The following is a 1,008,636-nucleotide window of genomic DNA, read 5'->3' on the forward strand; positions in this document are numbered from 1 at the left end:
TTAGCTAGACCAGCAGGAAGAGGAAAGAGTAGATTGTGACAAAGAGTCTGGTGAGACTGTGAATGGAGTGGTGGTGGGGACTGTAACTGACAGTGGTTGGGCAAAGAGACTGTGAGAAGAGGGGAAGGGAATTTTCAAACTGGGAGTCGTGAGGGAAATGGTGATAGACTGGAGCCAGGGGCTGGGGAAGGGGAACAGGAAAAGACTGGGACTGGCTGCACAAGGTGACTGGGACATTCAGCGACCATTGAAGTCGCTTGGAGCTGTGCTTGATTACATAAAGTGCCGCATAATGCTTAATATTCTGAAAAATCAGATCCTAGATCTATCAAGTTGGGCACCTAGAAGTAGTGGACACTTTTGACTTAGTTTTTCTGTCCTCAGTTTCCCATCTGTAAAAGGGGAGATAATACCCCCATCTCCCATCATAGGGATATTGTGAAGATAAAATGTTTGTGAAGCACTCCAATACTATAGCGATGATTCCATGGGAAAGCCCTTGAGGAAATTAATAATTCTGTCTTCAGAGCAAGGTTTGACTAGTGTGCTATAACTAACACTGAAGGCCACGCAATGAACAACGAGGATAAAAAATATTGAATAGCTGCTCTTTAATTGAACACCCTCCATCCTGTGCAGTGTACTGAATGAGTAGGGGTCCTGTGGAAAAATATATGATCATGTAATTAAAGCAGCGGTTTGTCAAATACCTCGCGCCCCCCCCCTTCTGACAACAAAAAATTACTACACAATCCCAGGAGAGGGGACCGAAACCTGAGTCCGCCCGAGCCCTGCCTCCCGGGGCAGTGGGGCCAAAGCCAAAGGGCTTCAGCCCCGGGTGGGGGGCCTGTAATCTGAGCCCCGCTGCCCAGGGCTGAAGCCAAAGCCTGAGTCCCACGCCCAGGGCTGAAGCCCTTGGGCTTGGGCCCTGGGCGCTGGGGCTCAGGCTTCTCCTTCAGTCCTGGGCACCAGGAAGTCTAATGCCAGTCCTGGCAACCTCATTAAAACAGAGTCGTGACCCACATTGGGGTCCTGGCCCACAGTTTGAGAACTGCTGAATTAAAGTATTTTTATCATATGCATATACACAAGGGGGTGGAATTAAGGTTGCACAGACAACCTTAATTCTGGCAATTCCTAATGTTTGAGTGCTTGACTTTGCAACCTTAATGCTCTTTTAATGTGTCTTGTGTGTGTAATTATATACACACCCACACCATTATTTATCAAGCACTTATACTGGTATAAGGCTGAGCCCAAGTCACACAAGAAGGACAGTTCATGTGACAAAATAATCTACCCTCCAACAGAAACGACAGAGGCCGTCCCCTAGACACACTTTGAAGCCTAGAGGATGGAGTAACTTGGGACAGCGTGGAGTGGTTCTGTTCACTTCTGGGGGGCATTCACACACAAAGAACATTCAAGAACTGCAGGAGTTTAGATTTTTCAAGGCAGGATGTAACAGCCAGCAGCGCTGCTCCTGTCATCCTGATGTCCATTATTTGCAGCAGGGAGCGGCCCCCAACCCAGGGCCACGAATGATCGCACAGGGAGTCTAGGGGTGGGTGGGACCCAGCCTTCCCAGTACATTATGTGCGGCTGTGCTGGGCTCTGAGGCTGCCTGCGCCTTGGGCTTCAGAGAGGAGCCAGCAGATGGCGGCGCCTCTCCTTGGCTGGGAGAGGAGTCCCGAGCACGTTGTTTCCAGTGTAAACCCTCGCTTTGGTTACAAACCCTGCCTTCCTCCCCTCCCTCCCCCCTCCGGAGGCTGTGTATCTGTCTCACATTCACATCCCAGCCTGTCACTAGCACATCCGAAGGCGAGCATGGCGCAAAGGGGGCCACTCGTGTCTCCAACAGGGACCCTCCCCAGGACAGCCCCTAGCCTGGCGCTGCTGCTGCTGCTCGGTGCCTGCTGGGCTGCGCGCCCCTCGGAGCAGTGGGGCGGCCAGAGCTCCAGCTGGGTGACCCGGGCAAGAAGGAACCCGCGGGAGCTGCTGTTCCGCGGCGGAGGCGGCGGCCGGGAGGAGGCTAGTGCGCTGGGGCGCGCTGGCGAAGGCGTGGGGGCTGCTGCGGGGAGTCGCTCCAGGAGAGCATCCTCCACCTCCTCCCGCCCAGCCAGGGAGCAGGTCTCTCTGATCAGCACCTCCTTCGTGCTCAAAGGGGACGCGTCTCACAACCAGGCGATGGTGCACTGGACGGGCGAGAACAGCAGTGTAAGTAGGGGCCCCTCCCCAGTCAAAGCCATCCAGCCCGGGGGGAGGGGGGGCGGAAGGCATCGCGCCCCCCAGCGGAGAGCCCAGCAGCTGGCGCCCCTGCGGTGTAACTATATGGCCCCAGTCCTCCGCGCTGTATTACGGTAGCCGCTCCCTTCCCCACCCCGCTGCCCGGGGGAGCCTTGCCGCGGGGTCTGGGACTCTGGAGTGGGCGCAGCAATGCAGCCCCTGCGTGCGAGGCTGGAGGCGGCGGGTGACAAGTGCATCTCCGGCTGGGGCTCAGGCAGGTCCCGGGCGGAAACTAGTCGCCTCCTCCTTGGCCACGCCGACACTCCGGCCGGGGAGGAAAGAGGGTCGCCCTGATTTAGAGGGGCCGGGAGGAAGAGAGAGCAGACCGGGGGCAGCGGCAGCAGGAAGCCCTATCCCGGTTGAACGACTTCCCGGGAAAGTTTGGAAAGTTTGTAGCGTGCATCCCGCACATAGATGGAGAGAGGGGCTGGGAGGTGCTGCTGCACCTGGAGCAGGTCTCCCGGGCTCGGGCTGCCTCCTCTGGCCCGCAGCGCTACTCGGGCTACATTGGCCGCTGGGCGAAGGGGCAGGTTGGGGGTGACTTCTGGGGGGGGGATCGGGCCCGAGGGATGGAAAGTTGTTTCAGTCTGTTATCCTCGGGCGGCTGTGGGCAGCTCCAGGAGACGCCTGGTGGTCGGTCACACCCACCCAGTGTGGTGGGGGAGGAGAGGGAGAGAGCTGCGGCCAGAGCATTATCCCCTCCAGCCCTTCATAAAAGTGCCAGATTAAATTGTCGAGGCTAATCGATTCACCTCAAATCAATCGCCTGCTTCTAATCCCTGGCCCGTGTGCGAGACGTTTGCTAAAAGGCCGGAGAGGGTAAAAAAACACAGCGGAGGCATTTGGTTGTAAATTGTTCTCACGCGGCTAAATGAAGTCGGAAGACGCGCGCAGTAGCGCCGGGTCATTGGTCTCAGTTTGAGCATCATTCTTGGGCCTGCTAACGCGCAGGGGTAAAGGGCACGAGTGGTGGGGATGCTCCAGGTTGACCACTTCCATCTAGCGCTTACACACCCACTCAGCTTTCCAGCCTCACCATGACCCTCACCGCTGTTATTCTGTCTCATTTCAAAGTTACACTTTATTTTTGGTCAAACCCAAAGCACCCCCTCTTGCCGCTGAAAACTGAGCTCTATCGCTCAGTGCAGCAGCTGACCCTGGTCTGGTCTCACCTGTGCAAGGAGCACACAAATGAAGGCTCCGCTGTTTGATTTGGTCAAAATGAATAGAGTTTATGGAGTCAGGTGTCTTGATCTGTCAGCTCAGAAACCCAGGGGACCCATTCTGTCCTATGATGTAAATGAATGGTGAAACTTTATTTTAATATATCCATTATACTTCATTATACTTGCCCATTTTTGAATCTTTTAACAAGCTGGCTTCTTATGTACTGATTGAAGTTTTATACAAATATCTTGCTGACACTGATGCTTTTTTGTATGTACACCAAGTTTCAGAACTTTGTCAGATTTAAAGCAGTGTGTGACTTTGTAATATTTAAATTAACTAAGTATATGAGGCCAACGTCTCTGCTGGGGTAATTCCATTGATTTAGCTCATTATCTGTTTTTAACTAATATTCAATCTTGTCTTTATTTCTTTTATATCCACAGATGATGGGTATATATTTGTACAGATGGTTTCTGGGATTTGCTGCTTCTGAATTTATCCTGCAGTAAGACATTATTTCATAACACTGTGTAACATAGGTAAATATTACACAGCACCAGGCATTGTGTAATGTCTATATAACTACATAGGCAGTGAAATCTTGTTATGAAAAATCTAGAATGATTTTCTCCTCAAGATTTTAGTATTTCTGGAAAATCACTGCTTTATTTTATGGTAGATCAGCTGAGATCCTGGCCTTTGTTTGAACTTGAGCTTTGCAAATTATGCATAGTGTTCGTTAAACTTGACACAGTTCAGAAAGCATGTGTTGTATTTCCCATAAATGTATGGATTAACATCTTCCCCTTTGGGTTGTCAAATCCACTTTCTGCCAGCTCTGCTAGTGGGTCACACAAGAACAAGAGCTGTCCAGTGAGCAGGCTGGCTGCTTGTGTTAATGCTTATTATATAATCTGGTATTTTCATGTGTCCGAGTTGGAGTTAGCATCACAAAGCTTGACACCCAGTTTCTGATGTACTTAGGAGGGAAATGTGCAGATAGCCATTTTCTTTTCATAGAAAGTATTGCAAATCATCAGCAGCATCTATTTCTCTAGACTTGTCCTTTCCCTGTTTCTGCTTTCAAAATAATCCCATTTCTTTTCATGGTCAGTGCTTGCAGGCTTTTAGGGCTATTTTTCTTTCTTGAAGAGATCACTATTAAAAAAGTTGGCTCCAGTTCAGATTTCTACATACAAAAAATGTAACAGCTTTCATGCAAAGTACTCTTGTGCTCTAAAACAAATACCTTGCTAATCCACACACTACAATCCGCACTTAAAACGAGTGGTCTCTCCCCATCTCTCTGCAAAGATTTAATAGCAGATGCTGCAGTGTTAGCTTGTATTGCTAAGATTTCATTATTTTTTCATGATATTCTACAACGTGTATACGAGTATGTGATGAAGTAGTTTCCTCAGTAGCAAAAATACATTACACTGTCAGAATGGAATATAGTTGATGCATTACCTTATTCTTTTATTGTTTGTGCACTTATTAGTTTACTAAATTCATTAACGTGTGGCGGGACTCCACATCATTAGTGCAAATAGATGTTCTCTACTGTATTTACTAATTCAGTGACAAAAATGTTTAGTTGTGCTGTGCTATTTAAAATCATGCCATTCAGCATATCCGCTGTCAGCTGGACTGTCCCACAGTGGGCTGGACCAATGACCTGGAGGTGAAAGGCTCTATATCCCATTACCTGACACCTGAGCACCTAGTTCCTTTGCTTAGCATGCTTTTAAAAAATAGGTAGGTGGCAGGAATTTTCATCCCCTCTGATTCATTAGACTTGTCTGCTAACATGTTTGGTTGGTTGTGTTGTAGAATGAGAGTTGCTAAAATAATGAGGAACCAAAAGCTGCTACAAAGAAGTGATCCGAGGATTGCAAAGAAGGTACAGAACAGGTCTGTCTGAGAAAAGTGGAAGAAGTGTGTCAAGTTCATGCAGTAAGGATGAGATGAAAATGATATAAGCAAATGTCACTGTTCTTCACTCTCTTGTGAGTTTAAATACCTCAGGCAACAAAAAATACTATTGAATTTAACCAAGGACCCGTTTTACAATCCATTGAAATCTGTGGGAGACGTCATTGGGCTCTGGTTCAGGCCCTATATCCATGTTAGAAAGCAGGAGGAGCTTTTGATTAACTTCTGATAAGTATTTGGCGCAAGGAACAATAATCTAAGTGAAGAAATTAGTAGAAATGGTTACCAACCTTGTGCCTTATCCTTCACCATTGTAATAATGTCATAACTCCACTTGACCTCAGTAGGGAAGGATGGAGCCAGAAGCTACTGAAGGCCTGATCCAAAGCCCACTGAACTCAATGGAAAGATTCCCATTGGTAACAATGGACTTTAGATGAGGCCTTGAGTGCCTCCTTGTGAGGTGCTGAGCACTTTCAGACGCCACTGAGGGTATGTCTACACTGCAGCTGTGAAGTGTCATTTTTCAGTTCACATACACTCATTCTAGCTTTACTTGAATTACCACCATAAAAATAGCAGTGTGGGGGTTGCGGCACAGGTGGTGGCTTGGGCTAGCCACCCAAATTTGGATGCAGAGGGTGAGGCAGGCTTGGATTCGGGCGGCTAGCATGAGCCGCCACCCATGCTACTATTTTTAGCATGCTAGTTCCAGCAGAGCTTGTGTGGGTCTGCCTACCTGCACTGGGAATCACACCTCCCAGCTGCAGTGTGGACGTAACCTGAGGACAATGGTGCTGGAACAATTTTTATACAGGGAGTGCTGAAGGCAGAGACCTTGTTATTAATACTTCAAGCAAGAGGGTGTGGTAGCACTCCCTGCACCCATTGTTCCTGTAACTATGCCTGAGGATGGTGGGAACTTCTTTGGAGGCACTCAGCGCTTTGTAGGCTCAGGCACTAAACTAGTTCTCTCGCACTTTACAGGAGTGGTGGTTGAAAATTTGACAGCAATGAGCTCTAGACAAGCAAATATCCTGTTAAACACCTTACCTTGTAAAATAAATAAAGGAGAAACACACAGTAGGATTATTCCCTTGAGCTCCCTGATGGAGAGACAAATAATCATAAATGGTGAGTGGGCAGCTGTTTCTCAGAAGGTTGTTCACCTGCATGAGTAGTTCATTGAATGCGCTGCCATGGAACACTCATGTGTGGATCAAGGACAAATAAACAAACTTGGAAAGGGCTTAGACTGCTTGATGTAAATAAATTTTAAAAAGCTCTGTGCTCATCTTGTAAATCCTACTGTGCTTCAAAGGAAGTGCTTAATTTGTAGTAGCATGAGGAGGCCATAAATTAAATGTATCCTTTACCCCCTCTTTTCTCTGCTTTAGAACTCAGTTGTGTACTTTTGTTCTCCTTTCTTAGTGTAGTTATTTTTCAGAATTAAGGAAATGTTAGGTTTGATAGCAGAGGAGCGTATACAGTTGCAATGGTTGTAAAGTGAGTTTGAATATCTAGGAAGATCACTGAACACTTCCTCGTTCTGTTAATATAGGGAGCCATGTAAATTGCTTCCTGTTTTGTGTCCTCATTACTTTGTTTTGTATTCTGAAGAATTAATTATTTATAAATTCCATAAACAGCAAGCTTGTTCCTGACCTTTTCTGACAGTAGTCTGTCGAGTCAAAAAACATTGTTGGGGATGCAAGCCTTGCAAAGCTGGAACTTTTAATGTCAATAGCTTAGTTGGTTAGTTCATTTCTACAGTCAATGTTTGCACGTCCCCTTCCCCTGTTGCTTTGAAAGTGCAAGATCTGTCTTGCACTTCTACTTCCAACAAAAAGTTCTTGCAAGTGGAACTAATTTACTAACCTGTCCTAAAAAATCATAAACTGGAGGCTTGACTGCTGGGTTGCACAATGTGCCATTAACATCCACAAGAGTTATTGATTGGTAGTCACTTATCTGATAAAGTAACAATACTTTTTCTGTCAGGGTGTATTTCACAATATTTACAGTTTGCCATTTGTACATATCATCTTTATGCTGTGCTAAATTTAATATGCAGCTTTTAAAGTTTACTAGGGATACAGTGTTCGTATCCAATTTAGGGGAATATAATTTATTAGTGAAAAGCTTTAAACAAACAATTATTCTTTAGAAGTAGAGAACTTAAAGCCATTCAGTGTTCTGTGATTACAAAATAAACAGTTTCTTCACAGTATTGGACTCTTACTGACTCCCATAGGGATTATCTATTTTACCTTAGTGTTCACTTGTGTTTTAAAAAAAAATCAAAATTAAGAGAAATACTTGAAGAATGAATCTCATATTCAGATTTGATCTTGAGTCATTGGATGCTCTGTGCAGACTGCTAAAGTGTTGTGAACAGGACTTCAGCCAACTAGTTCTTAAGTTTTGTTTCACAGTGTCTGTACTTCCTTTTTTGTTTGTTTGACAATATTAAGTCTGTGCAGTCACTCATTTGCCCAGTAGGTTGGTGTCTTGGTCCTGTGTAGCCCTCATAAATGTGTAGCACAGGGATTCAGTAAATGCATTTATATACCTTTAAAAAGATCCAGTATTTAGTAGTTTATCAAAGAAAGAAAGGTCTGCTGTGTATATATACAGTAGTTACTATACATAGGAATTTATCTACTTTAACAGCCCAGTTAATCCAGTTATCATTATTTGATAAACAAGTATTTTGCTTAATTTAAAAATGTTACTTTTTGCAATGCAGTTTCACTACATATGATTTATACAATCCAGTGACCACTAAATGTATTCTTTTGGCAGATATTTTATTTAATTGGTTTTCTGCTTTGTTCAATTTGCAGTAAATTGCGCTGTTGGAATCCATAAAGAAGATTGACTTCAATATTCCTGTAGCAATATCTGTAACTGTGAATGTAACTATTTATCCAAACTAAGTAGCACTCTATCTTGGTGATTTTTGGTTCTCTTTATCAAGAAGGCCAGATTACTGCTTATGGGACAAAAAAGAGAACATAGTCAAAAATCCTGACTTCCTGGACCTAATAAATGACAGATGTATTACAGACTGCAAGGCAAGTTCCCCACAGGGAGGATTTTTTTTTTTTAAAGATTCTTTGCGGTGATGAAAATCAAAACAAAGTTATTCTGAAGGGACTAGCAGAATCTTACACCAAAAGCACTGAGCTTCTTAGTGAGCTCTTAACTGGCTGAATTATATTCAGAGTTTAATATAATGATAAAACAAAACATAAACTTTGTATTATTTTTTCCTCCATTTTACCATTTTTTCTTTCTTTTGGAGGTTCTCTGTATCTGAACAATTCTATCAAGTGAAGGTAGGGGGCAGCACCTCTGTAGAAACAGACAACCCAGCCCCAGCACCTCCCAAGCAGACTCCTGAAATTGACCCATAAGTTCATCATTAAATGTGTGCTCTAACCCTTTTTTGAGTGTGTGTGGGAAGGGTATATTAGATTTCAGAAAAAAGAACAGGAGTACTTGTGGCACCTTAGAGACTAACAAATTTATTAGAGCATAAGCTTTCGTGGACTACAGCCCACTTCTTTGGATGCATATAGAGTGGAATAAATATTGAGGAGATATATATACACACATACAGAGAGCATGAACAGGTGGGAGTTGTCTTACCAACTCTGAGAGGCCAATTAAGTAAGAGAAAAAAAACTTTTGAAGTGATAATCAAGGTAGCCCAGTACAGACAGTTTGATAAGAAGTGTGAGAATACTTACAAGGGGAGATAGATTCAATGTTTATAATGGCTCAGGCATTCCCAGTCCTTATTCAATCCTGAGTTGATTGTGTCTAGTTTGCATATCAATTCCAGCTCAGCAGTCTCTCGTTGGAGTCTGTTTTTGAAGTTTTTCTGTTGTAAGATAGCCACCCGCAGGTCTGACATTGAATGGCCAGACAGGTTAAAGTGTTCTCCCACTGGTTTTTGAGTATTATGATTCCTGATGTCAGATTTTTGTCCATTAATTCTTTTGCATAGAGACTGTCCGGTTTGGCCAATGTACGTGGCAGAGGGGCATTGCTGGCACATGATGGCATATATCACATTGGTAGATGTGCAGGTGAACGAGCCCCTGATAGTATGGCTGATGTGATTAGGTCCTATGATGATGTTAGATTTCAGAGTTAACTGATTCATCAAGGAGAGGAGCAGAATGTAAAGAAGTACCTCCCTACTGCTATGATCAGAGCCAAGGTGCTTGGAAGAGAGTAGGGGGAAATGAAAATGGAGGTAAAAGAAATGTAGCAACTAATAATAATGACATAATATACAAAACAGTAATATCTCTAATACTGCAGACACACAGTGTGTGCATGGATAAACCAAACCAGGATTTATAATATCTCATTAGAGATGTATCTAGGCTTTTGGCATCAGGAATATATCCTGAAGTGGAAATTTCAGACACTACCCTTCACAGACTTGACAATGTTAGACACCTATAAATAGAGACGTTTGGAGAGGGAAATGAGAAAACTCCTTTTAATGCTACTGATTCAGTGAGTAGGAGAATCTTTTGGAAGGAAGAACTAGGGAAAATGATGATTATTTTACTGAAGAACAGGGACTGTCCCTTCTGAATTGGCACTTTCAGTGTGTATGTGTTCACTGGACACATTTATATTGGGGAGGCCAGGAGATAGGCAGTGACACTTCTTCAAACTGAGGAAAACTTTGTACCACCAGAGGTCTGAACCTCACGTGTATTCCCAAATAGTGTTTCTATCACTCTGTCAATTAAGGCCAACTAGATTAGCATTAAGATAAAGAAAGAATATGTCATATAACGTAAGTAGAGTCCTTGTTGCAACTGCCAATAAAACTTCATTTATACAAACAAAAAACAAGTTGGAAGCGTGTTTCAGTGGAGTCTGGTTGACACCATAACATATCAGAACCTTCTTTACAAAAAATTGACACCTTTAAATAACCAAAATGTCTAGAATGAACAGTTAAGTGATCCAACTGGTTCCTCAGTTCTTATTATATTATTTGCATTGGGTAGTACCTAGGAGCTCCAGTCATGGAACAAGACTCCATTGTGCTAGGCACTGAACAAATATAGACAGAAAGATGCTTCCTGCCCCAAAGAGCAATCTTGCAATGTACAATTTAATCCTTCATACACCCACTGGGTAGAAGAAATGAGACTTTCATGTGCAGTAGGCATTGGTGCATAGAGATTGTGTAAGGTACACCTAGCATTTGCATAAACAGATCCCCCTTTTACACATTGATATGTAAACACATTGACACATGTTGCAAACTCATTTGAAAAAGTTTTCCTAAATAGATACATTTGTTATTGATGAGTTTATTATTAGAATTATGTTGTATTGTGATATTCATATCTATATAAATTTTAATAATAGTCGTAGCTAGAAACAATATTTTATATATATGCTATACTGTTTTTGGCAGTAGTGTGTATCTTTGACTGATTCAGCAATGCATGGAGCGCAGTGGAAAGACTTTGGCCATGATCACGCAGACACTTAAGCACACTGTAATGGTACTAACAGCTGTAGCTCCAGTGACTTCAACATAATCACTCACATGAGCGAAGTTCTTCATATGTTTAACAGTATTAAGGATTGGGGCCATTGACTGCGAATTCACCTGGTGAAAGTTAATCAGAATTCTGAAGGACATTAAGAAGGAGTAAGAAGTATGGTCCAGTGTTTAGGACAGCTTGAGACTCAGTTCAATTCCCTGCTTCACTACAGACTACCTGTGTGACCTTGGGAGAGCCACTTAGTCTCTTTGTGCCTCAGCTCCCTACCAGTAAAATGGGGATAATGGTACTTTCCTACCTCACGGGATTGTTGCAAGGATCAATAAATGCATTAAAGATTGTGAGGTGCTCAGATACTATGGTAGTGGGAGCCACATATGTACCTAAAATAAATTAGATTTTCTATAGCCTTTTTGATTTTTAGCTTTCTTGCAACTACTTCATAATGCACTAAAATGGCAGAATCCTAGAAATCAGAGATGGAAAAATTCTATGAGGTCATTTAGTCTACCCTACTACTAATGCATGCTTGTTCCCATGAGTGGATCTTGTAGCACTTAGTTCAGTCGATATCTTAAGTGACTGGGCTTCTGTCACATCTGTAGGCAGATTATTCAAAAGTCTGAGTTCTTGCTGTTAGGACAGTGTCCTTCTTTTTTTTTTTTGGTAATTCAACCTAAATTTTTCTCTTATTTTTGTCTCATTATTCCTAGTTACTCCATTACACCACCTGGAATAATTTTGCTTCCTTCTTAGTCTTCATATCCTTCAGATTCTTCTAAACAGTAATCATATTTTCCCTTAGTCATTGTTTCATTAAGTAAAACTCACTTAAATCTTCCTTCTTGAAACAGACTTGCCAGCTCTCTAATCATGGCACCTAGGTACCATGGTGACTAACCCAGTATTATAAACACAGACAGAGAGAGAATAGTTCTTTTCTGAATTTCCTCCAGTTTCTCTTTCTTCATTACCTCAGGTCCTCCAAAAACAAAACTGTAGAAAAGTCATTGTTATTAAACTGTGATTCATTTTTTTTCATAATGAGAATTTAAAAGTACTTTGATAAATTTGGCAAGTACTTAAATGCCAAAGGGTTAAAGCTCATTTTTATGCATTGTTTAAAATGACATTGTTTGTTAATATTTTGTTCTTTTAGATGGAATCAGTAAATTAACAATTTATACATGTCCCTGCCCATTTCCCCTGAGATCTGTCTCTCTTATGTCTTCCTTTTTAAGCACATGCCAGATAGTTGAGCTACATGGACAATTAGAGCTGGGCAGGAGTTTTTCAATGTACTGTTTGTTTGGGTGTTTTTTGGCTCAAAATGTCAATTCAGCAAACTCACAACAGTTTGCAAAACAGGGTTGATTTCAACAAAATTCCCAATTTGAAAAATTATCAGAAAACAAGTTTCAAAATTGTCAAACAGGGATGTTTTGACATTTTAAAAATGAAAAGTTTCTTTTTTGAGTCAAAATGCCTGCTTCAATATCTACTAAATTTAAACTTCAAAAAGTTGAGTCAAAATTATCAAAATATTTCAGTTGACCTAAATAAAAAAAATGTATTTCCAGCTCCCAAAATTTTTTGAGATTTTTTTTTTTTTACTTTTTGTCCTCATTTGGAATGAGGAGGGTTTTTTTTTTTAATCTTAAATTTTTGCTGGATGGGACAACCATTTTCCTCCCTGCTCTATGGACAATGCTGCAGAAGTCCAGTCCCCAGGGCCAGTTGCTGGAAAACAGAAGGGTGTCCCTGTCCCCAATGGGACAGTGCGCATGTTTTGTATCATCCTTGGGCTAATGTGTGTAGGCTAGGCAGGTGGCAAGCTACATTGTGTGCAGTGATAGTCCATGCAAAAACATGCTCATGTTGTTGTTATTATTTGTCCTCCCTCCCCAGAGTGTAAGAGCTGTGGAGAAGGGATTGTCTTTTCTGTTAGTACAAGAGCTAGTACAATGGGGCCCTGATCCTCGACTAGGGCTCTAGATGCTACTGTAATACAAATAAATAATGGTGATGACTGAGAATTGGGCTGTCCCACCCTTCAGCTCTGGCTATGTGAAACTTCCATCTCCCTAGACTCTCTCATTAAGCTACTGCATAAAGGAGTTGATTTTCTCGGCTATTGGAGAATAGCCTGTTTATGATTAATGCATACCCACACTTGCCTCCAACAACCATCATTCCTGAAAGGCAGATGCTCGAGGGAGTGAAGTTAAAGGGTTAGCAGGAATATATTGAAACTGCACTTTCAGCTTGGGGCGGTATTTCACCTTGTTCAACGTGACCAGTTTTGAAGAAGTATTTGTTTCTTTATCGCAAACATGATTGCACCAGGGGATTGTAGGCTGTCACTAGATCTTCCAGGTGTCTAGCTTTATAAGATATTCTTCAGTATCTGGCTCCGTGGGAGTGTGCTTATCAGTTGTTCCTTTTGCAGGATCGGAGTTGTTTGTGGGTCTCTCACACAAAACTAATGAGCAGTGTTCATTAAATATTAGTGTTGGCCCTCTGTGGTAGACAAGAAGTGTTCTGAATGTCCGTATTTGTTCCTTTTGTGGATCTACATGGTGCCTTGGATTCATCTATATCCCAGATACTGACTGCTTGCAGCCTGAATTTTCCATCTCTGCAATCTTTCTAACTACTTTAAAAGACACTGTCAAGGGTGGGAAACCTAAAATTAGACCTGGCAGCTGTTCTTTGGTCTGTGGATCTACATGTGTACATCACTTCTCTCATCCTCTGTCTTCTCATTCTGTGAACAGCAGGAGTATTACTAAATGAGAAACACCTGATCAGGATTCTTGTATATTTCTGTATCTCTTGTGGTTAGAATAACGCAGGCAGCTGTGTGAGTGCTCACATGGAATCCTGTCACCTGGGCTTCACTGCCCAGCAGAGAGGTTGGGAGTTTATCCAAGTTGCAGCTCTTATTTTAGAGAAACTGGTAAACTTTCGTAGGGCTCTGGAAGTCCCTCTAAAACAGTGGTGCCCAACTTTTCCAGCCTGCAGGCCAAATACAGGATTTCAACCCAGTCAAGGGGCTACAAGAAACAGGTCGGGGCAGATTCTCTGCCCTGTTCTGCCCCCTCTTTCTGGCTCAGGCAGCATAAAGGGAGCAAAAACCACCCAGAAGTTCTGGTTGGGAATCCCTCATCTTCAGAAGGTAAAATGGGTTCAAAGAGGGAGCTGCATTCCTGCAGTCTAGGGTGACCAGATGTCCCTATTTTATAGGGACAGTCACGATATTTGGGGCATTTTCTTCTATAGGCTCCTATTACCTCCCACCCCCTGTCCCGATTTTTCACACTTGCTGTCTGGTCACCCTACTGCAGTCACCAGTGGGGGTATTGTCCCTGGTCTACCATAACTAGCTGGTAAGAGTTAGAGAAGCTCCCAGCCTGTTCTTTCATCTGTCATGGCTGGGATAGAGAATCAGGGAGTCATAACTGGCTGTTGGTTCTGAGCTTCTCTCCTTCTCCTCCCCTGGGTTGGTCTGAGTGGTTGTGTAGGGGAGGGGAGTCGGCTCTGGCAAAGTGACTTGAGATCTGATCCTGCTCTCTTTGCTTCCTTGCCAGGCGGTGGGAGCTCCAGACAGTGGAGCAACCAGAGCTATGCTCATAACATGAAAGAAGGACTAAGAGGTATCTGTAGACTCAGATAGAAGACATCACTGCCTTGGCTCTGTGAGGCTCCCATTTGGAAGATTGCCTCTGAAGCCACAAGGATCTAGAATTATTTTTTAAAAAATAGAAAGATGAGATTCAGTACAATCTACATAAACATATCCTGTGGTTTGAATCTGGCCTGTGGGTCGGATGTTTGACATCCTTACCATGGAGGGTAACAGCTTTCAGTCATCACCTCCCTGAGTGGATTTGATTGATCACTTTGGAAATGAAAAGCTCCATATCCCATTATCAGTCATCCAGCTGTATAATCTATCTCTCTGTCTGAACCACCCTAATCTAAGTATTTATATATCTCCCCCCCCTCACCGTAGTTTCTGCCACGGAATCCTCCAACCTCATTCACCCCACTTTAATAAAAACTCTTAAATATTATGTTTAATACACAAATGAGGCTCTGTGGGGAGCTATGCATTTTGCTATAATCCCAGATATCACTATGGATTTTGTTACCTGAATTGAGTTCAGATACTAGTGGATACTCATAATTCATATGACTCAATCATAGAAATGTAGGGCTGGAAGGGACCTCGAGAAGTCATCAAGTTCAGCCCCCTGTGTGGAGGCAGGATCAAATAACCTAGACCATCCCTGACAGGTATTCGGGGGGGCTCCAGGCACCAGCACACTAAGCGCATGCCTGGGGTGGCAAGCCGTGGGGAGTGGCCTGCCGGTCGCTGTAGGGGCAGCAGTCAGGGAGCCTTCGGAGGTCCACTGGTCCCGTGGCTTCGGTGGCAATTTGGCAGCGGGTACGCCAAAGCTGCGGGACCAGCGGACCTCCTGCAGGCATGCTGCCGAATCCGCGTTACCAGCGGACCGCCTGCAGGCGCGCCGCCGAAAGCCGCCTGACTGCCGTGCTTAGGGTGGCAAAATACACAGAGCCGCCCCTGCAGGTATTTATCAAACCTGTTCTTAAAAACCTCCAAGGATTAGGATTCCACCACCTCTCTTAGAAGCCTATTCGAGAGCTTAACTACCCTTATAGTCAGGTTTTCCTAATATCTAACCTAAATCTTCCTTGCTGCAGATTAAGGCTATTACTTTGTGTCCTACCTTCAGTGGACATAGAGAACAATTGATCACAGGCCTCTTTATAACAGCCCTTAACATATTTGAAGACTGTTCTCAGGTCTCCCCCTCAGTCTTCTTTTCTCAAGACTCAATAGTTTTTTAATCTTTCCTCATAAGTCAGGTTTTCTAAACCTTTTTTTCATTTTTGTTGGTCATCTCTGCACTTTCTCCAATTTATCCACCTTTTTGCTGACGTGTGATGCCCAGAACTGGACACTGTACTCCAGCTGAGGCCTCATACTGATATGACTTTTTGCAAAGCATTCCTCATTATTTTTTTGTTGCAACGTATTGGTAACAAATCTGTTTTCCCATGCGATTAAATATTTACAGGCTGTGACACAGTGCAGCTATTGAATAAGAATACATCTGCAATAATTAAAATGAATGACACTTCTTTGAAAAACAAACGTGAGCTGCAGAGAGAACAGACAGCAAATATATGTGAAGCTGTCATGATTGGGGACTCTGCAGCTCAACTTTCAGGCTAAACTGCTCACATGGCTATAACTGAGCCTTGCAAAGGGGAAGTTAAAAGCAACAAACACAGCTGATGCCACTAACTGAAAACAAAGTACTAAGGCCATATAGTGTGTCTGGAGTAAGTTGTTTCACTGATATCAGCAGTTGTTGTGCAGTCCCTGCAGTTTATGCACTGAAGGAGATTGGTAGAATTCGAATGCTTTGATCTAATATGAAAGTGACACTGTCTTAACTGAAAACTTTTCAGGTGCATAAATCATACATCTTATTTTGGAGACTTGAGCATCAGAGAATGTGCATGTGTATTGAAGAGTGTGTGTTCTGACACAGCAGCTCTCAAATTAAGGTCTCTGTTAGCTTTTCATTGTTGATACATTTGCCTATTACTGATCTTTTAGGGCTCAATCTTATCTTTGCCACCAGCTCTGAGCAAGGGGCAGTATGCTGTTGCACTGCCCCTGGAACAGACAAAAAGGCATGGTGTGACTCAGAGTCACAGAGCCATTCTGAGGAGGAAGTACCCTGTACCAGGTGCAGCATACACGTAGCTACACTCCTCACCAAGCCCGGCCCTCTTGCATGGGGAGGAGGGAAATGTGGCAGCTCTAAAGAGGCTGATCTTTTCTGAATGCTGCTCCGCATGATCTGGATATAGGGTGACCAGATGTCCCGATTTTATAGGGACAGTCCCGATATTTGAGGCTTTTTCTTATATAGAAGCTATTACCCCCCGTCCCGATTTTACACACTTGCTGTCTGGTCACCCTATCTGGATAGTACTCACTCACCTCTGTCAAGCTCTGACTTCTAACTTTTGCAACTTTTCTTTGCTTTATTATTTTAATCAAAGCCAGTAGATTGATTAAATAGTTGGGTTTTTTAAATGCTTGATAAGAATAGTGTATTTGCTTATTACTGGGGCAGTGCAGGATTTATGATACCCTTAACTATTCAAAAGCAACAGAGGGTCCTGTGGCACCTTTAAGACTAACAGAAGTAAGCCTATGCTCCCAATACTTCTGTTAGTCTTAAAGGTGCCACAGGACCCTCTGTTGCTTTTTTCAGATTCAGACTAACACAGCTACCCCTCTGATACTTAACTATTCAGTGCTTGATTTTTGTAAAACATGTGATGAAGAGCTATCTCAGAATTTAGCAGCCTTTATTTCAAAACTGGTTAAAGCTTTTTGGTTTTGGACTAGCAATCTTAGGCCCTGTTCCTGCAAAGATTTTCACATGCTTAAATTTAGGCATGTGAAAACAGCCATTCAAGTCAGTGAGACTACTTATGTGCTCATAGCTAAGTAAGTCTTGTCTGGATTGGAGTCCTATGTGTGATTTGTAACAATAGTAGGAAGAAAACATAGACACAAGGTTGATTTTAAGTTGACTGTATCCTTTTTTTACAAGCTACATTTGTATTAATGCAGGAGTGAAGGAATAGATATTAATGGGAGCCTTTGGTGTGTATCCAGGGACAGAATTTGATCTTGCTATGAAAAACAACACAACTACTCATGCAATTAAGCAGAAATGCTGTATTTTCATTATGGGTAATTTAAGTGAGGAATGCAGTAGGAAACAGGTTGATGCAGGGAGGCGTATTAAGATCAAACTGGGGGAGGGGCGGCACTGGATCTGTGCTCGTGTAGCAAGATCAGGTTCCATGTGAAGTTATTGTGAAGTTTCTATCACCTTGGATCAAAGTCTTTTGAAAACTTTAATTCTGGCAAGACCAGAAAATGGACCCCTACTGGTTCTGAAATTGTAGGTGTGAGTTTAGACACACGGTTTTGAATTCTGGTAGGTGTCAGCTGAACACTGACAAATTCATAGCTGGAAACTAGACCAGCTCTCCTGTATGTTAATATTGTTCAAGATAGGTATTAGACTTGTAAAGATGTGTTTAGACTCTATAAAATGCTTGTAAGTTGCTGGATGCATTAACCATTACTTCTAATATCCGTATCCTATGCTATAAGGTAATATGTAAGTTTTGCTTTGTCATACCTGTTCTGAACTTGTGAACCCAGGCAGGAGGAGGGTTCCCCCACCCATCATGAAGGACTATCAAAACTAAGTGGGCCACTGTGAAGCATCACGATACAAAAACTGAGCTAATGGTCCTGTCACACCCGTGAAGATACTGTGTGCAAGGAAGCACGTCCCATCAGCCTTAATTCTGGAAGAGGGAAATAAAAATAGATGACTTGAAAAGTCTTCATCTTTTTGCTGTTTGGACTCTCACAGGGCTAGAGCTAGGAAACAAAAGCAGAGGACCCCAGGGTCAACCTGGGTTAGCCCTAAAACAGGGGTTCTCAACCTTTTTCTTTCTGAGGCCACTCCAACCTGCTATAAAATCTCCACGGCCCGTCTGTGCCACAACGACTATTTTTTCTGCATATAAAAGCCAAGGCCAGCGTGAGAGGGTAGCAAGCAGGGCAATTTCCCAGGAGCCAATGCCACAGGGGGCCCTGCAAAGCTAAGTTGCTCAGGCTTCGGCTTCAGCTCTGGGTGGTGGGGCTTGTAGCCCCAAGTGGTGGGGTTTTGGCTTTCTGCCCTGGGTCCCAGCAAGTCTAACGCCGGCCCTGCTTGGCAGACCCCCTGAAACCTGCTCGTGGGGGGGCCCCGGACCGCTGGTTGAGAACCACTGCCCTAAAAGACATTCACTGCTGACAGATTCCTATAACTCTGTCACCTTTTGGAACCGTAGACTGTAACTCATGCGTATGTGTTGCCTGCTTTAACCTGTTAATAAACCTTCAGTTAGTTAGTACAGGATTGTTTTTAATGTGAGATCTAAGGTACAAATTGACCCGGGGTAAGTGACTGGTCTCTTGGAACTGAGAGCAACCTGAATATTTTGTGATCTTTGGTATAAATGATCATTTATCACTAAGTCCAGCTTGCCTGAGTAGCAAGATAGACTGGATTGCCCAAGGGGACTGTCTGACTCTGTGGTAAGACTGTTATGTTATATCAGGAGTTCACATTTGTTACTGGGTTGGTGAAATCTAATTATAGAACATACCACCAGTTTGGGGTGACTGCCCCGCTTTTTGACAGTCTGCCCTGAGGTTGGCACTTACACTTCAGACAGAGTGACACCCCTCGTGTCCCAAATTGAAAGGGGCTCAGATTTGAGCTTTGGCTTCTGAATATTCTAAGCAGTAGAAATATTAGATATTGTAGCCAGAGCTTAGAATCTTGAAAATGATCCTTAAATAGTTTGATTTTAAGTGGTATCTTGTTTCCGGCAGAGTCTCTTAAAAATAGCAAATAAGACCTCTGAGGGTTATGGTGACATTAAAAAGCATTGCCACACCCTGCTATGTGCCATTGTTAAAATAACTTATTTTTTTCATTTGCTCTTAAAATCTAGTAGCAGGTTCCGACTTAGTGAGATACATGTATTGGCGCTTGAGTTAGAGACTGTTATTTCAGGGGGTGAAATATACATGAAAAACTGTCATCTTGGTGTCTTTTCGCTGTTGTATGTTGAAGCATTTTTTTTAGAAATAATTCAATCATTGAAAAGACAGGATACGTGTCCTGAATGTTTTCTCCAGTTATCTGAAGTTGGATTAATGCTAGTTAAATGGACAGTCTTGTCTGCTTGAGGATTAATCTTGAATTCAAGGCATTAGTCTCTTCGTACACCAGTGGTAGATGCTCTTAACTACAAGTGAGGTCTCATCTTTTATTGATGAAAGTTTACCTGACATTATTCAAATGTCTGGCCCTTTCTAAATCATTAAGAAATGGATGCCTTTGATGTCTGAATGCTTGACTTTAAATAGTCGATCTTTCCTTGTGCTGTGTGGGAAAGCTGTTTTGATGTACACAAGCTTTGCTTCTTGTTAGCTCAAGGCTTCTGTGGCATAATTAGGCTTGGTTTGCTGGTTCAATAAAAACTGTTGGTGGAAATGTTTAAAAAAACAAACAAAGAATCCCACCAACTTTCTGATCAAATGGAGAGTCATGGCAGTGACTTGAAGCCCAGTTAGTGTTTTTTTTATTTTAGTTTATTTTATTTATTTTTTTTAAAAAGGCCTGACTATTGTCTGTCTGTCCCCAAGGGTTTTGGGAAAGGCTGGGGGCAAAGGTCATTTGAAAACCTTCTTGCCCTTTCTTATTTATGAATGTCTCACGATCTTCTTAAAAAGGTATCCAGCTCTTCTTCTACAGTTTTAAAATTTGCTAGAAGGGCAGCAATTAAATCATTCTACTGTGTGACAATCTAGTGGGCTATCTATCTCTAGGCCCCAGGGAATTCTCAGTTAGTATAAATCAGCCTCGTGCCATTGACTTCAATGGAGCTGTATTAAATTACATCAGCTGTAGATCTAAATTTTGGTTTCTTCTATAATTCTCATTTGAAAAAAAGAGGAGGAACCGGTGTGTGATGGGGTGTGTACCCTAGCCAGGCCCTGAAGGGGTTAGTGTGGGCCTGAGGGGCCAATTTGTAGCCAATCACTTCCTAGTGGGAGAGCTAGGATTAACTGAACAAGAAGTCCAGCTGGGCAGGAGTGGGTTGGATTATAAAGCCAGGAAGTGTGCGGCAGAAAGAGGCTGCAGGGAGAGAGTCTGCAGTCACTCCCTGGGAGCAGAGAGGGAGAAGAAGAGAAAATAAGCCTGGGGTTCTAGCTGTGGAAGAAGGGCCAACCCAGAGGAGTTGTGGGGAAAGAGCGCCTGAGAGGACTAGGTAGGAAGAAATGCAGGGAAACAGCAGCAAAGGGTAGGACTGTGCAGACCTTGGCTGCTTGCTATAGGGTCCCTGGGCTGGAATCCAGTGTAAAAAAATGGATCTGTGTTCTCTTACCAGCCATTGTGAAGTGTTACAGGAGCATTGGAAATGCCAACCAGACAGCTGGTCTGGAGAGACTTTGTTACCCTGGAAGGGGAGGACTATATGGTGACTTGGCCGGAGGGCCCAATCACAAAGAGGGAGTACCCTGGCATGTGAAGAGAGAGGGGTCGTAGCTTGAATAACTGATGGAAGAGAATGCCAAACCAGGTGAGAGTTGATCCCCAGAGCAGCTACAAAGAGGCAGCGCCTGTGGTGAGTGAACTCCTTCACACAGTGTTGGGAAGAGGGAAGGTCAGGGGAGTAAGAAACACATGGAACAGACCCAGATAACATCATTGGTCCTGCATTCCACTCTCTGCATTTCTTTTTTGTATATCTTCATCATTCTCTTTCTCTAACATTTTTATTGCATTTTTGTAGAAAGAATCTGTTAACTCAATCATGGATTCCCCCCCCCCCCTTTCTGTGTTTGCTCTTTTGTTTTTACTCCCTTTTTGGCCCCCTTGCCTCCTTTCTGTGCATTTGTTTATTTCATTTTTCTCTCTCTCTCTTTTTTTTTCCTATTTGTTTTTCAATATCTGCAGGGTCAGCAGAAATAGACCAAAATAACACTTTACAGATAGAAGGGCTGGCAGCTGAAAGGAAACTAATATCCTGGTCAGTTTCCCTCTGCAGCCACTTCATACAGAAGGAAACTGACTGGAATTAGTTAATGGCCTTTTGCATCAATCTTTCTGCACACTGAACCAGATGCAGAGGAAAAGTGGCCCAGATTGCACAATCTTAATCACTTTCCCTTTTCAGAAGGCTCCCTCTATGCGGTCTGATTTTAAGAAATGCAGAGCACAGTAATATCACAAAGGTATAGGGAGTTGTGGTTCTCAGTTCTTTCAGGATCAGACCTGTAAAGCCTTACTTTCCCAGGATCTGATCCAAAGTCCACTGAAGTTAATGGGAGTCTTTTAATTGACTTCAGTAGGCTTTGGATCAGACCACTGAAATACCAAATTGTCTGGGCTGGTTTCATGTCTGCTAATCAAGATGCATGTAGGATGACAGTGAAGCATGGTGGATGTCTGTCATAGTGTAGTGATCCTGCCATACACAACAAGTATTAAATGAAATCCCTAACTTGCTATCTTTACGAGACTGAACTTAATGGGAAATCTGGGATATTTTCTTGACTACACTCAGTATGGCAACTTCCTTCTTTTTTGTACTTACTGTAACATCATATGCAAACTAAGTTTAGTAAGTACCTTTGTTGTGGAGACCGAGGAAATATTTTAATAGATTGTTCCCACATAGCATCATTATAGTCATTCTGGTTCTTTTCCTCCTCCCCTTCACTTTTCTGGATGAAGGAACAAGAGTGCATCAAATCTTGCATGCACGGACTGTAGAATTTAGGTAATGGCTTAAACATTCAAGTTAAAGAGTTAAAGAGTGAGAGAGACCTGAAGAAGAGTTCTGTATAAGCTCAAAAGCTTGTCTCTCACCAACAGAAGTTGGTCCAGTGAAAGATCGTAATTCACCCACCTTGTCTTTCAAGTTAAAGAGGACAGTTAGTAGACTAACTTGGTCTCTCCTCTCTTATCTCTTGGTTTAGAAATGTCAAGTGAGGGGGGTTGATATTGTCTTGTTTAGCCTGGCCATTTAAATGGTTTAACTCTTTGGAAGAGAACATAGTTCTTATTCTGATATGTCTTTTTTTTATCCTCATTGTATCAGAACACACATTACCTAGAGCTTTTCTGGTGCTGTTGATTCAGAAATAAATGGATATATTTGCCCTAAATTCATTCCTGCATTGATCCCAGGGGTGTCATTAGTCCCAGTTTTCATGGTGGAGTCAAAATGTTGTCATGCAACATCATTGCCATACAACCACGTTCTGTTAGCCCCAATGTTATGTCACAACATGGTGACATTTGCATGTTGATGTGGCAGTATACTGTCAGCATGCCATGAGGCAAATGTCACCATGTTGTGATGACAAATCTGTCACTAAAGACAAGCTTTTAAAAAGGGACAACCCTAACTGATCTTGAAAAAATGAACCTGTTTAGATTATTCCTAAATATGAGGCAAACAAGGTCAATCAGAAGTTTAGTGTAAGCTTTTGCTTTCTGATTTTTTTTAATTACTTTTAATTTCTTAGAGGGTCTTTGTTATATGTTGATGTCATGGTACCATATCAGGAGGTGGATGGGCATTTCTAGAACAAATAATAGAAATATCTAGAACACAAGACCTAGTAGTAATAGAGGACCTTAACTGCCCATATATCTGTTGTAAAAGTAATATGTCAGAACACAAAAATGTCTGATAGGTTCTTGGAATGTATTGGGGACAATTTATTGTTTCAGAATGTGGAGGAAGTAATCAGGGGGATGCTCATTTTAGATTTGATTCTGAGTAGTGGGGGAATTGGTTGTGAATCTGAAGGTTGAAGGGAATTTGGTGAAAGTGATCATGAAATGATAGACTTCATGATTGTAAGGAAAGGAAGGAGTAAGAGCAGCAGAGTGAGGACAGTGGACTTCAAAAGAGCAGACTTTAACAAACTCAGAAAACTGATAGTTAAGGTCTTATGGGGAGAAAACATAAAGGTAAAAGTCGATAATGAGAACCAGCAGTTTCTCAGAGACAATATTAGAGGCAGCAAACTATCCAGATATGAAGGAGAAATAGGAAGAATTGTAAGAGGCCAGTATGGCTCCATCAGAAGCTCTTTAATGACTTGAAAATCAAAAAGCATCCTACAAAAAGTAGAAACATGGACTAATTGCTAACAAGGACTACACAAGAATAGCACAAGCATATAGGGACAAAATTAGATAGGCTGTGGTACAAAATTTATTACACCTAGCAAGGAACATAAAAGGCCATAAGAATAGTTCTTAGAAGAACATTAGGAGCAACAGAAAGAAGAAGGAAAGTGCGGGTCCTTCGCTTACTAGAGAAGGAGAGCTTATAATTTATGTCATCAAGAAAGCTGAGGTGTTTAAGGCCTATTTTACTTCAGCCTTCACTAAAAAGGTAAATTGCAACCAAATACTTAATACAGTTAATATTGACAAGGCAGAAGGAACACAAGTCAAAATAGGGAAAGAACAGGTTAAAAACTATTTAGATAAGTTCGATGTATTCAAGTTGGAAGGGCCTGATTAAATTCATCCTCAGGGTACTTAAGGAACTAGCTGAAGCAATCCTGGAACTGTTAATAATGATCTTTGAGAACTCCTGGAGGTCCCACTAGGACTGGAGAAGGGCAAACCTAGTACCTCTCTTTATAAAGGGGAACTAAGAGGACCTGCGGTATTATAGACCAATTAGCCTAACTTTGATACCGGAAAGATACTGGAACAAACTATTAAACAATCAGTTTGTCCATTCTTCAGTAGCTAATGTGTTTAATTAGAACATTCTTCTGCTTTGACACTTACAAATTATGAATCAGTCCAAGGGCAACCCTGCAACTCTTACTCAGTAGTCTTTATTCAGGTGAAATCTTTGTAAGTGTTGCAGGATCAGGAACTAATATAGGATCTTCAACTCTAAACCATAGAATCATAAAATAATTTGGAACAATTTTGGCTCAACAGAATTTAAATGCTACAAGAAGGGAGACATGGAAGACAATAGCTTTGTATTTATTTGTACTTCTCTTCGTTCAAGACTGGTTAAAGGCAATACCAAAACATCTATATGGCGATATACCTATCTCATAGAACTGGAAGGGATCCCGAAAGGTCATCGAGTCCAGCCCCCTGCCTTCACTAGTAGGACCAAGTACTGATTTTGCCCCAGATCCCTAAATGGCCCCCTCAAGGATTGAGCTCACAACCGTGGGTTGAGCAGGCCAATGCTCAAACCACTGAGCTATACATACTAGACAGTATTTCTTATACCAGGGATCGGCAACCTTTGGCCCATGGCCCGCCAGGGTAAGCCTCCTGGCGGGCCGGACTGGTTTGTTTACCTGCTGCGTCTGCAGGTTCGGCTGATCACAGCTCCCACTAGCCGTGGTTTGCCACTCCAGGCCAATGGGGGCTGCGGGAAGTGGCGGCCAGAGCATCCCTCGGCACGCGCCGCTTCCCGCAGCCCACATTGGTCTGGAGCAGTGAACCGCGGTCAGTAGGAGCCGCGATCAGCTGAACCTGCAGATCTGGCAGGTAAACAAACCGGCCCGCTAGGATGCTTACCCTGGTGGGCCGCGTGCCAAAGGTTGCTGATCCCTGTCTTATACCATAGCTTCGGGGCATATTCAACTGGGATAGTTTTATTCAGTTAACTAAACGTAACTAACCTAAAGCAGTAGTATATAACATAGCCATACAGTTGGCCTGACCCAGCAAGATACTGACTGTTTCCTGAGAGTTGCTTTAGTATATGGAAGTTGAAGGTGCTGCACCTTTCAGTGCCTTGCAGAATCAAATGCAGTGTCTTTAAGATATACGAGAATGTGCTAAAGGGAACCTAATCTAACCAGCACTACCCTAAAGGCATCATGATGGAGAGTTTCCCTATCAGAGAGTTGTGAAACTATATGTTTGCTCTCCAAGCTGAAATGTCTCTGATTTTGATGCACAAATCTGATTTCTGGCCTAGCTGAAGTTTTATCTGGTTGGTCCGTGCAGGCTAGTCCTGTCTGATGTAGGTTTGGTCAGTGAGTGATTGATTTATTTTAAAATAGCTTTTTCAAACTTTAGGGAGAAGCAAACAGTCCTTTATTGCTTAAGCTTTGCATATCAGTGATAGGCTTAACTTTTGATTAGTGATCCCTTTATAAAATGATTGGATTGGATTTTGAAAAGTGACCTATAAAATTGAAGCTGCAGTTTTCTGGGTCTTGGTTTTTTTGCCTTTAAAGTGTTAGAATGCACAAAATCTCAGACTTGTGTGTGCAAACTGAAGTTACATGTACAAATCAACTAGTTCAACACTTATTTACCAGATTGTAAGTAGAAGATGGAGGTTCTGTAAAATGGAGACATGAAAAAATACATGTGCAATTTTAGAATCCATTGCATTTCCTCTGTTAAAATTTCTCACTTCAAATGTACTGTATGTATTGGCTTTGTCTGTTTATCAAATTTACTTCTAAAGTAACCTGTATGCGTATTGATGGTTTTCCTGAGCTAAGATTCTTCCTGTTCATGTAAACATCTTTCAGGATGTTTTTATACTACACATCTCTACAAATACAACCACAGTATGAAAGTTTGCAATGAAGGTGGTAAGTAGGGAGATTCAGGGATAGGAGGTCCCTGAATCATCCTGAGACAAAGGGAAAGGAGCCAGGACATGTCAGTCCTAGGGTGTTCCTAAGTGCCTTTCGCCTCAGGTATGGCACTGCTTTTAGAGAGCTGAGCTCATGAGCTTCCTTGCTCATTGCCTTCAGTCAGTGTTGAGCTGGTGTTGCGAGACTGCACAGCAGTGCATCTCAGTTCTCCCAAGTAGCAGTGGGTGAAGGGGCAAGTTCATAATTCTTTTCTGGTCTGGGGAGACCAAAGCAGGCGTTGGAAACAAATAGAGACGTACAAACTTCAAACAGCTTGAAAATCTGGTTAGGGTGTATGGATGCTTAGCTGAATCTGTTTGGTCCGGAAATCTTCTGAAACCAGCCTCTCTTATGGGGTTTGCAATCCTATGAGCTTTCCCCCCAGACTTAGCAATATCATGAGAATAGAATGTAGTAGATTCTGTGTCAGTGCAGGGACAGAGTGGTGGTGGTGGTGTGTACCTTTCCAATTCAGGTGATGTCACACTATGGCAATTTCTGTGGAATTATCAAAGAAGGATGGTCTAATGGTTAAGGCACTAGCTTGGGACTTGGGAGACCCATGTTCAATTTCCTATTGTAGCACAGACTCAGTTCCCCATCTGTAAAATGCTTTCCCCCCTTGTATCTGACAGAAGTGTTGTAAGGGTATATTAAAGATTGCAATGTGCTACAGTACTGTGATAATTAGGGCCATACCAAATGGGCCATTTTGGTCAATTTCATGGTTATAGGAATTCAAAAATAGTAAATTTCATGATTTCAGCCATTTAAATCTGAAATTTCACGGTGTTGTAATTATAGGGGTCCTGACCCAAAAAGGAGTTGGGTGGGGGGTGGTGGGGGTTGCAAGTTTATTGTAGGGCGGGGTGGCGGTAGTGCTACCCTTACTTCTGTGCTGCTGCTGGCGGTAGTGCTGCCTTCAGAGCTGGGCAGTTGGAGAGCAGCAGCTGCTGACTGGGAGCCCATCTCTGAAGGCAGAGCCATTGCCAGTAGTGGTGCAGAAGTAAGGATGGCATGGTATGGTATTGCCACCCTTACTTCTGCGCTGCTGCCTGCAGAGCTGGGCCCTCAGTCAGCGGCCGCCACTCTCTGGCCACCCGGCTCTGAAGGCAGCGCAGAAGTGAGGGTGGCAACACCATGACCCCCTTAAAATAACCTTGTGACCCCCCTGCAAGTTCCTTTTGGGTCAGGACCCCCAATTTGAGAAATGCTGGTCTCCCTTGTGAAATCTGTATAGTACTGGGTAAAAACACACAAGACCAGATTTCACGGGAGGGAGACCAGATTTCATGGTCCGTGATGTGTTTTTCATGGCTGTGAATTTGGTAGTGATAATGAGGGTAATATAAGGTATCTCAGATAAATGGAAGGGACAGAGTTGCAGGTTAAATAGGTAAGTCATATTTCTCATGTTAATCCAGTATAGTTTCTTACACTGAGCTTCCATGTGGTTTAAAGTCCTAAATTTTATTGCTTTTTATCATGCCAGGAATGGGATTTTAAGATTGATTTTCTTCCTTCTAAATACATTTCACATAAAGTACATGTTTCTTACCATATCAGCTTTTACTTTACTGTGCTGAACAAAATAGTCATCCAACAGAAAACTGCACCTATCTACTTTGAGTACGCAGTGTTTAGATAGTGTTTACCTTCCTTAAACATTTGTTTTTAATACATTTTCATTACTGTTTCTTCTCTGCTTTAATTTGCTAAGAAACTTGTAAGTTTTTTCTGAAGACTCATCATGCACATAGCAGTTAGAAATGCATTCAGCATTATTTCTCTAAAAACAATCTGGATGGTCTGTGATCTGAATCTGCAGGGCCATAAAATATATACGGCACTGTATTAAATTTTACAATGCTCATTACATCAATGCTATACCTGTTGGGTAGAAAATCACTGAAGCAGATGAGGAGTAGTGCTGTTTGAACAGCAGAGTATTAGAAATGCTTTTACAGGAGCTCTTTTAGGTATGAGCTTCACTGCAGGGTTCAGCTAAGAAAATAATTGGTATTTAAGATGTTTGCTAAGTAACACAACTATTTCTCCACAGTGGAGGAATTACAAAGCAGTGAAGTGCTGTAAAATTTTTCTTTGGGCTAAAAAACCTGCCATATGAAGTCTTAGTTCTATAATGAGATGTCTCTGTGGTTTAGTGAATTGAGCACAAGGCTGGGAGTTAGAAGGCTTAAGTTTTATTCCTGGCTCTACCATTGTGACCTTGGGCAATACTCTCTTGGGTCCAGCTCCCATTGAAGTTGATGGAAAATTTCAGTTGACTTTGATGGGAGCAGAATCAGGGTCTTAATCTCTTGGTGCCTCAGTTTCTCCATGTCTAAAATGAGGATGTGACTTTAACTTTGCCCTTATATTATTTTTAGATAGACCATTATTAAGATGTTTAGGCTACAAATTCAATTTACCTTAAATGTACCTACCTCATAATCTGTTAAGCTATTTCCTTTGGAGGCCTGGAATCTACACATCTGCTATAAAGAAGGTTCACTGCTCTATTGCTGCAGTAGGCCTTAAATGGTTAAATAGTTAGATGGTTTAATGTTGAATACCCTACTGTTTATAATTATAGACATAATAAACCTCTGTATTTATCTTGCACCTAGATATACTTGAAGGGGATTTTAATTTATGATCTGTAGATAATTCATTTTTAATGGGCTTTGCATTAACATTGCTAATGGTCATAATGCATTTGGTTTCAAAGAGCTACCCTATTTTAAGATTTATTGGAAAATAATGAATATTTCACCATCTGCTCCAGGCTGCGCATGAGAAATTAATGTAAATATTTTAGGTTTGGGATACTGCACCGTACCTTTCACTTCCATTACCAAAGTCATGATTGCTTACTCTTGATGGCAATGTACAGTACACGGGGTATTATCCTCGATTGAATCAACATATAAATTGCCTGTTGCAAAACAGCTACTGAAAGTGTCATATAAAAACATGATACAAAGCTATAAAAAGTCTAGAAGTCTTTTGTTAGGCAGCTCAACTGCACAGCCAGAAAATGTTGTCAAACTGGGCACATGGCAAACCTAATATCAAGCAAGCCAGCCACCCACTAACAAGAGGAGCCTAGTCCCAACTGGCATAAAAATAGGGGGAATGCAGATAGCCGACACTATTTAAAACAAAAGGAGGTATAAAATTGGTCTGGAATGAGCCTCTGAAATAAATGGGGCTTGCAGAATGCTAAAGTCAGCCAAAAAGGAAGCCTGGCAGACTACCTCTGGGATGGATTGCTGCAGCCCAGTTCCCTTGACTGAGATGATCTTGTCCCCAGCCCATTCTTGACTGAACCTAGGGACCCGCTCTGGCCAATTCTAGCTGCTGGGCAGGGTTATAGGCTCAGAGGTGACTATATAAGTGCTTAGAGTCTAGATAATGAGGGGCTTTGTTTAACACTAAGGCCCTGAATTGAATTTGCAGTATTGACCACCACTCCAGTTCTCTGGGGGGCTCCATTGCTCCAACCTAGGTTCTGCTGCAGTCACAGCCTCCAAATCAGTTTAAAGGAAAGCCCAATTAGGTGTACATTTTACAGTGGTATAGCTTGGATGTGACACAGGTATGTGTCTATACACATTCTCTTGATGTGTGTGGAGTTATATACAAAAATCCATCATACACTGCTATGAGAACGGAACCCAGCAGACGCTTTGTGGGAAAATTATAGAACAGGAATTAAAGAATAGAAACATAAAGAAGTCTCTTGGATGCCTGCAAACCTTTTTACAGTCTTTTGCTGTCTTTCAGTAGAAGTTGCCTTCTGCACTCTTACAGCCACGTTTGCAAAACTGGCTGCCTATGCTGTGTTTACAAAACTGGTGTGTACATTAATCCCCTCCCCAGCTGTGCCTGGCAATGTGCTCCTGGAGAGGATTCAGCCTTTGAAGGTACCCACATGTGTCAATTGATGTGAACAATTACTTGTTTGTTTTTTTCATGAGAGCGATTACCTGTTTTTCATGCACAGATTTTTGTGAGCTTAATTTAGACAACCAATTCTGAAAACCTGGTCCCCAAAATAATTCTGCAGCAGTCCAGCTACTAACACTCCTCTGTCCCTTGCACTTTTTTTGTGTGCTGCCTTCTCTGACTCTTAAATGTGTTATACTATTGCATAGGTGTTGGAGAGCAGATGTTACAGGTGGCTTTTCACCATTAAAGTGTGAATTTTCTGCTTCTGTTTTGTTGTATCTCTAACTTGCATACTAATAGAATGTTTCTGTGCATAAATATTTTAATCTTCCCTTCATCTTCTTCCCTCCCAGTCCTCCCTCCAAAAAGCATGGAAATAACATTTGCAAACCATTACCCCGGTCACTCTGCTTGTATGTTACATCCCTTGCTTCCCTCTTTGCCTATATTGCCTGTGAGGAGTGTAAGCACTTGGAGCAGAGACACTTTCTTACTATGTGTTCATATATCACCTAACACAATCCCTCATTTTTGTAGGAGTCTCTAGGTGCTACTGCAATAATAGACAACAAATATTAGTGTTCTGTATGTGGCAGCAGTTTAGAAGCAGGCATCTCCCTGTTACTGTACAGCTTTTAAGTGGCCCTGGCTCTTTCCAATCAGCTCTGTGGAATTTATTGAGTGGCGTAAATTGTCACTGCTGCTCTTAAAGATCCTGAAACAATGTGTTGCAATAACATTCACAAATACACAATTCCTTCCCTGCGCGTGAATCCAAAAGCAACTTCCTAGAGAAAGATGAAACTGAGCTACGATCATGCACAAGCTACGTAAAATAAATTAAAGCCATGTCTCTGGCCAGGACCTTAGTAGTGATAGGGTCTTCGATAGGATCATTCAGATGGTGGAAGGGAGAAGCAAAATAATGTTAAGCTCTCTGCCTAAAGGCTTGAATTGGGCTTTCAGACAAACAGAAGTCTAAAAGTTTCTGAATACAAGACTAGCAGGGAATAGTGAGGGGTTAATACTAAAGTATTATGGCAGCCAATATGTAAGGTGGTACAGATGATGAGAAGAATCTTTAAAGAGTAACCAGCACTGTAGCAGAAGCCAATATGATAACTTATAAATCTGGGGTGCTGTGATAATCCTATCAAATGCTATTTAATTGCACCTGGCACAGTTCATATGAAAATGTTTCACAGCTGATTACATATTCTACAAGTAGCGTAGGTTACTCGAAGCATCCCTATAGATAATTGAAGGCTGTAATGGCCAAGTCTCTGGAAGAATGATTGAGCACAGGACAACTGAGATGTAAAGAAGTAGGATTTTATTCATATTGACTGCATAGTGCATCACACACAGGTAGGGCTTTACAAACCCAGAGTAAGATATGTTCCCTCCACTAAGGGACTTATATTGTGAAGAGACTTTTAAAGGATGTGATGCAAGAGCTGGCACAGGTGGAGTCACAGGAGAGCAATGGCTATGCAAAGGGAGTGGGCTTTAACAAGAGATATGAAGGAGAAGAGGGAGAAAGCTTGGCATACAGCAAGAGTGAGGATTTAATTGTTTTGTAGGGCCTTAAGAAACTGTGCATTGACTATTTAGTAATATGCACGCTGAATATTAAAGACCTCTGAGGTTGACAGTGCTGCTGCTTGGAGTCATTCTTGAATATATGTAGTGAGTCAGTAACTTAAAATTCTTTATTAGTGAAGGAGAGCACGAGTTTCTTTGAGGTCAAGTAGGCACAGGACAAGAAATGGCCTCTGAAAAAATGGTTTAGGAGACCTCTAGGGACAGAGAAGTAGGGAGGCTGTCAGAGGGTCAGCCATCTTGGAAAACCGATCTGTTACCCAGTGTGAAGGCAAAGAAAAGTTTGGTATTTAAGGAGTGTAGGGAACAGGCTGAAGGATAAGAAGTGTGTTCAGAGAGTGAGAAGGGATAAGTCTAGTGAGGAAGGATGGTCTTTCAATTAGAGCCACAAGGCTCTGTCATAGGCCTTTCTGAATTTGAACAAATCAATTAGTCTTTCTGTCTGTCTTCTCAGTTTCCCATCTCTAAAATGGGAATAATTTCTTTCTCTCCCTCTTTGTTTGCCTGTTTAGATAAGCTGTTGAATGCAGTGACTTTCTCTTACCATGTGTTTGTAGAAAATGTCAGGCCAAGCGTTTTGGCTCCACTTCTTTTGATAATCTGCCCTACAGCAACCCACACTCCCACACAAACCAGCTAGAGTCTAGGTCAGTGGTCCCCAACCTTTTCCGTGGGGCAGGCGCTGGACGACTAGCCGCCAAGGACTGTGGCCACCGGATAAGCAGCTGCTGAAATGCCGCCATGAAGCGGCAACATCAAGAGGCGTCGCCGCTGAAATTTGGCGGCATTTCGGCGGCAGCGCTTCTTGACGTTGCCGCTTCTTGGCGGCATTTCAGCGGCTACTTGTCCAGTGGCCAGTAGGCGGGCGCACATGGATGCCCCAGCGGGCGCCATGGCGCCCGCGGGCGCCACATTGGGGACCCCTGGTCTAGATGAATAGTTTTGCCTGATGTTCTATCCCAGTGTCATATCTGGTATTTAACTGGACTACAGCATTGTCAGGGCCAGTCCTTGTTCTCTCTAAGGGATTCTATATACACTGATACCACTATATACACTAATGTTAAATAGTAATAATCCAGATCTGAACTTTGTGACTCAGACCCGTGTCTGACAGCGAGCATCCCATCCAGTAAGGGGGAGGGAACCCCCCCAAAAACAAACAAACCACAGTGGCTAGATTGTATTGGTGAGCGAGTACTGCCAAGGAGAGGACACAGTCATATCCTGCTGCAATATTAATCCTTAACACTCACTTATGCAACTTCCTACAATCTAGAGAGAGTGTTTTAAAACCTCAGTGCCAAATGGTTTGAGTCTGTTTGGCAAGCCAGAGAAGTTCCAGGGGTTCTAGAAAACGGTGTTTTTAAAAACACCGCAGGCACTGGTGCACAGGATGTCTGTGCCTATAACTCCCAGGGGACTGCACGCGATGCATCATCCATTTTAGGATGGTGACGAATCCTCCCCTCTCTGCATCTGGGCAGTTTCACTGGCTGCTTGAGTAAGGGGATGGAATTCCAGACCCATCCTGCTGTCTTGCTCGGAGCCTGCAATTGTGACTGACTGAGGTGTGGAACATGCAAGTGGGGAGGATGGCTTCTTATTCCATCCCACTCCTTACCTACACAGGGACCAGTTACAGTGTGGTCTTTGGTTAGTACTGTCCCTGAGGAACTGGTTCTGAATCAATAGAATAGGTAGAGGTTATGAGTGAGATGTACAAAGAACAATATGGCTGAGCCCAAGAATCCTTTACAACAGCATGTGTTGCCTTTTAAAGTAACTCCTTAAACAGGTTTTTTTGTTTGAGCCTGAAGATGACTTAGGATTTGTACAGTACTGTAATTGAAGTAACAAGTTGTTTCATCACACTTAAGTTTATTGATTCCCTTAGTACATTGGCTTCCTTTCTGCAAAACCAACAGTTTAAATCTCTGCAGTTTGGGATAGATGAACAGAATATGCCTGTTCCCCTAACTATGCAGACACCAGAGTTGTTGTTTTTTTTTTTTATGGGGCAGGGAGGGAGAAATGATGATGCTCCGAGTCCCCTTAGTTTAAGTATGTAATTGCTTTGAAAATCTGTCTGGAGATTTTGTTTTTTGCTGGTCATTGCTAAATGCTGAGTTGTCTGGCCAAGCTTAAAGTGGACCATCCATATTCCATTTGTTTTAATAAGCAAAAAGGCAGAAGATAATAGAAATTAATAGGCAAGTAAGACAAGCCAGAAAAGGAATAGTGTCTGATTCTGTCTTGCGTACTGCACCTTCAAATGTTAGTTTACATGCCTGTTTGCTCAGGAATAGTGCTGTGAGCCAATCAGTATATCTCTTCCAGAGTAACACATCATGTGCGCTCTCTGAGACTTGTTGGTTCTCTTTGCTGCTTTCCTTAATCTCTAATAAAAGTCATCCAGACTGAAAGGGGATATTTTTTCCCTTGTGTGTGGATAACAGAGCAAAACAAAGTGAGGAGGTTTATCCATTGGTCCGCAGAAATGGGCTTGGGAAGGGGGAGGAGGAGGAAGTGAATATTGTGGTATTGAAATATAATCTGGGCTAATGGAGGAAAGCCTCAAAAGCACTTGGAAGACATTCTGGCTGTTTTGTTGTGTAATTCCGAGTACCCTATCGATGTAAAATGTTCTGATTTAGAACAGGGGCCAAAGAGGACTGATTGTATCAAACTAAGATTCAGGACCTCTTAGCAGCACTTAGCTTCCAGTAGCAGGGATATTTAGTGAAGCCATGTTACGGACACCATATTTTCAACAGAATGATTGGTCCTTAGATTGCCACAAAGGTGAAGTGACTTCTGTCAAGTTTCCAAGACCAGCTTTTCATGGGAGATGGCCCAGGCATGTTGTTTCCATTAAAGTGACCCTGGAAAAACATAGTGGAAGAAACCCTTTTAAAAAGGTTTTCTGAACAGACTTGTTTCCTTTCCCTTACAACGTGGAAACTTCGCGATACAGGGCCTGATCCAAAAAGCCTATTGACGTCAATGCAAAGACTTGAATTAAGTGGGATTTGGATTAGGTCATATAGCAGAAAAACAGAAGAGAAAGAGCTAGAAATGACATCTGCTTAGAGGGCCCGAGTCTCCTTCCATTGACTTCACTGGAGTTATTCTTGATTTACACAAGTGTGCTGGGATGCTATGGTGACGGGGCGGTATAAGAACTGGAGATGAATTCTGTTCTATTCAGGGTTTTCTGTATGAGAGCAAACAATGCGGCCACGTTAGAAGGATGGTCTCTTGTCACCCTTTTTGATTGTGCGACTCTAAATCTGTGCCAACTATGCAGGGCTATATTTAGTATTAGCCCTCCTATTTACGTTCAAGAATTTACAAGCTTTCTAACAGCCACATAGAGCAGTGGTTCTCAAAGCCGGTCCGCCGCTTGTTCAGGGAAAGCCCCTGGCAGGCCGGGCCGGTTTGTTTACTTGCCGCGTCCACAGGTTCAGCCGATCATGGCTCCCACTGGCCGCAGTTCGCCGCTCCAGGCCAATGGTGGCTGCGGGAAGGGGAGCAGCGATCGGTCGAACCTGTGGACGCAGCAAGCAAACAAATCGGCCCGGCCCACCAGGGACTTTCCCTGAACAAGCGGCGTACCGGCTCTGAGAAACACTGATATAGAGGGCATTTCTTCTGATTGTCTTGATAACAAGCAGTTAGTGCCTAGGCTATGTTCACAAATGGGTGTACAGATTCTTGGCAAAAAGAACAGGCCAGATTAATTCACACATGATTACAGGCCTAGTTAAAGAATGTCCAAAGAGAGTCTATGCACCCAGATTGACCCCTTTTTTGTCATTAATGTGAAACAAGGGTAGGTTGTTTTTGTCTTTTATGTGAAAAAAGGGGCGATACATTTTAGAACTGGAACAATATATTGACTTGACCAACCCCCGTCCCCCATAATCTAATATATTTCCCCCCTGTAAAAACTGTTTTACTGGCAGATTACAGTGATGAGGAATTTCTGGTGATTTGTATCAAGCAAATCCTTGCCATCTGACGAGTGAAACTCTGAGTTGCCAGGAAACAGGAAGGCGAGTGTGATGTTAATTAGAGGAGATGATCTGTGTTTGCTTTTGCCATCTAACTTCCTTCTGCTGTCTTTACATCATTCACTACATAGAGGAAGCACAGAAGGAGCTAGAGATGTAGGCTCCAGCTGATTATGTTGTCTCTTATGTAACCCTTCTGCCAGGTGAAGTTGGCAGCAACAAGGACAGATTCAATATTCAGGGGTCCCTCTTAACAGCACAATACACAACCGGCTTGAGCCCCCACCCAGTAATCTGGGAAAATTAAACACCACTCCTGGGTGCCTCTAAAAGGAAATACTTCCCCCTCTTGCAAGCACTGAGTTTGTGTCTAGCAGAGAGAACCTTTAATAAAAAGGGGAAAGGAACTTAGCATTAATTTGGGAAAATGCTACAACCATGATTCAAACACATCTGACCATGAGCAAAACTCCCACCCCAGAGTACATTGCTGCTGTATTTATAAATTCTATTAGATTTTGCTTTGATGTATTTCACCTGTGGTTTTTCGTAGTGGGCCTTCACTCAGGTTTTCACTTTTGACTACTGTCATCAGCCCTTGTTCTGCAAACACTCATGTAAGCTTAGCTTTAATGGAGCTTCAGTGAAACTACTCCCGTGCTGAAGGTTAAGCATGTGTGTAAGTGTTCGCAGGATTGGAGCCTTGGGATGAGAGAAGAGGAGCTTGAACTGAGAGTCAGCAGCTCTGGCTTCAATTTCTGGCTGCGTCACAGATGCCCAGTGTCACTTAGGCCAAAATTTTCAAAAGTGAATACTTCGGGTGCAATGACTTTTGTGTGCCCAAGTTGAAACATTAGGGTCCCAAGTCCTTAAACTCTGTGCTTCAATTCTATATCTGTAAAATGGGATTAATAAGATTTCCCTACCTTGTAGGGTTACTGTGAGAATTAATTTATTAAGGTGTGTTTGATCTGATATTATGGTGATCAGGGCCATGTGAGTACCCAGAGAGAATGTTAGTATTATCTAATCATATGCCTCTCAGGTTTGATTGCACAGAAAATAGTTGAAATATTTTTCTGGGTAGAAGATGATGTTGCTAAGTATGTCTAGGGCTGGGCAAAACCTGTGAAGTTATGTGAATGAAGATTTGTTTTGTTCAGTTTGAGTTTGCACAGCTTTTTCCTTGTAATTTAAAACATTGTTCCTTTCAAGATTGGTTCAGTTAAGAACACAGCCACTTATTTTTTTCAGATTAAGAGAAACCTGTGTTCTATTGCAGTAATAAAGCTCCATTACTGTCCATTAAATATTAGGCTCGTACAAATATGTGTCTTGTATATGGTATGAAAAGTCTACATACAATAGAAAAAATTTTCCTTGGGTTAAAGGGCCCAGTCCTCTGAGGTGCTTAGCACTTACTGCAAGCTGCTTAGTGGCCTGGACATCTAAAGAAGTGTATAGAATAAGTTTCTGATGTCTGTACAACCCCATTGAACCCAGAGGGGTTGCATGAGTGTAACCCAGTCCTCTGTATTTAGACTTGCATTAGAAATTTTCTCTCTTCCCCTCTCTGTTCCTTTATTCATGTTTTCCTTTTACACTCCTCCTGCTTTCAGTTCCACTATTCACCTTAGTTTATTAATGGAACTTTTCTTTCTCAGTTTTCCCCAATGTGAATGTGAACCCAATTTAGGGTGACCAGATGTCCCGATTTTATAGGGACAGTCCTGATTTTTGGGTCTTTCTTATATAGGCTCCTATTACCCCCCCACCCCTTGTCCCAATTTTTCACATTTGCTGTCTGGTCACCCTAACCCAGCTACCCAACAGGAGTAGACAGTTGGAACCTACAAAGTTCAAGTGGGCCAACATGAGTCTTCCCCTTCTAATCAATTTTCTAATAGTACCTGAATACAGTGCTTCCCAACTTGTTTTTAGTGATCTATACCTCAGCACAACCTTGAGAATTACCCTTGCCCCAACCCTACTGTACATGTAATCTCCAATGCATTTGAATAATCTTTGAATTTTTTTATGCATAATGTATTTACTCTTAATTTAATCTGTGTCTTGTCTGTGTACATGCCGATGCTTTTATTTGGTGCTTTAAGATGCCCCATTGCTGCTCCTTTGCCTTCTTTGTGAACTGGTGGATTTAGCAAGAGTGGATTGTTGTGATGGTCAGTGAGTCAGTCTTCTGAATGTTGTTCTTAGTTGACAGTGTGCTGTCTGGTGTGCAATCACATGCAGTTGATGCTCCTGTTTTATCTGCTGGTTTTCTGTCACACTCAAGGGTTATTGAAGTTGAGACAATTTTTAAGGAAGTGATCTAACTAAATCCACTTTGTGTCTTTTAATATGGAGTAGTTAGAGCATGGGACTGAGAGCCAGGACCCCTGAGCTCTGTTGGGGAGACACTATTATAGGAGGAGGCTTGGAGTCAGGACTTCTGGATTCAGTTGCTGGCTCTGCCACTACTGTTGTTTTTTATTTGTATTACTGTAGCACCTAGGAGCCCTAGTCGTGGACCAGGATCCCAGTGTGTTAGGTGCTGTATGAACACATTACAAAATCTGATGTTGGATACCAGAAGTTAATGCTCTGAAATGTATATTTAGGCCTTTAAACAAAAATGGGCCTGATTGTTCAAAGGTGCTGGGCACCTGCAGCTCCCACTGCCTTCAGTTGGGGCTTAATACCGATAAAATGAAACCAGATTTATTTAGTAGTCTAATACCAAGCGTTTCAAAGTGACTGGTTACGGGTGCCTCAGTTTTAGGTACCCAACTTGAGACTTGCTAAAGGGATTTTCACAGGGTTGGTGCTCAGTACTTTCTGAAAATCAGGTCCCTTTAAGTCACCCTCCGATTGAGGCATCTAAATCACTAATCACTTTTTAAAATCTTGGGCTCCTAAATTCATATTCAGACCAAGTTTAGGCACTCAGAGTTGGAAACACTGGCCTTAACTTTTTCATGCCTCAGTTTATCCCTCTGCAAAATGGACATAATCATATGTACCACACAATCTTGCTGTGAGAGCTAATATTTATAACGGACTTGGAAGTCCTTGAATAAAAGCTTGCTATATAAGTGAAAATATTCATTTATATATTATTCCAGGCTCTGCTGCTGACTCATTTTATCTCTTCTGTGTCATTCTTTCTCTAAAATTCATATCATAGTAGTAGTCTACATTAATCTGGACATTAGTCATATGCATTCCTACCAGCAGATGGAGACAGGAAATCCAAATAAACTTGGCAACATGATTTCCTGTCACAGTCACTTACAATTGAGACATTGACAACTTCTCTTTTCGTCTAAACAGGTGGAAACAGCTGAGATGAAAATATTTGCTACCGCTCCCCTCCTTCCCCACCCCACCCCACCCCGCTTCTCTCATTTTGGGATTTATTCTTTAATAGTAATGTCTCTTCCTCCATCTCCTGCATCCTACCTCCAACCTTTGTGTAGCTGTGAATTGTGTGTCATCCAAGACAAGAACCACTGTGCAAGGCATCAGTTTAAAAGCATAAAAGGCATTTCAACCCAAAGCCAGTTTATATTTATATTCAAATTGTGGTATTATCTATCTGTGAAATTATTCATCATATTCATGTGTGAATGCTTTAAATGGTTTAATGTGTTCAGCTGATAACAAACTGCATGCTCGAATGTAATGTTGCTCTTTTTAGACTTGATTAAACTGCATCCTTGATTGTGATTTAATGGCTGTTCACAAGCTTGTTCACTCTTGCTGTTGCATATTAAGTACCATAGTATCCAGCCAAGTCTGCCAAAGTCTTTTAAGAGCCCATGCTTTCTCAAGGGAGATGAAAAGCCCTAAGTAGGCTAACATTTTGATTCGAGCTTGGGATTGTGTTTGATTGTTCTAGACCACCAAAGATCATGTCTGTAAATCTCTTTGGAAATGTTTAAGTGCTGAAAGACTGGCCTCAATGCTGGATTTTTCTCTTCCTAAAATCCTGTTTAAATAATTAAGCAAAATCCTTTCAAAGGCAATTAAGCAAAAGCAATAGCAGTCAAAACAGCCCCAACTATGAGTTTTATTTCTCCTGCCCTGTCCATTTTCCTAATGCCTATTTGAGGAAACAAATATTATATCAGTGTGAAAGCTGGTAAAGGCTAAGTACAAGATCTTGCAGTACCGATTTGTTGGGGTAATCCTTATTTGCACAAATAGTTATAATTAATGGAGATATCCCATCTCCTAGAACTGTAAGGGTCATTGAGTCCAGCCCCCTGCCCTCACTAGCAGGACCAAGTACTGATTTTGCCCCAGATCCCCAAGTGGCCCCCTCAAGGATTGAACTCACAACCCTGGGTTTAGCAGGCCAATGCTCAAACCACTGAGCTATCCCTCCCCCCAGTGGGACTGTTCACCTGAGGACATCAGTGGGACTGTTCACCTGAGGACTACTCATGTAAATAAAAAGGTCTGGATCTGAGTGTGTATGTATATCTATATATATATCTTTATCTATATTTTCTGCCTGATTCGTCTCTTATGCCAATGTAAATCGTCAGTAACTCCATTGAATCATTAGAGTTGCATCAATTTAAAAAGAGTCTGACATGAGAATCAGCCCTGTTTTTTGTTATTCCCATCCTAATTGTTCAGTTAAGGTGGCAGCAAAGAAATCACCCAAATAAGCAGTTTTCCTCTTATCAATGAAATTACTTTGTAAAAGTATTTGGCCAGATCTGTAGTACAGGGCATGGGAGCAGAAAAGCTGAAGGTTATGATTGAGATTCCCAGGGTCTTTTCAGCTGAATATGCCCGGTGTGGAGTGGACAAAGGTCTCCTCTTTAAGCAGCTTACACAACGTGGCAGGAATGCAACACAAGAAGGCAGTAAATGCTCATAAAGCTATTCTTTATAAGCCATAAGTTTCCACAAAAGCAAAGATTTCAAATGCTGCTTGTGTAGTCGATCTTGACAACTTTCTTCTTCGTGGAGGAGGGGAGAGAACTCCGCTTACCTCTGCTGGAATTCTACTTCCAGCACACCCATCTTCAAGGTCCTTGTTGTAGTCACTGCATTGATCCCAATCCTTGCAAGGCAGGTAGCTGAGGGCTGTTAGGGGAATTGGACCTGACTCCCCCACACAATGTCATGGAACAATACGGCTGAGCTATCATGCCAATCCAAAGTAAAGCATTTAGATTTTTTTTATACTCTCCATACATCATCTTATTATAGTATGTTGAGACTGGATATCTATCCTAGAGATTTATATAGCCCCCATTATCATAATATCTGAGCACATAACAATTTTTTAATGTATTTATCCTCAGAATACCTCTCAGGTCAGGAAATACTAATATTCCTATTTTACAGATGCACAGAGACAAAGGGACTTGCCCGAGGTCACATGGGAGCAGGGACTTGAACCCAGGTCTCCTAAGTTAGTGCCCTAACCATTGGACCATCCTTTCTCTGAATACCCAGAACATGCTATCTTTACAAATTATGAAAGGGATCAATGAAAAGTCAATAGAGACATTAAGTGGGAGTTTAAAACTAGCCCAGACTCAATCTAATATTAGAAGTGCCTGGACAACACAGCGATGGGTGAAACATCCCCTTTAGTTTATCTGAGGACAAAAAAGGGTGGAATGATATATGGTGCGTTAGTAGGAAAGTGGGACTGAGGAAGTGAAGGCACATTAAGTAGGGTGATCTCCTGACTAAAATAACTTGTATTCCGATCCCTCACTAATTCTGGTCCTCCGTATAAAAACCAACCAATCTATATGAACTAAATGCGTTTTGGGCCAGATCCTCAGCTGCTATAAATTGACGTAGCTCTGACTTCAATTGAACTGATTTACACCAAGTATCTGGCCTACTGACTTGCATTATTAGTGACATGTAGGATTCTGAAGTCCTGATTCTTCCCTTGCTTATACCAGTGTTTCTCTCCTGTCTTCAGCGGAATTACTCTTGATTTACACTTACATAAGAGGCAAATCAGGCCTCTGTCTTGTCTGTGCCTCTTTTAATCTTTGACCAAGTCTGATATATTTTTATAAGAATAGTGTAGCTTTTGCTCAACCTGAATTCTGAATATGGGGCATAACTTGGGGGCATGGAGTTTGGATATATTTCAGTAAATGTATTGATTGTTTTAAAATAAAGTAGGAAGACACTCTGGTCACTTTAACTTTGCAAAGATACTGAACTCTAGTCTCCCATTAAACATACTAGATGATACCAGGTTTAAATGTAGAGAGCCCAGTAGAAAATAACTATTTCACTACAATAGATGTGTGACAGGGTGCTCTACTCACTATAGGTATGGCATCTCCTCCTGGCCACTCTGGGGAATAGCTCACCAAGCTGACACTTCTCCCCCATGGTTACAAGTCATCCCCCCTGCACCTGTTTCTTTGTCTGCAGCCCCGCTCTCTCTCCAGGAGCTGCTCTTGTGGCCTCTTTGTGACTTAGCCCTCCGGCTAGGTCATTATTGTGTTTTTTCCCCTTCCGTGGGAGGAGGGGGAGGTCTTTTCTCCCAAACCAGCTCAGGCGGTCTTCCTATGCACTGCCTCATTGGTGCCACTTCCCCGGTGTCTGGCTGGGGAACCCTGGCCCACTCGCTAGTCCAGGTTCCTGCTCAGGGACCCTCTAGTCAGCAGTCAAGGCCAGTTCCACCCAGTACCTTGCTGCATCTCCCTGAGCTTTTTCCTAACCTTCTGGTTCTCCTTCCTTCTCTGGGTCTGCCAGCTTCGCCCTCCCTCCTCCTGGGGAGCAACTTGGAGGCTGCGGAGACCTGCAGCCTCCAAACACTCCTCCCTCTTACCAGGAAATGACTCCAGCCTTTCCCAGAAGCTCCTTCTGTTGGCAGCTTCCTGGCCTATATAGGCCCTGCTTGTTCCTGCACTGGTGAGTTTCTTCTAATTAAAGCTTCTTCTGCAGTCTTAATTCCCCCCGCCCCCAGTTTGCCGCCTAATAGGCCAATTGGCACCTCTGGCCTGCCTCAACCCTTTCACATGGTAGAAAGCAAAGAAGTTCAGAACTTGGTAAGAGCTAGGTAATAGGGAGGTGCCATCAATAAGGATTAAATTTACAGAGACAATGAAAGTATCATATTGGAAGTGGATAGCCCTCCAGTACCCTGCTTTAGAGCACTTGAAGCGATTAAAACTCTCCAAACATGAGTATTCTGGTACAAGCGGCTCCTTTGTGCTTGTACTCAACCCATTGCCTTCGTCACTGTCTGCTAAAAGTCCTTCATTTTTCCATGGGGAAATAGTCCTCCAGCTGAAGTGGATCATGAAATATTTTAATGTGGATCATACTCAGTTTAATTACAGCTAAAGTGGCAGATATTTCCCCTGTGATATGTCCTCTCTTCTTCGGAACCAGCGGAAACATTTGGCAGAGGAAGAACTGCAGTGGATCTTCATAAGGAATATCTTACTTTTCTGACTGGTATTAGGAGGTGACTGGTACATTAGCTCAGATGTCCCTTGAAATTCTTCCCTGGCAGGGGTGAGAGACTGCATAATGCTGCAATTATGCCCATAGCCCAACATATAGGACCTTGCTTTCAAAATCAGCAAAACATTCTGTAAGCATAAATTGAAGTATGATGCTTTGACTATGGGCCTGGCTATCAATTTTTTATTTTCTTAATATTTATTGTAGACATTTGTATTGGTCATTAATAGAACCCCGGATCTGTCAAGTACATGATAATTAAATAGGAATTAAATCATTTAAGTGTAAATAAAAATAAGTAGCTTATTTACTTGAGCTTGAAGAGACTGATTGAGAATTATTTACAGTAAATGGCTGTTTTCGTTACAATGTCACCTGAAGTATTTGTGTAATGAAATCCGTTATCTCTTCAGTGGCATTCACAGAGGAAGAGAAACACTGGTTTACAATAAGGGTAGGATTTTTAGAAATACTTGGCAATGGCTTAACTCTGCTCCCATTGAAACCAATGGAACTTTTACTGCAGTGGGAGCAGAGCTAGGCCATGTAGAATGTCTATCCCAGATGAATAGTTTACTGTACAGACCCTAACATTTGTTCTGAATGACTTTTACAAAGTGTTTGGTTTAACATTGTTGTGGAATTTTAGCTGACCTGCTAAAATCAGGAGTCCTCTTCCAAAGGCAAGGATGTGTTTAAAGAAAGCCAAATTAAAAACATCTTATACTCTCAGTGATAGGACCGTCTGTCTTGTTAGTTTCCCACTGAGGTTGAATCAGCTCTTTAAGAACCAGCCCTGATGTTACCACCTTAAAGTAGTGCAAGAAAACACTCACCCACTCTTATTACATCAGTCATTTCCTCTCCTGTCTTAGTGATGCCCCATTCAGCTGTTTCTTCACTGGTCCTTTTCTGCACCATTCTCTATGCCTAGAATATCCTTCCCAAACTGGTTTGCTAGATCTCTACCCTCATTCAGATAACTCCTTAAGATCACTGTGATGCCAGCAAGAAGCCAGTCAGCCAAGACATTTGTTTTATAAAACATATATGAATTTATATAAACATATGTTTATCACAAATGAGAGACAGTTCATTTTTGTTGGCGCATGCTAGGCCCATGCCTTTGCTGTGTAACAGCATCATATTACCATGCTCCACCTCCCCCACTCGTTTGTCCCTTCATTAAGTCATAAAATCAAACTGCAAGTCCTTCAGAGCAGGGAATCCCTGATCTATTGTGCAGCTCCAGCAAACTTCTTGGGGGCTGTGAAATAACAAATGTTCCACACTAAGGGAACAGGAAAGGAGATTTTGAGACAAACTCACTGCTTTTAACCCACTGTTTTGTGCCTGGCTCTTGTTGATGTCCTTGGAAGTACACCTCTACTCCGATATAACACGATCCGATATAACACGAATTCGGATATAATGTGGTAAAGCAGTGCTCCGGCGGGGGCGGGGCTGCGCACTCCAGCGGATCAAAGCAAGTTCGATATAATGCGGTTTCACCTATAACGCGGTAAGATTTAGGACAATGTTATATCGAGATAGAGGTGTATTGTGATCTGGTATGACACTTAATATGTGTGGCATCATCTAAGCACAGTGGGGTACGTAACAGGATTGCAGTCTTAACTTCAAATTTTCCATTCTTTTGGAACATTCAGTGCATACTTCGGGTGTGTGTGTGTGTGTGTGTGTGTGTGTGTGTGCGCGCGCACATGCATGCTGGGCAGAGGAGAAAATGTATAGGGAGTCCCCTATCCATGAGTGCAGCAGCTGGGCAGAAAGCTAACCTAGTGCTCCCCTGAGTGCTAGACCCTTGTCTGTCCAAGACTTACAGCCCCTTCCTCCATCCTGAGAGCACCAGTTACCTGAGGACCTGGTCATCCCAAACAGCAGAACAGGACAGTGAGCCATTAGGCCTTTAGAAGGTTAAATTGCACATACTATTTCTGTCTTCATCTTCTGCCCCAGAGCATTGAAGCAGTCAGGTTCTTTCCTCTGCCTTCAGATTGAATGTTCCACTGTTGTGCCTAGCCAGTATTACAGGTCTGTAGCTGAGTGGGTAGGGAGTGGAATTCCTACCTTATCCCTGCAGGTGATCAGCTGATGCCCTGAAGCATGAGATTAAAGATCTAATAACGTTTTATGAATTGACTATTGTTCTTGATAATATTTTTAGGTGACCCATAACGCTGAATTTTAAAAGGATGTTTTGTGGAGCCATAAGTATTCAGGGGGTTGCCATATGGTATACAAAGTGGCTACAAAGTCATCCATTCTTAGTTATCCTTCTGGGTGCTAAGTGATTCACAGATAAAATAAAGAGTGGAAAACATTGACCAGTGACTGTCTCCTGTGATGCCTTTTTATTTGTAAAAATGAAAACTGGTTTTGAGGTTCGCTCTCGTCATCCAAACATTCTACTTGTTGCAAGAGCAAAGCATGTAACCTGTCATCTGGAAATTCATTGCGGTAGAAACTGAATATAATTGCTTTTGAGAACTAGTTATATTCATTTTAGGGCCCTGTCTATTAAGCCTCCTTATGAAAGGAGAGAGAGCTTTCCATGCACAATATATTTCATGCAGTTTGAAAATCTGTCTCCACAGCTGTTTTTTCCACCCTAACCATCAGCTCAGCTCTGTGCTAGAAGTAACAGAAAATTGTACGTTTGCGGACTAGGAAGACAGTGTGTCTAGATGTTCGCTCAGGGGACTGAGAGTTAGGTCTTCAGGATTTTATGCCCAGTCTTTATTCCTGATTTCCTCTGTGATTTTAAATAAATTACTTAGTTCAATATTTTTGAACTTGCGGGCCTAAAGTAAAGCTCCTAAATCTGTATGTAGGCACCTAAATAGAAGCAATCTGACTTTCTTAGGTGCTGAGCCCCTTGGGCTCCTTAACTTCAGTAGGGATTGTGGATGCACAGCACTTCTGATAATTGGGCCACTTCAATGTAGGAGCCTAAATATGAATCTAGGAGCCTAACTTTAGGCACCCAGATTTGAAAATTTCAGCCTTCACCTATGGGTACATCTTCTGTTCACCCCTCTGTCAAACTGACATAATAAGTCTAACTAGCTCAAGGGATTTGCTATGAGGAATGTCGATAAAGTCCTTTGAGATTCTCAGATTTAAAAAGTGTTTTTATGGTTAAACAGTGGTTGGTAGTTTACAGCTTAAGAATAAAGATGTGTATTGTTCCAGCATAAGGAAGACATTACTTTGAACCCATTACCCAAATACCTTGCAGCCATTCATGAAGCAATGAAGCCATCTAGGATGTTTCTGAATATCAGGACTGTGGTGATAAACATTAACCTAGCTTATTCTGCCCCTGCACCGAAACAGATAATTCACCATTTCTAATGAGCAGTGAGAGAGTTTCTGAGTGACATGTGCAATATCAGACTGATAAGGTAAGAGTTCATTTGTTATGGTCTCTGGCTTCATGAGCACACCGTCTGCATGGCCTGAAATGAAGCTGCTTGAATATATCACAGAGAAGTCAACTGATTCAGTAAAGTTTCTAGTCCAAAGTCTGATCTCATTTGCACTGTTATAATTCCGTGTATCACCGTTGAAGACAATGGAGGGGCTTGGATTTATACAGTACAGCTGATTCAGTTTGACCATGTTCCTCCTGATTTGGACCAAACAACCAGAGGCCTGTCTTTAAAATTACTTGACGTCTCTGTCCAAAGGAGGTAATAGCATGTATGCATCAAGTCAACATGTTACCCCCCTTCCTAATATAGGGAAAATGTGGTGTATGGCTTGTTGAAAAGGACTGGTTTAATAGTAAGTACATTTGATAGGTATAGGCAGTTTCAGCTTGACATGGAGGTAAAGGAATTATAAAGCGGGTCAAAAGTATGTACCCTAGAGAAGCGGTTCCCAATATATATTATTACACTTTCGGGCACTTATGTCTGAAACTCTGGGCTCTCTCCCTGTACCGTAATATGGAATGAATGTGCGGAGAAAGTCAGTCTCAGCTGGGTTTGATTCTGTGAGAGGTGTGTGACAGTATTTTTCACTAAATTTCATTAACATTGAAAGGCTTTACTTAGTCTGATAAAATAGTTTTTTTCTGAAAAAGGTTGAGATCCATTCCCCATGAATCCTCTTCATGACTCTCTGGAAAAGCAAATGCTTAGCATATGGGTTTGATAAACCTTTGATTTAGATCTTTCAAAATCCAGCTGTTGGCGAGAAGCAGTGTGAGAGAGTTCTATTTTGTATTTTTAAATTTTCATTTATAAAAGGACCTTGATTTTAGTTTGTGTGTGTGGTTGGTTGGTTTGTTTGTGGTGGTTGGTGTTTTTTTTTTTTTTTTAACTCCAAAATGGTAGAGCCTTGATTTTACCGGGATTACAGTATAGGGACTGTATGTGATATGACTGCTTGAATTGTTTCTTTTTTTAACTTCTACATCAGCAGCTACTTGGATGAGTCACATTCATGGGATGAATTTTAGCTGGTGTGTACATATTGGCAGAATATTCCTGAGAAAATGTTTGTTTGAGAGAGGTAAAGTGAATTCTTTTTTGGGTTTTTTAAAAGCCACCTTTGATTGTGCAACACTAGAAAAAGGAAGGGGAAAATAGTCAGACAATCTGTCTATAAATATTTACAAAATTTCAGTCAGGATTAACCTAATTCCTTCATCTTCAAAGAGTTTACTAGGAGATCATCTAGGGTGCTAAAACCAATTCTTTGATTCTTATAGGTGTGTGTTTGACTTGTTTACACCCATGTTCTGAATGTAGTGAAGTACTGAGTATAATCTTTCTTTGATGTCCCTCTTTCTGTGGTAATTCATCCATATCAGATTAGGTAGATGGGATCCAAGATGCTGCTTACTTTGTATGCTCAGACACAGCATCACCAAGTGATACCTGCATCCCTTGTCTGCTATTTTTTTTGGTGTTTCTTGTTGGCCATTGGATAGCTTATGTAGTTTACTACCATATCTTGTTTGTAAATAATGTAAAAGCAGTGCCGCATGCTCAATTTAATCAGGAAATCTCCCAGGGAATGGCTTAAAGCCGAATGTACTTAATAATAGTAACTACTGTTTAATGGGAACAATAATTCTGCTTAATGGGGATGCCTTCAGGTGACTTACTGGCACTAGTCCTTTCAGTTTCATTCTGTTTGCTCCTCAAAGAACTTTCAGTCTTGTCTTAGCTTTACGGAGAGAATGTATGAATGACTTTCCCACTGCCTGTTCCAGGTGATTAGTGTGATCTTTCCATATAAACTGCACATACTGGGATACCATATTGAGCACCTCACAGCTGCTCTGCTGATGCTGGGTAAGGGACAAGCTCAGTTCATATCCCAGTGCAGATAGTGCCCCTTCTGTGTGCAGAGTCACTCCATTACACCTAAGAGACTCAGCTCCCCTGTTTTCCCCAACTTTCCCTTTTTCCTTCAATGAACCACCATCTCTGAACTTGTCTAAAGTCCCATAGATATTACCACTCCTGCAAAATCAGAAGCTCCTCAGAAATAGTGCTTTTTAACTAAATGTACGTGGGGTAAAAGCACAATGTATAGAGTACAGAGTGACTGCTTGATCTCCTAAGGTTTCTATATTCTGTGGACTTTAGAAGGGAGGTGATTTACTGGAGGAATTGGTATGAAACAGGGAAAAGCTGTGCGGCAGAGGTATGGTGAGTGTAGGCATCATGGAGAAAATGGGGAGCAGGAAATTCTCTGGAGCTCCTCAACCTTGCAAGTCCCATTGCATCACAGATCCTGAGTAGTCTTCTCAATCTCAGCTACCTCTTGTCCTGAAGTCCACTGGAGGCACAGCATGAACAGTGTCTCCAGTGAAAATTTTAAAGAGTGCACATTTGGGCTGTGCAAACCTTCTGAAGTACTCATTGTTCCTATGGCCCTTCTGAAATCTGGAAGAGCTGCTGCATATCTTTTTAACATGATGCTTAGGGGAAACAACAAATAACTACATGCTAATCTTAAAGGAATTTCAGTGACATATCTTATTAAAGAGACTGTGTGAGCCATGAGGATATTTGAACCTGAGGCTATTTAACCTTTTGGTACTTGAAATGCTTCGGTTTTTTTCAATTCCCTGACTTTATATACATTTTAGTTACTAACACTTTGTGAATTTAAAGGGAAATAGCAATTGTAACACTTCAGATTTTATTGCAGTTTTTGTTGGTGGTGGTGATTATAAACAAGATCTGCCCAGGATTTGTTAGGTGGGTAATGATTAAGGAAAAGCAAAAGGGGAAGGTCTTAGTTCTCTGAGATAAAGGAAAACAAAATAGGAAAGATGCTGTTAGCATAAGTCAAATGGGTTTTCCAAGCCACTGACAGTAATACAAGATTGATTAACATCTATAAATGGTTCATGTAAGAGAGTTTCTTCCTAACCCCCATTAGAGATTGACTTGCCTTGAAGCAGGAAGGCTTGTATCATTTCCAATGCTGTGAGGTGAAATCTGAGCTCCACTGAAGTCAAGGAAAAACTTCCATTGACTAAATGGTATCGGGATTTCACCCCCTGCCTTTTTAAACCCTTACTATTGTAACTTTGGATGTTCTCATTATCCATATGAATATCCCAGTCCTTCTCTTGAATCCTTAACCTCTTTGACTCAGTATGTTATAGCAATGACTTCCATAGGCAAATTCTAATCCTGTCCTCCAAAGTGCTGGCAACCCCTCCCAGCTTAAAATTTATAAGCATAGTCTCCATTCCAATATTTTCATTAATGACTTGGCTAATGAATAGTACCAGACCCGGAAATGACCACTGCTGGACCCCACTAGATACGTCCTTCCAGTTAGACGGTGAACCATTGATAACTAGTCCTTGGAGTACAATTTTTCAATCATTTGTGCACTCACCTTATAGTAAGGTAATGGGGGACCGTGTCAAAGCCTGACTAAAATCAAGATATATCATGTCTACTGTGCTCCCCCATCCACCAAACCAGTAACCCTGTCAAAGAAGGCAATAAGGTTGGTTTGTCATGATTTGTTCCTGGCTATTCTGTATAATTCTACTATCCTGTAGGTGCGTACAAACTGATTGTTTAATAACTTGTTCCAGTATGTTTCCAGGTATTAAAGTTAGACTCACTGATTTATAATTCTACAGGTCTTCTATGTTCTCCTTTTTAAAGATAAGTACTATGTTTGCACTTCTCCAGTCCTCTGGGACCTCAGCTGTCTTCCATGAATTCTCAAAGATAATTTTTAATGGTTCCAAGATTGCTTCAGCTAGTTCCTTAAGTACGTTAGGATGAATTGCCTCAGGCCCTGCTGAATAGAATGCATCTAACTTTTATCTAAATATTCTTTGATCTTTAACCTTCTACACTGATACATTTTAAACTGGGAATTCTGTTACCCAACCAGACAAATTCATTGTTTTGTGAGTCAGGTGTAGTACCCTGCTTGGATCGACAATACCTGTATTTGTTGTTTTATTTATATTCTTTAACATAGTGCATATCCACCCAGGGAACGCTAGGAACTTCACAAAAGCACATGCACCAGTTAAACAAACGTTAGGCTTACCTTAGAGGACTGGTAGTGATAGAAAGTTGATGCCAGCTGATAGTTCTTGGTTGACTAATGTGAAATGAGTTGATGGTCTGAGTCCAGTCCCTCGTAGAAAGAAGTCTAAGAGCTTATTACAAAGCCTATTGAAATCAATGGGAGTTTTTCACTGACTTCAGGGAGCTTTAACCCTGGCCCTAAATCATTAAACCACCACTGCAGTTGACACTAATTAATACTGTTGTTGGCAGGCTTAGCAGAATCCAGGGATGGAATAGACACACACAGATCAAATTACACTGTCTCCAGAGGTGGACTTTCCAGTTCATGTCTGAAGCATAACACTTTGTGGGAAACTTCCTGTGCCTGGGTTGTGCCAGTACTGTGCACAAATGAACTATTTTGCTTTCCAGTGCTGGCTGTCTGGCATCCTACATCACAAAAAAACCCAACAAAACCTTTAAAGACAAAAATCACATTGTTTATAACCGGGTATGAATTCCAGTCTAATATTGTTTGTTCCATCCTCATTATGCACATTCTCACTCCATGACAACTCTGTGAGATTGCAATGTTGTTTAAGAAAATCGGATCTGCTGAGGCTTGCCTTTGCTGGCAAAACGTATGTTTGTTTGATTAGCAATGTGTTTGATGCAGATTATAACTATTGCTAGAACATACATATGAGCTTACTGTGGTCAGAAGGAAAGTTCTCTTCTCTCTTCCCCCAAGGCTCTTAACTGTTTTTCATGGTAATGTCTGCTTTGGTCTTTAAGACACACGCATTTTAAAATGACTGTGTATGATCTACCAGAGTTGCAGTCAATGAGGAACAAAATGTACAGCCTCTCAGGCAGAGAATGAAATTACCTGCTATTTATTTATTTGCACATTAAAGCTCTTTTATGAATAAACTGTACATTCATTTCTTCACCCCTCCATGAGATGTGATTTCTCCTTTGTAATACATTTACGATTTATGTAAATCATTGCGATTGCAGAAACTAATCAAACCAAGGATGAAAGTAATTACAGCCTATCATATAGGGTATGGTTTCCTCACTCAACTGCAGGCCCCATGTTCGCTTTCACTTCATTAAAATATATATGAACTCCATTCAAGAGCTAATTTGGGCAAAACCATTAGACTTTGTTGTCAGAAGTTTGAAGTTCATTTTCATGCACAAATGAGCCTGCTGAGTTTTAGACTCACAAAGGTTATTTGTGTGCATGGGTGGGGGGAGTGGCAGAGGAGGCTTGATGGTTGGTTTGCTAGGACCTGTTGTCTTTTTTTTATGACTACATCCTGTAACATAGTGTTCCACAGGTGGATCAACACTAAGCACTTCATAAAAACACATGGACTATTTAAGGTCTCCGTTCTCCTTAATATCTTAATCAGACCAGTAGATACAAAGTTGATGCCAGACAAGAGCTCTTGGTTGGCTAATGTGAAATGAGTTGATGATCTCAGTCCAGCCCCGAGCTGAAAGGTGTCTAAAGGCCTGATACAAAGTCCTTCCTTTGACCCCAGTGGGCTTTGGCTCATACCCAGAGAACACCATTCAATCTGTCTGGATTTTTGTCTTTTTAAACCATCTTTAGAAAAGCTCTAAACAGAAGGCTGCAGAAATACCCAGAGTGACTACAGATCCAGATCCCAAGGTAACTTTGAATCCAGCAAATTCCATTAATTTACCATCACCAATCCCAAGTTTTTGGGAAACCTGTTGTGACTAAACTGTCACTTATGTCTACCGGTGTGTGGTGTCAGTAAAGTCTTTCTTCCCTGGAGCTGCAATCTTGGATATCAAGTTATGCTCTGGACTGACTGACTGAATCACTGGAATCTGCTTTCCGTGTGTGCTTTATCCGAGATCATCAGGCAGCCATCAGAGTGATTGACTGACTCCATGCAAAGTGTCAGGCAAAAGTAACTGAAATGAAGTAAAATGTGTGACAACTAAAGAATAAGCAACAATCTGTCTCTTCAAATGAGCTGTTCTGTTGGCAATTTGACAAATTGCGCTGGTTTAACTGAAAGTTCTGCTGAATGTATGATATTACTTTATTAAAAATATTCTGTTGAGAACTGCTATTGTTTAAATTCTTCAAGGCAAAGTGCTTAATGACATCAATACAAATCAAGTAAAACCGATCTAAAAATCCTGAGACTGGAATTCTTCTGAGATTATAGTCCTAAATATACATGCAATTTTAACTGTAAAATAGATACCGAGTTCCACGATCTATGTAAGTTGTCATATCTCTCCCCTAGAGCAGTTGCATACAGTCCTGGCCCACAATGATACATGAACTTAATACAATAAGGCCTTTCAAGGATATTGCAGGAATTTGCCATGTCTGTCACATCTCCCTCCTAAGGAAGTGGGTGTAACTAAGGTATTTGACAGGCACCCTAGGGGAGCCTATTTCCTGGACAGAGCATCAGAACCCCATTTGCATTCCCTTTAATGTGAGCCACTTCAATATTATAATCTTGGCGCAAGAAGCTCCATCTTAGCAACTTGTCATTTGTCCCTTTCATTTGAAGTGGGCAGGTGAGTGAGGAGTAGTCAGTGTACACCGTGAAATGCCATCCAAAAAGGTAGGGCTGTAATTTGCGGAGGGCCTGCACTATGACCAAACGTTCTTTTTCCACATTTGTACAATTTTTTTTTCTTGGGGAAGCAGTTTCTTGTTCAGATACACTGTGTCCCCCCCAAGCCCTCTGTTGGAGGCATCTGTGAACACCATAAAAGGCTTATCAAAGTCTGGGCTTACCAGAAACAGGTCTGTCCGTAAGGTTTCTTTCAGTCTGCAGAGGCCATGTGACACTGTTTGGACCAGATGACTTTGTCTGACTTCTCAGTGACAGGAGCAGTGAGGGTAATATCCTGCCATCCCAATAAAGGATAGTACCTCTTGTCTGGGGAGTAGGCCAGTTCTTAATAGCCTCCTTTTGCAGGCCCTGGTTTTGCACTGCCCCTCCCCACTCTCAGGTCGAGAGCCTGCTTCTGCCATCTCCACCTCGCATTTCTCCAACTTCCCTGTCAGGCCTGCGGTCTGAATGCTGTGAAGCATTCTCTTTTTGTGGGTCACATGCTCCTCCCAGCTCTGAATGAAAATGCAAGTATCATCTATAGATGCCAGAGAAAACTCCCCCATCCCATCCAAAATCAATCTTACCAGCTGCTGGAAGGTTGTCCGGGGGGGCCCTTGAGGTCAAAAGGTAGACCCAGGAACTCAGAGTATGTCTACACAGGGCTAAAAAAAAAATGGCTGGTCCTGGTCAGCTGACACGGCTGAAAAAACTCTTTGTGATGCTTGGGCTGGAGCCTGACCTTTGGGACCCTGCAAGGGTCAAGGGTTCCAGAGCTCTGCAGCCCAAGTCAGCTGACCTGGACCAGCAGCGACCATGCCACAGGGCTTTGATCCCTGTGTAATTGTACCCAAAGAGCCCTGTTGGGTTGGTAAATGTTGATTTGAACCTGGCATCTGAGTCCAAAGGCACCTGCCAATCACCTTTAGTGAGGTCAGGAATTGAGCCCCTCCCAACTTGTCCAGTGTCTCCTCTGTTCTTGGCATAGGGTGCACATCAGATGTGGTGATAGTATTGAGCTTTCTGTAATCTACACGGAATCTAATTGTGACCCATCCTTCTTTGGTACCAGTACAATGAGGGATGCCCATGGACTATTTGACTTTTTGTATCTCCCCTAATTCCAGCATATCAGTGATTTATTCTTCCAGGCCCTGGCCTGTTTTCTCAGTTATTCTGAAGGGGAAACCTTTAACTAGAGTCTTGACTCCCATCTCTCCTTCTTCCACCCCTGCCCCAGCAGACAGCAAGTGAGGTGCATCCAGGCTTACTAGAAAATATCTGTTGATAAGCCTGCAGCACCCCCACTCTTAGCCTGCTGTGTAGAGTTTAAGTTATCAGAGAGGGCTATGGAATCCAGGGAGGGGGCTGGCCCGTGTTTCTGCTACCAGAATGATGAGAGTATCCTCTCCCTCCTCCTAGTGCCTGCTCATGGCCAGGTCCAGTTTCTCTGTCATTTTATATAGTTTCATCATAGTCACATGTGGAGCTGTCTGTCAGCGCCCACACACTGTTCACCTCACTGAGTTGTTTTATGATTTTAAAGGACTCATCTCAGACAGCCTGGAGCCTATTCCTCCCTACTGGAACGAGCAACATAACTTGGTCCCTGTATCATATGTCCAACCACCGGATTTTCTGTTTCTCTTGAGCTCTAGCTAGATTCTTGTAGGCAAAACTCTTATTCTGTGAGTTTTTCCTGGAAAGCCAATGTGTACTCTACCATGGACTCTCCTCTCAAGAGACCATACCTTCCCACTCTGCCCTTATTAGGTCCAGGGGTCCCCATATCCTCCTCCGAGAGGATCCTGTGGGAACGTCCCACTAGGCCAAACAGCAGGGAAGGTAACCACATACTCCAGTCACTGGGGTGTTTGGTCAACGAAAGGTTTCAACATCATTTTAAGGATTCCATTAATCTCTCAACCAGACTGTTAATCCGGGGGTGGTAGGGAGATGATCACAAGTGTTGCACACCACATTTCTCCCATTGCCCTTGATGCAGGGCGGACCTAAAGTTTTCTCCCAACAGTCAAAATCTCATGGGGAAACCCTGCTCAGCTGAATATTGCTAGCAAGACATTGACCACCTTCTCTGCCTCTATGCCACCCACTATCCAGAAGCAGTAGCTCTGTCCTCTATGATCTGATACCACCAGAATATATTCCACCTCCCCCACCCCATTTGCTTTGCTAAGGGGCCCCACAATGTCCACAGCAACACTCTGAAAGGGCTCCTTTATGATCGGAAGGGGGATCTGGGCTGCCTTGCCATTACCCCTGCCCTTTCCAACCGTCTGGCATGGGTCACAGGACTTACAGTATTTTTGCACTGCCTCAAAAACTTCAGGCCAGTAGAAATTCTGGAGTAAGTGCTGTTTGGTGTGCTGTATTCCCATGTGCCCTGAGAAGGGCATATCATGGGCCAGACTGAGTAGCCTAAGATGGCACGTTTGTGGTACCATCAATTGTCTCTGTACTCCCATGACTCAACATTCCCAGGGGGCATCCACAGTCTATAGAGTAGCCCCTGATTCCAGATAAACCTTTCCAAGCATCCTCGTGCCAGCGAGCTGCCAGGGGAGTCTACTGCAGCTCTAGGTTGTTCCAGAGAGGGGTCAGTCAATTGCTCCTGCTTGAATTCCAAAGTGGGAGCTTCGAGGCTCACCTCAGCTGATCAGTGAGGCCCATTTCCCTCCTTCCCAGTGAGGGCAGTGCTACAGCTCACGACCCCAGGCCATGCTCTCTTACTGTCAGGCAGCAGCTCACAGCTACACCTCTACCCCGATATAACGCGAATTGATATAACACAAATTCGGATATAACGCGGTAAAGCAGCGCTTGGGGGGCGGGGCTGCGCACTCCGGCGGATCAAACCAAGTTCGATATAACGCAGTTTCACCTATAATGCAGTAAGATTTTTTTGGCTCCTGGGGACAGCGTTCTATCGAGATAGAGGTGTACTTCTCAGCTTGCAGGTCAGAGTCAGAGCCAAGGCTTGTGGCTTTCTGCTTATATATAATAAATAACAAAATAATCTAAACTCATGCTAGATTCTAACATAGGACCCCCTACTTCAACCTGGGGCTCTGGTAGGTTTTAGTCCTTCAAAACCTACAACTGGGTTTTCCCCTTGGTTACAAGTTCATCCATCTTAGATCCAAAACGAGAACAGAGTCTGGGTAGATCAACTCTTTCTTTGTACAGCTTTGGCGTTTCATCTTGGCCTTCTGTAATAAGTTATCATCAGACAAAGACTCTTTCCTCAGCGTGTAGTTTCAAAAGGTTGGGTTTTTGCATAACTGGAGTTGGGGAATTTGCATTAATTTCTTCCTAGGGATTCCCAATGAAATCTGCTTCACACTTATTGTCCCAAAAGTCCGTATTTGTCTGGCACATAGTCAATATAGTCTTTTGAACTCCCACTCTTATATCCGTCACGTCTCGCCTCTGGAGAGGTTATATAAAATCCTGGCCCACAATAATACATAAACGTTATACAGTAAAATTTTTCAAGGATATTGCAGGAAATGGCCATATCTGTCAAAGTAAGCATCTTATGTTTTTGTGTAAAATTGATTTTTATCAGCTCTTATATTGTGGCTGTTCAGGAAGTAAAGAAAATCGTATGGTAGCACCTAGAGGTCACAGTCAAGATTAGATTCCCCTTGTGTTAGGCATTGTCCAGATAGATGGTAATAAACAGTCTCTGCCCCAAAGAGCTTACACTATAAATAGACAAGAAAGACAAAGGATGGGAAGGGAAACAGGTTCTTTTCCTTAATTGAAGCTTCCACAGATTTTTTGATCCACTGATTTTGTTTTGAGTAGTGGATAGTCTGGTCAATCTAGGTTGACTTCTGTCAGTGGTTGATTCAAGTCTGGCTCTTTCTCAGATAAAAAAATGTACATGGTTTTGGACCAAATTTCTCTACTTGCATGGTAGTAAAGTGAAGTCTTGAGAGGACACACTAATAAGTCTTTTTTCCTTAAGTTTCAGACTTTGTTGCTCAGAGAGATAGCAGTGGTGTTGGAAGAACTTTGTTCCAAATTGATTTCCTTTCTGACTGGTGAAAGCCATTGGGAAGAACCAAGCCCAGAGCTGGGAAGACTGTCATTTTTTCCCTGAATGTTTCCTTGAAGTTGTCATCCATACTAATTTAGTATAACTGCAGCTCAAGAAATTTGATAATCTGGACAATCATTGTCTCGTATCTGGGCTTGTCTACAAGGGAGTCTTATACTTGTATAAGCTAAAGTAGGAATTTAAATCAGTATAGTTAGACCAGCATAACTCCTTGTGTGGACACTCATATTTTGGTATGAGTCCCTATTTTCAGTTTAGTTTATGTTGCTTTGGAAGGGTTTTAAGCTAAACTGAAAAAAACTACTCATTCCGGAATAAGAATGCCTGCATGTGGAGCTAAGCAGATATAGTTATACCAGTAAAACTATACTGCTACAATTATACTGGAATAGCTGGTAAAAGTTTCCCATGTAGACAAGCCCTAATCTTGCATTTTTGGGTAAGATTGTTTTGAAGACTGTGGCAAATCACCTAACAATATCTAGATGCTTCAGGTTTCTTTTGTCCTTGTTAATCTGGTTTCAGACCTGGTATGGCATGAACACCACACTGTTCACATTGGCAATTGATTGGTTCCTTGCCATGAATATATATCAAGGGCTCATGCTGGTGGTATTAGATCTGTTAGGTCTATTCAATACCATTGTCCATCATGAGGCATTGAGTCACTTAGGGATCACAGTGGGAGTGGGCAGGGCTGCTTTTAAGTAGCTCCATTCCTTTGTTTCTGAGAGATCCCAGAAATAGTGATGGGCAATTTGTTCTTCTGCCCTCTTGATCAGTATGTCTATGGCACCATTAGGAGTTAGTGTGCAGTGTGGACTATAGTACCTTCAGTATGCTCCTCCTGCTTAGCTTGTGTGTGAATATTCTCCCCCGCCCCCCTCCTTCAGTCTCTTTCAATCACTGTTAACACTGAATTATGACTATTCTAACACAGAGGGTGTGGCTGAGTACCTTATTCAGTACTGGGTTGGTATTGGAACACGGATGAAGGCCAGTTGGGCAAGGCTTAATGCTGGCAAGAAGGAGGGAATGGCAGTAAACCAGGAAAAGCAACCAGAAGTAATGGCAGAGATTCTGTCTGCTGAGCTCACTGAGTCTTAGGGTTGCCAGGTGTCTGGTTTTCAACTGGAACGCCTGGTCGAAAAGGGACCCTGGCGGCTCTGGTCAGCACCGCCGATTGGGCAGTTAAAAGTCCGGTCGGCGGTGCTTGAGGGCAAAGGCAGGCTAGTCCCTACCTGTCCTGGCGCTGCGCCCCGGAAGCAGCCAGCAGATCTGGCTCCTGGGGGGGGGGGGAGGCGGCACAGAGCTCCGCGTGCTTCCCATGCCCCGAGCACTGACTCTGCACTCCCATCGGCTGGGAACTTCAGCCAATGGGAGCTGGTGGGGTGGTGCCTGCAGGCAAGAGCAGCGCACGGAGCTGTACCTGCTGTAGGAGCTCCTAGGAGCTGTACCTGCTGCTGTCCACTTCCGGGGCACAGTGCAGTGCAGTGCCAGGACAGGTAGGGACTAGCCTGCCGTAGCCCTGCTGTGCCGCTGACTGGGAGCCGCCCAAGGTAACCCTAACCCCAACCCCCTGCCTCAACCTGTAGCCCACTTCCACACTCCGAATCCCTCGGCCCCACCTTCCAGCCTGGAGCCTCCTCCTACATCCCAAACCCTTTATCCCAGGCCACACCCCAGAGCCTGTACCACTCTTCCACACCCCAACCCCCTGCTTCAACCCACAGCCCCCTCCCACATTCCAAATCCCTCGGTCCCACCTCCTAGCCTGCAGCCTCCTCCTACATCCCAAACCCCTTATCCCAGGCCCCACCCCAGAGCCTGTACCCCCCTTCCACACCCCAACCCCCTGCCTCAACCCACTGCCCCCTCCCACATTCCGAATCCCTTGGCCCCATCTCGCAGCCTGGAGCCCCCTCCAAATCCCTTATCCCCTGCCCCAGCCCAGTGAAAATGAGTGAGGATGGGGTAGAGCGAGCCACTGAGGGAGGGGAAATGTAGTGAGCGGGGGGCAGGTCCTTGGGGCGGGTCCTTAGGGAAGGGGCAGGGCTAGGGTGTTCGGTTTTGTGGGATTAGAAAATTGGCAACCCTACTGAGTCTGTGTTTGATCTCTGAGTTTCCAGTTAACTCCTAGTAGCTGTTTGTTCAGGTAGCAGCAGTGACAACTGGTTTGTTTGTTTGTTTTTCCTCCCCAGATGCAGACCTTTAATAATATGTATCTCTCTCTCTTTTATGTCACAGAGCAGGGAATTGAACCTGGGATCTCCCGAGTCCATATCAACTCACAATTGGGTCACACTAGTGCATGCTACATGGGATAGAACTTAAATCTGTTTAGAAGCTGAATTTGGTGTGGAATGCAACAGCCTGTTTGTTACGCAAGGTATCTCACTGAGCATGTTACAGGAGGTACTTTGTGATCTGCACTGGCTAGGTGGTGTTTCTATCCCATAAAGCACTTTGAGAGAGTGTCTCTCTCCCCATGTGATTTGGATATTGCCTTTGAGATCAGTGGAGATTCTCAAGCTGGAGCTCCTGCTGTTAAAAGGGAGGTACTGCTGGTTTTGGAACTTGCTTCCTATCCCTTGATTTGAAATAGCACAGATATGTTTACCTTCAGGACACACATCAAAGCTCATCCCCTTCTTAGGCTTTGGGGAGGAATGGTAAATAGGGTAAGTATGGTTGTTATCTGGGGACCATGCGGGATTTCTATGATCATTTGGTGGGTTTACTTTTGTTATACAGTGAGGATTACCCACTGGGTTTGTCATTTTGTTCTGTAGTTTGTGCTTTAAAAAAAAACTGCAAAAAGTTCATAGGTACTGAAATAAATACTTTTAATACATAGGTTGACATAATAATAATAATTAATAATAATAAAAAGAATGATAATGGATCCTTAGTGAATGTGTTTCTTGGAAGTTAATGTATGTAAGGCAGATTTATGAAACCATACTAGTTGAATTCAAACCACTGTGTGGAAATATTATATTATTGCTTATTGCTTTGCTAGTTATTCCCTTTTTTACTGTACATCACTAGATTTATGAAATACAGAGATCTTTTCTTTAAACAATCTCTCAAGCCTCAGATTACAAATTAGTTCCTTGAAAAATCAGCTGTATATATTCTACATTTAATAAATTCAGTTATTAAGGAAGCAAAAAAAAATGCTTATTCAGTTTCTGTGGATCAGGCATCAGACATCGAAGTGAGCTAGATGAAGCATGAAGTTGATCAATAAAATCTATTTTATCAGCATTTCTTAGCAATGAATTTGGATATTTTAAAAACCACCCAAACCTAGTCTAAATAGGTTTTTCAGATGAGGTGACTTGAAATGCTAAGGATATTACAAAACAAACAAAAAAATGTCCTTTGCATTAAATTTGTGCATGATCAGGGAATTTACATTATGTATGAAATGCAATTTGCATTTCATTCCAGGGAAAAACTATATGAATTACATATTTGCGTATACTAAATGGGTTTGAGTGAGATATATGGATCCCATGAGTGAGAGAAGCAGCATAAAATTAACATACATAAAAACTTTGTGTATCTAATCTTAAAGTTGCATTGCAAACTAATGACCGCATGGGAATCCAGAGTCAGATTGCCATGCCATTGCTGGCTTGTACCTTTTTACCTCCTTCCTCACCCAAGAAGATTCTTTAAATTCTGACTCAACTTCTGAAGTAAAAAACTTTTCATTATTTCCTTGGTAGTAAACCTTTCTTCCACTTTCATGGCCCAACATCCTAGCTACCACCATTCTTTTGGCTGGAGACTAGACACAAGGCTCTACTCAGTGCTGCTGCTTTGACGATTAGACAAATCATAATTGGGCAATGCAAGACTCTTTTCCACCAGGAGCTGAGCACCCTGCTTCCATAATACTTTGTGATCTGTGGAATGAGGCCCAGATCCTCAAAGGTATTTAGGCACCTAACTCCCATTAAAATCAATAGAAGTTAGGCACCTAAATATTTTTGAGGATTTGGGCTTGAGAGACTGGAATGGAAAATTTGGGATCTGATCCTAGACATCAGCAGGGCTTTGGGAAAAATTCCTATTCACACCAGCAGACTTTGGATCAGGACCCCAGTAGTGAATGCTTTTGGTCACCATTGTCAAGCTTTTATTCCCAAAGTTAGGTACCTAAGTCTCTATTTAGGCACCTAAGGAAGTGGCCTATAACTTTTAGAGGTGATGCACATACATAGCTCCCATTAACTTCAAAAGAAGCTGTGTGCGCTCAGGCTGTTGGAAAGGCCTCTTGTTTAGGTGCCTTTATTGTGATTGCTCCCACGGCAGTCAGTGGTATGGGCTTGGACTCTTAGGGTTCTGTCTTCAGTCACCTCCGTTTTGAACATATTGGCCTTCTTAGGAAGTACAGTACTTACCCATTTTGAGACCCAGGCAATACACAGCAATGGCAATGTAGCCATAACGATTTCTTTTCTTAATGTTCTCTCATTTGAATTCTAAATATGGTTTCAATCTCAGGTGCTTAGATGAAAAACAATTTTAATGTCAGGCCTAGCACCATATTGGTGTATTTATAAATAACGTCTAAATCTGTTTCTCCATTCCATTAAACCAGTTTTGTGTCAGTTTAACTCCACTGAAGTCTCATTTTTAGGAGTATGAAGGTTGTCTGTCAAGTCTACACTCATAGTATACTTAAGACTGATTCTGATCCAGTGCTGGTTTAATTCCTGTGGCTTCAGTGGACTTGCTTAGGATTTACATTGGCATAGCTAAAATCAGGGTCTGACCCTTGTTATTGGCTGGAGCCCATTTTTCTTTCTTTTTACTCAAATTGATTTCATTCTGCTCAGCTCTTTAAAATGTTTCAACAGAACCAAAAGGTCCTTCATGGTCTGGGAGCCTTCCTACTTTTTTCGAGCAGTTTTGTTTTGAGAGTAAATTTATGTAAGCTGATTTTAAAAAGCATTTTGCAAAACTCACAGCATACAATCTGTGTGAGCTACAGGGCTGCCCAGAGGATTCAGGGGGCCTGGGGCAAAGCGGGGGAGCGGACATAAAAAAAGGCACCACTCGCTGCAGTGCTTGTACTCACTGGGCGGTGCTCCGAGTCTGCGGCAGCAGCGGTGGGCCCTTCACTCGCTTTGCATCTTCGGCAGCACTGAAGGACCCATCGCTGAAATGCCGCCGAAGACCCAGAGCAACTGAAGGACCCGCCGCCGAAGACCCGGAGCGACTGAAGGGCCTGCCGCCGAAGACCTGGACCGCCGCCGGGTGAGTAGCCAGGGAAGGGATTCTCGGCCAGGGTTCACGGGGCCCCTGTGGGGCCTGGGGCAAATTGCCCCACTTGCCTCTCTTTCCCCCCCCCCCCCCGGGCAACCCTGGTGAGCTATGGCCTGTTACAATCTCTTACAGCAAAAATCTGCTCGCTAAGATTCATTCATTTTTTAGCACCCCACCATCTGATAACCCACCAAAGAAATTAACACAAACCCACACAATTTCAAACTTAAGGCAGACATTGCGGTCACCTTTTAGCAAAACACAGCACTTAACTTTAAACACATGCTTAATCAAGAAGATACTCAAATGTGTGCTTAAGTCCCACTGAAGTCCTGTTAAAGTTAAGCTCATGCTTAAATGTTTTGCTGAATCAGGGTTTATGCTCATTCCAGTGTGTATTGTACAGATTGTGTGGTTTCGTTTAACGTTTGTGTAACGCAATATCTAGTCATAATGTCCTATAGTATGGATGAATTATCATCCTCTCGGAAACATTGAGTTTTCTTTTAAGAGGCAAAAGTTTTCTTCAAATATTATGAGACACAGCATCTCTGGTATATCACCACAGCAGTGATGTTAGGATGCTTTGTAAGTATGAGAGGGAACTGGTCAGTGGAACTTGCTTTGTTTTTCATTAAAATTCATATGGAAACATAAATGACAAAGGGTGAGTTCTAATGTTCTGTATAAGCCTACCGAGAGGGATGGAACTAGCTTTCCCTAATTTGGCTTATTATTATGCATCACAGTAAAAAGATGTGATCAATTGGGTTGAAAATAGACTATCCAGACTCTGGGTAAAACTCAAACAAGAATTGAGCCCAAATATAACTATTCATAGCATTTTTTGAGTTAAAAAGAAAATTCAGTCACCAAAAATAAAAAATCACCCATTCATCCAGACCCACCTTAGCAGCTTTGGACAAATTTCTAAATTATTGTTGCAGAGACCCTGTCCCTTAACTACTTTAATAATAATTAGGAATTTAATCAGCAAAACCATGCTTTGAAGTGTCCCTAAGCCTCTGTTTACCAGAAGCTGGGAATGGGCGACGGGATGGATCACTTGATGATTACATGTTCTGTTCATTCCCTCTGAAGCACCTGGAATTGGCCACTGTCGGAAGACAGGATACTGGGCTAGTGGACCATTGGTCTGACCCAGTATGGCCATTCTTTTGTTCTTATCCCTAGCAAATATCAAAGTTGCTATTTTTTGGGGTATCAGCTGATATTATTCAATTCAGACAGCTGTTCCTGGATTTTGATTTGAAATCCTACCAAGTGATATGTAATAATGTGAATAATATAATATAATATAAATATATTATTCACATTATTACATATCACTTGGTAGGATTTCAAATATTTTCAATATTTACAAATCAAACATTTTATTAGGAAATTTGGATATGAGGTGGCTCTATGGAGACCTCTAACCATGTTGAGGAGTTGACCCAGGAACAAAGTTTAATTTCCAAGGTATATACAATTTTGATTGAAAAAGATGTTGATAAGAAAACAGCCCAGATGAAAAGATGGGAGAGGGATTTGGACAAATAAACTGATCTGGATGGGTGGGTCTCTATATGGGAAAGAGGATATATATCTTCAATTTGTGTGGCTCATAAACTTGTATTAATTACTCTATTGATGGCATTTGACTCCAGTTAAGATCCATCACATTTTTGCAAGTAGGGAGGCACTCTGTTGGAGAGGTAGTTGGGGAAGGGGAATATTCTTGCACATGTGATAGTTGTGCATCGGAATTAGACGGTTTGGGGGGGGGGGAAGGGGGAATTATAATCTCATGACAAAATGCCAGTTTCCTAGAGAAACCCCCAAAAGATAATAGATATTTAGAAATTTGGTCACCTTTTTAGCATACTCAGAGGAGAAAGAGTTCTCCCCAGCCAGCAAGTGAGAATCTTTAGCCAGGTTCTTTGAATAGTAACCTGATCCAGAATAAGTAATGTATGAGGTAGTATGTTAACATTTTATTGTAACTTTGCCTTAATAAAAACCTTTTTTTAAAAAAAGGTGTAGCCAGCAATACTTCCTGCAGTGATCTCTGACCTGCACAAGGCTGCAGCAGTGACCACTGTTCCTAAGAGGCTGCTATTGCTGCAGACAACACTACCCACCGTGTGCTTTCCATTGCCTGCCGGCAGCGGTGCTGGAAGTAGGGATACTGGGGGTGTGGCAGCATCCCCTGGCTTGAAGTGATTTCCATCATATACGCACGCGGTTAACTGTTTTGTTCAATGTCTTTCAGCACACCCGCTATAAAAACTGTTCCAACGCCACTGCCTGCAGGCCAATTATGGCTGTGTCCTGCATGGATGCACTTGGAAGTTTCTATGGGATGGTGTTCCTTGCAGTTCCACCACGCTCCGGTGCACCCACACAGGAGCAGCCTTACTCAAGCCCAAAGATGGTTGTGAAGTGTAGCATATACCCACAATTGCCTTATGTGATGTCGTACTTAAAAAAAATAAATTAATAGATGCACCAGATGCTGCTCATCTGGTATAACTCTCAGTACAGGTTCATTGGGTTCAATGGCGCTACTGCAGTTCATGCCAGCTGAGGATCTGGCCCATATTTTTGTGTGTGTGTTCCGTTCTGGGACATTGTACATTGAATAGGTGTTTAAAATACAAAAATGTCATTAGAATGAGGACAGAACACTTTGGAAGTCAACTATGAACATTTATTCTCTCTTTTAGTTGCAAACCTTCTTTGGGATTAAATTGATCTTTATAGTGTCTAGGGCTGGTATCTCTTCCAGTCCTCAAAAAGGGCAGCAGTCTTTTTTAGAGTGAGCTTTGCATTGTCCCATCTTCCTCATCTGCTCCACTGCAAATGTATTTGAAAGGGTTTAAAAAAAGACACTTTTGATTCCTTGCATAGTGATTTCCAGTCAGACTGAGTTTCCTTATGGGATATGGTTTGTCAAACACCTGTCAGTCATTTAATATTCTTTGCTTTGTTGAATTCTGAAAAAAGGTATAGGATCCTGCTTTCAACCTGGTGCTTTAAAATGCTTTTGCCCATGGGGAGTGGAATTTTTTAATGAGACTTTTAAGCCCCTATAGCCTTTTCTCAATTGGATCAAGGCACTTCAGGCTGACCATTGAGTAAGGGTCAGGAAAGGGGTGAAGAAGAGATGACCATCATGGGAGACCTTTTCCCCCCATAGTGTTTATTTTAATAATAGAGCATCTGACAGTTGCAAATAACTAAGAGCTGCACGACTGCTAAGATGAAGGGAGGCCTTACAAATGGAACAGCTCTGTGAACTTCAAATGTACTACTTGTCCCAATCTTCTACTGAATGTTCTTTCGATTACTGGGAAAATTGAAAATATTTTTACGGCCTTTGGAAAATAAGGGAGAATGATGTTTGATTGACTTAGTGTGAAAAACATTATTGTGCTATTCTGTAGGTACAATACTTTTAGGGTTATCCCTCATCCCTGTTACATCCACAATGCACTGCTCATGGCCTCTTGGTGTATAGAGTGCTTTGCTGAACACCACTGTGATGGTAGAGTTCCACAGCAAAACGTTGACTTTGTTTTAGATGGAAAAATGTCTTGATTAGAATTTTTTTCAACAGAAAGGGGCACACTTTTTATGTGAAAATTTTTGGCATGTTCTGGCCAGCTCTCTATGTTCTTTCTTTTTCAACTCTTTTTGTCATGGCAGTCGTCTTGGCAAATGAGTCTGTTCCACAAAATTCAGATCCATGTGTATCCTAGAATTAAGGTGTTGAGGTAAGCTGTTTTTGAGTTGTTTCTATTTCTGTCTTAATTTAATACCAGAGGTAGTTAAATGTGCATAAAAAGCAAATACAGTCCTAAAGCCTTAAAATTCTACCTGGTGTGCTGGAAGGGAGAATCTTTTTTACACAGGAACTCAGTGTTTTTCAATGGAATTCTCCCCGCAGAACAGAAAGTGCCCTCCAGGACAAGCAGTATTTTTAAGGTTAAAGGATTTTACCTACATCAATGCTACCTAAGTCAGCAAAATCTTTTCAGTTCCTCTGACAACCTGATTCAAACACAAACAATCTTTCAGACTGTCAGCTCTTTGGGGCAGGAAGTATCCTAGACTGCATATTTGTACAGTGCCTACCACAATGGAGCCAACGTTTGACTTAAGCCTGTAGGAACTACAGCAATATAAATGTTGAACAATAATAAATACTCCCCAGCATTGCATTTCAATTTAGGGGAAAAATTGTACTCCTAGTGAACTGTTTGTTTTATGTCATGCCTGTATTTGAAGCTGGTATTTTGAATTTTTAAATGCCATTTATATGGGTTAGTCAAGGTTTGGTTGCTCTTCACGACTAAATACACTGGTCTACAAGTCGTCTGCTTCAGAGATAAAATGTGCTATTTATTATGTATTTTGATGTGCTGAATTCAAATATGACAATTAAAACAACTGATTGGCTACTGTTTCTAAGATATTTAAGTTTTTACATTTTATGTCTATATTGTGTAGATAGTAGAGTTTTAATCATAAATTGTAAACCTAGGTCTTTTCATGTGTTTATGGTTGCTTTACATGATATTTCACCTGTCCTGTTTATGTAACACTTTAAAAATCAGCAAAAGGGTTATATAAATAAAATTTATTATGAAACAAAAGGCAAAAAACTATTATGTACATAGTTTAGTCCTATTCAGTGTCTACTCGGCGCTTCTTGGCTTGTCTCTTGTATTCATTAAATGGAGCATCTCTTGTCACTGTCCAGCAATAGTCTGCAAGCATTGATGGGCTCTATTTGCCCTGATAGCGTTTCTCCATTGTTGCAATGTCCTGGTGAAATCGCTCGCCGTGCTCATCGCTCACTGCTCTGCAGTTCGGTGGAAAAAAATCTAGATGAGAGTGCAAAAAATGTATCTTTAGTGACATGTTGCAACCAAGGCTTTTGTATGCCTTGAGGAGGTTTTCCACCAACAACCTGTATTTGTCTGCCTTGTTGTTTCCGAGCAAATGTATTGCCACTAACTGGAAGGCTTTCCATGCCGTCTTTTCCTTGCCACGCAGTGCATGGTCAAGTGCATCATCTCGAAGAAGTTCACGAATCTGAGGACCAACAAAGACACCTTCCTTTATCTTAGCTTCACTTAACCTTGGAAATTTTCCACGGAGGTACTTGAAAGCTGCTTGTGTTTTGTCAATGGCCTTGACAAAGTTCTTCATCAGACCCAGCTTGCTGTGTAAGGGTGGTAACAAAATCTTCAGCATCCACCACTTGTTGAATCAAGGAACACTTTTCCTCCCAGGCTCCAATGACTGTCGGAGTGGCCAATCTTTCTTGATGTAGTGGGAATCTCTTGCACGACTATCCCATTCGCAGAGAAAACAGCAGTACTTTGTGTATCCAGTCTGCAGACCAAGCAAGAGAGCAACAACCTTCAAATCGCCACAAAGCTGCCACTGATGTTGGTCATAGTTTATGCACCTCAAAAATTGTTTAATGTTGTCATAGGTTTCCTTCATATGGACTGCATGACCAACTGGAATTGATGGCAAAACATTGCCATTATGCAGTAAAACAGCTTTAAGACTCGTCTTCGATGAATCAATGAGCTGTCTCCACTCATCTGGATCGTGAACGATGTTGAGGGCTGCCATCACACCATCGATGTTGTTGCAGGCTACAAGATCACCTTCCATGAAGAAGAATGGGACAAGATCCTTTTGACGGTCACGGAACATGGGCTCCAGACTACAGCAGTGGAATCTCCTGGCAGGTGATGTTAGGGTTTCCAACAGCTCTGCCTTACTCTTGGGTAGTTCCAAATCCCTGACAAGGTCATTCAGTTCACCTTGTGTTATGAGGTGTGGTTCAGAGGAGGAGCATGGGAGAAAATTTGGGTCCTGTGACATTGATGGTTCAGGACCAGATGTTTCATCCTCTTCCTCTTCCTCTTCCGACTCAAGTGAGAATGATTCTGGTGCATCAGGAACCGGCAGTCCTTCTCCGTGGGGTACTGGGCGTATAGCTGATGGAATGTTTGGATAATGCACAGTCCACTTTTTCTTCTTTGACACACCTTTCCCAACTGGAGGCACCATGCAGAAGTAACAATTGCTGGTATGATCTGTTGGCTCTCTCCAAATCACTGGCACTGCAAAAGGCATAGATTTCCTTTTCCTGTTCAACCACTGGCAAAGATTTGTTGCACAAGTGTTGCAGCATATGTGTGGGGCCCACCTCTTGTCCTGATCTCCAATTTTGCAGCCAAAATAAAGGTAGGCTTTCTTAACCATAGTGGTCATACTGCGCTTTTATGATGCAAAAGTCACTTCACCACAAACATAGCAGAAGTTATCTGAACTGTTCACACAAGTACGAGGCATCTCTGCTCACTTTGGCTAAACAGAAATGTGTCCCTTTGCAAAATCAAACACTGACAAATTAGAGAGCATGACACTGTATGATTTCTAGAGCTGATATAGGGCAATTTGTTCAGCAGAGTGATGTAAGCTTCGTTATGATTGCATCATCCATGACTTCTAGGAATAACATGATGCAATTCATATCATGTATGACGCAATACCAGCTTCAGATTGCATCATTCATTGTTTTGCCTAAAAAGCAAGTACTGTCCAAACCCAGTCATAGATTTATTCATAGATCCAGTCAAAGATGTATTTTAGTCATTTCTGGTTTAAATTGAGATCCCTTCCCTTTAGAACTCACTTATCCTCCCCCATTCCCAAGTCAAGGGTCGTATATACTGACCCATTAGCATATCTTGAAAACTAGAGCCAATCAACAATTTTAAGCATCATTTTCGTTCTCAGTGACCCAGAATTAGTAAAGTTTGACTACATTTATTTCAGAAGCATTTTGGCTGTAGAGCAGTGATATTTGTTAAGCATGATACTTCTCAAAGCTATTTTTAAGATTGATTAGGCAGATGCTTTCTTTTTCATCTCTTGTCAGATGATGAGTAGAAATCGGTGAAAAAAGAAAAATCCTTCTGGTACAAGTAGTGTTAATACAAAAAAGCACAGCAGTGTTACAGAAGATATGAAGACAATATATCCAGGTAATATAGTCTAAAGCTTGTTACTCCGGGAAGCAGCTTCTATATTTACAGAGTGGCACTGGAGAAACATTTCAATTATAGCTTTTGATTGTTTGAGCTATGGAAGACCCTTGTGACTATGAGTATGCCTTTTCCTCTCAGAATTAATCATTGAACTTTTAGTTTAGCAATATTTAAACTCTGCATAAACTCTAGCGGTATATAAATGCCATTTTGATGTAAATATTTTAATCATTTAAAAAAAAAGTAGTATTGCCATGTCACAAAACAAAGGCTACTGAATATTTCATGTCAGCTCTACGTTTAACACCTGCAGTGTAAATTTCACCTCCAGGCAAACCATACTCCTGGATAGGAGGCAAAGGTAATACATGATTATGATTTCATGTTTATTCTGCATGATTAATTTCTTCTCATGATATTGAAATTAACCTGAAGATTTATCAGTTTCAATTTGTTAAGCCAATAATGCCCTCTCCCCTGAAGTAATATATTAAGCGTGACAGACATCAGCCTTTTAACATTTCTCTTCTCCAAATTCCTGTTTACTTGGGAAGGACTAGTGAGTGGAATCAATTGGGTGCACATGTTCACAAATCCTAGCACAGAAGACATTAGGGTAAAATAAACTTCTAAGTGGTTTTGAGGTCTAACCTGCTGAGGTGGATTATTCTCTGTCTACTCTAATACATCATAAGACATTCATGGCTATTATATTGTGCCATGTGCTATCAGGGCAGTGTAAAATATGACCTCAGGAACTTGATATTCTTTTATGCCAAGGGCTAGAAAAGATGCGTGTTCTTTACTTATTGTAAGAAAAATAACACTCTTCTTCTTACTTAAAATTCAGGAATATGCTCATGCTTACTGGCAGGGGTAGGTTTATTAAGTTCAAAAACAAGTGGTGTTGAGAATATAATATTTCCTGGGTGATTAGAGAGAGGGAGATCACTTACTTTTCCTGTATGTTTGAGCAAAAGGAAGCAACTAAATGAATCTTGGCCAAAATTGGAGTGTTGCCTAAATTCTTATTGCCGGCCTTAGTGGACTGTTTTATAAAGATGCTAAATACGTGCAGCTCCCATTGACTCTGGTTCTCAACACTCCAGAAAAACATGCCTCTTCAATTTAGGTACCTAATTATGCATTTAGCCACCTGACATTAGGCACCTACGTGTCAGAATTTTGGCTACTACTTCAGTGATGCTGTTTCTTAAGCCCGTTTGAATTTCTTTGGACTACAGTCTTCCACTTGTTTAGGAGGAGCATGACCCTATGAATCTGCAAGGAATGTCTTTCATCTTTAATTAAACACAAACATACAGTACTGTATCCTTCTTGTTCCTATAGTGGGCCTGCATTCCTAGAACATTAGAAACCTGCCATTGACACTAATGGAAGGCTTGTATGTGCAAGGGAGCCCCATTACCTAGACTGGAGGTTCTCTGGGGCTGATATCATGACTTCTTATCTGTTTACAAAGTGCCTAGCACAATATTAGCATTATGCAAATAATAATACAATATTAGCACAATACCATGAAGTTAGTGTGATACGGGACATTAAGTTCTTTCTCTCTGTGAGCAGTGCTGCCAGTGGGTGTCTGTTTCAATATTTTAAATGTTAATTTATTAGAAGACAAAATGAGTAAAGGGGGGGGGGGGGACGGGGACAGGAAGTTTGTGCAAATAATCATTTTGATGGTACAAGGAAGAGTACGGTCTCACTCTTCTTCACTTATTGCCAAAAAGAAACATTAAAATATAACCATCAAATACTTTAGCACTTGCAGGAAACATGCAGTGGACTTTTGGAATCTGATTTTATGCTGAAGGTTGTCTCTCTGCATCTGTAAGTTTTCCTTACTTACTGAAAGGATCCACCTTGTACTGCAGCTCATCCATGTAAGCACCCTCTACCGTTGTACTTGTCCTTTCTCATAACTCACGTTGATCTGAATTTATCTCCTGTCTCAGTGGTGTTTGTTTATGGAAGACATGGTTTTTAATGTACTAGGCTGCCTTGCATATTGTCAGAATGAGGAGCTGGACTTTAATCTGTCTAACTAAGGTTTGATATATATTGGATGAATGTACAATTTGGTGGAAGGCAGGAATTGATGCTTTTTATGATGTTTTGACCATGCTAATGAAATTCTGATATGGTGCAAAGACTGGGATGTTGCTGCTAGCATATGTTGGAAGGACAGTCAAGCTCTCTTTATATATGGTGTTGATTCTGGTAAGTCCTCTATGGTACTTCTAATTGGTAAGGTTATTCTTTTATTGGTTTGATCCAATGCTGTAAGTCTGTTAACGACACTAAGACTTGTATTGCATTTTATTCAGGTAGTTGAAATAATTATGCATCTTAACAGCTAGTACTGTATTTGGAAGAAAAATATTGTAAATGACAGTTTATGTATTTGTCAAGTACATTGAATTTCTGCTGATAGTTACAGTGGGCTTTTGCTGCAATAGTTATTGTATACTTTGCACATATCCATGTGCACTTTTGAGCTATGCCCATTTCCCTTATATAAGTGTGTTATGCATTTGTAAGTACCAGTGCCTGGCTGTTATCACCAAAAATAAACAGATGATGATTTGGGCAGATCAGTGATCTAATTCTACCAAAGTGGCTACTGGAGGCATCTCACACACTTCCCTCAGGAGGGGAATGCTGGCTGCAAACTAGTCAGTGAAATAGCTGGCTTGTAGGCTGCTTTTCTCAGCATCTCAGATCTATGGCTTATGGTGCTCTCGGGGTCTGGCACTATCTAACCGTCCAGGCACGTAGCCCAGGATGAGGCAATAATTAAGCTAACAATGGCTCCTGCTCTCAAATTAAAGTCTCTCTTCCTCCTCCAGTTTCCAGGAAGACTCTTGCTGGTGCCTCTGGGTTCAAAACAAGTGTTTTCCCCTGGGGGGCATGAGTATACAATTGCCACTATGTTCTGCTTGGACAATCATAAAAGCAAAGGCGCTCCCTTAGAGGTTGCAGATGGTAATGCATCTTTTGCTGTGACCTTAAGAGCAAAGCAAATTTCTTCCTCTTTGCATGGGATATACATATTATAGAGCTGGGAAGAATGGCATTTTGAAAAAAATAATTTTGTTTTCTGGGGAAATTTTGTTTTCTTTGAAATTTTCCAGTCACCTCTGGTAATTATCTGACTGCCGGGGATCCAAGTAACTAAGGCCTGGTCTACACGGGGCGGCGGAATCGATCTAAGTTATCAACTTCAGCTATGTGAATAACATAGCTGAAGTCAACGTACTTAGATCGACTTACCGTGGTGTTTTCACCACAGTGAGTTGACTGCTGCCGCTCCCCTGTCAACTCCACCTGCGCCTCTCACGGAGGTGGAGTACAGGAGTCGACGGAAGACTAGACACGATAAATTGACCCCCACTGTAACGATCGCTGCCCGCCGATCCAGCGGGTAGTGTAGACATACCCTAAAAGACGAGGCAGTTGCTATCCAAGTTCAAGCAGCTTTCATTATTGGAATCTAGATTTAAAGCTGCAATCAGCAGGATGATCCGTATTCCGCAAGCACAGGGAGTGTGGTGTATGTAATAATCACTTTGTGTATATTGTAGCTTGTTGAAGTGGTTCGAAAAACAATTCAGCCTTTTTATTACAGCAGTCAGCTAAGTTAGGGTTTCAGCTTGTAACATCGTCTCAGAAGCAGCAGATAAAAACAGCTGTTGGGGAAGCTCTGCATACTCCTGTTTGCAAGGAAATTGCACCTGTAGTTGTTTGCTTTTCAGTGGGTAGGTTGAGGTTGGGAGAACAAAGCCACTAAAAGAAGAGAGTCTATGACAGACCATTATATTTTTCATTCTTCCCCTCCGCCCCTTGTGCTATAAATAACTTGCGTGTAGCATCCAACCTGTAGAAACACATACAAACACCACTGCATTCTGCACCACTGTGGATGATAGTACTTGGCTTCATCTTTCTTGAGCATTTTATTTTGATCCTGATTCTGCAGTCCTCACTCATTAAGTAGTACTTACTCGTGTGTAATCGCAGCTCAACAGGAATACTATGTGTTCATCACAATGTCCGTGTGTGTATGTAGAAGAGTTCCTGAAAGAAAACACAAAATAGAGTAAATTCAGATTAACCTAACTCTCCTGTTACATGACTGTCTACTAAACTCTGTTATCATGATGTAGTGTCTTTTCTTAATTTATGTGAACTCTTGATCAACCAAACAGATTTGGTGTTCCCAAGTGATTCTGATGTTCAGAATTTTACTGTTTATTAGTATAGGTAAATAGACTCATGTCAGGGTTAAATTATACATGAACATGCCCCCCGGGGTAAAGGTGAGTAGATTGGTGTATTTGTTTAATCTAAAGCATGTATTAATTTGGGCCAGGATTGTCAAATATGGATATCTAAAATTAAGCTCCTAAATTCCTATTTAGGTATGTCAATAAAAATGGCCTATTTTTTCAAGGGTAGTGGATACCTGCAGCTCCTATTGTTGGGTGCTTAAAAATCAGGTCACGTTTCTGTAGGTACCTAAAGATGGATTTAGGAGTCTAACTCTGGGCACTCATTTTTAAAAAGAAATCTTGATCTCTGTATCTGAGTGCTGTTAAAAAGGTAGTGGTATCAGAATCTATGCCAGCAAATGGTGTTATTTCTCTGCATCCTCTCATGAACACAGGAGTGTATTGATTTATAAGTTCTAAGATTTCATAGCTGGGGCACTGCTATTGAGAATACTCTGCCCTCACCACTTCTCTCAAGCTCATTGTCTCTGTTAAGATGCATTGTCTCTGTGGAGCATAGGGAGGGTCATGGAAAATGAAGTCACCTCTGAGATGGCTTGGTTAAGAGCTTTGTAAATTAAGACTAGAACTTTTGAAATTAGTTCTGAAATGAATAAGGAGCACTCATGAGCACAGACATGATGTATTCACATTAAGCTTTCCTTACCCTGTGTGGTTTCATCGTCATACATTTTGCTGCAAGTTGACAGACTTGGGCTCTGAGAGACCAGCTGTGAAACCAAAGTCCACTGAGGAGTTTGCTCCATTGAGAATGTCCTGCTCCTAGTTTCCTTAAAATCAAAAGTAGGAGGTGCTATCCCAATAGCTGTAGCAGCCCATTGCAAGAGAAGCGATCTCTAAGCAGGTTAGGACCCAGTTCTTGTAGGCTTCATAGATCAATGTCAACTTCCTCCACTGTACCTACAAGTAAATAGGAAGGTAGTATGGCCATTGGAGAACTGGTCTGATGTGAGTAGCTGCATTCTGCGCTGACAGCAACTTCCGCATGGTCTTCAGGGGCTGGCATCTGTAGAGTTCAATGCATTAATCCACCCTGGCAGTCCTAAGGCATGAATAACTGTAAAGATAGTTCCAGTTTTCTGAGGCTTATAAGAGCATGGCTGAGTGGAAGTGGAAATCTTAAATCAAGACAGCTCTTCTTTTTGAACAGTTCATGCAAATGGGTCTTGGTGGTGACAGTCAGTGTGGTAATGAAAATCTCAGGTACATCTATTGCTCAATGTAGCAAGGCGTGGGGGGGCACCTCAGAAGGGTGCACAGAATTAGGGTTCTTTAGCAGGGACAGAGCAGATGGACAAAGAAAATTAATCACTCTCATTGGGAACAGTACAGATTTCAGCTTAACTTGCGTGGCCTGTGGTGGGGTTTTGTTGCTGTAGATGTGTAAAGAGATTTACTTGGCAAATGTGGATACCAATAAAGAAAAGCTTTTCTAGATTCAGTTTATACAAACAAAACACCCAGATTGCATATGTATGTTCGACAGAGGAAACGCTTATACTGTCAATGAAAAGAAAACACTGTGACATCAGTTATAAAATTAAGGGACATATCGACATAACAAATACACCTCTACCCTGATATAATGCGACCTGATATAACACGAATTCGGATATAACGCGGTAAAGCAGTGCTCCGGGGGGGGGGGGGGGGGGGCGGGGCTGCGCGCTCCAGTGGATCAAAGCAAGTTCAATATAATATGGTTTCACCTAACGCGGTAAGATTTTTTTGGCTCCCAAGGACAGCGTTATATTGGGGTAGAGGTGTAGTAGCCAAATATTGTCCGCATACTAAATACAATCCTTGGAATTCTGCAGTGTAAGTTGCTGTCTGATCTTTAATATGGACGTGTGGGTCACAGAGACAGTAGGTCCTAGATGTGGAGGCTGGATGGAGCATTGAATCTGGATGGAGCATTGAATGCTGGGATCTGTAGTTTTGGGGACTATGGCCTTACTGGATCTATAGTCTCTGTGAACCACATTTCATTGTTAAAGATGAGGGCAGAGGTAATCTGTTTTGTACTTCTAAAAACATGCTGATGTGGCCCTCTGTTAGACAGAATGTGAATGTCCTTTGAGATACAGAATTGAAAACAAAAGAATATGATCTTAAATTCCAGTATTTATTTGAGGAAGGAAAACATTCATGGCTGTCAGTGCTATGTGTTTAGCTGGACTTTCTGCAATGAGTTAAGTTAGCTTCAGGCTCATATGGGAATTTAAAAAGGTCAATCTCTCAGGAAAGTAGACAATAATTTCTTCAAACAGATCTCTCTCTGTTTTGTCCAAAGAGTAATCTGTCAATCAGTTTCCATTCCCTTCTCTTCCATAAAGTGATGATGGCAAACTAATTGTAGGTATTGCATCAAACACTGATGAGCTCACATTTGGTGCTCTGCAAAAACAAGTTTCAGGTGCCTTGCAAATTATAAATCTGGTTCGCACTGTATTCACCCTTAATATTTTAAATCTTTATGAAGTCATGAACAGAAATTAAATATTGTTAAGAAAATGAACATTTATCTCTGGAAAGGAATAACTATAAAATGGGTTCTGCCACTAAACATTTGTTTTTCCCATTAACCCTTTTCATTGCTGGTATTTTACTGCTGAGCTGACCTTTCCTAATAAGATTTTATTGAAGTCAACAGAAAGCAGGTATGTACCTGATTGGTTTAGTAATATGGCAGGTATATTCTGGTAGGGTAGCAATAGTATGCTCTAGTGTAGACAGAGCTTAGTTCTGGGAGCTAGGAACTACTGATACTACCTCTTGTAGTGACTCACTGTGTTGCCTTGAGGAATTGATTTAGCACCTGCTCCTGCTCTTATTGAATTGGTAGAGGTTTGCACTCATGTCAATGATTAGGATCAACGCACAATGGGGCAAATTAGTTATGTGCATCATGTGTTGCAGTGGGGGAGAAATAGGGTTTGCCTTCCTCAGAAGCATTAGGTAGGAAGCAGATTACAAGGTCTGATCTGCTGTGGCAAATCATGTGTTCAGGGGGCTGCAGAAAAATAGGAGGAACTTGCCGTAACAAAGTCAACTTTATGTACTTCTTCTAAACTAAAACAACATATGTAACTCTAGGTCTACCTATTTGCCAGTTTCCTCTTATTGTTTCATTCAGCCTCCTTCCCTAAAACCTCACTCTTGCATCACTCGCATATCATGGGCCATCAAGGAAATACTTTGTTCTTTATGGATAATCTTTGTTCTTTGTGGATAATCTTTTCATCATCATTTGAACGCTTGATGAAAAACAATCACCATGTAACTGTTGTATAATGTAGAAATCGACAGTTTGGTTGACATTTGATTCCCACAGGGTACAGAATTAATGCCCCAATTCAGCAAGGTACTGAACTGCAGGAGTAGTCTCACAGACTTGTAGTTCCTTGCTGAATTGGGACCTGATTCTCATTTATACTAAAGCCCAGTGTTCTGCTTGCTGTAAGGCCCCTTTACACTGCCACAGTTGTGTGCCGTGGTCTTAGTATAAATGAGAATCAGGCCCTAAATATGTTACAGGAATGAAGAAATGTCTATTCTTGAAAACTTTTTTTTCTGGAGGAAAAATAGTTTTTTTCCCATCTCCATTATATCCCATGACCACATTTAGCTTTCTTCATAAACTCTGTGGGGATTAGGGTGACCAGACAGAAAATGTGAAAAATTGGGACGGGGCTGGGAGCTAATAGGAGCCTAAATGAGAGACCCAAAAATCGGGACTGTCCCTATAAAATCGGGACATCTGGTCACCCTAGTGGGGATCTCGGACCCCTTCTCACCAAAGAGATGTGAATCTACACATTTTACACAGTGTAATACTGGCCAAATGTTTGCCTGCTGGCCCATACAGGAAATCCTTGCAATGGCACCTCACATGTATGATTGTTACTCCCTATCATCCAACAAGACTTCTGCATTAGTATTTACTTCCAAAATAGATGGAAAATAGAGAACAGTTAAAATGCAAATGTTAAAATTCTGGTTTAATTCTGCTCACCTTCCTCACATAAACTATTCAACTGCAGTTAGCAGGACTACTCAGGAGTACGGCGAGTGGGTTTTGACCCTTGCACAGTTCTGCATCTGGTATAAAAGCTCTTAAAGGCTGTGCAGCCTTAGTTGTACTCAACAGGCTCCAAATCTGGAGCTTGGCTGAAAAAATAAAGCTTTTTAGGTCTGATTCTTCACTGTTACTCCAGTGGAACCCCTGCTCATTTCAATGGGAATTGCACTGGGGTAAATGAGAGCAGTATGTGGGTCTTAAAAACACTGTTATGGATTGGGATAAACCTCTTTGAAACTGGGGATGTAACCGCTGCCCTTCTTTTAAAATAGTTATTAAAAAGCCATTAAGCTGCTCTATATTATAATCGGGTAGGTGAAACAATAACAGCCTCCACCCTAGACACAATCCTGTGTCACCACCTAAAACAACGGCACACGTGGGCAGAGGAGTTTTGCTGACTACTGATGTGTAATTTGTTTTGTCTGAGAGAAACCGAGAAAAAGACCAAAGGAGGTGAGAGAGAAGGCAGCAAGGAAGCACCAGACACAAAAACACTGACAGCCTGACCCTGAGTAAAACCTGAGAGAGAGAGCACATTTTAGGCCATGTGCTGGCTGAAAGGGGCTTGGAACTGTGAGCTAAGCAACAGTTTCCAGTTGTTTTGATTCTGAATGTGTCCAGGGAAATAAGACTTTTTGTACATTCATTGTAAATAAACAGAATTGCATAAAAGGTACCCAACTTCACCATCAATTTCTCTTTCTCGTGGAAACAACCTGCAGGGACCCAAACTTTGGCTGACAGCTCAGGTTAAAAAATAAAAGAGAAACAATATCATTTTTTGCTGCGTAAACTGATTAATGGACCTGTGACTTATTACAGAACAATGAAACAGATTCTCTAAAGATAAGGATCTGCGTCATTAACATGATTCACTGTTCTCTTATTTTTTCCAAAACTCTAATCTTTTTGGAGTCTCTTTTTGTATATTAGATCAGTCTAAAGAACTTAAATAGACAATGGTCACGATATTGAAGTCTGAAGTGCTCATTTAATTAAACATAATGATCTGTACAATTCAGTTTTGAGTAGATTAACTAATTCTTGTTAACTAGTGGGCAACCTGAGCTGACATGAATATTTCTAGGACCAACTGTCATGGAAAACTCCTGTGTTCCCTTTATTCTATTTGTATGTTTTTCCATCTTCTCACTGCTCTTCTCTTCCTTCACTAAACAACAAAATAACGTCCAGCATCTCGTCATCTACTGGTGCCTTGCAGCATTGCCTCCCCTTTGCTGCTAATGAGTATACTGACTGCATTGCTGCTGAGAGTGTGATCCCTGGTTGGTGCAGCATGTGTGTTACCATGCCGAGCCTGGCAACAGCAAAAGAGTCCGAAACAAGGTTTACATCAGGGAGCAAAATATAGAGTGAAAATAATGAAAAAAAAAATACTAGGGGAAAACCCCCAAATGGTTGCCATGGTGCTGTCAGGACTGTCCAGGGCACCTTAAAACATCCAGGCTTTTGGAGTTATTCCATTCTAATGCCTTCCCTGCTGCTGACAATACAATTATTGCTGCTGTGTGAAGTAACATCTGTAGCGTAGGATGTCAGTCCAGGAAATCTGCCTATGCGACTCCCCAGGAGGCATGGGCTGATGATCCTAACCCAAGGACGCCTGAGTTCTAGTCCTCTCTCTGAAACACTGACTCCTTCTGTACCCTTAGACAAGTCGCTTAGGGCCAGATTTTTAGAAGATGCAGATAGGCTCCTAGCGGGATTTTCAAAAGCACCTAATGTACACCGATTTCACTGGAAGTTAGGCAGGCACCAAGGCACCCTTGCAAAATTGACTAATGGGATTTTCATCTTTAGGCACCTAAATACCTTTAAAAATCTGGGGCCTTGGTCTCTCCACCCCAATTTCTCCAACTATAAAATGGATATAATAAGTCTGAACCTACCTCAAAGGGGTGGAGTTAGGAAAGTGTCTCAAGGATGAAAAGTACTTTCAATTCGGAGTACAAGAGGTTTACAGTATTCATTACACCCTCACAAGGTTGTTATGAAATATATAGAGCTGTCCTGAAAAGTTAGTGATGAAGCAGTAAGTAGGTTGCTCAGTCTCTCGCTAAGGAAGTAACAGCCTCTTGGCTGGCAGGACTCTAGAATCCTACAAAGCAGGACACAAACTGGCAGAATTCATAGGTTAAGTGAAAAGAATTAGCAAACTAGTAATTATATTTGTGTGTAACCTTGTTAAGATTATATCCTGTCCATCTTAAAACTGTCGTTATTAGATGTATTTAATCTTTGTGACACATGGAACAGTATATTAGGTTTGACAGTTTCTAAAGTAAGAAGGACGAGAAGCTCTAATTGGAATGCTAGCATTGTATAATAATGCTGAGCATTTTTTATCTTCAAAGGGCTTTGCAGATGCTTGCTGTCTAATCCCCACATCCCCGTGGTGAGGAAGGTAAATTTTATCCTTATTTTACAGATGGCGAAGCTGAGACAGAGCAAGAGTGAGTGGATTAACTCGCAAGTTCCTGGGTTCTAGTAGTCTTGTGCTAAAACACTGCCCCCCCTCACACCCTATTCTGTTTAGGTTCTTATGCTGTGCCCATCACCCTAGTATTTGATCCTTCACATATGAAGTCACCTTCACTCTACTACCAGTGTCATGGAGTTCTGTGGGAGTCAGGCATAATAATAGTCATTATAAGTAAATTAAAATGTAGGGTAGGTTTATTTTCTTTATTTCTGTAAGGATCTGCATATAGGATGAGTGAAAGATCAGAACTTATTGAGATCAATGGAATTCCAGGCTTAGACAGTATGGAGGATCAGACCCATTGCACTGTCAAAAATCTCTGAGGGGTGCAGTGCTATACACTACAATATGTCTTGTAGTGCTCTGGCATTAAGGGAATTTGAGTTTACAGATAGCTGCAATGACAAAACTAACAGCACTGTTGACATGGTGGTTCTGTTAGAAACCATTGCTTTGGGACTTAAGAGGACACTGTGTGGTTAAAATTAATGTATTTTAAAAAATAAATTTCCTTACCTATATTAAAAAGCTTTAATGTGCAATGCTCTTTTATTGAACAATGTATTAGTTGTGTCAGTTTCACTCTGGTTTTCAGTCCTTCATTTCTGGCTGTAGTGCATTAGCAGGAGGGTGTGATGTTTGAGTTGCAAACAGAGTTTAGGAAAACTTGTATTTATTTAAAAAATTTTGTTTTTGATCAATGAATAACTCCTTTCCACTGGTCTTAAATTTTGTAAAAGCTTCCCCTCACCGCACAAAGCTTTGAATATGGGTCCAAATTTGACCAGACAGTGTAATGCCCACTTTGGAACATATTGGATGAAATTTGTGGAATGATTTGGGCAAACATGCAATATATTTTAAATTATTAAACAACAAAATACCTAATATACAGGTAGTTTCAAATACTTTTTTACAGAGCAAGTTTAAATAAAAATTAAAGTTTTTGAATCCTATTCATACAACCAATAGTATCCCCTTCCCTTTCTCTTCCTTTCTCCCCTATTCCCTATTCTTCCATCCCAACCCTTTCCAATAATTTTTAAGAGATACTTTTTCTTTTCTCTTCTCTTGTTGCCTCTGTTTTCCTGGGAAACTCCTACATGGATACACTTGTTCCCCAATAAAAGGGAACATTTTCACTTAGCCTTTACATGAAGTCTATTGGCTGAAATGACAATGCTGTTAAAAAAATCAATATGCAGAAAGCCAAATCGTTACTAAGGTTCTCCAGTGAACTGTTCAGGCAGTCAGTGAGCTCAGGAAAACAGCCTAACTGAGTAAACTGCTCTGTGATTGATTTCAAGTGTATCTGACAGAGTATAATTGTCTACCCATTCATTTCGTCTCCTCTCTCCACAGGCTGCCCCTTTTGGGATCAAATAATCACTAACAGTAATCATAAGCAGCAAAAGTAGGAACAGAGTGCTTATAAACTATCCTCTAAGTTTTGCTTTCAACAATTTGGTCTGATTCCTTATATGCCAGTTCCTCCTTCCCATTTTGCACTTGTATGATTACACTATCTTCAGAGTCTTTGGGTGACATCCTGGCCCCACTGAAGTCAATGGGAGTTTTGCCATTGACTTCAGTGGACCCAGGATTTCACTTTGTTTTAACATTTCAATCTCTTCTTTTCTTTCTTCTCATTTCATTTGTTAAAAAAAAAAAATGTGGGTAGGGAACCATTCCAGTCAGATGCTAAGCACCCTAAAGTTCTACTGATCATAATTGGAATTTATGGCACTCACTTTCACAGAGAACAAGCTCAGCACTTTAGCAGATCAGGCTGTAATTGAAAATTATGTCTGGAAATAGAATATGAATCTAGGGCTGTATTCTGATCTCTTCTCAACAGGTGTGAATCCAGAGTATTTGGACAGAGTACTTGTACTTCAGTGGAGTTATTCAGATTTTGCCCACATTTCTTACATACGTTATAAACTTACATCAATATGAACCACATTAACCATTTCTATCTGTTCTCTGCAGCATACTGAGAAATCAGTAAAAATTAAGAATGTATTTTCATTTGAAAAAGCAGCACTTATAGCCAACCTGGATCTGCCACCACATATTTTGCTTGTTATAAAAGGACATCTCCTAATTAGCTCCTTGTGGTTCATGAGTGATGGAAAATTTTCATCATAGTGTCATGTGTTGCACAAGTCTCCATTGTTCTATCTAAGGGTCTTCTTGAAGAAAGCTATATAAAGAAAAAGTGTTACATTCTTTAAGTAGTGGCAGGCAGCAATATTCTGCTGAAGCATAACGCAAAAACATGGTTGCATAACATGACGTTCCCAGCGTCCATTTGTAGTTAATGTCTGTTATACTGTATATCTGAGTGGGTGATAGCCTGATAGCTGATATGCATCGCACAACTTCAAAATAGCACCTGTCCCACCTAACGTGACTATTTTACCAAGTAGTATTCTAATTTACAATATGAGAAGAAACTGAGCCTTTTGGAGCATCCACTATCTGCCATTATTCTTTCTTGAAAAACTTTATTTTGTTTAAAATAGTCTTCTAAAGTTATTCAATAATTTAACATTTTGGATCTAATACAAAAGCTTATTCCTCACCTCTCCATAAACATATACCATTTTTTCATATTCATAACACAAATGGCTATTGAAGGATACATGTATAATTCAGATCTACTGATCTAGGTATATTTATACCACATCCATCACCATGGTATCTGAGCACCTGTCATTGTATGGAATATCAGGTCTGCATTTTTTTTAAATGCTACATGAAACTAAGCAGCATAATGAACTAGGACAATGTTCCTGTGTCATATAGGGTTTTGTTTTTTTGGGTTTAATAATTTAAGTTTGCAAGGTTTACTGTTAGAACTAAAAAAATTGCTAGAACTAAAAAACTGGGGTTTTTCAGGCTCTTTATATTGTAATGAGTAATGAATGCTATATATTATATACATTACTCATTATAGTATATATTACTGTAATCTCTTTGTAATGTTTCCTAGTGAACTTTAAACAACACTACATTTAAGTGGACTATGGAACTTTTAGTGTGTACCAGCAGTGTCTACATGGACCAATTAATTTGTAACACATTAGTGCGCTTTAGGGTATGTCTACACAGCAATGTAAACCTAGGATTAGTGGGACTTGACTCAGCTAAGCTGTGTTAGGGAACCCAGGGTTTGAGCATCTACATTGTATTTTTACCCTTCATTGAAACTTTTCTAACCCATACTGTATCAAACTGTACCATAGAATCTGTATGGATATTAATTCCATGCTCGAATAATAAAAATATAGCAGTAGGGATATATTACCGACCACCTGACCAGGATGGTGATAGTGACTGTGGAATGCTCAGGGAGATTAGAGAGGCTATTAAAATAAAAAACCCAATAATAATGGGGGGTTTCAATTATCCCCATATTGACTGGGTACATGTCACCTCAGGACGGGATGCAGAGATAAGTTTCTTGACCCCTTAAATGACTGCTTCTTGGAGCAGCTAGTCCTGGAACCCATAAGAGGAGAGGTAATTCTTGATTTAGTCCGAAGTGGAGCACAGGATTAGGTCCAAGAAGTGAATATAGCTGGACCGCTTGGTAATAGTGACCATATTATAATTAAATTTAACATCCCTGTGGCGGGGGAAATAACACAGCTTCCCAGCACTGTAGCATTTAATTTCAGAAAGGGAAACTATACAAAAATGAGGTTAGTTAAACAGAAATTAAAAGGTACAGCGCCAAAAGTAAAATCCCTGCAAGCTGCATGGAAACTTTTAAAAGACACAATAATAGAGGCTCAACTTAAATGTATACCCTAAATTAAAAAACATAGTAAGAGAACCAAAAAAGAGCCACCGTGGCTAAACAACAAAGTAAAAGAAGCAGTCAGAAGCAAATAGGCTTCTTTAAAAAGTGGAAGTTAAATCCTAGTGAGGAAAATAGAAAGGAGCATAAACTCTGGCAAATGAAGTGTAAAAATATAATTAGGAAGGCCAAAAAAGAATTTGAAGAACAGCTAGCCAAAGACGCAAAAAGTAATAGAAAAATTTTTTTAAGTACATCAGAAGCAGGAAACCTGCTAAACAACCATTGGGGCCACTGGATGATCAAGATGCTAAAGGAGCATTCAAGGATGAGAAGGCCATTGCAGAGAAACTAAATGAATTCTTTGCATCAGTCTTCATGGTTGATGATATGAGGGAGATTCCCAAACCCGAGCCATTATTTTTAGGAGACAAATCTGAGGAACTGTCCCAGATTGAGGTGTCATTAGAGGAAGTTTTGGAACAAATTGATAAACTAAAAAGTAATAAGTCACCAGGACCAGATGGTATTCACCCAGGAGTTCTGAAGGAACTCAAATGTGAAATCACAGAACTACTAACTTCTGTACCAAATTACTGGAGGATAGCTAATGTGACCCCAATTTTTAAAAAGGGCTCCAGAGGTGATCCTGGCAATTACAGGGCAGTAAACTTGACTTCAGTACCAGGCAAACTGGTTGAAACTATAGTAAAGAACAAAATTGTCAGACACATAGATTAACATAACTTGTTGGGGAAAAGTCAACATGGTTTTTGTAAAGGGAAATCATGCCTCACCAATCTACTAGAATTCTTTGAGGGGGTCAACAAGCATGTGGACAAGGGGGATCCAGTGGATATAGTGTACTTAGATTTTCAGAAAGCCTTTGACAAGGTCCCTCACCAAAGGTTCTTAAACAAAGTTAGCTGTCATGGGATAAGAGATAAGGTCCTCTCATGGATTGGTAACTGGTTAAAAGACAGGAAACAAAGGGTAGAAATAAATGGTCAGTTTTCAGAATGGAGAGAGGTAAATAGTGGTGTCCCCCAGTGGTCTGTACTGTGACCAGTCCTATTCAACATATTCATAAATGATCTGGAAAAAGGAGTAAACAGAGAGGTGGCAAAATTTGCAGATAATACAAAATTGCTCAAGATAGTTTCGTTCCAGGCAGACTGTGAAGAACTACAAAAGGATCTCTCAAAACTGGGTGACTGGGCAACAAAATGGCAGATGAAATTCAATGCTGATAAATGCAAAGTAATACACATTACTCCTACCCCACGACATAGCTATTGCTTAGCGTAAGCTATATGGATTCAGCTTTATTATTCTTCGCATAAGTCAATCCCTCCAGCCTTTAATCATGTTCTGTTGCTCTTCTCGGAACTCTCTCCAATTTGTCTACATCTTTGAGGTAATGAGATGCCCATAGGTGGTAGTATCAGTCTAGTACTTAAACCTTTTAAATCATATTAAAAATGTGTATATAAAGGAGATCTCTATTACAAGTATATTGGCAAACACATTTTTATATGACATGCATGTATAATTGCTCTTCTGACAAATTTCAACAGTGTCCTTAAAGGGAAAAAGGTGCATTTCTGTGATTCTGAATGAATCTCTGTGTATATTTCACAAGAATATATTTATGGCAAACAGGGCTCAGTCCTGCACCATTGAAGTCCATAGGAATTTTGCCATGGGCTTGGGTAGGAACAAGATCAGTCCCGTAATCTGCATGTTGTAATCTGCACTGACTTTCATCCAACTACTGTGTATGTATAGAGGTCACTTGGTTACTTTTTTTAAAAAACAAACATGGATAGAAGATGAGTTGGTAACCATTTAAAATAGTTTTCAGAATCATTAAGAAAAGATATATTCTTAATATAATAAAGGTTGAGTAAGCACGATTGGTATGATACAGAGTATATGAAATATAAGCTTTATTTCATTTTTCTCCATGTACTGAAACACAGGGTATTCATTTAGAATTTACTTGGATAAGCATCAGGTGAGATGAGTAAATGGTAAGAGTATACTGGTCTGACATAGAGATCTTCACAACTAATGAACCATGTGGGCAACAATGGTGGTGCTGATTTCAGATGTGGCTACATCATTATTCGTAAATAACAAAACAGGTAATGAAGATGGCGCAAAGAATAACTTACATTTCAAATATTTTATTTCTCTCAGTTTAGATTAGTGATGGATGTGAACTGCAAATTTCAGAGCAGGATCCAGATTGGAGTTTTGTTCCATGCTAGTGTAGATGTAGGGAAAGCTCTGAAATTTGAATCTGGCTCTGAGATAAGATTCAGAATTTGCCATTCTCCCTATGTTTGATGGAGTTTGGATCTATGGTTTTGTTTATTGGATCTGTCCCCGCTCAAATGTTCCTATAAAATTTGTCTGAGAGACCCAGAGAAGAGCTAATTCCAACAGACAGATTTAATTCCAACAGACAGATTTTATAGGATCTTAACTTTGAGAACTGCAAGCCTTATCTTTTCCACAAGCAACAAGGTTCACCACTTGGTCGTGGCAAAGATAAAGCTTGCAGTTGTGGGTTCTCAAAGTTAAGATATTTTACCCATGATGAAATCCCTTTTAGTTACACATGCATAATCAAATATCTGGCTAAACTCCTAAGGGAAATACTACTAAGATAAATGTAACAGCTGATGCTGCATTATTCGTGACTAACTCACAGGTCTGTTCCAATTGCACATTAAGACACAGCAGGAGATATTTCTGATCTCCTCTGATTCCAAGCACAAATTGCATATTGTTCCTCATTAATAATGTTTTTTTAAAATAATAAAAGGATGAAGGGTAACTTTGGGCAGAGCTTATCTGATATAATAATACCGTGGAGCATTAAAGATACTAATAGCTTCTGATCTTTACGAAAATAGTGAATGACTAGAAAAAGAATGGTTTCAGAGTAGCAGCCGTGTTAGTCTGTATCCACAAAAAGAAGAACAGGAGTACTTGTGGCACCTTAGAGACTAACAAATTTATTAGAGCATAAGCTTTCGTGGACTACAGCCCACTTCTTCGGATGCATATAGAATGGAACATATATTGAGGAGATATATATACACACATACAGAGAGCATAAACAGGTGGGAGTTGTCTTACCAACTCTGAGAGGCCAATTAATTAAGAGAAAAAAAACTTTTGAAGTGATAATCAAGATAGCCCAGTACAGACAGTTTGATAAGAAGTGACATCATCATAGGACCTAATCACATCAGCCATACCATCAGGGGCTCGTTCACCTGCACATCTACCAATGTGATATATGCCATGTGCCAGCAATGCCCCTCTGCCATGTACATTGGCCAAACCGGACAGTCTCTATGCAAAAGAATTAATGGACACAAATCTGACATCAGGAATCAAAATACTCAAAAACCAGTGGGAGAACACTTTAACCTGTCTGGTCATTCAGTGACAGACCTGCGGGTGGCTATATTACAACAGAAAAACTTCAAAAACAGACTCCAAGGAGAGACTGCTGAGCTGGAATTGATATGCAAACTAGACACAATCAACTCCGGTTTGAATAAGGACTGGGAATGGCTGAGCCATTACAAACATTGAATCTATCTCCCCTTGTAAGTATGCTCACACTTCTTATCAAACTGTCTGTACTGGGCTATCTTGATTATCACTTCAAAAGTTTTTTTTCTCTTAATTAATTGGCCTCTCAGAGTTGGTAAGACAACTCCCACCTGTTTATGCTCTCTGTATGTGTGTATATATATCTCCTCAATATATGTTCCATTCTATATGCATCCGAAGAAGTGGGCTGTAGTCCACGAAAGCTTATGCTCTAATAAATTTGTTAGTCTCTAAGGTGCCACAAGTACTCCTGTTCTTCTTTTTGTAGAAAAAGAATGTGTATCTCTATGTACCACAAAGGCAGTGAAACTCATGCCTCTCTCTTTGTCTTGATAGATCTGAGGTGCCTGGTTTCCCTCTCTGTGTTTCTAGGTATTTAACCCATACCTTTCACCATACATCTGTTTCTAATTACACTTTTGTATACAACATGTGCATCATTCTTGCATTTCAATCCAGCACAGGTTTCCTAGCTATTTTTTGAGTGGACATAACATAATATATACACAATACTAATCACAACTATTGTCTTTGGCTAACTCTGCAGAGTCTAAGCTGCTCAGAGAGACAGGATGGCCCAGCAATTAGGGCAACATTGGCCTAGCGCTTGGGACACCTGGCTTCAATTCTCTGCTCTTCCACAGGCAAGATTGTGGTGGGCAAGCCACTTAGTCTCTCTGGCCCAGTTGTTCAAAGATATATATATCTATATATAAGCAACTAAATATATTTGGGGATCTGTGCTGCATCTGTAAAGTGGGGGATAATGGTAAACAGGGGAGTTGTGAGGATAAATACATTAAAGATTGTGAGATGCTCAGATGGTATGGTAATGGGCACTCTATAAGTACCTAAGATAGATAGAACTTCTCCAACATATGAGCAGGAAATACTCACTCCCCATGTCTCACACATATACTATCTCTTTAAAATACTTCCCTAATAGTTCTAATACATACCAGCTCTTATCTCTTCCCCTCAAGAAAATGTTATCAAAGTAGATTGGAAGGGGGAGAGGGGCGGGAAGGAGGAGAGGAATCATGGAATCAACAAGGCTATGCTAAAAATCATTGTTCTTTCACTTCCTTTTTTGAAGCCCATCCTTATGCTCTCTATTTAGCTTGTAAGACCAACATTTTTCAAAGTTGGATGCCTGGCACTAGGCATGCGTTGGAATTATTATTAGTACAGGATACTACCATGACACCAATTTAACTATGAAGAGTCCTGTGGCACCTTATAGACCAACAGACGTATTGGAGCATAAGCTTTCGTTGGTGAATACCCACTTCGTCAGACGCATCAATTTAACCATAACTGCCTTTATTAAATCTGAAGGCTGGGTGGTATTTCTTCAATTGCTGTAAAAATGTCTAAACGTTCTAAATAATAAATAATTTATTACATCCAAACAGTATCAAAACATATATAAGCATCTGACTGAAATACTTACAAAAAAGGCTAAACCCAGGGACGGTCCGACCCGTACTAGTCAGCTCTAACTTGGTCAGGCAAGTGTTAGCAAAGAACATTTTAAGGGTTTACTTTTTTATACCCTTTAACAAGCAAGTGATGTCATTGTCAATTGTTGGACCTTAGCTAAGGCCAGGTGAAGCAGGGTGTGTGTGTATGTGTACATAGCTAAGGTCCAACAATTGACAATGACATCACTTGCTTGTTAAAGGGTATAAAAAAGTAAACCCTTAAAATGTTCTTTGCTAACACTTGCCTGACCAAGTTAGAGCTGACCAGTGTGTGTGTGTGTGTGTGTGTGTGTGTGTATATATATATATATATATATAAACAAACTTTTATACCCAATTATTTACTGCACCTGGCAGCCAATTAACAATGTCTAATTTCTATTACCTCGGCCCAAACCTTAAATATGATAACACTTGTATTTTGAAGGGTCATTACAAGTTTAACTCAACAGGTCTTCTTTCTCATTATCTCATTCTTTTTGGTCACATTGCTTTGGGCCTGGGGCTTATGCTGCTATCCCAACTCAATTTAAAACCATAGTTCACCTAGGTCTAACATGGGCCTATCATCCTACAGCATCTAAGTAGTTGGCCTGATTTTTCAGAGGCAGACGGTGTTTCCTGCTGATCTTGAATTAGCTGTTTTGAAATGAGTTGAATTTCATACCAAAATAAATAACAGAAGTGGTAAGGGACCGATAGGAGGCTTTTACTGAATTAAATATGAAAAGGAATAATACAATTTTGAATTATAATGAAAGTGCCACTGAATTTCCATGATGCTACGCCAGGATGCCACGTAATCCAAGGGTCTTGCTGTAGAATTCAGATCCAGCTTGTAGGGGAACCCTGATAATTTACATTAACAGGATTTTCAGCTACTCACTTTGAATATCAGTGAACTTGAGAAACCAGACAATCCATTGCACTAGTGGCCAATTTATTTTGGTTTTAAGACATTGGTGCTGTATTCTCTTCTCACGCTATTGTAAATCAGGTGTAACTCTATGTGCAGTAGTGTAAGTAAGAAGAGAATCAGTCCCATAGTCATTATCAGGCAGTGGTCATGGAGTGCCTCAGCTGTTCCTCAGGAAGTGGCTCAGTGGCTGAGGAATCATGGAGTATATGAGGAAAACAAGGAATACTGAATGTAAATAAATAACTGAAACCAAAATTAAAAACTCATCTGCCAGGGAGCTCTGTGCTCTCCTAATTGCTTTTAGTTATTTAAATGTACAGAGCAAGTTTGATCTGTAATTCTTGTAGTGAAAAGATAAAGAGAACCTGGTTAGTGAATCTGAGCCTTCTCAGTAGTGATGGAATGTTCTCTTCAGAGTCCCTGGGAAAATTCTTCTGGGAAATCCACCTAATGACAGAGTCAGAAAAGAAACTATAGAGGGGTTATAATGACAGCAGCATATTAAAAGGGAATGGAATGAGGTTATCGGAAGGTAATATGAGAAGGCTGAAGTGCCAGATATCCTGGCAACCTGTCAGAAGAGTTGTTCTCTCATTGCTCTGATACACTGTATGCAGGACAAAGGGATGAATGATTAAAGACACCTGACAAGTGACATTAGAAAGGAAGCCATTGAGGCATCAAGTGCCAGCAGAGATGATATGGCTGAAGACTGACATTTCTGGCCTCATAGAACCTTAGTCTCATTTACACTGAAGCTCTTTACATAATTTTGGGAGCATAAAAGGGGCCTTATTATAGATGAGAATTGGGCCCTTTACTGTTTTATATACCTGATGGAGTGTAGAAGTCTCTATATGGAGAGGACCCTGAAGTCCTGCCACACACCACCCTAGTGGTCTTCCTAGAATAAGACCCTGGCAAGCTAGTCACTGTCCTAAGGCATTGGAGGTTAATTTTCTCAGACAGGGTTCAGTCAAGGAGGCACTCTCAGTTGGCAGATATTTAGATGCAGCAAAGCTTATTGGGATCAAGAAGAAGTCCAGGTTATTCACAGAGCTTGGAGAGGGATGGGTTATGCTGAGTAGAAGCCAGGGAAGGGAGCTTTCTAGGGAAAATATAGGAAATACCTTGTATGGTCTGTATTTTGTACTTTTAAATCAGCCTGGAAGAAACGTGCAGCTAGAGACATTTGCCAAGTTAGTGTCAATTTGGTTTAGATCGGAACTACAGTAAGACTTTACCTGGAGAAGGTGACTTGCAGTCAAACCTGACCACCCAATGAACTCATTCCCCACCTCCCACCACTGGATGTCCCCCTCCTCTGCATGTTCTCACATTACACACTCGTGCTAGTGTTCTCATGCATGCTCTCTCCATTAAAAGCACATTATTAAGGTTGTAAAGTCAAGCACTGAAATGCTAGGAAATGCCAGAATTCAGGTTGCCTCTGCTATCTTCATTGGCCCCTTATGCATATGCATTGTGATTTAGTAATGATCACATACATTTTTTCCACAGAATTCCTGCCTTATTCAGTGCACAGGATGGACAGTATTCAGTCATTTTTTTGTTTTCTCCTAATTGTTCAGTGTGTGGGCCTAGGCCTTATTTACTGCACATAAACCATGCTCTGAATGAATAATTATTGATTTCCTCAAGGTCTTTTTCTATTACTAGAGTATATGAGGGCTTCATAAACATTAATTCATTTATCTTCATAGCACCCCTGTGAGGTGAGGGAGTGGTATTGTTCCCAGTTGACAGATGGGGAACTGAGACATGAAGAGGTTAAACTCAAAGGTTTCCATTAATTTGGGGTGCCTAATCTGAGACTCCAAGGAACTGAGTTTTCTGAGTATTTAGCACTGTATAGCAGTTTGTATAATCAAACACAGCTCTAATGATTTCAATTACAGCTTTGAGTGCTCAGCACTTCTGCAAATCAAACCTCAGTGTATCAAGTTGGGCACCCAGAAAATAAAGAACACACCGTCACCATCTGTGGAAAGCTTTGCTTAAATGACTTTTTAAGCATCACATAGGAATGCAGGGATAGAATCCAGTTTCCAGAGCAACATCAACTGCCATAATCATGAAACTGTCCTCTCTCTTCCTGCGATCCTCTTACCTCATTCACTACACACCTTCCAATTTATGTGACAAATGAGTCGGGGTCCTACAGACAACAGCCACCATTCACTACACAACGCTGATCATCCCTAGAGCTGATCTATTCTGTGCACTGAATGAGGCTGAGGTTCTGTGGAAAAAATAGTATATAATCATGTAATTTACATTTAGTGTATAATGTGTACACACAAGAGACCTGCATTAAGATTGGACTGGCAACCTTAATTCTGGCATTTCCTAACTTTTGAGTGCTTGAGTTTGCAACCTTAATGATCTTTAATGTCGTTTTTTTGTGTATAATTTCTTAGTTTTTATAAAAGCAAACTAAAAAAATTCAGTCAGCAACTGATAGCACTAGTAGGTTGTCATCCTGTATGTGGACCAGTAATAGAGAGGGAGGAGAGGTACATTTTTTTTCAGTGGGTTTCACAGATATTTGCTGACAGAAGAGGAATGGTGAGATTCATGAATTTTGGGTTTCATTCCAGGCTCTGGAGGGGACTGTTTTCTAGTGGGCATAGACTCTTATGCTCTCTTATCTCTCAAGACTGACTTCCTCTGTCCTATCCCTATCAAGATATCCCCTGTTCCAGTCCCATTTCTTCCATGCCCCGGCTCCTTGTCTCATTATCCTTGCCTACCCGGTCCCAGTCTCCTCTCCTCAGGCTTCTCATCCCATTCCTAGTTTCCTTGCTCCGTCAGTCCTTGCCTCCTCCTCCAGATTTACTGTCCAAATCCCAATCTTCCCTCCTACTCCCTAGCATCTTCCCTCTCCCCACACACCCCTCCTTGTCTAGTCAGTTCCAGTTTCCTATTCAAGCTCCTGGTCAAATATCTTTCTCTTCCCTGCACCCCCACAGGCTCCCAGTCCTAGTCTCCCTCTCCAGGCTCTCCTCCAGTCTGTCTCCCTCATCACCCTCTCCCTGACTGTTTTTCCCATTCTTTTCCCGTAGTTAATCCTGCCTTTTCTTGTGTTCCCCAACACCTTGTCAGCTCTGTCTCTCCTCCTCTTTGCCCCCATTCTTCTCTCTGCCATTTCCTAGTCCAGCCTCCTTGTCCAGCCAGTTTCAGTCTCTCCCTTACCCCCAGCTCCTTGTCTGAGCTCAGTCTCCCAGCCAATTGGCTCCCAGTCTCCACCCTATTTCCCTCATCACCACCCAGTCCTAGTCTTCTTCCCCTTCCAGACTTGTCTCCCAACCAGTCCCAGCCTCCCTTCCCTCCTTCCTGGCTCCTAGTTGCACTTTATCTCCCCTCTTCCTCTTATCCCAATCTCACCAGACTACTTGCCTCAATTTATACCTTCCTTTCCCATTTTTATGCCATCTCCCCCTCCTCCCCCAACACCCCAGGAAAAAAATTGCCTGAGGGAGATACCCAGGCTGAATAATTTCAGCCTGATAGGTTAAAGTTTGGCAAAGTTGTAAGCAACTGAAAATTATAAGCGGAAGTGTCAGGCAATAATCGGTGGTGCTACCAACCCTGTCTAATAAATAAGGATTCTCTTATTTTTTGAAAGTAAGGCAAGGGCCCCTTCAAAAATTAGAACACATTCTGTGTTGGGCTCTTTTCTATTGTGAGAGGGCATGGCTATATACTCTAAGCTTCAGGTATGAAATATTTTTATTTTTCTGGCACCACAGGGTCAAATCCTAGCAGGGTTGACTGAACTCTTCATTCATCTAAAGTATGTCTCTGCCCCCATTATGTAGTATTTGAGCACTTCACTGTCTATAATATCTTTATCCTCTGAACACCCCTGTGAGGTAGGAAGTGCTAATCTTCTCATTTTACAGACAGGTGACTTACCCAGGTCACAGAGGAAGTGTGTGGCAAAGCAGGGACTTGCGCCAAGGTCTCCCAAGTCGTAGGCTGGTGCACTATCATTGGACTATACTTCCTTTCTGAGTTAGACACATTGAGTTCTATTCCATTCACAGTTGTGGAGGAGAGGATCTTTTTAAAAACCTGATCTCCTCTGCTGGTATGGAGTCCCACAGCATTTTCGGATGATAGCTTAGCCAAAATACCCCCTCCTTTGACTTTGTAGGTTGGTTTTCTCCTTTGTGCTAAAGGTGACTGCATGTCAGTGATGTATATTGTTTGTGAAATGCTTAGGAATCCATGCCATCCAAGGGCCACCGCAGATAAGGGCCTCAAGCTATGAGGAGCTAAGTGCTCACCACTCCAGTTGACCGGTGTAAAAATGAAAGTCGTTTGGTACTATGTGCCCATAAAAGTGAAAAAATAAGGAAACGAAGATGCTGAGAATGTGAATGAAGAAAATTGGCTGGTTGAATATTATTTCCTGTCTTTGCTATAGATGCTTCAGTGTAAAATCATTATTGGAGTGAGTGTATTGAAGGCTGCCGCTTGTGCTGGATTTGGCACACACAGGGCCATTCAGCTGGCAAGAGATTAAAATGACACACACAAGTAGAGGCTTTTTTTACAATGCTGCCATTGAAATGATAATGGTGGTAACCTGGACTTTGAGTCTATTTACTGTAAGTTTGGCAGGCTAGACTAGAGTGCTATTGAACATCCCCTGCTAGTCTCCTGATGAAGAGGACTAATCTTGGGTGCTACACTTGGGATGTCTTGGAGTCCATAGAATAGACTGTGTTGCTTTTTAAGGCAGAAGTTACAATAATTGAATTGATTGTCTTTCATTTGACTCTTGACTGAAAGGAATAAAAAGCTTCAGGATTATTGATTTAGCTTTGCAGTCAAGTATTTTTCTTTTGTTTCAACTTCCCATAGGACCTAGTCTTAGACCACTTATGCAGTTGTGTAAGGGTCTAATGCAGTAGAGATAATGCAGTTCTGCTTTGCAGGAGTCTGAATCAGCAAAGAGCCCATGCATCTATCTCCTTAGGCTCTTATCAGTCAGGCATCACTGTAGCACCTAAGACACTTCCTAAAACAAATTAATTAAAGACAGGGTCCAACAAGTAGTCTTCATTTATCTGGCCTCCCTGGGAGGTTACTGGAATATTATTCTCTCTTTTATGCCACTTGGAAACAACTTGTGGATGGGTTCTAGCTAGGGAATGCAGAGGTAGAAAATATAACATCATCCTCTGGGGATGTCCCTTCTAGATCAATGACCAAGACTTTACAAAAACCAACACAGAGATCAGCTCAGAGAATCCATCTCGGGTTTTACACTGGGCCCAGTGGGACAGTGATTTTTGGGGTCAGATTTTCACAACTGATCAGCACTGACCTAATCTGCCCTGATTGAAGTCAGTGTTTTTAGTGGAAATGGCATTATATCAACATTGGGCACTTTTGAAGATCCCATCCTTGGAGCCTGGTTAGTGTTGTGAGAACAGTCATACAATGGGACTTAAATTGTAGTGCTTTAATTTTAGTAACTCCACCTACATCTTAGTGCTTTATGTAAACCACAGGAATTTGTCACAAACAAATTAGGGTGTGGATAGCAAGTCTGCACACATCATGGATCCAGATGGTCAGAAAACCCTGTAAGGGAGCAGTAAGCAGCGTATGCTATTCTTTTCCATGCCCAACTGCAGCGTTTCTACCCTGGCTGAACAGGTGACTTGTTGCTAATGCACGTGTTGGAACTAAGGATCCCTTTCCTCAAAATCCCTCCCCCCCAATCCCCTGTTGCATCAGTGCTTTTCTCTTTGTTTCAAGATTGCGTGTCCACTTACTCTACAGTAAGTCCCACAGTGCCTTTTTTTTTCAAACGCTTCAAATTGGATTGTATCTTTAAAGAAATGAAAACCACCCCCCCCTTCATTTTAAACCAATTTAAAAGGATATATTTTAGGGAGAAATATACTGTAGACAGAGTCATGCCTGAAATCCAATAGAACAAACATGTAATATAACTAGGCATACAGGGAAAACATGAAATTAAACGGAGCAAGTAAGACCCATTACATAGTGGTTATCAGGTTTGGAACACAGACTTCCTCTAACCACAAGTTGAAATCTTAGCAGGCTTAGCAGAGCTGCTATCCTTCTGCATCATATACACTGAGAACTGTATTAGCGAGTGTGGATCTTTAGGACAAAACTTTTTAAAAACAAACAAATGAAAAAGCTAGGTCTTGTCTATGCTGCACAGACATTAAACATCTCACTTTGGCTTTTTCATGTAATAATGCAAGCTTGCCCCAGTGTCCTTTGCCAAAATTACTGCTTTACCTTCCAACTGGTTTGCAGCAGCTGTTGGCTGGCTCCCTGCCACACTCCACCATAAAATTGTCTGCGTTTCAGTGTTGCATGTAGAATGTTTTAAGAGCTTTGGGATGAAAGGCCTATTAAATGTAAAGTTATTTTGTTAAATTAAATATAGTCCTTCCATTAATTTTAGCTCCATCTCCATCCCTAGAGTTAGTGGTCTATGTGTACCAGGAAAAGTTGCTTGCTTTGTTTGTGAAGAAACATTTCTACGACAGTAGCCTGTAAATACAGTGAAGTCCATATCAGAGGTGGTGGCCCTAGAGAACAGGGCACTGGACTGGGACTCAGAAGACCTGGGTTCTATTTCCAAGCTCTGCTGCTAGGTGACCTTCAGTAAGTCATTTTCTCTTTTCTGTGCCTCAGTTTCCTCACTGATAAAATGGAGCTAAACAAAGATACTTGCCTCCTTTGTAAAGTGCTTTGAGATCTACTGATGAAAAGTGCTATATAACAGTTTGGGATTATTATTAGCACCCAAGAGATGCTTCTTCCTCTGTAGATTCTTACAAAGGCATCAAAGAGCATGATCGATCTCTCTCGCTCAAACATGATTTTTGCAATCTCATCCTTTTAACAGTTGTTACTTTTATATGGTATCTTGCATCCAGTAATCTCATAGCACTTTACAAACGTGGGTAAATACCATTATTTCTATTTTGCAGGTGGGAATACTTAGGCCCGGTCTACACTGGGAGTGGGGGGGGAAATTGATCTAAGTTACGCAACTTCAGCTACGTAACTTAGATCAACTTACCGTAGTGTCTTCACTGCGGTGAGTCAACTGCTGCCGCTCCCCCGTCGACTCCACCTGTGCCTCTCGTGGGGGTGGAGTACAGGAGTCGACGGGAGAGCGCTCGGGGATCAATTTATCGCGTCTAGACTAGACATGATAAATCGACCCCGCTGATCCGACCTATAGTGTAGACATACCCTTAGTCTCTAAGAAGGTTAAGAGACTTGTTCATCAGCAGCTACTCAGTGGCCCAGGTTTCCTGTCTCCCAGGAGCTTTAATCACAAGGCCACTTTGCTATGCCATGTAGGAGTCACCTTGCAAAAGGCAAACTGCTCTGTGGTTGCTAGGTAATAATGTGCTGTCCTCAGGCCTGAACCAAATTCACTCAGATTTGTGCTTGTTTGTGATGCTGTACGGTAGCAAGCTAAAGGTTTGCACTTAAACTGGACTGTTCAGATTAATTGTGTGAATTTAACTACATAACCCATCAAGGTGTACACTTAACAAGGGAAGCTAGATGTAGCTTTAGAAAAATTGTGCTCTTTATACTTGCTTGCTGAAAGCAGCAACATGGATGACTTTTTTAAAAAAAGTGTTAATAGTGAATACCAACACCCTAGACATTAGTAAAATACTGCAATTTATGTAAAGCTGTTCATTATGGCTCTGTGGGGAGTTTCCAAACGTATTAGCATTTTTTAGACTCTCTTATCAGCACTTCAAAGATAAAGTGGTGTGGGATGAACGCTTCTCCATTAACACTCGGCGTACCGCTTATGCTGATGAACATACAGTATATGCCAAAAATAGATAGGAAAATCTAAAAGGGGAATTACGAACAGATGTTTTTAAAAATGCAGACAGTTAATTTCTCTGGGTTTTAATTATGATCTGTCACAGGGACTCTTATAGAAACGTTATCATGAACCAAAATATCAGTGGAAAATCTCTCTGACATTAAGAGAAAAAAATTCATTGTCAGGATATTTTTTGTGAGGCGCTGCTCATGGGGGCTGCATGTGTTTCATTAGTGTTTATCTCCAGTTCGCTGTCGTCATGAAAGCTCACAGCCAGCTTGGAGATCTGGCTCGGTGTAGGACTGGATTACTGACCCTAATGCATTGAAGGCTGAATTTATTAAGTAGCAGCATTGTCAACCCTAAGGATTTCACAAGGAATTTGAAACAAAAGAGCACAAACCTCCTAAGAAAGTTTTCCTCCCAAAGGCATTCTCATTTTTGAAAATAAATTAGCATCACTATAGAGAAGTATCTTGGAATGACCAAAAATGAGATTTCAAAGCCCTTTACGTGAAATTTCAATTCTTCTCTTCGGGGCTGTCAGGCTACTTTCTGTCCCTTGTACCAGACTTTGCCCTTCTGCCCTCTGAAGAAGACTCTCTTGTATAAGCTGTAGATGAGGAGAGCTAAGCTCTGACCTAGATGCTATTGGTTGCAATCAGCCTGGCAGTTGGGAAATCAAAAGCACTGAAAAATCTTGCCAGTACATGGGGCAGAATGTGAAAGAGGAGAGTATCATACTCTCTTACAGGAAGTTAGCAATGGCAGTTTCTTGATTTGTACGTTCATAAATTAAGCTGAAGTTAGTGGTAGTGAAATTGAGTAAATTACACACACTAGTGTGAGCGTTGGAATATTCAGGAGTAAATCTAACAGGGATGTGGGGAATTCTTTTCTGTCATTATCATCGTATGAGAAACTAAAACATTTCAGACTTTTAGTAAGAAGAGGCAAAATTCAGAAAAGGTCAGTGCATGTGCAGAAAACTCAGATAAGCAGTAAGAACTTGGGTTGCATGTGTAAGCCTGGGCAAAAAGCACATATGTCAAATCCTTCACACATTGCATAGGGTGAAACAGCAGAATAGAGCACACACCCAGAAGCCATTGGAGAGGGGTTAGATTGGTTTGTGTCTGGAAGATAAAGGGAAGGAATTGCTAGAGATGGGGCAAGCACAGATTCTGTTTTGCTGGACAATCTACAATTTATTGGTGATGTGCACATGACTGCATAATTAATTCCACCCTGTGGCCAACACAAAGTGATTCTTCAATGTTCCAACTCTTAGCACTTAAGTCTTTGGGCACTGTATACTGTTCTAGAGTAAAATGGCTTTGTCACATCTTTTCTACATTGTGTGCCTTTTTTCGCTCTGTTTGCTGAAGGGACTGAGCCTTTGCTCAATACGGAAGTCGCTGCATCCACCTCTAGGGTGAAAAGTAGGTATCTGTTTAAAAGAACAGCAACACTACTCAGCAGTTAGGGGACCAATTTGATGCCTATTAAAGTAACTCAAAAGATTCCTGTTGGCTTCAAGGGGTGATGCATTGAATTTATAGACAGATATGTGGGCATATTTCAGGAAAATAACCCAGTGGTGGAATTAGAAGTGAATGAAAAAATGTGTCCATAAATTTGAACAAACAAAACCAAGGTTCAGGTCATTTATAGTCTTTAAAGATCACTTAACCCTTTTTATGTGTATAGGGGTGCCTGCCACATGTGTCCTGACCAAATTCCAATTTGGATAAGAATCCAACCTAAATCTCTCTTGTAATTTCAGTGGGATGTGATAATCTTTTTTACTTCATGTCCTAAAACATAACTAAAATGAGTGATCATGTTTACAGATGCAGCTACCTTGAATCCAGGCAATGCTATTCTTACATAGATAGACACCTATCTAACATTTACCTGCACATTTATATGAATGTGTGCACTCTTACAGTAATTGTGAGTACAAGAGCATTTACCCATTTGCACATAGACCATTGCCATCTGCTTTTTATCATTTGTCTCCATCTGACTTGCAGAGCCTAATAAAGGGTTTTAAGTACTATCCAGAATAGATGGGACACTCCAGAGTGGAGCCAGAATGGACATAGAAGAATCCTGGGTTTGGCTCCCATGTTTCATGTAACATTCTAATCTGTGAGTTCAGCCTGGGTTTCTTGAACCCTTCTGAAGAATTCTTATAGCCACATAGTAAGTAATAGCAGATTCTTATATGCCAATACTTAATCCTATGTACTCTTCCTGAGCCTGGCCATCAGGATGTAATAATACTTGGCAGACTTTTTCCCTGAAGGCTGAATATGTAAGCTGTCACTTTGGAGAATATGTACTATGTCTAAAACAACACTGCACTGTAAACATAAACAGATTTTAATGATAGCTGTTGTCTTGTGAATACAGAAATAATGCCATCAAAGCAGAATTTTTTGATTAGTCCAAGCCAGGGGCATTACTAGCAGCACTGCCAATACTCTTCGGCTCTGTGCAGTAGGAAAATAATAAAACTTTCCACACCTCTTTTTGTCTGCAAAGCACAGTTTAAACTACCTAAAGTTGATATCCTTGCAGAACACATGCTCAGAGAACTAGACCAAACTTCTCCTGACCATCAGTTTGTGTCTCAATTTCTTGTGATAAAGCAACCCAGGCAATGCCCCTTGTTGGATTTGTGTTTGATGGCAAAGGAATAATGACTGGATAAAAGAACATTTTCTTTGTTAACCACCTATCTAATTTATTTAACCGTGTGTGTGTGTGTGTGTATATGTATGTTTATAATATATACACACGTTACAGAAAACTTTAATAATGGTTCAGTAATAGTGACATTACAGTTTTACTCTTCAAAGCTGTATTGTTTTGGACCAAATACTGCAGTATTTTTCTTAAAGGTGCTTGCCAAAATGCCATGGCATCCTTATTTCATGCAGTCACTGACAGTCCAACCTGAGTCACTGCAGATATCCTTTTTCTGCTATATCCTTTGGGTCATGCTTGTTGGTAGCTGTGACTTATAAGGTTTATCTACCATGCAGCTGGGAGCATACTTCCCAGTTTGGGTAGACAGACATGCGCTAGCTCTTTTAGAGCTAGAGTGCTAAAAATAGCCATGTAACCAGGGGGTAGCACAGGTGGCTCAGGCTACCCGCCTGAGTAAGTCCTCGGGTGGCTAGCCCCAGCTGCTGCCAGGCTATGCCTGGCTATGCTGCTATTTTTAGCATGCTGGCTTGAGTCAAGTTAGTGCATGTCTGTCTGACCAAGCTGGGAAGCTCGCTCCCCACTGTAGTATAGACATGCACTTAAAGGCTCGTGTGAAAGTTTTAAATTTGGGTTACGTGTTTTATTCTTCTGAGTGGTGAGTTATGGTTCAGTGATTAAATGGTGATCTAACCAAGTTCAGAGTCCGTAGGCATCATGTGACACCACGTCATGTTGTGATTCAGGCAGGAGCAAAGAGCATACGCGTGCGATTTTTGTTTCTCCCCAGCCACCCAGAAGTCCTACAGCATTGTCCATATTACTTCCAAGTAGAGTGGGGCGTTCTGTGTTCTCTTCCAGTGCCTGGCAGCACAAGCATACATTAGAGGTAGAAACTGGGGTACCTACAGCACAGTATGAAGTTTGAAAGGACTGTGTAACTTATGTGACGGAGGAGAGCTGAAAATGGAGAGACATTTTCTTCTCTAGTGTCCAAAATAAGGAGGAGTGTTAGGGAAAAAATAGCACCTCCTTCAACTATTAGAAATAAGGCCTGGTCAACACTTAAAAATGGTGCCAGCATAGCTACACTGGTTAGGAGTGTGAGGGGGGAAAAATCACATCTCTAACCAATCTAGCTGTGCTGGCAAAAGCCCAAGTGTAGGTGCAGTTTGCCAGTGTAGCTTATTTCACTCAGGGAACCGGTATAAGCTATAGTGGAAAAGCACTCTTTGGTGGGGTGAGGCTGTGTTCTCTCTCTTTAGAAGAGAGGAGGCCAATGAGCTTCTAGGGTCTCAGCAAGCACTAACCAGACACACTTGTAAGGCTTGCTCTGCCTGGATGGAGGAAGCTTGAAACGGGAAAGCCTGCCAAAGGAAGGTGAGGAAACTAGGAGGAAGACTACTGTGTCTCAGGGACTGCTGGCTACAGGGACAGATCAGCGAAAAGGAAGACAGTTGCAGACCCTGCCACCTGTGAGACTGTGTATGGACCAGGTATAAAGACCAAAAGGAGGGGCTGGAGGCAGACCCTAACCCTGATCAAGGGCACTAGAACCTGCAGATAAGCTGAACCCAAAGGGGTGATTAAGAGACTGACCACCTTTGCCTTTCTTTTACTCTGATTCTCCCTCTCCCAAGGTAGGAAGAAGGAAAAGAACCTGTTTGTTTTTGGAAAATCCCTTGAGTCACAAACAGTGTAAGGACTCTGCAAGCATCCCAAATCGTGGTCTGGTGGGCACTTGGCAGTGGGGGGTGGGGAGTCACCCAGCACTGGCTGGCATACACTTCTCCACGAGGAGGGTTTGCCAGTATAGCTCTGCTCTCAAACCCTTCCTGCTGTAGACAAGACCTTAGACTCTTCATCTAAAAGCAATGAGGGGAATGCTGTGATTAACCCTGGAAGAATGAAAAGAGGCAACATAGATGGCATCCTGCTAGGTAGCATCCTATCCGTGAATTGGGAATAGACAATTATGGCAAATGGACATGAGATAAAGCCCTAGGCAGATTGGACCTACCTCAGATAAACACCTGAAGTTTTGTATGACTTGTCATGCCAATGAAATATTAAGAGGATAGGAACTAACCACTGGTGGGGATGCCAGCATTGGTACTTTTATCACTGATGTTCCAGGCTCCCACTCTTTTTACCCTATCCATCGACCTCTATATCAGTTTAGTGCCTGCTTCCCTTTTGATTAGCTTTGCTTTAATTCATAATGGAGCTCAGTTTCTCCAAGCCCAAGTCTTGTAAATGATGAGGTTTGGAGCAACCTTAGCTACACTGTTTAGAGCACTCATGACTCAGAGATAGTGGAGACTAACTATACAGAGGACATCTTAGCTAAATGGTACAATCGTTTGAAAAAAGGTTGGTAACCACTAGTCTGATCCTTCACTCTGCAAAATGTTCCTGTGTCTTGAGTTTCCTGTCTCTTGTTGTTCATTATCCCCAACCTCCTTTCTGCGCTGTCTTTCTCCCAGGCTTTTTAGACAATTGTGTTAATGTCAACTAGTATAAGATTGCAAATGTTAAAATACATCTCCCAATGTAGTTGCCTCCTAATTTTCATACTTAAAATGCTGGGCTTCAGTATGAACACACACACAAGACGTTTTTGCAGATCATCTGGCTCAGGCCATGGTGTGAATGGTAAGTGCAACTGACGTCAACAATCTTGACTGGCAAGATAAGGGAACTGTAGCCTCTCTTTTCTTCTGCACTTAGCGAGCTGAGCTATTCATAGAAACTGCAACTTCTTTTGGGTATTCTTTACTGCTATTATTCTCCACAAATGAAACCTGGCTTCTTCATCCTAAACAATGCTCAGGATTTAAAATGTTGCCTCCAGGAGAAGAAAGTCTGTTTTCCTGTAGGATGGATATTTTGCTCTCCAGTCTGTTAATTATGGCCTTTTCTTTCAACAGGAATAATTGTGTTATTAATAGTCTTTTCATGAACAGAAGAAAGGCCTCTTTGGAAGGGGAATACTCTAGCTTCACAAAAGGTTTCCGATAGCCTTAAGGTGGATTTATCTGGTGGCTAACCTTCATATTAAGCAGACAGAGGCAGTTTAGGGCATATGGGGATGTGAAGCAAATTACAAAATAAATTAAAAGCATTATGGCTCAGCAGTATAAATTAATGCAGCTGCTGTAAGCTTCCTCCTGAGAGAGTTGTCAATATCTGCTAAGCTGCTATAGGAGAAAAATAAATGAAGGTGTACTTTGTCACTCTTGCTTCCCCCCCCCACCTCCACAATTTCAAGGGGTCCCACATCTTAACTCCTTCAGTGCTAGTGCATTGTGTGTACTTGGGCCCACAGAGGGAGTAGAAGCAAACAGTCAATCAGCAGAGGAGAAAGAATGTCCAGAGTAAAAACTAAAAATCAGACACCAATGATATCATTTAATATCCAAAGTTCTCCACTGCAACTGGTTGTCTCTGCTCTTGATGGCTCATTTTCGGGAGGGCTTTTCTTGTCAGTTGCTCTCTTCCCCAAACTTATATAGCTTAGTGGAAGGGTGGGGGCACATGGGCTCTGGAGTCCCCAGAGCAAGTGTCTCCTCCGTTCAATTCTGAATCTGTGGGGTAGCTAACTCTGGCATTAGACTTCCCCGTGACAATGTATCTGCTGCAGGTGCTTGTTCTGCTCCTGTCACCAGAGTGCTAGTGTTCTCTCTCCTGCTCATTCTCCTGGGACCTTGTCACGTGCTATCAAGTAAAATGTAGTCAAACCCTAAATATGATCAGAGAGGGCAATGGGAAATACCCCCCCTTGCTTATGGCACAAAGAAGGGAAGGCTGCAGTGGGAAAACAACAATCCCACAAAGATACTTCGAACAAAAATCCTGAAATGAAAGAGTCTGAGAGATCCAGAACTTGAACACCGACATGGACTGAGTTGTATAGAGTTAGCTGAAGACTTGAGATTTTAGGATCATAGAGAACACTGTGATTGCCTGTTAGTTAAAAATAAATAATAATCTATTCTGTGTTTGTGGTTTACCAGTTTGGTCAAGGCGTTGCCATGGAGGAGAGGCCGCCAGACACTGAGACAAAATGGAATTGAAAACATTTTTATTATTACTTATTACAGTAGCCTCCAGAGGTCTTCATTGAGATCAGGTCCCATTGTTCTAGGCCTTGTCCAAACACCACAGAGGACAGTTTATGCTCCAAAGAGTTAGCTATCTGAATTAAGACAAGACACATCAAATGGATTTAAAAGATAAATGGAGGGAAGGGTAACATTGACACAACACAGGGCTACATAAATTAGCTACCAATATCTGCAAAATTAGAAGAAACAGATTAAAAAATATATAAAATATAAAATATCTCTCTAAAGGCTCCTGCCTAGCTACAGTCAGTTGCGAATTATCCCTAAGCATTGAGGTTAAGGCAGATCTTGAAGGACAAGATTGCACCTTTATAGATTAGGCCTAGGATGGCTTGACGCATGTAAGGAGTGGCACAGAAGAGAGCACAATGGAATTTGTGTCAGAAATGGCAAATGGCCAATTGAGGCTGACAGCATTGGTGGAGTAGAGAGGTGTGGGGTGACCTAAGATATAAAATGAGAGAAGTAGGGAGAAGCTAGATTGTGAAGGATCTTAATGCTGAGGACAAGGTGCCTGTATATGAGGAAGAGCCAGTGTAGATGGTCAGAATGATGAGCCAGTAAGATAATTTTAGCAGCAGAATGGACCTTCTGGAGATAACATGGATGTTGTGATGATTGTTAGCGGGCTTATTCCTTCACCCTCTCACTTCCCTGGTCCTTCTCGCATGAACAGAGAGCAACAATACTCGAAGTCCGAAGATGCAAAGAATTCAATGTTTATTGGGGTGAACTTCCAGCAAGCATGATTCCAGTTTCCTTCCTCAGTGTCCCCCTTCCCAGCTCTGACACCACAGAGCCTTGCCCGTGTCCCTGTTCCCATCCCCCCCCCTTAGCAAAACATGATTCTAATTCCCCCACCCCCATTCCCTGTTCCCATTCCTCCCTTGCTTCCTGATTTACTGCAGACTATATAGTAAAACTTATTAAGTTCTGCTTAGCTATACCTTAACCAATCATTTTACGGAAATTTAACTAACCAATCCTAACATATTGTAACATGATTATTTAACCAATTATATCCCACCACCTTAATTGGTTTACACCCAACAAAATTAATTATACAGCAGACAGAAACAATCACAGAACCAGACAGAGAATATACAGATAAACCATAGGGAAGTGGAGACTACAGTGATTGAACAATACAGAAATGAGGATTTCACATCCCAGCTATTGATAAGTGAGTTCTTGCCAGACAGGATGCTATCAAACTAAGTTTCCTTTTACATCTTCTAGGCTCTTCCCTTTCTCTGGAGGTGATAGGAATATCAGGACAGGATTGTATTCCTAACAGCCCAATAGCACCTTATTTCAATGTGACTAGTTTGGAATGTAAGGATGTGACCGTTCGCTTCCCAGCTTATGGCTGGCCTCTGCTGCTTAGCCAAAGAACAGGGCCTCAGACTGTCACAGTAAGAGAAGGCCCTTACACCGGCAGACAGTGATTTTGATTCTTTCTTTTATACCTCTATAACTAGCTTAGTGATAAGAATACGCCTAAATTCTTGAAGTATAGGCCTTTGCAGACAGGCCTGAATACCTATATCCTAACAGTGGTCAGAGCGGTTGAGGCAGATTCAAGACGGGACTGAGTGACTGGGAGGATGCTGTTGTCACTGGTGATGGAGAGTGTGGGAATTGTGGTTGGAGGAATAAAAGGAGCTCAATTTGGGCCATATTAAGCCTAAATTGACTTCACAATATCCATGAGGGGATATCATGGAGGCAAAGCTCAGACTCTGGGACAATGACATAGATTCTTTTGAACTCCATAGTGGCTGGTTCTGGAATTTTGAAGGAGGCTTCTCCTCCTCTTCGTTTTAAGGAGAGAGAGCCAGTCATGTCCTTTGCTAGTCTTCTATTATGTTTAAAAATTTAAGCTTAATCCTTACATCATAAGGTATAGCCTGGCTTTACCAAAAATAACTTACCACAAAGACACATCCCAGAACAACCAAGGAAACTCATGAGCCTCTAACTTTGACCTTTGTCCTCATTTTCCTCTTTCTGCTTTCATAATGTTTTCTTCTTCACTTATCTTGTCTCTGTTTGCACTTTAGGATGGGACTCTTTTCTCAAACTTTGGACACCCCATAAATATTTGTGAGGGAGGAAAATAGGGTTAAATGGGCAGAGGTATGTGTGTGCGTTGAGAAAGGTGGCACAGAATGAAGTGTTGAATGAAAGTTTTGGAACTTCCTTGTGGAGTGAAAGTGTTGAACTTGAGTTCCCCTTCCATTGCTGATGGAAATGCAGAGGAGCAGAGTTCTCATAATTGTCTTGTGAGAGTGGGACAGAAAAAACAGAGGGCTGTGTCCTGTGACAGGGCGTGGTTAAAGGAGAGGATGTTGTGAAAAGCCTGGTACCAAATGAGCAAAGAAAAAAAATGAAAGGGTGGGGGAAGAAGGTAAACAATAAAGCGAAAGGTGTAGGTTTGCTGTCAGGAGTTAATTTCTTCCCTGTCTTTTGTTGTCTGAACATTTGTGATGGTTAGACAAAATGGTACTGCAAACAGTCAGTTAACTTGGGCATAACAGCTAAGAATGATGGATGTAGAAAAAAAATTGTATTACAGTAAGTGAACACACTGTAAAGGAAACTGTGATCAGTAAACAGCAAACGCAAATCAAGTAGATGGAGCAGAGCAACTGATTCTGACCAGCTTTGCTCTCTTTCCCGTTTCCCTTATTGAAGGTTCTTTCACTTATACTGACTGTTAGTATTATGGTCTCCATTTTCATATGGATTACAGTGTCTCTTTCTGAAACCATCTGGCTTCAGACATCAAAGAACAGCTGTAGATAGCTTTGGCTTTTAAACGTAGCTAAAGTTCACCTCTCTGTGTAAAATAAAATAGAGCCACACACACATTGATACTAACCTGGTAACACTGAGCCTTGGGGAATTCTTCAGCTTCCTCACCTTCAGTCTTTCTTCTTTCAGGAATTCTGGGCCAAATCATGCTCACCTCACTCATGTGAACAGTACTGGCAACTTCAGTTGGATTGTTTGCTTGGGTCTTTACTGGATGACAAGCCATATAAGCTCCAAATATAGGTTTTGTTAAATAAATAAAGCTTAAAGGAAAGGAGGATTCTAAAAAAACCTAGGGCAAATGGAAATGTTTTAATGATTTTTTAATTTTAATGAAGGTTTTTTCAAGTTAAATATACCCAGTGGTACTGGAAACTCAACAGCATCTGGGTTAGTGCATGAGAGCCAGAAAGTGTAATTGTCTATGAATGGAGTGGCTGGATTCTGTCTCCCATTGATGTAAATCTGGCGTAACAGTGTTATTCCAGTACACCACTGTTAGAGCAGCATGTGGCCCAGAAAGTGAAACTGACCACTATTATTTCGCAGTCCAAGCTGAGTGAAGAGGGGAAATTGAAGAATAAACATAATGCATGAAAAGTAAATTAGGCTTCTAAAATTCTGCAGGCTTAGTAGTAGCATTAAACTACAGCCAGTGATAGGGTCACTGTGGAGCTACAGAATTCTGGGGAGAACACTAGGTGGCCTTTGGTCTCGAGGAGGCCAGGTGGCCTTTGGTCTCAAATGCTTCCAGGAGCCCCGGGGGAACACAGTTGTTGCTCCAGTCTTGATGAATTATGGCAGTCCCTATGTATGGGTCCAGTTCAGATGGAAAGACAGCAGGTTTGTGACCCTTTCCCCTCTCCTTACTGCCCATTGGGCAGACTAGCAAGAGAAGCATCACTAACCCGGAGCAGCCCTTGTGCTCAGGGAAGGAGGATTGCCATGTGACAGTGTTTAAGGCATGTATGAGTCTTTTTGTGAGCCTGCATAATGCTGGATATAATCATACTTCTTAAGTGTCCCTTTCAGCTATGACATCTACAGGTAAGACGTTCTCTCCAGCCCATACCTGAAATGAAGCAAACAAAACTCTGCTTGTGTTACTCTTCTAGTAGTAGGTTGTGCTGTCAAAACTGAGCAAAGGAGGAGTGAGCAATGAGAGGGGAAACTAATCCCATGTTTATACAAAATCATCTTCCTTAGATCTCTTTAGGAGGAACAAAGAAGAAGGGAGGCAGGGGAAGAGTATACAGCAAAACTGTGTTTCAATTACTTTTTAGAAAATAACTGTAAACGTTTTGCTTCAAAATTTGCTAAGCTTCATTGATTTAACACTGCACTTCACATGGGAATTTTCCTCCTGAGTGGTTAGGTTACATTACACATGACCTCTTTCCTGCTCCTTTTTGAAAAAGCCTTTTTTTGATAACGGTTTGAAAAACAAAATTAATTTGCTTGTATAAACTATCTGTACTAACCTGTAGTTAGTGGCCATTGGAGTAATTGCTTGTAGGGGGTGATTGTGTTAACATTCAGCAAAAATCTATAAACACAGTGTATCCAAATGCGTGTCCCTACTCTGAATGGATTTATTTTTAAGATAAAGTGCACTTGTATATAGTCTAATGTTTAACAAAATCATGCAGTCTATAAAATACGCCAGGAAAGGTGAATGAAATTGGTGTGAGGCTGGATGGGTTTCAGTATTTTGTGCTTCCTCAGTAGTGATTCCAGAGAGTTAATCCAACCCTGCCTTCCTTTATAAAATATGGGCTTCCAGTGAGCCAGAGAGCAAGAAACAAAAAGAACTCAAGGCTGGAAGAATTATTACAGGGAGTAGAGGACTAAAGGGAAAGGTTAACATTACAGCCCAGCTAATGTTTATATTTATACTGCGAATAGCTAATGAAAGGACAAGGACAGAAATTTGTCAAAAGTATGCTGTAAGATATAAAATAATGATACCCCACACTAGTTCTAGAGTAATCTACAGACAGCGGCCTGAAAATGTTTTACAAATATCAGCTAAACGTCATAACACTCCCATGAGGCAGGTAGGAATTATTTAAGCATTTTTCAGAAAGGTAATCTGAAACAGAGAGGTTAAGTGATTTGCCCCTGGTAAGTGAGTTAGTGGCAAAGCTGAGAAGAGAACCCAGGGGTTCTATCAAGCAAATTTTATCAAGGAAAACTTACAAAGCAGCAAATTGTGTTCTAGTCAATTAGTCTTTTAGCAAAAGAGGTTGAATGAATCTTTCATTTTAACTGTGGAATATTTTTCAATGCTTTCTTTTAAAATTATTCCAACATTCCTGTGGGGGTATATTCCCCCTTTGATGCCAAGTAGAGTAACAATTCACTGGTTTTCAGAGCAGCAGTGCTATTAGCTCTGTCCTGGCATCTCCTTAAGTAAAGGGCCTTGTTACCTTATGTCTCTAGACCTCCATATACACAGTAGGCACTATGTAAATAATGCATAAAAAATTGTAGTTTATTTCTGCTCTCCATATTCAGTTTAGCTTTGCTCATATTTAAACGCTTCCAGCGAGTGAATCTGGGGAGTCTGACCAGAGTTCAGCATCCACCAGGAATGATCCTGATTTCACTTATGCCCCAACTCGGCAAACTACTTAAGCACATGCTTAATTTTAAGCACATGAATAGCTGCATTGACTTCAGTGTTACTAACTATGCATAAGTAGTTTTCTGATCTGATCCATTAACTGGTCTAACAGCATTGGACTCCATTGTTTTTTCAGTGATATGCTGCTAATCAAAAGGCAGAAATATACTGGGAAAGTTTCAAATTACTTGCTAGTCCTAGAGGAAAGTTGTGGGTTTTTTTTTGTTTTTGTTTTTAGTTTATCAGCTCTTTTTTTTTTAAAGCAGAATATACAGTACCGGATAATTGATCAACTCTGAGGCTACAAAGGCCAGTCATTGCCTCTTGTGCCCTCTGGTTTGAATAGTAACAGCACATTTTCATGCTGAGTTTAGATGAATTGGCTCCTGCTTGTGTATGCTGGGTAATGTCCTTTCAAATTCTTGGCATTGGCAATGAATACGAATTTGAACATGACTTGCAGATGTTAAGCTTATTGTAGGAAAAACCCTCACAACAACTTTAAGCTTCTAATATGTGTCCAAAAGCCAAGGAGGGTATTGGAATTACTGCATTAATTCAGTTGGTATAGGTTTTTTGCCTGCTCTGTGATGGTCTCTGTGGGCGCTTAAACATGCTATTGCTGACAGCTTATATAGCTACAGAGCCCCCAAAACTTCTTTGCTGTCTGAACATGATGCCTTAAGAGAAATCTATTGCAATTGAGCTGTTGTTGGAACAGATTATGGTCTCCGCTTTATTGGTATAAACCTAGAATGATTCCTTTGATTTTAGTGGTATAATTGAGATCAGAATCTGATCTGTTCCTTTTTTTTTAAATGAAAAAAGGAGCTGTATTAGGAACACCCCAGTTAACTGCAGGGAGATCCCACAGCCAGACGAGGTGATATTTATGGTATATAAAATGGCATCCTTTGTTAGCCACACCGTGATTTATTACTCGTGTTGACCCATTGCAATCTCAAAACTGGCAATTTCTTATTTTGATGAGGATTTTTTCTGAATAATAATAATGATAAACGTCAACTAACAAACAACAAATCTCCTTTTTCAGGAATTATTGGGCTTTGAAGACCCTTTTTGTTTTTAACTCAGAATAATTCTATGGAAAAATCTGGATTTAGCATAGTCAGTTAAGAGGGATTCTGTATTTTGTCCAAGAAGAATGCTTATTTCAGCTATAGTGTTAATTCTCCCTTCAAAAGGAAATGGGAGATAGAGTCAAAGTGCCAAGGAAGGACTATAATTTTGTCCTATACTGTAGTTCTGTTCATTAATATTCTTCTCTGGTGATGTGCAGTGATAGAGAGGAAGCTGTAAGTGGGGTTGCACAGGTGTAAATGACAAGAATTCAGTTAACAGCCCTGTTGATGTTCTGTGAACCAGATTAAATTCCAGCTCACTCTCTTGTTTAGGTGTGTTGGATTTGAAGACTAAACAATTTAAAAAAATCAGAAAATCTAATTTTTGTTACTACATTCTGCGGGTATGACTCTGAATACACATAGGGAGCAGATCTGTGGGTAAGAAAGTGAAATCCGGTAGATAGTTTTCTGAGTAAAACTATAAGTCCCTCAGGGGAGACCCGTCATTCAAATAACAATGTGTTATTGTGCTAGATCCAAAATATACTGAGCAAAATAACAAAAAATGACACATTTGCAAGGAAAATATTAGGTAAATGAATATATCACAGGTCTGCTGTTTTTACCCTAGCCCCTGTGTAATTCGCTCCATATCAGAGTGGGGAAATAGTTCCCTCTCACAAATCTAGCGTGGCTCCAGCAAGTGTTGGTACCTAGTCTTGCTACTTGTTCCAATATGTACAGGAAGGATGGTTTCATGATTAAGGTGCTGGATGGGGTCTCAGGAGATCTGGGTTCAGTGCTCGGCTCTGGTGCAGACTTTCTGTGTGAACCTACCCAAGTCCATTTAATCTTTCTTTCCCTGAGTTCCCCATTTGTTCTGAGGGTACATTCACTAATGTTGTGAGGTGCTCAGATACTGTGGTGATGAGGTCTGTATGAATAGATAGGGATACGACTGTCCTCTTCTTGCATGAGATGGCTATTTCTTGTAAGGTTTTGTAAGCATGGAGGAAAAATTGTTCTGCCTTTCATAATTTTCTTGGTAGAGCTCTTTTCTAAATGACATTTGACATCAAACAATTTAATTAATTTTCCCGATTTATCAAAACCAAAGTCTCAGCATCTTTTTAGTAGAGGTGAACAAATGAAATAGCAATCATACTGTTATACAAAACGAAGCACGTTGAACTCTACAAAGTCCTAGCGCATTTTTGGGTAGACTTAAAAAATATTCATAGTAAAGCAAAGATAGAAAATACCGAGCAGCCCTCTAAAGTCCACTCTTTCTGCTCAGGTCAACAATATTATCTAACAATATTCTGGGGATGGTGCGAGCTTCCCCAAATAGTGGCATGACTATGAAGGTCACTCTTATATATGTGGGTAGAGCAACGTAAAATCAAGAGCTGTCATTGTCATGTTTGCTTTTTGACAGATGAGGAAATCTTTGTAGTGTTTGAAGAAATATGGGATGGTAATCTAAACACCTCTCCAAGAGATCTGACTTGTTGCAAATAATTTTAGAATAAAGTCACACCCTGCCTTCCTTATTGACTTCCTAATGCAGTCCTAGCAGTCATTGACTATCCCTTTCTCCCAGGACCCTCCAAGTCCTTGATGTTTCTCAGTTTGTGCTATGAATTAGATATTCTGCTTGGTTTCTCAAGGCACTTCAGTCTATGGATGAAACATAAAATTTAGGTCTTGAACACTTGGAGTAATTAAAGATCCTGTGGTGTTTGTGTGTAGCTATATTAACTAAGATGTTTTGGCCAAATTCCAGCTTGGGTAATTACATTCTGCCTACCTGAATTCCCTTTGCAGTTTCAGTTGGATATGGTATTTTTATTCACATCCTGTTTTTCATGGAAGTATAGGACTGTAAGGGGTCATCTAATCCAGTAGTTCTCAAACTAGGGCCGCCGCTTGTTCAGGGAAAGCCCCGGGCAGGCCGAGCTGGTTTGTTTACCTGCCGCGTCCGCAGGTTCGGCCGATCATGGCTCCCACTGGCCACGGTTCTCCACTCCAGGCCAATGGGGGCCGCAGGAAGCGGCGCGGGCTGAGGGACGTGCTGGCCGGCCTTCCTGCAGTCCCCATTGGCCTGGAGCGGTGAACCATGGCCAGTGGGAGCCGCGATCGGCTGAACCTGCAGACGTGGCAGGTAAACAAACCGGCCCGGCCCCCGGGGGCTTTCCCTGAACAAGCGGCAGCCCTAGTTTGAGAACCACTGATCTAGTCCAGTCCCCTGCAGTCAAGGCAGGACAACTTAATAACTAGACCTTTCCTGACACGTGTTTGTCTAGCCTATTTTTAAAAACCTCCAATGATGGAGATTCCACAACCTTCCTTGGCAATTTGTTCCAGTGCTTAACTACCTGACAGTTAGGAAGTTTTTCCTAATGTCCAACCTAAACCTCTCTTGCTCCAATTTAAGCCCATTGCTTCTTGTCCTATTCTCAGAGATTAATGAGAACAATTTTTCTCCCTCCTCCTTGTGACCGGGGCTGGCTCCAGGCACCAGCGCAGCAAGCAGGTGCCTGGGGCGGCTCTTCGGCAGCAGGTCCCTCAGTCCCTCTTGGTAGAGCTGCCGCTGAAGTGCCGCCGATAGCGATCGTGGCTTTTTTTTTTTTCGCTGCTTGGGGCAGCAAAAACACTGGAGCCGGCCCTGCTTGTGACAACCTTTTATGTACCTGAAAACTGTTATGTCCGTCCTCTTCTCTTCTCCAGACTGAAGAAACCCAATTTTTCCAATCTTTCCTCATAGGTCATGTTTTCTAGAACTTTAATCATCTTTGTTGCTCTCCTCTGGAATTGGTCCACGATTCCTGAAATGTGGTGCCCAGAACTGGACACAATACTCCAGCTGATGCCTAATCAGTGCGGAGTACAGTGGAAGAATTACTTCTCATTTCTTGCTTGCTACACTCCATCTAATTCATCTGTGATGGGGTGTCACCCCTCTGCCCTCAAGGACTGGAAGAGGTTAGGGTAGGCTTATTAACTCCACAGGCTGCACCTGGAGGAAGAGCCAGGGAGCAGGGATTGATTGCAAACAGGCTCAGCTGGGAAGGAAGAGGCGGGGACTATCAAGTCAGGAATCTGGAAACAGACTGGGGCAGTAGCCCCTCCCTGGGAGGAGGGTTTGGAGCTGGCACACCCAGGGAAAGGGGAGGAACCAGAAATTGTAGGAAGCAGTCCAGGGAAGGAGCAGTGAGGAGAGTAAAGCCCAGAACTACTGGGCTGAGGGTCTCTGGACTGGAACCCAGAGTGGAGGGTGGGCCTGGTTCTTCTACCAGCCACTGAAGGAGTGGCACCAGCGGCAGAGAATTGGAAAACTGCCCAGGACTGCTGAAGGAAAGACTTTGATATACCCTGGAAGAAACGCTCAGTGATCTGGACGGAGGGCTGAGTCATGAAGAGGAGACTCTGCTTCCTGGAGTGAGAGATGGGCTGCAGACCAGAGAGGGAGATGGAGTGAGGGCATGCAACTGTGGGAAGGGGATTGACCTCCTGAGCTAATCCCTAGAGTGGCCAGGAGGAGGCGCCAGACTAGCAGTGAGTGGAGCACCCCTCATAACAACCCAAAATGCTGTTTTCTTTTTTTTTTTTCTTCAAGAGTGTTACACTGTTGACTCATATTTAGCTTGTGATCCACTATGACACCCAGATCCCTTTCTGCACTACTCCTTCCTAGGCAGTAATTTCCCATTCTCTGTGTGTGCAATTGATTGTTTATTCTTGAGAGGAGTACTTTGCATTTGTCCTTATTGAATTTCACCCTATATACTTCAGACCATTTCTCTAGTTTGTCCCAATCATTTTGAATTTTAATCCTATCCTCCAAAGCACTTGCTTCCCCTCCCAGCTTGTTATCGTCCGCAAACTTTATAAGTGTGCTCTCTATGCCATTAGCTATATCATTTACAAAGATATTGAACAGAGCTGGACTCAGGACTGATCCTTGCAGGACCCCACATGATATGCTCTTCCAGCTTGACTGTGAACTACTGAACTTTCAACCAGTTATGCTCCCATCTTATAGTATCTCCATCTAGGTTCTATTTCCCTAGTTTGCATATGAAAAGGTCATTCAAGATCTTCTCATAAGCAGGTATCAAAAGCCATTCAAGTATCAAAAGCCTTATTAAAGTCAAGATATACCACATCAACCGCTTCCTCCCTATCCACAAGGCTTGTTACCCTGTCAAAGGAAAGCTTTTAGGATGGTTTGACATGATTTGTTCTTGACAAATCCATGTTGACTGTTACTGATCACTTTATTATCTTCTAGGGGTTTGCAAATTGATTGCTTGATTATTTGTTCCATTATCTTTCAGTGTAAGCTGATTTGTGTGTAATTCCCCAGGTTATCCTTATTCCCCTTTTTATAGATTGGCACTATATTTGCCCTCTGGAATCTCTCCTGTCTTCCATGAGTTTTTGAAGATAATCGCTAATGGCTCATATATCTCCTCAGTCAGCTCTGAGAATATTTTAGGATATATTTCATCAGTCCCTGGTGACTTGAAGAAATCTAACTTGTTCTTCCTCTATCTTAACCTCAGATCCTACCTCATTTTCACTGATGTTCACGTTAGACATCCGATTGCTACTATTTTTTTAATGAAAACTGAAACAAAAAAGTCATTTAGCACGTCTGCCATTTTTACACATTCTGTTATTGTTCCCCCTTACCCCCACATTGAGTAACAGGCCTACCCCATCCTTGGTCTTCCTCTTGCTTCTAAAGTATTTGCAGAATGTTTTCTTGTTACCCTTCATATGTTTAGCTAATTTAATTGTGTTTTGTGCTGTGGACTTTCTAATTTGGTCCCTGCATGCTTGTGTTGCTTGTTTATAGTCATTCTTTGTAATTTGACATAGTTTTCATTTTTTTAGGACTCTTTTTTGAGTTTTAGATCACTGAAGATCTCCTGGTTAAGCCAGAGTGATGTCTTGCCATATTTCCCATCCTTCCTACGCAGTGGGATAATTAGCTCTTGTGTCCTTAATAATGTCTCTTTGGAAAATTGCCAGCTTGGAAAAGAGGAGACTAAGGGGGGATATGATAGAGGTATATAAAATCATGAGTGATGTGGAGAAAGTGGATAAGGAAAAGTTATTTACTTACCCATAATACAAGAACTAGGGGTCATCAAATGAAATTAATAGGCAGCAGGTTTAAAACAAATAAAAGGACGGTTTCAGAGTAGCAGCCGTGTTAGTCTGTATCCGCAAAAAGAAGAACAGGAGTACTTGTGGCACCTTAGAGACTAACAAATTTATTAGAGCATAAGCTTTCGTGGACTACAGCCCACTTCTTCGGATGCATATAGAATGGAACATATATTGAGGAGATATATATACACACATACAGAGAGCATAAACAACTCCCACCTGTTTATGCTCTCTGTATGTGTGTATATATATCATCCGAAGAAGTGGGCTGTAGTCCATGAAAGCTTATGCTCTAATAAATTTGTTAGTCTCTAAGGTGCCACAAGTACTCCTGTTCTTCTTTTTGCAAATAAAAAGAAGTTCTTCTTCACGCAATGCACAGTCAACTTGTGGAACTCCTTACTTGAGGAGGTTGTGAAGGCTAAGACTATAACAGAGTTTAAAAGAGAACTGGATAAATTCATGGTGGTTAAGTCCAATAATGTCTATTAGCCAGGACGGGTAAGGAATGGTGTCCCTAGCCTCTCTCTGTCAGAGGGTGGAAATGGATAGCAGGAGAGAGATCACTTGATCATTGCCTGTTAGGTTCACTCCCTCTGGGGCACCTGGCATTGGCCACTGTCGGTAGACAGGATACTGGGCTAGATGGACCTTTGGTCTGACCTGGTACAGCCTTTCTTATGTTCTTATGTTATGTTCTTAACTTTCTCTTGAACTGTTTTTTGAATTATGGTGTAGTATAAGTTGCTCAGATACCACTTACATGGGCACAAGAGCCTAGATAGATGAAGTCTTTGGCCTACACAAGTCACCAGTGATTTTAGGTGTCTCCGTTTTTGGATGCCCAATTTGTGACATCTTAAAAGCTACTGATTTTAAGGGAAGATCCTGAGCAGTTTCTGAAAATCAGGCCCTATTAAGGTGTTACAAATAAAGCACTTAGTAACAGAGGTATTCAAAATCCCTAGAAATGTTGACAGTTTAGGCCTTTGTTGATAGGCAAACAGCTTCTTTTTCCCCCAAGTGAGGTGTTCACTCTCTGTCTCTTACCTGCCTTACAGGAATATTTTGGAGTTTAATTAGTAAAAATTTGGAAAGCACTCTAAGATTCTTGGATTGAAGACTACAAAGAAGATCAAATTATTTGTAGTTTGTATGTATTATGTTCTTATTAGGGCTATCGATTAATCGCAGTTAACTCACGTGATTAACTCAAAATGAATCATGATTAAAAATATTAATCGTGATTGCTCGCACTGTTAAACAATAGAATACCAATTGAACTTTATTAAATATTTTGGATGTTTTTCTACATTTTCAGATATATTGATTTCTATTACAACACAGAATACAAAGTGTACAGTGATCACTTTATATTATTATTTTTATTACAAATATTTGCACTGTGAAAATGATAAACAAAAGAAATTGTATTTTTTAAATTCCTCATATAAGTACTGTAGTGCAATCTCTTTATCATGAAAGTGTAACATACAAATGTAGTTTTTTTTTGTTACGTAACTGCACTCAAAAACAAAACAATGTAGAACTTTAGAGACTACAAGTCTACTCAGTCCTACTTCTTGTTCAGCCAATCACTAATACAAACAAGTTTGTTTACATTTACGGGAGACACTGCTGCCTGCTTTTATTTACAATGTCATCTGAAAGGGAGAACAGGCATGACACTTTTGTAGCCAGTGTTGCAAGGAATTTATGTGCCAGATATGCTAAACATTCGTATGCCCCTTCATGCATCGGCCACCATTCCAGAGGACATGCTTCCATGCTGATGATGGTCGTTAAACAAAATGCATTAATTAAATTTGTGACTGAACTCCTTGAGGGAGAATTGTATGTCTCCTGTTCTGTTTTCCATGCATTCTGACATATATTTCATGTTACAGCAGTCTCAGATGATCACCCAGCACATGTTCATTTTAAGAACACTTTCACAGCAGATTTGACAAAAAACAAAGAAGGTACCAATGTGAGAGTTCTAAAAATAGCTACAGCACTCGACCCAAAGTTTAAGAATCTGAAGTACTGTCCAAAATCTGAGAGGGATGAGGTGTGGAGATTGCTTTCAGAAGTCTTAAAACAGCAAAACTCAGATGCGGAAACTACAGAAACCGAACCACCAACAAAGAAAGTCAACCTTCTGCTGGTGGCATCTGACTCAGATGATGAAAATGAACATGCGTCAGTTCACTGTGCTTTGGATCGTTATCGAGCAGAACCCATCATCAGCATGGACGCATGTCTTCTGGAATGGCGGTTGAAGCATGAAGGGACATATGAATCTTTAGGGCATCTGGCACATAAGTATCTTACAACACCAGCTACAACAGTGCCATACGCATGCTCATTTTCACTTTCAGCTGACATTGTAAACAAGAAGCAGGCAGCATTATCTTCTGCAAATTGTAACCAAACTTGTTTGTCTGAGCGATAGGCTGAAGTAGGACTGAGTGGACTTGTAGGCGCTAAAGTTTCACATTGTTTTATTTATGAATGCAGTTATTTTTTTGTACATAGTTATACATTTGTAAGTTCAACTTTCATGATAAAGAGATTGCAATCCTATTAGGTGAATTGAAAAATAGTATTTCTTTTGTTTTTTACAATGCAAATATTTATAATCAAAAATAAATATAAAGTGAGCACAGTACACTTTGTTTTCTGTGTTGTAATTGAAATCAATATATTTGAAAATGTAAAAAAATCCAAAATATTTAAATAAATTGTATTTTATTATTGCTTAACAGCGTGATTAATCGCGATTAATTTTTTTAATTGCTTGACAGACCTAATTCTTATTATGATCATACTTATTGTTCTCAGTTATAAAAGCTTTATGGTTATCAAAAAACATTGCCAGAAGTTTTATTTACTTCTCAATATCATCCCACTTGATTTTCTGAGAGGCTTGACCTGGTTCACGTTATAGCACATTGCTCTTGTGAGAGCCCTTCTAAGTAATCTCTAAAGATGTGAGGCCAAATTTTGCCAGTTATTTTTGGGTAAACTTCCTTCTCTCCTAAGAGTTTGTACAGATCTCACTCAAAACAGATTTTGACCCATGAGTTTCAGATGTAAAAGAAGTTTCCCTGTTATGTCCTTCATGCAAAAGCAGGCCACAAAACAAAAAACAAATCTCCCACAAAAGAAACCCTTCAATTTGACTGGGAAAACCTTTCTTCTTTGGGGGAGGTTAGAGAAGGAGTGGGGCAGCACAATTAGCATGTATAGGAGTCCTCTAAACCAAAAACTGTTTGAAAGGAAGCAGTTAAAAAGGCACTTGTTTGTTGTTCTGCTCTAATGTTTCCCCAGAAGCTATTTCATAGGTCTTGGACATCTCAAGGTATAAATAGCACAAAGTTCAAGCAGTACAAGTATTCAGGGTGACTGTTGTTGAACTTGGCCTTTTTTTCTCAGAACACTCCTTGGGGCACATTGTGCTGTCGTAGACCAGAAACAAATGACATGTTTTGTCGTATTGCTTAATTAGCAAATTCATTGAAAAATCAGACATACAATCAGAAAGTTCTATTAGCATCTTATGAGGCCACACCCATGTCTGTGCACCTAGTTGGAACACAGAACTGGCTCTATCGCTTTTATTTAAAATTCCATTTTATAGCAACAAGACACTCCAGCAGAGTCTCTCAGGGGATTATTGTACTTGTTAAGTGGTTAATGTCACTGAGACTATGATTTTATGTCTTATAATGTTGCCTGATCCATGCTGTACAATCACCCAAAAACATACTACCTATTGTGGCTCACATAATATCCCTACGCATAGCTTCCTGTAGTTTATTGCATAACTGGAGTGTGACTTCAAAGTGCAAATTTCTAAAGGCAGCAGAATAGTTGTGCACTAATTAATAGGATTAGATGGTTTGGAGAAGAGGATATAGAGAGAGACAGAGACAGCCTCTCCCCTTGTAAATCTGAAGCTGATATCATTATTGATTTCCTCGGCAAACTGTAGTTTGATTTCTGGTGCCAGTGAGAATTACAACAATTCATTTAATGGATTCTGACGTGTCACGTAAGCAAAGTTGGAATCCTACAAAAAGTGGAAACGTGGGGAAATTACCAGTGCTTAATTTGTAATGAAAGAGGTGCAAGAGCTTAAGCATTTAGGTGGCAGGGCTCAAGCAATTTTTTTTTTTTTACGTTCATAGCAGATGCAGCAAACTCAAAGGTCCCAGGACAAGCCTAGAGGTCCTGAGGCTCAGCCCTGGCAAGCCTAGAGGTCCTGACAAGCCTAGAGGTCCTGAGGCTCAGCCCTGGCAAGTCCTGTCACACATTAAGCAATGCAAATTATTGAAGAGAAGTACAAAAGAATAGCACAGGGACAAAATCAGAAAGGCTACTATGCAAAATGGAGTTACACCTAGCAAGGAACATAATGCCTATTTTCCCTTAGTTGTCACTAAAAAGATTAATGGTGACCAGATACTCAACACAACAAAGGGGAAGGAATACAAGCCAAAATGGGAAAGAACAGGTTAAAGAATATTCAGATAAGTTAGATGTATTCAAGTCAGCAGGCCTAATCAAATTCATCCTAGGGTACTTAAGGAACTAGCTGATGCAATCGCGGAACCATTAACAATTATCTTTAAGAACTCATAGAGGATGGTGATGTCTCAGAGGACTAGAGAAGGGCAAACATACGTATCTTTAAAAAGGGGAACAAAGAGGACCTGGGGAATTATAGACAGGTGAACCTAACTTTGATACCTGGAAAGATAATGGAACAAATTTTTAAGCAATCAGTTTGTAAATACTTAGAGGATAATAGGTTTATAATAAATAAGCAGCATGGATTTGTCAAGAACAAATCATGCTAACAAACCCTATTTCCTTTGACAGGGTTACTGACCTGGTGGATGGGGGAAGCAGTAGACGTGATATATCTTGATATTAGTAAGGCTTTTGACACAGTTCCACCTAACATTCTCATAAGCAAACTAGGGACCTGTGGTCTAGATGAAATTACTATAAGGTGAGTGTATAACTGGTTGAAAGACCATACTCATAAAATAGGTATCAATGGTTCTGTCAAACTGGGAGGACCTATTTAGTGGAGTCCCGTAGGGGTCACTTAGGGGTCCAGGACTGTTCAATAATTTCATTAATGGAGTGGAGATTGTGTTTAGAGTATCTGCAGATGACACCAAGCTGGGAGGGGGTTGCAAGCACTTTGGAGGACAGGATTAAAAATCAAAACAACCTTGACAAATTAGAGAACTGGTCAGAAAGTGGTAAGATGAAATTCAATAAACATAAGTGCGAAGTACTTCACTTAGGAAGGAAAAATCAAGTGCACAATTATAAAATGGGGAACAGGCTGGGTGGTACTACTACTGAAAAGGATCTGGCAGTTATAGTGGATCACAAATTGAATATGAGTCAGCAATGTGATACAGTTGCAAAAAAGGCCAATATCACTCTAAGGTGTATTAACCAGACGGTCGTATGTAAGACAAGGGAGGTTATTGTCCCACTCCACTAGGCACTGATGAGGCCTCAGCTGAAGTACTGGGTCCAATCCTGGGCATCACACTTTAGGAAAGATGTGGACAAATTGGAGTGAGTTCAAAGGAGAGCAACAAAAATGAAAAATGTTTGGAAAACCTGACCTATGAGGAAAGGTTAAAAAAACTGAGCATGTTTAGTCTTGAGAAGAGAAGACTGAGGGGGGACCTGGTAACAGCCTTCCAATAGGTTAAGGGTTGTTATGAAGAGAACGGTGATCAATTGTTCTCCATGTCCACTGAAGGTAGGACAAGAAATAATAGGATTAATCTGCAGCAAGGAAGATTTATATTAGATATTAAGAAAAACTTTCTAACTCTAAGGGTCGTTAAGCTCTGGAACAAGCTTCTAAGGGAGACTGTAGAATCCCCATCATTTGGAGGGTTTTAAGAACAGGTTGGACAAACATCTGTCAAGGATGATCTAGGTTACTTCGTCCTGCCTCAGCGCAGGGAGCTTGACGTGATGTCCCTTCCAGCCCTACATTTCTTTGATTTTTATGATAAAGTTCTTTCCCTTTTCTAGATATGTCTTCATTATTAAAGAAGGATCAGGGAGAAAAAATTTAGAATGTCTTTAGCTACAAGCTGGCAGTGTATGTAATCTCTAAATTGGATGGACCAACATCAAAATGGGTCAGTGCTCAGAGGTGTTCTTGATCCTTTGCCACTAGTGATTTTCATGTGCAACAAGGTTTGAGATGTATTAAAGACTTTCTCCTTGAGCCTCCCATCAGTGAGGTAGTTCCACTGATGTCACTTCATTGCATCTAAAAGGCCCAATCCAACTCCCATTACAGCCAGTGGAGCCACTCTGTTTGACTTCATCTGTGGGAGCTGGGACAGGCCTTAAGTCACTGTGGGCCTCTGTAGTGTCCACTACGGTCAATAGAATGACTTCACTGAGGACTAAATCAGGCCCTATGTGACTGTCCCTTTGCTATTGTGGAAGCCAGGGTGTCAAACTCATTCATCTCTGAAGTCAGCCTCATTCTATTTTTCCCCATTGCTAAAAAAAATACCTCAAGACATCTTATTAATCCAATGGTGACTTTTACTTTGACCACTGTTGCACCAGTATTTATTTTCTAAACTTGACTTTTCCCCTTCCTGTCCCTTTTCTAGCCCTACTTGACTGGTTTTAGACCTACTTGCTGCAATTTTAGAATGTGGTCTTCTATTTCAATGTTTTTATTGCATTTTAAATGACTTTTTGTAGAGTGGTCTTAGGCCTGGGGCCCCTTGATCAATAACGTTGGTTGCTTGACGCAACTAGGAGAAGTGTGGTCTTTCAACTCCTTTATGCCTGTTCACTTCTTCCTAATCTACCTAGATTTTTATAGGAAGTCCATAACTAAAGTATCTAAGTGCCTTCTACAAACTAACAGATCAATCCCCTAATATTTTATTACCCTTCATCTTTTTCCCCCCGCATTTTAAAGTATAGTTAATACTTGGCACAGTAATGCAGTGACAGCATTGGAGAATGCAGAGGTTTGTTTTTGGACTGGAACAGCTGCTGCTGTTCCAATCATCCCCCATACTCTCTTGACGTGATGTTTAGAAACCATCTTTATGACTGCAAAAGTTAATGCCTCTTCTGTGAGTGGAACTGGACTGAGATATTCAATGTATTTCTCAGAGGTCACCCAATAGCCATTAGATGATAACGAGCCAGATCTTCAGAAGGTGTAAATTCAGTTTACACCAGCTGAGGATCAGACTCAATATTCTGATCATTGCTGAGCTGAGTGAGATCTGAGCCAGTGACCCAGAGGTGAGAAGCTCTGTATCCCATTATCAGTTCCCTGAGGGCATCCAGTCTTTCCAATTTTCACTGTGTTTAAGGATTCATGCTTTCTCAATGATGATTGCCTTTGGCAGAGGTGAACCATTCATAACAAATGAGATTAGACCATTTCCCTCACCACCCCACTTCTCCCCCCACACCCTTTTATAACATGACAGTTTAGATAGCCAAGAAAGCAGTTATTTACTAACATTTTGCAGTAGCTGAGCAGAAAAGTGGCACAGCCTCCCTCTAACCTAATCTTCAGCTCCAAATCATGCAGCCTGCTGCTATGAATGAGAGGAAATGCGGATGGCTCTGCAGTATGCACATATTTATAGCCCAAATCTTTGCCATTAAAAAAAAATGGAAACCCTCTAAATCTGGACATTTTCTAAAATTTGGACCGGTAGTCACCTATGGATAAATTCCAATCTAAAAACAAGGTCTGTAACTTCAGACCTCCTCTTAGTACTAAATAAGAAAGATAGTGTGTAGCAGAATCTAATCTAATCCAAACCTGATGGGGTTTCTTGAACATAATTATTGTAGAACATAAGAAGTGCAAATATGAGACAAGCTGAGGGTGTGGTGAACTTCAGCTTCAAAGTGCTCAGAAAGAATTGGCTTTCATCAGTAGAAGCTATTTCCCTATTCCAAGAGAAAATAAGTGGACCCAGGATACTGTCTCATAGTCTAATTTATTTACAAAGCTCAAAGTGTTACAACTCGTAGCCTACATCTGTGTACACTGCAAACAACAAACAACAAACCATACCCCTGGCAGTGAGTCTCAGAGCCTGAGCCTACACAGTTGGGCTCACAGGGCTTGTGCTACGGCACACTAAACATAGCAGTGTAGATTGCCACTTGGGCTGGAGTTTGGGATTTGAAACCTGATGAGGAGGGTTGGTCTCAGAGCCCAAGCTCCAGCCCAAGCAGAAACATCTACACTGCTATTTTTAGTGCCTTAGTGTGAGCCCTGCAAGCCCGGGTCTGTAGACCTGGGCTCTGCGACTTAATGCTGTGGGTTTTTGTTTGCAGTGTACATGTATGCTAAGTGGCCTGATTTTTCAGAAATCGTGACCATCTGTGGCTCAGAGTAAAAGCCAGTGGGTGTCCAGCACTCATGAAAATCAGGCCACACTGATGTAGGTGCCTAAATATGGGCTTAGTTTATGTACCCAGTTTTGAAAATTTTGTCCATCACATCCACTTTTGAACAGGGATATTGGATGGCAAAAGCAGGCCAAAGCTTAAGTCTAGTGCACTCATAATACACCCAGGACACACTTCCTAGAGATCCAAGAAACAGCTTTGTCCAAATACCTTGCCAGACTCTCTCTGCCTGATTTTTGTTTTTGTTTACACCGATGTTATGTCCATTGATTGCTCATGACTTAGAATACTGTGAATTAGAACCAAATCAGATTCTTTTGGGCCAGATTTTGCTTTCGATTTCACTAGTGTGACTAAACAACTTTTGGCCCTTTGTGTCTAACTACTGCAGGACTCAAAGTATTTACCACACTCCAACACAGTTAATCCTTTATTACTACCAGTTGCTGATGAGATCAGTAAGTACAGACGCTGATGGGATCACCCTGAGCTGGTACTAGTAGACAAGAATCTACTCAAAAACAACAAGGAGTCCGGTGGCACTTTAAAGACTAACAGATTTATTTGGGCATAACCTAAGTTTTTTTTACCCACGAAAGCTTATGCCCAAATAAATCTGTTAGTCTTTAAGGTGCCACTGGACTCCTTGTTATTTTTGTGGATACAGACTAACACTGCTACCCCCGATACAAGAATCTACTCAATTAGACAAAAGGAAGCAATTTGCAACCAAAGGAACTGAGCTCTAGCCCTTACCTTTCATAGGATTCTCTGCCTTTGAGACTCTCGATGAGGTAAGATAATGTGATAACTATGAAGCCATGCAGGAGAGAACTTATTTCAATAAATATTTTTGGTATTTAGATGATGAGCTGCTTGGGAACTTGATTTCTTTCCCCTCTATATGAAAATATAGTGGTAGGGCAAGGACAGGCTTTTAGTCTAGACATTTCTGCATTACATAAGGGTTGGGGAGGGATCCTGCCATAAAATTTGTAAGACAAGAAAAGATGTAAAGGAGCTGAAGTAATCATTGTTAAGCATGCTGAATCTCTCAGCACAAGGGCTTGTGAGGGTGGCCACAGTCAACAGCCTGCTAGAAGCAAACCAAACAAGACATCTCTTAATATGTAAGGAAAATCAATTTGAACTGATAGCCTAAAATGGCAGTCAGTTAGTAAAAGCCACAGTGCCACCAGCGGAGTCTGATCACATTCCTGGTGGAACCGATAGGATTCCTCAGCGCAGTGTGTCTTTGCCACCTGTTTCTGTTCCTTAGAGTGTGGTTCAATCCATTCAGATTCAAGGTGGTTTTTATTCTTTGAGTGCTTAATAGCCATTTCCAAATCTTCACACAGTTGGAGAGTGACATTGTCAAGAACAGGTGCAGCCAGCTGAAATTATATGGTAATGCTTGTAACAGTACTTGGGAGAAGGAAAATGGAACAGTTTAGTTCCTTCATGGCAGAATTGGATAAACTGAATGAGAGATACTGGTATAAAATCATTATCCTTTCTCTTTGGTTCCTTTTCCATAGTGAGAGCAGGAGGATGAGCTTGTAGAGCTAGGAGTAAGAAGACCTACATTCTAATCCCAGTCCTGACATTGGCTCACTCTCTGACTTTGGAGAGGTCACTTAGACCAAAATTTTCAATCTAGGGTGCCTGTGTCCACAGTCAGATGCTTAAATAAGTGACCTGATTTTCAGAGGTGTATGCACAACTCCTTGTAATTTACGGTGAGCATCCAATATAAATGGAGGCACATCAGGATTGAAAGTTTTGGCCTTATATCTCTGTGCATGATCTTCAAAGGTGCTGGGCACACAGGACTCTCAGGAAACTCAGTGGGAGCTCATCACTTTTGAAAAATTTGGTCCTTTTTCGCTTGGTTTCGCTGTGGTTAAATTGGGATGGTAATACAGGCCTCACTAAGGTGTTGTGAGGCTTCATCAATTAGGGCTTGATCCTGTAAGGTACTGAGCATCCTCTGCTCCAACTGATGCTAATGGGATCTCAGGGCACTTAGCATCTGCATGATCAGGACTCTTAACGGAAGATGATATGTAAATAGTAAGTATTATTAATCTATACCTTAATGTTAGTGTCAGAACCCCAGTCCGCTGGGTCCTTAGACAGTGCCCCTAGCGTCTACACCACCACAATATGCTGACCCGCCCCCCCCCCCCCCTCCCCCCCCGGACCAACAGCCCAAGTGCTCAGGGCCTGTGGTCCCACAGCAGCCGTGCCCCAGACTGGCTGGACACACAGCACTATAGAACCCCTGGGAAGCTGTCTGAAGCAACAGGCCATTGTCTTCTGGTTGCTGCCTAGACTCACTACCTTGTGTAACCTTACCTTGTCACCCGTTGCCTTGCCAGCACTTGCCTTCCTAACCTGCTGGCTGGCTCCTTGGACTGGATCTCCTGGCTACTGACTGCTGTGAGAACACCCACCATTGCCTGGAACTGCTTCTGATACAGATTGACCTGCTGGCTAGCTAACCATCTGCACACACTGGACCACATCTCTGAAGTGCACTGGCGATCAGGCTTTTCAGTTAGCAACTGTTACAGTTAGCAATCCCCTCTGCACCTTCAGTGGGGACTAGCCCTTCATAGCAATGCTGGTTTATTCATAATGTTTTTTACTTCTTCTTCTCTGGTCTTTTCCACTGGCTGTTTCACATACATGGTTTGATGAACTCTTTAAAGAAAAGAGAATGTTCTGGTGATTGTGCAAAAGCCTCCCTTCCTTTGGGTATTTTCACTACCCTTTTCAGTTTCTTTTTCTGGGTAGTTCACTTAGATTTCCCTATGCTGCTTCAGTATGGTAAAAAAGCAGACACAGCAATCTGTCACCTTCAGAGCAAAAGGATTACAGGGGTCAGGTGGTGTAAAAGTACATACTGAATGGAGAATTCCCCACTAGAAAATCAGTTTATTGACTAAGGGAAAGTAGCTTGCTGGGGTGGGGGAAAAGGGGAGAGTGGAATACTTAAGAGTGTTGCTGGTATGGTTAACTTGTGGATCACTGAGTGTGTGTCGCTTCCCCTCAATTTTTGAACTCTCTTTTTGCAAATAGAAGTGATCATTCAGTAGATGGGAATCTCCCTGTGAGTCAGTACTGAACTTGTGAATCAAACCAAGATCTTGACTAATTAGAGTAAATAAAGGTCCCATAGCAGGGTTAGTAAGAAAAGGTGTGTTAAGCTTAATATCCTGGCCAAACTGCAACTTAGGTAATTACATTCTGTTCACCTAAGTCATTTATTATCACGTAGATGGCACCATAGGTGAGTATGGTGCTTTACAGGCAACAGGTCTGATTCTCACCTCACTTAAACAGGCTTTATGCTGGCATAGATCCATTGATTCAATACAGTTACTGCTCATTTATATTTGTCAAAATATATGACAAAAGGACCATGGCGGGTGAATGATGTGGGAAAAGACCCTAGGGGTGTGTAAAGCGAGGGGGAATACCACCCCTTCTGGGGTGCAGCTTCTTGCTTAGAGATAGTGAGCTCTGTCTGGGGCAGGGGTTGTCTTTTTATTGTTTATCTGTACAGCAATCCCATATTAGAACCCTGATCCTTGATTACTATAATACAAATAATAAATAATCATAAGAATAGAGTGTGAGGTAAAAGTTACTTATTCTGCTGTTTTTTTTGTTACTTTTACTATTCAAATGTTTTATTTGTAAGTGAGTGAGGAGTTTACCATGGTTGATTAGCATTGCACTGGTGCCCATACAAGTCTTTAACTCATGAGCCACGCCACAAAAATCATTAGATGTAAAAAGACGATACATTCTGGGTTCTTTTTATTTGCCTTATGGCTTTTCAGTCTGTATTGGACACTGGGATCATATTTTCAAGCTTTTCTCTGCAACCACAAGGACTAGAAACGTACTGTTTTGAGCTGAGAGTCTCACATGACACAAGGAGCTTGGAGGACCAAGAGCATCACCAAATATTGCGAGACTCCTGGTAACATTGCAAGAGTTGACAACAGTGGCATTGACAGACTTTGCAGAAGAGAACTTGAAGGAGGGATTAGAATGAGAAGCAGGTTGCCTGGAAAATTAATTGATTTAAATGTTTCCATGCAGAAGGGGCAGTATGGAAAAAGTACTTAAGAAGAGGCCTCCTATAGTGTCAATTGGACCATATATTTTTCACTTCCTGTCCTGAACTATGTATACCTTTGTTCACTCTTAAACCCAGGTGGATGCAGTATGATGAGGGGTGAAATGTTCCCTATATATTCCTTACCTATTTCACAGCAGTGTTTTAAGGATTACTTAATGACTGTAAAGCATTTTGAGATTCTTGGATAGGAGGAGCTATACAAGTACAAAGAATTATTATTTGTATAAATCTAAAATGTGTGATTCTTTGCATGAAAACCACTACAAAACATACAATTTTGATGTGAATCCTGATTTGAAGAACAAAAAACTACTATTGTTGCATGGCTGTGTTTTATGGGGTAGGTAACCCCCCCCCCCCAAAAAAAAACCCCTATCCCAATCCCCCAAATTCAAAACAAATATGGCTTTGGATAGAATTGTCCTTTGTGTCTCAGTAAAAGGATGATTCCCATGTTCAGAGCTGGAATCTCTGTAGATTCCATTCATTCCTCATATTTAACTTTTCCATAGTAAAGTTCAATGGGCATCATGGAAAAGAAATAGTCCATCAGACATGGTACAACTTCTTTGCAACTACTGTTGCCCTTTCCACTAGAAGTTTTCATTGGTTCTGTCCGTGAGAAAAAGGCTAAATAGAAAGAGATGTTAAATTTATGTTCTATAAACATCTAGATTTGTTAATTTGAGTACAGCTGGCCAAATACATTCTAGGAGCTGATCTGTATAGTTAAAATTTCACATGCAATATCATTGAAACCTGCACTAAGCACGCTGCGACCGATAGAGCTGATAGTCTCTTGCACTGATTTAAGCAACCACTCTAAAGTTGCCTGAAGGTTTACAGTATAATCTTGTTCAACATTTAGTTAAAGATCCTCTCTACTGGACATCTGAATTTTGCCTGTCCTTGTGTGATCACTGTGGCAGAGCTATCTACCACTGATGATGAAAGAGAGCCCAAAGGGGGAAAGCTATTAAAGGGCTAATAACAATTGGTATCTTAATTTAAAAACCCTTTCTTAAACCTTTCCTGATGCGCCACTCCACAGGGAAAGATAGAGAATAAAAAACCAAATGAAAAAGGTTTCAGAGTGGTAGCTGTGTTAGTCTGTATCAGCAAAAAGAACAGGAGTACTTGTGGCACATTAGAGACTAACAAATTTATTTGGGCATAAGCTTTCGTGCATACAGTGGAATGATCATCGGATGCATACAGTGTAAAATACAGTAGGAAGATATATATACACAGAGAACATGAAAAAATGGGTGCTGCCCCTTTACATTACCAAAAGGAGAGACCTGGGCCTTCTTACCCTAGTGGAGTGTTGTTTGTTTGTTTAAGTTTTCTTGATTTGCTTCAAGAGAAGCCAGTAGTGCTTACCTGTGAACATAACCACACATATCCAATCAAAGGCAATGAGGGCAAAGCTGATTTATAGTATTACACAGTGTCACATGTTGGCAGGAATGAAGTATTGCAGCATCCCATTGAGAAGACTGCCAAATACTAGTTTGGTGGGCTGTGAAGAGCAGGACCTTGAATTTGAGCTGGCATTCTGTGGGGGGCCATTATAGTGATAGGAACATTGGTATGATGTTTGCAATTGCCTGTGTTCACTAATGTGTGGGCAACTGCATGTTGTACTAGCTGGAGTTTGTGCAGACCTCTAGCTTTCAGTCCGATCTATAGTGCATTACAATAGTCAAGCTTGGAGGTCACACATACATGGATCACCCTTGTCTGTCTTGCACTAGCGGAGGAGAACATGCAGGCCAACATGCATTTCATACATAATTCACCTAAAATGCCTTTTGCCTATCATTTTTCCACACTCTGGATAAAAGAAGATATGGTTCCACCTACTAACACCTCAGAAGTTCATATCTAAGAGCAAATATCTTTTTTTAAATATTTTTGTACCTTGGATTTTGATGTTCTGTATGCTACCATATCTAGCAACGCCTGCTTCAAATTTCTTCTCCTACCTGTCAGTACATCATTTCAGGCTTCACTAAGTGGTGCAAATTGCAAAACCATCTGTTCATTACTCACGTAGCTATTGTGTGAAATATGAATGAAATATTTCACGTCTAAAAGAGTCATTGTAAACTGAATCCAACTTGTACAGTGCTTTGGATCTAGAGTCCAGTTGTTTCCTTTTTGGTCGTTTATCTCAGTACAGCACCTGTTTAACCAAAGGTGCACTTTGCAATTTTAAATCTTTTGTCCCCCTCCCATTCCACCCCATATCTTTCCCATTTTAACATAGTTTGGGGTGTGTTTCCTTTGTAGAGGGTTTCCCCTGGTGTGAAGTCACATGTCCCAGTTTATTCAGGCCTTGGCTTACATGTATGTATGTATAAGTATGTAATGTGTGTATACATGTGTATATATATGTGAGGGAGCAAGATTAACTTGCTCTACCTTACAGCACAGATGTGACAAATATTGCAGACATTCTCACTGACTTTTTTTTTTTTTACAATTTTAATTTAAAAAGTGTTAATTTCCCCCCCCGTACCCAACCAGCTCTACCTCACATTTCCACTCTCCATCAGAGCCACTTCTGCCATCTTCTTTTGATCGGAAGGAGTTGTATCTTTCAAAGCCACTGCCATCATTGTTGCATGTATCAGATGGTGCTGGTTTCTACCACAGCAAGTTAATATTGTTGTCTGACAGAATTAAATGCTCAACAACGCTCCTAGCTTTTTTACAGCTACAGGGCCCAGCCATATGCAGTGATGGAGCTGTGACATTATTCATCACACATTTTAGAGAGTAATTAAATGACATGACTGAATCCTTTGTGGACTCATAAATTTGACTATAGTGAATGACGCAGCAGAAGACAAGAGGTGAGTAGTTTGGCAGAGCTGTTTCCCTAAGAATCAGGATCTCATTAATTGTCTCAGGATGATCTGCATGCACTAATTAAATTTTTTTAAGAAGAGGTACAAGATGAGGAAAAGATGTGAACTCCAGCCCAGATTCTCAGCTGGTGTGAATTGATATATCTTCTTTGACTTCAGAAAAGTGATTCTGACTTACGCCAGCTGAGGATCAGGTTCTCTGTTTTCAGAGCAAAATAGACAATTCATGAGTGAATTAAAATGTGATCATCTTTACAGATCAAAGAATGGAAATGCTTTTTTCCCAGTTTTGTGGAGGTGCTAATAACTACTGTAACTTAATATTGATTCAAATAATATTTATCTTGATTATCTTTGACCATAGCCTTGATTGTATTGAACCTGGCAAATGGTCTGTATTTTTCAGGAACAAAACTATGTGGCAAGTTAAACTTTTTTTGTGGGTATGGAGATGCATGTGTTTGGAAATCTTTAATGAACTGGTGGAATGGGAACCTGTAAAACATAAAACTATGGCCCTGTTTGTAGCTTTTGTGCCTCGCTGGAGTAAGCTTTCATGCAGCTTGAAAGCATAGGCATGCTATGCCATATAGGCTAATAAGGAGTTGGGCTAATCCTGGAATCTTAACTCAGCTTTTACTCAATGGGATTTTCAGGAGTTGGCCCTCAATAAGTGAAATGTGCAGCTGCTTACTGATATCACATTTTAAAACTGCCTATTTAGGAACAACTTGGTCAGGGTATATATTTTTCTTTTACTTTCATGTTTTCTGCCAGCGAAGAATGAAATAATAAATTTCTAAAATCTGAGCAGTTCATTTAATTATATACATAGCATGGCGTGAACAAGCCTTTGGAAAAATATAAACTGATTTGAAAGTGACCCGTGGCTTGGTTAACTCTGAGTATGTCAGTAATCCCATTAATTTCTGTGGGATTGCAAATATTTATGGGGAGTGCTTCTCACGTGTGAGCAGCAGCATGGGAGAGAGTGGGAAGGTGCTTACCTTAACTTTGGTATTTCCAGACTTCTCAGTGCTTATTATCTGTGCAATTTTTGCTTTCGATTAACATCGGTTTTGTATGGAATAGTGTATAATAATCAGAGAAGGTTGCCAGCTGCATAAAGTTTGCTAGACTAGCCTGTAATTTAAGACTGTATTGTTGCTTTTTAACTTAAAAGTTTGTAGCCATCTGGAATAAGTCTTTTACCATCAAGAACAAACAAAAAGAGATTCCTCAGCCCCCATGATCTGTAGCCTCAAGTGATCCCCATTAAGGGAAATTAACCCTTATGTCACTGAGCTTCTAAATCTAACCAATTATAGTAGGAGTAAATATTAGTCTGCAGGTTTATGCTCTGTGTGGTTTCTAGGTTTATACAACATGATCTGTGCTGCTGGGTCAGCTCTGATGCCACAAAATGACTCCAGGTACAGAAATCTGGAAAGCTGCTGGTGTTTGCTTTCCTAAATAAGGCAAACTGTAAGTCAGATGTTTAATCATGGCATTCTGACAGGTAATAGGGAACCTAGTTTATTCGCTCTTTTATTCGCCCTGGTGTATTTCAGAAATAATAAAGGCTGTTGTGGAGGCTGTTGTGTTTCTTAATACAAGCCTTGTATGGAACCTTTGTCTTGAAACACGAGTGTTATATAACAATATGAATCACCAGCATGAGAGCTATGCTGATCTAGGGTGGCTTTCCATTAAGAAAATAACCTGCTGGCTTTTATTAGTGTTTGTTTACTTTATATCTTTAGGGTCATTATTCTTAAATAGTCTTATCTATTTTCTTTATCACATAGGAGTGTATGTATCACAGTGGGGGGAGGGGGGATTGGAATGTTGAGCCTTGTCTCCTTTGAGGCTGTCCCTGAACATGAGAGAAAAGCTCTTTGCCTTTCTCAAACATTCCAACCCCATGCCTGCATACCACTACAGGTGTACGTTTTTGAATGTGGCTTTTCTAGTTTCTTAGAAGACATTTGCGAGAGGGGGATAAAGGGAGGGAGAAGAAGGGCTCCTTGTCTCCTTAACAAGGACATAACATCATGCACTGTCAACATTTTAGACAGGAGCCTGTTTTAATCCCTTTAATGCCTTCTACATTCTACATACCTCCGTCTAAATGGGAATTTGTGGCTCTAGGGCCATGCATTGAATGTTCGGACCAGCCAGTAGAATTCAACAGGATAATTTTTTACATGGTGTAGCCTGGGGTGTGGGCACAGCTGTGGCATGGGAGAAATCTAGTACGCATTTTTACAAAATGCCTTTGTTATTTTACTTTGATGAGGGTTGTACACTTCCTCTGAGTAAGTTGTCTGGGATGTATGTTTGTGGCTCCAATTATTCTTGGTTTTCTATTAAAGGATCTGGCTTTGCAGCCCTTTTTCACATGAATAGTCACAATAAAGTTTGTGACACCCCTCCCTATCCCCCCAAAAGTCTCAAACAGCAAAGGAAGAATAGCCGAACATTGAAACTTAAAAACTAATGGACCAGATTCTGATTCTACTTGCACCAGTGTAAATCTGGAGTAACTCTCTTGAGTTCATTGGAGTTATTCAGGATTTACACTGGTATAACCGAGATCAGAATCTGATTCAATGACCACAGAATTTTTTGACTGATATTTAGTTGAATTATTGATTCAGATATATATATGCAGGTAAACTGTATTCACTAAAATGGTACATTCTTTACACCATAATGATGGGACTAGTTCAATTTCCCAATACTCACAGCTCCAAAATTCTTTCAGAGAGAGATTTCCAAAGGATTGGTATTCGGGATTAGATTTTGTTGTTCAGTCCTTTTAATTTTTTTGCTTCCAGCAGTGGTGAGTTCCTGATGGTTTTACAAGAAGTGGAACACTTCTTCCTCATAATGAACTTAGCCAATCGAGTGATGCAGTATGTGAGGATTTGGGAGGCTTTTTTCCCCCTGATCTTTGCAGAGATCAGTTTATGCTTTGAATCAAGAGATTTAATTTAGCACTCTCACCAGTAATACACTGTGCAGACTTAATAACGCATATTTTAGAAAAGAGTGTTGAACAGTGGGTTTTTCGTGTGTTAATATACAATGGGATTTAAGTCTCAGTGATTGGTTGGCTCTCTGGGGGAAAAAGTTACTCTACAAAAACGCTTTTCTGTGGATGCTGCTATTGTTCGCATCTGACTGACTCCAGCTGGTGGGGCTGTTTAAGAAGAGGTTGCAGGTAGTTTTGACGATTTTCTTTTTTCCTGGGTAGGAAAATTTGTTTCACCTTTTGGACTGCTGCTCATCTTCAAGTAAAGAATGTTCTAGCTTGTGGGACTCCCAGCTGGAGCCAGTTATAACCTGATGAACCAGCCTTGGCATTAAAGTATCGAGTAGAACTTGTTCTTCCTCGCTCTGGTGCTTATACCTGTTTTCAGATATTCGGGTTGTTGTTAAAAACCAATAAATTTACTCTGCACTTTGCAAACCTAAAATCATGTTCCCTGTCCAAAAGAGCTTAAAATCGGAGGTAGACTACTAGTAGTAATAGTACAGTAGCACCTAGAATTGTTAAGTGAGATCAGGGCCCCGTTGTGCCAAGTCCTGTACAAGCACATAGTAAGAGACAGCCCCTGCCCTGAAACCCTTACAATCTAAATAGGTCAGACAGAAGAATGGGGGTAAGGAAAATTAAAGCAAATAAGGTAAAGTGACTTGCCCTTGGGCACTCAGCTGGTCAGTGGCAAAGCTGGGAATAAAACCCAGGTCTCCTGAGTCCCGGTCCAGTGACCCATCTATTGGACCATTCTGCCTCAAGAGAAGGGACACTAGTTCCAGCAGGAAGAGCTGAGACAGAAGAGAGAACAGTGAGAGTAAGAGTAAGATGCAGGTATACCTGGATGCAGTAGGCCTGAGAGGGGGCTGTGAGGACACTTGACAGACAGTTAGAAACTGCTCCAGGCATAGGAGGCAGCATGATGGAAGGTACAAAGCGAGGAGTGTGATATAAGGAGATATAGGAAGCAAGAAAGAGAAAGAATGAGGCAGGCAGTTCAGCAGCAGCATCACACATTGCCTGCTGAATTGAGAATCCAGGATCCTGCTTTTCAATCAATATGTGGGTTGTCAAAGTACCAATAATCGTAATTGAAGAGCAGGATCGCAGAGCTCAGTGGTGACTTTAATCTTCTCCCTATTTTGTTTCAGTGTTATTTGGTGACTGATTTGTGTATATGTGATGCTGCGGATTTGAGAATCCACCTGAAACATATCACCGAAAAAAAAGAAGAGCTCTGTGTAGCTTGAAAGCTTGTTTCTTTCACCAGCACAAGTTGGTCCAATAAAATATATTACCTCATCCACCTTGTCTCTCTAATGTTCTGGGACCAACACGGCCACAACACTGGAAACATACCACTAGCTACAAAATTACTCACTCTCCCACCTGAATTCTTGTGCCCTGATCACAGTTTATACTTGAGCGTCTTTACTGTTAGACCAATTTGAGGTGAAAGTACAGGGATCTGAGAAGACTGTCCTCAAAGAAATGAGACTTGGACCAGAGTTTCTTAATTGAGTCTGAAGCCACATGCCAAAATTGAATGGATTTTCTTTTTTACAGCTGCAACAAACACTTACCCACATTTTTGTGAACCAGGCTTATCTAATTTTCAGGAGGCTCCTAGAGGTCTCTTCTACAGAGCTATAACTCTGTGGTTCCCTTTGTTGCGACAGACAATCATGGCTCCTTCTAGGCAGAAAGGCCCTGGATTTGAGTGCAGGTGAAGATCACAGAAGGCTCTGGCATGGGGCCGAGACACAGTGACAGATAGTTGTGGGGAATGCTGCATAGGTGCTGCTCATGTTATGCTTATATGGGGCCAGAGGTCTTCATTTTCTGAGTCAGACAACGTGTCACTTTTCATAGGCACCACACTTAATATTTGGAATAATCCAATTTCAGATCTTAACAGCTTCCGAATGTGAAGAAGAAAGAGAGAACCTAATTGGAGAATGAACAAAGACCCTGTGGCTAACAGCTTTGTTAGCTGAGCTGTAATAATTCCTAACCATTTCCCCCTCACCTCCAGTTTAAAGTAAGTTAGTTTGTTGGCCTTTTCCCTTTAAGAATTGCCACTGGAACAGGGCTTGCTCTTCTTTTACATGTCTCAGTTTTTAAAATACAGTGTAGAAGATAAAAAAATGGAATATGAACAGTTTGCAAGTAAGAGCTGTTGAGGTTGTAAAAAACACAGGTAGGGATTTTGACGGGTTGGCATATCTCCTTCCATAGCTATAACCTTATCACTGGTGAAAGATTTTTTTCCCCTAGACAGTCACCTGATTTATGGCAGACCTTTTATACATATGTTGACTCATAGCTCCTCCTCAGAGGATGAGCTGTGACTAATAGACCTTAGTGGCTGTACTGCAATTTAGACAGGATTAGTATTTTAGGAGACTGGTGTGTGAGATTTAAGTAGGAGTAGGATACATCACAGTGGCTCGTCCTTTGCTGTCAGTGAAGCAATCATAAGTTCATTTCTTTAAAGAAGCTCCAGGCCAAATGTCAAGAAAAATTAAATCAAGCAGTGATGTAGTTCTATAGGGAAAATGTATTTCAATTGTGAAGTATTCATGGATGTAATCTGTCATCCTGTAGGTTGTGACTTTTGGGTGCGCTTACAGGCAGCTGGCCTGGTAACTGCTACTTGTTAAGAAATTTGGCTATGATAAAAGACTACTTTTTCTTCAGTGATGACTTTAAGGATGTATATAGGTATAGACAAATCCTCTGTGATACAGCATCTTTAGTGGAAGAACATCAGCCCTATCAACCACTGAGCAAAGACACTAGAATCTTTGAAAGCTTTGGCTTCTGGAGTTTGTGTGAGAATTACATTGGACGAGGCTTATCCAGATTTGGAAAATTAGAGTCCTTCTATGGGGTGCTTCACACATTACTGTGTACAGTAATGTGTATCTGCATCTGTGTACACTGACCAAGGAGGAAACACTAAAGTCGTTCTGGGATTACTTCTTCAGGATCCTGTACAAGAGCACTGACTTGTGGAGAAAGTGGCTCTTATACTTTGCTTGATCTTTGAAATTTTGCTACAAGTTCTGTCTTTCCTTTTACTATGGCCAGTGTTAGCCCAAGCATGGATAGCTCAGTGCAAAGTCATTTGAAACCAGTGAACAGACCCTCATTGACTTCAGTGGGCTTTGAATCTGGCCCACATGCAGAAAGATTCCCATTGATAGATTATACTCAAATCCCAACTTGGAGTCTGTTCCTGAGAAGTGCAGAGCACCAGTGAAGTCAGCTGCAGTGGCAAGGGTACAGTGACTCCTAGGACACTAGTCTTGAGTTGCTTCTTTTGCTGTAGGGTGACCAGACGCCAAGTGTGAAAAATCAGGACAGAGGTGGGGGGTAATAGGAGCCTATATAAGAAAAAGACCCAAAAATTGGGACTGTCCCTATAAAATCGGGACATCTGGTCACCCTATTTTGCTGTGAAATGGACTGAACTCAGATTTCTCCATATTCCACTAAAATGTTGTCCAAATGCGCATTTTGGGGAGATTGGGAGAGGGGAGGAGAAGCTACATTTCCCATCAGACTGTTTTAGCCCCAGATCATTGTAGATGTTGATTTATAGCAGTAACTGGCCAGTAGCATGCAGTTCACGCATGGAGATTAGTGGAAGAGGGTGGGTAGGGAAAGAAGGAGGAGGAAGAGACTATGCCACTCCCTAATGTAATTCATATTGAACCCTATGTCTATTGGAATGAAATATTCCCCAGTCTTAATTGCTAATGCAAATATCCAAAGGATTCTCAGTGACTTCAACAGATGCAGGACCTAGCCTCAAACATATAGTGTTCTCACTGTGAGATACCATCCTGTATGGTATCAGGGGGTAGCCGTGTTAGTCTGTATCTACAAAAACAACAAGGAGTCTGGTGGCACCTTAAAGACTAACAGATTTATTTGGGCATAATCTTTCGTGAGTAAAAACCTCACTTCTTCAGATGCATCCTGTATAGTACAGTGTATTAACTCTTCTACATTTTTTGGGTTATGTGGGATGGCTGTGGCTTTTTATTGCCTTTAATTATAGACATTTGTAAACCTTGTTATCCCACTAGCCGTGAGCACTGAGGTGTAGCATTCAAATATCCATGTCACTCTCAGCCATATTATTTGATTATTTTGAGGCGCTACACTTGGAGAGCTCATATCACTCAGGAAGGGAACCTGTTCAGATGCAAATAGGTGTTTAGCTCCTCACAACAAAACAAATGCATGTTTGATACAAGGTTTTTCATTTTGGAAGGACCACGTTGCTTTTATCTTCTGCTGTTTTTCATTTTAGAGATAACAGGCCTGATTCTTCAGCTGCTGTAAATCAGTATCATTCCTTTGACTTCAGTGGTGTTATACCACTTTATACCAGCTGAGGATCTGGCCTATTATAGTGCCCACATGTGAAAAGAGTGGAATCCAGTCAGGTCTTTCATGGGATTTTGAGAGCATCACAGACATGAGGGGCTAGATTCTGCTCTCAGTTACACTAATGTAAATCCAGAGTAACACCAGTGAAGGCAATGGAGTTGCTCCATATTTACACCAGAGTAGCTGAGAGCACAGTTTAGCCCTTCATATCTGAAACAAGAAAACACAAAGAAAACAAACCGCGACACATTAGGGAGTCTTGAATCACAAAAACCTCTGAATAATTTCATTGTGTGGTACCCTAATACAAGGGATATTTGATAATGTAAGCAGGTTGCACTGAGTTTTGAACAGAGATACAATCATAAAGAACAACTGCAGTTAATAACCCTTTGTAGCATGCACACGCATGTAAATGTATTATCTTTGCTGGCAGTGAGAAATCAGCTAGTGTTCTCAGGGCTAAGCTGCTGCCAGACAGTTTCAACTTGCTCAGCTGGCACTTACGTGTCTGGTAATCCAAGCTGACACTTGCCATGGCAGCATTACGAGGGGTCACTTTATGGGAGGGTGAACTGCTCTTGATCCCTTTCCACAACACATTATTGTAGGTCAGATTCAGAGATGTGTCATGCATCTTTCCACCCCCCACCCCCGCGTATGCATTGAATAAACTGTCTCATTTTGAGCAGAGTAAGGAAAAGCCTCCTCTTGAGCTCTCTTTGTATTCCATGGCATCTCCCCTTATGGTATATCCCAGAAGAGTCACGCAGTCTATTACGGGAGCTGTAGGGACTAAAGTACTTTGGAAAGCAATTATTACTTTAGGGAACAGTTCTGCATTGGTAGGAAGACGGGTTGGATGATCTAATGGGTCTTTTCCATCGTACTGAGCAGAAGTTTTCGTTGAGCTGTCCACACCGATAGCCAGGTCTTTTCCCTGTGTGGTTACAGTTGATTTAGAATCCATTTACTTGTATGAGTAGTTCAAATTGTTCTTTCCAAAGTGCATTACTTTGCACTGGTCTTCATTGAATTGCATTTGCTATCATGTTGCTCAGACACCTCACTTTATTAGGTCCTTCAGCAGTTTTTCAGCCATCTCTAGGCTTTAACCTAAAAAATGTCCTCCATAAACGGTTACCAAATTATTAGATCATTAATATATTAAATATCATCCTTGTATGGAAGATTGGGGCATCCATTATTGACCTTTCATTTGGAAAATTACCACATAAACCTACTCTCTTCACTTGCTACATTTTAACCAGTTTCTAATCTATGGCTTTGTCTCTCTTTCAGTAGCTTCAGCTTTTTTTTTTTTGGGGGGGGGGGGGGGTTGCTAGTTAGGGCCTATACAAAGGCTATTGGAAGTCTTAACATTTTTGCTTTACACAAGCTGTTCTCTTTTCGTCCCTGTCATATCTTATTCATCTAGGGAACAGATCCTCATTTATCGTAAATCATCATAATTCTGTTGATTTTAGTGCTGCTATCGTAACTTATGCCAACTGAGGATCTGGTCCTAGATGTTCTATAATTCTTTCTTTAATTGTCGTTTCAACCAGTTTTCCTGCTATAGACATGAGACTAATTGGTAGACCTGATTTACATTTTTTTAAATGTTGAAATTAAAAGTATTTCTTCCCCTGCTATAGAAATGGTATTTTAAAATGGGGGATTTATCTCCCTCCCACCCCCCAAAAAGATTACACCCTTTTTTCCACACCCAGTTCTCCTCGCTGGTTCCTAATTGTTAGGATCAACCTTTGCAGTGTTTCTAAAGACAAGTACAGCACTTACTACCCTCCAATCCTCTGGTATTCTATTCTATGTAGGTTCTTATGCCACACTCATCACCATAGTATGAGCGTGTTCTAGTAGGGCTCTAAGCAACTTGATTAACATCTGTCATGTGTTTGTTTCCTCATCCTCCCCCAAGAGAGGTGTTTTTATACAGAAACTAATTTGAAAGATTGATTTATTATTTTTAAGAGCTTGATTCATTCATTCTCTTTATTATCTACATTATCATTGTGCAAAGGAGTCCCGGTCATGGACCAAGACTCCATGGTGCTTGGAGCTATATAAATACAGAACAAAAGGTGGTCCCTGCTCCAAAGAGCTTACAATTTAAGTATAAGACACGAGACAAGAGATGGATACAGACAGACTGATGGGGGAGTATGAGGAAACAATGAGACAGTATTGGTTAATGTGATAGTCAGTGGTCTCAGCACACCAGCAGCCTAACGGCAGCCAACATTTTTACAGGCATCATGGCCAAGAAAAGTTTTGAGGAGGGATTTGACAGAGAACAACGAGAAGTGGCATTGGGGATGTTTATGGGGAGTATCTCCCTAGCATTTGGAAAGTGAAGACAAGCAGCTTATGTTTGATGTGTTAGAGAAGAGGGACCCCTTGGAGGGATGCAAAAAGAGGGGTGATATGGTCAAAGTGCCGGGCTAGGAAAATAATCTTTGCTGCAGTGGATGGATATGAGCAGAGGAAGACTGCATTTGCCAAGGTCAGAGAAAAGATTTTGTAGTAATCAAGACGCAAGATGAGGAGTGCCTGGATGAGAGTTTAGCTATGTGGGATGGATAGGCAAGGTAGGGATGAGCTGGAGTTCCAATGAGAAGTGCAGCAAGGAAAGTAATTGAAATACTTCCCTGATGGATTGTATTTTCTAAATGGACAACCTACCCTAATTCTCAATTACTGAAGGACAGTCTTCACTCATTGATATATTTGCTTTTCACAACCAACTCTCTGTACAACTTTTCATGAGTGATGTACCTGAATACTTGGATGCTAATATCTAAACTGTATTCTTAAATGTATTAATCTAAATTTGGGTTATTGCTGATTATGCACTATATGTATCAGATGACTTTTAAAAACAAACTTGGTATTTGTGGATAATCTAAGCACTATACCCAGATGTACAGCACTCCTTTCTCAGCCTTTGTATTATATAATTTTAACATTGGCTTTAATAAAAATTTTAAATCTGAAAGATGTTATGTAGAAAGAATGTGCAAGACTTAGACAGGGCCTGGCTATGAGGATCTAGAGAGAGAGAGAGAGAGAGAGAGAGAGAGAGAGGTCTGAATTGAATATAACTCCCAGGTTATGGGCCTGAGTGACAGGCAAAATGGTGGTTTTGCCCACAGTGATTGAGAAGGGAGGTAGTAGGGAGTGGATGCAGGGCGGGGAGGAGGGGAGATTAAGAGCTCAGTTTTAGCCATGTTGAGTTTGAGCTGGCTGCTACAAATCCATGAGGAGATGAGACAGATATTTTAGTTTGGACAGAAAGTCTTTCACAACTTTTGGATGAATTATCCCTCATTCCCCGTGACACATTGCAGTTTTTAATGGCTCAGTTGACAGTGCCTCATCTTTATTACCTGCAAAAATGGCTCTGGGGACAGGAATTTCCCTGTTTTCATCTGTGATGAAAACTGATGCAAAGAAGTCAAACTTTTAATACCTCTGGGCCATAGTCTTTGTAAAGAGTTCGACAAGGGTGAAACAGGGCTACTCCTATCTCCCTTCAGCTACTCTGCACACAGAAAAACACAACAGGGAATAAACAAATTCTAACCTTGAATTAGTCTCTCTTACTCCTTCTCTCTCCCCCAGATCCCCCTCCTCTTTCTGTTCCACACCTGACTTTTCCATCTCTCCATCTTACATTGGAATCTCCAGTTTCTTTCTACCTTAATTCCTCTCTCCTTCCCACCTCTTTCTCTCTTCCTTCACTGATTCCCTAACCTTTCTCTCTTCCCCTCTACTACCCAGCAGCTGTGCTTCCACTGTCAACCTCCTCTCTTCTGCTCCCCCATCATTTCTCTCTCTCCTCTGGTTCATAGTGGGGCTCTCTCCCCCTAGTATCCCCCATCTCTTCTGTCTCCTCTTCTCCTTTCCTTCCTGTACCCGACTTCCCTTTTATGGTCAAGGGTGATCTCCAGTGGCCATCTGTTTAGCCATCCCAGGCACCTGCTGTAATTACAGTGAGCTCCCAACCACAATCACAGCGTGTTCTCAAAGGCCTGCAGATGTTTTATTTCCTTTCAGACTGTCATAAATATAAAGGGAAGGGTAACCACCTTTATGTGTGCAGTGACATAAAATCCCTCCTGGCCAGAGGTATAGAACCTCTTTACCTGTAAGGGGTTAAGAAGCTCAAATAACCTGGTTGGCATCTGACCAAAAGGACCAATAAGGAAAGAAGATACTTTCAAATCTGGGGGGGGGGAGGGTGGGGAGAAGAGGTTTTGTTTGTGCTCTGGTTGTTTGTTCCCCTCTTTGGATGAAGAGAGACACCAAGCAGGTAAAACCTCTCCTGAAAACATACCTGAAATGATACATCTAAAATTCCAGAAATTGTAAGTAAAGGCAAGGAAATGCATTAGATTATCTTTTTGTTTTAGCTTGTGAATTTTCCCTATGCTACGAGGGAGTTCTATTCCTGTTTTTTGTAACTTTGAAGCTGAGCCTAGAGGGGAAGCCTCTGTGTTTAAATCTTTTTATCACCCTGTAAAGTTACCTTCCATCCTGATTTTGCAGGTGTGATTCTTTTACTTTTACTTTAAATAAAGTTCTCCCTTTAAGAACCTGTTTGATTTTCAGTGTCCTAGAGACAAAGGGTCTGGTCGGTACTCACATTATTCTCAAGCCTCCCCAGGAAAGGGGGTGAAGAGGCTTGGGGGAATATTTTGGGGAAATAGGGACTCAAAATGGCCTTTTTCCTGAATTTTGGTCTAAATCACTTGGTGGTGGCAGCAAGAGACAAGGAAAGGATTTGTACCTTGGGGAAGTTTTAACTGACGCTGGTAGAAATAAGCTTAGGGGGGGTCTTTCATGCGGGTCCCCACATCTGTACCCCAGAGTTCAGAGTGGGGAGGGAACCCTGACACAGACCCTCTCATATTGCCTGCCCTGGCAAGAACCAGTGTGGTGGATGGGACATCTTCTAGGCAGTTAGGACGAGGCTTTCAGAACCAAACTAATGAGTGTACTACTACAATAAAGATGTCTGTGGTGCAGAAGATCCGGTAAGTAATATAGTAATTCCAGTTCACTCTGCTGCAGCAAACCAATTCAGTATTATTAATGGTATGGTGGCAAGAAGTGCAGGATACACTGGCTTTTTTGAGCCCTGCAGGTCTCCCTTCCAAATCGTGCCCAGTCCTGATCCAGCTTGGCTTATGAGATCCAATGAGATCATAGCTATAGTGTATGGCACACTGTTCTGCCAAAAGCAGCAGTGGGAACTGAACCAACTTTTCTCAAATCAATGAGATCTAGCAGCTTATTCTCTGTTTGTGGGGCAACAAGAGTGCAACTGTGTGTTTCTTTGTGTGTGTTTTCTTTTGAAAAGTGTCAATTCAGAGTTTCAAACTCATTTATGTAGCTCCGCGCATATTGATAAATTAGTGGTAAATATGGCTTTCGTGATAAACACTCAGAGCAGATCTGCCATGTCACTTTATTATTTATAAAGACTTTGGGGATTCTTTCCAGGCCAGCTGACTCACAACTTTGAAGTCACTGAGCAAAGATTCAACCTCTTCTTCACTCAATAGATGCTTTCAGCTGCAAATCCTACTTGTACATTCAGGGCTAAAATCTTGTCTATTGAAAGAGCTGTAGCTTCAAAATGTAGCAGAGCTGTATTAACGCTTCATTTCCTACAGTGAATCATTTTGCCTATGAAAGTGTAAGAGCTGGGGACATTAAAAAAACAAAACAAAAAAAACAACCCTCCGTGCTGTGGAATGGATTCTTTTCTTTCTCTAGATGACTTTATCCCATCATAGCAGTAAAATGCAGTGATATGGAATAATTATGCATTTTAAGTCTTTCCAATTGATATACTGTTGGGTAAATATATGCACTGAATGCTTCAGAGTGACTTTGGAGAGCAAAACACAAGGACATTATGAATAAAAGAAGCACTCACTTAGACTATGGGGTATATTAACCACTTTTACATCATTAGTCTCTATTCAAGATTAAAGTAGGTATATTGACAGAAAAGTGATTGTAAAAATGTCATTGTGGGGCTGCATAATTTGTTGTCTCCCAATAGCTTCTATTATCAAATTTGCTCAGTTTCCAAGTCCAAAGGTGATTTTTCTAGATGCCTGAAAATTTAACCCAGGATCAGAAAATTAAACTCTGCTCTTTCTACTTTTAGCAGCACTGCTGGGAGAAAGGGTGCTTTAACTGGAAACCGATTGACATCTGGGTTGGTGATATGAGAGGCAGAATGGAATCCAGCCCAGTTTCCTCTATTGTCTTTTCAGTGTTAGCAATATTAAAAATTTGATTTAGTCAGCAAAGTAAACTGGAGGACATCAAAGTGGCAGATATGTTGAGTTAAAAGGTGCCATTTTTTCAAGGTGATTTTTTTCTTAAAGTGGACACTCTCTTTAACTCAAGCCATTGGACTCCCTGTGAATGGCTATAAACTGCGAAAAAGAGATGGGAGAGACTGTTCTACCATAGATCAAGAATGTGCCTAATATGTTGTTTTTGCCTGTTTTCATCTAGTGAGTTTGTAAGTAATATCCATAAATCAATGGAGGTAACAAAAAGTACAAATACAAGTCAAATGGTAAATTCATAATTAGAAATTTGAGAATAAGTTATTAAAGGTTTTGGATATGTCAAATATATTTAATGCATATAATATTTTTCACATTTTTATTAGTCTGTTATTGCGGAATTAACCACTGCTTCCAAAACAGAGCTCTGTAACTGCTAAAATAGGTAGCAGATAGGGTCATCTCCTTGTACAGCTAAAAGTTTGGTATTTTGATGTTCACGATTGATTTAAAGGTACGTCTGTGGCTTTGTATTTCTTTTTCTTTGTATCATGAAAACAATAAAAGAAATGCCTGAAAAAATATGTTCGCCAATCTAGAGGCAATAAATATAATGATGTGGAAAGTCTTTGGATGAAGATGGTGGCAAAGAACATTGGAGGACTCATGGTAGGAGAAATCATCAAATCAGGAAAAGGTTGTGGCTGAGCTCCTCTTAGAATATAACATTAATATACTATAAAATGGTAACAGTGTGGGGGATTTTTACCTGCCCAGATATGTTGGCTATAGAGCTGCTTTTAAGAAAAAGCTTGATGCAGGAATTGTTGGGTGAAGTTCTGTGCAAAAGAGAAGATTGTTACAATCTCATCTAGTCTTAAAATCTATGAAAAAAAACTGTTTCTGAAGCTTTGTTTGCAAGATTCCATACCTTGACCCTATAAATAGCAACAAGACTAAGGGGTTGCTACACTTACCGAGGATCGATGCTGCGGCGGTCGATTTAGCCGGTCTAGTGAAGACCCGCTAAATTGATCGCTGATTGCTCTCCCATTGACTCCTGTACTGCACCTGATTGAGAAGAGCGAGGGGAGTCGATGGGAGAGCGTTTCCCATTGACGTCATGTAGTGTGGACCCCGTGGTAAGTAGATTTGAGTTACGCTATTCACGTAACTCAAATTGCGTAGCTTAGATCGACTTTTCCCTTTAGTCAAGACAAGGCCTAATCCTAATTCCAAGTGCAAAGCCTGACAAAATGGCCTCTGTGCACAGACTTCCGCTCGGGTTGCAGGGAAAAAGAATGTCCTCTCGCCTAAAGAGCTGGTTGTAGAACATCTGAACAACCCCCACACAGCTGCTAGTATAGTGTCAGGTCTGCTGTATTATCTGTAGTCCACTCTGTGGCAGCTACATGTGTTTTAGCCAGTGGATTCCTATAATTTCAGAACCCCCGGTCATTTCTCCAGCTCTGCTTCTGTGCTGTCCAGTCTCACTTGATCCTCTAACCCTTTTCTCTGCTGTTGTGGAGCACAGGGATGGGTAGGCCCCATACAAATATTCTCTATGGCTATGCTCCATCCTCTCATCAGAACCTTGCTAATTCTGCTAACTATGAGACCTTCTGTGGCCCTTTTTGTAAATTGGAAGATTTAGTCTGATGTGCTGCAGTTTACTTTTGGCTAAGGATGAGGGAGTAATTCATTTTTCATGCCCATCTTTGGCCTCTCAGCAGTGATTATTAACAAGGATACTCCAGAGTGCCAATTTTGGAGGTGGCAATCCCTCTACTAGTAAAGGGATTGGTCATGCCCCATAGGCATTTGAGATCTGGTGGAGAAACATTATTCACCTATTTTTAATGCTGCATGGAGCTAGATGCACTGTTACTGCTAGACTTGGCCTCAGCCATTAATTATTGTTGTTAACAGCACATAGATAAAGATGCTAGATAGACAATAAAAACCTTTCAGGTGCAAAAGGCTGCTGTATTTTAAGACAGTTTTTCTTTATTCATTTGAGTGTGTGTGTGTGGCGGGCTTTGTACCTTGTCTACCCCTTAAGTCAGGGGGGGCGGGAGGTAACCCCGCCTCTCTACACCCATGTCTGCTCCCTCCCCCCGGTAGTCAGCACAGTGTGGCCCAATGGCCAGGGTCCATCTATTGCCTCTTCCCAAGTGAAGTAATGCGGCCTAGCGGCCGGAGTCCATTCAATGTGCCCTTAGGGCAGTGCGGCCCAACGTCCAGAGTCTGCCTAATTCTCCTCCCCTAGTGGGCTAGCACAGCCTAGTGGCCTAGCACAGCCTAGTGGCCATAGTCAATACAGCTACCTCTGGAGGCAAAACAGGGGGCCTAGTGGCTGGGGGCTATCACAAGGGGGTGGCGACCCCCGGTAGGGAGGCCCAGACCCACCCAACTCCACTGGGCCCTGATAGCGGTGGAGTGGTCTGCCAAGGGGTCGGCGGGGAATCCTACCGAAACACGCTGACCTCATAAGGGTGGGAGGTATCACTCCCTCACCTTCCCTGGGTCACTGCCTACCGGCTCTCCTGCAGCAGTAGTCCATATGGTATCAGGGTCTCCAGGCTCAGCACCAGACGCTCCCTGGGGTTCCGGTAGCGGCAGGCCTCTGGTCCAGGTTTCTGGCTCTTCAGCTCTCATAGGTAAGGGCTGTAACAGTTCCTGGGCTGGAGCCCCTGCTGAGTCTCCTTTCTCCTCGGCAGTCAGTCCTGACTGAGCAGCTCTGCAGGCTTTTATACCTGACTTCCAGGTGGAGCATGCCCAGCAGAGCCTCGGGGGTGGGGCTTCCTCTGCTAGAAGAGAAGGTTTAAACCCCTTTGTACCAGTGCGGGGCTGTTCCGCCCCGTCACAGTGTGTGCTTTTTAAAAGAGCTTTTTGTGGATATGCAGGGCTAATTACTCAGAGTAGTTGCAGAGGTGCAAATTGGGGCAGAATTTTGTTTTGCTTCTTTTTTTGTTTCACTTGTTTGCATTTAGCAATGGAAATCTTACAACTTATGGTGGGTTGCTGTATTTATTACATTCATCAACTTACCAACCATCACAATAACCCAGTAATTGAGAGAAGTAATATTATCCTCATTCTATAAAAGGGGGAAATTGAGATACATGGAACCTAGATTTTGGATGTGGCTGAGTTTTGCTTGCTCTCTGGCTAAAAGTTGCATAAGGGAAAAGCCAGTACTGATATCGGCACATAGGAGTTAAACTATTTGCCCAAAGTCTCTTAGGGAAATGGCATCATAGGCAGGATTTGAAGGCAGGATTTCCTGGCTTCCAGTTCTGTGGTGAGACAGCTAAACTACACTGTCTGTTCCTGGGTATATTCTGGAGCTGGATGGATTCATCTATTGTTTGTAATATTCACTATCTGAAAAATAACATGTTGGGCCTGCTTTTTGCTCCAGCTTCAATCAAAAGTCCTGTTGACTTCAGGATCATGTCTTTAGTAGATTTTATACTTGCTTTTCCTAAATTGGCTTTGTAATCATGTTTGTAATATTTTTCTTTTTTCTGAAATTCTCTGATACATGATATGCTTTTCCCATCTGTCTCTGTCCAAATTAAAATTGTTTGTGAGGTTAGTTTTAGTTCTTTTATTGCATCATTATACTGAGCAGCCTGTCAGTGCTTCCATTCTAAACCCAGTTGTATAGGGCTTTATGACGCAGCTGTGCGATATTATTCTGAGCTGAAACTTGGCTTTAAATGACTCAAGCCCCCCCCCCCATCTTTTTTTAATACAGATAAGTAAAATAAATTGGTATGGGATGCATTTTGAAGTTAGAGGATCAAATGTTTAGACATGGAATGGTTCTGGAGGTTGGTTTTTGCCCCTCTTACTTAGAGGGAGGCTGTATCATTAGTACAGTTAGCAAGTATTGGTAACCAGTACATAGAAGATAATCACTTCTAACTTATGAGCCTGATTCTTCTCTCAGTTTTATACTGGTGTAATTCCATTAACTTCAATGGGGTTACTCCTGATTTACATTGGCATGAGTGGGAAGAGATTCAGGTCCTGTATGTATATGGCTCTCTTCTAATTTACTCCAATTTTTTCACCACTGTAACCTATATACATACAGAGATATCAGACTACCACAACTTTTATGGCCTCTTGTGTACACATGTATTGTATTGATAGGTAAGATACAGGTCAAATTATGGTTAAGGCACTGGCTGCATTGGTGAGCAAGTGTGGATGTGCAATTCCTGGAGACATTGGGACTGATTCTGCTCCTATTTACACCTAACTCCACTGATTTCATTGGAGTTACTCCTGATTTACATTACTGTGGGAGGAGACTTGGACCCATGATCTCTCTCTCACACACACAATCTAGATATATAAAATATTATTTTAAAATAATTAAATCCTCTTAGGGTCACATCTTACTAACCCTGACTCAGATGACACATGTTTAGTCTTGAGAAAAGAAGACTGAGGGGGACCTGATAAGAATCATCAAACATGTTAAGCATTGTCATAAAGAGGACTGGGACCAGTTGTTCTCCACATCAACTGACGGTAGGACAAGTAATGGGCTTTATGCAGCAAGGGATATTTAGGTTAGATATTAGGAAGAACTTTCTAACCAAAAGGGTAGTTAAGCTCTGGAATACGCTTCCAAGGGAGGTGTTGGAATCCCCATCCTTGGAGGTTTTTAAGAACAGGTTGGACAAACACCTGTCAGGGATGATCTAGGTTTATTTGGTCCTGCATCAACGCAAGGGGCTGGACTTCATGACTTCTTGAGGTCCCTTCCAGCCCTACATCTCTATGATTCTATATGCCTGTTCCCATAGTCCTGCGTGGAACTAGGCATGTGAGAAAGAGTAATAATCACATTAGTAAGGGTTTGCAGACTAAGTCCTTACTTACTATTCTGAAAGACTGGCTATTAGGGATACTTAGAAACTCATTGTTTAATGTTTTCCAATACAAATGTTAGCTCCGTACTGGATTAATACACCATGGTTGGATATGATACACTCTAATAGCTCTGAAAGAACTGCTAGCAAATATGGTTTCTGACATCTTTTAGAGTCCTGACTAGCCCAATATATTGAAGCAGCAAATGTCTGAGATCCATTTAGTGACCTCTCTGAAAGATAAGTTGACAGAATCCATCATGACTAAATGTGTCTAAGATGAGTGATCTGTGATGTGCTGAGCTGGGGAGAGCCTTGGTGCATTTGTTCAGATCAAGAATCATCTTTCACTAAGACCTGGATTGAAGTGAAAGTGACTAGAAATTTTTGTTTGGCTGTCATGGCAGGCACTCATCTCTGGAATGCTCCCTGGCAGCCCAATGTGGAACCAGGGATACCTCTCTGCTTCAGTTTCCCCTAGTGGGCTTTCAATAAGTTCAATGAGGCTGGCGAACAGAGCCCATTCAAGGGTCTAGTTTATTTAATTGACCACCAAATGTGGTAAACAAACAAGCTTTCTCCAACAAGCTTTCTCCTTCTTTGATAAGTCCCCAGGCTTTAGAAGGCCCAGGTATTCCTTAACTAATTAACTACCACCCAGACATAGGTGCATCTGGATTGGCGTATTCTCCTTAGTGGAGCCTGTCACAGGGAGGGTGAGTACCTGACCCCTCAGAGAGCCAGTCCCTGTGGACAGTAACCATTTGTGTTATTTTTTAGAGAAACCTCATTAAATACTGCCATTAAGTAGGAGAGTTCAAATTAACACCTCGAAAGTGCATAAAAATAACAAAAGAATGGCATGAACCATGGGTTACCTAAAGCAAGACTGAATTTAACCTTCTGGGCCTGGGTATTGCAGCATGTGGCTAGAGCCAAAGGCAGCCTTTGATATGAACGAGTGCAACCCCACTGAAGTCAATGAGCCTCATTCTCTACTGCCCTGCATCTTGTGGAGGGAATTACACTTGTGTAAAAGGTTTCAGAGTAACAGCCGTGTTAGTCTGTATCCGCAAAAAGAACAGGAGTACTTGTGGCACCTTAGAGACTAACAGATTTATTTCAGCATAAGCTTTCGTGGGCTACAGCCCACTTCTTCAGATGCATAGAGTGAAACACACAGACAGAAGATATTTATACAGACAGAGAACATGAAAAGGTGGAAGTACGCATACCAATTGTAAGAGGACAATCAATTGAGATGAGCTATCAGTAGCAGCAGAAGAAAAGAAGAACAGGAGGACTTGTGGCACCTTAGAGACTAACAAATTTATTAGAGCATAAGCTTTCGTGGACTACAGCCCACTTCTTCGGATGCATTTGTTAGTCTCTAAGGTGCCACAAGTCCTCCTGTTCTTCTTTTTGCGGATACAGACTAACACGGCTGCTACTCTGAAGCAGAAGAAAAAACTTTGAAGTGATAATCAAGATGACCCATAGAAGGTGTGAGGAGAACTTAACATGGGGGAAAAAAAATTCAATTAGTGTAATGACCCAACCATTCCCAGTCTCTGTTTAGACCTAAGTTAATTGTGTCTAATTTGCATATTAATCGAGTTCAGCAGTCTCTCTTTGGAGTCTGTTTTTGAAGTTTTTTTGTTGCAAAACTGACACCTTCAAGTCTGTCACTGAGTGATTAGAGAGGTTGAAGTGTTCTCCCACTGGTTTTTGAATGTTATGATTCCTGATGTCAGATTTGTATCCATTTATTCTTTTGCATAGAGACTGCCCAGTTTGGCCAATGTACATGGCAGAGGGGCATTGCTGGCACATGATGGCATATATCACGTTGGTAGATGTGCAGATGAATGAGTCCCTGATGGTGTGGCTGATGTGGTTAGGTCCTATGATGATGTCACTTGAATAGATACGTGGACAGAGCTGGCATCGGGCTTTGTTGCAAGGATAGGTTCCTGGGTTAGTGTTTTTGTTGTATGGTGTGCAGTTGCTGGTGAGTATTTCCTTAAGGTTGGGAGGCTGTCTGTAAGCGAGGACTGGTCTGTCTCCCAAGATCTGTGAGAGTGAGGGATCATCTTTCAGGATAGGTTGTAGATCTTTGATGATGCATTGGAGAGGTTTCAGTTGGGGGCTGAAGGTGGCGGCTAGTGGCGTTCTGTTATTTTCTTTGTTGGGCCTGTCCTGTAGTAGGTGGCTTCTGGGTACTCTTCTGGCTCTGTCAATCTGTTTTTTCACTTCAGCAGGTGGGTATTGTAGTTTTTAAGAATGCTTGATAGAGATCTTGTAGGTGTTTATCTCTGTCTGAAGGATTGGAGCAAATGCGGTTGTATCTTAGAGCTTGGCTGTAGACAATGGATCGAGTGGTGTGTCCTGGATGGAAGCTGGAGGCATGTAGGCAAGTATAGTGGTCAGTGGGTTTCTGGTATAGGGTGGTGTTTATGTGACCATCATTTATTAGCACAGTAGTGTCTAGGAAATGGACTGCTTGTGGGAATTGGTCTAGGCTGAGGTTGATGGTGGGATGGAAATTGTTAAAATCATGGTGGAATTCATCGAGGGCTTCTTTTCCATGGGTCCATGGTCCAGGCCATTCCTTTATGTTAATATCAGCTCTTTTTTTTTTTTTACTGAATCACAAAATAACTCTATAGTATTAAAAAGAGGAATCTTGTATAATGTGTGTATGGGTGAAGACTTCAGGGAGGGAATCCTGGCTCCATTGAAGTCAATGGCATTTTGCTGTTAGCTTCCACTGTGTCAAAATTTCATCCCTCATCTTTGCATTTCTTATGGCCTCTTGTGTAAACATAGATAATGGCCTAACTAAAACTTTAAGCCAGTGTCTGCAAGTCGGAGCAGGCTGGAGATGCGTTGCTCTAGTAGGAATTCCTGGAGATATCAGGCCTGATTTACACCAGTGTGGGAGGAGAATCCAGCCTGCTGTCTTCCGGAGACAGCTGGGGAGAGAGCAGGCCAAAGTAGCCCGTGAAACACCCTTTAAAAGAATGCAGCAGGAATTCTATCAGTTTTGGCTCTGGACCAGTGCTGCAGAGTAGTGTGAATGCATTAGCAGGGTCATGGCTCTGCCTGCACCTCTTCCTACCCACTTTGAGAAAGCTCACAGAGGGAATGTATCAACTGGAATTATAACTAGCCTCTGTGCTTCTTGTGTGCTCTCCCCTTCCACCTCACTCCCATTGTGTATTTGTGCAGGGCTAGTCATAAATATGTATTTATTGTATATGCTGTTTCTTATTAAAGCAGAAGTAATGTTTTGTTCGCAGGCATCAGGGTCAGTTACATCCATATATCTTTTCCTAGCAGCTATAGGAGAAGGAAAAACTCCCCAAAGTGCTTTTGACTTTTCAGGGTATTTAAGCTTAAAAAATTGACCTGGCAGAAGTCCAATCTGGAAGATTTTAATCTGAAAATAACAGTGTATTAAATATCTACTGTCACTGCTCACATATTTGTTTGTTAGTTTGAGTATATCATGTGTTGAGTTTTTTTGGGTGGGGTATTTAAATTACCCAGAGGTACATTGGAATGATTACAAAAACATGCTTAATTCTTTGACTTCAGTGAAGTTATTCTGGGTTTACATTGGTTTAACTAACAGCAAAATTTGTGCTATTGTTGGATTACAGATAAGCGTGATTACATTGTCAAAACGGGTAAATTTGTTTAAGCTCCAAATCTTGATAATACCCCTTAGAAGTAACACACAGAGATTTTTCACTTTTTTGTTTAAATAACAAACTAAAAATGTGTCTGGACTATGACCATGAGCTTGAATCTGATTTCATTTACACAATTCTCCATTGCGTTCCAGCCATCTTAGGTTATTGTGACTCCACTGAAACCAGTGGAGTTGTATTTGCATAAAACTAGTGTAGTGAATTTAAGAATCAGGTCCTCACTTCAGTGGAATTATTCCTGATTTACGGTGATGTAACAAAGATCTGAGTGTGACAGATCTTTTGTTCAAGATGTTAAATTACAGGTAGTACTGGCCCTGAACTATGGGGTCCCACATATGGGCTTGTCTCTGACCCATTTCTACTGTATCCTGGATTAAACATCTTGTGGTTGAATAAAAAAAAAATCCCTTTATTTAGGACTTTACAGTGATAAATCATGTACAGGAGAAAAGTGAAAATTATCTTTGCATGTGCCCAGGTGGTTAGAAACATGGGGATGAAGGAAAGCCCCTATTTGTAAGCCTGTGAAGGAAAAACAATAGACTTTCAGCAAATGCCTACATTTTTCCATGTGTTTTATATTCATAAGAGCAGCATCTTGACACAATATTAGTATAATCACGTGAATGAAGACCTGACTGTGGCAGTTCTTAAAGCAGGAGGCAGAGATGCACAAGAGTGCCATAGTGCTATGTGTTTAGTTCAGCTAGGGAGGGGAAAAAACCAAAACAAAATAAACAAACCCACCACAACATCCCTGGAGTTATTAATGGATAACTTTCAAATGAGAATGGTGATGAAGATTATAAATCTTAATTCCAGTAAGCACTAAGCTTAAAATAAATAGTTTGTGTTTTTGCTGAAAGTCTCAGAGGGCCCCTGCAGCTAGCATATAAATGTTTTACCACTGTTAACATTTTATTTTGAATTACAACGAATTCAACTGTTTTGACCAAAACAACTCCTACAAGTGAATACACTGACTCAGTGGGCGTAGTACACTAAAATGGATATCTTCTTGTATTTAAGTACATTTTAATACAGTCTGTTTGCATATGGTGCATACCGGTGCCAAGAAAAGCAAAGCTGCACATGCCTTATCTAGCTTTCTTACTCCGTGTTTTTTCTGTCTTGAAAGCTGACATATTTTTATCATTATTATCCCTGTAGTTCCCAGATAGTTCAGATAATAGGCTCTAACTTGATCTTTTGGAACTTGTGCAGGTCTATATCTTAGCTTTGGCTTCTTGGGGTGAAGTGTGTCCTTCCACAACCTAAACTGCACATATGTTGGAAACCAGTTTAAATGTGTGGATATTTTAACACTGATTTCAGATGGACCTCGGTGGTGTTAGTGGAATAGAGGTGGCTCATGGGTTCATTATTGGGATACAAAACTCTTCACGTCTACGTACTTCGTATCTAATTCAGGTCCATAATGACCACAGGTCATTATGCTCTGATGACTGTTGGAGGGCCTTGTTAAATGAATTTGCTCTCAATGCAGATACGAGTGGAGGAGTGTCCCCGCACTGAAACCTACATCAGTTAGCAGTCTCAGCAGGGCTAAATGGGAATGGAGACTGATCCATGCAGATTGCCTCTCCTGAAGGGGCAGAAGCACATCAGTGGGGCAGTGAGGGAAAGCTTGTACTACTTTTGTCTGAGCTGTATCTAAGTCATGCATAACTAGAGTACTTGGCAATTAATTTGGCACATTTCATTCTTTAAAAAAAATGAGTCTAAGGTTACATCTACTTTTTATTTAATATGGTCAAGAAGCAAATGCAATTCAGTAATTTAAATGAGTTGCCGTTCTGTTATCCGTAAGCAGGGCCAGCTCCAGGCACCAGCCGAGCAAGCTCGTGCTTGGGGCGGCAGATTTCAAAGGGCGGCATTCCATCTAATCCTTTTTCGTTTGTTTGTTTTGTTTTGTTTTGCGCTTCACCGCTTTGGTCGCCCCTGCAGGTTTTTTCTTTTTGGTTTACTGCTCCCGCCGCCCTGTAGGGGGCGGAGGAGGGGAGCGCCCTGCATCAAACCCGGTAGGGCAGCCTGCGTCCTTCCCTGCCTGCCGAACGGAGCGGCGCGGAGCCCTCCCAGCAGGTGGCGCAGTGGGAGGGGCCGCGTGGCAAGCGCCCTGCTTAAGGAAGCCCTGGCCGCACCCCTTCTCCTCCCCCCCCCCACTTGCCCGGGAGCGCACTCCGCTGCCCGGGGTCTGCAGGGCCGGGAGTCCCCCTGCACCCATGCTCCCACCGCCAAGCAGGTATTTTTTTTGTTTTTATTTTTTCTTTCTTTCGCCGCTCCGGCAGGCGGGCCAGTTTGTCGTCCCCCCCCCGACCGCCGCTCCGGCCAGGGGCAGGTTTGTCCCCCCTCCCCCCCCCCCCCCTTCGCTGCTCCGGCCGGCCGATTTGTCCACCCCCCTTTGCTGCTCCGGCCGGCCGGTTTGTTCTCCCCCCTCCCCCTTTGCCACTCCAGGGCAGGTTTGTTTTCCTCCTCCCCTCCCCCCCCCCCTTGCTGCTCCGGCCGGCCGGGCGTTTTTTGCTTTGGGCGGCAAAAAAGCCAGAGCCGGCCCTGTCCGTAAGCATCTTGCTTTATCCCTACGTGTATATTTTCATTCCATAACCACCAGCAAGAACTGTCATCTGAAAAGGGAGAGGTGAGGAGATCAGTGGAGAAAGGAGAAATCTTTTCTTTCCGATACAATACCGCATGAGGAAAAGATCAATAATACTTTGATCATTACATTTTGAAAATGACCTGACACAAGTCGTCAATGGCTCAGCCATGCTAAACATGTGTGGTTCTCACACACACACATGAAGATCAATATTTAAATGCAAGGCAGGTGTGAAAGACAAATTGAACTCTTCATCCTTGAATGCTTTGCTGTTTCTTACCAAACTCACTACATGGGTTTTTCCTAGAGGTTGATGTGTTAATATAGCTTCAGCTGGCTCTGCCACATGAGCTTCAGCTCCACTGTAAAATTCAGGCATGTAATTTTCCACAAATGTAGGTAGTAACTGTGGTGGAAGCTATGAGATAGACCTGGCGTGCACATTTTTACCCCTGCAAGGGAGAGAGTTAGGAGAAATGATGAGATTGACTATTATAAATTCATTCAGAACCTGCATTTAGGTTTCTGTTGTGTACAGTGATCAGTGTGGGTAACACTCACACATTTGTTCTGTGCCCATGTATGCTTGAATGGTGTTGGGATGTGAAGATAAATGACACCACCGTGCCCCTTTTTTTCTCCTCATCTCTTCTTTCTCTTCCATTTTGCTTTTGTTTATTTCCTCTTTTTTTCACTGGTGTTTGGAGCCAGGTTGTCCTTTATATTCAAGATATTTGGGAATTTGATGATGTGTAGAGATGTGTAGTACTCTTGGTGTTAAGGATGCTGGTTATTATTTTTAGTTGTTTAGAAATTAGCAGAAACTTTTAGGAATTTTTGAAATCCAAACTCAGATCTGAATTTTGTAAAAGCCCCCTAACTCTGTAATAACCTAAACCAAAAAGTCTGGCCAGAAAACCCTCACATTTGTGGGGTGGGTATTTCAACAGTAGATCCAGATTCAGTTATCTTTTGTATCTGCTTCTTATTGTGAAATTCCAATAAGGAAGGGGTGTGTGTAATGTTCAAGGATTAAAAAAAAAAAATCCCTTCTCCCTGCAATTTCTCAGACACACGCCAGCATGGGGTTCTTTAAACCAATACTCTGGTCTTTACCTGCTCTGCGGACATGCAGGTGGACTGGCAGACTGTTTTGAAGCTGCTGTGGCTTGCGGAAAAAGCTGGTCTTCAAAGGAAAGGCAGCGTTTGAGAAAATAAAGCTGGCGTTCTGATGATTGGAACTGAAAACTAAAGTTTTTAAAGATCAGGTCCCATCAGATTTTTTTTTTTTAAATAAAAAAGCTTTTCTTTTTTCTGAAATTCCAGCTTTTACGTTAAAATCATGCTGCTCCCTGACCCACAACTACTTCAAAGATATTCTGCCTACAGTGGCTGCACAGTTCGGGCTGACTAAGCTGTTGGATGATACAAACTGCTGTGGGGTTTGACATCTCACAGGCTCCTAACATCTCTGGCCAAAAGGCTCTCATTCATTAAAAATGAAATGCAGAGTTAAAAGAAAAATAGGAGAAAATATACAATTAAAAAAAAAAACATTAAGCCTTTAAATGCTTCTTGAATAATTAAAATGAGAACACGTTAGTGGGTTTCCAAAAACAAAAACTCACTTAACCCATAGAATAGCCAACTCATTAATATTAATATTTGTTATTTGTATTGTGGTAGCAGCTAGAGGCCCCACCCATGACTGGTGCCTCACTGTGCTGTGTGCACTACAGGTAAGAGTCAGTGCCTGCCCCAAAGAGCTTACAATCTAAATAGACAAGAGAGAGAAAATCTAGGGAAAAGGAAATATCTTCATTTCACAGATGGGGAAAGGAGGCACAGAGAGATTTAGTGACTTGCCTAAGGTCACACTGGAAATATGTGGCAGAGCAGGGCATTGAACCCAGATTTCCTCAGTGCTGATTTAATACCTTAGCCACATCCTTTCTCCTCATGTCTCTGTTTCAGAGCCCACTGAACTCAATGGAATGTTTGGTGTGTTTCTCTAAAAACATGACTATGTTCCATCCTATAACACCTTCCACATGAAGATCTCACAGGCCTTTACAAACAATAATGAATGTAGCCTCTCAAAGTCCCTGTGACATAGGTATGGTAAATACCCTCTTACCTACCTGAGGAGGAAACTGAGAGAGAGAAATTAATCAGCCTTCACATGTGTCAAAAGTTCAGTTGCACACCCCACTTGGCCATTCAGAAGACTACCTTGAGGGGATCTGGTGGATGGATTGTTTATTTTAAAATTCTGCTGTCTAAACACAGCCCGACACTGTCCCTATCTTTGGGCCTCTGAGCATGCTGTCTGGGCGCAGATCTTAGATCTTCCAGAGATCTGAGACCACACAGCCCCATACCCAAGCCCTAGAACCAGTACCGACCCCTCAGATTTTCCCCATTGCTTAAACACACCCTCTCCAAGAACTCCACCCAAATATCATAGAATCATAGAATATCAGGGTTGGAAGGGACCTCAGGAGGTCATCTAGTCCAACCCCTTCTCAAAGCAAGACCAATCCCCAACTAAATCCCAGCCCGGACTTTGTCAAGCCTGACCATAAAAACCTCTAAGGAAGAAGATTCCACCACCTCCCTAGGTAACCCATTCCAGTGCTTCACCACCCTCCTAGTGAAAAAGTTTTTCCTTATATCCAACCTAAACCTCCCCCACTGCAACTTGAGACCATTACTCCTTGTTCTGTCATCTGCTGCCACTGAGAACAGTCTAGATCCATCCTCTTTGGAAGCCCCTTTCAGGTAGTTGAAAGCAGCTATCAAATCCCCCCTCATTCTTCTCTTCTGCAGACTAAACAATCCCAGTTCCCTCAGCCTCTCTTCATAAGTCATGTGCTCCAGCCCCCTAATCATTTTTGTTGCCCTCAGCTGAACTCTTTCCAATTTTTCCACATCCTTCTTGTAGTGTGGGGCCCAAAACTGTACACAGTACTCCAGATGAGGCCTCACCAATGTCGAATAGAGGGGAATGATCACATCCCTCAATCTGCTGGCAATGCCCCTACTTATACAACCCAAAATGCCGTTAGCCTTCTTGGCAACAAGGGCACACTGTTGACTCATATCCAGCTTCTCGTCCACTGTAATCCGTAGGTCCTTTTCTGCAAAACTGCTGCCTAGCCACTCGGTCCCTAACCTGTAGCAGTGCATGGGATTCTTCCATCCTAAGTGCAGGACCCTGCACTTGTCCTTGTTGAACCTGATCAGATTTATTTTGGCCCAATCCTCTAATTTGTCTAGGTCCCTCTGTATCATATCCCTACCCTCCAGTGTATCTACCACTCCTCCCAGTTTAGTGTCATCTGCAAACTTGCTGAAGGTGCAGTCCACGCCATCCTCCCAATCATTAATGAAGATATTGAACAAAACCAGCCCCAGGACCGACCCTTGGGGCATGCCACTTGACACCGGTTGCCAACTAGACATGGAGCCATTGATCACTACCCATTGAGCCCAATGATCTAGCCAGCTTTCTATCCACCTTATAATCCATTCATCCAGCCCATACTTCTTTAACTTGCTGGCAAGAATACTGTGGCTATAAATTTGCAGTTTACCTCTTCCAGAGGGCATGTGGTTGGTGTAAAGCATGAAGTGCACAGATGCTTTGCATAGGATTCTGACACATTGCTCTTTTTAATAGCACAAGAAATTCTCATATCTGTATAAAAATAAGAAGACCTACATGCCCTTCCCTGGCTCAGTTTCCTCACCACTCCTGAGCATTCTTTGGGCTGGAGCCCTTCTGTTGCAGTGCCAGGCTTGGGATCTGAAACATAGAGCCTTTCCCCCATAGCTTGCCTTCTCTGATCTTGGCTGGTCTGTCTCCTGACCAAAACCTCTAGCCACTGTGGAGAGCCCTGGACCCTTTAAATTCCCGCCCGAGCCCGGCTGCCGGAGCCCTGGAGCAGCGGTGGCTGGGCTCTGGCTGCGCTTTAAAGGGCCTGGGGCTCCCCTCAGCAGCCGGAGCCCTGGGCCCTTTAAATCACTGCCAGAGCCCTGCCGCCCCAGGGTAGCGGCGGCAGGGCTCCCATGGTGATTTAAAGGGCCCAGAGCTCTGTGACAGCCAGAGTCCCGGGCCCTTTAATTCGCCCCTGAGCCCTGGGGCTCCCAGGCATCTCTGCAGCTCATAGCTCCAGGGTGATTTAAAGGCCCTGGGGCTCCCAGCCACAGCCGGAGCCCCAGGGCCTTTAAATCTTGAAAGACCCCGCCTCTTCCGGTTGAGGCCATGCCCCCGCTCAGGACTCCAGCGTACCGGTAAGTCCTTTAAGTTACTTTCACCCTTGCCTTGGTCTAGCAGTGAAGTATCCCAGCCCTGCTAGCCTATGGTGAACTCCACATTTACATAGAGGTATTTCATGATACAGCAGTTTTCATAATAACAACTTCATAGTATCAGCCAGAATTCATAAGTTGCCCAGGGAAATCCCCCAATTAATTGCTCCGTGTCATCCCCAAGCCCGATATCCCTCCCAAGTAGGAATTACGGGACTAGTGTAGTTTTATATCTGCAGAACTCCATTAACTTGAGCAGCACTTTGCACCACTGCCAGTGAGAGCTGAATCAGCTTTGGAACCCACTGCTTTACTAAAGGGGCAGATATGTGAGAGATTGTGGGCCTGGTTCCCAGCTGCCTTGCACGTACACATGTGCAACGCGGGTGTAAAATGCTACCCCTGCTCGAAGTGATTAGAGAATTCTGCTTTGGCAGAGCTCTACACTCACTCTGCATAGGTGTCTTCCAGAGCCTTGTAAGTGATCACTTTGTGTTTTAGCCTGACTTACTTTATAACATTTTCGTAACATAATTTCTTTGTTTATCTGTCTATTATGTTTACACCCCCACCCCTTTATTTGGTGTCAGTTTCACAGCTGGAAACAATTTATTTAATCCTAAATAGCAAGATTTAATACAGTTGCTTCAGCTTGTTACAGTTTCATTGTGTTGGTTCTAAGTTCAGTGGAGCTGGGTTTTTTTAAAAGCAGTTTTCGTTTTGGTTAAGAGTCTTTTAATACATAATGGTAACCATTTGACTGACAGCTCCATGGACTAAAAATGCTGTTCATTTTATCCTCTTGTAATAAACCATTTATGGTAACAGTGATGCCATTTATTTCAGCAGTGCAAAACTAACCCCTTGTATCAGTATGAAAGTAACCACCTGGAGCACTAACAATAATTTACATACCCCTGGGACAACATTCTGCTCTTGATTACACAGCTGTAAACCCAGGGATATCTCCAAGTACATTCTGAATAATTCTGTTGGCTTCAGTGGAGTTACTCTAAGTTTACACTGGTGTATTGAAGAGAAAAATGTAACTAATCTAACTAATTCAGCAATAATGCACGAGAAGTAAATCTAAACTTTGTTGCTCGTCTAATAAATTAGCTGCTAATCCTCATAATTAAACTACAAACTAGTTCATTTGATGCAAGCAGTATAACTAGGTTGGTTCTAATATAAGCTAGGTAGTTACCAAATTTGAGAGGCTGATTGGGAGTATTATTGCTGTGACAACAATAGTTAATTCAAATAATGATAGAGTTTTAATAGACAAGGTTGTCTGACCGAATTAGCAAAAGCAGATTTGCAGGATAATTGTATGCCATTAATTCCTCTTTCTCCCCCCCCCCCCGTCCCCCACCCCTACAATTGCAACCATCAATCTGTTCCAGTGCATTATGCCCTGGGAGTTTTTAAAGTTACCAGTGCAGAAGTTGAACATTTATCATTAGTAGGAAAAGACATCCATGGAATATTTGAGCAATATGGTAGACGAAACGCAGTATCTTCAAAACAAACAAATCATCAAGCCAACAAAGCCATAGACCTGAAGATGCGCATTGTGGAACAAAGAGAGGAAATGCATTCATCTGAGAGTTACAAAATACTTCACTACATTGGAAGGACAGCCTCTGACACCAGTGGTTTGATAAGCATAAGCCTCCTGTGCCATTCTACCTGCTTCTAGTTTTCTTGAGGAATTAACTTGCTATCGAGTCTAGTGCTTTGGAAGGGAAAACTACTGTTCCCATAAAGCAGATCTTATGTAATTGTTCTGTTCTTCATTTACTTCTCCTTAACTTGATCTGTTGTCACATTTCTCTTTTTAAAATAACGTTTCAAGCTTTCCGATAAATGTTTACATGCATTTCTTATCACTTCTGTGTTGAATACTAGTACTTTTGTATTTACATGAGCCACTTCACAAGTCACACACTAATATTTTACACACTCTCTCTCTCTCTCTCTTTTGAGTGCTGCAGTGTTAAAGGTTTGCAGCAAATATCTGCATGACATGTGGTTTAATGCGGTAGTTAGCACAGTACAACTTTTTTTGGGGTGCACATTCCAGAGCAGCATGGATTTGCTTCCAGCTTCAGTACCAGGAAGCAGAGAATTGTTGTAATTACCAAACCAAACACCTGGATGTAGATGACTAGAATTTTGGGGAAGTTTGGCTTTCCAGAAGGGCAATCAAACTTTGCCTGTGGCTCCTGTCTCTATAATGGGACAAACCAACATCTGGTACAGTAACATCTGTAAACATTGGGAAAGTTTGGGTATGGATCTAAATTTAGCAGTTTGGGGTCCACCTCTGATTTTAATTTTACATTCTGCAGAGTTCTGATTGGGCCCAAACGTTAACTTGCTAACCTCTCAAGGACGTTACTATGGTGATGAGCGTGTTCTAAAAGCCTATATAGAGCAGAATAGAAACGAGTTATATAGATTCATCAATGCTCATTTTCTTGTTCCTGGGCTTCCTGACTTGTCCTGCAGCATGTGAAATGAGTAATAATCCCCTGCTGCTGTGACCACCATGATCTCTACATTTCACTCACGTATAGATTTTATTTTTTAAACCATGTAACTAAACGTAGGGGTTGGGTAATTGGGACAATCAGCTCTGCAGATCTCCTAGGCCCCACAGGGCTGAAACAAAGCTTCTGCGTTGCTCCTAAATGAAGGTTTTTACACTGCTCTACAGAAGCAGAGCTGTCTGCCAGGTACCAATAAACTGTTGCTCTTAGGCATGCTTTGTGTCACACCCTTGCAGTTGCCTCTCTGTTCAAAAGGTCAAGCTCTGCTCAGTTGTGTATTGTGTCCATCATAGTGTTTTCACACCATGTAATGTGTTTCTACTGTCACCTTCTCTGTGTCTCCTGGTTCCCACTCTGTGATGAATGCTGACCCATTGCTCCAGCTATTTGGCCATGCCTGCCCCTACCTCCTATCCTGCTATTGCACATCTGTCTGATCCATGTAATTCAGAGCTATTTGTATGTGACATGGTGTGCTCAGCAATGTTTCCCTCCTCTCACCAACTTTGAGCTGTGTGTTGCTTGGCTTTTATGAAGGTACCCTAATGATCCCTTCTGGGATCTATATGGGCCTGACATACTCCCCGGGACTCCCTGCTGTGCTGCGTGAACGCACACCTTGAAGCACACTTTTGAAGGGGAATAACACCTTGCCCTTTGGGCCAACACACCTCTGTCAAATGTTTAGTACATTGGTTACAATCTGAGGCACAGAGATGTGTGTGAGCCAGGAGGTCAGGATATGAATTCAGTTGTGTCCAAACTACTTCAAAGTTGAGGAGGGCAGGAGTGGGTTTTTGATCCTGTCTTCAGTTCAGGCCCATTTCTAGCAGAGTGCAGTTTTGCGCTGATCCCCAAGGAACTGAGAAAGTAGGGCTTTTTCATTTCCAATTTCTGGGATTTACACTCTACGCGCGCTAGGCTGATCTTTAGGAGTTTTCTGACTCTATCTGGAACATTTTCTGCAGCTTTTCTTTATTAAGGAATAAATGGTGCATCCTGGCCAGGTCCCTGCCTACCAGCATTGAAACGAATACATCTTGGCTATAGAATGAAATGTGTTTCATCTTATGTTTAGTGATTGGCTAACACTGACTATTGTACTTAAGGTGCAGAGCCCAATTCCAATTAGTCTTTATGGTCCCTATATTATGAATGCATAAAGTTAGGCATAATGGTTAAAGTCAAACAGTTTCTCAGGATATTGTAAATACCATCTTCTAAAAACTAGATGTTTTTGTAAAACTTCCATTCTGCTTTTGTGATGTGGGAGCTGGTGGGCTTTCTACAACCTTGTACCTTGATCCTGCAAGGGCTTAGGCACTTGCTTAACTTTATGCACTGTAAGTAGGCCCATTGAAGTTAATGGGGCTACTCATAGCGTGTAAAGGGAAACACATAAGTGTATGCAAGATCAGGGCCTTGGTTGCTGCTTCTGCCTCACAAACTTAGAATTTAGCAAGATTCGAAGAGGGATTAGACGTGTATATGGATAACATGAATTTGTACAGCACCTAAGGCATTGGGGTCCTGGTCCATGACTGGGGCTCCCAGATGCTACTTCAATACAAATAAATAAGACTAAAAATACCCAGAGTTGTTATAGTCATTTCTTAAAAAGAAGGGATATAAAACTTGTGTTTGTGTTTCAGGTTTTAAACCAATCTTTATCAGAGATTAGGATGAGACCAATGACCAGCTGATTGAATGATCTAGTGAAACCTTCAGTTTCTGCTGCCCTAGTCATACCAGAGGCGGCCCTGGCTGCAACCTCAATTGCCCCGGGATGCTCCATTTGCTCCCCAAAAGATTCTGTCACTACAGAGGATCGGGGGAGCAGGGGAGGAGTATGGTAGGGGACCTAGGCCTACCCACTCTACCGGGTCTCAACCAGGCCTTAGGGGTTTATCAAAGCATCCAGCCCAGTTATTGAGCTACCCCAAATTGTTTTCCCCTGGGTCACTTCCTACTAGTCTAGAACTCCTTCGTTTGGGATGTGGTCATTGTCTTATGGACTCTCCTCGGTCTCTTAATGTCCTGTTCAATCAACCTCCTGTAGGGTTTTCAACTCCCAAAGGGAGTGGGGATGGAGGTGGATCCAAGTCCCTGCTGCTTGAGCAGCCTTCACCATGCTGTTGTCACTCCTGTCACAGTGCTCAGCATCAGTCTTGCTTCCTGGTGTCACATACAACTTATTCCCTGCCCCCACCCTCTTCCTGGGCGACCAGTGTCCTTTTAAACTGTTTTTCCAGTGGGAACATGCCCTGCACCTGTTGAGAAGTGGGGCCTCCCTAGACCAGGATTGTCTACTCTGAGTCATGCTTCAATGTGGGGCCTGTAGACCCCATTACACCTTCATAGGGGGCAAATTACTCACTTCTGCCTGCTGTGGAATTGCTTTCAAATGAAGGTGTAAGAGTCTTTTGCTGGCTACTGTTGGAGTCGGGATACTGGAATATATGGACCACAGGTCTTATCCAGTCTGGTAATTCCTGCGTTCCTGAGAGAAGCTGCATGACACACTATGGGAGCAGAGGAAACCCAACTTTCTTCCATTAGTAATAGGTCTGCTAGAAAAAACGATTGCAAAATATGAAAACTTCTCTAAGGTGCTGGAACATGGAAAGGAAAATCTACAAGGAAGGCAGATGGAGACCAGCATAGTGACCATTGGAAATTCATGTGCCTAACTTTAAGAGAGAGACAAGGTGGATGAGGTAACATCTTATATTGGACCAACTGAAGTTGGTGAAAATGACAAACTTTTGAACGTTAGACAGGAGAGAGAGAGAGAGAGAGAGAGAAGTCAAGCAGGCATGATTTTAATAATATGGAAAGTTTTCATAGCAGAGTGATTATGGAATGTTGAGGGTGGAAGGAGTATGGGGAGTTAAAAAGGTGTGAGTGGTTCCCAGGGTTACGGCCTAGGGCAATCCTTAAACTAGGCTCCTCCTAATTTCAAATTTGCTTGTATGTTTAAAGATAGAATACCTTCATCCAGTCTAATCTATGGTGTATTTATAGGACCCCAACTGCTGTACTATGTAGGTGCCACTACATATATTGAAACTTGCCATTTTCTACCATTTCCACCGTTCACCTCTACAGTAGGGATCCCATAAATCCTGCCACCAAAATAAAATTGACTGGGTATTTTAAAAGATAGTTTCCACCTACTGTGCTGTAGCTAAAATGTGCTGGATAAATGTAGGATCAAGCAGTGCTGCTGGCATATTCCAAAGAGAAGTTGACCTTTAGTTCATGCCAGTGAATGAGAGGGTGTGGAGGGTCAGCCAAGAAACTCCCAGGATAAGGAGAAAATGTGGGGAGTGAATGCCACTGAGCTGCAGCATCTCTCGGTGCCCACAGATGGTGATGTCTAGGGACATGGTCTCTGTGGTCTCTGGACTGGAGGATGGGAGGGACCCGTCCATTGTCTCTACTACATCTGGAACAGGCTTGGGCCTTAGGGGAATCTGCAGGATCTGGGCCACATCCAGGTCAATAAAGTTATTCACTGCACCCAGGGCCATCCCTAGGAGGATGTGGGGCCCAGGACATAGGCGCGGAGTTTCTAATCTGCCAGGGGGTGCTCCCTCCTGGTTCCTCCCAGGCCCTGCCCCCACTCCACCCCTTTCCCCAAGGCTCCACCACTGCCCTGCTTCTTCCCCCCCCACCCCGCCTCTTCCCCACCCAGTTCTGCCCTTCCCCAGAGCATACTGCGCCCTTGCTCCTCTCCCCTCCCCCCAGCGCCTCCTGATGCCGCGGACGAAACATCTGATCCGCTGTAGACGCTGAAAGGGAGGGGAGGCGATGATCAGTGGGTGCCACCGGTGGGCAGGAGGCACTGGGGGGAGGTTCTGGTAGGGGAGCTCCTCCTCACTCTCCCCGCCAGCCTGCTGCTCGCCTCCCTGTTCGCCTCCTCACCCTGGTTGCCCTCCTGCCCGCCTCACCTCCCCACCTGCCTCCTGCGGGGTCCCCCAAAGCGCGGGGCCCGGGGTGGTTGCCCTGATTCACCGTACCCTAGGGATGGCTCTGACTGCACCCGAGGGCATGAGGGCATGCTGTGGAGGGATTGGAAAGGAGCACTCTGGGACATGTAGCTCAGCTGGTACTTGCAAATGCAGTGTTGATCGATGGCATTCAGCATGCTTTCCGTATAGGACAATGGCTCGAGACTCAGGGGAACATTTTGTCAAGGTGGTCCAGCCAGCCCTCTTTACTAGGCCTGGGTTAGCTCGTTTTCCCGAGTCTTTGATCTGGGTTCCTCGTGGGAAAATCAGATATAGTGTGATCTGGTTTGCCACAGTAGAAGCGCAGGTTGAAACATTGCTGATGCTCCGTTTCCTTGTGGTAAGGGATTATTGGCCCAGGTTGACCTGCATTGGCTCGACTTGCGGAGTGGGACCTCATAACGGTGGGTGCAGCTCCAATGCCACTTTTCTTTCTTCCTGCCCTTCACACAGCCGATTGTCAATCTGGATGACGACAGCGATACAGGCGCCCAGATCCGTTGGGGTCTCACCTCTAGCCAACTCATCCTTGATCTCCTCCCACAGGCCCCACTGGAACTGGCACAGCTGAGCAGCCTCATTCCACTCCATGTCTGATGTGAGACGGTGGAAGTGTGCTGCATAGGAGGCAGCTGTGTCCGACTCCTGTCGGAGTTTCTGGAAGGTGGCTTTGGCTAGATAACACTGGATTGCTGGCCTCCTGCAGGGGGGGAGCCCAGTCTAATGCCTCCCCCACGAGCAGGCCTACCTGGGCTTGGTTGGACGAGTATGTTTGAGGGTGAAGCAAGAACAAGAGGCGGCACTAGTACATGAAGCCTCGAAATATGGAACGATCCCCACTGAAGCGCTTCCGGAGGGGGCTGACAGGTTCTGGCTTAGGGGGACGATGCAGACAATAGAGCCCAGAGCTCATTGTTCTCTGCACAGAGTTGATAGACTTACTCCTGCAGTGCCTGATTCTCAGTGACCAGCTGTGTGATCTGCACCTGTATGACTTAATTGTCTGTCTGGAGGCGGGTCACCTGCCTGTGGAGAGGCAGTGCTCTTTGGGGTCGGAAGAGCTCCACTGGGTCCATACCTGGTTGAACCATGCTCGGAGGGGTTGGTGGTTGGAGCAAACTGTTGTAGACCGGGATGTAACTGGTCATACCTAGTGGTCAGAGCAGTAGTGGTCAAGACTACTGGTCAGAGCAGGAGCCAGGAACCAGAGGTCAGTAACAGACAGAGTCGGGAGTCAAGCCAAGGGTCAGAGTCAGGAATCAAGCCAAAGTTTTGAGCTGGGTGGGGCACAGAAGCAGAGATCTGGAACAAGGCAGGAGGGTAGAAACCAGGAACAAGGTAGAGCTCAGGAGTCAGGTCAGAAGGCAGGGTTCAGTCTAGCTGCCAGAGATTCACCTAGTTGCTCGGACAACTTGCTATGCCTCCTTTGGCTTAAATAGTGAGTCTGAGCCAATCAGAGAGGCTGGATGTCTCTTCCAATTGGGAACTTTGTGGGTGGTGCCAGCTGGGGTCCACCAGTCCACACTCCCTGCTGCCAGGTGGTGGCTGCAGTCTGAGGACTGCCTCAAGACCCGCAGTCCCTCCCACTGATAAGGATGGAAGCATTTGAAAAATCAGATGTTTTGTTTTGTGGTTAATTTGACATATTTGCCATTTCTCTAGTTTTATTTTCCTCCTTCCACAGCCATCATGAATGTAAATTTATGTACCATCTGGTATAAATTTCCATTGCATTCATTTGTCTGTGGTGTGCTAGAAACCCGTAGGGTGTGGTACAAAGCATGTCAGCCCAGGGTTCCCTGTAGGTATAGCAATTGAAAATTGTGGATTGGCTGAACATGAACTAGAAATACTGCAAGTGAACATTACGCTGACAACCCTCAGCAAATCACTAAATAATTCTTGGAGGGTTTTTCATTGAATTCAACATTTCTTGGACAGATTCGCTTTCAAAATTCTGTGCTGGAGTAATGAAGTTTTACATAAAGTTCCCTATACATTTTACATAAAATAATATGCCTTTAAAGAGTAATGTGGGTAATTGGTCCTTGGCCATAATTATAATGGTGGTTAATCCTTAAAGATCCAATAGATTAAGCTAATTTGGTATTTCCAGAGCGCCACTGTATTAATCTAGCTATTTAAATGGTTGTAAATTTAGTTTGAAAGTTATGCTGCTTTAACAATGGGTATATCAAAGGTAAATGGCCAATCTAATATTTAGAGGAAAGGATTGGGAATCAGGTCTCCCAGCTGTATTCTGCCCTCTGCTACTGTATAGTTTCCCAATCTGTAAAATGAGCATCATACCTCTCAAGTTGTGAAACATAATGTTTGTAAAGGTCTTCAAGTTTCTCAGATAAAAAGCATTCTAGAACTACGAAGTGAAGTAGTCAAGCTAGCTAAGAATGTACAGTCCTGTTTTGCTGTCTGTGTTTCTGTTTGTAATAAAATGAATTACAAGACTGAGGAAAGTGATAAAACATAGTTGTGTAGATGGCTGGATGCGAAGGACAATTGATGTTTTAATATTCCTTCCTTCATTTCTTCTCAGGCCTTGTCCAGTACACAAGTTGCACTGTTTTAACTAAAATCATTTAAAACCAATTTACTTAAACTGACATTTATATCAGTTGAAAAAGTGGTTATGGCAGTTTAAGCTTGTGCCTGTAAATTTAACGACAAACTAAACTGATTTAAAACAGGTTTAAATCAATTTAAGAGAGTTCACTGCGATTTTTCACTGGTTTCACGTAGGGCTATAAAATGATTAATTTTTTTTAATCACGATTAATCACGAGATTAAAAAAATAGTTGTGATTAACTGCAGTTTTAATTGCACGGTTAAACAATAATTGAATACCATTTATTTAAATATTTTGGATGTTACATACATACTTCTACGAGGCTGCTGCGGCTCATGGTGCCGGGCACTCGGCCTGCTGCAGAGGGCGGGTTCCATGCTGTTGCACGGGGCTGCATCTTGCCAGAGCCCACGGCCATCCCGCAACCCTCTGGCCACTCCTGGCTCACCAAGGGCACCATTTCAGATTTTGGTGTGCGTGTGTGTTTTGGGGGAATGCTGTCTCTTTAAGTAGAGCGCTCAGGAACCTGAATGCACGTTCAGCCAGCAGTAGCTACTGCTGGCAGTACCCACTCCTGAGCCAGCACAGCAGCAGACAGGCACCCCCTGTTCCCCGACCTCGGCTCAGCAGTGACTGGGTACATGGGTGGGGGGAGGGGAAAACCCAACATCAGCGCCCCCAACCCCACTCTGCACAGCAGACAAGAGGCAGGCTCCCAGTCCGAAGCAGCTTGGCTAGGGGTGGCTCCATGGAGGGCGGGAGGGAGGAGGCGGGAGCAGCAGTGGAACAGGGTGGTGGGAGGAGGGGCACGGCACCCCTGCCCCAGAGGCATGCAGCAGCACACTCCTGAGCACGATCCCCTGGTGGTGGCCCCCCTCGTCCACCCCTAAAGCCGGAAGTGTCTACCTCCCCACCCGGCTACCACCACGTCCCGTTTTCAGAGGGGTGGAGTTAACGCTCGTTTTAAAAAAAGCATTAATTTGTTTTGAGTTAATCACATGCATTAACTGAGATTGACAGCCCTCGTTCAACCAAATCAGTTTAAAATGACACCTTGGTTAAACCTTAGCTTGTAGACCAGACATAAGTCTCTCTTGGCTGTTTTTGATTCTTGGTCTGTTGTTTTTAAACACACCAAGGCCAAGATTTTCAAAATGGGGCACCTATAATTAGATTTCTAATGTGGGATTTTCAAAAGTGCCTAAGGAAGTTAGACACCTGATTCCCATATGCACTGTTGAAAATCCTATCCGTAGGCTCATATTTAGGTGCCTAAATAAATGACCTCATTTTCAAAACATCTGAGCATCCTGTAGCTCTCATTGATTTAAATAGGAGCTGCTGGGTGTTGAGCACTTCTCAAAATCAGGCCATTTATTTAGGGATTTGGGAGCCTAACTTTAGGAGTCTAAAGTCCTGATCTAAACCCCACAGGAAGAGGCTATCCATTGAAGTCAATGGCATTGGATCAGGCCCCGACTGAGTAATTATATTTTGATTTGCAGTTGTTACTAAACATTTAAAATACTTAAATGAAATTGAACTGGAAGGAATAGTGGTCAGGTTATGTCCATTGGTCAACTGCATGTGCAATTACAGAACAAAATGTTGACATGCTTTGGAAAAAGTTGTTTGTTTCTAAATCTATGCAAAACCAGCCAACAAATGGAAAGGCACATTCTGTATAATTTGCAGAATTTCTATTGCTTATTTTCAGATGTAATAGTATTAAAAAGTAAATAGACAAGGCAGGTTGGACCATACTTTTTCTCTGTTGAAAATTGCTTTTGTTGAAACATATCACTTTTGATGAAATTTTTTTGGGAAGGTGTGTTGAGATGTGTATTGTCTGTGGTTTGGGGACTTCTGCAATTTAGGGCAGGGTTCAGATTTTCCATCTCTATGGTTTTGCCTTTTTCCAAATCAAAGTACTATGTGTTTTTTAAATGAAGATGTATAAAATCAAGATGAAGAATTATGCTGGAACCACATTTTTAAGCAAATTAACCATGATAAGATCTTTAATGTCATGTAATAGAATATATTTTTTTAGTAATGCATTAAAATTGTCAAACCAGATATGATCATACAATTAATGAGATTACATTTGATGTAAATTTCAATTCATTATTACAGTCACTGTGTTCATAGACTCTTTAATAACATCAATGTGCCATGATAGTTCAAAAGGACAGCTCTGCCGTGGAATGCATTAAATGAGCAGATACAGAGTCTGCAAATATCTTAAATACACATTTTGATGCATTTTAATATTGTAAGATTTCTGTGATATGGTAGTGATTTGCAGATAGAGAATGAAATGGAAGTTAATTAAGGCAGTCCTCCATGCATGTAGAATAATAGCTTAGATAACAGTGTTAGCCAGTTTAATGAAGAGTTGTCTTCTAGATGTTTCTTTTGTCTTTTTAAACCTCCTCCCCCTCTGTCTCTTCTCTAGATTTCACCTATTTTAAGTAATTCTTATGGAAATAACTAATCATTACGCGGAAGTGCCTGGGTGACCTTGCCTCATTATAACTGTTACAAAAAAGTTTAATTCAGCATGAAAAGAATAACTTATGAGCAACATAACTCACTTTCTCTCTTGCTTTTGGAGGTTAACAAATAATTAACAGACAGAAACTAACATACTTTACCTTTATAAAGGAAAAGAGAGAATTTTTCACTAACTCAATCTCTTGCCATAGGTCCTACTCCTAGAGGGCTTCTCTAGTCCTCTTTTGGGAGCCATAGAGGTCCCTGCATTTTCTTTTTTTTACTTCATCCATTACCCTCCTTTAAGCAAGGTCACCTGGACAGGGACCTGTTTTTAGAATCTAGGAGGGAGAGGGAATGAGAGATAATTACCTGAGTTCACAAGATTTTAGGGAACGCTGGTAGAAAAAATATCATACCATGCTCTGTGGTAGTGGACAAGTCTCAGTGTGAATCTCCTGAAAGGCAAAGTTTTGAAACTTTAAAAGAATAGTTTTCTATTATTTTAAGCTGAATTAAAGATTAGAAGAGGCTTGCAAAGAGGGAAACGTGACGCTGCCATCCTTCAGTGCAACCCCAACAGGTGATCAGATAGAATGTACCAAGATTCACCATATTTCCTTCCCCGCACTCCAAAGACTCTGCTGCTCTGGGAATGAAAAATGCAAACTTGAATCTGGAGCCTGAGTCTCTGTGTGGCATTACATTGTGCTGCTGCTAGATTGATGGGCCAGTTAACATGTCTTACGTTGGTGGAAGGGGAAAGTCTTTTAACCCTATTTTAGAAGAGGTAGAAAGCAACAGAGGGTCCTGTGGCACCTTTGAGACTAACAGAAGTACTGGGAGCATAAGCTTTCGTGGGTAAGAACCTCACTTCTTGCATCTGAAGAAGTGAGGTTCTTACCCACGAAAGCTTATGCTCCCAGTACTTCTGTTAGTCTCAAAGGTGCCACAGGACCCTCTGTTGCTTTCTACAGATTCAGACTAACACGGCTACCCCTCTGATACTTAGAAGAGGTAGTGTAACAGGGCAGGCCCTCTCCTATCCTGGGGTCCCTCACAAACAGTCTTGAATGCCTCTTGCTTGTCACCACCTCTGTGAATTTTAGTGATGATACCACCACCACGCCTCCATCACATTCCCTTTGCAGCACTTGTAACAATAGTGTCCATCAGCCCTTTCTCCAGGGAGTGCTAGTGATCCCACCAGCCAGAGACCTAGCTTCTCCTGGGCTCTGCTATCCCCACCCTTCTTTGTGCTTCCTTCCTGTGCTTTTAATTAATCTCCCCAGCTGGTGGGATAATCAGCTTCTTAGCTCATGAACCCCCGGTCAGTTTAGACAGTTAAGTACTCTCCTCCTCCATCAGGCCTTTCCTTGTGGAGCTAAGTAATGCTTAAGTGAGCAGAGTGCTGGGTCAGCTACTGGCTCTCAGAACTTTGTCATAGGCAGATAGTGACTTTCTACGGTAGGTCTGAGCCTTCCTGCTTTTTTATGCAGAAAGGGTGATGGCTGCCTTTGCTTCAGGGAGCTGAGATTTAAAATTGAGTCACTCTCATAGCTTTCTTTTCGTTATCCTGTCAGGAGGGAGAGGTCAATCCACTTTAAGATGATAAAGACTGATGTATCACAAGCAAGGTCAGAAGTAGAATTTGCTTCATTCTCATAGAATTACTGTAACTCTACAGGAGCTGGGTATTGCTGTGATTTCTGTTCCTTAGGCTGTGTGCTCATCAGCATACAGCTGACTGTCATCATGCAACATTATATGGTCCGCTGTGTACCAGGGTTTCTGTAGGTCATCAACTTCGTTAAAATCTTTCTGAAGTAGATCTGATGTTTCTTAATACTGATTACATGAATCTGGTCTTTTCTGTCTGGCACCTTGCACCATTGTAACGTATCCGTTATGTTTCCTTTCAGCAGGGGCATTTATTAGGCATCCTTATTTCCTCTCCTGTTTGCTTTGGCTACTAAGGTTGCATAAAGAGATTTCCTGTAGGCCAGGGAAGAGATTGTCATAAAATCTCACTGCATAAGGAGCACAGTCTCCTTCACAGCATTATCACATACCCAGTGAGACCTTCACCTCAGCTAATTTAATCTTTTAGAGAATATGGTGCCATATCACATTTTAAACCCAATCTATGCAAGCCCAAAGCTTTGCCAACAGGGCTGTTTCATTTTCTGGCTTTACAACAGAAGCACCAATAAATGTATGTTAGTGGTGAATTGTCAGGCTCAGGGGGATTGCGAATGGACAATGGAGCCTTTCAGCAATTAATTGCTTGTCCAAATCCAGCCAAGGTTGAGAGTGTCCAAAAGATGCTGGTTAGCATGTGATGGCTGAGCAATGGCCTGGGATGCTGTTCAGTGTTTAGATACCAAGTGATAGGTACCTTGTGAGGCCAGTGATTAAAATGACACAGCCCCCCAGAGGTTTCCCCTCCAAGACAAGTTTAAGGTATGTTGATGAGCTTTCATTGCTTCTGCCCTTCTTGTACCAGTTCCACGGCTAGTCAGGGGGTGTCTGTCTTTAAGGCTGTTAATGTGGCATATTCAGAAAAGAAGAATGTTTTTGGTTTCTAAGGATATCACCCCCCGTCATTGGGTAACATTTTCTGGACATGAATTTCCCTCCTCTTTTGTAGGCATGTGCTGTAAATTGGTCATCAATGAAGAACACCTCTCAGCTGATACACAATTTCAGCACTTTCAAACTAGAATTTCCCTACCTCACAAAAAAAACTCTTATCAGCGTTCCAGAAGTCCATCTTCAGGTTTAATTAGTAGATCTCTTTACCAGTTCATTGAGACATGACCTTTTTTTTCCATTCTGTTTGAAAAAGGTTAATAGGTCAAGTTCCCTTAGCAATTAGGGAAAAAATTATTATAAAACTTAGGTTAATGCTCACATTGTACTGGGAACTGATAATGACTGAAACATGAAGAGATGACTCATGTACTCGTTGACAACAATCTACCCTTCTGATGAATGGGGTGATTGGAGTTGGTGCCAGTGGCACATTTGCCTAACTATTATATTACCATTTTCTTGGCTGACATCTGAAGGCCTTGTACCCAATTCACCTGCCTCCTGGAAGAAGTTAATATTACTTTTGTAAAATGCTAGACTGATGATCTTTGGTGAACTATTATAGAAATGTCACTTTTCATATTTGTACTCAATGGTTCATGACAAATGGCTGTGAGCCAAATTTCAAGATTGTATCTTGCTCAAAAGATAATCTGTTGTGCCCTCTGTTGGCATGGTCAAAGGTTGTATTTGATGAAGCTTCTAGCTCAGCAGGAACATCAAAATTGAATGTGTCATCTTGACCATTACACCTTTTATACACCGAAGGTGGAATTTTGAAAAGTGTTGGCCTAACTTGTATTCCCACTAAGGCCGAAGTTAGTCTTACCATTGACTTAAATGGGAGCAGCATTTTTGGTCAACTCTGAGCACTTTGAAAATCCAGACAGTGGCGGCTGCTGACTGAGGGCCCAGTTCTGCAGGCAGCAGTGCAGAAGTATGGGTGGCAATACGATGCCATGTCATCCTTACTTCTACGCTGCTGCGGGTGATGGCTCTGCCTTCAAAGCTGGGCTCCTGGCCAGCAGCTGCCGCTCTCCAGCTGCCCAACTCCGAAGCCAGCGGTGCCGCCAGCAGCTGTGCAGAAGTAAGGGTAGCAGTACTGCAAACCTCCCCTACAATAACCTTGCAACCCCCCCCCAACTCCCCTTTGGGTCAGGACCCCTACAATTACAACACTGTGAAATTTCCGATTTAAATAGCTGAAATAATTAAATTTACGATTTTTAAAATCCTATGACCATGAAATTGACCAAAATGGATAGTGAATTTGGTAGGGCCCTCTTAATAGGAAATACTTTAGGTATGAGTATTTTAACCCAAACTATCATGTGTTGGTTTCTTTGCATGGTAACGTCTCTGGCAGGGCTGGTTCCAGGGTTCTGGCCGCCCCAAGCAGCCAAAAAAAAAACAAAAAAAAAAAGCCGCGATCGCGATCTCCGGCGGCAATTCGGCGGGAGGTCCTTTGCTCCCAGCGGGAGTGAGGGACCGTCCGCCGAATTGCCGCCGAATACCTGGACTTGCCGCCCCTCGCCGGAGCGGCCGCCCCAAGCACCTGCTTGTCAGGCTGGTGCCTGGAGCCGGCCCTGGTCTTTGGCCACAATCTTCCCTTGTTCAAGCAAAGACAGTTTTCAAATATTTGAAGTCTCGGGATAAGTTTTGCATTAAGAGAAATGAGAAAAAAATCTTTCTTTTTGAACATCCCATCAACCAAAGGATGGATAGAATGAGTAGCTGCAGTACAAAAGACTTTACATGGGGAGTAATTGAATGGAAGGTGATATTTCCATTGCAAGGTTTGTTGACTGACTTCCATAAACTATCACAACAAAGACTTGATTGGAATATAACCTTGTAATTGGTCAGCCATTGTGTGTGTGTGATCATCATGTAGCTAGTCACAGAAATGACTGGGCATATCTATCTCTTTCCTAGTATTTCTCTCCTTAAGAGTCTCTCTCTAGCTCTAGCTCTTCCTATTTCAATTCACCATGTAGAACAGCTGCCCAAGGCCAACTCCTGCTGAGCCAGCCGGATCTGAGAGTGCAGATTTTCAATCCTCTTCCCTGATAGGTTGTGGATGGAAGTTGGACATAATGAACACAGACAAAAAATGCTTCCTTTAAAAAAAAATACAAAGCCCAAGCACTTTTTGGATGGGTCAGATGGTGTGGTGGGAAAGTCAGTTAGCTGTTTTTCCATCTGTGCTCCAGTCTGAGTGAAATGATTATTAGTGTAGGTCATAGAGCACCACACCTGCAGTCCAGTCTCTGTGGAATCAGTAATTACGTGTTAATTAACAAGTCTAGAATGAGTGAGAGTTTGCATGTCAGCAGATAATCTATATGGTGACTAATAAACTGCAGAATGTTTTCAATTAGCAGGCTTGAAAAGGAAATCCCAGTGAGCGTTTTGCTTGGCTGGGTAAGGACTGAATGAATGCACTCTGTTGTTACGGCTCACAAAATAGGAAAGTGGCGAATTTAGAGAGTACATTGTAGAAATTGAGACCTTCAGAGTGAAACATTTACGTTACAGATCCTAGCTGCTGCTATACATCGATGAAGTCATTTAAAGTAACTTCAGCAAAATGTACTAAAGTATAAGACAAGGGGAAATGTTGAGAATTTTCCATGTTTGCCCAATAAAACCTGATTATAAGTCTAAAATATATTTTTATTAAAAGTTTAACAGGGGCAAGCTGGATATGAGTCCAGGATGAATGGAAACAAATGCTGCATTCCTTCTTTGAGGTAGATGCTGGGAGCAGTGGAATAGCTCATACACTGTTCTGAACCTCAATAAAGCATTCACTGTAATCTCAGCATATAACATTCCTTCCATGACATGTTTACATAGTAACATCAAGAGAAATGGTATTTCCCAGTGACCTGTCTCCATGACCTGTCTATTTTGATTTACCTTATTTCTGCCCCAAACACCATACCTAAGTTCAGGCACACACTCAAGGGCAGTGTTTGGAGAGGTGATTTCTAAACAATTGCATGATGATTTTAGTTTTTCTCTGTGAGACAATATTAGAATGGCAGGCAAAGGTTTGACCTGTTACAATATTGGATCACAAATTTTAACGAGATACCACTAAAGAATGCCCATGCACAGAAAGCATAGCTATCCATTCTGGCTGCTACCTTCATTGTAAAGTGAAATGTAAAACATTTATTCTCTGCATTCTTCAGGTGCTTTAGATAGACCAAAGCTGGTCAAACCAACCTAAAGGAATGATTATTTTAAAAACTGAATCTGAGTGGATAGGTTGTGTTCAAAGTTGTAGTCTAGAATGATGGCAACATCCCAGACCATTACCTCATGTGGCAAAACCTGTGAGAAAGGAGGACTGGGGGAGAAAATGTCCTCTATGGAAATTCTTCTTTGTTGTTATAGTGGGGTTTTCCTCCTACTGGGCCCATCTCGGAACCTGGTGGATCCCTGGGAATCATGGGAGGCCCCAGCCATTCACATGGAGGCTGGCTCTAGCCCACAGCAGGGCCTTCCTAGGCTCCTTGATAGTATGGCTCCATTGCAGCCATGTTATCAGGGCCTCCCTTGTATGAGGCTGCTTCTGGAGTTCGTGGGGAAACATGGGGGATCAACATAGAAAAGATAATATAGCCTAGCCCCAGGCACTCCTCCACCCAGACCACCAGTCTGTCCCCCAAATTGTGGCAAATTCTTTGCTGGGACCAGGGGAGCAGTGATGCCAGAGCTGGCTGACTTTTCGTGTGGATGTGAAGAGGAGAAGGAACCTTCCATATGTGGGTTAGGGGACACAATTGAGCCAGAATTATAAATACCCTGAAGAAAAGGTCTTTAATGGAAGAGGTGACAGACGCTTAGCTGTAGCACTATTGACACATTATATGTTTGGTTATAAACATATTTCAGCAAGTGGAAATTCATTACACTCTTGGAATAAGCGCAGTTTCTGGGTGAATAACAACAGCCAGATTCAGTTCTTATGGGTCACATGGATGTACTACTGGGTCTTGTTTGCAGGGGGTAGCAATGAATTATTTGTTGAATAATGCAATGTAAGGAAACCATCTCCTCCTCTTTAGTCAGAGCACGTCGGGCGGCACCCAAGGGAACTACTACATCTTAACCCAATGTTATCTGCAGTTATTCATGGCCTGGGCCCCAGTCTCACACTCTGTGAGCTCCTTGGCAACTTTAGAGGCACTGGTGGCTGTTTCCCCATCTTCTAGCTTTGTTAGGCAAGCTTGCTGGCACCCAAAGATTATAAGGGTGTTAAAATCCCAGAGGGTGAAGTAATCTGGAGCGTGTGTGAATGTCAGGCAGCTGTCTCGATTGCAGGGTGAGAGATAGGAAGCCAGAACTGTGCAAACTGAGTTTTATAGTTGATCATGAAATTTAAGGCCAGGAGGTACCATTAGATCATCTAATATGATCTCCTATATATCACAGGCCATTAAATTTCACCTAGATACTCCAATATTGGGTCCAATAACTTGAGTTAGACAGAAGCATTTCAGTCCTCAGGAGACTACGTTGTTGTGTACCACAGGGGAAACTGAGGTGGCACCAATACCCAAAGGCCACTGCAATGGCATGGAATTGTTTAGACGAGTTATGCCCAGATGGCCCCAAATCTCTGTTTCTGCTCCTGGTGAACTGGCTCAGATTCCATCTCTGCAGCTCTGTTGGGATCCTGAGTCACCGATAGAGATCCTGACATCATATCGGGCATCTCCTGGTCCAGTTTTCTGTATATCTCTTTTTCCTGGTTCATGGAGCCAATGTCTTCCACTTTCTCTCATGATTAAGGTCCAAGGTACAGGTGTGTTATCTACTAGTGAATTGGGCTGTGTGGAGGTGTGAGTCTCGAGGACTCAACTCTCTGGAAAATAGGCAAGTTTTCTGCCAGACCAGACCAACTGTTATACTATATCTCAACCTCTTCAACTTCATGGCACCTGGTGTTGCCTATCTTTGCCAGTCTTCAATGGAGTATATATGCTACACTGGTACTAAAAGGTTTAACTGGAACCAGAGAGTTTAATTAAGGCATCTGGTTGCAACTGAAAGTTGGGCCAGGACTAACTGAAGATGAAGCCCAACTGGGAGATGAGCTCAGTGGTGAGTATAAAGGGAGGAAGCCCAGCTGAGAAGGGGGCTAAAGGGAGAAGAACTCTCCAGTCTTCCTTTGGTTGCTGGGGGGTGGAGGAAGGCCTAGAGAGAGGCAGATATACAGTAAGCCCAGGCAGGGGCTGTGGGAAAGGGCCTGAGGGAAGGCCAGTGTGGGAAGAAGTCCATTAAGGCAGCATTGGAGCTGCTCACCACAGGAATCCAGAGAAGAGGGAAGGCTTAGGTTCTCCTACTGGCAACCAGAAATGGTGGTGCAGAAACCCCCTGATCCAAGGGGGAGGAGGACTATTGAGTTTGGAACCGGGCCTCCAGGGGGAAAGCCCTGGGAGATACCACTCTGCACAAGAGTGGGAGGACAACCCTGCAGAGTCTGGGAAGGGATGAAGAGGCTGCAGAGGAGGGAGCCTAGGTAGGGCTGAAGAGTTATGTTTATTTGAGTTTAGTTGATTGGACACCTTGTTTACCCCTGAAGAAAAGAGACTTCAATGTGACCTGGCTGGAGGGTCATGAGAAGAGGCAGACATCTGCAGGGCTGGAAGGACCATCAGCAGGGGATTCTAGAGACCGAAAAGAGCAGCTATTCAACACTAGGCTATGAGGGGGGAGCACCAATGGTGATTCAACTTTTCTGCACAGTCACACACTACCTTGCTGTGTCTGACCAAATTAACTTGGCTTAGGATCTCCTCCTCTCCCCAGTAAGATTCCAGTCATAGCCTGTATGTAGGCCTCAGGCCAGCTGGTAGCCTTTTTTGTAGGATGGTCCCCTATGAGACACAGCAGCAATAGAGTCAGTTGGGTCACAGAAGCAGGATGTATTTGTCACTGTGAAAACACGGTGCAACTTAGCTGTGCATTCTGTGCTGCTGTATTTGTACAGGGAAGTGGCTTTGGGCCTGCTTCACCCCTGTGCAATATGTAGACCAGATAAGCTACCAAAGTGGTGTCTGAAACACTGCAGGGCAGTTGTGGGAGGTCTGTTTCCACCGTTAGGGCTATTATGCCCATTAGCTCTGTCCACACTGGCACTGCACTGATGGGGACTGGTACCACGGGGGATCACATGATAGCCAGTCTTGCTCAAAGCAACTAATGGTGGTTGACACACAGCATTGGGGTGCTCTTGTGTGTGGACCTGAGGTATGTTTCAGCTGTCCTACACAATGGTTAGCACCCCAAATGTCTTTAAAATAGGCAATGCCCTGTGGTCATGGCCAAGTCATTGAACCTCTGTGTGACTCCATTTCTCCATGTATATAACAAGGATAGTACTGATTACCTTACCTTACAGGAATGCTACTTATTAGAATTGCTTTCTGAATGTTTGTAAAGTGCTAACAATTAATATTATTTTTTTCTCTAAATGACTTGTTCCAGCTTGTGCCAGTTTAATGCACACGATACCAAAATAAAACATGAAAGACTTTTAAAAAAACTTTCCAAATGTCTCCCTCTTTTGGGGTGCACTTTCAGACAATGTATTTGCTTGCAGTTCCGGTCAGAGGACCTGGAATCTTAACTTTGACTTGCCGTACTACATGATATGCCAGACTAAAAATACCAGTGGAAGAACTGCACCAATTCCCAGGGACACTATTTGGTCAAACCAGGGAATGGACAATGAAATAGGTGGCACCCTTTGTTTCCATTTTAAACTATCATTAAAAGAAAGCACATTAAGGTGGGGGCCAAAGAGCTGCCTCCAAATTGCTACCTCACCTTAGGAAGTCACTTAACTTCTCTGCACCCCAGGTGTCTCCATTTGTACAATAGGGATTATATCACTTCCATATTTACATGGTTCTCTGGAAGTTTCATTCATGAATGTCTGTTAAGTGCTCTGAAACTCTTGAACGCAGAACTGCAAAACTGTTAATAAATACTAAACCATTTCCTCCACTGTCTAAGTTGAGACCATTTCCAGTGGTTTTAAGTGCAGAGAATTGCTCTCAAACTGGTAGAAATGTTCTCAAAAGGGAAGTAATTTGTAAAATGTCACCACTGTACAAAACTCCACAAAAGTATGAAATTCTAAAGGGAGGCTGACTCTCCATTCTTAATGCACGCATGTAGCAGGGGTTCTCAAGCTTTTTCTTTCAGAGGTCCCCTCAACATGCTATAAAAACTCCACAGCCCATTTGTGCCACAACAATGTTTTTTTCTGCATATCCAGTAGATTAAAAGGCAGGACCAGCGTTAGGGGGTTGGCAAGCAGGGCAATTGCTCAGGGCCCCACACCAGAGGGGACTCCACGAAGCTAAGTTTGGCTTCAGCCCCATGCGGCAGGGTTTGGGCTTTGGCTTCAGCCCCGAGCAGTGGGACTCGGGCTTCAGCTTTCTTCCCTGGGCCCCAACAACTCTAACACTGGCCCTCCACTCCGCTTTAATTTGGTGGACCCCCTGAAATCTGCTCATGGCCCACCAGGAAGCCTCGGACCCTTGGTTGAGAACCACTGGCATATGGGACCTGATGCTGTAATCAGTTCTGTGTGGGCAGACTATGGAAATCAACGAGGCTCTGTATGGATGCAGGAGGCACTCTCACAGATCTGATTGCAGACTTGAGGTTGTTGAACAAAATCCTGCCCTACTCTGAGCTCCCTGAGAGAGAGTGAGTGCACTAAAGATGGAGTGGCATTCTGAATTTGGTATTTTCTCCCTTTGGGCATTTGAAGTTGGAGCTTTACTATTATTTTTGCATAGTTTTTGGTATTTAATTTTTTATTAGGCATGAGAATCTGAGGACTCGTGAACGAGTCTCTTTTTGAGAAGCATAATGATTTCATTGGATAAATATTTAAAACATGGCTAACTCAGTGGCCAACCTGATACAGACACACAGTTTCCTTTGAGATAGCTTCTTAACTACACCTCTACGCCGATATAACACGACCCGATATAACACAAATTTGGATATAACGCGGTAAAGCAGTGCTCGGGGGGGGGGAGGGGTGCGCACTCTGGCGGATCAAAGCAAGTTCGATATAATGCGGTTTCACCTATAACGCGGTTAGATTTTTTGGCTCCCGAGACAGCGTTATATCGGGGTAGAGGTGTATATACATATTTTTAAATCATTTTTATCATCTCCTTTTAAATTGTCACTCCTGCAGTAAGCATCTCTGATTCTCCCTTGAAGGTAATAATTAATAACAACAACAATAATAATTAATAAAACAGTAGTTGCCTCTTTTTTTAGTAAAATGTGTGTCAGATTAGCAAAATATAACTGGGTGTTTATTTTATTTTTCATGTGCCCTGCAAGCTGTGAACAGCTGTGAGAGATAGTGCAGCAACATTCTGATAAGCCTGTCTCTTCTCTTTTTGCCTGCTTTCTTTGTATACTGCCTCTGAGGGAACTGTAGTCTAGATACCAACTGTCTTTACTGGCCTGGGAGAAATCAGAGCTGCAGAGGATAAACTGATGCAAAAAGGAAGTCCTTGATTGCTAAATGCATGGTTAAATGTTAACTTTCTATTCATCACCATTTCCCTTCTCCTCCCCACTGCAAAACACAAGTGCTGTACTATTTCAACAATACTTAATTAACAATAACAGTGGGAAATAATTAGTATTTTTTACACCAATTATTTCTCCCAGTGATAGAAAAAAAACCATAATGGAATAAATCTGGCTTCCTGTCTGTTGCTGGATTCATATCAAAGTGGTGGTTTTGACCTATAAAGATCTGAGTGGTTTGGATCTTGGTTACCTTAGAGACTGCTTCCCTCTCTATTATACCACAGCTGCAATGCTCCAGGTTTAAATAGGAGAGTAAGGTGGCTACGGGCATTTTCTGGGTAGTGCCCTTGAATCAGGAAGAATGTTTGTGTGATTAAAACCCTGGCCTGGGATACTGGAGTTTGGAGGAACACTTCCTGGCTCCGCCACATAGATCCTGTGTGACTTTGGGCAAGTCACTTAATCTTTCTGTGGCTCAGTTCCCCACCTACGAAAAGGCAGGATAAAAATACTTCTCTACCTCACAGGGGTGTTGCGAGGCTACATTCATTAATATGCAAATAGGCTCTGTAATGGATGCCAGATAAATGCCTATGTACACAGGAACTTGCTTCCACCCGCACATGGCCCAAGTCAGTTGACCATCAGAGCACACTACAGGGTGACCCATTCACCTAGGCTCGTGAGAAGGGGTTAGATTATGGAGCGTAGAGCCCCAATCCTGCACACATTTAAGTGAGTACATAACATTATGCCTATGAGTAGCCTCATTAAACTCAGTGGGGCTACTTGTGGGTGCAAAGTTATGCATGTGTCTCAGTGTTTGTTTGGGGCATAAATAAATTAATGGGTAATGGAAACCATTAGCTTTGCTATGTTGAGTGGGTAAGAGAAGATTTGTACTCAATATTCGTTTAGTTTGGAAGTGTTTGCATATTGTATGCATGCCTACAGAACAGGATTTAGGTGTATTTTGTAAATTAAAAATAAAACAGCAAGCTTTATAAATCAGCATTTCTCAGATGCATTTGTGCACAATCACGGAGTTCAGATTTAAGAAGTTCAACCCACTAGTTTAAGAGAGAACTTAGTCAAGGCATGTTAGCTCTCTAGCCAGTTTTACTGGGCTGCCCTAAAATAGAGAGAATTATGGACTCTCTGTCCTGCAAGAGGGTGGGGATTGGAGAAAAGCCTTGGCTTTACTAGCAATCAGACCAGAGTTTATAACATTCCATATTTGTCTTGTTTTCTTTGTGATCGTCTGAATCATCCAGGCAACCACAAATTTCAAGTTCCTCGGTGGTAGCTCTGAAGCTGGTTTGCTGACAGGGCAGTTGCATTTCTCGTGGTTGATTACAAGACCTCGGTCCATCAAACTTGAGAGATCAGCTTCCTAATTGAATGGTATCCATAATTATTCTCTCTTCTTTGCATTTTTGACATGTGTGGAACTTTACTCTTTTCAGGCTTTGTTACTCTTAAGAATTTTGCCAAGGGGATTTTAAAAACAATTTTTTTTTAACTGCAGCAGTGTTTCTCAGGCTATAGTTAGGAGCGTGTTACCAGACAGCAAGATGCAAATTAAAATTTTACTTGAAAGTGTATTCCTTTTAGTTAGGTTTAAAAAAAAAAGACAACCCAGCTTCCATTATATAAGGAAATAATCTGGTAGCTGCAATTCTGAGGTTTGGTGGAAATGCTACAAACTTACCAACATTTGCAAGCTATAAATAAGAAGATATGGGTGAAAATAAGGCAAGGGCCTTCTCCTGCAAAGCTTTACTCACATGAGTAGCCCCATTGATTTCCCCAGGGGTTACTCGCTGGGATAAGGCTATGCCAGATGGGCCCCACACCTTTTAATTTTGCTTGAAATGCATTGGAATAAAAGAGCTCTTTGGAGGAACAAAATAGGGTCTCTCTTTTTCCCTCTATATGAACAGTCAGCATGTATGAGTGAGCAGCAGACTGGACCAGGTTGAATTGTTCTGTTAGTCTCCACAGCACACGTTCTGCTCAGCCTTGTGAGCTGAGCTTGTGGTTCACAATGTGAACCATCTTAGAACACCTCATTAGCAGAGGATGATGGCTTTATTGGGGGGGAACAAGTAATAAAATCCCTTCCTTTGGTTAGAAATGAGCAGTTTAATTTTAATGTGATGACAGCCTGATAGCGAGGATTAGGCTAGCATTAATACTGGAGCTCAGTGTGTCAGAATGACAGAGAGGAGAACTATTGGCACTCATGCATATAAACTAGCCCCGGTGAAAAAAATCAAAAGGAAGAAAACCTGCTGTGTTTTTAACTTCTGAGGCTTTTCTCTCCTTTGACAGCTCAGTGGACATCTGTTAAGTAGCAAAACCTTTATATGGAATCCCTCTCCCTGAATCTTTGTTTTCTGGCTGTAAGCAGCCATCATTTGAAACTACAACGATGAGTAAAATACCATTTTATCAGATGCAGTTTTTACTGCTAGTTATAAGGAAAGCATTTAAATAAGTGAATATACGCTAAGCAATGCTGTATTTTGCCACTATGGGACTCTAGCCACAGAAAGTTTCCACAGTGTCTGTCCTAATGGGAACATTTAATCTAGCAAAATGTTTCAATAAATAAAAGATTTTAAATAATCTTGACACCTTTCATTTACATGATACTTTTCACATGCGTCACAAAATGCTTTGCAAAGATAGGTGAGTGTTGTTGTTCCCATTTTACAGAAGAGGAAAATGAGACACACAGATAAATAACTTGCTGTTACCTTGTGGTCCCTATCCCTGCTTGATTGTTCCATCCCGCTGTTGCATCTTGTCTCAAGCAAGACTGTAAACTCAGTGGTGCAGGGTCTGTCTTTTTCACTATATGTTGTACAGCACTTCAGTAATACTAGTATACACCAATCATTCCAGGTCACACAGTGAGATAAAAGCAGAGTGGGGAATAGAACCCAGGCTTTCTAACCACTAGATCATGCTGCCTTCCTATTGTTATTCTTTGGATATGTCTTCACTACCCACCAGATCGGCGGGTAGTAATCGATCTATCGGGAATCGATTTATCGTGTCTCGTCTAGATGCGATCAATCGATCCCCGAACGCACTCTCCATCGACTCCGGAACTCCACCAGAGGGAGAGGCGGAAGCAGAGTCGACGGGGGAGCCACGGCCATCGATCCCACGCCGTGAAGATGCAAGGTAAGTCGATCTAAGATACATCGACTTCATCTACGCTATTCTCGTAGCTGAGGTTGCGTATCTTAGATCGATCCCCCGCCCTAGTGTAGACCAGCCCTTTGTTATTGACATTTTATTGACTATTCAGCTAAAATGCCACAAAGGAACATCCATGAATTCACAGAGAAAAAAGGAGTGGATAATAGTGTGTTAGAGTCAGAAGCACAGTGCACGCACGTCCCACAATATAAAATGTAATAATCCATGATCACTGGTATATAAATATCACCATCACTAGCTAACTGCATAGGTACACTCTGGGGAGTAGAATCTAAGATCTTTGGCACCAAAGCCACAAGCCACCAGTTGGTGAGCAAGATTAAGTTGTAGATGGAACTAATGTACATATGAAGGGGATCCGATGTAACCACTTTATTACTATTGATTGTGTGATTGATTGTATCATTCAGTAGAGGGAAGTTCAGGGGTTCTCAGGACAAATTTTTTGGTGGCCTCAAGAGTGTGGCTACCAACTCTTGCTGGTGGCCGCTCTCAAACTTTTCCCTAAAATACGTAATTCGCTTTAGGATAAACAAATAAATACACACATATACACATCAAATCATTGTAATTTATATATTGCTAGCTAGTCTGTTGTAAAAAGTGATCTTATCAGACATAAAAGTATCACTTTTTACAAAAGACTTACTCAGCCCCAGCAAGCCTGGGGGACAAATTAAGCTCTGTATGGGGGGGGTCATGGTAGGCAGTAGAGGCCAGGGGCGATGGAGTTAGGGGGGCTGGGGAGACAGTGGGGGCCAGAGCCCAAAGCCCTGTGGCTGGGGGATAGGAATGGAAGCCTTGAGGCCGGAGTCTGCCACCCCACCAACCCAGGGGTGAAGCCCAAAGCCTGAGCCCCACCATCTCTGGGAAAGTGGGGAACTCATCAGCTGCCTGCTCCTTCAGCATTGTGCCCCAATTGTCTCCAGAGGGGGGCAGGGCCCAAACCCTGCTTGCAGCCCCAGCAGACAACACCAAGGTGGTGCATCAGGAGCAACAGGGAGAGGGAGGGACTGCTGCTTTGTCGCTCCCCTCCCTCCCCATCACAGCCCAGGAGGCTGTGGCTGGAAGAAAAGCCACTGGTGGCTGCATTTGAGAAATGCTGTGCTAGATATACATGTAATAGAGATCTGTGCATTGGAATTCCACAGGAACACAAATAATTCCCCATATCATGGTGTATGTGCAACCCCAGTGTTAAATGTTTGTTACAAGTCTCCCCAGTGTGTCTGATTCACAAGGATATGAGTCTGTTAGAGCTACCAACAAGTGGACTTAGTCCTTTTGCACAAGCTGTAGAGACTCATGCTTTAGCTCAGAAGGTCTTAAGTTAAACCGCAATGGCAGCCGAGAAGGCAGTCATTGTGTTAGAGTATCTCCTGCCGAAGTAGAAAATAATGCTTGGAATGAATATTCTGAGATATTCATGGGAATAATCAGAGATTAGATAGGGCAGGGGGAAGGGATAGTCCAATTAATAGTTCAGGCATCCTGATTAGAAGTTGTCCTAACTGGAGATGGTTGCAGTTCTGTCCTCTTTGCCTTAAATTTACTAGGCATGATTGCATCCCTCTGGCCTACATGTATGTATACATAGAGCGAGAGTGAGTGCCATACACACAAAATATCCAGGACTTGCAAGGGATGGATTCACTAGTATAAAAGGGGTAGTTTGGTATGGTGGGTTGGTCACTGCATTGGGATTCAGGAGACCTGGGTGCCTTGGGCAAGTGGCTTCACCTCTCTGTGTCTTTTCCCTCCCACTCTTTGTCTGTCTTGGCTGTTTAAATTGTAAGTTTTTTGGGGATGGGACTATCTTTTACTATGTGGTTGTGCAGTTCCTAGCTCCCTGGAGCCCTAATCTTGGGAGTGGGGGGGTGGGGTCTAGGTGCTACCATATAGTTCATAATAATGATGTATTTTTTCCATCTCTAAACTTTGATAGCTTATGCATAATCTTCTGTGAAATGTCTAGCTGTTCATTGTTGTTCCACATAGAGGAAGCTGAAAGAACATTAGCTTGGCACTAAAAATATTGAATTTTAAAGCAAGCAGATCAGTTATAACCCTTTTGAGTGTTCTGGCACATTTGTATTCTCCAGGTTAAAGTGCTATTTATTCTCAGTACTGATTTTAATCTTAGCTACGTTAATGCCTACAGCCATTGAATGGAATATATTGAGTAGAAAAATAAATTCATTCTTACAGAATGATGATATAACAGTGTTTTAAAAAGGTCAACGATAGAATTTATTTTCTGAATGTTGTTGAAACTTGCATGCTTGAGCATTTTGAAATTCAATATACCCTTATGCCAAGTGAACACTTGCAGGGAAATAAGGGCCTTATCCTGTTGGTTGGTGAGCACACTTGCCTCCCATGTTATTCAATGGCTGTTGAGAGCACTCAGTGTATCTCAGGACTGAGTTCTGTGAGTGCTTTTTAAACATTGCACGGCCCCATGCTTACGCAAGAATAATAAAGACTAGACTTCCTGGGCATATCTGAGCAAGTCGGGGGAGAAGGGGGGCAGACTAAGTGTTAAATGTTCACATTTGTCAATCGTTCACATTTGTCAATACTAGCCAGCTTGGAATAAATGGATGATAGCTGTGGGAATCATGATGTGTATCCTAAATGATTCTTCACACAGCTTCGGAAATCATGAGTGGCATGATTTTAAATCTGAGCGCCGACTATTCTCTAGTTTTCCCTTTGTTGTCAGTCATCAGCTTGGCACTGCACCCTATTGTTATACTATTGTATATCTTTTGTGAAGTGCATTGAATTGTCTTGGCAAGATAAAGCTCTATCTAAGGGAAAGCCACAGTTGTAAGTGATAAACATTTGGTGAACAAAGCAAAGTTCATAGTATCTGTTTTCCTTTAATGTTATCCAAGGACATATATATAATTTATAGGCAGATAAAGCCTTTACTTTAAAGCGGGAGGAGGAAGAACTAGAGAGGTCCAAAACATCAATGAAAAGATATTTCATGAAAGATCTTAATGAAATGAAAGATTCCAAATGGATTTTTTTGGCTTGAATAGAAATATACTCTAAAAAGTATCCACAGGTGCTGACTTTTGTTTTTGCTGGTGGTTGCTTCAGCCCCGAGGCCCCACTCCTGCTCGGCCTTTTCCCGCCCCTGCTCCACCCTCTCCCCTGAGTGCCTCCTGCCCGCTCTTCTCAGCCCCTTCCCCGAAGCACCTCCCACTCGCTCCTTTCTGCCCCCTCTCGCTTTAAGGGCAAGTGATGGGGGAGGGGGCAGAGAGGGGTGAGCAGTGGGGGCCTCAGAGGAAGGGGTAGAGGAGGGGCGCAGCATGGGCGTGGCCTCAGGGGAAGATGCTGAGCAGGGGTAGGGCCTTGGGGTGGAGCGCGGGTGGGGCAATGTTCCATGGGTCCTGAGCACTCCCTATTTTTTTTTCCCCAGGGGTGCTTGAGCCCCAGAGCACCCATGGAATTGGTGCCTATGAAAGAATCTACATTGTGACTTTGTTTTAACTTGCTGTACTCCTATGGAAAGAAAGAGATTTTTATTAAAAAGCTGACTGATGATTAAGATAATTTCCTGACAAATGTTTTCAGACACATCAAAGACACACTTGGGTAAAATGCTTGATGGTTGGGCATGAGTAATGTTAGTATTACAGAGGCTCAGAACGACTATAGGCCCAATCTGATCTCCTTTTTACTCATGTCAGTGACACAACTCCTGTTTACTTCAATGGGAGTTGGAATAGGTCCAAAGTGTCTGGTTAGAAATAATATATTTGGGGAGAAAAATTCCATACCTCTTTTTCTAACACCTGAGACCATAAAGTTACCAGGATTTAAAAATTGATTTTTCTTTTCACCATTTAATCCCATTTGTGTGCCTTTAGTTTATTCTATTTTTCTCTCAAACTGAACAATGAACATACACTAGTTAGTTTCAATTCTGTTTTCTGGAGTATTTCACCTCCTGGGTCTCTGGGGAACATTTAATTTAAACAAAATGCTTTTCACTGAATTGTTAAAGTAATTATAAAAATATTGAATTCATACTAGGTTTTTAAAAACATGGTTTGTTTGTTTGTTTTAAATACATCTATATTTTGGGTCTGTGCTACTCACCCCTTTAAAGTGAGAACAGGTAGGTAAAGAAGACAGGAATTATTTCAGATACATCTTCAGTACTGATGTACATAAACATATAGCAATACAAAAGCAATGAAAATCTTTTTTAGTGTTCTGTTCTTTGTGTGGTTCAGAACACATGTAGGTGTGTGTACACCCCTGTAAACAGAAAAGTCGCCAACAGATTTCATAGATTCCAAGGCCAGAAGGGACTATTGCGATCACCTAGTCTGACCTCCTATATAACACAGGCCATAGAACTTCCCCAAAATAATCCCTAGAGCATCTCTTTTAGAAAAACATTGATTTAAAAAATGGTCAGTGATAAAGAATCCACCATGACCTTGATAATTGTTCCAATGGTTAATTACCCTCAGTGTTAAGAATTGACATCTTACTTCCAGTCTGTATTTGTCTAGATTCAACTTTCAGCCATTGGATTGTGTTACAGCTTACTCTGCTAGCATGAAGAGACCATTATTAAATATTTGTTCCCTATATAGTTCCTTATAAACTGTAATCATGTCACCCAGTAACCATCTGTTTGTTAAACTAAATAGATTGAAGTCCTAGAGTCTATCACTATAAGGCATGTTTTCCTTTAATCATTCTTGAGGCTCTTCTCTGAGCTCTCCAATTTATGAACATCCTTCTTGAATTGTGGGCACCAGAACCAGATACAGTTTTCCAGCAGTGGTCACACCAGTGCCAAATTCAGAGGTAAAATAACTAGGGCTGTTGATTAATTACAGTTAACTTAATCGCGATTAATCACAGTTTTAATCGCACTGTTAAACAATAGAATACCAATTGAAATTTATTAAATATTTTGGATGTTTTTCAACAAAAGAAATATTATTTTTCAATTCACCTCATACAAGTACTGTAGTACAATCTCTTTATTGTGAAAGTGCAATTTACAAATGTAGATTTTTTTGTTACATAACTGTACTCAAAAACAAAACAATGTAAAACTTCAGAGCCTAGAAGTCCACTCAGTCCTACTTCTTATGCAGCCAATTGCTAAGACAAAGAAGTTTGTTTACATTTAGAGGAGATAATGCTGCCCTCTTCTTAGTTACAATGTCACCAGAAAGTGAGAACAGGCATTTGCATGGCACTTTTGTAGCTGGCATTACAAGATATTTATGTGCCAGATATGCTAAATATTCATATACCCCTTCATGCTTCGGCCACCATTCCAGAGGACACGCTTCCATGCTGATGATGCTTGTTAAACAAATAATGCTTTAATTAAATTTGTGACTGAACTCCTTAGGGGAGAATTGTATGTCCCCTGCTGTTTTGCCCCACATTCTGCAATATATTTCATGTTGTAGCAGTCTCGGATGATGACCCAGCACATGCTGTTCTTTTTAAGAACACTTTCACTGCAGATTTGACAAAACGCGAAGAAGGTACCAATGTGAGATTTCTAAAGATAACTTCGGCACTTGACTCAAGGTTTAAGAATCTGAAGTGCTTTCCAAAATCTGAGAGGGACGAGGTGTGGAATATGCTTTCAGAAGTCTTAAAAGAACAAAACTCTGATGCACAAACTACAGAACACAAACCACCAAAAAAGAAAATCACCCTTCTGCTGGTGGCATCTGACTCGGATGATGAAAATGAACATGTGTCGGTCCGCATTGCTTTGGATTGTTATCGAGCAGAACCCGTCATCAGCATGGACGCATGTCCCCTGGAATGGTGGTTGAAGCATGAAGGGACATATGAATAGTGTATCTGGCATGTAAATGTCTTGCAACGCCAGCTACAACAGTGCCATGAAAACGCCTGTTCTCACTTTCAGGTGACAGTGTAAACAAGAAGTGGGCAGTATTATCTCCTGCCAATGTAAACAAACTTGTTTGTCGAGCGATTGGCTGAACAAGAAGTAGGACTAAGTGGACTTGCAGACTCTAAAGTTTTACATTGTTTTATTTTTGAATGCAGTTATTGTTTGTACATAATTCTACATTTGTAAGTTCAACTTTTATGATAAAGAGATTGCACTACAATACTTGTATTAGGTTATTTGAAAAATACTATTTCTTTTGTTTTTTTACAGTGCAAATACTTGTCATCAAAAATAAATATAAAGTGAGCACTGTACACTTTATATTCTGTGCTGTGATTGAAATCAATATATTTGAAAATGTAGCAAACATCCAAAACATTTAAATAAATGGTATTCTATTATTGTTTAACAGTGTGATTAATTGCAATTAATTTTTTTAATTGCATGATTAATTGCGATTAATTTTTTGTAATCCCTTGACAGTCCTATGAATAACCTCTCTACTTCTCCTCAAGATTCCCCTATAGGTCATACAAATATGGAAACAAAGACCAAATTCTCCTTTATCCCATCAAACAGAAGAAAATATTGTCTAACTTTGTCCTTGTTCTATTTCTAACTAACATTTTCAGAACTTATAGAAACCCCTTTTTTCCCTTTACGGAAAGGTGATGGTTAAAAAAAATGTTGTTTCTCATTCCAGGCATTTTTATATTTAATGAATAATTAAAAAGTGTTTGCATTAGGATAAATTACTTTAATATTATTTTTTAAAATTAAAAAGGACTGGAAGACGCTTTTTTTAATAAATATTTAGCTGCAAGTTGTCCCCATTAGGTAACATTTTTCATTCACTCCAAAAGAAAAGGCAGTGGGCCAAATTTTTTCCTGGTGTAACATCTTTGAGATCAGTGGGGCTACGGCACAGATGAATTTTGCCCAATGTCATTTTTGGTAACTTAATTTATGCTTAATTGTTTGGCATAATTGCCAAGTGTACGGTCAGTTTAATGATGGTTTATGAGAAATGGCCTCAGTCAACCATTGCTAACACAATGACTTTCTAAATGAAATGTTGCATCACAGACTACTAGTTCTGGCATAAACATTTTTTGATAAGTAAATAAATGATTTGGGGTGAATTCATCCAGCCTTAGTAGAATGAATAATTGTTCTCCACCCCACACCCACCTCTGCTGCCCATTTCAGCAACTCACTGCAGGGTGAGACCCAGCATAAGCCATCCCCAGAACAGAAGGACTGGTCTGTCAAAGATAATATCAGTTGTTTGTTTCCCATTTGGTATCCTTGGCACATGGATGGACTGTAATAACAGTATAGCAGTTGAGCACTGTTATTATAATCACATTGGAGAGCCTGCTGCTTATGAATAACATTTTTATAATGGGAGAAGGACTGGGGGCGAAACCATGCAAAATAACTTGTGTACCAGCATCCAGAACAAAAGGCTAGTGTTTCCTAAACCGATATTTTAATTCGAAAGACCTGGGGAGAGGGCTGCCACCAACAGCTGTGGTGATATGTAAAAACTGACCATCATGCTGTTGTAATAACAACCCCAAAACCCTTAAGTTGAATGCTAATTAATAGAGTTCTTGCTTTAATTTTAGGAATGTAATGTTGTTTCATAAACCCTTCCAGGTGCCCAGGGTGGCTTTCTACTGCAAATGTAATAGTCCAATCACAGGCATAATAATCCTTTATTATTCTAGCATCAATAAAGGATTGAGTGTATGAATTGAGTGGATGTGCAGCAGAGAAGAAAGCTACTGAAGTCAGGGTTGGTCCTTTGCTATCCAATAACCAGAGATTGTGTAAATATTTATCTTTGTGTCTGTGAAAGGAAATAACAGGAATAATCCTAACTGTGAAGTAGCCTCCCTGTACATTTCCCTATGTGTAAGTAATGTACCTTTACATTACATTACATTTGTCTATGTCTTGTAACAATATTTCTGTTAGTTTCTCTATATTACACACAATCTTTAAGGCTTCTTTCAAGCTGTTCCATTAAATATTTGAGGAAGGGGAGCATTACCTTATGGAAATGCTAATGATCTAGGGCAAGATTCTGATCTGTTTCACTTGTGTAAATCTGGAGTATTTCAAGTCAGTTGAATTATTCGAGATTTATGCTGGTGTAATTGATATCAGCACATGGTCCTTAATCCTGAGTGGTGTAGCTGAAATCATAGTCTGCATCCCTAATTTCCTATTTGATTGATGTGCATAGCTCCCTCTATCCTTAATGGATGTTGCACACATATTAGAAGAGTAGACCCTATTAGGAATTGTCTACGAAGTGAAATGAAAATGATAAAGACCGAGTCTTGGGTGAGGTATTGTATTTATTCTATGGGATTTTAAAGGATATTATAGTGTTTAAATTATCTGGTGCATTAGCAAATGGGTTAGATCGGCTTTGGTTGATTGACAGTAGTGGGTACATTTTAGAAAATTATTATCTACACTGGGATTTTAATTTTGCTGCAAATTATATTATTTTTGGACAGGTAAATTGCTATTGCTCCCAGAGGATGAAAATAGCGTGTCACTTATTACTTGACTTTTAGTAATAATTAAAATGCATTGGTGTATTATGCTCAGGTAGTGCTAGTAATGAAGCAGGGCCCGTTTGCTTATGTGGGTGAGTTCTGAGTCCGTGAGGAATCTGAGGCGTTTTTTTAGTAAAATAAATTGGGTACCCTATGCTTCACGTCCCAAATCATTCTTCACAGTTTGCATAGTTTTGACACCTGTAAGACATCCAAGTAATCTGCCCCAGAGACAGGGCTACAGAGCCTTTCACTTAAATTGAGGGTGGGCCCACTCCAACTCAGAATTAAGATGAAGAAGAACAGATGAGCAGAATTTTACCATTCCCACATCTTATGTTATATTTGGCTACAAAAGAAGATTCTGTTTTCCAGTGCTGCTACTCCTGTAACTTTTATTCAAGGCCATTGATATCAGGTAAGGGTGTGGTTTAAGAAGTAAGTACTTTGTTAAAAGAAAACTTCTTGTCATCTGAGATGATCAAAGACCACAGTCCAGATCTTCCAGGCTTTGTGAAATGGCTGATGGGAAGGAACGAAGGTATAAAAAATAAAAAGATGTTATCATTCTTGCTTGCTTTCCAAGGCTTTTTACCAGTGATTCCATTTGGAAGGAACTATTTCTTTCCATAGCAGAAAGAAGTCATGAGAAAAATAAAGTAACATTTATGTCAGCTGATGGGAATCAAATCGAGTGCAATGGAGTGGGTGATCTTTATTGAGGACTAGGTGGCAATGATACATATCACCCTCTCAGCAGAACTTGGCAATTGTAAAGATTGTTTCCTTCCTAAATGTAACAGGTGAAGGTTGTCATGCTAGATGGATGGAATGAATGTGAGAGGACTTTGAGGATTCTTTTAGGCATGTAATTGAAGGGAATCAAGAGAGAGCCTGTTAATCTTTGAGGTACAGCAATGAAAATTTTATCATCTGTCTGTGAGCTTGTAGCTTGATCCAGAGAAAGAAACAGACTAACTATTGATACTTTGAGACTAGAGCAACTTGTTTCTGAACAGTTTGTATGTGTGGTAAACTACTAGTTTACTGCTTGCCTTTGCTTAATTGAAAGCTACAGGAGGTTAATAAACCACTGAAATGTTTTAACAATCGGGCTTGGCTGAAGTACAAAATCAGGATTTGAAATAGCATTAAGGTCTTGATATAAATCCACAAAAGCAAGGAACTGCAGAGCTAAGGCTCTCAATTCATCATTGACATATCATGTTGTCCCCAGCCATTCCTACACACATGGTAAAAATTAAAGTGGCTTTGCAACCTAACTATAGCATTTGTTATTGAGATCCCTGTAATGTCCAGGCACAGGGGGATGAATTAAGAATAGATTTATAGTTTGGTTTGGAATTTTCTTGCTTCTGTTAGCATCAGGGGTCTTGCAGCAACTATCTCAATACAAAAAACTTGAGTTTAATTTCCTTTCCTTAAAGATTATCTACTTAGGTCCCAATCCTACAATTTACAATGTGGGGTAGATATCAGTTGGCATACCAGTCCACTTGCAAATTGCAAATTGTAGTACTGGAGCCTGAGACGGCAATTTCTTTGGGGGCAGGGACCATTCTTGTTTTATGTCCATACCATGCTCTGATTCTTGATTAGGGTCTCTAGCTGATACTACAATACCAATATAAGTGCTTATAGGACAATAGTATTATCATAAAATTTGATGCCAGCCATATTTTAGTCTGGAGTATCTTTCTCCAAATCAGTACTGTGTACTATTCAGGGACACAAGCACTCCATGTATTTTAATATTTTTGTACCTATTAAAATAGTGTAATGAAAAGTAAACGTTTCCTGTCTATCTTTTCTAACAAACTGGAGCGTCCTGGCTAAGGTGCACTGTCTATAGTGAAGCCAGTTCCAGACTGCACTAAAGGCATAGAACCAGAAAAAGAGAATTAAATGCTGTACACACAATGACGTAGTAAGCAACAAGCTTGGTATGCAGCAAATACAAGTGTTCCTCATGGTGCTGAAGCATACAAAAATGTTGAATCAGCTACTGTTTCTGCTTAAATATTTTCTTGAGTTTCCAACTTAAATATTTTCTTGCTTCAGAACACCAGAACTCACTCGCAAGATCTGCCTATTCTTATTGCTCAAATTAAGGTCTTGATCTTAGAATCTAATCTGTGCAGGCAGACCCTTATGCCTGTGTGTTGAATCCTGTTAAAGTCAATGGGGCTCCAGTGGGTGTGGAGGTCTGCTCCTGCAGTTCGTATTGGAGCCAAAGTCATGACTTTGGTCTAGAGTTAACTGGATGAGAAACTGGATGGGCTACCATCCCCTTTTTCCATAGAGGAAAACTGAGGCATGGCAAGCGTAGTTTCAGGTGTTACATCGGCTTCTTTTGTCTACCTCCTTCCCTCCTGCACCAATTGGTGTTTGATATGTTGCAGTCCTATCTCCTAATTAAATAAAAAGTTTCTCTCCAGTCTTACTAGACGATAGACCGCCCTCCCCCCACTACACAATAGAATCTGTGATTATGGCCTGAACCTCCAAACACTTATGCATATATTTAACTTTGCATGTGTATTACCCATTCACATGTAATAGCTTTTCCATGTCCTGCCCTGCTGGTAGGGTCGCCCATGGCGGTAAGGTCAAAGGTGAGGTTTCAGACAAAGTGCAGCCCAACACAACACAATCCAGGATAAGACTTCAATGGCAGAAGAGGTGGATGAAGCAGGATCACCTCTCAACAGCTGCGAAGATGGACAAAGGCTGCAACGGTCTATCCCCAGTCATCTTGGACCTCCTTGCTACTGGACACAGGCACCACAGGCACTGGACCACAGACACCACCAAGATTTGTGTGGCTGCTGATGCGTGACAGTTCCCCCACATTAAACTACTCACGCACAGGCTTCTCTCACAGGGAGAACTTTTTCCCCACCTCCACCCATAAAAGTGGATGAGTGGCGATGGACAAGTGGTAACAGGGACCGGTGAAGTGATCACCAGGAGTCCCTAGTCACAGACCCACACACAAGCAGTAACCGCAAGATGGTTGTCATGTGCCCTTGGACTGGGATAGGGAGGCATTTTTGGCAGCAGCGGTCATGACTGAGCAGGCCTTTTTAGGAACCTCTCCGCTCACTCCATACAGGGAAGGGGCTAGAAAAGGCGCCCCAAACATAGGCTAACCCACCATACCCGACTGGATAACCACGTCCAGAGGGATCGCTCCCAATGCGGTCAAAAAGCGAAAATTTTTCTTGCAACTTGGAATGTCCGTACCCAACTCTCCTCTATGGTTGTGAGACTTGGGTGATCTACAGAAAGCACCTGAAAAACCTAGAATGTCAGCACCAGCATTTTCTTCGTAAGATCCTCAACATAAAGTAGGAGGATCACTGCATTAATGCCAGTGTCCTCACAGAGGCCAACATCATCAGTATTGAGGCCCAGATTATCCAGCACCAGATGAGGTGGAGCGGGCACTGTGTGCGCATGCCTGATGTACACTTACCCAAACAACTGCTGTATGCCCAACTCACCAAAGGAGAAAGGAAACGGGGAGGCCAAAAGAAACGCATTAAAGACGATAAATATCAAGAGATGTGGCATCGACACCACACACTGGGAGATAGCAGCCCAGGATAGGGATAACTGGCAAAGACTTGTCAGAGAGGAAACATCCATTTTTGAGGGAAATTGCCTTGCCCTGGTCTCAGAAAAATGCCAGAAAAGAAAAGACAGACAACTGCAATCATGGCCCAACTCTGACTTCCAACACCATCTGCAACATCTGCCAATGAGACTGTGGCTCAAGTATCGGACCCATAAAAAATAAACACCTGTGAAAGAGATCATCCTCGACGACGACACATAATAGCATTGACCTCAGTGGGACTGTCTGGGTGCATAAAGTTATTTAGGATCAGGGACTGCCCGTCTCTCCAAGAAAAAACATGAATCTGACTATAAAAAAAAAAAGCGCTGACAAATGAACACAAAAATTATCATATTGCATCAGACCAATGGTCCAGCTAGTGCAGTCACTGTCAGTAGCATTAGTCAGTACCTACTGCTTCAAAGGCAGGTGCAAGAAACCCTATAGTGGTCAGCTATGGGTTACTATCAAAAGCATATCATAAATGCTAATGATACTGAGCTCCACCATCAGCTAACTGGAAAAAAAATTTCTGCAAAGGATTACAGTACTGGTAACAAGAGCATGTACATTGTGTTGATGGCCCTTTAGCGTCTATATTTTTGAATTTGCAGCCTTAGTTGTACACCATGAAGTTTCTATTTCTCATGTATTTTCCTTATTTGGTTAAAACAAACAAACAAAAATCTCTTGAGCTCAGTAACACCAGTGCTTGCCTGTTTCCAGGTGCATGCTTTAAAAAAAAAATTGAGCTTCCCCCTCCCCCCCCCTTGCATTCTTCTTCATCCCTTGTGCCTGTGTCTCACTGACCTCTTCTCCGTCACTTCAAACCATCATTCTCATCTCCAGTGCCTGCTGTTTGGAACAGTCATGTGGTATCCCTCTAATTCATCAATTTACCTTATTGACTCTCCATTGCCCATTGGATTTAATCTGAAAACATATCTTTCCTCCCTTGTTTATATCTCTTAATTTCTCCCTCCCACAGTTATTCATTATTTCAGTCATTAACTGTATTTCACTCTGTAAGAAAGTTGGGGATACTGTTTTTTTGAGAGACTCTATACAGGATGAAGTTGTATAATATTTTCTTGATTATGTTAATTCTACCTGGTGCTTATCTCTCTGCAACAATGAGATTAGTTTGCTGGAAATGTTCCGTATCACCACACATCTCTGTGTTGCAAAACTGCATCATCAGGTTGTCTTATCTATGCTGATTACATGAATGAGTTTGGGTAGTGGGGAGGGACAGTATGATTATTTTGCTACCATTGCCTATTAAAGTGAATGAGAATTTTTTTATTAGAAACATAAAGAAACATTATGCTGCCACCCACGATTGCTGTTGTAGCAAGTGGTGAGGGGAAAAGACATGAGAGGAAAATGCTTTGACAGGGAAGTACTTCTATGTTTTCTGGAGATGAAACTTTTACACAGTGAGCACGATTCTGATGTCGTCACAGTAATTCCATTCACTTCAATGGAATTAGTCTTGATTTACCCCGATGGATGAGCAGAGTTAGTCCCAGCAGGCCTGATGCCTCTTCTCTGCCTTTCACTTGATTTAACTATTTACCCCAATACAAAGTGTGTATGAAAACTATCATTCTGATCGGATGAAGCATTTTGTATCCCCTTTGCACAGACGTAAATGACCATCCATGGGACACAGGGTAGAATCCAGACTACATGTGTGGGATAGACTAAGGCCAGATCTACACTACAAACTTTTGCTGACATTGGTACATCAGTCAGGGTGTGATCTCTGATCAACCTAGCTGTGCCAGCAAAAGCCCCTAGTGTAGATGCAGTTATACTGGCAAAACTACGCTTTTACCAGTATAGTTTATTCTACTCCTTACCACTGCCCCACTTGCAGTGAACTGATACTGGCAAAAGTACAATTTTGCTGTTATAAGCTGCTTCCATCTAGGAGCTCTTTCGTAGTATAGAATAGCTATACTGGCAAAGCCTTCCAAGTGTCGAGCTGGCCTAAGAGAGTTCAGGGAGGGAGACAAGTCCTACATAACTTTGTTCCAGTGTCAGTTAACATTCTAGCCTGTCCTCCTCACTTCTGTGTACAAGAGCGTTGCTTTACTAACATGCAAAATGGCTTTGTGTCGAGGAATAGCATTGTCATGTTGGGAAAACTGCATTTTCTGGCACAGACGAGCTGTGGTTTGTGCTCCCAAGGAATGATGCTTTCCTTTGCTAGGTATTTCACAAATGAATTCCTTAGTCTGAATTTGATGCCACAGTGTGTGGATCAATGCTATTCCTCCGTGGTGAGGTGTACAGAATCCCAAACATACTCAGCAGTCTGTTGTTATAAGGCAACATAGGCAAAGCCAAGAAGCCTGCAACTACCACTTTCATTAACAGTAATTATCCTTGAGCAGTCGTGATAGGAGCAGAACCCTGAATGGTAATTAGCTCCAATTGTTATGCAATGCATTTTCAGGTTCCTGTACTGTTTTTTCTCCCTGTTTAAGAATAGACTGAGGGGATGGCAATAAATTCTGGTTCCTCATTGTTAGAGGGCAGAGCACTGAAATAAGAGTGACTATACAAAGCCTTTTTCTGCCTTTTTTGGGTTTAGAGCTGGTTGTTTACTGCTCAGTCCAAATTAGGATGTTTTTTAACATGTCAAAATGGTCTCTGTTGCGATCAGAAATCCTCCTACCTTTACATGCTTCAGCCTCTCCACAGCAATGATAACATTTCCCTATCCCTTTTCTCAGCAGCTGTATTGTGCTGTTTAGTTATATGTTGTAGTAAATTAAAGTGACAGTTACCGCAGACATGCCTCAATTCAGATTTGTTGTATTTGTTGACGTATGTGTGCGTGTCACTGATGAATAGAATTACCAGACTGGTGCTGTTGCAAATATTCCCAACCATTGAGAATGTTTAGCTTTTTCTATCTATCAACTAATATCCATTCTCAGTAGAAGTTGAATCATATGCCTATATGAAAGGATTTTAAATATTCTGAATATATCTTTAATGTACACTGTGATAGGTATGTCAATATCCTGGACGAACCTTATTGAATTAAATTTCAGTATCTTAGGAGTATTAAAAACATATTAAACATGCAACTGTGTATTACTGTGGGATTGTAGGGAGGAGCCATGACTAATATAAAGCCCGGGAAGTGCTATGAGCTTCAGAGGACTCTTTGAAACAATTTGCTAGTCAAGCAAAGTTAAGGGGGACTCCTAAGAAGTATGTGGGAGGAGGGAAAAGCAACCTCTTACCTCCAGACCCAAGGTTTTGAATCTGTACCCTGTGGAGAAACCCATTGTTTGCTGATTGCCTGTTACACGAGGATAAGATCAGAGGCCCAAATTGGATAAGAGTGACTCTCAGATTCATGGGGGTGGTTCTGAGTGACTTGGTACCAGGCCTATTGATTGAAACTATAGTGAAGAACAGAATTATCAGATACGTAGATAAACACAATTTGTTGGCTTTAGAAAAGGGAAACCACGCTGCCCCAATCTATTAGAATTCTTTGAGTGTGAGCAAGCACATGGACCGGAGTAGATATAGCGTACTTGGACTTTCAGAAAGCCTTTAACAAAGGCTCTAAATCAAAGTAAGCAGTCATGGGATAAGAAGGAAGGCAATAACACTGTTTATGTCTCTGAGGAGGAAGCAAAACAGGCCCGCTTAGACAGTCTGTCTTGCTGGGGAATTCACAGGATAGGCAAGGTACTGTGCAGCCTGAAATAACCTGGTCAGGAGGGAGAGAGACGTGCAACTCTGCCCAAGAGAGGGGGACTGCTGGGGAGCCAGAAGCTTGAAAGTGTGTGCCCTTGCTGGACCACCACGGTGAGAGGAAAATAGAGGTGCAGTTGCCCTGAACTGTGACATACCCTTTATGGAAGTTCCTTAGATATTATACACTCACATCAACATTAGTTAATTGACCCTCTCAACACTGTTGAGGTAGGTAAATATCTCAGTTTTTATTGTGGTGGTGGGAGGTAAATTGAAGCAGAGAGGTTAAATGACTTGCCCAAGGCAACAGAGGGGGAGTCTGTGTCACAACTAGGATTAAAACTTTGTGCTCTTGGCTCCCAATCCTGGGCTCAGGTCACTAAGACATTCCGTCTCTCTGTGAGTGCAGTCCGCGGGAATTGCTGAAGGGAGCTTTGGGTGAGAATACAGAACAAGGAAAGGGGAAAATGTGGACACAAGAACAGAATCCTACTAATCTCTAATTGTGCATTAAAACAGGATGGCTCAGTGCTGCTATCTCTCCCCCCCCCCCCCCCCCACACACACACTCTTTGTGAAACCTATGAAAGTTACTTGGTAACTTTTATTTCTTTGAAAGTATGTCTTCTCCACTTAATGACAGTGTGTAGAATACCGACACTGCACACCTAGTTAGCATGGGTATAAATCGCAGTGTTCGTGGTTAGGCACAACTTAGGTGAGTGGAGGGGAGTGCCCTACATGACTGTATCCCCTGGGTAAATAACTTACATGACTCTATACATGCCCAAGCAGAGCCTCCCCATTCTGCACTGCTGTTTTTAGCAGTGTAGTGTCCTGCAGCGGGAGCCTTTCACTGCAGTGGGTAGACACAGGGTGCCTTTCACTGCAGCTACATGTGTAGTGCCTGTACTCTACATGTTGCCAAAAGTGTAGGCATAGCCTTAAAGAATGCCAGGTAGATTAAGAATGGAAAATATTCAGAAATGCAAGTAGTCAGACTGTAGCCTGTAATGCTAGGATAAGGAATAGCAGTGAAGGATTTTGGAAGGGAGGGGAGTGGTACTTTTTATACCATATGGTATTCTAGGTTCTTTGTAGGAAAGTTGCCCTGGGGTGAGCTCGCAGTAATCCAGATTTTAGTAACATAGATCTGGAGAGGGGTATTATTGTATGCCCTACTTCAAGATATTAATATACACATAGTGGATTTGTGGGATGCATTTTTTTCTCTTCATATTTTTTGTTCAAGTTCTACGTTTCTCTGTATGAAAATATTCTCATGTCATATATGGTGGATAAATGAGGATTTGGGGCCTGATTTTCTGAGTTGCTGAGCAACTTCTGTGAGATTACTTAAGTGAGAGTTGAGAATACTCTGCACCTTCATGCAGGATGCTGGGCACCTCGTGGGATTGGGCCCTTGATGTACAGAAATCTTTTGATGTTGCTAAAGCACGTTATCCAAGATTGCCATCGATAGTCCAGTACACCTAATAGTTATTCACTTCATTCTAAATTGTGTTTGGGGATTAATGGTAGAAATCTCTGTATTTATAAAACAAGTGAGAGTTTCGCAGACCCATGCTTACAGCTGAGGTGGTATGATATAGAATATCCTTTGCACATCAGTTATGCACCATTGACAGTGATTACCCTTTGTGGGAAAAATAGAGCAGTATTGTAGCAGAACTATGGGATGAGCAAACAATGAATGCCGTGTACTGCTGTGGTATTGTTTAACCTCTGTGCATTGCATGGATGGGAGTAGGGATTATTACCTAATTGAAGCTAAAGCACTGGGCTGGGAGTCAGGAGATCTGGGTTCTGGTTTTGCCACTCACTTGTTCTGAGACTGAGGCGAGTCATTTAACTCAGTGGTTCTCAACCAGGGCCCCTGGAGGGTCCACAAGCAGGTTTCAGGGGGTCTGCCAAAATAAACCAGAGAGCAGGGCCAACATTAGACTTGCTGGGACCCTGGGCAGAAAGCCCAAGCCCAAGCCCCACCACTCATGGCTGAAGCCAAAGCCCGAGCAACTTAACTTTGCATCAAGTATCAGAGGGGTAGCTGTGTTAGTCTGGATCTGTAAAAAGCGACGAAGAGTCCTGTGGTACCTTATAGACTATCAGACGTTTTGGAGCATAAGCTTTCATGGGTGAATACCCACTTCGTCAGACGTATTCACCCACGAAAGCTTATGCTTCAATACGTCTGTTAGTCTATAAGGTGCCACAGAACTCTTCGTCGCTTTTAACTTTGCATGGGGCCTTGGGCAATTGACTTGCTTGCTACCCCCTAATACCAGCCCTGGCTTTTAATCTACTGGATATGCAGAAAAACAGTCGTGGCACAGATGGACCATGTTGTTTTTATAGCATATGGGGCAGGGGGCAGCTCAGAAAGAAAGAGGTTGAAAACCCCTGATTTAACTTGCCTCTACCTAGGCTTTCCCCAGTATAAAATGGAGGTCATATTTGCCTATTTTACAGGGGTCATGAGTGGCATAATTAATGTTTACACTTCTGTGACACTTTCCCTCTGAAGATCTTAAAGCACATGAAATGTATTGCTAGAGAATCATGCAGTGACTGAGGCAGTTGCAGCTCTGGCCCCCTGCTTCCTGGTAAAGAGAAGAGTGTTGTAATAAGGTATACTAGAGCCAGGTGAAATGTGAAGGAATGCATGGAAGGGTGTGGAGATGTATTGTCTTGATGGCAGTTTTCTGAGCCTTTAAAATGACAATCTACTTCATGAATAACTGAATCCTTCTAAGAAATTTCCTTCTCCATTTTTTTAATCCTCCTTCAGCATCTGTTCACATGCAGACTGGATTGGATTCCCCATCTTTAAAAAACAAACAAAATACGCTTCCAACATTAACTGTACACACTCCCATGGGTTTTTTCCTCTGTATTTTTTTTTATAGCCTCAAATCCCAAATGATGTGCAGATTTTTCACATACTGCTGTTGTCCCCAAGGTTCAGGCACACACTAGCCAGTCCTGCAGAGGAACAGGAGCAAAAATGTTCCAAGTGTCTAAGGTTTGGCTTCTAAATCCATATGTAGGTTCACAAATAGGAATGGTCCTGGTTTTCCAGATAAGTGACTGATAACTGCCAGGGCTGGCTCCAGCTTTTTTGCCACCCCAAGTGGCAAAGGGGAAAAAAAAAAAGCCGCGATTGGCGGCAGCTCAACCGCGCCACTTCATTCTTCGGCGGCAATTCGGCGGCGGGTCCTTCGCTCCGACAGGGACGTGCCTCCCCGTCCCATTGGCCGCCCCAAGCACCTGCTTCGTTCGCTGGTGCCTGGAGCCGGCCCTGGTGGGAGCAGGGCCGACGAGGGGGTGGGAGAAAGCCGGTACAAATTACTGGGGCCCGGCGGTCCGGAAGGGGGCCCAGCTTCCCCCCGTCTTGTCGGCCCTGTTTAGCCGGTCTGCCCTTTTTCACCGGGGCCCGAACCCGCTCTCAACGGCCCTGGGTGGGAGCACAGGTTGTTCATCACATTTCCTAAATAAAATCAGCTTGATTTTAGGACTATGGATTTAGTAGCCATTAGACTCATATATTTGAAAACTTGTGCCAGAATTCCCAAGCAAATTATTTATATTCATAACTAATCTTGAAGAAATCGTATGAAACCACAGATGGATAGCAGAAAGAGGGGAATGATTTGTGTGCGGAAAGAGCTCCTGTTTACAAACATCTTAATCTCAATTACTGAGAACAGAAGACTTGCTTAGGCCACATTTAAATGAAAGGCATGATCAATAAATTGCCCATTGACAATGTGCGATTAAAATGTGTTGTCCTGTCAGAGGTGGCCCATAACATCTTACCAGTTATATCTAAGGTAAAATGGTAAACCTGTCCAAGTATCTACATTATTCCCTTGTGTTCCCCAATGCTTTCTATAGCAAATATCTTGAATATTGCAAATATCCAGGTTATCTAAGAGGAAATAATTATTCAGTTACCTAAGGCAATTGGTGAGTTTTTAAGGGCTGTCACTGTATGCAAACCTACATATTTGTTTCCCCTTCAAAGCTATAATTTCTGATTCACTTCTTTACAACCTGTGTCTGGGCTGTCTTGTTTCTTTTGTGTGACCTTATTACTCAATAACATCTATCAAGGAACCGTGTCCTGATATATATGCCACCTGTGCTTTGGACTATTAGAAATGGATAGTTCAAAATGTGCCTCTTGATTTCAAAATGCTTTCCATTTTGGTCTTGTAACACAAACCTTTTTCATTAATCCTTTTAACCACTTCAGAGGGAATGTTTCTCTCATGAGTCGCTATGGCTTTCTAGGTTAAATTACACACCCGTGTTGCTGTTTGACTTCACACAGGCATGTGATGCAACAAATTATGAAGATGTGTTATGAATAATCACAGCCAGTACAATCTGGAGAGGCTGCAGGATTTCAGATTATAATATGGAAGAAATGAGAGAGGAAGAGGATAATTTTATTAAGAAAATTTTATAAAGTCTTAATGAGTATCCCATCAAATTGGCTTAAATTTCTATAGTAAAAGATAAGGGACCATATTTACTTGGGGCTGATGCCCGTTTAAACCCTGGCAGATTATCAATACTGTATATATGCCTACAGACCTCAACCAGATTGGGTCCTGATTGTGCTACACATGTATAAACAAATAGCATACTACCATCCATGTCACAGATCCTAGTGAGCGCCTTGTTCTAGCCACCCACTAGGACTGCTGTGAGGAGAAGCCAGACTTACTCTGGGTTCCTGGAGTGTGGTAGGCTTCTAGAGCCTCAACATTTTGCAGCACTGGTTTCTCCCTTGGCATCTCTGGCACAGTTTCCTATGCACTGACTTTCAGTCTGCCACCACTTCTTGGAAACAGGGCTCCTCGTCCCCTATGCTTGAGGCCTCCAGGACCAGTGCTGACCCTCTGAGATACTCCAGTTATTTAAAGACACCCCTTTCCAGAACTTCTCCCCAAAGGTGTGAAGCTTCTGGTTACAGTTTAACTCCCTCAGGGGCACACAGTAGTTGTAAAGCAGTCAACATATGCACTTTGCACAGTCTAATGTCTTTGCTCTTCTATACTTAATCATGTAAAGCGCTGGAAAGTACAGATCATACAAAATAAACACTGAACACATGTCCCTGTCTCAGTATCCATTCCAGGGTATACATTGGGATAGTGTTGTCCAGAGTCCTTGGAGCCATCTGGGCTCAGAAAAGTGGGCAGGTTCCCCTTGCCCCATGAGGCTGCTACGTGCTGGGTGATCTCTCTCCCAGAGCCCCTCATTCCAGCTTCTCTGTTTTTATTTTTTTAAACCCTTCCTGGTCACCTGGCCTCTTTTGTTTTTTCTTCTAGCGACTTCACACTGCTCCTACCTTCCCCTCTTCCTTCAGAGGAATCAGCTAAACTGGTTCTTTGAAGGATGCAGCTATGGATTTTATTTATTTAGTTATTTATTTATAGCATAAACTTTTGTGAGGTTTAAGTATTGTCGTTAACATTAAGTATTCCTATTGTTCCTTTCTGGGGTGTACGTCCTACACATCATATCAGCAGTGGTGTAGCCACATACATATATAGGCACAGATGATACAGTAGTTTTTCATAATGCTTCCTCACAATATCAATTACAATTTGTAAATTGTACCGATATAGCCCCAGTCATCACACTCTGCTTCTAAGAGTTTACAGTCTAAAAGCCAAGATTACCAGGTGGGTGAAATAAACAAGTGGGGAGGGGGAGATGGGGTTGGTAGCAATAATAATGTCATCAATGGCAATAATCACAACTTGCCTGTCAACCCATTAGCAGAGAGCCTCAGTGGCAGAAGCCCACTAGGGGTTGGCTAAGTAAAGCAGCAAGAGGAAAGTAAAGGACTCTTGCAACAGCACTTTTTACCCTCCCCAAAATATAAGCTGGCCAGCAACACAGCATTGTCTGAGAAAACGGGGGCCTATGCTGATTTACCACAATCTGTCATCAGCCTCTGCCAATGGTTTCTAGCATAAACCAAACATGCCCATTTACCCCTTTTTGCAGAAAACCTGAAGGAATGTAGTTTTGGCGACACTACCTGTCCTCCCTCATGGTCAGTCAGCTTTGGGGTGCAAAGGGGCTTCCTGGCTTAGGGAAATGTGATTTACATTATCCTTATCCAGCATTTGTGGCCTTGGCCCACGGACTGGGTAAACTGCATTTTGCTGTCTATGACAATGGATCTCTTAGTATGCATGCTTGGTTATACATGGGGGGAAAACAACATGCAGGCAGGATTAGAGCATTGCATTTCTCACTCTTTCAGTACCGACTAGAAAGTGCTCAGCCAAATATGAGAACTAAGTATTTTTGATTTGGAGGGAAAAAACCCAAAATGACGAAAGCCTTCATTCAGATAAAACTCCCACTGAAGGACAGCCTTGCCTGAATAAGGGCTATGGGGTTTGGCCTGAAGTAGCTCTAAAAATGTGTGGTGGTGGTTGTGTATGTACAATCTCCACTTAAACACGTCCTGCGGATAGTGTTCAGACTCAGGGCATATACATGCCACTGCCATGGATCGGAATAACCCTGCAGGATCCGTCACAGTCTATTGTATCAAGAGGTGGTGTTTTGAATAGCCTTCCTAGTTACAGGTCTGCAGGAGCAGCTCATTTCTTTCCCGCCCCATACCATAACTCCTAATTACATATTTATTCAGTAAAACAACATAACTAAACAAATTTCCTCATACTTTATTGCCTAGAGCCATTACAGACTATTGTTGGGTAATTAGGTAGTTAGAAAATTGTTAAAGCATGCATTGAATTTGGACGAAGCCTTTTCTTTCATACTGCTGGGAGGGAAAAACAAAAAGGAAATTCAGCTAAGGAATATAAAACCAACATGTAAGTAATACTTGGGGTTTTGGCTTAAGCTCGAAAATTCAAGGGAATTCAGAGTTCAGGCTGAAAATCCATGGTGACAATCTGTCCGTCGGAATACTATTGTGCCACCTTTCTCACAATGGTGTGATGTGAGGCTGGGGTGTCAGCCTTGATTTTCAGCTTCAGCTTTGAATGTCTATGCTTTTGTGGCTATAAATCAGGCCCTTACTGTTGCATAAACACTGAGGTTTTTTTGTAACTGAGTTTTGGTCTTAATAGTACACTTTACTGTTTCTGTGGGGATAGAGGAGAGCCTTAAAGGGAACCATCTTTACAGTAAGTACACAGCACTCTGTTGGAATGATGAAGTGTCAGCATAGGCTTGGTCCCTTTAACCAGAGGTAAACCTCTTTAAGAAGTAGAGAATGATTGTCCTGTGATCGAAGGAGAGGTTTGATCTGGAAGCGAGGAACTAGTAAGTTTTAATACTGCAGTGCTGCTGATCCCAAATTACCCCAAATCAAAAGTTTGACCCCTCAAAATAATGTTTTATTTAAAAACTGGTGGGTTCTTATTTCCTTTTTGGCTTTTGAGCCTTTAGGATATACTCATTAAATGTGTTCAAGCTTTGCTCTGAAGCCACAAGTGCTAGAAACTTACTTGACAAAAAAAAAAAAGCTGAGATTCTCATCCAATATCATGACACCAGCAGGTGGCCCTTCAAACCCCCCCCCCCCCCCCCCGAAAGTCACAATAACAATACAATCTCAAAGGCTGGGAACACTGACACTGACTCCTATGATAGGACAAGTCACTTAGGCCCAAATTTTTAAACATACCTCGGCTTTGCTGTGCTCAGCATTGCAAAGCCTAATTGATTTAGGAGGCTTAAATCTAAATTACCTCATTGCAGTTCCAAACTGACCAAAGAAAGGCGTGGAGACTCATTCGAGAGACTAACAGAACCTTTTGTTGTTGCCTAGGCCAGTGTCCTTTGTTCCTGTGAGGCTGGGCTGGGTTTGTCCCATACATGCCCTGATGAGGTATGAACTGCCTCTCTGTTCTTGGAGAGTTTTTGCCTGAGTTTGCTCTAAGCTATGAGGATACATTTTCAGCCTCATAACAGTATACATGAAATTATAACCTATAACCTTACTAGAACATTATTGTAACAATTACTATAACATCAGTATAACAACCATGCTCAGTGCATCATGAGCCCTCCGAAGACACCCAACATGACAAACTTTGCATTGGATACCACACAATCATTTTATAAAGATGAACATGGGGGTATAGGGTGTTCCCCTGAGGTACAGAGCGTCACAACCTACAAACCCTTCTGTCACCCATCTTGTCACAACATTGGCCATAAACATGGCAGCACCCGCCCTTTCTGACCCCAAGAAGGAGAAAGTATTTGCCACATTCTAGTGCCCCTTTAGGCTGATATGAATTAAAATTAATAGGCTCTGAAGGGAGTGGCTTCAAGGTGGAGAATAAATCAGGGGTAGGGAAGGATTTTTTGAGTCTCATGAGTCATGCATGGGATCCCTTTTAAAAAAAAAAGGGTAGAGAAGACAACTTACAAAAAATTTACTCTTTCAAGCTCTGTGTTCCCAGAATTAATTTTAAAAGCAGCTTGCATGGCAATACCATTGTTTTGAGAGTACTATGTCGCTGATATTCAAATAAATATTTGGAACAGGCATGAGGTTTAAGCTGAAATACATTTGAAGTACATTAAAGATCTTTTTAGAAAATGTTACTTGTATCATAACTGTGTTTACAGCAGCAATAGAGTATAATGAATTGCTGAATATTTCACTAAGTGAGCTATTATCTGTTGCCTGCCTTCCTCCAATTTTTATATAAAAACCAGGGATCATTCATATTCTGAACCCATCTGGGAATTTGCCATGCAGTTCAAAGTAATCTCAGGATGTTTGGAGTTTAAATTCATCATAAGTTCCAGCATGCTTTTTAACAAACAATGTTAATATATTTCATTGGAAGATAATGCTGGAGACTTCCAGAAACTTCAGGTTTTCAGCTGAAGTTAACAAAAAAAAACCCAAACAACTAACCATATCTTTACTGCTGCACCCTAAGTTCTCTGACATGTCTGTTTCTTTTTTTGTGGAGCGAGAGGGGACGATAATGCCTCATAGCTCCTGAGCGGCTTTACAGATATCATGAGAGACAGACTCAATCTGCGCTGTGCTGTCTGACCACGGACACTGTAATATATAAAATATATACAAGGCGCCCTTCTTTTGAGGACTTTTGTGGGAAGAAAATTCAGGTGCCAGAAAATGAAGGACAGTTCTGCCAAGCACAAACTTAAATAGTTTTGTCATCCTGCTCTTTTATTTGCAGCAGGAAATACTGTATTGTGGTTTCAGATAGTCTGATTCTGTAGGCTGGAAAGACGACTTGAACTTTTCAGATTCCCTGCTGTGAATAAGTATCCTACTAAAGCTTGCTTTTTTCCTAATTCTCTATTTAAATGCAGTTTCAGTGAAGTCTTACTTTGGAGCTGACAATCTTTCTGGGAAATTGTTGCTGGGTGGTGAACTTTTGGCTCTAAAATTTTGAATGAAGAGCTGATGCAGAGGCAAAAAACTAATTCCTTTCATCCCCTCCCCTGAGACTTACTCTCCATTTGAAACCAAATAAAAGCATGAAAGACATTCCTTTAAACATTGCTAATGACGGTTGTTTGCATTCTGCACTTTTTTCTCCTAGGAGCACAGTCTGTTTTCTGATTATCTGAATGGGAAATATTTATTAATTTATTTCTAATCTCAAATCTTTTTATTTAAACTCCCTTACTAAGCCTGAACCCAAGAATCAGCTAAATCATCACACTGCATATCTGATACATTCTTTGACATACTGCTCATGTATCACCTGTATACGTGAAAAAAGATTTAGCTTTAAATCCAGGTTTAATTGTATCTGTGACTTATGAAAGAAGTGTATTAGTGTTAATTATTAGTCATTGTAATAGCAATACATTAACTGGAAAAAAGACTAGATTGGGGACTAGTTAGGTCACTATTAGGTTGCTAGATCAAATCTAGCCCAATTATATAGTGATGGTAAGTTGCTTTACAAACTGATTAATGCCTTATGTGATGCAAATTTGGCATACTCAGTACACTTTCACAGGTGTCCACATTAATAAAGCCACCAACATAATTGGCTTTTGTTAGTAGTGTTGGCAGAGAACACGGGGCTAGATTTTTAAAGGTGTTTAGGTGCCTAAAGATTAGGGTTAGGATAAGGATTTAGTGTTAGGGTTAGGGCTAGGGTTAGGATTTAGATTTCGTGTTAGGTTCAGGGTTAGGATTTAATGTTAGGGTTAGAGTTAGTGTTAGGATTAGGTTTAGTATTTAGATTTAGGATTAGGGTTAGGATTTAGTGATAGGGTTAGGATTTACTGCTAGACTTAGAGTTAGGATTTAGATTTAGTGTAAGATGCAGATGCAGCACTATGTGGGATTTTCAAAAGCACCTGGCTTCATCTTTAGGTACCATGCCTTTAAAAAATCTGATCCATTAATGTTGAATTCCCCAAACTACACTTGGAGATGGCCCCTACATGTCAGGATTGTGGCGTGAAGGCACAGCAATGTAAGCTTCTCCACACATCATATGCCTATGTTTTTATTGTGTGAAGAGGCAAAGAATTTCTGTCTTCAGGGCTGACAGTTTTTTCAAAACCTAAATTCAAATGGGAAAAAATGCAAGTAAATGAGAGAGTACTCGGTCTCAAAGGCAAGTCCCTAAATCTGTGATCAGTTGCATATGTAAGTGTCCCTCGTTAATGACAATAAAATCTTTACTTGCAGTAATTATTCAGCCACTAGATGTCTCTATGTGCTCAAGGCAAGGGATGGCCCTTGCTTAATGAGGGACACAAAGCTGGAACTCAAGCTGTGTGGATGTCTCTATTTGTTTGACTGGAGTTGTTTTGTTCAACAAATGAATGATTCTATAAGTCATGATTAGGGCCCGGTGTAAATCACTATTTATTTATTTAGAAAATTCACCATAGTGCAAATGGAAAAGTATAGAATTTCATGGAGTTTGCATGGAATGAATTTTACAAGTAATGTTCGTCAATTTCAAAGAAAAAAATGTAAAAGATTTGCATTCCCTAAATAAGAACATAAGCAAAGATTAATTTGCAAAGTAAATACTGCAAATTTATGCTTAGTGATATAATGCAATTCCCCTCCCCCTTTTTTAAAATAGTAAAATTTTGAGAGTGTGAAGGTATCTGAATAAAAAATAGACAAGCATTTCAGGAATTTAAAAAAACCCGACAGTTTGACTTCATGCTAAGACATACAACTACTCAAAATGGAAATACAGAGATGAATTAAAATATAGAGTTGGAGTAGAACTCCCCCCCTCCCCCCCCCCCCAAAAAAAAAAAAAAAAAAAAACAATTGCAGCCCCAATCTTACAAAACTGTCATTTGGCTTCAGCGGCAGCAAGATTGGTTGTCATTTTCTTTGGGGTTGTATATCTTGCAGTGTAAAGATCATGTTGCATAAACTAAACCCATTAGTGATTAGGAATATTTATGGTGACCATAAAATGTGATGATACTAACAGATGAAGTTCTCACTGCACTATGGTGTATGGACTGAATACATAGTGATGAAAATGCAGCGTATGGCATTCAAATTGTATTCTGCTTGCTTCTCTATCTTAAATAGTATTGTAAAACAGAAGCACTTCATTTACTATTGATGGTGAGATTTTCCTTCTGTTATCTCAAAAAAATGGAAGAATAAAAGGATTGAGAACCAGGAGACTGAAGTCTCTTCTTGGATGGCTTGCTGTCCTCTTGGTCAATATGGCAAGAAATGAACTAATTTTTTCTTCCTCATCCACATATCCTGTTCTTCACTGCTGCCGACAACCTCCTTCTCCATATCATCAACTCTTACAGCCTTAGGGGTTTTCCTCTCCTGCCATGTGCCCTGCCTCCCATCCAGGCTACGACCAAAATCATAGCACTTCAATAATCTGGCTGTCCTGACTCTTTCTGTTTGCCCCACCAGCAAATTCCCTCTTACAGGTCCTAGTCATCCCCTGGTTTGACTACTTCCTCCATTTTCTTGAGACCCAGCTTGGTGCTTTCTAAACTGTCCAAAATGCTGCTGCTTTTTTACACATTGCTCAGACCTCTTTGAAGGCCTCCAATGGATCCTCATTGCACCTCTGCCAAGTTCAAAAACCCAGGCCTTCTTTTCAAGGTTCCATATAACTTGCATCTAGCCTGTGTTTCTTTTCCCCCCCCGCCTTTCAAATTCTCCAAGTCCCGCTATTCCACCAATGATGCCAGCCTTAACATCCCTTTAATTTTCTTTTCCAATTCTTTGTCTCTCTACCTTCTTTCATTTCACTCTTATACAGAGAATAGTCTTGGGTTATCACATTAGACTTGGACTTGGCAGAACTGGGTTCAATTTATATATCTTCTTGTGTTACTTTAAAACTCTCTGTCTCAGTTTCTAACCTTCTGTCTGTCTGTCTGTGATCTTTTCCCCCACACCCCCTAAACATATTGTACTGTGTAGGGTGCCTAGCATGCTGGGCCCCCTCAGTTTACTGTAATACTTCCCCATTCCCCTCATTTGTTTATCACCTGTCAGATGCAAAAATCTAAATAGTAAGCTCTTCAGGTCATGGATCTGTGTCTCTGACTTGTTCTCTACAGCACCTACCACACTGTGTCACTGTAAAAATACCACTCATGTGTGTCCATTAGTGATGGTAATATTTCTGGGTTATTTTTAATTTTAATTTCTAGGCTGCAGAATTTCTCAGCCTTCCACCTTGCATTTCTTTTTTGTGACACTATAACCTGCTTGTGGCTGGGAATTAAAAAAAAGTTTAAGAAGCTTATCAAATGCTTTTGGGTTGAACTTTGAGGGGTTTTTTTTTATTTTTAATATTACCAATTGTTTAATTTCCAAAGACTTCCCAACACATTTTGGCCAAAAATGTGTTTTTAAAAAGATAAACACCACTGTTCATGTGGATGTACTATAATTCTGTACTATGATGCCAGAAATGCATGTTTGTTTCAAATTCCAGTATAAATAAGCCAAGTTGATAATGAAGGATATTGATTTTTTCCCTAAGAAAATATGGTAAGCAAGAGAGTAGAAAATATGTTCAGCATCCTCTTGGGCTTTCCTCTTTTGTGAAAACAAACTTTACAATGTGAATAACCATCTCATGGCTGAAATACTTTCAGTAAACTCTGCCTGTCTTTCAGCTTCCTTCTCAGGCTTTCATCTCCAGAGTGTCTCTCTTTATTCTTTCTTTCTCCTTTGGTCTTCCTTAATAGCTGCAAGTCCCAGAATGCAGAAGTCTCTTATATGAATGCATCACCCAAAGTCTTGATGAATATAGCAGAAGAGTCTACCCCTTTAAAAATCTCTCTCCCCATTGTTAAGGGCTTGTCTCTGTTTTGTCTTGAGGCTCAGGTACAGGGGAAATCATCAGCTCATATCTGTTGACTATAAACCTTGCCTTTCGTGTGAACTATCTTTAAAATTTTCAGTGTATCTTTGGCAACTGAAAGCACTGCAGTTGCATTTTCCTTATTTATCCTCCCGCACCTTATTCATTCTTTTAGTGTCCAGTTGTAATATTCTACATAAACTGGAATCTTTAACTCATCAGCACTACTTTTCTATTAATAGAAATCTGCATTGCCGTTTGGTTTTGGAAGCTTGTCATTTGGGCTTCCACCTCCATTCTCTGTCGACAGCACTCTGACCCAGATTTTTAAAGGTATTTAGCCATTACTGTGCTCAGTGTCAAAAACCCAATTGATTTAGGAGCCTAACTGTCATTTCCAAAGGATTTAGGCTCCTGACATGCCTAAACTCCCTTTGGAAATGAGATTAAGGCTCCTACATCAATTAGGCATTGGGACACTGGACACAGCAATGCCTAAATACCTTTCCAAATATGGGCCTCTATCTGGAGGTTTCTGTTTGTTGCCTCTAAATTCAGATACCTCGTTATTTGTATGAATGGTCCAGGCCCTTAAGAAGTCTGACAAAGACTGCTCTCACCTCTCATAGGGTGCATCCATACAACAGCTGGGAGCTGTGATTCCTAGCAGTGGTAGACCCACAGGTGCTAGCTCTGGTCAAGCTAGTGCCCTACAATTAGCAGTGTGGCCACAGCGGCTGGCATGGCAGCTCAAGCTAGCTGCCAGAATACAATTCCACTCAGCCCGCTGAGTACGTATTCTGGTGAATAGCCCAAGGGCTGCCTGTGCGGCTGCAGCCAAGCTGCTATTTTTAGCTAGCCCTTGTCAGTCTACCTGATCTGGGAAGCACCCTCCCAGCTACTGTGTAGATGTACCCATAGTTGGGTGAGGAAGCCCATGGGGATACTTGACCTGTCATTGTTTGTTTGCTGTATATAGAGACACATTATTACTGTTTGTTTGAGGATCAGCAGCATGCTCAGTTGTTTATGAAACATGAAGGAGACATGGGCCTTGCCCTGCGGGCCAATCCATGACCCTAATCCTGCAATGTGATTCATACAAGTGTTTGCTTTTGCCCCATGGAACTCAAAGACTTCACTGGGAATCCTGGTTGGCGTATGGATTCACTCACTCAGTCAGACGGAAGGACGGTGGGTTCCTGGGGAAAAAATGGCAAGATTAGGGAGTTGTTTTCTCTCTCTGGTGCCCATACAGTGGTCTGTGTGAAATAAATTGCCTAGTCTAGTTCCTACTAGATAGATTTCCGTGTCTCAAAAAAAAAAATCAATTGTTCTTCTTTTTGACACTTATGGTTGAATGGTCAGATTTAAACTGCCTCCTCCCTCCTAAAAGTAATGTCCCTAGCTCAAGGCTCAGGCATACTGTCATCAAAATTGTGTAGCCTCATCGAACATATTGTATCTGTATTCAGTATTGACAAACTATCAGCCCTAATGATTCACACACATTTATTATTTGTATTACTGCTGCACCTCGGGGCTCCGGCATTCCATCATGATAGGCACCGTACACAGAACCAACAGAGGGTCCTTGCTTCCTCGAGGCAACAATTCAGTGGCAGCAGTCCTGCCTAGTGACAATAGCTCTGACCAATGGCAGTTGCCCGGGCAGGAGCAGGGGAACCCAAGCCCTACACCACCGGGTTCCGATCCAGGGCCCTATGAGGCCCACTCGACTGCTCATCCATCTTCATGGTGTGTTCAGATTTCCCACAGCTTCCTTGGGTCACTTCCTACCCCAGTCTGCCTCCCCTCTGGCCACTGCATGGCTCCATGGGACATCACTTTGAGTGTCTGGCCTGTGTCTCCATCGTTGGTTGCTGGAGTGCCCTCCCCTCATGAGCTCGATGTTGGCTCCACTCGGGTCCTTCTCGGGGGATCCCAGGGCGCATCCTGTTCCCTGGCTTGCTAGCTCCTGACTGAGCTGCCTGGCTAGCATTTAAACCCCGTCTCCACTCCAGGGGTGCTGGAACAATTTTTATAGTGGGGGTGCTGAGAGCCATTGAACCAAACTGTAAACCCTGTGTAGAATGGAAACAACTGCAGCCCTAGTTCCAGCACCTACGCTCCTCTCTAAGCATGCTTGGCAAGGCATGAGGGTGGGACCTCTTTAATCCATAACAGTTCCTTAACCCTGTGATGCGGGGGAGGGGGGGGTTATTACAGGGGGTTCCTGCCTAGTAAGGGGTTCATACACCCCGTCACACAACCCGAAATACTTCAAGTGCAGAATATAGAAAACATAAGAATTCCACAAGAGTAAACACAGGGCTTCATATTCCACAGCAGAATAACTGCCCTGGCAGGTTTTTTCTTGTAGCTCTTCCTCATTTTAGATTCACCTGTCCCCATCAGTTTGAAATCTAGTAATTTTTTTCCCTTCAAAATGACACCTGCTTCTGAATCCCCAACCATTTTTTGTGGGTTCATAATGGTTTTAAAACAGCTTTTCTTACCCTGACTATTCGGTGAGTCTTTCACCCTGCAGCAGGAGAAATTTGACTGACTACACAGGAGAAATGGTGCAACTGACTAGACAACAGATTCTATAAAATCCAGAAGTAAGCAAAAATGGGGGAAGAAACTGAGGAAAGTACTTAATTTATTCCTCTGTCATCGCTTTCCGTTACAAATACCATCAAAGATTGTTATAACAATAATAGCTAAAGGATGTTTCAGTAGGAAGCATGATCATTAAGGACCAAATAGCGATAGGGTCTATTTTCTTGCCTCTCTGGCCAATTGTTTGGAAGAGGAATTTTTCAGCCCATTGCTTAGGTTGATACCTATGAGATGCTCATGCTGAATCCAATTTTATGTTACATGCTTCCGTTCCCTTTCATCTGTTTATTCCTACAAATCGTTCTTTTGGAGAAGATGTATTGGCACCTTGAAGTTTGTTTACATGTTTTCAGTGATGATATTGGGCATGCAGATTTGCCAAAGTAAGGTGTTGTCTGAATAAAAATAGTCTTTTTGTATTCGGACTGCAGAATCTTCCATCTGGGGTTTTAGTAATTAGACTTCTTGTTAATTAGATGTAATAAAGCTCTGCATAATGTTAACAATTTATTCAGAATTGTGACATGAGTATTTGGATACTTTAATTTTTATAATTTAACTGTAAATAATATGATATTGCTAATATATTCGGGATGTCCATGGTTTCCCCCTTTGCAGGTTTTAAAAATTCCTTTTCAGTCATTCATGACACTTCTGTGGTTGCTATAGTGATGTCAATTTCCTGTTTCAAATTATTACACTTCAGAGAGATAGAAGGCTTTTTTAATCTCAATTTTTTTTAATTTCAATCTCAGATTTTACAGATGCTCTTGATTCAGAAATACATATAACTTCACTCTGTTTTTTCTGTTATAGAGAACAGAATAAATATAAGGCTTTGTGCTTTTTTTTTTATTCCTGGGGCCAGTGAGAATTCCTTCTGTTTTATTGTTAACGTTACTGCATATGTTCCATGTTATCCAGAGTAGACTTTATAAATCTTATGTTCTGTTTTTATATGTGTGATTTAATTATGGAATCGCAGACCAGTCACCTAGTTGACCAAATCAGCAACAACTGCATCTTAACTTAATGAAACTTATACCTGTATGAAAAACAACTTGCTAAGTGGCGTGAGTACTGGTTGGTATGATGATGTTGACAGCTAGTCTTAGAAATTGCGTTGTGCCTAGCCTCTAAAAGAGGTGGGATCAGAATAGCATAGCTTGTGTGGCTGTGCTACAATAAAAAGATGGAGTGATGGTTACTCCAGACAGGATCACCAGCTTATCAGTCTCCCAGCCTCTCTGTATGTAGGGCAAAGGACACATAGTGTTTCTATTTTCTGGGAGTCTCTTACAGCTTGGGGATCAAACTCCTCAACTGATACTTCAGGTTCTGTTGTTGTACCCATGTTGTCACATCTCATGGTCGTGCTTATCAGCTGATTTATAATGGGTCTGGCAAGTATGTCTTTTGGTGGAGTATTTCTGTCGATGCATCCATCCTGGTAGACTAAAGCTATGCTCTCCTCCTAGTAGTTGCCCTGTTCATTGTCATGATTGCCTTGATCTTCTGACAACACACAACTTGGGCATGCTTTGTGATGCCTTTAGCTCAATGCAGCTTTGTTCAGGCATATCTATCAGAAAACACCTTCCTGTTCTGGAACAATTAATTCAAATGCTCAGCACTTGCTTTGGTAAAGCCTCGAACCACATCCCTACACCAGTATGGAGTTAAATACATTTGCAGAGTTTAAACAATAGCAAAGGGAAATTTTAAGAATAGGCAAGGGAGAAAAGAAGGGATTTGAGGAGGAGGAAAGAGAATTGCAGAGAGATAAAGGAAAGCAATTCCATATGGCAGGGCGGCTAAGGGGGAAGACACATGTGGCAAGATTGTATGAAGAGATGAAGAAGTAGCCAGTGATGGAAAAGCAGAGGGAGCAGCAAGGGCAAAAGACAGAAACTATGTCCATGAAATAAGCTGGAGAAGTGCATGAGGAGATTTAAAACCAGGGAGGGCAGGTTTGAACGGGTGTTGGGATGAATGCACAATCAGTGGAATTGTTTACTGAACTAGGCAATGTGGCAGCACTTCTTTGTAAAAGGGAGAAGGCAGGCAACAGCACGCCAAATGTTCTGGAGATCAGTTTCTAATTAATGTAATTCTCCTCTATTCATCCTTGGTTGGTGTGGAGGTTGTACCCCATTTTATGTCCAAATTACGCTCTGTCCAGTCTTGCTGTATTCTCTATTGACTGGTGTTTCCTTGAGTAGCTATGTAAGGTATAGCCAGATGGGTTTTGTTCTGTTGTTCAATGAAGTTTCCTATATCAGTTTATCATAATCTTCATTTTCACTTCCGCTTGCTGGCTTCTGTGACTCGTTTTTCTATCCAAGCCCTTTGTTCATTTGTGTTTTTCTCAGAGAAAATACTGCCTGAAATAGAAATGGTTAAGTCTCTCTTATAATAAGAGCTGGACTTTCTGCTCACTTTCTCCAAATTTACACTGGTGTAACTCAGTTAAAATTGATAGGATTACATTGGTGTAAAATGATGGTGGTGGTTGGGGGGAAGAGCACTGGGTTTTTAGTGCCCTTTTAATTCCATTCTATTCTATGAAAGTGCTTCTATTAATACGCCCATCAATAAAAGTTGTGGTGGCGGGGATGAGTGTGCATGAAGAGCTGTAACTGTACTATTGTGGTATATCATTGGCTGAATACTTAGATTGCTGGAAATGTACTCCATGGTGTTTCTTATTTAATTTTACTACTGTACTGAGCATCTTGCTTTAGATCGGGGTAGGCAACCTATGGCATGCGTGCCGAAGGTGGCACATGAGCTGATTTTCAGTGGCACTCACACTGCCCAGGTCCTGGCCACTGGTCCGGGGGGCTCTGCATTTTAATTGAATGTTAAATGAAGCTTCTTAAACATTTTAAAAGCCTTATTTACTTTACATACAACAATAGTTTAGTTATATATTATAGACTTATAGAAAGAGACCTTCTAAAAACGTTAAAATGTATTACTGGCACGCGAAACCTTAAATTAGAGTGAATAAATGAAGACTCGGCACACCACTTCTGAAAGAAGAACAGGAGTACTTGTGGCACCTTAGAGACTAACAAATTTATTTGAGCATAAGCTTTCGTGGGCTACAGCGAGCCACAAGTACTCCTATTCTTTTTGCAGATACAGACTAACACGGCTGCTACTCTGAACATTTCTGAAAGATTGCCGACCCCTGCTTTAGATTATTATTTTTAGCTGCCTTTGTGTAGGTATAAAACGAATGCCACTGCCACTGTGCTATGGTTTTAATAGCAGAAAAGAGAGAGATTTTTATCTGACTTGATTCTTTGAATCTTTTTCATACAGAAGTGACCAGAACATTCAGCTCTTAATATACACCATGCGGGCAAGGGCTTGTTCCTATTTAGCTTCTTTAGGACAACTGCGTTTCTTTTTCATGTTAGTATTTTTTTTTTTAACATTGGAAATTCATGTCTTGCCTATCTTGGAAGACTCTGTGGAAACACTTCCCCGTCTCCCCCCTTCCTGACACTCATGTAACTCCAGTGCCTAATGAATACCTAGTTGAAAGGATTTTTTAAAATGAATATTTCAATACCATTTTCCCTCCAGCTAAGGTAAGATTTACTTACAATAAACATCTCTGAGAACCCCAAGGAGTAATCCAGCTAATTACTGACCAAAAAAGACCAATTCTGACATTCCTGATTGTTTCTAAACTTAAAAAGGCAGAAAAAACCTGGAAGGGTGGGGATTAAAAAACAGGAGGTGCCAATTCAACTAAAAAACCCTCCTTTTCAGGTGACTATTAGTATAGCATTTTCAGTCAATATTTGAGTTTAAAACTGTTTGTGGCTTTCTGGGGGCAACTGGAACTTGAAAGCCTCTCTCTTGCTTTGCTGAAGCCCCTGTAGCAACAAGCAGACTGCTCAGGCATCTTCCTTGGTGAAGAAGACATGAGTGACTGGAGACAGAGGGCTGACAAGTCTGTAATGTCCTAACTTAAAGTCATCTATGACAGCATTTCTGTCCTTTTCTTGCATTCCCTCCTGTTGACCTCTACTCTTCCAAATGCTGTTGTGTGCTTTCTAAGGCAAGGATTTTCCTTGCCTCTATATTGGGCATTTGCTCTCCATTCCTCTGAAGTCGCTGATGGGGATAGATCAAGCTTGCCCTATTTGTTAATAGGTAATTATGTACATCAGATCCCTTAAACTTTTTTATTTCTTTTACTGAAGGTTGGACAAGTCCAGTTATGATCCAGTTTTTGTCCTTCGAGGGAGAATATTTACCTAGCTTTCAAGAACCAGGCCCTGTGCTGCAGTGTCATCTTTGTGCAGCTCTTGGTCACGTCCCCTGTCTGATTTTTGACGATGATTATCCCTCACTTGCAAACCCTTATTGGGACAAGTATTCCAAAGTCAGTGGGTTAACTTGTGTTAACTTGTGTGATTTGCAGGAAGGCCCTGTGGTATTCATGTGCAGCCAATCTTTGTCGTGGGTGAGGACCTCATTGGGTTTAGGAGACAAAGATATTTTTACACTGCCTCTGTGCCTTCTTTATTCTGGGGCCTCAGCGCTGCCCTAAATTGTCCCTAGTTGTCTGTGGCCTCAAAAGGCCATTGTGAAAGTTGGGAATAGCTGGAGCGTAACCTCTCTTCCATTCCATCCCCTTTCCTCAGCCATACCAGCTAGACTGCAGTCTGCGGAGAGTAAGGATGGTGTAGAATTGTTAACTTAAACTCTGTTCCATGCAGGGATTCCCCCTGCAACACTTGATGGCTGGTGTTAATAGGTTCACAAACCCGGGCGCTGGTGTAGCTGGTATAAAGGGATCCTAGTGCAGTGTTGACTGTCAGGCAATAGATCTCCCGCTCTCCCTCTTGTCTTCCCTCCCTTCCCTGAGTCCTATCACCTTTTGCTTTGCTAAGGTTCTTAGGCCCATCCTGAGCACATTACTCAGGTGAAATTCCCACTGACTTTTCTGAGGATTTTGCTTTTCAGGTCCGTAGTTGTCTTTTACTAGGAGTATTCATTGCTACTTTTGTTTTAAAAACAAATGGTTTTAAAATTCATTTAAAAGTTTGTTCCCTCTATTCTGCTGGTCAAAACATCATCTCTTAATTAAACAGCAAAAAGATAAAAAAGTAAATTAAATGTTTATAGCTCTTTTAGTCTCCCCAATCTCACATGGCTAAGGAACACTTAAAAAAATTATTCTTTATTTGTGTTGCTGCAGTGCCTTTGAGCCCCAGCCCTGCACCAGGACCCCAATTGTGCTAGACTATGTATAAACACAGAACAAAAAGATGGTCCCTGCTCCAAACAGATTACAACCTGTATAAGTATAAGACAAGAGACAGCTGGTGGATGCAGACTGACAATGAGGCAATATGGGTCAAATCCATTATCAGTTTTGTCCTGTTACTGTCCCTTTCCCCAAAGTTCAACTTGGTATACATAATTAGCTATCTCTTTCCCATTTCTGGTCGAAGGAAGGGGCAAAAGTCCCACAGCGCAACTTGTACAGTATCTTTTTTTATTCTGATTATTATTTTTGGTTAATTACATGGACTTGTTGGCAGGATACAGCCTGCTCCTCAGGACATCAGTTGCCATGACTATCATCAATGGATTATAAAAGCATTTCATGCACTTCAGCTGAGACCTTGTACTAAGCAGAAAAAGGGAGACTGAAAATGACACACAGACTAATGTAATGTTTGTCTGTCTCAGCATAATGCTCATAGGTGAAAATTCCATCTCTCCCTTATTTGGTTATTACTAAAAATTGCAGTACTCAGGACATATAACATTGCACACTGACCACAGATTCCACCTAACTGAAAAGGGGACATTCTATCACAGTTATTCTTTACCAAGGCCAAGTGGTCCTTTAGTGATAAGGCTCATTTATGCCTGTACGGCACTGTCCATGGCAGTGGGCAGCTGCAGAGCTGCCCCAACCTGGAGTCATTGTGTCACTGGTAGGGGCATTGCTCCAGGCACATAGCCATTGTGTTGCCATACTTGCACTGAGTGGATTGGGAGGCCCACTCTGCTGCTGATGGCCATAGCTGAACATAGCTATGGCCCCACCCCTTCTGCAAGGGCACTAGCAGAAGCCCTAGACCAAGGGCAGGTCTATGCTACACATTTACATCGGCGCAGCTTCACCAATGCAGCTGTAGCGCGTTTGATGAAGAGAGCTCTCCCGTTGGCTTAATAACTCCACCTTGGCCAACATAGTACTGTCTACAAGGGAGGTTAAGGTTGGTGTAACTATGTCACTCTGGGGTGTGGGTTTTTCACACCCCTGAGCAGCGTAGTTACACTGAAGTAAGTATGTAGTGTAGACCCAGCCCTAGGAAAATCTACTTGCAGGATGGGGGACGCTATCTTGGGAAGCAGTGACTCAATAAGATTTAGGGGTCATGGTGGATAATCAGCTGAACATGAGCTCCCAGTATGACTGTGTGGCCAAAAGGGCTAATGTGATCCTGGGATGCATAAATAGGAGAATCTCGAATAGAAGTAGAGAGAGAATATTTTACCTCTGTTTTGGCACTGGTGTGATCGCTTCTGGAATATGTGTCCAGTTCTGGAGTCAACAGTTCAAGAGGGATGTTGATAAATTGGAGTATGTTCAGAGAAGAGCCATGAAAATGAGTAAAAGATTAGAAAATGTGCCTTATCAGAGACTCAAGGAGCTGAATTTGTGTAGCGTAAAAAAGAGAAGGTTAAGGGGTGACTTGATTACAGTCTGTAAGTACCTACATTGGGAACATATATTTGATGATGGGCTCTCAAATCTAGCAAAGATCTAACATGATCAAATAGCTGAAAGTTGAAGCTAGACAAGTTCAGACTGGAAATAAGGTGTACATTTTTAACAGTAAGAGTAACTGACCACAAGAACAATTTACCACAGGTCACGGTGGATTCTCCATCACTGGCAATGTTTAAATCAAGATATGATGTTTTTCTAAAAGATCTGCTCTAGGAATTATTTTCGGGAAGTTGTATGACCTGTATTATATTGCAGGTCAGACTAGAGGCCTTGGAATCTATGAATGTGCACTCAATATTCAGGGATTGCAGCTGTGCCCAACCTTTGCATAGGGTCACATGGGAAAGGGAATCATATCTGTGGTTTCCAAACCCTCTTGTACTCCCACACAGGGCTGGGCACAATTGAGCCCAAAGAATGTGGTAAGATGACAAAGGAAAGGTTTATTATACATTGCTGCTTATCAACTAGTAGGTATTGTTGACTCATAAGCTATGTAGGTAGAGCCAGAAATACTGTTTAAAATTCATGTGGTCCTCCAAATTGGAAACGATATTGCCCATAAATATAATGAGAAACCTGGGCTTTACTGTAAATGCCTTTCCAGTGATGCAGTTGATATGACACATTGTTACCCATAATATCCAAGTACCATAAGAACCCTGCATTGTGTCTTCCTTACTTGCTGCTCTGGTTTGCAATCTCATTACAGTGAGGTGGGTTCTACTGTTACTTTGACAAGCTGTGATGCAGAAATCCTAGGACACTAAGCATGGATTTTTTGTTATGATCTATCCTATTAATAGGTCGTATTAACACCCATTCTTCTCCTTCTCAGCAAACTCTTCATACTGGCCCAAGCCTTTTGGCTTCCTAACCTGATTTGCAGCAGGATAGCATAAGTGGCAGCCTTATAACTTCAGACAAGCTTAAGTTTCTGCCAGGACAGTTCTCTCTGCCTTAGTTTCCAGGCAGAACTGGAAGATTTTGTTAAAATCTGTCACTTCTTCTACAACAATAATGAAAGTATAATTATTCTGTTTAGCAGCTTGCATTGACAGGTCACCAAACTGACTATTGCAAAGTAAGGACACTGCCAAGTTGAAAGATAGTACAAGGCCTATTGTTTTGAGAGCAAGTGGTAGGAACTTGAAAATGAAATAGTACTGCTTATCAGTAACCATTGTGTCTGGTATTAGAGTTCCAAAGTACTAGACCTGCAGTAAAATCCAAGAGTCCAAAGGGACTCTAAATGGTGTGTGACAGACCCAGACCAGTGGGGTACAGGAGTCTGGTAGAGGGCAAATATACTGGTTACTGGATGAGTAGTTTTCTGTTCCCTGAGTGACCAGAGCAGGGGCTGCACTAGAGTAATCAGGAACCTGCTAGAACCAGTTAAGGCAGGCAGGCTAATTAGGACACCTGGAGCCAATTAAGAAGAAGCTGCTGGAATCAATTAAGGCAGGCTAATCAGGGCACCTGGGTTTTAAAAGGCGCTCACTTCAGTTTGTGGTGTGAGTGTGAGAAGCTGGGAGCAAGAGGCGCAAGGAGCTGAGAGTGAGAGGGTGTGCTGCTGGAGGACTGAGGAGCACAAGTGTTATCAGACACCAGGAGGAAGGTCCTGTGGTGAGCATAAGGAAGGTGTTTGGAGGAGGCCATGGGGAAGTAGCCCAGGGAGTTGTAGCTGTCATGCAGCTGTTACAGGAGGCACTATAGACAGCTGCAGTCCACAGGGCCCTGGGCGGGAACCCGGAGTAGAGGGCGGGCCTGGGTTCCCCCCAAACCTCCCAATTGACCTGGACTGTGGGTTCTTCCAGACGGGAAGGTCTCTGGGCTTTTTCCCAACCCACATGGTGAATTTCTGAGGCAAGAAAATCCGCCAATAAGCGCAGGACCCACCAAGATAGAGGAGGAACTTTGTCACAGTGCAATGATGGAGAAACAGGAGTAGATGTCATGAGTGATGCTAGTGCAGCAATAGTCTGGAAAGCAGAGCCTTGCTGACCTATGAGCCATCTTTGAGTTCTGTGATGACCTCCATTAGTGGCACACTGGTACTTTATGGAAGAGGAGCCTGGTCAGGGAGTAATACAGTTATATGTTTCCTAGTGAGTCAACAGCTATGATGATTGTAACTAAACCAGCTCCCATGGCAGGATCCCAATCTCTGAAGTAAACCTCAGCCAGACACTTTCACCACTGCGATGTCTCTCACCAAGTGATGCAAATCAATATCCTCCACCTGCTTGTTTCCAATTTACATATCATGCAGATGCAGCACCAGTTTTCCTTCTAATTTAGCTGTAAACATTGGAACAGATTCTAATTTCCGACCTGTCTGTCTTGTGCTGGTCAGGCACCTGATGCCCAGCTATATGCAAAATACCTATTGAATGCATGAGAGCATCTATCTTCTTATCTGAAAACGCTCATAGATTTATACCACTCTTACTAAGGGCTGGTCTACACTAAGGGGGAGATCGATCTATAAGTTATGCAATTTCAGCTACATGAATAATGTAGCTGAAGTTGGCGTACTTAGATCTACTTACTCCAGTGTCTTCAGTGCAGTGTGTTGACGGGAGACGCTCTCCCGTTGATTCCCCTTGTGCTTCTCATTGAGGTGGAGTACCAGAGTCGATGCTAAAGCGATCGGCGGTCGATTTATCACATCTCTACTAGACATGATAAATCGACCCCTGCTGGATCAGTCACTGCCTGTCGATCCGGCCGGTAGTGTAGACATGCCCCTTTTTGTATTTTCAATCTGTGGATGTAAATAATTGCAGGTGAAAATCGGGTCATGTTCATGTGTAAGCACCTGATTGCACCTATAAATCAAATACTTAGAGGAATAAATAACCAGAATTGCAGCCACAATCATTTATGCAAAAATTGAGGATGCAAAATTGAGAACAGATTCAAGTTGGGTTTAAAATCAGACCCTGAATACCAACCAACTTATAGTAAAAATATCCGGCTTCCTGAAAATCTCCTATTGCTCAATGCAGAGAAGACTCTGGTTGTAGTGGTATTGTTCAGACAATGCACTAGGCCTTCTGCCAAGGGATGAGTGCTGCAGATCGAGACTAATGAAAGAAATATTAATGCAGTATAGCATGTCAATTATCTTGGAAAGGTCTCCAGCAGCCATTTATCACTTAAACTTCACATCTTAAAGCCAGCTACCAAATTGTGTTACATGTTTGAATAGTTCTGCCAAATTTGATCCATAATTAACTTTCATTTGTTGATAATTTGGACATGAATTTTTATTCAAGTTATGCATCTTTGTCAATTTGATGAAAATGGCTCGAATTTTAATGTTGTCTTAGATGAGTGATGTTGTTCTCCCATTTAGAATGAGCCATATCCTCAAATACCCGAGAGGAAAATGTACCCAGAGAAGTCAGGGTTTTTTTTATTGTTCACTTCAGGTCCATGTGAGCTTTTGTGACCTCAATTGTGACCACTCTCTACAGGTGAGTGATGCACAGGTGAGGTGAGCTGTTTGACTTTATAGTATATCTCTATTATCTCATCAGCATGATAGATTTTTAGAAGGGTTCATCATTAGGGTAACCAGATTTCCAAAGCAAATTGGGCCAAGTATGAAGGTAGCGAGGGCTATGATTTTGTTGAAGTGTGCACAAATGGATTATTTTGGGTATCTTGGTGGTATGGGAGGGGAGCTTGTGACAGACACAAGAGGAGCACGGAATCATTGGGAGATCTTATGATAGGAAAGGGAAGGGTGATAACATGTTAAGCTTGCTGGGGCTTGGAACGAACTAACATAGGAACAAAGGACCCCCACAAACCTCACCACCTTCTGCTCCAAGTGCAAGGCACGCTTCTGTGACCTTTCCTTCTCTAACATAAATACACAGCAGCATTTATATTTAAAACTAACAAAAAAGGCCCCCCAAACCTTACAAAACAAACCACTCCCTATGCACACATAATTCTCCCTTGGAGGAAGGGATGAGAGAGGATGAACCATACATGACAGATGTTAGTCACATAGTTTAATTCACTACTGGAAAGTGCTTAGATACTGTGGTGATGAGTGCCATGTAGAAACCTGCATAGAATAAACAGACTACAAGTTGGTCCTTGAGGCACATATGCGCTTAGCCAGCCAATCGACAGTTTCACAAGCTCAGCTGGCTCCTTCACCTGTGTAGTCAATAGGGGTTTCAAAAAAGGACCAAATACTTGTATGTTGGTAACAATATGTAATGCTCTGAAGACGGGGGAAGACCTGGTATCCAAGGAGACATGGTTGCCCTATTCATCACAGATAATTTTCATCTCAGATTGTCTTTTCATAATAAACCACATTCAAAATATAGCTGATTAATAATTTCACCTATGTTTACACAGCAGATGCAAATGAATTCATGTTTACACAGCAAATGCAAATGAATTCTGCTTGAAAATCCCCAGATAGTTTCCTCTACCTTGTCCTGCATTTGATTTAATTTACCATGGATTAAATCCCATCACCACCACCACCACACATACCACTGCAGATGGTACACACACGGCCCAGGCATTCCTAAACCCACTTTAGGACTAGGTCACTGGGCTTTGAGTCAAGAGGTTTGGGGTTTATTTCCTGTACTGCCACTACTTTATTTTGTGGCTGCAGCAGAGTCATTTGACCCTTGTGCCTCATTTTCCCCACCTTTACAATGGGCAATAGTTAAGAATCAATATTTTTAAATAAATTCATTGAGTTCAGTGAGACTGTGCCACTGCTTAACGTTGTTATTACTTATGTGTATTGTGGTAGTGCCTGAAGTCCTGGTCCATGAGTGGGGCTTCTGAGATGCTAGGGGCTGTACAGTCTGTACTAACAAAGTTAGACACATACTTAAGTACATTGCTGAATCAGGACTTCTGTTACTCGGTGATGATGTTTTAATGCATAAATACCAGTTTGCCTACAGTACCTGGTGTAAACATCCATCGACATTTCTGCATCTGCTCCCAGTTTTACGTTACTTCAAAATGCCAGTGGTTCATTAGTATGGTGCTAAGACAAGCACTACAAGTAATATCTCAATTTGCTTTGTTTGCAACAAGTTGAGTAATTCCCTGACAATGGAGATGTGGAGGATTCTGCTTGTCTGAACAGTACTATAAATAATTCTGCTGTGTACATCCTTTTAAATGTATAACTGAAAGAAACTGTCAAACATGATTTTCATTCCTTAATGTTGTGCCTTCATCAAAACAAATGTACAGTATTGCTCACTATGTGTTATGTTTTATTTCTTTGGGATTATGTATATCTCTGTGGATCTGTTGATATCCTCCAGTTTTTAATTACTTGCTTTTATTTTAGTATCTCCTCTGTTTAATGATGGTTAGAAATGCCTTTTTAGAAACTGAAACACAAAATATAATTGTCAACAGAGGACAAATATACAGATGCTTCATTCACTTTTACATAGGGACATAGGACTGGAAGTGACTTCCTCCTGGGTCATCAAGTCCAGTCCCCTACTATCACAGGCAAGCCCATTATATTGTTATTATAAACTTATAAAGCTCCATCTTAAAACTAGTTGAATTGTTTGCTCACACTATTCGTATTGGAAGACTGTTTCATAATTTTACTCCTCTGATGGTTAGAAACTGTGATGGGGTAGTCTGCCATAGAGAACAGTAGTGTCTAGTGGTCAGCCAATCACGCCACCTGGCATGGCTCTTTAGGGTTCATAAGGGATCAATAGATATACATAGATTACTAAGGGTCCTGGGAATGAATGTTGTTTGGGGAAGGAATTCTGACACTGTAACTTTAAGGACCTGAAAGTGTGCAGAGAGGGCAGGGCAAGGTGCCCTTCTGACCAATCACTGGAAAGGAAGTGAGTGAAGGGGACCAGCATAAAAGCTGCCTCCTCCCTCACAGCAAACAGACACAGACAGGGAAGGCAGCCTCCTGAGATGTCCAGCATGGCAGGCTAAGTGGAGAGGGTGCTCAACTGAACAGAGCTGGCAATAGCCTAGTAGCTGACATTCCAAGGCAAGAGGCCTGAGACACAAACCCCAGCTCCAGGAAGAGGCTGAGGGAAAACCCTTGCTTGAAGGCGAAGGAGGACAGATTACCTTGAGGCAAGAAGCCTGAGATACAACTCTGAGCTCCTGAGGGAAGGCTGAGGGGGAACTCCTGTCTGGAGGAGGGAGTTAGCGAATGCTCTAAAAGTGAGAGACGGAGAAACTGTTCTCAGTACAAGCCATGCTGCTGGAGCGATGGGCTGGGAGTGGTCTTTGACAAGGCCCCTCCTGAGCTGGTTAAGGGGAACTCTGGGGAACCACAGATCCAGGAAGTGACAGTAGAGTCAGGAGACAAGCTGAAGACATTGACAAGCAGGGTGAAGTTAGGAACAGCTCAGGGAAGTGGCAAAGGATTTAAGAAGCAGTCCTTATCCACCCAAAGCAAGGTTGCTGGGCTGGAACCCAGAGGAGAGGGTAGGCCTGATTTCATAGACCAAGAACTGTGAGTCCAGGATGGGGATTGAAGGCTGGGTTTAAAAAGACATTGGAATTTGGGTTTTCTTATTTTTTAGACTTCCGTGTTTTCCCTGAGTCACACCCTGGCCACATACAATGACAAATTGTTGTGGTACAAGAACAACTGAAGGGGGTGCTAGACTGAGAGACCCCATGCAACACCACATCTGGATGGTAGGAGATGTTGTTGACCCCATGCAACTACAGACACCTTTTATTTCCAGCCTAAATATATTTTTGGCCAGTTTATACCCATTTGTTCTCATGCCAACATTGTCCTTTAGCTTAAATAGCTCTTCTTTCCTAGTGTATTTGTAGAGAGCAATCATATCCCCTCTCAGTCTTAATTTTGTTAGGCTAAAGAGTCCACGCTCTTAGTATTTTCTGGTAAGATAGGCTCTCCGTTCCCCTGATCGTCCTGGTTGCTCTTCTCTGCTGCACTTGTTCCAGTCTGAATTCATTTTTCTTTAACCTGGGTGACCAGGATTGTACACAGTATTCCAGATGAGGTCTTACCAGTGTCTTGTACAATGGCATCAGTACTTCTCTATCTCTACCGGAAATACATCGTCTGATATATCCTAGGATTATACTTGCCTGTTTTGGAGCTGCATCATTGTGGTGGCTCATAATCATCCTGTGATCGATTAATGCATCCAGGTCTTTCTCCTCTTTTGTTGTTTCCAACTGATGACCCCCCAGGTTATAGCAAAAATTCTTATTAGACCTTGGACTTTGTACTGGAAAATTTCATCCCACCTCTATCACTCCAGTCCTCAGGGTCATCCAATTCTTCTTGCATAATATTCCGATCCTCCTCTGTATTGACAATGCCTCCCAACTTTGTGTCATCAGCACACTTTATTAATACTCTCCTACTTCTTGTGCCACGGTAATTAATGAAAATATTAATTAAGATCTGTACCAGGACAGATCCTTGAATAACTCCACTAGTAGCCTTCCTCCAGCCCAATAGTTCTCCTTTCAGTGTAACCCATTATCCTCTCCTCTTTAGCCAGTTCCTTATCCATCTTCCAGTTCTTGTACTAATTCCCATCCTCTCCAGCTTACCTAATAATTTCTCGTGTAGTACTGAGTCCAAATGCTTTACTGAAGTCCAGAGTGACTAGCTCTCCTGCGTTTCTCTTGTCTCAAAAAAAAAAAAAAAAAAAAAGTAGGTCATGTTAGTCTGACCTACTTTTGGTAAACCTATGTAGCATTTATCCCATTTTCCATTTACCTCTGTCATTAATTTATTCTTTCCTTCAAAATTTGTAGTTGCAATGTTTAACAGACTGACAGTGTTTTGTGGGCCAGCACCCTCTAGTGGATGGCATCAGAACCCCTGTACTGTGCCAGAGGCACTTGCTAATGGAGGTGCCCCTTCAGCTCAAGTGTGAGTCGAGTTCTATGCTCACTGACACCCGGAGGATTGCAGGATTGCTTCTTACAGTGATATCTATATTTCACTTTACTGCCTAAGGCATGGTCTTAGTGAGGCTTAATTATTTGTAAGAAGTTTGAGATACCAGCATGAAAGATGCTATAGAAGAAAAAAAAACTATGAATTAAGAGGCACTAATTGCAAGGATCTGGCACCCTTTTTCATGATGAGAAGCACCTTATATCATTAAGAGCCCCACTTAAATAATGGGACTACTCACAGAGTAGGTTCTATTCAGTGAGTAAGAATGCCAGGTTTTGGCCCATAGTTAGTACAGAGTACTCTGCTTAGGTTTGTACTTTTATCCTTTTGTATTAACACTAGGCCAAATTCACCACTGGCTAAAGCAGCTGTGGTACCATAGTCCTCAATGGAACTGTAAATTTAGGTGATTATTTGCTGTATCCTACTGTGGCCATATTGTGTCCCCTCATGCATATTTATGGATCACATTGCTTTTTTTACTGGCTTTTGTGGTATTTCCTTTTCTCACCAACAGATGGGCTCTTTAAAAAAAGAAAAAGGGGGAAAAAAAAGACGAGATTTAAATTCCAGTGTAAAGGGCAGCCTAATACTGAGTGACCCAAACAGGTTGACTGCATCTGTTTGAGTAATTGACATCCATCCCCTCCTTTTGTTCTGAGCTTATATATATAATGTGTGCATGTCATTTATATACATGTGTCAATTCCAGCTATGCACATGTTCAGTCTTTGTTTATAACCCATCATGCCTATTTCATGCAGCTTGGCCAAATCTCCTCCCATATGGTGCCAGATGTTAGTTTTAAGACTGAAGTTTTTGTGCTGAAAAAAGCAGTACAGTGCACAGCACGAGTGGTGCATGGAAAATGTGGCTGGATTCTGTAATGGTAAAGACATTCCTGTCCCAAATTACACCTGTGTCACACCATTGAATTGAGTGGCTGGAGGACTGAATTCTTCTGTTTCCCTGGCCACAGAATGCTAGCAAAGTTGCTGTCAAGCTGCTGCTCTCACACTTTTCCCAAGTGAGGGAGGAGGGTTGTTTGGCCACTAGATCTACGGAGTAGTGAATCCACTAGCTATGCCTCTGGACCCCTTTTACACGACTATGGATGGAATCGCCTCACAACACAGTCTGACAGGAAGTTCTTCTTGCATGGGCTCTCCACAGGACCACAGCATGTCATCCGTCCTCTCTTTTTAGTCTTTGGGGCCTTCTGTACCTGCAGGGAATGGAGAGGGACAGAGTTTTGACCTGGCCATTGATACATCCTTGTTCATTTAGTAGACCTGATTCTGCTCTCACACTAGTCTAAATCAGGAATAACTCATGGTAGTACACGCATGTAAAATTTGTGGTTAAGATGTTCAAAGCAGTCTAGGGGATTTAGCCAAACGTCACATTGAAGTTTAAAGAGAAATATGTGGCTAAATCCCCTGGACTGCTTTGAAAATCTCTCAGCATGAGAGCAAATCTGACTCAATTAGTATTGTAGCTTGTTGTAACCAGCAGTCCATGTCAGGTAATCCTAAATTTAGATTTAAATTAGATAGTCTGGGCCCAGCTACTATACTTGTGAAACTCCACCAAGGTTAGTCTGAACGTAAACAAAGCACAATTTGGCTCACTGTTAAAAAAAAAAAAAATCTAAGGAAGTATTTCAAAAAAACAATTTCTTTATAAGGCTTTACTACTACACTCCTAAGATTGACTTTTTTACAATATTTCTTATTTTAGGGGAGAAAATCAAGCCACAAAGACTCTCTCCATTATGTTATCGGCAATGGCAGCAGTGCACTTGCTGTTCTGAAGACAGCTCACCAAAATTTGTTGTCTAACCATTTTTTGACCTAAACCAAAAAATTTAGCAGAAAATTGTGTTGTGCTGACTTTCATAAAAAATCTCTAGCCCCATTGTGGTAAATGTTCTGCACATCCCTCTCCGGCATGCAAATTAGGCAAAATTCTTCGAAAGGCTTTTTAAAAGTCCTATATTTAAGATTTTACTCTGTTAGCACTTTAAAATGTTGACTGGCTGCAACAAGAGGTAAAAGACCATCACTTAAATGGATCACTATATTACAGTCTACCACAGAGACTGTTACACAGTCATCTCTCTGAGTAGATGCCCATATAATTACCTTGCAGAATTCACTGTTGCGGGATATTACTAAAGTAAATAATGTAATTTTTAAGGATTACGCATTTACAGAATTCATTCTGTAGTGTCACTATCAGACCACAGGCTTCAGGGCATCAGATGGCCTCTGAAAGGGGATTAGGAAGAGATACTTTCCATGGTACAATATTTTATTGCACAATACTATGCATTATGGGAAGTTTGCCTTTTCCTTTGGAGCATCTGGCATTGGCCTCTCAGGCTGTGCCTATACTTAGAGCTAAGGGTGATTCATAGCTCAAGAAAACATCGAGCTTGTGTGCTAAAAACAGTAGTCGGACCACATGGTATGGGTGTGTTTGAACTCGGGAGGGTTAGCCCTTGCTGCCACTCACTGCTGCCCATGTTACCATGGCTACACTACTATTATTAGAGCACTAGTTTGGTGAAAGCTAGTGCGAGTATGTCCTGTTGAGCTGGGCATTGCACCATTAGCTCCAAGTATAGCTGAAGCGCCAGACAGACTACCAGGTTAGACAAACCATTAAGTATTTCCAATAAGACTGGCTCAAGGTATTTACCAAAGACCAGGCATGATAGTGATAAGAATATATCAAATTTTGGATGAATTTGGGAATTGTAGTCCAATTTTTTATGCTGAACAGCTTGAACAGTATAACTATTAGCTTGGAGGACAGATGGATTTTAAACCGCTTCTTCTGAGTCACCAATGCCAAATAGTTGATAAGAAATAATGTATTATAAATGCCTCCTTTTAAAAATTGGTAACTTGATATAGAAAAAGGAGCAGCTGTAATAGAATACATTCTCCTTTGGATGTACATGCATAGCAACTAATGGGAGTTATCCTGGTGCATCAAGATAGACTGTATAACTGATGATATTCATGTAACTGATGATCCTGTAACACTGGCTGAGTCTATGTGGGGGAAGAAAGACTCTGAATAGCTAATTTCAATGTTGCAAATTTTTTTTCCTAACTGCCTGTCTTAACCCTTCATATTAAGACAGGCTTAAAAAGAAGTCCTGAAGTTCTTTGACCTAATGAACATATGGTCATCTGCATGGGGAGGGGAGAACATAAGATGCTGAAGTAAAATTTCTGATTTTAAAAGAAGATCAGGAACTTGCATTTTGCTGTATAGTCAGCACTTACAGAAGCATGACAGTATCTTCACAGTTTAACCAATTACCTTTTACGGCTTTCAAGGATCTGAAAAATGCCGACACCATCAGGTGCTGTAGGAATGTAGAAGATGGTTTACAAAAATATTCCACATGCTAAGGAAACAGTGTTAGTTTCAGAATCAGTTCTTTGAAAGGCTTTTTAAAAGTCCTATAATTAAGAATTTACTCTGTTAGCACTTTAAAATGTTGACTGTCTGCAACAAGAGGTAAAAGAGCATCACTTAAATGGATCACTATATTACAGTCTACAACAGAGACTGTTACACAGTCATCTCTCTGAGTAGATGCCCATATTATAATTACCTCTCCTTCTCCTCATTATATTAAAATTCACTCAGGTTTGAAGAAATTGTGCCTACTGTAATAGCACTAGTACAGATAAAATAAATTCTGATGGAAGAACTTTCTATTAAAATGCACTAAATCTTTAAATGTAAAATGTCAATCTCCCATTGATCAGTAAAGTACATTGGCCAAATGCATGAAGGGCATAAAAAACTGGTTTTGGAGGCAATTACTACTCTCTGTGTAAGTCAGCAAAATAGTGTTTAAAGGATAATTAGCTTGAGCTTTTGGGTCCTGATTCAAAAAGGCACTAAAGCACATGCTTAAGCTTAAGCAGGTACTTTACTGCTTTGCTGAATCTAGGCCTCTGTGCTGAAAGTGCAGGGTCGTTCCCTGTGGATACTCCACGGTTGGATTGTTTATAAAATGAAGACTACAGGAATTTAAACTTCTGGGCAGCTCAGATGCATGGGCTTAGCTTCCCCTGTCAAGGAAACATGTAGCACACTGGCTAAGTGTGTGTTAACTTGTCTCCCTCTAATACCATAGACAGGGTGAGCCTTCTATGAAGTCCAGTTAATGGAGCTGCTCTTTTTGCACACTAGAGGCCTGTACATGTAATACAATAGGTTGTGACTTCTGTTCCCAGGAAGTACTTGTTTGGGGCAGAGTGGGAAAGGGGCACCTTATATTTGTGAAAAGCAACAGAGGGTCCTGTGGCACCTTTAAGACTAACAGAAGTATTGGGAGCATAAGCTTTTGTGGGTAAGAACCTCATTGCATCTGAAGAAGTGAGGTTCTTACCCACGAAAGCTTATGCTCCCAATACTTCTGTTAGTCTTAAAGGTGCCACAGGACCCTCTGTTGCTTTTTACAGATTCAGACTAACACGGCTACCCCTCTGATACTTATATTTGTGATGAGTGTGTGTAAGTCAGCTTTTAGCCTTAGAAAATCTACCCCACAGTGACAAACAAAACTCCATGCTTGTTTCAATATACCCTGTGAACTTATTGGGGCCGCTTTGCTTGGCTTTTTTTAATTTTATTTTTTTTATTTTAAGTTTATGGTCCTTTTGGATTAGAAATTTTACAGTGAAAATATCTTGTCACAGGGCTGTCTTTTGTCTTGATCAGCAGCATTCAGTAAGAGAGTGAATCAAGAAGTTTTTTGGGCATTAGTTTCTATTGTGTTTTTTAATAATTCATGATTATCTTCTTTCTACTTCATAATGGGTTACCACCTCAGAGTCCTAATAGCTCTGTTGCAATAGCAGGATGGACCCAATAGAGAGATCTTTCTTGACTGAAAATAAATGGTGACTCAATTCTCTCTCATAAAAAGAGGCATATTTGCCGAGTTCATTTTGTTAGAGATTAATCCAAGCTCGTTGTCTGGATCTTGGATTTTGATTTTGTCCCATTATTGTGCTTTGTTAAAACGGAGCTTTTAAGAAAGAGCTAAGACCATATGTTAGGTAGGGTCGAGTGCTAGGCAGCAGTGCACAGCCCTAGAGCCCATCTGAGCTATTCATAGGCTTCATTCCCTCACATGCTGACCAGACTATGCTTGTACCATCCCACAATATAATTGAACATGCTCCTTCCTGCAGCTGCAGGGTCTGAGCAAGTCTCTCCTTGCAACTGCTTCTCCTGGTAGCAGGGGGCTCCTGATGCAGGGCAACTAGAACCAAACCCGCAGGAGGGATGGTCTCTCCTGTGCACTCAGTGCTCTCTCTACTGGACCCAGGCATCATGGAGGAATGGGAGAAAGCAGCTTGACACAGGCTATGTCTACACTGCAATTAAACACCCGCGGTTGGCCTGTGTCAGCTGACTCTGGCCCGGGCTCCGGGGCTGTAAAATTGCAGTGTAGACATTCGGCCTCAGCCTGCAGCCTGAGCTCTAGATCCCTGTGAGGGGGAGAGTCCCAGAGCCAAGGCTCCAGCCTGAGCCCGAATGTTTATGTAATCCATGCCTGCTTGGTGTGGTGCTCTGTCCCCATCTAGTGGCACCTAGACCATCTAGAGATTAATGAGTCTGCTAGAGCCTGAGCTAAGAGCCATGTGGTTTTTAGCTCATGCAATAGAAGCTCATACACTAAACTTCAGAGGTCCCAGGTTCAATCCTGCCTGTGGATGACTGGGGTCTGTCGGTGTTGCATTTACACCAGTTTTACAGCCCTGCAGCCTTAGCCCAAGTCAGCCGACACAGGCCAGCTGCGGGTGTTTAATTGCAGTGTAGACATGCCTTCATGCAGAGTCGCGAGAAGCAGAGATGGGACAGGGACAAGAGCCCTAGGATGGGATGAGGAATAGGACCAGAGAGAGGCAGACAGGAGCTGTGGAGGGAGTGAGGGGAGAATAAGAACTGGGGTAACCTTAATTTTGGCATTTCTTAACTCTTAAGTGCTTGACTTAATAACCTTAGTATTCTTTGAATGTAGTTTATCATTCATATCATAGTAGCACCTTGGAGCCCCAGTCAAGATCACAGTCCCATTCTATTCCATGCTGCACACACACAATGAGCTTACAATCTAAATTAACAAGACAAAATGAAGGAAAGGGGGGCGGGGAGGAAGTACTGTTATCCCCATTTTACACATAACTCAAGTGTTTGATACTGTCCAACATGACCGTCTTTGGAGGATACTGGCAGACGTCGGGATTCCAAAGCATTTAATTGAACTAATGCCAAGTCTCTTTTCTCCAACACCAAAACTCTGGTGTGAACTGCAGCACGCAACAGTATGTGGCTTTCCACTGGGCACATGTGAGACAAGGGTGTATTCTGTCCCCAACCCTTCTCAACATGTATGCAGATGTTGTTATGAGACAAGCCCAGGAAGGTTTAGATAAAATGGAAGGAGCTGGGATTTCCATTGGTGGACACCACTTAGCTGACCTCGGATACGCTGTTGGCATGACACCCTTTGCTCAACCAATGAAGCAATGCAGTGAATGTTGGAGTCTGTAAAAATAGTCAGTGAGGAATGTAGAATATCCCTGAATATGGCAAAACTAAATGCATGTACAATGACCTAACTAACAAAAACAAGAGGCAAGTAGACATCATGATTAACAGTCAAGTTGTGGAGGCAGCAGATGAATTCAATTATCTGGGATTGTGCAACTCGAACTAAGGAGGCTGTTGAAGGAAATCAGAACTCTAGGAACGGCACGCTCAGCGATGGCCTCTCTTGAGAAAGCTTGGAAAAACTGTGGCTTCTTGAAGTGTACAAAGGTTCAATTGGTGAAAAGCTTAATTTTTTCCCTACGGACTTATGGATGTGAATTGTGGGAAATTAGTGCTGCTGAGAAGAAAGACTTTGAGATGTGGTGCTTGCAAAAGACACTTATGTATTTCCAGGACAGAAAAGAACGCAAATCTTATGTTAGAAATATTATTAGAGAGACGCAGACCCTAGTGTCAGAAATCAACAGGCACAAATATTTGTACTTTGCTCATATCAGGTGTAGAAATTGAGAAAGTTGTCATGGAAGGAAAGATGGAAGGTCGTTATAGTAGGGGATGACCAGCAAAGAGATGGCAGATCACTTGGTGGTCAGCTGCTGATAACTCAAAGCTCGTAATGGATTGAGAAAGGCTTTTGAAAATTGTGTTATGATGTCAGCAATATTCAGATGTGAATAAATTGATTTTTACTTACACTTGTGGAACTGAAACTCAGAGAAAGGGACTTGCCAAAGATGACAGTGGGCATCTGTGGCAGAGCTAGGAATTGAACCCAGATATCTCATGTGCTAAGGTAGCATCTTAACCAAAAAGTCAACTCTTCTTCTCTTCTTAACCCTCACATGTCGCAGCCCAGCCTTACCTCTACCCACCATCTGCACAGCCTCCTGGAATCCTGGCTGCACCTCCTAACTTGCACACCTGAATGGCACCAGTTCTGCTGCCAGGGAATCTTCCAGAGCTATTGGGTGAAGCTTTATCCCTAAATGTTTGTCCTCTGATGGAACCAATGCATACTGTCAGGTGTGATAGATTTCAAGCTAGATCAACTGTTTTTTGAGGGGGGTGATATGCAGAAGATTAAGGTCTTTTAAGCAGTCAAAATTTAAATCTTAAATTACCAATTGCATGGCTGACCAGAAAAGAAAATGTGGGGAGAAAAAAAAAACAAGCTTGTAAACATGATGATTAAGTGGATCCTATTCGGAGTAAATTATAGCATTCTTGAATGAAAGCTTTCTCTTTAACAGAGAAATCATTAAATGTTAAACTCACACTATTATTTGCATTTCACTGGAAAGACTCGCATGTGCAGAAATATCCATTTTAATTAGTACTTGAAAAGAAGTCTCTCATACAGAGCCGTGCCTGGTAGGTATTTTTATACTCAGTGAACTCATTTTATATTATGATGATTTCCTCTAATTTTTAATTAACATGTCTAAGTTAGACTTGAGGAAAATGATCAGTGTTTCATTAACTGGCTCACACTTGGAGATCTATGCAAACCTAATTGATATGGTTGCTACAGGGTACTTTGTCAAGATGAGCCATTCTGACATTACCTTTCTTTCCCTTTCCTTTCATTCATATAAATGTGAATAAGAGGCAAACTGCAGTATCTTATTTTTTTAGACTCTGAAGTGACAGGACATTAATATATTACTACTAATAATAGGTTACATTTCTATATAGCTTTTCATTCAAAAGGACCCAAAGCACACTTGACTATGCATATAGATAACTCATCTATCACTAATGTTCAGTGGCTATTCCACACAGACACAGAACACTACACAACAACGCTTAGGAGGGGAAGTGAAAGTGTTTCTCACTGTCACTCTGCACAAAAATTGCATAGGCTAAAATGTAAGCATTCAGTTAGAATATGCCATCTAGACCATAGCAAACCCACTCCCCACTCACCTCCTAATTTACAATATTGTTATGATCACAAGTGGTCAGAACATTAGTCCTACACTTGTGATCATAACAATATTGTACAGCAGAACCTCAAAGATACCAACAACCCTAACCGTAACCCTAACTCTGTGGAACCGGAAGTCCTCAATCAGGCAGCAGTGCAGCCCTCCCCCCACAAAAGGCAAATACTGGACTGCCTCGGGGCTTTAGCCCTGGGGCTCATGGCTTCAACCACAGGGGGTTGGGGCTGCATGCATGGGGGAGGGGAGGTCAGGGCTCCAGGCGGGTCGGGGGGCTCGGGGCTTTAGAACCTCGGGAGCACCAGGCCTCAGGGCTTTACACCAGGGGGGAGTGCTGGGACCCCGTGACTCCATTCCTGGCCTCCAGGCTTTAGCTACAAGGGGAGTGCCAGTTTCAACCCCAGCACCGCCCCCCACAGCTAAAGCCCAAAGCCCTGGAAAACCCCCATCCCCAGAAGATGGGAGTGAAGCCGAAGGGGAGCCCTGAGCCCTGGTGCCCACCATGGGGCTGAAGCCCCGATCCCCAGCGTCCCCCATGAGGCTGAAACTGGAAGCAGAGCCGTGGGGCTGAAGCCCCAATTCCCAGTGCTCCCCTCCCCCCCCCCGGTCTAAAGCACTGAGTCCCTGGTGTTTCCGTGGGGCAGAAGCCCTGAGCCCCCTGCCAGGAGCTCTGGCGCCGCGAGGGTCAGATGCCCCGACTCCCCCTCCCTCGCTTGGAGCCCTGACAATCCCCCATGTGGCTGAAGTTATGGACTTCAGAGTTACGGAACACATGAGCATTACGGACAACCTCCATTCCTAAGGGGTCTGTAACTCTGTGGTTCTACTGTATATCTGAAAATTGGATCGTATAGCTGAAAGATGACACCATCCTGGGAAAATGGGTTCAGGTGTTTGAAGGCAGTGTCCCTACTGGATGGAACACTGGACTGGGACTCAAGAGACCCAGCTCTGCCACTGACCTCCTGGGTGATCTCAGGCAAGTCACTTCACTTCTCTGTGCCTCCAGGTCCCCATCTATAAAATGGGGATAATGATACTGATTTTTGTAAAGCGTTTGGAGATCTACTATGAGAAGTGATCTATAAAACTGAGGAATTGCTATTATTTTAATAAATGGATACATTCATAATGGCTAAGTGGGTGGGGGGTTAAGCTCTTCCATTAGGGTTTTTTAAATCCATAAACTGTGGTAAATGGGTGCAGTTTTGAAGATATATATATATATAAACATGATGAAAATTGAACCCAACAGTACTCTATATGCAAAGTATGTATATTGTCATGAAAGTGAATTAGATATTGTAGAGTCAATGATTGGAAGCAAAGGGTGGTTATACTGGAGATGCTGTCCTTTCTGGACTCATCATACTGCAGTGAAAACCAGGATCTCTATTGTTTGCTTATAATGTAAAAAAAATCCAAGACATTGCAATAGCTGTAGTGTTGATAATGTTACAAATGTTGCAAATATGGTTTTATAAGCCATTATTAAAGGATAGTACAATTGTTGATGTTTCTTTACATTTCACTTATAAAATATTTTGTGGCTACATTCTTTTGTAGTGTGGTGTAAAAAGTCAAAACTAAGCATTTTTTAATTCAAAATATCATGCTGGCTTCCTGAAGGCTAAACCTAGGAGCAACCGTAGGGATTTTGTACAAAATATGATGAAATAATGTAGGAATAACCTTGGCCCTCTGGTACATAGTAAGAATAATAAGAAGTTACATTTCTTTAAAGCATCTTTCATCTTGAAAGATCCCGAAGTATTTTATGGTCCTTTCATATATATATATATCACTCAACCAGCACTGAAATGGAGCCACTGGTGGGAAGCAAGCCCACCAGGAAGTAAAATGTTAATTTCCTCAAACCCTGTCATCCTCTTGCTTTAGTTGGTTTCAGGAGAGAAACTATTTTATCTGCAGGTTCACTTAACACCTTTGTTTGTTTCCTTGACACGTATGGATTCACTGTGGATTTAGACATAGAACAGATGAATTTATTTAGGTGATGTGATCATTATTTGCTTGGAGGACTTTAATACAGCATCATAAAGCACAGCAATAGAATTAAGATTGCATTATCAATTCCTTTAGAAAGATCTTCTTTCATGGATTTGGAATTTGGTTTTAAAATCTTGGGGTAAGAGAACTCTAGCCAGAAACAGTTTTTTTTTAATAACTTTTTAGTGCTGTTTTTCTTTTACTTAAAATACGATTTTTTTAAGCAGCATAAAGGTGGTTCTTTTGAAACATGCTGTCCTAGAGTCCCACTAATCCCTCTACATTTTCCCCTTTACTTTGCTTCAAGACCTCACATGATAACAGAATTGCCCTTCCAGATGAGTCGGATGAGATACTCTCCGTGATCTGTCAATGGGAAATAGTCAGCGGAGTCACTGCAAAGCAATATGGTGACTAATAATTAAAGATCCAGAGGAGTGGATCTATTATATTGCGTGTGTATGAATAGACCCGTCTTACAAAAATTAATGGTGGTATTTGAAAGCTTTAATTTTAGATAGTCACAATCAAATTTTATTCTAACACCTTGCTATTACTCATGGTATTTAAACCGTTTAATAAAACAATGAACTGGATATGCAATTAGTAAATGTGGCAGTTTTTGTGCATATCAGTAAGTTGCACACAGCCCTGGATGGATCTTTAATGTCTGTTACACTGGGGACAGGGAACATAGAACGCAATAACGTGGCTACAACCAAATACCATGATATATTAAAGTTCCTTCTAGTCAGTGACTGGAACTGGAGAGTCAGTGCTCCCAATGGTATTAACAGAAAGGAATTCTATGGCCAGAATAAAAAACCTAAACAGCTTGATTCATTGACAACAATTGGAGTTGGATCAGTCCCAAAGAACTGAACTATAGTTTGGGACTTTATTTTATCTTCCCTGGCTGATGCATCTGCGCACTAGCTTAGACTAGCTCTTATAATATCTTGTTCATGGAGAGTTTCCATTGCTCACATGAAATTCTGAAGGCTCCCATATTTTTTCCCATTATAAACCTTTGGCTGCCTTTAGCTCCCATGTTGCAAACATTCTTTATTTCACCCGGGAATGGACTGCAGCCTCCCCTTGAAGCCTCTCATTTTCATGACTTAGTTGATCAGAATGATTGTTGATGAATGACATGGGTTGCCCCTTCTTCCCTAGGGATAGAACATTCTAGATAGCATTTGTCATACTTTTAACGATTTAAGGGGAAAAAGCTGTCATTTGAGTTAAATTGCTGTCTGCAGAGACTAAAAAGACCTTTCACCCTCTCTGGGCCCAGGGCGGCCTTTAATAAGTAGGAAACATGATTTCTTTCCCTGGTAAATGCAGAATCAGTGTCTTTTTTAAATTGAATGGATTTCTGCAGATAGAGGATGGATCTCTGAACTGAGCATCCTGTAAATACAGACCTGAAATCATGTTTATATGTGTTGAATTCTAAATACCTCCTGGTCTTACACTGACATTAAAACCCCTCTTACTGCTTTAAGAGTGCTCTTTCATTCAGGAGATACCAGTTCTCTTATTTCTATAAAATTCAAAGCTAGTCTGTGTTAAGTAACTAAGCTTGTTCTTCCACACGGTATTCTCTCCTTTCAAATCTTCAAAGGAAAGCTTCAGTCATTTTGATGTATATGCTCCTGTAGTAATCATAAAGGCATTTTTGCTACATGTGTAGAACTGTTTGAAAACCAGATTAAAGCAGAGCTGAGTTAGAACAGTTATTTCACCATTTGTGAGGTTGGTGTGCCCAGGGGAGACTCCATTCATTTCCTAAGGCGAGGGAGGAGGTGGTTCAAGAAATCTCAGGGGAAATTGGGAAGAAAGAAGGGGAGAAAAAGCATGTGTGTTCCATTATGTGTACAGGACAGGGCTAAACCATCAATAGGTGCCGATTATTCTTCATTTGTTGTGTCCATAGTGACAAATCATCTGAAGAAAACTCCAGCAAGCTGCCTTGTGTGGAGGAATAAATTAGGGTTACCATATTTTGAGTGTCCAAAAAGAGGACACTCCACGGGGCCCCGCCCCCAGCCCCGCCCATGCCCCTGCCCCAACTCCACCCCTTCCCCAAAGTCCCCGCCCCAACTCCGCCCCCTCCCCTGCTTCCCGCGAACATTTGATTCGCGGGAAGCCTGAAGCAGGCAGCAGGTAAGCTGGGGAGGTGGGGGAAGGAGGCGCGGCCCAGTCTGCCCCCCCCCCAACTGAGCGGCTCCCTCCGGCGGCCGGCCCCGGCCCCAGCATCTCCAGCCTGGCTCGGTTCCTGGGGTGCCGACCCCGGGCCAGCCCCCGGCCGAGCACCCCCAGCCCAGCACCGCCGGCCCCGCACAGCCGGGCCCGGCCCCCGGCCGAGCACCCCCGGCCCAGCACCCAGCAGCACCGGCCGCTCCCTATTTTCCCGGATATGTTCGGCTTTTGGGGATTTCCCCCCGGACGGGGATTTGATGCCCAAAAAGCCGGACATGTCCGGGAAAATCCGGACGTATGGTAACCCTAAATAAATGCACTATTTTCTCCCAATATTTTTCCAGCAAAGAACTTGTGTCCCCTCTCTTAGTCCTCGGTCTCAGAAAATACTGACTGATCTCAGCCCTCTTTCTGTGCTAAGGAGAGGAATGCAGAGTTTGAGAAACTCTGAATTAGAACAATATCTCTTTGGTTTGGTTTATAGAACTTATATATTACTTTGCATGTAACTTACTTAACTCTTCAAATGTAGGTCACTAAAATTTGACTCTTTGATATTATATGTAGGTTAGCTAAATAAGGAGCCTGATTATGTTCAGAGATGTTTACTGGTGCTTGGATATGGATTTAAGTGTCTAACTCAGGCACCTATGTTTGAAAATTGTGGTCTAAATGACTTGTCTGTCCCAGGCTGCATGAAAGAGCTGAGAATGGAAACCAGGACACAACATGACTTTGTCATGACTTTGATATTTTAGCTAACTAGTTGTGTCCATTCTGGATGCCTCTTCCTCTAAGACCTTGATTCTGCTTTCCAACACTGTGATGTGCATTGCCACCTATCATGTGAAATCAGCTGTAAAATTTGTAGCAGCGTCACAAGATTTACAAGATTTGTATTGATGCACCCTTAATTTTAGGAGACAGGAGTGCAGCCCTAAAGATAGATATACTTGAATTTTCAATCATAATGAGCAAAGAACATATTTCTCTTGAAGTGTTGAGGCTAAAGAAGTTGGACATTATTCTAGGCATGTGATTTTTTTTTATATATATGTAGTCTTGACAGAACTTTTGCAAAATATAATATTTTAGTTTTGGTGTGGATGAAATTTTCTTGTTTAGATTCACATATGTGGAGCTGAGATAATTTTTAGTGGTCTATCTCCATCCATCTTCTCCAGTTTGTAGTTACAACAGTCCCGTATCTAGCAATGAATATTTGTTGAGTAGACTGACCTTCAGAAGCTAATTAATAGGTCTATCTTCAGGGTGCAACAACGTGTATCATTAAATTGAATTAGTTCTCACCTGGTTTCTGTAGGGTACGCTTAGAGGTCCCTTATGAACTGCAATGTCATTAAGTCACAAACTGTAAAGTTCTGTGTTTATTTTAAAAATATAACATTGGTTGCATTTGTTGCATGTAAGACACATCAAATCTTGGAGACCTTTGGGGATTTTTGGTGTTGTCAGCAATTATTTCTTTTTGCTTTTAAAGAACTTTTTCAGGGTCAGATTCACTTTTAACCTCTTCAGATTTCCTGCATCTTCCAGGCTGTTAGTTGTGGCTTTGTTTAGGTTCCCATTAACTTCAATGGACTTTGGATCAGACTCAAAATAAATGCTTGGGGACGTGGGAGTATTAATAGTAATAATAATAGTAATAATCATGTAATTAAATTGGATTTATGCTGCTTGGGCCACTTCACCTGTCCTATGTCCACTCATCTATCTCTGGCAGGACCACAGCTATTACTCCAAACCTTTGGCTGTTTGGAGCTGCTCACTTTTGTTGTTGTTGTTTTTGTAGCAAGTTGATTTAAAACAAAAAACATTTCTTGTCTCCCCCCCCACTCACCTCTGAACCCCGCCCCAAAATTAAATTGACTTGAGGCCAAGGATGAGTCATGTTTCATCCTGCACCAGTGACATGTATTAAGGTGCCATACCTCATAAACACTGTAGGATTAAAACTTGGTGGGCATAGTGCTGCATAAATCAGGAATAACTCCATTAAAGTCAGTGGTGTAGAACTGAAGTGAGAATAGAATTGGGCCTGGGAGGTTTGTGCTCTTTGAAAAGGAGAGTGCTAGCTTCTCAGTGGGGGACATAGTTTTCTTCTACTCCTGGCAGAGCCTGAAAGATCAGAATTCTAAACTTGCTCTACCTGCCACTGACCTCTTGTGTTACCCTGGGCAAGTTGCTTAGGGTACATCTACACTACAGGGGGGAGTCGATTTAAGATACGCAAATTCAGCTATGTGAATAGCGTAGCTGAATTCAACGTATCGCAGCCGACTTACCCCGCTGTGAGGACGGCGGCAAAATCGACTTCTGCGGCTTTCTGTCGACGGCGCTTACTCCCACCTCTGCTGGTGGAGTAAGAGCGTCGATTCGGGGATCGATTGTCGCGTCCCGATGGGGATCCCCGAGAGGTCGATTTCTACCCGCCTAGACCTAGCCTTAGTCTCTTTGGGTATATCTACACTGCAGTTAGTCACTCATGGCTGGCCTGTTCCAGCTGACTTGGGCTCGCAGGGCTCAGTTTAAGGGGCTGTTTAATTGCTGCATAGATGTTCTGGCTTCAGCTGCACTCCAAGCTCTTGGACCCTCCCACCTTGCAGGGTCTTAGAGCTCAGGCTTCAGACAGAACCTGAACATCTACACCACAATTAAAGGTTTCAGAGTAGCAGCCGTGTTAGTCTGTATCCGCAAAAAGAAGAACAGGAGTACTTGTGGCACCTTAGAGACTAACAAATTTATTAGAGCATAAGCTTTCGTGGACTACAGCCCACTTCTTCGGATGCATCAAGTTGGTAAGACAACTCCCACCTGTTTATGCTCTCTGTATGTGTGTATATATATCTCCTCAATATATGTTCCATTCTATATGCATCCGAAGAAGTGGGCTGTAGTCCACGAAAGCTTATGCGCTAATAAATTTGTTACTCTAAGGTGCCACAAGTACTCCTGTTCTTCTTCTTACCACAATTAAACAGCCCCTTAGCCTGAGCCCTGTGGGTCTAAGTCAGGGCCGTCTCCAGGCACCAGCGCAGCAAGCAGGTGCTTGGGGCAGCCAATGGAAAGGGGGCAATTCGGTGGCGGGTCCCTCAGTCCCTCTCAGAGGGAAGGACCTGCCGCCGAATTACCGCCGAAGAATGAAGCAGCGGCAGTAAAGCTGCGGCTTCTCCCTCCTCCCCCCCCTGGCCGCTTGGGGTGGCAAAAACGCAGGAGCCGGCCCTGGTCTGAGTCAGCTGGCACAGGCCAGCCGTGGGTGTCTAATTGCAGTGTAGACATACCCTTTGTGCCTCCATTACCATTTGTAAAATGGAGTTAATAGCACTGCTCTACTTCACAGGGTTGTTAAGGAGGAATACATTAAAGATTGAGATATGCTCGGATTCTGTGATAATGGGCCATATATGTATCAGAACTATTCTAGAACATTTGTTTCCAGGGGGCTATAAGTTAGTTTTAATTTTTCTCTTTTGCTGTGCTCTATGGTATTAGACCAGCACAATAACCTTTACAGACAAAGGGATGAAAATGAATAGTCTCAATAACATTTTTAAAAGCTCTCTAAAATATTTCTAAACTAATTTTGGGCACTTTTGGGAAGAGATCAAGTATGTAAAATTTCAGGTCCGATGGGAATAGCTCCATTAAGAGGCTTCTCTGAAACTGCATTGCAGCCTTAATGATCCTGGCAAATGCTGAACTACAAGAGACTGCCTCCAAAGAGTTTGTTGCAATCTTAATTCTTTATTATAGTGAAATATGTATATGATTTAATCAAGACCTGGCATCCTTTTCTGCTTGTATCTCCTTGATCTGGAGGTCAGTTTGAAAAATGCATTGGAGCTTTACAATTGGAACTTGTGAGTATCTTGAAACTTGGCTTTAAGATACCCAATTGCACTAAAATTCTGAAAAGTGGCTGAGGTAGAATGTAGTCTCTGTGTGACAGAATATGGTTGGTAGCTATCCAAACTACGTAGCAGCTCAGTGAATATGGGCATATCTCCTATCAGATATGGTGTGATTCCACTTAATTATGGTAGCTCTGGACTGTTAAAGTAAGTGACACTTAGGACAGAGTGCGATGAGGTTAAGTATGAGGGAAGACTGGAGGCAGCCAAAAATTTCTGTACTCTCAGATTAGAAAACTTCAGGTTTGGCTTTGAATGTAGAGACCTCTCCAGCGCTCCCCTGGACCTTTCCAATGTTTTTTCTGAGGTATTTGGCTGCTAACCAGTTTTTGCAAATGCTCCCAAGCCCTTTCTAATACTCTTCTGGCCCATTTGCATGCTCCCTCAGCCCTCCTACACCCTTTCCAATAATGTAGATACTTGATTTCAGCTGCTTCAGAAATAATGCAGAAAGTTACGTTGCACCTCCCAAAGGGGCTGGTGCTGATCTCTTCTGCCAGTTAAGCTCCATTAACTTCACTGGAGTTAGTCCTAATTTGTCTTGCAGTAAGCAAGATCAGAGTGGCCCAAAGTGGATAGAGACTCCCAGAAGCTGAGCCCTAGCATATCCTTTCACATGCCTGAACAGGAGCAGAGTATCAGCACTCCTGCGGAAATGAAACCAATTTTTTTAAACCAAGGAAGTATTATGGAACAGTGAAGGAAATGGAAGATTAAAATGAAATAAAGAAAGTAGGAGACAGCAAGGAGAAAGGAGGAGGAAAGAGGATAGTCAACTCAGACCATTTCTGTAGTGTTCAGTTATTTGGCTAGGCATTCCCCAAGGTTTTGCTTTCCAGACCAGACTTCCAGACCAGTATCCTAGTCGGTCTATCTAATACATTTATATGGCTCCCATTGCCATAGAATCTGAGCACCTCACAGTGTCTCGTGTAGTTATCCTTTCAACGCCCCGATGAAAGGCATCATGGCCTACTGGACAGAGCATTGGACTGGGACTCAAACCCTGGGTTCTGTTCCCAGCTCTGCCACTGACCTGCTGGGTGTCCTTGGGCAAGTCACTTCACCGATCCGTGCCTCAGTTTCCTCATCCATATAATGGGGGAAATGATACTGAACTTCTTTTGTAAAATGCTTTGAGATCCACTGAGGAAAATTGCTGTATAAGAGCTAGGCATTATTATTATCCCTTTCTACAAGGTTATATACTATTATAGTAGGTTTTCACATCTGTAAAGCACCAAATTCAGGTAATAGCAGCAGCAGCCCCCCCAGAGGTGCTAAGTACTAAATAATTTTCCCATTTCAAGATTAATGAGATTAAAGACTTAGGCATTGATCCTGCATTAGGATCAGCTAGTAAAGCCACCTGCAGCCTCAGTGGGCTTGAGGAGTGACGTTAACTAATATGATGTTAGATATAATTTTGTAGTCAGAGTGTGTGTGTGGGGGGGCAGACAAGTCATGATTAACCCCATGTCAACTAGTCATGATGATTAATTCTGATTCTAATGATAGATAAGCAGCTGTGCAGGGAAATATGGATGTATTTGCCAATGTATCTAAATCAGATGAGCATTCTTCCCAGGTTATGGTATCCTGTATAAATGTTTCCATATGTCCTGCATTATGTTACTTTTCAAAACTAAGAGCTTAACTATAATATAATATAACATAATATAATATAATATAAAAGACCCTTGCTTGCTTTAAAGAGGATTCAGTGACCCAGACCAGAAATGTATTTAAATTTTCCAAATGTTACGTTGTACTGTTGGGTGGTTCAGTCACATGACTGGGAGTAATAAGGAAGCTGCAATATAGGATTCTATCTTTGGTAAACTGTGTCTACAAACAATCGATGTTCAAGGTACCCGCTAAGCTTCAATATTGGGCTACTGGAGTATCTAGGGAAGAGTAAAAGCAATTGTAACTACAATTGTAAAACATCAGCTTTGCTAGATGAGCTTGAATTTTCATTGGGAATGAGAGAGAGTGTTTTAACAATGGTTTAGCCTCTGTAGAGACACTCAGTCCATTTGGGAATACATTCTTTGAGATACAAAAATAGATGGTCTTCTAATTCAAAACTTTGTTTTACTACAATCAAGCCAGGTGCTATGTTTAAAAATAATGTTTGGGATCAAGAGGAAAAAGAAAAAAAATCACACTTCATGCTCTGGAAATTTAGTCTCTTAAACCTACTTCTAGGGAGACTCCCTCAAGAACTTGTAATGCTACAACAAATATGTAAACATCTAAAAAGAGTTTACAGGTTGCTTGGGAAAAGGAAATTTTAGCACAGTTGAGATTTTCATACCATCTAAGGCAATGTTTTGATCAGTTTGGACCAGAATGAAAACCTGAGTAGGCTAGACAGTTAAAATTAGGATAGTTAAAACAAAAGGCTAATGCCCAAAGTCTGTTATGGGTTAATTCTAAGGGCTTGTCTATATGGGGACATTCAGGAAAATTAATTATTAATAAATAATGATTTATTAATTATCTGGATGATGGGATGAATTGCACCTTCACCAAGTTTGCAGATGACACTAAGATGGGGGGAGAAGTAGATATGCTGAAGGGTAGGGATAGGGTCCAGAGTGACCTAGACAAATTGGAGGATTGGGCCAAAAGAAATCTGATGAGGTTCAACAAGGACAAGTGCAGAGTCCTGCACTTAGGAAGGAAGAATCCCATGCACTGCTAAAGGCTGGGGACCGACTGGCTAAACAGCAGTTCTGCAGAAAAGGACCTGGGGATTACAGTGGACGAGAAGCTGGATATGAGTCAGCTGTGTGCCCTTGTTGCCAAGAAGGCCAGCGGCATATTGGGCTGTATTAGTATTAGTGTTAGTAGTAGTATTAGTAGGAGCATTGCCAGCCGATTGAGGGAAGTGATTATTCCCCTCTATTCGGCACTGGTGAGGCCACACCTGGATTATTGCATCCAGTTTTGGTCCCCCCACTACAGAAGGGATGTGGACAAATTGGAGAGAGTCCAGCAGAGGGCAACGAAAATGATTAGGGGGCTGGGGCACATGACTTATGAGGAGAGGCAGAGGGAACTGGGCTTATTTAGTCCGCAGAAGAGAAGAGTGAGGGGGGATTTGATAGCAGCCGGAATCTTCCTGAAGGGGAGTTCCATAGAGGATGGAGCTAGGCTGTTCTCAGTGGTGGCAGATGACAGAACAAGAAGTAATGGTCTCAAGTTGCAGTGGGGGAGGTCCAGGTTGGATATTAGGAAACACTATTTCACTAGGAGGGTGGTGAAGCACTGGAATGGGTTACCCAGGGAGGTGGTGGAATCTCCATCCTTAGAGGTTTTTAAGGCCCGGCTTGGCAAAGCCCTTGTTGGGATGATTTAGTTGGGGTTAGTACTGCTTTGAGCAGGGGGTTGGACTAGATGATCTCCTGAGGTCTCGTCCAACCCTAATCTTCTATGATTCATTGATTCTAATCTGAATTAACTAAAGGTATGAATTTGAAGTGGGTTGGTTAAACCACATTAAAATCCTGTGTGGTTGCTGTTATTCAGAATTAAAGTCGGCTTAACTTGGTTTTTCTTAATTAATTTCCAAATTCACGGTGAATTAAGATAAACCAAATTCACTTCCAAAGTGAATTAGGATAAACTGAATTAAAACCACTGTAATTCTCAATTAGAACGTCCATACAGAGATTCAATGTTGTTTGTTTAATCCACATCAAAATTCATACTTTTCGTTAATCTGGATTAGTTTTCATGGATGTCCTTGTGTAGACAAACCCTTAGAAAGCTGAGGAATGATGGCAAAAACCTCAGCATAATATGCGTAGATGTTGGCCAACTGTACACTGTGGGGCCTGTTGATTTGAACAAGGAACTCCAGTGTTGAGGTAGAAGTTAGGATGCAGAAAATCTTGCACCTGCTCATGACAGGGGTGTAAGCTTTTCTAACCCTGATCCATGTCATGTGACAAGTTGGGGCCAGAGAATAGAGAGCATTTTCTTACCAGCGCTCCTGTGTTGGTTAGGTTAGTTCTCATTGGACAGCACAGAGACCATTGAATGCATGATGCTCTGTTCTGAGCCAAATCTGGCACATTATGGGATAGGGTGCCTGTGTGGGTCAGGGATCTGATGCCATCCAGGCATTGTGTTTTAGGTGTTGAATTCCTGTGTGCCACACCCTTATTACATGGTGTCAGAAGAAACTGAATCTTTGGTAAAAGTGGAGCAAATGAAGTCACCTGAATCCCACAGAAAGGAAGGGAACCTGGCAAACTGGAAAATGTGGTTGCTGCTTTTCCAAATGTTCCTGGAAGCAAGTGTTATTGGAGAGAAATCAGGAGGGTCAAATATTCCATATAGTTGCTTTGGCCACATGAAGCAAACTTGAGAACAAGAAGCAACTGTGTAATCAGAAAGCCACTGAGGTACAGTGTAGGGTTGCCAGGTGTCCAGTTTTCAACTGGAAAGTCCGGTTGAAAGGGGACCAGTACAGTGTCCAGTCACATGTACTGACCAGACACCAAAAGTCCAGTTACCACGGGTGGAGGGGCCAAAGAGGGAGGTGCTGGGTCATCAATCAATGCCAGCCCCTGCTGAGCTGGGACTACCTCCTACCTACATCTCGTGGGCAGGCAGGCTAGTCCTGGAGCAGAGGCAGGCTAGTCCAGCTGGTGGGAGGGAGGTGGACAGGATCAAGCAAGGAGGGAAGGGGCGAGAGAGGCGAGAGAGCAATGGGGGCAGAGCCTTGGGGGAAGAGGCGGGGCAGGGGTCAGGCCTCGGGGGAAGAAGTAGGGAGGGGGGAGGTTCCGGCTCTCCTGCTGTAGTGTCCAGTTTTCAGAAATTAGAAAATTAGTACCGTATTATGATGATGGCTGGAACCAACAGATGTCCAGTAATGGAGGGTACTGGACATCTGTTGATACCCGACTGTCCTGATATCTCTATTTGTTCTTACTTTTGGCTAATTTTTTTTTATTTGCATTTACCTTTTTTGTAAAGTTTCATGGCTCCTTTAAAGTTTTGGTTTTGTTTTGGCAGCCTCAGGCACAATGACAGTGGGGTTAATAATGCCAGTTGTGGGGAACTTGGGAGAAGAAAGACTAAGAAGAAATAAGACTTATGGGTAGGTGTGTGGAGGGAAGAGAGAAAGGGGTGTGTTTCCTGGAAACATTTGTCCAGGAGCCCCCCACAAGCCATGGCACACATTCCCAGGCATGGCCCTTTGCAATGTCATGGTAACTGCCTCTTTCTTTGAGCCAGCCCCAGGATTCTGGGGGATGTCTGAGGTAAAATGATTGCAAGTGGCTAAACAGGCTGAACAAATTTAATTAAAATAGAAAATCTGTTTAGCCTAATTCTCCCCTATCCCTGTTTAATAAAATTATTTGGCATTACCCATGATTTAATATAATATAATATAATTATATTATTATAACCTGGAGAAGAATCAGGCCCTATTTCTTCATTGCCTTTGCGCCTCAAGCCTCTTTGCTCAGAGGCAGCTCTACCACTCACTAGGGCAGCAGCACATACAAATATTTGGCTACTATCCAACCTGCAAAATGCTTTATAATTAAAAAGTCCCAATGAAATGAAATGGCTGCACAGTAAATCAAGGACCCGCTCTTCTAAATGAGATGTGGAATTCTTAAGGTCCAAACAGACTTACCTCTGGAATTTTCTAAAGAGATTCCTGTAAATGTTTGCATTCATTCATTAATTATCTGAGATCAAATACAACTGTGGTTGGTAGGATATTTGTTTAAGTAACATGAAAAGATGACTGCAATAAAGAGGATTACATTGAAGGATGATTGTAGAATAGCTGACCTATGTTTTTTCAGATGCTGGGATGAAATGCTTTGGCATAATTGAAATGGCTGTCAGCCCCTCCGACACCTAAGCCTCAGTGTTTTTGGATTGCTGGACGTCCAAAGATGGCTGTGGCTTTGTCTAGCCACTAAGTCATTTTTCATAACTTCATTTCTGATGCTGTGTAGGTGTCTTTATTTTTAAATAATTTACCAGCCCCATTGAAGAAGACAACATTGACATATATTCATCAGTGCTATAACTCACTATTTGTGGATCAGAATTGGACTGCAGAATAGGTACTTCAGTGAGGCATTCCTTTACTACAGATGACTGCTACAGAATACAATTTACAATTACCCTGAATGAATGGTTGTCAGATATGCTCTGTACACTGGCTTTCTGATTAGGTGAATTGCTGACAGTCAGCAAAGTGGTGGGTACTCTGGAGTCTCTTGTTTGAACCCTTCCATTTGAAAATCCTGTATTCTGAAGAAGGATTTGACAATGCTGTGTGACAGGCTTTGTCTATTTTGGGGGGTGTCTTGCAGTGTTGTCAGGGTTAAGAGAAAAGGGCACAGCTGAGCTATTTAAAATAATCATAAGCTAGTAAGCTTTTCTATATGTGATATGCGGGCAGCCTAATTAAAGAATAAAGTTTCTTGCTTGATCTTGGCAGATGATGACTCCATGATACATTGCAGCGTCATTGAGAATCGGCAGTAATTTTAAAATTACACATATGGGATGCACAGGGATACAAAGTGTTGGTTTAATACAATTAAGGTTCATTGCTGTGGTTAGGCAAATGTAATGAAACATAAAGTAATACAGAATATTACTTTTTGTATTTTCTAATTATCTTTCCTCTGGTCTGATGGGCCAAAATTATATTCTCAAGGTTCAAAAAAATCCTCTGGGTTAGATTTCTGTGATCTGAACAAACACCTATTGGTTGAAGAGAGGCTTGCTCAAACAGTCTCCCTTAATAAGCTGAGCCAATGGGCGCTTGTATCTGATAGTGAAGTTTCCTCCTTCTCCCTACCCAGACTGAATTGGCAGCAAACCTGTAGTAAGATACTAGCAACAGAATAAACAGCTGATGTGATTGGAACATGCCTGGAGCTGGAGCCAGGAGTTTGTGCAATAGATCACTCTCTTAATCGTTAGTTTCCTGAGAAGTCTTGGGTCATGATTCTTTCTCTTGATTTTATAAGTCATGTTGTACCTATTAGAACTAAACAATTTGTGGTGTTTTTTTTTTAAATTAAACACTCTTTTTTAAGATGCCTCCTAGCTTTTATGTTTCTATACCAAACACCAACAAAATGCAATAGAACACAATGGCCTTTAGATTGTGCTGTCTTTAAACAATGTGAAATCTTTAATATATTTTAGCGAATTAAGATCTGATTTTGCAGTTTTTTGCATCAGTATAAATCCAAAAGTAACTCTATTGAATTCAGTAGTATTACACCACAGGGAGTGAGATCCAAACTGTCTCAATTTTGCATAGTGCCTGTACATCTATGGCACTATATAAATAATGCAAATGGCCTGGAATTGTAGTGTCTTCATTCATAATCTCCAGGGCACAGCAACCTACATTCTGAAATGTTGCATAAATGCTGTACCAATGTACTAATTACTTTGATAATCAAACCGAATGGCTAAAATTTCTGTTTGCAAAAGATTTGTTGGTTAGGAACAAAGCTAGAGATAGTTATATAAAAGCATGCTCCAAACTGTTGGAGATGACTGATGTTGACCCCGCATTAACCAAGCTAACAGCTGTGCAAGGAACCAGAGGTTCTTCCAATTTTACCTCTGTAGAGTTGCCATGGTAACTGGTGTAAGACGAACTAATATGGACTGGCAGTGAGTGAAAGGAAATTTTATTTAAGTGATCTAAATCTAAAATGTAACAGCCAGCACCATGCAAGAGTTGTGGACTAGCACTTCAGCCTACTTGGCTAATGAGTTTATCTTACTTTGCAAATAGATTGTCAGATAACAAAACATATTTCTTGTTACTGGGTTTTCTCTCTAGACTGAGAACCTTATTTTTCAATGGGATTTAATCTATGTGTTAAATTTTTTTTGAGTTTTGGTAACATGGGTGAGTAACACAGACAGCACGGTGCTCTCTTGGAAAACAGCCACCTCTTCTAGAAAACTAGTAAGATGACATATTTCAGTGCTTGTTTTCGGTCTTGCACAGAAGACCAAAGCGCCTCTTTCTGGATGAGATCCAGTAACATTGTTTAACAGTTTGGATAAGATAAATTCATGTCCATAGAAGCCAAGACAGCTGCATTGTAAATTAGGACTGGGGACTAACTCAGCTCTTCCTGCTGTGAAAGTCATTCAAACTGATTGGACCTTGTGGTTTGGGAGCTGAGGGGAATTTGTGATAATTTCCGTCTCTCCCCTCTATCCCCCCCCCCAAAAAATAAAACAGGAAAGTTTTGCAAAATGGAGATGTTTACAGAAGATTTACAACTGCCCCATGTTCCAACCCCACAAGGCCTGCTCTCTCCAACGGTTCAGGAAACTAGTCTATTAATATCCAGATCAGAACAGCTCTGAAAATGCTCTATTGTTTTTATTTTAGCTCATATATCTGTATTTATTTTTATTCTCTCTCTGTGTAGGTGATTCTGATCCTTACCAAGTATTACCATACTGACATGGGGAAGGTGCTGGAGAGTTCTTTGTGGAGGTAAGTACTCAACCTTTTCCTATAGTCCTTGTTCCGTGCTGACCAAAGTAGGACTGCTTCTTGCTTTCTTTTATCTTTTGAGGTTTCCTAATGGGTTGAATTGCTGAATCTGTGCCAGATATAAGGTTGCCCAGACTTGCATCTTTTTTATGGACTGTGGTTGAGTGAAGAAGAACTTGAAAGGGGATTAACGATTTGTGAAGTGGAAATAACCAACATTAAAGGATAAGGTATCTTTCTGAGGCCACATTTGAAAGAAAAACAGAATTCTAATTGTAAGTTGGCGTCAGGACCCAATTCTCCTCCTCCTCCGTTTTTTAACCTTAGAAGTTTTGCACCAAAGTTAAGGGTACTTAATGTAGTCATTATTTTAATTGCTAGTAGCTTTTGCAGTTCAGCTCTGTATTTAGGTTAGTAAATTATCTGTAGGTGCGGTGTATCTTTCTGGTTGTAACTTGGAGCCTGTCCAGGTTGTGTTGCATCTTCTGATGTTTGGAAACTTGTAGTATTTCAAATGTAACTTTTAAAATAATTTTTCATTTAATCAAGATTTACCAATGAGTATGTCAACTTTGTCTCTTGCGCACGTGCACGTGCACACTCTGACATGTGCATACAGAGACTTTTTTAGGGTTTCAGACACAGATACGGAACCAGTTAAATTCTCTGTTACACCAGTACAACCCCATTTATCATGGTCAATATTTTCCCTTTTAAAGGCACCAGCGACAGATGCAGGATTATTAATTTTCCATGCTGTTTTCTGCTGAAGTGCTGGGTTTTTTTCCAGGTGAACTGTCAAATATCCAGTTGAAGTGATGGGTGCACTTTAATGTGTGTATTTATGTGTGTATTTAAAAAAAAATCTACTTCCTATTGGAAAATCTTTCATTTAAGTGCTTTGGTACTGAATAACAAGCCACATATTGTACATTCAAAGTCATGGAAATATGTTTGTCCTGTGTTTCTACATATGCTTTGTACACCCTGCTGTTCCATTCACCAAGATGAGTTTTCAACAGAATACTCATGTCATGTGCATAGATCACATGCATTTTAAATATAGAAGTGTTTCCTGTATTACTGATAATCAGGGACCCCAGAAATCCATTTGTCATGGGAAAACATGGAATTTGTGTTTTTTATAGAGAATCTTTAGTTTTTACACTTTGTGAAAAAATAAACACATATATTAACAAAATTTTACTGAAAGTATCAGAGTCACTTATTCAATGTGCGCAACCTCCCTCTCTTGTGGTTGATTTTTGAATGTGCTTTAAATTTACATAGCTAAACATCCTCCAGTAATCTGCTTCCGGCATATAGAGGTTACTCAACGGTATAGGAATTCATGTTTTAATGCATCTCAAATTTCACTTCGGCTTCCAAGACTAACTCAAAGTGAATAATGTTAATATAAAAGCAATTTTTGCTTTATTTTTTGTGCATTTAAATCCCCCCCCCCCCCGAAAATATAGAATACAGACATAGAATTATTTGGTACATGTAAGAAATGGAAATTGCAATTCTATTAATTTTATTTTATTATTATGATTGATGGAACTGATAGGCTTTGAACTTGCTTAAAAATGGTAAATGTATCAATAAAACACTGTTCAACTGATATCTATATATATATTATATATATGATGGCTAGGGAAACTAAAGTTCAGCATTTCATTGCAATTGCAGAAAAACATGGATTTTTATGGTTGTTTTTTTTTATCAGAGAATTTTGTTTTTTTATCATGGAAAATTAGGACCCCTGCTGATAATGTAGGAACAATGCTATTTTTAATCTCTAGCTGGAGACATTTTCCTGAACCTTACTAGATAACTTGATAGTCAACACAAACAATGAGGGAAGGAAACATAAAATGTCAAGAAATGTGAATTTCTGACACAGCCTGAGGACTTTGGTTGCAGAAATCTGCAACCAGAGAATATAGTATCTTCATTAGGGACAGGTATGGAACCCAGATTGTTGCAAACTCTAACCACCGGGGGAGGGATAACTTAGTGGTTTGAGCATTGGCCTGCTAAACCCAGGGTTGTGAGTTCAATCCTTGAGGGGGCCACTTGGGGATGTGGGGCAAAATCAGTACTTGGTCCTGCTAGTGAAGGCAGGGGGCTGGACTCGATGACCTTTCAAGGTCCCTTCCAGTTCTAGGAGATGGGATATCTCCATTAATTTTTAATTTCACCTAAAAATCTCTATGGAGTATTCCTCATCTTATGTAGCTCATGCAAGGGGAAGCCACAATTGCAGTCCTTGAACTCAGGGGAATGCAGGGCTTGCACCTTATATATGGCCTCACAGGTGCATGGCACCCCAAAAGGAGTCAGAAGAAGGCAAGATCTATGGTCTGGCCTGGCTCCACACCCACTTGTGAAGTAGGCTGGCTGTGCTGGTTGGAGGAGTCTGTGTCTTCTTAATCTGCCCAGGTTTCCCATAGAGTGGAGTAGCCCTGCACCACCCAATATTTGTTCCAGTGGCTAAAGAACAGTCTGCCCCAACCTCTTGCTCCAATACTGTACCTATTGCATAAGGGTAAATAGTACCTCTTTACCTCACACCAGGTATGTGATAACTAGCACCTCTGAATGTGAAAACTGAAGAATGTGAGCCTGATCTGGCCATCTTCTGCAGAGTGGCCTTGGTTCCCACGGACCCTAGTGGGAGTGGAGGGCACTCAGAATCTTTCAGGGTTGGCCCTTTAAGGGCTTTGACAGTTAATTTGGAATTGCCATTTAAAACTCCCTACTTGTGGGATGGGTAATTTTTCTTTTTAATCTTTGCACAACACCTTGATGAGAGAATACAACTAAATGAAAAATGGGATTAGAGCTGTGTGAATTTTTTTGCTTGATTTATTTACTCTCAGAAAAATGAAGAAACTATTTGCAAATTCGGGTTGAAATTGGCAAATCATGTTTTGCCAGCAATGTTTTGGAAAAAATTTAAAAAAAAAGTCAAAATTGTTTGTTTGGACACTTTCGAAACAAAACATTTTAAGTCTCATTGGGCAACTCAGGGCTTGTTTATACAGCCAGTTATAGTGTGGCAAGCCAGGGTGTGAATCTGCAGTGTATCAGCACTCCCACACTCCGGGATTTTCACTGTGCTATAGCAGTGTCCATCTGGGACATTACTGTGTGGCAAGCTTGCGTACTGTAGAGTCACACCCTAGCTTACCACACAGTAACTTGTCATGTAAGACGAGCCCTTAATTATATATATATATTTAAAAGTGCACCCTTCTGCTTGAAAAGATAATGAAAAGAGATTAAACCCCCCAAAATTTCAGTTTTGGTTTGCCCCCCCCCCCCCTTTTTTTTTTTTTTTTTAGATTTTTCGATGTAGCCACTGAATTGAAAAATCAATTATTTAGATGGTCCTAACCACATGTTGTCTTTCTGTTATATACAGTTGGCCCATGTAATGTATGTGTCTAGTTTGCTAACTGTAATTCAGTATAATCATAGACATGTTGGACTGGAGAGGACCGCAGTAGGACATCCCTGACAGGTGTTTGTCCAACCTGTTCTTAAAAACCTCCAATGATGGAGATTCCACAACCTCCCTAGGTAATTTGTTCCAGTGCTTAACTACCCTTATGGTTAGCTAGGACTTAAGGTTTTTCCTAAAGTCTAACCTAAATCTCCCCTGCTGCAATTTAAGCCCTTCTTAAGCCATTACTTCTTATCCTGTCCTCAATGGATAAGAAGAACAATATATCACTCTCCTCTTTATCGCAACATTGTACGTCAGAGGTGGGCAAACTATGGCCTGCGGGACCGTCCTGCCCGGCCCTTGAGCTCCCGGCCGGGGAGGCTAGCCCCCGACCCCCTCCCCCCCGTGCCCCGGCCCCCACAGCCTCAGCTCACCGTGCCACCAGTGCTCTGGGCGGCAGGGCTGCGAGCTCCTGCTGGGCAGTGCGGTGGCAAGAGCCGCTGGCCTGCCCCGGTGCTCTAGACTGCACAGCGGCGTGGCTGGCTCCAGCCGGGCGGCGTGGCTGCCAGTACTGGTGCTCTGAGCAGCATGGTAAGGGGGCAGGGAGTGGGGGGGGGGGGTTTGGAAAAGAGGCAGGAGGTCCCGAGGGGCAGTCAAGGGACAGGGAGCAGGGGGCAGTTGGATAGGCATGGGAGTCCCTCGGGGCGGTTAGGGGCGGAGGGTCCCGGGAGGGGGTGGTCAGGGCAGGGCCGGCTCCAGGCACCAGCCCACCAAGCTTGTGCTTGGGGCGCTCTAGCCCCCGGGGAGAGCGGAGCCCCGGCTGGGCACTCCGCCCTCCCCCCCGGCCGAGGCTGGCCACCAGGGAGAGCGGAGCACCGGCCAGGCACTCTGCCCTCCCCCCAGCTGGGGCTGGCCGCCGGGGAGAGCAGAGCCCCGGCCGGGCACTCCGCCCTCCTCCCAGGGCTCCGGCCGCCCTCCCCCCGGCCGCCGGGGAAAGCGGAGCCCCGGCCGGGGCTCACTGCCCTCCCCCCGGGGCTCCGGCCGCCCTCCCCTGCCGCGCTGGGGGGGGGGGGGCGTGCGCGGCCGGAAGCTTTTTTGCCTGGGGCGGCAAAAAAGCCAGAGCCAGCCCTGGGTCAGGGGACAAGGAGCAGGGGGGGTTGGATGGGTTGGGAGTTCTGATGGGGGAAGTCAGGGGGTGGGAAATGGGAGGGGGCAGATAGGGGGTGAGGGCCAGGCTGTTTGGGGAGGCACAGCCTTCCCTACCTGGCCCTCCATACAGTTTTGCAACCCTGATGTGGCTCTCAGGCCAAAAAGTTTGCCCACCCCTGTTGTACGTACATGAAGACTGTTACCTTGTCCCCCTCTGTCTTCTCTTCTCCAGACTAAACAAACCCATTTTTTTGCCATATTTCCTTGTAGATCATATTTTGTAAACCTTTAATAATTTTTTTTGCTCTCCACTGGATATTCTCCAATTTCTCCACATCTTTCCCAAAGTGTGGTGCCCACACTGGATGCAGTACTGCAGGTGAAGATTTATCAGTGCCGAGTAGAGTGGAAGAATTACTTCTCATATCTTGCTTACAGCACTTCTTCTAATATGTCCCAGAATAATGTTTGCTTTTTTTGCAACAGTATTACATGTTCTAGTGGATTACAAACTAACTCATGTTTAGTTTGTGATCCACTATAATCCTCCAAAGCTTTTCTGCAGTACTCCTTCCTAGGCAGTCATTTCCCATTATGTATTTGTGCAAGTACTTGTTCCTTCCCAAGTGGAGTACATTGCATTTGTCCGTATTAAATTTCATCTGATTTATTTCAGACCATTTGTCCAGATTGTCAAGATCATTTTGAATTCTAACCCTGTCCTCCAAAATGCTAGCAACCCCTCCCAGCTTGGTATTATCTATGCCAGGAGTTCCCAAACTTGGTTCACGGCTTGTTCAGGCCGCAAGATGCTTTGTTTACCTGAGCGTCCTCAGGTAGGGCTGCTCGCAGCTCCCAGTGGCTGCGGTTCACCGTTCCCGGCCAATGGGAGCTGCGGGCGGACGTACCTGCGGACAAACAAAGCATCTCACGGCCTGCCAGGAGCTTATCCTGAACAAGCTGTGAACCAAATTTGAGAACCCCTGATCTATGCCATTATCCAGATCATTTATGAAGATACATTGAATAGAACCAGATCCAGGACAGATCCCTATGGGACCCCACTTTATATGCCCTTCCAGCTTGATTGTGAACCAGTGATAAATACTCTCTGAGTAAATTTATCTATCAGACAAGACTCTTTCAAAATTACCCTTTGGGACCCTGCACTTTCAACATAAACATTAAACATGCTTCAGATAATGCTGTTATTTAAGATAATTGCTTTAGGCCTGATTCTGCTCTGAACACATGTAAATGAGGTGTAACTATACTGAAACCAGTGGAATTATATCATCATAAAACTAGTGTGAGAAGAAATCAGGCCTTTCCATCTGCTTTCATGCAATGGATTTACAAGATAGTTTGCCTTTTAAAACCAGGATGAAGCACCCCATGAGGAAAATGCTTAGAAGTAGCCTTAGAAAGAGTTGGCTGTTGATTTAACAATCAACTTATGTTTCTGGAATGCATCTGAAATAGGAGCTTGGAGCAGTGGTTTGAAACTGGAACTGAACTTTGTGATTTGGACATAAATCTGCTTTTCTGTAAACAGGAGTTAATAAGTGAATATACTCAGATTGTAGCATGTATTCAGATTACAAAACTACCTAAGGGTCCAAAGAGAATAAGAATAGCATTTAGAATAAATCCCGTTTCTCTTGAAAGGTTCATGTTCCGAACTGTGTGCAAAAAACAAGAAAATTGATAAACGATGAACCATAGCATAATAGAAAATTGAACAGTTGTACTTTCTCTATATAGTTATTTCAAGATAGCTGGTATAAATTGATATATCTCCATTGACTTTCAATGGAACTACATCCGATTACACAAACTGATGACCTGCCTCAGTGTGTTCCTATGTAAAATGCATCTTTTAGTAAAGATTTTTGTGTGTGTGCTCTTTACACTTCTATTTGCATCAGAACAAATACATAATAAAAGAGATGTGGAAAAAATTCATAGAGACTTTTGATTATGAGGAAAAGCCATTCATCTCTGCAAGATATGTATGTTCTAATGGGAATTGATGCTGTCGTATTATTTCCTGAGTGAGTCCAGTATTTGTCTCTCTCTTAAATTGTCTTCCTGGCTAGAACAATCCCCCACTTCTATTGTTCTCTTTATGGGACTTATTCTTGGGATGCTGTAGATAAAGTTATTGTAGCACTGTGGCTGCTATTACAGTAGAGTCGCAGGGTTTTCCCCAAAGCCCTGTAGAATGCTAGATCTAAAACAAGGCTACTGAAAATGTGGCTTTTAGCTTAATGAAGTCTCTATAAGCTGCATAGCAAAACAGCTCTTTGTTGTTGTTTCTTAGTGCAGCTCATGTACAGGGTCTGTTTTTGATCTTGAATACTATGGATTTAGTTGAATTCATCCTGTTTTGCAACAATGTAAAAGAGATCAGAATCAGACCCACAGTAAAATTATGCTAATTACACAAAATGGAAGCCACAAAGATGAGGGTATCAACCTCCAGGCTTGAGTCCTCTGGCCCAGATAATTACATCTAGGCAATCAACCTCATTTCCAATTAATAGCATGTTGTTTCATGTTACTTTTGTGCCCTTAAGGGGTGCCAGTCTCTTTTGCTTTGTACGCTAGTTCCATCCCTTCCCTGAAAGCCTCCCCTGATTTTTTTAATTTACTTACAAGTTACTTTAAAAGGAACACTTTCGGTTGTTTTTTTTATTAGTTTCATTTTTTTTCGATAAAGACCTTCGGACCATTTCCCTACACCCTTTACCTTCACTAAAATCTGACTCCAGACACTATTTAGAGAATTCCTTTACTTAGGACCCAACTGTGATCATTAGGAGCTAAGTGTGATTAACTCTGATCAGTGTATTCTGAATCTTTAGTGCAGATCTGTCCCACTTAGCAGGCCACCAGACAATGTTGTCCCTCTGCTGAGAAGTAGCAGGTGTCATGGCCTTGCAGGTCAGCTATCCGTTGGAGGAGAAATCGCTGACATGGCCTGGGCGTATGCTTTGTGTAACTTGTTTAATTTAGGGCAAGTCTACTCTGCAAAATGAAGTTACATTGACGTACAGCCACCACAGTAATTAAATTGCTTTTGCATATCCACATTGCACTCCTTGTGTCAGTGTCCTCATCAGAAGCGCTTTCATTGATTAAACTGTCAGTGTAGGGCTTCATGGGATGGCTTCTGAAAGCCAGCAACAGTTAGCTAATGTAAGCAAGGCAGTGTCTACACTGACACTGCGTTGACCTAACTACATTGAACTAAGTGCTACCCCTCTCATGGAGGTAGAGTTATTAAGTCGGTGTAGTGGGCAAGTTACATCGGTGGGAGCTAAATTTTAGAGTAAATGCTTACAAAGTTAGTTTGACATAAGCTGCCTTACGTTGACCTAACTCTGTAGTGTAGACCTTGCCTTACACACATACACCAGCCCTGGAGCAGAGGTGGTCAGGCAATCTTCTCTTTCAGAGATCTTGGTGCAAACACAAGAGCCTAGTTCTCAGGGAGCAACTCTGCCTCAAGAAATGGCTCTTGATAAAGAGATTCAGGCAAAGAGGAAGCTCCCTTGCTGCTTGTCACAGCTACTCGAAAGAACCTGCATCAGATAACCAATGCCACTGCATTCCCTTCCAAGACTAAAAACTAACTCTCGTGCTAGGAAAAAGAGCCATGTAAGACAGTAACAGCTCCACTTGGTGATCTCTGCCATCTGTGTGCTGGGTGAAATTCTATACCTGTACTATGTAGGTGCCAGACTAGATGATCATACTGATTGCTTCAGGCCTTAAAAACTTTTAAATCTATAAAAATATTAACTAGTGTTATTTTCCTTGGGCTATTGAAAAGCCTCTTTCTGTTCTCTTGAAACTTGCTTTGCCATTATCCCTTCCTCTCTTTCCTATCACACACACATCACATAGGCTTGGTCTACACCTAAACTTAAGTCAAACTACCTACATTGCTCAGGCCTGTGGAAAAACTTTGCATCTTGACTTAGTTACGTCAACCTGCTCCCCACCATAGACACAACTAGGTCAGTGGAAGACTTCTTCCATCTACCTACCTACTGCCTCTTGAAGGGGGTGGATTTACTATAGAGATGGGGAAAACACCTTCCATCGCTGTAGTAAGTGTCTATGCTACAGTGCTACAGCATCATAGCTGCAGCTGTGTTGCTTGTAGGATGTGTAATGTAGACATACCCTTATTAACTTTCTCTCTACCAGTGAATCAAGGGACTTGGGGAGGCTCAGTGGTGGTGACTGGTGTCTGTTCTCTGTGCCATTGTAGTTGCAATAGAAGCTTGGAGAAGGGAAGGAGACAGGAGATGGAATCAAGTATTCCAGATCAGACAGATAGGAATATAGCAGTTTGAGGCAGAGTTAGAGTGGGATTAATACAATAACCAGAGACCCGGATTTTGCATCTGGATCTATACAGGCTGACCCCTGTACCCATGCAAATCCCTGTTAATTTCAGTAGGTAACTTCAGTCTACCCATGTGGGTCAGATTGTAGGATTGGATGCGTACATTTCAGTTGGCTGCAAAGTCTTAATAGTTGAGTAATAAGCTAGTGACAGAATGGCACTTGGTAGTCAAAGTGCTAACAACCCTGCTATATCAGCAGTACCAGCCAGTTCCACTGATGAAATAGAAGCACAAATCATCATGGAAGCATGTAAGTAGAGCTAGGAAACTCCAGGATTTATTTGTGTTGTCAGATTTGTGTCTACTGCTATGTATATTGTTTGTTTACTTAGTAGTTATTGATCTTATTGAAACTGTGATACATTTATCTACTTATTTGGCTGAGAGCAAGCAAGATAGATCGGCAGAGGTCACCTTGGTTTCCTCTCTGAACATAGCTTAAAATAACTGACACTCATCACTGAGGACAAGTTAAGATGATTGTTCATAAAATTCTTATTCAAAAGAGTTTTAATGAAAGTGCAGTAAATCCCTGGGGATACGAGGCACAGGTCATTTTAGTCATGTTAACTTAAATATATGCAAAAATATATTAAATTAATCAAGGGCCAGAACTTCAGAGGTGCCCAACATGTGCTGGCAAAGGAGGCGTGTTTGTGGGATACCTGTCACATAGACTAAAGGACGGGTGCCATTCACCACAGAGGGTCCACCTTAAGGGCTATGTGGGACTTAAATCAGGCATAGGGCATTGAGCAAAATTTACCCTAAGTGCACAGTTTGGTACACAAAATAGATCAATTTATGCACAAGCAGATACCTGTGTATACTTTGGATGCATGAGAATCTCTATGTGCATACATGCATATATTTTATGGATGCAACTTTGCAAATCTATATTTGAAATTTTAGGATCAATTATTCTACACCTCTACCTCGATATAACGCTGTCCTGGGGAGCCAAAAAATATTACCATGTTATAGGTGAAACCGTGTTATATCGAACTTGCTTTGATCCACCGGAGTGCGCAGCCCCGTCCCCCCGGAGCACTGCTTTACCGTGTTATATCCGAATTCGTGTTATATCGGGTCGTGTTATATCGGGGTAGATGTGTATTTTAAATAAGAAACAGCTAGGAAATTCATGCTCAGACTTAGCACTTGTCTTCAGACATAAACTATTTAGTCATCATAACACTTCTTGGAAATAGGTAAGTAAATTTTATCTCTATTTTACAAATGGAATAATTGAGATGTTCAGTGACCTGCTGAAAGTTACATAGTAACTCAGAAGCATGCATGGCCACAGTTGGAACTGGCCAATTTCTGGCTTTCAATCCTGTTGTCAGACCACTAGACAACACTCTATCTCTGATATGGATTCAGCTTTTCCCTACTTAACTTGTTATAGATGATGAATAATAGATGATGATGATTACTAATAAAGTTTTAATTGCATAATTATCAGGCTGTAATGATATGGTAGTGCTAACACCACTCACCATGTAATTGCCATTGTTCCCAGTGGCATTATCATGTAGTTAATGTCTTGCTACAGCAAAATATCCTGCGTTTTTGATGTTAACTATGCTGTTTAATTCCTCTTAGTGTCTTATGATGAACCCAACATTTGTCAATTCTCAGAGCAGTGCATGATTTTACCCAATCTACCTGCTGTCACTGGGACATGGCTGAAAGACAGATCAGAAAGGTCACTTTCGTAGGAGAGGCAGCTGCTTCTTCTCTCTCTCTCTCTCTCTCTCTCTCTCTCTCTCTCTCTGCAACTCTTCAGACATCATAGCTAATATCCTCTTCAGAGAGAACCTTGATTGTTTAGGCACATTTCTGAAAAGTGCCAATCCCCAACAGCTCTAGGCACTTAGACAAATATACAAAAGTAGGACTACATTACAAAATAACATCTTGCCCTTTATAAACTGGTCTCAATTCCCACGTATCACCCAGCAAAATAACCTCCAGGCATCTCTCATGTCCTTCAGACAATACTTTCTAGCAAAATCTTGGGAAAACTGATACACCCTACAAAGTGCTCAGTATTTCAACAAATTCGGGCGGGAGGATCCCTCACAGAAATTACTCTGCCACCTTTTAAGTCATGGCGCTTTTAGTTCAAGCCCATCTACTGATTTTAACTGCAGTGGTATCTCCCACAGAGACAAACTAGTTAGGGCTTATCTACACTGACACTTTACCACGCTGCAACTTTCTTGCTTAGGGATGTGAAGAAACACCACCCTGAGCACAGCAAGTTTCAGCGCGGTAAAGCGCCAGTGTAAACAGTACACCAGCGCTGGGAGCCGCGCCTCTCATGGAGGTGTTGTTTTTTTTTAGAGTGCTGTGACTACACAAGCCACGGCAGCACTTTTGCGTTGCCAGTGTAGACTAGCCGTTAGTTAGCTAGATTCCAAACCATTTAGGGCTTTATAGGAGAAAAACTACATATAACCTCCTGGAAACTAATAAAAAGAAACTTGGCGGTAACTAATAAAAAAAACAAGTGTAGACTGTGGAGTAATGTTTTCTCCATTTGAAGTTCAACCTAATATGTGGGCAGCCGTATTCCACACTAACTTGCATTAGATGATCTTAAATTGCAGTTCTGCTCTGAATTGTGACTTTGTAGGAATGGGCTTGAGGGGTGGGAGTGGGGAATCCAGTTACTGATTTGCTTACTTTCTGAGGAGGGAAAAAATGAAGTGTTTCTAATTACTTGGGATCTGAAGTCAAACTGAGTTTTCTCTGGCTAGTTCATTGTTGCCAGTTAACAAAGATTCTGTAAATGAAAGCTGCCCACATTTACTTTTGTACAACTCAGTTTTCCTCAAATTGTGCCCTCAGTTGCACCTGTGCTTTCATGAGATGATTTTGGAGACAGTTGAGTTGCAAACATGGCCCTGCAGTTGGAACTTGGTCAACAATTGTATATGATTTCCACATTTGCATAACAACATTTCATTGAAGTCAGTGTGATTTGTTCATGTTATAAATACTCTACCATGGATGGTGCTACAATGGATGGTGCAGCACAATTTCCGTTTACTTAATTTTATTTTCAGGCATTTAAAATGTTTGGCTGCTAAATTACACTCAGACATTTAACATGCCCATTCTTGGTTCATGAGCAAGATTTTATTTTAGGGAACCTTCAGATAGGCAAATATGTGCTGAAATGTGCAGAAGATAAAGGCAATGAGGACAACATACTATTCTGGCAGTCTTCATTTTTGCATATGTCAGTGGTTCCATACAATAGAAGCCCTGATGCTGCAAAGGCTTAAGCACGTGCTTGACTTCAGTGAGACTACTCATAGTGTGTAAGGGTAAACAATACATAAGTCTCTGCAAGTTCAGGACCTGTGAATGCAGTCTTACTTATTGTAAACTACTCGGGGCAGGGACTGTCTTTTTTGTTCTGTGTCTGTAGAGTGCCTAGCACAATGGGATTTTGGCCTGTGACTGGGGCTTCTAGATGTTACTGCAATATAAATAATATAACATAATCTATTATATTTTGATTTATAATATATAAAAAAGTAACTACTATGCATGATAGTAGTTTACATAAAGTCATAGGCAGTTTTTTTATTAAAATTATCCATAGTGTCTAATCCACTTTGAAGCACTTGTTTGCAAAACAATTATTTTTCAAAACTGAGAGTCTTTGGGTCTATAACTGCACCATAAAGTAATCCAAGAAGTGGAAATTTTGTTTGATTAATTATCTGTATGACTTTTAAATGGCTATTTTTTTTAACTATAATTTGGTAAATATGTAGTCAAAGAACATAAGAAACAAATGATAAGTTGTGGACTGAGTACCCAACTGTCATTTCCAATTTGATACCATTTAAAATAGTTAAGGTATAAATCCTTAACACAGGCTTTATATTGTTAAGAATAGACCCTTATCTACAGTATACAGATGCTAAAAGGCACGGGTGTAATACAACGGAGCCTTGTTAAATGTATAACCTTGGGGCACAGAAATGTTATTTCTTTAGGTTAATGTTTTGTTTTTGTTTTCTGTTTCTGGTTGAAGAATTTAATCATAGCAGGAATAAATTGCTGTTGAATCTATAATTACTTTTAAGATACAGTATTTATTTAAACTAATAATCCCATTTTATTTTTTGATTCACTGAGATTTATTCATATAAGATGCTGATTCCTTTAACAGGAACAGGTTTGTTGAAGTTTCATTATAGGACAGGATGTGGGGGAACTGCAGCATCTCTATTTAGTATTTGCCTTGAATGAGTTCCATATTTTGTGGGCTTCTTGGCTCTGGCTATTGGAAATATACAGCTTTTTATCACCACTACTAGGTCACTTCTTCAAAGCTAGCTCAAGTCGTAGCTGAAAATTCTTGTCCTCTGTTGGCTCTTTCATGGTCTCAGTCCAGGCTCTAATACATTATCTACATCACAAAAACTACTACCCCAACTAAATTGGCATCTTTCTTGGAAGCCTCATAATGGAGGCCAGAGATGAGCATGGAGCTACAACTATCTTCCTGAGACCTAGTGATTTTTCCAGCAACTCATGGCTAAGGCATATGTATGGAATGGAAAATCTTGTATTGGCACTGCCAATGATGCACCTAATCTCTGACCAAACTGAGAACTTGAATCTCCAAGGCTTTCATTTTGGAATGTTTCCCCAACAATAAGTTCACAGTAAAAACTAGCTAAACTACAGTGTGTTAGGTAACTGGGAGTAGGACTATGCTGTGTTGTGTTGCTGTCCATCAACTGTGGAACCCAAGCTTTCACTGTCAAGAGCACTGATGAATACTTTCTCTTAGGTGCCTTTTTCTATTCCATTCCAGGAGGAGTAAAGAAGGAACCACGTATGACAGATGCTAGTCAGATTGTTTAGCACATTTTTAGAAGGTGCCATGGTGATGGACAAGTTATAAGAATCTGAATGGAATAGTAATAAAACTCCTGAGAAATGGTGAGCTCATGGCTTACAGAAGGCTATATAATCTAGAGGTAGCGCAGTGGTTCTCAAACTTTTGTACTGGTGACAGTGCTTCTATATCCTGGGAAATTTCCCAAAATCTGGGAATTTTTGAGTAAAATATTTCAACTTGGGAAATTGGGAATTTTCATTCAAAATCTAAATAATCCTGGTAAAATTTGATAAAAAGACTTTCCAAATCTCAGAAATCCTGGGAAGTTTTCATTAAAAGTAAAATATTTGCACTTTTAAATTTCTCTCAAAATGTGTTCTTTGATTGGTGAATATTTGTCACGTGATTTTCATAATTGGGCTGTGCTGCTCTTCTATTGGTGGTGCTTCAACGTACTATATCATGACGGCACAAGTGAAGTGACAAGTGCGCACATGCACTCACAACAAACCAACTTCAGCAACAGCTGGCTGGCAGGTAATGAGATGGTTATCAAATTTATCTTCTAGGTAAGGTTTCTTCCAATAATTAAATATATTGCAATACTTCCTGATTATGAATAGTTTCTTGATCTGTCATTAAATCTCTAAAATTTTGTATTTCGTTGTTGCAGTTGCACAGAGAATGTGAACCAGAGCATTCGGCTGTTCATAAATTTGAAACAGCACCTTCCTTCAGGCAAATATTAAATATCTTTGCCTACTGTGTCAGGTAATAATATATAATATTCCATTATCGCATTCCATTATTTCAGAGATCTCTTTCCATTTTTTATCTAACATAAAAAATGAATAAAGAGACTGGTAAGGCTGGTGAGAAGAGGAAGAGGACTGCAGGAGTAGACAAAGATTCGTCCACGTCGAAACGTAACAACGGGATAGCACCCCCGACAGAGTACTCTAGACTCGGGGTGAACTTCCACCAAAAGAGAAGCCATCTACTTTCAAAAAAGCCTTTCAAGACTCGTGGCTTCAAGAAGGTAAATACAAAGACTGGCTGCAGAAAGTAGAAAACAATTGTTTTCTACTTTCTGCAGCCAGTCTTTGTATTTACCTTATTTACCTTATTGCAAATGTTGTGATGTAAAAATCCAGGCAGGTACTAGTGAGTTAGATAAGCACACTAACGGTAAAAAACATAAACAAAAGATGGAGACAGTATCTAATACAAAGAAAACTGATGATATGTTTAATAAACAAGATTGTGAAATTAAAAAAGCACAAACATTTGAAAAGCAAGTTAAAAATGCAGAGATTAGAATGGCCTGTTACTTTGCTGAACACAATGTCAGTATTCAATCTGTAGAACACTTGATTGAAGTAGTTAAAAATGTTTCCCTGATTCCAAAATTGCTGAGGCTGTGACATTAAAGAAAGATAAATGTACTGCTATAATTAGCAATGTTTTGGCACAAACTGAGACTGAGGAACTTGTAGAAAAATTGAAAGTTAATGAATTTAGATTATTCAGGTCAATTCATGTTTGCAAATATATCTGAACTGGCTAAAAAGGTTTTCACATTACCGCATTCAAATGTGGCATGTGAATGAATTTTTTCCATGGTAACTGACATAAAAACCAAAAAAAGAAACTCTATGACAACCAAAACACTCAATTCTAGTGTAGTTATAAGATCAGCTTTGAAAGCAAAGCAAGAGAAATGTTCTAATTTTGTAATTACTATTAAGCACTTGTATTTACATTGTAAAAAATATATACAGTAAAAATGACTGTGATAAAACTAGTAAAAATATTAATGATGGTAATGATGTTCCTAGTGAAGACTCAGACCATGAGTCAGAAAATGGATAAAACTCAGAGATTATAATAATAAGGAAAATTATATAAAAGAATGTTCTTTGTTCTTTGTTTGCTTTTTTATTTTATTTTATAATCATATGTTTACTTTTTATTTTTTCAAAGTAACTTTGATGTACAATACACTGTAGGGCACATGCTGTACTTATTAATACTTTTGTTTTTAAAATAGTGAAATTTGTGTAAAATGCATTGTTTTCTATAATTTCAATCCTACTCCTCGTGTTAAATATTTTATTTACTGTATAAGTAACATAAGTTTAAAATTGAAAAACATGTCTATACGTATACAAATTATAATAAATGTGAAATACCTTGAACGAATAAGAATAATTTGGATATAATATATATTATATAGTTATTAAAAGCACACACATTACGTTCCTTTTAGATTTTGAAATAAAAAACTATCTGGGAATTTTTCACCAGATTTGGGAAATTTTTAGCGCTAGGTTGGGAAAAGTTGGCATCACAATATAGAAGCACTGACTGGTGACCCCTTTCACATAGCAAGCCTCTGAGTGCAACCCCCCTTTATAAATTGAAAACATTTTTTAATATATTTAACACCATTATAAATGCTGGAGGCAAAGCGGGGTTTGGAGTAGAGGCTAACAGCTCACAACCCCCTCATGTAATAACCTTGCAACCCCCTGAGGGCTCCCGACCTCCTGTTTGAGAACCCCTGGGCTAGGGCATTGGACTGGGAATAGGAAGATCTGTGTTTTATTCCTGGCTCACCTTTGACCTACTGTGTAACTTGGGCAAATCAATTAATCTTTCTGCACCCATGTCCCCTCTGCCCCCTTTGTCTTGTCTGGTTAGATTGTAAGCTTTTTGAAGAAGGGACTGTCTCTTACAATGTTTGGTAAAGGGGCTAGCACAGTAGGACCCCAATCATTGTCAGGGCCTCTAGATGCTACTGTAATTAGAAACTTGTAAAGTTCAGTGGCTTACTGTAGCATTTTGTCTCCCTACCGCTCTTGACTGAAGGCTGAGGGAATAGTGAGTCCATCAGATGACACTGACATACAGTGAGCATCATCTGAAAATGCTTATCCCACTCTTTGCTACAAGACAGCTGTTGTCTGCACCGACAGGCAGTAACATAGTGAGTCTTCTCAGCTGTTGTTTGCAAATGCTGTCGTGCAAAGGGGTTTACTCCTTGTGCTTCTCTGAGTATTCAGCTTCTCATGTCCCTTATGTGGTGTGTGGCATCCTCATAGCTTTGCTTAGTCCTGCAGTACGTGCAGAGTCTACTCTAGTGAATCCACTGCTAACCAACTGCAAATTAATTTGGTTGTTGGGGCTGAATGAATGAACAGCTGTGTAGTTAATTATGCAGAATGGTATAGAAAAATGTAGTGCTAATGTTTTATACCCTCATTATCCCTGCAGTATGGAATATATTTTTCAACATGACAATGGCTAAGGCAATGTTTCCCACATCATTTATTTATTACAGACACAGTGTGGTATGCAGCTTTCTCTGCCTTAATTCTGGCAGAAAGGAGGGGGTTAGAATACTGAAACCTCAATGCAACCCTCTTTTTAATTCAACTGTAATTGAAGTCGGGGAAGGGGGGAAGGAATGCAGTGGATAAATTCATCATCTAGAAAGATCTAAATATGCTGCTTTGTCTTGCTGCTTTGTGATGCAGCAGATGTATCAATAGATGGTCCCACTTTCACCTCCCTGCCTCCTCTCATCGAACAGTTGGCTATTCACTCCATCATTCCAAGCTGCCTTTCTACCCTCTTCTGTTTTATTTCTGTTCCACCTCCTCCCACTTGTCTTATGCAGAGCACTTTTGAACCACCATGAATAAGATAGCAAGGACATATTCTCTCCATTTCCTCAAGTCACTCTTTCTCCTTCTCTTTTTTTAGTTGCCTCTTTCTACTTTCATGGTGCTGTCTCTCATTTCATCTTCTCTTTGACCCTCAAACCTTCTTGTCAAGGACTGATTGTCATCCGAGAAGCTGATTCTGAGAGGGGGAGCAAGCTCAGCTCCTCAAAGTTATTTAGGTACCTAACTCTCATTGAAATCAATGGAAATTAGTTGCCTTACCTGCCTTTGAGAGTCTGGGTCCAAATCCTTATCAGAGAGGTGCATTAAGATCCAAACATGTCATGTGCCAGCTCTGTCCAGTTTCCTTTGCGAAGATGTTCTATAGCTGCTGCCTTGCTGCTGACAATGCTTTTTCCCACAATGCCCCAAATCTGGACTTGTCTAGTAACAGCCTCCCTGAAGTAGCCTTGGCAGGTCATGGAAAGATTGGTTGTCTCTGAGTTACCTGGTCCTAGCCTGGTAGATTAGAACTAGAATTTTGAATTCAACTAAAAAAAAAATGTAGCCAGTGATTAATGTGTTCATGCCAGCTTTTGTTGTTTAGTAGAAGAACAGATGTATTAATTGTGATTTTTGTCTGGCATATACCTTAATCACCAAGTAGATATCACTTCCCTGCCTGGGGGCATAATCCAAATCACAGCCTGTCCCTTTCTGAACAGAAATCGCATCACCAGTGAAATACAACTCTGGGCAAAGAGCAGAAGCCAGGGTGATAAGCGATGGAGAGCTCACTGTGAAGTAGTGGGATGTGTCATCGAATAAAGAACTTTATTACAATACAAAAAACCCAAACTTTTCAACCTTTTATATCAAGTTGTGCAGACCCTCTCTCTTCGGGTAAGCACAAAGGAAAAGGTGATGAGGTTCTGTTTTTCCACAGAATGTAGATAAAGTGTTACAGGATATGTCGGTGTGAAGTCATCCTCTAACACTCGATCTAGGGTAACAGTGAATATCACAAATGTTTCAGGAGGAAATGATTATGAATTTTACTCTCCAAGTATTTGAATACTGTTATCACTTTTTTATCTTAATTTTTACCATATACTGTCTTCCATTAATTCTGTAATGTAGCTTTGGGATACACTTTGCATGGAAAAATGCAGTCATAAATAAAACTGTGCTGTACTGAAGTATGCTGACCCAAGGTCTGAGATTTCCTTTCTCTCCATGAAGTTTCCATCCTACATGTAGATCTCTCAGATTTTAATAGTATTTTAACTTGTCTTTTGTCTGACTCACCTTATAAACCAGAATAATAGTCATTTTTCTTATACCTCAGGTTTTAAAATAATCCAAAATGAAATTCATGTATTGGTTCGGTGCCAATTCCAGGTGAGCTTAATTTAACCTCTGAGCACCTTTTTGGCACAGTTAGCAGCAGCTTAGTTAGGAGCCTTTCCAGGGCCGGTGTAACCACTAGGCAAACTAGGCAGCTGCCTAGGGCGCCAAGATTTGGGGGCACCAAAAAGTGTCCGGCGTCATAGGACACAGCTGAGCGGGGCAGGGTGGGGCCTCCATAACAAACCTGCCCCCACAGCGAGGGGTGCCGGGCAGGACCGTCAGTGGGAGCCTGCGGCAGAGCAAGGAGAAGACAGCCCGCCGGGCATGGTGACTAGCGCAGCCGAGGGATGGAGCCATTGGGGGAGGAAGGACGTGGTCCTGAGCTCAGGTGAGCTTCGCCCTCCAACGTGACGTGCCTGGGGCCAGGCGCAGCTGCCTTCTGGGGCGAGGGAAAGTGAAACTAAACCCCGCAGCGTGACAGAGAGGAAAGGGCTGGCGCAGGTGCCACTTCCAAACACCGACACCCCTCCCGGTGGCACTGTGCCAATGCGGGGAGCCAGCCCTGATCCCCAGGGAGATCCTCACCTGCTTCCTGGGAGAGCCCGGCTCTGCCCTCCTTGCCCCTGGATCCCCCCCCCCGGAGGGCAAAGTACTCAGAGCCTGGGAACGTTTAGAGACCCTGCGAGCTGGGGGTCCTTGCTCATAGGTTCCCCCGGTCCAGAAGAGACCGTTGTGAGCATTTCCTCTGACCCCCTTGTATTAATTCTAATGAATAATGCCACATTATGCAGTATTCCTTTTTTAAAGTTTATAATAAGCGATGCTCTGGGGGGAGGAGAGGGGGCGCAAGTTTTGCCTAGGGTGTAAAATATCTTTGCACCGGCCCTGCCTTTCATGCAAGAGGACCAGTTTTAAAACTCTGTTCAAAATGCTCTCCTAATTAATCCTCATGGGTGGTAAAATATTCTGCTGCACCGCTAGGGGGCAGTGCATCCAGGCATGGTGGAGAAGAGTAAGATGAAAAAGCCTATTCCTCTGCATTTTAGATGGCTTCAGGGGACTTTATGAACCTTCCAATGTTCCGGTGTAGAAAGCTTGCCAAGAAGCACATTTAAATAAAATTAAACAAGAAGAGAAAGTTAATTATTTAAAGATCAGAAAAGTGTGTTGTGTACAGTAAGTTTTTCTTTGTTCAAATTACTGTGCTGTCTGAATGGTTTAAAATCAAGAAGCTCTTAACTGCTTGCTTACAATGTAGAATAAAATGAAAAAATATGAGGAAATTAATTTGACTGCTCAAGAGAGATCAGTCTTAATAGATCTCTGCAATATGGACAAAAAAAGCTAGGAAGTTCTAGAATTCCAGCCTTTCACTTGCACTATTACGTGAAATGCAGATGGTTGGGTTTCCAAAGAGTGCATATTAATAATCACACTCTGAATTTCTTTAGCACCTTCCATCTGATGATCTCCAGGTGCTTTACAAATAACAATGCTCTTCTAGTGTAAATAAATACACAGATAAACAATGCATTTTTTCTGAATTCCAGCTATCCAGATTTCCATGTTATATGATACTCTCATCAGGTCCTGTGTTTACCCTTTGTTTGGAAGATGATTTTTTTTTAAAAGAAAGCTCTCCATTTTATAAAGCTTTCCTGAAATTCCATTTTTGGAATGTACTTGTATTATTATCCTTATTTCCCAAAGCAAATCTGTGGTAGAGCTGGGAATAGGACCCAGGTCTCCTGGCTCCCAGATTTGTGTATTAACTGATGACCATTCTTCCTCCTCTCACCATTGGGAAGTTAATTGTGCATTGCACGTACAAATATGTGGAACTACTTTCATGTGCACTAGGTACTTCAGTTCAGCTTCTGTAAATAATTCTGTCTTTTCATAAATACTTCTGCGAGGCCTATCTGCTTCTTTTTTAAAATATGTAGACCACTCTGTTAAGTTTAGGTGTGATATTTGTGCTTTTCTAGTTATATTAAAAAGTCACATCAGCTTTGAAATACGTGGCCATAGCCTTGACCCAGCCACTTATTTTCATGCTGTTATTCAGGCATGAAATTGAGGTTTACTTAAGCCTTACTTAAGGATGTTAGTGACTGGAAATCGTATACAGGGGAATTTGTAAATTATGAATCTGCCTGCAATTTTTGCATATGTACCTTTTAATGCATCTTTTCTGGAAGTGTAAAGTACAATTTTCAAGATAACTTAAGAGAGTAAGAAGCCTAAATTCCGTTTTCAAAAGTGATTTAGCCACTTAGGCTCACCGAAAATCAGTGAGACTTAGCTCCTAAATACCTAAGTCACTTTTGAACACATGACTTAGGCTTCTAAGTCACTTGGGCACTTAGAAATTTTTACTGCCGGTCTCGTATGCACTGAACACTTAGGCACAAGGATGTTGAATTAAGGGTTCCAGTGTTTAACTTTGTGTCTTCGTTTTGTTAAGTATCACAATTTTGATGGCTTTTCAATTAAATTGTGGGTGCCTGAAGTCCTCCGTTATTTATGAGCTCTTTTGCCTGCAACTGCTGTAATCTACTTCCTGATCTATTGTTTCTACCCACAGAATTATAGTCTGCTATGGACTGACTTCCAACCCACCTAGAGGTGCAATACAGGTCCTCCTAAGTAAAACATTAATCAGACCGGTGAGAGGTTTGAGCAGTGTTTTCCCTCTAAAGAATGGTATGCCACAGGTAAATGCTGTTCCTTGTGGTCACAATGTTATAAAGATCAATTTCAGCAGAAGAGGGAGGAAAACTAGCAAATGTCCTTTGAAATCTTTTACTTATACATTTTTTTCTGCCATTTACAAGGTAGAAACTCACAAAGCAGGGCTTGTGAGGGGAAAGAATTCACATATCCCTCCCAAATTCTGGGCAGGCCATGAGCGCTTGTGTAGGGGTGAACTTCATGTAGGTTTTCAGAGCCACTAGAACCACATACTGATGGATGTTTTGGTATCTTCTTCATTGTGGACTAAATTTTTGTAAATGGCATCTTATTGTGGTTGCCTAAGGTTTTGAGGGCTCAGCTTGGATACTCAAAATCACAGGCTGCTTTTGAAAATCTCTGCTTATGGAATGGAAAAAAACCCTGAGTTATAGAGAGAAGTTGGTGGAATCTTCATCTCTTCATGTCTTCAAATCAAGACTGGATACCTTTCTGGGATATACATTCAAATACCAGTTATTGGCTTCAATACAGGGGTGACTGACTGAAATTCTGAGACTTGAGTTTATTTGGGAGGTCACAGTAAATGATCTAATGGTTCTCTTCTGACCTTAAAAATCTATGAAAAATTAAGATTTGCCCAAGATCACAGAAGTCTTTGGGAGAGCCCTGCCACAAGACCATCCTCTTACTCCTATTGACACTTAACTGTGGGGAGGAGAAATAAATGTTAATCAAAAGACTTTAATACCATCAGAAGATGTTATCGGGGGGACACCTATTTTGACATTGGTGTTCTTTCATTCTCCAAGTTTTCTCTTGGTAAAATGTTGCCAGGCACAATAATCTCTTACCTTTTTATAAAAAAAGTCATATATTTAATCTAGATGGCTTTTGTTGAATTTTCTTGTGAGGCTTCTTTCCACTCTCCCTTGAAGGTTGGTGTGGTGAATAAATTAGTGCATATTTACAAAGCAAATACTGTAGTGGTAATTTATAATTAGAGTCAAACCTGGAGCAGCTAGGCGCTTACCTGCTTTTGTACCTTTTACCTTCCTGAAGTCCTCCTGATATTTTGCTTGTTGTGGGTGGGGGCGAGGAGGAGAAAAAAACTTAAACTTGCTGAAAAAGTGTCATATGCTCATTCTGCTTTACTCGCAGCCAGGCTGGATCCCCAGTCAGCAAGTCATTAAAGGTCATTAAAGGTTTTCCCTGCAACAATCATGTAGAAAGACCACAACAGCGTATTATTGCCACAGGAAATATGCTTCTCTACTTGCACCTTGACATTTTTATTAAAAAAAGAGCAGTATTTTAGGGTCCACAATTGCAGTAACAATACTGCAAGCTATAGGACTCAGTCTTCAGCTGGTGTAAACTGACCTAGCTCCTTTGAAGTCAGTGGAGTTACACTGTTTTACACCAGTGAGGATCGGATCCTGAAGCTTACACTCTTATTTATACCAGCTGACTCCTAGTTTTTTTAGGACAAACATTGCACAATGCTGTGGCATTTATTTCAGAACAGGTAGGGTTCCCCCCCCCACCCCCCTTGATGGCCTATTCACCTTGGCAGGTTCTCTGTGGATCACTGGAATAGTTAAGGGGTTAATCTTGTAGATATTTTGCAGATGAGCCTCTAAAGTGGTGAAGGAGTTAATCTTCACCTCAACACTGAGTACTTTTCTCAGTTTGACATTTTGCATGGCAGTTTTTCCTGCATCACAAAGCATCTTCATCTGTGTAGAAATTCAGTGATCAGACTTGGGGTTGGAGGGTGGGAGAAAAGGAAAGGCTGGTCATGCACAGGTTTGACTGTTTTAGTATAGAATTTTGTAGGCATGAAAGCCCCTTAGGCATTTTTTCCTCATGCAATAGCAGGTTATTTTCTTAATTTAGACTTTAATTTTTTTAAATCTATATATTAGACCATAAACTTCTCATGCATTTGTTCTTGGCCTTTCTACCTGTCCTAGTATTCCTTTTTTCACAGGTGAGTATCTTTCTTTAGCCTTATTCATCCTTATCATTCAGTATTTTTGTCACTTAGTTTAGTGGACAGAAGATTCCAGGGAGGTGCACTGCAAGGGAAAGTGGATGTGGAATAGGTTCCTAAGTAGCAGCCGCGTTAGTCTGTATCCGCAACTAGTTACTCTTGGTCTCCTTCCTGGTTCCTGAAAGCAAATGGCAGGAATCCCAGTGGCGTGTTGGGTATAATCATTTCCCCCACCCCCCTGCAAAGTTCCCCCAGTCCCACCTCAGTACTCAAACTGGGATAGCTGAATGATGGTTAGTTTGCCACTGGCATAAAGGCAATAGTTAGATGTGCCACATTTGGCTCACAACACCTAACTCTGCATGTGTGTATGTAAGTAAATAAAGTGTAACCAACCACTGCCATTATATATAAGTATTAGAACCTGATTCTGAGAGGTGATGAGCACCTTCACCTTCTTGATGGCATCACTCAGAACCCTTTTTTAAGGGTTGACATGGCATCTGTAGGTCTTGTATCTGGTTTTTCTAATAAGCAACTATGATTCGCCCAAATTTAGGACTCCGTGAAACTGTCTGCAGTGATACACCTTGTGCTGTTAAGGCTTGATCTAAAGTTCATTGAAGTTGATGGAAACACTCCAAACCACACCAATAGGCTTGGAATCAGGCACTTATTTATCTGTAAAATCTAAAATAAGGCAAACATTTTCAAAAACGACTATTGCTTCATGGATACCTCCATATTTCGATGCCTCACTTGAGACTAGAGCTGGCCAAATCTCAGAATTTCTAGTTCATGGGAAATTTTGACACTTTTTAATTTGGTTTCAGTCCTGGAGCTGTGAAACCTTGAAGTCTCGGGATTCCCAGCAGTCCACCTTCTGAGCTGGTAGGAAGCCAGCAACGTTTCTGTTGTAAGCCTGCCTGTCCTTTGACAGAATGTAGCTGCACTTGAACTGTTTCTGTGAAACAGAATTTTGTTGGAAAATTTCCAACCTATGCTGTGAGAGACACTTTAAAGAAGCCTAATTTTCAGAAAGTTTCTCAAGCTGAGCACCCAAAAATTGAGGCATTAGTTACTTTTGGCCCAGGCCCCAGTGAGAAAAACATTGTGCCCGGAAGATTAACAAGCTCAGACTCTTCCAGCCTGTCAAAAGGAGTAGGAGCTGCAGCAGCAGCAAAGGGCCTGTACAGAGAATGTCCTACTCCTGGGCATGGAAGAGTTAAATTTCAAGAGAAACCCAATAGGTCTTAACCATTGTGGGAGTAGAGATCCACAGCCTCTTAAATAACTGGGTTTCCATTGCTTCCTTTCATAGGGAGTGACAATCTTTAAGGAAGGATGGTTTGTGATTAAGATACAGTGCTGGACCATTCTGCCTTAATGGGGTGCTTTAATGAGTGACTATGGGTTATATTCTTGTGTGATCTCAGGTGAGTCACATCAGCTCCAATCAGTGCCTCCATCCTGTGCCAGGAAAACAGCGATCAAAATACTTCCCTGCCCTGCAGGAGTGTTGGGAACGTAAACTCATCAGTGTTTGTGTAGTGCTTGGACACCCTGGTGATGAGTCCATATAAAAGCACAGTCAGTAATAATAAACAATGGCTTTGTACACAGCAGATGTTAGATGTTGGCTACTGAGTGCTGAGTAGTTGCTTTTCTGGTAAGATGGATACTGCTCTGTTTATACTGTGGAAAAGAAAGCATCGCCAGCGAGAAATTTTATACTCTGCTTCAATGATCTTTCCCTGTAACGTATTCCATGGGTTTAGTACTGTCTGATGTTTTGATGAAAAAATTAGAACAATACAATATCAGTCTAGCACATGTTAAATGGATTAAGAATTGGCTAACTGACATCTCAAAAAATAGTAGTCAATGGGGAATCATAATGAAGGCGTGTACAGTGGGGTTCTACAGGGATCGGTATTAGGATTTGGCGCTATTCAACGTTTCATCAATTATGAGGGAGTAAATGTAAAATCACTGCTGATAAAGATTGGCCAAATGGTAAATAATGATGAGCAATGGCAGATTAGCCACTGGGCCAATGGGGCCTGTGCCCAGGGGCCCCTGTCAATTGGAAGGCCCTGGAAAAATGGGCGCCTCGTGCCCCAACTCATTCCGCTCGCCTGGCACTCCTGCTGGGGAGAGGGGGAAGCCCCCGCACCCCAACAGAAGTGCCAGATGGATGGGGAAACCCCCATGTTCTGACCTCATTTCCCCGGTAGGAGCGCTGAGGGGGGACCGCAGGTAGAAGGGGTGGGGAAGGGCCCCCACTTGCTCTGGCACAGGGCCCCCCAAAACCCTAATCCGCCTCTGATGATGAGGAAAAGGCATACAGAGCGATCTGGATGGCTTGGTTAGCTGGGTCTATTCAAACAAAGTACATCATAATACAGCCAAATACTAAGTCTGGCCTCTAGGAACAAGGGATGAAGGCCATATCAATAGAATGGGGGACTGTATCTGGGAAAGAAATTACTCTGAAAAGGATTTAGGTGTCATAGAGGACAATGCACATAATACAAGCTCCTAGTGCAATGTTATGGCAAATAGGCTAGTGTGAACCTTGGCTATATAAACAGAGGAGTAGTGAGTAGGAATAGGGAGGTGATTTTACCTCTAGATAAAGCATTGATGAGACCAGTACTGGGATACTACATGAAGTTCTAGTCCACGATGTTGAAAAATTGGAGAAAGTGCAGAAAAGGAGCCTCACCAATTATTTGAGGGCTCGAGAAAATGCCTTATAGTGAGAGACTTAAAGAGCTCAATATGTTTAGCTTATCAAAGAGGACTCTGAGGGATGACTTGATCATGCGGTGTATAAGTACATTCATGGTGAAAAAATACCAGGTACTAAAAATGGGCTCTTAAATCTAACAGAGAAAGGCATAACAGGAATGAATGGCTGGCAGCTGAAGCTGGATAAATTCCATTTAGCAATAAGACACACATATTTAACAGTGAGGCTGATTAACCACTTTGAAAAACTACCAAGGGAAGTAGTGGACTCTGTTTCTTTAGGTCTTCAAATCAAGACTAGATTCCTACCTGGAAGATATGCTGTAGTCAAAGACACGTTATTGGGACCAATATAAAGGTAACTGGGTGAAATGTAATGGCCTGTCTTATATAGGAGGTTAGAAAAGATGATCTAATGGTCCCTTCTGGCCTTGAATCTATGAACCTTCTGAACAAAGTAGTTCAAGCTGAGTGGCTGATTTCTTCCTACTTAGATCAATTTTGTATTATGTTCCCATGTCACTAGGGCTGGCAAGAAAACAAAAATTCCATTTGAGAAAAAAAATGAAGTTTTAAAATTTGTTTTTGTTCTGTATTAGAACAAAACTGAGACCTTTCAACATTTTGAGAAAAAGACACAGACACACAAGAGCTGATTTAAGTTTCTGCAATGCCTGATTCAGAGCAGGAACTTGAACCCAGGTCTTTCACATCCGAGCTGAATGCCCATACCACCAGGCTATTGGTTGTTTATGGATGGAGTTTTCTTTGGTTGTGACCTGAAATTCCTTCTTTGATCTGAGACACCTTCCCATCCAAACCAATACATTTCCACAAAAAGTTTAGGTTTTTATAAATCAGCATTTTCAGATGAGAGAGAATTTCATCAAAAAAAATTCCTGACCCAGCTCTGTTTGTCAGTAGTGTGAGCAATTTAATTTTACTTATTAATTGATCTCGTATGAATCAACTTGTAAACTCTTTTCCTAGTGTTTTAAATAGCTGCTGTTGGGAAGAAGGAAGGCTGAAAGGATGTTCCCTTGAGGCCACAGGAGAAGTGGGGAGGTGTGGGGAAGAGAGCTGTGCTGAACCCTAAGCATGCCTCATCTAAAGAATCCAAACCCATTCTTCTTTGTAACTTGCTCTGTTTCCAGTTGTATTAACATTTGCAAATTTAGAGATTTTGGGTGAAATCCTGGCTTCTTTGAAGGTAATGGCAAAACTTTCACTGTCTCCAATGGAGTCAGAATTTCACCTTATTAATTACAGTGGTTGAAAACCGCTTGAGTACTGTTCACAGAGTCAAGGGAACTGGAATCTGTTCCCAATTCAATTGTTGTCTTGCTGTGAGACCTTGGGTGAGTCATTTAACCTTTCTTGACAGTCTCCTAAAAAATAATAAAGTGGTTGGAGAGCTATGAGAGAGTACAGTGCAAAGCATTACTATATTTAAAAAAATTATACATAACATGAACGGAGATCCTGTCACGAACATCCAACTCTTTTTCCACTTGGAAAGTTTCCACTTGTGCCTACTCTTTATCTCCTGCTTCTAAGATAGTTTTCTTTCCATCCTCTACTCATTTCTTAGTCTGATTCTTTACCATTAGTCTGTGATGTGGAAACTTGTCAAATGCTTTATTTTATTTAAATATATTGCATTCAAAGAATCGTTACCATCTAAGCCCTTCCACTGACTCTAGGATGACCAATAATATTTTCAGTGAGTTCCTGTAGATTGCTTAAGCATGACCTTCCTTTATTGAGATCCATGCTGTCTATAGCCCTAATCAAACTCTTGCTTTCTATATATTCCTCTGCTCTGTTCTTTGAACACAGGCCCCGAGAGAGTTGAGAGTAGGGAAAAGGTAGTTGGTTGCATGCCGTTTTTGTGCTCCCATCCCCTGGAGTAGCCAGGCAACAATTCAGCCTGCCCATAAATTAGAGCAACTAATTGCTGTTCTGGGGTTTACACCTGTTCTGATTTACACCTGTTCTTTGTCACTCCCTGTTCCCCTGGCTTAGAGACAATAGGTTAAATTCTCAGTTGTGCTGATTCACACTAGCAGACAATTTTGCCAGATAATACTAGGGTGACTGTGAGAATTAGCCATCTAAATGTTTTACAGTGCCTTGAAATTATGATTCTTTAAGTGTGAGATATTATGAATATATATTGTCATAAACTGTGATGTTTTTAGTGTTGGTACAATAGCACTGTTCTTTTTGTAAAGGTTGACCAGAATGTATTATCATGGGTACTTCTGACCCTCTCTGCTGGACTGTCATTTAGTATGATGCCCCAAGGAATTAAATGCAGAAGTTCCAAACTACTGCTATTTTGCTGCATCCCTATCATTGCATTTAGTTACCGAGACATACTTATAAGCTCCTGATTTGCCTTCTCTGCCAGAAAAATAAGCTGTGCCTGTCCTGTGCTCTTTTCTCTTGCAAGTGGGTGTCATGCTGCCTGGTATGGGACATAGCTAAGAGCACCAATTTCAGGTCAGACTGCACTCTACAGGATCTATACCCCAGACTGGTGGTATACTCTAGCACAGCGGTTCTCAAATTTTATCAACCTGAGGACCCCCATTTTTATTTAAAAATGTTCACGGATCCTCCAAACCACTTGCTCAGCCCCAGGCCCGCCCTCACCCCTTCACTGAAGGCCCCACCCCCACCCTGCCTCTTCCTGCCCCCGCTCCACCCCTGCCCCTCCTCTTCCTCGCCTCTTTCCGCCCCTCCCCTGAGCGCACCCTGACCTGCTCCCCTCCCTCCCTCCCTCCCAGCGCCTCCGGCATGCCACTGAACAGCTGTTCCCCGGCATGCCGGAGGCACTGGGAGGGAGGGGGAGGAGTTGAGGGAGGGACGGGGAAGAGTTGGTCAGCGGGGCCAGTAGACCCCCTGGAGTAACCTTGTGGACCCCCAGGTGTCCACCGATCCCTGTTTGAGAAACACTGCTCTAGCATAAGATTTCACCACACCAGTAACAAATGTGTGCTTCCAAAATACTACACTAATTATTATGAAGCCACAGACAACCCCTTTAGGTCCTGTCGCCCCTCATGCACCACCCAGACAAAACAGACTTCCATGATAAACCAGAAATCACATATATTAGGTTCTTCCAGTTCCAAAGAACCAGACACATAGCCCAGGTCAAAATATTCTTCAGATCTTACCCAAAGCCCAAGCTGGTAGCCAATCCTTTAGAACTAAAAACTAAAGGTTTATTAATATAAAGAAAAAAAGGAAGAGAGTTAGTAAGAGGTTAAAATGAATCATATACATTACAGTTGATCTCAGAATTTGTAGATCAGGATAATAGCATTGTTTTCAAATCTGCCAGTTTGTAATAAATCTCTCAGATTCATCCCAAATATTGGGGTCTTCAGTCCATTGTTCAGAGCTCTTCTTTGTTAGAAATCATAATCCAGACATGTGGGGCAGGAAAGAAGCAAAGAAGTGATGTCACAGCCTCCACTTTTATATCCTCAGCTAATGTGCATGGAAAGTTACTGGCACAAACATGGAGTATTGGATCACATGTCCTTACATGCCATCATTGAGTCATGAGGCATCCACTGTCTACATGCCCTCTGAGGTGTCCTTGGGAGGGGCCTATTCGAAGAGTTGTTTCTCCTAAATGGCCAGTCAACCATGGCTGACTGGTCTTGATGTAAATTTGTCATGTGGGTGTTACTCAGGAACATGACATGTTTGAAATACGAACACAGCAAATATTCATAACTTCAGGTACAATGATGATACACGGATTTAAACAGGATAATAATACTTAGCAGCTCATATCTCTTCCAATGATACTTTACAGGGACATACTTTGTACAAGTTTTATTGCAGTTGTATTACAGTGCTAGTAGCAGTGATATAAATGATCACCTTTCTTTCTATACAGAGTCACAATAGGTTTGGAAGGAGACACTTTTTTTTTTATCTGCTTTGCTGTGTAGGTATGTTATGTTCACTCCCTTATTGCAAGGGGAAATTTAAAAAGATAAATATTCCTCTTGGAAAAATAGCTTTCTTAAATGTTTGGTATGTCAAAAATGCTTTTAAAATGATGGTACACAGTGAAATATCAACACAATTGATAGACTTGACACCCAAAACATTTAACAGTACATACCATCCAGTGTATGTTGAAATGAATCAGCAGTTTCAATTCTATTGCTGCCAGCAAAGGAATTCAAATAATAATCATAAACTCCATCAGTTGACACTGATTTGATCTTTGTTGGCAGTCTCATCAGAAAGGCCAGGGATTTGATGGCATGTAGAGCTGGAATGCACTCTTCTACCTGGAATTGGTCCCCTTCAGGTCAAAGTTTGGGCACGTTGGGTGATAGTTTAGATAAGTTTGTACTGTAACTACTTGTTCTGTATGTGCTCTGTGGATAAATGAAGGATGTAATTTTCCAACACTGTTAGTTGGGCACATTTTTTTACTAGCATTAGGGTTTTTAAATACTGAAGTCCATTTGATTCAATAGCTGAGAAACTTACAAGGAGTCCTTACTGTGCAGAGTTGTTTGTATTTCAGTAGCTCCTACCATCTGATGATCTCCACATGCTTTACTAATGCTAATGACTCTCACTAAACCCCCACTCCCAGGTTGGAAAGTTATAATGACACCTATACAATAAATGAGTAAAGGAAGCCAGTAACTTGTAGACACAGACCTTAGTATGGGGAAAGGCAAATATGCATTGCTCGCTGGGAACACCAGGAGGTAGTATACCATAATGGGGCACCATGTGTATAGACACGGGTCTCTGTCTTTGGAATGTGTAGCATTGTAAGAGGGACTGAAATTCTGCCTACCGTTCTCTGAGGGATACAAGTGTGGAGGTATCTTATCCACCAGCCATCTTTCCTCCCACTCCCAACAGAGTAATGTTTCCAATTAATTCCACAGAACTGTATTTAAATAAATTATAAAGGGAAACCCAAATATTTAAAATGGAAAGGTTATCAGTGAATGCTGCATAAATGAAAATGATGAATGAATAAATCTTCCTGGTTACTATTATTTTAGTGTTGTTCATAAGGAGAATCCTAATAAAGGGATGAATCGGTTCAAGATTTAAATTTGCAGTATGCTAAAATACAGTATTTAAGAACGCCTTGCTATATTGTAATTACCTAAGCATTTGTAAAACGGGGATGGCACAAGAGAGAAGGAGAGGCCAACTTCTAGAATTCAGAAATGCTTTAAATTATGTTTCCCAAATATGGATTTCATTTAGCTTTAATAAGGATGCTAAGTGAATAGCAGCTGTTATTAAAAACATATTTATTGATGCTTGACATCTATGTTATTGATTATTAAACTTCTTTGTGTATAAAACATTTTAATGGCCACTTTCTATTTCAGTAACTCTCTTGTTAAATCAGTCAAGTGTGTATTTGTTCACTAATTTAAAAAAAATTATCCAAAGTTCTCTTTTGAACTGAGCTTCTAGGCTTGGAGTGAGTGAAAATGTTAGAATTTATTTAATGTTAATGGACATGGAGGGGGCAAAAAAAATTCCAGATGGATCCTCTATCGTGGGAGATATGGTTTGGATGATTGTAAGCTGGATCCTTGCTCCACGTGACCTTTAAAGCCATTTTGAGCAGGCAGCGACAGATTCCCTCTAGCACTGGGGAATCCTGGGACATTGTAAAGCTGGCATAGCCAATTTTTGCCCTCCCTCTGTGCACAGGGTGTGTAGGGTGAAGTGAGAATAAGGACAGCTAGGTGTGGGAAGGGGCAGATAAGAATGATTAAAGGATTAGAAAATATGCCTTATATGAAAGAATTCAATATATTTATCTTAACAAACAGAAGGTTAAGGGGCAACTTGATTACAATCTATAAAAACCTATATGGGTTTATATAGGTTTTTGGTAATGGGCTCCTCAATCTAGCAGAGAAAGGAATACCATCATCCAATGGCTTGAAGTTGAAGCTAGACAAATACAGGCTGGAAATAAGGCATACATTTTTAACAGTGAGGGTAATTAACCATTGGAACAATTTACCAAAGGCTGTGGTGGATTCTCCATTACTGTAATTTTTAAATCAAGATTAGATGTTTTTCTAAAAGATCCGCTCTAAGAATTGTTTGGGGAAAGTTGTATAGCCTGTTTTATACAGGACATCCGACTAGGATGATCACAACAGTCCCTTCTGGCCTTGGAATCTATGAACAAACCTCCCCAGACAGCATAATTCAGAAGAGCTCTTAGGCCACGCTCAATTTTTCTACAATCAGTTTCAGACCCCGGCAGCCCCAGGGTCAGGGTAGGAGGAAGCCTTCAGTATTGGACCCATTATGAGGAAGTTCTCCTTTAGGAAGAATAAAGGGAGAGGAAATAGACTTTGGGAAGCAAATGGAAATTATATGGAAAGGAGAGTCGCATGCCAAAAAGCACATGTCCCTTCAGTGCGAGGCATTGGATTTAAGAGGCTGTTTTCTGTGGTGATAATTACACAGCTAAGGGTGATGCAGATTTAATGGTGCTAATCAGAAGAGGCAAGAGAAAGCAAATACCAGATTTTAATTTCTGATTGGCTCTAGAATTTATTCTTCTCTGTCAAACCTGGTGTGAGAGGTTTGTTGGCTATGTATGTATTTTGTATATGGAAAATCTGGAAAATGTTAATCAAGGAGAATGGTCTGCATTAAAATAATCTGTTGAGTTCAGCCAAAATGGAACATAATGTAGCATATAAATTCAAATATTTTAATTATCCTTCCACATAAATATTTTTAATTCTTTCTTGTCATGTGGCCATCACCACTGTTGACTTCAAACGCACTAGTGAGGAAAGAAGCTGTAATAACATGCTGTCTGCACTACATTTTTGTAAAAACATATGCATGATGCTAGGTTGCATCTATCCCTTTTATGTTTACTGCCCAGATGACATTTTGTCAGACTGTTTGGAGGAAGGTGTTAGAATTGGGGCAAAATTAAGATCCATTAAGAAAGGGAGCTCATAATGAAAAAGCACCCCCTGCCCTTTAGCAACATCCCTGGGAAAATACTCTTTGAGAGAGGCGGGCTTCATGAAATATTTGGCCATGTGTTCTTTGTACATTTGCCATCTGGCCTTCTTTTTTCTTAAAAAAAAAAAAAAAAATTCAGATACATAGTATTTAGTATGAAAAGAAGTTGAAGCTAACCAGAATCCAGTTGCTTTGCTTTAGGGAGTAAAACAAAGATATTGTACATCAAATTGAAAGGAAAGGGACGTTTGTAAAAGCTTTCCACAATATCAGCCAGCATTTTATGTAGCCAGGATTTCAGTGGAAGCAACCAGTACAGGGGTCAATTGTATCAGTTAGTGTTCAGCAGTTGTATAGCCCCTTATATCCATTAACTGTGGCACGTAATTACATGGTGCCATTGTTGTGGATTTTTTTTTTGTTTGTTTAAGGATAGCAACCACAATTCTTCATTTTCCTATTACTTACCTCTCCGCTCATTTTGTATTACTAGTTACTGATTCTCTGTTAGCTTTCTATGTATATAGTAGTTTTGCCTTGGATATTTGTGTGTGTGTCTGTCAGTCATCTATCTGTCTCTTAATATCAAGACATCCACCTGAGAGGTGGTAATTTCCCCCTTTTGTTCAATGCACACAAGTAGGTGGATCAATAACACAGGAGACCGAAATGTCTCGAGAAAAATTCCAGTGGATTCTAAGCAGACTGTGTGGATCAAGTTCTCTTTATAAGTTCTTAAATGTTTCCACACGTTTAATTTGCTTTGATGTATTCTTGAGGAAAGTTTTTAAACCTTCGACCTGCCTATGCTATAGGAGTTGACTAATTTTGTTGCTATGGAGTGGTTTATGAGTACAGTATCTCACACAATAAGCAATGAGAAATTGGATTACCTCAGAGGAGGTGGATAAAGTTGTAATATATTGCATGTGTTTTCAGCAGAGGGATTCCAAATCTGTGGGAAAAGAGAGGACAGTAGCTGAGGGAGCTTTCTGTGGTCAGGGATTAAAAACTGAAGAGAAATCCTGTGGAAATAATCTCATGCTCTCTCTCCCTTTTTATTTTCCTGCAGAAAATACAGATATAATCATTTAAAAATAGAAATGACCGGATGCAAACCAACTAAACTGCACATTGTTTTATATAGTAATCAAATGGTTAGCTCATTAATGGCAGCTCAGCTATATATACTGTGTGTGTGACATTCTATACCTTGGGGCAGGGTGCTGTAACCCCTATATACCTCATTTTCATATAATCATGATCTTACATATAAAGCATGCCTTGTAAGGGGAAAGGTTGTGATCTGCTGAAAGTCATTTCTCTATCCATATATGTATATCATTAATGCATATGAAGTTATGAGAATTGTGTAGTATGCTTGTTACTAAAATATGGTGTAAATTGGGGGAATCAGCCAGATATTAGCTCCCCAGAGGCAACAGCAAGGAAAGTAACCTACGCCCGGGTGGGGTGTCAAACAACCCATCAACAGCCATTGTCCAGCAAGGGAGCTACAATGCAATGACTCACCTGCATGAGGCCACACCAGGGGAATTGCTCAACCTTGCTTGGAGAGACTCAGTAATGCTCACCTGACTCTGAAGGGCAGGGGACAAAGCCAAGGGGGAGGAAAGGACATGATGAAAGGAAGAGACATGTGCCATACTCTTCCTCTCTCTTCCACCTGCACCTACAGACATCACACCAAGTGACTGAAGCACTGATCAAAGGGGAGAGCCTGGCTGAAGAGCAACCAGCCAGCCTGTGGTGAGAAGCATCTAAGTTTGTAAGGGCATTGAAAGTGTTAAGATCATCTTAGAATACATTTTGCTTTTATTTCATTTGACCAAATCTGACTTGTTGTGCTTTAACTTATAATCACTTAAAATCTATCTTTCATAATTAATAAATCTGTTTGTTTATTCTACCTGAAGCAGTGTGTTTGGTTTGAAGCGTGTCAGAGGCACCCCTTGGGAGAACAAGCCTGGTACATATCAATTTCTTTGTTAAATTGACGAACTCATATAAGCTTGCAGTGTCCAACGCTGGTTGTGTCTGTGACTGGAGATATTGGCTAGTGTCATTCGGTTGCAAGTAGCTGGGAGCAGTTTACATGCCAGAGGCTGTGCGTGAACAGCCCAGGAGTGGGGGTTCTCACAGCAGAGCAGGGTAAGGCTGGCTCCCAGAGTCAAGGATTGGGATGACCTATCAGACACCGGTCCAGACAACTCCAGAGGGGAACTTCACAGTGTGTATGAGTATATTATTACCCATGCACTTCTTTGTAAGTGCAAGACTATGTTTGTTTTTGTATACGTAATATGTGTGTATATAAAGTGTGTGTGTGTATTGTATATAAAATGTGAGCCATGTAGGGTGGCACTAATTGCCCTTTGTGTTTTTCATTGGTTCTCATAGTCAAGATCAAACCAGGTGCAACCACTGAAGCATGTTATTTAATTGCTTTCACTGCTGATGGCAGCAGTTTCTTGTGGAACATCAGGTTGTGCCAGATAGATACATCCAGTAAATTAACTTGTCTAGTATGATTGGGTGAATCTATTATGCTGTTCAGCAGGGGAGCCATAACCACTTCAAGCCATGATCTTATCAGATCTCATAAGCAGGGCCGGGGTGGGTCAGGTTAGGACTTCTATTCTCGACCTGTAATTCCCAGGTATGGCAGGAAGTAGTGATGACTAACTGAGGAAGTGACATTATTTTTCTGAGTTAGCACTGAAATGATGCCCCAACATGATGCAGGGGCTGCTGTGTGTCTGGACATGTTGCCTTTTTGATGAGGTGCTAAAGCAAATAGGGCATTACATTCTGCCCCCTTAAAATTTCCCTTGAAATTTCAGTTGGACATGACATTTTCACATCTTCTCCTGTAGCACTGCTGTGCACTGTTTCACCTCACAGGCAGTGTCACTTCAGTGGTATGCTAAGTTCTCTGTCTGTCTGTCTGTGTATATATATACACATATATATATTCAGTTGAAATGAACTTCACCATGTACCTTCATGGGGAAAAATACCAGGTACTAAGGGCTCTTCAGTCTAGCAGCAAAAGGCATACCAAGAACCAATGGCTGGAAGCTGAAGCCAGACAAATTCAAATGAAAAATAAGGCGCACATTTTTAACAGTGATGGTGATTACCCATTGGAAAAGAGGACAAACAAACAACTGTCAAAGGAAGTGGAGGATTCTCCATCTCCAGATGCTTTTCTGGAAGAGATATGCTTTATCCAAACACAAATTATTGGACTTAATCTGAGAGTGACTGGGTGAAATTCTATGGCCTGTGATATACTGGAGTTCAGCCTAGATGATCTATTGGTTTCTCTGGCCTTAAACACTATGAATCTAAGGACATTAACATCAATGCTATGAACTAATCATACCTAAGCGTGGAAGCTAACAATTGCATTAACATGGTGGTGAAGGTGACGGAGGTAGGGGAGGTTGACCTAATGGTAGTACATTGTGTTGCAGTGAAAATGATCTAGGTCCATGTCGTAACCAGGGTTTCTCAGTCCCTGGGTTGGCTGATGTTGGGCATGCTGGTAAGGTGCTATTATAATTTTGTAAGGTGAAAAAACATCATGTTTTTTCTGCTTTTGGCTTGATTGTACCTTTTCAAATGTAGAAACATTGATGTGTTTCTTTGCTCTTTCCTGGAATCTAAGGGTTGGATTATTCAGTCTGCCAAGTTCACTTCACTGTGCTTTTACTTACACAAGCCAGTGATTTGGATTTGACAATTCCCCCTTTGTAAGAGGAATCTCCATAGGCCTTAAGGTGCTGGAGGCAGCATGTCCACCTCTTATACCATCTGTCAACTGACTCATAAAGTAAAGGGGAGGAAGGAGTCTGAGAGGAATAAACAGAAGGAATACTGGGGGTGAGGTGCTGGAAGCGGCACCTTATGCCAGTTTTGGGTGTTGGATTAGGCCCTTGGCTTCAATTTCTGCAGAGGCCTAGTGGTATCTGGTTGCCTCCTGCCACCACTCTTCACTACATCCTAGTGGAGCTCCGACAGAATGGAAAATGGGGGTTCACTTCACTATTTGGAAGCTTCTACAATGTCAAGGTCTTTGAAGAAAAATAAATAGGCTCAAACAGTCACTCTGATCAGTCCTCTGTTCTTTGTTATGTAAATCTCTTGCTGCATTCTACCTGGCAGTATTTTGGCAGCTAGAGACCTTTGCCATCCTCAAGAGCATACAGAAGGCATCTTTAGGATCAGGTGGACAAGATCAACTTTCTGCAATTGCAGAGACTTACATTGGTGGCCCCTGTTTCCATCCGTCTTGTTCGTCAGTGTTTGTGTAATTTTCTAATTCATTTTCTTAAAGCTATAGTAAGAAACTATGTAATGGTTTCATGCAATAGTATGTAAGATTTTACATAGTCAATACTCTGGGGAGGCCTTTAATGTATAAGATGCCCTTAGGGGTCCATTTCTTTTTATTTATTGATTTTGGTGTGCACATTAACCGGGAAGTCAAAATCTCTTTCTAGCTGTTTTCTCAAATTTTAAATAGGTTAGGAAGGCTTCTATGAAGTCATCAGTTACCTAGTTACTGCACATAAATGTGTTCCCAACTGTAACAGGTTTCAGATTTCTGGCTGAATTCCTTCTAGCCTGTGTCAGAAACCCCCACTAACTACAGACAGCTGCAGCTAAACAGAAATAATAATGCTGTGGAAGTGCCTTACACTGTACAGCAAATTGGGCTTCAGTTACTCAAATGCATTTTAGCTGTTTGTGACTGTATACTGTTGCCAGGATTGGATAGGGTATTTGGGATGATATAAATTTTAAGTAAACCTTCTTGTTACTTTTCTTACTGTCAAAACATTAAGAGTAATTTGGATTCAGGGAATTGTTTCCAGTGACCTGGATTCATTTGTTTTACCCCACCAATCAAATTACTTTTAAATATTTAATAACATCATAAGTAAAGAAGAAAGGGGGAGGAGGAATCAAGGCATTAAAAACTTTAAGGAATAAGTAAATCTACACTATAACAAACTCCATTCTCCCCCCTTTCTCGTCTCTGTTTGGACTTTTTTTTTTTTTTTAACAGGGAAAAACCTTTGCTTGTAAGTGTCAATTATGGCGTTAAATATCCATGTGGGAGTGGGGGGAGAGGGAATTGCCTTAAAAAGAGCTCTCTGGTTCTGTTTAAAGTCTGAACTGACAAAGCTAGACAAACATACACAAATAAGGGAGAGAAATAAACAGCACAAGATGGGAAAATGCAGGTTCTCTTTGATATTTGCAGTTCAGCTAAGTTAAATTCTTGTTAGACAAAGAGCAATAGTAAAAAGGTGAGAAAAAATAGTTGGGGGTGGAGAATGACACACTCAGGGAATGGGGGAAGGAATAGCAAGTGACTTATTTCTTCTTTTCAGGAATTAATTAGGACACCCCTGTGGCGATGTTGAGGTTACCTGATTTCTCTCTCCTGAGCCAGTCTAGTGAGAGTACTTATCTGGATTAGGGAAAAGAACTATCAGTTGTGCATGGTAAATGTTTGGCTCCCAGGATGTGGTGGTGGCAGTGGTGATCAGAGTGGTGGTGCTGATGCAGTTGATATATTGGGAATTGATATTGATGTCCATAATGTTCTGCCCCACTGAGTAAATTGCCAAGTGCCTGCTCCTAATAGGGAATGCTGGAGTGCCTGGGGCTGGCCAACCCTGATTTCGGACAGAGCCATGCCTAGGAGACGTGATTGCCACACCTAGAAGAGTGATTGCCCTGTAAAGAGCAGCTGGAGGCTACAGTGAAGGGGGAAGCTGAGAAAATGTCAGGGAGTGAGAAAGGTTCCTGCAAGGAAGGCCTTCATACCGGGGAGCTGAGAAGTCAGAGCCAGGCGGCTGAGCTCCAGCTAGGTAAAGCCTGGGAGTTACTGTTGAATTAGGATCAAACTATTGGAATGAGGGCTGGGGATTCCCTGTCTAAGGGGCAAGAGACATTGAATAGGGGTTGGGGCCTGGCGGGCCAAACTCCTGAAGAGAGAGAGACTTTGAATTGGGTCTCCCTAACAAAGGGGGAGAGTAAGAGACACTGAACCGGGGTCAGTCCTGGAGAGCCAGTGTGTACCCAGAGGACTGAATAAATTAGACCCCCAGAAGGGGAGTGTTTAACTAACTTTGGGTTGTGTTGTCGAGTTATTGAGGACTTAAGAGGGGAAACAGAGGCAGGTGCTGCAGAGTGACCTCTGGCCATAAGGGGGTGCTGGGAGGTGGCTGACCTTGTTACAGGGTGGAAACCTCATTCCATCAAAACAAGGTTCTGATAGTCCATATATAGATGCTTCCTTTCATCTTAAGAAAGGAAATAGCCTTAGTTTATGGTCTCCGTCTGTCCGTTAGAAAGAACGGTAATCCAAACATCTGGGCTGCTACGGAAGAAAGAAAATGAAGTTAGGAAAATAGTTTCTATTTTAGCTGCATAAAATAATTACTGTAAGATAGTAAAAAGTGAAAAACATAGACTTGAACCTTTATGGCAAAGAACTATATAATGGAGAGGTGAAAAGAACAGTTGGGTTAATTAGAAAGTGTTCTATAAATATTGTTCTAAAAACCATATAATTTTTTTAAAAAATTCTCTTTATATATGTTTTGAACCATCTTTTAGAATTCTGTATCAGGGATGTAATCCATCATTGCATTCCATTGTGTGGATCAAAAAACGTATAGAAAAGTTACCATTTTCTGTTAGAAGCTGTAAGATTTTTCAGAAGGGGAGGGAATATTTTCAGAGACTTTATTTTGCTCTAAACTGAAATGTGATTAACTTTTTTGAGCCTTTAGTCAATAATGTGGACTAGTGCTCTGGAGTAATTTTAGAAATGTTCATAATTATAGAATTATATTACTGTAGAATGTGTGTGACATTTTTGTTTTGCTAATATAGCTATCTGTAGCAGATAGCTATTATGCTAATAAAATATGTTAATACAGGCATCTGTCCTTAATTTGTCTTGCAGTCCTCCACTTGCATACATGAGGGTCTTGCATACATGAGTGCTAAAAACCATGTGTATACATCTCTTTGCCTCAACTTTTCTCTGTCAGACAGAGGGATTTTATATGTCCTGGTAGACAGAAAGCCCACCTATTTCACACTTTCTAAGATGCGTCCAAAATTAGAACTGTTTGAAGTCGGTATCGTGGTCTCATTTTAAAATTAACCTATAGCTAATGGTAAAGCAGTAATATGAACTGTATTCTGTAAACTCTGTGCTTCCAGTTTTTGATGCTATGTGTTTATGCTTTTTATTTTGTCCTAAAATTGCTTGATTGTTAAGGAAAATGTGCCATTTTCCTTTCATTTGTATCCTGCAAAACATTATCACTTAAGATAGAAATATTTAATATTTTGAAGATGCTCCTTGCTGTCCAGAATGCAAAAAATAGCTTCATTTTTAAATTGACTCCTATCTGAGTCATTAATCTCTTGGTGATATGCTGCATCCTTTGAAATGCAGTCAGAGGTAGAGCTGTGTGAAACTTACATATTTTCCTCATCAGGGGGTTGTGGAAACAGTGCATGGGGGTTGCAGACAACTGAGTGGGCAATGGAGTTTTTTTCCATTCTGGTGCTGTAGAACTGTTGCATGCAGGGCTCTCATGGCATGATAAAGCCATTAAAAGCATTCAACATAGGTGAGAAGTCCTGTTATCAGTGAGGCTGCTTGGTAGTTGTGACTTTACTAGTAAAGTCCATGCTTAGATGTTATGTGGAGTGAAAGCCACAACCTACAGCTTGGGTACCTGGACATGAGAAAAGATGTATTTACATGTATGGTACAATAAACGTGCCTCTTAGAATTGCTATTTGGGGTATTCAGCAGATCATTGTAATGGTAATATAGTTCCCCGTTTGACTTTGGAAATCATCTTTAAACCAAGAAAGGGGAAAGCCTCTTCAAGCAGTGTGCGTATAGCTCAGTAAGTACTTGTGTCTTTCCTCAAAGGTGAGTTAAAAATATATATTTTGATATTTTTTCTACTTGTGTATTTCAGTGATCAAAACCAAAATGCCATGAGAGCAATTAATGTTATCTGTCAGTTCCTTTATCTGGAGCATTGAGGATAGAATTTCTAAATGAGATCATGGCTGCTTTTTGCATCTGGAGGTCAAAATAACTTTCTGATGGAAAGACAGGGCTGGCTAGTGTTTACTGAAGCCATTGACATCAAAATAGTAAGTGTCCAGTTGATCACCTTTAACCCAGGACTATTTTCAAAGGCAGGCAACATGTGACCACATGGATATTACACAGTTAAGAACAGTAGTGAACATAGGCACGTTTTACTAGAAAAGTTTAGATGTTTTTAGTGTTTTGCAAGGTGCCTTGAGCCATTCATAGGTCAGACTGTTAATTGCAATGTAGTGCAACACAAAGGGCAACTCCTGTGTGCTTTCAGTGGGATTGCATCTGGCATTTGTGCTCTATTTAATATTTCCTTCTCTTCAGGAACCACCACTGTTAATAATTACAGTGGAGAAAATGACAAGTTTCAGAGTAGCAGCCGTGTTAGTCTATATTCGCAAAAAGAACAGGAGTACTTGTGGCACATTAGAGACTAACAAATTTATTAGAGCATAAGCTTTCGTGGGCTACAGCCCACTTCTTCGGATGCATATAGAATGGAACATATATTGAGGAGATGTATATACACACACACACAGAGCATGAACAGGTGGGAGTTGTCTTACCAACTCTGAGAGGCCAATTAAGTAAATGAAAAAAAACTTTTGAAGTGATAATCGAGATAGCTCAGTACAGACAGTTTGATAAGAAGTGTGAGAATACTTACAAGGGGAGATAGATTCAATGTTTGTAATGGCTCAGCCATTCCCAGTCCTTATTCAATCCTAAATTGATTGTATCTAGTTTGCATATCAATTCCAGCTCAGCAGTCTCTCGTTGGAGTCTGTTTTTGAAGTTTTTCTGTTGTAAGATAGCCACCCGCAGGTCTGTCATTGAATGACCAGACAGGTTAAAGTGTTCTCCCACTGTTTTTTGAGTATTATGATTCCTGATGTCAGATTTTTGTCCATTAATTCTTTTGCGTAGAGACTGTCCAGTTTGGCCAATGTACATGGCAGAGGGGCATTGCTGGCACATGATGGCATATATCACATTGGTAGATGTGCAAGTGAACGAGCCCCTGATGGTATGGCTGATGTAATTAGGTCCTATGATGATGTCACTTGTATAGATATGTGGACAGAGTTGGCATCGGGCTTTGTTACAAGGATAGGTTCTTGGGTCAGTGTTTTTGTTCAGTGATGTGTGGTTGCTGGTGAGTATTTGCTTTAGGTTGGGGGGTTGTCTGTAAGCGAGGACAGGTCTGTCTCCCAAGATCTGTGAGAGTGAGGGATCATCTTTCAGGATAGGTTGTAGATCTTTGATGATGCGCTGGAGAGGTTTTAGTTGGGGGCTGAAGGTGACAGCTAGTGGTGTTCTGTTATTTTCTTTGTTGGGCCTGTCTTGTAGGAGGTGACTTCTGGGTACTCATCTGGCTCTGTCAATCTGTTTTTTCACTTCAGCAGGTGGGTATTATAGTTTTAAGAATGCTTGATAGAGATCTTGTAGGTGCTTGTCTCTGTCTGAGGGATTGGATCAAATGCGGTTATATCTTAGAGCTTGGCTGTAGACAATGGATCGTGTGGTGTGTCCTGGACGGAAGCTGGAGGCATGTAGGTAAGTGTAGTGGTCAGTAGATTTCTGGTATAGGGTGGTATTTATGTGACCATCGCTTATTAGCGCAGTAGTGTCCAGGAAATGGACCGCTTGTGTGGATTGATCTAGGCTGAGGTTGATGGTGGGATGAAAATTATTGAAATCATGGTGGAATTCCTCAAGGGCTTCTTTTCCATGGGTCCAGATGATGAAGATGTCATCAATGTAGCGCAAGTAGAGTAGGGGCGTTAGGGGACGAGAGCTAAGGAAGCGTTGTTCTAAGTCAGCCATAAAAATGTTGGCATACTGTGGGGCCATGCGGGTACCCATAGCAGTGCCGCTGACTTGAAGGTATATATTGTCCCCAAATGTGAAATAGTTGTGGGTGAGGACAAAGTCACAAAGTTCAGCCACCAGGTTAGCTGTGGCATTATCGGGGATACTGTTCCTGATAGCTTGTAGTCCATCTTTGTGTGGAATATTGGTGTAGAGGGCTTCTACGTCCATAGTGGCCAGGATGGTGTTTTCTGGAAGATCACCGATGGATTGTAGTTTCCTCAGGAAGTCAGTGGTGTCTCGAAGATAGCTGGGAGTGATGGTAGTGAAGGGCCTGAAGAGAGAGTCCACATAACCAGACAAGCCTGATGTTAGGGTGCCAATGCCTGAGATGATGGGGCGTCCAGGATTTCCAGGTTTATGGATCTTGGGTAGCAAATAGAATACCCCTGGTCGGGGTTCTAGGCATGTGTCTGTACAGATTTGTTCCTGTGCTTTGTCAGGGAGTTTTTTTAGCAGATGGTGTAATTTCTTTAGGTAATCCTCAGTGGGATCAGAGGATAATGGCCTGTAGAATGTGGTGTTGGGGAGCTGTCATATTCCAATTTATTCATGATGACGACAGCACCTCCTTTTTCAGCCTTTTTGATTATGATGTCAGAGTTGTTTCTGAGGCTGTAGATGGCGTTGTGTTCAGCATGGCACCCTAACATCAGGCTTGTCTGGTTATGTGGACTCTCTCCCAGCTGGCCAGCTTTAGGTGAATTCCTTATCAAAATCTTTGTCATTGCAGCCTTATTGGCAGTGAGCCATGGCACTTAACAAGAAGGAAGAATGTCATCCTGGGAGGGAAACAGATAGCTTAGTTTTAATGACAAATGATTTCGCTTATTCGGTCCTAACTACACATTTGGCTAGAAGACCTTTTATCAGCTTACATCTTCAGTCCAAATTAGGTTTGAATAGCAGGCAGGAGGAGCTGAGCAACATTTCTTTACCATCCCATTGGAATATACAATAGCTAGAATATACAGTAGCTGGCCACAGAATGGAATAAATGGAATAAAGTACTTCAGAGAGGGAATGCAAGTCACAGCACTTTCATATAACAGTTGATTGTATGTTGCCTGATAACAGTTTTTGAGGTTCTTAGCGGTGATATGTTATTTCTTGCTTCCTGGGTGGGTGGAAAATTTTAAAACCATTTTGATAAACCCTATGAATGTTACTTTGGAAGGATTGGTCAATCTGATTCTTAGTGGGACTTTATGCCAACTTTCACTGCAAATGAATTCACCAGCATTCTTTCTTCAGTCTCACCAACAGGAAACTAATTTAACAAATGAAGGCTTTTCCTATTTCTCTGAGGAGTGAAGTGCAAAGAGAGGACAATTTATGCAAAGCATCTTAGAGGACACATTGATCTATGTATAATAGAAGTGTCTAGTTTTGATCCTCAATTGTGGAGGATGAAATTCATCTCTGTGCAGAGAGCCACTTCAAGGCCTCCGAATCATTTAAACAACCCTTCAACCCATAGACGATGTGCTCAAGTGTGCACAGAGCTGAACTTCATCTGGAAATTTTTTTGCTTTTTTGTCTAGTTTATGGGTATATTTCAACTGTTAGGTTGAATTGGGTTGCCAATGATTGAAAATATAGATGTCTAGTAGGTCTGCTCTTTCAATGGGAGTTTTGGATGCGCGAGTGTAAGCCTGCGGATTGTCGTTCTAAAGGGAAGGAGCTCTTTGTTACCATCTATTGGTGAACTGGAGAAAAGGATGGAATGAGCCAGCCCTTATTTGCATGTTTCATGTCCACCATCCTACTGTGAATATTTTGATCATTTGCATTAAAATTCATTTCAGTTTTGAGCATAGAGGTCTTGAAATGTTACACAATGAGGATAACAAAGGGGCAACAGAAATGTACTTAATATGCCCTGAGTGAGGAGTTGCCATAAACAGACCCTCAATTTTGCAAGACTGGGTAGTGGAGCTTGGATATAAGATACAGACAGGGAAAGGAAAGGATTCCTATCTTGTGACAAGGAGTAAATCTTTGTTGACAAGGACTCTGGGTCCTATATGCCATTGAACTCCATCTGCAATGCAATGATAGAGCTGACTGCACTCTGTTATGGGCCCCTTACCCAGCACCACTAGGACCACCATTAGAGCCATAATCACCTGAGCTGGTTAGGGAGTGTAGCCTGAGGATCCAGGCTTGGCATTGTGATGAGAGATGATGTGGAGGTGGTGGCAGCAAGGTGAGGTGGTGGAGTTTCTGGACCCAATCTGGCACAAAGACAATATCGTGGTGAGAGGTAGCAGTGCAGCAAGAAATGGTGTAGTGGCAGCAGCTTGGCAAGAGATGACACAGGTGACAGCAAGGTATCCCTTCACAGAAGCCAGGCAAAACTTTCCCCTCAGTGCTGGAGATGGACCTGCATGACTGCACTCTCAGGCCTTGGAACTTTACTAACCACTGACAACAAACTGTGAGTGGGATGCACCCAAGGGGAAGTGAAGAAAATGAGGTGTTAAAGGCATGTTTGTTCTTTGAACAGTCACAGACAGGTGGGGAAACTGAGGTAAAGGACTATCGCCAAAGAAGCTGTGGGCTGGGTGTTTTTACTTATTTATATAAACTTATTGTTTTTCCCAAACCAATGCTGTGCTCCTTTACTCCTTTATAAAGTTTTCTTGTTTTGTACACACTCGGTGCTTGTAACGAGTACTGTGAAGTATGCCCATATAAGATGTTCAGTTTTTCCCAGGTTACGGGGTGGACGCTCAAACCACTGGTGTTTGTTTATTTTAAGAGGAACCCTAACTAGATATTTGAACCTGGCTCTTCTTGGTGGCCCTGCTTGCTGCCCACATCACCTGGCTACCAACAACATTTGGCTGAAGGGTTATACCAGGAATGCAGAATTTGGCAGCTGCTATCAATATTTATGAATGAAATTGATATTTCTCATTTTTGAAGTGGGAACAATGGCAATATTTGACAAAGGTTTGTCGTGTAAAGACAAACTATTCATCAGAAACCTCCTTTGGCCTGTTTATACAAGCAGTGTTAGTGCAAGCAGCTTGCACTTCAGCTGTTTGTATTCTTTGGAGAGAGAACTTCATTCTCCACAGCAGGGAATCTGGAACCTTACATAAGCCCAAAATTCACATGAAATCCTTGGAAGCAGAAGGAACCCCCACCCCAACTAAATAAAACAACACCGCTTAGCTCTATTTTTGAAGGCTTATATTTATATCATGCATACTTTTAAAAGGTTACTACCATCTGATGAAGAGATGTGTAAGGAGTCGATTTAACTATTAAAGCTAAAATATCTTTTTCTTTAAAGAAGAGGCATGTTGTAAGGAGCATCAGTTTCACTGTGAAACATCAGGGAATACAAAATATATGAAAAAAATCATAATGAGCTAATGTGGGGTTTTATATATAAATATAAAATAGATATTTCTATAAAATCAAACAAAACCCCCTTTATGGAACCATCGAGATATGTTTGTATCAAAGCTGAGTAACTGCATGACCCTGTTCTTGTAACCCTTGTCATATCTCACTTCCTCCCTTCTATTTATTACTGTCAAAGGGTCCTGTTGAAAATTAAGGCCTGATGTTACAAACATTTACACAGAAGTCACGTTACTCATGCTAGCAGTCCCATTTGATGTCACTGGCACAAAAAGTGTGAATAAAGTTACTCGTGTGGAAATGTAGGGTTGTTATAGTGTAAACAGTGATTAAGTAGAGTGTTTGCACTTGAAACATTTCTTCAGTTTTGAAATTGAAATTTGTTTCAGTAGTGCCTGGAGTCCCAAGTGGCATAGTAACCCAGGAATGTGACATTACACATTATGAGCAGCATGGTCAGGGCCGGATTTACACCTTAGATGCCGCTAGGGATAGCATCTTCAGCGCCTCCCCCCTCCCCCCCTGCCAACAGGTGACCTTTGTGTTGCACACAGTTTTATAAAGGTAAGGTGACCCTAGAACGTCAGTTCCCCTAGTGCCTACTTTGCCTAATTGGAAATCCAGTCCTGAGCGTGGTACCTATTAGTGTTTGGCTTTATAATTCTCTGACCGATAAAATAAATTGTAATGGCTTTTAGGGGCAGGGCAAACTCTCTGTTCAATGGGTTGACCACCTGCAGATTCAGGATCTGTCATTTTCTGGGGACTTGTGATTAATGGAGCCTCAAGTAAAAATCCTCCTTAGTAATTAGTGAGAATATGAAGCCAAAAACCCATTGTTTCAGCTGGTTGGTATTCCCTCTGAGGAGAACTATTTTATGCTGAAAATGTTCATTCCTCATTATATATTTTAAAAAATGAATAAAGGGGGCAAGAGGCAGGGAAGCCTAATCAGTCCCAGTCTGTAAGTGAGAGTCAGGCGGTGGCTTTCTTAAATTTGGTTCAAAGATGGATTAAAGGTTCTTGTAGTACTTGTTAATTCTAAGTAATGATTTGTACAAGGTGGAAAATTTGACTCTGGATCCAAATCCAGATTTAGAAATTCTTCCTTCTCACCACTAAAACTCAGGTATTTATATTTGAGTAATTTATGTGATTAGAACAGTTGTGAAGTTCAGAACCTAGATTCAGAGTCCAATCTCTCCTACAGCCAGAGTTTGGGGACTTTTGCTAGTGGGGTTTTGGTTTGGCCCCATCATTTCTAATTCTAAATCTGTTTTGTGGAAATGAGACACCTACCACAACTTTGTATTTTACATCCAGAGGCATGCCACTTGCAGTCAGGAAACTTTTAAGGAAACTTACTGCTGAAAGTAATGGAGGAAAATGAAATTCTGCTGGCTGTTGCTTAAGACTTACAGACGTAAAACACACATGCAATAATAATTACTTTTAAAGTTTAACTGGAAAATTATAAAATATTTGGCTATTAACGATACCACTTTTAAAGTTAAAGCAGTTTTACGCAATGTCTTCACAATATTTGTGTGTGTGTGTGTGTGTAAAGTCTCAGTTCTTTCATTTAATGTCTACACTTGCTAACTCAAAATAGCAGTTCAACTCTCTTCTCACAACCTCTCCTTCAGTCAAAGTATTAATGCCCTATTTGATTAAGAAAATGTCCATTGTGATCCTGCCAAAAGAACCACAAAAAACTGCATCAGATCGTTAGCTGGCGTAAATTGCCATAGCTCCATTGCTGAGGATGTGATTTATTATTCTTATTTATCATGTTTATTACATTAGTGCTTGGGAGCCAATTCTCCTCATGCAGTGTTTCTTTTCGTGACTGGTGTGGAGAAAGTAAATAAGGAACTGTTATTTACTCCTTCTCATCACACAAGAACTAGGGGCCACCAAATGAAATTAATAGGCAGCAGGTTTAAAACTAACAAAAGGAAGTATTTTTTCACACAACGCACAGTCAATCTGTGGAACTGCTTGCCAGAGGATGTTGTGATGGCCAAGACTATAACAGGGTTCAAAAAAGAACTAGATAAATTCATGGAGAATAGGTCCATCAATGGCTATGAGCCAAGATGGGCAGGGATGGTGTCCCTAGCCTCTGTTTACCAGAAGCTGGGAATGAGCTACAAGGAATGGATTACTTGATGATTGCCTGTTCTGTTCATTCCCTCTGGTGCACCTGGCATTGGCCACTGTCGGAAGACAGGATGCTGGGCTAGGTGGACCTTTGGTCTGACCCAGTATGGCCGCTCTTATGTTCTGATTGCACTGTGCCAGCATTGTGTGTGTGTGTGTGTGTGTGTGTGTGTGTGTGTGTGTGTGTGTGTGTGTAAAATGAGAGCCCATGGAAGATAATGAGCATAGGAAGGCATTTTGATAGGTAGATTTTTTTTTTTAACTGGGTCCCTTTTTACATTTATTTTTTCTGCCTCTTTAAAGCATGCACCTCCATTATACCTACTGGAGTTGGAGGAAATTTCGATCCATACTTACCTCCCTGTTTGATCTTATCTCTCTAATGGGCCAGAACAAACGCCTGATTACAAACACACCATACTGACCATAGTGAAAATTCAGATCTGGATCACCACCATGAATCTTCACCATTTTTATTACATTTGGTAAATTTTGGTGAACAATTAACATTTGTATGAAAATAGGAGAGCTTTATGAAGAGCATCAAGATTTACACAACCTGAACTGTGCCTACCATGCAGCATCAGGAAATAATACAAATGTGCATTGTCTCAGGATGGTGCACATTGCCATTATTTTTGTATGGAAACAGCAGCTTCTGATTACAGTGAATTAATTTCAACATAGTACAGCATGCAAAACTGCCTACCGTGAGGTAGAGTCCTGGACTTGAACCCCGTTCCCTGATGGAAGCCTGAATTATCACTTCTCTCCCTGGTCTATTTAAAAGCATGACTACTTACCTTTTTATCCATTTATAGCTACCCGCCCAACTGTGTTTTAATCTGTGTATAAATTTAATTAAGAGAAAAATTCCATGAATGAGGAATCGTGATTTGAGTGGCATTAGCTATGGGTGGGCCCTAGGAATCTTTCCTCACCTAGTGGTGAAGTATATCTGACTCTAACCAATTGTGTTCGTACACAAGGAGGCAGTATAAGTCTTAATCATTTGAGACTGTTCAGCACCATATGTCACTATGCAGTATTGCCAAGCCCAAAAGACTGAAAATCAGGAGTCAGGCCCTCCAAAAATCAATTGGCTTAAATCACGTCTTTTTTTTTTTTTTAAATAGGGTTTCGATTTTTGTTGTTGGCCTTCAGTGTTTTGAGCCTTTAGGGTTCATATTTTCCAGCTTTTTTTTCGACAACACCGGGGACTAAAAATCTTCCTTAAACAAGGTGGTATTCTTGCTTAATCTCATGGCTTCAGCAACTGGGCTTTAAGAAAAAACACCAAATATTGCGAAGCTCATGATGAAATTGTGAGAGCTGGCCAGGACGGCGCCAGGGTTTTTGCCGCCCTAGGCGGCAGCGCTCCTCCTCAGTAATTGGCAGCAGCTCCTCCTCTGAAGCTGTGTTCTCAGTGGCGGGGGTCCTTCCGCTCCGGGTCTTCGGGGTACTTCGGCGGCAGGCGGAGTGAGTGAAGGACCTGCCGCCGAATTTCCGCCGAAGACCCGGAGCGGAAGAAGCCCCTCTAGGCAGCTGTGGTTCTCGGAGGCGTTTCCGTGGCCACTTTTCTCCTCTCGCCCCCCCCCCCCCCGAGGAATCGCCGCCAAAATTCCGTCGAGGGTGGCGAAATGCCACCTCCCACATCCTGCCGCCTTAGGCGACCGCCTAGGGTCGCCTAGTGGAAGCGCCGGCCCTAGAGCTGGCAACACTGTTATGTCACTGATATTTCTATATAAATACAAATTAAGTGTCATAACTATTCTGCTGTGCATTGAAGTCCTGATTTACACATTCTGTCTGTGCACAGGGATTTTATTTTGAATTATCATTTGGCTCTCGCGGCAGGAAGCTGCTGATTTGTAAAACAGTTTAAAATTCTTGATGTGCTGCCTTAGAGGGAAAAATCTGAAGCATTTTTGACTAATCAATACAAGTTACTTAAGAACCAAGCGAAAACCAGGGGGAGTCTAAATTATCTAGCATTTTATTCCAAGCTGCTTGTGACTTGGGGTCACAACATCTAAGCTACTTTATAACAATATGATGAAATAGCTGTTTAATATTTGAAATTCACTGTATGTTGTGTGCTGACGAGCACATTGTAATTTTGTTTCAACATACAAACAATATTTAATAAATTAGATCTAGATTCTGCAGTTGGAGTTGTATATCTGTACTTCCTGCTGACTTTAGTAGGGCACCATGTAGCACAAGGGTCCTGCCCAAATGAATCTCATTGCAGAATCTGGGCCTTAGGTTCTTTCTACGTCAGTTTCCTGACAGGTTCTGAGTTCTATGTTTCTCTGCCACAGCTGATGACATCACAAACATCCAAAGCAGTGCAGGGAAATGCTCTGCTTTAGAGGAGGGTGTGTGTGTGTATGTGTGATGGAGTGTATCTGGCTCTTCATGATCCCCTGCTGGAGGCCCTGCAGTCCTACTACAGCCTGTCCCAGGAAAGAGCAGTGAAGGTGGGTCCTCCAGGCCTGCTTAGAGAAGCCTTGTGGAAGCAGCCAATCAGAACCCAGCAGGCTTAGATAAAAGGAGCTGCAGGGTGTTAGCAGGGCAGGCCCTGGCTGGGGTGGAGGGGTGGGCTAGCTGCACTCTGGACGAAGGAGCTTGATGGGCTGCATTTGCTAAACCTAGGAGCAAGAGGACCTGAGAGCTCTAGCCCTAGCCCTAAGGTAACAGCCAGAGGTAAGGAGACCAGGTGGGCAGGAATGTAGCAGCAACCAATTAAAGGAATCAGTATGTGGTTGATGTTTATAGGTCCCTAGGTTGGGACCTGGAGTAGTGTGCGGGCCTGGGTTTCCCCAATGGCAAAGTGGTCTAAGCCTTGAGAAGGAGAAAAGGCTCATTTAGAAGCCCAAATGAAGGGTGGGATTTCAAGGGCCCAGAGATGGGGCTGAAGACCTTGGGGAGGGCTGACAGTTTATTGAACACTTTGCTACCCTGGAAGGGGTTTATTTGTATTGACTGTGACTTGGCTGGAGGGCTGAGCCACAGACCTACAGGGGGTGCCAGGAGTGGGGAAAAGGGTTCATTAACACATCCAGCTGCTAGAAGGTACTCTGGAGATGAGTGCCCCCTTTTACAATACGTATTAAAAAAGTTTGAGTACTGTCAAGTTAAAAGCGGGGTGTGTGTGTGTGTGTGTGTGTGTGTGTGTGTGTGTGTTTTAAAAGCATATTTCCTTATCTGTGACTACTAAAACTGAAACTTTGAGCAAAAATCTCATTTACTTCTCTCTGTTTATATTCATTTACTGTTTACATTGCATTTTGTTTGAACAAAGAAAATAGATGGGACAACTTTGAATGTATATTGTTGTCCAGTTGACAGATGTGCTAGGATAGAATAGAATTAGTTCACTGATGGCTGCTTTCTAATCAGTTTCACATTTTGGTTCTTTAGCTTTTAACAGGATGCTACAGTGCTTGGGTTTCAAACACTAGACCTGATCCTTCAAGGTATTCAATGTTTCCAAGGCCAGAAAGGACCATTGTGGTGATCTAGTCTGATGTCCGGTATAACACAGGCCATACAACTTCCTCAAAATAATTCCTAGAGCATTCTTTTTAGAAAAATAATCCAATTTTGGTTTAAAAATTTGCAGTGATGGGGAATATAGCTCAGCCCTTGGTAAACTGTTCCCATGGTTAATTACACTTAGTCTTAAAAAATGTATGTCTAGCTTCAGCTTCCAGCCACTGGATCCTGTTATACCTTACTCTGCTAGATTGAAAGACCCATTATCAAATATTTGTTCCCCCTAGAGGTACTTACACTATAATCACGTCATTCCTTAACCTTCTCTTTGTTAAACTAAATAGACTGAGCTCTCTGAGTCTGTCACTTTAAGGGATGTTTTTAATTCTTTAATCATTTAATCAGACATGGTATATCTTGATTTTAGTAAAGCTTTTGATACTGTTTTGCATGACCGTCTCATAAACAAACTAGGGAAATACAACCTAGATGGAGCTACTATAAGGTGGGTGCAAAACTGGTTGGAAAACCATTCCCAGAGAGTAGTTATCAGTGGTTCAAGTCATGCTGGAAAGACATAATGAGTAGGATCCCACAGGGATCAGTTCTGGGTCCGGTTCTGTTCAATATCTTCATCAATGATTTAGATAATGGCATAGAGAGAACACTTATAAAGTTTGTGGATGATACCAAGCTGGGAGGGGTTGCAAGTGCTTTGGAGGACAGGATTAAAATTCAAAATGATCTGGACAAATTGGAGGAATGGTCTGAAGTAAATAGGATGAAATTCAATAAGGACAAATGCAAAGTACTCCATTTAGGAAGAAACAATCAGTTGAACACATACAAAATGGGAAATGACTGCCTAGGAATAAGTACTGCAGAAAGGGATCTCGAGGTCATAGTGGACCACAAGCTAAATGAGTCAACAGTGTAACACTGTTGCAAAAAAGGCAAACATCATTCTGGGATGTATTAGCAGGAGTGTTGTAAACAAGACCCGAGAAGTAATTCTTCTGCTCTACTCTGCACTGATTAGGCCTCAACTGGAGTATTGTGTCCAGTTCTGGGCACCACATTTCAGGAAGGATGTGGACAAATTGGAGAGATTCCAGAGAATAGTGACAAAAATGATTAAAGGTCTAGAAAACATGACCTCTGAGGGAAGATTGAAAAAATTGGGTTTGTGTAGTCTGGAAAAGAGAAGACTGAAGGGGGACATGATAACAGCTTTCAAATATATAAAAGGTTGTTACAAGGAGGAGGGAGAAAAAATGTTTTTCTTAACCTCTGAGGATAGGGCAAGAAGCAATGGAGTTTAGGTTGGACATTAGGAAAAACTTCCTAACTGTTAGGGTGGTTAAACATTGGAATAAATTGCCTAGGGTGGTTATGGAATCTCCATCATTGGAGATTTTTAAGAGCAGGTTAGACAAATACCTGTCAGGGATGGTGTAGATGATACTTAGTCCTACCATGAGTGCAGGGACTGGACTAGATGACCCCTTGAGGTCTCTTCCAGTCCTATGATTCTTGTGGCTCTTCTCTGAATCTTCTCCAGTTTATCAACATTCTTCTGGAATTGTGGGCACCAGAAATGGACACAGTCTTGCAGCAGCATTCACCCCAGTGCCAAATACAGAGGTAAAATAATCTTTCTGGTGCCACATCCCCTGTTTATGCATCCCAGGATGTCATCAACCCCTTTGGTCAAGCATCACATTGGGATCTCATGTTCTGATGATTATGTACCACAACACCCAAATCTTTTTCGGAGTTGCTACTTCCCAGGATAGTCTCCCATCATGTAAATATGCCCTGCAGTCATTCTTTCTAGATGTATATATTTATGTTTAGCCATATTAAAAAGCATATTTTTTGCTTGTGCCCAGTTTACCAAGTGATCCAGATCCTGCTATGAATCAATGACCTATCCTCTTCATTATTTACTACTCCCCCATGTTTGTGTCATCTGTGAACTTTATCAGTGATGATTTTGTGTTTTCTTCCAGGTCACTGATAAAAGTATTAAATAGCATAAGGCCAAGAGCCAATCCCTGCGGGACCCCACTAGAAACACACCCGCTTGATGACAATTCCCCATGTAGAGTTTCATTTTGAGACCTATCAGTTAGCCAGTTTTTAATCCATCTAATGTGTGCCAACTTAATTTTATATTGTTCCAGTTTTTGAATCAAAATGTTGTGTGGCACCAAGTCAAACACAACCTTATAGAAGTCTAAATATGTTATGTCAACACTATTATCTTTATCAGTCAAACTTGTAATCTTATAAAAAAAAAAGTTTTTTGATCTATTTTCCACAAACCCATGTTGATTTGCATAAATTGCATAATTACGGTATTCTTCTTTAGTTCTTTATTAATCAAGTCCCATATCAGCTGCTCTATTATATTGCCTGGGATTGATGTCAGGCTGACAGGCCTATAATTATCCAGGGCATCCTATGTACCCTTTTTAAAAATTGGCACATTAGCTTTTCTTCCAGTCTTCTGGAACTTCCCCAGTGCTTCAAGCCTTATTGAAAGTCAACATTAGCAGTCCAGCGAATTCTGCAGCCAGCTGTTTTGTAACTCTTGCATGCAAGTTATCTGGACCTCCTGATCTAAAAATATCTGACTTCAGTAGCTTCCGTCTAACATCCTTCAGAGATACTAATAAAATGGAAAGAGTTATCACCATATGCTGAGATTATATAATTTCCCCCCCTCCACAAGTACAGAAGATAAATATTTATTGAACACTTCTGGCTTTTCTGCATTATTATTGATAATTCTAACATTTCCATCTAGCATTGACCAATACCATTGTCAGGATTCTTTTTGTTCCTAATATATTTAAGAAACTCCTTCTTATTATCCTTAATGATCCTGGCCACAGATTTCTCCTTATATACCTTTGTTTCCCTTATAAATTTTCTATAATTCCTAACTTCAGATTTATATTCATTACTATCAACTTCCCCTTTCTTTCATTTGTTATATATTATTTTATACAGATGCCTTCACTTCCCCTCTAAATGAGGTCAGTTCTTTAGCCTGCTTAGTCACCTTTGATTGTCGGATTTTGGCTTTTGGGGCATCTAGTGAGGTATTCTTAAATGATTCCCAATCATCATTCACATTTTTCTGATTACATTCTTTCTCCCAGTTGATTTGTCTCATAATTGTTTTCAGCTTTGTGAAACTAGCTTGGTTAAAGCACCAAGTACATATATTACTGAGCAGCTTCAGGTGTCTTTGCAGGAATTAGGCCCACTGGGCTCAGTACATGGAAATATTCAAAACCCATTACTGAAAACTATATATTAATACCGCATTTCATAAAAGCTATTTTTACAAAGCTATAAACGAGCAACTCAATAATGTGCCCTTAAATCTTCTCATAATTTCTTATTGTTTGGGATATTAATTATTACTGTTTTAAACCAAATATTATTGTCCTTCTAGAAGTTGTGAGTGATTCCATGGTGCTACCTTTACAGTTTGTCAGCTTGATTGACTTGAATTCCTTCCTGTGTGGCCTCTGAATTTTTTGTCTTTCTACCCCTGTAATTGTAAAAAAAATCATTCCAGTGTACTGTGGTACAACAAAAAATGTGTGCTCTGCCTTAAAATGGGGAAAAAAATGAAACCTCCCTCTTCAAAGTTTGGAATGAGTTGGTTTAGTGGAATCCAGATTTGAGAAACCAAGTTCTTCTTCCCAATAAGCCCATTTGTCCATAATTTACTAACAGTCAAAGCCTGTTATTTGCTTGTCTTTCCCTTACTGAGCTGACTGACTGGTTTGCAGTAGTTTGTTCCATTCTGGCTTTAAGGCTTAATAATAATGTAATGTACCCCATCTGAGGTTTCCGTTTGATCTTATAATAGTAGGAAACAGACAAGGAGATTGCACTAATCATTAAGAATTGTTAGTGTACTCATTTCTCTCTACTCTAACCTGGAGTGACTGTCTAATGCATGGTTTGGAGTGGGTCATACAGTCAAACAGAAGGGTTATATTATCTTGCTTATGTAATGGCAGAGACAGAAATGTATGTATGTCAAAGTGGCTTAGAGAAGGCTGGCCATCTTTGCAAATGTCATTGTGGTAGCAAAATTAACTGGAAGGAGGCCCAATGCTTATAGGAATATAAAGAAATTTTCAGTGGCGTTCGTGTGCATCTCTCCCCCAAAAGCTACTTCCTGTCCCACAACTGACCTTGTTTTCCTCACATTCTTGCAACTCAGAGTTGGCCTCCTCTCCTGCTGCATAAAATTAAAGCTCATCTTCATTTCTTTTGAAGCGTTCAAGAATTCTGCTCCTGCCGGCATCCTTTCCTCTGACACCTCTTTCCATTTTAGCCTTATCTATAGTTATGGGTTACTTTAACCAGTTACTCACCCCAAGGTGAGGGTTTATATCTACTTTAATCTGTGAGAGTTCAGCCCCAAAATTGACTTCAGAAGAGAGGTACTCAATAAAAGGGCTATGGTGCACAAGAGGAGCAACACAGTGTTCTTTCTGTAATTACTTTTATTAGCCAACTAAATGATTTTACTCATACTTCAATCAGGTAAAGGAGAGAAAAAACAATATGGTATGTCTAGCATTGCATTACTCACAGCATGCATTGAGGAGAAACCCAAGAAACCCATACTCCTCATCATAATTCTTACCCACTATCAACATCACCAATGGTCTTCATCCAGGCATCTCCCAAGGCACCCAGGCAGGAATACAGCTTTTACAATGTGTTACACTGAGGCCCACTGGGGTGTATATATAGTTGTGAAGGTTTTAACCCATTTTCCTTTTTTGAACTTCCACATCCAATCATTTTTGGGCTGCCCTGTTTTTCTTGTTAGTTCCCCTTATACTCATTAATATTTATATCACCCCTTATCACCATAGTAACAGGCAGTTACTTTAAGGAAGTCTCTAACATTTCACCTTGACTATGAACGGTCACTTGTGTCTACTGATTACTGGTAGACATTATCCAAACTCAGCAGTTATTTTCCAAATATCAGCATATCAAAACATAGACACAAGCTCAGCAAATGTATTATTAACTAAGTTATGCTAACTTATTTGTATAATAGGATAAGTTAGCTCTAATTCCTAAGGCCTAATTCGACTAAGTTACGTGTCTTACAAGCCTGAGGCCCTTGGGCCCTCTGTTACAACATTAATGAATACTTCTATTTCATCTCTATCCTAAATATACAGGATATTTTTTATCCTTGGCTACACCTTTCTTTCTGTACCACCAAAGGTTCTCAGTTTGCTGCACCACTAGATGCTGCTTCTTGTGAGTGGTATGGCATTTGGATGGTGAATAAAAAGTAACAAAGGCCAGAAAAAAAGCATTTTCCCCTATACTGATTATTACAACAGTGCCTCTGGGCCAGCTGAGAGCAGGGGCCTTGTTGTGCTTGGCACGGTAAATAGAATAAGAGAGAGTCCATGCCCCAAAGAGTTTCCAGTCTAAATAGACAAATGCTAGTGGAAAGAAGTAGAACATACCAGTAGAGCGAACAGTGTGATTGTAGCAGAGCACCTCACCCTCCCTGATTGAACTAACCTCATTATCTCCATACTGATTTATACCTGCCCCTGGAAATTTCCATTACTTGCATCCGATGAAGTGGGCATTCACACACGAAAGCGTATGCTCCAATACTTCTGTTAGTCTTAAAGGTGCCACAGGGCCCTCTGTTGCTTAGTGTGATTGTAGCAAATATTGCACATGTTCTGCAATTTCTTTCATTTGCTTTTGCTATGTAAGTGGGGATATGTTGGGAGGGAATTAGCTAGATGGAAAGACGAAGGGTGAGGGAGTCGGAAGGGTTAGCATTCTCTCCCCTGTGCTATCGACGCAGTTTAACAGAGTGGAGACTTGATTGGATCTGCAAGCTGCTGGACAGTTTTAGAATGAAAGTGAGAGTGTAGGCAGGAGTAGGCCTTTTCCCTTCTGTGCACTCCGCTGCCCGTCGGCTTCTTGCTGCCCAACTGGCTTCTTTCTCTCCACAATCATTAATTAAAACTGTTGCCTGGGTTTCTCAAGCCTCTTGCCCCATTTTACCTCTTTGTAGTTGTATAGCATAGGAACTGTGTTTGTAGGGTGCTTTGTGTCTGATTGCCTGTTTTAGGGGCCAGGAAGGATTAATTTCCCATTCAGTCAGATTGGCTGAGATCCGATAGTGAGTTTTGGTTGGTGGTTTTTGTTTTTTGTTCCCTTCCTTATAGCATCTTGGAGAAACAGTTGGGCTAAACAGGAATAGGACTTAGAAATTTAACGTTAGGAATTGTATGAATGTTTAGAAGCCCTGTAAACCCCACACTAGACCCATTTAAATGCCTATTATGGGGAGACTGGGCAGGTAGCACCCCACTCTGGTGTCAAGTTTAATAAAGTTGCGGCCTGGTGCTTAAAATTCATCCCTGTGTCTGTCGTCCTTCACTTGGATGTTCTAATCAATGTTCACAGTGAAAACTGCAGGAAGCACTCTGACCTCGTTAGTTTTCCTTGGTCCCTGCTTGAACGGCTTTCAGCAGCCGGGGTGCCTGCTCCAGTGTATCACTGCCTCCTCTTTGCAGTTTTTTTCCCAAAGCCCAATGTGTCTCCTAGTGCTGCATGGCTCCTAGTGCCGCCAGAGCAGTGATCTCCCCTGTACTGAAATACAAATGTTATATGAGACAGTAGGCTAGGAGATATTGGAAGAGCAAGTACCTATACGTGAAAGTGAAAAGGAGTAGCGGAAAAAGGAAATGTGACCTAGGTGCAAATAGTTGGTGAGAGTCCAGCAAAAATCTATGTGTGATACGATCTCCCCCCATGCTCCTCAAAAAATTATTGCAATACCTGGCCAAAACCAGATGGCAAGCTTTTTATAAGGGAACTTTAAAAAATGCCTTTACATCTGTGTGAATCATGCTCTCAGTCACCCTGGTGTAAATCTGGGGTAACTAATGTAAATTAGAATAACTTCACTGAAGAAATTAGTGTCAATGAGAGCAGAATTTGACCCTTGAATTAAGCTGACAGCATCACTTTAAAGTACTGCCCCAGCCCAGACTCTCAGCCCCCCAATGCTGCCCCTATTAAGTCAATGGAAGCACTCCTGGTGAGGATGTGCACCACCGACAGAAGGAGCCTAGTGTGGACATGAACCTCTGCAGTAATTATTACTGTGGCTATAAGTCGACTTAACATAGGTTGATTTACGTTTGTAGTGTAGACATACCCTTAATGTGCTTCCACTTTAGTTTTGAACTGGGTATTTGAGGGGTCTTCCTCCCCTCCGCCCGAGCCTCCGTACTGAACATATTTTGGGATACACTTTTTGTTGCAGTTTTCCTACCCCACAGATGTCATATGGTTCCCACCTTTACTGATTTTGCTTTGCATGCATCATGGGCCTGATCCAAAACCTGTTAAAGTAAATAGGAGCCTTTCCACTGACTTTAGCAGGCTTTGAATCATGCCCAATATGAAGTAGCAGCTTTGCTGATGTTATCTTTGCAGATTGACTGCTGAAGCTCAGAGTAATACCCATCCGCCCAGGGCACTGGAACTTGGGTTCACTCCTGAAACTCAGTGTCTTTTCGCTGTCATAGATGTTAGACTGAAATATCAATCTAGCCAAAATGGCCTGAAATTAAGGTATTTCCTTTAGGAAAAAATGTAAAATTAAATTAAACATCAAAAGGGATTCTATTGTTTCTTTTAAAAATGTAACTTAAACGCTGACTTGGTTTTCCTATCTCTTGGCTTAATGTCGGCAAGACTCAAAATTTCAGTGTGGAAACAAAGGATAGTATTGCAGCTGTGAGCTAGAATTCAGTTCTTTGGCATGTGGCCAGTCCTGGAAGATGGCCAAACTGGAGACTTGCAGAGGTGTTACAGACCTAGGCTCCAAGCCCACAGACCTTGCCTAGGGAAACCTACTGATCTGAAGAAGTAATAGGAAATATGTCTTAACACATCAAGACAATAACATAATGTATGTAGTGAAATGGGAAGTTATCCTGGCCCGTTAAAAAACATCTGGGCTTTCTTGGTTTTTTTCTTTCTTTTTTAAGTTAAGCAAATCTGCTACAGATTTTAAGTCCCATGGGAACAGTAATTTCTTGCTAAGTGTAAGGATCCACTGTTTGTACAAGAACTTCCATTGTTTAGGTGTCCATATGATATAGCCTTGTTCCTCAATTCCCTCTTCGTCTCCCTCTCCACCCCATCCCACAATGCATCAAGACTGTCAGCTCAAGGGCAGGATAGTGTTAGGCCTGTTATGGGTGATGTCCTAGAATGGAAGCAGATCCCTGAAAAGACCAGCACAAGGACCTAAAACCTTCCAGCATTTTTTCTCTATTCAGCTCACTGTCCACAGACTGTCAGCTGCACGTAAATACTATGGTGACAGGGCAATAACTTTTATTTTGCTAATTTCAGTTGAAGAGCCAAAAGCTTGATTGGTTTGCAAAAAGAATGACCATGCAAGTGTGGAAATGACAATGCATTGCTTTATAAAGAAAAATAATCTGTGCTCTGCTTGCTGCACTAATACTGAATATTAGTATAGGCTGAATAGACACTTTTACAACAACAGTGTTATTTACTCTTTCAAGGTTCTGCTCTTTGAGTGCTGTGCTTTTTTTTTTTTTTTAACTAGAACTCAATCTTGGCATGCTGGTTTTTGCAAGAAACCTTAAGCTTTTTGGTGTCTCGGCGACAAAGCATATAAGGAAGTCCAATGGCTTTTCTTGGCACGTGAACAACTTTTACTGACTGGAAGTAACAGTGTGTCAGAAGAATCCAACATTTGCAGAAAAAGAATAGCTGCGCAATATTATCATTTGAAATATTTTATCATGCACTGGACAGATGTCTTAATTTTTCACTAAATCATTTTGTATTTGAACAAAAACCATATAAATGATACATTTAAGCTTAGACACTGGTGTAACAATACTAGGAAGCTTAAGCCAAAGGTGGGAAGAGGACAAAGGGAACAATTCATACTATAGTCTGGGTGTAGTGAACCCAGGAGAAAGAACAGGAGTACTTGTGGCACGTTAGAGACTAACAAATTTATTAGAGCATAAGCTTTCGTGGGCTACAGCCCACTTCTTCGGATGCATATAGTTATATGAGAATAGTGTATATAGTTATATGCATCCGAAGAAGTGGGCTGTAGCCCACGAAAGCTTATGCTCTAATAAATTTTAGTCTCTAAGGTGCCACAAGTACTCCTGTTCTTTTTGCGGCTACAGACTAACACGGCTGCTACTCTGAACCCAGGAGAACTGCCTAGGTGTCATGTACTGGGAATAGACTCTAACATGTTGTTTTATTCTCTGCTTCCATCAGCATACAGTCTGGGGTCAAGATTTTCTTTTTTTTTTTTTTTTTTTAAACCTAAAACATAAGTACCTCAAGCAGCCTGACTTTCAGAAGTCTGGAGTACTCACCAACTCCCATTGAAGTCAGTTGGAGCTCTTGGGTTCTCGATGCTTTTGAAAATCAGACCACTTATTTAGGTACCTACATGTCAACTTAGTAGCCTGACTTTAGGCTCCTATTTTTGCAAATCTTGGCCTTGGTTCTCATTTTTGTGGGCCTTATTCTCCACTGCCTTTCACCTTTTGTGTAATCTTTTTCAAGTGCAAAGTGAGTATAAAAGGCTATATAAATGCGAGGCAGAGGAATCTGACTATTTAGCTGCAGCCACTCTGAGCACCAGAGCTTGTCAAGCAGGGAGGACTTTGCTTTCCTTCCAAAACAGCGGTAACACTTAGAAATGTTTGAGAAGATGAAAACTGTAACAACTGGATTTGTGAAACACTTTTGTAATTTTATTTCAAGTTTATACAAAATACACTGGCAGCTCTGCCAGACACAACCTGGAGAGTCCTGTCACACCCAGTATGCATCCTGTAGCTTCCTTTTCCCTTCCCTATCACCTTGGAAAGTTTCTAGGTGGTTAAAATTGGTGCCATCAAAGTACTGAAGATGATGAGGTAGTAGATTTTTTTAAATCACTCACTAACTCAAAGTGATCCAGTGCATTCTTCTTTTGGTTCTGGATATTTTTTTAAATATAGATACTAACATGTAACTCCAAAGATGATCAATTAGCACTCCTCCCTAGAAGTTTCTGGAATTGGGTGTGGTAGTTTTGGGTATGCTCAATAGGTTCCCTGTAGCTGGACTCAGACTCCACTGAGGGAAAATAGTCATGGCAGCTGCTTTGCCAAAGGCCACGTGTACTGTGTGGGTTGGGAGAAACTGTGCCACAGGAGCAGAAAGGTTGGTTTTCCCTAACTCTGAAGCATTTTGCAGCAGGTTAGTGGTACACCGCTACCTCGATATAACGCAACCCAATATAACACGAATTGGGATATAACGCGGTAAAGTAGTGCTCCGGGGGGGGGGGGGGGGGGGGCGGGGCTGCGCACTCCGGTGGATCAAAGCAAGTTCAATATAACACGGTTTCACCTATAACACGATAAGATTTTTTGGCTCCCGAGGACAGCGTTATATCGAGGTAGAGGTGTATTGTTAACCTTCCAACAGGGACGCCCTGGCAGTGTTAATTATAAAAAGGGGAAATTGGGAGGGAGAAATAATTTCTTTTATTTTAATTGTATACTTTGAATGTTTGATTGTGATTTTTTTTTTAATCTATATACTTAGACCGAGTAGTTGGTTAATTGGTTAGTTGTCTAGCTAATGGAGTGATCTCAGCAGAGGAGGAGGAAGAGTCTGCATGGCTACCAGTTGATGGTCCTACAAGCTAGAGGAGAGAAGATATTGTGGCAGTTCTTTTGATTCAGCAGACTGTGTAGATTTTGGTGATCACAGAGTGAGATTCAGGTGAACTCAACCTAAGCTTTTGGGTACTCTTGAGTTACTTCTCACTCTTTCTATGGGGACTGACCTGTTTAGATTTAATTTGTTTTTTTTAAATTTACATTTATGTATAACTGTGAAAATAATCTATGTGGATTATAAAGTAGCCATGTTATGTTGTAGAAACTAAGTAGTTATTTTAATATTTAATATTATTTTTCTTAAGGTTTTATAAAATAGATACTTAGGAATTAAGTTCATTCCTTTTGTTCTTTTTGGACTTGATTGTGGGGAAGTTGACCCCAGGCAATCCTTGTTCAAACTCCTCAATGACTGAATTCTGGGTCTCCATGTCGTTTTCTACTGAAGTTGCTTTCAGGCACTAGGAGAAGGGCAGGGCAGTAACCTCTAGCCTACCCAAAGGTTATATTGGCACAGCGTTACTAAGGAGCACAACATTCAGGGAACAATCCCAGATGCAACTGTGAGAGGATTGTTTGAATTTGAAGGGAGGTTCCAACATGTGGAAGCTGACAGAATAGGAATTCGATTTTCCATTTGCAACTGGGCTTTTGAGTGAGGCTGGAGAGGTGGAGAATCCTGACTTGAGAGTTCATGAGGTGCATTTTGAACAGGAATCCTTTTATGGAGTCAAATCAGTTAAGGAACTGTTGGGTGAGAAGATTAGTTATCTATCTGTTCTGTACATATGTACTGAAAGGATTTCAGTCCTTCCTGTTAACAATGGCTTATTAGAATTATCCTATGGAATGAGGCCCATATTTTCTCTTTATCTGTGGGTTTTTGTTTTGTTTTTTAGGATGACTGCTTTTCCTGGAGTTTCTGTTGAGACTCTTTTTCTGTTGTTTATAACAAGTAGGTGTGTTCCTCCTTTTAAAGGGTACAAAAGATTCTTCTTTAGCTTACAAGATGTCTCCTGTAGTCACTCTAAGTTAAGAGAAGTGTTATAGGAGTATGTCTAGCCCTGAGTAGTTAAAACAATTAGTCCCCGATAACAAGATGTGCAGACCATGTTTTATTTTGCATTTGTGTTCTTGGAGGTAGGATTGAAAGATAGTATACAGGTCCTAGGTTCTGTTCAGGCTCTGCCACCGAATTTATATATGATGCTGTCAGGGGAATATTGGAAGAGCCTTCTTTGGGCATGCTGCAGACGATTTGCATGGCCAATTTGGAGCACTCAAGAAACAAGAGGAATTTTCAGATCAGAATGTGGCTGGTGCTTGTTCTTTGGAAAAATCTGCTCTCTCTAGTAGGCATACAAGCTTTCAGGGCATTTATGCCTCACCTGGGAGCATCGCCACAAACCCCACTGTTGTGTGACTCTATGCTTTCCAGGACACAGTGGGAGACAGCAGCCCAGGACAGGGATAACTGGTGAAAACTTGTCAGAGAGGGAACGTCTACTTTTGAGGAAAATCGCCTTGCCCTGGTCACAGAAAAACGCCAGAAAAGAAAGGAAAGACAACTGTCACGCAGCAATTGCGGCCCAACCCTGTCTTCCAACACCACCTGCAATGTCTTCCAATGAGCCTGTGGATCAAGGATCGGACTCCTCAGCCACCAAAGGACCCATGAAAAATAAAACTTGTGAAAGAAATCATCTTCGACCTCAAGGGATCGCTGACGACACTAACAGACATAGGGTAGTATGTAGTCTGGATCGTTAGACTATATTGCGTCTCCCTGACCCCCTCTGTGTGCCCTCTACTGTGTCTAGTCCAGATGGCAGGTCACAGTGACACTGAATTCCTGCCTAATTTGGACTGTCTAGCCATAGGGCAGCAAATGTGGTCTGTAGGGGGTGCTCTAGACATGCAGTGGTCCTCTAAAAGGACCAAGCATTAAGGTTTCCAAGTTCAGTGGTGAACCTGAGTAATAAAGAGAGCGCCTGGGTTCCCTTTCATCTCAACACAGGTGCCTGTGCCTCAATAAGGCTGAGGATCATCTGCCAATATTCAGAGACCTTGTTAGGAGCATGAGAGCACTTTCTATTCTGAGCCCCAGCCTCCCTCACCAGCCGCTTCCGTTGCCTGGATAGTAGACAAAAGTCAGTATTAATTTATTAATGCATCCATCAAGCTGTGTAACGGAAGCGTCTAGTGAGGTTCCACTGAGTCTAATGGAAAGTTATCTTCAGAGAGAGAGGATTTTCTGAAGTTTTGTAGGATGACTATAGAGACAGGAGGAGAGTCTGGGTTAGCTTGGGTTGGAGAGGGGTGTGATGGGGGGGGGGAAGAGGGTTGAGGACATGTATACAAGGATTTGGAGTGGGCATTGTGAGGAGACTGAGGGACAGCAGAAAAGGAGTTGTACTAACCTTAATCCACTACCCCAAGCCTTGATATATTTGCCCCCAACCCTTTACACATACTTCCACTACCTCTTCTAGTCCCTGCCCTAAATCCTGACACTTCTCCCCTGTCCTGATACTTGTCCTATAAAACCTAAGATAATTTTTTGCTAGATACCCTCCCTTCAATAACTTGAAACATCATAATTTCTCATGGTCCCTTAGTTAATTTTCAATCCATGTGGCAGTGTTCAAGAGAGCTTTTATAAGTGTATGGGAACACACATCTTACTAAAACCCAGATATATTGCATGCCTCATGCTCCTAGCAAACACCAGTTTTGTAATTCTATTAGACAAAACCTAACCATTCTACTCTACCAAGCCTTAGTTTTTTCTAGCTGTAGAATGTGTTTTTGTATGTGAGCATACTGAGTGCGTGCTTTGGTCAGTTCATTTGCTTTTGGGGGGAATGTACATCACAGCAGGAACTCTGCTCTCCTCCCCCCGCTTCAGACCCTAGCAAGCTATTGTCCGTACAAGACCACCGGCCCTTGCACAGTCTTGCCCTGAATGGTGCAGTAAAGATGATTTTATTATAAACATAGTTCCAAATGATCTTCATAGGTATGGTACCCCATTTTTCACTTTAACTAGCCAGAGCTATTGGCTCTTGACGGATGAGCTTCTCATTCTGTTTTGTATTTGCTGCAAAATGGGTGGTGACTAAATAACCTTGTACTTTGACATGTTGTACATATGGCAAATGCTTTAGATGCTAATTGATAAAATTGGGCCAAGACTTCATTAAAGTGAATGCAGACGCCAAACAGAAGGAAATAATGAGAAACCTGTTTATTGTAATTAATTTAAGAATCATTTCGGAAAACAAAGCTTGCCTCGTCATGCTAAAATCTACAGGAGTGAATAAAACAGCTTTACACAATATTCCTCGTTTTATCAGGAAGAATTCCTAATTTGTTACCAAGGCTTTCTTTGTAAACAGGTCTTTGTGCTTTGTTTTTTTAGTGTCCTCTGCTATAGGCAGTTAAAAGTAATGCAACAGATAAGTTAGAGGAAGAAAATTTAAAATTGGAGTTCTGGCAGCTTGGCCATAAACCATGTGTGAATTAGTGATTGTGTTCCCTTTGCAGCTCCAAGCAAAGAAAAGTTCTTGCACTTCTTTATTTCTTGTCTTGATACATATACTCAAACAAAGGGAGAGTCAAAGTCAGTGATAGATTTCCATGCATGAGACCTTTGAGACAAACTGGAATGGAGCTGCAAGAAATCAGTAGCACGATTCTACATCTTATATTGATCTTAAAACCTTTTTTTGGTGTTGAAAGACCAGGAGTTGCCTGCAGATGAGTATTTTCTAATAGTGGCAAAGGGGAGGATGTGAAGTATGATAGTTGGGATGGTGGGTGTATGCGTGTCACAGGTCTGTTGTACCCTACGGTTTTACTGCTGTATAATATGCTAGATAATCCAGCCGTTGTCTCAGAATTCTGCTCTTGTAGCTAACCTTTCATGTTAAAAATATGGAAGTTTCTGAGTATGATAAAAACTTCCAAAAGTTAAGTGGGCAGATAGAGGCAGTTTTATGCCTGCCTCAGTCTGCAGACAGCCTGTACAAAATAGCCCCGGAAGAGGCTGAGCTCTTGTATTTATCTCAGTGGGTTGTTGGCTTTCAAATCTAATGATACAAATGAGAATATCAGCTATTTAACTATTTCACTGCTGAACATTTAAAAATCTAGCCAATGTCTTTATCCCACAAACCCAAACTGGCCTCAGTTCAGGATATCTGAGCTCAGACACCACAAACTGAATTGCTCCAGTTCAAAGATCTCACAGGCTACATCTACGCTACAGGGGGGAGTCGATTTAAGATACGCAAATTCAGCTACGTGAATAGCGTAGCTGAATTCGACGTATCGCAGCCGACTTACCCCGCTGTGAGGACGGCGGCAAAATCGACCTCTGCGGCTTCCTGTCGATGGCGCTTACTCCCACCTCCGCTGGTGGAGTAAGAGCATCGATTCGGGGATCGATTGTCGCGTCCCGACAGGACGCGATAAATCGATCCCCGAGAGGTCGATTTCTACCCGCCGATTCAGGCGGGTAGTGTAGACCTAGCCACAGACTCTTCAAACTGGACACCTCCAGTTCAAAGAATTCATCTGCTCTGCCTGTGAAAGATAGGATAGCTTTCATGCTTTGCAAAGAGAGTAGCTCTGCATTTCTTTTTTCCTTTTGTTCTTGTTTGTTTTTGCAAACACCAATGACACCTCATATTAAGGTTGAAAAAAGCAACTGCACAAATGTCAGGAACTGCAGTTTTGAATGTGAACAATCAACATTAACTCTGCCCTTTTAATATTTGCATTAAAATAGAATCCCTAAATGTTCTAACATATTAGAGCATGTGACCACAAGACTATGTGAAGTAGCATTCACTTGAATATTGCTCATTGGGTCAAAATGAGAAAACGCATCATATGAATGCGTGATACTAATAATACGTTGTAACTTACTTATCCAAGTGAAGACAATGCATGCAAAAGACATGTCCATGCCCTGTGGGACTATGATTGTCCTTTGACTTTGCCCAGAGGAAGAAGTAAGGTTTCTTGTGCCCTCCCCTCCTCTTCCCTCATGGGGCTCACCTTTGCAAGGGTCAGTCTGTCCCAGAACAACTAGTTTTAGTGGGAAACCTGTTCATAATACAACATGCATGCCCTGTGTATATGGGAAGTTCGGCTGTGTCCAGGTTGATGATACACTCAGTTTACTAAAACATTATTATTATTTTTTTGGGATAGAGCTGGCTTTGTCGTCTTTCACTGCTGCAATGGGTGTTTTAGATAGGTGGTCAGTTTTCACATCATGGATTTTAGCAAGGGCTTCAGCTGTTGAAGACCTAAATCTCATCTTTGGACTGCTCACACTGGAGACAGCATGATCACTCTTTTTTTCTGCTAGCATTGCCATTTCCTGTAGTACACCTCCAAAAACTTAAGCTTATCTTGACCACTTACCCACATTTACTGCGTTGGATAGAATGAGACATCTGAGCAAGATGGAGACCAAATGACCTTCTGGCTTCATAGAGTTAAGTTTAAAGGTTTAAAGAAATCCTGATATAGGTCTTCTTTTTTTTTCTGTTGCTCTGCATTTTCTATCCTCCTTACTTATGTAGATGGCCCAGACTTCTAGCCAGGTGGACATTGTGTGTGTGTGTGTGTGTGTGATCTTAGTTCTAACACACATCCAGTCTCCTTGACTGTTAGCTTTATGACACCACCTACCCTACATAATGATAAGTCTGTGCACTGAAGATTCAAACTTTAAACACAAGGATAGTGTCGTTCACTTTTTTCCCCACTGTCAGTAAATTTATCTAGTGTCCCAGAATCATTGTTGAGACCGTTGGTTAAAAGATAAACTGAAATAAAGACTAAAATAGGAGTACAAAAGCTGGACTGTGTCCTTTCAGAATTTATAAATGGCACTGGGAGGCTTTCCGTTGCAAAATTACCGCCTGCTAAGGCTTTCCACTGATTCACTTAATCCCTTTAAATTGGTGCTGGTGTTCACTTTTTTTCAAAATCCAAGAATAAACTGTGTTCCAAAAATGGCCTGTGATTTGCTTCTATATCTTCCACTGGATTTTATTTCCCTCTACACTCTTCTACAGAGCCTACAGGAAATAGAGGCTATAATTTCGCTTCACAAAAGACATACATGATTACATCACTTAATTTTCAACAATGTGTATGTTTAAATGTGTATGTAGTTTTGTGTGCACTGAATTTAAACATGCAGTACTTCTCCCCTTAAGACCCTCCCTTGTTCCTCTATTCCACAACTACTGTCCATGCATGTGTAATGGCAACAGACCCCACTCGTCACCAGGCGGGATCAAACATGGGACCTGAGTGCATGAGCTAAAAGCCAGCTGACTGTTAGCTAAGGCTGTACAGCTGACTCATTTAATTCTCTCTCTAAGTGGTCTTGGTGCCACTAGATGGGACAGAACCCCACACGCAGGAGGTGTGTGGGTAACACATGCAAGTTGGTTTGCACAACTACCCCCAATACTGTTTGGGCACATATATCCATCCCATGTTCATTTGTGTGTATGTGGGAAAGCGTTGAAGTATGTGGACCTCTGAGAATCTGGGTCCTAAACTTTAGCTCCAATTAACCTTGACTGTTTCTAAAAAGAGCAGTTACAGTATATCTTGGAACAAATATGTGAGCACACAATAAGAGAGAATTTAGAAAGATTAATCCTTAAATGATTTATAGATCTATGCTGATTTTCCTTTAAAAACATTTCTGGAGAATCACGTTAAGAGAAACAGATCAAACATCATTTGTTCAAATAAAGGGCATAGTGGTAACTCTTTTAAGTGTACTGGGCAAAAAGTAAAAAGACCCTCCTGTGAAGAATTGGATGTGAAGGTGAAACTTTATTTAGTGAGCTAACCAAATTCAAACTAAATGCATGTTAGAGCAAACTAAGCTTTTAAAATCAGACTAACATGAAGTTGGGAGAGGTAGGGTATGTACAGTACATTCCACTGAGATGATGTTGCATTTCATCAAGCACAACCCCTCGCATGCAACTGGACAAATATTCTACTGGCGTGACTCCATCCCAACGTGCAATTTCGCCCAGCTATTGGCCTATGAGAGCACTCATGGCGCTGCTGAGGGCTTGGGGAAGCATGGCATTCAACACAGATTACAAGTAGAATCCTATTATGTTATGTGATATATTTTCTTTTATATTTTATATGAAAAATAGATTTTTATAGCCCACAGAGATAATGTAATATATTAGAGCTCATAAAGAGTTCTCTGCATTTTTGCTTCAAATCACTTATGATCATGAAGCTAGCGATTACTGTATGGTAGGAAAGCAAATTTTTTTCCTCTTGTTCTGGAGCTGTTGGGTCTCAAGCATGATTATTCATTTGTAAGTAAACTAACTCATGGTGTGCAAAATTAAAGTATTTGCAGCCTCAAAGCAAGAAATTGGAACATTTAACTGCCACAGTCTGAATGCATCTTCAGGAGGGAAAGATCAATTGCTTTCCTGATGATCTGTAGCCCTTCAATGTGTAATGCAACCCATAGACTGAGGTTAGCACTTTCATGGATAAAGCTGAAACAGCACTTGCCCTTCCCAAGGCAATACAGATAAATGGCAGGACATAAAATACCTCTCCTTTTAACAATACAGCCCGGCATCCCAATTTTATGCAGTCAAGTGGTTGAGTTGCTGGACTTGGAGTCAGGAATCTTGGCACTTAACTATACCCTTTAGACTATCATGCAAGAAAAAAGATGCTCCATGAAGACTCCAAAACAGAGAATTGCAAAGAATAAAGGCTTATCTGTCCTCCCACAAACCCACCCAAATTTGCAATGTGCTCAGTAACCTGTGGACGAAGTTTCGGTGAAGGTGGATGCCCCATGTGTCCTCCCAAAGAAGTGACTATATTGGCTGCAAAATGCTGAAAAAGAACTTTAAATTTTCTCTGAAGCGGTAGCACACCCAGAATACAACAAATAGCTATAGCAACCAGCTCAAATGTGAAAGGTCTCTACTATGTATGGCACGGAGGTAGGGGTATTGGTAGAGAGCAAGTACAAGCCTGAAAGGTGAGAGGATAATGGGAATGTGATCCTGACTCTCAGGAGAGAGAACCCCTAACAGTGGAGGTTAGACTGCAAGAGCAGAAAACCTCTGACTTTGATATGTGTGTTACAGACATTACCGCTTTGTCCCATATCTGATAGTGTTTCACACATAATATTTCTGTTGTACCAGTGCACATCTGCTAGCTCTGGAGTGATGCTCCTTTGGTGCACATGTTGTTGGAAATGCAATATACGTTTGCATTCAATTAAAAAATTCAGAAACCCAGTAAGATGAATGGGGATGGATCATAGACATAACAGATGACTGAGCCATTCAGATATGCATCTTTAATAAAGAGCATGAGCTCAGTTAATTACATACACCTGAACACCATAAAACCCACAATGCACTACTACATGCATGTTGTTGCTATGGTAACAATATGAATTCCATATGGCAAATAAGTCCTATATTACATGAATCCCTGGTAAACCTCATAGGTAACCAGAATTCTCCAAGAACCAGATTCCACACTGGTATCAGTATCTCTTATGCTCAGAGCGGCATAAATGAAAGTAGAATCTTCCTCAAGAGGATAACTTGCTTTCTCCCTGCTTCTGGGAAGGATAATACTGAATAATGGTCCATTGTGGAAGATTAGACCCATTTTACTCCAGTTTACTGAACATATCAAGTCCTATGCAGTGCATTTGGTGCCCCTTCTACTGCCCTAGCTTGCCTGGGATCACCAAGTAATTTTTTGAGGTGCTGTATCCTCCTCTCTTCTTGAGAGTTGTGAGTGTAACTTGTACCACCTTTGTCAAATGAATGCCATATACTAGAGGGGATAGTCAGGAAATAGGATTTCAATGCCATTCCCATCTCTGCTGCTGACTTGTGTTGTGATCTTGGATAAGTCACTCTCTATCTTAATTTAGCCATTTTTAAAGTGGGTATATTACCTTTTCTTCTTCCCATTTGTTGCACCTCTCTTCTCTACTCATATGCTCACACTGTAAGCTCACTATCGGAGGGACCGTCCTTTTTATTATGTGTTGGTGTCTAGCACAATAGGGTTTGATTGGTGCTTGTAGGTGCTCTCACAATACAAATCATATAGTTACTCTGTTCAGTAAAGGGAAGTTGAGGAGAGAAAAGGAACAGTCTCAGTTTAGCAATATTTCTACTTGAGATTTAGTAGCTTGTTATGCTATTAAAAGCCATTCTGTTCAATCATTGTATTATTTTTTTTGATTGAGTTATGCTAGCCACTGAACAAAGACACGGTCCTTATCACCCACTTTCATGATCTTATTGCAACACTAGTCATTTTTGATGTGTGGTTTTAGGGCTGTGGTTGGGGTTTTTTTTTTTTTAACCTTTCTCTTGAAAACATAATGAAAGGCTGACAACTTGTGAATTTTCTCTTATTCAAAATGGCCACCATCTTACTCGTAATGGGGCTGACCCCAGAAAGATGGCCATTTCCCTCCAGTCTATCTGCATGTGGAAATGAGGTTGTCCCTTAATAAAGTTGATTGCCACATCCCGTAGTTTTCAATAAGGTTTAAGACATGCCCAGAGGAAAAAGGATGCCACTTTATGTTACAAGGGTCTGGACAGGACACAGTGACTGTGAGGCAATACTGTGAAAGGCAGATGGGAAGAGTGAGGGGGGGAGCAGGAGGTACAGTTAAGGGATGCAGAGGAATGGGGTGTAGCGGATGCGGGTGGGGGTCAAAGGGAGACAGGGAAAATGTTGCTCTTGCAAAAGGATATCAAATTCCATATTTATTTTACAATGGCATTATTGCTTATATGAATGATGGAGACCTGTTTAAAATTCTTTAGTATGTATATCTTTAACTCATCTACCCTAAAAAGTAGTATAAGTTCAAAGTGCAAGTGTGAATCATGAAGCATTAATTTGGATACTGGTTCTCAAACTATTTAACATCCAGCCCTTCTTTTATCAAAGGAAATAAACTAGGAGGAGAGAGAATCAAGACAGTAATAGGGAGTGGATGGCAATTTTCCTGTCTTAAGGGTGAGGAGAGCATAAGTGGAATCTCCATCTGAAGAGCCATGAAAAATGTGTGCTTTTCTGTGTGTGCGTTTAAAGGTTGACATTTCTGAAATTATCACACACACATTAGCAGAGGAGTAGAAGTCAAGAAAGACTAAAACATGATTTGATGGCTTTTGAAATCTCATGATATTTGGGGGTCTAACTCATGATTTTTGATCCTCTGAGGTTGGAAATACTGCAGCGTTTTAAGCGTATTTGCAGTTGTGTTGGACTGTGTGTCCAGAAGGAGTAATGGTCTTAAGTTGCAGTGGGGGAGGTCTAGGTTGGATATTAGGAAACACTGTTTCACTAGGAGGATGGTAAAGCACTAGAATGCGTTACCTAGGGAGATGGGGGAATCTCCATCCTTAGAGGTTTTTAAGGCCTGGCTTGGCAAAGCCCTGGCTAGGATGATTTAGTTGGGATTGGTCCTGCTTTGAGCAGGAGGGTAGACTAGATGACCTCTTGAGGTCTCTTCCAACCCTAATCTTCTATAATTCTATGAAGTCATATTTTGGAGCTAATAGCTAACCACTATCTTTATTTGGATTTTGGTTAAATGCTAGTGGCACAACATATTCAGGTATTTTTGCTCAACAGACAATCGGCATTCTGTTGACATCAGTGTAATTTGCACCCATGTAAATCACAATGTGCATAAGTCATTAAGGATAGATTCAGCTATCATCATGGGCGGCAGATATAATAGGTCAGGGAAGGCTTCCTTCCCTGGCGCAGCTGCCACCGCCCTGCCGCCAGACACCTGGGCCGCAGTGGCCCTGCCCCTTCCCCAAGGTCCCCACCGTTTGCTGCTGCCTGCTGCAGCTCGGCGTGTTCCTCCTCCTTGGGGGTGGGGGAGTGAGGAGGGTATGCGGTGAGCCAATGGTGGACGGAAGGCTCTGGCGGGGGAGTGAGCTGGCTCCATGCACTGGGGCTGACCAGGAGGGGCCTGGCCCGGCACTTGGGGGAGCTGGCATGACCAGGGGTGGCCCGGCCAGATGCTTGGGGTGGTCATCAGCTTGGGGGCGGGGGTTGGTGGTGGCTCAGCCCAGTGTGGCTGGGACCAGACTGGCGCTCAGAGGGCAGCCTGGCATGGCTGGGGTGGGCAGGCCGGGGCTCCTGCAGTTGCGGGAGGGCCCTCAGGACTCCTCCTGTTACAGGGAGGCTCGAGGCCTCGGGCGAAAGGGGCGCGGCCAGCAGGCTAGCCTCCCCAAAGTGGGAGTTCACCCACTGCCCATTGCTATCATCAGTAACATTGTGTAGTGCCTTGCCCCATGAACACTTTCATTAAAGTCAATGAGACTACTTGTGAAGTAAGATGCTATGCAGCATGAGTAAGGGTATCATAATTGGCTCCAAATTACTGCAAATTTTGTGCCAGGATCTTCTGCTACTATATTGACCAAACTTGGGCTAAAGAGTGCTGTTTTTGTTTGGCAGTCGCCTGCTTTGTCCACTGCTTGCAGAAAGAGCAGCCCGTTGCCACTAGTTGATGGGGGCTTGGAACCAGGGTGGACCGGCAGCTCCCCTATCAGCTCCCCGCTCCCCTAAGTTCTCTGTGCAGCAGGCTACCAATTGCTGGCAGTTCAGCTGTCCCTCCCCCCACTGCCATGTGCTGCTCCTGCCCTCTGCCTTGGAGCTGTTCCTGGGAGCCTCCTGCTTGCTGTGCAGAGGAGGGGTGGGAGAGGGGGGCTAATGTCAGGGTGTCCCCCTCCGCCCTACTCCTGCCCCCACTTACCCCTTCTCCATATAGAGCAGGGTGGGACAGGACAGGGCTCAGGATGGAGAGAGCTTGCTGGCCGCAGCTACTGTCTCAACTTCCTGATTTTTTTTAAAGCAATGTACTTAGAGTGGGGTCAGCATACTTAAAGGGGCAATGCACATTTCTCTCTCTCTCCCACACACAGGATGTGTGTCTCTGTCTCCGTCTGCCATGCTGTCTCCCTTTCCTCCATTCGTGCTGCCTTGTAGAGTGTGAGGTTACATTTAACAACAATGTGTTAACCCTTGAGGGCTCAGCTGAATGCTAGTTCATCATTTAGCAGTAAGGCATTCCTCCTTCTTCCACCCTCTGACTTCACCACCTCAACCAAGCTTCACAGTCATCATTGCTGTGTACAGTATTAAACTGTTTAAAACTTATACTGTGTGTGTGTGTGTGTGTGTGTGTGTGTGTGTTTGTATAAAAAAAATTCCCTGGAACATAACCCCCCCTATTTACATTAATTCTTATTTATTGGGAAATTGGATTAGCTTAACATTGTTTCGCTTAAAGTTGCATTTTTCAGGAACATAACTACAACGTTAAGCGAGGAGTTACTGTACATGCTATTTGCCTTTTGACTAAATCCTCAAAGTTCTGATTGTGTTAGTAGCTGAGTCAATGCCTATTCTTCCGGGTGATATTGCTGCTTCTGATAGGATTTAGCAGTAATGACATTCAATCATAGAAGTGACATTCCGACAGCACACACAGTAAGTAACCAGTACAAAACCCTAAGGAAGGACATCTTCAAAATCTGAAGTCTATAGTAAAGATGTGTAGTAGTTTGTTCTTTACTCCCACCAGGAAGAGTATAATTTTGCTTCCAGTTTAAAAAGCTAGCATAGATGTGTGTTTGAAAAAGCAGCTTCCAATATAAACTAAGTAGTAATCTAAGTAGTTTCTCTTGCTGTGCAGAATGTCTTATGCAGAAGAATTCACCTGCACGGATTGATTCAGATAGGGTATAGGTTCCAACTAGTGAATGAAAACATCAAAGACTTTGTTTAGGTTATTGGGGTTTTTGTTTTGTTTTGTTTTGTTTTTTGAAGGAAGACCTGTATTGCATTTTCATTGTCAGGACAGTGCAAACTTTCCCATTGTATATGTATAGCAGAAAGTTGTTGTTGTTGTTGTTGTTAAAGGACCAGAAAAGCAACCTTACTTAAGAGAAGTTTGTTTGCTTTTTAATAAAAATGTCAGACTCTCTCTAAACTGTGCATCACACACGCACTGTATACGTCACAGAAATGGTTTGCAGGCATATTCTTGTGTAAAGTCTGTGGGGTCCAAAAACACACACAGAGCCATTATGTGCTGCCCATTTTTCTTCTTAACCTCCTTACTACAGATACACCAACTCCAGGCGCATTAAACTGGAGTCTTGTGCTGATCTCTCTATAAAAATAGACCTGTACTTTTTGCCTAACCACACACTTTGTAGTTTGCTCTTCCCACCACCCAGTAAGGAATATGGTAGCTCCGTATTGAGAGACAATGGACCTGACTCTCCTCTCGCCTATTTCTTTCAGTGGAGTTACTCCTGATTAATATTGCTGTTAAGAGGAAAATCATGCTTAATATTTCAAAAGCTGGCCATAAAGCTGTCTATAACAATTTTGGTGTATTCCATGCTAAAAACAACTGGAAGGAACCGTACCTCTGGGCTAAATAATCCTTTTTTCATACTCTCAAATTTATCTTAGTGCCATGTAAATCAAATACGCTTTTTATTATTACATTATTTACCTTGGAAATGCCAAATTGTGCAATTAAGGATGAAGAGCACATTATTTCTGTTAAAGAAATAATTGCTGCTTCCTAATAAACTCCATATTCCGTTATGTTTCTTTCTCTTTTTTTTCTTCCCCACTTGCTTCCCTTTTGAGTCTTTGTCTCTGACTTGGAGCTTGGCAGGTTGAGAGCTCTGCAGGGAAACCTTCATAAATGCTTTACAAATCTTTAGTAAATTAGGCTCTAAGTTACATCAAAGTAACTTTTGATCTCATTATCTACAAAAAAGGATGTCTTGCTGCAGAATCACAGAATATCAGGGTTGGGAGGGACCTCAGGATGTTGTCTAGTCCAAACCCCTGCTCAAAGCAGGACCAATCCCTAGACAAATTTTTGCCCCACATCCCTGAATGGCCCCCTCAAGGATTAAACTCACTACCCTGGGTTTAGCAGGCCAATGCTCAAACCACTGAGCTATCCCTCCCCCCTGTTTTGTGCTGGCTAGTATAATCTCCAGTATGGATTGATAACTACCGGTAGTTATGCAACAGGATTTGAGGTTTAGCTCTGTGGAAATGATACACACAGTAAACAGTTCAAATCCAGGACAAAGAACTGCTGAAGATGTGAAGAAACTGCATTGTCCAATAGCTATTTTGTTATTGATCCAGTTATTGTTGAGTACCTTATGGACATGATTAAGTGAACCTGACAGACTTTACTTTGTAGTTGGTTGTAATGTTAAAAGGGAGAATGCCTAATTCACGTAAGTATGAATGATCTGAATTCTCACTAACAGGAAATTTAAATGCAAATTTTCAATTTAGTAACTACAACTTTAAAGAAGACCCGTAGGCTGTGGTAGGGAGGAACTAGAGCCACCATGGCTGGTGCCTAAGGCAGAGTGGGGAAGTTGTACAATTGCTTGTTTTCATCATCTCTATTAATCCTTGTACCTTTCAAAATGATACACGTTAAGTTGTTCTTTAATTGGAAAACAGCATAAAGCCAATAGATATGATGGTGTCTCTGGGAGAGACTTCTCTTCCTGGTCTGGATCTGAAGGTAAGGCAGCAGGGTATCTTCAACATCAACAGACAGCAAATAAAATAAAGTAAAAAAATTAAAATATTTTAAGATGAAAACAAAGGCTTATGTAAGCCTGAAAATTTGTTTTCAAAGAAATTTAACAAAAAGGTGGCAAATTGTATATGTTTTCCCAGGAAACAACACATTTTGTGAATGTCGCGGTGCTTCAGACAAAATTGGGCACATGCTCTTGATAAATAGGCATCAGTGTGCAGTGATAGATGAGAGGATAAATGAGTACTGATGTAAGTGGAAGCACCAGGCCTGTACATTATCAGATTGTTGGATTGTTGTTATACCACTATTACATGTTAGGGTTCTCTGGAGCTCTGATGAAATGGAATGGAACAAGCATCTGTCCTGTTTTATTAAAGTATGACTGCTCAAGACTCTCAGAATGTGAAGCTCATGTCAAACAGAGAAACTCTTCTCAATCCATACTGTACCAATAGATGTGGGTGATCCTGCTAGTTTTTAGATGAAGTGCCAAAAAGGTCCCTTTAGGGATGCTCCTGTCAAAAAGGTGCAAAATGAGTTACACCTAGCAAGGGAGATAAAAAAGCAATAAGAAGAGGTTATATAAAATACATTAGAATCAAGAGAAAGACAAAGGAAAATAGTAGGTCCTCTACTTAGTGGGGAAGGAGAGCTAAAGTGGATGATATAAAGAAGGCGGTACGGTATTTATGCCTATTTTGCCCCAGTCTTCTCTAAAAAGGTAAATTCTGGCTACATAATTAACATGATTAATATTAACAAGAGGGGAAGAAATGCAAGGAAAAAACAGGTTAAAGAATATTTGGATAAGTTAGATATATTCAAGTCGGCAGGGCCTGATGAAATCCACCTTAGGATACTTAAGGAAGTAGTTTGAAGCATTCTCAGAATCATTATCTTTGAGAACTCATGGAGGATGGGTGACATCCCAGAGGATCGGAGAGGGGCAAACCTAGTTTTCCATCTTCAAAAAGAGGTCCCCAGGAATTATAGACAAGTCATCTTAACTTTGATACCTGAATAGATACTGGAACAAATTATTAAGCAATCAGCTTGTAAGCACCTGGAGGATAATAGGATTATAAGGAATAGCCAATGTGGATTTGTCAAGAACAAATCATGCCAAACTAACCTAATTTCCTTCTTTGACAGGGTTACTGGATTGGGGGAAGCAATAGGCATGATATATCTTTCTTTTAGTAAGGCAGTGGTCCCCAAACTGTGCGCTGCGCCTCCCTGGGGGTGGGGGTGGAGGTGGAGGAATGTTCGGGGGGGATGTGGCAGGGCCTGGGCCAGCTCCATGGGGGAGGGAAGGGAGCGCCACCCAGTCCAGCTCTGCCCCCCAGGTCTGCTCCCTGTCCCCAGCATCTGGTGTCCAGCCCCAGCCTGGCCCCCACTCCCAATCACGGCTCCCAGTGCCTAGCCCTGCTCCTGGTGCTGGCTCTCCACCACAGATTCGGGGGGGCATGGGCCAGGTAAGGGGGGGCATGAGCAAAAAAGTTTGGGGACCACGCTAGTAAGACTTTTGACACAGTCCCACATGACATTCTTATAAGCAAACTAGGAAAATATGGTGTAGATGAAATTAATGTAAGCTGTGTGCAGAACAGAGACTTATCTCTGATATAATTTAGAGATCATTTAGTGTCTTCACTCAAAGAGTAGTTATCAATAGGTTGCTGTCAGACTGAGGGAATGTATCTAATGGGGGTCTGTCCTGGGTCTGGAACTGGGGGTCTGCTTGAGGTTCCTTCCAGCCCTAAGTTTGTATGATTCTATGATCACGTGAAAGGGCTTGTCTGGAGTCTCACCATGAGCCTGCTGGCTGTGTTTTATTTCACCACCGGTTGTCACTATGGATTAACCGGCCAGAGACTTATCTCTGATATAATTTAGAGATCATTTATCAGGCTTGCTGGTACTCAGCCAGCTCTGAGGTAGACTCTTGGTAGGCTATGTATCACCCAGATGTTCTTTACAGACTCCTGAGAGGATTTGGGTAAATGCTTTTTCAGAGCAAGGTCTTACTGTTTTGTGTGTACTACTAAAAGAGAAGATAACATTTTAGTGGAACTGTATTTCCTGATAAATACCTTAAATAATTTATCAAAGGAACTATACCTGGGACAGAACAGACAGCTATAACTAAGGTTGCCTAAGTGTTTCCATTCTAATTCACTCTTTTGAATTACTTATATTTTCCCCAAATTACTCCTTGTAGGCTCTAATAGTCCAGGCTTGGTCTCTACCCAAAGTTGTTTCTTCCCCCCACCCTTTTTCCCAATCCCCTGAACTTTGGAGCCAAAATGGTTCAAACATTTTTGACTAGGAGGAGAATTTAGAAAATTAAACAAAACTAGCCTTTCCCCATCATTATACAATATTCTTGAAAATAGTTTTACAGCCAAAATGGCTGGTGTAGGAAGTTGAAGTTTGGGATGGAAAAAGCAGCCCTTACTGAGAAGTGCATTTGGGTGTTTGATTAGCCTTGGTTTTGATTATACAGAGTCACAAACCTCTGCATGTTGTGTAACTAGTACAATTTTTTTAAATGTAACTGGCGCAATTTGTGTAACTGGTACAATTATTTAATACTCATCAGCAATGTTTCAGCGTGAACTCGCGCTGTGCTGCACATGGTTGGTGAGTCTTGGAAGCATCCACTGGGCCATGCACACTTTGTGAAGCTTATTATTATTAATTTTATTTAAACACCAAAAATGTACTTGGCTCTGGGCAAGATGAAAAAATGAAAGCCCTTGTCCTGAAAAGCTTTCCTAAAATCTGCTTTGTGAAGTGTACATTGAATGAGGTAGGATGTATAAAAAATAGTATCAATGGGTCAAATACTGAGGCATCCAGTAAGGGCCAGAACGTGGCTAGCTTTGTGTGGGTGTGTATATGCACCTCCTGCTCGGGAGCCAGTCACATTTGCAGTCGCTATGCTCTCCTGAGCCTTGATAGTGCCCCAGGGGTGCAAGGCATCCCACAAGTATCAGAACAGAGTTGGGGCCATGGCATTGCTGCTTGCCTGTGCACTAGTCAGAGAAATTTGGCCAACTTCCAAAAGGGGGTGGGATGCTGCGGTTGTGCTCCCACCGTGCACTGGGGTGGTCTGAGAAATATTGTGGCTTTCTGGAGCACCATGTTTCCTGGTGGTTCTACTTGATTAGTTCACCTCTACAACACTCCCAAAGTGGTCCTATGAGATCATGACATGATGTGGTCCTTAGTTTTCACTCCTTCTTTAAATGGGCAAACTCCCATTGGCTTCTGTGGGAATTTGCCTGATTAAGGACAATTGTGTAACTAAGAAATGAAGCAAGGTCATGTGGACATGACCCCACTACCTATTTCCAGAAGCAACAAATAGGATTGGGGCCTGATTGTGTTAAGTGTTGTACAAACATAGAAAGATAGTCCCTGCTCTGGGTAGCTTAAAATAATTAATGTATGAGGGAAATAACATATTTTAAAGACAATAGAATAGACACTTTTAATTCAGTGTAGTGTTTTGACATATAAAAACAAAGTTATACTACATTAGAATACAGTTCTGTTTTTGGAGAGAAGGCTGTGACATGTTAAAGTTCAAATCAGTGGCATGTTCTTATCGGTTAATACAAAACTTATTATCCTGCTTAAACTTAAGCTTATTAAGACCACAAGATAACAATGCAATATAAAAAGGAAACCAACCTATGAAGCTGACATTGTTTTATTCTGAGTTACATTTCGTCTTTGTTTACTGAATAGTAGTGGAGGTAAATCCCAAACAGTCCTTGAAATGATGTGGATGGCATTTACATTTTGTCCCAAGAAGAACAGCAAAGAGGCAACCTAACTGTGTTTACTATCTCCTGCCATTATTGTCAATGGAAATGTAAGACAATGTTGTAGACATTGCAAACATAAATCTTGAACAAGCTAATTGCATTATGTTGCTGTGGTGAGGTAGCAGGAAATGAAGAATATTTTATAGCCCTCATGGAGAAAATAGTGAATCAGACCGATGGCAACACTAATCTTGTTTCTGCTCTTGCTGATTGTATAAAACCTATTATTTGGCTATATCTAGTATGCTGCTTTGTAAAAGGAAAAATAATGGATTTGGGGGCGTGTGTTTTGGGTGTTTTTGTGTGTGAAATATAATCAGTACTGGTTTTGGTCACTCATAGGAGTTCGGGCATGTAACTGGAAAAGAAACTTTCTCTCTGCACAGTGTATCCAACTGTTTCCCTACTGTTTTGGGGTTATGAAGAATGACCTGTTACTACATTGCTTTATCTCAGGTTTTCATAACTGAGATTTAGTCTGCAGTACATTATGAAGTTGTTTGCAGTTCAGAAGATCCCATAGCATATAACAGTAGGATCTACTTCACCCAATAAAATTGATGATAATCAGGGGTAGCAAGGTACATTAAATCACCAAAAATTAATCAGAATTTTAAGCTGAATTGATCTGATCCAATGCCAACTGAAGTCAGTGGAAAGACAACTAGTGATTTCAGTGGGCATATTGAGGCATTCACTTACATGTTTTCAGACTGTATCTGAATGCCTGCTTTTTTCCTTTCGTTTTCCTTTCAGATAGATATGGTTTGGAAGAGCACCCAAATACAAAATATTGACAAAAATAAACTACGGAGAGTCAGACACAGAGAGAGAGAGAGAATCATAAAATAACATTGAGTCACATTTTCAAATAGCCCCATGATTGCTAGAGAGTCTGATTTCAAACGCCCTGAAACAAACAAACAAATTTGGAATTAGCCCTTAAAACACTGCATGGTTTCCAGATGCAGGTTTCCTGGGAACTGAACATTCCAAGGGGTGAGCGCTGAGTCAGTCATGCTCTTGTTAAGGGAATAGCAGGCAGGTTCAGGTAGCCAGCAGGCAAGTCAGAGTACTTGGCTATAGGGTGTTAGGGGGGAAACTGTTAGCTTGAAGGGAGATGGGTGAGGGTTTCACCTAGTTATTTTCTCAACTACTATACTGACAAGCATGGTATAAAAATCTGCAGTGGATAGAAGAGAAGAAGGAAGAGATTGGCAGCTTGTAGGTGTAGTTTCTTTGTGGGAGGATTAGGCAACTGACCAGAACACCCATGTAGGAAACAGGAATAGTCCATCTTTCAGCACTGGAGGGCATAAGGGTGGTGATGGCTAAAAGTGCTAACAATGCTTGTGGCCCCAGAAGGGGGTATATTAGGGCAGGGAGGGCCAGGGTGAAGGAAGGACCATTGGCTGTATTAGTTTGGTGCTAGTTGCTCCTGTTGGTTAGACTCCTCCTTCCCTAGTCCATGACTCTTAGGCACTATGGTAAATCAAATAAAAATAAAAATGAAATAAGTAATGGATGATGAATCAGGCCCAACATGCCCTGCATGAGGTGGACCTCTGCTATCGCAGTGAGCCATTCATTTAGTCCCAGATCCAACAAAGCCCTTCAGTACATACTTAAATTTAAGAATGTGAATAGTCCCATTGTCCTTAATGGGAATACTCATATGCTTACAGTTTGGAATGTGCTAGGCAGAGGAACACAGGAGCTAGATCAGACCCATAGTTTATTGAGTCCAGTATCCTCTCCCCGGCAGTGGCCAGTGCCAGATGCTTCAGAGGAATATGCAAAAAACCTCCAAATCTCTTGTAATTAGAGATTGGTTTAAGCCTTGAAACATGAGGCTTAATATCTCTTCCAAAATGTGTTAATATTATAACTCTGGGTATTCTTTTATTCCATGTAAATGCCCAGTCCCTTTTTTGAATCATGCTAATTTTTGGCTTAATCATCGTCCTGTGGCAGTAAGCTCTACAGTTTGGTTATGTGTTGTTTGAAAAAGTATTTCCTTTTATCAGGTTGAATTTGCCATCTTTTTAATTTCACCGAACGTACCTTTTTTCTTGTGTTTTTGAGTAAGGCTACGTTTTATTCACGGGTATTTTTACTAAAAGTCATGGACACGTCACGGGACAGTAAACAAAAATTCACGGCCAGTCACCTGTCCATGATTTTTACTGTATACCCCTGACTAAAACTTTGAGAGGGGGGGCAGCCCGGGGGATGCAGCGGGGCTTGGAGGCAGCCCAAGGGAGGGTGCTGCACGTGCTCGGGGGTGGCGGTGGCCTGCAGAGGGGGTGTGGCTTGAGGTGCACCGCAGGTGCTCGGGGGAGGGGGGGGATCACAGCCTGGGGGCATCACAGCCTGGGGGCACTGCAGGTGCTGGGGGAGGGGGTGGACAGAGCTGGGGCAGGTTCCCTACCTGGCTCCTGGGAAGCAGCGACCTCCAGCTCCTAGCTCCATGTGCTGCTTCCGCTCTGCCCCAAGCCCTGGTTCTGCAGCTCCCATTGGCTGGGAACTGCGGCAAATGGGAGCTGCAGGGGAGGTGCCTGTGGGCAGAGGCAGCACGTGGAGCTAGGAGCTGAGGGAGGGGAGTTTCTGTTGTCCTTCCGGGGAGCCCTCCCCCTCAGGTAAGCACCGCCCTGCAGCCCCAGCCCTGAGCCCCCCCCACCCAAACTCCTGCTGCTGGGGGTAGAGGCGGGGGGCCTGAGACTGCCCCAGCAGCAACTGGTGGGACTGGCCAAGAGGCTGCCCAAGCTGCTCAGGTGGTTCCCGGGCCAGCCCCACGGAGGTCACCGAAAGTCACAGAATCCATGACTTCCATGACCTCCGTGACAAACACGGAGACTTATTTATGAGACACTGGGAACAGAAGCTCCAGATCTAACTTCTGTATGCCAGACTTTCGTCGTGCCCCTCTTATTTGTCTTCTTTATAAGATAAACAATCCCAATATTTTCAGTCACTCTTCATATGAGGTTTTTTCCATGCACCTAATGATTGTTGTAACTCTTTTCTGAATCCCCTCCAATTCTCCAGCTGTCCATTGGGATTAAGCATATGCTGAAGTACTTTGCTTTATAAGGATGGACTCAAACACATGCTTAAGTGCTTTGCTGAATTGGAGTGCAAATTAACAGCACAGCTATTTATATTAATATTTTAGTATTTCTAAATGGGTCTAGTTCATTTACTGACTGTGCACATTTTTATTTTTATTTATCTATTTTACTTTAGATGAAGGTAGTAAAATAAAACACACCAGAAAAGATTAAAGAAACATATATTTTTAAAACTCTACTAATTTTCAAGGCTCTCCATGGCTCCATTCCCATTGGACTGTGTAGGTTACTCCAGGTTCTAAAAGACAACGTGATGAATAGGCAATGAGAGGGAAATCAGTGGGAGAATCAGCTCAATATCTTAGATGTCTAGACACAAATGCAAGGAGTATAGGAAATAAACAGGAAGAATTAGAAGTATTAGTACATAAGCTAAATTATGACATAATTGGTATTACAGAGACTTGGTGGGAGAAGACTTATGACAGGAATATTGGTATAGGGGGTATAGCTTTTTCATGAAGGTCAGGCAAGGTAAAAAGGGAGGACATGTTGCACTATACATCAAGAATATATACACTTGTTCTGAGGTCTGGAAGGAAGTGGGCGGCAGATCAGTTGAGAGTCTGTGGGTAAAGATAAAAGGGGTAAAAATAGGGGTGATGTTGTGATAGGGCTCAACTATAGACAAGAAAATTAGAAAGAAGAGGTGGGTGAGGCATTTCTAGGAGAAATAACAAAAATATCCAAAACACAAAATCTGATACTAATGGGGGACCCATTCAACTACCCAGATATCTGTGGAACAGTAATATGGTAAAACACAAAATTTCGAATAAGTTCTTGGAGTGTACTGGAGACTTTTTGTCCTAGAAAGTGGAGGAATTAATCAGGGAGGCACTATTTTAGACTTGATTCTGACCAAGAGGGAGGAATTGTAATGAATCTGAAGGTGGAAGGCAATTTGGGTGAAACTGATCATGAAATGATAGATTTCACGATTCTAAGGAACATCATATATATGAGTTTAGAGTAGAAACTTTTATTGACCTTTAACTATAATGATTGCATAAAATAAAAGCACCATACAGGGTTTCGTTTGAAATAAATTGATTTATTTTAAAACATTTAAGGACTTTGGAACAAATCCGTTCCCTTTGGTTATAGAGTATCTTGAAGTGTATCTTATGTTGTAGTAGTCTTGCTAATCTTTCAATGTATGTTAGACACACCACATTTTAAAGCTTTGTGTGGGATAGATACCCATACACAAACAATAAAATGATTGTATGAATTTTGTGGAAAAGTTTTGTAATGTGGATTTGTTAGGATTAACTTCTTTCAAGGTCAAGCCTTTTGTGATGTGGGAGTATAGTGGGAAATATAATATGGTTTGTCTGGTTGTTCTCATTCTCCCTGGTTGTTCAGTTCCCAGCTAGTAACCTGAAGCTTTCACAAATCCACTTTCATTCCACAGGGATAACTTTCTGGTAGTCGGTCAGCCTTCTAGTCAAATGTGTCTGTTGTTGGGTATTGACATCTGTGGCCCTGACCTTCCTGTGAACTCTCTAGGAAGTCTAGAACAGTTTTTTCTGTGTTTCATTCAATGTACATGGTAAAGATTTACTAATTAAATTTGCCATGGTATGCTATCTTTTGAAACACTGTAACATTGCTGTTAGATTTCCCTTTTTCTTTAGTGATTCCCTGTATCCATTTTCTTCCACAATCTCTGGAGTACATCAAAATAATTGTCATAAACAGAGTACTGGCTGTCAAAGACCAGACATTTGGAATATTGTTCTGCTTCAGTGACAAGTGGATAAATATGTTATTGAGGGATATTGTACACAAATGGGGCTCTAATGACGTCAGACATGAAGAAATTATTATTCAATCACTATTACATGAATTTTCAAAAATTAAATTATGCATCATTTCCAGGCTTGTAATAAAATAATTACTGTCTGCACTTTCTCATTACCAACAGGTTTGCTCTGATTTCTGTATGTGAAAGAGACGCTGTCACTTAGTGAAGAGTTTTATTATAGTCAAAGGTTTTTATACATTTTATTGTCTTGAGTTGAGCTCCAAGAATTACATGTCTAGTTAGGAAATGAATCCACGGCACCACAGAATCTGGCAAGCTTCCAGATTTTAACTACTTAACATGGGGATAAAGCACAACCTACTCTTCCTAGGATGGAAAGAATAAAATGAAACAAAAGTCAGTTGTGCTAAATAAGACAGAAAACACCTTCCTAGAAACAATAGTTATACTAATAAATAACACAAACAATTAAAGCACACCAATCAGTTGTCTGTTAGTTCAGGCCAGGCAAACTGAACTAACAACATCTAGGAAACTAAGCAAGCAGAATAAGTAGCAGCATCAGGTCAAGGCATAGGTTTTCATGACATTTGGGTTTGGGGAGGCTGAGTGAGGTAGTTGATAGAGAGTGGTCTACAGACAAAATAGTGATATTCGAGTGTGGGAAAGGCTGAGTAGGAGAATGGCCTGAAAAAGTCCTGTTGCGGAAGGATGGAGAAGTAGGGAGCATAAGGGGAACGGAGAAGTAAAGAGGAGGTCAGAATACTTATACATAATGCAGTACAACTTAGGGAAGCAAGGACTTCGTTTGACAAGCCCTTTAACTTCTCCATGCCTTATCTGTAAATAGGGGATAACATTTACCCAACTTTGAAGATCTCAAAGCATCTTATAGATAAAGTGATTCTCATTTGTTAATTTTACATCATCTTATTCATGCGCCCACCTCCCAGTGCACAATAGTCACAACAAAGTATCAATGCTGGTAAGGTCAGCAGAGCACAAAGGGCCGGTGAGGGGAAATAGTAACAGTGGGTATGAGAATTTATCAGTGGGTATGGAAATATGTCAGCAATATACTGATGGTTTGGCAGCCTAGGAGATGTGAACTGCATTTTGAAAAGGGATGGGAATCAGTGAGGTGCTAGGAAGGATGTACAAGAGCTGCATAAGATCTGCCTCCAACAGAGAAGAAAAGGGAATTGGAGGTTGAGACGAGGGGCATGGCTACACTTGGAGATATAGAGCGCTTTGAGCTAAACCAGCCTTCACAGAGCGCAGTAGGGAAAGCGCTGCAGTCTGTCCACACTGACAGCTTCAAGCGCACTGGCATGGCCACATTTGCAGCACTTGTATGCTGGGATAGCTGCCCATAATGCACTGCTCTGAATGCCACTGCAAGTGACTGCAACGTGCTTTTCAAATGGGGGGGAAGTGGGGTGCAGTGTGACAGGGAGTGTGTTGTGTGTATGTGGGGGGAGAGAGAGTGGGTTTTTGGGGTGCTGAGAGTGTGTCAGCATGCTGTATTGTAAGTTCAGACCCCGCTCCCCCATACTAATGGGGGATCTATCAGAGGTGAAAGTAAGCTGGTCCGGTATGGCGTATTGGCAAGAGCCGGTACGCCATGCCCAACCGGACTGGCTTCCCCAGCAGTGATTTAAAGAGCCCAGGGCTCCAGCCGCTGCAGGGAGCCCCTGGTCCTTTAAAGCGCCACTGGAGCTCTGACAGCTGGGCTCGGGTAGGGTTTAAAGGGCCCGGTGCTTCTGCCACTGCGGGGAGCCCCGGGCCCTTTAAATCACCGCCAGAGCCCTTCTGCTGCTACCCCGGGGTAGTGGTGGCAGAGCTCCGGAGATGATTTAAAAGGCCAGAGGCTCCGGCCACTGTTTTGTGAGATCCCTTTGTAACTCTTCACAGTAAACTTTGGATTTAATTGTTTTAAGTAATTTTGAATTGTCTGCAATCTTTGCCACCTCACTGTTTACTCCTTTTCCAGATCATTTATGGATATGTTAAATAGCACTGGTTCTGGTACAGATCCATGGGGGCCCCCACTACTTACCTCTCTCCACTGTGAAAACTGACCATTTATTTTTAACCTTTGTGTGACGTTGCACTCTATATGATTTTATGAAAGTATGCTGATGAGTGTGACTATAATTTAACTAAAATATGCTTCATGCAAAAGGTCTCTTGTAAGGTATCACTACAAAGCTTATAATCTACTGAGTGTGGTCATCCTATTTGTATAAATGTATCGCTCTTGTATCTGAAACTAGAAATATGAAATATAACTCTGAAGGCCTATTGTAATTATGCAAAGTGTGGGCCATTAATTGTTTTGGAACCTTGATGGCTCCCATCAACCAGGACAATTGACTGTGGATGGCTCTGTTTGCCGGCAGGCCTTCCTGTGAGTCAGGCTGGGAGGAATGAAGGCTTGGGGTCTCACAGGACATGTGACCATGTCACCTGGTACTGAAGTACATCTTAAACCTGGTGCTTTTCCATTTAGAAGCGGGGGTGGGAACCCAGAGAGACAAAAGATTCCCGCCTTGTGCCAAAGCCATATAAGGGGGTGGAACAGAACAAAGGGAAGAGCAATCATGAGAAATCCTCTAGCTACCACCTAAGCTGAACAAGGGCTGTACCGGGAAAAGGATTGTGCCCAGACTAGGAAGGTGTCCAGTCTGTGATAGAAGCTTACTGAAACATCTCTGAGGGTGAGATTTCATCTGTTTTCAGTTTTCTTACTGTATTAGTTCAGACATGCGTGTTTTATTTTATTTTGCTTGGTAATTCACTTTGTTCTGTCTGCTATTACTTTGAACCACTTAAATCCTACTTTCTGTATTTAATAAAATCACTTATTATTTATTAATTAATCCACAGTATGTATTAATACCGGGGGGGGGGCAGCAAACAGCTGTGCATATCTCTCTATCAGTGTTATAGAGGGCGAACAATTTATGAGTTTACCCTATAAACTTTATACAGGGTAAAACAGATTTATTTGGGGTTTGGACCCCATTGGGAGTTGGGCATCTGAGTGTTAAAGACAGGAACAATTCTTAAGTTGCTTTCAGTTAAGTCTGCAGCTTTGGGGCATTTGGTTCAGACCTTGGGTCTGTGTTAGAGCAGACTAGTGTGTCTGGCTCAACAAGACAGGGTGCTGGAGTCCCAAGCTGGCAGGCAAAGCACGGGCAGAAGTAGTCTTGGCACATCAGTTGGCAGCGCCAAGGGGGTTTCTGTAATCCAACCCATCATACTTTGTATCCTATATTTTAACCAGATACTGATCCATGAGAGGGCCTTCCCTCTTATTCCATGACTGTAAACTTTGCTTAAGAGCCTTTGGTGAGGGATCTTGTCAAAGGCTTTCTGAAAGTCCAAGTATACTATATCACTGGACCACACTTGTTCACATGCTTGTTGACCCCTCAAAGAATTCTAATAGATTGGTGAGGCATGATTTCCCTTTGCAAAAGCCATGTTGGCTCTTCCCCAACAAATTGTATTCATCTATGTGTTTGATAAGTCTGTTCTTTACTATAGTTTCAACCAATTTGCCAGGTACTGAAGTTAGGCTTACCAGCCTGTAATTGCCAGCATCATCTTAGGATCCTTTTTTAAAAATCAACATTACATTAGCTATCCTCCAATCATCTGGTACAGAGGCTGATTTAAACAATAGGTTACTTACCACAGTTCTGCAATTTCATATTTGAGGTCCTTCAGAATTCTTGGGTGATGACCATCTGATCCTGGTGGTTTATTACTGTTTAATTAAACAGTTTGTTCCAAAACCTCCTGTACTGATACCTCAATCTGGGACAGTTCCTCAGATTTGTCACCTAAAAAGAATGGCGCAAGTGTGGGAATGTCCCTTACATGCAAATAATTCATTTAGCTTCTCCACAATGTTCTTGTCATCCTTGAGGGCTTCTTTATCATCTCAATTGTCCAGTGGCCCCACTGATTGTTTGGCAGGCTTCCTGCTTCTGATGTACTTAACAGATTTTGAAGGCCCTTGAAGATGAGGAGAGAGATTTTGTAGTGGCTATGGAAGTGAATGGAGAACCACTGGAAGTCTTTCAGGAGGGGTCTTACATGAATATGTTTTCGTGAACAGATGTGACATTGTAACATACTTGAGTTTGGACATGAGCAGCTTTGCGAGGCTGTAGAGGAGGCTAGATGCAGTAATCTACAGCTGAAGGCAAGTTTGGACTGATAGCAGCAGCAGCTGGAAGGGAAGGAGGACTGCTGCTTGGGGATTTCAGTTTCTATGGTTTGTTTTCTTGGAAGATGGACTACACTTTCAGCCTGACATCTGGCTGTCTTCCCTTGAAACTAAGACTCTCAACTTCAATGCTACTCCTGAGCTTTCCCTTCACACCTGTTAATCATCTGATGCTAACACTGCTTTTCATTCTCCTCATCACCCACTGGGGAAATCACAGGAAAGATCATCAGTACAGCCTGGTTATGGAAACATGTTCAAATATAACACAATACTACTATTTAAAAAATATTCACCCTACAAGAAACACATTGCTTATATGATTCTAAGGCCTCGTCTACATTACGGGGGGGGGAGATCGATCTAAGTTACACAACGTCAGCTACGTGAATAACATAGCTGAATTCAACGTACTTAGATCTACTTAGGTCCACACTACACAATATCGACAGGAGACGCTCTCCCATCGGCTACCCTTGCGCTTCTCCTTTAGGTGGAGTATAGGAGTCAACGGGAGAGTGATCTGCAGTCGATTTAGCGAGTCTTCACTAGACCCACTAAATCGACTGCCGATGCATCGATTGTCACATGTCAATCCCCTGGTAAGTGAAGATGAGCCCAAAATCTCTTATTTTTGTTAACAGTTAAATGCCTCAATAGGTACTCTTTAATCTCAAAACGGAGTAACAATGCACACACTAAGAGGAGCTCTAGTTAGACTTGTCAAGATCCAGAACTATAAGCCTTGCTATTCATTCACTGATGTTCACACTTGCTAATGTTCATGGCTATTGCATGTAACATTCATTAAAAATATCATCCATATTCATTATTTTACTCATCCATCTCTAAATCAGATTTATAGATTACTGTGCATTTTTACATTAATTTTACTAACTAATGGAAGGTATCTATTATTCAAACACTTAGCATCACCCCATGTGTACACTTTCTTTTCTTTTGCAGTCGATAGGCTCCCATCCATGAATAACAGAGAGACTAATGCTGAAAAGTGCATTTTGAGATCTTAGACAGTAGTGCCAAGACTTATTGCAAAGCGTCTTCAGGTTATTGAATCATTTTACTATGCTTCTTTCTGCTTATGCATCCCCAGTAGGGTAATCCTGATTCAGGAATGCCCCCAAATAATTGTATTTCTGTAGCTGGATTAACTCTCCACATTCCCCCCCCCCCTTTTAATTGATCTCCATCTCTTTAAAAATGACAGCTGTTCCTCTGGTGGAGAAGGTGCGGGGACCCCCATTCACCAAAGCATCCATATTAAAGACAGCCCGTAAGCACATTCTAAAGTTCCATAAAGGGATGGGCTTAAGCACATGCTCAGTTGAATACAGGTTCTTTGCCCTTGTACTATAAAATCATAAGTCTATGAGATGGATGTGTATATCTTCATATCTATCCCAATTAACATTCACAAAAGAGGTAAAGAGCTGGGCAAATAAGTGCTATTTTTACTATTTAGTATAACTCTTTATTATTATTCAGTATATTCTCTGGTGCTTTGTCCTGTCCAGTGTTGACTCAAGTGATGCGGTTTCCCTCACTGTCCTTAGCAGAGTATATACCTCAGTCTAACAGATCTCCTCATTAGGATTTTTTCCCCCTACTATCTACCCTATATTTTGCCAATGGCTGCTCCATGCATCTATCAGACAGCATAGTTGGAAAACAGCATAGTGCCCTGAGTCTTCCAAGGATGAGCTCCATCTCTCATCAGCATTCCCAGGCCCTCTCAGCTTGGGAACAAGCTTTGGGACCTTCCAAAGTTTGCATGTGTAGTGTAACTCAATGCACATGGATGAGAAATGCTGTTGGTTTTGTTGAACCATAAACATTTATCAAGGTACTTTTTGTGGGGATGGGGGCTGGAATGGAGGAAGGTAAGTCTGGTCTCTGCTCATCGCATGATGAAATTCCGAAAAAGAATTCTCAGCACAAGCAGAGACTATACTCTTGATGATAAATTGTATCTAGCTAAAGTGAGGGCAACTTTAAAAGAAAACGGCTTTGAACAACTGTTCTGTAAAAACTGGATGCAACTGTAGAATCCCCAGTCCTGAGCTGCAATGCTAGACTTCTATGCTAACCTTACCAAACATGAAGTACATATTATTTTTCAAGGTATGTTCTGGAAATTCAGTTATGTTTCCCTTTGTGCCTTCTAATCCCCCTTCATTCTGCCTCCTCTGTTCGTCCTTTTTCTGTCTACCAAAGATTTGCTTGTCAACACTAATGCCCGAAGTGTTACCAGCTGAGTGATGTGAGGCTGTGACAGTAGGGCCAGCCATTGATTCTGTGAATTTTCAAACTTGGCATGTGTCTCTGAAGAAGGCAAGAACTAACTCCCAGGCTTGGTGCATTCACCTTCTGAACCTGCTACTGATGGCTGTGTTGACATTCTAAATTGATTGACTAGCCTGTGCACCGAGCCCGTTCTTTAGCTGGCAAAGCCAGTCTCTTTTCACCCAGTTTTCCTTCTTTTTCACTTTATCATCTCCCATTTTTCTTTTCTCTATCTAACATGCCCTTCTGAGGATTGCTATTGGGGTGGAGGCTGGAAACCAAGCTTTCCTGTTGGAAGGCTTTGTCTGTCACAGAGTGAAGTGTAGGAGGCTGAAAGGTGATGAAGATCCTTTCCTTTTCCTCAATAAACACTTTAAAAAGCAGCAATGGCATTGTAAACATGGAAATAAATAAAAACAATAAGCTCCCAAAGCAACGCTATAGAAAATAAAAGTAAAAACATTCCATGGCTTGCAAATTTTTCCGAGCAACACATTTTTATTTATAATTATAGAAAAAAATTGAGTCCAATGGTATTGGGATTCTGTAATAGCTTTTGTGTGGATTCCCTGAGGGAGATGTTGCCATATTGGGAAGTCATCAGATTCTCTAGTACTTGTCCTATATCTGCATGAATAAAAAAATGAATAAAAAACACTTTGTTATGCATTTATTTAAGGGTTACTCTTCACTCCTGTGAGCAAACCACAAGTGGAACAGATCTTAGTATCACTCAAAGAGGTAAAACGCTTCAATAATAATACCAGAAAGAGATGGGCAGTGGATCCTGTATAAGAATATTACTCACAGCTAACAAACACACTGGTGCTTTATAATGAATTTTATATGCAGTCAGATGATCATTTTGGGATAAGGGATATCCTGTGCAGCCCTACTTATACCAGTGTTTTAGGCCTAGCACCTATGGGTAATTTGCCCCCTCAGTCTCTAGCTCAACAAAGAGCAGTGCGCTAGCCCAGCGAGTGGCTGGCAGAAAGAGGAAACTGAGCTGTGGTCCTTTTCTCAGAGCGTGGTGGCCTGGCATGTGCTGACCCTTGAAGCACTCAGACAAGAAAAGTCGTGTTATGTTTGTCCAGACTGTTAAGTTCAAGGACTTGCTCAGTTCTGTCTCTGCTTTCATCACTGTTCTCATTTCCTCCCCCACTTCTTCCAGCCTCTCCTCCCCTTATGCCTCCTTCCCTATCACATCAATTGGTTTCTCATCCTCCTTTCCCCCCCATATACTCCCTATGCTTGAAAGGCCTTTTCATTTGTTGAATACTAAATAACCTCTCACCTCCCTCCTTCAACATACTTCTTCTACAAAGCCTTTCAACAATGACTTCCTCTTCTGAATTTCCCATTGCTGGCACATGATGGCATATATATATATAATGCCCCTCTGCCATGTACATTGGCCAAACCGGACAGTCTCTATGTAAAAGAATAAATGGACACAAATCAGACATAAAAATTATAACATTCAAAAACCAGTTGGAGAACACTTCAATCTCCCTGGCCACTCGATTACAGACCTAAAAGTCGCAATATTACAACAAAAAAACTTCAAAAACAGACTGCAACGAGAGACTGCTGAATTGGAATTAATTTGCAAATTGGACACTATTAAATTAGGCTTGAACAAAGACTGGGAGTGGATGGGCCATTACACAAAGTAAAACTATTTCCCCATGCTTATTCTCCCCCACCCCCCCAGTTCCTTATATCTCCTTGTCAATTGCTGGAAATGGGCCATTTTCATTATCACTACAAACAGTTTTTTTTCTCTCCTGCTGATAAAAGCTCACCTTAACTGATCACTCTCCTTATAGTGTGTATAGTATCACCCATTGTTTCATGTTCTCTGTGTGTGTATTTATATATATCTTCCTACTGTATTTTCCACTACATGCATCCGAAGAAGTAGGCTGTAGCCCTCGAAAGCTTATGCTCAAATAAATTTGTTAGTCTCTAAGGTGCCACAAATACTCCTGTTCTTTTTTCTAGAGAAGAGAGTCTCTGTCAATTCGCTATTCCCAGTTTTTTGCTGGTAAGATTACGATAGAAAACATGTTAGAAACATTGGTTACATTTATTAGAAACAGTCAGTAGATATTTCTATCTGTGAGGTTAAAACAGGCATAGCCACAGGCTTCTAATGCAGCTATATGGACTGATGGGCAGTCCGTGTTTTAATAGCTCTGAAGCTCAGACCGTCTCATCATTAGCAAACTGGGGATCAGGGAAAGGGGAAATGGGGTAGGTGGTTGGGATCAGTATGGAGGAAGTTATCTCTCTTAGAGCTGTTGTTTCAGGCTCTCTCCAGAGTAGACTTTGTCCAGCATCCATTCTCATTTCTTTTATATTTGGAAGGTTTACCTTGCAACAGGAAGGACAAGAACCTTTAAAGCAGAGGTCCCCAAACTGTGGGCCGTGCCCTCCTAGGGTGGTGTGGAGGAACATTTGAGGCGGAGGGTGCGGCGGGGGCCAGGCCAGCCCCCACAGGGGTTAGGGCGGGAGCGCCACCCCACCCCACTCCACTCCACCCCCAGCTCTGCTCCAGCCCCAGCGGCTTCTGCTCCTGGCCCCAGCCCTGGCTCCATTCCCTGCCCCAGACCTGCCCCCAGCTGTAGCCCCAGCCTCGGCTCCCTTGCCCCTGTCCACGCCCCCCAGCTCCCGGGGGTGTGTGTGCGCAGACAGCAGTAAGGGGGGCACGGCCATGAAAAGTTTGGGGACCAGTGCTTTAAAGTTTAGATTATGCAGATAAGCCTTGTAGGGGAGGGCTTCTCCTACCCACCCACCCTGTGATTCACTGGTGCTTCTTAGTAAAGCATTTCACTGTAGCACAGAGAAATATCCTGAAGTATGAGAAACTAAAGTTGGTCAAAGTCATGCTCCTCTCAGACAGTGAAATATCCCATGGAGTTAATGGAATGGTTAGCCAGAGGGAGTTAATAGAATATTTAGCCAGAGAGAGGGAGCAGTTGGAAGCATCTGGCAGTTTCTGAGAGGATTAAACAAACTGAGTAAGTAAAATGAACAGGACGAGTGTGGAATGATGAAAGAAATATGAGCAGTAGGACTGTCTTGGGATCAAAGCGATGCTCTACCAAATGATGGAGAAGAGTTTGAGTCTGAATTTGCCCCTTAGATTGCCAAGGTCAGCCCTGGGGTGGAGTGTGTATTTCATGTTTCCCATCAATGATGCCCCCACTTCATGTAGCTTGAAGAGAAAGCTTCCATGATCTGAGAAACCTCCTGGGCATCTGAGGTTCACAGCAGTTCAGATCCAAAGGACAGGTGCCAGGCTGTAATGCATGCATGGGCTGCAAGCAAACAGCACACACAGATATCAGATTCAACCTGGCTCTCCCGGGGGTAGACTTCTGGTCCTTTAGCTGCAAAAACATAGGGCTCCACTCCTAAAGGAGATCTCCAGCCCTGTGCATGCTGCTGCAATCAGTTCATGGTTTAGCTGTGCCAGCACTTGGAGGAAAACTTGCTTACTCCTAAGGCAAAGGCAAGTGAAAGTAAAATCTGTTGTCTCTCAGGGAGCCAGATATTCCTCTTGAGTGTACCAAAAAAAATTAGGGGGGGGGGGAGGAAGGGAGGGCGGGTTGATGGATCTCATTTACACCAATGTAAAGCTGAAGAACAACCCTGAATTTAATTCGGTCTGCATGAGTATAACTGAGGTGTGAATTTTGGCTTTTCAAAAGAGATTCTGATTTCTGTTAAGTGTTTGAAAATCCACTGAATCTGATCATCCATTGCCTTACACCTTGTGTAATCATTTACCCCTACGGAGAGTGAGTGGGAATCAGGATGGCTGCATATTGCACTCTGTGCAGGTTTAAATGGCCACACAATCCACAAGGCGGTAGAAAATTTAGGCTCATTAATGTCAGTGGGGTTGCAGCTGGAATAATTGCCAGCAGAGTACATCTTACTTTTTCTTCATTTTTAAGGAATTTTCAGCACACTACAAATCTTGTGACAAATTCTCCATGTACATCATGTCAGATCATACCAACTTACTTGCATATGTTTGTTTGCCAACCTGTTTCTTCAGTATATCCACATTGTTTAACAAGAAACTTTCTTGCAGAACCACACTAAATATAGCTATAAAAATCCACTTAGCATATGTCATTGTCATTGATGTGATATTTGACAGTCTAAATTTTCCATCTCTTTCCCTATAGTAAGATACTGTAGGCGGAGACTTTGACTGGTATGTAGTTATTTGTTTTACCATAGAACTTACGAGCCCTAGTCACAGACCAGGACCCTATTGTGCTAGGTGCTGTACAAACACACACACTCTCTTAATTAGTCTACATGTTCAGAGTGACAAAAACATTATTTTCAGTAGTAAAGGGAGAAAACATGACATGGAGGGAATATTTAAATACAAGGTACCATTTTGACAAACCAATTCTGCTACCAATACCTAAATTAGAAACAGAGGCTTGCAAATAAGGGGAGAATCCTCCTTTCTCCCTCATCGCTTTTCAAAATCACTCATTATTTTAAAAAAATATGAACATACAATTTCATGCAATTGAAGTCCATATAGCCTGCACTCTTTGGAAGGCTGTGGGAGAGAGCCATAAATTGCATGTTATACCTGGTAGGTCTAAGCAAGAGGTCTGACCTATATGGTATCATTATTGGAGAGGCAGCATTGATTTATCTTGGGGATGGGGATGGGGAATTCTGAAATTATGAATTGTGTCTCTGCCAATTGAATTGTTTTGTGGCTTTGGGCAAGCCACTTAACCTCTCTCTAATCCTTCCCTCCATCTCTAAAACCATGGATGATCGTTATTTGCCTGATGGAATGTTATGCCCCAAGGGTCGGTCCTGGGGTTGGTTTTGTTCAATATCTTCATTAATGATCTGGAAGATGGCGTGGACTGCACTCTCAGCAAGTTTGCAGATGACACTAAACTGGGAGGAGTGGTAGATATGCTGGAGGGTAGGGATAGGATACAGAGGGACCTAGACAAATTAGAGGATTGGGCCAAAAGAAACCTGATGAGGTTCAACAAAGACAAGTGCAGAGTCCTGCACTTAGGACGGAAGAATCCCATTCACTGCTACAGACTAGGGACCGAATGGCTAGGCAGCAGTTCTGCAGAAAAGGACCTAGGGGTCACAGTGGACGAGAAGCTGGATATGAGTCAACAGTGTGCCCTTGTTGCCAAGAAGGCTAACGGCATTTGGGGCTGTATAAGGAGGGGCATTGCCAGCAGATCGAGGGACGTGATCGTTCCCCTCTATTCGACATTGGTGAGGCCTCACCTGGAGTACTGTGTCCAGTTTTGGGCCCCACACTACAAGAAGGATGTGGAAAAATTGGAAAGAATCCAGCGGAGGGCAACAAAAATGATTAGAGGGCTGGCGCACATGACTTATGAGGAGAGGCTGAGGGAACTGGGATTGTTTACTCTGCAGAAGAGAAGAATGAGGGGGGATTTGATAGCTACTTTCAACTACCTGAAAGGGGGTTCCAAAGAGGATGGATCTAGACTGTTCTCAGTGGTACCAGATGACAGAACAAGGAGTAATGGTCTCAAGTTGCAGTGGGGGAGGTTTAGGTTGGATATTAGGAAACACTATTTCACTAGGAGGGTGGTGAAACACTGGAATGGGTTACCTAGGGAGGTGGTGGAATCTCCTTCCTTAGAGGTTTTTAAGGTCAGGCTTGACAAAGCCCTGGCTGGGATGATTTAGTTGGGATTAGGTCCTGCTTTGAGCAGGGGGTTGGACTAGATGACCTCCTGAGGTCCCTTCCAACCCTGATATTCTATGATTCTATGATTCTCTTTGCTATAATACTATTTGTACAGTTCTTTGAAAATGTAAAGGACTATCTTTGGGAAGTGCTAAGTATTTTTATAAAGTATTATTCTTGCTGAGGGAGCATTAGCTGCCAATCCTGACCCAGTACACCATTGGAAGGCAGAGGAGTGATTTGAAAAATGTTGCATATGTATCAGCCTGAAAAAGACTAGAGCTGTTGAAAATTCAGTCACCTGAATTGAGTTTTTTTAAAACATAGTCAAAACTCATAGTCTCTGTGTGGCAGAGAGTCTTACCAAGGCAGAAGGTACCAACTCTTTCTACTGAATTAATGGATTCCACTTGGAATTATTCCTTGTAGTCAAATCATAAAAGCATACAGTTGATATTCATAGGAATGACATTCTGAAAAATGAGTGTGATTGGAAGGTTAGAGGCACTTAAATATTCTGACTAACCCTCAGATTAATTGGAGAACTGAAACTTTTGCTAGTGAAAGTTAGAATAAGACGGGTGTTAATCGTGCATTCATCCAAGAAGCCTTGGATCCTAGTATGGTGAGTGGAGTATTGTAGGGTTACCATACGTCCGATTTTTCCCAGACATGTCCGGCTTTTCGGCAATCAAACCCCCGGCCGGGGGGAATTGCCAAAAAGCCGAACATGTCCGGGAAAAATACCGGCCGGGCATTTCCTCTCCCGCGGCTGCTCTGCTCCTCTCCTGACTCAGACTTCGGCTCTGTTTTAGAGCCAAGCTGCCCGAGCCAGCGCTACCGGCTTAGGGCAGCCCCCGTGCCTCCGGACCCCGAGCCGCCGGCCAGGCACTTCCCTTCCCAGGCTCCAGCTGCTCTGCTCCGGCAGCTGGGGTCGGGAGGCACGGGGGCTGCCCAAAGCCGGTAGCGCTGGCTCGGGCAGTTTGGCTCTTAAACAGAGCCGAAGAGTCAGGGGAGTATCAGAGCAGCTGGAGCCCGGGAGGGGAAGTGCCCGGCCGGGGGCGCAGGGTCCGGAGGCATGGGGGCTGCCCGAAGCCCGAGTGCTACCGGCTTCACGGGTTTGCCGGGCAGCCTCCAGACCCTGCGCCCAAGGCTGGGCGCTTCCCCTCCCGGGCTCCAGCTGTGCTGGGGAAGCCCCGGCCGAGGGCGCAGGGTCTGGAGGCTGCCCGGCAAACCGTGAAGCCGGTAGCTCTTGGGCAGGCCTTTTCGCGTGGCTGGGAGGGAGGAGGGGGAGTTAGGGCGGGGACTTTGGGGAATGGGCGAGGAATGGGCGGAGTTAGGGTGGGGAAGGGGCGGAGTTGGGGTGGGGCTGGGAGTGGGGAAGGGGCGGGGGCGGGGCCCCATGGAGTGTCCTCTTTTTTATTTTTGAAATATGGTAACCCTAAGTATTGTGGAGTGTGGTATGGATATTGATCTCAAAGGCCCAAAGAATTAAAGCTGTTTATCAACTCTTTCACTGTCCAGCATTAAACAGAGATAGGTAGATTCGGGGTTATTTTAAACAGGGGTCTTGGTGTTGCTCAGTTACTTGGAAAAAACCCAAAGATTTCATTGAAATTAAAAGTTTATTGATTAAACACATGAAAGAACAAGAAATCAAAATAGGCTTTTATATTGAAACTGTGCTGGAGTGATTATGTGAAACAAACTTAGTCAAAACCTTTAAAGTCTTTTTCCTTTTGGAGACAAAATATCAGAATCTCCTATTTTCAGAACAGCCTTTCTTTGATGAAAAGGAAAGGGTTAATTTGAGTCAGTCCTGATGTGTAGAGGGCATGTATTTATCCTGTTTTTAAAAACAAGGTGGAGGAGACAGGATAGTAAAGATGGGTGAAGTGCAGCTTTTGTTGATGTTTTTGGAACACTTGAGTAGTTACAAGTGGATGCTTTTGGCTGGCAACTTAACCATGACACATGCTGCTTGGATTCTGGTTTACGATTTGGTCAGGGATGTCATGTGATTGGATCTTTTTTTCTTAGAAAAATCAGGCTTGGATGCATACAGCATAGTTGATTTCAGACTTTGATAAAAAGCCAAGAGAGTGCAAGATGGCATAGAAGGAATGAAAGGGGGCAGAAAATAACTCAACCTGGGAAGGGAAGCAGTGCAGATTATACATGCCTCTGCAGTGCTGACAATTAGATATCCCCGCTGATGGGTTGAGGATTGGATGTCATGATAATGTGGTGAGTTTCAGCACTCTCAGGTGAAAACAAAGTTCCTTGAACAAGATTAAGGTCAGCAGGCCTTCTTCTCAGGAAGAAAGTCCTTTAGATAACTCAAGATGAGTTGGAGTGGGGGCAGTTTGGGGGATGAGCTCAGATGCAAGGTAGGACAGAAGATGAGAGGGAGAGCTGAGCTGAACTGATCATGTGTTTTTTTCGAAATCTCTTTTTAAGGGACTCAAAAAGGGGGAGAGTGGGTGACAGTTCATCTCCTTCATTATTTTATCTGCCAATTAGTTCTAGCATCTGTCATACCGATTCTGGTCTGTGAACTTCTGGTTCCACATCTTCTGCTTTTGCCAAGCATAATTTCAACCATCCTTGGATTATATCAGCATGGCCTTTTGGTTTAGACTAATCCAGCTTCTTTGTCTGGTTCTTTTACACATCTTACAACATTAAACATTGTAAACAATTTAATCTGTTTTTCATGGTTATTGTAATATCTAATGAACTTTCACAAACTTTTTACATTTTATCTCACTTTAGGGGTACACCTCATAGGTCCAATAGTCACAACAGAGGCTTTAGTGCATTTTCTCTGAAACTACAGAGATGTTTTGCAGAGCCCCAAGTCAGATTTGCCAAATTTGTGAGAGTTTATAGAGCCTCTCAGAAGATGGCAAGATGCTATGAGTGGAAAACTGTTCTTGCTGCATCAAGGAAGTTTAAGGAGAATCAGTAGTAGTGGAATATACAACCATTGACAATGGATCTCTCCAATGAAGAAATGCATGGGCTGCTAACACACACACACTGATGGCATGAATAGAGAGTTTTTTTATGTTCATAATAAAATTCTCAATATACGTAGTGACTTTGAAAGTACTTTCTAAGGGCAAAATCCTGCCATTTTTGTACTTTGATACATTGGGAAATAAGAAAACACAAGCAGCTTCTACATCACTCCCTGTGCACCCATTACACAGCTGGACTGGACTCTAATCTAGTGCTTCATTGGCACTAGCCAAAGGCTCAGCTAATGTACCTGGACACATGCCACAGGGGTGTACAATCTAGTTTGGGAAGATACAATGTGCTGCATTTGATGGCCGGAGAGAGCTAGTGTGTACCCATCAGTCTCAATGAAGAACTGTCTTTGTGTTTACTTCATCTGAGCCCTGTCTGTTATCTTTCATAAGGGAAACTAAGACATCTAAAATGCAGTATATTTGTGTCTGTAAGGGCAAAGGCTCAATTAAGAGTGGGCTGAAATTCAGACCCTAAAACCAGTCAGCTGCCATCAATTCTGAATGCACCCAGCAAACCTCAGTCCATGCTCCCCTGCTGCTTAACAATAAGTTAGTGAGCACTGGGGAACAAAAATCTTAAATTAGTCCTAGATCTCTCTCACTATGCATTTCTTAGAAATTACAGATATCTATTTAAACACAGATCTCTCCACAACCTTATGGGGACTATAGGTTAATATTGGCATCATTTTTAATTTCTGAGTTTTAATTTATCTGGCTTAAGATGAAGCCCCAAATGATTGCACAGATAGCCATTTAAGTACAGGTTTCTCTTTCAGCATATGATGTTTTACCAGCCATTTTAGATTTTTATAATCGATTATTGGATTAAAAATGTTCTAACAGGTATGAAACTTCTGACTGATTTTTTGTGTGTGTGTGTTTTGGCTTCATTTGTTTTTTAGTAGTTTGGCATGTACTATTGTCTCATTGTGGCTTTTGATACACTAATTTCATGAGACATTATCCAAAGGAATTGCCAGATGCACTTCCTAACTCAGCTATATTTCATTGGGAATTAATTGCATTATTGAAGAATGGGTACCTAAGAGGCAAGTAGACAGAATCTAGTCAGTCCTCAGATCAGCGGAAATTGCCAGATAGGCTTGTGTTTGCCTAGCAATGGATGCTTCACCCAAGTGGCAGCAAGAGACTATTGCATGGCAGAGACCTAAAAAAAGAAATACTTTGTATGATTTGAGATAACGCAAAATATTGGTATCAGATGTAAACTCACTAATAGCTTTCACTTAAGTCGTGCTATTATAAATGGTGCAAAATTCTTCCCCCCCCCCCAAGACCTCAAATGCGCAATATGAAGATTAATAGTAGGACAACGACTGATAACCTCATTCACCGAAAAATTTGCTTTCTTAGTCTCTAGGTCTCAAAGCCTGGTTACAAATCAGGAGGACAGTGGTTATCTTTACAATTGGCAAAATTATTAACTTACCAACCCCAGTTGGGTACAATTAAAAAAAAAAGTTTAATTTGCTAAAATGTTTGACTTTACTACTGCAGTTGCTGTATTTCCTGTACTGAAAATAGGAAACAGTGCTGTAAATGTGACTACGCTTAGTATGGTGCTTAGCTCCACAGTTATGGGTGTGGTACAAGAACCTGAGTAGAACAGAGTTTGTTTTTAGCAGAGCCCATTGTATGTTGAGCACTCAAACACATACCACGTAGTGGACTATAAACGCAGCCATGCAGATTGCTAGCAGATCTGCAAAGGTAAAACCTGTCACTTTTATTTAAGGGAGGATAGTTAAATTCAAACATTGAGACAAATTAGCTGAGAAGATAACTGTCAACCCCGACCATAACATTTTGACTATTATTAAATGTAATTTCCATGGACAGTACGTTTTCCTATAGCTGGACCAAGACCTTTGCAAATTCAAAGACTTGACATGGGTTAGCTATGGGGCCTTTTACTTTTTTAAGTTGCTGGTTCAAATCTAGTCCAAGCTAAGCATTCTTACATTCTGAGAACTCTTTGGTAGACCATGCGTAAGGAATTAATGCTTAGCCCAGGTTCTAGTGGACAAATATTCCAAATCAGAAATAATTACCATCACAAAATTGATATTACTTGGCACACTTGGGAAACTGAGACTGATATTCATCAGAATGGCCAAGATTTGTACAGGCAGGAGAACCTGAGTGCATACTTCCACCCTTAGATATTATCACGCCAGGCCAGGGCTAAGATACATTGGCATGACAATTGTTATCCCTATGCTCTATGGCACCATTTTTATTCATTGAGTTTCTCTCACCATTAACAAGTCTCATTTGAACTCCAGCTCACCATTTATCACAGCTGACCCAGAGCATTGCTGCCTCTGCCAAATGCAGTCTGATCAGGCTTCTGATGTGAAACACTAAACTTGTTCATGGTTTATGGTGGAAAAACTAATGAAATGCTCCATTGATTATTTGATTTGATCTCCCCAATGTCATGAAGACTGAGAGGCATCATTAGACAGGTTTAAGCATACAGGATTGGGCTTGAATGGGATAAGGCCATGACTGCTATAACAAGGGATTACTAAAGCCTCAAATAATCCATGTGTCTTATTCCTTGGATGACACAACAAATACAGCATTTTAGGGGAAGAAGTTGAGATAGAGAGGAATAAAATCTTCTGAGATTTACAGATTTTTCTTTTGAATAGGGTTTTTTCATAATTTCATTTTTCCTTCGACTTTTTCAGTAGTCTAAATTCAGATCCAGAACTGAGAAAAAATAGGGTACATATAGATGTTGAAAAATGGTTAATGTTCTGAATATCTGATATACAGTATTTAAAATATATGTATTGAATTTGGGCTTTACTTCATGGTTAAAGTCTTGTTAATTGGTGGTTTATGACCTCATTGTTTGCCAGTGAATTTGGGGAAATTGCTGTTTTTGGCTGTCTGATCTTTTTTTTTTTTTTTTTTTTTTTTTTGTGACACTGCTATTAAAATTTTACCGAGCCAGGCAGAAATGGTCTATGTAAAAAATTTGTGCATGGTTACATTAGTCAGTATCAGCAACATTCTTGTCTTTGGGCCAGATGATCCCAGAATCAAATCCCGATTTAGAGACTTGGATATACTCCAGCTGCAGTCCCAGCACCCCAGCAGGGTGTCTGGTCCCATGGGTGAGACACTGAACCATATTTGTCTTAGCAGCCTGGGCTCTGAAATTGGAATGGTAGCATACAAAGGAGCGTAGAGGAATTCAGCCTGGAGCACAGTCTGTATTCTTTTTTTGGGGGGGAACATTTACTTCCCAACCCTTATAATTGGGATGATGCCTCTATGGAAACAAGCATTGGTATTCAAAGAGCTTTCCTTTATAAGTGTCTCCATTAAGTAAATAGATGTAGGAGTCATAGCAAAGCAATTTGTTGTTTAGCTTTAGAAAACAGCAGTGATTTGTGCCTATTGAATTTTAAAATAGCAGGGAAAAAGTTAGAACAGAATTTGGGAAATCACTGTTCAGTTCTTGTTCACTGCTACAAAAAGTTTGAGTGATGCATACAAATAACACTAATTAATTTTTCAGTAGGAAACTAACACTTCATGCATACTGATTCTCACAACACTGGCATGAAATTGGTTTCACTATTGTTATACTGGGAGCAAGAGGCATTACTGCAGAGAATTATAATGTGTGTAGAAGTGCACTATATAATCAGTAGTACTCAGCCTTGCAATCTCATTGGCTAAAAGGTTTTAAAATGGGAAAATCCATAATCTTTCTACTTTTCCCTGTTACATTTTCAAAGTGAGTATGTTTTAAATTGAAATATAATTAGGTGACATTCACCATAAGTAATTAAACTCTGATCAATACATAACAAGTGCAAAGGTTGCCAGAGTCCTTAAATCAGAATAGATGGCTAGTGGTATGCAATGACAGACTTGAAACTGGAAAAACTTGTTGCGTGTGAAATCCTGTTTGCCTACAAAGCACAAGAGTACAACAGACATAATTATTTAATCCTGGAAGTTCTATCCTAGGATCTCAAAGTGCTCCACATTGATTAGTGAAGGCTCAAAGTACGTAATAATAATTGTCCTTTTATCTGGTAGAGGTCTGCAGGAGATTTAAAAAAAAATCCCCGTAAGGTAGGTAAGAGCTGTAGTTCGTATTGCCACTTCCTTGCATTTAATTTTTTAACACAATGAAAAAATTAAGGTAGCATCTGAGCTCTTTGCACAGCAGAAACTCTGAAGTTTTGTAATATGGAGAGTAAATTCTCTAATGTGATCTTACAACAGAACAGTTCAGAGGAATAATAAATACTTAATAGTTAAAAGTTCGTCAATGCAGGTATGTTGATTTACAGGAGCTGAAGATCTGGCCCATATTGTGTTTTTCATCTGTAGATGTCAAAGCTTTCTAAAGGTGGGACAGCATTAATAAGGTACCTAACTTATAGGTAATGTAGTTTAAAAATGTTGGTCTAGACTAGGGGTTCTTTTTCTTTCTGAGGCTTTCAGCTTTCTGCCCTGGGCCCCAGAGTCTCTAATGCTGGCTATGCTTGGAAGACCCCCTGAAACCTACTCATGGCCCCCCAGGGGGCCCTGGACCCCTGGTTGAGAACCACAGGTCTAGACCTTTGTGACTACCAATCTACAGGTCTGCACTGGTATAGATACTGATCCTGGAACCAAAGCTAATACTGTCGGATTGAAATATGTTCCAGTGGTAGGGCATTACTGTGGGACCTAAGAAACCCAGATTCAATTCCCTGCTCTGCCACAGATTTCCTGTGTGACCCTGGGTAAGTCACTTAGCCTCTTTCTGCCTCAGTTCCCCATCTGTAAAGTGGGGGTAATAGTGCTTGCCTAGCTCACAGTGATGCTGTGAGGCTAAATACACTAAGATAGTTAGGGGCTCAGATACTACAGTAATGGGGGCAGTATAAGTATCTAAGATAGCTGAGGTCACTAAACACTGGATAGCAAATCTTCCTGTGGTTTCTGTGCTGAAGGACAGTGAGCAAATTCACACAAAAGGTACAAAATACTCGCAACAATCTTTAGTATAAACGTGCTTGTCTCTTTAGAATATAATAATGTAGCACTTGCATAACACTTTATGGGTTCAATCTTTCACCCATTTAAGTCAACAGAAGTATTGTCATTGACTTCATTGGATGCAGGATCAGACGTTACACAATCTTCACAATTCATTTTGACTGTTCTTTGAGATAAGTAGGTCTTCCAGCTTCTAGTTTCATGCTTTGAGGGCTCCTTTATGTAGCAAGTTAGTCCATGGCAAATGGGGGTGTGAATCTCCAGCGCACCAGCTTGCCCTGCAATAATGTACTGTAGCAGTGGCCATAGGAAGTGCAAATTGATGCACAGTCGATTCACACCCTGGCGTGCCTCATACCATATACAGTGCACCAACTGGCTGTGTAGTAACATCCCATGTGTCCGCTGCTACAGCACAGTGAAAGTACTGCACTCTGGGACTTTCGCTATGTGCTAGCTGTGACCAAATAGGATGTTAGTACATGACAAGCTGGCATGCTGTAGATACACACACTGGCTTGCTGTGCACTAACTTGCTGTGTAGACTAGCTCATGCTGCCTCTCTTTATGGCTCCTTTAAAATGTGATGGTATTGATTAATCTGCTGTTATTATTTGGAGTGTTTATTAAATTTCTTGACTGGCTCCTACTCAGTTAGCTGACAATAGCAATTCACCCTGCAGGGCAGACAACACAAACAATTTCCACCAAGCTATTGTATAAGGAGAACCTTCAGGAAACATCAAACGGTGCTGCTGTTTCAGACTGGGGAATACATTTTCACAATTCTTGTGCTCTATACAGGCCATGGCCTTGTTAATAATACATTTTTCCCCAAATGGAAAATTTGAACCAAATTGAGACGTAGCTTAGTATTTCTGATGATTTTTCAGTCCCACATCCTATGTAACAAAACACGCAGTCTAACAGACCTGCTGTGTAATATCATATTGCTCTGTCTGTAGTCACATATTTTCTGTATTCATTACAACCCAGAATTCATGCTCTAAATTATTTGGAGGCATAGTCTACTCCCTGATCTTTGTGCAAAATTCCTATTGATGTCAATTAGAGTTCAATATGAAGAACAAGGGTTGAATGTGGATCTTTGACTGTACAATAGTCCATTGTTGCTTTTTTAACAGAGTGGTTTTAATAATAAGGACATTACAAACTCAGACTAGAATGATTTCTGTATGTATGAGGAAGAGGAAAACTTTAATGCCAGCCAAACCAGCAACTGGTTTGGGATTGTTAGAATGTGCTAGAGCAATGCTTTGAAAAATGATTTTACTGCTGATGTTCTGGTATTAATGCTGGTACTGTATAATACTTGGCACTTGCATACAATCAATAATCGTTTTCATCTGAGGACTTTAAAGTGGTTTATAAACATGTCTTTTTGTTAATTCTTCATTCCTGTAATGAAGCTAATTATTATGCTTATTTTACAGATAAACTGATAACCTCTGTACCACAGTTGGCTGTAAAATGGGTTTATGGCAACCAATTTCATAGTGGAAGAGAGAAATAGAATCAGGGGTTTTAGACTTCTGCTCCTCTGCTCTGTCCACTAGATCATACTCCTGTTGGTGGTTGTAATGGGGCTGCTTCCCCTTACTTGGAGAAGAGGTTAATAGAGCCCTAGAGAGGCTGCACAGGAGGCAGCCAATCAGAGAAGGGGTGAAGGAAGCAGCCATTCAGAGCCAAGCAGGCCCTTATAAAAAGGGAGCTGCAGGGCAGAGGAGTGCAGTTTTCTGCTGGGAGCCCACGGAGGAAGGACTATGTCTTGGGAGGGATGAGAGAACTGCCAGCACCCGGGAGAGAGCAGTGCTGCAAGCAGGGACTGGGGAACCTAAAGAGAGCTCCTTACTGGTTGCTAGGGCCTGCAGGCTGCCCCGAGGTAAGGGCAGAAGAGGGTGCTGAGTCACAGGGGAAGCAGCCCCGGGATAATGCACTGCAGTTGCCACTGAGGGAAGTGGCTGGACAGAGATTGCAGGTCGCGCCAGAAGGGGGGAACACAGAGTGCGGCACAGCCGGAAGGCAGTGTTGCTGAAGAGGACGCCACGGTCCTTGGACAAACATGGGTCCTAGAGTAGGAGTGATGGTGGCGAGGCACCACCCAAAGAGGGTGCACTACCATGCAGAGCTAATTCCCAAGACAACCAGCAGGAGGCACCACAGTAGTGAGGGAACCCTGTTACAGTGGTCTTCATAGGATACAGGGCGCTGTAAGCAAGAACAAAGTCTAGAAGCCCAGCTAGGTTTGCCTCCTCGTGTTGAGTTACATTTTTAGTTTTATCCCACAATATTTTTTCTTCAGATGCTAGCTGCTGCAATGGCTGCCTTTGATACTCTGTTTTCATATATTGTATTGACAAGTCTGCGTAAAAGAATGCCTCTAATTCCTTTTGTGGCAGCCTTGTCCCTGCTGTAAGATCCTATCTCTTGTTATTGAGTAGGACACTAGTTCAAACAGCCTTGTGAAGTCTATCTGATTTATTCCCTTCAGAATTTTGTATATCCCCAGATTTTTCTCTTGAATGTATTGTGGTATATGATTATTAAATTTATACTCTTTCCATATATTTTTTTAATTTTAATCTGGACTTTATATCTTCTGTTTCTCTACAATGTATTGTCTGAGTTACTTACCTGGCCATGCTCTTAGTATATCTAAGTCATTAAGAGTTTTATTACCTCCTTCTGTATTAACTGTAGTTTTATATCATCAGTACATTTTACCTTTCGCTGGCCTCCTTCTGAGTTGTTGATCAATAAAGGGAACAAAATCAGTATTAATACAGCTAATTTCTTTTAGTTTCAAGCCACTGCTCTTTGTTGTTCTCTTCTCTACCATTGTAAACACTCCCTCACCGTCTCTTATACTATTACCCCGTATGCAAGCTGTACATATTGCATTCTCTTAACCCTTCCTGGAGGTCTCATCTTAGAATCCTTTCATCATTTTGGTTGCCCCTCTCTGAATTCTCTCTAATTTATTAATATCTTTGTTTGTAATAAGGTACCCAAAACTGTGTGCAGTACTTCCAAGCACAGCTGATTAATAATTTATTTGCAATGAATAATTCAATCTATATTCTATTAATGAACTGATCCAGGTTTCTGTGAATGCATCCATTATTCGTAACCATTTGCCAGATAGGCTGAAATATGTGTGCATAAACTGTGGCATTGAACTGTTCATGGTATACAACTCTTAACCTAAGGTCCTATCTATACACAAACTTACACTGATTTATTTAAACTTATGCAAAGGTCTCATCATTCGGTGTGAGAAAAGTGAAACAAAAATAAGCCAAAACCTGTGCCTTTTTGATTTAAGCCCGGTGTAAGCTGAAATAAGAGGGTTCATACAACCTTTTGCACCAATTTTACTAAATTGGTTTAAATCCTACTCAAAGTTTAACCAGTACAATTCTCTGCATATAGACAAAAGCTTAGTAATGTTGTCTCTGCTCTCTGACTCCATGAGTAAATAGGAAAACTAAAAATAGCAAAATGACAAATAGTAAAAATGAACAGTATCCTGTCTCCTGACAGTGGCCAATGCCAAGTGCTTCAAAAGGAATGAACAGAACAGGGCAATTGTTGAGTGATCTATCCACTTTCCTAGCTTCTAGGATTTTTAGGGTTTAAGGACAACCAGGACATTGGGTTGTGTCCCTGACCATCTTGCCTAATTGCCACTGATGGACCTATCCTCCACGAATTTATATCATTATTTTTCAATCCCATTTATACATTTAGCCTTCCCAACATCCCATGGCAATGAGTTCCACAGGTTGACTGTGCATTGTGTGAAGAAGTTCTTCCTTATGTTTCTTTTAAACCTGCTGCTTATTAATTTCATTGAGTGACTCCTAGTTCTTGTGTTATGTGAAGGGGTACGTAACATTTCCGTTTTCACTTTCTCCACACCGTTCATGACATTTTCTAAACTGAACAGTCCCAATCTTTTTAATCTCTCCTCTTATGGAAGCAGTTCCATACCCTAATCATTTTTGTTGCCCTGCTTTGCACTTTTTCCAATTCTAAAATATCTTTTTGGAAATGGTGTGACTAGAACTGCAGACAGTATTCGACATGTGGGTGTACCACTAATTTATCCAGTGGCATTATGACATTTTCTGTCTTATTATCTATCACTTTCCTAATGGTTCCTAATATTCTTAGCTCTTTTGACTGCCGCTGCATATTGAACGGATGTTTTCAGAGAACTTTCCATGATGACTCTAAGATCTTTTTTCACTAGTGACAATTAGACCCCATCATTTTGTATGTATAGTTGGGATTATGTTTTCCAATGTGCATTATTTTGTATCTATCAGCATTGAATTTCATCTGCCATTTTGTTGCACAGTCACCGAGGTTTGTGAGATCCCTTTGTAACTCTTTGCAGTCAGTTTTGGATTTTATTATCCTCAGTAATTTAGTAGTATCTGCAAACTTTGCCACCTCATGTTTACCCCCTTTCCAGATAATTTATGAATATGTTTAACAGCACAGGTTCCGTTACAGATCCTTGGCGGATATGTATGATAGATGTGCTACTACTGAACCATTTGTGTGAACAATACCCCTTCTAGACAATTGATTGTGAAAGGGATGGAATTCACCTGTAGTGGAATTAAGTGCTGGCCCGTCTGCACAGGGATGAATTTCACTTAGACTGAGTAGTAAGGTGCATGAACACAGCTAAACTGAACAGTTCATCCAAATTCAAATGAATATTTTCATCCACTGTTAGATCAGCTATAAGAGAGACCCATCCTCCAGACCCTTCCTTTGGTATACATTGACACCCTTGGCATTTGGCTTTTTTTGTCGTTACACAGGGATCTGGCAATAGTGGTTATTCTGCATCCATGGACTCTTTTTGCTGCAGCATTGTGCTTGGGGAATGTACATTTTCATTTAGACAAAACAAAAATTTGCACCCTCTCATGGGAAAATCAGCCAGAGCGGGTTAGAGGGGAGGAAATATCAGAGGTTTCCCTCATGAAGATTTCTTCTCAGCCATTCCCTCAAGGTGCATTTTGCTCCCACATGCCCATAGAATAGACTGTGGAGCCTGCTCACAACCCTGTGGATTCCTCAGTGTCTATGTCAATACATGTAAATCAACAGAAAGCTGGGGCTGATCTCCGTGACAGTTCTGGGCTTTGAGGACCACCTCAAATTCTATGGCGCTCACGTAACCATGCCTCCAGACCTCCTGTAGCTGGCTTCTGCCCTCAGAGTCCCTCGCTCACTACAGTAACCATATTCTGAACTCTGCTCCAGTAGCAGCAAAACAGAAGTGAAAACACATCTGCATTGCATAATCCCAATCAAATTGCATCCCTTAATGCAGCAAATGCCAAAATGTTGTTTGGGAAGGTTTCAGTCATCATTATATTCATTTTTAGAATGCAAGGTTTGCAAGCGTACAAGTGTGAGTACATTATATGCCAATGACTTAATAAGCTATGATATCAGACCCCCGTATTTAGGTTTGTAAGATAGATTGTCAGCTTTTTGGGACAGATGTCACTTGTTTTGTTCTGTTGGTACAGCGCCTAGCACAATGGAGTCCTCATCCATGACTAGGTCTCCTGGGTGCTACTACTACTACTGATAATTCTGCATTAAGAAGTTGGTTTAGCAAACAGTTTATGCTTTGTGTTTACTCTCTCTAAACAAAAGGGCTAGAGACTATTTCCACTCCAAAAAATTAAACCTTAGGTCTCTAGCAGTCATGGCATCTGACCGTAAGCTTTCTGAAGTCAATGAGCCATTATAATGTTACTGTTCAAATCTTTATAAATTAAAGTGATTTTAATGGACTTTGGTCCTATGCTACCAATTAACTGTTTTATATCATCCTTTGTGTGTTAAGGCATAAAATGGGGTGGGAGGTGTTAAAGGACTTCTTGAATTCTGCTGGCTACATCTGATATAACTCAGGAGATCATTATTGATTTTATAGAATTGTAGGACTGGAAGGGACCTCGAGAAGTCATCTAGTTCAGTCTCCTGCACTCATGGCAAGACTAAGTATTATTTAGACCATCCCTGACAGGTGTTTATCTAACCTGCTCTTAAAAACCTCCAATGATGGAGATTCCACAACGTCCCTAAGCAAGTTATACCAGTGCTTACCCGCCCTGACAGTTAGGAAGTTTTTCCTAATTTCCAGCCTAAACCGCCCTCGCTGCAATTTAAGCCCATTGCTTCTTGACCTATCCTCAGAGGTTAAGGAGAACAATTTTTCTCCCTCCTCCTTGTAACAACCTTTTATATACTTGGAAGCTGTTATCATGTTCCCTCTTAGTCGTCTTTTCTCCAGAGTAAACAAACCAAGTTTTTTCATTCTTCCCTCATATGTCCTGTTTTCTAGACCTTTAAGCATTTTTGTTGCTCTTCTCTGGACTTTCTCCAATTTGTGCACATCTTTCCTGAAATGTGGCACCCAGAACCGGACACAGTACTCCAGTTGAGGCCTAATCACCGTGGAGTAGAGCAGAAGAATTACTTCTCGTGTCTTACTTACAACACTCCTGCTAATACATCCCAGAATGATGTTCACTTTTTTTGCAACAGCGTTATACTGTTGACTCATATTTAGCTTGTGATCTACTATGACCTCGAGATCCCTTTCCGCAGTACTTCTTCCTAGGCAGTCATTTCCCATTTTGTATGTGTGCCACTGATTGTTTCTTCTTAAGTGGAGTACTTTGCATTTGTCTTTATTGAATTTCATCTTATTTACTTCAGACCCTTTCTCCAGTTTGTTCAGATCATTTTGAATTTTAATCTTATCCTCCAAAGCATTTGGAACCCCTCCCAGTTTGGTTTTCTCAAGGCTCGTTATCCCCAGATACTCATATTAAGGATAATTATTCTTTTGATTGTGGAGCTAAAATTGGGATTACAGTGGAAACTTAATTGCAACCTTAACTATGGTGCAGCTGTCACCACTTCCCAATAACCATTAAATGGTCTTCTATTACAGGTTACGGACCTGAGGCCTGATAAAGGATTCATAGAATCCAGTGCCAGTCAGGACCATTTTGATCATTTAGTCTGACATGCTGTATTACACATGCCATAGAACTTCCCCAAAATCATATCGAGAGCAGTCTTGATTTTAAAATTGTCAATGATGGAAAATCCACCACAACGCTTGCTCAATTGTTCCAATGGTTAATTACCCTCACTTGCAATAATGTATGCCTTATTTCCAGTCAAAATTTGTCTAGCTTCAACTTCCAGCCATTGGATTGTGTTACACCTTTCTCTGCTAGATTGAAGAGCTCATTATTAAATATTTGTTCCCCTTGACTGTACTCAAGTCAACCCTTTTTGTTAAGCTAAACAGATTGAGCTCCTTCCGTCAGTCCCTATAAGGCAAGTTTTCTAATCAATTGATCATTCTCATGATTCTTCTCTGAACTCTCACCAGTTTGTCAACATTCTTTTTGACTTGTGGGCACCAAAACTGAACACAGCAGCGGTTGTACCAGGGCCAAATACAGAGGTAATATATTCTCTCTACTTGTACTGGAGATTCCCCTGGTTATGCATCCCAGGATTGTGTTGTCCCTTTTGGCCACACGTGACACTAAGAGCTTGTGTTCAGCTGATTATCCACCATGACCACACATCTTTCAGAGTCACTGAATCTCAGGATAGAGTCCCCACTCATGTAAGTATGGCTTACATTTTTTGTTCTTAGATGTATACTGTGACGGAGCAGGGAGCGGGGCGGATTTGACCTGGGAATGTTGCAGGGGAGTTACATTGGGGATGGGGGACTTCCCTTGAAGGAAGCTACCTGAGCTTAACCTAAACCAGGAGGGGGGTTGGGAGAAGTGACACCTTCTGGCCAGGAGACTGAACAAAGGAGAGGAGGAGCTGGGGAGAAGGGGGAGAGAGCTGCTTGAGGAGTTTTTGTTTTCAGTCTTGGGCTGGGTGGTGCAATGCGGGGAACCCCAAGCTGGGGTCTAAGGTCCCTAAACCCCCCAGAAGGACTTGATTGAGGGGTTCTGGTTGTACCTATATGCTCTGCTTGGGACTGTGCTCCTGTCACCTAATAAACCTTCTGTTTTACTGGCTGGCTAAGAGTCACGGTGAATCTTAGGAAGAGGGGTGCAGGGCCCTGACTCCCTCATACTCCGTGATATATACATTTACATTTAGCCCTATGAAAACGCATATCGTTTACTTGCACCCAGTTTACCAAGTGATCCAGAACCCTCTGACTCAATGACCTGTCCTCTTCACTATTTAACACTCCCTCAATTCTTCTGTCATCTGCGAATTGTATCAGTGATGATTTTGTGTTTGCTTGCAGGTCATTGATAAAAATGTTAAATAGTGTAGAGCCTAGAACTGATCCCGGCAGGATGCCACTGAAAAACACACCTGCTTGATGATGATTCTCCATTTACAATTACATTTTGAGACCTATCAGTTAGCCAGTTTTTAATCCATTTAATGTGCCCAGGTTCATTTTGTGTCGCTCTAATTTTTTAATCAAAATATTGTGTGGTGCCAAGTCAATCTCATCAAAAAATGCATCAAGTTTAGTTTGGCAGAATCAGTTTTCCATAAACCCACATTGATTTGCATTAATTACATTACCCTCCTTTAATTCTTTATTAATTGAATTTCATCTCAGTTGCCTCATTATGTTGCTAGGAATTGTTGTTAGGGTGACAGGCCTATAATTACCCAGGTCATCCCATTCACCCTTTTTAAAAAATTGGAACAACATTAGCTTTCTCCCAGTCTTCTGGAACTTCCCCCATGTTCCAAGACTTATTGAAAATCAACATTAATGGTCCAGTGAACTCCTCATCCAGCACTTTTAAACCTTTTTAGATGCAAGTTATCTGAACCTGCTGATATAAAAATGTCTAACTTTTAGTAGGTTCTGTTTTAATATCCTCCAGAGTTACTAGTGGAATGGAAAGAGTATTATCACCATATGATGAGATTATATCATCTGTTTTTAAGGAAGGCTTTAATTCATAAGGCTAAAATGAATAGAACATTGAGATTTAAATCAGCCAGTCTGGCTGGCTAATGTACATCACATTATTTCTTCAATAGAAAGCCCACTAAAAATGCATTGCTCTCAAAATATCCGTAATTGCATGGGATTCTCCATTTTTAATCTTGTTGCAGCAATAACAGCCATACAAGTCATTTCCTTGGAATTAATGTGTTGCAAAGGTCTCACTTGTTGCCTAAGGATGTGTGACGGGCTCTGAAATTTGAAATAAGGTTAGGAATTATACATGATTCTGTTTTAATGAATAAAGCTCAGAAACCTCATCAATGGGCAGGGAAGAATGAATACAGCAGAATGGACCAAATGGAAGAAAATACAAGTATAATACAAAATACAAGTACAATACAAATAATTTCCGGGGCAGACTCTCAGTTCTGTGTAACACAGCTATACCAAAGTATAACCTAAGCAACTAAAAAACAGAAAAAGATGAAGGAAAATACCAAAAAGCAGAGCTATCAAGATGGATTAAAATAATCAATGATATAAAAAAAAATAATTTAAATTAAATACAGGCTTATTAAAAAAACTATTTAAAATTAAATTTCTAATTGAATAACTTGTGTTAAGGCCTAAATTACTTATCTATTAAAAACATTTACATACAAAAATATTAGCAATACGTGTTTGCTGTTAAGTTTTAAAGAAAGTTCTACCAGTTCAGTGGCTGAGTCACTGGCTAAACATCTAGAATCAGAGTTTAACTGCTAAACCAGCTTTTGACAGCAGTAGCCTCTTCTGCAAGTACAGAGAGAATATTTTTTCATTTAAATTTATTCAACTAGTTCAGTTCAATGACTAGTTCATTCAAAGTTAAGAAACCAAATGGGACTTGAAAAAGCAGGAAAGCTTGTTTTCCTCTTCCAGTCAATGAATAAAACATAAGTGTGAGACGATGAGATTAGGGGTCTATTACAGGAATGGGTGGGTGAGGTTCTGTGACCTGCAATGTGCAGGAGGTCAGACTAGATGATCTTGATGGTCCCTTCTGATCTTAAAGTTGCTGAGTCTTTGAGATTAACTTGTTCTAAAATCTTGATGGATGTGGTCCCCAGAAACAATCATTTCAGTTCACTAACTACAGATAATACTTCCTTTGCTTAATAAATCAGTTTTAAATTTACTTTTTTATGTATCCAGCACATTTTAGATAGTTTTGTTTTTAGTTAAAAAAATAGAATTCTGTTTTTATGTATTTTAAATTGAATTTTAATTCTGTCCAAATAGAGCTTCACACAATATTAAGTAGAAAATTAACCATGAGGAATATAATAAATGCACCATTTACCATTTTCTAACATACTGAATTTTACATTTTTAAATATCTGAATAAATGCAAGTTAAATTATGTAATCGCTTACATAAATGTGTATCGATTTGTTGCAGCCTCCCGGCTAGCAAAAAGAAGCTCCAAATTTAGTTAAAAGGCAATAGTTAGTACAAATCAACTTGTTTTAATAGTTACCAACCAATAAGAATGAACCTTTGGTTAGGAAAATAATTAAACAACAAATGCAAAATGCCATTAAAATTGATAATTTAAAATTAAATCAAGTTTTCATTTATTTTAAATCCTGATTAAAACCTGGAATTTTAAAATTGCTTTGATTTAAATGAGATCACCCTGGGAGCTATTAAGTTAGTTAAAAATTGATTGCAAGAATAAAACAGAATGCAGCATTTGAAACATATATCCTGCAAAAGACATGTGAGACATAAGAGAATTCTGAATATTGGCTTAAAGTTTTCTTTTTGCTATGTGTACAGTACCAGCCAAACTGGGACTTCAACTACTCCTGGGGTCTTTAGGTGCTACTATGAGATATTTACTAGTACTTTGGTATCACTAAGGCCTGGTCTACACTGTGTGTGGGGGGTATCGATCTAAGTTACACAACTTACGTGAATAATGTAGCTGAAGTCGACTTACTTATACCTACTCACTGCAGTGAGTCGACTGCTGCCACTCCCCTGGCGATTCTGCCTGCGCCTCTCACGGCGGTGGAGTACAGGAGGTCTCGGGGGTCGATTTATCGCGTCTAGTCTAGACGTGATAAATCAACCTCTGCTGGATCGATCTCTGCCCACCGATCCGGCGGGTAGTGTAGACATACCCTGAAGTGTAGAAGCAATGAGATCCAGCAGAGATGACATTGACATGGACAGGTCTGTCAACCCTACCAGTGGCTTAGTCTCTTTATCTTTGTTTACCACACAGAGCCACTACACTTATTTCTTAGAACATTTAATGCTACAGTGTCATCTTAAACAACTGATAACTAAACAATGAATTTCAAATTTGAAATGGCAGTTACACAGCTCTATTTTTTCCTAATTGAAATATAATATCTAGTTAATACCCTGTCATTATCTTTTAAATATACCTGATATTATGTGGGCTATATTCACAACAAAATCTTCAAAATTGAGCACTGATTATACTGGCTAATTAACATACACCTACAACTGTATATGGAAATGTCTGTTTTGGGGAAGACATAGATGTCCTTTCACTTGCTGAGAAATAATAAAATTAGTAAAAACATAGATGAGGAGTAGTTTTTTTTCCCCCCCCCCTTTAAGGAATACACGGTCAGATATGATTGCTAAGAACCAAGTTCAAGAAAGCACTTGGGTGGACTTAAGCATGTGCTGAACAGTGTGCATTTAGTAAAATTAAAGGTGATTCCATGTTTAAAAAATTAGTGAGAACTATTTTTGTTTGGATTTCAACCTAATAATCCAAACATTGCAGAATTGTTCTAATGCATGAGAACCAGGAACTGAAACTGGTTTGTCTGTTTTCAGTATCTAGACATAGTGAAAATGTGGAATGGGGTGAAAGTAAATAACCTCTATTATCAACTCTCATAAGGAAATATTTTTAGTTTGATTTTTGAATTTCCCTTCTAATCAGAAAGATTATGCTTTTAACTTTGTAGAATAGAAACCCTGAAATGAATAACGATTAATCTACAGAAGTACTGTTATATACTAGCAGTGGTTCTAGGAGTGATAAAGCTTGGAAGTTGGTAGACTAGTCAGAATCTTGTGTATCCTGGAGACATTAGGTTATTTTCCCCCCCCAGTTACACTCATGTAAGCCTGCTGAAGTCAGTAGGGTTGAACGAGTGTAAATAGGAGTTGAATTTGGTTAAGTGTAGGCACGCCGTTGCTTTAGGATCAATTCTATTATAAATCCTGGCAGGGGAAAAGACATTCAGCTATAATCCATGTGTTGTGATGCCTGCTACTTCCATTACAAAACAGTTTGAAGGAGAATGTCCCATTTGAAATTGGAAGTCTGAAAAACTGCTTCTTATTATATTGATAATTAACCTCCTTCTGGGAGAACTGCCATTCATCTTGTTGGATTTTGAAAAACAAATTGTGAACTCTGGATGATCAACATGTTCAATGAAAGACTACATAAAATGTTATAATGGATTTCAAAGGACACAGGCAACGTATTATTTGTCAATATTCAAACAAAAATAAATACAAACTTGCCTCTGTTCTGTAAATGTAACTCTGTCAAAGCTTGAAACTGCTTTCCTTACTAAAGTGGTCGTCTCTTAATTTATCCACTGGTTTGTTGTATGGCTTCTTAGACCCGCTGTGCTGTTGGCTTTGTTCATAGTTTTTTAAAAAGAATATTGAAGCATCTGTTTTGAAAGAAAAACAAAGGAATTTTGCAAACAGATTAAAAAAAACTGTTGATAGTGTCCATTTAAGCTGATCTATAATAGAAGAAATCTATTGTAAACTTCATAAGCTAGGAGCTATTTGTGCATTCTGCACATGAAGCATGCAGCTTTAGGTAGCTGAGCAGATAAAGGCCAATATACTGAGTTGCAAATATATCCCCTTGGTATTTTTTATTCTTTGCTATTGTATTTTTATAAAATATGAAAAAAATCAGAAAACAGGAGTTAATACATTATATAGACTACCCATGCACAGGATGGGGGAGGTTTTCAAAAGCACAAATGGAAGTTAGCCACCTAACTCCCATTGACTTTGTGTCTAACTGCCATTTGTGTCTATGAAAATCTAAATAATTGTGTATGAACAGTAGTTCAGATGCAGACTTTCAGCCTAGGTGGTCTGAGTGGCTACTTGTTTATACAGATATTCATAGAGTGGAATTGTAAAGAAAGAATTAAAGACCAGGAGGAACAAAGACTCTCATAACCATTCAGTATGTTTATGCTTTATCATAGGAAAAAGATGGTTAGAAGAATGTTTATTTTATGTACTCTATTTAATCTTATTATTTATAATAGTTATTATTTATATTTATCATATTTATTATGTTGAATACTACCTTAGTGCATGAGTAGTCACATTGGTTTAATTGGGGCTATGCACAGAGCAAAGTATGAATCAGTGTAAGGGTGTCAGAATCTGGCCTTATGTGATGTTTGGAATAACATTTTTTCAGACATTTTCCTTTTTGCCTCCAAGGGTGCTCCCACTAGCCCGCAGTTTTATAGGACCAGATAGCACATGCTACAAAATCATATCGACTTCACAAGGATTTTTGCCTACTTAAAGGTCTTGATCCTGCAAGGTGCTGAGCACTACCAATTCCCATTACAATGGGAATTGCTGGCACTTTACCTAATGTAGGAGCGCTCAGAATCTTACGGTAGAATATGGGGCTTGATCCTGCATCTGGCACATATATAGACAATCACAAGCGCTGTATATCATGTTCAAGGTACAATTGAGAACTTGCCTGTTCTCAAGTTCATGGAGCTTTTGTGGGCATGAAATAGCTCAATCAATCTGGGCTTCCACAAGAATTTGAAAACAGTTTTTCATGGTATATTGTTTCAAGCTGAGATTGGTTCCATAGTGAAATCACATGGTACTATTCATTTTTGGTTCACTAAGCCTTTCTCATTTTAACTCTTTTCTGAGCCATTTATAGATTTTATTTGTATGCTCTAAAATAGGAGAAATCTTAGTGTTTCTGATATTTATCCAGGACCCGGAACCCTTGAGTTTCTCTGGAAATGACTTATTGCTTATATACTATGTTCCATTCCCCAGATACCTCTGAGCTGAGGTCAGTAACTGGCAGTAGCTCTGTGCTGCTGCTTCTTAATATGTTTGCAGGGCCCTAATTTCTCCATAGCGTCTGATGGGGAGGCTAGTGGGAAACATTATCTTGAAATTTCATGGAAAACTGAAATTTCAAGAATGCAAAATTGCTTGAAATTGAAAAGTTTTTTGAAAAACTCAAAGCTTTTGCACAGTTTTAATGATTATAAATTAACAGAACAACACAACCGTAATCAAACAGTACAGCACTGCAGGAGAAGAATTGTTTAGGTTGAGATGAGGGTGAAACAGAAGTGAAGGATGGAGATGAGAGAGAATTTGTAGGTTCAATATCATGAAATCTGATGGAATGTAGAATACTCTGCGTATGTAAGTAGTTGAAGTTCTGTCACTTGAGACATTTAAAACCTGATTGAATGAAGTGCTAGTAATATGGGGGTACTGGAGTTGATCTATCAGGAATTTCTTATGATTAATTTCTGTTACGAAGCATTTAAAAAGAGGTAAAGCTTGAATAGTGTGTGTCAGTGGATTTTGTCTAATTTCCCATCACAATTTCTGTGTTTTTCATTAATGTAGAATTTTTTAATCTGTAAATGAGCAGTTAAGGGATCCAGCCAGTTTGCCATTTTACTGTATAATCTCTCTCTCTCTCTCTCTCACTCACTCACTAACTAAAATATAAAATCTACATTACATCCTGGTCCGTATATAATGGCTGCCATCGTGGCCAACACCAGGGATTGATTTAGGAAACTTCAGAGCTATGAGAGTCTGAGCCAGGCTCGTTAGCTGGGAGTTGTAACAGATATACATCCTCCGTGGACTGAGCATAGAGGAGGCATATAACACATCTGACCAGTGATTTATACAAACCCCATTTAAATCAATGGAAGTCTTTCCATTAACTTTAGTAGGGTTTGGATTAGGTCCTAAATAAAGAGCCAAGAGTTTGAAAGGAATATAGGCCCAGGTTATTTTATATTATGTGAGAGTTTTGTATGTTTTCTCATAGTATCCTGTATTGATGGAGTAAAAGAAATATATAATGAATAGAAATTGTAAGGATTGATTTGCCTGATACTGTGAAATATATTGAATGTTGAATATATGGTGTAGATTTCTATAAATCTATATGAACCGTGCTCCTATGTATCTTTTATTATACTTTGTAACAACTAAGTTATGTAAATTTTTGTAGTGAGTAAATGTTGAAGTCTGTTAGTGTTATAATATTGTAAATGGACCCTTTGAATTGGAAATGGGATTTTTATTTATTTATTTATAATCTCCTTGCAATTATTTAGAGTTTGAATGGATGGTGTAAGTCACTGGGCTGCTAATGAGTGACAAAGGATTAGTTGTGGCTTATAAGGGGGAACCAGCCTCAACTTTAACTATGGAGTTGGGGTAGGTGCTCCATAAAAATTATGATGCAGCCAAACGACAGAATGTGATGCACAAGAAATGAACCTGTATCACAAAGTGTGGACTGAGTTCCAAATTTTCTCACTTTCAGGAAGCTTGGGTCACGAGCTAAGGTTGGTTCCTCTCTAGCAGGGCCGGCTCTGGCTTTTTTGCCGCCCCAGGCAAAAAAGCCTCCGGCCGCCCCCCACCCCCACCAGCGCGGCAGGGGAGGGCGGCTGGAGCCCCGAGGGGAGGGCGGTGAGCCCCGGCCGGGGCTCCGCTCTCCCCGGCAGCCGGGGGCGGGCGCCGGGGGGGAGGGTGGCCAGAGCCCTGGGAGGAGGGTGGAGTGCCCGGTCGGTGCTCCGCTCTCCCCGGCGGCCAGAGTGCCGGGGGGAGGGCAGCGAGCCCCGGCTGGGGCTCCGCTCTCCCTGGCGGCTGGAGCCCTTGGAGGAGGGCGGAGTGCCCGGCCGGGGCTCCGCTCTTCCCAGCGGCCAGAGCGCCGGGGGGAGGGCGGCGAGCCCCGGCCAGGGCTCCGCTCTCCCCAGCGGCCGGGGGGAGGGCGCTGGGCGGGAGGGCAGCTGGAGCCCTGGGAGGAGGGCGGAGTGCCCAACCGGGGCTCCGCTCTCCCCGGCGGCCAGAGTGCCGGGGGGAGGGCAGCGAGCCCCGGCTGGGGCTCCGCTCTCCCTGGCGGCTGGAGCCCTTGGAGGAGGGCGGAGTGCCCGGCCAGGGCTCCGCTCTCCCCAGCGGCCGGGGGGAGGGCGCTGGGCGGGAGGGCAGCTGGAGCCCTGGGAGGAGGGCGGAGTGCCCAACCGGGGCTCCGCTCTCCACGGCGGCCAGAGCGCCCGGCCGGGGCTCCGCTCTCCCTGGAGGCCAGAGCGCTGGGGGGAGGGCGGTGAGCCCGGCCATGGCCCCCTCTCCCCGGCGGCCGGAGCACTGCACCGTGCCGCCCCCCTCCAGGTGCTGCCCCAAGCACAAGCTTGGTGGGCTGGTGCCTGGAGCCGGCCCTGCTCTCTAGACTGTATGAGGGGAAGTTGATTCAACATTGTGTAAAATTGCTGTGACAGAAAAAAATATTGAATAGCAAATAGTGTAAAAAAAAAAAGTAGACGGGCAGAAAAGAAAAAAAATTAAGATAGTGTTTGCAAGAGACACTCCATCAAGCAGTGAAAGAAATTTGTTCTTTCTCAGTGTGCTATGCTGAGTCTATATTGTTTCAGGCGGCTGAATCTTGTACTCAGTCATTCTTCCAAGTTCTTTGGCTAGTCTGTTCCTTTTTTAGTTGTTGACAGTAAAAGAAACCTTCTCCAGAGAATAGTAGTGATAAATGAATAGAAACCAGAACATCTATCTTAGTTATAATTATAACCTTGTGACTTTTAAGGGGTACTTGAGGGATTTCTTGTGCAGAAATTCCCTAGAAGATGTTCATTCATAATAACAGCATCCCCAAATGAAACTGGCAGCAAACCTTTCTCAAGGTCAGTGAAGTATTAAATCATTTAATATTAGTTAAAGGTGGGAAATTGAACTCTTCAGTCTAGATATTGTTGTCATCTATATAGTATATGTCCTCAAACCTGGCAGCAACAGATTGCTTAATCCTCTCTATCCAATGCTGACATAATTATATTGTTGACTTGAAAGAACTGAAGTAGAAGCATAAAGGTAATTAATAGAAATGCATTAAGACTGGCATACCTGATTCACCTTGGCATCCTAGACAGAGATAACTGATTAAGCTGACCTGCATGGAACCTGAATCAGTTGTTTGGTACCAAAAAATATTATTCCCGACAAAACTGCTTGGGGTTGCATAAAGTGTTGCCTCATAAGTAGTGAGTATCTCTTTTTCAGTATGAAGGATTTATTTGTACAGCACCTAGCACAGTGGAGCACTGATCTTTGATTTGAACCTCTTGGTAATGATGAAATAGGTCAAGGGAAAGATAGTACCATATAGGGCTTGAGTATAGCTATGGAAAGTTATGCAAAAAAGGTAAAACTTTGCCAACACTTCCCATTCCTCCTCTTTTTATATGAAATCTCTCATGATTTCTCTAATGCATTCTGTCTTCCCTTGTAGAGATTTCCCAGTGGCATTCTGTCCGGTATGTCTGCCCTTCATTCTCCTACACAGCTTCCCCCACTGCTTCTCTGATTTTAGTCACTCCTGATAAAATATATCAGTCCAGATATGAACTTCATGGCTCAAGAAGCCTATAGTAATAAAGGGGAGGGGTCAGTCTTTCCTTTCTGTTAATCATATCTATTGCTCTTTGAATAATGTTTAGCTTGTTGAATGATATTTAGTTTTGTTGACACATCCCTGTATCTGTGCTAATTGTCAACTAGAAAACTAAGTGGCATTTTTGCACAGATGAGAAAATAACTGCAAAATATGTGAGTGCCTAAGCAATACAAATAGCAATGCAAGAGTAAGACAGTAAAATGTTGCATTAGCAATATTTTTCACTGAAGCAACAAAGAGTTGCACTACATTCCTTAAAATCATTATGATAGCAATAGGACTAGCTTGGTTAGCCAACCAGCCATCCCTAAGTATGAAAAATGATATATAATCGGATAGAGAGGAAAATGGTATGGACGAAAACACATTTCTTAATCGTGCTGGGTAGGGGCATATTGACTGTGAAGCAACCTGCAGCCTTCCATTATGAGAACATCCCGTTTATTATCTGTGTCTGCCTATGGTGAAAGAGGTGATCTGGAGCATGTCATGTTAAAATTCCATTCCACAGGCGGAGCCAGCACAGCAAACAACACAGCACAACATGATGTGCAAGCAGAGAAAATAATGCCCATCATCAGTATGTGGTGCTATTCCTAGAAAACTGTTCTAAGAGGGGATTTTAAATCCCCATGTCTGCACTGAAATAGGTTAAAATAATCCTGTGTCTAGATAATTCTATCATTGTTAAAGAGGATAGTCCCAAAGATGGGTAGGAGATGCATATATATGCCATCTTTTGGATGGAGTCTTTTAAAAATTATTTATCTAGCAAGCTAATTGTATCAGGTAATTTACAGATGAAGATGCAAGTCCCTTCTCTGAAGAGTTTAGTCGCAAAGAGGTATTGTTTGTCTGGAAGCTGTCAAACTTCTACTGGAAAGTAGAAAGTCCATCTTCCATCTTATTCTCCAACAAAAGTGTCAGTTATTCAGAGAACAGCTCTTCCTGAGTCCTGCAACATTTTCCAAATCTAAGAATAAGTCATGAGATTGTAGAATAGGAAAAGAGGAGGAGGATTGATGTAGTTCAAGCTAGTCAAGAAGAAATTAAAGCTCAACTGCTTTGAAAGATGGATTCCTCCCAGCAGGAACTGAAAGAAGAATTGCACATAAGAATAGAATGTGGAGACAGGTTGCTGGGAAACAGATTAATGAGCTGGAAGATAAATTGAGAGGAAAAATTAAACAGCAGATAGACCCTGCCTTTAGTGTCACAGAGACTGATAGCCATTTCCATGTAACTGAGGGAGCTGTGGGTAAAATTTCTATTTTAAATCCTCATGCTCCCAATTTTCAAACCACTACATGTTTTTTTGATAACCTCTGCTCAACAGGACAACAGGGGTCTGACTCTCCAGTGCTTTTTAGTACTGTAAAGATGTATACACTTTCTCAAAGGGATATGAAATGTTACCATTTGTATTTGTATTTGAGTGGAAAATTCTAATCTGGTAGTATTTTATACCCACTTTGAAGTCATTGTGCTTAGCTGTAAATGACTACAGACAATGCAAGAGGGGGTGAATTGAGACTTATATACTTACCAGGACAACACCCAATGATCTACGGTGGTAAATCATACTGAGAAACATTTATCAGCTAAATGAATCTGGTCAGCTGACTCAGATGAAGTTTCTTTTCTGTCAGTCACTGTAGTCTTGTGATTACTCAGTACAATGAAGCAATCCAAAACTAAAGGCAGGAATGAATTACTTAGCTGCCTCTGATAGGCTTTGTACAAAACTAATTCATGCATGGATTAAGTGTATGTGCAAAAGGAAGGATGAAGCATTTCAAGGACTAGTTTAGAATATACAAAGGCTGGTGAAGCTGACATTATACTAAGTTGCCATTTCTGAGGTACATGATACATTGGTTCCAAATCAATTTTTAGATACTTGGGAGTCCTATAGAGATTCCCAGGACAATGGAGAACCGGCACCAGTTGAAGAAATGCAGCACTGTAAAAGGTTGATTTATGGAAATGGGTCACATTCAACAACAAAATCCAATGCTTAAGAGAATATCCAAGAAGCATCTTAAGAGTTGGAAATGTAGTGACATGGGTATGGATGATGCAACTCCATTCAAGCAGAAAGCAAACTAGCACTTTTGAAGATCGGATATAGACAGATGAGATGAGACAGATGAGACAAATGAGGAATTAAGAGTTAGATGTATTGAGATATTCAGGGCTAAGACCTAGACATAAGAAAATTGTAAGTTACCTTATGTTGAAAGAACTTTTCACTCCAGTGTGGGATAAAAAGAAATTTGTGCAATATCAGCACTCCTTGTGGAATGCAAATTCAGAATTTCGACCTACTCTAATATCTAACCCTTGCTTGGCTAGCTTCTTTCTCAAAAGATCTTTCTCTCTCCCATCCTGAAAGCATTTTCTCACTCAGTGTGCTCTGTTCTTGCCAGAAGCTGATTTCCATTTTTCGTCTTTGGTCACCGTGGTTGAACAAAACTCCACTAATGTATACAATTTTTTGTGTCCTTTAAGTGTCAGGAGAATCTGTTGACCCATACCCGGTCTTTTTGTTTTTAAGTCTCTCCTTGCGTAGAGCAAAAATACTGGAAAATTGAGAAATCCTGAACAGTTAATCTTTGAGAATCTGAAAAAAGAAGAAAAGAAAAGATGGAAACCATCTATTCTGATGGGAAGTCTCTAACAAGCTCTGGCATACTTCAGATCCATTCACTGATAGGGTTGAGATTCTAGCCCCTTTCCACAAAAGAGCATATGTTTCCAAGTATTGTGGCGCAGATCCTCATCTAATGTAAATTGGCATCGAAGTTAATGGAACTGTGACAGGTTACACCAGCATGAGAATCTGCTCTTATGATATTATTCTTACCATTACCATGAAAGATTGAAAAAACAAAAGTATACAAGGCTTAGTAGTCTAACCGTCTTCTCAGCAACATTGTTTCTTCTTTGAGTGATGGCCCTATTCCATATGTGGGTGCACATGTTTGTTTGTGAACAGTGCCTGATGACCCACAAGTGCATAGTGTGTCCCTTGTGCTCACAGCAGAGGGCATAATAGGTCATGCGAGTTGATACCTCTCCAGTTTCCTCTTACTTCCACATGGCTTAAGTTGGAACCCCTGTTCCTTCGTGCTCTTAATTTTTGCTTAAGAGAGTGACTTCTGTCTGTTATAGATAGTTGTATATAACTGTAGATAGATAGTTTAGTTAGTGAAGTTCTTTCCCTGTTTCGGGACCATTCTATCCTCCCACAACAGGGACTATACCCTAGATCCTGGGGTTTAAAACCTGTCTTCTGCCTGCACTCATTCTCTATGGTGCCTTTACTGCAGCACTCATAGGAATATGCACTCAAAGAAGGAGAAGTACTGACCTTGGAGTAACTTGAGCTCTTTGAGATGTTTTGCCCCTATGTGTGCTCCACCTCCTTCCCTCGGTTGTGGAGGTTCTGCTTTGTGGTCGAGAGGGCAGTGAGTGGCAGCAGGTCTGTGTCTCCATATATGCCCTTGTTTGGAGTCATGAGGCACTACTCTGAACAAGCCCATGGACACTGCTTTGCATTCTCTATCCGAGGGCACACAGGCATGCGTGCATCCTACCGTGGAGCATCCATAGGGACAAAACATCTTGAACTCAAGTTACTCCAAGAGTAAGTAAACTCTCCTTTTCTTTAGGAAACTATTGTTATTAATTATTCTCAGATAAAGTAATATCGAGCCTATTGTCTCAAAATAGTCTCTTTTATGGAAACGAATGACCTTGAATGGGATACAATTTATTTTGTAATACTATCTGAATTTTTCCTAAATCAATCCATAATTTTTGAGGTTCAGTTTTGCACTCTTATTCATGATGTTATTCTTTACTCTGCAAGTAATCCCACTGGAATCAATGGGTATATATGCACAATAAAGTATTACTCAATATAAATGAGAGTAGCAGGATCTAGCCCTATGATAGAACTAGAATGTTGGAGTAATAAAGATATTCAAAGCTATGGTTTGAAAAATAACATAAACAAATATGAATGGAGCTTTAGAAAAAGTACAGGGAAGATGATGACAGGAAAGCAGAATGGTTTTAAAGTACATTTTATAGAATGAAGTTATACTTTTTACTCTCTTCTGATATTTAGTTCATATTATTTTGAAAAGAAATGGAATGACAAGTTAGTCTTCCACTACTGTTAACATTTTCTCTGGGGTAGACATCAGAATTTGTGCATTATTGACAATTTAAATTGGATGGTAAAATATTAAAAAGTAGTCATTCAAATTCTGTCATCTTCCCATGCTAGCGACAAATGAGAATTCACTTGCCTCTACATTTTTAAAAATCTCAACAGGCACACTGTGTATTGGGCCAACTGGAAACTAAGACTCTGATCCTGCAGTTGAGTATGCACTGGCACTTCCCTGGCCTGGCATACAGTCAGCTGCACGAATGAAGTGCAAATATTCCATTCATTTTATTGAACGTTGGCTTGCAGTATAAAAATACAGTACAAAGAGCAATGTTTGGGGTTTCCACAGTTACTGAACATATATGATGAGAATTACCATAACTCATCAGACCAGTGGTCCATCTAGTCCAGTATCCAGGACAATGGAGAACCGGCACCAGTTGAAGAAATGCAGCACTGTAAAAGGTTGATTTATGGAAATGGGTCACATTCACCAACAAAATCCAATGCTTAAGAGAATATCCAAGAAGCATCTTAAGATTTGGAAATGTAGTGACATGGGTATGGATGGTGCAGCTCCACTCATCCATTCAAGCAGAAAGCAAAACTAGCACTTTTGAAGATTGGCTATAGACATATGAGATGACAAATGAGGAATTAAGAGTTAAATGTATTGAGATATCCAGGGCTAAGACCTTGTTATGGAATCATTTTATAAATATATTTTGAAAAATGTGTACATTTTAAGTAGCTGTCAATTACAAGCTTCAGACTATTTCTTTTTGCAGATGCTTCTTTGGCAAGATGCTGTACTCAATTACACCAGTGTAAATTTGGACTCAGTCCATTGATTTCAGTGGAATTTTCTGGATTTCCACTAATGTAACTGACAACAGCATCTGGCCTCTGGTTTACAACATGACCTGGAACTGAATGCAGAAGAGGAGGAGAAGCATGTGAAAGGATCACCTACGAGGAAAACTTGGCTAGAGCGACGGGTGAAAATGATGGTTTTTGCAGGAGAGTTTTCGGTAGAATGAAGGAAAGAGATATTGGGTATGGTGGGCAGGGAGAAGGTTGCAGTAGTCAAAGCTTAAAATTGCTATAGCATGAATTAGAACTTTGGGAGAAGGGAGGGGAGAGAGAGAGAGAGAGAGAGAGAGAAGGATAAATGCTGGGTTCTTTGCCAGGTTATCGCGACAGTCTGCATGTGGGGATATGAGAAGACCAGCCAAAGGTGACACCAGGTTGGATGTGTAGAGAGTGATGGTGTTTACAATTTTAGGGATTGATCCTGCTCCCATTGACTTTACTGGTGCAGGATCAAGGCCATAGAGAATTGGAAGGAGGGGTATTTGTGTCTTTGGAAGGTTGGATACAGCAAACCCCTGTGGACCATCTCTAATAATGAACCCTCATACAAAGAACATATGTGAAAGAAACCTTCAAGGCATTCTAAATACATTATTTTTCTATTTTGGGGGATGGGGAGGGTGGGAAAGACATTTTGTTTAACTGACCCACTTATGATAGCGTGCCTTACCTTAATTAGCCGGCCTATTTGCCATCTATTTCTCAAAATATGCTAATATGCTTTTTTCTCCGAATAGATTGAAGTGCCACACAAATTGCTTCCCCAGTTCAAATAATGCTTTACAGATTAATTTTGAAAATGTGAACAATCTCTTGGGTAGCATGGCTCCTTCAGTGTCCCTCCATGAAGATGATTATTTAGTCAAGCAAGGCCGTGGAGACAATCCGTATCATAATCCTCGTTGGTTGTTCTCATGTTTTATTCTCTCTCTTGCTCTCTGTCACGTTCTGAACAGTTATGTGCCAGGAGAAGCATCTGGTTAATCTTTAATTCTGTAGTGAACAAATTCTTCTGCCTCTAGCACTGATGTAAAATAATGGGTCTGACCTTTAATTTCAGACCATAGTCTTGTGGGAGAAAATGAAGCATAATACTTCTCCCCCGCCCCCAGCTTCTGGAGGTTACCTCTTTAATACAATCAAAGGCATGGCAGTAACAAGACTCAGAATCCTATTTGGGCAGTTCTAGGGATTTCATTTAGAAGCATTTAGGAAGATGATAATAAAAGTCTTTTGTAGGAGCTCATACGTGGCATCCTGATGAAGCTTTTCAACTGAGATTCAGTGTAGAGTTTCTCAGGGTCTAGAACTAGGGAGATGCATTTCTTAAAGGTCACTGCATCAATTTTTCCCCTCATATTTAACCCTTCCAAGAGCCATTCCCCTCCTTCGACTGATTTTCAGTCTCTTCTTTCAGTATATTTCCTAATTATCTCATTGATCTTCACTTAATTCACATGCAAGAAAGTTAATGTGTAGTTAAGTTTGCGGGCATTCCTCAGAGTCATATATTCCTTGTGCCCTTCCAGAACCTAGGAGTTAAATTTCCACAATGCACTCATTGAAGAAAGTGACATTCGGGTACCTCTACAAGAATAGTAGCATCGCACTACAATAAACCACAGATGTTAGAAAACTGGATCAAATTATCACAAACTTACACCACAAATTCTATCCAGGGCCCTTAGTTAGCATTGCAGTTTTCAAGGCAATCTGTCTATGCATCTGGGTTTTGGAGTACTTGATACAGTTGGCTTTAAATAGAAACTCTGGTGCAACCTTAAATAAAGAGTCGCTATTGCTCTGGAGTCACCGTATGCTAGCCAGAGGGTTTCCAATCCAACTAAACTGGGATGAAAGTGTCCTGGTTTCTTTTCCATGGTGATTTGTTTTTGCTTGTCATTTATATTGAGTTCTGTTGTTTACTGACAGTAGAGAAGTGTAATTGTTTCCACTGATACTAGAATAGCAAATCTTCTCAGTGTAATCTGATGTATAGATTAATCCAGGAGGATTAATCTTTAGGTCACCTGCTGTTTAGAAGCTATATGATAATGACTTCAGTGCAATGTTTTTGACAATTTCCTTTGTTATGTGAAATAAAGTTCAGTAGGCATCAGATTAAACAATGGATAGCAGCACACAAGAGTTCATTTAAAGCTGACTGCATAAGAGTTTGTTCAAGTAAGTGATGACAAGATTAAGACTGCTCAAGTGTTGCCATAGGGCAGTGGTGCCCAAACCTTTCCTATCATGCCCCTCCCCCCTTACCAGTTACCCTCCGTACCAACTATAGCACAGTTGGTTCAGCAGAGGAGCTTTGGCTGACGGCGGAGCTGGGGGCAGAACTGGGGATGGGGGAGGAGCTGGGGCTAAAGGTAGAGTTGGCCTTGGGGTGGAAAAGGAATGAGGGCAGAGCTGCAGCTGGGGGCAGAGCTCCCTCCCCAAATGTTCCTCCATGCCCCCCCCCGAGGGGGTGCACCCCATAGTTCAGGGACCACTGTCATAGGGGAAAAACAGACCCTTTTATAAAGATACTTTGTGTTCCATATATAATTACTTCTGTATCATATGCAGAACTTTTCACTCAAAACAGTTTTAAATTGTACTTCATACTGTAGGTCCAAACTGATTTAGATAGGGGTAAAATCAAGATTTCTGATTATCTGTTTCCTTTATACTTAGAAACGGGGCCGGGGGTATCCTTCCCCATTGAAGACAATGGTAAAACTCCCATTGATTTCATTGGGACCAGGATTTCACTCAACTCTATTTATGGATAGAAAATTTTCACATTTTCATGAAAAGTGTAATAAAAGTTTAGGCAAAATGTTAATGAATATTTTTCTCTTTTTCAACCAGGTCCATAGTAGGCTGGTTATTTAAAAGAAATTTTTGGAAGTTTTGTCTAAGAAAAGGGGGGTAGGAGAAATTTGAGGCCATTAGCACCAATGTTTTTTATTAGCTCTAATGACACTGCTCTACAGCCAAAATGCTTCTGAAATAAATGTAGTCAAACTTTACTAATTCTGGGTCACTGAGAACGAAAATGATGCTTAAAATTGTTGATTGGCTCTAGTTTTCAAGATATGCTAATGGGTCAGTATATCGACCCTTGACTTGGGAATGGCAGAGGATAAGTGAGTTCTAAAGGGAAGGGATCTCAATTTAAACCAGAAATGACTAAAATACATCTTTGACTGGATCTATGAATAAATCTATGACTGGGTTTGGACAGTACTTGCTTTTTAGGCAAAACAATGAACGAAGCAATCTGAAGCTGGTATTGCATCATACATGATATGAATTGCATCATGTTATTCCTAGAAGTCATGGATGATGCAATCATAACGAAGCTTACATCACTCTGCTGAACACATTACCCTATATCAGCTCTAGAAATCATACAGTGTCGTGCTCTCTTATTTGTCAGTGTTTGATTTTTGCAAAGGGACACATTTCTGTTTAGCCAAAGTGAGCAGAGATGCCTCGTACTTGTGTGAACAGTGCAGATAACTTCTGCTATGTTTGTGGTGAAGTGACTTTTGCATCACAAAAGCGCAGTATAACCACTATGGTTAAGATGGCCTATCACCTTTATTTTGGCTGCAAAATTGGAGATCAGGACAAGAGGTGGGCCCCACACATATGCTGCAACACTTGTGCAACAAATCTTCGCCAGTGGTTGAACAGGAAAAGGAAATCTATGCCTTTTGCAGTGCCAATGATTTGGAAAGAGCCAACAGATCATACCAGCAATTGTTACTTCTGCATGGTGCCTCCAGTTGGGAAAGGTGTGTCAAAGAAGAAAAAGTGGACTGTGCATTATCCAAACATTCCATCAGCTATACGCCCAGTACCCCACGGAGAAGGACTGCCGGTTCCTGATGCACCAGAATCATTCTGACTTGAGTCAGATGAGGAAGAGGATGAAACTTCTGGTCCTGAACCATCAATGTCACAGGACCCACATTTTCTCCCATCCTCCTCCTCTGAACCACACTTCATAACCCAAGGTGAACTGAATGACCTTGTCAGGGATTTGGAACTACCCAAGAGTAAGGCAGAGCTGTTGGGCTCCAGACTACAGCAGTGGAATCTCCTGGCAGGTGATGTTAGGGTTTCCATGTTCCGTGACCGTCAAAAGGATCTTGTCCCATTCTTCTTCATAGAAGGTGATCTTGTAGCCTGCAACAACATCGATGGTGTGATGGCAGCCCTCAACATCGTTTACGATCCAGATGAGTGGAGACTGTTCATTGATTCATCGAAGACGAGTCTTAAAGCTGTTTTACTGCATAATGGCAATGTTTTGCCATCAATTCCAGTTGGTCATGCAGTCCATATGAAGGAAACCTATGACAACATGAAACAACTTTTGAGGTGCATAAACTATGACCAACATCAGTGGCAGCTTTGTGGCAATTTGAAGGTTGTTGCTCTCTTGCTTGGTCTGCAGACTGGATACACAAAGTACTGCTGTTTTCTCTGCGAATGGGATAGTCGTGCAAGAGATTCCCACTACTTCAAGAAAGATTGGCCACTCCGACAGTCACTGGAGCCTGGGAGGAAAAGTGTTCAGCATCCACCACTTGTTGAATCAAGGAAGATTTTGTTACCACCCTTACACATCAAGCTGGGTCTGATGAAGAACTTTGTCAAGGCCATTGACAAAACACAAGCAGCTTTCAAGTACCTCTGTGGAAAATTTCCAAGGTTAAGTGAAGCTAAGATAAAGGAAGGTGTCTTTGTTGGTCCTCAGATTCATGAACTTCTTCAAGATGATGCATTTGACCATGCACTGCGTGGCAAGGAAAAGACGGCATGGAAAGCCTTCCAGTTAGTGGCAATACATTTTCTCAGAAACAACAAGGCAGACAACTACAGGTTGTTGATGGAAAACCTCCTCAAGGCATACAAAAGCCTTGCTTGCAACATGTCACTAAAGATACATTTTTTGCACTCTCATCTAGATTTTTTTCCACCGAACTGCGGAGCAGTGAGCGACGAGCACGGTGAGCGATTTCACCAGGACATTGCAACAATGGAGAAACGCTATCAGGGCAAATGGAGCCCCATCAATGCTTGCAGACTATTGCTGGACAGTGACAAGAAATGCTCCATTTAATGAATACAAGAGACAAGCCAAGAAGCGCCGAGTAGACACTGAATAGGACTAAACTATGTACATAATAGTTTTTTGCCTTTTGTTTCATAATACATTTTATTTATATAACCCTTTTGCTGATTTTTAAAGTGTTACATAAACAGGACAGGTGAAATATTATCATGTAAAGCAACCCTAAACACATGAAAAGACCTAGGTTTACAATTTATGATTAAAACTCTATCTACACAATATACGTAGACATAAAATGTAAAAACTTAAATATCTTAGAAACAGTAGCCAATCAGTTGTTTTAATTGTCATATTTGAATTCAGCACATCAAAATACATAATAAATAGCACATTTTATCTCTGAAGCAGATGACTTCTCAAAAATTGTAGACCAGTGTAATATATGTTACTAGCGATATACGGATTAAAGAAAATATTGGCACAGAGGACTGATCCTGTGACTCACATCCACACAAGTAGTCCTCTTGTGAGTGAGGATTGTAGAATCAGCACATCCCCTTCATATGTTGGGAAGAAACTTTTTTCACTGGAAAATGGAACAAAAATGGATTTTAATGTCCAAAGGCAGCAACTTTAATTGGTAGAATATTTCCAAGACATTATTAATGAACTAATTTGTTCCCATTGGAAACATCCATAAATGGGAATAATTGTATTTACCTGCATCCCAGAGATGATGTGGGGTGTAGCTAATTGTTTTGTAAAGTATTTTGAAGTCTTTAGGCACATTTTGTGTTGACTTCAGTCTGAAGCCCATTGAAGTCAATGAAAAATTCTTCATTGATTTCAACAGGAATTGTTCAGGTGTCTGTAAGCATAAAATATTTACTTTTAACTAATATTATTTTTAAATGTTTATTGCAAGGTTCTCTTCACTCAGTCAGATTGCGGAGCTCTGTAGTGAATCTGCAATCATTCACCATACATCTCTCTCATTGAAATCAAAAAGGATACTGTACATCAGAGGAAGCAGACAAGTAGAAGCTATAACCTGTGTGTGGCTGAGAGAAAATAATGCTGCCTTCATTTCTTAGTTTTTGAAAATCTCTCTTTTTCTCTGCTTTTCTGCTACAAAGATAGTCTCAGTTTTGATATTACCAGCTACTGTAGTTAGAATCATCCCTTGTGTTTAATTTTTTTTAAATAAAGGAAAAAATAATAATGGACTTTGAAATAAATGATGATTGGGGGTGTTAGAATGGGATTATAATTTTGGGGTTTCATACAATGTATAAATGGATAACTGACCACAGTCTTCCATTTATATCTTCTGAAATTGAAAAATGATTCTGCTATACACAATGGCTTAGTTATTCAAAACACTTACTCAAGTTTTAAGTGAACCCATAAATTGGACTAAAATCATGTCTACGTTTTAAAAACTGGAAGTACAAATTGCACTTCTCTGTCTTCTGGGAGAGGAAGAAAACATGAAATGTGGGTGGTCCAAAACTGTGCAGCAGTAAGGGGCTCTAAATCCTGTAGAGGTGCTGTAGTGAATGAATGTTTATAATCCTAGATGGACAAAGTCCTAAGAATCATTTTACAGTCATGGATTTGTCATCAGGACAAAAACTGTGTGTGTGTGTGTGTGTGTGTGTGTGTGTGTGTGTGTGTGTACACTGTGTTAAGACACAGTTACCTACATACACTTGCAGTGATCCTATCACCCTTCTGTTCTATTTAACTTGGATTGTTCATGTTCATTAAACCCCACTTGTTCTGTGAGCTGTGATTGGCTCATCCATATGTCTGCAAGCAGTTTAATGAAATTTAAAAGGGATTGGTGTTTTTAGGTGTCTGGTGACTTAAGTCTCCCTGGCATTTAACAATTCTAATTCTATGTCTCTGCACCGAATTCATCTTTAAGACTAAATTGTTTTTATTCATTCCTGAGGGATATGTTTATAGGATCTATTAGGCTCTTTTTGCTCAGGGCAGAGCGCAATCATTGCAGTTGCATGGTAACTTATTTTCAGAAATCACAATTTCAATCCCATTACCCCACCTGTTATATTCAAGTTTCAGTCTGTAAAGGTGTTAAGTATTCAATCAATAGACACCTGACCTGTACTCTATACTTAAAATGGACACTGGATAAAATTTCTCAAAGAGTCTAAGTTATTTAGGAGCCTAGATCCCATTTAATTAATTGGGACTGAAGGTCCTAAGTGACTTAGGTGCTTTTGAAAATGATATTTAGGGTCCTAAGTCACTGTAGCACTTAGAAATTTTACCCATTTCTTGTTTAAAAAATAGAAATGATACAAGCTACTCATCCCTCCACAAATAAGTGAGGTCTGTAACAAACATCCATGCATCAGGAGGGCTCCCCAACCCTTTAGAGACTGTCTTCTCATCAATTGACCCTGAGAAAAGAGGGGCCAGTGTAGTAGAGCTGGGAAGTTGACAAATGTGGAGAGCGGCTGGGGCTGAACCAAGTGTGTGGGGTTGCACAGAGAACACCTTGCTAGCAGCTCTCCTTTTTTGAGGAGGGGCTGCATCCGAGAACCCTATGCTGAGTGTGTTGGTATAATATGATGGAGAGAAGTGGACCATCAGAGGAAAATGTTCAAAACCATTTAGAGACAGGTTGTAATACCCTTACTCAGCTGAGTAATGGCAATTAATGGGAATATTTGGGAGTAAGGTACCACTCAGCATGAATCAAGATATGCTTATCAGTCACTTGGGGGCTTTACAGGTTTAAGTATGAAATCCTCAATGACTGCACTGTTCTTTGATCTCAGAACACAAGCACCCCTGCTGTCAGGTGGGAAGCTTATATAAAGGCTATATAAAATATAAGTGAATAGGGAAAAACCTTTTCAGAACATTATCAAAACATACATAAGCCTCAAGCCAATCCTCAGTAAACAGACTCCTCCTTCCTGAAATGTCCATGAGACACTTCTGAAGCAGAACTGGTAATTCAGATAGATGTAGGCTAAACTGAAGATTGAAACTCCTGAACCTGTTAAGAACCTTTATTCTGGGAAGGTCCCAGGCACCGACACAATTCTGGCCAACCTCTATTAAATATGTATATAAAAGATTTTCCTTGCTTTACTTCAGATGATTAATTATCTCTTATCAGCTGAAAAATTAGCTCATTCTTCAAACGTAGACTCCATCTTGCTATTTCTTAAAACCAATAAGGTCCTAACCTGGTACATCTTAAATTGACCCAGAGAGATGATGATCCCCTATTCTAAAATTAATGTGAAATTGCTGTCCTGTTATGTAGATAACATTTTGTTCCCCATTATTAATGAATATGATTCTGGCTTTGTTTTGAGAAGGTCATTTTTTTCTAATTTAAGATAACTGTCCAATATCATCGTCTTTCTTCAGAAATTTCAGTCAGAAAACTAGATTCTCTCAAAAGGCTTAGAAAAAGTATGTATTCCTAAAGACACGGACGTCTCTTTGCTGTAGTTAAGGGGGGGAAGAGAGGTTTGGGGCTGGGATATCCAGTGGTTAAATGTGCATTTGCATTTGCAACCCATCAATACATTGCCAAAATGAATCTCTAATTTTAATCTTTCCCTTTTGGGAGAGGAATATGTCTAAAGTGCCCCCACTTGCTTTCTCTGTTCATCACTTCAGTAGTACCTTTAGGCTTGATGCTTAGGAATTATTCCAGTGTCGAGCAGGAGTAGGATTGGGACAGAACAAATTGATGCTTACAAACAGGGAAGAATTGGTAGGGGAAGTAGAAGTGGGTGGCAACCTGGTGATCATGAGATGCTTGAGTTCAGGATCCTGACAAAAGGAAGAAAGGAGAGCAGCAGAATATGGACCCTAGACTTCAGAAAAGGAGACTTTGACTGCCTCAGGGAACTGGTGGGCAGGATCCCCTGGGAAGCTAATATGAGGAGGAAAGGAGTCCAGGAGAGATGGCTGTATTTTAAAGAAGCCTTATTGAGGGCACAGGAACAAACCATCCCGATGTGCAGAAAGAATAGCAAATATGCCAGGTGACCAGCTTGGCTTAACAGAGAAATCTTCAGTGAGCTTAAGGTGACCAGCTTGGCTTAACAGAGAAATCTTCAGTGAGCTTAAGCACAAAAATGAAGCTTACAAGAAGTGGAAACTTGGACAGATGACTGAGGAGGAGTATAACAATATTGCTTGAGCATGCCAGGATGTAATCAGGAAGGCCAAAGCACATTTGGAGTTGCAGTGAGCAAGGGATGTGAAGGGTAACAAGAAGGGTTTCTACAGGTATGTTAGCAACAAAAAGATCAGGGAAAGTGTGGGACCCTTACTGAATTGGGGAGGCAACCTAGTGACAGATGATGTGGAAAAAGCTGAAGTACTCAGTGCTTTTTTTGCCTCGGTCTTCACAGACAAGGGCAGCTCCCAGACTGCTGCACTGGGCAGCACAGTATGGGGAGAAGATGAGCAGCCTGCAGTGTTGAAAGAACAGGTTGAGGACTATTTAGAAAGGCTGGATGTGCACAAATCCATGGGTCCAGATCTAATGCATCCGAAGGTGCTGAGGGAGTTCACTGATGTGATTGCAGAGCCATTGGCCATTATCTTTGAAAACTCATGGTGATTGGGGGAGGTCCTGGACAATTGGAAAAAGGCAAATATAGTGCCTATCTTTTAAAAAGGAAAAGGAGAATCTGAGGAACTACAGACCAGGAGCCTCTCTTCAGTCCCTGGAAAAATCATGGAGCGGGTCCTCAAGGAATCAATTTTGAAGTTCCTGATCACTGAAGGTGATCAGGAACAGTCAACATGGATTCACCAAGGGAAGTCATGCCTGACCAACCTGATTGCCTTCTATGGTGAGATAACTGGCTCTGTGGATATGGGGAAAGTGGCGGACATGATATATCTTGACTTTAGGAAAGCTTTTGATACACTCACCCACAGTATTCTTGCCAGCAAGTTAAAGAAGTATGGATTGGATGAATGGAATATAAGGTGGATAGAAAGCTGGCTAGATCCTCGGGCTCAATGGGTAGTGATCAACGGCTCGATGTCTAGTTGGCAGCTGGTATCAAGTGGAGTTCCCCAGGGGTCTGTCCTGGGTCCAGTTTTGTTCATCTTCATTAATGATCGGGATGATAGGATGGGATGAACCCTCAGCAAGTTTGCGGATGACACTAAGCTGGGGGGAGAGGTAGATAGGCTGGAGGATAGGAATAGGGTCCAGAGTGACCTAGACAAATTGGAGGATTGGGCCAAAAGAAATCTGATGAGGTTCAACAAGGACAAGTGCAGAGTCCTGCACTTAGGAAGAAAGAATCCCATGCAGTGCTACAGGCTGGGGACCAACTGGCTAAGCAGCAGTTCTCCAGAAAAGGACCTGGAGATTACAGTGTGCCCTTGTTGCCAAGAAAGCTAACGGCATATTGGGCTGCATTAGTAGGAGCATTGCCAGCAGATTGACGGAAGTGATTATTCCTATCTATTCACCTGGAGTATTGCGTCCAGTTTTGGGCCCGCCACTACAGAATGGATGTGGACAAATTGGAGAGAGTCCAGCAGAGGGCAACGAAAATGATTAGGGGGTTGGAGCACATGACTTATGAGGAGAGGCTGAGGGAACTGGGCTTATTTAGTCTGCAGAAAAGAAGAGTGAGGGGGGATTTGATAGCAGCCTTCAACTACTTGAGGGGGGGTTCCAAAGAGGATGGAGCTTGGCTGTTTTCAGTGGTGGCAGATGATAGAACAAGGAGCAATGGTTTCAAGTTGCAGTCGGAGGAGGTCTAGGTTGGTTATTAGGAAAAATTATTTCACTAGGAGGGTGGTGAAGCACTGGAATGGGTTAACTAGGGAGGTGGTGGAATCTCCATCCTTAGAGGTTTTTAAGGCCCAGCTTGGCAAAGCCCTGGCTGGGATGATTTAGTTGGGGTTGGTCCTGCTTTGAGCAGGGGTTGGAGTAAATGACCTCCTGATGTCTCTATGATTCTATGATAATTTGATTTTGCTTTACTAATGAAATACTAGAAAATGAAGCTTAGGAAAGATTATGTATTGGCTAGAAGATGGGCTGAATAATCTGATTGAAAATATCTAGCTCAAGTTTTTATAATTCCATGATATGCAGAAGATATTGCCATCTCAAACTCCCTCTTATGACGAACATTTATTTGAGTTCTTTACTAGTAAAACTGGGGTAGAGTTTTGAATCTGTGTCTTTTGACCTTAAGTTCACCTTTTTGGGGACAGAAGCAGTGGCCACTAACTCATTTAAATATGGAAAGGTATCCAGGTCCACAAATATGAAAAATAATTTAAGTTAAATTGCAAACCAGTCATTCAGAAAATCACTTGATATCTAACTGTCAGGGCCTGACTCCCACTTTTATTGATTTGGAGGGTTAATGCCCTCAAAGTAGCCTACGTCCCCAAAATGTTTCCTCTTTTTAACAGTCTCTCCTATTTTTGTTCAGTAGAGGTCTTCAAACAGGTTAATGAAATCTCTACCTGAATTTTCCCCAGTCATTGATCCAGTTTAAACAATCTGTCCTTTATCAAACAGCATTATGGTATTCTCAAACATGCATTATTTTCTCAAATTTCAGCTGTTGTACTTAGTCCCCTAATTTAATAATATATCTATTCAGAATAGAATAAACACTCATAAGATTTCCCTTCCCTACCTCAGCCAGTTATTTATTTGGAATGTAACGGAGAATGCATACGCTCTCTCTCTCTCATGGTGGGAATGGCTCATGACTTTCGCCCCACCTAGGGTGAATCTCCCTTTGTTTTCCATAACCTTACTACATCCAGATACTTCCCTTCAGCTGCAAAGAAGCATAAGGAGAGATGGAGGAAGCACAGGCCATGACACATTAATGACCTTTTGGAGAACAAAATACAGTAGTGGTAAATTAAGGTTTCAGTTATCCAACATTCTATCTCATCAATATTTACAAATGAGACAACTGTTGTATAAATAAATACTCAGGACAAGGTATTAATCCTACATTTGTGAGAAAGTTTTTGAAAAAAAAATTAGGCATAAGAAAATTGTAAGTTACCTTATGTTAAAAAAAAACTTTTCACTTCAGTGTGGGACAAAAAGAAATTTGTGCAATATCAGCACTGCTTGTGGAATGCAAATTCAGAATTTCGACCTACTCTAATATCTAACCCTTGCTTGGCTAGCTTCTTTCTCAAAAGATCTTTCTCTCTCCCATCCTGAAAGCATTTTCTCACTCAGTGTTCTCTGTTCTTGCCAGAAGCTGATTTCCATTTTTTCGTCTTTGGTCACCGTGGTTGAACAAAACTCCACTAATGTATACATTATTTTCAGACCATTTTTTGCGTCCTTTAAGTGTCAGGACAATTTGTTGACACATACCTGGTCTTTTTTGTTTGTTTTTAAGTCTCTCCTTGCATAGAGCAAAAATACTGGAAAATTCAGAAATCCTGAACAGTTAATCTTTGAGAATCTGCAAAAAAGAAGTTAAGAAAAGATAGAGATGATCTATTCTTATGGGAAGCCTCTAATAAGCTCTGACATACTTCAGATCCATTCACTGATAGGGCTGAGGTTTTCCAGCCCCTTTCCACAAAGGAGAACAGCATATGTTTCAAAGTATTGTGGGGGACAGGGCCAGCTCCAGGGTTTTTGCCGCCCCAAGTGGCGGGAAAAAAAAAATCGCGATTGGCGGCAGCTCCACCACGCCACTTTCTTCTTCGGTGGCAATTCGGCGGTAGGTCCTTCCCTCCGAGAGGGACCCACCCCCAAAGAGCCTGACGTACCGCCCCTTCCCCTTGGCCGTCCCAAGCACCTGCTTGCTGGGCTGGTGCCTGGAGCCGGCCCTGGTGGGGGAGATCCTCATCTAATGTAAATTGGCATTGAAGTTACACCAGCATGAGAATCTGCTCTCATGATATTATTCTTACCATTACCATGAAAGATTGAAAAAACAAAACAAAAGTATACAAGGCCTAGTAGTCTAACTGTCTTCTCAGTAACATTGTTTCTTCTTTGAGTGATGGTCCTTATTCCATGTGTGTGCGCATGTTTGTGAACAGTGCCTGTTGACCCGCAAGTGCGTAGTGTGTCCTCTTGTGCTAGCAGCAGAGGGCATAATAGGTCACATGAGTTGATGCCTCTCCAGTTTCCTCTTACTGTCACATGGCCTGAGTTGGAACACCTGTTCCTTCGTGCTCTTAGTTTTTGGTTAGAGCAGAGGTTCCCAAACTTATTTGGCCTACCGCCCCCTTTTCAGAAAAAAAATTACTCAGCGCCCCCCTTTTCAGAAAAAAAATTACTCAGCGCCCCCCTGGAAATCTACCTTCTTTAAGCGAACAAACAGAAAGATGCAGTGACAAATTTGTGTTCTTTTATGTATCTATATTTCTACCTACGTCCTACAATATAGTAAAGAAAGATGTGTTATTAGAATATCGCCCACGACATCAGGTATACAGTGGTTTTTGCGTAAGATGGCAAAAGACAACCAAACTAAAATACTAATGAAACTAATAAACTGGGTTTTGTTCTTTGCTCAGCATTAGATATATGTATTTGATATTAAACTGTCAAATATCAAACTATATTTATCAAGAAATAATTAATTAAAAAATAATCAATATGCAATTAAAAATCAGTTAATAGTTTTAATTTAGTTTGCCCTTATTTAAATAATTGTTCCTTATTAACACACGCCTTATTTACCAATTAACACAGATGATTCGATAGATATAAATAAATGTTAATAGTTAACAGTTTTTTTACGATTTCATTCCCGTTTTCGTTAATATTGTAATAAAAAATGACAAATATATTGACTGTACACTTCAAATAGTACTGTACCGCCACAAGCCTGCTACGATTTTATTATTAGTAAGCACTAGAGACACAGAAACGTACGGTAGATATGTAAGAAAATGTATAAAAATACTCATGTGTAAATTGCTGTTTTATTGAAACAACAATAATACAATTTGCTTTGTATGTGAGCCGTAATCCGTAAAGATCGAAGGTATTGAATATGAATAAAAAATTTTTAAATACTTATTGCACTATTGTTAACTGCTTTTTACACAATTAAGAAACAATCTAAATTAGATTTCATACATGTCGCCTATTTATAGTATCGTATTGTAAACAAGTCATTACACGCACATATTCCTGCCGATGCATGCTGGACTTGCCGACAATGCACGACACGCTTGCCTGCCAACACTTGCTTGTTAAGAGCTGTTGGCGGACTTGACACCTGATTGGTTATAATTTGTGAATTTAGTTGGAAAATAAAGTAATCAGTACAACTTTAACTCTATGTTACACAACAGATGAAACATGTACGAACGGTTTTTCAAAATTTTCGTATATTCTTTCTTTATGCTTCCACCGCCCCCTTATTTTTATTCAACGCCCCCCAATTGCACCCGAGGCTACTACTGCCCCCCTGGATCGTTCCAGTGCCCCCCAGGGGGCGGTATCGCCCACTTTGGGAACCTCAGGGTTAGAGAGTGACTTCTGTCTGTTTGTTATAGATAGTCCAGATGTAAGTGGGGAAGTGGAATACCGGGAGGAACCATGAGCAGGAGAACGCAAGAGGGGAGGACTCCTGCCTCATACTGAGAAAGCAGGACAATCAGCGAGTTATCTTAAGTGCCTACACACAAATGCAAGAAGCCTGGGAAACAAGCAGGGAGAACTGGAAGTCCTGGCATGGTCAAGGAACTATGATATGATTGGAATAACAGAAACTTGGTGGGATAACTCACATGACTGGAGTACTGTCATGGATGGATATAAACTGTTCAGGAAGGACAGGCAGGGCAGAAAAGGTGGGAGAGTTGTATTGTATGTAAGAGAGCAGTATGACTGCTCAGAGCTCCGGTATGAAACTGCAGAAAAACTTGAGAGTCTCTGGATTAAGTTTAGAAGTGTGAGCAACAGGGGTGATGTCGTGGTGGGAATCTGCCATAGACCACCAGACCAGAGCAATGAGTGGACAAGCCTTTCTTCTGGCAACTAACAGAAGTTACTAGATCACAAGCCCTGGTTCTCATGGGGGACTTCAATCACCCTGATATCTACTGGGAGAGCAATACAGCGGTGCACAGACATACCAGCAAGTTTTTGGAAAGTATAGGGGACAATTTCCTGGTGCAAGTGCTGGAGGAACCAACTAGGGGCAGAGCTCTTCTTGACCTGTTGCTCACAAACAGGGAAGAATGAGTAGGGGAAGCAAAAGTAGATGGGAACCTGGGAGGCAGTGACCATGAGATGGAAGAAAGGAGAGCAGCAGAATACGGGCCCTGGACTTCAGAAAAGCAGACTTTGACTCCCTCAGGGAACTGATGGGCAGGATTCCCTGGGAGAATAACATGAGGGGGGAAAGGAGTCCAGGAGATCTGGCTGTATTTTAAAGAATCCTTATTAAGGTTGCAGGAACAAACCATCCCAGTGTATAGAAAGAATAGTAAATATGTCAGGCGACCAGCTTGGCTTAACAGTGAAATCCTTGTTAATCTTAAACACAAAAAAGAAGCTTACAAGAAGTGGAAGCTTGGACAGATGACCAGGGAGGAGTATAAAAATATTGTTCAGGCATGCAGGAGTGAAATCAGGAAGGCCAAATCACACTTGGAGTTGCAGATAGCAAGAGATGTTAAGAGTAACAAGAAGGTATGTTAGCAATAGGAAGAAAGTCAAGGAAAGTGTGGGCCACTTACTGAATGAGGTAGGCAACCTAGTGACAGAGGATGTGGAAAAAGCTAATATACACAATGGCTCCATGTCTAGTTGGCAGCCGGTATCAAGTGGAGTACCCGCAGGGTTGGTCCTGGAGCCGGTTTTGTTCAATATCTTTATTAACGATGTGGAGGATGGCGTGGACTGCACCATCATCAAGTTTGCAGAGGACACTAAACTGGGAGGAGTACACTGGAGGGTAGGCATAAGATGCAGAGGGATCTAGACAAATTGGAGGATTGGACCGAAATAAATCTGATGAGGTTCAACAAGGACAAGTGCAGAGTCCTGCACTTACGATGGAAGAATCCCATGCACTGCTACAGACTAGGGACCGAATGGCTAGGCAGCAGTTCTGCAGAAAAGGACCTATGGGTTACAATGGACAAGAAGCTAGATATGAGTCAACAGTGTACCCTTGTTGCCAAGAAGGCTAATGGCATTTTGGGCTGTATAAATAGGAGCATTGCCAGCAGATCGAGGGACGTGATCATTCCCCTCTATTCAACATTGGTGAGGCCTCATCTGGAGTACTGTGTCCAGTTTTGGGCCCCACACTACAAGAAGGATGTGGAAAAATTGGAAAGAGTCCAGCAGAGGGCAACAAAAAATGATTAGAGGTCTGGATCACATGACTTATGAGAGGCTGAGGGAACTGGGATTGTTTACTCTGCAGAAGAGAAGAATGAGGGGGGATTTGATAGCTGCTTTCAACTACCTGAAAGGGATTTCCAAAGAGGATGGATCTAGACTGTTCTCAGTGGTACCAGATGACAGAACAAGGAGTAATGGTCTCAAGTTGCAGTGGGGGAGGTTTAGGTTGGATACTAGGAAAAACTTTTTCACTGGGAGGGTGGTGAAGCACTGGAATGGGTTACCTAAGGAGGTGGTGGAATCTCTTTCCTTAGAGGTTTTTAAGGTCAGGCTTGACAAAGTCTTGGCTGGGATGATTTAGTTGGGGATTGGTCCTGCTTTGAGTAGGGTGTTGGACTAGATGACTACCTTGATATTCTATGATTCTATGATAGTTGTATATACCTGTAGATAGATAGTTTAGTTAGTGAAGTTCTTTCCCTGTTTGGGGACCATTCCATTCTCCCACAATGGGGAATATACCCTGGATCCTGGGTTTTAAAAACTGTCTTCTGCCTGCACTCATTCTCTGTGGTGCCTTTACTGCAGCACTCATAGGAACATGCAGTCAAAGAAGGAGAAGTACTGACCTTGGAGTAACTTGAGCTCTTTGAGATGTTTTGCCCCTATGTGTGCTCCACTTCCTTCCCTCGGTTGTGGCGGTTCTGCTTTGTGGTCAAGAGGGAAGTGAGTGGCAGCAGGTCTGTGTCTCCACATATGCCCTTATTTGGATGCATGAGGCACTACTCTGAACAAGCCATTGGACACTGCTTTGCATTCTCCGTCCGAGGGCACACAGGCATGTGTGCATCCAACAGTGGAGCAGCCATAGGGACAAAACATCTTGAACTCAAGTTACTCCAAGGGTAAGTAAACTCTCCTTTTCTTTAGGAAACTATTGTTATTAATTACACTCAGATATAGTAATAGCCAGCCTATTGGATATTACTATATAAATATTCTCTTTGATGGAAACGAGTGACCTTGAATGGGATACAATTTATTTTGTAATACTATCTGAATTTTTCCTAAATCAATCCATAATTTTTGAGGTTCAGTTTTGCACTCTTATTCATGATGAGTTATTCTTTACTCTGCAAGTAATCCCACTGGAATCAATGGGTATATATGCACAATAAAGTATTACTCAATATAAATGAGAGTAGCAGGATCCAGCCCTATGATAGAACTAGAATGTTGGAGCAATAAAGATATTCAAAGCTATGGTTTGAAAAATAACACAAACAAATATGAATGGAGCTTTAGAAAAAGTACAGGGAGGAAGATGACAGGAAAGCAGAATGGTTTTAAAGTACATTTTATAGAATGAAGTTACACTTTTTACTCTCATCTGATATTTAGTTCATATTATTTTGAAAAGAAATGGAATGACAAGTTAGTCTTCCACTACTGTTAACATTTTCTCTGGGGTAGACATCAGGGTTTGTGCATTATTTACAAAATCTAAATTGGATGGTAAAATATTAAAAAGTTGTTGTTCAAATTCCGTCATCTTCCCATGCTTGTGACAAATGAGAATTCACTTACCTCTATATTTTTAAAAATCTCAATGGGCATGGTGTATATTGAGCCAACTGGAAACAAAGGCTCTGATCCTGCAGTTGAGTATGCACTGGCACTTCCCTGGCCTGGCATACAGTCAGCTGCACGAATGAAGTGCAAATATTCCATTCATTTTATTGAACGTTGGCTTGCAGTATAAAAATACAGTACAAAGAGCAATGGGTGGGGTTTCCACAGTTACTGAACATATATGATGAAAATTACCATAACTCATCAGACCAGCGGTCCATCTAGTCCAGTATCCTGTCTCCAGTACTACTTGATGCTTCAGAAGAACTTGCCATAGTACCAATATTGAACAGCTATAAAATTGCTAATCTTGGCAGAATTTGATTTTTATTTCTTTATAATTTTGATGGGGAATATTGATTATTTTTATCTATTTTAGATTTTCACAGTTGCAGGAAATTATGGGGGGGAGGCAGACAATTATTTAATGACAGTAGACATTGAGATTTAAGATGTTAAAGCTTTATAACTGTTAAAACACAAATTGTCAACATTGCATGTCAAAATATACCAAGTAAATAGCCTTATATTAAATTCTGATATGTTCTAAGCAGCATTTTTTATTTTTTTCCCATTATTTATTTAGCCAATCTATAAATTTCTATTATTATCGATGGAAATATTTTTTCCAGTTTGTGTGTGTACAGTGAAATTGATGTTTATTGACATTTATTGATAAATTCCTTCCAAGCCTAAAAATCATAAAATCATAGAAATGTAGTACTGGAAGGGACCTCAGTAGGTCATCTGGTCCAGTCCCTTTCACTGAGGCAGGACTAAGTATTATCTAGACCATCCCTGGCAGATGTTTGTCTAACCCAGGGGTCAGCAACGTTTGGCACGCGGCTCGCCAGGGTAAGCACCGTAGCGGGCCGGACCAGTTTATTTACCTGATGATGCGACAGGTTCGGCCGATCGTGGCCCCCACTCACTGCGGTTCACTGTCCTGGGCCCATGGGGGCGGCGGGAAGCGGCGCGGGCGAGGGATGTGCTGGCCGCGGCTTCCTGATGCCCCCATTGGCCCGGGACGGTGAACTGCGGCCAGTGGGGGCCACGATCGGCTGAACCTGCCGCGTCAGCAGGTAAATAAACTGGCCCAGCCCGCTAGGGTGCTTACCTTGGCGAGCCCTGGTCTAACCTGTCTTAAAAACCTCTGACACAGTGATTCCACAACCGCCCTAGGTAATTTGTTCCTGTGCTTAACTACTCTTATTTAGGAAGTTTTTACTAATATCTAACCTAAATCTCCCTTGCTGCAATTGAACCCATTACTTCTTGTCCTGTTCTCAGTTGATAAAGAGAACAATTTATCACCCTCCTCTTTAGAACAACCTTTTACATACTTGAAGACTGTTATTATGTCCCCCTTCAGTCTTTTCCAGACTCAACAAACCAGATTTCTCAGTCTTTTCTCATGGGTCTTGTTTTATAGATCTTTAATCATGTTGGTTGCTCTCCTCTGGACTTTCTTCAGTTTGTCCACATCCTTCCCGAAATGTCATGCCCAGAACTGGACACAGTACTCCAGTTGAGGTCTTATCAGTGCTGAGTGGAAGAATTACTTCTTGTGTCTTGCTTACAACACTTCTTCTAATAAATCCCAGAATGATGTTCACTTTTTAAAAAAACAGTATTACATTGTTGACTCGTATTTAATTTGTGATAACCCCTAGATGTTTTTCTGAGTACTCCTTCCTAGGCAGTCATTTTCCCATTTTGTATTTATGTAACTGATTATTCCTTCCTAAGTGTAGTACTTTGCATTTCTTCTTATTGAACGCCATCCTATATATTTCAGACCATTTCTCCAGTTTGTCCAGATCATTTTGAATTCTGATCCTGTCCTCCAAAGCCCTTGGAACTCCGTCCAGCTTGGTATCATCTGCAAACTTTATAAGTTTACTCGCTATGCTGTTATCCAAATAATTTATGAAGATATTGAATAGAACCAGACCCCCGACAGATCTGTGAGGGACTCCACTGGTTATGCCCATCTAGCTTGATTTATAACTATTCTCTGAATATTGTTTTCCAACCAGTTGTGCAACCACCTTCTAGTAGGTTCACCTAGGCTATATTTCCCTAGTTTGCTCATGAGACGGTCATGGGAGACAGTATCAAAACCCTTCCTAAAGTCTATATATGTCACATCTATTGCTACTCCTAATCTACAAGGCTTGTTACCCTGTGAGAGATGGATATTAGTTTGATATGATTTATTCTTGATAAATCCATGTTGACTGTTACTTATCACCTTATTATCTTTAAGTGATTACAAATTGATTGATTATTTGCTCCAGTATGTTTCTGGGTATCCAGGTTAAGCTGACTGTTCTGTAATTCCCTGGGCTGTCCTTATTCCACTTTTGATAGGTATTATATTTGTCTTTTTCCAGTCCTCTGATCCTCATGATCCTCCATGAGTTCTCAAAGATAAAGCTAATGGCTCAGAGATCTCTTCAGCCAGTTCTTAAGTATTCTAGCATGTATTTCATCAGACCCTGCCAACTTGAAGACTTCTATTTTGTCTAAGTAATTCTTAACTTGTTCTTTCCCTATTTTAACTTCAAATATTATCCCATTTACACTGATGTTCACTATAGTCATGTCCATTCCCTGCTTACTTTTTTGGTGAAAACTGAAACAAACAAGGCATTGAAAACTTCGGCTATTGTTGAGTTTTCTGTTATTATCTTTCCCTTCTCATTGAGTATTGGGCCTATCCTGTCCTTGGACTTCCTCTTGCTTCTAATGTATTTGTAAAATGTTTCCTTGTTACCCTTTATGTCCGTAGGTAGTTTAACCTCATTTTGCTAGGTGGCCTGTCTAATTTTGTCCCTATATGCTTGTGAGATTTTTTTATATTAATCCTGTGTAATTTGACGTAGTTTCCACGAACCACTGACCCATCCCATCAGTTAGTGGTTAACTCTGACCTTGAAGAATGATTGATTGTTTAAATTTGTGTGTGTGTGTGTGTGTGTGTGTGAGTGTGTGTGTGTGTGTGTTTTCTTCTTGGAATATATATATTTTTTGTATACATTGTATTCAGGTCTACTGAATTTTCATCTCTTGGCTTTTTAACCCCTGACTACCAACCCCTTAGTTTAAAAAAATAAAATAAAGCACCTCCAGCATGTTTCAGTGTTTTGATTCACTAGAATTTACTGGTGTGTTTTTACATCTAAGTTGTTTCTTTTTTGTCCATGATGTTCTCTGCTTTTGCTGCATCATGTCTGGGAGAAGTGCTCTTATGTTTGAGAGGTTCCCCTCCCTCCCAATGTAAAAGATTAATTTAGTTTTCATGCAGTGAGGACAAACATTAAGCGTAAGTTAACACAACCAATGTATTTGCATATGATAGTGTAATAGCTTTGATATTACAGGAGTAAAGATCCAGTGAAGGCTAAATGAAAATATATGAAATAAATATAAACTCAGTCTGGCCTTAAAGGACTTTTAAATTTATTGTTAATTTAGATAAATGTCACAAATTACATTTTTGACATCTCATTAGTTAAGTTGATTACAATAGAGGTGGTAAGTATGCTAAGTATTTTAAAATGTGAAGTGAGAGCTTTGATTGCAAGAGATGACTGAGAATTAGAGAGGAAAATCAAAGTGTTTTTTTTGCCTTCTTTACTGCAGTGTCATATTTTTAGACAGAATCAACGTGGTTTCATGTCAATTTATTAAAAATCATTCACGGTTATTAAAAAAAACAAAATTAAGTTCAAATGTTTTTCCTTTGAATTAAAAACTTGATTATACTGTCCAGATGCTGAATTTTGGGGCAGTTCTTAAGGTCTGGTGGCACAGTGAAGTGGTATATAAGGATCTTTATTAGGGTCCCCAATCTTGGTCACATGCTTCCAGGCCAGCAGGGATTGAGCTGCTATGGATGTAGTGCACTTAGCCCCATATAGGGCAGAGAGAGGGAATAAGGACGATCTTGTGATGAGGCACTGGACAGGGATGTAGGAGATTTGTGTGGCCTTAGGAAGTCACTTAATCTCTGTCTATCTGAATTCCCTACCTGTAAAATGTGTATGTTTACCTGGATCAATGTAGGAATTGGTGTTGCCAACTCATGATTTTATCACAAGTCTCGCAATATTTGCTCTTTTTCTTGAACATCCACTGTTGAACCTGGTTATTACTTATGAATCTCAGCTTGTATTTTAAATAAAAGCTAAGTTTCTAGCTCTCGTGGTTATGGAGAAAAGCTTAAAAAACAGAGGGGCAGACACCTCAAATGTAAGGAACTGGCACCAGGAAGTCTCTGCAAACAAATAAAAAGACACTAAAATTTATGGTTTATAAATTATGAAAATTTTAAAATAAATCTCAATCTCGTGATTTTGGGGAGCCTGACTCCCAAAATTTTTCCCAATTTTTGAATGCTTGGGAATGGCAATACTCACAGGGTTGAGCCTTTTTTTCAGATTTGGCTATCTGGCAGGAATCAATATCCATAATATATCTTAGCACTGAGTTCGGATGTAACCTTTCAAATAGCATGTTGATAGCTTGGGACAAAATTTGTCTGAGGATACATGGAAATGGAGCTTTGGCAGGACAGCAGACATCCTTGGATTTTTGCAGAGTCAGCCATGGTCTCCCACAGTGGAAATTTGGCACCTCATGCATGAGAATAATCTTAAAAAGTCTCTTTCATAGAATATCAGCGTTGGAAGGGACCTCAGGAGGTCATCTAATCCAACCCCCTGCTCAAAGCAGGACCAATCCCCAACTAAATCATCCCAGCCAATGCTTTGTCAAGCCTGACTTTAAAAACCTCTAAGGAAGGAGATTCTACCATCTCCCTAGGTAACCCATTCCAGTGCTTCCCACCTTCCCAGTGAAAACGTTTTCCCTAGTATCCAACCTAAACCTCCCCCACTGCAACTTGAGACCATTACTCCTTGTTCTGTCATCTGCTACCACTGAGAACAGTCTAGATCCATCCTCTTTGGAACCCCCTTTCAGGTAGTTGAAAGCAGCTATCAAATCCCCCCTCATTCTTCTCTTCTTCAGAGTAAACAATCCCAGTTCCCTCAGCCTCTCCTCATAAGTCATGTACTCCAGCCCCCTAATCATTTTTTTGTTGCCCTCCGCTGGACTCTTTCCAATTTTTCCACATCCTTCTTGTAGTGTGGGGCCCAAAACTGGACACAGTACTCCAGATGAGGCCTCACCAATGTTGAATAGAGGGGAATGATCACGTCCCTCGATCTGCTGGCAATGCCCCTACTTATACAGCCCAAAATGCCGTTAGCCTTCTTGGCAACAAGGGTACACTGTAGACTCATATCCAGCTTCTCGTCCATTGTAACCCGTAGGTCCTTTTCTGCAGAACTGCTGCCTAGCCATTCGGTCCCTAGTCTGTAGCAGTGCATGGGATTCTTCCATCGTAAGTGCAGGACTCTGCACTTGTCCTTGTTGAACCTCATCAGATTTCTTTCGGTCCAATCCTCTAATTTGCCTAGGTCCCTCTGTATCCTATCCCTACCCGCCAGCGTATCTACCACTCCTCCCAGTTTAATGTCATCTTCAAACTTGCTGAGGGTGCACCATCCTCCAGATTATTAATGAAGATACTGAACAAAACTGGCCCCAGGACCGACCCTGAGGGTACTCCGCTTGATACCGGCTGCCAACTATACATGCAGCCATTGATCACTACCCGCTGAGCCATTGATCACTCCCGTTGAACCCAACGATCTAGCCAGCTTTCTATCCACCTTACAGTCCATTCATCCAGCCCATACCTTCTTGTTACTCTTAACATCTCTTGCTAGCTGTAACTCCAAGTGTGGTTTGGCCTTCCTGATTTCACTCCTGCATGCCTGAGCAATATTTTTATACTCCTCCCTGGTTATTTGTTCAATCGTCCACTTCTTGTAAGCTTCTTTTTTGTGTTTAAGATCAGCAAGGATTTCACTGTTAAGCCAAGCTGGTCGCATGCCATATTTACTATTCTTTCTACACATTGGGATAGTTTGTTCCTGCAACCTCAATAAGGATTCTTTAAAATACAGCCAGCTCTCCAGGACTCCTTCCCCCCCGCTCATGTTATTCTCCCAGGGGATCCTGCCCATCAGTTCCCTGAGGGAGTCAAAGTCTGCTTTTCTGAAGTCCAGGGTTCGTATTCTGCTGCTCTCCTTTCTTCCTTGTGTCAGGATCCTGAACTCGACCATCTCATGGTCACTGCCTCCCAGGTTCCCATCTACTTTTGCTTCCCCTACTAATTCTTCCCTGTTTGTGAGCAGCAGGTCAAGAAGAGCTCGGCCCCTAGTTGGTTCCTCCAGCACTTGCACCAGGAAATTGTCCCCTACACTTTCCAAAAACTTCCTGGTATGTCTGTGCACCGCTGTATTGCTCTCCCAACAGATATCAGGGTGATTGAAGTCTCCCATGAGAACCAGCACCTGTGATCTAGTAACTTCTGTTAGTTGCCAGAAGAAAGCCTTATCCACCTCATCCCCCTGGTCTGGTGGTCTATAGCAGACTCCCACTATGGCATCACCCTTGTTGCTCACACTTCTGAACTTAATCCAGAGACTCTCAGGTTTTTCTGCAGTTTCATACCAGAGCAGTCATACTGCTCTCTTAAATACAATGCAACTCTCCCACCTTTTCTGCCCTGCCTGTCCTTCCTGAACAGTTTATATCCATCCATGACAGTACTCCAGTCATGTGAGTTATCCCACCAAGTCTCTGTTATTCCAGTCATATCATAGTTCCTTGACCGTGCCAGGACTTCCAGTTCTCCCTGCTTGTTTCCCAGGCTTCTTGCATTTGTGTATAGGCACTTAAGATAACTCGCTGATCGTCCCGCTTTCTCAGTATGAGGCAGGAGTCCTCCCCTCTTGCGCTCTCCTGTTCATGCTTCCTCCTGGTATTCCATTTTCCCACTTACCTCAGGGCTGATGGGTTAGTGCTTAAATGCTTCTAAATCAAGAGAAATCAGGAGCAAAAATGGAGTAAGAGACATTTTAGTAGCATTACTTAAAATGCAAGTATCGCCCAACATAACAAGAATACAAAACACAGATTATCTCCTCTTTGTCAAGAGCATGTCCTGACAGAAAATTAAATGAAAAAGGAATGCTAAAATGAATTAACTGTATTTAATGTATTACAAGAGTCAACCAAGTTTTCATTAGATTTTAGTTGGTTCTTCACCATCCTGATACACCATATATCGGAGCCAGTGATTTTGAGCATAAATTTTAAGGAGATAGTGTCATAACCAGGGATCCTAGAAATCCGTTTGCCACGGAAAACACAGAATTTGTGTTTTTACAAAGAATCTTTAGTTTTTACATTTTGTGAAAAAATAAACATATATTAACTAGTAACTTAATTTTACTGAAAGTGATAGTGTCACTTATTCAACGAGCACAACCTTTCCTTATTGTGGTTGATTTTTGAATGCACTTTAAATTTACATAGTTAAACATACTCCAATAAACTGCTTCTGGCATAGAGGTTACGGTGTATAGGGGTTCATGTTTTAATGCATCTCAGATTTCAATTCAGTCTCCAGACGCAACTAATGAAAGTTATGAAAAGATGCTGAAAACTTTAAAATTCACCCCTAAAGACCATGTCACTGAGTTTGACAAGGACAAATTTCTTGTTGATGATAATGTGCAGTTCCATACTGCAAGGCTGTAGATTACCATTGAAGGCAGACAACTGTAGAATATATGGAACGCGCTAAACAAACTGTGTGAGAATCATTTCTTCTGGATTTAAAAATTTCATTTGTACTTTCCTTGATGAAACTTACATTCCAGCTTTTTCAATGTCCACAATGGACAGCTAAAAATATAATTGGATATTGATTACATTTTAGCCTAAAGAGATTTCTCCTGCTAAAGATAGTGACAACAGCACTGTTATTCCAGATTTGAGAACCTCTATAAGTCTGCATTGAGAGAAAGGCAAATCTAAAAATATTTTGTAATTTTTTTGCATGAAAAATACTGTCTGTGCTACTATAAACATTCTATTTCTCATGTAAATGTTGCCTAGGTTTCTCCATGGCACCTTTTCATAGTAAAATATAAGAATAGATTCACCACATATTTATCTTTAATTGAGTATTGTTCATAATTGTATACCCCAAACATCATTTCTCTCCTTTATTAGACAGATGAAGTCGGGGGAAAGATACAGACATATTTCCTTTCTCACATTACCCAAGGATGATAAGGCAGGACTAGTTTTTGGAGGGAGAGGGAGAGGGATAGGAGGATGGTGGTTTTTCTTTTTTTTTAAATCTCTACAAACTATGGGGCACTCAGGAACTCTGAGATGTTGAAGCAGATACTGTTTGTAGCAATTAATGAAGCTGAGGGACAATCAAGGGAAGATCAAGTCATGTTTTGCTACTTGTATTCGAATTCCATAGTACAAGAGCATTTACAGTGTTGGTAGGAGCTTCAATATGGCGCTCTAATATAGTAAAATGGCTTACATGTTATCATTGCTGTGCTTTTATATTTATCATAGAAATAGCCAGAAAAGTCACGGAATCCCAAATGACTTAGTTAACAAACTAGGGAAAGGAAAGAGACACCAGTGCCAAAAGGAAGGGGTAAATGGATTGATTGATTGATTGCCACAAAGAGAATTAGGTAGTCAAACAGATGCAAAGTATTATATTATCACTGCAATGGATATAGACAAGATGGCAAGGTTTTATCATATATAGAGAGACTGAGTCTATGCTATGACCAGGAAAGAGGTGTGGAAAAAGTAATGAGCAGGAAATGAGGCAGCATTATTATAAGGCAAGAAGGCTTAGATATTGTAACTTTTGATTTATGTATTCCCAATTAGTAGTTTAGAGATAAGGACTAAAAACCAAACTATACCCTTTAAGGTTCAAGCCTCTAGGGGATGGTTACAGATAATTTAATTTAGTGGAGGACTCTGAATGACAGAATAAGTGATAAAATTAAAAACTTTAATATTCAATAGTTAAGCAAACTGGCATTACAATATAACCATGCACTGCATTTATATTTGCATTCTGAGATGAAGTGCATTTAGAGGTGATCATTCCCTGAATGGGAAGAATGGGTATAATCCTTTCTCTAATGATACGTTGATGGTGGATGGGTATGCCTATCTAAAACCAAGGTGCTACCCTTTTTATAATAAATTATAATAACAACCATTAGTGAATTAATGTTTAATCTACCTTTTTCCTTATCTATATTTCTGTTACCATAATTAAATATTTTCTACCCTCTCATTGGCTATTTAATATTAAACATCATCTGAATTAGCATCAGCGTAAATATCATATAAATTTCTATCAACATAGATCTAACACATGTAAAAACCAGTTAGAACCAATACATGTTTACAACATGACCTGAGGTTAAACTTGCCTCTAACTCTAACTTGCCTTTGAATTGTCTCACTTGGTTTTACACATATTTTACCAGGCCTCGCTTGACTATTGGCAAGCCTATTTTTAGGAAATAGATTTCTGGGCCTACTTACATTACAACACATTTCTATATAACATAAGCAAGCATTATCTCTATAGGTTACAATATAAAAAGAACAATGCAGAAAAAGAGGAATTAGATGATGAGATATGAAATAAGAGAGGAAAAGAGAGATCTGAAGCAAGATGGGATTTAATGATGTGGAAGAGAGGTGATTAGGGACAAAAGAAAAAAAGGATTTAGAGATGAGAAAATCCTATTAATTAAGTTATCCAATACATCTCCTTGCCTCTGCAGTATATTTTTCTAATGCAGTGATTCTTAACCCTTTCCATGCACAAACCCCCTTCCCATTTAACCAGGACTCTACTCCATTTAACTTTATAGAAAGGACTCAGTAGTTGCAAACCCCAGACACTTGGTTGTAACCTCCAGATTAAGAACTTTTCTAGTGCTTTGTCTGAGCTAATTTTAAGTTATTGGGTTTTTGTTTTTACCTGTGGCTCTCCAAAATGTTCATTCCACCAGTCCCTTCAGAGGAGAAACCCTCTGATTTAACACCTTTCCTCCAAAAATTCCAGTAATCTCCGTTGCTTGGATTCCATTCTGTAGACCAACAGAAAGATCTCTGCAGGTCACAACCAGAGAGTCACCTTTTTACGCCATGTTACTTTGGAATGCTTCTATTGTCATTCATTTCAGTGTTGTTTTTATCCAAGCTGAGTAGATGAAAGCAGCAGTTCAGCACACACAGCACAAAACACTCCCATTGGGAAAGGATTCATGCCATTTTAACTCCTTTTTCTTTTGATTTAATTTAGCTTCTCACTGTATGTCTGTTACCAGGCCCATTCTCTTGTCTCTTGGTTATCTCTTGCTTATATTTTTAAGGTATGGTATAGGAAAATTCACCTGTCTATTCCTCTAGAAAGCTACTTGAGAGACATTTACATCGCAATGAAAATTATGGGTTCCTCAGACATCATTACATTCTCAAAGATGTGACCATGTTCTTTGATATCATGTTCTTGAGACTTACTTTGGCACGAGCTTACCTTTCAGTTGAAATTTGATTTATCTTGGACTGTAAGATAGTGATAAGTGTGCATCTTTCACTGAAGGAAATGCCAGCAAAATTATATAAAGGAACTCCATTCAGTTTTCATCAGAGAACAGTTTAGATCATAGAATCGTAGGACTGGAAGGGACCTCGAAAGGTCATCTAGTCCAGTCCCCTGCACTCATGGCAGGACTAATTATTATCTAGACCAGGGATCAGCAACCTTTGGCATGTGGCCCGTCAGGGAAAGTTGCTGATGGGCCGGGACGGTTTGTTTACCTGCAGTGTCCGCAATTTCGGACGATCACAGATCCCACTGGCCATGGTTCGCTGTTCCAGGCAAATGGGGACTGCGGGAAGCAGCATGGGCCAAGGGATGCGCTGGCTGCCACTTCCTACAGCCCCCATTGGCCTGGAACGGTGAACCGTGTCCAGTGGGAGCTGCGATCGGCTGAACCTGTGGAGGCTGCAGGTAACCAAACCGACCCGGCCCGCCAGCGGATTTCCCTGATGGGTCATGTGCCAAAAGTTGCCGATCCCTAATCTAGACCATCCCTGACAGGTGTTTGCCTAACCTGCTTTTAAAAATCTCCAATGATGGAGATTCCACAATATCCCTTGGCAATTTATTCCTGTGCTTAACCACCCTGACAGGAAGATTTTTTTCCTAATGTCCAACCTAAACGTCCCTTGCTGCAGTTTAAGCCCATTGCTTCTTGTCCTATCCTCAGAAGTTAAGGAGAACAGTTTTTCTCCCTCCTCCTTGTAACAAGCTTTAATGTACTTGAAAACTGTTATCATGTCCCCTCTCAGTCTTTTCCAAACTAAACAAACCCAATTTTTTCAATCTTCCCTCCTGGGTCATGTTTTCTAGACCTTTAATCATTTTTGTTGCTCTTTGGACTTTCTCCAATTTGTCCACATCTTTCCTGAAATGTGGTCCCCAGAACTGGACACAATACTCCAGTTGAGGTTTTATCAGTGGGGAGTAGAGTGAAACAAAACAATGAAATAGGTACTGCTTTTGATGTCCTTCTATCTAGTAGACTGATAGGGGTTCTATTTCAAAGTCAGCCAAAGTGATGGAGATATAGTGAACCATCACCTAAGGTAGAATGAGTAAAAGGAGAGGATTTGCTGCAGTAGAATGTGAATAAGGAAAGCTGTTCTGTAAAGTTACAATCAAAATTTGGTCCAATGTGCTGGGAGAGAGGGGAAGAAGGGTCAGTATTAAAATGGCATGATTTATAGTCTATTAGACTGGAGAAAAGCTAAATCTGCCACTGGTAAACTAGCAGCTTTTGGAGGTCCTGAAAAGTTTAATACTGGGTATTCACCATTCATGTAGACATTTTGTTTCACCTATATTATTTTTAGACTTTCTAAAAAGGTACTTAGCATCTTGAAGAAAAGCCATCCCAGTTCAGATATTTGAATCAATGGGTTTCCTATAGAATAGAGAGGATTATTTAAGTCACCTTATTATAACATTTCTTGAAATAGGGTAGCTGACAATATACTGTTATGCCCATCTTGTAAATAGGAGAACTGAACATGAATGAGGGAGTGCTACACTGAATCTTCCACCCCGTGCCTAATAAGTCTATCAACCCGCAGTACATCTCAAAATAGTTCTGTTAGATAAGCCTGACATTGCTCAGCAAAGTCCTTAGTTTTCAGTGTCACAAAGTTGCCAAATTCCCATTAGTGATGGTCCCAATCAAATAAAGCTTGCTGAAATCAAACCAAATCTGAAGCAAGTTGCTTTTATTTCCCAAAGTCAGGGGCTAGTCAATCCATCTCCTTTATTTTGCTTTCCAAATGAGGGCGTTGTTTACTTACTGTTAAACTGTAGATGCCATTGGCAGCAATTTAATGGAACAGGCTTCTTAAGAAAAATTATCAGGGAAAAATGAATATACAAACCAAGCCTAAATAACAAGTACTTAGGAAATGTGTATAAATATGGAAAAGTATTCATAGTGACTATTAAAAAGAGCAAAAAATGCCAAAGTAACAAAATAGGGGTTTTTAAAAGAGAAATATATGTATATATCTAACTATATGCTTAGAAAGATAACTGCTGTATAAATGCCCCCAAAATCAAATTGTATGTGAGGTGAAATTGGACAAGAGGGTTGCTGAAAGGAATTTTTAAAGAAGTATGAAATAAAATATGATAGCAAAAGGAAGTTAAAGGAAGCTTCAAGTGGCAAAAAGAGAGGAAGTATTCTAAATTTATAATGGCAATTAATTATGCATTCATTGCTTTTGAAGAGGTCAGACATGATGAATTTAAATTGAACGTGAGGATGAAGGCAGTGCTTTGGATTAGAGGCATTACATCAGGGTGATGCAGGAAGAGAAGGGTAGAGAGAAAAGTATATGAAACAAAGGGGAAAAATTGGAACTTTGAGGCAATAAGTAACGAGGATATTAAATCAAACAGATCTGCCTTGTGGCTAAAATGATTAATGATTCCTGGGCAGTTGAAAATAGTGATAATTTGTTAGCCATAAAATTACACTGAAAGGATGTTGAGGTTGCTGTGGAAGTTAATAAAACAAGGAATTTCTTAGTGGAGTCTTGCCTCCACACAAAAAATGGACAATTATTAAGGAAGTTGTTAAAGAGGCACTCCATTGTATGGAATTTAAAGGTCGATTCTCTTCATACATGCATATATTTCCTCATGACTTTAATGGGACCAATTTATTTGAATCAAGAGGACAATAGACCTGTGAGATAATCATCTGGAAATCAGCCTTAATGCATTCTTGTGGCATCTGTAACTTTTACATTGCATCATTTAGTTGGTAAATATATTTTTCAAAAATCAAAAAGGAGGTGTAACTAGGACTTGGGGCAATCCTGCACAATATAGTGTAGGACAACTAAGTTTGGGATAAATTAAGATGTCTCGGTCCACTCTGGAGTAGGGGAACTCAGCTTACTTCATATGTAGGGCCAAATTCTATTCAGTTATTCTGGTATAAATCTAAAATAACTCCTTTTCCTTTGATTGGGTTACTCTGTACCAGTTTAGTATTTGGGCTGTGTGGTGGTTCCTCATTACTCAAGCATCTGTTTGTCTAGGAGCACAGATACTAAGATGATAGGGGTCCTACAAGCACCTAGGAATATTTACACAGTGCTGCTTACTATGGTATCTGAGCATCTCCTGCAGACAAGTTGTTTGATGCAAGCTATTGCAAGGAGGCTTCAGGAAACATGAAGAATATACATATATCAGTGTGAATCAGAAGCCAGATACTTTTGTTGCTTTTTCATTCATAGGGACAAACTTAATTACATAAATTAAGGGTGGAAGTAGTGTCACGGAGTGTGGGGGAGTCAGGGTCCTGCACCCCCCACTTCCTGCAATTCACCATGATTTTCAGCCAGCCAGTAAAACAGAAGGTTTATTAGATGAAAGGAACACAGTCTAAACAGAGCTTGTAGGTACAGAAAACAGAACCCCACAGTCAGGTCCCTCTTGGGGGGTGGGGAGCCAAGACCCGGGTTCTGGGCCTCCCCCAGTCTCTCCAGCCAGCTCCAAACTGAAACCCCTTCCTACTGCCTTCCCCAGCCACACCCCCTGCCCCTCCTCCAGCCTTTGTCCGGTTTCCCAGGCAGAAGGCATCACTTGGCCCCAACCCCCTTCTGGGCTCAGGTTACGAAGGGCAGCCCCCATTGGTTATGTGCTGGCCGTCAAGTATCATCCCGCAGTGAAGTCCCACCTTTATTTCCCATCACCATCTAGTATTGGTGCAGTACCTCAGGAAAACAGAGACACGCCCCATGTTAGCAGAAGACAGTAAACTAGTAAAACTCGCATGCAACCTTACCAGGTTAATTCTCCCTACTCTGTCACAAGGGGTCCTTCAGGAATTTCATTACTGCATTGCTGAGCTAAATATTTGCAAAAGAGCTAAAGCAGAGAAGTTTAGTAGTTAAGAAAAGAAATAAGAAGTAGAACATTAAATAGAATTTCTTTGTCAACTCAGGCTTTTACAGTACCACACATAACATAAAAAAAGAGATTTTCCCCTTGAGAGTGTTTTCATGCACCAAATTGTCCCTTGGGTATGGGACCACCAGAACAGGACACTGACCAGCTAATTCCCCTATGGCAGCTGATATGATTCACTGGATTTAATGTTGTCCTAACTTCACCCGAGGAGATACAGCAGGCAAAATTCTAAAACATAGTGTGTCTTATTAGAAATACTGTTTTTAGTCTGTTGTTACATAAGATTATTTATTTATTCACGCTTGATCTCTACAGTAGCAGTGGCCTGATACTAGAAGAGACCCATCATTAGAGTTAATCAACTCCCCTTGTCTTATGTTGCATATTAAACTTAAATTATGAGGCAGTGCTCTTTTCATCTTCCTGTACAGTGGCCCCAATCCAAAGCCCACTGAAATGAAGAGGAGTCTTTCCGCTGATTTTAGAGTGCTTTGGATTAGGCCCAGTATCCCTTGCCATTTATTTACTTGCTAATTAAATGAAAACTAATAATGATCAGTAAATGCATTTGCACTGCCCTCTAATTTCAAATTCTCCATGCAGCAGAATTTTTGCCTTGACAATGGGTGATTGCATGGTCATTGTTGGGGGCGGAGAGGGGAAGGAAACTGGAGGTTTTAACAGCTGAGTATGGACCACTGAACCTTTTGGCACAAGGCAGGTAGGAGAAGTGACTATGTTTTTTTTGTTTTGTTTTGTTTTTTGATACCCATAAAGGGCCATTGAGGCTTTTGATGTTCAGGAGGGGATGTGCTCCTCTTTTCTCTCCCCCTTTTGGAAAGGTGATCAGGTGACTAAGTCTGAGGGAGGGATTTTGGATTCCTAGTTTTCTCATCCCAGAAGCCCTTAACAGTAGTTGGTTGCCCAGTTTCATCTCAATTTCAAATCTGCCACTGTACCCAACACTGCCAAATGATCACATTAGCTTGATGTTTCTGCTAAAAGTATCTGCTGTGAAACAAGTTAATACTGACTTATCAATTTTTGTCTAGCAGGTGAGGTTCACAGCTATCTGAACTATTGTTTCAAGCTGTCTGCAGACTCAGACAGCATAGCACTGGTTTACACTCTTATCACATTATGAAGGATTTATTGGGAACTGTAAGTCCTAGAGACTTAATTTTTCAAATAAATTTTTAGACTCTAGTGGAAGGTTATGCAGTAGCTAACTATGTGCATTATGCAGCAATTTGTGCAGCCACATAGTGACAATCTATACAGAGAGATGGATTTAATATGCATTTATCTCTATATCCACAAGCAAGTCAAGTACGCTATTACAGAGGACAAAATCACTGTGACCAAATTACATTCCAAATCAGTTGCATCAGCGACCACCAACAGCCAACACCAATAGCCAGGCAGCCAGCTAGTGGAAGCCATATGGCAAGGGAGAGCAGGAGCTCAGATTCCAGATGTGGAGGTTGTTTCTCAGAAAGACAATTTACAAATTAGGATCAGAATTTCATTCTTTTTCCTCTTTGCAATTCACCATTTTAATACACCAGTGCTAGCCAGGAAACATCTTGACTTAAAACCCTCTGCTAAGGCTTTTCTTTTCTTTTCTTTTCTTTTCTTTTCTTTTCTTTTCTTTTCTTTTCTTTTCTTTTCACTTCCCTGGTGATTTGACGTGATGTCATTTCTATCCCCTTCTTCTTCAAATAGAGCTGTGCTGTTTTTTTCTTTCTTTTAATAAGGCACAACAAGGAAATTCCTTCCCTGCTAGGACCCAATCACATTTTCTCGTCAGTTAGACTTGACAGCAGATTTAACACATTTCCTAATTACGAATGCAGTTACTTTGTTAGAACAAACAAGACCCCAAACCTTTCTCAAACCTGCCCTGATAAATATAACCTTGAAAAAGACTTCAAAGGTAAAGCTCAGCGAAAGAGAGAAGGGAATGTGGTTTATGATTATGCCACTGTAGGTAGCTGGTCAGTTCACTTTTCTTTTCTTGGGAAAGAGAGTAGTAGACTGCCAATGGAGTAAAGAAGGATGAGTAGATAGAGTGATGAGGTCTAGACAGAGTGACAGAGTGACCCTCAAGTGTTAGGAGCTTGAGAGTCTGACTGCTTCCCATGGACCCTGCCATGTTTTCATGGTTTCTCTCCCCTTTCTCATCTCTCTGAGTGCACTACCTCAGGTTTTAAGCCTCATGCCTTTCCCTATAACAGCGGAATTCCACAATTATTGCATTCTTAGATGGGGTCCTGGGCTACAGTATCCTATGTATCAACCATGCTTATCCAGCAGGTACAACAGTGTTTGGCACCTGTGATTCTTCCCAATGGGAGTCTGGGACCAAACAGCCTCCTTAAAGTATTGTTTATTTTAACAGTAGGAACAAAACATTTAGAGAGAAAAAAGAGAGAGTGTTCCTTTTTAAACTGCTACAATTCTCTTGCTCTCCTGGTTCCTAGGCCTTGGCCCTGCTCATCAAAACCAATTCTGTGTATAAATTGGCTGGAACCAGGAAGTAGAATCTTCAAAGTTAATAGTTTGGGCTTTGTCTCTTAATGACTCTTAATTATTTACTGGGCAGGGCCAGCTCCAGGCACCAGCTGAGCAAGCAGGTGCTTGGGGCGGCCCAGGGGAAGGGGCGGCACGTTGGGGTCTTCGGCAGCAATTCGGCGGAGGGTCCCTTGGTCCCTCTCGGAGGGATGGACCTGCCACTGAATTGCCGCCGAAGAAGAAAGCGGCGTGGTGAAGCTGCCGCGGATCGCAATCACGGCTTTTTTTTTTTCCCCTCCGCTTGGGGCGGCAAAAACCCTGGAGCCAGCCCTGTTACTGGGGGTGGCTTACCTTGAGCAATTGTTTCCTTTCCTGCTCGTTTTTCCTGACAGCCGTCCTACTAAATTAAACCAACATGTTCAGACAGTAAACGGCCCAATAACCAGGTCAACTTAGTGTTTATACATTATTACAACAGAGCAACTCCACTTCCATTGCAGACCCAATCTTGCCAGGAGCTGAGTGACTTTAACTTGAAGTCAGATTGGGAGATTGAAATGCTCATCAACTCACATGATCGAGTGCTACATTGAGAGATTAACAGATGGTCCATACTAGCTTTACATTAAGACACCAAGGTTGTGGTGGTTAAATTGGGTAGCAATGGAGTTACTTATTTAAGGCTTTTGATAGTTTTTTTTAAATGTATTAATAGGGCCAAATTTTTAGGTATGGGCAGGTATCAGTGTTTAAGCCACAATAATTACATGTGCGCCAGTTGGATACATAAAACTCACATTTGTATGTGCACAAAAGGCAAGTACCTGTTTAAAACAGGTGCAATCATATATTCACCATGCTTGTTCCCATTCTTAAAGATCGCCACACTTGTGTTTTCTTGGGTGCAAGAGAAACTGCATTTCCACAGCTGTTGGACCTCCACCAAATTGCCTTACACTTCAACTTGGGAACCAGAAAACAAGAACATCCATATTTTCAAATGCTATATCTACTGATTTAGCATACACATAAGATATGAGCATGTGTATAAGTTAAAGTAAACAGTATCACAAGGCAAACAGTATGACCACAAAGCCATGCCACTCCCCATGTCTCTCACCTTCCCATATTGCAACCACTAACAAGTCCTTTTTTGCTACAAAAGCAGTTTGAACAGCTGTGTCTTGTTCCCATTCCTGTAGATCATCACTCTTCCCTTTTCTGGGCTGCTAGGGGAACTGCATTCCACAGCTGTAGGACCTCCACTAAATTGCTGCACATTTCAACTTGGAAACCAGAGAATGACAGCATTCATGCTAGCCCTAGCCCATGATTCCACTTATCGCTTATAACATAATTTCAGAAATTTAAAAAGTATTTTTGCAGAACCAACAAGGGTTGTTCTTTTTAAGGCAAGTACAAAAGAATATATAAAATGAGCCATATTATATTCTTAGGGCTTGTCTAGATCAGGGGTTGGCAAGCCATTTTTTTGTTTTTGTCTTTGACCAAAATATTTTGAGAGCCGTATCACACACAAAGCTACTTGCAGAGTTACAATTTATCAGCTAATAATAATTGAACATATTAAAGTTATTACTACTCACCAATACTTTTAATGCTATTTCTGCCATTTGAATTTGTATATAAACAGGAGGGGGCTCCGGACTGGGGCAGGGTGTTGGGGTGCGGGAGGGGGTGCAAGGTGCAGGCTCTGGCTGGGAGGTGCTTACCAGAGGTGGCTCCCGGCCAGCAGCTCAGCAGAGCTCTAGCCCCACGCCTCTCCCGGAAGTGGCTGGCTTCTGGCACGTCTCTGCATGCCCCTGGCGGGGGGGGAGAGGCAGCGCAGCATGCTGCCCCCATCCCCAGCACCATCCTCACAGCTCCCATTGGCCGGGAACCAGCATCCGGGAACAGGCAGCTCAGGGAGACCCACTGCCCCCTCCCTCCAAGGAGTGTGCAGAGACGTGCCAGCCGCTTCTGGGAGCAGCAGCATGGAGCCAGAGCCCTGCTGCGCTGCCGGGCGGGAGCCGCCTGTGGTAAGCACCTCCTGATCACCTCGCACCCCCTCAAAAAAAGTCTGCTCGCAAGGGGCCAGCTAAAGAGCTGCATGGGGGCAGCCAAAGAACCGCAGGTTACCAACCCCTGGTCTAGATGAACAATTAGTGAATGGCAAGCAGAGGTGTTAAGATAGGGCGCATTACTGTTCTGCATGCTAACTGTGCAGACCCTGCTATTGCACGCTAAAAGTTCCCTAGTGTGATGTGACCCGTTCTGCTTTGAAATGGGAGTAGATTAAAGAATAGTAGGGAACTTTTACCGCATGCAGGGTGCACACGGACAGTTAGCGTGCTCCTGATTTACACTCCGGCTTGCAACACGCTAACTACTTGGCTAGCCAAGTCCTTTGCTACACAAGTGTAAATCTAGGTTTCTCTAGTGTAAATCTGGAGCAATTCCAATAGAATCAGTGGGATTACTCCAATTATACACCATTGTAATGGAGAGTGGTATTTGACCCCATTGCATTATTTTCTATGGACATAGGACCTGATTTTTCCACTGAATTACACCCAGTTAATGCAAGTGCAACATCGTTAGTTTCAGTGGAGTTACCCCGGTGAAAATATTGTGTAATACAGTGGATAATCAGATCTGTAGTCACTAGGTTAGGTGATCAGGAAAGAAGAGAATATTATGGATTTATTAATGTGTCTATGACCCATATGGTAGCAGAGCCAGTGTGCTGATAATATCTATACTTTTTAGAAACTACACCTCTACCCCGATATAATGCTGTCCTCGGGAGCCAAAAAATCTTACGACATTATAGGTGAAACCGCGTTATATTGAACTTGCTTTGATCTGCCGGAGTGCGCAGCCCCCCTCGCCCTCCCCGGAGCACTGCTTTACCATGTTATATCCGAATTCGTGTTATATCGGGTCGCGTTATATTGGGCTAGAGCTGTATGTATATATACACACTTCTTTTTAAAAAGAACAGGAGTACTTGTGGCACCTTAGAGACTAACAAATTTATTTAACAAATTTAAAACTTCTTTTTAAAGCATTTAGCTACTCTCTCTCCTACTCTGCTGTGTTTATTGGACAAGTTCCATTATCGTTCATGTTTTAAAATTAATCAGCAGTAAATTGAAGTCATGACAGTAAAAAAATTAGCATTCATTCTTCCTTTTTCTGAGCCAGAAAACTTTTATATCTGAAAGTTTAAAATATCTGTTTTTGTACTAAATTCTATTATCAAAGCCAGGCCGTTTTTGCCAGAGGAAAGGTGGATAAAATGTATCACTTTGAAATATATGTATATGTCTGTAAAATACTCAACCTTCAACAATATAATTTAAACTTAGTTTGCAGGATTTTGTATATAGATAGGTATTTATTCTTTATTGTGTTGTTTTGCATCGTACTCATTATCATAGTATTTGATCACCTTTGTATTATATAAAGATAGATAAATAAAATTAAACCAACAAAAAATGTTAAAGCAATAGCAACCAATATATGGGCAAAGTGTTTAGAAGCACATGAGTTATATACATCCCACGACAAGGAAATAATGCAAAGTTACCAAAAACTTCATTAAAAACTGAAAGCAGTGACTTGACATATAAATAAATCTAAGAACACAGAACATGAGCTCTTGTCCATTAAACAGAAGTTTAGTCCCATGCACAAGGGTAAATATTACTATCTACAACTTGTTCCATTGGATCTAAGATTTGTAATAGGTAGTATTTTGTTTTGGAGAGGAAGGATGGTCTTGTCATGGAAGCAAAGCCCTTGCTTGTATCAAGAGTCCCATTCTTTTCCTGGTTGTGCTGCAGCCTTCTAATCTGATTTTGTGCAAAATCCTAAAGCCAGAAGTTTCAAACTTAGTGCCTAACTTTAAACAGTGGAATCTATATTTAGGCACATAAACTGGCAACACAATTTTCAAAAGTGCTGATCTTTGACACTTCCTATTAACTTCAATGGGAGTTCAAGTTGATCAGCACTCTTAAAATCCAGCCACTTACTTAGTTGCCTAAATATAGCTTCAGCTGCCTGACTTTGTTTGAACATTTTGATCATAATCTCCCTAAGACTTAGGGAATGCCTGTTTGTCTTGCCTCTGACCAGTACAACGACCAGCGTCCATACTGTCCAGATGCAGCTTCAGATCCAAGAGTCCAAATATGAACCCCCTGAAACGTGGAGAAATTTGGGTATTGGGCTTCAGCCTTCTTAATAGCTGAAATGGTTCACTCTTGCTTATCATAACTGTATGTAAAGCCTGCTTTCTATAGGCCTGACCCAAAGGTCTTTGAGATCAGTGGAAAGACTCCCATTGACTAGGGTTGCCAACTTTCTAATCCCACAAAACCGAACACCCTAGCCCCGCCCCTTCCCTGAGGCCATGCCCCTGCCCCACCCCTTCCTGAGGCCCTGCCCCCCATTCACTACATCTCCCTCAGTGGCTCGCTCTCCCCCACCCTCACTCACTTTCACTGGGCTGGAGCAGGGGGTTGCGGTGCGGGAGGGGCTGAGGGCTCTAACTGGGGGTGTAGGCTCTTGGGTGGGCCCAGAAATGAGGGGTGCAGGAGGGGGCTCTGGACTGGGGCAGAGGGTTGGGGTGCAGGAGGGGGTGAGGGCTCCAGCTGGGGGTTGGGCTCTAGGGTGGGGTTGGGGATGAGGGGTTCAGGGTGCAGGAGGGGGCTGCGGGTTGAGGCAGGGGGTTGGGGTGCAGGGGGATGAGGACTCCATCTGGGGGTGCGGGCTCTGGGGTGGGACTGCGGATGAGGGGTTTTGGGTGCTGGAGGGGGCTCCAGGCTGGGGGGTGGGGCAGAGGGGTTCAGGGTGTGTGGGAGCTCTGGGATGGGGCAGGGGGTTGGGGTGCAGGAGGAGGTGAGGACTCTGTCTGGGGGTGCGGATTCTGGGGTGGGGCTGGGGATGAGGGGTTTTGGGTGCAGGAGAGGGCTCCGGGTTTGGGGCGGGACTCAGGGCTGGGGCAGGAGGTTGGGGCTTGGGGTTGGGGTGCAGGCTTACCTCCGGCTACTCCCGGCCAGCAGCACAGTGTGGGGGCTAAGGCAGGCTTCCTGAGGGGACAAATAAGCTGAGGCTGACTGAGCTATTGGTTACTTTAAATATGAACTTTAATTCTCAGGAACTCAGAAATGGTTCTGCTCTATCGAACTGTATTTGTGTTATCATAAAATCCCCTGACAAGCAGTGATGATGACACTTCTAAAGCTTTGGGGAGTGGATAAGTGTCCCAAAATATCTATCCTTAGCAGAATTAATTGAGCGTCCCATATATTTTGCAGTGTTCCTAACCCATGCAACTCTTCTCCCCAGCAACCCATTCCTTCCAGTAGTTGTCCTGTTGTGGATGGCTGGTGGCCCTTCTTTCTGGTAGAAGGTAGGCAGCAGGCCAGTTCCCATCCCCTATAAAAACATCATCCTTTGAGGGGCATCTTTCCTGCTTTCTCACTCAGTTGATTCTCTGCCCTCTGACTGATTCTCCCCTCTTCACCTAACTCTCTGTCTGTGGCAGTTCTGATGAGCCCATCATGTGATTATCAGAAACTTTTGCCTCTCTCTACAATTCTTTGTCTCTTTCTCCCCAAAGCTCCTAGAGTCCTATGGGAGTTGGGGAGGTATTTGTGAGATGTGGCCAGAGATATGGCAGCCCCTCACCCTATCCATCATCCCAATCATTGCAGCTTTAAGCCAGGGTAGAAGGGTTGTGTTGAGTTGACGTGACTCAGCCGCTGACTGTTGTTTATTTCCCCCACCTACACACATACTTTCTGCTCTGCATACAGACAGCAGAGGGAGTACAATGGAACAGCTGAAGCAGAGTCAAGATGGGGCTGTTGACTGGTGGCCTACCTGATCAACACAGCACTCGTAGTGATGGGAGACCATCATAGCTTTAAAATAACTCTGTCTCAGTTGGTATGTTTCCTTGGTCCTTTGGCCCAGACTGTAAGGATCCTGGAAAGATTTGTAAAACAGGACTTTTGACAGCTTTGTTTAATAACACTGGCTAGCTGCAATATAGCTACTGTATTTTACTTAAAGTGATCATAATTCACATCTTTACAAATGCCTTTGCAAGTATTTCACAGGGATATCCATGCTACTCCCCACATTTGCTACAGGAAATAGAATATTTCTATATTACTATAGAATATTGCTGTGTAGTTGCAAAGATGACATTTTAGGTCTTTCTGGATGACATCCTGCTGCTTTCCACCCATCCCTCTGTTTACTTTTTTAATGGAGGATAGGTCTATGGCTATCAGCCAGCATGGGCAGGGATGATGTCCCTAGCCTCTGTTTTCCAGAAGCTGGGAATGGGTGACGGGATGGATCACTTGATGATTACCTGTTCTGTTCATTCCCTCTGCGGCACCTGGCATTGGCCACTGTTGGAAGACAGGATACTGGGCTAGATGAACCTTTGGTCTGACCCAGTAGGGCTGTTCTTATGTACGTATGTTCTATGTTCTTTATTTTTTATACATTATGCATTAATTCCCTTTCTTCCTCCGTCAGAGACAGATGGCAAGTTGGTGATATTAATGAGCTCCCTGCTGCCCAGAGAAGTCGGATAGAAATGGTTTGTTTTCCTGGACTAGCAGACAGCTCACACTTACTAACGGAATGTAGCTTGTGTGCTGATAGGCTTGACGCATGAATACTACAGCACATAACGCTTTTCCTCAGATGCACCTGTTATCTATGTTCCCCACTGCAAAGGCGTAGGAAAAAAATCTTGACCTCTGCTTAGTATGCTTGTTTGATGACTGTGATTAATTATACAATATCCATCTCCTTTATGGAGATGGAGGGAGAGTTAAGCTGGGACACATGGCAATTGAATGCCCTGCTTCTCTGGCATTAGCACACTGGAAAATAAAAACAAAGAATGCCTGGTGTTTCTTTAAATTATTTTTGAACATTTTAAATACTTTTATTTTGGATGGGGGGAGCAGAAAGCTATTCTTTACTGGGCTAACTACAAAAAGAACATACTTATGGGAGCTGCAGGCCTCCAAGGTAATTAAACACAGTTATCCAAGGTTTCAAGATAGATTGTTATTTTTTCTTTTTAAATAAATATGTGGGATTCTCAAAAGTGACTAGTAGTAAGAGTATTTAAAGATAAGAAAAGCTGATGGGGAGGTCCAGTAGTTGCAATCATTTGATGACCCAAAATTGTGTACTAAGTTTCCAAAGGCTGGAAGTATTGTGGATGGATGATGTTCTTCTTCAGGAAGAAAACACTTTGTGTTACACATCTGTGATCCCTTCTGGTGCATTCATGAAATGGTCTTGGTGGTCTCCAGCAAAGATGCATCAAGATCGCCACAATCAGGGGAAAGCTGCCATAACTCACAACCTTTGAGCAAATGAGAAGCAAAAAATGTTTTAAAATAAATAAATTGTGACTTTGGATTGTGGCATTTCACGGCCAACCTCCAGCATATGACTACTGGATAGGTGTCTCTCCAGTATCACAGTTACCTTCTCTTCTAAGAGTAGGGAGTAGATAGTATAAGTAACTTAATGTAGAGGATAACTGTAGTATCTCAGATATATATGGGTTTAGGGCCTATTTCTAAATGTTGACGTTTTAAATAATGGCCAGTCTATTTACTATAATTACTGTGTATGAAAGATCAACAGATCTATTGAGAATGGTCAGGCCAGTAAAAATAACTTTCAGATAAGGATTGTATCAACTTGGATGTTAAAATAAAAAAAAATAAAAAAACCATTAAAATGGAGTTTACCGAATGCATGGTTTAAAACCTCAAATGTTTTAACATTTTGGTTATTTTTGTTCTATGTTGCTACAGATCCATTAAAAATTAGAAAAGTAGCCAAGTTCACCACAGGCCTGAACAGATGTGATGCCAGTAATTTCAAATTATTGCCACTTAAACCAGCTCTGAATTTGGAGGAAGGTGTTTGGTGTCCCTCTTCAATCCTGCTATCTCACTAATTTTCAGCTTGCACATAAGAATGGAACCAATCTAAAAGTGACTGGCTGACTGCAGTCATTCACGTGAAAGTGATAAGCAGCACTACAAAGTTATGAAGATGAGTTTGAACTGCTGCTATTGAAGGAGTTGATACAATCTCAGTTATTTGATTTAACCATGCATAAATGTATTGACATAGTTCCTAAATGACAAATAAGGATTTAGACCATTTTTCAATTACATCCAATCAAGGAGAACCAATTAAATAGATAAGTGAAGTGACACTGAATTAACTTTAAGAACTTTAAGTACTCTGCATACTAAACTATAAAACATGCACACAAATGCCATCCTGCCATGATACTCATAGGTGAAAGACACTTTAATTTTCAGAATCTCTGTTTGGGGAAATCTCTTTTACAGGTATGCATTTGGTACTTAAAAAAAAACAGAGGTGGACAATTCTGAGAAAAATGTATGGGCCTTTACGAAAAAAAGTTATTTTAATTTTAGGTAAAGTTGAGTACCTTTTGAAAGATAAAAGTAATAACCATAGGCACAGTCAATTATTTCTGGCTTTTACTGAAGTTATTTTTGTTGCTAGTTATTATGAGGGAGATTTTTTCAAAGCTAGAAAAGGCAATTAAGCACCCAATCTGTGTTAAGTATTAATTTGTATTATGGCAGCTCCAAAGAACTCTAACAGACAAGGGTCCCATTGTGATAGGCACTGTATGGACATAGCTATGAAAATTTCTTCCTGTATCATAAATTTAAGTGCAGCTTTTTATCCCAGGAAATTTCAAATCACCTCTCAAACTACATACATACTTGAATCACTTCACACTACAGAAATTCATCAACCTCTGATGTACCGCTGAAGTGAGAATGGTAGCCAGGATTTAGGCCACCAGGACTAACAATACTTTTTGTGAAAAAAGAGACATGGAATCTTTAATTACTGCAAATGATCAGTAATTTGATTTTACATCTCACCAAAAGGTACAGTGCCCCTAATGCCATGTTGTGGCATTGATCAGAGATAAGATGTCCTTGACTCAAGTTGACAACACTAGTTCTTACAGGACCCTGATTTCTTCTTGGAGATATAAATTCCATCTAAGTATCTTCTAGTCTCAACTGTGTTTCTTCTGAGATAACAGCCTGAGATGGCATGGTTACATACATTTTTAAAGTTATATTTGATATTCTGTTTGCCAAAAATATTGAACATTGCCTTGTTTATAAATATTCTATATTATCCCTATAGTAAAATACTAGTTGTGCCAGGGAAATATTTGCTGGGCGGTATGACTAGCTTTGGAATGTTTTAATATTTTTTCACTTCATTTGTGCTAAGAGTACTTACCTCCAGTTTCAGATGGATGTGGTTATGAAGTTTTCATTCATTAACATGCTTGTGTTGTGTCAAATTAGGTCTGGGATTCATTCTTTATAGAGGTTGCATTGAAGGGTGAAATATGGTGGAGACACAAAGGGTAGAGCTTTTGTGAATCGACATCATGAAACTGCTTCTAAGAAATCATATGGGATTCTCCCCTAATCTTTATAAAATGCCACCCACACACAAACTGTAGGAGGGATCTAGGCTGAAGATCTGTATTTGGAAGTGTTTATGCTTCCTAGTTCAAACATATGCCTATGATACTGTGTATCAAGTAGAAACATGGGGAATTCTCTTCCAGTAAAAATAATGTGAGAAAAGACAACTTCTTCATCTTGAATAAGCCACCTCCGCTTTAAATATGGAGAAGCTTTGGTATTTTGGATTTAATGAGGCTTAAAGTATGTCAACATTGGAGGCTGTTTGCATTTGTTAAATATTTGGCATGCTATACTAACTGGCACTGATATATTGCCTCAGTCAGAATCCTTTTTTAACTTGCTGGTTCCTAAGCCATAGAGATTTAGCTCTTTGGGCCCTGCTTTTATTTTAGGTCATTCCTTTTAGTCTTACCTTGTCTCCTCCTTTCTTCTCTGTCTCTCTTTGTACCAATGCCTTTTATTTATTTGTTTGTTTTGTTTTTGTGGGCGTAAGGCAGATGTTGATACAGATCCATCAACATGGATAAAAGCAAGAAGAGGAAAATGATGCACTTAAAATGTGAACACTGAGAGTTGCCTCGCCTGGACCATCAATAGCCTATGTTAAACCTGTGTCCCTTTTCTAAATTGGTGTCTTGATGTCCAAGGATCTGATCCTCCTCCCATGCTGGTCAGTGGCAAAACTCCTATTAAAATTAATGGGAGCAAGATTGGTCAGCAAGCCATTCAATCTAGAATCGCTGAGTTGTAGCGCTCACTGGTTGTACATGTCTCCCAATAACATCTTGTGGTTGATCAGGGTCAGTATATGGTTGTAAAAGAATCTCATTTCTAGTCAAAACATAGTCCTGGTGACACGAGGTCTACGTTTGTTGTTTGGTAAGCATTTACTAACAGTTATGCAAATGACTTTGGTAAATATATGATATTTGTTGACAAATGTTGACTTTTCCAATGATGATCACTTTACGTATTGTAATGAAAGTATGTATATGGAACACATTAATGTTACAGGTTTCAGAGTAGCAGCCGTGTTAGTCTGTATCCGCAAAAAGAACAGGAGTACTTGTGGCACCTTAGAGACTAACAAATTTATGCATCCGAAGAAGTGGGCTGTAGCTCACGAAAGCTTATGCTCTAATAAATTTGATAGTCTCTAAGGTGCCTCAAATATTAATGTTACAGTGCTGCAACGTTGAAGTCAGTGGGAATTTGGCCTGCAGCAAGAATTGCAGCAAGATCATGACACAAGTCTTGAGGACAGTACATATTTAGAAAAGTCCAAGTGGCTCTTCTTCCACAAATTTTGCTACCTTAGCTGATCTCTTGGCAGGAGGGAAGTGAATGGCCAAAATATATAAAATTGAATAAAGAGTTACTGTTTGGCTTTGATATTCTCTGAAAATAAGGCATGGCAATCAGGACTGTTTACTGCTTTTTCATATGACCAAAAATAAATAAATAAAAAATTAGCACCAGCAAGGATCACTGTTAAATTTAACTAATGGGAGCCTTTTTAGATTAGCTAGATCAGCGCTGGTATACTGATACATAATTCTTTATTGAAGCTACAGTAGACTAAAATCAGATGCTCCTACCAGTTCAATCTGTGACAAATTATATCTCCTTTAAGAGAACTTTTGAGGCTTATGGACATGCCTAAAATAAACTGATTTATTAAAATAAACTGATCCACTGATACGTTGATGGTAAATTAAATATACTGTTACCATTATGGTTTTTTTAACATCAGATTTATTCAGATTATTACTGTGACCTCCTGAAAGTAATGATTCTTTTAAAAAATGGTAAGAATATTAATAGGTTGCATAGGCCAAATTCAGCCTTATGTCTTGCTTTGGTACATTACTTGATGTCCTAATTTATTTTCAGTTCCTTTTGTTACAATAAAAATCACCATGTCTGTCCATTACTTCCAATATTATACAGTTTTCCAAGTTTTATGCATTGATTTGCAATTCTTTCTTTGCAGTTTTATTACTCCAGTTAATAATGGAAAGGTGAACCTTACAGCAAGCTTTGATCATCATGAAAAGAAGTTTTCCCTAGTAAATGAATTCAACACTTACATTTAATAAGTGTATGAGAATCACTATGTACAGATGTAGCTAACTTAATACAGAAAAGAGCATAACATTAGACCAGACCCTGCAAACTCTTGCTGTCCATCATTGTTACTATTGTCAGCAAACCCATCGGGGATGTCTTTTGAATCTGTGGGGAAAGATCATAGTTGTTAGCATTATGCTCAGTAGTAAGTATTTGCAGGATTAGAACTGAATTCGGCCTATGTGGCTCTTAAATTGCAAAATTATGCCACTTGGAAACATTTTTAAACTGATATGAAAGTGTTTGTATATGTAAGCGGGGGAATGGTCCCGCTATTGTGGGGAAATTTCCTGACTTCTGCACTACCCCGGTGAGGTGGGCAAGCGAAAGGATCTGAGTCCCCGCTCCCACTTCCTTTACCCAGAGGCCTCCCTGCCCTTGAGGGCTCCCCTTCCACTCTCCTGTCTGGCTGAGTCCTCGTAACCCCAACAAGGCTGGGCCCAGGATTCCTGGGGGGCTCGACCCCCAACCCTGCTGTGGTCACCTAGGACAGGGGCTAGGGTGTCCCCACTCCGGGGTACTCTCTTTACACTGGGCACCTCCCTGACCCACTGATTATTCCATACAATTTAAAGCAAATACAAGTTGTTTAATTAACAATTAATCTAAAGAAAAGAACAAGGAAAAATGGGAAAGGTTAAAGGAAAACACATCACCCTGCTCTGTGGCAGGGAACATCACAACCAGTGTCTCTGGAATGTCAGGGCAGGTCACAGTCTGCTTCTTGTAGGTCCCAGGCCTCCTTCTCAGGCCCAGGCCGTGCTGCAGAGACGCTGCGGGTTGGACACTTGCAATGGTGGTGGCCACACACCTCCGGGCTTTGAGTGGTGGGACCCTTCTTCCCAGCGTCAGCCCCCCGTAGGGTTAAGGTCCCCCTCCCGGTCTGGCCTGCAAGGGCCCTTGTCTGGGGGTGTCTTTCTGTGCTGGGCCCTTTGCCCAGGTTCCCCCTTGGCTGGCCCCACTTGCTCACCACACCTGGCTCTGCGGCTGCAGCTCTGCTCCCAGCACAGGATCTGCTCTCCCGGGGCTGCGTCTCTGGCTCTGTGGCTGCAGCTCCACTCCCAGCACAGGATCTGCTCTCCCCGGGCTGCGTCTCTGGCTCTGTGGCTGCAGCTCCACTCCCAGCACAGGATCTGCTCTCCCTGGGCTGCGTCTCTGGCTCTGCGGCTGCACCTCTGCTCCCAGCACAGGATCTGCTCTCCCTGGGCTGCGTCTCTGGCTCTGCGGCTGCAGCTCTGCTCCCAGCACAGGATCTGCTCTCCCTGGGCTGCGTCTCTGGCTCTGGATCTGGCACGGTTCTGCTCTCCAGCTCAGCTTGGGCCCCTGCTCTCTCCTTAGCTCGGCCCCACTCAGTCTGACTCAGGCCATTCCAGTTCACAGGGAGGATGGGACCCCCTCTGGCCTCCTGACTCCCTGATTAGCCTGCCCGCCCTGTCAATCAGGCTGATCTGGAGCATTGGCCTCTCCCCATGGTTCCTGGGGACCGTCAGTCTCAGGCTCCTGATTTGCCCTCGACCCTTCCCCTTTTAGTGCTGGGAGCTAGCCAACCAAAACACCCCCACTGAATGTTAGTAAGGGGGCAACAGTCCCCTTACATATACTTGGAAAAATCTACATGAAAAAGAGACGCTAAGAAGGGTTTGTAGTGTATATACCGACATTATTCATTAGAAAATATCAAAAACATAAAGCTTGATAAATGGGGAAAATTCAGAAGCATGCAAGAGGAAGGCATTTCAAGGCTAACATTGAATCCAGAAGATTTCCACATGGCAAAACATTGCCAGCAAGTCACAAGTGTATAGCAGATGAGCCTGTAATTCTTTTAAACGATAGTGATTAGATGAATATGATGATAGTCCTATATCTATGACAAATTTAGCCCATATTACTCTTGTGCACCTGTTATATAATTATTCTCTCATTCTAGACATATTTATGTAGGTGAGTACCTGTACCCCAAAAGGGCATAGGTTACCAAGGGCCTGTGTGGTGCAATAAGAACAATTTTCTTGTGAAGAAAAGAGAAGCCTGTTCCATTTGCCCTTTCAGGTGAACTACATTATTTGGCTTGCTTAACTGGATGCTCCTTTTCCTGCCTCTCTTCAGCTAAAAGTGGAATCTGCTTTGCTGGATAGCGAAACAAATAAAATGTGACAGTAGAAATACTTTGCGGCATGGATGAGATTACAGGCTTAACTGTTGTGATTTTTGGCCACGTTCACATGGTTAAACTGATTGCAGAGTTAAATATTGTATTTATATAACAATAAATGGTAGCTAGCACTTAGATAGTGCTTCACATTTTGAGCCCACTGTACAAAAGGAAAAACGACAACCCCCAAAAAACTAATTGTGGTTGGCAAAGAATTTTCTCCCAGGGTATATTGGCAGTGGTATTGGTGATTGGTAGTAGAGATGGAGAGGTGGTGGTGCTGAAATATTCACTTTACTTAGAGTACTGAGTGGCTTTCATCCCAGAGCAACAGGTGGCTGTGACCCAACTGATATATTGCTGATGGAGACGTTCTGGCATTAGTGGACTTCATCTTCCCTGAATTCTTAATCTACATTCCTATATATTCTGGGGATTCATGTAATTATTACCAGGACTGTTGCTGCTACTATTGCATACTGTGTAGCATATGGTGGAAATTCTTTCATTCTTGTCTCTCAGAATTTTGACACTCTGAACAGTTTTTTCACCAGAGGAGGAATGGGCATTTTGTCGGTGCACCACTGATGCTGTTGTATAGTCATTGGGTTGTTTTTCTCAAGTCAGGAGCCAGCACTATGCCACTGTTTGTCAGGTAGTGTTGTTTTGATGGAAAGCATTTCCGTGACACTGAACGTATTAGCAGCAGCAGTGTCAGGAGTGGTAGCATTTCTCTCACACTCATGTTTGAACGAGGAGCCAAAAATCGCCACTGTGAAACCGGCAAGGGTGGGAGCCAGAAGAGAAACTGTGCCCATTAATTTTCTCTTGGATGTTTTCCCCATATTTCAGTGCATTTGGGATTGACTGAATTTGGTTTTAGACAGGAAGCATATGGCAGTGGGCAGGAGAGCTAAGATTTCAGTGAGATACAGAACACACAAAAGAAACTGCATGAATAATTGAAACCACTTGTTCTGGTTGAGCAGAGCAGCTATTACAAGTTTTTCTGTGAATATTAGCTGTTTTTTTTTAATTAAATTATTTCAGTTGTGTGCATGCCCCTTTTGTGTTCCTGCAAATAGATTTTAGCAAATGGCAGGATCTGCCAAATCAGGTGATGTTAAGGAAATCTTGCAGAATGCTCGTGGAAAGTAATTCAGTATCCCAACCTGATTCTAAGAGACCCAGCCAACTCAGTCCCAGGGACTAAGAACTTAAATTATATGACCCGTGTGTCCAGTTAAAGCTGCTCAAAGTTCACATACCGAATACTCTCAACAAATTTCTTGTTACAAGTTACACACCAGGAATTACTTAACAAATACTCTGACGACTGCAGCTGATTTGCAGACAGTTTGTGAACGGAAAAGCAGATGAAATGCATTGAATAAATTATTTATTTTCCAACCAGTCTTTGATGTAGTGAAATCAATTTAGTTCCTAGTATGCCTAGGTAGCACTGCAAGTGCTTCCTGTAGGTGGTCTATTATTCAGGTGCCTTGCTGTTAAATCAGTGGAGGGTTGGGTGTCTGCCGCCATTCTGGGTCTTAGAGTATGGATCTCTCCACCAGAATGGAGAGCTGCAGCATGGCCATTCTCACCTTTTCCCATGATAACAGAAGCTTGTGTGTGTGTGTGTGAGAGAGAGAAAGAGAGAGAGAGAGAATTGAGGGAGAGGGGAGTCCAAAAAAGAGGATGGATCCAAGGTGGGCAAGAGTGAAGGTCCCATAGTGTATAAATATATGCATGTATTAATAGTACTTTAATGGGGTGGCTAAAAGTACTATAGACACATGGAAGGAGATGGGGTAAATGAAAAAAATTCCAACCAGATAAGACCACTACTGCAGATTCAGATACACAATATCCTAAGTAACTTTAAGAATACTCTTCCCAGGGTGATATTGCAGCATCAGATGATGTTGATTGGTTTATACAATGATACCCATCAGATGAATATTTGTGAGCCACCTATAGAAGAGATGAGTTAGGGGTTTAAAATCTCTCACATCTCTGTCTGAGATGTGTCACAGTGGAATGACTTTGGAAGCTAATATGTTAAGAAAGGACATCATGAAAAATCTCACAATAAATACACATATATCTTCTATTCTGTGTGCCAAGGACTGTGCTTTTTGTACAGCTTATGATGCTATGCTGCAATTTGGATGAAATCTATGGCAGGCATGCCAAGGTTTCAAAACAAGGACTAATGCATTTCTTTTTCCTTGTTAATACTACATCCTGACTCTTGTGTAATGATTGCCAAAAGATAAGAATGAAGTGGGGGGATGCCAGAGGGAAACACACATGCCCTGGGGAGGAAGGGAGAAGAAGAGGTAGGTAGAAAGAGAGATTGAAAACAGGGCTGAGCAATTACTACTATACTATTTATTTGAAATGCAATTACAAAAGGTCACCAAACCCTAAAATCAAAATTCTGCTCTGCCTTGCATGAGTCTGCTGGGAGGGCTGAAAAAGGGTTGCAGGCTTTCTACTGTAGCAGCTCTATAGGCATCCAGTCTTCAAGGACTCCTTTGATACTATGATGATACAGGCCATGTAAATATCTAGCTAGAAAATTTCTGGCAAGTTTGCTTGTCCACCACAACTGCAGGGCTTGGATAAGTGTTTAGGTTCCCTTCTCCTTCCACCATATCTCTTCATCCATGTGCCTTCTGCCTGTCAGAGCAGATGTTGTGGGGAGCAGTAAGTGAATTACAGTAAGTGAATTACCACCAAGTCTCCCCCAGGCCCTTCAATACATTAAATAGTAAGGACAATTGCACCTCCCCTCTCTCCTGACATAGAACCAAAGGCTTAAACAACATCTGCAACCAAAGAAAAGAAATTTATGGTTTACATTTCCCCCCTCTCCCCATGTCAAGTTTTTTTTTGACAGTGACAACCATTACCAAATATCTGACCATCTTACTGAATCCTTGAGGGGATCCCTCTATAAAAATTTTCCCTGTTGTTAGATTCTCCTGTCAGTTCAACCAATGAACGTTTAGTGGTGTTGACTTAAATTCTCAATTTATTTGTTTTTATGGCGTCTCACTTGGGAAGTGAATCCAATCCTGGATTTGCAAATGCGGTTAAATGTCTTTGTTGGGAGGAGGGTTTGAGGTGTTGGCTTTACAACATGCTCTCTTTTATTTTTATCATATAAAAAATAGCAACTAGGACAGATTACAAAGGATAAATATAGGCAAACAACACAGGAATGCAGGGGCAAGATTAGAAAGGCAAAGGCAAAAAACGATCTCAAACTAGCTACAGGAATAAAGGGCAACAAGAAGACTTTTTATCAATACATTAGAAGCAAGAGGAAGACCAAGGACAGGGTAGTGCTCTGTGATGAGGGAGAAACTGCTCAGTGATTAGGAAGAAACAGTAACAGGAAACTTGGAAATGCAGAGATGCTTAATGACTTCTTTGTTTCGGTCTTCACCGAGAAGTCTGAAGGAATGCCTAACATAGTGAATGCTAATGAGAAGGGGGTAAGTTTAGAAGATAAAATAAAAAAAGAACAAGTTAAAAATCACTTAGAAAAGTTAGATGCCTGCAAATCACCAGGACCTGATGAAATGCATCCTAGAATACTCAAGAAGCTAATAGAGGAGGTATCTGAGCCTCTAGCTATTACCTTTGGAAAATCATGGGAGGCAGGAGAGATTCCAGAAGACTGGAAAAGGGAAAACATAGTGCCCATCTACAAAAAGGGAAATAAAAACAACCTAGGAAACTACAGACCAGTTAGTTTAACTTCTGTGCCAGGGAAGATAATGGAGCAAGTAATTAAGGAAATCATCTGCAAACACTTGGAAAGTGGTAAGGTGATAGGGAATAGCCAGCATGGATGTGTAAAGAACAAATCATTTCGAACCAATCTGATAGCTTTCTTTGATAGGATAACGAGTCTTGTGGATAAGGGAGAAGCGGTGGATGTGGTATACCTAGACTTTAGTAAGGCATTTGATACGGTCTCGCATGATATTCTTATTGATAAACTAGGCAAATACAACTTAGATAGGGCTACTATAAGGTGGGTGCATAACTGGCTGGATAACCGTACTCAGAGAATAGTTATTAATGGTTCCCAATCCTGCTGGAAAGGTATAACAAGTGGGGTTCCGCAGGGGTCGGTTTTTGGACCGGCTTTGTTCAATAACTTCATCAACGACTTAGATCAGGGGTCTCAAACTCAAATGACCATGAGGGCCACACGAGGACTAGTACATTGGCCCGAGGGCCGCGTTACTGACACCTCCCCCACTGCTGCCCTTGGCCCCGCCCCCACTCCACCCCTTCCATGAGGCCCCGCCTCTTCCCACCCCTTCCCTGCCCCCCTTCCAACCCCTTCCCCGAAATCCCCACCCCAACTCTGCCCCCTCCCTGCCCCCGGGGGGTAGGAGGGGTGTGGGGTGTGGTGGGGGCTCAGGACAGGGAGTTGGGGTGTGGGGTGCAGGAGGGGTGAGGGGTACAGCAAGGGGTCAGGGTGCAGGGTGCGGCAGGGGGCTCAGGGCAGGGGGTTGGGATGCAAGAGGGGTGCAGGGTACGGCAGGGGGTTCAGGACGGGGTCAGGTGCAGGGTGCGGCAGGGGGCTCAGGGCAGGGTCAGGGTGCAGGAGGAGTGCAGGGTACGGCAGGGGGTTGGGGCGCAGGAGGGGTGCGGCATGGGGCTCAGGGCAGTGGGTTGGGATGCAAAAAGGGTGAGGCAGGGGGTCGGGATGTAGGAGGGGTGCAGGGTATGGCCGGGGTAGGGGTGCAGGGTGCGGCAGGGGGTTCAGGGCAGGGGGTTCGGCTGCAGGAGGAGTTTGGGGGGCAGGATCTGGCCCAGCGTGTACCGGGGGCAGGGCAGGCTCCCTGCCTGCCTGCCTGCCTGTCTGTCTGCCCTGCCCCCGCAAGAGGCAGGAACGTGGGGAAGGGGGGGCGGAGGGGCTGTGTGTTTCTGTTGCTTGAGGCACCGCCTCCAGCAGCTCCCATTGGCCGCGGTTCCCCGTTCCCGGCCAATTGGAGCTGCTGGGGACACTACCTGAAGCAAGAGCCACACACAGCTCCTCCGCCCTCCCTTCCCCACGTTCCTGCCTCTTCCCGGAGCTGCGCAGGGCAGGGCAGGCAGGCAGGCAGGGAGCATGCTCTGCCACCGGTGCATGTCCGGCCGGAGCCGCTCTGGTAAACACTGGTGGAGGGCGGGGGGGCTCGCGGGCTGCAGAAAATCGTGCCGCGTGTTTGAGACCCCTGACTTAGATATTGGCATAGAAAGTACGCTTATTAAGTTTGCAGATGATACCAAACTGGGAGGGATTGCAACTGCTTTGGAGGATAGGGTCATAATTCAAAATGATCTGGACAAATTGGAGAAATGGTCTGACGTAAACAGGATGAAGTTTAACAAAGACAAATGCAAAGTGCTCCACTTAGGAAGGAACAATCAGTTTCACACATACAGAATGGGAAGAGACTGTCTAGGAAGGAGTACGTCAGAAAGCGATCTAGGGGTTATAGTGGACCACAAGCTAAATATGAGTCAACAGTGTGATGCTGTTGCAAAAAAAGCAAACATGATTCTGGGATGCATTAACAGGTGTGTTGTGAGCAAGACACGAGAAGTCATTCTTCCGCTCTACTCTGCGCTGGTTAGGCCTCAACTGGAGTATTCTGTCCAGTTCTGGGAACCGCATTTCAAGAAAGATGTGGAGAAATTGGAGAGGGTCCAGAGAAGAGCAACAAGTGATTAAAGGTCTTGAGAACATGACCTATGAAGGAAGGCTGAAATAATTGGGTTTGTTTAGTTTGGAAAAGAGAAGACTGAGAGGGGACATGATAGCAGTTTTCAGATATCTAAAAGGGTGTCATAAGGAGGAGGGAGAAAACTTGTTCACCTTAGCCTCTAAGGATAGAACAAGAAGCAATGGGCTTAAACTGCAGCAAGGGAGATTTGGTTGGACATTAGGAAAAAGTTCCTAACTGTCAGGGTGGTTAAACACTAGAATAAATTGCCTAGGGAGGTTGTGGAATCTCCATCTCTGGAGATATTTAAGAGTAGGTTAGATAAATGTCTGTCAGGGATGGTCTAGACAGTATTTGGTCCTGCCATGAGGGCAGGGGACTAGACTTGATGACCTCTCAAAGTCCCTTCCAGTCCTAGAATCTATGAATCTATGAATCCTACAGAGACCTCACATGCCACTCCTCAAAAGTGGACACAACCTCATGGCACAGATCTCTCCATCTAGGTCTGTCCAATGCAACAAGTTCCCAGGTTTTAATGTCTATCGCGCATGCTTTGAGGTTGGCCTTCAAAGTGTCTTTATATCTAAGGATGGGTTGACTCTTAAAGTGGGTTCCCATGCTCCGTTAGCTGTAGATCACCTCTTCTGCTATACTGGAAACCTTCATATGGATCACGTGTTAGACCCAGTGAAGTCGAGCCCTGATGAGCATGCTCTTGATACCAGAGATTTGGCATCTCTCACAGACTTCAGTGTTGGGGATCTTGTCCTGCAATTTGATGTCCCCAGCAGATCGAGGGATGTGATCATTCCCCTCTATTCAACATTGGTGAGGCCTCATCTGGAGTACTGTGTCCAGTTTTGGGCCCCACACTCCAAGAAGGATGTGGAAAAATTGGAAAGAGTCCAGTGGAAGGCAACAAAAATGATTAGGGGGCTGGAGCACATGACTTAGGAGGAGAGGCTGAGGGAACTGGGATTGTTTACTCTGCAGAAGAGAAGAATGAGGGGGGATTTGATAGCTGCTTTCAACTACCTGAAAGGGGGTTCCAAAGAGGATGGATCTAGGCTGTTCTCAGTGGTAGCAGATGACAGAACAAGGAGTAATGGTCTCAAGTTGCAGTGGGGGAAGTTTAGGTTGGATATTAGGAAAATCTTTTTCACTGGGAGGGTGGTGAAGAACTGGAATGGGTTACCTAGGGAGGTGGTGGAATCTCCTTCCTTAGAGGTTTTCAAGGTCAGGCTTTACAAAGCCCTGGCTGGGATGATTTAGTTGGAGATTGGTCCTGATTTGAGCAGGGGGTTGGACTAGATGACCTCCTGAGGTCCCTTCCAAACCTGATATTCTATGATTCTATTTTGCAGATGGATTTAGACAGTGAAGGCGGAAGCTTTCCCGCTGTTTGATGTGCCATTGATAGAGCGTCCATATCGCACAGCCATAGTGGAGTGAGGGGAGTACAACATCATGGTAGATTTTTATCTTGGTTCTGAGGCAGACTCCACATTCCCTCCAGAGCTTTTGGTGGGCCTGCCAAATGCCAACCTGGACTTTGCCAGGCACTGATTAATTTCATCATCCAACATGGTGTTGCTGAAAAGTATGCAGAATTTCCAGGTAGCAGAATTTCCTAACCAAGTTGGGGTGTATTGTCAGTTGTGACAATGGGATCACAGTGTTTGTGATGCTGGTGGTCTGGTGCTGGCTGGTACACAACCTTTGTCTTTTTCAAACCGATTGTAAAACCAAAGCATTTTGAGGCATAGGCAAAGTGGTCTACGATAAGCTGAATGTCCTTGAGTGTGTGGCAATGAGGGCACAGTCAGCAAACAGGAGCTCTCTTAGTAGTTGTTTGATTACCTTGGTGTGGGCCCCGAGTCACCTTAGATTGAATAGACTCGCATCCAATCTAAACTGGATATGTATGACTCTGTTAAAGTCCTGGAATGCAAACAAGAGCATGGCTGAAAAGACAGTGGCGGGACTGGAGCCATTACTCATCCTTGTTTGGTGCCGTTGGTGACAGGGGAGGCTTCTGATAATTCACTACGCTCCATCACCCTGGCCTTCATATCATGGTGAAATGAGCGGATGACAGCAATCTTCTTCTCTGGGCAGCCAAACCTGTGAAGGAGTTTCCATAGGCCCTCGCGATTCACTATGTCAAAAGCCTTGGTCAATCAACAAACACCATGTACATAGGTCCTTGTTCTGTTCATGAGCCTTCTCTTATATTTGTCAGGCTGCAAAAATCATGTCCATGGTATCAGGGCCAGGACGAAAGCCACACTGTGACTCTGGATACACTGAGTTCACTATGTGAGAGACGAGCCTGTTGAGGACAACCTGTGCAAGGATCCTCCCGGCTGTAGACATAAGTGAGATTCAGTGATGGTCGTCAAAGCTAGATATACTTCCCTTTCTTTTGTATATGTACCTCCCCTCCCGTTCACTGGCCCAGTATGAGGTTGTTCAAGATTGGGTAAGTCTGCCTTGTGGCTTTTTACACAACTTTGGGAAACTGGGCCTAAGGCTCCTCTGTGTGCTCTGCGACTGTGTTGTGTGTCAACCAGGAAAAAGGTTTTATTCTGTATAGAAACAAAGAATAGGATTACAATCTGGCAGCCTCCTTTCTGCTTGCTTGCCTCATGCTCCCAGCTTCAGCTGTGCTGAAACTTTCAGGAGGGCAGAGGGGACTTCCTGGCAGGAACCAGGAAGTTCTCCGAACATGCTGCAGTTTGTAGTCCACAACTTGTAGTTCCCGCTGCTGCTGCTGAATCACACTGGATCTTGGGCAACCGATAGATAGATTATGAAGGCATCATTATAGTCCTGGAGCATGGTACCCTGTTCTTGAAAAGGCAGGTGAGTTTCCTGACGAGGTGAGCACCTCCTCAATTGTATACTTGAGATAAAATACCATTGGGGCCTGGAGACTTGCCCATGGACAGCTGCTTGATGGCCTTAGTAACCTCATCGAAAGAAGGGTCCAGGCACGGCTCCTCTAGGACAGATATACCGCGGGAGTGATTCGATGGCTTCATCAGATATCGTGGATTGACAGTTCAGGAGACTATCAAAGTGCTCTGCCCAGCAAGAGAAAATATTGGCTTTGTCTGTGAGCAGCCAGTTACAATCCTCTGTGAGAACAGGGGCTGTACCACTGGATTTTGGGCCATATACAGCACAGAGACCTTCACAGAAGGCCTTCATGTCATGCTTCCTGGAGTTCTACAGCCTTCTGCTTCTACCACTTATCAAATCCCTGAAAATACTCCATTGTAATACAAGCCATGCACACTCTTAACTTAGAAGTTTTTCCCCTTTTTTCTCCACTTGATGGTATGAACATAATGATAGCTGATTTCATAATCTGATGGAAAATGAAACAGCAGTTAGAACTGTCAGGACATCATAAAGGGCCAAATTAACCTGGACATAACTCCAGCGGCATTACAATAACATAGGATTTAACCCCAAAATTTGTCACAGAGATAGTGGTTTTTGGCTTACATAAACTGGTTGGTTGTAATGCATCTATAATGGCTTCATGGTGATATTATTATTTTTATTTTATTACTATTTAATAAAAACAACTACAAGAACTATTTTTATAGGTAACTAAAACTTCATGACTTCTTAATAATTAGTAGATAATGGGCAAGTAATAAGGGGTTTAATATAATAACTGTATCATCATGTTTGAAACGAATCACATTGTTTTTCACAATGTGAATAACTTAATGCTTCTTAATAATTTAAAATTCCCTAACAAGCCATAATCCTTGTATTCTCTTATCAGTTTTCACCACATTTACAAAATAAGTGACCTTGAGCTCACTTTCTGTTGTTTTACTCCTCTTTTTCATTGTGTGTATGCTTTCATATAGTATTAAGCTTCACCTTTAAACTCTTCAGTGTGCAACTAAAAGAGATTGGATGGAATGCTTCTTCTAACTTCGTTTTATGCAAGCCAGAAGCTGAATGTTCTTCTGCCTTCCTTTAATGGGAAAGTTGAGGAATCTACAGTTTAATTACTTGTGTTGGATGTGAACTTGTTTCTCTGTGTAGAAACATGTGAGTGATCATTATAAAACTCTGGGATGGATGTACAAGGTATAATTGAAAAAAAAATCCTAAACTTTAAGTGCTAATCAAAATGCAATCCACACATCTGCTAAATAGGCCACATGTAGCCAATGCAAATACAGGTATTACGTGACCATTCATTATATGTTAGCCAGTTCCTGAAGATAAAATGTGTATGTTAGAGGACAATTTTTTGTGGACCTTGATAGGTCATCTAATTGATATATGTTATGCTCATAAATGTCATATTATAAAGTGGCTAAAAATGTGAAATGACAAAATGTGTCCAACTCTATTGGATAGAAGTTGAACAAAAGATCACCTTGTTTTCTGAGAGAGGGCTGTGTGTCAAATCAATAGTCCTATAATAATCATGAAGAATATTCATTTCAAGCAGTTTTGCCAGCATGTGATAGGAAACACATCCTGAGAGAAGGATTTGGTCATCCCGTCTGAATGCAGTTCTGTGAATGCGAGAGAGAGAAAGAAAACCAAACATTAAAATGCTCATTTACTTTTGAATTCAGCCTTTTCTTCTAGGTTGTGTTCTGTTGAGTCTCATCTAACAGGTTTGATGTTGGGGATCTAGGAAAGAAATATCCCCCTTTTTTTTCCTTTTTGGTACCTTGTAGCTACTAAGTTTCAGAGAGTGAAATGACCTTGAGTTATGCAGAATACTCCCTTCCAAAACTTGCCAAAAAAAAAAAAAATCAGATGACAGGTGATCCTACTCTAGCTAGTATAGCAGTCTTTGAAATAACACTAGAGTCCATTTCAGAGAATGTGCATTGGCATCTGTCATTTAAGTTCTGTATCCACCACTGAACAGTATTTGTTGTCTTCTTCACTTCCTCACAATGACTTGATACCTGATGACCCCCTGGGATGATGTCACGCTCTCCCTAAATCAGAAAGCAGCATAATGAAGATTTCTCTCTTGCTTAAAGTACATTAAAGATAACTATCCTGTGCCAAACTCACTCACTATTCTTGGATATTTTCAAATCTAAAAAATGCTGACATCTTGTCATTAATACTCTTGTAAATTCTGAAGTAAACAGATTTCAAAGGCACTTGACTGTTAGTGTGAAGACAAGGTCAAAGAGTTGAATGACAAGTGCTCCTGGTACGATAAGACTATCCATCAATCACTTCTACCAGCAAATTCTTAAAACAGACAAGAGAATGGAATATGACAAAATAATGTGTTGAAAGATATATTTGTAGAAGGTCCATTTCAGCATTCTTGAACTAGTAGTTCATAAAGAAAATCAATTATGTATGGCTTAGAAATGGGTTGGCCCTTCATTGAACAACCTAGTTTGCAATTTAAAACTGCTCAAAGGCATCTTGTCACTAAGTCTAAAAAATGAATTCAGAAATTGGAAAACATCCATTCTGTCAAATTAAAGCTTTTTCGGTTCCACCACCAGTAGAAGAAGAGTTAAGTGCACACAGCTGAAATAAGTGAAACACATTAATTTGGTCTAGGAAACATCAAGTTAGTAGTGATGACTTTCTGATGTTCTCACACTGCTTAAAAGTAATTCAATTCTTCAATTATTAAGTAGTCTTCAGTAGGAGTTGTGTGAGCTGGGGATATTTTCACTACCGCTGAGCTCAGCAAACATGGAATTCAGATGTTCACTTGGACATAGTTCAAAAGCTAGGCCATCTTAACCTAACTTTCTGATGAATGCTTTTGAAACTTAGGCTATTCTGCCCTATCTCCATGTGTTTGTGGTACCATTATGTTTGTGGTACCATTTGTTTCCTTAAATTTACTGTGGCATTATTCTGATGAGATAGTAATTAGAGAAAATGCAGTAGGAGTCCGATGTTAAATACAGCTCTTCTATTTGTTTTATAGTAAAAGGACCAGTACAAAATTTAGATGGATGGTTTAGAGGTGTTAGAATCTGTTCTCCCAAATAGATCAATGTACAGGAAAGAAAAATAGTTATCCGTTGCATGAAATTATGGACCGGATCTCTCATTTTTTCATTAACATGTGATAGTTTTTGTTATTCACTCTTTGATTATGTGTATCAATATGTTGAATTATTTCACAAGCATTCAACACAGAGGGCACTTTAAGTCAGTGGTTTTCAAACTTTTTTTTCTGGCGACCCAGTTGAAGAAAATTGTTGATGACAGTGACCCAACAGAGCTGGCGATGAGGGGTTTGGTTGTGGAAGGGGCTCAGGGCTGGTGCAGGGGGTTGGGGCATGGGAAGGGATCAGGGCTCTGGGCTGGGGGTGCAAATTCTGGGATGGGGCGCAGCGTGGTGTCAGAACAGGTAGGGACTAGCTTGCTTTAGCCGTGCAGCACCGCCGACGGGACTTTTAACAGCCCGGTGGAGGTGCTGACCAGATCCACTGCAACCCAGTGCCTTACATTCCGTGACCCACAGTTTGAAAACCACTGCCTTAAGTTATATCTGAGGTTTTTTACTCAGTCAATACTCAGGCAAACTCCCAATGATGTCAATGGGAGTTTACCTATATAAAAACTGAATGAGGATCTTCGGATTTGTTCTTAATTAGTGGGGGCAGGGAAAGAGGGGTGACTTGCACTTTGAATAACATATTTTTCTAGTGGGTCATCTAATGCTGGTGTACATCATCTTTACAGGAATGGCAGCCTTGTAATTAAGGCACTGGACTGGGTCTCAGCTCTGCCTAGCTCTGCCACAGACTTTCTGTGTGACCTTGGGCAAGTCGCTTGATATCGCCCTGGAGATAACAATACATTCTTCCCCCTCCCCTTTGTCTGCTTAAAATGCAAGTTTGGTGAGGGCCTAACTCTTATTATACGTCTGTACAGTGCCTAGCAGAATGTGGTCCCTATCTCTGTTAGGTACTCTAGGCATTACTGCAATACTAATTAATCATTAATGTATAATTGTAATTTAAAATTACAAAGCTCCTCAGAAAGAGACTATGTATTCATTAGCGAAGCAAGATTAAAATGAAATGTTAAGAACTCTTTAAAAATACAAGTCTCATGGGAGTAGGCCTGATGCTAAGAGAGACAAATTGTTGTAAATCCACAGGGTCTATCACTGCACTCATTTACATCTGTGTTGTCCCACTGAAGTCAATGGGGTTGCTTGGGTGTAAGTGATGGCAACAGTTTGTATACAGAAGTTAGAGCCGTTAGAGCAAACTATTGAGAAGTTAGAGCAAAACCACAAAAGATCCACCAATGTAAGAGAATGATACAGAATGCTGCTGCAGAAACAGTTTTTCCCTGCACCGTGTTTTGGTATTCCATAGTTGTGCAATACTGACTCTGACATTTGCCTGTGCCTGTGTTTGATATCTGATGCCCTGCTTTTGTGTCATATAATTGACTGCCACACTCAGTGGATGTTACATGTCTTTAGCTAGATCAGGATATGATGTTTTATAAATACTCTGAGAAATCCTGAAAATACCACGAAGAGTGGGATTGGACTTGTCAAGCGACTAATTATGCCAGTTGAAATGCCCCTTACGTTTTTTCTTCTCATCATACGTGGCTGAGAAAAATAACCATTGTTTTCAGCTTTGTCAAGCTTCTAGGCAGATATAAAGATGTAGGTGTTTTTTGGAAAGTACTGTAGAATATGTGTGTTAAACATGCCTCTCTTGTCAATTGAGTGAGATCTGTTGAAGTTTCCACAGTGATTAAATGAGTCATTAAGGAAGATTTGTTATAAATGTGTTTCCTTCATGTACTACTCTGGAAAAAAAAAATTCAGAGTACTCAGAATTTTTTCCAGAGTAGGACATCAAGTACAGTTCAATACAAGAATTGTATGGAACCAAAAGCTATCTAGGCATTGGTTGGAGTATTTTTCAAGGGCCCTAGAATCTATAAGCCAAATCTTGTAGTCTCTGTTCAGTCCTTAGATATTCGCTGCATTACCTCTCAGCCAGCTTCTAATCTCTGTTAACCCAGTAAAAATCCAAGCTTTGCCAAGGAGATTTTAACTTCAATTTACACTTGTGTAACCGAGAGCAAAGTTAAATTATAATTATTAGTATTGTTCATATTTTATCATATAATTTTATTTATATTACGGTAGAACCCAAACTCACAATACACTTTACAAATACAGAGGAAGACACTTGCCCAGAAGTGTATTCACACCCCCAATCCCATGCTGTGATGTTACAGTTGGCTCCTTCTGCCAGTGCAGAAACCTAATCATTTCAGTGGTGCTCCAAGTAGACCCAAAGGCCTACCTGCATGCATTTCATTGTAGGATCATAATCTGATGTTGTTTAAATCCAATATAACTCCATAAAAGTCATTACTGTTACTTCAGATGTATTCCGGTGTAAGGGAGAGAAGAATCTGACCCACTGACATCAATGGATGTTATTCTCAAATATAGACTGTAAGGCTGTTGGCCCCAAACCATTGAGTCCTCACCATTACCCATCTTTTCTGCCTCTAGAAATGGCTAGCTAGGTTCCTGGACTTCTTCCAGTATGGGGTGGGATGTGCTTTAGAGAAACTTCTTTGAGTGTGATTTGAAAGTGAGGAGATAAATATGGATCTTAATTTCCAAAATCACCAGCCAGTCTGTTTTTATCTGATTTATTTAAAATATGCCAATGCAGAGTTCTGTTTTTGTGTATCAAAATTAACTACTGTAACATGGCTCTTAGGTCCAGTGTCTCAGACATAAGAGCCATATATTTGGGGAATAGTATGAAAACACAATCACAGAAGAACCAAAAAGAATGCGAAACAAACATAGTTTTGGCTTTTATTATAAACTGAAACTCAGACCAGGTACACCAAAAGGTTTGCCAAGGTCTTTAACATTCAGTGAACCTGCACTGATCTATGGTTTTGTGTGGAATCTATGTAAAACTTGCTATTTGCCATGTAAACCAAGGTGAAATTTCCTTTAGTTTTGACTGAATTTTCCTTTGGATTTAGAGTACATTCAAACCAAAAGCTAAAAATGAAAAAATCAGCTTATGAATCTGTGAAAATAAATGCCCCAAAACAAACAAATGGTTTACACGCTACTGTGCAAGCTGAAATGCCATTGCATGTGTGGGACTGCAGCCACTAAGTTGCAATCCAGATCCAAATATCTATGTTTGAGAATGTTCGATGACTCATATCCATTGTGATGTATTGGTTTTGCCTATCTGAGTAGATATTCGATATAGCAAGTTCTTTTGTGTGGTCTTTCCTCCAACTATGACAGTTCTCCTTCAGCGTGAGTGGTAGAGGCCTGTGTTTCTGGAATTGAAAGACCAGAAGTGAAATCCTGGTTCCACTGAAGTCAATGGCAAAACTCTCATTGATTTCAATGGGGCCAGGATTTCATCCTAGAAAAGCGTTAGACAAGTTCCTTTTGTGAGTTAATCAGTAGTTGGGTTGGTTATCTGCAGAATGTGGTTTTGTTACACAGTCTCTACCACTGTGGGTAGCTTCTGAATGGTACCTAGATATCCTGGAAGAGCTGTAGTGTATATAATAATCTTTGCTTCTATAGCAGGGGTGGGCAAACTTTTGGGCCCGAGGGCCACATCTAGGTAATGGAAATTGTATGGTCACGAAATGGGGGGTTGGGGTGTGGGAGGGGGTGAGGGCTCCGGCTGGGGATGCGGGCTCTGGAGTGGGGCCAGAAATGAGGAGTTCAGGGTGAGGGAAGGGGCTCCGGGTTGGGGCAGGGGGCTAGGGTGCGTGTGTGTGTGAGTGCTCTGGTTGGGGGTGCGGGCTCTGGGGTGGGGATGAGGGGTTCAGAGGGCAGGAGGGGGATCAGGGCTGGGGCAGGGGTTTGGGGCGTGGGAGGGGAGCAGAGGTGCTGGCTTCGGGCGGTGCTTACCTCAAGCAGCTGGAAGCAGCGGCATGTCCACCCCTCCATCTCCTATAAGATTCCCAGCCAATGGGAACTGCGGGGGTGGCACTTGGGGTGGTGGCAGCATGCGGAGTCCCCTGGCTGCCCTACATGTAGGAACCGGAGAAGAGACATGTTGCTGCTTCCGGGAGCTGTGCAAGCCCCCAACTATGCTCCCGGCTGGAGCACTGGAGCAGGTCAAGCCCCAGACCCTGCTCCCTCGTTGGAGCTCAAGGGCCAGATTAAAACATCTGAAGGGTCAGATGTGGCCCCCGGGCCATAGTTTGCCCACCCCTGTTCTATAGTGAGAATTCACAAGCTTTAGCAGGAAACAGGGTCATTCTCCTCCCGCCTCCCCCTAGTGTCTCTTAATGCCAGATATTATCTTGGGATTGAGGTTTTCAGCTCTCTTAGTGCTTTGTATTATCTTTACTGTAATGAGCTAATCTTATTCTGTGGGGGTTGTTTTCACTCCCATTTGGAATTAAATGGCAACAATTTATGGTAGACTGAGATGCCATAAAGAGCAGGTAAGTCATCATCAAGAGAATGAATGTATTAGTGTGTCATTACTGCGTATCAGCCCTGACATCCTATACAGCATGATGTCAGCTGTGAACATTTCTAAGACTTTTTTTAATAAACAGGATCCAGGATGGCATTTTTTTAAATAAAAAGTCTTGGCTGCACCAAATAGCCCCTCTATTTATCTGTCTATTATATTTTTAGAACAGTCATTATCATAGTGTAGAGATGCTGTGGGTCCATGTGGGTGTGTTAATTGCCATAAAATACCTTGGTTCAAAACTTGCTGCTATGAAATGTCATGTTCTCAGTTTTGAAACTCCCACATAAGAGGCTGTATTTGTGCTTTGATACTGTTTCCTGGTGAAGTGTGACACAGGGCAAAATGTGCTGCATTTGCCAGAGATGGCCTTTATAATCTCTCTGCATAATTTATAGGAACACTTCACTGCCTCTTCTGCTGCTAATGGTCTAGCTGGGACCTGCAGAATAGGTTGGTTCTGCCCTCTAATTTTAAGAGTTGTAATGGCGACACTGCAGTGTTTTTCTTGTTTCTGGGTCGCTTTTGGATTTACGCCTGGTGAAGGACTTGGAAGAGTTGCTATGAAAGCCAAAAAAACCCAAAAAACCCATCTGCTGGGGTTTTATGAGTTGCCTACTTGCCAAGTTCAACAGCAGGCCAATCTATTGTTGATCAATTCTGCCCTCACCAGGTGTCACTGCAGTTATAGGAGAATGACTACTGAGAATTTAAAGGAACTTAAGAGATGATTTGGCCACACAGGTTCTAAACAAAATGTATAAAAAAGATTCAGCAATTGGATAAAGCTATTAGGAGATGATGACTCTTGTCAAGAGAAAAAACCAGAAACAAATCCTGCTGAAGTGATTATGGGGTATTTGAATTCCTTCAGTCACTCTGGTAACTTCAACAGAGCTTCTGAAATGTGCCTCCTCCCCTACATTCTCGCATTAATTACATATTTTACTAGTCTGCTTTACAAAATGATAATCCAGGTGACACTCACTTATTGTGGTTTTAATGTGTGTTTAGGCAATCTGTTCTTGTTATAAAACTATCTGAATGTTGTAATGACCTTTAATACAATGTGACAACCTGGCTAATGGGCAGAAACTTCTGAGGCAGGTGGTGTACAACACAGATAATTATTCCTTCTTTGCAGTAGATGCAGATGTGTATTCCACTTATGTGTGTGCATGCCCAGTACACCGGAGCTGGAGACTTTTGCCTAGCATTACCTGTAGAGGGGTGGTGCTCATGCCTCATGGCCATACCCCTTCCCCGGGCTATATGAGGCGGTGCTACCCAGACCTCCCTCAATTTCTTCTTACCACCCGGGGCTGGAGTTGGAGCTCTTTGTCGTTGTAATCTCACAACCTTGCAATTAGTCTTAGCCTAGCTTTTATTGTATTTAGTTAGTATTGGTGTTAGTTAGCTTAGTGTATTAGTTCTAGTAGTATTTCTCTCCCTGGTGATGCCCTCACTGGGCAGTTCAAACACTGTCCTTCATGTGGGGGGAGCGATTTGTAACAGTGAGCCCGACACACGGTGTCTGCTTTGTCTTGGTGAGGCCCACCTCAAAGAGCATTGTTCTATCTGCAGATCATTCAAGAAATTGACTCAGGTGGCCCTGGACCTTTGCCTGAAGCAGCACCTGCTCAAACAGGCCATGCAGCCTGATTCTGTACCGACGCCCTCGTTGGGCTGAAGATCACCCCTGGGCTCTGAGAGTGCGGCTGTTTCACATTCAGGAGCAGGTGCCTCTCCAAGAAGGTGAAGTAGCCGTAACCTGGTTCCTGTGCTGAGGAAGAGATCACATAAGACTAATCGAGACCACAATAAGTCTTGGGGTGACTCTCCTTCCTACCCCAAGACCAGCATGGTGCCAGCAGCGGCAGATAGGATGGCATGGATACCTCTACTGTTGACTCCGGTTCTGGCCTTTGGGCGCCCATTGAATCCGGTACCAACGAGGGAGATGCTGGTACCAACTCTGTCCATGTCATCGGTGTACGAGGCAGCCACAGACCTCCTCTGCCTTTCGGCTCTGACCTTACCATTGGTCCAGGACTGTCCCAGGGTTGCACATCTGTAGCCCCTCTGATGGAGTGAGCAGCTGAACCTTAGTGTCTGTTGGCACAGCGTCCCAGTGGTCCCCTTCCAGTGGTGGTAGAGCTGGTATCAGCATCAGTATAGGGGACCCCCGGTACCAGGAACCTCTTTTTGGCTCCTCTGCAGCGGCGCCACATGTGCTTCCCTGGCTGCTTTCTTCACCCTCTCCATTGGTGTGCTCGTGTGCTCTGCTGTTATTCACATCAGGATCGACGCTGCCTTTGGCACTGGGATGTTGGATACCAACGGTATTGCCTCCATCTGAAGCATTGCTTCCTGCCTCGTTCTGGGCAATGGACGAATTGGATCTCCTCCTTACTTCCTCTGGTCTCGCTCTGCCCTTGTCACTGGGATCTGAGTCTCTTCTGCGTCTGAGGTGAGGTCGTCATCCTCCTGCTCTGCATGATCCAATGAATGCAAAGGCTGCTAGTGGATTGTTATGGTTCCCAATATTGGCATGTTCCCATTGTCAGGGACGGAGGCTGGGTTTCTACTGGCCACCAATGCCCTGTCCATATCAGTGGCCCTCTTGGAATCAGTGGGGACACCCCCTCATTCGCAGAGGTCCCGCTCTTCATCTTGTTCAAAGGCAAAATCACCCACCAGATCTGCAGTTGTGTCTGCAGATCAATCACAGTCTGAGACACCAGCTATCTTCCTCCCTGTGGAGCCTGCAGTACCCTCTTGCGTGGGTACATCATCCCTGGGGCAAGATCCCTTGGCTCAATTAAGAGCCTCGTTCTCATCTCCGGATGAGGCTGCATTATCAGGTCCATCCTCCTCTTCGATACCAGAGGACTTTAAGGCATATCAAGACCTTTTACATCATTTGGCCGCATCCTTGGGCATCCAGGTGGAGTTGCTGCATGAGAGCACACACCAGTTGGTGCACATTTTGTAGTCATCTGCTCCTGAGAGAGTTGCCCTCCTGATCAACAATGTGCTTCTGCAACTAGCTAAAAACCTTTGGCGTACTCCAGCCTCAGTACTGGCAGATGGACAAGTGCTATTTTGTTCTGGTTCAGGTATTTTAAGGGTTCTAGTCACATTTTGCCCCAAATTCCCTGGTGATGATAGCAGTAAATGATAGGGCCCAGCAGGGCAGACTCAAGTCCACCTCCGAGGACAGAGATTCTAAGCGGTTGGATCTTATGCTTAGGAAAGTTTACATGTCCTCATCCTTCCTGCATTATCTCAGAATAACTGATACGCTGCCCTCCGGGACATCTACTTCATGTGGCAATTCTGCTGAGCCACAGGAAGTTTCTTCACTTCATTGTAGGACAGTGCTATTTTTCAGTACACAGTACTGCCTTTTGGCCTCCCTTCTGCTCCCCGAGTCTTCACCAAGTGCATGGTCATGGTTACCGCATATCTCAGGAGACAGGGAATCCACATCTTCCCATACCTCGATGACTGGTTACTGAGGGGCAGATCCAGAGAGGAAGTTCTTGCTCATGTCAGCACCACATTATGCTTGTTCGACCCTCTGGTTTTCATTCTAATAACCAAAAAGTCAACCTTGGCTCCCACTCAAAAATTGAGCTTATTGAGACCTTGTTAAATTCCACAAGGTGGAGAGTGTTCCTACTGATTGACCATTTTCAGGCAATTCAACGTCTCTGTTCAGTCTGCAGTCCCAGCCTTCTGTGACACTCCAGGCATGTCTGAGCCTATTGGGCCACATGTCCGCTTGCGAGTAAGGGGTCCAGTTTGCGAGCTGCGTCTCCACCCTCTTCAAATGTGACTCAAGACAGTCTATCACCCCAACCTTCATCCACTGGACTGGCTGGTTTGCCTCCCTCTGCAGTAGTGGATGTGCCACAGAATGTTATTACCAACACTTTCCTGTTGGGTTGGGGAGTGCATTGGGGTTGCTGAATGTACAGGGACACTGGTCAGAATGGGAGGCCTTGCTCCATATCAACATGCTGGAACTTCGGGCCATCCACAATGCATGGTGTGCTTTCCGAGACCATATCAGACACTCAGTGGTTCACATATTCACTGACAATACCGCCATGATGTAATATGTGAACAAACAAGAGGGAACACACTCCAGGTCACTCTGCCTAAAAGTTATCAATCTATGGCAATTTTGTGTTGAGGAGGACGTTACTTTGATAGCTGTCCATTTAATCGGGGGTGCCAAATCATCTTGTGGACTATCTCAGCAGGTATTTTTCTCTCAATCATGAGTGGTTCCTGAAGATGAGTGTGCTCCGGGTCATCTTCACAGTGTGGGGCATTCCCATGATCAACCTATTTGCCACAAGAAAAAACTGGAAATTTTGCCTGTTCTGGTTTCAGGGGGCCTCATTCTGGGCTCCCTCTCTGATGCCTTCCACTGCAGCTTGTGATTGACTCTCTTGTATGCCTTTTCCTCCAAAATCCCTCAAGTCATTCTCAAGTTCAAAGCAGATTGGACCAAGCTTATCCTGATAGCCCCGGCAGGGCCGAGACAGTGCTTGTTCTCCAAACTTCTCGCACTTATGATTCAGCCTTCCACACCAGTTCCCCCCATTCTGACCTGCTCACTTAGAACTATGGCCATGCTTGCCATCCCATGCTTAACTCCTTGCACCTCACAGCACGGCGGCTGCATGGTTGAATGAAGAAGAAGAGCAGTGCTTCGTGGCTGTCCAAGAAGTCCTATTCAACAATAGAAAATGTTCTACGAGGATGGCTTACTCAGCAAAGTGGAAGAGGTTTTTGGTGTGGTCCTTCATCTGCAGGATCCAACTGGCCCGGGCTTCTATTCAGGACATCTTGGCGTACCTGTTACACCTTCAGAAATCTGGACTTGCAATTAGTTCATTGAGAGTGCATCTGGCTGCAATATCAGCGTTTCATCCTCCTATTCCGTACAAATCAGTCTTTGCCAATGCTATGGTGATATTTTTAAAAGGGCTTCTCCATTTATACCCTTCAGTCCAAGAACTGGTCCCCCAGTGGGACTTAAACATGGTTTTGGTGGCTCTAATGGGCCATCCAGTCAAGCCCCTAGCATCCTGTCCGCTGCCCCTCTTGTGTCAGAAAACCGCATTACATCTGCATGGTGGGTGTCTGTGTTGCAGGCTGTAATGGCAGGGTCTCCTTACACACAGTTCTCCAAAGACAAGGTAACCTTATGACCATACCCAAAGTGGTCTCTCACTTTCATGTGAACCAGGCAACGTATTTACCTGTATTCTTCCCTTAGTCTCATTCATCCCCTGAGGAACAGCACCTCCATACTTTGGATGGTAGATGATGTCTAGTCTTTTATTTAGATAGGACTGAACCATTTCGTGCTTCACTTCATCTGTTTGTGTCATTCGCAAACTGCATGAAGGGGCAAGCAGTTCTCTTCACAGACCATCTCTAGATGGATAATATCCTGTATGAAGGCTGCATATGATACAGCTTTGGCTATGCCCTCCCACGCCCCAGCCAATATGAGCTCATATGATGAGAGCACAAGCAGTGTCGATAGTGTATCTCAGTGACATTTCCATGTTGGATGTTTTCAAGGTGGCCACCTGGTCATCCATTCATACATTTTTGGACCATTATGATATTCCAGAGTGGACACAGGCCTTAGTAGGGTGGTCCTGTGATCCCTATTTCGGTAGACTCTGCGCCCCCCACTTCCTGGACAGGGTACTGCTTGTGAGTCACCTAAGTAGAATACACATCTGCATCTACTTGAAGAAGAAGAAACAGTTGCTTACTGTAACTGTGGTTCTTTGCAACGTGATGCAGACATGTATTCCACAAGTCATCCTCCATCTCCTTTCATGGGCTTTCGGTGCAAAGGAACTGAGGGGGATTGGGGCAGTGCCACCTTACATAGCCAACCATGAGGTGCAAGTGCTGCCCCTCTATGGGTACTGCTAGGCAAAAGTCCCCAGCTCTGGCACACTGGGCATACATACACCTAAGTGGAATACACGTCTGCATCATATCTCAAAGAACCATAGTTAAAGTAAGTAACGGTTTCATCTTGTTGCAGGACAGGAATTCATAGTGATTCAGAATGAGGTCTCAAGGTATTGAGTAAAGGTTTTGCTACTTTGTCAGTTACAATTGCTTAAACGTGAAATTACTTTTCTTTAAACATTAGGAATGTAGGAATTGTCATACTGCATCAGACCTATATTCCTTCCAGGCAGTCCCCTGTCTCCAACTGTGTCCAGCACCAGATACTTCAGAGAAAGTTGCAAGAAGCCACACAGAAGGCAGGCAGATGTGGGGTAATCTGTACCCCCTATCCTAAAGGTCTCCTACTATTCCTAATAGCTAGGGATTGGTTTATGCCCTGAAACATGAGGTTTTATCCCTGCTCCAATAATCTTTTTGTTAGCATTTAACTATTATAACCATGAATATTTTTGTTATCCATCTAAACATCAAATCCCTCTTTGAATCTTCCTAAATTCTTGGCCTCAACAACATCCTGTGGCCATGAGTTCCACAGTCAAATTACATGTGTTATGAAAAAGTATTTCTTTTTCAGTTTTGATTTGGCATCTTTCAATTTTGTTGAATATCCCCTTCTCTTTCAAAGTGTAACAAGCTGTGGCCACATGCATACACCGACAGCAGTCATAAGTGCGAATCGAAGCCAGGACCTTCACCCCCAAGAGTGCAAACCACTGCAGCTCGAGCTAAAGAATATCTCCTTTTATCTTAGGATAAGTAACAGGTTATTATACTTGCGGAGGCCAGTCACTAGAAGAAGATGCACATGCATACTTAAGTTAGTTTATTACAAGATCACCCACTCTTTCTTTTTCCTGAGAGTTCTTGTTGCAAGCAGAAATGTTCATTACACAAATGCTCACCTGTCTTGTTCAGAGAAGCAGATATTACAAGTTACCTCGTTAAAAAACATAATGCCAAATTCTTCCCTCAAGAACATCCGTACAACTTAATTGAGTTCCCTGGTGCTGCCTGGGTGCTAACAGGAATAGAATTTGATCCAGTAATACTTTCAGTTGTGCATATTAGTGTAAATAAAAAGCCATGAGAAAGAACTCGCATTTTTCTGGGCAGATCATTGTAAACGTTCTAGAAGAGTTACAAACATGGGTTGTTTTTTAACAAGAATATATCTGTTAATTACTTATTATCAATCACAGCAGTCACACAGGAGTAATAATTCTGGAAGAGATGTAAGAACTATTCTGTTCTTCAGCAATCTAGTTAGTAAAAGAAATGTTGAAAATTGCTTTATAGCCCTGGGGCCTTTTGTCGGCATACTCTGCTCTCCACCACTCCCAAAATTGATGGGTCTTATGAAAGGCATTATAATGAAGATGGATTTGAAGTGCTCATTTTCAGCTTTTTAGGTACTGAGCAAGTAGTTATGTGAAACCACTCTTTTTTTTTTCAACTCAGTAAGTCCAGAAATAGGCTGACCTTCTGAAGCAGAGTCTATATATATTAAAATTTTTATGCATAACAGTCAACTTCCTCCCACATTTTCTGATCCAGTTAACATTTTTATGGCACCAGAGAAAACAAATTAATATTTATCACTTTATATAGCACTGTATGAATTATCAATAGTGGTATTTTATTTATGCTTTTAATGTGGCTGTAAACTCCATTCCCAGGTGAGACCTTACTAGATGAGATGCTGGACTCTCTACTACTTAAACTAAAACTTTAACCCATCTGGACTTTTTCGTGTACATTGAAGATTGCATTATAGAAATAATAGAAATGCAGAACTGGAAAAGACTTCAAGAGGTTACCTTGTTCATCTCCTCCTCCCCACCCCCAGGCTGGGGTATGATTAAAAATACGTAGACCAGCCCTGCATAGATGTTTGTCTAACTTGTTCTAACCTGGGGATGTGCTAACCTGACCCACTTCTGTGTGTTTCTTTAACTCTAAATCTGGAATTACTAAGAAAATATCGGGTACATGATACACACCTGTCACTGCTCTACAGCCAAAATGCTTCTGAAATAAATGTAGTCAAACTTTACTAATTCTGGGTCACTGAGAACGAAAATGATGCTTAAAATTGTTGATTGGCTCTAGTTTTCAAGATATGCTATTGGGTCAGTATATACGAACCTTGACTTAGGAATGGCGGAGGTTAAGTGAGTTATAAAGGGAAGGGATCTAAATTTAAACCAGAAATGACTAAAATACATCTTTGACTGGATCTATGAATAAATCTATGACTGGGTTTGGACAGTACTTGCTTTTTAGGCAAAACAATGAACGATGCAATCGGAAGCTGGTATTGCGTCATACATGATATGAATTGCATCATGTTATTCCTAGAAGTCATGGATGATGCAATCATAACGAAGCTTACATCACTCTGCTGAACAAATTGCCCTATATCAGCTCTAGAAATCATACAGTGTCGTGCTCTCTTATTTGTCAGTGTTTGATTTTGCAAACTTCTGTTGCAAAATCTGTTTAGCCAAAGTGAGCAGAGATGCCTCGTACTTGTGTGAACAGTGCAGATAACTTCTGCTATGTTTGTGGTGAAGTGACTTTTGCATCACAAAAGCGCAGTATAACCACTATGGTTAAGAAAGCCTATCACCTTTATTTTGGCTGCAAAATTGGAGATCAGGACAAGAGGTGGGCCCCACACATATGCTGCAACACTTGTGCAACAAATCTTCGCCAGTGGTTGAACAGGAAAAGGAAATCTATGCCTTTTGCAGTGCCAATGATTTGGAGAGAGCCAACAGATCATACCAGCAATTGTTATTTCTGCATGGTGCCTCCAGTTGGGAAAGGTGTGTCAAAGAAGAAAAAGTGGACTGTGCATTATCCAAACATTCCATCAGCTATACGCCCAGTAGGACTACCGGTTCCTGATGCACCAGAATCATTCTCACTTGAGTCAGACGAGGAAGAGGAAGAGGGTGAAACTTCTGGTCCTGAACCATCAATGTCACAGGACCCACATTTTCTCCCATCCTCCTCCTCTGAACCACACCTCATAACACAAGGTGAACTGAATGACCTTGTCAGGGATTTGGAACTACCCAAGAGTAAGGCAGAGCTGTTGGGCTCCAGACTACAGCAGTGGAATCTCCTGGCAGGTGATGTTAGGGTTTCCATGTTCCATGACCGTCAAAAGGATCTTGTCCCATTCTTCTTCATGGAAGGTGATCTTGTAGCCTGCAACAACATCGATGGTGTGGTGGCAGCCCTCAACATCGTTCACGATCCAGATGAGACTGTTCATTGATTCATCGAAGACGAGTCTTAAAGCTGTTTTACTGCATAATGGCAATGTTTTGCCATCAATTCCAGTTGGTCATGCAGTCCATATGAAGGAAACCTATGACAACATGAAACAATTTTTGAGGTGCATAAACTATGACCAACATCAGTGGCTTTGTGGCGATTTGAAGGTTGTTGCTCTCTTGCTTGGTCTGCAGACTGGATACACAAAGTACTGCTGTTTTCTCTGCGAATGGGATAGTCGTGCAAGAGATTCCCACTACATCAAGAAAGTTTGGCCACTCCGACAGTCATTGGAGCCTGGGAGGAAAAGTGTTCAGCATCCACCACTTGTTGAATCAAGGAAGATTTTGTTACCACCCTTACACATCAAGCTGGGTCTGATGAAGAACTTTGTCAAGGCCATTGACAAAACACAAGCAGCTTTCAAGTACCTCCGTGGAAAATTTCCAAGGTTAAGTGAAGCTAAGATAAAGGAGGGTGTCTTTGTTGGTTCTCAGATTCGTGAACTTCTTCGAGATGATGCATTTGACCATGCACTGCGTGGCAAAGAAAAGACGGCATGGAAAGCCTTCTAGTTAGTGGCAATAAATTTTCTCAGAAACAACAAGGCAGACAACTACAGGTTGTTGGTGGAAAACCTCCTCATGGCATACAAAAGCCTTGATTGCAACATGTCACTAAAGATACATTTTTTGCACTCTCATCTAGATTTTTTTCCACCGAACTGCGAAGCAGTGAGCGATGAGCACGGCGAGTGATTTCATCAGGACATTGCAACAATGGAGAAACACTATCAGGGCAAATGGAGCCCATCAATGCTTGCAGACTATTGCTGGACAGTGACAAGAGATGCTCCATTTAATGAATACAAGAGAGAAGCCAAGAAGCGCTAAGTAGACACTGAATAGGACTAAACTATGTACATAATAGTTTTTTGCCTTTTGTTTCATAATAAATTTTATTTATATAACCCTTTTGCTGATTTTCAAAGTGTTAAATAAACAGGACAGGTGAAATATTATCATGTAAAGCAACCATAAACAATTTAAAGCAACCATAAAGGTTTACAATTTATGATTAAAACTCTACTATCTACACAATATACATAGACATAAAATGTAAAAACTTAAATATCTTAGAAACAGTAGCCAATCAGTTGTTTTAATTGTCATATTTGAATTCAGCACATCAAAATGCATAATAAATAGCACATTTTATCTCTGAAGCAGACGACTTCTCAAAAATTGTAGACCGGTGTTATCTGAAGGAAGGATTTCGCCCTGTCTCCTTTGCCACTAGCAATGCCACTGTACAGCACTATGAGTTATTTGATTTAAAGACCCCTTACTTACTGTACTTAAAGTATGTTCTAGTCTTTGCCTTCCAATGTGTGCTGTCCAGCATTCCCGATATTTTGATGAAGCACGGCAAAACAGCTATTTCCAAATGGAAGTCCTATCTAACCGATCAACTTTTCAGTGCACTAGCAAGAGTGCTACTTTTTTCTCACTGGGGACTGTCAAATTAAGAGTGTTTTCTAAAAATCTTAGTTCCAAATCCCCCAAAAGATCAAAATGTCAGGAATTCAGAATTGGAATGGCCACTTGCAACTGTATTCATTTTTCTTGATTTTTCTAAGCAGATATTTTGGAATTCAAGCTCCTTCTTCCGAAGAAGATTAGCCTTAAATCTATGTTCTTGTCAGTGAAATGACAGGAACATAGGGAAATCTGGGAATTGCTGCTGGTCCTTTGCTGGGCAAAATTTGTGGACTAATAGTGTATTTGATGAAAAATGCAATTTTGGTCAACCCAAAACAATTTGTGAATTTCATACTATTCAGGAGCGCCACCAGCTTTTTTGCCGCCTTAGGCAGCAGAAGGTCCCGCCCCCAAAATGCTGCCCCTGACAGAGGCAGCGAAAGGTCCCACCCCCAAAATGCCGCCCCAACAGAGGCAGCGGAAGGTCCCGCCCCCAAAATACCGCCGACGACCAGGGCAGCCGAAGATCTGGCCGCCATGGTCGCCGCCCCCCAAATATTAGTACCCTAGGCGACCGCCTAGGTTGCCTAATGGGTTGCGCCGGCCTTGCTACTATTAGTTTCAATCATGAATGGTGATAATGATGCCCACCTCCCTTATAACTTTTAATCCAGTACAGAGGGTACTCACTTGGGTTGTGGGAAATCCCAGCTTCCAATCCTTGCTCTGGAACAGACTTGAAATGGACCTTTTCAATTCACTGAAACATTCCAGGGTTAGATCCCAAGCAATTTATTTATTGATTGATTTTCCTGGAACTGCCACTGGACTGAAAAATTAGTTATTTGCCCTGTTTTACTGTACATTCCTCTCATATATGTCTTACACCATGCTGCAGTATTTTAAGTGTAGCGAAGCCCCAAGTTCTAGAACTGTTTTTTCAAAAAGCCTGGGAATGGACAAGGAACAAGGCCTGACACCTAAGGGCAGGAACAACGAGAGGCGGGGGGGGGGGAAGCCAGTACAAATTACTGGGGCTCGGCGGTCTGGAAGGGGGCCTGGGGCCCGGCTTCCCCCCACCTCGTCGGCCCTGTTTAGCCAGTCCGCCCTTGCTGGGGGGCTCGAAAAAATTCCGGAAGGGGGCTCCGCCCTTGCTGGGGGGCCTGCAAAAATTCTGGAAGGGGGCCCCACCTTTGCTGGGGGGCCTGCAAAAATTCTGGAAGGGGGCCCCGCCTTTGCTGGGGGGCCCAAAATTTTTTTTTCACTGGGGCCCGAACCCGCTCTCGGCAGCCCTGCCTAAGGGCATACATTCAGAGAGACCAGGAAGGAGACAGACTTGCGGGTAGCCCTTTAACCATGATACTAGGAAGAACAAGAGGAAGAAAGTGATATTTAATTGAAATAGAAGTGTTACTTAGCCATTCTTGAGTATGGCTGGACAATTAGCCAAGGGGGGAGAAAATGAGAGTGCAGTATTATCTGGGAGTTTTCAAACAAATTGTCCAGATCAGCAGTTTAGATGGGAACAGATCCAATAAGCATGTCACGTTATTTGTAGATTTGAGCATATACATTTACAAAAAGACGCAGCTTTCCATAGCCCTGTAATGTACATCTGAACTGAATCATGAGCTCAGCTATCACTAGAATGTTCCCACAGCATCTTTAAGTTATTAGTAACCCCTAGTTAAAAGCCAGCATGAAAAGAGCAGCATATCTATCATTCATTGTTTTTCAAATAGGGCTGTTGATTGATCACGTTAACTCATGCAATTAACTCAAAAAAATTAATCCTGATTAAAAAAATTAATTACAATTAATCACAGTTTTAATCGCACTGTTAAACTATAGAATACCAACTGAAATTATTAAATATTTTGGATGTTTTTCTACATTTTCACATATATTCTATTCTGTGTTGTAATTGAAATCAAAGTGTATGTTACTTTTTATTACAAATATTTGCACTGTAAAAATGGAAAACAAAAGAAATAGTATTTTTCAATTCACCTCATACAAGTACCATAGAGCAATCTCTTTGTTGTGAAAGTGCAATTTACAAATGTAGATTTTTTTTGTTACATAACTGCACTCAAAAACAAAACAATGTAAAACTTCAGAGCCTACAAGTCCACTCAGTCCTACTTCTTGTTCAGCCAATCACTAAGACAAAGAAGTTTGTTTACATTTACAGGTGATAACGTTGCCCTCTTCTTATTTACAATATCACTAGAAAGTGAGAAGAGGCATTTGCATGGCACTTTTGTAGCTGGCATTGCAAGATATTTATGTGCCAAATATGCTAAACATTCGTATGCCCCTTCATGCTTCGGCCACCATTCCAGAGGACATATTTCTATGCTGATGACACTCGTTAAAAAAATAATGTGTTAATTAAATTTGTGACTGAACTCCTTGGGGAGAATTGTATGTCCCCTGCTCTGTTTTACCCACATTCTGCCTATATTTCATGTTATCGCAGTCTCGGATGATGACCCAGCACAAATGGTTCATTTTAAGAATACTTTCACTGCAGATTTAACAAAACACAAAAAAGGTACCAATGTGAGATTTCTAAAGATAGCTACAGCACTCATCCCAAGGTTTAAGAATCTGAAGTGCCTCCCAAAATCGGAGAGGGACAAGGAGTGGAGCATGCTTTCAGATGTCTTAAAAGAGCAACACTCCGATTCGGAAACTACCCCTGGAATGGTGGTTGAAGCATGAAGGGGCATATGAATGTTTAGCATTTCTGGTGCATAAATCTCTTGCAACGCCGGCTACAACAGTGCCATGAGAACGCCTTTTCTCCCTTTCAGGAGACATTGTAAACAAGAAGCGGGCAGCGTTATCTCCTGAAAATGTAAACCAACTTGTTTGTCTGAGCGATTGACTGAACAAGAAGTAGAACTGAGTGGACTTGCAGGCTCCAAAATTTTACATTGTTTTATTTTTGAATGCATTTTTTTTTACATAATTCTACATTTGTAAGTTCAACTTTCATGATAAAGAGACTGCACTAAAAGCAGTCATTACTTACGTACTTGTATTAGGTGAATTGAAAAATACTATTTCTTTTGTTTTTTTACAGTGCAAATACTTGTAATCAAAAACAAATATAAAGTGAGCATTGTACACTTTGTATTCTGTGTTGTAATTAAAATCAATATATTTGAAAATGTAGAAAACATACAAAAACATTAAAATAAATGGTATTCTATTATTGTTTAACAGTGTGATTAATCACGATTGCTTTTTTTTAATTGCTTGACAGCCCTATTTTCAAATGCTTTCAAATTTGGCTTGCTGAATAATCCTTGTGTCCCTTGAAACACCTCCAGTGTAATTTTCCTGGATTCCACAAAAATCTGCCATTTGGCAGAAGACCTCTTACCCATAGAGATTCCTTTGGCTGAAAGAAAGCTAGTTTTAACCCTCAAAGTAGAAGAGGTCATGTCAGGAAACGCACTTATAAGTGACCTCCCCTTTCGTTTCCCAGTGTGCTTTTCTTGAGAATAAATGAAAAATGGAGAGCAAACATTTGTGACTGAAATGCTGGTGGAACAGGGTATTCTTCTCTCAAAACAACTTCTCTCCCTCCTGAAGGTAGGAACCACACAGTCTTCAACTTTTCTGAGTTACTTCCAGAGGTGGAAACAATGCGGAGTCCTTGTCACACCTTAGAGACTAACACATTTATTTGGGCATAAGCTTTCGTGGGCTAAAACCCACTTCATCAGATGCCTGGAGAGAAAAATATTGTAGGCAGATATAAATACACAGCACATGAAAAGATGGGAGTTGCCTTACCAAGTGGGGGTCAGTGCTAACGAGCCAATTCAATTAAGGTGGAAATGACAAGAAGGGGTGAATACCAAGGGAGGAAAAAATCACTTTTGTAGTGCTAATGAGTCCAATGTAATCAAGGTGGCCTATTTCAAACAGTTGACAAGAAAGTGTGAGTATCAACAGAGGGAAATTAGTTTTTTTTAGTGACCCATCCACTCCCAGTCTTTATTCAGGCCTAATTTGATGCAGTTATTAAACTTTTAATAAAATACTAATAAGTAACAGTTTATATGTTTAAATAATAAAAATGACTGACAAAACAGAACATGTGAGTAATATTGAGTGGTTATTATGTGAGTCATGAGAGTAGAGCATGTATATAACTATACTAATTCTAGCCCAAATAGTGTGGTTTCAAACTTTAGGGTTGTTCAAATCTCTGGTTTGGGTAAGGCCCATCTCTCGACTTCATGGAAGCTTTTCCTCAATATGCTGGAGCTCACATCAATACACTTGTAATAAGTTAAAAATACACTGTGCTGTCCTTGCTGTAATCCTATTATTTGCTTTAGATGAGTGTTATTTCAACATGGTGTTATTACTGAGAGAGGCGATTTTTCTTTAACAAAACCCATCAGGGAGAATGGCATATATTTCAGTGGGGCCATACACTTTTAAAGGAGTCATTACCTACCACTGTGGCCTGTCAGAAAAAGGTTGTTGCTGGTGCCTGAGTTTGTACATGAGTAATAATGCAGTTCTGAGAATCTGGTGGCTTTATCTCTGCTTCTATGTCTTGAGTGGAACGTGCCTTGAATGCTGAAGGTTTTTGTGCTTTTGATTCCTGAAACCCACTTTATTAAGTTGTGCTGCATTAAGAAACGTATGAGTGTGTGCGTGTATGTGGAAAATTCATACCCTTCAGCATAGATGGACAGGGAGCAGTCACTTATAAGGCATCCAGAACTTGCTGCTTATGCTGGAATTTCTCGCTGAAAGCTAAAAATGGTATCTGCAGTGTTCCTGAGAGCAGCAGCTCAGGCCTGATCTAAGAAATCAGTTGAGTTAATGCTTCACAGCTTTTCACTGTGGCTTATAAAGTTCCAGTCCCTTGGTAAAGCAAAAGCAGAAATCACATCCAGTACAAATAAGCAACATTTATCTGTAACAGGAAATCCTGTCCTCACTACACACTGAAAAATGACAGCTGTTTGCATATGCAAAGTCCTTTTGAACTTGGAACTTGCTTAAAATGATCAAAGTTGAACATTCTATTTGCCATGCTGCCTCCAGCTTCAGTGTTTTGCACATATAATCTTTGTCATGTACTTAAGGCAGTGGGGACTGATGGCTTCTCAACACTTCCCAAGAGCAGCTCGGTTCCTTCCAGAATCATATAACATGGTTATAAACAGTAATTTGTGCTTATTTTGTACAGGATATTGCAGGTGCAAAATTAGAAGCTGGGATGGGATGTATATATAAGAAAGGTAGGGCTAGCCCCACCCCTTTGACCCTGTCAATCTTGACTGATAGGGAGGAAGCCTTCAAAAGGGAGGAAGTTGCAGTCCACACTTGGAGGTTCAAAAGGAAGATTGCCCTAAGCAGCAGACTGCAGGAGTGACTCCTGAACCCGTGGAGGGAATTCCTAGCCAGGGGATATGAAACACAACCCTGAGGAGAGTACAGCGGACTCCCAGGGTAAGATGGACAGGTTGAGCATGACTCAACTTTCCCCCTATGCTGGTGCTGGATCATTGGCAGCACTGTAGACTTGCTGACCCCCCTCTTTGCTGGGAACACAGGGAGGGAATATCCCTGAATATGTTAGCGCTTGTGGCTTTAATTGATCCCTCATCTGGAGAACTTAAGAAGGCCCACAAAATGCGGAGCAACCCCCTGGCAAATAGTAAGGAAGTGAGGCCTGTGCTGGAACACCTAGGGTAGGTAACTAGATGTGGTCAGTTCCTTCCACCCTCTGGGGAGGAACCACTGACAACTCTGTTACAGGATCTCTTTGAAATTTGGTTTGGTAGTTTTTGTGATTGATTCTCTGAATCATTAAGCTACAGATGGTGTTTAATATATTAACAGTTCACCTCCATAAATAGAGGACAGAAGATAACTGGAATTTTAGACTTTGGTGGTAAGCAAGTGCAACTTTAACATAAGTGGAGTTACACAGGCATACACCAGTTCTGAATTTTTACTGTTACATTTATTTAGTTGTTAACTAGTAATGAGCCTACTTAAAAAGGAGTGATATGCAGAAGAGCTATTTGAAAATGTTTGCATTATTTTTTGTCAAAAATGGCCTTTTTAAAAAATGAATTGTTGTTTTTTTTAAAAAAGACATCGATGTTGGAAATTTTCTATTTGCAAAATTTTCCATGGTATCTTTTAATTTTTTTTTCCAAAATCATGTTAAAATTCTTATCCACAGTTTTGTTTACTGAAAACCCGTTTATTGATGAGCAGATGGTTTTAATAATTTTCTTAGATGAGGCCTGAGTGCTCTCAGGAAAATGACAGTGACCATTTTTAGCCTTCTGTGACAAAATCTAGCATAAGCAGCAAGTTCTGGATGCCCTATAAGTCACTGCTTGCTATCCATCCATCTGTATTTTTATAAGCTATCATATGCCGGTGGCATGTCCATTATGATAATGGTGTGCCTATTATTTTAACAGTGTGTGAATCTATTCATTTTTTAAAAAGACCATCAAACACATTGATGGCAACCTTATTTCAAATACGGTGCTTCTAAATGTCACTTAGACCTTTGGGAGAATCCAAATATGTCCTAGTAATACTTTATAGTCGACACATTCAATCACTTTCTGAGGGCAAAATATCTCTGCCGAGCAACTTTGGGGCATATCCTCAGCTAGTGTAAATTGTCATAGTTCCATTGAAATCAAGGTGAAGATAGGTCGATTCATTGAAGACAGCAGGACATGTTGGGTTCTCCATGGATTCTACTGTCTTTCTTTACAATTTTGGTTGCCCCGGAAATAGTTGTCCAAAGAGAGAAGACCCTCATGTGGAACTTGACTGTTCTTCCATATATGAATGAGAATCCATGCTGGTATAGTGGAAGGATGTTGAAGTGGGGAAGAATGACAGAGTTTGAGTAGTGTGACAAGGTGACTAGAGTGGTGAAAGAAGGCTGTGGTAAGGATAGAGAACTGGATTCTCCTTAGTGGAGAGAAGAAGGATGTCAATAATAGCAATTATCTTTGAAAAGTCATGGAAGACTGGGGACATTCCAGACGACTGGAAAAGGGCAAGTGTAGTGCCCATCTATAAAAAGGGAAATAAGGACAACCCGGGGAATTACAGACCAGTCAGCTTAACTTCTGTACCTGGAAAGCTAATGGTGCAAATAATTAATCAATCAATTTACAAATACCTAGAAGATAATGTGATAAATAACAGTCAGCATGGATTTGTCAAGAACAAATATTGTCAAACCAACCTGATAGCTTTCTTTGACAGGGTAACAAGCCTTGTAGATGGGGGAGAAGCGGTTGATGTGGTATATCTTGACTTTAGTAAGATCTTTTGATACTGACTCACATGACCTTCTCATAAACAAACTAGGGAAATAAAACCTAGATGGAGCTACTATAGGGTGGGTGCATAACTGGTTTGAAAATCATTCCCAGAGAGTATTTATCAGTGGTTCACAGTCATGATGGAAGGGCATAACAAGTGGGGTCCCGCAGAGATCATTTCTGGGTCTGGTTCTGTTCAATATCTTCATCAATGATTTAGATAATGGCATAGAGAGTATACTTTTACAGTTTGTGGATCTTGCATCTGAAGAAGTGAGGTTCTTACCCACGAAAGCTTATGCTCCCTATACTTCTGTTAGTCTTAAAGGTGCCACAGGACCCTCTGTTACTTTTTACAGTTTGTGGATGATATCAAGCGGGGAAGGGTTGCAAATACTTTGGAGAATAGGATTAAAATTAAAAATGATCTGGACAAATTGGAGAAATGGTCTGAAGTAAATAGGATGAAATACAATAAGAATAAATGCAAAGTACTCCACTTAGGAAGGAACAATCAGTTGCATACATACAAAATGGGAAATGACTGCCTAGAAAGGAGTACTGCAGAAAAGGATCTGGGTGTTATAGTGGATCACAAGCTATGTATGAGTCAACAGTGTAACGCTGTTGCAAAAAAAGCAAACATCATTCTGGGATGTATTAGCAGGAGTATTGTAAGCAAGACACGAGAAATAACTCTTCCACTCTACTCTGCACTGATTAGGCCTCAACTAGAGTATTGTGTCCAGTTCTGGGTGCCATATTTCAGGAAAGATGTGAACAAATTATAGAAAGTCCAGAGAAGAGCAACAAAAAAATGATTAAAGGTCTAGAAAACATGACCTATGAGGGAAGATTGAAAAACATGGGTTTGTTCAGTTTGGAGAAGAGAAGACTGAGAGGGGACATGATAACAGCTTTCAAGACATAAAAGGTTGTTACAAGGAGGAGGGAGAAAAATTGTTCTTCTTAACCTCTGAGGATAGGACAAGAAGCAATGGGCTTAAATTGCAGCAAGGGCGGTTTTAGGTTGGACATTAGGAAAAATTTCCTAACTGTCAGAGTGGTTAGAATTGCCTAGGTTGTGGAATCTCCATCATTGGGGATTTTTAAGAGCAGGTTGGACAAGCACCTGTCACGGATAGTCTAGCTAATATGTAGTCCTGCCTTGAGTGCAGGGGACTGGACTAGATGACCTCTCGCGGTCCCTTCCAGTTCTATGATTCTAATATAAGGATCCTGCAGCTGGAAGGACAGAGAGAGTATGACCTAGTGGTATTGCATGGGGGGGAGCACAGTAAGAAGTTTGTTTAACCTTGCACTCTAATCTTCCTGAATATAAATTTGTCCAATTTGCTCATGTTGGAACACATGCTCTCATTTTGTCATGTGATCTGCTCTCTCTGGACTGTAGAAATTCCAGTTGTTGTCAGATTAGGACAGAACATCCTCATTTTTCCTTGAACCATATGTGCTGGCAAATGTGGTTGCTGGTCAGAGCATAAAGTATGATGATATTCCTTCTCCCCTCCAGGCAGAGTTCCAAATAAACTTTGTGGACACAGCAAGAGCCCTCCACACAACACCTCTGCCAATCTGGACCCTTCTGCTTGGGCACAGTACAGATATTAAGATGAATTTAGACCATACATACATCTGCTTGAAACTCTTCTTGGATTTTCTGCAAATGTTTTTTCATAGCTAGTGTGTCCCAGAAAATCAAGAATTTGACTATTTAAAATTATCTTGCCTTAGTCTGGAAATAGCTCAGAAGTCATAACCTCCTCTTTTATGACAACTTTATTCACTTAATTCATGTCTTTTACTCTGAGTAGTGAGACTAAGCAGGAATCTTTGGACAAGTATCTTTGAAATGGGCTATCTTCTTTGTTCTTCTCTGCTTGCATCATTCAGTTGTTACCTTGATACAAATGGAGACATAGTTCCTCCTGAGTTGGTACTCTCTGATGGCTCTTTTGTAGGAATCTTGGAACCATCTCTCTATGAAAATTGGAGAATTTTAAAAGAATTTTGTCAGGAACTTGCCCCTGGGCAAGTCAGTGGCCTGGCATTCCTATCCCTACAGAATGCACTAGTTCCCTGTCATGACTTGCATTTGGTTCAGTATAATTTCAATATGCCTGCCTGATGCCAGCAGGTTTTAGTTGTAACTTTAATTACTGTTTTATCCATTACCTCAACCAAATTAAGTTTAGAGTCTGTCCATTCTTATTTTATTCTGAATTTTAGTTAGACTGACACTATGTATTTGATTTCTACGTAACTGTTTGTCCAACCTGAATTGCTATTACATTTATTTTATAAATATATCATTATATAGCTGCAGGGTATGCAACACTGTACAATGAATGGATCAAAGCCACACAGATATCACTATAAACATATATAAATCTGAAATTTGGTCCCAAAGCAATATCAATATATGCATGAGGGTGCTGAGTATGTGTGCATACGCAGAAGCCTAGATCAGTCAGTATAAATACATAACATGTAACAGTCCTTGCCTTACTTTTTTTCTGGGTTGGTGAAGAGAGAAGGGAATTAATGGAAGTATTAAATGTCCTGTTGATTGTTACCATGGGCAAGATCCTGCCCCATGACTTCATCCCTGTTATGCCACTCTGGCAGTGCAAAGAAAACAGAAAGCTGCCCTAAGAGGGCAGCTATGTATTTTTTTGATTTAGGGGAATCTCTGGGTGGTGTAAAATGGGCATAGCTGTCTCTATACGACCTACTCCCCATTCCCCAGCATCAGACACATCCCTGGTTGGACTAGGGCATGACCAAGGTAGGAGGAGCTATGGCTAAACCATGCAGTGCTCTGGACAATTCACAGCAAAGGGGGCTCAAGAGGACCATTTTAACTGGTGTAATTTCAAGCAGCTCTTAAGCTTTGAGCCACCTTTTGAAGGGGTAAGGAGTAGGTGACAATAGAGAGTGTGAGCAGAATGTGGCTATCGGGAATCAAATAACCTTGCTGAATTTTCTCTCAAATTGTTCCATTGGAAGGTAGGATTTGTTTTCCTCCCAAGTCACAGGGGCTTGCACATAAACCCAACTGGCTCCTCTACAATTGTCTGGGGGGCGAGAGTTATCCATGTGAGGCAAGTGCCCCCTATGGCCTGAACTCCTGGGAGCTGCACTGATCGGGCTCCCTCAGAGGGGAAAATCCCACATATGGAGGGTCATGTGGCACAACTGAACCATGAATGAGGCATACAGGATTTGGTCCAGGATGTTTAGGGTTCAGGTTTTTAACTTATAGTTTTTGCCGAATTGTTTGCTTTTTTCCAGTAACTGCAGTGATAAGTACCGTACTTAAAACAGTCACAAAGGTTTGACTAATTGTAGTTCTTCCATGAAAACAAGGCTGTGCATGCACACTACCTTTAGCTGTAGCACATATGCATACTTTTGTGCTTAAGACCTATTGGAGGTCAGGCATTTGCTTTGCTGTTTAATTACTCAGTACTGCACTGATGATTGGAAAAAGAAACAGATGTGTGGATGTCTTCAGTACAGATAGTTTCATAGTAAGTTCACTTTCAATCTTAAACATCTTGTGCTAGATCCTTCTCCCACTGAGCACACAGCTCCCTCTGAAATCAGCTTCTCCCAGTAAATTCATGGTGAGCAGGATTTAGCCTCTTTAAATACACCCTAGGTAAATAACCATTAGTACTGCAGTGGAGGCTTCTAGTACTGCAATGATGATAAGCATTTTCACAGGTTTATTTAAAGATATCGGTGCCAATTTATCTGCTTGTGGTTATGGATGTGTATGAAGTCATAACAGTTCCTGTGGTTTTGCATGTGTTTTACATCTGTGACTGTAAGCATATTGTATAGCATCAGTACAACTCTATCACCTTGTAGAATTGGATAATACAGAGAAACCAACAATTTTTCTCAAGCCTTGAGCATTGCTCAGTAGTTGCAAGTCCATTCTACTACCTAATGATGTCACAACAAATAAAAAACTGAATTGCTGGCACAAAAGCATTGAAAGTAGACACTTGGTGTTACAAAGTATGTTTCAGAGATGATTGAAATACTGGGGCCTTTGGGAAGCACTTATAGCTGTTCAATGTTTCTTTCAGGTCATCAGATTTTGGAACATTATATACAAAGCTGAATCTGCAGCCCGGGATTACTACAGTCATTGACAATTTCTACATTTGTCCCACCAACAAAAAAAAGGTATGTGGCAAGGAAGTATTCCTCTTTCCTAGAGATCCAATAGCTCAGGCTAGAAAACTCTCACAGAGGAGTTAAGACTCCAGTAGTTAGTTCAGTGAAGTAGAACTGTGACCTCTGGGAATGGGATATACATTTTAGATGGACTCTGCCAAGCAATGATAATCTTATGATCTTTCAATTTTTAGAGTATCAGTGTGGACAAAAACTGGGGAAGGCCTAGGAGTGAGTGTAGTCTGTGAGGCCATTGATTAAGGAGCCCCCAGAAACTAGCTCCTCTGAGAGCCACGCAAATCTTGTTATCCACCAGATGACCATCTGTATATAGGGTCTGTCCCACTGCATCAGCTTCGGGGCCTCCTAACTCCATCTGGCCTCCCTAGCAGGGCGGCTGCATTGGAACTGTACTGCCCGCACTTCCCCTGCCTGCAGCTTCCTCTGGAGCTCACATCGAGAGGGTTCTGCTACACTAGGGTTGGTGTAGCTGAGTTGGCTACAGGCCCTCACCCCCCTGCCTCATTCTATGCACAGATTCCCAGCTTTATGCGTGTTCTTTATTGAGATCTAAGGCTGGCCTGAGCTGGCGCTGTGGAAATGGTTGACAATCTCGCCATTTGGGAAGAAGATGGAAATTCTCATGCTGAGCTTCAGGCAATGATCTTAGGTCACTGAAAAGATTTTTTTAAAAACTTTTATTTAAAATTCCCCTGCACTGTTGGTGACCCCAATAGCATTTAGGTTGGTGCATGAGGAACTGAAAGTGAAATGGACTATAAACAAAGGTGAATTTGACTAGTCAAATGTGGCTGCCTGTGATGAATGGAAAGTAGAATGCAAAGAAACACAGTGATTATAAAAAAAATATTTTTTTTACAATTCTTGCTGTTTTAATTATGTAAAGTATTGTAAATAATAAGCGCAGTAAGACATATATGAATAAAGAATTTTATCTTGAAAAGTTCCTTTCAACCACAGTATAAAATAGAAGAATTGATTTCATGCGGGGTCCATTGATTAGAAAGACAATTTTAGTTGTACTTATCTATTTGTTCTGCCTAATCAAAAATCAGTGATAAACTCAAAGAACCTGCCTGGGTGATTAAGTGCTGTTTTTATTTCTCCTGGTATTGTGGCTGGAGTCTTTGCGACCAACTGAAGCAGTAGATGAGTTAGATAATATGTATTTAATCTGCTGCAAAGCTGGTAACAATTTTCTTATTCATCAAAGTGGATCTACCACCAGGCACAAAATTGTTTCTGAGCAGCATGCATCTCAGAGCTGGGCTCTGTAGATTATTTCAGGGCCAAAAAGAAATAAATAATAATAATAAAGTATTCATGTAATTTTCTGGAATGAAGACACAAGGATGAGGCAGGATAGGAAACCTATGAAAATTTCTGCACAGCTCAGTCATGTGTTCTACATGAAATTAAAACCTGCACAGGCTTGTGGGGATCAAGGATAATGTAAATCTACCAATCTGGAAAAAAAGAAAAAGAAAGTGAACAGTGGTTGCAGGACTGCTGCTGAATTTCAAGAACAAAGGACATTCTGATACATAGAAAAATGACACATTAACCCAAACTCAGAAAAATCTGATTTATGTTCAAGGTAGCTCAAAGTACTTAGCACTTAGTGCAAAGACCCTCTTTAGCAGTTTAATGCTATATCAGAATTCAGTTCTTAAATTCATTTCATTTTGGTCCTCTATGAATGTGCTATTTGATGTTCTGTACTTTGCTCTTAAGATGTCAACCTACTTTAAACATAAAAAATTCCTTCCATTTTAGGGCCTGTTAAAGGTGCCAGAGCGAACATTTCTAGAAATAAGTCCTTCATGAGGCAGGCATGATACAAACTGTGGAATAAAGGTGCTTTGCCAATATACTTCAGAACTGGCTTGGAGGAACCACGCTGATAAGAAATTCAGTCTCCATGCCAAAAAAAAACCAGAGGCAGCCATGCCAGCCATCATGATGGTAGCTTTTGTGATGAATGGCACTTGACTAAGACCACCAATTTGTTTCACAAAGGCCATTTGGAAAAGCTGGTACATTCAGCCCAGTCTGGTTGGTCCTGCATCCCACTGCCAAAATCCTGAGCCACTGAACGGATCAGGAGGCAGCCCTAGCTCAGCTGCTAGAGGCTAGCCCTTGCTGTCTGCAGTACTCCAATCTCAAGAGGGAGCATATGTGGATGGGGCAGGCCACTGGCCTCACCCCTATGCAAAGATTGGCACCTGCTGAGGGACTTGTTACGATTGTTCTAGAGGCATAACATGAAATTGCTAGTTTTCTCCTCTATTTCTGGAGTCATCCACAGACACAGTATGCCTGATTTTCCTCTCTCACTGATTCAGTTCCATGGATTTAAATTTAAAAATTTCTATTTTTTGCTTCTCTATAAAGTCTCAGTCTTGCAAGATGCTAAGCACTCTGGCCCCAATCCAGAAAAGGACTTACATATATGCTTAAATTTAAGCACAAGCAGTCCCATACTCCCATTCAGCATTTGGAGGATGAAAATGTATCCAAAGAAGCAGAGACAAAAAATGTGTGTGGGGATTGTTGCATATTAATTATCACAATTTTAATTCTATTCCACATCATCCTTAGAGAGTCATGAATGATATTTCTTATATAATTCTCATCATAGATATCAATTTTCTGGTGCAACTGAGTGATTTTATGTGGTAAGGAATCTGGAAGGTAACTCTTTTACAGCTGGCTGGAGAGGCATGCAAAAGCTGGAGAAGCTTGTAAAATAAAATGCAACCAGATCAATCTGAAAATTGGCAAAAGGCTGTGGTTTAGTTCAGGGTTTGGGCTGAGGTTATCTATCCGCACTAATATGCAAATTCCTAACTTGAATAAAAGTTTCATTGAATGTGCTTGGCACGTTCACTAGCTATCATTTGTACAATCCGCTGGACTGAAAAGTGCAGTTTACAGAACGAATCTGAAACTGTACTGAAAATGTTCAATCCCTGCGGGCTGCACGGGTTTGCATTTTTCTAAGAAGACCAGTTGTAGAAAAGTGACAGTTCTTATCTCTCTCCTACAGTGTTTACAGCAGGGGTTCTCACAACACATTTTTTGGTGGCCACCAACTCTTGCTGGAGGCTGCTCTGACAATTTTTCCTAAAATATTTAACTTTAGGAAAAACAAATAAATATGCACATATACATGTCCACATTTCTGTAGGTTTTTTTTTTTCAGACTCAATAATAAAAATAATGTACAGTTGTCTCTCTTCTTTACTGGACCTAAACAAAATAGAAACAAAAATAAGGTGCTTTGCGTGTTTTGATTTTTTTTTAGATTGCTAGTTAGTAAGTCTGCTACTATGAAAAGTGATATCTGTATATTTGTTAATAAGACTTTTCACAGCAGACTTACTCAGCGCCAGCATGCTGGGGGACAAATTAAGCCCTGGATGATGAGGTGGGTCAGGAGGCAGGGGGTTCAGGAGCGATGAGAGGCTGGAGGAGGCAGCGGGGGTTGAGGTGATGACAGAGGATGAGTCCAGGGATGGAGCCCAAAACCCTGCGGCTGGGGGACAGAGCCTGCCAGAGGCCTGCTGTCCACCACCCCAGGCCGGAAACCTGAAGCCCAAGGCCCATCACCCCTGGGAAGTTGGGGAACTTACACTGGTTGCCTGCTCCTACAGTGTTTCTGACTCCAGAAGGGGATAGGGACCAACCCCTGCAGGCAGCCCCGGGGGAGGAGCCACTGCTTTCCCCCCTTCTCCCCCCCCGCACCACCCAGGAGGTTGTGGCTGCAAGAAAAGCTCCTGGTGGCCACATTTGAGAAACACTGGTTTACAGTGTTAAAAGTTCACATAACTATAGTTCCTTTTATTAAGAAGCATATTTGTACATGCAAAGGTTAAATTGTTAGAATCATGTTATTTTCACCAGCTGCATGGAAAAGGGATTACGTAACAGAAACAATTACAGGATAAACTGATGGGTAGACTGGGAGACCACACAGTGGAGGAGAACAAATCCCTTTAGAAAGCCATGGTGAGTCCATACTTGGGAAGAAGAGGGTTAAGTAGGATTTTGCTCCTTTTCTTATGCATCTGCGAATTATTTATGCTGCCCACTGTGGGTGGGACCAAAGGAGGGGCCGGGAATGACCCACATTAAGTGACATATCTCATCCCCTCAAACCTCCTCCCAAACAAAAAACTTGTGCACTAGCCACCGGAAAACTTAGTTTGTGCTGCCTGAGGAAGCATCAATGTTTGCTCCACACTCTGTGACACCCCTTTCAACTCAGGAGGAACCTGTAGCAAATGACAGCAAAGATATTGGTCCTACCATGCTGACATGGTTGAGGAGAGGCTGCAGATGAATGAGGAGAGAGAGTGCACTAGTGCAACTAGCCTGGCACTAATTTGTTCATTTTGATGCACTTATGCACAGGACAGCCTTTGAACTGACCTGTGACATCAAATTGTCTTATGAGTTCACCACATCAGGGCTTATCCTGATCCATGATGGGCTGCACATATGTCCACTGACCTTGAATTTTCTTACATTTTAAATAAAAGAACTGATTTAATTGTCTGCCTCTCTTCTGCTAGTATTGCCCTAATAGAAAACCGGTGCAGGCATCCTTGAATTATACATGCACTACAGGAAAATGGAGTCTGATCTGTGGTATTCTGTTCCTTGGTGATAATAGGGTATGACTGTGGTTTGGAAGTGATGTTCTTGGGCCACCCAATGCCTGTATTATATAGAATCAACCTTTCAGTCAACTAAAAAGGAAACCTTTCATGTGGAAGGGGATTAGTTATAGAGTAATAGGGATGATAATTACATACCAGTTTCACTGAGATAAATTACAAGTGATAATGCATAGTATGAAATTGTGATTGGGATGTGTGCTGGGTTTTTTAAAGACAAATTTAGTTCACTCCTGAAAAGTGTTTGAAGTTTCTAGATTTAATGTCCTTGGGATTTTGCTCTGAACATACTTTAAATGTACATTTGACAAATATTTTTGGCTGTGCTAAAGGAGCACTTATGCAATATAAGGAATGTAAGTCTTGTTCATATTAGAGAAAAATAAACATTGTCTGTGGCTATGTTGATTTATTAGTAAAACGGCCATAACAGCTAAGCTTCCTATCTGCTATGCTAATCAATAACTGCACATTTTCCCAATCTAAACAGTATGTTAACAGGCAAAACCTACATGCCTGACGAACCACACAGAACCTTGATATAATAAAGAGTAGGTGGGCTATATTTATAATAGTTAGATTGATGGTACTGTACTTTAAAATTAGCTGAAGTATAAAATAGACACAATAGAGAAGGGAAATCTCCAATGGAGATAACACTTCCTAGTCAGAAGAATGGTTTGAGAAATGTTTGCAACCATTTGAAGATAAATATAGGGCTGCCACATTTTGCCATTTGTCTTGCAGGGCAAAATAATTGACAATGAAACTTCCATGAGGCCACCTTTAGTAAGTAACTTTCTGTCTTAAAGAGACCACTCCAGAGTATGTGCAAACATGTCAAGTAGAATTCAGCTCCCCCTTTGTTAGAAGACAGTTTCCATTAAGCAGCCTCTTTCTGTCTGTTCCCTAAGTGGTTGCTTAAGAGAGGTTTAGCTGTACTTTGCCGTGAGGCTGAGTTGTGATGTTCTAATGTTTGTATCTACATGTTGTGATGCTGCATCAGTGCATAATAGTGTTGCACCCACCAGTGGTGACACAGTGTCAGGATGTGATAATGTTCTACTGACATCCAGATACTGATGCAACATCTTTGTGTCATGTTGCTGTGAAACTTGAACTCAATCCAAGACACACTAATTGGTCTATAGCTTCCAGGACAGTGTATTCTCCATTGTGAAAAAACTGGATTGCCTGTAAACTTGGAATTAATTCAACTGGTATAGATGGTACTACTAATTGGCTTACTGTAGGAGACCACGCCCATCGAGTAGATAGAATTAAGAGTAAGTAAGGGGACTGAGAGTCAGAAGTCCTCACAACAGCCCCTATCGCATGGTTAGGATGGATTAAATCTTTGTTGGTAAATGTCAATAAATGCTGATTTCACCATAGACACAAAATGATAAATATTTCCATTGGATATAATAGAAATGTACAGATAGGAAAAATGCTGCTTGAGAAAGTTAAAGTCAAACTCAGTTATTTAGACTTTTGAATTAGGCTTCAAGTATCAGGTGTTAGTCTGAATCCACAAAAACAACAAGGAGTCCGGTAGCACCTTAAAGTAGGGTTACCATATTTTGTGCCTCCAAATGGAGGACACTCCACGGCCCACAGCCCCGCCCCCAGCCCCGCCCACACCCCTGCCCAACCCCTCCCCCTCCCCAAAGTCTCCGCCCCCTCCCCTGCTTCCCGCGAATATTTGATTCGCGGGAAGCCTGAAGCAGGTAAAGGGGGTGTGGGGGGAGGAGGCGCGGCCCAGGCTGGCCCCCCGGCGTTTCCAGCCTGGGCCAGCTCGGGCCCTGGGGTGCCGGCCCCGGCCGACCACCCCCGGCCCGCCCAGCACTGCCGGCCCCCAGCGGCCCGGCGCACCCCCCGGCTCCCGGCCCCGCGGGCCCGGCTCCCCGCCGGCCCAGCTGACCGGCTCCCCGCGGGCCCGGCTGACCCGGCTCCCCGCCGGCCTGGCTCCCCGCCGGCCCGGGGTCCCCGCGGGCCCGGCTCCCCGCCGGCCCGGGGTCCCCGCCGGCCCGGCTGACCCGGCTCCCCGCCGGCCCGGGGTCCCCGCCGGCCCGGCTGACCCGGCTCCCCGCCGGCCCGGGGTCCCCGCCGGCCCGGCTGACCCGGCTCCCCGCCGGCCGGGGTCCCCGCGGGCCCGGCTGACCCGGCTCCCCGCCGGCCCGGGGTCCCCGCGGGCCCGGCTGACCAGGGTCCCCGCCGGCCCGGCTGACCCGGCTCCCCGCCGGCCCGGCTGACCCGGCTCCCCGCCGGCCGGGGTCCCCGCCGGCCCGGCTGACGCGGCTCCCCGCCGGCCCGGGGTCCCCGCCGGCCCGGCTGACGCGGCTCCCCGCCAGCCCGGGGTTCCCGCCGGCCCGCCTGACCCGGCTCCCCGCCGGCCGGGGTCCCCGCGGGCCCGCCTGACCCGGCTCCCCGCCGGCCCGCCTGACCTCCCGATTTTCCCGGACATGCCCGGCTTTTGGGGATTTCCCCCCGGACGGGGATTTGAGCCCCCAAAAGCCGGACATGTCCGGGAAAATCCGGACGTATGGTAACCCTACTTAAAGACTAAGGGATTTATTTGGGCATAAGCTTTCGTGGGTAAAAAACCCACTTCTTCAGATACATGGAGTGAAAGTTACAGATGCAGGCATTATATAATGACACATGAAGAGAAGGGAGTATCTCACAAACCTGCATCTGTAACTTTCACTCCATGTATCTGAAGAAGTGAGGTGTTTTACCCACGAAAGCTTATGCCCAAATAAATCCCTTAGTCTTTAAGGTGCCACCGGACTCCTTGTTGTTTTTGTGAATTAGACTTGTTACAAATGGACTAGCAAATAAATAATAAAAATAGGTATGATTTGTTGATTTATGAATATTAACGTTGTATATTTTGATGTGTGATGTTGACCGTTTATTTTAATGGTTTATAAAGCTTCAATTTTTCAAATCTCAACATTTGCCATCATTAAATAATTATTGTCTGATTCCCCCATAATTTTCCAGAACTGTGAAAATTTGAAATAAATAAAAATAAAAAAACTTAAAAGTAAACTTGGTATGCAGCATAGTTGTAGTTGTTTAGGTCCCCGAATATTAGAGGACAAGGTGGATAAGGTAATATATTTTATTGGACCACCTGATGTTGGTGAGAGAAACAAGCTACACAGCAATTCTTCTTCTGAAGAGCTCTGTGTGGCTCTAAAGCTTGTCTGTCTCACCAACAGAACTCGGTCCAATAAAAGATATTACCTCTCACTAACCTTGTCTTTCTCTGGATATTATCAGTCAGTTAAAGAAAAATACAAATCTTGTTCTGCCAAGTCTACTCATGCCATTCAGGGCCGGCTCCAGGCACCAGCTTCTCAAGCAGGTGCTTGGGGCGGCCGCTCCGGAGAGGGGCGGCACGTCCAGGTATTCGGTGGCAATTCGGCGGACAGTCCCTCACTCCGCCTGGGAGTGAAGGACCTCCCGCCGAATTGCCGCCGCAGATCGCGATCGCGGTTTTTTTTGTTTGTTTGTTTGTTTTGGCTGCTTGGGGCGGCCAAAACCCTGGAGCCAGCCCTGATGCCATTGGAGGTTTTGCCATTGACTTCAGTGGCACCCGGATTGTGTCCTATGTGATTCTGGACAAGTCATGTTACTTTCCTCTGCCTCAGTTTTCCCATCCATAAAATTGGGATAATACTTACCTTTTTGTAAAAATGAAAACCACTATATAAATACAAAGTATCATTGTTATTCCTGACTAGGCCAGCACTCCCAAATCGTTACAATTTGTATGCGCTTTATTGTATAGTGCTATAGAAAGAGGTTTGTCTCTTAGTGAAAATCTAATTTACAGGTTTCAGAGTAGCAGCCATGTTAGTCTGTATCCGCAAAAAGAACAGGAGTACTTGTGGCACCTTAGAGACTAACAGATTTATTAGAGCATAAGCTTTCGTGGACTACAGCCCACTTCTTCGGATGCATCCGAAGAAGTGGGCTGTAGTCCACGAAAGCTTATGCTCTAATAAATCTGTTAGTCTCTAAGGTGCCACAAGTACTCCTGTTCTTTTTATCTAATTTACAGACACTTTCTTTGCCAATTTATTGACCTGCCACCCAAACCTAGTTTTTACCTCTCCCTGTACTGAGCTCCCTATCCTTATTAGCAGGCACAGTTATTAAAACCCACTAGCTTTGAGTTATTGACAGAATATGGTTCCACTAGTACATAGAAGCCTGCTTTTTGAAAAAGATAGCATAAACCTTTTGATTTATCTTCCATTCAGTTTAACAAAGCCAGTATACGATAACTAACTGGTGAATTATACATGGCAATGAGTGAGTTGTAGAGTGTCATGAATTGTTTGTGGATTTATCATGGCATGTGGGATAATTACTTATTAAGGTCAAGGAGTGGTGTAGGCAGAATGGGTTAACCTTTGAACAGACAGTCTTGTATTATTAGTGTATCCTATAATTTCTTTGACGTTTAACTTGGACAGCTCAATTGATTTCTGAAGTTGACCTTTTGCAGTGACTTTGGCCTGACATGTAACTTCTGTGTTCTCCTGATCTTTGCTTTATTCCTTGGTAAAAAGATATAGTCCCTTCCCTTCCTTTGCATGCTTAATATATATTGTTTGGTTTTATTTTTACAAATTTCCTTCCTGAACAAAGCACAAATGCAGAACAAAAATGTAATTCTCAGCAGTGAAGTGAAAAATAAAAAGTCTAATTTGTGGAAACATAACATAAGAGACTTAATTGAAAAGGGAAAAGAACTTTGATCAAGTGCTAGGATATCATTGTGCATATAATTCTGCATTTGAAAGACATCCATTTCACTCCTGGTATTTCTGGGAAGAGAAGGAATCCAACTATCATATTTTCAGCAAGACTTTATTTCCCATTATGTCAAGCACGGGCTTACTGATTAGAGAAATAGAAATAGCCGATCAAAGACATCTAGGAGAACTAAGAAGGAATGTTTGAAACTACTCTAAGCATCTGAGGCAATATGTGTTACTTGATGAATGGCTGGGTAGAGATAGGCATGAACTGAAAAATGTAGGGTGTTCATTTGGAACTGGGACTTTATCGGGTTTGGGGTAATTTGCAAAATTCAGATCCACGTTCTCATTTCAAAACACTTCAACCTAAAATTCAGAGATGATCAAATCTGGGTTTTTTGGCTCAGGTCCCATGTCTGAATCAGGGTTTTATGGCACAGAAACATGTAAAGTAATTGTGAAGGGGAACATTCCTGGACAATGCTGCCTAGTGGTCGGATGAGGGGTGTTGACTTTCTCCTAGGCATTCCCCTTTCTCACAGCTGGCCCACCCTTTGGTGGTCTGTACATTCAATGACTCAACCCTCCAGCCAGGTTGTGCTTGCAAGTACACCCCTTTGGGGTGTAGATAAAGGGTCCACAATGAGGGAAGACTTCAGGATCAAGTGAGGGATTCAGAGCTTTCCCTTTGGGTCAGGTCTCGTGATGTGGACTCTTGTATCTTCTGGGTCTTCCATTAATTAGGAGCCCTACCAAGGGATAGGTTTCCATAGTTGTCCCCTAATTAGGGGTTGGTAGGGGACCCAGACCCTTCTCCAGGCTTTGATCCAGGGCCTGTTAGGCAGCTAAGCCCTGCACCTTGGGGTGCTATGTGACTTCCTCCCTGGATCATTTCCTATGAGCCTGCTTTTCTCCCAGGTTAAAGTAAAGAACTGAACATAAAAATGAAGTTTCTGACCTTCAAAAGCCACCAGTCCCTTCTTTGCAGGCTGGGCCAGGTCACTGTCACCAGGCCTCAGGCAGCAAGAGCTCCCATGGTGCTCCTTCTCAGGAGCTCAAAGTGCATGTCAGCTCACCTCCACTGCCTGCCTGCCACTGAGCTACTCCACTTCCCCTTTTAAAGCTCCTCTTCCAACTTGTGTGGATGCAGTGGGTCGGGACTGCATGGGCCCCTTCTTCTTCAATGTGGGGTTTGTCTATCCCATCACAGTACCACGCAGTGTGACTGACAGGTCACTAGCTCTCTCTTCCTTCCGATTTCTCCTTAAGACCCATTTTCCTTACTACATTAATCTCCTCAGCAAGGATCTTTCACTTGCTCCTGAAACTGAACAGGTGTCCTGTGCTTTTAGCACGTCTGTAGGAGATTGTAAATTAATTGGACTTGGAGATGTGCTTTGTATACCCCAGGCTGGAGCAAGGAGACAAGGTGAAACTAAATGTCCTGTAGGGGAGACCAGCCAGATGGTCTGCTCCACCTCACAGAACTTCTGTTACCTGTCAGTTAGCTTTCTGGCCTGAAGAGGCCTGTAGATAAGTCAGTGCCAGGGGACTCACTTCAAGGACCTAGAGCTCAGGGAAACCTGGTCTTTCCTGAGAAACTGGGCTGAGCTTTATAGGGACAGAGCTACCATTTCCCTTTGTTCCCCCTTTATTTCACTGCCTGATGGTGCTACAGCTCTAGGCTAGTCTCGCAAAAACGTCTAATTTACACCAGTTGAGGATCATCTAAATCTTTCATAAGGTTCTGAGTACATCCCTGCTACAACTATGTAAACCCTATAATCCTGGTAGCTAAAGATATGGGGAAAACAGTTTGCAGGCAATTCTGAAAAACAAATTAAAATAAATGTGTTTTGACCCAAATCAAAACCCCTCCCCCCCCTGAATTTTTGGCAAATCAAAAAGTCATCTGGCCAGCAGCTAGGATTCTTACTTTGGAGGAGGAGGAAGATGTGGTTTCAAGTCCCTGCTCCAGAGGGGGGATTTGAACTTGGGTCTCTTACATCCAAGATGAGTGCTTTGACCAGTGGGCTAAAGATTACAAGAAGGTATCACTACCACTGCCTCCTCCAGTTTTGTGAATGGTGCCTAAATCTGCTTGTGAATCTATCCTGAAAAACTGGAATGATTCATTCTGATAACGCCAAAACAATTCAATTTGATAGTTCAGAATTTTTTTTTATTTTTGATTTAGACCGAAACAATTACCCCAAATCGACTGATATTTGTAAAATGTTTTGGTTTGACCCAACTCTACATTTTTTCAGTGCATAATATATTTTGGCCGAAAAATTTCACTGTGCTCTAGTGATAGCTTCTCTCATGCAACGTGGAGCCAAAAATTTCTGCAGAGATCAGTATCATGGAGAATTGAATAATAATGCACAGCAGAGTTTAGGAGGGGAAGCAAGTATAGTGGCCAAGGGAGAGAGTTGCTTTCATATGATGTTTGAGGAGAGATGCAGTCTTGTTGATATAGAGAGATGCAGGAAATCTGCTCCAGATGGTAGGAGCTGCAGAGGAGGAGGCTGTTGCACCAATAATGCTGAACTTGTGTGAAGGGAAAGAGAGGAGACAGATGCTAGATGAGCAGAGAGAACAGGAAGGGGATGATTAACAATCATTTAATAGTACAGTATATCAAACTGCATGCCTAAGCAGTTGAGTCACAGAGAACATAGAGGAAAGGGGGGGGGCTAGAGGAGGAGGATAGAAAATCCAGTTGTGTTCTTTGAAAATTTTTCTGAAATAAGTTTCTTGTTTAAGAGAAACCATACTCCATAAACGCACCCTCCATGGAATATCCTCTTATCGATATTTATTATAACAACACTTTTCCGTTGAGATAACAGCTTTTCCTCTAAATATTTTAGAGAGTTTTATGAACACTTATGAAGCTTCACCATACATCTAAAGGCATGTGTTATTGTTCCCATTTTATGGACGAGGAAGCTGAAGCCAGGTGCTGTCAAGGCTTAATCAAAGTCTGGCAAGAAATAAGAGTCAGTTCTGGGAAGAATACTCAGGAGGGAGTGAAAAAAACTTGTAAATGTTCTTTGGAAAAAAAATGTTAATACTGTTCAAAAGGTCTGCAAGGACAAAATATGGTACACGTTCCCCAGAGAGACAAAAAATAGTGTTATCATGTATTTGGAAAATAGTCTTCATCATGCTGATGCGTCTTGTATCTCTCTGAGGACCTGTGCATTTCTTTATGGTTTCGCCAATAATAAAAAGGCAGCATGAATCATGAATTCCACACTACATGCACTGTTAGCATTTTCAAATCTATCGATGTGTCAAATTCTGTTCTTTTTGCTGCAGCTGTTCTGCTGCCTCCCGCTCAGGCTGACCACACAACTGCCTCTTCTCCTGGGAGCAGAGGTGCAGCAGGATTTCTTTCTTTTTCAGTGGTTGGCATGGGAGCGCAGTGGCAACTAGCAGTGCTTAAATCTCTGATATTAACGTTTGACAGGGCTGACAATACCCACCCACTGAGAACCCCCTCTGGTGTCCGGCCCCTTCAAGCCCTCAGGAATGAAAATATGTCTCAGCTAGTCAGCTGCTGCAGTCATGCTGTCACCACATGAATGTTCATGACCTTGTATAGGACCATTAGTTGTCTGTAAATTTCACAGCTATATATTCTGGTGTTCTTGTGAGTTCCTACCAGAAATACAATGCCTGGTGACGCTTGTTTTGAGAGATGCAAAGTGGCAGTTTGCTACCTGCTTCTAGTGTGTTTATGTTCTGTACATATATTAAAGCAAATGCTGAATACCCTTAACTCCAATTGGCCTCAGATGGTGTAGATGGTTTTCCACACTTTTCAGTATTAGTTCTTTAGCGCTGGGACAGAAAGAGGTCAAGAGGCTGGGGAATCAACATGGCACACCATGTGATTGAGTGTGGGGCAATGTAACTCTGTCAAAGGTTCATCAAGAGATAAAGCAGAATTTTTGATTTTTCATTATACCATATAACCATGTGGCTCTGTAATAGTGAACCGATTATCATTTTGTATGAAAGAGCCTGAGTTTCCCCTCACAGAGCTTGAAACCATGTGTACCTCTCTAGATCAACTCCTCTCTAAAGCAGTCCTCATTTTGGTTTGTTTTACCAGCTAACAGTGGGCAGACTTTGCTTTCTGTGGCACTAGAGTCAAGGACTCATCACCATTCCTTTGCTGTGTGATCTGCTTAATCTCCATGATCCCAAAACAGTTCCTGAGTTGACACTGAGCTTGAGTCTTCTACAAGGCAGCATGTATTAGTCTTATCTCCAAACCATTGAATGGATTCTTAAACCCCAACAACTCTCTCTCTTTTTTCTTAAAGTTTTTGCAGCCTCCATTATCTGCCTCCCCTTCCTTTCCATGTTCTTGCTGTCTTTGTACTACCTGTTTCCTTTCCTCCCCTCCTATCCTGTTTCTCTTGACTTTTCCCCTTTGAAACACCTCTCAGATTCTGGAGCTGGTTAAGCCATTTTCTTTTACGTTTACAATATTTAAAACATTGAAATGATTATTTTTAGAAATATGTAGCTAAGCAATTCAGTTTTGGGTTTCTGCTCACAACTAGCGTTCAGGGCCATGGTACAACTGGTGACTCAGTTATGATTTCACAAAAGGAGGCTCTACACCAGGGGCAAGCTGGTGACTAACTCAGGGAATTATTAGTCAGGAGACTTGGCATCTATTTCTATGCCCTTATGCAAGTCTGAATCTCTCTGAAGCCTGATTTTCCACTGCCTTGCATCCTGTGTAGCCCATTTATATTTGTGCAAAAAGGACATAAACATATTACTATATTTGATAGCATTTTACACCTACTTTGATGTCAGATTATACAAGGTGCAAAGCAGTGCAGAATGAGCTGCATTTTGCCTCAGTTTCTCCACTTGTGATCCTTGTATAAATGCTGAGTATTGTTCTCATTCAATTTAAAGAGAGTTGCCTATTTATAACGCATTTCAGTAGACTCATTCCTATAGTAACTGAGCACCACTCTAGTATCAGGAGCACAATACAAATAATTATGTTGTAAATATGCTTCCCTTTTCTTAAATTTAATTAGCATTTACATAACACTGCCCCTTCAGAACATGAGATAATCCTCACTTCACCCCTTTGTGGTAAGTAAATGGGGAAATATTTTTATTCACACATGGCAGATGAGGAAATTGAGAGAGAAGTTAAATGGCTTTCCCCGAATGGAACATGGTGCATCTATAGAACAACTGTTTGGACCAGAATTCAGGGAGGCCTGACTTCCATCAGTGTGCTAAATCCTCCAGACCAGATTGCTTCTTTGGACATTTAAATGGAATTCAAATTTTAATTAAAATGGAAGTTCAGTTTTCCCATTCTTTTACAAAATAGACTAAATTGACACAAGGCATTATTGGGCTGGCTAGAGAAGTGCCTGCCAGGTAGCACTGGGGAATTCTGGAGTATTTGCCTTGCCAAAAGCTAAAGATTTGCTAGTTGCACAAAGGGCTATGTTTCCAGTGTAGCTATGACTACCGGCATCAGAACTGGATCTTTGGGAATAGAGCAAACATTTTACATGTCAATTTAAGACATTACATGCCTTGGTGTTTGTTTGTTTTATTTCATGCTAACACGTGGTAGGTTAATTTAAATCAGCTACATCTGTGGAACTAAAGCTTTTCACATTACATCAGTTGGATTTTACTTAGCTGTTTTAAATCCAGTTCCTTTTGGTGCTCACAGTTTCTGCGTTGCATAAATGACTGCACCTTTGATCGATGGTTAGATTTTTGCCACCCTGACTCCTACTGCATAGCGTCTTCTCTCTCAGTGGTCCCACTGAACACAATGGACCAGAACCTCAGTTGGTATAAATTAGCCTGGTTCCATTGAAGTCAATGGATCTATGCTGATTTACACCATCTGAGGATTTGGCCAAATGATGATATTTATGCACTAAGGCGCTACTCAGTGAGAGAGGTGGTGACAAAATATGGCCTAGATTAATGTGCATAGACTCTTGATTGTAAGGACTGCCCCTGTGTTTCAGTTGTAAAGAAGAGGTTGGGGGAAGGTGTCTTTGTTCCTTGATCCTGCGTGCTGCACAATATGGGAGAGGGCACAAGTTTTCCCTTTATTCTTATTGAAAATTATGTTTTATTTCTTTCCTCAGCAATCTATGGGAACCATGGTTCTGGAACTGAATGCCAATCAGAATGGCATCAAGTTCCACTAGGCAACCTATGATGCCATTAAATACAGTATAATACCATATTAAAAATACATTGTGTTGATCTGTTGCCCTCCATCATAAAATGGCATATCATTGTACACACATTAATGTATCTTCATCACACCCCTGCCATTTAGGAATAATTATTATTATTCTCATTTTACAGTTGTGGAAACTGAGGCATAGAAAGATTAAGTGACTTGTTCAAGGAAATATGTGGGAGAGATATGACTAGAATCCAGGTTTCTTAATGTCCTTCTCTGAGTCTTAATCACAAGACCATACTTCCTCCTCCCTAAGGAAAAGCAATAGATGGGTTAAATACAGTATGTTTCTCTAACAGTCCAAAGGGGATTACTGACTCAAGAAAGGACTTACTGATATCACAGTTACTCCTAGCAGCCAGATATGTAAGGGTTCATTTCTGGTAAAGGACAGCTATCCCAATATTAATGGCCTGGAAAAATAAAGTATAGGAAATCCTTTCAGTGGCAAAAATGACAGACAGCCTGTTTCTGGAATTTGAACAAACTTAGTACACAGATGTAGGTAAACATAAATGTTTTTAAAGATAACATATACAGGTTATGAATAAGATTTGTTAATATTTATATGGGAAGTTACCTGTGCTAATCATAAAATAAAAAGTTATGAAAAATGTTCCTTCAAACTTTGAGGTAATGGGAGGTACAGGGTGTTCAGCACCTATGAATATCTAGAAATATATTTACATGTGAAATATGGATTTAGAAGTGTGACCAGGGTTCCAGGAGGGCCACTCTGAGACTAGGTCTACACTGCGGGGGGATCGATTTAAGATACACAAATTCAGCTACACGAATAGTGTAGCTGAATTCGATGTATCGGAGCCGACTGACCCCGCTGTGAGGACGGCAGCAAATCAACCGCCACGGCTCCCCCGTCGACGGCGCTTACTCCTACCTGCGCTGGTGGAGTACGTGCATCGATTCGGGGATCGATTGTCGTGTCCCGACGAGATGCGATAATTCAATCCCCGAGAGATCGATTAACTACCCGCCGATCCAGGCGGATAGTGAAGACAAACCCTGAGATTGTGCAGTTAGGGCAAACTGCAAAGAATGGGGCAGACAATCCCCCAAACTGGTAGTTATTCTAATTCTTAGATTCACCAAGCCAGCAACAAAGCAGCTTCTGCAATACCTGACTGGTTACCCAGAAGCCAAAGCACAGTTCCCTTAAAGCAACCCAGCTTTGGGCTCCCACCGAAACAGCCAAGTCAAATATGATAAGGATTACTAAAAATCTTGTTCATCATATAAAAAAGTTCTATCAATCCCAAAGGATTGGACACATTACCTGACAGGTTAATAGTATCAGGAGGTAGCCATGTTAGAATGTATCCACAAAAACAACAAGGAGTCTGGTGTCACCTTAAAGATTAACAATTTATTTGGGCATAAGCTTTTGGGGTAAAAAACCTCACTGTTTGAAATGGGCCATGCTGATTATCACTACAAAAGTTTTTTTTCTCCTGCTGATAATAGCCCACCTTAATCAATTAGTCTCATTAGAGTTGGTATGGCAACACTCATTTTTCATGTTCTCTCTCTCTCTCTATCTATCTTCCTACTGTATTTTCCACTGCATGCATCTGATGAAGTGGGCTTTAGCCCACGAAAGCTTATGCTCAAATAAATTTGTTAGTCTCTAAGGTGCCACAAGTATCCTCGTTCTTTTTATATGGTTAACATCTAACAAGATATAAGTAAACACATACAGTTAGTATTACCTCTAATTCTCTAACAATGCAGGTTTGCATTTCAAAGGTCTAGTCCATTTAACATGGCTATGTTAGCTATTTATAAGGAATAGCCCCAATTACAGATTATATACTTCTCTAATAAGTCTTTAAAGGTTGAATTTGGGTCATTTAGCCTGCAAGTTGCTTAACCCTTTCTGGCCCTGTGTCACAAGGAACCTAACATTAGATACCTGGTCTTAAAAATCTTGGCCCTGTGAATTAGGATGAGAAATAATTCATACACACCTCTACCCCTAAACGCTGTCCTCGGGAGCCAAAAAATCTTACCGCGTTATAGGTGAAATTGCGTTATATCGAACTTGCTTTGATCTGCCGGAGTGCACAGCCCTGTCCCCTGGAGCACTGCTTTACCGCATTATATCCATATTCGTGTTATATTGGGTCACATTATATCAGGGTAGAGCTGTAGTTCGCACATTTGGTTAATGTATACAGAGTGAGGAAATAGACACAAAGAGCCATGCTTTAAGCAGCATCTAGAGAGCTCCCTCATCAGGAAGTTCCAACATTTATTAAGCTCCCCACTGCAACGCATTCTGGTTCTCTTTGGTAACTTTGGAGGATCAGGAACTCTCTGGTTCCTCCACAACATTTACTTGCTGTAGCCCAATTAAAGCAAAAAAGATAATTGGAATGGAGGGAGGGTATATAGTGTCCAAATCTTTCACCTATGCATGGTTCCCTCAGATGTACCGCAACACTTTGGGTTTGTATAATGTTTATATACCAGTGACTTTGTTTCATAGTTTTAAAGCACTCTGGTTTATTTATTTATCTCGCCAGGAGATCCTTCAATTCATTAATAAGAGAATTATCTTTTTTTTTTTTTTGCTAACAAGCCAATTCATTATATTGATGCTCACAGACTATGTTTGTGCAGCACTCTTCTGTTTCTTTCTCTTGTACATGTAGTGATCTATGATTTGGATAATTACTGGTTGTTTATCTTTTCTTGAGCATTTGGATAGCACATATTGTTTGTTTTTTTCCCCCTTTTCTTCACTCCCTTTGGATAGACTAATGCAGCCTGCCAGCAGCTGAGAGAATAGTATTTGTTATTCAAAGATACTACTGAGTTACCTGCCACTGTATTTAAATGAGGCTCACAGTGTAAGGCTGATTATCTCCCAGCTCACTCCTCTCTGGTTCTGTGGGGATTCATGGGGCTTGAACCTGGGACAGTAGGCTGCATTTTTGTGCTGCTACCAGGCAGCCCGGGCAGAGCCACGCCTGGTCAACACACCACACATCTAGGGAGACCAGTCATTTCAGGAAGTGCTGTTCATGATAGAGAAGACTGGAAGCTCCCTGCATGACCTCGAATGGGTCCAGACCCACTATTTATGCCTGGAGGGAGTACCAGGAAGTTGTCTGTGCAACAAGGGAGATCACTGACCTGCTGCTGAGACAAACCCTGCCTTGTTCCCGCCTCCTTGCCCTGCCCTTCGGTTCCTAGCTATTGATTCTGGTTTGACCAGGGGCGGGTGCAAGGAGGGGCAAGCAGGGACATGGACACCCCCCCCCAATAATTGGCAGGGGACGCAGAACTCCTTCGGCCCAGAGGCCTCAACGAGGGGTGCAGAACTCCTCCTGCTTCTGGGCTGTGGTGGGGAGAGCAAACTTCTCCAGCCCGGAGGCTATGGTAGGGAGAGCGCTCTGCGCCCCTCTCCGGGGCCCTGGAGCTGGAAGAGTTTGTTCTCCCCCGCCCCGCCATAATAGTACTGCTTCCGCCACCGTTGCCCACCCAAGAGCAGTAAATTTTAAGTTCCTGCGCATGCCCCTAGGTTTGATCCTTGAGTATGGTTCAACCCTAGTCTCTTGTCCCCAGCTATTGACCTTGGCGTGATACTTGGCTCCAGATCTCAGCTGCCAACTTTGGTTAAACCTAGGGTTGCCAATTTTCTAATAGCACAAAACCTAACACACCTGCCCTGCTCCTTTTCTGAGGCCCTGCTCCTGTTCCCTCCCTCTCTCTCCCTCCGTCGCTCACTCTATCCCACCCTCACTCACTTTCAACGGGCTCTTTTGTTCCGGGCAAAAACCAGATGCTTGGCAACCCTAGCTCAACCCCTCAGGCCCAACAGCCCACAGTTCGGTTCCTGTTGGGTTCCTCCACAATGAGACAGAGACAGAGACCTGTGCTCCAAATGTTCATGTTAGAAAAGGAGATTGTTAAACTGTTCAGGACCTTTGTCATTGACAAATAGATGGCCAGATCATGATTTACCAAACACCACAATGTGACTTAGAGGCAGAGCCCAGGAGTACTACTTCCTCCCTTATCCACAGATTAATTTGCATTCTTCATCTAGTGAAATTATCCATGGCAAGCATTGAGATTGTAAATCTGCTCTGGGGTCTGTCAGTAATGGCTTAAGGGAAGCATTTCAACAAGAATCTAAAAAAGGCTCAACTCGAGCGAGCACCCATTTTTTAAACAGGTCAAAATGGAAAAATAAACAAATGACAGAAAAGAAAACAGAATTCACTGCCATGTGATTCCAGCTTCACCCTGCAATCTGGTGTCGATGATAATGTTACTATTATTGTTTTGGGAAACAAAAGGCAAAAAGAGTTTTTGGTCTTTGATCTGAAAATGGTGATATTGTAGGTCATTTCAATTGCTGAGGAAGGAAGTTCCATAGCTGCACAACAAACAATCAGCAAAAAAAGCTCTGAATCTAGCTCTCACAACTTTGTTATCATACACAGCTCTTCAGGAGCACAGAGATATGGAAGTTCCTATGTCATAGAAAGAGGCAGTTCCTCAGAGAATTTGAGAGTGTTGAAGATTAGCACTTTGCTCTTGAACTGGACCTGATGATCGGCGGATATCCAGTATAGTGAAAGGAGCACCAGGCACACTAGTGGAGTTGTTTAGCAGTGTACAATGCTACATTCTGGACTTTCATTGGCGCTTGTGTGTTGAGTTCCAGGTATAGAACATTGCAATAATAAAGTCTGGATGTCCTGGATCACTGTAGTCTGGCTTGTCTGATAGTAATGGTGGCAGCCTTTTAGCCAGTGTAAGTTCAGGGAAGTGTTTCTAGTGGTTATGACTATTTGGGTCTAGTCTTGTTCCTGAAGCACCTGGAGAAAATGCACTGCTTTGATGATATGCAGGCAGATTCTCTTTAAGAAGGGCAATGCTGTGGCACCCTCTTTTTCTTCAAAGTCCTATATGAATTCAGTTCCTTTCTTTCAAAACCTCCAGAGTATGAATCCCCTTAGCATTTGGATACCAGGTTGATAGATGCCTTAGAAATACCGAAAACAGAAAATTAGATGATAGTTGCTGAGCTGTTCATAATCCTTCATGGTCCTCTATACCTGAGACTAATCCAGGGTTCTATTTAGAGGGACTATGATCCAAACTGATTTCTCTCCACACCAGAATAAGAGTATGTATTATGGGAAGCAGAGCTGTCTAGCAGTTAGGGTTGGCAACTGGAAGACAGGACTCCTGGGTTCTGTACCAGCTTTGCCACCAGCTCACAGTGTGATCTTTGACATTCTGCTTAACCTCTCTGAGTCTCATCTGAAAATGTGTATAATATCTCACCATGGTGTTAGAAGTAATGGATGTTTGTAAAATATTTTGAGATCCTATATGCTGTCATTTTTATTGTTTATCTAAAGTAACTGTTGATCTGTAAGATTTGCAAATTATTTCCTAAGGGAGTTCAGCTGGGAATCTGGTGGGCAAAACTACTTACCAAAGATAACGGCTAAAAACAACAAGTTCACTTAACTCACCTTGATTGTAACAGTCTGGCCATATATTATCTTATGATGAATATAGTACAGCTAGTCTCTATTTATGGAGCCCTCACTCATTTTCAGAATTCTTTGGCAAACAAATTAGTTATTAGTGACATTGACCCATTGGACGAAGAGTGGCAATTTGTTATCTGCAGTAACAAGGCAGCATATGTTTCACTGAAGTATGACTGGCAGTCTAGAGGCTTGCAAAATATGTTTCTGCATTTGGGGAATATAAACATCAACCTCCTACATCTCAGGAGGTGTTAAAACCACGTCTTATGAGTCAAGCTGCAGTCAAATTAGCTTTGTCAAGTAAGAGCAAGCAGCATATTCAAAGTACTGTCAACTCTGTCTCTCCTCCTATTTGCCTTTTTTCATTATAGAAAATTTGTCATGATTTCTGTGAAGATTTCTTGAACCTTACTGACTGGGGAGGTGCACTAAGCCACTAAAGTCTCTCTTACTCAGGTATCTTCAAGTTAACTGCACAAGTCTTAGTTTATATTTCTGCCTCTGCTCTCAACTTGCAAAAAGTTACTGATTTATTTACTCAAACTCTGATGCTGGGGGGATTCATGGGACCTTTCTTTATTCTGAAGGGAAATCAGTGCAAGATTGTCAATTTTTTTAGATGATGGCTTGCCTGCCAGACCAAGAACCCAAAGTTGCGAGTTCTGCAGATCCTCCATGAGACAGTTTAGTGGAATGTGTGTCCAATTATGAAAGCCATTTACTTTACATAAGAACAAAAGAATGGTGTGATGGGATGTTCACCCCCACACTAGCCTGGAAAGGGATAATGAGACTGAGAAGGGACTCATTAACTGGATAGTCCATCTCTGAGGGGAATTAAGGGGCCTACGCAATCCCTGATGGAACCCAGATGAGATGTAATAGGCAGGCTATTATAAAGCCAGGAAGCTGGCAGCAGAAAAGGGCTGGGAGGTGGAGATGGAGGATTCTCTGATTCCAAATGAAGTCACTCTGTAAACTAAAGAAGAGTCTATTGGAGAGGGAGAATGGATACAAAATAGGGCTGAAAAGAGTAGAATCAGATGATAACAGCCCCCCCCCCAAAAAAAAATTGCAAAGCTGAGGAAGGAAATAAACCAAAATGTTGTTATAGTAAAATCCCTATCCAAAGAAATAAGATTAGTGATGTTAACTCTGTGAAGGTATGGATTTAAAAAAGCATAGGAGATATCGTTAAGAGCAAAGAGGCTGTGAGATGGTGATCTTTTAGCTGAATGTAAAAACAAAGAGCAAGCTGATAAACTGCTAAAACCTAAAATGCTAGGGAAAGTTAAAGTAAGTTGCCAGCTACCAAAGTATCTGACTGAAATATAATGCCATTAGAGCTGACCAATGATGAGATAACCAAAAGCATAGGAGAAGATAAAGTGTTAGTAGTCAGTAAGCGACTAATTAGTAAATGAGGAGGAGAAAGCATGCTGTTAACAGATGTCCTGATTACATTTGAGGGAGGGACTCCACCTGAGAAAGTAACAATAGGGTTTCAGATATTCAGAACCAAATGTAGTAACTGCGGCGGTAATTACAGTCCCGCATATAGAGGGTGTATTGCGGCAAGGCAAGCTACAAAAGACAAAAATTGTTAATAATGTATCTTATGCAGAAGCTGTAAGGAGACTTTCACAGCATCAGATGGAGAAGGAAGAAACAATAGCACAGGAAAAGGGGAATTGCAGACACAGCCTCAATCATATACTAGTAATGAAAAAGGTTTATTGCATTTATGGTAGAAGTGATACATTGGGATTGTACATCACAAACTGGGGGGGAAAAAAATCAGAAAGAAAATTATAGCAAGGGCAGTGGAAAAACATTTGTATATTAATAACTTGTCAATGGACCATATTCATGCAATGTTGAATGAAGTTGATTAAATATGACTAGAATGGGGAATCTCAATATTTTGTCAGAATGCACACAGTCTGATAGCACATATTCAAGAACTAAAAGAAAATATCCTGGAAATGAAAACTAAATCAATTGTTATATGTATCTGTAGCAAAGTGAGACTTGCCCGTGAGGTGCCTCCTGCTGGTTATCCTGGGAATTAGCTCAATTTCAGCCTGGAGCACCCTTTTCTGGTCAGTGGCTTAAATGCCTCAGGTCCCGCCTGGACCCCGGTGCCCTTTAGTTCGGGGTTCTGCCCCTGCAGTACCCCTGCTCTGGGTCTCCCCTCCCAGGGGAACCCCCATCCTCTAAACCCACCTTGCCTCATTGGCTACTGCCAGTCATCATTCAGCCCCTGCTCACTGGGGCAGACTCTAAACCACTCATCATTGGCAAGGGGGAGGGTTGGGGTTGGACCTGCTGCCTCTGCCTAACCCCAGGCTGCACCTTTGCAACCCCAGTACCTGTTTTTGCCTTTAGCAAGGCCCACAGCCTGGGGATTTACCAAGTTGGAGCTCCCCACCTCCTCTTGCCTTTCTCCAGACCTGCTGTGTTCCCTGTACCCTGAGCTCCCAGGCAGCCAGGTCCTTCTCTCCTAAGAGCTAGAGAAAGACTGACCCAGCTCCTGGCTCTCAGCCCTTTTATAGGGCCAGCTGTCTCCTAATTGGGCATGGCCCAACTGTGGCTGCTTTCCCAATCTTATTGACTTTCAGCCCCAGTCCTCTCCAAGGGCTGGCTTTTAACAGTTTCAGGGCCGGATGAGGTGACCACCCCGCTTCAGTATCCAAGAAACATTGTTGGTTGAAAAGCTTGTATTTAAAATTCTTATAGGCAAGACTGAAAACTAGGAAGAGGAGAAGGCATTTGCACTTTCATAAGGGAAAGATTAAACTACATAGCAGTAGAGAACAGAGAAGTAAGCCAAGAATATAATGCTGTTGAGATCCCAATGCTGAAGAATAATATTTCTTTAAGGATTTACAATATCTATAACCCATGTGGGAAATTAGAAAGTTCAGAGCTACAAGAAATAGTGAAGAATGCTTAAAGACCAGATATTATATGTGGTGACCTAATAGTCATAATAAATTGTGGGGAAGTAAGACAACTGATAAAAATGGTGCATGCTTAGACAAGTTCATTAATGAAAACAATCCAGTGGTTTTAAACAATGGCACCCAGCTAGATTTAATACAGCATTGTAACAGCAGATATTGCAAGTAAATGCAACTGGGAAATACATAAAGAAGAAAGAATGGGGAGTGATCATTTCCCTATACTTATTACTTTTCAAGGACCAGATAAGGTGGAAGGCAATGGAAAATTACCCACTTGGAATTTTAAGAAAACTAACTGGGAGCTATTTATAAGTAAATGTACTGAATTTGTGAATAATTGTTGTGTGAGTGATGACAGAGAGAATTTCAGTGATAATGTAACAAAGGGATTACCCGGTAATCACAGCAGCTACTGTAGCCATATATAGGAAATTGAAATATCTCAAAACTAAAAACTCACTTCCATGGTAGAATGAGGAGTACAAAATGTCAGTTAAAGAAAGGAAGAAAGCCTATAGAAAAGCAAAATAATAAAATAAAAAAAAATACAATCAATAGTTAAGTATAATAATAAAGTATAAAAGAAGTAAGGATATAGCACAAAAAGTATAAAAAAACAAACGAGCGTTGGAGGCAGTATTGTGGGTAGATAAACAAAGAAAGCAAGACATTAGAAATATACAGGAAAATTAGAAGAATTAATGGAATTAAGACTAAGTAACCACATCCTACTCTTACTGGGGCTGACAGAGTTAGAAGTTCTGATAATGAGAAAGCAGAAGTTTGAGAAGAAACTTTCTGAGGGGTGAATAATGATGAAAACCAAATGGAAGTTTTCTACCAGATTAAAAGGCAGTTCATTGAAGAGAATCATAATTTATTATGTATTTGGGGTCAACTTGAAGATACTATACTGAATGAATAGTTTTGTATGTGAGAACTTGAGAAAGCTATTGATGTCAGCAAGAATACATCTCCAGGTAAAGATAATATATGTAACATAATGCTTAAATATCTCTCTGAAAAGCAGTTTGAGGGTTATTTTGGGATTATTTAATACTATATGGAAAATGGAGTGGATACCGGTAGGGTGGAAACATGCAGTAGTAATTCCAATACGAAAACCAGGCAAACTATCCATGAAAGCGGATGCCTGTAGACCAGTTGCCCTCATGTCTGTCTAGGTAAAATTATGGAGAGAATGGTGGATGAAAGATTGGTTGCCTATTTGGAAAACAATGGCATTATAGAGAAAGCACAGAGTGGTTTTAGGAGAAGAAGATGCACCATTGATCACGTTGCTAAATTAGAAACTGAAGTACAAAAAGATGTGAGGCACGTGGGTTTCATGCTAGCTGTCTTTCTAGATAATGAAAAGGCATAGGATATACTATGGATGGAAGGCTTATAGTTCAAAGTACGTGCAGTAGGGATAAGGGGAAGAATATATGAGTCGATTAGAGACTTTTTGAATAGAAGGCCCATGCAGGTCAGAGTTGGGAAAGTTATGTTGAATATATATAATATTAAAAATGGTACACCACAGGGAAGTGTTATCAGCCCAACCTTATTTAATAATTTGATAAATGATCTTTCAGAACAAATAGGTGATCGGGTAAGTGTCACTCTACTCGCACATGATTGTGCTCTGTAGGTTGGGAGCAGGAATAATGAGGTGGCAGAAAAGAGAATCAACAAAGCTTTAATGAGAGACCTCTGACCAGGGAAATGTGTGGGGTTTCAAGTTCTCCATTGCTAAAACCAAAGGATTGATCTTTATAAAAAGGAAAGTCACAAAGGAATATAAACTGTATCTGTATGGAGAACAAATAGATGTAGTTGAAAGGTTCATGTTTTTAAGGGTAATATTTGGTACTAAATTATGCTGAAAATATCATATAAACTATGATAAAAATAAATGTACACAGAGGATCAACCTGCTTAAAAGTCTTGCTGGGACTAACTCAGGGGCCGATGAGAAAACACTGCCGATGGTAATACAGAGCCTTATTCAGACCAGTTATTGACTGTGGCTGCCAAGCCGTTGGGTCAGCATCAAAATCAGAACTTAAAAAATTAGTTTTAATACAAGCTCAGGCACTACGAATTGTGTGTGGTGCATTTATTACAAGATTTGTATGTGCTACAAATAGCTTCTAGTGAAAGGCCAGTTACACAAATGAAACTACTTAACCTAAATTTCAGGGACAAAGTTAATGGGAACTGAAATGATGAAAGTACCAAACAAATTTATGAAGATTGTTGGTAATTTGATAGGCAAACTATAGCACATGATATTAGAACGCCACATGCTGTATTAGTTAGTGTGGATGCAGGAGTTGAAAGACAAGGAGAAACTGAACAAAATCAAAACTTTCAGTCATAGAAAAATTAGCTATGGATGGAAAGTCACATGTCCAAACATGGATTTAAATATATTTTATAAACCTAAGGGTAAAAAAGAGAGTAGGTATTAAAAGTGAAGCATATAGTATAATAGATGAAAATATATATTTATCAAATATATAAAGATAAGTCCAAAAAATGAAAAACAGGAGGCGTTGTATACCAAAAATATCTGACTATGTAGCTGTCATGACAGTCAAACTAGCAGCAATAATGCTAGCATTAAATTAGATCTGGGATGTATACCCAGCAATAGTGGTCATTTTTTTGTATGCAGTCTTGAGCCTTATAGTGATGAAAAAGGGTGTCTTAGTATGTAGAAGTGATTTAATCAATGAAGTTATATTTCTAATAACGGAGTTAGAACAGATTGGGATACATGTAGCATTAGCTTGGATCCCAGAGCATATTGGGATAACAGGGAACAAAATGGCAGAAAAAGCAGGTAAAAATGATGTAAGAAATGAAAGGATTGACATAGAAATACTTTTGAGTAAACAGGAATTCAAAAGCATAGTACAGAAAAATTTAAAAGGGGCTAAAAATTGATTAATGAAAAAAGAGGAAGAAGATTTTTTGAATTGTGTCTAGAGTTGAGGATTATGGCATAGGCAGGGCTATTGACTGCTTTTGTCTAGAGTACTAACTGGCCATTGTGACTTAAACAAAAATCTTTTTTGAATAAAAAGACACAAAGATGGACTATGTGCACTCTGGAAGATGAAAGAAACAATCAGTCACCTTTTCTGGGTATGTAAGGGCTTTGATAAAGAAAGAGAAACTCTTCGTGAGGCATTCAAACATCTTGAGGCAAAAAAATACATTGTGATTTAGTAAAAACATTAGGTAAATGGAATATTATTTAAAAGGTGCTGTTACATTACCTGGAAGACACAGGGCTGTGTGAGAAGATATAAACCACTAAGTATTGAGGAATTGTAGCTGGTGGTGGCAATAGACTATTCAGTCAAATTTGCTTCACCATAAAAAAGGAAACAAAAACGGGCTGCAGTGAGGAAGTCTGCAGTCACTGTCTGGGCATTAGTGTGAGAAAGGAGGAAACCCACGGGGGAGAGTAGAAACCCCAGGGATCAAGGCCCTGAAAGGAGGAGTTTACCTAGAAGGATGGTGGAGCAGAAGCCTGAGAGAGGTGGAGTAACAAAAGGCTCAGGAAATAGCAGCAAGATATGACATTGCAGATCTTGACTGCTGATTAGAGGGTCCCTGAGCTGGAACCCAGAGTAGAGGCCACGCCTGGGTTCCCCCGCCAGCCCCTGGGGAAGTGGCTCAATCAGGGCAGTGGATTTGAAGACTGCCTGGGACAGTTCAACCTGTGGGACTTTGATACCCTGGAAAGGGGAAAACTCATAGTGACCTGGCTGGAGGCTAAACCATGAAGAGAGTGCACCCTGAATAGAGAGAGAGAACAAGGCTGTGGGGAACATGAACGAATGACGGAAGGGGCATCAGATCTGGAAGGAGCTAATCTCTGGAAAAGTCAGGAGGAGACACCCTAGTGATGAGTGTATCCCGTGACAAATGGTCATAGTGTTTCAGACCAATGATCCATTTAGCCCAGTATCCTGACAGTGACCAGTGCCAAATGCTACAGAGATAATGAACAGAACAGGGCAATTTCAAGTGATTCAGTCCCTGTTGTTCAGTTCCAGTTTCTGGCAGATGGAAGTTTAGGGACACCTGTGGCATGGGGTTGTTGCATCCTATGTCAGAGTGACATACTAGAGTGAAATCCAGACTAATGAGTAGCAGTGTCATTCTTGCCCTCTAACCTGGGTTCCCTTTACAATGCTTTGCTGCTGCAGCCTCCAGCCTGGACTGCTCACAAACAGCCTCCAGCATGCAAGTCACTCCCAGCTACGTCTGGGTGTGTGCTACAGTCCGCCTGCCACACCTTGGCTCTTACCAGCCTTGGTTATATTGCAGGGTAACCCCAACACAGTCCCAGTCCTAGATTTTCCTCCAGCAATATATGTCCTGTACTGCCCAGAACTCTCCTGGACAATACAAGTTTATATAAAGTCTGTTATTTCTTTAATAGAAATAGTAGGCACGTAATGTGCCATACCAAATAGAGTTTCCCAAACACTTCCATTTAAACACACTAGATTTGGTAAACCAATAAGTTTATTAACCACAGAGAGATTTGAAGTGAGTACAAATAATGAGGCATTAAGGTCAGAAAAAAATTATCAGAAAAATAAAGATAAAACACAGCTGTTGCCTAACTTAACAAACCATGTTAAATTCAAAGCAAAGTTTTCTCACCCTGTGCTTTTAGCAGTCTTACTGACCAAACACCTTAGGTCAGGACCCCTTCTCCTAGAATCAAAGGAATGCTTCCTTTGTCGCTTCAAGTGCCATCAATGCAATGGGCAGGGAGAGAGAGAGAGAGAGAGAGAGAGAGGGGTGCCTTGTGGTGTTTGTCCCTCCTTTTTACAGTGCCAGTCCTCCTTTTGAAAAACATTTCCAGCTGAGATTCAGGAGACAGAGTCTATGTGGAAGAATGTTCCGTGTTGGTTTTTTCCCACTTGTTTGAACTTCCTTTGTCCCCCATCCTGCTTAATGACTCTTTTTAATGCTTAAATGCAAATTAAGCAGAGCACATATTCCTTTGTTTAGGACAGGCCTGTTTGCCAACTTCTGCTTGGGCAAGACTGTGGTTTGGAACATGTTTTAATAACATGATACAGGGAAATCTTATAACTTCACATACAATGTTGCCACACATTTTATCAGAACAATATTGACCAGCAAATTACGAGATTTCAATTGATACCTTACAAAACATATTTGTACAAATAGTGTACAAATAGTGTGTAGGTTGTTGACACAGGGATACATTCTGTCATAGTCAGCTAATAGCTGTTGATGGATCTATCCTTCACGAATACTAAGTTATAATTGTACCTGCTGTGTATTAGAACTTCCATTTTGTGCAGAAAACATATTCTATCTGGGAAGCTGAAACAGGGCCAGCAACCATGAATAGCCCTACCCTGGGGAGGACAATATGGGGAAAGCTATTCACACTCCTCTGTGTCCAGCAGCCCATATGGGGGTTGTGGAAGGGAAAATCCCAGATAAGAAGAGAAGCAGGAAAAGGTGTCAGAAACTTCTTTTAAAGTGACATGCTGTCTAGCAAGGAGAGACGCTGCATTGCCAGAACTAGAGGCCACCGCAGGAGAAGGACACCCAGCCTCCCTTACTGACTTGACTCAAATCCAGAGAGTACTCAAAGGGGATGAAATCCAACTATTGCGTTCAGGACTTCATTTTGCCTACAGCTGTAACACTCTGGGGTGATTATGAGTGAAGTGTGAGTGTATATAAGAAGTTCCTTTGCAAAGCTTGTGTTTCTCACTTTAAGTGTCACATGGCCCCTGTCAGGGCTGCTTCCCCACTCTGAACTTTAGGATACAAATGTGGGGGCCTGCATGAAAACTTCTAAGCTTATCTACCAGCTTAGATCTGGTCCACTGCCACCACTCCCAAATGTGCTAATTCCCTTCCCTGGGTAGCCTTGAGAGACTCTTCACCAATTCCCTGGTGAATACAGATCCAAACCCCTTGGATCTTAAAACAAGGAGAAATTAACCATCCCCCCTCCTTCCTCCCACCAACTCCTGGTGGATCAAGATCCAACCCCCTTGGATCTAAAAACAAGGAAAAATCAATCAGGTTCTTAAAAAGAAGGCTTTTAATTAAAGAAAAAGGTAAAAATCATCTCTGTAAAATCAGGATGGAAACTAACTTCACAGGGTAATCAAACTTAAAGAGCCCAGAGGAATCCCCTCTAGCCTTAGGTTCAAAGTTACAGCAAACAGAGATAAACACTCTAGCAAAAAGGTACATTTACAAGTTGAGAAAACAAAGATAAAAACTAACACGCCTTGCCTGGCTGTTTACTTCCAAGTTGGAAATATGAGAGACTTGTTCAGAAAGATTGGGAGAGCCTGGCTTGATGTCTGGTCCCTCTCAGTCCCAAGAGCGAACAACCCCCAAAACAAAGAGCACAAACAAAAGCCTTCCCCCACCAAGATTTGAAAGTATCTTGTCCCCTTATTGGTCCTTTGGGTCAGATGTCAGCCAGGTTACCTGAGCTTCTTAACCCTTTACAGGTAAAAGGATTTTGGAGTCTCTGCCCAGGAGGGATTTTATAGTATTGTACACAGGAGGGCTGTTACCCTTCCCTTTATAGTTATGACACCCCCCCCCCCCCAAATCACAGATAGTGTTGGACAGCGGTTCCACACTGGCTGTAATTTCTTCCTGGAGCTCTGTGTCAATGGAGTGGTATGCCCGTTCGGTCCGTCCTGGGGTGGCTGAGAACATTGGCGCAAAGCTAGTGCACAGCTCCTTGATCTGCTGCCGCTGCAGACGTCCAAGGGTCGCGGAGAGGTTCCCCTCTTCCACGCCACCATTACTTTTTCCTTCGTAGTAGACACCTTCAGGCCACTCCGCGTTATCTGTTTCCTGGGCTGTAAACTGGGAAACCTTTAATTCTCTGGAATAAAAGGGCTTAAGAGAATTAACATGGTATACCTTAGGCTTTATGTTGGAGGTGGGGGATGCTATGAGATAGTTAACAGTTCCTAGGCGCTCCTGGACCATGAATGGTCCTTCCCATGACGCTTCCATTTTATGGGCCTGGAGCGCCTTTAAGACCATGACTTGGTCTCCTACTTTGAAGGACCGTTCTCTGGAATGTTTACCATACCAGGCCTTTTGCTCTTCCTGAGCATCCTTTAGGTTTTCTTTAGCAAGAGCTAAAGAGTGTCGGAGGGTGCTTTGTAGGTTGCTTACAAAGTCTAGAATGTTAGTTCCTGGAGAAGGCGTAAACCCCTCCCATTGCTGCTTCACCAACTGTAATGGCCCCTTAACCTCGCGGCCATACACAAGTTCAAATGGTGAAAGCCCTAAACTGGGATGTGGTACAGCCCTGTAGGCAAAAAGCAACTGCTGCAACACTAGGTCCCAATCATTGGAGTGTTCATTTACAAATTTACGTATCATGGGTCCCCAAAGTTCCATTAAACCTCTCCACCAGGCCATTGGTTTGATGGTGGTAAGGGGTGGCAACCAAGTGATTCACCCCATGAGCTTCCCACAGGTTTTTCATGGTCCCTGCCAGGAAATTAGTTCCCGAATCTGTAAGGATGTCGGAGGACCAACCTACCCTGGCAAAAATGTCTGCTAATGCCTGGCACACACTTTTAGCCCTGGTGTTGCTTAAGGGTACTGCTTCCGGCCATCGGGTAGCAAAATCCATGAAAGTCAGTATATACTGCTTTCCTCTGGGTGTCTTCTTTGGGAAAGGACCCAGAATATCTACAGCTACTCGCTGAAATGGGACCTCAATTATGGGTAGTGGCTGGAGAGGGGCTTTGACCTGGTCTTGGGGCTTTCCCACTCGTTGGCACACCTCACAAGACCGGACATAATTAGCAACGTCCTTGCCCGTTCCCTCCCAGTGGAAGGACTTTCCCAACCCGTCTTTGGTTCTGTTCACCCCAGAATGGCCACTGGGATGATCGTAGGCTAAGCTCAAGAGCTTTACCCGATACTTAGTGGGAACTACCAACTGTCTTTGAGGATGCCAGTCTTCCTGGTGCCCACCAGAAAGAGTCTCCTTGTATAAAAGTCCTTGTTCCACCACAAACCGGGATCGGTTAGAAGAGCTGAGAGGCGGTGGGGTGCTCTGTGCCGCCGCCCAAGCTTTCTGAAGGCTGTCATCTGCTTCCTGCTCGGCCTGGAACTGTTCCCTTGATGCTGGAGACATCAGTTCTTCCTTGGACTGTGGACTTGTGCTTGGTCCCTCTGGAAGCGATGCAGGTGCTGGGGCTGTTTCCGTTGACTGTGAACCGCTGTCCACTGGTGCACTATGTTGTATTTCAGGCTCTGGCTGAGCCTCTTGGGTAGGGTTATCTGCTGCTTCTGCCAGTTCAGGCTCGCTAGTGCCCTCTGGCGTTGGAGTTGTAGACGGGTTTGCAAGCGCTGGACTCAGTGCTGGCAATGGTTCTGGTGCTGGTTGCGTTGCCAGTTCCGGTTCCACCACCTTTGGCTGGGTCTCTGGTAACACATACGGGGCCCTGGGAGATAGCTCAGGAACAGGGATGGGGGTGGAGGCTTGCTTAGCCTGGCTGCGGGTGACTATTCCCAACCTCTTTGCTAACTTCACATGGTTGGCCAAGTCTTCCCCCAGCAGCATGGGGATGGGATAATTGTCATAGACTGCAAAAGTCCACATTCCTGACCAGCCCTTGTACTGGACATGCAACGTGGCTGTAGGCAAGGTTACAGACTGTGACATGAAGGGTTGAATTGTCACTGGAGCCTCTGGATTGATGAGTTTGGGGTCCACTAGGGATTGGTGGATAGTCGACACTTGTGCCCCAGTGTCCCTCCAAGTGATAACCTTCTTTCCGCCCACTCTCAAGGTTTCCCTTCGCTCCGAGGGTATGAGAGAGGCATCTGGGCCTGGGGATCTTTGGTGTGAGTGTGGTGTAATGAACTGTAATCGGTTGGGGTTCTTGGGGCAGTGGGCCTTTATATATCCCAGTTCATTACATTTAAAACATCGCCCTGCTAAGGTATCACCGGGGCGATGTTGGTTGGTGGAGACTGGTGTGGTGGGGTGAGAAGGCGTCTGGGATTTCCCTTGGAATGTGGGTGGGGCCTTGGGTTGTCCCCGGTGGTAAGGTTTTGTTTCGGGTTGCCCCTTCTGATATTCGCTCCAACTGCTACTAGTTTTTTTCTTTTCTGCCACCTCCATCCATTTGGCTCCAATCTCCCCCGCCTAGGTTACAGTTTTGGGCTTCCCATCTAGGATGTACCTTTCTATTTCCTCAGGAACACCCTCTAAAAACTGCTCCATTTTTACTAGGAAAACCAGATCTTCCAGAGATTTAACATTTGCTCCTGATACCCAGGCATCACAATTTTTGTCAATGTGGTAGGCATGACACATCTGGTTTCCACCTTAGGGCTCTGAACCGCCGACGGGCATGCTCGGGTGTTAGCCCCATTCTGATTCTGGCCTTGTTTTTAAAAAGTTCATAACTGTTCATGTGTTCCTTAGGCATTTCAGCCGCCACCTCTGCTAAGGGTCTACTGAGCTGCGGCCTCAGCTCTACCATGTACTGGTCTGTAGTGATGCTGTATCCAAGGCAGGCCCTTTCAAAATTTTCTAAGAAGGCATCAGTATCATCGCCTGCCTTGTAGGTGGGGAATTTTCTGGGATGGGAAGTGGTACCTGGAGAGGGGTTGCTAGGATTGGCTGGTATATCCGGCCTAGCCCTTGCTAATTCCAGTTCATGCTTCCTCTCTTTTTCCCTCTCCTCCATCTCTTTTTCTTTCAGCTCCATAGCTCTCTTGTGGGCCTCCTCTTTGGCTTTCTCTTCAGCTTCTTTCTCGAGTTTTTTTAATTGAAGCAGTCTCTGATGGTTTTTTTTTTTTCATTTTCTTCTGCTTTTGGTCTGGCCAGTTCTAGTTTGTTAGCTACTTCTTTGGTAGTCATTTTCCTGTTTTCTTGTGCTGGGCCACACCCCTCTGCAGTTGACTGAAACTGGGATGCACTCAGCTCAGGCAACAGAGACTTTCTAACTAGCTATCCCCGAGAGATAGAAAGAAAAAAAAAATCAGCTTGTAAATTCTTTTTGCCAGCTGTTTGCTCACTGCTTGACTCCTTCTCTTAACAAAGACCCTTGTTAAAAAAACTTAACACCTCTGCCTTCAGGCAAGGAGAGATAAGATATGCATCTACCTACAGCTCTGCTTTCCAAGCAGCTAGAAAGGAGAAAAAAAAATCTTACTGGCTTTTGGTTTAAAATTATCCCACCGCTCTGCCACCATGTCAAGGCTGCTTCCCAACTCTGAACTTTAGGGTACAAATGTGGGGGCCTGCATGAAAACTTCTAAGCTTAATTACCAGCTTAGATCTGGTCCGCTGCCACCACTCCCAAATGTGCTAATTCCCTTCCCTGGGTAGCCTTGAGAGACTCTTCACCAATTCCCTGGTGAATACAGATCCAAACCCCTTGGATCTTAAAACAAAGAGAAATTAACCATCCCCTCTCCTACCTCCCACCAACTCCTGGTGGATCAAGATCCAACCCCCTTGGATCTAAAAACAAGGAAAAATCAATCAGGTTCTTAAAAAGAAGGCTTTTAATTAAAGAAAAAGGTAAAAATCATCTCTGTAAAATCAGGATGGAAACTAACATTACAGGGTAATCAAACTTAAAGAGCCCAGAGGAATCCCCTCTAGCCTTAGGTTCAAAGTTACAGCAAACAGAGATAAACACTCTAGCAAAAAGGTACATTTACAAGTTGAGAAAACAAAGATAAAAACTAACACGCCTTGCCTGGCTGTTTACTTCCAAGTTGGAAATATGAGAGACTTGTTCAGAAAGATTGGGAGAGCCTGGAATGATGTCTGGTCCCTCTCAGTCCCAAGAGCGAACAACCCCCAAAACAAAGAGCACAAACAAATGCCTTCCCCCCACCAAGATTTGAAAGTATCTTGTCCCCTTATTGGTCCTTTGGGTCAGATGTCAGCCAGGTTACCTGAGCTTCTTAACCCTTTACAGGTAAAAGGATTTTGGAGTCTCTGCCCAGGAGGGATTTTATAGTATTGTACACAGGAGGGCTGTTACCCTTCCCTTTATAGTTATGACAGCCCCAAAGATTTTAAATCAGAGTGCCTGTAGGGATGGAGCTCTGAAAGAAACATACACAGGTGAATGGGGAGTTTGGGGGGAGGGGGTTTTCAGCACTGGTCTAGGGGTTTATGGTAGGTGAACTGCAGCATCCCATATCCCAAAGAAGGGGACCAGAGTATGCACCTGTGGAGTGTGCTGTAGAAGCCCAGAGTTTGAGAAAGTGACTGGATTCTGCTTAGACCAAGCTTGCTTGGATGCACGTGAATCCAAAGGATTGGTCCAATATAGCAGACTGGTGACCGTCCATTAGGGGGGACTCAGCCTGGTGCTTCAGCCAACTGAGAAGCATATAACAGGTCTAGCAGCCAACCTCAATTGCAGCAAATAGAGCATTCCACATTCTGAAATAATTAACAGCTTCAGTGCTGGAGCATGTCCACCTATCAGTATTCTGGACTAATTGATTATTATCACGCTGCAATGAAAATTGAATATGCTTAAGATATCATTTAGCAGCAAAAAGAAGAACAGGAGGACTTGTGGCACCTTAGAGACTAACAAATTTATTAGAGCATAAGCTTTCGTGGACTACAGCCCACTTCTTCAGATGCATATAGACATGCATTTAGCAGCAGTTGCCTCCATTACAAGTGGTTTGAAAGATCACTTTATAGCTTAACTTAAATAAATAATTCCACTTATGCTTTGGTGGTTCTCAATCAGAACTGCTGTATTTAGTTTCCTTACTCTATCCTTTGGATTTTTGCTGAAAAAGTAGTAGAGGAATGGGAAGGAAGGTTACTTGCCTTGGAGGCGAGTCTTTTTCCTTTCTAGTAATGCTTCTTCAGTTCAGAATTCTTCTTCTCAGAGAAGTTATATTTATAATAGAATACAAAGAACTTCAGAAAACCCCATTCATTTTCTATCTCTTTTTACTTCCAGTGAAAATGGAGAACAAAACACCCTAGAAAGAGTGACCTTTTTATTTATTTATTTTTTTTTCAGATATTGGAAAAATAAAATTAATCAATATAGACTTGGTCAATGCACTTTGGACAAAATTGATTAATTGTACCATGTCCGTTACATACTGGGGAAACTGCGCTGTACTCTTTCGGGTGCTTTCCTAAGCAGAAGCCTCATGTTTTGTGTATCACTTATGATTAAGGCTCAGATTTTGTCACAGATCTCTTTAGTAAAAATCCCCCCCCCCCCCGCTGCAGGCTCCCACCAGCGGGGGCTTGGAGCTGCGGGGTCCCTGGGACAGAAAATGTCATAGAAGTCTCTGGAAGTCATGGATTCTGTGACTTCTGTGACATAATCGTAACCTTACTCATGAATAGAGGGGAAACTATTAATGTGGTGGCTGGTGTATGTGCACAGACCTACCCTCTACTGATGTGTATATGTCAATATATGTTTTCTCAACCTCTACTGGCTAATCTAAAAAGGCTGATAACTAGTTGAATAACTGGAAAATTCACAGACTCAGAAGAAATGGGTTTCCAGATTTTACCAGAGGGGCATTTAGCAAAGTATTATGCAGAACATAAACTAGTTTTACCTATGCCATGCTTGCTCTATTCACACTTCATCAGCCACCCAAGCCTACAGCCTTTTATCTGCCACAAGAAGTGTAGCATTTTAAACAGTTTCTTTATTATACAATGTACTGTGAATATCTTTATCTGATTACATAATTGCGGTACACAGTATAACCAGAGATGTACAATATGCAATAAAAGTCTGATAAGAAATGTCACCAGTGCTCATCCTTGATTAAGAATTTATTTCATTCTACTCTTAACAAGGATTGACTGGATCATGGGCCATTTCATTTAGGAGGATGTATGTGAGAACTGTTGATTTTTAATTCTCCTCCATTGATTTTCAGCATGCAGAGAGCACTTGTTCCCTAATGGCTCTCTCTGTTAGTATTTGCTTGCAAATTGAAGTCAAAGATAAATGGCTTTCAGGATAATACCTCTCAAAGGTCTCTCACTTGAGCGCTAGTGGTTGTTAGCAAAGCTGTGGTGGGTTTAGAATAGTTCTATGTCAAATATAAAAAGCATTTCCTGAGTCTCTAAATGCAGAACAAAAATGGTTTATTTCTTGGCCTGATGTTGTGACAACCTCCAGCTGATTGATAATTCATTACAAAGAATGGTCCAATTTGCCCACATTTCCCTATAAAAGTGAAATGCCCTACGCTTTCCTTAATGGACGTTCAAATATTTTTTCCCCCATGCACAGTTTTTCCTCAGTGCACCATTGATTTTTAAGTAAAGAAGGAGAAAAATATGAGTGTCTTGTATTTACATTTATTATGAATGTCCTCATGTTTGTATTAGAGCACAGCAGCATTGTGCGTTTGCTAAAACTGAAAGATTTCTCCTGTCTAATAGAAAACAACACTTTGAGATGGCTACAGATTTATTTTTGAAATCTGTGCCAATTTGTGAATGAGACTCGCATGTAAATGCAATCCTGTGGTATGTTTGGATATTTCAGGTTTGGTGATATGCAGTCGCTGGGACACACCACAGCACTATAGTATATTGTTAGCTTTTGTGCCCTTCACTGCTAATTAAGGGCCCAGTTTGGTACTCTTTATTCGCTTCTTACTGAGGTCAGTTTTTCCCATATGGAAAGCATAGATGTGTATGTAGGGCCTAATCCTCTGAGACCTTTGAGAATGGGAATTGAGGGCTCTCAGTTATTAGGGGAATTGGTCCATAGATAATGGGCCTGATTTTCAGAAGTACTGAACATCAGTAGCTCCTGTGGACTTCAGTGGGAACTGTGGTTACTCAGTACCTCAGAAAACTGGACTTGGCATGTCATGTATTTTTGTATGGAACATGCCTGTGGACTGTAATATACACCTTCATATTAGTTCCATATAGGCTAATATGTGCCACAGAAATCTAATATGTAAAACATATGCTACTTGCATAGTATTTAAATCAATTATTTTCCCCACATGCATCCTATAAAACCAGTGGGAGTTTGGGCTGAGGAATGACTGCTGAATAGGACCCTATTGTAAATCCTGCTATGCCTTACTCCTTGACCTCTTTAGATGCAGTGTGATTTGTGTTTCTACAGATGATTTAAGGCTTCAACAGCAGCAACTCAAGATTTCTCTGAAGAAATGGAAATTCAAATACTTCCATTTCTTCTTTAGTTCCCCCCTAAAAGAGGCAACATAACCTGTAGCAAATAGAGTGCAAATTATTTTGCTCTTCATATCATTCTTTGCCTGTAACATACCACATCTGTTTCTTTGAAGGATTCTGTAAAAATGCCTGATTCTAGTTTTGTGGAAGAGATCAAATCATAATATTCTTGGTGAAACTTCTGACTGTTGGCTTTTACAAAAAATAAGGGGAGGTCTTCAAGTGATGGTCTTTACATGTATTCCGCTTGGGGTTGCATGCAATCCACTCTCTGAGAGCAGAAGATTTTTCAAAAGCAGTGTCCATTGTGCACCCATGCGCCCTTTGCCTCCTCGTGCTCCAAAATGAAGGTATAAGGGGCAGTGCAGACCAACTGCCTTTCTATTTCCTTTTTATCATCTGTGGTCTGAGGCAGAACTTCTCCAGTGTCCGCAGCTTTAGCTTGTGTTCTTTGTCTAGTGTAAATAGATCTGTTCTGCAAAAGGTTTATTTTAGTGTTAGCAGTAGTTTTAGAAAGCCTTGCCTGAATTTGTCAACAAGCTGCCTCAGAAGCAGAGATTTCAGTTCAAAGCAGTCACTGAAGAAGGGAAATTGTTGGCCAGGTCTTCTTCCCAGGCTTTGGTAGATGCAGCAGAAACAACGTCCTGCTCTGTGGCAACATGAAATGGGCTTTGTAACTCCAATCATCCAGATTCCCCCAAGGAAGTTCAATAAACCCAGCACCACAAAGAAAATATTCACTTAAACTTACCATAGACAATGGACCACTCCTCATCACTTCTACCTTTCTATGAGCCTCCAAGAAAATATCAAAAAATGCAATGCAGAAAGTAGATTGGAACCCTTCCTTCTCCTCTCAGTCCCAGCCTTTGACCAAGCAGTTATTTTGGTAGGATCTTTGAGAGCTGCAAACCAGTCTTGCCACCAAGTCTACTCAGCTCAAATTTCCCCACCCTTTATCCTTGCTTTTCCTTGGCATGGAGCCATATAACATCAGATGGTTTCTGGAAATCATCACTGCCAGGTACACAATAGAGTTCCTGTCCAAACACCCTTTCCCTGTCCCTCTTCAGGGACCCCTTCATGAAAGGTTACTCAGGCAGGAAGTCCTTGTTCCAGCTGGAAGCTGTAAAGCCAGTGTCACCCCATCACAAGGGAAAAGGATTTTACCTGAGACATTTCCTCATCCCCAAGAAAGAAGGAGGCTGGAGGCCCATACTAGATCTCAGACAGCTGACTGTTTTTTGTCGACCTGAGGTTTAGAATGACCACACTCGCCTCTATAATCCCCTTGCTAAACAAAGGCGATTGGTTCACAGCTCTCAGTTTGAAGGACTCTTATTTCCACATAGATGGATATTCACCTAGGAGGTTCCTGCATTTTACCTAAGGCCATTTACCTAAGGCCATTACCAATACAGAGTACTTCACATCAGCCTCTTGACTGCACCAAGTGCATTCATAATGGTATTATTGTTAGCGGCAGTAGATCTGCATCATCCGGTCATATCAGCGCTCCCGTACCTGGATGACTGACTGCTCACAGTAAAGTCAAGCCAAAAAGTTCAGGTAGCAACTCTATTCCTAGAACTTCAAGTAAATGCAGAAATGTGCACTTTAGCTCCCATGCAGACTACAAACTTCATAGGAACAGCCCTGGATTTGGTCACAGGCAGACTGTACCTATCTCAGGACTGGTTCCAAGCTAAAACAGAACTCTTCATTCAGTTCTGAGTGAGCCCCCAGATGACAGTACAGTCCTATCTAGCCCTCATAGGGCATGTACATGTGTCACATGTACATATTTGACTCCCTTTTTCAAGACTCCATCTGTGATTTCTAAAGGTGTGATTGCAGACAGTCTGTGCACCAGCAGGCACTGTTTGGATCTGTGGAGTCTTGACCTCACTCACCTGGTGGGAAACCATGAATAGGTGTTCCCTTTATCCTCTCCCAACCCATGAAAAGATTAGCTACAGATACCTCCCTGCTAGTTTGGGGAGCCTGTCTGGATGAACACATGTCTCCTGCAGGGTCCAACAAACTTGTGTTCAGGTTACACATAAACCTATTAAAACTGTGTATAGTAGATGTGGCTTGCAAACAGTCCATGAATTTTATCTGGATCCTAGACATAGAAGTGAGGTTCTTACCCACGAAAGCTTATGCTCCCAATACTTCTGTTAGTCTTAAAGGTGCCACAGGACCCTCTGTTGCTTTTTACAGATTCAGACTAACACAGCTGCCCCTCTGATACTAGACATTTAAGTTATGTCGGACAACGTGACAACAGTTTGTTACAAAAACATGCAGGGAAGGGCACAAAATCTACCCTTTTATGGATAGAGGCTGTCAGTCTCTGGAATTGGTGTATCCATCATCATATCACTCTCTTGATAACACACTTACCATGGGTGTAGAACACTTGGGCAGATAGCCTCAGCAGGCATTTTTCCAAAAAGCACAAGTGGGAAATACATGACTAGGTGGTGCACAGCATCTTCCAACCAGAAGGGGTTCCTGTTGTGGGATCACTTTGTGTTCCATGAGAACAGGAAAAGTCCAACCTGTTGCTCCCGAGTAGCTCAGGGCCCCAACTCCAGAGTACAATGGTTGGAACTGTGAATGTACATGTTTCCGCCATCCCACTCTTACCACAAGACCTTAGGAACATCAGGCAAGACAAAGTGACAGCGATCTTTGTAGCTCCCTTGAGGTTGAGACAGTTCCTGTTCAGCAGACTCCTCCAGATGGCTGAGCACCCATGCATCTGCGTTCAGCTCCTACCAGATCTCTTGACCCTGGTCAGAGACAAGGCCTTCTATCACAATCCAGCGTGTCTCCATCTGACAGGTAGGTTTTCGGATGGACAATTAACTTAACTTTGGGTGCCTCACAATGCTTTGCTGTTGTAGCTCCCAACCTGGGCTGCTCACATACAGTCTAACAGTGTGCATGTCACATCCTGAGGGTCTGTGTATAGCTACTGCCCTGTTCTAGTAGCTCTGACCCCAGCAGCCTGTCAACAAAACTCCAGTCACACTCTGGCTTCCACCAGCCTTGGTTACTACTTGCAGAGTGACCCCAACACACTCTCAATTCTGAATTTTCCCAAAAATGTGTGTTCTGCTCTGTCCAGCACTCTCCTGGACAGTTAGACATTAAAGGTCAGTTGCCCCTGTAAAAAGCCAATATGTAACAGTTTGCTACTTTAACTTGAGTTACCAAACAGTTCAGTTTAAACAGAGCACTGATTAAAAAATAAAATAAATGTATTAACCAAAGAAGATAGGATTTTAAGTGAATTCAAGTGTCAGGTGTTAAAGTCAGAAATGGTTACAAAAGAAATAAAGATACAACGATTTCTAGTAGCTAAAACTTAACAAGCTAGACTTGGTTCAAGGTAAAATCCTCACCACAAATTCCCAGCAACATGACTGACCAAATTCTCAGGTCAGGTCTCCCCTGACCCCCAAAGACAAAGAGCTGGTTCCTTTGTCTTCTGAGGTGAAAGAGAGAGAGCTTTCTTTTATAGACCAGTTAAATTTTGAAGTGGATTCTTCTGAGGTTTACCCCTCAAAGTAAAATTTATTTAAACAGTAAAGAAGATGACGTGGAGTCTGGGGATGAAGGAGGCTCCATATTCTTTCTTCTCACCTGTGTTCTCTAAAACACTAATTTACTTTGTCTCCTGCCATCTCTTCTCCTGGCTGTCTCGAGGATGTGGTTTATCACTTATGTAAATTGAGGTAAACACACATTTCTTCATTCAGGATCCTTCCACCAGGGCAGGGCTGTGTAGTTTTGAACTTGTGCTACCATCATCATCTTATAGGGGGATTTCATAACTCTACATATAATGTTGCTACTTGCATTTCACCATGATATTATTGAGCAGCAAGTTATTAGCTTTCAAATGATACCTCATGAGGCATAATATTTATCCATCTCGCAAACTACATGGAAATGAATATTTTGTAGGACAAATAGTATAACTGGAGTCTTCCATCAGCATGTTTCATTTTTTAGTTATGAATTACTGATGTGTTTTGTGTGCCACAGAATTGTGAAATCTTTTGTTGTCTTTGTGTTTAGTGCTTTTGGGTCTTCCCGCATACCTTCCCACCCCTGCTCCGTAATTACGCTTATTACATCAGATAGATTTTTATTTTGTTTCTTCACTGCAGCTTTCCTGGTGACCTCTGCTGAGATAAAAGGATTAAAACCACCGTGGGATTCCCTACAGTCACAGCTTGCTCAGCTGTGCAGTGATGGGCAATTCAGTGTTCTGAATGCAACTGAACTTTCCAGAAAAAAGCCAGAGCTGACAAAGCTGTTTTCTGTGTCTCTCTGTATTGCTTGCAGCTCAAATATGTGTACAAAGGAGTGGTTACAGGAAGGAACATTAGTCAATAGTATTTTTTAAAAAGACTCATCTTTTCTTGGCAATAATGTTGAAGCTAGTTTGGAAATTGCAGGAGTGAGGTGGAGGCTCTCTGTGAATGGGGGAGCATAGCAGGGGAGTGAGGGAAGGTACTAAGACTTGGCGGGTGGAAGGGGATGTAGCCAGCTCCAGGTTGGGAAGGAGGATCCTGGGGGTTCCTACTTTTTCCCAGGCCCATTCCAGTCTCTTCAGGTCCCAATCACTTGTCCCAGGTCCAATTCCAGGCCCTACCGTTTGACAGTTCAAGGCCTCCTGTGTCCTGTTCTTGCCTCTGCCCCCTCCTCCTCGATGTGTGTGGGCTTACTCAGGGGCAAAGCCCCACAGTATTTCCATTGCAGGGACACTAGCCCCCCCCTGCTGCATAGCTGGTTCCATTGACCCCGAGAAATTCATTTCCCAGTTTGCTGTTCAGTCTGGGTGCCTTCAGAACAGCCTGACATCTTGGGCCTGATTCGCCCTGGCTTTGATGTTTGCAGAGTTGTTTAAATAGAGTTACCATACATTCGGATTTTCCCGGACATGTCCGGCTTTTTGGTGCTCAAATCCCCGTCCAGGAGGAATTTACAAAAAGCAGGACATGTCCGGGGAAAACAGGGAGGCATGGTAAGGGGACCGCCTCCTCCCTGGGCTCCAACTTTCCGGGGCCAGGCGGTGGCTGTTCCTTCTCCCCACCTGGGCAGCCGGACTTGGGAGCAGCCGCTGCTGCAGCTCCCGCTGCCACGGGGGGAGGAAGCGGCCAAGCATGTGGCGCTCGGCAGCTGCGGCTCTGGCGTCCAGGCCCGACCCCCCAAGCCCAGGCCTGCTGCGGGGACCCAGCTGGTGCGATCCTGCGGGCGGCCCCGGAGTGGGGGCAGCAGGCCCCAACCCCCCCATCCCGCTCGGGTCCCGCAGGGGAACAAATGGGGCTGCTGATGCCTCCGCCCCGGGGCCACCCGCGGGATTGCACCAGCTGGGCAGCCAGCCCAGATGCGACTGGGCAGGGGCTGAGCGCACTCGGGGGGTTCGGGCCCGGGCGCCAGAGCCGCAGCCGCCGAGTGCCACGTGCTTGGCCGCTTCCTCCCCCCGTGGCAGTGGAAGCTGCAGCAGTGGCTGCTCCCGAGTCCGGCTGCCCAGGTGGGGAGAAGGAACAGCCGCCACCTGGCCCTGCGGGCCGACCCCCTACTCTCCCTCCAGGTACCACGTCCGAGACCTGCCTGCGCTCGGGGCCAGGCTGGACTCACTCACCCCTGCCCCACGCTCCCCCTGCGTCTCCCGGGCCTCCCTCTGCCGACTTTTTTTTTTTTTTTTGCTCTGGTCACCCTGGGGGAGGAGTTGGGGCGGGGCTAGGAGTGGGGAAGGGGCGGAGTTGAGGCGGGGCTAGGAGCAGGGAAGGGGCGGAGTTGGGGCGGGGCTGGGGCGGAGTTGGGGCAGGGCCGGGGCCCCATGGGGTGTCCTCTTTTTACAGGATTGAAATGTGGTAACCCTAGTTTAAACCCAGTCAGAACAAATGTAACGTGGGTATAAAATACCACCAAATCGAAATGGTGGGGCCAGCCTATATGTCTCTTGGAACGAACAAAACAAAAAAGTTGTCTTTTAAAGCAACAAACCCACTGAGATTATTTCTTGTGAAACAAAGACGACTAGTACTAGGGGAATGGTCACAACATAAGAGCTAAAAAGATAGCGAAGGTTTTACATGGGTGTTCTTTACAATGAGGTGAACAGCAAGGGAGGGGGAGCATTTAAGAAGAGTATAAAGCTGGAAACCAAATGTTTCTGGGGAATTAAATCCACTAATTCTGCCTGTAAGGAAAATAGCTGTTTATTTGTCAAATCATTTGAAATATGGTTGTCAAGAAATGTGTGCGGTCTCCTTTCCAGGGTCTTGCTGGTTCCGTGATTTATAAATGGAACTTCTTGGATAAACAAATACATTGGACCAGATTCCCTGGGGTGTTGTGGCTGCTTTGTGTGGGTCCAGGATGCAACTAAACTGTAAAATAAGCCAGTTTTACAGCTGCTTTGTGTTGCTGTAGTAGCCCAAAGGAGCCAGAGTGTACTGGTGAATCTGGCCTATTATTTATGCAGGCTTTTACACCATGGCAAAAATAGAGAATCAGGCTCAAATTATTTAAACTGTTTGCATTACTGAAATGACCCTAATGAACTAATTGTATATTTCGCAATACATACTGTTTTTTCAATTCTTTTAAAAAACTTCACTGTGAAATATGTCACAGCTCTTATACCCCTGGGGCTTACCTTGGGAAATCACTCACTCACGTTATGCCTGAGTATTCTCATCACTGAGGTGGCTAATAAAATGTATCTTTGACACAAGGATATGGAGGGGCTTAATTAGGGCCCACTGAGTTCCTCAGGTGGACGGTGCTATAAGTGCAAAATATTATTTTAGTCAATATCTACTGCAATACTTAAAAACAGCCAGGCAGATTCAGTGTGAAGTTTCAATCTTAAGTCTCTGTCTTCAGGCTTTTTGCCTCTCCAAGTCAGGCCTTTCTAGTTATTTCAGTGTGTTTAATTTTGTATTTCCATGTTTGTCTAAAACAGCTAAAGAATCTGTTTTGCAAATCAGTCAGTGTGAATGCAGGGCACTATGGCAAGGTAAAATGCTGTAAAGCGGGTTGCATAAATCCTTTACAATGGGCCTTCTGAGCTCTGAAGTCACCAATTGCTTACTGTTCACAGCAACAATGCAAGAATGTGTTTTGCTCCTTTCCTACGATTGGCTGCAGATTCTGTTATAAAAATCTATTTCCCATTTCCTCTCCTTGGCACTCTGTCCCCTTTGTTAGCATCTGAGTTGGACATTTCCAAGATTGCAACACTTCCTGGCCTTAAAAAAAAAGTCTCCTTGTGTCACACTCGCTTTAGTGCCTAAGCCAGACAAGAATTGGTATCTTGTTAGACTGAGAGCACCAAGAATCCATGAGGGGACGGCATGAATACCATGCTGTTGTAAGCAGGATGACCCAAACTGGCTTGGTTTTGTTGCATTATGTATATTGATATTGGTTCTTTTGTCACTTGGCTGACTTGTCAATTAATCCCTTCCCTGTTTTTGAACCCAAATGACATTTTGAAGACCAGTTGGACCTAGTTTGGTATTGGGTCTCTGTTGTGTTCGAGTGAAAGATGTGTGAAGCTCTGGTTTGGAATGCACTGAATGCTGCTTAGTTCTTGTGGCAGATGTCATTAATTATGGTTTCCCTCCGAGCAAAAGGTTTGCAAGTGCCTTTGTAGCTTGTTCATTGGTAAAGCAGAGCTGTGTTGTGGGAACACAGTGAAATGTTATCCTCTCCAAAGTTTTGTTTCCTTTTTCTATGCCTTCCATAGTTTGCTATTTATTGTCCCCCTCCTCTTTCCTAATTAGAAATGGAATCTACTCCCTCCTTCTCCTCCTCAGAAATCTCTTCAGGATGGCCATATGTGGCTGAACTAATTTATACTTGTAAGAATTCAAAGCTCTGTTCAAATGTGAATGAATTAACTCCCAGTTGTGCTGTGACCTTTAAATGTTGTTATTCCACCTTTACTTTGATATCTGAGGTGTGATTGCAGCATGAGTAGACATACCCATAATAGCTTTACCTGCCATAGCATGGTTAAAAATAGCCGTGTAGATGTGGCGGTGTGGGCTAAACAAGCTCACCAGGGACCCTGAGCCACATGCTCACATTGCTAGCCCATGCCACTGCATCTACACTGCTATTTTTGGCCACATCATGTGGGTACTGCTAGCATGGGTCTGTCTGCCTAAACTGCAGTCACCCGTTGGATTGCATTGTAGATATATTCTAAGGATATGTCTACACTGCGCACCTTACAGCGGTACAGCTGTGCCACTACAGCTCTGCCGCTGTAAGGTGTTGTTTCCTGATATTTAGATTATGTCCACACCTGCGCTTTTTGTCGATAAAACTTTTGTTGGTCAGGGTATGATTTTTTTCTGCACCCCTGAGCGACAAAAGTTTTACGGATGAAACGTAGCCTAAGGGTATCAGGAGGTGTTGTTGCAGCTCCTGTAGGCATACCGGAATGAGCTTTTATCTAGCTAGATCAAAGCTAGTTTGAGTAACATTAGCAGCGTAGCTGCAGTGGCAGGAACAGTAGCAAAGGCTAGCCTCCTGAGTACACCCTTGCCAAGGACATGGGGTACAGACTCAAGCGGCTAGCCTGTGCTGTTTCCCATGCTGCTGCAGCTACACTGCTGTTGTTGCTCGAGCAGTAGCCTAAATATGCCTATGTGAGCTGCAATTGGCATCCCGATTGCAGAGTAGACAGGCCCCAAGACTCAGAGAGATGGAGTGGTTTGCCCAGGGTCGCACAGCAAGTATGTGGAAGAGTCAGGAATAGGTCCATTCCATTCTAACCAATAGCGTGTGTGCTTTCTCCCTTTATTTTGTTGAACACATACTTTCACTATGGTCAATGATTGTACTTCTGGGTGCTTGACTCTGTGCACAGGATTTTAGGAATCCTGAGTTTAGGCTTAGGAAGGATTTTTTTTAATGTATACTCTTTAAGAAGGCGTTAGATTTACAATATCTAAGTATGAAAATCTGGAATGTGCCTATGGGCAATGTACATTCTGTACTGCATAGCACAATTGGGGACCCATTTCAGCTTTCCCAATAAAGCACATACTGATGGGCTTTGTTTTGTGTTGGCATTTTCATCAGCTTTGCTAAGAGTCAGCATTGCTACCCAGATCAGTAAAGCTCATGTGGATTTAGTGATTACACAATTCTCTTCTCCCAAGACCAAGTTAGCAATTGCAAAGTGTACTATATTTTCTCCTAGCTACATTCTTTTACCCCTGTTAGCTATGGGTGGGAGGTGTCACAGAAGACAAAGTTGTCCGTTGTCTTCCTCCCCTTATGCCATTAAGGTTTACTAGGGGTTTCTTTTGTGGAGGAGAAAAATGAAACTTTCCAAATAACAGGCTTGGATCTGAAAAAGGCTTAAGGGCAATGACCATCAAGTTGAAACAAACCATTTTGGCTTTAGGAAAGAGTAGGGAGTGTCAGTTCAATTAATGATCTAAAAAAGCTCCTTAGGACGAAGACCTTCTCTTCCTCTTTGTATTATATCATGCTGAGCACACTAATTAATAATAACAGATGCAGAGATTTTATTTATATATATAAGCTGTTGAAGTGACCTACATGCCAACTTGTTGTGTTTATATTTTATTTCTGACTACATATTTAATATTATTTATTTATTGCCAAAAGTATGCTAGGGACTTGGAGAGTTTTATTTCTGATCATCAATTTAATAAAAGTATCTATATTGTTTCCTTTAGAATTTACAGAAACTGTCACTCAGTGGAAATGAGTGAGTGCATGTGTGTGTGTGCGTGTGTGTTACACAATGAAAGCAAAGTTCAGGCTTAGTAGAAGTGTACAAGTGGAGTGTCAGTCACGACAAACTGATGGCTAAAGTCTCTGAGGTGGGAGCAACTAATTCATTTCATGTAGCCCATCTGGATGTTTGCATCAAAGTTCTACAAGTGGCCAATCTCTCAAATTCTCTTTCTCTCTCCATGGTTTTGTTGAAACGGGTACTGTATCTTTTTAGAAATACAGACCATCATTTTAGGGGGGGAAATGACATGAATAAGTTAGAGCAGCTAGAAGAGAACTTTAATTCATATCAAAAGTTTCCCCAAGACTGGTAGTTCTTACCAATGAAATATTAACTATTTCAGAAATATTACAGTTACAAAAGGAAAGCATGCTACATAGAATAAAGGTAACACAACATAGGTATCTCTATTTTCACTTTGTCTAGTAAGCATTAATAATTATTTCTCTATTCCTGTTGTCTCTGCTGACCTAGAATAGGACCAAATTCTCTGCTGGTAGAAATGGGCATTGCTTCATTGTTTAATGCCATTAGAGAGTTTGATCTCCTCCTATTCCCTCCATGCAGTTTCACTGGTGGTGGTAGAACGGACTTCACTGCATGGTCTGGCACAGATGTGTTGTGCAAATTGTGATTCAATACATCTTCACTGGTGCTGGCCTGTGCAAATTGCATCTCACTACACAAGCCAGGCCCACTGAACACCAGGGGGGGATTCACTGCCAAGGAGGGGCAGGCAGTGTTACCGCTACCACTCTCCCTCAAGGAATATGTCTGAGGGACACAGATGTAGTATGTAGGAACCACAGGCTGTACTGCGGGTGCACCATTTACATAATACATTGCGGTGGCATTGTCGTTTTTTATGAGAATCACTGAACCTTGGACTGAACCTTCTTCAGACTTGCATCTGAAGAAGTGAGGTTCTTACCCACGAAAGCTTATGCTCCCAATACTTCTGTTAGTCTTAAAGGTGCCACAGGACCCTCTGTTGCTTTTTACAGATTCACAATTGCATAACATCCCATGGCAAGCTCCAGCAATTGCTTACATGGAAAATTAATACAAGAAAAGAGTTTGTTTGTTTTTAGCTTATTATAGTAATTTTAGCAGATGGAAGCAAGGAACAGAATTAGTGTATCGTCGACAGACCCCAGTCATTGTCTGGCAGGATTGAACCAGGGACCTCTGGAGTTTAGTGCATGAGCTAAAAGCCAACTGGCTGTTAGCTAAGGCTGTAGAGCAAACTCATTAATCTCTCTTTCTAAGGGTATGTCTTCACTACCGGCCGGATCGGTGGGCAGTGATTGATCCAGCAGGGATTGATTTATCGCATCTAGTCTAGACGCGATAAATCGATCCCCGGGTGCTCTCTCGTCGACTCCTGTATTCCAGCTTGGCGAGAGGTGCAGGCAGAGTCGACGGAGGAGCGGCAGCAGTCGACTCACCACGGTGAAGACGCCACGGTAAGTCGATCTAAGTACGTCGACTTCAGCTACGTGAATAACGTAGATTATTGCGGAACTTAGATCGATTACCCCTCCCCCAGTGTAGACCAGGCCTAAGTGATCTTGGTGCCACTAGATGGGACAGAAGACCACCCCCAGGATGTGTGTGGGTTACATTAGCACCAGGTGGCCGGCTAGCTCTGCATGGACTACCAGCCAATGATCCACATGCCACCAGTAGTCTATGGACCACTCTTTGAGACCCACTGCTCTGGACTGCAGGTTTCTTGGATAACTGAATAAGACTTGTTCAGAATTGACATGACACAAACCCCTTATATGGTTCCCTTGTGTAAATTATGCCAAAATTTGAGAGAGCTCCTGTATGAGCAGCAGCGGTTCATGGTATGCTGTAGACGATGCTGATGATTTTGCTCTCATTTTCACCAGTTTGGCTTCTGCGTAATTCCACTGATTTTTAAATAGGGTTATTCCTAATTTACATTGATGTATGTGATGCCCGATGGTGTAAGCATGTTAGTGCTTCAGAACTGGATTCTTCTCCTAGCTTAAGCCTGCTGTAGACACGTGTTAAGAAACAAGTACAATCAGTTTTTTATAATTTGGGTAGAGAGGAGATGCCAACAGTCCGAAAACAGCAAAACGTCAAGCCCATTTCTGACAGAGAAATAGGTGTCAGCATCAACTATCCAGTGCTCTAAAGGCAACTTTCATTTTTCCTTTGCTAAATAAATTTATGAATAGTGACTGCTCTGCCTGGAGCTCAGCATTATGTGGGCAGCTTTCTCGTTCTAAAGTAAAAAAGCATTTGAAAGGTCAGTTTGGTGGCCTAAAGGTAAGCACCGTGCATTATGACATTAGTAGGTCTCCTTGTGAGGTAGCAGGAGTTGAGGAAGCTAAAGAGGAAGGGTGCTCTATTGTGGGTTATGGGCAAAGAGCACATATTATTGTTCTCCTGTAGCTCACCTAGAAGCTGCATTAATGGAGCTCTGAGGAGTAGCTCAGTTCAGCTCTCCTGATACAATTTAGTTGTGGTCACATGGAACTTGTATTCAGGACCATGCTGGATTTGATCATTGGTCCCCCAGTCTCCAGCAGTGAACAGTACAATATTTTAGAGGAAGGCAAACAAAGAGGGAAAAAAAAGTTAATTTGCAGTACAGTAGATGGAGGAAAAAGCTCTTTCATTAACCACAGAAGAAATTAGTATGAGAAGCAGGAAATTTAATTATCCTCATAGCCTGAGTTTGCATATCTTCCGATATTTTTACATTGTTTTAAATTACTTCGTTACATTTATCGAAGGTTAAATTTCAACTACTTTGAACCCATATTTACATCCAACTAAAATTTCATCAAGTTTTACTTTTTTAAGGACAAAAACAATGGGCCTGAGCCCCACTCCTAAAATTGCATCAATCAACAGGAAATCCACTTAAATCCTAGGACTTACACTAGTGTAAAACCAGTGTAAATGAAAGGCAAATCAGACCCACCTGCCCTGGGGGCTAGGCCAGTTTCCAACATGAATTAGAGCATGCCTGGTTGGCAGCTGTGCCAGGATGTCCCTACTGCACATCTGTTCCCCAGAAACATCTTAATTTAGTTCCTGGAGCCACAGAAGGATCTGTTTTCCCTCCTATGCACCTTAGTAACATTAATACAATTTTTGTGAATGTGCATCCTGGGACAGAGAGAAATCATGCTTCTTACATCAGTTTGCACACGTTGCATCTGGGGAGTCCTGAGAGGTCCGATCTGTTGGGTTTTTGGCTGCTTTCACTCAGCACAGCAATATACTGTATGGCACCCAGAGGAAAGCCAGTACTATGATCTACTTCCTCTGTAAAAGATCAAGCTCAGCCTAGATTAGAAAGTCCACTGCATGGTTAGGTTTACGTACTGTGAACTGCCCAGATTATCCCTGCCTAAATGGGTACAACGTGACAGGGTATATCGGGGGTGCAAAAACTCGAAGCTTGTCATTGGCAAGGGCAAATAGCAAATTAAAAAGTCAAGAAGTGCAAGGAAGTGAAATAACCAGTTGGACCAACCACTAAGTCTAATGCAGTTTCTGTCTGTTGAGGATTGCTGCGGTATTGATATGTAGCTGCAGCAAATTAGCAAATTTCCTTTTCTATAGCAGCTTTCATGTTTTTTCAGCCTTTCCTGAATGTCTCCTCCACCTTTTGAGACTGTATCATTCTACTGTAGCTGTTGAAGAGGAGGCTTTGTGTTTAGTTCTTAGTGCTGTGCTCTTCATTCATAGGGAGCACTGGCTTGGAAGATGCCCCTCCTGTCATTCATAATAGGATTTCCTTTAATTTGGCTCCTCAACAGAGAGAGAACCATTAGTTACTCAGCTGTGCAGCGGTGAATGTCATCTGAATAGCTGGCTGAGTCATTTCTGAGTTATTTAACATGTTGGGAGTAAGCCTAAAGGAGTCCATCAGCCAAATAGTATCTACATGGATCCTTACTGACAAAGACCAGTTCTAATTTCTATGGTATTTTAAATCCAAGTTAATAAAAGTACAGGGGGTGATACTCTAATCTTTGTGAAGCCTTGTCATTATATCTGAATGCTAATGAGCCCAGTACATTCATTATTATACATTTTAAAGGAGAAGGGAATGGTAAATAGTGAATAAACAGCTGGGGCAGCTTGTTGTTTTGCTAACATAAAATAAAAACATGAAAGATCAGTAGGTTGTCCTTGTAAGATCTGAAACAGTAAAATGTGATCACAAATGCAGTAGCTGCATCATTAAGGAGAAATGCGAGTTTCCCATCTGCTTTTCTTGTTGTTTAAGGACTGGTGTAGAAATTCACAAACTGGATTGCTAAAAAACAGCATTATTTTAAGATCTACACATCTCGATGATGCAGATATACTGTCACTTGCTTCACGTTATCTGACATTCTCACACTGCTCCCTTCATTGTCTTGGAAGCAACCCAGGGTTAAGTCTGTATCAAGGCCAAATAAGAATAATGATATCCCTTCCAGTTCAAGGCATCTGCAGACAATACAGAGTTGGCACCCAGAGCTATGATTCCATTACAGCAAAGACAAACAGCACCATCTCTGAGCTGTCCCAGTGTCTGGACAACATCAGCATCGGGATGAAGAGCAGGCAGCTGCAGCTAAATCCCGTGAAGACAGGATTGATGGTGGAGAAAGGGGAACATTTTGAAGGACTTGGAACTGCCACCACTGCAGCAGCACTTTCTGTTGAGGACATTTGCTTTCAGAGAGCCAGAACCTCAGCTGCTGCAAATTGATGAAGTTAATGGAACTACTGTACATACACTTACATCTGAGAATCACTGGTCTACAATTTTTGAGAAGTCGTCTGCTTCAGAGATAAAATGTGCTATTTATTATGTATTTTGATGTGCTGAATTCAAATATGACAATTAAAACAACTGATTGGCTACTGTTTCTAAGATATTTAAGTTTTTACATTTTATGTCTATGTATATTGTGTAGATAGTAGAGTTTTAATCATAAATTGTAAACCTAGGTCTTTTCATGTGTTTATGGTTGTTTTACATGATAATATTTCACCTGTCCTGTTTATGTAACACTTTAAAAATCAGCAAAAGGGTTATATAAATAAAATGTATTATGAAACAAAAGGCAAAAAACTATTATGTACATAGTTTAGTCCTATTCAGTGTCTACTCGGCGCTTCTTGGCTGGTCTCTTGTATTCATTAAATGGAGCATCTCTTGTCATTGTCCAGCAATAGTCTGCAAGTATTGATGGGCTCCATTTGCCCTGATAGCGTTTCTCCATTGTTGCAATGTCCTGGTGAAATCGCTCGCCGTGCTCGTCTCACTGCTCCGCAGTTCGGTGGAAAAAATCTAGATGAGAGTGCAAAAAATGTATCTTTAGTGACATGTTGCAACCAAGGCTTTTGTATGCCTTGAGGAGGTTTTCCACCAACAACCTGTAGTTGTCTGCCTTGTTGTTTCTGAGAAAATTTATTGCCACTAACTGGAAGGCTTTCCATGCCGTCTTTTCCTTGCCACGCAGTGCATGGTCAAATGCATCATCTCGAAGAAGTTCACGAATCTGAGGACCAACAAAGAAACCTTCCTTTATCTTAGCTTCACTTAACCTTGGAAATTTTCCACGGAGGTACTTGAAAGCTGCTTGTGTTTTGTCAATGGCCTTGACAAAGTTCTTCATCAGACCCAGCTTGATGTGTAAGGGTGGTAACAAAATCTTCCTTGATTCAACAAGTGGTGGATGCTGAACACTTTTCCTCCCAGGCTCCAATGACTGTCGGAGTGGCCAATCTTTCTTGATGTAGTGGGAATCTCTTGCACGACTATCCCATTCGCAGAGAAAACAGCAGTACTTTGTGTATCCAGTCTGCAGACCATGCAAGAGAGCAACAACCTTCAAATTGCCACAAAGCTGCCACTGATGTTGGTCATAGTTTATGCACCTCAAAAGTTGTTTCATGTTGTCATAGGTTTCCTTCATGTGGACTGCATGACCAACTGGAATTGATGGCAAAACATTGCCATTATGCAGTAAAACAGCTTTAAGACTCGTCTTCGATGAATCAATGAACAGTCGCCACTCATCTGGATCGTGAACGATGTTGAGGGCTGCCATCACACCATCGATGTTGTTGCAGGCTACAAGATCACCTTCCATGAAGAAGAATGGGACAAGATCCTTTTGACGGTCACAGAACATGGAAACCCTAACATCACCTGCCAGGAGATTCCACTGCTGCAGTCTGGAGCCCAACAGCTCTGCCTTACTCTTGGGTAGTTCCAAATCCCTGACAAGGTCATTCAGTTCACCTTGTGTTATGAGGTTCAGAGGAGGAGGATGGGAGAAAATGTGGGTCCTGTGACATTGATGGTTCAGGACCAGAAGTTTCATCCTCTTCCTCGTCTGACTCAAGTGAGAATGATTCTGGTGCATCAGGAACCGGCAGTCCTTCTCTGTGGGGTACTGGGCGTATAGTTGATGGAATGTTTGGATAATGCTCAGTCCACTTTTTCTTCTTTGACACATCTTTCCCAACTGGAGGCACCATGCAGAAGTAACTATTGCTGGTATGATCTGTTGGCTCTCTCCAAATCATTGGCCCAGCAAAAGGCATAGATTTCCTTTTCCTGTTCAACCACTGGCAAAGATTTGTTGCACAAGTGTTGCAGCATATGTGTGGGGCCCACCTCTTGTCCTGATCTCCAATTTTGCGGCCAAAATAAAGGTGATAGACTTTCTTAACCATAGTGGTTATACTGCGCTTTTGTGATGCAAAAGTCACTTCACCACAAACATAGCAGAAGTTATCTGCACTGTTCACACAAGTACGAGACATCTCTGCTCACTTTGGCTAAACAGAAATGTGTCACTTTGCAAAATCAAACACTAACAAATAAGAGAGCATGACACCGTATGATTTCTAGAGCTGATATAGGGCAATTTGTTCAGCAGAGTGATGTAAGCTTCATTATGATTGCATCATCCATGATTTCTAGGAATAACATGATGCAATTCATATCATGTATGACGCAATACCAGCTTCAGATTGCATCATTCATTGTTTTGCCTAAAAAGCAAGTACCGTCCAAACCCAGTCATAGATTTATTCATAGATCCAGTCAAAGATGTATTTTAGTCATTTCTGGTTTAAATTGAGATCCCTTCCCTTTATAACTCACTTATCCTTCGCCATTCCCAAGTCAAGGGTTGTATATACTGACCCAATAGCATATCTTGAAAACTAGAGCCAATCAACAATTTTAATAATCATTTTCATTCTCAGTGACCCAGAATTAGTAAAGTTTGTCTACATTTATTTCAGAAGCATTTTGGCTGTAGAGCAGTGGAATCTGTCCCAGATGGTCCACACTCTTGGCATAATTCTGGGTTGCTCTACTATAACTCAATACCCAGCAGCTGGAGTGGTAAAAAATGCCATGTTCCAACAGCAGCTGGCCAGAAGTCCTGCATCCCATCTTGTACAATTTAGACTTGGCCAAAGTGATTTCCACAAACCAAACAAATACACAAACACTGCATTCACTGTAATCATTTAAAGAGCATGTGAAATCTGTTTAGAAACAAATAATAAAACTTGTATGAGGTCATTAATGGACAGATTGTGCTCCCAGTTGCCTTGGGATAAGCACTCTGATTTCACTGGCTTTATTCCAGCTTTACACTGGTGTGGCTGACAACAGAATCGGGCCCGAAGAGTTTACATGTCTATCCCTGAAGTTGTAAATAAAGGGCACATTGACTTTAGCAGGAGATTTGAATGTGCAAGAACGCAAGAACAGGCCCAAATAAAGTTTAAAGTAAACTGGCAGGGTTTTTTAAGAGCCTATCCTCCCTTATGAAATCATTCTGTATAATTTAATATAAAATTATATCCCTGCTATAGAATTTTATAGGCTGGTTCAAGAAAGTTATAGAAAAAAGATATCCTGTAGGTCAGATTCTGCCTCCTTTACTCAAACTAAATAGCACTCATGGGGGAAGCTATGTGGCATTGCTCAGTATAAATAAAGGTGGCAGAAGATGGCCCTATATGTTTTGGAGTAATTTCTTTAGAACCCTATTAAATGCTATAGAACCCTATTGATTTTATCCCTGTGAAGTTATATAAGACTTTTCCATAAATATTGCCAAGGCCTGAATTCAGAGTTCTGTTTCTCCTCTAAGAATTAATGAATGCCGATTATAGTCTCCTCCTTCCTGTGAGCCAAGTCTATTCTAAGCAGAGAGTGCAGCATGAATAAAGGGGCCACGCTATGAGTGAGAGAATGAGACACCAGGGACCACTGAAATGGGAGATAAAAATCCAGGTACATTTCAATAAAAATAAAACCATACTTGTATTAGCCTTTCATTGCCTCCACCATAAATCTCAGCAAAGGAATGGATTCACATTACATGAAAACAACAAAGAGTCCGGTGGCATCTGAAGAAGTGGTTTTTTTACCCACAAAAGCTTATGTCAAATAATTCTGTTAGTCTTTAAGGTGCCTCCAGACTCCTTACTGTTTTTGTGGATACACACTAACACGACTACCCCTTGATACTTGACATTATACGAAACCATCCTATAAAAAATCTGAGTCTCTCTATTTGTAATCTAATAATATGTATATAACTATATAACAATCTGTACAGCTGTAGCATCTTCTATTCATGGATCTCAAAGTGCTTTCCACATGTGACTGTAAACCAGCCGTGTGCTACTGTCTTCATTTTACAGGTGGGGAAACTGAGTCAGAGAGTGGTTAAATGATTTTGCCAAGGTCACCCAGGAAATGCATAGCAAAGCCAGGAACAGAACCTAGGTTTTCCGAAAAAAGAACAGGAGTACTTGTGGCACCTTAGAGACTAACAAATTTATTAGAGCATAAGCTTTCGTGGACTACAGCCCACTTCTTCGGATGCATATAGAGTGGAACATATATTGAGGAGATATATATACACACATGCAGAGAGCATGAACAGGTGGGAGTTGTCTTACCAACTCTGAGAGGCCAATTAAGTAAGAGAAAAAAACTTTTGAAGTGATAATCAAGATAGCCCAGTACAGACAGTTTGATAAGAAGTGTGAGAATACTTACAAGGGGAGATAGATTCAATGTTTGTAATCTGAAACCTAGGTTTTCCAAGTGCCAGTTCTGTCACATACTGCATTTATGTATGTGACTAACTCTGTTGTGGTAACTGTAATACCTTTGTCTTCTTTAGTTGATTGTATTGTACATTAATAAAATAGTAATCAATGGAGTATTATAAAGGAAGGGCTAGACTATGCTATTAAGACCCATCCCTGCAACGGGGGATGATGCAGAGACCACCTCCCATGCCAACTGGCGGCAGGCATTCTGTCTCAGAGAGGCACAATGCCTTTTGGAGATCCCCAGCATATAAGGGAAGCACAGCCACTACTCACACCCCTTTATGAGATGCAGCTCACTTTGCCCTGACTTCTGGTCTACTGCATGGATTGGCGTGAAACTATGCCCTGCAAGTTCCCCATCCGTTTCTGCTCCTTTTGTTATGTCATGCACCCACAAGGGAGTAGAGAGGGGGCAATCCCTGTGTCCTCTTTAGAACAGGGACTATAATACTGCCTGGCCCTTGTATGGGGAGAGAAGATTCCTTGTGTATTCCACTCCCACTGTGCATCTATCCAAGCAGGGTCTGGCTGATAGTTTGCAGACACCTGGCAGGGAAGGCAGAAGTGCAAGAATCCACAGACTGTCCAGCTGCTTAACTTTGCCTGTAATTTTTACAGACTAATGCAGACTTTGAAATATTTTCCTTTTCAGGCAGAAACATCGAAGTCGTCAGTGACTAGAAATCTATTTGCTACTAAGACTAAAATGTTGACATAGTCTTTGCCAGCATCAGGGCTGCTTTCTTCCCCCCCACCCCCCATTATTTAATGAGAGACTGTTCAGTAGTAGAGGATCTAAGACAATAGATATATTATTCCTTTGAGTCATTCTGTCAGCCCTAGTCACTCTCCTCCAGACAGTGAAGAGGAGAGTGTTTTATAGCAATTAAAAATGTAAGTACTGAGGATTGAGTTTCCCTTTTTACGCCTAAAAGATTGGGTTCCCAATAGTACTGAAAAATTTAACATGCATTACTGCCAATGCTGTTGAGAACAGACTTCCTTGTGTGGTGAAGGGCTATTAGTGAGCCAGCAATGACACTTCCATTTTCTTGTCTAGGGTCCCAGGTCGTTAATGGTTAAAGCACCAAAGTCTTTGGGAACTGTAACTGATTAAGACTCCTGTTCTCGAGTTGTCCAGTTAGAGCAGCTGTAATACTATAGTTAGCTTTGTAAAATTGCAGCGAAACAGTGAAGTTATTAGCATGTACAATAACAAATGATGGACGCTAAGGGACATGGTCTCATCTCAGTGTATGGGATCCATATGTATAATGTCCATTAATGCTATATGCAAATTGATCTGAAACATTTATCCTGTCAGCCAAGAGTCCCTTAAAGCTGATCTACTGGCATTTTAGATTTGAACATATTTATTTTAAGATAAATACAATGAGAAATCAGAGCTTTGACAAGAAGGACAAGTTGTCTCTTATTGTTACTCGGTGTGCATAGGTAGGATAACTTTTGTGTTTAGCTTATTAGAAAACCTGGTGTAATTTTATTAGTTTTTTCTAAATGCTGAAACAAACTAGGAAACATATTTAAGTTGCTCTTTGACTGATACATACACTAGACATGTGGTCTAGTAGCTCGAGCATAGGACGGTTTTCCCATGTGTGATATGGGAATAATATTCATATACCTCAGAGTGAAACCCTTGCATAAGGGATACATAGTGAGCCGCTGTTGTTATTACAGCTCAGAGGTTGTCTTAATGGCTGTTGAGCAGCTGTGCACTGCTCTGCACCTTTTCTCTGGTTTGTGAAGAAGATTCTGTCCACTAACACACACAAAGCCTGTTAACTCAGGCTTAGAGCAGGGGATGACAAATAGACTCTAGGACTTTCAAACTGATGTAAGGACAGAGAACTTCAATCATCTTAGAATGCCAACATGCAAATCCCTTGTTAATGTTACTGAGGCACACATAGAGGAGAGAGCAGACCCCTTGGTGACTGCAGAGATCAATTTCAGATGTTCCAAAAATTAAGAAAAGTTAGTTTCCTTACCGATATTATAAGCTTTAATAAAGCCTCTGTGTATTCTTCCAAGATGTGATTTATTAGAACTAACACTGAGAAGTAAGCAGATAGAAGTAACGCTTTTTTAGATTAGGCTAGATGCAGATTTCATTTTACAGTAACCACTGCTAATAATATTTTTAGCAGAACATGGAGAAATGTACAGTTCAACATTCCATACAGCTAGAGATTCAGTGCATTACTCCTTTCTTAAGCTTTGACATAGGGCATTTCTGGCACTCTTACTCATTGCATTATGGTTGCACTTTTGGACAGAAAGAGTGCACGCTGGATAGAGAACATATAGTAAAGAATGCTAACTAGCATAACACCATCCCTTCTCATGGACATTCAGTGGTATAGAAGTACATGGAAAATTAAATGGGCTCGTTCCTGGAGCCTTAATACTCCAGCTGTTCTACAGCAGATTTCCTGTCCTGCGGGTGAATTCTATTGAATGATAGTGAATTCTTCTAATTGATACTCCCTACTGCATTTCTCCATGACGCGTGGATTTAAAGGCATCTGTGTGAACCTGAAAAGGTTTGAAAATTTGGTTTGCTTCAGATAGGTACCAAAATATTCAGACGCTTCCTTAAATCTCATCCTCGGCCCCTAATTTTGTGATGGCACCATCACTAATCACCTAATTCGGATCTCCCTTATATTGGTTGTACACTTGTGAGAATCTGTTGAGCTACTCCTGATACCTGCCTGTAAATGAGAGCAGAATCATATCTCATAGTTGTAGTCGTAACTTGTACCGATTCGTATGATCCTGAACATTTCAGTTGTATGCCCTTGACCCTCAAAAGGTCACAAGTCCTGTCTGTCCCTCAGATTTTCAAACAAAGTGAGATCCCTTAAGATGCAGTTGATGTTTTACCTTAATTCTGGCTTCATATTATACATGAATCGCAGAATAATATTTGGTTCAGTGTTTAATACAGAAAATCGTGCGTGCACTCTTTGTCTCTCCTTTCAGCTCCTATAAATGTTGATTGACCTATGAGGGAAGTTTAATTGCTCCAAAAGTAAATGTCTTTGGATGCAGCAAGAAATAAATTTGCTTTAGAACTCACAGTCTGCCTTATGAGAATAAACTGGTTTACTGCTCCACCAAGGCCTGTTAGGAGGGTTAGAATGGAGACATATGCTGCATCTTGCCTGCTCCACATAGCAATCAGATGTAGCCAATCAGTCACTATTATTAAGAGATGTGGTTGGTGGGGGGCGGTGAGTCGCTGTGGAGATGACAGTGTAACAGACTCCAGATTACATCTGCATGCGATACCTCATGTTTGTGGCATTTGGTTTTGCTGTGGCTATGTCTGAGCCATGTTAACAGCACTGGGAATTAGATGTGTAAGGATGTGCTGAGCAATGGAAATGGGCTTAACTGACATCTAAATAATGTTCCTATTGGAACTGCGTGTAGCACTTACTCCTGTTTCTTGGTTACCTCATTAACGATGCGTTGGTTGGTTGGAAAGCATGGACCAAATTTTGCTTGGCTGCATAGGAATAAGTCTGGAGTAACTGTATTTGAAACTTTCTTTCATTGCATAAAATACCTTATCTAACCACCAGGCTGAAGAATTGTGCTTTGCATACTGCTGAGTTCAAGGCAGGCACTTTTATGTGCATGAGGCCAAAGAGCAACTGATGTTAAGGTCAGTACCCTAAATAGCAGTTCAAAGTAATACAGTACTGGTGTGATAGACCATTACTGCTAATCTCATTTCCTGGTCTAAATAATGTCTGAGATTGCTGGTGGGACGCCCTGGCAGTCTGACCTGCTTGGTGAAAATGCGATAATTGGTAACAAATCACATTTCTATAATTTTATTTATAAGCACATTTCTCAAAAGGTTTGACAAAGCCTTTAATTACAGAACAGCAGTAGAATGAGTGTCCACAGGAAAATGTAGTTACCATTTAAAGCTTAGCTATATCACTCTTTCAGCTGTCAACATTAATGCCAAGTAATGAGTAGTGGCGTGGGTGAGAGAGAGGATATTGGCAGGACAACTCCATGGCTGTTCTTAGTGTAAAAGGTCATTGAATTTTTAAACTTTCAGTGAACAAACCACCACCTAAACAGGCAGGAAGGGAGACTTATGTTGAAGTCAATGCCAACACATCCAGTTGTAAGGCAGCTTAAATAAATAGATACACAGCAAAGAAAGGAAATCTCCATATAGGGCCTGAACCACAGCCAATTAAAGTCACTGGAAAGATTCCCATTGGCTCCCATAATGCATTAGCTCTGCTGAATGTTCTGCAGCACAAGTTACTCATTTAGTGCCACATTGTTGACCCCTTACTCACAACTGTGAGCAGATACTTTAATTGCTCACCAGTGTGACTTAAGAGTTCAAAATCTAGCCCTTAATAATAAGCATTGCCATCCAAAAGTTCTCAACGCATTTCACAAACATTTAAAGCATTTTCCCCCTAGTCTCCCCAATTTACAGCTGCCCTCAACCTTCAAAAGTTGTGATGTTTCTGGGGAAGCTGAGATATGAAATGATTTGCCCAAGGTCATACAGCAGTTTGGGGACAGAGCTAGAAATACAATGCTGGTCTTCCTACTCCCAGTCTGGTGTGCTGTTCACTGGAGCATGGTGTCTTTCCTAAGCAGAGTTAGTCACAGGTGGCATATGTCAGTTCTTCTGCTCAATCCTGAGTTTGGCTGTGACTTTTAGTCAGAGTTGTAGATATTGCTCATTTACTTACCTGATAGACAGTTTACCTTGTCCTATGTGCTTTACTTGGACCTCTGTTTGCTCAGTTATCACCATGTTCAACTCAAGATGTGGTAAATTACAGTCCAATGTTTCTGGTTCATTTAACATTACAATTTTTAATCAGTAATATTCATAGTCCTGTTCAACTTGTTTGTAATTACTGAAAAGATTAGGTTGTGCCTATCTGCTAAACTGCCATTAGAGAGGCTACAGAATATTAAACAGAAGATAAACAGAAGGAATGAAAAGGTGGACAGTTAAACTGTTTCTGCTTCTATTTCTGCTTTGCCATAATTTAGAAGCTGAAGAAGTTTCTAAAATTCAAATTTTTTAAAAGGGTAACATTTTCCCCCAAATAAATATTAGACACTGTGACTAGTAAAAAGGAAAAATATGCTACCTCATTTTTAGAATCCAGACATTGGCCAGATTCAGAAGTGACATTACATTGGTAAATCAGTATAAATGGGCAGAAGTTGCATGTATTCTGAAGAGAGGTTGGGATTGTAGCAGATAAAGTGACTGACAGGACTTTTAAAAGCAGGCCACTCATTAACTGACTCCAAGGTGTTACCCACTTTCCTTTTGTTTAATCCTTGAAACCTGAAATACCTATTGATCCAATGTTAACTCTTGAATTTTTGTGTCAGAAGAGGTTGTAGTTTGTAGGCTTAATTGTGGAGGATTGTCTTACAAACATCTAATGCCATACTCAACTATTTTCTTGATGAATTCCTCCAAGAATTCCTTTTGTTCCTATTGTAGCCCCTAGAAATATCATAAACTGATATATGCAACATTAGACCTATGCTAGCAATTGCTCAGTCAGTTCACTTGCTTTTGTCTGGAGAGTAATAATAGTTCACAGTAATCTGTATATTATTTGTATTTCTCTCTACACCCAAAGGTTCACTAAGCACCTCTCAAAGCAGGAAGACAAGATCCCTCCCTTGAAGGGCTTGTGGTCTGTATTAGGCATGATGTAATGTCAGTGTAGCAATATAGAAGAGAGGTGGAGAGGGAAGATCAGTAGCACCAATACGATTATGCTCAGCAATGGCACAGCATTGATGAATAAAGAGAGATGGGAGGAGCTGTTTGCTTTTTGATCTCTGCTAATTGACCCCATTCCCAGTTCGGGGCCTTATCCTGTCTTTGCAAAGTAAGCTTTGTTCTTTCTGCACCTCCACACATCCTTTCCTAACCAACAACAAGAGCTTACCAGGCACAATCATAACTCATCTTGCCTTGTGGAGAATGAAGTGCATGTCAGAACAGACTCCAGCTCACTCTGCATCAACTATATTTACACTGCACTGGTGACAACAGTAAAAACTTTATTTTCTCAGTAATCTTAGCAGATATCTCTCACAAGACATGCAGTGAGAAAATGTGGCACTATTTGGACAAAGTCCGTCTCCTGATCATAGCGACACTTTAATTGTCACAATACATTCAAATGGTTTCTAATTTATATCATAGGTGTGATACACATAATTTAGTGGTACAGTATATGCATCAGATTTGGATTCCCTGAACTCTCTGGAATGACAGGTTCAACTACTAGCAGGATTGACTATCCTCTTCATCTTTCTGAGGCAAATGAATTATCTACCCTGAAATTTACCACATAGGCATCTTTTCATTGAGAGTCTTAACAACTGAAGTTGTATTTCCTCTGTCTGGATGCTAAATATCCTATAGCACTTTTAATAAAGGATGAGTTTCGCATTTGCATCCTTACAAATAAATAATCCTCCATCCTCAGCTGTTGGATAACACAACCTGTTGGTTGCCATCCTCCCACCACAGAAGCAGCAGTTTTTCCGTGGAGCTATCAGTATTTAGTATGAGTGCTTTGAGATCTTTCAGGATCTTTTAGTACTTTTGTGAAAAGTACTAATCACACAATGTAAACACCAAAGATGTTGTATGCAAATCTACTGAGTGGGCAGTTTTGCTCTTGTGAGGATCAGCAGCAGGAGCAGTTGGGGTATTGAGATGAGCAATGCCAGCTTTTGATGCTTCAAAGAGTTGCAGAAGGCAGAGGCAAATCAACAGTTCTTTGAGAAAACAGTAGAGTGTGCTACCAGGTTTCTGACAGATGGGTTTCTGTAATAAGGCCTCCACTACTGTTGTTGACTTAAGAATTCAAGGGAGTTAACACTGGATCAAGAGGGATTTCAGAAGGTCTCAAGGATTATAATGGGAGGTGGGTGGTTGATAGTATTGGGACAGTCTAGAAGTTAGTTGGTGATAAATCAGGCGAAGACACAGAATGTAGACTGTAACAACAATGCACTGAAATTATTATAAAACTGAAATTATGTGCAGGGGGTGTCTTTTCATCTTAAAAATGTCACACCTTCACTGCTGTTTTCTGTGGTGTGATACAGCACAGTAGTATTCTTTGAAGTGCCATTGGTCCACTGGAAATGACACTTCTAGTGTTAATGCCACGTATCTGATAATATCTTTGAAACACAAAGGCTCCAGTGGAAGATCAGAGAGAGATGGATAACAAGAATATCCAGAGTTGTTATCATTAATGATGATACAATTTTTGGAAGGGATGTCAAAATTCATGCATCAGATCTTAAACAATCTCTAACTGTTAAGAGATCAGCATGAGACCTAATGTGTGTGTGGGGGGGCATTATCCCAGATCTGTGGGGTTCTTACACCTTCCTTTGAAGCATAGTATTTTAGAGGCACAGGATTAGACGGGACCAAGGGTCATCTAGTCTAACCCCCTGCCAAGATGCAGGATTTGTATCATCTGGTGCTGGAGACAGGATACTGGACTAGTTGGACCTTGGATCTGATCCAGACTGGTAATTCCTGTGTAGAGAGAGTATGCCTAGTAGGAAGGCACAACAGAAGTGTGTAGCTGAACTACTATAGAAATGGCTACTATATTAAGTAAAAGCAGGTACGAAGTTAGGTAGCAAGGAAAGGACCTAAATTATATAATGGCACAGCTCAAGGGGAATCTATTTGTAAGTGACAGAAATGTCTTTGAAATATTGAGAGGCAAATCAAGTGTATGGAATAGTAGTGAGTTTCCATATTGCCTCATGAATCCATTACACTCAGCAGCCTGAAATATACCTCTACCCTGATATAACGCGACCCGATATATCTCGAATTTGGATATAACGCAGTAAAGCAGTGCTCCGGGGTGGCAGGGCTGCGCACTCCAGCGGATCAAAGCAAGTTCGATATAACACGGTTTCACCTATAACACAGTAAGATTTTTTGGCTCCCGAGGACAGCGTTATATCGAGGTAGAGGTGGTAGTTAGTTGTCTATTGATGTATGTAGACACATTGGGGTCCTAATCTTGGCTGGGGCCTCCAGGCACTAATGTGATACAAATTATACATTGAAATCATAATAATTAATATTAAAAAGCATTGGAGATGCTGTTAGCATTGTAAAGGAAATAAAAATAAACCAGGGTTTTCTTTTTGATACTGGAGAAAACTTTTAAATAGACCAGTTGAAATCAAAAAAGCCATTTCAGACATTTTTCTTACTAGGTCAGATCACTGCCTCCTTGGAAAAACCAGTGGATGGTCTAATGACACAGAGAGAATACCAGAAGTTTATACTAACTGTACAAACAGAGAGTGAGATGTTTGGGATTCTTGTCACACTCAGAAACAAGATTATCTGGGACCATAGTGCTGCAGGAAATGTTATAAACAACTTGTCACACACATCCAAGAGGGCATCTTGTAAGCAGCAGATGGGCAAAGCTAATCAGGCCAGAGCTCAAGAACATGAGCGAAAGAGAGACAGACAGCTTAGCAGCAAGCTAGAGGTGTAATGTTTATCTGAGGTTTTCTTTTTTTTATAAATGAGCAGTATTGTAATAGAAAGCTGGTAAAAAGAAATGTAGAGCTAGATAGCAGAGAAAGAAGCCCAGGCCCTGATGATAACACAGCCAGGCAGCGTAGTACAGTGGGCGTGAATGCAGAAATTCTGACATGTGGCTGTGTTGTGAAAAACAAACTGCACTGTGAACACCACTTAGCGGTATTTGTGATAACTTGTGTCAGACGAGTGCCATGCAGCAGTTACAGAATTGCTCCTGAGGGCATTCTGTGCCAAAACATTCAAAATTCTGTGCACAATATTTTAAAATTCTGCAAATTTTATTTGTCAAATAAATGTGGAGGCTCCAGCATGGTGATGGAAGTTTTCAGGTACCATCACTATAAAACAGTAAAACAGTTAGCTGAAGGCAGTGACTCATTGTCATTGGGGCTGCAGAAAAAGGTGGGTTTTCAGAATGAATTTGAAGGCATTTGATTTGTAAATAATTGAAGAGATGGGGCTAAATTCTGCTCTCAGTGAAAGCAGCATAAATCCAGACCAAATCCTAACTTCAGTGGAGTTATTGCCAATTTCCATCCCTTTGATTAACAGCAGAATATGGCCTGTGCTTTGCTATTTGCTTCAGATTATATTATAATGGTAAGAATGGGTTGACAAAGTTCATCCCTCATATTTTACCTACGTCTGACTGTCAGTGCAGCATCTTCCTCTTAGGTGCAGACCATGCAAACAGCCTCCTCAGAGACTAATGGAAGTGTCATTTGTGAATGAGAACTTGCAAAGTTCTTGTAAGAAAGAAGCATCCACTTCTTCCCCCGGGAGACAGAGCTTGTCACCTGTAAGCTGCTTTCAATTTTCTGAGACCATCAGGTAGGTCTGCAAGAAAGTTGTGTTCTGTATTTGAGTTGAAAAATTCATGAAGATTCTTGATTGAAAGACCAGCAATCAGATTTAATTAGTTTTCACAGTGTAAATATGTGGGATTTCTCTACAGTAGTCTGCCGATGTTTTGCTGAAAAAAGCATTGTCAAGACTGGCAGTGATGAGAAGTCCCATATAATTCTAAAGTAAAAAATGTATTGATTCTGATGACAGTTGCTTGGTCTCTTCATGAATTTGATTTATTTTAAAGTGTTTTTTTTTTAATTTTTGATTTTGTGGTGCTCCAGTAATGCATGTCAGAACAATATATGAAGATCTTGCAATCATCTGCTATTCAGGAGAAGTGAAAATATAAACATTACTTCTTGCTTTATAAAGAAGCATATTAATCTCACTCCACCATACCTTTCTACCTCTGCAGTGGATAAATGATATTACAATTCTTCAAACATGTAGGGAAGGGAAAGCCTATTGCTTTACTTATGCTGTCAGCTATCATTGACAACATAAACCCTGTATTCTTACCGATGCTGACAGTTTGTAGAAGTCATGAAAAAAATGAATTCTTACTCGAATATGCTGCTTACCTAGAGTACATTGTTAATGTGAGGTTCTATTTCTGGATGGAATATAAAATTTCTTATTCAATAATCCTCTTTTGATTTTACTGTTTCATTTTCCAGTCTGTATTCTAAAAGCTATTAATACATCAATGTGATCATTTTAATGTTAAACTTAGCACATATGGTAACTCCTGGATAAACTCCAGTTTTTTTAAAGGAAAATTAAATGTATGCATATATAGTGTTCGTGTATCTCTCCCTATCTAGTATCTTATAATAGTGTCTTTAATATATCACAGTATATAAACAACAAAAACCATGTAATTACTCTGTTATAGGATGATAATTACAAGAGCAATTCTGCTTTGTAATCATAAGTGTTAACTTCTGATACAGTGTGTGGATTGTAGAATGACTCCAAATGTAATAATTTTGTTTTGTGCGGGTCATAAATAGATATGTAAGTACACTGCAGTAATATGAGTTCTAATTGTCATGTAATTGTAGAACAATTAGATGGCTATTTGTCCCTTATAAATTGGTAGCTATATTTCCTGTTAATGTCAGCTGTACCTTTTAAAGTGTTTCCATTTTCTTTGCTGCAACTGAAGTAAAATGTAATTTCCCAGTTGACTAAATCTTATATAAATACAGTAAATATAAAATTTTAAAATGTCAGCAACAGCTTAATTTGAAGAAGACCATTATTTCTCTCTCTCTCTCTGTATACTCATACATACAAGTAGTAGGGAAAGGGAGATGCATGTTTTCATCACCGCTGTTTAGGATGAAATTTCAGACAGCATTTTAAATCTCTCCATCACAAACAATTATATGGTGTAAAATAGTGGTCACAGATTTAATGATATTAAAAGGGACACAGTCAACTTGCTTAAAGCACCATTCTGTGAGAGAATCTCAAAGGGATTCCATATAGAATTATGCACTACGTATCATGAGTATGGATGGTGAAATCTGACCTTTGATTTTTAGGGGTAAGAGTGGAGTTTCAGACAACCCGTACCTTATTTATATGAATAGATTTGTTCATGATTTAAAATTACAATTAAAAACTGTTTTATGGGATATAACAGTTCTCTTCAGTGTCATGGTCCAAAGCACAAAAGCATTGTGCTAGTGCATCACAATCAAATACTGAAATTGACATAAACCAATATGGCCCTGAAGAGAAGCTCTGTGGAACTCGAAAGCTTGTCTCCCCCATCAACAGAAGTTGGTCCAATAAAAGATATTGCCTCACCCACCTTGTGTCTCCAATATTCTGCGACCAAAATGGCTACAACAACACTGAATATAAACCAGTGTGAACACAATTCATCTTTTAAATGATCTAAAATGAGTGAACTTCAGAATAAACGTGATAAGTAATTAGATTTGATATCTATTTGTACTTGGGGCTTTTGCCAACTTACAGAAGTGCTGCACAAGAATGTATAAAAGGTATCTCTCTGGAACATAAGGGATTAGAGATGAGATAGGGAGTCTTAAAAGGAAGAAATCCCATTGAAATATGCAGCTTCATGGAAAGCTCAGACTTCTGTTTTTACATGTTTATTTTTAAACTGAGAAGATAAACGAGAGAAGGGGAATTTAGGACACCAACTGGTATGTGTGAGATGTGTTCTGACTAAAGTGGTGTCTTCACCTATTCACTGTCCCTTTAATAGAAATTGCTTCCATTAGGATCATAAGAATTGCCATAGTAGATCGGAGACCAGGTCCATCTGACCCAGTGTCCTGTCTTTAACTGGTATCAGATGCTTTAGAGGAAGATGTAAGAATTGTCCAGCAGGCAGATATAGGAGATGATCTGCCTTCCATGTTAGGTCTCATCCTGATATGTACTAGCATTGGCTGAAGGCCTGAGGTTTCATATCCCTTCTGAATTGTGTGTGTTAACTATGTTAACTCAGGATATTTTTGTTACCATATAAATGTCCAATCTCTCTCTTAATCTTGCTAAGTTCTTGGCCTCCATGATTTTCTGTGGCAATCAGTTCCACAGCTTATTTATGCCTTGTGTGGAAAAAAAAAAGTATTTCTTGTTTTCAGTTTTGAATTGACACCTTTAATTTTCATTGTCTGTCCGATAGATCTTATATTATGAGACAGGGAGATTAGAGGCCCCTGTACCATTCATAATTTTATATACTTTAGTTTTGTCCCCTGCTAATGTCTCCTTCCTATGGTAAACAGACCCAATCTTTCCAATCTCTCTTCAAAAAAATAATGCTCTGCTCACAAAGGACTCCTAGAAACCCTATAAAAATGTCTTTTGAGAACATGCACACACACATACCATAGTTGCAACATACGCACCAAATAGAGCATGGAATCAGAAAATGATGTTCTGGCTGGGAAAAGACCTGGATATGCATCTATCAGGCTGATGAAAGCTGATGTTAGCCTCAGAAAACCCATCTCATATTTTGGAGGGTAAGGAGACAGTAACATCTGTCTTCTAAAACCAAATATATTGATTAAGGCTGTCTCTGCATGGCGTTGCTGAATTCTCAGCTCCTCACCGATGTAATGGAGTCTGAGAAATAGACATTTGGGGCCTGGTTTGGAGATCACATATAGAAATGTAAAGCAGGCAGGAAGTCAACAGAGATACATAGGTGAATTTAAACATGGTTTTATGAATGCAGCTAAGCAGAATTTGAACAACTTTTCTTCTTGTCACCTATGGCCCTTTTTTCCTACTACACCTCCCCCCTTCTATCCTTTCTTTACCCATTCATTAATTTAACATTGCTAGACACTCCTTTATCACCATAGTTTGGACACATTTGGTACTTAAACCTTTTATTTTTTCAATTGTGCTGACTAATGAGTTATATGACTATGTTAAGTCACAGCAGAGCTGATCACCATAAAACCAGGGCTAGTAAAAAAAAAATGCATCAAAATTGGTTTTGATAGACAATTGGGTTTTAGTCTAAACAATTTTTTTCTCCACAAAAAGTATCTGCATTCCACAGAATTTTTTCATTTAATAACCAAATGCCCCCAAACCAAAATATTTCAGCTGAAAAACTCCTGTTCCCGTTCTCCTCTATGGGCCAGGCTTCCCAGCTGAACTGCATCTCTCATGATACACCATTGGCATGTTTCCCATGATGCATCACCTCTCCTCTGAAGAAGGGAGTCCATGATACTCAATAAGAAATGTAGTCCGACCCTGTAGAATTTCCAAATCAACCTCTTTTGGTTTTAGAATTTTCACTGAAAATCTAAATTTTGCTCATAAACCCCCCCATTTTTGACCAACACAAAAAAGTTCCATATTGTACTCCTAATTCCTTGGCCCAGTTTCATTTAAATTGCAAAACAAGTGCATTACCATTATGTAAGAAACATTTAGTTTTAAAATGTAATTTGAAGTGATTTTAATACCTCATTGCTTCAAAGTATGTCATCTTGACGTGGATTCCCATGTACCTTACTGCCCATTCTTCTTTCCATGATGGTTATAGTCTGTTGTGTGTATAAATGTTTCTTCCACCTTCCCATTATGATCATTCTCAAAGGCATCTGAAGATGGCCATGGCTAACTGCTTCCCAGAAGAATCGCTCATCGGACCAGTGGTCCAATCCTGTAAAGGCACTTGCTTAGTTTTACACTGAGTTGTCCCGTTGAAGTCAATGTATTTCTTACATAATGACTTTGCACTTGTTCTATAATGAAGTCAGCAGAGTCATTCACAATGAATAAAATTAAGCATGAGTCTAACAGCATCTTTACACTACCCCGCAGTTCAGACTATGCGGGTGTGCACCAAAGTGCTGTGGTGTAACTCTGCATTTGGAAGCTATGGACATGAACTAAAAGGTTCCTACTTGGTGTTAGTGTAGTCCAGTTTGAAGAAGACGGTGTTAAAGCAAACTAGGAATTTTTCAGTTCGCACCTGTAGCATCCACACAGAAGAGTTATAGTGCAGCACTATGGTGCACACTGCTATTCATACCCCCATTGTCTGAACTCTGGTGCAGTGTAAACGTGCCTTTAGACTTGTGCTTAATTTTAATTTATGCAGTGTAGACATGCCCTGAGTCTTTCCAGGTTTGCTGCCTAAGAAGATAAAAGCCTGGGAAACAGTTAGTTATGTGGCAGAATCTAGCCCTTAATTTTGTAAGATTTGGTTTGGGATTTCTGATGGAATGGTATCATTATTGGGTAATGCAGAAACTGTACTAAAACCATACTGTACATAGAAATTGAGAAACCCCAACTTTTTATACCAGCAGTTGTCTTTGTCATTTAGAGTATATATTTTAGTTGAAAAAATACTGTTCTTTTAATTGTCAAATTCCTTGCACCTAATCTTAGACAAAAGCTGTTAATTATTATGAAAAGATAGGTCAGAAAGAGACAACGTATATGACAGACTCAGTGACAAGTCTAAAGTCATAAGTACATCTGCCTATGTACTGCTTGTCTTTATGTGTCAAGGAGACCAAAGATTCTATAAGCAGAGTATCTTTCATAGCTGGCATCTGTGCTGGCTAACCATGACTGTGTACAGCTAGGACCGAGTAGCTAGCAAAGCCATTGTTTCAGTAGTATTTACAACGTAAACAGAGAGAGGGGGAGAAGAAGGGTTGACTATTTATCAATCGTGCCTTACATTATGCATTCTAATCTTAATTCTGAAAAGAGAGTATTGAAGCTATTAGTGTAGAGCTTGTATGAATTATTGACTTTCTCCGTTTTTGAAAATTTGGGCCCTACTTTATAGCGCCTTACTCACCTCTCACCTACGCTGGTGCAAATCGAGAGTAACTCCACTGATGTCAGTGCAGTTACATTGGTATAAAACTGGTGAAGATGAGATGAGACTCAGATATTATGTGTGTATGAATAAACCTTGGAATGAGAATTTATGGTTAGACTTGGTTACATTTTGGTTACATATTCCTTATGGGTATCGTATTGCTGTAGAATAATAATTTGAGGTATAATTTGAAGCTTTTTCTTACTGTTTATGGAAAATAAAAATGCAGTGTAAGTCAATTTGTTGGGTAATTGCAATAAGTAAATACAAAATGGGTGCTTATAGTCCTTATTTTATATCTAATTGGAACATTGTCACTTCTAAATTTATTCATTACTATTTAAGCAAAGTTGTTTGAATATATTTTGCACTTTGACTGTTATTGGCATTATAATAAATACAACAGATACACACTTAAATTGATTGTACATACTGCAGGAACAGTGCTTTGTTTAGGTAATGAAATCGTGGTGCACAATTTCAACGTTAAGTCATGCACTTGAGAATGGGACTGCGTCTGATGTAAATCTATGTAGTTTCATTTACTTTATTGAAGCATTGTTAATATACATCAGCTTGAGCATGTGGCCCTTGGTTTCTATGAGCTTCTCGAGGATGAAAAGGATGGTCAGTATGCATTAATCCCTTCTTTTATTGCTACAAAAAGGTATTTTAGGCTTCTAACATTTGCCAGATACACATTGTCTGAGATTTTGAACTATTTTTCTAACAATTTATTGCTCAATTACTTAAATGATTTGTTTCGGCGCCATTGAGGGAATCTGTAGAAACGTTCAGGAGATTAGGTGACAATGGTAGTAGAAGATTGTTTTGAATAGGTTTCTTCAAAATCAAATTACATGGCAGTTTTGTTGTCTTGTAAGCTTTTAGTTTAATTACTAAAAATAGCTAAGAAAATAAGTCAGTCTCAATTACCATTTTTACAGAGATATGTGTTGCTTAATTGAATCAGAAATAATTTGTTGAATTGCTTTACTGATGTGATATTTTAGACAGGTACATTTTAAGAATGTTGTTAAAAATTTATCAGAGGGGTAGCCATGTTAGTCTGAATCTGTAAAAAGCAACGGAGGGTCCTGTGGCACCTTTAAGACTAACAGAAGTATTGGGAGCATAAGCTTTCGTGGGTAAGAACCTCACTTCTTCAGATGCAAGAAGTGAGGTTCTTACCTTGCATCTGAAGAAGTGAGGTTCTTACCCACGAAAGCTTATGCTCCCAATACTTCTGTTAGTCTTAAAGGTGCCACAGGACCCTCTGTTGTTAAAAATTTAGTATCTTATTGCTGATTGAATGCACTAAGTATTAGAGTTAGCTCTTGGCCAGTATTAACCTGAACCATCAGGTATTCAGATTTCAATACAGAATCTTTTATTTCTTCTTCTTAAGACTGAATAATGAAAAGAAAAGCAGGACATTTGCAGGAATTATAATATAAAGAAAAATAATTTGTAAAACTCAGCAATGATATATTTAAGATATGAGGCAAAAAACCCCACCAAAATCCAAAACCTCGTGAAATACTCCTTTCCCAGGCTCCCACATGCTTGCATAGCTCAAAGGTAGCTAAATTGATGTCTCCTTAGAAGAGACAAAACATGAGAAATTAGAAGAGACAGAACATAAGAAATTTCAGCACAAAGAGTTCATATTAGGAGGGATAAATGACTGAAAATAGGGGTTAAGAATGAAAAAGGCTTCTCAGCCATAATAAATAGGTTGCCACTGTCACTATGCTATATACATATATATACAGTGGTATTGATTCCTTTATCAAAGCTCTCTAAAATAAAGTACACATACCCAAATCTCTGATTATATTTGGGGATTTGCTTGTCTGGATGACTTTTTCCTTCTGTTCTTCCAGTAATTGGTTCCTTTGACATCTACTTCTGATGATGGAGCTGATTCCTTTGAAGGTTCCCCTGCTGATGAACTTAATCAACAACCATTCATGATTACAGCAGATGTTTATGCTATATGGAGTGACAGACATTTTGTGGATTATGTTTTGCTTTCATTCTTTCTATTCCAGAAGTAAATGCTAGCATAGTTCTTTGAATTCATTATTTGGCAACAAGGGCTAATTGCAGGACCAATCTTTGACTTCAGAACCTGAAATGAGTCTCCTTAATAGGATGCATTCTATAAACTATGCAGACATTTTATATAGGGTAGAGTTGTGATCATTACAACAAGTACTTTAAGGAGGGCTGCTAGCTTTAAACCTAGAGACACGTCTGGCCTGTGCAGTGCTTCTTAGCATAGCAAGAGGTGTTATATCAGGGATAGTTAATCTGACTCTCCATAGTACATCACAATTATGTCACGTAAGTACATCTGGAAGAACATTTGTCTGGCATTGAACCACAGAACTCAACTCTCTAAGACATCAGCTCACATATAACAGTTTCAGATAATTCATCCCTCTAGCTTTTGATCTATTGTGAAAAGCAATGCCAAAATGTATTGACTCAGTGATATGACAGACAGATTCCTCAGGATGCTTTGAAGAAATCTGACAGCCCCAATTTAACTTTACTAATGTGATAAAATGTTTTTTAAAGGGATGAAGAAACAGTTTTATGTAGGGAACTGCCAGGAGAAGTGTTGGGTGTTTGGTTTTACAAACAAAACAAGGCCTCAGTAATTAGGTTGGCATAAAATTTGCTGAACAAACCAAACCTCCCTAGATTATTGGATCCATAGGGGAAGAGGAGACTAGAAAGTTCTGAAATAGGCTGAACAAAAGAGAAGTTCAGTGGATTTTAAAATCAAACTTCTTTGGTTTAGACATATTGAAAAGTTTTGTTTTTTACATAGTAAACAAACAATAGAGATGGCTCAGAACCAAATCCCTTACCCAAACACCTACTAGGTTTGCAATGTTCAGATCTGAATCTGAAACTTTTGGTTGGTCCCTCTTGCTATAGAAGGCTAATCTGAAACTCTGGATTAAAGCACCCTGAAACTCTTAGAAGGTCCAAATCTGAAGTACATGGCTTGGGCCCATCTGTAGTATTACGGTAGACATCCCCCCAAAACCATGTTAAGGTATTATTATAATAATTTTACAGATGGGGAAACTGAGTCAGAGTGTGGGTACTGTAAGTATCTTATCTAAGCATATACAACAAATCAGGGGCAGGTGTGGGATTAAAGTTCAGGAGTCCACTAGACCATAGCTTCTACACTGCATTAATCTCCTTGCATTGTAATATCTCTTATATTCATTGACAACAAAAAATAAGAAAATTAATCTCCCTTGCATTGCAGATCAGGGCAGTTTACTGAATGTTATGACATAAACACAGCAAAGGGGGAGGTTCTGCTTTAATACTAAAATACTAAGCATTTTAATCTGAGTTTCTGAAATGGTTTAATTGCTGTTAAGGATAACCACTTGTTTTCCACCTCACTATAATAAATAATGCATTTTTTGCACTTAAATAGCTCCTCTCACTTTAACATGTCAAAGCCATCACTTCATTTAAGCATCAGAACACTCTGTGGGATAAGTACTATTCCCATTTCACAGATACGTACATTAAAACAACTGACTTGCCCAAGTGTGCCCAGTGTGTCAGTGTCAGATTTTGGAATTACTAGTCCATGCATCTTCCATCCTTTTGACTAAAGTTATTTGTATTTACTCTAAAAATCACTCATCTAGCACCTTCATCTTCTGATATTTTTTTTTAATGTCTAGTGCCATGGGGCTTATATTGTTTTTTATGTGAAATCAATTCCAAATGTTCTTAAAATCAATGTGTAAAGCTTGTCCATTAAATAGATTAATATAAAATGTTAGCCCTCTTAGGGTGTAATATGTCTATTTCCTGGAAAGTTGTGACATTAGAATGAGAGGTGGTCCATAGGATACTGTGCTATATGTGGTTAAGTGGTCTGTTCAGAAAGGGATGTGTTAAAGGCCAAATTGAACATAGTGTCACAGATCCAGCTGGGCGTCCCTTGCTGGCTATCCGCTGGACTACTGTGAGGGAAATCCAAACCTCTGTATTCCAGGATCCTGGGTGTTTTAAAATTCTCAGCAGGCTGCAGCACTGTTTCCTCCCTTGACCTCTCTGGCACGTTTCCTGGGCACAGACTCTGTCTCTTACTCCTTCACAAAAATTGAGCTCCTCAGCACCTCCCCCCCAATCTTAGGAGAAGTGCTGACCATAAAGATACCCCAGTTGCTTAGACACCCCTCTCTCAGAACTCCACCCCAAAGGAATGAAGCTTCTGGTTTCAAGTTTAACTCTCTCTGGAGGCACACTGTAGTTGCAAAGCAGTTAACATACTCAGACACTTTGCTCAGAATCTAACATATTTGCTCTTTTATTTAATCATATAAAGCACAAGAAAGTACAGGTCATTCAAAACAATAAACCCTACATACATTTCCCAGCCTCAGTTTCCTCACCACTACAGGGCATTTTTGGGCTGGGATCAGAGTCCTTTGGGTAGTCCAGAGTCCTGCTGTTTCCTTCTGCTCTTCAGTCTTGCAGACAAAGGTATAACATGGCCCAATGGCTAGAAGTTGAAGCTAGACAAATTCAAACTTGAAATAAAGTGTAAATTTTTAACCGTGAGAGTAATTAACCACAGAACAATTTAACAAGGGCCATGGTTAATTCTCCATCATTGACCATTTTTAAATCAAGACTGGATGTTTTCCTAAAAGATCTTCTCTAGGAATTACTTTGAGGAAAGTTCTATGGCCTGAGTTATACAGGAAATCAGACTAGATGACCACAATGGTCTCTTCTGGTCTTAGACTGTATAAATCACTGTATGGATTGTAGTTAGTTTGCTTGAAAGCGGGCAGGACCCCCTGTCTACGGCAGACCCCTACATGCTGGATTGCTTCTCACTCCTTTTGGGCTAGAGACAGAATAACCAAAGACCTCCAAAATATGAGCGCCTTCCTTTTTATAACTTTTGCCCCCTTGTCAGGTGACACCCTTGCCAGCTTCCCCATGGGAGCACACCCTCTGCGGGGTTACTTCGTTCCCAAGGTGACCTCTCCCCTGCTATAACTTTTTTCTCCTGATTGGAAGACAGTCTATTGTTTAGAGCTATTCCATTTCAGTGGAAAAGGACTTCAATAACCCTCTTGCTATTCTTTTCCCACCAGCCTTTGAAATTTTAGTGCAACATGGAGGCAAACAGACCATAGAGAAGGCAACAGGCTGCACATTTAGAAGGAGTTTGCAGCGTGGTAAAGATACATCACAGAATTAGTCATTTGTATCTCACACAAAATTATTAATTTGTATAGGCAGATTCCCAAATCATCACTCATAGTATGCCTGAAAATAACTAAGCTGACTCCATATGGAGTTCCTTACTCTTGGTACTCAAATAAAGATGTACTCCTCAAGAAACGAATATAATATACACATGGGGTTGTGTGTTAATGCATCAGTGCTTTCTATATTTCATCTTTGCTAATTGACAGGTTCATGGGATGCACATGATATTGGGTGCTGTGACTTTTCTATAGCTTTCTAAGTCTTCTGCCGAGTGTCAGGGGAAAGGTAAGGATGTAGTGCTTTATGTATTGGGGGAATGGATCTTCAAAGCACACTCTCACACAGAACAGCACAAAAACTTCTGTCAAGGTATTCTTTTCTAGTTAAGTATTTATACTGTGCTCATCACCCTGGTATCTACGTGCTTACAGTTATCTTGCCATAATTGCATATGTTTTCATTTTTAAAGGATTCATATGCCTTCTGCATTATGAGCCAAACTTAAGCTAGGGATTTTGTAGTACTTATGTTAGTAACTATATTAAAATGTCATATAATTAAAGGAAAAATTACTACTTTTATTTAAATTGATTTGTCATACTAAGCAAATTTTGAATCAGCATTTCTGTTGGTTTTACTAATCTGAATGGGTGAGAAACAGTTTCAGAGGAAGAGGAAATATTGATAATGTATAACTAGACTGTTAAATGAAGGCACAAAAATGTGTCACAAAAACTGGGGACCACTAAAGACCATATTATACTCATCTGTCATTGCACAATGAAAAGAAATCTTAGAATAATAACTCATATTTCTATCAGTAGTGATTTTCTGTTTTGGATTATAATTGGATTGGAATTATGTTGAAAACCTTTGGTAGTTAAATATTCATTCAAGTATTCACAATTGTATGTGTTTTTTTTAATAGTACCTGATGCCCATAATAGAAGGGCTTGCATTCCAAGCAAATGGGTGTCTGCTGTCCCCTCAACCATCTATGAATGACTACGTGATACCAACAAATGTATATTTATATTGATTTTCATTGTTTTCCCAGTTGAATGCAATGCTTGTGAAAGGTGCCCAGACTGTCTGCCCATGAATATGAAATCATCTTTTCAGCCACAGAAACAAGTATAGCACATACAGCAGCTGTGTAAGCTTCTGAATATTACCCTTTCAAGAAGGGATCACCTCTAGGGGTGAGAGACTGATAATCTTTTATGCCTTTTCTGTCCTTAGCCTCTCAGAGGAGACATCATGCAAGGATGACAGTTGTTGTTGACACCTGTCCATTAGCAAGTGGATTCAGATTACCAGTTTATTTAAGATGAATAAGTGAACCACTACCAGGTAATGGTTTTAGGTTAATAAGAACCTGAGCCAGTAGGTGGTAGATTCTATACTCAGTTATCAAACCCACTTACGATTTACATATCTAGGACCAAAGCAGATGCATTTAGGAGTTTTTCTCTTGTGCAATTTGGAATTAGAGGTTAATCCACCACATATTGGATTTAGAGAGCAGCCACATTATCACATTTCTTATGGAAATGTAATGGTAAAGAGGCACTCGGTGCTTTCATTTAAGTACAGTTTGTGTTGCTTATGAAAAACCAGTACAACAGCTTTTACCCAAAATGAATGTCTGATACCAAAACGATCATGGCCCAAAGGAGCCCTTCTGGTTTCTCAGGCTAATATGTTTGCTGTGCATGCACCATGTATAATGCATAATAAATGTCATTGTGAATTTTTGGTTGCAAAAACATAACTGTACTGCATAATAGCATCCCGAGGCACAAGATTTTCCCATATAACTCCCACTAGTATTGATGGGAGTTTTCATGTGTAAAGCCCCCACATGGAGATGAGAACATCAAATGCTTCCTTACTTCAATAGTGCAGAAAACCAGGTAGTTTCCAAACAGAATAAATTAGAGTCTATCCCTGCACCTTATTCATGAGAGTAATATCACTAACTTCCATAGTGTACCTCTGTGAGCAAGGAATACTCGCATGTGTAATAATTTGTAGGACAAGGCTTTTAGTTATTTCCAGTTCACATTTTCCCTAGAAATACAGCCTGTACAAGTTAGCCCATGAATGACACAAATAAGATGCAACTTCTCATTTAACAACAAAGCCTTTAAAAGTTAAATAAATAAATGCAAGCATCTGATATTCCTCTCAGTTATAATTTTTAATATAGGATTCTATTGAAAATGTTAAGCTTGATTGTGCAAACCTTACCTATACAAGTCCCAATGATATCAGGATTTGTGAGTGATCCCTACATGCAGTTCCTTGGAAAGAGGAACTCTACCCCATCACGGGACAAATCTCTGTGAGGAAAATTTTCGGGATAGTCCATCCTTTTCCCTCTCCGCTTCCCCCCAATACACAATTGTGGGATTTCTGGCAGGAAGGGACGGTTGGATCTCCTCTTATTTTTCTTCTTCTTCTTCTTCTTCTTCTTCTTATTCTTTCTTTCTTTCTTTCTCTCTCTCTCTCTCTCATCCCACAAGCATTTAACGCACATGAGTAGTCCCTTTGAGTTCAGTGGGGACTACTTTTGTGGGTGAGTGCCTGCAAGATCACATTCAAAGATGTAAATTCTTTGGGGCAGGTGTTATCTGTATATGTCACACAGTGCTGAGCACAGTGTCAGCACTATAAACAGATAATAAATGATAACAATAATAATAATAGATTTAGCTTAGAGCTATCAGAGTGCAAAAATAAAAGCATAGAACACATTTCTTACATGGAAAATGCTTTCTCCCTTATGCCTGGATAATTCAAAAGTGGCAGAGTGGATATTGTATTAACCTTTCCAAAATATTTTCATTCTGAGCCAAAGACCAGGCATGAGAAATTTCATCCCCAATGATATGTTTTTGAAAGGGGTTATGCATGACTGAAGACTCTTAGAATGAAAGTGCCATCTCAGCTCGACTTTTAACATTCATCTCATGATGATGCTCTGATAAATGGTCTAACTAGCTTTTACTTTGGACATTTGTATTTAAAATAAATAACATCATGGACTAAAACCTTGCATGCTAAGTTTCATCCCAATATGAATCATAATCAGCTTCATCTAAACTTCTGACAATATATGTTTTGTATCCAAAAATGCTGACACATGGTGTGTTGGTGGTGGTGGTATTGATCTCCAGTTAGGGTTCAGTGAGCCTGATTATGGTTGCTTAGTGAGAAGAGCGAGTATCACCCACAGGAGGATGAGGTGTGGCTGCAGCACTACACCTCTGCTTTCAGAATAGTGTGTTTGTATTATTTGCATTTCTAAAACATGCATCCTTGCCACTGGGTGCATTACACACAAAAGAGTAACAATCTTCCATTAAATCAGAAGGCAGACATTTCCCAGAATAATGACAACCATCTCTATAATTTAAAGAATGGTAGAAACATTATCATCAACCAAACATAGGCAAGAGAAATATCCTTTCCAAACAGTGATTTGGTATGTTTTTATCTGAGATAAAACGCTTAACCAGATTCTGATGGGACTTACCCTCTATCACCTGCAAGGCCAAGAGAAAGACTCAATTTGTTATACTCTGCACTTGGGGAGTGATTAAATAATTGCGTACTGGCCAAAGGCATGGAGCTAGCCCTTATAAGTCAATTGAGGGAGCTGAGTTGGGGGAGGAGACAGGTCTCTGGTAGAGAGAAGCCCTGGAATAGGATTTAACTGACAGAAGACAATGGAGGAAGAACGCTACAGAAGCAGATTAGGTCCCTTCAGGGAAGGGGCCAATAAGAGAACTACAATGGCACCTGAGAGGGGCACATGACGTTTCAAGGTTTGTTTGGATTTTCATTTGGAATTTCTCTGTTAGTCCAGAAGGGATTTAGACATCCATGTGACTTGGCTGGAGGGTCAAGCTACAAAAACCTAGAGAGAGAGATGGGAGAAGACAAAGACCGGGAAAGGCCATTGCAGGGCGAAGGGACAGCCCAGTAGAGGGTGCCAGGGACCAGGACTCTGTGCAGCCCAGCAACAAGAGACAATGGGGTACCCACAAGATGAGGACACACTATTACACAGATAAATAACATCGTCACAGTATTGCTGTCCTGCAGCTATTGCCCTATAGCTCAGTTAGGTGAACCATCTTGTATTCCATAGCATGTACTACTGGAGTGGGAGCAACCATCATCATGATGACATTTCCACCTCCTTCCAGTGGTACTCCCAAGCCACCTGGATTGGCAGCATGTTCTGAACCAGGCCTATTAATCGTTGTGACTTTTAGTATTTTGTATCATTTGAGTAAGCTTCTTTTCAATTTGTAAAAGTTTGTGGCTCTAGGAAACCTTGTCACCCATTCAGAAGTACACCATATGTAGTGTACTGTGCAAGGGGACTCATGGTGAAATTGAGGGCATTAAATGGGTATGAAGTAAAAATTGGCCTACAAGTACACCTCTACCCCGATATAACGCTGTCCTCGGGAACCAAAACATCTTACCGCGTTATAGGTGAAACTGCATTATATCGAACTTGCTTTGATCCGCCGGAGTGTGCAGCCCCACCCCCTCGGAGTGCTGCTTTACCATGTTATATCTGAATTTGTGTTATATCAGGTCGCGTTATATCGGGATAGAGGTGTATTTTATGAAAGCTCTTGAAACTGTAAACCCTATACATCCCAGAATTTCATGTGGTTTAGAGACCCCTATAAGGGCAGAGTTTTAAACTTTGAGATTGGTGATGGCTTAAGGTTACATAACAAAGGTGGTAAAGTTCTTCTAATGGGACCTTGTAGTGTAATGCTCACATTGGCAAGCACTGGCTGACATATCAAAGTGCTTCATACGTTCTGGGTCCTTTGTGTAAGATGTTAATAGTTTATTTGAAATGCAAATGAGGGTGAACTAAATTTTATTACAAAACCACGTTTCACATTTGAAGTCTAACTTTGATGTGTGATTATGGAAAGAGAGTTTCTGAAATTTGGCTGCAGTTACATCAGCTGAATGTATTCTTAGAGAGTTGCTTTTGTTTAGTTAAAAGAAGTAGTAGTCTAACAATATTTTTTTAAATAAAATTTCCCTTCTTCCAAGGCATCAGACAGAGTTGCTACTGGGGCTCATTTTGTTTATCTCAAATGGACTTGAACTTATTTAGTGGAGAGGGCAGACTTGTGTACTGACATTCAGATTTCCTTCAGAGACCCTGTTTTATACAGCTCACACTACTGACCGCTGATCAATAACACTTGATTGAAAAACAAACAAAAATAAAAACCCAAGAAGGTCTCTTGAACACATCTGCCTACATTGCCTCTGTGAAAAGAGAGCACTTCCTATCTTTAACTTTCTGCCTTTGTCTTAAGGTGTAGGCAGTGTGTCAGGACTTTAAATGAAATCCTCCTCATTTTTAGGACCTTTCTGATGTTTTTGCACTGAAAATGTGTAATTCTGTTTTTGCAGAGCCATATTCTCCAATGCCCTGCACAGTGTAGTCATTTATAGTGGTGCAAAATAAGTATATAAAAAGCCACGGTTTTGCTCTTGTAGTGTTCTACGCCTAATTTGTGCAGATGTAAACCCAACTTGCAAGACAGTGAAGAATCAGTGTATGGTCTGTCACATACTACTGAAACTCTTAATATATTTGGCTTGTTGTTTGTATGGCATAGGCTGTGTCTTATTCTTGTGGTTTCCAGCATACAGGAAATGTTATCAAAGCAGGCTGATAGTTACTTAAATTGGTTTATCTGAATAGAAAAAAAACCTCTTTCACTACCATTGCAAGACCATGAAAAATTTGAATCAGGATGAGCATCTTCAACTTGTAGAAGGAATGGGAAGGAGAACGTTACAAAGAATAATACTATTTTTATAAAAAGTGAATGGTATGCCCTCATCTGGAATACTGTGCTCCGTTCTGGTCACCCCATCTCAAAAAGATATAGCAGAAATAGGTTGAGAGACAGAAGATGAGAATGATTGGGCATAGAAAAACTCTCTCATATGAAAAGAGATTGAAAAGATCTTTAAAAAAAGATGAATGAGAGGCGGGAAATAAACTACACAGTATAATCACTAGTATAGAGAAGGCTGACTCAGAACTTCCAGTCCTCATTTTTATAATAAAAATAACAAATGGACACTGATTGAAACTTAAAGGGGGGTAAATTGAAAACCGATGAGAGAGAATACTTTTTTCATAAAATGCATAATTAGCCCATGGCACCCATTGCCACAAGATATCCTAGAGGCCAAAAGTTTAGGAGGATTAAAAAAGATTGGACATTTATATGGATAACAAGAATATCCGGATTGATAATGATAAATACTACACAAACCTCCTCAAAAAACCAAAGAAGAGCTTTGGGTAGGATATTAGCCCTTCTACCTTGGGGCAAAAGCCAGTCTCTACTATGAGGGCTGTAAGTTAACTATCTCTGGGGAATCCCATAACTGCCTACTTCAGTTAGTACTAGAGCACTGATTTGATCCAGTGTGGCAATTCCTGACTTCCTATTAATAGTGTGACTTCGGAATTATTTTTATGTTATATATCTTTACTCTGGAGAGAAATGAAGTGAATGGACAAGATAAAAAGCAAATGGTCTTGAGGAAAACATTTCAACACTAAGTTTTTGTTTATGTAACATAAACGTACTTTCTGAAACCATCAGATATGACATTGCTAGATTATCTTCTTTTCTCATTTATTCAACCTCATGCAAAACGTATTGCCTCCATTCTGATAATGGAGAACATCTTTTTTGTTCCTGATGTATTAAAATCAAAATAGCAGCAGTATTTCAAAAAGCATAGACTAAGGCAGTTTCAATGCATTTCTGGCTGGGAAGAGGAGCTCAAAGGAAATGCAAAGGAATTCAAACAGGTTGCAGCCTTTAAATGCTAATTGGGTTTTTCTGCTATGTTGTTGATTGAACCTATAAGGAAGAGAGTGGGAATTCATTTTTGATACAGATAATTAGAAGAAGTGGGAGTGAATAAACAAGGAGACATATTTTTCTTCCTCTAGATATATCACTCATTTGAGTACAATTACTAATGGTCAGTGCAATGTTTTAGTTTTTATTGTGTTTCAAGTTTAATTATCTGTTACTTAACTTTATTATTATTTATTATTTATATTTTGTTAGCATATAGAAATGTCAGCCCCATTGTGCTAGACATTAGAGCTGGCTAGGAAATGTTTTTTTTTCTTTTTCTTTTTTTGTTCTTTCTGCAGAAAATTTAGACATTTTGGTAAAAAAATAAAAGTGTAAATATTTCACCTGAAAACTGAAGTATTTCAATTCAGAAATGCTGCCACAGTTGTAGCTTGTTCCCATTCCTCTCTAAAGATTGTTTTCCCTGACTGAATTTCATCCACCATCTGTTAGTGAGGGGAGGGAGGTGCATAAACAGAGTCCAGTAGTTGGGGTACACCATGGGAGATGAAGTCTGGAGCCCAACCCATTGAGGTGAAGGAGACATGGAGTGATTTAACTACAATTCCATGGGATACTGCAGCATATCAAGTTAAAATATTTCAATTTTTCAGTTAACACTTTCAATGACACTTTTTGTGAAAAATGTAATCAAAATCCCAATTTTTCCATCCAACTGTTTAGATGGAAAATTTTCAACTAGCCATACTAGATACTGCATAAATGTATAACAAATAAATTATATCTGCCCTGAAAAGTTTAAGATGAAACAAGTGGATAAAACAGCATGTTATTTAGAGATGGCATGAAGCAACAATTAAAGTTGTGATCTGAAAGTAAATTAGACAGTGCATTTCTAGCCTCTGAACTGGGATCAGCTCTCTCTCTCACACTCTCTCTTTTTTACACACACACACACACACACACACACACACACACACACACACACACACTCTCTGTCTTTTCTTCTTAGTACATTCTGCAATGTGGGCTCAAGCCTTAAGTTCTTAACTGCCAGTGCTAATGATTTCCTCCAATGAGTCATAAGTTGCCTTCAGTATGGTGTCTGAGTGAATAAGAACTAAATAAGGAATTCTAAACGGTGCACAAAAGACTATATTCAATGGTGTCAGCTGATTTGGGTCACACTGTTGATGCATGGTGTCTGATAACATGACATAAATGGCTAATTAAACTGGGTTATGGGGTTTTGGTTGCTTTGCCTCACATGTGCAAAGACATGTAGAGTATATCAGTGAACCTGGCCCCATATTTTTAGCTTTTATTTGTGGAACCTAGGGCATTTGCTCCTTTGGATTAAGTCTATGAAATTAAGCCAATTAAAAGCTGGTGTATTAGGAGGAGGATTAGTAGTACCATAGTAACTAGAGGCCCCACCAAGATGGTTTATGACACTGTACCAGGGCCGGCTCTAACTTTTTTGCTGCCCCAAGCAAAAAAAAAAGAGCACTGCCCTGCCGAAAGACACCCCCCCCCCAGCGCCGCGCCACCCCCGCCGAAACACCCCCCCCCAGTGCCGCACTGCCCCACCGAAACACCCCCCCGAGCGCCGCACGCCGAAACACCCCCCCCCCCCGGGCCGCGCCGCTGAAACACCCCCTCCCCCCACAAAGCGCCATGCTGCCGAAACAAGAACAACCCACTTCCCCGAGCGCTGCCCGGCCGAAACAAAAACAACAACAACAACAAAAAACCTCGAGCGCCGCTCCGCCAAACTAAAAAAAAAAAAAAAAACCCAGAGCACCCCCCGCCACCCCAAGATTGGCTGCCCCTTACAAGGTGCCGCCCCAAGCACGTGCTTGGTTGGCTGGTTCCTGGAGCCGGCCCTGCATTGTGTACACACACTGTAATAATAGTTCCTTTCCCAAAAAGCATAAGATCCAGTTAGACTAGACAGACTATTTTATGAAATTTCCCTGATATAGACAAGGCTTGAATATGTCTATGCAGAGCTGCTTTTGTAACTTGGCAAAGTTTACACCTCACCTATGTCTTCGTGTTTTTTCCCCCCGCATGCATTTCAGTGATCTCATCTTCCAGTGCTGCTACTAACATTTTTTTGAGATGATTTTTTTTTCTGGTGGTGAATAAAGCAAACTGATTTAAACGCGGATTCCAAACAAACGGTTTTCCTGCTCATGAGGTTCACTTACAAAGGGCTTTCCTATCTTCCCGCATTCTCTTTAGCAGTAGCATTACAATATAAATATAATAATGCCCTCTTGAAGAAACCTAATATAGTTGAAAACTAAGTATAGTTACATGTAAATCTGATATGGATAGACAAAGTCATTGCTCTCCTCTCAATACAGCATATGCCCACATCCACACATTTGGTTAGCATCCAAAACACACACCCTTCTTGGAGTTCTCCTTTATTCTTAACTTCAGAACAAAACTATATAACCTTTAGGATTTTTCGGGATTACTGGCCTAATAGATATGGGGGAAGCTGTAGATGTGATATTTCTGATTTGAGTAAGGTTTTTGATATAGTCCCACATGACATTCTCATAAGCGAATTAGGGAAACCTTGTCTAGATGAAATTAATATAAGGTAGATGCATAACTGGTTGAAAGAGTAGTTCTCAATGGTACACTGTCAAATTTGGAGGATGTTTCTAGTAGGGTCTTGCAGGAGTCAGTCCTGGATCCAGTATATTCAACATTTTCATTGATTACTTAGATAATGGAGTGGAGAGTATGCTTCTAAAATTTGTGGATGACACCAAGATGGAAGGAATTGTAAGCATTTCAGAGAACAGGATTAATATTCAAAATGACCTTGATAATTGGTTTAATTTCAGCAAGATTAAATTCAAAAAAGGCAAGTGCAAATATTGCATTAGGAAGGAAAAATCAAATGCACAACTTCAAAGTGGGGAATAATTGGCTGGGCAGGAGTACTGCTGGAAAAGATTTGGGGGTTACAGTGGATCACAAATTGAATATAAGTCAATAATGGTGATGCAGTTGTGAAAAAGGCTATTATTCTGGAGTGTATGTAAAAAACTGGTGGTAATGTCCCACTCTACTCGGCTTTGGTGAGGCCTCAGCTGGAGTACTGTGTGTAATTCTGGGTGCCACACTTTAGGAAAGATGTGAACAAACTGGAGAGAGTTCAGAGGGGGGCAACAAAACGAGAAAACATTTAGAAAACCTAACCTATGGTGGAAGGTTAAAAGAACTGGTCATGTTTAGTCTTGAGAAAAGAAGACTAATGTGAAACTTGATAACAGTCTTCAAATAAGTGAAAGAGTGTTATAGAGAGGACTGTGATCAATTGTTCTCCATGTCCACTGGAGGTAAGACATGAAGTAATGAGCATAAATCTGCAGCAAAGGATATTTAGGTTAGATATTCCGAAAAACTTTCTAACTATAAGGATAGTTAAGCACTGGAAAGTAAGGAGTCCCTATCATTAGAGATTTTTTTAAAAACAGGTTAGACAAACACATGTCAGGTATGGTCTAGGGACAGTCCTGCTTCAGCGCAGGCGGGTGGACTAAATGACCTCTCGGGGTCCCTTCCAGCTCCACCCTTTGATTCAGTTAACTTCCTCCTCATGAAATGATTCTGCTTTTTCCCTGGTAAAGCCCCTTAGGTCTGATTTGACTATCGCCCCCTAGTCATGCTGATTCAGAAGGAGAAACAAACCCTTTTATTCTATTGACTTGGATCTAATGAGAGCCATCTTGTCTAACAGACAAGAAGTGTCAGCAGAATACTACTGTTTCACCATGCAAGGTCCAAGAACTTGACAGCTTGTCAACATTTCAAACTTTTTGGGCACCTAGTTAAGCACCTAAAACTTTTTGGTTTTTTAGGCAGCTAAATAAATGCCCCGATTTGCCAAGGGGCTGAGCAGCCATGGTTCCTAGTAACTTCAATAGAAGATTAAGATGATTGTCCTCTTTGCAACTGAATTCACATATTTTGAAGTGAATGTAGGCAATTCACTTTGAGCCCAAGCTTGAAAATTTGGGTCTTAGCCTCTTTGGTCACATGATGTTATGAAAATGAATTAAAGTGCTTTGGTCTATTATATATGGTCTATTAAGTGCTATATGTGGGCCACTATTAAAAGGACATGAAAGTTAATCTAAGCAAACAAAGCAATCTGAGCAAAAATGAGTAACAAGTCCTGTATTCAAGATATATAATCAGTAAGTGAGGAAGATTTAAATATAGCCACTGCCTCTAGTTTTGTTTTCAATTAATAGCTGACAGGTAAAGGAAAAAGCAGATACACCATTAACTTGGACTTGTTTCAAATGCTGCAAGTACCATACCTAGGCAGCTGGACCCATTGGTCTTCTCTATATTTTAGTGCTTAATGAAGAAAGTGAGTTTAAGGGAGCAAAAAAGAGTTTGTGAGCTTGTAACTCTCCATGCAAAAACTTGTAGCTAATGAGGAAACTTGCCAGAGTTTCCCAGCTCCGCTTCGGTATATACATGTATTAGTCATCATAAATCAGTTTGCCTGCTAGCCCAGCCTTGTTAAGCAGAATAGAAACTCTCTAAAGTCAGTGTGTATAACAAAGCTTTAAGATCACTAATGAGTAGGAATGTTTCAGAATGGGGATTAAAAAAAAATATTTGAAGAAGAAAGTGGTATCATGTTGAGGAATGGAACAATGGCTTGATCTGACCTATCACCCTCTGCTTAGCAATTCACCTTCAAATGGAATAAGACCTACGAATAAGAGAGAAAGAAAAGGTGATCATAATATAGGTTACTATAGTGTTTATCTTAAATTGTCACAGACCACAGTGGTCCATTGGAACATTTCCAGTTCCTCTGTGGAGGTGGTCTTGTCACAGTGGTAAAGCATCGTGACATTTGCTGCTCGTTACAGACAAGGGCAACACTCGCTTAGGTTTTCCAGAAGCTATTTTGACCAACTACACTAAAAATAATGTTCAAAGCACTTTGATATGATCTGTAAACCTTTTCATGTCTCTCTTGGTCAAGTATTTGTTTGGTGCAAATTCAGTGATGGTCAGATTTGTGGAGGACACCAAAATTGGAAGGGTAGTCACCGCACAGAAAAATGGGGCAGGGGAAATGCTAAACTAATCTGGGGAAATTAGAGAAATGGGAGCTATGGGCATTAAAGCAAGATTTGGTACTAATAAAGGCATGCATCCACCAAAGATTAAAAATGAGATCTTGTAACCAAGCTGTCAGACAGATAGCACTAAAGTGAGTTTATTTCAGTTGTCTGATTCTCCTTTCTCTCACACTGGTGTAAACTGGCAATTATTCTGCTAAAGTCAGTGGAATTATATCAGTGTAAAACTGGTAAGAAAGGAGAATAAGGCTTACTTAGTACACTCTGGCTGCTTTCTGCTTCTCCAGTGAATCAAAGCATCTGTAAAGCTGTCTTAAAATGGGTTTAAATTACAAAGAATTTACGTAAAATTAAATTTCATTAAATGGGGTTTATAGCTGCATTGTGTTGTTGAAGCAGTGGAAGGCAGCCAGAATATATCGGTGAATCTGGCGCAATATTTGCATTCTATTTGCTGCAAAGAAGAGTGGGATTAGAGTTGGGAAGGGAGGTGTCCCTGAAAAAATTGCTTTAAGTGATTAGCAATATGAAAAAGCTTGAGAGCCATTTCCCTAAGAAATTAATCATGCCAAACATAGTCCTCCTCATTCTTCTCTCCCTTGGATCTTTCTTAATCCCTGGAATGTTTACTGAAGTTTCAGAATAATTATTTTCTCTGTCTGAAATGTTTACTAAGTTTTATCTGTCTCCTCAGTGGGAAGCTACTAGTTCATACTGACAACATTTTGAATGAATATTTGTAAGAAAAATTTCTCAAAGTTTCAAGGGAGCTCAGAATTATCCTTGCAATGGGACTGTGGTTGCAACCTTAACTATACAGTGGCTGTCGCCCCTACGCCATAAACACAATACAACAAAAAAAGCATTTGACATTTTTTTCCGAACATCTAACTACATATACATGCAGAAATAGAGCTAGACTCGTGCCTCAGCTCAAAAAACAGAGTCTCTGCCACTCAATGAAAGCAGGATTGGGTTCATATCCTCCTTTGTAATCACAGCTATTAACGTCAATCATCATTAATAGCTGCTTCATTACAAGCTATTTTCTTCAGAAATAGGAGTACCAAGGAGATTTAGCCATGTGGAAAGTATGCAGAGGTAGTAAGAAACCATTTTGAGCTTCTTATTTATTAGATTGAATGCTTCAAAGCCAGGACTGTGTGGACAGAGCCTGCTGTTATGGACTGCAATGTAGGAAGTCTGGTTTAGTAGTCAGAGCAGGAGTTAGGTCTAGTGTGCAGAGCCAGCATCCAGGTTGTGGAATGAAGCCTAGGGTCACCACCAGAGTCAATTGCCAATTACCAGAGCCAGGGGTCAAGCCAGAGTCAGAACCAAGAATCGAAGCTGAGGGACAAAGCCGAGGTCAGATACCAAATGCCAGAGCCATGGGTCTAGCCAGAGTCAGGGTTAGCAGTTGGAGCCAGGACTGGTAACTAGTGATTGGGGGTGAGGTGTAAGGGCAGGAAGTGGAGGAGAGGCAGGGATCTAGCACAGAGCAGGAGCATGGTGGGAACAGGAGCGAAGGCAGTGGTGAGGCAGGAGCTAGAAGTGGAGCAGGAATTAGGAACAGGGTTGCATGCAGGAGGCAGGTACCAGCAGGGTCCAATGCAGCCAAAACAGAAAATCACCTTACTGCTCAGACAAACTTCCTGTTTCTCCTTCTGATTTAAATAAGAACATAAGAATGGCCATGGTCAGACCAAATATCCATCTGTCCCAGTATCCTGTTTTCTGACAGTGGCCAATGCCAGTGCTCCAGAGGAAAAAACAGAATGGGTAATCATGAAGTGATCCATTCCTAGTCGCCCATTCCCAGCTTTTGGCAAACAGAGGCTAGGGACACTATCCCTGCCCATCCTGGCTAATAGCCATTGATGGACCTATCGTCCATGAATTTATCTAGTTCTTTTTTGAACCCTGTTATAGTCTTGGCCTTCACAACGTCCTCTGGCAAAGAGTTCCACAGGTTGATTGTGTATTGTGTAAAGAAATACTTCCTTTTGTTTGTTTTAAACCTAAACCTGCCTATTGATTTCATTTGGTGCCCTCTAGTTCTTGTGTTATGAGAAGGAGTAAATAACACTCCCTTATTTACTTTCTCCACACCAGTCATGATTTTATAAACCTCAGTCATATCCCCCCTTAGTTGTCTCTCTTTTCCAAGCTGAAAAGTCCCAGTCTTATTTATCTCTCCTCATACAGAAGCTGTTCCATACCCCTAATAATTTTTGTTGCCCCTTTCTGAACCTTTTTCAATTCCAATATATCTTTTTTGAGATGGAGCGACCACATCTGCACGCAGTATTCAAGATGTGGGCATACCATGGATTTCTATAGAGGCAATATTATATTTTGTGTCTTATTATCTAGCCCTTTCTTAATGATGCTCAACATTCTGTTTGCTTTTTTGACTGCCACTGCACATTGAGTGGATGTTTTCAGAGAACTATCCACAATGACTCCAAGATCTCTTTCTTGAGTGTTAACAGCTAATTTAGACCCCATCATTTTATATGTATAGCTGGGATTATGTTTTTCAGTGTGCATTACTTTGTATTTATCAACATTGAATTTCATCAAATAGTGTGGTTGAACCAGTCGGTGGAGCCGGGCAATCCTCCAATGAGGGCTCCCATGGGTGGTACCTTGGCAGACGCTATCGTCCTACTAGCCTCTCAGCCCACCAAGTTTCAGTAGGAATTGGGTGGAGGTCAGGATGCAACAGCTGTCTGGGAACACCCAAGCCTGGGTTCAAGATGGGACATCACACCTCACACATTGTAGGTACTACTAAAATACCGATAAATAATAATGATATCTTTAGAATGAAAGACATGACGGGAACTTTGCTCATACTCTAGAAAGTTGCGGTCAGATTCTTCAATATGTTTCATCAACTTTGCGCTGTTCAGGTGGCGCAAAGAGGCCAGATTCTGGTTGTAGTTGGTCAGTGAGGAATTCTCCTGGTGGATGGGAATATCTCATTGGCAGACAGCTTTTCAGTCAACAACATCCTCCCACGACATGCATAAGGAAGTATGCGATGTAAGAAACAGGAGTGTGAGAACAGAGGCGTTGCTATGTTGATCCTCTGTTCTTTAAGTCTGAGCAGCCCCCGGGCTTTTTTAACTGACATCAGGGCCAGGCTAGCACAGGATCAGGGCATTGTAACTGGTTCCTTGGCACCCCACTCCCTCACCTTCGGTGTTGAGTTCAGATGCTAGGAATAATTGAACCAACAGTATATGAATAAGGTAAGAGGGGATGGGCTGAAGCAAATATGTGAATGAGAAGTGAAGCTTATCATGCATCTTGCAAACTGCATTGCTTTTGTCACTATTTTTAAACTTCTGCTGTTTTGTTAGCACTTCTGAAGGAGTACCTAGGGTTTAAAGGCCTTATAGAAATGTGTTTTCAGGCAGGAAAGGAAGGGAAATGTGGGGCAGATTGGGTGAGGGAATGGATTCCACGGGTAGGGAGCCTGTATTTAAAGGGTTATGTTGTGTTATTATTTAGTTACCAATAAAGCCAAACCCCAAGAATGAGATGATATTGGAGACTAGCTCAGGGATTGTGCAGTGTAGAGAATGGAACAGAGACTCAGACCATTCCTAGGGACATACGGAAGAAGGTCTGGAGGTGAAAATGGGAAAAGGGGATTATATGTGGCACGTGTGCCAAGGAACTGGAGCATGAGGAAGAAGAGTAAAAAATGACAAGACCTAAGAAGTACTCAGGAGCTAAACTATACAGAGCCCTGAAGGCAAAGCAAAGGTAAACATTTTATGCACAAGATGATGGAAAGGGGTGTGAAGTGGGGTTGGACATGTCAGAGCATCAGGTACAATAGATGATATTTTGGATGTTGTTTTGATAGACTGAATGTGAGAATGAATGGAGAGGAGAGAGGATATCTGGAAGTAGTTAGACAAACCTGACATAGCCTCACTATTCTCTTTGGGCTGGGGTCCTTTCTTCTTTGGTCTTCCATTGTGTTCTACTCTGAGATTTGTGCAGCACACAGAAAAGCAGGACAGCCGGCAATGTCTATTTTGCCTGCACTGGACCAGCTGCTTCTGAGATTATGTGAATTTTTTACTGTTACTCAAGTATAGCTGCTGCTGCTGACTGTGTGCTTTAAGAGTAATTACTATTTTTCCACTTTAACAGGATTCTTCCTGAAGAAATCAGAGCACTTGTATCTGTGTTTCTTTCCCAATGATTTAGTGCATCCCCAATGCATTTGAATTGTTCATTATCCAGATGCTACCTACATTAAAAGCAAAAAGGTAATCTACCGTGTAGCCTGACCTAGTACGCGCTACAATACAAAAATGAACTAAAGTCATTCCAAACAATAGCGAATAATGTGGGCTTGTCTCATGGGCTTTCCCCTGAAAATTCCATACACAGCTTATAAACGTCACATCTGTGTGCATGTGCAGTTTGTACAGATGCCATTTTGTATAATGAGCTGTCTTGGTGGTACTGGAGTGAGTCAGAATAGCACTGTAGGAGCCATAGGCTATAGTCACTTTTGAATTAGACCAATTTTTGTTGAGGGGGGGATGGAGAGTTGAATGGAGAAGCATGAATCAATGCAATAAAAGCAGAAAATACCATATTTCTTTTGTGGCATGTTCAGATCAGCACCTGGTGAAGCTGACAAAAACATAGTTTCAGATCCTCCAGCTGGATTTGCACAAGTGGGCTCCTGCACCCGTGTGTTGCCCATTGACTTCTGCGTGGCTTCATGAGGGCATACATGTCTGCCCATATAGATCCGCTAGTATGATTGGAGACTGGGGGCCTAAACCCTATTGAAGTCAATGGGACTTAGGTGACTAACTCACTTAGGCACTTCTGTAAACCCCACTGGGTGCCCATTTCCATTTTTAGGCACCTAAATTCCTTCATAAATCTGATCTAAAAGCTCAGTCCTGCACACAGTTACTGTGTCTTCACTTCTGTGCATAACCCCACTAGAACTACAGGCAGGAATAGATGTAAGCATGATAGTAACTAGTGGATCAGGCAACAAGGCTTATCTCTTTCCACATTCTCATTTTTACTATTATAATTGCTTGTTTATCAAGCATTGACAATGTGCTATATACAAGGCACAATAGAAGACACGGCCTTTACCCTAAGGAGCCTGCGGTTGCAGCCCAAAACTTTCAACTGTTCTCTGATTTTTGGTGCCTTAAATTTTCTGTATCTAACTTTGACTGTGTTTGACCTGATTTTCAGAAGTGCTGAGCATCTAAAACTCCAGCTCAAGTCAATGAATGCTGTGGGTGCTCTACACATCTGAATATTAGAAACAAAGAAAGATGGGGATCTCACAGCTGGACAGTTTTGCAAATTGGGCTTTACATACATAGCTAAGAAACAGACTTAAATGTATGGGGAGTTCGTTGCTTACTATAATTAGAGCATTTTTTTTAAATTGTTTAATAATATGGTGGCATAACAGCTTTTTGTCAAGGGTTAATGTTTGTCTTGCAGGATACACATTTCTGGTGCTTGCCTGCTATACACAAGAAAAACTTTCATGCTGTTGTGGTGATTAAGGTTGTCTATATTAGAGCTTTACTGATAAATGGCATTGATCTAGCTGGGTTAATTTTAGTTCATTGCCTTTCCTTATATTACTCCTTGTTATTTCTTGTTTCCACTTTTTCTACAAAGAAAAGGTTACACATTCATCTCTCCCTCTCTGATCTAATATTAGGCATGGAGAGGCAGACTTTGTGGAATAAACTCTTTGAACGTTTTCCAGCAAATTCAAATTCAAACCCATTTTTTCTATATGTGAGTGTTCTTTTCTCCTAACAAAAGTGGGTTCTTTGCTGGGTATTAGAGACAGAAGAACAACCAACTAAAAGCTAGGATGACCTATCTTGATGCCTCAAATTAGTTGGGCCAGCTCAATAGACTTCAATAGAACTATGTTGATTGCAGCAGCTGCAGATCCAGCCAATATATTTTAGAGACAGGCATGACCAGAGGTGCTTGGAGTCCTTCCCATAGATTATACATAGACTTCTAGATTAGTCCATTTCACACACATAGTATATCTATTATCATTAGAATTTCTCTCTCCATGTTATCTCCCGTAGTTTAGCCCCTATTTCCTTTCTGCTTCTCTGCTCCATCTCCCCCTCTCCTCTTTCCCCCACCCCATGTTTTTTCCAGATATTTTTCCTCCCTGCTCCTATTTTTAAGTCTCCTATAAGTAGAAGAGAAATCCAATAGTGTTCAAATCAAACCACGATGTTTGGATGGATTCAAAATTAGGAAAAATGTGTTCACACCTCCTTAGTATTAAAGATCTTGGATGTGCTAATTCTTCCTGTTTCTGAAACTTTTTCTTGCATGTAGGTATTGAATCATTGCAGGATCTTTTGAATGTTAAGGGATAATTAGACCACTAATTCTTTCTTGGTGTACCTTGAACATCTGCAATGTTATAGGCGTACAATATTGCTGTAAAAAAGTCTAACAAAATGCTATAGGCACTTTTTTGTGATGCTTCTTGCAGCACCTTTGGCCTACGAACAAATTGGAGTTGAGTTAATCCAATGTGAATAGCAGTGCTTTTTGTTCACAAAGGTGTTCAATTATTCATGAGCTACTTTGCATCCAATTCTAAAACTTCTGGATGATCAAATTAACAATGCTTTTGGGTTTGTGGAACAGAGTTCTGTTCAATAGCCAATTCAGTAAGGAAAGGAGCGTAAACAGAATTAATATGAGGGTAGGTATTGTGCACAGCTAAAGCTCAAGTGCTAGGAGCTTGTGATCTTTAGTCTTGAAGGTCCCAGGTTGTTTTATGACCATACTGTCCATATTTCTGTAGCCATAGTTTACTACAAAATGGGTCTGGAACTCTGTGGTCTCTGGATACTCAGGTCTAGCTTGTATAGTATGTGACTGTGTGTCCCTCTATAGTTTGGCTACTTAATGGTAGCTAATTGAGTTTCTTTAGCTCAAGTGGCAGATGCTAAAGATCCTAGATTTGAATCCATGACTTATTTTGTACAGCATCTACCAAGTGGGGTCTGGGTACATAACTAGAGCTCCTAGGCACTATGGTAATGCAAATAAAAAATCATAGTAATAATAATTGTGTTAAGATGTAACTCCTTGTGTATTGTAAGATGTACTGTATACAAACAATACAAATTCAGTCCATTCACAGAGAGCTGGTTGGGGACATGTTACTGCATTCCCTCCATGTTTCCAGCTGCTAAATTACATTTAAAGAAGCTAAAAATACATTAAATAGTTTACTAATATTATTTTTTCCATGTAAGCAACTAAAGTTTCCGCAGGGGCATTGTGTGTTTATAAAAAGGAGGAGAGGTTGTCCATGTGACTGTGAATCAAGGAGGAGGTGGCCTACAGCACAGTATCTTTATTGAGATGTGGTCCATGATATTAAATTGCTTAAGAAACCTCATAAGAAATGACTGGAATGACCTGTTTCTGCAAATTGTTGTTTACTGTAATTGCATATCAGGAACAGCATTTGTATAAATTAACATCTAAGAATGTGGCATAGACAGTTGGCACCATTTCTTCAATTAAAGAAAAGCTGCAATGTAGTAATAATAATAATAAAAGATTTTCTATTCTTTACATCTAATTTCAAAGGAGAGTTAAATCATTAATAACTTTTCAAAGATGTGAACATACATAAAAGAAAATGAAGCAATGATGCAGGAAGCTTCCATCTAGATAGCTTGATGCCATAATCTGAGACACACAAAGGGCAGCTCAAAGTATGAAAACATAAGTGAGATAAGAGATTTTTCAAAGGCATCAAAAAGTCAGATTAGGAATTTCCCAAAGTGTTTGGGCGTTCAGATCTGGGATTTGGTATGGGTCCAACTGCAGTAAATTGCATGTAATGTACGTCTTGTATTGCATTCTGTACTTTAAGCTACTCCCTAATAAATATGAGAGAATTTCCCCTACATTGCCCTAAATTTGAAACTTTTCTCATGCATCTGAATGGTGAGCAGCACTTTCTGTGTGCCTGAACGGAAGTCCAGTATCATTCAAATGGCTGCAGTCACTGAGAGATACCAGCACTATTTACAGTAATGGAGGTTCTGAAACAAAGGCAAGTATTCCTCAAAAAATTAAGCATTTCCTAAAACACGCTCTATATTTTTATTTAAAGTTAGGCTGTGCTCTTATTAGGGCCCATGTGTGTGCAGTGGATTGGGGGAGGACAAAAGAAGCCTTGCATCCGGTACACAGGCACTAGGCACAATTGCAGTCCCTGTTCTCTCCTGAGCAGTGTCATATTCTTGCCAGCAAGTTAAAAAAGTATGGATTGGATGAATGGACTATAAGGTGGATGGAAAGCTGGCTAGATTGTCGGGCTCAGGGGGTAGTGATCAACGGCTCGATGTCTAGCTGGCAGCCGGTATCAAGTGGAGTGCCCCAGGGGTCGGTCCTGGGTCTGGTTTTGTTCAGCATCTTTATTAATGATCTGGATGATAGGATTAATTGCGCCCTCAGCAAATTCGCAGATGACACTAAGGTGTGGGGAGAGGTAGACATGCTGGAGGGTAGGGATAGAGTCCAGAGTGACCTAGACAAATTGGAGGATTGCACCAAAAGAAATCTGATGAGGTTCAACAAGAACAAGTGCAGAGCCCTGCACTTAGGAAGGAAGAATCCCATGCATTGCTACAGGCTGGGGACTGACTGGCTAAGCAGCAGTTCTGCAGAAAAGGACCTGGGGATTACTGTGGACGAGACGCTGGATATGAGTCAGCAGTGTGCCCTTGTTGCCAAGAAGGCCAACGGCATATTGGACTATATTAGTAGGAGCATTGCCAGCAGATCGAGCGAAGTGATTATTCCCCTCTATTCGACACTGGTGAGGCCACACCTGGAGTATTGCGTCCAGTTTTGGTCCCCCCCACTACAGAAGGGATGTGGACAAATTGGAGAGAGTCCAGTGGAGGGCAATGAAAATGATTAGGGGGCTGGGGCACATGACTTACGAGGAGAGGCTGAGGGAACTGGGCTTATTTAGTCTGCAGAAGAGAAGAGTGAGAGGGGATTTGATAACAGCCTTCAACTACCTGAGGATGGAGCTAGGCTTTTCTCAGTGGTGGCATATGACAGAACAAGAAGCAATGGTCTCAAGTTGCAGTGGGGGGAGGACTAGGTTGGATATTAGGAAACACTATTTCACTAGGAGGGTGGTGAAGCACTGGAATGGATTACCTAGGGAGGTGGTGGAATCTCCATCCTTAGAGGTTCTTATGGCCCGGCTTGACAAAGCCTTGGCTGAGATGATTTAGTTGGTGTTGGTCCTGCTTTGATCAGGGGATTGGACTAGATGACCTCCTGAGGTCTCTTCCAACCCTAATATTCTATGATTCTATGTTCCCACTCATACTTTCTGGTACTGTAGTTATCCTTAAATGGGAGGGAGGAGACAGGGCCATGGGCCTCATACATTTCCATACCAGCCAGCAGGGCTGACTTGCTGCTAGAACTGGTAATGAAATAAAAAAAGGTGACCAAAAATTAAAATCTCAAAATTGTTTTTGTTTCTTGTGGAATTGTTGGTTTTGAAAAAAGGCTATTTTCCTATAAATATATATTGTTGATAAAACTGTGACCACAACTGTTTGCCTCAAAGTGACATGCACGCTGCACCCTTCTACGGGATGGTACAGCATGCAAGAGGCATTCTTAGTACCAGAGGCACAGTGCTTTATGGTGCTCCCCCCAGCTCAATGGCCCCACACTGGCCCCAGCGGGAACCTGTGCCTGCAGGGCATTTGTCTCTTAGTAAATGCTGGTTTATCTATCCGAGGCATTAGAAGTTAATCTCTGCATTCCTACTGCTTGTTGTTTTAGCTTTCAACTGTGGCTTTAAATGAAATGCATTAGTCCCATTTGTATAAGTGTCCGACATGAAATGATTCTATCATGATTAGAAAGGTAAATGATTGATTTATTTTTTCCATTCAGTAATTTGACAAATTGAATGATCAGAGTTCATAATTAAGAAATTAGTTTCTTGGAAAGCTCTGACTTCAGAATTAATGAAGTAAAGACCATAGAGTTTACTGGGGATAGTCACATCTCAGTGAACATACAAGATATTAATTACTGGTTTAGAGCTGTGTATGCTCTGACGTGTGTATGAACCAAGGCCCTCTGATAAGTTAAAGAGCCATCTGAGAAACCTAGCATTTGTATTGCCTTCTCAGAGATTGATATTAATTGTAGTGTTAAATAATATTGTTTATTATTTGTATTATCGTAGCACCTAGGAGCCCCAGTCCTGGACCAGGACCCCTTGTGTGAGAAACACAAAACAAAAAAAGACAGTGCTTGCCCTAAAGAATTTAGAATACCATGCTGCATCCCAGTTTGCTTCCTGCCAAAGTATATTGCATGTCTGTGATTTGTCATTCCAGTGAAGATAATATTTCACTGCATGGAAAAACATTAATAAATACACTTTATCTTTTAAAACTGTAAAAGTTAGGAAGGTTTCATTCATAGGGGATTTCATGTTAAAAATAATGAAATTTCTAACCCTAATTTTCCTTTGTAAAAATAGTACTAATATTGGCATGTAGTACTGGTACATATCAACGTTGATTTCTATATTTTGGCATCACAATTGGGTCCAGTCTTACTAGTAATCAATAGGAAAAGTTGGGACCAATACCAATCACATTAGCACAGAGCATTTTTTCCCCAATACAGGGTTCTGCTTACTGAGAATACAGATCATTAATATTTTGACCTAAAAATAGCTGGAAACTTTCACTGCTAAATTGTTGACAGCTCTTGGCTACTCCTGTGGCTAACCATCAAATAATCAAGCTAAAGCTTGTCAAACTAATTTTAGCAACTAAAATCTTATCCATCTGATAGTCTTCCTTTTTAACATATCCTAATTGAAACTGAGTTTACTCGTACTTAATTTTAATTGCTTGTTCTTAATTTTAACAAAGGAAAATATTATTTCATCTTGTAGCAGAACCTAGCATCTTCTTGAAAAATGATTTCATGCAGGACAAAGGTAAATGCTCTTAGTTTTGAATTTTACATTAGTAGGAAGGTGTCATGGAGGCACTGATTATAACTCCACAGGTTAAGGTTGGATTCTGTTCTGCACTTAAATCAGGGATTGAACCTCTTTGGGATTTTTATGGGAAAAAATACAGCATATACTCCCGAAACGTAAGCACTTACTCTGAGTACAGAATAAATTTTCTGAATATTTACATCTTCAACCCATTAGTTTCTAAATAAAAGATAATTAAACACTGAGTCATTTAAGAAAATTCACATCCGTGTCAGTCTATTCTTTTTTCCAAATGAATGTTCCATACCATTGAAATTAATTGAAATCTTACATATAGGATATATTTGAAGAAATTAGGTTGTAATTAAGATAAGTTATTAAGTATTGTATCTAATTATTATGATTATATACAGGCTCCAGGTCAACAGCTCAGATAACTTTTTTAAAATAGGATAATTGTGACAGAGATAACTCAAACAATCATCACTCTTCCTTTATAACTAATTTTCATTCAACAATTCTGGTGGTTGTAATGAATCAGTGGCATGAGGGAGGCATGTGTCAAGAGTTCTCATTGGTAGTTTACTTGGCCCAGCTGTCACTAATCTTTATAAGATTCAAGGCCCGTGTACTAGCTTGGATTTGAAAGGTTCCCATTGCACTGCTGCCTCATCTGTACTGTGCTGGGAAACTGAAACAGGAACTCGTGGGTTCCCTTGAAGCACACAGTCATTGACACTCAGGTGCTGGGCTCTCCTGCTCCCCTTTCATGTAATGCCAATCTCACTACAGCCCTCTAAAACAATAAGTCAACTATAAATTAAGGGTCAATTTTTGTGGCCACTTTGCATTATTTTGATGCAAATCAACTGTAAACCCAGTTTAGCAGTCTGGTGTGCTCTGGCTGCCTTGCACTGGAGTGCTTTGGTGTTCTAGTGAACCTAACTCTACCCTGTAGGAATGCTATTTGAGGGGGAAATATGTCTTTAAAACCCAGTTTAATCTAATCTGGCCTCAGAAACAGTAAAATGCCTTAATTATAATCACATGGTTATTGCAAGACATCACTATAGGGCAGAGTTAAGGTTGTTTGGGTTGTTAACTGTACATTTCTTACCTTAATAAGTTTGGATTTCTTTTAAGTACAACATGAACTCTGAATTTTCAGAGTTTATAACATTTGGTTTAGGGATAATTACAACATCCCTGTATTTTTTTTTTTTGCTCTTAAATTACTGATACTGTGAAATGTATTTTTTGGTCTATGAACTTTTATCTGAGAGTCTATGAAGGAAGATAATGAGTTAGTTGTGCAGATGTTTACGGGCAGCTCTTCTCAAGCTTGAGGAGTAGCCTGGAAGAACCAAGATGGTGCTTGTTTGGAAAAAAATGTAAGGTGGCCTCATTGGCCAATCCAAGGTGAAAGTCTGCATCTCAATAATGAATGAGAGATGATAGGTAGAGTGGGGATAAACCATGAAAGGCCTTGAAAATAAAGACAAGTAGTCATCTTTGGTATGATAGAGAAGGTGAGAGCCAGTGGAGGGATGCAAAGAGAGGGGTGACAAGTCCAAGCAAAGGGCCAGGAAAATGATCTTTGTGGCAGCATTCTGAATGGAACTGAGCGGGGTAAATTGCATTTGTCAAGGGTAGAGAGAAGGATGTTTCGGTAATCATGACACAAGATGGTGAGAGTCTGGATGAGCCCTTTAGCAGCCTGGCTAGATAAGAAAGGCCAGACCTTACAGATGTTATGTGGAAAGAACTAGCAAGATTTAGACATAGCCTGGATGTGAGGACCTAGAGAGAGGTCCAAGTCAAAGATGGATGCCTAGGTTACAGGCCTGAATCTAGCTAATCCAATGCATCTTCCTAATGCAGTTGCTCTTAAATGAGTTTAATTCACAACTGAACTGGTTTAACTTAACTTGGTAATTTACTATCACAAACCAACATGGTTTAACAAAGAGTTAAACTGGTTTAAGTTTGAATTCATTAAACAAGTTTATGTATCCATTTAAAATTGATTTAGTTAAACCGGTACAACTTTTCCCATATAGGCAAGTCCACAGATGGGCACCAAAAGGTTAAGGCCAAGATTTTCCATAATGACAGTACTCAGTATCAATGAAAATCAGACTCCTTATTTACATGCCTACATGTGAATTTAGGAGACTAATTTTAGGCACCCTTCTTAAATCTTTGCCTAATGACTTGCCCAAGGTCGCACAGTGCGTCAATGGCAAAGATAAATAGAATCCAGGAGTTATGTTCCCAGTCATATGCACTAACCGCAAGACAATCTTTCTTCTCATTTCCCTACTTAGTGGATTGCACTCCTGCATTTAACTTTCCACACCAGTCAACAAGATAAAATTATTGGCTGCAGTTAGTGAAATGTAGTAAAAGAATATTGAAGGGTTTATGGATGAAAACTGCTATAAAAATGCTAAGTTTTATTATTCTTATTTATTATTTGCAAACATAGGAATTCCATAAAGTTTACTCGTAAAGAAGCCTTAGCACAGGGCTTGAGTTTCTGATTGTCTTTTGTGTTCCAAATGCTTTATTCATCAGTTAAAATATTTAGTTAAAAAGTGGTTGCTAGCATGTTTCTGGTAACATGGAATTTATTCTTGGGGGGTGGGTGGAAATTAACATATGAATGACTAGTTATGAAAAATCATTCTAAATTAGCAACATTTCCTGCTGCCACTCTTGGCCTCTGTTCTTGAATGATGGTTATAGGGCTCCATGCCACAAATACAAAGCAGCACCTGTTAGTGATGTCAGGGCTACATTACAGTCACCGGCGATTCTACAAGGAGTTTTCTTTCAATGACCAATCATATTCACTAGTTATTGCATAAGATCAATTCTCTAGCCTGAGGTCATTTCCCATTTTTTAAACTATAGTCCTCCTTTCCTTCTCTATCAGTTAATGTGCATCTGTGTAAAAAGGGTAAGGAAAGGGTTGTATTATCTGTAACCATTCAAAATGAAAAATTATATAAATGAAGGGCCATATTCTTTCTTTTAGACTCCTGCTGATTTAAATGGAAGCTATATCCAAGAGCTGGACTTTTCACTAAGAATTTAAATCACTGTCAGTTAAGTGAGCAGTTAAATTAAGCAGTTTATAAAGCTTCATGCGATTTCCTTGCTCTGCAAGACTAGAAATGCATGTAACCAACAACAAAAAAACAGAACTCCCATCTTCACCTAGACCTGATCCTGTTCCCTTACAAGACAAGGCGTACTTTATATTGCAGTGCTTTGAAAATAAAAAGTGTTTGTTATTATTACTACTGTCAGATTTTATTTTCTGTACAATTTACAGTACCCCTAACAAGAAGACATTAGGAAAAATTCACTCAGTAAGTCACGGGGTCTGTGGGTTTTTAAAAATAAAAGTTATAGTGCAGGTCTATTTGTTGAAATAGTTCACCTTTGTGTACCTCAGTTTTCTCGTCTGTAAAATGGGAATAATGGTCTGTACTGACCTTTGTGAAGAAAGCAATTTGAAAATTTACAGGTGAAAATACTATGAAAATATTATTACTGTTATTAATATCACCACTACTTTCTTGATGTGATTTGTGTTTGTTTTTTTTGTTTTTCTTCTTTTGTCTCTGTTGGGATTCACAGTGCCACAAGGCAAAAAGGTTTGAGTGTATGAGTCAGGCATGTGACTTGGGAACGGTAGAGGCTTTTAGATTGTTTGTTGTTTCTTGGTCAAGAGAAGTGAATTATATATTCATCACTTCAATAATGAATAAATAAACAAAGGGGAAAGATACAGAATGTAATTTAAGATGCTGAAAGCAGAAAGGGTCAGGATCGATATCAAGAATGACAGGAGAGCTACACCTAGCATTGGGCAAAATGGTACAGTACCATTTGGTTGAAATTTCTCTGAGAATACTGCTATTTTTTTAAAAGGACATGTTATAAGGTTAACATGATGACACAGATACTGGGAGGTGTGAGGCCTATACTCTTTGTGCAGCTGCATATGACCCAGGCACAAATACCTGGCCCAAGATACAGTCATACTTCTGGGCCACCTGCACATTTTAGCACCAGGGCTCTCTGTTTCTTCCTTTCCTTTGTGGTCTTATGTCAGCGGCATTTCACCACTGCAGCAGATGAGAAATAGATTCCTCCTGACCCCTCTCTCTCTTTCACATGTCAACTTTGTGCCATAGTAAAAGTTACTAGAAACTTTGAATTGGGGCAGGGGGGCGGGAACAAAAACAGTCACTGAGGTGGCCTCATGCCCATATGAAGTGTTGACAGGAAATATTTTTCCTATTTACTTATTTGTCTTTTTGTGCAATTAGCTGCCTGCGACATACCTCCAGCACTTAATGACGGGGGGTGGGTTTTCTGGCCATGAAACCAGTTTGTGACTTAAATCTGTTTCCTTACAATCATGAAATACAGTCAAGGAGCCTTATTATTCCATATGCCCCACAACACAGGAAATGCCCAGGGTGAATTCCACTGAAAATTGTTGAGTTTTCATTAAAAGAAAGAAAGAAACTCTTTTCCTGAAGAGGAGGTGAAGTTCTTATGTTGCAGGACTGTACTTCTGGCAAAGTGCTTAAACTTTAGGCATGCTGACTACATTTAGAATTCAGACACAGATTTTGATTATTGCTGTTCTACAGCCTTTGTCAAGTTTGTTGCTCTAAATAATAAACATTTGCCGTTTATTTTGAATAGACTGTAAACTATTTGGTGCAGGGGATGTCTTTATCTTTGTGTCTTATCCACCACTGAGCACAGTGCCTGGGTCAGGAAGGGATTCACCCTCCCGCCCCCCCGGCCCCAATATATCTGTTTTTTTGTTGGTTTTTGTTGTTTCCTTACTGTGAACAGGGCTGGCTCCAGGCACCAGCCGAGCAAGCTCGTGCTTGGGGCGGCATATTCTAAGGGGCGGCATTCTGTTCAATCCTAGGGTGGCATGGCTGCTCTCTTTTCCTTTTTTTTTTTTTTTTTTGGTTCGCTGCTCCGGCTGCCCTGTAGGGGGTGGCGGTGCAGAGGAGGGGAGTGCCCTGCTGGGAGTAGGCTGCGCGCTCCGTCTGCCCCAGCGGGTGCCAGGTCTGCAGGAAGCCCGGCAGCCTGCGTCCTTCCCTCCCTGCCGACCTTCAATTCACCTGCAGGCGGGAGCGGCGTGGAGCCCTCCCAGCAGGCGGCGCGGTGGGAGGGGGCCGAGTGGCGAACGCCCCGGCAGAAGGAAGTTCTGGCTGCCCCCCTTCTCTCTCTCCTCCCCGCTCCCTCCCCCTCCCCCCCGCTAGCCGGGGCGCGCACTCGGCTGCCCGGGGCACATCTGCAGTGCAGGGAGTCTCGCTAGCCAGCGCGGCCGGGAGAGGCAGCCGCGAGCCGCCAAGTAAGTGGCATTGAAAGTTTGCACCCTGGCTCCAGCAGCCCTGCATGTTTTTTTTTTGCTTCGCCGCTTCGGCCACCCTGCACTTTTTTTGCTTCGCCGCACCTGCTGCCCCGCAGGTTTTTGTTTGTTTGTTTGTTTTTTGCTTGGGGCAGCAAAAAAGCCAGAGCCAGCCCTGACTGTGAAACATTAGAGATGAGAGATGGGCACAGCTGGAGGTCGGAAACTGGATAGAGTGGGAGGATACTCTGAGGGATTTCTGAGAATTTTTCTCTCTTGTGCTGGACCAGATGGTTCTTGTTCAGGGTCCAACTGTTCCCCTTATGTGGGGTCAGGAAGGAATTTCCCCCAGGTCAGATTAGCAGTGACCAAGGAGGTTTTTCACCTTCCTCTGCGGTGTGGAGTCTGGATCACTTGCCAGGATCATCTGAGTACATGTTACTTAATCAGTTCCTGGAATGCCTGGTCGAAAAGGGACCGTGGTGGCTCCGGTCAGCCCTGCTGATCAGGCTGCTAAAAGTCTGGTCGGTGGCGCAGCAGGGCTAAGGCAGGGTCCCTGCTGCCCTGGCTCTGCACAGCTCCCAGAAGTGGCTGTCATGTCTGGCTCCTAGCCACAAGGCAGCCAGGGGGCTCCGCGTGCTGCCCCTTCCCCGAGTGCTGGCTCTGCAGCTCCCATTGGCCGGGAACCACGACCAATGGGAGCTGGGAGCAGTGCCAGCAGGCGCAGGCAGCATGCAGAGCCCCCTGTGCCTAGGAGCCAGACAAGCCGGTTGCTCCTGGGAGCTACCTGAAGTAAGCACCAGCCAGTCGGAGCCCAAACCCCATCCAGCACCCTCCTGTCCCAGGTCGGAGCCCTCTCCCACAGTCCAAATCCCTAGGCCCAGTCCGGAGCCCCCTCCTGCACTCCAGTCCCCTCATCCCCAGCCCCACCCCAGACCCTGCACTCCAGCCAGAGCCCTCACCCCCTCCCACAATCCAACCCCACTGCCCCAGCCTGGAGCCCCCTTCTGCACCCCAAACCTCTCATGTCCGGTGTGACGAAGTGGGAATTAATGTTTTCTCTGAGTGCTGTGTGGGTGCCTCAGTTTCTCCTATGCATTTCTCGAGTGTCTAGGGGTGTGTGATTGTTGCAGACCCTTAGGGGGCCAGTGTGATCCTGTTTGCACAGAGAATGGCTGACACCCTGTCTCCTGGCAACTGATGGCCTGGGCTCCTCCTCTGCAAAGATGCCAACAGAAGGTGTTGGAGAACAAAGAGATCAGGTGACCTCCTGGCCTGGGAAAGAGACAAAGGGAGAGGAACGGCTGGAGAGTTTTCAGTTTGGAGCTGGCTGGGAAAATGGAGGGGAGCCCAGATGGGGCTCTAGACTCCCTCCACCCCCCCCCCACGATGGACCTGACTGAGGGGGTCCTGTTGTCCGTACCTGCAAGACCTGTCTTGGACTCTGTTCCTGTTGTCTAAATAAAACTTCTGTTTTACTGGCTGGCTGAGAGTCATGGTGAATCGCAGGAAGTCGGGGGTGCAGAGCCTTGTCTTCCCCAAACTTTGTGACATTTGGCCCCACCCCAGAGCCCACATCCCCAGCCAGAGCCCTCACCCCCCTCCTACACCCTAACTTCCTGCCCCAGCCCAGTGAAAGTGAGTGAGGGTGGGGGGAGAGCGAGCAATGCAGGGAGGGGGGATGGCGTGAGCGGGGGGATGGGGCCTTGGAGAATGGGTGGGGCGGGGCAGGATCTCAGGCAAAGGCGGGGTAGGGCAAGGGTGTTTGATTTTGTGTGATTAGAATGTTGGCAACCCTATTTGCAAGAAGAGTACGATGAAGTTCCAAATGTTGATATTTCCATTTAGTTTGGTTATTGAAAATGTAACTTGGATGTCTGTGCTCAGTCCAGTCATGTGATCTTTCTATTTATGATTGCAAGTCTATGATAAACAATTTTCACTTCAATACATTGTATATCAAACAATTAATATGTCACGATCAACTAAAATATGTTCAAACTTTGCATAAATAAAGAAAATAAATGTCAGTAAATAGCTCAATTCTACTTCTTTTCTGACTGTAAATGTTGAAGAGCAGCCAAATATGCAAGTTGTTATTTTTTAATCAAGTCATTTTGCTATCGTTAAACCTTTCCAAATATTTGTAAGACATCTATCTAGTGGAGGAGTTTTTTCCAGCTAGTGCTAGTGATAATCCAAGCACTCAGTAATACCAAAACAGTACAACAGTGCACTTTATCGGAAGGGCACTCAGTGTAATATTGACTAAATGTATATGTACCTGTGAAGAGAAGTTGGGGAACAGAACAGATGCTACTTTAATTCCTAGATTTTGTTTTCTATCCCTCTATACCCTGGACCAGATTCTCAAGCCTAGCTATGACAGTTGAGCACCACTCAGGTCACATAAATGAAGAATAAACCATCCACATATCACCAATAGAGAATTCTCCTGTCATAAGAGAACTCCCTGCTGGTGCACCTGTGCTGCTGCCAGGCCCTGCACCTCTGTACAGGTGTTCTTCAGCATGAGGGATGTGTTGGATTTGGTGGAGCCTGCTATGCTACATCAGTCCTCCAGTGACATAACTTAGACCTGCCTGGTACCAGCTCAAATTGTCAGCCCCAAGCCGTACCCCAACCAGCGAGCCATAATCAGCACCCTGGTGTCTCCCTCTCTACTGGTGATAGCTCCTTCTTTTGTTATAAACACAGGGAGCTCTTGCTGAAGCATTTCTGCTAATCTCAACTACAACAGCATGGTACAAGGAGAAGAGGCAGTGGAAGTGCAGCAAAAGCAGTTAAGCATATGCCTAACTTTAAACATATGCTTACGTCCCACGCTCAGGCACATGACTAAAGTTAAGAATGTGCTTAGGTGATTTGTTGAATAAGGCGGGACTGCAGAATCAGGTAGAAAGAGGAAAAAGTATCTGCTCCTAACAATGCTTAAATAGGAGATATCAGAAAAGATTATTTTATAATGATCTTACATTGAATTTCTACCAGCGGCGAAAATCTTTTCTATTTTGGGCAATTCCATCATTCATGTATCACAGTACCAACCTACCCACTATGTACTCAAAATGATATATGTTGGAGGAAGTCTGTTATATATAATATAGACAGGGTAAGATAAATGTTGTCTCTTTCATGGCAGACACGAAACTTGCGGTGTTAATTAATATAAAAGGGAGGCTACAGGACACAAACACATCCCAGTGGTTCTCTTAGGTGCTCTAACTCACAGATTGGTTATACAAGCCTGTGCTGATCTTTCCCTAAATCATGTCCTAAACTGTGAGAACTTCTGACTCCACTACAGTAGACACTGTGTAATATAGATATTGAGGAAGCCCGTAGTGCCGCAAACTGAACCTTATTTAATATATATCTACATATTATGCCACCATTTATTAGGACTTCTTACGCTAGGATTATCCTGTTCCCAAGCTTCCGTGCAATCCCAGCTGTTTGGTGTTTGTTCAGTAAATAACAAAATATGCATCTAACCTAACAAGCCATTATTACTGTTTGTCTAAAAGAACATCTCACGCTTAGTAACAGGACATAATATGTATTTTCCATAACACATTGAGTGCAGCATATTGAAATTAGGGTAATCAATAAACATTGAATTTCTGGCATGGGGTCATGTTTTATTATAATGGAATATTTGAGTAATGCCATTTTTATCCCAGACATTAAAACCTCACAATTGTGCTAAGAGGGAAAAAATGAATGTTTTATGGGGGCTAGAAGGGAAACAAACAATTTTAAATTGTATGTGCCCTTCTTCATCAAAGCACTTAAACAGGTGCCTAAATCAATGGGATTTAAACATGTTTTGAAATGTTTTGCTGAATTGGGATGAGATTACTCAAATACGTAAGCATCTTGTTAAAGCACAGCCATTGCACATATATGAGTGGAAAATAGGTAATCTCTGAAATAATTTTTGTGTGCCACACCCTGGAATAAATTATAAGAATTTCCGTTCCAACTACTGATAAATTTCTAATCAAAACTGTTAGGAATTATTGTGGTATGAATGAGAGAATGTTTCAAGTAGTAATAGAAGTGTGGTAAAGGTAATCCTTACCTCTCATTTTTTTCTACTATTTATTAGCCTAAATAAAAATAGAGGATTATTTTTATTGTTTTTTGAAGTAGGAAGTAAGATCATGCACTGGAAGAATCCAAAATACATAATTAAGTGCAAGCACAATATTAATTTAAAAATATTAATTTGAGATGTCCAGGCAAAGTTGAAACATTTTCAGAGATAACCTTTTATCTTGGAGTAGAATAAATGTGAATACATCTTGCAAATAAAGAGATTTTAATTTTTAAATATTGTATATTCTCTTGCCAACTTAAAAGAATAATTCAGAAAAGGAACAATTTAATCATGTCACAGTGAGATTGGGAGTGCCAAATTTCATCTTGATTTATTTTAAAACCAAAGACTGCATATAAAACATAACAGATATCATTAGGTTTAACAAAGAAAATACAAGTTTTGAGACAAAGTATATTGGGCAAAAATAATCTGTATATTGCCATTTTAACATTCAGTTTGTAATGGTTCTGTCTAATCCTTTTGTATGACAAGTTCCATGCAAATGACAAGCAAAGGTGATAACATATTTACAAAAAACTTAGCCTCGGGCTTATGTACACAGCTTTAAACAATTTCAGGTAATTATTGCTCAAACTTGCATGTTCAATAATTGCAACTGAATACTTGCACTCCACACAGTCAAAAGCTTTTTCTATATTAACTAAAGAACTTAAATTTGTTTTCCTCAACTGAATAAAGTGATCATTTTGAGTGTCTAATATTTACTGAAGGTAACTTTAATCCCTATGTAAATATTAGGATGTAAACCTTTCATTCTTAAATCCAGTATTTTACATGATATTTTAATATAATTATAACAGAGAAACTTTACCAACTACAGTTTTCTTATCCTCACCCCTCTTTTTAGTGTTTTGTTTTTTCATTCATTTGTATTCCCATAATTGTATATGTCATATCTTTTATAGAAGTAAATCAGCATCATTCTGTCTACCTATTTATGTGGCCTCCATCACTCTAATATGTGAGAACATCACAATATTAATGAATTTATCCTCAAAATTCGTCTGTGGTATGAAGGTATTATAACCCATATTTTAAGAGATTTTTATTTCCTCAGGTTCATACAGGAAATGTGAAAGTTGGACTTTGAAGTAGGAATTACTCAAACTCCTTGATTAACAGTCAAATACTGTAACAACAAGACTATGAACATTGCTATAAGATTATTAATCTTTTCTAAAAGCCTTACAAAAAACAAAGGGGCTAGGAACTATATGGGATGTAAGTTATAAAATTGCCATAAGAACTTCCTTTTGAATTTATGTCTTAATGATTTTGTATTTGAGGGTCCACATTTTGGTAAGGTAACAGCATCCAAATATTATAATATTTGATTTGTTTTGAAATAATATGTATAGAATTTTCAGCAATTTCTCTATCACTTGTTTTGTATGGCCATATTTCTTGTGCACAGAATCAATGCTAGCATTTTTAATTTTCAACTACAAAGTCAGTAATTTGTTTATAAACTTTCTTTTATAAAACATAAAATTTGTTTTATGTATCAGTTAATTTAATATTTTCTTCTGCAAAATGAGCATTTGATTTTCCCTTATCAGACATTAGTTTTTATAAACCCTTAGAAAGTCCATCTTTTGTGGAATTGTTCAGTTTAAAAAGCCTCTTTCAGATTATAGAATCTATTAAAAACTCTTTGCTGAATTTATTTCGGCATTTTCACTGGAATAGACAGAGCACAAAGACGTATTTCTTGTCCATCACACTGCAGATGAATTTCTATTTGTTACAGTCACAAAAAAGAATAAATATTCAATCTGTTAGCTAAATTGACTCTTCAGGATGTGATGAAGCTTGGGATATTGTACAGCATGTTCTAATTCTCTAGCAGGAGGAATAGCTTATAAATTAGTCCTATTTTTCTGCCTGCTAGAATGCCTCTGTTGTACTTAACTGTTTTACATTCTGCATATTTATTGTAATAAAATGATTCAGTGTTCTTTTTCGACTGAATGATAAGCCATCTTGGTAGCTTTTGAGGAGACTTGAATTACAGAAGTACCATCTTCAGACTACCTGGGGAATATGAAATCCTTGGGACAGATCTACAGAGGGACTTAGGGATCCACTTGGATGAGTGCCCTAACCAATGGACTTATAAAGTGATTCTCACTCTGTCTCTGGCCCTATTAATAATTAATTAAAGTGGAATGGCTTCAACAAAAGATGTTGACAGACGCTCTCATCACAATATCCCATAACTCATCGGTTTGGGCACTCACCAGAGAAGTGGGGAAACTCTGTTCGAATCCCTTCTCCTCATCAGGCAGAGGGGAGAATTGAATGTGGGTCTCCCACACCCTGGGTAAGTTTCCCTAACCACTAGGCTAAAGGTTATAAGGGATGCCCCCTAGTACCCTTCATGGGACAGTTTTGTGTGGAGTTAGGCAGGTGCCTAAACTGTAGTTCTTAATTTGTAATGACAGAAATGGCGGGGCTCAAGCAATTATTTTATATTCATAACTGATGCAGCAAGCCCAGAAGTGCCGGGGCTATCAACTGCCCAGCCTAGAGGTGACAGGGCTCAGCTCTGGCACAAATTAAGCACTGCTAAGCTGCCTGACTCCAGGAGAGCGGTTCCTGGCTATGGATCACAAGCAGAGATAGGTGCCTTCTTGTAGCCCAGATTTAGGAGCCTAACTCTTTGAAAAGGGCATGGCTTAGGATATACCCCTCTTGTTGACATCTCCCATTGGCTAGCTTAAGCAGCTCCCCAATTAGCATGCTGTGTTTTGTGGATCCCGTTCTCAGGCATCTATCTCTCCCCATTCATTATATAGGGAGCCTCAGCACCTATCTCAGGTTTTGTGGATTCTAGATCCACCTAAGTCCCTTAGTGGATCTGGGCCCTTGTTGGTCAGGAACACTTAACCAGCCTAACTCCTAATGAGAACAGATAACTCTACTAGTAGGTTTCCTCTAGACATTGTGGGCCCTTACTGTGCTGAGTGTTATTGGCTGTGGGCAAACTGAGCATGAACTGTGACTCTGTAAATCTTAATGATTTATAATGATACTTACACTATAGTGTTTTCTCTTTTTAACGAACCGTACAAACAGTAATGGAATAATTACTAACTTATGCTACCTTCAGGATTTTAAAGAGACAAATGGTAGTGTAATAACTACTGCACCTTTACTACAATATTGGCATTACCACTTTTTACATACATGAGTGAGTCTCTCCCTACAGGGTGCCAATGAGACCACACAGTATTCAATTTTAGGAGCCTCTCTACTCTGAAAAGATGTTGATAATTTTGATGAAATTCAGAGAAAGGCAACAAATATATATTTCTATAATACTGATAATAGTAGCTGGGTGCTGAAAAGGGATTATGAGGCTGGAGACATTGATTCAAGAGGAAATGAATGAAAAGAATGAAATTGCTTGGTTAAATTGGAACTAAAGGGCATAAGCAACTTCAAGGCTGGGGAGGACTTATTGAACATGACACAAAGTGATACAACTAGAAGTAGTAGGATTAAGGGGTGGTACAGAAAATATAGGTTGAATATCAAGAAAATGTTCCAACAGTGATGTCTATAGGACTTTACAATAGACTCAAAATGAAAATGGAGAAAACTGTTTGAAGTGTTCATAGCTAGCCTGGACTTAGGCACTGGATAATATACAGCAGGGAAGAGTCCTGCATGGGGGATGAACACAATATTTCAGACTGGTTTTATGGGCATGTTCAGTGCAACTTTTTGCCTAGTATGATATCCTAGATACTATGATGATGACACCTTAGAAATGCCATAGACCTATAACCTTAGAAGGATTTTGTGTCTCTAATTTCTTTCCATCTATGACAATTGACAATTATATTTTTTAAAGTGCACTGAACCTGATATCTCCATGCAAATATACAATCCAGTAATAAAGTCACACAATATAGACATCACTCTTGCTCAAATGAAGAGAGAAACTCTCATATGCTGCAGTAAGTACTATTTATCTAGGGAGAAGGAAGGTGTGCTTATTGCTGTATTTTATGTAAAGAGAATGACTTCTCAGTGGTAAGTGCATTGTGTCAGGGCTTTATTTCCCTCTAATTATGGCATCAATTCTGCTATCACACACGACTGAAATCCAGTTGGGAAAAAAGGAAATGTTGTTCTGAGGGGAATTAATTAAAACTCCATTTTTAATAATAAAATATTTAGAACTGAACATATTTACCACTAATAGCTTTGTATGGCTAAGATTACCATGAGAAATCCATATAACAGAATGTATTGTGGAGCCTCTTTAGACACCCACATTTTTGGCAGCACATTTCAGCTTTCAAGACTCTTTAAACACATGGCCTCGGTAATTGTAAATTAATTGGCTGTCATGAACAATGGAACATATCATAATACCAGGATTACATGCCACTGAGAAAAAAAAGAGGGCTGCCATATGTTGCAGGATTTGTGCTAATTGAATTCAGCCAATATAGCAACAAATATTAAGCCTCTCCCTGTCCACATCCCCTCCCCCCACAATAGCTGACACATCTACAGCTGCTACTGCTGAATGATTATGGACTCATCTCAGGAAGCCACTCTCAGAGTAAAGTTGTGAAGCTAATACACTCCAGAACTGAACTGTAGTTCTGTTTCAGCTAACCCACAACTGAAGCTTCATAAATTAACTTAAGTGGCAGTGGGCAGGATCCCAGATCCCTGCTGGAGGAACTGCAGGAGTAAGAGCAGGCGCAAAAGGTTGCTGATAAGGAACGCATGGAAGCATGCTGAGTTTGGCAACAACCTAATGCCAGTATTGAAGCTCACCCACATTAGGCAGCTCTACGAACACCTCGGGAATGGAGGTTGTTCGTAACTCTGAAATGTTCGTAACTCTGAACAAAGCATTATGGTTTTTCTTTCCGAAGTTTACAACTGAACATTGACTTAATGCAGCCTTGAACCTTTACTATATAGAAGAAAAATGCTGCTTTCAACCATCTCAATTTAAATGAAACAAGCACAATGTCCTTGCCTTGTCAAATCTTTTTTTAAACTTTCCCTTTTATTTAATAGTTTACATTTAACACAGTACTGTACTGTATTTGTTTTTTGTTTAGTTTGGTGTTTTTTTGTTTCTGCTGCTGCCTGATTGCATACTTCTGGTTCTAAATGAGGTGTGTGGTTGACAGGCCAGTTCGTAACTCTGGTGTTCATAACTCTTAGGTTCTACTGTATGGAGACTAACAGCCTTTTCTTTCACCCCCTCATTCCTTCCCGACAGGGGAAGCCACAGTTTATGGACTGCTCCATATACTAGCCCCTCAAAAAGTCAGGAGGAGGACATGGGTTTGCCTTTTTCTGCACAAGCTATCTGAACTGCCTTTGCTGCAGAGGGGAATGCATGCTTGTACCCCCCTAAGGAGTTGGTGCAGCAACAGTGTTCCTCAGCAGCTCTGGGAGTGGAGTTTCTGCTGGAGAGTAGCGGCTTTGCACTACTCCCTATTTAAAGCTTTGGAGCAAGAGATTGGATAAATGACATCACCCATTTTTTACTTGATTTTTCAAAACTTGATAACAATGGTATTGCAAGTTCAAATCCTCATTGTTTTTGCCTGTCTCGCATAAGAACTGCTGTAGGGGTCACCAAGCTTCTTTTTGTTCTACCGCTTGCATAGGCCTAGTCAGGATTGCTATTCTTAAACATCAGTTCTGAAGCCACTTTTCTGCTCGGAGCTGGTTCTGTTGGAAAATGGATGTCTTTTGGTTTTGTTCTTAAACGGAGGAGGGCCACATTTCAGGTCAGACTATTTATCGGAAAGGCACTTCAGAGATAAAAACAAGAATGCTGAATTTATCTTGCAGTCACAGCAACATCCAGCAAATAATGCTGCAGGCTCCCTTAGCTCCTGTGTCTGAGACCAGCCAACCAACTAAAGAGAGCTGTTCATGTCAATATGGATTCACAGTTTCAGCATTGCATATTAAAGGACAGCTATGTCAGCTGTGTTTTCTCAATTACTCAGTTGTTTTTCTTGCTCAGGAGGTAAACAATCCTAGTTATTTTCAGTCATAAAGGTTCCCAGTCCCTTTGCCTTCAGTGGGAGTAGAGGGCATTCATCAGTTCTTAGTATCAGGTATAAAATCTGACAGCTACTGTTTTGTTAGCAGTTTTTGCTACATCAAAAAGAGTTAACAACATAAAAGGGGGGGGCAGTATTGCAGCTTAGTACAATGAATGAAAACAAAGCATCACAATAGGGAAACCTGGACTTATTCCAGTATTTAGTCAAAATAGTCATTAATGGATAATTTAAATGTGAGCATACAAGGCAAGTGTGAGTTTTGATCCCTTTAATCAAATGCTACCCAATCCTTTTTTACCTTTTTTCTTTTTTTTATAGCATGAATCATGCCTTTTTGAAGGTGGCATTCTTATCTTTTGAATTGTATTTACCTCAACATTTAATTTCACTGGCTTAGATATTGCCATCTGCATTGTGAGCTGTGACAAATCAGAGCTGCTCTCATGAATATTCAGTAAAAGCTATTTGTTGAGGTATAAAAAGAATTATATTTATGTAACTCTTGTGTATATTCAGAGTCGCATCTACTGAATGTTAATGTTAAATATTTTTTTACTGTGTTTTACTACTGTTGGCTACGGAGAATATGTTGGATTCTGTTCCTGCTTATGTATTAACAGTCTTGTTTACTAAATTCCCATTAGTTATACCTATTGAAACCCACTGAAAATAGTGGGTTTGACCACACGTCACTAAAGGCATAATTTAAGTCAGTGAGGTTACACAGGTGTAATTGGCATAATATAGTCTGTGGAACCTTTATTACTGATGGTGATGCATTTTAAAAATATCCAGCTTGACTTTCAGATTCCAGGCTGAGTTTGCAGGGGTGGCATATGGAGGAAAATGCCATAAACTGAGCATATTACATATGGAAACCACTGAGAGACAATAAATCCCAGGATGCAGCTTTAGTCACTTTTAAGAGCAGGATGCAGCTTTAAACAAGATTTGGATTTGGTTCAGTGCAGTCAGGGAAAGTTCTTGTTTTGTCCAGTTTACCCTTCCTTAGAGGCAAATCTCTTTTTTTCCCTTCATAGGTTCTCTTCCATGGTAGCTAATGATATTTTCAGTCATAGGATATGATACTATGACACCTGATTTTTGTAAAGCAAAGAGTAAGAACAAATATGTTTGCAGTTGCAGCTCCCATTCTTAGGGGCCAGACCTTGAGACATATTCAGCTCAGTTAGGAAACTTTGAGTTCTTAGAACTGGACATTGGTCAGGTTCAGAGGCAAGCCTTGTTCAAATGCAGTTGCATTAATAAAGATGGTCAATTGGTTAAAGAATTCAGCGCTATATCTTTAATATCTCTACAATTGCACGTTTTAGGATTCTGGCTTTAGAGGATTAAAGGTGATTTAGGTGGTTGTTAGAAGTGGATTTCACTGAAGGCTTTGAATAAAATCCTGATCTCCTATTCAAAGAAGATATAAAGCTGTAATTCTTTCTTTGATGAAGTCCACCACTGTGAGATTTGACACTTGAGTCCCCATTGTATTCTGTACACGCATGATGGATTTCTGATAAAAGTATATGCTGCTTTCTCATCTGGCTTTGTGTGTGTTTATGTGGGGTTATTATAGAAGATATAAAACATCTCTATCCATTTTGTTGTCAGTGTTCTGGGGTAGATAATAGGAGTTCTTCTAAAAGAGTTTGCATTTATATAATAATTGTAGATAAAGAGAAATGAAGTGGCTCATTGCTATGAGAGAGTGAGAGAGACAGAGCGAGAAACCACCCCAACCTCTCCTTTTAATTGGTAGTAGCATTAAAAATAGATGTACTTTGCTTTCTGGAGAGTTTTATAAAGCTGTCCTCAATGTAATTTTCCTCCCTCCTTAATACTTTTAATAAAGATGAGGAATTTTAGTTTTGTGTCATTGACATGCAGCAGTTTGGCATAAAAACTAACTAAATCTAGCTACGGTCAGAACATTTAGAAAGATTTCCTTTGGACTGGTTAAAACCAGATTAATGCTCTTATCCTGATTTTGCCCTACTTGAATAAAGTTGCTGCAGTGAAGTTATAATCTCTTAAACATAAAATATTTCTATTAGTTCCTCTTTAAAAAAAAAAAAGTGAAAACTAGGGTTCTGAAGCCAGGATGGCTGATGTGATCCTAGGTGACATGTAGTCAGCAAAATCCCAGAATGCAACCTTGTACACATGGGCTAGTCATGACATTTTCTCCCATCAAGCATATTGTGACATCTATTTTATTTCCCTTCTTTTCTCAACAAGTGTTCTATTTTGCTGACCCAGGATGGTGCTTTCTGTTAAAAGAAAATCCAAGCAGCTACCATTCCTTAAGTGCACAAGACTTTTGCCACCTCAGTGGTGGGGTTCTATATGTCACATGAGTACATATTCCAAGTGGTTTGTGGAATGGTTGCATAGTGTCTGTCAATAGTAACCCTTAGAATGCTACCAGATGTCAAGGTGAATAACACATGGAAACTGGGACATCTTGACTGCTGGGTTGATAGAACAAGGAAGTTCAGGTCAGTAGTGTCAGAGTTCCAGAGGTGGTTGGGTATGAGATCACGTCACTTGTTGGGGCGAAGACAGCTGGATGGGGGTTCTGCTGGGCACTTGGCACAGGCGGTTTGCAGAGGGATTAGGCAGATGGGAATTGCAGGAGGATTCAACACCTGAGAGTTGTCATTTTAATCGTCACAGGGATATGAGAGGACTAGGCAACTGGGAAGTGGGTCTGGAGGATTCTCATAGTTTATCGAGGTTTTAACAGATGTCGCAAGAGGGTAGGGGTACAGCTCAGATAGTTTGAATGGTTGATTACAGTTTGCAGTCAAATAATTAGCTGTACTCAGCCTTGCAGTGTTGTTTATTGAGGATGAGTAAAGATTGTCTGGCTACCAAAAAAATCTTTGCATTCATTTTTTTCAAGTGGTCCTTTGCATCCTTGTCAGTCTCCAAGATCCCACCCTCATACTCAGTATCTCACACCGTGAGCATTATCCATTTGGCTGAGGACTCTTGTGAAGGGGTTTACAAATCTCATACTAAGGCCAACACATGGAAAAGGCTGAAGCAGTATTGGACTAGAAAAGCTCTGCCCCTCAGACACTGAGTGTGCTTCTGAGGAAAGTATAAAGAGCTCCAGAAGCCCAAGCCAGGGGAAGGAGGGGAGGAGGAGAGAAGCCATTTACAGGCGGAGCACTGCCCTGAGACAGGAGAAGAAGAAGCTCTAACTGAGAGGGTCTGGCTGTGAGTTTCCCCCACCCCCCTTTTTTAGACATCACGCAAGAGGTATGGAGAACCACAGGCAGGGGCACCAGAGGGTCACCTGCCTCAGACTCTGGGGTTTGAAGCAAAGGACTATGACTAAACAGCAGCCACGCCCCAAACTGAGGCACTTCCATGGTAGGAAGTGGCCCAGGGAAAGGTGAGAAGGAGGTGGGCCAAATGTAGACCATCTCACAAGATTACACTTTCAGGGACCAGTGGAGTGGCAGGGACCAAGTGGTCTGCCTACCCACCCTAGATTCCCTTATGCCTAGCTCTGGGATGTGCAAGACTAGGGGAGACTGACCCATCTGAACTCTATCCAGGATGCAGTCAATTAAAAAGAGAGATGGAAGCAGCAGGTTTTGACCACTGGGCCTGCTGACCAAACAGACAACCCCTCTACAAGTCCACACACTTTATAATAAGACCATTGTATTTCATTCTTGCCAATGCTTACGAATCGTGTATATAACCCAAGACAGTGCCACAGTTACCTATTCTCTTCGAGTCTTCAAACTGCCTCATTGCATTCCCTTTGCCTATGGAGTGGCAAAGGCTGAAACATAACCCTTAGGTCCAGTTCCAACTATGAAGGGGGAGAGTTTCTTCATATCACCCCTGCTCCAGAGACTGAGAGCAACATCTCTGTCATTCTCCCACTGCCTCCCACCCAGGGCTGTTGCTTGGAGAACTGGATAAAGACTATATGGACTGAATTCCTGCAGATTTCAAAATTGTAAAGGGAACATCTTCAAGCTGGTGAAAAATGTACCAATTTTAAATACTATTTCTATTCAGTGGACCCTGGGAACTGGATGATAACCTTCAAGTGTCCAGGATTCACCTTTTACCACACAAGTCCAAAGGGTGATTCCAAAGCTGAGTTATTTTTCATCACAAGATCGAACAGTCCAAATATATCACCAACTAGGTGGTTGCTTTGCAGCTAAAAAGCTGTGTGTGTGGCAGAGTTTTTACTTCAGGAGTATGCTACTTTCCTTGCACAGATCAACAATGTTTGTTGGTTTGCATTAGCCAGAGTAAATTCTTACAGTTGTTTTACTGTCACCCCAATGACTTTGGAGCCTGAGTGAAGATGATTTTGTCAAAAAGGAAGTACTTTTTGTCCTGCCTTTGAAGTCTTTAATGGCCATCTGAAGTTTTTATATGAGACTTAATGAACAGGAAACTTGGATTCCAACCCAGTGAACCACTGAACCTGTAACCAAAAGTCTGTTAGGGATGGTACCACCCTACTTCCCAACCTTAAAGTAGTTCAGCCTGTTTACCTTGGCAAAAAGACGATTGAGATGTGACTTGATTATGGCATATAAGTACCTTCAAAGGGAGAAAATATCAGATACTGTAGAGTTCTTTACTCTAATCTGGCAAAGACGCATAACAAGAATCAATGATTTCAAGTTAAAACTAGACAAATTCAAATTAGAAATTAGACACACATTTTTAACGGTAAGTAATGGTGATTAACTATTGGAATAAACAGGGAAGTAGTGGATTCTCCCTCTCAAAGTCTTTGGATCAAGACTGAATGCCTTTCTGGAAGATAGGCTTCAGCCAAATACAAGTTTGGCTCAATACAGGAGTGATTGCTCCGTGTTATACAGGAAGTTAGATGATGAGATGATCTAACAGTCCCTTCTGGCCTTAAAATCTATGACTCTATGATTCTTAAACACCAACAAATCTCAGGCAAAAGAATAAGAGCAAACTAAAACTTGACCTCTCAAGTGCTTATTAAAAATACATAGGCAAAGTTAGGCTGCTGAAATACCCATAATCAGGCTTTTTTGGAAGGTGAAAATCATCTCTCTGAGCCCCAGTAAACTGTGGAAATTGAGAATCATATACTTTTCATGAGGTCTTGGAAATTGCAGTTCCTTCCTTCAAGCTTTTATATCCCAAACAGAGTAAATAGTTGGAAAAGAATCTTTTGTTATAGTGCATGCTAGAGCTCCTAGTTTTGGTTAGATCGTATAAGGATTTCCATTCTAAATCCTATATCCAGTCACATGGAATTTTGTGAATTTGCATTTTAAGACTGATGTTTTCCAGGTCATGTAGTGATTGGTTTATTTTTTATTATTTTTTGCCAGGCTTGAGCAAAACTGATTCAGAAGGTGGTTACAAATTTGCCTGAACTGGCTCTTTAAGAAACTCTGGTTTTTTTAGCTAATAATGGATGCCAGCTTTCAGGCTGGATCCTGTGATAGCACAACTCTCTCATTAAAATTGTTGTAAGTCCTCCATACCTCAAAGATGCATTGGTTGTCCACTCACACTTGGATGGTTCATAAAACCTATCAACTGGTGGAATGAGAGTCTTTTCCCAACTTTTCCTCTTCAGGCACTTAGCAGAATACTGTAGATTCATCAAGGTTAAGTAAGGAATGCTGGAGCGAGTGGGACTTCCAGGGGGAAGACAAAAACAGGGAGGAGTTGGTAAGAAAATTGTAAACTCTGAGATAAAAATGGTACCAGAGAACATAAGAATGGCCATGCTGGGTCAGACCAGTGGCCCATCTAGCCCAATATCCTGTGTTCCGACAATGACCAGTGCCAGATGCTTTAGAGGAAGTGAACAGAACAAGGCAATTTATTGAATGATCCATCCCCTGTTGTCCAGTCCCAGCTTCTAGCAGTCAGAGGTTTCGGGACATCCTGAGCATGGGGTTTCATCCCTGACCATCTCGGCCAGGGCTGGCTCTAACTTTTTTGCCGCCCCAAGCAGCAAAAAAATGCGCCACCATGCCGTAACACCCTCCCCAGCGCCGCCACGCCGTAACACCCTCCCCAGCGCCACCCTGCCCCGCCGACACACCCGCCGTGGAGCACCACGCCGCCAAAACCCCCGCGGAATGCTGCGCCGCTGAAGCCCTCCCCCCCGTGCGGAGCGCCGCCGAAACCCCCGCGGAGCGCCGCGCTGCCAAACACCCCTGAGGAGCGCCACATTGCCGACCCCCCCCCCGCGTGAAGCGCCGCCGAACCCCTCCCCGCCGAGCGCCACACTGCCGAACCCCTCCCTGTGGAGCGCCGCGCCGCTGAACACCCCCCGCCGAGCGCCGAGCCGCTGGAAACCCCCTGCACCGAGCACTGCGCCACCGGAACCCCCCTGCACCGAGCACTGCACCGCGCTGCCCCCCCCGCCACCCCAAGATTGGCCGCCCCTTACCAGGTGCCGCCCCAAGCACGTGCTTGGTTGGCTGGTGCCTGGAGCCGGCTCTGATCTCGGCTGATAGCCATTGATGGACCTATCCTCCATAAACTTATCTAATTCTTTTTTGAACCCACTTATACTTTTGGAACCCGTGGCAATGAGTTCCACAGCTTGATTGTGTGTTGTGTGAAGAAAACTTCCTTATGTTAGTTTTAAACCTGCTGCCTATTAATTTAATTGAATGACCCCTGGTTCTTGTGTTATGTGAAGGAGTAAATAACACTTCCTTATTCATTTTCTCTACACTGTTCATGATTTTATAGTTCTCTATCATATTCTTTTTCAGTCATCTTTTCTCCAAGCTGAACAGTCCCAGTCTTTTTAATCTCTCCTCATATGGAAGCTGTTCTATACCCCTAATCATGTGTGTTGCCCTCCTCTGTATTTTTTCCAGTTCTAATATCTCTTTTTTTGAGATGGGGCGACCAGAACTGCACACAGTATTCAAGGTGTGGGCATAGTGAATTGAAGAAATGAAAGTTCAAATGAAGGAAGTCAACAGAATGAGAGAGAGAGAGAGAGAGAGAGAGAGAGAGAGAGAGAGAGAGAGAGAGAGAGAGAAAATAGGACTGAAAAATATAGCTATGTATCTTCCTAGTTCTCCAACTCTCTCACACTAGTTTAAGAGGGTATGAGAAGGGTGCTTTGTGGTCAGAGTTGTCTAATACTACAAGTAGCTCCATTCTCCCCAGTGTGTGTTTGTATTAAATAGATACACATAAGCACCACTTTCTGTACTTCGAAAGGGGGAAAAAAAGTTATCTCCTATACGGCTGATCAGCTCTTTTTTTTCTCAGTAAATCTCTTTTCCTGTCTCTCTCTCTCTCTCCTCTTTGGACTTACTGGATTCAATGCCAGCCCTAAGCAAGAAGGGGATTAATAACACCACTGCAGTATTCTGTCTTTTTCAGTAGAAGATAGTTTCTGGGGGTCTTCATGTAACTTACTGCTTCATGAATGTTGTAATTTATTGTTATTAGTATTTATATGATTGCCTCTGAAGTTTAGGGTTACCAGGCCAGATCCACATACCTTTAGACTTGAATGGAATTACACTAGTGTATATCATAAGTATGTGAGAGCAGAATCTGGCTCATGTTTCTATCAGAACCAGAGCGGGACGTAAGGAAACAATGTAACTGCTGCTATTTGCATGGCTTTTCTAAGAAAATTCATAGAATTTTTTTTTTTTTATGACCGGAAGGGACCATTAGATCATGTAGTCTGACCTCCTGTTTAATACAGACCATAGAATTTCAGATTGATCTCAATAATTAATATTTGTCTAACGGATAGGGAAAGAGGTCCATAAACATATCACTTGGCTTCCATAAGGTCTTAATTGAATTTGTTTTTAAATCAAAATGAAAAACTTTTAGTAAGAACTCCTAATTTATAAGGCTTACAATACACAAAATGTTGAAGGTACATGGAGAACAGATGCCAAGATTATTGTGATATTCTCCCATGTCATGGGAGATAGTTTTATAAAGGTAATTTCCTACTGAGGATTTTTCTTTTTGTCTCAGGCATTTTCTTAAGCCATAAAATGGTTATTTTTTGTATTTAAATGTAAATTATCATTCGGTACTGGTCCTGAAAAATCTATAATTTCAGCTGAAAAAAAAGTTCAAAAATATTCCTCCTAAATAGGATTTCTGTTACTGTCAGGCCATTATATGTGGTGATGTTCTATTTCAAGACTGCCACTACTGCCAAGCAGTACATTTGTAGAACGATTTTTTTTTTAAATCCCGCATTTGTTTACCTCTTGACTAACCCCCATTGGCTCACTCTATTTTCTTCATCAATGTCTCAGTCTTTCCTTTCTCTTCTTCTCAGGGTACATCATTCACACTCATCTATGATTTTGTAAATTGGCTCTCTTGCCAACTGCTTGTCATTCTCACTGATGTTGAGTGGGCTATTGCTACCTTCCTTCAGATATTTTTGGAATGATCCCTGTAATTTACACACAGTAGTAGAACCCAAAGGTAATGGAATTCCTTCCTGTCCTTGAATCCTTTTTTATGGAAAGGTAACAAGAATAAATGTATGGTGCAGCTATATTTCTGTGTTCTTATAAATAGCAAATTCAAAAGTACAATATATAGGCACCGTCCATTTGTTATTCTGTTGTACTTCAACGAGAAATATTTATACGTAAGGTACTGTAAATCCAAGTTGCCATAATGTATCACCCATAATTCCTAGCATCCTCAGCAACGGCAGCATTTTCTTAACTGTAAGTCAATAGTTTAGTCTCCTGTGAGTTGTAATACGTTGGTCTAATTCATGTTGTTGAGTTCAGCATGCAAGTGGCTGGGTGGTGTTGATGGCCTGTGATATACAGGGAATCGGGCTGGATGATCCAGTGGTCCCTCCTGGCCAGAAACTCTATGATTGATTGATCAGCCATTGTCTCTCTCCTCTCCACCTGTCCTGTCCTTTCCAGCTGGAGTCAGTTTCTTCTGCTAATCAGTAAGAGAGATGTAGTTGTTGCACTGAACTCTGTCATTTTGCCAACTCCTCTGTAGGTAGTGCTGAATTCAAGCAATCCATTGAACTTGGAGCACTGGGCAAGTAGTAGGAAGAGAGAATAAAGACAACAGAGAATGATGGAAAATGGCGCCTGCATACACACAAAAAGTGTCAGGAAGATGTGGGTGAACAGACATACAAAAGAGAAAAGAAAAGCGACAAAAATCCTTCCAGAAATAGGGCCTCTTCTCAAGTAATAGTCTGGAAACAATGGGGAAGACCATGGAGGAAAAACCCTGAAACTTTGTCACGTTTTTTAATGGGACACATTTTAATAGGCCATTTCAAAAATAGCATCGCCGCTTCTGAACGAAATTAATTCTAGAAACCCTTCATCGAAATGTCTACTGTATGGTAGCCATCTGTATTCAGTCCAACAGTATTTGTACTTAATTTGCCTTGATGAATTAGTGATATTAATATTGCAAACAAAAAGTGAAATGGATATCAGGTTAGACATAGCTTTTAGGTGCACTATGGATAGTGTCACCAAATGATATATACGCAGTGATCCAAAGTTCTGAGAATGAGCCCCACACTGTACCTGATCACTAGACACGGTGGCACCATCTACTTTACTCATAATATGCACTCTGGTCTTGTTATAGCTTCTAGTATTTGTTTAAAATTTAAAAGCCTAGGAGCACTTTTCATCCCACTGTGGTGTGGTGGTGGAGTGGAACTCAGCTCAGATGTCACCTCTGATTTTCTCTGAGGTCTTAGATTTTTACCCATTTTTTTTTCCCAGCTGAACTGAATGAAGCATAAGGAGGACTTGCCCAAGGTCACACAGTCAAGTTCATGGCTCAGTGACTAATTTTCGCATGACTTCTCATCTAAACACCAGATCACATGGTCTCATTAAAAATGAACAAGAAACAAGAATGTACAGAAATCCCATGAAAAATAGTGACATAGTTAGAATTTTGTTATTCTAGCTGTGTGATTTGATCGTAAACATAAAACAAGCTCTCCTGAAACAGTGCTATTGAAAATCACCAGGCCAGGCAACCAGAAAGGGAGTCACTACCTTCAAGTACCGTCAAGACTAGAGGTGGTTAAAATTATTTTCACATCTAATTATTTATTATATACAGTATTTAGCACCTTTAGGGAGAAGAAAGCACACATTTAGTAACTGACTTCAGTTTTAAACTTGACTAAATAACTTCATATATTTTTTATAGTCACCTTAGAAATAAATAATATGAATTATATTGGTTGCAGAAATATCCAAACACATTTTCTCTTTGAACGAGGCTCTGCTTTGTTTCTTCTCAGTTTTCTCAACTCTGACAAAGTTGGCTTTATCACATAAGCCTTAAGGCACAGCGTGACTACAAGTACATGGAAAGCATTGCCTGTTTTACAAAATGCCTTGTAGCAGAGACAACGGGACTGCTCCTGTATTTTCTACGTAATAATTGTTCAACATCGACAATGTTTTCTGCACTGTTCAAGACACAAAATATAGTCATTCCCTGCACTTAAGAGCTTACAGTTTAAAAAAGACAGATATCGACTAGATGGGACTTGGAAATCCAGAAGATTGGCTGACCAGGGTTTATTGTTCTTTGCTCATTTCTTGTGAACAATAATCCAGATCCTCAGATAGTAAATTCTGCTACATGCAAACCCTGTATTTGTACTTCATCTAGATTACTTCTCATCAGTCTATTCTTCTTAAACATCAAAAGTATGCGTTGTTACTGATCTTGTTGGTGTACCTGCTATGAAATGAAGTGCAGCATGTGTTCTTATTGAATCTCATTTTGGCACGGAAATTAAATTGAACCTTGGCGGGTGAAGGGGGCTGTTACTTTGCATGGATCTGCCACCGAGATACAGGGGAAAATGGAACCTTAAGGCCTGACCGTACTGCCATTAGAGTCAATGGCAAAACTGCTTATAGGCCTGATCAAAAACCCATTGCAATCCGTGGGGGGTCTTTCTATTGACTTATGTGGGCTTTGGAGCAGGAGCGGGTCCACAAACAACAGTAGCAAAAGGAAACTGGAAATCTCCCCATTGGCCATCTTATTGTGTTTTAATAAAACAACACCTAGAGCAGGGGTTCCCAAATTTGGTTCGCGGCTTGTTCAGGGTAAGCCGCTGGCAGGCCACAAGATGCTTTGTTTACCTGAGCGTCCGCAGGTACGGCCGCTCGCAGCTCCCAATGGCCGCGGTTTGACGTTCCCAGCCAATGGGAGCTGTGGGAGGCACGGGCCAGACCACCGCTTCCCACAGCTCCAATTGGCTCGGAACATCAAACCATGGCCATTGGAATCTGCGAGCAGCCGTATCTGCGGACACTCAGGTAAACAAAGCGGCTCATGGCCCACCACGGGCTTACCCTGAACAAGCCGTGAACCAAGTTTGGGAACCCCTGACCTAGAGTAAGGGCTTGAAGTTGTGAGAGGATTACTCATCCCTTTGAAGGTGATGGTTGCTATCCTCTCTCATGTTTACTGAAGTCATTGGGAACTGAGGGCACTCAGCACTACTCAGAAGGCACTAAGCAGCTTACAGGACCACTGTAGCATCACTGTGACAAGCTCATAAAGGGTGAATTTACATTTCTATAGAATGTATTACAATGATAACTTAATTCTGCTGTCTGCTGATTGATTCTGTCTGACCTTCCTTTCCAGTTAGATATATTGCAGAATCTCACTAATTCAAATTAATGACTTGGAGACTTGTTATACAATCACTGACTTTGTGAACGAGTGAGTAAGCAAGCACACAATTTTTTTCTTTTATAAAAAAAAGGCAAGGATAATGCATCACAAAATATACTTTCTTCATTTATTTGACCAGTGGAATTTAATCCTAGGATGCTGATAAATAGTCTATGGTATATTTAATAAAATTCATGAATTCTTAGTGAACAGCATAGTAATTAGCGAATCTCACTACACATTTTATAAATCCATCCTGAGAGTAGACTGTAATTTCTTTTTCTTTTTTAATGCCAATTGTAGAGTGTGTGAATAAATAACTACCAAGGTGCTATTCTATTTTAATTTTAGGATCCTTATTTTCTCAGATTAATAACACTGCTGCATTCATTTTAGAAATAAATTGTCCTGTGGGATCTATTTCTACTGTACATTAGGCTAAGGTACATTACAAACTTTTAATTTGTAGAGGGGCTATTAAAATTATATATTAAGACATTGTCTTGCTCCCTCTTTCTCTCCCCCTCTGAAATTTTTACTTTCTTGTTTTCAGTGGCTGCTTATTATTAACAAATGGAAGGAAAGCTGATTTGAGCTAGTATGACATGACTTCCTGGGGGCCCTGGGCATTTCCAGTGGCCTTAATTTTTCTAGATGAGCCGTGACTTTACTACTGAATTGTCATGTTCTTTCTCTGAAGTGATGATGCTCACTACTCCTTTGATACCCTGCTATGACTATGTGGTTGCCAGGAGCATTTACCTTTTCTTTTTTTCTATATAAACATGATTCAGCTACTGAACTGTCTTTACATCTATGGTAAGAACCATGTGTTAGCTGAAAGGTTAATTACAGTTGTGTTCGTAAATGAAGGGCTTTAGAGAGCAGAAGCTGAGTCGTGACTAATCCAATCTATCTGTGACCAGCACAAAGGTGTGGGTTGGTGTAGGAGGCCAAATAAGTCTATACATTTTTGAATTATGCTAGCTTGTATGGAGACATCTTTTGCAAAGATCAGGGCAGCACAAATTAATAAGTCTTACAATAGTCAGATTCAGACATATGTATTCACTAAGCCCCCAGTCCTGTGGCTGCCCAGAGCTCTCATCTTGCATTGCCACTGAAGTTACACAGAGTTGAGAGGAGGGTCTCAACCCCTTGAAGACTCTGGACAGTCAGGAGATACTACGCTGTGCAGTCTCATCTCCTTCCTGTGGCTGGCTTTTGCACCAGACAGCCATGTTTGAGTAAGTGACATTTGCCATTCATAACTATGTATTTTGTAAAAGGGCTTCAGCAGTTTCATCTCACTACATTACAGTACTTTACTCTAGAATGTAGGATGATTAAGGCTATAAAGCCATGCTGGATGTAACATGTGTCTTGAAAATAGATGAGCAGCAAGGTAGTTGTTATGGGTTTGTTAGCAATCAGTGCATTGTCTCTTCATTGCTGTTTAGCCTTAGCTCCACGGGTCCAATTACTACTTCATAGAGGTGAACAGTTTCAGAATTGAACAAATCCATACACCCCTATTAGCCTCCATCTCATTGGTACCTGACAACAGACATGAAAAAGTGTAATCTCTGCAGTCGCTGTACAAAGGGAACAATGCATGACAAATGTATTCATTGAATACATTTGGAGCTAGTGAACAGGAGCGGCTAACAGGAATTTTGCAAGGGACTTCTCCAGGTGAAGGAGGAGCGATTACATGACCCTTGGGGTAAGTTTGTTGTCTGTTGTGTGTGTATTTGTGTGTGTTGTGGTGTGCTTGCTGCTAGACTGAAATATACCATGTGATCTGTTTGTTTGGGGGACCGTGTGCTGACCTAGAGGCCTGCTAGGCAAGGCTGAGAGCTGAAAGCTTCTTAATGAGGCTTTGATCCTTAATCCTTTTAGCACCCATCAACCTTTAACCAGGGGGCAGGGCTACTCAGGAAGACCAGGGCTTTAAAAAGCCCGCTTCTAAGCGACCAGAGGAGCTAGTGAACAGGGGAGTTTTGCAAGGGAGTTTAGAGGGGGAGTGTAAGAGGGGGCTACATACACTTCACGTTCCGTAAACTTCTTTAAACTTAAGCCAATAAACACCCCCTGATAAAAACAAAACAACAGCAAAGGAATGGGCTGCAGGAGTAAAAAGAGAATGCAGACAGAAGTCCAGCAACAGAGTGGGGGCTTCCCAGTTTATTGCACCCAATGCAGCATGTATGATTACCTGCCTTATGGACAGGTAACATATGTGTGCATTCAGTGCAAGGAGCTCCCGGCCCTCAGAAACCGTCTATGGGCTTTGGAGACCAGGGTGGATGAGCTGGAGGACCTAAAGGAGACAGGTACATAGATGAGACTTTCCAGGACACAGTAGAATGGTCCCACCCCCGGTCTGACAGCCTCTGTGCTATTGAAGAGAATGAAAGTTTCAGGGAACCAGAACATCCAACTGGAGCAGAGAGAAACGATCCCATAGTTGGGACCCTCCTTCCAGATGATGTTATGGTATCCTTTCGCACTGAGGATACCTCTCTGGGGGAGGGAACTCCAGTTATTAGGAAGAGACAGGGATTTATGGGGGATTTGATCATTAGAAACATAGATAGCTGGGTTTGCAATGACCGGGAGACCCGCATGGTGACTTGCCTGCCTGGTGCAAAGGTTTCGGATCTCTCGAGACATCTAGATAGACTTATGTGTAGTGCTGGGGGAGGAGCTGGTGGTCATGGTACATGTATGTAACCCTTCTGCCCATCTAAGTTGGCAGCAACAAGGGCCGGGTTCTGTATCTAGGGGTTCTGTTTCAATAACACAATGCAAAACCGGCTCGAGCCCCCACCCAGTGACCTGGGACAATTACATACCACCCCCTGGGCGCCCCTAAGAGGCAATACTTCCCCTCTCGCAAGCACAGAGTCTGAGTGTAACAGAACATGTTTAATAACATGAGGTAAATGACATCAGCATTAAATTGGAAAAAACACCACAAACAGGATCCATAACACAAACCATGAGCAAAAAAACCCACCCCAGCAAGTTGGGCTGTGTCCTTTCCCTTGGGTTCTTGAAACCAGCAACCCAAAAATCACCCAGAGTCCCCAAAGTCCAACAACCCCCCAAAGTATCTGTCCCTGGTCAGTGCAGCCCCAGAGTTCGGGGGGGGGGGCACGCAGGGTGTTAAGGGGCACCTTACGTGATCCGAGGCCGACAGGGTTCCGCCGCAGCCTTCACCACGAGCCGCTCCACTCCACCAGCTGCCCCGTGAGCTGCTCCCGCCGTCCCACGAACTGCTCTGGCAGCTGCTCCACTCTGCTCACCGACCTGTGAGCCGCTCAGCTCTGCTCCACTTCAGCCGTCCCTTGGGCCGCTCCCACAAGGCTCCGCTCTGCTAGCTGCTCCTCCAGCCACTCCGCTCCGCTCACAAGGCTCCACTCTGCTCGCTGCTCCGCCAGCCGCTTAGCAATATAGCTTCAGGCTCCCCCACTAGTTAACACAGCCTCAGTGATCTCAGCTCTTTTGTGATTTCAGCTCTTAGCAATTTCAGCTCATAGTAGTAGGGGAGCCCCAGTGCTAGTGCACCATTGGCCCAAAGTGAATTCAGCTCAGCAGTCGGTAACTAGACTTCTAATGGAATCAAATTTAGCTCTGATGTTCAACAGTGGAGAGAGGGGATAGTGCAATTGGTGTTTCAACCCCTCAGAGAGGGGCCCATCCCATCAGGTACAAATACCTGTCTCCATCCTCTCTCCATTCACTGGGTTTTGTAACCCATGCCCCTTGTCAAGCAAGTGCTACTTAGGTAATGGTGAAGGACTCCCTCAGTCCTTCTGTCATACAACAGTTCCACTGGCCTTGATTCACAGAATCAGGGTAACAAAACTTTATTCTTCCTGCCCCAATAACAGAGAAACTGGGGATCCCACACCAGCCAAAGTAACCACTTTGAGTTGCTGTTGTTTCATGCCAGGCGAGTGGGTGTGCCTATGCAAACAAGATCAGCCCCTGGAGTTCTTTTCCACACTCGCCATAATTCACCACCAAATGTCAGGGTAGAGCTCATCCTGACTCTGCTTACATGTAGATAACAATGACAGAAGGAAGGATAGGAGAGAGGTCCTGGAGGCTAAATTTAGGTTGCTAGGTAAGAGATTGAAGTCCAGGATCTCCATCGTGGCATTCTCTGAAATGCTTCCATTTCCACATGCAGAGCCAGTTAGACAGGCAGAAGTGCAGGGTCTCAATGCGTGGATGAGACGATAGTGTAGGGAGGAGGGGTGTAGATTTATTAGGAACTGGGGAAACTTTTGGGAAAGGGGGAGCCTATACAGGAAGGATGGGCTCCCCTTAAATCAAAATGGAACCAGATTGCTGGCACTTAAAATTAAAAAGGTCATAGAGCAGTTTGTAAACTAAGGGCTTGGGGGAAAGCCGACAGGTGCAGAGGAGAATGTGGTTTGGATAGAGACATCCCTTATGGGAGGATCTACTAATGGGGATTCTCTATGTCCTACTATGAAGGAGAGGATGTTCAATATCTTCATTAACGACTTAGATACTGGCATAGAAAGTACGCTTATTAAGTTTGCGGATGATACCAAACTGGGAGGGATTGCAACTGCTTTGGAGGACGGGGTCATAATTCAAAATGATCTGGACAAATTGGAGAAATGGTCTGAGTTAAACAGGATGAAGTTTAACAAAGACAAATGCAAAGTGCTCCACTTAGGAAGAAAAAATCAGTTTCAAACATACAGAATGGGAAGAGACTGTCTAGGAAGGAGTACGGCAGAAAGGGATCTAGGGGTTATAGTGGACCACAAGCTAAATATGAGTCAACAGTGTGATGCTGTTGCAAAAAAAGCAAACCTGATTCTGGGATGTATTAACAGGTGTGTTGTGAGCAAGACACGAGAAGTCATTCTTCTGCTCTACTCTGCTCTGGTTAGGCCTCAGCTGGAGTATTATGTCCAGTTCTGGGCACCGCATTTCAAGAAAGATGTGGAGAAATTGGAGAGGGTCCAGAGAAGAGCAACAAGAATGATTAAAGGTCTTGAGAACATGACCTAGGAAGGAAGGCTGAAAGAATTGGGTTTGTTTAGTTTGGAAAAGAGAAGACTGAGAGGGGACATGATAGCAGTTTTCAAGTATGTAAAAGGGTGTCATGAGGAGGGAGAAAACTTGTTCACCTTAGCCTCTAAGGATAGAACAAGAAGCAATGGGCTTAAACTGCAGCAAGGGAGGTTTAGGTTGGACATTAGGAAAAAGTTCCTAACTGTCAGGGTGGTTAAACACTGGAATAAATTGCCTAGGGAGGTTGTGGAATCTCCATCACTGGAGATATTTGAGAGTAGGTTAGATAAATGTCTATCAGGGATGGTCTAGACAGTATTTGGTCCTGCCATGCGGGCAGGGGACTGGACTCGATGACCTCTCGAGGTTCCTTCCAGTCCTAGAATCTATGAATCTATGATAAAATACAGGTAGGATCTGATTAGAAACAGTCAAATGAAAAAAGTCTCATTAAATTACATCATGTAATGGGAGACAGCTAAAAAGTGACAAGTTTTTAAAGTGCTTATATACCAATGCACTGGCAACGGTCTTCACAGTTGCGGATGTGGTGGAGAGTCCCAAACCTGAGTCATTCTTTTTAGGAGACAAATCTGAGGAACTGTCCCAGCTTGAGGTGTCATTAGAGGTGGTTTTGGAACAAATTGATAAACTAAACAGTAATAAGTCACCAGGACCAGACTGTATTCACCCAAGAGTTCTGAAGGAACTCAAATGTGAAATTTCAGGACTACTAACTGTAATCTATAACCTATCATTTAAATCAGCTTCTGTACCAAATGATTGGAGGATAGCTAATGTGACGCCAATATTTTAAAAGGGCTCCAGGGGTGACCCCGGCAATTACAGGCTGGTAGGCCTGACGTCAGTACCAGGCAAACTGGTTGAAACTATAGTAAAGAACAAAATTGTCAGACACATAGATGAACATAATTTGTTGGGGAATAGTCAATATTGTTTTTGTAAAGGGAAATCATGTCTCACTAATAGTAGAATTCTTTGAGGGGGTCAACAAGCATGTGGACAAGAGGGATCCACTGGATATAGTGTACTTAGATTTTCAGAAAGCTCCTCTGAAATACTGTGGAGGCAAAACCATAGCTGTTGTATTTAAACTGTGATCTGTGGCTTTCTAGGGAGGCAACATACAGTGTATCCCCAGGTACATATCATAGTTATATCTTATTTCTAATATATTCAATTTTCCATACTCACTTTAGTTTATATACTTGGACTGTGTTCGTGCATATCCATAGTACAGAGGTTATCATTGTAAGAACAGTAGGACAAAGGAACAGACTGCCTCGGGAGGTTGTGGAAGTTTCTTCACTGGAGGTTTTCAAAAGGAGGCTGGATAGCCATCAGTCTTGGATGTCTTAGTCACAACAAATCCTGCATCTTGGCAGGGGGTTAGACTAGATGACCCTTGCAGTCTCTTCTAACCGTATGATTTGAATCTTTACATTTCACTTTTGCAGGCAAATAGTGATAATTTGTGGCTTTCATAATGTCACGGATATGTGGATCCCATTGCTGGACTCTCTCCAGACTTCTGCATCCAAATGTAGAGTCCTCCATGCCTTTGTCACTTTTTTGCCCATGCTTACCAAGCACTCCACGTTCAGACCTCTTGTCTGAGATCTCTCTTGGCAGGGGGGGCCCTGCAGCCTAATTGACTAGATCCTGAAACTAGTGCTGTCTTCTCCCAAGTCTCACTAGCAGCTGTTGTACATTCCCCAGAATCCCTTTGCTAGGGTTACCATATTTCAACAATCAAAAAAGAGGACGGGAGGAGTCCTGCCCTAGCCCCGCCCCTGCCCCTTCCACTCCCTCCCACTTCCTGCCCCCTCAGAACCCCCAACCCTCCCCCCCACGCCTTGTCCCCTGACTGCCCCCTCCTGGGACCCCTGCCCCTAACTGCCCCCCAAGACTCCACCCCCTACCTAAGCCTCCCTGCTCCTTGTCCCCTGACTGCCCCCTCCTGAGACCTTCCCCACATCCTAACTGGCCCCCTAGGACTCTACCCCCTTCCTGTCCCCTGACCGCCCTAACCCTTATCCACACCCCCACCCCCAGACAGACCCCTGGGACTCCCACGCCCCATCCAACCACTCCCCACCGCCTGACAGCCCCCCCCAAAAACTCCCGACCCATCTAAACCTCTCTGCTCCCTGTCCCCTGACTGCTCCGATCCCTCTCCCCACTCCTGCCCCCTGACAGCCCCCCCCAGAACTCCCAACCCCCCCCCCCGCTCCTTGTCCCCTGACTGCCCCCTCCTGGGACCCCTGCTCCTAACTGCCCTCCAGAACCCCACCCCCTACCTAAGCCTCCCTGTGCCTTGTCCCCTAACTGCCCCCTCCTGAGACCCCCCCACCTGTACTCTGCCCAAAACCTTACACCCCCAAAGCCCAGACAGCCCCCCCGAACTCCTGACCCATCCAACCCTCCCCCTGCTCCCTGTCTCTTGACTACCACCCCCCCAGAACCTCCCTGCCGCTTCTCTGACCCCCAGCCCCCTTACTGTGCTGCAGAGCAGCGCGCTCGACAGCGGGGGAGGGGAGCAGGGTCGGAGCTCCAGACGGCCGGAGGCCGAGGCGACGGCCGGCGATCTGTGAATGCAGGGCGGGGGGGAGGGAGGGAGAGGAGGGGAGTGGTGTCAAGTTGCAGGAGAGAGGAGGGGGGAAGTGGAGGAAGGGCTCTGGCTGCCGGAGCCCCGTGCGAGTGGCACCATCCGGCCGGCTGCCCTGTAAGCCCCGCATGCTCTGCAGGGAGGGGAAGTCCGGACATTGACAAATTCCCCCCGGACGCTATTTTTAACTGAAAAAAGCCGGACATGTCCGGGGGAATCCGGACGAATGGTAACCCTACCTTTGCAGGGGCACGTGACAGTGAAGCAGACAGACACACAAACAGACTTTGCACAGCATTCAAAAACACTATTACTTTTCACATAGGTAGCACGAGAAATACAAGATCTATATAACATATTTAAACACACCATTATGCATTTTCTCTGCCTTGAGTTCCTCATTACTCTCGTAAATTCTTTGTGCTTGGGCAGAGTCCTCTGGGGTGTTTGGGATCCTTCCCCTTCATCTCATGGTTTCTTTTCAGAATCATGGAGCCGTTTTAGGTCTGTTAACTTTCCCTACCCTTGGTTGGTCCCTTAGTAAAACTGGATACCTCTGCTTCCTCTCTCCTGACCAAAGCTTTCTATCTGAGTTTTTTGAGTTTATATGTCCCCCTACTGACACCTGGATTCTTTATTCTCTTGCTGGGGATTTTCCAGTCCACCTCTCTGCAGAGAAGTTGGAGGAACTAGTGTTTCCACCCAGGTGTACCACTGTCGCAAGGTGCCTTCACCTGAATAGGTGACCATTAAAGCCTATTGATCCACCATTGTATCTGATCAGGGTCAGATGTGCTACAACCCCTGTCAGCAAATGGTGTATTTCACATCCACATAGAGGCATTCCATGATACAACAATTTCATAATAACAACTTCATAACATTAATCAGAATGTATACATTGTACATAGACAGATTCCCCAAATTGTCCCAGTTACAACCACAGTGATGTCAGTTAGGCAAAAGTTAAAATTGTAAAGCACTTTAATAACCACTGAATAAATGGCCTCATGTGAGTCTTTAATGATATATTGCTCAACCACTCCAGTCCAGTCTAGACAATACTACGGAGAGGTATGCAATCGGCAGATACACACTCTACCCCTAACCCCTTGTCATTTAATGAATATACTGAATAAGTTGCATTCAAATGGAGAAAGCAAAGCAAAAACAGTTGAACTAACAAGATGTATGCTGAGCTTCCCCATGCTTTCATCTTTCCACTACCCACTTCTACCTTATCTAGTTCAATTTTTGTGCTCTTCAGGGCAGGGTTCTGTTTATAAAGAGCTTAGCACATTGTTGGCATTTTACAAATAGTTAATAAAGGCTTGGAACCATAAAATTCTACCTGTCATGTCAGAAAGGAGAGTCCTCTTTTCTAACAGGAGTTCAATGTTATTCAATTAAACTTATTCTGTAATGCAGAAAAAATAACATGTAGGGCAAGTGGAATTGTAATACTTCAAGAAAGCATAATCACAATTTTCAGATGTGGTTCCTGGGGGAAATCACAAAAAGAAGATTAACTTAATTTGAAAAATTAACTTGATTGACTAAAACAGTTGCCCAGAAAGTTTTTTTTTCTTTACTGTGAGAGTAAAACTCTTTGTAAAGATCATGTTGTCTCAAATGAATCTACTATGAAATGAGACAGTTCAATAATTATTCCTTAATCCAAATTTAGTCCACCCCAGTGATGAATGCAGAGTAGATAGATACCATGTTTCAGCTGTGAATGAATATCTATCCAGACCTGATAGCTGCTCATCAGCTGGGGCTGCAAGCTGCATTTTTGAAGGCTAGGATGAAGGTCAAAGTTTCAAAAATGGTTTTTAAAAATTGCATGCAGTCATTTTTGCCTGTGAATAAATATGCAAATCATATAGTACCCAGTGTGCCACGTGCAGATAAATGGACAAAAAGTGTATGTGCAATTTTAAAAGCTGGGTTGAGACCACTTTGATAGACAGTCCTATACGTTATTGCTTTACATTGTTCAGTGTTGCTTTTGGCCAGAAATGCCAATATTTGTAATTTTGTGTATGGTCTTTCAAACACTGTATTCTATTTTATAAATGTATTTAGCTTTCAGAGTTTCCTTAAAAGAACAGCAGTTGTCCAGTTGAAGAGCACTCCTAAAGCTCTATAGATGCACACTGTCTACCATGATGATAGCAATGCGAATGCCTTGAAAGGCATTGACCCTGGGCAAAAGATCATGTTTGATTTAAAGTTTTACATGCATTAATATGGGGGTTCAGTCTCCAGAGTTATATACAAAGGCCAGGAAAGCACATCATATGATAAAAAAATATATAGGATTTGGCTGGTGAATTAAATGAATAAGGGGATGGAGTGCTGCCATCTTTGGGTAATCTACTATAATAGCATATGTCAGCTATAAAAACTGTTATGTAAATTACCAATTTGTAGATGAGTAATGAAGGGTGGCATTTGTCTTCTGTGACCACGCCTAATGTTGGAAAACCAAAAGATTAGCCTAGTCATCCTCTTTCCCAAACTTTCCTATAAGAGGTATGATACCCCAGGCCCTTTATTTAGAGCTGTAACAGTGGGATGGTTGTTTTGGCTCAGTCAACCTTTAATAAACTGTTATAGATAATTTGTCAGCAAGGAAGGTTTTGCTCACATTTGTTAATATATTATGTGATGTGTAATATTACCACACAGTGAGGTCTAATCATGTAACCCCCTTAACCCTTTTGGCTACAAAATATTAAAGGAAAATAGCTGCAACTCACCAAATTCTTTTTCCTTTCATGAGCAGAGTTGGTCAGAAATTTCCCATCCCACTGTGTACAAAGATAATTGGTGAGTGCAAAAGCAGATCGATGGGCTAGGTGTATGTTCTGGCATACAGAAATGGGCACATGGAAAGATTATTTATGATATGATAACAAACCATTCATCCTCATGTCTCAGGACTAGAGCTGTGCAAAACTCAGTGGTTTTGTTTCTCCAAACGTTCTCTTCTTTTCATCTGTAAGGGTGGCAATACCCAAATTTCACTTTGCATTTCCAGTGTGAAGAAATGCAAAACTCAACCACAGCTGCCTAATTTTACCTGAGTTTGTATAGGAACTATGTAGACCTGCACACATCAAAGGATTTTGAAGCAAAACATGTGTTGGTCCTAGGTTTTGCTGAAGGTGGACCCTGGTCCACTTGGACTTTTCAAATCTCAGTAAATATTTCAGGGAACTTGATCTTCTCTTTTGAATAGGTAAGTAATAGAGACAATAGAATAATGAGAAAAAAACCCACAATTTATTTGATGAAAAATGATAGTTGAATACATTGTGAAATCAGGGATATGTCACATGGTTTCAGATTTGGTTGCAATCCGTTCTAATGGCTATATACAACATTTCAATAACAGTGGATGTCTTGTATTTTTTTAATCCATTGGTAGCACTGGGTGTCTAAATGCAATAATTGGATCAAGTTTTGTGGTGAGCAGCATTCTCGAGCACACTGATGCCCAGACAACCATGCACAGATGGAACTAAGGGCAGGATTTCTCCCATTAACTGTCCATGTGCATGACAGGGAAGGGAGAACATACTAACCTTATATGGAAAAAAAGATTGGACTAACATCTGTCTCATTAGCCATTGTATTTTCTCATACAGCCCCCATCACTATAGTCTCTCAGAGACTAGCAAAAGCTGACTGTGACCATATAAGAGCTATACTTGGACCCTGGTGAGCTAAAGATTAATCTCAGTTCTGATACCACTACTACTGCACAGGTGCACAAGAAAAGGTTGTTTGTCAGATAGCTGGGGAAGAATGTTTGAGGGAAGGCAGTGCTTCATACCCAGAACTGAAGAACTGAGTAAAATTCTATGCTGATGCATAGGGTTTTCTTGTTTGTTATTATTATTATACGTGTTTTGATTTCTGATTATAAACCTCCTTTGAGGAAAACCTCTTGCTGACTGTACCTGTGTTTTGCTTCTGCTAAGACAAATTTACACTGAATTATCTTTGTTGGCTTTCAGTAGCAATTAATCACAATCTATACCTGCATATAATCAGCATATTTGTTGTTCTGATAGCTGATGAATTGTTTCATGTCTGTGACTTCATGGTTTCTCTGAGACTGTTCAGCTGTTTTGAGTATCGTCTGTCATTCCCTTTTTGAATGGTTTTGCATGTTGCTACTTTCTGAATTTCTATATCCATCTCATATTTTTAACCTGCGGTGTAAAAAATGGTTTGTGCTTTAGAACAGCCATGTAACAACAGTGGTATAATTATGGGGCTTGACGGATCTAATGATGAAGAAGTAGAATTTGGTTGATTTACATGGTTTTTAAATAAAGTCTCACTGTGAGGGTCACTGACACTTACTTCAAGAAAGTATTTTAGAGCTTTATGTTAGGTTCCCTGTAATATATACACGTACCAAGCTGTGATTCAGAGATAGCATGCAGGTAACTATGATTGCCAATGTTCACTCTGCAATATTACATATACTGTTGTAAAAAACCAGCATCAAATGAATGTCGCCCAAGACAGTGAGAAAATCGCCTTGTCTTTAGGAATCATGACCTAAGATTTTTAAAATCCTGAATGTCTGTACCCAGGACCAGATGGTACCAAACTCACTAAGCAGTGGCATTTGATGACTTTACTGTTGAATTTCATGGCAACTATCCTTCTACAAGGATATTTCTGTTGCCAACAGCCTGAATCACAATTAATTACAGGAATCCTTCTAAAGGGATATTTTAAAAGGAACATCTTTAATTTGTAGAGCAATTTTTATCTTTGGCTTTCATTGCCACATCAGAATCTTAACATTTTGGTAGTCCTTGATTGAGGTCCCCAGTGGGATGTGATTTATTATAGCAAATTTCTAGAACATTGGTGAAATTTCTTCCCTATTTCTTTCCCTATTCTTATATCAGTACAGGTATACATTGAATCTCATTTCTGCTGACTCTGAGGATATGTTTTTCATTATATCAATGTACCATTAGCATAAAATTTAACTCCGTCTAGTATGCTTTTGTGATTGCTTCTTCATTTCCAGCATAACTGTAGTGACGCTCAGCATTTAGATAGTGCGTCACATCTTCAAACTGCTGTATAAAACATTAACAATCCTTGTACCACCCCTATGATAGACAAGTGTTATCATTTCCACTTTACAGAGGGTGAAACTAAGACCTAAAAAGGTGAAGGGACTTTCCCACAGTGAGCCAGTAATAAAAAGCAGCATTGCTGTGACACAGCCAGGGTTAAAAATCAGTAGTTCTGATTAGTTCCAGCAGTCTTGAAGCTTAAATGCTAGACCACGTTGCCTCTCTGGAAGGAAAAGTAACATAGAATTATTTTTTTAAAATAAAGTATTATGAATCGAGAGATGGCTGCATTAGGAAATAGGACATCTAATAAAAGAAAAATATGGCTATTGTATTTCCTTGCCAAGGAAGTGTGATTATGAAGGTTCCAGACAGATTTCTAATGATTCTTATTCAGTTAATGGGGCAGACTATGCAATTTATTTGTCTGGTTCTATATCTTTGTAAAGAGAATTCCAGCTTCCAGTCAAATGGTGCTTTGCCCTCTCTGAATCTGTTGTCTTGTGCAGAATACTTATTGAGCACGGGTTTCAAATTTCTTATGTCTCCAATCATTCTAATGCCAGTATTTCTCTATTTAGACTCTCCTCGTAAAGGCAGTGTGTTGGTAGCTAGATTGCCTAGAAGTTTTTGTCATTTTATGTGGATGTTTGATAGTTGAAGAACTGGTTAGATTCAGTTGTAAAATAAGAAAATTACTTGCATAGCAGAAATGTATATGGTCAGACTCCATGGCAGTCCAAAAGAGCTACTCCAGCTGAGGATCTGGCCTGTAAATTATTGTGTGATTAGTTATGGTTAATATTTGCTCATAGTATTGTCAGAGTACTAGAGAACCATAGATTCATGGTGTATACAATACATGTAACTAAGAATCATAGACTATCAGGACCTCAGGAGGGGGGGACGGGACCTCAGGAGGTCATCTAGCCCATAGACAGGACCTCAGGAGGTCATCTAGTCCAACCCCCTGCTCAAAGCAGGACCAATCCCCCAACTAAACCTCCCAAATGGCCCTCTCAAGGATTGAACTCACAACCCTGGGTTTAACAGGCCAATGCTCAAACCACTGAGCTATTCCTCCCCCCAGAAAAAAGTATTATCCCCATTTTACAGTATTATCCCCATTTTAAGGAGTAGGTATATTAAAAAACGTGTTTCAATTACATCTTTATCTATGAATTATATCTTCATATCTGCTATCAACCTTCAGTTGTCTAAGGTAATTTTAAAGAATGCAATATTCTTTTTTTGCGTGTGTGTGTGTGTATATTCGTCAGAAGGAGAGAGAGAGAGAGAATAAAGTATGGGTTCACTGCTTGTAAAAAGTGAGCTTGACACCAATCCCCTTCATCCACAGCATCGGCAATGATAGGGCGTGATTTCCCCACACTGCCCATCTAAATCTGCCTCAACTTTGACCTGACCTGGAGTGGTTACCAAGGGCCTATGACTACTCACAAGAGCGAGAGAATAGCTCTATGCTAGGTGTCTCTACCAAGAGAGCCAACAAGGCTTATGAGAGCCATATTCTGCAATCACTTTAACTGCATTTTGCATGTTCCCAAAATGGAACAGAAAATAGACTTCTCATTCATAGTCGGGGCCCAGATTACATCTAGAGTGGTAGGAAGAACTGACTTCCCCTTACAGATCTTACTGTATCTTAAATAGTGCTTGAGAGTACAGTGATAAAAGCTTCAGAAATATTGATGGAAAACATAGCAGTTAGTCGATTTTCTAATATTTTTCTTTGATGTGAAATCCAGTTTAGCAAGTAATACAGTATTTCACTTTGTATATGTTTCAAGTTGAGGCATCAAATTCTGCTGTGTGTATTGATAAAATGGTAGCACAATACTAACCCCAATTCCCATTTAGCCTGTTACTTGGAGATTCCATATCACAAATGAGTGGCATATCTATATCCAGTTGAAACATGACCAGCGTTGCACTGAAGTATTAGCAAATTTTTAGAATCTGCACAATGTACCCTTCTATGAAAGATAAATCTGGCAAGAATAAAAGGGTTTAAAAAATAAAAAAGGAGATGGGGTCAATATAAAGTTGTGCAGGTATATTTGAATTTTTCTTAAGTGAAAAGTCCAGAGGACTTCATATAGTAAAGTTCAGTAGTAAAATATTATTTGGCTGTACTTGCTCTTCCCAATCCCCATTCATCTTTAGCTATCAGATAGTTCAATATCCAAATACTCAGCCCTTGAAAAATACGGACATGTGCGTGTGGAAAATTGAAGCAAAGAAGATTGAAGCAAAGGCCTAGAAAGCTCCACAATTTCAGTTGTCTGAGGTTAAAATAGGCCGACTTGACTAAAATTTATAGTGCTGTGGCTGTCCCATAGTTGTTCCATGATGTAAGTCTTCTGCAGTGTTGCTAAATATTTACTACATACACGGTGTGTGCTCCATCACTAATGGTGATAATGCCATAAAACCTGAAGCCAGTATCTACACCTAAGTCGCTATCATATGCTTTTCCTTATACATGAGAAGATCATATTCAGACTGTAAGGTCTTCAGGGCAGCGAACCGTAAAGATTAATTGAGAGCAATCCTGCAGAAGCACAAGTGGTGTTCTTTTGCGCTTGTTGCAAAGGGTCTTTTTTCCAAATGTTTGTTCCTTTGAAGGTCTTTTCCTCTGGCCTCTGTGTGAAGTTTGGTTTATAAAATTGATTTTTTGGCAGGTAAACCCTAGGATGCACATCTAACACACATTGTCTACATCTGTTCCTCTCTGATACTAAGCCCTGCTAGAAACATTCCTAAGCCTTTCAACTGCCAGATGGCTTTATGTGTTTTCAGCAGAGATTTTTCTTTTTGAACCTGAACTCAGGTTATCCAGGTCTTTTGCTTCTGCTTCATGCATTGTGAACAGAGCATTAGGGAAATACCGGAATGCACCATTATTTGTTTTAATGACACTTGCCTGTCAGTCTCCATTTCTGAGTGTGCTAACATTTAGGGAGAAAGGGATCCCTTGGGTGCATTAGATGGGGGACTGACTACATTTTTTGTTTGGCATTTGTTCTGTCATTTGGCAGTTGTATGCAATATGTTTAGATTGAACCATAAGCATTTAATTATGTATGGAGCAAAGTGATACAGACAACAGACCAGAATCGATCTAGATTCTGTCTATCTTGTAAGATGCAATAAATGGGTTTTGTACTTTCCCTATTTTACCTGATTTTATAGTTTAACTGCATGTCTTTTGATTTAAATAATCCTACTGCTTGTGTAACACCGACAGACCCCGGTCGTCATTGGGCAGGATCGAAGCGGGGACTTCTGGAGCTTAGTGCATGAGCCAAAAGCTAACTGCCTCTTAGCTAAAGCAGACTCATTTAACTCTCTCTAAGTGGTCTCGGTGCCACTAGATGGGACAGAACACCACACCCAGAAGATGTGTGGGTTACATACTTCCCCTAGCTGAGGAAGTGCATCCCGAGCTTCAGAGTCTTCCCAGTTGAAATCCTGGACGAGCCCCCACTTGTAACGACGACAGATCCCGGTTATCAACGGGCAGGATCGAACCGGGGACTTCTGGAGCTTAGTGTATGAGCCTCTACAGCATGAGATAAAAACCACCTGGCTGTTAGCTAAGGCTGTAGAGCAGACTCATTAATTGCTCTCTATAAGTTGTCTTGGTGCCACTAGCTGGGACAGAACACCTGAGTGACTTAGCAGCCTAAGTCCCAATGAAAGCAACATTACATATATAGATATAGATGTAAATTCTCTCTCTCTTGCATGCGTGTGCATGCACATGCACAGAGAGAGAGAGAGAGAGAACAGGAAATACCACAGTCAAGTCAAATGCCATGTTCATTTTCATGACAAGAAAATGTCAGTTCATTTTCAGAGCATCAAACTAAGCCATATCCATTGCTTTTAAAAATAATGGGAAATGGTAAACAGAGAAAATATAATTACCTTGAACATCTGCCCAACCCTCAGACTCAACCTGAAATGAACTTTTCCTGAGACTTGATTTATGGACCTTATTGTGGATACTGTTTGTGTCATGTGGTGAGTAACAGATAATAAAGGTAATGTGAATGTTTAAAACATGGAGAGGAGCTGAACCACCTGTGAATGGTCTAGTGAATATTCATGGGCTTGGAGCTTACTGTGACTCTGATAATGATTTGCTTCATGGCGTGAAGTAGGACACATTCTGTGGTCTCATTTTTCTCCTTTATAACCTGGGGTTAAGAGGGCCTTATCCAAAGCCCATTGAAGTCAACAGGAGTCTTTCCTTTGACTATACTGGGCTTTGAATCAGGCCCATAATGCAAAATTACCAACCTCCGAGGTTATTATGAATGTTAATTAGTTAATGTTTGGATAATGTGTTGAAAATGTAAATCACTACCTACTGTAAGTGCTGGATCAGCTTTGCAAAATTGTCATGCACTATTTACAAGAAAAGACATAAATTATTCACCTTCCTTTTGCCATGATGGTGGTTGATAATGGAAAGGAAATGTATATTGTCTCTTAAAAAAATTGCTACACCCAAGGATAATTGGGGGATTAGAATCTCACTTGACTGTGCTAGGTATTATTTCATAAAAACAATGAGTGTTTCCTTTCTGGGACTCTGGCATGTTCCCCTAATCCCCAACAACTCCTATTACATGTGTTTGTCCATGATAGGGACATTAAGATATCCCAGGCAAATGCAGGGATAGATTCTTTGCTGGGATATCTGAATACCAGCTGTAATTATTCCATGGCATAATTGAAAGTATACCTCTACCCCGATACAACGCGACCCGATATAACACGAATTCGGATATAACGCAGTAAAGCAGTGCTCCGGCGGGGCGGGGCTGCGCACTCTAGTGGATCAAAGCTAGTTCGATATAACGCGGTAAGATTTTTTGGCTCCCGAGGACAGCGGGATATCGGGGTAGAGGTGTAGTACATTTAGATGAGTTCCCACAAGACACAGCTTGTTATATAAGTTAAATACAACTACTGTCCCATTTGAGAGCCCAAACATCTCATGCCATATTTGAATCTCAATGATCCCACAAGGAGTGAAGGCCAGAGAAGGTCAGTGAATGAGCAATGCAGAGAGTCAGACAGGCAGAGGAATCCTGCACTTTCACACAGTGATGTCATATTTGGAATACTGAAACCAATTAGAACCACTCTGGGCTTGTAGCGCAGTCCCTGTGGGCATGTTAAGAGAGTAAAAGTGACACATTAATTTTCACTTACTATTGAGCAGCTTTAAAGACGCTTTGCTTCCTGCTCTCTGGTATGTCTGTGCCCTTTGCATGTAGAGATTTGTTTAAAAGCCTAGTGTGTCACAAGAATCCATTGTTTAAACAGTATTTTTTAATGCTTGCGCTTGGAAACTAAAGACTGTTAAAAAGGTGACGCAAATGGGCCAAAACATCTTTACTTTTTTTGTTATGGTCTTTGTATTACTGATTATTATTGCTAACAGGATTTTACTTATTTTAATACCTGACATTTTTCTGCCCTGTTATCCAGTAAGGTGCATTTGAGATCAGGCAGTAATATGAACTTTTGAGGTTAAAATCAGGGACAGCTGCAAGGTATGTTTTGCAGCCAGAGAGAATTGCTTATCATGAGGAACTCTGCATCAGTAAAGAGCCATGGGGTAGCTTCTGTCTCTGTACATATCTTTGCAGAATAATTTAAAGATAACCAAAGGCGCTGTGAAGCCTGTTTTTAATCCTGACTCTCACCAAAAATTCCAGAGAAATGATCGGTGAAGCTTAGAGAATGCACTCAAGTGCTGTAATAAATAAATACATTTCGCTCTGGCTGCAGAGTGTTGGACGTAACTCTTTCTGGATCTGAATAATGCAACCCTATGTGTTAGCCAGAGGGGTCAAAAAAAGAGTGGTATGAGTATCTTTCTTTCCGCCCAGGAGCTATTAATAATCATACTTAGAGCATACATGGCACTCTGACAAATTTGAATGATATTGGAGTCCCACATTCAAAGACTTCTGGGTGCCTTAAACAAAACAAAAGAATAACTGAAATCAGTCTTTCCAAATAAACTACAGTCAGAGCGAGAAAAAGGACAAATACACAGGGAGGGCAGAAAAATCCAACCCAACATCCATCATACAAATGCCCCGTGAGAATAAAGCTCAATCAAACACACAGGCGGCTTGACTTGAGTCTGGCCTGAAATATTCAGGCGTGTAATGATTGAGAGAGAATCACAGGCCTCTGTGGAGAACATATCAGCCCATCCAGATTATGCCTTGTGATGGTCAGCAGTTCCTGTCCTAACAAATTAAACTGGCTGCCCAGAAGACAGGATGATAGGAAGTTCTCCAGGTAGATAACACTGATATTACTCCTGGCTTAAAATACTAGAAGTAAATTGCTGATGCTCTCTTGCAGGACGATAGGCAGGGCAATACAGACAACAGCCTCTGAGCAACATGCTTCTACTTTGTGCAGTATTTACAATTCATATGTAATATAACTCATCCAGAAGTGACAAATAGGTGGGTCCTTGTGGCTAGGCCCAGTGCTGACAAAGAAAGCTTAAACTCTGAATGTCTGGAAGAAGGGAGAGAAAAAAAAACATTTCTGGACACTGCTAAAACTGCAGCTCCCAATTAAGGTCCCACTCCAAAAAAAAAAAAAATATATTCCGCCCTTGCTCACCTCATCCAGATCTCTAGAACAAATAGATATGGCAGGAATAGAAAAACAAGAGCCTTCAGAAGCTTCCCCCACCAAAGCAAAAATACCTTTTTCTCTCTTTTTATCTTAACATTTATTTTGTCCCCACATCATTACTTCTTGACTTTTATCCAGGCCAAGCTTATACCGACTGTTTCACATACAATGCACAACCTGAGTAGAACAGCAAGATAAAGCAGAGATTACATCACCATGACTGATGGTAACAGTAGAACATAGATCTTCAGGGTATTTTTAGCATAATGATACCTCAAACCATGCTTCCTAAGGGGCAAAGTGTGACTGGCCCTAATGTGCTTGTGCAGGAGAGTAAAGGCTGCAACCTTTACAGCTCGTTTAGGGCTCCCAGGATCTTGGGCTGGGTGCTGGGGTAGGGAGCGGAGTGCATGGGCTGTGTCCTGGGTACTCCCCTCTGCTCCCTGAAGAGGTGGTTGGAGAGGGGATGAAGGTGAAACAGCATGATGGGAAGTATGTTGCACCCAGTAGTGGGCTATTGCAATTTACTTCATCCCCAGGAGCAAGTTACGGAGCAGAGGTAGGGAGGGGGGAAATTATGAATCTCTAAAACACAGCTCTTTCCTCTTTGAGTAGTGTAGATAATTGCTGCCCCATACATAGGGCATTGAGCAACCTAGCCCCAATCAGATCTCCTACTGGCTTCAAGTAACCGTTGGACAATAATGGGGATAGAACCAGACCACAAGGGAAAACCCTTGGTATCACCAACTGATACATCTGCATATAGGAAATGCAATCCTAGTTTAAGCGGGGGAATGGTCCCGCTATTGTGGGGAACTTTCCTGGCTTCTGCACTACCCCAGTGAAGTGGGCTAGCGAAAGGATCTGAGTCCTTGCTCCCACTTCCTTTACCCAGAGGCCTCCCAGCCCTCGAGGACTCCCCTTCCATTCTCCTGTCTGGCAGAGTCCTCGTAACCCCAACAAGGCTGGGCCCGGGATTCCTGGGGGGCTCAATCCCCAACCCTGCTGTGGTCACCTAGGACAGGGGCTAAGGTGTCCCCACTCCGGGGTACTCTCTCTGCACTGGGCACCTCCCTGACCTACTGATCATTTCATACAATTTAAAGCAAATACAAGTTGTTTAATTAACAATTAATTAAAAAAAAAGAATAAGGAAAAATGGGAAAGGTTAAAGGAAAACACATCACCCTGCTCTGTGGCAGGGAACATCACAAACAGTGTCTCTGGACATCAGGGCACTTCACAGTCTGTTCCTTCTAGGTCCCAGGTCTCCTTCTCAGGCCCTGGCTGTGCTGCAGGGATGCTGCGGGTTGGACACTTGCAATGGTGGTGGCCACACACATCTGGGCTTTGGGTGGTGGGACCCTTCTTTCCAGCATCATCCCCCCCGTCGGGTTAAGATCCCCCTCGCAGTCTGGCCTGCAAGGACCCTTCGCTGGGGGTATCTTTCTGCGCTGGGCCCTTTGCTCACCTTTGGGTCCCCCCTGGGCTGGCCCCAATTGCTCACCACACCTGGCTCTGTGGCTCTGTTCCCAGCATAGGATCTGCTCTCTCCCTGGGCTGTCTCTGGCTCTGTGGCTGCAGCTCTGCTCCCAGCACAGGATCTGCTCTCTCCCTGGGCTGTCTCTGGCTCTGTGGCTGCAGCTCTGCTCCCAGCATAGGATCGGCTCTCTCCCTGCACTGTTTCTGTGACTCTGCTCCCAACTCTGACCTGCTTCCTGAGCTGCTTTTCTGGCCCTTCTGGATCTGGCCCGGCTCTGCTCCCCAGCTCAGCTTGGGCCCCTGCTTTCTCCTTAGCTCAGCCCCACTCTGTCTGACCCAGGCAATTCCAGCTGGAGGATTCCACCTCCCCCCCCCCCCCCCCCCCCCGGCCTCCTGACTCCCTGATTAGCCTGCCTGCCCTGTCAATCAGGTTCAGAGGCTGAGGCTGACCTGGCGCATTGGCCTCTCCCCATTCTTTTAGTGCTGGGAGCTAGCCAACCAAAACACCCCCACTGAATGTTAGTAAGGGGGCAACAGTCCCCTTACATTAACATTCAAAAACCTGGGACCTGTGTGTGTATGTTATATTGGCAGGGGTGGGGGTAGTAATAGCGTGCGTGTGTTTGTGTTTGTTGTTGTAGCTGTGTTGATCTTAGGAGATGGCAGAGAGGAGGTGGGTGAGGTAAAATCTTTTATTGGACCAACTTCTCTTTGGTGATGAAAGAGACAAGCTTTTGAGCTTCACAGAGCTCTTCTTTAAGTCTGGAAAAGATAACAAGAGTGTCACAGCTAAATACAAGGTGGGACAGATTGTTAAATATAAGGGGTTAACACATGTTGCAAGAAACCACTTACCATGAAGTAGGCAATTAACACCTTTGCAGTCATAGGACAAAGAGGGGTTAGTAGATTACAAATTGTTGTAATGAACTATAAAACCAGGGCCTTTGTTGAAACCATGATTTTTAGTGTCTAGCAGAGTTATGATTTTAAGCTTCCAGGCTTGCCTTTTGAAAATGTTGTGAAGGTTTTCGTTGAGGATGAGGAGTGAGAGGTCACATGTGGAGTGATCACTTTGTGAAAAGTGTTCACCTGCAGCGTATATCAATGTACGCAGAGTATATTGATGTCTCTTCAGACCATTGTCCCTGCTGATTCCATGCCGTTAGCTGTTAAGGGCAACAATTCACAAAGATTTGTTAGGCATTTGGTTTGCAATTCTGAATTTTAATCTGACATTTCACCTTTTGGGCTATTCTCCTGAACTCTGGGGAGATAAACAGATGCCAGCCTCTGGGAATCCTATTAGCCCATGCGAACTGTCAGCCTAGAGCTAAATAGCCCTCTTACCATTGTGAGAGTCCCTGGTTATATGCAAGCCCGACTAGCTACCCCTTAAAACCAGTAACTAATCCCTCCCTTTAAGTGTAAGGTGAAAAAGGACAAAGATCCAGCATGTCACCTAGCACCATGATCTAGACCTGTGGCTGGCCAGGCCTGATAGGACCCATCCTCCTTCCTGGGATACTCCGCTCTCCAGCTGGTTCTCAGAAGTGTATACGTAGTTTCAGTTTGTCTCTCCAAAACTCCATAAGAGCACTGCCTCTGCCCAGGACTCTACATTTTTTTCCCATCTCAAGGGGGTTTAATTTGGAGTTTTCCTTCTCCTAGGTGAGTCATCAGCCACAGCTAAAGGGTCCCTTCTGCCCTGAGCAGCCTGATTTTAAGGCACCAGCCACTCATCTTTCACACAGTCACTTTTTGTTTGAAACATCTTCTTCACCAGAAGGCAGGTGGTAGGAGTTTGTTTATAAAAGGCTACATGTTAACTCTGGCCATTTGGAGCATTTTTTATAGACTGAGAGCTCATCTTCAGATCCATCCCTGGCCATGGCAACACTTTAGCCCTTTTAAGGTCTGGTTAGTGGCAAATGGAGGAAAAAACACAACTGTAAGCCAGGCTGAAGAGCAGGATGGAAATCTGGTGACAGGTAGGAGTGGTTTATGATAAATGGATGCCCAGACTGTTTAAGGGACAACTATACAAAACCATGGAAAGACCAGTTCTTCTGTACAAAGCAACAGAGGGTCCTGTGACACCTCTGTTGCTTTTTACAGATTCAGACTAAGACGGCTGCCCCTCTGATACAGTTCTTCTGTGTCGATAAGAGACATGGGTAACCAAGTGAGGCACATGAGAAGATTTAAAGCAATTGAAATGAGATGTTTGAGGGCAGCAAGGACCAAATGGGGAGTAATATACACAATATCAGAGAGAAGCTGCAAGAGAGGAGATTGAGATGATATGGACATATATGAAGGATGAATGAAGGGAATCTGGTTAGACATTTGAGACTAGTGTACATGGAAGAAGAACAAGAAGAAAGCCAAGGAAACGATGGATAAACTGTGTACAGAATGGATATAGCGCAAGCTCTGAACTGGCAAGCCTGGAAAAGACTGAGCTGGTGACGTGATACCAAATACCTATGAAAAAGGAAAGAAGAAGAAAAGGTGAGAGAGTCTGATGCTGCTGACTCAGCACTCTACAGATATTACTATGGACAAACCAAGTGTCCTGCCACTGAACATTGTTGACCAAGCAAGTAAGATTGTGCTCAGTCAGCCTTATGCAGTGGGTGACACATGACATGTTCCTTTCCAGTGCAACATGATGTGCAATTTTGTATACTATGTTACACTAGTCCATGGTTTAATTGGGGACTGTCCTGCTTTGAGCAGGGGGTTGGAGTAGATGACCTCCTGAGGTCCCTTCCAACTCTGATATTCTATGATTCTATGATTCTGTGGTAATCCACTGGGAGCTGCAACTGGTAAAAAGGTGCCTCACATGGGATCTAGTGACAGTATTATATTTACTGGGAAGAATAAACTCTGTCTGAATCTGTGTTTCGGTGTATGTACATCATTTTATAAACAAGAAAATGTCTTCCAGTCTAACACGCACCCCCATTTTGAGTTTACGTTAATCCCACCATATTGTTTTTTCACCATACTCCTCAATTTTTGTTAATTTAATTAATGGAGATATCCTATCTTCTAGACCTGGAAGGGACCTTGAAAGGTCATCGAGTGCAGCCCCTTGCCTTCACTAGCAGGACCAAGTACTGATTTTTGCCCCAGATCCCTAAGTGGCCCCCTCAAGGATTGAGCTCACAACCCTGGGTTTAGTAGGCCAACGCTCAAACCACTGAGCTATCCCTCCCCTCCTGAAAAATATAGCGGTGTTGTGCTTCTTCAGAAATAATGTGTGTTTCTAGAACTCCTTTATGTTTGATTTCACATAGTCACTTCTTGCTGATTTCCAACCATGCAAGTCTGCATTTACATGCACAGATATCCACACAATCATGTGTCTAATCCGTTCCCTTACCACAATAGTGCAGACAGACTGGGTATTTGCACCCAAAATGGTCAGTTATGCATCTATGGCCAACTGGAGGATGAATACAAAGCATGCAATTATAAGTGCAGTCGTGTATACCTGCTTTTTGAAAATTAGATTCTTTGTATTTTTGGTTATCTCTGCCATTGGCAAAACATAGAATTCTACTCTTCCCAGTGTTTCAGGAACATACTGATGGGCTCTTAATTTGTATATTATTGTTATAGTAGTTTATAAATACAGAAAATAAGGTAGAACCCTGATTAATTGAAGAGCTTAGGTAACAATAATCTTCAGATAACTGTGAAAGCTCATTACCCATGGACCCTGCATGCTGACTTAAAAGCTTGCTTGCTAGCTCCTTCATTTTAGACAGATGTCTGGCTTCCTTAAGGCCATCAGACCTAGCAGGAAGCTACGCTTTAGGATATCAACACATAAATCTTTATGTGCTGAATCCAACCATCGGAGAATATCTGTCCTTTGGAGAACAGGTGTTGGGATAATCAAGATGTGATTGTTTTGATGCATGGAAAAGTTCTAGAAACAATAAAGCCAGGAGAAGGGGAGATAAACTCTATTTTCTAATTTTGTCAAAAGTTGGAAAATTTTAAAAACAAACCTGAAAATTGTCAGTTTTTAAAAAGGCAGATTTTTTTAATTAAAACATTTTTGTTTGCAAAATTTCAACCAGTTCGAGTATTTTAGTATATTACCTACTCCTGTGTGTGAGGTAGTTTTGCCTGAGTAGTTATCAGTATCACAGATGTACTCACAGTCCCTGCTGCAAAGAGTTATAATATAACTCAGTTCCTAAGGTACAGCACACCACACTGCTTCTTCCAGGCAATAATATTCTTCCTGTGCTGTGGAGGTCTGTGCTGTATTTGCTATTCTGGATATGATCTAAACTCTGAAACAGTATCACAGGTTTTATTTTGTGGTTTATTTCTGTGCTAAGTACAATCTGGTCTCTTTAGTTGTCTGTCTATACTGCAGTTCTATACTGAACTAATGGGTTGTGAGGTTTTGGGGTTTTTGCAATAATTTCCAAATCCTTCTTTCTGATTAGGTTGCTGAATCATTTTGCCTTCATAGTTCCCAGTTTCATTCTTTGCTCCTGGATTAATTATTATACAAATCCTAGGTAAAGTTCACAACCTGAAGGATTTTTGAAATAGTGCTGTTTCCCAAATTGTAAAATGCCAAATCTTTTTAAGAAGATCTAATTAAAGCCTGTACAGTAAACTATCATTACAGCAAAATTAAAGAGGCAACAGAGGAGCAACATCAATTATACCAAATCCCTACCTATTTTAAGCAGTTCAGTTGGGCCACCAGCATGTTTAAAAAGCTATATATTTCATCTTATTACTTCCCACATTGTTCTCCATGAAGCCTCTTCTATCCTTACTGCATTCTGACCAGGATTCTGAATTCTGAGGTTCCTAAGATCTCACTACTAGATGCTATCAGCATCAGCTGAATGTTTCAGTCTTTGTCATTCTTTGTTGTATTTTGTTCCAAAGTGATCAGGCTCTTATGCAACGTCCATCGCTGTGATTATGTGTGTGTGTGTGTGTATTCTGATTATATGTCCTGCCCCTTGCCATTGTTCTTGATCTTCTAAAATGATGTCTGATGTGTCTGGTGGTTTGTTTGCTGATTTCATACCTTTAATATCCTTTTCTATGTATTACTAAGTGGTAAGTTTCTGCTTGGCTTTCTTGGGGAAAACTTTGGTTTTAAATATATTCCTAAATATTCCTAAAACATCACACCTAGCCTTATGCTTCTCCTACCTTTTTATTTGGTATCTCTTGTTCAAGGAAGAGTTTTTCATCTTTGAGTCATTAATGTTTTTTTCTTCTGTGTTGGTTAGAAAAGAGGGATAGCAAGAATTTGTTTTCTGTGAAGATATCTGCACAGTACTTAGTAGTAATTATATAACCTGATCTGCCAAATACCACAAAAGATGCTCAAATTGATTATAATCAATTGTTTCCCCTACTTACGTGGCAAATAACTGTTGTTAAAAGGCAAATTGTGTTCTCATAAGAACATAAGAACGGCCATACTGGGTCAGACCAAAGGTCCATCTAGCCCAGTATCCTGTCTTCCGACAGTGGCCAATGCCAGATGCCCCAGAGGGAATGAATAGAACAGGTAATCATCAAGTGATCCATTCCTTGTCACCCATTCCCAGCTTCTGGCAAACAGAGGCTAGGGACACTATCCTCTGCCCATCCTGGCTAGTAGCCATTGATGGATCTATCCTCCATGAATTTATCTAGTTCTTTTTTTGAACGCTGTTATAGTCTTGGCCTTCACAACATCCTATGGCACAGAGTTCCACAGGTTGGCTGTGCGTTGTGTGAAAAAATGCTTCCTTTTTTTTGTTTTAAACCTGCTGCCTATTAATTTCATTTGGTGACCCTTAGTTCTTGTGTTATGAAGAGGAGTAAATAACACCTCCTTATTTACTTTCTCCACACCAGTCATGATTTTATAGACCTCTATCATATCCCCCCTTAGTCATCTCTCTTTTTTCCAAGCTGAAAAGTCCCAGTCTTATTAATCTCTCCTCATATGGCAGTGGTTCCATACCCTTAATTATTTTTGTTGCCCTTTTCGAAACCTTTTCCAATTCCAATACACCTCTACCCTGATATAACGCGACCCGATATAACACGAATTCTGATATAACGTGGTAAAGCAATGCTTCGGGGAGGCGAGGCTGTGCACTCCGGCAGATCAAAGCAAGTTCGACATAACTCGGTTTCACCTATAACGTGGTAAGATTTTTTTGGCTCCCGAGGACAGCGTTATATCAAGGTAGAGGTGTATATCTTTTTTGAGATGGGGCGACCACATCTGCATGCAGTATTCACGATGTGGGCATACCAAGGATTTATATAGTGGCAATATGATATTTTCTGTCTTATTATCTATCCCTTTCTTAATGATGCCCAACATTCTATTCGCTGTTTTGACTTCTGCTGAACATTGAGTGGATGTTTTCAGAGAACTATCTACAATGAATCCAAGATCTTTCTTGAGTGGTAACAGCTAATTTAGATCCCATCATTTTATATGTATAGTTGGGATTATGTTTTCCAATGTGCATTACTTTGCATTTATCAGCATTGAATTTCATCTGCCATTTTGTTGCCCAGTCACCCAGTTTTGAGAGATCCTTTTGTAGCTCTTCGCAGTCTGCCTGGGACTTAACTATCTCAAGTAGTTTTGTATCAAAACTATCCATAACATAAATCCAAAATAATTTAATTTTAGTGGAGTTACTTTGGATTTAAACCAAAGTCTAATGTTTAGTCAGCAATGCATATGGCAAACTGACAGCCATACATATCTGAATACAATTGTTTGAGCTTGTTTGCCAGCTCGCCACTCTACAGTTAGACAGAATGTTATGGGATGGATTGTCCACAGTAGATGCACATATAGAATAATCTACTAATGGTTCTCATTTTTTTCCAGTTTGGCATCTTTACTGAAGAGGCAGATTAGAGTAAGCAAATATATAATCTGAAGTGGCCTTTTTTATTAAGTTTTGTTTTAAAGTAAGGCGTTCAGTGCTGGCTAACCTAAGCAGGATATTTCAGTCTGTCACAATGTCACTATCAGCATCAAAGAACTGCTCTTAGACACTGACCAGCAGACAGCTCATGTAGGGAGCACCAATTATTTATCACAGCCACCTTTTCAAGTCCTAGTATAGTGAAAGTTCCTCCTTGACTGCTGTGGACCCTTCATCAATGGAAATATTCTTCCATAGAAATGACTTGAACAGTAATGATGTCTCAGTCTAGCCCTGAGCTATTCCTATGCTCAATTTCAAGGGAAAAATGAACTCGCTGGTTTGATACTGCTTTGCTGGTGTTAATATGACTCACTGTTGCTTTTGCCCTTTGGTTCATCTTGGAAACTTATTCTCTTCCACTAGCTGAATTATATCGTTAAAACAAATTAAAAGAAGAGAAAACATTTACCAGGCACTAACCTGGTGAATACAGTTGCACCATTTAGAAGCCCAGTGCCTTATTCTATGCACATTTATTCTTATACTACAGTGATGGGCCAGGTATAAATGTGTAAGAAGTGTAGATATGGAGTAACTCCATTAAATCAATGAAGTTACACCAGCATAAATATGATAGGAGATTGGAATCAGGCTGAGAATGGCCAATTAGAAACCTGTGGTACTATCACAAATAATCTTGGCAACATTTCATACACAAACTAGATTATCACAATGGTCTCTTCTGGCTTTAAAATTTATGAATTATTGACTTTTTACAGTTAGAGAAATTGCTCAGCACTTGCATTGTAAATTGGTGTTTTTAAAAACTGTTTGGCATTGATAATTTCAATTGTTAACAATAACAGCTGTACACATGTGGGTCAAATTCTGCCTCCTAGAATCTGGGCAAATGGATGCCCTCAACAAGCAGCAGCCTTACAACTGATATAGCTAAGAATCCTCCCATTGTGCCAGTATGAAGGCACACAGCAGAACATTTTATGACTTTTCTTAAAATGCTTCCTTGTCTTTAGTGTACTGCATATACAGAGCTGATGAATTTCATCCTTCAATCTCCTCAATTGCTCAACTTTTGCAAACATGCCCTGTACTTAAACAAGAACGTTGCTTAATAAGGGCATATTATAATCCTAATTAGTTGCGCTGAAACCATCGTCTTTCATTATTTGATCACTTCTGATTTGATCCTGTTGTCTAGTCTGTAAATTCACAATCTGATGCACAAGTGACAGTGTATCAAAACCTCATTAAGAAGCAGAAGCTCAGAAGGCAGGATCGGAATTTCAAATACTATACCTTTTGAACTGTCACTTGAAACCACAGAAGAAAGTAGCAGGTAACAGTAGGTTGCTATCATAAAAGTTTGAGCAGGTCTGATGTTTCATCCAGAAAAGGGCGGTGGTACACATCTGTGCTAGCCTTTATGAGTATGTCTACACTGCAGTTAAAAACCTGAGGTTGGCCCGTGCCAGCAGACTTGGACTTCCAGTGCTCAGACTAAGGGGCTGTTCAATTTCGGTGTAGACGTTTGGGCTGGGGCTGGAGCCTCGGCTTTAGGACCCTGCGAGTTGGGAGGGACCCAGAGCTCGGGCTGCAGGGTATCTAACTGCAATTTAGACATACCTATATTAACAGCCATTTTTCATTCTCAGTTATATCTCTCTGTTGAATTCATTGGAGTTTCATGGGTGAAAATGAAGGCAGAATTTAGCCATAAATGTATTGGAAAGGGATACTCCATGGAAAAGACTAATATTTAAAGTTCACCTGTCGGCTGTGTGGATATTGGGCTGTAACTGAACTGAAAGAGGGCCAGGCAGAAAGAGTGAAGAAGAAAGAAAAATGCTTTAATAAATTCAAACTCCTTATTCTAATGAATGTTGATTGATTGATTGTGTAACTTTTAGGTAGATTTGAATTGGGATAAATGTCAATGATAATTTAGCTCAGGCAGCCATGTGAAAAGAACTGTTAACTTCCCTAAGAGAAAACTTGACAACCCAACTTTCTTAAAGGACTTTTCTGTCTCCTTTCCCTTTTAATGAAGCCTGTGGTGATTGATGTGTCTCTAATGAAGGATAACACAGGTCATTCCACTAAACAGAAGAGGCTTCTGTGAATGACATCAGAGCCATAATCTAACAGTGGAAACTGGATTATTTCTGTTTCATCTGATAGGAAGAATCTGTGACGTTACTATAGTATTCTAAAGAAATATCCCCAAACTTCTACTATTATTTGTTTCTGGCACCCATTGAGAGGACCAAGCAGATATTTGATTTCTGTAGAAGTAAATCAAAGAGAGAAGGGATGGTTTCAGTATTAAGCCCTGGACTGGAAGTGAAGATCTAGGTTCAGTTCCTATCTCTGTCACAGACATCCTGTCCAAACTTGAGGAAATCATTTAAGGCTGCTGCTTCTCTTTCTCTCTCTCTCTCTCTTTTCCTTTTTAAAAAAATAAGGAATTGTACGTTGTTTGAGATCAAGGTCATAACTTGTAGCATTAAGGAGTCAGATTTCATACAACGGATATAATTATTCACAGTAGTGATCTGTCAAGAATGATTTTTTTTAATTACTATTATTTCACAGAATATCAGCTGTTTTTATTTCTTCTCAGCTTGTAATAAAAATATTGTTGTTATTATATCCTGTAAGGAAACTGCTCAATGTGAGGGTAAAGCGGACATTTTCCAATCAGAGTCATGAAATGCAAAGGTATTATGACTTGAGTGAAGGTTAGCCATTGGGCATAGATGATAATTATTTTTTATAAGGTTGTGCTGAGATTTTTGTCTTGATAAATTGCACAAAAACCTGCTGGGTTCTTCTATTTCTAAACCAGCAAGAAACCATATTTAGAGGCCCTTAAAAATGACTTTAATAAATATACATGCTGCCTAGCACACAGCATCATTAAGAAACACTCTCAGTGTGAATGAGGTCTTTGAACAATTTGCACCAACAGGATGTTTCCCTTGAATCTCACTGCCATGATGTATGTTCCCATTTGCATTAGAACATGCTATTATTGCCATTAAACAATAATCACACTCACTATATCCTCATCTGAAGCATTTATCATTTAGCAAGCCCATTGTGTCTAGGTGAAAGGTTGGGGTATGTCATGAACGCTCATCAAGCTGCCATTCAAGGTATACTTTTCCAGAACTTGGATTCGAACCAGAGTTAAAGAAATGTATGTGGTTGCTACTGTTGTTGTCTTCTGATGATATGCAAGACCACTGTCTCTACCCCAGAGTTGGACCTTGTGGGCATATAGTCCCAAAGACACCCTCTCTCCCCCTCCTTCCCAACAACCATCCTCCTTGATATCAGTAGTTCAGGACTCTGTGAGACAACGAGAAAAAAAAAAACGACATGACAGATGTTAGCCACGTCACTTAATATACTACTCGAATGCACTCTGATACTACGGTTATGAGCACAGTAAAGAACCTATATAACATAGAAATATTAAATAAATCTCCTAAGGTACTCAAAGTTTAAAATGTATGCTATAAGAACTACTTATAACCATCTTTTTGTCACACTCCATTTGTGAATTCTAACATTTAACTGATTCAGTGCCCCAGCTCATACAGCATACCTCATGTCAGCATCTTGAGAATACACTCATAACTCTTTTAATTCATTTTTGTTATGCTAGGGGCTGTGGCATATAATAGGAAAATAAAGCTAAAATTAATAAACCAATAGGAACAAAAGTATAAGCACTGATAGTTTCTTGTTCCTGTCAAGGTCCAGTCATTAATGTAATAATGTAGAAACCATAATATATAACTGGTATTTAATGGTTTCTAGAGACTGTTTTATTTTCCATACCTGTCATTACAGAGAAATAGTAACACTTATGTATCAGTAGATACATTGCAATATTAACATTTATTCCTATTTGTATAAGTTTAGAAGCAGGAACACACAAACTTATTTTCAACAATAACTCTTTGTCCCATTTTTAAAAGATCTTTCAGATCTTTCTAACCCTTTTTTAGCTTGATTCTTCTCTGCCTTATACCAGTATAAGTCAGGGCTAACGCCACTGAAGTCAACAACATAAAACTTGTGTCAGTGAAAGGAGAATCAGGCCCTTTATTTCTCTTAGAACTACAACATGGTTTTTATAATTACCCCAGTGATCTGAAGGAAATCTATTAATAATTGTCAAGAAAGGGACTGATGATTTTCTAGTCAGTATAATACGTGGCCACATAGAAGCATGAGTACTATGGATGAACTCATGAGGACTGAGATTTTAGCAGCCGTTAGGACAGATGAGCAGAATTAGTAGGTGATCAATAGCACATGTTTCACTGTGTTTTTGAAAAACTGTTCTTTCACAAAAGTAAACCTGATTAAGGGCTCAGTTTTGATCTCTGATCCAGATATTCGTGCAAAGTGGTACAATATACATTAGAGAGGGTAGTAGCAGCCTTCTCTCAAAATGATAGCTCCAGTATGGTAATGCTATTCTCCAAGAAATACATTAAGATAAAGATGCATCTGTGTTGAAAATCAACAAAGAGTAATGGTGTCGTGACCAAAGATGAAATTCCTAGTCTTACACACTAGGGGTGAAATCCTGACCCTATCTAAGTCAGTGGCTAAGCTTCCATTAACTTCTGTGGGGCCAGGATTTCATTCCCATTATTCGCATACATGTGTCTGAAACTGGGGCACATCTCATGAATGCTACGTATTTTAATGAGATAAGGTGGGGGATGTAATATCTTTTATTGGACCAACTTCTCTAAAGTTTGTCTCTCTCACCAACAGAAGTGGTCCAATAAAAGAAATTACCGTACTTCCCCCACCTTGTCTATCTAATATGCGGGGACCAACATGGCTACAGCAACACTGCATACATATTTTAATGCACTGTCTGGAAGCAACAAAGCACAAGAGTCTTCTTGGGAAAGTATCCAATATAGCGCTTGTAGCCTAGGTGTGATTTGAACACATCAAACCTAATGAAACCAAACAACCTTATGAAAAATCCACACTCAAAACTACCATGTGAACTTGTAACACTCACTGGGGGACTCTGCTGCTAAGCCAATGAATGGATTACACTTCCTCACACTCAACATATGGCTTTTTTTCACTTGTATAGCTACAATATAGCTAATTATTCTTAATTTATTAAGTAATCCAAGTATCATTCATTCCAAGTTATTAACATATTGGTAGGTGCTAAAGTCAACATTCTCTTCTGAGCAGTAAGATTGCATAATGATCATTATTGGCTAAATATAGAACTATTAATTTTATATTAACTCTTTTAGTTAACTGGCAATCAACTGTTTGTGCCATATGGGGCATTTCTCAGCAATGTGACAGGCACGTTATGTTCTGTTTGTGACTGAGGATAGCCGTATAGGCTCAGGCATGCTGTAGACCAAAAGCCAATTTCGGATAATGACTTTCATTTCGCTCAGAGATATCACCCATGTCATAAAACATTTCAATCCTAAAAGCAAAATGTTGCAGTTAGAGATGATCACAAACCATGAGCCCAATTCTGTAACCTTTGATCATATAAAAGTCTCACTGTCTTCAATGGGACTTTTTGTGTGGATAAGTGTCAGCCAAGTGAATAAAGGTTACAGGATCAGGCCCCCAAACCCAGACTCTTATCACCCCTGGACTTTCGGAAAGATCAGATGTGGATCTGGGCTTTGTGGCTCTAATTACAGTAAATATATATATGATTATGATGGGCTGTGTTATGTCCGGCACAGAAATATCCTTGAAGCCCATTCTAAGTCAACAGCCAGAGCGAGTCACATGGTAGATAAAGGCCACTTTGGCATAAACCCACGTATTTCCATGGGCAAGGATAAAATACTAGATTTTCCAGGAGCCCTTAGGGGCAGGAGGCAGTTCTTGGAATAAATAATCTTTGATATCTTAATCCTCCCAATACTCCTATGATGCAGGCAGATATTATTATCCCCATTTTATAAACGGACATCGTGAGGCACGGAGATGTTAGTGTGCTCCTCCAAAGCCACACACCAAATCACGGAGAGAGCCTGGAATGCAACTGAAGAGTCCTGATCCTATTCTCACCTTTAGCTCTACTGCCTCCCATTCGCTGCAGTCTGGCATTAGGGGAAGAGGTGTAAATGATTTATTCACAACCAACACACCTTTTAGATCTTACGCCGAGTGAGACTTTTTGAGGATCTTTAATTTCATTCTAAATGTTCTGTTAGAAACAGACCATGCATCTATTGCAACCTTGATCAACTTTTGTGTGATGCTGTGAGCTTTGGGACATAGTTACTGTACTTTGTCAGCTTGCATTGGGTTACAATAATCACAATATAATTTTTGTTGCCATCACCATTCTGCAAAAAATGTTCTCCATTGGCAGGTCAAAATTAGATCTTGTGAAAGAAAATTATTTTTCTTCTCTTCATGTTTAACTAAATGAGTTAAGAGTTAATAAAGGTCATTTCTAATGTGTTAACCGAAGAATACAATATGGTAATGAATAATAGAAAAAAAAAAGAAAAGAAAATAACATCTCACTAAAAGTGCTCAAGATAGGAGTAGGTGTAGATAAAACACTGGCGTAGAAGAGAGCTGTAAGCAAACAGGCCTTTATTATGGGATAAGTCAACATAACACTTGCAATGTATGATCATGTCACAATGTGAGACCAATAGGAACTCTAAAGCAGCAAATGTCCCTTCCTAAGCTGGCCAAGATCCAACACAACGGCATGGCAGGCTGGGCTATTTTTTAGCCAAAACATTTGACGGACCCACTTACATGAGTGCTACTTGTTAAAATAGCCTGTAACTTGCACTACTTGTTCTTCTTCCCCTTCTGTGATAGCACTTGTCAACTTCCAATTTTACTTAGACATGAATAACATAGACAACTTAAAAGATGTACCCTTGGGTTAAGAAAAATAATTACATAAATTCCCAATATGAGCATGATAAATCTTGGATATTAATGACAATCTTAAGTGGAAATACTTATTGTAACATGATATCCCATGAACCTTTCCGGTGCCCTGCAGACATGCAGAGTTTATTCTGCCCTCAGTCACGCTGGCATAAACCAGGAGTAACCCTGTGTGGGGAGTAGCTCCCTTCGATGAACACCCAGCCAGCCAGTTAGCTGTAAAATCCCTCTTGGTAGCTGTTCCCTACTTGCTTTACCTGTAAAGGGTTAAAAAGTCCCCCAGGTAAAGAAAAAAAATGTGGGCACCTGACCAAAAGAGCCAATGGGAAGGTAGAACTTTTTAAAATTGTGAAAGAAACTTTCCCTTTGTCTGTTGTTCACTGGGGTGCAGGGATACGGAGCAGTAATGCTATAAGCGGGAATGCTGTGTAAGGTTTGAACCAGGTATGAAAAAGTATCTTCCATACCTAGAAGAAATAATTTAGATAGGGAATGTTTAGTTAGATGCTATCAGATTTATTTCTTATTTTGGCTTGTGGATCTTCTTTGTGCCAACCCCTGATGCTTTTGTTTGCTTGTAACCTTTAAGCAGAACCCCCAAGAAAGCTAGTTTGGGTGTTTAATTTTTGGAATTGCTCTTTTAAAATCTAGCAAAAGCCTTATTTTATTTCTTTTTGTTTTTAATAAAATTTACCTTTTTAAAGAACAGGATTGGATTTTTGGTGTCCTAAGAGGTTTCTGTATATGTTGTTTAATTAGCTGGTGGCAACCGCTAATTTCCTTTGTTTTCTTTCTCAGCTCTTCCCCGGAAGGGGGGTGAAAGGGCTTAAGGGTACCAAGTTTTTTTTCCCTCCTGCTGATAATAGCTCATCTTAATTAATTAGCCTCTTAGAGTTGGTAGGGCAACTCGCACGTTTTCATGTTCTCTGTATGTGTATATATATCTCTTCACTATATGTTCCATTCTGTGCATCCGATGAAGTGGGGTGTAGCCCACGAAAGCTTATGCTCAAATAAATTTGTTAGTCTCTAAGGTGCCACAAGTACTCCTGTTCTTTTTGAGGATACAGACTAACACGGCTGCTACTCTGAAACCCACAGGGAGGAATTCCCAAGTGCTCCTTCCTGGGTCCAAAGGGTTTTTTTTTTTTTGTTTTTTTTTTTTGCATTTGGGTGGTGGCAGCGTTTACCAAGCCAAGGTCAGAGAAAAGCTGTAACGGAAGTTTAACACAAGCCTGGAGTGGCCAGTATTAATTTTTAAAATCTTTGCTGGCCCCTACCTTCTGTACTCAAAGTGCCAGAACTGGTATTCAGCCTTGACAAACCCCATTGAATTTCCTAATGCAAAACTCTTCTTGTTGATGGGGTCTAGTTTTCCACCCTGAAAGCTACTACTGTGGAGTATGTTTAACCCCTGGTTAGTGATATATTATGTGAACTCATAGGTAGGCAGCAAAATGTAATGTACTGTCTACTGTGCTACAGATAAACCTGAGTAAAAAGCAACAGCTTTCAGCGATGTAAGGAGCTAGTTTTAGGTGAGAGTCAGGCCTGCACTGGAGCCAAATATCACCCATATGGTTGTAAGTTGCTGAGGGTGTATCTATATTTGAGCTTGTAGGTGTGAGTCCCAGCTCATGTAGATGAACCTGCCCTAGCACACTTGAGTACATGCTCAAGGGGCTGGGTAGGTTTGTACTCAGGAGGCTGGCTGAACTGCCGCATGTGCTACCCTGACCACACTGCTATTTGTAGGTGATATGTCAAGCAGAGCTAATGTAGGTTCATCTACATGAGCTGGGAATCACACCTCCCAGCTCAAATGTTACACATAGCCCAGAAGTTGTATACATATTCCACTGTAGTAACTTTTAGGGTGAAAAACTAAAGCCCGGCAATAATCCTCAGTGTTTAGAACTCCAAAACTATGTCTTTCTCTGGGTACAATTTGTTTCATTCATATCCAGTTGGATGGAGGAACAGTCGTTTACCTACAGGATATATTTTACTTCTGAGTGTGAAACATTAAAGTAAGCAGAATGGGACACTAATCCAGACAAACCAAAATGCATTGCATCAAAAATGTGACTGATTTGTATCTCCGTTTGAAATGTTTCTTCTTGTGCCAAAATCTGCATGTTCCACAAACACCATACAGTAGGGTTACCATATTTCAGCAAGCAAAAAAGAGGATGGGAGGAGCCCCACCCCCGTCCTGCCCTAGCCCCGCCCCTGCCCCTCCCACTTCCCGCCCCCCTCAGAACCCCCAACCCTCCCCCGTTCCTTGTCCCCTGACTGCCCCCTCCTGGGACCCCTGCCCCTAACTGCCCCCCAGGACTCCACCCCCTATCTAAGCCTCCCTGCCTCTTGTTCCCTGACTGCCCCCTCCTGAGACCCTCCCCCCATCCTAACTGGCCCCCTAGGACCCTACCCCCTACCTGTACCCTGATTGCCCCAACCCTTATCCACACCCCCACCCCCAGACAGACCCCTGGAACTCCCACGCCCCATCCAACCACTCCCCACCCCCTGACAGCCCCCCCCAGAACTCCCGACCCATCTAAACCCCTCTGCTCCCTGTCCCCTGACTGCTCCAACCCATCTCCCCACCCCTGCCCCCTGACAGCCCCCCCCAGAACTCCCAAACACCCCCCCCCCGCTCCTTGTCCCCTGACTGCCCCCTCCTGGGACCCCTGCTCCTAATTGCCCTCCAGAACCCCAACCCCTACCTAAGCCTCCCTGTTCCTTGTCCCCTAACTGCCCCCTCCTAAGACCCCCCAAACTGCCCCCCAGGATCCTACCCCCTACCTGTACCCTGACTGCCCAAAACCTTCTCCACCCCCCCAAAAAGCCCCCCCCGAACTCCCGACCCCCCCGTCTCTTGACTGCCCCCTCCAGAACCTCCCTGCCCCTTCTCCTGCCCCCTGGCCCCCTTACCCCGCCGCTCAGAACATGGTGTTGGGCTCTGTGCGGAGCCGGACACGTGGCTGCGCTCCCCAGCGCAACACACAACCCGGTCCCTGTCCCTGCACAGTGCTGCTGGAGCGGGGCGCTGGGCTGCAGGGGAGGAGGAGCTGCCGAGGCCTGATGCAAACGGCTTGGCAGGCCGGCCGGCTCAGAATGCAGGGAGGGAGGGAGGGGGTGAGGAGGAGCTCTACAGCTGCTCCGGAGTCCAGCCCGGCAAGCTGCGGGGGAAGAGCTCTGGCTGCCAGAGCCCCATGCGAGCGGCTGACTTTCCTGCAGCCCTCCCAGCTGCGCCTCGCTCTGCATGGGGGGGAAATCCCGGACATTTTTAGTGATTTACAAATTCCCCCCCGGACGCTATTTTTAACACAAAAAGGAGGACATGTCCGGGTAAATCCGGACGAATGGTAACCCTACCATACAGGATGGTTCACAGGCCACAGACTTGGTGTTTGTGTCTTTGTGACCTTTCACACTAGATGTAAAATTGAAGAAGTTTTGCCTCCCTCCACCATGTGCCATGGTGATTTGATTCCCTGCCTTTTCCAGAGATGCCGAGCACCACAGCACATTGGTAAATTATTGCAAACTCCCATCTACACTCTCCAATATCATTGCAGTCCCCCATGAAAAAAAATTAGCTTAGCTTCTCCACTCTTTAAGTTTCAACTAGCTCTGGCCAATTTGACATTTCTTAATCTGAGCTTGTTTTCCAGGTGACCAGTTCACTTTTTTAAAGTCTTGCAGTCATTACTGTTGGTTAGAATGGTGACATGCAAGATTCTTCAGGCCTGAACCTCCATTTTTCAGTTTTATTGTCTCTCTCTTTCCATAGCAATTGTCGTAGCAATTACAATTACCTGGATCACAACTAACCTTTCATTAATATCCACTGCGTTTCCATGATTCAAGTCCATAATTGTTTGGTAAGTCACATTCACAGCTTCAAGATGCTGGGAACTCTAATGCAGGCAAGCCTGGAATATGAAGTTCAAAATACCAGATTTTAGAAGAAACTTGATTTTAGTCATAAATTTGGCCTGGTTTCCAGAGGTACTCAGCAATATAAAAACTGATGTGAATGGGAGCTGTAATTGTTCAGCACCTCTGAAAATCAGATTCCTAGCAGTAGCATAATGAATTAAAGGTGTTACATCAAGTTTACATTGGTGTAACTGAGAGCAGAATTTGGCCCATTATGTATAACTCTTTCACCTGAGTTGTTACGAGAGACACTCTTTACTGGTATAAATTTACACTAGTGGTGATTTTTTAAAACAGCCCAGTTCTCATTTAAGTAGATAAATAATAGCTAAGTATCAGAGGGGTAGCCGTGTTAGGGTAGGTCTATACTTACCTCCGGGTCCGGCGGTAAGCAATCAATCTTCTGGGATCAATTTATCGCGTCTTGTCTAGACGCGATAAATCGATCCCGATCTATCCCGGAAGTGCTCGCCGTCGACGCCGGTACTCCTGCTCTGCGAGAGGAGTACGCGCAGTCGACGGGGGAGCCTGCCTGCCGCGTCTGGACCCGTGGTAAGTTCGAACTAAGGTACTTCGACTTCAGCTACGTTATTCACGTAGCAGAAGTTGCGTATCTTAGTTTGAAGTGGGGGGTTAGTGTGGACCAGCCCTTAGTCTGGATCTGTAAAAAGCAACAGAGAGTCCTGTGGCACCTTTAAGACTAACAGATGTATTGGAGCATAAGCTTTCGTGGGTGAATACCCACTTTGTCAGACATGCGTCTGACATGTGTCTGACGAAGTGGGTATTCACCCACGAAAGCTTATGCTCCAATACATCTGTTAGTCTTAAAGGTGCCACAGGACTCTCTGTTGCTTTTTAAATAATAGCTGGGTTTCAAAAGTGCTCAGCACCCAGCAGCTCAAAAGATGACACTTAAAAATGTTATTATTTATTTACATGTTTTACCCGTAGCACCTAGAAGCCAGGGCCCCAGTATACTAGGCACTGTAGAGACATATAACAAAGAGAGAGCCCCTGCCCCAAACAGTGGTAATTTAAGTGATAGCTAAATAAATAAGTTTGGAAATGTGCTGAAATCTTTTGAAAATCTTGCCCTGATTGTGGGTGCTGAACCATTTTGACAATGTGGCTCTTAAGGTTTTTTACCATTTACTATTGCTAAAATAGTGCTACACCCTGTTCTAGGTTACAGCTGTACAACCCCATTCAGCACATTCATTTTACCCAGATACAACCAGGGGAAGAATTTGGCTGGTAGCTTCTAAAAGCACTTTGATTTGGGATCCTTCAGGTGCTGTATAAATGTACAACATGATTATTATAATCAAACAAAAAAAAAAGAAGAGGGTATTACACAAACAATGAAAATGGATCTGGAGGCATCTTGCCATTAATGGCTGCCTGACCAGGTTATCTCTCTCTCTCTCTTAAAAGTAAACTGTGTGGTATGTCTTCATGTGCCCCATGGGGCTTTTTGTTCTCAGAAGCAATAATTAAGTTATAGGCTTATTTCTCTATACACTTCTCCTCCTTGTCTGCTTATTAATTCAGAGAAATGCCTAGGAGCAAGCTGATGAAGCGAGGTAGATTTGAATGTGAGACATCGTTGTCAGAGAGGAGGAGAGGAAATAACCCTTTTTTTTTTCCCCTGCCACCAGGCTGTTTAACTTGCTATAAATTATCGAGAACTGTTAGTAAATTAGTATGCCACCTGGGATGGGCTGTGGGATTATTGTGTGATTTCTATTTACTTTTCTGGAATGGGCTGCAGTCTCAGATGAGTGCTTCTTTCAGGAAACTCACTTGAATAAAAGACAAAAGGCCATTTTTTCTGGGCATAAATTACACTGAGTTTTTAATTAACTTTTAATTACATGAAAGAGGCTCTTCATAACTCTCAATGTTTTTTTGTTTTATGACTCAGCCTTTCTGGCTGCTCTTTAGTCCAGGCTCCACACAGCAGGTTGTGTTGTAGTACAGTTATTTTGAAAGTAGTCACAAAGATTTTTTTAACAGTGTTACCCAAACACTTGATAGCGAAGCCAGTAAAACATCCTGCACTTTTAAGCAGTGGGTAACTGTAGTCTGGGACTGTAGTGAATTAAAATATGAGAGGAGGACAAGCCGGAGAGATATATCAGAAAGGCATTTATAAACCTAAGAAAACCGTCTTTGCTGTATCCAGCAGTGGTGATAATATTAACAGGTATAAAGTACAAAGAAGCAAAGTCTGGAACAACTTGAAGAGTGGAAAAGTAATTTTGTGGAGATGGGCAGGTAATACTCAACTCAACTAATTTCATATAGTGTTTGAAAATTAAGTTCATAGGGATAATTCATGTGTCCTGGGCGCAGGGCCAATTCCAACAATGGAGCAAAGCCTGCTGCAGCAGGGGACCAATGGATTTTGAGGCCCCTTCCTATCAGGGACAGGCTGACATGGAGTGACGATCATGCTGCAATAACAGGTGGTGAGGAGTACAGTCTGTGACAGGTTGATAATATTTGTAATATGCTCAACAAATCTTATAGAATTAAGATAAATTGTATAGAATTAAGTTAAATCTTACTGAATTAAGGTTAACACCTTTGGAGTTAATTTTATTAGAAATGCAAATGTTTATGTACTATTGTGAGATTGTATGGAATTGCTTTAGCAGGAAGACAAGATTTATGCAATCCTTGGAAGGCATTAGGAACTTCCAAAAGTCTTTTTGGAACAATACGTATTAAATGGATTCCCTAGCAAATATTTTTGGGTGATGGGAATGCAAATTCTCCCCTCCGAAGCCAACCCTTTGAAGATATTTGCTGGGGGGAGGGACCCATTGTGCATACATTACATGCTTCTGGAAACCCTGATTTGCTTAAAGAGGAAACTGCACATGTTATGAATGTGCTTGTTCTGAGCTGAAGCTCTGATGAACTTGAAGCCACTAGGGAGGGATGTTGAAAGATTATTCTTGCCAGAGTCCATGTGAGAATTGGGATAAATCCTGGCAAGCTTATAAGCATGCATGCAGGTTCTTTGATTCGTTTTAATATGTTTCCTCTGTAACACTTTTTTCCCTTAAGAATGAAGTAGACTTGCCTAGAAAACTCTGTATGGTAACTTATATTTGTAACAATCACTCTATCCGTTTCTGAAGAGAAATCAAGCAGGTTTGTTTTGACAGGCTGTCTTTGCTGGGAAATAGGCAGGGAAAGTAGGGAACCTCCGAGGATCTCCACCCGAGAGAGGCAACAGCTGGGCAGCTGGAAGCCTGAGAATGGGTGCCCTTGCTGGGCTACTGAGGGGAGATACAGGTGCAGCTGCCCTGAACTGTGACACAAACTAATTTGTGCTAGTTTAAAACTCTCTATTCCTTTCTTTATAGGTTCTTATACTATGCTCATCACCGTAGCTATCTGAGCACCTTCCAGTAATTCATTAAAACCTGCATCTTGTTAAGGGGTTAGACTAGTCCCTTCTAGCCCCATGGGTCTATGATTCTATGATTAAGCTTTGCGACTAACGTTGGCCATATGTTTTTTCTCTTGGCCTCTCCCTAGGGGGAGAAGTGTGTGTGAGATGCGGTGGTTTGTTTTGGAAGGTTTATCGTGCACACATGCACACATGCAGAGCTATCTGTGTTAGAAAATGGAAGTTCAAAGAAGTGTGCCTGGCACTTACACCAAAAGTTGTGAGGCTTGTGAAGGTCCTTTTCCTGTCATAATTCATTCCACAGTCTCAGGCTGGCCCCTGAGAAAGTGCCATCTCCTGCACATACAAGCTTTTCCCGTTACTGTAGAAAATGCCATTGTGCCAATGGAATGGAGTTATTAACCACAGTCTCCATCCTGGAGCTTTAGTCAATCTTTTAGCTATTCTGGGCCCAGGCCCTTGTGTGCCTTGAAGATGAGGACTGAGCCCTTGAACTTGATTGAGTAGTCTGTGGGAAACTAGCATAGGGTGCTGAGGACAGGTTTGATGTGCTCCTGGTAGCCTGTGTTACTGTGGAGACACACTGTAATGTTCTTTATTGGTTGTAGTTTCCTAAGGGCTGAAGGCTTCATGCCCAAATATATTGCATTCCTGTAGTCCAGTCGAGAGGTGAAAAAAGAGATGAATAACTGAGGCCAGGTAATTGTTTGCCAGGATGGCAGGGAGTTTTCTAGCCAACTGGAGATGGTATAAAGATTACTTGTGAGTGCCAGTATGTGAGAGCTTAGCATGAGAAATCTAGGAACACCACTAAACTGTGGACTGAAGTGACCAATTATGTGTGCCTTCAATCAAAGGAAATTGCACCAAGGCTGCAAACTCTTTCAAATGTTTTCCTCTGCCTCTCAGTATAACCTCTGTCTTGCTTGCATTCAGCTTCAGCCAGCTGGTCTTCATCCACGTGCTGATCTTATACAAACACTGGTAATGGTATATGGTCATATGTGTTGAAAGATAAGTAGAGCTGTATCATCTGCATATTGCTAGCACTTTAGTCCATGTTGTCTAACCTGTTCACTTAGTGGCTGCATGTAGGTGTTGAATAGCACTAGTGAGAGAGAACAGATCATTATGGGACTCCACAAGAGAGCGGTCTAGTGGTGGAGGTGCAGTTTCCTATCACCCCTCATAGAGGGTGTCCCTCTGGGAAGGACTCATTCCATTTTAGCACATTACCCTGTATCTCTGTCACCACTCTTAAGTGTTGATGGTCCAGGCTAGTGCACAGTTATCAATGATTCACCAGATCCTTGACACACTGTGCTGTGGATGGTAACAGGCTTTGGAATTAGGTGGAGGACATGAATTTTTGTAGCTAAATCAGAATCTATGGTGATTCATTATTAAGCTTTTGATGCACATTTTATTTTAGATTAAATAAAACTGCACAAGAAAGAACAAAAACTAAAGTCCATGAGAGAGTATGGTGTGCGCCTCCTCTGTGATATGCTGCATGATCTCCGCCGTACAAAACTTCAGTTACCTTCTGCAAATGGCAGACTCTTAGAAGTTTTAAGGTGAAATATAGAGAAAATAAAATCATATGTTACAAGGCTGCCTACGTGCAAATAAGAACTTGAGTTTCTAGGGGATTCAGAATATCTCCCTATTTATTGTTGCCCTTTCTAGGGAATACTTCAAGTTGTCCTCTTACTGTTTAACAGGAAAATTTCTTCAATTGTTCCCCTAATTTCTTACACAGGCTCATGGTCCCTATACCCTCCAAATTCAAGACTTGAGAGCACACAATCAAATGACTTTGCAGATGACACTGCTGGCATGGAGGGACATTGGCTATGCTGTTAGGCATCCTAGGAAAAAAGGGGGTTTTCCTGATAGAAGTCTTTGACCTGAGCTGTGCCTGGTGAATAATTTGCGGTACCCGATGCCTGTCAGGAATCACTTAACGCTGTTGTTGGTCTAAGGAAAAAAAATAGTTGCTAAGAGTGGGCTGAGCTCTACTTGCATCTTAGAAAGGAGAGCATGTCAATCTGAAAACAAAAGGAAAGAGAGAACTTGTAAAACGAAATCCTGCAAATTAAAGTTGAGAGGTAAATGTTTGACGGAACACCTGGGCAGTTTCCAAACATGGGAACAGTGCTGGAGCACAGCAGCAAATCACTAAATGAGGTGGCTTATTTTTATCCTTTGACTAACATAGGCTTTTATAAGACTGTTTGTTTGGGTCAAAGGTGAAGATATGCAATTCCCTGTTCCTTTTTATACTGGGCTTGTGTGTGCCAGCACAATAGCTGATTTCAACAAGAGATGTGCACATCTGCATATCTGAGATTAAAAGTCAGCCTTGGATTGAATAAGGCTCCTCTCCCTCCCCCCCGCCTTAAAGTTAACTGTAAGACACCGAGAGTACCAGGCAATATCCAAATCTTAGCTATAAACATCAGTACAGGGGATTGAAATTAAATGGCCTGTGCTATATAGGCAGTCCAATGATCTAATGATCCCTTTTGGTCTAAAAGCTGTGAATCACTGAAGGGGTTAACAAAAATCACCTTCTTGCAAAGTAACTTTGAATGATAAAAGCAAATAATGCTAGGTGTGAACCCTGATTAATAGTTACTTCCATATGAGCCACAGTTGCTTGTCTTAGTTTAGTTTTTCACTAAGAGGATTGGTCAGGTTAGGGTATAATGTGAAAAAATTCTGGGGGTGTCCCTTGCCCCACATTGCTCTGTCAATGTGTATTAGCACTTGTCTGTATCTGTTTTGGTACTTCCACTCCCTCCATTCCTGTCGTATCTGAGTGCCTTGCAAGCGTTAATTAAGTCATTCTCATAAATTCGAGAAGTATTTTCTAAAGATGGGAAAATAAGCCCCAGAGAGATTAAGTGACTTGTCTAAGGTCGCACAGGAAAGTTGTGGCAGAGCCAGGAACTCAGCCTATCTCCTGAATTTCAGCTTAGTGCATTAACCACATAACCATGCTTCATCCTCAGTCCTAGTCTAGAGGAACCAACTCTATGATCTGTGGGCCTGATTCCAGTCCCATTGAAGAACATGGCAAAGCTCCCATTTACTTTAATGATGCAGTGTCAGGCTCTGTATTAAGGCTGATGGCTGATGTTTTCAGACCTTTGTATAGCTTTCTCACTTAAAGGAATTTAACAAATAAATCAATCACTTGAATTTTCTTTTCTTGTTGCTGCCATACCTCTTAGCTGAATGTGTTAAAACTTATGCATGCCAAAACGAGGTCCTGAAATCTTCCTTGCTACCTCCATTAGCAGTCCCCTCACTCCCAAGTACACAAAGCTCTGGAATTTCAAAACAAAATTACTTTTAAAAAAACCCAATCTAACTAGAGATGGTTGGAAACTTTTTACCAAAACAAAATGAAATTAAAAAACTGGAGTAAGGGGATTTGTTTCTTGTTTTTCTATTTGCTTGATTTTTTTTTTTTGCATTAAAATGTGGCCCAAAATAAAAAATCATATCTAAGATATTGTGTTTAGAGTGGGAAAAATACATCCCTTAGCTATGATGGCATATATATCTGAGATAGGGAGCCCCACCCTAGAATAGCCAATAGCCCAGTGGTTGGGGCACTCACTAGGAAGTCAGACATCCAGGTTCAAGTCCCTGCTCTGCCTAATTCAGAGCAGGGACTTGAACCTGGGTCTCCCACATCCCAGGTGAATGGCTAATAAATACTTAATTATTTATACAAATTGAAACACCTCCAACAGGAGTGTGCTGTCACTTTCATTTTCTCTCTCTCTCTCTATTTCTCTCTTCCCACCCTGGACCTCAACACTGATACGTTTACATAAAATATTTCTGTTTTGAGGAAATAGCATTTTTTGGTTGAAAAAATTGACAAAACTTGTTTGTGACCAGCTCTAAGCAATACCACCTGATCTGAACACAGAGAGAATCAGAACAGTGAGTTATCTTGGCAGATTTGTAGGTTTTCTAAAAACCTACCTTTATAACAAGTGGGCACTGCAAAGCTGCACAAGCCTGAATCCTGATCTAAAAGACATGCTCTAGGAATTATTTTGGAGTTCTCTGGCCTGTGTTAGATGGGAGGTCAGACTAACTGATCACCACAGTCCTTTCTGGCCTTGCAATCTATGAAAGGTTTGCTATTTACAGTTCCGCTAGAATCCGAGACAGAAGCACTGAATGCTGTTAAATGTAAAAGCTCTATTCTCCAGTGAAGTCCTTTCTTTATTAATGAGATTCAGCCTGATGGGACCAAAAATTACTTTAAAAGACATTTCCTTTTTGTTCTTCGGGGGCTTTTTTTCCAGTACATTTGGACTGGATATCAAAGATGAGGGAAATATTTCACTAGAAAGAGCTTTTATAATTAAGCTTTGTAGCCTACGTAAGTGAGATGTAACTTAATTCAAGTGGAAATTAATAATTATATTTCCAAGGCATGCTTTTGGTGCCCCAATAAATCACACAATCAGCTGTGCATTACATGGTACGGGCTTACGTCATCTCTTTCCTTAAGGTGCGTATGTTACCCTATATTTTAGAGGAGAAGGGCTGTGTAATCTTTAGCAAGAGCTAGAGTTAGACCATCATATAGGTTCTTATAGGACTGTGTGCTTACTGAGGTGCTCTCAAAACCCCAGTCAGGTTTCTTCCCAGTTCCAGCTCCCTTTTTTGTACTTTTCTGTACATTTCAGGAGAGATGGTCCTAGAATCCAAATATATGCACAAATAAAATGTATGAGACTGGCTTTTTCTAGTGTTTCTAGTGTATAGTGACCACATAGGTGGTGGGGCAGGTAGGAGAAAGGGCGTCTATAACAGAAATACATGTACTTAGGACACATCACAAAGCTCAAATGTTTATAAAACATAAAATAAATACATTAGATTTCCCCAAGCAGCCTGGCAAGGAGAAGAGGAGAATCCTCCTGAAGCTCACTCCAGGATATTTCAGTGAGAGTTAATTGTATTCTGTGAAGATGAAGTGAAAATATGGTCCCCAGCTGGGAGAGCAAAAACAATTGGTTCCCCAGCATAAAGACACTGTTCTTTGTTCAATACCCATATGCTAAATATTTAGCCATGGAAACTGCCTTTCTTTCCTTCCTGTCTTCTCTCTATTCATTGCATGCTAAACTAATTATTGCTATTCCTGTAATTCCCCTTAGAGTAGGGGTAGTCAATAGGTGGACTGCAGGCCAAATCTGGACTGCCAGGTGCTTTTGAACAGACACTAAAATCTTTTTATATACTAATTATTGTTATTTTTCTTTATTGTTTTTCTCTGGAGTATGGACCTGGACTATACCTTGAACAAGAAATGTGGACCTTGAAAAAAAAATTGACTACCCCGCCTTAGAGTCTAGTTCTGTGTTTTCTGCCAACAAATTTAAGGCCAGAAAGTGGGGATTGTTTGTTCTGTCCTTTCATTAGATTAAGACACAATATGCAGTCATTTGTTCTGCATGCAGTATCCTGCTTGGAAAACACTGTTGTTGTGCTTTGTGATGCCCTGAGACAGAAAATATATGCATTCTTAACTGGAGAGGAGGGGGAGAAGGTGGGATCTGTAAAGCAACTTCTTGAATTCTAATAATGTGCAAAAAAAACAAACTTAAAAGATTGATGTTTGCCCGCTCCATCTGGGAAATCATAACCAATTGTGGAGATGTTAGGTCTTCCTAAAGACCTGGGTAGAAAGACTATCCAATTTAGTTCTTGCATTTTAAAGGAAACCAGCTGAGAGAGAGATGTATATTTTACCCCACGTAACAGGATGATTTAAGATTTTGCTGTTTTTAGATACATAAATTATACACCCAATACACTAGATGGTCCCTTCACTCACACAGCTTCCAGTAGCCATGCCAGTGTTTGACCTTGAAGAGAACCACAAGACTGCTCTGTTTTTCTTCTACCCCTGTTTACATTGCAGTGTCTTAGAGTACCATAACATGATGCTGTAGAAATGCACAAGTTTAGTCCAACACTGATACCCATGTAAAATGAAGTTAATTATCTTACACCTTTACAGTCTAAATATGGCTTCTCTATACTGTAATAAAACACAGTGGCTGGCCCAAGTCACTTGCAGGACTTGGGCTGTGGAGCTGTAGAATTGCAGTGTAGTCAGTTAGGCTTGGGCTGGAGGCCAAGCCCCGGGACCCCACGAATGGAGAGGGTCCTGGAGCTCAGGCCTCAGTCTCAGAGCAGTTTTATCAGTTGGCAGCCCATGCCAACTGATACAGGCCAGCCACACGTGTTGTATTGCAGTGTAGACATCCCATAAGGCCCAAAAACACTTACACAGAGTGCTTAAAGTTAAGAATGTGCTTGCATGCCCTGCTGGGTTGACTGGGTGTGCCAGCTTAGATGTTCATTCTCTCTCCAGCACACTTCATGTGCTACCATTCTAGCTGGTTACCAGCTCATGTTAACATCTTGAGCCCTGTAAGGTTCATTGCGCATCACAAGTGTCTAGCACGCTGTTGATACTAAATAATAAATAGCCCAGCTAGTAGTGTCGGATTCAGAATGATTAACTAAACTGCTCTACACGGTTTCTATTAGCCCTACGAGGAGTGTTTCAAATGGCCTTTGATTTTTTGTCCTGATTTTATGTAAGTCCAGTAGATTTCTCAGGGGCACTGCTTAATAGTCCCACCTTACATAATTGACATTCCCTATTTACAGTTCACTTGGAAATCAGCCACTCTTCTGGAATGATCTCCTGAGATTTATCTGTGATACTTAAACATTTGCAAGAGGTCCCTCAAGAAAACATAAAAAGCGCTATAGAACTGTAAATCGGAGCTCTAGAAGAAGCTATGAACAAATAGAGTGTAACAATAACACAGTATCGAGGAATATAAATATGGGTGGGGGTTCAAGTACATGTGGGCACTTACTAAATTCAGTAAACAAACACGAGCAAGTTTTCTAGCTCTTGTTAATGTAAAACAACTGATACAAATGCATTAATAACATTAGGGTTTGCGAAGGGTGATTTAGGGACAGCCACAGGAGAAAACCTGCAAGATAAAACTTGTACTTTCAAGGCATTTTATTCCTCTCTCTGCTTGGAATTATCTTGGGTTGATTCTTAAGATATTGTTTTTCACCAGTATGGGAGCAAGGGGTCCATAACTCATTTCAGCTGTGCCACTCATGAGTTATCAGGTCTTTCATACCGTCTGAGATAAAAATCATAACCCATGGCAGTCCATTTTGTGTGTTTTATGAATGCCCTCTGAGAAACAACATCTCATTTACAATTGGAGCCTGGAGCGAGAGTAATTTCTGCATCAACTGAGCACATCTAATAACACATAAATAATGTAAATTGTAAAAACAACAAAAATAGACAGGTTAGTTACTTACGTTTGAAAAATGTTGAGAATGTGGCTGCAGTGCTGATGAACTGTTAACCACCGTCCGGAAATCTGTATTTTGTTTCGAAGAACAGTTAGTTCCAAAACTCAATGAGTATGGTATGTGAAGCACATTAATCAGCAGTTTTAAGCTATGTCATCACTAAGGGCTGGATCCTTCAGAGTATTGAGCACTCTTGCCCCAGTCCAAGGCACTTAATCTGTGCTTAACTTTGTCCATGTCCTGTTAATGGAAATTAATTTACCTCAGTGGTGCAGCTCATAAGTTTAGGCACATTCTTAAATGCTTTGCTATATTGAAGCCAGAGTGCTCAGCACTTTGCAGGATCGAATCCTAATAGCCACATCCTCCGACTTCAGTGGGGGTTCACTTTAATGGAAAAACTTCAATAGGACTTGAAGATGGTCAGCACCTCACAGGCAGCATTCAGCATCTTATTAGGAAGGGTCTGAAATATTTAAAATATTTAAAAAGAGCGTTGCTTTTAAGCTTAGTTTATAACACAAAAGAATATTAGTTATTTTAATTTTAGAATATTTGAGGTTTTGTTTTTATAAAACTGTATGAATCAAGTGCTCTCTCTCCCTTGCTTCCAACAGAAATCTCTATTATTGCAAGACCATAGATAATTCCTATGATCATTCCCCATGTTACTTAACTATTCCCTCTTTTGAGTATTGTGAGAGGTAATAGAGAATCAGTGCTGGAATTAAAGCTAAGAACAATTGCTGATGTTATACAGATGTTATGGGATTACTCATGTGCTATGTATTTTTGTTTGGTGTGTTGTTGTTTTTTAGACCTGCTAATTAAGATAAACTTTTATGTTGAGTTCAGATTTTGAATGGAGCCATGTTTTGTTCTGCTAGGAGTCCTAGAAACACTTTCTCAAAGTATCTCCAAGTATAGTGCAAGTGAAACATTTTTTACTGAAGTCTAGCTAAAAATGCCATCTGGAAACCCACTATGGTTCATTTAAAGTAGTAGATAGCAGTAGTTGTAGTAGCAAGATGTTGCATTAGTCTTCCACAGTTCAATGGGACTACTCTGTGCCTAAAGTGAGGCATATATGTTAAATTTTTCTGGGATCAGGGTTTACATTTGCTAGTTCTACGAATGCAACATCCTGCTACTACTACTACCCACTACTTCCAATGAACTAGAGGGTTTGCAGATGGCATTTTTGCCCCAGAGCGTGTGTGTGTGACGGCTGGCAGTATGAATTTGGAGACATTTGGTCCAATTTCTGAGAATTTGATGATTACTACAGTTATGTTCAGACTGGAAGCATTTTATCTACCTATCACACTGTTGGCCCTTTGTAATCATAAAATTATTAAGATAAAAATAAGAGAAGGGGTAATATTAAGAGGTCCAACACTTTTTATTTACTGTGTTTTGACCTGTAGAAATGTTAATGAACTATTTTTATAGCTTATTTTTCGATCATATGCTTTTCTTCTCTCTTTCTGTTGGGAGGCAGGCAGGGTGTGTGTGTGTGTGTGTGTGTGTGTCTTTTTGTTAATTTAAGGCTGCCAGGTGCTGGGACCAAATCCAGGATAATCTCCAGCTCCTCCTTTCTCCCACAAAAGCCATTGTTGACAGGGCCGGCTTTATGACTTGTGGGGCCCGATTCCAATACCCGGTGGCAGTCCGAGGCTTCAGCGGCACTTTGTGGTGGGGGGTCCGCTCTGGGTCTTCCGCGGCACCGAAGGACCCCCTGCTGCCGAAATGCCGCCGAAGACCCCCGGAGCGGACCCACTGCCGCCGAAATGCTGCCGAAGATCCCCGGAGCAGGGCCCTCTTAGGCAAGGGGCCCAATTCCGGGGAATCAGGTGAATCGGCTTAAAGCTGGCCCTGATTGTTGACACCGTACTGCGCATTGGCTAGATGTAGGGAAGGGAAGTGGGGAGGCCTGTGGTAACTCCATCTTAGGCTGATCATTAGAGGCCTGATTCAAAGCCCAGGGAAGTCAGTGGGAGTCTTTCCGCAGACTTCAGTGGGCTTTGAATCAGGTGTTGCATCATCAGCCAGAAATGGGTGCTGAAGTACAGTATGTAGAAACCTCACCCTGGTCCCTGTTCAGCACTCTTTACTATATTGACTAACACCATTGATTTCAGTGGGAGTTTTGACCTAAGAAAAGAGTGTTTAAAAAGCACCTTTAGAACAATTAGATCAGAGTCCATTAGCTTTTCAAAGCATTGTACAGACATTAAGTCATCATCACAATATTCTTGGGAGGTAAGTAAAGGCATATTATCATTCTGACTGGATAGCTGGGGAAACTGAGAAAAGTTAACCAACGTGCCTGAGGTCACACAGTGAATCTTTGACAAAACAGGGAATAGTTCTCAGAAATTCCTGCGTCTCAGCCTTAAAATGAACCCACTAAGGAATGCCTTTCTTCTAATATCCAACCACAGTATAGTTTAAAAAACAAAGCACTTCATCAGTACAGCTCAGTTCATCCTGCCTCTTGTGTGTGGAAGGTTCTTCCCCTGCATCTCCCTATTTTTCTTAACATGCCCCCCCCCGACTCTCAGATCTGGTAGATATATGCTGTGTTTTAACCTAGATAAAAATGATGTCTTAGCAAACAAAGACTGACATAGCTACTGAAAACTGCTGTTGTATGATGGACGCGTCACAGTGACTGGACTGTGCTGTGCAGTGACTGAATAACAAGCACCCTTCTGATGAGGTGCATCTTCCGTGGCTATTAACAGAACGTGAGCCATAAATAATTATTATTAGTAAATTAATCAATCAGTCTTTGTTATTCACTCCTCCGGGTCTTCTGCTCAAATGCAATCCTGCAGTTGGACATGTGCCAGTGCAGAGACCTGGGCATGACACTGTAAACTTTCTGAGGGAGGGCCTGTCTGTTTTCTGTTTTTTTGCAGCACTGTGCTGTGCTCTTGTCACTTTATGTTGTACAGGAGCAGCCCACTGTATGTGGGACCAACTGGATCTTCCCAGTGGCTTTCACTTGGGCTTAATTGATCTTCTGCTATTTGTTGGTGATATGGGCAATATCACTACCAAGTAAATTTTGCTTCTATATTTCTTTTTCACAGTCTTCTCCCTGAAAGTAATGGTAACAAAACACAGGAGTCTAAATCCTTTATTATACATCTTTTACTACATATGGAGGGCCCCACCAAATTCATGGCCATGAAAAACGCGCCATGGACCGTGAAATCTGGTCTTCCCCCCTTACCCTCCCCCAAAGAAATCTGGCCTTTTGTGCGCTTTTACCCTATACCATATAGATTTCATGGGGGAGACCAGCATTTCTCAAATTGGGGGTCCTGACCCAAAAGGGAATTGCAGGGGGTTGCAAGGTTATTTTAGGGGAGTTATGGTATTGCCACCCTGACTTCTGTGCTGCCTTCAGAGCTGGGCAGCAGCAGAAGTGCAGAAGTAAGGGTAGCAGTACCACAACCCCCCCTACAATAACTCTGTGACACCCCCCCCCCGACACACACACACACACAACTCCTTTTTCGGTCAGGAGCTCTACAATTACAATACCATGAAATTTCAAGTTTAAATGGCTGAAATCATGAAATTTATGATTTTTAAAATCCTATGACCATGAAATGGACCGTGAATTTGGTAGGGCCCTATACATATGCAAGAAATTATGTTACTACTTTTCACTTACATTATAGCTCTCTCTCTCTTTTTTTTTTTTTTTTTTTTTTTTTTTTTTTTTTTTTGCTGCACTCCAAGACAGTGACACAAGTCTATACTTTATCTCAATAGCTTGCCTGACAGTTTAAATGACAGGCTCTCTCTTTGGAACACTCACATAACTCCAATTAATGCTAATGTGAGTTATGCATGCACATTAAGAGATGAATACACACCTAAGTGTCTTTGTTGCTTATTTAGATGCCATAAGGTTAAGAGAAAACGTCAGAGATAATTTAATAGAGTTTTATAGTTTCACTGAGAAATAGTGGAGGATTCCAAAGGGAATGATGAAAAGCTATAAAAAAGTTATGAAAAGCTTAATTGAAGTTTAGAAGTGATTAAAATCTATTCTGGTTTCTGGGTCCAAAGCCATTCAAGCAAGTAGTTATTCATTTTGAGCTAAAACCATCAGCAATCACTATTTGATTCTGCTCTCCTGACAGTATGGCCCAGTTACATTCATGAAGCAGTCACAAGATCTTTCGCTAAAGGGAAGATCTGTTGCTACTTGTCCCACTTAAAAAAAAAATCAAAACTTGTTATGGAAAGTGCCTGATGAGTGTGTAATATTTTATCTGGAATATCACCCTCGATAAACTGTACTAGTCATGAGGTACATGTGAGTCTTTATGTATCAGTGGACTGGCGATGTGGAGATCCAGTATACTAGCAGAGGGTGTGTGTGTGTGTGTGTGTGTGTGTGTGTGTGTGTGTGTGTGTGTGTGTGTGTGTGTGTGTGTGTAAAAGCAGAAGATAGTACTTCTGGTCTTTTTGGATAAGAGCATGAGAGACAAATATTGTACATACTACTCAACTAAGGACTTTGGGCAAATCATTCCTTCCTACACTATCTATGAAGGGTGCAGAGAACTCTTTCAAACATGGTATTACCAGCAGTTGCAATTGTATTAGATGTCTCCTGATATTTGGTGTTTTTCATGAAGTCCAGTTCCTGGAGGCAAGTTATTTGGTGAGAATCTCAGCTTTCATTTAAAAACATTTGAAGCCTCAAGCCCTCATTGTTCTGTAAAAAAGCTGTAGCCTGCTTCCTGATTTTTGGACACTTGGGATTGGCAATGTTGCAAATTACCAAAAGTCGTGGATGGATAGAAATTGAGCCTAAGTGGCATCATGCCCTCACTCTTTCAACCCTGTAGAAGTCCCTTCATGTGACCTCTGTGTCATGTGGGCCTCATAGGTTTTGTGCTATGTTTGGTGGAGCCAAACAAGAGTCTGTCTATATGTCATAATTCCTACACAAATACCTGGGCTTATGCCCAGGGGAACTGATGTTTCCCCTGTTAACGTTTAACTCTTCTAGATATTTCTCCAGGAATATAATGGGGAATGGTACTAATAGCTAGGCCTTGCTAATCCAGCCTTACCCCTCCGTGGATTGCTTGAGATTTGCCAGATTTCCCATCAGATTTTGGGACAGTTGTTTGGAACAACAATCCCTATGCATACCATGGATGACCAAATTTAGAATTACCCTTTTAACTTTGGCCCTCCAACATCTTTTTTACATAGACGCATAATCTGTCTGATTTGTTATTGTTTAGTTTAAAACCTGCCAAAGATCTAGCCAGGTGGACAGCTTTACAAGAGTAGGTTCAAAGGGATGAACAAAAGTCTGCTGGTCTTCATAAGATCTATAAATAACTATCTTTGTTTTAACAATATTTTTTTAATTACCACATACCCCTATGGAAATCAGTGTTTGACACATGATACAGAACTGTAATAGCTTATCTTGAAAACAAATGAATGTTTACGATATAGATGACAGCTTTACTTTCTCTTTTGTCTGTGAGAGAATAGGCTTATTCTAATATATTTCAGACCCTCAGTATCTTACTATGTTCATTCACCAAACTTTGTATTTAGAAATTCATCTTGAGTATAATGAGAACAATCTGTGTGGTTTGGTGGTTTTTGTTTAGTTTTTAAATAGCATGTAGATATAGTCATCATTGTGAGTTAGGTATCAGCCGACCCTGTCTACGGTTACTTTCATAGAGGTTTATCCCAAACATTGCCCATTTGAGAATTGCATTAGCAACCTGTGAGGAAGTTGGTGAAACACACAAAGAAGCACATTATAACTGCATTCAGCTTTAATACCGAGGTGTGGCCCATATAGAATACTGGTCCTGGTAGGCAGTGCTCCATCTTGATCAAGGAAATGCAATTCTGTGGTACAGAACTCTTTTGGGACCATATTTGGCCCATGAGCTGCACATTGGCCAGTACTGCTTTAATTTATACAATCAAATACATTTTATTTGAATATTGTGTCCTTACAGGGATCACAAAATGCTTTACTCAGAGTTTATAGACAACTAAAGAGAAAAAGACATTAAGATGTGATGAGAATGAGAGTTAAAACTTGTAAAGATAACATTTCTATAATCCCCCCTTATAGATTCACATAAAAATTGCATATTTCACACTCCCATGTAAATCATAAAAATAAACAATATAGAAAATCAGTGAATCATACGTTGGTTACAGGCTACATCCTGCTTACTTCTAGTTACATGGGCTAGTTATATGAATAAGGCAAGCAGGTTTTGGCCTCATATTGTTGAAATATTTTGTTAAAACTGAGAAAAAGAATTAGTGTGTGGTCCTAGGGGTATATGCAGGATGGCCCCTGATTCAGCAAAGTACTTGAGCCTATAAGTCCATCTCTATTCAGCAAAGCACTTCATGCTTAACTTTAAGCACATGAGCATTCCCATTTACTTCTACACAGACAGTCAATGGGATTTTTCGGGTGCTTAAAGTAAAGCATGTACTTACATATCTTATTGAATCTGGACCCGTGAATAACCTATTTACAAATTTCTTGCTGAGGGACAGAGGCAATAAAAGTTCAGTCCAGCTATTGTATCTGTGCAAGTTTACCAGGGAGTCCAATTTTTTAAAATGCAGTTCTATTCCAAAAAGTAACTGAGGCCTTGTCTAAACTATGCACTAAATTGCTGCCGCTGCGATCGACGCATCTGCATCAATGTAATGGGTCTGGTGAAGACACAATAAGTCCATGGGAGAGCGCTCTGCTGTCGACTTAATTAATCCACCTCAACGAGAGGCGGAAGCTCTGTCGAAGGACGAGCTTTAAGTGAATGTAAGTTATGTCAACTTAAGTTATGTAACTTATATAACTTAACTAGCATAACTTACAGCATTAGTGTGGAGTAGGCCTAAGTAAAAATACCATTGTGCTTTACACAAGGCACAGTCAACCTGTGGAACGCTTTGCCAGAGGATGTTGTGAAGGCCAAGACTATAACAGGGTTCAAAAAAGAACTAGATAAGTTCATGGAGGATAGGTCCATCAATGGCTATTAGCCAGGATGGGTAGGGATGGTGTCCCTAGCTTCTGTTTGCGAGAAACTGGGAATGGGCGACAGGGAATGGATCACTTGATGATTACCTGTTCTGTTCATTCCCTCGGAAGCACCTAGCATTGGCCACTGTCGGAGGACAGGATACTGGGCTAGATGGACCTTTGTTCTGACCCATTATGGCCGTTCTTATGTTCTCAATAGATGTTCCCTGAGTATGTTTGTCATCATTTCTGCTTCCACTACTGACTGCTATTCACTCTTGTTTGCAATGCAGAGCAACCATAACTATGTGAAAGAGATATGGATTCTCTGCTGGCTTGTGCATCATCAACGGAATATTTTAATTGTTTTGATTGCAAAATTTGTATTGTTGTTGATGTGTGAGCCAGAAAGAACACAGCTGGACTTTGAAATTCCATGTTGCATTTGCTGAGCTAGCAGTTAGTAAAATAATCTTTTTATTTACAAGCTGAGTATGTTTGATCGGGAGACATGATACAAATGGAACCTACAATGCCATTTTCAAAAGCCATGCTGTAAGATTCAGGCAGGCTTTGAGGGTGAAGAAACTGAAAGGAGTTTGATTCTTATTAGATTCTGCAACAAAAATATTTCTTTGTTACTGAAAGCCTTATATGAAGTCCACGCAATCAGACAGACAGCAGCTGCAACTTTTATTAGGTTTGAGTCAAAGTAATATCCTGAGATAAAAAGGAAATGCGGATAATTGACTGGCATTTATTTTTGCAAAGCATCAAAGTGAGATTGCTATCTGATCCAAACAGAGAGAGCACTGTTCAGCCATATGAGGATGTTACAGACCAGTTTCATCCCTGGTGTGTCTCTATTAACTTCAGCTTAGTTACAGCAGTGATTAAGCAAGCGATTTGTTTATAAAAATAGCTTCACTACACAAAAGGGTTAGTTATTTAAATGGTCACATTAAACAAGATATTACTAGAATTACTCCTTCCTCAGTAGTTGGAGCTCCTGCATGTGGCTTTATCAACCCTGGGACAAGGACCACAATAGAAATAACGGGATTAAACTCAATACCTTTGAGGTATAAGTAGGGTTGCCAGGCACCTGGTTTCTGACAGGAACGCCCGGTCGAAAAGGGACCCTGGCGGTTCCGGTCAGCACTGCTGACCGGGCTGCTAAAAGTCCAATCATCAGCATAGCAGGGCTAAGGCAAGCTCCCTGTGACTCCCAGAAGCGACTGGCATGTCTGGCTCCTAGGCACAGGGGTGGCCACAGGGGCTCCGCATGCTGCCCCTGCCCCAAGCACCGGATCCTCAGCTCCCATTGGCTGGGAACCGTGGCCAATGGGAGCTGCAGGGGAGGTGCCTGTGGGTGCAGGCAGTGCGCAGAGTCCCCTGGCCCCTCCGCCTAGGAGCCAGACATGCCACCCACTTCTGGGAGCCACCTGAGGTAAGTGCCCACTGGCCAGATCCTGCACCTTGCACCCTAACCCATTGCCCCAGCCCTGAGATCCCTGCTACAGCCCAAACCCCTCATCCCCAACCCCGCCCCAGAGCCTGCACCCCAAGCAGAGTCTGCACCCCAACTCCCTGCCCTAGCCCGGAACCCCCTCATACATCCAAACCCCTCATCCAGAGCCCACACCTCCAGCTGGAGCCCTCACCCCTCCCGCACCCTAACCCCCTGCCTCAGCTCAGTGAAAGTGAGTGATGGTGGGGGAGAGTGAGGGATGGAGTGAGCGGGGGCAGGGCCTCGGAGAAGGGGCAGGACAGGGGCCTCAGGGTAGAGGGTGGGGCAAAGGTGGTCAGTTTTGTGTGATTAGAAAGTTGGCAAACCTAGATATAAGGTGGATACTTTGGGTACAAACCTATAAGATGCTTTGTACAATCAGCTTAGACTCATTTGAAAGAAAGTTTATGGAGCCTGGTACCTGCTTAGGAAATTAATGGAAACTGGGTGTTCAAATCCCCTAGACAGCTTTGAAAATCTCAGCCACAGAGTTCTTGTGAAGTGTGTTGCCTAATTCCTACCGTCTCCTACATTTATGCAACAGAAATAATGCTGCATTGGCTTCTAATATTGGCAATGAAAAATTCTTTATATAGTGTTTTTATATGTAATACCCTTTTTCTTTTTTAGATAATTCTTGTGAGTTCTTCACATAATGACCGGGACCAGAGCCTTTTCATGAGCATAGATGAAGGAGCCACTTTTCAAAAGCAGCCCATTACCTTCTTTGTGGAAACCCTGGTTTTTCACCCAAAAGATGAGGATAAGGTGATTGCTTACACCAAGGAAGGCAAGGTAAAGCTTGGGTGTTCTTGACCATCACATGATGTTTCATATTAACCTAATCAGATTGTCATAACTTGCTGATTAGGTTTATATAACATGAGTTGCCTAAGGGGAAGCAATACCCAGTTCCTGAAATGCTCCTTTCTCTATTTCAGTAAATTATATCAATCTCAAAATGCCATTGTCCTTTTAGAGTATTTTCATTCTCTGTCATTTCTTGTTGATACTGATATTGGCAATATAATCTATCCTGTAACGTAATTATAGTTAAGTACAATCCTAGAAACTTTTTTCCCTAGAAATTGGCCATAAGCAATTGTATAATGTAGTAGAAAGTTAACTGAGCTGAAATATTGGCTCCGAAGCCATTCTTGGTTGGTAAAATAAAATGAAATAAACCTTTGCTTAGGTGTAAAGCAGAAGAAGAGTCCATTGAATCGGTAGATCTGTAGAAAAGTAGAAGAATACTCTCTTTGAAGTATTCAGACCACATACAGATTTAGAAGTCACATCAAATTATTTGTAGACTTTCAATAGTGTTCTGGATTACTGCTCCTTAAAGTATAAAGATTTATGGCATTTTTCTGGATGTGTTAATGTAAACACCTGCAGTTGAACACACAATCCAATAAAAATGTATATTCAATCTTTTTTCATAGCACCAGAGCTAAAGCTGTAAAATCATAGAGATTTTGGTCCTGATTTTGATCTTACTTACAATGTTTATATTGACATAACTCTATTATTACTCCTGATACGTGCAACCCTGAGTAAGATCAGAATCAGGCCCTTTAAGCGTTGTCACCGTGTATGGAGGGTTTATCTTGCTTATGTGATGAAGGGAGTAGAGGGCAAGTTGTTCATTTTGCTGTCAATTATTGCACAGATATTACTGTGATGTTCTACTGCTACTCTGAAACCTTTCAGGAACTGAATCTAAAGCTATGCTCAGCTGATCACCAGTGGTTCATGCTGTTCCACTATTTACAAACAAGGCTACATCTAGAAGAACTCATGACAGCTTTGACTGTTTCTGCCTTACAAATGTCATGGTGGATTTCTTTGTTTTGTTAAGTCAGTTTTAGGTCCTAAATAACATACAAAAATGTTTTGAAAATTTGACAGCAGCAAAAATATTTACGTGGGAAAAATACAGCACAAAAGCCTTCCTTCTGTTTTCAGTTGAGTTTCTGGTGGAATAATCTACAAAGGGAAGTGGTGGAAGCTCCTATTAAAATTAGACTGGACAAAACACTAGAAAATGTGCAGTAAGTAACAATCCTCTATTGGCCAGGAGAAGGATTAGGTGATCTAATAGATCTTTCCTTTCTATCAGTCTTACAATTAAAGCAGTGAAACATAGGGACATAAAAGACCAAATTGTGCAGTCTTTACTCAAGATGTATGTAAGAAAAGCTATCATTGGCTGGAAGGGGAGATTTACCTGTGTAAATCTTGAGTAAGGACTGCAGGATTTGTCTCAAAGAGAGTAATATAAATAAATAAATAATGGAGATATCCCCTCTCCTTGAACTGGAAGGGACCTTGAAAAAGGTCATTGAGTCGAGTCCAGCCCCCTGCCTTCACTAACAGGACCAAGTACTGATTTGCCCCAGATCCCCAAGTGGCCCCCTCAAGGATTGAACTCACAACCCTGGGTTTAACAGGCCAATGCTCAAACCACTGAGCTATCCCTCCCCTGAGAGGTAGAGATGAGGGAGAGAGAAGGAAGAGATGGAGGGCAAAGTTCAGAAGTGGCATAAAAGAATCACTATGTTGAAATCCATGGCCCCAGAGGTAACATACGCCTTGAGAGATCTCATAGTCTGGATCCTAGAGTTGTATAATTATATTTCCACCTAAGTGAAAGAAAGATGTATCAGAAAACTCATGAGAACAAGCTCTCTCATTTTTACAGCCTAAAGAAGTTCAGATAATTTGGATAAACTGAGAAGAAGCTTCCTAATCAACCCATTACTTGCAGTAGCATTTTTGAGTGCACAAGAATGCAGGATTGAGCTCTTTGACAAATAGCAATCTGCAAGCTTCTGTCTCCTGGAGCATCTCAATGTTCTCATGATTTCTGGCTTGATTTAGTTCCTACTTTATATAGCAAAACCTGGATTGTTCTTCTATTGAATTTTATTTAAATAAAGTTCCAATCTCTAACTGACACTCTATAAATGAATACAAAGCTAGTCAGTGCGGTTGGGTTAATCTACTTACTGGCTCAAGTCTATACTTTCTTTTTTTGGCTACCAAAATAATAATGAACATCAGTCAGTTGTTCACTGAGACAATATAAATGCTTGATTTCATTTTTAAGACTTGACAGGGATCACAGGAGATTTTAATTGTTTCTTTGAAAACTGTGTGAGGGTGGGGAAAAAACCTGAACTCATGTATTCCTGTGGCCTTATAAAAAGTGACTACATTAATTTAGTGCAAGGCTGATAATGAACAGAATAAAAACTAATTCAGAAGTGTTTGCTGAAATGGAAAGTTTTGCCTTTTCCATTAATACAACTTTTACACCACAAATGTAATTTCAAATTTGATGTTTGTCATGGGTAATCAAAAATAAAATACACGATGAGTCAGAGTTTTCTCTCATTTAGGGCCTGATTCAGCAAGATATTTTAGCACATGCATAAATGTAAGCATGTTGAGAAGTCTTACTGAATTTAAGTTAAACACATTCTTAAATGCCTTGCTGAAATGGGGTCTAGCTCATTATTCCTAGATATACCTCTTTTTATTATGATAAATTATTCCTTCCATTCTTGGTGTTTTAAACTCTTCAAGTTTTTGTTCATTTAGCTGTTTTTTTGGCCAACCTCTACATATTTGTATAGGATACATCTATGCCAAACTAGATATCTTCTCTGTTTTTCTAATCCTTAGCAAGTCATTCCAATTTGCTTCCTTACCAACTGTTGTTCTCCGCTGAACTCTCTTCATCGTTGTCTTTCTGACTGATAGAGGGTGATATTCCAGAGGTGCTTTCACCAAATTCATAGACAGAATGTTATGTCCCCTTTCCCATTACATGCATTTCCTATGTCATATATGTAGCCTAATACCACCTATAACTTATACCTTAAACAGCAACAGCCTGTACAGTGAATATCCACAATACAGTGAATATTGTCTCCTATTCTGGTCACTTTACTTCACATTTCCATGGAACAAAGCCCTATTACTATGCAGTATAGTGCACGATAGCTGGATAGTGTTGTTCTTTGGCCTCCATATTATTTCTGATTACAAAAATTAATCGAGAAAAGGTGTGTAACCCCACATTCTTAAATATGTAAATAACACAGTACATAATATCCATAATAAAAGCGCAATATGTACATAATGGATTCATCACTTTCATTTGAGCCTCTCCTGTTACAAATAAGTGTCTTTCTGAGTATTCCCTACGAGGCTCTGCACTGCAGCACTGACTGTGCTTAACAGATAAATGAGGCCTTACATTGAAAGGGAGAAGTTTTCCCCATTATTTTCATCTGAAATATGGCAGGGGGAGGGAACCCAATCATGTGTAAATTGAATGAAATAGCAAATACAAGGGACTTCAATGTCTGTGTATATCTGACTTCTTAAAGTTGTGCTAGGGGTTACTTTATAGCTACAGAGGAGAATGCCTTCTGGAGGCTCTGATTGAAATGAGGTAGTCTTTGAATGACTAGTGTTATGTATTGCACATGTCATGGAACGAGAATTATATCTGTGCTACTGACATATCTTGTCTCAGTGTTCTTGTTGTTATTAGCACATTAATTTCTGAAATTAAATGTGGTGGGAAAGAAGCCAAGCCCAGTGTTACCAACTATGACCAGTGCAGAGGAAGGTCCTGGCCCCATCCCCTACCATCTCCACCTTACCTCTTTTGAGGTGGCTGTTGCTCCCTGGGGTACAATCAGGGAGCAGTCTCTGTGCTTATTAGGATCCCTGTTAAGCAAGTGCATAAGTTTATCTATAGTCAGCAAAACTCTTAAGCATCTGATTGGCTTTTCACGAGACTTAAGTCTGTGCTGAACAGTAAGCATTTTAAGTAGGGCTGTCAAGTGATTAAAGAAATTAATTGCGATTAATCACGCTGTTAAACAGTAATAGAATAACATTTATTTAAATATTTTTGGATGTTTTCTACATTTTCAAATATATTGATTTCAGTTACAACACAGAATACAAAGTGTACAGTGCTCACTTTATATTTATTTTTGATTACAAATATTTGCACTGTAAAAACAAAAGAAATAGTATTTTTCAAGTCACCTAATACAAGTATTGTAGTGCAATCTCTTAACATGAAAGTTGAACTTACAAATGTAGAATTATATAAAAAAAAAACCCTACATTCAAAGATAAAATAATGTAAAACTGGTTGAAGCATCAAGGGACATATGAATCTTTAGCACATCTGGCATGTAACACTGGCTACAACAGGGCCATGCAAATGCCTGTTCTCACGTTCAGGTGACATTGCAATTAAGAAGTGGGCAGCATTATCTCCTGTAAATGTAAATGAACTTCTTTCTCTTAGCAATTGGCTGAACAAGAAGTAGGACTGAATCGACTTGTAGGTTCTACAGTTTTACATTGTTTTGTTTGTGATTGCAGTTATGTAACAAAAAAACCTACATTTGTAACTTGCACTTTCATGATTAAGAGATTGCACTACAGTACTCGTATGAGGTGAATTGAAAAATACTATTTCTTTTGTTTATCATTTTTACAGTGCAAATATTTGTAATAAAAAATAATATAAAGTGAGCACAGTAAACTTTGTATTCTGTGTTATATTTGAAATCAATATATTTGAAAATGTAGAAAAACATCCAAAAATATTTAATACATTTCAATTAGTATTCTATTGTTTAACAGTGCAATTAATCATCATTAATTTTTTAATGGTGATTAATTTTTTTGAGTTAATCACGGGAGTTAACTGTGATTAGTAGACAGCCCTAATTTTAAGCTTTGCAGAATTGGGGCCTTGAGCATTTGCACTTGGCTGGCCCCTATGTGGGAAAAACCAAGGGAGGAAAAATTCCCTTGCACTCCCTCCTCTTGCACAATCACAGCAGGGTTAGCAACAGTCTGATCTAAAATGAAATTGTGCATTGTTTTCATGGGAAACAAGGCATCATTGACAGAGCATTTTACTCTTCTATTTATATGTATAAATGTTAAGCAAGTTTGTCTTGGTTTCACTTGTTCGAAAAGATTCAAATGTTATTGCTTTGGAAAGCATTCTAGAAAGTTCCTTGGACTGATTTTGATTCATGTGAAATCTGTCATTTTAATAGCTTATTTCAAAGTCCCTTGGTTAGTCACTGTCTTTTAGAATTTACACTGTTAGCAGTGCTCTACCAGCTAATATTTTTCTTTTTTCTTTGAAGCTATATGTGTCAGTTGACTTGGGGAAAAAATGGACTCTTCTGCAGGAACGAGTGTCAAAAGACCATATTTTTTGGTAAGAGGCATACATTGTTGTTAGTCTCCAATGAACACATGAAAGGAAAAAGTATCTGATACTAATCCTCCTAGGTGTTTCCTGAGGCAGGAGGAAGGATAATAAAACAAATCTGACATCTTTTGCAGGGGCAATTCTAGTCTCCTGTTCACCTGGGTCCAATCTTGCACATTCAGACTCATACTTACTCAGGCAAGGAGCCCCAATTGACTCGAACGGAAGAGTTTTCAGCACTGTGGTCTAGTGACGTTGGTTTAGAGAGAATTTTAATGTCCGCTCAAACTGCACTTCATTTTACAGATAAAAGTGATCTCTAGAAGCCAGACCGTATCAATCTAGAGGGAAAAATCTATAAAGTTAAAGGCTGAATCTGGCATATTAACTACATCTGTATAGAAAAATGTTCATTGCCTGGGAAGCAAGTGAAATTCGCAAAACTTTTGCTGTCTTTCCACAAATATGGTGGGTTGTTTTCACAGGGAGAAAAAAACTATTTGTTGGACAAAAATGGCCACTGTTCTATGAAAGTGACCCGAAGCCAATCTGTGAAAATGTGTGACTTGTTCCAGAATGGAAATGAACCTTCGTCTTCTGCCAAAAAAGAGAAGAAAAATTGTGGTCAGTTGTGGAAGTGATCAAATTTTATATTTAACCAATTGCCTGAATTCTATTGGAAAAAAAAAAAAACTAAAAAAATCTCAGCTTCCACATGTGGGCTTTAATCTAACAAATACAGAGGGTTTCATACAAGTCTAATTTTAGCCTTATGTATTATTATTTTGTATTCCAATCGTACCCACAAAGTGCTAGACACTGTCTATCCATACAGGAAGACATGGTGTCTCCCCACAAGATCTTATCATTGTGGTTCCTTTGGTGTTTCTGAACTGCGTAAATTGCATTGCAGTGTGAGTATCTTCATCCTTGTGCAAAGTCATCTCTGGCTTTCAAGATTATGGAGTTAGTCAGCTGGTGGCCTACACTATAATGGACTTAACTAATTTTAACTGCCTTCCCAACTAGTGCCCGTGCTTCCTGTGCTCCCCCTCCCCCAGTTCTTTAGGCAGTTGGGGTATGTCTGTGCAGCAAAAAGTCTCAGAGCCCGAGTCAGCGGTCTCAGGCATGGGGAGTTTGTGCTGCAGGGCTAAAAATGGCAGTGTAGGTGTTCAGGCTCGGGCTGGAGCCTGGGCTCTCAAACCCGGTGCTCTACAGGTGAGACACTAGGGAGACTCGCCCTGGCCAACTCAGCAGGGGCTCTGCTGATCTTCTTATTTGGAGGTTACGCTTTGTAAAATATAGATATTATAAAATAAGGATATTATAATAAATACAAATATGAAATATTATGGTCAGATTGGAACCTGGTAATCCATCCCAAATACAGGTTAGCGTGTAGAGGCCCCAGAAGCAGGCCAGATAGCAAGCTGTGAGTCTGAGTCACAATGTGCTTCCTGCTTTCTTCTTGGACCTAGGAGAAGTAGTTTATTCTGTTTGTTGGCACAGATTACTTACCCCTGTGTCAGCTCTGGTGGACCTTTTCCACCTGCATGGGAGAAAGAATACCAGCTCCTTTCCCCCCCAACTCCCTGTCACACAGTAGGGCTGATCATTGAGGCTCACAGCATTATGTTTGTGCCACAAATGACCAAATTCCATTCAAAACTCGTGTGAGCTTGGAATTTCCAAGGTAAGATAGATCCTTCTTCCTACATAACCATCATTATGAAGGTTCTTTTGAGTCTGTCTTAGCTACCTTGTCCTGTACTTTTAAATTTAGAAGCAACATTCTGGGCCAAATTCTGCTCTGGTTTATTCCCCATTTTCTTCACTGGGGTTGCACAGGGTATATAAGGCTTGGTCTACACTACCCCCCTAATTCGAACTAAGGTACGCAACTTCAGCTACGTGAATAACTTAGCTGAAGTCGAAGTACCTTAGTTCGAACTTACCTTGGTCCACACTCGGCAGGCAGGCTCCCCCGTCGACTCCGCAGTACTCCTCTCGCCGAGCTGGAGTACCGCAGTCGACGGCGAGCACTTCCGGGTTCGACTTATCGCGTCCAGACTAGACGCGATAAGTCGAACCCAGAAGTTCGATTGCCAGCCGCCGAACTAGCGGGTAAGTGTAGCCAAGGCCTAAGTCAGGATGGCATATGGCTCACTGTCTTTAATTAGAGAAAAAAATTAATGTGCTTGCAGTTCTATCATCTTGTGTTTTTTAATCCTTGGCTATTATGATCCTTGATCAGTTCAGGTAATATTTATTTTTTATTTTTGTGTTGAGATCAATATAATAAACCGCTCCAGTACTGCTATTAAGATGGGATGGGCTGGGAGAACATTTTCATTACAAAGTATTTAAACATGGGGGGGGGGGCAGACACAGAGCAGGGGACATTGGCCAGGTAGGGCACTGAATGAGCAGTTGACAGGATGATTTTCAAAGATGATATAATGAATTCCCCTTGCCACGTCCAAAACATAAATCAGTTGTAACTCAACTATATTACTATATTGTGTAAATCAAATTGTTGTGGTTTTTTTGTCTCCCCAAGTAACTCAAATTCCCAGGAGCCATTATCCTTTAAAGCTAATCAGAGTAGACATTTGCAACAGTGTTTAAAAAAAAATCCCCACAGTACTGTATGTAGTAAAAACAGTTTTTGACCTGGTCCTTCCATTGTAAGCAATGAATAATGCTGTTTTCACTGGATTTCTAAGCAGTGCTTTGCCCTTGAACTGACTGTGTGAATTACTGAAAATCAGTTTCAGTTCCAAATCTTGAACCTATTAAAATTCTGATAAGCATAATATTATTATTAACGGATTATATTAAAGCAGTGCTGGAGAAGAGACAGAGCAAACCTGCTAGTTTTCACTGGATCTTTGATAAGAGGCTCATGTAACAGTGATGAAGGGTTTCTTGTTTTTAGAGCTAGCTTATTTGAGGATCTCTCTGCATCAGCAGGCACCACAGTAAATTGCATCAAATATTTTACAATGGAGCCCTTTTGTGTGCTTCTTGAGGAACCTAATTAGTGTAGATGAACTGCACATCCATGACAGATTCCACCTGATTAGGTACCTAGTTCTTGCTTCTCTTGAATAAAATGAGATTTAAAAAAAAGAAACCATCCCCTGCCTCCTCCCACAAATTAACCCAGGGCATTTAAAATACAGAAGTATGGTCTATATGAAGATCATATCCAAAAGTATCGACTTTATATTTATAGTGTGTGAAGGGTTATTGTTCATGATTCACATTTCAAGATGTACTATGTGTTAACAATTTGTGTTTTTTTGAATCCCATATATTACGTGACTGTAGGTCAAATTATAAATGAGCACTACTACTTTTCTGATATTTTTTGTGACTGAAATAAGTGAAAGCTGTTATGAGCAGCTCACAAGGATGAGAAATAGTTAAATAAAATAACAATCTTGGTCAAAACAATCTTAAAGGCTTGACAAACTCAGAACAAAAGAATTCTGAATATAGAAATTCTTAGTGTTCTTACTGAGAAATGTAAAATGTGCACAATGCATGACTGTATTCATGTGTAGACACAGACACAGGAGCTTGTTTTTCTACTCCATTATATCATTTTTATGCTGGTGTAACTCCCTTAAAGTCAATGTTTTGCACAGTGTAAAAGTCGAGTTAACAGAGTTGTGAATTAGGCTTTCTGAGATGGGAGCTGAGAGAAACAGAAGAGGAGCTTAAACCCTCCCCCCAAAACTGCAGGGAGCTCTGCATAATTAAGAGGCCTAAGTGAGAACCTATTAATAGCTATTATTTGTATCAAATCCATCCAAAAGATTAAATTCAGGCCACTCATGGTGCATATGTGGGAACAAGGTGGCCAAAACCCATGGAGACCGATGTAGCACTGACTTGCGCCTTGTTTAGTCATTTACAGTTGGGATGAGCCACTACCAGATCAGACTGCTAGTTTTACACTCACTTTGCTACAGGTATACGCAACTCTACAATAGAGCTGGTCAGGAGATGAGAACATGAGAATTCAAGACCGGAAGAGCTCTCCTAATTCATCAAGTTCAACCCCCCTCCTATTACAGGTGACCCCATCCTAAAATCATACACTTACCGAGCTCCATCTTAAAACCAGTACTCCACAAAGCACAAGCCAGTTGAAAATCAGGCATTGTGGAGTCCACACACCATAGATTCTCCAGGGCTGCAGCAGTGGTATTCTAAGGAGGGGTCAGGGAGTGTGGGCCACACCTTGTGTATACCCCACAGATCCACCATGCACCCCATACTGCTGAAATCAGTCATGCCCTTGACACTAGTAATCTGTGTGAATGGCTGTACGGGCTTTCCTGACCCAGCTAGAATAATATTGCTTGTGTGTCAATAGTAACCTTGTATTTGAGGACAAATGTAAAGAGGGCCTGGATATGTCCCACAGTATTGGTAACATCCAACTGAGCTGCCCATCCACTCTTCTGCAACCCCACACTTTAGTAATTCTTAGATTCCAAGGCCAGAAGGGACCATTGTAATCATCTAGTTTGACCAGCTGTATAACTAGGCTTGGCAGATTTTTTTTATCATTTCAATGGATAATATATGATTATTTTTGAGCATTTTTTTATTTGTATCCATTTAAATTTTCGCAGTTTGGGAAAGTATGATGGAGGGGCAGTCAGACAATAATTATGTAATGACAGTAGATGTTGAGATTCAAAAAACTAAAGCTTAATAACCATTAAAACACAAATTGTCAACATCACATGTTGAAATACACAAAATAAATATCCTTAAAGCAAACTTGAATAAGTTCTCAAGCAGCATTTTTCTCATTTTGCCTATGTGTAAACAGTTCGCACTTTACTGTTATTGTTTCAGGCTGTCTGCAAACTCAGTGCATTGGTTACACACACTTCATGTTTTGCAGATTTTCTTTGCTACCATAACAACCAGCAACTGAGTTCTTAAAAAACAAAAGCTTGAGACTCTGGAGAACAATTAAGAGGTCTATCCATGCCTTACCCTTCGTGGCCCTGAGGGGCTGCATCCCACACTTCGGGAGACATTGCTGTATATTAGCATAGCTGAGACTCAGATCTAGACCCTGATGATCTAAAGGTTACGCTTTTACTAGATGAGCCCAAAAGGAGCCTCCCCTATTCAAGCTGAATTAAACTTGTCTCAGGTGGTGGTTGTTCTTTAAGTATCTTACAGAATTGTAATAATGTGAAACACAGTTTGTATATACAAAACATGTATTGTCTGTACATGAATGGGTTTTGTAAGCTAACTTGCCTGTTTTATTGTTTGACTATAGGATCAAGTCCACATTCAGTGGCTTATGTATAGTTGCAGCAAGTGGTTATGTCGGAAGAATACAAGAAAAACATCTGAACCACAAACAAACAAACAAACAAACACACACATGCTATTTTCCCCCCACCAAGCTAAAAACAAAAACAAAAAAAAACCTTTCATTTATCCACATCTGTTTAAATAATTTTTTAAGGGGAAGAGAGCATCTGGGATGAGATATTGTACTTTAAATGTCAGCCCAATCCACATTAAAACAAATCAGTTGCAGCCTCTCACTCTAGAGTGTTATAGTGGAAGTGAAAATATACTGCACAGATGCAGACCTCGCTCTTGCCACTGCCAGGTGCCACTGTTGTGGGGAATGAAGCTGTCAGGAGACAATTGTCAATTCTGGGGTATTAGAAGAAGTATGAAAAGCCTAAAGCTATTGACAGATATCACAATCTATGTTTATGAAACCATTAGTGATAAATTATGGATCCAAAAGGTTATTTAAAGTGTACCCCAAAAGCAGTCTTTGCATTATTGCATCTCCATCTCAGCTTTTGAAAATTTCAGCTTGAAGTTTCTGCAGGTTTGTTGTATGAAGTCAAGTGCAAAAAGTAAAATATTCAGCAAACAGCATTCTTCTTCCCTGAAGAGCAACTGTTGAGCTATCATGGTTGATTTGACATATTACAAATATCTAGATAGATAGAGATGTTCCACACTGTGAAAAAGATTGAAGATCTTCCCGCCATTCACATGCACCTTAGCGTAAGCCCTTCTGTGGATTAAATAGCTTCTCTGGTTTAGGATATTGTCCACAAAATACCACAATAGATTTTGCATTTTGCAGACCGATTTCTCAACAAAAGCAAGATTTTACTCTTGTTTGTGATCTAGCAATTTCCTGCCTTGTCTTGTCTCCTGTTCTCACATCTCACTTCTCTCCCCATTAATTTTGTCCAAAATACTGCTGCAAATATCTTTCTCACCAGTTCGTCTGATCATGATTTTCCTTATTGTTAAGAGCTAGCTTATGGCTTTTCTACAAGCCGTGTGTATGGGACAGCATGTAGCTTGGATCATCCTAGGAGCAATGCAGGGGAGGTCTTGTGCCCCTCAGAGGCACGGTTTCCTCCCTGCTTCTCCCATGCTTTGTGGGTAAGAGTACTAATTTACTGTTGGCACACTACCATGTTGCATCATGTGTGCTAACTAGTACATTGTGCGGTGGAGTCAAGGCTCCACCCATTCCCGACACACCTCCTCTAGGGGATGGGTAGCATCTACATGCACAGTGCCAAGTCATAGTCTAGTTCTGAATGTCACACTACTACCCATCTTTTTCCATGATCAGGTCAAACTTCTCATCTGCACCTTTAAAGAACTCAGTGGCATCTCCATTCACTCAGTTCTCTCATCGCATTTTCTCCTCCACACCATTTTATTGCATCCTAACCTTGTCCTCCTGCAGAGCACTTCTACCAACTCTATTTGGAGGGGTTAAGTGGGATTAAAGTGGGGCATAGACCTTAGGCTGGCCCTCTGCTCACAGATGAATACTATCCATTTACAATAGCACTTTTAAGACACACTTTTCAGACACAGAAGCCACGGGGTGGGGGAAGCCCCAGCAGCCCCCGACCCTCTCCCTGGCAGAAGCTGCAGGATGGTAGGGGAAGCCCCCAGTACCCACCAACCCTGGCAGCAGGGGAAGCCCCTGCACCCGCTCTCTGGTGGAAGCTCCAGGCGGGCAGGGCAGAAGAAGCCCCAGCGCCCTGACCCATGTCCTCTACAGAAGCTTGGGAGTGGCGGGGGAAGCCCCAGCACCCAGACCCCCACTGTGGCCCTGGGACTGAAGGAGCTCTCACTCCCTGCTGCGGACCCGGGGCCGTGGTGCAGGGACAGAGCTTCTCTGGTCTTGGGGCCACAGTGGTGGGGGGCAGAAAGGAGCAAACAGGTTGTATGGGGGCGCAGTGGGAGGAACAGAATGGGGGGACCCTGGGTGGAACAGGGATGGGTTCCAGGGAAGGGACAGAAAGGGGTGAGGCCTTGGGCAGGGCTGCAGGCTAAAGGAGCAGAATGGGGGCTGGACCGCAGGTGGAAGGAGTGCGGAGGGGCCCCCCACTTGCTCTGGCCCAGGGCCCCAGGAAACCTTAATCTGCCTCTGAGTCTGGCCCTTAATCTTTCCCATAAGTCAGTTCCATCAATGACACTAATCAATCAGTCATTAAACAATGATGTAGCTTCAACATAAAGCATACTCTTTATTGCTCTTTATTGTTAATAACCATATCAAGATAATCACTTGCTCTAAGTATTTTAGTGGTTTTTAAAAAGTATCCAAATTGCACTTTCTCAGTCCACATATTTGCTCCCTGTGTCTTCATGTCATATCTGCTTACTTTACAGGCTCTTATATTTTGCTAGTGTTGGCATTGAAAAGCCAATGCAGTTGTGGGAGTGTGAGCTGGATTCTGTTTTGCTGGGTGTATTGTCAGCAGAATCGTCACCTAAATTTTCCTTGCACAATCTTCCTTATGAACCATGTTGTAGGAGGCAGAAAGAGTACCACTTCATTTTCTAAACCTAGGTTGTGATAGAAGCTCTGAGGTTTAAAAATAATCTTTTATCTGAGCAAATTTGACAGTTATCTGTTCCGAGAGAATCAGTCTGGATCCACGTTATTTCTTTTATTAAGTTAAAATGCATCTTTAGTTCCATTCTCAGGATTTCCTACTGAATATTATTCTTAATTTTTAAATTGCTTTGTCAAAATAGGATCGGTACCTCCAGTGAACGTGCCTGACAAAGAGTAATTGATTAGTTATAGGGACTGTGTGTCAGATTTAGAAGATTTGTAATACAAAAAGAACCCCAAATATTTCTTGGCAATATATTTGCCCTATGGTCACTAATGTCAGACCTAGTTATAAAAGAGAATGTGCTAACATTCAGTACTGTATATTTATAAAATTAGGAAAGGATTAAACTGGGATTGCATCAGAAAGATCCAGTTTTGTTTACTGTTCCCCACCTATTCTGTTCTTTTCTCCAGTTGAATTTAATATATATCCTGGCGGGTTGTGTGTTCTAGTAAGGGAGATTCTGGTAAAATAGAAAAAGCAAAGCATAATGCCGAGAACAGGAAATGTATGATTTCCATCCATAGAATCTAAAATTATAAATGGGGTTTATTTTAACTGTCCAACTAGGATGTGGGAGCAGTTTAGTACAAAATCTTTCTATTTTTCCATCCATGTAATTACTATTCTGTAGCAGGCCCAAGATAACTTAATTATATTATGTTCTCAGGGCCGTTGCCGGAGTTGACAGAGACCCTGATTTGGTTCATATGGAAATCCAGGACCCCAGTGGAGGTATGCTAATGAAAATGTTAGCAATTGACATCCTGGTGTATGGCTGCTTCTTTTGATTTTAAAGAATACTTTTTGCATTCATTTATAAAACAGTGGGAAGAAACATTTTCCACTTGTCAGATTCTTGCTCTGTTTATATATATTCAGCAAAACTGTCCTGATATATAAAAATGTAGTATGATTTAAAATGTACTTGTTTTCCACTCTGAAATAAATTGAAGTCAAGATGCTATGCTCCAGTGAAAAAGTCCATTAATAGTGCAATTTGTTCTGGCACTTAAACATTGAACATTTTTTCCTGATTTGCAAATACAGCTGGCAGTGCAATGTAGTGCTGGGTGAGTGTCTGCTAGAGTGAATCCTCGCATATGTCAGCTCCACTGAATTAACAGTCTTTTCCCAGAAAATCCTTGTGTTACACATTCAACATAGTTTTGTTTTTGTTTTTTAAAAAAAATACTAGAAGTTACAGAGTACAGAGTACAAAGTAGACACTACAATTACAACATATATGTGTCTGTCTTCTTAGGAATTATACCCTTGAAAGATGGTTTAATTCTGTGGACGATCATCCTAGCTCCTACACACTATTATATCTTAATTGTAAAGGATGTAGAACATGATAGCTCTTTCCCCCCACCCCTGCCCTGACCACGGTGAAAAATTAAGGCCAACCCTTAATAATCAGGTACCTAAAGTTCAGCTCCTAAATCCAAGTGATCAGATTTCACAGAAGCTCAGAACAGATGCAGGTCCCAATGAGTTCCTGAGTAGTTGGTTGGGTCTAGTGAGATTCAATAGGAGATTCAATAGGAGTTGGATGGAAGAAAATTTCCCATTCATTCAGCAGAATAGTGATAGGATTACCAAGAGACAATGGCACTGCCCTGATGCTACATTAGCCTCTACTGCTCCTGCAACCCTGTTCTTCAGAGGACAGTGGCCAGTCAAGGTTACATGTGGCAGAAGATCCATTGTCATGACCTGGTTCCTCCTCCATCCCACCCTGCCCTCAAACTGCTGTGTGGTGATAATTCAATTTCTTAGATTAATAGATTCTTAAAATGATTCAGAGTGGGACTGTGAAAAGCTGGCACATTTTTCCCCCCTTGCAAATTCTCTCTTACCTCCACTTGCCTGATGAAATCATTTCTATTACACCTGGGGCTCTCCACAGTTAGAGATTTGTCCCTTGCTATTTTTGTTTTTAGATGTGAACTCAGCTATGCATTTTGGCTCCATATTTCATGTGCTACCAAGGCCATAATGATAGTGGCTATTTGCAAAATTCATGTCCACAGATGGGTTTGGAATTTGAATGTCCCCAAAATGCAAGGGGGGCAAGGGTTGGATCCAGCATGTTTGATTTTTGCCCATTTCTAGATTTTATAACTCATTCTGTAACTTCAGAATAGAGTGGCAAAAATAGCAGTTGATTAACTAGTATCCGTGGAATATTTCACCACTTTTTTTTTTTTTGGTTAAGTTCAATGACAAAGTTGAACCATGTGCATTTAATCTGATTCCCTCAAATGAACTATCACAAGTAATAATTGTGTTGTTTTTATTTTCTAAAGAAGAATCTGAGAAAGGAACTCTGTTCTCTTACATGATTTTTAATAAGTTTATTTCCTTGCTGACTCCTTTAGTGCTATATCTGGCCCCGTTGAGGTCAATAGAATTTTTGCCATTGACTTCAATGGAAGGAGGATCAAGCTCTTTGTACCTTTATTAGATAAGAGACTTTACTGGTTTCATGCTTGTCCATTTGAATTATGACTAATTCAAGGAATTTGAAGGCCCTTTGCTGTGTTTGCCCCAATTTCCTTGTGAAAATGGTTTGGCGACAAGCAGTAGAGTATGGACCCAAGCTGCTTCAGAGCCACGTCCAGATTTTAAAACTGTCCCAAAAGTTTGACACTGTTTGGATTTGGTGTTTTGGTTTGGACCGTCTCATAAAAATCATGACAAATGGGGTCATGGGAGGTAAGTTTCTTGCAGGAATAATGAAACACATGAGTGCTAAAGCTTTGCTCATTCAGACTGAGACAGAAGCGAGGTGATGTGTAGTGTTCTTATCTCAGGTTTGGGAGATTGGAATTTCCTTCATGGGCTTGGGCAAGTTACTTAGGGCTGGACTGACAGTGTGCTGTACACAGAGCTCTATAGTGGGACAGGAGCATGCAAGGCTCCACCGTAAGAGAAGTTCTGTTCCATAACAGCTTGGTGTACAAAGTAGGTGGGAGAACTTTGCTCCATCCATTAGGTGGGAGCAGATTGCTTCCCTGATGCACCAGTCCTGCTCTGCACCCCATCCTGGATGACTCACTTAATGGAGGAGGAGTGGAGCAGTGCTTGTGACAGGGGCTGCAAATATTGTGGGCGAGAGCCTCAACTGGTGCTAATTGGCATAGGCTTTTTATGCAGGCCATTTACCCTTCGCATAAACATTTTAACCTGCGAGGAAAATCCTAAAGCATTTAATAGAGAATTATAACATGTCTGCAGAACTTTGAAACCAACCTTTAAAATTCCGTAACAGGAATCTGTGTATTCTCTCTTAAATTCTATGGGCTTGATTCTCTTCTCACCCAGTTTTACATGAGGGGAACTCCTGGATTTCAACTACAGGACACCAGATCTCCACTGCTGTAAATGAGTGATCTGGCCATGTGAGGGACCCTTGTGCAGGTCAGGCAAGCCCCCTCTCTTGAACACCTCCACAAGGGCCACTCATCATCTATTCCTTAATCTTTCTGGGCCTCAGTTTTTCTGACCATGAAATGAGGCTAATACCTTCTTACCTCTGAGGAGTGAAGTGAGGATTCAATAGTTAATGCGTATCTAGCACTTTGGAGATTAAAAGGTTTCTGTGTGAGGGTTAGGTGTAATTATTTTATACCTGACTATACTGATTAATGTGACGCTTCCCCCACGCAAACAGAATGTCAAGATATTTGCTTCTCTGTCTTTGAAAACCCTGTAACACGTTTCTCCCCCTGCCCTCAGGTTATCGCTACATCACCTGTCAGATTCAGAATTGCTCTGATAAAACACCAACAGTCCAGTTTGCTGGCAGCATCGACCGGGATTCCTTGACTGTGCAGGATGACTACATATTCCTCCAGGTAATGTCACTTACTGCAGACACAAGCCAATGTTAAACTAAAATTGAGAAATACAAGCCATACAGCAAAACAGTAGCATAAGAAAACAAAGAAACCTATTTCTGTATAGAGATGGATTAAGAATCTTCACATACAACAAGGCATTCCATACCAGTCTTATGAAAGATGACACATTTTTGACCCAGAGCAAACCAGCTGCTTATCCCCCCTTAGATTTTGATTTATCATTTGATTTAGATGTAACTATATTGCCAAGATTTAGTTTGGACTATATGGTCCAAATTCCTGTTAACGCTACTATAAATTAGGCAGTATTTAGCATTTTTGGGTCAAATCCTCAGGCTCTGCTCTGGTTTCTTTTCACTGCTTTGACAGCACAGAGCAGGCAAAAAGCTGCCTGGGTGCTAGCCAAGGGAATCCTTACATGCTGTAAAGCCGGCTTTTTGCTCCCCAACTGCTTACGTAGCGAGCATGTTGGGAATGGCCTTGGAGCAAATACCACTGTGGCCAGTCCTCAGCTGATGGAGTGACCCTTGTGTCTCTTTAGAACCACTCCAGTGGTGCAAGTTAGACCAGACTTTAGATTGCTCCAAGTTACATTGTGGCCCTTTCATCCAGCCAGCAGCCACAGGGTCTGGGAAGCAGCAATATGGCAGCGGGTCATCTGCCCCCTACCAGCTGCCCCATGTGTGAGTTTGGCGCAGCAGAAGATAACACGAGTCTGGCCCAGCTGCAGGCCAGCAATCCTAGAGGGATCAGCCAACATTATCCCAAAGGATGGAGCAGCCTTTGCAGTCCTACTGCAGGCTATTTGGAGAAGGATTTCTCCCAAGCCATCTCCGAGTTACCCATATGTTTCTATGCATTGCTCCCTACTCAGTCCTATGGTAAAATGCCACAATTTAGCCCCAGTTTGATGTAGTCTGCTTGCTGCAAGCTTTGTCTCCTACAGGAAAGCAATATTGGTTTTTCTAAGTGATATTAGAGGAGATCTCTGCTCCACAGCCTTGGGGTACATTAGATTGGCTTTTCCACAGCTTTCTTCCCTTGTGGCCTGTTTCTTGGAGAGGAATTGTGTACACTGGTACAGAGACAAAGAAGCTGTCATCCATGTTGCTGAGCACAACAATCTGCAGGTGCACATGATAGGAAATACTTATCACCACAAACCAACTACGAGAAATGCAATTGGAAATGAAATTTTGAATTAAAATTGGCATTTCCCAGCCCAAGCCACGCATTGGTGGCAGCCATTTTGCTCAAAGGTGGCTCCCACCAGGCACATTTTAAAATTCATTTCACAGTTAGTAGATGGTGAGAAGTGTTTCTCTCCATGTGCACTTCCAGACTGCTGTGTTCTGCAAGACACAGGTAGTTTTCTTTTCAAGCAACTGTGTTATTCTAGGACAGTACATATTTGTAGACAGTATTGTTCTGATCTGATGCCAGACATGGGCAGGCACAGCACAGAGGAATGAACTGGAAACTCACCCATAGCAGCTGAAAGGTAACAGAAAACCACTACCAACAAAGTTATACAATAAATAGTGTATTCCCATCTCCCGGTGAATTGGCCCTTATTGATGGTAATGGAAGTGAAGTGCACTTATTCCATGGGAGGAATACATCATTTCAGTGTTTCCTTTCAGAGTATTTGCAGTAAATCTCATTGATATAGTGTCTTTCATTCACTGGATCACTGTAAAACACCCCTCTTGTAGACATGGCCCTAGAATGTTAGTTCTTCAGGATGGGACCCATCCATTCCTTCTTCCATGGAGTTAGGGACTAATACTGGGAGAGGAAACCAAATGGATGTCTCCCAGAGCACCAAATACCCTGATAATATTGCAGTTGTAAAGCACAGAACATAAAGCTGTTGTCATACTGGCATCATAGAAGAAGCAGCTTTTGTGTAATGAGGAAAAGCTGTCACTCCACTCTGATTACTGGGATTAGGCAGTATCAGATGTACCTCCAGCTTTGTTTCCCTGCAGTAATTCCACACCTGCCACGAGGACCTGATTTCACTTGAAAGTCCAGGATATCTGTATTTACTGTTTAATATGATGAATAAGACTGGTGTTTAACAAAAATAAATAAAAATGGAAGGGGGTTGGTTTTATCTCTCAGTTAACAACTCACATTCTGAAAGGTTTCGCGTTTGTTATGCTACAGAAAAGGAGATGGACAGGAAAGAAGTGTAAAAATGGCCACAGTTCTGTTCGTTGTTACATTTAAACTATTCAGGAAGCTAGATCTGCAGTCATGCATCAGTTCTATTTTTACCAGGCAAAGGTCAAATTTGCATGTTTCAGCATAGTTTGTTTTTCGAACCAATTCCTTTTTTTAAACACGTAATTAAGTATGTGATGCTCTAAGGCCGAATCCCAGGGTCCTCAATTAGTTTAAACTATGGCAAACTCCAGCTGATTTAAATAGGTGTTTTGTCAGAGTAAAATCCCCAGCATTGAGTCCTAAAAGTTTATTTTGAACAATACTTTAAAACTTAGCTTTTCTGTGGATCTTCTATGAATGGGATGAAGGCGTTCCTTCAGGAATTACATTGCCTTAGTAGCTGCCTTCCATTTAGCCACCACATTGTGATGATTTTATCCATCACCCCTCCCTATGCTCTGGGGGATGCCTTTTCTGAGACAGCTGAGGTAGAGAAGACTGAGGCCAGAGGGGTTCACTGCACATTCGCCTTTTAAGCCAGCTTCTACTATGACAACAAAGATTTTCTTCTGTATTAATCAAGCTTCGTTTGAGAGCTTGGAGTAGAAATTGCCACGTATTTTCTGAGAAATAGGAAAGCTGCCTTAAAAACCCTTTCCCTGCCACAATGGAGGTGGCTTTGTCAGATGGGTAACTTTATTGTTTTGATTCAGGGTATCCCCCCCCTACAAAAGGAGGGAATAAAGCTTGAAAAGGAGGGAAGAAGGACCTGAATAATTGTTCAGTGCATGGGGTTGGACTTAATAAGGGATCCCAGCCTCCTCTAAATGCATGATCCCACCTGTCTCAATACAGAAGAAAAGTAGCAATGACAGGGATGGGGATGCTAGGTATATCTTCTAACTAAAGGCACAAAGTTTAGGCTGTTAGTTCTGCTGACCTACAAAATGGCTTTTCTTTGCACTGTAATAAACCAGAGGAAAAAATGGTATATTTTACTTTTACTTTTTTTTAAATCAGTCTGTTGCTGTTAATTTATAAAGCAATAACTTTTGATAAATCTAGAGTCAGTGGCTGAATTGCTATTACCTAGGGGGAGAAGCCAGTGGTGCAGAGAAGTATGTGAAATATTATTTATTAAGGGCCGGATTATCTGCTAGTATAATTTGATGGAGCACCATTGACTTCAATGGAAATGTGCCAATTTACCCCAGTGAAGGAACTGCCCCTAAATCTATGACAGTGAGGTACAGTAGGGAACACCCTGTCACCTTGTTGTTTTAATCCATCAGTACTTAATACAAATATATTGCTACTTTGAAAAAAAACCACGTCTGTTGTTATTCTAATAACTGCAAGGAAAGGCAAGGCTTGCAAATACCAATATGTCTAGTATGACATCAGGGGAGAAAGGTGGTAATGGAGAACATCTCTATGCTAATTTTCCATTCACTAGCTGCTTGTGCTTTGTTTTCTATTCAGTGGAAATCTTTGCAGAGCTTCTGGATTGTTTATATGGGACCCAATTATGCCCTCCGTTACACAGGTGAAAGGTCTATATTCAAACCAAAAGGAGTGTCACCATGTAGATGAAGCTAGAATTGGGCTTATAGGATACCGTTAACCTATTTTCAAAATCACCACTGCACCAATAGGTTAAATGTCATACTGTTACCCACCATGGCACTTCTGGGAGACTTGTGCCAGAAAATGAATGATTATAGCTAGAAAATGCTTGTCCGATACAGGGATTCAGAATGCTTTGTATAAACCTTACATTATGATTTATTCAGCCTCTTGTGTTCTGTTTGAATAGTGCTGTAATAGCAGTTTTAAAAGACAGACAAGTTAGGTGAGGTAGTATCTTTTATTGGACCAGCTTCGATTGGTGGAAGATACAAGCTTTCAGGGTTCACAGAGCTCCTCTTCTAGTCTGGGGAAGGTAAACTGAGTGTCTGAGCTAAATACAAGTTGGAACAGATACTCAAGCATAAGGGGTTCACACGTGCTGTAGGAGACCACTTAAAATAAAGTAGGCAATTAGGGATTAGCAGGCAGTGTGGAGTGCTACAGATGCTTATAACAAGCCATAAAACCATTGTCTCTGAGTCCATGATTTTGTAGGGGTCACAGTGGAACCCATACAATATCATCGAACAGTTACAACACATATTGGACGGGAACAACATCCTGAAAAAAATCTTTCCTGAGCCCACTCTTCTGACCTTCAAACAACCTGCTAAGTTCATTGTTGAAAGCAAGTTCCCCACAGACCAGGACACACCAACTCCAAGTGGCACCAGACCCTTCCAGAACAACAGATGCAAAACCTGCAGACATATCTCCACTGCTATGATGATCAATACCTCAGAAAACAAACCTTTCAAGATTCCTGGATCCTACACATACCTATCACAACATGTGGTATGCTTCACCCAGTGCATCGGATGCCCCAACTGTGTGCGTGAAACCAGTCAATCACTGTGCTCTCAAATGAACTCCCACAAAAAAATTATAAAAGACAAAAGCATACTATCACCTGTGGCGAACACTTTTTTTTACAAAGTGATCACTCCACATCTGACCTCTCAGTCCTCATCCTCAAAGGAACCGTGCACAACAATTTCAAAAGGCGAGCCTGAAAACTTAAATTCATAACTCTGCTAGACACCAAAAATCATGGACTCAACAGACACACTGGATTTTTAGCTTGTTACCCCACTGCTAACCCTTAATTGCCTACTTCATTTTAAGTGGTCTCCTACAGGAGAATTGTGTGGACCCTAATGCTTCCATCTAGTATTTAGCTCAGACACTCTGGTTACCTTCACCAGACCTAAAGAAGAGCACTCTGAAGCTCGAGTGCTTGTACTTTCATAGAATCATAGAAGATTAGGGTTGGAAGAGACCTCAGGAGGTCATCTAGTCCAATCCCCTGATCAAAGCAGGACCAACACCAACTAAATCATCCCAGCCAAGGCTTTGTCAAGCCGGGCCTTAAAAGCTTCTAAGGATGGAGATTCCACCACCTCCCTAGGTAACCCATTCCAGTGCTTCACCACCCTCCTAGTGAAATAGTGTTTCCTAATATCCAACCTATACCTCCCCTACTGTAACTTGATACTATTGCTCCTTGTTCTGTCATCTGCCACCACTGAGAACAGCCTACTTCCATCCTCTTTGGAACCCCTCTTCTGGTAGTTGAAGGCTGCTATCAAATCCCCCGCTCACTCTTCTCTTCTGCAGACTAAAAACTCCAGTTCCCTCAGCCTCTTCTTGTAAGTCATGTGCCCCAGCCCCCTACTCATTTTCATTGCCCTCCGCTGGACTCTCCAATTTGTCCACATCCCTTCTGTAGTGGGGGGGACTAAAACTGGACACTATACTCCAGGTATGGCCTCACCAGTGCCGAATAGAGGGTAATAATCACTTCCCTCGATCTGCTGGCAATGCTCCTACTAATACAGCCCAATATGCCGCTGGCCTTCTTGGCAACGAGGGCACACTGCTGACTCATATCCAGCTTCTTGTCTCTCATATCCTGGGATCAACAGGGCTGTAACAACATTACAAACAAGTTTTAAAAGATACTAGTATTCACTGCCAGTTTATATCCTCCTCTGCCTCTGTAGGATGAAAGTCTCTTGCCCACTGTGTCCATGCAGCAGGTTGTGAGGGCAGAAGCATGAGCTGCCCACAGAGTGAGACACTACTGGGGAGATGGACTGCGGGTAATCTGCTACTGGTAAAGACTTCTCCTCCTCTGCTGGCTGGTGCACCAGAGGAGGAGAAGTCTATACCTGTAGCAGATTACTTCTTTCTCCAGAACAAGGGAGGAAATTATGGTTGCTGGTGATTGTTGTCTGTTCCTGGGGTGACATAGCTACATGCTACCCCCTCCTATCGGCTGAGAGTAAACTCTGCCTGGTCTTTAATCAGTAGTCTGCAGTACCAGTACTGTAGGAATGTCCAGATACTGTGATAGTGGAAATGACAGAAATGAATACAATACAGTACTAATATTGCATGTATGTTTAAATTGTGACAAAAAATCTATTTGTGCCTTTATGGATGATTGGGTTTAGTGCCAAAGTAATCCTGGTATTCCCTTTGTTTCTTTGCATAGACAACATCAGCAAATCGGACTAAATATTATGTCTCTTACCGTCGAAATGACTTCATACAGATGAAGCTACCAAAATACGCATTGCCAAAGGTAAGTGCGCACAACTTATTTTTCTTTCCACTATCTTTTTTGTTTTCATTCCCCTTTTGACCAGGAGTAGGCTTCTTCTGTGCCTATTAATCCTCACTATTTTGCTTATTTTTGCTTCCATAAGGATTTCTGAATTCTTCCTGAGGTGTATTTTTGTTTTGTTGCCTTAATATGCATCCTTGAAGTATAGAGGCTTTCATTGTAACTCAGAGGACTGAAGAGCAGAGGCTAACTTACTTATCATCTGTTATCACAATAACTTTCAATGATACAATGGTAATGCAGTGATAGTGAGTAATCTTTCAAGAATCAATTGCAGTTTAATGTCATATGGTGTCTTTCTGCTAGCAACACGAATGGAAGTATAAGAGAATTTTACTAGCTGATGTGTGTTTCCTGTCACCAGAGAATCCAAAGATATTCTCTAGTCCCATCAGAGTGACAAGGTTGGCAAAGCTAATTGAGGAATTCCTGCACTCTGACATATTTTTTTAAGGACAAGGCTTTCTGTATTTGCATAGCACACTGGTAATAAAATACAGGCATATATTATTTGCATACAGTCTAACTGATGTGATTGAGGCTTTGCAGTGCACACAGTATGCTCCATATATTTATGGCTAGCTGGAAGGCTTCTGCAATCCCTGGGCAGAATGACTTGTTAAGTACAAGAGTAACTGACAGGTTTTATGTCTGAATTTTCTGGCTGTATCGGTCACTACCTTACTGTTTAACCTGTATGGAATTTGCTTCTTTCTTTCATTTTAAAGCAAAGAATAGTTTGAATTATTCTTTTTCTTCCAAGTTTTTTTAATATGGCAGTGCCCTGTAGTTTTTTAATTTTAAATATACAGCATAGCAACTAATAAAGATACTGTTTGAATAAGAAGCTGGAACCCCCTTCTTCTCCTCTGGGTATAGCTGTTTTTTAAAAAAAGTCATAGCCAGGGCCAAATAAATATATCAAACCCATCCACATAATATTTATTTGAGTGTTCAGAATAGCATCCCAAGTAGCCTTTGTGGTCTCTTGGGTGAACATGTAATTAGGAAAACAACAGGAGAAAGAATATAAATTTCTAAACATGCAAAAAATCAAAGGGAACTATATCATTTGCAGAGTCACGGAGTTTAAGCCTTATTTCACATGAAAGAAATGAGTGTGAGAGTGTTGACAGAAACGGTATTTCTCAAATAAACTTCACGGTTTGCTGTATAATTCAAGAAACATTGCAGTGTCTCAGCGCGTCAGTCAAAACCTTTGGTTGATTGTTTTTATTTCTTTGTTTGTGCTTGTGTTTATTTTTCATTTTTAGTTATGCTGATTGACAGACATGGATTTGAATACAGGCAGGTGTACATGGTGGGGAAGAAAGCACAGGGAGCCTCTTCCTCTTACCCCTCAAAGCCTGTGCAGGAACCTTCACCATTGGAGCTGGGTCTCCACTATCAGATCTAGTTTGCTGCTTTGTGGACATGACCAGCCCTGTGGCCCCTCAATGTATATATTGCTGCCCTCTATAATATATACCGACCTAACAGGGTGTTGTGAGCCTAACCAATTAGTGTTTGTAAATTGTTTTGCGGTCTTTGGATAAATGGTCCTAGACAAGTGTGAAACGTTATTCCATCAGCTTCCAGGAAATTTAATATATTTAAAGATTTCAGGAAACAGACTTCTTTAATGCATGAAAGTGGATTGTAATAAAACAGACGCACAGTGAAGATCCTTAGCTCCAAAGGATGTTTGTCACTCTTTTGTTGAACCTTATTTCATTTTTGATGAGTTTGCAAGTTTAGTTGCTAAAAGTAACTGCATAGATGTAGCACATTTAGATTTTTGTTAGGCATTTGACTTGGTACTGTACGACATTCTGTTTAAAAAACATCGAAGTACAATATCAATAAAGCTCATGTTAAATGGATTAAGAACTGGCTGATAGATCTCAAAAGTAGTTGTTAAAACAGAAACATTCACTGGGGGCGTTTGTAGTGGGGTTCTGCAGGGACTGGTACTAGACCAGAAGCTATTTGTTATTTTAATCAATGGGCTTGAAGTAAATATAAAATGATTGCTGATGAAATCTTTTTGAAAATGATACAAAGATTGTCAAAGTGATAAATAATGATGAGGACAGGACTACCTGGATCACTTGGACCCTGGGCCCCCACCCTCTATTTCCCCCCCCCGGAACCCCTGCCCCTGACTGTCCCCCCCCCCCCCCCATCCAACCCCTCCTCTCATTCCTGACGGCCCCTCCGGGACACCTGCCCCATCCAACCACCCTTTCTCCCTGTCCCCTGACTGCACTGGGAACCCCTGCCCCTGACTGCCCCCCGCCACCCCATCCAACCCCCCTCCTTCCTGAGTGCCCCCTGGGGACTCCTGCCCCCATTCAACCCCCCTATTCCCTGCCCTCTGACTGCCCCGACCCCTATCCACACCCCCACCCCCTGACCACTACCCCGAACTCCTCTGCCCTCTATCCAACCCCCCGTTCCCTGCCCCCTTACCACGCTGCCTGGAGCACCAGTGGCTGGCGGCACTACAGCCACACCACCCAGCTGGAGCCAGCCACGCTGTCAACACCGCGTAGCACAGAGCACCAGTTCAGGCTGGGCTCTGCAGCTGCGCTTCCCCAGAAGCTCGTAGCCCTGCTGCCCAGAGCATTGCGCCAGCGGCGGAGCGAGCTGAGGCTGCGGGGGAGAGGGAGGGGGAACAACAGGGGAGGGGCCGGGGGTAGCCTCCCAGGCCAGGAACTCAGGGACCGTGCAGGAGGGTCCCGTGGGCCACGTAGTTTGCCCACCTCGGTGCTAGATGCTGAGTCCTTTGTCCTAGATTGTCCAGGCTTGACTGAATAAATAAATTAGATGCTAATTGTTTCATCTGGGGTAGATTCAATAACTTAGTTAGGAGCACAAAGGCTGTGTTAGCTGGAAATGTATGTAGTGTTGCTGTAGCTGTGTTGGCCCCAGGAGTTTAGAGAGACAAGGTGGGTGAGGTAATATCTTTTATTGAACCAACTTCCGTTGGTGAGAGAGACAGGCTTTCAAACTTATACAGAGCTCTTCTTCCATCGATTTAGCGACTGCCTCTCAAACAGGTGGATTAACTGCCTCAGAAAAACCCCTTTTCATTGCTGTAGGAAGCAGCTACACTACAGCACACCAGTGGCAGCACCGTAGCTGTGTCGCTATAGCTGCTGTAATGTAAACATACAGTATGTTTCTGCTTTTCAGGTGAATCAAGTGAGGCATCAGAGGGTCTTCTCTCAGGTGGGCTCTGCAGCCCTATCATAGAATCATAGAATATCAGAGTTGGAAGGGACCTCAAGAGGTCATCTAGTCCAACCCCCTGCTCAAAGCAGGACCAATTCCCAGCTAAATCATCCCAGCCAGGGCTTTGTCAAGCCGGGCCTTAAAAACCTCCAAGGAAGGAGACTCCACCACCTCCCTAGGTAACACATTCCAGTGTTTCACCACCCTCCTAGTGAAATAGTTTTTCCTGATATCCAACTTGGACCTCCCCCACTGCAACTTGAGACCATTGCTCCTTGTTCTGTCATCTGCCACCACTGAGAACAGCCGAGCTCCATCCTCTTTGGAACCCCCCTTCAGGTAGTTGAAGGCTGCTATCAAATTACCCCTCATTCTTCTCTTCTGGAGACTAAACAATCCCAGTTCCCTCAGCCTCTCCTCATAAGTCATGTGCTCCAGACCCCTAATCATTTTTGTTGCCCTCCGCTGGACTCTTTCCAATTTTTCCACATCCTTCTTGTAGTGTGGGGACCAAAACTGGACACAGTATTCCAGATGAGACCAATGTCGAATAAAGGGGAACGATCATGTTCCTCGATCTGCTGGCAATGCCCCTAGTTATACAGCCCAAAATGCCGTTAGCCTTCTTGGCAACAAGAGCACACTGTTGACTCATATCCAGCTTCTCGTCCACTGTGACCCCTAGGTCCTTTTCTGCAGAACTGCTACCTAGCCATTCGGTCCCTAGTCTGTAGCAGTGCATGGGATTCTTCCGTCCTAAGTGCAGGACTCTGCACTTGTCCTTGTTGAACCTCATCAGGTTTTTTTCGGCCCAATCCTCTAATTTGTCTAGGTCCCTCTGTATCCAATCCCTACCCTCTAGTGTATCTACCACGCCTCCTAGTTTAGTGTCATCTGCAAACTTGCTGAGAGTGCAGTCCACACCATCCTCCAGATCATTAATAAAGATATTAAACAAAACCGGCCCCAGGACCGACCCTTGGGGCACTCCGCTTGAAACTGGCTGCCAACTAGACATGGAGCCATTGATCACTACCCGTTGAGCCCGACGATCTAGCCAGCTTTCTATCCACCTGACAGTCCATTCATCCAGCCCATACTCCTTTAACTTGGCGGCAAGAATACTGTGGGAGACCATATCAAAAGCTTTGCTAAAGTCAAGGAATAACACATCCACTGCTTTCCCCTCATCCACAGAGCCAGTTATCTCATCATAGAAGGCAATTAGGTTAGTCAGGCACGACTTCCCCTTCGTGAATCCATGCTGACTGTTCCTGATCACTTTCCTCTCCTCTAAATGCTTCATAATTGATTCCTTGAGGACCTGCTCCATGATTTTTCCAGGGACTGAGGTGAGGCTGACTGGCCTGTAGTTCCCCGGATCCTCCTTCTTCCCTTTTTTAAAGATGGGCAATACATTAGCCTTTTTCCAGTCATCTGGGACCTCCCCCGATCGCCATGAGTTTTCAAAAATAATGGCTAATGGCTCTGCAATCTCACCCGCCAACTCCTTTAGCACCCTCGGATGCAGCGCATCCGGCCCCATGGACTTGTGCACGTCCAGTTTTTCTAAATAGTCCCGAACCACTTCTTTCTATGCGTGTCACAGAGCAGAGTGGTTCCCTACATAAAAAGGAGAATTGTGGGCAAACCAGAGAGTGCGGTAGGCTGGGAAAGTGAGTCTGTGTAGTGCAGTGGTGGGCAACCTGTGGCCTGTGGGCCGCGAAACAGTTTATTTACATTGACCATCCGCAGGCATGGCCATCCGCAGCTCCCAGTGGCTGCGGTTCGTTGTTCCCAGCCAATGGGAGCTGCGGGAAGCGGGGGCCAGCATGTCTCTGTGACCTGTAAGACCCATTAGTAATCAGAATAGGTTAACAAAAACTCTGAGCATATGAAGTGATTTTCTGTCAGCTGTGTTAGTTTTATTGTTGCATGGAAGAGTCTCATAACTCTAACCCACTTCTCACCTTGGTAAATAACCCTCAGTGGCGGTAATATCTCTTTATAGGCTGCTAGTGTTGCAAGCTTTTCCTGCATTCATTCATTCCAAGTTAACATAATTAGATACAGACATTTTATAATGTAGAAGCAACATTCTCTTTTATTTCCTACTGCAATTTAGAAAAGCATAATGCATGGATCTAAAAAGATAATGTAGCAGAAATATTGTGAATGAAAATCTCTATTATTTGACTTGAGCTCTATGTATCTGTACTATATTGCCAAATGGATAACAAAATAAAAGTTTCCAGGTAATAGAAACCAAGGCAAAAGAGAATAGGAAATAAAGAACCTGTTACTGCCTCAGAAATGGCTCTGTTTCTTTTACCTTTTCAAAGTGGTACATGGCTCTTATATATATGCTTTTCACCAAATAAATAAATAGAGAGAGAGAGAGAGAGATTTTCTTAATTTGGCTACCACCTGGAGATTTCTCTGTCAGTGAAAACTTAAATCTATAAGGCTTAAAGAAAAATACGGGTTAGGAAAACAAAGTTAAAACTCCTCTAAACAATTTTGTTTGACACAAAGCTTTTATTGCAACAAAAAATATAACTGTGCATCTGCAGATTCCCCCTCTCACAAAATATACATGTAAGTGAGACCAGATCTTCTCTTAAGTGGCTCTGAATGAAACCACACATGCAACAGTCTCAGCAATGTGCTCCGAATTTTAACGAGAAGCTTGCTCCAAACTTGTCTCTATCAGTCAGGGATACATATGACACTCCCAGACTGAAATGTAATTTTCCTGTCAATGTCCCGTTAGTTCCATAGTGTTTCCCCTATAGTCCATCAGCCCTTTTATTCCCATATTTCTTGATCCATTATGCTCCCTGTTCCCAGCACCACTTGGAGGCTTCCCTAGGTGGCTCCACTCCTTAGTGGCTGTTCCTTACAGCAGTAGTAGCAGCAGGAAGATGTTCTGCAGCCTTTTCTGATAGTAGCGATAGGAGGCCTCTGGCTACGGGGTGTTTGGTGAGCTGAGCAGTGAGTTCCCCTGGGACTTGCCTGGCTAGTGCATGTGTGTAGAGGCTCGGCATTGGACCCCCATTGTTTCCATTGTGTGATTGGGGGTCAGGGAGGGGAATGGACTCCAAGCTCCCTTCAAGTACCAACTATTCAAATTCTGAGCGGAAGCTGGATGGCGGGCTCTGGCGGGGAGAGAGGCAGTTTGCAGCTGCAACAGGACTTCCACTCTGTCATCCTCATGCACTGCTGGAGGATCTGGTGAGGAAGTGGTGCAGGGACTATGTGGTGCATCCCACGTGTACACTAGTGAGGGATGAAGGAGGGGAGTTCCCCTTTTAGGATGTGCCACAGCAATGGCAGGCACACCCTGGGTGTGGCAATTTCCTGCGTAAACAGCAGTCTCCTCAATCTCAGCCTCTGACATAGCTAGAAATGTTAACAAGCAGAACCAGCATTAACATTTTTAGGGGGACCCAGGAAACAGTTCCTGTTCCCTGTTTTCACACCACTGCACTAGGACAGCCTGAAGCTTTTCGGGGGTGGTTAGTTATGTTGATCTCACTCCCAGCGATTGAAGGGAGTGCATGGGGATGGTGGGAACATAAGTCCTAGCCACTTTGTCTCTAGGAGCTTTGGGTATTCGCATCTATTCCTGTAAGACCTTTGGATTCAGTGTAATTTGTTGCCTAGTTTCAGTATTGCCATTCCAAATCATGAATCAGGCCCCTAAAAATCATGACATTTGCTTAAAAAACATGAGATTTTTTAAAAATAACAAATGTTGAGTTTTTTATATTTGCCTTCCAGTGTCAGTGCCTTTAAGGTGCAGTAGGGTCACATTTTCCAGCTTTAACAGTGAGGGCTAGGAATTCACTTCATTTTTAAAGGCAAGCTGAGGTTATCGCCTAATCACATGCCTCCAGGATCTGGCACATGAAGTAAAAACAAGAAATATTGCGAGGCTTGCAATAAAATCACGAGAGTTGGCAACACTGGTTCAATTTTGACTACATGATCGGATTACATTGTCATGCTGCGCATGTGCATGGTGTTTGCACTTCACACGGTCATTTCTCCCTGCTCTGAAAGCAGACTGCAACTATCAATTATCTTTTCTACCAATGCTTTCTGGCCAATAGTATTGTCTTTCTTTCTTGGCTTGGGCATGGCCTTGGGTATCGTGTCTTGGATGACAGGGGTTGCTCAGCTGCAGCAGAGGAAATAGAGGTGACTGTGGCAATAGCAGCTATTCCAGCATTTGCCCTCTTCCTTGAATGCCATTCTCCATTTCATCATTCTGTTAACACACACTGCCTGTATAGTACAACATTGGTTTTACTCTGTGATCTTGATCACCCTCCGCTCTGCCCCTGTATTTTTCTAGCTGAAAAATGGAGTAATGATATCTACTTATCACAGAGGAGTTAGGAGATTTAATCATCATTATAAACCAGGATGAAGGTATTGATTGAAAAATATTATACTGAGGTATCGAGTACTAAATATGCATGACATAAGGCTAGATTAAAAAACAACAACAACAAAACAACCTCTCCCCCTTTGCCTTCTGTACCAGATCTGATTTTTGGATAGGGGCTTGTACATTTTTCCATGGTAAGAAGCCAGTTTTAACTAGTATTGAAGATGATCCATGATTTTCTTCTGCCTTAACTCTATACAAATGCTATCAGTGAAGTTTCTCACTACCACTGAAAGCAGAAGACTTTTGGAAAAGGTCCACAGAGGTACCTCACTTTGGTACCTCACTATAGGCAGAAAGTAAAAAATTAATAGAGCATTGTGGACATTTATTAGGAAATTGTAGAGATTAGATTTCTGCTATGTGAATCTGTAAAAGTTCTTGCACATGTTCCTTGGTGGATGTTTATTGTTCCCTGAAAGAACACACACAATTGTGTAGAAATGACATACACGTCAATTTCACTCAAATGATTTAATGCACCTGATTGCGACAGCTGCTAAGAACTTCCTGACAGGTGCTGAACACATTGATGTCCATGAGAATTGATGGCACTTTGAAGGACTGGGCCCAGTATATTGTAAATGTAAATGTAACCACTTCCTGCGTTACTTCCAGCTCTGTGCTAATTTGAGTGTTTGCTTTTTCTGGTGTAGCTGTCAGATACAGGAAAAGGAGTCTAGCTCAGAAGTCACCACAAGGGGTCAGGAATGGCATGCTTGCATAGCTGTCAGGTTTGCTACACCCCATGTTTAATCATGGCATGTTTAGTCTGGCGAGCCTTTGATCACTAGAAGGATTTTGTAAGGAGTTCTATGTTAATTAATTCTGATTCAGCACCCTAATGCCAATCACCTGTGCAAGTGTACAAGATTAAACACCATCAATCTGAAATTCACCTTTCTGTCTGCAAATTTTATCCTCTGTACCTCTGTACTCAAAACTAACTCCTAAAATCACTCTAAGGGTATGTCTACACTACGAGAGTAGTTCGATTTTACTTAAAGCGAATTTGTGGAACTGATATTACAAAGTCAAACGTGTGTATCCACACTAAGGACAGTAATTCGACTTTGTGAGTCCACACTAACGGGGCAAGCGTCGGCATTGGAAGCGGTGCACTGTGGGTAGCTATCCCACAGTTCCCGCAGTCCCCCTGCCCATTGGAATTCTGGATCGAGCCCCCATCGCCTGCTGGGGCAAAAAATGTGTCGAGGGTGGTTTTGGGTAACTGTCGTCATTCAACCCTCACTCCCGCCCTCCCTCCGTGAAAGCTCTGGTGGGCAATCAGTTCGCGCACTTTTCTGGTGATTGACAGCGCGGATGCCACAGCACCGCGAGCATGGAGCCCGCTGTGATCATCGCTGCAGTTATGGCCATTGTCAACACCTCGCGCCTTATCATCCACCTTTTTCAGAGGCAGATGCTGAGAAATCGGGCGAGGAGGCTACGGCAGCGCGGTGAGGACATTAAGTCTGAGAGGGGCACAGACCTCTCACAAAGCACGGGACCCCGCGCCGTGGACATCATGGTGGCAATGGGTCATGTTGATGCTGTGGAACGGCGATTCTGGGCCCGGGAAACAAGCACGGACTGGTGAGACCGCATAGTGCTACAGGTCTGGGATGAATCACAGTGGCTGCAAAACTTTCGGATGTGTAAGGGAACTTTCCTGGAACTTTGTGAGTTGCTGTCCCCTGCCCTGAAGCGCAAGGACACCCGGATGCGAGCAGCCCTGACTGTCCAGAAGCGAGTGGCCATAGCCCTCTGGAAGCTTGCAACGCCAGACAGCTACCGGTCAGTTGCAAATCAATTTGGAATGGGCAAATCTACCGTGGGGGTTGCTGTGATGCAAGTAGCCAATGCAGTCATTGAGCTACTGTTCTCAAAGGTAGTGACCCTGGGAAACGTGCAGGTGATCATAGATGGCTTCGCTGCGATGGGATTCCCAAACTGCGGTGGGGCTATAGATGGAACTCACATCCCTATCCTGGGACCGGACCACCAGGCCAGCCAGTACATTAACCGAAAGGGCTACTTTTCAATGGTGCTGCAAGCCCTGGTGGACCATAGGGGACGTTTTACCAACACCAACGTCGGATGGCCGGGCAAGGTTCATGACGCTCGCGTTTTCAGGAACTCTGGTCTGTTTAAATGGCTGCAGGAAGGTATTTACTTCCCGGACCACAAAATAACTGTTGGGGATGTGGAGAGGCCTATAGTGATCCTCGGGGACCCAGCCTACCCGCTAATGCCCTGGCTCATGAAGCCCTATACAGGCGCCCTGGACAGTGAAAAAGAACTCTTCAACTACCGGCTGAGCAATCATGGGGAGCGGGTGTAGTGATGGAAAGGACGCTTCTAAACTCGAGGAATGACAGGCTCCTGCTCCTAGAGCGGTCTGCAGCGGTGGACTGGTTGTTTCAACGGAGCCTACCACCCCTCCTTTTCGGGACTCTGTGTGTGGGGGCTATGTGACTTTGTGGCGGGGGAGGGTGGTTACAGATTCCCTGCTGTGTGGCTCTGTCATTGAGGCTAAGGACCGCTGCATAAGATCTGTAACCGCCCGCCCCCGCCACAAACTCATATAGCCCCCCCATACAGAACCATGAAAACCACCTCCCAGACTGATCAGTGTGCCTAGTGACTGCAATGTGTGTGTGACCTTCTGTTGAACCTGCCCCCGTGTCTTTACCCTGGTAAAGGTGACTGTCCTCTCCAATTACCAACCCCCTTTTCCCCCTTCAAACACACTGTCCTCTACAAGAACATGACGGTAACAGTAATTAACAGAAACGTATATTTTATTAAGAACTACACAGTTAGGGGATGAAACTGGGACGGGGGCTTGGGTGAGATGCATTTGTAGGGAAGGAAAGGACGTATCAAATCTTTGGGAATGAGAGCCTTCTGTTACTTGAGCAGTCTGCAGGGGTGGAGTGACTGTTTTCACGGCCCCTGCCACCCCTCCTTCTTGGGACTTTGGGTGAGGGGGGGATGGGACTTTGTGGAGGGGGAGGGCGGTTAGCGATAGAATGCAGCGGGGCTCTGTCCTCCTGCCTCCGGTCCTGCAGAACATCTACAAGGCGCCGGAGCATGTCCATTTGCTCCCTCATTAGTCCAAGCAGGGTTTGAGTCGCCTGCTGGTCTTCCTGCCACCACCTGTCCTCCCGTTCGCTGTGTGATCGCTGGTATTGTGACATGTTCTCCCTCCACTGGGTCTGCTGTGCCACCTCGGGAACAGACCATAAGTTCTGAGAACATCTCGTCCCGTGTCCTTTTCTTTCGCTGCCTGATCTGCGCCAGCCTCTGGGAGGGGGATGCCAGGGTAGCTCGGGAGACACTCGCAGCTGTGGGATGGGAAAAAGGGAGTGAATTCCTCAAAAAGATACATTTTTGCAAACAATGAATATAGTCTTTCTCTGTGAACAAGACCATGCACAGTAGCTATCACATGTGCACTCAGTACAAGGTCAAATTTTCTGTCTTCACATTGAGTGCTTGGGGTCTTGCTGTACAGATCACACAAGCGGGGCCGGACACTGGAATTCTGCTAGCAGACGGCCATGGTAAGCCGTAGGCTTTTGGCTGCTTAAAGCTTAATTTACAGCAGTGCCCTCCTTTCACGTTCCAAGCAATGCTCCTAGCGTTGGCCAGTTCCTGCTGCTGGCAATCCGCCCAGCATGAACTCTGCCCGTGTCCCACCCCTGTCGCGACTGTCCCCGGGAAAGATCCCTGCATGCTGCCGGCGAACCACTCAGCATGAACAGTTCGCCTCCCCACCCCCACCCTGTGGCTGGGCTTGGGAAAGATGGCTGCACGCTGCTGGAGATCCGGTCGGCATGAACTCTGCCCCTGCCCCACCCCCGTCGCGGCTGTCCCCGGGAAAGATCCCTGCATGCTGCCGGCGAACCGCTCAGCAGGAACGGTTCGCCTCCCCGCCCCCACCGCGTGGCTGTCACCGGGAAAGATCCCTGCACGCTGCCAGCGAACCGCTCAGCATGAACGGTTCGCCTCCCCGCCCCCACCGCGTGGCTGTAATCTGCCGGTTACAGTTATTTAAAGGAACAGGCAATCAGTCCCCATACTAAAATTCCCCTAATTCAAAGCAGGTCACCATGAGTGATATCACTCTGATGAGGATTACGGTGACAGAGAAAGACCACATGCTGCGTGAATGCCAGCAAACACCAGGGCCGTATGCAGCCATGCTTTGCCAGGCAATGATACCTGAGTACCTGCTGCTAGCCTGGCGCGGAAAAGTTTCCTACCATGGAGGAGGCAATAAGGCCGCTCTCCCCAGGAACCTGATGCAAAGGCTTTCACATCACAGAGCTTCGTGGAGATGTCCCAGGAGGATTTCTACTCTATCCCCAGACATGTTAACAGACTTTTCCAGTAGCTGCACTGGCAAGGACTAAGAAGTTAAGCGCCTAGGGCAAACTAATCATTAAAAACCCATTGCTAACATACCATGCCTATTCTATTCAAAATAAATGTTTAAAACACTTACCTACTGATCCTTTCCCTGACTCACGGTCTGGGTTACCGCCTTGGGAGGGTTGGTAGGGGATCTCCGTGAGGGTGATGAAGAGATCCTGGCTGTCGGGGAAATCAGCGTTGAAAGCACTGTCGACTGCCTCGTCCTCCTCATCTCCTTCCTCATCTTCCCCGTCCGCGAACATCTCCGAGGAAGCGGCCGTCGACAATACCCCATCGTCGGAGTCCACGGACAGTGGTGGGGTAGTGGTGGCGGCCGCACCTAGAATGGAATGCAGTGCCTTGTAGAAACGGCATGTCTGGGGCTGGGATCCGGAGCGTCCATTTGACTCTTTGGTCTTCTGGTACGCTTGTCTCAGCTCCTTGATTTTCACGTGGCACTGCGTTGCATCCCGGCTGTATCCTCTCTCCGTCATGGCTTTTGAGATCTTCTCGTAGATCTTCGCATCCGTCTTTTTGATCGCAGCTCCGAAAGCACGGACTCATCGCCCCACACAGCGATCAGATCCAAGACTTCCCAATCAGTCCATGCTGGGGCCCTCTTTCTATTCTGTGATTGCATGGTCACCTCTGCTGGAGAGCTCTGCATGGCTGCCAGTGCTGCTGAGCTCACCACAATGTCCAAACAGGAAATGAGATTCAAACTGGCCAAACAGGAAAAGGAATTCAAATTTTCCCGGGGCTTTTCCTGTGTGGCTGGTCAGAGCATCCGAGCTCGGACTGCTGTCCAGAGCGTCAACAGAGTGGTGCACTGTGGGATAGCTCCCGGAGCTATTAGCGTCGAATTCTGTCCAAACTAACCCTAATTCAACATGGCCATGTCGAATTTAGCGCTACTCCCCTCATCGGGGAGGAGTACAGAAATCAATTTAAAGAGACCTCTATATCAAAATAAATAGCTTCGTTGTGTGGACGGGTGCAGGGTTAATTAGAGTTAACGCTGCTAAATTCGACATAACCTCCTAGTGTAGACCAGGCCTAACTGAAAGAAGTTACAGTGCTTGTGCTTAAAAGGTTCCTTTCATTTTGAAAGATATTGCTGTTTCCATTGGTATTCCCCATTATAAGTGAGTGGAACATCTCTCAAACCACTAGAATCTTTCAAAATGGAAGAAACTCTTCTTTTTTTTAAAGTGCAACTAATTGTTTACTCTCTGCATTTTACAGCACTTTATGGCCAGTTTTACTATGAGGAGCTAGGTTACACCCCAAATACCCTTAGAGCTGACCCCTGTGCAGTCCCATTGATTTCAGTATGCATCCGAAGAAGTGGGCTGTAGTCCACGAAAGCTTATGCTCTAATAAATTTGTTAGTCTCTAAGGTGCCACAAGTACTCCTGTTCTTCTTTTTGCGGATATAGACTAACACGGCTGCTACTCTGAAACCATTGATTTCAGTGTGAACACAGGGAATATGAGGTTTCTAAATAAATAAATAAATAAATAAATAAATAAATGGAGATATCCTATCTCCTAGAACTGGAAGGGACCTTGAAAGGTCATTGAGTCCAGTCTCCTGCCTTCATTAGCAGGACCAACTACTGATTTTGCCCCAAATCCCTAAGTGGCCCCCTCAAGGATTGAACTCACAATGCTCAAACCACTGAGCTATCCCTCCCCCCAATCACCTGATATTATGGTAGAGTCATGAATAGAGCTAAATGAATTTTTTGACCAAAACTTTTTATCACCAAAAAATTAAGATTCAGGTTGACTGAAACATTTTGTGAATTTGTATAGATTTTGCCAAATTGTTTTGGCGGAGGGGCGCAGAAAAAAATCAAAATGTTTCCTTTTGACATTTTTGAAACAAAGAATTTAAATTTCTCTCTTCAAAATAACGTTTTGTTTCAAAATTTACTTCAGTTTTATTTTAAAAAATATAAAATTTATTTAAAAAAATCAAAACAAAATGTTTAGTGTCTGGTCAAACAAAATATTTCATTCTACACAAAATTATTTTTTTTTACTTTGGGGTTCACTGAAAATTTAGATTTTTTTTTTCCAGTCAACCCAAAATATTTTTTCCAGTTTTTAGATCTGCTAAGTGAAGTGGAAAAATTGCACAGCTCTAGTCATGAGTGAGAAAGATGATGATGAAGGGGAGGGTATGACAGGATTATTTGGCAAAACATAGCGCACAAGAGAGGGGTCAGAGGAAACAAGGGTTGAGATGTAGACAGGGAGGTATGATGAAAGCCTTATACGTGTGGAGGAGGAGCCTGAACTATATTACTATTATTTAGCGTGTGCTCAGTGTTGTACAAAGCACATAGGGAGACATGGTCCCTGCCTCAGAGAGCTTGCAACCTAAAACGGTAAAATAAAACAGAGGCAATGCAGTGAGGTGACCCGGATGATCTTTTCTGACATGGGTTACCTTTGGGGGAAGAAGTGAGCTTTGAGGAGCTATTTCAGGGAAGGAGAGGATGGCACTTGGCATAGTGAATGGGGCATTCCAGGCATGAGGTCACATGAAAGAAGGCATGAGGATGATCTCAGGAGAAGGAGCTGAATGGAGTGTGAGGCGGGATTGAATGATGGAACAAAGGTGTTGCAAGTACTGATGAGAACAGGAGTGAAAATGATGTGCAAGATCGGAAGCCAGTGGAGAAATTCCATTAGAGGGGATGACATGGTTGGAGAAGCAAGCAGGGAAGATCATTTTCGCTGCAAGGAAGATCAGTTCTGCCACAGGGGGCCCAAATGTGCAACTCTATAATTTAAATATGGAAATGAAAGTACTAGCGGTCAAATGTTACATGAGCACAGCAAATGTGCTAGAATACACCAAAACCTGACTTCAGACAGTAGAAGGATTCCAGGTTCTTGAGGACTATTAAAGTCAGCTGAATGGCCATGAGCCAATGAAATCAAATAAATAATGTGCAGGTAGGAAGGTTAATGGCAAATTAAGAGAGCAGAATGGCTTTGAATAGCCTGCAGAAGGGAAGAATGAATGCATAGTTTACAGGATCTGCTGAGATCACAGCGTGACATAGTGTGGCTGCAGGCAATGAATTAGATATACCAATAAAAATTGCCTTCTTTGGAACAAGATATTTTCTCTCACACACACTATCTTACCAGTTAAACTTTTCCCTACCAACAGGAAGTCCTGCCTAGCAACATTTGCTAAGGTCCCAGTCTTGCAAAGTGCTAAATGTCCCCTGTGAAGTGCTGAGCACCCATTGTAGTCAATTGGAACTGAGAGTGCTTAGCACCTTACAAAACTGAGCCTTAAGTCTGTTAAGCTTTTATCCTTGATGACCATTTCTCCAGCTTAGCTCTAATGGTGGAAGATGGTAATATGAGCAAGGAAAGGGAACAGGAGGGGGGATTGTTTGTAACTTTCTTTTAGCTTGCTTTGCGCAACTCATGTACCATTCAGAAGTTTAAAAGATGTTTTAAAACCAGGTACGAAACTTGCATCTTTCCTTACTTCAGTTAATTTCCTCAGAGTTATATCAGCAACATTTGTCCAGATGATGTTCCTCAGGACTGTTGGAAGGCAGTATAACCAAGTAATGGGGTTGTAAATGCTTGGGGAAATATATTGAAATAGATTATGGTGAAAAGATATCAGTAATCCTGAACCGAAAAATAAAAATCTGCAGTGTAAAACCTGAATGGAACAGACTATGCCTAGGGGTGAAAGGCAGATTTGATTACCCTCTGTTAATACCAGCATTCTGATTCCTGCCAGACACATAAAAAGTAGCGACTGGCATCTTGAACAGGATGAGTACACACTCCACTTTCTTACTATTGATAGTTGCAATTGGAAGAGAAGAGTTAGTGAAACATATTAATTAGTATAAACTCCTCCAGTCTGGCCTTCTTGCCTTCCAGCTGTCCCCTGCCAGTCTATCCAAAAATCCTATGTTAAAGGGCTGATCCACACTAACCCCCCACTTCGAACTGAGATACGCAACTTTAGCTACGTTATTCACGTAGCTGAAGTCGAACTATCTTAGTTCGAACTTACCGCGAGTCCACACGCGGCAGGCAGGCTCCCCCGTCGACTCCGCATACTCCTCTCACCGAGCAGGAGTACCAGCGTCGACGGTGAGCACTTCCGGGATCGATCCAGGATCGATTTATCGCGTCTAGACAAGACGCGATAAATCGATCCCAGAAGATCGATTGCTTACCACCAGACCCGGAGGTAAGTATAGACGTACCCAAAGTCATCTTCTTCTCTCACTTCTCCAATCATGTTAACTCCTCCTGAACTTCCATTGACTTCCCATCTCCTAACACATAAAATTCAAGTGCTTCATCTTCAGACACAAAATCGCATCTATTCTTGCATACACCTACTTCTCTGCTTTCACATACCTCTTCCCAATCCTCTTGCCTTTTCTCCTTAGTGTTGGATTCTTCTCTTATTTACATCAGTGCAAATCAGGAGTAACTTCGTGGATGTCAATATAGCTACATCAGGGTAAAACTGATGCAAGTGAGATGAGAATCAGATTAGCCACATCTCCCATTCTCAGCTTTGTTCCCCCTGTGTCTGGTACCAGTCTCACAGCTTATCTGAAAATTGCTTTATCTTTTCTCCTTTAAATTCATGTGTAAACCCCACATCTCTAAGTAATCCCTCCTCCCACATTCTGATCAATAGTAGCGCTCAGGGGCACCCTCTTTTGCACTCTTGACCTATGTTTCATCCTGCATTTGCTTTTCTCACTTTATTTAGATTCTAATCACTTGGGGAAAGGAACATGTCTTATCTGTGTTCTATAAAGCATTGTGTATGTTTATGACACATTATAAACATTTTACTATAATAATGCTCTTAAGACTTCTGCTGAAGGGCTGCTAAGAGCTATGATAACAATTTAAGGTTTTTTTAGAACTTTTCACTAATGGATACCCTTTCAAACTCTTTATTCCTATACTCTTTAGTAATTTATTTCTCCTCCCCCTCCATCCTTGTTAATGGGATTCGCAGCATAACTATTCTCAGGCTGTGTCAGGGAAGGCACATATGATGTTCGTCATGGGTTATGGTGAACTACCAGATGTTGCATACCCATCCTCTTGCTTATTTATGAATGGTGCTGGCAATTTAAGACAGTAGAGTTCCATTAATGGGATGCTAACAAAAAATAAAAATCTACTTCTGATTCAATACAAAGTTTTAATTGCAGGGCTTTGGAGAATGGCCTTGAGATCAACCACATGTGGGAGATTTTATCTACAACAGAGACCTTTCCCACAGGTTCATTTGTTTTGGCAGATGTATCAATGACATTTTAAAAATAACCTGGAGTGATGAATTTGATTCAATGAGACATTATATACAAAAATGTTTTTGTGTAGCTTTTCATTATATATACCTTCCAAAGAGGTGCTTGCTGTGCAGTGTAACCATTCCTATATATAGTCACCTCTTCTTCTGCACCTAGTCAACTCTTGTTACTTCTGTGTAAAGAAATAGAAATGTAATAAAGGTGTTTGTTACATATTTACTCAGATCATTCCCTCCTGCCACCTATCTATTTTTGGAAGCGCTTCTCTGAATTCCTTCTAGTTTGTCAGTATTTCTCCATTAATAAGGTGACCAGAACTGAATACAATATGCCCGGTGTTATTGCAACCAAGTTCATAGAAAGGGGTAATAATCTCTCTCCCTTGATATGATGCTTCTATGTATGCAGCCCAAAATTGCATTGGCCTTTTTGCTGCCATATCCTATTGCAAACACAGGTCCAATTTTCTGTCCGCTATTACTGTCTATTTCAGCATTGCTATTTCCTGATTTCTTCCTCTGATTGAATAGTTGTGTATTGGACTATTTTCCCCAAGATGTATTAGCCTGCATTTTTCCCTGCAGAGAATGGAGAGAGGAAACAAGGAGTCCAGCAAAGAGGCTATTGCAATAAGCCAAGCATGAAATTATTGAGGAATGAATGCAGAATGTTGTTGTTATTATTTAATATTTATATTACAATAACACTCAGTGGCCCTGCTGCGCTCAGTGCTCTGCAAACACATAGAAAGACATGGTCTCTGCCACAAAGAGTTTGTTTCTTATTCTCTAGGTCCCTTTGTAATATATCTCTGTCCTAACTGGTGGTTGCCTCTCATCCTATTTTAGATCTTAAGGAGATTTCATGGACTTTTGTCTGTCTTGTGAGAGTAATTCACATTCTGTGTCCCCTCAGTCTTAGGCATCTCTGCTGCAAATGTGCGTATTGGTGGAGGTTTTGTGGTGCAGAAACCTGTTGATTAGTCATTGGTTTAAGAACTCTAGCCCATTTCCAACAAGAAACAACAGCACCTCCTCCTGCATTAATAAGTGGTTTGGATTCCAAATTCTAGGTGAAAATTCTATATCCCATAATCTTTACTCAGATAGGATATAGTAGCTTTCCTAGTACCTAGGCTGAGAGAGCTCATAGTCGGGGATCTTTAAGGTGTATCTCTTTTCTCTGGCACTTGACTCTCATGACCAGTTTGTTTTCTGTCAGGTAGGCAAGATAGTATCTTTTTTCTAATTGCCCATTATGATTAATCTTGTATTTTATTTCTTTTTCTGCAGGATTTACAGATTATCAGTACAGATGAAAACCAAGTATTTGTGGCTGTTCAAGAATGGTACCAGACAGACACGTACAACCTGTACCAATCTGACCCACAGGGTGTATACTACTCCATTTTACTAGAGAATGTCAGGAGCACTAAGCAGCCAGAAGAGAATGTCCTGATAGATATTCTGGAGGTAGGGTGCTGTGCAAATATTAGAACTTTGTTGCCTTCTGTCTCTTCCATTGTCTTTCCTACTTTATGTTATCAGCAACTCTAATTATGAATGTAGTTAATTTGATAGTGATAACATTCTCCCCAGTTTTCTAGAGTAATGAGAAGGGAGTACTGTATTACTCTAATTCTCCCTCTCTCTCCTCTTCCTCCTAAAATGTTGGTTGTTTTATAAATACACAGTTTCTTAAGTCCAAGGATGTGCAGGAACAAGTTTAGTATTTTTCACTTTCTTAAAATATGGGGTCTGGTGTTATTTCAAGTACTGAAGAGTCAAGCAGTAAGATTCAGTTAGCACTAGTTTATTGTGAAAAGAGGAATATAAACAGCTATGAAACTGCCTTATGTAACCAAATTTAGCTTCTAGGCAATACAACAATACTCTTTTTGCCTTACATTTGTTTTACAATTTGTCGGCATTTCAGATGCTAGCTGCTTTGTCTGAGAAGCCAATGAATGTAATTATCAGATACTGTGTAAGCCCATTCATTGAGTTTTGCTTACATACTTTTTTTTTTTTTTAACCAGGAAGCCTTTTAGCCAATAGGGTCTCAGAAAATAGCAGTTGTATGAGCCTAGTACTGGGTCTTTACATGTTGACCTAGACAAATGAAGAGCCAACAACATTAGATTGAGTCAGACCACAAATCCTCTTGCTTTCTGTAGGCATTTTTTCCCTAGAGGCGCTGCTGTGAGAGGAGCCATCCTTGCAAATACTCAACTCTGTATTTTAAACCTGCAGCAATTGGCTAAAGAAAAAAAGGAAAAATAGAAGTTTAGGAAAAAATTGCCATCAGTTCTCTTGTTCAGAAAGATGATGATGATAACACTTGAATTTAATAGTCTGCTTCCTCTGCAGCTTTAAAAAATATTCTTACTAAATGCACCAGACTTCTTTGCAAAGGATTCACAATACTCCTTAGCCTGGCAGGTATGGTTAGGAAGGAGTTAAATGAATCTCTCTAGTATTGTAATTGGAGGGGGGAAATGATGGCATGCTCCAAATTTTCTAATCTCCTCCACCTTTATATAACTCCCTCTCTTTCAACAGACTGCAGTAAGACAAGGAGGTGTGACATAATTCCCACCCTCCCATTTCAAGCATTGATTACTGTAGGGGGGGTTCTGCGAGGAACAGAGAGTATGGAAAAAGGCCACCTTCTTCCTCTTGTGTAATCAGAGTCCCATATGCTGATTTTAATGACAAAATATGTTTTTGCTGCTTTTTGCTCCTGTTAGCTAGGCAGAGCCAGCACAGCTAAGAGGAAAGAAGCTGGGTTCTCTTCTCCTCTGGCATCTTCTAGAGCATGGGTTCTCAATCGGAGGTCACAAAGAGGTGTTAAGGGGTCACAACCACTCTGCTGTTCCGTTATTACTAAGGAACTGCCAGTATAGAAAAGGCTTAGGACTACTAGTCTTGAGTATTGTTTGCTAAAGTCCATTCAGTTTCACCTGTGCAAGCCCACTGAGGTTTAGGGAGTTGCAGAAGTGTCACTGAGGGCAATATCTGTCCTGTGGAACCTCTATTATTGGTGATGCACAAAAAGAAGAGATCCTAGATTATTTGCAAATTCCAGATTTAGTTTGTAGAGCTGGCTTTAAAAATTACTTATAACGGAGCATATTTAATAAGGAATGATTGAGAGACAGTAAACATGGAACCTTACAATGCCATTTTTACGTAGCCAATTTTCAGAGAAGAGCTGCACTGCATACGGACAAATTTCTCTGCCTACATGTAGAAAGTTTAAAACTTGCAGATCTTTTCTGCGATATGGTGAAATACAATTAGTGTTTGTTTTCTTTATTAGAATGTGATGAGCAAGTAATATTTACAAGGGTTCTTTTGTTTTGACTTATTTACACTGTACAAAGTAGTTAATAAAAATAAGGCTGCTACTGTGTTTAGGGATTGCAGGACGGTTGTTGGTTTTGGGTTTTTTTCTGACTTGGGATACCTTGCAGGGTGTCTCAATAGAAGTGTCTTGGGAAAAAATCTTCAACTCCAAACACAGACAACCCTCAATGGATTAAGAATTTCTCTTTCAACTAACATATAATTCTGCATTAAATTTGCAAGTTTGTCTTCCACTGGCCTCATTTCATCCTTTACATGTGCATCTGCTTTATAGTCTTTTAGAGATTTTCACCTTCTGCATTCATTTTCCTTTATATCCTTTATCTCTTTTGTACAGAACATCTTTTCCGCTTTTGTTGCATATGTGCGCAGAGACTAACCTCTAAAATATATGTTGAAAAGAAAGAAAGAAGCAGTGAGCAGTGATTCAAAGTCAGCGTGGTCTTGAAATACTGTTCCAAGTGCTGTAAAAGTGAACCAGCCACAAGCTTGGCATAGAGATCATTGCAAAACAAGCATGTTGATATCATGTTTCATGAAGTGAGTGGAAGTACTCATGAATAAAGGTCACAGAAGTGGACACTTAATTTACAGCATACTCATATTGTGCTAGTAATTGCTTATTTAATACCCCAAACTGCAGGCCTTACTCATACATTTATTCCTCAATCATGTGACTTAGCCCCATTGATTTCAGTTGAGTGTTTGTAATATTTGCACAATTGTCCGTTATGTGGTCACTACACACACTATATGTTGTAAATGCTGAGGGGCCCTCTGTATGCTCCCCCTTCATAGTAAAATGGCACCGGAAAGTTCTGCAATAGTTACTACAGAACAGATCTATGGTAGTTAGTATGTATCATACTGTCTAGTCATAAGAAGAAAATGACTGCCGAACAATAGGGGCTGTTGGCTGCTGAGTGCTGTTGAAAATGTGCTGCTTCATTTAGATGCCTGCACTCTTTTGAAAACATGGTCATTTATTTAGGTGCCTCTGTGGGAGCTGCTAGGCACTGAGCTCTTGAAAATCAGGCTTTATATGACTCCCACAGGGCGGCAAAAATGGTAGAGCCGGCCCTGGACTCCCATCACCAAACTATCTGAGGACTTCACAATCTTTTTATGTATGTATCCTCACAACATCCCTGCTAGGAAAGGAAGGACAAATATTCCTATTTTACAGATGTGGAACTCAGACAGAGAGAGAGTCTCATGCTAGCACCTTAACCACTGGGTGATCTTTCCTCTCTGTGGGCTTTGGATCAATCCTGTATACACTATCACCATGCAAATCATCAGTAATAAAATAATAATTAGTATCAAATCTATACCATGCTAACAGGTCTGCTGTCCCATAAGTCTGCAGGCAGAGCTCTCATTAATGTTAATATCAAAGGGAGTTTGGAATGAGGGCAAAATATACTCTTAACTATTACAGATTGAGAGAGATGAAAGAGTATGCAGAATAACAATCTCAGTGAAAACTAGCCATTCCTGATCATACCGAGAGCTGATGACACTTATTCAAGTACAAAGCTGTAATAAATCCTCAGATTATGTTAAGCATCCACATGTCTGCTGAAGAGAGGGAGAGAACATTTTGGCCTGAATTCAGGGAATGGCATTTAATCTGGCAAAGTGTTTTTCTTCTTAATGAAAACTTCAAAGAATGTGATCCCAAAATCACAGAGCAAGCTCTCGGTTTTAAAAGTCTCTCTTGCCTCACACAGGAACTCTCCTTGCTTCTCTTCTTCTTCCTTTAGCACATCTCTGTCCCTCCATACACCCTACTCCCCAAAAAGTAACATTCTGGTCCAGTTGTACTTCCATTAGATTCTGGGCTATGTGATTCCTCTGAGCAGGATCTGAGAGAATAGATACCAGAAGGGATCATTATGATTATCTGGTCTGATCTCCTATATACCACAGGCCATCGAACTTCCCCAAAATAAGTCCTAGAGCAGATCTTTTAGAGAAACATCCGAGCTTGATTTAAAAATTGTCAGTGACGAAGAATCCCGACCCTTGATAAATTGTTCAAGAATCTAATTATTCTCACTTTAAAATGTACACTTTATTTCCAGTCTGTCTAGCTTCAGCTTCCAGCCATTGGATCGTGTTATACTTTTATCTGCCTGATTGAAATGCTCATTATTAAATATTTGTTCCCCACATGGGAATGTAATCAAGTCACCCCTTAATTTTCTCTTTGTTAAGCTAAATAGATTGAGCTCTTTGAGTTTACTCCTGTAAGGCATGTTTTCTAATCCTTTAATTATGCTCGTGGCTCTTCTCTGAACCTCTCCAATTTATCAACATTCTTCTTGAGTAGTGGACACAAGAACTGGATGCAGTATTCCAGCAGCAGTGGCAGTGCCAAATATACAGGAAAAATAACCTCTCTACTCCTCCAAGATTCCGTTGTTCATGCATCCCGGGATGGCATTAGCTCTTTTTGGTCACAGTGTCAGACTGGGAGCATCTATTCAGCTGATTATTCACTACAACCCTCATGTCTTTTTTAGAGTTGCTGCTTCCCAGGATAGAATTCCCCCATGGCATACTTTCCTTTTTCCTAGATGTATACATTTACATTTAGCTGTATTAATATACATATTGTTTGCTTCTGCCCAGTGATCCAAATCACTGTGAATCAGTAATCTCTCATCTTTATTATTTACCACTCTCCCAATTTTTGTGTCGGCTGCAAACTTTATCAGTAATGTTTTTATGTTTTCTTCCAGATCATTGATAAAATTGTTAAATAGCATAGGGCCAAGAACTGATTCCTGCCGACCCTACTGGAAACCCACCCACTCTATGATGATTCCATGTTTACAGTTACATTGCATATCATTTTATTTTATATCATTCTAGTTTGTTAATCAAAATATCGTGCAGTCAAATGCCTTATAGAAATCTAAGTATATTATGTCAACACATTACCATTATCAACCAAACTTGTAATCTCCTAAAAAAAAAGTATTAGGTTAGTTTGAGAGGCTTTATTTTCCATAAATCCATGTTGTTGCATTAATTACAATATCCTTCTTTAATTCTTTATTAATCAAATCTCTTATCAGCCCCTCCATTATCTCACCTGGGATCAGTGTCAGGCTAACAGACCTATAATGACCTGTGTCATCCCATTTACCCGTTTTAAAAATTGGCACAACATTAGCTTTCTTCCAGTCTTCCGGAACTTCTCCGGTACTGCAAGACTTACTGAAAAATCAACATTAATAGTCCAACAAGCTCATTAGCGAGCTCTTTTAAAACTCTTGAATGTAAGTTATCCAGACCTGCTGATTTAAAAATGTCTGATTTTAGTAGCTGCTGTTTTACATCCTCCTGAAATACTAGTGGAGGGTTATCAACACCACATGATGAGACCATATCATCTTTTTTCCTTCCAAATACAGAACAGAAATATTTATTGAACACTTCTGCCTTTTCTGAATTATTACTGATAATTCTACCATTTCTACCAATACCATAGTTGGGGTTTGTTTTGTTCCTAATACATTTAAAAACTCCTTATTGTCCTTAATTCTGCTGGCCATAGATTTCTCCTTGTGTCCCTTGGCTTCCCCTAGCAATTTTATGCAATTCCTAATTTCTGATTTATATTCATTACTATCACCTTCCCCTTTCTTTGGTTTGTTATATACATTTTTTTTGTTTTTGTTTTTTTCACAACTGCCTTTGCTTCCCTGCTAAATCAACTTGGGTTTTTAACCAGTGTGGCCTTCTTTCCTGATTGTGGGATTATGTCAGAAATCAGTGGTTCAGGAGCCAGATTAACAATCAGCATTACCCAAAAGAGCCGCAGTAGTTTGCTGCACATTGATCTCTTTCTTTCTTTTTCTTTTAATATGAATTTTTATTGGAAAAGTTTTCATAGACATTTTAAAAGAACAAAAGATAAATATAAAACCAAACAAATTAAATGAGCATAGCTCTATTCATAGCTTGCCCCATCGTCTTTAATTATAGTACTAAATCACCCTCACTTCCTATTGAAGGATGGAGTGCATAATAACTAAACTAAACAAATGTCTAGGGCCGGCCGCGAGCTGGAGTAAAATAGCATAGCTGTATTCATTTGGCTGGCGTTCAGTCTTTAATTATATTATTCTTCCGTTCATATTTTAAGTTATACACTGTCTTTGCTGGGTTTTTTATTGCTGTAAATTTAAGAATGGTTACTTTATCATTCATAATAGCAGTGCATTCTGCTGTTATTGTGCAAATGATATTAGTATTTTTAGCATAGCTGTTACATTGAACAGGCTAAAATAAAGCAGCTATGTTATCTTTAGGGGCTTCTATTGTTTTTATTTGCCTCTGTAATAGCTATAACAATATTAGAAAGGATAGAAGGACAGAATGGAGAAAGTAACCATGGGAAAAATGAAGACTGGCCATTGCTCTGAAGTTACACTGGAATAAAACTGGTGTAACTCAGTGCTCATTTAAGCCCAGAGTGTTTATAAATGGATGTTGAGTTGTTCTTATATATCTCATCATTCTAAGGGTGGGGGAGGGCAATCACTGGAGAATGACCTTTAAAATAACCAGTAGAGGAGAGAATTACATGGATTTTTTCAAAGTATATTTTCTATTGATTTGTATTAATTAGAAAAAAAACACTTGAATATAATTCATTTTAGTCGTTGAACCTCAGTTAGGGCAGCCTGGAAGCAGAATGAAGCAAAAGGTTTGAAGCTGTGACTCGTGATCAATGCAGTGATGTCGTTTATTATTTGAATGCTGACAATGTGCCTACGTACTGTACAGATAATGGTACTGACAAGTCCCTGCCATGAGGAGTTCACAATATAAGGGTCCATACCACAAAATCTTACTACTAAGTGTAGCGTTTAGTATGGTGAGTAGGCCAAGTAACTTCTCACGTCTTAATTACAAAAGCGATTTAAAAAAAAAAAATCCAGGTGCTTTTTAAAAGTGATGCTGAAGTCCCAAACTAGAACCCTACAAAAAAGTTGTGCAAGAAAAATATCTCAAAACCAAAATAAATATAACAAGAAAATAATAACAGATAACCTGGTGCCAGGTCCTCTGCTCAATGGAGCATCACTGTTTTATACCAACAGGGGATCTGGCACCTGGAGTAGTGAAACAAAAATAAATAGAAGCAATAAAAAATATTGTACAGCAAAACTAAGGAATCATTTTAACTAACTACTGAAAATGTCATTGGGACTTCTAATGGTAGTAACCAGTATGTCCTCTAGTAAGTTTTTGGATGATCAGGCCCTAAAATTGACGATCTACAAAAATTCTTTTGAACCTTTCTCTAAGTGATAAATGAAAATTGGTGCCTCAATCTAAAGGATTGCTGTACCTTCTACTACATTAATGAACTTCATTCATACAAGTAGTTTCATAGACTTCAGTGGCAGTATTCATATAAAGTTACATACTTGCCTAAGCGTTTTAGAGTGGTTCATATTTTAAGAACTAAAGAAATATGGTCAGAAATTGCAATAGCCATATGCAGTAAGAAAGCACAAATGTAATTGTAGATATTGCATTAGGTTTCTCAATGTTCTAAGTACTACAGAATGTTCTACAGAAACTAAGGCCTAGTCTACACTAAAATGTTAAGTCAACATAAGCCACTGTGTGTCAACCTAGTTGTGCATGTGTCTACACTTAAATTTATTTCCTCCCAACGTAAGCGTCCCATTATGATGACACAGTAATGCCACCTCTCCAATCAGTGTTGAGCAATGGGTGATGTACTGAGGCCAGTGCAACACTGGTGTAGACACTGTATTACCTACGTTGACTAGGGTTGCCAGATGTCCTGTTTTTGACCAGAATGCCTGGTCAAAAAGGGATCCTGGCAGCTCCGGTCAGCAGCACTGACCGGGCCGCTAAAAGTCCGGTTGGTGGTGCAGCAGGGCTCAAGCACCTGCCTGGCCCGGCTCCGCACAGCTTTTGGAAGCAGCAACATGTCCCTGTGGCCTGTAGGCACAGGGGGCAGCCAGGGAGGCTCCATCTGCTGCCTCCCCTCCTCCCCGAGCGCCGGCTCTGCAGTTCCCTTTGACCTGCAGGTAAGGGCAGTGTGCGGAGTCACCTGGCTGCCCCTGCGCCTAGGAGCCAGAGAGGGGACATGTTGCTGTTCCTGAGGTAAGCGCCACCCAGAGCCTGCACACCCTCTCCCATGCCCAACCCCCTGCCCCAGGTTGAAACTCCCTTCCACAGACTCCTTCCCAGAGCCCACACCCCAACCCCCTGCCCCAGCCTTGAGCCTCTTCCCACACTCAAACTCCCTCCCAGAGCTGCACCCACTCCCACACTCCAAATGCTTTGGAGAATGGCCCAGGAGTCCCAGCAGGAAAAGGAGAGGGAGATGCACCAGGACATAATGGGGCTTATGCAGCAGCAAACACAGATGCTGCAGACTATTGTAGACCTACAGGTTCAACAATCATGGGCTCGCCTCCCTTCACAGTCCATGGAGAACTCCATTATAGTGCCTCCCTAGCACCCTTCTCAACAGTCCATGAAGCATCAGCGGCTGCATCATACCCCATCCACTCCACACAGGGGGACATTAAGGACAACCACAGCTTCACATGCACTGACCTGTGAGAACCATGGTTGCTGTATGTGTAGCTGAAATGGACATGAATGTTCTTTCCCCTTCTTAAGATCCATACATTTATTACATTTGTAATGTATTTGCTATTTAACTTGCACAGAATTTTTTTGGAGTGTTTTGGTTATTCAATAACGTTTTATTGTCTGGAAAATAATTCATCTTTATTAGTTCCCAATATATCGTGCAGAATGCTTAGCAGTACTGAAAGCACCCACTTACTTTTTGGTGTACAGTGTGACACATTTCACAGGATCAGTGACAAACACAGTGTAATAATAATAAATGTACAGCAAGCACCACAAAATTAAAAGATGCATTGATAGGGTTATATTCATAAATGTACACCAAGCACAACACAATTCCTAACAGGCCCCAAAATAGCAGAACCAGGTAGAGCACAGTATACCACAGTGCTTTACTGTGGCTCACTGTCCAAGTGCCCTTTCAAAGCCTTCTTGAGCTGTACAGCTCTGTGTTGAGCTCTTCTAATAGTCTTTGGTAGTGGCTGTTCAAACTCAGCAGACAGCTGCTCCATCTCTGCGCTCAACCCCCACAGCAACTCTTCCCCCCTCCCCTTGCTTCACAAATATTATGCAGGACAAAACAGGTGGCTATAGCCATTGGGATGTTTTTTTCACTCAGGTCCAATCTAGTGAGTAGACAACGTCAGCATCCCTTCAATCTACCAACAGCACATTCAACTGCTTTTATGCACCTTCTGAATTTGTAATTGAATCTTTTTCTTGATGGTGTTGAGGTGACCAGTGTATGGCTTCATGAGCCAAGGGAGCAAGGGGTAGGCTCAGTCCCCCAGGATTACTGTTGGCATTTCCACATCATCAGTGGTAATCTGCTGGTCAGGAAAGAAGGTCCCTTCTTGTAGCTTTCTGAACAGTCCTGTGTTCTTAAAGATATGCGTGTCGTGTACCTTCCCTGACCAGCCAATGCTGAGGTCAGTGACGCATCCCCAGTGATCCACAAATGCTTGCATAACCAAAGAAAAGTAGCCTTTTCTGTTAATGTACTCTGTGGCAAGGTGGTCTTGTGCCAAAATGGGGATATGAGTGCCATCTGTTGCCCCCATCACATTTCAGGAATCCCGTAGCTGCAAATCCCTCTACTATGTCCTGCACATTGCTAAGAGTCTCAATCCCGCATACCAGGAGATGATTAATAGCCCTGCACATTTGCATGAAAATGGCCCCCAAGTGGATTTTACAACTCCAAAATGATACTCCACTGATCAGTAAGGAATCTGGTGTTGCGAGCTTCCACAGTGCAATTGCCACTTGTTTCTGTGCTGTCAGTGCAGGTGTGATTCTGGTCTCTGGCACTGAATGGCTGGGGTAAGCTTGGTATACAAATCCAAGAGTGTGGCCTTGCACTGCTTGTCATCCCGAGACTGCATTGCGATGCAATTCCATCATTCAGTGCTCATTTCTCAGGCCGGGAAGTGAGGCTACACCATCTGCAGCTCTGTGAATGCCCAGGAGCGGCGCCAGGGTTTTTTCCACCCTAGGTGGCAGCGCTCCTCCTCAGAGCATTCGGCGGCAGGGTCCTTCCGCTCCGCGTCTTCGGGGCGCTTCAGCAGCGGGTCCCGGAGCGAGTGAAGGACCCGCCGCCAAAGCATCCCAAAGACGCGCAGCGGAAGGACCCCCGCCACCGAATTGCTGCTGGGGATGGCAAAATGCTGCCCCCCAATTCCTGCCGCCCTAGGCAACTGCCTAGGGTCGCCTAGTGGAAGTGCCGGCCCTGTGAATGCCACCAGCAAACTTGAACTGGTTCTCTCTATGTCCTGCAGCAGTCTGTCCTCCACAAAATCATCACACTTCTTGCTGAATCAGTTCTTCTTGTGGCTCTGCAAATACTGGAGGATCATGCATCCTGTGCTTGCAATGCTCATGACAGTAGTACAGAGCTGTGCAGGCTCTGTGCTTTTGTCAGAGATGGCAGACAGCGAGGAGAGCAGTGCGGGTTTGTGAAATTTTTAAAAAAGGCATGACAATTATGGGAGATAGATGACATCGTTGGATGGAGAACATTGCACGCTGGGAAGTTGACCCCTTGCTCCCAGTCACCGCTGCGTGATTTGTTCTGCCCCACTATGGATTGCCAAAACTTCCCAAAAGAGAGTGCACTGGATGGTGCTGAGTTGCACATTGGGATGCTCACCCATAGTGCACTGCAGTGTGCATTGACACAACAACTCCTGGTGAATATGCACAGTGACGACTCACGGAGCCAAGTGTGCATGTGCACAAGCAGTATAGTAACTGCAGCAGCTTCATGCCAACGTAACTTGCATTGGCAAAAGTTTGTAGTATAGACATGCCCTTAATGTCTTAAAATATGTTCAGAAACCAAAAGCACCAACTGTTGTTGTTGTTTTTTTAATATCCATTCTTTTTTAAGAGTAAATAATTATCTGGAATATTCAGTTTCTAAGGAACCTCTAAACCAGGAATGATCTATGCTGAAGAAGTGTTTGCAGGCTGGTCATTACCCCTCTTAATTTTATGCTCCAGGTCAGAGGTGTTAAAGGAGTCTTTTTGGCCAATCAGAAAATTGATGGGAAAGTTACAACTCTAATAACCTACAACAAAGGTCGTGACTGGGACTATCTGACCCCTCCAATCTCTGATATGAATGGTAAACCAACCAACTGCAAACCTGTAAGTGGTTCCTTTTAATGTTTTATCCAGTGTGCACAAGAACTATTTGTAGAATATATGTTGAAATGTAAATAAATGAACAGTAGTTGTCATCTCAAGCACCTAGTGCCAAGCTACATTCTCCTCTCATTTACACCAGATTTACATGTATGTTTTAGTTTCTCTACATTAACCATGCCTTCACAAGTTATTGAGCCAAATAAATCTCTGGTTTGCTCCATCTGCAGCATTACGCGTTCTTTTGTTAGGGCTTAATTTGACTTGTATGGGACAAGTGTGCTCTAATTTACCTACCAGGCATCCTGATTCAAGGCAATCATTCATTTATTATTAATTATTTACACCACAATGAACTTCTCTGGGAATAAGAGCACTTCATCAATAGGATTAAAAATATGAATACCTTTTATTTCTGTTTTTGCATTGTATTGTTTTATCTTAAAACACAATTACCCTATTATGAGATGGGGGGAAGTTACACAGTTGCCTGGAAATGTATGTCAAATAGCTAGTCATGTGAAAAACCCTTTTCTTTTTGTGAACGGATGTTATTACGGTTTGTTTACATGTCCCATTTACCCACAACATTTTAGTTTTTTTGTTGAGACAGCCCTGACAAGCAGATCCCCTGTGTCTTTCTCACAGGCTCTCTGCTCCACTGGACTCTTAGATCTCTGCATTTTTGGGCAGAATATATGTCTGTAGTCAGGGGCACAGACTAATCTTTATCCCTCTCTGTATAGTAGGATTAAAAGACTGAGATTAGGGAAGATGTTGACTCCCTTCAGAAGACTGGGCTACAGCAATACATGGTTCATGCTACAGGGCTTGATCCAAAGCCCACTGAAATCAGTGGAAAGACTCCCATTGACTTCAATGGGCTTTGAATCAGGGTCTCAGGCAGGTAGTGATCGATCTATCGGGGATTGATTTATCGTGTCTATACATCTAGTATAGACGCGATAAATCAATCCCCGATCACTCTGCCGTCGACTCCTGTACTCCACCGCGGCGAGAGGCAGAAGCGGAGTTGACGGGGGAGCGGTGGCAGCTGACCCCGCGCCGTGAGGACGCGAGGCAAGTCGACCTAAGATACGTTGACTTCAGCTACGTTATTCTCGTAGCTGAAGTTGCATAGCTTAGGTTGATCTCCCCCCTCCCCCCCCACAGTGTAGACCAGGTCTTAGGGTGTGATCTTGTTCTCAGTGAAGTCAATAGCCATGCTTCATTAACTTTAGTGGGAGGAATATTGAGCTCCACATACCACTGTGGAAAGAGCAGAAAGCAGTAAGTTAATTAACCAGAGATACGATCAAACTCACTCCAAAAATGTCATTTAAAAATATTTTTCATATAATGATTTTTTTTCCTGACAGAAGATGTTTCAGTAGAAATAGTTGTTTTTAATCTAATTCTCTTTTAGCTGATAACTGCATAAAGGCAGCCCAGGGATGATGATAACCAACAACAACAAATAAATCTTTGGTGCTTTTTATTGCTTCTTCCAAAGATCCAAGCAGTCACTCTGTCACAAAGTTATTTTGTGCTATAATTTCACACTGTCTCTTTCTGAATTGCAGACCTTGTTTTAAGGCCACGGAAATATACAGAGCCAGGGTAATTGGTTCCCGCTAGATACATCAGACTAAATTTTATTCTGGACCCTGTCTTATGAAATTCAGTCGCTTCCCCTTTTGTAAGGCAGTTGTCACTGCATGCTACTTTCTGATTGTGCATTAATTACCAAAGTTGCAGAACTGCTGTTAACAGCTTGTAAAATACTGTGTTCTTCCTCTTATCCCTAAAGCCTGATTGCCATCTTCATCTCCATCTCCGCTGGGCAGACAATCCATATGTGTCAGGAACAGTCCATACCAAGGACACTGCACCAGGGCTCATAATGGGGGCAGGTAAATGCATGAAAGTGCTTTTTTCCCCCCAAAACATTGTTGTTTCTTGTGGATCATGTTTAGTCTCATGAAGAATAATATATTGACTGTATTATAAACATTGCCCTAGTGCACTTGCGACTGAATACCACTGATTTTAGGGAATTTGACTGGTCAAATGTGATTGGTCAAATTGTTGAATAGGAGGTTATCAAACTTTCTGCTGGGTAGCCTGCAGGGATTGTAAGGAATTATTTATCCCAAGATGTCACAAGTGCACAGGTGCATTGTGTGTATCTAGCTATCTATCAGTCATTTATGGCCCCCGCTACCATTGTGTCTGAGTCCCTCACAATCTTTAATGTATTTATTCTAACAGCCCTGTGAAGCAGGGAAGCGCTATTATCCCTGTTTTCCATGCGGGGGAGTGAGGCACAGAGTGTCTAAGGTTATGTCTTCGCTACCCGCCGGATCGGCAGGTAGCGATCAATCCAGCGGGGATTGATTTATCGCGTCTAGTCTAGACACGATAAATCGACCCCCCCGAGCGTTCTCCCGTCGACTCCTGTACTCCAGTGCCACGAGTGGTGCAAGCAGAGTCGACGGGGGAGCGGCAGTAGTCGACTCATCGCAGTGAAGATACCACGTAAGTCCATCTAAGTATGTTGACTTCAGCTACGTTATTCACGTAGCTGAAGTTGCATAACTTAGATCGATCCCTCCCTCAGTGTAGACCAGGGCTAAGTGTCTTGCCCAAGGTCACACAGGAAGTCTATGGTGGAGCAGGGAATTGACTTTAGGTCTTCCAAGCCTTTGGCAATTGTCCTAACCACTGGACTAGCCTCCTCTCTTCATATTTATATGGTGAAATGTTTCATCTTGTTCTGCAGGATCGTGTACTGGCCACTGAGACCATTGTTCTAATCTAGTATGGCAAATCTTTTTTTTCTTTACACTTAATGCACGTATAATTATCTTACTGTATTTATTAACTTCTTTATCCATGACAAGGCAGGTATGAGAGATAAGGTAAAAGTGGCTATTGCAGCAGTGTATAGGAGTCAGGTTTGGAGTCTCTGTCATTCCACGTGTACTGTATTGCATCAGAGCAGTGGTCCCCAAACTTTTTACCTTGTGACCCATCTGACCCCTGTCTGTACCCTTCCCACGGAGCCAGAAGTGAGGCCGTGGCTGGCCGAGGCTGGGGCCACTGCTTGGGGTAGGAGCCTGCATCTGCGGCCAGGGGCGGGGCCCCAGGCACGGGGTGGGCAGCCAGGACCCTGGGCATTGGGCGGGCAGCCGGGGCCAGGGCCAAGAGCAGAGCTGGGTGGCATTCCCTCTCTGGCCCCCGTGGGGGCGGGTCCGGGCCCCAGCTGCACCCCTGGAATGTTACTCCACATCCCCCTAGGGGGGCGCACCCCACAGATTGAAGACCTCTGCATTAGAGAGAAGTGACTAACTACATGTAACATATAAAATCCCCATAGATATGCTGACCAGTCAATATGAAAAATGTCCATATAAATCTGCTTTGCTTTTTTAGCTTTGTGAGTCAACAATTCAGTTCCTCTGAATGTCATGTTTCTTCTTCTTCAAGTTATTGAGACATCAGGTTTGAGCTATAATATCAGCTTATTAGTTTATTTAGGTTTTATTTTCTTATTTTTGTGTCTTATGTTAAATTTAAATTAAACACACCCGCACACACACAGAGCTACTCTGTTTGGAAAAAATATATTTTCTCATTGTTATTGGGTGTTCTGTCTCAGTTTACATCAGTGGAAGGTTTGACGCCATCAGTTACTTTGATAAACACTGGCAGATGCCATACACTTTTCAAAAACAAAATGCAATTGCTAATTATTGTTTAAATTGTCCTGTGGCTACTGAGGTGAAAACCGTGGTGAAATCCTACCCCACTGAAATCAATTGGAGTTTTGCCATTGACTTATGAAGCCAAGATTTCACCCAATGTCTTTAAACTGCTTTTTTCTATAAAATATCCAAATTAGGTTTTTTAGGCGTGTATCTTGGCATTTTTAAAAACAACAACAACAACAACAACTTCCTTTGTGGGCAGACATTATAGAAAAGTATCATAAATCTATTCTATGTATTCTGTTCTTTTCTATGTATGCTCTTTTGTATGTATGCATCACCATAGTAGCTGCGCACCTTCCAGCATGCATGCAACAATGTGACAAACATTGGTTACATGTGGTTTATTCTTTCTCTCAACCTCTCCCTCTGTGTGTGTGCACTATCCTGTTTGGATTTGGTAGGGTTGTTTTTGTTTATTTTGTAAAACGTGGGTTTATATCAGAAAAAGCTAAAGAAGTGTGCCTTGCCCTTGGAGTAGAAGGTGGTGAGGCCTGTCTGAGAGCTGCCCCTGAGAAAGCTCTGTCTCTTGCAGGGATGTGCTGTATCCTTGTGTTAAAAAGGTCCATTGTGCCGGAGGAGTAGAATTGTCAATCACAGTCCTCATCGAGGAGTTTTAGGCAATCTTTTAGATCTCCTGGGCCCAGGCCTGTGAGAGGTTTGAAGATATGGACCAAGACTCTGAACTAGACTTGACTGAGTCTAGTTCAAATTCAAAAGCTTTCAAAACTATGAGGCTATTCCTAATAACCCTTACCCATGGGAGTAGTCCTTACTCCAAAGAGTAGTCCCACTGAAGTCTGCGGACTATTCTTGTGAATAAGGACTTTTCCATGATTAGCAGTTTGGAAGAGTTGGCTCTAAATACATGCAGGAGTCAATCCGCATCTGAAATACTGCTGTCTTTGGCAGCACAAGGGAGCAACCGGGTACACAGCTGGCAGACATCTCTCTACAAAACAGCATGGGGTGGGAGAGGAGGAAAGTTTGGGCAAGAACACTGGGGCAGACCTATATGCTGACAGAATGTGCCATGGAATCATTGATGTCCAAGTCAAGCAGGGAGAAAATCTTGGTTTTTGAGGCCTCTTCTGAAAGCCCCCTACACAGCAAACTACTTGCACCAGGGAAGAGGAAAGCCCGAGTCAATTAACATGTATTACCTTGGTGTCGAGTCTTTCAAACCTGGTGCACATAAGCAATTAAATGAAAGATGTTCAGTCTTATCTGGCAGACTTGGTACAAGAAACACACACTTCTCACCAGACATACTTTACACCCAGAGACAGCCTGTATTTCCTTTGGGGCCTGGTCAGAGAATTGATGAAGATATGCAAATCAGTAAAGGGTAGTGGGTGTTTCAGCATGTATGAGAATCAGTGTCTTTGGGCCACATCATGTTCTGAATGAAATAAATGGGAATTTTATCATTATATTCAATGAGCGAAGGAGTAGAATGGTGGTGTGCAAATCACAGGGCTCAGGATATTGAACTGTGCATTTATTTTAATTTCAAATAATTATAATTGGAGAACAGCATTAATACCTAGAATACTTGGGAAAGAGACAATAATAGGATGTTAACATTGCATCATTTTAAGCCCCAGTATTTGTAATTTACAGAATGAAAATTCTACTTTATTTAAATGTCATATATAGTTCTGATAAATAAATATTGTTAATATTTAAATGTATGTAAATTGTGCAGACAAAATATTAAATATAATAGCTGCACATTAAAACATTATTTTTAAAACTAGTCTTCTCCCTTTAAGGACTGTAATAGGATTTCACATTTGCACTTGATTTTACTGCATTTTAATCTGGGCAAAAGCTTCTATGGTATAAGCCATTCAACGTGGGCCAATTGATGTGTAAATTTTTACATTCAGCCTCAAACCTGTAAAGGATTCTTCTGTAAAAAATGCTAAGAGAAGTGTAAATTTTCAGATTCCAGTTTACTGACTTTCTGTTCTTAGCCTCTTTTCCAGATAATAAATCAAGCAAATAGTTCATATTGAACAAATTGCAGAGGTTAATTAAAATATATATTGAGTACTTCAGCTGCTGTACAGAACAGTTAAGTTACTCTTTGTCATCTCTGGCCCAGATTTGCTGTATATGTTGTATTAAAGTTCATGTCTTCATGCATGAAGATTGCATGTTATGACACCATTGCAATAAAGGAAAAAAGAACAGACAGATGTTTGACTTCTACTGACACATACACATTCCTCTCAACTACACATTGTCAGATTCTCCCCTCCCCCCCATTATAAAACTATAACTTCAAATTGCCAAACAAACACCACTTGGCTGGGGCAGGGCCATTTGACCAAAAAATAGTTTTGCCTTATTGCTCTATGATGACGTGACTATTAGCTTTGAAATAAAAAACTGGAAATAAAAATGGCTGGCTAGCCATTGCTCGAAACAAATCACATGGCTACATGAGCTAACAATGCGTTAGACATTACAGAAACATCTGGAAGAGGATATGCATGATATTATGCTAAATTTTGGGGGGGGGGACACCCCATATTTGAAGAATTTAAATCAATCCCATTCTGGGTTGCATTTGGGTACCCATTTATTTGCACTGAAGCATGTCTTCTATAATGTAGGAAAGAAAAAGATTTGAAAATTAATTAATTAAATAAATAATTACATAACACACATTAATGAATGGAAAATGTATTACTGAAAAAAGTTAAAATGGCATGAAACTAAAATAAACAAAAAGGTCACACACTAATTGTATAAGAACAGAAACTAAAATTGAGGGAAAAAGAAGAACAGGAGGACTTGTGGCACCTTAGAGACTAACAAATTTATTAGAGCATAAGCTTTCGTGGACTATAGCCCACTTCTTCGGATGCATATAAGAAGTGGGCTATAGTCCACGAAAGCTTATGCTCTAATAAATTTGTTAGTCTCTAAGGTGCCACAAGTCCTCCTGTTCTTCTTTTTGCGGATACAGACTAACACGGCTGCTACTCTAAAATTGAGGGAATTCACTTGCAGTAATTCAAGATAGTGGGCAGGCCTATTGGTAGAGAAAGATTCATGTGATCTTATAAGTTAAGCCTGAAGTTTTTCAATATAGGGAGTCTGTAGAAAAACCTTTTAAAAGAGTATGGTGAACCTATACCCCTGAGGTTCCAGCTATTAGAGGACATTTTGGGCCTTATGGGTTAAAAAGTGATCTCCTGTGGGCTACAATAGTCTCATTTACAGCTTTGAATGGTATACAGTACATCTGGTTACTTTTTCAGCCCATGGTGGAATAACTTTTTCAATATAAATTTGAACTGTCATCAGTGTATAGTAGTATTATTTTGTTATTTATTATTTGTTTCAATGGAGACAGTGCACGTGGGCCTGATCCAGACCGCACTGAAGTAAATGAAAAGACTTGCTCTTGCTGTGCTCCTATGGAACTACTCCAGATTTATTCTGATGTAGCCAGAGGCAGAACTTGTTCCAAATCACCAGGCAAACAGTGGTAATGGGTAGTGGTGCTGCAGTTTGTGTCTGCATGCATTGCATTCAATGAACCTTAGAATATGGATGGGTGGGACTAGAGCAGGGGGGGAAATTTTGGACAAATAGTTTATTTGCTGAAAATGTAGTTTGTCAACCCAAAACTATTTGTGACAAGAATTAGCCAAATTAGTTGCCACCACTGCCTCCCGCCTTATAACATTTCCCCCAGTGGTTAGAGTTCGCACTGGGGCTGTGGAAGCAGGGCCAGTGCTAGCATTTAGGCCAACTAGGTGGTTGCCTAGGGCACCAAGATTTGGGGGCACCAAAAAGCAGTGCCCCGGATTGTTTTTTTTGGGTTTTTTTTGTTTTTTTTTTTTTAACAGCAGCCACTGCGCTGGGAGGGAGAGGGAGTCTGAACCGCCGGCTGGCAACCCTAGGGGTTTCCCTGGGTCAGTGCGCCGCCGGCAACCCTAGGGGTTCCCCTGGGTCAGAGCTGCCTCACGGATCCCCAGGCCGGGGGGTGAGGAGCTGCCGCGGGGGGGTGCCTCGGGGTGGGGGGGAGCTGCCGCACGGCTCCCCAGGCTGGGGGAGGGAGCTGCTGCGGAGGGGGTGCCTCAGGGCAGGGGGGAGCTGACGTGGGGGGGGCACCTCAGGGTGGAGGGGGGGCGGAGAGCTGCCGCAGGGCTGGGGGCGGGGGCGCAAGGTGGAAGTTTTGCCTAGGGCACGAAACTTCCTTGCACCTGCCCTGTGTGGAAGACCAAGTTTAAATTCTTGCTGAGGAGCACAGATTTGATCCCAGGTCTCCCCTTTCCCAGTGAGTGCCCTAATCACCAGGCAATTCTGGGCTGGGGTCTCCTGTTGATGCTGTTCCACTTTGTATAAAACACTTGAATAACGGGTCTCCTGTGTCCCCGGTGAGTGCACTAACCAACAGGCTATAAGTTATAAGACAATTAGCACTATATCCTTTGTTTATTTTGTAAATCTAGCCCTTAAAAATGCTCAGAAATCAATATAATTTTTGTTTGACCCAAAACAGACTTTTTGATCCGCCTAAAATTTTCAGCAGTTTTTGGGTTCCGGTCAAACTGAATTTTTTTTCTTCTTCTAAGAATGGGCACCAAACTGAAAAATGAGTTATTCTTCCAGCTGGCAGAGTGAAGTGAATGGGGGCGTATGGGAGAAGAGGGGAAATCAGAAGCTATGATAGGAAACAGTACCACGAGCTAGAGCAGGGATTCTCAACCTTTTTCTTTCTGAGCCCTTCTCCCACCAACATGCTATAAAAACTTCACATCCCACCCAGGGCCGGCTCCAGCTTTTTTGCCGCCCCAAGTGGTGAAAAATTAAAAAAAAATTTTAAAAAGGAAAAGCTGATTGAGCTCCTGCCAAAGTGCTGCCGAAGAGGAAGAGATGGAGTGAAGGACTCGCTGCCGAACACCACAGCGGAGCAGTTGAGCAGCCGCCGAACGGCTGGCGAAGACCCGGACATACCGCCTCAATACTGGACAGACTGCTACCCCTTTCTATTGGCCGCCCCAGGCACCTGCTTCCTTTGCTGGTGCCTGGAGCCAGCCTGGTCCCACCAGTGCCACAACTGTTTTTCTACATATAAAAGCCAGGGCTGGCATTAGTGGGTAGCAAGCAGGGCAATTGCCCGTGGCCCCACGCCACAGGGCCTCACACAAAGCTAAGTTGCTCAGGCTTCGGCTTCAGCCCCAGGTAACGGGGCTTGGCACCCCAGGCTTCGGCCCCACATGGCGGAGCTGCAACTTTCTGCCCTGGGTCCCAGCAAGTCTAACACTGGCCTTGCTTGGCGGACCCCCTGAAACCTGCTCATGCCCCCAGGGCCCCAGACCCTCGGTTGAGAAATGCTGAGCTAGAGCAGATTTGTGAAGAGCCTTTCAAGATCAGGACAAAGTTTGAACATGGTGAAGAAATCCAAGAGAGAGGTGACTGACCAGTGAGGGAAGATCATGAACTTCACAGCAGCTACATGGAGCTTCAGAATTTGCTTGGGATATTTTTTTAACAGAAATTTTCAGATCATAGCTCTTCAATATTTTTTCAGTTGGGTTGCTTTATAATGTCTTTCACTTCATCCTTTTCTCTTATTGTTGGCTTCTTCTCCTGGGGCTGTTCACAATTTGGCTATTTCTCACTTTCTGTGTCACTTGATTGCATTGGCTGCTATTATACACATTTTTTGTTGCTTTCTCTTGATTGCTACACTTATTATGCATATGGTTCATTAATGGTTGCACTCAGTTGGAGGTTGGAAGTGTTCAAGACACTTTGACTGCTGGTGAAATCCTTATTGTGTTCCTGTGTCTGATTTTTCACTCTATCTTTGTCTCTTTATTTTCAGAGTTTCTTTAATTTGAGAGGTTTGTTCAGTTAGTTCTACCTGATTATCCATTGTTGTAAATTGGTTTATATTTTGTAGTGTTGTTAGGCATACTTCTGGCACTGTGTAGCTGGCTGATCTTGTCTAGCAGGTTTTTTTATGCAGTTGCAGACTTGACTTTTAAAACATATATAAAGGGAATGTAGTTCCCATGAAAAATGCTGCATTGACAGCAATGGAAATTTAAGTCACTTATAAATCCACAGAATAGGTGCAGTATACCCAGTAGCAATCATGTTTCCCCATATGCACCGCCTACATCTCTTAACTCTGACCTGGAGAAGACCTAGGGCTTGTCTATGCTGCCCTGCAGTTTGGACTATGGGGGTGTGAATAGCTGTGGGCACCAAAGTACTGTAACTTCTGCATGTAGATGTTGCAGGTGCAGGCTAAAAGGTTCCTAGTCCTAGTCCACAGCTGAAAAGGTTCATTCCTTTCCCCAGTGGCACACATAGCCTCTCTGCAAAGCCTGTAAGCAAGAGCACCACTGGTGGCCATATTTTTGACAAAAGCACATTTCTGCACAACAGAAACCAAATCTACCAACTCATTTCACTCATAGAATCATAGAACTGGAAGGGACCTCAAGAGGTCATCTAGTCCAGTCCCCTGCACTCAAGGCAGGACTAAGTATTATCTAGACCATCCCTGACAGGTGTTTGTCCAACCTGCTCTTAAAAATCTGCAATGATGGAAATTCCATAGGCAATTTATTCCAGTGCTTAACCACTCTGACAGTTAGGAAGTTTTCCTAATGTCCAACCTAAACCGCCCTTGCTGCAATTTAAGCCCATTGCTTCTTGTCCTATCCTCAGAGGTTAAGAAGAACAATTTTTCTCCCTCCTCTTTGTAACAACCTTTTATGTACTTGAAAACTATTATCATGTCCCCCCTCAGTTTTCTCTTCTCCAGACTAAACAAACACAATTTTTTCAATCTTCCCTCATAGGTAATGTTTTCTAGACCTTTAATCATTTTTGTTGCTCTTCTCTGGACTTTCTCCAATTTGTCCACATCTTTCCTGAAATTTGGCACCCAGAACTGGACACATTACTCCAGCTGAGGCCTAATCAGCGCAGAGTAGAGCAGAAGAATTACTTCTTGCTTATAATACTCCTGCTAATACATCCCATAATCCCACCTCATGTTACTAAACAGCAAATGGGTGGTAGTATCTTTCAGTCATCATCAAACCAACTACCTAGTATGAAAGCCTTTCTATCCCAGTAACTGCTACTACTGCTCTTTAGTTTACAGAAGATCTTCCTTTAGCCAAGGCACTTGGTAATTTAAAAAAAGTACAGTTATATTGGATCATGAAGAGAAGCACCAATAAGAGAGAAAAGAGATAAGAATACTTAGTATTACCGGCATATAAATGATAACAAAAAGCAAAACTAGGAATGAGTTGACTACTATAATCTGTGCAAAGGAAGACAAGGAGTGGACCAGGAATGGAACCCTGTGGTATGGAAAGAAAATGGAAAGAGAGTTTGCTAACCCATAACAGCCAAAAGAAATGCTAGGAAAGATAAGACTGGAACCATGAGAGTACAGAGCTTTGTATTCCAAAGAAGCAGGTAGTCAGTAGTAATGAAAGCAGTACAAAGGGCAAGGAGAGTAAGAACGTGAGAGGGGAAGATAAAAATGTTTAGCAGAGGAGAGGAAATTAGAAACAGACAGGAAAGCAGTCAGTGGAATAGTTAGAGAGATTCTGGCTATAAAGAAAATCAGATAGCATGGTGTGAAAGAGAGGTTCAAAGTTAGGAGTGAAGAAGCATGGTCCATAACTCTAAAGAGAAAAAGAAGATCAGAGATGGTGGTTTAAACCCCGGAGCTGTCCATAGCTCCCTTTGAACTCACCTGTCTTTCAAATTATTCTTTGTTTGCAATTGTTTTTTTGTGTTCCAGGCTCATTGTGTTTCCCCTCATTAGCACATTCATGTTTTGCTACTGTCTATTTTCTTTTCTTTGTTTTATATTGGGTGTAACAGACATTACATGATATCCTGTATGCAGTTACCCAGAAGGAAGGTGAGAAAGTTTGTGCTTTAATTTGCTCGGAGAGTTGCATACATTTTGTTCATTTTTGTAGGTGTCTTTTAAATTTGATGTTCCAGTGTCTTTTAAAAGACTCCCTGATTCCTGATTATGGGGTTGGTCCTGGCACGTGCTGAGTCCTCTTACAAGGTTCTGAGTCTCACTGAGATGTGTAGGAGCTGAGGAGACTCAAAGCAACTCCACTTTACTTCCTTTTCTCAGTTGACTTTTAGGATTGATAGTGATAGTTTCTTCAATAATTAGAGACTGGTTCACATCAAAACCTAGATATTAATATACCTGAATTTATGGGAAAATTTGCATCTGAACTCAGTTCCCAATCTTGCAGCTCAGGCCAATCTCTTTCAAAGGGATGTTTGCAATGTTGTTGTAGCCATGTTGGTCCCAGGATTTTAGAAAGACAAGGTGGATGAAGTAATATCTTTTATTGGACCAACTTCTGTCGGTGAAAGAGAGAAGCTTTTGAGCTTCACAGAGCTCTTCAGAAGAAAATGCTTGTCTGTTTCACCCACAGAAGTTGGTCCAATAAAAGATATTACCACATTGTCTCTCAGTAGAAGGAATATTTAAACAATATTTAATTGTGATAGTTTTCTGTGATGCTGGCATCTCGGTTTAAAAGAGAACAAAAGAATCCAATGTTACTATAACCAAAAGACTCGAGTAATTTTTAAAAGGACAGCATTGTACCCAAAAACTAACAGTGTTTCCAAAAGGTTCTTAGGCCTTGTCTACACTACACAGTTTTGTCGACAAAAGTCAGCTTTCGTTGACAAAACACTGGAGGTGTACACGCACTGAACTGCTCCTCCTGCCAATGTAAAACCCCTACTATGCCAACATGGGCGGTGCGTGTGTCCTCCATTCAGGGAAGCTGCGCACGCTCAGTCCATGGCTCCCCCTAAGGCCTGCCCCTCTCAGCCTCCATCCCCCGGTCCCACTCGACCCACTCCCGCCCGCCTCTCGTGCCTCTTCACCCCCTCCCTCTGTCCTTCCCCCCCACTCTCCGCTCGCACTTGTTCACCCCCTCCTCAGCTCCCCACCTGCAGCTTATGTTATCTGTGTTCCCCTAAAAACCAACCCAGGGTCAGACTTGTATTAGTTTTATTACAATGCCGCTGTTAGGTCAGGTAGAAAAGAGATGGAGCTTATTCATACACGCACACATTCACTGCATTCATACCCTCATGCACCCACACACTTACACAGGCGGAAAGTTACCGGAGACAGCATGGAGACCGAGAAGCCAAAGCGGGGTCGATCTGGTGTGTCCGCCTGTGGTCACGAATCCAGGCTGCTGAGCAGGTCAAGGAGCAGCAGCTGCTTGTGTGCGTGGCTGCTTCCTTTTTCTGGAACTGGGCGGCTCCTGTCACGTACACTGAGTTTTTCCTTCCATGTCCATCACCGAGAAGCATTCCCAGACCAGTTCCTTTCATGCATACCAGGTTCTTCTTCTCTTTACAGCACTTCGTGATTGCCTTCTCAGGACAGATTATATCAGACACACCTGTCTCTGGGCTCCTTTCTCCTTGCAGTTCCTCTCCGCCCAATCCCACATACACTCCCTTGTTCACACTCCCTTATCTTCCCCACACACTCCCCTGTTCACACTCTCTCTGATTGTGTGATGGGCTGTTACACAGCTTGGAAGTTCATACAAGTGGTAACTTGAAAAGGTTACAGAGTTTGCAAAGGTTACAAAACTTCAAAGGCTATGCTAACAATAACTGAAGTTACAAAGTCTGCCAAAAGGTTGCAGAACGTAATGATACAAGTTACAGATCTTACAATCGCATTTGAGCGGAGGCTTTACATAATATCTTACACCTCTTCGCCCCCTTCCCGCCCCACCCACCACCGCTCATACCTCTTCACTTCCTCCCCTGAGCCTCCCTGCCCACTGGCCAGTCAGCTGCTCACCGCTTGAGTGAGGTCCCCATGTGGGCAAGGGGGGACAGGAAGAGGCAGAACCTCAGGGGGAGAGGACAAGTGGGGTCTTGGGGCGGAGCGCAGGTGGGGCCACAGCCAGGGCACCTACCCTTTCAGCGGTGGTGCAGTCCAAAGGCAGCAGGCTGACTGTTCGGGGAGGCTTAGCCTCCCTGGCCTCTTATACCCGCCGCCTAAGTATGCCAACATCATAAACCCACCTCAATGAGAGGCATGGGACATATTCTACTCTCACTAAATAATTGTCTGACCCCCACTATTATTTCCTACAACGGTGAAAATTTAAATCGCTAAACAGCTTTAAAAAACACTTTAAAATATATGTTGATATTATCCTTCAAAATTAAAAATAAGAATTGAATTCTGCCAATCCTACCTGTAAGAGTCAAGAAGCAATTTTCCCCTCAAAGAATTGCATGGCTTGTTCATTGTACTCGATTCTGGTTTTTTCAGAGTGAAGTGGGGTTGAAGGTAGGATTGGTGATCATCTGAAGCATCAGGTACAGCCACTGCTAGATGCCAATACTAGGCTAGCTCCAATAAACTCTCTGATATAGAGAATTTTCTGATCCCATTTTAGCTGTAATTAGGGTTAAATAATTTAAAGTTAAACTATTAAAGAGCCAAGTACTCATAATCTTGATGGTGTAAATAGAACATATAACTTTGGACATTGTTTTCTGTCAATCACTCTCAAGTCCTTTTCATCCTGGATAAACCCTAAGTATTTGTTTTCATAGCTAATACATTTGTTCATATAGTATGTTAGTAAAATTTCATAATGCTATCCTAATCTCAAGTATATTCTTTCCTTATGTCTCTTTTACTTAAAAAAAATCTGACACATTTAATCTATTTTTCCCTAAGAACATACAAATCATACATTTAAGGCAAAATGCCCTCAATAATAACACATGGATGCAAAAGCATCCTGTGATTGTGTCTCTTCTATCTTACTGTAAACTGACTGGCAGTTTAACAGTTGGTTATTTGAAGAGCATCTTGTCGCAAGATAGAAATCTATGCATTTGGAACTGTATTTGTCAAGATCTCATGTCACAAGTTTGCTTTGGAGCCCTCTAAAGACTAGCTACTGCTCTTCTGTGTTTATTGTCAAAATACTGAGCCAGCTTTTTGGCCAGTGTCAGAGTAGAGAATATGATTCTACTTCAGAATCTTTTTTTGTTTACACAGTTTTTGATACTTACTGTTTTTAAGTGCTATAAATCTTCCTTTAAATGTTCCTACCACTGAATAAAATCAGCCAGATAAAACAGGAAAAGTGGTTCAGGATGAATAAAGAGGCGTAGATGGTACTTTATATAGTGCCATAAAAGAGTTGGCCTCTAGGTATACCACGAGTATGGGTCTCAAAGGCCTAGATCTTAAATAAATGTTATTTTTTCTTTTATTTTAGCATGAACAAACTAAATGAAAAGAAAACCACTCATTCTCATTTATTGTTAATTTTGTGCAGTGCTTCTGCCAAGATAACCTCAAAAGATATTCACACAGCCTGAATCAGAGAGATTATTATTCCAAATAGAGTGACCATTGTTAACCCTACTGGGGAGTTAAGGGATACTATAAAAATACTAATAAATAATAGTACTAAGTGTAGTTTATTAAAGAGTAAGCAAGAGGCACCTGTTAAACCTTAGGGACTCACCATTTTCCTAGAGTTAATGGAGATGCCTCTGTGGGGCAATATGTCAAGAAAGAGGTAAGTTTGTGAACTCTCAGAGGAGGTTGGGACTCATAGCAGGAGTGTGTTGTATTCTACATTCTCCACCCCACCATGCCAGGATCCTTGCCCCATCATTGACTTGTAAGCATAACTTGGCCCCTTCACTTTCCTGCCAAGTCCTACCTCTTCCCTCATACTACAAAGCACCAGCGGGTATGTGGGAGCAGGAGAAGATGTCGTAGATGGTTAGATAAACTATGGAGACAAGAGTGGCTGGCCATCTGGTGAGTGAGGGCAATCTGGCACTTTGGCAGAAGAAGCTTCTTCCAATGTTCATCACACAGGAGCAGTGGGGTTGGGGATGGACTCTAGTTAGAACGAGGAATGAGAGAGAGAATAAGTGAGTGAGTCCAGGTGCAGGGAGAAAGCTGTTGTGGCAAGGAAGGAGGTGAGAGAACCAGGAAGGAGATGACAGAACTCCAGTCTCCAAGATAGCTCTGAGAAAGTCTGGAGGTCTGAGTAAGTCTTCTTATGGGCCTCTCACAAACCATGCTGTTTCTACTCAGTAGAGTCATTTTAAATCATATGGATTAGCCTGACCTTCCCATCCTGCAGTTACTATCCATCTCTTAAAAACCAATTATGTGGAAATTAAAAATATGTAATAAAAACACAGCAAATATTAATTATTGTTACTGCAGAAAATAAAGTAATCCCGCTTCATCATTTGGGGCCAGTGTGCACTTGTGACTCTCATTGAAATCAGGCCAGCCCCAGTCAAGGATCCAAGGGCTGAATTTGATTTGATCCTCATCTGCTTTCCTGCCTATTTTGCTAAGGAGAGAGGTATTATATAAATGCAAGCTTCGCCTTTTTATTTATTTATTTATTTACTTGTTTCCTTTGTGTCCAGGTAATCTGGGTTCCCAGCTGGTTGAGTATAAAGAAGAAATGTACATAACATCTGATTGTGGGAATACCTGGCGGCAGGTAAGGAAGGGGAAATAAGACATTTGAAACTAATTTTGAGCATCAAATTATTATTTTTATTGATTGATTGATTGTAACAACAATTATCACATTTAATGCATTAACTAATTAAGTCTTCTAATCCTGTAGATGTAAGTAGCTATTATTATTCCCATTTTACTTTGAAACTGAGATGAAGGGAGAGATTTTCACAAGCAGTAGTGAGAATTAGGTTCCCAGCTGCTATTGATGTTCAGTAGGAAAAGGGCACCTATTTTGTCCCTTTGAAAATCTCCTCTTGAGTAACTTGCACAAGGATGGTGCAATCTTTCTTTCTTTCTTTCTTTTAAATTATTAGCCTTATTTCAGGATACTCAGAATGTATATACTCAGGAGTCAGACTTAGGATGCTCACATGCAAAGGTTTTGTGCCTGATTAACTAGAAAGGAAAGAACTCTTCTATTTTTCCCAGTTTAAAATTGGTGTCAGACCTTTTTTTGGCCCAAATGATCTTAATAACAGAATAATAACAACACTTCAAACTTTCCAGTGTTTGAAATCACTTAAATCTTGTGCCCTACCTTTGAAAAATTTCTTTAGGATTTATGGCTATTGTTTACCATATTTCTTCATAACTAAAAGTTTCTTCTTTACCAGGGTCTGATAAATAATTTTCTTCTACAGAACTAAAGAACTGCCCTCTTTCAAAATGACTGATATCTCCCATTGTTCTCAATGGGACTGAAGATTCAGGAGGCTCTTGGGTGGCCATTTTGCAGGGGTCATCTGTCTCCTATTGTAAATGAAATCTCTGCCTCCTGACAGAATAGGAAGTCAACATCTTCCCTGGCTTGACTGAAATTGGAACCAGTTGGTGATGGTGGCCAGCTTGAAAGATGACAATTCTTAATGAGTTTTTCTGAAGGGAAAAACTGTATGCCTCATCTTCTGCTGATGGATAAACTTTCAGTTCTGAAAAATAGCAGCCAAAATAAGTGTTCATCCTACATATTTATTTTCAATGGCTACCTGATCAGATCAGCAGAGAGGGCAGGAGGGAGGAGGACATGAGTGTGTGCATGTGCAGGGAATGTAGGAGGTGCAATAGAGATGGGGAAATAGTGGTATGTATGCAAGGAATAAAGAGGATATAGAAAGGAAGAGGAAAATGATGTATGGACGTGCAGGGGTGTGTGAGAAGGTGCAAAGGCAGGGAGAAACTGGAGGGCAGGAGGGAGAGGTAAACCAGAATATACTCTCTCCAGCTGCTTTGCACTGTTCTGGTGAAATAATGTAGCTATAAACCCACTTTCAGTGACCAATATGTGAATGGCATAAAGCAGCCACAGCATACCACCAGTGAAAATAGGCCTTAAGCTGAAATCTTTAAAAATGCTTTAAAGTTGATGCTTCATGTCTTCACATCATTAGAAACATTGCATGGTAATAGGCTCTTCGGCTTTATTTTGTGTTTGTATATGAAAATTCTAATTAAAGAAATTCCCAGTCAAAAACTATATTAAAATTGATGTAAGGTTGAGAGTACATATCAGTAATTAAAGGTAAAATACACTACAGGGTTGATGTTATTAGCCCAATACCAAGTGTTATGATCCCAGGAAATTCAGAGTTAAGGTTAACTTTTTTAAAAAATCAGAACCTAAGATATGGAATGGACAGGCACAGTTAAGGCACCCAAACAACTCAATCTTTGGATAATCTTAACTGTGCCCTTTAAGAACAACATGAGGGAGAAAATGTGATTTTTAATATTTTGTTTAATGTAATCTGATACAACAAACATGAAAATACCTTAATCATAATCTTACAATAATTGCATGACATCAATTGAGTTTTGAATTTCCTGGATTTACAGTGTTTGGATTTTAGATAATTATAACATCCCTCTATCGGAGGGGTAGCCGTGTTAGTCTGGATCTGTAAAAAGCAACAAAGAGTCCCGTGGCATCTTATAGACTAACAGATGTATTGGAGCATAAGCTTTCGTGGGTGAATGCCCACTTCGTCAGATGCATGCATGCAGACCCATGAAAGCTTATGCTCCAATACATCTGTTAGTCTATAAGGTGCCATGGGATTCTTTGTTGCTTTTTAAACATCCCTGTAATGTATTTTACTCTCAATTACTCTTTCTTAATTCCATTTAAACACTGCCAGGGATGGGATGATCTAAGAATACCTGGGTCCTGCCTTAATGCAGGGGACTGGACTAGATGACATCTTGAGGTCCCTTCCAGACTTACATTTCTTTGTTGTTTTTTGTCAGGGAGTATTAGATGATGATGATAGAGAAATATTAGAAACCTTCATAGTGTCCAAAGACCAGGTGAGAAGCACTAATAAGAATAGAAATGTGTCACAAAATTATTCTATTTCAATGAAAACAGCAGTTTTAATTGAAAATGCTCTCACTCTAATGTTGAACTGTAACATAATACAATTCTACTGAAGTACAAGAAACAGCAAGAGTGAAACTGAGCACTCTAGTTTCACTTTCCAAGCTGAATACAAATAAAAAGGATTTATTTTTATATACTAGTAATATAGGATGATGATAATAATATACAAAAGGACATTTTAAATAAATAATTATATTATTTTTGTCATGATGATGTTCTTTTGCTTCAGAAGTTGAGATTTTATGCCTAATCATTTCTAGAGTTTTAGCAGTGGGAATTTATCTCCATGCTTAGGGGTTACCAGTATTACTTATGACATCTAATGCTGCCATTTACCAAAATTCTGTATTTCTTTCTGGTGAGAAAAGGGCTGGCATTCAGATTCTCACTATTTGCATTTGTGGGACACTTAAGCTAATGAGATGAAACTTGGTTTATCAAGCCTTTTAGGTGATTTTTTACTAGATATAAACTCGGACGTGACCTCTAATCCCCATTACAACAGTCAAAATGAAAAGTGCCACTGATTTCTTTATTTTAATTAAAACTGTCATGAAGGCTTTGCAAAGATCTTAATAAATCTTCACGTTGGTGACTAGAAGAAAGAACACAGATTCTTTTGTATATTTTATATCCCCATTATTCATTGCGATCTGCCTGTTCTTCATGAAGGCAGCTATACATTTCCTTTCTCCAGTGAAATTCATGAAGCTAAAAACAAAACACGAGTAATTACAGGATACTGCAATTATTTATATGACTAATTACTGGTCTCTAGGGCTGGCACAAGCAGAGCCTACATTTTGTCACAGTTCATTGGATGGGTTCAGACCACTGACTTGGAAACTGGGCAGTTCCAACTGCTGACTGCCAGTCACTGCCCTGCACCTTTGTCACATCCCTCACTGCGCATCCCCAGCATTGCTGCAAAGCCATCTACAGGCTCTCATAGAGGAAAAACAAAATTGGATTATGAATCATGGATAACAGAGAGACTTGGAGTAGTATAGAAAGTTAAACGCACTGGAGCAAGGAATAAGGCCAGTACAGGGAATAAGCGAATACCAGCAATAATAAAGAAATATTGGCAATAGGAATTGAATAGAAAGATAAGAAATAAAACTAAGAAACTTACTTGAAATAGAAGCAATGCGAACACAGCTGTGACAACTGGCAAAGGAAGTGTAAATAAAGCAAAGGGTATATGAGGATTAGACAAACAAGTTAGCACAGTTATTTGGGACAATTATGTCTATCACGCCTAACAAAACAGAGTAGTATAATGTGAAAGATGAACATGATATTAAATCAAATAGGTAGTAACCTAAGGATCTTCATGGAAATGAAAACCAGCTTTAAATGGGATTCCTTCCTCAGTCAGGCTTTATAACAGTTTTTGGCCTCGTTGAGCAGTTTTCTGCTCTCCATTTTTTTTAAACTGCGGCTGGCCTGTCTAGTATTGAGGGTGATTTTACTATTTTTCTGCTTTGTAGTGTAACACCAACAGACCCCGGTCATTGGCAGGCGGGATAAACCCTAGGACCTCTGGAGCTTAGTGCATGAGCCTCTACCGCATGAGCTAAAAGCCAACCGGCAGGACCGGCTCTAGGGTTTTTGCCGCCCCAAGCAGCCAAAAAAAAAAAAAAAAAGCCACGATCGTGATCCTGCGGCACTTCCACCACGACTCTACCGCTTCCGCTTCTTTGGCAGCAGGTCCTTCCTGCCGAGAGGGAGTGAGGGACCTGCTGCCAAATTGCCGCGGAAGAGCCGGACGTGCTGCCCCAAGCACCAGCTTGCTAGGCTGGTGCCTGGAGCTGGCCCTGCCAACCGGCTGTTAGCTAAGGCTGTAGAACAGACTCATGTTATCTCTCTAAGTTATCTCAGTACCACTGGATGGGACAGAACACTACACCCAGAAGGTGTGTGGGTTACAGTAGCACTCTGATAGTGATGATTATTATTATTGCAGAAGAGTGCTAGGGGATGAGTAAACGAATAGTAAGAGACAGTAATTACCCAAGTAGCTTGCAGTTTAAATAGACAAAAAAAATATTGGGGAAATAGCATTATCCCTGTTTCATAGGGTGGACAGCTGAGACTCTGAGAGATCAATTGTATTGTCCAAGTTTACATAGAAAGTCTGTGACATGGCCAGAAATTGAAGCCAGATCTCCTGAGTCCCGGTCCAGTGCCTTAATTACAAGACCATCCTTCCTCTCTACATGATACCTCTGTATTACACAAGTTAGGGAAACCTTTGCTTAAGCAGGGCAAAGCTAAGCGGCTTTGTAGCCATCCAGGCACCAAAGAGAGGTACAGATTTTCTTCTCCAAGCAACCAAGAGATGGGTAGCACCACTGGCAAGCACAGCAAGCAAGAGGGGCTGGAATCACTCCCTTTCAACAGCCAGGAAGAGAGAGTTAGCTAAGACAGTTGTAGGAAAGTGTTCCAGCTTGGAATTTAGGAATGGATTTTTCTTGGTGAAATACACAGGTGCATTTTTGCCTAGCTTTGCGTTTCAGGCAATGCAGAATTAAATCTCATAGGATAAATCCTCACCAGGTGTAAATCAGCATGGCTCCATTGACTTTATGCTGACTTTTACTAGTAGAGAATCTGTCCTGGTGTATCTACAGCTGGTGCAGTAACAAAGACATAAACAATACACCATGAGAGAGAAAACAGTTGGCATTATTATGAAGCAAATAAAATTCCCTAAACATTACAAAAGAGCTACAAAGGATGGAGGATGCATAGGGTTCCAATGGTGTTGCCCTGTAGCAGCTGGCCACCTGAAATGATTAAACAAGTTCTAGTTAGTGGAGATTATCACTAATTCATTAATTTGATTGTAGTTAGTGGAGAGAATTATAATTTGCACAGTTAAGACTTGCATATTTGAACTGCTTATGAGCATAGATAAGCATGCTGCAGTGGACTAGAAGCCAGGAGCTCCTGAGTTCTAATGTCCGCTCTGATGCTAACTTCACTTGTTGCTTTGGGAAAGTCCCTCTTAGAGGAATAGGGGTTACCATGTTTCCTTATCTGGGAATTTGGGGTAACATTTATTTCTGTAGAGTACTTCATGGGTGAATTAGTTCATGTTATTACAGTGTTCTGAAGATGAAAAGCTATTCCTGTAAGTGAAGGTGTTTATAATGTGAACAAACAGAAAATTAGGAAAAGATGGAGATACACATGGGTGCTATTCCCTGTGTATCTTAATGGAAACAGAGGGCTTGACCACACTCACCCAGGCATCATTTACTCCTCTTGCACGATAATGGAAGGTAGAAAGTTTTCACAATATGATTTTAATATTCCTTTGTGTTAAAGCATTGGCAGTGTGCCAGTATTATTCACTGGAAAGTGGATTAGTCCTGGAACACTTTATACCCTTTTCAACTGCACACTCAAGAATAAATAACACTATGTTGTATTAGATTCTCATGTTGTTCATAACTACTTTCTATTGGCTCTGCCATTTTGATGGTTTAGCTTCAGACTGAAACAGTTTTAAAGGCAATCAGTGTCACTACATGTTGGCTCTGATTTTTTGAATGGGTATTTGTCTTTTCATTACTCCTGCCCCAGTTATATCGCACAAAGAAAAATATACTAATGAAATTATTTTACATTTGTATAGGGCTCTTCATTAAAGGCTCTCCAAGCCCTTTGTACATAATGTTATGCTTCTGGTATAGCTGAGAAAACTAAGGCACAGAGAGAGGTTAATTGACTTGCCCAGGATAGCAGATGGAGGCTGTGGCGGAGCTGGCAATAGAATCAGTAAACCACACTGTGTGGCATTAATAGTATAAATTTAATGGTAAAGAAACATAAAGATGATGTGCAATATAGTAGCATCTATGGATGAAATCCTTATCCCGTTCAAGCCAATGACAAAAGACTCACTGACTTCCGTGGAGCCAGGATTTTACCTTCTGTTTTTAAACGACTGTGAGTCTCAAATTATATGAATTATGGAACGTGCATATTATGGGCCCAGGTTGGAAGTCCTTCCTTGGTCTTTAGTCATAGCCTGAATAGAGACTTAAGAACTAAGCCCTTTGGGCCTGATCTGATACCCACTGAATTCACTGACATTCTTTCCACTGACTTCAGTGGGATTTGAATCAGGTCCTGATCTGAAATTCTTCCATAGATTCAATAAATGTTTCTGTTTCTAATTAAAGTCTTGTTTATTGTTGTTATTTCCAGTCCCTTCTCTATAGACAATATTTACACCAAAAGATAAAAACAATTCCAAAGAATAGGTGAAATTAAACAAGCAATCAGTACCAGCAGAACGGAATCACAGCTTTAAGTAGAATATAGAGTAAAACTATGGTACCCAAGCTGTGTAACTATGAGCTGTACTGCCAGTTTGCCCGGAGCCAGACGGATTCACCTAATTTGGATAAAATGGTACAGATATCAATTTCCCTTTTTCTTCAGTATGGAGGTATAGCACCTGGAGGACTATGCATCCAAGCATATACTGTTTCATTCTTCTTTGTATGATTGCTCATGTCCATTCCATTGTAGGTGTATGTGTTTGCCACATGCACCGGTGCTGGAAGTTTTACCCTCAGTGGTATCCATAGAGGACTGGCTCTAGCGCCCTCTGGAGTGGCACGTGTATGCACCGGTATAAGGGGCGCCTCCGGCTGCCCCCTCCTTCAGTTCCTTCTTACCACCAGTGACGGTGCTGGATCGTCTCCTTGCCTCAGCAAGCTTTCCTTCTAAAACTGTGCCTAGTTGTGAATCTCTTGTATATAGTTCTTAGAAAGTTTGTATAGTTTATTAGTTCCCTTAGTGCATAAGTTAGAAGTAGTCAGTTAGTCCCCTATGGGACTTAGCCTAGGGACAGGGCATGGTCTGATCCCCAGGCTGCAAGCTTTGTGGCTACTGCAAAAAACCGATGCCAGTCAGTGATCCCCATCAAAGCTGTCTGAAGTGTTTGTGGGAGACCCACGTGAACAACAAGTGTTGCATTTTAAAATTTTCAAGCCACGAACCAAAAAGCAGGGAACATTCAACTTAGAGTGCTCCTTATGGAGTTGGCCCTTACACTGGCCTCTGAGTCAGCTAGATCAACTCCGCTCCAAGCACCGCAGCATCCCCATCCCTGGTACCGGCTAAAAAGCAAAGAAAGGCTGGGAGAGGGCATTCTCCTATGTCCCGTAAAGGGAAGGAGCAAGCCAGAGGAAAGTGCAGGGCAGCTCCTCTCCTCTGGATGATGGGCCAGGCTCCAGCACCCGCTGAGCTGTCACATCCCCTTGAGACCCACCTGTCACCCCGGGAAGGAGCAGAGGCACTCGGCACCTGGCGGTGCTGTCCACGCCAGAGGCCTTTAAGGCTGCTAAGGACATATTGTCCCTTCTGGTGCCACCCGTTCTGAGCCAGAGAGGTGCCCCATTCGAGGGATAAGCCTGCCCTGGGACCTTTCCATCATATGGGTTGGCTTACCTGTCAGCATTCCCAGCGTCGTTCCAAGGACTCTAGGCAGCGTTCCCCAGGATCCCGGCACCAATTGGCAGCTCTCTGATGCAGACCTGTGGAGACACACGCCAGTCCCCGGAGTCCCGGCACCAATACCCAGAGCAGTCGAGTTCATCTCCAAACTCACGGCACCACTCCGGAGAGCCGAGATGCCAATCCCCTGAGTCCTGTCATCTGTCTCTGGTTCGCTGCTACAGATCCCCACCGGCACGTCAGTGATCTCCTGAACCAAGACATTGCCCCTCTCGCTCCTGGTCCATGGAGCAGCACCGCTCTCAAAGTGTGAGGCTTCGATCACCGGGGTACTGGAACTGATCCACCAAATGCTGCCGCTGGTCATTGGAGGCATGGCACCGAGAGCCATCTTCCCAGTACAGGTCACCGGTGAAGACCTGCAGAGAACAGGTAGACGGGAACAAGGTAGACAGGCAGCATCAGTACCGTCCTGGTCCCCAGACGAGTCTCTCCCTCCTCAGGCTCAGAGAGTGAGGAGGAAGATTTGCCTGCAGGCCAAGCCCAACAACTTGGGGCATAAGCATTCCCATTGGGACCAGCAGTGGCCACATGGCCTTAGGGCCAATGGCCGGCTCCCTAGTAGCTATGGAATGCCTAGGGGTTTCCCCAACAATTGCAGGGGCACCAATTAGTCTCAGGGCATCTGAGAAACAGTGACAGTCTCCCGCCCGCCGCCGGACTTGGAAGCGGAGTCAGACCAAGGTCCCCAGGATCAGCGAGCTTTGGCTGAGGCTCCCCTGGCAGAGACTACAGAGTTGGCAAACCCGCCGTTACCTGCTTCCTCATCCTCTTCGCCTGATGAGGCAATAGCAGAACCTTCCCACACACTTCCCAAAGACAATGTAAAGAGTCACCAGGAGCTTCTAAAGAGGGTGGCATCTAACCTGGGGTTGAAGGCTGAGGAGTTGGCGGAACCCTCCGACTCACTGTTTGATTTTTAATTGCAGCAGCCCCTTCCAAGGTAGCATTGCCCCTCCACCAGAGAGTGGTAAAGCTGATCAAGGCCTTATGGCAAACTTCCTCCTCCCTGCCCCCCATCTCCAAGCGGGCAGAGAGAAAGTATTATGTCCCTGCTAATGGATTTGAATACCTGTATACAAACCCCACTCCAAGCTCACTGGTGGTATCAGCAGCTAATGAGCGCGATAGACAGGGCCAACCGGGATTGACCCCTAAGAATAAGGAGGCGAAGATGCTTGATCTCTTTGCAGAAAGATTTATTCTGTGGCCAGCCTCCAGCTAAGAGAGGCCAACCAGCAGGCCTTACTAGGCTATTATGATTTTAATATCTGGCAGTCCATGGCCAAGTTTGCAGACTCGCTGCCAGAGGAGCACAGGAAGGAGTTCCTGGCTATTCTGGATGAGGGCAGAGCTGTGGCCAGGGCAGCCCGCCAAGCAGCCTCAGATGCAGTGGACTCCGCTACGTGGACCATGGCTTCGGCCATTTCCATGAGGCGTGCGTCCTGGTTGCAGTCATCAGGCCTGACGGTGGAGGTTCAGCAGTCCATCCAGGACCTCCCCTTCGCCAGCCTGGCACTGTTCATGGACAGACAGCAAGTTACATGACCTGAAAGACTCTATGCATTATTCGATTACGCCATCACCCAGCAGGCCAGAGATCACGCTAGATTTGGCAGAGCTGTGTTGCAATCAACACATCTATGAACTCCTACCCACTTCGGGTACTGCTTGGGAGTCACTTAAAATGGAATGGACATGAGCAATCACTCAAAGAAGAAAAAACGGTTATTAATCTTTCATAATTGTTGTTCTTCAAGATGTGTTGCTCATTTCCATTCCACGACCCACCCTCCTTCCCCTCTGTCGGAGTTCTGGCAAGAAGGATCTGAGGGAGGGGAGAGCCGCTGGCGCCTCTTGTACCAGCACATACGTGCACCATTCCAGAGGGCGCCAGAGCCAGTCCCCTATAGATACTACTGAGAGAAAAACTTCCAGCACTGGTTCATGGGACGAGCACACACACCTACAATGGAATGGACATGAGCAACACATCTCAAAGAACAACAGTTCCGAAAGGTTAGTAACCATTTTTTTTTTTATTTGAGCAGAAGTTCAGAGAAAGTTTGGAGAGGAATCCAAACATTGCTTATGTGATTACATCTGATCCGATCTTTTTGAAGTGCATCTAAAATTAGTGTTTATCCATTACTGAATTCTCTAAAATATGCAGCTGTATGTAATAAGCAGACAGGACTATAAATTTCTCATATCTGGTGCTGGTCTGTAAATGGAAGACAGCCAAAGTGATTCTTGAAACTACAGGATTCCTTTTAAATATGTTCTTATTAGGTGAGAGAAAGACATGCAGCCAAGCTTCTAGGTGCGGTCTTCCTGCTTTATTAATGCTTCCTCATTTCTTGGAGTGAATATAAATGTGCTGGGGGGGGGTGAAGGGTTTTCTTCTACACTTAAGTTTATCACTGATATGGCTTCAAAATGAGTAAAGAGAAGCTTTTAGCATTGTCAGTATTTTCTCATTCTCAAAGGCAACATAAGCAAACGTCTCGTTCACTTTTCTTTGTCAAGTTGTATAAGGGGTAGAAAGTATGTGTATTAATTTTCAAGGAGTGTGCATTAATGATCACTTTATCTCATGCTGCTGTGTTAAATGAAGTTTGACAGACATCTGAAGCAAGCAGACACTTTCTTATGACAAATCTCCGATGTAGAAAGGAAAAGATATTTATTTATTTAGTGCTTCCAGTGATTCAGATTAAGCTTTTGCCTTTTTTTCCTTTTCCTTCCTCATGCTTTCATCAGTTATTTTGGCTCTGGACTTTCAAAGCATTATTTTCATTGTCCTGGCATTAAGCCTAGGTATTGTTCATATAGGTTGCTATTGAAAAGTCTGCACTGACCAACAGCTGTCCCACAATAGTGTGTGAGATAGCTAATATTTCCCTATGCTTAAAATAGAAAATAACTGTGTACCATTGTATACTAACTTGATAAATCTCGCCTTTGTAATGGTAATCACTGTACTCTTATTTTCCTTTTGTTGTTTGGCTGCAATTTCAATAGTTTATGAATATCAACAATATTGAGATTCAGGACTTCCACCAGAGAGATTTTTGTGCAAAGCGTTGAGCTGTGGAAAAGAGAGGGAAGAATCCTACATTTATCCTCAAATCTTGGTTATGATTCGTCGCTTGTGTCACCAAGCCAGTATCACATATGTCCTGACTTTTTAGACCATTCAAAAGTCACAAAGTGACCTCGTTGTTAAACTGCACAGAGTCTATAGTTAGACAAACTAAGTATTAATAATAGCTTCTCTATCCTGAAAATATAACTCATACCAATTTACATCGTGTTCTGTACATTTTGAAGAATGTGTTAGAATCTCACAGACAGAAATAACTTTCCTGTTTTTCTTAGCATTACACTTCAAGGCATGCCATTTTGCAAGACATATAGAATATGACAAATACCTTAAGTAAGATGATAGGTCACAAAGAGATATATAGTGGGAAAGAATGAAGAATGCATATTCTTAGAAGCACAAGTCTGGGCTGAGATCACCTACAGGCATTTTTATTTGACTGTGATTTGAACCTGAACATTTCCCAATTCACCAGCATAAATTTATTTTCCTTCACAATCTAGAGAACTTGATCCACATGGTAGAACCAGTCTTTAATAACTGTGTACAATGTAGGAATAAAACTATTATTATGTACTTTTGAATTTATTTAACAAAGCAGACTGTTAGAAAGCCATACATTGACAAGTATTTTAATAATGTTTTGATACTGCATTTTATTTTTTCCAACCCAGACATCTGCTTGGTCTTTTTATCTGGTTTCTAGGTCTTTGAAGAAGAACATCACATCTTGTATCTGGACCATGGTGGAGTCATTGTGGCCATCAAAGACACTTCTATCCCTCTGAAAATACTCAAGTAATGCTGCAGTCAGTTATAGTAGGGTTATTACATATTTAAGACCTCAAACGTACTTCAGAATTAATCAGTAATGAGCTTTTTAATAAGTTTGTGTAAGAAATCCAGGTGGAGCCACTTTAATTTAACATTCGTTAAACCAACAAAATGCAGGTGGACATTTTATTAAAGCATTCCCAGTGGAGTTGTTGGTAAAGTAGTTTGCTACATCATTAATAATAACACTTGTTTTGCATCAGTATGGCCCTGTTCATTCAAAAGCTTCCTAAAGTGGACTGCAGTACAAACTATAGGTCCTGCCATGAGGGCAGGGGACTGGACTCGATGACCTCTCGAGGTCCCTTCCAGCCCTAGAATCTATGGATCTATGAATCTATACACAGAGGTCACTTAATCCACCACTAAAATCCAGTAACTATTTTAACAGCATACACTAACATTGCCCTGCAGGTTGGGGTAGGGAGTAAACTTATAGCTACAGAATGCATTTAGGTAAGCAGTATACAGTTGTCCATATTGGAATTTTGGAATAGCGTGCAGAGCTATCATCTCTAGAATTATGCAAAGAGTAATGTATATGTACTGAATGCAAGTGATCAATGCTTCAATTTTACATAATGACAATCACACGTATATGAGCCATGTTTGTGATCAGTTGTCTGGGGAGAGTGTATATGAGGAATTAGGGTTAAATATAGGGAAAGCAAAGAGATTTCTTGTTTTTTATCATTTAGAGGGAGATTATTTCTGTTTTCTTTTCTTTTTGGGAAGGAAATAGCAGAGCCTCACACTAATTTCTCTCTCTCTCTCTCTCTCTCTCTCTCTCACACACACACACACACACTCTCTCTCTCTCTCTCTCTCTTTTATATATATATATATATATATATATATATATATATATATATATATATATATATATATATATATATATATATATATATATAATGTTTGTTTGTTAATGTGTTCAACCATTTTGGGGAAAAAAGACATGATCAGCACATTAATTTGTTTTGTTTTAATTCGAAGCCAGTTACATACAAGAATTGATAAGATATGCACAATACTGTCCTTTAGAAACCACTTGACCAGATGACTGAATTTGTGAAGTAACTAAGCAGTTTTGCTTAATCCTATTTCACTAAATTCTGTTTGTCAAGTTTAGATTTTATAGGCAGAGAACTGTGGCAAAAATAAAACTGGGTAAAATGAAATCACTTAACAAGCTGTGGGCATCTAGCAAGATCATGCAGTGACAAACCTTAGTGCTGGCCTGACTGAGGACATCCAGCAATGCTGCCAGTTTAATACACATCTTTAATGGAGATGCTGAGCCCCAGATCATGTTAGGGAGGGAGGAGTCACATTTAATTTACTACATTAAGTAGGCAAAGAATTCCCAGTTTTTGCAACTGTGTGTTGGTGATCATGAGTCCTATGGTACAATGCTCATGAGATTTTATCCAACATAATACAATAATTATGATATTTATTAAAGAGCTGCAATGAATGGAAGACATTTCTCTCTTTAAAGGTTCAGCATAGATGAAGGTCAGACATGGAGTACACATAATTTCACCAGTACGTCAGTCTTCGTAGATGGGCTACTCAGTGAACCTGGAGACGAGACATTAGTCATGACGTAAGTTTCTGTTTATTTAGGCTACCCTTCAGCAATGCACTTAATCATGAGCTTAACTTTAAACAGGTGAGTAGTCCCCGCATCTGGGGCTTCAGTGTCTTGCAATCATGTGGGCTTTCACCATGACCAGGTCTGAACAGCACTAACAAGCAGCCTGTCCTTAAAATGATCCAAATCAAATATTTCAAATGTAAATATGAAGCATTGTGTTTTATATTCTGTTTTTAAAGTCATGACCTGGAACAGTGGAAAATTATGGGCATAAATGGATATCTGAAAACTGTTCTTTCATATTATTTCCCCCCTGTTTTCTGCAGACCTAAGGTGTTATTCAATAATAATAGGTTTCTTGCTTTTTCTGTTATAGAAATTGTCTTCACAGTATAAACCAATATGCTGTTGTCCTAGTAACCTAGCATTGTAATAAATTATGTGTAACCAAACATCCTGTAAAAAAATACACATTCTCCCCACTTCTCTGTAGTTTTTGTGATGGATCCTATTAATAGAATTTAAAATAAATATGGGCCTGAGCCACGAAGTTTGGTTTTGTATATGCACTTTCCCACTATGGTCCCAAATTCTAATATTATTAAATCATCTGAGCCTACGAAACAGCTACCCAATCAGTGCCTCTGTCCTTGTGTTGATTGGAGGAATAGGTGGGGAAAGGAAACTTAAACCCCATTTACACATATTTGGGAGCGGTTTTGGGACTGGCACAGCCCCAAACACTTAAGGGCCCTGAAATGTAGAGATTGGCCTGAATACAGTGTGTTCCTGACATACGTCCGATGCCAGGGGCTGGAAATGGAGCTGCCACATTGCTGTGTCAGCAGCTCTTCACTGACAGGTGAGCCCATCGACACACCAGCTACTCCCTGGAGCTGTTTCCACCCCCTTTAACATCCCTTCTCACCACCAGAGTGGCATAAAGGGACAGCAGCACAGAAGCAAATCGGACCCACTGTAATTGGAGCAGATTCACCCTGTTGAAAGCGTCAGAGATGAATTTGGCCTGTTATCATCTCACTTTCTTTCTGCCCCCAAAAGCAACTCTTATGATTTCTTGTTGTACTTTCTGGTCTGGAAGGAAATTGAAGCGTTCTATGTTAAAGCTTCCGGGGATTTTTCTCCTTTCCCAACTTTTCTTCCTTCTGTCAATGGTGAAGGATGAGATCATGGCTTCTTGTCTTGTTAACTGCTGCTACCTAGCTGTGTACAAACCACTGGGCCTGTCAGAGGGATGTTGAGGGAGTTACTATGCCTGCCTTACTCTTGGAAATTTTGAAAGTGCCCAGTCTCTTAGAAATCTACATAGGAGAAGACTCACTCCCCATCTAAATTTGGGTCTCCCACTTAGCCATCTCCTACAATTGCCTGTTGCTGCTATGGTGAGCTATTTTTGCATTTGTAAAAAGCAACAGAGGGTCCTGTGGCACCTTTAAGACTAACAGAAGTATTGGAGCATAAGCTTTCGTGGGTGAATGCCCACTTCATCAGATGCAAGTGGGCATTCACCCACAAAAGCTTATGCTCCAATACTTCTGTTAGGCTTAAAGGTGCCACAGGGCCCTCTGTTGCTTTTTACAGATTCAGACTAACACGGCTACCCCTCTGATACTATTTTTGCATCGGTATACCTGGGTATAAAATTTTACAGGTAATGACACAGTTTAAGATTTCAGGAATGTGGTTCCATTTTGAAAAGTGACTCTCTAAATTTCCTCATGAGATTTCATGTTCCTCTCTCATTATTTCCGTATCTAATTTGCTTTGTTTACAAGTCAAAAGATGTATTTTTTTAAGCTAACAGTCCAATGAAGTCAGGCTGGCATCTGAGAGTCAAGCTTGGTTCTTTCTTTCTGAGCATTGGACTAGTGATTCATCCCAGAATTAAAGTTTTGTTTGTTTGCTTGTGATGAGGGGATTTCCTCTAGGAGAGATCCAGTTTTATCCTATATTCCAAGGACCTGAGCACAGCTCTGTCCACAGCTAATTCATACGAATGTTCCAGTTGACATAATGTGAGAGAATGATGGGAAGTGATACATAGTGCCACTCTTCCAGGGACTGAACATGCTGAACTGGAAGGCTGGTCCCAGCCTCTATAAGTGTTTGTAAGAAGGGGCACCATGTTGCTCTATCATTGGACATTGAAGCTGGAACTCCATATTTAAATTTTCACTTAAATCCTAACATAGACACCTCCATCCACTGAACTCCCTCTCTTCCCCGCATCAAAATAAACCCAAGTATTAAACCACCCCAAGTAGAGTTTTTTTCCCCCAAAAGGAAGGAGAGCCAGAGATCCCATTAAGTCCATTAGGAACTTTGCTATTGTTATTGATTTTAGATGAAAGGCACTCAGATACTGCGGTTATGGGCAGCAATATAAAACCCTAAAATAGAAAGATAGCTAATCCAACTGTGAATCAAAATGATAAAACATTATATATATAAAATATTATACAAATATAATTTCATATGGCACTTGCATCTGGTTCTGATTTAATATACATGATGGAAAGCTTCTTCAGTTATTTCTTTCTTAGCATTTTGTGTATCTCTCTGTTAAACCAGTAACTCATTCCAATACAATGTTTTTTCCCCCTGTGTTTGTCACTTTCTGAGAGTAGAAATAACTCCTCCATTTGCCAGTTATTTCTTAGTTTTTACACTTGCCTGAAGTTGTTTGGCTAACATGCCCTTGGAAAACCTGGCATGTTCTATTTCAGCATCTCTTATAGATTTTTTTTATCTCATTTGATCTGTAGAGATATACCATCACTTTAATCTAAGTTCTTATCAAAATAATTGTTGGCACTTTCTGTGGGATGATCCACACACAGCACTCTGGGTTTAGGGTCCGTGGCAAATATGATGGAAACTATTGAACATGAATTGCTTACCTTGCTTAATTTAACATCTCTCATTTGAAACATTTTTGTAACAATTCAAGAGTGATTGCAAGAGATTTTCCACTTGTTCATACAAAACCAATGAATAAGGGCCTATGATGACCATTTGGACTTCCATGAGATTATGCCACTTTTTTGTTTTAATCTGTACATAATGGCTGTGTGGGGCACTGCAAATCCTCTAAAACATGCAACATGTTAAAAATAGGCCCTCCAAAGTATGTAAGATACCTATAGCTCTGATCTAAGATACATAGATTCATGAGCAAAGTTATCATCATTATCTTCTGAACTGTGGAACTGGGGATCAGATTCTCATACTCGTACTGCAGTTTAGTAGCACCTTACTGCACAAGCAGTCCCATTGAAGTCACTGGAAGTGGAGTGAGTTACAATTCAAAGTGAGTAGGATTACCACCCTCTAGTCCTTACAAGATTTGAAACACTGTACCATATTCGCCAATTGTGTATGAATTAAAGGGAAGAAAAGCTGCAAAATGTGTTGCTAGTTGTATTTATTTCAACTTGCTTACCTCACCTGCCTAATGCTTTACACATTTCCCCCTTTCCCCCCATGACTGCCCTTGCCTACCCACTGTTGTCCTGTTTGATTTCATGTCAAAAACGTTCTGTTATACTTCCTGACTAAGGGCCTGGCTACGGTGCAACTGGAGATGTGATTGCAGCTCAAGTAGGTGAACCTGTACTAACTTTCATCTAGCTGGTTTGGCTGAAGATAGAAGTGGGCTAGGATCAGGAGTATGTACGCAGAGTTCTGGGCAAGCCTGTGCAGTCCACACTGAAATCTGCACTGCTGCGGCTTCACTGCTACTTTTAGCTGTGCTAGCTAAACTAAAGCTAGCACAGGTATGCCTCTACAAGCTGCAATCATGCCTTCAATTGCCATGTGGACATACCCTTAGTGTAAGTAGCTCAGATCCTCCCTTTAAAACCTCACACTTCTCGGGTCAGTGATTGATTTTTACAGTAACTTGCTTCTTCTGAGAAATGTCATCCACTGGTATACTTTTCTGTAGAAAAATATCTTCCATCTCTTCCATGGTATGAGACAGAGGCTGAGTTTTCTGCTGACAAGACAAATTGGTACATAGTAATAATCATGGCACTGATAGCAAACTGATTATAGTATCTTCCATTAGGAGGGATCCCCAAAGCACATTACAAACTAGGGAACTGCTTCTGCATCTCTTACTTGGACAAAATTCTAATTGTGTTTTTGGGGTCTGTTCCCTCCTCCCCACCATCAATAGGAATTTTGTCCAAGTAAAGACTGCAGGATCAATGTACTCTACATACATCACAAGAGATGTAACCACCTCTGGTGTAGGAGGGCAATAACCAGTGGTGGGTGTGCAACAGTGTGTGTGGGGAGGGTACATTTTGGTCAAGCTTTCCAGGGCTAATGCATGTTCCTTCAAAAAATGTCATGGGATCTTGTAGGTATACACAGAGCAGATACAATCCCAGGGCGAAATCCTGGCCCCATTGAAGTTAGTGGCAAAAGTCCCATTGAATTAAATAGGGTCAGGATTTCCCCCGCGGCTTTTAAGATTTCATCCAAAAGATAGATACACAATAAACATTATAGGAAAAGGCATCATTGGACCCAATAAGATCCCGAGTCTATGCCCCACTGAAAGCAAAGGTAGGAATAGTTCTTTAATGGAAGAAACAATCACAAACCCAGTGTGTTTTGTTTATCTACTTAAGGAGGTTGGAGAGACAAGGTGGGTGAGGTAATATCTTTTTTGGACCAACTTATGTTGGTGAAAGAGACAAGCTTTTGAGTTACACAGAGTTCTTCTTAGGGAGGACGGGTTGGACTGAGCCAACTTTGACTGTGACTTAAACCTGTATTTTATATCTAAATCTTAAAACATTAAACCATCTCTCCAACCATCTCCAAAATAGATATATGCAAATGACAAAAAATATGCATTCCACTCTGTTCTACTTTTGATGTAGCTAGAAGTTTTGAGCACTGTGAAGTATCTATATTGTGGAGAGAACCTGTGCCATGTAGGAATCAATATGCAGTTATCTTGTATTAGAGTTCTGTAAGTAAAGAGCCACATTTCAGCATTTATTGTTAATTCAGTGAGGGTTTGTTAGGGTTTTTTTTTCTGAATTAAATGAAATAAGTACAGTAAGTTTATTTAAAATAACACATACTCCAATACAGTCATTTTTATTTTGTCTTAAGCTCTTAAAAAGTGAAAATTACAACTACATAATGTTATACTTTACAGTATATTGCATTGGGGGGGAAGTCTGTCTTGTACTTACTAGCACTGAGTTGAGTAATGGCCCCACTTAGTGGAAAAAGTAGGAATTTTATGTATGTGTGAAATACTGACAACTCTCTTAGAAGTAAGCAGCTTACATAGGGAAGGTTTCAAACCTGTTTTTTTTTTTAATAACATAAACAATATACATTATTGTACCCCAAAGCCTAGTTTAGTTAGGATTGCAATATAGCCCTGGTATCTGTGGCATCTTTGATAGAGCCGGCCACATGGACTTCGGGACCTACTTGTTGGGCCAGGTCACGGGGTTGATACACCCGCCACCCTTTGGGACGTGGGCGGGGTGCATTACAGCCCCGCAGTAGCATCTATAGGATTGTCCACAGTCATGGGGCTGTGTGCCCCTGAGGCCTTAGTCAGTGATGCGACTCTTGCGATCAGGGCAGTGTGGCCTAGCATCCAGAGTCAGTAATATGGCCCTGGTTATCAGGGCAGTGCAGCCTAGTGATCAGAGTCAATAATATGGCCCCTGCTCTCAGGGTGGTGTGGCCTAGTGGCCAGAGTCAATAGTGCTAGTGAGCTGGCCCGCCCTCTCCACCAGGTTCCAAACCAGCGCCCCGTCGGTGGTGAGGTTGCCTGCCACCCAGGGCCAGCTTTAGGACCTGCGGGGTCCGATTCCATGGTCCGGATCTTCGGTGGCACTTCAGTGGCAGGGGGTCCGCTCCTCGTCTTCTGTGGCACCGAAGGACCCACGGCCGCCAAAATGCCGCCGAAGACCCCGCGCCACCGCCGAGATGCCGCCAGAGTGGACCGCCGCTGGGTTAGCCTAAGGCGCTGGGCCCTCTTACCCACGGGGCCCAATTCCAAGGAATCGGGGGAATCGGCTTAAAGCCGGCCCTGCTGCCACCTGCTCGGCGGTAATCCTATTGAAACACACCGAGCCTGTCTCTGGTTCTACAACCGCTTCCCCACCAAGTTTCCCTGGGTCACTTCCTACCTGACACTCTGCACTTTGCCATCTCTGGGTCTCCACAGCCTCTCCCCTCTCTGTGGCGTCCCGAGCCTGTGCATTGGGGTTCATCTCTGGTTGGCCTCCACTTCCTGGAATGCAGGCAGTCCTCCCCCAGGAGTATCAGCAGCACACCTCTTTCCTCCCCGGTAGTCAGCCCAAACTGAGTTGCTCTGCTGCTTTTTATAGCCTGTCTCCAGTTGGAGCATGCCCAGCAGAGCCGAGGGGGGCCTGGCCTCCTCAGCCAAGAGGGAGGGGTTGATACACCCCGTCACAGGCCAGATGTAGGGATTTCCTGAAGGGAGTTTCCTTACAGGGATTCTATTCCTTCATGCATTGAAGCACCACGATGTTAGATATCAGCAACTGCTCATCTTCCTACAGAGTTCTTTGCTGGGGTCTTGCAAGGTTCCATCCTGTCACTCCTGATTTTTAGCATGATTATATGGCTGCTGAGGGAGGTCGTGAGCTCTTTGGACTGCAGTACTATCAGAGTTGATATTCAGTTGTCTCTCTTTCATTAAACTCAGCTTTCATAGACCCTGGAAGCAGGATCTTGGATGAAAACAAGCTAGTGTAAGCTTGATGCAGACAAGGTAGCAGTGATATTAGTGGGTTACATATTAGAAACATTTGGAGGAACTGATTAGATTTGTGACTGCTGCCTCTACTTAGGGGACACAGTTTTGGATACTTAATGGGTCAATTGCCCTTCCCATGTGGTAGCAGTGGCCCAATATGCTGCTTACAGGCTGTCGCTATTCCTTTGTGACGTGGAACTCTTCACAATTATCCAAGTCTGCATCAATTCAGTGTGTGATGCTACGATGTACTATTTCCTGTTTCAGGACAACATTCCCCTTCTAGTTCCTATATCAACCAAACAGTGGAGATGGGCTGGGAATTAGGAATCTTGATCTAAAATAAAAATAATTACATGTTTTATTTAAATCCTAACTGGGCTTTTAATCCATATGATCATATATTGCTGTAGTTGCTTTGGCTACATTATGGTGACACCCACACTCTAAGTGAATGTAGCCTGTGATCTCTCTACTCTTATATTTTGGAGTCCCAAAAAGGGATTTCATACCCATCATAAAATATGTCAAGCTGGCCATAAATTTGGTTAAATACTGAATCTGAAATTGCATTAGCCCCAGAATAATAATTTCTGAAATATGAAAGAGTTTAAAACACATTTTTTCTGAGACAGTAAGTCCTCAGACAGTCCCAGTCATAGCTAATATATTTAATGCAGGAAAGGAAGCCCTGTTATCATGAGCAAATCCCTAATCACACTTTGCAGCATAATTTATTTCCATGGATGCATCCGTTTAAATGAAGACTTTGCTATCCATTTTGCAAGTGATTTAGGCAGGGCGTTTCATAGGACTTGACGGGTAGAGCCCTGCACAGATACAAAATTTGTATCTGCATCTGATCCACAATCCGCAAACATGGTCCGCGGACCTCTGTGAATATAAAGCAGATATCCGCAGATTTTCAAGGGTCTATTGAAGGGGACTAAATGCCGAACTCCCGCTGAAGATTCCCTTCGAACCTTGGAAAAGCTTTGAATACTTGAGAATGTTTTATGACCAGCACAGCATATAATGTTGTTTTTTCTTATGATTCAATCAGAAATCTGAAGCGCAAGAGGAAACCAAGTGAGGTGATTGAATAACAACTATGGGAGTATGGGTCCTTTTCCGAGCTCTGTCCCATATTTACTAGGGAAGCCTAGGAAAGTTCCTTAACCAGTCTGTTCCTCTGTTTCTACTATGTAAACTAACAAAATAAGTACTTCCCTGTAACTAAGGAGTATTCTGAGGTGCTTGTATACATTTAAGTAAATAATATAGCTTCAATAAGGTGGTTCAAGTTCAGATGGAAAGTCCTAAAGAAGTGATAGTATTATTATTAATGTGAAATAAGAGTCTCTTCTGTAGAGTCTCTGCTGTAGAGAAAATAAGTGTAAGAAAATGTCATTCTATTTAATTCCTGTTAAATTAGTTCCCCCTGATTACGAGCCTTATCAGAGACAGAAATAGCCAGCATCCCTCAAGAACAAAGTTTAAATGAGTTAACTTAAAAACTACATTAATTCTGTCTTAGCCACCAAATGATGCAATCAAATTAAAAAATGATGTGCGCATAAATGAACTTGGTACAAATGTATTAAGTTGTTATGGCAACTGGAACACTGAATTTAAAATTATGGATCCCAAATTCTAGCAAATATAAGTAAATGAATTTCTAAGGTAATTGGAATTTCTTTCAAAAATTATTTATGTCGGCACCATCTTTCATGGTTACTACAGAATTGATTTGATGGCTTTCTAATGAAATCCAATTAATCAAGTAGAATGTTTTACTAGCTAATGAATTAATATCATCTTGGTATTTATCTTATAATCATCACTTACACTGTCTCCACCATTCCATTTTTCCCTCATATGATTTTATTGAACATAAATATTTTGCACGTGAGCAATTAGATTATGATTCGTTTCGTGATAACCAACATCAGATCCTTCATTTTTGGCCTTTCTTGGGATCCCGTTTAGAGTGTGTCCTCATTTCTTTCTTCTAGAGAATGCTCCTTTAGTTTAACTCTGGTGTTAGGAGTTTGTTATAGATATAGATAACAGGACTCATGGGGCCAAATCTTGAAAGCAGCTCAGTAGGGTGGATGCCCACTGGGTGCTGAGCTGTTTTGAAAATCTGGCCCATGATGTCTCTCGCCAAGGCTGGATGTGGTTATTTTAATAGGTGATCATGTTTTCCTCTATTGAATATATGAAGCCATGGATTGTTACAGATTGGGACATGTGAACCCCAGAAGCTCAAGGATGAGTTATACTTTACCATGGGGAAGGTTGAACATGTGATGTGCGTGCATCGTTTTATCTAACATTGATCTTAGCTAGATGGAATCAAACCAGCCCCCATCTGCATCTATGTTTCTCCTTTGAGCAGGTGGCCTGCTGGGAAGATATTGTAGGTCCTGTCACTCCTGTTAGCTAATAGAAATTCTCCTTTAATTCATATAGTGGAGGTCTGTAATTTTGGCACCGAAGGGAGTAAGATCTACTGCCATGTTACATCTATGTGGATTATTTAATAAATGTAGCATCTGTATTTATGAACCCACATTTTATTACAGTGTCACCTACTTACTGTCTGAGTCAGAATCGTCAGTGTTCACAGTGATCCTTGTTCTTTCAGGACATCGATCTATTGATCGATCTATCGATCAATAGTACATAGTATTAAAGTCCTAGTAGTTTCACTGTTTTAATAGTTTATAGATAGATGGGGCAAGTGAGGTAATATCTTTAATTAGACCAATTTCTATTGATAAGAGAGACAAACTTTCAAGCTACACAGAGCTCTTCTTCAGGTCTGGAAAGGTACTTAGAGTGTCACAGCTAAATACAAGATCAATCATATAGTTCAGCATAAGTAGTTGGCACGTATTGTAAGGGACAATTCAAGATGAAGTGGCCCCTAACCCTCCTGGAGTCCCAGGACAAGAATGGGGGTAGTGGATTACAGATTGTTGTCATAAGCAATAAATCCAGTGTCTTTATTAAGACCATGATGTTTAGTGTCTAGCAAAGTTATGAATTTAAGCTCCCAGGTTCATTTTTTGAAAGTGTTGTGCAAGTTTCCTTTGAGGCTGAGGACTGATGGGTCAGATGTGAAAAGTGTTCACCCACAGGTGATATATGTGGTGTTTTTGTGTTTTATCATTTTCCTGTGTGAGTTCATTCGGGAGTGTAGTGATTATCTGGTTTCACCCATATAGTTGTTATTGGTGCATTTAGTGCACTGGGTGAGGTACACCACATGTTGTGATAGGCATGTGTAGGGCCTGTGGATCTTGAAAGGTGTTTTTTGTGGATGTTGATCATTATAGCAGTGAAGATATGTTCAACAGCTCCATCCAGGAGAACCATGCTGGACTTCCCTTCCATGGTACCACTTCAGCCGATGATGGATCTGCCTTCCGATGCATGGGACCTATCTGTACCAACCTCCTGTACTCCCCACACACAGGGATGAACTGAGACCTTTACTTCCCGAGGGGTATTTTTGCCTTACTGTACTTGCAATCCCCTCTTATAAATAATAAATAAATTAATGGAGATATCCTATCTCCTAGAACTGGAAGGGACCTTGAAAGGTCATTGAGTCCAGCCCCCTGCCTTCACTAGCAGTACCAAGAACAGATCCCTAAGTGGCCCCCTCAAGGATTGAACTCAGAACCCTGGGTTTAGCAGGCCAATGCTCAAACCACTGAGCTATCCCTCCCCCCTCTTCTATCAGGTCTGGTCCTCCTCAGAGAAATCGGTACAACAGAGGAAACCATTTAGAGGAATCCATCAGAGGAAACTCCACTACATCTACAAGTCAGAGCATTCTTCCTTCAGCACTGCCAGTAGAACATGAGCTGACTTCTGCATCAGAGTAATCTAATGTTCTGAATGAGCCTGCGCCCCCTTTGAGAGAGACCAGTCTGGACAGAACCTTTAGGAGAACTTGGAGCCATCCTCCTCTCAGACATGACAACCAAAGGGACCTTTGAAACCCAATTCTTTGAGAGCCCCCACAGCTCATTATCTCCTCATATCGGCCTTAGTTGGGACTATGGAATCCATATCCTAGACACCATGCAGGAATCGCAGTAACCATCTTCCCTAGCCAGTACCAACAGGCTCCATCAGAGTATGTGGCGGAGGCAGATCTGATGGTTCCAACGGGTTATCATCCTCTTCACCTAACGAAGCTATTGCTCAATTATCGCCATCGCCACCCATTATCCCCATCCCCACAGGCAATACCAGGAGCTTTTACAGAGGGCTGCAACCAATCTCTCTTGAGGGAGTCTGTGACATGCAGCATAGACACCTGAACATCCTTCAACCCTCTAGCCCTAGCAACATGGCTCTCCCAGTGAACAAGGCCATTATGGAATTGACTAGCCCAGTGTGGCACACTCCTGCCTCCTGTGCTCCAACCCAAAAAGGGTGGGAAAGCATTATTTTGTTCCAGCAAAAGGGGCAGAGTTCCTGTTTACCCACCCAGCACTTAATTCCTTGGTAGTACACGTAGCCACAGAGCAATCCAGATTACAGGACTCCATGTCAACCCATCTAACAAGGGTGATAAACACCTTGACCTTTTGGGGAAGAAGGTATTTTCATCTACAAGCCTCCAATATAGAATTGCTAACTATCAGGCTCTGATAGTGAAATATTATTTCACAAATTACACTAAATTTGTGGCATTCAGAGATAAACTTTCCCAGGAGGACAGGTCCTGATTCCACCCCCTCATCAATGAAAGCAAGCTGATGGCTAAGACATTGCCACAGGCAGCAGGGGATGCAGCATGTACTGCATCTAGAGCCATTGCCCCAGCCATTGTCATGAGGTCCAAATTGTGGCTTCACTCTTTGGGCTTTCCCTGGGAGGTTCAGAATACCATTGAGGACTTACCCTGGCTGAGTCTAATCTCTTCAGTGAGAAGATCAATGAGTCATTTCATTCCCTTAACAACTCTTGGATAATCCTCCATTCCCTGGACATTTACACCCCGGCACCAAAGAGGAAACACCTCAAGCAAACTTACAAACCTAGCCCCCAGGTATTTTATCACCAGTGCCCTTACGAACTATCACATAAACAGCAGAGGGTCCAACCCCCAAATACCCCACTTCCTCCATCTCATCTGCTGCTGCTCAACCCCACCTGTCACCAAGGAGTTCATTTTGATGGGACATTCAAGAACAATGTACCTCCATTGATGCCATTACATACTGTCTCCCAAACCTTTGGTGATCATCTCACCCTCTTTGTGCACAATTGAAGGGCAATAACAACAGACAAGTGGGTACTGAAATTCATTCACTTCAGCTATGCTATCAAGTTTCTCTCCTCTCCCCCTCGCTAATCCCCTCCTCAGCCCCTTTTTAGGGACCACTCTCACTAGGAAATTCTCCATCAGGAGGTGGTTTCTGTCCTTCACTGAGGGACCATAGAGCAAGTGCTTCATCACCATCAAGAAAGAGGTTCTACTTTGTAGTTCCCATAAAAATGGAGGTGGGCGACCCATTCTGTATCCTCCAACAGTTAAATGTTTTTATTTACAAGTCAAAATTCTGAATGATTATGTTGGGATCAATAACCCACTCCTTAGAAGAGGGCATGGGTTGTGGCTCTTGACATGAAAGGTGCTTATTTTTGTGTAGACATTCATCAGTGCCCACAGAAGGTTCCTTGGGTTTCTGGTAAGACAAGAACACTACTAGTTCAGAGTACTTCTGTTTGGACTAGCCACAGCGCCCTGGGTCTTCACAAAGGTCTTCTCAGTAGTGGCAGCTGAGGTGAGACAACATGGTTACACCATGTTCCCACACCTGGACAGTTGGCTGCTAATGGGCAAATCCAGACAGGAAGTCCAATCAGCAACCATATTTTTATTCAGTCTCCTGGCATCCTTGGGAGTCTGCATCAACAAAGAAAAGCACTTTGACTCCCACAAGCACTATATACTTTATAGAGGTGACCCTAGATTTGATCTCAGCCGTGGCCTACCGACCTATGGAGAGATTCCATGCCATGAACAACTTGAAAAGAAAAGTCACTCTCAGTCCTCAAACCATAGTCAAGGTCTGTCTTTCCCTACTAGGACACATGACCTGGTGTACTTAAGTAACTCCGTTTGCCAGGCTCCATCTCCATAATCTGTAGGTCTAACTCTGATCTGTTTACTCTCCAGACAGAGACAACATGAACATCAAGGTAACAGTTCCCTCCAAGGCTGTTCTCTTGACCACAGCAAGTGCATGTGGGACTATCTTTCATTGCACCCACACTAAATGTGACCATTATCATGGATGCATCCCTCATAGGATGGGGATCCCAGATGGACTCTCCAGGTTGCATATCTATCTATTAGAGCTGAGAGTAGTCCCCCTAGCCTGCAATGCACTCCTTCCACTTATTTGGTCCCACCATATCCAGGTAATATTAGATAACATAATGAGTATATTCTACATAAGCAAACCGGGTGGAGCAAGATCCCTTCTCTGTGTGTAGAGGCAGCCAACTTATGGAATGGGTGCATTAGAAACTGCAAAACACTCTTGACCACATACCTACTAGGTGCACAGAATTCTCTGGAGGACAATCAGCAGACACTTCTCCACAGACCACAAATGAGAGTTACACAGTTCCATCCTGAAAAAGATTTTCACCAATAGGGAATGCAATCCTAGGACCTGTTTGTCTCACAGACAAACAAGAAATTCATCCATTATTTCTCCAGAACAGGTCTGGGCAGGGATCTAAGAGTGATGCCCTTCCATTATTCTGGACAGACCACCTGAGGTATGCCTTTCCTCCCATTCTACTATTGCTCCAGGTGCTGTGAAAGATTCACCACAACAAAGCTAGAGTCATTCGCATCACACCCAAGTGGCCCAGACAATTCTGGTTCCCAGAGTTGATGTGGATATCAATCTACCCTCCCATTGCCATGTGATCCTTCCTGGAACTGATGACCCAGGAAAATGGCAAGACTAGACACCCCAAACCAGGCCCTCTCTGCCTCACAGCCTGGTATTTAGATGGACATCAGACTTGGAGAGTTCATGTTCAGAGAACGTTCAATCCATTCTTAATCAAAGCGAGTACGAATCAACCAGGAAATGCTATTTGGCTAAATGGAAACATTTCTCCACTTTCATGCAAAAGAACCATTTGTCCTCAGAGACGGAGAGTACTCCTGCTATCCTAGACTACATCCTTCACCTCAGGAAGTTGCACCTTCTGTTAATTGACTGCACGTCCAACTAGCAAGAATTAGTGCCTTCTGTCCTTCAGTGGATGACTATACTGTTTTTTCTCGCTCAACAACCCTCAGATTCCTGAAAGGCTTCACTGGAGCCTTCCAGCTGATAATGAAACCAACACCACAGTTGGACCTCAAGCTTGCACTTTTCTGCTCTTGAAGAAGAAATGAACGTTACTTACCTGTAACTAGAAGTTCTTTGAGAAATGTCATCCCTATCTGTATTCCATGACCCACTCTCCTTCCCCTCTGCTGCAAATCTTATCTGATTCATGGTGAGAAGAGGGACTGGAGAGGTATCAGTTCACACTGCCCCTTATTCCCTTATTTCAGAACACAAGGAAAACAACTGTGCAGGTGTGGAACAACGGACACTGCTTTCAACAAATCTCTAATCTCAGGTACATGGAATGCAAGCATACCCACATGTGGAATACAGATAGGGACTACACAATGAAGTAACAGTAAAGTAACCTCCATTTATGTCAGAGCTGGACCATGGCACCCCTGTGAAACATAAGCATCCATTATGAATAGTCCAGTAGCCTGAATGTTCTTGAATGAGATCTCTGACCTCCACCTAAACAAAGCTCATGGACATTACCTGCTCACACCAATGTTTGTATGCTAGGTTGACAGTGTACCTACTCACTGTACCTGGTCACCATCAACTAATGAAGGTTCTGGGCATAGAAGGAAGTAGAGGGATAGTGTGAATAATATTGAAAATGTATTTGTTCTGTAGGAAATCCTTTTTTCTGAGTCAGCAGTGAGGCATTGGAACCATGCACTTGATCACACTTTTTGGCACCTGTGTCAAAAAAGGAAAATATGAACAGATTGAAAGGTTCCCATATTGCCCAGGTGACAAACTGCTTAGGAAGGAGTCACAGAGGCAGATAGCTGCATTAGCAGAACATGAAGTCTGCATTATTTTAGTACCTTGCATGAAAAAAGAACAGATATCTAACATGGCAAAAGGCACTTCATGCCTGCCAGCCCAGCAAGTCATACTGCAGTAGGCACTGTGAAAACCATGAGACTACCTAGGTAGTCATTATCTAGAGTATGTTATTCCCATATGAATATCAGCATATAGCAGACTATGGCTCCCTTGTCAAACTGAGCTACAAAGGAGTGAATCCTGTAGATCCTGCTGAGCCATCTACATCCTGAGAAAAACTGGATGCCATAACTTCAGGATAATACCCACATTGGTCCCACAACATTTTTGAGATTTTGTATATGTTGTTTCTACCTCTGAGCCACTCCTGGTTCTTTGGGACACAGTTAGAGGAAAGAGGATAGAAGACAGGTCATCTAACTGCTCAGATCCCAGAGCCTGGCTATATATTATAAAAAGGAGTAAAATAGGCAAACTGGAGGAATGCATGTTTCTGTTTAATGAGGGACTTTGGTATTTGCCAGTGAGACAGTGATATCCGCCCCCCCCTCGTGTGTTACGGCAAAGTTTTTCGCGAGTATGCACACCTCTATCATTATAATGCAACAGCATGGGAAAAATCCACATCTCTGCACTGGGCCTGAATAGCAAATGTGGAATTATAAATGAAGAGGGAACAAATCCTCCCCGAATCTTTAGCCCAGTGGTGGGCAACTTGCGGCCCACGGGCAGCACGCGGCCCATCAGGGTAATCCGAGGGCGGGCCACCAGACAGTTTGTTTACATTTGCACGGCCGCCCGCAGCTCCCAGTGGCCGCAGTTTGCCGTTCCCGGCCAATGGGAGTTGCGGGAAGCGGCGCGGGCCACAGGGACATGCTGGCCACCGCTTCCCGCAGCTCCCATTGGCCGGGAACGGTAAACTGTGGCCACAGGGAGCTGCAGGCAGCCGTGCAAATGTAAACAAACTGTCTGGCGGCCCGCCCGCGGATTACCCTGACGGGCTGCAGGTTGCCCACCACTGCTTTAGCCTGTGGAGCCATACTACAACCCCTCTTGGAGCCCTCAGACCTTTGTGCCCATAATCTACAGAAGCAATCCATGTGCAATGGTGAATCTGCAGATCCACCATTCCCCCATCATTGTTCCTAACTTAGTTCTACCTCGTCTAAGGGCTGGGGGACAGGAAGTCGGGGGACAGGAAGTCACGTGTAACAGAACTCTGCAGTGCCCAGAGGATGCAGGCCCCAAATCCTCCCATCTTCTACTTACCTCATGGTTCAACTGTGGACTTGACCAAACTTATGGGCACAATAAAAGGAGTAAAGTAGTCAGGGGACACTGCCAGAGCCTGGAATAGGAGCTCTGTGGAAGCACTGTGGAACAGAAACTGTTCACCTCAGAATCAGACTTAAATTCTTTGGTAGTTAAGCCACATGAAACTGAATGAGGTTTTAATTCAGAGCACAGATGCTTTTACCCAAATAGAGTCCTTATCTTTCCTAATTTTTTGCTGGATGTCATACTTACTCATTTTGTTTTGGAAGTAAATGGCCTCACTTTAGACATTGTGACTGCTTTGAAAGTACAGGCCAGTTTTTAAACTTTAATGAAGTTCCCATTTTGCTTAGAAGGAAATTAACTATTTGGGGCTGTCTTTACTGAGGCTTATGGGGGTACTGAGCCTTTAGATGTAACTCTTTAGGGACAGGAGTCAGAATTTCTTCATGCAATGCACTGATGAAAAATAATTATGAACAATAATACATGCTTTACACTTATCCCAAATCTAAGACTACATTACAAATCATTAACTAATTGAACCTCACAAAATCCTTGTGAGGTTGATCAATAGTAATATTACCATTTTATGGCTAGGTAAGATAAGGCACAGACAGACTAAGGAACTTGCATCAAGGTCACGTAATGAATGAGTGGTGGAGTTGGAAATTGAACCCACCAGTCCTGACTCCCATTCCACTTCTCTAATGACTAACACTCAACCTCTCTTATCTTATTGCAGAAACTCAAAATATGTCGACCATAAAGGGGATAATAAACTAAAATGTCAGGCCCTCATTAAAATCATGTATATTTCTACATCAATCCCAGAATAGTTTACTGGAAAAAATAGTTCTCTAATAAATTAGCAATACCGTTTCTTAGGGTTCAGTAGACAATTGACAGATGTTTTCCCCCCATAGAGATCTCCTGAAAATGTATATCAAAAGCAGGGGGAGGGGGTAAGCACAGATAAATTAAGAAACAGCACTTTTTTTCAGCAGAGGGCACTGTAAATAGTGGGGGAAAGTGAATAAAAATAATAATTAGAAATCTGTGAAGTATGATATTGCTTTTCCACAAGGTTTTTACTTTTGCTTTCTGTTCAGAGTCTTTGGACACATCAGTTATCGTTCAGACTGGGAGCTGGTGAAAGTAGACTTCAGACCATCTTTCCCTAGGGAGTGCACAGAAGATGACTATGAATCTTGGGACCTCACAGATCTACAGGTACTGGACACACAACGATCTTGTATTAATAATATGTAGCGCTTATGTAATGCTTTGATATTCATTGTACTGCATAAACATTCACTAATGAGTGTGGATTTCAGCACCCAGCTTTGACAACCCCAGAGTGATTTTCGGAAGGATGAAAATAGTCCATTGCAGTTTTTATCAGTGACTTCAGAATGGCTTAGTCATTGTACAGGAGATAGAGTTTGTGTTTCTTTTATTACCTAAACTGGGCTGGGGAAGGAGGAAATATACTTACTTGCCACAGTAATAGGTGGTCGTGATGGATTGTGAAAAGTTAGACACACACTGGAAATTACAACCCATCTCACTGATTGAAGCAATTTGAACATGCAGTTACATGTTCTTCCAACTTCTCAACCAGGCACTCTACTCTTATGTAAAGCACCAGAAGTAATTCCAGAATCTCAGTGGACTAATCATGTATTAGAGTCCAGTTGTTTTGGGCAATACAGTTCTGTACTAATACATTAATGCTATGTTTATCCCAGTATCCTGGCAAAATTTAATTTTTGGGAACTACATTCTCTGTAGTATTCCCTTTATAGTGTATTGTTTGTATAGACCACTTTGTGATCCTTTTGGATTAAATGAGATATATCCCTGTTAGTCATGATGCTCACTGTCATTGTTATTTTTACTCTCCTCCCTGTGAATTTATTCCCTTTTCTCTATCTGTGCCTCTTTCTCTACGTTTCTTCTTCATCTGCCATTCTGTATTATTTCAACCAAACTTTCCTTCAGCACTTACTCATTGGATACATTATCACTACTGCTATACTCCTCCTCACCTGGAGCATGCTAGGTGTACTTAGAATGTAACATAGCCCCTAGCCTTAACAAGAAAAGTACATTGAGACAGTGGAATTACACCTCTCCATGGAGTTTCAGAAACTGGAAGCTACTGAAATTATTTTAAAAATTGATGGAATATTTAAAAATATCCACTTACCAGTACGGTAAGCAGGGCCGGCGCTTCCACTAGGCAACCCTAGGCAGTCGCCTAGGGTGGCAGGATTTGGGGGGCGGCATTTTGCCGCCCTCAGCAGAAATTTGGTGGCGGGGGGTCCTTCCACTCTGGGTCTTCGGCGGAAATTCAGCGGTGGGTCCTTCACTCGCTCTGGGACCTGCCGCTGAAGTGCCCCGAAGACGCGGAGCGGAAGGACCCCCGTCGCCGAATGCTCAGAGGAGGAGCGCTGCCACCTAGGGCGGCAAAAACCCTGGTGCTGCTCCTGACAGTAAGTGTTTAAGTGACCATTCTCCAGGCAAAAGTACCTGAGCTGTGCATATAACTGCAGAATTAGGGCCACAATTACCCATACATTTTTAATGCATATCCTTAGACTTCTGCCTTTTAGAAAAAATATCTGGAGAAGATTACTCTGTTTTCCATATTTGTATTGTGAATGATTCAGATAGAGTGTTCAAACAAAAAGAAAAAAAAGCAGTTGTTATTCATTATAATGAATCATAAGCGTACAGTTGCAGAACTGTGCTACAGAAATAAATCACTGTCTTAAACCATTAATCACTATTGCTATTATTATTTATTTGTATTACAGTAGCACCTAAAGACCCAAGTGAGACCTGGGCTCCATTGTGCTAGGGAGCTGTACAAGCATAGAGTAAGAGACAGTCCCTGTCCTGAAGAGCTTAAAGTCTAAATAGTCAAGTATTAGTATCCCCATTTTACAGATGAGAAGCTGAGGCTCAGAGAGATTAACAAGATGTTCAAAAGTGCCAAGATTTGTTTTTGAGTACCCAACCTGAGACATCTTAAATAGGCTTGTTTTACAGAAAGTGTGGAGTAAATGCCATCTGAAAAACCAGGCCCCTTTAAGGTGTCTCACATCTGGCACCACAAATCCAGACACTCAAAATCACTAGGCACTTTTAAAAGTCTTGACCTAAATGCCTTGCCAGAGTTCACCCAGAAAGCCTGTAACAGACTCAGGAATTAAACCCAGATTTCCTGACCCCGAGTCCAGTGCTTCAGCCACAAGACAAGTCACAAGTGGGTGGACTTCATGACAGTACAATTTGGAACAAACACAGAAAAACAAAACTTCTCATAGCTTTGGTTTTTACATTCCTGTGCTTTAATGTTCAGGGTGATCGCTGCATCATGGGTCAGCAGAGAAGTTTTCGGAAGAGGAAGATTTCATCCTGGTGCATTAAAGGGAGGAGTTTCACATCTGCTCTCACATCCAAAATTTGCGAGTGTGCAAACTCTGATTTCTTATGGTGAGACTTTCTATGGATTTTCAGGGTTATCCTAAAGATGAAGTGTGTGAGAGTCTGGGATGTGTAAACCCCACTACTTTCCTAAGCTGAAAACAACAATAAAACGTCCCAGCAGGATCTGAATGAGAGGTTGTTTTCCCATCTGTTCCTTTTTAAAAGGCAAAATTACTTCAGTAATCCTATTACTGTTTATGTTGGTGGGTTTTGCAAGCAATTATATAGAATTTCATAGCGTGGCAGAGAAATGCAGAGCTACAGAAGATGAGTGCTGTGGAGTTTCTTTTGAAAAACAGAACCACAAAAGCATTGACATTTTTGAAGTAAGGTGTTTTGTTTTGTTTTTCCACCTGACTAGACAAGTCCTGATGTTTTACTCAGGCAAACTCCCATGGAACAAAATTTGAACGATGATCAGAGGATTTGACCTATTGTATTTAAAACAAATCCTCTCTAGTTCTGAGTGAAGTGGAGGAAAAGGGGTGGTAAAAGAACCCCTTTAAAAAAACGAAACTGCCAATAGAGAGAATTCTATGGAACTAGTTCACAAAACTTTTTGGACCCAATTCTGCCCTGAAATCACTGCCTTTGGAACAGGGCCGGCTCCAGCATTTCTGCCGCCCCAAGCAAAAAAAAAAAAAAAAAAAAAAAGAAGAAGCTGCGATCGCGATCGGCAGCGGCAATTGGGAAAAAAAAAAGCCGCGATTGGCGGCGGCAGTTCGGCAGCAGGTCCTTCGCTCCTAGAGGGAGTGGGGGACCTGCCGCCCCCGAATTGCCGCAGGTGCCGGCTCTCTCCCTTGGCTGCCCCAAGCACCTGCTTGTTAAGCTGGTGCCTGGAGCCGGCCCTGCTTTGGAATCACCCTGAGGGCAGAATTGGGCTCAGCATGTTGTGTGTTGGCTTGGTACAAGATAGTATTCAAAAATAGGTTCTCCCTCACTTCTATCCAACCACAGAAAACATATTTGCTAATAAAGAAGGGGCGCTAACAGATTAATTGGGTTTGTTTTGCAGTGATTATGGATTTGAACGTTCAGCACCTCTGAAATCAGAATCCAGCAAGTGCTTTGCTAACTTTTGGTTTAACCCAGAATCACCCCCTGAAGATTGCGTATTAGGGCAGGCCTATGTGAGCAGCACAGGGTAAGTATTTATTTGATACTTTTACCAGCATTCAAGGGGGAGAGCACTCCTGCAGAGGAGTACAATGTTGCCTTAGGGAAAAGTAATTAAATACTCTTTATAGTTAAATTGTTTACATCAAAATTGTCCATAGGTAGGTTTAGTGTGTAGGAGGGTTTCAGTGGGGGGAAGGGCTAGGACTTGCAGGAAGGGCCAGGGCTCTGTCAACTTGATTTTTTTTTAAATTGATAAAGCACCCTTTAAATGGTATGTCCTGATTTTTTAAAAAAGTGTCCTTTTAAAAAAAGGTTTTAAGGGTTCTGATCCTTGAAAGCAAAAGCATCAAACATACAAAATATGGCCAAACCCAAGCGCCCACAAATCTTGTCAAACTCCAAAAATCAGGAGATTTTGAGGGTTTTTTTCATTTCTTTTGTGGTATTTAAGCCTTTAGGGATGTGATGAGCTTTACAGTGACTAAAGGAGTGAAGGAGCATTACTGGGCCAAGAGGGCCCACCTCTCAGCAGGTGCAGAGCGTGTTCGAAATGGAGGAGCCACTCAAAAGGAGACTCTGACAGTCAGTCAGGGAGGGAGAGTGAAGGAGAGGCTAGCTGAAGGGAGGAAGCCATTTTGCAGCTTTTGAGGACAAAGCAATCCACTGGAGAGGGTCTGGACTTGTGGGTAAGACCCAACTGGGAGGATAGGGGTCTGACTCTTTTCCCTCCGTTGTCTCCCTGATGAGGGAGAATAACACTTGGACGAGAGCTGGGGAATGTTCGGTTGACTGACTGAGCTGCGGGGACTGACTGGGAACTCCCGTTGGGGGAAGTGGGCTGCGACCACACCCCAAACTAAAGAGAGATTGAAGAGGTAGGAAGCAGCCCATGAGAGGCAGCTCAGGTGCACCATGAGAAGGCAACTGAGGCATTTCACACCTCTCCCCCTGGGGCTCTGGGCTGGGACCAGTGGAGAGAGATGGCATGGGCCACCAACGTTTCCCTTCCCCTCAGCTCCCCAGTTGGTCCAGGAGAAACCTGGAGCACCAGGGAATTGATGGGCTGGCCTCAGAGTGAAATCCCACTACAAGGTGCAAGGAATGTCAAGCCACGGCCTGCCTGCTGGGGCTGCTGGCCTCTGAGTGAAACCTGCTACTGGGGTCACATTTTCCTGCTTTTCTTCACAATGATGAGAGTTAGAAACATACTTTTTTGAAAACATATGAAAGCTCAGATCCTCAGGTAATCACATGCTTCCAGGAGCTGGTGCTTTCAAGAAAGCAGCAAAAATCACTGTCAGCAACAATGCACAGTTTCCCATTCGTCTCCTGTGTGCACCCTTAATTGGTGTCTTTTCAGTTTCAGGGTTCCTGCTACTAATACTAGTAACCAATTTCTTGCAGAGCCTGAGCTAGAGCATGTGAATGTGCTCCCCACAGAGCAGCACATGAGGGGTGCAACTCGCCATGTAGAGAACAGTCCTCAAAGGCCCCAAATAAACAATCGGAAAAGAGAGAGAGAAATATTTTTCTTTCTGTTTATAACAATAGTAGCTACATATTTTTCGGATATGACTTTCAAGTTGACAGTGACCCTTTAATTTTAATCCTTTAATTTTATTTTGGAGTAATTTACCCTCTGATTCAAATAATTTACAGTTCTAGGAATAAGTATATATCCTCACTCAGCTTCTCGTGTCCTCAGGGGCAAAGAATTCTGCAGAGAATGGATTCTTTTCCTAATCCTCTGGGGAACTGAGAATCAAAGGAAAGCTTTACCGAACTGTAAACAATAGAGCACAGAACATACACTACAATGTGGTATGATGTCTATGCTGAGAATAAGTTGCAGCTGGCCATAACATCATCTTTCTCAGCTGCATAGATTGGGACCAAATGTTGAAATGTCATATCAGGCAAGAAAATCAGTTTGCTAGTATTTGCTTTATCTGTGAAAATCCGTTGTTGTTTTTTTGTTTTTTTGTTTTGTTTTAGGTAGTGAATGGCCGCTGTATTATAGCATGTTTGAACTCAGAAGAATGAAATGTCAATTGTGTTAAAAAGAATGGTTAAAAATAACAAACCTGAATAAAACTGATTCTTGCACAATTGCAGTATAATCCTGAGTGCTTCCTTGTTAACCCTCAAAGTGTTTTAAGAGCCACGCAGGCATAGAATAGTTCATCAGCACAGGAATTAGCTCCTCAGTAATGCAGAACCTGTTTGATCTGATTTCCATTTGATCTTTGGGACATTGACCAAACCCACTGAGAAGTCAATTACCATGTGGTAGCCATTGTTATACTGTCCTGCAGTGCCCCCAATGGCACCCACCTGTTATTCTCCAGTCCTGTCTGCTCACTGCTTATTGTTTTATGCAGGTACAGGAAAGTGGTGTCTAATGTATGTGAAGGTGGTGTTGACTTGCAGCAGAATCTAGCCCAGCATATGTGTCCACTGATTGCTCCCAAAAGCCTGCAGATCAGCATCAAAGGAGAGAGCCTAGCTGTTAAACCTGGAGAAGATGTCACCTTTATAGTCACACAAGAGCAGGTAATGAAGAACTTCAGCCTCTTAAAAATGTCAACGCTGGTTTAGAAGTTATTTTTAGGCAATCATTTCTCTCCTCTCTGGCCGGGTGAAGTATTCAGTGAACTACACAAATGACAACTCCATCTAAGAAACTGGGTTCATCCCTTCCACATCGTTTTTCTCCACTGTTCCTTAAAGATAGCAGCAACTTTGAAAATCTTTGCTTAAGTGAGTTAAGCGCCAGCTCCCTTGATCTGCTTTGAATATTCCAGTTTCAGTGTTAGAGCAGAGTCAAGTGAGATGTAAAGAAATTGTACTTAAAATCATGTGGAAAACAGAGTACAGACAACATTAATACAGATAAATGTTCAGCCTCAGTAAAGACATGGAGCCTGAAGTAAATTCATGCATTTCAGCAAGGCTGTTGATACAACCTGTGTCCCAGATTCATTCCTGCCCACAGATGGGGATTAGCCATCATGGCCCAGATTTTCAAAAGGGTACAGCACCCACAGTGTTACAGTGGAAGCTGCTAGTGGCAGATTTGAAAATCTGGACTTTATTTCAGTGCCTAAAATAGGAGCTCCTATCTCTTTTTTGACCATCTGGCTCCAATTGTGGGTACTGAGCATTTCAAAATCTGGCCCTGAGCTCTTTTGGTCTCACCTATTAAAAAAGTGAATCACATTTTCTTGGTAATCAGGTAAAACATAAAATAAAATCACCAGGTAGTAAAGGATAATGACATCTACTATGTATAGTCCTTATTGACAGGTTTCCCTGTGTTGCCTAAAAGAGGCAACATCTTAAAGGCATGACCAGACTATAACAGTCTGATCTGTAGGATGGAACAGTCTGATCTGTATGTCTGTGGTTCTTAACACTTACTCATTAAGTGACAGATTCTGCCATACTTTCTCAGGTTGAGTACTACTTTACTTTGACATTAATCCCATTGATTTCAAAGAGTCTGGAGGAAATTCATGCATTTCAGCAGGCCTGCATGGTACAACCATGGACACTGATTCATTCCAGCAGAAGCCAATGGGAATACTTGCAGAGTAAGTTAGTACTTAATATGTGGCAGAATCTGGCTCTAAGTAGTTATTGGCCTTACCTATGGTAAGGTCAGATATATCTCCATTTCTTTTCCTAATTCTCTGTCTGTCACCATTTCATTATTAGTAAAGAAACAGCACTTGACTATAATCTGAGAGCTCAGTGATTTATCATTTCTGTTAATTGTGATGGGGCATCTAAAAACATGATTTTTGCCAGAGTAGGAATTCTGAGGCTTGAATGTGTTTCTCTGTCAACCGGTAGAACACCTAGGACAGGCAAAGATGCTCAAAGGTCACAAATGGTATTCTCTCTCTCTATTAGTGATAGCTATGCATAATACTCTGAACTATAAGTCTCCTTTACAAGAAACCTAACAATTTGCTGCCCCCTATAGCTGAGAATCAATAAGTCCATAACATTAATTAGAAACAGAAAGGCAAGTTTTGCACAAGGGACCAATTAGGTCTTCTGACAATTAGTGAGCTTAAGGGATAGATCCACTAACACCAAAGAGATGTAGTATTATATCTGTCTGTCACACAGTATTAGTTTATTGCTGTATATGAATGCCTGTTCTTAGTTTCACAGGAGCAAGGGGCTTTGGCTCACACCTGTGTTTGTCTGGGTGATACATTACTGAGTTTATAAATAGTAATAATATTAATAACAAGAAGAAGAAAATAAGCTGTCCCAAGCTCTGCTCGCTCAGTCCACAAAATGCATGAATAAACAATGTCAAGAAAATCCACTATTCGCAGAAGAACTATGTAGATGTGTCCAGGTTCCATTGAATTTAGCTGTATTTTTCCTGTGTTCCTCTTTTGTTATTAGCTTCCTATTTTGTAGAATGAAATCGGTGCTTTGAAAACATCAAGATCCTTAAATAGTATTATAATAGGAAGGGCATTGTGAGAGCAAAACATTCATTAAAACTCAGATCTGATTCACAACATAAAACCTACCCCCTGGAGATAGTATGTAGGTGCTTTGCTAGCATAAGAAAGCAAACAAACAGTATTTGCACTTTAGTGTCACCTAAATGAATTGCACTTACAAGCACACAGCTGAGGAATCTCCTTTGCTTTAAACTTTAATATGGTATTGTCTCCTCCACTAAATTCCACCCATCTGTATCCAAAGTAAATGGTGATTTGAAGGAAATGTTCACAGCAAAGGCCATAAACTCCTTTTGTGGGTGATGCATTCTGGAGTTGAGGCATTTGAGAACTATGCAGGATCTTTACTGTGAGCATCCTCTCACCTTGTGAACATTTTTTCCTTTTATCTGACAAGACAGAAGAAAATTCATCCAAACAGCAGCACTTAAAAAAAATGTTTTCCTTTCCTTTGTAACGCAAAGATCTGAACGTTCTTGTCTGCTGTTGCCTCCTTTGATCTTCTGTTAACATCATGTTTTGGAATGAGGTTTTGAAGTATGACTTTCAGAGTGTGGCCTGTGTGGAAATGGAATAATGGAACTGAACATATAAAGATTTCAGGGTCATTTGAGAGGCGATAAACACGTGATTTTTGAATGCTGTGATTGGCTGGAATCCTTTTCTAGTCATATAATGATTGTAATGCACTGTCAGGTGACTGCCTTTCCTGGATGCAATCAGAACTGTTACAATGTGGGTCCGAGGCCATGTACTGCTAACAGCTAATGGAGAGTCTCCTTTAGCTCCAGTCATGTGGCTCTGTCCAGATGGGCGAATCTGAGTTCTATACTCACTGTCATGAATATCCATAGTGTGTAGCCTAGTGACAATATAAAGTCATAAACGGTTATGTTTTTTGTTTTAATGAAGTTGCACATTGAAGACAATCTTTATCATCCTAATACTTTAGGCCTGACTTTAGAAAGACAGTGTCATTTTCATGAGCACTCTGCAGAGCTACAATGAATAATAAATTATAGCAGATGGCTAAGGTGGTATAAATGCTATGCTAGCAATAGTAATACTGTACTAACTATACTATGCTAACCAGGGGCATCTCTATGTATTTTGCTGCCCCAAGCACAGCAGGCAGGCAGCTTTCGGCGACATGCCTGCAGGAGGTCCACCGGTCCCGTGCCTTCGGCGTACCCGCCGCCGAATTGCCGCCGAAGCCATGGGACTGGCAGACCTCCCAAAGGCATGCTGCCAAAGGCTCCTTGACTGCCGCCCCCACAGCGACTGGCAGGCCACCCCCCGTGGCTTGCCACCCCAGGCACGCGCTCGGTGCGCTGGTGCCTTGAGCCGCCCCTGATGCTAACGCTACACTACGCTAAGCACTAAGCTTAGTCAACTGGGTTTTCGCTAGCACAGTGGACAGGGCTTAAGAGTCCTAGATAAGGTCAAAGAATACTTATAAATTGGGATTGCTCTGCACAGTCATGTTGGTCATATCCAGAGGCATAGTCAGTGTAGCATAATGCAGTTACAACCTGTTGACTAATCTGGAATATTTTATCCTCATTAAACTAGATCTGTGTTACAGATAAGGGAATATTAATACACACACACACCACCACCACCACCACCACCACCACCACCACCACTTGTCCTAAGCTTTTTGAAGCAGGGATCGTCTTTCTGTTCTGTGATTGTATAACACTTAGAACAATGGGGCCTTGATCCATGGCTGGGGCTTCTAGGTACTACCACATACAAATAAGTAATAATAATGTGTCCTGTTTCTTTGAATCTTGGGTATTCAAAACATCTCTCATCTATTTCTTCTGCTAGGGAGATATTCTAAATACCAAGTACCAGGTGGACCTTGGAGATGGCTTTAAGGCAATATATGTGAACCTCACAATGACAGGGGAACCCATTCGGCACCGTTATGAGAACCCTGGGATTTACCGTGTCTCAGTCAGGGCGGAGAATGTTGCCGGGCATGATGAGGCAGTGGTGTTTGTTCAAGTTAATTGTAAGTTGTGCTGTTTTGTTTTTCTCTGGTTTCACTTTTGCAGCTTCACAACAACTTGATGATAGCTACGGGGCAGTGATTTCCAGAAGAAATTATGTTAAAGATATTATCACCAAAATACATTTCTTTGAATTTCCTCATGCAGTAGTGCACCTGCTGCACATGGTTAATGCGGATAATTGTAAATGTGGGAGGGTATTACTAAATCAAAGGGAGACTTGACTTTAAAGGGAAGCATGGTCTAGTGAAAAGCAACAGAGGGTCCTGTGGCACCTTTAAGACTAACAGAAAAAGGTGCCACAGGACCCTCTGTTGCTTTTTACAAATTCAGACTAACACAGCTACCCCTCTATTACATGGTCTAGTGATTAGATAGCTGGAGCATCTAAGACAGGAATAGGGGTATCTGAGTTCTAATCCCAGCTTTGACAATAATTTCCTCTATGGTTTCAGGTACCATTTTCAATCTTGGGTGGTTAAATTTAGGCACCTAAATACATATTCAGATACCTAAGTGACCTGATTTTCAAAGGTGTGGAGACGATGTCTTCTCTTCCCTGATTTTCAGAAGTCTCAGATCAGTGGGAGCAGTAGGTGCTCCTTACTTCTGAAAATCAGATCATTAGTTAAGGTGCCTGAATCTAGATTTAGTTGCCTAATTTTAGCTACCCAAGTTTCAAATGTTGGCTTCAGTGTATATTGACTTAACTGCATATTGCAGTGAGAATGTGCAGTATCACATGAAATAGACCATTTATTTTTCTTTTAATTAAAACCAAAATAAAAACCATCAACTAGAATTCAAAGAAAAGAAACAGCAGTGCACCAGGAACAGCATGCTCCATCAGAGGTTTAATGTACCTCAGTCAATTCATAATTGAAATAAAGCAGGCAGCTCACCACTGGAACTGCATTTTCCTCCCCTTTCAGAACTCATAAGAGCTGTTGCTTCTCCTGTTCTTAGATAGGTCAAATAGAAACCTAGAAACAAATCATATCGTCAAAAAAGGCAGGTTACTCCTCTTGTGTTCTCCAAGTACTAGCTTCAGGCTTTGGGGAGTGGGATGGATGGCCTCCATCATGAATCCTGGAACCAAATAGAAAGCAGTAAACATTGGAGCCTCTGCAGAGATTGGAACTTTTAGTGCAAGTCGATAGAAAATGGACAGTGGCTCCAGCTACCCATATTTCCCTTCTGTTAACCAGAGTCTTTGAGATGCAGCATTGCCTAGTAATTAATGCAAATGACGGGGAGTAAAGAGATCTGGGTTCTATTCCTTCCTCTGCCCTGACTGGCTGTCTGATCAGTTAGGGCCCTATCTTGCATCCATACAGATTAATTGCAAAATTCCCACTAAAAGCAAAGGGAGCAGGATTAGGCCCTTAAACTCATTGCCTCAGTTTCATTATCTATTTTTTTAAAAATTGAGGTAGTAACCTTTCCTTACCACGTAGTGTTCTCAGGTTTAATTCAGTATTTGTCAGGTGCTTAGATGCCAAGCTGATAGATTTGATAAACAGAGGCAGGGAAGGAGAGTGGGTGAGTGTGGTCTGTAGAAGCAATATATGCCTGCTGTGATAGGTGAGTAACTTTCCTTTCTCCATTGAGAATTGCCCCACTCTTGGGAGACCGACGAGCAGTAAGAACCCCTGAAGGAGGGCTGAAGGATTGCCTTCCCAAAATGTCCCTCTGATTTGGCTCCTATATCGGGAGATGAGTGATGAGTGAAGGATGTAAATGAAGTTTCATGTGGTGGATTTACAAATGGCATAGGGGGAGGTATTTCTCAAGCGTAAAATGAATGCTATATCTAATCTGGTATTGGAACACTAATTTGATTAGGATTGAGTACAAAGGCTGATCCACTAGGATAATCTCTAAACTGATTTTGAGTCCCATCCCCCCTCGTATCTCGCTCCTTATTCCCATTGGACTTTTACCCAGTGCCACAAACAATCTTGGAGTTTTATGAAAGTATTTTGTCTTGTCCAGGGTCAATAGATACTTTACATCTGATTTATACAGTCCTGGTAAATTGTGAGGTTTGAGGAAGATGGCCAGGACTAATTAAAATGGAATTTGGAAATTCTGGAGTAATTTAGGTTGTGGGCTCAGAAACACCTTATTCCGTGGAATATCATGAAAGTAGAATAAGCCATAAACACCAATATCTCAAAATTCTTTTTACCTGATGTAACAGTTAGGAGGAATGCAGTTTGGAGGGACAGAGGGCAAAAGCAGAGTTCATGAAACTTGTCAATACTAAACTCAAACCCCATGAATAGGAAAAATCCCAAATTGCAGGACAGATATGCACCAGATCTTTAAAGAAACGTTTCATAGTAGGATGTACCAAAATTATGGTTCTCTGATCCAGAGGATAAGAAGCTGCAGCTGGTACCAGGGGCTAGAGCAAGGCTCAGTTCTTTGAAAAAGCAAATACTTGGACCAGAGTAAAGGGAATTGTGGAACATAGGCATACCCACAGTGAGTGTGAATTGGATGTGAACGGGCAATGATGTCATTAGTGCAAAGAGGGTACGGAAAGGCTCAGAGTGATGTCTGGATTGAGGCTAACGGCTCTGAATGACAAAGAGATGTTTAGAGCAGTGGTCTCCAAACTTTTTTGATTGCGCACCCCGACCAGTAAAAAAATTTTGAGCACGCACCCACTGCCGCGCCAGCTCTACCATTTTTGCCAAAGCAAAAAAAAAAAAAAGCCACTCAGACTCCCGCCCAAACTGACGAAGCAACTCTTCCTGCCACACACCCCCAAGGGTCTTCTTGCACATCCCCTGGGGTGCACGCACCCCACTTTGGAGACCACTGGTTTAGAGTACAGAGAGAAATGATAGGATGGATTCATTATATATAATAACTTAATTGATGTTTGTAAAGCACTTTGGGTTTCTGAAATGGAAGGTGCAATATAAGTAAAAAAATAAGTGTTAAACGCCTCCAAGCTTTGAGTGCTTTTCTGAAACAAATATAACTCATGCCTCCTATAAAGATTTTCTTTCAATAATATTATTTTAGTAAACATTTTTATGGTCCAAAATACAATGAGACTAGTGAGACCCCAATACAGAAATTTTAAAGTGATGCAGTTTTTATACACTGCCTGCAAAGTATAGCCTCACTAGGTAAAACTTCAGAAAGGAACAAATTTACTCTAAGAGCACGTGTTTAATATACAGAAGTTATACATTTAAATTTGCAAATCAATTAGCTTCTAATAGACAGCTTTTTAAAGTATGTATTTATTGGATATTTTGCTGAATATTAGCCTGACTAAAAAAAAACAGCGAGGAGTCCAGTGGTAGCCTGACTGCTGATACTTTGTAATGAAAATGAACAGTCAGCATCATTCTTCTCAGATTTTGCCTTAAAAATATCAGAGGCCTGGTAGAATTTCCATCAATTTTATCTTTGATTACTTTCCTTTTCCGTCTTTTTTTTTAAACTGTTGCTAAATTTACTTATGATCTTCTATGTTAGACGTGCACAAGAAAGACTCATGCAGGTGCACCAATAAATCACATTGCTCTGGATTTTTATTTGTGACCTCCTTCGTTTAATTAAAATGTCCAGAACATACCTTCAGCTCTTTTCATTGATGCATGCAGAAAACAGGGAGGGAGAAAAATAAATTCAGGACCTTGTTCTGTGCAGGTGAGACTGCTGCAGAATGCTGAACAAGAGAAAAACCAGAGGCATTCAATAAATTGATGGATTCTTGATTAATGGCCTTTTTGGAACTCTATTCAGCTCCACTGCAGGCTTTACATCTAGAAGTGGTTCCAGTCATTGGGAGAAACCAGGAGGTGAATTTGACAGCCATCGTATTGCCCAAGAACCCTAACTTGACAGTCTTCTACTGGTGGATAGGAAACAATCTTCAGGTACACACGAGATTTCATTGGAGATTTTTTTTCAGCCTCTCTTCAATAAGGATTATGTCTAATGCCTATTCCTTTCAGGAAAATACTCTCCTGGTATACATGACATTTTGCAGAATACCTTCTATTTCAAACAGTCTGTTAAACCATCTATTAGATGTTATTTAAACCCCATTAAGTGATCATGAACTTTCTCTATTGTTCCTTTCCCATTATTGCTATTTTTGTTATTCATTTTTTATTGATTTTCATAAACAAACAAAAATACAAAAATATAAATGACTTGTGGTTTGTATATGTTACAAAGTTCCACACATTTCACAGGATAGCCAATAGAATTGTGCAATTTAAACAGCTTTATAGTTTGTCAAAGTTGAAAAATCAGACAATAGCCCAGACATAAGATGTTAGGGTGGTGGTAACTATAATAATAATAAGACACAAAGAAATAGGCAGGAAAGGGAAGGAGGAGACCTCAGGTATAACAGAAGTCTGGCATTATTTGAGCCATCTCAGAATTCTTTATCCAAAAGTATCAGAAAAAGGGTCCAATTTTTTTGAATTCATATTATTGTTCTCTACGTCAGTAGGCTGTTCTTTCTTTCGCTGCTTACTCAGACAGGTTCAAATACCAGTGCTCTATTTTGGGCATAAACTTACTCCTCCATTTTTGTAAAATTACACATTTGATAATCATTGCAGCCTTCAAGAACCAAAGGCTTGGTGGTGGAGTTAAATCCAGCGTAGTAGGTACATAACCTAAGGTATAATTCTCACCTGAGGATTGGTTGCTGAAATCAAGCACCATTTTCAATCTTGTGTCCACCTGACCATTGGACAGTCCCATAACATATGCATCAGGTTTCCTTTTTCTTTATTAGTGTCAACAAACTTCAGAGGACAAGGGCCTCCTCTTCCACAACCTCTGTGGTGTCCATTATTGCTATTTATGTGTAAATGGAAATTTCTCATTTAGAATCGGGCTACTTCTCCAGACCATTTCCTTTAGTGGAGTCACAGTTATGTTGCAATTCTCCACCTTTAAGGAAACTGTGATGTAATGCATTTGGGATTATGGCATCAGTGAATTATGAGAGCTTCTATTTATGTGATCATTAGCATAGATGGGAATTGAAATACTGCACAGAAATATATATTTCTGACTAAGTCTGTTTCTGTGATGTTATATTCTTTACAGTTTGTTATAGAGGGATGAAGTTAAGTCTAAAAAGGCGAAGACAAAAAAGGTGCTCATACACTATAATTATGGTCATAGATGGGTAGATAGGTTAGATACATGGATCATAAAACATTAAAAATCTAAATATTTCTACTGGGACAGGATTATTCTCTTCTGTTCATTTGGGCTAATTATCTTTTAAAATAATTATTTTTAAATGTCTGAGCGCAATGTAGTGCTCATAAGAGAGAGACTAAGATTACTGCTTGAGGGAGGAATAGTTCAGACAAGCACCATACACCAGTACATTATTCTAGTCTTGGGTCTTTCTTGAGCCCGGAATGCAGATCAAGTGATATTGTGTGGTGGATCTGTGATGTGCACAAATATGGACTAAGCACCTAATTCTGCAAGGTACAGAGCACCTCAGGTCCTTTTGACATCTTTGGGAATTGCAGAAGTGCAATAGTGCACCTGTATGGATCGGGCACTAAAATCAGGCCACAAAATTAATTTAATTGTAACTGATGATAGAATCTGAACTCAGGTGTGTAGAGGGGAAAGACCTATGCACTGAGGGCCTGACCCAGAGTCCAGTGATGTCAATGGGAGTCTTTATAGTCATTTCAGTGGGCTTTGGATCAAACCCTAATAGTCTCTCAATTATATTAGGAAGAGGATTTGCTCAGTCTTTAAAAATGTGTGTCCCTTAACTTTGTAATTCCAAAGTCAAACATTAGATTTTGAACACTGTTTAAGTATATTTTATATGCATTTTCTGAATGAAGGATTATTTTAGTTTTCAAGTATCCAACATAGGGCAAGCATACCTGGTGGTAGAGAATTGGAATTCGCTGACTTGGCTAACCATTGATTAAAATCACAGAAAAAAATCAATTTATTATTTGATCCTTCCAATATATTTCAATCACTAGTCCTTCACACACATTTCTTCCGTAATTCTTCCTAACATTTTTTTTTAATTTTCCTTCTTTTTTAGCCACTTCTCACTTTGGACAGTTTTTTGGTGACAAGATTTGCTGAGACAGGTGAGGTGAGAGTTACAGTGCAGGCCTCCTGTGGGAACTCCATGCTGCAGGATTCCAAGATTGTCCGAGTTTTTGGTGAGATAATTTTACTCCCTCGTATTCTTTTGTCCATTGCATGTACTTGTATGTACTTTACAATTGCCCTTAGAGACCAGATCCTATTGTGAAATTTTATCCAATGCCATGTTAAACTTCTAAACTCAATACACTAATCTGATCTGTAATGAAACTCCATTGAAATGAACAGAGAGAGGCTAAGGAAGAATTTGACCTGTATCCCTTCTAGAAAATGCTACCATGTTATTCCAAAGCACTACAGATAACAGTTGTCTTAAAGCAGCATTTTGGGCCATAACTGTAGAATACTATAGAACTTATATGTTTTTATAATATTTTTAGTCATTCTGTTGATCTTACTACAGAAAGAATAATGTGAGGGGAGAGAAGTTCAGTAGGGCACATACTTTTATTGTAAAAAACTTGAAAGAATTTGCCTGTTGTGATAACGCCTTTTTGCTTAATGATTTGGGCATTTCTCGAGGAGTTTGGATTAGAAAGAGCTGCTGAAAAATGTTAAATTACCCTTTTGCTAACGTGCTGCATTGTATCACAGTGTATTTTGCTGTGCCGTGTAATGTGCTGACGAGGCCTGTTGTACCATGAAAAATGTAAGAAGGAAGAGGAAATATTTAAACTTGTATATCTGCTGTCAAATCTGGGTATCAGGGATATCTAATAAGTCTTACTTTGCTAAGGTTTGCAAATATGGAGAGCTAAAAGCTTCATATATCCTGGGGACACACAGAATGATACTTAGCTATTGTCCTAATATTCCAAACAGACTTTTTGCTTGTAATATGCTTTTTTAATATAACATAATGGTAAACACCAAGATTCAAGCTAAATAGAGCATTTGTAAACCTCTTGCCCTCTAACAAATGGATTTTATGAATGCCTGTGATACCATTTATAAATCCATCAGCTTTTTAGAAAGCTTTAAAAATATAACCCCATTAGCATGGCTTGTAAGCCTATCATGCTTCTTACTTTTCATTACTGCAGCTGCTGTTAATATTGGCAAATCCTGAGTCAAAGACCAACGGGGCATTGGGGTTGAGGAAAATAAAGACACCCTTAGAAAAAATAAATATAAAAATATGATTCTGTCTAAACTGCCCAAGAGATCACGTTTGGATCATTCATGCATTCCAAAGGATCTCTTTCTCTGCTTTGCATTAGGTTCTTCAGGTATGCTTCCAAGGAGCCTGTAGGGAGAAAGGAAAGAATACAGAGTCCTGTTTACTAAGAAACTGTCAATTTCTAGTATTTCAGTTATTTTTGGATTATATTCATAGAAATGTTGGGAGTGTAGCTTATTTATTCTTTTAAACAATGCAGTAGTTAGCCATTGCCATATCATTTCTGTTCATATTTTCACAGCTAGATTATAGAAAACATAAAGAAGTATTCGTTTTGCATGAAAAAAGGAAAATGCAGTGGGCAAGAACCAGATGTTTATGATTCAGTAAGAATCAAGTCCATAGAATCATGCCTATTTAAAAACAAAAGAAACCACAGCTTTATGTGTGCTGTAATATCTTAATGAAAAATTACTGAAAAGATAATTATCAGTGGAGTATATGAAACTTGACTTAATGTTTTCCATGTTGCCTTTGATTGGTGGCTAGAAATATTTAGACATAAGATGCTGGGAAAGTGGGGAAAATACAAAATCTAGTATTGGTCCATGCTACTTAGATTGTAAACTCCTTGGGGCAGGAAGTGTCTTTTATTCTGTTTTTGTACAGCACCTAGCACAATGGGGTCCTGGCCTGCAAATGAGTCTTGTAAGAGCTTCTAAAAATACAAAGAATAATAATAATAATTAATAATAATGCTAACAAAGCTTTTTTCCAGAGTTATTATTTTCTACAAAACTGTTTTTCCCCAGTTCTCTTTGAATTGTTCAAAAATGTTTCTTTTCCTGTTTCCAGATCATTTTCAAGTTCTTTCTCTAAAGTTTACTAAACATCTGGACATGTACAACCCCAACATACCAGAGTGGAGGGAAGACATAGGCCTGGTAGTAACACGACTTCTTGCAAAGGTGCTCTCTCAGTTTGCTCATAAACTGCTCCTTCTCCAGTCATAAAGTTGAAGGTTAAGTTAATGCCTTCCCATTTAAAAAAAACGAGGCAGGGCAGAACAATAAAACTATCCCCATGAGCGACATTTAGAAGCAGTTTGAGACCAGTGTCACTTGTGTATACAGGCCATAGATTACATTATTGCAATACTGTCAATTTATTTCCAACACAGCCTAATTGGGAATTAACAATAAATACTCCTCTCAAGGATTTTGGGGCCAGGTGGAAATATTAACAAATAGTTTGACTTTGTGAAAAAAGTGTAACATGAATGTGATGTAGTTAGGGGTTACACAAAGGGTACTATAATATACAACATTTAGTCTTTGATTGTTTTTTTTTTTAAATAATAATTTACAGCTTTGCATGTGTAACTCTGAAAATTACAGAAAAGATGTAAGGAATTAATTTGCTGCAGCCACTTTATGTAGATTGGAGGTACGGACAAGACTTAGATTCAGATTCAGTGCTTAATTTGTGCTAGAGCTTACTAGGGCTGAGTCCCAGACCTCTAGGCTTGGCAGTTCATAGCCCCAGTACCTCTGGGCTTGCCGCATCAGTTATGAACACAAAAAAATTGCTTGAGTCTCGGCACCTACTTGCTTGAGCCCTGGCACCTCTTTCATTACAAATTAAGCACTGCTCACATTTGAACTCTGAATTGTCCTGTAGATTACTTAAGTCAAGCTTCACATAACAGCATTGTAACATGAATAAAGAGTAATGCCATTAAGGTAGGGAGCACTTGAGCAATAATATTCAGGTGCACACACTGCCAGAGATAAGCGCATATTGAATTCTGTCGAGGAGCGTATCAATAGGTATTTACCCAGAGGTAAATATTTATAGAAATAGTTATCACCAAGGAAACACAGAGCCATATTGTCAAAGGGCCCCCAGTGAAGTCAGTGAACTTACTCTGGATTTGCACCAGTATAAACCAGATCAGGATTCTGACATTCTATTTTACACCTGTTTCACCCCAGTTTATAACCCCAACACCTACTAAATGCCAAATAGAGTGAGTTCCATTAATCACACATATCAACTTCTACCCATTTCATAATGTACATCTGCCTGATGGGTGTCTTCCCTCCTTCCCTTCTCCCCCACCCCCCACCCCACCAATCAAATTGGCTCACATCTTAACTTTTAATAAATCATATACAAGAAGTTAGATACAATTATATGGATTTTCAGATACTTTTTAACCTAAGGACTATGAGATTTGACCAGTGTTTTTCATTAAAATCTCACAACAGCCTTCCTATATATATCACTCAACACAAGAATTTGTGATGAATGGTAACATTTTCAAAAGTGATGATATCATTTAGAAGCCTAAGTTCTACTGAATTTCAACGAGACTTAGGCTCCTAAGTGTCTAAGTCACTTTTGAAAATGGAGCTTGTACTTCTAAGACACTTAGGTGCTTTTTGAAAATTTTATCTTGGAAGATTACATGCTCACTGCACAGTTGTGGTAAACCTGCAAACCACTTAGGCTTCAGTTCACTTTCCCATGACATCCATTAGAGCTCTTTGATATGTGTGATAACACTTCTAATTTTCAAAGAGCTTTTCAAATCTCTGCTAATTAATGTAAGGTTATGTGCAGCTTTCTAGCTTCCAGTGACTTCCGTAGAATTCTCTCTACATATTAAAAATCTTAACACCAAAGACCAGATCCAGAAAACCATATGTGAAAGTAGCTATATATTTTATTAATTTTTTTGTATAATACTGACAGTATAAAGTTAGCGTACAGGCCTGTAAATCTGTGCATGTCTTTGTCTCTGCAGGAAACTAATATCCCTGAAGAAACACTGGTGACAGTGGTGAAACCTGGTCTGCCCACAACTGCTGATTTGCTCGTGCTGCTTCCAGCAGACCAGCCAAAGCGGAAGAGAAGTATAACTAGTGACAAGGTAACCAGAACAATCTGTGTCTGATTAGGGCCAAATCTTCATCCCATTGAAATCAGTGACAATACTCCTACTGGCTTCATTGCTGGGCCTTACACACCTAAATGTCATCCACCCTACTTCTTGGCATGACCTACGTAAGGGCTAGCAGCAATTGCGGTCCTTGTCTTTAGTAGAGTGCAGTGCCTGCTCCTTCCCTGTGCACCCTGGGATGGAATCTACCCAAAGGCAACAGGAAGAGAGCAGGCCATGGTCTTGCCTCCTCCTCTAGTCCAGCCCATAATGTGGGGTGGCATGTAGTGGGGAATATGCTGCAGTCCCTGAATTCCTCTCCAAGCTCCTCCAGGGACAGAGTGTCTCTATACCAGCTTGTTCTCTGAGCTGTGTCCATTTGCACAATCCAACCCCAAATGGTATCAAAATATTTTTCAGGGATGGCTAATATTTGTCTGTTGTTACATCAGCAACTAAAGTGATAACATATTGGTCTATAATGATCCAGTAGATTAAAAGTCTCTAATCAGGAGTACAAGCCACTGTGGAAGCCACTTATTTAGAACATTAACATTTTTGATTAGAGGAGAGGAATCCTCCTCACTGACTTCAGAAATACATTAGACCTCAGATCCTACTGACTCAAGACTTTAGGATTTGGCCTATTACATGAAGAGCAGGTGGTTTCTGCCCTAATGGTCAGGAAGCTTATTCGGGTACTGAGGCAACAGGAGCAAAGAGTTTAAATGCAACAGGATAAAGCTCAAATATGAGATTTCCCCCATCTCCCATGTCCAAGCGAAATCTGCTCAGTGGGAAGGGGTTCTAGTTCAGTAGAAAATCAAAATTTGTCCACTGGCCCTACCTCTAATTTATAATTTATGACATTATGTCTTTTTTTCCATAAAATGAATGTCTCAGCTCTGCACCAGTTTTGAGTTTCAAGCATTATCAGTTAAAAGGAGTTATCATTTAAGAAATCATTAGTTTTAAAGAGACTAGTTCAGGAGGGCAATATGTTACAAATAAGAAGGTTCAAAGAATAGGCCACAATATCCATCTAGCCAGAGTGTGTCTACTGGTAGGCAGGCCCAAGGTCCCTGGCAGCATGGTAAAAGACCTCGTTCATGGAATTGCCTAAAGAGGCGAATCTTAAAGTATTTTGATGTGGCTTCTGAGTATTCGAGCAGGAGACTTTAAACTTAACTGTTAACTTTCAGAATTGGGTAAATTAAGATTGAGAATGGTCCTAATGCAAGAAAAACATCCTTAGTCTCCCCCTGTCATCTGAATGTGAAGTTCTGGAAGACTGAAGTCACAATTAATTTCCAGAAGCACTGTATTTTAATAGATATTTCAGAAAGCCCTATGCCAATTGTGGTTTGCAGCCAGGTGGGTGTCATCACTTGAAACTCTTAACTTCTTTGCTCCTTTTAAGGAATGAGATGCTGATTTATAATGAAAGTCTATCTTTCTGTTCCAAGTTTATGTGGAATGGACTTCTTCAGTAGTTAAAAGCAACAGATTAAGGCAGACCTGTTTGTTTGCTTTTTTAAAAAAACGACCTAAATTTATTCAGATTAGCTGCCTTCAAATCTCAGCTATTATTAGTGGTCTGCTTCCAGGCAGCTTCAAGAATATCATCAGTTGCATTCAATGCTGCCTCAGTGTTTACATGGTCAGATCTGAACCACCCTTCCAGATATTCCAAGAGGAAAGACATGAAGGGCTACACTGAGCTGCTAATGATTTGGAGAAATTCCTAATATCAGGACTGGAGAGAAATGAAAGGAATGTAGTATTGCGCAATTTGTATGATAAAGGTCTCCATCTGAGAGCTAACATATGGCTATTGGAGCTAATGGTGCACCAAAGGGATGCCAAAGTCAGGATCGAAAAGATATATCTGGGAGAAGCTATATATTCTTCATCATACTTATATGTTGCTGACAGAGTCTAGTTAGCATTCAGCTGGGGGTGGGGCATACAAAAGGGCATACAGATATAACACCTCCATGGACACTGGAGGGAGTGTGTTCCCTGGTAACCTTTTCTCCACAATGGGAAGAGGTGCAGCATGCAGCTTCCCCACCACAGCCCTTCAGCTACTTACTGGTGTACAGTAACTCCTCACTTAACATTGTAGTTATGTTCCTGAAAAATGTGACTTTAAGCAAAACGAGGTTAAGCGAATCCAATTTCCCCATAAGAATTAATGTAAATGAGGGGGTTAGGTTCCAGGGAAATTTTTTTCACCAGACAAAAGATTATATTATATATATATATACACACACACAGAGTATAAGTTTTAAACAAACAATTTAATACTGGTACACAGTGATGATGATTGTGAAGCTTGGTTGAGGTGGAGGAGTCAGAAGGTGGGATATTTCCCAGGGAATGCCTTACTGCTAAATGATGAACTAGCAATTGGCTGAGTCCTCAAGGGTTAACTCTCACACTCTACAAGGCAGCAGGAATGGAGGGAGGGGAGACAGCATTGCAGACAGAGACACACACCGTGTGTTAGAGAAAGAGATGTGCATTTCCCCTTTAAGTATGCTGACCCTACTCTTAAGTACACTGCCTTGTTAATTAGATCAGCTTGCTGAGACCGGAGCTGCTGCCAGCAAGCTCCCTCCATCCTGAGCCCTGTCGTGTGTCCCCCCCTGCTCTATGGAAGATGGGGTAAGTGGGGTGCAGGAGCAGGGGGAGGGGAACACCCTGACAGCCCCGCTCTTCCTCCCCCCCGCACAGCAAGCAGGAGTCTCGGGGAGCAGCTCCAAGGCAGAGGGCAGGAGCAGCACATGGCAGTGGGGGGAGGGAAAGCTGAACTGCCAGCAATTGATAGCCTGCTGGGCAGCTGCTGTACAGGGAACTTAGGGGGAGCAGGGAGCTGATAGGGGGAGCTGATGGGGGGCTGGTGGTCCACCCTGGTTCCAAGCCCCCACCAGCTAGCTGCAACAGGCTGCTCTTCCTGCAAGCAGTGGACAAACCCGGCGGCTGCCAAACGACGTTAGAAGGGAGCATTGCACAACTTTAAACGAGCATGTTCCCTAATTGATCAGCAACATAACAACGAAACAACGTTAACCAGGATGACTTTAAATGAGGAGTTACTGTATAAGATAGTATGGCCATGGACACACCCATTCTGACACACCCTATGCGGAACTTGCAGAGGTGCTATAGGTGATAGCAGCCATATCTTCACCACCTTAATGTAGGCAAGGCAGACTACTGAAGCTACTGGTGTGTGCGCATTTCTGTGTGGATTTTTTTTTAAAGGAGGTCACAAATTTTTATGACATCAGCGATTGTACCAAAATCTGTGTTACTCAGTAAATATCCTTCCAAAAAACGTCCATGACAAATTTACTACCCTAAGGCCTAATCCAGTGTCCAGTGAAGTCAATGGAAAGACTCCCATTGACTTCATTGGGTGTTGGGCTGGACTCTTAGTTATCACTTGTGGCAAACCACCCATGTTTATGGATCATTCATTGTTGATGTATAACTGAGAGGAGACCTCCAAGATCTTCAGTATTTCCCCTTTCTCATGTTTCAACAAAGGGACATTTATTCTGCTGATAGTTCCAATTCTGAAAGTTGGTGCCCTGGCATTCTTGTGAGGAGTTCATGTACCGAGAATGCACTCTGAGTCTGCTTAATAACCTGGGCAGCCCTTATGGACTCTTCACTCACATTTCAGAGTACAGATATAAAGTAATTAGTATCCCTTTAAAAGTTTCAGATCTCCATGTCATGTCTTACTCACTTGCTTGTCTCTCAAAAGAATTGCACTAGAAAGAACTACTTTTAGATCTAGAATGTGTATGTGATTTGAGAACTGCTGGTGGGACCAGTTAAGTATGGTTGAAGTACAGAACTCTGTTTGAGAGAGACTAAATATATTTCAGTGGTGGTTGCATTATTTTACAAGTTGCTGTTAATGCAACTGTCAGAGCTATTCCTCATGTCAGACTTGGGAGAGAATAGTGGAAACAATATATGGCCACGTCAGTAAGTTGGAGATAAAAAGTTAAGAATTCTCTGGGAGGATTCTCCTGAAAATTAACCGACGCCCAAATTATGTTACCTTTACACTGAGTCCACAAAGAGTCCTATTTAAGTCAGTGAAACCATTTATGCACTGAGTGTGGGTATGGGGATCAGAATCTGGCCCTTTGTGAAGCTCATGCAAATACTGTAAGAGAAACAGCAGGGGCTTTTCTACCTAATAGGCTGTGAGGGCTTGTCAAAACCAAGCACAGTAATATAAAAAGAGCCTCTCTTGAAGGTTTCATAGATATAAAGGCAAACTTAGGGAGGTTGTGGAATCTTCATCATTGGAGATTTTTAAGAGCAGGTTGGATAAACACCTGTCAGGGATGGTCTAGATAATATTTAGTCCTGCCTTGAGTGCAGGGGACTGGACTAGATGACCTCTCGAGGTCCCTTCCAGTCCTATGATTCTATGAAACTTCTAATTTGTCATCCTGTGGGGAGCGGTATCCTGTACTAAGGAACAGTCTATAAAACTAGCCTTGATCCTCTGGAAAATTACCTATGTTGAAAATGCAAAGGAGAGAAAGAGAGGGGCCAGACGATGTGTCTGACAGTGGTGGGATGTGGTGGCACTTTTAATGGTGCTGTTCCATAAAAATGAGGGAGGTCATATTTTAGTATGCTTTGTCCCCATTAGAAAAATAGGAGAAACTGTTTCTATGTGGATGGAAATAACTGTTTTGACAGAATCTTCTTAAAAATGTGTTGCAAACAGCCATCCATCCATAGAGATAAGAAAGTGAAGTAAAGCATGACATGCAGTGCATTATCAAGCAACAATTACTTTTCATATGTAAGAAATCTAAAGTTCCAGAGAAGCCTGTCTTTTGATATCATTAGAAGAATATGTATATTGGAGACAGGTTTCAGTGTGGATTATTCATTGAGCAAGTTACAGTTCAGGTGGGCCCAACAGCTCCTGTAAATGAAATGCTGTCTATCGCATAATGCGGAAAAAAGTAAAGAGCTCCATAAGGGGAAGATAGATTTGGCTATGAACATTTGTAACTTTCCAACATTGATAGGTTGCACAGGTTTGAATGATTTTTAAAACCAGAATTGTCTAAAAAGTTACAACTCATTGAAATGGTCAACAAATGTCTTCTGGGTTTCTCACCACATTGAATGAACTTAGATGTTTCTCAATTTAGTGCATTGAATTTCTCAAAGTGGAACTACATGGAAGATGTGTGACATTATCTCTCTTATGTTTTCAGAGAATAGCTGCTATAAAGCAGGCCTTGAATGCACATAACATCAGCTTCTTCCTGAGGGAAGGATACTGGGTCTTAGTGACGTTAGCCAGCTCTGATTCAGGTAAAAACCCCAATCTGTAGATTGCTATTAGAGTTCTGAGAGAAGTGTCACATTAACTGGTTTCTTCTGCTGTTTATTAATGTAAAATATACCATCAAAGCAACTTATTTTACTATTTTTCATTGTTTGTTTCATTGTGATACCCTGTTAGAAGCTTGAAAATATTTTTTCTCCCACTTTTGTCCTTTTCACTAAAATGTAAACAGATTATCAAACGCTGGCCAGCTTATACAGGCACAAATTGAAAGCACAGTTTTGGACACTCAGATATCAGGGTCCTCAATTTGCCAGCCTGTAAGTATTTTGACCCACAGATCCAACCCTACAAAAATAGAGGCAAGGACTGAAAAGTTTTCTGCATTTGTGTGTTGGGTGTTTTATGAAGGGAGCATACAACGAAGAGGTTGTATTTTAGCAGCAAGGACAGCTTCAACTTAAGCCCTCCCTGACAATGTCAAAGCCTCTTTGTTTGTGCATGTGCACGTGCATCATCTTTCATGACATCTGTTCTGTTTGTTGCTGAATGACACTGACCCAGCAAAAAGAGCAAAGCATATTGGGCTCTATTTAGATGTGTCATAAATAGTGATGTAAATTGTATTGCCAAGTCAGTTCCCAGGTCAAAATAAGGCACATCCTCTCTATATCTTAGGTTCCACTGTATACACCCACCACTGTAGTTTCTAATCTGAAAAAAAAATGAGGTAGAAATCACTTGCGTTAAGAGTCAATATACTCTGGTAGCAAGAACAGGGACTAGAAGTGAGGAGTCCTGAATTCCATTCTAAACTCTGGCACTGTGTAACTGTGCAAGTCAATTGACCTTACTCTCTCTCAGTTTCCTCATCTGTAAAATGAATATAGTAATGTTTATGTATCTCATATAATAGAGAAATGTGAAGGCTGATTGACTATTGCCTACAATACCTTTGGAGATCCTTGGAAAAATGGCACTATCCATGCAAATAATTACATTATCATTATTTATTATTTCATTTAAATTTGTCCTCTCTCCTGCATCCACAAATTGGTCTGCAAATTAGTTTATGGCGCTGCCTATTTTACTTCTGGGGGAATTCTGCGCCCTGCAGGAGGTGCAGAATTCATACCTTGCTCAGATTTCTTGGCTCCCCCACAGAAAAATGAGGGAGCAAAGAAATCTGTGGGGAACACATGCCCCTTGCATGACAGCCTGGGCATGTCTGCTGGGAGCAACCAGCGGCAGAGAGCAGATCACTGTGGGGAGAAGGAGGGAGGCCGGGCATGTATGCCTGAGATCATGGAGAGACAATAATGGGGTGGGGCTGGGTGCCTGCCTGGGTGCGAATGAGTGAGAGACTCACTGACCCTCTCATCCCTGTTGCTGCATCCTGAGCTTGGAGGTGTAGGGGTGTGTGAAGCAGGCTCTGTCCCTGCGGCAGAGCAGAAATGTAACAACTAAACAGGCTGCTCATGTTCCCACTGTTAGTTAATTGTTCCCATTCTTAGTCAATTAAGGCTCTTTTACCTTGCCAGAGTGGTGTAAAGAAGCCATATTGTAAATGATAGCAACAAAACCCTCATCTAGGAAGGTCTATGTCAGTGGTTCTCAGTGACCCTTTTCACATAGCAAGCCTCTGAGTGCGACATTAAAAACACTTTAAAATATATTTAACACCGTTATAAATGCAGGAGGCAAAGTGGTATTTGGGGTGGAGGCTGACAGCTCACGACCCCCCATGTAATAACCTCGCGACCCCGTGAGGGATCCCAACCCCCAGTTTGAGAACCCCTGGTCAATGTGCTTTTTCCTGATCCAGAGAGGCACAATGGGGTTAGATTACAGCTCAGGATCTATTTTACTTATCCATTTAAAAAAATGCAGGACAATGATTAGCAAAACTGTATGACTTTCATGTGTGAAAGTCTGAGCAATTTAAAGCGACCTTCTATTTTACAGAACACCAAAATAAAAGTAATGCAATTTAAATGAAAATCCAGGATTATAATTAGAATGCAGGGTCTTGGTTACCAAGTATTTGTAACTGAACTTTCATGTGTTTAGGAAATGCTGAACAGTTATTACAATTTTTTTTCTGTATCATAGTTTAAATAAATTACCAAAATAAGTGAAACTGGTGTGATTATATTGCATTATTCTGACAAAATATGCAGAATTTTGGAATTTTTTTTTGGCGCAGAATTCCCCCAAGAATACTATTTGAAGAAGCTACATGGTGTAGTGACAAGGAGAAGGTATAAATACAAATCTAGTGGTTTTTACTTAAGAGATTCAATAATAAGGCAAGCCCAAGATGATGACTGGTCTGAAAGCAGATTTACTGAGTTCTTCAAATATATGTCTTGCATTTCAGACTCTCAGAGGATTGGAGGAGGCAGTGGATACTGGGCTATAGTGGTTCTCTTTGTTATCTGTCTAGTTGTAGTTGGGGCCTTCATTCTCTACAAGTTTAAAAGGCAAGTAAACCTTATATACTTTAAGAATTAGATTTGTTCACATGTATCATTTCTTGAAAAATAGACTTTTTTGAAGCAATGCACTGACGAGTCTCAAGCTTTTAAAGCTTATGTTTTTTCTGAACGTTTCAGACATCAAGGTTATAATTGATGTTGATGTAGGTAAATAGCAGCAATGTGGGAGCTCTTTCAGCTTGCGTCAATACAACCACCAAAAAATAGTCATTCTAAAATATATTCCTAATTATCTACTCTGAGGAGTAATGAGTAACCTAGGCAACCAGGACAATTAATTGATCCACAAGTCTAATTTCTTACCAAGAAAACAAAACAAAACAATGTGGAATTTCTCTTTTGAACATGTTATAGTTTGATTACTGAAACAGTGCCACACAGGTTAAGAGTATCCAGCTGTGATAGAAATAATAAGTAAGAATACAGTTCGCACGATAACATATTAGGGAGGAGGTGAAGAAGCTATGGAAATGGCCTTAATATAAGAAATGTGTTCATGAGGAACAACTGATACCACATAAGCTGTGTAAGCAAATACTTATTCCTTTAATAACTCAAAGACATTTTTAATCTGCATTTGATTATGGAGATGAATTCATTATTGTTCAGGTGGCAAGTTACTGGCTTTTTTGTGCTGGTTTATGTATTTGTTTTATTATTTGGACATGGTCCTGGTATTTTTTTTGTTAGGTACTCAAAAGCCTTCAGGTTTGAGCAACGTGGGAATAAACATTTATTATCATTTCACAAAATCTGAAGTCCTAACTCGGTGAAAATGCCTGTTGATTAGGCCCATTATTATTTCAAGATGGATTTTTATTTAAAATAAACATTCTTTTACAGAATAGACTAGGTAACATACTGTGCTAGTGATAACAGCAAAAGTACAGCATTTAACTGAGAGTTCAAGTTAGCAACTATCTTTGTCATCTCATTAGACAGAGGTTCTTTGTCTCATTTAGGATGAATGTTTTGGCTTTCCAACTGTGGAATCTTAAATTTCTTGATATTTAGAGTGACTTATTGTTTTATAGAACGAAACACAAAATTTGATATCAAACTCTATCTACAACTGAATAAAAATAATAAAAATCCATTTAGATATTCTGGGTTCCCAGAGCAACAAAAAATCATCATAAAAATTGATGATGTGATGCTATAATATTTCATTTGCAGTACATTGGGGGTTGTCTGTTTGTATTACATGATCATAAAATTCGGCGGTGGTATCTGTTATGAGACATTGGGATGTACACCTCTTGATTAGCCCTTAAGTTGGAGGCAATTAGACAACAGACACATCTTGATTCCTTTCTAAAATGTCCTCTTGGCTTATTATTTTCTGAATGGCACAGTTATTGCAGAGGAAGACTGTAGGAATGCTAGGAATTGTAACACGGCTTTAACTTCCCTAATACACTGGAATTTCTCAGTTGAACAAATCAAACTTCAGAGCAGAATCTCACAGCATCATGCAGCCCCCAGCAAAATTTGATTCTTCTGAAATGGAAAGCGGATGATCCACCAAAGCAGGGTGCTTAGAGACAGATATCACTAGAAATAGGTTAATCACCTGAAGCAGAGGCTCACCTATGAGTCCAGCTTAAATTCATGAGTGCACATGCGTCATAAGAGCACATTCCTCCCAGAGTGAAAAAATGCAAAGTAAAGATTCCCTAGAACTGAGATTCATAAAAACAGAGTATCTGCAGTGATCTCTCCTAGGGTATTCCTACAGTGCAATAAAAGACCCACAGCCTGGCCACGGCTGGCCTTGGTTGGCTGACTCGTGCTTGTGGGGCTAAAACTTGCAGCATAGACATTCAGGTTTGGGCTGGAGCCCAGGCTCTGAGACCCCACGATGGGAGAGGGTCTCAGAGTCTGGGCTGCATCCTGAGCCTGAATGTCTACACTGCAATTTTTAGCCCTGAAGCTAAGCCCCATGGCCCTGAGTCAGTTGATTTGGTCTCTGAGACTAGGTGCTGCAGGTTTTTTATTGCAATGTAGACCTCTAGACCTCTAGAGAGCAAACATTATCCAAGGACAGGAATCCCCAGAGCACTTAGTTTTATAGGACCAAGATCCACAGGAGTAGTTGGTCCACCTAGACAGAGATTGACAAGCAGAAAGTAACTAAAGTGCTATGATCAGAGGCTATACTTCCTACTACATTTTTAAAGTTATATAAGTTTTCAAAAGATAAAGTTATATAGTTTTCAAATACAAATCCTAAATTTCTTCCATCCCAGTAGTTAATGAACAATGTTTTATACCAGCATTATCTCAAATTTTTGTTATTATGGGATTGGAGTGAGGAGAAGGGGTAATTTCCCTGGTGGCAAATGCTGCTGAAGCAAGAAACAGTTCAGAAAATAAAACTGAATATCTCAGCGGCAAAAAGATCTCCTCCTCCTCTTGTCTTCCAACTGCATGCATTAGACAATTAACATGGTGCCTCAAGCTAATGATATGCTGCCAGATTCACTAGTATGCTCCATCAGCTTAACCATCCAGATAAACCAGGATCATGGCGTGTCCTGTCACTGGAACAGCATAAAGCAGCTGGAAGGTTCCAGTGACCCTGGCCCATTATCTAGCAAGGCTTCAGAATCTGCATATTATTTCTCAAAGCAATGTCATCTTTATTAGAGGTAATTCAATCAAAGAAAAATCCTCCCTTTCTTTTTCTGATGTATTTTTATGTTTGTGATGTTTTTCCTAGTAGGATTTCTTCATGCCTTCAGCAGCACTCTGAGCAGGGTTCCATGGTGTGAGGCACTCTGCAGTAATATAGACAAGATAAACAGCACAGTATCCACCAAGCAAAGGCAAGGGAAGGGAAATGATATTTCACCCACATCAAAGCTGTCATGTATTTAATACATCACTAGCAGAAGAGCTGAAATCGTCCTTCTTTTATTTTTGCAATAGCAGGAACATAGGGTTCATCATACCAGATTAGACTATTGGTTCCTCTATTTAGGTATTTTGCCTACTTTAGCATTTGATTCTTCAGAAGGAGAGAAAGATCTCTGCCTTTTCACATTCTCAAATTCCTCCTCTCCCTCTCCCCTCCCCATTCATTTTAAAATCTGTTAAAAATTACATTCATTATTTTTAAAAATCTCCATAGACATGCTGCAAGCAAACTCATGGATCTTTCTCTGTATTCACCTCCTTGCATCCTGTCCTTGGGCCCCACCAACCTGCACCCAATTTCAGCACTCTTGGAGCAGAGTTTCTAATCTTTCCTCATCGTTGACTTCCCATCTCATTTACACTTTCAGAAGAAAACCTCCCCCTTTCCCCCCTTCGCCTGTACTACTATTATGTTGCATGAGAGCAAGTGTAGTCCCAATCCTAGCCATTTAGTTATAAAAACAGGTACTGATTTGATGATCCATATTTTATTAAAATCAAAATAATACCCTGTAGAAAAGACAGGCTTCTAAAATGAATGGGACAAAGTAAATCATGATTGCTCTAAAGCACAAAGAAGTCATTCATCTGAACATTAACCCCAAAACTAACACCACAATAAATATTCTATTCAGTGTATTATTATTATTGTTATTGTTACTTTAAGTGCTGACAGCATGCTCCAGTACTCTGTATTATTTACATTTCAAAATGTTTAATAGTGGGAAACAGTAGGAGGGGGATTAGAGAAAGATGGCTTAACAGATACGCTATTCCTAGTGTATAGACACACTCTTTAAGCCCAATAGTAGTATCTGCCTTCTGAAGCCAGTGATTATGGTTTATTATGCAATTTTGTTCATTTTCTAGAGGATAGATTAAGCGTTTCTATAGAATATAATATGCATATAGCAAACAGTGTATGTTCTAGGCTTATTAGGGTTGTGTAATGTAGAAAAAACATAGCCCTACTGTCCAGAATAATTTCTAGAAAGGTGTGGGACCAGGAGACCATACATATAACTCTAAACTCTTATACATCAGAATTCCTGTTTAAATATTTATTTAAAAGCTGCTGAAGCTTTGTTGTAGCATGAATTGTGTTAGGGCACCTAGAGCCTGGTGTCAACATCTTTTTATCATTATTTAAATAAACATAAATAAAATGCCATCTTTCTCTTGAAGAGTGTGTTATCTCCTGGTTATGAAGACTCTTGGAGCCAGGACTGGGCGCTTTCATTTGCTATATATATATTTAAATCTTTTCAGTATGTTTCAATATTGTACAACACTGTGACTACCTCAGCAGAGGGGTTGATGGAGACACTATGAAAATTAAACTATGATGTCATATTGCTATTATTTTCAGCTGGGCCACTGACTATGCAACTGGGGCAGTTTGCTCTACCTCTCTTGTCCTCAGCAGCTGTTAAATTGAGGTAACCTCAGGGCTGCTGTAGTCAGGGCCGGCTCTGGCTTTTTTGCCGCCTCAGGCAAAAAAGCCTCCCGCCGTCCCCCACGCCCCCCCCCAGCGCGGCAGGGGAGGGCACCGAGCCCGGCCGCAGGCCGCTCTCCCCAACCGGCCAGAGTGCCGGGGGGAGGGCGGCGCGGCTCCGCTGGCGGCCGGAGCCCCGGGAGGAGGGCGGAGAGCCTGGCCGGGGCTCCGCTCTCCCCGGCGGCCAGAGTGCCGGGAAGAGGGCGGCGAGCTCGCCGCGGCTCCGCTCTCCCCGGCGGCCAGAGTGCCGGAGGGAGGGCGGAGAGCCTGCCGTGGCTCCGCTCTCCCCGGCGGCCAGAGCGCCGGGAGGAGGGCGGAGTGGCGGCCAGAGTGCTGGGTGGAGTGCGGAGAGCCCAGCCGGGGCTCCGCTCTCCCCGGCGGCCAGAGCCGGAGCACCGCGCCGCCCCCCTCCAGGTACCGCCCCAAGCACAAGCTTGGTGGGCTGGTGCCTGGAGCCGGCCCTGGCTGTAGTACACTGTTTCTCAACCAGTGGGTCACGACTCCCAGGGTCACAAAAGGCAATCAGCAGGGGCAGGGGGTACAAGGCACTGAAAATTTAATTACAATTTGAAAAGCTTGCTCCCCCCACACTCTGACCCGTGAAGCTCAAGTATTGACTGCCAATCTCTCGAAACAACACACACATAAACATATTGTTGTTAGCACTGATACAAGGTCACAAAATTGTTTTAACTTTGAATAAGCAGTTGTCATACTGCTACAGAGTAAGACATAACGAATTGATGCTTTGTCATCCTTCTATGACGACATTTTAGGAATGCAAGAAATATTATTTATTGATATGTTTTCAGTTTAGAGTGTTTTTTTTTAAATTGTAATTACTGGGAATTCCGTAAATAGCAGAACAAAAAACAAAAAGATCTGTGTTTATATAGAAATCCTTATATCAAAACCAGGCAAGTACATGATACCCATCTAGAAAATTCCTGTAAAATGTATTAGGGATAAAACCAATGAGTTTCTGTAGTTATTAATGGGAAATCTATAGTTATTACTGTAAAATCCTATAGAATAAATAGAAAATGTATTACTATAGAGTTCTTTAGGCTAGTTTAAAAATTCAATGGAAACATTATTCTTTATTTAATTCTATAGGATTTTTCCATAGGGGTTTGAGGTTAATATGATTAATTGAATATAATATGAAACTAAATTCCATCAAAGGATATTTTTTCCTGTGCTATTTAGGAAACTGCCAGGCAGAAATGTCTATGCCCAGATGCACAATGAAAAGGAACAGGAGATGACCAGCCCTGTTAATCACAGTGAGGACACCCAGAACATCATCCAGGGTGAGGAGTTTATTGATGATGATCTGGATTCTCAGACGCTAGGTAACGCAAGAGGTAACTTCACCTTCACTTTATTAATGTCTCAATTAGTATTTTGTTTGTTCTATTTTTTAAATTATGTTTTAATGTTTACTCAGCTTCAAGAGGGATCGAATGGTAAACTGCTAACAAGGAAACACTTCTCCTTTTATCCTTTGTTTTTGTTTTAAATTCAGTCTATTCTGTTGATTTTTTATGACATGCCATATAAATACACAGTATGTAAGGTAGTACAATACACTGTCATGAGACATATGTGAACAACATTAGGAAGATCATACAAAAAGCAGCATAGACTATTATTGATTAACTTCACTAGCATTTAAATTAACTTGTACATGCCTTGAATTCGAAGTGTAATGAATTTTAGGCAGAGAGAAATGATATGTAGAATGCATAATGCAGGGTAGATTGTAAGGAGGTGTCCTCTCTTTTAGACACCTTAAATGAATTCCCAAATACAAAACTTCATTGAATTGATCCTATTTTGAGTCCTGACCTGCCAGTATCCAATGGACAGTCATTAGAATTCCCATTCAAGAATCTTTTATGAATGTCTCTTAGAGCAGATGATTCAAAGTTAGATGAAAGTGCTTGTCTAGGCAATTCATGAGTATGCTGAATGTAATGTAGAGAGCTAGTCTAAAAATACTCCAAATGTATTGAGAACACAGAGCAGCCTGAAAAGTGTAGCACACAAAGGAAGATCGTCTAGTGCTGTTTCTGACAACTCTGTGAAAATGGAACATCTGACCCTAAATCTCAGGCTTATAAAACTGGCTGAATTGATGGTAGAGACAACTGTGAGGTTAAATGGCTTCATTAACCCTACATGGAGGGCTAAGATCAGCCACGGAGGGCAGACATCCTGGAAGTCCTTAATTTCTTTTTTATTCTTACTGTCTATCTCTAACTGCCTTTTGTTGTTTTTATTTTCCTTAGCTGAACCATATGCTGCCACTGAAAGGGAAAAAAACATATTTGACCTGCAAAATTGTGTTTGCCCAGATCTGTACATTTTTTAACAAATTGCACACACTAAAATCATTGTTGTTTTCATTAAAACCCTTCAGAGAGAACCTTGATTATATCACAAAGCTCTACCAATACTGTAGAACTGCAAATGACCCTGGTACACAAAAATTGTTTGCATGACAAGTTTGTTTCAATTATCTCATCTCTAGAATAGAGTCCTGAATGCTAAGAAGGTACACTCAGGGTTCTTCAGTTAGTGTGAAGCACTCATAGCCCCTTAGCGTATATCCAGTACTCTATAATCTTCCTCTTGCAGTTGTGTAATACCTCTCACTGTTTTTGCATATGTGGCTGCTTAGGATGAAGGACATGGGAATGAAGAAGTTCTACCCTGATTTACAACCCATTCAAAAATAATCTCCTTGCCTGCTCACTGTAGGCTATATTTGGTCTGATCCTGCACTCCTTACCTTCCATTGGGGTCAATAAGAGTGTTGATTGAGTAAGGAGTTCAGGACCGAGACCTGCCAATGATGAAGTCTTAAGTTAGACAGTTAACGAATGCAAATCTGAATGTGACCTGTAGTTCTGCCAGGTTGTCAGCACCAGCACACATCCAGAGGAACAGGAATAGCTCATGTCCTTGGGTCAGAGCCATGTATGTTTATCAGCTGCCAGCCAGTTTTAAGACATAAGACTTTTTCTTGCTATACTTCTATACCATGCACTTTTTTGTTATTTGCAGTATTTCCTTCAATAGCACCCAGCGCTACATAGGAAATCTTCCTAGTTGTCTCAATATTGTGCTATTTTGTCTGGCTGAAGTATGAAGCATGTCACCATCCCTATTGAAATATTAAATTCTGTTTTATGACATTATTTCCAGATGGTTCGTATGCTATGGAGATTCCTACTTATTCTGATGGGTTTTCCCCCCAACTCTAGAGCCTCCTCTCCATGCACAGCAGGGTTTTACAAACCTAGTTTTCTGTTTGCTCTCTCTCTTTTCATAACTTTTGAATTGTCACAGTACAGTATTTCCAGACTCACCCATCCACTTTTTTTGTTTTCTATATATTTTATGTTGCCTACTTTATCGCAACCCCCACCTTGGGACTCCTCAACTCCATTTCCTTGCAGTGACTCCTTCTGGGAGAGGTGGAAACTTGAACAGCTACAGAGTTCCCTTATTGCTGATGCCGGTCAGTGTCCAGTCCCAGGTCAGTGGCATGTTGAATGGAAGCCTCAGGTTCCATTCTCCTCCCTCACCTGCTCCCCTCAAGACAACTACACCTTTTTAAGCTGCAAAGAGAACCACCTTATGCTGTCACTGGGATAGAAACACTAGGAATTCACTAACAGCCATCAGGAGCAGACACTTTAAAGCACTGAAGTAGAAAGTATGCTGTAGGTACACTGAGCTGCTGCACCACCTGCACCTGAACTGTTGTGTGATAAGACGACCATCTAATTTGATTGACTTGTCTCTGCAATAAAAGGGGAATGTATAGTAAAATGCTCAAAATATACTAATGTTAGCATTTTGTTTTTATATTTTTTTAGGCAATCACTCAGGCGTGGTTTTGAGCATTAACTCCAGAGAGATGCACAGTTACCTGGTTAGCTGATGTTTACAGCTGAACACAAAAACCGAAAGACTCTTCTCTGTATTGTTTAATTTTTCCCTGGGGATGTCACCAAATTGCAAACATGGCTGTACCTGCTGGTGGAAAGTAGGTTCCTAAACAGTCTTGAAACGACAAGTGTCCATCATCTGTTACTGTAGACTGGGAACTTGTTACAATTGAAACTCAAACTAAGGTAGCACATTTGTAGCCCTAGGCACACTAGATGCCACATTTTCTCTTTTCTGTATATGTTCTAGTTCTTTATGTTCAGTTTTAGAAGGACTGGACTTTAGTTCTTTTTATTGGGGGTGTTCAATGGAAGACTGAAATTCAGCAGCCCTGAATTGTTGACTTTAAAAACCAGTGACTAGTAAGTACAAAGCAGATGGCTGGTTGGTCGCTACAAATTTGTACTTGTTTAAAAGGCTGTGACTGCCTGTTCTGGTTCAGCACTAAGAGAGGAATGAGCAAGGAGATAAATGTACTCCTTAGCTCCTCTTCAATCCAAGTTCTTACCTTTAAAAGGTGTGAGACAATCTAATGAGCTTCAGCTCACTATGTGAGTCCCTGCTATAAATTGAGTAAGTAATGTGTTAAGACTTCTTGCAAGTAAAATGAGGCCTAAGAAGCCCCCAGCACCACTCCCTCACCCCACACCCAACCCACCCAAAAAAACCCACTAGCTTGGTGCTACTTCCAGACCAGGTGCTTTCACTTCTAGAGGCCGGTTGGTTTAAGTTGCTCTTCTGTCATCTTCTAACTTGAGCACCTCCATCATGGCAGTTGCAAGACCAGTTCTTATATAATAAACAGTTCTGACTGCCTGTCCCTTTTTCTCTTTTTAAAAATGTAAATACCTCTTTTAAGTAGCTTTTTGTATGTTTTTTTTTAATTTCTATTTTGAGGGCAGAGGCCCAATATATGTACGAATTCTCCCCCAACTAGGTCAGTGTAGCACACCAGAACCTTTAGTCCTACAGATACTTGGAGTTTCCCTTTGTGTTCAGTTCCTGCCTCTGATGTAAGGATGGGCAAACTCACAGCTGAACTTCACCACCTTTGACGTGTTTGACAACCAGGAAGGATCGGAGCAGGGAACTGATGCAATTTAAGGGATTGCACTTCATCAGTTTCACCACCGGGTGTCACTCTTTGTCCCTCATCACTGAGCTGGGCCATATTTCTGTAGGGAAGGGCAGTGAAACTGTCAAAGGAGCCAGATTGGGAAAGGCATGTGGGTCAGTTCAGAGTTTGCTTATCCTGATCTCTCTATCCCCAGGGGTTGAGAGTCCTGAGGTCATCACTAAATCCACATCTTGCAGGTTGTTTGTATGTGGGTTTTTGTAGGGATTTGTGTAGGAAATGAACCACAGCATGGTTCAGCCAAGTGTTTGACATCCCCCATGTATCACAGCTGCCTGGAATTAGGACACTCTCTCAGAAACCTATTTAATCTTTTCACCTTTTGCCTTCAACGGGGGATGACTAGCTCTTTTTTACTCACTGAATGTTGTACTAATGCTTGTAGCTAAATGTCCATGCCACCTTCCTTAAAGGGATTATAGTCAACTATATACTTGTGAATGACCAAGCAGTCACGCCGGTGAGACAGAATGGCACTATCTAAAAATTCTCCTATGCAGTAGGTCGCTCTTCCATGTAGCCAGGGAATTAATGATATCATGGAATATGCTTTCTTCAGAAACAACATATTAGCATGCCACCTCCTATGTGGCAATATAAGCTCTCACAAAGCTCACAGAATCTGTGTGTAAAGCACAAGAAAATCTGGTTTAGGGACTAACAGTATGAAAGTGGATGGGAACATGTAAGGTGTGAATGCTTGAAAAGAGTGGTAAGTGCATGCCAGCTGCTCAGGAAAAAGTCTGTTTGTAACCATCTCACAGAAATTTCATCTTGCAAAGCCCTACAGGGCCCTGCAAACTAACCCACAGAGAGACAGGAAATACTTGAGTTGACAATGCTGTATGCAGGACTAAGTATAATTCTGACACAGTCATAAGAACCAAAGACCAAAGGTCCAACTAGCCCAGTATCCTGTCTTCTGACAGTGCCCAATGCCAGGTGCCCGAGAGGGAATGAACAGAACAGGCAATCATCAAGTGATCCATTCCCTGTCACCCATTCCCAGCTTCTGGCAAACAGAGTCTAGGGACACCATCCCTGCCCATCCTGGCTAATAGCCATTGGTGGACCTATCCTCCATGAACTTATCTAATTCTTTTTTTAACCCTGTTATAATCTTGGCCTTCACAACATCCTCCATTCACCCATTAGTGTCTGAGTCCTGGATTTTCTGAGGTGAAGTGTCAATACAAAATACATTAGTGCTTTGGAAGCCTTCAGGACTGTTGCACCATGCGCTTGCCCTGTTCACCAGCTCCTTACTGCTTTTAGGGGAAATGAACTAGAAACAATAAGAGTGGGAAAAAAATATATATATATGGAGATATACCTGTCTCATAGAGCTGGAAGGGATCCTGAAAGGTCATTGAATCCAGCCCCCTGCCTTCACTATCAGGACCAAGTACTGATTTTGCCCCAGGTGGCCCCCTCAAGGATTAAACTCACAACCCTGCGTTTAGCAGGCTAATGCTCAAACCACTGAGCTATCCCTCCCCCCAGCAATGTTGCAAACTACTTTTTCTGGGAAGTAAATTCAAAATAGGGCAGGGGCGTGGAGGATTGAACTCTTGAATAATGTAAAGAATTGAACTTCTATATTAGAGTCTTTTTGTTGGTCTGCCTGCTGGGTAAGGGAATTATAGGGCCTAGTTCACATACACTAATTTTATGCTTTGACAACTATTCTTATACATTTACAACAGTTTGATTCATGTTTCTGTTGGCAGGAAACTGCTACTGCAAAGCAAAATATTTAACTGATGTGTAAGACTCTACTAGTCATTATCATTAATACTTAGCACTTATGTACGGTGCTTGTAATCTTCCCAGCATTTTCCAACATTAACTAATTTAATTCTTGAAACACACCTGTGAGGTTGGTATAACATGACTCACAAATGTGGTGAGACACTGTTTTCTGAGGAGTTTTCAGTATTGCCATGTCTGTGTAAATAATAGCCAGTAGATAATAAATCAAGTCTTTTGAGTTCCTGACCAGAATGCCTTTATAATGGATTATTTCTAAAATGGGAGGATGTCATTCCCATGCAGTGCAACTTGTTTTTTGTTTAAATGAAAACTCATACCACTGGTAGATTTTGTATCTGTTTAACTATGCCCACGGGAGCACATTTTCTTTTTAAAGGGAAGAAGTGTGTATATACACACACACTTTTGTATCTCTTTATACAGAGAGATGGACAAATGCACAGAAATATATATGTACACACGTGTGTATATCACACATCTATAGATATGCACAGAGGCGCACACACACACATAAACTCTTATAATTATATTAAGTTCTAAGTGAGGAAGGACAATATTATGGGTAAGGAACAGGACTTGGGAAACAGGTGATAGGGAACAGGACTTGGGAAAGAAGGTCTTTCAAGATATTTAGATGCCTAACTCATGAGAATTAGGTACCTAAATAACTTCAAAAATCTGGGTCTTAACCTGTATGTACTTAAGTTTCCCCATCTATAAAATGGGGATGATAATACTTACTTATTTCATAGGGATATCATGAGGCTAAATGTATTACTCTTTGTTTGAGATCCTCCAAATGAAAGGACTATAAGTGCAAAGTATTAATCATTAATATTTCTTTTTCTTAATTATTGTTATGATTAAAAGTATCATTTAAAAGGTTATGAATAAGTATGAAAACCAATAGCCCCACACAAAGGTGTTAAGAGTGTTAAAAAGCAAAAATGTAGTTTCAATCAAAAACAGCTTATGGAATAGCTAATTGTGTGTTGGCATCGTGACATTGCCGTTGATTTGCTAATCTGCACACAGCTTACTAATGTCTTAAATTTATTTGCATTCTGCAATGTTAATGGGTAAAAGGCCTTATAATGTGGGTTCAGTGAGCCACCCACCACATTGACGTCTACCAGTGCTGGTACTGGACTATAGCAAAGACTATAACAGCATAACTGGCAATATGTTGGCCTCATCTACACGTTGTGGCCTTCTTAGAATGCCAAGTGTCTAACACTGTAAAAAGCATGCCTTGAGTTCTAGAATGATCCTGGGAGCCTTGGCTCCTTCTCAGTAAGGCTGTCTTAAACAGAACCTAGGGTTAGGGCTGCCAGCTTCGATTTCCTCTCTCCATTATGTGGAACAGCTTCCTGTGGCTGATTTAGACAATTTCATTTCAGTTCTAAAACACTTCCTCCGTAGCAAGCTGCAGCATACTCACAAATGCATCCAAGAGGTTTACGCACCCCCTCCCACCTCCCCGACATTGTATAAGTGAACTTCTCAAAAATTAAAGCAATAAACTCCAAGGTGTGTCTGTGATACCTTTGAGGCCCAGTTCATTGTGGTCCAGCCCCTTGTGTAGTCATTTACACCAGGTTCAAGTGGGTGTAAAATGCTTCCTTATTAGAATGCTGAGTAGTTCTTTCCTCCTTAAACAGTCCTCAGATTGAGTCATACATTTCCCCTCAAATAGTCACACTGAAATGAATGGAGGTACTAGAGGAGAAAGGTATTAATCGATGTGAGAAAGGGTAGTACAGGCTAGCCCCGTGTTAACAACTGTTCAATATTTGCAAGTGAAATAAGTTGGCAATACTCTAGTTGTACGTACAACTATTTAGGGATAGATTTTGATACCCTTAAGCATACTGTGTAGTAATTTACTCCACGAATAGCCCTATTTGAGTTCAATGGGACCACTCATGGAGGAAACAGTAAAATCTGAGTAAGGGTGTCAGAATCAGGCGCTGGGGTACAGCAAGATTTTCCCTCTTTCATTCTGCATCCTGTTTACCTTTTTTTAGTTTGAGCCAGATCCTGATACCCTGAATTGTATCTTACTTGAGTGGTATGATTTCAATGGGATTAATCAAGGATTCCGGTGCTTTTCAGCATGAGTAAGGATATCAAATTCTGGTGCTTTAGTTCTATAATTACTGCTGGTTGGACTAGTGTAGCCAGATCAGTGTCTCTCCATGTATTACCAGGGGCTGGTACAAGAATGAGGCATTTTTCACCTAACCTTTTAATGATTACTACTTGTTTTGCCTTTTTGATTAAAAATCCTTTCTAAGGTTTTTGGGGATCTTCTGCCCGTAGATAGTGCCTCTTGAACTGAGGTCAGTGAAATGTAACTGCAGTGGTGGCTATTCTCCTCTACGCTGTGTGATCCTGTGTGCGAAGAGAGACTTTTCTTTCTCAAAGAATAAGAAATATGTTCATTTGTTTGCAGTCTTCTTGACCATGAACCATTTTGGCTGTAGGTGTGTTTTGAATTTTTAGACTTATCAAAAGTTTACTACATCATAAATAGGCTTGTGGCTATTTTCATTCAAATCATAGGTTTTACCACATACCCAATTTTATTTCATTGAAAAAATAGATTTATTTTTGTTTTTTGAGGGGAAGGGTTTTTTTTATTGCCTATTCATTGGCATTCAAAGTCTTTATTATACATGAGCATTTGATTGATACAGTGCTAAAGTCACCATCTCCATTTATATTTCAGCTGTTTTAGATTAAAATAAAAACTTCACATTATGTCCAAAATAATGAATTTTGGTTAGGAAGTTATTTTCAAGCATTTAACTTTTAGTATGTATTTCTCAGATCATTTCCAATTCAAAAATTCTATGATCTATGAGCTCACCAGTCCATTCAAATGTAAACTTATTCCCAGCACATTTTCTGTTGTTTTCTCCAGTCTAGTCCCAAATGAATATGGCTTCCACAACTTTCCTTGTGACACTTATACAGTCTAATCTAGCTAATCTATGGAAGTACCTCTATGATCTCCATCACTATAGTATTTGAGTTCTGGAAGTAGCAATAGTCTCTGCCCATAAAGGTTTATATGATATCCAGCCTAAATGTGTGAGTTCTTTATTTCCTCTTAATATTTTTAGTGATAATCCCCTCATGCCGTACTATCTAATAAACCTTTACCTCTGATGTTTATATCCTTCATATTTTTAGACTATTGCTAGATAGTCACTTAAAAGCTCAGACTCACAAATGGGGCCAGATTCTCAAAAGAGTTCCACTCCCAAATACACACCAAAATAAGTGGCCACATTTTTGAAAGTTACTCAGCATGTTGGGCACGGAGCACATTTGAATAACTGTCCCTTGCAAGAGAGGTGAAGATAAGGCATGCCCTAACCATTGAGCTATGGGATAGTCTGATGTGGGCCAGTCCCTTGGTTTCCTGTTAAAGCTGTTCCACTTTGGATAAAGAAAGAAAGAGTAAGTGGAGCACGGAGACTGGCTCCTGGGTCTCCCAGATCCTGGGTGAGTGCTCTAACCATAAGGTTATAAAATCTTTCGTATGCTCACTTGTGCTCTCTCTTTCTTATTCTCCCTCCTCCTAGCTACACTCCCACCATTTTGTGTGATTTTTCCTTGAGTGGTCTGCTCCAGTAAGCAGCTTCTGAGCATGTCTCCCATATTGGTGCCCTCAGGCAAGTTAGGGAGAGAAATGCCTATTTTCTCCTGGTTCATGTATTGCTCTGGAGCTTACGGTTATCCAGACGCCTAGAGTGAGGCTGCAGTGCACAAGCTCTGGTTCAGAAACATAGGCGCCTAGGGAACTTTTACTGCAAAAACTTAGGTGTGAACTGAGTGTAGGCACCTACAGTGTTCAGCAGCAGCTGAGTGTGGGTTTTGCAAATACCCATGAGGCCTGATTCTGGGATTTAGGTGCTTAAGTCCCTTTGTGATCTAGCTCTGTTGGTTTAGGGACGTATGGCCTTAGGACTGCAGAAACATATATTTACTATCGCACATGCATACCCTCTCCCTCTCTCTAAATGGATGAAAAAAAACCCAAGTGACCTTAATTGGTGCTGAAAGGAAAAAGTGGAGACATTCTTTTACCCTGACCATTCTAACGATAATGATTTCCTTGCAACACCGGAAAACATTAATTGCATTTCAACTTTATTGATCATTCTTGATTTCTTTGTTTTTGTAGAATTTACATTATCATGCTGTGATAATTCATTGCAATACAAAGGGTGTAAAGCCTTGCTACGTAGCGATAATTCATACAACAGTATACAACATGTCTTAAATAGTATGCCTTTGTAGTGTATTTTCTTAGTACTATAATAGGGTTATTAACGACTTGTGAGACAAGGCTTTTTAAATATCATATGTTGAAAACGTTATCTTGTGTTTTTATTTTGCATGGTGCTAATGTTAATGGGCCAAATTCTACCTTTTGATGCTTATATCAACTCCCTTTGACCTTAACACTAGCTGCTGTAAGGTCAAAATTTGGCCCACTTTGTACAAATGTGGTATCATTTCTCACTTCTTTCTTGTTTACGTACTTCAACCCAAATTTGGGTTCTGCACTGTAACGGCTCACGTAGGAAAACAGCAGCTTTTTAGACCAGTGGCCTTTAAGGCAGACAATCTGGTTATGGATTATAACAAAAAGTAGGCAGCGCTGTGTGAGATGAGGAATTTATCACCTCAACCGCAGCAAGAATACACACATCGGCTCGCACACAAACAACATGAGGCAATAAAGCTACAGCCTGAGGCTCATGAGTACAGCTGTGCTGATAAATCACTGATAAGTGACCCAGACTCATAGAAGAGAATGAAGACCATAGAAACATTGTCAAATCCATACTGGAACTTTCTGATTGTGCTTCACCCAAAGTCTTGCAGGGCATAGTGCATACTATATTTGCAGGGCACATTTCATTTTTTGAAAAAGGAATGGGTAGTGCAGGAGAGGTACAATAGGTTTCCACATGAGTCTTTCCCTTATGTTATCCTGGAGTCAGGTGGTGTTTGGCTCATAAAAGGTTGTCTCAACTCAGTTGCTAGTGGCTGTTCAGCCACATCATAAAAAACACAGCAAATGTTTTCAGTCTCCCCTGAGTTTACACAGCTTGGAGAAACCTACACAATTCCCAAGTTTTGCAGGGGAAGTTGGGGGGTTGCGGGGTTGCACTGATGGGAAGTATAACTGCCTTGTCAAATTCTTCCCTTAGGTCCTCAGCTGATGTGATGGAACTCTGTTTCCTGCAGCTGAGAGAAGTGGGGACAGGAAAGGGACAGATTTAAGGATAATGGTGCAGTGGACCAATGTCTTGTGGAACTTCAGTAGGAGGGCCCACAGTGGATTGAGACATCTGCCACGGAAATAATGCCTCTTCTTCTCCCTCCCATATGCATCTCATTTCTTCCTGCTCAAGTTCATACAACTCACAGCAGCTAAAGGTCTCTTCCTTGTCTGCTGTGCTGACCATATCACCCCACTAATTTCAGATCCCTCCAATGGTTTCCTTTCTAATGCTGTATCAGCTTCAATCTTTGACCTCATTTTCAAAACTCAGTCTATTCAGTATAACTTCCGCTTTCTGCTTGTCTCCCCTCCTTCCTTTGTGAATGACTTATTTGTCTGATATAAGCTATAGATTTGGGTTTATTATACTATGCCAGGCTCTTGGAAGTTTTGCTTCCTGCACTTTGGGCTAGGACCCCAAAAGACCCTAAGCATTACAATGCTCAGTGTTGCAATGCCTAACTGATCGGTGCCTTGCTGCCTGGTGGAATCCATAGCCCCAAGTTAGGGGTCCAGGCTTCCTGCACAATGCCAGGAGAGAATTAGGCACCTAAGAATGAGATCCATAGAAGCCACCCTACTGACTGGGCAGCCTCTTAAGCTAGCCAATAGGAAATACTGAGGCATGTGGCCTAAGCCCCATCCCTCAAGGGGAGTTAGGCACCGAACTCCAGGCCAGACAGAGGAGCCTGTCTCTGCCTGTGATGTGCTCCTGGAATTAGGTGCCTAACCTCTCTTCCTGGTGAGGGGAAACAATTTGAACTAGGGTCTGCCGCCACCCAGGCTAGCACCCTAAGCACTGTGTTATAAGATAATTGTATTTCCTGTTGAAGCTGTTCCATTGTATAAATAATGGGCAGTAAGTAAGAGAGAGAGAACAATGCCATAGCCTAGGGTGAGAGCAGGAGTGGGGAGACTCAGGTTCCAGCCCCCCTTTCCAATGACTGTCCCACCCCCTCCCCTGGCTGTTTTGTGGGGAGGTTAGGAATGTTCAGGCCCTGCAGATGAGCTAGGCAGGAGAACACTTAGTTTGAGGATTGCGCTGGGGCTTAGGCCTGAGATAGGAGGCTGGATGCTAGGCTGAGGTGGTTGTGCACATGCTCACTGGCAGCAACTTAGGAGTCCAGGGAGCTTTTACAGTGGAAATTTAGTATCTAAGGTGCTAGGTGAGTTAGGCAGCCCATGAGAATCTTAGTGGCACCTAAATGTTGAACTTTGCCATCTGAAGTGGCAGTTAGTGGCCTAAATACTTTTGTGGATCTAATCCCCGGCTCCATTATTTTACCTCCCACTAGCATTTGGAACAGTTTCCTTCACGCTGACTCCAATCCTTCAAATTAGTCCTGAAGAGTCACTCCTTTCAGCTAGCTTTCTACCCAGAAGCATCCACCCCTGCTTTACCTCACCTCATAGTCCTTAATCATTATTCCATAACATGAGCTAAGTTAAAGAAAGCATAGATCACAGACATGTCCAGCGTACCTGCTCCATCCCCAGTTTGATGTTGCACATCTTCTTTTGTTCACATTTTATCTAAGTGCATGGAGCTAATCACTAAGTGATTTGGCCACTTTGTTAGTCAGACTTTCATTCATTTGTTTATCTCAATTTCTGTTTCCTCTCTCTCTCCTTCTCTGTGTTTTTCTCAGCTCTTCCTTTCTCTCATGTCCTTTCACATTCCTAGTTGTCTGTTGTCCCTGCTCCCATCGTCTGCTGTATATCCCACTACATGCTACATTGCTTTTCCTAGTCCTTTGCTTTACACTCTCTTCTGCCTCTATATAGGGTTTTATAATGAAACCCAACACCAGAGCCGTCTCGTCCATAGGATGGACCGGGCCCCATGCCTTGGGGGGCCCCGTGCTTTGGGATGTGGGGTCCAGGGCAGCCTGGGAGGTTAGTGGGGGGTCTGGCACCGGCAGCAATGAGAAACCCAGCCCAGCCCCCCTCCCCCACCCTCTGCTCCGCCCCACTGGCTCCCGGCATCACTCGGGGAAAGGGGCTTGGGGGAAGAGGTGGAGTGGGGGCAGGGCCTGGGCTTGGGCCGGCGGGGGTGGGTTGTCCCAGGCCCCTCACCCCCCTAGGGATGGCCCTGAGCAGATCTTGCAAGCTAATAATCAAAAATCACACCATGCTACTCATCCCTATTTCTTCCCCTATTCTCTTTTATATTGACTCCTTCTATCATGTATTTTCTCTGTCCTCTTCCTTTCTGTTGTTAGCTGCCTTCCCTCTCTCCCAAGTGTCCTAATCTCTTTCCCCACTTCCTTTTAGATCTTCCAATACGCTTTTACCTCCTCCTCCCTCTATCTCTGCCCTCCTGCCTTTCCCGGGGCTCTTCTGAGCAATTTCCCACACCCACCCACCCACCCACGTGGCTCTCATCTCTGTTCTCTTCACCTCTGGTTCCCTCACTAATCTGAGCCTGGGCTGTGGGTTATACTGGCACCTCCTCATCTGCCACTAATAGGGTTGCCAACTTTCTAATGGCACAAAACCGAACACCCTCGCTCTGCCCTGCCTTGAGGCCCTGCCCCCTCACTACATTCCCCCTCCCTCAGTGGCTCGCTCTCCACCACCCTCACTTTCACTGGGCTGGGGCAGAGGCTTGAGGTGCGGGAGAAGGTGAGGGCTCTGGCTAAGGGTGCGGGGGCTGGGAATGAGGGGCGTGGGGTGCAGGAGGAGCTCCAGGCAGGAGGGTGGGGCCGAGGGATTTGGAGTGCGGGAGGGAGCTGCGGGTTGAGGCAGGGGGTTAGGGAGCAGGAGGGGGTATGGGCTTTGGGCTGGGGGTGCGGGCTCTGGGATGGGGCAAGATATGAGGGATTCAGAGTGGGAGGGTGTTCTGGGCTGGGGCATGGGGTTGGGGTGCAGGAGGATGAGGGCTCTGGGCTGGGGGTGCAGGCTCTGGAGTGGGGCCAGGGTAGTGCTGCAGGTTTGGGGGACTCAGGGTGGGGGCAGGGGGTTGGGGCTTACCTTGGGAGGCTCCCAGTCAGTGGTGCAGTGGGGCTAAGGCAGGCTTCCTGCCTGTTCTAGCTCCATGCTGTGACCCAGAAGTGGCCAGCAGCAGGTCCGGCTCCTAGGCGCGGGGCCAGGAGGCACCACGCGCTGCTCTTGCCCCCAGGCACCGCCTCCCAGCTGCCATTGGCCACAGTTCCCGGCCAATGGGAGTACTGAGCCAGTGCTCTGGGCGGGGGCAGCGGGTGGAGCCTCATGGCCTCCTGCCTAGGAGATAGGTAGGGACTAGCCTGCCTTATCTCTGCAACATCACCGAGTGGACTTTTAACGGCCTGGTCAGCAGTGCCGACCGGAGCCACCAACGTTCCTTTTCGACAGGGCGTTCTGATCGAAAACCAGATGCTTGGCAACCCTAGCCACCAATAATTTTCCTCTCTGATTCTTCTACACACTCACACTCACGTTCTGGCTTTGAGCTGTCCTTTTCAAACCCCTCCTTCCACCCTTTACACACACCCAAACCCCAGGCCCCCACTGCCTTCTCCCAGGGGCCTTTCCCCACCTCAGTTTCTAGGAGAGAGGAGTGCTGCTGGCACATGCACATGGCCACACAGCATGCCTTCTCTTGCCTGCCAAACACTTGGCCAGGTGCCGAGGGGAGGGAGTGCAATGAGGCAGGGCAGCCCCACAAAGATGGACCTCCCTGCTCGCTTCACTGGAGCCTGAGCTAGAATGTGGCTTACTGGCTAAACTGCCCTGGGATGGGGCTTTGCTTACGTAAGATGGGACAAGTCACTCACCAGAGGGCGGGGCAGGTGCAGTGGCTGTTTGCCCACTGGGCAGCATATGGATGCTCCCTGTGTGGCATTTCTTGCCAGTCAGGATCATTGCTTGCTACCCATTCAGGTGTTCCCAGCGGGCAGCGGGGAAGTATGAGGGGATGAGCCTCTCCCTCACCACCAATACAAGGGTAGGAGTAACCAGGGACTGCTGGAGGACAGTGGGGTTTGGCAGAATCAGGTGGGTGAGAGGAGCCTAGAGAAGCCAGTGGTGGGGAGAGGGAGCAGCAGGGAATTGCAAGATTTTGGGGGCAGCTGTGGAGGGCGGAGCCTTTGGGTTTAGAGTGAGGCAGTGTGAGGGTGGTGGCTGAAGGGGGATAGGCCTGAGAATGGGTGTGCAGTTCGGAGATCCTGGAGCAGCCTGAGGAGGTGTGTAAGGTGGGGCATGGAGGGGGGAAGGCAGTGTTGTTAACTCTTGCACACTTTAGTGTTTTTCTTAAAGCCCCAGCTCCTGGGGCGGCAGATTGTCGGAGGCAGCATTCTGCCGAATCCTAGGGCGGCACAGCCATTTTTTTTTTTCTTGTTCCGCTCCGGCAGCCCTGTAGGGGGCGGCGGCGTGGAGAACCAGAGCGCCCTGAGGGCAGTCCTTTTCCTTCCCTCCCCGCCGACCGGAGCAGAGCCCTCGCGGCAGGCAGCAGGAGGGGCGCAGTGGTAGGGGCCGCGGAGCAGAGCCCTCGCGGCAGGCAGCAGGAGGGGCGCAGTGGTAGGGGCCGTGTGGCAGCGCCCCTGCTGTAGCCCTGGCCGCCACCTTCTCTCTCTCTCCCGCCCGATCCCTCCCCCTCCCGCCCCCCCCCCCAGCCGGTCCCCCTGCACCCGCGCTCCAGCTGCGCCGCAGGTTTTTTTTTTTTTTTTTTTTTTTTTTGCTTTGCCGTTCTGGACGCCCCATTTTTTTTTTTTTTTTTTTGCTTGGGGCGACCAAAAGCCTGGAATTAGCTATTTACATGGTTGCAGAGGGGATTTAGAAAACCTGAGCCCTACATGCTCCAACATCAGGAGGCATATCAAAAGAACTCAAACTTCTTTTTAAAATCTGGCCATTTTTAAGCCAATCATGTGGTTTTCAGGGACCAGATTGACACGTTTTGAACAGGCAGGGGTTGGAAATACTGGGGGGAGGGCTGCAAGGGGCTGGTGGAGAGATGAGGGAAGGCAGTGGATGGACTGGCCCTTTGGTTGCACTCTCTTTGAGCCCCTCCCAGTGAGGCAGTGGTGCCACTGGCAGCTCCCTCTGCCGGCTCTCCAGTGCCCCAATTCCATACTGCCTGGACACCACTGAGAGCAAAGGAGAGAGTCTCTCTGCCCATTGCTTCAAGGGTGGCCTAGTGCTTATGTGTGATTCCAGCAGGGCTGCAGGGACGAGGAGCAAATGTGTGAGTCTTGCCCAAAGTGTGACACTGAGCAGCCCTGCATAAAAAGGTCAGTACTAAGAGCCACAGCACTGCGTTTACATATGGGGTAATGCTTGTGAGCCACATTCGGGTTTGCTACCCATGCTGCTCCTTAGCTTTTCCCCTGTATCAAGAAGTAAGGAGAAGAGTCATAGAACAGCTATTCTTTAGGGCATGTTCCCTGGATTTGATGATGCTTAAAGCATCATCAGTTACAGCCAGAGCCGGCTCTAGGCACCAGCGTTCCAAGCATGTGCTTGGGGCGGCACTTCTCAAGGGGCGGCATTCCGGTCCTTTGGGGGCGGCTCTTTTCAAGGGGCAGCACTCCGGCTCTTTTTTTTTTTTGCTTGGGGCGGCAAAAAACCTGGAGCTGGCCCTTGTTACAGCCATTGTAACATCTGCAATTTCACAGCTTTGTAGAGGGGGCTGTATACAGTCAGTGGGAGGCAGAGGAGGAATGGGGCTTGGAGGCCAGGTCCTACCATATGAAAAATTAAGGGTGATTCCCCCCTCCCCCCCCCGGGTCTTTTTCTGAGTGGGCCTTCTTCTGGAATCGCTCTGCTTCTGATTCCACCATCAAGGTGGGTTGATGGGGCAAAGTGGGAGCAACTTATGGGCTGCATTTCTGTTTTCCCTTCTGTGCCCTTTAATGGGAGAAATTTGGGGTGAGAATAGCAGATTGGTAAAGGCGAAGATATGAGTAAACTGGCAGAACTCAGTGGGGAAGTTTGCACAGTGTTTGCCTACATTATATCTGACTCAGTCCATTGCTACTGTATCTGCTAACTTTGAAAAACACACACATTTACTATGACTCCCTTCTCACCAGCTCCACTCATACAATTTCCCAATGATAAAGATGTTGGCAAATAATATTGTGTTGCAAGTGTAGCTTTAAGAGAAAGCAGCCACCACCTCTCCTGACTGATGTACAATAATTACAATAGCATAATTTTATATTTATGAAATTGCAATACTAAACATTTTGATACCTTATTGGGGAAAGATCATCGAGCTGGAGAATTTTCCATTTTCTTACTATAGGTTAAATGTGATAGTATGAACTTTTTTAGAACGGCTGTAGCCTGCATTTGTAGATCATATAGCCTTTACTGACATTTCGTGTGTGATTAAGATGAGAAGGATTTGGCAAAGAGACTAGGTCAAAGTCAGACTTGAGGATTTGGACAAATCAAGTGACAGCTCTTGATTAAAACATGAGAAAGGAATAGAAATGAAAGATGACTTGTGAAGGTTTGTAAATCACATTATCCCTTTAGTATATACTATTATTTATTGGCATTACTGGGCTAATTCAGCCCTCACAACTGCACAACTCCATTGACTTCATTAGAATTACACTTTGTGAAAGAGACGGCGGAATCTGATATATAGCAGTGGGCCAAATTAACCTCTTAATCTCAGTCTAGCTATGCTCGGGTAAGCAGCTAACTATGTTACCTGTAATTGTTATGCCTCTGGTTATCATGACAGCATTTAGCACAAACGTAAGAGAGAGAAAGCCAAGATGTAACTACTCCACTTCCAGAATTCTTTGAGTTGCTTTTATGAGCAACTGCTTAACAATGTATTTTTAGCTGGAATTCTAACAACTGGCCCACTGCAATCCCCTTAAATGCTCTTAACAGTAATCTACCTTGAACATCAACATGTATGCAGTCCTCTCTTTTTGCCTCCGCATGTTTTCAAAGTTGTGAAAACAATACTACCCTACTTGCCTAGAAATTTTGACTTTGTCCAAGCCTCTTTGTACACAGCATCAGGACCCAAGGGAAGAATGAAATTAAATCCATAATTAGTGCATTGTCAAAAATGAAAACAAAAGTTATTTGTATATTTTTTGTAAATATGTAACAAATTAAATGGCAGTTTTGTAGTGATGTGCTGTTTTGGAGAACAAAGAATCAACTATATGTTTGAATATGCTTAATGTAACACGTAACTGTGATTCCATTGCACAATCAATAGCTTAATCAAAAGTCTTGTGCAATATGTAGTGCACATACATAACCAAGTATCTGTTAGTGGTCCAGCACCAAATTTTTGGCAAATTTTAATTATATTTATAACCTGCACAATGCAGATTTAACAGTATTTTCAGCTTCCAGACATGTAGCAGGCAAACTACTGTATACGTACCTGTGTACTCCACTGCATCCAAAGGTATGCATTTGTCTTGAGAAACTGCACTACAGATTTTTCTTTAATAAAATTTGTTTCTAAACAATTTGCATTCATTGTCTTTTTGTTTGTTTGTTTTTTACTGTGAAACAACCTAATGGGTATTTTTAGTGGATCCAGGTAAATTCTTTCAAGAGAATAATATACTGACCCAGAAACAGTTGAATGTTACAGTTCTCATTAGCCGTAGACTTCAGAACTTCCAACAGCATAAAAATCAGCCACTACATAAAGCTTGAGTCTATAAACAAAATAAAATTAAACCCATCCTTTTCCTTATCCCAGAGCAATGCAGTTCAGCTATGGTAGAAGACTGTAGCTGTGCAGTTGTATTGACAAAAGTATAAGAACATAAGAAGGGCCATACTGTGTGAGGCCAATGGTCTATCTAACCCAGCATCCTGTCTTCTTGCAGTGGTCAAAGCCAGATGTGTCAGAGGGAAGGAACAGAACAGGACAATCATCAAGTGAACCCACCCCCTGACATCCAACCCGCTACCAAGCATCCCCTGCCTAATCAAAAGGGATCTATACCTCTTTGTAACTGAAAAAACTTAACAGAGCATTAACTGTTAGGGCTTGTATGTGAAGCTGCTATGCCACCAGGAGAGCTTCTGACCTCCCAAAGATGAGATAGCTATGTCAATGGACGAATCCCTCCCATTGACATGGCGCTATTGACACAGGGGGGTTATATTATAACTCCATCACTCAGGGGAAAAATCCAAACCCGTGACACAGTTATAACGATATCGGTCTGTACTTTAAACCTGGCCTTAAGCAGTCACCATAAGGACAAACCATAAATTAATTAAGGTTGGACACGTTCTGTTGCCCTGGCCGCTGGCCCGAGCTGCAGGCTGCCAGCAGGAGTGAAGCCCCTGATGGCTTGAGGGGAGTGAGGGTGGGGCCTTGGGGCAGAATGTGGGCAGGGCCCACAAAGACCCGGAGAGGAAGAAGCTCCGGGGGCCCGGGCCCCCGCAAGAGTTTTCCAGGGCCATGGGAGCGAGTGAAGGACCCCGTTCCAGGAGCCCCGAAAAACTCTCATGGGGGGCCCGGGGCAAATTGCCCCACTTGCCCACCCCTTTCTCCCCGGGCAGCCCTGCTGTTTGCTGGCATCTTCCTAAGGTGCATATACACAAAAATGAGTTCCTGGAACATAGATTCTACAGCTGGTGCCATCCTTATGGATGCAGCGGCTGCCCTTCTTCCTCCAGAATGGGCTGGATAACTCAAGCCTTGTCTATATTGCTGGCTTTGTGTAGGTCAGGTGTAGCTACATGCTACAGTGAAAAACAGGCTGTGGCCACACTTGTGACAGTGAATGGCTCTGGCAAGGGCTGAGGCAGTGGGGAAAGGCCCTTGCCAGAGCTTTTCCCTGCTGCTTGAGCAGTTCTCAGGGGTGGAGAAAGCCTCCACCAACTCCCTACTGCGGGGCAATAGCTGGACACTGCAGGCATGTTTGAGCGTGTAACGACCATTGTAGGGTACATACCCTAAGGATCTGGCATATTTTTACTCTACTTGCTTAAGGAGTGCCTTAGCAGCTATGCTAGGTATTCCCTCATGGGAGGGTGGAGGTGTGTGTGTGAGGTGGCATGCAGTGCCGTGTCTGTTCTCTCCTGGCTCCTGTAAGTATAGACCTAGCCTGAGACTGGATTTAGCCCTTAAAGGCTGCAGAATGGGCACGCATGCCTAGTTCAGTGCTTTATAGTAAGTGGTGGACCATTCTGATCTTGACTTAGAGTCACATTCTCCTACTTAAGGTTGAGCTAAGGTTTACTGAGCACCTGACTATGCTGGTATGAGATATCAGCTCATTGCAGTGTAGTTGTAGCTGTGTCAGTCCCAGGATATTAGATATAGCGGGCAGTAGGGGGGAGTAGTGAGGTAGTAGCTGTTAGTGCAGGGGAGGGGGGATGTGTCACAACAAATTTTTTTGGTAGCCTCAGCATGCGGCCACCAACTTTTGCTGGTGGCCACTCTGACCTGTTTTCCTAAAATACTTAATTAACTTCAGGAAAAACAAATAAATATGCACATCTACATGTCCAAATCATTGTCATCTATTTATGAAGAGCTTTTTTACAGACTCAGAAATAAAAATAATGTACAGTGGTGACCCAAACTTTCCCCCCAGACACCTGCTCCAACACCCCCTAACCCCCCCGCGAGCCTCCTGGACCCACTGCCTTCCTCGGCTTCCTCATTGCTCACACAGGCCCGGCTGCTCTGCCCCACCCCATTACCTGGAGGTGCTTTCTGTAACTTCACACCCCAAGCTCACCCCTGCTCCTTGCCTCTTGACCACGGCGCCCAGTAAATCTGGGCCTGCTGAACCCTGCTGTCATTGGGCTGAAGTCCAGAGCTTGCGGGGAAGGGACCTGAAGCCTGGAGCCCTCCACCCCAAGGCAGGGGCTGAAGCACAGAGCCCACCACCAGAGCCCCACAGCTGAGGGGGGTGAATGGTTAAACCCACCCCCCCAGACTCCCGCAGCTGAAGTGTGTGTGGGGGAACTGCAGCCCTTCCTCAGAGCACTTGGGCATTGCAGGGAGGGGCTTCCACTTTGTCCCCCTCCCTGCCAGGAAAACCCACTGGTGGCTGCATGCAGCCACATTTGAGAATGCTGTTTTAGTGGCCCAACGTCTGTTGGTGAGCGACCGAGAGGGGCTGTCAAGCCACACAGCGTGCTGCTTCAGGGCTGGCCATGGAACACCCAGCTGCACAGCAAAAGACAAGGTGGAACAGATCGTTTAGCATAAGTCATTAGCACATATAAGAACGGCTACTAGTTAGTCATGGTATTTTTAGTAAAAGTCACAGACAGGTCATGGGCAATGAGTGACTTATCTGTGACTTTTATTAAAAATACCCCTAACTAAATTGTAGGTGCTGGGGAAGGGGTGTGTGTACACTCCAGCAAAAACTGCTGCTCAGGGGGAGGGCTGCCGCTGCTGCTCTGGAGGAGGGGTGGCCTGGGGCTCTGCTGCTCTGGGGCAGCACTTGGGACCAGTTGTCTGGGGCCGCTGGAGGAGCAGCCAGTGCTGCTGGCCCCGGTGCCATTCAGGCAGCCCTGGGGTCAGCTGCACCAGCGAAAGTCAGGGAGAGCATGGAAAGTCACGGAATCTGTGACCTCTGTGAAAGACTTGCAGCCTTAATTACAAGGCAGTGGCTCCCAGGGGCAGTGAATGGACACCCCACCCTCCACCCTTCGGGGACTCTGGCCCTGACCCTTCTGCATGAGGCCCCACCCTGCATGGCAGGAGCCCTGAGGCCCCCTTGCCCAACGCCCCAACCCCATCCTAGCACGGCTGGAGAAACCCCAGGCTCCTCCCCCCTCCCCGTGGCCAGAGGAGCCCCAGGACAGCCTGAGCCAGCCAACCAACCCAAGCCCCCCGAGCAACCCCCATCCCCAAGGGGTTGTGTGCTGAGAGCCCCCTACAGTCAGTGCTTCCCAGAGCTGCCCTCCCCTTCCCCCCCAACCCCACCCAGACAGCTCTCGCCAGTTGTGCGAGCAGTCAAAGGGGACTGGGAGCTGAGGAGCAGCCACATGAGGAGACGGGAACACTGTGGGTGTCTGCTCCATGGCAGCAGCTACCCTGCCCTGCCCGGCTCCGGTTTTCTGCCTCTGACCTCGCCGGGGCAGGGCTGATGTGTGTGCCTGCACATGCGTCCACAGGACTGGCCCACTCTGCTTAAGGCACTGCCCCCCCCCCATATTTTCCAACTCCACCCATGGGCTCAGGCTTAGTGACCCCCTCCCCCGCAGTTGAGACCCACTGTTGGAAGGGACTATTCAAATTAGAATGGTCTGTTAACATCTCTACAGTCATAGGACAAAACGGTGGTTAGTGGGTTACAGATTGTTGTAATAAGCCATAAAGCCAGTGTCTCTTGTCAGCGCATGATTTTAGTGTCTAGCAGAGTTACGGATTTAAGCTCCCAGGCTCCTCTTATGAAAGTGTTGTGCAGGTTTCCTTTGTGGATGAGGACTGATAGGTCTGTCCAGATGGCTTAAACACCCTCAGATTTCCACCACAACTTTAACAACCGCCACCCACAGGTGATAGGGTGTTTTGATCTTTTATCATTTTCCTGTGTGAGTTCAGTCGAGAGCATAAAGATTGTCTAGTTTCACCCACATAGTGTTAGTGGGGCATTTAGTGTACTGGATGAGGTACACCACATGTTGTGATAGGCTTTGTGAGTCTAAACCAGCAAAGGGGGGAGCGGGGGTGCCATTGTGGTCCTCAACTGGGATGACTATGTTAAGGAAGCCAACCAACAACTCTGACACCACCTACTATAAAGAACTCTGAGCAGGCCCCCCAGACACACTACAATTTACCCAGGAACTTAAGGATATCATAAAATCCTTCCCTCAAACCCTCCAAGAGAAAGTCCAGAAACTCATCCACCCCACAAACCCACTGCAGGAACCGTCTACATGCTTCCCAAGATACAGAAACACGGGAACCCAGAAAGACATATGATATCTGACCATGGCACACTTACTGAAGGCATAGCGGGACTGATAGAAACCATCCTCAAACCAAAGGGTCAGCTTCCGCTAGGACAGAATTGACTGCCTCCATTTACAACCTCCCGCAGAACACCATCCTTGCCTATCCACCCTTGTCCCTTCCCTATACACCAAAATCCGCCACACTGATGGGATAGCTGCCTGCCTCAATTATATGCAAGTCACTGGACAACTGTCAGTTATCCACCTCAAACACTTTGCCAAATTCATGCATTTCATCCTCATCCATAACAATTTTACATGCAACAACGACCACTTTGTCCAAAGCACGGCCAGAGCCGTGGGTCTGAGGATGGCTTCCCAAGATGCCAACCTCTTCATGAAGAAGTACTTCTGGACAATTACACCACAAAACCAGTCGGTCCAGATGGCTTAAACACCCTCAGATTTCCACCACAACTTTAACAACCGCCACCCATCCATCCAACGCTCGCCAGAACACGCGGACAATGGACCCCTACAGACAGCTATATACAAGAAACCCATACACCTTCACAGAGCCAATCCACCACCACCAAAAAAAAAAAAAATCTGTTATATAAAACATCAGGCATGCAGCTACCACAGAATATGAACTGAGGCAAAAGTCAAGCTATTCACATTTCAAACTGCCTTCACCGAACAAGGCTGCTCCACTAGCGAAGTAGATTGCATCAGGGAATGGGCAACCCAAATACCCTGGGAGAACCTGCTTCAACACAGAACTAACCCCTCCTCCCCCCCCCCCTGACTGCACACCCCTAGTTGTCACCTACTACCCACATTGCAACCCATATGGGGTATCATCAAACAGCTACAGCCCATACTCAATGCCCCCCCCAATCCCCGAAAGAACTCTTTCCTGAACCCCCAGTTCTGGCCTTCAGACAACCTAAATGCATCATAAGAAGCAAGTTCCAGGACACACCAATTCAAAGCGGCACCAGACCCCGCTTGTACAACAGAGGCAAAACCATCTCCATGGCTACAATGATCAACACCCCCCACCTAGCCACCCTAGCTCCCCACAACACTCTGTTAAAGATCTATGAGTCCTACACATGCTGCTCACATCATGTGATGGATCTCATCCAGTGCACTAAATGCCCCACTAATAACTATGTGGGTAAAACCAATCACTGTGCTTTCAAATGAACTCACACAGGAAAATGACAGGCAGCGTAGGTAAAGTCTTGAATGCTGCAATATCAAGGTGAGAAAGTTCAGTTCACTGGCACCTGACCTGACATACTGTAGTGTTGTTTTTTTTAAAACCTCAACAGTATGGCTATTGTTGAACAAGATGAACAATGATTGGAAAAACTGGTTGTAGAATGTCTACTAGTCTTTCATGATACAGCCAGCTTTCCACTTTGTTTGCTCCACCGTAACAGGTGAGCAGCAGCAAAAACAATATTGGCGTTAGTCCACGTGATAAACCATAGTAGTTGCTGAACTAAAACAAGGTTTTAGTGGGTGACTGTGTTGTTTATTTATTGAAGAGTTGCGTACAAAAATTGGACAACTGGAAGAAAAAGCTTCATAAATATGTGCTGAAAACTTTTTTTTCCCAAGACATACATGGCAGTCTTCCAACAGTAATTACAGAAAGATATCAGTTTTAAGAAATCTGTAGGCCAAGCTTTTGTCAGCCCATGCAGTGACACCTCATGTGCTTGTTATAAGAACGTCTGGATTCAGGCATCAATGTGAGCTTGAAAACATCATGCTGACAGTATCGCGAGAGAACAAGTTTTCCTCAAATGGTCAGTTGGGATTCGAAACCACATTTTTTCTTTTAGAGGTCAAACAAAAAGTACTTCCATAGCAATAGCAGAGTCCCCCATTAAAAAAAAGAGTCTCTTCTAATCGCAGGTTACTGTGTTTTACCTCCCAAGATCGGTTTTCTAGCTGTGCAGGAGGATAAGCATTAAAAACTATTAAAGAGGAAATGTATGACTAGAAATAAAATATATTGAACCTCGTTCTCCTCTTTCTCCCAGTGGTGTCTCTCTATTGCCATCCATGGCGCTCTCCTAATTTAGAGTGAATAGTAAATCAGACCCATTGTATATGTTATATGACAGGGGTGGCCAAACTGCAGCTCGCGAGCCACATGTGGCTCTTTTACAGTTAAAATGTGGCTCGCAGAGTCCTCCATGCCCCGCCTCCCGCATTCTCTGCCTATCAGGGGATTTAGAGGGGGGGCAGACTTGAGGCTTCTGCCTGCGGCAGGATGGTGGGGCTAGGGGCTTCTGCCAGAGAAGACTGGTCCTTGCGGAGGGGGGGTACACACACAATTTAAAAGGTCGGGCCTCCCCAACAGCTTGAATCACGCCCCACCTCTTACCATCAGCAGCCCTCCCTGTAGCGCCGCGTGGCAAACAGCTGGAAACTGCAGGTAGGGGCCACTGCTTTAGCTCCCTGAAGCTCCCAGTTGTTTGCTGCTGCCTCTGCCCAAACTGCAGCTCTCAGCTTGGCGGCTCCAGCAGCTGCCGTGCAAGGAGGGGGCCCAGTGGAACCATGTGACTGAACAGGGCCAGCAAATCATGGCAAAAATCACATGCCCCGCTCATGTGTCGCCTCTGGCTTCTGCCCAAATGGGAGGGGTGGCCTGGACAGGCGCCTCCCACAGGGCTGAATCTCTGAGCTCCCACTCCCTGCAGGGCTGAAGTCCTGAGCCTGGGAAGGTGCGCCTCACAGGACTGAAGCCCGGAGACTCCCCTCCCCGTGGGGCTGAAGCCCTGATCCCCGGCTCTCAAACTTGTGAAGATTGTCGTATGTGGCTCAGAGGGTCAGTAAGGTTGGCCACCTCTGTTATATGACATTCCAATGCAACATGCTAAACTTTAATGCAAAGGGGTGGGTTTCTCGAGCCCCTCATTTCAGGGAACAGGAAGTAAAATAATGCTCACACTCTTTACCCTGCTCTTTCATTTGCTGTCTGCTTTAAAACAATAACAAACAAATTACTTTGCTAATCTCAAAGAGTAGCCATTTTTCAATCCCATCATAAACTTGACTAAATTCCTGTCACACAATTTCTGGGTCATAGATATATAAATGTTTCCCCGTTTTCCAGTAAGCTTTTTTTTTTAAAATTACATCTGGAAATCTGCATCATTTTCTTATGAAACTCACTCCTCTGATGAATGTGTTTACTCTGACCCTGGCGGTTTTTTTAAAAGGTAAAGAGGGCCGGGGTGTGAGTGTGTGAAACAAGCTGCTCACTACATTTTTAATCTCTGTTTAAAAGACACTCTCACCCTTACAACAACACATGCAAGCTGGCCCGAGATAAAATACCAGGAGGAACAGTCTGGACTAAAAAAAGGTTAATAAAGGCAATAACCCCAAAAACTAACTCATTGGCAGCAATTACCAACCCATTTAAAAATTAATGATGAACCAAGGAACAACAGCTTTTTCCTTTTTAAAATCTTGTCAGGAACATGTAGTGCTAACTGTAATGGATGAAGCAAAAAGTAATTGGAAAAACTTATTTCCTTGTCATCAGAAGGGATTATTAAAGGAGACTATCCTTGATGCAAGTAAATTAATTCGATTATCGAATACACTCTAATACAGGAAAGGCCTTAAAATGTTTCATTGTTTTCATGTAGTGACAGATGCAGAGTTTTTAAAAAAGTGACAGAATGCTAACAGATGACAATATGAGGTTATTTTACAGGAAAAATGCTTTTGTAGCTGCTAAGAAGAAAACTGCTTTAGCTATTTTTTAAATAAGAAACAGTTGCGTTTGATGGAGAAGCTGACATAATAAAAGAAAGTACTGTATATTTTGTCCCAATACTATTGCCAGTAAGGGGACATTGTCAGCCTGTTTCAAATCTCTAACCACTGAAATATGCATGTCTGCACTTAAGATTCCTTTGATAATCCCAGTTTATAAGGGAATTAGATGCCCAAATCCATTGCATTTCAATGGGATTTGAGTGCCTAAGGGCCAAATTTTTAAAGGATTTTAGGCTTTGCTCAGCTGCAGTTTTCTCCTGCCACAAACGCTAAATGGTCTGAACTTTGTTTCACTTGTGTGGCATTACTTAGCCTTAGCCCATCAGCTTTACAATAGGTTTTTGGGAAGCTAAAGGGATAACATTGCAGTTAAAAAAAAGTTCTAAGTATCTGGAAGACTGGTAATAACTTGTGCCTCTTTAGAACCCATTTAGATGAGGCATGCCAGGTAAATTTTGATTTTCTTCTATCTCATCTATTTAGGTATTAATACCATGCTCATCTCCATAGTGTCAGAGTATTTCTAGTGAGCTGCTGAAGGTATTATGCATTAATTATGGTAACAACTACAAAGAAACAGTGATATAAACATTTCTTGTTTTGACAGGGTAATTTTTATTAATAATGCACATAAATCTGTCACACCTAGTAGGCGCCAGTCCTTTTTCACACTCTAAGACTTTTGGGAGAATAAACTAGAAAGACAGAAATTAAATGAAGCTAAAGACACACACTTGCAGGTGGGTCGATTTTGGATTTTTTTAACATGATTTTCCATGATTGTGTCTCTAAAAATTAAATACATTGAGAAATACAGTAGAAAGAATATATTTACAATTATAATGGGCACTGCCAACATATCCAATAACAAAAATAAAACAAAAGCTTTTTTCATGTTTCTTGCATGCTTTTTTCCCCACAGAGATTTTTAAATATGATTTTGTTTTTTTTTTTAAAATACAATAAGGAAATAATTACATTCTTAATATGAGAACATTATCTTACAACATACAATCAGACCCAATTAATTTGAACGTGTCTAAAAAATGAAAAACTGATACTAAATTAAGTATTCTCTGTTAGAAAAATCAAAACACCAAAATCATCCTATAAAAAACACCTTTGGTCTCCCCAAAACTATGATCGGATATTTAAAAAAAGCACCTGATACAGTAATAGGAGTTTGTTTAGGAAGCACATGTGTCACATTTTCTCAAAAGACATAGAAATGTGATGATTTAAAATACAAGAGTTTTCTCTTTAAAATGTCATACTGTCTTATTGCTGAGTTTGCCTGGTAATTCTGAAATTTCAAAACTATGAAAATACAAACTTTGTTGCTTTTTATTAAAATTTGTACAGTAAGAGTAACAAGCAAAAAAATGAGTATTTCACAGCACTGAATATGTTCTGGAAAGAGGCTATTTCCGGTGTTTGGTATATTCTATATTACAATACCTTGGCCATTATATAGAATAGTCTTAGCTAGTATGCTAATTGCAAAATATTAGCAATGTACTTGCACATTTAGTTACACAATATGTCCACAATATGTCATTTAGAACAGGCATTTAGGGGTCCCACTCTTAAAGGTGTATGTGGCAGAATGGAAGAATCATTACATGGAGTTGTGCATCATATAAGCAGCCTGCAGTTTCTGTTTGCTTAGAGGAATTGGCACACTCATCTCAGGCATGAGATAAAAAATTAACCCCAAGTCATTCCTCATTATGGGGAAAAAAGTTACAGAGCCAATCTGGGGGAAAAAAGACTCAAATTAGTTAGGCTATTGGCTGTTCAGTGTTATTGATGTGGGACCACTTATTAACGGCAACTGTTTCAGCATCACACATGTTGACTAGAGGCCTAATTTGCATCATAAATATGTACAGATATAAATTAAATATTTAGTGAAATATACAAATAAATAACTTTTGAAGTAAAAAGCCTAAATGAACTTACTTTTGCATCAAACTTTTTTTCCTGATGTTTCTGGGATACTCTATAGTACTGTAGTCCATATCATGCAGCATAACTTGTGCCCTTTACCTAGAAAATGTTAAGGTCAATCTAAAATACAATACAATAGTCAGCTTTGAATAAGACACAATGCTGACATGTATTTTCCTACTGTATTTGCATTCTTGTGGCCCCTAAAAAAGCTATATTCTTGGGAGGCAACAAGGCCTATTGCCATTTTGGACCCTGATCCTGCACCACTAAGGGAGCCTTGTCATTGACTTTAATGTCAATCAGACCTTTAGTAGTGGGCCATTATGACCCAGTCTTTCAAAAGCGCTCAGAGCCCACAACTGGGGCCACATTTTTGGGGCTGCTGGGTGCTGAACATTTTAGCCTATGGTTGTAGCCTGCAGTTTGCAAGCATGTATAACACCCATGGATGGCCTTTTGCTCCTTATTCTGAGTTTTACGTACCTGTGTACATTTACAAAGCTATGTAAATTATTACCAGTGATAGAACTGAAGGACTGGGCCACCAAGTGATCTGTTCTTCCCTTGATGTCGGTATCTGCAATGTTGCCAACTCTTCTGTTTTTATCAAGAGACTGGTGATATTTGGTGCTTTATTTAAAGCCCCAGCAACTGGAGACAAGTGATTATGTCAAAATCTCAACTTTAGTTTCAAGTTCCTGATTGTGGAGATAATCTTGAAAACATGACCTGAGTGCATTATAAAGGCTCGAAAAACAGAAGACAAATAAAAATAACTTTTTTTAAAAAACAAAAGTTTCATGATTTTTAAGCCACTCATTAATTTAGGGGCTCGACTCATGAATTTTGAACAGTTGGGTTTGGCAATAAGGCATCTGACTTTTTAGCAGAGACATACACATAACAAAGGGAAAACAGACTTCTGAATTATTCACAGACTAAAAGGAAAACCCTGTTACTTGACAAACAGAAAATGAGTCCTCTCTCACAAATGTCTTGTCACTTCTTATTTCATCATCGTGTATAAAGGAGATTGGAAATTCACATTTCCTCAAAAATATTCTCCAAGATCTGAAAGGACTGCAGGAAGCAAATACAATAGAGTTATAAAACCTGACTTTAACAATGTTAAAACAAGCAAAACAAAATTGCATGAGCCTTTTAAAGTTGCTGTTATTTAAAAATTAATTTTAGAGGCTGTCTGTGGGATTTTTTTGGGAGGTGCAGAAATGAAGCAACATATAAAAAGCACTTTGTTGCTTTTTTTAAATCATGCCCAAATAATTTTTTAGACTACATGAGAGATGTTTGAAGATGACAGGTGCTTAGGCACAACAGCAACAACAACAATAAAAAGAACATATTAAAATGCATGGCAGCTTTTTATGTCCTGCTGACAAAAGCATCTGTCTAAAATATATCAAAAAATGCTTCACAGCCAAGTTGTCATTCCATGGTCGTCTTATAACCATTGCGAAAAGAGTGGTGGGGAAGAGTTCCTGACTTCCCAGCTCAAACAAGTCATGTCGTTCCTGTGGAAACATTCCTTTGATCTCCTGCCAAGTGAACAGGTAACAGCTGAATGAATCCTAACGAGCAAGCTTGTGAAAAGTCCTCTCTCAGGTGGTGGAATTCTGAAAGTCAAAATTAGCCTTACTAGTACAACATATCTAAATTTATATTATTTCATCTGGGTCTCAAAGCGTGCACCAGTCTTGATTTCCATTCAGGATTTTTGATGCAATGTCATTTACATTGTTGGTTTAACCTCTTTCATCAATGTAAACTTTCAGTTGCAACTATATGCTCCTTTTTACTAAGATTTTTACAAATAAAGTTGGAAATAAAGAGTTACAGGCAATAAAAAGGGGCACACTCAGTTACACAGTAATACAGTAGAAAGAGTACAGTCAAATGAAGGCCAAGCTACTGTTAACTGAACATAATTATAAAACCTTGTCACTTGACACCACTTTACAGATGAGTCTTTTGCAGCCTATGTCTTGGTCCATATGAAGCAAGGCCTTTAAGCAAAGTAAACAAATTTGTAATGCTTATGTTCCGTTTTTCAGCTCCCATTCCTAGAAGGGAAAAATAAAAGATGGGGAAATATTATAGAAATCTATGTGTCTATACATACATGTACTCTGTATGCCATTATCTAAAGCAGAGATGAAGATATTGAATAGAATCTGACCCAGAACTGATCCCTGTGGGACCCCACTCAATATGCCCTTCAAGCTTGACTGTGAACCATTGATAATTACTCTCTGGGAACGGTTTTCCAACCAGTTATGCACCCACTTTATAGTAGCTCCATTTAGGTTCTATTTCTCTAGTTTGTTTATGAGAAGGTCATGTGAGACAGTAACGAAAGTCTTATTAAATTCAAGATATACCATATCTACTGCTTCCTCCCTATCCACAAGGCTTGTTACCCTGTCAAAGAAAGCTATTAGGTTGGTTTGACACGATTTGTTCTTGATAAATCCATGCTGTTACTTATTCCTTATCATCTTCTAAGTGTTTGCAAACTGACTGCTTAATTATTTGCTCTGTTATGTTTCTGTGTACTGAAGTTAAGTGCATGACCCAGATCTGCAGGGCTCCCTGAACAAATGCATGGGACATGAGGCAGGGATGGGCGGAGGCCATGCTAAAGCCATGCAGCAATAGTCTTTGGTCTGAAGTATTATCTGTGGAGCAATTACACAACTGATTCAGAAGTGTGTGTGTGGGGGGGGTGGGGGGCGGATTCTTCTTCCCCATTTCCACTGCAGAGACAGAATAATAGAAATGTAGGGCTGGAAGGGACCTCAAAAGGTCATCTAATCCAGGCCCCTGTGCTGAAGCAGGCCTAAGTAAGCCTAGACCATCCCTGACAGATGTTTGTCTAACAGGTTCTTAAAAACCTCCAACAAGGGGATTCTGCAACCTCCCTTGATACTTAACTAAATTATCCTTATGTTAGAAAGTTTTTTTTAACGCTAATTGGGCTTGATGCTGGATTCCTGAATTTGTTGCTCATTCCATAATCTTTAAGAGGTCTTTCTCACTGACAACCGGCAAATATCTTGCTGTTGCTTGACAGCAATAATTTATCGTGTTAAGATAAATAGGTGCATCATTCCAACTGCATGATCCTTTTTGATGTTACAGTCATGGCAGAGCACCCGTGGTGACCCAAAGCTGGTGTCCCTTAGGCAGGGCCTAGAGCCGGCCCTGCCCTTAGGGATGCATGAACAGAACAGGCCCCAGAGTCTGAACTTTTAGATTTGAGTTGGTTCGTTAAGCATAAGCCTCTCCCCGACTCCGTTACTCTCTGGAACACCCCCTCGGGCTCCTGTATTGTCAAGATATTTCTATTAGGGGGCCAGAGGTTTGAAAGTCCCTCTGCTAGATGGGTTGCTCTGTTCTAATTCCTCCTGCTTCCCCTTTCAGAATGCACTATGTGCGCTAGAGTAGTCTCTAACCAGACAGGCCCCAAAGCATGGGAGATCTGCAGAGAGCAGCCACTCCAGCAGAGTGTGCGCAGCCCTGAAGTTACATTGTGCCATATAACACTCAAATGAGGGAAGTAACAGAAAAAAGGGCTCATAGCAGAGAGAGTCAGCGCACCATGGGTCGGACACAGAGTGGACAGAGCTGGGGAAAGAGAGTAAGAATGGAGACAGACAAGGGGTAGAAATAAAAAGATAAAGCGGATCAGATAAGTATCCAAAATTTTCAGGGCTTACGCAAATACATCCTACCTATTGTGAAATGTATCCATTGCTAGGAACTTTAGAGTTAGCACAGACATGAAACTTGCTTCATCTCCCACACACTATGAGGGAGGTTACATATGCTGAATCAATTCCACTCTCCGGATGCTCACATACAACTCCCACTGATTAGTCAAATCATTAAGGGCCAAATGGGCCTCTAGGCTTACTCATAACTACACAAGGCCAAAACATTAAGTGCCAAATTCCACCCTCATATTTGTACATTCAACTCCCATTGAAATTAATGTGAGTTGCAGATGCATACCTGATGGTGGAATTTGGCTGTATCTAGTTGTGAATGAGCTCAGTACAGTTTGGGTCGTATTATCTAATTCAGCTAAATTTCACTGTTAATATTTGGAGTATGCAGTTTTATGAAAAGGTGGCAACAGCTGTTAAATCTGAATTCAGTATGTGGAATTATTTTCCATTGATAGAAAAGTAGCTTTGTATTCTTTTAAATCGTCTAATCCTACACCCAAGATTTTTCTAGAAAAGACTCTGATTAACCAATACTGTTCTTTAAATCTTCTATTCACAACTAACAGAGCAGATTTTGCTGCACGGCACTATTCTGAGCAACTCTTGTAAAATACATCAGTAAGTGAATAAATAAATTGCTAATATATAGTCTCTTTCATCCCAAGAATTTTACTTTTCAGAAATGGGGAAACTGAGGCACAGATAGGGTTAGTGACTTGCCTTATGTGACATGACAAGTTTGTGGCACAGCAGGAGAGCCCAGCTCTCCTGACTCTCAGTTGCATGTCCTAACTACTGGATGGTGTTCCCTCACTAATGCTTTGCTAAAATGCATTTGTTTGTAAATTCTGCTGTCAACACTGCAAACGTATATAATGAATGAAAAATATATATCTTAGCATCAATGAAATGTTAAAATGCTTCCTACAATACAACAAATATGGTTGTTTTAGACAAAATAATGGAGTGCACTATGAAGAACAGATGTGTAGGAGTATTGTTTATAACTGTAGTTAGCAATGCACGGACCAAAACAACACAAAGATCTCAGACCCATGCCAGCAGTAACACTCCTTTCTACATGCTGTACGAGTTGTTCAGTAACATACCTTAACTAGCCAATTCAGCCAGGCTCAGAGAACTGCCATGAAAATCCCATTTAACATAAAGCACAAGTAGCACGTCTATTAAAGACGATATTAATGGGGTAGGAATGCAAAGTTTCATCCAGGCGCTGGTCAGAACAAATTAAATTCAGCGGATTTCTACTTTAATTGTACAGCAAGAGTGGTTGCTTGCACAGTACATTTTCAATTACTACAGCCTAGAACTATTTAGCTCATGCATCAGCTGGCAGTGATTATATCTGATATTCTTTTGATTACTAAAGCATTGGGTTTAACAATGACACTAAATGCTTATTGACTAAACCCATTAGGGTAATGGTGAAGGGAGTAAAGGACCAGTCTGTATCACAGGCCATTTACAGCGAACTCCATAAAAGAACAGAGAGAGATACAGAGTCAAATCTATCATCTTAATATAGTATTTCTGTTCTGTCATCTGGTTCCCCAAATTTACCCCATCAGAATGAAATTAATCCCTGTACAGAGGATCAGCATGAAACCATACACTACTTAATGTGAGTGTAGACCTTGGGCCAGCCCTCTATACTGGTGTGAAATTTCACCCTTAGAAATTCAAGCAGCAGGAACCAATCTTTCTCTCCCCATGAATAAAGGAGAGATGAGAAACATGTCATGAGGGACGGGGACAGAAGAAGAAAGTCAAACAATAGATCTTCTCACCTTTGCTTTTCGAAGGACATGGCCTCGACACGGAGAATTACTTGATGAAGGAGGTTTCTTCAGCACTGCTGCACTGTTCACTGGTATTGAACATTCAGTATCACTCGTATCACAACTGGAGATAGGAGAGTTTTCCAGAGTTCGATGCTTGAAAATTGGAGACTGACAGACAGAGCGGACAGAATGAAAGTCTCAGACTGGGCAATGTTTCCTCCAAAATATTCATAAAAATAAAAATCTTCAACTGGGTAAATTTTTTCCCAAATATTCATGTAAATATTATTTATTTAAATTTAGAACTGCAGAAAACTACAAGTATTGTTTTAAAGTTATGAAAAGTACATTGACAGACAATCCTTTCCAAACATGAACTACACTCATTAGGACAGCAAATCCCATTTCCTGAATAAGCAAAACAAAAGAAAGTAAATAGTTATATACTCTATGATGGCTGCTTCAGTTCCCTCTAAATGACTGAACAACAGTGACGAGGTGGGCCAGAACAGTGAACCAACACAATAACTGACCATTGAACCAACACAATAATTTTGTCCATATTGACGCTGGTGATATTAAAGGTCTAGAGAGGTTAAACTCTTTGGGGGAGGGACTGTCTCTTATATGTTTGTACAGCTCCTAGCACAATGTGGCCGTGGCCTCTAGGCACTTCCACAATACAAATGGTATCACATGTTCCCTATAATTCCATACATATCGATCCAATGTCATTGCTGAAGAGGACACCAGCTGCAGGGGAGCAATGGAAATAATTCAAAATAAGCCCATGAAAAGAAAGCAGCCAAGCTCTATAGATCAGATGCCTGATCCTGCAAGATGCTGAACACTCTCAGCACCCAGTCACTTTCCTGGATGTAAGAATCCCATTTCATAGGATTGAGCCCCACATGGTTGGGAGCTTTTCTGAAATCATTCAGCTGTGGATGTACCTGTGGGCTTGAGGTTCCTGATTTGGGCTCGATTGCCAATCCCAGTGTGATGCCGCCAGCCAAGGCTTTCTTCAGGCTCTCTTTCACCTCAGTCAGTTCCAACTCCAGATTAACACGCTCCGTCTCCTTCAGCTTACATTCCTCTTCCAGCTTCCTTAACTTATCTTCAAGAATCACTTGAGTCTTCCTGCCTGAAATCCAGAGATGGGTGCTATTCCAACAGCAGGCCTCAGCTGATGGACTCAGTGCTAAACAGGGTTCACTTATTTACAAATAGGGAACAAATGCTTTAAAATGCTTGGCTACCCAAACAGCTACACACACTGTAAGGTTTCAGCCTCATTCAAGTAAGATGTTTTGCACTTCAGATAATGCTCAGTGCTTCATCTGGGGCACTGTCCTGGGGCACCATCCTGTTCAGTTTCTAACCATGTTAATTTTCCGTTAGTCTCTGTACCACAAAAATGGAAGTAGCCAGTGATTTTAAAAAAATGGTGACCTTTCCTACTTCTCTGTGAGTTGCTGATAATTGTGATAGCGTATTTTGGAGTTAAATGCGCTAATAGCACAAATATATTTGTATAGCAATTATAGTCTAATTTTATATATTTTAACACAAAAACTGTACCTCATGTTACACCTGTAACAAGCAGTTTGGATTTTTGAAAAATACATTCCAGGCCTCAGGAAAGAATTCCATTTGGTTAGCTAGAATTCTTTAGAGTGCCTGGCTCTCACACAATAAAGCACCTCATACCAGCATTAACTTCAATGGCAGCTCGCAGGTCTTTCCTTTCTTTTCGGAGCTGAGCCAACCTGTTCCTCAGAGCTTCTTTCCTCCTTAGCAACTCCTCCTCTTTGGTTTGTAACCTCTTCGCATCTGCCTCGACGCGGTTCTTGCCATATTTGTACTGATCTGCATCTATATAGAAAGATTAAAGAGTAATGATGATTTTATTAACTCCTTCTCTGAATGGCTCAGAATATAGGAACATCACTAATTAGAATGTGAGATGGGACAAACAAAATATAAACACCCCTGTAACTTCCTGCTCTCAACTTTGTGACTCGGGCCCCTCTGATCTCTTTGGATAAAATAAGCAGTGAAACAACCCTTCATCTATTCATCAAATCGAACTCCACCAAAATCTTTTGCAATGTTTGAGAAAGTTGGGTTAACATTTTTTCTTTTCTGTTTTCATTGGCTTTTCCCACACTTCTTGATCCCTGCTGCGATCTGAAGCACAAATGCTGAAATAATGTGAGAAAGACTTATTTTCAAGAACTTTCTGGAAGAAATGGAAAATACCAGACACCTTCCAAGACACCTGTTCTAAGAATTCCTGCCTGAGTGTGCAAACAAAACAGGTTCTGATAAGTATGCAAAACTTTTCCTCTGCTTATCCAGACTGAGGGCTGGTCTACGCTACGGTGGGGTGGGTGAGTGGGAGGGATCGATCTAAGTTACTCAACTTCAGCTACGTTAATCTTCAGCTAACATAGCTGAAGTCGACGTACTTAGATCTACTTATTGTCGTGTCTTCAGTGCAGTGAAACGCTCTCCCGTCGATTCCCCTTGCGCTTCTCGTTGAGGTGGTGTACTGGAGTTGACGCTAGAGAGATCAGCAGTCGATTTATTGCATCTATAGTAGACACGATAAATCGATCCCCGCTGGATCGATCGCTGCCCGTCGATCCGGCCAGTAGTATAGACAAGCCCTCAATCTCTGACCTGAGACTTAACTGAATAATGAAGTTGGAAAACTCTCAGTTTCCAGTTTTGCTGCTCCTTCACTTCCACCCTGGGCAAAAGGCCTCTTCTCTCCCAGTAAGGACAGACTCTGACGAAATGGCAGATGTCTCACCCTCTTTTCCTCTTCCTAGGAAACTTCTTGGCCCAGACTCCTCTGACATCTTTAAATCAGAGATCTTCACACACCCCTTTCCTGCACAATGGGGACTGAACCTCAGAAGATTTTTGTCTATATTTCAAATCTATTGAAGTCCACAACATGTCAAAGCATTTTATAACCTTCCAAATCTAGAATTAAATGTTTAGATTATTAAATCCCATACTAGTACTGATTAATTTCTGTAAGACACTATTACATTTTTATAAAATGCCATTAGTTTCATCTGTATTATTATCATTATATTATAGTAGTACTGCAACCAGGCTGGGCCCTAGAACTTTTCCAGAAGACCCTGGCATGAGAAATGTAATAACAGAACCTTCCAAGTAAAAATCTCGAGGTAAGAGAAGAGGGTGCTAGTACTTACTGAGGTTACTAAATGAAAAACAAGCCTGAAATTCAACAGTCTAAGTGCTAAGGCTGGTCATTTCATCCTAAAGCAAGAAAAATGTACTCTTGAAAGTTCTCCTGGCTTCCCTTCTTCTTGATTAAAAATGCCAGACCACCACATAAGGCTACTAGAATTACTTTTTAGGTTGCTGAGTTCAGGACAAAACAAAATTATTATTCACTTTGGTCACCATTATATGTCATCAAAGTTAGTAAAAATGCAATGTCCCAAAATAAGTTGAAGGAGCAAAAATATGAGCATTAATACTTCAGTATAATACAGACAGACGGACAGAGGTGTTTAGTGTCACAAATTTTGTTTAAACAGCTTTTGTGTGCTCAAAGTGTACTTTAAAAAATCCCTCTGAGCATTTTAAAATACTCAGGTGTCCCAATATGCATTTTTACCATTTCAAATGCTAAGAGGGGAACATAACAAAGACGGACAAATATACTCTTAGGAATAGTGGAACGTTAAAAACTGATGGAGGCCAGAGAAGCTCATTATTCAATTTACATAATTCAGTTCAATTTTAATCTTAGATTTGAGACCCACAAAACCTGTTCAAATATTCCTGGAGCTTTAGAATGGATATGACTGTATAATTAGTATCTTTGAAAAAATACATTTTATTACAGAAATTATGAGTAAGATAGGCTTTGAAAAGAGAGGCCTACTGCTTCAACATTTTTGCCACGATCTCAAAAATTCATACCAACAGCCAATGAATTATGTGTTTGAACCAGTTATTTTTTGTGTGCCTGTTTTAGATTATTATAAAATTCTCAAGGGAGAGATCATATGCACTTATGCATTTATACAGCTCCAAGCACACAGCTGATGTTTACCTAATGATTCCATATGTTAATAAAATGATAACCAGAGATACAAGGACTGATTCTGATTTCACACCAGTTTTACATGGACTTCAATATAGTTACTACTCCTCATTGACTCTGATGTAGGTCAATTCAGAATCAAGTCTTCAGTCTGTTTTTCCAAAGTGATGGTTATTAAAAGAATCTACCTGCTAGCACCACCAGTCTGGTCTTCACCTTGCTTGCTAGTGGGAAAGACATGTCATGTTTCCTAATGCCCAAAGTTACAAAGCAAGATCGTTAAGAGATGCACTTACTCGATGCTGTGCGTTTCACACTTGACGCTGATTCAGATTTCTTCTGTTGGTTGTTTAAAATTCTTCCTTTTCCCAAGATCCCATTTGCAGTTGCAGGGCTTTTTTTGCCCTTAAACTGTTTGAAAACAAAATATTTATGCAATGGTAACTATTGTTGTACAGCTGGTGCCATAGTAACACTTTCACCAAGAGCAAAGCTTGAAAGAGTTGTTTAAAACTGCCTGCCTTCCAGGAGGCTGTTCATATGCTTAATTGATTCTGTTGGAAACAGTGCATCCTTTAGAGACTGTATCATTGTGAATTGCCTATTCAGTAAGATTAGAGGCTGGCAGTCACTGGGAATTATGAGATTCTCCCTCTCTTCCTCTTCCATCTGTGACGGCATCACTGTTGCTAATTTGTTCAATTTTTATTTTAATTAAAACTGGCACATTTTAAGAATGATGCTCTAATGGAGCTAACTAGTCCTTTGTAACAATTTTCTATTGCAAAGCCCTTTAAAAATATAGTAGGGATGCACATTATTTTCATACCCATCACAAGAAGCTGTAGAACCTTCAGCCTTGCCCACTCACAGTGAGGTACAATTTTAAACTGTTGCTTATGTATTACAGGTCCTCCTTAGGTGCATTTCCTAGGAATTGCATTGCTATAGTACATGGATGCCATTTCCAAATTAAATAATTAAAACCACACAACTTCATCCACAAGGAGTTAATCAACTGATTCTCTCCTAGGGTACCTCCAACAAAGCAAACTCACTGAAAAAGGCAAAATTAAGGTGTTTTTATTACCACACCCTTAAAGTGGCTAGACACAAGCTCTAGCTAACTACTAGACAAGATAAGAATATGTCACAGCCCCGGAGAACGCTCTGCTGCCAGCCTCTAGGAATGAAACCACACAGACAGACAACAAGAGCCAGCAGCGGCTCTAGGCACCAGCGCGCCAAGCACGTGCTGGGGCGGCAAGCCGCAGGGGGCACCCTGCCGGTCCCTGCAAGGGCGGCAGCCTTCGGCGGCTTGCCTGCAGGAGGTCCGCCGGTCCCGTGGATTGGGACCTGAAGCTGCGGGACCGGCGGACCTCCCGCAGGCATGCTGCCGAATCCGCGGGACCGTGGACCTCCCACAGGCACGCCGCCGAAGGCAGCCTGCTTGCCGTGCTTGGGGCGGCAAAAAAGCTAGAGCCGCCCCTGACAAGAGCATTCTGGCCAATGACAAGTTCTGCAAAGTGCAATAGGATAGCCAGGTCATAGGGCAGTTAGGGCTTTTGAGATGATAATCAGCACCTTGGACTGTACCCAAAATAGGAACTAGAGCCAGTGCAGAGCACAGAACATAGTATTATGACATGGCAGTGGCCTGCCCTGTTTCAATGGTGGTTGCTATATTCTGGACTAACTGAACCTTCCACGCAGTGTTAAAGGGCAGCCCCAAGTAGAATACATTGTTGCACTCTATCCGGGTGATGACAAAGCTATGGATAATCATGGCACTGGTCCCATCCGAAAGAAAAGACTGAAACTGAACCCCCTGCAAGATGTAGTGATAGGGATGAAATTAACTTGTGCATCCTGGGTACAAAGGAATATAATCAGAGCCCAGTTCACATTTAGTAACTGTTTGTAAATGTGGGCTTTTAATAGCAACTACTGGACATTTATAGTAGGATATAGAAACAGTACAGTTGTGAGCTGTACCAGATAATTTCGCTGAATGGTATGCAAAGACATAGTCCCTGTCTCTTCACAGAACATTTTCTTCATGCCATACTATAGAATATTTCCTTATGTGGTCAAGTTCCTAATTTCGTATTTATTGCTACTCCTTGTCGCAACCTGAGCACCAGGTTGCAAATAGAATCCGACAAGCAAGTTATTTATGGTTCGTTTCTGTCATCCTCACTCAGGCTGAGTAGCTCCTTAACCGACCAAGAAGCCCCACTGAATTCAACAGGGCCATGCCCAGCGTAAGATACTGTACTTGAAGGGAGTAAGGGTGGCAGAATCTGGCACTTAATTACTGGAGAGCAGTTTGCAATACTGGCTAGCTGCCAGGAGAGCATGTGGGTTTCCTGTTGCAGGTGTGCATGACTGAACACAGGGTCAGAATTATCCTTTTCTTTCTCACTTGTTTTTTCCATTAAAGAAAACTGACGTACATTTTATGCTGCTTCTGTCATTTTATCCGACTCTTGAAACATGATCTAATTTTTCAGAGCAGTATTGCAGAATAATTAATTACAAGACACTCAGTCAAAATAGCAGCTTCTTCACTAGACATGCAAACTGACTGGCTAAACCAAGGTCATAGTACTAAAAACATCCCTATAATTTTCTTTTAACTGGTCAGCTAGATGAGGTCTACACTAGAAATTTTTGATGGCATAGCAATGTTGGTTAGGGACATGATTTCATTTGCAACCTTTCTAAATTGGTAAAAGCCCCAATTATAAAGGCAAAAAAAGTCCTTTTTCCAGTGTATTTTGCAACAACACACTTTTGCCAGCATAAACTGAGTCTACAGTAGGAGTGTTTCCCATTATAGCTGTTCTGGTAAACCCTTTCTAATGTAGTCTAGGCCCAGGTATTCCTAAAATGACTGAATAGGGATTTGTGAACCTTAGAGTGAAATTCACCCTTATACCAAAGGCTGGCAAAAGATCTAGACAAGTGCCACTTAAACTATCTTTTGAACTCTATTTTGAAGGCTTAAGTGTGACCTAAATGGTGCATAGCTTTTGTACTGACCCTCTGCAAAGGGGTGAATGTCTTTACTACTTATTAAATAAAGGATTCAACTCCTCTATAAAAGGTAGAGAATTGGCCTCCCTGCACATACAAACAGCATGAATGTAGGAAGCTTGGATCTAAAAGTCAAGTATAATTTTTTTAAATTAGAAAGAGAAAAATATGGTTTTGGTTGAAGCATACAGTGATGCTTATGTTATTTCAAACACTTTTCCCTTTGCAATACAATGAATAAAGGTTCTCTGTTAAATCTTTTATATCTAAAAGCCACTGCATGTGATTCTTGTACAAAGGTTCATTTGTTCACACACCTGTACCCGCACATATGTTCCTTACAGTACATATTCTGTTTATTTGTTTCTAGATGCTTTTGAAATATACCAATAATAAAGTCTGAACTGGTGGTGCAGAGAGTAACCTACTACTGCACTCTATTTTAATCCGAGAAACGATGGGCCTAAACCAACAACCCTGAACTTTGCTGCTCGGGCCCATCTCTGGTTCTAACATTAGATTCGTAGCTTTGTATGCATAATTAGACCAAACTAATGGTCAGGTAAGTAATACATATTATTTCAGATGCATCAAACAAGTAAAAGACTACCTTCATTTTACTAGTCTCTTTAAATTAGGCTAATAACCTGATTGAGAATTGCATGCATTGTCCTTCGCAATGGATTCAGATATGGTAACATAGCTTATGACTGTGAACAGGGAATCTTAGATTTCTCCAGGGAAGAAAGCAACAGGGCAGACAGTTAAATGTAGTTGCACTGTATGTTTCAGTAAACTAGTACCACACTTAATACTAAAATGCCAAGTATTTTATCTAATAAAAACAAATCATTTAGGGGGCCAAAGTTTCAAAGGATGGTGCACAGAAATATGCACATGCAACTGTTGCACATTCTAGCCCCTGAAATATTTATATGTAATATTTTCTGTTACAGTGGCAAGCTGTGCTGAAACCCCCAATAGGAAATATGCTGAAGCCAACTTAAAACCAGAGGAAGGTCTGCCGTTATATGGCTAAATTTTGTTTGGAAAGTTATGCCTATTGATTGTCTTGGCTCTAGGTACAGCACCAAGAACATGCTAAGCAGACATTTGATGGACAAACAGGAAGACAGCACCTCTAGTTCAGAATTTACAATCTAGGTGAAACTCTTTTACTTGTAGTGGGCCCATTTAAGTTGCAAGCATTCTAGTGTTAAAACCAGGCCAGTGAAATAGTCCCAGATACAAACAGAATTGTGGTAAAAGGCTTTGTTACAGTATTAAACATTGTAGTACCTGAGAGCCAGATCCCCTCCCCACAGCAGAGGTGTTAGTGACAGACTGAGCAGAGGACAGATTGGATGAGACAGGGCTTTTGTAATGGTTAGAAGAGAGTTTGTCAGTAGATAACCTATTGGCTTTTCTGTCAGCAGGTGGATAGCGTGCAAAGATTTTCGGAGACGGCAAGTTATCGTACAGGCCTGCGTTATCATAAAGCACTTCTTCTCCCATGTTTCTGCTACGAGAAGTAGGAAAGCCATCTTCAAGTTCCCACTGCAACACACACACTTTTGCTGTTAGTAAACAAAACATCATGCAGAACCTATGCAAAATTAAAGCATAAGCAGGTTATTTAGAATCATTAAAACCGTTTGAGTTTAGCAAGATTTTCCTGACATTTGAGTCAAACCGGTCTAGAAAGACATGGGTAGCTATGGCATGTTCGGATGACTGGGGAAAAGAGAGGATTGTGTTACCTATTTCATAACCTGAATTTTCTTGTTTTTTCTATTAAGCAGAGAAAAAGGGACTGTGATGTTACGCCTTATACTATTACTTGATTATTATTATTATTTTCCATTTAGTAATTCTGAGAAAGAAGGTGCTACAGTGCAGATGTTGATAATTACTTCCTTGTATAAGATAGGACAGTAGAGGGGTACTCCTGGGTAACGTAGATGAATCTTCAGGAAAATCTCTAGGACATTATTTTGCTAAACCTGGCTTGGTAGTACAGATTTTCAGACCTGGCAACTATCAAAAGCTGTGAGGTTTTTCTTGAGGCCATGTGTCTTTTCAGGAACTATCAGCTGCTTGTGCACTAGCATTGTATTTTATTGGTTGGAAAAGTATTACTTAGCTAAATAAATATCTAAAATAGCTCCAAGCCATTTCCTCTTTCCATAAAAATGGAAAACTCAATAACACTCATCCAGTGATTCATTCATTTAATCTTAAAAGAAGCCGTGGGTCTGCATGCCCAAGATCCTTCCTTAATCCACCCTGTCTGCCCTCCTCAGATACAGTCCCAAGCACACCCAAAAACTACACCTGCATCCCACTCACCAAACACTTCGGTGTATCCTACTCCCCTACTCCTCTGACATGTCATGACATGAGAGAAGATTGCACTTGTTTGTGACAGCTTATGCCTTGAATTTCTGTACATTTCTCTCAATTTTCAGCCTAAGGTCTCAAATCTGCCTTTAAGACAACGCCCAAATTAGGAACTATGCTGAGCTGCAGCACCCCCAAACAAATGTTTAGAGACCACGTGCCACTGTGTGCAAATATGCACTCTCCCCCCCCCCCCCCAACACTCCTACACAGGACCAGCTCTGCAGGCTAATTCAGAGGGTGGGGTGGGATCACGGCCTTGCCCTCAGCCTGCTCTCTTTGGGATGAATAGCACAACTGTCAGTGGAAGCCCCGCCTTGGAGATGGATAGCCCCACCGTCAGCTGTTCCCTGGGTAGTGCCATATTCCTGCAAGGGAGCACAGAGTGAGGTCTGACGGCTTGTTGCACTTTCTTCACAACTTACAACACCCAACACAGGGCCTGGCACAATCAAGCCCTGAGTTTTGCCTTGGTCTAATGAATGTTTCTTTTAAATTCAAGGATTTTATTAATGGATTTGGCACAAACTGATCAACAGGCAGCTGTTTGTATAAATATATGCTGGCTCATGAACAAGTTAATTTAAACAATATGTCCCACTCCCCCAAAAGTCTCCAGATGAGGGAGAGGTTTTGTGGTTCCTGATTATAAAGAGTAGAAAACTTGAGTTCATTTGGAATCTGCCCAATAGCGCTCAATGAGGTAATACAGTTTTCAGGTGTCCTTGTGTTCAACACATATAAGCCATTTGCACTGTAAAAATTAAATTCTTACCGATCCATTTATGCAGGGAACATCATCATAATGAAGTGCCATTCCACTGGGACATGCGTAGCCATTGGCAGTGCTTCCCCGATATGGATTAGTAGATATAACACGTCTGTTCATAAAACTATGTAAAACAAAAAACACCACTTGATGCTTAGTCTTCATGATGATTCAATGGTGCTACACCCACATTTGATTATCTGCCCGTTCTGGAAGCACATAGTTTTCCTCCTTCTGCAACCTCCATGAAAGAAAAATAAAGCTCTGTATTTTACTCAGATCTGGCTGCTAACATCCAATATCGCAACATATGTTTCTGTACCATAATCATAAGAGAAAGTGTAGGACTGTGTGAAAGCCAGGATGGAAACAGCTATAGCTGTTCTATCGTGTTACATGTGAATCTGCTGATAGAAACCAATTTGCCAGACCTCAATAAAAATTTCCGCCTTGTCTTTATAGGATAGAATGAGGAAGGTGTGCATGCACATTGGGGGGGGGGGGGGGGGGGGGGGGGGGGAAGGAGGGGGAGGGGAAGTGACCCAAGACTTTACTACAATCATTTTAAGAACTGGAGCAAACCAAGGTCCAAATCCTGCAAAATGCTGTGTGTGGGGAACCGTGAGCTGATCAAAATTTTTCAAAATGATTTTTTCTTCCGGCAAAAGACAGCATATATTAGAAAACCAACATTTTTGTGACAACTTTTAGGTTCCAATCCCTTTTTTCAGTTATATGAAAACTTTTCTTAGAATCTTTTGAAATGGTTTGTGCATGTTTTCAAATTATTTTTATTTTTGGTTTGCTGCTGTGTAACTTTTGATTGGGGACCGATTGTGACATGTTGTCATGTTCTCCGGACTCCTTGCCTGGATGAGCATGCGCTCCAACTGTCTCTCACACAGGCATGTGAAAACTCTGAAATTGAAACTTTTTTTATAGTTTTGAATGGTTTTAATTTAAAAAAAAAGGAACAATTTTGATCCAGCTCTTGTGGGATCCTCACTGACTTCAGTGAGGTTCCTTGTGGTAACAAAGGTCTATCCATGTGGAGCAACTTGCAGATTTGGGCCCCAAGTAGCAATAAATAAGAGTTACCTACCTTTCGTAACTGTTGTTCTTCGAGCTGTGTTGCTCATGTCCATTCCATGCTAGGTGTGTGCGCGCCCACGTGCATAGTTGTCGGAGAGTTTTGCCTTAGCGGTATCCATAGGGTCGACTGTGGCACCCCTTTGACTGCCGCGCTCATGCAGCGGAATATCAGGTGCCACCACCCTATGCCTCTTGGTTTCTTCTTGCTGGCAATTCCAACAGAGGGGCAGGAAGGCGGATAATGGAATGGACATGAGCAACACATCTTGAAAAACAACAGTTACAAAAGGTAGGTAACCGCTTTTTCTTCTTCGAGTGCTTGCTCATGTCGATTCCATTCTAGGTGACTCACAAGCAGTATCCCTGGAGGTGGGCTGGACGTTTACAGACGTGCGGCTTGTAATACCGTTCTACTGAAGCCAGCGTTGTCTCAGGTTTGGTGGGTAAGCGCAGAGTGAGACATGAATATATGAATGGATGACCAGGTGGCAGCCCTGCAGATATCAGGAATTGACACATGGGCCAGGAAGGGCACCGCCAAAGTTTGCGCTCTAGTTGAGTGGGCGTTTACAAACGCTGGTGGAGGCACCTTCGCCTGATCATAGCAAAAACGGATGCAGGCAGTGATCCAAGATGAGATTCTCTGGGTGGACACTGGACAACCTTTCATCATATCTGCCACTGTGATGAACAATTGTGTCGACTTGCGAAATGGCTCAGTCCTCTCAATGTAGAAGGCTAGCGCTCTCCTGACGTCCAGGGAGTGCAACCTATGGTTTTCCTCAGACTTATGAGGCTTTGGGAAGAAGACTGACAAAAATATGGTCCGGCTTGTGTGAAATTGCAAAACCACCTTGGGCAGGAAAGCCGGATGCAGCCGCAGCTGGACCTTGTCCTTTAAGAAAACTGCATAGGGCAGCTCTGAGGTAAGTGCCCTAATCTCGGAGACACTGTGGGCAGAAGTTATTACCACCAGGAATGACACCTTCCAGGAGAGCAGAAGAGGGGAACAGGACGCCAAGGGCTTGAAGCAAGCTTTCATGAGCCACGCGAGCACCAGATTCAGGTCCCACAGAGGGACTGGGTCCCAGACCTGGGGTTAGAGTCGCTACAGATCTTTCAAGAACCGGACTGTCATGTTATAAGTGAAGACCAACCTGCCCTGGGAAGAGGATGAAAGGCTGATATGGTGGCCAAGTGGATCTTAATTGATGAAAGGGACAAGCCTTGGAGCTTGAGATGCATAAGGTACTCCAAGAAGGACTGCAGGCCTGCTTGGGCCTAACCCCTTGGGCCGAGGCCCAACACGAGAATCGTCTCTATTTGGCCTGGTAGGTCTCCCTAGTGGACAGCTTTCTACTAACCAGTGGGACCTGCAGGACGCAGGCTGAGCACTCCTGCTCGTCAGCAGTTAACCATGCAGCAACCAAGCTGTTGGGTGCAGCACTGCCAGGTTCAGGTGCAGCAGCCTGCTGTGATTCTGGGACAAGAGATCCAGTCAGAGGGGCAGCTGCATCGGGGTCGTCACCGACAGGTCCATTAGTGTACTGAACCAGTGTTGGCGTGGCCAAGCCGGGGCTATCAGGATAACTTTAGCCTTGTCCTGCTTGATCTTCATGAGGACTCTGTGAAGCAATGGCATTGGTGGGAAAGCATACAGAGCCTCCGACCATAGAAGTAGGAAGGTGTCCGACAAGGAGTCCCTGTCGACCCCCCAAAACGAGCAAACAGGTGACATTTCCTGTTCTGGTGAGTCACGAACAAGTCCACCTGGGGAGATCCCCACTTTCGGAAGATCCCATTGACCACCTCGGGGTGGAGTGACCATTCATGATGAGATGAGAAGGCTCTGCTGAGGCGATCTGGCAATACGTTCCTGGTTCAGGGAGGTGCGCTGCCATGAGATGAGTAGCATGCTGCACACAGAAATCCCAGAGCTGGAGGGCTTCCTGGCAGAGGGCTGATGACCTGGCTCTGCCCTGCTTGTTGATATAAAACATTGTGGCGCTGTTGTCCGTCAGGACTTGAATGACTTTGCTTTGCAAACTGCCCTGAGATACCTGACATTTATGTGGAGGAAGTGGCTGACCCCCCGACCAGCAACCTTGTATACTGAGCTCGCCCAGGTGGGCTCCCCAGCCCAGGTCTGGGGTGTTGGAAACCAGAGTTAGTGTCTGATTGCTCCGCCATCTCTTCTGCCTTTAGGCCTAAGTTAGTGGCTACCCTTTGGATCAGGGCTTGGTGCTTCTTAAAGTCATCTGGTGGGCTAGCACAGGAGGGCCCCACCACAGCCTTGTCTGGAGGGGAGGAGGAAGAAGAAGGAACCGCTGGAGGGTGGGGGGCCCAGGGCATCATCCCCCGCAAGGGAAAGGGGGTCTCAGGGTGGGCACCTGTCCCTCCACCTCAGTGTCTACTAGCGCTTCGTGCACTAAGCCCAGTGCCAATTGGAACTTGTCCGATGTGTCGACTGATGATTGGTGAGATGGGGGCATCGGCATAACCGGCACGCCCCAGGCATTCCAATAAGGCCATTGTCCTGGCAGCAGGGCCAGAGCAGCATTGCTGAGGTGGATGCAACCTCAGGAGCCCACTCGCAACGGTGCTGTCTCGGCGAGGGGTTGAATTCCCTCTCTGTGCTCGAGGAATCCTCCTCCGGTGACCAGGGCTTGAGTCTGGCAGCTAACCGTTGCCATGGGTGACCAGTGCCTCAAGTACACAGACCGGTGCAGGGAGTAGTGGGAGCGGCACGGTGTTGGGGAGCATCCGCGTGGTCTAGGTGACTGTGATCGCCGGTGTGGAGAGAGTCAGCGCAAAGCTGACCACTTCCAACTATATAGCGACCGGCACTTCCCTCTGGGTGAGTCTCGACATGAAGCTGGAGACTGTGTCGGACATCTGTGGCAGCAAACTGGTGAAGTGGGCTGATGCAGAGACCAGGGGCGTGGCGACAAAGGGCTCTGCCTCGGCTCCGGAGATCAGCGGCATTCACTTGCCTTCTGGGAGGCTTTCATGGCTGGTTTGCCCTCGTAGGGAGCCTTTGCTGGATCCATCACCACACGTGGTGCTGGCTACAGTGGGAGAGTCCTTTGCTCTCTCGGCACCAGGACCTGGGAAGGTGTTGACTCTGCCATCAGTCCGGGTCCACTACTGCTCCCTGGAGTCAGATCCCATAGGGGGGTAGGAGGTCCCCTCGGGGACATGCTCCCTTGCGCCTCCGGTGTGGGCAGGTGGCCCAAACAGGGTCCTTTACCCAATGCCCCTTGTTCCGTCTTGCTTGGTGCTGGGTCCCGCTTCTTAGACATCTTCTTGGGCACCAGCAAAGGGGATCAGTGCTGGGCAGAGCCCAGTGCTGGAGGTGCTCTACACACCAAAGCCAAAATGCTGGGCATTGCATGTGACTGGGCCGGTTCTGAGGCTGGGCGAAGGGCAGCCTCCAGGAGGAGGGCCCTCACATGATTGTTGTGCTCTTTTTGTGTCCTAGGACAAAAGTTCTTACAGATGCAACACTTTTCTTTAACCTGGGATTCCCGCAGGCACTTCAGACCGCTGCCAGGCAGGTCACTAACAGGCATAGGGCTATTACAGTCAGTGTAGGGCTTAAAACCCAGTGACCGGGGCATGCCCCGCCTGGGGCAAAGTCCCCACCAGGACTGTAACTGACTAACTACCGTACTTAACAGCTACTTACTAACTAATCTACAATAAACAAAACTATTTACAGATGGAACACAAAGTCAAAAGGGAAAGAACCGCTGATCACTTGTGAGGCAAGGGAGCGAGGCGCTCCGAGCAACCACCACAGCTGTAGGAGGAAGGAACTGAGCGGCGGCGCCTGATATACCAACGCATGAGCGCGGCACTCAAGGGGGTGCCACAGCTAACCCTACGGATACCGCTAAGGGAAAAGTCTCTGACAACTGTGCACATGGGTGCGCACACAAATAAAATGGAATCGACATGAGCAAGCACTCGAAGAAGAACTATGATTCAGAGAGGAAGTTGCTTTCACAAACAGCCCTTGAAACAAAGCCAGTAACACGAGACCCCAAAGATCCTTAAGATTCAAGTACATAAAAAGAGATAAGAAGGAAAACAAAGATTCGCAACAGAACTATTCAATTTCTGAAGTTGACATTAATAAATTACAATAAAATCATGCCGTAAGGTAGATGGGTCTTTTGTTTCTCCATAGGGGTCATAAATAATGTGGGAAAAGCCTGCCAAACATGTTATATTTTATTCCAATTGTGTAGAATGAGGAACAATGTTTTCTGCAGATAGATTTTAATAATATTAACTAATCATTGTCAGCATTTAGAGCCTGGTCCTGTAAGGTACTAAGTATTCTCAACTCCCACTTAATTCAACAGGAAGTTGAAAGCCTTCAATACATTTCAGGATCTGATCCTCAGGAGAATGAACATACTGCAAATGTCACATCAAGCTGTAAAATAACTGAGAAAATAACTAGTGCCATACTGTATGTTTTGAAGTATTACACTGCTCACAGTCTTTGATTATAATCAGAAGCTATTACACATTGCTTTTGAAAATATAAACCTGGTATCTCTCTATAAATCAAATGCCAGATTAGAGAATTAATGTGCACAATCTGGCCGAGGTCCTGATCCAGCAAAAACTTAAGTAACTGAGCAGTTTTATAAAGAGGAATAGTCCAATCGAACTCCATGTGTGTAGTTACTGGCATGTGTAAGTATTTACAGAATCAGGTCTTGCCTTTGTAAGTAGTTTTCCACTGTCATCTGACTATAGACACTCCCCCCCGCCGATGAATCCTTCAACCTGAAATTCATCATGTCTTCTTCCACAGGAGCATTTTTAAAAAATATATTAGGATTAACTGGACAAGATGATCATGAGATGAGAGTTTGCAGGGGAAAAAAAATTGTAATTCACCATTGTAAAAATGCTCCTAACTGTATCATAGCTCTAAAAACAAAAGTGTTGTCAAGAAACTCCAACATTTTTTTCTGCTGTCCTTAATGAGAAACACTACCCAAATATTTCCAGACTAGATTTAGAAATATAGCCACCCCCTGCCCCAAATATGGTAGTATCTAAGTATAAGACAAGAAGGGACGGGAGGAGTGCAAGGAAACAATGAGATGATGCTAGTCAAACATGATAGGCAGTGGTCTCAACACACCAGCAGTCTAACTGTTGTCAAATGTATTGTAGGCATCACAGCAAAAGAGTTTTGAAGGTAACTTTATGGATGTTTATGGGGAGCTCCTCCCAAGCACAAGGGGCAGCATGGGATAAAGCAGAAAGGTACTTGTTTGAAAATGTAACAAGTGATAGAGTCTGGCATCATGGGTCGACTGGAGGCGAGAGTTGACATCTTGATAGCAAAGGAGAGATGATAGGCAGGATTGGATAGGCCACAAAGAGCGTGGAAAGTGAAGACACACAGCTTATGTTTGATGTGATAGAGAAGGGGGGAAAACAGTGGAGGGATGCAAAGAGAGGGGTGATATGATCAAATGGGCCCCGGTCCATGACTGGAGCTCCCAGGTGCTATGATAATACAAAACAAAAACAATGATAGGGTAGAAAAGTGATCTTTCAGGAGCATTCTGAATGGATATGAATGAGGCAAAACTGCATTACTTGAGGCTAGAGAGAAAGACGTTGTAGTAACTGAGATGCGAGAGTTTTTGCTGTGTGGATGGATAAGAAAGGCCATGTCATTTCTCATTTCCCCTTCTAATTTTACAAGAATAATTGGATCAGAAGTTAAAAGAGACATGCCCTAGGTTGCTTGCAGATAAGCTCTTACATTCACTTTATTGTGGTACGACAAATTTAAACAAATACTTGATAGGGAATTTTTATGACTTTGCAAGTTAGGTTTGGCATTCCTTTCTAATATGTGGTCGAGTTGCACTTATTTTTTTCACTTGGTTTCAATTAATATCACATTTGTTCATAAAATGAAAGCCAAGCAGTATTCAGGCAAAAACATTTCCATCCGGCTTCTCTTTTACATGTGGTTAATCACTGGGTGCTGATGGAAGTGAAAAATGCGTGTCACAGGAAAAGCTTTTTTGAGCCCTATTAACTTCAAAACATATATAAGCACAAGCGTCTAAATTAACTGCATTATGACTCTATCAAAATTACTTGGATTTGACAAAAATAGGATTGTGGTAAGAGATGAATCAACCCTGATTTCTATCAAAAGCCATTCAAACTAGAGCATGAATGAAGTGTCTCATTCTTCCGCACTGCAGCCCTCCTGACCCTTCACTGGTGAGAGTACAGTTTTTCCAACAGAAAGCTAGACTAGGTTTTCACCCTTTATGTATTTTTAGTCTATTCCTATTTATGATGGCTATATTGAGCTTGATTCTACGAAGTGCTGAATCCCGGTAATTTCAATGGGAGTTGAGGGCACTCAGCACCTTGCAGGATCATGTTTATAAAGTCCTAGTAAACCGTCTGGCCAAGATATCTTCTATCCACACTTTGCTGTCATGAGGCATATACTAACAAAATCTGCATTGTGAATCGAATTCATGTATTGGTGTGAATTTCACAACCGTGAGTTTTTAATCTTCAGCAAGGAACAACTGGATGTAGTGGGTCTATGAGAAAGACAAGGTGGGTCTTTTATTGGACCAAATTCTGTTGGTGAAGGAAACAAGCTTTTGAGCTACACAGAGCTCTTCTTCAGGTCTGGGAAAGGTAATCAGAGTACCACAGCTAAATACAAGGTGGGAGAGATTGTAGAATCATAGCACTGGGAGGGATCTCGAGAGGTCATCTAGTCGAGTCCCCTGCACTCATGGCAGGACTTAGTATTATCTAGACAAGAGGTTCTCAAACTGTGGTCCGCGGACCACCAGTGGTCCGTGAGCTCCATTCAGGTGGTCCGCAGATAGTTCCGTCTAAGATGAGCGCCTGGGCGGCCACAGACGAGAGAATGAAGGGCCACTCACCTAATTAGTGGAGCCATGCAGGTGTGGCTCCACTAATTAGGTGCCTGGACCCTGGAGAAGACACACATGTAAGGTGAGGTGGTGGCCTTGGGGGGGATAGGGGGTAGGTGGGAGGGGGCAGTGGGGTGAGAAGAGGGGGTGGGGGGAATATGGGACGTGCAGGGCTTCAGCGGCCAGAGAACGAGGCGACTTTCCACAGCTCCAGGGTTGTGGCTGCCGGGGAGAGACGGCCCACCTTCCCAGCTCCAACTCAGAGGCTGCTGTGGCGGGGGAGAGACCCCCTCTTTCCCAGCCCCAGCTCAGGGGCTGCTGTGGCGGGGGAGAGACCCCCTCTTTCCCAGCCCCAGCTCAGGGGCTGCTGTGGCGGGGGAGAGAGGGCACATCCATCACATTAGAAAGGTAAGACTACTGATATTAAAATGTGAGTTGTGTGCTTTTATTTGTAGAACAAAAAAAAACGTTAATTATTATTAAGGTTTTTTTTTTTTTTTTTAATATAGCGCTTTTATCCAAAGCACTTCACAATAGTTAGCTAATGGTACAAACAACATTTGGAAAAAAGAACAAGGAGTACTTGTGGCACCTTAGAGATTAAATTTATTTAGGCATAAGCTTTCGTGGGATAAAACCCACTTCATCGGATGTATGCAATGGAAAATATAGTAGGAAGATATATATACACAAAGAACATGAAAAAACGGGTGTTGCCATACCAACTCTAATGAGTCTAATCAATTAAGGTGGACTATTATCAGCAGGAGGAAAAAAAATATTTGTAGTGATAATCAGGATGGCCCATTTCAAACACTGTGAAACATTTGGAAAAATCATTAAGTGGTCCGCTGAGACCCTCAGCAATTTTCAAGTGGTCCGCGAAAAAAAACGTTTTAAGAACCACTGATCTCTAGACCATCCCTGACGGGTGTTTGTCTAACCTGCTCTTAAAAATCTTCAGTGATGGAGATTCCACAATCTCCCTGGGCAATTTATAACAGTGCTTAATCACCCTGACCAGTTAGTTTAAGGGTAAACACATGTTGCAAGAGACCATTTAAGGTGAAGTGGGCAATTCACACCTCTGCAGTCACAGGACAAAGGAGGGTTAGTGGGTTACAGGTTGTTGTAATGACACATAAAACCAGTATTTCTGCTGAGTACTGAGGGCTAAACCAATTCTGTGAATTTACATTAGTTCTGTTAAAACTTGGAAAGTGAATATAACCAGCGTAAACTATTGTGACTGAATTGTGACCAAGCTTCAACTTATTTGATCATTTAAAGCTTTAGGGCTGCCAGAAAGAAGGGGTTAAAATAGCACCTAATTACTAGATTCCTCTTACACTATAAGTGTGAGAGTTGAATACATCATAAAAGTGGACATATTCTGCCTCTCTTGTAATACTTAGCCGGATGCCAGCAAGATAATCTTAAACACATCTCGAATGCTTAAGTCAAGATTTCAATCCCTCAAGAATTTAATATCTTGGCAAAAAAGGGAAGGTTTGATAAGGTCTCTTGATATTAGAACTAACATAAAGCTGCAAATTCTGAAATTACTGAAAACGCCCTTAAATTGCTTTTAATGCATCTTACCAGAAGGTCTGTTTTGCAGCTTGTATGACGCTTGCAGTCATCTCCACATCAATATAATCATAGTGCAGGGCTCCAGGATCTGTAGATGAACCGGTTTCAGACAGTAAAATCCCAATCCATCTGCCCATGTCTTCAGATGATGAAGCCTATGATGATGAGAAGATCTTATATAAACTCATAAATTATTACTGAAACAACAGGCTTTTTAATATTAATTACTTCATAATTACGCTTTTATTTACTAACATGTTAATATAATGATGCACGTGAGGCTCTGGATGACCTTTGCCAAACTATGCTAACAAAAAGTAATATTCACTGAGGTTATTCTGCCATAACGAACACATTTAAAGCAACATGTTAATAGATTACGGAGTAAAGCAATACGAACAGTTCCAGCAAAAGAAGGAAAACAAATGCACGAAGCCAGTGTATCTAGGTATGCACCTTGCTTATTTTAGATTTCAGAAAGCTGAGACAAATGTTTTCCACTACAAGGCTAAGCTTTTAAGAAAGGTAACTTGTCCAAATTGTAAAGGCAGGATAATCTTGGACAAAGAAATACTAAAGCAGGTTGAAAAATGGGGGGGAAGGACACATTAAAATTGTGGAAATCATTCTAGTTTTTTAGTTTTTGAAACTGAATGATTTTCAGTTTTTGAAAAATGTCATGCAATTTTATAGGCATTTCAATATTTATTTACTTAAAATTTCTTTATTCAATGTAACAGACTCAAAGATTTTTTTCCTTTATCTCATTTCCTTACTGTAGTTCCTCTTCTTTATATTACACTTCATTCGTTTCCTGTTCTTGTAAATCGTCATCCAAATAACCTGTACTGGGCATATGTAGCATGACCCTTCTTCAAGGACAAGACACTGATCTGATCTGCACTTAAGAAAACCTGAGTGTTCAAAGTATCCTACCAGAGTCTGAAAATGAAAGTTTGCCTCCCACTAGTTTCCTTACAAATGCCACTACATGTTATCTTTATCTAAGGTGTCCAATTTTAACCAATAAAAAGTCAATAGAGCTACCCTGGAGCCACTTTTCATTGTTCGTTTGTTTTTAAATAAGCACTGAAAAGAACTTATTTTAGCTCATTTGAAATGTCCTATGCTGTTTTATTCTGACTTTTGGAGGGGGCGGGGGGCTGTTCCTACCCTTGGATTTGTTGCAAAGATATTAAATAATACAACTATGGAACTCTTTAGTGTAGTTTTCCATTTTACAGCTATTCCCTGTGTTAAGCAAGAGTGCATTCTCTCAAATTGGCTCAGTGGTTGTCAGTAGCTGTCTTCTCTTGGTCTTTGGACTCACAGAATCCAAGTCTAGAAGGGACCACTGTGGTCATCTAGTCTGACCTCCTACATAACACAGGCAACACAACTTCCCCAAAATAACTCCTACAGCATGTCTTTTAGAAAAACATCCAATCTTGATTTAAATATTGTCAGTGATGGAGAATCCACCATGACCCATGGCAAGTTGTTCCAATGGGGGTAATTACCCAGACCGCTAAAAAATTATGTCTTATTTCTTGTCTGAATTTGCCTTGCTTCAACTTCCAGCCATTGGATCATGTTACACCTTTCTCTGCTAGTCTGAAAAGCCCATGATTAAATCTTTGTTCCCCATGGAGTACTTATGGACTGTAATCAAGTCACCCCTTAACCTTCTCCTTGTTAAGCTAAGTAGATTGAGCTCTCTGAGTCAATCACTATAAGGCATTTTTTCTAACCCTTTAATCATTCTCGTGGCTCTTCTCTGAACACTCTCCAATTTATCACCATCCTTCTTGAACTGTGGACACCAGAACTCAACGCAGAATTCCAGCAGTGATCACACTCGTGCCAAATGCCAAGGTAAAATAACCTCTCTACTCCTACTTGAGATTCCCGTCAATGCATCCAAGGATTGTATTAGCGCTTTTGGCCAAAGCATCGCGCTGAGGGCTCATGTTCAGATGATTATCCAAAAGAACCCCCAAATCTTTTTCAGAGTTACTGCTTCCCAAGATAGACTCCCCCATCTTGTAACTATGACCTACATCCTTTGTTCCTAGATGTATGCATTTACCTTTAGCCATATTCAAAGTGCATATTGTTTGCTTGCGCCCAGCTCACCAAGTGATCTAGATCACTCTGTATCAGTGATCTGTCCTCTTCATTATTTACCACTCCACTAATTATTTTTTGTTATCTGTAAACTTTATCAGTGATGACTTCATGTTTTCTGCTAGGTCATTAATAAAAATGTTAAAAGTATAGGGGCAAGAACCTATCTGTGCAGGACCTCTCTAAAAACACATTCATTCAATGATGATTCCCGATTACATTTTGAGACCGATCAGTTAACCAGGTTTGAATCCTTTTAATGTGTGCTATATTAATTTTATATCTTTCTAGTTTTTTGATCAAAATGTCATGTATCTTACAGAAGTCTAAGGCTACATCTTCACTACGGGGGGTGGGGGGGGTCGATTTAAGATACGCGTAGCTGAATTCGACGTATCGCAGCCGACTTACCCCGCTGTAGGGACGGCGGCAAAATCGACCTCTGCGGCTTCCCATCGATGGCGCTTACTCCCACCTCCGCTAGTGGAGTAAGAGCGTCGATTCGGGGATCGATTGTCGCGTCCCGACAGGACGCGATAAATCGATCCCCGAGAGGTCGATTTCTACCCGCCGATTCAGGCGGGTAGTGTAGACCCAGCTTAAGTATATTACAACACTACTACCTTTATCAACCAAATTTTTAATCTCATCAAAAAAAGATAAGTTAGTTTGACAGGATCTATTTTCCATAAACCCGTGTTGAACAGCATTAATTACCCTCCATTAATCACCCTTATAATTCTTTATTAATGTATAATAAATTAAGAACTCCATTATCTTACCCAGGATTGATGTCAGACAGACAAACCTATTATTACCCAGGTCACCATGTTTACCCCTTTTTAAAAATCGGCACATTAGCTTTTTTCCAGGCTTCTGGAACTTCCCCAGTGCCCCAAGAGTTATTGAAAATCAACATTAATGGTCTAGCGAGTTCCTTAGCCAAATCTTTTAAAACTCTTGGAGGCAAGTTATCCAGACCTGCTGATTTAAAAATGTCTAACTTTAGTAGCTGCTATTTAACATCCTCCTGAGAGGACTAAATGAATGAATGTGTCCCTTCCTCCCCCCAGTACAGAACAGAAATATTTATTGAACACTTCTGCTTTTTCTGCATTATTATGACCTTCTTCCTCAGTTGAAGCTTTTTGGGCCTCTTGTTAAATATTCTTAAACAATTCCCAACTATCATTTACATTTCTCTGATTAATTTCTTCTTCCCAGCTGATCTGGCCTTTAATTGTTTTCAGCTTTGTGAAACTGGTCCTTTTAAAGCACCAAGTACATCACTGGTCTAGACTTCATTCTGTTTGCACATTACAAATGTGATCAAGTGTTTATCACTTTTACTTAAGTTGCCACAAATTTTTAGTTCCTCTTTATTTGTCAAGATGAGGTGTGATATAGAATTCCCCAGGTTGGATGCAACACTTTTTAAGTTAGAAAATTGTCATCTATAGTATTTAGTAGTTTCAAGGATGTTTTAATACAGGCAGCATAAGACCTCCAGCATACATCACTCAAATTAAAGCCCCCAATGATTACATAGTTTTTTTTTTCCTTATGTTATGATAGGTGCATAAGGAGGCAGTCATCCTGTTCTCTAGTGTGATTTGGTGGTCTGTGGCAGACACCAACTAATACCCCATCTTGTGTTTTAGCTGTTAGGACACTGATCATTAAGCATTCAAGATAAATTTTTTTCTGAATTATCAGTGACTTGGAAACAGATAATGCCATTTTTGGCCTAGAGTGCCCCTTCCCCTCCCCTATTGAATCTTCCTTAACAGGTTATATCCCTTGATTTAACATCCCAGTCATGAGAATCTTCCCACCAGGTTTCAGTAATACCAACTTGATCAAATTTATGCTCATAAATGAACAATTCCAATTCCTCTTGGTTGTTACCCAGCCTCCTAGCATTGACGTATAGGCCATTAAAGAATTTCTTCTCTTCATGTCCTAACAACTAATTTTGTTCTCAACATCGCGATTGTGTCTTCCATCTTTTTAACCTCCCAGAGATCCTGGCAAGTTCTTGGGTAACCCCTGGTCCAGTTCCTTAGCCCTGTGGTCTGCATCTTGCTCTTCCACCTTATCATCCTGCTACTCAGCTGCAAGACAGGGAGCTTCTGTACTCTCCAGCATCGCATTAGACTCCAGGGAAGGATGGGTACCAAGTACTCTGTTCGGCTCCTTAGAAAAATTGACAGGTTTTTCTTCTTGCCTGGTTGGTATTATTAAGGATCTCGATCTTTTGCTACCATCGCCTGCCAGACCAAATAACTCCTTCCTCAGCAAGGTGCTCAGACACTTGGTTGTCCCAGAAGTCAGCAACACCTGCCCATCTGCCTGAGACATGCATATTTCCACAAATTTGGGATGCCGATGTTATTCATAAGTGGTGAAGCCATGAATGAGTTATGTAAAACGTGTTAAACAGATGCCAATAAAAAGTTTTATGGCATGCCACAACATATGAGTTTTGTTTATGCCACACCTTTTAGGTAATAGCTATTTTATACACTTTAGATTTTTAATTTTTTTATTAGTAATATACACATAATTCCTAGTCTCTAATTTCACAGACTTTTTTATAGTCTCAGACTCTAAGGGAACCATTGTGATAATCTAAGATGACCTCTTGCACATTGCAGGCCACAGAACCGCACCCCCATACTGCTGTAATAGAGCCATAACCTCTGGCTGAGTTACTGAAATCATAATTTCAAGACTTCCAGTTGCAGAGAATCCACCATTTACTCTAGTTCATACCAGCAAGGGACCTTTACTTACACACATCGAAAGTACTGAAATTCTACCTATAGAAATGTGTTGTGTTTGGTAGGTTGTCAGTTGTAAATGTATACCTAAAGCATTCATTAAAGATATAGTTTTGAAGATTTATTGTATGTAAAATGAGCACTTGTTGGTTAGCACATTAATAGAGAACAACATTTTAGAATCTAGAAATGTAATAAAATATATTATGGGTATGACATGCATATTTCCATGGAAGGATGCTTCGCTCACTGTGGGACGGTGGTTTGGAAGAAGTTGATGCTCATAAAATAAATGCACCTCTCTAAGCTTTATAGTGCAGGCAGGACTATTGAGACAGGTAACTTTCTTCTGGCAAATCTGACCCATGTGCAGGAGAATGCAGACTAGAGAGGACACTACTATGGGAGAGTAGCATTAAGGCTATTTGCAATGCGGGAGCTATTATGCTAGCTTTTCCCATCCAATGCTGGAAGAGTACACAGTGCTTAGTCTTGCTTGAAACAAGTCTAATGTAAATGATGGTATAATGGCCTGTGTACAACTGGGAGTGTTTCACTGTTTACATGTGTGGTGTGCATGGTAGGAGGCCCAACTTGTGGCTAGGAACCAAATTTCTCTAGTACAGATACACCCCTGACGATGACTTCAGAATAACAAATCTTGAAGTTGATTAATATGCCCAGGAGAAGTACAGATCCAGAGCTGTAATCTTCAGCGTAGTGAGCCACAGCAAAGTTACTTAATTAGCGCTCAGTCATCTGCATTCTGAGTTACCTCCTTGATAGAAGACTCTAACAGGGGAGGTGCATAAGCACTTATAAAGGGAAGAGAAACGGTCAGAGTGGAGAGAGAGACAGCAGAAAACATCTTGTATCAGAGGGGTAGCTGTGTTAGTCTGAATTTGTAAAAAGCAACAGAAGGTCCTGTGGCACCTTTAAGACTAACGGAAGTATTGGGAGCATAAGCTTTCGTGGATGCACTTGCATCTGAAGAAGTGAGGTTCTTACCCACGAAAGCTTATGCTCCCAATACTTCTGTTAGTCTTAAAGATGCCACAGGACCCTCTGTTGCTTTTTACAGAAAACATCTTAACAGGGAAGACTGTTGTGAGTTAAAAATCAACAATATTAGGGTTTTCCCCTTACATCAATTCTCATCCAGATAAGTCTCTTTTGCCTGTAACTCTTAATTTGTTTCTTTCTATAATGTTTATTACCCAGCTCTGTAACTGTATTATTTAACCATGGAAACATTTTGAAAGGCAGGTTGCATGAACGAGCGGTAATTAGCCCATGTGCATCTCTGCAAAGTATGCACATCAATAAACATCGCACCTCTAACACTGCGACCTCCTGCCCATTTCGAAGCAGACGGAATGTCAAGGGATGCTTGGAATCCAAGCCTGGAATGACTTCACAGCCACGCAGAGGAATAGAAACAATGTGGGTCTTCAGATCTGTTCTGTCCTTATGGAAAATGAGCTTATTATCTTTCACTCTGCACCAGCGTTCACGCCACCGGTTATTTGAGAGCACATTCAGATATCCTGCAATAAAACAAAATACGAGGTATTTTATCCTTCACTTATTTTAAAAAAGAAACTGCTTTTTCAATGTAATGCTAGTTCATATAAAATTTATTCCTGTATGTGCAGATTGAAAATCCAGATGATTTTATAAAGACAAATAAATGGCCTTTTAAATTTTTTTCATTGAAACTCTCACTGTACCAGTAACTCAGAAAGCATGGCTTATAAAGATTTGATCCTGGTCATATTCTGAACATATGCAAATGACTGTGCTGAGTTAGTGGCAGTTATGGCTGAATATTCCAGAGCTCCTCTGCCACAGGGTTTCCCTGAGATTTTAGTAAAAATGGAGTGCGGGAGTCGGAGTCAAGAGGTGTTCCCACAGTGAACCCCAAAGTAGGATGATGTTTAAAAACACTATTTAAAAGGTTTCAGTATATCCTAGACTACACTAGAAACATAACCTGCTCATGTGAGAGTTACATGCACAGCTGATTTGTGCCCACACAGCTTTTTCACAACTGAACTGTATTCTACAGTTCTATGGATACATCCAGATCTATCACTGCTAATTGTGTTTTCATAGTGCTTACTGGGAAAATAGTGACAGCTAACCCATGATGACTCAACAAGGAACAAGGGGACTAATGGACATGCACATAAAACAGCACCAGCAGCACATGGGACTAAGCACTCAAAAGACGTCCCACTGCTTAGAGAGTTGGAAGGAAGCAAGATCAGCAAAAGTGGTTACACAGGCACGATTACGAGGTCCCAGCTAAACAGCAAAATATGAATGTTATGACCTGGCTGCAGGAAAACAACCGTATACAACCTAAGCTGCTGATGAGGGCAAAACACCATTACAGGCCCATAGTTACCATGTGTTATTAATTATGTTTCTTGTGTGCAAGATGTGTAGAACCAACCATGCCATTAACTGGTTATAAACCCAGTGAAATGTTGTATGAATACAGACGGTAAGTTAAATATAGTGGTGGAGTTTCAGTGAACTATGTGTAAAGGGGACTGCAGGGCACTGGGAGAAAACCCTGTGCTACTGTGAGATGATCAGAGAGTGAGCTTGTGTCAATATTGTCTGAAAACAATTCCATAAAGACCCATTAAACTGGATTCATTTGGCACTTCATTCTACTTAGCTAGAATAGCTAAACCAGAGTGATCAGTTTTACTTGTTGCTCATCGTATTTAATTTTGTGTAAAACACCCACTTCTGCTGTTCTTTGAGTTCAATGCATGGAAATTTTAAAGCAGAATCAAAAAATCTCCACTGGGATTTCACTGAAATTAAAATTAAAAACTAAACAAAACAAAAAAACCCCAAGAACACCTTCATATTAGGTTTAGTTAAACCAGTAGTTTATACTGGAAGAGAAAAGGACCTTTGAACTTGGCTCCCAATCACATATGGTGCATGAATTATAGACAGTATATTTCCACTTCCAAAGAGTGTATTAAAAGAGGAAAGGATTGAATGACATCTTCTTCAGGGCAGAATTTATATGAAATGACTCATCTTTTACCTCACTGCCGATTTTCATTTTCAGTCACAAGGAGGAAAGCTCTTAATCATTCTGGATAGCTATCTTTTTGGTTTTCATTAAAATTATGTATTATATGGCTTAATTTTTCTGGGTTTCCATTCCAATATCACAGTTACAACTTCAGGGCTTGATCCAGCAGGATATATCAGCATATCTGAACTGTGCTACCCTTGGAAGATGCCACCAACCTCCCCTCCCTCCCCCACAAAATAAAAAAAGTGGAAATCTGGAGAAGGAAAGAGCCTCCTGATCTTGGTTACTTAGGATTCTCAGTATTGTCCACCCCACCACACCCCAACCTTCCCCCTCTTGAAGATGGAAGAGATTGTATAGTTGGTGCAAAACGATAAAACTGCAGGGATGGAAAAGCCTTCTCATATACATGGCGGCTGACCTATTTAGGAACGATGAGGGGTTCCTATTATTTAAGCAAAATCTCTCTTTTTAATCCCATTGTGCCTCTCACAGAAGCTCTCCCAGTCCAACGTACTTTCCCTGAATTAAAAGAGGATCCTCCCCCCCCCTTTTTTCCCCTCCCAAATAGCCCTATTTAACTTTCAAAAATCAACATGTATCCAAGTCCTGTGAATGGTCTTAAATGAGGGGCGGGCCAAGGGGAGAAGGAGAGACAGCTTTGGATTCTGCCCATTGGCCAGATTTACAAAGAAAAGCAATCCAACTTTGAAGAACCCTCGTTGTGATTGCCAGAGTGCAGGGGGATTTCCTTTTCTCACACTGTGTCACCTCACCACAACTTCATTTGTCTTTTTCCTTCCCTTCTTTGATTTGGAAGTAAGGCATGCTCAGCGAAAAAAGCCTCAACCTATGGAGCAGCCAACAGGAACGAGCCAAATTCGGAAAATGATGCAAAACTCCTTCTTCTGCAAAGGCTTCCGACACTGATCAAAGCAGAAGCACTAGTAATATGTGTTTCCAAATAAAACCTAGGAAGCGTGCCGAGTAGAGCCCATTACCAACAATACTAACAACTATATTTAGTGCCCAGATAGGAGATAATGGACAGTATAGAAATACTACAGATTACATTATATAACTATAGTCTAGAGGAACATATTCTGGGAAAAGAAATATCTCACATAATAGAGAGTAGTCAATTAACTGCAAAGCCCAGAAAGTTTTTAGCTTCCATGGAAGCCAGATGTTGCAGAAGGTCAGTTGTGCTTTTTCCAGCTGCTCTTTTTGGTTGATAAACATATCTGTACTCTCTTATATCTCACACACACATACACACAAACATATTTTTAATACAAAAATTTGCTTATACATGTGATTCTCAAGCTGTGGTCTGTGGACCACTTGTGTCTATGACACAGTCCATGAAGTTGCTTCTATCAGTCAGGCTTTAAGCAATAATGCTTTCTGCCATTTGCTGCCCCATGAATGACCTCTTTTAGGGTTTACAGAGACTTTTCTGATCATCTAAAGGGGAAAATAATCCCTTTGGGCACCTTTGAACCCTGTATAGCTGCTTCATGGCTTTCTTTTTTTAGGTGTTTCTTTGATTTAAATTGAGCTGTGTTCGCATATGGAGTTGTTACTAAACAGGAAAACAAAACCTAATTGTAAAGTGTCCTGGAAAGGAAAGGAGCTGTTGGGACTGAGCCAAAGGTCAGCACTAAATATACACATACCTACAGGGAGAGAGAGAATAAATAGCATGGATACAAAATTTTGGGATGGAAAAGAGTTAAGCAAGCAACTCCACCTATCACATTTTCACCTGGTATCCTTAAATATTTAAATACTATCCTGATGTTATCAAGTACTATGGTTCCTACAGGGAAGGGGAATCAGGATTGAGGGGGGGAAATGGCCTACAAGAAATTAGTTATCTTGTGAAGTTTTACATAACACCAACTAGTTTGAAAACCACTGCAATAGGAGCAATTGTATATGAACGGCTAGGCTAGGAGTCTATAGTGCTTTAGTTGCAGTGTAAGCTTGAGAATTTAAGAGAGTCAAATCACTTACCACATGTTGGAACATCTTCCTCAGCTGATGAGGTCTGTTCATCTGTTGATGGCTTTTTCTTTCCTAAACTGATGATCTTTGTTATTTTTTTCCCTGTTACTTTAGTCACTGTGCCCTTGGTCTCTGACTTGGAACTCTTCTTCCTCTTAACTATCAAGAAAACAAACATGGACATCTTAGTATGTTTGAATGAAACCAATTATATTAAAGCGCATGGATCAAAATAGAAAGGAAAACAACTGCGCTGCAAATATACAAGCACAAAACTGATTTAATTCTTAACATGAGCATTTGGACAGAACGCACAATTGCATGAGCCATTAATGCTGATGTCCCTATCACATGCCCAGCACAATATCAAAAACATGGCACACAGAAAGGTAAGACTAAAGCAAGTTTATCATTAAAATTCATCAGTCTAATTGCTCCTCTCCACTTTAACCATCTTCTAATTCAGAAGTGTTGTTAGGGTAATTCCATGCTGTACATTCAACTTGACTGCACTGGAACAATAAAGGACGTTGGATGATCTCCTGTCATTGTTCCTTAAAAGCATTTCCAACATAATGCCCTGGCAATGAATCAGCCCATTCTTTTAGTAAGTATATGCCTGGCAAAAATATCCCTGCTATTGGAACTAGGTCAAGGTAACTATACAGATCAGAATGGGTCTTTGGGAAAGGCATGTATTATAAGATAACTTTCCTTTATAATGGAATAATCAAGATCACTTAACACTCCCAATGACTAGGAGCTGCTGTTCATTTTTATGGAAAGGACAGTGCAGAAAAAATAGTTTACTAGATCTAATCATTACATATGGGAACTTAAAATAATGCATGATTATGATTGGTCTGCACATACAATTTGGTGCTGAACTTAACTTGCTTCCATTGAAGTGAACAGGATCAGTGCTGGGGACACAACTTTCAAAAGTGGCTAAATGACTGAAGAGCCTACAGTATATATTTTTTAAAAATATAGTAGGCAATCACAACCAATAAAAAAAACCAGAGCTGCACAAAACTTTCTTTGTGAAACCAGAACCACAATAATCTGGTTTGAGTTTTATCAACAATATAAAACTCAGCCCCGATTAACTATTATTGCAAACATGGGCCCATTTTGAGCTCAACCTTAGTTGACAGACAAGAAATGAAATTTAACTTAGTGGTTTTGACAGAACTGAGCTGAGTTTCAGTTTGTTAGAACCATCTTTCCCCCTTTCCACATACACAAGCACGCAAGCACAAAAAACAACTCTGTGGGTCTGAACTGAGACCCCCAAAAAAACAAATACAAGGTTCATTTGAAAGATAAGAATTGAAATGTTGACTTAAAAAAATAACTGGTACAAATTATGTGACTTGGCAAATCACGGGAAAGAATGTACACAAAAGAGAAATAATTCACAAATTCTCAAACCACAATTTGTTGTCTTTTTTTTAGCCTTTGTTATTTGTTAACACGGGAAATCATTAGAAATTCCATCTGTCATCGAGACTGTCTCTTTCATTGAGACACTGCTACCAACATATATGCAGTGGGGGAGTCCTGTTTTCATAGGTGAAAGTGGATTATCTGAAAACCTTCAGTAGAATGATGATTTGTGTGTGGGAACAAAAAGCTAAATCCTGCCCAGGGATCTGCAGGGTTGATGTAACCTAATATTGTGCTGTCCCTACATGCAACGAATTCCCAAAGTTCTAGGGAAGGAGAGCATCCCATCTGCTCATATCATCATGAGCATAGGGAGACAGCAGGAGGCAGCACTTGACTGAAGACAGGCTGCTATCTCACACAGCAGCAGCTTAAGAACATCTGCAGCTGTGGAGTAGGGGAGGGAGGGAAGAAGAATGCTTATGTCTGGGTTTGAGGAATAATGCCCACCCTCCCCCCCTCAGAATTCAAAGAAAGTCAAATCAAGCTCATTAAAGTGGAAAGTGCAAGGGAAGAATTCCCAGCTCCGGGAAAATGCAGTGAAAGGAGCCCACGTGAATTCTAATGTTCTTGCTTCCTCCACCTTCACTCCCCATGGCATTTTATTCCGTCATGGAGAAGAAAGGCAGAGGAAATGACCTTTCTCCCAACCTCTTTCTCCTGCAGTATGTGAAAGGGATACATCCCCTGATCTCAAGACGAACTGGCAAGTAAGCCATTTCTTCTCACCTCCTTCACCACAGCAGAACAAGATGCTGGTGGAGAGAGGGGGGCAGCAGCTCTGTGGGAGCAGAAGGGAGATCAGTGCACAGTGAAGCCAGCATCCCTTCACATGGCTTACTGAGCTTTCGCTCTCACGGTTACAGCTGATTTAGAAAAGAGCCCTGCAACTCATTCAGAACCCCTTAAAATGATTTAGTGATGACAGCCATGTGTTAATGCATTAAATGTCATTATTTTGTATCAGTTTCTTCATTACTACAAAAGTCTAACTCTACTGTGACAGAGTTGAAGGCCAAGAGTTTCAAGTGACTGGTGCTTTTGATTGCCCAGCTTCGGATACTTCAAATGGGCCTGATTTTCAGAGGGTGTGCATTCAGCACTCTTTTGAAAATCAAGCCCCTATAAGGTGCCTCAAGTTGGGCACTCAAATCACTAGTCACTTGTGAAAATCGTGGACTATGCACATATTCTGAACTTCTGTACCACAGACACATGAAACCAACTTGAGTGTCTACAGCAACACAATTTTTTATGCCGTCTGTAGTTTTATGAAAGTTTCTGTAGTATGTAAATGTAGCCATACATTTTGGATACAGACGTCATAGTGAGCTACTGTGCTCCATTCTGTTGACTGGGGTGTGGAGATCTATACATTTGGGAGATTCGTTCAAAATCTCCATTGGAAAAGGAGGGCAAAGATTACAAACTAAAACACCCAAAGGAAAGAAACACCCATTTGTGTCAGGAAGGGGAGACACAGTGCTTGCCCAAAAGCCAGTGCTGATGCAACTGTTTTCCAATAGAGCTTACATCAGCTTTTTCACAGCTACAGGAAAGTACTGATTAAAGGAGATGTGCTCTTCTGAACAAGACTGAGTATTGGTATATGTCAAGCTAACTAGGTTGGTATCACCTATTTACAGGAGTCTTTTCTTCAAGGGGAAACAAAAAGATAATCTGGGGATTGATTTTGCAGACCTTACTCAGGAAATTGAATTTGGAATGTCCCTCAGCTTGGAATCTAAGGACTGGGAACAAACTTTCTGACTCCAAAGTGGAGTACATCATTTTAAAGTCATTTAGCATACATGATTCTTGTCTTCCCTTATAAAATTCTATGATACCCTTCCTGTTTAAAATTATAGGGGAAAACCTTACATGCACTTAGTGATTGGCTCAACTCCCCCATTGAAGACAGCATACTTTATAAACACAGGAAAAAGTCATTTCAAAACTTACATATGGACCTTGATCCTGCTGTCACTTACATCAATGTTACATGTGGATAACTGTTAACTAGAATGGAGATATTCTAATATCCACCAATGTAAAGGTTTACGTAATTCAAGCTTGGCACAGTTCAACTTTCAGGGTAGATATAAGACTAATTACATTATTTACAAAGCATTATTGCCTATTCCCTTACGTCATAAAAGAAAAAAAAATTATATTCTTTATACTGAATATGTAAAACACACTCTGCATCTGGGATTCACCTTGTTCTTTTCCATTACACACAGCAGCGATTCCATTTTCTATAGCACCCTCCCCATCTGAGCTTGGCCTCTCGGAGGACAATTTCTGCATGGACAAAATAAATTAGGTCATTTCTCATGTGGTCACACTGGCCAAATGATGTGTCATCAGTCAAATTAAAGTTATGCTTATTATTAAATTAAATATATGCCAAGCATCCATCCTGAGGACAAATATGAGATAGTCAAGAGTTCATTTACATTACATAGATTTCTTATGTCACCACACAAGCATTAAAACAAAACAAAACTAAGCACACACAAGAACTGTATTGCCAAATATATCCCATTCTTTTATCTTTTGAAGAGTAAGACGAATCATGTAACCCAAATCTAACAATGAACCATGTTACCCATAATATATTTTATTACATTTCTAGATTCTAAAATGTTGTTCTCTATTAATGTGCTAACCAATAAGTGCTCATTTTACATACAATAAATCTTCAAAACTATATCTTTAATGAATGCTTTAGGTATACATTTACAACTGACAACCTACCAAACACAACACATTTCTATAGGTAGAATTTCAGTACTTTCGATGTGTGTAAGTAAAGGTCCCTTGCTGGTATGAACTAGAGTAAATGGTGGATTCTCTGCAACTGGAAGTCTTGAAATTATGATTTCAGTAACTCAGCCAGAGGTTATGGCTCTATTACAGCAGTATGGGGGTGCGGTTCTGTTGCCTGCAATGTGCAAGAGGTCATCTTAGATTATCACAAAGTCTGTGAAATTAGAGACTAGCAATTATGTGTATATTACTAATAAAAAAATTAAAAATCTAAAGTTTATAAAATAGCTATTACCTAAAAGGTGTGGCATAAACAAAACTCATATGTTGTGGCATGCCATAAAACTTTTTATTGGCATCTGTTTAACACGTTTTACATAACTCATTCATGGCTTCACCACTTATGAGTAACATCGGCATCCCAAATTTGTGGCAAGGAAAACTTTATACCGCACCCTTGTGTGTTTCCTTCCCAGCCGGTACAGAGTGCTAAAAACTTAATTGAACAGACTTTTTTCTTGCATACATTGAAAGGTCTGAAATGCTACCTATACAAATGCGTTGTTTGTGTAAGGCTGTCAATTGTAAATGTATATCTAAAGCATTCATTAAAAATATCATTTTGAAGATTTCTTTCATCTATGAGCACTTCTTACTTGATCTTGCTGTTTAGCATATTAATAGACAGCAACATTTTAGAATCTAGAAATATAATATATATATATATATTGTATAACAGGCAATGGAAATTATATAAAAATATACCTTAATTACCATAAGCCAAATCCTGATCTTAGTTATACTGGTGTAAATGGAGATAAATTCCATTGATGCCAATGGCAATACAAAAATGTAAATCTAGGCTACCTAAGTATGGACTTTGACCTCCAGACTCTTGAGGTCAAATCCTAGTCAATGGGACTTTTAAACATTAATCTTTAACGGGACCAGGAGTTGGCCCATAACAAACAGGACTGCCATCTTGCAATGGGGTCTGACTGCGCAGATGTCACGCAGGCTAGGGGCCTAAAGCAGCGCTGCCATGGTGAGCACTTGGTGCGTTCATGCCTCACTTCACAGACATCCTGTTCATTGTTAGTCTGCTGCCTCAGGGTATGTCGACACCACAATTAAAAACCCACGGCTGGCCCATGCCAGCTGACTTGGGTTTGCGGGGCTTGGGCTAAGGGGCTGTTCAATTACGGTGTAAATGTTTTGGCTTATGATGGATATGAAGTTGGCCAATTTTGGGTTGCCTGAATATGAGGAATAATTGTGTGTGTATTTCATTTAAAAAATGGCCTGTGCCAGAGATGTTATCAGAATGTGAGAGCAATTTGGAGTCTTTGGGAACTGTGCAACTTATCTGAGGAACCCAAAGAAATGTGAGGAAGAAGGGGCAACATTTCTAAAAATGAGACATCTTAAAATGGTTCCTCTGCAAAAGTTACCAAGTATTTTACTGAAACAGCTACACAGTTACTGTGCCAAATGTAGAGACTGAATTCAATCATTAATTAGAGTCCTGCTTTAAGGGTAAATGCAACCTGAACTTTAGAGTCACTATTGACACCTCCATAATATAACATCATCATCTATCTTTGTATTAGTAATTCTTTAACTTTACCTTTTCCAGTTCTGTCTTGTGTATCGGAGAACTAGATGATGGTCCATCTGAATCTATTGCTCCAGTGCAGTTGCTGCAAACATCTTTTATCACCTTAAAGAGATATACAAAATGGTTTCATTGACACACAAGTCAAAGAACAGAAAAATTTTATTTTGCTGAGCAGAGGACTTTATTCGAGATGAAGCACTAAGAATATTTGCTATCCTGAAGGTTAAAACAGCAGTGTGGAAATTATTCTCTTTATCCATAGGCAATATGTTAGGCAGGCTGCCACTGCTTGAGCTTCTCCACATTGCCTCACTAAGTCGCTTCATGAATGACCTGGAGGAGCCATAATGTCTAGAGGTGAAAGGTTTCAATTTCTAGACGAGCTAATCTCCAAGCCTCTCCTGAGTAAAGAAGCTGCCAGCACTTGCAGTTTTGCAACATGAACTCAGCTGACACCACCAAATTCATTTCGTTATGACTAAAAAATGGGATTAGATCCAAGGTCCTGCAAGCCAGGGGACAGCACTGCTGCCTAGTATGCTACCCAGCTGCTCTCTTTCTAATGAAGAAATAATGATGTACTGACCAAATTGCAGAGCTGTATCTGATACTCTTGAGTGTGTGGTTTAAATGGATTTTTCATATTCATTATGTGATGTTCAGTGGTCACAGTAACATTTACACTGAAGCATAGATCATACTAATTGCAAATATCTCTTAGGAAATGTGAGTTATTTTATGTGTCTCTCTTCTGCAAAGAAAGAAAAAAAATTCACAGAAGGAGAAGGATTTTGATAGAATTTATGGGAGCTCAAAAACTGCATCTGTCAAATAAGGCCTGAAAAAATATAAAGGCAAAAGGCTTTTACTTTTCCTGTTTTCTCTGTGCACACAGTTTGGTTTTGATTCTTAGATGGGGTTGCCACCTACCAATCTTCATACTGGAGTACCTGGTGTTGAGGGGAATGTTTGAGTTCTTGATTGCCTTAGATGCCTTAAAGTGTAGATATGGCCAGAAAAGTGACTATGCAAAAGTGGGACCTTCTTAATTAACAACTCTCCTCCCTGGGTGTAGTCAGAGTAGCATCTGCTGACCTGAATGACGTATATATGGTTTTACTGCCTTTTGCCCTTGCTAACACAGCAGAGTCCTCCCAACTAAGAGAGGAATGCATTTTATTGTGGTTGAGCCATCATTAACAGAAATGTGAACTAAGTTCCAAATGTAGGGCCAAATTCTGCCCTCATTTATACTTGTGACATCACATGATTTATCTAGTGAGAGAAGTTGGCCCACAGAACCTTCACTCCCAGTGATGGTACGCAAGCCAGAATACAAGCTTAACATTCAGATCCCAGGCTGTTTGCACGGCTGAAATAAAAATGTCTTTTACTTGCAAACTGAGCAAATTTGATATGGAAACCATTAAGACATAACAAAGATGGCATCAAATAATGTCCTTTTCTAGTTACTAGAGCTGAATCCCCCCTTTAAGGGCATACTAAGCAAACCAAGTATCTATCTAAAGTACTTATATGGCCCTGTTATTGTAGTATCTGAAGGGGAATTGAGGCCCAGAGAATCTAAGTGCCTTACCCAAGGTCATACAGGAAGAAGCTAGCAGAGCAAGGAACTGAACCCAGGTCTCTTGCTTCCCAGGCTAGCAGCCTAAACAGTGGCCCATCCCTCCTCTCAGGCCTGTTACAACTCTACTCCCTTCCTCCCTGCCCCCCAAACACACTCACACTCTTTTGAGGGCCACACAACTCATGCAATTCTGCATCTTGAGGTCTGGCCCCAGCGCTCGCTCTCTCTTGTCAGTAGCAGGGTATGAATACCACTTAACAACAACAACTTTGGCATCAAGACCAGATACATATACAACTTATGGTCAGATTTAATTCCTGTGCTTCTGTTTAGTGGAAGTATCTTAGTGTTTTATTTGTAAAGAAACTTGACCATTCAGTTTCTGGGAACATTCATTCCTGTCTCCTGCATGACCTTGATACAACAGCTCATGTTTTCAGCATCTGGTCACACCACACAGTTAGTTAATTTTGGCAAAGGCAGATAGTAATGGAAGTTACAGACAGAACAGAGGGAAATGATTTGGCAGCAACCACAGAATAGTATGTGCAAGTCATGCACTCGAGTAAATACTGTTCTCGAAATACCTCACACACTTAAGGGAAAGCTTTCCCAAAGTGCTTAATTGGGTTTTAATTAAATTTTGAATAAAAATGATGCACTATCATAGGAAGCTCACGGCAAACTCTGAAGCAAATGCATATTCAAAAATTCAGTATGTGAACATTTTGGGGTTCAAGGGATCCATCTTCAGCTGGTGAAGACTGGGTTCATCAATTTCTAGGTGGAACGTTACTGTGTTTCATACACAGTTTCAAACTTGTACTTCCATGGTGTTCTGGATGAGTGCTTTGATGCCCCTTCTATAATTATGGTGCCACAATAATTGCTGTTTTCACATGCTCATAGTTTTTACTCACAACTTTTGAAGCTGAAACATCAGTGTGGCCAAATCTCATGATTTCATCAAGAGTCTTAGAATATATGTTGATTTTCTTAAAGCCCCAGGACCTGGAGTCATATGAATACACAAGAATCTCAGCTTTCATTTAAAACAACTAAGTTTGCATCCCTCCTGGTCACAGAGAAAATCATGAAAATGTGACTTGAGCATCTCCTAATGGCTCAAAAAGGCAAATAAAAATGTATTTTTAATATAATCTCATTATTTGGGGATCTGACTTATGATTTTTGAATGCTAATACAATCTCATGCAGTGTCTACTCAAAAAAGAGTCTTTCATGGAAAGACTGAACAAAATTCCTTCAATATTTTAAATTTCAGTATGAGGGGAGGGTGGGAAGAAGAGAGTTTTCCTCCCTCTCCCCCCCCACACACAGAGACAGAAGTAGCATTCATATATGCCATCTGCCGACACCAATCCATTGAGAAAGTCAATCCAAGTTTGTATGAAATGAAGCATTATTTTAAAGTCTAGGACCATGTAAAGTCAGCACACTGCAGGCTTTTCATTTTTTTGGGATCAATTTAAAGCTAAACTGGTTTAAAAATAAACCTGTCAAATTGCAGTCCCAAAAAATTAAAAATATTTCAGTTCTTAGCATGTGAAAATGGACTGTTGGAATGAAAAGGTTGAAAATGTCTAGGCTGGACATTTTTGTGCAGCCTTAACTATCTCATTAATATTTTTTTCCTATTACAATAGTGCCTGGAGGCCCCAACTAGATCAGGAGTCTGTAGTCCGAACTATTGTACCAACATAGGTCTGATCATGCGAACACACACATTGTGTCTTATTGTCGTCAGTGGGACGAGGCACACAAGGTAAGTGTTTACAGGATCAGGGCCAAATAGAAGACAGAGTACCTGCCTCAAGGGGCTAGCCATCTAGGTGTGAAATCCTGGTCCCACTGAAATCAATAGGTGTTTTGCCATTGACTTCAACGGCCAGGATTACATTCTTGGTGTTCCCAGGTGCTGGGCCTACATGCTCCTACTACATAAGCATTTGAGTTAATTATAGGGTGCTCACCTGTACTGAACTCATCAATTTCCACAATTACTATATACTATTTTAAATTAACACTATCAAGGCTGGAAGGCCCAATATTTGACCTACCTTTCTTTCTTTTACATGCTTGTAAAACCCAAAGGCTCTAGTCACCGGAAATTACCCACCATCTTCCATGATACAGGCTGCAGATAAGATACTGGCCATGTAGTAGGCCAGAGAACAGGTTGCCTGCTATATAGAACCCTCCAGAAAAAGAAAAACTCCCCTGCATTCCACCGAGTGGCAGAGATGCGCTAAGTGAGAAGAACTTGAGTAAATGAACTCCTTGCTTCCTGGCCACCGCTTCCTAACTCTGAAGATAGGTATACTGTCTCTTTAAAAGTGGTGGCTGGGGAGGGTTCTATATAGGAGTGCTAGAATGAAAGAGAGGGAGAAAAAGTAGCCTTAAGGCCAAGCCCCTGTGATTCTTATTCTCATTTAGCTCTTTGCTCCGTGTTAGAAGAAGGCGATTATTTACCATTATCAAATGTGACATTGGCATCCTCAATCTGTCTGTCTTTCTCTTCAGCCTGTTGAGTTACGGCCCTAGTAAAGTACCAACACAGTGCTGGATGTTTTACAGGCAGATATGAAGACCTCTCCGTCTAGCAATTCACATAAGTAGCCCCAGCAGGCTAAGAGGGAGAGAAGAAATAACTTTCCCACGCTACTCTCCAAGTGCTAAAGAGGAGCTTGTGCTCCCCATTGCAACGACACACCTCTTGTAAAAGCACCCCTAGACTGAAGTGAAAAGGACCATCTCCCCTGCCCATTACCATTGGTTGGGTGGAGTGGAGAGTGGCAGGGGACTTCAAACGAGCTAGCAGCCACCAAGATGGTCTTTAGTCCACATATATTTCCTTTAAAATTCCCTCCTGTCTGACATTCAATCAGGCCAACCCCCATACACACTGGCCTGTGTTATTACCATCAAACCTACTGTCATATATGGCAACTGGATCAGAGTCTTGTGAAAAAAAAGAGCGTTGGGCAGCTGCGTAATGTTGCTTTCGGCACTGGCATTGCACTGCTGCTACAAATGTGGAGGTACCCCTCAGAACGGAAAGCTGCCTACACTGTCCTCTGGATGCGGATATTATTTTAGTCCGAAAAGCTCCCCTTGTAATCACGGATATGATTTTCTACAAACAGATGTTTTAATACCCGTTTTATGAAAACAAATGCAAAGAAAGGAGCTCAACCCATGAGCTAACAAATCACTGATTCCATGCGAAAGAAGGGGGAAATTATTAGGGAAGGAATATTATCTAGTGGTTAAAGCAGGTAACTGAGAATCAGAACTCCTGGGTTCTCTTCCCATACCTACTACAGACTGTATCTGTGACTTTTAGGAAAGTGCAATTCTGCCCTAGAAAGCGACTATGCAAGTACGACATGTGTGGTTCCATATTAATCGTTTCTCTGATTTTCATATCACATGTGCTCATTTTACACATAAACATTCTTTTTCTTACTGCCAGTCCCCCGAGCCCACTCTGGACTGTGGCAGTAAAGCTGTTTCATATCAACAGCAATAGCAGAGATTCTGCAAGCCAGACTAAACTTTCAGGTACACCTCTGTCACTCATGTAGTCTTCACGTTATGCCTTCAACAACACTTACATAAGCCCACTGGCCTTTCATTGGTTTGCACTAGTGTAACTGAAAACATAATCTGAAGACAAGGGGGTTGTACAGTTAGATGAGGCTAGACAGAGCCCAGTCTGACAGACACGGATGGAGTGTGCAAATATGTTTGTAAAAAGCCTCTTTTCATATGCAAACTGAGCAAATGTGACATAGAAGTCTGTCAGGCACAACAAAAAGGGAACCACACAATGCCACTTTTAAGACACAACCACAATTTAACCCTTTTGTGTCTCAGTTTACCCATCTGCAGAATGGGAGGAAACAACCCCTCAAAGGGCTATTATAGGGTGTAATACATTAATGTTTGTGAAGTGCTTTAAGAACAAAAGGTAAGTAACCATTTTTTCTTCTTTGAGTGCTTGCTCATGTTGATTCCATTCTAGGTGATTCACAAGCAGTATCCACAGAGGTGGGCTTGGAGTTCACTGCTTGGCGGCTTGCAGTACCGCTCTACCGAAGCCAGGATCATCCAGGGCCTGCTGAGTAAATGCATAGCAGGCCGTGAAGGTACACCTCTACCCCGACATAACGTGACCCGATATAACACGAATTCGGATATAATGCGGTAAAGCAGTGCTCCGGGGGAGGGGGAGTGGAGGGTGGGACTGCGCACTCCAGAGGATCCAAGCAAGTTCGATATAATGCGGTTTCACCTATAACGTGGTAAGATTTTTTGGCTCCTGAGGACAGCGTTATATTGAGGTAGAGGTGTATGGACCGACGACCAGATATCCTGGATAGGCACTTGAGCCAAAAAGGCTGCCGAAGAGGCCTGTGCCCTGGTAGAGTGGGCGGTGATGATCGTTGGGGGTGGCACCTGTGCTTGATCATAGCAAAAGTGAATGCAGGAAGATATTATCTGAGCAGAAACAGAGTGACCTTTCAGTCTGTCGGCCACAGTGACGAATAATTGTGTTGACTTACAGAACGGCTTGGTACTGTCAATATAAAAGGCCAGCCCTTGTCTGACATTGAGGATATGCAGCCTGCACTCCTCTTCCGACCTATGCGGCTTCAGGAAGAAGACCAGTAAGTAAATATCTTGGCTTGAATGAAACTGAGAGACTACCTTGTGGAAGGAAGGCTGGGTGTGGTCTTAGTTGGACCTTGTCCTTGTAGAAAACCGTGTAAGGTTAAAAGACCTCCTGAATGAGGAGTTGCTCGTGAGAAGGGTCCCTGAAGAGGGACGGGAAGGAGGATGGAAGGTTGGTCGGCTACAAACTGCAGGGTATAGCCCAACGAGACTGTGTCGAGCACCTAGTGGTCCAAGGTGATATGGGACCAGGCTGACCGGAAAGGGTGGAGGAAGTTGAGGAAGACGGGGAGCGGATCCGTTGCAGTGACTGGGGCGTTGTCCTCGGGCGCACCCTCAAAATGACTGCTTTTGGCTGCCTTAGTCCCTGGAAGTACCAGGCTGGGCAGATGGGCGAGATGACGACTGGTGGCATCGCTTAAAACCCCATCTTTGTCCTTCTTTTTGTAGGGGCTGGATCTCGGGGTACCCCAAGACCTTGATGACGGCGGAGGCGGCGGTGGACGGAATGGCTTTCTAGCCTGCTGAGTATGCAGGCCCAAGGAGCGGAGGGTGGCCCGGGAGTCTTTCAGGCCATGGAGCCTTGCATCAGTCAGCTCTGAGAGAAGCCCCGTTCCCTTGAAAGGGAGGTCCCGGAGGGTGGATTGCATCTCCTGGGACAACCCGGAGGTCTGTAACCAGGAGCTATGCCTCATGGCTATTGCAGAGGCGACCACCCTGGACGCCAAATCTGTGGCATCCCAGGCCACCTGGAGGGCACCCCTAGCTACCGCCTGGCCCTCTTCTACCAGAGTGGTGAACTCCAGTGCCCGATCATGTGGGAGGCTCTCCCTGAACTTGCTGACTGAGTCCCACAGGTTGAAATTGTATCTGCCAAGTAGGGTCTGATAGTTTGAGACCCTAAATTGGAGGCTTGCTGTTGAATAAAATCTTTCTGCCAAATAAGTCCAGCCTCTTGGCATCTTTATTTTTGGAGGTGCTACCCACCTGGCCTTTTCATTGACAGCAGATATGACCAGGGCCCCCGGGGGAGGGTGTATATATAAATATTCAACCCCCTTTGTGGGGACATAATACTTCTTTTCTGCATTCTTGGATGTGGGCGGAATGGAAGATAGGGTCTGCCACCCTGACGTGGTGATCTTCAGGACCCCTGGATGAACGGGCAATGCCACCCGGGCTGGACAGAGGAGGGGATGTCATTGAAGAGGTCATCAGGCTCCTCAGCTAGCTCAACCTCCAAGTTCAGGTTGGCTGCCACCCTTTTAAGTAGGGCTTGGTGCTCCCTGAAGTCATCGGGGGTGGGGGGAAGGGGAGGAGCTGCCGGTTTGCGAGGGCCCCGCCACCGACGACTGCATCGCTGGAGGGAGGGGAGCGTCCCCGTGCTGCATCAGGACTGTTCTTTGGCTACTGGGGCCTCCTGCGAAACCGCTGCTTCGGATTTGGCCCCTTGCTCCAACACTGGTGCCAGCTGCGCCAGGGGTATGTTGTCCAAAGCCACCTGGGAGGAGTGGTGGGAGTACGGTGCAGGCATAAGAAGCACCCCCATGGGTTCCAGAATTGCCACTGGGCGGCCCATTGCCCTTGACCTTGCGGGCTCCCAGATAGGGGACGATTTGTCCTTTACAAAGGAAGAGCTGAACTGTCCAACCGACCCGGACCACTGCCCTTCCAGTGACCAGGGCGGGACTGTGGAAGCCTGAGTCTGTCGACTGACTCTCGCCGGTGGTACGGGGAAGGCGAGGGCTGATGCCTGCCTGTAGAACGGTATCAGGGTCCCGGTGACCGGTGCTGCGACCAGGAATGGTCTTGTGCTGGAGGGGACTGACACCTGGGAGATCTGTGAGGCGATGGTGACCTGCGCCTTGGCGATCTCTGGTGGAAGGACTGTTGGTACCGGGTGTATGGGGATCAGCATCGCGACTCCAGAGTTCCATGTCTCACAGGTGGGGAAAGTGGTGTCTGAGATCTGGGCCTCCTGACCGGAGACCAAGGTTGCAGTGCTGGGGTCCTTGACTGTGGCAAGGGGAACAATGCCTGCAGACTGGGGACCGAGGACGTTCCACTGCCTTTAGGGACAGTCCCATAGCCGATTTGGTCATCTGAACTGGTGTCTTGGTGGGATCCACCGTGCGGCCAGGCGTCTGTAGTGCTAGTCACCCTAACTGTTCTTTGGCCGCCACGCCCGCTTCGGGCGCAGGTGTCCCTGAAATGGGCTGGGACCCCGTACCTCTCCCCAGAGTCGGGTCCTTGGCTGTGCTGGGGGTCCGACCACAGTGGTATCCCAGAGAGCCACCATTGCAGGCATGAGGCCTAACACAGGTTCTTTGCCCGAAGTCCCCTTGCGCAATGACTGTGGCCTAGTTGATTTAGACCAATTCTTTGGTACCGGAGAGGGGGAAAGGTGCCTGGCGGATCCCGGTGCTGGCGGTGCACTGCATGCCGATGCCGAAGTACCTGGCATGGAGTCCAAATCCAAGGGCTCCGTTGCTGGGTGCAGAGCAGCCTCCATGAGGAGGGCCCTCAATCGAATATCCCGTTCTTTTTGAGTTTGGGGATGAATATTTTTGCAGATCAGGCACTTTTCTTTTCTATGGGGCTCCCCCAGGCACTTCAAACAACTCTCATGAGGGTCACTGATTGGAACACGGCTTGAAGCCTGGGGAATGGGGCATGCCCCGCTTCGGGACAAAGTCCCAGCTGGGACTCTAACTACTGAACTACTACTGTGCACTTAACAGCTAACTAATCACTCGACTAAATAACAAAGAGGAATGATCTAAACAATGAAGATCCACTAATGTTCTTGCTAAGCAAGACCAGGCACACCAACCAACCGTCATGGGCGGTAAGAAGGAACCGAGAGGCGTAGGGCCGGTTGTTCCTGATAAACTGCCGCATGAGCGCAGCACTCCAGAGGGCGACACAGTCGGCCCTACGGATACCACTAAGGCAAAAGTCTCCGACAGTTGTGCATGTGGGTGCGCGCACACCTAGAATGGAATCAACATGAGCAAGCACTCGAAGAAGAACTCTACTTCCATAGGTACACCATCAACATTTTCCATTAGTGACCCAGCCCAACCCTGCTTAGCTTATGAAAGCTGATGGGATCACAGCAGTATAGTTGGAAACATTAAACTAAAGAAACTTTACCCAAACAATGCATAAAATTATAAAAAAATGAATATATTTTGATAAAATGGATTTTTTAGATGGTCTTTCACACAGTGCTTGATGACCAAACATTAGAAAACACACTCTAGCAAGCAATACTACAATGGCTAGAGGATGGACTTCATGACTACTCCGTCTCTGTAATGGTCATGATTTTGGACCTTAAGGCCAAAGATATCTTAAGTATCTTTAGCATAAAATAGTTTTTTTGTTCAAAGACCAGTTTTCATATGAAGGGGTTGCTTGCAACACAGAACCCATTTACTTGCATGAATGAAGTCACTAAGGGCTTGTCTATACTTACGCGCTGGTTCGGCGGCAGGCAATCGAACTTCTGGGTTCGATTTATCGCATCTTGTCTGGACGCGATAAATCGAAACCAGAAGTGCTCACCGTCGACTCCGGTAATGCTGCTCGGTGAGAGGAGTACACGGAGTCGACGGGGGAGCCTGCCTCCCGCGTCTGGACCACGGTAAGTTCGAACTCAGGTACATCGACTTCAGCTGCGTTATTCATGTAGCTGAAGTTGCGTACCTTAGTTCGAATTGGAGGGTTAGTGTAGACCAGGCCTAAAGGAAGTATATTGCTGTAATACCATTTATTAGTATTTTTATTTCTTCATCTACTACCTCTTTCGGGCATGCTAAACAAGTGTAATTTCTCACAGCCAATTGGATATATTGGAACAAATATTCAGAACATATCCGTAGCTGCACACATGCATGCATATTCTCAAACATCCATTGACAAAGCTCACTTTTGAGGCACAAAGAGTAACTATGCACATCTTTTCATGAGCATGTTTATAGGCGCAATTCAGTTTTACTGATGTAATCTCTATAGCAGCCTGGAATCTGTAATGGTTATGCTTGGTGCTGTGAAATTCTGACAGACTGGTGACATCAGTTATTCTTTCAACCAAGCATTCTTTAGCTGGTAAGCCTGAAACTGCCTATGTGGTTTGCTGTCTAGACTAGATTTCTCAGCTGTTTTCTGGTGTCATCGCTATAGAATTCTTTAAGATCGTCTATGTATGTACCAGAGTTCTATTTGTTCTACCATCAAATAATCACACTTGAATTGACATTTTTAAATCAGTTGCTTAAATAAAGTAATGTATATTGTCAAAATTACATCTTATAAAAGGAAAAAGTCAATTTCGTCAAGGAAAATCACTTGACCAGTCCTCCTCTCCCTAGATACTGATCTTGGCCTGTTCAGGCTAAAGGAAAAAGTACTAGCTTGAGACTTAAATTTGGATCCTTGCATGAGAACAACTTGTGCTTGGCTTCTAAGCTGGCCCCGCAGGTTCGTATTTTTGAAGAAGATGGCATCCCTGTTTGATAGCTGGAAATGGAAGTGTTCTGATAGGAGGAAAATAAGGATCCAATCAGCCTTCTTGTCTAAACAGTACAATAATCTCAGAAGTTTGGGGAACTAAGTGTGCTGGATATAGCCATGGCTGTATTTCCAAGGTGGGTGAAGCAATTCATGCCTGGGAATATATAACTTAAATCTAGCCCATGCATTGTCTGTTGTGCAGAACCATCAGCTGCTCTGCTGCACTTGCAAAGTGTGGGGCTGCTAACACTAAAACAACACCAACCTCAGATATCCCATAGCACTAACATGGCTGTGTAGATCTTCCCCATTTCAGAGACTGCAAACCCATGCCGTATCTTTAAGTAGTGTTGTATTAACTTATTAATGATTCATGTATGATTGTGTTCTACTTTATACAGCTCATGCATGAACTACAAACAGCACAGGGTCATTTGTAAACAACACCAGAGAAACACTATCCTTTGGGATGGCTTGAAAATACTGTTTCAGGCTTCCAGAGACCTAGAAACAAAGAGTGTGGGACATATAAAGGATCAGTATAAACAGGCTAGGGGTAGGGTTGCTAGGTGTCTGGTTTTCGACTGGAACACCCGGTCGAAAGGGGACCCTGGCGGCTCCAGTCAGCACTGCTGACCAGGCCATTAAAAGTCCAGTTGGCAGCACAGCAGGGCTGGCAGGCTCCCTGCCTGGTTCCGCGGGGCTCCCGGGAAGTGGCTGGCATGTACCTCCAGCTTGGGGGCGGCCACAGGGACTCCGCACGCTGCCACCACCCCAAGTGCCGGCTCTGCAGCTGGGAACCATAGCCAATGGGAGCTGCGGGGGCAGCGCCTGCACACAGAGCCTCCTGGCTGCCCTTCCGCCTAGAAGCTGGAGGGACATGTCGCTGCTTCCTGGGAACCACCTGAGGTAAGTGCCACCTGGAGCTGCACCCCTCATCCACTCCCGAACCCCAATTCCTTGCCCCAGTCCTGAGCCCCATCCTGCACCTAAACTCCTTCCTGGAGCCCACACGCCTCACCTCCCGCACATCAACCCCCTGCCCCAGCCCTGAGCCTCCTCTTGTACCCCAAACCTCTCCATCCCCGGCACCACCCCAAAGCCCGTACCCCGAGCCCAGAGCCTGTATCCCCTCCCACACTCCAACCCCCTGCATTAGCCCAGAGCCCCCTCCCACACTCCAAACCCCTCGACCGCTCCCCCCAGCCTGGAGTCCCCTACAGCACCCCAAACCTCTCATCCCCAACCCCAACCAAGAGCCCGCATCCCCAGCCGGAGCCCTCACTCCCTCCCGCAGCCCAACCCCCTATCCCAGCATGGTGAAAATGAGCAAGTGAGCGAGGGTGGGGAAGAGCGAGCAACAGAGGGAGGGGAGGTGGAGTGAGTGGTGGGCAGGGCCTCGGGGAAGGAGCAGGGCAAGAGTGTTTGGTCATCTGCAATTATAAAGTTGGCAACCCTAATTGGGGGCCCACATTTTAACTGGGCAAATGGACAGGATATTCTGTCCAAAGAGAGGTCCCAGACTTGCTGAAGGATTGGACCTCTTTGGGCCCAAAGGAATGATGCATCATTTCTGCTATGTTTATCAGTAAGTGTGTGGGAACTTTTGTTGTTTTTATTGGTCTTCTCTGTAATGCTTTGTCCTTAAAATAAATGTACTCTGCTGAGAAAGAGCTGTGTGGTCACCTAAAACTGCTCAATATACCGGTCATAGCCCTTGGAAAGTAACCAACGCATAAGTGCCGGCCGTTAGGCAGACTGGCTTGCGGGGGATGTCACAGTGTATGGTAAGGGGCTGTGCAGCCTTAAAACCCCTGGTGAGGAGGGAGAGGGATGCCGGTGTCTGCCCAAGAGAGGTAATGGTTGTAAGCTTGAAACTTTAGGTGGGTGCCCCTGAGGGACCACTAAGGGAGAATACAGGTGCAGGTACCCTGAAACTGTGGCACTTCCCAGTGGCAGAGTCTATGACTCTGCCCTGTCTGACAATCAAATCTAGAAATCACATGCTGGGGACAGAGATCATGGGAGGGAGTGCCTCCCAGCTGATTGAAAGACAAGAGGGAAATTGAGGGCCCCATCATCTGCCCGTTGAAGTCAATGATCTCATAGACTCATAGACTTTAAGGTCAGAAGGGAAAAGAATCTGGTACAGTCTGGAAAGAACTGTGTTTGGTCAAGAACTCCAACACTTTCGACAGCCAGAAAGAATCAATAGTGGCTTTTCAGCACTAAAAATGCTCCCCCATCTATTTGTAGAAGGAGGACCCCCCCCCCCCCCAGCCACTCATCCCAACACAACACAGTGAACTCATTCCCAGTATTGTCCTTTCCTGCACACATCCACACACATTGCAGGAGCTCACAGGGAGTTATGGGGTAAACAGTAAAAAGAACATTAGCTGCAAAATAGTGCAACTTGAAATCTGAGGCATTTGACCATTGTATTCCATTGAAAAGTAGTATTTCTAATTGACTAAAACTGAGCTGCTGCCAACACTGCATAAATTGCTTTAGGACTGTTCTGGAGCAGGCAATTTGTATAGTATGGAGTATGTTATAGCAAAGTTGTAATCTTGGAAGTTGAGAGGACAGTAGCCTTGCCATGTACTTGAAATAGCTTTATTAATGAAAAGCTTTGTAGTGTGATGGAACTGAATAAGCTACTGTCAATCTGTCTCCAAATGTTCTGCAGATTGCCTAGTCTTTCACTCTCAGCACAGATACAATTTTGCAAAGTTTTTTTTTTTTTTTTTTAGTAGCAGGAATGTGCCTTGTATGTGGAAATAACTATCTCTGCCTGTGTCTGTGAAGACCGTTTTGTGTATAAATAAATACATTAAACATGTTTTATGAAAGAAAGCCTGATAAGCGCCAATGCATTCAGCAGTGCAAAATCCAAGTTTAGAACAACACAGGAAATAACAGTGCATTTAGTCTGATCTAATTACAATGAAACTCCTTTGAAAAAGAATGTGACAGACTAATGCCATTTCATTCTAATCAGTTGACATATGCGCATGCAGGACAGATTCCAATCAGTGTTTATGAAATGTTAAATGAATTAACAGGACACTTATTCAGTGCTACTTTTAAAAAGTACTGGTGTTATAAATAGCCTATAAGAGATCATTGTTACTTTCTATGAAAATCCAAATATCAAATCCTGAGATCAGAGTCTGCTCTAGACACAGGCAAGATAGGCAGTTGCTAGGATGGCCGATTTCAGGACCTCCCCTGGTTCCTTCCAGGAGTGGTGGCAGGTGATGAGGCTGGCGGGGCTGCCAGTTGGGGCTCCTAGGGGCAGGAAGCGGACCCCAGTCGGGCTGCTGAGGAAATGCTCTCATCCCTAGCCGCTCCCCACCTCTAGTGCAGGTATGATTGTGGCTGCAGATGCAACTCAGGCACTGAGTGGCTCTGAACTACTCCTGGCAGCACTGCCCAAAGCAGTGACTTGCCTGGCTCCACGTCAGCACCCAGCCCACATCTGCTGCTCAGCGCCCAACCTCTGCAGACCCTGGTGCCTGGGCAGCTCTCAGCACCTGCCCTGGCTGCTAATCTGGACTCACACTGCGATGGCCCTGTACTACAAGCCTGACTGAAGAGCTCATCTAGAATGGTATGAGTGGCCTGGGGCTTGCTGGGGACCAGGCAGGGGTGCAGGCTTTGGGGTGAGAAGTGCAGGGGGGCCTGGGTTGAGTTGTGTGGCTCTTGGAAAAGAACTGAAGTGTGGGTCAGGAGTCCCTGGCCCGGGAGGGATGGAGGAGGCTGAGGAAGCATTACAGGAGGCGGATGGGGAGTGGGTCTCTGGCCCAGGGGGTGAAGAACATCAGGGAAGACGTGTGGGGGGAAGATAGGGAGCAGGTCCATGGCTCCTGGGGGGTGGATCCCTGCCACAAACTTCTAAGCAATTAGGAGGAAGGTGGCACACTGAAATTTTGCATAGGGCGGCCTCTGCCTGAGCTATTAAAGCGCAGAACAAAGGCTAATCTGGTGGTATAGAGAATTACAGATTAATTTTCCATTCAGCAAGTCATCATGCAGTCATGCCTCTGAAACTGCTCTTCACTTCTTCTCTTTCCATAGGAAGCCCACATGCCATCAGGAAATTCTTACGTGTTTAATCAAACCGTGTTTAGAAACATACAATTTATTCTTAAGAAAATAAGTACCATATATGGTTACATCAGAGCAAAGCATAGAGAATGTTGGGTGGATTCTTATGTATTCAGACTTCTAGATGCTCTTAAATTGCTGGATTAAAAGTTTTTTTAAAAAGCCACTATAGCTTAAGTTTCCCACACTACCTCACTGACCTTCACATCTGAGAACTGCAAAGTCCAACATAAATACTAGTAATCTGGTTAGGATCTGAAACTGCAGTACGTGCACTGGGGACTTCCACATTTCTAGACATTGAACAGAACAGAGTGAAAAATGGCAAAATCCTGTTTCTCAGAAGACTGCATTTCCAGGACAAACTGCAACACCTGACACGCTGCTAGAACAGGACTTGAAAACTGGACTAAACCTTCTAGACAGACTGAAACATACCTGCACTTCTGCATGCACAAAACACATGTTCCCTGCAATTGACAGTACTACTACAGCTGTGCCTGAGTAATGTACTTACAGTAACATATTGCCAATTATCTTTTTCTTTAATACATTTTAAAGTGCTACTTCTTACTGTGTCTCTCGATTTGTTATATATTCTTTCCCCTTCTGCTTTCATCCCTCTTTTTCTCTTTCCTATCATAGCTCAGGATTAATCTTTTTCCTGAAGAGTCATCTGCTCCCCTTCCATCTCCCTCCTCCCCTTATGTACCTTCCTCATTCTTTTGCTACATCGTGCTCTCTAATTCCTCCGCCACTTTTTCCTAGGTTTGGTAGAAAACATTTTCACCTATGGGCACAAAGAATTTCGTCCATAAACCAGGATGTTAAGAAGATAAGTGAACAATGTGTACTAATCTCTGCAATTCCCATCCACAACATACATGGCACCCATATGATTCTGCATATGAACTCTGTGCAATAACTCACACACATAGTTACTCAGGCACATAAGCTCTCTCAGGATCAAGGGCCCAAGAACGTAAATATGGCTGGGTGGACACAGAAATTTACTGGTATGAATTTGGAGTAGCTGCTTCACTCATGAATGGCAAAACCATGAATTCTTGTAAGTTATGCAGGTCACGCCAAAGGAATACCAATAAAACCTTTAACCAATCTAGATCATCATCTATTTTGCATTACACACAATTTACAGAAACCATTCCCCCCATTTTTTGTGTGTGTTCTAGAAAGCTAACACACGCTTTACTGGTATTGTTTCCCTCTCTTTTCTGCCTTGGTTACAATTTATTATTTTTGAAACACCAATGGTAATGCTAGGCCCTGTGGAGCCAACTGCCTTTGAAGCAAGAGTTCCCACTGCACAGGCTTAAGAGGGAGCATATATGATGATGCAAAGCATGGTATTCATTTGAAAGAAGGTGAGGATTGGCTTTTTATTGGCATAAAACAACCATTTCTGGCTTTGATTCATCACAAGATAACAGTGTTGTTGCTGTTTCAGGAGTAAATATTATACTATCATTTTGGAGAGAAATTCTACATTTGAAGAGAAGCAAACATTTTCATAACAGATTTGTTAGTTTTTTAAACAGGGAGAAGGGGGTGGCTGTTGGAAAGCAAATCACTAGTTACTTGTTAATTAATTCTAAAAAACCCCCCAAAAAAACCCAAACCTAAAACCTACTGTCTTTTGCTTGTATTTTTTTTAATCAATACCAAAACTAATTTCAGTATTTTGAAGTTACCGGGGAAAACGTCCTTCTCCCGTCTCAATATTTAGCATCATGTGGCATTTTAATAAATACTGATTTGTTTCAGAGACTTTAGTGGCACAAAGCAGGTCTTATGACTTGCTCTCCACGGATTCAAAATCTGGTTTCTCATAAAATTGTACACTTGAAAGGGGCTGCCTGATATTTCACGTGACCAGAGGAATTCAGTAAACACAGCCATTCCTATTCAGGAAGAAGTGTCATCATACAAGGCAAAAAGTGAAAGGATGTTGTCAGTGGCAGGCGAAAGAGCTCAAGGGCTGGATATATGGGGCCATTCCTCTGAATAAGAAAAATACACCCAACTACCTAAAACATTAATTTAAAAAACAGTCACATTTTCATATCTCACCTTTTAATAGCAATTGATACTGAGTAACGAACGCAATGTTTTATTACCAGAAATGTTTTTAGATATGTGACTGGTCAGAAACCATCCAGTACCTTCAACCACTGTTCCGCTTGCTCTTTGCTCTGTACTGCTAGAACCAGAGCATCTGTTCCTTGGTGAGTGATTTTCAGCTCATGCTTCTTCTTTTTACTGTCTTTGGGAATGTATGTGATACTGCAGTCATTCAACAGCAGTTCCATCTGAGGTTGCTGATCCTTGGAACTTTTATAACACTAAATAAAAATGAAGTATGTTATTAGGTTAAAACTTAATTTCATGCACTTTTGGTGAAAGCCCTTATTGTATGGCAGTACTTCACTGTTTTAGCTTTTCTCACTCATCCCCTTACCACACACCGAAGTTAATCAATGCTAACTTGGCATCCATTTCTATCACCCCCTTTCCTATAGTGAAATGGCTGCCAGACTGACATTACTGGAGGCTGTTTAATCATAGAATAGGTACAGCATGGGGAATACCATCGCAGGCTTCTTTTATCTACCAATAAGCCTCAAACCTGAACTGGATAAGAGATAAGTTCAGTCTCCATGTTGGTTTACTCTTTGCCCTCTCTGCTAAGACTGATATGAACTTTTCTCCCCCTCAACTGTGACAAACGTTAGTGAAGCCCCTTCAGATGCTAGATCTGGCCCAGAGTTGAAGCTGTGACCTAAAGGTGAAAGGCTTCACACAGCGTGACTCATCTGATGGCTCATCTAATGCCCATTCTGAGCTTCCATCCTTCAGTTCTTTCAATCTTTCAGTGCAGATCAGTTTTATTTAGATGTCATACACAGAATTAACAGATTTAAAATAAAAACAAGTCACGATCATAGCGTTGTGTGCCTGTATTTCCATGTCCAGTTACCTTAACTACATGTGCAAATTGGCCTTTTTACCCCATCTACATTTTCATGCGCATGTACAATAGCTATTTGGATATTAAAAAAGACCGATCTGCATATGTAGTAAGGATAACTGAACACAAAGGTAGACTAACAAATGCACATGCATTTTTATACATGGATCTGAGACCCCTTATTTTAAAGTCTTGCCTTACCCACTTCATGTGCTAAGATTCAGGAACATATAGCAATTGTTAACAGGATATTACAAACACTACAATCAAGGCTGAGAAGGGAATCATTTAAAACCAATCTTTGTAACTGCTCACAATTTTCTAATTGTTTTCCTTTCAGACTAAAATGTCTTTGGTCTAGTCTCAGCTGAGTGATAAATAATTTTTTGAGGAAATTTGTTTTATAAAAAAAATCATGCTTAAGTTATATGAGCATGAAAAGCCACCATCACCTTTTAGCAGTTTAAGAAGCATTTCTGTGGCACATCTTAATATATATTTCTAGATTTTATTTTTCAGAGTATATATAAGAAGTTTACTAAAAACACACATTTACATAACAAATAGCGCCAAATGAGGCTGTATAGAAAGCAATTACTGGCCAAATTATTTATATTGAATGTCTGGTTCTGATCTAAAATATCACATTTTGGTCTCATTTGAATGCTGCATTTATAATATAGGGAATAACTAATCCCTAAACACATATATATTTGTATTACTTTCTGCATAACTCATAGGTTAAGTCTTCTAGGTCTTTCTTCCAATAGTAAACTAATCTTGTTTAAATTGCTCATTCAACTCCTGTTATGATTTTTATTTTCTTAATCCTCATTACAGTATTACTGGAAGAAAAAACCCTGGGGAGAAAAATAACAATTTCTTAGACCACACAAGTGGTTAAAGGAACATGTGGTTAAACGAAAAAGAGTACCACCAGGATTTTAAATAAATAAATAAACTTAATTGTAGAAGAAATATAATGTGCCTTTTTAATTTCTCTTTCTCTCTCTCTCTATTTTGATTTTAAGCTTCTATCCTTCATTCCAAAAGTCTGATTCCAATCTTGTGTATGTTGGCATAAATCTGGACTAACAACAGTGAATCCAATGGATTTACACCAATATAAGGGTGAATGAAATCAGAGTCAAACTTTTTTTGACAATTAAAATATATACAATGCAAAAATAATATCCTTAAAACATAAATTGAACTGTCCATTTAATAACAATTTCCCACCATATTTACAGCAACCTCTTCTCTTACCATCTATGTCCCAAAATCTGTCCATTCCCCCTTCAGCCAAAGTAGAAGATGAAATTTGCAGCATACTCCGAACATTGACAAATCTGGGCCATGAGGACCAACCAGGGAAAATGAGTTGCTAAATTGAGGGTCCCCCCTTTGTGGAATATCCCTTTCCAGCTGCTACCAAATTTTTAAGTTGGGATACAACCATCATAAGCTCATCTGCTAATTGCAACTTTGTTGGCGCCACACAGGAAGAGAGTAAACAGACCACACGTGATTTAGGGTGTAGAAATGAAACCCTCTCATAAGCAGAGCCGTCCCTAGGGTATGGTGAATTGGGGCAACTGCCTTGGGCCCTGTGCTTGGTGAGGAGGTGGGCGGGAAGGTGAGGTGGGGGAGGGCGAGGAGTGCCTCCCGCCCACTGGCGGGCCCTGCCGATCAGCGCCTCCCCCTCTCTCCCAGTGCCTACCACCGATCATCTGTTTCATCTATAGGCGCTGTGGAGGGAGGAGCGAGGATGCAGCACACTCAGGGGAGGGGGTGGAACTGGGTGGGGAAGAGGCGGGGCGGGAAGAGGTGGGCACTGGGGGAAGTGGTGGAGTGGGGGCAGGGCCTACCAGAGCCAGGGGGAGCACTCCTGGCAGATAGAAACTCGGCGCCTATGTCCCGGGCCACGCATCCCCCTAGGGTCGGCCCTACTCATAAGATAAACCTTTTTTCACTAAACAGAAACAAGTCTTGCAGCAGGAAGTTTACTAAGTCATGGACCTGCAACTGGTGATCACTATATGAAAGAAACATAATAGAGTTCTAGAGAATGAACACACAAAGACATTTAAATCACTTCCATCTTTCCTTTCTATGATGCAGCTGTGAGTTATGTGAATATTGCATCTGTAATTACAGCAGAACAGATGGCGAAGGTTTAGTTTTAAGTATATACATTACAATAACATATGCTGCCAAGGGACTTGTTTCTCTCTAAGGGTCTGATCCAACAGCTCTTATATAGGGAAAACTCTCACAGAATCTAGTGGGATTTTTGCTTCCATAAGGGTTGGGTTTACAAGGTTTCAGGGATGAAATATATTAGACAGAAATAGGCTTCAGGCTATGTTCTCTGCATCAGAGAATTTTCTAGGGTGTAGGTTTCACTCTGAAGGTTCCACGTTCTAAGTGGCTTTAAAAAAAGCAATCAATCGATCGATATGGGGCCCCTGGTCTTGGGTTCTTATTCATGACGACACTCTCTGACAGCAATACTAAACTTGATTGCTATTTACAATATATTTACAATAAGCCATTTTCCTTTAAAAATAATCACATCTTTAAATGACAAACAAAATCTAGCCAAAGGAAATAAAATAATAATTACCAGTAGTTTGTTTTCTTTGATAACACACAGTAGTTTGGTCCATTGTCCAAATCGCTTCTTTCTCAAGAGGAAGGCACAGATTTTGGCATCTTTTACGAGGTCCATAGAAGCCTCCTCAGAAGGCCATTGATGTCTCATTTTTTTTCCTTTTCCATCTTCCTCCTCTTCATCATAAGATTCGTAAGAGCTGCTCATAGCATCTGAGTCATAATCTTTAAGGAAAGTATGAAAGTGCCCAGTTAAAACCATCAACCATGAAATACACCTATAAAACTTGACTTGCATCTGAAGAAGTGAGGTTCTTACCCACGAAAGCTTATGCTCCCTATACTTCTGTTAGTCTCAAAGGTGCCACAGGACCCTCTGTTGCTTTTTACAGATTCAGACTAACACGGCTACCCCTCTGATACTTGACACCTATAAAACTGAACAACTGTAATGGGATCTATTTTAAGTACTACCTTTTATTCTAAAGACAAACCAAAAACAATATATTTTTCAATCCTCAGTAATATCAATACATTAAGTTTATTGAGTATGAGATGCTATAAAAATGAGAAGTGCATCATCATTAGATTTAACTATAGAGCCATAATTATACCCCAGGAATTTTAACTAAAACTGTAACTTGGGAATTAATGCTTAGCATTTAGACACTACTTATTTTGAAAGTGCTACTTGCAATTTCATTTTTCCCCTTTTTGCAGCTTTTCTAGAGGAAGCGATTATAATCTTTCCCCATTCCTTAATGCAATACTAAACTCTTGGTGACAATGTCTGCATGGAAAGAAAGAAAGAAAGAAATGTAAATATTCAGGACATAGCATGTAGAGAAATAAACATGGAGTATGACAGAGCTCACAAGGAATCAAGTATTTCTGTATGTTCAAGTAATTTACATTGTATACAGTAGAAAAATACGTCTGTACAAAATGTCATAAAATTATAACAGCAACAAGTTACAAACCATGAGGCAATTAATGCTAACATAGACGGTGCTGTTGATTGCATCAGTGCCTCTGCTAATGTTGAAAGCATTCTGAAGAAACTCTCTCCTTACGTTCCTTAGTCCACATGCTTTGGGCCGAATGGCAAGACTCTTTTTGATTTAAGTGGGCTTCGTTTGTTATCAAGAGCCAGGAGTTAGTTCTCTACTAAATCTGTTCCCCCTACTAAATGAGGACCTTTCTGTCAGCTGGTATGCCTAGAAGCTCCAGAAGGCACAATCCTTCCTAAGCTGTGGAATGATAGGGCACAGCACTAAGCCAATGCAAGGCAACGGCTAAGAGCTAAAAAGGAATCCAAAGTTAAGAAACACTACAAGGTTTTTATTGTTTAAAAAAAATAATAAATGAAATAAAAGGGAAGGGTGGGAAAGGTTAGGGAGTATCTATTATTTAATTTAAACTGGCAAACTAGAAAATGGTTTTATATTAAAGACTGTTCATTTTCTCATAATCATGTAAAATAATATGTGAGATCTCCATCTCTTCTAATTACCTCCCTGAAAAGAGCCTAAACAAAAACACCCTTCTGGAGGGGTTATTCAGGAAGCTCTATGAAAGTTTACACTACTAAATTAGAAAATGCCTAGGAGGTTATTGATCAAACTCAGACATACAAAAGAACACCCACATGTTACCTGCAGAGACAGAAGAGTTAAAGTGGTGAAATTATACTAAACATGAAAATGCAGAATTCAGTAGTTAAATCAGCATTTTCAGGGAGGCCTGCCTATCCCCTTGCCCTAGAGTTATATCCAGAACCCTAGCCCATCCCTCTGTTAACAATCCTCCTTGAAAGGCAGCTCCATTCTTCCTGACTGCTCTATTCTCTGCCACCAGACTCCCTTTGAATCTGAAAACTCCCAGAGGGGTGGCCAGCAGTGGTGGAGAGCAGAAAAGGTAAAAAACCATTATAGCATTTAAATAAAGTGAGAAGACGGGACCCCATTCCTGATGATGTTGTCACAAAGCATGGGGGAGACCAGGCCCTGCACCCGCCGGCTTCCTGCGATTCACCGTCACTCTCAGCCAGCCAGTTGAACAGAAGGTTTGTTTAGATGACAGGAACACAGTCCAAAACAGGTTTTGCCAGTACCGACAACAGCCCCCTCCCCCTTTAGTTAGGTCCATCTGGAGGCCCCAGGGAGGCCACAGCCCCGTCGGGAAGCCCAAGCCCCATCGGGTCACCACTCTCCATCTTCCAGCCAGCTCCAAACCTGAACACTCCCTTCAGCCCCCTCCTTTCTGGCCTTTTCCCGGCTCCTCCCCCAGCCTTTGTGTCCTTTGTCCAGTTTCCCGGGCAGAAGTGTTACCTGGCCTCCAATCCCCGTCCTGGGTTCTCATGTTACATGATCAGGTATGCTCCCTTCCCCATTGCAGGCAGCCCCAGCAAAACTCCCCTGCAACCTTCCTAGGTCAATATTCCGCACTCAGCATTCAAATACCACATCAAGAACATTCCCACTTCGTCACAGGCGTGCATCCATTTCTATCTCCAAAATGAACTGACAAGGCTTTTTGTTAAAGATCAGATCCAAATAAGAGAGCATATAGAAGCTACACACTTCCAATATTGCTTTCATTAGGCCACATTTAAGACTCTTCTGCTGTATTACGGACACACCTTGAAGAAGTAGAGTGTTATGTGAACAGAACAACAACTACTTCTTATCAGATGAGAGCCTAGCATAATACCTTTCCAATCTGCATTTTTAGTGTATCTGACGCTGAGGAGGCAAAAGGCAATATTGTATCTGTCTTCGCTGTATTTTAATAAATCATTTCCATTTTATGGGATGTTTTAACTTTCTCATATTCCACGAAAGAATGTTCCACCTACCAAATACCATTGTTATCAGTCATCTCCTTACTGTATTATGAAGAATTGGTTTCTTTTTACCTCAAGCCCCAAGCAAATATCTTGTTTCCTTCACTTCTTTTCAGCAAGGTCATTTGCTTAACCACTGCACTTCTCTTCACAACACCCACATACTTTCATCAAGGTTATTAATATCCCAATTATGGAGGTGCCGGTGGAGACTCCCAATTTAAAGGTTCAGTTTTGCATTTCAAGTATCCATACACACAGACACATACCACCATCATGCACTCTGCATCCAACAATTTAAAAAGTCTTGATTTGGAATGTTTCAGAGTAGCAGCCGTGTTAGTCTGTATCCGCAAAAAGAAGAACAGGAGGACTTGTGGCACCTTAGAGACTAACAAATTTATTAGAGCATAAGCTTTCGTGGACTATAGCCCACTTCTTCGGATGCATATCATATGCATCCGAAGAAGTGGGCTATAGTCCACGAAAGCTTATGCTCTAATAAATTTGTTAGTCTCTAAGGTGCCACAAGTCCTCCTGTTCTTCTTTTTGATTTGGAATGTATATATATATATACACATTATTAACAAAATAGAATTATAGACCAAGTCATATTTTATTAGACATCTTATTTTGGCACATCTGTTTTGGCACAGAGTTCTCCCTTTGGGAGTTAAAGCATAGGCTGGGTCATTTATCCCTGCATAAAATACTTATTCACCTGGCTCCCTACTACCCCAACCACTGTTGCCATCATGGTACAAACAAGGGCAATTATCAATACTGAGTAACCATATAATCTTAGCACTGTAAACCCTTGTCCTTCCTCACCACACCTCCTCTGTACTTCCTTATGCACTTTCTCCACGCCATTCATGATTTTATAGACTTCTACCATAAACCTGCAGATTTAAGCTTTCCTTTAAAAAAAAAAAGTTTCTAGTCCTTGCTGTTGCAAAGAGAACCTTCCAAGTATGACCTGAATGTGAAAGACACAGTACCACTGCAGCAATTCAGAAACCTGATGGCAACAACAGGGAAACTGACAAACAAGTTGTGAGTTCAACTGCTTGCCAACGCAATGAGCTACAGCAGAGGTGTACATTGGTGATCTTCATGGGAAAGATTTTTTAAAAAGTTAGGGGAAGGGGGAGTAGTGAGACCTTCCCCACCCCCTCTGCAGAAGACAGGACACTGTGGGAGGACAGGGTAGTCGAGAATGGCAACTCACAATACATTAAGGTTGATGGGTATCAAGGAAAAGAGAGATTGCTCCTTTTCCCCAGCAACACAGGGTGAAGGGAAGGGGTTCAAGCCTATCCACACTCACTAACCAGAGATTAATGTCTCTATAACCTACAGGGAATTGACCTTCCGCGAGACCTCAAAATTTCATACTAGCGGAACACACACAATGATCAAGATTATTTTTAAAAGGTGTTTAAAGTTAGGCTCCTAAATCCTCATTTAGGTTCCTAAACTAAGTGGTCTGACTTTCAAAAGTGTAGAGCATCCAGTAGCTCCCACGAACTTTTGAGTCCAGGCTCTGTGCAGTAGAGGGCAATGGCATACATTTGAGGCAGTACATTCTAATAGGTACTGTATAGGCAGAATTCAATTTTTTTAATATATAATTTCAACAGATAATATCAATGTTTATTTCAAAGCAATTTTTTCAATTTTTATTGATTTTAAATTTTCATGGTTGTGGAAAATTATGGGAGGTTCAGACAACAGGGGAGTTAGACACTAATTTAATTATAGTGGACCCTGGGATTCAAAAAATTAATGCTTTATAACTGTCAAAGCACAAATTGTCAACATAACATGTCAAAATTTACAAATTTAATATCCTTAAATCAAACTTTAATAAGTTCTCAAGTAGCATTTTTCTTACTTGACTAGCTGTAAATTTTGATTGTTATCAATGGAAATATTTTGGGCGGTTGTGTATGAACGTGAAATCAACGTTCACCGACATTTACCAGTAAAAACCTAATCCTTCCAAGCCTAGTTTTATTTACACACACACACACACACACTTTTTGGCAGAGCTTGATGGTTATTCTAGTTTCTGTTTTATGAATTACATACTTTTCTGTGTACAAAAATAGTACAAATTGTTAAGGAAAATAATACCCTAATACATTTTCACATTATTCCCAATAAGGTATTCAAAGGATTAACCTGAAGCTAATTTAAACCAGGTCACTCTGGAGCAGTATTTTTCAATAAATGGAGATGGAAAAGAGAGTCATCATCAGTTGAGGCACACTTTGACTTGTTCTTATCTGCAGATAAATATTTATTTACAGACCACAGATAGGGAAATCACCATCATTTTGTTTTCACAAACTATACTCCTGTGGATTTTTCACCTTTTTATAGGAACATGGAAGATGTGAGCCTATTTACTGTTAATTATAGTAGAAAAAAATATTCTTATTACAGTAGAACCTCAGGAGTTATGAACTCCAGAGTTACGAAATGACCGGTCAACCACAGACCTCATTTGGAACCGGAAGTGGGCAATCAGGCAGCAGCAGAGAAAAAAGAAGAAAACCAAATACAGTACATACTGTGCTAAACATAAACTACTAAAAAAAATGGAAAAGTTTAAAAAAAAAGATTTGACAAGGTAGGGAAACTGTTTCTGTGCTTGTTTCATTTAAATTAAAATGGTTAAAAGCAGCATTTTTCTTCTGCATAGTAGCTTCAAAGCTGTATTAAGTCAGTATTCTGTTGTAAACTTTTGAAAGACCCACCATAACATTTTGTTCAGAGTTTACAAAGATTTCAGCGTTATGAACAACCTCCATCCCCTTGTAACTCTGAGGTTCTACTGTATGAAGAAACATATACTATAAACAGTTATATCTGTTTGAACATTTATTTAATCCATTAGAGATAGCATTCTCTCTTTTTTTCCCCTTCACTTCATGATGCTGTTCTTGTAGTCTGGGCCCTTAGAATCTGTGTCTTCTCAATCACATCCACCTCAAAATCAGCGCCATATCCTGACTGCAGTTATTACAAGTAAAATGAGTTTGGTGGTTTTATTTTAGTCACTTATGTTCATATTATTCACAAAGCCATAAGACAAGCTAGCACAAATGAGCTCAATGGGAATTTTGCTAGAGTAGATGGGTAACAAGCACTGAAGAAGGCCTATGGTGAATTTAGCCACTAACTTAGAGAATTTTTTTCACTTCAAGGTCCCAGAAGCAAAGACAAGGTTTTCATCTCGAGGCCAAAAGACCAAAAACATCAAGACGCTTGATCACGGCCTTGGATAGACCAAGAGACTACCTACACTTGATCTTAGCTCATAGAGAGCCTACAGATAAACAAGTTGTTGACAGTACTTGTATTCTTCTAGAAGGGTTAAAAGAGTGGATGATAAATACAAAAGGTAATTGAATTCAGCAGAGTTGAGACAATATAGGTTATGAGTTACGCTAGTTATGCATATAACTTTTGTAAAAGTTATAGCTTTGATTTATGGGAGGTGGGGGGATGGTCCATCTCCCCTAAATGTTCCTGTAGGTCTGGATAGTAATGAAGGTTAATAAAAATAAGTCTGAAATTTGGTTAGCATGTTCTGGGTTATAGCCCCACTGAAACAACTACTGTACAGTACTTTAAAATGCAGCTAATATTTTCTCCTTGAGCTGGGCTCTTGCATTTAGTAGCTAACCATGAACTGGCAGTTCACTGGGTCAGAGGGTGTGAGCAGGACCACCCTGCACTATTTCTGGGGGAGAAGCAGGGAGTGGAAAGTCCCTGAGCACTGCTGAGGCTGAGCGTGTCTATATTCATTTTACATTTTTTGGAACTCTTATTTTTTTGCCTAGGTTAAGTTATTCCTATTAACAAGGGCCAGATTTTCTTTGGTTTGGTTTTTTAAATGTTTAGAGCTAATGCATACATATCATTCTCCAAGAAAAACAAAGGACTCTCTTTAAACCACAGTGTACAAATGGCACACAGATCATTTGTTAGTGCTATAATGTTTCTCTTGTTTTATTGTTTAGGAGAACAGATTTTATTTAGTCATTCATTTAGATTTAAACAACAATAAAAATGGTCTAACAAATTTAGGGTCATGAATGACGATGATCCAGCAGAAAAGTATTCATACAGAAGTGATGGATTATCTCTGCCAGACAATAAATAAGAGCAGCAAAAGAAACCTTTTTACCTCCTCCAACCCACAGGGAAAACACCCTCCATCTTTTAGTACTTAAATGCCAGCTCGCTAAACCTGCACAACTGTTCAATGGCAGGCATACCATCATTCTATCATTGTGATCCAATCATACGACAATGTAAGCTAGATTAGACTGGGTAAGTATTTGGATATGATCATGGGAGACCTGAGTGCTGAGGTAATCGGTAATTTGGTGATTAATCAGGAGGTAATTTGGTGATTAATCAGGAGGTAGCACTCGAATTGATATTGAAATAGTGTCACAGGATAACACTGGCGGTATTGGTCACTCACATCAGAAACTGCTGTTGGGTCCAGCAAGCCTACCTGATCCCCCTGTCATAAACCAGCCACAATCTATCCTTATAGGTACGGACACTAGTGAGCCCTTCATATAATTCTTAAATACAGAGGATGTAAAGAGAGAGAAGTTTTCTTTTTTGTTTATGTCTTCGTGTTTTAAAGCACTGGAAGTCATTAAAACTGACAATTGTTTAGGATGGCATCAGGATAAATGTTACTCACTGGAAGTGATATATTCAGGAGCCTTTCCAGGACTAAGCGGGACTGCCTCCTCATAGTAGCCTTCAGGAAGGGATGATGTTGGTAGAGGTGGAGGCCCATTATCTGGTGGCTAAATGAAGAAAGAAATTAATGAGATCAAAAGCCCAACAGATCACTGACCAATAAAATGCACCGAAGATGTCTGCTAATGTTTACTGCTAATTATGGAAACGTTACCAATGTTAGCAATGCCAACTAATTCTCTTGTGACTTTTTGTAATGTCAATTATACATAAAAGCAACGCTCAGGAAAGGTGAAGTAGTCATGCTTCTTTATACAACAGAGGTTGTGGAGAGTAGCAGCTTTTGGAAAGAAAATAGGTCCAAGTTTCAAGCTCCCCACGGGTAGTTATAATAAAATAATAGGTTAGTGGTTGAGATTAACAAAGCAGCAGAAGGAATTTAGCCACACCATCTTCCATATCCTGGTGATATGTTCTGAAGCCACAAAGGGCACAAATCGGTCCCCATTGCTCATGTCGAGTCGTACCTTACTCTGTAAATACTACAAGTGTATTCCAGCAGGACAACATGCAGACTAAAGTATTACTTAGCATCATCAGAGTAGCAGAACTAGGATGAAGGATGGAAACTACATTAAAAAATACTCTTACTATGTAAATATTAAGAGGTGAAAAACGTTTTGCAGTCTAACACCTTGAAAGGAAGCCTTTTTTTTAATTTAAGAACTGTAAACCTGGGATCCTACAATGGAATCCATGCAGCTGGACTCTATCCTTGCATGGAATCTCCATTCAAAGATTCTTCTGTGCAGACAATTGTACAAGATCAGGGCGGAGGATGCTAACAGTGTGCTGTTCTACAGAGACACAAATGTTCATGTTGTAAAAGGACATAAATATACCCTCCACTAACAACGCACAGACCATTTTAATACCAAATTCACTGGATTGGAAGAGACCTTTGGTGGATCACGTAGTTCATAGTTCAGTGATCAGTTAGTTCTTCAGTTACATTACATTTCTGAATGAATGAGTTAATCCAAATAACTTTATGCAGAGCTTTCTGAGAGGTGACAATATAATAGTTCAGAAAATCGACACTTACTGATAAAAAATATTTCACATACCAGATCAAATTTTAAAATACTGGCTTTCTAAATACAAATCTGTTTTGAGTTTTAAACACTAGTTGCTGATAGGCTGATACAGTAACAAGGTAAATTTTAGTACTGCATGATTTATACCATATCAGATTACTGTCATATTTCTTTGACAAGTAGGAAAACAACCATATTTTATAGATTTCACTCATGTTTGTTGTAAGATCTTAATCCTACAGTTTCACACTGAAGGGAATTTTTATACCTCCTTTCAATACCATAGGTTTATTGTATGGTATGTTATATCTTTTTCTCCCTCTACACCTTATCTCTGGATAATCTCATCTGCAAACACAAATTCAACTACCATGTAGATGCTCAGAACTCACAGACCTACCTCTCTATTCCAGACCTGTCTCCTTTTGACAAAACAAATATCTTGTCCTGTCTCCCTGACATCTCCTTAAAGATATCTAGCGCCAATCAGGCTCAACGTGGCTCAAACAGAGCTCTTAATCTCTTCTCTCCCTCCCAAGTCCTCCCTGCTACCTCCTCTCCCAATCACTAGGGACAACACCACCATCCCACCTGTCACAGAGGTCTGTAACCTGGGTATCATCCCTCCCTTCAGGTCCTCAAATTCACGCTATGTCTAAATTTTACTGATTCTTTCTGCATAACATCGCCCTATGCATTTGCACAAGAGAGCAAATGGGTGCTAGCTATGAGCTACCTGAATTGCCGGACACCGCACAGTGTGGAGAGCAGCCTCTGTGGGGCTGGTATTGCCCCCTTACACACAAGTGGACAGAACTTTGTTCTGCTGAGCCAGGGAAGAGGGGGGAGTAATCTCCTTATGGTTTATATCAGTTGCAGATTACTTCCCTTTGGAGCAAGGGGCGAAACTAAGTAATGAATTGTGACTCTTAGGGTCAGTTTGCTCCCTGGTCTGCTCTTGGATGTATGCCTCCCCTTGCCCAGGCAGACTTTAATGTCCCAGTCTAGCCTTAAACTATTTTCCCAGTGTGTGTGTGAGATCATATGTATATGTATGAACTTCCTATTATTAAACCAATTCATCTAGGAAATATTGGTCTAGAGAGTCATGCATATTTTGATGCAGCATAGACACAAGGCTTCTAAGCTATCTTTTATTCAGCAATAAATAAGAGATTCCAATAGAGATATGAAAATGCTTGTTTTTAGTCTAAATGTTATTCGAAAAGAAAGTGGGGAAAAAAAGAAGGGAAATGAAACACAAATGGTGCTTGTCTGAATTCGACCCCTTTAGAACACTGGTTACTTCACACAGCTGGAGCGGGTAAACATGTGCAGCCAATGTCAACACAGATGGAATCCATTTCTGAATTAACTGGGACCTGGTTTCTGAAATGTATTTTGCAGTGCTTGCCATACACAAAGTTTTAAAAACAATGAAAACCCCCCAGCATACTGGCTTTTGAAAGAGGCACAATTAGTAGAAACAACTGAAGGCACTTTTCAAAAATGTCCACTGTAAAGAATGTTTTCTGATTAAAGTGAGACAGCTTGCTTTTGTCTTTTTTTTTTAAGCAGAAACATAGACCACATTCGAAGTCTGTACTATAAACCCCTGTGTTTTCTATGAGATCTGGCACTCCTAATGCTCTGTACAGCAAATCAAAAATGTATGAATCTACAGGCAGACATTCTGACGTTATTGATATTTATAATTATTTTTTTTTAATAAAAAACATGTTATTTGCTAGTTGCATTGTTGAAACCTTTCAATTCACTATAAAGTTGTAAATTTTTCTGGCAACTTTTCAAGAGCAGAACTGACATGGAATGCATCAAAACAGAACATCTGATTTCAATAAAACTTTATTAATTCATCTGCAAATGACAAACATCCCCAAATGCAACTAGCTTGATTAGATAAGATGATTATGTCTGATGAAAATCAGGTAACCCTGCACAACTAGACAAATTGCTCCTATTTTTTTTACTTTTCAATCTGGCATGTATCTTCTAATATTTAAATTAGTATTATGTTACTAGCCTAGAATGAAGTGCATCCTGACAACCTGACTACCCGGGGTCATTAAAGAAGCTATTGCACTTTCTATAAGAGTAGCTATGATACCTCTATGTCCTTGCTAAATTTCTATTTTGTTCTAGCCAAACACTACAGATTAAGTAGTTACATTCTCACCTGGCTAGAGTATTCTTCATTTCCTATCTGTAGCAAATGGCATGGGACTTGGAGGGACTACAAATTATTGTCACTGAGACTCTAGTGCAAGGATGTGAGGATGAGATACTGACCAAGCAAGTCACGACTAGTGGCAGATACCAATTAAGCACTACTGCTAAGTGTAACGAAAGAGGTACCAGGGCTCAAGCAATTTGGTGTCAGGGCTCAAGCAATTTTTTTACATTCATAGCTGATGTAGCAAGCCCAAAAGTGCTGGGGCTAGGAACTGCCAAGCCTAGAGGTGCCAGGGCTCAGCTCTGGAAAGTCCTGGCACAAATTAAGCACTGCCTAGCAGGGCATACTTCCCAGACTACAACACATATACCTGTGGAACAGGACACACAGTCTATCAGAATACCTTCAAATCTCAGATGAGAGGCTCCAGGCATTCTAACACAGCACCAAACAGCGCTGGGTACTACATGCAGTTTCAAAAAAATGCAAGGTCATACTCCAGGGTTGGCCAGATTGCAAGGAGCAAATGCCACAGGAGTTTACCCACTACTACCACATGAATCATCAGCTGTACATGCAAGACAGGATTTTGTTTAAAGGAGACAAAGCAGTAAATCCAGCAGAGTTAAGAGCTGACATAATGAGATGGATACACGCTTCACACCTGGGGACAGAGGTTTATATGAGATGAAACATGGAATGTATCTAATGGCCAGGCATGAATGCCCAACAGAGTATGGAACTGTGGGAGGTGTGCAAAGAGTATAGTGACTAGCAACAGATGGAGACTCTATAGCTTCATGAAATCCCACCCAACCCTGGGAAAAGACTGGCCCAGACCTGATCACTTTTAATGACAGGAACCACATGGTAACAGTAGACTTCTCCAATTTCTGAGAAGTGATCTCTCCAGAGGACACTCAGGTAAGGACTGTGATTAGAAAATTAAAGTTGCATCTTGCAAGGTATGGCATACTTGGCATGCTATGCTCAGACAGTAGGTGACAGTACACTGCACCAGAATTCAAACAAACAATTCAGCGCCAAATGGGAATTTGAGCACAACGTATCTTCCTCTAGATACCCAAAAAGGAATGAGAAGACGGAGTTGGCAATAAAGACAGCCAAGAGACTGATGGCAAAGGCAAAACAGATAGGAAGGGATCCCTCCCTGACAATGTTGGGTAAATGCAATACACCCTCCCCAGAGACCGGATAGTAACCCAATACAGAAGATATGTCTACATTACAATCAGGAGGAGCGCCTATTGCAGCACCATGAATCTCACAAAGCAAAAAACTTGGAGAGGGGAGCACCAGTTGCAGGAGGCACCAGGAAGTCAGTCTGTGTGCACGTGGTTAGAATACTAGCTGCAGCATCTCTGTAGATAGTTGTCTTAATAAAGAGCCAGTTTAGATTTACAAGCATGGAGTCCTTTCATGTTATCATCCAACATCCAGTACATATACACTATCCTAAACCCTTGTGCAGTATTTCTTTGCATTGCTGAACAAATTCTTCTTGCATCATACCTAAAACCATTATAAATACTATATGGTGGGTTAAGGAGGATAGCAAATTAAAAAAAAAATTAAGCTGTGGTTTTAGAACTTTAAGTTAATACCACAAACCTCAGAAAGCAAAGAATTCCACATCAGTGGGGCAACCCAAGCAAATAAATCATAATATTTGGAAGTGACAAATGGTAAGCCTCTAACAGCATTGAACTGAGCTCAATTCCAGCTGATTGTTTTATGCAACGGCACTGCTGCCCTGGGACAGAACCTACAGATGCACCTAAACTTTTGCTGTAACATCTGTCAGACAGGCTTGAATTTGAGATATTTATTAAATAAAATTTGCAAAACTCAAGTACAGTACACACCACTTAAATGACAAAAGGCAGGCAAGAGTTACACCCGAACTCCATGGCAGAGTGACAGAAGAAATGTGGAATTAATTTACCTCAGAGATTCAAAAGTAAAAAGAATGAAAAAAATAAAATTTCTGTTTTATTTAGGATTAATAATGAAAGATTAATACATATCCACTTGGAGGTGACACTAAGACAACTGGAAATACACAAAAAGAAGAACAGGAGGACTTGTGGCACCTTAGAGACTAACAAATTTATTAGAGCATAAGCTTTCGTGGACTACAGCCCACTTCTTCGGATGTATATAGAATGGAACATATATTGAGGAGATATATATACACACATACAGAGAGCATAAACAGGTGGGAGTTGTCTTACCACATAAACAGGTGACAACTCCCACCTGTTTATGCTCTCTGTATGTGTGTATATATATCTCCTCAATATATGTTCCATTCTATATACATCCGAAGAAGTGGGCTGTAGTCCACGAAAGCTTATGCTCTAATAAATTTGTTAGTCTCTAAGGTGCCACAAGTCCTCCTGTTCTTCTTTTTGCGGATACAGACTAACACGGCTGCTACTCCGAAACCTGGAAATACACAGATGAAGAACCCAGAAAATAAAGAAAAGGCAGAACAAATTTGTATATAACATCAATAAGAATTGGCGTATGTACCAAAAAGGTTCAGATGCAGAGAGAAGCGCAATGGGCCTTAATCAGAATTCTGGCAAATACCTCAATATTAATCCCAGGAAGATGTATTTAAATTATAGTCTGTGTGAAAGTACCAGTCAGACGTGATTACTGAATTTTTTTATTGTAACTGTGCTAGGCACTTCCCACTGCAGATGAAAGACACTTCCCTCCTGAAGGAGCTTACAAGATATTTATGCACATGACATGATGAGGGGTTAAGACAAGAAACAGCAGACACAGGGAGAAGAAGAGAGGATGGACAGGGCAATGCCAATTAAATTATGCCATTACTCTGTGAAGGTTAGTCCACAGCATGATGTAGTGAAGAGTTTTCTTTTAAAAACTGAAACAAAACAGGAGGAGGAGAATTTGGGTAGGATTTTCACAAGTGGTCAGCATTGTCCTAACTGTTCTCCCACTGAAATCAACAGGAGTTATATCATTGACTTCAATGGGAGCAGAGTTAGGCCAATGATGAGCACTTTGGAAAATTTCACCTTTAAGTTTAAGCAAATTTAAAGGAGGAAACCAGCTCAGGAATGGTATTGCATGGATGGGGAAGACAGGGCAATAAGAAACTGGCAAAATGATGAAACCTGACCGTAGTACATGAGAGCACAATACCCTAAAGCAGTGGATCTCAACCAAGGGAACGTGTACCCCTGGGGGTATGCAGAGGTCTTCAATGGGGTACGTCAACTCATCTAGATATTTGCCTAGTTTTACAACAGGCTACATGAAAAGCACCAGCGAAGGCTGTACAAACTAAAATTTCATACAGACAATGACTTGTTTATACTGCTGTACATACTATATCAGTGTTTCTCAACCCAGGGGTCACACTTTATTTTATAATTATATGGTAAAAATGAGAAAGTAAGCTTTTTTCAGTAAGAGGGTGCTCTGACACTTTTGTATTTTTATGTCTGATTTTGTAAGCAAGTAGTTTTTAAATAAGGTGAAACTTGGGGGTACGCAAGACAAATCAGCCTCCTGAAAGGGGAACAGCAGTTTGAAAAGATTGAGACCATTGCTCTAGAAAAGCAAAGGCAGCAACAAGCAAAATAATACTCTTATAGTCCAGTGGGTCGAAGTTCACCAACAGATCTAATATGATTAGAAGAGATGACATTCCGCTTCATTTAGACAGACAGTTAGGTCACTATATGCCTTTAGTAGAGCACTTTGAGTCCACTGTAAACCCTAACTGTAGTGGATTGAGCAAATGGCTGAACTGTAGAAAAAGCCAATCCAAGACTATATGCCCTTGCAGGCCAGAGATGAAGAAAGCTTTGAAATAGGATTCAATTTATGTTATTCTTCATAAAAGGGTGTTCTAGAAGTCTCAGAATTAGATCACTTAATCAAATATATCCCTATGATGCTAGATACAAATACAAAATAAAGAATAATAAATAAAATACATAATAATAATAATACCCAAGACCAATTCAAATATCAGGGAAAACATAGGAATGACAAAGGAAACAGAATTCTGAAGGACAAAATAGCCAGAAGAAAGGACCCAAACTGTAGGCATCCAAAGTTTGAATTTTTTTAACTTCATTTACTTAAGCAAACGCCTCCCCAGATGATCTCTGGATCCAGAGACGCAGAACCAGTTACACATGCACATTTAAGAAAGACAAAGGCAACCATGGCTAGAAGGGGGAACATTTTCAAAGAACCGGACAACCATCTTCAGTTGAGGAAGGCTGTCCTCCAGTCACTGGAACGTACACAGGTTTGGGTTCCTTCCAGAGTCTTCACTGCAATGGGATACTCAAGATTAGCTGCAAGAATACCAATAGCTGCAAGAATCAGCCTTTCCCAGGTCTAGATGGTCAAGATGCTGCACCCCATCCTGACAAATGTTATCCTGGTCATGGCGAGCCATGGAATTGCCACCTCCAATCTTGAGCACTGCAACATACCGTGAGGTCAGTGGCAGAACCAGGGATAGAATCCAGCTCTGACTCCCAGCCCTGTGCTTTAAACACAAGACCACCCTGCCTCAGCATTTGAGCAGCTAGCTGTTGTTATTACATATTTATAAGTCTGAGTTATATTGTCAACTGTTTGGGGCAGGGACATCAACATTTACATGGCTCCAAAGTGTTTGCACTTTGTAAATAATAACTGTTTAACATTGTCCTCTGAGCGTCGCACATATTTTGTAGAAACTCATAATCTGTAAGTCAACCTTCTACATTTAACTTATTTTAACTTTGATATTTGCAAAAAAAGATTTTATAAAAAAATCATACCAGTTGTAGGCTAGAAACGTAGTCTTTTAAATATTACCATTTATGAACTAATAATCTGATTTGAAACCAACAACTGAATGCAGATTTGTATTCATTGGAATATATATATTCAATCTACTCGGGCACAGAAGTCTAAGGCCAGAAGGAGCCACCAGAACACCTAATCCTACTGTCTGTATATCACAGGCCACCAACACCACCCAGTACCTGCACACTAAACCCAACAACCAAAATTAGATCTTCCTGTATAATATTTGGACCCTCCTCTGCATTGATAACTCCCAACTTTGTATTATCACCAAATTTCATTAGCACATTCCTTTGTACTAAAGCCATTAACAAAAACATTGAATAAGATTGGTCCGAAGACCAACCTTTGAGGAATTCCATTAGTAACCTCCTTCTAGTCTGATAATCCACCTTTCAGTACAACCCATTGCCTTTCTCCCCTTTAGCCAGTTCTTTATTCATCTTACAATTCTTGTAATGAGCCCCATCTCCCCTAATTTAACTAATCATTTCCTAATAATTAAGTTAAAATATATCAGATCTATTGCACTTACCTTTTTTAAAAAATCAGTTATTTTCTCAAAGAAGGAAATCAGGTTAGTCTGGCATGATCTACCTTTGGTAAACCAATGTTGCATTATATCCCCTTTACCATTTACTTCCATTAATTTAATTATTCTTTCCTCCATGAAACACCAGCATGTCCTTGGCTGTAGCCTTAAAAGTAATAAGCTGCCAACAGAATCTACAGTACTAAAAATCTTGCATTATTGTTAATCATGGAAGATGCTATTCAAGGTCCTTTTAAACTGATATCACTAGTCAGCTTTTAACCATACTCAAATGGCTTTAATCAATGAACTTGTATTGAATTTACACAATTTGACCTTTTAATAGAAGGGGGGGAAAGCGAATTTCCAACATTTTTCTGAAAGGAAAAAATATGTAACAATGTCATAGAACTCTATTTTTATAAGGAAGACCAGAAAGTAATGAGTAATATTAAATTCTAGAAGAAGTCTTGAGATAAAATAAAGACACAATTTCCTCTTTAATATTCAAGAAGTGTATTTTTCTTATATCATAATCCTATCACCGTGTTTCAAAAAGAACCCAGGGAGTTGGCATACTTGGTGTTTACAGAGTGATTCATGTAATTTGCAACATCTCACTTTAAAAAAATCCTTTTGATTTCACTACGGATTTTCTTCTCCAAGGGCACCAGCTCCTTTTGACATTTTCTAATAAAAGTCTGTGAGCATACCTGACAGACAGCAAGAGAAAAAGAGGCTGTCAAACTGATTCCCAACAATAGGACGCCCATTTATGTGGAACACTCCTACAGAGTAAGTATGTACGTATGTGGGGAAGTGTAGGGCATAGAATTGACCGACTCTTTTGATTTATGCCTATAGGGAGTCTGGCACATTGCTGGACACTTGTTGTGGTTAAATAGTTATTAGACTGTCAGCGTACCAGAAAAAACAAAAATATGCATGCATTTTACTGTGGAAATAATGCAAAGTAACTGTGTGTGCTGTTGGGACTTTTTTTTTTTTTTTGACTGCACAGAGCATTATCTCTGAAATCATTGACAGTCAGATGAACTATGACAACCTAATGAATGGAAGTTGTATGTGTTCTGTCCCTGTCATGCTGTGGGTAATTTATGCTAGTCTTCCTCAGGAATATCTGAACAGCAGGACCTACAGGATATTATATCATTGCTTCACTGGAAAGGGTATTTTTAAAGCTGCTTGATGATGCCACAGTGGTGGGATCCTAGGTGATAAACCAGCAGCAGTTGAGCAGGACATGGAGCATCGGCTCCTTTGTTACTCTAAACCCGTGAGCAAGCACCATTTTTGCAGTGTCACAGCAACAGCATCTTCTACAAGAGAACTAGTACCCATTTAACAATAGGGAAAATGTACACCGAGACATACTCAAATACTCAGGCTAGAAAGGAAAGTTACTTACCTTTTAATAACTAGAGTTCTTCAAGATGTGTGGTCACTATAGGTACGCTTGCACTCCATGCGCCCAAGACTGGAAATTCTTTATTAGCAGTGCCCGTTAATCCATGCCTGCATCCTGTGCCTCCTCGAGCTCCGAACTGAGGGCATAAGGGGTAGCGCAGACTGACCAGATATCCAGTTCCTACTCTACCTTGAATAAAGGGAGGATCCAGGCAGAGGGGAAGAATGCAGGTTGTGAATACCCTTATGAACGACATCTTGAAGAACTCCAGTTACTGTAAGGTAAGTAACTGTACTTTCTTCTTTGAGTGCCAGTCCCTATGGGTATCTACCGTCAGTGACTCACAAGCTGTACTCACTGATGAGGAAGGACGCATGCTGAACCACAGATTGAAGCACTGTGGTGCTGAAGTATGCATCAAGTAAAGAAGCCTGGACCAAGTCACAGTGTCTGGTAAAGGTGTGCAATGAGCTCCATGTTGCCACTCTACAGATTTCCTCTAGAGGTATACTTTGGAGACAAGCTACTGAGATAGTGTGTGCTCTAGTAGAGTGGAACCTTACACGCTGAGGAGAAGAGTCTTCCATCTGTTCATAAGTTGGATACAAGATCCATTTCAAAAGTCTTTGCAATTGAATTGCTTCCCTTTCATCTGCTCAGTGAATGAGATGAACAATCTCAGGGATTTTCTAAAGGGCTTAGTCCTGTACAGGTAGAAAGTCAGAGTTCCATGAATGCCCAGGGAATATAGCTTCCTGTCCTCTCTGGAAACATGAGGTTCCTGATAAAACACTAGCACATGAATGGTCTGATTCAGGTGGAATTCAGAGGGAACCTTTGTGATGAACTTGGGAAATAACTTTAGGGTCACTTTGCCCTTATGAGATATGCCGCAAGAGCTGCAAATTCCCCTACTCTCCAAATGGAAATGACTACTTTAAGGAAGGCCACTTTCATGGTAAGATGGAGAAGTGAGCAGGAAGCCAAGGGCTCAAATGGCAAATTCGTAAATGCTAACAGCACCAGGTTGAAATCCTAACTAGGAGTTGGTGCTGACACAGGAGGGAAGGTTCTGAATAAGGACTTTCAGAAATCTCATGATTATAGGGTGTCTGAACATCGAGAAGCTATCAATACTGTATGAAGCCAAGCTTAGAGGCAACTATGGTGGAGCCTTGAGAAGGGTTCTACATGTGTGCAGACGGCCATGAGGCCTAGAAGAACTAGGCAGGAACAGGTTGTCATCTGGACTTATTTGGAGTCGGTCAATGACATTCCTTATTGCAAGGAACCTATCTTGAGGTAAATTGGCTTTGGCGGTTTTCAACTCCAGGTTCGCTCCACCAAATTCTATAACCTGTGTTGGGATTAAAGTGGACTTTTCTAAGTTTACTCAAAGTCCTAAGGATTGTAGGAATCTTAGGAGGGAGTGTGCCAATGACTGGACTTCCAGGACCTAATTGGGGATTAGGTCCTGCTTTGAGCAGGGGGTTGGACTAGATGACCTCCTGAGGTCCCTTCCAACTCTATGATTCTATGAATGACCTGTAAGTAGCCAGTTGTTGAGGTAAGGTAACATCAAGGCTGCCCTGATGATGAAGGTGCGCTGCTACCATGGTAAGTGCCTTCATGAACACTCCTGGGGCCATCGAGTAAGCCGAAAGGAAGGACTCTGTATTGATAATGTTCTAGGCTCACTGTAAAGCACAGAAATGTCCTGTGGGCTATGTGGATGTCTATATGAAAAGAGGTATCCTTCAAACTGAAAGCTGCAAACCAGTCATCTTCCTTAAGGAAGGGGATTATTGAGACCAGAGTTGTCATCCTGAATCTCGAACAATGTATGAAGATATTTAATTATCTGAGATCTAAAATGGGCATCCATCTGCCCTGTTGTTGGGAAATGAGAAAATATCTCAAATAGAAACCCTTCCCCTAGGATTTTATGGCTCCTAGTCAAAGAAGGAAGTCCAATGAGAGGGGATCCCTGAAGAGGGATTGGAAAGGGGGATTGGAAGAAGGGATTGACAGGAATTCTGTTGCGTAGCCCATGGAGTTAATCTCCAGGACCCATCTATCCATAGAGATACATTGACACATTGGGAGGAGGCGGAACAGGCACTCACTGAAGAGAGTAGAGGTGTCTGATTCACAGGGTGTTCTGTCTGTTATGGTGACCCCTATGCCATTTTGTGGGTAGTTTGTAACTCCACTGATGAAAAAAGGGCTGAGAAGTGGGACTCTGCCTATTAGGAAGTTAAGAGTTAAGAGTATTTCCTCTGGGGGGCCGGGGTATAAATCCCACAGGAATGGAGGGTAGCTGGGGAATCCTTAAGTGTGTGCAACAATTTGTTCATTTTTTCATTGAACCTTCTCCCTTGAAGGGGAGGCCTGGATTTACTTTGGAAACCCTATGGAGTGACGCCAAGAAGCCTGCCTCATGATTGGAGTGGGAGGCAGGGTCTGCTGCATTGTCCAGTAATGCTTGAAGAGATGACTGGGCTATGAGTTTCCCTTCATCCAGGAGAGCTTGGAACTGAGGTCTTAGCTCCTCAGGAAGCTTGTTAGTTAACTCAGAAAGTTTGGAGAAATTAATAAAATCATATTTTGAAATCAAGCCTGGTAATTTGCGATCTTGGATTGTTGATTGACACAAGAGGAACTCTTTCCCCCCACTACAGGTCCAGTTTTTTAGAGTCCTTAGCAGAGAGAGTAGCCTGCTGCACTCAGTAATGGCCTGCACCATGAACACATTCGGTATTGGGTGGGAAAATAGATATTCCATCCCTTCAGATGGAATAAAGTAAACTTTCTCTTTTGGAAGCTGGGTTGCAGGTGGCTGGGATGTGCCAGTCTTTGCCAGTTCCAGAACTGTTGATGGGAAGTGCCACTCTGATAGGGCCTGTAGTCTGGAGAATGTTCAGAAGTTTGTGAACTTCCTCTGGAGGAATCTGTAAAGACCCTGCCTTTCTGAGAAGTTCCTGAAATTGTTTAAAATCATCTGGCAGTGATGGTGAAGCAAGCTCCACTGCCTCATCAGGGAATGAGGAGGGAAGAACTACTGGTGGATTGGGCAATTTGTTCTTCCTCCTCATAGAGGTTCCTGAGGGGATTGAGGTTCTTCAAACAAGGCCTGCTATAAAAGGGAGAGTGCAGAGAAGGAAATGGAGGCAGAAAGGCCTGGGATAGCAAGGTGGCAACAGCCCTGCACCAGGCTGACTTTGCGAACACTGCCAAGAGACTGAAAGAGACTACAAGCCCAAAAAGAGAAGGGCTGACAGGCTTAATTGAAGGTGAGGGTCCAAGAACTGACCGGATTGACAGCAAACTAAGGAGGGGCAGTCAGGAAAAGCTGAGACCCCTCGAGAGACCACCCCAAGAGGCTGTGACAGAGGCCAACCTCTTCTTAGAGTATTTAGATGGGGACATCCCAGTTTTTTTGAGGGTGTTTTCTCTTACTCTCATCACGCCCATGTCTATCTGAGTCTTTAGTCTTAGGCTCAAATGATCCAGGACCATGAAGCACCAAATCTGAAGGGGCACTAACAGGTGGATCTCGCCAACGTACAGGGGGGTCAGAGTACCCTGCACTGGGCTGTGGTCACACAGAGAGCTCCATCAGATGATTCCTAGAGCAAAACTTGTGAGACTGTCATGTACAAGTAGGGAACGAATTATAAATCTCACACTTAGATGGGATATGAAACTCCCCAAGGCAATAGAGACAAGAGATGTGGGGGTCACTAACCGGGAAAACCTGGGCACTGGCCACATGGGGTTGAAAGATGGGGATCTTGGGCATAAAATAGATGCCCCAAACGGTGCCTGGGAGAAACCCCCTAAACCCCAGAATGAATGAACTAGCTAACTAAGAACAGCAACTATGTGCAAAAAAACCCCTGGAAGATGCAGGTGCAGACACTGTCGGATTTCCACCTCAGACAGAAAATGGTGGAAGGAATCATGCTACCCCCTTGAAAAGTTATTCTTCAGCTCAGCAGATTCTGCCTTGCTGGCCCACAAAAAAGGTCACTAGTGCCAATGGAGCCATATAGACAGGTTAAATAAAGGGAGATGTTGTGCTGACAAAGCTGAGGGTACGTCTACATTTGAGCTGGGAGCCATGATTCCCAGCTCACGTAAATGTACCTGTGCTAGCTCTGCTCAAGCTATCCCCTAAAAATAGCAGTGCAGAGTGGGCGGTCACTCAGGCTAGCTGCCCTGAGTAGATCCCACCCAACTCCCTGGTGAGTACTCAGGTGGCTAGCCCAAGCTGCCACCCATGCTGCTGTGCACATGATGCTATTTTTTGGTGTTAGCTTGAGCACAGATGGTGCGGGAATCACATCTCCCAGCTCAAATGTAGATGTGCCCTGAGTGAGTGAGCCTGCCTGGCCGGGAGTGCATAGTGTGGAGTGGAGGGGAGCAGTCACGGGTGAGGAAGGACCTGGATGGTGTTGTGAATGCATTGCTTTGTTAGAGGACCTGCCAATGCTAGGGTCAGCTCTGTTTCAGGGGTTTAAAGATGAGATCCAGAGCCCACTGAAATCGATAGGAATCTTTCTATTGACCTCAATGGGTTTTACATCAAGCCTTTGGTGGGTTAGTATAAAAGTGGTTCTGGAGACTCGGGCTCAAATCTTAACCTTATGTCTCAAGGACCAAAGAGCATCAGCCTCTGTCAGCATCAGCAACACCCAACAGAACTGAGAAGAGGGGCTGGGAGAATCCATCACCATCACGCTAGAAAAAAAACGGAGTGCTCTGAGCCTTCACTTAGTGAAAGAGCTCAAGAGAGGCAGACGGAATCTGACTCAGGCAGCACTGCCCCAGACTCAGGAGAGAGGTGAGCAATACTACTTGTAGGTCAGAGAGGGGAAGAAATCTTCAAGCTCCTCTTTACCATACTAAAGGGGTGGAAGGAAGAAAAATAATAAAAACATACAGTAAAATAACAGTGTAACGGGGAAATGTTTGTGTGAGAAAATAAACAGCCAAAGCTGTTTGCAAAGCTCTATCTTCTACCTTCTTTCGTCAAATCATTTTGATCTGTTTGAAACATGAGAGCTTCAGTTAGGATGCTGCGGGCTCATGGGACAGCACTGGAGGTGGGTCCCTCCCACCACCACTTTTTCCCTCTTCACCCCAGCCAAGCACGCTAGGAAGTACTCCAGTGGTTGGATCAGTAGTGGAAGGGCTAAGTTAAGAAAAGACCAGGCATACAAAACACTATAATTTTGCAATATTCCTCGATCCTTAATTGAAGGTCTCCAATTCCACAGACTGACTGGGCACTCACAAGCATCCCTTTCTTGTTGCAGTGGGAATCCGTTCTGTTTAGAATTTTCAGTCATAGGCCCATTGGCTCTAACTGGCTCAATTTCAAAGTCAGTTCCTACAATATCTTCCAGCAATAATTTTGTTACTTCAGAATTCAAAAGAATTTAATTGCTGCAGAAATTGTCGACATATTGGGCCCTATTTATAGTTCACCCCCATACAGCTTCCTTAGTTTTAACTATATTCCTTAGTTTTAACTATATTTATACATTGGTGTAAGGGAGATGAGAATCAGGCAAATTTCTTTTGAACCAACAGTTTCTGCAGCCAATTTACTGAATGGAGCCTACATAAATACTAGAAAATAAAGAATTACCGTATATACTCGTTCATTAGCCCGTTCGTTTATAAGCTGACCCTGCAAAATGGATAGGTAAAAATAGCAAAAACTGTATATGACCCTTTCATAAGCCGACCCTATATTTCAGGGGTTGGAAAACTTTGGCTCCCGGCCCGTCAGGGTAAGCCGCTGGCGGGTCGGGACGTTTTGTTTACTTGGAGCATCTGCAGGCATGGAGCTCCTCAGCTCCCGGTGGCTGCAGTTCACCGTTCCCAGCCAATGGGAACTGCGGGAAGCGGTGCGGGCCGAGGGATGTGCTGGCCGCCGCTTCCTGTCACCCCCATTGGCCTGGAGCGGCGAACCTCGGCCAGTGGAAGCCGCGATTGGCTGAACCTGCGAACATGGCAGGTAAACAAACTAGCCTGGCCCGCCAGGGTCCTTACCCTGGCAGGCTGCGGGCCAAAGGTTGCCGATCCCTGTATTAGATATTCAATTCAATGATTCCATAGAGTTTAAGATCATCAAATTTTGGTGTAGACCCGTTTATAAGCCGAACCCCACTCTTTGATGCGTCACTTTTTAACCAAAAATATTCGGCTTATGAATGAGTATATACGGTAAGTTGGCTTAATTTTATGGAATTAGCTCTTGAAGGCTACATCTTCAAAAATTTGCAGGCATGTGCATATTTTTTTTGTGATTTTCTTGTATCTCAATAATTTCCACTGGATTTTATGTTATGCACTTCTTGTATGTTTTATTATCAAACACTATAACCATGGAATAGATTCTCCAGATTCCAATGCATATTAACGTGCACTTTTGCATTCACTCAAATCTATTACATAATAATTCTATATAGTTATCTGCAAAGAATATTAGCACACATTTTTGCTGAGTATTGTCAGATTTTATATATAAATTAGTTATATGGATATCACTAGCATAAATATTCCTGGTTTATGAACATCCACAGTTATATTAGATAGGATTTTTTAAAATTTTGTTTCAAGACATAAGCCAAAACACCAACAGCGGTTAGGAAGAAACTACTCCTATGATCAGGTTATTCCAAAACTGCCCGCTATGGGGATTCTTGCACCTTCCTCTGAAGCATTTAATACTGTCCGCCGCCTCAAGATGAATAATGGAGAATAATAGCACATTGGTCTGATGCATTAAATCACTAGATGTAACTGTAAACAAAAATGTCAATCTGGTAATTTAAAAAGAGATGAAAAAAACATGCTAGGGTCATCCAGTCCGTCTCTCACACCTTGGGAATACTGAATTCTGCATTGCAAGCTAAACATAGATACTTTTATAAAAAGTACATCTCCTCAGAGGGGACTTATCTAATACCATTCTGTAGGAAGTTGATCAGAAATAATAAGAAGCAGCACAATTTATCAATAATTAATCCTCTCTAATATCAGGGCTAAAGTTGTCAAAACAGTCCAAAGCAATTCTTTGCAGATTCACTGCTAGGAACCTACTTCCATTATTTTCTTCTAAGCTATTGTCAAGTCAATAATAAAGAATGACTAAAACTTGTTTATAATTAGGTCACTTTTCAGTAAAACAGCTGCTTCCAGATGGACGATTTTCAATACAGATCTCAGTCCAGCTCTCATATTTTCTATAAACATAGCTGGAAACTTAAAATTTTACTCTTTCAGAGAATGTCCTGCTCTAGAAAGTGAACTATATTGGACAGCATTAAAGTCCTTTCTTCCCCTGAAAGCCAGTTTGATTTTTCAGACTCTGGACCTGTATTTTGTTAATTATATATTGCAAAAAGAAAAGTATCATCCTGTTGAGCTATCCTGAGGAAAATGAGAGTAGCTTTCTTTTAATTATTTGTGTTAATGGTTATCACAACAATAGTAAGTAAATATTTTCTAAGGGCTGAATGTACAGTTAAATTAACACATACCAGCCACTGCTGAGGTATCTCTGGTAGAGGCATCTGAGGTGGGGCAGGCAAACTAGGCAAACTATTGGAAACTTCTTGTTTCTGTACACGTTCTTTTATTTCAAAACCTGCAGGAAAAAAATGCATGACATATAAGACAGTAAACCAAAGTATTAAGATGGGACACTGCTCCACTATATCTATTTACTATTCACATAATCTGTTAATTCTCCATTTCAAAGAACTTCTGAAACATTTTTACCTGCACGTTTGTTTTTAGAATCCAAAAATTTAGCAACAAAGGTTGTATTCATCCACCTTCATAAATGGCAGAGGGTAGAGACCAACACAAGCTCCCAGAACGTGGATATCTAGAACACAACTTTCCCTCTTGGCCTCATTCCCATTCTCCGGATCATAATTGATTTCTAAAGCCACACCGATGAATGTCTTAGTGACTTAAAACACAACTTAATAGGATCAATGCTATAATTTAAGCTTCTAATTAAACAAAACAAACTCACGCTCACCCACCTAACTGTATCTGAGAAAGCCAATCCAGTCTGCTGAATACCAGATACGGAAAACTATTCAGGAAATAGTTCTAGATTAGTGTGAAAAAAATCAGAATTTAAGGGACCTAAATCAGTGGTTCTCAACCAGGGGTACATCAACTCATCTAGATATTTGCATAGTTTTACAACATGCTACATAAAAACTAAAATTTCATATGACTTGTTTACACTGCTCTATATATTACACACTGAAATGTAAGTACAATATTTATATTCCAATCAATTTATTTTATAATCATATGGTAAAAATGAGAAAGTAAACAATTTTTCAGTAATAGTGTGCCGTGACACTTTTGTATTTTTATGTCTGATTTTGTAAGCAAGTAGTTTTTAAGCGCTGTGATACTTGGGGGTATTCAAGACAAATCAGACTCCTGAAAAGGGTACAGTAGTCTGGAAAGGTTGAGAGCCACTGATCTAAATAGCCAGAGTTTGAACAATTTACTAGACACCTAATAGCTAAAGGGTCCCCTGCTGTTTGCAAGACGAAGATATAGAAAATGGGGATGTCAACAAAAATGATTAGGGGGCTAGAGCACATGATTTATGAGGAGAGGCTGAGGGAACTGGGATTATTTAGTCTGCAGAAGAGAAGAATAAGAACATAACATAAGAACATAATGAGGGAGGATTTGATAGCAGCCTTCAACTACCTGAAAGGGGCTCCAAAAAGGATGGGTCTAGACTGTTCTCAGTGGTAACAGATGACAGAACAAGGAGTAATGGTTTCAAGTTGCAGTGGGGGAGGTTTAGGTTGGATATTAGGAAAAACTTTTTCACTAAGAGGGTGGTGAAGCACTGGAATGGGTTATCTAGGGAGGTGGTGGAATCTCCTTCCTTAGAGGTTTTTAAAGTCAGGCTTGACTGGGATGATTTAGTTGGGGATTGGTCCTGCTTTGAGCAGGGGGTTGGACTAGATAACTTCCAGAGGTCCCTTCCAACCCTGATATTCTATGATTCTATGTGCCAGTGGAGAAGAGGGTGCACTCAGCCATCATTTACTAGGCTAGAAAGTGTCAACAAAATAAACTATTTGAACAGAGTGACACAAAAGTTCTGTCCTCCAAATATTCTCATCTTTTGCATAAACTCGCAATTTTTGTTATGAGGAACAATGGTTTCCAAAAAGGTCTAACAACAGAGTTTCATTAGTGGAACTGCCTCTGGAAAAAACAGAGAAGAGAACTTGTAAGTGGAAGGGAGGTTAAGTGTAAAAGCTGTGTCCTCCTACCAGCCACTCCTGCCTATCAGTCATCAAGGAAGAAGAACAGTTCAGTAAACTAATTTGAATCCCAGTCACACTCTCTTAATGGGACTGTAGTATAGTTTATCAAAAAAAAATCAGCTTGGGAGACTAGGGTTCTTCAACATTCTGGCATAAATTCAATCAATGGAACTGCATCCTGCTTACCCCAGGGCTGAATTTAGCTCTGAGTGTTTTGTTTAGCTCTTACATACATATTTGAACATCTTTGTCTGATGCCATACAACTCCCAAAAGTGTAATCAATGATTAAATGCTTCTTGTCATAACGCTGTAGTCCTAGTAGGTGTGAAGTAATAGATGGAAAAACCAATGCTGATAAAACAGACTATGACTCGGGGCCAGAGATAATTCTTTCTTCCTGAAAATCAAGTTTAGAGATATTTCTTAAAAAACGTTCAATTTTTTTAACTTTCAGTTGTGCCTCTTCATGTCGGACAAATCCATCTTTAGAATTTTACCCATTTGCTTATTTTTTCTTTGTTTTCTTTTGCTGTATTGGATTGATAATTAGAAAGTTTTCTGGGACAAAAGATTAAAATTAATTCTGCTGAATAAATAAATACATTTTTTCTCACATTTTTATTACTTCGTTTGCTAACAGCCAAAGCTGTATGTGTTAAATAAGGACTTGCCTCAATAACCCATCTTGCATTTCCTTATGCAGTGAAGTCAGAATGATGTTTGTGGCACCAGCCATTTCTATGGAAACAGACTATGCTGTCAATCACACAATTATAAATTCATTGCAGGCTCTAGCAACAGAATAAACTTGATTTTTGGACGACAAACCCCTGGTTTTCCCACAAAACAAGGTGAAGCAAAATGGGCTTGACCGAGATTTAGTTTAGAGTTTTAGTTTGTTCAAACCTGAAACTCGAAAGGGAATTTCAAGAAGCAGGAGGAAGATACATATAAATGAAGGCCAAAAGGTGATATCTGCATGTAACTCTATGACATGTATCATTAGACCAGTGACACTCAGACCTCAGTGGTTACTCAGACCTCAGGAGCCAAATTAGTGATAAACATTACCCAAAAGAGCCAGAATGGTGTGAATTCATTGTTTCATTTACTATTTATAATATATATGTTATTCTCACTGCAAAATGACTCACCAAGTATTATTATTTTGTCATCTACAATTGGTTAATAACAGTAAAAGCATCCTGATTGGTTAATAATTAAATCGCATAGTGTTTTAATATCATGTGCTGCAAAGAGCCACAGAAGACACATTAAAGAGCCACTTGCAGCTTGGGAGCCTCAATCTGAGTATCACTAACTAACTCATACTCGTTAAATGCGGTGCTTAATTTGTAATGAAAGAGGTGTTGGGGCTCAAGCAATTTTTGTTTATTTTACTTTCGTAACTGACACAGCAAGCCTAAAGGTGCCAGAACTACGAACTGCCAAGCCTAGAGGTGCCGGGGATCAGCTCTGGCAAGCCCTGGCACAAATTAAGCACTGGTTAAATGTAGTCTTCATGTCACACCACTGAAGTCAATGTTCGACGGTGCTACAATGCACATGCTGATGAAAGATTCCCTTAACGAATAACTTAGGTACAAGATAGTTATGGTTTAAAGTGTTTCAATGAAATCCTACTAACACCCCCTGCCACATGACACTTTCTTCACAATGTTTTACAGAATTAAAAACCTGAATCATTAAAAAATTCTGGAAATGAACAGTTAAAGGATGCAGCCAATTCCCACTTACACAGAATCTTCAATTACCATTCCCATGACCCTTAATTTGGCTCACTGTTTTCTTCAATGATGGGGAATATGCTGTTGGGTATATACCAGGGATTGGCAACCTTTGGCACGCGGCCCGCCGGGGTAAGCACCCTGGTGGGCTGGGTCAGTTTGTTTACCTGCTGCATCCGCAGGTTTGGCCGATCGCGGCTCCCACTGGCTGCGGTTCACCGCTCCAGGCCACTGGGGGCTGCGGGAAGCGGCGCGGGCTGAGAGATGTGCTGGGCGCCGCTTCCCGCAGCCCCCAGTGGCCTGGAATGGCGAACTGCAGCCAGTGGGAGCCGCGATCGGCCAAACCTGCGGATATGGCAGGTAAAGAAACCACCCCGGCCCCCCAGGGTGCTTACCCTGGCGGGCCACGTGCCAAAGGTTGCCAATCCCTGGTATATACAATTGTATACCTGTGTAGCGAAGATTTTGAAATCAGTATAGTCCCAGGGCACTCTATACCACAGTTCCATAAATTCTCTCATAGTGTTGTGTGGGTGGAGTAAAAGGATATTTTAAATGACCAGAAATAATATTATTGCTCAATTTGGTTATATGGTATTGTATGTTTATGTATTCTTTTATTGTATGCAACATAAAGAAAGATCAAAACTGTGCAAGGAGATGGGAGTACTTAATGTTATATCACATAACAGACATCAAAAGAAACTTGCTTTACTTTATAAAGGCACTCAGTGTTCAATAAAGCTTAGTTTAGTCTTTTTCACAAATTAACAATATTTAATATAATAATTATAAATTCTAGATAACAAATTTTCCCTCATATCCATATGACCTTCATTATAAACCTGAATACCAAATACTAATATTTTCAACTACAGATTGATTCACTTGAATTTATTGCATGCGTGCGAGAGAGAGAGAGTTCAATAAGCTCTCTTTGGTGATGATCTAGGGTGCTGTTTTCAGTCAGTTAAGGTAAGTTAGGACTTCACTTTGTCATATCTATCACATGGGCCCTGTTGGTATAAAGCTTTTTGCCCACTGAACACCACAACCATAGGCAATGTTCTGTACTTTTAAATCATAGCTAGAAAGTTGGTCCTAAGGAGTGAATCAATCTATAATAAAGATTGATTCACAGGTTCAATTACCAGTGTGGAATGTATGGAATGGTGGGTCTATGTTCAAAATCTTTGATTGTAATGGCACTTCGAAAAACAACACAGAGGTAAGTGTGACAATCACACTTTGTATTCAGATGTTTTCTTGCCACTGATTATCCTAACAGCAATTTTAAGATCTCAAGATGCACTTGGGAGTGTTTTGCAGTGAACAAGTTTGTACAGTCGAGATAGGAGATTAACTGGGTAAGGCCATATCATCTTAAAGTTTCTTCTAATCAGTTCTTTTGTAGTTTCTCCTATAGTAACAGCATCTAGACATTTTTAACTTGTAAAGAACATATAGGAATCTGGAAAATAGTAGGTACATTTTATTCAGAAGCATTCAACATTCAGTAGCATCGAAAAATCCACTAACTGTCTATAGTCTTTGATCTTCCTTCTTTTAAAAATATTGTGTCTTTGTATTTTGGGGGGAAACCTGATAACCCACATATCCAGCAAGTCAGTGAGAAGGTACCTGATGCCTTTTTTCTATATTTGCAGAGTGGTTTCTATAACAAGATGTTGTCCAATTTCCTGTTTGAAGAGGACTACGGTTACGTGAACTAGGATGCTTTCAGACTGCATCCGCAACATCCACATGGAGGAGTTACAGAGCAGCACTTTGTTGTGCACTGTTATTCAGATCCCCATAGTCTGAACTTTGGGCCAGTGTAGACAAGCCCAAAGTCTTATTTGAGGCACTGAATGGAGGTTTGTATTTCGCAGAGACAAAGCAAAGTGTTACCTACGAAGAGAGTAAATTTAAGTTCATTATTGTAATTCCCTGAATCTCTGGGGAACCTGTCAGCTATTGCAAGTAGTTCAAGAATGAGAGCAAACAAGAGGAGGTGACAAAGAACACTCTTGACCTGTGCCACTCTTTAAAGAGAGGGTCCTTCAGAAGCCATTCAAATAAAGGAAGGTATATGCAGAACCACAGCTCAGTTTGAGACAGAGGTTATAAATTCATTTTTAAAACTGTAGTTCTCCAGTACTACAAAAAGATAGTCCCAAAGAACCTTAACCAACATCTTTTCTGCATCTAATGCTAGAAGGCCATTTTTATTCATTTCTTTAATACGATGAATAATGTTTTGCCTTAAATATTATAAATTGTGGCTTTCCCTGGAATGAAGCCAGGTAGTTGGTTTCCTAAGCATTTTGCTAATACTTTATTGTCCAGACTGGTTAGTTATACTGGCCAGTATGATCTACAGTCTTCTAGATTTTTATCTTTTTTCAGGGGTATGGTTATACTGGCTTCCAGACAAGAATTAGGCTATTTTCTTTATTCAAGGGAGTGACTGCACATTTGACGTATTCAAGGCACCAGAAGCTTCTGTAAAGATTTATAGACCTTGTGCTGACAGTGTCCAGCCCAGGACATCCGACATTTGGAAAGTCCTTTGTAGCATTCCTAAGTTCAACTGCTGGTATCTCACTTCAAGTTTGACTTTTTTAGTTTAGCAATCTGCAGGATATTTTTGGGTTTTCCAAAATTGTATGTTGTAAAAACGTTCCTGAAGATGGAAAAAGTTTTATTTTTTTTGTAGGACTTAAAATGTGTCTGTTATCTCTTTTTGATCAGTTGCTTTATTTTTCTTCTATTCCGTTTGCAAGTATAACAATTGGAACAATAGTTGAATGACATATTTTGAAAGCTTACAAATGTGCATTTTTACCTATATTGTGCAACAACTGACATATGTAGGTTCCTTTACAGTGAGAAATGAAATATGGGGGGGAGGGCTAGCTCAGTGATTTGAGCATTAGCCTGCTAAACCCACGGTTCTGAGTTCAATCTTTGAGGGGGCCACTTAGGGATCCAGGGCAAAATCAGTACTTGGTCCTGCTAGTAAAGGCAGGGGACTGGACTTGATGACCTTTCAAGGTCCCTTCCAGTTCTAGGAGATAAGATATCTTTATTTATGTGTCACATTTTCACTATATTCAGCAATTTAAAAAAGCTCCTCATCAACTTATTACTTTGATTCATGAATATAAGTTTTTACAAACATCAAAGGGCAAAGTTAAAGTCATGAGGTACTTTAAATAGAATAGGGTGACACCAAAGTGGTGAAATTATTGGAGAACACTAACTCTACAAATTCTTCTCTCCTCCCGCATCCCCCAAAACTTCCCAGAGAACAGAATTTCCCTGGGGTGAGAGGGCCATGTGATGTTGAAACCTCGTGAATGGGGAGGGTCTCAGAGCCCAGGCTCCAGCCTGACCATCTACACTGCTATTTTTAGCCCCACAAGCCCAAGTCAGTTGACCTAGGGTTACCATATCTATTAAATAAAAAAAGAGAATCCTCCACGGGCCCTGGCCCTGCCCATTTCCCCACCCCCGGCCCCGCCCCAACTCCGCCCCTTCCCCGCCCTAACTCCGCCCCCTCCTCCCTCCCACTCCCAGCCACGGGGAAAGGGCTGCCCCAGCGCTACCGGCTTCACGGTTTGCCGGGCAGCCCCCAGACCCTGCGCTTGCCCAGCGCAGCTGGAGCCCGGGAGGGGAAGCACCCAGCCGGGGGCGCAGGGTCTGGAGGCTGCCCGGCAAACCGTGAAGCCGGTAGCGCTTGGGCTTCGGGCAGCCCCCTTGCCTCCGGACCCTGCGCCCCCAGCCGGGCACTTCCCCTCCCGGGCTCCGGCGGCACAGGGTCCGGAGGCATGGGGGCTGCCTGAAGCCCATAGCACTCGGGCAGCTCGGCTCTTAAACAGAGCCAAAGAGTCGGGGAGGAGCAGAGCAGCCGCGGCTGGAGGCTCTGCTCCTCCGCTGACTCTTCGGCTCTGTTTAAGAGCCGGGCTGCCCGAGCGCTACCGGCTTTGGGCAGCTCTGCTCCTCCGCTGACTCTTCGGCTCTGTTTAAGAGCCGGGCTGCCCGAGCGCTACCGGCTTCGGGCAGCCCCCTTGCCTCCGGACCCTGCGTCCCCAGCCGGGCACTTCCCCTCCCGGGCTCCGGCGGCGCAGGGTCCGGAGGTATGGGGGCTGCCCAAAGCCCGTAGCGCTCAGCTCTTAAACAGAGCCGAAGAGTCGGGGAGGAGCAGAGCCGCCGCGGCTGGAGGCTCTGCTCCTCCGCTGACTCTTCGGCTCTGTTTAAGAGCCGAGCTGCCCCAGCGCTACCGGCTTCGGGCAGCCCCCATGCCTCCGGACCCTGCGCCACCAGAGCCTGGGAGGGGAAGTGCCCGGCCGGCGGATGGGGTCCAGAGGCAAGGGGGCTGCCTGAAGCCCATAGCGCTCGGGCAGCTCGGCTCTTAAACAGAGCCGAAGAGTCAGGGGAGGAGCAGAGCCGCCATTTTCCCGGACATGTTCGGCTTTTTGGCAATTCCCCCCGGACAGGGGTTTGACTGCCGAAAAGCCGGACATGTCCGGGAAAAAGAGGACGTATGGTAACCCTAGTTGACCCAGACTCAGACTTGCTGTTGCAGATCTTTTCTTGCTGTGTAGACATACCCTGAAATCTCACAGAGACTGGCTTCTTTTGTGGAAGTTAAGGAGGAAGGGGTTTGGAGAGAAAACAAAATTATCATTGTAATGGTGAGCTACAGAGCAACTGTCAATACTCCATAATATAACACTATTTTCAGTCAATACCACCAATTGCAAGTGCATCCACAATTTAAATAAAGTAAGTGCTTAATTCACAGATCAGAAAAACACTGTGGTTGGCAGATTATTTGCAGTACAATAAATTACTTTGCAGCTAGATTGTGTTAACATTCATATGGTGGAAGATAGGTGTAGTAGCCTAATTCCAAGCCCTTTGTTACACTTAACAATAAAATTGTAACAAAGGAAAGCACTCAGCAAGCTTACATTTATTTTTTGCCTGTTTGCATGTCTTTTTGCTTTGTTTCAATTTGGCTTCTGGGGGAAAGAGAAAAACATTGAGCATAAACTAATTCTTCCCATTCTGCAAGGAACAAAATAAATCTCCGACACTGACCTTTTGATGACTGTATCCTCAGGAGAATGTTAGTTATTACTGCTTTTTTCTCCCTGACAGTGGATGTTAGATATTCATGGTCCAAAAGTTCAAGAAACAGACGCAATTCAACTATTAATTCTTCCATGGCTGGAAAAAAAAAAAGAACAACCACCAAGATTTTACTTTTCTAAATATGTAAACTTGATTTAGACAGGCCAGTGAATTCTCCTATTTAAAGAGATTCCTTGTCAATTTTATTTTAACCTGTACTCTTCCCCTCATTCCTCCCCCATAACCCACGCATACACTAAAGATATGTCTACACTACACAGACTATACAAGCACAGCTGTATCATGTGGTCCACACTGATGGAAGGGGATTTTCCATCAGTGCAGGAGCACCACCTTCACGAGTGACAGTAGCTATACTGACAGAAGCATTCTTCCTTTGACATAGCTGCGTCTACACTGTCGACGCTTCTGCATGTCAACCTAACTTTCAATGTAGACCAGGCCTAAAGCTAGCTGGGAACATATTGCATTAATTAGGCAAACTACAAAAACTAGCCACAGTGTCACCCATCCCACCATTAATCTCTGGTGAACCACCTTGCTCACCCTCCCTCAAAAATGTTACAACGGAACCTGGCTGGATTTTTTTAAACATTTTTTTCTTTTTAGTGTCATTTAAAATGGAAACGGTTGTGACAAAAATTTCTAAATGCATTGACATTTTCAAAATTTTTCATTTTTGAATTTTTGGGAAAATCTCCGCCCACCCTTACCCCATTAAACATTCCATCCCTTGTTTCTGGTGAAAAAACACAAAGGACGGGATTAAAAACAAACTGGAATGTGATTTTTTTTCCCTAAAAATTTTTAAAAGAATTTTGTCAAATATGAAAAATGTTATTAAAAATTAATGAAAAAGTCTCAGCACCCACATATTTCATGAAATATTCCTCCCTCCTTTATTTTATCAGCTCTAGTTAGAACATGTACAAATATAAAGTGGATCGAGATACTCAGCCTCCAAACTAAGCAGCTCCACACTCAGAGATGAGGAGGCTCACAGGTCCAAAGGTTCACAGGGAGGTGGTTTTTCCACATAGACCCCATGTATGGGTCTACATAGATAGCAAGGCCAGTCCCCGGGACCACACCACTTGTCCCTGCTGTCTATGCCCAGTGCTAGCCTAGAGTGTTGACTATGATATAGAATTATTCTACTTAACGGCCAGGGGGCAAATTTGTCACGTGCACATGGGAAACATGTAGTGTCAGCTATAGGTTGTCTTAACTCAGGAAGTTCCTTCGAGAGGAAATGTAGCCGAATTCCAAACCTATAGACAATGGAACTCCCTGTGCCTGTATCCTATAGATAACTAACTACTTAGTTTGCAAAATAACAAGGGTGGGGGGCAAGTAAATGAACAATAAGGGGTCATAAGAGGGGCAGATACATGTAGCTTGCTAATTATGTATGGTAATGATGGCAAATTTTGGCCAATCATAGAGCGATAGATTATCATAAGCAACTGCATATAATGCTTTGGTGTAAGTGTTTTCTTTGTTCTTGCTGATTTATGAGCTTGAACCCAATTGCAATTGAAATAAACGGATCGCCCCTCCTGGGGCTCCTTGCTTGACTATCTGTGTCCGTCTCTCCTTATTCCTCAGCTGGAACGGACAGAAATTTCTATGACAACTATGACATAGTAGGCTAATTCTCCAGGCATCATCATCTTAGCAAAGAACTCTCCTCTGAGGGTGTCTAATAAGCTAGGGACAAGGTGACACTACAGAGGCTTCTGGAGTTTGCAGGGATGCAGTCATACAAACACTATGTGATAAATGAAGTAGTAACAGTCAGGGCCGGCTCCAGCTTTTCTGCTGCCCCAAGCAGCAAAGCAAAAAAAAAAAAAAAAAAGATAAAGCCGATCGGCACCAATTCGGCGGCGGGTCCTTCGCTCCCTCTCTTCCTCTTCAGTGGCAGCTCTAAGACCTTTCCATTGGCCGCCCCAAGCACCTGCTTCCTTCGCTGGTGCTTGGAGCCAGCCCTGGTAACAGTAAGAAGCAGCGTTTGGAAGGGCTGCATGTTGTGGCTGAGAAAAGTCTCTCTCTTATTATTAGCAAAACCCCAATGTGCTAGTCCACATACCAAAGAATTGTATTTTTCTCAAAAATGAGCAAAGACAAAGACACATGGTCTTGAGGACTATTTGTTTAGCTATCAGATACACAAGGATATAAGACTTTTGAGAAAAGCATTTTTAATGTGCTGGACTCTGTCTGGATTTAAAACAAAATACATACAGAAAAAATTACCGGTATTCTTTATTTTACCCCTTGAAAGAATGAAGCAGAAATCAATTTCCTTACCTACTTTGCTCCTTCCTTGCCTTCCCTCCCATCATATTCACACGTTTGTTTTCTAACACAGTATTTCCATAAAGCCAATTCCTACAGAGCAGAGCAATTCCTAATCTGTTCATATGACCACCAATGCGCATATCGTAGCTTGCTGAACAGAGCACATTGGTACTTCACTTGCGAATGTTTGAACACTTTATCTTTAGAAATGGCCACTTTTTTTCAACATAGGCCTTTTCTGAGCTCATTTTTAATTCTGTCATATTAATAGCTTTGAATTGTTTTATTCATTAAATGACATATTTCCGTAGTCTATGACTAAATTATTCAATACCAATAACATAACAAAATTCTTAAGATATGACATTTAACGCAAGAGTGAAGTATTACCATGAAACAACTGTGAGCTGGAAGAGCATTCTGGCTAATAGTCTCTACCTGAGAAATGCCCAGCACCCCGCTGTATCTGGTCTCACCACAGGCTCTCCTATACCTTATCTCTACCACTGCTTCAGTCAGGATTTTTTTTTAACTGCAACAATGTTGGCCAAGCTCTTGTGTATAATTGTGACCACGTGTTTTACAGTATGCTGTGGTCCCATTCCTGCCCCTACTGAATTCAAGTTATACCGTTGACTTCAATGCAAACAGGATCAGGAGTCTACGGCATAGCTGATACACTGTAGACAGACTGAGGGAGAAAACATGTCGGTTCATCTAAGCCCAGAAGCTAAAATAATAGGAAATCCATCCATAATTCTGGCTTGTGAAGCAAGTATACAGAGAAAGAGCTTTATGCAGCCACAAAGCTTTGCTGTTTATTCTCTCCTCACCACACTCAAATCAGTGCTCAGACAAATAGCACTGTTCTGAAACAGCAGTGAGCTAGAGGCCCAGACTGTATAATGACACAGAAATCAATCATGAACAAATAAGTTAAGATTACATTTTTGCAAATTCCCCTTCAGAAAGACACTATTCATCTGCTTAAAGACACTTATCTGCCCCAGCCAAGTTTTCTATTGCCTGGCATGTTTTTCTACTTTAGCTGAGTTGCACAGCTACTTTTAAGTTAATTGTGCATTCTTTCAAGATGTATATTCCACCGTGGTTTTTAGAAAGTCTCTTAAAAGGGGTAGCAAAAAAAATACCTGCCCAAGCCCCTTCAAAAATCAGCTTATGACAAGAACCTAAAAAGGATGGTTTATTTGGTTCCTGGTAAACTTACTACTTGCTATTAGCTTGCTATTATTTTACATGTCTGTTTCAAGACAACTACATCATTTCCAGTTCCATGCATATTATGTAGTCATTTGCACCTTTGAAAAGTGTGTGTAAAATGCTACCAAGTCAGAATGGTAGAAATTACATTTTTTCCCAACTTAAAATTTAAAAGTGTGCAGAGGAAATCTTTAAAACATTCTTTTAATGTTATATATTTCTGTATCATGTGACTTTCCAACTGTAGGCTATCCCAAACAGTGCTCCAGGAAATCACAGCTGGTCTGCAAGTTTTGCAGTAATATGAAGGTGCTCCAAATGTTGGGATCAGAAATAAGAACTCAGAAGAGGGATCAATGATTGTGTGAAATGTTTAATATTTCAGTTAATAATATGACTTTATAAAATTCTGCAAACCCTCACATGACAAATGGTACATTAAAATCCAATCCCTCAGTACCATTATAAGAACTAAGTAGTATTAGCCCCTTTCTAGAGGGAGGATAGCCTTAGTGGCCTGTAACATTATGTTATCTAGGTTCTATTCCTGGCTCTGCCACAGACTTCCTGTATGACATTGGGCAAGCCACTTAGTGTGTGCATACCTCCGTTCATCTTTGTAACAGAGGGGGTATTTTGAGTATAAAATCATTAAATTTTTAAGGTGCTCAGATATTAAGGTGAGGAGTGTCATAGAAAAGATTATAACTACATTTTAAAAATGGATAAACAGAGGGGCAGAGAGGATAAGTGACTTGTTCAAGTAACCTGTTTCATGCCATGTGTTACAAGAATTCTAAGCTAAGTTTCTAAAAATAACGCAAACTTTCCTCCATTCCTTTAAACCAGTGGTTCTCAAACTGGGGATCAGGACCCCTCAGGGGGTCGCAAGGTTATTACATGGGGGGTCGCAAGCTGTCAGCCTCCACCCCAAACCCCGTTTTGCCTCCAGCATTTATAATGGTGATAAATATATTAAAATGTGTTTTTAATTTATAAGGGGGGTCACACTCAGAGGCTTGCTATGTGAAAGGGGTCACCAGTACTGAGAACCACTGTTTTAAACTTTAAAGTGAATTGTACTGATTTTTAGAGCTGTCGATTAATCGCAGTTAACTCACGCGATAAACTCAAAAAACTTAATCACAATTAATCGCAGTTTTAATCGCATTGTTAAACAATAGAATACCAATTGAAATGTATTAAAGATTTATTTTTGATTACAAATATTTGCACATTAAAAATGATAAAAGAAATAGTATTTTTCAACTCACCTCATATAAGTACAGTAGTGCAATCTCTTTATCAAGAAAGTGCAATTTACAAATGTAGTTTTTTTTGTTACATAACTGCACTCAAAAACAAAACAATGTAAAACTTTAGCACCTACAAATCCACTCAGTCCTACTTCTTGTTCAATTGTTTACATTTATGGGAGATAATGTTTATTTATCTTCTTATTTATGTCACCTGAAAGTGAGAACAGGTGTTCGCATGGCACTTTTGTAGCCAGCATTGCAAGGTATTTATGTGGCAGATATGCTGAACATTCGTATGTCCTTTCATGCTTCAGCCACCATTCCAGAGGACATGCTTCCATGCTGCTGATGCTGGTTAAAAAAATAATGCATTAATTACATTTTGACTGAACTCCTTGGGGGAGAATAGTATGTCTCCTGCTCTGTTTTACACGCATTCTGCAATGTATTTCATACTACAGTAACTCCTCACTTAACATTGTAGTGATGTTCCTGAAAAATGCGACTTTAGGCGAAACGATGTTAAGCGAATCCAATTTCCCCATAAGAATTAATGTAAATGGGGGGGTTAAGTTCCAGGGAATATTTTTTTTTGCCAGACAAAAGGCATTATATACATTTTAAAGAATTTTAAACAAGCAATTTAATACAGGTATAAGTTTTAAACAATTTTAAAGAAACAGTTTAATACTACAATCATCATTGCTGAGTATGAAGCAATGGGAGATGCCCCCGCCTTACCCCACACAGGCACAGCCCACTGGCACTTCAGACAATGAGGCAGGCAAGGAGGCTGAAGGTGCCGTAGGCTAGGAGAAACACTTTGTGCAGCAGCAGCTTCCCCTACTCTGCAAGCACCAGGACGGCGGGCTCAATCCTTGGCCTGCCCACTCCACCCCTTCCCCCAAGTCCCCACCCTTAACCCGCCTCTTCTCCCACCCCACCTCCTCTCCCTTTACTCCGCATGCCACATTCTCGCTCCTCCATCTCTCCTCTGCCTCCTGCCCATGGCAATCAGCTGGTTTGCAGTGTTCAGGAGGCAGGAGGGAGGGGGGAGGAGCAAGGACGCAGTGCGCAGGCTCCCCCTGCCTCCTGCCGGCGGCAATCAGCTGGTTTGTGGTGTTCAGGAGGCAGGGGGAGCCTCCCCCCTCCCTCCTGAACGCCACAAACCAGCTGATTGCCGCGGGTAGGAGATGGGGGGAGCAGGGGGAAGGCTCTGATCTGCGGGGTCCGCCGGCAGGCGGGAGGTGCTGGAGGGGGCCGTAGGGGAGCTGATGGGGGGCTGCCAGCTGAAGACAAAGCAGGCAGTCACCAAATGATGTTGTAGCGGAGCATTGCACAACTTCAAACGAGCATGTTCTGTAATGGAGCAGGGACGTAAGTTCGAAACAACGCTAAGCGAGAGGACATTAAGTGGGGAGTTACTGTATAGCAGTTTCGGATGATGACCTAGCACATGCTCATTTTAAGAACACTTTCACTGCAGATTTGACAAAATGCAAAGAAGGTACCAATGTGAGATTTCTAAAAAAGCTATAGCACTCGACCCAAGGCTTAAGAATCTGAAGTGCCTTCCAAAATGTGAAAGGGACAAGGTGTGGAACATGCTTTCAAAAGTCTTAAAAGAGCAAACATTCTGATGCAGAAACTACAGAACCTGAAGCACCAAAAAAAGAAAATTAACCGTCTGTTGGTGGCATCTAACTCAGATTATAAAAATGAACATGTGTCAGTCCCCACTGCTTTAAGTCGTTATCGAGCAGAACCAGTCATCAGCATGGATGCATGTCCTCTGGAATGGTGGCCAAAGCATGAAGGGACATATGAATCTTTAGCGTATCTTGTGACGCCGGCTACAACAGTGCCATGCGAACACCTGTTCTCACTTTCAGGTGACATTATAAACAAGATGTGGGCAGCATTATCGCCTGCTAATGTAAACATAACTGAGTGACTGGCTGAACAGGAAGTAGTACTAAGTGGATTTGTATGCTCTAAAGTTTTACATTGTTCTATTTTTGAATGAAGTTATTTTTTGTACATAATTCTACATTTATAAGTTCAACTTCCATGATAAAGAGATTGCACTACAGTACTTGTATTGGTGAATTGAAAAATACTATTTCTTTTGTTTTTTTACAATGCAAATATTTGTAATAAAATATAAAGTGAGCAGTGTATTTGTATTCGGTGTTGTAATTGAAATCAATATATTTGAAAATGTAGAAAACATCCACAAATATTTAAATAAACAGTATTCTATTATCGTTTAACAACACAATTAATCGTGTGACTAATTGTGATTAGTTTTTTAATTGTGTGATTAATCGCAATTAATTTTTAACCGCTTGACAGCCCTACTCATTTTACAATAAATAATACAAAAAGCTGTATAAGATTTAAAAAGCAACAACAGAATAATTTGCTAGATTTTAAAAATCGTTATAAATATTTCAAACACAATGTTTCAGAAATTTCTTCTCTTACTGTCCTGCCAGGGTTAGGGTCTGTGTTTCTTCTGCGGGAGCTGATGGCATCACAAATACTTAAGTAAATGTATGGAATGCAGCTCCCTACTCTCCTTTAAATTAGTGCAATGCCATCAAATCTTGAAGAAGAAACTCCATGTTTATTGAGTAGAGAATGGATGTCTCATCAATTAGACTGATAGGTCCCTAATGTGCTTTTGCACTTGCCATGCACATATCAAAAATAATGACATCTCAGAAGGGTTTCCAGCTTTGGCATTCAACGTTTTTGACTTTTTCAAATGACAGCACATAAAACCTACACTCACAAACCAGAAAAGGAAGACAGCAAGGTAAAAATCATCAGGGAAAGACAATTACCTAGTGCTGCAATTTTTGTTCCAAACCAAAACTAAAATCGACTGGAACTGAAACAAAATAACGATGCAGTTATTCCAGATCTACACATTTATGGGCACTATTCTATAAACATTTAAAAAAAAAAGTATATGAAGTTTTTATTGCAAATTGATTTTAAAATTCCTAGGAACGGTGCCATATAGTGTACATGGTCTCCCGAGTTTTCTTAAACCAGAAGCAAAAGACAAGAATGAGCTCATTACAAGAATGTTCAGATTGTTTTTGTTCATTCAGAGTGTAGCTGTCAATGGGAGCTAAGGAACAAATAAAGCTTGCAGAAAACTGGTCTGGTGGTTTTAAAAAGGTTATGGATGTTTAATAATAGCCAGATTAAATTTATATTTATTTTTCACGCTAGAAAAGGTTAGGAACAGTAGGCTGGCTCAAAATTTGTGTCCTCTCAAACTACTGAGCTATTTCAAAAGCTCATTATCTCAGACTCGGGATTGTTTAATTTTAAATTTTTAGATTTAACTTTCCAAACTGATTTTACTCAAATGTGGTTGACTTTGTACGTCTGATTGAAGACTGTGTGTTGTAATTTAGTGTATTTACATTCATATGAATTCCAATTTGTGCATTATCTAATTAAGGTCATACAGAGAGCCCATATTTTAAGACGCAACAAGGAGTAAGAGTAGACGTTGAGTTTTCAGCCTTACTGTTGCATTTACTGACTTTTCAGACCTTGGATTTCAAGGCCATAACCTTGTCTTAATGCTAGTTTTTGCATAAAATATATTAATTAAAATAAAATATATACACACTCCTATAACGGTTAAAATATTTTACACACAGAAAGGTGTTTAAAGATGTGATACAAACTGCAGGATAAGTATAAACAAAAATGCTCTCAGCCCCCACACTACTTGGAATCACTTTAAAACGAACATTTTCCACTCCAAAATTCAAGCCTCCATTCCCTGTGAACAGGTACGAGACCGGGGAGATTTAGGATTATAGGCCCAAGACTAATGCTATTAAAAATATACAAATGTATTAGGAAAAACAAATCCTTGTCTTTCAGATGACCAAATTTTTGGTTTTAGACAGTTTTTTAGGTCCAGCATTTGCAAAAACCTGAAACACACAGAAAACAAACCGTACCAATCCACCATCTGAATTTTCAAATCAGCATTTTATCCTAAAGAGAGGAGCACAGAGAAGCTGCCTGCAAGAACTAGTTTATCAGCAAGACCAGTGTATGAATTAATGTATGCTACCATGGTACTAAGCCCATTCCTACTTAAATGAGCTCATCATCATAACTATTAAGCTGTGTCAGCTTCTAATCTATCCAGGAGAGTGTTTTAAAAATAATGGGAGGATGGGGAATCTAGGAGGAAAGCATAAAGCTGAGCCTGTGTTTTATATAATCTGTTGTATAATCCATTACAACTGTCAGGTGGTGGAATAAGTTTCTTTCAGGGCTGCTTCCTGACCATAAGTGACAACAGTCCCCTACAGAAACACATGATTTCTGGAAGCAGGCAGTAATAGCAGATTCCGCATTAGGAACAATTCTTACTTTTCCATGTGTGCCACTATCCTACTAACAGGAAGACATCCTGTTCATAATAGCTAGGCAAATGGACATTGTTTCCCTATTTGCCTTCATCTCTTCAAGAGATCTCAAGAGACCCTTTAAAATGCTTTTCTTTGATTTAGTAGAGAGACTTCAGCACCTTTTAAATAGGCTGCTAATGTCATCTCTTTCTCTAAATTGTGTAAATAATGGAGGTGGAATAAATGAAAGAGGAGGTTGCTTCCTCCTAAGCATAGCCTAAAAGACTTAAGAATGTTCCTAATGGTACATCTATATTGCAATAAAAAACCCGCGTTGTGGCCGTAGCTGGCCCTGGTCAGTTGATTCAGGCTTGTAAGGGTCTAGCTCTGGGGAAAAATTGCAATGTAGACGTTCCAGTTCAGGGTGAGTGTAGTGAATGTTGTACTTACTAAGTAAGCAGATTCTCTGGGTCCAAACCCTGAATTTTCACAGGGGCCAGAGGACAAAAGATGGAAAAAAGGTATTAGTTCCATGGGATGGTGATGTTTATTATTATTTGTTTTATGGTAGCACTAAAAGGCTCTAAGCGAGATTGTGACTCCACTTTACAAACACATAATAAGAGACAGTCCATGCCCCAAAAGCTTACAATCTAAATATACAAGACGGATACTGGGGAGGGGAAGGAAAGGAAGTATTATTGTCCCCATATTGTAGATTGGGCATGTAGGCACAAAGATGACATGATTTGCCCAAGGTTACACAGGGATGTATGGGGTGAAAGGGAAAGGTAGTACCATTGAGTGATTTGAACTGCCGCATTCTTTGAGTGGTTCTTTTCCTCTCTGATCCTCACGGCACACCCAGCCCTCACTTGTGGCTCCAAGTAGCTGTAAGTATGCAACAGCAGTCACATCCCGGTAAACCGCTTGGCAGGTGGACTAAAGCAGGTGAGGGTAACCGGCAGTGTGGAACCTGACTGATTTAGGGATTGCCTTCCCAAACATACGAAGACTGCTCTGATAGCCAAGGTGGAAGAAACCGTATATTGGTCCAACGGCTTGAAAAGCTGTGCAACAATGCATTGTGAAAGGCCCGACAGGGCATGATAGAAATCATGGCTATCCACTACAGCTAAAGAAGCCTTCAGTTGGGACAGCCTTTGTGCCACTGGGCCAAACTTCAGCAGCCGAGAGAATTGGATTATCCCAGTGCAACAACTCTCCCCCCATTTTAATCAACCTCTCACACACATCATTCATGCACATCTCCATAAAAAGAGATAGCATGAAAACATCATAATCAAACCAATGGACTACGCCAGAACACAGGAATTCTGGATGAGCCTGGAAATTAACCCAAATCTTTTGAGTCTTGTTCCAATGCCTTAATCAAAAGACAATCCCTTACTATAGAAGGAAGAATAATTGCAGATATACACAGTAGATCTACAGCTCATGGGTGCGGAATGAAGGTCTGGAACCAGTGTCTGTCCATGTCTGCCAGTGACCATCACACCTGTTGCGGGAGCTGTCAGGAAGGAAGGTGTTGTAGGACACAGTTTCTCCACTATCAGAGGAGAGTGGAAGGGAGCTGAATGTAACCAGGATGCTGTTAACTTTATCATGGACTCCACAAAGACTGGTTTGACAGCAATTTGTTCCTCTGGACACTGTGGGCGTCCCACACAGTTACAGCTTGATAAGAGGCAGCTGCTTTCCCAACCGCTCTATTATAGCTTCCCAATTCATTGACTACTTGAACACTGGCCTTTTACAAAGCAGGAGCTAGGGAAGGAGGAAGGAAACAGCAACAAGGAGGAGATCTAACTCCTGCCTCATTTACCTATGACACTATCACCATCCTCCATGTCATCAACCAGCTTAGGGGTATGAGGTCTGATGTGCACCCATTTATTACAGCTAATGGCAGTAGCGACTCTAATACACAAACCTCACAAACCTGCCAGAGTGCAGAAGCAGAAACCACCCACCGGGGGTCCTCTAATTCCTTCCTCATGGAGGGCCCTCTAATGTCATAAGACAAAGTAAGAAAGGAAGCAAACCATAAGTAAAGGATGAAGCCTTAAGGATGAAGGACTTCAGTATCTGGAAAACTGGTTGAAACTATAGTAAAGAACAGAATTATTTAACACACAGATGAACATGATATGTTGGAGAAAAGAGTCAACACAGCTTTTGTAAAGGGAAATCATGCCTCACCAAGATATTCGAATTCTTTGAGGGGGTCAACTAGCATGTGAACAAGTGTGAACCAGTTAACACAGTGTACTTGGAATTTCAGAAAGCCTTTGACAAGATCCTTTACCCAACCTATTAAGCAAAAAGAACAGGAGTACTTGTGGCATCTTGGAGACTAACAAATTTATTAGAGCATAAGCTTCAAAAAAAAATTTTCTCTTACTTAATTGGCCTCTCAGAGTTGGTAAGACAACTCCCACCTGTTCATGCTCTCTGTATGTGTATATATATATATATATATATCTCCTCAATATATGTTCCACTCTATATGCATCCGAAGAAGTGGGCAGTAGCCCACGAAAGCTTATGCTCTAATAAATTTGTTAGTCTCTAAGGTGCCACAAGTACTCCTGTTCTTTTTGCGGATACAGACTAACATGGCTGCTACTCTGAAACCTGCTATTAAGCAAAGTAAGCAGTCACAGGATAAGACAGAAGATCATCTTATGGATCAGTAACTGGTTACAAGATAGGAAACAAAGGGTAGAAATAAATGGTCAGTTTTTACAGTGGAGAGAGATAAATAGTGGGGTTCCCCAAGGATCTGTACTGGGACCATATCTGTTTAACATATTCATAAATTATATGAAAAAAGTAGTAAATATTGAGGTGGCAAAGTTTTCAGATGATACAAAATTACTCAAGATAGTTAAGTCCAAAGATGACTGCAAAGAGTTACAAAGGGATCTCACTAACCTGGGCAACAAAACAACAGATGAAATTAAATGTTGATAACTGCAAAGTAATGCACATGGGCAAACATAATACCAACTAGACATACAAAATGATGGGGGTCTAAATTAGCTGTTGCCACCCAAGAAAGATCTTGGAGTCATCATGGATAGTTCTCTGAAAAAAAAATCTACTCAATGTGCAGCAGCAGTCAAAAAGGCTAACAAATGTTAGGGACCATCAGGAAAGGGGTATATAATAAGGCAGAAAATATCATAATGCCACTATATGAATCTATTGTACACTCACACCTGCATGCAGTTCTGGATGCCCCATCTCAACAAAGATATATTAGAATTGGAAAAAGTACAGAGAAGGGCAACAAAGATTATTCGGATTATGGAACAATTTCCATATGAAGACAGAATAAAAAGACTGGGACTGCACATCTTACAGAAGCAACTAAGGGGAGCCAAGGATATCATAGAAGTCTATAAAATGATGAATGATGTGGAGGCAATGAATAAGGAAGTATTATTTAGCCCTTCACATAATCAAAGACCCAGGTTCACCCAATGAAATTAAAAGGCAGCAAATTTAAAAACAAACAAAAGGAAATTCTTCACACAACACAGAGTCAAACTGAAACTTATTACCAGGCCAAAAATATAACCGGGTTAAAAAAATAATTAGGTAAGTCCAGGGAAGATCGGTTCATCAATGGCTATTAGTAGGGTTGCCAACTCTCCAGGATGGACCTGGAATTTCCAGGAATTAAAGATTAATCTTTAATTAAAAAGATATCATGTGATGAAACTCCCAGGACTATGTCCAACCAAAACTGGCAACCCTAGCTATTAGCCAAGCTGGTCAGGGATACAACCCTATGCTCTGGGTGTCCCTAAACCTCTGACTGCCAGTAGCTGAGACTAGAGGACAGGGGATGGATCTTTTGATAATTGCCCTGTTTTGTTCATGCTCTCTGAAGCATCTGGCACCAACCATTGTCAGAAGACCGAATATTGGACTAGATCAGCAACCTTTCAGAAGTGGTGTGCCGAGTCTTCATTTATTCACTCTAATTTAATGTTTCGCGTGCCAGTAATACAATTTAACGTTTTTAGAAGGTCTCTTTCTATAAGTCTATAATATATAACTAAACTATTGTTGTATGTAAAGTAAATAAGGTTTTTAAAATGTTTAAGAAGCTTCATTTAAAATTAAATTAAAACACAGAGCCCCCCCGGACCGGTGGCCAAGACCCAGGCAGTGTGAGTGTCACTGAAAATCAACTCGCATGCTGCCTTTGGCATGTGTGCCATAGGTTGCCTACCGCGGACTAGATGGACCATTGCTCTGACCCAGTATGGCCATTTTTATGTTCTTATAACCATCCCGAGGATGAAGTGAAACACGGGTAAGATCCCTCAGCAGGTCACTTTATCCACAGAATAATATAGGTGAGCCCTGCTAGAAACTTTAGCAATGATTCCAAACCTGGAGCCACCCAGATTGTCACCCACTATCTTTCCAAGCAGCATGAAGAACAGCAGAGACAAAAGACACAGCCACTAAACACTCCTCCTGCCTCATACATATTTATGGTAATCCTTAATGAGCACTAGGGGATCATTATAGTTACAACCCACACATATTCCTCCTTTTTTTCCCCTTCCACTTCAGGCTTCAAGGCATTGGCTTGTACAAACTTAGGTTTCCAAATAAATAATCAGAACTCCTACTGCTGCAGTCAAAGCATTAAGGCGATAAAACAAGAGGTGGGAAAGCAGATAAGGAATATCTGGGCAAGAAACAAGTTGCCAAAAATCCTGCTTACTCATCTACAGCTGGTGTTTGACTGACAGACTCACTGGAGTGTAATCCATTAGTACAGGGCAGATGGATAAGGCTTTTTTTTTTTTTTTAAGTTCAGCTTTATGCACTACCACAGATTTTAAAGAAAGTCTGCTTTCAAACAAGTTCATAAAATCAGAAAAATCAAAGAGCTAGTGATGAAGAATTAACATTATAATCAATTATTTAACATAATATTAATTGTATAAATTAAGCCAGTTATAACAATGTGCTGCACAAATAAGAAATGTCAGTAACTAAGAACAGAAATGTAAAGCATAATCCACATAAGTTTTTGAAGTTTTCCTCTAAAGATTTATTTTTCAAGCAAAAAATGTTTTTTTCTCCCCAAAATATACTCTGAAAAGTCCAGACATATGGATCTCACTCCACCTTGCAGTCCAAATGAAATAGAAAGCCCAGCCCATGCTTATTTTTCAGTTCATTGTAGGAATTTTATTTCACTTTCCTTTCCAGATTCCACTATTCTTACCAATGAAGAAATCTGAGTTTCTTGCATTGCAACATCTCAGTTTATTTTGGTTCACAACATCTTGTCACCATGACGTTCCAAGTCTTGCTTCATAGCTCGTGCACTAACTCAGCTCCTGTGTTGTGTCCTGAGGGCCGGCTCCTGGCACCAGCGCAGCAAGCAGGTGCTTGGGGCGGCCAACGTTGAGGGGCGGCCCGTCCGGCACTTCGGCACTGGGAACCTCAGTCCCTCTTGGAGGGAAGGACCTGCCGCCGAATTTGCGGCTTTTTTTTCCCCCCGCCGCTTGGGGCCAGTCCTGGTCAAACCACAGAAGATAAGCAACTATTACAGTACTAGCAAACATGCTCAGGCAAGGAAGTCTCATATGCTACAAAAGGTTGACAGAAATTGTGTGATAGAAGACAAAAGCTCTGCCCAAGACTCCAGATCTCAGTAGCAGATGGTGGCCAGATACACAACAAAGACTCGAGGGTATGGGTAATGCATGTTAAACAAAAGAAATTAAAGCATACAATACACCCCATAAGCTCATATGAACCCTGCTTGAGGGCTGCCTGCTTATCTGTTTTTAGGTCAGGATGTCTTTAAAATGTGTTACTCAAAGCACAAAAATGTCAGAAAGCAAATTAACTAATCCAATTGAAACACAAACAAATGTAACAATGGAGGGAGACATACACAGAAGGCAACCATAGGATTTTTCAGTGTCATGTTTCTATTTTTGTACTAAGCAGTCTAATTCTTGTAACAATACCTCAATTATCAGTAGCTAACACTTAAAACCTCTTTTACATTCATAGGCATGAATATTTTAAGTAGATTATCTTCCATGCAAACTAGGAATATTTTGTATTATGTGAATTTGACATTAAAGCTTCTCTGAGTATTTGTCTAGTTTGTTACTAAACTAAATGATAAAACCATGATGATTTTCATGGATGATTTTGTGGGACCATATCCAAAAGTCCTTCCACCCACTTTTGACCAAGAAAGGGTGAAACAAAAAAACAAGTTAGGACTTCAAGGTCTGAACCATAGTTTCTATCAAGAACGGAAAAAGCCCTAGAAAATACATAGAGGAAAAAAATGAACGTGAAAGACTGATTAAATGTATAGATCTTTTCTATCTCCAGTTTCCTACTTTCTCTGATATTTGGCAAATCTTATGTTGTCTGGGCTGTCAAATATAGCTGTCAGTATAACAGAAATTTAAAGCAGAGCCTTTTAAAAAGTACATAAATCCCCAAGAGGTTTCAACAAGTCCTCCAAAACAGTGATGTCTCAAACTATATCAATATTGCACACAAAAGAATAGTATGAAGGTTCCAAAGTTAAGCATTCAAAAGTTTGGAAATGCCTGAATTTAAAGTTGCCTGTGCAATCTTAATTTGTCCCACTTGTGCATTTGCAGTATGGTACTGTATTTAATTATATGAAATCCATACTTTATATAAACATATACTTTATTTTCCACGGGAACTCTGCCGCACTCAGTGCACAGGATGCTGCTGCTCGCTTAATGAGCAGCTATTCCATATTTTGTTTTCTCCTCATTATTCAGCATGCAGCCCAGGCCTCATTTACTGCACACTATTCAAACCCTGCTCTACAGACAGAATCAATTTTCTCATGGGTTTCTCTATGGCATTCACCACTACAGTATGTGAGTGCTTCACAAATATTAATGAATTTATTTTCACAATACTGTAAAATAGGAGGTATTATTATCCCCATTTTACAGATGGAGAATTGAGACAGAAAGATTAAGGTCAAAAGTTTCCATGAATTTTGGGTCTTTTAGATAGGTACGACACAGGGCATTTATGGTTTTACAGATCAAAACCAACATCTTAAAATTGACTCCAGAACCAAGACACAAGCAGTGCAGATCACAGAGAATTGGTTTAATGTACTTGCAGAAAAGATATGCCCAACTTAACAAGTGGGCCTCTGTGTTCTGCACCAGCTGCAGTGTCGAGGTGGATTTAAGACGTAGTCCCATGTAGCATGCACTGGAGTAGCCCAACACACACAGAGGGAACTCCTGGCAGCAGAGCAGGTTTCTGGGAAATGAAGCATTACTGGATGCAAGAACCCCCCTCCATAGCCATGTACAAGAAAGAATGGAGGCAGAACCACTAAGCAAAACCCCCAATAGTCTACACTCCTCCTACACTGCAGCTTGGAACAATTGTTCTGCACGTCCCCCCACCCACCCACTTCACTGTGCACAGTTCCTCCAGCATCCAGATCACATACTTGGAGTGAACCCCCAGAGAGAAGACTTGTCCCACAGGAGTAACCATGAGCCAGTTCCTAATTGACAACAAGAAGTTTGTGCATTTCTACAAATTACCTATTTTAATCTGTATAAAGCAAGAAAGCAGTAACTGTGGTGCTGTTGATTTAAACTCCCACAGTTCCTTGTATTCCTACCATCCGTACAATTAACTTCCCCTAGCCAGTTGTCTCTTGAGGTTTCTTTTTTCTCTCCTGCTTATGAACAGCATTACTGTGGGGTTTGGACAGTGCAAATTACCAAAATTTGCATTAAGATACATTTTACAATCTATGGGGAGAACGCAAAGGAAGTGAAATGAAGTATGTGCAGTAACTCAGAGCCCAGCTACTCTTCTAAGACAGTTTGTGCTGGGTGCATAACACACGGCATTAAACAAAGACCAAATAGTTTAGAAAGCTTTACTTTGCAGGTCCACTGTGCTGGTAACACAATGGACTGGAGTGGAGTAGGAACTCTGGCAGAATGGTTGTAGTGTCAGGTCTCTACGAGGTTTGGGTAAATCCCGACACCTAAAAATAAGTCCACATTAGATGTAATGTCTAGGCACAATGGCATAAACCAATGATGGACCTTCATTAGTAACATTGAATTCCCTGGGCCAAATCCTCAAGACCAAAGACTAAGCTCTAAAAATGTGCTTGCAATTGCAGCTATTTGCTCACACACAAAAAACTGATGAACAGGTACATTTTGCAAGTGCATTTTTAGAAACCCATTAAAAATCTGGCCCCCAGGGTCTAAACTATATTTGAAATTTCCTAAAAAAATAGGACAAATGACAGTTTTGAAAATGCATATTATATAGCGATTAGAAAAGAAGGTGAGACACTGGTGAAATCCGGGCTCCACTGATGTCAGTGGCAAATGATATTTTATCAAATAAACTCATTTTAAGGGCTTTAAAATAAACAAGGAGACTTTCTCACTTAAATACATATTCTCTTATATGACAAAAAGTCATTTGAGTATATGTAGACACTTAAGTGTTATTTACTCAGACCCAAAAAACTCCTAAGTTTTCAAATATCATCATCTTAACTGGAACTTGTACTTTCTGTAGAACATTTACATCTATGCTGAGCACAAGGGCCAAAACAGGCAATCCAAAAGATTGCATAGGAGAATCAATTGTCCAAAAATATGTGAAAAGACCTACACAGTAATTCCTATGCCCAACTCTATCAAGACAGTAAACACTGTTACAGAGAGGTTATATTTCAAAAGAAAAAAGTGACTTCAGCATTTTGTGGCATATTTCATGCATGTAAGTGAAATATGAGACATGCTCTGAACCTGTTTTTCAACTGGGTTCTCTACAGTACACTGAAGGCAGGATAGAGCATGCCAGCAGCTATTCTCAGAGAGAATTTAATGGACAACAGCTGCAGTTTTATCTGTAATATGCTTATATTCAGAACTTCAGCAGAAATCTGCACATGATTTTTCTGTCTGTTGGATTTTTATTATATTGCTTTAAGTTATAACAACACGTGGCTGGCTGAAGATCTATCCAATCAGGCTTCTCCGCATAACAAAAATTATAATATAGATCTTGAAAAATCATGTAAGTGCTATATTGCTTTAATTAGTCATATTTACAATGTTGTACTTAGGGGTGGAACCTGCAAACCTTTATGAAGCACAAATATGCACTGCTATATTGTGCGAACAAATCAAGCTTTAATTCACCAATGTTGAATACAATTTTAGTTTTTGGCTGTCAAAATGCTCTTGAAGAGTTCTGGTTTCCAGAGGGAAGAGTTAGCTGAAAAAAATGCACATCCTTGAAAATCTGTTTGAAAACATTTTCAAAAATTACCTCAGCCTTCCTGAACATGAAGCTTCGACTATGGACTGGAAAAAAAAAAAAAAAAAAAAAACAAAACCTACCCAACCAACCAACCCCCACTAAAATATTTTTATACACTATCTAGGCAGATTGTGAGTGAACAAATAGTCATCAGAACTGCATAAAAAGTGTGTCCTCTTATCATAACTGTTAATTAAATGTGATGCTCCGAACCTCACTTGGTGTAAATCTCCATAGTTTCATTGATTTCAATGGCATTAACCTAATTCACACCAGATGAGAATCTGATCCACTATTTTAATGATATATAGATGTCATTTGAATTGAGCATCAAGAATGAAAAATTAAATCAAATTTGTCTAAATGCTAACACAAAAACACTAGACGCTAATGGTAAAATCATCTTCCTCTCCTACTACTCCATCCACCTCTCCTCTCCTGGGTTCTTGTCTTTTACAATATCAGTTTCAAGCCCCATATTCTCCTCTACAAAATCCTACATAAAATCTGACCCCGTTGTTTTCGTTCCCCCCCCTGCTCCTCTTCCACTCCCTATATTGTATCAATTTCCTTTGCCTTATTATTCTCTAAGCTCCCTGCATTCTGTCATGCTGCCCCATATGTTTGGCAAGTCTTCCTTTTCTCTGCCCCCTTGAAATACCTCCTTAAACCCACTTCTTTCAGCACTCCCCTCCACAATGATTTCACACTCTCTCTGCTCTAACAGTTGTGTACTATCTGATCTTGCATCTGTTTTTCTTACCGACCTTTGGGTTAGACACTGCTCACATAAATAGCTCCACTGACCTAAAAATCAAGCCAGGTTTGAAGAAAATCAGTGGTTTGTTATTTTAATTATTGACATTTAATACTTGATCATTTCACTTGTGGGCAAAAGGAGAAAAATACACAAAGAGCTGGGTTTGTGTTCATCCCGCCAGAAGCAGAACAGGAGAGATATAAATCAGCTGTCAGGAAACAGTGACCTCATCATTTAATGTCCAGTAGTCTACGATAATTAAGGAAACTGACCTGCCCGTTGTGTCTGCTCCCTGCTTATTTAAAGCTGGTCCTTTCCAATTGTGCAAATTATTCTCCAGTGGTACAATGTTTCATAACACTGTAGAAATATGTCCAGAGATTCAGTGCTGCCAGAACTAACTGACTTTGAAAATTATGCATGCAGCATTCCAACTAAGTGTCATTACTGTAAAAGAAACATCTATATGCTACAACACACAAGTCCGTATGTGGTATCCTCTGACTTTGTTACATACATTCACCATGCTGCACTCTCATGTAGGTTAACGTGATTCTGAATGCATTCACGAAGAGGGACACCAGTGGAGTCAATTTAGTATTTGTGAAAAGTGCCAGAATGATGGCCCTGGTGAAGGAGTCCTCTCCTCATCCACAGAATGATCACAGCACAGGCAGTGTGCAATTCCCACCACCTGCATGCCCCATCTTTGACCAATCTATTGGAGGTGTCTTCATGCTGATGCCATCCTTAGCTTCTTCTGAAACTGTCCACACGGCTGCCAACTGGGGTCAGTTGAGTTGATAGTTATTGTGAAGGTAAAAAAAAATGACCTGGCCAGCTGCATTCTATGACTGAGAGGACTGCATGCAATTCCCCTTGTCTGTGTCACGCTTTTATCAGTGGTGGCCGGGCTATCTGCAGATTAACAAGATCCTCACCAGGAATCGTGCATGCCACCTGTCTAGTACCTTAAGTCGCTGGATCGTTTCCTGAATAACATGCTCAACAATATTTGACAAAAAGGTGCTGTGCATCACTGAACAGTTCTTCCTATAATCCCAAGTAACATTAAAGGGGCAGTACTGCCAAATACACTTCCACCAAGATCTCAAATGCAAAAATCCCCACACCTTGCTGCTTTTTAAAGAAGTGGCTCAGTTTGTAACAGGTGAAGATTTTTTGTTCATATGTTTTGCTTTTCATGGACAAAAGAATCTCACTGAGGAAGCCTTGGATCTGTTGGTCTCAGAGTATTATTAGTGTGTCTACTTATATAAAAGCCATCCCATGGCATCATAACTAAAACAATACTTGTCATGTCCTCAGCAGTACACACATTAGCATGCACCAGCCTTCTGAAAACAGCCCCAGGAAGGACCCAGCTGGTTAGAGTCCTGATAGCAATCAGGACCCTGCTGGCTTAGCCAATCACTAGCCAAATTTATTACACAAAAGTAAGAGCTATCAATGGCAAACATTTGACTACTTCCCTCATCTCACCATCTGCTTCTTCTGCTGCTCACTTGAAAATTAATAAGGCTGTTATCTAAATCAGAAGCTAATGCTACATCTGTCTTCCTTAAAATTACAGATAATTACTAGACTGTGCACATAACTGCTCTTGCAATTAGCATGAGGGTTCAATAGCCTCTAATCTGACAGGACCATTTCCTTTCCTAAAGAAAAGGCTATAATGTTTCATCTGCAGTTGCAATCCCTGAATTAAATTGAATTGGTTCTTGAGATTCAATATCCCCCCACACTTTGCCCACAGAACAACAACAACAAAATCAACTGTACCAAAATTTAAATGTCTTTTGAAGGACATAATAAATGTGTGCCTTTCATACTTATATAAAAAAAACCCTGAGGACTGCCACTGGGTGTATAAACGACATCTACAAGCCCAGCTCTTAGTGCCTGTTCTCACTCATGGCCAAATGAGATTGATTTTTGCCCTCTAAAGACTCATTCTTAACACTTTTCTATTTTCATCTGGCTTGAGCCAGAGCTAGATAGGCATGACTGACTCGGCTTTTTGTTTTGTTTTGCACACACCCTCCCCCACCCCCACAACGTGTCCCGATATTTTCTTTCCCTCATCTGGTCACCCTAGAGCTAGAGTAGGTAACGGGAAAGAGAAATCAAAGGTGTCTTAAAGAGCCCTAAAACTCCCTGATGTTAATATTTTCAAAGGATCCTAATTCTGTTTTCTTTAATCAGGTAAATCTACCAGAGGTCACATATGATTTTTTCCCAAGTAAAGCCATGATGCTGTAGTCTTAACTTGCACTAGAAGAATTCATTTCACAAACTTTCAGGAAAACATTTCACAAACCTTCAGGAAAACAGTCTGAAGCAGAACACTGTAAACTTCTTCCCCAGTTACGTCCCACTTGAAACACCATTCAATCTGAAAGAGGCACTGTCAGGTAAAAAAAAAAAAAGTAAAAAAAATCTTATTTAAAAAGTCTGTCTGAATTAATAATATCTTAAAATATTAAGGAGTTTGATCTTCACACCATTAATGAAGTCTGTTCATTTGTTGCACACCACACAAACACAGTAGTTAGTTTCACTTTCTCATCCTCAAATACTAGCGATATTTTACATTTTGGATTGAAAGCCCCATGATGAAATGTTTATATCCAAACAAAAACTCTATTCACTGAAGTTTAAAAGCAATGCAATGAAAATGCTGCTGTTAACAATGGGGTCTCTAATTTAAAACGAATATTTTAAAAGTCACATTTTGGCTTTAAAACAACGAGCAGTCCGGTGGCCCCTTAAAGACTAACAGATTTATTTGGGCATAAGCTTTTTGTGGGTAAAAACCCACTTCTTCAGATGCACGGATTGAAAATTACAGATGCAGCCATAAATATACTGATACATAACAAGAAGGGAGTTGGGAGTTTTGTAAGGTAACTCCCTTCTCTTCGTGTGTCAGTATATTTATGCCTGCATCTGTAATTTGCATTCCATGCATCCGAAGAAGTGGGTTTTTTACCCACGAAAGCTTATGCCCAAATAAATCTGTTAGTCTTTAAGGTGCCATCAGACTCTTCGTTGTTTTTGTGGATACAGACTAACACGGCTACCCTTCTGATTATGGCTTTAAACTACTTAGCATCCAGCTAACTGTTAAAAGAGAATAAAGTAAGTGGAATGGGACAGAAGGCTCCACTGTGCCCTAGATCTTCTGCAGTGTTGTCCTTCTTTTTATACTGGTTCTTTTTATACTGGTTTTATAGGGTTACATACTGGCAACAGAATAATGAAAGTTCCTTAGCCTTCTACAATACTAATACCTGCCAGTCAAACAATGGGAGGCTGAAGGACAAAGACATGACAGGTCAGTGAAAGAAAGGACCGCTATATTTCAGGAGATTTACCATACAAGGGATATGTTTTGAAGAAGCTAGACTACCACTGGAGTAGGAGTAAGGGGAGAAAGGAAAGATGGGTAATTTGGAGTCTGTAAACCTTGACAATATCCCTTTAAAGAAAAAACGTCTGTCACTGTAAGCTTGCTTGTTTATATGAATGATGCAAACACACATTTGTGGCAAAAGATTTTTCCATGGTTTCTATTTTGTGCTAGCTTGCCATGATTGTGCTTTTTCTTAATTGTTTGTTAATAGCATGCAAAGTGAACAGATGTACATCAAGTCAAGCTCTCCCTTCATTCCAGATGTGGGAGTGATGGAAAATGACAAATGGACAAATCAAGAAAGGAATTACAACGAAGGCATTAATTCTAGAAAACAACCTTTACCCTCTTCATGAGGGAAGATGAAAAAGTGCAGCAGATATTGATCGCCTATAACATTTCTGTAATGTCTTACATTTTAAAAGTGCTGTACAAACGTTAACTGCTTCATCCTTTTAAGGCCCTTTGGAGGACGGAAAGTATAACTAGCCTTGTTTTACAGATGGGGAAAGTGAAGCAGACATGTTATGTCCAAACTCTTCCGTATCCTGGTGCCCAAAGCTAGGCACTTAAGGTGGGAATTTCAAACATGCTCAGCCTTTGCCTAACAGCTCCAACTGAAATCAGTCCTAAAATTATACTAACCAATCATCAAAAGCATCTGTGGCTCCTTCTGAAAACTGGGCCATTTTTATCTATTTTAAACTTTTGGCCCCCACGGTTGAATATTACGAGAAGTCGTCCTAAGGGTCTTAACTGGAAAGTGTTACTTTTTTGCAAAAATATTTTTAAGTAAGCTTCTGATAGAATATAGAAGGGAATTATATATCCCTGCTATAAAATTCTGTAAATTGGTTTAAAATCCTACAGAATGTAATGAAGATCATTTTAAAATAATAATTTCTATAGAACTCTTTTGATTCAGTTCCTGTCAAATGTCACTGAACTTTACCAGGGCCACATGCCAGTGATTCAATGGCAGAACCAAAGTAAAAATGCAGCTGTTTTAGCTACCCGTGTGCAGTCAAGCCATAAAGCCACACTGCCTCCAATCACGAGAGAAGTCAGATGCTGAGGGCCACACTGGCAGCTTTCTCACACCATGAAGGGCCACACCTAATTTGAATGAAATGGACTGCAGTTACCTGCATGCCAAATAGGGACGTGTGAGATCATGGGGACAACAGACCTCAGCACACAGACAATGCCCCATAGGCAACACTCAGCATAATGCTCCATTCAAACAGCCTTCATAACTAGATGCACTGCCCTGCATTCCACTCCTGGACTTGACTAAGCAATTTGTGAGTAAGAGAACTGGATTTCAAGCCAAGTCAATGATCATCTGCAGCCTGGATTAATTAAAATTACTTCAATTTCACTTTTTTTCGTGCATACAGTAAGAAGAAATGTTTCAGATAAAAATTTTAAGCGCTAGTATTCCTCTCCCCCACCACCACCACCAATAACGGAATACTGTTCGTGCCAGGGCACATTCGCATCATATGTGGAGGGAGTAAGGTGGCTGGCACTATTCTTGTTAGCAACAAAGATAGTTGCACAACTCATTTCCCAGGCACCAGGATGAAAATATATCCTACTATGTAAGCCAAGCTTTTGATTCTGGAACAAGAGTGGTGGGAGAGATTAAATAGAATAAAAAGAATCATGAGACTCAACGGAAAAAAAGTAACTGAAATATTTGTGAAAAAATTCCAAATAAAAGTTCTCAATTTCACTGTGGAAACTGGAAAGGACAAATTTTGAAATGGATGGAAAAGTGTATGGGGTCTTAAAATGCTTTGTAATAGGCTGCTTCAATATTTTGAAAATTCTTAAGTACTTGTTTTACAAAGCACCTCAAACATTAGCCCTCACAACAACCTTGCAAGAGGCGCATTACTACCCTAATTTTACAGATGGGGAAAACAGAAGCAGAAAGTTGCCCCAACCATTAGAGCAGGGGTAGGCAACCTATGGCACGCGTGCCAAAGGCAGCATGCGAGCTGATTTTCAGTGACACTCAGACTGCCCGGGTCCTGGCCACTGGTCCGGGGAGGCTCTGCATTGTAATTTAATTTTAAATGAAGCTTCTTAAACATTTTAAAAACCTTATTTACTTTACATACAACAATCATTTAGTTATATATTATAGACTTATAGAAAGAGACCTTCTAAAAACGTTAAAATGTATTACTGGCACGTGAAACCTTAAATTAGAGTGAATAAACGAAGACTCGGCACACCACTTCTGAAAGGTTGCTGACCCCTGGTCTAGATAATTAATCCTGCCATGAGTGCAGGGGACTGGACTAGATGATCTCTCGAGGTCCCTTCCAGTTCTATGATTCTATGTCAGTCAATGTCAGGCACAGGATTGGAACTCAGAGATACTTAATTGTACACCACCCAACTCCATCCTCTACATCATCCATTTTCTCTTTAAGAAAGAATTACTATGAGATTCCTCAAGAAGCAGCTAGCCACTCTAACTGATAGCAACATGGACACCTAACAAATTAATTGCTTTTAGTATTCTTACAATAATACCATCTAGTTCTTATATAATGCTTTTCATCCATAGATCTCCAAGTGCTTTATAAAGGAGGTCAGTATCTTTATCCTCATTTTACAGATTGGAAAACTGAGGAACAGGGTGGGAAATGGCTTGCCCATGGTTATTCACTAAAGCAGTTGTAAAGCTTTTATGAAAAGGTTCATAAAATCCAAGTCCAGTGCTTTAGCCACGAGGCTGCATTGCCTCCGGGCCAAATGGAGGGACTTCACTCCTCCAACCTCTATGGCATCTCTCATACTATATGGCTTCTCTCAGATCTGCCATGATGATCTGCACTATTATATCCATTTTGGAAAATAACAAGTTTTTCACAGGTTGTCTCCAATCAGCTTGACACACACTTCATCTGATCTGCAACCAACTAGCAGCTATACCAAAATACATCCTCCTCATTGTGAGAGTGAATATCATCACCTTCATGAAAGTCAAAGCATTCCCACGCTGCAGTCAAGAAATGGGCCAGACTGGTTTGCCCCAGGAGGCTCCTGTAAGCCTCCAGAACTCCTTTAGAGAAAAAGGCACTCAGCTGCAAGACTAAAGCACTGCAAATCCAGTGGAGCAATAAAACCAACAGAACCTCCCTCTTTATTTCACAAATAAATGACCATAGTTCACTAATGAACTATGTCAGAAAAAGAGGAAGACAGAAGACTAGAATGTTGGTGGTGCAAAACCCTTTTCAAAATCACACTGACAACTGCACCAGAATTCTTGCATGTACCATCTACTTGCTTAATTAGAGTTTCCAGAGTGTCAACTCCTCTAAGAAATATGTATAATGAGACATTTGAGTGTCTAGAAACACAGATAATGTCAGTAAGACTCTAGTCTGAACTTCCTCAGTGAGAAATCAAAACAAGCCACCATTCATTCTTTCAGTAATGTCAGGACTTTTCCCGGTGTAAAAAAGAAATGAAGACGTCACCTTTTATGATAAAGTTTTAGTATTCAGGGAGAACTTATGAAAAAAACAAGACCAATCCTCATTTACAGGATATATTTCTAAGACATATAACAAAGAGAGAGGGTCACAGAAGGTGCAAGCGTTTGGGTTTAATCTGTTCGGCCCAGGAAATGGTGAGCTTTTTCTAAACGAACAAATAAATGTCTTGAAGCCTCCCCACTTTAAAGTAAACAACATAGAGCTAAGTAATTTAAGAACATCAAGGAGAACAAAAACAAAGAACAGAGAAAGAGACTGGGAGGCAACATGGAGGTACAAATCTTAAAAACGCTGAGTCTGTGGAGAGGGAAGATGGGGTGAAAGTTCACAAGTGGCTTTCAAAGGCTGCTTTTTATCATGGCACTTGGACAGCATCCACATAAAGCACACATACCTTTAGCCATGGGTCTCCCCAACGCTGTTTTGAGAGCTGTTCCTCAAGCTGACAGCGAGGTCAGTCTTCCACAAAACACAAGAGTGGATACACTCCAAGCCCCGAAAAAGTTTATAATCTAAACATTCTCTTAGCAAAATATCCTCCTGCAAATTGTTTCATTTTGTCCCCCTTTATTTATTTTGGCCTTCTGAAAAAGTATGTTATGCTCATGGATGCAAAAGTCTCTGGGTAGCCAGAATTGACTCAGGCTTGCAGGCTCAGGCTCCAAGCTGCAAAATTGCTGTTTAGACATTTGGGCTGGAGCCCAAGCTATGGGACCCTGCAATAGTGGAATGTCCCAGAGCTTGGGCTCTAGCCCGAGTCCAACCATCTACACAGAAATGTTTAGTCCTGCAGCCGGAGTCAGTTGACCCGGACCAGCTGCGGGTCTATTATCCCTGTGTAGACATCCCCTAATATTGTAATAAGCCCATGGCCATCTATAGTAGCCACTAAGCTGCACACTAGAGTTAACAAGTTAACTTTGCAGCAGCAGCTGGAGGGATGGAGGAGGAGCACCTGAGTTCTAAAAGCACAATGCGCTTGAACTAACATGTTAGCAAGTTGGCATCTCTCATAGTTAAATAGTTCTGATGCTCTCCAGTAGAAGACAGTGAAATACACATACACGCTCGACAGATGAGTACAATATTTTACACTCTTATAGCACTTTCCAGCCACGGATCTTAAAGTGCTTCAAATTCATATGATGAACTTAGCTTCACAACCCCTGTGAAGAAGACACGTCTTCTCATCTGTAAAACAACAGAGATGTCAGGTGACTTGCCCAAGGTCACTTAACGGAAAGGGTGTCAAAGCAGGGAACAGAATATTGATCTCTTGATAAGTAGTTGTGTGCGCTAAGCACTAGAACATTTCAGACTATTTTAGTGTTCAGGAAAGTCAGCAGGCTCACAGCCTCGGTGGCAGAGGTTCTCAATACAAGGAAGACACTGAACTGATTTCTTGCAACGACCTGCTAATGTATCTCTTCCTTGTTCTGGAAAGAGACCGAAATTCACTCTCCATGCCAGCATCACTTTTGTTGAGGATATTAGCAAAGGTGTCAATTAACAGTGGTAATTTTTATAACTTCCTCTAGGGCCTGAACTATTAATTCATAATACAAAGACCCATGTAACAGCCTTTATATAGCAATAATTTTCAGTCACTACTGACTGGATCAATCGTTAACCAGTGAGGTGGAGGCTGAAAGGCTCTCGAACTCATAACCAATGTCCCAGCCATATCTGTTTCTGCTTTCAAGGCTATTGGTCTTTTTGATGCAGGACATTTCATTTTCACTCAAATTGTTCAGATGCAACAAGAAGGATTCGAAAAAGATGCTCTGGAAACTTACCATATGAGTAGGGCCCTACCAAATTCACGGTCCATTTTGGTCAATTTCACAGTCATAGGATTTTAAAAATTGTAAATTTCATGATTTCAGCTATTTAAATCTGAAATATCATGGTGTTGTAACTGTAGGGGTCCTGACCCAAAAGGGAGCTGTGCGGGTATGTTGCAAAGTTATTGAAAGGGGGTCGCAGTATTACCACCCTTACTTCTGTGCTGCTGCCTTTAGAGCTGGGCCCTCGGCTAGCAGCCGCCGCTCTCTGGCAAGCCAGCTCTGAAAGCAACGCAGAAGTAAGGGTGACAATACTGCGACCCCCTATAATAACTCTGCAACAACCTCCCCCACAGTCCCCTTTTGGATCAGGACCCCCAGTTTCAGAAACGCTTGACTCCCCCGTGAAATCTGTATAGTATAGGGTAAATCTGTATAGTATAGAGTAAAAGCACACAAAAGACCAGATTTCATAGGGGGAAACCAGATTTCATGGTCCGTGACGCATTTTTCCATGGCCATGAATTTAATAGGGCCCTCCATATGAGTAAAAAGGAAATTATCTGCTTCTTGGCAACTTCTCTTATTTAGGGAGGTCTTTTATTTATTTATTTTTTGAAAAACTGAATCTCTCATTAAAACAAACACTCACATTACTCATCTCCAGAAGGAAGTGTGACTTTTCAGGGGGCAAAAAAGTCTTTCCTTGTCAGACTGTTTCTAATCAGACCCCAGGAGAACGAGTAGGATAAAAGTGAGATTCATTAGATTAAAATCATCTGTCACAAGATAAATTCCAAGTTTTTCCCAAGTTAACACCTTGCCCTCTGAAGCAGAAATTCAATTCAATCAAGTCAAATATTTCCTGAAAATATATAAATACAAATATTTTTCTTTTTAAAAAGTGCTTTATATGCTTAAATTAGTGTGTTTATACAAAATAGAATTTATTTCTTTTGGAGGGTACAAAAATAAATGTTCTGATACCATTTGGGGCTATTTTGCCATTTATAACAGTAATACATTTTTGCTTTTAAAAAACAGCTTTAGTTTTAAGTATCTCAATACCACTAGGAAGTAGATAGATAACTATTAGCCCATTTTACAGAAAGCAAAGCAGAAGAAACAAAGGGTTGTATCCTGCACCATGTCATGCATATTTTGAGAAACTGAGCACTTTCCATTCAGTAATGAAGGTGCTCAGCACTTTTCAGGACAAAGCTCCAGTGTCAAAATTCTCAACCCCGAATGCCCAAAGTTTGACACCAAACTTCACAACGGCTGGTTTTCAGAGATGCTGTGTACCCACATTTCAGTTGCAGGTCCACAACCCCTCTGAAAACCAGGCCCAATCTGCTTAATTCTAGACATCAGAGTTTTAAAAGTTTGGCCTAAGTAAGCTGCTGAAGGTTATGCAGTGAGCTGGCATCACAGCTAGGAAGACAATCCAGCTCTCCTGAGTCCCAGTCGTGGACTTCATCCAGGAGGCCTTCCTTCCTCTTGGGTTATACTTTATTAGGCACTTCACCTTTGGTTGAGTACTTTCTAAATAAAATAAAAATATTATTTTGAACAATATAGAATTAATGACAATGACACAGTGTGGCTAAACATTAAAAAAATCTTCAGGATGTCAAAATAACATATATAAGATCTTGCCACCCCTATCCTCCTCTGAGACATGCAGCACCATGTTGCTTTACACCAATATCTACTGTTTTAGTAAAACCGAGACTTAAACGGAATGTTCTTCTTATAAAATCCACCTGTGACTGAAGTTCTGTAGGGGTTGCATTTAAAATAAGGGGCTACTCAATCGAGCAAAAAAGTAGAATGGAGATTCTCTCTAGCAACATGTTCTTTTCAGATCTGTAGGCCTTGAGTCTTGAACTGACAGGACACAGACAGACTGCTGCACCCAAATGGAGCCTTATTGAAGTCAGTGGTGAAGTACTTTGCCACATGCTGTAATTTACAGGATCAGGCCTAAATTTAATAGACTCATGGAAATGGAGAAGGGACTTCAACAGGTCATCTATTCTAGCCTACTGCTCTAAAGCAGCACCAAGTAACCTAGACCATCCATGACAGGTGTTTGTCCAACCTTCTTCTTAAAAAACCTCCAAGGATGAGGATTCCACAACCTTCCCTGGAAGCCTATTCCAGGGCCTAACTACCCTTATACTTAGAATATTTTTCCTAATATCTAACCCACATCTCTTTTGCTGCTTCTTGTCCTACCTTCAGTGGACATAGAGAACAACTGATCACAGCCCTCTATAAAATAATAGCTTTTAATGTATTTGATTGTTATCAGGTCCTTTCCCTCCCCCCCCCCCCCACCCCCCCGCCCTTAGTCTTCTTTTCTCAAGATTAAACATACCCAGTTTTTTTAAACCTTTCCTCGCAGGTCAGGTTTTCTAAACATTTTATCATTTTTGTTGCCCTCCACTGTACTCCCTCCAATTTGTCCACATCTTTCCTGAAGTGTGGCTCCCAGAAACAGACACAGTACTCCTACTCCAGCTGAGGCGTCACCAATGCTGAGCAGAGTGGGACAATTACCTCCTGTGTCCTTTCCCAGGTCTGAAGAAGAGCTCTGGGTGACTCGAAAGCTTGTCCATCTCACCAACAGAAATTGGTCCAATAAAAGATATTACCTCACCCGCCTTGTCTCGCTAAACTATTTTTTGTGAATACTTCCTAAGCAAATTCATGCCACAAAAGAGAACTGGCAGCCACCCTGGAGGGATGATACTTATTTGCCTCTGATAGCAAGAGGTTGGAGGGAAAAAAAAGAGAATATAATTAAACATAGAAGAAACCATGTGATTGATTTCTGGTTGCCAACACGCAATATGACCTTCTCAAGGGCTGGCAGGGGTCATTGGCACCACTGCTCGGAAGCCGCATTTTTCTCCTTTTGGGCTCAATTCAGCAAAGCACTTAGGGCTTCCGAGGGGTAGCCGTGTTAGTCTGTGTCAGCAAAAACAACAAGGAATCCTTGTGGCACCTTAGAGACTATCAAATGTATTTGGGCATAAACCCACCTAAGCTTATGCCCAGATAAATTTGTTAGCCTCTAAGGTATCACAAGGATTCCGCATTGTTTTCACTTAGGGTTTGTGAATAGTCTGCTCACATTCTTAAAAAGTTAAGCATATGCTTAAATGCTTTGCTGAATTGGTCCAGAGCGCTCAGCTCCTGGCAGGATAGAGCCCTTATTCTCCTTGCCCCTTAGAAGGCAAGATCATGCCCTGGATGCATCTACCTTCAGCCGACTAGATGAGATCACTTGAGAGCAATGACACACATGCACACCCTTCCCTACGGCTTAATGCGCTGTCTCTACATCACCCCTATTAGTCTATAGATTGAACTCTAAAGCCCCACTCTGAAAAATTCCTCAGCAGACACATATAAATCCATTTCTTCCTCTACCATCTATTATTATAAAAGACCACATTCAATTAAGTGGTCTACACAGCAAAGAATTTAACATTTTTCTACAACCACAATGGCAAGTGCAGGCGTTGTTTAATCCAATAGCAATGACTGTGTTGTGAATTTCACAGAAAGAGATTCTCTTTTCCCACAGAAGCTCAGGCACCCTAGACGTAATTAAGCCCTTAGCTGAATATTCTGCAGTTCTCAGCAATTGTTCTGGGGCTTTTCTGAGGACTAAAGCCTTCTTGGCTGTCACAGTGAAAATAAAAGCAAAATTTTTTCACAATAAATTTGGAAACGGTGTCACTCCCCTCATTAGGCCCGGCTTGACAAAGCCCTGGCTGGGATGATTTAGTTGGGAATTGGTCCTGCTTTGAGCAGGGGGTTGGACTAGATGACCTCTTGAGGTCCCTTCCAACCCTGATATTCTATGATTCTATGATTCTATGATTAGAATAAAATACAAATAATTACGAAACAGAGCTAAAGAGGGTTAATTTTCAGGCACCATTCAGACTTTCTAACGTAGTATTAGCAAGGCACAAGATTTGCTTTCATAGATTAACATTGGATGTGGTTTTGGATGCTCAGATTGTTCTGTCCATTTAGAATCTACTGATCAATCTCTCTTCTCTCCCCCCGCTCTCCAGTTAAATGTTAGCCAACACACAAGTAAGTTGAATCTACCTTTTCCCGATTGGATCATGGTAACAACATTCATCCAATAGTCTGATCTCTTCCCCTGCCCCCTTGCCAAAGTTAAGTTTTTATTTTTCAAGATAGGCTTTTTAGGGTTTCCTCCCTCCCCCCCTCACAGACACACTTTAATTTTATTATAAAAGGGAAGTGTAATGCTTCTAAAATGTACTAGAATCACAGTCTTGAAAACTCAAGTATTCCATTCATAACATAGCATGGCAATAGGAGTACAAACTTGCCTTTAATGTCCCCACCCTTGACCTGGAGAGAGTATATCTCTGGGCAAGAGGCTCTTCTATCTCTAGGAAGATGCTTTATTATATTATTATTGTTGTTTAAAGTGCATCCATTGTGCATCAATTGTAGTGGGAGTTATTTTGCAAGAGATGTCTCTCAAGAACTAGACTGAGACCTCCAACTCATTTCATGTTAGCCATGAACAGCCATCAAATGGGGGCTTTTAATGTGGGCCAGATTTCAACTGGAGATCTTAAAAGGTGAACAGTCCCAGGAGTCCAATTACTAATCTCCCAAGCAATCCTGTCCCCCAAACGGACATTAAATGAATCAGATAAGGAAAAGGAGAGTTCCCCTTACTCAGCTAAGTTAGCAAAAGCAGAATCCCATTCTTTTGTAATCATATGGAATAAGTAGTAGATCTACCACTGCAAAAAAAAAAAAATAGTAACTATTGTAAAACTGGCATGAAAGGAAGATCATACTTGGAACCCATGACCTTATTCCAAATCTGTGGGAATAATCTTTCTAATATGTGGTCTGATCCTCAGTTCCTAATAGTCTAGGTCAGGGGATCTCAAACTGGGGGTCAGGACCCCTCAAGGGGTCACAAGATTATTACATGGGGGGTCGCGAGCTGTCAGCCTCCACCCCAAACCCCGGTTTGCCTCCAGCATTTATTATGGTATTATACATTAAAAACACGTGTTTATATATTTAAGGGGGGGTCGCACTCAGAGGCTTGGTATGTGAAAGGGGTCACCAGTACAAAAGTTTGAGAACCCCAGGTCTAGGTGGAGTTTGTGCCTAACTGCTCGCATGCACATCCAGAAATAGTAAGTTACAATACAAAACAACAACAGCAACTGGTAGCTGTTCAGTCCAAGTTTCCTTTAGATTTACGAGTGCCTACCACTTCTTGCTCTTCTCTTTTATCCGGGATAACTCACCACAAACTGAGCAAATCAAAAATGCTTTCACATGAAAAAGAAATATTTGGTAAATGTGAAATGTAAGAATGTAGAAACTGTTTTTGTTGTGAGCCCTAGTTAAAATTATCTCCAATTATACAGAAATGAAGCTAAGAATGTCACAAAAATAAAGAGAAAAATTGAAAGATGCTCTATTATATATTTTAAATGATAGGTTCTGAAGTAAACATTTCTTTTACAAAACATTGAAGGTTAGTATATGATCTCTCTTTATTAAGGTTTTTTTTGTTTCTTTTTTTGCTTCAAACTTACAAAAGTTTGTCTTTATTACTGGACATATTCTCTTTTTAATACCCTAGTGTCACTCCATTTAGCATACTGTAAATAAACATGAACACTAAAGCACACAACTAGGGAATAAATATGAGAGTTGGCCAGATAATTAAAAAATGAATCACTTAATTTATTAGATGTCAGATGGAAAATGTGTTAGAAATTATTATTATTTGACTATCTAAGAATGTAGAAGAGACGTGTGGTGTGTCCCAGGTGACACATATAACCATACAGTTAGACACTAAATGACTAGGTGGCAGTCAATTTCAAAGCAGAGCACTGCTTTGTGGGCCTTGTTTTTTGCTGACTCTGAAGAAGGTGTAATGCAGGGGGTGGGGGATGCTGTTTCCATACTGCTAAACAAAAATTGACCCTCTGGGATAGGATTGAAAGGCAAGGAGACTATAAAAATGGGGGAGAGGGGTACATTCTGACATCAGTTACATAGCCATAAAGCTAGTGATTTTATTCCAGTTTTATATTTTTGTAATCAAGGGTCAGAATCTGACTGAGAGGGTAGTGGTTAGAACAGGAAACTAGGAACTTGGACTCTGACACTCTCACTGACAGCTCTGTCACTGACTTGCTGTGTGACTTTACATAAATCATTTAATCTCTCTGGGTCTCAGTTTCTCCATCTGCAATATGGGAATAACACTTTAAGTCTGAAAGCACCTGTGAGGCTGAAAAGTTATTAGTGCACTGAGATCCTCTGATGAAAGAGGTTAGAAAATGCAAACGCACCTTAAGTGACCTACTAAAGCGGTTGTATTAAACACTTAAGAACAATATTTGAATAGGTGTAGTTCCCAGAAGAGAGACAACATGTAGACTGAGGCAGCCAGCTAAGAGACAACTGCTATAGATGTGAAATCACTACTGTTGGGGGAATTCTGCACCACTGCACACATGCAGAATTCATGTTCCCCACAGATTCCCCCCTTGGCTTAACCACGAGATCTTGCATGATCTAAAAAATAAAAAGGAGTCATATAAAAAATGGAAACTAGGACAGATTACAAAGGATGAATATAGGCAAACAACACAGGAATGCAGGGGCAAGATTAGAAAGGCAAAGGCATAAAATGAGCTCAAACTAGCTACAGGAATAAAGGGAAACAAGAAGACTTTTTATCAATACATTAGAAGCAAGAGGAAGACCAAAGACAGGGTAGGCCCACTGCTTAGTGAAGAGGGAGAAACAGTAACAGGAAACTTGGAAATGGCAGAGATGCTTAATGACTTCTTTGTTTCGGTCTTCACCGAGAAGTCTGAAGGAATGCCTAACACAGTGAATGCTAATGGGAAGGGGGTAGGTTTAGCAGATAAAATAAAAAAAGAACAAGTTAAAAATCACTTAGAAAAGTTAGATGCCTGCAAGTCACCAGGGCCTGATGAAATGCATCCTAGAATACTCAAGGAGCTAATAGAGGAGGTATCTGAGCCTCTAGCTATTATCTTTGGAAAATCATGGGAGACGGGAGAGATTCCAGAAGACTGGAAAAGGGCAAATATAGTGCCCATCTATAAAAAGGGAAATAAAAACAACCCAGGAAACTACAGACCAGTTAGTTTAACTTCTGTGCCAGGGAAGATAATGGAGCAAGTAATTAAGGAAATCATCTGCAAACACTTGGAAGGTGGTAAGGTGATAGGGAACAGCCAGCATGGATTTGTGAAGAACAAATCATGTCAAACCAATCTGATAGCTTTCTTTGATAGGATAACGAGCCTTGTGGATAAGGGTGAAGCTGTGGATGTGGTATACCTAGACTTTAGTAAGGCATTTGATACGGTCTCGCATGATATTCTTAACGATAAACTAGGCAAATACAATTTAGATGGGGCTACTATAAGGTGGGTGCATAACTGGCTGGATAACCGTACTCAGAGAGGAGTTGTTAATGGTTCCCAATCCTGCTGGAAAGGCATAACGAGGGGGGTACCGCAGGGGTCTGTTTTGGGACCGGCTCTGTTCAATATCTTCATCAACGACTTAGATATTGGCATAGAAAGTATGCTTATTAAGTTTGCAGATGATACCAAACTGGGAGGGATTGCAACTGCTTTGGAGGACAGGGTCATAATTCAAAATGATCTGGACAAATTGGAGAAATGGTCTGAGTTAAACAGGATGAAGTTTAACAAAGACAAATGCAAAGTGCTCCACTTAGGAAGAAAAAATCAGTTTCACACATACAGAATGGGAAGAGACTGTCTAGGAAGGAGTACGGCAGAAAGGGATCTAGGGGTTATAGTGGACCACAAGCTAAATATGAGTCAACAGTGTGATGCTGTTGCAAAAAAAGCAAACATGATTCTGGGATGTATTAACAGGTGTGTTGTGAGCAAGACACGAGAAGTCATTCTTCCACTCTACTCTGCTCTGGTTAGGCCTCAGCTGGAGTATTGTGTCCAGTTCTGGGCACCGCATTTTAAAAAAGATGTGGAGAAATTGGAAAGGGTCCAGAGAAGAGCAACAAGAATGATTAAAGGTCTTGAGAACATGACCTATGAAGGAAGGCTGAAAGAATTGGGTTTGTTTAGTTTGGAAAAGAAAAGACTGAGAGGGGACATGATAGCAGTTTTCAGGTATTTAAAAGGGTGTCATAAGGAGGAGGGAGAAAACTTGTTCACGTTAGCCTCTAAGGATAGAACAAGAAGCAATGGGTTTAAACTGCAGCAAGGGAGGTCTAGGTTGGACATTAGGAAAAAGTTCCTAACTGTCAGGGTGGTTAAACACTGGAATAAATTGCCTAGGAAGGTTGTGGAATCTCCATCTCCAGAGATATTTAAGAGTAGATTAGATAAATGTCTATCAGGGATGGTCTAGACAGTATTTGGTCCTGCCATGCGGGCAGGGGACTGGACTCGATGACCTCTCGAGGTCCCTTCCAGTCCTAGAATCTATGAATCTATAAGCCCTGCAAAAAATAGACTGGAATTGATATGCAAACTAGACACAATCAACTCAGCATTGAATAAGGACTGGGAATGGCTGAGCCATTACAAACATTGAATCTATCTCCCCTTGTAAGTATTCTCACACTTCTTATCAAACTGTCTGTACTGGGCTACCTTGATTATCACTTCAAAAGTTTTTTTTCCTCTTACTTAATTGGCCTCTCTGAATTGGTAAGACAACTCCCACCTGTTCATGCTCTCTGTATGTGTGTATATATATATATATCCTCAATATTTATTCCACTCTATATGCATCCGAAGAAGTGGGCTGTAGTCCACGAAAGCTTATGCTCTAATAAATTTGTTAGTCTCTAAGGTGCCACAAGTACTCCTGTTCTTTTTGCAAAAAATAGAGATTCTCCCAGGGAGTCACTGCAATTACACCTTTCGACCACTGGGGGCTGATGTGGCACCAGAAGAAAGGGCAGCCAGCTCAGGGCCAGAGCAGCCAGCCATGGAGAGGGCTAGGGTCTGCATGGGGGAGGCTCCCCAACTCCCTAACAATCCCCCGCACACAAAAAAACCAAAAAAACTGTTCCATACTTCTCCCACCCACAACCAAACAACCCTCCAGGTTCACTCCCAGGCTCCTTCCCAGAAATTATTTCCCACTCTCTCTGCTCCTCCATTACCCCTGATTCCCCCAAGCCTATGCACGGCTTCTCAGGGGTGCAGGAAATAAGTTTCTGTGTTGTAGTTTAAATGAATTCTTACTCAAAGTTCTCTATTAATATGCCTAGTAAGGAATCTCTTTGTCAGAAAACATTTCCTTAATCTTTTTTGTTGTCTGTATTGTTACAGGCATACTTGTTGACAGGTATTTTGAAATAAATTACCAACATTATTGAAACTGGCATGATTATATTGTGTTATTTTGGCAAATAAAATATGCAGAATTTTAAAATATTGAGCACAGAATTTTTAATTTTTTGGCGCAGAATTTCCCCATGAGTAAATCACTTTCACCAACACCCGCTCTCAGATACCACAGTGATGGGGGCCTTGGTGCATAATTATGGAGTCAGTTGGCTCAATTCTCTCCTCATACATAAACCAAAGTGACTCCCTTAACTTCAATGGATTTACTCATTCCTGGTTTGTACCAGCATAAGAGAAGTGTGCGGTCTATTGATTTCAGTCATGTCTTGAAACTTAAGTACTGTACAGTGGAAGCAAATATTTCAATTATTAACAGTTTTACACTTGTGTGTGCTTTCACTTCTGGTTATTGCATTACTGCAAATCTTATCTGACAAAGCAAAGAATCAAGGTGTAATTTGCAGTAACTGTTACTTTAAACTGCCAAAGAAAAAATTAAGGAGCAAAAGTTACTAGAAAATGTATAGGGTATTTCATCTAATTGAGATTAACATCCTATAGGCAATATTAAAACATAAAGGCCAAAATGCTCACATTTGGATGCCTATATCACATTTGAGAGTGTAAGTGCCAATGGTGACATTTTTCAGAGATTCTAAGTATCCATAATTTCCATGGAAATCACTGGGTACTCTACTGGCCCTCACATTAACATGCTGGCATTATACTCTCTGTCAGACACTTTCCCTGAAAACTGGTGAAGAAAGTGAGAATAGCTTTCTATGCAGATATTATTTATTTAGTCCGATTTTTACTGAGATACAATTAAAGAACAGCCGCCCATTCAGTTCCTTAGCTGGTCATATCAATCTAGTAAAAAACCAACAACACACGAACGTACAAATAGTTCTGTCAGTTTATGCCCAATCAATTCAAATACACCAGCTACACATAAATTTAACAAAAGTTAAACCACTTGCAAACATTACCCATCTCAGAGGCAAAGGAGAAATGAAAGATGTTCCAAGAATCTATATGACAATGAACATTTAGTCAAGATTTGCATTAAAATTAAATACAATTTTACTTTTGTAACATATTAGAGTTTATTATTACTAAATTGTTAAAACAGATATTTGCAAAATATTTCAGTACACTTCCATACTCCAAAACATTTCAAGGTCTGTGACTTGATTGTCATGAACTTTCTCTAAAATCCTGGAGCCTTAGTACTATCCCCACATTTTATTTTAAAAACAAAAATGGTATGAGTAAAATTGTAGATTCATTCACTGTGAATGTAGCATACGCTAAAAGGTTTCCGGGTCCTGTTACTCATTACCAGGAGAATAGCAATCCAGTTATACAGAAAGTTCATGGTTTCTGCAGATTTAGGATTACCCAGTTGTATTTGGTAGTTTTTCCTCTCATCTAATCATTTGCATCTGGACTTTAAATAAATCAATGTTTTCCACCATCTACAAAAGTAAAACAATGCCACCAATGAAAATATGCACTTTCTATCTTTAATGGGGTGTTAAGTATGTTATTTAATTATAACCACTTAAAAGTGTACAGACCTTAAGGAAAGTTACCCAGAACTCAAACATCCACCTTGGGCCACTGTAGTGTATTTATAAAACATGCTATATTGATCTACGTTACCATGCAAGTTTTTTTTTTTAAAACACATTTAAAATAGAACTAATGTTCATATTAAGTATAAGGGATAAGAAAGGATTCACCCCAGGCTGAAGTGTTTCTTATTTCCTACCATCGCTAGAAATTTTTTGAAGAATTTCCCTGTGTATTGATTGTTGTTAGGATATAGATATTCAGGCCTGTCTGCAAAGGCCTGTACTTTAAGAATTTAGGTGTATTATACCTCTATAACTAACTAAGTTGTAAGAAAACAAGAATCAAAAATCACTCTGCCTGTTTATAGACCTTTTCTTACTATGATAGTCTAAGGTCTTGTTCTTAGGCTAAGGCCTTTGGCTAAACAGTAGGGGCAGCCATAAATTGGGAAGCGTACGGTCACGTCCTCACCAGTCACACTGAAATAAGGCAGTTTTGGGCTATTAAAAAGGTAGTCCAATCTATTACCTCTAGAAAAAGGGAAGAGCCTAGAACAGGGGTCGGCAACGTTTGGCACGCGCCACAGGGTAAGCACCCTGGTGGGCCGGGCCAGTTTATTTACCTGCTGACGTGGCAGGTTCGGCCAATCGCGGCCCCCACTGGCCGCAGTTCGTCGTCCCGGGCCAATGAGGGCAGCAGGAAGCGGCGCAGGCGAGGGATGTGCTGGCCACGGCTTCCCGCCACCCCCATTGGCCCGAGATGGCAAACCACGGCCAGTGGGGGCCGTGATCGGCCAAACCTGCCGCGTCAGCAGGTAAATAAACTGGCCCGGACCGCCAGGGTGCTTACCCTGGCGAGCCGCGTGCCAAACATTACCGAGCCCTGGCCTAGAAGATTTAAAGAAAACTTAGTTTAATAGCATCCAGTCTGGCAAGAACTCACTTATCAATAACTGGGGTGTGAAATCCTCATTTCTCTAAAAAAAAAAAATCACCAGGAGTACTTGTGGCACCTTAGAGATTAACAAATTTATTTGAGCATAAGCTTTCGTGGTCTACAGCCCACTTCATCAGATGCATGCAGTGGAAAATACAGTAGGATGATATATGTACACACAGAGAACATGAAAAAATGGGTGTTGCCATACCAACTATAACGAGACTAATCAATTAAGATGGGATATTATCAGCAGGAGAAAAAAAACGTTTGTAGTGATAATCAGGATGGCCCATTTCCAACAGTTGACAAGAAGGTGTGAGTAACACTAGGGGAAAAATTAGCAGGGAGAAAAAGGTAGTATGTTTTGGCCAGTGTTGAGATGAAACCAGAGAGAGAAGTCAGCATTTTTAAGCCGCCTCCAGTAAACTTGTGGGATCCATACACAACCTGGAAAATTGGTGCAGAAAACAGGTCCTTAAAGATTGAGAGTTGGTAGGACAACTCCCACCTTTTCATGTTCTCTGTTTGTGTATATACATCTCCTTACTATATGTTCCATTCTAACACGACTACCACTCTGAAACCTGTCCTCATTTCTTTGTTGTTCTATCATTGTAGTTCCCACTTCCCTATTGTTTGTCTGTATAATCTGTCTGTTTCTGTAATTTTTCTGTCTGCTGTATAATTAATTTTGTTGGGTATAAACCAATTAAGGTGGTGGGGTATAATTGGTTAAATAATCATGTTACAATATGTTAGGATTGGTTAGTTAAATTTCCGTAAAATGATTGGTTAAGGTATAGCTAAGCAGAACTTAAGTTTTACTATATAGTCTGCAGTCAATCAGGAAGTAATGAGGGGAGAATTGGAATCATGTTTTGCTAAGAGGGGGAATGGGAACAGGGATACAGGCAAGGCTCTGTGGCATCAGAGCTGGGAAGGGGGACACTGAGGAAGGACATTAAAATCAGTGCTTGCTGAAAGTTCACCCCAATAAACATCCAATTGTTTGCATCTTCGGACTTGGGTATTGTTGCTCTCTATTCATGCGAGAAGGACCGGGAAAGTAAAAGGGTGAAGGAATAAGCCCTCTAACAATTGTTTTACATGGCCCTGTTACGTAAGTGCAAAGTGCTTGGTAACCCCTCTCATTAAATAAAGGAAGAATGGAGTAATCAAAAGGAAACTTCTAGTTGAATGTCCTCGAGGGTAAGTTTTCACTGGAGAGTTACCTCAGATTATAAGTACCTGGGACAGCCTAGCCTGGATGTAAGCAGCCACACTGCAATGCCATAACCAAGTTAATGTGTCCTCACTGGTGCTGCACTCCCCTATTGTGTGTCTCTAGGACTACTGGGGTAATATCCCACTATTATTTGCACTGCAGTAAGACGAGCTGCTCTATGATTCTTTTCCAGTAAATTATAGAACTTGTCTGTCCTCCTAGGCACATGGGCGGGGGACGGGACTGTGGGAAGGTACTGGAGGACTATCATCATCCAAGTGATTCATGCAAAGTGGGAAGGTTACCAGCCCTAGTGAAGGCCTCACTCTGGCTTTAGCCTACAGCCACAGATGAGTCAGCTGGGTTGAAAGCTCCATATTTGGCTGAGAGTGGGTTTAGAGCAGGGATACTCAATAGGCAACCCGCGGTCCAAATCCGAACTGCCGAAGTGGACCATGGGGCACACTGGAACTGGGGTCTTCATCCCCACAGGAGGCGCGCCGGGACTCAGGGCCTCAGCCCCGTTGGGATTCGGGGCCTCTGCCCCGCAGGTGGGCACTGGGCTTCCTACAGGTTTGAAAATGTTTACCAAAGCTCTGCTCCAGTGGACCCTGGCTGAATTTAAGCCCTGTGCAGGGCTGACAGTGGGAGCCCTGCTGCACAGGGCTGACCGCCAAGTAGCCTCTGGAACCACGGTTAAAATCACTCCCCGCACTCCACCCAAATCAAAATCTGAAATGGTGCCCCTGGGATCTTGGACCCAGCAGTTAAAATGTCCACAATTCCACCTAAGCTGCTGAGGGGTACAGATTTCCTGGCTGTCTTGCAGAAACCTCCTCTGCTTGACAGCAAGGGAAAGAGACGCCAATCAGGGCTGCTGCAGAAAGCCGGTGGTGCTCTCTGCCCCAGCACCTCAGCAGGCACCTTTCTTACATGAGACAGGAAGGAGAAGAAAGAGTTCATTGGCTTGCGACAGCTCTGTTCTTCCCTTCCCTGTACTCCTGTGACAAGGGGAGCTCCGGCTCTTGTGCCTCTTCCTTGTCTCCTCTCCTTCCCTGCACCCCCTCTCCCGGGCCTGGTGGGGGAAGGTGAAGAGCCCCAGGAACTGCAGGAGGAGCAAAGGTGAACCAAGATAGTCCCACCTCCGGAGCTTTTGATGTTTAACGGCACTGTGCTTAAACATTGCAGCAAAAAAAGGGAAAGTTGACACCAAAAACTGTTCATTTAAAGAAGAATGCTTACTGTTTTATTTTGCCACAACATCCAAAGGGTCAACAAGTATGTTTATTTGTACGGAGACTGTGGCTGCAGTTAAAAGTGGAACATCAAACGACACTACGAAATGAAGCAGATGGATTTTGACCACAAATATCAGCTGGGCTCCAATTTAAGATCTGACAAGAGTGCTTCATTAAAGGATGCATATTTTCTGAGCACAATTATTATTTAAAAGGCTACTTGTGCTCAGAAAAAGCAACTGACGTTTCATTGAGGTGTGTGTGGATAACAGCAAAACACAGGAAACCTTTTATAGGTGCGGACATTATTAAGCAGTTTATGGTTACTACAGCTGAAACCCTTTTCTGTGGGGGGAAAAAAACGTTGTTGACACCTTCAGACAACTGCCACTCCCAGACACAATGACTGTTAGGCACGCTGATGATGGTACAGGACATTTTCAAGCAGTTGTGTGGGAAACTGAAAATTGGAAAATTTTCCATGGCAGTGGACGAATCCTGTGATATCAGGGACACAGAGTAGCTAGGACTGTATGTCTGTTCTTTGGGGGTTTTTTGTTTTTGTTTTTGATGAAGATACATTTGGAGAGGATTTGTTGTCCCTTATACCACATAACAATCACACAACGTGTGAAGATTTGTTTAATTCTGTTTAAACTGTTTTGTCTAATGAAGGTTTTGACATGACTCAGATTGCGTCTGTTGCAACAGCTGATGCTCTTGCCATGATCGGTAGTCACCGAGGGCTTGTGAAATGTCTGCAAGATCTGAACCCCAATTTGATTTCCTATCACTGTGTAATCCACCAAACCACACTTTGTGCAAAGCTTAGTGATGAGTTTGCTGATGTAATGTCAATGGTGATTAAACTTGTCAACTTCCTTTGGTCCAAGTCATCACTGCAACACAGACAGTTCAAAAGCTTTCTTTCAGAAGTATGTGCCCATTATGATGACCTGTTGGTTCATAATGACATCTGTTGGCTGAGCAGGGGGCAAGTACTAAGAAAACTGTGGGAAATTAGAGTTCATGTGGCAGAATATCTACATAACATTCCAGGGAAAAAGGCATAAGAGCTACACCCTTTTTTGAGGGATGCCACAAGCATGATCATCCTGGTCTTCCATGTTGATTTAACAGGCCACTTAAACTATTTCAACTAAGGCTTGGTCTACACTAAACCCCCAAATCGAACTAAGGTACGCAACTTCAGCTACGTGAATAATGTAGCTGAAGTCGACGTACCTTAGTTCGAACTTACCGCCGTCCAGACCCGGCAGGCAGGCTCCCCCGTCGACTCCGCGTACTCCTCTCGGCGAGCAGGATTACCGGAGTCGACGGGGAGCACTTCTGAGTTCGATTTATCGCGTCCAGACTAGATGCGATAAATCGAACCCAGAAGTTCGATTGCCTGCCGCCGAACCAGCGCGGTAAGTATAGACAAGCCCTTAAAGCTACAGGGGCAAAATCTCAATGTAGTGGCTCTCTACAGCAGTGTCATCTCATTTCAAAACAACAAACTGAGTCTCCTGAAAAGTGATTTGGAAACTGGGGAGATGCTGCATTTCCCAAGGCTGCTAAGTTGCCGTGACACTGCAGATGTGAATCAGATGGCATCATCTCTGGACACACTTCAAAACTTCCAGCAGAGGTTCCAAGAACTTGAAAGTGTAAAAGACATCTTCCTGTTTGTAAGGAACCCATTTATGGTACAAGAAAATGGCACTTGGAGTGAAGAAGCAAAACCACAGCCCAAGCTTACTGATTTACAAGAGGATAAAGTACTTAAGTTGCAGCACACCAAAACTACATCAGAAACTTTCTGGACTACCTTTGTGCTAGACTCCATGTATCCATATACTCCATTGCCATATACAACTACATCTTCAGTAGTGAAACTAGTCTTAACAGGCACTTCACAGTACTTATTCATGATTTTTTTGTATAATACACATGTAGGTCGGTGTGCATTTCTTACTGGAAAGACTTGAATCATAAATGATGAAGAGTTGTGTTTTAATGCTAATATTTGCATCTGTTTGACATTATATCAAAGTACTTTCTTAAAGTCTCAGATGTAATTTACTACATCTTTCTTGGAGGTTATTTTTAGGTAATACAGTGGTTTGATTTTATTTTTCATTTCATGCACTCAAAATATAAGCAATAGGCCCTGGGTATGTTACACAGTATTGTATGTGTTCCTTGAACAGGGGCACATGCAGTGTGAAAAATGTCTCTCTATTGTCCGGACCTTGACTACACCTTGACCAAGAAATTTGGACCTTGACAAAAAATAATTGACTACCCCTGGGTTAGGGACAACACTTGAGCAAGAGCCTCAGTTAACTCTAGTAAAGACATACCCCTAGTGGTTAACTCTACATCCATCTTTTCTTTGTAGCATTTGAAGAATTCCAGAACTGTAACTTAACTGGAATTAACATAGTGCCAAACAATAATATTAAACATGACTGAATTTTTGTCTGAATTGAAAGCCAGGGTTACAAAGATGAATCTGTCAAGCATGTGATATAAATATGGTTTAGAAGGATTAGATTTTTATCAGTAAATATCAGTAAACAGATTTCACTGAACATACATAAATTGATGAAAAAATATTTCCATCAATAATAATCAAAATTTACAGATAGGCAATGTAAGAAAAATGCTACTTGAGCATACTTAAATCATACTATTAGAGTATGATTTAAGGATATTTACTTTGTGTATTTTGACATTTGATGTCGAAAATGTGTGTTTTAACAGAGATAAAGCTCTAAATTTTTAAATCTCAACATCTACAGTCTTAAATAATTGTCTGATTCCCCCATAATTTCATGCAACTGTGAAAATTTAAATAAAATAAACAAAAATTCCTAATCACCATAATTTAGACAATTGTAAAAATTTACACTGATAAAAATTTAAAAAAGTTTAAAAATAAACATTGATATTATCCATCAAACTTATTTTTAATTGAATTCTGCCAACCCTACATATTATCATTATAGCTTATGATGTTAGTTTAATGTGACAGAATTTGTAAATTTCAGGAAGCTTCTTTTAATAAGTTTCAGTTTGTCCAAAGCTAGGAGAGTGTTGAGAGTTATTTTTGACCCCATTTGCTAGAAATAGTTTTCCCTGGTTTCAATTACACTTCTTAAAAGTATAGTTTTCGGTAAAACTTTTCTTTCAAGCAAAGAGTAAAAATGATTTATTTCACTGGGGAATTGTGAGGAAAGAAGGTAATTTAACAAACAGTATCTTTAAAAAAAGATAAACTGCAGATCAGTTCTAATCCATATTTTTTTGTTTGCTAGTCTATACATGCAAGGTTCTTTTTGCTTTGCTTATTTCAGTTGTACCATAAAACAAACATTTATAGTGAACATACATGAAGCATGTGTGTTCTTAATATGATTTTGTTGCTGTGTTGTGGTCTTTCCATTGTTTTCTTTTTAAAACATTCACTGCATATGACAAGCTGTTTCTAGGGGGAACCTGGGGAACCTCAAGAGTTGGTTTAATATTCAGTGTGCATGTCTCTAAAGAGAGTCAGTATCATTTTTAACATTTCACTTTACATCTTCCTATTGTCTCATGTCACAGCACTTTCTAAAGACTGTGACTTAAGCCCACTATCACCCCTGACTAGCGTGCAAAATAAGAGAAATGCATTTTTAGCAAAGAAAAAGAAAAAAGGAGAACAAGAGAGAGCGACATGGATGGTGAAAGTTAAAAAACAACAAAGAGACAAGGAAAGAACCATTGAGAGTGGTTAGTGATTGCAATTTTACAACCTTTCAGCATGAAATGTTGATTAATAAAATGGAATCTTAATTGTGGTCATTATCTCTGTTTTTTGTTTTTGTAACAATGTGATTGTATTTAAAGCAGCTTGAAGTCTGTCATGTTTACACAAGTGCGAGGGTCTGACTTAGAGAAATCTAGTCTGCCAAAACTAATTGAACCAAAAATGTCACTGAAAGTTTTCATGTTAAATGAGGGGGGGAATCACAACTCTTGATGTTGCATTCTACATAGAATAGAATGAGAAAGACAGAAAACCTGACATTTAGTGATTGTACTTTCTTATAAGTAGTATTTCCACACTCACTTACATAACCTTTTATAAATCAAGTGGGCAGTGACATTTGGAATGCCTCCACGGTGGCAGCTTCTCTGGGTGGCTAAAATCCCAGTTTTAAAGGGTGAGGCACCAATTAGAATGAATGGGAAGAAGAGCAACAGAATGAAGATGAAAGGGGACCAAGTCAAAAGAAAGTACAACTAAAGAACAATTTGCTCTCTTTCCTTCCTAACACACCTGCTTGCCCGACCGCTTCCTCTAAGTGGTTGGTTTGTTATTTCCACCACAAAACTCAGGCTGCACTAATCAGGGATTGCTAACCTATTCTAGGTACATGGTCGTCTGTACAGAAAAATCCATCAATGGCTGAAGTAGGAGTTCCTGGTCTCTTACCACAACCAGCTTTTTTCACCATAGAATAGAAAGCGACATCCACTCCAGACTAAATTGAGAGAGGTGGACCGGACAGCACTTATTACACAAGAACTTTGTCTGCTGGTTGATTGTTGCACTGTGAGTGACCAAAAAGATGCTTTTGAGCAGACTGCAATCTTGTGAGGGAGATGGAGGGAAGAGGAGGGGGGGGGCGGTTGTACTGAAAAGAATAGCTGAAAACATGGAAAATCCTGTAGTCGTAATCCAAGGCAAGAAATCAGTGGGAGTTTTGCTTTCGGTAAGGACTGCACAATCAGATTTGAATAGGATAATAGAAATAAGTACAGAGTAATGCTATATAATAAATAAAACATTGAGATGAAGAGTAAGAAGGGGGAAAAAATTGGATGAATAAGAGAATGTGACCCAAGAGGAAAGAACTGAAACTTAAAAGAGTAACAATAATGTTTGGCACCTGAAGCTCCTTTCAAAGACTACAACTTTAGCAGTTCATCCAAGAAGGATAAAACGATAAGTTAGCTTCTGTATTATCATCCCATTTTCAGATGGAGAAAATGGAGGCATATAGTTCCCAAAGTTCATTGAGTGAGTCAGTAGCCAAGTTATTAATAGAACCCAGGCTTTGGCTCCCAGACAAGGTTTCCTCGCAATGTTTAAGTTCATATTTGATGAGATTTAAAACAATACATAAAATATTTGTTTGAATGAAAACTGACACTAAAAGTCAGAAGGAAAGGGGAATCAGCAAGAGAGAGAGGAGATTTGCGGGGAGGGGAAGGAGCAGGAGAAGGAGAAGAGACCACAACACAATGTTTACATAGTATTTTATTTATTTTATAGAATGATTGTTTCCAAATTGGTACTTAAAAAGAAAATGAGCTATTTTTGCTCTGTTTGGCAATCATATAGTTATTTTGGATTTAGTCACCATGTTTGGTGTTAAAGAAAAGAAAGGAGAGAACCATATGCATAGAATGGAACATACAGAGAACATGGAAAGGTGGGAGTTGTCCTACCAACTCTCAATCTTTAAGGACCTGTTTTCTGCACCAATTTTCCAGGTTGTGTATGGATCCCACAAGTTTACTGGAGGCGACTAAAAAATGCTGACTTCTCTCTCTGTGGTCTCATCTCAACACTGGCCAAAACATATTAGCTTTTTCTCCAACAAGTTGTGTAATAGCATAACTAAATTAATCTCATTGCTTAAGAATTTTCAATTACAAATAATATTTCCATATCTTTGAGGCTTGAGTATATGGTCAAGCTGTACTTAATTTGAAAACAAGGCTTAGAAATAAAAACTACACCGCATCAATCTTCGTCTAGAGGACTAGCTCCTCAAATTTTATTTATGTTTCTATGACATTAAGTGATGTGAACAATCACTCACAATCCACTGATGTAAAATTTGCTCACCCAGTTTCAGATGTGGACACTTAACCTAATTATCAATAAAGATACTTGAAATATAAAGATTAGGTGTGCTAGACTGTTGTCCTATCTCCATGCTACAGAAACATTTCTCTATTGAGATCATGATTATTGAGCCTAAAGTCAAACTTCAGAAGAAAAAAAAATATGAAACGTTACTGGACTGTTAAACTCCATCAGAAATATTCAGAATAAACTTTACTATTTTCTTTGCATTAGGTACTTTCTAGCCTTTAAAAAGAAAGAGCTGCACTGTAATCAAACTAGCTAATACATTCCATAGAGATACGTGATAGTACACGTATTTGGAATGTATTTCCCCGGGAGGGAAGGGGAGAGAGGAGAACCCAATGTAAGCCTACCCTTAGCTGTTGCTTGCATTTGAAAATAGTTATAAACATTAAGGCCAAAGACGGCATTACCATAATTTCAGGAGTTCACGATACTTGAGTGTGTTTGATATAGAATACATACACACACACAAATTGCTTTTGCATGTGTGGTTAATAAATCTTGGCTGTTGCATCTTCCAGTTGTTTTGCTGTAAAGTGACCTATCCAACTCCAATATGTCTGTTAGGCTTGGTCTACACTAAACCCCCAAATCGAACTAAGGTACGCAACTTCAGCTACGTGAATAACGTAGCTGAAGTCGACGTACCTTAGTTCGAACTTACCGCCGTCCAGACCCGGCAGGCAGGCTCCCCCGTCGACTCCGCGTACTCCTCGCGGCGAGCAGGATTACCGGAGTCGACGGGGAGCACTTCTGAGTTCGATTTATCGCGTCCAGACAAGACGCAATAAATCGAACCCAGAAGTTCGATTGCCTGCCGCCGAACCAGCGCGGTAAGTATAGACAAGCCCTTAGTCTATAAGGTGCCACAGGACTCTCTGTCACTTTTTACCTATCCAACACAGAATTTCTGTGGCCTTCCAAGCAAGGCATGCTCTGATAGCCTGCTGAAGAGCAAATATACACAGCTTAACACAGTGGTGAGCAATCTGCAGCCCATCAGGGTAATCCGCTGGTGGGCCACGAGACAGTTTGTTTACATTCATCGCTTGCAGGCCCGGCTGCCCACAGGTCCCAGTGGGCGCAGTTCACCACAGGTTGACCACCACTGCTCTAACAAGTCAAAGGAAAAGCAACCTTTCTGCACAACACCCAGCCCTCATTTTCCCTTTCCACACTGATACTGCTCCCTAAAAAAATAAACAAATAAAAATATATACATAATATAAATACACACACACACAAACCTGCATGCCCAGGGACCTCCAGTGACCTTCCAAGACCTCAGAATGAGTGCCATGTTTCCCATCATGTGCCATACAACTTGATCCCTCCCCACCCCACTCAGGACGTCTTCCTCCCTCCCATCTCCCAACATTTGTGCAGCACATTAAGCGGCAGTAACAGTGATGCTCATGCCCATCTGTAATAGAGAAAGAGGGGGTGGAGAGAAGTGATAGACTCATTATCTATGAAAAACCGAGAGAGAGAGAGATTCTCACTTGTATATACAGAGATTAGTGGAGGGTGCCAAAATTCTCCTTCACACTTCAGAAAGTGATGCAGCCCCCCATTTCTTCCGAAGAGGAAGCCTGGAAAGGTAGCCTGCAACCTGACCGCACCTGGCTTTAAATAAAATGTTCAAAACAGCCTCAAGGGTTGGAAGACCCGGAACCCAGCAATATCTAAAGCTTACAAAAAAAGGTGAATTTTCTCCCTTGCTGAAAAGGTCCCTCATGAACATCAACAAGGAGAAATGAATAAGTTGTAACTTAAGAAAATATAAAAGATGCTCTACCAGAAACTAAATTATTTGAAGCTACTCAGTCTAAAGCAGCACAAATTAATAGCTTCCCTTTAAACGTCACTCTTGTTACACTGTCAAAGGTTTCTTTTCCTAATTTTTCTGACTGTATTATTTTGGGAAGCTATCGTAACAGAGATTTATAAGAGTTATGAAGTTATTAAAAAAATCCAAAATCTCAATTCAAATCTCTCTCAAAGAGAATAGCTTCCTTTACATTCTGATTTCCACCTTTTCTCCCTATTTACATTGCACAGTCACATTTAAATATGGTAATTCATAAGAAACTGTTTCGCATATAACTCTCAAAGTTAAAACTAATTAACTTACTGAAATTAGGAGTGGGGAGAGCTTAGAAAAAAAGTGTATCATGCACACTTTTTTCTTATATTTACAATCTAAGCTTTTAACACATTGTATAACGAAGAGTCCTGTAGAATGTCACAAGAATGATTGTTTTAGAAGGGCATGTATAGAACTGTGTCCTATAAATATCCCTGTCTCTATCTTCCTTCTTGACTGAAACTTTGCAATAATATTCTGGACAGATTGAATAGTGGCAGATAACCTGTTCCCCTCACTCCATAATTGGTTGAATTGGCCCTGGCTCCATTTCTTTATGTTCTCCCAATTTGTCAGATAAGCAGATCAATGTTTTCCTACAATAGCCTTTTTTATCATGCAAGGAGAAGGTCAATGAAGCACTATTTATATTGCCACTGTTATATGTCATACATATATAAACTGTTCCTCCTATTTAAAATGATTTACAGAAGTATCAGAAGGTTCAACATTATCTCATGTTTTTTTCTCCAAAGCTGACGCTGGTACTGGTCTACAGAGAGTCTGTGGCACACATCCCCTGGCAAAATCCAGACCTGAGGGCTGTCCCCAGTCTCAGAAGCAGCCGTGTAGTATCAACCTGACCACTCAACCCTGTCCTCTCCCCAAGGGCACCCAGACTCTGGAAGATGTCAAAGAAGCAGCTCCTCCCAATATCTTAGCATGTGGTGGGGGCTCTGTCATCCTGTATCTGAACAGCAGCCAAGGCAGCTGACTGTGAAGCAAGCCTAGAGACCCTCTGGCCCCTGTGCACCATACCTTTCTGCGCTTGGTCAATTGTGATTAGGATCAGCCAACAGAGTACAGCGCTACACAGAAAGGCAACAAGAGGATAACGTGGGATATATCCATGGAATTTTGCTTGAATAAAGACTGAGTTAAGAAACTTGGGATTTGGGCCATGAGCCCAAAAGCCATTGGCTTTTAGGCCTTTGAGTGAGAGAGAAAAAACATGAAGACTATCTGCTCTCAATTACACCTGTGAAAATCCAGATTAATTTAAAATTTAATAGAATTTCTACAGATTTAGACTGGGGTAAGTGAAAATGAGTGCAGAATTTTATGCAGAGTATTTGAATATAAGGGAACACAACAAATACATGTATAACTGCACTGTTCATAGTAAGTACAATCTACACAACTATGTCTTCACTGCAAAGTTAACTCAAGTTATAACTCAAGTATTGCCCTGAATTCAGCTCCCATCCACACACGAAACCCCTTAACTCCAAAGAGGTGATGCTTTTAACTCAAGTTGGCTGGCCTGTTAGGTCTACACACTAACACCCTAGTTAGCACCATTTGTCAGCTACTAACATGACCACTTTGCAGCGTGGCCACAAACAGGCTAGTGCCACTTACAGTGGCGCTATTCCACTAATGATTTCCCACAATTCCCCCCGTGTGCCTGGAAAGAACAGACAAGTTCTCCCACAACTCATTAGGAAAGAATTTGTTGAGTGGTTCAGCCTACTGAAGTGCCTAGTACCATGAGATCCGCCCCCAGAAGTTTCAGCATTGCACAACAGCAAGTGCAGCACCAATATAGACACAGCAGCTCAAAAGTGTGATTTTGCAATGACTTCTCTCGGTCAAACTGGACCAACTCAAGAAATCTAAGCATAGTTGACTCAAGCTAACTCTGCCGTGAAGACATACCCAGAGTATTTGCATAACACCTAGCATAAGTGGGCCCCAAACCCTATTGGGAGCTACCAAAGTACACATAATGTGTAATAATTATTTATGTGAAGTGGACATAGTTTAACTTCCCCTATTACTGAACATTTTTGACAGCATGCAAACAACTTTCTTGTCATGCCACACAAGCGTGTAGAATCACAATGAAAAGGCATGACATTTTAGGCGATACGAGACAAAGTTTTTATCATGCTAGATGCACTCTCCAAATTAGTCCAAAACTAACTGGATTTTTTTAAAAAACATTGTCAGAATGTTGATAATGGAATGGCTAAGTGGTGGGGTAAGATGGCTAGCCAGCCATCCTTCTGACAGAGGAGAATAGACTCAGCTCCCACCAAGCATTCTCAAGTCTGTCGGTGAAGTTGCTTAAAGAAAAATATTAGGCTCTTCCACCGTCTGAAAGATTGAGCACACGTGCTGCTTATGTAGTATTCCCAGCCCACTTGTCAAGGACCACATCACTCAAGTCCAGAATCAATTCACATGTGGAATGTGCTTTAACTAGATTGCTGGGTCAGAACTCCCTACCTTCCTAAATAAAGACCCTGTATGTAACTTGTATTTCCAAGTCAAAAACTTAAAGCAGTATGCGATAGGTGATTTGCTTAAGCGTTGACAAAGTTATAAATATGTATAACACTGAATGTTGCTAATTGATACCCATTCATTGGGGGGTGAAAAGCATCCCCATCAAATAGGGCCTACACAAAAAGCCTTCAATACCCTTGTAGCCCCACTTTTCAGGCTGAGGGAGCTGTTTAAGCTTAACAGATAGCATAGATGTTCATTGGCCAACCAGATAGGGTGCTAGCTTGGGATTTAGGACCTTGGGCAAATTGCTTAGTCTCTCTGTGGCTCAGTTCCCCACCTGTAAAATGTGAATAACAGAACTTCCAGGGGTCTTGTGAGGATGAACACATCAAAGATTGTGAGTTGCTCAGATACAATGGTAATGAGGATTATATAAGTATCTGAGAGAGCTACATCACCTCCTAGAAGGCCTTGTTAAACAGCTTATTTTGTTATGTTACAGATCCTGATTATTACAGTACAATATCAGGGACAGTGTAAAAATATCTGAAAGGGACTGATGCCCTTATAATTTAGCTTTATTTTGTCCTTGTTTTAATACATACTGAGTAACACAAACTCCAGCTGTTCCCCATATTATACCTCCTTGTAAAGAACATGTAAATACATGCTTGTCTAAACTAAACTCTAGCTATGTGGCAGTCTAGACTTAAATGAATTTGATGTGTTTATGAATGATACTTTCTTATAAATGCTACAGAATTGCAAAATTTCACCTCTACAGATCCTAACCATATTTAACACTTAATCTTTCAGCAAAAGCATGCTTTGTTTTGTATGGAGTACAGTTAAAACAACTACAGGAATGGTTCTCCGCAATTGTTCTAGTTTTGAAGAATAATAAACTAACAGCCTTTCAGAAAGGTCATGTACTGTAAGTAAGATAATCAAAACCCATCTTCAGATAGGAGATATTATTCAGCTTTAAATGAAACTATTCATAAGGAGTGACATTATTAATAAAAATAGCACACCCTCCAATACTGAAAATAAATCACAGAAAGGCAGAAAAACAATGAAACAGAAAGGAAATATAGATACTAGAGTTCTGTACACCAATATACTTCATGGGTAAAATTAACTCCAATCCAGTGAGCTTGCACAATGCCCTTTGCATCACTGAGATGTGTTATTTGACCTGATGCAACAAAGAATTTAAGGACACACTTAATTTTAACTAGGTGATTAGTCCCATAGACTTGAACAGGCTACTCACATGCTTAAAGTGCTTTGCTGATCAGGAATTACTGTACAAATATACCATGCCTTTATATTTCCATTTCCTTTTTGAGAGGTTTCGGTATTGCTGGGTGCTGCGATACAGGATTCCCAACACTTTAGGCTACTTGGTATGTTGTTGTTTAAAAAAAGGGCCCAGCTACCCAGTAAGGATTATTGAACTACAACACCTAATCCACTTTTAAACTGAACTCCTTATTGAATTCTATGGCTTGTTTTTTTTTTTTAAACAAAACAACAACAAAAAGATGGGACAGTAGGACCCATTGTTTTACACAGCTGTCTGGGTGTGAGATCTAAAATATTTTAAAGCAGGTATGCAGTTACAAATAAAAAAATTACCACGCTAAGGGGATCAACTTGCAATACAATATTTTACATCAGATTTCTGCTGATGAAAACCACATTCTTCAATTGTCTATTTATATGCCCTCTCTATATCTCACTGTAGTTTCTCACCAAGGACTGATACTTATATATCAACTCAAATTATCAGTTTCCTATGGACTTCCTTTCAGCACTCAACAGAAACAAAAGTTTTGGGCATTATTAAGAAATAAGTTTAATATTACAAACTGGTTCACATAACTGGTTGAAGCCAGATGCTATCTCTTCTAAGAAAATATGGCCTCCATGTGTACCTTTTCTAACAGCACAGGAATCAAAGGTTTTTCCACAAACAGTAGCTATATAAACAGCTGTCAATTTACCTCACACTGCTGACTGCGAAGTACAAGGCACCATCCATGGGCAATTTCCTTTTCACATTCTCTATAGTAGAAATATTTTTTACAGTGACTTGAGGACAAGGTTTTTTATTCTTTAAATATTGTTGAATCCTATGCAAAACCCCATTATTTTGAGCCTATTATTTAATTTTCGTAATTTAACTTACTCAGAATCAAATGATTTAAACTACTGATGTATTGCAATACCTCCATCTACATGGAAAGTCTCCTAGTAACTAATAAATTAACATTTGGTATACAGATGGTCTTCCATGAGACCCAGACATTGCAAAGCAAACTTCTGCAAAGATGGTGAAATAAATTTTATAGGAATACCTGGTAGAGCAGCTGGCATATAGCAGACAATTTCTACCATAAAACCCATTTTCCTAGGGTTATGTCTCGACTATAAAAAGTTCACTCCTGGGTTAAAAAGTCTCATCTATAAGACATTTTTGTTTACTTTCATCCACTTCCAAAATAATACATAAGCAGACATCTAAATAGTCTGGGCCAGTTTTTCAGAGTTAGGCACGCACATTTGCCTATATTTGGGTGCACCTAATCTATGAGTGCAAAGAGTCAATATGTTTGCACAAATCCAGGAGATGGCCATCCCTTCATTTACACCAGTTTTAATACCATGTAACTCCACTGACTTCAGGGAACTTACTTCTACTTTACATGCGTGTAAATGCAAAGAGAGTTGCACGTCTAATTTTAGAGGTCATAAAATAGGTGTACACCAATGTATGTTCATCTAATTTGAAAATCTGATCCCCTATTTACAACATACTTTTCAATGTTACTGGTTGAGACTTCCTTTGCATATATAAATCTCAAAAACTGCTTTGATTAAAAAAATAATTTGGCAAGCCATGATATTGTCATGTAATGTAGTGGTGAAGCTATTGTATAGCAAGATCCTGCAACACTTGACACGGCCCTATTAGAGTCAGTGAAATCAGTCACAAGAGTAATAATAATGAACACTAATCACAGTCCTTCACATTTATATACAACCTTTCAACTGCAGCTATCAAAACATCTTAAAAAGAAGTGGATAACCAATAGTATGCTCATTTTGTAGACAGAGAAAATGAGACACGGAAAGGACTAGGCTCAGATTTTCCAAAGTGCCCACTAATTTTGAGTACTTCAATTTTTAGATTTTTCATTTGCAGATGTGCTGAGCACCTACAATACTCTCTAGGACTTTCATGTGGAGTCTCACAGATTTCCATCGTATCCTTCCTTTTGTTCAGCATGTATACGAGGCTGTTGCAAACATGGGTTGTTGTGTCTTCAGTACAGGATGACTTCCACCTTTATGTTTCTATTTCTTCTAACTCAGATGGTTCAGCTGAGTGCTTTTCTTAGTGTCTGGTAGGCTCTCAAGTAAATGAGCCCTAAATCATTTAGGGGTTTTATAGATTGAAGCAAAATAACAACTTCCCCTAGCTGCAAATAAGTTTCCAAGTGTTGGTCATAAGGACTGACGTCTGTATGACACAATGCTGCGTAAGAGGGCATCCTCATTCTGCTCTAGCTTCATCTTCCATATAGTCTCAGAGCACAGCCTCATATAGAGCACACTACAGTTGTTCATGCTTCTTTCACTTCATGACAACAGCAGCAAGTTCAATGTAACACAGAAGGTCACACTCAACTCACCAAGCACAAACAGGCAGAAAGCATGCATGGGCACAGCTGCCACCTGAACTTCCAGAGCAGCCAAGGATGTAATAACATCCCCTAAATTGCAACAAATGGCAGATTTATACAGCAGCCAATTCTTTCCCTTTTCCCAACCCACCAACACAACTTCAGCCTCAGCTAACTAGCTTCCATGGATATTGGGTGATTCATTCCAGCGCACTAGCAGGGTCAGATGACATGGAGACATAGAATTAGCTGTTGTCAGTGAGTAAAGACAACACAGACCATCTCCTCATTGAATGAGCCAGAACTCTGCCCCATCCTCCAAGAAAGAGCCCAGATACATTTTATCCATCTGACATTATCAGAATTTCATTCTGCTCTTATTTCAATATCCTTCTTGGTGTGAGGGATCACAGGCCTTGAACCCACACCTGCTGTTCCCCAGGCAGCTAAATTCCCTCTAAGCTGCGTGGCCACATGACCACACAGCTGCCTATTAAGCGCCACACAGGCACTCAGTGCTGTGGCGGGTAGCAATGCCTTTCCCCCAGCACGGACCTGACGCGGCATCCCTTCCCCTGCCCTGACCCAGCCCGTCCCAAACCTGCCGCAGCCGGGGGACAGGCAACCCTCTGCCCCAGGCCTAAGCCCCTCATTCCCAGCCCCACCCCAGAGCCTGCACCCCCAGCAGAGACCTCCCACCCCGCACCACAACCCTCTGCCCCAGTCTTGAGCCCCCTCCCACACTCCGAATCTCTCAGCCCCACCCCATCACATGAATTTTGTTATGTGCTTCAATATGGAGAAGATGTGTCACACATAACAAAATTCATTCTGCACACGGGTGGGAAAAATTAGAGGAAAAGTTCTCTGAGCAATCAGAGGAATCCTTGGCTGGCTGCTCTTATGGAGCCTGACTACTTGCCTGACTCCTGAGCCCTGCCTTCCTGCCTGTTCCTGGTACCAGTCCTCCTTATCGCAGACTCCCATCTGTTCCCTGTTCCTGTTTCGCTCCAGTTCCCTGTTCTTATGCCCTATCTCTGACGCTGACTCCTGCCTTTGTCTCCATCTCTGACCTATGGCTTAGCTCCTGACTCTGTCACCAGCTCCAGGCACCTGACTCAAATCACTAGGCTTGACCATCCACACCCTGGCTCCTATGCGTGGTTGCCCTCTGCTTCACTTTGCCTTTAGTTACAAACCGGGGACAAGTCAAACTATATTCTGGCCTCTAAAAATAGTGATCAAACAACATAAAACTAATCCCCGCCATGCAATCTTTACCCATGGTCTCTTTGTATGAGAAGTATGTTCAGAGCATATTCCTAATGATGGCCCTATGGATTGTGGGACTCCATGCAAAGCACCAAGTTTGAGCACCCCCATCTAGTTTCTTCTAAAAGGGGACCTCTTCCATCTGTTTTCTGCTTGCCCTCATGCCCTTCACCTGGTTGGGTTCTGACACACACCCCTAGCCATCTCTTGCATGAAAATTCACAATGGACCCCACTACTCAACCTAATATGTCTGGAGGCCAGGTACTTGCCAAACAAAGAGAGGCTGATCCACAGTTGCAAAGAGGGGTGTTGCAAAGGTCAGTTGGGACACAATTCAGTTATGTATGCATGGGGACTACGTGTGGGGGCCATTTACTACTTTTGCCTTTGCCTGAGACCAATCGCATGTGTATATAGAAGAATATGGATTTGGGGGTGGGATTTTCCAAAGCACAGTGACTTCAATGGGACCTGGGTCAGGCCAATGCTAAGTGCTTTTGAGAACCCTTAATATTTTTCCTTAGTAGTTGTAATGCAATTTGATTCCACATGTTCTGAAATATGGCATACTGTTATATATGTAGACACAGATGGACAGGCAGAAAGAAATGTGCCTGCATAACTATGAGTTGCAATCCTTTTTAAGACCATTTTGGGGGCAGTTAACATTTGAGCTTAGAGACCAATATTAATCTGACCTCGCTATAAAGTTTCTTGATAACAAGAGAATCCCATGGTAACAATACAGTAAAACAAACACTGATACACTATGTATTGTGTTTCTTATCTTGAATTATATACGTTTCTTTCCTTGAACGATTCTCAGAACTTCGGTGTGTGCATGAATTAGAGAGAGCATGCAAGGCTGCCAGGGCTATACAGAATTGCACAAGTTAAATGTCCTTCCCAAGTACTATTACATATTATGGTATAGTAATGTCAAATCTTAGCACTGACATTTACAGAAAGCTACAGTCAGATGGGATGCGGCTCCCATTTCTTAAATTAAAAAACATGCAGCTTTATGAACCAAGCTTTTCATCATCCACGAAGCAGAGCCTAACTCATGCAGTTAGGATTTTAATTTCATGACATAATTCTCATGTTGTGATCTGATAAAGAAAGGAAAATAATTGGGTTCTTGGAAGCAGAGATTCTAATAATCCTCACAGGCTAGTTGGTAGCAGCCAAGATGCACAATAAAACATGTTAATAGAAGAGATTAAAAAAAAACCTCACATGGAAGGTTTTCTCTGTTGGAGCGCAGAGATTTACTCACGTTATGGAGTTTTATACATATTGACTCATTGGGTCTGATCTTGCTCGCTTTGAAGTCAATGGCTAGACTTCTATCAGGGCAGGAGTAGGCCCATCATAAGGACGAATACCGTTCTTCTAAGGCCATGTCTACAACACTAACAAGCTTACAGCGGCACAGCTGTACCGGTACAGCTGTGCCGCTGTAAGAGCACTCATGTAGCCACGTTACGCTGATGGGCAAGAGCTCTCCTGTTGACATAATAAAACCAGATCAATGAGCAGCAATACCTATATTGGTGGGACAGCGACTCCCGCACACATAGTGCTATGCACACGAGCGCTTATGTCGGTCTGTGTAGTTCTTTTCACACCCCTGAGTGACAAAAGTTTTGACGACATTGGGGCTAGCGTGGACATGGCCTAAGGTATGTTTCTTACTTATTACATTTAAACACAAAGCAAATACAGAAGAACTAAATGTTACAATAGTGTAACAATGTTACCAGTGTTATTAGCTGCTTTAAAACTATACAGGAAAATGCACTTTGAGTGACGGCTCACAATCAACAAAGTTTTACATTCCTGTGTGTGTCTCTTCATTGTTTTTAGTAGTCATTCAGCAGTTTGAAAATAGCATTTTTACTACTAGTTTGGTCCTTTTCCATTTTGTAAACAGACTGCCCCCATTCTCTCCAGCTTCGTAAGTCTGGCAAAAAAAAATCTCACCAACAAAGATCGTCTGTTAAAATTTAATGGGAGTGAGGTGGGGAGATAGATTTCAAAATAGGATATTTAAGTCCATTTATAACAGCTCTTTCTTGGCTTGGAGAAGTCTTGTGTACACTATAACTCTCTCTCTCTCTCTCTTCATGCTGCTTTTGTGTAAATGTAATAGAAGAAAGTTTCCCTTTTAACAAGATGTTAAAACGATGGGAAAAGAAGGGGAAAACAACATAAAATTAAATATAACACCTTTTAAAAATCAAGTGCTAACTAGGTTTACTTTTTTTGTTCTGTTTGTAAAATGAACAATATTGTAGTTGTCTGTTTGGATTATATGCTAACACAGACCTCTCATGCATATCTGCAGTTCTGCCTATGTTGCACAGAGCTACTGTTTACAGAGTAGTCTTACAATACTGCTTATTTTCACACTAGATTTCCTTTTAAGAGCTCCATAGCTGGATTTTAAAAAGAGAGACGTGACATGCAAAACACGTTTATGCAACATAAAATCATATAAACATTGTGCATGACCATATCCACAGAGAAAGATATAAACAAAAATAAACAAATCTTAAGCAACCATTACACATGGATCACCAAGGCACGACGATCACCAAGTCCACCCAAAACACTTAACACACCAGGGTCAGCAGAAAAGTGCCCAGATCACAAGTCAATTTATAAAAGGTGTAGTCAATCTACTCTCAGTGCCCAGAACATCCCAGCACATCACGTCCCTCTCCCCCACCGCAGTCACTGCAAGATTTCAAAACGGCCAGTTTGGCCTAACCAGTAAAAAAACTGGACCGCAGTAACAGGCCATACATGACTGCTGTATCTCACTCCAAGAATAAACAGGAAACTGGAGAAAACCAGTTCCAAACTGCTAACAAGCTATTGAAAAACTTCTAAAGTCTTCTCCCGCCGGCATAGTACTGCAGTTCGCAGGGGATGGAGTAATGAAATTGACTGGAGAACTTTCTCCCATCAGCTTTGAGCGTCTGCACTAGAAGCACTACAGCTGTGGCCACTGTAACCTCTGGCTACACTACATAGACACAGGTTTCCGAGTGGTAGCCGTGTTAGTCTGTATCAGCAAAAACGCGGGGTCCTTGTGGCACCTTAGAGACTAACAAATGTATTTGGGCATAAGCTTTCGTGGGCTAGTGCTCACTTCATCAGATGCATGGAGTGGAAAATACAGGAGCAGGTATAAATACAGGAAAGGATGGGAGTTGCCTTACCAAGTGTGAGGTCATTCTAACAAGACAATTAATTAAACAGGAGGATACCAAGGGAGGGAAAGTAACTTTTGAAGTGGTAATGAGAGTTGCCCATTTCAGACAGTTGACAAGAAGGTGTGAGTAACAGTAGGGGGAAATTAGTATTGGGAAAATTAGGTTTAGGTTTTGTAATGACCTAGCCACTCCCAGTCTTTATTCAGGACTAATCTGATGGCATCCAGTTTGCAAATTAATTCCAGTTCTGCAGTTTTACATTGGAGTCTGGTTTTGAAGTTTTTTTGTTAAAGAATTGCCACTTTTAGGTCTGTTATTGAGTGACCAGAGAGATTGAAGTGTTCTCCTACTGGTTTTTGAATGTTATGATTCCTGATGTCAGATTTGTGTCCATTTATTCTTTTGCGTAGAGACTGTCCGATTTGGCCAATGTACATGGCAGAGGGGCATTGCTAGCACATGATGGCATATATCACATTGGTAGATGTGCAGGTGAACGAGCCGTGGATGATGTGGTTAGGTCCTATGATGATGTCACTTGAATAGATATGCAGACAGAGTTGGCACCGGGGTTTGTTGCAGGGTTTGGTTCCTGGGTTGGTGTTTTTGTTGTATGGTGTGTAGTTGCTAGTGATATTTGTTTCTGGTTGGGGGCTGTCTATAAGCGAGGACTGGCCTGTCTCCCAAGGTCTGTGAGAGTGAGGGATCGTCCTTCAGGATAGGTTGTAGATCCTTGATGACGCTCTGGAGAGGTTTTAGTTGGGGGCTGTAGGTGACGGCTAGTGGCGTTCTGTTACTTTCTTTGTTGGGCCTGTCTTGTAGTAGGCGACTTCTGGGTACCCTTCTGGCTCTTTCAATCTGTTTCTTCACTTCACCAGGTGGGTATTGTAGTTTTAAGAATGCTTGATAGAGATCCTGTAGGTGTTTGTCTCTGTCTGAGGGATCGGAGCAAAGAGCTCCATTAATCTTTAAAACACTAAAAACATGATGGTATGAGTAAAAAAAAAAAAAAAAAGATGAAGTACACAGTCGCCCAATTCCAGATGCTTCTCACACTTTAAAAAGAGAGCCGTGGTCAGTTCTACCAAAAGCTTTCTCCTAGTCCACTGAAAAAAACCCCACATCCAGATTAAAAAGATGGCTGAATCATGATTTAAAAACACAGAGGATAGGGCTATGTTTGATCAAGGTACATCAAAGGGTCCAGATAGTGCTCCAGCTGATTTGCTAGGCCCTGTATATAACATTATAATCTGAACAGAGAAGGGAAATAGGTCTCTGGTTTCATAAGTCACAAAGGTCCCCTTTCTGGAGCAGCAGTGTGATGGGAAGGGGGAGGGAGGGTGGAGAAATCAGAACCAATAAGATACCAGAAACATTTATAAAATTCGGAAGGCAGCCCATCGATACCTGGGGCCTTGCTTACAGGGACTGCACCAGAGCGCCTGTAAGAAGAGAGGGGCATCCAGATGCTGCTTTTCCTTGCCACTCAGATGGTTGTAACCCCTGGTGCAGCTCATCCAACAACAGCATTTCACGCAAGTACAGAGCTCTGTAAAAGGAAACTGTTACTTTCCTGGTCCTGGTGGAATCAGCCATCTGATGACCATCAGGCAGCCAGAGACTGTGAATCTGCTGGCAGTCCCTAGTCTTTCTCTTCAAACTGAAACAAAAAATAAAAAAAACCAACCCTCATGGAAGCATCAGCGTCATGCATCTGGGTGAAATGGACTCAAACCCTGGCTCCCTGCACCTTCTCCTCCATCAAGCAACTCAGAAATTGGTCTTCTCCGTAAGAGTCTGGTGCATCTGCGCCACATTCCCCACATCGAGGCTGTCATGAAGATCCATGAAGGTCCATTTCAGGGCACTCAAAGCATGATATACAGACTGTGCAGCAGCCTGAGTGTTCTGCTGGCAGAACAGCTAGATTTGGACCTTCCCGACATCCCACCACTGACTCAGGGATTCATACAGGGACTTCTTCTCCCGACAGTACTCCCAGAACATACCAAACGCCTGGGGGAAATTCAGGTCCAGCAAGAGTTTGGAATTAAAGCCTCAGTAGGAAGCACAAGCAGAGAGAGGGAGACACATGCTAACAGAAACATAACAATGGTCAGAAAAGTGTGTGGGAGACATGGAAGACTGAACAAATATATTCACACTGGATTTCACAGCGTAAAAATGAAGTGACTGGGAGTAGCCTTCGGCCAGCAGTGCTGCCAAACAGTGGAATGGGAGCGCCTCCAGACATCACTATCCCAAAAGTCTGCAGGAAACAGTGCAGTTCCCTGGCTGACTTTGGGTGTAGCTCTTCATGATTTCTGTCTAAGGGATTGGCTACACTTGCGAGTTAGAGCGCATTAAAGCAGTCTCGGGTACCCTAGCTCACTACCCGGCCACACTGGTAAGGCACATAGAGCGCTCTGACTCCATGGCTAGAGCGCTCCTGGTACTCCACCTCGGCGAGAAGATTAACGCTTGGCGCAGATTGGCTGAAACGGTGTCAGTGTGAATGAGGTGTTGCACTGCTGCGCTCTGATCAGCCTCTGGAAACGTCCCATAATCCCCTTAAGTCAAGTGGCCACTCTTGTCATTGTTTTGCAATCGCTGCAGGATTATGCCCTTTGAAAGCTCCATTTGACAGCCAGCTGCTTATCTGCTCTGAGACAAATCAACCATTACTGTGGAATGCTGTGTGAGAGAGAGAGGTGAACTTACAAAACAGCATGCTTTGGGGGGAGGGATAGCTCAGTGGTTTGAGCATTGGCCTGCTAAACCCAAGGTTGTGAGTTAAATCCTTGAGGGGGCCACTTGGGGATCTGGGGCAAAATCAGTACTTGGTCCTGCTAGTGAAGGCAGGGGGCTGGACTTGATGACCTTCCACTTCTAGGAGATGGGATATTATTATTAATTATTTATGCTGACATGCTCTCAGCCCCCCAAAAACCCACTCTCTCACCCCCCACATACACACAAAACACTCCACACTTCAAATGGGCATTTGAAAAGCACTTTGCAGCCACTTGCATGCTGGGATAGCTACCACAATGCACTGCTCTCTGTAGCAGTTGTAAGAACTGCTAATGTGGCCACGCCAGTGTGCTTGCAGCTATCAGTGTAGACAGACTGCAGCGATTTCTCTATGATGCCCGGTTTAACTCAAAGGGTTCTACATCTGCAAGTGTAGCCATGCACTAAAACCCAGTCTACAGTACAGCACAATAATACTCTCAGGATCACAGTGAAGTAAGGCCTGGAGAAGTGTCTGCAGAAAGGAGACAGGACCCCACCCCAGAGCATGGGGGCACAGACAGTAAAAAAAAAAAATTGAAAACAACAGCACCAATACATGCCTCCACCTGAACCATCTCCTTCTGAGAGAGGCTGCATCCTCATGAGAAAATAACAGCTATGCCACAATTGGAGCCATGGCTTGAGAAAACTTTTCCTTCCCACTCCTTCAACAAGTCCCCCTAATGATCAGGAACTGAATGTGTCTCTCACAAAAAACCAACACTGGCCCGTTTTTATCTAAGAAATTCAAAAAGTTGCACCCTCCTATGACCAACCCAGCATGTATTAATATTCAGAGAGCCAAGGCTGAGTAGCACCCTAGAAGCTAGAAGGAGGAAGAATGATTGTTCCAAGAAGTGGACAGAAAGACAGAAGGATAATGGAATTGGGCGGAAAGGAGAAAATGCTAAAGCTAGGAAAATAATTTGTGTTTTAATACATGCTAGCTGGCCACTAGGAGACAGACTAACCTAGGAGGGCCTTGGGTTGACCACAACCAGTGAAATCATGTTAAAACACAACCAGTTTTCCTAATGTAGACATGGCCCAAGGGATGCAGGAGAGGACAAGGCTAGGGCCCTGATGCAGTAAAGCACATAAGCATGCAAGTAGTCTCATGGACTTCTGAAAAGCTGCCAAGTCATGTGAGCAAACAAACTCTCCAACAGATGGACTGCTTTTCCTTTCTGCAAAGGAATTTGTTTTGTTTGGTTGGGTTTATTTATTTAGTTGGTGATTTGTGGGATTGTTTTGGTTTTTGCTTTTATTTGTTTTTAAAATGGGAAATTTTGTACCTTCCCAGCTGTTTTTTTCATTTTAGATGAAACCATGATTGTCAAATATAATTTTTCAACAAAAAAACCTGGAAATGTGGTTGTTTTGTGTATGCAGGTGGGGTCCAACCCAGCTAAACTCAACATTCTTCACACTGGCTATTGTCCAGAAGTTCCCCCAAGATATTTAAGATTGGGTTTCTTTGGTTTCCAAGCTCACAACAAAAAAAATCACACCCTGAGCTTTCATCTCTGGCCAAGCTGTTAGGGTTTTCCCTAAAGGACCTTCTATCCACCTAGAAATTCCCTGGGCCAGAGAGAATCTCACTGCTTTTTTATGCTTGTTATTATAACCACATGGTGTGGATGAGGGGTTGTCCAAGTAGAACACTTGTGCACATCCCGGCACAATCTAGACCAGGGGTCGGCAACCTTTCAGAAGTGGTGTGCCGAGTCTTCATTTATTCACTCTAATTTAAGGTTTCGCGTGCCAGTAATACATTTTAACGTTTTTAGAAGGTCTCTTTCTATAAGTCTATAATATATAACTAAACGATTGTTGTATGTAAAGTAAATAAGGTTTTTAAAGTGTTTAAGAAGCTTCATTTAAAATTAAATTAAAATGCAGAGCTCCCTGGACCGGTGGCCAGGACCCGGGCAGTGTGAGTGCCACTGAAAATCAGCTCATGTGCAGCCTTTGGCACATGTGCCATAGGTTGCCTACCCCTGCTCTAGACCATGAAGACATTTGTTAAAAAAAAAAAAAAAAACCTGAGCATGATTTTTTCATTTTAAAAGAGGTATTCTTTAGTAATGGGACATTTCAGTAAAAAGTGGAATGTCTGGTTAGTTCTGTAGTTCCCGAGATGGATTTTTAACACCACCTTTGTGTCTCCCATCTCTCAGGGCTGGTCAGAAACTACCTGCATCTCGTCATAAACTAAAATAGCTTCAGGGTTTCTCTAACTTACACTCAGCTGCCAACAGCCCAAAGGGACAATGCCTGATCTGCAGAAAGACACAGTATTCTGGCCGTCGCCCCTTTCCCTTGGACATGTGTTCAGTATATCCCCTGTGTTGTGGACTGTGAGTACTCTACTCGTCACACCCATTATTTAACACAGTCCTTAGCTCAGCTATTGGATCACAGGGGAAAAAAATTGTCACACTTCTATACCACAGAAGCCCAGACAGACTTTGAAACCTCACTAGAGCCAATCATTGTCCATTGGAGTCATGTTTTTTTCAAGCCAGCTGGAAAATTAACCTCAATGATTCCACATATGAGGACAAGTATTTTTGCAAAAATATTTAGTGTTTTTTGTGACCAACTCTATTTAAACGCTTCCATACACATCTGTTTATTACACCTTTTAGAATTTGTTTGCCAGTATGTGATGCAAATAGGTTCAGATAGCTTATGCTGAGACTTGCCTAGTTTAGCAAATAAGGTCAGATCATCCTATCTCCGCCAATGGCTTAACCAGTTAACAGTTCAAGAGGGAAGGAAGGAAGAAGAGAGGTAAGGGACAGCTGTCAATTAGATAGAGACTAACACGGCTACCCCTCTGATACCTGTCAATTGTGCTGAGCCCTGAAGATGAAGACAAGAAGCTTGCACTTAACGCAGAAGGCAAGAGGAAGCTAGCAAGGGAATTTGAAAAAGGGAATGATATGGTCTGAGCAGTAGAGGAAAAGGACAATCTTTGTGGCAGCATTTTGAGTAGATTGGAGAGCGGGGGTTTGGAGAAGGAAAGGAACTCCAAAGGGTAAAAAGCCTATATCTATGAGGTTGTGTTATATTCATAGTATCCTGACAAAGAGGCTAGAAACCAGTCTGTAAGTGCATCTAAGCTCTGGAGAATGGCAGAGCAATGCAGGAGGCTAGGACCAGGAAGACAGAGCCTTTGCTCACTTGTGTCAACCACAGATTTTGTTCTGGGCTCCTTGACCCAAGAGTTCCTCCTTTCCTTCATAATGTCAAAGGAACCCTGCTGCCAAACCCATGGCTTTTAGCCTCCACAGGATATCCCACAGTGCCTAGGTGATCACTCTTGCCAGCAGTTCTGCTGCTCTGACGCCAGATAAACAGACATCCACTCCTCCCCCAGGAAAGCCCCGGGAACTTTGAAACTCCCCTTCCTGTTTTCTTGGCAAATGCTCACTTATCTGGCCAGGTAACAAGTGCTAAGAATGAAAAATGTTTGCATAGAGAAGAACGTGGGGCGGGTGCACGTAGAGAGAGAACATCACAGTACTGCGGGGCAACAGTCCAAGGTGGGCTGCCAAGCCCTTTGCTTCTAATGTAGACAATCCTTAGTCAGCAGACGTCACACGCCTTCTCCACATATTCTCAAGACAAACTGCCGTACATCCACTCATGCAGCTGTCACCAGTGCTCAACAAAATACTGCAACACATGTTTCTAGTTCAATGCTCTCAGACTTCCGTCAGCAGACCACAGCCACAACACCACAGATACATTTGCTAAGGCAATAACCGACCCCCCCAACTCGCGTAAATAAAAACACCCACTCATAGGTTCAAATCTCTGAAAAAATGCATTAATTCATTTAAGAACAAGTGCAGTCCAAAAACCTTTATTTACTTTGCACCACCCAGACTTGCAGCAACTATTTGAAAATAAACAACAAATCATGTACAGCCCCCAGCTAAAACCTCTCCAGCACATCATCAACAAACTACAACCTATCCTGGAAAATGATTCCTCACTCTCACAGACCTTGGGAGACAGGCCAGTCCTCGCTTATAGACAGCGCCCCCCCGAAGCAAATACTCACCAGCAACTACACACCAGAGAAACACTAACCCAGGAACCAGTCCCTGGAACAAACCCCATTGCCTACTCTGTCTCCGTATCTATTCTAGCGACACCATCGGAGGACCCAACCACATGAGCCACACCATCAGGGGCTCATTCACCTGCACATCTACTAATGTGATATGTGCCAGCAATGCCTCTCTGCCATGTACATTGGCCAAAGTGGACAGTCTCTACGTAAAAGAATAAATGGACACAAATCAGACATCAGGAATGGTAACATACAAAAGCCAGTAGGAGAACACTTCAATCTCTGTGGACATTCAATAATAGATTTAAAAGTAGCCATCCTGCAACAAAAATCTTCTAAAAGAGACTTCAAAGAGAAACTGCAGAGCTACAATTCATTTGCAAATTTAACACCTTAATAGGGACTGGGAGTGGCTGGCTCACTACAAAAGCAATTTTCCCTCTCTTGGTATTGACACATCCTCATCAATTATTGGGAGTGGACCACATCCATCCTGTCAACACTGGTTCTCCACTTGTAAGGTAACTCCCTTCTCTTCATGTAGCAGTATATTTATGCCTGCATCTGTAATTTTCACTCCATGCATCTGAAGAAGTGGGTTTTTTACCCATGAAAGCTTATGCCCAAATAAATCTGTTAGTCTTGAAGGTGACACCAGACTCCTAGTTTTTTTTAACATATCACACTGATCCCTTCTTAATAAAATAGCACTCTGCTTGGGGTCAGAATTGAGCTGTTTTGACTGTGGAAGGCAGAAGATGTGATGAAAGCTTTGTGAATGATTCATCAATGAAACTGCAATTTATAAGAGGTCTGTCACGTTGATTTAAAACAGTTTCATTTTATGAGACCAGACCAGCAGCACAATGTACAAGTCAAAATCTGTCAATGAAGTCAGTGCAGATGGGAAAAGCTCACTGTTTGTTTTGTTTAATTTAAAACCTGCAGTAGTTCCCCTTGTTTCTCTCCCTAGACTAGACAGCATGTGGCCTGTGAGCCACACAGATAGAATGTGATAAAGCTTTATGCCATATCTGATTGATGACTACACTAGTAAATTCTATGAAGGCCACACCTCAATTCCCAGTTTGCAGCTGGTCTTGATAAGAAATGCCTAGGCAATTTAATCACATATGCTAATTGCTAGTAACAATACAAATTATATTCTCCCTCATCACTTCTTCCACTCCCCTTTTAGAACAATGACATTATCATGATAAGGGAGCATAACTCAAACACCAGTTAAGATTCTAAATCGCTCTAGCATCTGTAATTAATCTCTTAAAAATTAAACCAACTAGGTAATGAGACTTTTTATTGGACAGACTAATCATTCCTAACACTCAAGTTTAGAGGCCTAAAATGCAGGTGGTACCTTGATAGTCCTAATGCTTAATATTATTTGTTGGTTTAACAAGAATGTGTCCCATTAATTAGCTTTTGGTTTTCCCTTTTTTCCATGAAGATAACATGCAATTATGACTAGTCTACTAAAGATCACAGTGCTAGTTTAGTTACTATGGATGTATGAAATACGCCAAGTTTCTGAACTCTATTTTAGATTAACTGTAAGGGACCTACTCCTTAGCCGTGGCTACCAGCTGAGGATGTACTAAATGAACCAGAAGATTGGTCAGCCAGTCAAGTGGAATAACACCAAGTTCTTGTGTTCTATAAATGTTTAGATATGATTAGGAAAAGGATAGAGACTTCAGGGATTCACAACCATGATATGATGACAGTTCCCTAATGAATAATGTATACTTAGTACAGCTCATACACAAATGCTGCATTTTACCAGCTGAGGGCTAAAATACCCAATCTCTGAGACATCAGCAACAGTACAGATTAAACTGAAAGCATTTGTGCACTGATTTCTGATGCTTATTACTGATGAATGATGGGATTTTTTTTTGTTCCGTATTTAGTGCTTATAAAGCCTTTGGCACAAGCGCAGAAATTATCTGTATCTGCCCTGGAGCAAAAAAGCCATCCCCATCCGTTCTAAAACATGACCTGGCAAAGATATGCCCACGGAGACAGCCCGTCAGAAAACAGAAATCCCAGAATTGTCTCAGAACTCATAATTAAACAAGTGCACTGTTTTTTATATTTATTCCTTTTACTTTTTAAAAAATGAGATTAACTTTTCTTATTTATGCAAGAGTTTTGTTTTGTTTTTTACCATCAGTTTCTAATCATTTTTGTCAGTTATACTGGCAAACATACACTGTCTACTCCCAAGGTGCTTGTATTTTTGACAGCAAAGTCATTATAAAGGAAAGCCAAAAGCAATCCTTTAAAGTAACATTTCCCCCTATTTATCTTGATAGACACAGCGGCAAAATGTGAAACAGGGGGCTTGGGTGCAGGAGTCTGAGCCTGTGTGTCTCTGTGCACTCAGTGGTATGTGTTCTTTTCAGTCTTCATACCACACATACTCCGCCATGCAATCCATGTAACAACACTTATCCTATAACAACATCTCATATCGTACAATTTTAACATTGTTCCTTTTCCACAAAAATCATCAGTCCTTGTGGTCACAAGGGAATATATTTCTATTGAGTGCCCTGCTGTGCAAACGACTTATAAACTATGGCTTTCCATGGACAGAGCATAGTCAAAAGTGATGCCAACATTCTTAACCTGACTCACTGCCTAAGACAGAATCTCCCTCAACAAGCAAAGACATAGCAGAGAAGCAAGTCTCTTCACATCAACAATCTCTACCCAACAGCAGGGTATAGCACCAAGCCATCCAGCTGGTATCGTCATCCAAGTATTTCTCTACAGCGGGGACTGAGCTTGTGGTGCCATAGGGAAAAAGACATACACTTGACTTGTGTATCATCAACATAAAATGATACCCGACCCTGTGTTTCAAACTGATCTCACCAAGAGGCTTCATATACAGCTGCACTGCTGTAGTGTTTCAGTGTAGACACTCCCATTGGTGCAGGTAATAAACCTGCCTAAGAGGTGGTAGCTAGGTCAATGGAAGAATTCTTCTGCCAACGTAGGGCTGTCTACAGTGAGGGCTAGGTTGGCTTAATTACACTACTCAGGTGTGGATTTTTCACAGCCCTGAACGACATAGTTAAGCCGATGTAATTTTCTAGTGTAGATCAGGAAAGACGTTGATCAGTCTGCCCCACAGCCTAGTATATTCTCCCAGGGCCACTTCCACAATGAGTGGAGTGTCATTAACTCACTGACTTCAATGGGAATTGAAGGTGTTCAGCAGCTTGCAGGATTAAATTAAATTAATGGAGATATCCTATCTCCTAGAACCAGAAGGGACCTTGAAAGGTCATCAAGTCCAGCCCCCTGCCTTCACTAACAGGACCAAGTACTGATTTTGCACCAGTTCCCTAAGTAGTCCCCTCAAGGATTGAGCTCACAACCCTGGGTCTAGCAAGCCAATGCTCAAACCACTGAGCTATCCCTACCCTGTAAACATAAACAGGGCAAATCGTGCTATCAAAGAGACCTTCCACAAGGGCTTGTCCGCGATCAGACCTTACTGCATCATGCATGCTTTGAGCCACGTTCTGCCCTTGATGGCACAGCTGTGCTTACACCACCTTTTGACTTTATTTCTGATTATTTCCCACCCTATTCCTGTAAGCATCCCTGAAAGAAACAAACATAAGAAAGGCCACTTTTACAGTCACTCATGCCATCCCATTCATCCAGCTAAAGGTAGAATGTGACCCACTTCCAGGTAGAAAAATAAGTGTTTACGTTATTTTTCTCTTTGATTACCTTGTTCTCATCTGGTAAATATGCATTGAAGTTTTTACAGTTGCCTTCCCACAAGAGATCTAAATGCAAGATCTCAGTGACTTTTCTAAGTCAGGCTATGTCTACACTTGCAGAGTTTTTGAGCTGTCAGCTTCACTGGTTTGTGTACTCACTTACTTCCAAAGGCATGAGAGAGTGTTTACATTTGCAGCACTTCCATCGTGGACCAGAGCAGCGCACTGAGGGTAGCTATCCCACACTGCAGCTCTCTCTAGTTTGACGATGGGTCTTGTGGGAGAGGGGGAGAGAGGGTGATCGTAGGGCATTCTGGGTCCCTGCACAAACTCCTCTCCCCAAACACTGATCAGCTCCAGCAGTTCAGCATGGCTCCAAGCAGGGGATCCTTTGCTCCGTGGAGCAGGCATTGTCACCTGCCCAGATAAGTGAGCATTTGCCAAGAAAACAGGAAGGGGAGTTTCAATGTTCCCGGGGCTTTCCTGGGAGAGGAGTGAATGTCTGTTTATCTGGCGTCAGAGCAGCTGAGCTGCTGGCAAGAGTGGTCACCTAGGCACTGTGGGATATCCTGTGGAGGCTAAAAGCTCTGTAAACAGAAAGAATGTGTCTTCACTTGCACATGACCGCAACAGCATCACCAGTAAGAGCTGTACGCCTCTCGTGGAGGTGTTTTTCTTTTTGCGGTGAAACTTCTGAGTTTCATCTCAAAGAGTCATTGGCAAGTGTAGACGCTCCCACGTTTTTTGCGCAAAAAAGGGACTTTTTCCACTTTAAATAGCAAGTGTAGACATGCCCTCATTTAGAGAAGGTGAATTCTCTGCAAGGCCAGCCTTAGATGCCATACAACTATAGGGACTTTCCTAAATTCTCAAGGACACCTCAATGGATAAAGAACTTAAAATAGGTATATTTCTCAAAGTTATGTTTTAGAAGGCACAAGGCCTTTGTTTCACTGTTTATAGTAGTCTTATAGAACCTAAGTCCAGCCCTGTTTTTCAAGTAATTTCCATTAGGTATAAAATCTGGATTTCATTGAAAAACTTAAGAACATTGCCTACAGAAGTACATTAACCTAGATACCTGTCCATTTCTGTGTTCTCGGTGAATAATCAATAGACACAGTGATGACTAAGTGGAAACACAAAAATATATCCACAGAAAGTCATGAGTCATGTAACTGATCCGTCGAGATGGAAAAGATGCATCAATCTTTTGAAGAGGCTGCCAATAAAAGGGTTTTAGAGTGCTATGGGCACAAAAACATGAACCATGGGCATACGCAGCACATTTCATTAGGGTGTGCACCCAGGGAATTTTATTTAATTTATTTATTTATATTTAAAGGCAAACATTTATTGAATACTCAATCATAAAAAGAACAGGAGTACTTGAGGCACCTTAGAGACTAACAAATTTATTAGAGCATAAGCTTTCGTGGACTACAGCCCACTTCTTCGGATGCATAGAAGAAGTGGGCTGTAGTCCACGAAAGCTTATGCTCTAATAAATTTGTTAGTCTCTAAGGTGCCACAAGTACTCCTGTTCTTTTTGCGGATACAGACTAACACGGCTGCTACTCTGAAACTACTCAATCATAGAGGACATTATTTTTATTCATCAAACTAAAGAAATTAAAACTTAACTAAACTTAATTTTTTTAAAATTAACAACTGAACTTTACTTAAATTAAAATGCAAAGCCACTTTTTTTTTTTGAGACATTAGGGTGTGCCTGGGCACACCCGGTACACCCCGTACGCACTCCTGTGACATGAACTAAATGTGCCCAATCATTTGGAAGAAAAAGTAGGCCATCTCCACCCCCTTCCACTTATCAGGATAAATTATCTTTTTAGATAAATATAAAAACACACCTCTTCCCTCCACACCTTTTCCAAAACAAAGGAAACAGCTTTGATCAATGTGGTTAACCAATGGATGCCTGGTTAATCATACTCCCCTTGATAGAGATATTTAAATAATAATATAATTAAGGGAGATATCCCATCTCCTAGAACTGGAAGGGACCTTGAAAGATCATCAAGTCCAGTCCCCTGCCTTCACTAGCAAGACCAAGTACTGATTTTGCCCCAGATCCCCAAATGGCCCCCCCTCAAGGATTGAGCTCACAACCCTGGGTTTACCAAGGCAATGCTCAAATCACTGAGCTATCCCTCCCCCCCAAATTTGAAATGAAAGTTTTAGATACATCCCTGAAACTAAGCCTGTACCTCTCCATACACTGCTAAGGAGCACTGAAGTGACAACTCTTTGCACTAGGGCAGAAGTTCTCAAACTGTGGTCCGAGCTCCATTCAGGTGGTCCGCGGATAGTTCCCTCTAAGATGCGCGCGTGGGCAGCTGCAGACGAGAGAATGAAGGGCTACCCACCTAATTAGCGGAGCCGCGCAAGCGTGGCTCCACTAATTAGGTGCCTGGACCCTGGAGGAGACACACATGTAAGGTGAGATGATGGCCTTGGGAGGAATAGGAGGTAGGTGGGAGGGGGCAGTGGGGTGAGAAGACGGGGTGGGGGGAATTTGGGACGTACAGGGCTGCGGTGGCCAGAGAAAGAGGCAACTTTCTCAGCCCCAGCTCCAGGGCTGCAGCTGCCAGGGAGAGACGGTCCTTCTTCCCAGCCCCAGCTCAGGGGCTGCTGTGGCAGGGGAGAGAGGGAGAGACCCCCCCTCCTTCCCAGCCCTAGCTCAGGGGCTGCTGCGGCGGGGGAGAGAGGGCACATCCATCACATTAGAAAGGTAAGACTACTGATATTAAAATGTGAGTTGTGTGCTTTTATTTGTAGAACAAAAAAATGTTAATTATTAAGGTTTTTTTTATATAGCGCTTTTATCCAAAGCGCTTTACAATATAGTTAGCTAATGGTACAAACAACATTTGGAAAGATTATTAAGTGGTCCACCGAGACCCTCAGCAACTTTCAAGTGGTCCACGGAGAAAAAAATTTTGAGAACCACTGCACTAGGGCATTCTGTTTCAGGGAAGCTTTGATGAGTAGCCGTGACAAGATGGTTCATGTTCTGACCTTAGAGCTGATTTTCCTTACACCACTGAAAAGAAACAACAAACAGAATCATCTCCTGAAGATGCAACCACAATTTCCTACAGCCATAAACATCCTTCCCTGGAAGCCTTTCCCTCCTTTAACTTACTCTAAACTCACAGATGATAGGTTTAGAAGCCCATCTAAATTCTGCTCTTATACCACACTGCAGTCAATGGGATTGTGCAGGTGTACTATAGTGCAGAATCTGGCTCATTTTGCATTCAGTGATAGTTTCTTAAATATAAATAAATAAGATCTCTCTCTTTTTAAAGGTCAGAAATTCTCCTGAATTTGGAGAAGCCTTGGAGTCCATTTTATTATTTTGCTTGCCTTCCCATGGCTCAACCTAAAGCTTTGGTGGAATCCTTGGCAGGTACATACTTTCCGGAAAAGGTCCCTCCAAAGCATGAGTTCAGCATCTTCTGTCTATAAAGTCCCCCGCTAGTTCCTTTTGATAAAGCACTTCAAAAGTACATGGATGGCTATGCATATTAAATAGAACTATAGTATTTATGTATCAGGGGGTAGCCGTGTTAGTCTGTATCTACAAAAACAACAAGGAGTCTGGTGGCACCTTAAAGACTAACTAATCTGTTAGTCTTTAAGGTGCCACCAGACTCCTTGTTGTTTTTATAGTATTTATGTTCACAACAAAACAAAAATACTTCAGTCCAAAACCTGTAAGGTTTTAAAACACTATCAGTGACTGGTCTATTGAAGTTCCTGTGTTCCATGCATTTGTTGGTGATCACAAGGCCCTCCTTTCAAAAGTTAATGATAAACAGCCTATTTGGAACAGTTCTGACCCAGGTGATCTTCCCAAACCCTAGCATCCAAGATTGTATTGGAGAGCTCATAATACCAGCATAATGCTGATACCGTTGCCTAGAGATTTTTCTTTGACAAAACACCAAACAATGGCTGACTGATGGGAAATAAGTGCTCATCATTCCATGTATAGGACTGCCATTAAAATCCCTGGGTGTTTTCACAAAAATAGAGCAGAGTGTACTCCTCTTTTCTTTTCAGAATCCATTTAAAGATTTTCCTGACTATTTCTGGTAATCCTGTTGCCATGATAACACAACTGCCATCACCCACTCTATCTAGTGTCCAATGCCCCAGATCTTCTCCTATTCCATTGCCCTTTTCTTCCAAAAGACAAAATAACTTGTTTACGAAAGCAAGATATTTGTGCAGGTTTTTCCTGGGAGATGACCAGGAGGCATAGGAGATGAATGAGGGATACCCAATAGAGGAGAGATGGGTGAAGTACTCCTCCTCCATTGCTAAGTATCCCAACCAAACTATCAGCTGCCAAACCAGCTGATACCTTTCCCCCCATCTGCCATGCCTACACAGGCCTGACATAGAAAAATAAACCTCACATTTCCCTAGATACCCTAACCAGCATCTCAGAGAAAGTTATGGCACTTTATTGCCTACACCAGTAGCTGGACATACCCACAAGGCCGTGTGTGGGAGGGAGGGGTACTCCATTTGTGAAAAATATCATAAGCAGTAGAGTTGATCCATGTTGTCAGAATATAGTTTTCTTTCAAGGAGCAAAACAAAGAGTGATATCAACAGAAATCTTTAGAAGACATGAGGCTGGCATGCCCACAAGTTTACAACACAATGTTTTTTGAAGGGATCTCTCTGCATATGGGGTCTGCTTCATTATTTTATAATTCTGATCTTACTTGAAACCATCATCCATGGTCCAAGCATGAAAAACTAACTACAAGTCTATTAAGTGTGAGAAAACTGATGAAACAAATGGGAGAGACTGGAAAACTATAGTCTTTTCCATCCCTAACATCCATGGAAGGGAAAGATGGTGATTCTTCTCTCTCAGACACATGTATATTTCTCCATACTACCCCCCAGGCAGGTGAATCCCTTCCTTTCTTAAGATCAATGGAGCTTATTGGAAGTCTTTGAACTCTGTACACAAACTAGAGAATGTGCTCAATTTCCCTGGCTCCAAACATCTCTCTCTGTTGCCTCACTATTCATTTTTCAACGGGCTAAATCTTGGGTAAATTTCACCTATCTCCAAGCAGAACCAACAAAGTAAAAATTGAATTAAAAAAAAAATCCCAGTGGAAGAAATCAAAATACGTCGCTGTGAACTGAACATCTTTCTACCAATCACACGGCTGCTTTTTAGTTTTAACCTCTCCGTTAAACAGGAAATACAAAGGAGGGGGTCATATATTGGTGAAGCCAGTGGGGATAGATCTGGAAAGATGGTTCTTTTTGCCTTCGCCCTTACTGACTCCGGGACTGTAACATGATGCAATTCCCCCCTCCCCCCCGTGCTGAAACGGGTTGAAATGACAAAATCGGGGTGGATTGTCCCCAAAGGTGGGGGGAAATAATGAAGCCCTCTACGGTACAAAGCAGCAGCCTCTCGGAGTTGGGGCAGCCCGTCAGACGGGCTGGTGTCTTGCTCTGGAGATTGGAGTCACAAGGATCACAACCAGATGGCATAATCTGTGAAGAGCTCAACCCAGATTTTCGCTCTTTCAACCCCTACGCAAGGGTTGCATCATGTAACAGCGCAACGGAGTCGGGGGGGGGGGGGGGACCCAACCACCAGAGATCTTGCAAGGGGGAAAACAGTAACTGGCTGAACTGCTGCCGCCTGATGCTCTGGCTCCATCACCGCTTTTTCCATGTGCTTCTCCCAGCCAAAACAGAGAGGGGCTTTTTTTGTCTCTGTGCTGGGTGCTTTCCAAAGAACTTCCAGCCCCCGGCTGTTTGCAGGGGCTGCCTGGGGGGATCAGAGCCTGGCTAGAGAAAGCCCCTTTCCCATTTCAGAGCCCCCTCGGCCGAGCCCAGCGGGCCGTTTCTGCCTTGGCATTGGGGCGGGCTGGGGGAGGTTTGCAAACAGGGAGCCGGGAAAGGGGCAGCGGAGCGAGAGTTCAAGCAGCAGAGAGACATTTCCTACCTCGAGCCTTGTCCTGCAGCAATTCTCCGCACAAAGCCGGGCGCCTGCCCACCCCGAGACCCGGCGCAACAATGGGGCGAGGGCGGGCAGGGAGCAGCGGCTCCACTCCAGGACGGGGGAAAGGAGGAGGCAGCCGCCGCGAGCTAGCCCCGCACGCCCGGGGAGTATCATTCACACATGCCAGAGCCGGCCCAGACTGGCGGCTCCGCTGCCCAATCAGCCGGCAGCGCTGGGAGGAGGCGGAGCCAGGCAGAACAAAGGAGGGAGGGGGAGTGCCCCAGCCCCCGGCCCCAGGGCAGGTAGCACGGAGCGGAGCTGCTCTCTCTAGCCTGCGCCCCGAAAGGATATAGCGGTGTGGGGTGCTACAGCATCCTCTGGGTAAATGCTCCCTGCGGGCAGGGAAGGAGGTACCCCAGGGAAGAGGGTCTCGAGCACCATCCAGAGGACTAGGGGGTTGCAAGGGAGCCAGCACCGTCCAAGGGACTAAGGGGTTGCAAAAGGGGCAGGAAGGGGGCCAGCACCATTCAGGGGACTAGGGGGTTGCAGAAGGGATGAGGGCTAGGGAGGTGCCAGTTCTTGGAGCCCTGGAAGGTTCATTTGGGCTCGAAGGCTGGGGCCAAGCAGAGATTGGTGGTGTGGGGTGTTTCTTCGAGACAACCAGGGGGACATAGAAGGGGGTGCTGCTAGATGCTATGGGTTCTACCAGGGGACAAGCAAGTGCTGAGGGGGGATGGATGGTGAAGGGAGGGAGATAGTCTCCTGGCGGGGAAACGGGAGGTTGAGGTTAGAGTTGCAAGCCTGCTCCTTGGGGGGAGTGAAGGGATACAGGGCCCTGACTCTTATTAAAGGACACCTCTATTTGCATGTTATCCTGAGTCCTATATCAACTCAATACAGGATGCTCATTACCCCATATTACAGCGTTAATTTCATGTAGCAATACAAATGTCTGGCTGCTTACCATGAATAAAACGTGGTAGGTGGCATCCCTTCCACATGAACTTTGTACTGTAATCATTGTCCTGCACAGGCAGTTGACCTCTATTTTACCAGTTATCTTGGGGCCAGAGTAAGCCCCACAATCCATCTCTTAGCCCTGCGCTGTCAGCAGACAGACTCATGGTGCCTGCAAATGCTACAGGCATAAAGCCTGCTGCACATAAGGAGGGAGGATGCCAAAACAGAAAAGTCCTGCTGCCCAAGTCAACTGGAACCCACCTCCTCCAGACTTCCATCCTTCTGCTCTAGTCCAACAGCATTTTCCCTATTCCTACCAAGGGATATGCTCAACTGAGATAAAGCAATCCAGAAGTCTGAGCCTGGCTATATTGAAAGTTGTACCTGTTTCACCAAACCTTTGATTTTAAAACCAGTTTGTTAAAACGGTGCACAATCTTGTGCGGACACTTTTAAATCAGTTTATACCTAGCTTATATTGATTTAGCTTAGTTTGGTACAGGTTAGACAAACACCTATCAGGGATGGTCTAGGTATACTTGGTCCTGCCTCACTGCAGAGGCTGGACTAGATGACTTCTCGAGGTCCCTTTATCACGGAGTGGGGGGGAGTCAGGGCCCTGCACTCCCCACTTCCTGCAATTCCCCGTGAGACTCAGCCAGCCAGTAAAACAGAAGGTTTATTGGACGACAGGAACACAGTCAATAACAGAGCTTATAGGTACAACCAAGACCCCTCAGTCAAGTCCTTCTGGGGGGCAGGGAGCTTAGATCCCAGTCCTGGGGTTCCCTCCATTTCCCCAGCCACCTCCAGTCATCTCACCCAGCCTCCCCCTGGCTCCTCCTCCAGCCTTTGTCCAGTTTCCCAGGCAGAAGGTGTCACCTGGCCCCAACCCCCCTCCTGGCTCTCATGTTACATATTCAGGTATCTTCCCTCAAGGAAAGTCTCCCATCCCACACACAGTCCCAGTAAAACTCCCCTGCAACATTCCCAGGTCAATACTCCCCACTCCCTGCTGCGTCACTCCCTTCCAACCCTACATTTCTATAATTCAAACCAGATTTAAATAAGATTAATGATGCAAGTTAAGATGAGTCAATATAATTTAAACCAGGTTTAAATCAAATGAAAACTGTCCATAGAGAGTTTTGGACTGATCGTTTTTAAACGTATTTGAAGTTAAAATGGTGCAAATTGGAATATAGACAATATAGATAGGCACTGATTACTAGTTCAGTTTGAATGTTCCTATTATTTTAAAAAGAACATTAATTTGCATGTACACCTAAACTTTACACACCTTTGCCCAGGAACTACTTAAATTATAAGTTCTTTGGGGCAGGGCTTGTGTTTGTACAGCACCTAACACAATAGGGACCCGGTTCCTGTCTGGAGCTGCTAGGTGCTACTTAATACAAATCAATAATAGGGAAGGACAGAGGTGCTCATTCTCCCTTTCTTGCCCATGCCAAGATGGGAGGTAAGACAACAAGATCTACAGCATCCTGGGGGCAAACAGTGCTGATGACCTCCAACCTCTTCCTGGAGATAAGCATGTGGGTGTGTGTCAGGGTTCCTTCCCCAATCTGAACTCTGGGGTACAGATGTGGGGACCCGCATGAAAGATCCCCTAAACTTATTTTTACCAGCTTAGGTTAAAAACTTTCCCAAGGCACAAATCCCACCTTGTCCTTGAACAGTATGCTGCCACCACCAAGTGATTTAGACAAAGAATCAGGGACGGGACCACTTGGAGTTCTATTCTCCCAAAATATTCCCCCAAGCCCTACACCCCCTTTCCTGGGGAAGGCTTGAGAATAATATCCTCACCAATTGGTACAGGTGAACACAGACACAAACCCTTGGATCTTAAGAACAATGAAAAATCAATCAGGTTCTTAAAAGAAGAATTTATTTAAAAAAAGATAAAAGAATCACCTCTGTAAAATCAGGATGGAAGATAACTTTACAGGGTAACAACAAGATTCAAAACACAGAGGATTTCCCCTCCAGGCAAAACTTTAAAGTTACAAAAACAGGGATAAACCTCCCTCTTAGCACAGGAAAAATTCACAAGCTAAAACAAAAGATACTCTAACGCATTTCCTTGCTATTACTTACTATTTCTGTAATATTAGATGTATCATTTTGGTGGGAGCTGGATTACTTGCTTGGTCTCTCCCTTTGTCTCCAGGGAGAACACACACAGAGCACCAAACAAAACCTCTCCCCCCCAGATTTGAAAGTATCTTCTTTCCCCATTGGTCCTTCTGGTCAGGTGCCAACCAGGTTATCTGAGCTTCTTAACCCTTTACAGGTAAGGAAGGATTTTATGATACCCTTAGCTGTATATTTATGACACTGTAGAAGTGGGAGACATCCTTTGTGAAGACAAACTTAGCTACAAATTACTCCTAGGGACGTGCCTTGCTTAAAGTTTGGAGACTCCAATGGTCTTTTTGTTGTTGTTCCAGTTTTTGGTTCACACATATATGGTTTTAAAATATATTGCCAGAAAAAAATAGTTTGCTGGTTGCAAACTTTTAAGCATTGCTTTTTTATGGCTGAGTGGCATTATGCATAACTTACGTGGCTCAGTTTTGTAGTCAATATTTGTGGATGTTAACTCTTCACCTTTAATTTTTATTTGATTACTACAAAAGTGGAGCATATGTCACCCTTAGATGAGTTACATTGATTTCTGAATCCCGTTTGTAGCCATTTTTATTTATCTTTTGGTAAATTCTCTCTTTTCACATTATGAAAACTGATAACATTGCATTGGAGTGTCTTTATAAGGAGCATCTCCACTGAGAGGGATCTCTCTTATTTCTCTTCTGTATCTCATGAAATATAAAATTGTTTGCGAATCCAGGGGCCATCAATTCCTTCAACCAAATTTGTAATCCATTATGTTAACCCATTGTTGGCAAAAATATTGCTGGGGTGTGCCAATGCCATGTTTGACAGTTTTACATTTTAAAATGTGATTGGAGGTGGGGGCAGTCCAGTGTGGTAGCTACAACATGGAATCACCCAGGCAGGTGGGGCAAGGTGGCTGGCTGTGCTCTCCCCACCACTAGTGAACTGTGAGGCGCCGGAAGGGAAAATAGGGCAGAAGCAGGGACATCTGCATCTTAGGCCTGTGGGTGTGCAGCCAATTCCCATGGACGTTCATAGTTAGGCTTGGTCATGAGGCAAATCTGAGTTGGCATGGCAAGAGGGACATGCTCTGGGACCAGCTGGATACACTCTTTGTACACCTGGGTAAAAATGATTTGGATTTTGTTAGTGGGTGGACTTCATAGAGAGCATAGAGATTTAGGACAGATCATGAACCTTTCCCAGGGGATAACTGTCCGCTGGTTCAAAATGCTGCAGAGAAGGTATTGTGGGGAGCTGCCAGACCTTCTCAGATTGACAAGGCTAAAAGATATGTGAAGCACCTGGATGGGAGGACTGGTAATCACACACACACTCACCCTAATTAACTGATGTGAGAGTAAGGGGTCTAGCAGAGCAGGATATGTTAGAAAATATCAAAGAAAGAACACTCAAGTGGTTGAGAAATGTACACCATAAGGAAGATGGGAGACATACTCAGCAAGCATTGAATTGGGTGCCTAAGGAAGGAAAGAGAAAGTGAGGAAGACCAAGGAAGAACTGGCAGAAGACCATGACATGATTTTGAAGTCTGGAGTCCTGGGCATAGTCCAGTACTCAAATGGGGTATGAGGTGAAGGGATGCTCCCCAGGTTGAGGAACTTCAGAGGGACCTAAGTAAGCTAGGTGAATGGATAACATGGGCAAATAAAATCAGTGCCAATAAATGCAAAGTAATGGACATAGGTGGGAAAAATTTAAAATTACTTTAACCTTACAGTGTTCTAAATTAACTGTATCAACTTAAGAAAAGACCTAAGCATTATTGTAGACAGCTCAGTGAAGACCTCTGCTCACAGGCAGCTGCTCTCAAAAAAACAAACAAGATGTTAAAAACAACAAGGAGTCTGGCGGCACCTTAAAGACTAACAGATTTATTTGGGCATAAGCTTTTGTGGGTAAAAAACCCATTTCTTCAGATGCATGCATGCAGTCTCCATGCATCTGAAGAAGTGGGTTTTTTACCCACGAAAGCTTATGCCCAAATAAATCTGTTAGTCTTTAAGGTGCCACCAGACTCTTTGTTGTTTTTGTGGATACAGACTAACACGGCTATCCCCTGATACTTGACACCAAACAAGATGTTAGATTCATAAGGAATGGGATGGTAAATAATATGGAGAATAACATACCTTTATAATTTGCAGCCCTATATGGAATATTGTGTACAGTATTGGTCACCTCATCTCAAAAAGGAGATTGCAGAATTAGTGAGGGTTCAGAGAAGTGTGATGAGAATGATCATGGGCATAAAAAACCCTCTCATATAAAAGATTGAAAATTGGGACTGTTTACTTTGGAAAGGAGGTGAACAAAAGGGGACACGATAAAAGAATATAAAATAATAAATGGTATAGGAAAAGGTAGATCAGGAAATTCTGTTCTCCCTGTTTTGTATCACAAGAACAAGGGGAAAGTCAATAAAATTAAAAGGTTGGATATTTTAAAAGTTATAAAAGGAAATGCTTTTTTCCACATAGCATGTGATAAACTGTGGAACTCATTGCCACAGGAAGTCATTGTGGCCAAGATCTTAACAAGATTCAAAAATTAATTGGATATTTATATGGATATCCTGGTATCCAGACATCATAATTAATTATAGATATTTTGTGGAAGGGATATTAAATTCTCATGTTTTAGGGCTTAAGCCAATCTCTAACTGTTGGAGATCAGGATGAGACATATGTGGGAGGTAGGTTACATTATATCTGTCTACTGTGGGGTTCTTATATATTCTTCTGGAGCATCTGAGGCTGACAGTATTGGAGACAGATACTGGACTAGATGGACCTTCAGTCTGATCCCATCTGGGCATATATTTCCAAACTAGGTGCTGCACAACCTATTTAACAGTAAAAAACAAACAAACCAACCAATCCACCCCCTGCCCCAAAAACAACCAAAAAGTAATAAATAGCCATCATCATAATACTCAAGGTGCCTAACACTCACCGAGGAATGAGAGGGAAAGCTAATAAGTACGAGACCAAAGTGAAAACACTTTGACAGAAATAAACAGTTTTATGAGGATTTTGTTTTGTTTTTAAGAGAAAAATGGGCTGATGTAAGGAGGAAATGAGATGCACATCCTAAGGCCAATCACAGCAAAGGTGCAAGCACCTGACAACGTAGAGCAAGAGATTCAAGAAGGAGGTGTCTAGAGTAGCCAGGCTTCTGCCAGCAAGGGTAGGGGTTCTCCACCAGGTATGTGAGCAGTGGAATCATAATCCTGACAGGGACTCAGAGCACTTTTCCCTTCCCATGTTGCTAATGGGAGGTGTGTGTGTGTGGGGGGGCTGATGGGAGGGTGATTTTGGCATAGAAAAGGAGGTAGTGGTATGGAAAAGGAAGAGAAACTCTTCATTATGGGCTAAAAAAATAGCAGTGCCAACTTAAAACATTATTAATAATAATAAATAATAATAATAAAGCAATCTGCCACTTGCTGCTCAGAACTGTATTAAAAGGGATGTAAAATTGTCATGGCCTGCCCCTCCCTGGGCACACAACTTGTTTTTAACATTGGTGTCTCTGGGTCATTAGTGCAGCCCTTTCCCCCTCCAAGGGTCCTCTCAGGACACTTGCCTGTAAATACAGGGCAATCCTAGCTGCTTTTCCTAACTCTATTTCGAGGGCCTTGCAGATCTGTTCAAACCGCAGCTTTTTACTATGCCTCTGACTTCTGGGTTTGAAAACTACTGACATTTGATTGAATCAAATTAAACAAAACAATAGCTGTCAGTAACCTGTCTACTACTTACTCCAAGAGGGGAAAGCTTAATCTTATAAGAGTCAAGCAGTGCTTCCCTTCCTGATCACAGTCTAGTTTCCCCGACCCCTTCTGTGATCCTGCTTCCTCTTTCCTCAGGAACCAACCACCCATTCTTCAAATTCAACCCCTTCCAAGTTCCAGGTGGGCAGTCTGGGTGCAGGAGTCTGAGCCTGTGTGTCTCTGTGCACTCAATGGCACGTGTTCTTTTCAGTCTTCATACCACACATACTCCGCTATGCAATCCATGTAACAACACTTATCCTATAACAGCATCTCATATTGTACAGTTTTAACATTGTTCCTTTTCCACAAAAATCATCAGTCCTTGTGATCACAAGGGAATATATTTCTATCAAGTGGCCTGCAGCGCAAACGACTTATAAACTATGGCTTTCCATGGACAGAGCATAGTCAAAACTGATGCCAACATTCTTAACCTGACTCACTGCCTAAGACAGAATCTCCCTCAACAAGCAAAGACATAGCAGAGAAGCAAGTCTCTTCACATCAACAATCTCTACCCAACAGCAGGGTATAGCACCAAGCCATCCAGCTGGTATCGTCATCCAAGTATTTCTCTACAGTGGGGACTGAGCTTGTGGTGCCATAGGGAAAAAGACATACACTTGACTTGTGTATCATCAACATAA

The 1,008,636-nt window shown here is 41.7% G+C and overlaps 2 protein-coding genes and 1 long non-coding RNA gene across 10 annotated transcripts; 1 reads left to right on the plus strand and 2 right to left on the minus strand.

The window, feature by feature from the left end:
* The first annotated feature begins 1,619 nt into the window (after positions 1–1,619).
* Positions 1,620–804,952, plus strand: SORCS2 (sortilin related VPS10 domain containing receptor 2). 4 transcript variants are annotated; one of them, XM_042855502.2, is made up of 28 exons: positions 1,620–2,217; positions 259,732–259,799; positions 477,141–477,240; positions 664,180–664,344; positions 669,750–669,823; positions 678,434–678,498; positions 681,508–681,626; positions 687,931–688,020; positions 706,809–706,988; positions 718,047–718,193; positions 720,001–720,103; positions 734,462–734,538; positions 746,289–746,380; positions 747,915–748,022; positions 765,374–765,494; positions 767,632–767,765; positions 768,775–768,903; positions 771,260–771,431; positions 775,202–775,388; positions 779,158–779,291; positions 781,469–781,592; positions 783,512–783,624; positions 785,466–785,591; positions 790,868–790,967; positions 793,322–793,424; positions 799,063–799,220; positions 801,321–801,400; positions 801,744–802,677. In XM_042855502.2, the coding sequence occupies exons 1-28, from the start codon at positions 1,657–1,659 to the stop codon at positions 801,765–801,767; spliced, it is 3,654 nt and encodes a 1,217-aa protein (XP_042711436.2). In that variant the 5' UTR covers positions 1,620–1,656; the 3' UTR covers positions 801,768–802,677. The 4 variants fall into 4 exon arrangements, with proteins under 4 accessions (XP_042711436.2, XP_042711437.2, XP_065453171.1 ...); XM_065597099.1 differs by lacking the exon at positions 1,620–2,217 and adding an exon at positions 196,787–196,922; XM_042855503.2 differs by lacking the exon at positions 801,321–801,400 and having other exon boundaries at positions 801,744–804,952.
* A 3,912-nt stretch (positions 804,953–808,864) lies between these two features.
* On the minus strand, positions 808,865–824,430 carry LOC135983780 (uncharacterized). The gene is made up of 2 exons (XR_010601580.1): positions 824,287–824,430; positions 808,865–809,992 (listed from the first exon to the last, which is right to left on the minus strand). It is a non-coding gene; the product is annotated as an uncharacterized LOC135983780 (long non-coding RNA).
* A 1,853-nt stretch (positions 824,431–826,283) lies between these two features.
* Positions 826,284–1,001,289, minus strand: AFAP1 (actin filament associated protein 1). Of its 5 annotated transcripts, XM_042855504.2 has the most exons (20): positions 1,001,092–1,001,244; positions 945,106–945,192; positions 937,893–938,187; positions 923,383–923,511; positions 914,745–914,851; positions 897,063–897,171; positions 889,496–889,707; positions 886,064–886,243; positions 868,974–869,066; positions 866,794–866,878; positions 863,135–863,284; positions 859,384–859,595; positions 853,148–853,293; positions 843,507–843,624; positions 841,631–841,888; positions 837,589–837,703; positions 834,907–835,071; positions 834,150–834,340; positions 833,203–833,364; positions 826,284–829,726 (listed from the first exon to the last, which is right to left on the minus strand). In XM_042855504.2, exons 4-20 carry the CDS (start codon positions 923,507–923,509, stop codon positions 829,700–829,702), a joined length of 2,457 nt encoding a protein of 818 aa, XP_042711438.2. In that variant the 5' UTR covers positions 923,510–923,511; positions 937,893–938,187; positions 945,106–945,192; positions 1,001,092–1,001,244; the 3' UTR covers positions 826,284–829,699. The 5 variants fall into 5 exon arrangements, with proteins under 5 accessions (XP_042711438.2, XP_005300812.2, XP_065453172.1 ...); XM_005300755.5 differs by lacking the exon at positions 937,893–938,187 and having other exon boundaries at positions 1,001,092–1,001,250; XM_065597100.1 differs by lacking the exon at positions 841,631–841,888.
* Positions 1,001,290–1,008,636: the final 7,347 nt, after the last annotated feature.

This window comes from Chrysemys picta, chromosome 5 (assembly GCF_011386835.1).
Source record: "Chrysemys picta bellii isolate R12L10 chromosome 5, ASM1138683v2, whole genome shotgun sequence".
Lineage (NCBI taxonomy): Eukaryota > Metazoa > Chordata > Testudines > Emydidae > Chrysemys > Chrysemys picta.

What these genes read in the sequence shown, in the direction of transcription:
- SORCS2 (XM_042855502.2), top strand. Translation starts at nt 1,657, where the DNA reads ATGGCGGCGCCTCTCCTTGGCTGGGAGAGGAGTCCCGAGCACGTTGTT. An exon ending in GCCTATGTGAGCAGCACAGG is followed by an intron (nt 768,904 to 771,259) that starts GTAAGTATTTAT and finishes TGTTTTATGCAG; the next exon opens with GTACAGGAAAGTGGTGTCTA. An exon ending in CGGTCAGTGTCCAGTCCCAG is followed by an intron (nt 801,401 to 801,743) that starts GTCAGTGGCATG and finishes ATATTTTTTTAG; the next exon opens with GCAATCACTCAGGCGTGGTT.
- AFAP1 (XM_005300755.5), bottom strand. Translation starts at nt 945,175, where the DNA reads ATGGTGTTTCAAGTGGGACGTAACTGGGGAAGAAGTTTACAGTGTTCT. An exon ending in TTCAGACTGTTTTCCTGAAG is followed by an intron (nt 923,512 to 945,105) that starts GTTTGTGAAATG and finishes TTTTTTTTCCAG; the next exon opens with CCATGGAAGAATTAATAGTT. An exon ending in CAGGAACCTCAAGCCCACAG is followed by an intron (nt 833,365 to 834,149) that starts GTACATCCACAG and finishes TCTGTCTGTCAG; the next exon opens with TCTCCAATTTTCAAGCATCG.